At 36.0% G+C, this 1,095,973-nt stretch overlaps 2 protein-coding genes, 1 long non-coding RNA gene and 5 pseudogenes across 6 annotated transcripts; 6 read left to right on the top strand and 2 right to left on the bottom strand.

Moving 5' to 3' along the window:
• Nucleotides 1–131,850: 131,850 nt before the first annotated feature.
• On the bottom strand, nt 131,851–602,991 carry CACNA2D1 (calcium voltage-gated channel auxiliary subunit alpha2delta 1). Of its 4 annotated transcripts, none has more exons than XM_090287282.1 (39): nt 602,499–602,991; nt 523,360–523,441; nt 503,424–503,540; nt 369,375–369,434; nt 329,280–329,321; nt 308,791–308,920; nt 271,870–272,001; nt 258,468–258,537; nt 255,830–255,880; nt 251,466–251,565; nt 231,620–231,778; nt 226,599–226,703; nt 212,202–212,280; nt 211,331–211,380; nt 209,764–209,853; nt 202,918–202,995; nt 200,971–201,045; nt 200,628–200,702; nt 196,935–196,991; nt 192,937–193,008; nt 191,531–191,602; nt 189,055–189,116; nt 184,709–184,785; nt 182,682–182,742; nt 175,009–175,106; nt 171,810–171,897; nt 170,411–170,473; nt 169,646–169,749; nt 168,725–168,811; nt 167,375–167,442; nt 166,924–166,962; nt 165,368–165,439; nt 164,256–164,408; nt 164,119–164,171; nt 162,459–162,514; nt 161,922–162,051; nt 159,685–159,794; nt 158,464–158,546; nt 131,851–135,969 (listed from the first exon to the last, which is right to left on the bottom strand). In XM_090287282.1, exons 1-39 carry the CDS (start codon nt 602,591–602,593, stop codon nt 135,853–135,855), a joined length of 3,312 nt encoding a protein of 1,103 aa, XP_090143408.1. In that variant the 5' UTR covers nt 602,594–602,991; the 3' UTR covers nt 131,851–135,852. The 4 variants fall into 4 exon arrangements, with proteins under 4 accessions (XP_090143408.1, XP_090143409.1, XP_090143410.1 ...); XM_090287283.1 differs by having other exon boundaries at nt 192,937–192,993; XM_090287284.1 differs by lacking the exon at nt 196,935–196,991.
• On the top strand, nt 367,419–367,754 carry LOC150001659 (large ribosomal subunit protein eL42-like; annotated as a pseudogene).
• Nucleotides 602,992–603,562: 571 nt separating the features above from the next.
• Nucleotides 603,563–618,940, top strand: LOC150001657 (uncharacterized). The gene is made up of 2 exons (XR_016512939.1): nt 603,563–603,828; nt 617,930–618,940. It is a non-coding gene; the product is annotated as an uncharacterized LOC150001657 (long non-coding RNA).
• A 177,108-nt stretch (nt 618,941–796,048) lies between these two features.
• LOC150001656 (U2 spliceosomal RNA) lies at nt 796,049–796,127 on the top strand (annotated as a pseudogene).
• Nucleotides 796,128–926,642: 130,515 nt separating this feature from the next.
• Nucleotides 926,643–936,664, top strand: LOC150001655 (nucleoporin NUP42-like). Its single transcript, XM_090286883.1, has 8 exons — nt 926,643–926,790; nt 927,094–927,243; nt 928,667–928,889; nt 930,198–930,292; nt 933,703–933,779; nt 934,541–934,627; nt 935,364–935,448; nt 936,087–936,664. The coding sequence occupies exons 1-8, from the start codon at nt 926,643–926,645 to the stop codon at nt 936,662–936,664; spliced, it is 1,443 nt and encodes a 480-aa protein (XP_090143009.1).
• A 32,132-nt stretch (nt 936,665–968,796) lies between these two features.
• Nucleotides 968,797–969,477, top strand: LOC150001654 (Golgi-associated RAB2 interactor protein 6 pseudogene; annotated as a pseudogene).
• Nucleotides 969,478–972,234: 2,757 nt separating this feature from the next.
• On the bottom strand, nt 972,235–973,241 carry LOC150001653 (Y-box-binding protein 3 pseudogene; annotated as a pseudogene).
• A 7,835-nt stretch (nt 973,242–981,076) lies between these two features.
• Nucleotides 981,077–981,985, top strand: LOC150001652 (taste receptor type 2 member 2-like; annotated as a pseudogene).
• The last annotated feature ends 113,988 nt before the right edge of the window (nt 981,986–1,095,973 follow it).

Genomic DNA, 1,095,973 nt, shown 5'->3' with positions numbered 1-1,095,973 from the left:
ATACTTTGAAGGTGACTGAAGCTTAACCATGTAAGAATAAAGACTCTGTCTTTCCTTTGGACCCTTCAGCTGCGAAGAGAGGGGGGGTCTGCTGCATGGGCAACAGCAGACCCTCCATATCACCCTGCCCAGGCTCTGTAGCTTCAGCTTCACTGGAGAGGACACTCCAGCGTCATCGCAAGATGTCGATTCAACACGGGAGGAGACAGATACCGTGTCACTCCTGAGTCGGACTGCACAGCCATTCTCGGCGGTGCAGATAGACTCTTAAGAAGCTACACCATCGTCTCTCAGGACGGACGGCTGCCGAGATTTTATAAATAAATTCTGGGGTTTTTGGTGTCCCCCACTCAGGAATACTTTTTTCTTTTTTTCCTGAGAGAAGGAGAGAAAGAAGATTTAGAGTGATTATCAAATTCTCCCATGGATCCTAACCTCTATAAAGTTAAAACAAAATCACTCCTTTATTTGAAGCTAAGGACAGAGAGTAATGACAAAAATTGGGATAAAGTAGAAGGATATATTTCTTCAATGTTTTATCCTTGCAACTCAAATAATTTGATTATCGTTGCCTTAGAGAAAAATATAAAAGACATTTAAGATTTGGTAATATTAAAGTTCAAAGAATTGGTAGCGTTCTCTGTTATTTGGCTCTAATTCTGAACCAGAAATATGTCATAGCTGTCAAAGAATCTGCCTGCTGTTTGTGAATGAGGGTATGTTAAAAAATTACACCTCAAACTATTTTCATCTAGGGAATAGGACTGGTACAGAATTGGGGTATCAGTGACAAGTAGCTTTTTCTTTTACATTGGGAAATATCTGAATTTTGATGTAATTATTAGCAGCAAATTATCTATTATTTCACTTTTTAAAATATACAAATAGTAAAAATATGTTAAATTAAATAGTTTAGAAAGATACACTTATGAAAATATACAAAGAAAGCAATATTAAACTCTCTATCATTAAAAAAATTTTTATTTTTTCTAACATGATAGTCATCTTTATCTACAGCCTTATTTATTTAGCCTTATTTTTGGTATAAACTTGATACTAGCAATTTTTGTAATAATATATTTAATAGATTTTCAAAATATATTTGATTGTATACCCAGTGTATTCAAAAAGGAGCTCTGATTTTCATTTATTTTTTTATGAGAAGGAGCTGTATGAAGAGAGGGCTGCATGTATTTTAAGACAGTTATTGAAGGTGTCCATAGGCATTAGGAATATGAGTTCTGAATCAGGTTTGAATCCTAGTTCCAACAGTGACAGTCTGGGTGTCTTTGGCGACTTATTAAGTACAATTATTAGTGTAGCATCTTCATAGAGGGATTGCGAGGATGTACAAATGTAAGGCACCTAAAACAGTGCTTGGAAGCTAATAAACAATCACTAAATGTCAGGTAAGATACTGCTACAGTTGTTGCCACCACCACCTGGATTAGACATTGATCTATTTGGGTTGTTGGCCCAGCAATCCATTTCCCATCTTTTAAGAGAACACTAATTTGCTTTTGGGAAATTGTCACTCCCACTTTGTGTGGCCTTGGTGGGGATGTAAATTCAGGTGCCTCCTTTTTCATTAGGGAAGCGAGTGAGGCCCTGGAGGTTTCTTACATCACAGCCCCCCTCTCACTGCCTTGTACAGCGGTTGAATGAGCTTGGTTATCACCCAGGCTCAGCCGCTCTCTTGAAGGACTTTAACACTGAGCAGCTTACAGATATGGAGCTCTTCTTTTTTTAAAAAAACCTGATATACTTTTTCTGTTGAAGAATGACTCTTTATATCTCTTGTTCCCTGAAGTTGGTAGGATTACTCCCTCCTCCTTCTTTCTCCTGCACTCTGCCCAGGAGTGGGGTTGGTAGAGGTATGGAATAAGAAAAACTAAGATTCTCATTTAAAGTGTTCCATTCTCTCCTGAAAAAATTCTGTCTCTGAGTACAATGATATGTGGTCTCATCAGATAATTAAATTTCAGTCTTATTTCAGTTTAACAGTACCTCTCCCCTCAAAATAGTTTGCTTCCCCATAGTTATCTGGATCTGACAAGGTCTACTAGCCACGCACAGAATGGGGATGGGTGTGGGGAGACACTGATTGCGTGGGAGGGAAAGAATCTCCAGATCTCAACTGAGTGCCATGAGTTACAGAAGCTAGGGCAATGAAAAGCTGGTCTAATTCATTGAGTGATAGTGCCTGGAAGAAACGGTCAAATCCTTTCTGCCATTGAGACACAAGTCACCTTGTTACGGTAACAGACACAGAGAGAGCAGAAAAGGAAGGCTCATTAAATAAAGTGCTATTGCCCTCAGACTACTCAGCTACTCAGACACCAAAAGCCTGGTTACTCTTGGGTCCAAGCCTGGTTTTTCAGCTTTTCCTTTGATTCTGGGAGCGACCTCAATATCTTTTCAATAAATGTCCTCAAGTTTCCAAAAGTGGTTTCTGCTGCTTGAAACTGAACACTAACAATCTATGCTATATAATGTCACATATGAGATAAACTCCTGAAAATTAGTGTTAAGAGAAACCTTTTCCTGATATTATTGCGTTGTGTTTTCCAGGAAGTAATGCATTCTTTTTTTGCTTAGCTGCTAGGAAGCTTAGGAGTAGAAATAGCTCATCACAAAGAGCACATGCTAGACTTCTGGCCAAGATGGAGGCTTAGACGGACAAACTCCGTCTCCCTCTACAATTAGAAAGGAATACAACTACCGCTAAACAAAAGATAACCAGAAATTCCAGAGAATAAAACTACATGGAAGCCCAACATATGAAGATATAAACGAGCGGTGCTCGCCTGGATGGGTAGGAGGGGCGAGAAAATGCAGTGCTGTCTGTGGTAGCAGCGGGAATAGCAGCAGAACTACAAGAAACGTCAGGGGGAGCAATCCCGGCTGCAGTCGAGCCCCGGCAGCTTACGACCCCAATGTGGGGAAAGGCAGCCCCCCCATTGCATTGGACAGTGAGGCCCAGAGGGAGGGAGGACAGATCCCGGTCTTCCAGCAGAGAATAACGGCAGGAATCCATCTTGGACCCCCACTCCCACACAAAGTGCCACAGTGCAGCGAAAAAGGTTGGGATTGCCGCCAGTCACCGGGTAGTGACGAGTACATGGGGCTCCGTCTCTCACAGCCTGCCCAGGAAGCAAAGCAAAAGACAAATCTGTCAAAATGAAGGAGACAAGGAGTGAAATCCTGGTGACACAGCTCACCAGGCAGCAGATGAAGAACGTGACAGACGAACAAATAAGCAACCTTTCAGAGGCTAGTTCAGAGCTATTGTTATAAGGTGGCTTACAGAATTAACAAAAGATTTGGAACAGGACAGGGAAGGAAAGAAAGCCACTCATACTGAAACGAACGAAATCACATATGAGACAAGTGGTGAGGAAATAAAATCCAGGGATGAAATCAACAAACCAGAACATAGAGAAGGAACAAACAGTCAACCGGTGCAGAAAGAGGAAACAAAAAGTAAGGAAAGTGAGGAGAGGATCAGAAACCTCTGGGACAGCTATAAGAGATCGAACATTCAGATTATAGAATTGCCAGAGGGTGAAGAAGAATTAGAAATTGAAAAATTATGTGAAAAAATAATGAAACAGAAACTCCAAAACTTGGGAAAGGAAATAGACTTACAAGTCCAGGAAGCACAGAGAGTTCCAGAAAAACTGGACCCAGGAGGAACCACTCCAAGACACATTATAATCAAATTGTCAAAAATTAAAGCTAAAGAGAGAATCTTAAAAGCAGCAAGAGAGAAGAAAAGAATCATGTACAAAGGGGTCCCAGTTAGACTATCAGCTGACTTCTCAAGGGAGATCCTTCAGGCAAGAAGGGACTGGCAAGAAATATTCAAAGTAGTGAAAATCAAAAACCTACAGCCATGAATATTCTATCCAGCAAAGCTGTCATTCAGAACAGAAGGGCAGAGAAAGTGCTTCCAGGACAAAATAAAACTGAAGAAGTTTATTAGATCCAAACCACTATTATATGAGATGTTAAAGGGACTGGTTTAGAAGAAGGAGGATCAAAACCATGAACATTAAAATGAAAACTGTATCACAACAACCAACAACAGAAGCTAGGGAATTGAAACAAAGGCAAACTAAATAGGCAACGGGAGTGGAAAAGAACTATAGGTAAGGGGAGCATACTGGGGGGAGGTCCGCAAGGAGGGGGAGCGGGAGAGGGAGGGAGATGGTACAGGAATTAAGAAGCATAGTAGGAGGGAATGGAGTAGACAGGAAGATGTTGAGAAGAACTATATGCACAACCAATGGACATGGACTAAAAGGGGGGACAACTGGAGGGAGGGGGCCACCGGGTGGAGGGGAGCAGAGGGAAGGGAAATTGGGACAACTGTAACAGCATAATCAATCAAACATATTTTAAAAAAAGAAAAAGAAATGGCTCATCACTATAGTAGCTATCTTTAAGCTAAAATTTTGGGAAAAAAATAATGTTCTCTTTATTCTATCAGAACGTCTTTACCTTATTGTAATTTTTAGCTAATTTTAATTTTTAGCTACATATTTACCTTTTTCACAAGTTGTTTCTCTTATGCTTAAATGAATGCATAAATTAATAACAAAACTCTAAAAAATATAACAAAATCAAATAGAGATGGTGCAGTTTTATTTCAGATTATGAAAGCATCGCCTCATTTTCATCTATCCTGTTGTTCCATGCGTACCCCAGAATAATCAGCTGTGAAGACATCATTTTTCATTCAATGTAATAAATTAGTCTTTAAATTTCTTTTATCAAATTTCTTTTAAACCTGTTATTTGTATATATGCACAGGTATACAAAACTTTAGTGTCAGTAAGTCAGCTTATCATGAACATTTTCCCAATTCTTCTTCCCCACTGATATTTAATGTCATTGTATCCTTTTCTTCATATTTAAACACTTCAGTGACACTCACTAATGATTAATGACCCACTGGCTCGTGCTGCCTTATAACATAAAAGTGACCGAAATGCCTTTCCCCTGGAGAGCAATTATTCTATGGAACAATATCCCCTACCTGGTGCATTGAAGTCCCAAAAGCTGGCTGTTAAACTTGCAGTTGTAATTCGTGAAAAAGTCCAGAAAGCCAAGTTTTGAACTGCTGGGGATTTTATGCAGTTTCATTTTACTAGAACAACTTGTTTCTTTTCTGCCTTTGCTTGCTAGAACTTTGAATAAGTGGTAGAGATGGAAAAAACTTGAATTAGATGTATTTCTATTTAAGTACAATGGTATCTAACTGGAAGGTATGTATTTTTCAGTTTTTTGATTTGTGAAATTATACTGCTGACATTAAAATAACACACAAACAGAAATCCAGGCATGTTTATGTATTCATATGTCACTTATTCTGATATTTCAATTTGGAAAAGATAATTAAAAAGAGGATGCAGCTAAGGCATTAGAGTTACATTTTGAAATAACATTGTATTTCAGTATATAATTCTGCATATAAATTTCTGGTCCTCAAAGTAAAAGATGTTTTTGAATCTGATACGTTGCTTGTCAGAATATTTGGCTCAGGATAAATATATAAATAAAGCCAAATTTATTAAACCTATAAAATCTTAAAAAGTCATGAAAATTGTAAGATATATGTTACTGAAGTATACCTTGTCAGCTTTTACTATCTGCTTATAAAAAATAATAATGCATTTTTAATGAATCAGTAAGGCTATTAGTAAAATATCACTTATGTGCCTTCAACTGTTTTGATGCTAAGAAAGGTATGAGTGATATTAGTTCTACACAGTAAGTATTTGCAGTCTTTTCAGTAAGATAAATATATTATAGTTATTAGAGCACAAGAAAGACCAGAGCATGTTATATTGATGAAAATCATAGGAATTCAGGAAATAGAGAAAACATCATAAACTTCCTTAGTCATCGAAGATGGGGACACTCATTTTGAACCAAGCTGTTCAGCATGACTACAGTTTGAATACAAAGAAGAGATGTAGGAAGGATGGAAGAGAAAATTATTCAAAACAAAGTTTTGAAGCAGAAATAAAGTGACTTGTGGTCTCCCTCAAGCTGAGAGTAAATGTTAGACTATTCTAGAAAAAAAGACTAAAGATTAGAAAGACTCAGAATCCCAGAAGTGTTTTGACTAGCCGGTTGCTGTGAATATTGACGAGCCACTGATCTGAGGCCAGAGCAGTAGATGATGGAGTGTAGGCAAGGGAGCCATCTGAAGGCTCTTTCAGTAATTTAAGTTTGAGGTGATGAAAACCCCGAGTAGTGAGGTAGCTGTGGGAATCACACAGGGGAGGCAGAGATGAAGGAATGATAACTCTTGAGAAGAGACCATAATTAGAGGATGAAGGAGCAGAATGAGTAAATGATGGCTTTAAATTTCTAGTCCTTTCAGATGACTAGAAGAATAATAGTATCTGTGAGAGATATGATGCAGTTAGGCCTTGATAAATTAAATGTAGTGGCAAGACAGTTACATCACAAGACCTTATCAGCAATTGGAAATATGACTCAGGAGAATTGTTGGAAGAATGAAGATATACATATATACTCGTATCTATATCTCTTAAGATGTGTTTCTCTGACACCATGACACTTGGATGAGTGCCATAGAAATTAACAAACAGGACACTGAGAAAGTTAAACTGACTTTAATTTTAATATAAGTAAAAATAAAATCTCATATGAAATCTCATTTATTCAGACTTACTATCCAGTGACCCCAGATAATTACCTCAGCCACTTTGTGCCTCAGCCTCCTTATCTGCAAGCTAGACATAACCATGGCCTTTAACAACTCAAAAGAACACATCTAAATCTTTCCATCCTAATTATGCTTTATACTTACTAAAAAATGCTTGAGTAGTCAATCAGTCCATAAGTAAAAAATATTTTGTGTGTAGATTTTGTATTATCTCTTAGTAATATAAGATGTATGTGTAACATATAAACTATACATGGCAATTTCTGACTAATGTACACATCTACATCTGTTACTTACTGATAGCTACCTCCACTAGTCAACTATGGCACTTACCCTGGGTTATTGTAGAGGATTGCACTTACCTTACCCAACTGATGGGTAAAATAATCCAACTGATGTCTAACTAACCTACCACAGATCACCACCACCTGCCCAGCATTCTGCTTCTCCAATCTAGAGGCCTGTGGGGAGCAGTGGAGCACCCCTGCACCAGTGACTGTGACAGGAGGAGAAGGAACTGAAAAGAGTGTGCCCTGTTTCCCAGATACCACCAGGCTGTTAGCAACTGCAGTATTCCACTGTTCTGCTGCAGTAGGAGGAAGTGGAATGGAAAGAGGAGAAGGAAGAAGTCAACAGCACAATTGAGAAGAAGAGTAAATCATGGGGAAAGGAGAGAACAAGGTTAAGTCCTTTTCCATCCTCAGCAAGTGCTCTTGAGCCCTCTTTACTCGACTCCACTCCCATTTCTCAGCCCCTAATCTGTGATGTGATACATGAATTCTTCTGTGTCTCCTCTGTCTTCTCTCAGCAGTCCCTGATATTCATTATCTTCAAGTCCAGAGTTTTGAAGGCAGTGCCACTAGTGTAGAGTTGGGGACAGTCTTGTTAATCATCATCTATCAACATCTAGGCAGACACAAAAGATAGAAGACTGAGAAATGAGAGAGTTTTCAGCCCCTTGCACTATTGTGCAATCACAACAGTGATCTTCTTAACCTTGAAGGTCACTATTGTAAAAGAAATAGATGTCACTGAAAATGTGAAGATTTTATTGTTTTCTTTCTCTTCATTAATTATATATGGTACATTTTCAAAGTTTTTTTTTTTTTAGCACTTAAGCTTTGGGAATTCTATTTTATACTGTTCTGTTTATAACATGTTCATTGTGTTGTTTTTTTTTTTAACCTTTGGGCTTGATTCAGTCATTAATATTTTCTGATTTTTTAAAAATTAAGTGTTGTATATCTTCTCTACAGCTCTGTATGAAAGAAAGCACTGAATCGAAATTAAAATATATATTTATATTCTTGTCCCAATTCTGCCCCTGTGGCCTTGGGCAAATCTCATTGATGTCAGTCTTCTTAATTGTGTGTGATCTCTGAAATTCAGTTCTCTCAGTGTAAACTTGGGATAATACTATTTATCTTACTGGGCTCTTGTGACCTTTAAATTAGGCAATGTGCTTAGAGCATTTGGTAAGTAATATTACTAGATGATAGCTTTAAAATTCTATCTTCTATTACTTTTTAATGAGTGAGTCACAAATGTTTTGCAATATGGAATGACTTCACCAGTAGATTCAATAATGAAATTAAGAAATCAAGCCACTCTAGGAATTAAACATTATGAAATTCTGTATCCCTTGATTTAATAAAGATTAAAATTTTTTTTCAAATAGAAAAATTGTATTTTAAGACAAAAAAAATTGGATCAAAATATAGTTAACAGATGTCTAGACCCTCAAACAAGTTCATAGATAGCTCCATGTTCTTGGAAGATAAAGCAGGAAAACCAATGCTGGGCCTGATCACTGACAGCTTGCCACAGGCAGAACTTTTCCTTTCCCAGTTACCACCTGACCTATAGTTAAGCAGCATTTCAGTCCCATCATAAAGGCAGATCCATGGAACACATGCATGGGGAAACACCTAGGTGCCTGATTTTGTGGGTATAGTAGAAAATAACTAGACAGTCATAATGCTGTCACAAATCAACCTGTAAATATAATTTTAACATAGCTTTGATTTTGCTATTTTGTTATTAGAATGAAGATTAAAATTATTAATTATAACAAAATAATTTGATACCAGAAAGTTCTAAAGATTTATAATTTGCATGTTAAAAACATATCTCTTTTCCTTGACAATATAATAATGCATTTGAGTAATAAGTTAATTTTATACATAGAGGAATTATAAACTGCATCTCTTCTTAACTGAAACTTAAATAAATATTTTAGTAATGGAGCAATATATGTGCATATTTTTCATTTTAAGGAAACGTGCCTCAATTTTGCTAAACCTATGACCTTCTTAGTGGCATTTCCACGTTTGATCAGGAAGATGTATAACTGCATGTTTATTCATCTGAAAATTAGTAACATCATTCTTCTCTATTCATTCATATCCTAAGAAAAAACGATCATGCTTTGTGTTGTGATTTCTATCATTAAGATAGTGTACAAATTGCTTACAAACATGCTACCATATTCTCTGGCACCAACAAATTTGAAGGGAAAAAAATTAGATTTTCTTTATTCCAGTGTTTGTCCCATAGAATTTTTTATAAAGTATTAATTTCAGAGGCTTGGTCTTTACCATGTTTGGAGATAAAGTATGTAAGCACTGGACTTCAGCAGAGTTAGTCAAATATCAGCTCAGCTTCCAGGGCAAGTCACTTCATTTTCCTTTGCTTTACCTGTGAAATAGGCTTATAATGCCTTTCTCAATGATTGCTAGAAGCAATAACTGGGGCAGCCTATGTGGAGACTGAGCACATGGCCTAGTAACACCATTAGGCACCTCTCCCAGGCTTGTCATTGGCCGAGGAACAAGAAAGAGGTTAAGGGTATAAGAATGTCTGCACTTCCTTCTTAGGGCTGACAGATGCAAAGGCAGTGTTCTGTAAAGCCTGTATTTTCTTCTAATGGAATCACAGTTTGCAAATACAAACTGGTGCACGTTCACATAAAAGCATAGACTTATTCACTTTGGACCTTCCGTACCTTGCTCTAGCAGTCAGGCCTCAAACTGCAGACCCTAGAGACGGTGAAACAGGGACCAGGTTTACTCTGTACACTTCGCTGCACAGTGGGGAAGAGGCATTGTCTCACTTTCCTATCAGCTGGTTTATAACAACCACCACTCAGGTTTCACTTAGAAGAGCAAAGATCCAAGGGAAAATCATTCTACTTGGGACACTTCCCAAAAATATATTAAACTGAACATTAGAGCAAGTTTTAAAGGGAAAGGAAATTTTAGAAGCCCAGCTAGCTATGCTGCTTTGGGATTATTGGCAGCCTGCCGATAGGCACCTTACATGCTCATGAAAACGTCCTTCTTAGGCTTTTTAAAAATAGGTTCTCCTACAAGAATGAGACGATACAGGACTGAGACTTGACCCTTTGGAAAGTGAGCACTGGGTGGGGTAAGTTCAGCTCCACATGTGGTCATACCAGAAATAACGAAGCTAATTTAGGGAACTTAGCAAGGGTTTATGACAGAATATATTTACAATGGTATAATCTTTACATTTTGATATTTTTCTGGAGTTTGTTTTGCTATGCTGAAAAGAGTCTGGTTTTAATTAAACACCAGAACAATGGTCTTTTTCTGATAAAAAGAGAAGCATGTGATACTGTCTTCAGTACAAACCTAGTCTCTCGGGGCTTTAGGAGAGAGGATACACCGCGAGACTTGCCCTCAGTGGTCAGTGTAACATGCCGGCCTTACCCCACCAGTCTACACAATCATGTGGCCCATCCAAAGCCTTGTGCTGACAACACAAGAATTGCTTGCTGATGCAGCAGGATTATTTTTAAGTATTATTTAATGGTCTTGAGTCCCTTGTTGAAGAAAAAAATCAAGTGAAAGGAAGAATTCCTCTTTTTCTCCTAAGTAAGGCAATTCATATCTAGAGGCTCTAACCAGATCACCAAGACCTGATGCAGCAAAGCTAAGCCTGTAGAATAAAGTTCCACTATTCAGCTGATGACTCTGTCACCACACAAAGACTACTTTTAGGGACAAAGAAAAGACAGAAAATCCTGTAATATGCATCCAAGAGTCTTCATTTTTGACATTTCCTTGCAACATTTTGTGAAAGCAATCAGTCACTGAATGAGTGGGTCAGCCCTGTAGACTAATATTTGGTTACTCTGACCACTAACTAAAAGCCCAATGTGTGGCTCACCAGGACCAGCACTGCTGATCTTTGAAAAGACGGCAGCTATGGGGTGACTGGGTCTGCCAGGTATCTGACTTATTAAGCAGCATCACAATCTGACAGTTCTCTGATAGTCACAATTAGAAGGTGTATAAACTTTATTCAGTCAAAAAACCAGAAGTAGTTTATAGAAAATATATTTACCTAGCTCACATTAAACTCTGGATAAGCCAGAATGACAATTATCAATTTACAAGAAGAAATACCGCTGAATACAGTTGTACTGGACCCTGAAAACACTGCCCATGTGGCCAGTTCATTGTCTTCTGGTTGGCGTGCGGCATGGGGAACCAAACCATAACTCAAAGTGCTAAGCACAATATCAAAGCAGAGAGAATCACCCATCTGAGTGCACATCTGGATTAGTTAGGGAGCTTGCTAAAAATGTGAATTATCTAGCTATTCTCTGGAGATTTAAGTGGGGCATGCACGTTGTATTTTAAAAGCACCTCAGACAACTCTGCTGACACCGGTTTGTGTTTGGGAATGACAAAGAGATCATCCAATGCGTACTGGAATTGCTCTAGGAAAATCAAATGTGTTTGCCTCCACATAAAACATGTAGCAGCCTCCTGACTAAACAGTTCATATCCTTATCTCCTCTCCACTAGACAAGGATAAATGAGAACTACCAGTGAAGTTCCTTCTCAAAACATCTATGACAGAGTGACTGCTTTTCTAACCAACACCTGCTGTATTTAGATACACTGTTACCTTCATTTAATTTTGTTGTAACATATTTTGTTCCCTCAAAGACAGATTTCTCAGATAGTGGTCATATTTATGTAGCACTTATTTATTACGCATTGGGTTGGCCAAAAAGTCCATTTAATTTTTTCTGTAAAATAAAAACACATTTTTCATTTTCACCAATAACTTGATTGATTTGGATAATTTGAGTATGTTCGCTCTCTTCTGCTATTTCTGGTGGGTAGAGGCCAGAGGTACTGCTAAACATCTTTCAAAACATAAGACTGCCCCACAGCAAAGAATTATTTGGCCAAAATGTAGCAAGAAACTTTTCACTCCACTTTTGATACATTTGATCAGACACAGCACCTTCTCCATACATTGCACAAATCTTTTGTGTGTGTGTGTGTGTGTGTGTGTTTCAGTTGCGTTTTTACCTTTCTTAAAATAATAAAGTAAAATAGGCCAAAAATATTGCGCATTTTCTTCCATCTTCAATTTTAAAATGGGTACACAAAAATTCACCAATTTTAATAAGCTTTTTAAAAATGCACACTGATATGAGAGCTGTCACAACACAGTCTAACAAAATTGTTTCGAATGAAATTAAAGATAACTAAGCACTACTAGAGCCATCTTACAGAAAAAAACTAAACAAACTTTTTTGGCCAACCCAGTACAAGATCTAATGCAATGTAGTTTATATATATTTTCTCACTTAGTCTTCACAATTGCCCTGGTCATTTTGTCCTATTTTACCAATAAAGGAAATAAATTTCAGAAAGTTAACTAATTTGCTTACTTTAAAACTAGTTTTTAAAATAGTGAAACTGATCATCACGTATATTTTGGGTTAATTTAAATCCCAATGCCATAACCACGAGGCATATTGATGTGTACATGGGCTTTATACATACTTCAACTCAAAAAGTACACTGTTAATTCCAAACACATTTGTAAATTTCTCACTGTTTCTCTTTCTATCCATGTATAACCTTCCTAGAGACTTGAGATACCTTATGGTTTAACAGTGCATTTACTGGCCCAAACAAAGGAGTCAGGAATTTTATTTATTTGTTTGTTTTTTTGTTTATTTATTTATTTAGTCCGTTTCCTTACTCTATTCACAGCCTCAATGAGAGAATATTTTAGTTATATTAACATGTGCACATCAATTTTAATAGATATTGGAAAATAATATTAGAAGAGAGCTTTTAAATAATTTGCTTTTAAATGGAAATAAAATAATAAAATAATTTTTATTAGGAATAGGATATGACTAATAAATATTGAGGAAAATGTGTTCCTAATTCACCATAGGGTTCTTAGAAAACATATAATTGGCTTAGTCTTGAGATGTCCCTTTTCTCATTTTTGTTTCTTCACCTTGTCATCCATGGTGGGTGGTAAGATATGATTAGGGCAAAGGATATATTTGGTAAGAGAAGGACTATACCAGCAAAGGCAAAGTTGATTTAGCTTTTGTGATGCTCCAGTGGGAAATGTATGAAACAAGTTAAAATGTCTTCAGGCAATGAAAAATAAGGCACTGCTACTTGACTTCAAGGAGCTTGCCGAGTCTCTATGACTACAAGGACATTTCTTTAAAGGACCACACAGAGAATTGGGAAAAGTTGAAGAGAAGATAGAAAGAAGAGAGAAGACAGAGGGGAGAGTGCGGTAAAAAGACTGTAGAAGATTGAAAAACTTCTATTTGGGCTAAAAAATAACTCAGTAGGAAAAAAAGGTAATGTTTGGCATAATTGAACATGCTCTTGACTTCACTAGTACTCTGAGTCATCTAAAATGATTTTCTTTCAAGTAGAAGACTACACCTAAATGTCCTGCTCAATGCTGAAGATATAACTGAGATTAGCTTATGTTATCCACATTTTCTTCTAGCAACTCGTTCAGCAGTGAAAGAAGTGTGACTAAACTATAAATTCTGCCAAGCACTCCTTTTAATTTTGCAAAAAGCATCAATGTACTTGGCAAATACCCAAAAGGGGCGATTATTTTACCTCCACCCTAATTTCACACTTGATTCTTCCAATTTGATTTAAAAATTGTTCTACTTTTATCCACTCAATAAACTTTTATTGAATAAGTACTATGATCTGGATGTAGTTACATAGTGATTGATCTACCTGTGAATTTCAGGTTTACCACTTGATGAGCTCATAACAAATAACTTCCTATGCAGTTTAACATCTTTACTTTTACTCAAGAGTGCTCTTCTTCAAAAAGCAGTTCCATTTTTAATCTTTTGAGGCAATTCCATACTGTTTTCCACAGTGGCTACACCAGTCTGCATTCCCACCAACAGTGCAGTAGGGTTCCCATTTCTCCACATCCTCGCCAGCACTTGTAGTTTGTTGATTTGTTGATGATGGCCATTCTGACTGGTGTAAAATGGTATCTCATTGTGGCTTTTGAACCAGCGATTCCACTACTAGGATTATACCTGAAGAATCTTGAAACACCAATTCAAAAGAACTTATGCACCCCTATGTTCATTGCAGCACTGTTTACAATAGCTAAGTGCTGGAAACAACCTAAGTGCCCATCTGTAGATGAGTGGATCAAAAAGCTGTGGTACATTTACACAATGGAATACTATGTAGCAGAAAGAAAGAAGGAACTCCTGCCATTTGCGACAACATGGATGGAACTAGAGAGAATTATGCTTAGTGAAATAAGCCAGGCAAAGAAAGAAAAATTCCATATGATATCACCTAATACAGGAAACTAAAGAACAACACAAACAAAAGAACTAAATAGAACAAAGAGCAGAATAGCAGTCAATAGGGGGGAGGGGAGAGGGAGAGAAGGGGGATAAGTAAGGGAAGGGCTTAGTCAAAGAACCTGTATAAATGACTCATGGACATGGACAACGGGGAGGGATATGATTGCGGGAGAGGGGGAGGGCTGGGTGGGGGAGAGAAATGGGAGAAAATGGGACAACTATAATTGAAAAACCTAAATAAATAAATAAATAAATAAATGAATAAATAAAGTGCTCTTCTTGCTGTTATATCTTACTACTTTTGTCCAAAAATTTAGTTCTTAAAACTTAGGCCAAAAGTAGCCTACTCTGCTAAGCCTCCCTTGACCTTTCCCATCCTTCTAGAATATATGAACCCCTCCTTTCCTTTGTGCTCTAAGTTCATCTCTAGTTCTATAATAACACCTATGTTACATAAATATATTTTTAAACTGTTCCTAATAGACATGATATTTTATCTTTCCATATAATTTTTGGAAAATTATTTCTCTGTAGTTTAGTCCCTATAGTTCAAGAGGAAAAGATGCCACCTTCCTGCTTGCAGAATAGACACAAAACCCAGATCAAAACCAATCAAAACCAATTTAGTATTATACTAAATTCCTCTGGCCACATGAATGACTCAGGAAGAAGAAATGACCCAAGTGGTAAAAACCAGATTTCACTTCAAAATTGACATAGCCTCTTGGAAAGAAATGGTCTGTTTTCTGAAATCATGATTGCTAAACTAAGCATCTTGTAAATTTGTAAGTAATATTTGCCACCATTTATTGGAAGTTGCCTGAGAGTGGAGCCATTAAAAAGTAAAGAACAACCCTGGCTGGTGTGGCTTAGTGGATTGAGTGCCAGCCTGCAAACCAAAGGGTCACTGGTTCAATTCCCAGTCAGGACACATGCCTGGGTTGCAGGCCAGATCCTTAGTTGGGGTCATGTGGAAGTCAACCACATGTTGATGTTTCTCTCCTTCTCTTTTTCCCTCCTTTTCTGTCTCTCTAAAAATAAATAAATAAAATATATTTTTTAATGTAAAGAACAACCAAGAAGTAGAGAGGAAGAACATGATCCCTAAAATTATTTCAGTGCCTGGATTTAGCTTTACCTGAAGCCATTTGTACACCTAGATATTTTAGCTATCCTTCCTAATGGAAATTAAGCTTAGTTTAGATTGCATTTTCATCATTTGCAACTCAAATAGTCTGTATTAATACATCATGACTGTCTGTCACTATATTGTGATGTAGAAAGTGCCTCTTCTAGGACAGGACTTTGAAGAAACTGGGTACTTGGTTTGTTTACTAATTAAAGAAAGAATGAATGAGTGAAGTATAGCCTAGAAATACAAGATAAAATATATTTCTTGCTGTATTCTCAGTATACCAACAATTTGGTGCCTTTCTACCAAAACAAAACAAAACAACAAACAATCAAACACAAAAAATCTCTCGTGTAAAAATTACTTTCAAATTATTGTACTTCACGCTGCTGAGTCACTTTTGAGATCATTCCTCAAAAAATTCTTAAGGCGGTTTATGCAGGTTGAATGGATTTTGGTAATATCTCAGGATAATGAAGCCCTTTATTTACTTCTTAACACCAAATGATATCTTCCAGGTCCTAAAGTAATTTTAAATGGCGCGTGAGATGGCGTTTCTGTCAGTTCCCTTGGGATTGGGTTTCACAGTCTAATCAGACTCACCATTAACAATCTTCCTCTGGACAGGACGAAGCTAATATAGTGTGATGAGAGAGTGTTGGCCTGTGGCTCAACCAGCTCCGCAGGTCTGCACATGTGGATTCTATTTTCAGACCTATGATTGATTTACCTTCTGACTATGGCAAACCTCTCCATTCTCCCATATGATGCTTATCAACAAATGGTGTCTGCTTAACTCATTTATTGAGAAAATATAACCACATTTCAAAAATTAGAAATTATTTCACATGAAAAATTTTGCCACAGCGCTGTTTCTGCATGTGTGATTTACTACCAGGTAAAATAAGGCTACTTTGGGACAGTTATTTAAAAATTTGAAAATTCATTATTTCCTCTTAATAAAGATACTGAACTCTTTTGATAATTTGACATTCCTCTTATCTCAATCAAAATGTTATTTACAATCTTATCTTTAAAATGCCTTTCGAGAATTCATTGTTTTTAAATGTTCACCAATTGGTTTCTTACAGATTGTAAAACTATTCAAACAGGGAGAGATGATTATTGAACAAGAATTTGTTGATTTGACTTACTGACTTTAGAATTTAATGAAATAATCATCAGTTTCAGTACAGTCTTATACAGTGGTGTGTGGGTGTATGGGCGTGTGTGTGTGTGTGTGTGTGTGTGTGTGTGTGTGAATATAATCTCCAAATGCAAACTAGTAGACAAAAGAAGTACTCGTTTGGGATTGATTTTTCTTTTGATGTTATACAAATCTGAGCTAGCTTATGTTGGGAAAAAATGGCAATGGACCATGAAATATAATTAGAGCTCCTGAATTACTGCTGTACCTTAAAGTCAAGAGTTAGGACAGATGACTTTAAGGGATACTTTAGAAGTGATCCTGTTACCTGAAAATTGGTATTGGAAATTGTCTAAGCCTGCTACTTTGGAAGAGTATTAACTCATGTCTTTGTGGGTGTTTGTTTTGACAGTTAATGGTTTATTCAACTTGTCCAATGTTTCTATTTTGTCTTGGGTCGTTTTTGTATGATTTCAGGTTTCTAATTATATATGTTGTTTGGCTTTTATTGTAGAAATAATTCCTTTTAGATTTTGCACTTTTTGAAATCTGTACTTTTCCAAAACACATACTAAAAATGTTTAAATTACCTCTGTGTTTTATAATGTGCAATTCTTTTTCATGTTATTTCTTTTATTTTATCCAAAAATTGTTCTTGAATTTTTACTTTATATATATATTTTCATTTTTTAAACTGCTTTTAATGCTATTTAAACCCACCATTTATCTTTTCTTAGGTTTATTTTGTGGGCTACTTCCATATTGTTCTGTTAAATGTTTAATGTTTTCAAGTTATTTTGTATCAAATTAAGTAGCATTAATGTGTAAGGCTCTTAATTTTTTATCTGAGCTTAATTTAGCTTTACCTTATATGTATTTTTATATGTAGTGCTACAATTTGTATCTATTCTGCACACTAAATATATGTGTGTGCACACACACTGGATATGATTTGTTCTATACAACATTTTGGAATATACTGTCTAAAATATACTATTTTTTGAAAATGTAAAATAACCTGAGGAGAAATTTTACTCTAGTGTCTTGATATTTACTCATATATATACTTGGGTCACCTTATTAATTACTATATACATCTCTATTTTTCCATTTGTCTACGTGATCTTTCTTGGGATATAAGATTTCTTGAGTTACTCTCTTATTTCTACTGAGCTTTTACAGGTTTATCTTTGAGAATCTGCCATTCTTATATTTTATATTTGATTGCTATTTGCTGCATAACAATTCAGTCTCTAGTTCAGGAATATTAGTTTTCTAAAAGTTTAGTGTTAATTCTGTACCCAGTATAAACCATCTTTAACTACTTTAAAAGATTGTCTGTTCTATGTAATTGTTTTAGTTTTTAGATATGCATATTAATGCTTTCCTAATAGTCACTTAATTGTTAATTCAGTAATGACATGGTTTTGATTCTCATTTTCTCCTTGGTTCCACAGTCTCTAATTTATATCACTATTTTTTCATGATCTCATCCTTGCTTCATTTTTGTTTTATTGATTTCAAGTTGTCTAGCATTTTTTTCTGAATTCGAAAGTGTTTTTTTATTATTTGTTTGTTTGTTTGTTTATTTTATTTTTAGAGTGGGGGAAAAGGAGAAAGAGAGGGAGAGAAACATCACTGTGTGGTTGCCTCTCACTGGCACCCCCAACTGGGAACCTGACGTGCAACCTGGTCACGTGCCCTGACTGGGAATCGAACCCACGACACTTGGCTCGCAGGCCGATTGAAAGTGTTTCTTAGAAACTCTTTTTCAGTATCTAAAGTAAGTTCTATAAGAAGGGGTTTTTAAGCTTCTGTTGTATTTTATGTTCTTAAAATTATGCTGGCATTTTTTTCCCCCAGTGTTTTTAAGATTTCTATTCACCTTTCTCGTTTCAAGTTGGTAGTCATATCTAAATATTTTTCCCAGTAATAGTTTATACAAATTTCCTATGATTCTTTTGCTTTCTTATTTGAAACCTCTTGGCATTTACTTCAGACTATTATAAAGTTTGAGTGATGATTATTGCTGGTTTGTGTCTGTTTTTGTGCTGTTATTTTAGATAGAAGGCCTTGGTTCATCAGTAGAGACTGTGTCAATATGATTAGTGGATTTTATGTCTGTTCCTTTTTTATTAAAGATTTTATACCATGTGAATACAAGTCTCTCCTGATTCAATAGGAGATAGATTTAGATTTAATATCAAAGTCAAATAATGAAGGCTTCATCTCCCATGGATTCAATCACAGGGTTGCCTCTACACCTTTGTCCACCTTTCCCCAGGAGCAGTCCACCTCCTCTCTTGGCCAGAGGAGAGAAAAACAGACAAACTTTGTAGAGATCAAACAGCTCTCCTTGAAGCCCTTCCATTGGGCACTTACACAACCTCAGACATTCTATGTAACTCACTTTCTCTTTTGTGTTTCTATCTGACAATTCCAGCTTTTTCTGGTTGACCATTATTATTCTATGTAGCCTTTCCACCTGCAAAAAAGACAAACATATTCATCTTTAATTCTTATGATGATGATATTTGCCTTCTCTCCCCTTTAGCTATCTATCTGCAGATAAAATTAATTACTCTGGAAATAAGGTTTGCCAATTATTTAACCTGAAGTAATCCCATTTCCCATAGCTCAATCAAAATCCTGGGAGGTAAAACTTCTGAAACAAATGTTCTTCATATCCACAATGATCAATCCATCAGAATACTTATCCATTTACTTTTGAAAAATCCATTTTACTTTTGTTAATTCTAATGACAATGAGAGATGCAAGTCATAAAAAATTCATTTTGTTTTAATTTTAATATTTCTATAGTCTATATATCTGCAAGGCTAAAGGAAAATCTTTTTTTTTGTTTTTTGTTTTGGTTTTGCCACACTAATTTGTCCTGGTCAAGCCAAAATATCATTTTAGTTCATGTGGTATTTAATTGTGAACAGCAATGGCTGGAGGATTTTAAGGGTCAGCAGGTCCAGATGTTTGGTCATTAGTCACCACCATATAACCCACCTTCAATATAATAAATATGGATAAAATAAGGAAACACTTCAGCCGTCAACAAGATTAGTGTTCAAGACTAATAGGAGCCTGATTTCTGCTTTTTAACTTTGTTAACATTTAACCCTTTGAGGGCAGAGGATTTCACTTGAAGTAAATCTCTCCTCACACACTCTGCTCTTATTTTCTGAAGTTTATATACCTTCATTAACAGCACGTCTATTCACCAAAGAAGTGCAGGCATGCTTTTAACTATTTTAATACTTAACATCACACTTCATATCTTTTTCTTAACAACATATTGGAATGTTTAAGAAGGTGGTTTTGTTGGACAGTCAGGTAATTGTCTGATAAAGTGACCTTGGTCTGTGGTTATGGAACAGCCTATTTAAAAAGAATTTATTGGACATATTGGGCTGATCTGTGCTTCCCCAAACAATAAAAATTCTTTGAAAACTTTCTGTTGTATGTTTACATCTTTTTGATATTTATGTAAAGTGAAAAGCAAGTATTCTAAAATTTTTCATCTCTAATGTAGTGTTTCTCACCTGGTGCTACAAAATAAAAACCTGTAGCCATATGGTGCAGGCCTTGGGATCTAGCTATACTAGAAGTAATTTCTGTAGGCTCCTCTGCAAAATTTTGGGGATAACAATACTACTAACCAGGTAGAGTACTGTTTGATGTAATGAGATTTTGTAGGCATTAGATTAATGCTAATTTTCTTTTTCTTATTTGCATCGACATTGTACAAATAGCTACTTGAAAAAGTGTATTAGATTATTGGCTACAAAAACAAAGTAACCAGTTTGGATCCTTTTGCTGATGTTTTGCTGATATTTTGGCATTATTTAATACCTATGATGTCTATTATTTTATATCTAACCCTTTTATGGAAATTATCATATTTTATTATTATATTAAGTATCATCTTGATTCCATATTTGTGAAACTATTTTTTGTCAAAATAGTCATTATTCTGTACTATTAGTGAGTTGCTTAAATTCTAGTTTTTTCTTAGAAAAAATTCTTACTTGAAAAAAAAAAGCGAACATAAGAAAAGTTGTTTCAGTTGATTCTGTTTATAAGGATGTATTTTTAATAAAGACACAATGGCAGTCGTGACCCACTTGAGCACAGATTATTTCTGCTCTATTCCATTGCTTCAGAACCCTAATTCTAGTCCTGTTAAAATCATAGATGGGCTGTTCCAGGCCTTTGAGTTCCTCCTTGACCCATCATAGGGCAAGGTGGCAATGATCCAGATGAAAATAATTGTTCAAATGAAATAAAGTAATGGAAGAATAATGGATCACCCAGTCCAGCCAAAAAGTGGGAGTCCATTGACAAAAATCACAAAACAGCCCCAGAAATCCTTCTTCTCTCTATGAATTCTATGGCTTCCTTCCATTTTTCCCTTTCCCTAATGCTGCTTCCTCTTCTCTCTCTTTCTGCAATGTATTCTTTCTTTTTCTTCAAACAATAAGAATAATCACCTCATTCCATATAGTCTATTCTCATGGCACAATGCATTTTTTATGAAAATTAAATATAAATAATTTATTTCTTTGTCAATCACATGATCAGAGAAAGTCAAATTTTTGTAAGCATATATAAAATAATTAGCTGCATTTTCAGTTTCTATTGATATATTTTCACTTTTTGAAAATTAATCAGCTTTTGGTTTTATTTAAAAATTGAACTAAATTGTTATCTGTGTACTTACCCATAACCTCTTTTCCAAGACCATTTCACAATCAAAATTTATAAAATGGTTACATTTAGTGTGTGTGTTACACACACATAGATAAGTATATATTTTTCTCATAAGTATATATATGTTAATTAATATTTATTTGTATTCATTTGCTCTTACAAATCTAAAAATAAGCTTTCTAATTCTTACATCTATCCCTATTGAATTTGGGAATATTGTCACAATTGATGTCATACATTGCTCAAAATCTAAGGAGAAAATATCCAATTTCTTTTTCAAATTTTGACAAAATTCTTTATAGATTTTTTTTTCCATCTACTTCTGAAAACCTTTTAGTTAAATTAGTACAGCTGTCTAAAAAAATCATATTTAAAGCTTTCAAATATTTCCTTAGTCTTAGTACCAATGCCTCAGTACTTTCCACCAGGAGGGTACATTGGATTAGTATAGACTGTTTTCTTACTACATTTTTAAAACAGAACTGACAGCCCCCAAATAAGGAGCATAGTTTGTTTGTTAGGACATGTATGGACTTTAAAAAGAGAACATATTTTCACCTTATCAGTATCAAGGAAACAAAAATAGATTATTTAGGAAACAATTTCATACCATTTCAACAAACAATAGAAGGTTAAATTAAATACTTAAATGTAGCAGGCTTCTATCAATGAAATAGATGCTTGAAAAATGAGAAGAGACATTTAATGGTGAAGAAAATTAGTGTGTCAGCTCAGCAGAGCTATCAATTCAGGCATAATTCTATACTAAAGATGCTTGCCATATGATAGCAATCTTGAGTGTACACACTATAATCTGGTTTTATTGTAACACACACATCAGTAGAAGCCATGTTTATTAATTAGGCATAAATGAGGCATTACAAAATCTGAGACAGAATCTCAACCCCTCAAGAGGAGAATGGGTTTAGCAAAGAACACAGCACCTGCTACTTTTCACCAAGTAAGATTTAAGGATTTATTTTTTTCTTTTAACTCTGAGCTGAGAATATGGACTTTGGAGAATACTTCAAAATTATAAACATAGCTTTAAGATGAAAGGTCTTTAAGATATGCCACAATTATAGAAAGCTAATTCATAAAAAAGTAAATAGGAAATATTTTTAAAGTATACAAAATTGGATTACACTTCTCCAATTGTGAATGTGGGGTGAGGGGCGGGTATGAGTATAAGCTCGTGCTTTGGGCTACAGAGATATTCCTATATGGTAAAGGAAACTTTCATAATGAAACAACAGCTTTTGTATACTGTATTCTAGTTTATGCAGGCATTATTTGTGCTAATGGCATTACTCAAATAATGAGACACTCTCCCACAAAGTGAAGATCAAGAATTCCCACACAAATAATGTGCACTTCATCATTTTAATAACAAAATACTCATTTTAATACATGTGAGGCAAAAATGCATCTAATATGACTTGTTAAGCCTATCTAAATCCTATTACCAAACTATATCAAATAGGTGAATTGTCTGTAAAGCAACAAAAGGCTAGAATATCAACAAAATAACTATATATAAAATAATAATAAAATAAAGGAAAAGAGACATAATATTTGTTAAGTATTTAACATGGGCCACTTGACTTCTAATTTCTGGTCCAATATGTAAAGAGCTTGGCAGTCATCAGGGTAGCAGATAGACTTGTGGAAAAAACAAACAGGCAGATACGGCGAATCACATTTACCTGAGGCAAAGCTCTGGAATGGATCCCCACAGCTGGGGCCAGTATCAGTGGGAAGACTTTAAATTATTTGATGAATTGCTGGAGGGACAGTGAAAGTTAAAAACTAAGTTGAGGCTTAGTCTCAGTGCAGGTGGGACACACTTTCAGGGTTTTTACTTTCAGTTGCCCTTATAAAGTTCCAACTGTGAAAATTTGAGAAAATATTACCTTGTGCTTCCAGCAGAGGGAAGGGAAAAGTTACCATTTTGAAGTCTTTCCAGACCTCTCTGTCCTAACAAAGTCTGGCCTCAAGGAAACTGTCTTCCCAGAACCTAGCTGAATGGAGTTTTACTAGAGCTTATCCAATCTGGGAGAAGGGAAATCACCAAACTCAAGCCTACTCTAGCCTTTGATACGGGGAAAGAGAAATGCCCATCTCACGTTCACTAAAAGAATGAGAACTAATTATAGGATATAGATCACGTTCCCTCTCTCCAACTTTACCACCTTATCAACCAAGCTCCTGTATAATAACAGGAATACAGTTAAAGTACTTTAAACCTCAGACCCTATTTAAAGGATCTTTAGGAAAGTCTAAAACCACACGGGTGTCAAAAACATGGAAACTAAAGGAAACTTTAGCCTCTGAAACTACAGCTATGGCAAACATAAATACAACCTAAACCTTAGACAGAAGACATCAAAGCTCACAATACTACCTCACTTCCTTTTACTTGAAAGTCATGTCTGACATTCCACAAAAATTACAAGGTTTGGTAAAAAAGAAAAAGAAAGCACTCTGTGGAGTCAAAGCAAGCATCAAAACCAAAACCAGATGTTGCAGAGATTTTGAAATTATTACACAGGAAAGTTTAAAAATTATGATTCATATGCTAAGTGCTCTATAGGAAAAAGTGGAAAACATGAAAGAATATATAGGTTATATAAGCAAAGAGATGGAAATCCTAAGAAAGAATTGAAAGAAAATGCTAGAAATCAGGATTTTAACAGAAATGAAGAATGCCTTTGATGGGCTCATCAGAAGACTGGTCACAGCTGAGGAAAGAATCAGTGAGCTTGAAGATATGCCAGTAGAAACCTCCAGAACTGAAATGCAAAGAGAAAGAAAGAGAAAGATGCAATAGAATATCCAATAACTGTGGGATGATTTAAAAAGGCAAAACATATGAATAATGGAAATACCAGAAATAGGAGAAAGAATTAGAAAATATTTCTTAAATAATAGTGGTTGAGAATTTTTGAAAATTAATGACAGACACCAAATCACAGGTACCAAAAGTTCAGAGAACACTAAGAAAGATAAATACCAACAAATCCTGTCCTTACTCACATCATATTCAAATTTTAAAAAATCAAAGACAAAGTCTTTAAAGAAGCCAGAGGGAAAAAACCATATTATGTACAGAGGAACAAGAATTACATTGAACTTCTCTTCAGAAACTATAAAAACTATGCAAGCAAGAGAATTTAAGGTATCCAATGATATTATACTTCCAAAGTGAGAGAGTACTTTCGTAATTATGAGTTGTTAATGTAGGCTCATCAATTGTAGCAAACGTATCAATCTTGTGGGAGATTATGATAATAGGGGAGGCTATGCATGTTTGGGAACAGTTGGTACTGTATTTGGAAAATCTCTGTACTTTCCCCTCAATTTTGATGTAAACCTAAAACTGCTAAAAATTGTCTTTAAAAAAAACCAACTACATTTTTAATTTTAAAGAGTGAAGCAGAAATACATTGAGACAAACTAAACTTCAGAAAATGTGTTCCCAGTAGATTTGCCTTGCAAGGAATGTTAAAAAGTTAGGGCAGAAGCTCAGATCTACATAAATAAAGGAAGAGTTTTACAAAACGTGTAAGTGAAGCTAAAATAAAATATTTTCTTTTTTTATACTTAGTTGATCTAATGGATAAGTTTATTCAAAATAATAATGATGTACAGCTTATGGATAAGTGAAATAAATGACAGACATATTAAAAGAAATAGGGGAAGGAAATGAAAATACTCTGTTAAAGTTGCTTTCATTAACCATTAAGTATTATGGTATTTTTTAAAAGTGAATTTAGATTAATTGCATATGTATATTGTAAACTGTTGGGCAAATATGGTCAATTTTACATGGTTTAATTCACATAGTTCAATCAATCCTGTTTAGTGAATACTCATATTCTATTATAAATGTAAAAACTAAATATAGTTTAGAAAAACAAACTATTTGTAGGTGAGAAAACTAAGTCTTATAAAAATTAGTTAAGTCATGTAACTAATAACTGGGTGCCTCATGATTTTAACTGACTTCCATCTGCTTTCAAACCCTGTAATTTCCACCATACATTCATGATGCTTCTCATTTGTGAGCTACCTTTAAAAGATTAAGGAGAAAACTCATAACTAAATGATCAGAGAAAATTAAAGCAAAAAAATATATTTTTCCTTAAAAATAAAATCACTATAAGAAATATGTTTGGAAGTAGCAAACCTGGTTGTCATATCTACATTAATAATAGGTAATAATGGAAAATAAAAATTAAAAAGGTCTAATTCTTTATATTTCTGAGTTAGTACTATTATCTAAAAACGTAAAGGTGTAAATCATCAAATGGTGATGTCTTCCATTGTCCTAGAGAGGAATCATCTAAATCTTACCTCCAAAGCCATCTCAAAGGTTTATTTTTTCTTTCAATAAATCTTTAGCCATCAGGCACAGCAGGTCCTGAACGAGAAGTTTCTCTGGTATTTCTATATCAGAACAGCTCTATTTCTTAGAAATTTCATATTAAAAGCTTCTGTTATTAGTCCTAATTCCACTTTTCAAATAAAAAAAAAAAACAAAACAGTGTTTTTGCTACGCAATAGCCTCAGGCATATATGAAGTGTGTCTCATGACTTGTCTGGATAAACATTCTTATGTTTTTTCTTTGAGGATGGGCTGGGGTCGTCATGACTTGCATTTTGCTAGTTGCTACTCTGAGGAATAGTTCCAGATAGGTGGTCCATGCTTGCTAATATATTTTTTTCTTTGCCCAGACATAGTTTAAAAACTCAATTGCCAAGATGAAAAATCAAAAGATATCACATATTTTTGGAAAATATGTAAAGTTCCCAAGATCAAATTCCCTTAGAGTAGTTGCCCCTTAACCAGGTAATTTCACCTTCCAATTCCCCACTCCCCTTCAACAGTTTTTGTTGCCTGAGGCAGGACAAGTGGCAGGTGCCGTCTTACTCTTTCTGTTTCCTCCTTCCTTCCCTCTTTCCATCTTTTAATTCTGGGTTAGTTCCATTTCTTTATATTGAGTGCCTGGTACCATAAGCAATTAAATTTGTGCTAAACTACATGTCACCATCCCTCATACCACTTTATATCCAGAACTAAGCACAATACAGCATTTTTTAGACCACTGTTTTGTTTACCATGATGCTATATTCTTACATGAAGATAGCAACTGAATTACATTTCTAAGTATCCAAAATAAGCTTACACTGTAGTCAAGTAAAATCCTCAAGGCTGAAGCATGTGTCTCCACACAGCTGGAATTCCTTGAAAACTACTTGCAGAATCAAAGCTCCCTACAGCCTACAGGGATATCTGGAGCTCTAGTTAACTATGTGATCATACATATGTCACTCCTGTAATGACCCAAAGCTATGTTCTAATAACTCACTTTTTACATTGTGACATCGCAAAAAAATTTTCACAAAAGGGCTTTATAGTGCTCATGTTTTCCAACCTTTCCTTCCTTTTAGTTACCGTCAGCCTCCATGTTGCTTGCTTTAGCAATATACGTTAGATTTGAATTTTTGAACCTAGGTGTAGAACTTTGTGTCCCTACTATGTTTACCTAGTTAGATGTAGCCTTTGACTTAATTTTTAAATGTCTTTTCAGACTTGTTATTCAATATATTCCATGAGCATTCTAATTTTAAGAGCTTTTGAGAAATTGATATTTTTTTTTATCTACAAAGTAACTAAAGCAAACCTTAATGAGCCAAATATAGAGACTGTGGCTCATTTCTATAGACAATTCTCTGAGGTAATATATTCCTTGATTTATAGTGTCATTAGGACTTGAGCTTTTTAGCCTTTTCCCTTCTAACTGTAACATTGATGTTTTTACTGGTTGGTTAATAATCAATACATAAATATGGATTCTGGCATTTAAAATTCTGAGTTAATATTTTCCTTCACCAATATAATACAAGTAATCCAGCTAGAAATAATAGCAATATATAAAATAATATAATATATATAATAGTATATATATACACATTTATATGTAATGTAATTATATATTTTAAAATATAACAAAATAAATATTTCTTTAATATATAGATATATATGAATGTATAAAATACTTACATATATAAAATAAAATATTTATGTAATAAAATACTATAGCCCTGGCTGGTGTGGCTCAGTAGATTGAGTTCTGTCTGGCCCATGAACCAGAAGGTCACTAATTTTATTTCCAGTCAGGGCACATTCTTGGGTTGTGGGCCAGGTCCCCGGCTGGGGACATGAAAGAGGCAACAGATTCATGTTTCTCTCACACATCATTGTTTCTCTTCCTCTTTTTCTCCCTCCCTTCCCTGCACTATGAAAATAAACAAATAAAATATTTAAAAATATATACTATATACAAAATATATAATAATATTTAATATTTGAATGTAGAATCTACAGAACTTGGCTAATTCAAAATGGGATAAGAAAAAAAAAAGAAGCAGGCTTTTGTCTTGCTCCTAAGTCTGTGATGTATGATGGGGGATATGGAGCTCATAGAGGGTGGGACTTAGAAAGGAGTAAGCTAATAAACTGATTTTAGACGCATGGTGTATAGAGTACTGTGGGATATCCAGGCATAGATATATAAAACACAGATACATTAGTCTGGAGCTCTAGAATATCTGTAGAGGAGAAAAAGATCTGGAATGCAATAATAAACAGGCATGATGTATAGCCAGAGAAAATAAACTTGCTCAGAAGAATAGGCAGATGAGAAAGCAGAATGTGCAGAAGAAAGAACATTAGGGGACATCATAGAATTCTTTAAATTTCGACATCATCCGGCTGGATAAATACTATTCAAAAAGAAACAACTTTGTGCCACTCCACAAAAGATGTCAGGTTGAAATGATTTCATGGAGAAAATTCCACAAATATTAAACTTTCTAAAGCATACACCAGTTGATTTTTACCTGAAGGTGACTTTTTTTTTTTTTTTTTTGTTAGGGGGCATTTGTCAATGTCTGGATGCATTTTTGATTGTTTCATCTGGGCAAGGTGGTGGAGGAGTGTACTACAGTCTCTAGAAAGCATAGGCCAGAAATACTGCTAAACAGCCTACATGCACAAGACAGATCCCACAGCAAAAAATTATTGGCCCAAAATGTTTAGAGCACCAAACTTAAGAAACCTGAAAGGAAAGAAAAACATTAAAAATAAAAATTTATTCTTAGCTTATGTTTTAAGACTAATGATATCCCAAACTAAAAATCTACCAAAGATGGACACAATAAAATAATGAACAAAGATTGTTCATGTAATTACACCAATAAAATATGAGCAAGTCCAATATTCTCATTAAAAGACTATATGATGACAATGAAGGCTTTATTCCAGGAGTTCATAAGTGAGTCAACAAAAGCAAACTTGGTAATACTCCCTAATTTCAAAAAATAATGGAGAAAATTGCATCTCCACATATCCCAAACATTGTTTTATAAAGTTCAATATCCAACCCTAATTTAAAAAATAATAATTTCAGCCAAATGATTGAAAGACTCTTTCTTAACATGGTAAAGATTATATATCAAGAAAAGAAAATATTATATTGAACAGTGAACTATTGAAAATAAGAAGAAAACTGTGTAACAATCACCACTGTATTGGGCTATACTTTATCATGTAATAAGGTAAAATCGATAATATAAAATTTTAGAATGGAAGAAACAAAGTAATCATTATATATGTAAATATTTTTAAATGCTTAGAGAATTCAAGGAAAAAGATAGAAAATATTCAAATTGTTGATAGAAGATAGAAACTTTTATTAAAGCAAGATAAAAAATCATTTAACATATTTAATACCAGGAACTATCAACTAATCATCAAGAGTTAAACTTGTCATTCTTTTCACTTTAATAATAGTGGTAATAAGTCTAAGATAGAGGCTTTTTTTGCTACCCACTACCTCTTTCTCTTTTATGTAGCAACCTCACAGTTTTATGGTGGGAACTAAAGATGTCTGTTACACGCTGCTATCTAGATCCCCAGACCTACTCTGGCCATCTGTTCTTTATGAAATCACCATTATTTTTCTTTGTTTATAGAAATAGCCTATAAAGATTCAATTGATTTAAAATTGTTTTTTAGAATAGTTTATTGCTTTTGACCAAAGAACTAAAAACTGATATGTAGAGGACGAAAAGAAAGGAAAGTTCAGTCCAAAAAGCAAAAAAACAAAAACAAAATACATGAGCTTTAGGTATATGTTGTTCCTGAGAGGGGAGACCCAATCAGTACAGATGTACATTTTCTCACAAATTAATAATTATAATTCTATATAATCACAGTTATAATATTGTAGGTGTGACTTTTTACTAATTAATGCTACATTTTATTTCAAAAACAGATGAAAGAAAATGTTGTCATTTTTACAAGTACAATTTAGTGTATCCTCTCATCAGATAATAAAAACAAAACAAATAAGCCCTGTTTATTGTAGGGAAGAGCAAGAATAAACACATAAATGAACAGACATAAAAGAAATTCTGGAAGTAACTTTATATATGATAAAATTCTAATTGAAAACTAGTAAAAAATTATTCAAGCAAAGTTATACCCCTTTTTCCTATATTACACACGCACACACACACAGACATACATTTAAATTCCAATTTGAGTAACATTTTTGGATATAAAGCATAAAACCAGAAAATTTTAAGAAAAATGTAGGCAACTATTTTCATTATTTTGGTGTTGGGAGGGTGTAAGTTAGGAAAAGAAACCCAGACCAAATATCATAAAGAGAAGGACTGATATTTATCTGTTTACATAAAAATGTAAAAATAAACTCACCACCCAACAAAAGTCACCATAAACAAAATTTTAAAATATATTTTACCTCATTAGTAATTCAAAAATCACTGCTACAAACAACCAATCAAACTGAGAATGATTGATAGGACTTAGTAAGAAGGGTACTCTAAACAATGTAGATAAATATCAGTATATTTCTGAAAGGCAACTGGGTAAAAAAGATTTAAATTCTGAGTGCACAGCAATTTCTACTCAGCAAATTTACTTCTAAGAATTTATTTAAAAATAATATGACCCATTAAGATAATGGTGTAAGTAAACATGGTGCTTGCAACCTCCCACAGCACACCAAAAGTACATCTAAATTACAGAAAAACCATCATTCAGAACTACTTTAACTCTAGTTGAACTAGAACTCCTACAACTAAGGATAAAAAGAAGTCTCATCAAGATGGCAAAAGGTGCGTAAACACAGATTGGTCTGGTCTCACACCCACAATTGGCAGATAAAAACTGGGAGTGATATCTTGGCTGTGGAGGTCCCCTCTAGGAATAAGGGGTTTCAGGCCCACACCAGACCCCCTAGTCCAGGGTTCTAGTGCCAGGAAGAAAAATCCCCTTAATTTCTGACTATAAATAGCTTAGATTGTGGCTAAGTGAGATGGAGGTCTTCTGGAGTGCCGTGCAGTTCTTCTTAAAGCACAGGCACAGGAACTTACTGGGACGCTTTCTGAGCTCCAGTGCTGAGGCAGCATCTGGGAAAGAACCAGGGGCATATGAGAACTGAAATGTCTGGCACCGGGATGAGAGCTGGAGGGGCATCTTTCTCACAGACAGAAGTATTGGCAGAGACCACTGTTCCTTTTCTGAGTCCTCCTCCCCACCCCACAAAACTGGCAGGCAGGCACCATATGACTCTCCATCAACCTGTCTCATACTGTTAGCCCCACTCTGGTGATTCCCTGAGACCCTGCTCCACCAACTTTTGAGCCAAAAGGCTGTTTACATACAAATGCCCCATTCTGGTTCAGTCTTCAGACTTTCCCAAAATATCTCAAACAAGCAGCATTTGGCCTTTTGCTAAGTGGCCCCAGGCTCAGCACTAGCAACAGCCAGCCTTGGTTTGCAGCTTGGCCTCTCCTGGATACCCCCAAGCCCAGCAAAAGTAACAGCTATCTGCCGATCATTTTGTAGCTCATGCTTGGTGCTCCTGGGAAGAACACAGGCTGTGGCTGACTTTGGCTTGCACCTCCTGACAGGTCCCAGAGCCAGCACACCCAGTGGGCAGCTTCAGACCATGTTGATGCACCACCTAACCACCTCCATAAATGACACACTCAAGGAGGAGACTCAGTGGGTATACCTGAGACCTCCTGAAGGGGGTGGGCCCTTGCACAGCTGATTCTCCATGGTGGTCACAGCCAGTGCTTGCAGCCAATCGACCAGAGAGTAAATCCCTTCCACTGACATGCCAACAGTCAATCAATGCTCAACTTCGACAGGAAGGTATACACAACCCACACAGTGGGGTAAACTTGGATTGCCCAACCTTCGTGAATGATTAGGCTGTGCCATTGGACCCCAAAGTAAACTACTACAGTAGGACACTCTACGAAGCCCAGGAGACATAGCAGCTCTACTTAATACACAGAAATAAACACAGGGAGGCTGCTAAAATAAGGACACAAAGAAACATGGCCCAAATGAAAAAAACAACAAAACTCCTGAAAAAGAAAACAAGCAATCTACTAGATTCAGAGTTCTAAACATTGCTGTAAGGATGCTCAATGAACTTAAGGGAAGAGAAATTAGCTTAGAGACAACTTCAACAGCATAAAAAAGGGCATAGAAACCATAAAAAAGAACCAGTCAGAAATGAATGATACACTAACTGAAACAAAGAATAATTTACAGGGAATCAACAGTAGAGCAGATCAAGCTGAGAATCAAAATAGCAATTTGGAATACAAGAAAGTAAAAACACCAAGAAGAGAAAAGAATTTTAAAAATGAGGAGAGTGTAAGCAGCCTCTCGGACAACTTCTAGCATACCAACATTTGCATGATGGGGTGTCAGAAGTAGAAAAGAGAGAACAAGAAACTAAGTTTTTGTTCAAGATAACGACAGAGTAAGTGGGTCTTGCATTCACCTCCTCCCAGAACCAAACTGGAAATTCAACTAAATTGGGAAGTAAGTCAGCCTAAATAGTCAACTGAAGACTGACTGTAGATGAAATTTTTAACCAAGGACCTGTAAAGGAAGTCATGTCAAGACAGGTAGACAGGGCAGAGAAGCAAAGTGGGCTGGCTCTGCTCCCACAGGTAGCTGAGGCATTGGAGGGATATCTTAGCTGTGGGAGGTTTCCCCTGAGAGACACGGGGCTTAAGTCCCAGAGCAGACCCTTCAGCTCAGAGCAGCAGAGCCAGGGAGAGATGCCCACATAGCATCAGGCGGTGAAAAGCAGGGGTTATTTGTCTGCCATGGAGAGGTGGAGTCCATTGGAGGCACAGGACCCTCTTCAAAGAACAACATGCAAAATCACATTCAGAGCTGCTTACCGTAGGTTCTAGCAGAGGGATGGTGGTCTGGACTGGAGTCTCCTGAGAGGAGTCTGGGGCTTGTGTCTCTTGGGAGACGTGTTGGGGACAACCACCATGATCCTAGTGCTGCATCAGTCTCAGAACTGACAGTAGATACCTTTTCTAGGAAGAGCAATCCCCTCTGAATAGTGTCAGCCTGGAGGAAGGCAATTACCTCACCCTTAGGAATTTCTCACACCCCATCCTTAGGAATTTCACTCACCTCACCAGAGGAGCCAGTGGCATAGGTTGGGACCTGGTACTGTCATCTCAGAAAACTCAAGGAGGATTAGAGACAAGAGTCATTCTTCCCACTTTCCTGTGAATCAGACTGGCACTACCTACACCCCCCCAGGAGGTCCAATAGAAACACTCATCTAGTTTCCAGCATATCCAACTTCTGTTCTGCAGAGGCCCTACCCACCTGAATATTAGGGGTTCCAACCTGCCAAAGTCAGGGCAAAATATAAGACAGACTCAGTGGCTCTGGAGAGAGAGCAACACCCACCACCTTACCTGAAGCATGAACTGAACCTCCTCCTCACCTGAGACCCATTAGCTTCATTCTCTTGATTCTGCCAGAGGTTCTCTCAGTGGCTAAGCCTAGCAGGCAGTGAAGAGCCAGCAGAGGCAGATGGGTGCCTTAGGTTGCCTTAGGGCATTTGCTGGCCCACCCCAAGTCCCAATGCTGGTAAAAGCTGACTTTGGAGAGTAGCTCAGTCCTTCCCACACACAGCCAGGTCCAGCAGAGGCAGCCAAAAACTGTGGATCGTTTCTAGCTTCAAACAGGCTGCTGAGGGGAAGACATAGACAGCATGTTTGACAGTGGCCTAAGCTAAGGTCCTTCCTTAGGAGCGCAGAACCAATAAGCAAAGTGGCCAGTGCCAGACAATTTTAGAACTAGATCCAACAAACTTGAAAGCATTATATTCAAAGGGAGGTCATAGAAGACAAGAAACTCTGCAGAGAAAAAACCTGTTTTTCTTTTTTAAATGTTTTACATTTTTGCTTTTAAAATTTTTTGATTCTTTTCTATATTTTTATTTTGTTCTTTTTGTATCTTTTCCTTTTATTTATTTCTTTTCTTATTCTTTTTTATCTGTTTTCTTTTCTTGTTTGTTTTTTGGTTTCCTTTCTGATTTTCCTATTCTTTTTCTTTCTTTTTAAATTATTAATTTATTTCTATATTTTTATTTACTTATTTATATATGATATTATATATATATTATATACATATATATATATATATATATATATATTACTTAGTATATATATTTCTATGTTTCTTTCTTTTTTGGATCAGCACCCACACAGCAGTTTGGATGTGGTGATTTCACATTCAACAAGCCTGAGGATTGATTCAATGCACAAATGGGTCATCAGCCATTAAGACTTAATTACAACAGGAGGGCCCACAAAACCCAAATAAGGATTTATAGAACAGTCAACTCCAGAGGTCGAGGAAACCTCATTACTAGGTAACACAAGACATTTAATACATAAAGCCACCCATGAAATGGGAGTCATAGCAGATCTACTAATACATAGAAACAAGCACAAAGAGACAGCCAAAATGAGGTGACAAAGAAAAGGCCCCAAATGAAAGAACAGGAGGAATCTCCAGAAGAAGAACTAAATGAAATGGAGGCAAGCATTTTATTAGATATAAAGTTCAAAATAATGGTTATAAGGATGCTCAAGGAACTTAGTGATAACTATAACAGCATGAAAGAAAACAGAAACCATGAAAAAGGACCAGTCAGTGATAAAGAATAGCATATCTGACATCAAGAATACACTGGAAGGAATAAAAAGTAGGCCGGATGAAGCAGAGGATTATATCAGTGATTTGAAAGACAAGGTTGAAAAACACCCAATCAAAGCACCAACAACAGTAATAATAATTAAAAATAATGAGGATAGTTTAAGGTAACTTTGGGACAACATGAAACATAGGAATATCTACATCATAGAAGTATAAGAAGGAGAAGAAAGTGAGCAAGGGATAGAGAATCTGCTTGAAAAAATAATAGCAGAAAACGCCCCTAACCTGGTGAAGGAAAAAGTCACAGGTATTCAGCAAGCACAGAGAGTTCCAATCCAGATGAACACAAAAAGACCTACACCAAGGCACATTATAATTATAATGTCAAAGCATAAAACCAAAGAGGGAGAGTTAAAGGCAGTAAGAGAGACACAGTTACCTACAAGGGAATTCCTGTCTGCTGATTTCTCAACGGAAACACTTAAGGCCAGAAGGAATTGGCATGACGTATTCAAAGTAATGAAAAACAAGGACCCGCAACATTCCAAGATGGCTGCAAAGTAGCTGGAAGCTTCGTACAATTGTTCCCAGCCCTGTACCAATCTTAAAGCTAAACCACAGAGCAGTCAACTCAAAAATCCAGTTGGTATATGAGTGAGAGCGTGTGGGACTGAGTGTGTATGTGGGTCAGTATGTGGGAGCATGTGAAAGTTCAGCTTTGGCTCTCCTGGCAGAGCAGCTGCTGCTGCCACTGCCCAACCTGGGACCTCTGGTGGTGAAGATTTGGGGCGGGAACCATTTTAAGGAACTTAAAATATCTTACTCAGGAAGAAGCCTCAGTTTCCCTCCACCCCAGGCAAGGCTGCACACCCCACTGCCACCATGAGCCAGGGTCTGGAGACCATGGAACTTACTGGGGAGGGAGGTGTCACCTTCCTGACCCCAGGGTGCCATGGGAACTGAGAATGGGGCAGAGTCTGACTGAGGAGGCTGGTAGCAGAGACCACCCTTGGTGCACAGCAGCACAGCTGCATTGGCTCAACGTGGGGAGCCCAACTCAGCGTCTGGACTGTGAGGCTGCAAGCACCCCCTGCCATAGCCCATTTTATAATATAGCTGCTGGACTCTTCTCTTCCTTCCCACACCCCATCAGGATGATAGGAGGCCTGAAAGAAGATGATGCACACAGGATATAATCTATTAATTTGAGAGAGAGGGGAAGAAGTGTGGGTGTGAGAGAAGCAGAGAAGCATAAATAGGTGGCCTCCTGTATATGCCCCAACTGGGGATTCAACCCACACCTAGAAGCCCTCTTAAGGCAGAGGAGGTGGTGGTAGGGCTGAGCCCCTCAGTCAGCCAGACAGGGGAAAGATCCCACCAAAATACAAGCTCTCCACCTTGGAGAGAGATGAAAACTGCTGGAAACAAAGCCACTATCCCCCCGCCCCCCTTCCATAAAGGATCAAAGCCCAGGTTTTGTGTGTGCACTACCACTGTGGGCCCTAGTGAGGGGACGGTGCGGCAGCCTGGAGTCTCACGGGAAAGTCTGAAGCCGCATGGGAGAGTCTGGGGCAGGAGGCTTTGGGGAGAAGAGAGTCTTAGGGAAGCAGCTGTGGGGCTTGGGGGGCCTTGATATACCTGGCCTCCACAACAACCATCTTTCTTGAGAAGAGCTAGCCCCTCCCAGGGGGAACCCAATCACCTTACCCCATAAAATACTACCCCCTACACCCCATGGAAATCCCCTTGCCACAACTGCTTGTAAACCTGTTTGCTCCACCCAGTACATCTTTTTGTTTTCTCTCTCTGTTGTCAGTTTTGCTCTGTCTTGATGTTCTGTTTTTTGTTGTTGTTTTTTTATCACTGCCTTCTCTCCCATCCTGCATCTTAACCCTTGCTGAGCAAACAGCAACATAAACAGACTTAGGAGTCATCAGATACTGGTTGTAGGGCACAGCCAATCCATACACTATGCTGGGAAACATGATGGGGGAGCCACAAAAACACCCTTCCAGCATCCAACAAGCCCAAAATCTAGGTTCAGGAACCCTAATAAGGGCCTTGCCTTCTGAGTACAGGGAGATAATCCTGGATAGACTCAGACTAGTGGCTCAGGGAAGGGTAACAGACCCTCCATCTTCCCTGAAGTCTGAAAGTCACCTTCCACAGGAGATCCAGGAATCACAGCCCCTTGATTCTGTCAGAAGCTCTTCCCAAAATAGCCTGGTTTGCAACTGGACTAAGATTGACAGCAGGCGAGCAGGCAGAGACAGGCAGAGGTAGACCCTTTGGCAACTTGGGACATTTGCTGACACACCCCTGGACCCAGTGCTGATAAAAGCCAGCACTGCAGAGCAGCTTGGCTCACCCTGGGAGCAGCCAAGCCCGGAGGAATCAGCCACAAACTGTGTATCACCTGTACCTTCAAAAGGATGGCTGAGGGCCATATGTGGACAGCACCAGACATTGGCTTATACCAGACCCATACAACATAGAGGTAATCAAAGGGAGAAACCAGAAGGCAAGATCTGCACTGTGCTGACAGAAATCCACTTGGTTCTTTTTTCATTACCTCAGCTATTTTTCTTTTTCATAGCCATTTTATTTATACCTTTTACCAATTTTTTTCTTTTTCTTTTCTTTATGATACTCTAATTTTTCTTTCATATCTCCTATACTATCTTCCCTTATAGTACTCTATTGTTCCCTTCTCTCTACTTAATATTTTTGTTACCTTTACTGTTCCTTTTCCCCATAATATAATAAAGGCCATATATGAAAAATATATAGTCAATGGCATATTCAATGGGCAAGTACTAAAACTGTTTCTCTTAAGATCAGGAACAAGGCAGGAATATCCGCTTTAACTGAGTCAGGATAGCACAAAGCTAGGAAAATTCCTGGACCAGTGGAATGGGGAAACAGAGATAAGAAAATTAAACAAGACCAAACAGTTTGAGCAATTTACAGCCAACTGGTGAATCACAAGAGCTTATATCTCCTAACCAAGGATACTTTAGAGTGAATGGTTTATACCTCTTCTCCCTAACCAAAGAATACATAGATTAAATTACCCTGATATGGGAAATAGAGAACTGATACCCAGTTAATGTCCTTTATGCCAGCTAAACCCAAGGACAGATGAAGTCAGGGAAACAAATAACAAAAACCTCATTAAAAGCCAGACATACTCGAGATAAAAGTAAAAAAGTATAGCAGACCAAAGAATATTCCCAAACCTCCTATGCGCTCATGTTGATGCATCAGCATATTAAAAATGCACCTGGAAAGCTGATGAATATTCTTCTGAAACCCTCCCCTAAGATTCTCACCTATAGAAAAAATATATATATAAAGCCCTTAAGACAAAGACTCAGGGAAGATACACTTTTTGTCCATTCTCGGACATGAACTTTTTATTTCCTCCTAAACTCTAATGGTCCCAATGAGACTTGCAGCCAGAGGAGCAGTGGGCAATGGCAGCTCAACATGGGCTTACCCTTTATCCTGTCTCCAGGGCTCCCCTTTTTCTCTGCCTTCCAGGTGAGTTAGCAGCATCTCGACCTTGGCTTTCTCCTTTCCTATAACTTTTCCAAAAAGCCAAAGCAGTCCCACATAGGCTCTGTCCTGTTACTTTTTCTACCCTAAGTCTTCTGTCTCTGTGACCCTTACTGCCCAGGTGAGCTAACAGCAACCCCACCTTGATTCATTCATTCTCTATAACTTTTCTAGGGAGCCAAAGAAGCCCTGCCTAGGCTACCTCCTGTTACTTCTTCCACCCTAAGTTTTTCCTTTGTATCACTGTGCCCAGCCTCAATAAATGTACTATCTAAATCACCTTGTTTTGTGTTGTGAAATATTTCCTACACCCACTAAAGGCCAGCCTGAGGCAGACGTGCTCTGGGACAGTGCCTGCCCAGTAACATCACTATTCTTATTCAACATAGTATTGGAAGTCCTAGCTACAGCAATCAGACAAGAAGAAATAACTGCACCCACATTGAACAGGAGGGAGTAAACCTGGCATTATTCACAGACAACATGATAGTGTACATAGAAAACCCTAAAGACTCCACCAAAAACTAGATTTAATAAATGAATTTGGCAAAGTAGTAAGAAAAAATTAATACTCAGAAATCACTGGTATTTTTATACACCAATAATGAAGAGATTAGAAAGAGAAACTAAAAACAACCCCATCTGTTATTGCAACAACAAAAAAATAACATACCTAGGAATAAATTTAACCAAGGAGGTAAAACACCTGTAGTGGAAAACTACAAGACACTGAGAAAAGAAATTGAGAAAAATACAAATGAATGGAAGCATATACCATGTGCATCAACTGGAAGAATTAACATTATTAAAATATTCATACTACCCAAAGCAACGTATAGATTCAGTGCAATGCTTATTAAAATACTAACAACATATTTCATAGATCTAGAACAAATATTACAAAAACTTATATAAAATCTAAAGAAGACCCTAAATAGTCTCAAGAAAAAAGAACAAAGTTGGAAGTATCACGAAACCTGATATTATACTATACTACATCATAGTAATCAATACATCCTGATACTGACATAAGAATAGACATATAAATCAATTGAATAGAACAGTTAGTTCAGAAATCAACCCACACCTTTACAGTCAATTAAAACTTTTTTAAAGATTTTATTTATTTGTTTGTTTATTTATTTATTTATTTTAGGGGGGGTAAGAGGGAGAAAGAGAGTAAGAGAAAAAAAATGATGTGCAAGAGATACATAGATCAGTTACCTCTTGCATGTCCCAACTGATGACCTGGCCTGCAGCTCAGGCATGTGCCCTGACTGGAAATCAAACTGGCAGTTTTAGGTTCACAGGCCAGCACTCAATCCACTGAGCCACACAAGCCAGGGATGGTCAATTAACATTCAACAATGAAGGCAAGAGCATAGAATGGGGTACAATGAAGTAAAGACAGTCACTTCATTAAATGGTGTTGGAAAAATTGTACTGGTACATGTAAGTAAGTAAATAAATAAATAAATAAAACTAGACCACCAAATTATACCATACACAACTACTCAAAAGAAGTCATGAAACCATAAAAATCCTAGAAGAAAACAGGCTGTAAATCTCAGACATTTCATAGCATTATCTTTGCCAATACGTCTCCTAGGGCAAGAGAAATAAAGAAAAAAATAAGCAAATGAGACTACATCAAACTAAAAACTTCTACACAGCAAAAGAACCACCAACAAAGTGAAAAGTGAACCCACTGTATAGGAGAAAATATTTTCCAATCATACATCCAATAAGGGGTTAATTTCCAAAATATATAAAGAACTTATAAACTTAACAGAAAACAAAAAATTCAATTAAAAAATGGACAAAGGATCTGAATAGAGACTCCTCTGAAAAGGGCATATAGATGGCCAATAGACATGAAAAAATGCTCAACATCAGTAATCATCAGAGAGATGCAAATTAAAACTACAATGGGTTATCACTTCATGCCTGTCAGAATGGCTATCATCAATAAATCCACAAACAAGAAGTGCTGGCAAGGATGTGGAGAAAAGGGGACCATCATGTACTGTTGGTCAGGATGCAGAATGGTGCAGTCATTATGGAGAACAGTATAGATTTTCCTCAAAAAGTTAAAAATAAAACTATCTTTGGACCCAGCAATCCCAATTCTGGGAATATATCCTAAAAACCCAAAACACTAATCAGAAAGAATATGTGCATCCTTATGTGGAGAGCAGCATTATTTAAAATACTGAAGGTCTGGAAACAGCTCAAGTGCTCATCAATAGATGAGTGTATAAAAAACTGTGGTACATTTACACAATGGAATTCTACTTGGCTGAAATAAAAAAGGAACTGTTACCCTTTTTCAACAGCATAGTTGGATCTGGGGAATATTATGCAATAAAAAATAAGCCAGTCAGAGAAAGACAAGTACCATTGATCTCATTCATATGTAGAATCTAATGAACAAAGTAAAGTGATAAACTAATAAAACCAGAGGAATGGATACATGGAACAGCTTTACAGCTCTCAGAGGGGAGGGGGTTGGGAGAACTAGGAGAAATTAGACAAAGAACATGTATGCATATATGCAAAATGTATGGATACAGACAATAATGTGGTTTTAAAGGCCAGGGAGGAGGAGTTCAGCGGAGTTGGGGGAAAGGGGGTTAAAATGGAGGACATCTGTAATAATGTCAACAATAAAAAAAATTTTAATTATACTATAAAATTAAAAGAAACCTATTTGAAAAAATAATGACAGAACACTTCCATAAACTAGTGAAGAAAATAGGCATACAAGTCCAGGAAGTGCAGAGCCATCAACAAGATGAATCCAAAGAAGTTCACCCAAGATACATCATAATTAAAATGTAAAAGGTTAAAGATGAAAATAGAATCTTAAAGTCAGCTAGAGAAAAGCAATTAGTTACCTACCAGTGAGACCCCATAAGATTGTCAGCTGATTTCTCAAAAGAAACTTTGGAGGCCAGAAGAGATTGACAAGAAATATTCAAAGTGATGAAAAGCAAGCACTTACAACCAAGATTACTGTACCTAGCAAAGCTATCATTTAAAGTCAAAGGACAGATAAAGAGCTTCCCAGATAAAGGACTTCATCACTATCAGTGCAGTATTACATAAAATGTTAAAGGTCTTCTTTAAAAAGAAAAAGAAATTACCAAAAAATATGAACAATAAAATGGCAATAAATACATATCTATCAACAACTGAATATAAAAAACAAATTAAATGAAGAAGCAGAACAGAAACAGATGCATGGATACAGAGAATATTTTGATGGTTGTCAGATGGGAGGAGGATTGGGGCGATGGGTGAAAAAAGTGCAAAGATTAAGAAGTATAAATTGGTTGTTACAGAATAGTCATGGGAATGTAAAGTACAGCATAGAGAATATAGTCAATAATATTCTAATAACTATATATGTTGTCAGATGGGTGTAAGATTTATCAGGATGATCACAGTATGTTATATAATGTCTAATCACCAGCATGTACTACTGAAACTAATAAAACATTGTATGTCAATTGCAACTGAATAATAAGAACTATTAAAAAAATAATAATCTGACATGTACAAAAACACATATATGCTTGTTTTTTTGAAATAAGAGCAGTAATTTGGAAACAACCTGAATTACCACTGTTGGTAAATTATTCATTAAAACAAATATAGAAAACATGCAGAAAAATATTATACAGTCATTAAAGCATGAATTATAACTATAGGTAATAAACAGATATTCAGAAAATATCAAGTAAAATAGAGCAGATTGCAACACTCACTATAAGTGGACTCTACCTTATGGAGTATAGTTCCAAAAATTAAACCAAAATGTGGAAAATATACATTAAGTAATTAGAGTGATTACTGGGGGTTAGAAAATTAGAATTTTTAATTTATTTCACTTCATACATTTTTGTACTGCTTGAATTTTTACACAAACCAAATATTGTTTTTAAATTGAAACATTAATATTAGTTTAATTTTGAAAGAAAAGTTGGGTCAGGAAAATAAATCACACATTTGAACTCAATGATCTCGCTTATCAGAGTTGATCCCAAAAAAATCAAAATAAGAAAAATCTTTTATAGAATAATTGTGTAGAAATAAGCAAAGCAATTAAAAATAAGAAAATTCCATGGAATTATTTTATTGGATTTTGACTTACATTGTAAAATATTAAGACTACCATATGGGTCCAACAAAAGAGAACACATATGCCACTTTAGAAAATATTGTTAAGGCATTAAAATGTGAAGCTGTGTAGAAATTTGACACAACATATTTGACAAAAATAAGTGAAAAGACAGTATATAAATTTATGTGTATATTAAACATATACACTTGTTTGCATATAGATGACAAATTTAAACAGACATTGTTAAGACTGGTCGAGTTCTTGTTAGTGCGTACATATATTTAATTTTTAAACTCTTGTTAATATCATTTAATTTTATTATATGAAAATACTTTTTTAAATGAGGCATGTTTTGTTTCTTTCCATTAAGTCTCATTGGCTAGTAGGTGAACTCCTGGGAGACAATTCAATTTACTGTTAATTTTTCATTGCTATTTCATATTAGTTATCACAGCTTGTGACCGTTTATTTATTTGTATGTTTATTGGTTTATAATCCTTACAGACTTAATCATACATTCATAGGCTCTGTTTTTTCCAATTTTATTTATTAAATTCTATCCAACATGTGGGCAATCAGAATATATGTTTATTTACACTCCTTTCTAGTAAAATTATTACAATATTTCTAGATTTACACTTAAGTGGTATTAATCACTCAGAAAAAAATATTACCCAGACAGGGGCAATATATTTATAAAAAGGAGAAAGATGGGCATTGTAAGGGTGTGGGAGGAGCTACACACAACATGTTTACAGCTCTGTATTAGGTAATAGGCACTGTTGTAAGTGCTTTACATGCATTAAGTTCTTAAATCCTCAGAATAATTCTAATAAGTAGGTTCTACTGATAAATTATTTTACAGAAGAAAAACGTTGAATTATATAAAATAAAGAGTTAAGTAAATCCTGGATATAAACTCAAGCAGTCTGGGACGTTCTGGCTGTAGATTCCTCCCTTCTTTACTGCTGATGTTATCTACTATGGCTCATTAGTATTGTCATTAAACAAGTATATCAGTTAGTATTGTGTGATGTATACATTGGAAAATTAATTTAAAGAGAACTTTAGTATATGCTATATATTGCACATAGTGTTAAAATTTTGCTATTTATATATTTTTTGGATTTAATGTACTTAAAGGAGTTAGTTTCTAGGAATTCATTATAATCTACCTAAACTGTAGTTTTGATTTAATTAATTAATATTTGTCTCTGAAAAATTATCAGATAGCATTCTTTGTCTCTAATTCCAAAACACCATTTAAAATTAAATAATGAAGTTGCATATATTTAACTTACACAGAATCTAGACTATTGGGGTAGTTCATTTGTTTTCATTCATTTTTAAGACAGACCATGTAAATAAGACCAGCAATTGTAAAATGTAGTTGGAAGAATTTTCCTTGAGTCATCTTAATGAATAGCTAGCAATCGAACAGGAATTTCTATATACAGAGAGAAGCAGTCACTAATTCTACTTAATGCCAATCATCTGAGAGAGTATGTTGTAAAATCATTTACAATGCAGCACTGAAAGATTTTCAGGAAGGCAAAATGATTATTTTTAGCGATAGGTTTTTTAATATGGGTCAAATATGTCCTTCATTTGTACTTCCTATGTTCTTGGTAAGTGATGAACTTACAGATTAAGGTCTATATCTATGGCCAATGCAGGACAAAGTCGGTTATTAAGCTATTCAAAACATAAGAATAATTAAATAGACATAATCATAAATTTATGAGTACTTCTACTTTTTCTATTTAAAAGTGGTCTTGGGCTATTTTATAGCTATATCTGGGATGGTCTTAACTAGGCTGATGTTATTTTATTATTTAGGTGCATTTGACAATAAGGAACATAATTATCTTTTCAACAGATGTAACAATAATACCATGGGACATTAGGAATCTATGAAAGCAAAATACTCATATTATTATACTTTTTTTTACATCAGTCAAAAGGGCAATAATGATATATGGTAATTTAAAAATTTTGAAGCATCCTGTGCCTTCTATATAGAGTGGCTCTCACTAATTAAAAGACTATGAGTGTAAGACAAGATAATATATGCAAGTATAAATTTAGCAAGGTGTTCTTTATTATTTCTTATATCTTAATTCTTGTCCTTCTATTGTGTTACATCTCCTTCCCCCTTTCCTTTAGTCGAAATACTAAGCTTCCCTTTCTTCATCATACGTAGGTAGATGCCCCTCTAGTCACTAATCAATGAAGATATTCAGTTCACTTGGAGTATGGTCAGGAATCTTACCTCACATTCCAAAATTTTAATTAGCTTATGTTTAAACAATGAGAAGAGATGTGTTGTCAACTCATCATATTATTTTAAATTATCCAGCATATTTAGTTAAAGCATTTGCGATTTCATATTTCCTTTTTGATCTTTAAATGCCTATGTCTACCCTCTCAAACAGAGCCCAGTTAGATTCACAGTAGGAAATATCAGGTAATATAAAACACATGAACTCTGGGATCAGATAGCGCTGGGTTGCCATCTGTGTTTTGCTATTTTGTGTTTGAGGGTTTACCAGTGAACTATGTAATTCCTCTAAACATTAGTTTTCACCTCTGTCAAGTGAGCCCAGTAATAAAACCTCTTAAGTTGTTATAAGCTTAATAGTCAACCTATGTCACTTAGTTAATTCTATATGTGTGATATATATTGTATTTTATTTTTTCTACTAAGGTCAATTCCTCTTTGAACAGTTATTTTTTAAAAGTTCTAAACAGTCTTCCTTAATGGTACCTATAAGATAGGAGTTATAAACTCTTTGTCTCTGTGAATTAACAGGAGTGACCAAGTTATATGTAAACCAATGTTTTAAAAAGTTCAAAGTGGTATGGTATTTGTTTGAAAATTAGATGTATCTTACAGACTAATTTGGATGCTTGATGTTTAGTGTCCTCTTTCATTCTGCTTGCAACCCAGATGATAACTGAAATGAGATATAAGAAATGTTTACTGTTTAGTTTATCCTCTCATGTTCTTCATTAACTTACTGTGGGTGTTGTTCTTTTAAAAGGCCAAAGTTCGTGGTTCTGTTTTTAATTGCAATTCACTTTTTTCTACTTCTTCCGGGAGCATCAGCTTTATCATTGCTTGTGAGATTTACAGCACTTCCTTCCATCGTCAGCTTGCTAATAGGCAGTTGTTGAACTCCCTGGAGTCTAAACTAGGAAATATGAGCAGTGTGTAATTGCTACAGCTGGAATCACATTCCACTTCAGAAGCTTCTTAACAGCATTCTCAGATGTGTGAATATCCATTAGTGACCCAAGGGGATTACTCACTGGCACCAAGTTTACCTTTATGAGGGGCCTGGATGATGAGATGTCCCTTCCCATAAGCAGAAGGTGAAGAGAGGCAAGGGGCTCAAAGGTTGGTGAATTCTAAAAGAAAATGTGTGGGAAAAAAAGTGCTTTTAAAAGAGAGGAATTCAAAAGGAAAACTATGAAATTTGGCCTTGGGGGTATATACAAGTTTATTATTTATATTGCTAACATATTTATCAAAACATCCAAGGGCAATAAAGCTAACTAACATGCCTTGATCTTCCTGTGTCTGTTTATGTGATGGTAATTGACAGTAAGCAACACTGAACTTTCACTTCCTGTTCTCTGTATCTAGGACAGACAACACTACGAGGATGACTCAGTTGCTCCAACAGCAACTGCCCTTTGAGGAAAAGGCTTCCTGATTTCACCATGTCTCTTTTTAAAAAATCCTACTCTTCCTGCCCACCCCCGACAGCTCTTCAGCTTCTCTTTTTGCAACCACATCTCTAACCACTGGTCCTTGGATGTTATGACAATCAGAAAGACTTCCCTTCGCAGTTTTCAGATTAAAGAAGAAATATTTTTGTGTGGATATGCTTATTTTACAGAAGAGGTTCACGAGTTTTCTTGCTTAAACGATTTCTGCATTATTACATTTGTGCAATCAGTGTGAAAGGCTATCACATGTTCAAGTAATATGCACAGTGAGAAGATAAGTAAAGAAAAATTCTAGGGTTAAATTTGTAATTGAAACCCATGATATTAGCAAACTGAGAAAATAATTCAATCAAATCAGAATCTGGAAAGTATTCACATTATGTATTCTTTCACAACTCCTAGTAGAAACTTTTGCTTCTAGTAATATGCTATTTAATATTAATGTAACAAGTACAATATTTAAGAGCATGATTTATGATTATGTCTTGAGTAAGTGTATGAGTGAATGAATGAATGAATATAAGGATAATTTAATCAGAATTAGAAATTTCCTACACCAAGAATCATGTTTTGTATGTATTGTGAACAGATGGGTATTCTGATTTCATCCATTAGAGCATGTTTCACAACCTTGGCTGCACATTAGAATCATCTAGGGAGCTTTATAAAAATGATGCCCCACCTCCAGAAATGCCGATTTAATTGGTCTGTGGGGGGCCTAGGCATGGGTCTTTATTGAGATCTCCCAGGTAATTCTAATAGGCAGCCGGGTTTAAGAATCGCTGCATTATAGCCTTGTAGGTTCTTAGAATGACTTACAGGGTATAGAAATAACATCTCCTGATGGGAGAGAAACAGAGAGAGAGGAAAGAATGTGGAGATGGAGGGTGGGTGGGAGAGGAAAAGGAGAGGAGAGGAGAGGAAAAGAGAAGGGGAGAGGGAGAGAAAAGAAATAAGGAAGGAAAGAATGGAGAAAAGGAGAAAGAAAGAAAGTATGGAAGGAAGGAAAGAAGGAAGAGAGAAAAGAGAAAAGAAAAGAAAATTCTGGTTATTATGCATTGTAACACACTTATTCAACAACTGGTAAATATATATTGAGTTCTGGGTGTCACAAGCTGTGTTAAAATTTGATGCTATTTAATAGTGAATATAAACAGACTATAGGGAAGCTTGTTGTCTATTAAAAAGAAACAGACATTTATCAAATAAAACAAAAATGCCTATGAAATTATAATAGACAAAAGCCATAAAACAAAAAGCAACTAGTGCTATAGGAAAAAGGTTTTTTATATTCCCTGGGAAGCAGAGGTTTTCCAATGAAGTTAATTTGAACTGAGGTCCTGTACAAGCAAAGATGAGAAAGTGAAGTGATATAAGACAAAGGGAACTGCATGTGCAAAGGCCTTGAGCCTCCAGAGACCACTTGTTCAAAGGAAGCGAGTCAGGTTGTCATAAAGAGATCAAGGGGAAGATTAGTTTGATAGGTGTCTGAAGGAATAGGCGAGAGTTAGTTCATGCTTGTTGGCCATGTAATATTGGTTTGTGGAATACTTTAAAGTTTTATTATTACACTAAAATGAGAGAAAGCAAAGTATTTTCATAATTGGATTTGTAATGATCATCTAATGAAAAGAATATGTTTAGAGGAGATATAAGTGGGTAAGGGAGACTAGCAAACTACACTTTGAGAAACTGCACGTTTTTATGAATTGCAAGTTGTGGCAACCCTGCATCAAACAAATCAATTGGTGCCATTGTTTCAACAACATTTTGTCAATTCATGTCTCTGTGTCACATTTTGGTAATTCTCAGATATTTCAAAGTTTTTTATTCTTGTTATATTTGTCATGGTGATTGGTGATCAGTCACCTTTGATGCCAAAGTTGCAATTGTTTTGAAGCACCACAATCATCACTCATATAAGATAGTAAACTTAATAGATAAATGTTGTATGTGTTCTAACTGTTTAACAGGCTGGTTATTCCATAACTCTCTCCATCTCAGGTCTCCCTATTCCCTGAGACATAACAATATTGAAATCATGTCAATTACTTACTCTACGATAGCTCAAGGGAAAGAAAGAGTCACACATCTCTCACTTCAAATCAAAGGCTAGAAAGCTTAATAAGGAAAGCATATCAAAAGCCAAGATAGTCCCAAATCCAGGTCTTGTGCCAGTTAGTCAACTTGTGAATGCAAAGAAAAAGTTCTTGAAGGAAATTAAAAGCACTACTCCAGTGAACACAAGAATCATAAAAAGTGAAACAGCTTTACTATTGATATGGAGAAACTTTTAGAGTCTGCATTAAGATCAAACCAGCCACATTTTCTTAAGCCACAGCCTAGTACAGAGCACAGTCTTAACCCTCTGCAAGTCTATGAAGGCTGAGAGAAGTACAGAGGCTACAGAAGAAAATTTTGAAGCTAGCCAAGTTGGTTTATGAGATTTAAGGAAAGAAGTTAACACTATAACATAAAAGTGCAAGGTGAATCGGCAGTGCTGACGTAGCAGCTGCAGTAATTTAACCAGAAAATCTGACTAAGATAATTAATGTAAATGTAGATGAAACACCATAATACTGGAAGAAGAATTCATTTTGGACTTGTATATCTAGAGAGGTTAATTTAATACCTGGCTTCAAAACTTCAAAGGACAGGCTAACACTCTTGTTAGGGAATAATGCAGCTGGTAACTTTAAGTTGAAGCCAATGCTCATTTACTATTTCACAATTACTAGGGCTCTTAATAATTATGCTAATTTTACTCTTCCTGTGCTCTACAAATGGAACAACGAAGCCTGGATGACAACATACCTGATTACAATATGATTTACTGACTATTTCAAGCCCACTATTGAGATCTACTGCTCAGAAAAAGATTCCTTTCAAAATACTACTATTTATTGACAGTGCATGTGGTCACCCAAGAGCTCCGATGGAAATGTGCAATAGTATTAATGTTATTTTCATGCTTACTAACATAACATCCATTGTGCAGCCCATGAATCAAGGGGTAATTTTGACTTTCAAATGTTATTACTTAATAAATACATTTCATAAGATTATAACTGCCATAGATAGTGATTTATCTGATGCATCTGGGCAAAGTAAATTAAAATTTTTCTAGAAAGGATTCACCATTCTAGATGTCATTGAAAATATTTTTCTAGGGAAAACGTTATTCTAGGGAAGAGGTCAAAATACCTTCCAGGAGTCTGGAAGAAGTTAATTCCAACTATCCTCATGATGAATAACTGCAGATATGGTAGAAACACGAAAAGAACTAGAATTAGAAGTGCAGCATGGTGTGACGTAAGTGCAGCAATCTCACAATAAAACTTATAACAGGTTGTCAAACAGAGTGGGTTAATAAGTGCCATTGGATGATATTTCATTTGGAGGAAGTACAAAGTTTGAAGGAGGAGAACCTAGGATCTGATCTTTAAAGATATCCAGTATTCAAACCAGAAGAGCATCTGGAAAGTGTGAACTACATTTGATTGAAATTTTCTTGCATTTATGCACCATGATATAAAAATTGCCATGAACTTGGAATCAGTTTAAACCAAATATGGTTATTAATGTCTTTGTTCCTAAACAAATAAATTCTCAATGTTCTAAACTTTTTTTTTACATCTAATGTTTTAATTTTTATTATTTTTTGAATTTTAATATGTTTATTGATTTTATTTTTTAAATAATTTTATTGTATATTTTTTCCATTATTATTTAACCCCCTTAAACCCCCACTGCTCCTTGCAGTCCCCACAATGTTCTCCATGTCCATAAGTCCTTTTCCTCTTTGCTCAATCCCTCCACCCTCTACTCTACCCCCCCTTAGCTATCATCCTGTCCTTCATCTAAAGGATTATCTCTATTTTACTTTATGGTCAATTAATATTCAAAAGAGGAAGCAAGCACATACAATGGGCTGAAGATAGTTTTTTCAGTAAATGTTTTGGGGAAAACTGGACAGATAGATGCATAAAAATGAAACTAGATCACCTCCTTACACCACACACAAGAATAAACTCAAAATTGGTTAAAGATTTAAATGTTGGACCCCAAACAATTAAAACTGTAGAAGAAAACACAGGCAGAAATATTTGGGTATAGCTCATAGTAATATTTTATCACCTATCTCACCAGGCAAGGGAAATAAAAGAAAAACAAAAACAAAAAAAATGGGACTACGTCAAACTAAAAATATTTTGCACAGCAAAGGAAAACATCAACAAAATTAAAAGACAATGCACAGAATGGGAGAATAACTCACTGATACATCTGATAAGGGGTTAATATCCAAAATTTATATAAAAACTTACAAAACTCAATACCAAAAAGTCAAACAACTCAATTAAAAGGTGGACATAGGACCTTAATAGACACTTCTCCAAAGTGGACATACAGATGGCCAATAGACATGAAAAGATGCTCAATATCACTAATCATCAGAGACATACAAATTAAAACCACAATGAGGTAATATGTCACACCTGTCAGAACGGCTATCAACAATGAATCAACAAACAAGTGCTGGTGAGAATGTGGAGAAAGGGGAAGCCTCATGCACTGTTGGTAGGAAGGCAGACTGGTGTAGCCACTATGGGAAGCAATATAGAGATACTTCAAAAATATTAAAAATGGATCTGCCTTGTGACCCAGTGATTTCACTGCTGGAATATATCTAAAGAAACCCAAAACACTCATTTGGAATAACATAAGCACCCCTATGTTCATTGCAGCATTATTTAAAATCACCAAGATATGGAAGCAGCGCAAGTATCCATCAGTAGATGAGTGGATAAGACAACTATGGGACATTTTCACAATGGAATACTAGTTGGCTATAAAAAAGAAGAAAGTTTGCCCTTTGCAAAAGTATGGATGGACCTGAAGAACATTATGTTAAATGAAAAAGCCAGTCAGAGAAAGTCAAATATCATATGATTTCACTTATATGTGGAATCTAATGATCCAAGTTCTACCTTTATAATAGTTTTTATAATAAAGAGAGACTGAAATGTTATGAAAATTAATATAGATCTAATTAATGGTGTGCTGGTAATTATTTCACAATTAGTTATCCAAAATAAAATTTTAAAAATGATTTGGAATAATTGTCCATTTTATGGTATAAATACTCCTACCATGGCTGATTTCTATCTTCAATGATGTCACTGAACTCAGAGTTTAGAAGAAATTCATACAATTTGTCCTTATAATCCCATCTGAGCCAGCTCAAGATGATAAAATGAAATCTAAAGAGCCTACCCAACTTCCATCATCTCATAGGTCTAGAAATGGAACATCTGAAAGTGGACCCAGATTATCTCACAATTCTAGTGCATTTTTTACTCACCATGCAAATAATAGTGATATAGGCCAGTGGTTCTCCAAATAAGACTCTGAGACCAGCAGCCAAATAGTATCTGTGAAATTTTTAGAAACAAACTCACAGCCTCATCCCCATGCTTACTGACTTGAAAATCTATGACCCAGAAAAGTGTATTTTAATCAGCTATTCAGGTGTTTCTGTTGCATACTAATATTTGAGAATGACAGATCTAGACAATAATATGTCTTGAGGTACTAGGTGCTTTTCAGAGAATTATAATCATCTCAACCTTGTTTTCCACAAATAAAAATTCTAATAACAGTGTAAAACTGCTCTGTAAGAAGATGCATCTGGCAGCTTTGTTAGATTTAACATAGAGAAATTACAAATTTAGAAATGAGCTAAGGTCCCGACATTGCACCACTTCCGAGTAAGAAAAGGAACAGTCCCAAGGTAGAATCTGTAGAAACAATCTCTTATTGGCAGTGAAGGATAACACAGAGAAATTTAAAATGCCTTCAAGGTTTTCAGTGTGGTTAGGTGGAGGAGCAAGAGTTTCATAAAAATAATTAATAAAAAATTCTATTCACAAGCATATTCTGATTTATTTCCAACTTGTTGATATAGTTTCTTTCTTTTGAACACACTCAGACCTTTACAGATATACCTCATATAACATATATTTTATTGAATAGTATTTTATTTTTAATTCCTCTGAGGATATAGAACTTTATTCATCCTTATATCCCTTGTCAAGCTCGGCAGAACGTTTCCCACATAGTAGATTACCCTAATACTGAAGTACAAAATCCATTTGTAGGAATTACCTCAGAAAGGTGATAAATTTTACCAATATTTAGTTTGACACCTTAGAACAGGGAGAAGCATGAGGTAAAAATATAAAGACCAGTTGGAGTCACTTTTTATGAATGCCCACAACCACATATAAGCCTTCATATAAGCTTTAATCACAAGTTAGTTCAAACCAATACATTCTTAAATGAGTTTCCTTTGTTCCAGCCAGCATGCATCATATGTCGTTGATTTTAATGCTTTCCCTGACATATTTATAGTTCCCATTATTTTGGTGTCCTGATACTATTAAGCCTTTCATTTCATATTCATGTAGAAGTCAACCTCAATTATGGCACCTCTTTTTAGTTGAAAATACAGAATTATATATCAAAATATATTTTAAATACTAAAACATTTATCTCTACATTTATGTGCAAAGCTATGCAAAAGCTTTTATAAAAAGTAAAAATAGAAGCTCCTAGTAAATTTATTAAGTAAATAAGCATTTCTGAGTTGATGAGAAAATATTAATTATGTTTACTATCAAAACAAAAAAGAAGTGGAAGAAAGGAAGGGAGGGAGAAGGGAGGGAAGAAAGGGAAGGAGGAATTTACATACTGAAATGCATATGAAATTTTAGGAAAAATGTGGTATATTTATTTGAGTATAATCCCATTCTTTATATTTGATCCCCTAAAATTAATTATATGGTTCTTGGTATGAAAAATTGTAGATACTGGAATAAGATATCAGTAATTGAACTGGTTCTGGTATGACCTTAGGAAGTTTATTTCATGAAGGGCTCAATTCAAAAAAAAAAAAAGAGGTAATAATATATCTACCAAAAAGTGCTGTTTAGATTAGTACAATGTTGTTCCAGATAAAGAAATCAGCATAGAACCTGAATTCATGGCAGCACAAGCATCTAAAATTCTACAGGGTTAGAATTTAGTAATTTGAAAGTTAATCAGATAAATAAATTATTATTCATTTTAGCTGACCTATTTATATCGTGCTTATGTTTTTACTTATAAAGTATTTGTCCTTTAGAGATTTATTAAAGTATGTACAGGTGAAATAATAGAAAGTCTTGGTTTTTGAAGAAAATAATCTGGAGGGAAATAGACGAAACAAAATTAGATATATTGTTGAAATTAGAGTATGTATTTGTGGGTTTTATTTCACTATTCCATTCACTTTTATATATAAAAATTTATAATAAAAATAACTAATAAGAACCAATGAATGAGCAATGCTTTCCCATGCTTTAAATATTTTTGCTAATCTCTGAAAAGCTTGTCTCTCAAGTAGGCAGTTGCCTAGCCTGTAGGCCAGTGGCTTCAGCAACTGCCAAATGTACTAAGTTCATTAAATAGGGAGTAAAATGCTTGCTTCCACAGCTCTTTCCTAATAGCAAATAGATTCATTCTCCAGCTCCTCATATGAACGAATAAAAACAATTCTTATGCAAATAAAGTACATTATACATGGATGAAGCAATTTTTCAGTAAATATTAGTATGAACAATATACTTTTTGTGGCTCAAAGTTCTAGTTATCTAGCTGGGTAAGTATATTTATACATTGATAAGACTTCAAGGAATAAGGCAATCTTAGTATGAAGTTATAACAGAGTAATAAAAATATTTCCATTACTATAGAAATGTGAATACTTTTCAAACTTGTGCAAATCTACTCTTGTGGAAAAGCTAAGTAACAAATATGTTTTATGAGAATCAAAAACAAAATGCATGAACAACACTGAACTTTATTTAATCTAACCAAACCCTACATAATTGTTAGAAGGCAGTTTTTAAATCATTTCAAAATAAATAAATGTATCTTGAGATTTAAGAAAATACACATATTTGTTACAGTTAGACCTAATTCTGGCTATTTCCCTTATTGGTTAGATTTCCATTATATTTACCAGAATAAGATTGCTCTTGACCTTAGTAAACTTTTCATATGCTTCGTTGTTAAGTCATTGTTGTAGTGAAGGGTGAATGTTTGACTCACAAAGAATTTTTATGATAAGAAGGTATTGTACTTCAAAGTCACTTTTTAAAGTGACTTTGGTAACTGATGTGTTTTAATTAGGCATACGCTTACAAATGTTTTTTTAAAGCCTAAAATTTTTGGTTTTATCTTTTACAAATATATGATTTTCTGACAACCAGATACTGGTAATTAAACATAGTTCCAGTATAAACACAAGAAGCCATAAATCATAGTATCTTTTTAAAACTTACTTAGTGCACTACATATGTAATTTAGAAAACCTGGAACCTGATAAGCTTGCTCAAAACAAAGCAAACAAAACCTCTTTTATCGTACTTGAGGTATTATTATTATTATTATTATTATTATTATTATTAGTGGTGGTGGTGGTGATGGTGGCATTTAGTGATTAAGACAAGCAACAGAGACAAACATCTAATTCATGAAAGCTGAAATTTAAAAATAAAATAAACTCTGTTTAATCTCAGCACTTATTCTGAGCTGTCATCTGATTCTGATAATCAGACTATTAAAAAGCAGTCTCCTGTGAAAAAAGGAAAGGTTTAATTAAACAATATTATTTTTATAAGTTACATTAAAGAGCATTTGCATTAAGCTGAATTTAGTGATATTCATGAAGAGAATTGTATTTCTTTTTTTTTTTATCTTACATTCTTACTTTATGTCAAAGAGTTTAACATCCATAGATAATTTTCTCTAATTTTAAGTTAATGCTGATGATTTATGAAAGAAAAGAAAATATGTCCAGATTAGGTCTGCGGAAAAAAGTGCTTGAAATTTTACATTTTTTGTGATTCATTTTCTTTTTTCAAACATAGAAAAGTCCCTCTTTAGCCCACATGAAATTATTGTAGGATGTTACTCACCATTAGTGATAACCCTTGACTTTTGTCATGCTGTCAAATAGTTGGCTGAAAAAACAAGTAGCTTTGTGATATGATCGCATACTCTTTTCAGCTGGATTTAGACAGTATTAGTATCCAGTTACATTGCATTCATCATGGTGACATGAATACGAATGATGCAGTATAGCAACAGACACCTGGCCCAAACCTCTGAACTCAGAGTCATTCTCCTTCATGTGCATGTTTCTTGATCTGTGCTCTGAACAACGGAACAGCTCTTTCAGTCTGCCTGACAGGCAAATCAAACCTGAGCATGCTAAAAAACCCTCAGATGTCTCAAACTGCACTCCCTTTTGCATTTATTTTTGTATTGTATTGAATTTTGTATTGTACTTTATTTTTGTATTAGAATTTATTTCATTAAGCTGCATGCTATTTTTCACCTTTTTTTGTGTGCATAAATCTCATAATCTGTATTGCCCTTTGGAGTAGCCCTTAAATTCAGAGCATGCTCTTATAAAAGAAAGAAAATTGGCAAAGAAAAAAAAAATCATAATGTAGTTATCACATGCATATTTTAAAATAGAATTCAAATGTCTTGATTACATGGAAACCATAAATATTTTGGGGTACTCGCTCAAGAAATTTTGTTCCCCACTTAGGAGAAGAAAATGTTAACAGATGTACACTGGTCTAAAACTCATTCTATTTATAAACTTTTAAGAGGGATTTAAAAAACAGAACACATTTTCTCACACATATTTTTTTTAATACACTTTATTGATTATGCTGTTACAGTTGTCCCAATTTCTCTTCTCTTTGTTCCCCTTCACCCAGTGACCACCCTCCCTCCAGTTGTCCCCCCCTTAGTCCATGCCCATTGGTTGTGCATATAGTTCTTCTCAACATCGTCCTGTCTACTCCACTCTCTCCTACTATGCTTCTTAAATCTTGTACCTTATCCCCCTCTTTCCCCTCTTCCCCCTCCCTGCTGACCTCCCGCCATAATGTTCCCAATATCTATAATTCTTTTCACACTCTCATTGCCTACTTAGTCTGTCTTTGTTTCAATTCCCTAGCTTCTGTTGTTGATTGTTGTGATACAGTTTTCATTTTAATGTTCATAGTTTTGATCCTCCTTCTCCTAAACAAGTCCCTTTACCATTTCATATAACAGTGGTTTGGATCTGATGAACTCCTTTAGTTTTACTTTGTCCTGGGAACACTTTCTCTGCCCTTCTATTCTGAATGACAGCTTCACTGGATAGAGTAATTGTGGTTGCAGGTTTTTGCTTTTCATTACTTTGAATATTTCTTGCCAGTCCCTTCTTGCCTGCAGAGTTTCTTTTGAGAAATCAGCTGATAGTCCTATTGGGACCCCTTTGTACATAATTCTCCTCTTTTCTCTTACTGCTTTTAAGATTCTCTCTTTATCCTTAACTTTTGACATTTTGATTATAATGTGTCTTGGTGTGGTTCTCCCTGGGTCCAGTTTTTTTGGAACTCTCTGTGCTTCCTGGACCTGTCAGTCTATTTCCTTCCCCAAGTTCGGGAAGTTCTGCTTCATTATTTTTTCACATAATTTTTCAATCTCTAGTTCTTCTTTTTCACCTTCTGGCAACCCTATGATTCGAATGTTGGCCCGCTTATAGGTGCCCCATAGATTTCTGAGCCTCTCCTCATTTTCCTCACTTTTTGTTTCCTCTTTCTGTACTGGTTGACTTCCTTCCCTATGTTCCCATTTGTTGATTTGATCCCTGGTTTTCTTTCCCTCACCACTAGTTACGTGTGTGTTTTTGTTCATTTCTGCAAATACGGGTGTCTGTGCTTACCCCTGCCCCACCACCATTGCCTTCATTCCTTTCCCATCTTGTTTAAGATCTGCTGTTAGGTCTGTAAGCATTTTTATAACCAAAGCTCTGAACTGTGCCTCAGAAAGATTCCCTATCTGCTCCTTCCTTAATTAGATAATTGTTGTCTGGTCAGCTGCATCACTGGAATTTCTATCATGATCGGTGCCATCCTGACAGTTTCATGTTTACCTTTGCTTCCCGGATGGGGCTGTCACACCTCCTACACCATAGGGGGCAGAGCCCCATGCACTCATTACAACTGGGAGACCCTTCTCACCACACTGCAGCATTTTCTGTGGGGTTAGGGGTCCAAGATGGATTTCTGCCATTCACTCTCTGCTAAGAGACTGGGAGCCTCCTCCTCTGTCCCCAACCCCTTTGGGCCTCACAGTCCAAGGCAATGGGGGTCTGCCTTCCCCTGCATTGGAATCGCAAGCTGATGGGTCTGGTCTGCAGCCGGGGGTGCTCCACAGGCACTTCTCGCCTCCCCTTAAGTACGGGTATCTGTACTTACCCCCTTCCCACCGACATTGCCGCTGCCAGCACTGCCAGCACAGCTTGACCTCTCTGCCCTGGCTTTGCCCTTCCTACCCATCCAGATGAGCACCACTTGTTTATAACTTCATATGTTGGACTTCCATGTAGCTTTATTTTCTGGAACTTCTGGTTATTTCTTGTTTTTCGGTAGTTGTATTCCTTCTTAGTTGTGGCGGAAGACGGAGCATGTTAGCCTAGGCCTCCGTCTTGGCCTGAAAGTCTCCTGTGTGTATTTGCCTCTGTGTCTTAGGTAGAGCTGTTGCTCTTGTTACCTTGTAAGGGGTGGAGCCTTAGGGATTCATCAGTACAGGGCAACCTGTTTCACCATGTTGTGGCACTGTATGTGGGGGAGGGGTCTGAGAAAGAACAATGCTGCTTGCCCAGCACTTGCCTCTTTTCCAGGCACTTCTCCCACTTCGTATGGGACTAGTTCCTCTCTAGCTGTTGCCCTGGCTGTCATTCCCAGAGTGGATGAGTCTGCAGATGTTCTAGGTCCTTGGGGGCTCTTTGAACAAGTGGACTCTGCTGGGAGGCCAGCGGTTTCTGCCTCTGCCCCAACCCTTACCCGTTTGCACAGTCAAAAACAATGAGGCTTGATTTTCCCCGGTTATGGGACCGTGAGCTGCACAGTCTGGTGAGGAGTTGGGAATGCTCCCAAGGCATCCCTCCTGACTTTTAAAAATGTGTAACTGTGCTTTCCGCAGGCCTGCCACTGCTGCCGCTGCTGCCACCACCACACTGTGTCCTCTCTGCCCCGGCTCCATCCCTCCTACCTGTCTGGATGAGTATTTCTTCTTTATATCTTTTTTGTTGGACTTCCATGCAATTTGATTTTCAGGAACTTCTAGTTGTTTCTAGTTTTGAGGTAGTTGTATTCCTTCTTAGTTGTGGAGGAAGATGAAGTGTGTCAGTCTAGGACTCTATATTGGCCGATGTCCCCATATTCTTTTGTGTTCATCAAATTTCTCTCTCTTTCTCTCTCCTCTCCCTCACACACACACACACACACACACACAGTTGCAGATTTTCTCAGTATTTTTGGATTTTTTATACTTTTTTTCAATTTTTTTATTGTTGTTCTATTACAGTTGTCCCATTTTTCCCCCATTGCTCTTTTTATGCCACAAAAAACATTTAGGTCCATTTGGGTCTTGAAGAAAACATTGTTATTACTGATATGAAACAAAAAAATTATTTTGTTTTTTCTTTCAGAATAGGTGAAGCATATTTTCTAAATTTTGTGCAGCTCTCAATACAGAAAGAAAATATTTAATATATTCCTTAATTTAAAAAAAATTCTCACATTTTTCCCATTGCCTTCAGAGAGGAAGGAGAGAGAAAGAGAGGGAGAAACATCAGTGCAAGAGAGAAGCATTGAGCGGTTGTCTCCCATACATGTCTGGACCAGAGATCAAACACACAACCTAGGAATGTACCCTGACTGGGAATTGAACCCAGAAGCTTTTGGTTATGGGATAATGCTCCAACCAATTGAGCCACACTGGCCAGGGCAAATATTTAATATATTATCAATTTTTCAAAATTTAGGTTAGGAATAATATTTTAAGAAAATTTTGCAAAAATATTAAAAAATAAACAGAAGTGTTCTAAGTTCTGTGTAAGGCTGTGATCACTAGATTATATGAGCAGACATAAGTTTTAAGGTATGTGTAGAGTTAACAAACTGTCATCCACTGCAGCCCAAAAGATTATTGCAGTTTTTCAAAAATGATTAGCGTTTTGGTATATTAAGAACGTGAGGTTAATACTGGTATTATTACTGATCTGATGTTGTTTGATTTTTACATTTTCAACCTTATAATTCTTTCTCACAACCCCTCCATGGTATGAATAATTTTTTAGTTTTAATATCATGTGGATTATAAAGGCCACAGGTATATCAGAAAGTCTTTTTCCTAAACTCCACTCCCTCTCCCATTTACACGATAGGCATTTGGTAAGTCCCTTTCCCAAAAGATACATTTTTTAGTCCAGCTCCTGGGAGAGAATGACTCTCTAGAATAATAATTTTTATAAGGAGTCCAGTGACAAGTGTTCTTATAAGAAACAGACAGAGGAAAGACATATAAAGAGAAGTGGAAAAGCCTAATGAAGAGAGAGTCAGAAATTGGAGTTGTGCAGCCACAAGCCAAGGAATATCAGTGGCAGCCAGGAGCTGGAGGAGGCAAGGGGTGGTTGTCCCCACAGAGCCTCTGGTGGGAACTTGGCTCTTCGGACATTACAGTTTCAGACTTCTGGCTTCCAAAACTGTGAGAAAATAAATTCTGTCATTGTAAGCCACTCAATTCATGTTACTTTACTACGGCAACCATAGGAAACTAATACAATGTCCAACTGTATAAGTTAATATACATTTCAGTTGTAATTACAGATCATTGAATAGGCAGGGACAGAAGCTTTACTTCTTAGGGTCACCACCAAATGCAGAGAGCCAGGTATGTTGTAGGTGCTCAATAACTAAGTGTGAAAAATAGCACTTATTTTAATTCCACAATTTGTATAAAGTGAAAAATTTAAAGGACAGAAAGTAAAGCAAAGACTTAATAACCTCTGAGTTCTTAAATTTTTATTAACTATAATGGGGAAGCAACTTTTCAGTGTTTCTAATGTTGTATGGAATCAACAGGAAAAAAAAAAAAGCCTCAAAGGGAACTTCACACCTGAAAATAGACTATGCAATATATGTCTTTTTCATGAAAGAAAAGTTTCAATGAAAAATATCAGCAATTTAATTTGCTTTTGCCACAAAACCACAAAAAAATGGCACAAGAGTTTTATGTAACATGAGATATGTACAAGAGAAAAAATTATAGTGTTTTATATATGTTATAAAGCACAGCAAAAGAGCAACCATGAAACCCTCTCCACCATTCATTTAAGAGTTAGAACACTGAGAACAAGATCTTTTTTTGACCTTTGTATTTCTTACCTGTTTTATGACCCTTTCTCTGCCACTCACCCCACCTGCATTAGTTTTCTTTGCCTGTCAAAAATATTAACAAACTTAATAGCTTAAAACAACACCCATTCATTACCTTGGAGTTTGAATTCTCTGCTAATGAAAAATTAGATTCATTGAAAATGATTGACCAAAACACACACTGCAATAGTATATGTTCTTTTTTTTTTTTTTTTTTATTAAATCGAACTATCCAAACAACATGTTTCATACCATTGTATTACAAAAAGGCTTCTGTCTTCCTACATAATTGGACCCCAACTTCTATTTCCTAAGTCTTTTTCTCAAGGTTTCTGGGTTGGCACACCCAGTGTATTCTGAACCAATTTTAATTACATATATGATGAGATAGAAGTCTAAATCTATTCTTTATTTCCAGGACAGCTGGATTAGAAAGTCAAGTTTATTACCAGAACGTACTCCGATGTCATACTAGTCCTTTGCCTACAAGTGAATTCACCCACCCAATCAGAGCCTACCAGCATAAGTTTACCATGGGAAAGAGAAAGCAGAGAAAAAGCACACACTATGTGAAAGACAATTTGATTCACAAAGCAGCACAATATTTTAACTTATTAACTCTCCTAAATAGTGGGCATGTTCTTGAAAAGCCCTGGCTCCACTGAGTTGCCCATTCAGACACTGGTGTCTGTGCGAGCTGCTGCTGGGCCTCAGCCTCCCCCTTTATTGGAATACTTAGGCTCTCAGAGTGTGGCGAGAGTGTGGAAGCTACACTGAAATGTAGGGGAAAATACAATGGCCACAAACGAAGAAGCACTTCCAAAAGTCCTTGTAATGAGGTAAGAATATGTTGAATAGTTTATTAACTAAACATATTCCTTAACAGTTGTTGCTTTTATTCCCTGGTAGGTTATTAGCACTTTGTTTAATAGTCATTGTAGCAATTATACTGTTGTATTATACATATGAGCATCTCAAAATGAGACATCATTTTTACTCATGTTTCTCTTTAGAGTAGTCAGTGTTATTGAGGAATGAAGATGTGCTATCTATCAGCTACTGAACTTTGTAAGCGAATCTAAAGGAGGAAGAAAAATCTTAGCTTGAGTGATTAAGAAAAGATGCTGTCAGATTTCATGGAACTTTGTATCAAACTAGTTTGAAAGAAACAAATAGAGAACATCACTGACCGAGACAGATGGCCAGCAGACCCAGTTCTATGATCCAAAGGGAAGTGACCAATGTAGGCTTCATTTTGACTGGCTTCTGAATTGAAGGTAGCCCAGCAACTAGAATAATCAGGAAATAACATTACATTGGGTGAGGCAATGTTATTGATTAGGATATTGGTTCATTTTTTTATGCTCAACTGAGGATATTTTTATTGATGTTGGAGAGAGAGGAAGGGGCAGAGAGAAAGAGAGACATTGATGTGAGGTGAAACATTGATTGGTTGTCTGCCATATGTGCCCTGACTGGGGACTGAAACCACAACCTAGGTACTGCATGTATCCTGGCCAGGTATCAAACCCACAACCTTTTGGTGTACAGGATGATGTTCCCACCAAATGAGCCACCCAGCCAAGGCAGGATATTGGTTCATTTTAAAATAGTATTTCAGTCAGCAAGTAAAAGTACAGCGAGTAGAGAGCAGAAGATTCATCCCTGTAAGACAGGAACGCAGATTGTCTATGAAGGCGTGGCTCTTGAGTGCTGCAGCTCTGAGTCGAAAAGAGACTCTAACAGACGAACAGCAGTGCTAATTAGGAATTGCAACAAGCTTAGTTGTAATAAATTTGTTTGTAATAAGAGGACAAGAGAAAACTCGATTTAGTGGGTTTTCTGGCATTCAGAGTTCAATTATAGAAATTTATTGTACATACATAAAATATTTAACACCAAGTAAGCATTTTGATATGAGGCCAGCCTTGGCCAGAAGACTTTGCTTTCAGGTAAAAAGCAGGTGTCTAAAAATTTGAAATATACTTTAAAAGATGAGAACTGAAGACAACGATAAAAGCTTTAGAAGAACAAACAATATCAATAGCATACAGCAATGTAATATTTAACTCCTGTAAGAAATGGTTATATGAACTCATCCATTGTTTTACAAACCTACAACATATTACTTTAAGAGCATTATGAGTTATGTTTTTTTCTGCAATCTCAATTTCCCTTACAATAAGGCTGGATTCAAAATGAGACATATTTGTTGGTTGGGTTTTTTTTTCCTAAACACGTAAACTCTTAAATTCTTACATTCCTCTCAGTTCGTGGATTTAAGAAACTTTACTATACAGTATTTGACTATCCCTGTCATAGGGAAACTGTAAACACAATGACTAGGACATTTTACTAGCATCTCCTGGTGTCTTTCTCATCTCAATAAGTGTGGCACAGCCTGGTAGCAAGTTCTCATTGTAGGAATCTAGGAAAGACTACATTTCTAGGTTTCCTTCAGATTAAGTTCAGAACATATGACTGGATTCTCACTGTTAAAATGTGGCCTCTTCTAGGCCTGTGCATTCATTCTTTTTTTTCTATGTCAAAAGTGGTCTTGGAGGGTCACAAGATGGAAAAACCTAGGCCCCTGTGACCCTGAGTCACCACTTGACCAAACCACTCTCTTTTTTATGACTTAAGAAAAAAATACCTTTATGCATTAAGTCATTGAATTTGGGTGTTTACCTTACAAACATTAGCATTTGTTAATTTGACTAATTCTTCTAGACTGAGTAAATATCTTTCATTTCATTATTGTAACCATAACAGTCTCATAACTTTTATCTTATCTCAGTAATTTCTAGTTTACTTCTTGCTCTCTCTCCTTTCTCTCTCATCCTTGCTTGAGATATCGATCAGCAGCCATCCGTCTCGAGAGACGATGGTGTAGCTTCTTAAGAGTCTATCTGCACCGCCGAGAATGGCTGTGCAGTCCGACTCGGGAGTGACACGGTATCTGTCTCCTCCCGTGTTGAATCGACATCTTGCGATGACGCTGGAGTGTCCTCTCCAGTGAAGCTGAAGCTACAGAGCCTGGGCAGGGTGATATGGAGGGTCTGCTGTTGCCCATGCAGCAGACCCCCCCTCTCTTCGCAGCTGAAGGGTCCAAGGGAAAGACGGAGTCAATACAGCTTGGCTTCAGGTGCGCCGCAGGAGTTGCCGGTGTTGACTACAACGTCCAACCGCCTTAGGGACTCCGGCTCCGGATTTTCTGTCGGGGTTTACTCCCTTAGCCTTTCCCCTGAAGAGGTATGCCGCAAGGCAGCGGAGGTTTTTTGGAGTCAGAGTTTTCCTTCTCTGATGTGCCCTGACTGGAAGATCGAACCAGCGACACTTAGCTCGCAGGACAACGCTCAATCCACTGAGCCAAACCAGCTAAACTAGATAAAGGCATTAATAAATATTATAGTAAATATTATGTATGTTTTTATTATCATAGCTAAACTTCAAAAAAGATGAAAACTCTAAGATTTATTCCATGTCAGAAATGAAGAGGAAATATAAAGGCAAATGGAAAATTCACTAGCTCACTCATCAAGGGGAGGAATTAGGCCCCAATCTAGAATCTGGCATCTAGGGAGCTGGAGTTTTAATAACCAACAGCAAGAGAAAACATGGTGTCAGATCTGAATTCAATGTAGAGTTACGGAAACAAGACTTACAAATAAAGCTGGGATTCACAAGTTTTGTCCACTCAAGACAAATAAAGAAGAGAGTCTAAAGAAACAGATGTGTGCCAGTGTAAGGACAGGGATAGCTTGCTTGTGTCAGGGCTTTGATGGCAAAAGATGTCTTCCATGAGAAGTAAAAATTCAAGCTTTCACACAGCTCTTTGGTGGTGGGGATGGGGGCAGGACAGGGGACTCTCACAAATAAAAATTAGAGAATCACAGTTTGAAAACATCTGCCATTAGGAATACCCGGTAAACAAAGCATCTGTCCAAATGGCCTTGTTAGGCCCTCACACCATCTGTATGTAGAGCAGGTATGCATGACAACATTTATTCTGCCACAAGCAAAATAAAAATGATTTCTCCTTACTAGTATAAAAGACCTACATCTTAAAATGCCTATATAATAATGGACTTTTTAATTTTTCTTTGAGCACATTGTATGTTTCTTAAGTCAGCTGTAACAAATGATCACAAACTGCAGGGCTTAAAACAATAGAAGTTTATTCTTTCACAATTTAAGAAGTCAGAAGTCCAAAATCAAGTTGTGAGCAGAACCACGCCCCCTTGAATGGCTGGAGGAGAGACTCCTTGACACTTTTAGCTTCTGGTCACTCCGAACCTAGCATTCTTTGATTTGTGGCAGCATGACTTCATTCACTGCCTCTGTCTTCACAGGGCCTCATTACCTGGGTCTTCTCTGTCTCCTTTTGTCTCCAAACCTCCCACTCCTTATTAAGACATCAGTCATTGAATTTAGAGCCCATCTTAATCCAGTCTGTTCCTTTTAAAATTAATTAGAACTGTGAAGACCCAATTTCAAATACAGCCACACTTTTAGCTATCTGGGATTAGGACTTCAACATATCTTTTTGGGAGACACAATACAACCCACAACGGCTATATAAAAGCTCATGATGATTTAAAAAGACATTCTTATAATTTGCTGTCAACAATTCGGCAACTTTTCTGGAGAAAATTTAGCCATAATTATCAAGAGATATAAAATATTCATACATTATTCCTATTTTTTAATGTTCATTTTTTTTGACACAGTGATTTCACTTTGAGAAATGCATTCTCTAGAAATAATTGCAAAGACATAAAAAATTAGGTGCAAAGCTATAGAAGCTTCATTTAGTAAAAATAAAATTAAAAAATCTATATGATTTAAATAGTATCAAAGCTTTTAAATTGCATACCAATTAATTTTAGTATATAGTAAAATGCTAATGAAATAATATAAATTAAGAAATAATTTGTACCATAATTTTTTGTGGTTTGGTATTCATATACTAACAAATGTTTTTCTAGTTGTGATAGTTTTTATTTTCCTTTTTATATCTTTATATATTTATTTTTTCTCTAATGTGCTACACATGTGTTACTTTTATAAATCAGGGGGAAAAATAAAACAATGTTATTTAAAACCCAAGCTCTTCTTGAGGTCATATTCCAGCTGCAATGCTCTCTTAACCTCCAGTTATAATAGATTGTATGTTCATCTGCTGTTTTGTTTGTTTTGTTTTGTTTTGTTTCTCTGAATCGCACTTATATCTTTCCTGATCAGCACTGTTATTGTTTTTCATGTCCTACTGAAATAATAACGTACTGTGTGTGATTATAGATCTGCTAAAGTAAATAGACAAATACTCTGGAAAAAAAGAAAGCTACTTAAAAAAATCAGAATGCTGCTAAAACCTCTCAGCTACACATTTAGTGACTCACATAACACTCTGAAACAAACCAAAACGTTATGTTTTTTCGCAAATGTGGCAGAGAGCTATCAATGAAACAGTATCAAAGTAGCCATAGCAAGAAGAAAAAAGGATCAAGAAAGATTATAATAATCCATAAACTAAGCAATTGAGTAGCTAAAAAAGATTCAGAGTTTTGCGGTTATTTCCATATGACAGAATCGTTTTTTTAATTTTGTATTATTCTTTTTTTATGTTTTTATTTATTTTTAGAGAGAGAGGAAGGTAGAGAGAAAGAGAGGGAGTGAAACATCAGTGTGTGGTTGCCTCTTGCACACCCCCAACTGGGGACTTGGCCTGCAACCCAGGTATGTGCCCTGATTGAGAATTGAACCAGTGACCCTTTTGTTTGCAGGTCGGTACTCAATCCAATGAACTACACCAGCCAGGGCAGCTTTTTGTATTATTCTTATTTCAAAAAAAAGGATAAAAAGGATATAACCTAACAAGCAGATTCTGTCTAGAACTCAAAAATGAGCACGTGCTGATAATATTTAAATGTTCAATGTGAATAGAGCCCCATGAAGACCTATCTAGGCAATCCACCTATTGATCTGCAATGTAGAAATTTATAATCTCATCAGGAACAACAGCTTGACATTTAGAACACTGTGAGGGGGAAAAAAAGTCAGATTAACTAAGAATATAAATTACCAGAGTATTAAAATAACATAGAGTAATGAATTGAAAAGGGAGAAGTTAGACCTAAGATCATAAATTTTAAATTGAATATTGGGGTCAAAGAAAGTACAAAGAAAAACTCAGGAGGTGGGGGAAAGCTTAAAAGGAAGAAGGAACTATAACCCAACAGCCAGCTGTAATAATATCTCTGTAGTGAACCTGTGTTCTTGATGGTTTCCAAGATGAGACTTGGTTCTTGATGAATGTGACATATTAGTAATAGTATAGTAAAATGTCTTGGATTCCACTTGACTTTCTGTCTTTCCTTAAAAATTCATGGATAATAAAAGTCTTGAGATGGCTATGTATAACATTTTAGTGAACTGAAGTTGTGTGTGTATGTAACAGAGATATGTGATTACATTGAGGTGCCACTACTTCTAAATCTCTTACATACTTTTTCTAACAATAGATTAAAAAAAAACAAGCAATTATAACTAAGAAATGTATTTCAAACAATATGTCATGCTATTTTTATATCAGATTGTATTTAAAACTTTAACAAAAATGACTGGGTTGAGTGTTAGCCAGTATATAGAGAAATATGCAAATTGGTACACAATTTCTGGAAGAAAATTGTTATGTCTGTGAATGTGATCATAAAAAGGAAATTTGCTTCTGAGAATTCAACCCCCTAAAATATAAGGTTATTGTACAGTGACATAAAAGTAAATATGTTAACTCTAGTCTTGTTCATAACATTTCTTTTTTAAAAGGTCTAATATCTGAAAATAAATGCTTATTAAATGTGGAAAATTAAATATATGTACAATAATAAAAATTAAAAACTAAATATCTATAAATAGATGAACTTACAGCAATTAATAGAAAGAAAATTTATTGATACGGAAAGTATCTTTTACTAAAAGGAAATTAAGAAGTAGACTTTATTATTTTAAGTATAATTTATTGATGATGCTATTACAGTTGTCCCAATTTTCCCCCTTTGCCCTCCTCCACTCAGTATCCCCCTTCTCTCCAGCAGTCCCCCACTTAGTTCACATCCATGGGTCATGTGTATAAGTTCTATGGCTTGTCCCTTTCCTATACTATTTTTAACATCCTGCTGTCTATTTTGTATCTACCAATTATGCTTCTTTCTCTCTGTACCTTTTCTCCCATTGTCCCCCTTCCTCCTCCCCGTTGATAACACTCCAAATGATCTCCATATTTATGATTCTGTTCTTCTTCTTGTTGTTTGCTTAGTTTGCTTTTGTTTTTGTTTTTTAGAATAAGTTGTTGATAGTTGTGAGTTTGTTTTCATTTTAGTGTTCATAGTTTTGATCTTCTTCTTTTTCCTAAATAAGTCCTTTTTAACATTTTACATAATAATGCCTTGGTGATAATGAACTCCTTTAGCTTTACCTTGTCTGGGAAGCACCTTATCTGCCCTTCCATTCTAAATTATAGCTTTGCTAGATAGAGTAATCTTGGTTGTAGACTCTTGATTTTATCACTTTGAAAACTTTTTGCCAGCCCCTTCTTGCCCACAAAGTTTCTTTTGCAAAATCAGCTGATAGTCACATGGGAACTACTTTGAAGTTAACTCTCTGCTTTCCTCTTGCTGCTTTTAAGATTCTCTCTTTATCTTTAACTTTGGCATTTTAATTATGATATGTCTTGGTGTGGTCCTCTTTGGGCCTAGCTTCCTTGGGACTATCTGTGCTTCCTGGACTTGTATGTCTATTTCCTTCACCAAATTAGGGAAGTTTTCTTTTATTATTTTTTCAAATAAGTTTTTAATTTCTTGCTCTTCCTCTTATCCTTCTGGCATTCCTATGATTTGCATGTTGCCACTATTGGAGATGTCTCGCAGTCTTCTTATTATCTCCTCATTTTTATTTTGAATTCTTGTTTCTTCATTCTGTATTGGTTGACTGTTTATTTCTTTATGTTCCAATTCATTGATTTGAACTCCAGCTTCTTTCCCTTCACTATAAGCTGCATGTTGATTTTTCTTTATTTCACTTAGGGTAGTCTTCATTTATTCCCGTATGGTTTTGCCAAACTCAATGAGTTCTCTGAGCATCCTTATTACCAGTGTTTTGAACTCTGCTTCTGATAGGTTGGCTATCTTTGTTTCCTTTAGCTCTTCTTCTGGGGTCTTCTTTTATTCTCTCATTTGGGCCATATTTCTTTGTCTCCTCAATTTGGCAGCCTCTCTGTGTTTCTTTCAGTGTATTAGGTAGAGCTGCTTGGACTCCCTGTCTTATCACACTTGAAAAGTAGTATGCGGCAGAGCCTTAGGTAATCACCAGGGTGAGACTACCCACTTCACTGCTTTGTGACTCTGTACGTTGGGGAGGGGTTGAAGAGGGGACATGCCACTGCCTGACTCATGGAGACTTGCTTGTCACTCGCACCATTTCCAGTCATTTCAGCCCCTTCCTGTATGCTCGACTGGTGCCCTTCTGGCTGTTGCCCTGGTGGTGTTTCCCAGAATGGCTGGGTTTGCCTATATTCTAGGACCATGAGGGCCCTTTAAATGGAGTCTCCTGAAAGACTTATGTTTCTTCCACCACCCCAACCCCCACTTGTTTTTACAGCCAGAAGTTATGAGGCTTTATTTTCCCAGTGCTGGAACCCTGGGCTACATGGTCTGGCCTGGGGCTGAGATCCCTCCCTCCCAAGATGTCCCTCTTGATTTTTTTTAATGTGTTTTATTGATTATAATATTACATTTGTGCCAATTTCCCTTCCCTCTGCTCCCCTCCACCCGATGGCCCCCCTCCCTCCAGTTGTCCCCCCCTTTTAGATCATGTCCATTAGTTGTGCATACAGTTCTTCTCAACCTCTCTCTGTCTATTCCATTCCCTCCTACCATGATCCTTAATTCCTATATCATCTCCCTCCCTCTCCCCATTCCCCCTCCCTGTTGACCTCCCCCCAATATGTTCCCCATACCTATAGTTCTTTTTCCACTCTCGTTGCCTGTTTAGTTTGCCTTTGTTTCAATTCCCTAGCTTCTGTTGTTTCTTGTGATGCAGTTTTCATTTTAGATTTCATAGTCTTGATCCTCCTTTTTCTAAACCAGTCCCTTTAACATCTCATATAACAGTGGTTTGGATCTAATGAACTCTTTCAGTTTTATTTTGTCCTGGAAACACTTTCTCTGTCCTTCTATTCTGAATGACAATTTCGCTGGATAGAGTATTCGTGGTTGTAGGTTTTGGATTTTCATTACTTTGAATATTTCTTGCCAGTCCCTTCTTGCCTGCAGGGTCTCCCTTGAGAAGTCAGCTGATAGTCTAATTGGGACCCCTTTGTACATGATTCTTTTCTTCTCTCTTGCTGCTTTTAAGATTCTCTCTTTATCTTTAATTTTTGACATTTTGATTATAATGTGTCTTGGAGTGGTTCTCCCTGGGTCCAGTTTTTTTGGAATTCTCTGTGCTTCCTGGACCTGTAAGTCTATTTCCTTCCCCAAGTCTGGGAAGTTCTCCTTTATTATATTTTCACTCAATTTTTCAAGTTCTAGTTCATCTTCCTCGCTCTCTGGCAAACCAATGATTCTTATGTTGGGCCTTTTATAGCTGTCCCAGAGGTTTCTGATCCTCTCATCGTTGCTTCCTATTTCCTCTCTCTGCATTGGTTGACTGCTTGTTCCTTCTCCATATTCCAGTTTGTTGAAATGAACTCTGGATTTTTTTTCCTCACCATCTGTCTCATATGTGGTTTTGTTCCTTTCGTTATGAGTGTTTTTCGCTTCTTTCTCATCTTTTTCCAGATCTTTTGTTAATTCTGTAAGCCACCTGATAACAATGGCCCTGAACTGAGCCTCTGACAGGTTTCTTATTTGTTCATCTGTCAGATTCTTCATCTGTTGCCTGGTGAGCTGTGCTACCGGGATTTCTATAGTTGTCTGCCTCATTTTGACAGATGCGTTTTGTTTTCTTGGGCCGGCTGTAGGGGGCAGTGCCTGTGTACTCGTAATGACCCGGCGACCGGCGCCGTTCCGCAACCTTTCTTGCTGCGCCGTGGTGCTTTGTCGTCACAATCCAGCGACCGGCGCCTGTCCGCGACCTATTTCGCAGCCCTGTGGTGCTTTCTTTGGGGGCAGGGGTCCAAGATGGATTCACACAGTTATTCCGCTAGGTGACCGGGATCCGTCTTCCCGCCCCCCTGGGCCTCACTGTTCAAGGCGATGTGGTGGCTGCTTTCCCCAGCGTTGGGGTCGCGAGCTGCCGGGGTTCGACTGCAGCCGGGATTGTTCTCCCTGCTGCTGGGATTGTTCTCCCTGCTGCTGGGATTGTTCTCCCCGCCGCTGTCCCAGGTGCAACCGCAAACAGCGCTGCCCCCTTTCGCTCTTACCTGCCCAAAGGGCGCCCCTCGTTTATAACTTCATATTTTGGGCTTCCGTGTAGTTTTATTTTCTGGAATTTCTAGTTATCCTTTGTTTTGAAGTAGTTGTATTCCTCTCTAGTTGTAGAGGGAGACCTAGCGCGTCCGTCTAAGCCTCCATCTTGGCCGGAAGTCTCGTCCCTCTTAATTTTTATCTACTACATATGAACATGGAATTTCCCGTTCCACCGGCTGCGCCCTTGCTGCCACCACACCACAGTTTCTCTGCCTTGGTTCCCCACCTCCACCCCTCCTACTTGTTTGGATGAATACATCTTTTTTAAGTCCTTGGTTGTCAGACTTCCATACAGACTATCTGGCAGTTCTGGGCGTTTTTGTTTTGAAGTTAGTTGTGATCCTTCTTATGGTTGTGCAAGGAGGTGAAGTGTGTCTACCTATGCCTCCATCTTGACTGTAAGTCCAAGAAGGAGATTTTAATTATTTAAGAGTATTAAGAACATGTATGCTATGGCCCTGTTTTTATGCATAGTATGTAACATAATACTCACCAAAAAGTTGGCAGTTTAGGTGTGTGAGCAATCAAACATGTGGGTATTTTTTGTTTTTTGCTTTCTTAATTGTCTAAAATTGCACAATAAACATGTAACAATGGATAGTAGCAGACTAAAATTCGCAAGCAGTACATTCAGTACTTCGATCATATAAACTGCTAATTTGGATTGTGTTGTATGATCATGAGGTTTTTAAAAACCTTATAGCACTAGCCTTTTAATAAGGCTTGCAACACCAGAGTTAAAAAAAATGAATGCAGAATTGTCATAAATTATTTTAATATATTATGAAAATATTCTTACTTTAATACTTAGTTATAAAATGGTATTATAATTATAGCAGGGTATATGTGCAGGGTCTCCCTTAAGCTCTTAGACAATTTTTGAGTACTTAAACTTGAACTATAATATTTAAGTCTTGCCTTAAATAGAGTTTTATTCAATAAACATTTGTGGAATCACTATTATGTACTAGGCACTACTTTAGGCATGGGGACTAGACTAATGAGCAAATATGGGAAATTCCTGCTTTATGAAGATCTCACTGTGGGAGAAGAGATAGATAATAAATAAGCAAACTATACAGTTTATTAAATATTATATGTGTTATGAAGGAAAATAAAGCTAGGACCTGTAAATGGTGTCAGAAGAAGGAGTGTTGCAGATTTTAATAGGAAGACCAGAGGTTAGAGAAGGGTGCTTGTTATATCTCATTTGCCTATTCTGATCTATTCTCCACAATTTTCTGTCTTGTCTTGTGCCCCAGAAAAATTATCCCTATGACTGTATCTTCTAGGCTTTCTTGTCCTCTGGACTCCAGTTGATCTTGGACAATGAAAATTATCAGTAGAAAATCTCAAGTGAGAAAGTTCTGATTTTTTTCCCAACCACCCGCTTGGGTCACAACTGTATGGTTCAACACCCTGGCCACAGTTATTGTTGGGCAGCTTGTATACTAGAGAGATAGCTCTCAAGTTTCCCGTAATAGTTCCCTACACTTATCTATGAAGCCTATGTATTTTATTTATTTATTTATTTATTTTTTTAGAGCCTGTTGCGCTCTCAAGCCTATGTATTTTAAGGACCTCTCATCAATTATTCTTTCTAGGTGCCTGATCATTCTTATTGCTTCTCTTTACTCTGTTTATGTCTACACAAATAATTCTTACATTAAACTGTTGAAATACCCTTTGCAGTGTGTTGTTTCCTGCCTGGACAATTTTGATATTTTAATTTTTACCAAGTTTTGGTAGTCCAAAATAGACCCTCTATTGAATTTGGAACTATTGCTCATGTATTGAAAGAGTCATCCAAAAAATATTTTTGTTGGAATAAATGAAACACTTAATTTGTGGCAATGGTGTTAGGATTACTCAAATTATGACTGGTGGTAGCATGAGCTGGAATGGTGGTGTCAGGCAAGGCATTTGCAAATCTTGCTGTAGTGAAGCTTTTAGTTGCTGTGTGACGATGATTATTATAAAAACTGAGGGATGAATAACCTAAAAACTTGAAAGAAGAGAGAGACACTGAAGGTCACAATATGGGTGGGAAATCAACTGGCTTGCAGGCAGTTACAAAAGCATTATCTTACTTAGTCACAGGAAAACCATGGCTAAGGATCCAACCCAAGGCCTGATGGCTAGCATTATGGAATTTCAATTCCTATTAAATATACATTACCTTCAGTTTCTTCTCCTGAGGGAAAGATATAGGTTTAATAGGAGCAGCACCCTGAGATGTGCTCTGGAGACATTTGGGCACAGACAAGACAGAGACAATGTAGAAAGCATCGAACACTCAAATCCTTTTCAACATTCCCTCGAATAGAAAACTGCCTCTTCCTCCACCCTATCCTCCCAGAGAACAAGCCTCCCAATCTACAAACACTTAAAAATAACTGTACTATTAACAAGGAATTATAGATTCTCTTAGTTGTCATTCACAAAAATTTCCCTCACCTCTAGGCCCATAGGATGATTTATATCTCAGCACAGCCCAGATATAAAAGTGAATAATCTGGTCCAAGGTGAGGCAGTTTTAACAAAAGATCTTGCCTATTTTCATAGTCAGGAGTTTCAGCAACATAGGTAGAAATTACTTACAAGATTGTAAGAAAAAAGAGGATAAAATACAACACTGATTTTAGTTGAGTTTAGAGAATCTCACCTGCGATGAATTTATTATGTTAGCTCAAGCACTTGGGAGTAGAGTTAACAATGGCTTGGTTCATCAACCAAATGAAAACTGAACTTGATGGTGAAATTCTGTCAATGAGCTGACAATACTTCCTGGTGTGCTCAAGAAAGGAATGTGAAAATCTAAGGAATGCTGGATGGATGAGCTTTGCACAAGCTGCTTAGCCTTGTCCTACTATCTTCCTGGAAAGGCCAGAGTTTACAGGCATATTTATTATATTGTGCTTTGCTTCATTGCACTTCAGAGATGTTGTAGTTTTTACAAATTGAAGGCAAGACCCTCTACCAGCAAAAAAAGAAAAAACAATTATGACTTTCTTTATTATGATTTTCACTTTAGTGTGGTGGTCTGAAACCAAACCCTCAATACCTCCAAGGTATGCCTCTATACTCTTCTCCAAAGCATTGTTGAAAGCTCTGGAATAACTGTCTTCTGTAGGCCAGAAATAATGAAGATGATAGGTTGTCACTCAGATCTTTGAGTTTAATTTTAATAACAAACTCCTTGTCATAGGTGTCAGAAGCAGGCTTAACCCATCAAAGAAAATTTAGCCATAGGTACTTGGAAAACAGCTTCAATGTGTCCACAGATTATACCATGAATCTTTCTCTAAGTTTTCTCTTAATGGAGGGAGGTGGTGGTAGAACTGTACACCAGAGATGAAAATACAGACTTTTGGGGGATTATTAGGTCTACAAAGAGGTTTTTCACTGAGGTTAATCTCTGGATATCCAAAAGGCCACTAATAAAGATTAGACTGGAGGTTTCCTGAAGTACTATGACAGATGGAGTGTTGGTCTGAGTCTGCCTCTCAGTCAAACCAGTGACCCATCCTGCAGTTATTTACCTAGCCCAGGCATGCACAGTAAGAATGTGTGTATTTAGTAACTGCAAAACTCCCCACATGAATTACCTAATCATAGATTAAGGGTCATTATGATAGAAAAATTCTAGTGGAAGGCCTTATGAATGCTGCTTTCCATCCAAAATATTACATTCAAGGCAACACAGCATTTATAAGAGAATTATGGAGATTAGGATTATCATTAATGTCTTGACAAATGCAGGGTTTGTAATTCCTCTCACATCTATTTAACTTGTCTCTTTAGCCATTACAAAGCTAAATGAGACTTGAATAATGACTGAATTTTCTTAAGGATGATCAGTAGCTGGAGTTAATCCCAGCTACTCTTTTTGATATCATTGCAGCACATCAGTCCTTGGTACCTGATATACAGCTGTTGAATAAGACATCGGATGTGACATACAGAAGTAATCAAGCACATTAGCTACATTGTAATAGTCTGGTATAATGCCTTTGTAATGGACCAGCAAGGTGATCATGTTTTCTCTGGACTAGAACAGAAAGAATAATTGACATGGCCCTAAGGTAGGACAGTGAACATATATGCACTGTTGATTTTTCTAGTGCCATTCAATTAAATTTTTTTTTTCAGATTTAATGTGTTTTATTGATTAAAATATTACATTTGTGCCAATTTCCCTTCCCTCTGCTCCCCTCCACCCGGTGGCCCCCCTCCCTCCAGTTGTCCCCCCCTTTTAGATTATGTCCATTAGTTGTGCATACAGTTCCTCCCAACCTCTCTCCGTCTATTCCATTCCCTCCTACCATGATCCCCAATTCCTATATCATCTCCCTCCCTCTCCCCACTCCCCCTCCCTGTTGACCTCCCCCCAATATGCTTCCCGTACCCACAGTTCCTTTTCCACTCTCGTTGCCTGTTTAGTTTGCCTTTGTTTCATCTCCCTAGCTTCTGTTTTTTAAACCAGTCCCTTTAACATCTCATATAACAGTGGTTTGGATCTAATGAACTCTTTCAGTTTTATTTTGTCCTGGAAACACTTTCTCTGTCCTTCTATTCTGAATGACAATTTCGCTGGATAGAGTATTCGTGGTTGTAGGTTTTGGATTTTCATTACTTTGAATATTTCTTGCCAGTCCCTTCTTGCCTGTAGGGTCTCTCTTGAGAAGTCAGCTGATAGTCTAATTGGGACCCCTTTGTACATAATTCTTTTCTTCTCTCTTGCTGCTTTTAAGATTCTCTCTTTATCTTTAATTTTTGACATTTTGATTATAATGTGTCTTGGAGTGGTTCTCCCTGGGTCCAGTCTCTTGGGAACTCTCCTTGCTTCCTGGACCTGCAAGTCTATTCCCTTCCCCAAGTTTGGGAAGTTCTCCTTTATTATATTTTCACTCAATTTTTCAAGTTCTAGTTCATCTTCCTCGCTCTCTGGCAAACCAATGATTCTTATGTTGGGCCTTTTATAGCTGTCCCAGAGGTTTCTGATCCTCTCATTGTTGCTTCCCATTTCCTCTCTCTGCATTGGTTGACTGCTTGTTCCTTCTCCATATTCCAGTTTGTTGAAATGAACTCTGGATTTTTTTTCCTCACCATCTGTCTCATATGTGGTTTTGTTCCTTTCGTTATGAATGTTTTTCGCTTCTTTCTTATCTTTTTCCTGCTCTTTTGTGAATTCTGTAAGCCACCTGATAACAATGGCCCAGAACTGAGCCTCTGACAGGTTTCTTATCTGTTCATCTGTCAGGTTCTCTATCTGTTGCCTGGTGAGCTGTGTCACCGGGATTTCTATAGTTGTCTGCCTCATTTTGACAGATGCATTTTGTTTTCTTGGGCCGGCTGTAAGGGGCAGTGCCTGTGTACGCATCACAATTCAGCGACTGGCGCCTGTCTGCGACCTATTTCGCAGCCCTGTGGTGCTTTCTTTGGGGGCGGGGGTCCAAGATGGATTCACACAGTTATTCAGCTAGACCGGGATCCGTCCTCCCGCCCCCCTGGGCCTCACTGTTCAAGGCGATGCGGTGGCTGCTTTCCCCAGCGCCAGGGTCTCGCACCGCCAGGGGCTTGACCGCAGCCGGGATTCCTCGCCGCCCCGCCGCTCCAGGTGCGACCGACCGCAAACAGCGCTGCCCTCTTTAACTCTTACCTGCCCAAATGGCACCGCTGGTTTATAACTTCATATGTTGGGCTTCCGTGTGGTTTTATTTTCTGGAATTTCTAGTTATCCTTTGTTTTGAAGTAGTTGTATTCCTCTCTAGTTGCAGAGGGAGACCTAGCGTGTCCGTCTAAGCCTCCATCTTGGCCGGAAGCCTCCCATTCAATTAATTTCAATTATCTTTGTTGATGGTAATTTATCTTCAAAATGGTCTATTTTGTGGTATGTAATCTATTATTAGGTACAGCTATTATTGAAAAAAAGATGGATTCTCAGAGTGGGGAAGGAATGGCAGTTGTGATTATTTTCCATTTTACCTACCAGATGAATTCCCTGAGTTTCCCCACCCCACCCTGTGCTCTCAGGGTTTTTCCTCTACCATGTCTAGCTCCCACACTCCCTCTCACGTTGGCCTCTCTTTAAGTATAGCCAATGTGCGGTCTCAGCAGCCAATCGTAGGATGAAAAGAGAGAGAGCTATCAGGGTAATTATGCCCCTTATTCTGTCCCTGTTGAATTATAGTTTGTCAGTGCCTTCCTTTCTCTGTCTTTAGCCACAAGCTCTTGTCAGGTAACTTTCTTCAATATTACAGCTCTCTTTATTTTCAGATAACAACAGCTTTTCTCCCTTTTGCTTTCACTCTAGAGATGGTAATGGCTTCCAGCTGTTGCTAATCTTTGGGTGCTTCACCACCTCTGTAATTTCCTTCAGCCTTCCCAGTCCTTGTAAATAATCCCTAATTATCTCTTAAATTACGCATTTGCACACTAGCAACTCTTTTGCCAGGCCCCAGCTGATTTGGGACTGAGATGTGAGAAGGTAAGATTTGCAAAAATATTTTAAGAGGGAACAAATAATGTGGATATGTAGGAAAAGAATGCTTTATACTGAGGTAAGAGTGAACACCAAGGCCTTGAGGCAAGAGAGGAACCAACTACCTTGCTTCAGAAGCAGGAAAAAGGAAACTTTTGCTGAAATGGAATAAACAAGGATAAGTTACAGGAAATGAGATTAGAAAGAGTACAGGTTGGATGAGATTATGTAGGAACGGAAAAGTCCTTGTAGGGGACTTTGGGTTTTACTTTGAAAATGAGCAGCCATTGGCAAATTTAAATTCAAGTTACATTGTAACAGAATTACTCTGGCTGCTCAGCTGCAAATAGACTATAAAAGCAAGAGCTGCGGAGGCAGCTGGGATAATCTTGCAGTAATTCTGCCTAGAGATGGTGGTGGCTTGGATTCAAGTGATAGCTGTAGAGGTGATGAAAAGTAGTGTAGTCTCAATATATTTTAAAAGTAAAACTGACAATACTTGCTTGTGGATTGGATAAAGAGTGTGAGAGAAATAAGAGTCAAGAATGACTGCAAGCGTTTTGGCCTGAGCAATGTGAAGGATGGATTCACCATTAATTGAGAGAGCCTGTGAATTGTCTCAAAGGAAAACAGAATTGTTTCAAACAGAAAAAAAAAAATACTCTTTTTATAATCAATACAACCTTAATTCTTCTGAAGAAATTCAGTGTTTTGTTTATCTGATAAAAGACTATATCATAATGTTTTATTGTTATTCATTTCAAAAGTACACAGGTTTTTTTATATTTTATTTTTATAACAATGTAAAAGGCTGTATAAGTTAAAAGGACTCGTTTGATAATGGCTACTCTCTCTTTAGAAGTATTTATCTTTGTTCCATGTAAAGAATACACTTGTATTATTGCACTAAAGAAAATAATCGAAATGTTTCCTGAGAATAGGTAGGATTCTAAAGGTCATAAAACATACTATCAGGGGTATTTTTTAAATGCAAGAAAAAAGGAGTACATGCGGCTAGGTCATTGACATCAAAGTAATGATGTGTCTCACAAAGACAGATGTAGGTTTTCAAAAATTCTAAAATTCCACAAATTAAACACTTGTTTTTCTTAAACAACGGAAATGTATTATTTTATAGCGGTGAAGGCTGCAGGTCTGAGGTTAAGAAGTGAGCGGGGCCATGTCGCTTCTGAAGGCGCCAGGGCAAGAGCTCTTCCAGGCCTCTCTTCCACCTTTGGTAATTTCTTGGCTTGTGGCAGCATAACTCCAATCCTCATGTAACAATCTTCCTATGTGTGTCCCTCCTCACAATGATAGGGTTCCTTTTTAAGAACCCCACTTCATTTCAAACTTACCTTAATTATATCTGTAATGACCCTTTTTCCAAATAAGGTCATATTCTAAGGTACTGTGGTTAGGACTTCAGCTTATGAATTTTGAGAAAATAAAATTTAAACCATAACAGAATTCCAAGACTAATAGTTATGAGCTGTGTGACCTTGGGTAAGTTGCCTACCATTTCTGTCTCTCCAGTTCAATCAAATGGAAGAGATACTGAGATTTAAGTGTAAAAATTCATAGAAAGAACACAGTGTGCTCTACCCAGAGTAATTACCCAATAACACTGCATTCAAGAAAATGGGCATTCAATATCTAGAGGATATTTCTGGAAGTGTGTCCCCTTGATCACATTGTTTTCTCGGAAGTAATTAGAATCTTATATCTATTTAAAAGAATCTGAAATTGTTACTGTAAATGGTCCTAAAATTTGCATAAGGTAAAAATGTACAATACCAATTAATTAAGAGACTAAGGCTCTATATTTTCTTTTTAAAAGTTTATTGAAACTTAAATATAACTTTATTAAATATTTATGCAGTTAATTCAATTAAGTTAAATGTGATTAAACAAAATCTCATTCTTCACACATGGATTTATTAAGGCAAAATCATAAAGTAAGAGAATATTGTCTATAATTTCTTTTAATGCAAGCTTTGTTGTACTTATTTTCCTCTGGTTGTTATTTGTTTAGAGAACTATTTAGTGATAGACATCTGAAAGACTAACTTGTCTTATAAATCTTTAAAATATCAAATGTATATCTGTCAATGGTAAAGGACTTAGAAAGAAATTAGAGTATCTAAGTGTCTAAAATAATAATAAAAGTAAAAATTGCCATTTCACCAATCACAATAATGTAGTATTTTTATTAGTTCTTTAGAATGTCAATGACTTTTCATTGAAAATTTATTAATTTATATTATTCTTAGACTGGCCCCTCTAATTAATTTGTACATCTGGTACAACCTGACTCAGATTATAAAAATTTATTTTAAAAAATCAGTCATTTCACTATACATTCATGTCTCTCTAAATATAAATCAACAGACAAGTTATGAATAGGTTCCCCTAAACAATGCTATCTCACCTGAGAACTAAACACCTAATGATAATTGTTTGTTGCTCATTAATATTTATTTTAAAATGAAATGCTATATCTATCCCATGTGCAGTCATCAATATTTTTTATAATAGTATTGACACATATACTTTCATGAATAATAAAATAGAACAAACAGCATGACAGAACTAACCCCCAAAATATGCAAAGCAGATATGAAGTTATAAGTTATTTAAATTATCATTTTAATCTAATTTTACGAATCTCATTAGGCAGCATTTAAAAACTACATTTATGATGGGTTCTTTGATTAGGTATATTATTAAAATATGTATTTTTTGCATATAAGTAGCACTTCTGTTTCTACAACTTTGCCAATCTAATGGCACCATTAATTTGCATTGAAAAATATTTATTAAAGCCTATCAAATGTCAACTTAAGTGTGGCTACTGATCAAATTTTCAGAGTTTAACTTGGTGGAATCTAAATTAATGCCAGAAACTGAGTGTTGTCCTCAATTTCTCTTAACTCGACACCAAACCATACAGTTCCATTCAGTAATGGGTTTTAAATATCTCTTCAGTGTATAATTAATCATTTGCTTTATAGCATGTATAAGATTCCCTAAGGAGCATATGTCTAGTCTTTACCCTAGACTTTTTACATCCAATCTTGAATTGCTATGACTGAGTCTCAAACGCAATGATAAAGATAGCAAAGATTTCTCTGAAACATAAGCCTGAGCCATTTATTAGTTTAAAATCCTTTTGGGCTTTCCACTGCTTCAAAAACTATATCCAAAATCCTTAATGATACTACAAGGTACTTTTTTAAAATGTATTTATTCAATAATTATAAAGCAAGTAAAGTATAACAAATGATGAACAACCACACCAAAGCTCATCCAAAATAATTCTCTATAAATTAGATAACACTGCTTGTTTATTTTAAAATATAAATTTGAATGTTCACTAAGTTAAATTCAGTTGTGAATTAGTTCCGGTTGGTGTCTGAAGTTTACATGATTTCAGATAACATTGACATTCCTTACTATTTCGCTTATGGGTTGTGCTCCTTCAGGATGGACTGCATGCACTTTCACTGGTGGGCACTGAGAGTAATGTTGGGTTTTTGAGAACTCAGTCTTTTTAGTAGGAACCTGTTTGATGGCATTCCCTTGATGTCAGAGTTGACAGGGTATCAGCTGTAATTCTTTGTTAAATGTCTCTGTCCTGTACTTACCTTTGCTAATTATCGAATATCTCCCCCAGTCTCCATAACTCTGCTCCTAGACACCAAATCCCAATAAACAAACAAAATAAACAAACCTCCTTGCCTCTTGCTTCAGCCTCACTGAAATCCTTGAACATACCTTGAATTTACCATACACTCCCTCACCTCCAGCCTTTCACGTGCCCTTCTCTCCACCAGTTTTTATCTTAAAAATTGTATCATTCATTAAGCCTTGTTAGATCCTCCCAACTTTTTAAGGATTATTTTAACTGTTCCTTTTGTCATACCATTGCATTCTGATAAATTAATCACTTTGTTTATTTACCAACATGCCTCATCTAATTGGAAGTTTCCCAAATGTCTTCTGTTGACATAAGAATATCCAAATCGTTAGAGAATTTTTATTAATAGTTTATTTGAGCTAAAACCAGTAACAGTTGCCAGGAGCAAGATCCTAAATGCTCCTGAAAATACCAGTTTTTTTTTTTTTTTTTTTTTGCAGTTTCTTTTATACATTTGAGAAGAAGGATGTAAAGAAGGTTACATGAAGACAGAAGAAAACAAGGTGGGAATTAAATTACTAGATAGCTAAAAAGGTTATGTGCTCTCTCAAGGGTGGTTATTTCAAAAGTGTGTTAACCTAGATTCACAAAAGCAATGGACAGGGCTTGCTTAAAGCAAAGATCAACCTTTTACTAAAAATGTTTTATGCTTGGAGTGTGATTACCCATCATGACCTGCTCAGTTAGAAATTTATGGTCAGATCATCCACCTAAAGAATAAATTGATTTGATGCAATGAAATTTAAATTTCCTGCAGAGCATTTATTTTAAGTCACCAAATAAAATAAAAATCGCTAGTACAGTAGATTGGCAAAATTTAATATACATATTAATAATTACAATTGTTGAAGTTCTTCCACTTCAGAACTGTTCTCCCAACAAAACAATACACCATGGACACCAGCAGCCATAGAGATTATTTAAAACAAAATAGATTCTTTCACTTCTTACATCATCTATAAGGCCTTCCATTGTCTAACCCCATCTCCTACCACTTACAGACTTCCCCAAGACGCCAGAGACATAGTTCCCTTGTGGTTTTCAGTAGATACTTTATGGTTTTCTGTAGATACATTGCAATTTTCTGAGCGCTGCATTCTTTCTCGTAGAACCGTTAGGCATGTAATTCTCTCTGCCTTGACTTGCTTGCATGACTCCCTCCTTCATTTAGCTATTGCTCAAACAACTACACTCAAAGAGAGCTAGTTGCCCTAGGCGCCCTATCTAAATATCAGCTCCTTGTATTCTATCACTCTCTTGCCTTACTTTAATATCTGTGTTTTCTTAGTAGATTTTTTAATACCTGATATTGATTTGCATATTCATTGACTCCCCTAATTAGAACATAACCTCAATGATTACAGGGATTGGTCTTATAAACAACTTTATGAGCTTCATACTTAATATATGTTCATAGAATATTTATGGAAAGAAAGAAAGATGAATTTAAAATTTTACACTGTATAATAAAAAAAAGTTTATTTAATGCTTTAAACCAGCTCAATGGATGAATTTGTCATACACTTAATAAATTGGGTGTGCAGTCATTGGTCTTTAAATTAATCTGAAATAACAAATGGATATGTTGGATTTTATGATTATGTATAAATATTCTTGTCAGAATTACATTTTAAAATATTGTGAATACAGTGAAGATTTATATATCTAGAAAAATTACAATAATAATTAATTATGGATTACAGACAAAAGATGTTTATTAAGTATTTAGATGTTTTAAATGTTTATATATTAACAAAGTTGTCTTTGACATATTAATTCCATAAGTATTTGTTAAGGATTGACCATTGCAAGGCATTGGGAACATAGCAGAGTCCCCAGCTGGATCAATAATGATATTTTATTTCTCAGCCATAGTGGTTCAAATGTTGGCAAGTGCCCCAATCTGACCCTCTAGAAGGCAGAGTCTTTTCAAAGGATGTTGTAAACGATAGAGATACTAATCCCTTCCCTCTTTAGTTTTGAGGGGTGGAAGTTTTTGATTAGAGAGCCACAGATGGCTATTTCCCCACCTTGTAGTAAAGCCTGTCTGTGGTCAAAGGTAATGAAGATGACTCACAGAGAAAAACAGAAACCAGTGATAGAAAAAAACCTTAGACAGATTCGTTTTGTGGTTTGAACTGGTCTGACTTTGGAGCTTTTTATGAGGTTTGGATCTTAGCTTTCCTTTCAGTTCTCTGTCTAGTACATTGCTTGTTATTGATTAAGCTATTACAATTTTTTTTATATCTTTGTAATTTAAGAGAGTTCTGACCAACATAAGGATTATTCATACCCTAATACCTATTATTAAAAAAATTAGTGTACTTGGATGCTATGAAATTTTATTATGCTGTTAAAGAAAATGTAGGTAAATCAGTAGTTTGAGTTTGCCTCCAAACTTACATGAACAAATTAAATATAGCGTATATTTTGAGACACCACTTGGACTGGCTGGGGGCTGAGCGCATTGGGGTAAAAAGGGCAACTTCGAATATTACATATTGTAATTTTTTGTTTGTTTACAATATTATGTTTATATTTATTTTTAATAAGATAAAAATGTGATACTCTTTAAATATAAAAAATAAAGGAAATAGACAATGAAGAATTTGTTTACTAATATAAGGCAATTTATCCTAGACTGAGACTACTAAGGCTGTATCTACAGTACTAAACCATATTTGTTGGCTAAAATTTTGTCTTTAAACTGAGATTATAATGGCAATCTCATTCTGACCATTTTTCTATTGCTACGAGCCTTCACCCATAATAAGGCTACTTCATAGACATAAGATATGCTTCTAAGATAAAGTCACTGTCTTTATTCAGATTATTTTGCGTACCATTATACAGTAGGAATTTAACAATATGAAACAAGAGGTATATAGCCAAAAGAAAAAGAAAAAAAATCTTTCTATAAACAATAGGGAGAGGAAACACAGCTATGGTTACACATGTATCCTTTTGTGTAGAGACAAATTTGGGACCAATATCCTTTAAAGTGTATTATTATAGGCAGAGAGTCGTCGGCAGCCGTCCGTCTCGAGAGACAATGGTGTAGCTTCTTAAGAGTCTATCTGCACCGCCGAGAATGGCTGTGCAGTCCGACTCGGGAGTGACACGGTATCTGTCTCCTCCCGTGTTGATGACGCTGGAGTGTCCTCTCCAGTGAAGCTGAAGCTACAGAGCCTGGGCAGGGTGATATGGAGGGTCTGCTGTTGCCCATGCAGCAGACCCCCCCTCTCTTCGCAGCTGAAGGGTCCAAGGGAAAGACGGAGTCAATACAGCTTGGCTTCAGGTGCGCCGCAGGAGTTGCCGGTGTTGACTACAACGTCAAACCGCCTTAGGGACTCCGGCTCCGGATTTTCTGTCGGGGTTTACTCCCTTAGCCTTTCCCCTGAAGAGGTATGCCGCAAGGCAGCGGAGGTTTTTTGGAGTCAGAGTTTTCCTTCTCTGATAGGCAGAGAGTAAAGCTATAATAAGCCCTCTGACTCACCTTCTCTGTGGTTCCATTACAACAAACACAGATAAAATAATTGGCTGGCATTTTGGGTTTAAAGTCTCATAGAAATATGATGTGACTTTCCAGCTGTTGCCACGATTAATATCATATAAGAAATATAATACTTCTGATATCAAACATTAATGCCACATAGGTATTACTGAACCAGCTTCTGATTTAATGTTGCTAGGATTTTTTTTCATCAAGTAAAAAATGATGTACCATAGTGAAAAGAGCAGAATTTTTTTTTTTTCTGAGGATGAAATCCCCACGTTTATTTTTTTTTTATGTGCATAGAAAATGGCAGTGAAGTGTCCTGTGAAAGAGGCAGGAAGTGGCCATGGCGCTGCTACACCAGGCTGGACTTTGTGTTTCAAACATACACTATTCAATTTGAAAACAAAATATGTTGCAGTTTGTTTTTAACTGCTAACATTTCCTCCAGTTTCCCATTTGTTTTTTAAGCTTTCAGTTTTTCAAATCCATTTTCAAATAACACACTGAATTACAAATGATGGCATTTAACCAATGTGGCACTTCCATATTTACACCAACAAAAAAAATTGACAAGACATAATAGCATACAGTCTTGATGTTTATAGTAATGACAATAAAACATGAAGGGCCTCCATTTTATTTTATTTTTTTCTGTACAAACTATCAGAACATAACTTTATTCACATTAAAAATCACCTTAAATTTGATATGCTCTAACCTCCCCCACCTCATTTCAGCCATTTCTCAAATCTCTCATCACATCGCCCACACTTTCACCAGACTATGGTATCTACAGGTAATTCAATCTAACACCTAAACGGAGCTTAGAAAGTCCTCTCTCCCCATGGTCTCCTCACTTCCCTGATAATTACAAAAAAAAAAAAAAAATTATATGCGCCCAAATCCAAGGACCCTGGGAACTGTTCTAAGAGCAGGTCTGAAATCCTAATTCTACTACTTATAAGCTTTGGGATTTATGACAAATTATTTGGTTTTTTTTTCATTGTACTTTTTTTCTATTACCCTCTATGCTGTCTTCTACCTCCACCTTCCTTCCTCCCCTTGCAATCGCTACACTGTTACCTGTGTCCATGAGTTCTAGCCAATTAAAATATGGGCAAATGACCTGAATGGACACTTCTCCAAAGAGGACGTAGTCATGGTCAATAGAAATATGAAAAGATGCTCAATGTCACTAACCATCAGAGAGATGCAAATTAATTGTTTTATGTACGTTTTTCTAATATAAAGTTCACATATTAATTTCAGATTCAAATGAATAAATATCAAAATAAATAATAAACATGGCATATATAAGAATATAACTTTATATCTATCTAGTTTCCATCCATATATATGAGAAGATATTTTACATTCTTGTCTTTTTTCTCAGTTCATATAAGCTTTATAAATCTATCAAAAAAGAGCTTATTCATAGTAAAATAAATTCAAATAACAATAAAAAACTAAGCAAATTTTCTATAAACATCCATTAAGTGAATAATATTAATAAAATTAATGACGTTTGGTCATGACATTTTTGCTGAGGGAAGAGAACTATAGAGCACATATTTTTCTTTTGATTTTCATATATGATTATTTTCTGAAAATAAAGAATTTGATACTTTATGTTGTTAATAATAGTGTATGTTTATGGGACAGTTTTTAAATATTTAAAGAGACATATCAGAACCTTAGGCAGGATAATATTCTTTTTCATGGAAATAACACTGAGAAACTTAGCATGCTGTCTTCCTCAAAGACATTCAGTCTCTTCCTGGCTAAAATGATGTTTTTTCTTTCAGTTTGATAGTACGATAGCATGATAACAGTTGACAGTATAAAACTCTGGGAATATAGTAAAAAATCAAAACCTTTTCAGTTTAAAATAACTTTCTCTTGCTCAGAAATCTATTTTGTCTAACTGCATAGAAACTAACCAGATCTTCCATTCACAGTATGACAAACTATTTCCTTTTTATTCTTTTACAAACACATTGTACTGATAATATATTTAAATCATATTTAAAGGGAACTTCAATATTAATGCTATCTTTTGAATTTTAATACATGCCATAATTTTTTAATTTTAAAAAGATTTTATTTATTTATTTTCAGAACCGGGGGAAGGAAGGAGGAAGAGAAACATCAACCAGTTGTCCTTCACATGTTCCCAACAAGGGACCTGGCCCACAACCAAGGCATATGCCCTGACCAGGAACCGAACTGGTTTGTGGGATCATGCTCACCCAATGAGACACATCAGTCAGGGCTATGCCATAATTTTTGACGTAACAGAAGTGGTAGATAATGATACAAGTTTCATCAATATATGGCCTATATTAAAAATAAGACATAAGAATAGGTTATTTCCAGGTGCATGTGTGCTTCCTATTCCCACACATACACAATGAAGTTATGAGCTAATAAAGACAATAACATCTATAAATGTGGTTTTTATTATAAAATAAGTAATTATTTGGGGGGCTGCAATCACATAGAAAGTGAGAAAAGTGAATTAGAATCAGGAGTGACAAGAAAACAAAAGAGGTAAAAGTAATGCATCCATCAGCAGAATATGAAGTTAATGTAACTGGAGTTTAGAAATTCAAACATAGCATACTAGGAAAAGAGGATAAGTTTGGTTTGAGTTCATAGTCTCTTTGCCTAACAGTGTGGATATGGGAAAAATAATAGCTGTGCTTTGCTAAGGAGTTCCCTTCTCAGGTGCCATAAAGATATTTTTTCCTAATCATCAAAAAACAGTTTAAAGAAATTATCAGTGCCTGGCATATAGTAGATAATTAAGTATTTATTATTATTAGTTTTAAATATTTTTGTACATTAGCATAAAGTGTATCATGTAATACATAATGATAATTTCACCTGACAAGTAAAACATGAACAAATTTGTTTGGAACCAAACAAATAGGCAGTAACATTTTAGATGTTCTCTTCAGCTCTAAAAATAATTGTCTTTCTTGTAGTCTTTTTTGGCCTTGAGCAGTCCTAGTAACATTATCAAGGACTGTTCTCATCTTACTTTCTCCCCAGGTTGAAAGGAAATGATTACTCCTCTCTCACAATCACAGATATTTTCCTTTGCCTTTGGTCATTTTAAGTATTCTCCATCATCACAACTCTTAAAACAGGTGTTTTTGACAATCTACTTCTTATACCACAGCTTGGAAACAGTAAATCATGATCACGTACACACTGACAACTGAAATGATTTTCATTATTGAACACCCAGGTCTTATTGGCAGTTATCATTATCAAAGATAGCCATAAAGATGATACTCATACTTATTCACAGCATTTTGAAACACTTTTTCTTTAGTTTTGCAGATTTTCTCATATACATGATTCATACAAGCAGAAAACTTTATATTTTATGTATGAACTTATAAATAAGATATGCATTTTCAAATCTTATGGAAAGGAGTTTCCATTTTGATGCCACCATGGGCAAAGCTGCTGACAGGAAAGCTGTCACTCTGATGCTTGTCATTCCTGCTCCTGGTTTACCAGAGTGTTCTAAGTTTTGTTCACTCAGAGATATCAAGTTGCTGGTCTTATGGAGGTATTGTTTTTTCAGCACAAATAAGAGTCAACCTCTGATCAGGTTATATGGCCATGCTTTCTCCAACATGCTCTTGGGGAAGTCTCCACAGAGCTGGTTTTCATGTTTTTTTTTTTTCAGATTACTTATATGCAGTATTTACAGTCTTGTATTGTGATGTTCCTCAGCTTTATCTTCCATATGACTGTTATTCTGTGGTCTTCTCTTGGTATGCTTGATCATATGAAGTTTTTCACAACTTCCCATTAGCTTCTTTTTCACTCTCATGATCATGAGCTACTAAAGCTAGTCTGGAGGGTTAGGTCAGCTACTATCAAACAAAGCAACCTAGGACTGTAGGGGAAAGTTGATTGGATCAATAAATATTTCTCCAATAAATTATTCCTACTTGATTGATGAGGAAATCAATCTGTTGCAGATTTATTGACTGTAAAGACTCTGCTTTTCTCAATCAGCAACTACCATCAGCAAGTACAGGACATTCTTGCTTTCTTAAACCTGACCCCGAATCTGGGGCAGATGCACATTGATCATAGCATCCTTTCCAGTGGACTCAGAACTTAACCTCTCAATCTTTATCAAAAGAAATATGCACACAGCCACTATCAACCAGCCAGAATTGGCACTCAAACAAAAAACTATTTTCTATCACAAAGTTGGAATGCACTTTCTCCCTGAAATAATTTAGGTCTTTGTTTACTTATCTGCAGAATGGGAGGACTGGACTAGCAAATCTCTAAAATCTTGGCCACACTAAACATTTTATTAAGATCTCTAATCTATATATTCCTACAGAATGCATAATTTAGGAACTCCTAGGTATTTCCCATAGAAAATATATCTGAATTATAGTATGTTTACAGTATAAAACTAATGTTACTCATGAACTTAGGTTTATTTTTCAAACTTCAAATATTTTTCTTCAGGGTTGAAATTTCTCATGCTTCATCACATCCCAAAGATAATATGGTCCTGGAAAACACACACACACCATATCTTTATTCATCTAGAAGTCCTATCCTGTATGTGAAGAAAAAGAAAAAAAATGAAGAAGAGCCACACACAGTTGAAATATTCCATGTGTCTGGTCTTTACTGAGGCATATTCTCCTGAGAATGACCATTTGAAATATGTTTTACAAATTGAATTTTTAATGGGATATATGTAGTATGAGGTCAGGGGAAATTCTTTGGTTATTTCTTTGAAGTTTAATGTTTTAAATACATTGCCAGTACAGATTTAGGAATCTTTCAAAATTACATAACTGTGGTTTTGTCTTGCTTTTTAACCTAGAGGTATAATTTTTTTTCCCTTTTGAAAGACACCAGCAAAGCACTGCTCTGAGAAATCTCTCCCTTTCCCACCCCCTTGCCTTTTGGCCAAAACTATGCTCACATCTGTCCTGAGCAGAGAAGTCCCAGCCACCACATGTAGTCCTTATGCTTTCAGAATGCAGCCCAGGAAATTACTACCTGTGTGGGCAGATGCTCAGTGCACAACTGCCAGGTTCCACAGAACTGAGGACTCAGCAAAAAATAATAATAATATAATGAATTTTTAAAAATAGGGGGAGCAGAGGAGAGGAAGGAGGGGAAGAGAGAAAGAAAGAAATCTCCGCCTCTTTCACCAAAATAGTTTCTTTAGGATTTCACAACCAGGATTACAAACAAAGCAGGGTAGAGAGTCAGGAATGTATATTCCCTTAATAATGGAAGCAAAAAAAAGCACATAAAAAATTCTTAATGACACTTAAGAATAGTTTTACAACAATTAACTAATATGTTCACCAATTGAAAACTGTACAGAGTCTACTCATTTCCTCATCACTTCAAATCTATTTACTACAGATTATTATTGCCACTTTACAGATGAAGAAATTGAGGCATGGAGAAGTTGAAGACATTGTACAGAGTTACAGGGCTTAAGTAGTGGTTCTGGAATTTGACTCATGGACATCTTACTCTGACCCACTAATTTAGCTCCTGGACTGGACTGTCCCATTGCTAGAATAGATTCATGCCTAAGACCTACGCATCTTTCTTAGAACCTTCCTAGCTCTACAGAGAATAAAGAATTGTAATGAGTTTTTTAGTTATTAATAGGAAGAGCATGGGGGAAATCTGCTATTTTGAGGGCTCATCACTTCCAGGCAAACTTTAGCCCTTAACAAATGCTATATTAGAAATTTCCTGTATCATTCTGTCCTTTACAACACCCAAGACCACGTCCTCTCTAACCCAATCGGGTGCCACATAACTAAGCCTCTTTCATTCTACAACTCTTTTAAGCTAATCAGATGATATACTGTAGTGTGTGGCAGGGCCGTGCTACAGAATCTAGAAATTCTTTTTTGTAAGGGCCCTGCAGTGCCTGACTTCTTACAGCATACTCAATGAACATGTTCTAGGAGAATGAGATCTGCAGACATAGAGATGACAATCACTGTGTTATTATTAGTTTTAACCCAGAAAACAGCCTCCAAATTAACACTCTGTTAGACAAAATTTTTTGAGGAATGTAAAAGCAATATTGTGTGCTAATTTAAGTTGACATTAATATATGATCAACTTAGAGGCAGGATATGCAAATATGAGACTTTACCATTTTGCAAGTGCAGCACTTACTATTTTAGTGCTATTTGCAATGTCTGAATGATCGTCAGTTAACAGTAGCCTCAGAGGTGCCAGAAATGGATTTATCATCTCAATACTCTGTTGAGTTCCTCCTCTTCCGTTCCTGACGCTGTAAGTGTTAAAGCAGAGGATGGTTTCCCATCTTCCAGTGCAATGACAGAGAGAAAGAATACCTATATTAGTGGAGAGTTTTAATGAGATGGCTCAAGAGCTGCTCCTGTTATTAGCCTTTATGATTCTGAGATAGTCCATAGTATTGCTATATTCGAAATAAAGAACAATATAAATCTTAATTACAAGTTTAAATTATTTAGAATATAATTTAAACCTAAACCAATTTCCATATGAGTGGTGGTAAATTGAATACTTTTTGTTTTTATTTTTTTTTTTAAATCTCCTGGCTAGATTCTTTGCAGCAGATCTATATGGTTATGCCATGTGGTTGGGAACAGGAAACACCTGTCTCCCTGCTTGCTCGCACTCACTTAACATGATCCCTGGCAAAACAGTTTTTTCATCGCCCGTCCAATTCACCAGAGGTCATTTCAATATGGACTATTTCAACTTGTATTACAGTGTTTAAAATTTTTCAAGCACTTTCTGGATATGAATCAGTGTTTAACAATTTTCAAGCACTTTCTGGGTATGAATCATTATATAGTCACCAGAGGATTTTAACTATTGTCTTGAGGTCCTCTGAAAGAGATCACTTGCAAATTTCAGATTCATTGAGATTTCAATACATAAAATACCTTATTTTTACATTTTTATTGTCATAGAGAGAATATATCTCACCTTGCAAAATGGAATGTGCATTTCTAGTTCCTTGTTTTCAAGACGCATAATAAATAAAACCTATTGTAAGAGTTTCAAGTGTCAGTACAATATGTTTGCCTTAGGGTTTTCAGTTTCTTTTTTACTTTTTACAGTGCTTGAAAACTGAATCCCCATATTTAATATCCCACTCAAGTTCTGGCTTTGAATTTTGCAATGCAAAGTTTGATGGTTACCACCAATACAGATGCTTCAGATATGCTAACAATTTCATCTTTAGGAATGAATATATAGTCTTTGTTAACTTTGCATGATTTCATAATTGGCAGTCTGCCTAAGCTGAACAAGAAAACAATGAGTTTGGGCAATTGCTTTACCATTCTCTGTGGTTTTGAGTATTCTTATTTCTAAAGGAAGGAGACTGAAATAGAATAGACTTGTTTTTGCCCCAACTTGGAAGGGTTAAGAGGCAAATTCTGACTTAAAAATAGTATGCTGTAGAATATCTGTTATATAGAAAACAGTCCACAATTACTGCAATTGTTAGTCATGCTATAAAACTATGTGGTTGATTGAGAGAGTTCTTTCCACCCCTGATGTAACTATTCTTTTTTCCTGTGCACCAGAAAAAAATTATTTGATATCCCAAGTAAATGCTATGTAGCTCTGGCTCTGAGGTACTATGACATATGTCTTTTACCTCTTAAATTATAATTACTCTATATCATGTTTTAAATCTGTTTGGTTAAAAAGTCAATTTAACAGACAGCAACGTAATAGCAGAATAGAATCTTCAATGGAAACAAAAATAAATTTATGCTTAGATTAAAATTTGGTGGTCTACCTGTGTGAATGGTTTGTAATCCATCAATTTGCCTTTGTATACAAGTGGAAAACTATCTGATTAAACCTAGTTTAAGCAGTCAGGCAGCAAGCACAAAATAAGACCAATGATTAAGGAAGTAGAATTAGAAATGCTAGCTGATTCCCGTCTCCACTCTTTTTTTGCAACAATGCCCAGCCCACTCCCATTGTGACACTCCCCACTTGCAGGATCTAGAGAAATTTTTAGACAGCTCTTCCAATAAAAGGCTGGTCCATGGATAAAAGGAGTTGGATGGTACCAGCTGCATTGTGTCAAAAATAGTTGCCAGGCATGAGTTCTCTGGGCATAAGTTGTGCCTATACACATAGAAAGAGGCAGCCATGTCTCAACTCTTTTTTTTTCAGGAGTCTCATATTTCTCAAAAGAGATGCCTCTTTAGACCCAGATAATCCTCTGCCAGCTCTAAATTTATTGCATAGTTTTAAGAAGTACTTTATACTTTGGGAGTTATATCTTTACCAAAAAAACTATAACTCAGACCAAAAGGAGCTCAGGAGAACAAGAGCAAGGTTTTTTCCTTACATCAAAAGTTTACCAATCCCTACATGGAACTATCTCAAAATTGAAATTAATTCTTCAACTACTCATGCTTTCTTATTCCAATTCAGAGATAAAAAGAAACTGGAAGAAAATAATATTATTCCTTATGGAAATAAAAAACAAAATGGAAGCCAGGACCTACCTTTGCCTCTGAGCCAATGTCCCACATCTAGGTTAGCAAAACTCATAAAGATCCATTTCCTGAAATACCAACTTAAACTGTAGAGGAAGTTTGAGCCCTAGTTTCTTGTCAGCATGACTCAGCACATTATAGCCAATCAGTGGTGATCTCAGTAACCTGCTTGGCCTAGTCAACAAGAATCAAGCTCTATGAACTTCCTTTAGTTTCCTAAAGTCTTTTGTAACCTTCCTGAAACAACCTGCTTGCCACTTTTGAAGTCTCCCTGTTCAAGAACAGTTTGTTTCTTGCCCAATAAGAATATCAATATCAAGCAAAGCTTTCTGAATTTTCTTTTGCCACTCTTTCCACATAAAATCCTAATTTTAAGAAGGGAGGAAGGAAAGACGGCAACACACTTCATAGAACAATTTGGATGAGGTAAGAATAATTTTGACTCTGAAATGTCTCCAGTCATAGCCTGAAGATTTAGTGAGATTCTCCTGCTCTTGAATGTTCTCTAACTGCAAAATGATTATGAAGACACAGAAAGAGTTAGCTTCTAATTATTATCCATCCCAAAAGATTTTAGGAAGGTGTTTTTAGGGACATAGTGGTGTTGGGTTATTCACTTTCTTACTTAAACAAAATACAAAAGGAGTTTTGGTAACAAAGATTCAATTAGAATTTGGATCCCTCCACCATCCCAACGCTAGCCTCTTCTCTTTCCTTCTACCACATCCCACTCTGAGGTCATAGGCAATGGAAACTCCATTGAGTAGATTTTTATTTTATATTCAGAATATGGATGCTTATTAAGTCTTAGAAATCAACTCAAAGTAGTAATCTGATTTATTTTGTGAGAAAAAGTAAAGGCAGAACACTTTCTTGGTGGTGATTTCTCTAAGCAAGGCTGACAAGTTAAAATTATTGTTATATATTATTGAAGAAACTGGATAAAATGCTTCATTTTGTGATTTCAAGTTCAGAACAAAGCCTACCGTGGCAGAAGATTTGGTGGCTTACTTGAAAATAGTGCATGTTTTAGTCTATTTGTTATAAGCTTTCGTAAGGTCTAAAGAATGGAGGGGGCATCAAAGATGTTTGTGTGGAGGCAGAAAGGAAACTTTGCTTAAGAAAAAAATTTTCTTATGGAAAAAGTTCTAACATGACTAATTCCAAAAAGAGTCCTGCAGAACTCCAACAGGCCAATTCTCTGACACATGCTAAATAAAGTTCATGTAGGCAAAGGCACAAAATTAGAGATAAAATTGGGTTGTGATAGATAGAGAAGAGAAATAGAAAATGCCTGTCACTTAGGCACCTCCAAGTTAACTCCTATTGTGTACTATTTGCCTAGAGCAGTAACATAGTCTATTCCTTCCAGTTAACATAAAATGAGATTACCTGGAGCAACATGAGAGAAGGTAAAAGCAGAGACTGTAGCTTTAATGTGGGAGCAATGTCTTTTATCACAGGAGTTAACTATCAGTGTTTGCTAAATTACTAAGAGTTAGCATTGCCAGAATATGCCAAGATTGGTAAACATAGGTCCGTGATTTCTTATAGAATACTTTAGGAGCCATAGACTCAGAATCCGAAGATTCATGGGAACCCTGAAGTCTTCTTTTGAAGATTAATTACCTCTGCTCACACAGCCTCAGGACTGAAATGTGGATTTCTTATTAATTTCTGGTTTGACAAGGGCAGCATCAGTAAGGTATATCTTGCCAAAGGTGATGTCAGCCTTAAAGACAAAAAATAAATAAAATTGACATGATTTCAAAGAAATGTCAGAGAATTCTGGGTTTCCTCCCCATAGGCCACCTTTATATGGTGAAGTGGCTATAAGAATGTGTTGTTTGTTTGCTAATGCATACTTTTCTGAGTTTGGATTTTTTGCAGCCTGCTATTAAATAGAAAATGGTCAGAATTAATTGCTCTTCAATAATAGCATGCATATTACCATGCGAAAGAACACTCACCAATTTAAACTATTCATATCCATAACTGCAGTCTTTGTAATTGAAATTACTTGGACAGAATTAATTTGTACAGTTGAGATTATAGTATTTTAGTGCAATAGTCATAGTTTCACAGAAAAATTATTAATAAAACAAATTTTGAAATATAATTTTAAAATATCTTATTATATGAAAAAATAAACTTCGAATGCAACACAATGAATTTTTGTTAACCCTTTGAATACAAGTGTTGATATGTATTGGAATAAGCAGCAGTGGAAGAGGTTTGTAAATTTATTCAATCTTAGAAAGGTTCATGGATTCAGAAGGTTGAGTCACTTTTATCTGGTTTACTTTTTTTATTGTTACAGTTTTCAGTGAGTCACAATACATACATTCTTCCTGCATGTGTTTTAAATTTTCTCCTTAATTTTACTTTGATAATCAGTGACAAGTCTTCTAACTTTCATAGAGTAAAAAGAATATAACATTATTTTATGAACACTTATAGTTGGAGCCCAATGGATTTCTCCTCTATTGAATATACATATTTTAAAATTTTTGACACTCTATTGTTAAATACTATAGTTTAAATGTCAATATCATCTTTAAAGGATTATTTTTGTAATTAAACCCACTTTGCCACCATGCAAAAGACACTATGTTTTAATGCCCAACTAACAGTCTTTTTTATTTTCCTGTTCTCAAATGGTGGTCCGGTCAGCGTGGACAGCGGGAAGGAGTGAGACTTCTACTGTGGCATCTACTGCAGCTGTGCAAGCTCCACACAGCGTGGTTGTTCTTGTCCCAAAGGCTTCTCCCTTCGGCCCACTTCCTTCAGGGCATCTGTGCTGTCTACACTTTCTGTTCCTTCATTGTCAAACATGGTGATGTTCCGGCCAAGATGGAGGCATAGACAGACACGCTTCATCTCCCTCAACAACTAAGAAGGAATACAACTACCTCAAAACTAGAAACAACCAGAAGTTCCAGAAAATCAAAGTGCATGGAAGTCCAGTAAACAAAGACATAAAGAAGAAATGCTCATCCAGACAGGTATGAAGGGCAGAGCCCGGGTGGAGAGGACTTGGTGTCATGGTGGCAGCAGTGGCAACAGCAGCAGGCTGGTGGAAAGTGTGGTTACACGTTTTAAAAAGTCAGGAGGGACACCTGGGGAGCGTTCCTAGCTCCTCACCAGACCGCGCAGCTCACTGTCCCAGCACCAGGGAAAATCAAGCCTCATTGCTTTTGACTCTGCAAACCATGGGGGTTGGGAAGGAGGCAGAAACTGCTGGTCTCAGCAGAGTCCGCTTGTTGAAAGGGCCCCCAAGGATCTAGAACATCCTCAGACCCACCCACTCTGGGAACGACAGCCAGGGCAGCAGCTAGAGGGGCGCCAGTCCCATACAGAAGTGGGAGAAGTGCCTGGAAAAAGTGCGAGTGCTGGGCAATCGGCATTGTCCCTTCTCAGACCCCTCCCCTGCATACAGCACCACAACATGGTGAAACAGGTCGCCCATTACTGACAAATACCTAAGGCTCCACCCCTTACAACGTAGTAGGAACCACAGCTCTCCCTGGGACATGGACAGGAGACTTCCGGCCAAGATGAATATCTAGACTGAAATGCTCCATCTCCCTCCACAACTAAGAAGGAATACAACTACCACAAAACCAGAAATAAGCAGAAGTTCCAAAAAATAAATGGAAGTCCAACGTACGAAGTTATAAAGAAGTGGTGCTCATCCAGACAGGTAGGAGGGGCGAAGCTGGGGAGGAGAGTTCAAGCTGTGCTGTCTGTGGCAGCAGTGGCGATGGAGGCAGGACAGCGGTAAGCACAGACACCCGTATTTAGGGGGAGGCGAGAAGAACCTGGGGAGTACCCCCCACTGCAGACCAGACCCGTCAGCTTGCGATTCCAAAGCTGGGTAAGGCAGACCTCCATTGCCTTGGACTGTGAGGCCTGGAGAGGGTGGGGACGGAGGAGGAGGAGGCTCCCGGTCTCTTAGCAGACAGTGAATGTCAGGAATCAATCTTGGACCCCCACCCCTGCAGAAAACGCTACATCGTGGTGAGATGGATCGCCCAGTTGTGACAAATGCATGGGGCTCCAGCCCCTATAGCATAGGAGTTGTGACAGCCATGCCCAGGAAGCAAAGGTGAACACAAAACAGGATGGCACAGATCATGACAGAGATTGCGGTGATGCAGCTGACCAGACAACAAATATCTAATCTAATGAAGCAGCAGATAGGAAATCTTTCTGAGGCATAGTTCAGAGCTTTGGTTAAATGAATGCTTACAGACCTATCAGCAGATCTTAAACAAGACAGGGAAGGAATGAACGCTAGTCCTGCTGAAATGAACAAAAAGACATATGAAACTAGTGGTGAGGGCAAGAAAACCAGGGATCAAATCAACAAATCAGAACATAGGGAAGGAACAGTCAACCAGTGCAGAAAGAGGAAATGAGAAGTGAGGAAAATGAGGAGAGGCTCAGAAACTTATCGGATAGCTATAAACAGGACAACATCCAAATCATAGGGCAGCCAGAAGGTGAAGAAGAACTAGAAATTGAAAAATCATGTGAAAAAATAATGGAGCAGAACTTCCCGAACTTGGGGAAGGAAATAGACTTACAGGTCCAGGAAGCACAGAGAGTTCCAAAAAAACTGGACCCAGGGAGAACCACTCTAAGACACATTATACTCAAAATGTCAAAAGTTAATGATAAAGAGAGAATCTTAAAAGCAACAAAAGAAGAGAATTACATACAAAGGGGTCCCAATAAGACTGTCAGCTGATTTCTCAAAAGAAACTCTGCAGGCTAGAAGGGACTGGCAAGAAATATTCAAAGTAATGAAAAACAAAAACCTACAACCACAATTACTCTATCCAGCGAAGCTGTCATTCAGAATAGAAGGGCAGAGAAAGTGCTTCCAGGACAAAGTAAAACTGAAGGAATTCATCAGATCCAAACTACTGTTATATGAGATGTTAAAGGGACTTGTCTAGGAGAAAGAGGATCAAAAGTATGAACATTAAAATGAAAACTGTATCACAACAACCAATAACAGAAGCTAGGGAATTGAAACAAAGGCAGACTAAGTAGGCAACGAGAGTGGAAAAGAATTATAGGTATGGGGAACATTTTGGGGGTAGGTCAGTGGGGAGGGGGAAGGGAGGAAAGAGAGGGAGATGGTACAGGAATTAAGAAGCATAGTAGGAGGGAGCGGAGTAGACAGGAAGATGTTGAGAAGAACTATATGCACAACCAATGGGCATGGACTAAGGGAGGGGACAACTGGTGGGAGAGGGTCACTGGGTGGAGGGGAACAAAGGGAAAAGAAATTGGGACAACTGTAATAGCATAAACAATAAAGCATATAAAAAAAAGATTTTCCCATCCATAAATTTTGTTTTAATTGTATTTAATTTACTCTGCCTGACATTGGTTTCTTATAAAGGAGGTGAAATAAAAAGTTTTATTCTTTCCAAAAAAAAAAAAAAATAACCCATGGTGGTGGCTGGACCACCCACCTGGACTTTTCACTATGCAAGTGAACTGTATGCAAATTAACCTGGTCCCAGCTTCTCCCATAAGAAATAAAAATGGACTTTGCTCATTCCCAGAAGAAATATTGATGGACACAGCATGACATATTGACGGGAGAAAGTGGGGAGATATAAATAAGCTGTTGAATGTGTTGATGGGTAAACTCACCCTAATCAAAATGTATGTTTGGACAGGGGTGGAGAAGTCGCCTGCAGGCACACAGAAGGGGACTCCTATGGCCCCGTGAGGTGGACCAGGAGTCCCTTTCTCCCTTCCTTCTCTCTTCCCCCTTTCCCCTTCCTCCTTCTCTTTCCCTCCCTCCCTTGCTCCTATGGGCCCTCGTGTTGGACTGGGAGTTTCCCTCTTACCTCTAACCCCTTTTCCTCCCTTCCTTCAATAAACCTGGTGTAAAGTCATAGACTGTTCTCTGTGTGATTTCTCAGAGCAAAGGCAGCCTGACGGTTTATATATTGAGAATGTGTGTTAAATATTTTTGATCCATTTACATATCTGAGAAAAACTAGTTCTCAAACAAAAAAAATTAACTGCAGGTTAAATTCTTATAATATACTACTTTAAAACTGCAGTGATTATATGATTTTGTGTTCTGGATCACTTCAGTTAGTCTAATATTTGTTCAGTTTTAAATGATATTCATCCTCCTCTAAAACTTACATTGTAGAATAATATAAGTAACAATTTATTGTATTTTCTTATTTAGTAAAAGTGTATTTACTAAGTTCTCACTATCATTTTTATGGTATAGGGAAAACCTTTTAGTTTTCTGCATAGTTGGGTATTTATTTTTATAGTATGGAGTTTTATGTGATGTTTTTTTTTGTTGTTGTTAGTGCATACTTTATGACTGTTGTGTAACTTTGATACTTTATCAAAAATTCCTAATTATCAAATATTAATTTCTTTTCTCTCTGTCCTCAACATAGTTTTTTTTTTTTTTTTTGGTTTTCCTAAGTATACCTACATGTCATTATGACACTACACTGATATTATCTACTACCTAAACTATAACTTTTTACTCTGCTAAAATATTTTAGTTTTGTTAAATCATTTTTAATATCTCATCAATGAAAAATACAGTTCAACATCTTTCTTATCAATATGAATATTTTTATTACTCTTTGTTGCCTTATCACACTGGCTAGAACTGAAGCAAAATATTAAACAGAACAGGTAGAGAAGTCATCCTTGTGTTTCTATTCATCTTAGGGGAATAAGTATGATACTAGCTTTAGGTTTTACAGAAATGCCTTTTATCATATTGTGCAAGTTTCCTTCTCTTACTGCTTTTCTGAGTTACTTTTATTAATGGTTGTTATATATTGTCAAATGCCCATTTTTGTTATTTTTCTTTTACAACTCTTAAACCACATTACCCATTTTCCCTAGCCGCAACTACGTGTTTCTGGCAACCATAAATCTGTTATGTGTATCTATGAATTCATTTTTTTAAAGATTCCAAATATAAGTGATATAGCATTTGTCTTTCTCTAACTTATTTCACTTAGAATAATGCCCTCAAGGTCTATCCATGTTTTGCAAATGCCAAGATTTCCTTTTTTATCTCTTAATAATATTTTACTTTATGTATATCCTGAAGTAGGATGGCTGAATAACAGGTAGTTTTATTTTTTATTTTTGAGGAAAATCCATGCTGTTTTCCATAGTGGCTGCGGCAATATTTTTTCTTACCTTTAGTGCACAAGTGTTTCTTTCTCTCCACATCCTTGTTAACACTTATTATTTCTTTTCTTTTTGATAATATCTACTCTAACAGATGTGAGGTGACACCTCACTGTGGTTTTGAACTGCGTTTTCCTGAGATTAGTAATTGATGTTGAGTGCCTTTTCAGGTACCTATTGGCCATCCATGTTTTTTGGAAAATGTCTTAGATTTTCCTGCCCATTCCTTAGGGTTTTTTCTTCTCCTTTTTCTCCTTCTTCTCCTCCTTCTCCTTTTCCTTCTTCTTTTTCTCCTTTGTTCTTCTCCTCCTCCTCCTCCTCTTCCAGATCATAGGCATAGACCCACCAGTCATCTCCAGTCCTTGAGGAAATCTGGTTAATTGGTAGCATTTGGAATCAAGTCATTAGCAACTACAGCACAATGTTCCTTCTGCTCTGGTAGCAGAAGCCACAGAATGAATTTTGACATGACAAATTTCATGCAAAGATCCTGTGTCAAAATCTTGGACACAGTAGTTTTTGGAATCCCCTGATCAGCTTCTATTTCTCATACTATCAGTTACCAATTTTGTTGATTGCAGCCCATACATATTCAACATTCTCAGGGGTCTTCTTGTTGCAGGCCTCCCAGAATGTGGATCACTTTCAACAGACTCTTGACCATCTTTGAAGCATTTGTGTCACACTGTTATTTGTGCTGCACTAATTGCATCATTCTCAAAAGCCTTCTGAATGATCTGAATAATTTCTGGGGAAGAATGTTTAAGCTTAACACCAAATTTGATACATATTCATTGCTTTACTCAATCAGTCACTTTGAATGCAATGGCCACACAGTACACATGCTCACTCAACAGCATCTACAACTCCCACCAACTTGTACAGTGAAATCGTCATTATTTATACACACGCATTCCAGTCCCCTCTCCTTGGCTGGCAGGTGTCGCAAACCATTCTCATTCTATTAACAATGGCTGGACTTTTTCCTGACAGACCTCATATAATGATCATTATATAATGACCTTCTTTGTCTTTAGAAGCAGTTTTAGGTTTAAAGTATATTTTGTCTGATGTGAGACCACTTCTCCTTTCTTTGGTTACCATTTGCATTAAATAACTTTTTCTATCTCTGTATCTTCAGTTTCTGTGTTTTTAATTCTAAAGTGAATCCACTGTAGACAGCATGTCACTGGGTCTTGGTTTTTGTTTTTTTTAATCCATTCAGCCACTGGATATCTATTGATTAGTGAGTTTAACCTATTATTATTTGAGATAATTATAGATAAGTGAGGAATTAATATTACCATTTTGTTAATTATTTTGTTTGTCTTGCAGTTATTTTATCTCACTCATCTGCATTTCCTCTCTTCCTTTCTTATTTGATGATTTTTCTTATTGTGATATACTTTGTTTTTTCCCTCTCTTTTTTGTGGGTATCTTTTATATGTTTTATATGTATAGTTAGCTTAATAACCTACTTTAAATTGATAACTATTTAATTTCAATCACATACAAAAAAACTACACGTTTACTCCATCCTACACACATTTTGTGTTTTTGTAATCAGTTTGCTTCATGCTGTGTAACCATTGACAAATTTTTACCTATTAACTTTTACATTAAGGTTATATTAGTATTAAAAAACCTTTACAACATTATATTTGTATATGCCTATATAGTGACCTTTATCTATGATATTTATGCTTTAATATGCTTTCACATTATTGTTTAGCACCTTTTCGTTTCAATTTAAAGAACTTTCTTAAGCATTTTTTATAATTCACATCTAGTGGTGACAGACTTCCTCCGTTTTTCTTTTTCTGGGGAAGACTTAATCTCTCCTTCATTTTTAAAGGATAATTTTGACTAGTATGGTATTCTTGGTTAGAAGGATTTGTCTTGATATAGTACGTTGAATATAACATTCCCCTATTTCTTGGTTTGCAAGATTTCTATTAAGAAATTGGCATATAGTCTTATGAGGTTTCCTTATATATAACTTACTTTTCTCTTGATGCTTTCAATATCCCCTTTTGGTCCTTGATGTTTGCAATCCGATTCTAATATATCTTGGTCTGGTCTTATTTGGGTTGCTCATATTTGAACACTTTTAAGTTTCATGAATCTGGATATCCATTTCTCTCCCAACATAGGGAAGTTTTCAGGCTTTATTATTTATTTATTTATAATAAAAAAATTGGTTTTGGAGAGAGAGAGAGAGAAACATCAACCTGTTGTTCCACTCTTTTATTGATTCATTAGTTGCCTGTTGTATGTGTCCAGCCCAGAGATCAAATCCACAACCTTGTATCAGGATGATGTTCTAACCAACTGAGCTACCAGTCCAGGGCTCAGCTATTATTTACTTAAACACGTTTTCTGTCTTTTTCTCTCTATTCTCCTACTGGGACTTCTATAATTTAAATATTGATTCTTATTGGTGTCTTATAAGTCTCATTTTCTTGTCTTTTTCTCCTCCAACTAGATAATTTCAAATGATCTGTCTTTCAGTTCACATATTATTTCCCCTGCCTGATTAAACTGTTGAAACTCTTTAAAGTGCTATCGAAGCTGTTGAATCTACTGTTTAAACTTTCCATTATATTTTCCATTTTATTCATTGTATTCTTCAACTCTAGAATGTCTCTTTTTATGATTTTATGATTTATCTCTTTGTTGAACATCTCACTTTGTTTATACATAGCTTTTTCTTGATTTTTTTTGAGTTGTCTGTGTTCTCTTGTAGCTTCCTAAATTTTCTTAAAACAATTATTTTGAATTTTTTGTCAATTTGTAGATCTTCACTCTTTAAGAGTCAATTTCTGGAAAAGTATTGTTTTTCTTTGGTAATGTCATGTTTCCTTGATTTTTTTTCCAGCCTTGCATTGATGTATGTTCAATTGAGAAAGTCACCTCTTTCAGACTTTATGGACTGGCATAAATGCAGAAAGACTTTCACCCTAAGAGGGAGTGTAATGGTACCAGATGACTGAGGTACAGTGCCTCCTATTCTGGGGGAAGGATTCACTGGTAGTTCTGGGTTCAGGAAGAGCACAGAGTGTAGTCTTTGTGGAACTCCATCAGCTGAGGTCAGCCTTGGAAAAAATTATAGGGGTCCTCAGAATCCACCGCTGTTTGTGTCCATGGTGGCAACAAGGACTTTTGGCATACTTCATAAGCAAAGTTTGCTGGGCTCCCCCTATTTTTTTGCCTTGTGGGGGGTTAGTTATGGCTGAGGGTTTCCCTCATGGAACTAGACATGATGTATGAGCACAAATGGTGCTAGCAGTGCTGTGATCTGGGGAGTATGTGTACTTATGGCAATGGTGGTAGTGATGTCAGGGATGCAGGTTAACACTGAATGGCCACAAAGCCGGAGTCTAGGGCTCAGGGGCTTTCAGAACAGCCATGCCACCTAGCTCAGGGCACAGACTCAACACAGTGGCACCAGTATCTGAGGCATGAATATACACAGAGTCATAAAGCTAGAGTCCAAGGTGTGGGTGTAGTTGCAGGAGGGGAATGTTAGCTCCAGTGCTGGGGGGAGATGTAGGATGCAGTCATGGATCTCGTGGGGGTGAGGGGCAGTGGTTAACATGGTGGCCCCAGCATATAGGGTGCAGCAGTGTGGACTCCAGGCAGTTCTGCCAGCTGGGTTCAGCACGAGTGAAGGCTGCAGGTCTCTTTGGTGGCAGAAGCTACAGGGATTGACGGCAGTAATGAGGGTTGTTAGGACACTCCTGCTCTCCTGTTCTCCTTGGTCGGTGAGGGAAATAACACCAAGGGTATTCCCTTTGGTGTCTAGCTGTGCCAGAATAGAGGATGGGCTGATGCAAGCAAAATGCGTTCTATGTTTTTCTCTGCAGCCCTAGTCAGTTTCTGTGTTCCACAGGCTTCTGTATTTTTATTTAACTCATGCTTTCCCTGCACTATTGTCATTGGTGTGTAATTGTTTTATTGTTTTTGTTGTTTCTGGGGGGAAGGATAAGAATTGGGATCTGCTAGTCTACTAATACGGACTTCACGTATTAGCCTTTCCCTCTTTATTATCTGTACCTTCCCTCTTCAACAGTGAGAATCTAGCTCCTGAAACCCACCACTCATCTTATAAGCTTATTTATAAATCTTTTTGTCTTTAGTCATACAGTTTTCATCAAACATCACTTTCCAAGGTTAATTAAATCAGTTTTCTCCACTTCCTCTTCAGTGAGGTTATGTCATATACTGGTGATCTCCATTTCACAGTCTGTATCTATTGTCATCCCCCAGCATCCTGGTTGATGTCTTTTTGTTGTTGTTGTTTTCTAAGATTCTATATACAAAATTTAACCCTTTGTTATATATAGTTCTATAAATTTTGACAATGTGCAGAGTCATATATCCACAATTCCAGTATGACATAGAACAGTACCCCAGTGTGTTTTCTGTGTAGGTTACTTCCTACCCCAGTTGAGCAACCACTAGCAACTAATGATCTGTTTTGCATTTTGATTGTATCACCTTTTCAAGAAGGTCATATAAACAAAATAAATTTACTTGGTAGCCTTTTCTGTCTGACTTTTTCACTGAACAAAATACATTTAAGATTTATTTATTTAACATGAAGCAAGAGTTCCTTTTTAAAAATTTCTAATAGTATTACTTTATGTGTTTCTCCATTCCTCTGTTGGAGGATAATTTAGTTGCTTCTAGTTTTAGCTTTTATAATTAATCTGCTATAAAAGTATTTTGTGTGAGAACAACAGTTTTCAAATAACCTGGGTTAAAACCTAGAAGTGTGATTACTGGATTACATGGTAAGTCTACATTTAACTTAAAAAACTGTCACACTGTCCTCCAAAGTGCCTGAACAAGTTCAAAATCTCTAAACATCCTTGCTGACATTTGATGTTAGCTTTTGGATTTTAGTTATTTAATAGGTGTTTAGTATAATCTGAATATTGCTTTAATTTTCACTTTCTTAATTACAGATACATTGAGCATTATTTCATGTTTTTATTTTCCATCTGTTTATCTTTGGTGAGATTTTATTGAAATCTTTTGTCCATATTTAATTGGAATTTTTTTTTCCTTATGATTGAGTATTGAGAGTCTTTCTTAATGCTCTAGATCAAGCTCCTTATCAGATACATGATTTTCAAATACTTTCTCACTCTTGGTGTTTTGTCTTTTTATTTCTTAACAGTATCTTTTGCATAGTAATCTTAAACTTTGCTATGTGGAACTTATTGATACTTTTTTCAAGGATTTTCCTGTTGGAGCTATCTCTAAAAATTGTCAAAGACAAGGTGATGCAGATTTCTGCTACAGATTTTTATGCATTTTATCGTTTTATGTCTTACATTTTGGTCTGTGATCCAATTTCTATAAGGTATGAGTTACTTTATTCTTTTTTTTTTCTTTTTGCACAGCAATATTTAATTTTTCCAGCCTCACGTTTTGAAAAGACTGTTCTTTCTCAATTGAATTGCCTTTGAGCTTTTGTTAAAAACTGTTGACTGTTGGGGGGGTGGGGGTGGGAAAAAAAGAAAAAAGGAAAAAAAAACTGTTGACTGTAATTGTGTGGATCTATTGCTAGGCTTCCTATTTGATTCATTGATCTATGTGTCTATTTTCATGATTTCAAAATGTTTTAGTAAATTTTGAAATTGGAAAATGTGAGTTCTCCAACTTTATTTATTTACAGAATTATTTCATTATTCTAGTTCCTTTGTCTTTGCATTTACATTTTAGAATTGTCTAGCCAATGTCTAATAAATGCTTGATGGATTCTTGATTGGCACTGTGTAAAATCTTTTGATGAAATTGGAAAAACATTTTAACAATAGTAAGGTTTCCAGCCCATAGGTGTTATATCTCTGCCAATTTACTTAGATTCCTTTGATTTATCTCATCTGTGTTTTATAGCTTTCCACACAGTTCATTAGATTTATACCTATGTACTTCATTTTGGGTCTTTTATTATAAATGTTGTTTTTTTAACTTTACATTCCAAGTAGTAATTCCCAGAATATCAAAATACAATTGAGTTTTGTGAATTGACCTTATATTGGAAACTTTGCTTACACTCATTTATATTTCCAGAAAAATAATTTTGTACATTAATTGGAATTTACTACACAAAAATTATGTCATTTGAATATAGTTTTAGTTCTTCCTTTTTAATTTGTGTAGTTTTTATTTATTTTTCTTGCTATACTACACTAGTTAGGACTTTCAGTATGATACTGAAAAGTAATGGTAAGAGAGGTCATTCTTGCTTTGTTTCAGACATAAATGGTAAGCATTCAGTCTCTCACCATTAAGTATAATTTTAGCTATGGACTTTTCATAGATATTATTTCTGCATTAGGAGAAAGATTTTACCTTCTATTACAGTATACCGATTTGTTTAAAATGCTTTCTCTTACATCTATTGAGATAATCATATGATTTCTTTTTATTATTCCGTTAATATTGTCAAATTCATTGATTAATTGTCCAGTAATGAACCCAGACTTGCATTTTGTCAATAAACTCCACTTGGTCATAATGTCTAATATTTTTCATATATTGCTGGATTAGATTTGCTAATATTTTGTTAGAAAACTTTGTATATATGTTCATAAGAGATATTTGTACATATAATGTCTTTGTCTTGTTTTGGTAATATGCTGGAGTCATTAAAAAGTGGAAAGTATTCCCTCTTATTCTATTTTCTGGAAGAGATAGTGTAGTGCTACTAGTACAACTTTTATGTAGTTCCACCATTATAAATAACTGGAATTATTTATTTATAAATGTTTGGTACTATTCACTGTTGAAATAATTTGGTCTTGGAATGAGTTAAAACCTATAATTTTAAATTATAACTTAATTTTTTTAATAGATTTTAACTACAATTCAACTTCTTTAGTAGACAGAAGGTTAATCAGTTTATCTGTTTTGTGTTTGGTGAGTTTTGGTAGTTTGTGTCTTTCATGAAATTAAACCACTTTTTCTGAGTTATTTAATTTGGGGGCATAGATTTTTAGTTGAATTTTCTTCTTATTATTTTATTCAGCAATTATATTTCCATTTGATTTCTGATATTGGTAAATTGGGTCCCCGCTCTTTTGCATGATTAGCCTGGGTAGAATGTATACTTCAGTTAATAAAACAAGGCAATTTATAAGAGATACAAGAAGAATTAGAAATGGTATGTTAGGAATAGGAAATTTTAGTTTGTATTTCTCTCTAATAAAGCAAGAGGGTAATTAAAAGGGGCTTTAGAAGACCAAAATAATATATTTAAGAAGGTAGATCTAATTGATATACACCAAACTCTGTATTCCAACAGCAAAAAAATCATCTTCTTTTTCAGAGTTCATGGAATAATCACAAATATTGACCATATGTTACTTCCCAAAGAAAACTTTCTAAAAATACTAATTAGTAATACTACTAAACAACATTCTCTGATTACATGATACAAAACTAAACATTCATTAATGACAAATACCACAAACAACTGTGGTAGTAAATTCTAGTACTTCTAGCCTTATTGGATATTAAGCAATTTATAAAAGAGAACTTTGTCCCTTGTAAAAAAGGCAAAATCAGAGCAAATCAAGTTAACTAAGACATATTATTCCCCTTTGAAACATCACCAACTCAATAAAAATGACCCTAGTGCATGAAACTAAAAATTGCTATGTGCTAGTAGTAAATAGTAACATTCAACATTGTAATTTCTACTTATCTTGAAGTTTCTTTGGTTTGTGACATGTATATATCAATATAATATCTCCTTTAAACTTCCCTTGGAATTATCTATCAATATACACATATTTCTGAGAATGCTTCTGGTTTGTTATATAATTTTTATGGTGTTCTAAGGTGATTCTGGAAACATTAGAAATAACTATATGTCCTGTATTCCATAGCTTATATTAAGACATTTCTATGTTCTTATTAATATTACAGTAGAATGGGGGAATTTGCACTTTACAGAATACTATCTCTTTAATGACTTATTTATAGATAGTAGAGATCCATGTCCTAATTTGAGGTCAAACTACTTTTCTAATATATAAATAAGTGCGTTTTATCTTAAACATTGAAAAATACAGACTTTTAGATATTGTCAAATTTTTCTATAACACCTGCAATCAAAAAGTCATTTCCCACAAACTAAGGCTCCGTATTGCATGGAAGATACTACCAATTTATCAAGCTTGCCAGAATTTTATTTCTGAACAGTTGGTGATAATAGGTTAATCTCATGTTTGGTACATTTATAATTAATTTATATTCTAATTAACTTCAACATTTTTTTTCAGTGAGTTAGTGGATTATTTCGAAAGGTCCCAAAGAGTAACAACAATAAGTCTGTTGTTTTAAGAAAATCTGTTTGAAGAAAGGGTAACTGAATAATATGTAGTTATGATAAATAATTCAGACACTGTTGTCATTATGAGGTTATTAAGATTGTATAAAAAGATTTTCTATTGCAAAATAGAAAAATAAAATATTTATGTCAATTTTACATACAAATTAGTGACAATTGCTGCATCTAATTTTCCTCAGACTTCTTTGGAAGCTATTTTAATCCTACAAATTTGTGTGTTCAATTCAAATGCAAATTTGTTAAGTGTCAAAAACTTGTTTCAAGAAACAAAACATGAACCCTACTTTATCTATAACTATTTTTCTGCAATTATTCACTGTAAAATATATTGCCTCACTAGCAACATAACATGATTTTAATACCTTTATCTCAATTTCTGCTTAATTCATCAAGACTGGTCTCTGACTTTAACACGTAATTTCAGTTACACTCATTAAGGTCAATGGTTTGCCATCTTATTTTGTTTAACCACTTTGTTTAATCATATCAACACCATTAACCTAATAGGTCAATAGACCCCTTTCCTCCCTCATCCTCCTTCACCTCTTCTTACTCTTCATCTAAGATTCCCTCTTTTTCTTGTGTATTCCTGATACTGGGCACGAAATAAATCTGCAGCAAAAATATTAAAATAGTAATTATTTCATCTTCATATAAATTCTGTTCTCACCATGGCAAAAATATTGCAGATTGTAAAAAAATAAACTTTTCAGATGACTTAAATAGCACTTCTATAATTTGGTTGAAACAACATGTCTTTCCTAAAATATAACATAAAATGAACTTTAATGATAAATTAACTGTATTGGTCAAAGGGGTAAAATGAATGGCTTCTTCTGAAACAAAAATGAATACATATAGTACAGTTGCTTTGTTAATTTAAACATTTTAGAGGTCATTTTTCAAACTGTTTCAGTGGCCTACAGCCAAATTTTATGCTTCAGGTGAACAAAAATCTATCTTTTCTAAGTGAACAGTATGAACTGCCAGTTTACTCAAAGGAGAGAAATGTTTAATGTATTTTTTTCTGCTATACCTATCAATAATGATATACATAAACTATAAACTATAAAAAGAAACTTTTTGTGAAGAATAAGCTTTGCTTCACTCCTGTGTTAAGATAAATGAAATACACTCACAGAAAAACAAAAATTTAAAATAAAATGTAGTACCATGACACATCAGTCTTAAAAGGCTTACTTATGTCTCAACCAAATGGATGAACATCAGAAAAAAAAAATGTCAACTAGATGTATGTTTTTAGCAAAAGAAAAATATATGTGTTTTCATTTTCTGGCTAAAAATACTGCTGTTCTAAATGTTTTCCGCCAAAGCTCATGAATATCCCATACATCTAAACTAATACCAGTGACTTATGAAACTAAACTATTCAGTGTTTGAATAAATTAATAATGGATCTAAAAGTATTGAATAAATCCACAGAGCAAGTAGCACACACTTAACTCTTCACAGTTTTACAATATTAAACTTTGAAATCAGATTATTTTCTAATAAAACATGTCATAATTATTTTATGATGTGATAAAGAAATTAAGATCTAATAAAAAGTAATGTCATCAAGGTTTATTAGTATGTAAGGAAAATGGACAGTGATTATTCTTTATAGCAGCAAATATAAAAATGTTTAGTTGTTTCAGTGAAGTTACATAAAGTGGATTCAAACATTGCTGTTTGTCTTAGAATCCACAGGAAGGAAATGTATTATTTAAAAAACTGATGGATGGAAGAAATGAGGCCAGGGTAGGTGTCAGCTTTGGGCAGTAGAAGGGAGGCCTCAGAAAAGATTCAAAAAATGGAAAATGTTGGTCAGATCAGAACAGTGAAAGTTTTATGTTGTATTTTAAGAAAGTGTAATGTTATATTGGGGTTAGTAAAGAAAATCAAGCTGATGAATTATATAAATACCCCTGTTTCAAATTGATTGCAAGCCTACTTTTATACATGAATTTCTAAAAAAGGAAGTGGAGAAGTCAAGTACCAAACTACATAGCTCAGACTTCTAGATTTATCTGTGAATCAGTATTAGTCAATATCTTCAACCAGAAAACAATTTCTGCCTAGATAAAAATCTTGTATTTTTTCAGTCTCCCCTTTTCCTTGATGTGTTCTTTTCTATACAACCAAAATATTACTGTTAAAGCTGTTATAGTTTCTTGCCTTATGAAAAAAGTAATATTGTCACACATATTATTTTTCTTATAAACTTTAAAGTTAATATGTTTGGTTTTGAAAATAAATTCCTATTGTATTTCTTTTGTGTTAATTAACAATTAATTTAGTTATAACTGACATCTTTGTTATAAAATTTCTACCTATGCTCAAAGAATATTTAACATTTATTCATTTAAAAGTTCTGTAGTAGCATTCATTTAGAAATTCCACTTATTTTCTATTAGTTTTTGGCCTAGATATTAATATTTTTATTGCTATTTTCAAATTTATTATTGGTGTATAGGCAGACTTCTAATATTGTATATTAATTTTGCACTTACCACTTAACTATATATCTTAGTGTCTCTGACAGTCTCTAGGGTTTAGATAGTAGCATTTCTTTAACAAATAACAATTTTACCATTCTTCTTTCCAATTTTAAAACTCACCCATTTTTCTTTCTCATTGCCTTATTTATAGGGCACCATTCAAAATTACTCTTGAGCTAAAATGTCAATAACTTTATTAGATAGTTTTGCAATTTTATTTGTAAACAAGGTATATTTTAGAATTGTGAAGTCTTGAAGAACAAGGAATAAAAGTGTAACCATGAGAGGAATGCCGTCAACAAGGTTCTGAGTGGAGCAGATGGTGGATTTGGGCGCACAGTATTCCAACAAATGATTTTTCAACCTCATTATGCTGGTGAAGTAATCAAGGCAGAAGCAGCACCTGCCGTTTGCTTTCTCCCTGGTTTTCTCTAACACCATTTGGTTTGCTGTCTTTCTCCTAACTAATTTCTGATGCTGTTTAAGGTTCTTTAACTTTTTTTTGTATTGTTTATTCTATTACAGCTGTCCCAATTTTTTTCCCCTTTGCCTCCCTCCACCCATCCCATCCCTCTCTCAATCAATCCCCTCTCCATTGTCCATGTCCACGAGTCATTCATACATGTTCTTTGTCTAATCCCTTCCCCTTTCTTCCAACATTTCCCCTTCCTCCTCCCCTCCTACAACTATCAGTCTGTTCATGTTTCCTTGTCTCTAGTTCTATTTTTCTTGTTAGTTTATTTTGTTCATTAGATTCCAGTTATAAGTGAGGTCATATGGTATCTGTATTTCACCAGAGGCTTATTTCACTTAGTATAATATTCTCCATTGACCCTGGCTGGTTTGGCTCAGTGGATTGAGCGTCGGCCTGCGAGCTAAGTGTCGCTGGTTCGATCTTCCAGTCAGGGCACATCAGAGAAGGAAAACTCTGATTCCAAAAAACCTCCGCTGCCTTGCGGCATACCTCTTCAGGGGAAAGGCTAAGGGAGTAAACCCCGACAGAAAATCCGGAGCCGGAGTCCCTAGGCGGTTTGACGTTGTAGTCAACACCGGCAACTCCTGCGGCGCACCTGAAGCCAAGCTGTATTGACTCCGTCTTTCCCTTGGACCCTTCAGCTGCGAAGAGAGGGGGGGTCTGCTGCATGGGCAACAGCAGACCCTCCATATCACCCTGCCCAGGCTCTGTAGCTTCAGCTTCACTGGAGAGGACACTCCAGCGTCATCGCAAGATGTCGATTCAACATGGGAGGAGACAGATACCGTGTCACTCCCGAGTCGGACTGCACAGCCATTCTCAGCGGTGCAGATAGACTCTTAAGAAGCTACACCATCGTCTCTCGAGACGGACGGCTGCCGATGAATATTCTCCATTTCCATTCATGCTGTTGCAACAGGTAGAGGTTCCTTCTTTCTTTCTGCTGCATAGTATTCCACTGTGTAAATGTACCACAGATTTTTAATCCACTCATCCACTGATGGGCACTTAGGCTGTTTCCAGCACTTGGGTATTGTGACGAGTGCTGCTATGGACATAGGGGTGCATAGGTTCTTTTGAATTGGTGTTTCAGGGTTCTTTGAGATACTTCAGCTACTCTGGCCATCTGCTTTCACTACTCTATGGTCTTTCTTTAGTACCAAAGGCTAAGTGTGGTCTTCTTCTCAAACGTGTTACCAGTTAGAGTTGAGAACTATTGCTCATTTGGTTCCACTGGTTGCTAATCTTAATTCTGGAGTAGAAGCTCTCCCCACCCTCCATGCTTTATTTCCAGTTTCAGGGCTCTGCTTCCCTAGTGGGACTGAGACCCAGTCCAATGTCATGTGACCTGACACTTAAAGGGCAAACCTTTCATGTAACCCACCAGTTACCTACCTTGACAACATATTAAACTTATCTGGGGAGCTATACAACTTTTTTACATGTCTGTGTTTCAAGCCTAGATACCTGATTCCATTACTCAGAGGTATGCTCCACCACTGTGTAGTCAGTTCGAGCCACTGATCTTACTTGGCTGTAAAATTTCATCTGCTTCTCTTCTCTTTTTGGCTGATATTCTGTCACTACATGGACACCCATGGGTGACTATGGTCTAAGTTAGCCTGGATATATCAATTTCCTTTGGCCACAGTTCTTTGTACTGTCTCTCTGGTAGACGCTCTATTGTCACTCTGCCTCACCTATCAGCCTCTTCAAATCTGGTAAACTCTTCCCTTTCTCTTGGCCTTACCTGGGCTGTAAGGAGCAAGCAGAAATCACACTTCAGTCAGTCACATGTGTAGTTAGTGGTAAAGCTAGGGCCTGAAACCAGGTGTACTGACTTCTAGACATCTGTTTTTTGCATTATGACTGAATGCCTTTAACTTAGTTCATTATTTACTTTGTTATGTTCTAGATTCTCCCTCTTTTCCTACCTTTGGGCTTAGTACACTCAATAAATATAGATTGGTGATTATTTATTTTTTTACACATTTTTCTCCCTTTGTACACATATCTCCTTTTAGACAATGCTGAAAAGATCATGATTTATTATTCCATGTAGTAAGTAACAGCTGGAGTCAATTAAAATGAGTCTAACTTATATACCACATGGCACAGAAGCTGGATGAAGTTTTTATTTAAGCTAGACATCAGTAATGTAATATGTAACGTATATAGAATCTTGATCACATTTCATTCCACATGTCTTTGAACTTAGGTACTATAAGAAGGCATGATCAGATGATAAGAAATTATGATGTCTTAATTTTTTCAAAGAAATAACTTTTCCTTTCACTTATGTCTCACATCTATGCTTTAAAACAAACTTAAAATTCTTTATCCCACTGTAACTGAAAGGATCGTCAAATAAAATAGCAAAAATGTGAGTTAATCACTGCTTACTTATGTTTCTTAAAAGTCATAATGTTATTTTTCTCTTTAAATCATCAAGGAACAGTTAATAGGAGCAGTTTTTCAAAAATTAGCATTGATAATTGGGATTTTTATATTTTAGGAATAATCTAGGAAGAAAAGTTAATCAATCCATATACAGAGGCTTTAAAGAACTATTCCTATAGATCACATTTCTGCATATTAAGGTACTATAGTAGACATACACATCACATTATACAGTTTGATACTTTGGTAACTAGAAGTAAAAGAAGTATCCTATATTTGGCCTTCAAAAACTAATAGCAAATGCATTTTTCAATGTTTCAGTACCAAATATAATTAGATTAAACTTTAAAAATTATAAAATATTAATTTTTTATGTTGTAGAAAACCACACTCAATTAGCATCATATGTGAATCCCAAACAAACTCATAGACTTTAAAGCTGAAAACAGATCTGAGATTACATTCCCCATGTACCAGATCACATCGAATGACTAAGCTCTTGTTCTTATCCATCCAGTGGTTGTCAGTCATCTAAATAGTGGATAGAGATCTTTAGGAAAGGTGAGTCTAAAAGGAATGTTTCCTCTCAACAGAAATGCTTAAAGTGCAGGTTAGTCTAATTTTATTTTATGACTTATTTTTATAAATAAAACTCATCTTTTTCTCCCATATACTCCAGTAACTGTGTCATAGAGTACTCTAATTTCCTTTATCTCTAACCTAGTTAGCATCTTCACACTACAGTCACACTATATACTTACACACCCTTTAGTATGTGTCCTGTTTGCAAAAGTATAGTTGCAACTTAGTGTAAATAGTGATCCTTGTCTGTCACCAACATGGAGAAGATCAAGACATTTCTTAGTCTGATGCAAATTGTGGTGGAGATGATAGAACCAATGAGCCGATGAGCCTGCTGAGGGTTCATAGTGGAAGTGGGGGAAAGGACCCTGTAGCTGACGCTCTAGAAGGACAGTCCAAACTGTACTGGGAGACAGCTGAGTTCAGAGTATCAGATACATGCAACAAGGACTAAAGTGGAATCCAAATTGACAGGAGGAGACTCACCAAGCTTAACTTTAGAAAAAATACTGTACTTTTTAAAAAAAAATAAAAGTAAGGCCATGGTAACATATTTATTCAATGGAGACAAAGGCCCATATCTTAGGCTAGATGTGATGCTATCAAGGAGAGACAGCACTTGGAGCAGAAATTGCACACCTAGGTACTTCCTGTCTACACTAAATTCTCTATCAACAAGAGAAGCAAAGATTTCCAAGAGCCCCTTTTTAAAAACTTACATATCTGCTGACTTTGGGGTACATTTTTTTTCATATTCTAGTTCTTTATGATGAATTGTTAGGTTTTTAATTTTGGCAAAACCACAAATTGGAATTCAGTAGCTAAAAACAAGTTTCCATTAGGAAGGAAAAATGACTCTTTTAATTGTACATATCTTATAACTGCAATCATTAAAACATTATAAACAGTTATTTGCCCTATTGTCTTCTCACATTAAGGATTGTTCTTGATAAGTCCGAAAATTATTATAGCCATAGTTTCTTAGGTCTAGATACTGTTCTAAACACTTGAAGAGCTTAACAACCATAAAAGATAAACACTATTATCTCCATTTTATAGCTGAAGTAACTGAAGCACAAGTTAAATAAGTTGCCCAAAACACAGGGTTAATATATTATAATATCTGACTCTAGGTTTCATGTCATTAAATTCTACAACATACAACTCTTATAATAGTCACTTTCTCATTGCTTTTTGAGTGATGTTTAAAAGATATCTTTGGAAGCTTTTAATATCTTATTATTTTGTTGTCCTGAAGTTTAATGAAAATATTATATGTCTAAGTGTGAGCCTTTTAAAATTTAAAGTGGTGGGCATTTGGTGATTCTTTCATGTTACAAAATCTCTCATGTAACATTTATTTTCTCCTCCCCTTCATTTTTTGCTTTTGTTTTGTCAAAACCCCAAATACTGGAATGAGAGGGGGCTTAATTCCAGGGTACAAATGTCCACACTAAAAGGTTTGGTTTTCCCATTTTCTTCAAAATAGTTTGGCTAAGAGGATAGGCAAAATAAGAATAGACTAGATTTTGCTCAGGTAACAAACCAAAAGACATAGTGACTTTAACAACTATAGAGACTGGGGTGTCTGTTCCACATGCCTTCATTCTCGGCATAAACTGATACTGGGTGAAGCCAATTTCTCAATGTTGCTGGTCTGAGATTTATGGAAAGAGATCTGGAGTGGTAACAGTTAAATGAGCCTGCCCCAGAGGAGACACATATCACTTTTTTTTTTTTTTTTGATAAGTCATTGGTTATAATTAGCCACGTGGTCCTGTAAAACCATCAGTTAATTTGCTTGGGAATAAATATAGATGCTTGTGATTTGTGTGTTCAGGATTAGGGAAAGGTAAATGGGTGTCTAACTTTCATTGAACTTTAGCCCTATTTCCCATTTTTACACTTTATTATACCTCCTGACTCTGAGATGAGAGCCTTAGAGCTCCTCAGTAAAAATTTGCTCCTATCCATTTTTTAAAATAGCATATTCTTAATTGCAATGTCTCTCTCCAACAAGTGTTGATCTTTCTTATTGGTCAGAGATGCCCATTCCCTTCCTCCTTTTCTATTCAATGTTATACTTATATTCTTCTTTGTAAATCATTCCACTTATTTCAGTGGAAGCTCAAAAAAAATGGGGCAAACTATAGGTATTATCTGACTTCTATGACCTGAAGTCAGAAGCCTTTTTTAGGAGGGGGGTTTGTTTCATATTTTTATTCTTACATTGAGATACACCTAAATATGTGGGGGAAAGATTTTACACAAATCAGAAATACATTTTATGTTTGTTTTAACTAGATTTATGGGGAAATCTATCAAAATTTCAAACTGTGCTATTACAGTGGGATTACAAAGATAACTGGTCATTGTCTTGCAAACATATGATTTTTCAGGGCATGAATATACAATGTTGATTTAAAAAATTAAACAACTATGCAATTACAGGAGATGGAGAAATGATATTTAACTGATAGATGCAACAAAGTCTACATAGGAGAATACTTGAAATGAACATTCCTCCTTTTCCTTACATCCTCTATCCTGCCTCTTTTACCTTCCTTTTATATTCTCATTTTTGTCCTCTGCCATCATAAGTGTGGGGCATATTCAATCAATTCCTTCACAGGAAAATGAAAAATATCTACTTAGTATTTAAAGTTCATTTTAATCATGATCTAAAACCTCAGACATAGTTTTGTTATAGAACTTAACTAAGATGCAAGAAATTATTTGGGCACACACATGCAAATTAACACCTTTCTTTAAAACATCTGTTATATCCTTTAAACATCTATTTTATTGAACAGGTAAGATTGCATAAAAGAGAGCTTAGAGGTCAAAGGATTCATTACGCTAAACATGTGTTTATTTCTAACTTAAAAACTTTTTTTTCCTGGCCTACCACAGTTAAACCTATGACTTCAAATAGTATTTATGTATTACCTCCAAAATCTGTATTTTTCCCTCTGGATGTTCCTGCTGAGATACACAGTCATATTCTACAGCTGCTCTATATGTTGTTATCCCAGAGGCACATAAAACTCAACCTTGTCAAATGAACACATTATTTCTCTTCCCAATCCAGTGTCTCTCCAGACTTCTGTTACTTAGTAAATGGTTTATCACGTACCCGGAATCCTGGTTAACTTTTAGTTCAATTTGTTTCAGTTAGGGTTCTTTGGTACCAGGTAACAAAATGGCTGAAACCTCCCTACTTGGTTATTTTTTAATTGCCTCCTCTTCACAGACCTATATCAGAACTAAATATCAGTAGGATCTTTCTGACGTGGAAGTTCTGCGTAGTTTTATGAAATATTTTGCCACCATTGTCATGCTTATTTCCAAGGTGCCTACAGTTTTTTCTGCAACTTAAAGGCAGGGTAGGATATGACAAAATTGGAAACTCTTTTCTTGTTGAGGCAAAGGGATGCTTCCTCATTAATATAATTCTGTCAACAATCTTGAGAGAAGAGAATAATATATTTATTAATTTTTAAAGTATGAACTTTTGAAATGGACACGGCTCAGTTCTATTAAACTTGAACAATGCTTTCTTATGGTTATATTAAAACAAAGTATGACCTTATTTGTTCACATATCTCTTTACCCTGCTGTTATTAAGAGTAACAGAATGGCTTGATAAAAAATGATATACTTATTCATGACTTTAAATTTAAAATTGAGTTCATATATTATGATCCTTGTTAAATTCTCATTGTCCTGTTAAAGGATGTATAGTAACCTAATTCAAACAATAATATCCATTTTACCCAGGGAGGTGCCTGTGATTAAAGCACACATGTATGCTTATGTCTCATAGTTTTGAACACCACATTTTAACCACAATGGCAGGGAAACTTGAGAAATCATTTTCCCATTTAGTCATCATCAAGAGTGGATAGGGATGAACAAAAAGAAATTAGGGGTCAAATATGTATTTTTGTACATATGCGGGAAGTTTAAAAGAAACTAACAAGTAAGCATATTCATGGCAGGGGTAACCCACAATACACTCGTGGAATGCACTTTTGGCAGCATCTGGACTGCTTGTTCTTGAATTAGAGCCATTCAGATAAAGTAGCAAAGCTGTGATATTTAGAAACAATGTTATTTACATAACATTTACTTCATGTTATATGTATGTATTGAATACTTTAAAATAACATAGGTCCTGGAATTCCACCATGTGGAATTATATGGTGCAATTGCATGCAATAAAGGTGTACACATATATTGTTTGCTAGTGAAGATAAAGACAACCTATGGAGAAGTCCACAGATAATTCTCCTCATTCAGGTGTATGCATTTCCCATTTTTCCACAGAAGAGGTAATCTAATTAAGTTGCAGGATCTTTATAATGACTGACACTATAGTGCTTACTATAAACCAGGAATTATTAACTCCTTTACATTTATTAACCCTTTTACATTTATTAACCCATTTGATCATGGCAACTCTATAGTATTGGTACTGTAACTACCCAGCCATTCTTTTGGCATTGTTTCTGTAAATGCTGACTCTAATATGGAACTTGTAGATAAACAGCATGCTTGTATAAGAATCCTGGGAATTAACTTCAGAAGATACAGGCTCCAACTTTCAGTCATTTGAGCTCTGGGAGATTTATTGACCTTCAGCTGTAAAACCAGGATGACATATAACCAGGATGATGAAAACCAGGATGAAGCACACCAGGCCATCCCTCAAGCGGTTTTGAGGTCTTTATCAGAATAGACTCTACTGCTCTTCACAGAGAGAACTTTTCAACACCTCCCCCTTGATCTATTTGTTCTGTTCTCTCTCTCTCACTTCTTATAAAATCTCTGCCTGCACTGAGATGTTGGGATGGGCTTTGGGGCAAGAGTCCCTCATCTTCTCAGGCTGTCAGCTCTTGAATTAACTTTTTTCTTACATCAGCTCCTGTCTCTCCAGTAAGGCAGCTGAACCTGAGTTCAGGATCAGTGCTGTTATTCTCTTCATTTTTCTGTAGGCTTAAGTAAATTGCTCAGGATTAAAACACTAATAACTCAAATAGTTCCAGAAAGAGAGATGATGGTCACACTAGAAGAGTGGCGATGAGAGTGGAAAAAAAGTAGATAGACACCCAATATAATTTAGAAGTAAAACTGCTTGGCACTGCTCACATAGATTATTGGTAAGTGAAAAGAGCATAAATTATAGTTATTCCTAAATTTTTGGCTTGAGAACTTTGTGGATGATACTGCTATTTACTACATTGGGAAGGGGGATGGAACCATTTTGGTAGAAGGGAGGGAAACTTGAGGTGGTGGAGGATACATCACAATAAGAGTTGTTTTCCTACACAACTACAGAGTTGGATTCTATAGGAAATAGACTCTACAATGGAGACTTGTATATACATGCTATATTGCGAAGTGCTCTTAGTAATACTACCTGTGAAGAAAGGAAAGAAGCAGGATTGTGAAGAAAAAGAGAGTTATGTCATATAGTTGTAAAAAAGGTCTCAATAATCAATCTTGCAGGAAGATTTGGAGCTGAAAGTCCTCAGATGTGGCCTGAATCAAGCAACTGCTCCAAGTCCTTGTAACCTCTCCATCTATCACCTTGCATGTGGGCATCACTAGGCACAAAGCAGTTTCCTTTACCCAAAGGTACTTTCTGGGAAGGGACTTAGCTGTCAGAGACAGTCAAGTCTCCTGGAAATGGGAGAATAAGTGCCTCGCTCTTGAACATAGAGAGCTGAATGTTGCACCATATCCTCTCCTGCACCTGTTTAATACTCAGCTGAAACAATCAAATTGGCCATCTAACATATCGATTAGTTACACAAATCTAGACAAAGTCAAAGCTGGAGATTGAAACTGGAGAAGTTACAATAGCACTCTTCACCCACACACAGCACAATGCCAAAGAAAGGCATTATGCATAGCAGGTTAAATTATGTCTTCAAATGTATATATGTCTAAGTCCTAATCCTCAGGAACCTGTGAATGTAAACTTATTCAGATAATGAGTCTTCTCAGATGTAACACAGATAAGGATCTCAAGATGAGATTAGGCCCTAAATCAAATTACTTGTTCTTTTAAGAAACAGAGAAGGAAAGGACAGAGGCAGAATGAGAGTTATTCTGCCACAAACCAAGGAATGCCTGGAGCCAGCAGAAGCTAAACGAGGCAAGGAAGGATTCCCCTCTGGAGTTTGTGGAAAGAGCATGACACTTTAATATTGGACTTCTGACTTCTAAAACAATGAGAGAATAAATTTCTTGTGCTGTAAGTCACTCACTTTGTGGTGATTTATGGCAGCCCTGAGCACCTAACACCATATATAATCAACTCCCTATGCCTAAAAGATAAAATAATATTAAGAAACTAATGTCCTTAGACACTGCTAAGGAAAGCATAGGAATAAATTTTGTTATTTGTGAGTTATTTAGGTTAAGCTCAGTAATATTTTGTATTTTTCTAGTATTTAATTAAAATATGAAGGTCAAAGCACGAGTGAGGATTTTTAAATAAATTATCTTTATATACATAGTGATCCTACCACATGAAAAACACATTAATGACCTTCCATAATGCATATTTTAAAATAACTTGGAAGAGGAATACACAAGTAAATGACAATGTTAGTCAAAGAAAATTTGAGCTTTTGGAACACCAGGAATAACTCTTGGCAGGCTGGAAGAGACGAAACAGTGTTCAGAGAGTTGATGGGTTTTCTCAATGAAAACCACATTCCTCCACTGTATTCAACTGCAATGTGAAAATAGATTAAGAAATTGTTCTGAGTGCTCACTTGTGTAAGGGACAATGATGTAACTACTCCAGTGTCATAGAAATGAGACATCCCTACTCTCACCACCAGCAGGGCAATATCAGTGATGGAAGGACTCTGGATTTCTAAAGGGTGGTTCAGTAAAACCTCCAGCTCTTGACATCTCATGAAGCAAATACAGCAACACCTTTGGGACACACTGCTTCTGGATTATAGGAGGTGACTCAAACATGCTCAGATCAACAGCAAACTAGTCAAGGGGGCCACATTTTAATTTAATAAAAAATGTCACCTTGTACTCTAATGGTACACCCTAGGGTGGAATGTCCCTGAAATTCTTAGGATATATTCCCAGAAGTGAGATTGCTGAGTCAAATGGCAGTTCCATTTTTAATTTTTTAAAGAAACTCCATATTGCTTTCCACAGTGCCTGTACCAGTCTGCATTCCTACCAACAGTGCACTAGAGTTCCCTTTTCTCCACATCCTTGCCAGCACTTTTTGTTTGTTGATTTATTGTTTGTATCCATTCTGGCAGGTGTGATATGATATCTCATTGTATTTTTAAACTGCATCTCTCTAAAGGGCATTGACCCTTTCTTCATACGTGTATTGGCCATCGGTATGTCCTTCTTGGAGAAGTTTCCATTCAGATCTTTTGTCCATTTTTCAATTTGATACACAAGAACAGACTGAAAATGGTAGAAGACTTAAATGTAAGCTGAGAAACCACAAAACTCCTAGAAGAAAACACGCTTTCTTTTTTAAAAAAATATACCATATTTTTATAGATTTTAACAGAGATATGTTCCAAATATTATGGCAGTTTGTAGTGTGAGGTATAATTATGCTTTAGAAACTAGGAGAAGGCTCCAGAGAGGCAGTGGGTGTAAGTAGCAATTAACAGGGAAACTTAGAAGTTGTGGGAATCATGTGTTCAGGCAATGAAACATGAACTGTAGGTATTTGGCAAGGATTAAGGTAAAATTGTATGGGGGGGGTGTTGGGATGGAAAGTAGAAGTAATATGAGGTCAGATATAGGCAGAGATCAACTCCTGATTGGCATATGTCTTCCTAAGGCATTTATATTTTATTTTATTTTATAGACAATGGGGAATCACCGAATGTTTTACACAGGAAATGATACCATGAGAAATAAATAAAAAACAAATAAACTAGCATGGAGAAAGGATTGAAGTGGAATAAAACCCAAAGTAGGAATATTAGTTGGGAACCATTTAAATTGTTGGGGCAAGAGTTGATGCAAGTTTGAAGCAAGAAAGTAGCACTGGATAAGAAAAACAATAGAGAATCAAAATTATTGAATAGGTAGACAGGCTTGTTAGAATTTAGTGATTTAATAAATCTAAAGCTTCTCATTTAGGTGATTAAACTGCTTAAATCTTGAGATACAGAATCAAAAAACTGGGGTATATATTGAGATATGGATCACAGTTATTTGCCTGGCATGTATTTAAGATCCCTAGGAATGGTAGCCAATGGAACACTGGAACGCAGAGAAGACCTGACTTTTCAGAAGATGGAAGATGACAAGCAGAACATGCTGAGATTGAAATGTTGTGCCAAGCATTTTTAGAGCAGTAGAGATGAAATTTCAGGAGATTGGAGCTAATGGTAGGACAATAGTAATTGAGCACGGGAAAACTGCAAGAAGGTTTGCAATCAAAGAAAAAGAGAAAATGAATAGGGGGATGCATTGTTATTGAGAGAAATTTAAATCAGCCCATTATTGAGATGGAATTGTCCCTTGCCAGCCCAGGCTGTTATCTGAAATACAAGGTTCTCCCAGACACCATATGTCTATAGGAGCTGTGATCCAGATGTCTTTCTTTTTTTCTCCTTTTTTCTAAATTGAAATACATTTGACAAACACCGTTATGTAAATTTAAGTCTACAATGTGCTAATTTGATACATTTATTTACTGTAATATGATTGCCATTGTAGCAATAATTAGCACCTCTATCATGTTACATAATTATGCTTTCTTTTTAGTGGTTGGAATAATTAAGTTAGAGTCTCTTAACAAGTTAATTTATTATAATACAATGTTGTCTATGTTTACTATACTATGCATTGGTTTTCTAGGACTTATTTACTGTTCATTGCAAGTTTGTACCCTTAAACATTTATCCTATTCCCTATTCCCCTGTTCCCTTGTAACTTCCATTTTACTCTTTTTGTTGTTGTTGTTGGTTGTTTTTAGTTTGGCTTTCTTGCTTTCTCACATATAAGAGATAACATACACGATTTGTGTTTCTCTTGACTGATCTCACTCAGCATAATGTGCTGAAGTCCACCCATGTTGTCACAACTGACAGGATATATCTTACATCATCTTTATCCACGCACTCATTGATGAGCACTTAGGTTGTGTCTATATCTTGGCTATTATGAATAATGCTGCAATAAACATGGGAATAAATGTATCTCTTCAATATCCTGTTTTCATTTTCTTTGGATATATATCAGGAGTGGGATTCCTCAGACATTCTAATAAGTGTGAGGTGATATCTCATTGTGGTTTTGATTTCTATTTCCCTGATGATCCAGTGAGGCTGAACATCTTTTCATGTACCTGTTGACCATTTGGGTTTCTCCTCTGGAAAAATACCTATTTTTTTTTTTTGAGAGCTAAATACATTTAATGTTTTAAAAATTTAATATAGTGATACCTTTCACCATTTCTATTGTTGAAAGGCATATCCTCTCCTGGCCATATTCCTGCCATGGACCTAGTTTTATATCTCTGTGACCCTTGTGGGGTCCTAAGTCCACCTTGTGTTTAAAGGTCAAGCTCCCTTGGCTTCTGAATCTTGAATGCTGGCTAATAGTCCTTGGAGGTCAGATTTTAGTCACCTTCTTCCCTCCTGTTTTCTACTGAAATTAATGGGAATCTCCTCAACTGCTCTTCTCTAACACACTTCTTGTTCTCTGTCCTGTAAAGTTCCCAATTGTAAGTCGGGAATTTTATTCCTTCCCCATAAGTTTCTGTTTCTGGTCCTCCTGATGGGCTAAGCGAGTTTCCTGCCTAACATGTTCTTCTTAGTGTTTGTAGATGTGCTTACTGTCCTTTATCAGCAACCCTTTGTTCTGTGTGGCGAGTTCCAGTCCAGAAAACCAAACCCTGCTCTATGACACCATGTAAAAATCATCTGTTCACTCCTCATTTCTTTTCTTTCCCAAAACTGTGAAACGTCAACTGAAAAAAGAGATGTAAACACCCCCTAGCCCCCCAGATGTTAGAGCATCCTACCAAGAATTAGAGCTATAGTCTAGATTTCTCCCCAATTGTCACCTTTCAAAAGGAAATTTTATTTAAGAATTCTGTTTTAATATAGGAGTTCTAAATAAGCTAATTTAAATGTTTCAAGAGAAATTAAACTAATTTATGTATTATCATATGTAGCAATTGTTTTAGCTACTGTTTTAAGACTATCAATATTATATAGAAATATATTTTAAAGCATATTAAACTTACTTTGAGTAATCCTCAACTAAAATTGGAAATTTAACTTGTAGGAAAATTCTGAACTACCTACATACATTTATAGAATACAATTAAGCATTTAATTGCATAAGTATATAACCACAGAGGCTTTGGCCATTTAATTAAATCATGTTTTTAAAAAAATTGAGTTCTATGAGGTTTTATATATTTTGGATATTAACTTCTTATCAATTGATACATGATTTGCAAAATATGTCTCCCATTTAATAGGTTGCATTTTCATTGTTTTAATGGTCTAAAATAGACCATTAAATGCAGAAGCATTTAAGTGTGATGTATAGTTCCATTTCTTGACTTTTGCTTTTATTTGTGCTTTTGGTGTATATCTAAAAAATTGTCTTCAAGGAGTTTTATGGTATCAGGTCTTATAGTTAAATCTTCAATCTATTTCAAGTTAATCTTTGTGAGTTTGTAAAATAGGAGTCCAATTTTTTTGTTCTGCATCTGTTTGTCCAGTTTTCCAACACTATTTGTTGAAGAGACTATCCTTTCCCAATTGGTGTTTTTGACTCCCTTATTAAATATTAGTTGACCATATATGTGGAGGTTTAATTCTGGTCTTTCTATTTTGTTCCATTGGTCTTTCTGTCTATTTTTATGCCAATGCCTTACTGTTTTGATTACTCTAGTTTTGTAGTATAGTCTGAAATAAAAAATGTGGTATCTCAGGCTTTGCACTTTTTCTCAGAATTGTTTTGGTGTTAGGGGTCTTTTGTGCTTTCATGTAATTTTTAGGATTGTTCTTTCTGTTTTTTTTTTTAAGTATATTTTATTGATTATGTTGTTACAGTAGTCCCAATTTTTTCCCCTTTGCTCCCCTCTGCCCAGTTCCCCCCTTCCCTCCAGCAATTCCACCCCCCTTAGTTCATGTCAATGGGTCGTGCATATAAGTTCTTTGGCTTCACCCTTTCCTATACTATTCTTAATACCCCCTGTCTATTTTGTATCAACTGATTATGCTTCTTAGTCCCTGCACCATTTCCCGATTTCTCCCCCTCCCCTCTCCCAGCTGATAACCCTCCAAATGATCCCCATACCCATGATTCTGTTCCTATTCTGGTTTGCTTCATTGGATTTTGTTTTTATTTTTTAGATTCAGTTGTTGATAGTAGTCAGTTGTCATTTTAGTGTTCATAGTTTTGATCTTCTTTTTATTAAGTAAGTCCCTTTGACATTTCATATAATAATGGCTTGTTGATGATGAACTTCTTTAGCTTCACCTTGTCTGGGAAGAACTTCATCTGCCCTTCCATTCCAAACGACGGCTTTGCTGGATAGAGTAATCTTGGTTGTAGGTTGCCTTTCATCACATTGAATACTGCTTGCCAGTCCCTTCCTGCCTGCAAAGTGTCCTCTGAGTAATCAGTTGATAGTCCTATAGGCATCCCCCTGTAGGCAACTCTCTGCCTCCCTCTTGCTGCCCCCAGGACTCCGTCTTTGTCTTTCACCTTTGGCATCTCATTGACGATGCGTCCTAGTGTGGTCCCCTCTGGGTTGAGCTTGCCAGGGACCCTCCATGTTTCTCAGACCTGTATATCCATCGCCTTCATAAAATTTGGGAAGTTTTCCTCATTTTTTTCAATTCTTGCTTCCTCATTCTGCATTGGTTGACTTTTTTTATTCCTTATGTTCCAAATCATTGATTTGAACCCCGGTATCCTTCCCTTCACCATTGGTTTTGTGTGGATTTTCCTTCGTTTCACTTATCATAGCCTTCCCTTCTTCTCTTATGCGTTTGCCATACTCAAGCATATCTGTCAAGCCTTTGAGCATATTTATTACCAGCGTTTTGAATTCTACATCTGTTAGGTTGTCCATCTCCTCATCTGTGAGGTTGGCTATCTCCTCGTCGCTTAGTTCTCCCACTGAAACCTTGATCCATTTCCCCTTTTGGGCTATACTTCTCTGTCTCCTCATTCTGACAGGCTCCTGTGTTTCTTTGCCTCTGTGTCCCAGGTAGAGCTGTCACTCCTGTTACATTGTAAGGGGCAGAGCCTCAGGGATTCGACAGTACAGGGAGACCTGTTCCACCACGTTGTGGTGCTGTGTGTCGGGGAGGGGTCCGAGAGGGAACAATGCCGCCAGCTCAGCACTTGCCCCTTTTCCAGGCACCTTTCCCACTTCTGCACAGGACTGGCTCCCCTCTAGCTGCTGCCCTGGCCATCGGTCCCAGAGTGGGTGGGTCTGTGGATGTTCTAAGACCATGGGGGCCCTTTAAACAAGCGGACTCTGCTGAGACTGGCAGTTTCTGCCTCCACCCCAACCCCCACTGGTCTGCACAGTCAGAAGCAATGAGGCTTGATTTTCCCTGGTGCTGGGTCCGTGAGCTGCAAGGTCTGGTGAGGAGCTGGGAATGCTCCCTACGTGTCCCTCTTGACTTTTTAAAATGCATGACTGTGCTTTTCGCTGGCCCACTGCTGCTGCTGCCACTGCTGCCACCACACCGCGTCTTCTCTACCCTGGCTCTGTCCTCCTACCTGTCTGTATTACAATTTCTTCTTTATATCTTTGTTTGCTGGACTTCTATGTAGTTTGATTTTCTGGAACTTCTGGTTGTTTCTAGTTTTGAGGTAGTTGTATTCCTTCTTAGTTGTGGAGGGAGAGGCAGCATGTCGGTCTATGCCTCCATCTTGGCCAGAAGTCTGTTCTTTCTCTTTTCTATGAGGAATGCCATTACTATTTTGTTGGGATTGCATTGAAGTTATAGATGGCTTTGAGAAATATAGACATTTTAACAGTATTAATTCTTTTCATCCATGAACACAAGATGTCTTCATTTGTATGTGTCTTTATTTCTTTCAGCAAAATTTTAAAGTTTTTATTGTACAACTATTCACTTCCTTGGGTAAAGTTATTCCTAGGTATTTCATTGTTTTTGTTGCTATTGTGAATGAATGAAGTAGTTTTTTAAAATTTCTTTTTCACATGTTTCATCCTTAGTGTATAGAAATGCAATAGATTTCTTTATATTGATTTTACATCCTACAATTTTAGTGAAATCATTGATTAGTTGCAGCAATTTTCTTGTGTAGTCTTTAGGGTTTTCTAGATACAAAATCATAACATTTGCAAATAATTATAGTTTTACTTCTTTCTTTATGTTTTGAATGCCTTTTGTTTTAGCCTTGCCTAACTGCTCTAGTTACGTCTTCTTGTACTCTTCTGAATAGATGCACTGAGAGTGGGCACACATATCTTGTTCCTGATGGTGGAGGATATGCTTTCAGTTTTTCTCTGTTGAGTAGGTGAGCTGTGGGTTTGTTATATATGGCCCTTATTATGTTGAAGTATGTAGTTCTGTACCAAGGTTGTTTTTTTTTTTTTTAATCAAGAAAGGAGGTTTCTATCATGTTATATTTTATCAAATGTATTTTCTGCAAATGAGATCCTAAGATTTTATTTTTCATTCTATTAATGTTGTGGATTACATTACTGATTTTAGTATCCTTGAATCCCAGGGGTAAATTCTACTTGGTCACGGTGTATACTCCTTTTAATGTTTTTAAATTTGGTTTGCTAATATTCTGGGGGGAATTTTTGCATATACATTCATCAAAGATGAATTTTATAACATTTAATTTATAATGTTACAAAGTTTTATAAAGTTGGATTTTTATAAAGTTTAATTTATAATATAATTAGAATTGTTACATGTCCCAGGCAGTGTAATGCAGCCTGATCTGATATTCTGAATTAGAGTTGGTCCTGTGTATCCATATTTATAGCAAAATAAACAAACAATTCCGTTAATAAAGACATATAAATTCAGTCAGTGTTGAGATTCATTATCCTGGCATACATATGCTCAGGCAGTACAAATCATATCCTCTCACCTTTGTATCCTCAGCACTGTACAAAAAGCTCATTCACAATATTAGTAAAGTGCAATCTCCCCCAGACTTGTCCCACCTTATCTCAACCCTGCCCCAAGCATTCTCCAATGTTCCCTAACTTGGGGAAATGAACCACTAGCCACAATATTAAATTTCAGAACCCTGGGGGTAATTATAATGTTTTTTCCTTTCTTTCAGAACAATGAGTGAATCATGAAGTCTTTCTTTTCCCTTCTAAATGTTTCTCAAGGCAGCCACTTTTCTCTAACTACTTTCCTATGCCAGTAAACAAAAGTTGCTCTTCTTGATGATAGTATCTTAATTGGTCTCCTTTCCTATTGGTGTTCATTTACCAAAAATCTACATTTCATTCAGGGTATTTTTCCTGAAACACAAGTCTGATAAGAGTGTTCTCTGCTTTAAAATCTTTGGCAGCTTCCAATTGCCTAAATACCCAATATGATCCAGAGAGGACTCCAGGTTCTGACCCTTTGTCACTCCAGCCTCATGTTCTATTTCATCTCTGGCTACTCATTACCCACCCTCAAGCCATACTGAACTTCTATTTAGCTACTTCCAGTTCCTTGAATGTACCTCTCAGTATTCACACCCTCTCCTCTATTTTTAACAGTAGTGCTACCTCCTTCCCTCAGCTCAGTCATGGCAGCCTTCTCTGGCCAGCTCATTCTGTCCAGACTACCCTACAGTAAGCTCCCATAATACTATTTATTTCCTATATCATAGCATTTACCTCATACTATTGTAAGTGTTTACTGACTTTTTTAATATTCACAGTCAATAGTTCCATAAGGGAAGGGACAATATTTTCAATCTTGTATAAGTTCTACTTCAAATAATTTAGTTAAATAAAGAATGAGTAAATGTTTTAAGTGACAAATGCTGCCAATATTAAGTTCTTAAAAGCTTCAGCCAAAAATGATGATCATGAAGACCAGGAAAATGACTGTGGTACCAATTCATAATACTGATGGATGGTGTTGTCGAATGCTTGCTCATTGCTGGGTCCTGTGCTGAGGGCTTACATTAAATATATCACTTAGTCATCGTGGCAACCCTATAATGTAATTACTTTTATACTATTTCATGGATAAAGAAACCGAGGCTTATAGCCATTATATAATTTGCCACGGTTCCAAAGTTATTAAGTGGTAAAGTAAGGTCCAAATCTAAGCAAAAGATTGCAGTTACTATTTGGCCTTCATAATGAGGGCTAGGGTAGTAGATACCACATTTATGAATTTTACATATCAGTATGATTTTAAAATTAATAAAAGTGATTGAAGCAACAGTAATAACTGACATGTTTGTTAACAATGTCATTATTTAAAAGTTATCAACTATTCCATAATTTCATAAAAGAAAGATTCCTTTTTCTTAAACTAAACAGTTAGAGAAGAGATAATACCTGGAAAAGAGCAGTCCTTCCCAATATAGGAAATTAGCAATCTTATTCAAACTTAGGTTCATTATACCTTGTTCTTATATGAAAGTGTTACAAGTAAACTTTCAAGACATGTTAGAGTCCTGAGATACTCAAAAACTATTATGATTATGATAAAGCATTAAAAAAATTGTCCACTTAAGAAAACTCAAATTTTGAAAAAAAATTTGTATGCATTTTGATAAATGTATTTAATGTATTAATAATAACAATTTAGTACATTGAGTCCCGGTTTACACTGAAAAAAATCAGAGGAATACAGGAATACAAAAACTGCCTAACCCATCATTACAATAAATATGTTGAAGAAGTATGTTAAATCTAGTACATTTGATACTGGCATATACTGAGTGGTTCTATTGATTTCATTATAATGGATATGAACCTACTTTAATGTGACATACTTACTAAATATGGCAAATTATATTGGTTTTCCAATTATGGAAGTAATGTTAAATTTCTCTCTTAAATATTTTTAAAAGTGAGTCAATGTACATAGAAAATAATAAAAAGTAGCACTGTTGATTGTATAACAATTCATAGAAAATTGTGTAGGTGCTCTGTGAATAGTTCCACTTTAAAATACCAAGTATTTGAGAATCAAAAAACGCCCAAGGCATTAAATTTATCAATATCTCTACAAGTCAGTAAAATTTTTCAGTTGTAGATCAAAACTAAGTTTAGAGATAATAATATGCCTTTCTGTACTAAAATTCTAAGGCCTGGTTGAGTATATTACAAACAGACTACCAAAATGTGTCTGTAGATGTACAAAGGAATAATTTAATTCTAGCTGTATGAGTCTAGAAAGTACTAGGGCTAGTGGGCAGCAGTGGATGTTTGACTTTTCTCTTTGTTTTAAATAGAGGTGTTTGGAATGTGCTTGCAGGCAGAGGGAAGTAAGCCTGCACAAAGGAAAGACTGAATATGCTTGAGAAAAGAGATTTGATGAAATGAGGTCCCTAGGGAAGACATGGGAGTGGCATGAAGATGATTGATAGAGGGAATGAGGCTTGAGGATTGATGGAGGAGATAAACTGGTACAGAATGGAGCCAGATGTTAAAAAAACAAATGTTATCTACCTTACACTTTTAAGTGGTTTTTTTCCTGTTAAAATGCCTTGATCAGAAACTGAGTAATCACCAACATTGATACCCACGTACCACATTCCTTCCACATATAGGTATTTTCGCTTTCTCATGGGAGTCCTCAGAAAGAAAAGAAGGCTTACATTATACTAGACTCCACGCTCTATAAGGTTTATTACTTCATTGTTAGATAAGCACAGGGCAGCAGGTGGCAAGCTGGCACCAATGTAAAAGGAACCTAACAGTTTTTTTGAAAAACTCTTCACAGTAGACTTAAACTCTTCACAGTTGACTTCATTGTCTTAGCTTGTATAAAATAGCAAGCAGAAATAATTAAATGCTCATCAGTAGTACTAAAATATATGCATAGGTCAGATATTCTAACATGTTTCATTCAAATTATTTTTCCCAGTTCTTTAAAGAAACATGGAAATATTTTTTCCCTAGGACTTTTGTTTCTCTTTACAATAGAAGTCCAAAGTCTGATTTAATAAGTTTCTAAATGACTAGATGGCAGAAACTCATGTGAGAAGGGGCAGAATGAAGAAGCTTCAAGTGCATTTATTTGTGAGTTGAGGTTTGTGATTGTAGAAGTACTTTGTATTCCCAACTTTTTATTTCCACTATCTAGAATTCTATCCACAGGAAAGCAGCTTTCTTAAAATATACTTATGACAGGGATCAACTAACTGTTTCTTTCAACTAGATTTTAAATAATTAAATAATCCAAACTGGTGACTTTAAATGATAAACTTTTATTCTGAATATACTGTTTTTGCACAAGATTTAACACAACATTTTTGGGGATTATAAATATTTTTATAACAGTATCATACAAATTTTTACAAAATGTTTTTATCAGGCTAGTTAATTTTCACAAAAGTGTCAAGAGAACATAATAAATGGGAGAAAATATCTTTTGTTCACAAAGCCACTTGGCCTTTTGCATGGATGCACACTGAGCATTTTAATAAAAGTATCCTAAAAAGCATGATCCAACAATCATACAGCACAACAAAAAAGAGAACTTTGTCAGGTCACACTGTAAACTCAGTTGGCATCTATACAAGACAGTATCCCATCAGTGTCAGAGGAATTTCTTCGAGTGAATTATCTGAGCTATGTAAGTAAGGTACATGAAATTACTGGTAAGGGTTGTCTAAGTCTTTGAAGTTCTGGAATTGTTTTCAACACTTGATACACTTGATTTATTGGTTTGCTCTTTATATAAATGCACACTGATTATTAGCAATATTAACATTCTGCTATGGGAAAACAACACAAGATCCAGATAATAATAAAATATTTGAAATTGTAAGTGAAATAATCATTCTATTCTACACTTAAAAAAATCACTACATCCATTTGTTTCACTGGATCAAAGTCTATACCTCTAGACATTTTAATGTTAACTAACGTGATCAGTGGAATAGTTTAAAGTTTTAAATTAAGGGACAGAATTTAAGCTTTGGTGGAGACAAAGATTTAAATAAGATGGAAAGATACAAGACAGCATCAAATAAGCAAGTAACACTTGGGTTGCAAAGGTCACTTAAAAGGGATACTGCCTATTTGAACCCAGTAAGGCCAGTTTTTAAGTTAATAAAAGGAATATTATAAGAAAACTTACAAATGGCAGCAACACTGTTTAGTTTTTTCCAAGTTAAGCAATAATGCCTCAAGCATTAGAAACATGAAAAAAGATCATACTAAAATTTTATAGGCCCAGGACCTAAAAATCTCTTCAATCAAACTTGCTATGTCATGTTAAAAACCTGTTACAAATATGGACCACGATTGGTGTTTGGCAGTAATGCTGGTTGTTCAAATGAAGAAAACCATTAATGCAAAATTTGCTCCTGTAACTCAACACCAATGCAAGACTTATTTGAATTTGTTTTAATGATACACTACATAAAGCTGCATGAGTATAGCAAAAATTAAATAAATGAAGAGTTTTAAAGCTTTTTTCTTGATCTCTTGTACTGTTTAGTCTTTGAAAATAAAAGTTTATAATATACTATAATTTAAGTTCTTCTTAATAATTAGAACTCACAGAAAAATCCTAAATTAAATAGAACAGTTCGATGGGGTGAGTGTTAATGTCTTATAAAATAGTAAGTATACTAAAGGTGTGAGGACTAGTATTAGGATTCAGAACAATTTTTAGAGTGCACATTCTTACCCAATTTATAATCATGTGGTTGTCCTAATATATTAGTTTATTGTATAGCAGAAAGTAAAGGATCATAGCAAGACCCATGCTTGTAAGTATATTTTGATGGCAAATGAAATCAAATAGGACCCTGCCAAGAGATGCCAAGTTTAACGGTGATTGATACCACGATAATGTAGTTGATGAATACATACTATTTCAGTGACATTAGCCATGAAAATATATTTAATAGGTTTTAATGATCATTTTAAGGTAGTTTGTTGTATGCTGGAAGCAATTGTTTTAATGTGTTGCTTATATACACAAACTAACATACTTTTATATTTTGATATCCCCTTCCCAACACTTTCATGATTTAAAATAGTCTAGCGAGAGTTAACAATAAGATTTAAATATTTAATTAACAAACAACATGATTTAAACATTGTTCCTAGAGTGAGAAGTTTCATATTTTTTTAAATCACTTTGGTGTTTTCTAAAATGTCAATACCAGTTACAAATGAGACTACAAAATCACAACAATACATTAGAAATGGTAACTGATGTTAACTCTTAGAACAGTTGGCAAAGTGAATCCATTCCCTCACTCCCTATTTTTAAATGAAAAATATTTTAAGTAAGGAAATGTATGCAAATGGTACCTAGGGTATATTGGCAGTTGGAGGGAATTACAAATGTATACAAAGCTAAAGACAAAACAAATATATCTTTTAAGCTATGCTAAAGAATTGGTTATATGTTTGATATGTGAGCATATTAAATCATGCTGGACAATGTTAATAAGATTTTGACTTAAAAAGGATATATAAGAAAATTTCCAGCATATGCACAAACCAATATTTGGCATGTTAAAAAAAACCCAAATGCATTTTACCATAAAAAAATATCTGCATACTTCCAGCCTTCAGCAGAATTATTCACTACAACTAGAGTTACACATTCATAATTTTTACTCTTTCTTCAAATACTGTTTACCCCTGAAAGTAAGTTTTAAAAGCATAAATAATATTCTGCTTCCATATTAATCTATAATGAAATATCTGATTCACTATGCTAACCATTTTTACCAATGAGGCTGTATAAAAACAATTTTGATTATTCATAATCAAGTATTCAAGTGCATACATATAGATTCAAGGTTTCCTATTTGTTCAGATTATTGTAAAACCCTCATCAATCTGCATGGAAATTTTGGTCAAGTGATCATACCATTTAAAATGGAGGGAAAAGCAGCAGCAGCAGCAGAAATTTTTGGATTGTACATGCCACTATTCAAACGAACAAAGAGGAAACCTAGGATGAATCTTCATTGAGAACATATATGTACTTTTCAAAAAATAAATGTGTCAAATCTGATTTATGTACGTAAAATATCTGTACATAGGTTTTCAGGCAAAAGCATGAATCTGTATAAAATCTGTTAATTCCCATTTCACCATTTATCTAACCCAATCATTCAGCATTTACATTGCACAGTATATTCAGAGTAGCTTTACAACATGTTTGAAGATGACTTAAGTGCATCACACTGCAAGGTTCGGATTCTTACATGACAGTAATGTCACTCATTTAACTTTTCAGTGGACTATACTCTACAGTAAGAGAAAAACAAACTAAAAGTTAAAATAGCAGCAGCATCATGCAAAATACCCTTGGTAACCAGAGTTCATTTATCACAAGAAAAAACATTTTCCCCTCCCCCCAACAAGCTTTTCTTAGAGCATTTTGAAATACCTGGCTAGCACTACATAACTTTACTGTGAACAAAAGGAACATTACATTGAAGCACTTATTAAGGGCTTACATTTATGAGGAAATATGTCACATATTCATATTTCACCCTCAAGCACCTTTAGTTTAATAATTTCTTAGTTATTATTTTCAAACAACCAATTTATTACCCTACCAAAACTTAATTGGTCATCATTTGTATTATATTTTTGGCAGAGAAGCCATTCTTCATAAGGCATTTTATTCATGGCAATTTTTTAATAGAAAATTGGCCAATATTTCTATTTCAGCAGGTTATATCAATGTTAAACCTCCCCTCCCTCGCTCTATATATTTCAGTAATAACTACTCAAAACAGGAAATAATTTTTAAAAGAAGAATAACTGAATGCCAACAAAGAAAGAAAAAAAAGAAAAGAAGCCTCTTTTCCCCTAGGGATTTTCTTGGTAAAAGAACAAGGATTACAGTAAATCAAAATTCTAGGTCAAGATCAAGACAATTTGTATAATTCTTAAACAGCTGTATGGGGAGCCCTTTTACAATTAATTACATACAATGCAACAACAAACTCTCAAATTTTCCAGTAGAGCACATATAAAATTTTGCTTTGATGTTATACATGGATGATGCAACATTCACACAAGTTTAAGGATCTGGCACCCTGACATGCAGCCAGTGGGTGCCTTAGGAGTCTGAGCCTTAGATTTATGCCATAAAATGGGCCCAGCTAATGTTCTGCTGATTCCATGGTTGACCCTATGTTAATGCATTTGAGGGCTCATGTTTTGGCAGGGTTTGGAGTTTAATTATGCAGATTTGGTTTTGGAAGGTCATAACTGGCAGTGCCTGATGCCAGATAAAAGCCAGAGAAGGACAAACTGGATTCCAATGATGGACCACAGGGAGGGATTTAATCCAGAAACGCCACCGCAGTCGGTATAATCCTCCTGTTGGGAAGTAAAGGAAAAAGAAAAATCCTGAAAAATATTTGGTAAGACATTTCTCAGGTTTAGTCCACTTCTGAACTCACCTTATAAAATTGCTTTCATTTGAATCCAAATAAATTACATTCTCCTATATTTTACTCTTCAATGACTTTGGATAAAGCAATTTCCCTAGTACCATTTAGAATGCTTTATAATTTCATTGTAGATTTTGATGATAATAAAAGGAAATATTTTAACAGTGAATGCTGTTTTGAGTAATAAACCAATTTCTAAATTTAAAAAAATCTTTCATAGGACCAAATATTCCTATATATATTTATAAATGCAAGAAGTAAAAATAAAATTTAATAGTATATTTTAAAATTCCCATGAATTATGATATTAGCAATTATGCTCAATTAGGCAAATTTTTGATGGGTAAAATAAATAAATTTGAGAAGTGAACTTCTACTTTCTATATGCCTTATATCTAGTTTCAAAAGTGAACATATAATACGGCACATGCAGCATCTGGACCTTCACCAAGAATTAAAATAAAATGAAGAATAATGTATTTGAACCATAAATGAAAGTACACTCTGAAAACATCCTAAAAAAGGAGCTAAGCTATCAAGTTTTGTTTAGAAAATCATGAATGTAATAAATGTACTCATTGGATTGCCCAAGGTCTAGTAGTGGCTCATTATGTTCCCTACAAATGCAAAATTATTATTTATCTTTTATTCCTAGGCTCTATATTCTGTAACACTTTCTATATCCTTTAATTCCCCCTAATATATTGAATTTAATAGAAAACCCTCATTTCTAATTATTTTTCTAAACCTTTCATCTTCCAATAATCAAAATAAGTTATGTAAGTAAATAAATATTCTATTTGGAATAATTATATAAAGACTCTGAACTCCCAGAGAATAGAACATTTGACTCTTTTTGCTCACTCGGGTTTACTAACAGTGCCTGCCACCCAGTATAAGTACAATTTCTTTTGTGAATTGTATTTTAAGGTAGCAGATTTCTATTTGGTTGTTTGTTCATGTGAAGTCTTGAGGAAAAAACAATTAAGGAAAATTTCAGTTTTCAAAGATATGCTCTAAATTGAAAGAATCATTAAAAAATTATCAATTCTTAGTCCTCATCCTATTTGACTTTTCAGGAGCATTTGACAATGTACAATAAATAGTCTCTCCTTGAAATATTTTCTTCTGCATCTTTTCTCCACACTTGTTTGTGGTTCATCTTACTCTCTTTGGCTTGACTTTGTTCTCTTCATGATCTCTACATGTGATATTTTTTCCAGGAGTTAGTTCTCTTAGTTTCTTCTTTATTTATACTTTCTTCCTAGGTGGTTTCATCCAGTCCTATAGCTTTAAACACATTTGTTGATTGCTCATACTTTTATTGATTTTAATATGAAAACTGCTTTTTGTTTTCAAAATTCACCTTTACTGAGTTATAATTAACAAATAAAATTGTTAGATATTTAAAATGTACATTGTGGTAACTTGATATATATTATGAAAGGATTGCCCCATCAAGATAATTAACATCTATCCCTCACATATTTATTAATTTTTTTCCTTTGGTGAAAATGTTTACTCTCTACTCCCTTAGCATTTTTCAATTTTACAGTTATCAACATAGTCATCAATTTTAGTCACCATGTTTTATTAGATTATCAGGCCTTACCCTTTTTACCAACCTCTCCCCATTTCCCCCAGCCCCCGGCAACCACTTTGTCTATATGAGGTTTTTGTTTTTGTTTTTAGATTCCATATATAATACCCTTCAGTATTTGTCTTTCTCTGTCTGGTCTGTTTCACTTAGCCTAATGTCTCCAAGGTCCATCCATGTTTTTGCAAATGGCAAGATTTGATTTTTTAATGGCTGAATAAAATTCCATTATTTATATAAAATTTTAGGTTTTCATATCTTGGCTATTAAAAATAATGATGCACTGAACATGGGAGTGCATATATCTTTTCCAGTTAGTGTTTTCATTTTCTTTGGATAAATACCTAAAAGTGAAATTTCTAAATAATATGATAGTTCTATTTAATTTTTTGAGGAACCTCCATACTCTTTCTCCATAGTGGCTGTACGTATGTACATTCCCATCAACAATGAACAAGGCTTCTTTTTTCTCTACATCCTTGCCAGCATTTATTTCTTCTTTTTGACAATAGTTGTTCTAACAGGTATGAGGTAATTTTCACTGTGGTTTTGATTTGTATCTCATAATGATTAGTGATGTTAAGCATCTTTTCATGTGCCTGTTTGCCATCTGTATATCTTATAAGGAAAATTGTCTATTCAGAGCCTCTGCCCATTTTAATTGGATTATTTAATTTTTGATACTGAGTTTTATGAGTTCTTTATATATTCTGGATACTGGCCTCTTATCAGATATATGATTTGTAAATATTTCTTCTTATTCATTAGATTGCCTTCTAATTTTTTTTTTTTGTTTGTTTGTTCCCTTTGCTGTGCAGAATTGTTTAAGTATGACGTAGTCCCATTTGTTTATCTGAGTTGGTGGGATTTTGTTTGTGTGCATAATGTAAGATAGTGGTCTAGTTTCATTATTTGGATATGGCTGTTCAGTTTTCCCAGCACCATTTACTAAAGAAACTAATTATTTCGCAGTGTATATTATATGCTCCTTTGTCATAATTAACTCACCACATCTGCATGGGTTTATTTCTGGGCTCTCTTATTTTGTTTAGTTGTTCTATGTGGCATTTTTATGATACTACTATACTGTTTTGACTACTATAGTTGTGTAATATAGTTTGAAAGCAAGAAGTGTGAAGCCTTTACCTTTGGTCTTTCTCAAGATTGCTTTCGCTACTTGAGATTCTTGTAGTTTCATGTATATTATAGGATTATTTGTTCTATTTCTGTGAAACATGCCATTGGAATTTTGATAGGTAGGCACTGAGTCTGTTGATTGCTTTGGGCGGTATGGACACATTAACAATATTATTTCTTCTAATCTATAAACACAAAATATAGTTCCATTTATTTGTGTCTTCAGTTTCTTTCATTAATGTCTTTTAGTTTTCAGTGTATAGGTCTGTCATCTTCATGGTTAAATTTATTCATCAGTATTTTATTCTTTTTGATACAATTATAAGTGGAATTATTTTCTTGATTTTTCTTTTTGGAAGTTCTATATTAGTGTATAGAAATGCAACTGACTTTTGTATATTGACTCGTATCTTGAAATTTTATTATATTTGTTTTCAAATTCTAACAGTTTTGTGGTGGTCTTTAGGAAAATCTATATATAAGACCATATCATATGCAAATAAAGACAGTTTTACCTCTTGCTTTCCAATTCGGATGCCTTTTATTTCTTTTCATCGCCAGATTGCTTTGTCTAGAACTCCTAGTACTATTCTTGAATAGCAGTGGCAAGAGTAGGCATCCTTGTCTTGTCCCTGATCTTAGAGGAAAAGGTTTCAGCTTTTTACCATTGAGTAAGACGTTATTAGCTGTGGGATTGTCAGGTATGGCTGTTATTATGGTGAGATATGCACCCTCAATACCATCATTGTTGAGAGTTTGACCAAAATACATGTTAACTTTGATAAATACTTCTTGTGCATTTGTTAAATTATCATGTGATTTTTATCCTTCAATTTGTTAATGTGGTATATTATATTGATTGATTTGCAGTTGTTAAACCATCCCTGCATTCCTGGAATAAATCCCATTTGATCATTGTATATATTATTTTTAATGTGTTGTTGAATTTAGTTTGTTGAGGATATTTACATCTATGTTCACCAAGAATATTGGTCTTCATTTTCTTTTTTGTAGTCTCATTGTCTGGTTTTGGTATTATGTTAAGCCTGGCCTTGTAAAATGAGTTTAGAAGTATTCCCTCCTCTCTAACTTTTGGAAAGATTTGAGGATTGGTATTGATTCTTTTTAAGTGTTTGGTAGAATTCACCAGTGAAACCATCATCTGTCGTAGACTTCTGTTTTTTGGGAGGTTTTTGATAGTGATTGAATCTGTTTACTAGTAATTTGCTTAAATTTTATATTTCTTCATGATTTAGTCTTCATAGGCGGTGTTTCTAGGAATTTATCCATTTCTTCTATGTTGTCCACATTTTTTGACATATAATTGTTCACAGGTATCTCTTTGATCCTTATATTTCTTTGATATCAATTATAACATCTCCTTTTTCATTTCTAATTTTGAGTCCTCTTTTTTTTCTTGAAAAGTCCAACTAAAGGTTTGTCTATTTTTATTATTTTTCTCAAAAAAACCCAGCTTATTGTTTCATTAATCTTTTCTATTGTCTTTTTTTAGTCTCTATTTCATTACTTCTGCTATGATTATTGTTATTCTCTGTCTTCTACTACCATTGTGATTACTTTGTCTTTTTCTAAATACTAGAGGTGTAAATTTAGGTTTCTTATTTGAGATTATTTTTTAATTCTTATTGCAGGTGTTTATCACCATACAGTTTCCTTTTAGAAGTACTTTGCTACTTCCCATAGTTTTGGTATGTTTTATTTCCATTTCCATTTGTCTCAAGACATTTTAAAAATTTCTCCTTTAATTTCATCTTTAAACTGTACTTTTTAGTAGCATGTTGCTTAATCTTCACACATTTGTGAATTTTCCAGTCTTTTTCCATGTAATTGATTTCTAGTGTCAGCAAGTTGTGGGCAGAAAAGATGTTTGATATAATATCTTCTTGATATAATCTTTTTAAATTTATTAATATTTCTGTTATGGCATAAAATATGTTCTGTCATGGAGAATGTTCCACATGTACTTTAGAAATGTTTTGTTTCTTAAGTTCTTCTGCTCTAACTAGTTATTTAAGTCCCAAGTTTTCTCACTGATTTTCTGTTAGATGGTTTATCTATTAATAAAAGAGGAGATTAAGTCCCCTACTGTAATTGTATGGATATTTCTCCCTGTTGATCTGTTAATATGTGATTGATATATTTGGGTGCTTCTATGTTGACACATTAAATACAAATGTTATGTCCTCTTGTTAAATGACTCCTTTATAATGATTTTGTCTCTTATTACAGTTTTTCTCTGAAAGTCTTATTTTGTTTAAGAAAAGCTATGCAAGTTTCCTTTGGTTTCGTTTTCATGGAATATCTTTTTCCATTCCTTCACTTTCATTCTGTGTGTGTCCTTAAAGCTGAAATATGTTTCTTGTATGAAGCTTATAATTAAGTATTGTTTATTTTTTATCCATTAAGTCAATTTATGTCTTTCAATTGGGTAATTTAGTCCATTTACATTTAAAGTAATTATTGATAGGTATGAACCATTTTGTTAATTGTTTTCTGGCTGCTTCAAATTCCTTTGTTTCTTTATCTTCTCTTGCTTTCTTTCTTTGCAATTTGATGTTTTCTTGTAATGATATGTTTAGATCCTTTTCCCTTTATCTTTTGTGTATCTAGTATACGTTTTTGCTTTGTTGTTACCAATGACTACATAAAACATCTTATAGCACTGTATTTTAAGCTGGTAACATCTTAAGATTGAATGCATTCTAAAGCTCTACATTTTTACTTTCTCCCCACCACATTTAGCTTTAGATGCCACAATTGACACATCTTATCTTGAATAATCATTAATTGTATTATAGTTATTTTCACTACATTTTTGAACCAAAATCTATTATTTACAGGCAAAATTTCAAAGCACATCATGTAAATTATCTCAACTGTTTCTCATGGATGCTCTATGAAGTAGATATTGTGTCCAGATCTTACAGGGAATGCCAGGTTCAGAAAAATAAGCCATTTGCCCGTGAGCACACTGCTAAGAAGACAAGCCATAACATCAGAATCAGTTTCACACACAAGGATAAACTCTTAACAATTATATTAGATATATAAATGATTAGTTCACCACCATTATAATATTAGATTTGGAATTTAACTATATATTTACCTTTATCACGGAGAATTATACTTTCATATGTTTTCCTATTACTAATTAACACTGTTTTGCTTTCTGTTTAGGGAAGTATCTAACATTTCTTGTTAAGGCAAGTCTATTCTTGAGATATTTTAGTCTGTGGTTTTCTTTTCTTGTAATGACTTTTTCTGATTTTGGTATCAGGGTGATGCTGCCTCCTACAATTTGTGTGGCATCTTTGGATTCCTCTTATTTGTATTCTTTGCGCATCCTGGAAGTGGAGGTGTGTTTCTTTCCCCAAGCTAGGTAAATATTTAGCCATTATCTCATCAAATAAGTTTTCTGCTTCATTCTGTCTCTCTTCTTCCAGGATGTTTTCTCTTAAGTTCCAATTGGATCTTGACTATTTTCCATTCTTTTTTCATTTTGCTCCTAAAATTAGATGAACCCAGTGCCCTGTTTTTGAGTTTACTGATCCTTTCTTTCTTCTAATTGATCCAGTCTTCTATTGAACGTGTGTCTATTGAATTTTTTTGGTACAGTTAACATATTCTTTAGCTTTGTGACCTCTATTTGGTACTGTCATATTTTCTACATCTTTTTTGAAATTCTCAGTTCATGCATTTTTCTTCTGACCTTGTTGGGCATTTTTATGACCATTACTTTGAATTCTTTATGGTTAATCACTCTTCTGTTTTGTTAAGGTCTGTTGTGAAATTTTATCTTGTTACTTCGTTTAGAATATATTTTCTGTTTCTTCATTTTTCTTGTTTCTCTGTGTTGATTTCTGAACATTAGATAAATAGCCACCTCTCTAAATCTTGAAGTGGATATTTCTTAAGTGACTTCCAGTAACTGGGGTCTGCAAATGCCTGACCTTGTCCCTGGAGGACATATCGGTCAGAATCTACATGCAGGCTGATTGGAGGCTGAAGCAAAAGTAAACAGCTTTAAAGTATGCAAATAGATGCCTTTCAGGGATAGGCTTGGAGATGAGCATTTCCATCAGCTCCCTCTGCACTGAGCTCTGCAAGGGTAACTGGTTAAGAACTGATTGTTTGCTACAGTCCTGTAACACCTGTGAAGGCCAAGCTAGCTGGCCACCAGAGCCCAGTGATAAAGTGGTGTATCCTTAAAGTGGCAGCTCACAAGTGAAGATGCCAGGTATGTTCAAAAGTCTTCTCAAGGTGACACCAGATACTTGGCATGGGTCAGAGGATGAACGTGGAGGCAATGCCTACTGCGCGCCACCCTATAGGGATGATCACAGTCGGCCCCTTAAAGGTGTGCTAAGTTAGAAGACTTACCCTCAGGCAAAAAAGGTCTTAAAGTAAATGGTCTGACAGGGAAAGACTGGGAGTAAGGCATTTATGACTACTCCCTGCTCTCTGGGCCCTGGGAGGATACTCAATGGGCCCATTAAGTACTGTTTCTTTCTTTGAGTCTCATGGATGCAATCCCCTAATGACTTTGAGAGCTGGGTGCTTTGGGAGCCCATCCCTCAGAAGTCCTAAAAATTGGGGTCTGTAACATGGGGGGGCTGGCCAGAGAACGGATGGTCTGTAAAAGGATCCTGCCCGAGGCAACAGTGAACAAGCCAGTGCCAGGGTGCATTGCCCTGGCAACTGAGCAGTGTGAGCCCGGGTGGGATACGGCAGAAGGAACTTGCACAAAGTGTGTGCACCAGGCTAGCGAAATGTTTGGTCAAGGGTAAAAAACCCTCTCACGTGCTTCTGGCTGCCTGGAATTTTGGGCCAGGATTTTAAAACGGAGCGCGCGCAGAAACTCGTTCTTTCCTTCCGTTCCACTTGCCTGGGCTGATGGGCCCTGGAGACCCCATGGTCTGACAAGCCCCCGGCCCCTCTTCCCCACTTGTGAAGCCGCTGTAGCACTGGCGACTGCCATTGTGTGACTCTGGCCAGGCAAATGAATGCACTGGCTAGCCCACGGCTGGAGGCACAGGGTGCAAGTCTTGGAGGAGTGGGCAAAGGGTAACGGTGTGAGTAGGGTGCTGGTGCACATAACCTCCAAAGGTCACCTGCGGCTCAGCTGTGATCAGGAAACAGCTGAGACTCGTGCATTTCCCAAAGATGGTGTTTTTAAATAGGTGCAGCCTTAAACTGATTTGGCAGAGGGTAGAGGAGTTATTTGCCTTTTGACGTTTTAAAGAGAATGGGTTTTGAGTCAGAAGCCTGTTATTCTTCCAAAATTGTATAACCTTTAAATAAAAATTTTTCCTTTTTTACCCAACCTCTGCCTCCGGAGTTTATGGGCAGCCAGGAGTAGAACCCCACGTGGCTATACAGTAACAGTGCTAGATGTTCAGTCTAAAGCATTCACCCTTCAGGGTGAACCTGGGAATGGAGTTCCATCCTGGTTTTACAGTGATGTGCCAGATGTGGGGTTTCTGGTGATAGCCTGTCTCAGCCTTTCCTACCCATTTCAATGTTTGCATTTTCTTGTTCATGCAATGTGTAGGGGTCACCTAGCTGCCTTTCTTTCCCAGGGGATTTCTGTCTACAGGTGTAGGTTTGGTGTGTCTGGGTGTCTTGGGCCCTGTTCTGTCACCACATTGGACCAGAAGCTCAATAACTCACATTTTTATATCTTTGGTCCTGAATTCTCTGATCTCCACATTTATTGATCTCCACCACTTCTGCTCTTATGTTTTTTTTGGAAAGATCTCAAGCTTGCCCCAAAACATTTTTATTTTTAATGACACTTTTTGGAGAAATAGATCAGGTCAAAGACATCAAGTCATCTGTGTTTCCTCCCCTTTTCTCAAATTGAATCCATCAGCATCCTTCGGCATGTTTTCTTAACTCTAGCTTCAAAATACATCCATCTGCCCCTCCTGTATTCATGTCACCTCTCCTATCACTTGTTCTGCTCCAGTAACACCTGCTCACTCTGCCATGTGCTGATTGTCGCAGGGCTTTCACATTTGCTCTTCTTTTTGGTAGGGTTACCAGATAAAAATCAGGGTTCTCAGTTACATTTGAATTTCAGATTTTAAAAACTCCATTATTTTGTACTTTAGACTTATCTCAAATATTGCAAAAGTAGATGTACAGTATGTACCGGATAAATAAATAGTAGGTAGTCAGTGAAGTTAACATATATATCGACTGGTTAGAAACACTACAGACATAAAATACTAACTTAAAGGCTTAATTGTCATTTTACCAGGAGGCTCTCCCAAGTTCTAGTTAAGTAGTAATTTGATGGAACATAAAATTAGAACACAAGGAGGGAAGATGGCGGAGGAGTGAGGAGAGGTTGCGGTTTTAGGCTCCGGAGACCCGTCTGCAGTTTGGACTAATTGCAGACAGAACATCTCAGTGTGCAGCTGGACATTGGCGGGAGTTGAGCCAAGGCACTGCTGGAATAGAGAAAATCCATCTGGGAACAACCTGTTTAGTGAGGATAGCGGAGAAAAAGGGGACAAAATGGGATTCCTGACTGGGGCGGCTGCCCGGGCTGCATCGGGAAGCACACAAAGGATTTTTGGCGACCACAGGCTGCCCCGGAGAGGAGTCAGGTGGAGAGTGGACCTCTGCGCGCTGGCAGAGACAGGATTCGACCAAGTGGCCTTGGTGCTGAAGGACAGGAGACAGCGTGCTGCCGGGCAAGTGAGAACATGATTCTCCTTTATATTTTTCTCTAGTAGATGGTGGAGAGGGGAGGAAAGTTTGGGGGTGGTAGGCCGTTCTGGAGGAGCCCAGGCACAGAGGCGCGCTCATCCACTCCCCAACCCTACCCTTGGGTCGCCGGGGCGCACATAGGGAAGTGCTCTCACTCACTGGCCCAGGTGCGCGGGGCCGTGAGTCCAGGCGTCCCTCGGACACTCCCCAACGGACATAAGATCAGTGCCCCTACGGGCACAGGGAGGGCCCACTGAACAGGCAGAGAACCGTGCACAGACACCCCTAGACAGCTCCCGTGGGCGCCGGGCCCCAGGCCCGAACTCAGACCACTAGCGCAGGCTCTGTTCGCCCGCCCAGATGGGTGAGGGAAGGCGGGCGGCTGCAGCACAGGAACAGCGGGAGGAGGCGACCCACGGACGCTCGCTTCCACTGAGCACAAGTGTCCGGGGCCCCGCCCTAAGAGGCGAGAGACCAACTGCCGGAGCTCGGCTCAGCGGGACTGAGGGCACGGGGCGGCGCGCTAGCTCGAAAGCACCTCAGCCCGGGGTCAGTGGGCGCCAATCCCAGGGAAAGCTCTCGGGCCGCCCACGAGTGCAGGGACACGTGCAGGGGCACCTCGGCGTGAACGCGGAACCACCGCGGCCCGGCAACAACAGGAGCCAATCCCGGGGAAAGCGCTCGGGCCGCCCGCGCGGGCAGGGATGCGCGCAGGGACACCTCGGCGCGAACGGGGAACCACCGCGGCCCTGCAGCAGTGGGTTCCAACTGCGGGGCAAACTCTCGGGCTGCCCGAGCGCGCAGGGGCTCGCGCGCAAGGGCACCTCAACTGGCTCCAGCGGGCAGCAAGGGAGCGCGCATCATAGCGGCAACCGGGGGCGCACACCAGTCCTGCAAAAAACAAGAACCTCTGACCTGCCACACTAGACCAGCTGCGGACCCAGAAAAAGAAGGCAAAACACGAAGGCTAAAACGGAGTAAAAACATCGCTTTTTTTTTTTTTTTCCAATTTTTTTCTCCCTTGTTCTTTCTTATTATTTCTTTTCTTTCCTTCTTTCTTTATTCTTTTCCTGGGGTTTTTTGGGGGGGTTTTGGGGGGTATATATATATATATATATATATATATATATATATATATATTTTAAATTTTTTTCTCTCTCTTTTTTTCTTTCTTCTTTATTCTTTCTTTTCTATCTTTCTTTGTTCCTTTCTTTCTTCCCTTTTGGGGTTTTTTTGGGGGGGGGTTGTGGTAAATTTTTTATTTTCTTCTCTTTCTCTCTTTCTTCTTTTCTTTCTTCTATTTTCTTGGGGATTTTTTGGGGGGTGTTTTTCCTTCTCCTCTTCCAATAATAACAAACTTTATCTCTAACGTGTTGCATATAACCTCTCCTTCTCATCCTTTCTCTTTAATCGTTGTTTATTCGTTTGTGTGTCTAGCTTAGCCCCCATCACTCTAAATAATATAATACAATTACTATATAAACCCAAATACAATACAACCCCACTTTCTTACTATATTATGTATTTTTCTATCCTTTTCTTCTATTTTTATTAACATACAATGTAAATATTACTTACTGGCTTGCACAGTCTCAACTATTATTAATCTATCACTCCCTCTATAAAAAATTATATTTTTCCTCCCCCAAAACAACTCTTATCTATTCTTCTTATAGTATAAAAGCTCAAATCTCTTTACATTTATATTAATACAGGCTAGTTGGCTAACGATAGCAGGATAGAGTGGGGGATACTTTTTGAGGGTGTGGGTCTCCTGCCTGGGCTGTGTGTTTATGTCTTTAACAGCATATCCACAAAAGAACTCAAGACAAAGCGGATAGAGTGACTCTCAACCAACTAGCCAGAAGGAAGATCCTATCAAAGAACATCTGAAATATAACTGAACAGCATAAACAAACGACATAAAGGGTAACTCAAGAACATCAGGCTCAGGATATCAAAGAGACTGCACCACTGAAACTCCCAGACCTTCGATAAAGAATATTACACCACAAAGGAGGAAAGTCAAAGTAGACTACCCTCCCAAAAAAACCCAAATAAATAAATAAATAAAAACAAACAAAAAGAATCCAACATGGTAAGACGCAAAAATAACCCCTCAATGAAAAGAAAAGAGGAATCCTCAGAAAGAGAGATAGATGAAATAGACATAGCCCAAATGTCACACATGGAATTCAAAACAATGGTGGTAAAGAAGCTCAATATACTCGACATCCTCAAAATCAACTATGACAACCTTCAAGGAAGTTACCAGCAGATCCAAGAAAATTACAGGGAACTTGCAGAGAACTACACCAGCATAAAAAAAGACATAGAAATTGTTAACAAGAACCAGGAAGAACTTAAGAATACGATCTCTGAACTGAAAAACACAGTAGAATCAGTCAAAAGCAGACTAAACGAAGCAGAGGATTGGATTAGTGAGTTAGAAGATAATGTAGAGAAAAACTCCCAGACAATACAGCAAAATGAAAAACGATTGAAAAAATATGAACAAGATGTAAGGGAATTACAGGATAGCATTAGAAAAAAATAATTTAAGGATCATCGGAATACGAGAGGGAGAAGAAAAGGAACATGGAATTGAAAAGCTGATAGGAGAAATAGTGACAGAAAATTTTCCGAATCTGATGAGAGAAAAAGCTATGCAAGTCCAAGAAGCACTGAGAGTTCCAATTAAGAGGAACCCCCAAAAATCCACTCCAAGGCACATCATAGTTAAAATGGCAACATTCCAAGACAGAGAGAGAATCCTAAAAGCAACAAGAGAAAAGCAGCAAATAACATACAAGGGAGCTCCGATAAGGCTATCAACTGATTTCTCAACAGAAACATTACAAGCCAGAAGGGAATGGTCAAAAATACTTGAAGCAATGAAAAACAGAGGCCTACAACCAAGAATACTCTACCCAGCAAGGCTCTCATTCAAAATAGAAAGTGAAATAAGGAGTTTCTCAGACAAAGGAAGACTGAAAGAATACATCTCCACCAAACCAGCATTGCAAGAGATGCTAAAGGGAGTGTTCTAAGAAAAAAGAAGAAAAAAACAAGAGAGGAGAGGAACAGAGGTACAAAGGGAAATGAATAAATACACGTCAATAATAACATTAAATGTAAATGGATTAAATGCTCCAATTAAAAGATATAGGGTAACGGAATGGATAAGAAAACAGGACCCACATATTTGCTGTCTACAAGAAACACATCTGAAAACAAAAGATTTACACAGGCTGAAAGTAAAGGGATATAAAAAAATATTCCAAGCAAACGGACCGGAAAAAAAAGCCGGGGTAGCAGTTCTCATATCAGAAAAAATGGATTTCAAAGCAAGGACAATAAAAAGAGACAAAGAAGGACATTTCATAATACTTAAAGGAACAATCCATCAAGAAGATATGACTTTGATAAACATATATGCATCCAACATAGGAGCACCCAAATACATAAAGCAAATACTAGAAGACCACAAAAAGGATATCAACAACAACACACTCATAGTAGGGGACTTCAACACTCCATTATCAACAATAGACAGATCATCAAAGCAAAGAAACACCAAGGATATACAGGCATTGAACAACACACTAAACCACATGGATCTAACTGATATATATAGAACTTTTCACCCCAAAGAAGAAAAATATACATTCTTTTCAAGTGCACATGGGACATTTTCAAAGATAGACCACATGATAGATCACAAAACAAGCCTCAACAAATTCAAGAAAATTGAAATCATATCAAGCATCTTTTCAGATCACAATGCCTTGAAACTAGAAATCAACCTCAGAGAAAAAAATCAAAGACACCCAAACTCATGGAGATTGAATAACATGCTATTAAATAATGAATGGGTTAACAATGACATCAAAGAAGAAATCAAGAAATTTCTAGAAACTAATGATAATGAGCACACAACAACCCAAAACCTGTGGGGCACAGCAAAAGCAGTCCTGAGAGGGAAGTTTATAGCAATACAGGCATATCTAAAAAGGCTAGAAGAATCTCAAATAAAAAACCTAACCACAATGCTACAAGAACTAGAACAACAACAACAACAAACAAAGCCTAGGGCAAGAAGAAGGAATGAAATCATCAAGATCAGAGCAGAACTAAATGACATAGAGACTAAACAAACAATCCAAAAGATCAACAAAACTAGGAGCTGGTTCTTCGAAAAAATCAACAAAATCGACAAGCCTCTAGCCAGTCTAATCAAGAAAAAAAGAGAGAAGACACAAATAAACAAAATCAGAAATGAAAGAGGAGAAATCATGACTGATACCTCAGAAATACAAATGATAGTTAGAAATTACTTCAGACAACTGTATGACAAGAAATTTGACAATCTAGAACAAATGGACAAATTTCTAGAAACATACAACCTTCCAAAACTGAATCAAGAAGTGGAAAGTCTCAATAAACCGATAACAAAAAAGGAAATTGAAACAGTAATCCAAAATCTCCCGGCACACAAAAGCCCTGGACCGGATGGCTTCACAGGCTAATTCTACAAAACATTCAGGGAAGAACTAACTCCTATCCTCCTCAAACTGTTCCAAAAAATCCAAGAAGAGGGGAAAATCCCAAACTCTTTCTATGAAGCCAGTATTATCCTAATCCCCAAACCAGGTCAAGACACAACAAAGAAAGAAAACTACAGGCCAATATCACTGATGAACATCGTTGCTAAAATCCTCAATAAAATATTGGCAAACAGGATCCAGCAATACATCAAAAAGATCATACATCATGATCAAGTGGGCTTCATTCCAGGGATGCAAGGATGGTTTAATATTTGCAAATCAATAAATATAATACATCACCTAAACAGAATGAAAGACAAAAATCACATGATCATATCAATAGATGAAGAAAAAGCATTTGATAAAATACAACACCCATTTATGATGAAAACACTCAACAAAATGGGAATAAAGGGAGCATATCTTAACATAATTAAGGCTATATATGAGAAGCCTGAGGCCAACATCATACTCAATGGACAAAAACTGAAAGCAGTCCCCCTGAACTCAGGAACTAGACAAGGTTGTCCACTCTCTCCACTCCTTTTCAACATAGTGTTGGAAGTCCTAGCCACAGCAATCAGACAAGAAAAAGAAATAAAAGGTATCCAAATTGGGAAAGAGGAAGTAAAACTTTCATTATATGCAGATGACATGATAGTATACCTAGAAAATCCTATAAACTCCACTAAAAGACTACTCGATATAATAAGTGAATTTGGCAAAATCGCAGGGTACAAAATAAATATACAGAAATCTGAGGCATTTCTGTACACCAACAATAAAATAGCAGAGACAGAGACAAAAAAGAAAATACCATTTACTATAGCAACAAGAAAAATAAAGTACCTAGGAGTAAACTTAAAGAGATAAAAGACCTGTACTCTGAAAATTACATAACATTGAAGAAAGAAATTAAGGAAGAAACAAATAAATGGAAGCAAATACCATGTTCTTGGATGGGAAGAATCAACATCATCAAAATGGCCATACTACCCAAAGCAATTTACAGATTCAATGCAATCCCTATTAAAATACCAATGACATATTTCACAGACCTAGAACAAATACTCCATAAATTCATATGGAACCAAAAAAGACCCCGAATAGCAAAAGCAATCTTGAGACAGAAGAACACAGCAGGAGGAATCACAACACCAGATATGAAAGAATACTACAAAGCCACTGTAATCAAAACAGTATGGTACTGACATAAGAACAGACATATAGATCAGTGGAACAGAATAGAGAGTCCAGAAATAAACCCAGGCCTCTATGGTCAACTAATCTTTGATAAAGGAGGAAGGAATATAAAATGGAGTGAGAAGAGCCTCTTTAACAAATGGTGCTGGGAGAACTGGATAGGGACCTGCAAAAAAATGAAACTAGACCACCAACTTACACCACACACGAGAATAAACTCAAGATGGATCAAAGACTTAAATGTAAGCCGTGACACCATAAAAGTCCTAGAGGAAAACATAGGCAAGAAAATATCAGATATCTCACGTAACAATTTCTTCACGGATACATCTCCTAAAGCAAGAGAAATAAAGGAAAAAATAAATAAATGGGATTACATCAAACTGAAGAGTTTCTGCTCAGCAAAAGAAAACATCAGCAAGATGAAAAGGAAACCAACCATATGGGAAAACATATTTGCCAATGACATCACAGACAGGGGACTGATTTCCAAAATATATAAAGAGCTGATACGACTCAACATCAAGAAAACAAACAACCCAATTAAAAAATGGGCAAGGGACCTGAACAAACACTTCTCCGAAGAGGACATACAGAAGGTCCATAGACACATGAAAAAATGCTCAACATCATTAGCCATCAGGGAGATGCAAATAAAAACCACAATGAGATACCATTTTACACCAGTCAGAATGGCCATCATCAACAAATCAACAAGCAACAAGTGCTGGCGAGGATGTGGAGAAACGGGAACCCTACTGCACTGTTGGTGGGAATGCAGACTGGTGCAGCCACTATGGAGAACAGTATGGAATTACCTCAAAAGATTAAAAATGGAACTGCCTTTTGAACCAGCGACTCCACTACTAGGATTATACCCGAAGAATCTTGAAACACCAATTCAAAAGAACTTATGCACTGCTATGTCCATTGCAGCACTGTTTACAACAGCTAAGTGCTGGAAACAACCTAAGTGCCCATCTGTAGATGAGTGGATCAAAAAACTGTGGTACATTTACACAATGGAATACTATGTAGCAGAAAGAAAGAAGGAACTCCTGCCATTTGCAACAACATGGATGGAACTAGAGAGAATTATGCTTAGTGAAATAAGCCAGGCAAAGAAAGAAAAATACCATATGATATCACCTAATACAGGAAACTAAAGAACAACACAAACAAAGGAACTAAATAGAACAAAGAGCAGAATAGCAGTCAATAGGGGGGAGGGGAGAGGGAGAGAAGGGGGGTAAGTAAGGGAAGGGTTTAATTAAAGAGCCTGTATAAAAGACTCATGGACATGGACAACGGGGAGGGATATGATTGTGGGAGAGGGGGTGGGTTGGGTGGGGGAGAGAAATTAGGGGAAAAGGGGACAACTGTAATTGAAAAACCAAAATAAAAAATAAAAATAAAAAAAATGGAAAAAAAAATTAGAACACAAACAAGACCGACTAATGCATTAAGGGTGTATTTTTATCAAAGAAACTGTTATTAATGTAAAACTTATTCTAGAACTGTATTGTGGAAAGAAAAATATTCTCTCTGGCTTGAGTCCATTGTCTTTATTTTTATATTTTGCTGTTATTTTCTTCTGCTAATTTCCTCTCTGGGATGATGAGATATATGTGTTTCAGTCTGGGAGGTGGCAGTTGAGATAAGTTATTTGAAGTCCTTGAAGTCTTTAAGTTGATTCACACTGAAAATTTCTGCCTCTTCAGTTTCCTGATCATGTTTTCTCATGTGTTTTACATAGGCAATCACATATACCAAGACTTGAAATTATTCTATGAAAGTAAATTATGAGCTACAGTCTAAAAACCATTTAACTCACACATGCATTGATATGAATGAAACTTTAACATTTCTCTGCCTTACAGGGACCAAACTCCCACAACATCATGACCAGATAAACCAAGTCTGATTTTTAAAGATTACTATAGTAGAAAATAAGAGATTGGTTCAGTATGACACATTAACATAGAAAAAGGATGCAGTGCCAATATTTTATATACAAAATATATACACACACGGGGTAAGCAAAAGTAGGTTTACATTTGTAAGTACATGAAAGAGTTTATTCATGTGTTTTACTTATTATTGTATTATTTATTTGTATGATAGCTCTAAACCTACTTTTGCCTGCCCTGTATGTAGTTAATTATTTTAAAATACAATAGAGTAATTTTATTAAATTTCCATCGAGGGATGTCTCTCAAAGGACTCATAATAAAGATAACATTGAAAATTCCTCATTTCCATTTTCTTTTCAATTACTCATTAGAAAGAAAACCAACACTTAAACCATAGTTATATGCACATGATTTTGCCCCAAGGCTAACTCTTTATATATATATATATAATATATTTTTTATTATTTTTTATTTATTTGTTTTTGGAGAGAGGGGAAAGGAGAAAGAGAGGGAGAGAAACATCAATGTGCAGTTGCCTCTCATGTGCCCCCAATTGGGGACCGGATGTGCAACCGAGTCATGTGCCCTGACTGGGAATCGAACCAGTGACACTTGGTTTGCAGGCCAACACTCAATCCACTGAGCCACACCAGCCAGGGCCCAAGGCTAACTTTGTAAGACCATGTATACTGGTGGCTCAAATCTTTTTCATTTTCCCACATTAAACAAGTATTACTAAACCCTTACTTGGCCTTTCTTTCAACAACCAGGACCTGGGGTGACCAAATGCACATATTAAGAGCATAATAACTTTTAATTTATTTAAGTAAGTTTATAAATAATTTTCCCAAGAGAAAATTTTGTGGTCATTTTACTAAAAAGTTTTTGCTCTTTCTTTTCTGAATTAATTTCCTTCAAAAGGCAAATCACTGGTGAACACAGCTACCAAATAACAGTCAGTTTTGAATTGAGATAGATTTGTATTTAACTTACCCATAACAGCTTCAAAGAGAAATCTATGAAATTCACCAACAAATAATTTGTTTTCCTACACAGCACCTTAACATACTTATCACATTAACACATAATGTAGGTAGTACGGTATACTTGTTAATTATTTAAATGTATGTGTGTATGTATATACACATTTATTTCTGCATAATGACTTTTCATGTACCCAATAATGTGTTTTATAAATTAGGTTTGAATAAAATAATGAACTTCCTCAATGACACATACTTGTATTATTGGGTGGCTTTAATATTTTTCTTTGATAAACTAGTTTTGTTTATTTTTCCTTTGTTTTTCTTTACCACTTCAGTCTTCAAAAAGCTCTTGTCAGAACCTCTTATTTTAACACTTGTGTTTTAACAAAGTCGTCATTGTATGGGGCTTCATAATCAGATACATATAATCTGTATCCTTTTTGGACTTCACAGGGTGTAAGGGTCATCACTTCAGACAGAGTCACTCTAAATGCTTAGAGAGATATCACCCTTTAGAAGATGATATTACCATTCCAGCTTTTCTGTAAGCATAACCTAATCAACACAAATTCCTACTTATAGACAGACTAACAATGAAGTTTAGACTTTAGATTTATTGGTCCTAAATGTGGGGAAGAACTGCCAATTAATCTCTCAGTGGTTTTTCTTGGAGGGACAAATATTTTGTTATTTTTGTTGATTTTCGATTGTTTCAGAGAAAACACTTCCTTTGATATCATAACACTCAAATTGCATAGACTAGGTTCACTGTTCCACAGTGATGACTGTGGTTTTAAAATCTGCAGTCCAAGCCTTGTAAAGTATATGTCACCTACATCATCTTCCAAGAGGACCATTATGTATTCCTCGAAGACAAAATAATATCAAGGAATCCCAGGCATGCTCTTTTCATCTTTCGAAAATTATTTCATTAAAATAGATTGATCCTATCCAGTTAGGTGCATGGTGGTATTTATTTTCTTGGTAAACTTATAGCTATGGTAAGAAAGAAAAAATATTTCATAGGAAAATTTAAAATTATGTTTTTAATTTATTGTTACCTACGGTTTTTTAAGATAAAGGTAAAACGGAAAGTGACCTAGTCAAAAGGCAGTTGACATGCATGATAGAGGGAAGTGAAATTTTGAAGATACAGTAAATTTTTACACTATTCTTCACCTATAAAATATAATGTAACAATTTTTACCTTTAAGCTTTAGTTTGCTCATTCTATTATGATTACAAATAGGGACAAGTAGAGGAAATGTGATTTTTGTAACACTTTTAATATGTAAAATGTATGATTAATCTGTGTAATCTTGTTTAAAGAATCAACTGTTTAAGGTAGCTATGATATTTCAAATAGCTACCTAGGTATCAATTTAAAAATATGTTCATAAAAACAAATAATTTAATATTTTTTTAGTATTTAAACCAGATAGTCTTCCTTCACTTGAATTTTTTTTTCTGTGAAAACCATTATTTTATTATCCCAGGACAAATCTGGTTGTTTTCTGAATACCCCTCTGCTACTCTACCTTTCCCCCCTCCATTCATAGTAATGGCCATGTCTCCATCTAGTGGTTTCCTAATCAATGAGTACCTGGACAACAATGAAGAAAGAATACAACCAAAGCTGTTCTGCTAACAATAATCATGGTGAATTGAGAGCAACAGAAAAGAAACTGCAAAACTATAAATGGAACCCTGAAAACAAACTCAGGCCTGAAAACGCCTATTTAGTCATATTGGTTATGTACTTCAGATAAATGACAAAGGTTAATAAATAAGGATAATTTTGCCCTAGATAATGTAAATGATGTTAAGTAAAATAAACTTAGCAATTAAAAGTATTTATACTAAAATATTTCAATAAAAGCATCAATGCTTTAGTAGTAAAATCCTGAAAAGTCATTTAAACCATATTTGTTTAAAAAAGAAAAACAAGAATGATTGAGTTATTAAGTAGTGATTAATAAAATTAAAATGGTTCATTAACTTTATGTTAGCATCTTTTGAAAATAAATTGAGATGACCAGCTCTAATAATTATCCTTAGGATATTCTTCTTAAGTAAAATTTAGATATCATGAAGTGTGTATAAAATTTTTTCTCCACATTGACTTAATGTTTATTGAAAACCCTTTGAGAAAATACTGATTTTCAAGTAAATATAGGTTGCTGTTATATTTTGTTTAAGGTTAAAAATTTATGCCATATTTGAAATTAGGAATTTATAAAATAATATTAGTACTGGGATTTTAATAACCTGGTTTCAGGACACAGTGCACTTAGGAATATGGATTATTTTTAAAATTTCAAGCCAAACACAAAAACAAAGAGAAATTAGAGAAAGTGACTGACCATCCACACCACATGAAAACTTGCAGTAAAATGAAGATAGGAGCTGACATCATGGTACAGGCACGACTCGTTGTGCATATAAGTTGATCCTATTAATAACGGGCAAAGTAGCAAGTACAGGAAAAAGAAAGAAAACACAGAAAAGAAGACATACAAGATGAGATTTCATGCAATTTGCTGGCAGTTAGCAGTTTATGTAAGCCTCCATCCAGAGCAGATTCAGTGACCATCGCAAAAAAGCATTACCAAAATATTCCACTGCTGAAGGAACACAAGACATTATTAGCACATTAAGCTACTGAGCAGGAGTTGTACTTTCATACACAATCCACTGTGTAATTTATAGGTACTTGAATTATTGTAAATTTTTGACTTAAATCTTTGCCATGCCTTGATCAATACATGGAGTTTTCTAGGTTGAAAACATTTTTCAGTAAAAGGGTTTTTAATATGATCTTTAAAGTTCATCTGAATGAATTTAACCTCAGTCTTTGATGCCAAATAGCTGATGAGCTCAGTTTCCCTAATGAGAGACACAACCCTTGGGCCCAGATAATATGTTCTTTGGGGAATGATTTGACATGGGCAAAGCTCCTAATTGTGTAGTAGATAAAACAACAGAGTCCTCATATCTGATGGTTATTTCAGCTTAACTGAGTAAAATGAAAAAGAACAGTTTGCTGTGGCTTTGAATTACTATCCTTAGCAAAGAGGAATCATCAGTAGTCCTCATAGAGATAACTGAGATTTACTTGCTAAAATATCGTATTTTTTCTTTAAGCCTTATTCTCCATTACTAATTTTTCTCTTCTTTGTTCCAATTATAATTTATACCATCTAATTGCATAATGTGTCTCTATGGAAATGCATTCTTGCTGGGAGAAATGTGGCTATGTATATTGAATAAGTAGTATATAGTAGGCACGTCTATTCTAAATAAATAAATAACAGCCTGTATAAACGCACATTAATCATGAAATAATCGAGCCTGTTTTTAGAATAAACAATTTCTGTAATGAAAATGCTCTATGTTTGCATGCTTACTGGTGTGTACAAGCTACTAAATGCAAAGGCACATCTTGAAGAATCAGAGAATTGAGGAATATTATAAATAAAATTAATTTTTTAAGTGGGAAAGTATTTTGTGGCCTTTGTACTTGAGAATAAAGTTTCTTAACTGAAATCATTTGAAAATCATAAAGCTGATTATAGACACAAGTCAGAATAGCGCTAGCGGAAGACAGCTGACCTAGAGAAAAATTAGCAGTATGTTTAAATAACATATATTAAATATGCTTTGTAAAATTTTATCAACTTAACTTTGTGTAACTGACCTAGTTTCATATCTAACAATATAAAAATAAATACAATTAAAAGAAATAATACAAATCAATGTAACCCCATGAAACTGACCTTGTTTAATTTCAACAGTATAAAAATTAATATAGTTAAAAGAAATAATATAAATCTAATATATAATAGGATCAGAAACCATGATTAAAAAGTAGAATTATAAAATAATTGGACAATAGCTGTTTAATAAGTTTTTAAATACCTGAATGAGGACTAAACACAGACTAATAAAAATAATTTTCATATCTTCGTTTGGAATATAAATGAAGGTAGGCAACTCATATACCATTAGTAACGGTTACTGCCGGTTACTATTTTTAGAAAGTCTTTAAAATCATCAGATTTTTAATGTTGAATTATGAGTAAATTGATTGGAACTGTGTTTGAAAGCACAATTTCTGTGAAAAGGACAGATAAAAGCAGCATCTCTTAGCTTATGCTAACCATGAAAAATATTGAAATGAAAAATCAGTTTACCAGGAAGTACATCATGTTAATGAGAAACACTATGGCTCCTTAAATTCTTGTGGACAGTGAACATTGAGAAAAGAAGTATTTTAATACAGTAAACGTTAGGTCTTACCAAGTCATTGTTATCAAAGCAGACGTCAGGCCCTTTTCGGTATCTGGGTTGCTTAACCATATCACAAGGATCTGGACCATCGGCTAAAGACACTTGTTAAGGAATATGAAATTATTTTTTCCTACACAATAAAAAATAGAAAATGTAACATATGTATTTCCCAAAGCAAGTAAGAAATACCTATGCTGTTATTCTAATCCATCACAAACAGTTCAAGTACTTAGGGATTTAAGGAATTAAACTGCCACAATTTTTTTCTTGTCAGAGAAGAGGCTGTTTGAAGAGATCAACTTTTAAAATTTTTACTGTATGTGGTTTCTGGAACAAAGCAAGTACTCAATAAATATCTGTAGAATATAAGTGGATAAAATGTACAAATGGTATGAAGTATGTAAGACAGGGTCATATTTGTAAAACAGCACAAAGGAGAGCCTGGGTGCTCTCTATTTAGTAAGACAGAAACATAAGCCAGTTCCTAATAACAAATGTCAATTCCAAGCACAGGTGGGAACTATTTTTTTTTCAAAAGCAGCATGGGTAAATACAAAAATTATAAGTACTCTACAGAACTGCTGTGTACAATGTCTTCATAGTCATTGCATGCCATTTTGCATGTTTACCACCACAAGTAGTTTTAGTGTTACTGCTATTACAATTGTAGCATATGACAAGGTTTGTTTTTTAAGGTCGAATAATATCCCATTATACGTATATACCATATCTGGCTCTGTTTTGGATGATTGACTATTGATAGCTTGCAAGCCACAGCACTCTTTTTTCCCTTCTGTCCCACATCTGGGCAAGCTGATAGGGAAGCCTGAGGCTCCCTCTGGCTCTTTCGGGGAAGTTAGAACAACACAAGCACCCAGCAGCACAGGCAAGAACCCAGCACTGCTGCCTAACTACCATAAAAATCCCATGCCAGTTGCTGCTCCCTGCTCTCTGAAGCCATTTTCAGATCTCCTTGGGGACCGGTGCTGCTCTCCCCATCAAATCTCATTATGTGAGTAAGAAACCTTTCACATTTTTTTTCTGCATGTGTAGCAACATCAGTCTTGACACCCAAACCAAATTTTTCATGAGGGGCCTCTTCAGCCTCTGTAAGGTGATCACTATAATATTTTTCTTATTATGAGCATAAACAACGTGGCAAGATTAAAAATGCTTTATTTTATAACAAGATGGTGTTCCATTCCAAACATCTTTAATGTCAAAGGATACAAGTCTGCTCTGCTTGTATGAGCAGCCGTGTGTCACAGGGACATGTCCCTTTGCTCTCAACCATTATGAATACTAAGTTGGTGTTCATAAGTTTTTCTACATGAAAGATTCTGCAAAAAATGAATATTAAAAAATAACAGGACATTATCTTTTGGGAAAGAAATGTCTTTTAAGGATTCTTAGTATATTGAAATGAAAGACAAAATATCACATCTTTAAACACAAAGCATCACAAACACAAACAATAAAACAGAATGAGAATAATTTTTGGAAGATAGATTACTGTGTTTTGCTTATTAGAATGCACATATTACCTCTCTCAAATGAATACTAAAAAAGTACAAAATGTGCTTTAAATATTATTTTGAATGCTAGTAGTCCTCAATGCAAAATTAGCACTAGTCACTGAAAGTCATAGAAAAAATGTTTTATTTTACATGCTTAAGGAATTGTGTTATTTATCATTGGAAATATACCAAAGTTGCCTTATTTTACAGGGAAGAAAACTAGGAGTATCAACATGACTAAGCATCTTGCCCAAGCTAATGACAAAGACTAGAATCATGTTGTTCAGTAACCTTTCTGTGATAATGGACATGTTTTTTGCTTTATCCAATATGATAGATGATAAGGTTATTGAGCACCTGAAATGTGACTAGTGTGACTGAGGCACACAATTTTAATATTACTTAATTGTAATTGACAACTGAAATAGCCAGCTGTGGCTGGTAATTATTGAACTGGACAACACAGATATAAACAAAATCAGGAGCTTCAAATTCCATAAAGATTTTTTTTCTACATCTTTAGCTGCTGCTGTCTTCCTTAGCAACCATGATAAAAATGTAAATATGCTGTAAAAAAGTAATTTCTTTATTGTGATATATTTTCAAAGAAGTGGGATTTTCTTGTTTTCTTTTCCCCAATGAACTTAGGATACAAGCATAAACCGAATTTTAAAAAAACATGATTTAACCTAGTATCTTGATTATATTGATCTTTGCAATTCAATTTAGCCAATTTTAAAGCAACACTACTATTCTGGACATTAAGTAATGAAAGGCCAAAGGACTCTGAACCTCTTTCTGATGTACCCATAAAACATGCTATAATGCTGTTTCCTGAGGTTGCTAGCCTACTGTACTAATTTCAAAACAAGATGGTCTGCTTTTTACTGAGTTCATGCCTGACTGTCCTCCTTTTTCTTTTCCTTTTCATACCCTCTACCTCCTCCTATGACATAAAGGTTAGGTAAAATAAGTTATAAAATAATTCTGACCATGTCTATTTCAGTTAGCCCATTCCTGAAATTATTTTGTAACTTATAAACTTCTTTTCTAAATCCCTAGCAACCAACAATTCCAGCCCTTTCACGTGCTCAGATTACCTCACCTCCTCATATTTCCTTTTCCCTGTGTTAACATTTCTTCTAGAATAGCCAGCCGGCAGTCTCTAAAAAGTTTCCCAACTCTGCCAGCCGGCAATCTCTAAAAACAGTTTCCCAACTCTGCCTTCTCAACTGTGCCTTTCTGCTCCATTCTCAGGGCTGCTGTGACATGGATTATCACTCTCCTCAAACGTCAAAAATCTCCACTTGCCTTTCTCCCCTATCCCATTACAGCAAAATTAAATTCTCCAGCTCTCCACCCACAAATTTCAAGATGCTTTATGGATACTGGTGACTAACATAAACCTTGACCTTAGAAATATTTTCTCCCATTTCTTCCGGTTTTAAATCAAGCATAAGTTCAATTCTAAATTTCACTGAAGACTATAATTAGAACACACATCCCTGAATAGCTTTATGTAAACCTGTTTATTATATATGTAAAAAATAATATATTTGACTTATAATTACTTAGAATTAACTTATTAATTGAATAATTCTTCAACTTTCTCTATAATAGAAAAATTTTAATATGGGTTCTTTTAGACAAAAGATACATTTAAATATAATAGAATTTCTTTATGTTTTGCCTAAAAGTAAGTACTGATTTCTCAACCATATATTACAGTTGAAAGGATTATAACTTATCAAAGTTAGAATTAATTTTAAAAATTGTAAATTTAAAAAAACCTGCAGAGAAAGTGAAGATCACTCATGTTTTCATCTTAAGAGTTACTCATCTCCGTCAGACTCAACAACAATGTGTTATTTTCTGTAATTATTATAGAAGTGAATACAATTTCTTAGTGAAATATTGTAGAAATGGTCCAGAAATGAAGAAAAAAGTTACCTGGAACAGTTTCCACAGTCTAATACACCACTGAATGATTTACTATCATTATCGAAGAAATACTGCGTCTGTTCAGTGATGCAACTCTGCTTTGACAGAGAGGCTGCAAAGTCATCATCGTCCAGCTCCACTGTGGGGAAACAAAGACCACACCGTGAGGGGGCTCTACAGGCAGTCCGCCGGAGCCTTCATCTCAGAGAAAAACAGTTATATGAGGCCAGGCGCCTTGATGGGACTATTTACCGCTGTGCAATATGGTGGCAGTCTTTAAGAGGTGCCCCCCAAATTTCAATAGAATAAATTAGTTCAAATACACAGCAGCTACAAAATAAAGGCCAATGTGCGATAGGAAAGTTTTGACAGAAAGATTTTAACCTACAAGTGTCAAATGGATGATGTCTCTCTCTCTCTTTCTCTCTCTCTCTGTCCCTCCCTCCTCCGCTCTCTCACACACACCCTCCCTACTGAGTTTGTTAAATTCAACAGATCCAAAAAGAAAATTTTTATTATTGTTATAATATCTGAGTATTTACATACCTGCCTCAAGGAGTCGTGGAAAGGTCAAACTCAAGATCAACTGCTGTAGAATAGACCTGAATTTTAAATATGAGTAATTATTGATTAAAAATATATACATATTTCCCTTTCTAAATTATATAATAAACCCAAGGAATTTTGCATATTTGTATAAACACATTTGATTTTTATCTTTCTGGGGAAAATTGTGAATTTGCTAATAAAAAACTGAGAAGCATTTTACATAAGTATTTCTTAAATTATACAAAACACTGTAAATTATTTTCTGTTGAAGAAGTCATGAAGTCAGATTGTTTAAGACCAAATGAGGGAAACATGTGTGAGGAGGTGTACTATGAAATGAGACTGTGGAGATGTGGTAACTCTGAAGACGTGGTAACTCTAAGAGGAGACTAGGTTTCACAGTCAGGATTTTCTCTTTCTTTTAGTTTTTAAAACTCTGCGGTGGAATAAAAACCCTAAAAACAAACAAAAGTGACTGTGCCATGTCTATATAAACTATTTACTTATAATATAGAATATACATAACATGACATTTATGAAATAAAATATACATACCACATATATGGCATATGACACATTTTAGTTTTGTAATAAAAGACAACAAATATTAGATAGCAGGACAGATTAATCTGGAACTGAGTTTAGCAAAAAAAACAACGAAAAGAACAAGGTGGGTGGTGCATAGGGAGATATTATAACACAGAGGCAATCAAGTATTTTGGAATCAATATAAAATTTAGAAAACCTATGTAAATTAATATCTAAATCTGATTTTCACAACATAAAGGACCATTTTCACATTTTTCAAAAAAAATTTTTTTAAATATAAAATATTTTCTCCGTTATAATCATTTAATTTTAGCTGGGAAAGACTCAGCATCAAATGATTGTTAGAGATTAACCTACATGGAATAGGCTTGGGCAGTACAGTGGGGCATTGATACAAAGGAACAGGTAGGAAAGAAGGGAGGGAGAGAATGGATCCCAGACACAACAGGAGGTTTATTTACTTGACTAACCAGAAGGAAACAATGACAAACTTGATCTTCCAGACTTTCAACAGTGTCTCACTAAACAGTTTAAATGTCTCATTTTCATAGGTGGTAGGTTATAGGTGAGGGGGTGAATGAAGGAAGTATTGGGATGGAATCAGTGAAAAGAAAAAATTAGATCCATTTCAGCAAGATGATGCCTCTAAAACTATGCCAGTCTTTGTATGAACAGCGAGAGGTATAAAGATAAGTCAGCATGTCATACATTTGATTGATGAAGACATCTAATTTAGATATTAAAGGCATAACGTAGAAGGGAGATACTCACCTAAAATTTAAGGATTTGAGTATAAGGAATTGAGTATAGTATGAGGAAAAAATCATCAATGAAAAGAATTGAAAAGCGTGCAAAGGAAAAAAGAAGCCTTTGAAGAGGCTGAAGTTTTCATGAGCGTAACATCATTTTCATATTAAAAAACTGAATAATTGAAACATCTTTATATTGATCACTTAGAAAGAACTATATATATTATCAATATGTGCTATTAGAAACAAAAGAAGTAACTCTCATAATATTTACATGTCACAAAACCCATATTTTCATCAAATTCTTTACTATTTAACATCTTTCTCTAATTACCAATAAAAATACAGTTCTGACTTACCAGGCAGCAGCAGTAGCCCACCAGCCAATATGTAATATATCCACTATTGATGGCTGGAAAATACAATAAAAAAATAACTGCATTAATCTGCACTGAGTATCTCTGAGAGAGGAAGGAGTGACCTGGGCATTACTGACCACGTATGCTGAGCGATGCCCTGCTCCTTGTTTCGGTGCAGCACCAGGCTCACACACTGACTGATAATCATAAGACTTGTTAAAAGCATAGACTGATATATTAATCAGGTGTCTCATCAAACTTGGATCAATCTCTCCAAAAAATCTTCCAATCTATGACAGAGAAAAATAACAAAGTTTCACGTTAAAGTCAAATATTAACACCTAAACCAGAACAATGAAAAAGAAATAATATAAAGAACTGTGTACTAAAACTACTTGAGAGCTTTAAAACAAACGCAAGTAATAAATCAGGATATGACACTCCGGAAGAATGCAAATGAGCTTAGGTGTTCTTATTACTCAATGGCTGACTCTGTGTGATATTTGTGCAAGGAAATGGATGTAATTTACTCAGCATTAAGGATACAATCAAAAATCTCCTGGGGACGAGAAATGTAGCATGAATTTAAAAAATGAATGGGACTTGGGAAATAAAGACACTTGTATGCTCTGTAATGAACTGAAGTTGAGTTCCGTCTACAGGGGCAACCTCTAGGGTAACCCTAGAGTATTAATCTAAAGTTTAATCCTGAACTCCAGCCCATAAACACTGTCAGTTAGGAAAACAGGTCATTATTGAAAGATTGTTTTTATTTCCTTTTTTTTTAAGGAGTCAGAAATGTTGATTCAGAAAAATAATTAGTTGGCAACAAATTCTACTTTGTTCAAAATCCTGTGTGAACCAAATAGCCTATGTGCTGCCAATTTGCAAATTTTGGGATTAGAAAGTTCACCTGTTTCAAACCAGTCATATATTAAGTTAGACATTACCAATTGATAAATATTTAATATATGGAAAGATTCTAAATTTGAGATTAAAAAATAAAAGTTCCCATCATGTTAAGATCCTTAGGAATATGTTTAAATTAATGTGAGTACTAGAAAGAAAACTCAACTAACAAACATAAGAAAACCTAGATTTAGAATGATTTATATCATATTAAGCACATTAGAATTTATAACAAAAATAAAATAACTCATCAATTTCTATTATGGTATGAAGGCGTTTTGTAATACTGATAAGGGAAATGCACTTTGGAACCTTAGTTCTTTCCACTCTAGATACATACCTGGTTGGTATAATCATCATGGTTTGCCATTAAAAGAAACCCACCATCATCGAGAATCACACAATCCATTACCTATTAAAATAAAAATAGTGGTGAACACATTCTTTAGGAAGGTTAGAAGGTTGCATTATAATTACTCCATTATATGTAGATGATCATAACAACAACAGGAGAAAAATTCAAATGGCTATGTCTTCTCTTAAACATATATGCTCAAGAGAATCTGATGAAATAAATTAAGGGCATACAAAGATTCATATCAAACCACAGGGCTTGGTATTCCACCACTATCTATCTAGTAAAAACTGTCAACTCAGTCTTAACAAATCATAAGAACAAATTATAAGTAATCTTTTTTTGCCACTCTGAACACATCTGAATGATCCAGTAAATCAGACCAAAATATTTAATAATGTATAATTATTTTATTATTTTAAGCACATATTTAAGATCTGACAAAGAATATTTTTAAATGAATTTGTCACCATGCTTTACAGACTTAAGAAAAAAGGCAGCAGCCTGAGGTTATTTATAACTTTTATATTAAAAAGTTTGTTGAATAATTTTAATTTAAAAAATAGAAAGCAAAACAAGAAATGCCTGTGACTGAGAAAAAAATTAATTCTGAAATGTGGAATAAAATTACCCCTAGTTTAAATCATGTTTAAAATGTATAAGTCAATTTAATGACTTTCTTTGTATAAAAATCACAATTTAAAACAGTTTTCAGAGTTGGGGACATATGCATCCCATTTTCCTACTGTGAAAGCAGCTTGTTAAAAACCTTTGCTCTAAAAACATAGTTTTCATAATCTATGTTTACAAAGTCTCTGTAAAATGGACAAACTACAATATTATTATTGGCTGATAATTTTGATGACTAGAAGTGGTAAGATGAAATAAACCCCTTGCTTCCATTGAAAATATACACACGCAGATAAGATAATTAGAAGAGTGAAATTCAGCCTTCTTTATTCATTTTAGGAATAATTTATCTAGTATTGTTCTTAAAGCACCTTCAGCATTTAAACAAAGAAAGTCCACATTTGCTTTTTCAATCTGTCCAACAGAAATAAAACAGAAGACAATGTAGAAATCCAGTCCATGTTAGTAGAACGTTATAATAAACTATATAATTCCTAAGTTTAATTAAAAACGTTTCTCATTATTGTAAATACAGTGTTGAACAAATTCAAAGGAAGACTGCATTGATAACTAATAAGTACACTTTGCTTAGGAACTTCCCATTTAGGAACAGAGGTAAAGATAAATATGTACAGAAGAATAATACAATTGAGATAGAAGAGAATACAGTCCATATTGATATGGCTTTATATAATTTTCCAAAATAAATTAATCTCTTTAATAATAGAAGCATTTAAATTTAGGCATTAAAAGCATTTAGTTTATATTCTTACCTATAAATTAGTTTGCAATTTCATAGAGTAATCTTTTTAGCATTTGATTAAAACTCCCTGCATCTTTTTAATCATAAAATCAGCAAGAATAACAAGAAAAATTATAGTTAAATTTTTTATTTTAATGTGTTTTCTTACATCACTGTTTCTTTTGCAGTCACAAACTGGACCAGCACACTGAAAAACAAAATACAATTATCACCATATTTTTAAAATTGAATTTTAATTATTTTATATTATTATCACGTTCCAATTATAAATCAGAATAAGTTACTTAGTATAAAAGGTTAAATTTAGTGTAGTCCATAATAAAAAGATAACGACCTTATCTATAAAATTAGAAAATAGGTCAATAGGTATCTACACTAGCATTTCAAATGACAACATTGAAATATTTTTCTTTTTATATTTATTAACTGACTAAACAAAAACACTTTGAAAAATAGGAATTCATAATTCTGTTTCGATGTAGTGGCATTGAAAATTTCTCTTGTTTGCGTCTGTATAAGATTTTACTTTTAATTTTTTTATTTATATTTGAGATTATTAAGTATATAGCAAAATAATTTATTTTTAAAAGTTATCTTACCGGATCCCTGATTGATGTTTTGGTGAAGTTCTCTATCCAGGAATTTACATCAATTTTAATTCCAACAACTGAAAAATTATATGAAAGAAAAATGGGTATATACATTTAAAAAATGTAGCTTAGTTTCTCATATACAATCTTTCCTCTCATATTTGAACATTCCTGAGCAGGCAAACATAAGTTTCTTAAGATTAAAAAGAAAAATCAAGTTAATTTTAGCTACACATTGAAAAGCTGATTTGAATTAATAAAATGGCAATTTATATTCACAACACTATTTATTTGCCACAACCTGACAAATTAACTAATACAGAGGGTAAGCTAAAAATAAGTGATAGTGTTAGGAATAGCCTTATAAATTTAAGGTCATTCAAGCAGAATGTCTTCCCTAACCCAGCCAATGCATGCATTAGGTGCTTAAGAAATGTTTGTTGAAGAGTGGATAGATGAGAAAATGAGAGGACGAGTGGGTGGGAGAGTGGAAGAATGAATGAGTGTCTGAGAGAAAAACTAAGTAAATAAAACCAATTGAGTGAATAAAGGAAGGGGTGAACTGGTTAGTGAGTAAGTGATAGAGTGACTCAGTGATAGAGTGACTCTACCTATGTAGTTGAACCAGTGAGTGGGGAAACTGCCCTCAGGATCACAAAGGTAATTTATCTGCCTTCTCCAGGTGAACTAACAAATGCTCTTTGAAAAAGTCAAACAATACTGAATCATACAATGGAAAAAACAATAATTGTTACTTTATTGTATCTACTCATTCCAGTTTACTTCCAATTCCCATTGATGCTCAGTTCTACAAGTGTTTTGTTTTCTTGTTTGATTTGTTTTGTTTTAGGAAAAAATCACTTTCTATCTATTTTATTAGAAACTTAAAAAAAAATAAATCTCTACCTAATATCTTCTAATAGAAATAGTATATATATGCCATAATTTCTTTATTTTTTCCCCGGATGATGGAAACTAAACATTCCATGTTTACATGATTACAAATATTCACATGCTTGGTCATGTATTGTTTTGTGTATTTGAAAGTATCTTTTAGGTTGAACTTCTTTCAGTTTGAACTTCTTCCAGCCTTTAGAATTTTGATATGACACTTGATTCCATAAATTTGTGTAAACACACATCTTTGAAAATTCCTCACCTCTACATATTATCCATTTTATTTTATCCCCAAGATCAAAGAGAAGTAATTGTATTTTATTTTTAAAAATTTCCCTGTTTTGATTTTGTTCTGGTTGAAACTTTTTGATGACTTTCCTGATAAACACTGCCTCTTTTAAATATAAATATTATCTCACATTTAATTTTAGTCATGTGTACATATACAATATATATGCTTACCTGCAGGTTTAAGAAGTTTTCCTTGAATAGATATTTCTACAGCTTTGCTTACCATAATGCCTGATTCATAAGCACCAGGTCCACTTTCTAAAAAAAAAAAAAGAAAGTAAAAGGATATATCTAGATAAATCAAATAATACTGAATTTCTTTCAACAGATGACTATTATAGCATAAACCTATGTTATATATCAGGTAACTGGAGTATCCATGAATTAGTTTGTATTAATTGACTTTGGAATATGAATTATTCAATTTGGCTGAATCTATTCCACAATATAATGGGTGCATGCCATATATCTGCTTTATGACGTTTGCTAAAATATTGGGAAGGCAGCTGAAGTGAAAAGATAAATCATAGATTCCCCAAACCTGTATTTGCATTTTAGGACATATATACCAGGGACAAAACTATGAAGTTTTCTAAACTTCAGGTTTCACACTTATGAAAATAAGGAAAAATAATACCTACCCCTAGAGAGGTAATTAAATTCAAAATTTAGGAGGAAATAACACAATAAAATATTGCAAAATATGGTTATTATTAATTTCTATACATAATATATTTAATACATTGATTAAAACTGAAGAAACTAATTAATTACATTTTTAAAAATTAAACACTTTTGAATATATTTTTAGTTTATAAAATGAAGAATTATCTACATGTGTTTCTATGTATCATGCATACCTATAGATAAGCTGTCTCTACATTACTGAATAACTGTTTTCTGTATGTGCATTTTACTTCATCAATTAAATAGATGTTTCTGTCTTTCCAATGTCAGCATATAGTGCATACTTAATAATGACCATTCTGAGCAATTACCTTACAATATATTATTTGAGGGGGAATGCAGGTAGTAGCAATAATTTATTATTTTTTTAAATTAGAAAATACTAAATTTCAAAGTAGTACTTACTATTAAAGTAGGGAGCAGTGAACACATAGTTATCATTATCAAGGCTCCTTTTATAGAAGCTGTCCTCATATGTTTCCGGATTTTCTTGCCAATTTTCTCCAGCCCTGAGGAGGAAATGGCTCATCATTTTTATTTTTTAATTTATCTGATAACCTAATCTTCCTTTTGTGGACAACTGAAGTTTACAAGTATGTCTACATCTCAGGTATGTCTAAGAAATTTAGTGGTAATTGATAGGGTAAATGATACTCATTACTAAGCAATATGTCAGCATAAAACTACAAAAAGGGTCAGGAAAAGCTGACTCTTGGTTTTACTTTGCCATTTACCACTAGGTAATTCTGGAAAAATGAGTTAACTGGTAAATTAATATTAACAGTCCTTTACAGCTCACTTTACAGACTGTTCTGAAGATAAACAGAAATAATGCCCATTGAAGAAGAGTGAAAACAATGAAATGCTATACAAATATAACATATAGGCTATAACCATTATGCTCATTAACTAGGTTAGTTTGTGTGCAAAAGAGAAACATTTATTTTAAAGCCTTAAATTGTGGAACATATAATAAGGAAATACATCACTTAAGAACACATATCATTTAAAAAATAAAGTATTTTAATAATGTAAGTGCTTTAAATAATGACTGCAATTTAATCTATGAATAATGACCAGTTTCTCTGAAGAATGGCTTCCTTTTAATGCACAGATTCGTGTAGTAATCTTTTGCAATGTACTATTGTTACAGATGTTATTTAAACTTACTCTTTGGGATACACTCTGGTAATCCCACCATCCGTCACAACAAAGCGTGCTTTCACTCCCTTGCTGGAACAGAAGACAGAAAAAGGAAATATCTTATTCAACTTACTCTTTATAAGGTATTAATTTAGGTGTTGCTGATACAAAGAACAATAAAACAAGTTCCTAAAATACAGGAGCCAAAATAAATATATCAATAGATGCAATTTTGTTTTAATAATTAAAATATCTAAAGGGAAGATGCTTAAGGAAGTCATCTCAGGAAATAATTCAGCTGAATTTTGAAGAGGAAATAGGAGTTAACAGGGTTGGCAGCAAAAGTGGGAATAGAGAGCGAAGAGTATGTGGAGAAAGCTAGTGAAGAGGGATTGTATTTGGTGTGATGAAAGCATAAGGTACAAGGTGAGAAAGAGTAGGAAGTATAGTTTCGAGTACAAGCTTCTTAAGAATGGTCAGCTCATGAATGATCCTGGAGAGAATCACCTTTAGCCTGGAACTGGAACTGCAATTTGAAAGTAATATTGGCAAGTGTGAGTTGTATGGAGAATAGACCAGGGCCTGTTATAGATAGAGGAACTGGAAGTACTAAAGGCATAAAAATCAGTTGCTGTAAAGTATTGGAAATGGAAATTAGACCTTGAGTAGGAAAAAGATAGGAAAACATTGTCAGAAGAAATGTTTGGCATTTGGTGATTCATTGGAAGTGGGGTGGGGAAGAGACTGTAAATGAGACCCATCGTTAGATTTCTCAGTTCCTTCACTGGGTGTATGGTAGTGCTATTAGAAAGCCAAGTGAGCTTTCACTAGAATCCCTGTTTTACCACACATGTTGAAACACACACAAATGTGCCTGTTCACACTGTAGTGTATACACTACATGTAAAGCTGAATAATGGCAGATGCTACTCCTGACACATTCCCATGACTGCAAAAGCAAGTTACCAAGAATTGCAAAATGATTTTCTCAAGAAATTATTAACGATAAATAATAAGACTGCTGTCAGAAGGGACTGGGGTGGTGGGACTGGGTGAAAAAGGTGAAAAGATTAAGAAAAAAATTAAAAAGAAAACACACACAGACAACATCACAGTGATTACTAGAGGGAAAGGGGGGTCGGGGAAGGTAGAAGAGGGTCAAAAGGGGGATAAATGGTGATGGAAGGAGACTTGACTTGGGAGTGGTGAGCACACAATACAATTTACAGATGATATATTAATAGAATTGTATATCTGAAACCTATATAATTTTATTAACCAATGTCACCCCAATAAATTCGATAAAAATGAGAAAAACAGATAAATAATGAACTTTAAATTTGAGACCTATTCCCAGGGATTTCCCAGAAAGATGCTAATCAGAAATGGAGGACATATATTTTCATTAGTAAGAACAAATACTTACATGTTTTTCTGCTTAGTCCAATAATTTTGGACCAGTTCACTTGTAAAACCTGCATCCAGCAAGACCCGATTAATCAAATCTGTGTTACCTAACACAGAAAAAGAACAGACTCAATTACATGCACATAATTTTTTAATTAAGATGAGACAATATATTATCTATTTCTAAAAGCAATTTAGAGTGAATAATATTTCTATGAACTTGAAAATATATCCTATACGAATTTTCTGCACTTTAAAAATTTTTCATCTCGCCTCACATTTTTCGGGTGTTGGAAAAGCCACTTTGAAATGAGACAACTTATTTTGTAAATTTTATTAAAAAGATATATAAAATATGCCAATCAAGAAACAATGAGGAAATAGTATTCCTCTTTAGATTTTGATTTTTTTGTAGGTTAGTGTAGTGATTCCAAAACATAGTTTCATGGACAATTTTATATATAAATATAAAACTACATAATTGTATATTTTTGTTTGTTAGTTTGTTTTGGCCAAGGAACATGAGTTATCACAGACCTCCCCTATTCTAAGACTGGCATTTGGAATCTACTGATATTGGTGAAAGACCCTATCAGCTCAAGTTCAAAGGTAATGAGGTGGATGTAGATGATGATAACCAACGGTAAAATTAATACATATTCTTAAAACATTTTACCTTCATTCTTTTCTCCTGGCTCCTCTGCTCTAAGTCTATAAAGCTCTGAGTAAATTCTAAGTACTCCCTGAACCTTCACATTTATAACAAAATTTCACTTTATTCAGATAAGGAATAGATGGTCTTATTTAATGTCCTATAACAACAAAAGGTGGGGATAAGATAGGCTGAAAATATTGGGGTTGGTTTTAATTATTTTAATTTAAGGTACCTTTCACCCAGGATTAAAAGATAAATATAATCCATTTGGAGTTAATTTTAATTCATTTTAGGAACTATCCTTCTTATTATATTATTTTAGAAACTTCATCAATTTAAAAAGAAGCCCATTTGGAAAATGAATGCTATAATGTAACTGTCTCAAATCCTTTTAGGTAAAACAAACAAGCAAAACAAAAACGAGACCATTGTTGTAATTTGTAATATAACCAAAGTTGTAAGTAATTTCATAATTTCATTCATATTTCCATTATCATGTAAATCTAAAACATGTCCTGAAATATGTTCCCTGCAGCTAATTAGATACACTATATAAACAAATTAATAGTATTAATTCTTACCATTTTACATACACACACACAATCTCATTTTCACATTAGTTCAAAATAAAGAAAAACATGAGGAAGACAACGACTCTATAGTCTAAATATTTAGGTAGGTTAATAAATTAACTTTAATAATTGTAACTGCAATTTTTCTGATGGATTAAGTACTTTTATAAAACAAAATTATACTTGACTATACCCATTAGAAAAAAAACTATATCACAGTTAGATTTCAATCACTGATATTTACTTTGAGTTAATTTTATATTACTCAAAAACATGATGTAAAATGTGACTGAGAAAAATCAATAACTATCAAATGAAAATATAAATTATTTTATAGCTAATAGCTACCTTTAATAAATAAAAATACAATAATATATCAACTTTTCACATGGTTATGTAATTACCTCTAACATTTATTATTGGATCATAGGGGAGGCAGATAAAAAGTGAGGGAAATGGACAAAGACTGAAGAATAGACAAGAGTATGGATATTAGTACTATTATACTGAAAGTATTTTGTTTAAACATATTCATAATTGTATATCTATAGATATACAATTAAAGAATAATTCAATAATATTATTTCAGGTCTCTCTTGGGAATGCCTATGAAAAGAAATAAACAATAATGTAAAATAGCATTGAAAAAGCTCTGGCTCAGTCAGGGTGAGGCACACTGAACAGAAAGAGATGGAATCTTTCGTATTCAGGCATGATCAATGTCAACTTCATCTACTCAGGACAGGTTTTCAGGGTAGCTAATTTTTCAAGGTGCTAGTTATTTCTTTTTATGAGATGAATTTAAATTTGAGAATGGCTTTAAGAATGAATTTTCACTTTTTATTTCTGAGGAAGTGCTTTGTTTAAGTCTAATCGGTAGAAAGAGAATTACTTTTCTAAAATGGAGCAGAGTAGGGTGGAGGAAGAGAGAAGGAAGGAGTAGGGAAGAACAAAAAACTAAATTATGTATACTTTTTTCAAATTATATATACTAAGGTACATCTTTTTTGGCCATACAGCTGGTTTTCCTTTGTTATTTCCTGTTTGCATCGCATTTTTTCCTGATAGTATTTTCATAGAATTTTTTTAAGAAAAAAATTAAGATTTTAATATGTTTTAAAAGCTAAGAACCCATAAATGGCTATGAAGTTTCATTTCATAGTATGAATGATGCAAATTTCTCTGAAAGACCCATATAATAGTTAAAAACTACTAAAATTTCTCTTTTTAAAAAAGTTATTTATTTGTTAGTTTTATTTATTTATTCATTTTTAGAGAGAGGGGAAAGGAGAGAGGGAGAGAAACATCAATGTGCGGTTGCCTCTCACTTGCGCCCCCAGCTGGGGACCTGATGTGCAACCTAGTCATGTGCCCTGACTGGGAATCGAACCAGCGACACTTGGCTCGCAGGCCGACATTCAGTCCACTGAGCCACAGTGGGCTAAAATTTCTTTTATCCCAATTAGATTTACTTCATAAAACAGAAAGTTATGGAAGCATATTTTTAAAACACAAAGTTAACTGTGATCAAAATAAAATGTAAATAAGAAAAGAAACCATTAAGTAATATATCTTTATATCTTGTTTTTGTTCTATTCATATTAAAACTCATTACATAAAATAGAATATATTTAAATAGATAAAAATGTATCATATGTTCATTTTCCTTTATGTAGCAAGAACAATGCAATGAAAAACCTTTAAAAGGTCGTTCAAAATTAAGCTTTCTAAATTTGAAAGGAGCAAAGGCAAGCATATCCTCTTTACATTTAAGCATTTGCAAGTATTTATTACCTGGCTTTGAAATTTTGATTTCACTTAATAATGTAATAACATTTCTTTACTAGGGCTGTATTCTGTTACATTTAACCACTAAAATTGTATAAAATAAATAAATAAACCACCATAAAAAGAAACTAAACTGAACCAAGACTTGACCATTTAGAATATAACCACAGTGAAACAATTATTGTGAACTAATGCATACTTACAAGATGGATTGTTCGGAGTTTTTCTATCAATGAACTCATTGAAATTTAAAAGAAATTCGGTGTTATTATCTGATATTTTAAGGTCATTGCAGTAATCTCTGAAAAAAATATTTTAGGATATTGGATATTAAAGTGGAAACATTAAAAAATGTACATAATAATTATAGGAAGTGAAAACACTTTTTTAATATTTTGCTTAACTATATGACTTTGCAAGCCATTGATCTCTTGTTACTTCCATTTCCTCATTTCTACATTAAACCAACACTTTCATAATACATGGTATTATAGATAATATATATTAAGCACTTGACCTCTGGATAGTACATGATCAATAAATGTTAGCTTTTGTTATTCTTATTGCATTATTATCATTGTATGTTGTAGGTTTGCAGTTTTCATATAGAAATTGAGAAATTTTAAAATACTAATTTTTCCACTAAATTCCATAATAAACCAATTATATGTTAACGTTTTATGACAATTTACTGTATTTAATAGAAGTAACCCATTAAGAAAGTGGCATTGATTTAACTATTTACAAATCTCTAATTCTTGACTTAATGAAAGACAAGGGTGCCCCTGCATTCAATCAACTGTAAGATTTTGTTTTGGCACATGAAAAAAAAATTTCTCTCATATGGATTTGCATTTGGAAAAGAGAGGATTATCTAATGGTCTTTTAATATAATTGTGTCAATTCATTTTTTTAATCCTCACCCAATAATTTGTTTATTAATTTTAGAGAGAAAGGAATGGGGGGCAAGCGGATGACACACACAGAGAGAGAGAGAGAGAGAGAGAGAGAGGAGAGAGGAGAGAGGAGAAACATTGTTGGGTTGCCTCCCATAAGTGCCCTGAACAGGGATGGAACTCACAACCTTTTGGTGTATAGGAAGATGCTCCAACCAACTGAGACATCTGGCTAGGGCTATGTCTACATTTTTAAAAAATAACATATCAAAATTTGATTATTTGTAATTTCTTAAGAGTTGTAATAGCGAATTTGAAACAATGTCAATGAACTTTTTGTACTGTTTCATTAAAACTCAATACATTAGATTATATTTTAAATGAATCTTTTGCATCTATGATTTTGTAACATAATCAGTTATTTGGAAAATATGAGTTATGCAGATATTCCAAATGATGACATTTCATTATACAACACTGACAATGCAAATTCATTAACATCATCATTGATCTCAACAGATAAGTCTAAATATTGGGACGCTTACAGTAATAAATACAACTTTCCCCAAATTCCAAATATCTAAGTCATTCTTCAAGTAAAAAGATACTTCATGAAAAAAGCACCTATTTCAGCTCTGAATTTAAAGAATCAGACAAGTGTTTTTCTTTGAGACGGCCAAGTTACTCTGATACGCCACAGGACTGACATTTCAACTGTGCAGTGTTAAAAGACTTATATTTGAGAGCAAGCTTCAGTCATGGATATTTTAAAGTGCAACTGGCTTTCTCCCTGATACAGGTGCCTGGCAATGAAGATTGTAATAGCATTTTATTGCCACTGCCTTAATTCTGTTAAGGTATCAGCTCTCCATTGCTTTTCTACTGTCTATGCAAAAATCAAGATGATGAAACAGACAAACATCATGACGTTGTTAGGAAAATAGCTTTAACCTAGTGGATTCTCTGAAGGGGTCTCTGGAACCCTCAGGGTTCTGAAACCACACTTTGAGAACTATTGTCCTAATTGTTTTAGAAATTCATAATAAATATAAGCAACATAAATATGATTTCAATTATAATAATGAGTTTGATATAACCAACAGATTGGATAGTCAAATATTCAAGACAAAAATTTATTTGAATAGTAAACATTTTCAGATGCAAGTCCATTACCTAAATACAAAACCTCAGAGGAGAGGAGAGGGAAATAGAATGTCAGAACTCCAAAAACAACACAAAACAAAACAAAACAAAAAAATTTACTGGTTCACAAAAAATTTTTGTTTAGAAAGGTAAGGTTGAGAAAGTTTACATAATTTGTACTCATTTTATTATTTGTCAGAGCTGAGAGTGACTTCTGATAATGCTAGGCTCTTTTGGAAATCACACTAGCCTAGGAGTCAAAGGCTAATATGTTGACTTTTGGTATCACAAAATTGGAAGCTGAAAGCAAGGTATTAGAATAACTAAAATGTTCCAAATAATTATCTACAACCCATGTTAGAATTCTAAGTTATTATTTAAAATGCATTTTTACAATTACATCATACATTTGCTCAATTAATCCTAAAAAACACTTTATCAGAAAATACTTAATATTTTAAAGGTGAGGAAACTGAGATTCAAAGATGTAAAAATATTTACCCAAAGGTATGTAACTAGCAAACAGTCAAGGCCTGAGGAGAAGCCAAGCCTAATTAGTGTGTTTTAATCATACAGAATGCTTTGAACTTTTCACTCTGTGCACTTCTGTTATTGCAAAGCTCCAGGCGGACAGCAACGTTGACCTTTACTAATAGAAGACTTTTAGTGTTGTGAGCAATTAACTTAGACAATGCCATCATGTTTTTTGGTATCCTTGCTGGTTGGGTTGTGCTCCATTTGGAAGTTGTCTAAAGACAGCCAGAGAGAAAGGGCAGTAAGGGCTAGGTGGAGGAAGGCAAAGTTGGGGAGAGGTAGGGACGGGATGAGACTTTGCTTGTGGTGATGGCACAGGATATGGCATATAGATGATATTTTGTTGAGTTGTACAGTTGAGACCTTTATAATTTTGTGACCCAATGTCACCCCAAAAATTCAATAACAAATAAAGGTATTATTGACCTTCAAGATACTATTGACTATCTCTGATTACAGTAAACATCACACTGTCAAATAACAGTCTGATGTTTACTAATAGCAGAAGTGTTGAAAGTATCCTTAAGGAGAGTTCTTGAATTAGGATGGGAACAAAAGTGAAAGGATTTAAAACAAATATATGAGTAAACACTGAATGTTGTATCATGGGATGCGTTCTCTAGTATTAAGAATGATAGAGAAAGACCACAGAAAATTACCCACCGTGTGGAGTGTGGTGCCTATTCTATGGGAAATAAGTAGCAAGAGACTGATGGATATATGTTAGGATCAAATATGGGTTAGACAGAAAGCACTGATGTTAGCTGCGTGGTAGCCTAATGGTTACTCAACACAGGCCTGGGAGCTCGAGGACTCAAGATAATCACTCTTAGGTTCTCGTCCCAAAGGAACCACACATGACAGTGGGGCAGAACAATACCTGTAGGGGTAAAACTGCTAAATTACTCCCCCAAACATGTGGAAAGACCTGCTGATACACCTTCTATGAGGCACTGTCTCTCTGAAAGAGATCAGTTTTATGCACATCGATCATTATTTAGTCTCTTTTAGGAAAATGATTCCTCAGGAAAGTGGAGGAGCAAGGTGGAGAAATATTTGCATGGCTTTGAAAGAGCAAACTGACTTCAGTTTACTGAAAGTACCTCCAGGGTCTGAAAGCTATACTCTCTTTTGGTCACTTTCTGTTTCTGACCCAGTGGGTTTTGTAACTTAAAAGGATTTGAAACTACAAGATCTTTTGTGTTAGAAATCTGGCAAATGATTTATTTCTAGAATACTGAAAGTGAATTTGTTCTCATTCTGTTCAACGAACTTACATAGGTCATATAGCACAAATTAGCACTGAACTTTAGCCTGTCACTTATTGTTATTTCTCATTCTAATTTATCTTCTTTGGAGTGCCTTCTCACTTCTGAATATCCAAGAAAGTCAATGACATCCATGTTTTAGACTTTTCATCACTAAGACTGTATGCCTCTTAAAGGCAGGAATGCTCCATTCATCTAAATTCTCATCATTTGCCTTTTACAGTAGTTTTAACATTGAGGAAACTGTAAAAACTGTTGATAAATCAAGATCAACTAGCTTAATTTATTGAGTAATTAACAAAAATGGTTATATCTTTAAAATTTGCAAGCTTTCTTCTTTAAATTATTTTAAAATAACTGCTTTCCAATCCACTTTATTAAATAACAACTCTGGCCCTGGACTGTGTGGCTCAGTTGGTTGGAGCATCATCTTGTAGACCAAAAGATCATGGGTTTGATTCCCCATCAGGGCACATAACCAGACTGTGGGTTCAATCCCCAACCAATCAATGCTTTCCTCTCACGTTTATCTCTCTCCAATCCCCCTTTCTTTCTCTCTAAAAGCAATGAAAAAACGTCCTTGGATGGTGATAAAAAAAGAAAAGTAAATAACAAATTTTCCTCCTCCCCTTCATCTTACAACCATAAATAATAACTTTATTTGGAGCTCATATCTTACCAAGAACTCTGGTAAATACATTGCATGTATTATTTCATTTAAAGCTTATATAAACTATGACACAGGTATTATTGATACAACATTTGCAAATAAAGAGTCTAAGGTACAGAGAATTTAAGTAAGAGCATAGCCATAAAAGTGCACATCTGGGTAACAGATCCAGATAGTCTTGCTCTAGGGTTTGCTACACTGTTTCCCATTAATAACAGTGACAAAAATACCAAACTGCTGCCCTAGACCACATAACTTTGCATTTTCTTGCCAATTTTTCTTTATCCCAATTTTCTATCATTTTGTTTTCCACGACTCTTTGAATACAAATTCAATACTCACTTTTCCAGGAAAACTTCCTCACTAAAATATTTTACTCAGATGTGCTGAATGTTCTTTTGATATTCATTAGCATTTATTTATTCAATATACACGTTAATATATTGGAGTAACAAGGAAAATGGTTCAAACTCCGTATTATTTAACATCTCTAAAATGGTTCCCTGATCTGTGAAATGGGATCATAACACTAATTTACTGGAGTTCTTTTGAGCAGTAAATATAGTTCTGCAAGTAAACAGCTTTAAACATGTTAACTGAGGTGGGCACTCACTGCTTTCTGCCATAATACCCTTCTCTGGTATTTTTGCTCTAGGGGAAGGAAATACAGGATTCCTAGAGGCAGTCAGCAAGGATGTCTAATCCAGTGAACATGGGGAAGAAATGAACAGATCAAGGGGTTTGAATTTGGACTGTAGGAAAGGGTAGGGTGTGTCTGAGTACAGTCCAACACAGAAAAGAAAATCAGTGAGTAAAAAAGAGGTAGGGGTGAAAACAGTGCATTTGGAAACAGAGAAGTTTAGTGTGGCTGGAATTTAGAGCAAAGGTCGGCTACTTTTTTCCTTGCAAGGCCAGAGAGTAAATGACTCAGGCTTAGTGGGTTATATAGTGCCTATGCCACAGCTTGGCCATTATAGTCAAAGACAATCCATCAATAAACGAGTATGGCTGTGTTCCAATAAAACTGTATGTATAGAACAGCCTGGCAGTCTGTAGGCTGTAGTTTCATGGCCCTGATTTACAGTACAGAAGACCACATTGGTAAACTGGGACCTAGCAACTGGACATTTGAAAGTCCTAATATACGTAAAGGACAAATTATCATGAGGACAATACTGAACCATTGGTTAGTATTTAGCAAATGAGAAACATTTTTATTCACATTTTAGAAACTCCATGCTCACAAAAAGAAGACAGGATTGGGAAGTAAGGAGGGAATTCTGGAGAGGGAGAGAGGAGGCAGCTGGAGTGGTTCAGGTGAGAGAAGGCAGTGGCCTGCTCTCAGACAAAAGCAGCAGAGTTTGACAGATATACTTGACACTCATAAGACAAATTCTGTTTGGTAGGTCTTAGTGATTGATTAGAAGTTACATATAAAGGAGAGGGAATAAAGACCAGGTTTCAAGACTGGGGATATGAGAGCATGGTATTTTCTTCACTGAGGCAACACAGGAAGAAAAGTTCTCCATAGAGAACAAATGTTAAGGAGATACTGAATGTGAAGCATATTAAAGAGATTCCTGTTAGGTTGCCATAAATATGAGTCTCATATGTAGTACAGACATAAAGTCTAGAAATAAATATATTGTTTGTTCCTACATTATAATGTAATACCAATAAACCACATATTATGTCTATTTTGTTTCTAGATGTTATGGCCACCTTGTAGATTTGGAAGGCGTCACTCCAAACTGTAGACATGGACTAGGCGGGCGGTATGTCTGTAGACCCAGAGCAAGAAGGGAAGAGAGCCTAAGGTAGCAGCCTCATGGGAGTGATCTGCAGAAGAAAACAAGCTTTGAAAGACAGTGAATATGCAGTGGGCAGGGAGGAAGGTTTTCAGAATACTATGTCATCAAGCAAGAGGTGGCAAAGAGTGTCAAAGGAGGGTGTGATGAGGAGTATCAAACACTGAAGGAAATTCAAGCAGGAGAAGCTGCTGAAGGGCAGAGTCATCCATGAAGCCAAGAATATGCTCTGTTAAGAGATTTATCTAAAGGTAATATGTATTCCCTATTTTAAAGAGGAACCAAAAATTCAGATTTCATTATGCAAATATAAAATAAAGGAATAACTTAGACCAACTTCATGAACCTTCTTTGGGTTATTAAAGTAATTTCTTTGAGAAGTATAAAATGTCAGAAATTAACAGTACAATGTGCTGAATCTATTTTCTTCAATAATTTAGTCTAGATCAGTGATTTTCAACTGGTGCGCTGCAAGAATTTTAAACACATGCAATACCTGACTATTCAGTCAGGGGCACTGACCTATTTTCTCTTAGATTGTCAAATTAAAAAATGATAACAACCAACACAATAATAGCCATTGGATGTGAATGAATCAAAACTATACATTTTTTGTCAGATTGGCAAAAAATATATATATTTTGTTGTGCTGCAGTATTTTAGGAACTAGTTTATGTTTGTCATGAGATGAAAATGGTTGAAATCATTAATCTAGATTAACAGGAATTATATTAAGTCAACTATTACATGTGTCTGCTAGAGAGTGGGAATCAAAAACTAAGGAAAGGGATAAAACTAAAAATATGCTCTTGGATAATTAAATAGAGTTTCAAATAATTACATGAAAAAAAAAGCAGTAGAGAAAAATTCATATTAGGAATAGACAAGGGGAATTCTATGAGAGAAATGAAATTGGGAAGGAGGGAAAAATATCAATCTTAAAAAGTATTGGGACAATGTAAAAGAACAACAATAAAAAAATAAATAAAACAAGCATTGCACAAAAACAAAAAAGTGAGAAAATATCTCTATATTATACATATTTTCCCTGAAAGTTGTGTTAGTGTATTAAAAAATTAATATGAGGTTAAGACCTTCTATGAGGTGTATATATATATATATATATATATATATTCTTATGTGTACATACACAAACATATCTGTATATATGTATATATAGCTATCAGTGTATGTATATATGTGCATATATATAAAACATCAAAGCACACATATGTAGTATGTTTGTATGTGTACATATGCTCACAAATGCAATAACACAATTTGCCATTTTTGTTGCACTTAGCTCCAACAAAGGCAAAGCCCATATCTGTCTTGTTCACTATTGTATCCCCACCTCAGTACATTGCTTAGCTGCTCAGTAAGTACCCGAATAACTAAATGAATGAATGAGCAGGATTCTCTTTCAGTTTTAAAGTTATGGTTTCTGCTGGTTTCGCAATTTGGCATAAAATTAACCCAGAGCAATCTTGGTCCCAATTCAGAACTGTCATCATTCATACAAGTTACAAAAAATAAAATAAAACATACAAAACCAACCTTGGTGCTAAGAATGTATAGCCATATTCTTCAAAACTATCCGGCTTCAGTGTCTCTGAATCTGCAAAGATAACATTACAGGATTAGATAAGCAATTCAGAATATATATCCTCAGATTCTATAGCAATAAGAAGGCATTAGAAAGGTATCCTAGTAAGAAAAGTTAAAATAGACTACTTGTATCCTAAACTAAATAACATTAATTAATATAAATTTCCTCCAAATGTAATTTTATAACATGGATTATAAATTATATCAGAGAAAATGCTATGTTTATAAATTTTCCCATTTACTAATTGTACTATAACCACAATATCCTTTAAAAATAAAATATCAATGTTACGTCAGAGGCATTTTATTTAAAATGTCAACATAAAATTTTTTTTCAATATTAAAGAAAATGATTTCAATAATCCATTCATGCTTTAGTGAGTTAGTGACATTCTTTACATTAGTATGAATTAGTAAGTGGAAGGAGAAAAACACACAAGTGTTTGTCTAAGAAACTTGAATGTGAAACAGGTTCCATTTGAAAACACGAGCATGTTTTTTCCCCATATCTGGCCACTAAGATTTGTGTGATCACGAAGTAAAATATAGCAAATGAGAAGCACAGAGGATAATACCCAATAGGAATGGAAAAATCAGTTGAAATGTCAAGTGTACAAAACAGAAAAAAATTGAGCAACAAGGAAATACTTGCCCTTCATTTTGCCCTTTTTTGCTGTCAAAATCCATCAGAAAGAGAAAGCAGGGAAACAAACAAAAAAAAGAGGGTAAAGCAAAGGGGGTCACAAACAATATTTTATTCAATGACTTTCTTGAATAAAAATATTGTGCATAGATCAAAGGTTCATTTATGTACAGCTGTAGTCTGGAAAAGAAGATACATATTTTTGAAAAATAGAAAGTATGTCCCGTCGATTACTATTAGAGCACCTCTTGTACTGTGGTTATTTCAAGGGTCCATTTTGCAAAGTGTTTAACGTAGGTGCAATACCGACAATGTTAGCCTATAAACAAAAGCATTTACCAATCATCAAAGGCCCCCCAGTCATCCCCTCATTTATCCAGTAAAGAACTAGCTCATGCAAAGTTGCTGGTTGTTAAAAGACCATCATATCTATCAAGTGAACATGATATAAATGTATGAAGTACCACAATGCACTGTGAGAACCAGGACTACAGGGAGCAAAAAAGAACTGACATAAAAATGAAAAAAACAACAAACTAGTTTATTTAAGATCATATATATATAAGGTAAAGATAAATATAGATATATATTTATTTTATTGTACCAAAATTTTAGGTTGTTAGTAATAATTGAGCAATGTACAAAGAATATATGATGGTCATTTTACTTTACTAACTCTAGTCACCCAAAACAAAATAAAATTAATAATGACTTGAAATATGCACTAGTGTTAATAATTACTCCACATTGCAAATGATGCTTTCAAAAAAAAAAAAAAAAACCAACTCATTTGAGTTACTGAAGACATTAATTTGGATTATGACAAAAAAGTTAATTGCCAAACCAAAGCCAAAGACCAATGAACTTTAATGTAGTCAAACAAAGTAGAAGACCGTGGAGCACAATATTATTCTTGCCAATAGCAACAACCACAAAAAGAGAAAGAAACAAAGAAAAGAAAAATTAACACTTCACTAGTGCAGTGCCATGAGTAGAGACTATGTGAAACAGTTTGCGCCTGCTAGCAGACCCTTAAACAACAGCAACGGAGGACACAGCACTGCAATGATTCTATGAGCACAAAGCAAGGCAGGGAAGGGTGGTGGGGACTGCCAGTGAGACTGGAGTACCTGCTCATATTCTATCCATGTAGAATATTTCTTGTTCCTTGCATGTTTGGAATGGGTTAGAATCATTGCTGTAGGTTTGGTAACAACAGCTACTAAAATGTGTAAGCCTTGGGTATTCCAAAATAGAGTCGATCTAGTTGTCTTTAAACATCTGATACTCGAAGATAACAAATAGACCCTAAAGTCGCTTTCACAGTACTTACATCTGGCCTGAGTTATTGTCTCTTCTATTTTGGCTTTTATATAGTAAAAACTGTAGGTTGGTAATACCAAGGCCAAACTGCAATAGAAACAAGAGAAGCATAAACACAAACAAACAAAAATGAAACATAACTTAAAAAAAACACATTAAGTTCATGGAAAATTAAAAAATCTTCCTCATGGGAAGGAAAAGTCATATTACTTTGATAGTAAAATGCATTTAGCTAACAGAAGACTTAATTCGGTCTTGCCATCCTGAGTCATCCAGCTTTCTACACCGTATGGGATCAGATGAGACATGTGGAAAAAAAGCTTCTAAATATGTCCATATATTAGTTGAGAAAGCAATGTCGCAGGTACCATATTTAAAGAAAAGTGTATTAAAACACTTCGGGTGTTGAAAAAGAATAATACTAGGATATGTTTAAACAAAGTAAATAAACGTAATGAATTATATATAATGTTAAAGTGCTCTGCAGCAAACATATGCTATTAAAAATCATAAGTGTATTATTATATGTATGTATATAATCATCTGAAATACATTATGTTAAGGGGCTAAATACCTATTTTAAAACTTGAATCTTTAGACAAGTCCACAGAGTCTGTTATGGGAAAATTCAAATTCTTTTATAGCATAAGAAAGATTTCTTGCTCATCCCATTGGTTCTTAACCAAAATTTCAAGTTCATTTATTGTGGCTATTCCATAGCAGTCGGTAAATTGTTTTCAGGAAGAAAAGGACATATATCTTTAGCTGAGTACTTTACAAAAGTTGTGGGGCTACTCTAAACTTACAGAAGATGTGTAAACTGGAGGAGAGGTCCAGTGCAAACCTCAAATCCAGGTCAGAAAGCTTTAGATACAAGAGTGTCAGACAAATCTGTCTTTGAACCTTGACTTAATGACTATACAAAATAAAAAGCTGAAAAACAGGTAACCGTACTACTTGGAAGCTGCCAATTAATAAAGCACATAATGCATTAGAACTGTTAAAAGATGTCAGAATATTTGAATGTTATGCAATTTTCAATAATACTACGGCATATGTGTAATTCTTTTACTCTCACAATGGCTAATATACATGTGTAGGACATAACTAATTATTTCATATCCACCTTTACTGTTGAAAATGACTTTTGCAATTCTTTGAATATAGAAGGAAACTTATGAACTAATGAGTGCAAAAATGAGGACATCTCAAATGTTTCCAATGTGACTATTTTGAAAAAGTGATGCTAGATTAATTTGATTTAGTCATTCAGCATTTGCCTTTAATATTTAATCTAAAATTTAGCAATGTATGGGAAAAAGTGTGCATATCTAGGTTTCTAAGTTTTTCTAGGCAGTTGCAGGAGATCGTCTTTTAAATAATTCAAGCCTCATGTTTCCAAGGATTTGGGGCTGATGTCCAAACTGTAATCTCATTACATATTTTTATGGACAATACAAAACAGGAAAACCCACAAAATTCCAGATTTTCCATCCTACGACTATATAGCTAAAATTCATTCAATGAAAAATAAAAAATCAGTGGTTTATTTGCTACAACTTAATTATAGCCAAGATAGCAAAATGGATGGTTGCTTGTTATCTCCAGTTCCCAAATCTTTCTCTATCACTAAATAATTCATAGACTTTCCTTACTGATAAAGGTCAGAGAAATAAAATGTTATGTAGATTTAATGAAAATCTCTACATTCATTTTATAGGTAACTTTCCTTAAGTGGAGGCAGGAATTAAAATTAAAATAAGCAGTTCAATTAGCCTGAAAGTGAGATGACCTTTTATGATTCACTTGCCATTTATAAAATGTAGGGCAGAATTACTGGGCATTTGAAGACTGTCTCCTAAAATTTCCACACAAGGGAAATTAGGACATTTTTACTACCTCATCAGCATTTATTATTAAGAGAAACTTCTAATTAAAACCAATAACATTATATCGTGCAGCTGCCACAGTGTCATTCTGTAAACTTGTATTATGTCTCATGTACCATGAAATATAGAGTGGAAAGTCATGAGGGATATAATAGAAGTTTTAAAATTGACATATTAAGTATATATCTGACCTACAAGTCTTAACACTGTTACTTCCATCTCAACCTACAACAGATAAGATCTTTAACAACATTCCTAATCAATGATGCTCTCATATACAGTGTTTGCTGTCTCTCTCTACATAAGACCAATAGACCAAGGCTGGTTTATTTTCTCCTAGGGATTAAAGTCTAATAAAGCCAGTGTCCACCAGATGGATGGTAGATCCCACGTAATATTTTTGTGACTCACGTAAACACGATTAACTAGTTAAGTGAAATATAACACACTTCCAACTCAATCATTTATCACTATCAAACTAAACTCTTCATTAAAAATGAGAGAATTCTATTAAAATAATTAATCACTATATTTCAAAATGTGGGTTTTGAATCATATCAAAGATTAAGGAGATAAAAATCATTAAGTAAAATCTGGTATCTCATTCAGTAAATCAACACATGCAATTTTTCTTCAATTTAGAGACAACATTTTGTTCTAAATTGCTATTTGTGAATACATGTGTACAGAGATTCAGAGAAGTACTTATAATGAGAAGAGACTGAATCTGGCTCAAAGCTGTGGATTTGGGAAGGGAATTTATGAGGAAAACACACAAAAATAGGGGCATTTGGCTTGTTCAGAGGACAGTAATTTGTATGGGGAGGGCAGTGGAGAAATGACAGGACAGGTTGGACTAGAAATATATATGTGAATATCAGACTTGGAAGTTCAAATTTAACTTGGACGAAAATAGGAAGAGACTAAAGTGATATGCTCAACACTGGACAAATAAACATTAATCTGGCCACACTGTGTATTATGTCTGGGTGTTTGAGGAAAAGGGGTGGAATGTATGGGACTTTTGAGAGACTATTACAAACACATTTATGTAAGGTATGAGAATTGAAAATACCCGCGAAGTCTAATTATGACTGCAGTAGGACCAACTGTCATTGTTGACTCATTGACAGAGTCAAAAGGAAACAAGAGTTTCTAGCTTAGAATTTGTCCATCCAAGGAAAAAAAGGCATAGAGTGTATTCCCCATAGTGCTTCCAATACTTTATCATAAAGTCTTCTTTAAAGAGACAGGGCTCCTAGATTTCCTCTGTCCTGTTATACCTTTTTATCAAAAAAAAAAAAAAAAATGCTGGCAATAGTCATAAACATGAAAGAAAAAATAATGACTTGCATATGTACATAAAGACCGTATATGTGTAAAGAAATGCATAATAGAAATAAGAGAGAAATAAGTAGACAGACAAGTAAAATTAAACCAGTCATTCTGGTGTTCCTCAGTAGCCTCAAAAGTATGTCAGAAAATGAAAAAGTGGAGAAAGACTGGCATGTATTCAATCATGACATTAATATCCATGTTCTCCTTTTCTGTACCTATTCCATATGCCCTACTAGAGAAACAAAACCCAACAGTTTCCTATGAGAACAACACTACAGCGCTAGGGAGCTGCTCAGGGCTCTCAGCTCTCCTGAAAGTTATGTGTATGTTGGGGGAGGGGGATGCTGTTAAGGAACAGTTGAGCTCACCACAAGCTATTAATTAGACTACATATTAACTACATATTAATATGTAGGCAAAGAGTCCTTCAGACTTGAATATTTCAATGAAAGTTTAGACACCATTCTTTGAATTTGACAGGAGGAGAGAAATTTAAAATCTTAATCTTTAATTCTGTAAATATTTATAGAATGTCTACCACGTGCCACTGTCTCATGTGCTGGGGATTCAAAAGTAAATGAAGAAGGCAACAATCTTAGGATCTAACATTTTTTTCTAGGGTGTTATTTTGTCCAATTTCCCAAGGCCCTGTCAATTGAAGGGATTGGGATATTGCAAAATTGCTCCTCATGAGGATAAATTATATCAACTGAGGATTTCATATCAGATTATACTATGATATAATAAATTTACATTTAAGCCAGTTTACAACCTAAAATATGAGTAATGTAAACTAATTTAAATGAGGAGGTCAGTGGAGGTAATTACTACAAATTAAGGGCATATTAACATTTATTGTTACTAACATAAATGTATAAAATATCAAATATATGTATATCACATCTGTGATATAAATTCATTTCTAAATTTTATATTCCTAACTTTTCCCCATATTTCTCATTTTGAAAAACAAGAACCTATAACTTTAAATACTTAAATGTTGGAAAAGGTAACATTTCTATTTTAATTACATTGAAAATAGCTTATGACAATGCAAGGACTTAATATTCATCCATTGGAAAATGGCCACTAAAACAGATGCAATATACACAAAAATATAGCTAATTACCTGTAATCTGTGCCATTGACAGGAGTCCATGTATATGTCCTGTTTCCCTTGTCAATATATCTCTAGAAAAAAAGTTTGACATGGTTATTTGTACCTTTTATTCTATGTAAATTTACATGAAGAGAAGTACATGAGGATCTATTTATAACTTCAACATCAATATTATAAAATATTTATAAAATGTGAATATTTATAAAATATTATAAATATTTAGTTTGTTATGTGTATGTATATGTATAAAGCAAAAATTTAGAACAAAAGTAAACACCCAAACAATAAGTTTTAAGGACTTACAAGTGTAAAATTGTAGAAATTTATGCCAAATATTTGAAAACATTTCCTGAAAAATAAACTTTAATAACAAAGTAGAACTATGAAATGTTAGGTAAGGTTTAGATATTCCATGCTAGGGTATATGTAAGAGGAATGGGTAATATCAGGAAATTAATGCAGTAAGTATGTCTAGATACAAATGTATTATTAGCATATTACTGTTCTTATTAAGCCATTATTATAGTTTTATGTATCATAAGAGACTAATTAGTCAGTATCATGAAGGCTGATAAAACAACTAAATATACCAAAGAAAGGAAGTAAAAAGCTAATTAACTTCATGGATATGGAAATCTTTTATATACAGCTACTGAACAATTGTAAATAAATTATTTTTTTTTTCCATTATATACAGTGATGACATATTTGTATCTTTTATTTTTTTTAGTTATCTCCAGCTTCATCCTCCTCCTCAGAACAGTAACATTCATTGAAATATTACTTGGAGGTAAGCAATATACTAAGAACTTTGCTTAGTCAGTGTCTCATTTAATCAACCCCCTGGAGTAGCTACTATTATTTTCCACAAATTATTGGTGAAGAAATAAGTCTTAAAGCGGACTTTAATTGAAAGAATGAAGAAAAAATGTATAATGCCAAGTTGATTGCACAGCAAATACACAATATTGTCTCTATATATCTATGGCTTTATTTATGTGAGTGGAGAATGGGAGAAGGGAGGACAGGAGGACTCAGAAGGCTTTGGGACTAGTAAAATTCTTTTAAAAATTTTACATAATTGTTACTACTAAAGAAACATAGCAAACTAGTGCTCAGCAAGTTATAAAAATAATATAAAAATAATATTAGATTAAGGAAACACAAGATAATATTTTTTCACTCATAGGAGCAAAAATACTCTATTGGTGAATGTTGGACAAAAAAGAACTTACACTAAATTGAAGAATGAAAATATCAAACTGATTTAATAGAAACAAAATTGATTTGTAAGTTGAAAAAAGAATGTGCAAGCCAGAGTTCTGATTGGTGGAACATTGGGAAGTTGGCAGAACTGAAGAATGGGGTACATCCTTCCTCTTGGGAGTGAGGGGGTACACAGCATCGCTCAAGTCTGAGTAAATATGTAGACTTGAAGTTTCAACAAAGACCAAAATTGATAAATACATACCCTTATGTTCTTGTAATTGGGACTCCTAATGATATTAAAATAAGGAAGGCCACATGCAAATTAAACATCATATCTAGTTCTTAGCTCCATTTTAGGAAAAAATCTGCTGAGGAATTCAGGAGAAATGTTACATTTAAAACGGATTATATAAAAGATTAAACTAGGCCCTGGCTGAGTTGCTAAATTGGTTAGAGCATCATGCCAATATGCTAAGATTCCAAGGTTGTGGGTTCAGGTCCTGGTCAGAGTACACACAAAAACAACCAATGAATGCATGGGTGGGTGCAGTGACAAACCAATGTCAGTGTCTCTTGCTCTCTCACTCTCTCTCTCTCTCTCTCTCTCTCTCTGTCAGTCATTTAAAAAAATTAAATTTCCAAGCTCAACAGCTTCATAGGTCTATATATTTTTTCACACACTAATATATATGAATGTATATTTACTCCACATGTGACTGATAACAGATAGACACACTCCTCATATGTGAGGATATACTCCATGTCAGTGGAATAATAAAACAATAAAGTTTTATTACATATTTGTATCAGTGACTCATATGGTTAATTTGTTAACTCTTTAATTAAGTTCAGATTTAAAGGCTATGCAATTGTAATATAAAGTGTATAAAGAGTACACTAAGATAAATCAACCAAGAAACAAGCAAACAAAAAAATTATAAACCACAAATAATTAATATATGAAATGCAACAATTAGAATATCTGCATTAAAGTATGCTTTATTTCTAATAATGATAAAAATAGAGGCATAACATATACTTTTTGAGAACATATTGTTAATACAAGAATACATCAAGAAACCCAAAGCCACATTTTATAAAAATTAGAGTTAAAAATCTTATTGAAAATATCCCTCCAGCAAAAAAGAGTACTTTAAACATTTTTTATTAAAGATACCCCTGCTTTATAAACAAATGTTGCTTTAATAGAAAATAAAAACTAACAATATTATTATTAATATACATACTTTAAGAATAAACCTGACTTAATTATTACCTCATCTTGAGATTTAACCAGAGTTCTGAATGTTTTTTCTCCACTTTCTCCATCTATCATTTTATTGCGGATCTAAGGAAAAATAAACAATTACTTTATTGCAGGCATTCAATTGACCTACCAAAGTATTATTATTAAAGTATTATAACTTGTTTCAGAACAAATTGAATAAAAATAGTTGGCTGGTTTTACTAGTAGTTGCAACTATTCTCTGGGAATATTCTTTGAAAAGCTACCACTTTATAGTAATTTTACATTATCTAAAAACAAATAAGAATATCCTAAATGAAATATTTTCAAAGAGTCATTAATTTTTGAAATATAATCAATAAAAGTTATCAATTACTTTACAGGATTGAGTAAGGGGAAACAGATTTAAGAGAGGTTAAATAATAATTTCAGTTACATACACCATGGAATGAGAGTTTTAAGACCAAGCCTTTTACTATACATGATCTTACTCTATCATGTCAAAAAACTTTACAACAAATATTCTTTAATCACCTAAAACATCCCAGCACTATGCCCTGGCCAAGGATAATTATAGTAATTAAATTCTATTGTACAATGAAGGAATCAATGTGTAAAATGTGTAAACGACGTACAAATTCAAACACACAAGTTATAAAAGAGAAGGAGTTAATCCATCTGAAAGAATCTTAAAATTCTCTACTCTGGAGTGTAAGAGCCTGTTCAAATTCTGGTTATGCTACTTACTAGCTGAGTAATAGGAAATAAGCTATTTAACCTCTTTGTACTTCAAATATATCATTAGTACAACAGATTTAATAATAATAATAATAATAATAATAATAATAATAATAATACCACCTATTTCAAAGGCTCTTGAGATTCCATGACTGACACATATCATGTAGTTAATAAATATTATTATTATTAATGATTATTCTTATCCTGATAGGAGACCCTCTCAGAGAAACTGAGATACAATTTTGGTTTTGAAGTAAAATAGAAATTTTCTGAGTAAAGAGTACTAAGACAAACATGTCAGCTTCTCTACATACATTGCTCATTGGGTGTTTGAATGGTTAGTTTCCCTCCAACTTTTCTTCCAACTCTATAGAAACAACCTCCACATATATATGTTTTTTACTGAAATTTACAAGTTTCATTTGTATTGAAATACTTAAAATATCTCTACCTGTAGAATGAGAAAGAAACAAACTAGGGTCATTCTCAAATTAAAATATTTACTCCTTTTCATATGATCTTTTGGATGAGTGAGCCCAGGACCTAGAATTTTTTAAAGACAAAAAACATCCAATTTGTGTATATAGCACCTAAGAAAGTACCCAACACAATGAAGCTGCTCAACAGATACTTGTGGAATGGGTGTTTTTAGCATTTTACCTGAGGGTATTGTTCAAGCCACTGATTACACTCACCTCCACTTTAATATCATTCTCTAATTCTGCATCAAGGAAATCCAAAGTTACTGGCTCCTGAGATTTGGGGTTCTACACAAAAAATAATAATAATTAAGTATACGTGACATTGTAAAATGATGCCATATATAGAATAATTCAATTAATATTTAAATATAAAATTAATTTGTAAAAGTTATTTACCTAAGGCATAATAAACAGCTGATAAAATAATTATATAAAGCTATATTCATATATATATATGTACACACACATATATATATGTATATATACACACACATACTTTTAAAATAATAATAAATAAGCCAGGAATTTGAGCTTTAAGTGTAACAAATTTTAATTAATCACCAACTGTTCATAATCTCATTTTAATTGTTGTGATAGATACTACATTTAGAATCATAAGTTCTGGGGGAAAATTACTTTTGAAGGTCCACTCACAACTTTTTTCTTTAGTTAGGATGGAAAGGGGCAAAATATAGCCAGATGGATAATTATTTAATAATAATAAAACAAAGGAACTATATAAATAATATACTTTCTTATTTGTATTTATAAAGAAAATATTTTAAAAACTGTTTGAATTTGCTAAGCACAACAAACTCTTCTAAATGTATTGGTAATCTTCCTTCTTAAAATGCATAAAGATGCAAGTTTGCTTCATATATTTGATTATCAGAAATTTTATATGTATATTTTAATAAGTCAGATTAATTACATTTTATAAGATAAAATTTGTGGTTAAGTAATAAGGGTTTTAATAAAGATTAGCTATTGTAATTAAAGTCTAACTAGAATAATAATCCCTGGGTTCACTTAATACTTTTCCCTGTTTTAACATCTCCTACTGTTACTACTTTCAGGTGACCAACAATTAATAAAATTCCATGTGGAGCAAGGAAGAGCCTTTATTTATTTATAAATATAACAAATTAAAAGCCTGGTACATTTGTCTCACATGACATTTAAAAAATTTGTCAATAACAAAATGAAAACTTATTGAAATATCTGATACTCAAAACTATACTGATTATCATGTAACACTTGCTAAGTAATGCAACATGCCACAGTAGAATTTCATAGTTCACTAGAACAATAAAATTGTAATACTGTCATTTTATGGTTGTAAAATTTTAGAAACTGGATATTTAATGTTTAATAAAGTAAATACCACTAAACTATGATAATTAATTAGATAGTACTAATAAATACAAACAATGTTGTTTCAGTCTCATGGGCTCTTAAAAAATATATTCAAATAATCATTATTTTAAACACTGTTTTAGTAGGACTGACTATCCAAGACAGTAACAATAATTAAAATGTATTGAAATGAACCATATCTTATTTATCACAAATGATGATAAATTAACTACGTGCCATGTATTAATTTATAATTATAACAACGATGCCTTCCTTCAAAGAGTAACTCTACTTAATAAAAGTTTATGATTCCCATGGGTATTAATGAATAATGATTTTTAAAGGCAAATTTACAAAAATATTCACTGCTTATGTACTCAATATCCAGAATCAAAAGTTTCTAGAAAACTTAAAATAAGTATTATATCATTCAATACTGACCATTGAATGTAGCATATTTCATAAAAATAAAATTAAAATAGATATTGAAAATAATTGTAATCCTTTCTTTAAAATAACAAAATTGAGAACAAAAGGATACTCTAAAGTTGACAATATTATTGAGAATTGCTTAAAGCCCCATGATATAAATTATTGTCACACAAACACCATCATACCAGCATTAAAATTTTAATAAACTCACTGCAAAACAAAGTCAGAATAATCAAAACATAAATAAGAGTATTATCTTACATGCAATGGATAATGCATAGCATGACCAGACCCAAACAGCATGCATGGAGGAGGCATTATCAGGAAGAATTGGCAATATGAAGATGATGTCCCAATCCAACATATAAAGACACAGAGAAGAAAATGAAATCATAAAAGAAAAATGTCAGTGAGTAACTTGTAATTTTTAAATGGCAATCTGGCTGACCATTTTTTAAAAGACCCATCATAGGCACAGTGATTGAAAAATTCAAAAGCAGAGTCTTTTATTAAAAAAGCACCAAGACAGTTTTAAGAACTGGAATCGAGTTCCTCTCTTTCAAATACTCTGGTCTGATATTTTAAATATCTAACATTTCTCATTTGTAAACTTGGATTATCAACTGACAGAATAACCACATAATTTGTGGAACTAAAATAAAAGACAATGTTGTTAACAAATTTTAAAAAGAAGTAATTAGTATTATTAAAAATACTACATACGTAGTTCTAAAAATATTCCCAAATTTCAGAAGTCTTGTGTGGTTGCTAGTTTGCCATTTGGGATTTCCTTAAAGGAAAACAAAAATAAAACAAACCAAATTTCAGGTTGCTCATTTTAAAATTATACCATAATATTTACATGCAATATATGAAAGTACTGCAAAAATAAAAATTTACTAAGATGTACATGACTGCTTAGATAAATACACAAAAAGAAACATGCAAGAAGAGTAACATAAAACTCATCAAGAAAAGACATAAGTATAATTTTAACCTCCACAGGAATCATAAAGACATGAAGACTGATGTACCAACATGAAATTCAAATTGTCATGGAATTTGAGAGCTAGAAGGGAACTGAAAGCTACTAATTCAGTAGCTATACACTTCAGAAAAACCTGGATTAGTTTAAAAACTAACAGAAGACTGCATTACATCCCTGGCCAACATTAAGTAAGAATTTTCAAGACATAGAGCCTGAAATTATTACATATAATTTCCTAGGTAGATATACTGTGTGGGGTAGAAAACAATTATCAGGTCAATTCTCCTGCTTTTCAAACAAAAAAACTGAAGTACCATGGGGCTTAATTACTCAAATTTACAGTAATGGCTGTAAGTAGAACCAAACTAAACCTCAGCTCTACTAATTCCTGGCTCAAGGACTTCTTCACATCATATTACCTCTCCAATATGATGGGACTATGTCCCAATAATCCCATCATAAACTGTAAATTGAGCATTTATTACCTCTAACCTACCAAACACCATAGCTCCAGCTAGCCTACTTTAATGTGCTCAGAATGCTTTACCATTATTGCATCATGAGAGTATCCCACCACATATTGCTAGCACAGAAACAGATCAAAATTCAAAATTCAAAGTATGATTTCTACTGAACGCATTTTGTTTTTGCACCATTGTCAGTTGAAAAACTGTAAGTCAAACCATCATAAGTTGGAACCATCTCTTTTATACCACTAACTTTCTTTTCTAAGAAGTAATAAGCTTACATATAAAACCTTACATCATATTGAGCTATTTTTAATATTCTAAATTCTTTTACTAAACTGCAGGAAGTATCCTTTTACATTAATTATTTGTAGGGTGCTTAAAGAAATATGCACACATAGGTAAAGTTTAAATTTTATTGCCAATAGAGAAAAAAATTGCAATTAGTTTGCTAAGCAATAACAATTCATAATGCTTATTTGTAATTTTGGACTGCGTTAATTAGCTAAAGGGAAATTTCTCCAACTTCTAATAGGAAAATATGCTTTTAAAAATTCAAAGATTTTTGGCTTAAATTTTATGGCTTATAGAAACCATCACATCAGAATTGTATTTTAATTCCACTTGCAAGTTAATTTTACAAACAAATTGTTAGGATTACATGGATTTGACACTAATTTCACAATATTTAATAAATTCATTTTTAGAAGCCATCTGATGATTATGCTGATTGTTAACATTATTATGACATAATTTTCTAGCAATTTTTAGTTAGCCAATGCATACCCTCTGCCATCATTAATAACATTTTTGCTCCAGCTTATTGAGAAACGATGCTCATCTTCATCTCATGCTCTGGAAGCTTGATGTCAGGAAAGGCGGCATTAATGATATGCTTTTAGAAAAAGAAGCTTAATTTCAACTCAGATTTAGCATATTTGAAGGCACTGATAACTGCATTCAGTTACCTGAACATTGGGTCTCCTTTTTCTTAAATTAATTGTTGGTATACCTATACCAATAGGCTAAAGCAACAGAAAGATGGTAATTCATCATAGTATATTGGTTCTATCTGATAATCAATTTTGGTCAGATATTTCTTTATCAGAAACAAGTATCACAGAGTTCATGAAGAGTCAATAAATAAAATAAATGTTTAAAAATATGTTCAGTGAGTAAAAACTCTTAAGGTAGTAAGAATATTCAAAAGTTTTTCTAAGTGAAATGACTATTAATATACTCAGTTTTTCTAGGAAAAAAGTGAGGAAATGGGAAGTGAGAAATATGATTTGTCTCAATCAAGTTTTACGCTGATTACAAAAAGAAAAAAAAGAATTTATAGAATTTACATAATTCAAATGTGTTAAAATATAAGTATCATAGAATATTTAAAAAGTCAATTTTAAACCCTTAAAAACTGAGCCTATGTTTTCAGAAGTGATACCAAATGTTGTATCTGTGGAACTCATGGAGAATTCATTCATAACACTATATATTTATTTTTAATATTGACTTCTAAAACATAGAATATGTATGATTTCTTTTATGATAAATATTATTTATTACTGATCAAATGAGATGTCTAATATATATACCTAATCTGATTATTTCGATGGAAAAGAATAAAATGAGTTTTGAAGTAAATCATAATACATAAAATTAGACTTTAACCTTATTAAATAATTATGGGTACTATGGAATACAGTATTCCCTTACTTATCATGGGTATTATGTTCCAGACCCCCCCATGAAATAGGAACCTTACATTTATTCTACACTCTTAAACCTACGTAACTTTAACAACATACGTATACAATACCGCAAAACCTCACGATGTAGCAAAAAATCAGCGATAAGTAATTAAATATAATATTTTTAAAAATATCACGATACAGTGAGGCCGCGATAATGAACCGCGATATAGCAAGGGACTATTGTATAGCATTATTTTCCTTTTTTTTTTAATTGGTAATTGCTGATGAAAGAATTAGAATTAATTTTGTTACTATAACTACTGCTACCATATTGGTCCTTTGTATTTGTCAATTTCTAAAACAGTCGTCTTACACACTATATTATCTTTTTATGACTTTCTTGTATCTATCTATATAGAATACACCATCACCCACAAAATAGATATTATTCATAGAAGTTTTGTTTGTAACAGCAAAAAACTGGGAAGGAGACAGATATTCATGAACAGAGTTGATAAACTGCACTGTCTCAATACTGTGGGTCTTTATAAAGCAGCAGTTTTCAGTTTTACAAGACCCAGTTGTACCTTTTTTATAACCAATATTTTATCATACCCATTCTGCTATCTGTTAAAATAAATTTTCATATATACACACCATTTACAAAAACAGTATTATATCCTTCTACCTGCAAAATGACAGAAAAATAAAAGGAATGTAATTTTGAAAAATACTATATTTCTGAATAAATAAATGTTTGGTGTGATGATATTAACAGGTATAACTATTTACTTGCTTACACCTGCATGTAATAAGTTGAGACCTAAAAGATGTAAGAAGAGTCATACCATATTGTTGACATTTTCCTTTGTAGGATATTTTGAAATAAAGACCAAATAGGTATTGATAGGCATATGTAGAATTACCATGAATGTGACAGCTATAAGAACAGATTGGTAAGTGTTTTGTATTATGTCTTGAATGCCTTCAGTGGAGTTGCTAATTTTTTGAATTGGTTATAACTTTGTAAAGATATGAATAAAATCAAGCATACTTTCCCCTTGAAAAACAGAGAAATCATAATGTTTAACATGTTAATGATGAGAATTCACAAGTATGAATCTCAGAAAAAATACACTGATTGTTCAATAATATTTATTGGTAGAGGTTCCTAAAATAGTATTTTTCTAAATGTTCTGTTGCATACTTGCTTTTAATAATCTCATATAAAGGTAAGAAAAATGAATATAATTCTGAAAAACAAACTACCTGGCATACCTGGTCTATAATAAGGATTTTTATGGAATTTATATGTTCTTTGTAATTTTATGAATTTTTGTAAATTAAGTCCTAATATGAGCCACATATATGTTAGTCATTCAAATAGTAATAAAATATTGTCTACATAAGTATTAGTTATTAGTAGAAGAATAGAGAAAAGAGAAAATATTTTTCAAATTATTAGGTCTAATTGATGAATTTTTATGTATACTTTATATGTACGTCATTCACATTATTATTTTTTTATTAGTTTGCCTATGATATATTTCATTTAGTTCCTTTTGGGGAATGAATTAAGACCTGCAATCATAAAAATAGGGGTGCTTCAGCACTTTACTTGTTATTGCTTTTACATCACTTCAGATATGGTAACATAATTTAAAATAGACTTGATATATAAAAACCAAAAGTATGTCACAATTTTTAAAATCTTACAAAGATGAAAATGTTCAACTATACAAAATCATAGACTGTTTAGCCACTCATAAATAACTCTATTAAGATGAATTTAATATGACATGTTTATAAAGATCTATGATAAGACTAATAATCATGTGAAGAATGTCTATAACATACATAATAAAATGACTTAAAAAATGATGTGGGGTGATCAGCAGCTACATTTAATTGCAAATATTTAGATCATGACAAACTATATGGTATTAAGTTCCAAAGTGATAAAAATTAAAAGACATTATTATAATCATTTATTATGTTTTTGCATTCAATAACAATGGTTCTTATTATTGACTTGAACAATATTTAAATGACTCAACTTTATGTGTGTATGTGTATGTGCACATAGTTGCATATGTCCTAAAATATCACTAACATTAAATATCTATGACTAGGAAATAGAAAATAGTATGTGCAAGTCTACATATATTTCTCTTTAGCGTGGTTTAAATTATTTTCAGTATCATTGTCAAAGTTAACAACTTGAAAATGCTTATAAAGTACAATTACAAGGTTTTACCAATTTTTCCTAGTAAGTAAGTAAATTTCACCCTATCTGTGAGCACTAATGAAAAGTGAAATAAGCTGGATGAGATATTTAAGAAAATACTTTATATCTTAAAAATATAGACCTAAAGCTTAAGATAAAATAGTCCATCTATGGAATTTTATTACTTCCCAATAACTTGCTGATTAATAAGCGCCTCCCATTTCTGAAGCCCATCCCATGGAGTTTTAATTATTGAATTGTTTACACATTTTTACAAGTCTGTTCAAAAGTAGGAAAAAAACACTCTGGGAGATGAAAGGGAGAGATAATGACAAGAAGAAAAGGGCAATAGAAAATGTGGACTATGCACTGGGGAACATTACTTATATTTATCAAGTTCACACAGGGGTGGGCAGTCTCCTTCACTATCTTACAGCCTTAAGCAAAGTTCCAAGTGGGATGTGTAGAACTCAGGCACAAGTGGTGATAATGGCTGTCTTTAAGATAAGAATGTTGGTTAGCTAACCATAGGATAGCTAAATTGGTAAGAGAAAATGAAAAGTGCTTACGCACTTCCATGTATTATAAACCGTGGTCTTGTCACCTACTAACATTATAGATATAATAATATTCCCTCCTATTTAGTGCTATATAGTGAATTTGCAAATGACAAACTTATTAATAACATTAACCATTAATTTTATAGGACACTAATTACTGTAAACAAATTATATACATACCTTTGGCTGAAGATTTGGATGTAATAAAACATAACCATTAGGATCAATTGCAAAATAATAGCCATTGGGGCACAGCTAGAAACAAACAACATCAACAACAACAACAAAAAAACCATTTAGATAGAGTTTCTGATTTTTAAAAATCTTAAATATACATTTTAAAGCATGAAAAAGGATAGATAACAAAGTATCTTTATTTTTAAGGATCCTTTTAACATTTAGTTCCTTTGCTAATAATATAACTACACATAATTGTGAGAGTTACTTAATGCTTTCTGGGCAAGTTAAATTAGTACAGAGTTTTAAAATAGAAAAGATATCAAAAGAGTAAATTGCATCTTACTGTGAAACGTGGTGTTAGTCTTTTAATATCTTCCAAAGATACATCAACTCCCATCACACCAAGAATCAGCTGGTTCTATAAAGACAGCAAAAAGATAGTGTGTTTTCTACCAAAAATTTACATATTTTCTACATAATTATTATATTATCTATCCCTTTGCTTGACATACTAGCTCAAATTTAATATGCCATATACACATATATATACGCATCGATTTACAATGATTTACAATAATGCTCAGCTTTGACTATTTTCCCACAATTTCATCACTTTAGCTTAAAAAATAAAATCTTGATGGTTGAGGTTAAAAAATTAAAATATATATCAAACATTTTATTGGATACTTCTTGTACTCATTACCCCTAATACTTGGCTTTATTGCTACTGTACAGTCAGCAGTTGTAGCTCTGTGAGTGTGTCTATGTATGTGAGTATAGACTGACTTTGTGGTGGACTATCATTAAGAAACACAAAAATGTCTAACTTAAAAGATTCTGGGCAATATGGAATGAGAAAATTATAGATTTTTGCTGTTGACAGTGTCTGCGTATTTGTAACTATTCTGAAAAGTATATGAGTTTATTTGTAATGCAGTAGCAGAAATCTTCAAAACACCATTTCTTCTTGCTGCTAATTTCCTCTAAATACCAAAGAATGGGCAACATAAATTTCGTTGCAAGTCAGTTGAAAACTGCTATCATAATATTCACAGGACATAAAAATGAAAACAGTTTTAAAATATAAAATCAGAAATTTCTGTTTTAAATAGAATTATATAAATTATAAAATACATTGAAATGTTACAAGAAAGTGATAAAATCCAGTTTATCAGTATTATAAGGACTCTTTAATCTTTCTGTAGGTGCACAGAGAATGAGAAAGTTATGTCAATAACTATGCTGTTTTCCTGTGAACCAGTCCCAGTTTGAGCAAAATCTCAAATTAAATCAATCCCTTATGCAGTCATATGAGGAGATAAAGAATTACTTCTTGGTGAGTTACGATATCATGACCTGAAGATATTTTAAAATGGTATTGGGCCTCCAAAGAGGAATAACCAATGTTTTCTATAGCTACATTATTAAAATAAGGAGCCCAACTGAAATTTATAACTAAACAAATGATGCTGATGTGCAATAGGCTTCATTATATCATAAACTGGAAACAAATGTTCCTCAAATCAAGAATGTCACCCAAACTACAAAATGAAAATTTAGTATCCTCTGGAATTCTTCAATTTTTGGATCAAACTAAAAAATAAGAATGCAACTCTACTTTTAAATCAAAAGTATTTAAAAAATAAGAAATGGAAATTAACAAGTAAAAGATACATATTTTTCAAAACTTTTAGAACTTTAGATGGGTAGCATTTTAGTGCATTGACAATACACCAGTGCTATAGAAATAAATAACTTTTTACAAAACTCAAGTATTTTTCCTGAACCTTAAAAGGTAGAAATAAATAAAGAAAGAAAACTATTCATTTAAATCAGATTCTTCAATTACATGATGAGTAAAAAAACAATTGTTAGAACAGGAGTTGGAGGAGAAATTACTCATTACATATACCTACAAACATTTAGTACAAATATTACCATAATTTTGTCTGGATTATGTTTCTGAAATCCACAAATGTCATAGATGCATTTAAAAATGTGCACACAATAGTACTGCCCTTTTATCACACAATAACTCCCTGAGTCTGAACTTGTGTTTTCATCAGGTCACGCTTAAACAGACTGAAGTTGAATCTTATCTTTGGGGAAACTCAGAACTTGACCTGTATTTCCTTTTTCCCAGGTAGTTATCACATAAGCAGCTGTTGCCTCTTACTTATGATGCACAGGCAGTTATACTGTATGTACTTCCTTACAGAAATATCCACACTGAGCTTCAAAGTCATAGTTTATCATTTATTATTACTAATTTTATCAATTAACTTTTAACCTTTAAGTTTGTCTTATTTTCAACTTGGCCGGTTATATTGAAGACCGGAAGAGTTCCAGTAATGACAAGTCCCAGTTCCTAGAACAGATTCAGAGAAAAAAGGCAAATTAAAATTACAATTTAAAGTCCATTACGCTGCACTGGTCTTTGATATCTTACACTGCATTTTATAAAGAGCTGTAAAAAACTAGTAATAGAAATAATTAAGATCTATTCAACAGTTATTGAAGATTGAAACACCTAAAATATAATTCTACAAGAGCATTGCAAATAACTTATAAATTTTAAAAATCAACTAACACTACACATTGCAGTGTGTCTCTCCACCCTTTTGTTTACAGTTAGAGTTCACCTACCATCATAGGACTCCATGAGCCGAGTGATACTAAAATGTCCTGTACTACAAATAATTTCTTTACCTCCCTTTGTTGTAGCTTCATTCTTAGTTTTTTTTCATGCCCAAGCACAAGGCTTCATGCTAAATCACAAATATGTACCAGAATAACATTATGAGTTGAAGAAATATGTTATTGATACTGCATTTCTGGAATATTTTTGGTAAGCACTGTGGGGATTGCCTGAGAAAGTGGGGCATGCTGGGTGGAGGAGGACAAAGTGGGAAAAATTGGGAAAATTGTAATTGCATAATCAATAACATATAACTGAAAAAATAAAGAAGCAATATTGCTCCTAAATACCCTCCAAAATAAAGAGTAGTTTTTGACAAAACAAAATAATGTAGAAAAAAGAAAAACCTCAGGTGTCAATTATGAAAAACCAGTAATGAAGCAGTTACTATAACAATAATAAATGAATAAGTAGATAATGTTAGATATTAAATAAATCCATGGATTAGTCCAAATGAACTAATTTTCAAGTCAGAGGTTGCATTTTCTTTATTACTGTCATCTGGAGCATATATATTACACACACACACACACACACACACACACACACACAGGTGGCCATAAAGTTCATTTGTTTTTTTCCATAAGTTGGCTGCAATAGTGCTTAGATGTCTTTAACTTCATCCAGAACAATTTTGTTAGGTTGTGTAATGACAGCTTTCATATCAACATGCATTAAGAAAAAAAATCACAATTGGCAAATTTTTGTGTAGCCATTTTAATATTGAAAATGGAAGAAGATAAGCAACAATTTCAGCATAGTATGTCTTATTATTTCAAGATAGGAAAAATACAACTGAAATGAAAAAAGATTTGTGCAGTGTAGGCAGTGTATGGAGAAGATGCTGTGACTGATCAAATGAGTCAGAAGTGGTTTGTGAAATTTCATGCTGGAGATTCCTCGCTGTATGATGCTGACACTCCAAGGTTGGGCAGAATGGTTGAGGTTGATAGTGGTCAAATTGAGACACTAATTGAGGACAATCAATGTTATACCATGCAGGAGATAGCCAACAACTCAAAATATCTAAATCAATAAATGAAAATGAAAATGAAAAACGTATCCTTTATTTAATGGAAAAAACTAAACAGACTTCTGGCCAACTCAATATATATCACCACTATTTCATGTCAAACATCATTTTTAACGAAGTCACTTTGTAAATAATTTAAAAATTGCTCAACGATGTTAGTGAAAAATATTAGTGAATCTACTTGTGAATAATAATCCTAAATCCAAATCTCACAACCTGTGTTCTAATTCCAGAAACAGCATAGTGTCATGGAGAAAAAGTCTCAGGCTCTGATTTAGAACTGTGCATGTGGGAAATGCCAAAACAATGGAAACTGAATCCAGTGAAGAATGACAATCATAGAGGCTTTAACAGAAAAAGATAGCAAATTTGGGGGGACAAATAATATTAGGAAAACAAGTACATATAGTTGGGTAAGTAATGATACACACATTAGCTAAGTCGTCGTCGGCAGCCGTCCGTCTCGAGAGACGATGGTGTAGCTTCTTAAGAGTCTATCTGCACCGCTGAGGATGGCTGTGCAGTCCAACTCGGGAGTGACACCGTATCTGTCTCCTCCCGTGTTGAATCGACATCTTGTGATGACGCTGGAGTGTCCTCTCCAGTGAAGCTGAAGCTACAGAGCCTGGGCAGGGTGATATGGAGGGTCTACTGTTGCCCATGCAGCAGACCCCCCCTCTCTTCGCAGCTGAAGGGTCCAAGGGAAAGACGGAGTCAATACAGCTTGGCTTCAGGTGCGCCGCAGGAGTTGCCGGTGTTGACTACAACGTCAAACCGCCTTAGGGACTCCGGCTCCGGATTTTCTGTCGGGGTTTACTCCCTTAGCCTTTCCCCTGAAGAGGTATGCCGCAAGGCAGCGGAGGTTTTTTGGAGTCAGAGTTTTCCTTCTCTGATATTAGCTAAGTAACCCTAAGCAAAACATTTGACAATGAAAACATCCTTAATAAAATATGCAAACGAATATTCACAATGAAAATGTTTCACCTCAATAAAATCAAGATCACAGACCATTCATAAAACTAGTACCCAAAGGTATTTCACTGGAGACTCCTTTTGGCAAACTTTCTATTAAGTTATAATACATATTCATAGCTTTAAAAAGCATATTGCATTGATTATGCTATTTCAGTTGTCCTGATTTTCCCCTTTGCCCCCTTCCACCCAGAATCCCCCACTCCTTCAGGCAAATCCCACACAATTGTTCACGTCTGTGGGTCATGCCTTTAAGTTCCTGGCTACTTCATATCCTATACTCTACTTCACATTCCCATAGCTATTCTGTAACTACCTATTCGTACTTCTTAATCCCCTCATCCCTTCAGCCATTATCACATACACCCCTCCCATCTGGCAATCATCAAAATGCTCTCTGTATCCATAATTCTCTCTGTTCTTCTTGTTTGTTTTTTAGATTCAATTGTTGATAGATTTGTATTTTTTGTCATTTTATTGTTCATAGTTTCGATCTTTTTCTTACATCAGTCCCTTTAACATTTCATATCATAATGGTTTGATGATGATGAACTCCTCTAGTTTTTTCTTTTCTGGGAAACTCTTTATCTGCCCTTTGATTCTAAATAATGGCTTTGCTGGGTAGAGAAATCTTGGTTATAGTTCCTTTGCTTTTCATGATTTTGAATATTTCTTGCCAAGCCCTTCTAGCTTGCAAAGTTTCTTTTGAGAAACTAACTAACAGTCTTATGGGAACTCCCCTGTAGGTAACTCACTGCTTTTCTCTTGCTGACTTTAAGATTCTCTCTTTTTCTTTAACCTTTGGCATTTTAATTATGATGTGTCTTGGAGTGGACCTCTTTGCATCCATCTTATTTGGGACTCTCTGTGCTTTCTGGACTTGCATGTCTATTCACTTCACCATATTAGGTGAGTTTAATTACATTATTTTTTCAAATAAATTTCCAATTTCTTGCTCGTTTCTTCTCCTTCTGGAAACCCTATGATGCGAATGCTAGACCTTTTGAAATTGTCTCAAAGGGTGCATATAGTGTCCTCATTTTTGGAATTCTTTTTCTTCTTGTTGTTCTGATTGGTTGTTTTTGGCTTTCTTATATTCCATATCATTGATTTGATTCTTGGCTTTATCCACTTTACTGTACTTTCCATGTAAATTGTTCTTTATTTCAATTAGTGTATCCTTTGTTTCTGACTGGACCTCTTTTATGCTGCTGAGGTCCTCCCTAAGTTCCTTGAGCATCCTTATAACCAGTGTTTTGAACTCTGCATATGATAGATTGCTTATCTCCATTTCAGTTAGCTCTTTTTCTGCAGTTCTCATTTTTTCTTTCATTTGGGCCATGTTTCTTTGTCTCCTCATTATGGCAGCCTCCCTGTGTTTGTTTCTATATACTAGGTAGAGCTGCTTTGACTCATGTAATGGTAGTGTGGCCAATTGTAGCAGGTGTCCTATAGGATCCAGTGGCATGGCCTCCCCTATCACACAAGTTTGGTACTCAAGGTGCACCCTTCATGTGGACTGAGTACACCCTCCTCTTATAGTTGAGCCTTGATTGCTGATTTACCCAAGCAAGTTAGCTGCAAGGATGGGCTGTGCCACCAACCTCAGACCTCTGTGGAGGATCAGTTGTGCAGGGGCAGGGTGGTGGTGCTCTAACATGATCTGTAGCTGTCCATTGGGTACGCTGGCCCTGGGTTTCCTAAGTGGTGCAGACTAAGGTCAGCCTCCACCAGTGTTTGCCTGGGCCCATCCTGCCTGAGCTATAAGGCAATCTGAGATGGCTGCTACTTGCTGGGCTTGGAGATTCCCAGGCAAAGCAATGTTGTATTTCTAGGGTGCCAGCTGCTAGTGCGGGGTCTGGGATTCATTGAGGCCATCTGTTGCTTGTTTGATAGGATTTAAGAAGTTGTAAAGCATGAGCCAAGATGAGTCATCCATATGGAAAAGCAGCTTGGGTGGGCCCATAATCTGGGTGTGTCAGAGTCTCTGGGGATCTCCAATGCAGGTCAAACAGAGTCAGCCAGGTTGATGGGGTCTCAGATATGGTAACAGCTTGCTGGCTCTGTGAGGGTTGGATTTATAAAAGGGACAAAGGCCTCTGCTCACAGTAATGCCAGACACTTCAGCTTCTCCCTGCATACCATTGGTGCCTTTCAAGCTGCTACCCTGGTGCCTGAGCTCTGAGGGAGTGAGTCTGAGTAGATGAGTCCATGTGTGGGTTCTTTAAGAGGAACTGCTTGAGGGTCCAGCAGTTTCTTCCACTGACTCAAACCCTACTAGGTTTTGCAGTAGAAGTTGTGGGAACTTATCTTCCTGACACTGGAACCCTGGGCTGGACAAACTGGAGTTGGGCTGGGATGCCTCTCTTCTCAGATATCCTTCTTGAATATCCTAATCTGAATTTCCAGAGCTCTTTTTGTTTGCTCATTATATTTATAATATTTTGTCTAGGAATATTTTTACATTTTCCTTCTTAATATAACTGTTACTTTGACCAGCAAATGTTTTGAATCTGCTATGTCTAGAGATTACAAACAAATAATTAGTAATAAAGATTGGTTGCTTTTCATTTTCAAGTCAATAAAAAGAATACTCTGTGTGTTCTTTTTTAAAATTTAGTTTCAGCTTATAGAAGAGCATATTTAGAACAAAAATGTCTTCCTACTGTCATTTGTGCTATCAGTAAGAACCTTACCAACAATGCACACATGTTAGTTAATGAACTTCTGGTCACAGGAAATACAACAGGACATAATTGTTGACTCATCCTATCATACTCTGTACTATGATGGTTTGGGAAAACGAAAAATTTGACCATTCCTTTAGATGACCATGTGACCTTAAATAAATATGTGATGTCAAGAGTGAACACTGGAAAGTAATTTTAACTAGGGCCTGAGGTAAGCAAGCTTCACTTTATCTGTCTTAGCATGCAAGGCTGCTGCTAATAGTGCCTCTTTTTCTTCTAACTTCCTGTATATGTTTATTTTAAAAGAACCAAGTGATAAGTAATTTTAAGTCGTTGCATTTTGCCCTTTGAGTTCATCATTGCATTAGAAAAGTAGAATCAGCATATAACTGACTTTCAAGTAGGAAAAAGGGTTATTGAATCAGCATGCACTATCCAGACCTTAATATTTTGATTCTCTCTAATATATTATATTAGTAAAATTATTAATGAATCTTATTAAGATTAAGCATATGAATAATTCTGAAGCATAATTACTATCTATAACTTTCATATAAGGAAAGTAAAAATTACATTAAAATAAGATTTCTCACAGTCAAGGCCCACCCTGTTGTAATAGGAAAACAATAAATAAATAAATAAATAAATAAATAAATAAATAAATAAATAAAAAGATTTCTCAACTTTAGCCCTATTAACATTTTGAACTGAATGATTCTTTGTTGTTTGTGTGTGGTGGGGGATGAGAAGCTTTTTCGTGCCTCTGAGGATGTTTAGCAGCATCCCTGGCCTTTATCCATTAGATGCTAGTAGCAAACCCTCTCCACCTCAGTCATTGTGCTGGAAATACCTATAGATATTTGCAAGTGACCTTTGAAGGACAAAATCAGCCACATTTGAGAACCACCTCTGTAAAATAAAATGGACTACCTGTACGGAAATTTTAATTGTGTAATGGACAACTTAACATGTTTTGATTCTTTCACACCAGATTTGATCACATCAATGACCTATTTCATCAATATCTGGGGTTGCCCTATGGCAAGAGATTATATATGAAGAAGTGATTAGACTGGTGATGAAGGCAGGATAAGGTTAAAAAGTTTTTAGAGATTTTATTTATTTATTTAGGGGGAGGGGAACGGAAGGAGAAAGAGAAGGAGAGAAACATTAATATGAACCTGCAAACCAGGCATGTGACTCCACTAGGGATCAAACTGGCGATCCTTTGCTTTGCAGGATGACACCCAACCAACTGAGCTACACTGGTCAGGATAAGATAAGGTAGGACTTTTGTCTAAGTGCATGTACTTCTGAGTTTTGGTGGATCTGGCTTGATTTGTGGAGGCTTTACAAACTTCTGCTAGTTGAGATCTGCTTTAAAAATACTTTAAAATTCTTGTTCTAAACCTGTAATAATAGGTACTAATTCACATGACCTTCAAAATTTTTATATAAATATTCAAAAAGTTATTGATATGCTCATAAATTCAAGATTCTCAGTTAGAAATTTTACATTCTCAATGGATCACCTGGACAAGAAAATAACACTTTATATTTGTGGTTCTCTACCACACAAAAGTATAGCTTTATATGTAACTTATGGAAATTATAGTTAAAAAAAAAGGTTTTGATAGAAGGTTTTTTAAAAAGGTTTAATGAAGAGGAAAAGAGAAATGTCACCAACAAAGCAGTCAGCCGTGCGCTGTTATTACACATTTTAGTTGAACAACCACCTCTTACCAGTGCATCCAGGTACACATTTGTCCACTGGACCTGCTTGGCTTTGTCTCCTGCTAAAACCATTGGTCTTCCCAGAACATCCAAATATTCCTATTTGTTAAAAAAAAAGGAGGGGGATTGTTGAAAACTGGGAATGCTGTGTCAAAAAAGTGATCTCCACAGAGGAAAAATTATCTAGAGTTAAAAATGAATATGGAATCAAAATTATTAAAGCAGTAAGGGTGTAATCATTTAATTCCTACTTCAGGTACTCCCTTAATGGTATGTCCATATACTTTGAAGCAACGTTATCTGGATTATATTATTTATACAATATATCTGCCCCAGGTTTTCCTAGTAATAATAAAACATTCTCTTTCTGTGGTAGAGCCAATGATAAGTGAAATACGTTCCTTGTGAATTGTTTTATGTTAATCTAAACTATTTTAGTTTCTGTGATTTACTGGATGGAATTGTACAAATTTGAAATACTAAAGCAGCCATGTATTTTCTTTCATATCACAAAATGTTTGGCGGAAATTCAAAACTACATTTAAACATATCAAAAAATAAATGTGATGCTGTGCCAAATCTAGACATCAGACTCCAATGCAATCACTGTTTTATTTCAACATTCAATGTATTCAGTATTCATTTCCACAAATTCCATGTTATTTATGTTAAATTTTGACTTAGTCTATTTTAAAGACCCTCAGTTATGTTTGAGATTGAGTAATGATTTAAAGAGTAATTTATGAACCCTTAAAAATAATGTACATACATTAATTAACTTAATTGTTTCAATTTATAAAGTTATTTAGGAGGCTTGTTTTCCAATAAATGGCTGTAGAAAGATCATCTCTTTGTTATAAGTTCATTTTAAATAAATAAATATATTTACAGGGGTTGTTTGGGGAAGTATCTAAATTCTGATTAGAACCTTATATAATTTTTCAAGAATAATTATTTTTTAATTTTCTATGTGGTACCTACAGCATGAAAAATCTCATTTAAATTATTTACAGTAATATAAAGCTCAAACAAATGAACAAAGTAGAACCAGAGGCCTGGAAACAAGGAACAGACTAACAGTTACTGAGGGAGTAGGGGAAGAGGGGAAAGAAGGGGAAGGGTCTAGTCCAGGAATTAATGTAAATGACCCATGGACATGGACAATGGGGTGGGGCTTCACTGTAGGGGGGGAGGTAGGCAGGGCAGGGGAGAGCAGTGGGGGAAAGATGGGACAACTGTAATTGAAAAAAACAATAAAAAATGGAAAAAATAAAATAAAATAAAGTTCAAATGACATGAGATAAGGTAATTTTGATTTTATTTATTTTGTATGATGTTTTTCACATCTGAGAAGAACAATATATTTATATATAAGGATGTTGGAAAACACTGGGAACATTTTTGAAATGAGAACAAATACATTGCCATATTACTCATCATTTTGTTACAAATGTAACATTATGTGTAAATAATAAAATATTTTCATTTTTACCTATTTTCTGCATATTGCACATATATAAAGCAGAAAATATATTACAACTAAAAAATAATTCAATTAAGTGTTTAAAAACCATACCTGAGTATTGATTCTTATTGCTCCAATGGAAGGAATTTCATAATAATAACCTGAAACATATATACACATATTTATGAAAATATAATAAAAGGTCACACTATTTTTTATGACTTTGTGAAAAAGCATATTTCATCCTAATTGTGCAAACACTAAAATATTAATACCACTGGCATATTTTTTAAATGTTTGATTAATGTATATTCAAAACAAATATGAAGTTTATTAGAAATTTTGCTATATTATTTTACATTGTACAAAATAAACATTATTTCCCTTCAAAATGGTAGGATACCTGGTATCATTAAGAGAAATTATTAAAGATGCATGACCATAGTATCTAATAATTATACTTATTTAAATATTTGCCTAGATATAATTTTCAGAATAAATTTAGGTTATTTTTGCTGCTATGTGATCACTGTTTACAAATAAAATCTTCTATTTTTTGGAGTACAAAAAAAAAACATGGGTTTATTACACAAAATATGAATTATTTAGAATGTATAAAATACATTTTTATAAAACCAATAAGTTAACCAGATATGTACATGTCACCCTTTCTTTTGTCTAAGTTTTATGTAATTCAGGTATTCTTTCATTCTTGCTTTTTATGTAAGATTATATTTTATAAGACTCATTAAGCATCATTCAATAAAATATATCCTTTTATGAATTTACAATATGATCTGTCTGGAGTTTTATATAATGTAACATAAAGTTTGTTGTGCTGTGTGTTTCTCACCATCTTATTCTTGCCTCGATTCCTATAAAAATTAGCTACAACTTTAGGTTATTTTAAATAATATGTAGAATTTACAACTACCAAATTATTTTTTCTCTAATAAAATGTGGTCAAGAAAAAAGATGTTACCTTTATTTTCACAGGCCATCCACTGAATAGGTCCTCTGTCATAATTATGTTGACCAACTGAAAATGTGAATACACGTACCTGGTGAATTGAAAAATAGGCATTTGTTAGGCTGCATACTATTTAATTGAACTGCACAAAAAAATAGCTAAAGTAAAAAAGAGTGAATGAGTAAAAGCATGTTTTTCAGTTGATTAATGTGACAAGCAAAACTGAGATCAGTAAAGTATTCTGGAAGGCAACAGAGGGAAAAATATGACCACAGACATCAGTTACTCCATTTAAAGTAGTACTTAGGTGCTTTGCACCATTCCCAGGTCCTATGGCAGGAACATGACTAAGGGTTCATTATAGAAATAATATCTTTCAGGTCAAATCTAAGTCCACCTGTTTTACCTGGTTAAAACATATTATCCATATATCTAGTCATTGCATAAGAGAAAACTTTTCTATTTAAGGTAAGTGGTTATAAAAATGTGTTCATAAGGGAGGTCATTATGCTTTTAGTTCCTTTAAGCTCCTGGGATTTTTAAAGAAAATCAAAATAGTTTCTAACATTCTATAAAATATGCTGACATTTAAAAATTTAATTGAGATGGTTCTTAAATTATAGTAATTTAAATGTTTACTGGAAGTCATAAAATTTAAATGATATTTTAAAATATAGAGGATAAATTTAATGATGTTAACAAGTATTTAGTAAAGTGGCTATTTAACACATAGTTTTACCAATTTAGAAATCTAAAATGAACAGTCTAAGTTCCACATTTTAGCTTTTTCTAAAGATAAACATGGAGAAAATCACTTGTCCATGATTTCATGTTCTGGTTTCAACTATTATGCTAAGAGCTTTTCCCTACTTCATGTCGATTGTTTGAATTGACGTTTTCTAATTGTTTCATCTGTTTCATCTTTTCCACATGATTGCAGAGCACAAATCTCAAAAGAGATTTCACATCTGTTCTCTGCTTTCTTTCATCTTGGCCACACAGAAATCACATTATAACAATCCCTGTCTCGAAATGTACATTGGGGATGTTGCTGTTTCACTTGTAAAGTTTTATGTGAGCAACCCTTAAGTTGTCAATGTTTATCTTAGCTAGTTATATAAAGAGCCATTTGGTGGTCACAGCTGAGTTTTAATCACCTTAAGTTGCAAGAATAATGACTGATTCTAGGTTAACAGAAGTTAGAGACTAGTGACATCTCTCTTTCTCTCTCAAAATGCAACAGTTTGATTTTCTTAAATTCTTCATTTCAGTCATATTTTTAGGCTGTCTATATATTAATGGAGTGTTACTGCTTATATAGTTGAACCTACTTCTAAATGGAAATACTTTTATAAAACAGGTTGGCCATCCTATTGATAATTCAATTTAACTGCCATACCCTAAAGAACTGTTGCATGAATTCAGGTCAGGGAAAAAATCCAGATGCTCCAGAATGCACTTGGGGATCACCTTCATAATTAACATTGGAAAGCATGTCTCCAATTCTCAACTTAAAGCATTGAGTTCTCTAGTTGTTCCTGTTCCCAAAACAGTGTTCTAGTGAAATATTTTGCATAAAATGCTTTTCAGTAAAAGAAATAAATGACAGTGGAAAAAATTACACTAAAGATTAAATCAAAAACAAAAGAAAAACAGCTAATATGTCTTTGAAAGGCAAGCATTTCTAATAACATAGAGGCTACACTTAGACACACCATGTCATTGTTTTGATGGATGTTATTCATCAAGTATTTCAAATAAATGCTTAAATCAGTCAGAAAACATACTAGTTTAAAAAAAAAAAAAAAAAAAGCTTGTCGATTTGCTTTACTACAGAAGCTGTACCTAACCCCAATGGAGTCCTCAGAAGTCCAAATTAAGAAACTCAGGATCAGGGCTGGGTGTGGAATTGTACAATCTATCACAACTATAATTTCATAAAATTTAAAAAGATATTCATTTCCCCTCTTTGTTCATTTTCCACATATGCCCTTGATTATTTGAACATGTTACATTAATGGAATGAATCATTCCCATATAACAAGTGTATTATATGTACTCTTTTCTCAATTTATTTGTAATACTGATCCTGCCCCTGGCTGGTTTGGCTCAGTGGATTGAGCGTCGGCCTGCGAGCTAAGTGTCGCTGGTTCGATCTTCCAGTCAGGGCACATCAGAGAAGGAAAACTCTGACTCCAAAAAACCTCCGCTGCCTTGCGGCATACCTCTTCAGGGGAAAGGCTAAGGGAGTAAACCCCGACAGAAAATCCGGAGCCGGAGTCCCTAAGGCGGTTTGACGTTGTAGTCAACACCGGCAACTCCTGCGGCGCACCTGAAGCCAAGCTGTATTGACTCCGTCTTTCCCTTGGACCCTTCAGCTGCGAAGAGAGGGGGGGTCTGCTGCATGGGCAACAGCAGACCCTCCATATCACCCTGCCCAGGCTCTGTAGCTTCAGCTTCACTGGAGAGGACACTCCAGCGTCATCGCAAGATGTCGATTCAACATGGGAGGAGACAGATACCATGTCACTCCCGAGTTGGACTGCACAACCATTCTCGGTGGTGCAGATAGACTCTTAAGAAGCTACACCATCGTCTCTCGAGACGGACAGCTGCCGATGACGACTGTCAATATTTTTATTTAAAATGTTTTATCTTTATTAAATCATTATATTTTATTTTTCAATTATAGTTTACTTACTACCAACATTTTTAAAGACACTTTTTTTCCTGAAATTTTCTGAACTCTCACTGTTTACTAAAATCTCAAGAATTATGAGTGAAACCTTCTTTTTATAATTTCTGTAACTGCCTTACCATTACAATATTCACAGAATCTTTCTAATATATCTAAGATTCTTATTTTTCTCTCGGTGGATACACATACACACCAAACAGATTCATGTATACGTATATTTAATGATTTTAGAATTTTCTGAAATTTTAAAAATATACATTTTGTTAAAAAATGTTTACTAAGAGTTACTCATGAATTTATATTGCTTATATGATAATATAAAAAATCAACATAAAAATTGTTTCAATCCCAGATGCCATAACAATGTTTATTGTGGATTTCTTTACACATATTAGATACTTATAAAATAAAAATTTTAATTTCATTGACTTCATAAATATGTGCAATACACTTTTTATAGCTGCAAGTACATGAATTAGTGAAATTTAAAAGATGATATTTTACACACTAACTTTCCAGTTGACTTCTAGATGGTATTCCTCCTGTTCCATATTATGTTACTGCCACCCTGTGGAATAATGAACTAACACTAAAATTCCAGTTGCTCAAATCCACAGAGATGATTGCTAACCTCATCTTCTGATGTTTTCCACTTCTTTAAATTTAAAGTTCCTGTATAGCTATAATTTTGAGTACAGGAAAAATAAAGTGATTTCTTGAAATATGCACAATTTAAAAATCCAGGTAAATTACATTCACAAAGATGTGGATTTTTGAGCTCTTTTCTTACTTGTGTATTTGGATGGTCTCACATAAAAACAAATAAAATAACATACAAAATAACTCAATATAGTTAATGGGTAGTCACACAAGTTATATATTTTATCTAACGTTTCAATTAAACAAATTACTTTAAACCAACTACATCAAGACAAACTTAACTTTTGTGGATAAGATTCCTTTACTTATGCCTCTTGGTACATTTATAATCACAACACTAGATTCATGTGACAAATACATACTGGAAACTTTCTGAAATGAACCTAGAAAAGCCGCTACATGTTCTTCAACTAATCTGTGTGATTTTTAAAAAATCCTCATCCAAGGATTTATTTGATTTTCGAGAGGAAGAAAGAGAGATAGAGAGAAACACTGATGTGAGAAAGAAACATTGATTGTTGCCTCCCACACATGCCCTGATGTAGGATTGAGTCCTGACTGGAAATGGAACCTGTGACCTTTTTGGTGTCCAGGATTATGCTCCAACCAAATGAATCACTCAACAATGGCTCATGTTTCAAAATGTTCACTTCCATGAGGTTTGTATATGAGACATATATAGTCATAGATGGTGTTACAAAATATTTTGCATAATGCTGGAACCCAGATCCTTAACAAACAATATGAGAAGGTAGTATGAATAAACATTGGATTAGGTTAAAACAGTTCCAAGATTGCACTCTTTTACCTATTGTATCTAATGTAGTACTTTATACATAAATAGAAATAAATAGTTGTTAAATGAGAAGAAGCCCATGGACAAATGAGTGGTCTCAACTTCTTAGCAAAGGTATTTAAGACATATGTCATCTGACAACTAAATTAATTCATTATAATATAGCAGAGCCACAACTGGGCTGGTAGTTGTCTTGCATTTTGTAATTTGGGCAGTCTAATTATGTCATGGTAAATTCTTATTTTTTAATGTTATTCAGACTTGCTCAATGGAGTTAAACTTTTGCAATATACTTAAAGATACTTAGTATACATTGTTATTAATGTACTGTATTAATCCTAGAAAATAAAACAATTTCTCATAATTCTTGACTCATGCTTAGTTATATAAGCATAGTCATCGAAGCAGTAGTAAACTGAGAGCATATTTAATAAAATCAAATGTAAAACAATTAAAAATCAGTCCTTATTAGCCTCACACTTTCATAATTTGGCCTTCAGTTGTTTAAAAAAACAGAGAAATTATAATTCCAATAATATAAAGCAGATTCACCAAGTCTAGCCTACTTGATCAGAGAAAACCTCTAATTAACAACAAATTTTGTTATTTAAAACATATTACATATTTGTTTCTTATAATACACCAATGATTTATAACCTTATCCTACAGTTCTGGACTTTTGTTAATCTGTTTTTTTATTTTGTTTTGTTTGTTGAAGACCAAAATAGTTGTCAATTAAGATTTCTCCAAAGCCACAGGGTCAACCTATTTTAGAAAGCCATAGGAATTTCTTGTTTCCCAGCAGAACAGTTACTGGAAACTGTCACTTCAACAATTATCAGTTACCCAGAGTTCAAGTTTAATTTACAATAGGCAAATCTCCAAGGAATAATGGAAATGAGACTATGAAGAAAGAAAGCCAATAAAACTAAAATAAAAACTTAAGCTATTGAAACATGTTAGAAAAATGATGTCAGAAATGGGCTTTATTAATTTACTATGTGTACTAAAACTTTTGGCATTAAGCCTATAAAAATATAAGATTGGACTGAATATTTTAGAAGAACATTCTACAGTGGTTTCCATAATTCACAAAGATACCAGAATCCAAAGCACTGAATAACCCATATCTCTAGTTTTATAGTATTATGAAATAAATAAAAGTGTCCAAATTCATCTTTCACACTTACTTTATTTTATAAGGCCCCATAATCTGAAAGGTACTTACTTACAGCCTGCCAAATTTTGACAGCTTAGTTTAATCCATCTTAGCCCGTTAAGGCTACGAGGAGCATGTCTCCTAGTGGAGAAACCCTGTTGTCCAATGAGAAGGAAGGCCCCTGAGTGGGCAGATGAGGACTGGCATAGCCACAGAGCTGTCCAGCAGAAGGGGAAGACAAATGGCCAGCACAGCACATTTCACATAGGGTTGTGAAAATTGGACTGTAGATCATTTAAATTCCTAATTCTGTCACTTAGTAGCTATAAGACTTTCAACAAGTTACTTAACTTCTCAAATTTTGGTTTTCTTATTTCCAAAATGGAGATGAGGGTGACTGTAATAAAAATATTTTTATCATATGATTAATCCAGTTGAAAATGAAATAATACATGTAAAGCATTTATTATACAGAAAATTATAAGTTTTATAAATATTAACTATGGTAACAAAGAGGATGATTATGACAATTTTGAAAACAATGACGATGATGACCCCAATGTCTTTTATAGTCAAACTACCCGAATTCAATGAGGTAACATTTTCCATTAGTGGCACATTAGTCTTTCATGTCTCAGAAGGAACTTAAGTCAAAACAATACCTTAATAGATAAACAAATCTGGCTCACTCTATTAACATTAACCGTAAGCTCTAAAGAAAAGTCTAATAATGTCTAAATGTCATTTGTCCATATGAAATATATCTATGTGAAATTTCCAAGGGTCTAACAGAAGCAGGAATTTAATTGATGTTTGTTGGATTTGCTAAAGTAACAATATAAAACAACTTAGAAAACAAAATACAATAGTCATCTAGGCTATACATGATCTTAAAAAAACAAGCTGATATTTCTCTCACATGCCTTACATGTGAGTGCATAACCTAGATACATGCCTTAGGATTATGTTGTTGTTTTTAATTTATTAGCAAGTATAATGAGTCACTTCACATTATCAAATTATAAGAAGAGATTTTGAGTTGTGCTTCTCTCTGGCTTCATTTATAGCACTTAATAAAGAAAGAATAAGGACTTCTGGCCAAGATGGAGGCATAGACAGAAACGCTGTGTCTCCCTCCACAACTAAGAAGGAATACAACTACCTCAAAACTAGAAACAACCAGAAATTTCAGAAAATCAAACTGCATGGAAATCCAACAAACAAAGATATAGAGAAGAAATACTCATCCAGACAGGTAGGAGGGGCGGGGCCAGGGTGGAGAATATGCAGCAGCAGGCCGGTGGAAAACACAGTTACACATTTTAAAAAGTCAGGAGGGACACCTGAAGAGCATAACCAGCTCCTCACACCGTGAAGCTCACTGTCCCAGCACCAGGGAAAAATCAAGCTTCATTGTTTCTGACTGTGCAAACTAGTATGGGTTGGGGCTAAGGAAGAAACTGCTGTTATCTCAGCAGAGTCCACTTGTTTAAAGGGCCCCCACAGTCCTAGAACACCTGCAGACCCACCCACTCTGGGAACAACAGCCAGGGCAACAGCTAGAGAGGCACCAGTCCCATATGGAAGTGGGAGAAGTGCCTGGAAAAGGGGTGATTGCTAGGCAAGTGGCATTGTTCCCTCTCAGACCTGTCCCTCACATACAGAGCCACAACGTGGTGAAACAGGTCACTCTACTAATCAATCCCTAAGCCTCCATCCCTTACAATGTAACAGGAGCAACAGCTCTACCTAAGACACAGAGGCAAACAAACACAGGAGCCTGTCAGAATGAGGAGACAGAGAAGTATGGCCCAAAATAGGGAATGGATCAAGGTTTCAGTGGGAGAACTAAGTGATGAGGAGATAGCCAACATAACAGATGTAGAGTTCCAAACACTGGTGATAAAGATGCTCACAGTCTTGACAGATATGCTTGAGTACCGCAAATGCATAAGAGAAGAAGTGAAGGCTATGCTAAATGAAACAAAGGAAAATCCACACTAAACCAATGGTGAAGGAAAGAAAATTGAGGTTCAAATCAATGATTTGGAACATAAGGAAGAAAAAAACAGTCAACCAGTGCAGAACGAGGAAACAAAAATTGAAAAAAAAATGAGGAGAGGCTTGGAAACTTCTGGGACATATTTAAACATGCCAACATCCGAATCATGGAAGTGCCAGAAGGAGAAGAGGAAGAGCAAGAAATTGAAAACTTATGTGAAAAAATAATGGAGGAAAAATTCCCAAATTTTGTGAAGGAATAGACATACAAGTACAGGAAGCACAGAGAGTCCCAAACAAGCTAGACCCAAAGAGTACCACACCAAGACACATCATAATTAAAATGCCAAAGGTTAAAGATAAAGAGAAAATCCTAAAAGCAGCAAGAGAGAAGCAGAGAGTTGCCTACAAAGGGGTGCCTATAAGACTCTCAGCTGCTTTCTTAAAAGAAACTTTGCAGGCAAGAAGGGACTAGCAAGAAGTATTCAATGTGATGAAAAGCAAGGATCTACAACCAAGATTACTCTATCCAGCAAAACTATCATTTGGAATGGAAGGGCAGATGAAGTGCTTCCCAGACAAGGTAAAGTTAAACAAATTCATCATCATCAAGCCATTATTATATGAAATGTCAAAGGGACTTACTTAAGAAAAAGAAGATCAAAATTATGAACACTAAAATGAAAACAAACTCACAACTATCAACAACTGAATCTAAAAAATAATAACAAAATCCAATGAAGCAAACCAGAATAGGAACAGAATCATAGGTATGGGGATCATTTGGAGGGTTATCAGCTGGGAGGGGGAGAAATGGAGAAATGGTGCAGGGATTAAGCAGCATAATTGGTTGGTATAAAATAGACAGGGAAGTTAAGAATAATATAGGAAAGGGTGAAGCCAAAGAATTTATGAGCACGACCCATGGACATGAATTAAGGGGTGTGGGATTGCTGGAGGGAAGGGATACTGGGCAGAGGGGAGCAAAGGGGAAAAAATTTAGAACTACTGTAACAACATAATCAATAAAATATACTTAAAGAGAAAAGAAAATAAGCTATGGGTACATTGCATTTCCAAGCAATTTGTAGCTCTGCAAAGACTACTGTCAGATGAGATATCAGAAAATAAGCAATATAATGATTTATTTCAAATGTTAGTTTGAGTAATGTGAAATACTTTACTAACACTAATAATGAGAATCTTTATGAAAAACTATGTGTTGGATTGATTCGGGTAAATGGAAAAGTGTCAATGATGCAATCATTTCTATATAAACCTAAACCTCCCCTACTTATAAGATGATATGTAAGAATGGAACATCAATTTTACTCCATATTCCAATTATAAGACAAAAATATTGTTTTAAATAATTTCATAATAAAAAAAGAAAAAGCTATTGAGTTTTCCCTGAATTTATGAATATCTAATAGTTTACCTCAGGTGCATATTCATTGCATATTTACTGATATGTTTGATATGTCAGTAAATATTAGGCAACTACTGTATGGGTTCAAAGGTGGTTTAGAAACTAAACACAAACCCTACCGTCAAGGAGCTTACAATAATAGAGGGAAGTTCAATTTAAAGAGTGAACAAACACATAAGTAAAATAATTTTTAAAATGGTAATCTTGGAGAGAGAAAGCAAAAAGGAAAAAGAGTGTTTACATAGAGAATGATAAAGGGGATACCTGGGGAAAGAGGGCCACCCCAGAAAGCCTGAGTGAGGAAGACGCTTCTGCAGAGATGTAGTGTAAGCGGAGTTTTTAACCCGAGAAGGCAATCACCGAAGAGCAGTGTTTTTTATAGTGTAATGTTTTACCACAAACAATGGGCAATCCAAATTCTAGGTGGCCCAGTCTACCTAGAAGTTACTCCAAGTGCATTTTCTTCACTCTAAGACTTATGCCACATGCTATACTTTGTGCTTAATATTTAACCTCATTTTTCAGTAATTTGTTTTAGATATTGAAGACTATAAAATGCATGCAACTAATATTACTCAAACATAAAGAAAATATATCTGATAAAAGTTTCCTTAATTTAGGTAATTAATCAATATTAATTTTATTCAAAGAGGAACAAATGTAAATAAATCTGTCAAAGAGGACACAGGTGTGCACACACAAGCACAAAACCTGCCTTTGATAATCTATTGGCAGGGCCAATGTTACATTGTAATTATCATTTTCAGCTATACAGTAACTCCAGAAAAAATAATATAAATGATATTTAGCAATGGAGCATAGTTCTTATCCTAAAGCTAAAAGTCTTTTGTAAACTACTGAAAGTGCCAAAATAAAACTTTTTAGAAGCAATGCATTTGTTAAATAGTATTAAATGATTTTACAATCTGAATGCCCTTCGTTATCATATGTTTGAATATACATTCCAAAGGCTTTCTTCTTGCCTGATGAAGAAGCCAGAGAGACAGTAGAGAAGGCAATGAATTATTTTCTATGAATAATTTCTCTACCATCTGTTGAAAAACAGACAAATTTCACTATTACTATATAAAACACAGAGTCAGCCATTGTAATTTGATTTACAGTTTTGTAGGCTATATCTTTCTACTTTCGATTTGACAGAAAAATAGGCAAGACTTTGCCAATCATTTTTTGAAGAATTTAATAAGTAATGTGTCTCTTGTCAGATGATTATAATGTTATAGCTATGCATTCTTTATTTTGAAAATGATTCCCTATCTAGCACATGCTTTTCCCCCCATTTGTTCTCATTCAATTAGTAGTTATTCTGAAATGTTCATTTTATTAAATTTGAACGCCTTTCCTTTTTAAAATTAATTATGAGGATTAAGCTAAGAATCAGAAAACTATTTTCTAGCTGGCTAGACAAGCTTAAGTGCATAATGCTAACCACCCCCTTTGCTATTCTACAGAAGAGCCACTATCTTTAATTTTGCTAGGCCTGGAAATTATCTTTCAACTCTGTGTCTGGTTTTACTTTTCTTTATTCATTTGTTTGGACTCTAAGATAGAGTTCATTTAACTTTTGGCACCATTTTTAAGGACGTCTCATCCACATGGGTGAGACCTAAGCAATGGCACTGGGCAGGTAAAGATTAGAAAGTAAATTCACTTTAATTTGAAACAGCTGTGTGAGGAGCTTAACATGGATTTGGTTTTTAAGCTCTACCTATCAATAATTAGGCCAATTCATTCCCAAGTGTAAGAGGTTTCGCAAGAGAACCCAAACATTTTGTCCCAATTCACAAACTTTTTAGCCTCATTAAATTGTGCTGTATATCTGCAGCCTCATTCATCAATTCTCTGGACGTACCTCATCACACCTACCTGGTGCTCTGAATGGTTTCTAATGCCATCTGGGTGAAAAATGAGTGTAACTGAAGCATTCAGCAGCCATATTAATGCCAAGCAAGAGGCTTGGGGGAGACGTAGGATTCAGAGTAGTTTTCAGATGTTCTTTTAAAAAGCTCATCTAACTTTCTTCATGATTTTGTGATTTTAATATTTTAAAGCTACAAGTGAACTGCTTTTATAAAGAGCATATTTTAAATAAAGTTATAATCAAATATAGAATTTTTAAGAGTATTGAAAATTCATATCTATTCAAATCTATCGAATTTCATTTTTACATATTTGTTATTAAGTTTATTTTTTACTGTATTTTTTTCCCATTACCATTTATCCCCATACTCTCTTCCATCTCTTCCCATCCCCTCCCCACCGCAATCACCACATTGTTATCTGTGTTCATGAGTTTTCGGTTATTTGAAAGATAATGTGGCTAGTGAAATTCTGAGTCGAGAAATTTATGATGTTACAAATATTAATTTTGTAGGTATGGAATTGGTCTGTCATACATATCCTTAGATGACAAAAATAGACAATGATCTTCTCTTTAGTATCTGTGGGCTGCAAATGCATCAGACAGGGTTGGTGGGCTGTGGAAGGCCAGGAAGTTTGAATGAAGAGAGGAATTTAGAAAGGAGTCCTCAGTTCATCCACAACCATCTGAAGCTATATGTGACGATAGTGAAAAAACGCTCCCTTGTACATAAACACCCTATTTTTAGTATATACACATATGTGTATATGCACACAAATGTTCTTGACATGAACAAGTAACTATGTAAATGTCTGAACAAAATACAAATACATTCAAAGGTGGAACTGAATTAAAAGTGTTTGTCTGCCATCATCTATTTTCACTGTTTAGAAGATACAGAACATGCAAACACCAGGAGATGAATATGTATTTGTTTAACAAACTTCCCATGTTGGAAAAGAAAGAAGCTATTGAACTGGAAAGTAGAATGTATTTCAAATGTGGGACAAAATATTTCAGAAATATATTCTTACTTGACCTGTATCTCCTTCATAGATCTCCATCTATTATACTTTCTCAGTTTTGTATCAATAAGCTTTCCCTGTTAGTTTATCCCTGCACTAACCTATAACATGATAATTGGCTTCACCATCTTCAAAAAATCAGTATATGTACACACACATATGTGTATACAACCTGACCTCAAGTTGACTGTCTTATTTTCCCCCAATATTTCTTAGCAAATTTTCAAAGATTTTAGAAAAAGTATTTTATATTTGGATTTCTTCTTCCTCATCCCCCGTTTACTTCCCAACCACCTGTTGGCTCTTATTCATACCACTTGACTGAAAGAGATCTCACGCCAGAGTTACATACATGGTCTCTTGTTCCTGGACATCACAATGAACAGAGGGATGTTCATTTTACATAGATACAAATCTGTGTGGCTATATCTGTACATGTAGATATGTATATATATATATATATAAATATATATATATGTATAAGTGTGCATATCACAGAACTTTGCTATAGCTACTAAATTCAGAATCACAGATAAAGTATATAATTCCAAGAGCATTTTCATTTTTATCTCAAATAAAAATAACATTTATTTAAAAAATCATAGAAACCAAGTACTAACTACTACATTTTCAAAGTAGCTTTGGCATTAACAAAGGTATGTGCCCTTAAGAGAAGTGTGTGTCCTTAAATTATAGTGGACAATATATTAACAGAAAAACAGCAGGATTGTTGAATATGAGAGATCCATTAGTTTTAAAAAAGTAAATGTGATATGAGTCATTTAATATGTGGTGTACTATGTCACAAAATGCCTTTGTTTAAAAAATTGAGTTGCTATAAAGGTGAAGGGGATAAGAAGCAGTGTTTCAAGAAAATAATATTTAGATTGGACATTTTTAGGGGTACACATAGAAAAAATGGCTTTAAATTAGTTAATCCTTCATTTATTCAATCAACTGAACAAATAGTAAAAATAGAGGGTAGACTACAATTGAATAAAATAAGGATATAAAACCTTTTTATTTGGAAAAAAGAAAAAAGAAAAATAACAAAACTTATGATCACCCTTTGAGACATGTTGTGTTAATCCTGTATGCAAACAGTTTTGGAAGAGAAAAAAATTACAAGTGATCAATTCTTTGATCATGTTCAGATCACATATAGGCTAAAAAGCACCTAAAAGTGTTTCAGCGTTTTAAAAAATTTCTTCATTAATTCTTATTCACAATATGCTGCCTATAAAACTATCTAAATTTATTAATCCATATATTTCTCTCTCTTTTTTAAAAAATCTACATCCATAGGACATGCTTACTGATTTTAGAGACAGAGGATAGAGAGAGAGAGAGAGGAGAGAGAGAGGGAGAGAGAGAGAGAGGGAGAGTGAGAGAGAGAGAGACATTGATATGAGAGAAAAAAAATGGTTGGCTGCCTTTTGCATGCCCTCTGACTGGGGACCAAACCCACAACCTAGACATGAGCCCTGACCAGGAATTAAACCTGCAACCTTTGGGTTGGTGGGACAATGCCCAACCAACTGAACCACATTAACCAGGGCCATATATTTCTCTTTTTAATTCCCCAAATGCGTATAAAACAATCCATTTAGAGGAAATGGAAATTCTAATGAAGAGCAAAGCAAAATGGCATTTTACTGTGCTGTGTCTTCTTGTGAAATTTTTGAAACACAAAAAGAGTGTATAATTTATTATTACTATTATTGGTGCACCCTTCATAGTTTAGGACACCAAGTTGAGAATGATTGTTTTCTTATGAACTGTGGAGAGTCAGTCAGAAAATGAGTTGACAGTAGGACTGGTAGAAAAAATAGCTACAGCTGATATTTTCCACAATATCAGCAGGTTCAGCTATATGTCCCTCTATAATATTGTTCTCTGCAGTCAGACATTGAAACAAATATATTCCAACTTTGACACTCATCTTAACATTGTTTTCTGACTGAAATAGTATACCTATAAAAAGATTTGTCTAAAATCTTTTTGAAAGGAATTGTCTTTCAAACAAGGATGCAGGTTGTGCTGTTTTAAGTTACTTTCTATAAATCTACAAAATAATGTCTGTGGGTATAATCTTTTGTTTACAGGAAAGTTCAGCATCATTATACTAATCTTTAATAATTAAATAACATCATAAATTTATCTTAGAGAAGCTTAAATTGTACCTATTTTTCCATTCTCTTGGTTTCTCTATTCCTATAACATTTTCTTATACGGAATGTATGCAGAAGAATCAAGTAGGATTCTATAGGTCAGAATTATTTTGTTAGTAAATTAGTCATAAGGTACTTCTGAATTTCATAGAGATGTTATCTTTAATGATTCTTTGATTCAGCCCTTGCTTTATAATGTATGACCTGTATGACTGCCATCATGTTTCTATCTATAATCCACATACTATTGTTTTTTGTATTTTTGTTTGTTTTGTTTTGAAATCTGCACCTGAAGACATGCTTATTGATTTAGAGGGAGGGGAGGGGGAGAGAGAGAGCGGGAAACAGGCAAATGAAAGAGAAACATTCATTGGTTGCCTCTTGTATGCACCTTGACCAAGGAACAGGGACTGAACCTGCAACCTAGGCATGTACCCTGACTAGGAGTCAAACCCACAACCTTTAGGCTATGGGAGGACGCTCCAGCCCACTGAGGCACACTGGTGTTTTTTATTATTTCCCCCGCTTCCCCTCACCATCTTTTTTTTATTTTTAATTAAAATTAAAATGCTGTAAAGTTGCACTTACTTTTTTGTCTTTGTTGTATTTGGAAAATATCTCCTGGGCTCTCTCTTCTCCTCCATCCGTGAACAACATGATAATCTTATTGCAGTTAGCTCTGGAAACATTGTACTGTAAAAAAATGTATATATTTCTATACCTTATTCACAATAAAGACTAGAAAACATAAAGCACATGAAAGAGAATGAACAGATTGCAAGTAATGCCGGATATGCATATTCTAAGAACAGGTTCCTGGGTCAGGCCAGAGTCACCTCCACACAGAACCTTCCCTTCAGACCCCGCCCCAGACGTCCAGAGGTCGCAGTCTCCTTCCGGTCTTTGATCAAATGTCACCTTATCAATGAGAATGTCCCTGGAAACTACATTTTAAATGCAATCTCCCTCCCAGGCTGTATTTTTTCTTTCAGCATTTTACACTCTTATATATATACTACATATTTTATTTGCTTGCTTATTGTTGGCTTTGCATAATTGAATGTAAGCACCATGAGGACATTAATTTTTGTCAGCTTTTGTTCAGTGTTGTTTCCTTTCCTAGATAAGTGCCTAGAACATAATAATCTCCCAGTGGTTAGTTAGTAGATTTTAAATTAATTAATGGCTATGATGTCAATTTTATGACCCTGTAGTTTATACCAGAAACAAACAATATTTATAAAAATTGTGCATACTGTTTCACATATATTTTCAAACCATTTACAAATATTGCCCTCTTTCCTTCCTTCATCCTACATTACTCACTTGACATTTCTGAAACTATAAACTCCTAGTTGGTCCCTAACACCCAATACTCTTTCATATATTTATAGATGTCCATACCTATTCTCAGAATATCCTCTCCTATTCTCTCTCAACCTGCCACACTTATTCTAATCCTGAAAGACTCAATTCCAATAATAAATCCTCTTAAACTTTCTTTAAAGTCTCAAGAGAGTTGAACATGGGAGAGCAATGGATGAACATCAAAGGACCGCTACAATAAACAATTGATTTAGAAACTTGGGCCGCTTTGAGGTCTGAAATTATACTATTTTACTATTGTAAAATGTGTTTCTGAAAGTTTTGAGAATTAAAAATTACACTAATTTATGAATGCTCACTTTTCAAAATGCCAACCCTCTGGTCAGCCCAGTGCTGTCAGTGGAGATATAATATAAACCTAATTTAAAACTTTAACTTTCCAATAGCCATGTTAAAAGAAAGTAAGAATAAATATCTGAAATTAATTCTAATATATTTTATTTAACCCAGTCATCCAAAATATTATCAATTATGAAATCAATTTAAAATTATTGAGATACTACATTTTTTTCTTTCATAATAAGTCTTCAAATCTCAATGTGTATCTTATACTTACAACAAACACATATCAATTCAGACTAGGCACATTTTCAGTATTTAACAGAACATATGATTGTGGTTAACACAGTGGATAGCACAGCCCTGACCTTTAAATTATTAGTATATATTTTGAAATCCTTAATTCTCCTATAGTGTTTAAGTTATTGGAGGCCCGTGCTTGGTCTTATTTTTCAAATAAGATAAACCCCGTTTCCTGTTGTAAAAGCTAATAAAGACAATATTTTGCTTTAGTGATAAAAAGATCCTGTTTTACATAATCTCACCCCATTGACTAGGCCATTTAGAACCTTGGTAGTGAGAGCTTCAATCTAATCATTGTGAAAAGACAAGTATTAACTAGTACAATTTGTCTCATTCAAACATATTCTTATCTTTGAAAGTAACTGTCTGAAAATTTGACTACACAAAAATTACATATTTTATTATCAAAATAATTTTGTGAAAGGTGTTGAAATTCCTTAACTAAAATTAATTCAGTCATGTGTCTTTTTTATCTGCATATTAAAAATTGGCAAAATAATACGTCCTTAAAGGACTGTCTTATAAAAATGAGAAAGTAAGTAAAGTTTCTACAAGACTTGGTTTCCTTTTAGAAGTTGCATAGGTATTTTATTAAGCTAGCACACTGGGTCCTGCTGACCATTTGTATGTTTATATAAATAAAATAATAAAAACCTTTCCTGGGGAGAAAGATATTAGGACATGCAAAAGTGGAAATATAATGTTTTGTTTCCAACATGACTTTTCCTAGGAGTAGCCTTTTCAGGACTTTTGATAAAGCAAAGTACATTACAGCAACTCTCCAGTGGGTTTGCAATTATCTAAAGAATCACACAGTCACAACCGTTACACCTTACTGGCTTGCAATAAATTAAGTAAAAGAAAGAACTGGGCTATTTCAATAAAATAACAATTCAAGTTGTTAATTTACTTTAATGCATTATTTCATAACCTGCTTTTTTTGACCTCTGCACAGCCAGTGCATAGAGCAGCATCTATCATATATGCATTCAATAACATTTTTCTGAAAGTTGCATCTCAAATATTTGGTAGTATTTTATGAAATGCTACCTGAAGAATAATTTAAATTGTAATGTAAGGTTTACTATGGGATAAATGTGTCTAATTGTATTTGATACCTGCTTCAGTGATCTTAAAGAAAAACCTTGCAAGGACATGCAAAAACAGAGAATGGCACTGCATGCTAATGACGTCTTTGGAGTAGACGAGGAGTAGATGTCTTTGAAAGAGATAACAGAATATGCATCAATTTTGAATAAGGCAGGCCATCATATTTGGACAAATTTTAAAATGAAGAAAAGTAATACAATAAGGGATGTGTGGAAATCAGGACATGGAGATTTACTTCAGGAATAACAGAAACATATTAAAAATCACTTACAATGGTGATAAAGGCAATACTAGGGGCCACTAGCAGTAAAATGATATTTAATCAGCAACTAGTAATGAATCTGGGAGTTAATGTGGCTTCTCTCATGAGAATGCCTATGAAACAGTACATTAGCTTGAGACACCTTAGCATTTCACAGTTGAAACCTGAATAAGAGGGAAGGAAATGAAGCAAATTAATGATACTAAGAAAAACAAACTGCCAAGACATAAAAAACTCAATTATTGATTAAAAAGAAAATAATTTTATTTTAAAAATTATATTCCTTTTCTATAGAAGAATTTATCTAAATCTAATGGTCGATTATATTTGAATTTCAAACTTTCAAGTTTTCATATTTTTATTAATGAGCATAAGTCATTTAACAAACATGCATTTTACCAAAGGTAACTTCCCGTGAAAACTGCAGTGCTAAACTGCTTTGCTTTTATGTCTCCTTACTTGCTTACCTCACGGCATCTAACAAATAACCCCACCTCAAATTCAACTGAAACTGAGCTCTTTCTACCCTCACATTCCTTCTCTAGATTCCTGTGTCATCATCTACTTAGTATTCTAGTTCAGAGAAATTAGTCCCCCAAATTCCTCCCCCCACTTCAATAGTCTCTTTCCCCATCCAATTACCATGTTACTCCCTAACATCTCTTCATTACTGTTCTAACACCAGGATTTCCACAGTAGCTTAATTAGAACACTAGTAAAGCATGTCATTTTCATACCATAAACTTTCCATTTGCTCCTAAATGCTTCATTAACTGACAGCTCACGGTCTTTAGTCGTCCATCACTGCTCCTATATTGCTACGTCTCTGCCAAGCCAAACTGCCTGCAATTCTTACAATGCTCCATGAAGCCTGGCATAATTCTGTTCCTTTGTCAATGTAGTTCTTTTTATGTGAATTGATTCCTCTTCTCTCAAATACCTACCAAGGTTCTACTAACTCCTCAAAACCCTGTTTTCAAAGAAATGCTACACTTTCCTGAATTCCTTTGGGTAAGCTGAGACCCTGCTCCATGATGCTCCAGTAATACACTCCGAACGCCCCATTGTGGCCCTAACACATTGTACTAGGGACGATAATATAGTGTATTCTGGAGCTTCTTAAGGGCAGGCGGTCTTGATTATTTCTCTAATTTCAGCTCTAGCACTGTGACAGGAAATTGTGAGGCATTCAATAAACATTGGCTGAATGAACAAATGAATGAACCCAATTAATCAGACATTTCGAAAACTGTTAAGATTCACCCAAGGAACAACAAAGTCAAATCTGCAGAAAAGACCACATGTAAGGGCCTGCTCAGTGATTCAACAGATACAGTAGGAATTATGTGCTGATGCTGTTCCAGCCCTGTGCTAGTCGTTACGGTAATAATGATTTGACTCCCACACCAGCCCAATAGCTTGCATACACATGAGGTTTGCTGGGTGTCAGATTCTGTAAATAATCTTGTTCACAACTCTCTGATGAACACACCACGGAGACCGCCACTATATAAGCGAAGAAACCAAAGTACAGAGCCGTTAGGTCCACACTCTCACCCATAGTGAAGATACTGTCTCATGAGAGACACAAAACTGAATGATGGTTCCCACTCTCAAATAGTATAAAATGAAAAAGAGGGTGTTGCCATTTGAAAATACAGCCCTGAGTGAGACACTTGCAATAATATGCATCGGGCCATGGGCATGCCAGAACATGATAGTCTACCTACAGGTATTGATGGGTGATTTGTTCCAGGGCATGTTCCCTGAGGAAGAAAATCCTGCTCTGGGACTTATCTTCCTATTTAATTTATTGTCTGCTGTTTGCACCTTTCTGTACATTTAGGAACAATTTAAATACCCAAACTAGATGTTTCTAGCAACCCTCTGATGGTTAAAAGCACAAGTTTTCAGATAATTGCTATGGTAATTGAGATTAGAAAAAAGAAATTATATTCTAAACATGCCAACTAAGTTTTAAGTGCAAATGCAAAATTAAATTACTACCTTATAAGTATGTTTTTTAAACATATTTTGAAAGTGATCGAAAATGATTTAAAAGGAAAAGAAAATATGCATTTTGTCTTCTGAATTTTGATTTAAACATAAATGTAGTTCAAAGATTTCTACTGCCTGGACACATTGGCTTTCTGAACAATGAAAAACAGCACTGTTATTTAAGCCTAAGGTAGCACTGACCACCAGGATGTTGACATTTAGTTACTACAATTCAATAATAAAAGCAAAAGGGGATGGTACTGATACTTACGTTGAGCAGCTGTTCAAAAGCAAAGCTAAAGCCCTTCTTATAATCCGTAATTCCTTTTGCTGTGATATTATTCACGGCATCTTTCAGTACTTTCTTATTTCTTACATTTGCTTGTACAAGGTGCTGAAAACAGCTTACATCCTGGGCATTGCTGTTAAACTGCAAAAGATAAAATAGTAAATATATAAACGAACATTAAAATCAATCATGTAATTTTTGTTGAATGTATGGTTTATATTTCTTAACCCAATGCATTGCTTTCTCTTTAAAAATATAGATAGTAATTTTCATCTAAGCGTCCAACTCATAGTGTAACTCTGAACCTGTGACTTACCTCCCAAAGCCTGTTTCCCCTAATTATAAATTTGGGATTTGAAGTTACATTCAGTCCCTTCCAGCTCCCAAATTTTATGAGCATTTAGACAAAAAAAAAAAAGTATTAATAATCCAGAAGTGATATGATGATCCTGTGCAGGATTCAAGGAGAAAGTGGGTATTTTACTTGCCTCTCATAAAGAAAAGCTAGGTGGAAAACTAGTACACTGAATTAAATGAACGGAAGTTTAATAATTTTGAAATTTGAGAGTAGGGTCTTCCTATGGGGGTAAAATCGGGAAAGCAATTTGAAAGTGTAAAGAACACCTGCTGGCCTTTTAGAACTATCACTGTAGAGGTTCTCAGTAGAAGTCAGTGACATCTGGGAAGCAAGCAAAGGGCAAGAGATCACTGAGGAGACTTACTGTTATTAAGTGGTGTGTCCCTGAACAACAGAGAGTGTAAGAGGAGAGAGCATAAACTCCAACCATACTTGTCCCAAACTGAAAAGTTAAGAATGATTACTAAAGTAATTTTACCAGCCTCATAGTAAGTATTCACATAGTTCTTTGGATATTTCCAAAAAGAGAAGAACAATAAGAGTACTGAAATAATATTCAGAATACTGAATGAATAGGATCATCTTATCATGTATTAACTTTGCTACCTGTAGAAGTCCCTTAGGATCCTGGAGTTTAGACAAGAATAATAAAATCATTCTCACTATAAGATAGGGGGCTTACCAGGTAAAGCCTGAAGATACTCAGATCAAAAACATATAATTAAATGGTTTTAATAGGTGAATTACAAGCCAAAACACAGATTTTATAAGTGATTCTATATTCTTATAACTGTACTGCATCATTCCTTTTCCTCTGAAGATCACTACAGTCTAATTATAAGGGGTACCACACTTTTCTTTAATCCATTAAGCAACTAGCAGTCTGTTATGTGTCAAGAATTATAGCAGGTGATAGTTTTGTGCCTTCAGACATTATGTAAAATGGGCATGCATGTATATACATATATGTTTGTATGTATGTAAACACTTATATGGTGTTTCCTATGTGCTGCATTTACTGTGTACTCTATAAATATTAATCATTCCTCTTGGCAAATTCCCTACAAGATTAGTGTTATTATTATACATGAAGAAACTTAAGCATAGAGAAATAAATAATTTGCCCAGAGTCACATGGCAAATAAATGATAAGAGAGTCAGAATCCAGACTAGCATGAAGGCAGAGAAGTCTGAGATTTTAACTATTCCCATACTGCCTCTCAATATGATACATTAAATTATTATTATTTCTGAAACAGAAATATTTTGCTCAAGGATACAATATCAGGGGAATGAGTTGTAATTTGAATTATGAGGAATAAAGGGGAAAATTCCCCTGAAAATGGCATTTCTTGTGATTCCAGAGAAATGTTTCACTGAAAACTATGGAGGAAGAACCTTCCAGGCAAATAGAACACATGCAAAAAGGCCCTGATGTGGGGAGTGGGGGAAGCCTTTTAGGGAAACATAAAAAAAAGATAGTGTAATTCACTCACATATGAAGCAAATGACATAAAATGAGTTCAAGGAAGGAGGAAGAGGCTAGGTCATGCAAGGTCTAATGGAAATGCTGAAGAATTAGGATTATATTTTTTTGTCTAATAAAGTCGTAGAAAGATTTTAAGCCAAATTCAAAATAACAATCTATAATTTTAAGAGATAACTCTAGCTGTTTGGGAAACAGATTTAAGGTGAGCAAAATTTAAAGGAGATGGAATAACTAAAGGCTATTGTGGTAAGCAAGCTGAAGATATAAATTGGCTTCGTTATTTGTGCAAAAGGGCAGAAAAGAAGGGATTCCGGGTCTATTTTGGAGGAAGCATCAGTAGGATGTGGTGGTGGACTGCGTATGTGGTTGAGTAAGACAGTGGGGTCTTGAATGACTCTTGGGTTCCGACAAGGGCATCTGGACGACTGGAGTGACTAGAGGATGAGGAATAGGAAAGAGAAGCACCAAGTTCTAGGTTGGGGGTGAGTTTTCAACAGGTGAGATATGTAAATGGGGATATCAGGAAATCAGAACATTTAAAGCAAGAGACTCAGATGTCTTGGGTAGAGTTTTGAAAAATACTTCAGCATAGACATTTGATTTAGCAAAAACCATGTGAATTAAAAGTGAAGTAAGGGAGGAATCCTTGAGGAAACTGAGTAAGAGTTAAGTTGCCATGGAAGCAAGAAAGAAACAAGGTAACTGGACTGTCCTGGATGATGAGAGAGAGAAAAAAGTTCTCAGAAAATGACATTGCAAAAAAGTGTCCAGAGATGACATTGCAGTTCAGTGAGAGAGAATATGAGGACTCACTAAGCTCATTCACACTATACAGGCAGAACCCAGCGGAATGCACTGAAGAGCAATGGGAAGTGACAGCATGTGGAGAGGATCACCTTCAGTGCACCTTGGCAGGGACGCAGAGAAGAAGAAGAAGGTAGTACCTGTAAAGGTAAACCTGGGGTCAGAAAAAGGCTGCCTTAAAATGAAGGGTGTGTCCTGGCTGGTGTGGCTCAGTTGCTTGGAGTACTGTCCCATAAACAGAAGGGTCACAGGTTTGATTCCCAGTCAGGGCACATACCTAGGTTGTGGGTTTGTTCCTTGGTTGGGGTGCATAGGAGAAGCAACCAATTGGTGTTCCTTTCACATCATGTTTCTCTTCCTCTTGCTGTCTCCCCCCCCCAAAAAATCAATAAGCATGTCCTCAGGCGAGGGTAAAGAAACAAATTAAAATGAAGGTTCACTAGAGCAAGAGAGGATTGATATTAAAAAGCAAAGAAAGAAAAAGATACAGGAAATAGAAAAGAGGTGAAAAATAAAGTTCTTGTGAAGGTGGGGAAGGACAGACTACAGCTGGCATCCATAAAAATGACCCTTTAAGAAACATGTATTGACTCCACTGTTCTAGGAAAGAAGAGTGGGAGCTGAGTACAGATACCGGGTGTATGTAGATTTGGTGTTGAAAAAATAGTTACTATCTGTGTTTTCTGTCCCCAGTGAACAGTGAGGCAAGTCATCAGGATAAAGGAACAGAGGAGATGGTTTGAAGAGAGAGAAGATTAAGTAGCAAGTAAAATGTGCTGCACAGATAAATGACTTGAGTTTTTTTCTTCCTTTTACACTGAACACTACTTTCAGGTACATCATATCTATAAGAACAAAGCTCCTATCTATTTTACTGTTTTCTGTAAATTTGAATGTTTAAAACTTTGTATCTTCAGATCCAAATCTAACTCCCACTGTATATTTGATCACTTTCTGTTCTTTGATAATGAACACGACCTTAATCTACATGGTCCATTCTGAAAATAAAAGAATGCAAGAATTTCCATGTTAGAAAGTAAAAAAAATAGTTTGCCAATGTAGTAATAGCAAAATGTCTAACCTTAGAGAATTATTAGCCATTGTTATAGTTAATATTATTAACTGATTTAGTTAAACCATGAATCATAATAAAATTATGTTAAGGAGAAAATGAGCATTAAATAATGTATTGACCTGAGTCTTCTGATTGGCCTTGACCTGCTTTTAACACAGAAAAGTAAAACATCTCATAAGTCACATGAACACAAACCTATTAAATGTAAATTCAATTCATTAATTACAAATTCAGTGGTGTATAGCTAATACTACAATTATATTCATAATAAAATTCATAAATAATGCATAGAAAGAAATAACGTACAAAGTATAAGTCCCTATAGCAAATTTTATTCTCCTAAGGAAACAGATGATAAATTTTAAAAGCCTAAATTAGATAAGTATATAATTCACAGACATCTGATATTCATCTGCATTTAGAAAAGAAAGAGAAAAAACAGGTTTATTTTTATGAACTGAAATTGCAGTCTTTGGTAACACATACCTAGGTTTTATTTTATAAACCATATATTTATATACAAACCACATATACATGGGGCAAAAGTTCAATAACATAATACTATAAAACTTTGAAATAGTATATGGTGAGTAAAAATGAGGACCCCCACTTTTGTCATCTAGTAAGAAAATACATCTTTTAAAAATGTATTTTAAACTAACCCTACAGAATCAGAAACTAAGCTAACACCACACTGATTCCTTTCATGATCCCCCCAAATTCAACCAAGTAGGTCCCTTCTAGAAGTGCTGAGAAAAGTCTCTGTGAGCATCTGAGACAGGAAAGTGTGTGGGGTAATGTGAGCATCTAGTTAGAAGTCACGCAGGACTCTGTACCTCGGCTCCAGCACTTGGACAGTCTTCCAATTCCCTCTTTCCTGTATTCTGCTCCTGCTGTCTGCAGCTCCCTCCCTCACCTCTGCAGCTGGTTGTCCCACTTAACGCTGTTGCCTTATAAGAGGCTTTTGTGACCTCCCCTGACTAGGTCAAATCACAGCCTTATAAGCTCTCCAAAGCCTAGATTTTATCTTTTTTATAGAACATATCACAGTTATAATTTCATATTTCTTTGTATAATATCTTGATTGACACTTGCACTGGATTAGAAGCCCATATGGCAAAGAAAATGGCCATCCCACCACTGCATCCTCAGACTTGGCATATAACAGGTATGCTATACATATTAACTGAATATATGTATGGAGTTCAAGAAAATTAGAAGGTGGTACAAAATGTTAATCAATAATCAAGCTATAGACTTATTAGTGTAGGGACTGTATTTTAGCTGTGCAATTGTGTTTGCACTTGTACATTTATAGTATAGTCTTTTCAAACAGACACTATTGAAACAGTATATAGTCAAATGGAGATGCATGTGAAACACCTAGCATAAAGTCTGGCACGTATAAACATTAGTATACTCAATTATCAAAATCAGAATGGATTCCTAGATGTATGAGATTCAGATAAATAAACAATATCTGCTTTAGTGAGCTTCAATTAAAGTTCACTAACAAGATGATACAAGTGTCCATCGAATATTAGTTTAAGGTTTAAAACATTCTCTGAAATAATCATGAAGAGTAAGTTTCAAAGAACCTTCCATTAAATATCATAGTCAAGTATACACATCAAATTAAAAGACACTCTAGGGCCAAAACAAATGATTACTTTCTCAAATGAATTAACCTAAACTCTTGGCTTTATAAAGGCAGTATCTACTTCTGCTGTGATGTCCTCTGATGAATAAGAAACCATTCCACAAAATATTTCTTAGAATGGCTCTGCTGCCCTTTGGATTAACCTTGGATACAAACAACAAAACATTGGCATTGTCCTGATATGCACCATAGGTCAAAGTTGCACCAAGTTCCTGAAAAGCAACCTTGCCTAGGAGGGGCACCTGTAATACACCTGCATGTAACACCAAGTTTCCCTTTGAAAAGGCTGGTGGACTCAAGTAGTTTTACCCTAGAACATTAAAAATTAAAAAAAAAAAAAAAATCCTAAAGGTACTACTCTTCCACTTAGAACTCCTGAGAAAGAGAAGTGGCCCATTTACTATGTATCTGACCACTTGGCATACCTTTAATTTCCACCCCTTCACTTTATCCATGGATTCTAAACTCCTATGAAGGCAGACTTACTGTAGGGTACTTTGTCAAAAAACATTTTTTAATGGGCAAATGAACATAATTTGTAATTCCTTGGTTTTTGAAAAGTTGTTCTATATATAACTTATTTATTAGAACATGTTCTAATGATATATTCTCTTTTTTTTTGCATGTAAAAAATATAGTGCAAAAGTTAAGGCTCCAGCTGTGCAGGTGATCAGCAAAACACGAAGTCAAATCCAGACTGGCCTGTATGGAACATGGGTATTTTCTTAAATTACAACACATGAAGAAACTTCTTTACATAAGTTAACTGTAATTAATTTATATAACACATTTAAATTAGATAAAATAATTAATATAAATGAATTATCTAAATTAAATAAACTTAATACAACTTTGCATATGAAGTTCACATTACGGTATCAGAAGCTATACACATTTTGGACACCAGAGGGCGATGAAGGAAAAATAAAAAGGAAAGTGAACACAAGCTATGATCTTTAAAATCTTGGTTAACTTTTATTCCCACTAAAAATACTTCTTATTTATTCTAAATTTATATTTTTCCTTAAAAATCTGGAAACTAGAATAAACTGTAAGAAACAAAATTGTTATCCTAAAATCCTGAAAAAAAAGCTTAATAACACTTACCCTTACACATATGTACATATTTCCAATTAAGAATTATTTTAAGGTTCTTTACCTATTGCCAAATTACTTTCCAGAAACTTTGAGTTAATTTACAACATGTGTAATAATCTTACTTCATTGTATTATAATATGCACTTAACACTTTTATTGCTAAATTATAAGTAAAAAGAATAATTCAATATTTTCATTACTTGAATTTCCTTGATGGATAAAAAGTAAAATTTTCCCCACATATTAATTTTCATATAACCTTGTAAATTATAAGTCCTATTTTCCAACTGTGTTGATCAGATTCCAATTTTAACCTATTTCTTAGAATTTCTTAAAATAACTTTATGCTTAGAACACTATCTACCAATCAAGTAAATATTCATTTACAGTTTTTACTAATATTTGGTTGTTTTGTTTGCTTATTTTACATTTTGGTATTTAGTCATGGTGGAATTTATTTTCCTCATTATTATGAGATGGTACTTAACATTTATTTTTTTCAAATAGCCAATTTTAATTTTTATTGAAAACTTATTGGTTCATGATCTATTCTTTATAAGCATTTAAGATTTGAGATTCTTCTAGAATTTTTATCCCTTTATGTTCTCAATTATTTCATCAACATTTTACTTTTTTAATATTAATAATAAAAATATTAGCCAACATATACTGAGAATCACAATTGTGTCAAGCTAAGCACTTTACAGGTATTGACTCAATGAACCTTCACCAAGCTTATGGGTTTAATTAGAATATGGTTTCCATTATACAGCTGAAGAAATGAGACTTAGAGTCACAGAGCAACCAAGAGTCAGAGCTCTACTTCTAACCCAAATCCCTGACAAGTTCTTGTCTGTGCTGTCTAATCATTTTCAATGTCTACCAGAAGAGTACGCTGCCATACCCAGCCACTTTACTGTTTTCTCAACTGTCTTCCTATTGAACTTTGGAACTATTTTTTAATCAAATTAAAATTGTATCAATATTTACCGATAAACTTAAGAAAACCTAACATTTTCACATAAGTCTGTTTTTCATTCCAGGAAGAAGTATTCATTAATTCCACATTTATAACTCTACCTCTATTTCAACTCTTCTACATATGAGGTCCGTCCCAAAGGTACTCAGCCATATAATATGAAAAATAGAGACATTTATTGAAGATACAAGAAACACTGTACATAGGACAATAACACCTCAGTTCCCTTCAAAGTAGGCACCTTGGGACCTCACACAGTTCTCCTAAATGCCATCAGCTGCCCCGTCGTATTTTCCTGAATCTCATCAATGGTCTGAAATCTCTTCCTTTTCAAGGGTGATTTTAATTTTGGGAAAAGCCAGAAGTTGCAGCGTACTTACTATGAGCTGTAAGGGGACTGAGTCATCTGGGTGATTTGATGTTTCACCAGAAAACTCTGCATGAGATGTGATGCATGAGCAGGCGTGTTTTTGTGATGAAGCTGCCAATCACCAGTTCCCTAGCTGCGACCTTCTGAATCATCTAAATAGTTTCCGTGGAGGAATGTTCAAGCTTAATGCAAAAATTGATGCAGACTCGTTGCTCTACAGCTCAGCCATTTTGGTTTGCAGGCCGGTGCTCAATCCACTGAGCCACGCCAGCCAGGGCTACAGCTCAGCCATTTTGAATGTGATGGCCACATAGTACACCTGCTCACTCAATGGTGCCTACCACCTAGACTGACTAGTACAGCGAAGTCATCATTGTTCATGCATGCGCATTCCAGTCCACTCTCCTTTGCTGCCAGGTTACATTGATGTTGTGCAAATCATTCTCATTATATTAACAGTAGCTGGACTTTTCTGGACAGACTTCGTATAACTTATAAGTTCTTCCCTCCTTTTTTAGAAATTCAGGTCCTAAATATATTATTAAAAGTACTACTAGGACATCAAAATAAAAACTAAATTATAGAACAACCATCTCTCTGAACCACCAGAAATTGAGTTAAATGGAAATCTGACAACTACGAAATTAAAGAAACCATATCCATCCAGACAGGTAAGAGGGGTGGAGATGTGGAATGGACTGGTCCCACATCCACATGTGGTGGGTAAATATTCAGGAGGCACATCTTGGGAGCAAGGAGATTCATCCCCACAGCAGGACCCCCAGCCGAGGGTTCCAGTGCCAGGAAGATAAGTCCCCGTAACTTCTGGCTGCAAAAACCAGCATGAATTGAGTCAGTGAAAGAAACTTCTGGAGTCTCAAGCAGCTCCTCTTAAAGAACTCATAAACTTACTAAGGCTCACTCCCTCACAGCTCCAGCACCAGTATAGCTTGAAAGGCACCAGTGTCACGGCATCAAGGTGAGAGCTGGGGGACAGCTTTCTCCCAGACAGAATGGCAGGCAGAGCCACAGAGCTGGCAGGCAGGTGCCACATCTGAGACTCCATCATCCTGGCTAACACTGTTTGCCCCACCCTGGTTATCCCCAGAGACTCCATCCCACCAACTTACAGTTGTTAATAGTAGCTTTTCCATGTGAATGGCTGCTCTTGACTCATGCTGACCTTGGTGAACCCCAGCCTCTGTACTTCTTACTAAGTGGCCCCAGGTCCGGCACTAGCAGCAGCCAGCCTAGATTCACAGCTTGGTTTCACCTGGAATCTCTAAGCCCAGAAAAAAAGTAGCAGCCATCTCAGATTGCTCTGTAGTTCAGGCAGGGTGGCCTTGGATAAAGCACAGGTTGGGGCTGACCTTGGCCTACACCATCCAGGAAACCCCAGGGCCTGCACACCCAGTGGACAGCTACAGACCACACTGGAGCTCAACCACCCTGCCCCTTCACAGCCGATCCTCCATGGAGGTGGGGGGTGGGGAATGGGAAAAGAGGTGACAGGATTAAGAAGTAAAAATAGGTAGTTATAGGATAGCTATGGGGATGTAAAGTACATATGGGAAATGGAGTAGCCAAAGAACTCACGCACATCACCCACGAACATGAACGATGGTGGGGGGACTGCCTGAGGGACTAGGACATGCTGAGTGGAGGGGGCAAAGGGGAAAAGAATGGGACAACTGTGAGAGCATAATCAATAAAATATAATAAATAAATAAATAAATAAATAAATAAATAAAAATACTACTAGGAAATTCATGAGTTTTACTAATGTTGTAAATTTGATTTTAATTTATATTATTAATCTCTGTTCAGAGAAAAGCGGAAAGTGTGGTCACCCACAGTTAGAGATACTGGGAATGTCTTTGCTAATGGCATTTGGCAACTTGAACACTCCTGTCCTCAAATTGATGTTGTTGTCCCTCGACATTGGATGCTGGTTTGTGGTATTTGGGGTCTATTGTACAAAAACATTAATTTTATTAAAAAACTTTCCACTCTTTATTTCAGCTTAGGAAAACTAGGTCTAGTCCCTGTGCTGCCACTAATAAGCATCAATGGCCACAACTGATTCAATGATCTCTTCTGAGCTTTCGATTTCTCTTTTCTGAAATAAAAAAGAAAGTCCCTCCAATTCTAAAATGAGATTATTTATATCTGATATAGTTTTAACTCAGAAAAAATACATAAAAAAGTAGGAATAATAAATTCTGTGTATGTCAAAAGAAAATGGTAACAATAAAATAATAAAAATATTGGTGGCATTATCAAGATAAATTTGTTTGCCTATAATTATAAATCATTGTCCATAAAAATTTTTGATGTATGGTTTCATTTTAAACAAATTTTTCAATTAACTTGAATTATAACATATGCAAAATTCAGTCTACTGACCTTCATGGTACAGTGAATAAATTTCTGTATGAGTCCCAAGTGTCATTTTAATATATTCTATTTGCATTTTGATACAGAAAATGTTTGAACCATGAATCATCTAACAAACACCAGAAAAGTGAATATATCATAGAAAAAAAGCAAAGGCCAACATTTGTATCTGAATTTTATAAGATAATAAGCAAATTGTCACTATGACAATGCCCCCTACAATGGAACATACAACAAAAAGTATTTCATGTGTTAGTACATGTCTTCAAGCTCTAATGTAGACATCAAAAAATTTTAAATGTTTTTCAGTCCCTTAAGAATTTGCTGAAATTGAATTTTGTTATTCAAGATTTAAGGTAATGTCTATGCATTTATTAATAAGTACCTTAGTATCAGTCTATATTTTAATTTCTTTTGAATTTATATCTGCTAAATAATCAGTAGCAAATATAACAGTTTAATTTGTTAAAATAACTGTTAGCAACTCTGCTAAGGCTATACAGTTCAGGTCAGCTCTAGCCCATCTCTTTGCTTTTACTCAACACTAAGTGAATAAATATACTTTGAAAAATTTTACCCAATAGTAATGACACACACCTGTGCTTACTGGATATAGTCTTTTCCTGGTTCTTCAAGCCCCCAACAAATAAGTCAATAACTTTTATATTTTTTAAAAACAATATATTAGTTTTAAAGGTATTCCCTCTGTCTCGCCTTAAGTATTACTTTTCTATTTCTAAAAATACAAAATGTAACTAATTTTTATGGAACAAAAGGCATCTTTAGTGCACCATATAATTAATGGAAAAAATATTTATCATGCTTGTCAACACCTTCTTATAAACTTTCCTTTTACTTGCAAAGCAATTAAGTTATCCTCTGGCAATCTCTCGTCCTCTTTTTTTTTTTTTTTTTTAACTAAATAACCTTGACTACTTGTCCTGTTGTTATAATCCTTAAATTTGTCATTTATTTCAGTCTTTCCTGCACAGTCTCTAATTACTGTTGTGTTTAATTTAAATAAGATAATTTTAAAGGGCATCCATCTTTACTTTAAAAAGTACATAAGAGAGATGGAGCGTCAGTTTTTTGAAATGAACTTAATTTTACTCATTTTTTAAAAAAAATACCACGCTCCAAAAAGCAAATGTATATAAAATAAAAGCACTCATAAATATGCACCGTAGTAGTGATTCTATGAAGTACCAAGATATTAAAATATAAATCAATAATCATGATTATTTATAGAAGCCCCAGACAGATGCCCACTGGACTTTGCAAAATATGCCTCCTAATGTACCTAGATTCCCAGGTTTCCTCATTGTTGAGGAATCACTTGGGAAACTTGCCAAATGCAGGTACTGGATCCTTAGATCTGGGTGGAATTTGAGATTCTGCATTTCTCACCAACTGCTAGGTGCTGCTCATGCTGCTTGGCCACAGCCCCACTTTTAGTAGCAAGGGTATAAACTATAATATACTCATTTGTTGACATAAATGAGATATAAATCAATATAAAATTTTCCTAAAATCTAAATGGATGACTATTTTATAAAATATGAAATAACTCCCCTAGAATTCATTAGTCACAAAACTGTATTTTACTAGAGCACTAGCAAAAAAAAAAAAAAAAAAGGAGGGGGCATGTTATGGGAGGGTGTAAGAGTAACTTTTAAATTTAAATTGTACAATAACTTGCACAGTATTCATTATCACATGCAGAAAAATTCCTAAACTAAGGAAACCATTATGCATTATTTTAGAAGGAAAACTAAAATTTAAAGCTCATAGGAAAAAAAAAAACAATCCAAATCATGTCTTTCTTGTAGATACAATGCAATTCCATATTTAAACAACTTGCTCTCTGACATTAGTTGGTGTTAAACTGTCAGATCAACAAGTGACAAGTGTCTGATATTTCATCTTACTTGCAAGCTAAGGAGTTAGCCTCCTACAGTTTCAGAGATACTAGCCAAACAAACAAACAAACAAACAAAAACAAGTCCTCTGGTCAGAGATAAAAGGCAGTAGCCAGAGTGAGAATTATTTGCACCCAAATCTCAGTTCCCACAGGGGGACAAGAGAAGGGCCAGAGGTCATCTATACTGGCCATAGGTGTGTTTCAGGCAAGAAATCCCAAGATGAGGAAGGCCCTGATCTTCACCAAACAGAGACAATATCTTCCTTTTTTAAAAAAATCCTCACCTGAGGACATGCCTTTAGATTTTAGAAAAAAGGGGAAGGGAGGGAGAGAGAAAGGGAGAGAAACATGGACGCCAGAGAGAGAGAAACACAGATCGGCTGCCAGGTGCCTCTCACACATGTCACGACCAGGGATCAAACCCACAACCTAGGTATGTGTGTGTCCTGACCAGAAATCAAACTGGCAACCCTTTGATTTATAGGACAACGCGTCAACCAACGGAGCCACGCCAGCCAAGTCAGAGAGGCAATATCTTAATTACTCTGCAATGTAAATCTCCTCTGGGGAAGAAGACATCTCTATTTTCACATCCTGGAATGTACCTAAATCTGAGTAGTTTGGCTGGTGTTTTTTTTTTTTTTTTTTGAAGAAATGTGACAGATTCACATTTCTAGCAACAGTTGATAGAAGAATACTGGAGGAATATGATGATAATAATAACAACAATAATAATTGCCTTATAAAAGCACTTTACATGTATCATTTCATTTGGTGCTCAACAATATTTTGGCAAGTTAAATACAATTCTGTCCTTCTCAAAGAAGAAGAAAGATTTATAAGCCTTTCATGTACAAGGCCATGTAACTCGTAGTTTTACAGGATATACATGAGCCCTATGCAATTCATTGAGTACATTTAAGAGGCAGAAGTGTCTGAGAAGAGTAGGAAGTAGGTCACTTAACAAGAGGTGAGTTGTACTAATGTCACCAGGTCATGATCGTCATTCCTAAAACTGTTGTGTACTGACTCCAATCTAGACAAAGGGGAAAGCTTACTTAAAAAAATAAATAAAAGTTTTCTCACAACTAATACCCAAGATATTATAAGGAATTATATTTTGATTATTTCCGATTACTGATAAAAGACAGCATTTTATGATGTATGCAAATTAGAAAATCTTTCTGGAAGAAATGGGATTCAAGGACCCTTAATGTAATCATGATATTTGCATCTAATTCTTAAGTAAGGAGATATGTGATTGTATAAAAACATATGACCACCTTGTTCAGTTGCTAACTTTTCCATTGTCCGTAATCAGCATACATGTTCCTTTCATTATCCACTGGCTTGCAACTTTATTACTAAAACATTAAAATCCCTCACTTTTGTAAACAAATTCCACTCCTATGTCAACATTTGAAATTTTGCCTGTAAATTAGAACATGCTGTAATTGAATTGCAGCTCCTCTCCTCTACCATTTACTTCTATCAACGGGTATAACTGGATTAGTGGGAAAACAGCTACATAATGCTTGTATTTGAGCTTTGCTAACAGCATGCTTCTCTTCTGAAACAAAAAAGCAGCACTGGAAACAACAGAAACACTAGGAAATGCTGCAGCATTCATTCTGACATCTTACAAGGTTTGTCCAGAAGGTATCCAGCCATGTCATGTGAGAAATAGAGACATTTATTGAAGAAGATACAAGAAACATTGTACACAGGACAATGATGCCTCAGTCCACTTCAAAGTAGGCATCCTGGGACCTCACACACTTCTAATTGCCATCAGCTGTCCCATTGTATTTTCCTGAATTTCATCAATGATCTGAAATCTCTTCGCTTTCGAAGGCAATTTTAGTTTTGGGAAAAGTCACAAGTCACAGGGTGCCAAATCTGGGCTGTAAGAGGGCTGAGTCACCTGGGTGATTTGATGTTTCACAAAAAAACTGCATGAGATGTGATGCATGAGTGGGCATGTTGTCATGATGAAGCTGCCAATCACCAGTTGCCCATAGATGTGGCCTTCTGAATCATCTAGATAGTTTCCATGGAGGAATGTTTAAGCTTAATGGAAAATTTGATGCAGACTTGTTGCTCTACTCACTCAGTCACTTTGAACATGATGGTCACACAGTACACATGCTCACTCAACAGAGGCTACTGACCCCACTGACTAGTACAGTGAAGTCATCATTGTTCATGCATGCGCATTCCAGATAACTCTTCTTGGCTGCCAGGTTACCTCAATGTCACACAAACCATTCTCATTATATTAACAATGGCTGGACTTTTCCTGGACAGACCTCATGTACATAACTTAAGCATAAATAGTACTGTTATTTAAATATAAGAAATTTAGAAATATAAACCTAAAAATGAAAGACTTCTTGGTTTTTCTGCATGGCAGTCCTAGCCACTATGGAAAAGTGCATAGATGAATAACTCTTTGGATGACTGACATACCAGGTGTAAGGATGAAGGGGAACACATAAGGGTGTCATAGAAAAATTACCTTCAAAGCTAGTTATATAGAATTACTACCAGCTTTCGTACGTGCCTTATGACTATGCCTCCCTGAAGTTACAAGAGCTCTAAGTAACATGGTTTCTTTCCTAGATTTTTGAAGTGTTTCAGAGAGAAAAAAACAAACAAACATGCACATGTGTGCATGCACACATACACACACATACACATACCAAGGCATTTTTATAAACATATTTTGAAATTCCTTAGAATTTTCATATCATTAAATTGTTAAGTTTCTATTTAATGAGGATCAATATCTGTTAAAGACAAAAATGCAATTTTATTTTTATCAAAATTTTACATAATAATTGTCTTTAAATGTATCAATTTAAAACACTTTATTCTCCTTAAAAAAGAATAACTAATAAAATTGAAGAATTTTTAAAATTATTACGTTAATATGGTTCACAATATATTGCAAGTGTGAAAAATAATATGTGAAGTTAATAAGAGCAAAAGATACATGATAAGGGAAATAAGTAAATATATAGAAGGAAGATTTATTGCTTAGGCAAAATGTATAATCCAGATATAGGGTTTAAGTGTTTATTTGCAATTATAAGAGTAATCTAATTCATGTGTGTATTTTCAAGCCAAAATATAGCAAATTTCCTAAGAGAATTCCTCTACCAAACATAGGTGATATTCTTCTTTAAAAATTAATAAATATAGATGTGAAAATTTTTTCTCTTTGTTTTTATGACCTGGTTTTTATTTGAGAATTTCTAAGAATTCTAATATTTTGGAATTTTATTTAAATATATCAGATTTCATGTTAAAATAAATAAACTTATTTTATAGTTTTCTTCAGATTTAGCCACATCACTTTGTGGTTAAATCTAGATTCATTAACTAAAATAACTGTGCTCCAATCCTGTATTCTTCCTTAGGAAATTTGCTAGCAGTTTATGTTTCTTTATCTGTAAAATTAAGTATAGCAATATTATCTACCTCCCAACTTTGTTGTAAAGATTAAATGAATTACCATTAAAAATACATAGAACATGAGCAGTATTTAAAAAATAACTCTAACAATTCCCTAATACTTGTGAATTAAAGATTAATATATACATAAGATAAACAAAGGACATGTATCTACTATAATCTTATTAATTTTTATTTTCTCAAGCACATTTGTACATCTGGAATAATATGACCACTTAAAATCATTTAGTGATTTTTTTATCATGAAAGTGTATTAATGATTATTCTGAAATAACAAAAATAAACACAAATGTATAGTTAATAAGAAATTTCAAGTATAGTTGATAAAAATATTTATCACTTTATGGTAAGTAAATAAAGCCCATAAGTTACTGGAGTAAATTACAGTAACCAATGTAAATTAAACAAGGCAATATACTAGGAGCTGACACCAGCAAAAGATTTCTATGGAGGTAGAGTGGGAAATCATGCCTTCACTTTCCAGTACCTTCCTGCAATATTTGCCTTATAATTTTCATGAGTTGTGGGTCTTTCAATATCACTTTTCTTCCTTATGCTTGAATATGTAACTGAGATACTTTCACAATTTTTAACTTGGGGCATTGAGATACATTATTTCTAGATCAAATGCACTCCCAGTTTTTTTTCTACAAGCAACATATTCTCTTTGCCCATTTGCTTTTAGCCCCCATAGTCAAATTACTTCAAGTGATGATTCCAAAGTAAAACCTTACAAAAAGAGCTGTCAATGCACCAAAAAAGTCTGTATTAACCTGGCTCACAGAAATCACAAGGAAATATATTGCTATGTTTTTTTTAAAGAAGTTAGTTAATCTCCTTTAAAAAATATACATTTAACAACCATAATATTTTTAGGAAAAGCAATGATCTTTAAAACTTGTCAGGCATTAAGAATCTCAATGTCAATCCCATGTAAGTCTTTTTTTTTTTTTTCTTAAATTAGAAAAAAAACAATGATTAAATGGTCAGGAATTTTAAGCTAGTTGACTTCACATAGGTAGTTTGATATTGGTCATAGTGGGAGTCTTTATATTATGAAAATTAACAAATACTACAAATCAGGTTTCTCTTTCCCTCATTGGATCTGCCCCCAAAAGGCAGAATGCATGAGTGTGGGAACAAAGCAAAGGAAGTAGGAATCTCCCCTCTCACCAAAACTCAAAGTGATCCACTGGGAAATGTGTATTTCCTATTCTTGTGACTTTGCTCTGCTGAAATAAATGTTCTGCTTTCCAAGACTTTATGTGTATGTGTGAGATCAGGTGGTGCTCTTACCAGGCTCATAGTAAGAATTTCACTAAACCTGAATCTATAGCTACTATCTGGATATTTGGGGCTCATGAAGTAGAACAATATTCAAGAAAAAAAAAGTAATTATTCTACCTTCAGGGCTTCAGATGACAAGGAGATTATCATGAGTGTTGCTGCTACATAATGTGGGAAGGTAGAAATATGCATAAGACTCAGGGATTCATTCAAGAACCTCTATGCTGGGTGATAAATGTGAACGGATCCCTGTTGAATAGACATAGAAACCAGGGATTCATAGGCCTCTGGGATAAAAGCTTGGTTCATCCCACCAAACAAGCTAGAAGCAGCACAAAGATTGGCCAAGGCTACAGAGAAATTAGGAAATGTATTAGCGAAAAGATGAATATAAACTATGGGCTTGGTTCTAACTGTAGCATCCTACATTTTATATGTTTGTTTGTTTGTTTTTTAATTGTGACCAGTTGCCATGTTTAAGGATCAGTGACTAGATACAGTGGCCAGTGGCCACGTTTCTAACTCTCAACACCTGAAACTTTTTGTTTCAATTCTCCCTCTTGTGGCCAGTCTGTTCTGCTCACAGATGGGAAAGGCTGGTACTTAAAACCTCAGCCCCTTTGCTCTTCAGGCTGAATAACTTTGAAGATATTTTCTATATAGCTTCTAAAATTTCTCAGTAGGATTATGTTCCTTTAAATTGAACTAAGACCCATTCATTGGCTTCCATTCTTTATTTCCTGGCCTCATTTCCCTCCCCACTCCTTAAATGGTAGTGTTTCCTGGGATTGTGTCCAACTTAAGTACTTCCACTTGAATCCATGAGTGAAGATTAGGAAAAAGATTAAGAAATTAACTATATTAATATCTGCTTGTTTTATATAAATTTCACTAGATATGCAGAATCTGTACTGCATTTAATGTTATTACAACTTTTTCTTTGGCTATGTCAAAAATCATATTTTGTTAGCAACCATTACAATGCCTTTGTAATAAACAATATGTTTATGTAGAAATGAAACTAAATGACTGTCTTTTCTGACCATTCTATTTGAGAATGCATTGCATTTTGTTGAATAAGTGATAAGGTAACACACAGGGTCAGAATACCAAATGAGACTGACATGAATCATAGATCTTATTTAGTATCAAGTTTTACTAAATAATATCAAGGATACAGACAAGGTAAATATTTCTAAAGGTTCAGAAGAAGCAGAAAGAGATCTGGACACGGAGCCCAGGTGTTATTGGTTGAATTGTGTCCCCCTGAAATTCATAAGTTAAGTCCCAATCCAGTACCTCAAAATGTAGCAGTATCTGAAGATAAAGTCTTCAATATGTGATTAAGTTAAACTGAGGTAATTAGGTTAGGGACATCATCCAATATGACTGGTGTCCTTATAAAAAGAGGAAAAGACACCAGGAGTGTGCACGCACAGGGAGATGACTATGTGAAGAGCCAGTAAGAAGGCCGCCATTGAAAGCCAGGGAAAGAGGACTCAGGAGAAATTGACTCTGCTGGTGCCATGATCTTGGACTTGTGACCCCAAGAACTATGAGAAAATTAATTTCTGTAGTTTAAGCTATCCAGTCTGTACTATTCTGTATGGCAGCTTTGGAAAACACAGAACAGGGACTTTCTTACTATATTGGAGACACCCCCTTGCCCAGCTGAAAAGGGGTTTCAAAAAGAGGTTTGCAAGTTTCCTTGTATAGCAGGACTATTTAAACTATGAAATATCTCCAATTTATTAACCCTTTGAGTGCCATACATAATTTGAAATTTGGTTCAACATGAGAAAAATTATATTAATATATAACCCTAGGTACAAAAAAAGAGAACAAAACATAAAATATGAATTATTCCATTGTTATTTATATTTATAGCCATCAAAAAAAAAAGAGTTGCTGGGAGCAATGCTGGCACTTCTGGGAAAATTTGTCAGTGTTTGTCACAGCAATGTTGGCACTCAAAGGGTTAACCATAGAGTTCTATCACCTATGGACGTTTTTTCAGGGAGTCTTGCTTTTTCATCCTGGGTACTATTTACTATAGTTACTCTTAGCCAGGGATAACACTCTAGAAGCATTTTAGGAATAATTAATTCTCTTCCTCTCAGTAAATATCATTAATCTAGTTACCTGGAGCTCTGGCTGACAAGGGATTCTGACCCATTCCCCTGCCTACTTTTACCCCCAGGGTTGCTGCCTCAGGGAAGGCAGAGACTCCATGGCAAGCCACCTGCTCTAACTTCCTCCCAGTGGTTTCAGAGACAGGCCCATTCTTCTACGTTCAATACACAACTTCCTCTTCCCTCACCTTAATTTCTATGAATATATCTATTTCAATTGTGAAATTATATCTATCAGTAAACAGCCATGACTTTTTTTTTTGCCTAAATTCCGTGAATTGAAATGAGACATGGTAACACTCAATTTGTTCTGTTTCATTTCTTTCAGAGTTCAGTACACTTTATGAGTAGGAAATTCTAAGATGGCTTTGGAGATATAAAACTTTACAAGAAACACATTCAAATATCTATTGGTTCTACTGTTAAATTGGAAAAAAAAAACACCTTTTATTAGGAGTTACAATGGTATCAGTGACTACAAGGGTTTATGTCACCTGTTTAAGCTTCTCTGAGTGAAGAAGAATATGTGTAATGTTTTTTCTTCATATTCATTACTTCAATTACTTCAATCATGGGTAAAACCTTAAGACATTCAAAAAGGACCTTGGCATAGAAATATTGAAGAATTAGTAAAAAAAATCGGAACAGCTCAGTGAGATAGTCTTAAAATAGATCAGACATATCTCAGCCTATCTATGATAAAACATTATGGAGTATTTAAAGGGAGAAGGAGATAGAAATTGCTGATTTAATTCACCAAAAATGCAGTCATTATACTTACTGAAGCTACATTCACAAAATCGTCATCTGAGAGGGTTTCCAACATTTCAGAGACAGACGTTCGGATCAATTTAAGTGTCAATCCACTAACACTTCCACTCCTACAAAACAAATGGGCCCATGCATGTTAATGACCACAAATTTCATCAAAATAGGACATCCTCAGTAAAGAAAATTTATGCACTGGCTCTAGATATTTATATAATATTTAAATAATTTTGTCTTTGAAAATCAGTAGTAGAAAAAGTTATATTTATAATAGAGTAGAAATAAAGAAATCTTATCTTTCTTTCATACCAGCACCAGGATGTATATATTTCTAAATACAATGATAAAAATCACAAGCCAAATGGCAATTTTAAGAAAATATGGATAATCATGGCATGTTCACTTATTCAGGAAGCATATACTGAATACCAGCTTAGTTAGCCAAGTCAGAAGTGAGGGTTTTTAACCTTTTTAGGTTAACAGATAAAATTCCAAGGGAACTCATAGTTTGACTCGAATAAACTGATAATTATAAAGCATCATAACAATTATGACAATATAATTTTTTTGTGGACAAAATGCCTTGTTTTGTATCCAAAAGTAGCTATTTTCTGAGGTCGAGTCTTTTTTTTTTTTAATGTATTTTATTGATTATAGTGTTACATTTGTCCCAGTTTCCCTTCCCTCTGCTCCCCTCCACCTAGTGGCCCCCCTCCCTCCAGTTGTCCCCCCCTTTTAGTCCATGTCCATTAGTTGTGCATATAGTTCTTCTCAACCTCTCTCTGTCTATTCCATTCCCTCCTACCATGCTCCTTAATTCCTATACCATCTCCCTCCCTCTCCCCATTCCCCCTCCCTGCTGACCTCCCCCCAATATGCTCCCCATACCTATAGTTCTTTTTCCACTCTTGTTGCCTATTTAGTTTGCCTTTGTTTCAATTCCCTAGCTTCTGTTGTTGTTTCTTGTGATGCAGTTTTCATTTTAGTGTTCATAGTTTTGATCCTCCTTTTTCTAAACCAGTCCCTTTAACATCTCACATAACAGTGGTTTGGATCTAATGAACTCTTTCAGTTTTATTTTGTCCTGGAAGCACTTTCTCTGCCCTTTTATTCTGAATGACAGTTTCACTGGGTAGAGTATTCGTGGTTGTAGGTTTTTGCTTTTCATTACTTTGAATATTTCTTGCCAGTCCCTTCTTGCCTGCAGGGTCTCCCTTGAGAAGTCAGCTGATAGTCTAATTGGGACCCCTTTGTACATGATTCTTTTCTTCTCTCTTGCTGCTTTTAAGATTCTTTATCTTTAACTTTTGACATTTTGATTATAATGTGTCTTGGAGTGGTTCTCCCTGGGTCCAGTTTTTTTGGAACTCTCTGTGCCTCCTGGACCTGTAAGTCTATTTCCTTCCCCAAGTTTGGGAAGTTCTGCTTTATTATATTTTCACTAAATTTTTCAATTTCTAGTTCATCTTCTTCGCCCTCTGGCAAACCAATGATTCTTATGTTGGGCCTTTTATAGCTGTCCCAGAGGTTTCTGATCCTCTCATCATTTTCCTTGCTTCCCGTTTCCTCTCTCTGCACTGGTTGACTGTTTGTTCCTTCTCTGTGTTCTGGTTTGTTGATTTGAACTCTGGATTTTATTTCCTCACCACCTGTCTCGTATGTGGTTTTGTTCCTTTCAGTATGAATGTTTTTCGATTCTTTCTCATCTTTTTCCAGATCTTTTGTTAATTCTGTAAGCCACCTGACAACCATGGCCCTGAAATGAGCCTCTGACAGGTTTCTTATTTGTTCATCTGTCAGATTCTTCATCTGTTGCCTGGTGAGCTGCGCCACCGGGATTTCTATAGTTGTCTGCCTCATTTTGACAGATGCGTTTTGTTTTCTTGGGCCGGCTGTAGGGGGCAGTGCCTGTGTACTCGTCACGACCCAGCAACCGTTGGCGATCTGCAACCTATTTCGCAGCACTGTGGCGCTTTGTGTGGGGGCGGGGGTCCAAGATGGATTCCTGCAGTTATTCCGCTAGGAGACCGGGATCCATCCTCCTGCCCTCTGGGTCTCACTGTTGGAGGTGATGTAGTGGCTGCTTTTCCCAGTGTTGGGATCGCGAGCTGCCGGAGTTCAACTGCAGCCGGGATTGCTCTCCCTGCCGCTGTCCCTGGTGCGACCGCAAACAGCACCACCCACTTTCACTCTTACCTGCCCAAAGAGCGCCGCTGGTCTATAAGTTTGTACGTTGGGCTTCTGTGTAGTTTTATTTTCTGGAATTTCTAGTTATCTTTTGTTTTGAAGTAGTCGTATTCCTCTCTAGTTGTAGAGGGAGACCGAGCGTGTCCGTCTAAGCCTCCATCTTGGCCGGAAGTCTTGAGGTCGAGTCTTCATTTGTCTCATCTCCACACATTCAGTGATCCTCAGTGATGACCTCATTGATTTGTGGGGCTCAATTCCAGACAACTTACTCCTAGTTCTACATCTCCACCTCCCAACTTTCCCCGTTTTACACTTTGCTGCTTGTTAAACAACTACAGACTCAATGTCCGAAATAACAAATTACTTCCAATTACTTCCACACATATTTTTCTTTTCTACTTATGTTCTTGGTACCAACTGTCTTAGTTCTCCAACTTCCTCCTCGCTCTCAATCTTCCTGCCCTTTCAGACGTTCTTCCTCATTCATTCCCCTCCGCAGTGTTCCCAACAGCGCCCTCCTCTCTACCCTCCCTCCACCGAGACTCAGGCCTTCATTACCAGAAGACCTTGAACTAGGGTAAAAGCCACTACACCCAGCTCTTAGTCATCTCTCCTTCCCATTCTAATGGGTGAAAATTCTGGAAACATACTGTAATACAACACTTTGTAGTTCATAGTTACCTACTAAATACCCAACAATTGCAATAGCCCTTCATTTAACAGCTTTCATAATTCCCTTTGTCTCCTTCCACTGCCTCGAGATAGTTCCTCCTGATATTCTTACCTAAGCCACTTTGCTTCTGTCAATTCCTCCACCAGAAATTTCATTCTTTCCTCTCCCCTCCCATGCCTGCCAATTAAATTCTAATTTTGGCTTCTTAATTAAGTCATTCCCAGCACATTAAATCAAAGTGCTCTGTCTCCTTGGACTTCTTTTAGCACTACGGCATATCTAAGGTCTATTACCTTCTACAGTATTTTAGTTATGTGTAAATAAGGTTTAGTTTCACTAATACATTGATTATCTCTAAGATCAGGAAACATCTTAACCATCTTTGAGTCTATATTATGACATTGTATATGTAATGAGATGCTCAAAATATTTATGCTGAAATAATTTTTTAAATGACATTTTAAACTTTATATATCTTTTCAACTTTGGGATATACATGTGGGTTGCAAATATTTTAACATGAGCAATTATTTCTGGAAGTTATCATATATCCAATAAGATTATAATATATTAAATTACCATATAGATTTATACTTAAGGAGAATATCAAGGATTCATGTATGCTATAGACTCCACAATAATTTAATACAGGATGTAGCTTAAATGCATTTCAACAAATGAAATGAGAATTAATATTTAAATTACATTTGACTAACTCACTTCTCAGGCTAGGTTATAAGGTTTTGAAGTTGTTTAGGTTAAAATGGAGAAATTTTCAAATGTTGATGTAAGCTTATAGTATGGATTTAGTTGCCTACAAAACACTGGATTTTCTCAGGGAAAATAGTCAAAGCATTTTATACTTTGTTTTTATTTGTTGGTATTACACTTAAAAACAAAATCTCTATAGCAGAATATATTCTTTTCTATGCTCTATCATTTCATCTTCAACTTCATTAGAGGGTATACACACATAGGCATGCACACACACACATACACACACCCTCACTGGAAGCAATAAAAAATATAAAATATCTAATATAAAAACTCCTTGAATTATCTCATATATAAGTATTTCCCTGAAAAAGTCCTACTATTGTTAGTTAATACATTTAATCCTTATCTGTTTTGTGGCCAAATCCCTCAAAGTTATTTGAATCTTTAATTACTAGGTGCTAAATAAATGTTTAGTTTTAGCAACCCTGTACTTCAAAGTTATAGAACCAAAAATTAGAAGCAAATGAATAATTTTCTTTAAAAGTTTATACTTTAGAACTACATCATGCCATAATTTTCAATTCTGATATAGATTCTTCTCATTTTCAATAAAATGATTTTTGTTTGTTTTATTACTGTCAATACAGCTTCTTTGTCTGGATATAAAAGTAATCATAATTACTCTTTGTTCTTTTTCCCCAATCTATTAGTCATTTCTCAGTCCCAATCCATTACTTTTATCTATGAATTCACCCTATATTCTCAGCATACAAATGAATATGTGATATTTAACTACTTACACATCAACCAGAATAAGCATGTCTTTAGGAGATGCAGCTCCTTGGATGTACCTGAAACAAATACCAAATAAATATTTTTTTCTCTTTCAAAATACCAAAGATTAACATTTGTTAAGCTGATATTTACTGATCTCTGAGATAAAGTATTTTCCAAACAGGCCTACTTCCATTCTCTCTTGGTCAACAATGCTCTGCTCTTTCATTCATAATTTTATGTCATCAATTTTCTAAAAACTATATTTAACATAATAGTAAATATGTCATGGGCATAATGTTTCAATTATGCTTTTTAATAAATTATTTTAAAAGATAAAGAAGTGTGTTTTAACACTAAGAGAAAAAGAACTTTACTCCTAGAAGGACATTTTCTAGAAAAAAATATCCTGAACTTCAATTTGTTGACCACAGATTTTAAAACACATTCTATAGAATAATGATATTAACAACTAATAGTAGGGATATATCATATTTTTAAGTGTAAAAAGTAAACATAAAAATACATGTAAATGGTCTAGGAACGTGAAAGAGCACCATCAACAGAAGAGAAATAAATACAAAGGGACAGTAAAGAAACTAAAAACAGGAGAATATATAATGTTATTACCAGGACTTTCCACTGGAGGCTCTCAAACTTTAGAGTATCTAAGAATTACCTGAATAGTTCATTTAAATTAATTCCCAAATTCAACCTAGCCCTACAGATTTAGAATCTTTACATTTAAAAGATACTATTAGAGAGTCTTATTCATATAGTTTAGGAATTGTGGAGAGATAAACATAATTGCAGGTGAATGATCCCAAAGTATATGGAGCTTGGCTACAGAGTTTGCTCAGGGACCTAATTTCCCCAACTGGAAGGACTGAACCTGCACTCAACTTTCTACTTATCTGTGATGCCTCTTTACTCATGACTCTAAATTTAACTTCTCAAAAGTCTGCCAAATAACTTGTCCATTAGTTCACAGACAACATGCAGCACAGTCAGTATCTACTCAGGACTACGTGTTCATTACACAGAGTTTATAACTTGCACTCAAGTTTGTGTCCCCATAAGAAGGTAATGGAAAGGGTTGCTGGGATATTCCAATAGAAGGCAAATCTAATTCATGTCTAGCACCTTAACAAATGGTCCAGATGCACCTCTCGGTAGGGAGATGAGAAGATAGAATATTGTCTGCCTCTCCTGCCTGGCACCTAGCTTCTAATTTTCCCCCAAACAACTGGTTCCTGAACCCAAACCATGTGATGCCATTGTCTCCGCCTCCACTCAACAACACATTGTGTCACGGCCACCACACTTGGAGAACTATAACAAGCATAATATGTGGATTACTAATACAGTAGTCCCTCTCTATATTGAGGTTCACTTGTCACGGCCTCACTGTATTGCGGGATTTTTAAAAATATTATATTTAATTATTTATCACAGATTTTTTACTATTTCGCGGGATTTTGCAGTACTGTATAGGTATGTTGTTAAAGTTACGTAGGTTTAAGAGTGTAGAATATGTTTAAGAACATAAGTAGTGTTTATAAAAGTGTGGAAGAGGTTAATAAGGGAGTAGGAAAGGTTAATAAGGGACTGGGAATAGTTTATAAGGATGTGGGGAGGGTTTATAAAGCCTTAAAATATATATAAATACTAAAATAAATGTAAGGTTCCTACTTTGCAGATTATCACCTATCGCGGGGGTTCTAGAATGTAATACCCACGATAAGTGAGTGAATACCGTATCTTGCACAATTATACATGGTTGGTATTCATATAAATTGCTACTGAAACATATAACAAGGCATCATAAAAGCTTTAAATACATTTACTTGAATCAACCATTATGCCAGAATTTGTCTGAACCCTAGCAAAAAGATAGAAATAATCTAAATGTTCAATAATAGAGGACTTCTTAAATAAGTTACCTCATAATGATTTTTTAAATGATATTAAGTGAGTCTCTTATGAATAGGTATTCAAAGGTTTTGATATGACAAGAGTAGGTTACAAAAGCAGTGTATTTTATATAATGTGAACTCATTCAAAAGAGACATCCATATACTAAATATATTTTTTAAAAAAACTCAAAATCTATGAGTTGTGAAATTATGAGTTATAGGTAATTTTTTAGTAGTTTGTTAGGAAAATGAGTTGCTTTAATAGTCAGAAACAAATACTACTTCTTTTTGGAAAAATAAACCTAAGCAAAATAACTATAATTAGGAGCAGCTCTTACTGCTTCAGGCCAGTTTTCATTAGTACTCTGTCAGAGACAAACTACCTCATACTCAGTCTAGATGCTCAATTAGAGCTGTACTCGAAGCAAACTGGGGGTCTTTCAACAGAAATCCCCACAAGTTAAGTAAGTTTTGAAGATAAAATTGAATATAAAACTTAAAGTAGTCTATTTGAAATGGATTTGATAATTAATTTCAACAATATTTGGTATTGTTTTCACATGAACTTATCTTTATTTACCTTTAACTGTATACATTAATTAAAATTAAAAAAAATACCTGAGCCCTTTAAATAATTAGACAATATGCACCCTGATAATGAAAAGATTCCTTCCAATTTAACAACAACAACAAAAAAGAAAACTCCTTTTGTCTATTTCATCTTTTCTAAACTACCTAGAATCCTTACCATGGTCTTCTGCGTACATCATAAAGGTCAATTTTGTTTGGAGTTCGGCTGTTATCAACCCATGGAGAAGCTTTGAGAGAGAGAAAGAGAGAAAATTAAAGTTACATTAAAAATTAGAGGAATTACATCAAAACATTAAAATGATCTATAAAAATAAATCAAAAAACACCCATGGACACATTTCACTTACCCACAACAACGTTAAAATGGGAGATACAATTTTAATGCCATACTTTTTCTTTTTTAAAATGTAAACAATAAAGCAGTACAAAAGAAGGTCAACATAAGTCAGTTTTCTTTTTCATGTTATTTCGGAAACAATTTGTAGACATAGGGATTTTCTGGGTACAGACTGATATGTTATACTAAGTGTCCAGGAAGTATTTTTTTACTTTCTTCTCTACTAACAGAAAAATTTACCTCAAAAGATAATGGATTTGCCACTCACAGAAATTACACTTTCAATTATTTAATCCTTATATACTAACTTGATCTATAAAAAGATTGTTGTATTTTTATACAATAGTGTAATTTTAACCTTATTATTAACATATTTGATAATGGCCAGTCTATTTGAAATTATAATTAAAAGGTTAAAGTATAACTTAAAGACTCCACAAAAACTGTTTTTCTTAAATTTATGTAAATGATTTGAAGTAATTTAAACACAGATTCAATAATTTTTGTTAGTGTTACAGCCTTTACCACTTTCAAATCAGAAGAAAAACTTCTTTGTCTAACTGCATTGATTTTAAATGCATTAATTTATACTTATTCTAATTAAAACTACGCTTTAATTAAAATGCTTTACAAAGCTTAAACCATGCGTGCATACCTTAGACTCAATGGAGAACAATAAATACTGATGAATTAGAAGATAATTTTATGTTGAATAAAGTCCTCTCCTTAGCATGTTTAGATTTATGACCCTAATAAAATTTCTAATAATAATTTATATGACTTATGTCCTCCAGTCTATTTTGCTCTTTATTGTGAAACTATGGTTGTTATGGAGAACTTGATTGAGAACCAGGTTTATTAGTCAACTAAGATAATTAGGCCAATTATGAAATGTCAAAAAATACATACTACCAAGCTTCTCCTTGACTGTGAAATTTTTCTTATTAGTGACTATATTATAAAATGATTTATTCATTTTAAGTGGTTAATCATGTTTTGGTGAAATAATAAGTTTAAATATATAGCACTCTTCCTACTATGCCAGTTCCTGATATAGTCAATGCAATTGAAATGGTAAATTTATTTTGATTCTTTCCATTTGCATTTGCAGAAACATAGCCAAGGAGACAAAATATCAATACTTTTTTTTTCTTTTGGTGGTAGAACTTGAATTAAGCAACTAGCATGCTGGTAAGACATGTCAGGATACTTTCGATTACTCCTGAATAATATCTGACTCCCAAGTTAGAGTCTTAGTAATAACTAAGCATTTAAATAAATTATATCCTACTTTCAGTACAATGTTTTGCTGGTTATAGCTCTATTGATTCTCAGTTCTAAATATACCCTTCTAACTTGCTCTGTAAAAATGGGTCTGGGCACATGAACAATTTTTATTTTACCAACAGCACAATTTCAAGCTTTGTCAGCCACCATGAGTGAAGAGTGGCTACTGATGAATTTGATAAAACTGGCTGCAAGTCACATTTAAATTAGAAATGTTAAAGGGACTTATTTCAGAAAAAGAAGATCAAACTATGAACAATAAAATGGCAATAAATACACATCTATCAACAACTGAATCTAAAAACAAACCAAGCAAACAAGAACAGAGACAGAATCATGGATATTGAGAGCATTTTGATGGTTGGCAGGTGGGAGGGGAGCGTGGGGGGATGGGTGAAGAGGTGAGAGGATTAAGAAGTACAAATAGGTAATCACATGGGGATGTAAAGTACAGTATAGGAAATGGAATAGCCAAAGGACTTATATGCATGACCCATGGACATGAACAATGGTGTGGGGAGTGGGGGGTACTGGGTGGACAAGGGGACAAAGGGGGAAAAATCAGGACAACTGTGATAACATAATCAATAAAATTTAATTAAAATAAAAAATAAATTATATTCTGAATTTTTCCATATCACATTCATCTATGATTTTTTTTTCACTATAACTGTCAATTGAAATGGACTGTGGTCAGTATTACTGTGCTCCATACAATTTATATCTATCTTTAAAGATAAAAAAAGGTGTTCATAATGTACAGTATAAGCTAGATTGATCAATTTTATTATAGCATAGTAATTTAAAATCTTTTTTGTCTCACAACACACATAAACTAATTACTAAAATTTTGCAGCATACCAAAAATATAATTTTTGCTGATCTGGCAAAAAATAGGTATAATTTTGATTCATTCATATCAGATGGCTATTGTGTTGGTGGTTGTCATTTTTTTCAATTTGACAATCTAAGGAAAAAGAGGTCAGTGCCCCTGACTAAATAGTTAGGTATTGCATGTATTAAAAATTCTTATGGCACACAGGTTGAAAATTGCTGATATAGCATATAATTTTAGTTTATATTAAAAAACATTAAGAATCTTCTGATAGCTATTATTAGGACATAATTAAACAATGTGCTTTCTTCTGTGATATTACTAATTAATTTGATATAAAATCCCATTGTGGTATTTAATTGGTACATTATTTATATAAGCTCAGAATTACGGAAGATAAAATAGTGAAAGGGATTAATAACCTTACAGTGCAACTCCTAAAATGATCAGTTTGATAGTGATGCATAATGAAAGATACATGTTTTGAGAAGGAATTAGAGCTAAAATCCCTGCAAGAAGTGAAATGTTGCTCAGTTTAGATGCCCCTTTAGCTTTCCAATAAGATTTTGAATGATATGAAAAAGGAGAGGAAATGACAGCCTACAATGTGGGCATATCATTTTCTGATCGCCAAGGTTTAGGCCTATTACAAACATTCATAAGAATGTTTTCCTCTGATCAAAAATGAACTGTGAGTGTATCTTTAAATCTGTTGAACTACAGTTTTACTTCACATGATATTTAAGGTGTAGTATATCAGCCATTGAACTGTGATTTAAAAAGGTGTTTAAGTATATATTAAGTCTTCTTAGATGCAAAGGGGAGGTCTGAGAATTGTAGTCCCTGGCTGGGCAGTCATTTCTAAAAGCAAAACCTGGGGGCTGGGTGAGAAGGGTGAGGGAATTAAGCAAAGGAAAAAAAAAAAGAAGAAGGACTCATGGACACAGAGTGGTGTCTGCTGTCAGAGATAAGGGGTGTGGGGGAAGTAGAGAAGGTAAAGGAAAGATAAATGGTGATGGAAGGGCACTTGACTTGGGGTGGTGACCACACAATACAATATATAAATGTTGTATTATAGAATTGTGTATCTGAAACCTGTGTAACTTTATTAACCAATGTCACTCCCATAAAGTCAATAAAACAGAACAATAAAAGTTCATAATGGAAGGGGAGGACAGAATTGTCGTGAATAGCTAAACCCTCTGCCTCTGAATCAGATGAAAATTAGAAAATGAGTAAGAGCCACTATTATAACATCAAATTTTGTTTTAAGCAATGTCTTCAAGCAAACTATCTTCAGTATGAGAGAGAGAATAGACAAATACCATATGACCTCACCTAATACAGGAACCCAATGAACAAAACAAACAAATGAGCAAACAGAAGCAGAGGCATGGAAACAGGGAACAGACTGACAGTGACCAGTGAGGAACGGGGAGGGGGTAATGGGGGGAAGAAGAGGAAGGGTCTTGTCAAATGACCCAAGGACATGGAAAACAGAGTAGGGACTGACTGTGGGAGTGGGGCAGTGGCAGGGCATGGAAGAATAACTGGGGGTGGCGGGGGGATGGAACAATTGTAATAGAGCAACAATAAAAAAAGAAATTTAAAAAATAATCCTCCCCCAAATAGACTAAATTCATAACTCGGTAAATATATAAAAGATGTTGGACTTAAGAATAATTTCTAGACTAAATCTCACGACTAAGATTGCTTACACAAGAAACTCACTAGAAAAAAATAATAAGAAGTTACTTAAGTGCTGTTGTTGTTTATGTAAGAAAAGAAACTGCAAGCCCACAAGCCTAGTTTGCCAAAATTCAGTAATTGTTATAAAACCTAAAGCAATTTCTGGGCTCTAAACCTGAATCTAAAACAACATTCTATAAGAGCTATTTATTCCCAACCCTGCCCTTCAGATGTTTCAGAAAGGGCTATAGAGCTAACATGACCAGGAGTGGTCTGATGGGCTAAGAGACTTACTTAATGCAAAGAATAGGGGGAGTCTTTGTATTTCTTGCCTGCTGGATTGTAATAAATACCATGGACCAGTGATTGCTCTGTAATTCCTACTCTCTTTTTACAAATGGCAATTTTTACTGGGGTCATCTAGAAGACACCAGAATTGCATATTAGTTATCTGGGCAGTTCAGAGAAAGTAACTAGTATTCTGTTGTATTTTAAGTAGCCGTATTAGGAAAAATGATATTCACAAGCACAGAAAAGTCCACTTAGTCGTTTTATAAAATAAAAGACACAATTTTCATTTTCACCAATAATGTGGTATAAGGTTGATTGTTATAGAACCTCAGTTGCTGGAAACCTCATAGGCCAGACTTACCCTAACCAACTGATTTATCTACTAGGAGTGTATTGGAAAGAAATATAGATAGTCTCTGTTACATTAGTCATTGTTTAAGTAACTGAACCAATATCCTGATACAGATCAGAACTTTCCTCGGTTATATAAACCTGGATCAAGTTCTAAACCATGGAAATGGACAGGAGGCAAACTCTTCATAAGAGTGTTTGAAATCAATCTCTTTCTTTTTTTTTAATCTTATATCTTCTTAAGAGAAATTTATTTTACAAATGGCAGGAGTTCCTTCTTTCTTTCTGCTACATAGTATTCCATTGTGTAAATGTACCACAGTTTTTTGATCCACTCATCTACAGATGGGCACTTAGGCTGTTTCCAGCACTTAGCTATTGTAAACAGTGCTGCAATGAACATAGGGGTGCATAAGTTCTTTTGAACTGGTGTTTCAAGATTCTTCGGGTATAATCCTAGTAGTGGAGTCGCTGGTTCAAAAGGCAGTTTCATTTTTAATCTTTTGAGGTAATTCCATACTGTTCTCCATAGTGGCTGCACCAGTCTGCATTCCCACCAACAGTGCAGTAGGGTTCCCGTTTCTCCACATCCTCGCCAGCACTTGTTGCTTGTTGATTTGTTGATGATGGCCATTCTGACTGGTGTAAAATGGTATCTCATTGTGGTTTTTATTTGCATCTCCCTGATGGCTAATGACGTTGACATGGATGGAACTAGAGAGAATTATGCTTAGTGAAATAAGCCAGGCAAAGAAAGGAAAATACCATATGATATCACCTAATACAGGAAACTAAAGAACGACACAAACAAAGGAACTAAATAGAACAAAGAGCAGAATAGCAGTCAATAGCGGGGAGGGGAGAGGGAGAGAAGGGGGGTAAGTAAGGGAAGGGATTAGTCAAAGAACCCGTATAAAAGACTCATGGACATGGACAACGGGGAGGGATATGATTGCGGGAGAGGGGGTGGGTTGGGTGGGGGAGAGAAATTAGGGGAAAAGGGGACAACTGTAATTGAAAAACCAAAATAAAAAAACAAAACAAAACAAAACAAAAAGAAATTTATTTTAGCCCTGAGAAATTACTTATTGCCATATAATATTTATATTTCTGGGTAGTTTTTATGTATAACATTTATATAATTGATGCTGAATTTTGGGGTAGACATATGTTTCTGAAAGGTAACTGATCCCCAAACAATGACAGATTAAGTTTTCAAATGTTGAATGACTAAAGCTTTGTGACACAGAACCGCAGCAGAGATTCATACATAGAAGAAAAAACTAGGAGGTAGTCATTCCACAATTGGGTAACTGCTAATACAAATAGCCTATTCTCTTGTCTCTTCTTTAAAATTGTCTTCTCTGGTTGGAAACAGCCTAGTGTAGAACTTCGATGAGTTTTGGGGCTTGTCTTCCTAGACTTTTCATTAGGTGTATGAATTTAGATAAATTACTTACCATTTTCAGTAAAACAGGGGTAACAGAGTTTCCGCTACCAAGGGTGATAGCTGAGATTCAATGATTTATACACAGAAGCACTTGGAACTAGAGTTGGAATATAATCAACACTCCGTATGTGGATATTTTAAAACAGAATCATGGAGGTACTAAAACTATTTATTATAGATTACAGGTTTTTAAAATAGTACATTATTATAAGATATGCTTAGATTTTAACAATTTATAAGCATATTCCTGTGACTAAGGCCTGGAAGATAACACTGCTTGCCGATCCTACTCCATCCCCATGACACAGGAAGGCGTCACCTAGTCAATAAAGCTTCCAGGGATCTAAAAACTAACTTCACATGTTACTCCAGCAAGTCTATGGAGAATACCAGAATGGGTAAGAGGGTAGGATGGCAAAGGTGTACATTCAAGCATCTAGGTAATTATAATTCTATGTTTCCTGCACTGGTCACCTGCTTTTTTTCCCCCCTTGTGTTTCTAGAGTTCTACTCTGATACTTGTTTACAGCTTAGTACCTATGGTATTTACCCATTTATCCAGCTTAATTTAACAAATGCCTATTATTCACTATATGCAAGGCACTGTATTGGGTGATATGGGCATACTTATATACAAGTAGCCATCTCTACCTGCAGTTGCTTACATTGCTATGCCTTTTAAAAAGAGAATATGCAAAACAAATTCTGAAAGAAGATAAAATTTGATAGATGTTGTTTTAGATAAAAACAAAGTTCTCTGAGAGAACCAAGTAAAGAAAGGCTGCTTTTGTGAAAGCCTTCACATGGAAAGTGGTGTCTGTATGCTATTTTAAATGATGGATAAGAATCGTATGACAAGAGATGGGACTCTAGGAAGAGCACATATAGATATTAAAAAAAAGTCAGGTTGTCAAAAAGAAAATGAAATAAAAATTTAATAAATAAAGGGGGGAGAGGAATGTAGGAGTATGCTATGAAGACTGAACTGTGCAGTAAAAGATAAAAATGGAGGTGTAAGTTGGGTTACAGTCACTGAGGGATCTGAATACCATAGTAAGAGAGCCAGATGTCATTAAGAGAATGATGTCAGACTGTACAATTTTACTAGAAAAGGATAATCTAAGTTGTACTCCAAATCACTTTTTAATATATTTCTTCAATAACTTTTTGCACTGCATTTTAATGTGTTCATAATTTTTTCTGTCTCACTCACCTTGGAGTTTCTCCAGAGCAAAGTTCTCTTTTACTGGTATTAGAATTTTTAGGAGACATCAGTTACTGCAGAAAGAGGAGTTTCCCTTTGTTCCTTCCCTCTCTGAGATGAGACTTGACTATACTGACTGAATTAATCACATGTATTCTGGATTTCAATTTTGTTTCTGAGCAATGGACTCGATGTTCAGATGATATCACTGTATTACAGCTTAAGAATGCCTTTGCTATATCAACTGTAATATCTCCAGAATACTTCTTTCACTTACAGATAAACAAGTCACAGAAACTCATATACAGATACACAATATTATGGCCAAGGATAAATCACTATAGTTTTTAAAATAAAAGAACCATTACAATGTGATTTGCTGCTAATTCTGCAGAGGCCAGATAATCCATGTAAAACATATAAATTTCACAGAAAGGGTTATTTCTCTATCAGCATGAGTGGCAGATAATAAGGACAAGTTGTGTGGTTAAGTGGAATACCAATAGAGCAAATTAACTACAAAGACTTAACCATCTAGGCGGTCAATATGCAGTTATAGTCTGCAGCTCAGAAATAAGCTTAAATGCAGCATTTTCTATGAAGTAAAAGATATTGGTAAATAATTTCACATATGTACTACACAGAGAAAAATGTAAACTCAGAGAGAGAAAGATTTCTATTTCTATAAGTAAATAAATCCAATTAAATGATTATAATGATATATTCATAAAACAAAAATAAATTATGATTCTACAGGAACAAATTTCCAGTTTTTGTCAGTCTTTAAATCTTCTTAGATAATGGAGATAATAATATATATCTTGAAAATTTAATATTTGGTATACCTTAGACAAGTACTTAAATATTTTCTGACTCTTTGACAAAATATTTTGAATTTTTAATAAAATACACTGAACATAAAAAGAATTACATTAACAAATATGGATCTAATATCAAAAATGGACAACATAATAGAGTATAGAAACTCAGCAATATATAAAGAAAAAAGAAATGGAAGGAGAGATATCTTTTAGAAGTTAAAAAGAGCTAAAGCTTTTAAACAAGACTTATTCACATATTTTATATTTAGTGCTACCTACCATCAAATTTCAAGCTGTTTCCATTTTCATATTAGCATCCAATTTAACTACTCTCACCTGCCAGCAATAAATCATTTACTTAATTTAAGTTTGACTGTATACATGGCTGATTGAAAAGTGAACAACTATTATAATCCTTAAATGTGGAAAGGAAAGTAAGAGTCAAGTAAGAGATGAGGTTATAAAAAAAGGCAACCAAGATAAGGATACAGAATCACCTCCATAAATTTGGATCATTTGAGAACTTCAAAATAATGTACTATTTTTTATTGTATAAGGCATGGTCCCCAGACAACATTACTGATGAATAGCATACATCAAAGCAAATTATATAATTCAGAATATAAACACTACGTTTAGATGTAAATAGATCTTCACTCTCCTGTGAACACCGCAAATTTTACTCTCTAAAATTGAACTCAACATTTTATTCCAAAAATAAAAACATTTCTGATGTTTATATTTTATTTCAGTAAACATTCTCACATCCACTCAAGCTAAAAGTTATAGTTAACTTATACCTTACATCTGTCACTTATTTACTTTTGTTTTTTTACTGAGGTATAACTCAGATATAAGATTGTGTAAGTGTAAGGCACACAATATATTGGAATGATAGCCTTATATAAGGGATAAGTGAAATAAGTTAGATGGAGAAAGACAGATACTGTATGATCTCATGTAGAAGGTAGAACAAGCCTAATTCATAGAAACAGATAGTAGAAGGATGGCTGCCTAGGGCTGAGCAGAGTGCGGAGAGGTCAAAGGGTACGAATTTCAAATATGAAGATGAGTAAGTTCTGAGGATCTAATGTACAGCATGGTGATTATAGTTCTCACCACACACACACACACACACACACACACACACACACATACACACACAAAAACCAACGGTAATTATGTGAGGTAATAGAGTTGTTAGTTAACACTACAACTGTAATCATTTCATTATAAATAACTGTATTAATTAATTTTTGTAAGGTTTCTAATATCCTCATTTTTTATATCCAAGGATTCTTCTTTTTTATTTCCTATTTGGTCCCTTGTTCAGATTTTTTAAATTCCACATCTGACCATTATAACAGCATACTTTGGGGTCAAGACTTTCTAAGTGTTTCTCCTTCCAGTCAGAGTAAACACTGATTTAACAATAGTATTTTACAGCCCAAAATGTTTGTAGTATTTTCCAGAAAAACTATTCTGACATTCCAGGCCACATAATATGCCACTGATAAACCTTTTGCTTCAATATTATTATTTTTTTCTGTAACCAACTATTGGATTCACTAGACTGACTAGGCTCCAACAGGATTTGTTCATTTCCCTGTTTTATTACTTTGCACCTTTAGTCCCTCTAGAAAGGTTTTGCCTTTTCTTCTTTATTGACTTAGTTTAATTTATAAACCCTACCCAAAATTCTAGTCTATAATTACCTCATCTTTTTCAAAACTCCTATAGCAAATCTATTGCTACAGTATGTGTAATTTACTATTTGGTCTTTAATCATTTAATTATATGTATTGTAATCTCTCTATATATCAAAAAGCATAAATTTCACTGCCTAAATAGATAGAAATTTCCTACAGAGTTGAAAAAGCTTATTTTAAAACACAGATTTACAGTGAGTAACCACAACAGAGATTTTTTTTTTGTCTGTCAGTATCTCTTCTCCCCTTCTTACTCAGTATAGCTCCTGCTTTTTAACTGTGTACATTGCCACCTTGAAGGTAACTGTGACCATGAAACCGCTGAATTCTGGCCACTATCACATGAAAGGAACTCTGGGTACTTCCAGGCAGGGCCCTTAAAACGAAAGGGGACACAGTTCTTTGTTGCTTAAGAAAGAGAACAAGTAACAGTGATGGACCCTGTGGCAGACGACACACCCAGCATGACAGACAAATAAGACAGGAGGTGGACCCCTCATTTGTAAAGCTTCCCCATCAGCCCTGATCTATATAACCACTATTCCTTGATTTGAGCGAGGAACCAACTTCCATAGTGTTAACATCAACAATTGTTCTGGATTTTTCTCTAAGTGGTAGCTAATACGAGTCCTTGCTGACATACTGGACTTAAATAATTAATAACATAAAAAAGTAATCACTTTAACTTAAAGTTTGTTTATACAAAGATCGACAAATCTAATTAAACATGGTTATAGTTAAACCTTGTATCCACTCACAAACATTAAAAAAAAAAAAAAAAATCAGGCACTTTTTAAAAGGTACTTGCTCACTGAAAGCAGTACTTTTCTAAACACCAAAACCATCCCTTTGCCATCCCATTTTCTTCAAATTGGCTAGAAGTCTATCAAATATTCACTTCATAAATAACCAAAAAGAATTCTTTGAACTACTTTGTAGTTTAAATATTTTAGATATTTAAAATATATTTGATCTATTTTTCAAAAAGTGTTAAAAAACTCAAGGCCAATTGGAGAAGAGAAAAAGAAGAGGGGTTGAGGAGGAGAAGGAAGAAGAAGGGAAGTGTGAAATGGGGTCAAAGTGTACAAGGTTTCCCTGTACAAGATGGATAAGTCCTTAAGATCTTCTGTATACCATAGTGCCTGCTGTTGACAGTACTGTATCACATACTCAAAAATTTGCTAAGAGGGTAAATCTAATGTTTAGTGTTCTTATCACAAAAAAATATAATAATAAACAAAAGTGTGGGAGAAAACATTTGGAGATGATGGATAGCTTTATGGCATTGATTATGGTGATGGTATGACAGTTGTATAAGTTGTATAGATTATGTACAGCTTTTTGTAATCAAAAGTAATAAAAAATGAAATAAAAATAACAACAGTTTCACTAAAATTGAAATTACATTGAGTGTATTCCATAGTAGTCAAGAAAGCCATTTTGAATAACTTCTTCTAATAGGTAAATGAATTTGTCCTATCAGTCATTCAGTGTCTGCCAAAGCATTGCTCAAACACTAGGTGTTTCAGGAAAACACGGAGTTGCTTTCACAGCTAATGTTCTGGGGGACCTCATGGATTTAAACAGATTAAACATTTAAACATCTTTTCCAAAATAAAGTAGACAAATATCAACAAATTTGAAAATATGTACATAGGGTTTAAAAATATTAAAACCAACACCCTCATTTAGCATTTAAAATGAAAGAATTCAAGATGATTAAATAGGAAGCTTAAAACAGCTTTTAAAAGTTAAGAGCTATTTGCTAAAAGAGACATTTTGGATGAGTACTTATAACACCACAACCTATCTTTATTTCCATCTCTTGACCCCAATGTTCTCTCTCTCCTTTCTTTTGCAGTCTCCCCTCTACTCCCCTTCCTGTTTCTCTCTTACAATCCTGACTTGTCTCTCTTTCTTTGCACCATCAATTTCTATCTGGTACTGAGCTCGTGGTATCTCATGAGTATCCTAATTTTCTTTCATCTTTTCCTCCTTTCGCTCAACTGCTCATATAAGGAATTTTGTAATGAGGCAATATATTATGCAAACTTAAAAGCTATATAATGTTATAAGTTACTAATAATTGTATTCTTACATTTGCATATATGGAATAGGTTATCAGATGTCCAATTCCTATACTTCAAAATTATACTTATAAATGTTTAATAAAACCTGGTATAATGTTCAGGTTTATTATATCAGGTTTATTATGTGCATGAATAGTGTCGCTTTTTTTCCTTTTATTATTTTATATATAGTTCTAAATTTTTCAATATTCTGATACATATTTAACATATTAATAACATAACTGAAGAGTATTTTAGAAAAGATGCATTATACTAAATAACATTTCTATAAGTAGAAAATTCCCCTAGTATAACAACCTATGTAATATTTTCCACTCATCAAATATTAACTGATATTTTATTAACTCATGACTTTTTTCAACATTGAAATACAAAGTAGGCCTTTTCTAGCTCATTGGATTTCTGCAAAAAAATGTCACTGATCTTACCATTTGTCATTTGCAACCATAAAGTTATATGTCTTTAGCTAATTAATGTCTTTACCTGATTAATCTGGCATATTCCTACTCATTTCTATTGCTAAACAAAACTAGATATTACCTAATTTCTATTTCACCCCTTTTTCACTGTTGTGATTTTTTTTTTATTGTGGCTAATTCGATTTGTTAAATATGTTTAGTAAAACTCAAGTCTCAGGAAAAATTCTCTTCTATACTGTTTAAAGACTAATTACTTAACGTGTCCCAGAGCTCAAACTATGTCTTTGAGAAAGAAAATGCCTTTATGTTTGCCAGCTTGTTCTTAAAAGTAAAGAAACAGACCTTTCACTAAAAGATCTTTCGACAGTTTCTCAGGGTTTACTAGTGATTAACTTTTCATTTTTGTTATAGACTTATTTCTCCTTGCTCTTCTTTATAAGAAAATGTAAAGGACATTACAAAAGGGTTTATTCATTTCAATATATAAAGTATATTCATCTTCATTGAATATATGTATATCATTGCTGAGATGCCCTCAAAATTAATTCAACCTGATGAATAAGAAAGCTCTATTTTCATTAAAACTGCATTCTATTTTCTATCACATGCATTTTAACAAATCCACATTTATTGATTAAAGAAAAGAATCAACACTTTATATAGGAGCACAGACTTAAAACCTGGAGAGAAGTATTTCAATTAGTTTCTAAAAATTCTATGTAGTTCTCAATATAACTCACAACTTGGTCCATGATGAGCAGTTGCGTCTTTATCTTGGAATTGTTTTAGGATTCAGGATAACCTCCTGCCACAGGTACAGAGATACCTGCTCATGCTCTCATGGCCACCTTGCCTGATTCCAGGTGCCAAAACTCCAGCTGCTGCTTTGATGTCTTGGTTAAAGTAATTTTGGTACATATAGAGCCATGCAAAGAGAAATCATCTTTCCTTTTAAAATAACATGATAACTATCTTTTTTTTTTCAGTGTAGGAGAAGGTAACAGAGTGTTCTCAAGAAACAGTAAGTCTGGTACTTAGGATTTTATCTGGTACCTATGAAATCACTAAGCACTCACCGGGATAATACCGGGCCAGGCCGGTGGCACTGCCAAACACCTGCCACAACAATGAAGGATCTTCATCTCGATTTTTTTTGAAAACTTCATCTAAGGCACTAGTCCAGTTGAGTTCATTTAATACAATTGTTGCTAAAAAAGAAAAAAATACATATTATAATTTTATAATAATTGAATCAGTCTCCACTGATATGCAAAATAATGTTATACATTTTTATTGCTTTACTTATAAAAGTACTCTAATCCAGTAGTTATCAACAAAATATTTAGACATGGAATTATTTCTTCAAATAAATTTGTATAGGGCAGGGGCTTTTTGACATTTGGGGCTGGGTAACTCTTTGTTGTGGGAGCTTCCTGTGTTTTGCAGAATGCTTAGCAGCATCTCTGGCCTCTTCCCACTAGATGCCAGTACCATCCCCCTTGTTGTGACAAGCAAAACTGTCTCCAGTCAGCATCAGATAACCCCTGGAGGGAAAAACTGCTCCCTGGTGAGAATGGCTATAATACATAAAACAGAAAACAGCAGAGCTCTTCTGGTTGAAAAGAAATGAGAGACATTCCTTCCTTTCAGGCAGTTCTGAAGAAACCTACGGGACACCCTCAACTATTGATGATTCACTGTGATATACTAACGTAATCTGGTCTGTTACCTGAGTTAAAAAAAATAGATGTTTACCATTGATCATAATTTAATAACTGTGTTTACACAACAATAAAAAAGTATAAATTTTGACAAAAAATTCATTCAGAGGTTTGACAGTATCAGTGTTAGAAATATGAAGTAGCTCATACTTTATTACTAACTTTATGAACAGTTTTCTTTTTTTCTAGTTAGCTCAATTAATGATTAGAATATGGTGCTAATAAAGATCAGGTCATTGATTTTGATATGTATTTATAACTACTGAATAATTTTGGACAAGTATTACAAACATATGCCATTTATTACAATACAAGAGGAGTATTATTAATGTGGAATATAACAAGGGCTAAAGTAATAAATACTTTTGAATTATGGGCCTCTGTAATCACAGCATCCTATGTCTCACATACTAAATATTTTACTGCTTAGAATATTATTTTCTCTTTATACAAAAAGATGACAGATAATGTCATGTTTTTAAAAATTTTTTTGTAAAATATGTACCACATCCCTAGCGGATTAGCATATTGGGCCTCTCTGTACTTGAGAATCTATGAGGAAGCCTGAACAGTGGAAATTACCTTGGCATAAGGACTGGAGATACTATTTAACTTCTATTCTTTTTGGTGATCACAGCAAATACAGGAAGCAAATACAATCATGGTTAAACCGTGCACAAGATTTTTTAAAGGAAAAAGAAAGAAAGAACTTCTATCAAGAAACATGTAGAGCATATGTGCTTATATATTAAAGTTTATCAGTTACAAAAAGTGAAAATAGGATATTGTAGAATTATTCTGGGACCAGCATCCTAATGCATTTCTTATTATTGAAAACAAACAAGATTTCCATCTTTATAGACTTGATTACTTCCAGAAATATCAGTGTGAGTGTGAATATTCATGAGCTGGGTCAGATTCATAGTGCCTCTGAGATACCAGTGAATTAATAGCAAAAGCATGATCCAATAAACACTAAGTGCTCAGCTATATAAAAATTTATATTCACACAGATAACATGAACTGATACTCACTATTCATGAATATTTATAGTAGTATACAAAACATAACAGAATAAAGGGACATTGTACTTTTCTTTAAACATTCATAAATTTAATAGTAATATCCCACTGAATTATGTTTATTTATGACCAGATAGATTTCATTAATCTCCAATCTGGTCTATCTCTTCAATTTCCTTGACTATTTCATTCACATTAAGCAACACAATATCTAATTATTTTTAATGATGTTTCATTTGTTTTCAAGGCTGTTATTTTTTTCCTAAGTTTTACTTGATAATTTAACAACTGCAAAAGATTAGGCTCAGATACATTGTGAATTACACTTTTATGTGCTCGGGGGAAAAGTTAAGCTCTGTAATATTCTTATTAAATTGGTGATAAATTTTAAAGTTTTCAGTTTATACATTTGAAAATTATCTTTTTAAGATAAGGCATTATTGAAGTAGTAAAATTTAAAAAGGTTTTTCTCAAAATTTGGTCATTGGCAAATGAGCTAAGTGCATAAAATATTTGCAGAATAGGCCTTTGAATTGATTTTAAGTTTTAGTCTGAATGAAAAAGATGGTATTGTATACCTCTCACAAGGTTTATCAACTTGATGATAGTGTGTAGCAACAAGTGAGGATACAGATACTTCTATTTTGCATTGGATATTTATAAAGGCTTTTGAGTATAATCTTTATTCTATCAGTCACAATCTTTATTTGAACATCTTAAGCAAGAAATCAAAATTCAGAGTTGGCCAAGGTAGTGCAAAATGAGTGCGATCATTTTAAAGAATTTGGTTGAAGCTGTCTTTCTAAAATGAACATAGTCTTTAACAATCTCAGAGGGTTTATACTATGAAGAGACTATGGATCTCCAGATCCCAACCAGAGAATTTTAGCACAAGTCATTCATTCATTCATACCATTCAAATTTCTTAAAACACCAAAACCACAAAGTAAAAAATATTGCTGCCTTAGGAAAATTTTTTCTCAAGCTATATTGAAAGCAACTATCAATATATATATATATATATATATATATATATATATATATATATATATAAATGCATCAAGTATCAAAGAAAAAAAAAACAAGCATAAATATATTTTGATCCTTCTTGGTTATTTGGCTATGTTTTTCTGTTCCACATTATGAATTACATTTGACTAATACACATGTATTATTTTAGTATCCTGAAATGAGCAGATTTTTGTCTTCTCTACCTCATAAAATAACATATTAGCTTAATTCAGAAATACAAGGGGTGCCTGACATTCCTCCATTTCTATGCTGTTAGCATAGCTCAGAATAAACAATACTGAAATAACTGGGTAACCTACAGATGATGAAATAGTAAAACTAATGCAGAATATTGGCCATGCTAAAACAAATTTATGTCACTTCCTGAATCTACTTTCTTCCCTTGCTACTTTCATTATATTTACATACAGAATCTTTCTCATCAATAAATAAAAACTAAAATCATTTTGTTTAGGGAGATTATTTTAATCAACTATTCTGGGTAAAAAGGCAGGTGCATTTGAAAGTTAGAAGTTACTGTTGGAAGTTCTTTTGTTTTACATTACATTTATGCAGTTATGATGCTGTTGCCTTTCTTTGGCCTCAGTATTTTTAGAGTCTCCTATTTTTCTTACAGTATAGTACTTAAAATTAAAGGTATAAAACATGATCCTTCCATGATGAAAAAAATAAAAGAAGCCTAAATTACTTGGAAAATTATTCTCAGCTAATATCATAATATCCAGATTATGAAACTATATTGCTCATTGCTATAAAGATTTGAAACTCAAAATATAATGGTGACACTCTGATTCAGTGAAGTTCAACAGATTATATTTTTATTCATCAATGTATTGTATATCATAAATACTTCTAAAATGCAGTTAGTTTTCTATAAATCACCATCTTTACTTGAAAGTCCAGAGCAAGAAATCAAAGTTAAAAATATTTTACTTAATTGCCAAAACACAGATTAAATTAGTAGCCAAATAATGTTTCATACAATAACTCCAGAATAAAATCTCTTAAAAATATTTCTTGGCCACAAATAAATTTTACATTTTATTTGGACAGTTATGCTTAAGAACATGGGTAATAGTTCTGACTGGTTTTCTATAAATTATTTAGTATTTAAAATAATTGTGTTTTATATATTTTATCAATTAAATAGTGTGTATATATTACATTTTTAATACATTGGGTACTATACAGGGATAGGCAAAAGTAGGTTTACAGTTGCTTATATTGAAAATAATACAATGCTTACAAACAATAATACAAATATAAACTCCATGTTTTAGGTACTCATAACTGTAAACCTACTTTTGTCCACCCCCATGTTCACTCATGCCCTCCTTCTCTCACAACCGAAAAAACAGTAATGTTTTTACATTCGCAGAAACTTCTTATTTTTTGTTTGAATAGATATTACTAAATGAGTGACATTTTTTTTTCATTGATCTACCTTTGAAACTACTTGCATGTAATGAATGAACTTAAGCTAAGTGTCTCATGGCTACTTTAAAAGCAAAATTAGTCCTCATTTTCTGTTAACGTTAAAGAAAGGAATATCTTTATGTATGTTAGAAAATTAGATTTCCAAAAATAAGTATTTTCTAGATGTGCAAGGCTAAGCCTATTAAAATCAGTGAATACTGGGGAAGCAAACCTTGACTTTAGGGCCTGTATTCTGAGTGGTATAACGGGATTTCACTGATAATTGATTCACAATGTCAAGCATACATCTTTGTTCTTCTTATACTTAGTTTTCAAAAGCATGGCCTTGGTGTTCAATGATTCTCTCTTTTAGAGTATTCTATTGTTCAATCTGGCTTCTCAAGGGAAAAAAGGAAAATCTAATTTGTAACAGAATAAAAGAAGCACTTTAAACTGCTGCTGATTCTTCTCAAATACATGGCATGTCTTTATCTTGTTAATGACAAGGAATACAATATTGTTCATAAGTTCTGAATGCAATTTTCTTCTATAAACTTCAACCCATAAAGTGTTGCACTGTTGATCCCCTTTAAGTTTGAATACCTTTTGTTGACTTATTCAGGGTTCAGGGCCTTACCATCCATTGAAGGTATAATATGACTATTTCAAAAATGTTAAGGTTATTTATAACATCAACCACAACTTTCAAATGAAGCAAATATATGTAGAAAAAAGGGGAGAGATATTTTATGGTTTATTTAAAATATAAACTGATAATGAAAAACATATTTTATAAACCATAAAATAGCATTGACAAGTCTTTGATAAGACCTGTAGATATTAAAGCTAATTTAAAAAAAATGGTAAATATGAACAACAACTAAAACAAGGTAACTGGCCAAAGTGTATACTGTACTATTTCCATTTACTAATAATACCATTCTCTTATCAAAACCTTGCATTCTGACTATATATAATTTAAGCTATTGCTACTAGTAATAACAGATAAGGTCAATAATAATTATTAAGCAATTATTGCATGCTGAAGATATGTTAACTATTTCCTATGCACTATCTTATTTGACTTTAGAATGACTCTTTGAGTGACATACTAATATTATTTCTTCTTTTAGATGGCAAAGTAAAGCTTAGAAAGAGCACACAATTTACCAAAAATCACAGTTAAGCTGTAGAGACAGCACATAAGCCATATGTCAGATTCCAAAATTCTCACTGTCTGTTAGCTATTTATTTCTATGCTTTCATCATATACTTAACTCTAATTATTTAACATTTTAAATCTAAAAAAAACAACAACCTGGGCATAGTAAACACAGCTCGCCTCCTCTTACAACCACATCAAAATTACAACTAAAATATAGAACAGCCATCACCTAGAACCTTCAGAAATCGAGTTGAATGGAAGTCTGATGACTATGGAATTAAAGAAACCACATCCATCCAGACATGTAAGAGGGGTGGAGACACAGAATGAGCTGGTCCCACATCCACGAGTGGTAGATAAAAATTCAAGAGGAACATCTCAAAAGCAGGGGTCCCAGCCCCATACCAGGCCACCCAGCCTAGGTTGCCCATGCCAGGAAGATAAGTCCCCACAACTTATGGCTGCAAAAGTCAGTGGGGGTTGATTGGTGGAAAACACTGCTGGAATCCTATGCAGTTCCTCTTAAAAGACCCACATGTGGACTTACTCAGACTCACTGTCTTTGAGCTGCCGCACCAGGATAGCAATTAAAAGGCACCAGTGGCATACAGGGAGAAATTGAAGTGTCTGGCATCAATGCAAGAGCTGGGGTACAGAAAGGTGAGCATAGGTCATTGTCCCTTTTCTGAACCCACCCCCCCACAGAGCTGTCAGTCTGGGACTATATCTGAGACTCTGTCAATCTGGCACACTGCTTGCCCCACTCTGGAAATCCCCACAGACTCTGTCCCAGCAAACTGCTTTTCCATATGAATGGCTGGTCTTGGCTCATGCTTCACAACTTCTGAAATCCTCTCAAAAAAGCAACAGCCAGCCTCAGTGAGCCCCCAGCCCATACACCACTTACTAAGTGGCCCCAGGTCCAGCACTAGCAGCAACAAAGCTAGATTCACAGCCTGGCTTTGCCTGGGAATCTCCAAGCCTGGCACAAGGAACAGCCATCTCAGATTTCTTTATAGCTCAGGCAGAGTAGCCCTGGGAAAACGCAGGTGGGGCTAACCTTGACCTGCACCACCTGGGAAACCACAGAGCCTGTGCACCCAGTGCACAGCTACAGACCACACCAGAGCACCGCCACCTCATCCTCCATGGAGGGCAGAGAGGTTGGTGGGCAGTGGTCATAGCCAGTCCTTACAGCTGACTGGCCTGGGTAAATCCCTCCCATTGATCTGCCAACAGCAATCAATTCTCAACTATAACAGGAGGGTGTACTCAACCCACACAAAGGGCACAAATCAAGTACCCAGCTTCGGTGATAGGGTAGGCTGTGCCACTGGACCCTACAGGACACGTACTACATTAGGCCACGCTACCAAGACAAGGGTTCACAGAAGCTCTACCTAATACATAGAAACAAACACAGGGAGGCTGCCAAAATGAGCAGACAAAGAAACATGGCCCATGTTAAAGAATAGATCAAAACTCCGGAAGAACTAAGCAAAATGGAGATAAAGCAGTCCATCAGATGCAGAGTTCAAAACACTAGTTATAAGGATTCTCAATGAACTTAGTGAAGACCTCAATAGCATAAAAAGATAACCAGAAATGAAGGATACACTGATTGAAATAAAGAACACTTTACAGGGAAACAACAGTAGAGTGGATAAAGACAAGAATTAAATCAAAGATTTGGAATATAAGGAGGCAAAAAACAACCAATGAGAACAACAAAAAGAAAAAATGATCCAAAAATGAGGAAAGTATAAGCTGCCTCTGAGACAACTTCAAGCATTCTAACATTCTCATTGTAGGGGTGCCAGAAGAAGAAAGAGCAAGAAATTGAAAACCTATTTGGAAAAATAAGGAAAGAAAACTTCCCTAATTTGGTGAAGGAATTAGACATGTGAATCTAGCAAGCACAGAGAGTTCCCAACAAGATGGATGCAAAGAGGCCCACTCCTAGATGCATCATAATTAAAATGCCAAAGGTTAAAGAAAAAGAGAGAATTTAAAAATCAGCAAGAGAAAAGCAGTTAGTTATCTCCATGTAAATCCCCATAAGGCTATCAGCTTATTTCTCAAAAGAAACTTTGCAGGCTAGAAGGGATTGGCAAGAAGTGTTCAGTCATGAAAAGCAGGGACCTACAGCCAAAATTGCACTACCCAGCAAATATATCATTTACAATCAAAGGGCAGATAAAGAGCTTCCCAGATAAGAAAAAACTGAAGGAGTTCATCACCACCAAACCATTTATATATGAAATGTTAAAGGGACTGATTTAAGAAAAATAAAGATCAAAACTGTGAATAAAATGGCAATAAATACACATCTATCAACAACTGAATCTAAAAAACAAACTAAGCAAACAAGAACAGAGACAGAATCATGGATACAGAGAGCATTTTGATGGTTGCCAGATGGGAAGGGTATATGTGGTAATGTTGAAGAGGTACAAATAGGTAGTTACAGAATAGCCATGGGGATGTAAAGTACAGTACAGGAAATGGAGTAGCCAAAGAACCTATGCATGACACATGGACATGAACAATTGTTTAGGGACTGCCTATGAGACTGGAGGATGCTGGGTAGAGGGGGGCAAAGGGGGAAAATTTGAGACAACTATTAATAGAACAATCTATAAAATATAATTTTAAAAAATCAATGCCTTTATAACACAGTGTTTCTCAATTGAGAGAAATATTCCTCCTTAGGGGACCTCCAGCAATGTCTAGAGACATCTTTGTTTGTCAGGACTGGCGGGAGGCTATTGACATCTGGTAGGTGGAAGCCATGGATGCTCTAAAACATTCTACAATGCACAGAACTTCCCCACAAGAAAGAATTACCAAAATGTCAGTAGTGCCCAGATTCAGAAACCTGGCTCATGCACAACTATAAACATAAGACAATGAATCCACTTAGTAAAAAGCAATATTTCCAATAAATATTGTCAACAAAAAGCCACAACAAAACTTCTTCAATGTGAAAATTGATACAATTTTTTTAAACATCATTTCATAATATTAAAGTATCTCAATATTTCAGACTACATTTCGATACCCTCTGGGTTGAGCAAATTTTCATTTTAGTCCCAGAAACTCTAACACACTGTTCTCATACTTTAAAAAGTAAGGATTTGAAGCTACTTTTTAGGTCGTTAAATGTTATCCTCCCTATTTCCTGCTTTTGTCCATTCACAGAATATGGGCTCTGTTTTGATGCTGCTGTTGTGGTTATTTTTAATGATTCAGCATTTACACTGTGATTCTAAACTAAACTTGTTTTATCTCTAAGCAAAGGTTCATTTTACCCCATAGTTTACAAGGTAGTCATTAAAAGAGTTGCATTTAACAGATGAGCTAAGCCAGATGTCCCTAATTTTATTCATCAACCCTAAGCCCTATAAAGAAAAATGTTAATAAGAAACCCACTGATCCAATTAAGCACACAGACAAAAAGAATCCACTTTAAGGACTAGACAGTGTGCATAAATATTAAAATGAATGAATCTTTTCAGTGGGTTTGGCTAAGGGAATCTCATCTAACCCTAGTGTAAATGAAAGATTAATAAAATACAGGGTGATGGGAAGAACAAATCTAATCTCTCTAATCACTTCTCAGGCAACAGACTCCACCCTCCCCCACCCCCCAGGATGGGAGAACAGAAGGCTCCAAGGCAAATGCAGACTCTGATGAGGAGATAAGCCTTATTCCTACAGTTAATTTGGTACAAATATTAAAAGGCCCTGTCCTTGTCAATTTTCTAACCTCCATATTACTGAGATTTCTGGTCTTGCCCCTTATGTCTTTCATTTCCCATGAATTGAGCACCTGGCTAATAGTTAGGACACAGCTGTTCTGCTTTAATGAAATTTGCAAATTGTGGAGCACATAGAAGGAGCTCAGAAGAAATCCACTTTATTATTAAAGACAATAAGAATAATGCAAGGGGAATAGAATAGACCCTAGGATGTAACGTTATGTTTAGTAATTGAAGGATTTGAAATGTCACTTTCAATAAAATTATAATTGTAAGATTCTTCTTGGAGAATGTAGGGATTTGGCACAGAAATAACAAGAATAGAAGACAAGGTAAAAATTTTGTTTTATCTTTCAAGTATTCTAAATTTTTCCATTCCTTATATTGTCAAACACATGCATGCACACGCGCGCACGCACACACACAAAAAAAATTAGTGACTTTGTTACTGAAGAGTCTCTATCACTGGCACAACAGGCTACTTAAAATGAATCATTTCACCTCCAGGGCTTCTGTGGTCCTTTCATCAAAAAAAGAATGTAAATACGCTAAGGATCCTAGATAGCCTTCATGGTTAGTGTTAATGTCAAATAAGTTTACGAAAAAAAAGGGAATCAGTAAACATGATTTTATTATAGTCCTTTCCTTAGCTGGGTTAAAAAGTCACAGGGATATCTCCTTTAGATGTCTCACATGGACAACAGTTCTTGTTTACATTTCTGCATATTATTTTAGTCTTGTCAGTCGCTTTCTTTTCCTTGAACAATTAACATATCTCTGTATTTATTTTGTGATAAAGCCACATTTCTTCTCTTCACCCCTTAATTTATTTAAAAGCTCTTGTATTATGATACTCTTCATTAAAACCATATAGTTGAAATATGATTTTAAATTTGGGAACATTGTGTAATTTATAAATACAAACCAGGGGTTTTAAAGTAATTACCTGAAGAGGACAAGACAATTTCTACCACTGATACAAAGTCATTTTCATCATAAATCGACTATTTGTAATTAAGTTGTTAAAAAAAAAACCTGTTAAGTATCTATTTTTATATATTGGAATAGATAACACTTTGTCACTTAGTAACTGCACAATGTTGCCTGCCCTTACCATTATCATTATCTTATTTCCCTTTTAACACTCAGCATTTAAAAGGTTTAAAACATATTTTGATGGAGGAATTCTGATTGAGCTGCTAAGACTCTAGGATGAATGATTAAAACCTAGCATTCTCTTCTCTCCTCAAGGCACCTTTGCTCTTACCTCAGCCCTGAGTTAATGTCCAACAACACTGCTTAATCTCCTTGCTATAAATCTCACACAAAAAGTGTGTTAACCTTTCCAAAATAATTTAAATTGTTATAAGAGAATACAAACTTAAAAAAAATTTCTCTAATGACAGCCCTTAATGTACTGTATATGTTTAGTGAAGAGGTAATTTTTACAACGGGATATTCCCAGGGCTCCCAGAAAATGGAACCATATTGGTGGCTGCTGCCATGATAGCCCAGGCACTCTAAAATTCTGGAAGAAGAAATTAAATTATCTAAGGTCTAATACACATACCAGACACAACATACACAGAATTATACACACACTGTTCTGTTAAAGCTGAGAGAAAACTCCTGGTGAGAATCACAGACCAAATCAGATATGAGAAATTGCTTGCCTTTGCTCTGAGACTTCCTAACTGCATAGGGAATTTAGTGTCTCCATATTGTTAGATTGCTGAATTCAGAAAGAAGGATCGAAAAGTATTGGAGCTGACTAATGAGACACGGTTGAAGAAGGATGACAAGGCTCCTGGGGACTGGGGTGATGCCCTCAGTAAGGCATACGCTGCTTGCTACTTAAGGGTTTGTTCAACCAGTTTTAGAATAAAGAATTGCCTTGTGATTTAAAGATACAAAGGATGCATTGAAACACAGTATATGGTAGCTGGCTGTAATCAAGATGAGCAATCACATGGTTTAAACACTATTCACCTCTTCAGAGTGAAACAAAAGAAAATAAATCAAAAGTGAATTACAGATTGTTACTTCCAGAGTCATGTTACATAAAGGTATGAATAAAATTAGATACCATTTCTAAGACAACATGAGGTTAATATCTTTACACCTCTACTTGCACAAAGAGCATTTCCCTAATGCATATAACATACATACATGCAGAGTGTTCATTAAGTATTTTGTTATTTATACAGAAAGACATCTATATACAAAAAGAAAAACAAATACATCAACCTGGTCAGTTTTCAGGACGTTTACCACATAGTGATCATGATTCCTTCAGGTTTTAATGTACTTGTTATAGTTATTGACATTAAACTTATATTTATCAGTCCTAACCACTGTATTGTTCAACAAATATCTTAATAATATAGGAACAATTTTTTTTCTATTCTAATACATCACACATTTTAAAATTTTTATTCATAGGTAAATATCCTCACAAATATTTAAATTTATAAAATTCAAATTGAAGAAGCTCAAGTTATTGTGACATAGCTTTAAATATAAATAAGTCAACACATGTTCAAAGCAAATACTTTACACATAAGCTTATAAGCTTTTAAAAATGTTTCAAAGGTTTTTGATCTCATGGAGTACAACAGGAGAGAACAAATGACCGGTTGGTTCTAGCTCCTATGTATCTTTCAACTTCCCACTCACTTAGGTCTTTTGTAATAACCTTTAAATGACTCCCTGCTCCCTTTCACCCATTCTTCCCACTGCTGCTGCAATATTCTACCTGGCAAATGCCCTCCTTAATTAAAAGTTTTCAGTTATTCCCTACAACACCTGGTCTTTTATGATAGGCCTCAGTCCAATCTTCAGCCTCTTCTCCCATTGTTCTCCCATGCACCCGAGCTGTGACGAATGACTTCTCACCTTCCCAGAGGATACACTGTCTACTCGGTTTGGACTGTTTTCTACCACACCTACTTGTTAAACGTCTCCCTTCTTTTTGAGTTTTTAATTATATGTATTGGGGTAACACTGGTTAATAAAATTGTATAGGTTTCATGTGTACAATTCTGATACATCTTCTGTAAATTGTATTGTGTGCCCACCATCCAAAGTCAAAGTTTCTTTCGTCACCATATATTTGACCCCCTTTACTCTTTATAATCCCCCACACCCCTTCTCTCTGGTAAACACCATATTGTTGTCTGGGTCTGTGAGTCTTTGTTTCTTTTTCTTGTTTGTTCATTTGTTGCTTTGTTTTTTATCCCACATATGAGTGAAATCATATAGTTTTTAACTTTTTCTGTCTGACAAACATCACACTCTCTTTAGGGTGTTCTTTGGTTTTCCCATCCCATTGACCCCTCATCTAGCCAAGTATAACTCCTGTCCCACTCCCCTAAGCTTTTTCTACAAGTATATCTGTATATCTCTATTACCATACTTCCCATACTTCACTATCCCTGTTTATTTTCATGTCTTCTATTATATTGTCTTGCTTTAGGATAGACACCACACATTATTTCTATTTTCTCCAATACCTAGAACTTGGTGAGAGGTAATAAAATGCAGTAAGTCTTTGTTTAATGCACAATTGTACACTATTGGGCAAACTATACAACTGTATAGGACTCTGGTTTTTCTAGTGTAGGATGGGGAGAATAGTACCTATGATATCTAAGGTTGTTATGAAAATGTAATGCTATCCTTAATGCATAATAGGCATTCAGTGAATAGTATTGACTAATATGTTTAGAGATTCAAAATATTTTAATAAAAAATTAAATGAGTGTATTAATCGAGGATTTCATGTGTTGGGTCACCTTTTTAAGTTAGAGGAAATTTTCAGAAAATAAAATTTTCAGTTCTTTATGAGTCTTCATTGTGTTAGACCACATCTGAGCAGGGACTGAATCATTCTGGCTTTCTTTTTAGCTTTACTTCAAGATCTGTGATAGATCAACCCCTTTTAATGCAGATGTTTCATAGAACCTGATATACAGCTATGGCCCAGTTTTTAGGAAGTGCTTTAAATCAATAAATATCTTTAAGACCTTTCTATGAAATACCTCCCAATTTGTATGCTAAGCATCTGATTTCTGTTATACACTCAATAACAAATATTTACTGAGCACCTTTCTCCCTGGCTGGTTTGGCTCAGTGGATTGCGCATCGGCCTGCGAGCTAAGTGTCGCTGGTTCGATCTTCCAGTCAGGGCACATCAGAGAAGGAAAACTCTGACTCCAAAAAACCTCCGCTGCCTTGCGGCATACCTCTTCAGGGGAAAGGCTAAGGGAGTAAACCCCGACAGAAAATCCGGAGCCGGAGTCCCTAAGGCGGTTTGACGTTGTAGTCAACACCGGCAACTCCTGCGGCGCACCTGAAGCCAAGCTGTATTGACTCCGTCTTTCCCTTGGATCCTTCAGCTGCGAAGAGAGGGGGGGTCTGCTGCATGGGCAACAGCAGACCCTCCATATCACCCTGCCCAGGCTCTGTAGCTTCAGCTTCACTGGAGAGGACACTCCAGCGACATCGCAAGATGTCGATTCAACACGGGAGGAGACAGATACCGTGTCACTCCCGAGTCGGACTGCACAGCCATTCTCGGCGGTGCAGATAGACTCTTAAGAAGCTACACCATCGTCTCTCGAGGCTCTGTAGCTTCAGCTTCACTGGAGAGGACACTCCAGCGTCATCGCAAGATGTCGATTCAACACGGGAGGAGACAGATACCGTGTCACTCCCGAGTCGGACTGCACAACCATTCTCGGCGGTGCAGATAGACTCTTAAGAAGCTACACCATCGTCTCTCGAGACGGACGGCTGCCGACTGAGCACCTTTTATGTGTCAGAAACTTTTCTAAGCTCTTCAGCAGAAGTTGACAAATGTTTTCTTAAAGGGCCAGATAAGAAATATTGTAGGTATATGATCCACATGGTCTATATCACAATTACTCACTTTGCAGTTGTCAGACAAAAGCAGCCATAGGCAACATATAAACAAGTTAATGTGATTGTGTTCTAATAAACTTTATTGACAAAAACATGTAGTGAGACAGTGAACCATAGTTTGCTGACTCCTTCTCCAGAGCTAAAGGTCATCAATACAGAATGTCCTGCTAACATCCTAGTGAAGGAGATACACAGTAAACAAATACGAACATATAAGAACATCATAGGTATTCTTTGAAGAATTAAAACTGGGAATGCCACAGAGATGGACTAGGTGTATACTTTAAGTTTGGGCCTTCAGGTATGTTCTCACTTAAGAAATATATTTTAAGCTGAGACCTGGAAGACAAAGAACTCACCATGAAAAGATCAATATAAAGTATTTTATTAAGATAACAGACACTACTGATACTGGCAAATGGAAATGTATAGATATCAACAGAATAGCCAGAGTGGCCTTATGCTCTAGTGTGTGGGGAACTAAAAAGTTCCTCAGCTGAAGTCTTACTAACTGACATCCTAAAGTTCTGCTTGGCATGGCCTCACCATCCCATAATAGTTGTTTACTCCTTACTAGGGCAACGTCCCTCTTTCTGTTCCTGGGATTGCTGTCCTGCAGTTTAACTCATATCTACCAGATAACGCCCAAGCTGCAGCTGTGTTCCCCTCAAATGAAAAATTCCTCTTCTCCTGAGCTATAAGAATGCTGTTTTGACTAAGAATAAATGAGACTTGATCAGAGCACTGTCTTGTCTCCTCTCTTTGTGTCTCTTGCCCCTTCTTCATCCTCACTCCCCTTCTAGGGTCCCCGTTGCTCGACCTGCAGGACGGGTCACTAGTGTAATATTTTAAGGATAGAATCCCACATGATTTTCCTACAACAAAATACACAAACAGATACATATGGCAAAAAGAAATATCATGACAGATAAAAAATGGTTTGGACATGTTTACTGTAATAGATGAAATACTAGTGAGGTGAAGGTCTAATTCCAGCATAGTATTCAATCACTCAAAAACACTTAATAATCCCTGACTAGGTCTTGAAACTGAAATCAAATAAACTGTGATCATTCTTCTTAAGTTTCTCTAAATCTAATAGAGAATACAGATGAATCAAAGCATCTTAAGTCAAATTTTGCTTTTGTATCACAGACTTCGCCTGTCAGAAGCTAAGTAAATGTTGTGAGGGCCAAGGGAAGGGTGGTCACAGAAGACTTCCTGGAGCAGGTGACACACAATGTAAAAGAAAAGTGGAGAGGTGGAAAGAAGGTTGGTGGCTGATTCAGCGCATACCCTGTGCAGGTGCAGAGAGAACAACAAAGAGGCATTCCAGGAGGTCATTGTTAAAATGGTGAATGAAAGGGGAATGTAGGACAATGGCAGCAAAGATAAGATTAAAGACACACTGTTATAATAACACAGAAGTACTAAATACAAAATAATTTAGTATATAAGCTGAAGTGTAAAATTATCATATTTGCATTTGAGAGTTCACTCGGAAGCCAGTGTAAAACAAGCTTGAGTATGGATTGAAAGCAGCCAGATGTGAATGAGGAAGGCAAAATAGAAAGCTAGGCTGTCAGGCTGGTGAGGAATATGTAATAATGGTCTGACCTAAAAAGGCAGTGGTGGATACAGGAAGTGAAAGTTGGTACAAAAAATGTTGAGCTGAAACAATCTACAGGCCATAGTGAGAGGTGGTGGGGAAGGGAAGAGGGAAGCCTGGGTTTTCTGACTTGGGCCTGGATAGTACTAGTAACAAAGAGAGCAACATTGGAGGAGGGGTATTTTGGGGGGAAAACAATGATGAATTCAATTTTGAATATAATGTCAGGTACCTGTGATGCAGCTATTAAACACAGTTACTCAAAAGGCAATAAAAGAAAGGAATATGAAGCTGAGCCAGGAAGTCTGTATGGAAGAGTCTAATTTAGGGAGTCGTTGTTTCAGTGACAGTTGAAACTACCTAGTTTGCATGAAGTCAGCAGTTATTGGCACCATGACCTCAAGGGATCTTTAAGTATTAAAGAGCTTTGTTTATCAGAGAGACTGCCAAAAAGAACAAATGGGGACCTAACCCTCATAAACAGTATCTTTTTCATAAAAACTCATTGGTGCGTAGTATACTTTAATATTAACTGTCTTTATTTAACTAAAATAGCAAAATGTGCCTTTCAAATATGATTTTCACATCTGCATTAAAATAAGAATACTAAATAAATTCCACATATCTGTGTATGACTCGCAGTTCATCAAGAAGAGAAAATATGAAAAGGTATACAAACCAATAAAAATCCATTATCTTCTAATGCATTTTTGGAATTTTACAATTTTTTAAATAGTTATTGACTTAACTGAAGTACCAAGGGATACAATGCCTGCATCTCTTGTATGTTGAGCACATTAATACTTGCTGTGCACTTAGAGAATAAACAACTTCCCTTCTGCCCCGTTAGAATGATGAGGTAATCTACTGTGCCCTTATACTTACAGGGAGCCTCAAGAGACTGAGGCTCAATGATTACATGGTCTTATAAGACCATAAAGTTCTAACACAGGACTCAGGTATGTATTATAAAGACACTTCAAATTGCAGAACACACTCTCCTTACCATTACTGTGCAGCTTTCTTCTGCAATTCACTCGCAACTTTGACTTTTGGAAATGATTTAAATCTGCATAAGAAGCTCTGAATGCATGAATGCTAACCAGCCTCATTCATGAGAAAGCAAGAGTGACAAGATTTAATTACTTAGAAACGTATGAGATTTTTCTTCATATACAGGAAACTTCAATCAATGTTTCAGTAAAATTTAATATCAGAAGGTAACATACAGATCAAGATTTTTTAAATCTTCTATTTCATAAAACAGAAAATTAGACACAAGCATGCAAGTTTAAACACATAATCACCATTCTCTGATATAAACAAGTTTTATTGGAATAAACATTACCATTCTTCTCCAAATGTATTTTCTTTGATATTAATCTTATTCATGTTTTTAAAAGAAGCCTTTATTTTCTTATCACTTTGTATTCCAAATCAGTGATGAAAGCCAGGATGTTTGACATTATTTGTCAGTTTCGTTTCTCTGGCCCTCCAAATAAATCTGAAGCAAAGTCTTTACATTTCTTTGATTCAGCTGAAATTCTTTTATACATATATCCTACTAAATGATCAATTGTCCACTTTCTTGTTTTTGTATCTGATATTCATAAGTGTGACATCTCCAAAATCTTTTTGTTTAAAAACCAAAAAAATTTGCATTTTATTGTTAACATTTCTGGAGGCAAATTTTCAAGTTACATATTCTTAAACAATGTAGCAATACTTTCTTTGACAAGAAGATAGGGAGGAGTGTGTATATGTCACAAAGGACACCACATTGTATTATTCTATCCTCTATTTAAAACCACAATATTCTGATGTGAAATTGATAACATTCAATTAATTTATTTATTTTTAATTAGTTATAATAGGCCTTCTAGACACTGCCAAAACTTCACATGATTATTTCCTTGTTAATGCTGGCAATGGAATTCACCAGCTTGAAAGTCAAACATATCATTCCCACCACAACTCACTGGACAGCAATAGTCAAGTATCGTTGCCCTGCTGCATATGAAAATGTGTGTAATCTACCTGAGTCTAAAGGAGAGTTCAGATACGGTTGACTATTGCAGTCTCCACTAAGCTTTGTCAAACTACAATACATGGATTGAAGATGTATTCATGAAATGATCATTTTTAATTTCATTAAAAAGAGAAGCTATAAACTAGACAATCATGGCTTCTCTTTTAATAATGATTTATGTGGAAGAACACAAGGGGAGCAAAAAAAACAAAGGCAGAAAGTCAGGAATATCTTTAGAATGATCAGTGGGACATGGTTCCATGTTGAAGACTATTTTGAATGGAGTAGAAGGTCTGTTTTATTCAAAACAGAAGAAAAGATTAGCCAAATATTGAAACTCTTGAAAGGTAGAGAGAAGAATATTAAAATATTGTGATTATGCTAATATGTGACATAATTTCTAATGTTTACTATACATACATTTCACATATAGTTTGCTATACTATAATATACAAAATACCTGTGAGTTTCAGTTATTCAACATCCTTATTTTCCTTTTATATTCTGATTTTCTCATATTCTCAATAATAAATTAATATCAGCTATATAATTAAATCCTTGTAGATTAGGTCTCTTTTTTTTTTTCTCTCTCCAAATATATATATACACACATATATATATACATACATAACTATATGCATATGCATACTAACTTTCTTAGAATTCACAAGAATTGATATCACTTTCAATATCAGTGCATACTTTTTGAGACAGATAGAAACATATATTTAATGCCCTATAATTAAAATATACTTAACTCCACAGATATGTATAGTTAATTATATTCATTCACAAAAACTGGATTTATGGTAGCAGAAGAATGATTTGTATTATATGTTTAGCAAACTTAATTGAACTTCAAAGATTAAAACCTTATGAACACTAATACACAAAAGAAACTGGATATTAATTACCAGATGGCCTTCAAAGTAAATATGCTCTCATATTCGTATTTTTAGATTCAAATTCTATTCATTAAAATATTAAAACCTATCACAAAATTAATTAATAAAGTTCATGTTTACAAGCTTATTATGATACAATAATAATCCTGACCAATGAGCTCTGGAAAGGAACTAATCAATATCAAATAAATCGAACTTAATAATTTGTATTAGAATAAATTTAACTCTATAATTCATCAAATCTGTTTTTTAATGTTTAAACACATTGTTTTGAATTCAATAAATACATTTTAAAAAATGTGAATATATGCTCAATTCTATGTTAAGAACTTTATTCAATGACAATATTCTCATTAGATTAGGATCAAAATAATTTATACCAAAGTTTTCCAATGAAGATGAATCCTGCACATAGAGAAAATAATGTAGATTTTGTTATAATGTTCATCTAAGGGTGGTCTAGTTATTTTATATATGTTTTCTGTTAATTCTCAAAACAATCCTTTGAGGTATCATATATATTAAAAGTCTTACAAATGGCAAGTTGGTCATAATATTTTTGCTACAGGATTGTTCATCTAAAAATGTATTGTCTAAATATTAAACAATAAATTGAATAAATCTAGAGTCCTATGAGAAGATTTTTAACAGTAGGAGTTGGTTTAAAAACAAAGCTGTGATAGAAATATAAATAAATATTGTCACTGACTTCAATGAAATTAAAACAAATAGCATTCCATGTAAGAATGATTCTGCACATGTGGACCAAACAAAAAGTGTGTGCTCTAATATATCTAACCAAAAGTAACCTCACAGGGTGATCTGATCATAAATTCCTAATTGAACAGTTCATCTTGGGTAGTAACCCCCAGGCATGTAACTTCTTTAGTAAAAGGTTTATCTTTGCCTTAAGTAAGCCCAGTCCATTATTTCTGTGCATCTAAGTTAACACACCTTTGAAATTCCTCCTCCCCCCCCACCCCCCCGCCCCCAAGACCGCTGGGAAACCTCAAGAGCTCAAGAGACCATAATCTTGTTAATTATCTTCTAATCCAATCCTGGACTTACTTTCTCCCACCACCGTGTAATGTTCCTTTCATCCCTTCCTTAACTCTAAATGTACAAAATAAACTGCGAAACTGTCCTCCAGAGCATCTGAGATCTTGCTATCCAGCAAAGTTGTCAGTTTGGCTCAAATAAACTCAAAAAAATTCTCTACAGGATATTTCTTACATTGATATACAGGGCTCTCTTCTCGAGGATGCCTGGAAGATGGTGCTGCAGCTGCCTGCGCTTCCCAACGGATGGTATTTTGAATGGGAAGCAACTCCAGTCACAGCCTAGGATCTGGCCAGCCTGGCAGAGGGTGGCAGGTTTATTGTTTGGGTGTTCTAGAGGAAACAGGCTCCGATGCAGAAAGAAGCCTGCCATTCTTCCAAAATTATGTAGCTTTTGTATCTTATCTTGTTTTAGTTTGTAAACAATCCTGCAGAAATAAGATAATTAAAAACTAATAGAGGAAATGATGGGGAACTAAGGAGTTAAACATTTTAGCCTTAATTGATAGGCTTAAGTGGTTAAAGCTGTAACTAAAGAGTTAAAGAGTGAGTCTAAATTGATAGGCTTAAGTGACTAATGCATGCAGAAAGCTATTAGTCCAAAATTGTGTAGTTTATGAATAAAGACTCCTTTTCTTTACTACCAATAATAATTATTATTATAATAAATAAAATAAAAATCTCTACAGGTATGGCTATTTCTTACATTGACATAAAGAATACTTGCATGGTCTTTTAAAATTATAGATGCCCATCATGAAATTATATCAACTGGACACTTGATGAAAGCTTCTTTTTCTCAAACATTTTTAAAAATTCTTATCTTAAATTACATTGTAAACTGAGGACAAATATTTTGGCCCTTTCAGAAATTATTTTATTTTTCAAACAGCTATAAGTTCTTTAGAATTGTAATTTAAAAAGTCTGTTTTATTTATTTATTCTTTTTTAACATTGCAATTACATACTTTTTTCTGGATCAGAATACTGGTACTGAAGATAATTTTAAAAGGAAGTTGTAAGGTCAAAATATCAGAAATAGCTAATATGTATACAAAATTATTATCTAAAACTTGTTCACATTTATCGGGTAAAAACATTTTTAATAAAAATGATGTTATTTTAAAATTATGGACATAAAACGTCAAATAATAAGCAACAAATAAAATACTGGAGGTAACTGATTTTTCCATTAGCCCTTCTAGTAGAAACAGTAAAGTGCAGCATAGATAAACTGAAAAATAATTAAAACTAGTTTTTCTTGTCATTTGTCATTTAGTTTCTCTCTTTTCTTTGTTTTTTTTTCTTTTTTACCTTTGGTATGAAACTGATAACTGAGGAAGGTCAAAGAATTCAATTAAGTCTTGAATGAGGATGTCCTAGGAGTCAAAGAAGCCCTGTTACTTACAATAGATACAGATTAAATAGAGAAGCCATTTTAAGAATAAAAGATGCCAACCCCATACAAGATTATTTCCTTTAAAAAACAAAGCCTTCCACTACCTGTGTAACTCTCCTGGGGACTTTTGTTCTATACCAGGAGTGATCTAATCACACCCATGCATATCCCTGCCAGGGGAGGCCATTGCCAAGAAAGGACAGCAGCAACTGGTCCTCACAGACCTGAAAGGGTAATAATGGGACACTTCCTCAGTCATGCTCCAGACTGGGTGAATGTAAGATCATAAAGGTCCCCAGGGTCCATGGGAACCTACTATGAACTTCCTCACAGCTTCTAGTTACTGTCATTTGCAAGAAACAAAAACAAAATTTTACACACATAATCAATTAGCAAGGCCTTTGCTATTCCATTTACAGTGTGACATACCTCAAGCAGTATTTTTAAAAAGCATCATGTATTATTCATTAAGTTAAACTAAAAATGACTTGAGTGTCTCTAATCACAATAAACATTGACAAGATGCCATCTCAATATAAGCATCACCCAAAGAACCATACTTCTAAAATCTGATCTTTGTTTCCTGAGACAACATAGTTTGGAAACCTTTAATCCATTTAATGTCTTTCTCTTTTTAACAGGATTGTAGAAGTGCTTTTTAAATGTCTCTTTCTCTCAAGGGAAAAAAATCTGCATAAGATTTTATCCATGAAGCAAACGCCAGATGATTAAAATATTCTCATCTTGAATTCTGTACCTACATTTTCTCTCCAATTGTCGATCCCTTTTTAATTTGCTGTGAGCAGTACTGTCAGTCTGTTTTGGAAGCTATTCTAATTTAAGATTTCATTATCTCTCTTCTTCAACCTTTGAATGGTCTGTCACTTGCTATATCCATCATAAAAAGCTAGCCAAGTCCACGTCTGATTTCCAGCCCTCAGTTTGGAGAGGTATTGAATTGTGCACATTCTTTTTCGTGTCTTCTCTCAATGTTCCCATTTAATTTCTTTTTGGAAACAAAGAAACACTGCATTTTAATTTGCATTCCCCACTACACAATAAGAAATAGGGCAATAATAGCAATAACTGGACCTTTAACAATTCTCTGAATTTCTTGTTCAATAGTCTAAAATAATTCAAAGAATATTTTATTTATAACTGCTCCTAATAAAAAATTAAAAAATGAATAGAAATCAAGATAATTAATATAATGTACAATATTTGATCTCCTCCTTAAGAGAAAACATCGAGAAATAAATGTCAGTTCCTATAAGTTAAGGAAAGATCCGTGTATTCCTTAATGAGTTATATGCATAATAAACAGAGTGCTTGGATATGGGCGACATATATGAGCATTATCCTCATTACATGAGAAAGAAGGGTACAATACCAAGGTTAACCATGGTACAGATCCTTAAAAACTTTTCTAAGTACTCCTGACTCACTGAACATCCTTTATGAGGCTCCTAAGGATAAAAGACTTTCCATTAACTATTTCTTATATATTTGGCCAAATATGCAACATTATGAGATAAACTATGCAATTAAATATAATACAAGAGACATAGAGTAAAACGTTAAGAACCATGCAACATTTTATGCCCAAATTTTGGCTGACTTGGTAGCACCTGTTCAGACTGGGATGCAGTATGAAGGATGTCACTGTTCTACAATACCCTAGGTGGCTGCTGGGAGGCAAGTACAAAACGCCACACAGGGCCATGGAAGCAACTAGCAGTGAGTTTTTACATAGTACAGACATGTGTGTCTCCTGGGTCAAGGGAACTGCAGAAGAGAAGAACCGGCAAGAAACTTCTAAATAACCCAAGAGGAAGAGTTAGTATCGTTATCTACAAGACCCATCATCTCCCTTGCCCTACCCTAAGGGAACTGCCCAGTTACTATCTTCTTTCTCCCCTCCCCCTCCTTGCTTCCACTTGGTCGGGTAAAACTCACAGAGCAGCTTGTAAATGCCCCACCCCCTTTGTCCCTGCTCCACTGTAGGCTTCCAGTCCCTCTGATCTACGGTAGGGAAGAGGAGGCAGCACTAACACAAATTCGAGATTTTTGACTGTAACATGGGAGCAGATAACTTACCTTCTGAATTGAAACTCTCTTTTTTATGGTGATTGTTTTTATGATTAAAAGTGAGCAAGGCCATATTATATTTTAGAGTCACCAGGTAAGTAATTGTTTTCCACATTTATTCACTGAAGAAGTTTGAGTCTAAGTATTATAAAATAAGGTTTTTACAATAAACCACATGTCACACTTGTGCAGGAAAGTGATTTGCATAGAAAACAATGAATTATGCATATTAGCAAAAGTATGGTGTTCACTTGCTAATATAAAAATTTTTGGATAAAGTGATTATGTGAGTTATATAAAATATATATTTGAGGGATGTTAATGTTATCTGGTCAAATAAATATGAAAAAAATTAGGTAAAATAACTTAAATTTTGTTTATTCCTAGAAGAATTTCTCTGAGCTGTTAAAGATAATTTGTATTATGAATCTCTGAAGAGAGCTATAATATATAACATTTTACAAATTTATTTGGCCAGCAAACCATTACCCCACTTAAGAATCTTGAGATAACCTTATTACCTATAGAAATATTTAGAGAATGTGGCACATTCTAATGACTAGTTCATATGGTAGGTGATAGAGAAGACAGATCAACTACCATAAATAGATGCCTCCATAAAAGAGCTAAGTGAACATTATAATAGTAGATATTTTAAAAACTAATTTACAATGTGATCAAAGGGATTTTATAATTCTACATATTATTATGGATTAAAATATCTCTTAAGTTTCAGTTAAGGAACTGGGATGCTTCACAAATTCACCCAGTGGGAGAGTATTCTAAAATGCGATCAATTTGTAATGTGCACTGGTCAGTATTATCTGCACAGACTGGGAAAACAGAAACAAAAAAACAACAACAAAACCACTTGTCAGCGTGACTCCAGAACCATCTGGGACACAGGACATCATGATTGAATGCGCAATCAACCAGGTTGCTATAGAATTCTTTTTCCCTCTCTTAATTTCAGTAACTATAAATTTTCATTTCTACATCTGCAGAGCCTACATGCCCACTAAATAACTTAGGGAATTCTCCATGAAAATGATCAAACTAATTATTGTTGCTAATTATGCCTAGAATTGCAAATTAATTGTCTTTCTAATCAAGTCTATTTATCTATTGAGTTTGACGAGCATTAAAACCCCAATCACTTTGAAAGGGAAGTACAAAAACCAAGCTTCTGAATTAAAGTGCAATAAGGGAAATTACAAATCTAAATATGGCAACCAAATATTTCTAACAAGTTGAAATATCCAACTTAACTTTTTCATAACTTGTTTATATTTATTCTTTTAAGCCACAGTGTAAGCCTATAGCATTTTTCCTGTGGAAATAAATTTGTGTTTTAGTCAGCTCAGGGGGCCATAACAAAACACTTCAGACTCAGTGGCTTCAACAACAGAAATTTATTCTCACAGTTCTTGAGACTGGGAAAGCCAAGCCAACATCTAGGTGACTGACTATTTAGTTTCTGTTGAAAGCTTTCTTTCTGTCTTGAAGATAACTGTCTTCTCACACTATTTATTCCTCACCTGGCCTTTCCTCTGTGTGCACATGTATGGACCTCTGCTAATAATACCACCAGATTAGGGCCCCACCCTATGACCTCATTTTACCTTTACCTGCTATGGGTCCCTTTCTCCAAATATAATTACATTGGGGGTTAGGGTTTCAATACGACTTTTGTGGGGAAAATTCAGTCCATAGCTATTTACAGTACCAGTAAAACTTATTAGTAATTAATCTGATACTCTACAATCCTAAGTGAATTAAAAAACCACTATCTATAAGATTAGAGAAATATTGTATCTTTGGCATTTAGGTTTACCTGTGTTCAACATTTTCCTATCAAAAAATGAATACTATATCTCTCTATGAAATGTATGTATTATAGAAACATCATTAGAGAAAGGCATTGAAAGTAAGTATGGTCTTTACCTCAGAGAAAGATTTGCTTCCCTTTGGACTATTCTTATTAAATATGATCAAATTACCCCAGCCTAAAATCTATATTTTGTACCTCAGGCTTGTCCCCAATGTATTTTTTATGATGCTCTTACTATTTTATTGCCCTACTTCTAATGAGGGATAATGTTAATTATTTAAGCTAATTTTTTCCCCACAAGGGATGATCACTTTGTTACAGAATCAATTGTACTTCTTAAGAGTTCCCTTTCTTAGTACTTACCAGATTTCTGGCTCCATGATTCCTAGTGAGAGCTTTATAATTGAAATAACATTTTAAAATAAGAAGGAAACACTGCTTTGCTACTTTGTTATATTATAAACATGGTAACACTTCATTGACAGTTTTAAAGCATTTGCTTTTTTAGTAAACATACAACTCAATAGCATGGAACCATGCACCTTTCAGAATGGCAAAAACTTTTTTCTTTTTCTTTTTTGGTAAATTATCTGGTTAAAAATGAAATAAAATTTAAGAACGTATTACTACTAAAAACATTTTGTATCAATGTGCCATGATCCAAATTAGTATTTGTGATAATTATCAGCACAGAAAACAATTACTCTGAAAAGAATAGCAGGTTAGAAGAGGGGTGAGAAGATTTCTCAGCTCTCCTTACTCATCAAAGTTGTTTTTGTGGTTGGTAGTGGTATTTCACTAAGTTTTTTCATTAAAAATTGGTTTAAGAACATATCAAATGTTTAATCTGTATCAGTTGATATAGAATGTAACATTATGAGACATCTAAAATGTCAGGTATAAACTCTGTATTCACTAACTCTCTTTTGTAATATGTCAGTATTAGTATATTCATTTAGTTAACTATATATTTATTACCAGTATATTCAGTGAACACCCATATATATAGTATTAGTATTACTGTATTCCTAATATAGTATTAGTATTTCTTTATGCTATTTTTTTATTTCAGAAAATCATGTTTTCCCTTTACAGTAATAAATATAATAATTTTAATATATTTAAATCAAACAATTAAAAAATTCATAAGATGTTTAGCAGGAAATCATATACATTTCAGCCAAGATTCTGATATATAGAACAACTCATTGAACATTCTTATTAAAAACAACAAAACAGAGCATGACATTAGTTCAAGAGCACTTGTTTTGCACAGAAAACAACAGGCAAAACACTACCATGAACATATATAAGCATGAGGAGTTTGTATAATTCAAAACCTGCTGGTACTGTGATGTGAATGTCAAACCAGAAGTCTATCACAAGAAATATGCCAGGCAAGCCCAAAAGAGGAGCTCAGCAATTTTCATCAATGTATAAGGATTTCTGTAAACGGGAAAAATTCAGAAAAGTTTTCTGCATATTTTCCGCTGGATTTCTATCATCTGTTCCTAACTGTACCACTGAATGATCAGAAAAGAAACTAATTTGCATGAAACTTATTTAACTAGAAAATAAAAATAAAAAATGATGGAGAAAGATATATAGAGAGGGTCTTTTTATATTTTGCCAAATTGTACTTTATTTTATTCACTACTCTTTAATGATCCCAATAATTTAATCATAGCTCATTAACTTCTCAATTAAGAGTATATTTATAAGGATTATTTCTAAGGACTAAATTTGTATATCACATTGTTTTGAGATTATTAGGCTAATATACCAGAAAGCCATCATAAACTTTTGATAGTAAATATAAAATTAGAAGGAAGAGTATAGACCTCAAAAATGTACTAGGTTTACAAAATATTGATAGGAATACTTCCTCAGGCTACAATTTTTGTCCAAGGCCACATCATCCCCCTGTCTAATCTTGCTCAAGTATCCAGTATCACTTTTTTTAATGAAGGAAATAAGCAGATTATGTAATTCATCCTACAAAAAAAAAAAAATCATAGCTTTCCATTTCTGTTATGAACTGAATGTTTGTCTTCTCCCCAAATTCCTATGTTGAAACCCTAATCCCCAATGCGGTGGTATTAGGAGTTGAAGTCTTTAGAAGGTAATTAATGTTAGCTGAGGTCATGAGGGTAGACCCCCAAGGCAGGATTAACATCCTGCCTCCATAATGGGATTGGTGTCCTTATGAAAAAGAAGAGAGATCAGAGCCTGCTTTCCCTGCACGTGCGAAGAGAGGAGGTCATGTGAGCACACAGTGAGATGGTGGCCATCTGCAAGATGGGAAGAGAGACACCACCAGAACTAAATCTATCAACACTTTTATCTTGACTTTGTCTCCAGAACTATAAAACAATGTCTGTTGTTTACGTTACTTAGTCTATGGTATTTTGTTACAGCAGTGTGAAGTAAGACAATCTCAGAGTAAAATGAAAGTCTTTGAAATTATCCACAGGGCTGTACATAATAAGGCCTCTGATGCTACCCCTGCTCCCTTCCCCTTTACTCACTCTGCTCTGGCCCCACTGCTCTTCCTGCTCTTTGTCTACCCGATGCGCCAACCTCAGGATCTTTGAACTTTCTGTTCCCTCTACCTACAACCTTCTTACCCAGATGCCTTTATGACTCTCCTACTTACCAACCACAGACTTCTGCTATGTTGTCTTATCCACAAAGCCTTCCCTATTAACCTATTTTAAAATATTAACTCCCCAAATCCTAACCTATGAACTAACTGTAACCCTTCCCTATTTTATTTTTGTCTAGAGTACAGTATTCCCTCACTTATTGTGTGTATTACGTTACAGATCCCCCTGCAAAGTAGGAACCTTACATTTATTCTACACTCTTAAACCTATGTAACTTTAACAACATATATATATACAGTACTGCAAAATCCCAAGGTATAGCAAAAAATCCGGGATAAATAATTAAATATAATATTTTTAAAAATCCCGTGTTACAGTGAGGCCGCAATAAGTGAACCGCAATATAGTGAGAAACTACTGTATTTATTACAACATATCCCATTACTTTAATTGTTATTGGTCAATTTTATATACTTCTCCCATCTACTAGAGTGTAAGCACAATGAGTGCAGAGGTTTTGTCTATTTGATCAATGCTAGATTGCCATTATTTGGAAAAGTGACTGACACATAGTCAATAAATATTTGTTGAATAGAGGAAGAAATAATGTTAGAGGTAAAATAACATTTTATATTCTTTCATTCATGTTATATATTTAACATATAAAATATATCAAACTAATCATCTAAAATGAATAAAATTTCACCAGATTATTGACTGTTTTTGAGATAATTGAATGATAATACCATGTTTAACAAAACTAATATCATCTTGGTTATTTTATAATAAAGTTTCAGTTAATAACATTTTACATCAAACCTATAATGCTACTTTATTATAAAAGTAATACTTTTGTTAACACATATAAATATAATCCATATTACTTTGTTATTAAGAGAAAAGAGCAAAAAACTTTGTTGACTTCATATTTTCTATAAGAAATTTTCCCTAAAATATCCCATAAGTAATTTAAAAGATTTATTAAAGAATAAAATATGCCACATGTGGATTAAAATATTGTGTACTCTCATGATAACTGAAATTAACATGTATCAAAAACTATTATAATCAATCAAAGTTAAAAGAAGAAAATGTTTATTTGAAAAACAAATATGTAAAAAATATAATGGTAACTCTATAGTTTATGCCTAATATCCTTTTTTAACATTTTGAAAATCTTCTTTGGTTATAAATCAAACCAATTACATCCTAAGTAATCTAGCTTACTCCTTTTAATCATTACAATATCAAGTAATTATACATTTCTTATGGCCTGCATTTCCTTCAGGTCACCTGCTATCCAAAGAACTCACAATTACAACTTTGAATTTAAGTTCTTTAAAGTTTCTCCTATATGCATTTTCCTTATTTCAAAATTAGTTAGTACAATTTAGAGAATAAAATTATACAGTGGAAGTGAATATTGTACCAACATTATGTAAATATTCCCACTCTTACAAAAACAATATTTGGTGAAGCAGTACCAAAAATTAACATTACTGCATTGAAAACTTTTCACTGTGTGACTGTAATTTGGAAAAAAAAAAAAAGTGATAGACTTGTGAGCACACACATGGCTTCTGCATCCAGCCTTTTGCCCCAGAACAACAAACATCTTAAGGAAAGATTATTTTCAATAGTCTTTATGACTATAAGAGCTGTGGACTCAAACAGCCTGACTTAATATTGAGCATGCCAACCAATTAGAATATATTCTTAATATGCAAAAGGGATATTATCCACTTTGTTACTTAATGGAATAACAAAATGAAGTGAGTTGCTTAAAGCAGTATATGCAAACTATTAGCACTCTAAATGGTGGCTATATTTTTGAACAGATTAGGTGCTAAAATTTACAGGAGATTATGAAAGTCTATCTATAAAATTGTTGGCAGAGGGAGGGCAACTTTTTTCTCTGTCATTTTTATACTGACATTATGTGAGTTAAAGTAACTATTTGTTTTCAAAACAAAACAAAGGAACATCGGGTAAATCATAACAGTATTAGTAATAACTTGTTTAATTTATAAAAAGCAAATATTATCAGTAAACGATGTGAGACTTTCAAGGGTAATACAACTTCTAAAAATTTTCCTGTCTTATTTTATTGAAAAGCAAATATCTTCCTGATAAAAGTATATTCGTTTTATCATTTCTTAAATGAAAATAATGATTACCTTTCTTATATTACAGGGTAAATGTTCAAACTAAAGTATCTAATAACTGAAAGTGTTATGAAAGTTGGGTGGTCCTTATTATTGTCCCTTATTAATGGATATCCTTTTGAAACGACAACAATTCTATAAATAAATATCAACACAAAATTCTATTAATAAATGACTAGAATATTCTATAAAGATATTCCCTAACCTCAAATCCAAAGTGATTAAATAATAAAATTCTGTGATTAAAACCAAATTAAGTCAGAATAATCAGCCCTTATTTACTAAGTGCTAGGTTTATTTTTTATACTCTTAAACAGGTAAATTAAATCTGAAAATTAAGTATGATTTTTGTTGGCCTCTAAAATATAAGTGTCAACCTGTGAAATTCTTGAAACTGAAAACATTCAGATTGGGTTTTAATTAAGTATACTAATCTAAAACTTCAAATATATTGTTGAGCAAAAATTATCACATTTGAATTCAAGGGACTAAAGTAATCACCTTTGGAAAATTAGAACATGATATTTATTATGAGAATGGAGCTATGCACCTGTCTCTAAGTGAAATAAGCTGTTTTTTTCAATTAAGCCTTCAGTTAAACTGCACTTTCAGATTCCTTAAATTCAGAGACCTAGAATAATCCTATAAATCTGATGTGTTCCGACGAACTGCATAAACGATACTACTAATTATTAAATTTCAAGATCTTGTTTACATTTCTGATTTTACTTGTGCATCATTTTCTCACACAGCCCATAATCCTGAATATGAATTTTAAAGATGTATACAGACCAGGCAGGGTCAGAGTCTTACTGATAAGATTTCAGCAAAAAGGAAAGGTCACTATTAAGATAAACGGGACCAAACAATCCAAAAACAGAGCTTCTTTCCATTTTTTAAAAAGACTTATGCCATATACAAAAGTGTCTCATGGCTTTTGAAAATTCCTACTTAATTTTTTTCTTAATTTTCCAAGTAAAGAAATATTTTTTTATTCTCCAAGATGATTATAAGCATCTTCTGCCATTGTTGACCAATATTTATTCAACATTGGAAAGAAAAACATTTATACAAAGTCAAAAAATCTTATAGGATATTAAAAAAGGTATACTATGTGAAAATATCTTTTAAAAAATGTATGTTTAGATTTACTTTATGTGTCAGATTTTATGTCAGCATCAAATAGATGTAGATATTAATTATGAACGTGATTTCAAATAAAAAAATAAAGAAAGCAAAATAAAAGAAAATGAAGATTCTCATATGCAAGTATATTATTACCAGCTTCTGTGGATAATCCTGGCTCCCTAATAGTTCCAAGTCAAAATTAACTCAAAAGTAAAATATCTCATAGTGATTAGAAGAACAGTTTGGAATTAGAATTTCTTTGACATCCGACCCCATTTCTTACAAATGTGAATGCTTTTCATTAAAGACTCAATTTCAGGGACTTCCAGGCAAGATGGCAGATGTAGGTAAATGTGATACTTGCCTCCTCCCACAACTGCATCAAAATTACAACTAAATGCAGAAAAATCATCATTCAGAATTACTTGAAATTTGGCTGAATAAAAGTCCTACAAGTAGGGAATTAAAGAAGCCACATCAAGACTCAATAAATGTGTGGAGATGTGGATTGGGCTGGTCACATACCACATGTGGCACATAAAAATTGGTATGGTTATCTCAGCTGAGGAGGTCCTCCCTGAGGACCCCCAGCCCTGGGTCCCAGTGCCAGAGAGAGAAGTCTGCATAAGTTCTGGCTGTGAAAACCAGTGGTGATTGAGGCTGAGGGAAACAGAAGCTTCTGGAATCCCAGGCAGTTCCCCTTAAAGGGCCTACACATGAACTTACTTGGACTCTCAGACTCACTCCCTCTGAGCTCCAGCACTGGGGCTGCAGCTTGAAAGGTACCAGAGATACATGGGGAGGACTGAATTGTCTGGCATCAGGACAAGAACTGAGGGAACAGCTTTCTCCCAGACAGAAGTGCTGGCAAAGGTCAGTGTTCCTTTCCTGAGCCCTCTCCCCACAGGGCTAGAAGGCAGGTGTCATAGCTGAGTCTCTATCAATCTGGCATATACTGTTTGCCCCATCCTGGTGAATTACTGAGGCCCCACATCACCTAACTTTCAGGCCTCCCCAAGCTGTTTGAGTGTATTTTCCATACAAATGGCCTGTCTTGGCTCATGCTTCAGATACTCCTAAAATCTCTCAAATAAGTAGCATTGGGCCTCAGTATGCCTAGTACCTCTCCCTTTGTGATGCCAGGCCCAGCATTAGTAGCAGCCATCTGCAGATTTCTTTGTAGCTTATGTTGGGTGGCCAGGGGCAGAACACAGGCAGTGGCTGACATTGGTCTGCACCTCCCAGGAGTCCTCAGAGCCAGCATGCCCAATGGGCAGCTTCATGTCAAAGCACCATCGCCCAAACACCTCCATAACTAACACCCTTTAGGGAAAAACTCAGTGGGCACCAGAGCCCTGCTGAAGTAAGTCCTACTCTGTGGTGTGGGCCCCTGCACAGCTGAACTTCCTCTGTGGTCAGAGGTCAGTGGTCACAACCAGTCCATGTATCTGATCATCCCGGGGGTAAATCTATCCCGTTGGCATGCCAACAGCAATCGAGGCTCAAAAACAAAAGGAGGATGTATAGCCCACAGTGGGGGCACACCTCAAGTGCCCAGCTTGAGTGATTGGGGCGGCTATGCCACTGGACCCTACAGAACACCTATTATATAAGGTCCCTCTACCAAGCCCAGGAGACACAGCACCTCTACCTAACAGGGAGGCTTCCAATATGAGGAGACAAAGAAACATGGCCCAAATGAAAGATCAGAACAAAACTCCACAAAAAGAACTAAACAAAATGGAGACAAGCAATCTACTAGATGAAGAGTTCAAAACATTTGTTATAAGGATGATCAATGAACTTAAGGAGGACCTCAACAACATAAAAAAAGACCAGTCAGAAGTGAAGGATACACTAACTGAAATGAAGAACAATATACAAGGAATCAAAGTAGAGTAGATAAACCCAAAAATAAAAACAGTGATTTAGAATACAAGGTAGCAGAAAACACCCAATTGGAATAGCAAAAACTATGGCCTGATGAGTCCCATTCTAGGACGACAGCTGGGGAGGGTGAGGGAGCCAGAGGAGGGTTGGGATGTTAGGGTGCAGCAACCCTCATCAGATGCCAGAGCCAGCCCCTCACCCCTAACTTCCGCTGTCTGGGAGGTGGCCTGTGGTCTGGCATTAGGCGCTGGATGTTGAGCAGGTGCTCCTGCCTGTTTACTCCTCACCACCTCTGCATCTGCTGTCCGGAGACTCAGCCCAGCCCCAGGCCCTCCACCTGCTCCTGAGCTCCCACCATCTCCCTGTGATGGCTGAATTTTGTGTACTGTGTCTTGGGTCCAGTATATAAATTGTGAGCAGGGTTCATCTATTTTAAACACAGATGTTTACAAAATAAAGACTATTTCAAACCACCAAAAAATAAAAATAAAAAATAAAAAAGTGGCCTATTGTGGAGATGGAAGGGCTGCTGGCTCTGGCATGGGTGTGACTGCGGTGCAGACTCCTCCCATACCTCCCAGTCTGCTCCCAAGGCCTCAGGCTGCTTTCCTGGCAGCAAAAAACTAAACTATAATTTAAAAAATTTTAAATGAGGACAGAGTAAGAAGTCTATGGAACAACTTCAAGCATACCAACATTTACATCGTGGCAGGGGGTGGGGGTGGGGTGCTGGAAGGAGAAGAGGAAATGCAAGAAATTGAAAACCTCTTTGAAAAAAAATAGCAGAAGACTTCTCCAACTTGGTGAAAGATAGACACAACAGGCAGTGTTCCAGACAAGACAAACCCAAAAAGGACCACACCAACACATCATTATTATAATGCCAAAGGTTAACAACAAGAACAGAATCTTAAATCTTAAAAGAAGCAAGAGAAAAGCTGTTACTTATCTGCAAAGGAGTTTCCATAAGGCAGTCAGCTGATTTCCAAACAGAAACTTTGCAGGATGAAGGATGGACAAGAAGTATGCAAAGTGATGAAAAGAGAGGACCTCCAACCAAGATTGCTCTACCAAGCAAAGCTATCGTTTAGAATCAAAGGAGAGATAAAAACTTCCCAGACAAGAAAAAGCTAATGGAGTTCATCACCGCCAAACCACTTCAGTTTCCCCTTTTTCAAAATTATTTTAATAAAGTTATAGCAAATAAATAAAATATTACATTAAGAAAGCTTAGCATGAATTCAAGCATCTAGTAAACTCAATAAATGGTTATTAATATTATTAATCAGGTCAATGGGATTATAGTGTCTATTGACCTTTGGTATTTGTAAAAATGTATGCACAAGGTAATTTACCAGTCTGGTAAATTATGTTCTAATTAGTTTGGGTTATAGTTATCCATGAAACAAAAAAGAAATATATTTTTCACTCATTTTTGTCTCAAATAGTATTTCATTAAAAAATTAAGCAAAGTAATTTGGTTTTTATATTCTCTGCGTAACCTACTCTTGAAGCAAAATTTTATTCTTGTCTATTTTCAACCTTTTAATAGTTTAACAAAAATATTTCTCTACTATAAATTGGAGGAAAAAAGCAGCTGAAGAACAGTATGAAAAATACCATTTGTGTTATTTCATTAGTTAGTGTCTGCACATAAGAAAAAAAATTCCATAGGTATATGCCTCAAACTATTGACCATGATTAGCTCTAGGAGGAGCTATTGTGGGAGATTGTCACTTTCTATATTAAATATGTATGCAATATTAAATATTTTAGCACCGTGATACATGGCTTTTAGAAGAAGAATGTGTGAAGTAGTTCTGACATCTTTCATTGAGAATTTAATAGAAAATTTGAGGATTTATGGATAATTACTACTGGCCTGACTGAACTTCAAGGAAATTCACCTTAGAGCAGCAAAGAAACTGCTGCTTTCATGAATATAAATGGAAGTGTGTGAACAGCCTCACTAAATATTTTGTATTTCTGAAGGGAGGGAACTGGAGTGAGGATAGAACATTGGAGAAGGGGCAGCTGAGCCTGTGCACCATGAGAGGGCTAAAGGGGTGTGTCTGGTGCTACACTTCCAAGAAAGGAAACTCGAGCTTTCCTCTTCTCCAGTTCCACTAGGGAAGGATGCCCACAACCTGCAAAGAATGGAACTGTGGGTAGGGGGGAAATGAGAAAGGGAGAGGAGAGGAAAACAGTGCAGAGGCAAAAACAACCATCAACTTAAAAGAGGCAATAAAACAGAAACACAATCATAAAAGCTTTCCAACACAACAAAAACATTCAGGTTGGATTTAACTTTGTTCAACATAGTAATACAAGCTGGAAAACAGACATGCTATCCACAGAGTATCGGCAAAAGAATTGTTTTGACTCAAAATTTCTATATCCATTCATCCAGTCTGTTCTTGTAATGTAAATAGAAAAACATACTTTTAGAGTAATAACATTATTACCTTGTGGACATACCCAGAAAACAATAGGTGCTAAAAATTCAAAACAAAATAAGGTGCATGAAATATTTTTTAAGTAAAAAACATGACCACAGATGTCAGTATTGTCTAAATATTTTCTATACTAGTTAAAAAATATCATTCCAAATATCAAATAATTCTTCAATAAAAAACAACATGGCCAGAGTTTAAAAATAACTTGAATCTAAATTCAGGTAATTTCTAAAATGATTTACAATTAATAGGGCAAATTGGATTGTAAAGAAGTCAGATTATATTTAATTCTCATGGCACCCCAAAAACTACCTAGATAGACCATTTTACATCTATTACACATAAAGAAATAGCACATATTTAATATCTTAAAGGAATTGATAGAAAGAAAACAATATGCACTTTTTACATTAAAAAAAAGAAAAATATTTTAACAAGCGAAATTTATGTTATGCAAAGAAACATAACTAAAATTCCCCTTTAAACAATAACAAAAATCTCACAATGAATCCAAAAAATACAAAAGTTAGTTTGTAATATTAGTTCCTATGCTTAATCTTGTGTCTAAATAAACTTTAATTGTAATTAATAGTAACAATATCAGCGTCGTAATGCAATCTTAAATATATTAAATAAATATATTAACTTACTTAATCCTCAAATGCATTTTTGGGTTAGTAATCTCACCCCCATTTTACAGGTGAAAAAATGCTTGCCCAGAATGTAAAAGGATGTCCCTAAGAAAACAATATTGCTAAAATTCTGATTTGAATTCAGGCCATCTGGCTCCAGAACTCTGCAGCCCTGGATACACTCTGGATACCCAATACACCCCAGAGGCTTTCTAATTAAGGGAAAGGCAAGAAACATACTTTAAAAAATGTCAACTGATTCTTTCTCCTTACAACTGTATGTGAGGAGGCCAGGTATGAGGGGGATGGAAGTAAGCGGGCTGGAGAATAAATAACATGGAAAGCAGAGCTATGGATAGAACAAAGACCCTGCTTCCTGAGTCACAGCTAGTCCTGGTAGATGACTGGGCTGTGCTCCTGGTTAGAATTGTCTGGCTCTCCCTTAATGAGATTCAGATGTTTCAGAGACGAACCCCCCCCCCCCCATCACCGACACAGCTTCCTCCCCTGTGTCTTCCTGAACAACTCACTCCCCTCCCCTCCTCCTCACAGTGAAGCCTTCTCAATCAAACCGTCCAGTTAGTGGCTTTCTGCTCCCTTAGATCTGTTGTTTATTCCTTTCCCCAACACTTCTTTTTATCTTGAGCCCACAATATATTGAGAGGAAGGTATCTCTGACCTCTTTCCTAAGGTAAGACAGAGAAACAGAGTGAGAGACTGAAAAGCCTGATAGGCTGTGGTAAGAACTGGAGAGTCTAAAATATATGTGCATCTCTCTTCTTTTACCAATTTGTATGTTTGTGTAAGAATATCTGCATGTCCTCACTTGTGCTACATAGTTTTGATTTTTAAAGAATATATCTCTTAATCATTAAGTTTTTGATGTCAACTGGGAAGGCAGAATTATTTACTGAACAATAGAGTAGAAGAACAGCTTCACGGATGCAGACTCTCCTACAAACATCTATCTAGTGAGGCCATCTGGAACATAAATAGCTCATGAAAATCAAGTTTCTTCTTTTGCACAAATCACAGTTTACCACAGACTCTTAAATGACATGTAAACAACAGTATCCCATTAGCTCCTTTTTTGAAACAGAAACGGCACCCATAAGATAGCTAGGAACAAAGCATTTGAACAGTTCACATTCTTTTACTTACAGCCCTCATAGATGTCGGTGGGAATATGGACTGCTGCATGCTGATAGGATACCTGTCGCCCAAAATTAGCGTCCTCAATAAACACGGGTTTTATCCTCTGGCTGCCCGGCTCACTGTCATTTTTTTCAGGCTTTATAGGAAAAGATGGACAACAAAGAGAACGTTAAAACTCATGTAACATAGATATTCTCACATTCACGTCATTTGCCAAATGCATATTCTTCAAAAAAGGAACTAAAGGAACACTTTAAAATATAGTACCATGATGGCAACAGATTTATTCATACTCTAACCTAACTTCTCTCCTTATTTCTTCAATGGTGGAGTCACTCCTCAGGGACATCCTGTCACAACCACAGCTTTCCAACATCCAGCACTTATTAAAATGTATATTTAAAGAACGGGATAAGTGTCCTCATTTTTTTCTTGTTATTTTTATTAAATTTATTGGGGTGACATTGGTTAATAGAGATCACATAGATTTCAGGATAGGGGTCTTTACATACAAGCAAATTAAAACTATCCCCTTGGATGAAATTTTAGTTTTATGTTACCAAATTTATATTATGCAGTAGAGGATAATGCTGGGTTTGACAACTAATGGTGCTCATGACTGCAAAAAGATAGCAAGAAAAGATTATTTTATGCCTGGCCTCCTTGACCTTTGCATGTTTCCCAGGTGAATGGCATATTGTTTAAAAAAAGAGTATATACTAGAACAGATCTATTAACTCTAAGTACAATTAAATCCTAAATTGAACAATATGTCTCCCAAGGTAGGAGCCAAGATCCAATCAATAATGGTTCAGAAAAATCCCACAGGATTTTAAGGTTGAAGATTCATTTTGTTTCTTTGAACTATGCCTTTGATACTGAATTACCTGTTGCCCTCCTCCAGCAAGATACATCCTAAGAATCTCATCCATTTATTCAAAATGCATCTCTAGATCAATTGTTTTTGGCTAATTATGTTAAACTTAATTTTTTTTCAGTTCAAATATAGCTATTTTAACTCTTCCCTAACTACTTTCTGTCATTAAATTCAGACCTACATTACCAACTCATTCATTTTAGAGACTAATGTTCTCCATATTCCCAAGGTAACCTCCTCAAAACAAAACTAAAAGAAAATGACAACATTTGACTATTTTGGCAGCACACTGTAGTAATGCAAATGATAAATAACAGAAAAGACTTAAGTGGACAACCAGTTTCACAAGGAGTCTGGGAGAATGTGCAGCAACATAAAGTCAGCAGGTCTATAAAGAAGTGATAGTGTTTGACTTTCCACATGGCTCTGAAAATTCATATGGTCAGATAACACATTAGTATCTTGAGGTATTTTAACACCTTTCTACACACAAACACACACACATATGTATTTTTTTCTCTAGAGAACTGCAAGACAGAAATATTTAGATGCGAATATGAGCAACAGGGTTTATTTCTTTAGCAATGGCTTCTAAAGCTATAGGTCTGACCAATCATTAGGTAATAAAATCAATTTAATATTTCCTGACCAAATCATTTTTAAATGGAACATGAAGGAAAGAAATATGAAAATATACTCTACATAAGGGAGAGAACTATATTGTGAAATCTGTGGTTTCATTAGGACTCTGAGTGTGCACATACATGTATGTGTGATTTGAAGTGTAACAGTTGTCATTGATAAAAATATTTGAAAAGAGATCATTTTTTATTTATATGAAAACCACAAAGGTATCATTTTTCCTCCATTAACAAACTGAATATGCAAAATAACAAAACAGTAGTGTTGAATGTCTAAAATTTAGCAACATATCTGTGAAAAATCACAAATTATACTCATCTAAAACATATTAAGTGTAATGTGAAGGACAAGAAAGAAGTGAAGATTACAAGGAAGAGAAACTGTAGAGCAAAAATCAATGCTTAACCTACTACACGTGCCTTGATTACAATTGTTAATAAAGGAAAGAATGAAAATGATAACTGGGATTTTGTCTTGAGTTCAACTGAATTTTAATACACTTTAAAATTCACCCTCTATTCTATGGTCGTCTATTCCTGGGCACTACTGACTGGAATAAGAGAAAGGCATGTTAAGCCAAACTATTTTCATTAATAACATGGATATAAAAAGTTCCAACTAATAGATATCATTATTCTCAGCTGCAAACATTCAGAATTAATGAAAAGCCTCAACATTTCTTTTAAAGCAGTGGTTTCTCAAAGTGTGGTCCTTGGAGAAGCAGCATCAGCATCTGCAGAAACTTTAGAATGCAGGCTCTCAGGCCCCACTCAGGACATAGTCAATCAGAAAGACCATGGTCAGGGTTGGGGGTGGAGAGCTGAACAATCTGTAGTTTAACAGATCCTACAGGTGATTCTGATAAACACTAAAATTGGAAGCAGAGAGTTTTAAACCATCCATGGTTTAAATTAGGCATACATTTTTATTTAGTAGAACTACTCATGAAAAAAAAATGGTATTGATTAGTAGTAAGCATTTGAATAGGTACTAAACTTCTCACCCTCCATGTATAAGACAGTTTTAGTACAACCACACATGCACATGGTAATATGGCAAGTAATATCTGTCAAATGATACTTCAAAAGACAACAGTCCCTTATTGCACCCTAGGGGTTAGCTCCATCCTGAAATAAATTGGGAAAATGCTGCCTGTTATATTCTTCTACTAAGAGAATATAAGAAAGCACATTGGCATATCAAAGGCTCTGAAATAAGCTTCACTCTAAAAACTGTTTAACACAGTGTTCTCAAACTTATACAACTTTGACACTTTTTTCAAAAGATAACATCTATTACAAAGAACATGATGGTACTTACAAAATGTTGTGAAAAGGCATAGTGGAAAGTGTAGATGTCAGGAAATGTGGTTCTACTCCGTTGCATTAAAAACAACTTTTTCTTGGGTCAGTTAATTGTTCTCTGGGTACCTGTTTTTTGACTACAGGGTGATCCTGACCCTTGAAACAATGAGAATGACCTGGGAGCCGCCTCTCCCACCAATAGAGCAGTGTATCACAAGGTGGAGAATGTCTTTTGAAAGAATCTCTCAGTTGATTGGAATATTCACTCCTATCTTAAGAACCCTCAAACTAAACAATCTATGAAGTTATTTTTATAGAAAATATAGTTCCATTTCTATAATTTTAGAAAATAACACATTTCTGTAAGCACATCTTTTCCAGAAATCCAATTCACATCTATTTCTAGCAAATTGTAAATAGATGAAAAGTAGAAAAATTAGATGGTAATAGACTGACCAACAGAAAGACAGTGAACTAAACATATGAATTAGGGTTAGGAATATGTGGAAATGTGCAAATATTTCATTCATTCACTTACTCAAAAAATATTTAGTTGGTAAAGAGAAGAATTTATTGATATTAACTTTTATAGAAGTGCCACTTAATACCTAAATCTGGAAACAAATTAAATGTCCAACAATAGTAAAATGGTCACAATAATGACAGAGTGATATTGAGAATCAGAGAAGGAAAACTCTGACTCCAAAAAACCTCCGCTGCCTTGCGGCATACCTCTTCAGGGGAAAGGCTAAGGGAGTAAACCCTGACAGAAAATCCGGAGCCGGAGTCCCTAAGGCAACACCGGCAACTCCTGCGGCGCACCTGAAGCCAAGCTGTATTGACTCCGTCTTTCCCTTGGACCCTTCAGCTGCGAAGAGAGGGGGGGGTCTGCTGCATGGGCAACAGCAGACCCTCCATATCACCCTGCCCAGGCTCTGTAGCTTCAGCTTCACTGGAGAGGACACTCCAGCGTCATCGTAAGATGTCGATTCAACACGGGAGGAGACAGATACCGTGTCACTCCCGAGTCGGACTGCACAGCCATTCTCGGCGGTGCAGAAAGACTCTTAAGAAGCTACACCATCGTCTCTCGAGACGGACGGCTGCCGACGACGACGATATTGAGAATATACATATCTGCTATATTTGTATAAAATTATTCAAACTTTAAATAGCAAATGTTAAGCAAAAATAAAAAAGGGCTTATTTATCTTGAGAAGAAAAACAGGTAAAGGAATATATGCATAAGTGAGTACATAGTAAATAGTATGTTTTGTAGTTATGAGATATAACTATTTGTGTGCTTTTGATTTTTACCATAATACAAGAAGAATGCATTATATTTTCAACAGAAAAATATTAATTTTTTAAAGTCCTTTCTGGAGTTCTATTAAACATTATATGATTATCTTACTTTGATGAAAGTTGCTTATATTTTCTCTGGATCCTCTCATGCCTAAAAATTACAATTTTAAAAATACTTATTTCAATGTATTTTATTGAGTTTTTTTCACTTTTAAATCACCATAGGAAGGGCTTTTAGAAATAATATTAAAATAATGTACTTCTTAACTTGTATAATCTCGTATCAAGACTAGTTTTAGGGAATCTGGTGAAGATGGCAGTGTAGGCAGACATGGCTCACCTCTTCGCACAGCCACATCAAAATTACAATTAAAATACAGAACAACCATCACTCAGGACCATCAGAAATCAAGTTGAATGGAAGTCTGACAACTATGGAATTAAAGAAACCACATCCATCAAGACAGGTAGGAAGGATGCAGACACGGACCTGGCTAGTCCCTCACCCACGTGTGGTGGATAAAAATTCGGGAGGGATAATCTTGGGAGTAAGGAATCCCAACCCCATACCAGGCCTCCTCAGCCCAGGGTTCTACTGCCAGGAAGATTAGTCCCCACAGGTTCTGGCTGCAAAAACCACTGGGGTTTGAGTCAGTGGAAGAAGATGCTGGAGCTCCAAGCAGTTCCTCTTACAGAACCCACACATGGACTCAACTACTCAGATTCACTCCCTCTGAGCTCCAGCACTGGGGTAGCAGCTTGAAAGGCACCAGTGGCATACAGGGAGAAACTGAAGTGTCTGGCAATATGGTGAGCACAGGCCATTGTTTCTTTGCTAAACCCTCCCAGCACAGAGCCATAAGCAAGCTGGTGCCATATCTGAGACTCCATCAACCTGGCTAACACTTCTTGACCCACCTTGGAGATCCCCAGAGAAATCTGTGCCACGCAATTTACAGACCCACCGAAGCTGTCTTTCCATATGAATGCTGGTCTTGCCTCATGCTTCACAACTTCCTAAACCCTATCAAACAAGCAACAGTTGGCCTGAGTGAGTTCAAGACCCAACCCTACCAGCAGCCAGCTTAGATTCACAACTTGGCTTCACCTGGGAATCTCCAAGCCCAACAAGTAGCAGCCATCTCAGACTGCTTTACAGCTTAGGCAGGGTGGCCCCAGGCAAAACACAGGTGGGAACTGACCTTGGCCTGTACCACCTGGAAAACCCCAGGGCCTGCACACCCAGTGGGCAGCTAGACACCACATCGGGGCAACACCACCCTTTCCCCACATAGCTTATCCTCCACAGCAGGCGGAGATTGGTGATCAGTGGTTAAAGCCAGTCCGTGCAGCTGACTGGCTTGGGTAAATCTCTGACATTGATCCGCCAACAGCAACCAAGGCTCAACTACAAGAGTGGGGTGCACTCAACCCACATGAAGGGTGCATCTTAAGTACCCAGGTTGGGTGATAGGAGAGGCTGTGCCACTGGATCCTACATGACACCTACTACATTAGGCCATACTACCAGGGCATAAAGTCACAGCAGCTCTACCTAATACACAGAAACAACACAGGGAGGCTGCCAAATTGAGGGGAAAAAAATATATGGCCCAAATGAAAGAACAGAACACAACCCAAGAAAAAGAACTAAATGAAAGGGAGATAGCCTACCTATTAGATGAAGAGTTCAAAACACTGGTGATCAGGATGCTCAGAGAAATGACTGAGTATGGCCATGAAAGAAAGAAGTGAAGGTTACACAAAGTGAAATAAAGAAAAATATACAGGGAACCAACAGAGATGAGAAGGAAGCTGGGGTTCAAATCAATGATTTGGGACAAAAGGAAGAAATAAACATTCATCTGAAAGAGAAAGAAAGACAAGAAATGAAAAAAAAAAAAAAATGAGGAGAGGATTAGGAGACTCTGGGACTACTTTAAACATGCCAACATCCAAATCACAGGGGTTCCAGAAGGAGAAGAGGAAGAGCAAGAAAGACATTGAAAAATTATTTGAAAAATTATTTTAAAAAATAATGAAAGAAAACTTCCCTAATTTGACGAAGGAAATAAACATACAAGACCAGGAAGCACAGAGAGCCCCAAACAAGCTAGACCCAAAGAGGACCACACCAAGATGCATCATAATTAAAGTGCCAAAGGTTAAAAATAAAGAGAGAATCTTAAAAGTAGCAAGAGAAAAGAAGAGGGTTACCTGATTTCTCAAAAGAAATTTTGCAGGCAAGAAGGTGCTGGCAATAAGTATTTGTGTGATGAAAAGCAAGGACCTACAACCAAGATTACTCTATCCAGCAAAGCTATCATTTAGAATGGACAGGCAGATGAAGTGCTTCCCAGACAAGGTAAAGCTAAAGGAGTTCATCATCACTAAGCCATTATTAAATTAAATGTTAAAGGGACTTGTTTAAGAAAAAGAAGATCAAAACTATGAGCATTAAAATGAAAAAAAAAAAAAAAAAGAACAACTCACAACTATCAACAACTAAATCTAAAAAATAAAAACAATAACAAAAACAAACTCAGCAAACAACCAAAATAGAAACAGAATCATAGGGATGGAGATCATTTAGAGAGTGTATAATCTAGCAGAGGAAAGGAGAAGAAAGAGGGAAATAGTGCAGGGATTAAGAAGCATAATTGGTAGCAACAAAATAGACAGGAGGATGTTAAAAATAGTATAGGAAAGGGTGAAGCCAAAGAACTTACATGCATGACCCATGGACATGAACTAAGGGGGAGGGAATTGCTGGAAGGAAGGCAGATACTGGGCAGAGGGTGGAAAAGGGAAAAACAGGGACAACTGTAACAGCATAATCAATAAAATATACTTTAAAGTAATTTTTAAAAAGACTGGTTTAAAAGTGCAGCTGTTAAATATATTAAGAAAAACTAATACGGTTATTCTCCATGGTCCTCCATTTTATATACAGTCTCTGTAAATTAAAATAATTTCATGAAAATATCAGAATTTTAAATGTAAATCACTTATTTTCTTAAACTTATAGAATTATTGTTTCTGATGCTATTATAATCCATTACTTTACCTATATTAATATGTTATGTCATTATATAGTATTATTAAAACACAGGATATATGGACACAAAGGAATTGATTGATAAAAGGAATTTGGGGAAAAGCTACTTATCATACATCATTTAATGTATAAATTAGAACTTTAAAATAAATGCTTCCCCTAGAATTAAGATTTTCTTGTTTAAGTTATATTCCTTTTTATCATCTTTCCCCACAATATCTCTTCTGAACTCTCCAGACCACCCTATATAAATGTGTACAAAGAGACTGAGCAGATTGATTCTCAAAAGTATTCAAGTGCATTTGGTAAAACACATAAGTGAAACATGAGAAGACTGTTTCTCAGACTGTTCGTCTCAATATAATTTCAGTTATTAAATAATAGATTAGATCACTCAGAGACAGAGGTACTGGCCAATGTTGGATGGATAGGTCATTCAATTTTACAAGCAATACATATTAGCAAATTTAATTTGGAAAATCACAATGACAAGTCTGTGACAGAGAAAAGGCTCTTGCATATTTAATATAGTTATCTCAAAGTAAACACTTATTATTTAAATCTATAAAAACATGTTTTTAATATTTTACTTTTTCATGTTATTAACTTGAAATGATTTCTATGGAAAGTAAAATGTTCAGAAATTAGAAGTTTATATATTTTACTTAAATTTCAATCAAAACTAGTTTAATCACATTGTACAATTCAGATTAAACGTGCTCACTGAGAAACTTGACTCACCATCATACTGTGGCTGGGTTTATCTCACCTTGCTCTCTATTATTTTTGTGACCCACAAATCTATGAGGAAATTAGCTGACACTAAACAAGAATGGGTCACTGAGACCTTCAATGGAAGTATTAAAATTGGTACTTCTATCTCACTAATGAAGTTAAATAAATGAGCTCTTGTGAAATGAGCCAAATTCTTCAATAACTAGAGGCCATAGCTCTGAATACAATTCTACAGTACATATGTGTGTGCATTTTAAAATTTCCACCTCTAAAACATCATTTTCTTTTTTACAATGATTACAAATTATTTACATCAGAACCTTGCCATCACTCTATGAATTAAAAAGTTATGTTGCCTCTGTAACCACTAGTTCCTCACTGGAATCTAAGCTTTCTGTGATGCTCCATTAGTTAAGGCTGGTTCCAGTTCTGATTCCTACAGAGAAAAGCCCCCTTTTTACTAAATTACTTGTATCAATTAGAAATGGAAAGTCACCAAAGCAGCTGCAGCTGGCCATGCCCAATTAATGAATAATGGATAGATGTAAAAAGCTACTGAGCCTTCATCCAGCCATAGTTGTTCTGGTTAGGTTGTAGGCCAAGCTGGGATATTAAATAATGGATCCAGTTATCTTATACAACGGCAATGAGAACACTGTTGAGTCACCTGAGTTAATTAGTTTAAGTTGCTATTTTCTCTTTACAATGATATGACTCAGAAGTATTGAGCAGATGAAGAGAATTAGAAGGAAAATATGAGTCGGGTGATACTAAATAAATTATACGCTAAGGACTTAACTAATTGTACTTTTGCATTACTAAATTATAACAACAATAAGAAAATCTTAAATTATGAACTTAACACACATTATTGTTACAAAACATGAGTTTAGCTAAGCATGTTTGATAAAGAAATCAATTTTTTAAATTAATTCAGAATATTTCTTCAGTTCTTCAGGTAATTAAAATGGTATAACTCTTTAGATACACTTTGTGGAAAAATGATAGAATTAATTCTTTAGAGGCAATTTATTTAACATATTAAGCATGTTTTACAGTTAACGTGAAAGGTAAATTAATAACATTAGTGATCAAAAGAAAATTGCAGAAATAATTCTAGTTCCTAAGGATTAGATTCACTAGTAAGCCTCCATGTATTGTTCTACTAGTAATGGGGATAAAGGGGAACAATAAGCAGCTGAAACTGTGCAATAACTTAAAGAAAGATAGAAAGTTAAATACTGTGGGAAATATTAAAGCAAAAATATATACATCTTCTAAATATGACAAAGACAAGCATGAATGTGAAACACATAACAACTAAATTAAGTCAGAAGTGATCACAGCAATAACTTGTTTATTAAATTAAATTTAAAAGCAAAAATAAATAATTCTCAAATAAAATATATTGAAGTTGCTGGTAATAATTATAATAACATTTTTTAAAAATTGGAATACACTATCTGAGAACATTGAGTTTGCATGATGAAAGAATCACCTGTCCCAGGACCTAGCACATAGTAAGAATGAGGGCCATTAGAATCACCATACAGGTAAGTATGAAGACAAGAAGAGTTGGGCTGCAATTTTCAAATCATTAGCATTGGAAAGGGATATAGTATTTGAAAATATACACATTTTTAAAATAAATATGTAACCTAAATTTTTGGGAAAAGTTGATAGGGTATTTCTCTCTACCAAGAGATTGTGAAATCGTGACTTGAATTTGAAAAGCATTATATGGTTTCAAATAATCTAAAAGTTCAATAAAGCACACCTTCATGGAAACCATCTAGTATTACATATATTATAGTATAAAAGAAAAACCCTTAAATGAGGCCATTCTATTTCTAAAATTTTAAAAGCAAATTATAACTATAAATAGTATGATAGACAAATACACTTTTCAAAATACTGTCAGAACAAAAATGATTAAAAAAAATACTTTTCAAGATGAAAAGAGCAATTATTTTCCCTTAACATCCAAGGCAAAGACTAGATAATGTCATACAACTAAGGTATAGTCCAAGGCCCGGACTCCAGGATGCCAAGATCCCACCATACTTACAATGAAACGAAAACCTCTCTATGGCAAGCTTGTAAGATTCCCTCTGATCTATTTTCTGTCTGACTACTTACTCATCCAGATCTCCCATTCTCCTTCTTGTTGCTCATTATGTTCCTGCCTCAGTGGCCTCTTTTCTGCTCCTTAAACACCTCATGCTCTTCTGATTTAGACTGCTTTGTACTCACTGTGCCCTTTGCGTGGTCTACTTTCATAGCACCAATTTCTTCTTCAGGTTTCAGTTGAAAAATACTGTCTTGGACATTTCCCCATCTAAATGATCTCTCATGGAATCATGAAAATATCACCCTATTTACTATGCCCAGAGCTCTACTCTACTCTAGTTACCTAACTTTTTACTGGCCCGTGTTGGTTGTCTTACTACACTAAAATTAAGCTCCTTGAGGGCAAGAGACACCATTGACACCATTCAGTTGTACCCTGGCACCTAGCATATCACTCAACACTGTGTTTGCTTGCCCTGTTAATATCACTTGTTGATTGACTAAATAAAGGTGAATCCATGTTTTCTGGTCCCCAAACTAAGACTCTTTTCTAGGAAAAACACTGGAAGCAATTTGGTAAATGGACAGAGTGCATCAGTCAAGAACGTAGGATCTCGATCTCATTTCAACTCTACGAATCCTTGTGATGTCTTCTCAGATATTTTTTTCTTAAATAAGAAACAGTGGGAAACAAGATCTATAAGTTTCCTTCTAGCTCTAAACATTCTAATTCTGAAATGTATAAACTTTAACTTAAAGAAAATAGTCTACAAAGCATTTTTTAATGTCAAACAACTGCAAGAACATTTAAATGGTGAAATGTTGGTATAAAGAAGCATTTATAAAAAAATGTTTCTTGATATCCAGACCCCTTTGCCCCTGCAAATTTACATTTTAATTTAGAGCAATATAATTGTAGCATAAAGCTACAGATATCAACCAAACATATCATCTGGAGGTACATGCAAATTAAAATTTTAATTAGGCTTTTCTTCTCAATTTCACAAGAATTATTCTTTCAGTTATATCACTGAGTGATAATCAAGTCTATTTTTGAGATGATCTTAAATAACAAGAAATACACCATGTGTCAGTGGTCTTGAAAAGAATTCATTGCAAGGTTGAAAGAAAACAGAACATATTTATTGCTAGCAAGTGAAGTAAGAAAAAAAAAAGAAAGTTTGCTAATATGTACAATAGGGGCTGACATCGGCACTCCCCCTCCTCCCACCTTACCGTGTGAGAGCTGATTTCGAGTCCTGTTACACGCCAGCACCCAGGAGAAAGTGGAAAGCCCACACCCTAACAAGCTGGCAGCTGCCTTCTCAAATGTACAATTGCTTTCAGTGTACTATTCTATGCCTTATGTGAAATTCACATATTCTCTTTTCTGGTTTACCCTATTTCATATGAGGCAGTAGCTTTAAAAAGTATCTGCAAATTAATGATTAAAGATGAATTCTGGCAATGGAAGTTGCACTGAACAGAGATGATGTTTCTCCTTATTCCCAGCATTAGCTCTTCTTCATCCTCATTACAAGATTAAAAACAGTGATTTCATTATTTTAATTAGGCAAATTGGTCAAAAAATTAAAATTATCAAGACTACTTTAAATACAACTTATATTTACTATTGGTAATGTGTTCATAGGGCCTATTGAGATTTTTTCCAATGGTAATATAAAGTCATCATAAGTATAAAGGCATTTAGTAATAGCATCCAAGAAAACCTTTACACTTCTAGTGATTTTAATGTCCTATGTCACTTTAAACCAATGCTTTGTAAAATTTTCATAAACAAAGATTTAGAAGTCTCTTTTCGGGTTTTTCAACATATTAATTCAATAGTAAATATATAGAATTTATAAGTAAATATTCTTATAGAAGGAAGTGCATTTTTTAAATTGATATGCATGTGCAAGCAAAAAAAAAAAAAAAAAAAGGTTGAAGATACTGTTCAGAAGAATCCAGTGTCCTTCTCTGTACAACATAGGGTGAATTTATAATGCCCATATAATGCACTGAATTTTCCAAACTTAATGAATATTTGTTGAGTTCTAAATAAATATGCCATATACTACTTCTGGAAAGAAAGAACTGGATGTGGGATCTACAAGAGAATTATTCATGCAAAAAAAAAAAAGCAGGAATCAATGTTTAAATTATCCTTACAAAGCAAAAATGTGCCCAAATGCAGAAAGCATTAAAAAATACCTAAATAGACTGAAAGATTTTAAAAGCCCCCAAATGCGTAAGGCAGAATTTCTAGAAAAAATTTTGAATCTAATCTCATCTTTATTTTTGATTAGTTTTATAGGGTTTTTATCTCAATGACTCCTGATGTTTCACACAGGAGTGCATGTATTAATTTTAAGGTATCTATGGTGAATATCACTGGAAATAGTGGATCCAGTCAGTGGATATTATGTTTGAAATTAACAATTTTTTTAATCATAGAGATTTTATTTTACCTACTGCAAATCACTGACAAGGATGAAGCTGGCTGGATAAAATATAAGCCAAATATCACAATTAAATATGGACAGAAAATGGGTAGGAAATCAATTAAATTTTAAATCAAAACTGTCTCCAGAACTTTTAACCTTCAGTCTTGATTTATAATAGCTCGTTACAAGGCCCTCTCCCATCCCCATGGGAACCACGGCACAGCACTGCAGACACACTACTCCTGCCGTGGACCTCACTGACTGCACTGCACTCAATTCCCTGCACTGTCAAATACCTAGTTGTGTTTTCAGCTCATTAAGTTTTACTTATCTTACCTGAAAATCATTAAAATAATAGTACGTGTTACAAAAGATTAGTGTGAACTTTAAATGATACATTGCATATACTGTAAAGCATTTACTGCCTACTAAAGAATAAGTATATATATAACTATTATCGTAATCTAATCCAAACATATATCATTCAAAATATTTAAGCCATTTCTTTTAGATGCACGCACACAAAAGCAACTCTGATTAAACCAGAGTTATTATACAGCAGCGATTAATAGTTCATCTCTATGCCATCACTAGCTGAGCATTCAACATCAGTCATTCACAGAGCCTTAAATAAAGGCTACAAACTACAAGATAGTAAAAAAACAAAAATTTTAAGTCAGAAAAAAATTAAACTTTGATACATTTTTTTTAAATAATTAGAATAGGCGTCATCACTGATGCATATCCCTTCTATAACCAGATTTATTTATTTATATAAAGTAAAATAAAATCATGGAAGATTGGGCTTTTAAAAGACATTTAGTTAGGAAATTATGTTAGAATTAAATTTAAGGTAGACAAGACCCTGCTAAGAAAATAAATAGCAACATAAATATGCAAGAGAATTCAGCAAATTAGCAAAAAGTCCCAGACAGGTCAAAGTTTTAACATAATCAATAAAATAAAATGTAGCAAATAAATCAACTCAATGTATCGACGTGGGAATTCAAAGTTAGATTTATTTCATTTGGATTTTAGTCAGAAGCATAGATCTTGGAATTAGGTTAATAAGAGTTTGTAATGATCTGCACTCCTTTTGCTTGCTTTGGGAATTAATAGCGCAGCTTGCTGACACACAGCTCAAACCTTCTGAGAATGCACTTCACTGAACTTGAGGGAACATAAGGACTTACCGAGATAGAGGTTTCTAAAACATTAAGCCAAGAACCTAAAGGAATTTCGAAACTAAGTAAAACATAAATGTGGAATTACATAAATAATTGTTACATAAATAGCTTTTTTCCATTTTATTTTGACATTTAATTTTTCTTTCAAATATAGATATATAAAACCTACAATGATATCTAGACATATTTCATTTTAGTCTAAATGTTTTTTGAAGATTCTACTCTGATTTTTATTTTTATTTTTTGCATGGTCTTAAGATCTTTACACAAATGCTGAAATTATATTCATAAGAATAAAATGAAAAATAGTTCCATCTATTACCCTTTTGTTATTGTTAACACACACACACAAACACACTCCATTTTGAGCTAAATTCACTTCAAATCAATCTTAAATTTATTGTAGTAGTATTAGTAATCATTATTTTTAAAAATATACTTAACATTTCTTGATTACCATCCAAGAGACAGGAAATGTTCTAAATACTTTATATGTATTAACAAATTTAATTTTCATAGTAACTGTATGAGATAGGTACTACTATGACCTTTACTTTCCAGATCAAAACTGTGAAGCACAGAGAGTTATGTAATTGGGCCAATATCATCCAGCTAGAAAATGGCAGAGGCGGGATTCAGGTCCAGCAGTGGCACTCTAGAATACAGTCTCTTAACTATCACACTCTACTATTTCCTCTGTTTAACAATGTATAGAGTGATTATACATGTATGTCTTCATGTTATTATTTAGGGGAAATAGTTGTATCCTAACGTATATAGAAGTAAAATGTAGTATTTCTAATTTACCTTGAAATACTGAAGCAAATAATAGGTGAAACAATTATGAAAACTCATTATATCACTTTCTCTACTGTATATTTAAAATATTTTTCCTGATAAAAAGTTTTAAAAAATCTTACATTGGAACATTATAAACATTATACCCATTTTCATATTATAGCCTCACTGGAAATAAAATTCAACAGCTATTATTTACCTTAACCATATGCTGAATCAAAAAGACCTTCGGTGTGATGGAGTAATAGAATAAACCTGATTTCATGTTTCATGGAGATTCATAATAGCTTTGCTTTTCAGATCTGTCCAGACTGAAAACCAAATATCCTGACCTAATATCACCTGCAGTAATATAAAATAAATGTTCTAACTCTGCTACTTATTCCCAGCATGAATCAGTTAGAGATAAAAGGGAAGCCGCATTGTCCGTTTTGATATTATTCAATCCTCATGACCACTGAAGGTCGAGGAAGGGCAGATGAGAGATGAGGAAACAATGTCCTCTGCCGCTGCTTTCTTCTGCAGCCTGCCTCGGTACATGAATGAAAAAAATGTTTATACTAAAAATTAATTCGAGTGTAGTCCATAATCAAAGCCAGCTTTGCCATTCCTCTCTTAACTTTGTTTCCATCCCACCTTGAAACAAAACCAACATATTCATTTCCGCCATGATTGCAAGCAATTTCCTGTTTACTACGCAAACAGAACTCCACTTTGAAAGGTGAACAAATCTTCATAGATGCTGTGTAAGTAATTTAGGTGTTGAAATACAAACACCTACCCACTTTAACAAGCATGATGCTCAACAATGGCTCTAAACAATTAAAGAGAGAAAGTAAAATCCTTACCTCAAATTGCTAAACATTTAATATAGATTATCTCTGTATCAAATACTATAATGTAAGGTATTATATACCATTAAAGCTAGAAATGTGTAAAAAGTTGTTTAGAACACCCAAAGGAAGGAAATACTATTTGCTACCTAGGAAAACCAATGAAGGCTTCATGAGGAGGTAGTATTTGAATTGTTTTTTAAATAATTAACACGCGATTAGAAAATTGTAGGATACCATGATCAGGTAATCAGAAGAGAGACTTCTAACATTAACCAGCACACTGAACACCAGAATAATCACTTTAAATTCCTAGTATGGGTTTGTACCTTATATCCTTCCATGGAAGTTGTGGCTCACCAAACAATTTAGCCCAGCTATATATGCACTTTTTAAGTGTCAAGGGGAAAACTTGTCTAAAAGACTATAGTCATAATCATTATATTAACAATACTAAGGGGCATTAATTCTACCCCTTACTTCAGCCACTGCTTTAGCTAAAGCTTACTGTCACTATTTTTATACACACAAGGTGAACATAAATAGCATTGATCTCAGTAGAGTAGCAGAGATATTATAAAATGCTTCTGAAAAATTGTCTTGTATCCAAGTCCTTGAAAAGTTTACAGCCTCAGAGATCCCCACAAACTGACTTATGCTGATGGAGCTAACACAAAGTTTATACTCCAAAGGAATAATTGATCAGCTTTAAATATTTGTTTGACCTTTAACTAAAGCCATGTATCATCATTTTAATGAAGAAAATCAACAGATTGCACTTAAATATAACATTCTTTATATTCAAATCTTTTTTTAAAAGATTTTATTTATTTATTTTTAGAAAGAGGGGAAGGGAGGAAGAGAAGGAGAGAAACATCAATGTGTGGTTGCCTCTTGCGCGCCCCCAACTGGGGACCCAGCCCACAATCCAAGCATGTGCCCTGACTGGGAATCAAACCAGCGACACTTGGCTCGCAGGCCGGTGTTCAATCTGCTGAGCCACACCAGCCAGGGCATACTCGAATCTTAATTAGGTGGTAGACCATCATAATAAACATGGAAGAATAATAGGAATCAGACGATTCCAAATATAATCCTGAACCCACCAGGTATTAAATTCATGACCTTCTTTGCATGATTTATGTCTATTATGAAAACTACTCTGTCTTCATCTCCAGGTACTCAGATTCCACACTCTCCACCTCTAGCTGTCCAATTCCCTTAAATCCTGGTGTTCAAATGATTCTATCCTGAACTGTTAAGTGATTGTTATTATTTTATGTTGTGTAGATGTGAGAAGCAGACTGAGAGTAGACAATAGGGAGTAGTGGAACTGTGGCAAGCTGAAGAGTGTATCAATTCAAAAGGGTTCAAACTGTTTTCTTTTTAACATTGTGTCAGCATAGCAACATTTATCTGTAGTTCAATCTGCCCTTGCTGTATATGTAGCTTCACCCTTGCTGGGGAAATTTCAGCCACTTGTTTTTAAAGACCACTCAGAGCTAGGCATAAAACTACTCTTGGCCAGACAAAATATTTAGCTGCCTCATGGAAATCTCCTCTTGAATATCCTTGAGCAAGTTTAGGGAATAAATGTTATTGATGTTTTAAAAAAATCTCTGCCTGAAAGAAACTCTTCTTTCTTCCATTCAGCCTTAGAATATTACTTCTAATCCATATGCTTTGACTTGATCTTTGGTGAACTTACTGGAAAAAGCCTTATTAAGTGATTACTATTTCTCTAGTTGCTAGAAAAGCTAGGTCAGCTGCTGTGAGTACACAAGAGCTGCCTGCCAGAACTTATACTCAAGGGAAGGACCCTAAGAAATAATTTATAAAGATTGGTTGTACCTCCAAAAAGAAGAAACTGCCATTTCATTGTAAAAGTTGGGCTGGTTTAGAAAAAACAAGTAAGGTTTCCTCAGGGTCTTAAATACCAAATAAAGGCAATAATAACTGGTTTGAAGATCCCAACATTGGAAAAGGAACTCTGAATAAAACATTTATGAATATTTACATATTAAAATGTATATTATTAAATCTATATAAAAGTTCAGAAGCATAAGAGAACATTTCAATAGCTCTTAAATAAATATTTGAGAATAATGCTTAAACTTGAGTGATGGACATGGGGATGGAAAGGAAATGATTGAGGTAAGAGAGAGAGGAAATATAGAAAAAGGTCACAGATCCACTAGAAATAGTCATGGATAAACAGATCTGCTCCTGCTAATGCAGAACTGGGGAAAATATCAGAAATGATAACCATAGGCTTAAGATTTACAAGATTTTAGTCTCCTTAAAAAGGCATAATACTTAAAATAAAAATTTCATTTAGATCTCAGGTATTTATATCACTACGCAAATATATAAGGAAAAATTTATTACGTGATAGTGTTACTTCAATACTTAGTATTCCAATTAATTATTTTGTTCATTAGATATTATATGTTATATGTTGATGTATGAGATGATAAAGCACATTATATAATCTCCAATCACCAATTTTTATAATGGATGTGGCTTTGTGGAATTTGAGAAAATTATATCTCTAAAGTGGTATACAGAAAAGTCACTACAAAGAATAGTGATGGTAAGCCAATTCAAATCAGAACAATGAGATGGAATTATGATTTGTGAGCATTTAGTGTATTTGTGAGCACTTAGTATATAAAATATTAAGCACAACGTCTATAAAGCTTTGAGTGTGGCATCCATTAAATCTACCTATATTATCAAACTTTTGGTGAACATTAGTAAATTTCATCATTTATTGAAGTCTGACTTCATCAAATAAGCAAGTCTTCAAAAAATTGTAACCACTGAACATCCTAAAGTAGAATATCAAGGTGCCACATTTACTTACATGTTTTAACTTTATTTTATTGTAAGATAGTAAATATTTTTATCACAGAAAACAATTTGTTCATGATGATCAAAAGATATATTAAGATGAAAAACACTCAATAGGACACATAATTTTATAATCATTTTGCTGTAAAAGACAATTTTTTCCTCAGTTCCAAGTTGAAGAATTAGACTATATATAAATGATGGAGGCACTCAGAGTTCGGACATTAACTTGAATATGTCGAGAAGAGCAATTTGGGAAAAAATACAATAGAGATTAAATGTTTTAAAAGAAGAGAAATTTGAAGATATTTGTAGAAACCAATTATCTTCTAATTAGTATTTTTTCTATTATGTCTCTAATAACAGGACACTATATTTTTATTCATGTACATGCCTGTCTGGTGGGCGTGGATTATATTCCATATCCTACTGCAACTAGGCAAGACGAGTCACTAAGCTGTGGACCACAGTGCAGATAGGAGTAATGTGTGCAATTTCCGGAATGTGCCTTTAAAGGCAAAGGACATGCCTCCATTGCCATTTGCCTCCTTCTGTTATCTAGAAGGCAAACATCATTGTGGATAATGAAGCATCACTCTTGGGCCACAACATGGAAAAGCTGTATTGAGGAGAGCAGAAAACATGAGAGAAGGACCCTTGGCCTTGGATGATTGAGTTGCCATGTTAAACCTTGTACAGAGAATTATACATGAGAGACAAATTAGCTTTTGTCTTTTCACCACTTTTACTTGAGGTTTTTCCTTAATGGTCAAACCAATATGCTAATCATAAAACATGGTTCATTTTTATTCAGTGTCTAAGGGTTTTCAAGATTATTAGTCTTACCACTTCTAAAGCACTTTGAACTTTGCCCTAAAAAGTTTTACTGAAGTATGAAATAATTGTACAGTTCTTTACAAATTCTCAAACATTTTATATGAAATAGGCTAATTCCAGAAACCTTGACTATTTTAGCAGGATGCCAATAAAATGCAGAACTAGACTGAAATTTATGGATCACCTAGTCAACTGTAACATGTCTTAGATGTGAGAAAAAGCTTGAATTTACACAGGTTTTCATGTCCCATGGGCAACTATAATTTTAGGGCTAGACAGGGGCATGAATCAAAGTCTCTGATTCCCTTTTTAATGTTCTTTCCACTATACAATATTCTTTGCCACTTATTGTGGAACTGTTATATATATATATATATATATATATATATATATATATATATATATATATATACTTTTTCACTTGTTTATATATATATACATATATATATAATTTCTCTAAATAATGACAATAATTTTACGTCTTAAGTTGAAAAGTTGAAATTGTGTTCTTTATAAGATTTTTATTTTATTTGCTGTAGCTCAACTCATGGCCTAAAAAAGAGAATGCACCCTTTTTATAGGTATATTTAAAACCCACAGTAATATTAGAGACTTTTGTATGGAAGAAGGCCAAAAACAAGATAAGTTCAACAATTCACTTATATTAATATATATTATTATTATAATATATTTTTGATTCAGATAAAAAAGTGTGAGAATAAACAGTAATTATAGTATGTTTATTTAATTTTTTTCTCTAATATACTCTAAGCTTTTAGAAGAATACCTAAAATACAGGAGGCTCTCAAAAAATACCCTGGATTAAATAAAAATAAGTGTATATAAATATTTTTTTCTGATTACAAAAACCAGGTACAAGAAAACTTACAACTAGTGTGCAATTTTGTTTTATGAGTTTATAAATATTTCCACCATAACTAAGTAATAAAAATGTCTCCCTAATCTGCCCAATTGTGGCACTATTAGAAGTAACTTATTTGTGCTACAATATCTATGTTCTAAAGTCATTTGAACATGTACATTAAAGATATTCATTATAAAAGGCATACTAAAAACCTAATATGCTTCAAAGGTTGAACAGGCAGGCCAGTTTTTGCTCAGCTTCCAGGATGTCATTGGCTTATCCTGGTTTATGCAGTTTAGGCCAGAGTATACATGCCTAGTGACCGTGGTGACAGGAGCCAGGACACAGAGATAGATGGGATCCATTCTCTGTCAACAGTGCTAAAGGAGTACAGAGAATTATAGTGAGTGCAGTGGATTGAGGTCTGGACAGGGTACAGTGTGAGTTCACATCCAGAGAAATATATGGCAGTTCTGCTTAGGAAGATGCCAATCACTAAGTTGTTGAAGATCACATAAGCACTGAAATTCATCATTACCTTGCTGTGTCTAACAGGTATTTTTCTTATGCTAGCACACATTTTATGAAAGATTAAACCTGCTAGATCAATTTGTTGTTTAAAACCATTCATCCCAGTGTAACTAAGTTCACCTTGGAATTTAATGTAAAAATTTTAATACTCACATCAAGATCGTCCTTTGCATTGTAGTAGACAACTTCATTACTCTATAAAAAATTAAAAAAATGTTTTATTTATTTGAGTAAAAGCAAAAATATACAGGATAAAACACTGAATGCTTTTTATTCATGTTTTAATAAACAAATCATAATATTCCTTTCACAATGTATTCCACAAAGATCCATAAAGGTTAGTCAATATTTTCTAAGAACATATTAAAACACTGTATCACTGATATTAGAAAAGAACATTTTTTGTGTTGAAGTAAAAGATCTCAGTGTAAGTCTAAGAACAATTTGTCAAGAAGAAATTAAAAATTAAAAATGCAAATATGTTATACACACACCATACACATACACACACACATACACACACACACACCTAAATCATGAAATGATAAACAAGATAATTCAAGAAAAATGTAAGGTAAGAGGCTTGTTAATACTTTGCTGAAACCATGACTTTTATATATAGTGTGTTGACACTATTTTTGAAGAACAGTATATCTGCCCAATATTGGCAGCAATTTCTTCTCAAAATTCAGATAAGGGATCAAGAATAACTGTGAATATAGATAGCAGAAAATAGATTATCTAATGCACTAATATTCTCAATTCTACCAAAGTGTTGAATGAGTGTGTTGGCTCTCCAAGAGTAAATACATATGGACGTGTCTTCTAAACATCAAGATTACTTAGATATGTTATAAATATAAATTATGGACATAAATAGTGTTATAGGTAAAAATGGAATGGAAAAAATGAATAAAATGATTGTCAAGAATTTAAAAATTCCTTCTTTGCATCTGAGGCTAGATCCAAGCAAGGTCTTCAGTAGTAATGTGCAGTTGTAAAAAATGCACTATCTTGTGCCTCTTATAAATATGAGTGCTCTAAAATTATATTTAAAAACAATACACAAAAAATAGTTTAAAGAAATTACTTGGAAACATAGATTAGATCAATGCTTCTTAAAGTACACCGCCCCCAAATTACTAGTTCTTCAAGCTGTAATAAATGTTACTTAGGCAAAAGCATTTTATGGTCATGACTTTGGAATACATGTAAACCATAAAGTTAAAATCATCTCTTTTCTGAAGGCCTTCACAGATTTTCAACGTATACATGTATATTATAAATCTCCAAGAAAAAAACAAAAACAGACCTTGTTCTGATTCCCAGATTTATTTGCCACAGATTCTGCTTCCTTTTTTAAAAAACATTTTAAAAAAGATTTTATTTATTTATTCCTAGAGAGTGGGCAAAGGAGGGAGAAAGAGAGGGGGAGAAACATGTATGTTGCCTCTCCCATAACCCCATGCAGGGACCCAGCTCATAATCCAAGCTTGTGTCCTGAATGGGAATTGAACTGGTGACCCTTTGGTTCACAGGCAGGCACTCAATCCACTGAGCCACAACAATGAAGGCCCTCCTTTTTTTTTAACGTGAGAAACATACCATGAGACTATAAATCTATAAAATATAGGTCTCTCTGAAAATCAATCAACCAAACCAAATACTATATACATAAATATAAGAACAAACAATTCATAACACTGAATAAAACCAATGAGTTTGAATTTATCTCGTACAGGTTCAATAATACTTTTAAAACTAGAAGAAAATTTTACCCTTTCCAACAGTGTGAATGGACCTGGAGAACATTGCACTAAGTAAAATAAGCCAGTCAGAGAAAGACAAGTACCATATGATTTCACTCATATGTGGAATCTAATGAACACACTGAACTAACAGGCAAAACAGAAACAGACTCATAGAAAACAGGCTGACAGCTCTGGGTGGAGGAGGGGTAGATGGAGGGATCAAGCAAAAAGAAAAAGAACTCATGGACAAAGACTACAGTCTGGCAAATACGGGGGAAAGGAGTGGGTGTAGGTGGAAAAGGGCATAGGGAAGATAAGTGGTAATAGAAAAAATACAGTAAAACTTGTAAAATTACCATTTAATGATTTTTAAAAGAATTAAATCACTAGAGAACTTAAACATGCATGCAAGTTCTAATTCCTGAAACATTTCTTATAGCATTAGTTTTGTAACAAAGTTAAAACACAAAATCATAATTCATCATAAACACAAAGCAAGAAAATCTTCTGAATTCGCCTGAGACCCAAATCTAATTACTAGTTTATTGATCCCTCATGCAACTCTGTAATTTATACTTAGGAGACAATTTTCAGTTTAGAATATGTAGTCCATCAAAAATTAAAACACTGAATGAGTTTATCTTTGTTTTACACTTTATCTTTGCCAACTGCTTGCTTATATGTGCAAAATTGAAATGTGTTGAAAACAAGGTGAAACTGTATTAAATTTCAAGCAGTTCAGCATCATTTTTAAAATTCATTAAATAATTATATGTACATACTGCTGTGCCAAGACAGACACAAAATAAGTTAAACATACCTGCCCTTATTCGTTAAGTAAAATAATGCATACAGATCAATTACATAAAACCGGTCATGTCTACAACTATACTTGGTACACGGTACTTGAGTTAATGGACTAAACTGATTAGTAAACTTTTTTCTTATGTGTTATACATGGTCATATGTAACAAATAGAATTTATTTATTACACTTGAAATCAATAGTATCAACTACAGCAGCAGGAGAGGGTAAAATATGACAAAGAAATGCTAATTTTAATGCAAACTAAGTATTTCGATTCTATTAAGATAAACTGTTGAAAATTAAAACAAAAATTCACACACAGAAAACTGAGTTTATTTGATAACTTCCAAATTGCATTCCCTTTGTTACTGTCCTATATTTTATACAAAACCCTATTACCTCTTCTTTTAGAACTTCTATATTGCTTCTAAAACTGTTATTGAACATGCATATTGAAAAGTCTACTTAAATTTTATACATCTATATAATTCTTTCTGGACATTGATATACAGATAATTGCAAGAACTGGCTTTTTTTCTTTTAAGTAAACTATAAAAAATACATTAATCAAAAAAAATACATTAATCACAAGTAATACTACATGTCAAACATTTATACTCCTTCTAATTTGGTAATTTGTATTTCTATTTTTAAAAAGCTCTCTTTGTTTAATACACTGTCAGTTTCTTACATGATCAAAATATAAATTCAGCCCTGACCAGTGTAGCTCAGTTGGTTGGAGCATCGTTCTGTAACTGAAAGGTTGTGATTTCCATTCCAGGTTTGGGCACATACCTAGGTTACAGGTTCAATCCTGAGTCAGGGCCCAGGCGGGAGGCAACCAATTGATACTTCTCTTTTGCATCAATGTTTCTCTCTCTCCCTTCCTTTCTCCCTTTCCCTCTCTCTAAAAGCAATGAAAAAAATGTCCACGTGTGAGGATTAAAAAAATAAAATAAAATTTTATAAATGAAAGGAAAACAAAAGTGTGATTTTTTAGAGAAAAACAACAAACTGTGAAGCACTTAAGCAAATATATGTGCTTATCAGATTGTCATATCTCCATAAAAGAACACAGACTTTAGTGGGATGTGCAACTTATTACATCTACTGCCCAACAACAAAATTTCTTCAATAAATGTGACATTGCCTTTGGTTTAGAAATATTTTTTATAAATACTTTCCTTTCCCAAACCTCAATACTTGCATTGATAGCATGCACATTTCATTTCTCTCTTATTTTACGTAACAGAAAAGTTCAACTGATCAATTTTAAGGATAAACCTAGGTAACAGTTTAGGGAAACTGTAACTATGCACTTAACTTGTCACCCCAGTTGTTTACGTGGCAGTATGACAGTAAAATAAAATGCAAACATTCATAGGGCAGTGAATTTACATAACTATATACAAATATTTCCCAATCTTAGTTCATCATACTTTCTTATGGAAAATTGCAGTAATTTGTTTTAGAATGGCTTTTATTTAGATAGTATCAAAATTATTTGGCTCAGAAAAAAATTTAAATGTAAGCTTAAGTAAAATCATAATTTAGTGAAATTGTACTTCTCTTCCCTAGCACATTCATTTATAGCTATCTCCTTTGCTAAATAAAAACACACATTAGCTCTGCTGAAGAAGAAGATACATTAAGATGTATGCAGCTTGTATTGGTGGGAATGATGGTTGGTGTATTGGGAAATAGTATGAAGCATCCCCCCAAAACTTAAAATGGATCTGCATTATGACCCAGCGATTCCACATCTGGTTATATATCCAAAGAAACACAAAACACTAATTCAAAAGAATATATGCATCCCTATGTTCATTGCAACATTATTTACAATTGTCAAGATCTGGAAACAACCCAAGTGCCCATCAGTAGATGAATGGATAATAAAAAAGCTGTGGTACATTTACACAGTGGAATATTACTCAGCCTTAAAAAAAGAATGAAATATTACTATTTGCAACAGCATGAATGAACCTGGAGGGTATTATGCTATCTGAAATAAGTCAGTCAGAGAAAGAAATATCATATACTTTCACTTACATATGGAATTTAAGGAAAAATAAACAAACAAAATAGAAAGAGACCCATAGTTACAGTGAACAAACTAATGGTTGCCAGAGGGGAAGGGGGTTTGGAGGACTGGGTGAAAAAGATAAAGGGATTAAGAAGGACAGATTGATAGTTATAATATAGTAACAGGATATAGAGTGTAGGGAATTTAGTCAGTAATATTGTAATAACTATCTATGGTGCCAGGTGGATGCTGGAAATATCAGGGAGAACAGTTTGTAAAGTATATGATTGTCTAACCACTATGCTGTATAACTGGAATTAATACAAAGTAATATTGAATATAAATGGTAATTGGAAAAAAGAAAATACTAAAAATATTGAAAAATGCATAAATGCAATGTCAATGTGTTATCATAATATTACAAATAATATGTCCAAATCGAAATAACTAGGATTTTTAAAAATAAATTGCTTCCAGTGAAATAAGACATAAATGTATTTTTATTTATATTTGTTTAGATAATTTTCAATAAAAGTATTTTATATTACTTCCTAGTATTAAAAAGAAAGATATGTTCAGCTTTGTTCAACTAAATGAATTTGAAATCAAATGACTCAAATCACCAAGTCACAAAAATATATCCAGAACCAGTCTTAACCAGCGTGGGATAAAGGGTAATTTTCAGGAATATTAGACAATTCACACTGAATCAGCCCAATTTCTGTGTTCCAGTGTCTTTATAGGGATAAATTTTAGTTAAAATAAATTCTATGCTAAAATAGAATTAGGAGAGGAAATTGCATTAAGACAGTTAAATGTTCTTAAAGGGTGTAATTAAAGAAGAGGCAAAAGTATGAGCTGAATTGCTCTCCTTTTACCCTGTGGAGATTTTGAGTCTTATGTCCACCAAAGGCAGACAGACCCCACCAATTCTACAACATTTTGGTAACTTCACTCTCTGCTTAAACAAAGACGGAGATCATGCCTGACCATCAAGGAGCAAGTTCTTGCTTCCCAATTCACATGAGGTAGCTGAGCCAATTGCTCCGATCTGCTAAAACTGAAGAATATCTATTGTCCACATAAATCAAAACTGCCTCAGGTTTCAAAAGAGGTGAAAATTAAGAATTTCAAATAGTTGTGAAAGTCTCCCCTTTTGGATCAGTTTGAGCATGTGTTTGCAAATGTTCTTGTGTGTGTTTCTTAATCATTTACCTACCCTATTTATCCTAAACTCAAAATTCTCTCAGCCCTTCCTCAAAACAGGATACAGTTATATCGTATCTCTTGGTGCTTCAAAGCTAGGGCATATCAACTAATTAGCACAGGCACATATTACAGAGTTGAATTATCTTGGTTATGATCTTTCTGGCTAAATTTTTCATGCAAATTATTAACCAACAATACCTTGGAAGGTACTTCACACTCAAGCACAGAGATTTCCAGTGGATTTCAGTGCATTATGTGCCTTATGGTGAGATGAAACCAGTAACAGCCTCAAACTAGATTCGTAGGTTAGTCAAACCTTTAGAGAACTATTTGTCATAATTTAAGCACCACCAGATGACAAGAACAAATTGTTTCATTTCTGATTTTAACCAAGTAGTTTAGTTATTTATTATCTCTGTCAAACAAATTTACCCAAATAGTCTATGCTAATATAATACTGTTGCTTACTGAAATTTAAAACATCCCCTAGCAAGCTGAGAGATAAATTACTTTAGTTTCCCAGCATCTACTGGGAATCAAAAATTAAATCTGAGCAAAATAGACCATTCCATCTTTAAAATGTATACTGTGAATGACAGTCTCTTGCATGCCACTTTCCTATAAAAGTTGGCCTCTGGTGAATAGTTGAGATTAAAAATTTGAAGCATAAGTACAAAGCTTCCACACAGAAGTAAGATGTTGCCAGGGGTAAGATTTAAATATTGGAACTGAAAGTTAGGATTTTGTAGCCAGCGTTTGATATATTATATGACACATTTAAAATTCAAATATAGATTACCTTCTCATTCAAGTTATTAATGCCCTTATCTTGCCTATATCCTTGGCTCTGTACAATGATCCATAACCTGACAAATTTCAGGCAACTGTATTGTCTGCTGAAGTTTGTAAAACCTTACCCTTATTGTCATTTTTATCACTCTTCAGTTGCAAATATGAAGTCAATCAGATGAAAATTAAGGACACTTTTTATAAATGGGTTATGTCAATAATTACTTCCAACAAAGATCCCTATTGTTTAGCTCAAATCAATTATAACTAAAATGTTTTGATTAATTTATCTTTGTAGCAATTTGACCTGCTAATCCTATATACCACTGCTTTTGGCTGTGCCCAAGTCAAGCATGGTACGTGGGAAGAGATAACCAGCAGCACTGTAGTGCTGTATAAATAAAAGAATTTAGAAACTTGTGTCAGTGTGGTTGTGTGTGTGTGTGTCTGTGTGTGTGTGCATGATTGGGTGTACATGCCTTGAGAATTTGCAGGGAGGAAAGAATGTGAATGGAATGACGTTTTCAAAGATAGCTAAAAGCAGCTGAAGCAGTAAATTGAAGACAATGGTCCTAAAGAAGAAAAAAATGGTATCATTCTCTTGGTGTGAGGTTTAGAATATATGAGAATATTGTTTATAAGATAAAAGACAAAGTAAAGATGGGAACAAGTCCATCTGAAGATCAAGGTTACCAGATTACTGGACTGAGGCATGTGACCACCTTACACTCATATCATGTGCGAAGAGATAACAAACAAGGCAACTGGTATGAAGTGCTTAGCACAGTGCCTGGTACATAACATGTGGCCTATATATGTTATCAGCTATTATTTTGTACAGGTAACCCCTGTATAACATGGTTCTTAGGTTCCTAACAAATGCCGTGTTATGAGAATCTGTGTTATATGAAACAAAGAACTAGTACAAAAAGGGGGGTTAGCTTCCAAAAATTAAAAAGAAAACATACTATTATATTTTTATAATTAAGGATAATGTCTTTATTAAAGCAATTTTCATCAAAAGTATTACATATTAATATGAATTAAGTAATGTTTTCTTCATCACCATTACTAAGCTTCATTAACCAAATAAGTTTTCTTTTTGATGAGATATCCTCATCCTCTGAACTTTCTTCAGCATTATCTTGATTTCTATGCTCCACTTTTTGCAGAAAATCTGTTATCTTAGATTGCTTGCTTTTAGCTGAGAGATCTTCATAAATTTCGTTATACGGTGCTAAGCATTTTTGAAGTTCACTCTTAAACTTTGTGCTGCTTTCAGTGCAAGGATCTTGATTTAAGAAATATGACTCTGACTGTTCAGCTAAGTGTAGGCTTTTCTTTATGCTTTTTAGAGTAAACTGTTTAACTTCTTTGTTTTCATCAGTGCTATCATCCCCTAAGTTATCTTGGCACATTCCAGATGTCATTTCCACCAAAATTGCTTTATCAGTTTCTTCTTCTACCAACAATTCCTGGATATCTTCTACAGTCATATCATGGTAGAGCAAAACCATGTTATAGAAGCACCACGTTATACAGGGGGTTTCTCCAGTTCTCTAACCACGGTAGAGTGAAACTGTGTTATAGAAGTACCGTGTTATACAGGGGATACCTGTATATTAAAAAAGAAAAATCAAGATTATCCATAGACTTTACTTATTAGCTTTATCTGGACCTTATATATGAATCAAAGTAAATTATTATAATTTTATTTTATTAAATCAGTTAGTATGCTGTGAATCTATGTAATTCATTTAGGGTCATTTCATCAAAGATTCCATGTAACAAAGTGAAGACATGGAATTACTAGTTTCTGTTATTATTTTTAATTGGATAAATTAGATGAGTTAAGTTTTTCTTTTTCTTTTTTTCATTGCTTTTAGAGACAGAGGAAGGGAGAGAGAGAGAGAGAAAAAGAAAAAAAGGAAGAGAGAGAGAGAAACATCAATAAATTGCCTCTGTATATGCCTCGACTGGGGATCAAACATGCAGCACAGTTATGTGCCCTGACCAGGGATGGAACCTGCAACCCTTCGGTGTAAGGGATAATGCACCAATGAACTGAGCCACAGCAGCCAGAGCAGATGAGGTAAAATTTTAAGAAACTCTAGTGCAAATTGTAAGTAGGTTCTATATGCATCCTGTCCATTACATGTATCACTGTGTTCCAAACTTCTCTGTGATTCTAAGTACACTATTTCCAACCCCACCTCTCCTTACACATCAATCCTCATTAGCTCCTGCCTAGAAAAAAGCCCAACTTGTATTAAACCAAAAGTTTGCTTATCCATCCCAACACCCAAACTGTGGCATCTTGATGGAGAAAATGGCACAAGATACCCTCATAACGTTATAGAAACAAGGGAGTCCAAAAACAAACACCAGAGTTTGCGGCTGGGAGATAGGAAAAAGGAAGCAGCTTTCAGGATGCCTTTGCATGCCTGAAGCTGGTGGCTGGAAACTTTGTTGCACAAAGATCCCCTTTGAAACTTCCAAGGCTCAGGAAGATGGGAGGGGTCTTGAACTGTGGGCTGGTACAGAAGGAGCCTACAGAGCCTGCATAGGGTTCTGTGAATGGTCAGAACTGGTTGCAACACCCACTGTGTCAGAGGATGCAGTCAGGGATTTATAAGCAGCTTCGGACATTTTAGCTGGCGGGCTCCCTCCAGGTGGCTTGGAGGCGGGGGATCTCTAGGCTGCTTTAAGAGGCTTTTGCCACGTGGTTTTGAGAAGGAGAGGAGATCCACATGGTTTGCAGGAAGAAGGCAGTTTACAAGGAGGTTGAAAATCCAGGCAGTTCTGCATTGAGAGCTGGAGGGCACCACAGCACAGAAAGGACCTCCCCAATCAGAATTGAGTGATTGGCAGCTACTGGTAAAGCTGAACTGTGCCTAGGAAGTAGGGAAACGGTATTTCTGACTTTCCTAAGACTGGCCAGGTCTGGGGGGGAGAGGCAGAACTATGTGCAAATAAACAATTCTTTTTCTTTTCACTAAACTCTGGTATTAAGAGTTAAAATTCTGGCAGCGGGCAATTGGGCCCCTAACTAAGCAGCTCGTGGGTTCTGTTTCAATCGGAGCAGCCCAGGGGTTCTGTTACAATAAGTCAGCAGTTATCACATTTTAAAACCTATGATAAATTTGTGGATTTGCTTTGTTTTGGTAAGTTTTCTTTTATTCAGAAACTCTATCTTACTGTCTTTGGAAAACTGTTTCTTCCAATCATATGATTCCATTTGGCTGGCAATTCCTACCACTCCTCTAATCCCTGAAATTAACAGGTGCCCAAATCTATCAAATTTATAGTAACTAATTTCCCTGTAACTTAAACAGAAATATTTCATTTTCTGGTAGCGAAGGTTCGTGAAAAATGAGCTGCTTAAAGTTTGAATGCTGATATGTCAGAGACTCCCTCTATCTCCCTGCTTCTTAGTTATAGAACCAATGATTTATTACTTTTCTTAAGCTGGTTATAATATCGTTTCTAATTCCTGTAATGCTTTTTCCATTCTAATTTCTGTAACTAACAGTTAATAGTATTTGCTTGAACTTTAATTTCTCTTGGTGGTATTATGAGAACATTGCTCTTCTAGAACTAATTCCCCTGCTTGTATCCTGGATGACACCCGCTCCTGCATCCTAAAACTGCATTCCTTCTTATCCCATTTCTTTCCCGCGTGTCCATCTTCTCTTTAATCACATTCAAGTGGTTTGCAAAAGAGAAATATTGGTGGAATAAAAATCTAGATGTGTTCTGACAAAACTTTTTTGTCCAGATTTTAAAATTTTAGCTGAAGATTAAAAGTCAAAGAAACCAGAAGATCAAAATTTTCTTAGTTCAGATATTTAAAAAAGCATTTTAATATTTTCTATTACATCTCTAATGGACTAAAGGTTAAATATCCATTTGTGCCAACTTAATATTATGTGAGCAGTACACCTTTAAAAAATTTTATTTATATCAACTTCTCACTAGCCTAGAGATTAGTTGCATAATAAAAATGCAATAACTGTATAAGTTTTTTAATCCTCAGATGAGGACATTTTTTCATTACTTTTAGAAAGAAAGAACAAATGAGAAAGAGAGAGAAACATCTATTGGTTGCCTCTCAGAGGCTCTCAAACTGGGGATTGAACCCACGAGCTTTCAGTATACATGGTGATGCACCAACCAACTGAGCCACACTGGCCAGGGCAATAACTGTATAAGTTTTGATGATATACTTGACTATCATAGTTTCTATTAAAAAGTTAAAGTGAAATATTATTGCTAAGACATTCAATGATCTATGGATTATGATGAAAAAATATACACAATTTATTTCTTCTCAGAACTCTCAAAATTCATTTATAAGAATACACACACACACACACACACACACACACACACATATATGGAGAGAGAAAGAGAGAAAGTTTTTTACACATGCCAAGCTCTGTACTAAAACTCTAAATAAATGTGCTTTTTTTGAGAAATTGTTAAAAATAAAATAGTGAATGAGATGCTATCGATCTCAATTCTGCATATTTGAAAGCTGTTTCACAGTAGTTAAACTGAGTCTAACACAGTTCTTCTTATCTCTAACTTAGTACTTGCTACTTCCATGTACCTGCAGGGATTATCTAACTTTTGGAAATAGTAAATTTCTTATATACTCTACATAGTGTACCTAATAATAAAGAGAACATCTAATAACTGTTGAGGCACAAACAGTCATTGCAGCTGTTCTTTTAACTTTGCCTTAAAATTTGTCATAAGGGTGAATTTAATTTAATACTAAATACTTTAGCTTATTGGAAAACAAAACTAGAAATGGATAAAGCTTACATTTGTTACTGATAGCATACACTGTTTTATATTCATTCATCAAATAACTGCCATTATAAACATGTAACATTGTAGTTTTTTTTTTTTTTTAAGTTGCCGTTCTGGCGCTTATAAATTGAAGTATGACTTAAAAACTGACCCAGCACATTAACCAATCAAGAGTCAAAGCCATCTAAGAGGCATGGACACAGGAAAGTTGACCGACCCAGGTGTATTTACTATGTTTAGTGCCCTCACTACAAAGATACTTAAGTATGTACTCTGGAGGCACGCTACCCTGTGAGGCTGGGGATACAATGAGAAATATCATCCTAGCTGAAAGAAGTGTTTGTAATATTCACAAAGGAAATGCTCATTATGTCTACATAAAAGAAGTAAATTTAAAAATTTAGAGAAAGAGAAGATTACATTATTTTGATTTCAGTAGAGTCAATGTGTTATTATACATATATTCAAGGCTAGCATGGTGTCTGAAACATGTGAACAGCTATTGTATAGGCAGATAAGTGAATAAATGAAAATCATTGGCTTTCAAGGAATTATTAGAGATCCTAGACTGAAAATAAGAAAAGAGACACATTCATGACCTTGTGGGTGCACACACACCCATGCATACACACACATACAAAATCATCAGAGAAAAGTGTGTATAGCTTTAAAAAAATTTAAACACACAATATTATTTTTTAGTGTAAAAATTAAACATGATAAACCTTGAAAATTATCAGCAGGGTTGTTTTTGACGTGAGGAAGCACTCATTATGGTTCTTGCAATGTTAGCATTGCTTCAAATAGGTTAAAATATAGACCACTTTCATGCTTAATAAGAAATCAAGGAGGAATTACAAGTGAAGTTTGATTTCAGAGTTCCTTGATTCTTGAACTTCAAAAGAAATCACTCCCTACTAATCATTAAGAACTATAGCAATTTATTTCTTCATCTGAAGAAATTTAGTAAGAATCCACCTGCAAGCTTTTTTAGTGATCCAAATAATATCAATAAATCACGATCTAAACTGTAGGAGAAAGTAAAGTAGAATATGAGAAGATAAATATATTATTTTCTTCAGCTACCAAATCTCCTAGGAAACAGTCCAGAGTTGAACAAGCACATCTATAATGCAGAGGAACTTGTTTTAAACTCTTTTAATCTGTAAATCCAATGAAGCCTTGGGTATAATCATCTAAAACATTAAAATTTAATCCAGCAAAATATTTCATTTTCTATGCTTCTTCCTACTGACTTAGACAACCCACAGATTTTCTTGACTCATGATCAAAGTTAATGCACTGATCATAACAATATATGATGTCTCAGCAATAGAGTCTTGTTAATTTGTCCAAAGGCAGTACTAGCACTGACTTTCCAAATTAATCATTTTCAACTTCAAAAATTATTATACTACAACAAAATATAAAGACTTTGCACTATGGTCAATGAATTACTGAGGGTAAAATAATCAGGTCAAAATTAGACCTTCAAAGAATGTTAAGTTTGTCATCACTACATCAGTTTAATTCATTTTTCATTGGGGCTATGGAGGTTGGGAAAGAGAAAAGAAGACGAGACATTTATTATATGTCCATTATGGGATAAGCATTTATATATATATATCATTTATAGTTTATAAAATTCCTTGGATATGCAATACTTATAATATTCTTGAAAATATAAACCGATTAAAATTCATTAACCTTGTACCACAATATTACATTGCTTACAGATTTCCTATCCCTTTGCCCCTGCATCCCAACTTCCCACTATTTTGACAGTGGGTTTTGACACTCTAGTTGAAAATAGATACCAGCTAATTCAAATATTGATACATCATTGTTTGGTCTGGATATTGTATTTGGTTTAAATCCCTATTAGGCAGTAGTCTTAAAAGTCGGGCTTGTCAAAGTAGAAAGAGATTTATAAATTTCAAAATGGATACCTTTATATAGAAAGACAAAGCTAGAAGTCTGAACAAAGAGCCTAATGCAGTTAGAAAGAACTCAGGATGTAGAATGAAGAGTGTTCCTTTTCATTAAAAAAGATGGGTGAGGATGTCCTGATTTGGGTTGGAAGACCAAAAGTAAAGAGTTAAGAGTGAAATATATACAACTTGTCTCTTCTTAAATGTAGAAAACACAATGGAAGAGGGAAGATGTGTTTGGGAGAAATTCTAGAGCAGAGTGGAATGTGTCATACATTCTATTGGGACTCTGGAATAAAGCCTTTCCACACTTCATGTATGTCCAGGAAACTTTTCTAGTTGAAGAAAACCTTTCCAGTTCAAGTCAAAAGTTAGGTACCTCTTTAGTACCTTATGATAGTTTCTTGTTCTACCAATCAGAGTGAACAACAGTAGCTACCTCTCTTGTTTATTGTAGTGAAAGCCTGATCCAAAAATCTGCAGCCCTTACACGTACCCCACCATACTGTGTTCTCTTGTCTGAGCCGTGTGTGGGGAGAGACAATGTCTTGATCATCTTTGTGTCAATGGCTGGAGGCCCATCAAAGTTAGGTGCCAATGACTATTGAACAAGGCTGCCTCCATCACAGGGCTGTCGGATCATCTTTATAGGATCAAAGACCTATAGACAAGGTCTTTGAGGACAGATTTGTAACACTGCCTTTAGTTAGGTTCCCCAGAAGCAGTCACTGTGATCAGGATTTAAGTACAGGGGATTTATGTGGGAGGTGATCCAGGAAATACCAATAGGACGGTGGAGAAGTGAGACATGGAGGTGAAAGACTAACAGGGCTCAGTTCCTCTGCGAACTGCTCAGACACTATCACTCACAATAGTTACATCTAAAGAGTGAGAAGACTGAAGAAGTGTTCATCCATACCAGTCATCATTGGTTAACGGTGTTCACTTCTGCATATCCCTGCCACCAGAGAAAGTCCTCAAGCACAGATTAGCAGATGCTTGGAGCAGGAAGCCATAGGAGAGAGAGAGAGTGAGTGTGTGTGTGTGCGTGTGTTCAGGGGATGTGGGCAACATCTACTTTCAGCACATAGGTATTTCATAACTATTTACTAAGCACATTAAAAAGTTTAAGCACTGACTAGTTAGCAATGTGACTTTTTAAGGTGTTGGTTCTTCGTGTAAAATGATGAGTTAGTTGATAAACATAGTCTCTAGAATCTTTGCACCTACATAGTTTTATGCTTCCACTGAGTAATTGTTTTGCTTTAGATCACAGAAAACCTACTTTTTACAGTAAGTCTTTGATTAATTCTCTTCTCAAGTGAAAACTCAACAAAACTTACACATCTTTCAATTCTGAAAAGCAAAGACAAAGATTTCTCTCTCTTTTTCTCCCTTTGAAATCTCTTTGACATATTTCTGTAGAAACACGTGAAAGTGTAAGAAGAACTTCTACATCATTATTTTTCTTTATGTTTCAAAAGGTCAAGTCAAAGTATATTCATTTGTCCCTGAAAAAAAAAAAAAAACTTTCTGAAGACGAATGTTTAGAGATAAAAACATCATACAAGCTTAAATAAACTCCTTTAGTCCTACCAATCTGGCAATCTCTCCATTATGGCATAAATGAACTGCTACCTTTCATTAGTACAATGAAATGCATTCATTTGTGTTTAACTAAAGTAGAAGAGTATCTTTTTTTTTTTTCACAGAGGATAGAGTACAGTTTAAATTTGTTCTACCTCTCTATAAAAATAATTTTTGTTAATAGTACAAAGATAAAAAGGCCGCTGCAGGAGAAAATAAATTGAATAAAAGCTGACATTTTAGAAGCATGACAGTCCATCTGAATAATATATAATTGCTTTGGAAACAAAAATTTCCAGTAGCCTGTACTTCCTTAACCAGATTTTAGTAATTGTGTTGAATTAATTTGAATTTCAAAGACCTTTTTACTTCAAACTGTTCACTGTTTTAGATATAACTTCTCTAATTAAAACATGCATAATTGCTAAAGTGTTAATTTATAAAAGCCACAATCCAAAAGGTTCTCAAGGAACCCAAAAGACTGTCAACATAGGCCTAGTGAAGTTGTACACTATATTTCATCTTCCATTCAGATTTTTAGAAAGGAGGGAAAGGGAAAGGGAACTCTGTGGACCATGCTTCATTCTTCAGGCATACTTTCACAAATTACTCATTTTAATTTTCATAATGTATAATTATTTAGAAAAATATTTTTCTTGTAATATTAAAACCTTTATATTTTTAAAAATATAATACAAATAGTTGTACCAAGAAGCAGCAGCATGATGTAATGCAAATGTACTGAATGATAAATGAAAATATCTGAATTCTATTCCTTGGTCCAATTCTTATCCTGTGTCAACAAGCAAACAAATTGATCTATTCAAAGAGGTTTTGTTTTCTCATTTATCAACTGGGCAAAGAAATTTTACTTCAAAGGACTGCAGTAATAATTCAATGCTATAATTTATCTGAAATAACTTTGCAAATTTTAAAGATATATAAAATATTAATATTATTATCTAGTATATACTTATTTAAAACTTTTATATAATTATAATGATGTTTACAACTTAATATACAATCATTTAAGTACCCCAGATATTTGTTTCAGTGATATAATTATACAAATAAAATAGAATAAGAGAAGATTTAAACAGTTAATAAAATTTTCCTAAAATTAGTAAAAAATATATTTATTTTGGTTAAGTATAAATAATAAAGTTTAGATACTTTTAAGTAAGAAATTCAGGTAAAATATTAATTGATCAGCTACAGGACTTGCCTAAATGAGGTTATTTTAATCATAAGGGATTAGAGTCACTTCAGTGGAGAGCAAAAATACTGCAGAGCAGCCCAGCCAATTATAAAGTTGTCTATATTTTAAACTATGCTTACAGATGTGTTACTGAACAAAGAAAAACACAAACATATTCTTCTTTTGATCATACTGATTTCTTTCCTAATGCATGAGAAACTCAGTATGAAAAATATTTTATAGTTAAAGAATCAAGAAATTTCAAAGACAATATCTAGGTGAGAAGTATGAAGAGAATATATTAACAGCTAATTAACCTTTGCAAACACAATTTCCTCTCCACCAAATTAGAAGGCTGCGTTCTTTCCTCCAATCTGCCGTGTATTTTGGTCACTTCCATGGATTACTTGTTTAGTAAAAATACAGCATCTCTACACACACCCAAGAGAAGCAAGTGAAGTGAAAGCAGACCAAGTGAAATTACCATACAAATTTTCCACTCAAAAAGTAAAATGTTCAAATTATTTAAGTACAAGATAAACTTAAATATAATTAATCAAAACCGATAAATAGACAGGACTTCCGGCCAAGATGGAGGCTTAGACGGACGCGCTAGGTCTCCCTCTACAACTAGAGAGGAATACAACTACTTCAAAACAAAGGATAACTAGAAATTCCAGAAAATAAAACTACACGGAAGCCCAACATATGAAGTTATAAACCAGCGGCGCTCTTTGGGCAGGTAAGGGGAGCGAAAGGGGGCGGCGCTGTTTGCGGTCGCACCTGGGACAGCGGCGGGGAGAACAACCCCGGCTGCAGTCGAACCCCCGGCAGCTCGCGACCCCAACACTGGGGAAAGCAGCCACCACATCGCCTTGAACAGTGAGGCCCAGGGGGGCAGGAGGACGGATCCCGGTCTCCTAGCGGAATAACTGTGTGAATCCATCTTGGACCCCCGCCCCCAAAGAAAGCGCCACAGGGCTGCGAAATAGGTCGCGGACAGGCGCCGGTCACTGGGTCGTGACGAGTACACAGGCACTGCCCCCTACAGCCGGCCCAAGAAAACAAAACGCATCTGTCAGAATGAGGCAGACAACTATAGAAATCCCGGTGGCGCAGCTCACCAGGCAACAGATGAAGAATCTGACAGATGAACAAATAAGAAACCTGTCAGAGGCTCAGTTCAGGGCCATTGTTATCAGGTGGCTTACAGAATTCACAAAAGATTTGGAAAAAGATGAGAAAGAAGCGAAAAACACTCATAACGAAAGGAACAAAACCACATACAAGACAGATGGTGAGGAAATAAAATCCAGAGTTCATTTCAACAAACCGGAATATGGAGAAGGAACAAGCAGTCAACCAATGCAGCGAGAGGAAATGGGAAGCAACGATGAGAGGATCAGAAACCTCTGGGACAGCTATAAAAGGCCCAACATAAGAATCATTGGTTTGCCAGAGAGCGAGGAAGATGAACTAGAACTTGAAAAATTGAGTGAAAATATAATAAAGGAGAACTTCCCAGACTTGGGGAGGGAAATGGACTTGCAGGTCCAGGGGGCACAGAGAGTTCCAAAGAAGCTGGACCCAGGGAGAACCACTCCAAGACACATTATAATCAAAATGTCGAGGATTAAAGATAAAGAGAGAATCTTAAAAGCAGCAAGAGAGAAGAAAAGAATCATGTACAAAGGGATCCCATTATACATATATAATTATCTGGCATTGTCATTTAATTCTTATTTTGAAATACACTGAGGGATCATCAAAACGGCTGCATTAATAATTCAGCAGCAGTGTATTATTATTTTGGTGTGAGTGATACAGCCCACAAGAGGGAAAGCTGACGTCACCTCACAGACCACCTGTGCAGATTGCGGTGACCCGCCCACCCAGGGGGTTGCACATGCACATTCGGTCTGCGGATCATGTGGTCCTTCTAAACTTACACATCAGGTCAAATGGAAAACCTTCCCAGACCAAGGCCATTCCTGAGGTCAAAGGTACTTGAAAAGTCTGACATCTTGGTAGAACCAGCAAATTGAGTGTTTGAAGGAAGAACCGACCTACATTCCTCCTGTTGCCACCAGTTATTTTGTTGTTGATGACGAGTTGAGGAGGAGACAGCTTCCTTGGGAATTCATGAAAAGAACTTAGAGCTACCCACGACAAAAATTCTGGGCCGTTATTATTTCCAAACCAAAGGCAAGTTAGTCATGTATCAACAAAACAAAGTAAGCTATGTGATTAATTACATAATTAATAAAATGTTTGTTTTTAGATTTTATTTCCTATAGGTTAGTTTAGTCACTGAAGACTTAAGCTCCAATTTTCATAAGTTTAAGACAATTGCCCAATTTCAAGTTGCTCATTTACCATTTTTTTCAATACTCATTTAAATGACTCTCTGATCTAAAACTGACAAATTATGTAAAAAGCGAAATAGATCATAAAATCTCTACATTTATAATATATATTTACTCGTAATAAGTATCAGTTTTTCAAATCCCAGTGCCTTAAAACTTTAATCGCAGCTTTCACTGATGTTTGTATGACTACCCACTGACGTTTAACCAGTCATTGATTTACTACTGGATTGTGGGTAGGGATATCAAAAAAGTTGTATTTGAGAAGTTCTGATAGAGATTTTAAAGCTCAGAATAAGCATCGTTATTCTAGGTAATAATTCCATTTTTAGAGAAAACTGCAAACCATGTATTAAAGAGGTAAGTTAAAAAAAAAACATTTCAAGTACAATAACTTTAAAAAACTTATCGAGAGAAAAAGAATAACTGTTAAAGAACCTGCAATTCAGTGATTAAGCGTTGAATTTAGCTGTGAGCCTCCTCAGAGGCTGTGAGAGAAAGAAATCATGGTTGGTAGCATTATGCCCCTTGTCTGGAGAAAAGGAAAAATGAGATCTTTTGCTTTGAGCCAGAAGCTTCTTCCTGTAACCAAACCCTAACAAACATGATCTTCAAAAACATTTTCTTAGCAAACACAAAGAGATGGTTCTAATAGTGTCTCTGACTCCCTGTCTCTTTCTGTCTCCATAGCTGCTGAGTGTTATATATTGGTTTGCCCAAAAAGTCTGTATAGCCTTTTTCTGTAAAATATAAGAGAAGGCACATTTTTTTTTCATTTTCACCAATAACTTTATTGATTTGGATATTTTTAGTATGTCGGCTATCTATAGCATGGTATAATATTGATTATTTTCAATGAATGTCTCGATTTGATTGCTATCAACGGTAGCTGTTCTACCCGACCGTGGAGCATTGTAGAGTGAGAAATCTCCAGCAAGAAATTCAAAAACCTCTTTTAACACATTTGATCAGTCATAGCACCTACTCCCTACATTGCACAAATCTTTTTTGTGTGTTTCAGTTGTGTTTTGACCTTTCTTGAAATAATAAAGCATAATATGACAAAAAAGTTGCGTATTTTCTTCCATCTTCAATATTGAAATGGTTACACAAAAATTTGCCAATTTTTATGTTTTTTTAAATGCAGGCTGATGTGACAGCTGTCACAAAACAATGTAACAAAATTATTTTAAATGAAGTTAAAGACAACTAAGTGCTACAGAGCCATCTTATGGGGGAAAAAAAATTTTTTTTTGGCCAACCCAATATTTGTACATTCAGAAAACAGACAACAGTATAATATCATTCTTTAAGATTTCTTTATATTTTCCAGAACAAACTTTAAGTGAAATATTTTCTTAAGAACTTTGTTAGTTTTTGTAAATATACAAAAATATTTAAAAAAGAACCTAAGATCATCAGTGCACATTATTCTTCCTAGAATAGGAAAGAATAATATGGCATGTACGTAAAACATATAAGCATGCTTACATAAATGCTGAAAAGAACTGCATTAAATTTAAGGAGATGTAAAATATGAATCAAAAAGTGAATGTCTGTTGATCTTTGTAGAGCACTCTTTTGTAAAACAAGCATAAATAATAATATTCATTTATAGATAAATTAATGTGGAAATTTATACTACCTCATGCAATGCTGACCTCAGATATGAAGGAAATGTATATTATGATAGTTTACAGGCGAGGAAACAAAGGTTCAGGAAGGTAAACCAATTCCTCAAAGTCACCTAGTGAGTAGTGAAACAGAATTTGAATCTAAGCCTATCCAGCACCAAATCTCACATTATTTCCTCTAGAGGGTATGCATATCCTTCTATCACTTAGTAATATAAAAATAGTATACTATATATTTTTAAATTGTGAATGTTCAATAAATATAATAAACACAAGAAGCATCCTTAATATGGGAACACTAAATCCTAAACTTCTCAAATTCTGAATAAAAATGTTTCTTCCTGTAAGCTTTGAAATGCCTCTTTTTTTTTTTTGGCATTTAACAAAAGGAAATCAAAGCAAGAAGTTTCTCAAAATTGGTATCTGTGCTTTTTCAAATCTTCCTGGCAGATTATTGCCAGGAGCCCAACTATAATGTAGATGACATGAAGAGAAAAATGACAAAGGGTGAAAATGTACAAAAAATAAGGTTTCATCAGCATGAAGAAGGTGTGAAAGAAATCACTGTTTCCATTACTGCATTATTTCACTAGAGGGCAGTCAAGACAGAGAGCTAAAAGTTGAGGAGAAGCACCGTCAAGTACATTAGCAAAATACTATTACATTCGAATAGAAATATATTCAGCATGGTGTATTTGCTTAGATACTGTAAATGTTCATACATTAATAGCATTAGGCATTTTATTTGCCGTTCATATAATTCTTGGAACATTCAATTTACTAAAAGGGAGAGGTGGGGGGGGAGCAGGGGGGTTTAAAACTACAAATAAATTTTTCTATCATTAAAGATATGGTGCTAATATTAAAGATTTAAAATATTAAATGAACATCAAAATGTAATGTTGGCACACTATGCAATCCACTACCTCACTTTTGCTTTAATTCAATAAACATTTCTTTTATATTTAGAGGCAATCGGTGCAAATAATGCCTATTTAATTACTTGTTTTCTTGACTTCCCTTTACTTTTGGTATCATGTATCCAAGCCGGATACGTCACCAAACTGCCTGGCACAAAGAGAACTACAGGGAAGTGGGAGAGCAGTTCAAGTTCAACTCCTGGCACACTAAGTCTTTTCCAGAGAACAGCTGGGAAATCAATTTGCAAGCAACTCAGAAATCAGTCTTTTTGACTCTTCTGTTTAATCAACTTTCACTCTATAATCCCAAGTCATTTAACAGTACCCTATGTGTTTAATAACAAAAAATTGCATATCTTCTTCATGTATATTCTCTCTACCTCTTAAAAAGTGCCTAAATTATTGAGAAAAGAAAACTATTCTTTTAGTTAAATCACAAACTAATTTTCCTCCCTCCAAAATGATTCCTCTGCACGATCTCAAGTAACAGTTAATAAGCAAGCTATTAATCATTTGCTGTGTTTTTCTTACTTTGTTCTTTCTTTTTTAAACAGGATGCAGAGGGGAACTGAAATAAAAAGCTGAGAAGACCACTTTTTCATAAAAGTGTGCTTAGACTTTTCTGCAAAGACCTCTATTTGTAAACATCTTATCTATGTCTCTTACATTTTATAGTTTCCATGTTACCAATTTGCCTAGCATTAACATGAATAAATAGACTTCCTATCAAACTACACAATAGATACTTAATACCTTTTGAAATAAAAATATTTTGATGAATTTACTTTGCTCAATAGTAACCTTGAATTTTATATCTGAAGAATTTCCAAGCTGTTGAAAGATGTGGCTCCTTGGCAGTCTCAGGCAGAGCTACGAATTGTAGTACAACTGCCGTCTTCATTCTAAATACACAAAGCTTTCAACATGGCCATGTAGTGCTTTTGTAGACAGACCTTGGGCTTTTCTTGTTATTGCTGCGGTTTGTGTGTGCGTGGAGGGGGTGTGTGTGTGTTGAGTCACATAGCATGACTCAAGACAATTTATAATCATCAATGAAATATCTTTGACATTTGAGAGAACTAAGAAAGAAAATAAGAGCAAGTAGGCCATAAAAAGCCCCACACCAGAGAATGCAATGTTCTACAATTCTCAACATTCTTTTGGTGCTTATTCTGTGTATTCTGAAAAGAAAAAATAATTTGATGAAAATGCCATACAATGTGATTATCCATTTGTGGGATCATCCATTTGTGGGTTCATGTTTTCCACCATTCCCCACTGCAACCACAAACTAATAACTAATTATGAATAAGAATTTAGAATTAAAAGCATGTGAAGTAAAGGAAATTTATGAGATTAAAAGTCCAGGTTATCAAATTAATAAATTAACATGATGAATCAGAATTTCAGAGAAAGCCATATAAAAATGAGAGAAACTTCTGGAAGCCCTGTGATTAACATCCATCATACGATAATAAAATAACAGAAACATTGATATTCTCTGTCAGGGCATTCTATTTTCCTTCTAGCCAAAGAAATAGGCTAAAGTCATTTTGAATATATAATAGGGTCATTTTCATTCAGCATAAGGATGATGAAAAAATAACTTAGCATGAAACCACCAAATATATATTTTAGGTTTATTGCAAGTTGAATTTTGTAAACTATTCTGTGTGTAACAAATGCTCTTTATTTCAAAATGAAAAAAAAATGCTCAGAACATAAAAACTCTTGAGAATTTCAAATAAAAGTTGGAAATGTAAAATTTATTAGATTTTACCAATTGTGAGCTCTAATTTAATAAAATTCCAACATTCATTCAAACTCTAGCAGTGCAGAAATGTTTTGAGGGCATTTAAAAAACTTAAAATAGCTGTGCCAAATACTTATTTATTTTGCTCTAGCAATAGAATTGATCAAAATGGATGTTTTGATTTTGTATTTCCCTTGTTATTTAACATTTCAGAGTTACTTGTATTGAAAACCTTTAAAAAGTATGTTTCAAAGAAAAAAAAGCACATTTATGAGCGTAATTGGTCACAGTAAAATGTTTTGACTATGGCTCTGACTGGTTCAGCATCATCCTGTGAGCTGAAAGGTTGCTGGTTCAATACCCGGTCAGGGCATATGCCTGGGTTGCGGGTTAGGTCCCAGGTTGGAGACAGAGGAGAGGGAATTGATCAATGTTTCTCTCACACATCTATATTTTGCTCCCTTTCTTTCTTCCTCCCTTTCCCTCTTTCTAAAAATAAATTTAAAAATCTTTTAAAAAACAAAAACGGAAAATTTAAATAAAATATTTTGGTTATGTATATGTTAAATGTGTTTGACGATGGTAGGTTGCTGTACACTTTTCAGATTCTACCTGAAAGCAAGCTAAAGGAATATAAGCCATTTTTTTAATGAAACTAAATTTGATTGCAAATATAATGTCACTTAAGTTGAAACATTGAATGTCATCAATTTCTCATAAAGTAACTTTTATTCATATTTCCTCCATTTGAGCTTGATTCTTGTCAAAGACATGTGTAAAAACTCTTGTGCATAAACTTAATTACATATCAAAATAACCCTATGCTATTGGTACCAATATTATTCCCATTTTATTGATGAAGAAAATGGTTTAGCCATTAAATAATTAGCTAAAAGTCACATAGTTGTAAATAACCAACCTCTTCTGGCACAGTTTTGCAATTGCTACTTTAAGCCCAAATTCACAAAAAAATTTACATTTTATATCATTAATTTTGGTTAAAAGTAATATTTTGTTATTCTTTATCTAGCTGTTACTTTTACATACAATTTTAATGTTTTTGCTGTTACATAGGCACATTTTTCATGAGTAGTTGGAGAAAAGCAACACTTTGTTTTTTTCTAATTCAGGTTTGTGTTACTTGTGCTATTCAGCTCAAATATTTGGTTACTTTATCAATATTTGGCTAACTTATCAGTTCAAATTTTTTATAGCTTGTTCCCTTTAGTTGGTCCTCCAAATATTTGCCACAGAGGAATAAAAAGCTATGTTTTATACTATATCACAAAATGACCTGTTGATTTAAAATGTCTCATCATTCTCTTCTATTTCATTAACAGTCTAAAATCTTATTTAATTCTGTATATATCTGGGTGACTACAATTCTGTAAAACAAATTTTTTCATGGCATAGGATAGTAGAGAGGATTATTTGATTAACAAATTCAATGTTTTTCTTCCTGTAGGATGTGGGTGGCTTTGACAAAGATGGTGATAGTGGAGATAAAAAAAAAAAAAAAGAATGGTTTCATGATATATTTAGAGTTGGAACTGATGAATTTCCAGAGGGACTATATGAGAGGGTATATAGCAGAGGAAGAAATTAAGGATTATTTCTTAATTTCCATTAGATTAACTGAGAAGGTCATATAATTTGAGATGGAGAAATTAACAGATGATCAAATTCTGGGGAGGAAAGCAATGGAAACAGTTCATTTGGGCAAGTTAGTGACATTCCAGGTGAGACAGATAAGTGAAAATGACAAGTATAAAGGAGCCTAGAGCTCAGAAAAGACTTGAATGGAATTATATTTAAATTTAATGAAATAGATGAGATGTCCTAGAAGAAAGTATGGGCATTAAAGGCAAGAAGGCTAAGCCTGTGCCCTAAATTTAGACAACTTCAGAGCTGCTCTAAAGAAAGAGGTATAAATGGAGATGGATAAGTGGGCAAACAGAAAGATCAGAAAAGTGGGGTTTCCTGAAAACTAACAGAAGAAAGTATTTGATAAAAGAGGAAAAAGTACTTAGTGCATTAAAATAACGTGACAAAAAGTAATAAAGAAGAAAAACAGAAAATGCCCATTAGATTTCATTTTGCGGAGATAAATGAATGACAGATAGTTTCACCACAGATGAAACCTGAAGTCAGACCAGACTGTGCTGCTCCGCGCGTGAAGGTGAAAGAGACATGGTGGAGGTCTGCCTACATCCCACTTGGGTTTTGCAGAAGACAGCAAAGAAACGTGGCAAACCTGAAAAGGGCAATAGATTTTTTAATGAAAAATACTGGATCCAGTTAGTATGTTGATGAGAAAGCAAAAGAAAAAAATTGACTAAGAGAGAGAGAGGATAATATGAGTGAAAGCACTGAAAGGGAAGTTTAGAACATTAGACAATGACAAAAAAGGCATGAGTTTTAAGTAAGCAATTGTGCGTGGATGGGGAGAGTCAGTCATTCCCCTAAATTTCCACAGTACTTTTCTCTTATCAAACCCAGTACTAAAGTCCAGTTACAGTTTCAAAATTTTGTAGACAAACATTCTCTAGGTTTTCTTGGCATTTTGCTAATTGATTTTTTAGAAAGAGGAAGGGACAGAGAAAGAGAGAGAGAGAAACATCGATTTGTTGTTCCACTTATTCATTCATTGGTTAATTCTTGTATGCACCTGACTGGAGATTGAATCTGCAACCATGGCATGTCAGGATGATGGTCTAACCAACTGAGCTTCCTGACCAGGGCTTTGTGACATTATTTTTAACCTCTAAGTCAAAATCAAAGACCTCTCAAAAATTTCTTCTACTTAGAGATGTCCTTTTTGACTAAGTTTTGGTTATGATATCCTCCTCTCAACCTCATCCAGACCATGTTTCAACAGCTTTCCTGTATTCTGGACAGATAATATCCCTGTATTGAAATCAGTTTACAGAGACCTCAGTCCCTCTAGTCAGTTCCCCATTTCAAAATGTACCCTACTAGTGAATGAACCCCATGACCTACACTAATTGCCTGCTTCTCATACTTTGTTCCTTTATTTTAAAGCTCCAATTTTCAACCATAGTCTCAATACTTTAGGATGAAAGCTCTCTAGGCCAGGTCTTCAATTCATGAAACATTTTCTCTTTCCCATAGCAATATCAGTAAAGCCACTGACATATCTGTAACTCCACTAAATTAAATTTTTCCAGCATGTGATATATTCTCAAGATAAAAATTATCTCTTGGAATAGTTATTTCCATGGGGCTCAGTCCTCAAAGATCTACAACAAACAGAACTATGTATTAGTCTCTGCACTCCCCTAAATATCCTTTTCAATACAACTATAGAACTTTAATTTTTTTAATTCCAGAAAGGTGTATCAGGGCTGTTTTAGGCACTGAGTAAACCAGAACTTCATGCAGATATGAAGGCAAACATTAATAACAATAAAAAACTTAATTTTGTTACCCTCATGCTGAGTACTTGACACTTTCAAATGTAGTCATTCTGTGTGAATGCAATCTTAATACATAAATGGAATTTAAGTAATTTCAAGAAAGCTTCATCTTGTGTCTATTACAGGCAATGCATATTTCCTTCTTAAGGTATAATAATCTACCCTTAATCATTAAAAATCAATGTACCGATTTCTTGGACGAAATAACTCTAGAAGGAAGTATTGCCTCCTCTATTTAAATTATCATTTTTCTAGACCTTCCAAAATGCTGGGCATATTTACATAAATATTTACATTTAATTTCCAAAAACTGTTTGGAGATAGAAATGTATGTAGCAATAGAGTCACCTAGGCTGAACCTGACCTATGACCTTACAAGTCAGGAGTTAGAAAAATGTCAGGAATCTGTTTTCAAGTGTTCATTTGCTGAAGGTCAATTGATTGTTTCCCAAAGAAGAAGAAATACATGGACAAGAGTTCATGGGGACATTGAGGAGATGAGTATAAGAAATAAATCTCAAACTCTCTGAAAGGTGTTTCTACCCTAATTGATAGAAGTATTCAATAAATAATGAATGAGCTGTTTTCTTCAGATACTTTGTGGCACTGGGAATATGAGAACTAGCTTCAAAGCCCTAGAGGTTAAAAACCTGTAGGGGTGGTATTTTCATCACTAGATTGTATGGGTTCTTTATACAATTTGGAGATTTGCTCCTTATCAGATATATGGTATGCAAATATTTTCTCACATTCTGTAGCTTGCCTATCATTCTGTTGATTATTCTCTTTGCTGAGCAGAAGCATTTTAGCTTTGTGTAATCTCCCAAAGATTATTTTTTATTCTTTTGTTGCATATGCTTTTAGTGTCATATCCATAAAATCATTGCCAAGAACAGTGTCATGAAGCTTTTCCTCTGTTTTACTTAGGATTGTTACAGTTTCATGTCTTATGTTTAAGTCTTTAATCAATTAGACAAGTCTTGGCAAGGATGTAAAAAAGTTGGGATGCTACCACATTGTTAGTGGGAAGATAAAATGGTGCAGTCACTGCACAAGCAGTATGGAAGTTTCTCCCAAAAATTACAAACAGAACTGTTACCATAGGTAGCTAGTTAGTTATTAATAAAGGAAGGGTGCAAATTGAATCAGACATTAAGCTTAATAGCCTAGGTAGCAGAATCCGATATTAAGCCTGATTTACTACAAAGCTGTAGCATTCGCAGACTTCCCAGGGGAGCAAGACATCCTTTGCTGAAGAGACTTAACCCACCAGCAACCCTGGAGCAGGAAGGAAGAATCAGATTTCTAATCTCCCCAGGGGACAACTGGTCCAGTAGCAGGGTTATTGGGGGAGGAATAAAACAGGAGGGGGGGGGTTTCTTTGCTAGGTGGCACGTGCAGTAGAAACCAGATGAGGAGGTAAAACGTTAAGTCATGCACAGTAGGAGCCAAATGGTGACCTAAATAGAGGATTCTAACCTGGGAAAAGAATTGGATAGGATAAGGGTGTGAAACCCCAGAATATCCAGGAAAAGGATTGGACAGGGGGAGGGCCCAGCAAACCCAGGAAGATCCTGGAATAAGTTGGATAGTTTGAATGACAGGTTTGCCTATTCCTGAACCAAGAAAATATGTGGAGCTTTACCAGGGATCTAAATGCAGTTGCTACTAGACCCTGCCAGCTCTCCATATCCCCTAGGGTGTATTATTAATTTCCCCCCAATAAGTCTTACCACTATGCTTAAACTTCTCTATTTCATATGTACTTTGAAATTCTTTCCTTGCATCACTGCAAGGACCCATTTTTATAGTCCAAAAAGTTCAGCAATCCCACTTCTGGGTGTGTGTTCAAAAGGGTTAAAAGCCCTGGCAGGGTAGCTCAGTTGTTTAGAGCACCATCCCAAACACCAAGTTTGTGGGTTAGATTCCTCATCAGGGCACATGCAAGCAACCAAGGAATACATAAATAAAAGGAACAACAAATCAGTGTTTCTCTTTATGTCTGTCTCTCTCTCTCCCCCTTCCTCTCTCACTCTCTAAAATCATTTTTTTTTAAGTCTCGCATCAGGATCTTAAAGAGATATTAGCACTCCCATGTTTGTCAAAGCCTTAATCACAATAGATAAAATATGGAAACTACTTAAGTGCCCATCAACAGATTAATGAATAAAGAAAATGTAGTGTATATTGGGTTGGTCAAAAAGTTCATATGATTTTTTCCATAAAATAAATAATACATTTTTTATTTTTACCAATAACTTCATTGATTTGAATATTTCAAGTATGTCAGCTCTTTCCCATGTGGTATAACATTGATTGCTCTCAATTAATGTCTCAATTTGATCACTATCAACTTCAACTGATCTACCCATTCGTGGAGCATAGTCCAGCAGGAAATCTTCAGCATAAGACTTTGCAAACCACTTTTGACATGTTCGATCAGTCACAGCACCTTCTATCTACATTGCACAAATCTTTCATTTTTTGTGTTTCAGTTGCATTAAACCCTTCTTGAAATAATAAAGCATTATATGCCAAAATGTTGCATATTTTCTTCCATCTTCATATTAAAATGGTTACACAAAAATTCACCAATTTTGATTTTTTTAATGCACACTGACATGAGAGTTGTCACCATACAATCTAACAAAATTGTTTTGAATGAAGATAAAGACAGCTAAGTGCTGCTTACAGATAAAACAAAATGAACTTATTGGCCAACTCAGAACAATTAACAGAATACCATTCAGCCTTTAAAAAGTAGAAAATTTTGCAATATGACAATATGGATGGACCTTGACGACATTATGCTAAAGAATTAAGCCACACACAAAAGGACAAGTAATTCATGATTCCATTTATATAAGGTATTTAAAATAGTCAAATAAATAAAATCAAAGACTGGATTGGTGGCTACCAGGGACTGAGTGTAGAGATAAATGAGGAATTACTAAATCAATAGGCATCAGGTTTCAGTTTCAGTTAAGAAAGATAACCATGTTCTGGAGATCTGCTGTACAACATTGTACCTGTAGTCAGTAATAACGTATTGTACACAAACTTTGTTAAAAAGGTACATCTCATGTCACAGGTTTTTATCATAATTTTTAAAAGAAAAACATTTCAGTATTTTGTGTACAGTGGATTGCTTTTACATTACCTCTGATTTTGAAAAATATTTCATGAAAATATTGTTTATCTAGCTTTAAAAATAACCCTCTAAGTTTGGAAATAGAGTCATTCTCCCTACATCTCCATAAATCTCATACGACTCCAGCTCAAAAACTGCTGTGTGGGATGCATGGGGTAACAGCACCCTGAGTGGATCAGCATTCTCCTATTGGAGGATGGGTGACAACAGGGTACGCCAATCATGGGAACTGACAGATGCTCAGTGGACTAGGGGAATATCCATCCAGGGATGTGTGCCAACCTGATTGTAAATACCTGAGTCCAATCCTGGGATTTCTTGAAAATATTTTCCTTCGTAGAGAAATAGTACTCACAGAAGCATAGAAAAACAATTACTGACCATCTTACAGACATAATTATCATGGTGGATGGAGACTATAGAGCTACTAAAGAGAAAACCACAGATGCAAAATGATGTCAATCCTGATAAAAGTCCAGGAGACTAAACCTAGATTCAATACCTAATCTAACTGCAGTTTCAGTCTCTCCCACAAATACAATTTTCGTCAACTAGTCTGAATTTTCTGATCAAGTGTCAGTAAAGTAATCTGGCACTTGGGCTCTCTCCATCCCCCGCCTTTAGAAAGAAGAGGTAATCTGCATAGTAAAGACCTTTGCCATTCCCTTACATCCCCCTCTGTCTTGCCAGATGTCCTGGTCTTCTTTTTTCTATTGTTAAGCTCCCTTGCCCCAAGCTTCTTCATATAAAAAATTTCCATTCTGCACAATGCCTTGAGGGTCCTTCTAGTTGCTAGGTGAGATGTTTCCTAATTCATGAGTCACTCCATAAAGCCCGTTAGATCTTCAAATTGACTTGGCTGATATTTTTTAACAGAGCCAGGAATTTTGAGATAAAGAAATTAGTACTCAAAAGACTATTATTTTTCCAAAACCTCCTTGAAAATTAGTGGTAAAGCCAAAATTTGAAATATAAAGCAGAGTTTTCTTAGTAATACACTAGCTATAGCTGTTATCCCTAGGAAGTTTACATTTTAGTACTGAAAAAAGCAGAGAAGTGCAAGTTAGACAGTGAGTACATACTTAAATAGGAATACATACTGGGAATTAGAAAGCCATATAAAAGAAACAACAAGTCCTGTATCAGGAGATCAAACACAAAAGGAAATTAGGGAGAAAGCGGAAAGTATTCTAAGCAGAGATTATGAAAAGGTCTGAAGATGAAGCAAAAAATACTGTCTTAGGAAAACATCAAGTATATTACAGATACTCTGTTTTGGGCTTTACATTTCGAGAGGATGGTAATAGCTACTGGGGAGGTGTTGCAATAAGAAATAGGGAAGGTAATGTAAACATAAGAATGCCTAAACCTGTAGATAATTTTTAAGAGTTTATTCGAAACAAACTGACAAAATATGCCAGAGCAAGACCTCAAATGCTCCCAAGAGTAGCAGTTTTGCAGCTTCTTTTATGTATTTGAAATTGAGGGAACATAAGGAAGATTACATGGAGGTGGGAGAGAGCAAGGCAAGGGTTGGATTATAGGACAGTTAACAAGATCAGGTGCTCTCTTGAGGGTCGGTATGCTTATTTCAAAGCTGTGCTAATTTGAATTCACAGAAACCATGGAGAGGGCTTGTTTAAGGCAAAGATAAACGTTTTACTAAAATGCTATATGCCTGGGTCCTGGCTGATGTGGCTCAGTTGTCTGGAGTGTCATTGGTAGACCAAAGGGTTGCAGGTTCAGATCCCAGTCAGAGCACATGCCTGGGCTGCAGTTTTGGTTCACAGATGGGGCATGTACAAGAGGCAACCAACTGATGTTTCTCTCTCACATCAATGTTTCCGACATCTCTCTCTTCCTTCCTTCCCCTCTCTCTAAAATCCATAAGCATGTTCTCAGGTGAGTATTAACAAAGAAAAAGTTATACACCTGGGATATGACTACCTGCCATGACTTGCCCGGTTCAGAATTTATGATCAGAACAAACTGTGAGGTTACTTTCCACCAAACCCCTTAGTTTGTTCACAGTAACATGGGTCCAGTTCATGAATATACCCTTTATGTTAAATAGTCACTAAAGATTTTTTCATCAGTGCTTTTCTTTAATTGTTAATCATTTTTTATTTTGCAATTACAGTTGACATATAATATATTAGTTTCAGGTGTACACTCCAGTGATTAGGCATTATTAATTAAGTGATCATCCCGATAAGTCTCATATCCATCTGACAGCATACATAATTATTACAATATTATTGACTGCATCCTCTATGCTGTACTTTACATACTCATGACTATTATTTTACTACCAATTTGTGTTTCTTAATCCCTTTGTCTTTTTCACCCATCCCCCTACAGCCCTCCCTTCTGGCAACCATCAAAATATTCTCTGTATCTATTAATCTGTTTCTGTTCTGCTTATTCTTATTTTGTTTTTTAAATTCAATTATTGATAGATGTGTATTTATTGCCATTTTTTGGTTCACATTTTTTACCTTTTTTTTTTCTTATTCTTAAAGAAGACCTGTTAACATTTCATGTTATACTGGTTTGGTAATATAAACTTTAGCTTTTTCTTGTCCCAAGAACTCTTTATCTGTACTTTGATTCCAAATGTTAGATTTGCTGGGTAGAGTAATCTTGGTTGTAGGTCTTTGCTTTTCATCGCTTTGAGTATTTCTTGCCACTCTCTCTGAACTGCAAAGGTTCTGTTCAGAAATCAGCTGACAGTCTCATGAGAGTTCCCTTCTAGATAACTAACTGCTTTTCTCTTGTTGCTTTTAAGATTATCTATAACCTCTAGCATTTTAATTGTGATGTGTCTTGGTGTGGAACTCTTTGGGTTCATCTTGTTTGGACCTCTGTACCTGCTGAAGTTGTATGTTTATTTCCTTCACCAGGTTAGAAAAATTTTCTATCATTATTTTTTTCAAATAAGTTTTCAATTATTTGCTCTCTCTTTCCTTCTGGAACCCACATGGAACAAATGTTTGTATGTTTGAAATTGCCCCAGAAGCTCATAACACTATCTTCATTTTTTGGATTCTTTTGGCTTTTTGCTGCTCTGACTGGGTGTTTTCTGCTTCCTTATATTCCAAATTATTGAAATGATTCTCTGCTTCATCTACTCTGCTGTTGATTCTATGTAATTTATTCATTTCAGTTAGTGTATCTGTCATTTCTGAGTAGTTCCTTGTTATGGCTTATATTCCTTTTTTATGTTGTTGAAGTTCTCACTAAGTTCCTTGAGCATCCTTATAACCATTGTTTTGAACTCTATATCTGGTAGTTTGCTTGCCTTCATTTCATTTAGTTATGTTTCAGGAGATTTCTCCTGTTCTTTCATTTGGGGCATGTGTCTTTGTCTCTGCATTTTGGCAGCTTCCCTATGTTTGTTTCTATGTATTAGGTAGAGCTGGTACCTCCAGGCCTTGGTAGAGTGGCCTTATATAGTAGGTGTCCAGGACTCAGTGGTACAGCCTCCCCAGTCACCAGAGCTGGGCACTCCAAGTGCACCCCTGTGTGGGCCATGCACACTGTCCAATTGCAGTTGAGCCTTGATTGCTGTTGGCTTCCTTGAGAGGGGCTTACCACCAGGCTGGCTGTGACTACAGTGAAGGAGTTACTATGTAGGAGTCAATCTTACAGAGCAGGACTTGCTTCAGTGGGGCTTTGGTTCCCACAGTCTGCCCCTGTGTGTGTGGCTCATGGAGGTGGTAGGGTTATAATCCATAATGGCCTGAAGATATCCACCAGGTACACTGGCTCTGGGGTCTCCTGGGATGTGCAAGGTCAGCCAGTGCTTGTACCCTGCCTGGGGTCACCTGGCATAAGCTAAAGAGCGATCTTCAGATGGCTGCTACTTGTATGGGCTTGGAGTGACCCAGAAGAGGCCAAGCTGCAAACCAAGGCCCGCTGCCACTAGTGCTAGGCCTAGGGACACTTAGCAAGAGGTACAGGTTATGTGGAGGCCAGATGCTGCTTGTCTGGGAGATGTTACAAAAGTCTGATGTATGAGGCAAGAGAAGTCATTTGTATGTAAAAGCAACTGGAAATAGCTTGGGTGGACCCACAAGTTGGGTGGGGTGGGGTCTCAGGGATTCACCAGGTTAGGGAAAACTCTGAGCCAGGTTAATGGAGACTCAGATATAGCACCCACCTGTTGGCTCTGTGGGGGGAGGGGTCTCAGAAAAGGAAAAATGGCCTCTCCCATCACTTCTGTCTGGCAGAAAGCTGACCCCCCACCAGTCCTAGTCCTGATGCTGGATAATTCAGTCCCTCCCCATATATCCCTGGTTCCTTTCAAGCTGCTTCCCCAATGCTGGAGTTCAGAGGGAGTATCAGTAAGGTCATGCATGGGCCCTTTAAGAGGAACTGTCTGGGACTCCAGAGGCCCTCCATCTCACTCAGCCACAACCCACCCCTGGTTTTTACAGCCAGAGTTATGGGAACTTCTCTTCCTGGCTCTGGAACCCTGGGCTGGGATACTTGCTATGCAGCTGGGACCCTCTCACCCCTCAGAGGGGATCTCCTGATTTTTATCTGCCATACATTGGTGTGTGACAAGCTTATTCCACATCTCCGCCTCTCATACCTCTCTCAATATGGCTTTTTTAAATCCCTAGTTGTATGACTTCCTTTCAGCTAGATTTCAGGTGGTTCTGAATGATGGTTTTTCTATAGATAAGTTGCAATTTTGATGTGGTTGTGGGAAGACTGGAGTACCACATTTACTTATGTTGCCATCTTGACAGGAAGCTTGGAACTTTTTCAATAAATAAATGAAGTGAAGGAAGTTTATGGAACAAATCTTTGTAGACTACACATATATGTAAATTTCAATAATTTTTAATGCTTATACATTTTCTTCATCTTTTTTCTTTTGTGATTGAGAAAATAATGCCATAAATCCCCAATTTAATACAAATAAGTGAGGTCCAAAATTTCTATTAAAATGCAACTCAAGGTATAAAAAAGTTAATAAAAGCTCTAAATTTAAAAACTGTCTGTGGCACTGCAGTTTGGCACCAGCTGATGACAGTAATCAACTCTAACCTAAACATCAGCAGGGATAATTCTGGGGGCTATGCACGGCTACTATTTTTAGAATTCTGGCAGCAATTTCAGGAATCTCCCAATAATTTAGTAATGCTTTCATTAGCTTAGTCCCAAGTTATTGAGGCAGCAGATTGGTCTTGAAAAATATAGAGACCCATCATTCATCTCTCAACTTCCTAAGTCACAGATACCTGTCCTTTCCAATTTCTCCATCCCCTCCTGAAAGAAAGACAAAAATAGAAAGAAATATATCCAGATCCATTTTGATTTAAATTTGCATTATCCCAAGATAAATATTGTGATGTTCTACTTTAGGGGGTTTTACTGTACTATAATGTGACCTTGGCCTAAATAGAAATAATACAGAGGTCTGGAAGATCATTAAAAAATATTTAAAATGGTTAAAATATTATTGGTTAGGTAATTAATGAATAAACATTTTAATTCTTCTATTTTTCAATATAAGACATAAAAGATAAGGGTTATCTCCCAGGTAACTAACAATTTAAAGCCTATGGTTATTTTTTTCTACTCTGCTGTTTTATAATGCTCTTACCCTGATCATTTATAAATATATATAAGCAAAAACAGAAACAAACATGAATTTGCCTGAGTCTTTTCCATTAAATTAATTTCCCACAATTTGGGGGTAAATCAGTTTTACACTGTGACTCCTTTCCATCTATCTTAATGATGAGGAAAGACTGACAAAATTTTTAAAAGAAAGCAGCAGTAAAAAAAAAAAAAAAAAAGCTTCTCTACATAGAATTGTTGCCAAAAATATTAAAATATGCAACTTCTCGATTCCAAAATGGCAATTCAATGAACGTAGAAACTAAGAGAGACTAATGATCACTTTGATGATCAATTAAATTCATCCACTTATACATTAAGACAAAAACCCCACATTTTTTACTATGCCCCACTTTTTAATCATGAAAAATTCAGCTCTTACATATCCAGAACTTATACCAAATTATAATTTGGAATAATGTTTATCTTTATATATTATAACCAAAATAAATGAAGTATTTTTTTTATGGTTCACATATTTACAATTGTTTGTGCTGCGATCAACAGAAGTAATGCAATTCCATGAAATGAATAGGGTAGATAAAATAAATGAATATATAATACAAGTGCCTATTACTTTAACTTATATAAACAGAAAATTATAAATATTACTATTTTTAAGGTAAAATTTCACAATATAATCTGGGCAAAGTGATTTTATATATATATATATGTATATATATATACGCAAAAGTAGGCTGATAGTTGTTCATATGGAAAAAGGCATGCAGCTTATAATTGTTAACAAAAGCTTTATTAATCTGTGTTTGGCATACTCACAACTGTAAGCCCTACTTTTGCCCACCCCTGTATATATAATTAAAGCTAAATTAGAACTAACTTACCCTGATTCATAATAACATTCAACTTCAGCAGAAAAATTTTCATCTTCTAATTTAGTTTCTCCATGGCACTGAAGCTAAAAACAGCTTCTCAAATGTTTTAATTACTGGCCAATTTCTAGACATCTTGTTTCAAGTCTGCACAGTAACAAGCTGATGCTAATAACCCATACATAAAGATCCTACTTATTAAAATACAAATTAGGCACCCCTTATGTTTATACATGTGTAAGTACAGTTAATATTGCAGGCTTAGTTGGAAACAAAACTGCTGTAATTAACCAACCATTGCAATACAATCAAATGAGATTTCAAATACAATTGAAAAAGATTAGTTCTGTAGAAATAATAGCGATTATTTCATGTGGAACAATTAGTTTTCCAAGCTCTTTTTTTTCCTTACCCCATCTGACCTTAAAACAATAATTTGTCCATCATAAATGACAGGAAATATCACCTTTAACACCAGTAAGTTGAATGGAGATCTGAAAGGCAGCTGGCAGACATAGCTTATTAAAAAATATCACTTTGAACTAGTAATTGCATAACCGCATAAATCTTAATCCATTTAAAGTGTATGCCCTTTGTTCCTTCAATTGTCCATTCAATTGGGAATTGAGCTCAGGGAGAGTGTGAATTACATGATCCCCTTCTTGTTGCCAGTATTTCAGGACTTTGCCTTTTGTTCCTGTTGTTCATGAGACATCTCTACATTACAGAGTAGGGAATGTTAATCAACATTTTGCTTACATAATATTAATAAAATTTGCTCACTTATACTTGAGGGAGGAATCAGAATATTATATTTCTTTTTGAAATGTTAATGTACCTCTTAGAAAATTATTTCTGTCTTCTAAATCATCTTAGTGTTAAATTATTAAAGGATGGCATTTAAAAAATAGTGCACTGATGCAAATAGTTAAATACCTCAAAAGATAAAAGTCTTATAAAGTTTTAAAAGAGGACCTTTAAAATATGGTGGCAGTTAACTTCAAATTAAACATTTTTAAGTGTTTAGTTAGTATTGATAAAATCTGCAATTGTTCTGTGAGCTCTCACAAAATAAGGGGAGATTTAATGGCAATGATTTCTAATATCCAACCACAGCCACACACACATTTTAATTTGATTTGTATAAATGGACTTGAAGGGCTTGTTTAACCTTACTATAAATATGAACTGAAGCAGCATCTAGTTTATCATAATAAAAGGAGGTGAGGGAGTGAGTCTTATTTTTGCACTATTTACTTATCTGAGTCTGAAGTTTAAGCAATCTTCATTCACACCCTATTCTTCAAATACAAAACACCTCTATCTCACTGTTCTATCCCCTATGATAGAGACTATTGTAAAGGCTTTATGTATGACTGACGTGATAAGATATAAAAATATCAATTCTCAGTGTGCAATGTGTGACAGATATGTGTCCTCTGAAGATCATTCACAGTCCTTCAAAAAGGACTCAAGAAATGATTTGACAGGGCTCTGAAGTGTCCTAATTTGTTTTTCCTTTAACAGTCTCTTTTAATGACAATCAATATGTTCTTATGTCCTAAATAAATTCTGAAGTAATCCAGGGGGAAATTGAGAACAGAATTTGTTCAATAATTTTTCCACATTTTGACTACTATTTGCTAAGAATCCTTAACATCTATTAGGTAAATAATTTATTTTTCTATTTTACCATATAAGACTTGGTAATGGCTTTTGTGTCAATGTGGGACTAATTCGTCCTCTTGCATAAATTTTTCTAGCAGTGCTTTTGTTTGGATATAGGTGCTGAGAAAGTAGATAATACAAGTTACATTTCAAGGTAATTTTTTCCACATTTTAATATCTGACAATAATACAGCTTCAAATTGCTGATACATCATAATTTAATTGGCTTATTTTTTTCTTATTTAGAAATACAGAAATGATAGAGTGCCTTACCATTAATAAAGTCTTGGATTCAATAAAATACTGAAATAGCTAACACACATTGAAACTTTTTGTGACATCTAGAATGGTCACCGATTACTACCATAAGGAGAAATAAATCATTGCCAAATGTTAATTTAGTGTTAATCAGCTTGATATCAAACAGTTTACAATATATCTGGGAAAATAAACTTTATATCCATAAAGCAGTAATATCATAATTGAATAAAAATAACACCAATTATATTAATGGCATTATTGCATCCCTACTTGCCAAGTTAGTTTTTACCATATCATTCCTTAGAAGACTAAAAGAGACATACAATAAGTGACTTTATGAAAAATTATCAAATTACTTTAATTCAAATAAAAGCTTTTTGAGAGCAAAGGAATCGATATTTAAAAGAATCTTATCTGGATAAAATTGATTTGGGGATTCTCAGAATTACTTGTGATTTAATCTAAAACAACCAATTTTGACAACTTTTTCCTTTTTCTACTGACAGCGCTCGCGCCGACATGGTGAACGTTTCTAAAACCCACCGGACTTTCTGTAAGAAGTGTGGCAAGCATCAACCCCACAAAGTAACACAGTACAAGAAAGGCAAGGATTCTCTGTATGCGCAGGGAAAGCGGCATTATGACAGGAAGCAGAGTGGCTATGGTGGGCAGACTAAGCCGATTTTCTGAAAAAAAGGCTAAAACTACAAAGAAGATTATTCTGAGGCTTGAATGTGTTGACTCCAACTACAGATCTAAGAGAATGCTGGCTATTAAGAGATGCAAGCATTTTGAACTGGGAGGAGATAAGAACAGAAAGGGCCAAGTGATCCAGTTCTAAGCTTCATTTTTGGTTTATGTGACAATAAAATCTTGAAGATATGTTCAAAAAATAAAAATAAAAAAAATAAAACAACCAATTTTACTACACCAATCCTAGGCAGAATATATGGTCTGCCTTCACATCTATTATGCCTATACACTGGATTTTACTATGCCACCTAAGGTGGGGGAAAGGATTAATCCAAAGGATACTTATTTGGATGAATTAGTTTGGCTGATTTTCTTCTATTCAATAAACAAAGAAATTCAAGTTTCCTTTTATCTAAAAGTAACAAACTACCTTGTAAAATCTTCAGTAGATGAGCTTACAATTTTCCCTCAATACTCAAAAAGGTTATCTTTTTAATATAATCTCTTATGTTTTTCTTTATATATTATGGATGACAGATTGACCTTTTTCAACCTACCTACGACAAACAATTGTGGACCAAGCCAATATCTACATGATACTGACAAATCAAGCAATGTGATCAATTTAGGGGGAAAAAAAAATCAAACCATCAGTAGGCATATAGAGTCTTCACTTAGTGGACTAAAAGTTTATTTAAGAAACATTAATTTGTGGAAAAAACAGTAAAAATAAATAATATCACAAGTGGCAAGCAGAGAAGATTAACCGTTATCATAAAAGTGAATAAACATCATTTAGTGAATTTTCCTTTCCTATACAATATTATCATAAGAACACAAAGTAAAAGTGCTAATTACTGAACCTCAATTTAGTGTTCTGTTGAAACATAACTTTCTTAACCTTCAAATCTGAGACTTAAGTTTTGCAAAACATTCAAAGATAATTGAACAATACAATCAAGTTGTTCCTTGGTGTCTATTCCTATTTTAACATTCTCAAAATGCATTGGCTATAATATTTCTGTGATCAGAAACCAAAAAACAATTTCAATATTAAGTGAAAAAGTCAACTATGTAACAAATATTTTAACTATTACAGACAGACTTTTTCACTGTTGCCTGGCTCTAAGAAGATAGATAGACAGATGACAGATAGATAGATAGACAATAGATGATAGTATATATAGGTGATAGATAGCACTCATCATAAGAATAATTTCTGCTATTTGTAGAATTAGCACAATGATTCTTGGAGCACAGAAGTTAATACTTGGAAAAGTTAATATTAGTTGGCATTTCTAGAAGTAGGCCAGAGAAGATGAAAGATTTACTTCTAGCTAAAGTAGAACAAGTTAAATTTTAAGACATTTAATATATTCTCACTTTAATCACATTGCCCACCATCAAGGTGATTATAATATGCATGTTGCTTCTCACAGTTTTTAAATGAAACTTGCTTTCAAGTAGTATACTCATATCTACAAAGTTTACTCAGATATTGTAATTGAATGTTATTTTACTGTAATTAATTTTATAAATACCATTGAGTATGAAAGAACATTTAAATGAAATTTTTTTAAAAAATGGAACATAACTAGGAACATTTTGAATAACTTAATTGCCCAGACTATGCAAAGCATTTTTAAAAGCAACAAACTATACCTGTTTTTGTGGTCCTGTAAAACCATAAAAATTTGTCACTAAAATATTTTAATGCAATCATAACTATACAAACACAACAGGTCATCTATTTAAACCAAATGGTAAAAAAAATGTCCTTACTGCAAAGTCCTCCCTCCACTGGTGGGCTGCTTGTACTTTCTCTGCTTCCAAAGCCAGGCGCTGAAAAGAAAACAATACATCTTAGAATTCAAATGACTACATAAAACATGTAATTGTTAGAGTCCTTAGGTTTTCAAATCAATTAAGAGGACAAAAAAACAGAAGCAACTCCTTATTTATGATTCATAAATCCTAAGTAATTTAGTAATCTAACCTACTAAAGTTGATATACAGGTGTATGTATTTATTGTAACTTTTAGTAATATAAGTAAGCTACTATTCTTTAATACATTCACTTCATTGGCAGTAATGTCCTCTTCAAGTGGTTTCTATTGAAGACTAACATTTCAGTTTCTAGAAAAATCTTTAATCAGTAGAGTATATTAATCTTGGCAAATTTTTATTAGTACATACCTTTATGGTATATATTTCTATGAAAGTGGAAAGGAAATGACATTGATAAATCAATAAATGTGTGCTAAGCACTGTACTAGGCATCTTTTTAATAGCATATTTAGTTGTTGTTGTTGTTTTTTAATCAAAAGCCACAAAAATGTAATAATTTCCACCCTGCTGAAGAACATTCTTAATAGTCCTTGCAGAGATAATCTATAAGTAGCAGGCTGTCACAGTCTGCAAGGCTGCAAACGGCTTCATTGACTTTCACTCTTATGTACTAAATGTGTTAGAGAATTGCAGACTGACTTATTTTCCTAAGCTGGAGATAAATTGTCTATTGTGTCAGTCTGCTAATCACTTTTTGTGGATAGATTTATTCTTTTTCCTTCTTGGTTTTTAGATTTTTCTCTTTGTACTTCCCAGAGTTACTATTATGTTCTCCGTGCAATGAGCTTTTAGAAAAGACAGGAACATTTAGTGATTAAGGACACAAATATGAAACCAGACTACAACCCTGCTGCATACTAGCTGTGCAAACTTGGGAAATGTTAAGTTTCGTCTGCCGTTTTCACATGTGAATAATGTGAGAATCTGCCTTATGGATTGTTCAAAGGATTAAATGAGTTATTATAAAGTGCTTAGAACAGTGCTTGGCAGACAGTAAGTAATATGTGTAACAGCTATCTAACTCTGGAGAGTAATTATGATTCCATTTTCACTCTGTGTCCATGTGAGAAAATAGGTCAGTGTGTGCATCTGTGGCCTGCCCCCACCCCCACTCCCCAACAGTTAGAAGACAGCGGCAGAGACAGGACAAGTACAACATCAAACATAATAAATGTGACTGTATTATACCCATTTATTAAGAGATAAATGATCAGGTTTGTTCGTTTGTTTGTTTTTTAAGTATAAATCTCATAGTGGTTGACTGGTTCATGTGTTTAATCTTTCACAATGAACTAGCTTCAGTGTGTGCTCTTTCTGTGCAAGTCCAGGCAACACTGGATAATAGAAACAACCCTTTAGAGCCATTTTTATATTAGTGTATTGACTTCTATTCCCTGCTATTTAATATAATCTGTTCATTTTTCTAAACTATTATGTAGGTATTATCCATGACTACAATATATTGCCTAATGGGAGATCTCAACTTAAGAGTCCCTAAGCTGAATTAAAAGGAAAATTGTCCAGCATGCTTAAATAACAAAGATTTTGATTATCAGCTACCAAGGAGAAATGGAGTATAATAGGAGCTAGTAAACGTTAGAAACTGAAACAGAGAGAGAAACCAAGAAAAGGTTTTTTATCCCTACAAAAACAAAGAACTAAACAGAGCAAAAGCTAAAAGAACAGTGCATAGGTTTCAGCAGTATTGCATCACTCTACTTTTGGAAACTTAAATTCAGTGTGGAAATGTGGTAAAAAAGAAAAAAAGGAAACAAAAATGGAAACAATTTCTTTATTAAAAAAAGGAAAGAAAAGACAAAATGAGAAAATAAACATGAAGGCAAATCCCAATAAAAATCAAAGCATAAGTCTTCCCTCAACTTAAGAACAGTGAATGTTCATATATATATAGAGTAAATAATAAATATGAATTTAAACAAAATACTGGATAAAATGTAAGTTAAATATATTTTAGATTAAGAAATATAAGAAATCTAAAATTCTTTTATGTCTTAGAGAATACTATTAATATTTTTCCTTTCCCAATGCTCAGAAGAATGCCACCCAACAAACAAAACCCACAGGGAATAATATTCAGCCACAGTTTCCAAGGCAGGAGCTCAAACTATACCATGCCGTCTCTGCTCTAAAGAGCATAAGAACGTACAACTTAATGGATCTGATCCAAAATCCCACAGTTTATAATGTAAACATAACCCATACTTAATAAGCTATAATGACAGTAATCATCACAGTTTATTTTTAGAAAGAATATTAAAGAGGAATGAACAATGGCAACAAACTGTAAGATAATTCTCCTTGGGGGAGGAGAGTCCAAATCAGCTCTATTGCTAATATAAATTTTTAAACATTGATTTTATGAAGTAAATGCCACTTGTTACAAGATGCAGAAACAGTTTTAGAAACTTAAAGATATATACTCACATATGAGAAAAAAAGTATATATTAAAAAGTTTTTTAGAAGTTCAAAAGTTGCTAAATTTTATATCCCTAGTTTGGAAATCTAAAAATACATAGTCATGAAATGCAATACCGTTCTCTTCTTTGATCATGAAGAAATTAATAAAATACAGTTTAATCCAGCAAAATTCAGGATAAAGCATAATACTGATTTTCAATACTTAAAAAGTCTATCTTGGGGACTAAAACAAATAGTTACTGATGGTGCTCTTTCTTGTAGCAAAAGACCAGCTAGTCTTGATTTACAGAATACTGACATGTCTTCTGGACACTTCAAGTCCCTAATTAACTTTTATTCTGGTCCAGTGACATTTTCTTTAAAGCCAATGATTGACCATTGAATGTCATGGGCAAACGTGTTAAGACTGATAAAATTCCCACCTAATAAAGTGTGAAAATCTGCTTGGTAGAGCATTCCTGTTTCGATAGTTAGCTATATAATTATAGTCTGTAACAATAACTTATTTCAGAAAAAAAAGAAAATGTGTATTTTCTTATTTAATTTATAATAATAATATAAATCATTAAAATCACACAAACAAAGGAACTAAATAGAACAAAGAGCAGAAGAGCAGTCAATAGGGGGGAGGGGAGAGGGAGAGAAGGGGGATAAGTAAGGGAAGGGTTTAATTAAAGAGCCTGTATGAAAGACTCATGGACATGGACAACGGGGAGGGATATGATTGTGGGAGAGGGGGTGGGTTGGGTGGGGGAGAGAAATTGGGGGAAAAGGGGACAACTGTAATTGAAAAACCAAAATAAAAAAATTAAAAAAAAAAAAATCAGACCAGGCACCAGATAGAAACAAAGAACACAGCTCAGCATAAATACCTATGACAGAAAAGTAAAAGTGAAACTTAATTCTGCTCATATTAACATATGCCAGAAAGATTCATTAAATGGCTTTATTATAAATAAAACAGCACACATATATGTATATAAAAATCCTTCTGGTATAAAATGATAAGTACATACACAAGTCATAGATATATAATAATATATACATCCCTGCCTACCTACAGGTTTGAGTATTTAAAATAGAAAATCATTTTAATGACTTTTTAAGGACTCAGAAGTTTATCAAAATGGACTTGAACCTAAGCCTTCTGACTCCAAACCTAATGCTCATTCCACAAGAACAAACTTTAGTCTCCATTAAACCTACCAAAAGTGTTAACATCACTAGTCTCTCATAGACTGTATGAAGACAAAGTACTATCAAAATCAAAAACACCAGCAGAGAACTATTTCAGGTTGATGAGAAATTTCCCAACAAAATTTTAGAAAACTGCTATACTAAAAACAAAAACGGCACAAAAAATTGTATATCAGTTTTAGAACTTTCTTTACATAAGTCTTGTCTACAAATCCTGAAATCCTGAGAGACTATTGCTAATCAGAGAAAAAGCTTTTGATATGCAGGGATCTGAAAAGGGGGGGGTGGGTGGAGAAGCAGAAATAGAGAATGGAAGACTTTTTATCAGATCAGAGAAAGATCAGCTCCCTTGAAGGCCTATTCATTCTCAACCTTCACTTTTTGACATGTTTTTATCTCCTCCACTAGCATTGAATTCTGTCAGGTGATATGAAAGTCTAATTAAAGCACTATAATTATACAGTGTATAAAGAAATAATTCTGTCGTTCTCCTTAACAATACCTCAATATATTTTCTTTTGGAAAGAGACTATTTTCCAAACCTGTAAATAATTTGCTCCCTTCACTGTAAGTTAATTGCAGATGAAAGATAAAAGAAGTTTTATGAAATATTTAATTATAAAAAATTTTCTTGTGATAGCTTTGAAAGAAAACTTTCAGGGATCATAGGACAGTTCAGTTAGACCCCAATAATATTGATATTCATGTTAATCAAGAACCGACTTAGAACTTAGAAACATCATTCAAAGTAACATCTCTAATTCAAAACAATTTACTTGGCTAGTATATGTCAAGGCTTTTCTTCCTAACAGAAAGGTAATAGAGCTCCACAATAGATGAATGCAAGTAAACTATTCATGTATTATGTGATTAATGTTCAATTAATTAACACCCAATAAAGAGTAGCAAATCATTGTATTATGTTTATTTTGACCATTTTTATCATTCTAATGAATTTTGCTTATCTTCCTCCAATGTTCTTAATATAACAAAAAAAATTATGATAATCAATTGAATAGTCTAACAATACCTATTGAAAATAGCAGCTTTAGTTGAATAATAGACTTGTATGTTTTGAAGAAAAATGTACAGGTACAATCATTTTGAAGCAATAGTATAATGAGCATGCACTTTTAAATTAGACAGATCTGGTTTCCAATTTTAGTGCTGCCATTCATGAACTTAACATTTTTCTGTATCTAAGAATAATAGTACTAAGTACTTTATATATTTTGTATTTAGTATGGTAAATAGCTAGTACATTGGATGTACTAGAATCAATAAAGTTTTGATTCCATTTCAATCTTAAAAATGTAACCTCATGGAACAAGCTATATAGAATTATGGTCACTGATGACTACTTTAGTATGTGTACATGAGGGAAACGAATGAAAACATTTTAACGGTCCCTATATTTTAAGTGTATGATGCCCAACTGAAAAGCTCTTGTATGTAGACCCATATGGTGGTCCCAAAGCATATACATTCAAGGAATGTGGGTTTAATATAGGAGTCAATAAAATGAGTTTAACTTAATTTTATTTTCGGCATAAATAAAATGAGAAAAGAGAGGAGATCATTATGAAATATGAAAAATAATGAAAAGTGTAGAAATAGTCTGGAACCCATAAACCCAGAATCAATCTTTTTTAAATAGTTGCTATAAAAAATGTTTATGGACAAAATAAAATATTACAAATAACCTTGAAGCTCACCTTATTTACTTCCTTTAACCAATTTCTCTACCCTTAGCAATCACTATAATGAATTAGTCTATACAAGGTCTGTCTAGAAGGTATCAAACCATGTAATATGAAAAATAGAGATATTTATTGAAGGAGATATAAGAAATATTGTACATAGAACATGGATGCATCAGTGCCCTTCAAAGTAGCCACCTTGGGACCTCACACAGTTCTCACAATTGGCTGCCCCATTGCATTTACCTGGCTATCATTAACGATGTGACGTCTATTCCATTTCAAAGCTGATTGTAGTTTGGGGAAAAGCCAGAAGTCACAGAGTGCCAAATCTGGGCTGTAGGGGCGCTGAGTCACCTGGGTGATTTGATGTTTTGCCAGAAAACTGGCAAAAGATACAACGCATGAGTGGGTGTGTTGATATGATGAAGCTGCCAATCACCAGTTGCCCATAGCTGCAGCCTTCTGAATCATCTGAATAGTTTCTGCGGAGGAATGTTCAAGCTTAACACAAAATCTGATGCATATTTATTGCTCTACTCACTCCGTCATTTTGAATGTGATGGCCACACAGTACACATGCTCACTCAATGGCATGCGCCACTGTCCACTGACTGGTACAGTAAAGTTGTCATTGTTCACACATACGCATTCCAGTCCACTCTCCTTGGCTGCCAGGTTACATTGATGTCATGCAAACCTTTCTCATTATATTAACAATGGCTGGACTTTTCCCAAACAGACCTCACAGACCAACAAGATAAAGCTGTATCACTATAAATTAGGTAAGTGTTACTACTGCCATTAGGAAAGGGTATAAAAAATAAAACAAAGGATCAGATCAAAACAAACCAATGAAAATATATAGTAGAGGCAGGGTTTCCTCCTCAGAAACTTGATTAAATCTTATTCCTTGCAGAGAAATCTGCAGTATATATGATTAAAAATTCAAGTGAAGGGAAGGATGATGTTTAGTGTTGCCATTCAGACTGAATTCACTCTGGTAAAGTTTGGGAGGGCAAATGAGATATTATTGAAAAAAATTCTACTTATCCAAAGTATCTAAGACCTTTTAAGAAATAATATATACTAAAGAAAAGAAAAATAAACATGAATAGATTTGCTTTAAAGAAATAGGCCATAGGTCTTCCAGCCAAGATGGAGGCCTAGACTGACATGCTCAGTCTCCCTCCACAACTAAGAAGGACTACAACTACCGCAAAACCAGAAATAACTAGAAGTTCCAGAAAATAAAGCTACATAGAAGTGCAACGTATGAAGTTATAAACAAGTGGTGCTCATTTGGATAGGTAGAAGGGGCAAAGCCAGGGCAGAGAGGTCGAGCTGTGCTGGCAATGGCAGTGATGGACCGCAGTAAGCACAGACACCCATATTTAAAGGGAGGAGAAAAACACCTGAGAACCACCCCTGGATGCAGAACAAATCCATCAGCTCACGATTCCAGCGCCGGGGAAGGCAGACCCCCTTGCCTTGGACTGTGAGGCCCAGAGGGTGTGGGGATGGAGGAGGAGGCTCCCGGTCTCTCAGCGGGGAGTAACGGCAGGAATCCATCTTGGACCCCCGCCCCTACACAGGGCACCAGAGTGTGGTCAGAAGGGTTGCCCGGTAGTGACAGTGCATAGAGCTCCACCCCCTATAGCATAGGAGGTGTGACAGTCCCACCCAAGAAGGAAAGGTAAATGAAAACCATCAGGATGGAAGGAATAATGACTGAAATACCAATCACTCAGCTGACCAAAAAGCAAATACATGAATTAACCGACGAACAAACTGAAAATCTTTCTGAGGCTCAGTTCAGAGCTATAGTCATAAGGCAGTTTACAGAATTAACAAAAAACATTGAACAACATGGGGAAGGAGTGAAGGCTAGTGTTGCTGAAATGAATAAAAACACACACGAGACAAGTGTTGAGGAAAGGAAAACCGAGGATCAAATCAAAAAATCGGAACATAGGGAAGGAACAGTCAACCAGTGCAGAAAGAGGAAACAAAAAGTGAGAAATATGAGGAGAGGCTCAGAAACCTCTGGGACAGCTATGAGTGAATGAACATCTGACTCATAGGGCTGCCAGAAGGTGAAGAAGAAGAGCAAGAAATTGAAAAATTATGTGAAAAAATAATGAAGCAGAACTTCCCGAACTTGGGGAAGGAAATAGACTGACAGATCCAGGAAGCACAGAGAGTTCCAGAAAAACTGGACCCAGGAAGAACCACACCAAGACACATTATAATCAAAATGTCAAAAGAGAGAATCTTAAAAGCAACAAGAGAGAAGAAGAGAATTATGTACAAAGGGGTCCCAATTAGACTATCAGCTGATTTCTCAAAGAAGACTCTGTAGGCAAGAAGGGACTGGCAAGAAATATTCAAAGTAGTGCAAAGCAAAAACCTACAACCACAAATACTCTATCCAGCAAAGCTGTCATTCAGAATAGAAGGGCAGAGAAAGTGCTTCCAGGACAAAATAAAACTGAAGTTCATTAGATCCAAACCACTATTATATGAGATGTTAAAGGGACTGGTTTAGAAGAAGAAGGATCAAAACTATGAACATTAAAATGAAAACTGTATCACAACAACAACAGAAGCTAGGGAATTGAAACAAAGGCAAACTAAGTAGGCAACAAGAGTGGAAAAAGAATTATAGGTATGGGGAACATATTGGGGGGAGGTCAGTGGGGTAAGGGAAGGGGGAAAGGGAGGGAGATTATTCAGGAATAAAGAAGCATAGTAGGAGAGAATGGAGTAGACAGGAAGAGGTTGAGAAGAACTAGATGCACAACCAATGGGCATGGACCAAGGGTCAGGGACAACTGGAGGGGTGGTCACTGGGTGGAGGAGAGCAGAGGGAAAAGAAATTAGAACAACTGTAACAGCATAATCAATAAAACATATTGAAAAAATAAATAGGCCACTTTTGAATATACCTCTAGTTGTTTTTATCCAGAAAACAAGGACTGTTGAAAATTTAAAAATTATATTAAAAAATATAATATTAAAAATTATTTCACCAAAATCTCTATAAGGGACTAAACAGCACAAGGCAGTGCAAATTTGATGTGTGCTACAGAGCATAGCAAGTGGAGGGTGCAGAGAATTTCCTATCACTTGCATTACTGGGGCACGAACAACCCACAGTAGACTCAGAAATTCCCCAGACCCAACAGAGATAAAAGGTTATTATCATAGGCAGAGGCAATCTAAATATGTTTTGGCAAACATGCTTTTTAAAATATAGTTGTGCCCCATTTTTGAAAGATTTTGTTTATTTATTTTTAGAGAGAGGGGAAGGAAGGGAAATCAGAGGGTGAGAAACATCGATGTGTATCATGCCTCTCGTAGGTGTCCCAAGGGGAGAGAACCCACAACCTTTCTTTGGAGGAACGACACCCAACCCACTTAGCCACATGGGTCAGGGAAACCCCATTTTTATCTCTAGGTTGAATAACCTGTAAGGGCCAAAGGGAATAAAATGGAATATTTCTAGAAAAATGACCACACACACACACACACACACACACACACAGCAGGTCCTCAAATAATGTTGTTTTGTTATAATGCTGGAGACATGCCATAGGAACTACTAAACTTTCATTTACATTGATTCGTCTATATAGGAAAATGAGTGTTGTTATATGTCATTTCACTTAAAGTCACAATGATATTAAATAAAGACTTATGTATATATGATATCTAAAAATGATGCATGATGGATTTAGACAATCTGAACTCTAATTGTTGTTGTTTCACCTATTATGTATAATCTCTAAATTATAGTTTAATCCCCTATAAAAAGAAGATAATCTCAAATATCCTCACAAGTTTGTGAAGATTTGATGTAACAACAAATATAACCCATCTAAGATTTAGTCAGCATTAATGAATACTAGATCTCTAAAGTTGTCTTTTCTTTCATTTTTAAGGTTAAAAACAGCACATGATTTTATAAAAACTTATGCACCTAAAGCTCACAAATATTTAGCTTTTAAAAATATCAGCAATATAAAATCTGGCATAATGGAAAACATGATTTGGTGAATACTAAAAATTTAAAAAGAGCCTATGTGCAACCGAATGTATACGAAATATGTCTTTATCGTCAATCAGTCTCAAAGGTTGAAGGTAAGTACATTCATAATCTATAAAGTGAATAAATTTCCAAAAGTATTCCAAAAGATAATCTACACATACATGAGTAAACATAACAAGAAAAATAGACGGTAATAGTCCATATTTGGGGAGAAATAACGGATAGCCATCAACTGATTAAAATTGATTAAATCAACTAAACCAATCAGGACATGTTTGTGACCAGCTACTTTACATATGTAGAACTGATTTCAGGAGCTATGTAGAATGCTGTGAAACCTGGGAGCTCAACTTCTTGCTCAAATCATGATAGTTTACAACCTACCAGTAGAAATATCACAAAGAGAAATATAAAATGGAATAAAAGTACACTAATAAAATATTAGTTTTCATTAGATGGATTTGAGAAGAAGGTAGAAAACAAACTAAGAATTTAGTAGACAAAGGTAAAATAGTATCGGGTGGGTTAGACAGTGAAAACAACTGAATACAGTGGTCATATTTAAGGCATATTTTACTTATTTGGCTTACTGCATATCAAATAAATTGCTGTTGCATGAATCTGCCCAAGAAAATACGGTAGTATGTGGTTGAAAAATATTGTAAGAACTTGGCAGAATGTCTACCTTCTAAATAACCAGTAAAGAAAATAAGTTTTTTAGGAATCCACCATTTGCAACACTAAGAAAAGGAGCATTTGGACTCAGTGTTCTGGTCTTATTTAACACAGAGGCAGACAGTAATAGGATTATTTAAGCAGAATGGTGGAGACTCAAGAATGGGTCTCCATTAAGATGTAACAAGTTGTGTTTATGCTTAAATTTTTCCCTGCTTGGCTAACAGTGTTCTGAAATATCTCCAGCCAAGATTCGCTCTTTTGGCCTCCGCATCCATTACCTGTTCCAAAGAGTTTTTAAACTGAAATATCCATGGGATTAATCATCATGAATTTTCTTAGCACAGAATTACTACAAATTATTATACTGTATTATTTTTAGATGGGACACAAACAGGATATAAGATAATGAAATTTCTAAAAGCAAAGGAGAACAAAAGGATTATTTTAGAATAAGAGGCACCACCTGATTATGGCATGTCTGGGAAAAGCTTCAGAACAGTGGATCCTAAGGAGTAATGGAAGAACAAAGAAGAACTTGATTTTTAGAGATAAAGGATAGAGGAGGGAGGAGAACTCACACAAGGAAGATCTCTGTAGGAAAAACTCTTTCATTCATAGAGTTGCTACTGAACTTTTACTAGGCTAGCTGCTGAAAAGACATCAGTGAAAAAGAACAGTGGCTACTTTAGAGCTACTCAGAGAGACAGACATGCTTTTGCTTTAAGAAGAACTGAAAAAATTGTTTAAAAATTATAGATGAATTAAAAGTTTACATTAAATAAAATGGAACTGTAGGAGCCACAAACTTTATTACAGATATATTTTAAAGATAAGTGACTTAAGAATAAATTTATAATTTGAAATAGTTAGCTAAGCCTACTTTGCTTTGAAAAAAAAATTCCCTGTTTTAGGGTTTGCAATCAAACAGTGTAGTGTCTGATCATGAGAAACTGTCATATTTGGACTCTTTAATGAATGTGATTTAAGATTCAGAGAAGCAAAATTTTATAACAGAAAGTACTAATCTTAGAAGCCAAAATGATACCATTCTTCACATTCACAGAAGGAACCATCACAGCGAGATTGTATTGCCCTTGCTCTATGCATGGAGAATTCAGTCTATCAATTAGTTTTTCTTATCTTGAAAGTGAGCCAATGCTTCATCACTTCATATCCATAACTGTATTAACTTTGAACAAATTGTTTTAAATAAAAACACTCTGTTCTACGGAACAAGGAGCTTAATTACTAAAAGACAATAGCAATCCTTTGCTATCAATCAAACATGCAGAAAAGCAAGACCATCTAATGAGGATTCTGCTTCATTAACTTTCCTCAAATCTCATTTGTAATATAAAAGATCACCACATATTCAATTCTCAGAAAGATAAATTTAATTAACCCAATAGTATGTGAATTTGTTTATACCATCCTTACTCATCATCTAACTGCAATCTCATGCTTTCTTCAAACTATAATACCATCTTTTTCAATATTCTTTGATAGAGCTTTGGACTATTTTCAGTTGGATAAATGAATTTTCTCAATATCTTCAAACTCATTACCATTTCTTGGCATTATAAAAATATTAAGTCATAAAACCATATGTTGTTAAAGATTGAAAGAAATCTTAAAGGTCATTGAGTCCATCCCTCTCATTTTACACAATAACAAAGCAGTTGATATAAAGGACCTATTTGGGCACTAAAAGGTCAGTAATGGCTATGAAAAAATATTTTTGTTAGAAAGGAAGGTATGCTATTGAATGATACTATAAAATTACCAAATATCATCCTTTGTATTTATGAGTAAACAATTCACATTTAATAAGTACACTGGTAAGGAGGGAAATAATAAACACTATGATTATAAAGGAGATGAAGGTTTTATGTACAACTACAATAAATCTACAGTCTATAAAGATTTGCTTTTCTTTCCTCATTCTGATCACTATATGATCCCTTTAATATATAATCATTTATTAAAGATTTGAAACTAGAAATCTAAAAAATAAGGGTTCATAAAATAATTAAACTATTATTAGAAAATATGTACTTAAACATTTATTTACTGTATATTTTATACTTTTAAAGATATATTTTTGCTTCTATTCATTGTAAGGATTCTAGCACTCACATTTGTTTAAATATCTTTATAATTTATTTTCAGCCTGAGAAATAATTTTTCAAAACCTATAGTTTAAAACACCTTGCAATATTAGCCTTCTGATAAAAGCTTTGAGAGCTTCCCAATGCAATCTAGATTCGTTGAGCTGCTTTTCAGCAAAAAGGTGTTTAATTAGATTGTCTCACACTTCTCTAAATCTGAAAACCTAATCACCACCTTCAAACTCAAAGAACAGAGGCAAGTTGCTTTGAATATTATCCTGTATAAAATCTTTGGTTTTCTCCCTTCCACTCATTTCCACCTTCTATCTGGGAAAACTTTGACTTTAAAAGTATTTTGCACACTTTATAAATCAAAGAAAAATTATTTTAAAAAGTCAAAGTCACAACATGGAAAAAACCAACTAATTTTTTTCTTCTATTTTATAGGGGTTATAATACATGTGTGCGTGTGTGTGTGCGTGTGCGCACACACGTGTAATAAATTTCAAGAACAAGTAAGCATTTGAAAGCAGCAAATGAAGACAGAAACAAAGAAATAAAAAAAAATTTTAATCTGAATTATACTAGTTGATATAGTTCAAAAACACAGGCTGCTATTGTATAATTTTCTCTCAAATTGGACTCACATTCATCCTAGAAACTCAAAGAAAAATTATCATTGCATACTGAGAGCTTAAGGCTCACAACCCTCCAAAAAGTTTTTACCATATAATACAGGGAACTACTTGAACTACTTAAAATCCTATTTTCATTATCTCATGAATTAAAAATATATATTTGGCTCTTCCCTATTCCTCTCTACTTTGCTGTGATATATATTATTTTGAGTACCAGATACAGTTCCTGCCCCACCCCCAAATTTTACATTTTAATGTGACAAAACAGAAAAGAATTTTTTAATTGGATGAATAATGTAGTATTCCACACTCACTTAATATTCAATGGATTCCAAAGGGAAAAAAAAATAAGAGGACCATGACATTTAACCACTTAGTACTGAGCACTAAGCATGGTACTAAGTAATTTCATAATAACCCTATCAATAGGTATTATCATCGTATTAAAGGTGTAGAAACCCTTTGGCGAACATGTCTAAGATAACTCAGCTAATTAAAACAGTAACTATTTATGCATTTTATTTGACAACAAATGAAATGAATCACTAAAGATGCAGAAAAAAATTAAGAAGTGAATATCTGGGTGGTGTGGGTCCCCCAGAAAAGAAATAGTGACTAAGAGTTGATTTCAATTTCTGATTCTAAATGGAATATGGGGACTGCTCAGGGAAGAAGCAGAGCAAGGACAGCTCGTATTACAGAAAATCATTCCTACAAATAATGAACTCCTTCTAAGCACATTAAATCCTGGGAAACAGAAGTCCATTGTTTGTTCAGAGGAGCATCAGGTTGGTTTACATGTTCAAGTGTGAGAACAAGCTAAGAAAAGAAAAATTACTCTGCATGAGGTAAAATGAAATTACAATTCCAAGGCAAATCTGGAGGGTGTGAGGAAGGGAAGAAGGCCCTTTAAGGCCCTGTGTGTAAGTAGACTAGAGACATCAGTGACAATTTCTCATTTTTGGATAGTCAAAAATATTTTTAATAATTGAGAAGCCTAGTTTTCAATTTAGTGTTATTTTGTGGCAGAAACTTAAATCTGTTCTCTAACTTTTTCCTGAAATCTTTCAGTATGACATCCATAATCACTTTGGGAGACTGAAGAAATATGTTTAGTTTATTTTGAGCCAATAGGGTATATAGGAAAAAGACCACAATCGTGAAAGAAGTTTTAACGCAAAATGGCAGTTATTTTTTAAAGGCACAAAATCTTGAGGAAATATTTTCTGTGGGAAACAGTAAATGCTCAGTTTGGGATTTTGAGGTTTATACGGAATCTGTGAAACTAGGTAAGGATTTCAGTGCTTAGGGATGGGAAGCTAGAGCTTAAAAAACAGTAAGTATTGATTTGACAAACACTTATATGCAGAACATTTCAATGCAATCATACAAAAAGAATACAAAGAGAATGGCAAAGAAAGCAGAGAGCCAGTCTTTGAGAATCATCTTTGTTAGGTAGCAGAATCAACTGAGCCAATAAAGAAAACAGAGTGTAAGAATTCAAGATGCTCTAGAGTTGGTTGGTTCCAAACTGTCCATATAGGGAGCTAACATAATGGGAGTGTCTTAAACCAACTTCCTTTAGCTTGGAAGTCAACTGCCTCATAGAGTTTCCCTTGTCTCCTTTGCAATGCTATCCATTGTTTTATATATTCTATGTAGATCTTCTAATGTTAATAACTTGAGCAGTCATTTCCTATATTTTTTTAACTTAAAAAGTATCCCCATGCACGGGCACACACACGCACAACATCCATTCCATCGCTACACCTTTGAGACTGGCTCAGAAAGTATTATTCTCTGGTACTATGGCACCTACTCTAATCTACATAGGAAATATTTGTTAATTAATGGTATTTTAGTCATAATTTCCTTGAAACAAATAAAAGTTATTTTATCAAGGTCACTGTTAAATCATCAGTTGAATTAGAACTAGATTCAATCTGTTATCTTTCCAGTTCCCTTTGCCTGATGCTTTTTCTGTCACACTCTATTGGAGAGTGGTGTGCTCATCTCAAATGGGGTACAAAATTTAACCTGAAGAAATTTATAGTTTAGATTTGAATAGATAACTGCATATTTTACCTGGGCTGTAACCGCTCACAATCTAAAATGTTAAACAAAACCAAACAGGCAAGAAAAATGCTTAAATACCATTAACGTTAGACACAGCTAAAGTGTTCCTAAAGTATTTCAAGCAATAGACATTTTATACATTATCTACTTTTTTATGACTAATGGCCACATGACAATGGCAAATTCATCTCTTCTACCATGTGTGTCCAAAATAGTCCCAGGCAAAATGACAAATATCTGGAATATTTTAGAAGACTTTGGAATTAACAATAATTGCTTTCATTGCAGTTTGCCAATTTTTTGGAGATGTGTGGGTTTGTGGGGTTATTTTTAATCCTGAAAAGATGTAGCATGAACAAAATAAAATGCCCTATTTATATAGTACATTTAAAAAATAATCTAAGCAAAACATTTATTACACCAGAGCACACCATAATCTATGAAAATGCATACTGCATTAAAATGAGTATAAATAAGTTAATGTGCAGAATTATTTAAGAGTTTTCTAAATCATTTTGGCAATGGAGTGAAAAATTTGTGGAATTCTTGAGTTTTTATCCTCCCTTCAACCCTACCAAAAACTTAATATTTAAAGAGTGTATATTATTAAAAACAAATGTATTTACTAAGCTTGTTTTAACTTTATCTTCGATTGTCTGCTTTATAACCTGAAAATTCATTTGGGGGTCCTAAGGGTAAGCCAAGTATATCTTTATATATAAATGCTTTCAAAATATTCCCTATATTACGTGTGTTTTATCAATTTTATTTTATGAGTTTTTTTACAAAAGGATCTCTTCTGTATAACCACTTTAAGACTGGACTGGAATCTTACTATAATAATTTTGGCATCAAAATTATAAGAATACATTGTTCTGGTAGCAAAAATCCCTAAATGGGGGAGTTTATATTGAATTCAATTTGTAAAACTAACCAACCTCATTACAATAAGATTTCAAAGTAGCTGCTAAAAGCCCTGTGTATTGCCACACATGTCAGCACCAGTCATTGGCAGAACTTACATTGCTCTACTGTGAGCTGCTCACAGTATTGGTTACCATCAGCAACCTCCAGCTGGGGCAGCTGGCCTGCCCTGGTTCTTGTATTCTTGTCATGGCACGAAAGCTCCTGAGATTGTCTCAACCCTGCCCTTCTAGATGACAAACTTCATATGCTTTGTGCCAAAATAACAAGTTAATAAACTTCTGCAAGTTCATATAGGATTAGGAAAATATATTTCTATTTCGTATGCTGGAGCAGCAAAAATTGAACATTTTCTTCTTTTAATAATTTGCATGTAGATGTGTATGCATATGGAAGTACCATGCAAGGATTGATGTATTTACATGGTGAATATCAAGCCCCTTTTCCCTTAAATATTTTTAAGTGAAGTGTAGCTATTAAGCTAAAGTCGAGACAGACACACACACCTTTTTAAAAAATCCTCACCCAAGTTATGTTTTCCCTACGTTTTTGAGAGGGAAACACTGATGTGAAAGAGTAACATCTATTGTTTGCCTCCTGTATGCTCCCTAATGGAGGATTGAACCTATAACGTAGGTATGTGCCCTGACCTAGGAGGGAACTCATATCCTCATGGTGTAGGGGTCAGTGCTCCAACCACCTGAGCTACCCGGCCAGGGCTGACACACACACACATCTTAATGAGAAAAGAGAGCAAACAAAACCACATTGCTAATATTTGATATATATTATGATATATTTTAATGAAAAAATAATTGTGAAAACATTTTCAAATTTTGGGTAAGGGCACCAATTACAATGTTTGGCTAAGGTCAAATGAGGAAGGACAGCAGAAAGAGAGCAAAGTGACCTGCAGGGAAGGACTGAAAAACCTATAATGAAAAAGAACCCTCAAGTGTATTCTGTAATGAGGTAAGAGACTGTGAAAATACTTAATAGATGGAGAATGAGGAGAGAGAGAGAACACGCGCTCTTCCAAGCAGTCACATAAAGATAATTATTATAGGTAAAAGCAACATTTTGAATTTCACTCCTGTGTCTTTTACAGAAAATGTTTCTTCTGGAATTTTTTATTTTCTATTAGTAAACTATACTCTAACTATTTTTCAAATACATTTTATCTTAATTCAATGATATTATTAATGATTAGTTTTCATTTACAAAATTATTTGACTTTTATCTGTTAGGGAAGCAGATTTAAAAAAAAAGGAGTCCCTGCACTGAAGAATCATATAATCTCAGAAGACAGACAGATAAGACCGCCACTACCCAGGTGAATGAGTGAGTGCAGGGAAGGAAGGGTGTGCCATGGAACACATAAGGGAACACCAAATATAGAAGGGGGTAGAGTGTGACCATAGAGGAGGCTCCGTTGAGAAGATGATTCCTAACCTGTGACTTAAGATCAAAGAGAAGCTAATCAAGTACAGAAGGTAATAAAGGCTGTTTAAAGTATTTTGGTAAAGCATAGAGTTTGGAATTGGAGAGCTGGTGGTAAAAGATGAGGCTAGCTAAAGAGATAACAAATATTTAAATACCTTGCTTATTATCAAAACTGGATTCTTTTTAATTGGTCTGTAGGACACTGTAGGTTCAAGTACTAACTGCCTTTATGCAAGGTCAAATTTCTTTTTCCTGATCCAGGATGTCATCTCCTTTGTATTCTATAATTTTCTAATCACTTCCAGGTATGAAGAAAACCCAATGCAGCCTAATAAAATCTCTGTCTAAATTGAACATTTCAAGCTTCTTGTAGCTTGTCCTGACCCAGGCAAGGAAGCTTACAGAACACGTAACTTGCACTATTTTCACCAGGCTCTTTAACTACCCTCCCACACTTGCTGCAACCTTAAAAGTTGGCTCACGGGAGAAAGTGGCAGAAGGGGTCTTCCTCAGCTGCAGAGAGATATAATCTTCTGCCAGTGGGTGTGAAGGAATTCTAATGGTGACTCTCCTTCTTGGGAAGCCTTAGTTGTTCTACCAAAATTCCCTCACTGGAGATCTCTAAGTGGTCACTAAGAAATGGTGATTCCCCCCACAGCTAGTCTGTGATTCTGGTAATCCACAGCCAGGCTCTCTTGGTTGGGGGCATCTTGATGCCCACCAGGTATCCCCTTCACTTATCTAGCCTCAAGATAAGAGATGACCTAAAGCTAGAACTAGATTTTGGAACCATTTTGCAAATCCTAATAACTCTTTATAGAGGAGGGATACTTGACACTCATAAACTTTCGCTTAGAGGACTCAGCGAAGTTCCCAGACAAGAAGAACCTCATGTTAAGAACCAGTTTACTATGCTTTGAGATTTGGATTTTATCGTAAAGGCAATGCCACTGAAGAAGTCTGTGATGGATGTTTGGAAAGAGAGACAAGAGGGACATACCTGAGGTAGATTCCTGTTGGGTAGTTATTATACTAATAGGAAGAAAATAATGAGATCTCAAATTAAACAAAGGACATTAGGTACAGTGATGTGGAAAAGATTCAAGAAATAATGAGGTAGAATTGAGAGGATACAGGCCTAGAGATATTATTGTTTGTTTGTTTTCTACGTGTTTATTAGGTGGTCTGTTGGTAGATTTAGTTGCTTTAAAGAAAGAACAAAAGAAAATAGGAATAGTTAATGGAGGGGAGCAAAGTCTCCCCTTAGGAGTGGGAAAAGAGGATTGTTAGACTAGAACAAAAGAGTCCAATTTACCTGATTCAGAAACAAAGGAGCTGGGTGAAGATGGTTACAGATCAGAATGAATCAGGTAAAGAAATGAAGGAGGTGCCCACCTGACACCCTCTTACATGTCTCAATGCACGGAAGTCAGTTGTTTTAAATTAAAGAAGGATATGATAGCATGGAAGGTGAGTAGTACAGGTTTCAAATAAGACATTCTTTTGGAGAACTGAGTGAGGGCCTTATTTAGGGATAAATAAATAGACTGTATAATCTTCAATTATTTTAAGAAAATATGTTTTTCTCATGTGAATTGAAAAAAAAACCAAACTACTAAATAAAAATAAATGAATACATACTGTGCCTAGTTTTAAACATTTAACTATCACATAAATGACTTTATTATAATAGGAAAGAAAATAGGTTATTTCATTAGAGATCAAAACTTACACAGAAATTAATCTTTATTAAAATCACTTAATTACAGACATCGTTATTAGTGTAGAATATAATACTCAAGAATGTTCAAAGAGAAAATCTAAAATTTAAAGGTAATTTATGAAATAGCTAGAAATGGGATGTTTTAAATTTCACCCTATATATGGTTCTCTGCCTAACATATCTGATGTTTTAGGTACTTCTGAACAGATTTCTAAAATAAACTGATTTTTATAATTTAAGAATTGTAGAAATGATTAAACCATATATGTGCTACAACTTTGTAAACCATAAATCACAATAAAAATGTAAGGAATTCTACTGCAAAGACTAGAATAGACAAGCATATAATTCTCTAATATATTAGACTGAATAATGAATTACAAATGGTCATTTTATTGTACAGTAAAAAAATAACTTTTAATGCACTGTGATACATCACAAGCTCTTAAGAAGACTAAAGCCTTTGTTAAGCCTGGTCATTCTTCACAAATTCTGTTATGTGGGTGTGCCATAGACATGGCACGGACAAGACAGAAACTATTTCACAGAAGAATTGAACATCCAACTACAATTACCTTTAATACAATATGCATGAAAATAAAACTTTCAAGAAGAAAATTAAGTTACATTTTAAAATATTTCTTATATCTCTCTTAAAATCACCTTTCTATCTACCTGCTCTACCTGTGTATCCATCTATCCGCTATCAGGGGATTCCAACTACATTTTTTTTAATTGGTGAATTTATTGGGGTGACATTGGCTAATAAAATTACATAGGTTTCAGGTGTACAATTCTGTAATTCAGCATCTGTATTTTTATTGTGTGCTCACCACTCCAAGTCAAGACTCCTTTCAGCACCATTTATCCCCCCTTACCCTCTTCTATCTTCCCCCACCCTGCTTTCCCTCTGCTAATCACCATACTATTGTCTGAGTCCATAAGGGTTTTTTTCTTCTTTGCTTAATCCCACCTTTTTCACCCTGCCTCCCAACCAATAAAGGTAATGATATGCAGCACTTTCTTTCCAACATTAAAAAAAACTTTTATTAAGTGTCAGGGTCTGTACTGAGTTTCAGTTACAGAGAGAGGAATCCCAGTCATTGTCCTCAGTGAGCTCATTGCCCTTTGGGAATCCCACTCGTTTCTATACGCTCAGTACAAAACAGCAACAACAGCAATAAGAGATTATATACCATAAATAAAGTACCATGCTAAGCACTTCACAGGCACAATCTTATTTGATCAGCATAACCACCCTACTGGTAGGTACCATTATGTCCCCATTTTACAAATGAGAACACCAAGGCACAGAGACGTTAATTGCCTGGGGAAACAGTAGGCTGGGAGGGGTAGGTCAGTGGGTACAAGAATACCATAGCCAATTGTAGCCTTGCCACAAATACTCTATGTGTGAACCTGGACAAGTCTTTCCCCCTCTCTGGGCCTCAAGATTGCTACCTGCAAAATAGACACATGGAGTTCTGTGAGCTACAAGGCTCTAAGATGGTGGTTATCATACAGTGCTGTATATTAGACATACCAAGGAGCTTGCAAATACCTTGATATTATATTCAGATCACAGACCAGTTAAAGCATAATGCCTGCAGGTAGTAGCGAGGCATACATGTTTAAAGAGAGGGAGAGAAACATCAATGTGGAAGAGAAACATCTATAGGCGGCCTCTCGCTTGCACCTTGAACAGGGGCCTAACTCACACCCTAATCATATGCCCCTACTGGGAATTGAACAAGTGACCCTTCGCTTTTAGAGCTATGCAGAACTTTCAATAGGCCTTGGTTGCCATGTAGTTTGTTACAAGAAGGAGAAAAGAAGTTGGTCCCTTCCGTTTACATTGAAACCAATTAAAGAGGTATCTGGGACTGAAATTTTAGAAAGAAAACAAAACAAACAAAAAAAAGCATGTCTTTGCCCTCTGGATTGCCATCAAGGAAGGAAAGGCTGTTACGGTAAGAAAACGTAACACAACGCAGTCCCCTTCTCCATTAATACTATGTGGCTCCAGTGAAAGTTGGAATTTTCAACCTTCCTTTTTATTCAAAACCGAGTCTTCAAAATGACAAAAATTCTTGTTGACACAAATTACCCACAGGTATGAGGAGTTTCACTTAATTAGGTTAAAATAATATCTTTTAATTTCTTCATATTTACAAGGAAGGGCTGAGTATTCCTTGCCTTATTAGAAGAACATTCAGACATCCACCCTCCTAGATATTCAAGACAGTATATAGCTGTGATAGTCACAGACATTATGTCCCCTGTGATGTCAACTTGTTCAGCTGTATTGACTCCGTCTTTCCCTTGGATCCTTCAGCTGCGAAGAGAGGGGGGGTCTGCTGCATGGGCAACAGCAGACCCTCCATATCACCCTGCCCAGGCTCTGTAGCTTCAGCTCCACTGGAGAGGACACTCCAGCGTCATCGTAAGATGTCGATTCAACACGGGAGGAGACAGATACCGTGTCACTCCCGAGTTGGACTGCACAGCCATTCTCGGCATTGCAGATACTCTTAAGAAGCTACACCATCGTCTCTCGAGACGGATGGCTGCCGACGACGACGATATATATATATATATATATTCTTATTTTCACTGATTTATTTCGCTTTTACTGGCTTGTATTGACTTACTAGTTATTTGCACTAATGGTCAATTGCAGAAATATTGATTATCATATGTATGTTTTGCCTGATAGTCTTGATAGACAGTGTGCTATAAAGGTTCATAATTTATTAGTTTGTTATGATAACTAAGGTTATTAAAGCAATTAAATTTCTTTTTATAGCATGAGTTTGGGTGTCTCTGGTACATGTAAAATTGTGTTGAGATAATTCACCCTAAAATCGTTTACTCAGATACAAATTATCCTGGATTTGTGAGAGAAGGCTTTATATGAGATACCTCCATATGCAGGGGAAAAATTCTAAATATTCTGAGCACTTCATCTTTAATCCTATTTATATAATGAGAGAAATTATGAATGATTAACTTTTTTTTCATCCAGGAAATACTTTTACACAGAGTTTTCCCCTTTGACAGTTTCGTATGAAGGTAACAAATTTCAATCTTATGATCCAGCAAGTCCACTCCTAAATATATAACTCCCACACACACAAAAGAAAAACATATGTCTACAAAGACTTATAGAAAGATTTCACTGCAAATTTTATCCATAGTAGTAAGGAAAAAAAAATCAGAAACAACACAAATGTCCATCAGTAGCAGAATGGGTCAACACATTGTGGTATATTATTAGAAAATCAATACTACGTAAATCAACACAAAAGATTTTATAAAGTAGTATGCTCTGTGAAAAGGAGATACACTTTATGACCTCATGTCATGAAGCACAAAAATAAATAAAACTAATATATAATACAACAGTTGACTTTAGCCTTATTTTCTATCTCCTCCCTGATGAATGAAGAACATGGCTCCTTATACACTATTTGCATGGCTTTAAATTTGTACTGTGGTTCTCTAAAACATTTTTTATTTCTTGATGAATTTCGTTTACTCATTTATTTGTTCCTTCAATATCTTACTTTTTGTCATAAACGTCTGTTGTGAACATACCCTATTTACAATGTTATTACATAGTTTTAAACATAATGCATCTTGAGAAAGAGGGTGAACACAATATGCAAAAAGACAAGTTAGGAGGAATATGTGTACAACCACTGAGTAATTCAGGACCATGAAGCTGTTTAGCTTATTTAACTGAAGCTGAACATATGATAAAAAAGACAATGAGCTATGTAGCTTTTGAAATCAGAAAACCTGCTACTGAAGAGTGACAGTGCATGTGTGTGCATTCAGGCATGCAAGTTCTACATGAATTATAGAGACGTGCACTTTATAAAGGCTTCTTAATGAAACACGGTTTAAAAAGAATCTCAATGTGTATATTAATGATTCCATTATCTCTAGTCCTAGATAGTTCCATACACCTCTAGTGTCCCTTGTTTATTCACTCAGCAACACATGTGAGGGACCATTAGAAACCAGGCATTGAGCAAGGTGCTTGTGACCCAGTAGTGACATGACCAGGCTTACCACTACTGTGGAAAAAAGCTGTCAACCATGCATCCTGTTTGCTGAGAACTAACAGGAGAAAGTGAGGGTGTCAGAAAAGGCTAGATGACATGAAGCAAGAGAATTGTCCATTAGTGACACTGAAACTTCAGAAAGAATTTCAGTCAACCTGTGTTGTATATATTTAGCTTTTTGGAGTCTTATCACATTTGTTTTAATCTCTAGAGAATGTGTATTACTCACAAAAATACTTCAAACAATATATTATTTATCTGAATAAGCTGACCAGTATCATAGACTCAGAAAGATACTTAACAAATACTACAAGATGATCAAACATGATATCAATTGATTGGACAATGTTGGTGCGTGCCCACCTCCTTTTACCTGGAACTTTACACAGCCAGGTGCACCCATTCCCCAGCTGCTGTGACCTTTAGCTGCAAACTGTTTAAAGCTACCCCCCTCTTCTGGAGAATTCCTCTCAACTGACCAGACTCTCCCTAGAGGTTGTCCCCCTTCCCTGCCCTGACTCCTCCATGCAGCCTGCAGCCAATGACTAATTAACGTGGAAACACGAAAGGCTAACCTCCTACCTGATGCGAGACCAGCTTTGTGGTATAGTTCACACTAACGTGTCTATCGTAAGATCAAAGCTAAAGTTAGTCTTCTAGCTGAAAAAGTGTCCTTGCTTAGCCATTTCACCTGAACTGTCTTGTTGCCTTCCTCCTCTTACCAATTTTTCCTGAGAGCATCCCCTGAAGAAACAAAAATTCCCATCTCAGGGTCAGCTTCTAGGAGGCCAACCCAAAATTATGTCCCAATGTGTATCATAATTACAATGTGTATCAATTAACTGCACATAAGCCATCCATCTAGTTATTTTTAGACAATTTACTATTTTTTATTCAAGGACTCTATTTTTACATGCAAAAACGCTGTCAAAAATTTATCAATTTTTTTATTCCTGCTCATGAATGAGGAAAGCAGAAGAGGTATGTCGATGATAACTATGAAATCAAACACTTATTTTACATGAATCGTAACTTTTAACAAGTAACAATGATGTATATTTCATTTCCTAATTTGTCAAATGGTAATAATACTATCACTATTAACATTAAAAAAAATTAGATATTTCAGAAATTAACTAATTAGTACCCATCAAATTAAATATTAAATATATGCAGAAAAGCATACTTAATTGCAAAAAGTAAGAGTTTCTTCTCTTTTTTTAGGCAAAACCTGAAGCTTATTACCTTACCCCCCAGTCTCAGAATAGTGAGAGGTATATTGTTCATTTGGTGATACAGTATAACAGCAGGACATAAATTTAAAGAAAGTAAAAATTATTGTTCCAATAGTGACCTTACTATCTCAGAAGTATAACAGCTAATGGAATATATTAAAAATAGAAAAATATAGATATATTTTTCTGTGTATGTGTTATTACTGAAAACCAAAACAGGAATGAGAAATTATAATTACTCATTTCTTATTTTATTAGTTCTATTTATATTATTAAATAGAAAAATAAACATTTTAAATCACATAATCTTAGACTTATTTATAAAAGCAAATGAAAACAAGGAATAAATGTACTTAATGGATGTAAATGTACTTCAAAATTGTAAGAACCTCCTTAGTTGGCATGCCAACTGATTGTAATTTTTTTCTCAACATAGGCAGTACAAGATTTTCAGGCAGAAGAAGTCCTGTTGTGTGGAATTGTCCCTGGCCCTAACCACTAAGTGCCAGCAGCTGGCATTGTGATGGCTAGAACACCCTCACACATTACAAAAAAGTTTTGGGGTAGGGAAGGGCAACAGGAGCGATGTGTATCAGTCCCTGGCTGAAAACATGATCACAGGGCTTAAAATGGAGTTGGCGGGGGCGGGGGGGGGTGGTTGATGATCAATAAATTTGATGCTGTCCTAGTAGCTCTGTGATCTTAGGCAAATTACTGCTCTCTCTGTGCCTCAGTTTATTCTTCTGTGATGTGGGTTTATCAAGAGTTGCCTCACAAAACCATTGTAAGATCAAATGAGGCAGGGACCGTGAAAAAGCTTTATAAAATGCCAAGTAACCATCCAAAATTATAACATTTTGTTTCATTTAATAATTATCCTATGCTGTATTTTTCATGATTAACTAGAGAAGATTTGATATTTAAAAAATATGTATTACTGTCTAATACGAAAGCAAGTGTACTAATTTGGAGACTCTGATTTTTGAGTTATCCAAGCCAGAAGCAATGCTAATCCTTGACCCTGTGTTACAGCCTTAATGAGGCTCCAGTCACCTGCCGGTAGCTCTAGTGGCTAAGGAAAACAAGCTGGTACTTAGTGGCAATTTAATAACCCCTTTAGGGTTTGTTCTGAAAAATCCAGTATTTTTTTTAACTGCTGACAACAAGAATATTCCCATTTTAATTTACTTCTATGGGTTTAGGCAATTACAAACCCTTCCAGTCAATGTTGTTTTTTTCCCCTCAGTGTTTTTATAAATATACAAAAATTACTACATGTGGTATATTACCAGAGAGAGAAACAAGTATATACATAAGTGCAAAACCCTCTCTTTCCTTTATTATTGAAGAAAACTCTTGGCCTCATGAGAAGCTTATAAAGCTGTCTAACTATGAATGGCAAATGGCAACATGTCAAATTCTGACTTGCTATGAACTTGTGCCATATACCTTAAGGGCAAGAAAAAGTGGCTGTCACTTTATAGAAAGAATGGTGCTTCTATAACAGAGTGACAGATTTCACAGTCTAAGTGTGATGATGCAAGAATTAATAACATGACTCAATTTCACATTTTTCCCTAAAATTGCGTCTTTTTAAATGTTTAATAAATAAAATGCATTGTATATGTATGTATATAATATACATGAAGGATATTACTTGGAATCTATTTTTTAACATGAGCTCTCATTTCATAGTATTAATGACTTGATATCATTAATAATTCATCACAAAGCAATAGAAATTACATTAAAATATTATACTACAGGCTAATTGTTCAATCTGTCAAACTTTTTTTTGCTGTTTTCTAAATCATACCAGTTATATGCAAATATCTTAGATTCAAATATAAAATTATAATCATATTAACACAACCACAGGTAACTTGTCATGTGTTTTTCAGTAAAAAATAACTTTTTTGAAGAAAAATTAAATTCGCTTTATATAAATCACATATTCTTATTCAGATTCTAAATCTACTAGTCATACTCTTCTCATATTGGTTTCTTTAACTATTTTTAAAAACTATTTAAATGATTTTAAAATTACTTTCAAGCATTTAATCAGAACTTTCACTACTCATAATTATTATTATCCAATTTTATCAGCCTAATTTATAAAGAAAAATAATCCCAGTAACTGCTATTTAACTTCCCATACATTTTATTCAGTGAAGCAAACACAAATTCAAACACACACACAGGTACATGCACACATGCACACAAACACACACACAGCTTTAAAGAAAACCCTGAAGAGAAGAGTTCAACTAAATATGTCTGGGGAAAAATAAACTAGGAAATGGAGACCATTCATGGATTCTCAATGCACTACCAACTCTCCCTGCCACTACTTTTCATTTGTGAAAGCTGTCATAAATCTATGTCCACTGATCCACTTGCATTTGGCATAGAGGCTGGCAGATTATTTATCAAAGGGATTTCTGTCATACTGGGATTAAGATGTCCTAAAAATTCCCAAGTGGGCAATTCATCACAACACAATTTAGAGAGCCACAATAGACCTTGGTAACAAAGGAGTGAGTGATAGGTGAACCCAAACCCCCAGCTTGATCTAAAGAAAGCAGACAACATATACCAAAGGTGTCAATCAAACTGCCTCCTGAGCCACCTCATAAATATGAAATAGGGAACAAACAGATTGGTTTTTCTTTCCTTGTTTCCAACAGTTATAAGAAGATATTCCAACACTAACGAGTTCATTTCTGTATATATGCCAGAAAAGTTCTGGCTCTAATTATTTCCTATAGTCAAAGACACAAAAACAGGCTTAATGTCTGAAATAATGGAGGCTGTGAAATGTTTTACTGTTGCAAAACTGCTCCCTATATAGCCAGTGCAACATTTTTAGACTGTGTGAACCAAATAAATCTTCCTCTTTGTTTCTAAATATCAACAAAGGAAAGAATAATTTTAGTACCTTCAGACCAACATTTACAACAATCTAAAAACATCCCCAATGTGAGTATTAAGTCATCATGTTAATGTTGAATTTTTAAAAATTTAAAATTCTGCCAGTTATATAAAGCAAATGGCCATACGCACCTGAATTCTTTCAGATCAGCAGTCATTACGCTAGTCAAAATTTCTCGACTTAAATATAAAATCAGTGTTTTTCACAGATGTCAGTGTCAATAAAATCACGATCAACAAGAACTGTTTCTAGAGAATAGCACACACTATACAAGTATTTGTTGCAAAAATGAAGCAAGGAGGTAAGTGACAATGGGGTCATTATTAACTTAAGATTACTTAAAAACAATTCTTTTTAAAATTATGTCAAATTTGCAATAGTTAGAAGCTTTAATTCTAATTTTATTTGAAGTATAGCTCACCTACTATATTTATTGCTTTGGAGAGATACATTTTTGCCCATGCTAACGTTTATGAAACCTGGGAGAGTATTATAATGGATGACAAGCCATAGTTAGTAGATTTCTTTTAAATGCAATATTATCTTGTGTTCTACAAGCAACGGCATCCTAGATTTAAAGAACATTAGTGAAATTAATATATTTTTGCCATTACTCTGATTTCCAGTTAGAATAATTGTCCATAACATCCACTGAAGTTCTAACTGCTGATTTCCTTGCATTGTCTTCTGTACGTATGCTTTGCCTTCTCAATGAAATTGTGAGATTATCAGAGCAGCGACTTATTCTTATATTTCTTTGTGACCATTTAATGCCATACAAAGTGCTAGACACATAAAATTGTTCTGTTTGTAATTTGGAGGTGGGACCTTTGGGAGGTAATTAGGTAATGAGGTGGGAGCCCTCACGAATAGGATTATTTGCTTTTGTAACAGGGATAATCAGTGAGCTCTCACTCATTTTCAACTATGTGAGAAAAAGAAATCACCTGTACAGAACCTGGGAGAAAGATCTAACCAAAACCCTTTCAAGCTGGTATGCTGATCTCAGACTTTCAGCTTTCAGAACTGTAAAAAATATATTTCTGTTGTTTATTAGCCACACAGTCTATAGCATTTTGTTATCTCTGCTAAAACTAAGTACATAATCATAGTCAACCAGATATGCCTCAATGTTTGCCTTTTAATTTATCACTATTTGCTACAACCCTCTCTTCTTCCATCATTTTGAAGATTAAGTTCTCTTCACCTTTGCTAAGCACCTCTCTTCAAGTGTTTTCTCTCTGTCTACCTGTCTGTAGGCCTTTTCTGCTTAGGATATGAATATCTTCAAGGCTCCCCTAACTTAAAAAAACCCTGTGTGTTTTCCCACCCAACTTTGGGAATAGCAACAGCTATCGCACATGCATATGAGTTAAATTAGCTAATGTTTGCCATACACTAAGCACAATGTCTGTCATACCCTAAGCACTGAACAAATGGACATGGTCACTACTATTAAACACTAATAATGTTAATACAGAATGTGAAGCTGTTGGAAAAACAGTACATACCTGTCTTTTGCAAAATTATAGTTAAAGAAATGGAATACAGTCCAATTCATGACAATGCTCCTCAAATAGAATTCCTCTTCTACATAAATGGAGTTACTTTCTCACAATATCCATTAAAAAAAACCTAAATATCAATGTAAAATGAAAGTTACTTTCTAACTTACATGCCTCCTGCAAACAATTATTTCCAAACTCTGGAAGGAAAAATGACACATCAGTATCTCAGATATGTTTATGAATGTATTTCATAAATTATATGTCAGCTAATTTTTAATTATTCTTACCATAGATAAAAAATCTGATCATAAATTTTCATTATTCTTTGGTATGAAGAAAATTATTTCAGGACTATGAACTTAATTTTTCCCTTTTTTGTTGTTATGTTTTATATGATTTCACAGTATTTTTTGTTATAAATTAGGGTTGAATTGGCAACCATCTGAGGTGTGATACAAACAAGCCAATGAATTTCATATCTTCAAAGAACTGATGAGCTTCTCTGTGACATAATCAGTGGTTTGGAGTCAAGCAATTTATAGTCAGTCAAATGAAAGGAATGATGAGACTTCATGAGTGTTGAGGGTGGGTTTGGATACAAGAGAAAAAAAATCTCCTAAAATCCAGGACGATACAGTAAAGACATGGAAGAGAATCAGTATGAGACACAGAAAGACAGTATTTTACATTAATGGGGAATATTGAATGATTACTAATTTTCCAAGAAGTTGAGTGATTCACACTTGTGTAAATGTCTAAGTACCAATTGGGCAAAAGGTAGATATTGGTAGGATTGGCTAGTTTTGTTGGTTAAAAGAGTACTATGTTAAGACAATGACTGTTGCCTAAAGTAGATATTTATCAGTTTATTTCAAATAGATAAATTTCAATTCCTTTTTAGAGAGATGTGCAAAGCAGTTTAGAAGACCTTGTTGGCTGGTGTTTTGCATGTACCTAAAATAATGCATTAAGGTATGAATGAGCCTCCCTGATGTGGTTTTGGTCAGATCCTTGTTATATGGACTTTTCAGTTGTGCTTTTATCTTTAACAGACAAAGCTAAACATTACAAATATTCTTTTCTGAAGTTGCTATAAAATTCCTGCAATCTCAGTTAATTTCTCTTTATTTTTCTGAACAAAAGAAACTAGGGAGGACTGAAAATGAGAATATGATTTCTTTGAAACTCTGTCTCAATGGAAAGCAGATAAATTTGGTCAATTGGGAAGGATGGAGAGTCTTTATTGCTCCTCCTCAAAACAGTCATTTGAGTAACTTCACAGCCTTGTGCTCACTACTCTGATGTTTTCTAATACTAGGTTGATTTTGATAAGGTTTCCTAAGTAAAACTCCTTATCTACTATTCATTTTACCCATTGTGTGGATTGCATAGGGGGACTGATTGATATCAGAATTTATAGATACAATGGAAAAAGTCACCATAGAAGGAATAGAATAAATAGCCCTGGAAAAATTATAACACTGTATTTTCAGCCCTCCAGAAGCATCTCAACAATGAGACTTTCCTTGTGTTGGGGTGGAATCTGAGAATGCCTCTCTCAGGCCAGAGAACTATAGAAATGACAAGTTCTAACTTTGATCTGTGACTTTAGTAGCAAGGGGTCTTATAAGCTATGAATTGGAAATAGAGTTTAGATTATTGAATGGGTCTAGGCACAGGTTACTGGAAATAAGTTTGATTCTGTGGGTAGAAGGGAGAAAACCAGCCTCTTTGATCTGGAACATGGTTCTCTACAGAATTATAACTGAGAGTTAAGCATAAGTATCTAGGGATTTCAAAATGTTCATTTCCTCTGTGCTAGTAATTTTATTCTGTTCCTATGAAAAATTTCATTTAGGGAGGAGAGAAAGTGTAATTCACAAAGATATTCAACTGAATGACTGCATCATTCTTTTATTATTTCCTTCATTGCTATTAAGATTTGCAAAACATAAAAATTGTGAAATACAAAAGTGCTCATATATATTTGCTTAATAAATGGAGTGAATTCTTATGTATTAAAATTAGTAGAACAATAATAGTATAAATAGTAGAAAATATTTATTGAGATTTTCAATGTGCCAAGTACCATGCCAACAACTTAGAAAGGATTATCCCATTTAATGTAACCTTCATGGAACTTCTTTAGATGCCAGTTTTATAAAATATTTTATGTGTTTTTATGGTTTTGTTTTCTAACTGCACAACACCTCTTCTTTGATAATAGAGCCTTGATTTTTGATGTGAAGCTACCTCTTCTGTCCTTTTTTGAATTTGTTTGCTTTGTGGTGGAGATTTTCACTATTAAATAGGCAACTAACTGGGCCTAGGCAGCACTTCATCACCCTGACCAGAGCGATGGTTTCAGAAATAGACAGAGGTTTCAGAAATAGACAAGGGTTGCATATCTAGCAATTAAAAATATAGAATACTCAGTTTAATTTTAATTTCAAATATACAGTGAATCACTTCTTTGTGTAAGTGCATTCCTCACACTATGTAAGCAATATTTTTTAAAGATGGCTCATTGTTTTTTTTGGAATTCAAAGTACTTTGTAATTTTATCTGGAAATCCTACAAGAAGAGATGGTAAGACTAAGTCCAGGACTTATACTGAACGACTGGACAAGAGATATTACATATTTTTTCTAACAATTGCTAAATTTATAAAATGTAAAGCCCAAAGTTATTGGGTAACACCTTGTGTTCAACATGTGGAAAACTGGCCTGGGAATTAAGTCTTCACAGAGTATAGCAAAGCCAAGATTCTGATGCCATCATTTGAGCTCCTGGACCCAATATAGCCACTGGATTTTGTCTGGTTTGGTCCAGTTCAAAGTTACTGTGCCAATATTTTTTTTCCATTGAACCATGAGTTTGGTTTATCTCACATGGCACTGAAGTATTCTGATCTAAAGCATTATCACTATATAATAAATGAAGAAACATATTATTTTGACAGATTTAAGATCTCAGAGTAATTATATGTAGATTTGAGATTTGAAACAAGGAAGTTGGTACAGTACCTTAATTCTTTAACAATATTCTGGATGTTTTAAATGAGATGTATATGTGTGTGTGTGTGTGTATAGTAAACCACAAAACAGTTCTTATTTTTAGTATGTTTTAGTCCTCATCCAATGATATGTTTATTGATTTTAGAGAGAGAGGAAGAGAAAGAAAGAGAAACATCTATGTGAGAGAGAAACATTGATCAGTTGCCTCCCGTATGCTCCCTCACTGGAGATCAAACCTTCAACTAGGTGTATGCCCTGACCAAGAACCAAACCTGTAACTTTTTGGTGTACAGGATGATGCTTCAACGAACTGAGTCACCCAGCCAGGGCTGAAATGGTTCTTTTAAAAAAATACTTACACATACAAACTAAAATATTTGTCTTTTTTTAATTTTTTTGGAATCACATACATTTACGGTGCTATGTCATGAAAGATTCTGTGTAAGATAAAAATTTCCTATTGTCAAACTTAATCAAACATAAAAAAATAACTGACATACAATAAATATTGATTGTGCCTTTAATTAAAATTAGTCAAAAACTTTTTTGTCTCAAATTAAGGTTATTCTTTTTAATATATTACTTTTTCACTTCATCACATTCCTTGGCTGTTTGGTCTAATTATACAACTATGACTATTCCTTCTTTGGGGTGTGCAGTCCTCAACATAAAAGGGTGTTACATTGTTTCCTTCAAATAAGTAAACCTCTGTATCCAAAAGATTTATATCACCTCAAATACACTTAATCACACCGCATATAGAGCCTTCGGAATAGGTCAGAACTTTTTAAAAAGCATCTCAAATGAATGCTATGATTGAAATATTCTTTTCATAAACAGCATGCAGTCCAGAACCAGTTTGAGGAGATGTTTCCAAGTCTAGAGTAATCCGATTAAAAAGTCAAAAAAAAAAAAAAAACAGAAGTGAGAGCCAATCAAAACAGAGACCAGCAAATTGGTTTCTTGTCTTTAACACAGGTGTGTCTTTGCAAGCACTGATGTATTACATTTGTTTTAGCATATTTTAAAAATGATAGGAAAAAAATAGGTAGCTTCATTTTCTTCCTTCCATTCTCCTGACATTCACACCTTTTTGTTTCCAAATATTCCTTCCATTGTTTAAATTTCTCACCAGACAAAGCATATTTTTCTGGGCAGAGTAATAACAGTAGAATATGAAGCAGCTTATCAAAATCAATTTGGTCTGCTACATATTCATGAAATAATTTATTGTAAATACTCTGAACTTTCATTTTCCAAAAATTAAACTGCTGATTTATTCTTCTTTCTATGAAACATTCTGGAACCTAAAGCATCACAAAAATAAGACAGTTTTACTCCCAAGAATGGTTTCATTTTGTCAAGTATTTCAGCTATACAAAGAACCAAACTTTTGGAAAATCAAGTAGCCATAGCAAAATTAATCCAAAAAGAAAAAAAAAAAAAAACCATCTATAAATAATCAATTACAAAACTAATAGTATATCTGAACAAAAAACCATAGCTATAAGCTCACGAACTCTTGGCCATTAGCTTCCATGAGTATTATTAAGAACCTGGATAGCTAAAACACTTGAGAAGGAAGGGAGGAAGAGAGAAAGGGAGGGAGGGAGGGAAGGGGGAAACCTGGAGAATAAACCAACATTGTATTTTATACTAAGATGACATTTTAAATTGCAATAAATTACAATCTTTTTATGCCAAACCAGTAATTATCTCACAGTTACCTACTGTATAAAGTGATATTTCCTTTTTCTTCATCATGACTTTGACCATCTCCATTAGTGACACCGGCTCTTTTATTCATACCCCCATTTAACTGACCTGGGTTGGGAGTGATTTATACTTTGCTCGCCTCAATCACCTTTTTGTCTGAACCTTTTAAACAATATACTTTGAATTGATTCAAGTCACACAAGGTTACAGTATCCTGACGCTATACTATCTAAAATAGTAAGCTAATCAGAACAGGTAGAAATCACGATTTGTACTTCATGTTACACTCATGTCTATTACATCCTGTTTTCTTACTTTGTTTAAACAAAGGCTTTGTATATGACACAAAGAAATGTAATAGCTAGGTTCAAATAAATTATACACATTTTAAAAGCCAAATAGAAGATTATTTTAAAAAATTAAACAGAGGAAGAAAAATTCATTTCAGGTAGACATAGAATTGCAATATTTTTACTGCACTGTTATATTATTACCACAAGCAAGACTGACCAAGAGCAATGATGAATTTTCTCTCTCTCTCACACACACACACACACACACACAAACACTATTTTTATCATGATAATGACCATATGTCCATTTCATTAATTTCAAATAAAAGCACAAATAAATTTGAAGCTATTAAAATTCAGAATAATTTCAGAGGCAAAAATATCACTAAATGTCACTAATCTTTTATTTTTTTAAACTTTCCCAATTCTTTCTCATCATTATTGTGGTCATTATCATCAACACCAATATAGATAACTTGGATTTAACTATTTTTTGAATTGGGAGATACTATTGCTAGGGCTTTACCAAGACTAGATTGTTTAAATCTCTGATAAACTCTTTCAGATAGATACTGTTTTTATCCCCCCTTTAATAGATAAGAAAACTGAAAACTAATGCCTAAGGAGGCTACCTAACTTACTGAAGTTCCGATAACTAATAAATACTGATCATAGAATAAAAAGTTTTCCTACAGACCTATAATTATTAGGCTGGTAATATTCTGCTTCTCTAGTAAGCAGAAAAGTAATTTTCAGTCTTTAGTCTAAATTGTTTTCTACTTGAACATTTTCTCTTAAAAATAATAATCCCCTACTATAAAATTAGAGTGTAGGATTTTTCTACACCATACAGTTACAGACTTTTTGTCATGAATTTATTAGTCACCAGGAAAGAAGAATAGACTACAGAAGAGTGGTCTAACTTCTAATTTTGATGCAAATTTTCATTTTCTCTCCAAGAGCTGAGAAATGGCCACCACACAGATACAGCTCTGTCCCATGTGTGTAACACCTTTTTGTAGAAAGTGATAGCTTCTCAAAAAATTTCAAGTAATTCAAGGGGTTTACGTTATGCCATGAACCAAATAAAATCTTGAACAGTTAACTATAATATTGCTATATCATCAAAATAAAGAAACTAGCCTCTAGTTATGAGAAAGGAGCTGGGGCTGACTAATTTGTCTAGATGATCTTCATGGGCTCCTCCATTTCAAGGTCGCTTCTTTTCCCTTCTGTGATGCTAATATTAATTACAAATTGTAAACATTTATCAAAAAAGATGTTTTAAGATTTATTCACTTGTAAAGTGACAGTGATATGCCCTAAGAAACTTATAATGGTCTAAAGTAGTTAACTAATATATATTTATCTGAAAAATAAAATAAGCATTTTGGAATGGCGAAGTTTTATGAGAGAGACCTAAGTGGTCTATAATCATATGGATAATAGAAGTATAGGTCAAATGTTTATGATTTAGTAAGAAGTAATTTTACAGTTTACTTATTGAAAATCATATTATAAAATAGCATGCTTCATAAAATTATTTTATATAGCTTATTTTAAGACAGAAAATGGCATAATTGATTCTCTATATAATTATTTTTTCACTTTAAAACAAAGCAGGGTTCTCAGACTCCTAGTTGTCTCTGGACCATACTTTCAGAACCACTGTATTTGTGTATTTTAATACATATCACTTCTAAAATGCTGCTGCATTATATACACACGATGAGGTCTTTGCAGAAAATATCCAGCCATGTAATAAGAAAAACAGAGACATTATTGAAGAAGATGTAAGATACAAGAAACACTGTACACAGGACAATGATGTCTCAGTCGCCATCAAAGTAGGCACCTTGGGACCTCACACAGTTCTCCCGTCCTCCCAGCATTTCTTCCATTGTTCAAAACACTGCAAAATCCTTTGTTGGAACCTTCATCAGCTGCTGCATTGTATTTTCCTAAATTTCACTAACAGTCTGAAATCTCTTCCATTTCAAAGGTGATTTTAGTTCTGGGAAAAGCCAGAAATCACAGGGCACCAAATCTGGGCTGTAGGGGGAGTGAGTCACCTGGGTGTTTTTATGTTTTGCCAAAAAACTCTGCATGAGACGTGATGCAGATTTATTGCTCTACTTCCTCAGTAATTTTGAATGTGACAACCACACAGTACATATGTTTACTAAAGGCATCTACCATCCCCACTGACTAGTACAGTGAAGTTATCATTGTTCATGCACATGCATTCCAGTACTCTCTTTGGCTGCCAGGTTACATAGATGTCACGCAAACTATTCTCGTTATATTAATAATGGCTGGACTTTCTCTAGACAGGCCTTTTTGTTTTTTTTTCTTTTTTTAAATTAATTAATTTGTTTTATTTTATTTTTAGAGAGAGGGGAAAGGAGAAAGAGAGGGAGAGAAACATGACTGTGTGGTTGCCTCTCACTCACACCCCTAACTGGGGACCTGATATGCAACCTAGAAATGTGCCCTGACTGGGAATCGAACCAGCGACACTTGGCTCGCAGGCCGACACTCAATCCACTGAGCCACAGCAGCCAGGGCTTTAGACAGGCCTTTTTGTATATCAAATGGATATCATGCCTCATTATTAAATATTACACATAAGAATCACTCCTAACATTTTTCTACAATGATTCTCTATATTCCTATGACATGGCCATGGATTTCCAACTCAGGGTGAAGCAACTAATTGTTGTTAAATTAGTTCACTTACAAAAAGAAATGTTAATTTACTACAAATTCTGATAGCACATTCATATGGCCATAGGACAAGCTACAGGATATTTTCTTTAATGCTGCTTTTAAAGTATTGTACATAGTCATAATTTTGATATATTTAAATTTTTTTAGTCTATAAAGCTATGCAATTTGGGGTGGTAAAAGGCCTGTCAGCTGTAATATAAATGAAAATAAGAGGTTCTTTTTAACCTGTAATGTCAAAGGTTTCTACCTGTATATTGAGGAATCCCAGTCCCTATTCAAAAGTAGGAACCATTTCTTTAGGTGCTAGCACAATATCATTTAAAATGAACAAAATGAGGATTCTGATGGAGGTGGGGGGCGGAGGGGGGGAGAGACACACTGTTTGAAGAATCAAAGAAGCAGCCAAAAAATACAGTTCAAATTAAAGATAGCAGAAAGTAGCAGGGCCAGAGTTATTACTGCGTGCCAGGGACTCAGATAACTTTCACCCAGGAATGGGACTTCTCATAAGGAACTTCTAAGACAATAATGACCAGAAGCTAATCTGACCCACAGTCAGTTGAGCTCTGGGTGGCCAGGGAGAGCTATCCAAGACTATAGACACATTACATATATACCTGTAACTGCAATCATGTGCACCTATGACTACAGTTTTGGTTCTCTATACTGAGGAATGGAGACTTTTACTCCATGAATCACTTGTGCCTAATTGTAACAGAAGAGATGACCAATCATAAATGCCTTCTCTTCTCTGAAGACTTCCTGCCATCCTCACGACACATAACTGCTTACTGCTTTCTAATTTATAATGTGACACTTAATTTTTTCCTTCAACACAAACTATTATTTTATATTATAGCTAAGCTCTTGAAAGCATGTCTTATTCATTTTTTTATCCCAAGTATCTAATACAGCATCTGCCACATACTAGATACTAAATAATTATGATTATCTATTGAATAAATATCCAATTAAAAGTTTAAAGTATTTTTTTTTGTTTGTTTGGTTTTTTTTTTAGGCTTTTGGTGTTTTTAGTTTCTGTTCTTAGCTTTTAGTGCTTTATCTTAAAATGCTCAATTCCTGTCCAGCTTACTCTAAAATAAGAAGATATGTACTTTCAGTGCACTGGGTCTCAAAACATTAAAATCTCCAAAACGTGCTGTAGAACTCTTCCATTCTCCTCAATCTGCCAGGCTTACAACCTTTCCCCCCAATATATCCATTGGAGTTTTAACAATCTACAGTATATATGGGGAAAAAAGGTTTACTTAGCTAGACAAAATGATTGATGTGAGGTACATTTAATTTTTCCTTTTACTTTTAATTTTGGTCATAGAAAGAGCATCGTACTATATTTTAATTTTAGTTGTGTGACCTTAGGAAAATCATACCTTTGAATGGTAATGGTGTATTTCCCTTTTAGGGCTCTTGTGCAGATTAGACAATTTATATGTAAAGCAAATGGCTCATGATAGTTATTTTTAATACATCATTGGGCTTTTTTTTTTTAACTTTTCACGACTATCAGACAAGTCCAAAACACCATCATTTCTAACTTACACCACTGCAATAGTTCCTAATGAACCCCCCTGATCCAATGCATGCCCCCCCCATTTCCAACACGATAGCTACAGTGATGCTTCTTACAATGTAAATCAGACATCACTCTCCTGCTCAAAATCATCCAATGGCTTCTCTTCCCTTTGCCTGCTGGGCTGCCGTGATATCCCCAACCCCCAAGGCCCTCCCGACTCTCAATGGAACAGTGTTACCATAACCTCTCTGGAGTTCTTGTGGTTCCTTGACTGCCAAGCACATTCACCTTGGAGCCCCGCTACATCGGAAAATCCACTGCCCAGTGTACTGGTCCCTTCATTTCCTTGCTTTACTCCAGTCATCTACTAAAATGTTCACTTGTCATCCGTCCACCTTAGCAACCTATCAGTCTGCTTCTTTCACTGCTATCTGATCAGGATTTAAAGCAGTACCTGGTACACAATGGACCCTCAAAAATATTTGCTGAATGAATGCATTACTGTTAATAATTTTTAAAGTCCTAGGTAGCATGTAGCAAAATAATAAAATCATGGAGAAATAATGGTGTCGCTCAGAGAACCATGAGGACTCAGTGAGCAAGAGAAAAGAAGTTTATTTGAGGAAATTAGCAAGCGGAGAGGAAGCCGTGCCATGAATGACCCAACTCCAGGGTCCTAGGGAAGGAGGGGCTGTTTTATAGGGGGAAAAAAAAAGAAACTATTGAATTCAGTCCTTATGTCGCAGCTGTGAGTCTAGGGCTGATCAAGGCCAAACGGAGCTCGGGTTGATGTACCCCACTATCATGGGAAACTCCCAGACAGCTGCAGGAGAGCGGGGGGAGAGGGGATGGCATGGGAACTGAGGCTGTCACCTTTAATAAAAAGTAAGAACACCTAGCATTTATTGGGTACTTCTTTACTACATATCAGGTAATAACTGCTTTGGACCTCACACAAACTTAAAATAATAAGTATAACAATTGTCCCCATTTGGCAGTTGAAAAGCTAAGGTTTAGCAAGTTATCTAACTAACCCAAGGTAGACTAACATAGTAAATGATAAAGAGCCTGGTTTTGAACCCAAACATTCCAGTTCCAAGTCTGTCTGAATCAACACACTAACTTCCAAAGAACTACACACGAAAAATTGTCTGAGCCATTCAAAATGCATTTGCTTGTGGAGTTCATAAAATCATTTTGATCTATTGTTATGTTACAATGTGTCAAATGATTTGTTACAATTCAAAGAGTATTTTTTCCTGTCATGTTCAGAAGGGTAAGAAATAAAGACAGGACCTATTTTTCAGTCAGCCCACACTTGATGCTTCGTAGAGGTCTGAGGAGATGTAACAGAAACTGTGTGAACTACTCCTGTTCATCAATCATGTAGTGGCTGTTTACCTGTCCCCAGGCCACATTTCTCTCCACATGGCATCTGGGTCTTCCCCTCAGAGCAAAGCAAAATGTGAAATGATGGGTGAAATCTCTATTCATGTTTGGATGTGAAATTCAAACCTAAGTTGGAATGTCCCACTGTTGGGAAATGAACCTACATTGCTAATGAGACACCACATTTACGCCTGATAAGGCTATCCAGTGGGGAAAAATCAACTATTTGATAATCACGACAGAAATTAATACTTAGAATTATATAAAAATCGTTCTCTTTCTCATTTATCTTTTTCTGTTTTCTCATTTTATACAATAATTTTAATTTAAATGACCTTGTTACTTGGCTGAGAAAAGGGGTCAAATGTGGAAAATAAATTAAAATTGGCAGAAACAATTCAAGGAACAATCAGAATAATGAACAGAAATGTTTATGTAATGTACAGCACATGCTATAGACCCTACTGATAATAGAATTATCATAAATCACTATAGATACAGCTAGTAAACAAGGGAAGAAATTGCAAAAGTAAGAATTAAGAACTAGGCTTTTTTTTTCCCCCTGAAAAATATCCCTGAGCAGGTTACCTGCTCTGTACTTCAATAAACTCATCATCCAATTCATCACCTCACTTAAATTTTCCTTCCAGCTCGAGTTCATTGAAAAACAGTGCTGACTTTGAGATTCGTGAACTACCTACAAGAAGGAGATTCAGGAGTTCCATTAATCTCCAGTAACTGTCCACAAAATTTTGTGTAGGCATTTATATATTAATCTTTCTGGAGAAAGTTGCACATCATATGTCAATTTTTCTTTTTTAAAAAGCTGTAGTTATTTATTTTTAGAAAGAGGGGAGGTGAGGGAGAGAGGGAAAGAACCTCAATGTGAGAGGGAAACATCAATCAGTTGCCTCTTATAGGTGCCTGACCAGGGACTGAACCTGCAACCCAGGCGTGAGCCCTGACTGGAAATTGAACCAGCAATCTTTCATTTTGAAGGACAACCCCCAACCAACTGAGCCACACTGATCAGGACCATACATCAATTTTTCAAAGGAATTCATGGACCAAGAGAGTTTTAGAAAATAATTATTTAATATAAATGTGACAAAATAGTTGATATTTAATATTTGCATATTTTGCATGTACATACACATTGATCTACCTCTATCTACCTATCTATGAAGAGAAGCTTTCTTGAACACTCAGCCTGCTCTTTTATTTGGGGAAACAGCTATCCTACATAACGAATTATTAACCAAGCCTCAACAAGAGGGCAGTTTTTATGAAGGTTCTTAGTGGACAAAAGTGGTCTCTTTGATCCTTAATTTTTTAAACATAAGGTATTTCTAAAATGGTATCTATTACCCATTTAATTGAGCACCAATGTATATTAATAATGGCTTTCCATGTAAATGGAGATTTGGGGTAGGCCTAAGATCTGTAAAGAAAACCAATTCCAAAATGTAAAATATATGTTAGAAAAACACAACAAAATTCAACTTTAATTTTGTTTTAATACTAAACATAAAATTACTTTTTTTCTTGTGTCCTAGGTAGTTGTTTAGTTGGCTTAGTAGGTAGTCAGTCCTTCTTAGACATCCTTTGCAGGGTATGAGTGAATAACAATGTCATTTATAGCCAAGAAACTTTCTTACACCAAAGACTCATCGGTTGACTCACAGTTACTAACAGCTTCCACTGGTATTACCAGCAGAACCAGAGCTGCCTCTGTTGCTCTACAGCCACCATTTACCGAGGGCTGACTCATACTCTGATGGGCACTTCACCCGCCATTTCTCATCTGTCCTCGCAACAACCCTTCCAGAAAGAGACTGAAGTCTATTTTAGATGAGGTAAGCAATTACTGCCTAGACCTCTCTTCTGTGATGCAGTCTTTTCCTATTACCCATTCTTTTTAGATAAAGGGAAGAACTGACTTAACTTCTCAGGCAAGTGGGCAGGCTCCAAGACACTTTGTCATCCTGCTAGCATATTGGCTCTTCAGAGGGATCGATTAAAAAGCAATTGAACTGCAGGACCAACAGAATAGGCTTCCTGAGTCCAGAAGAGGAAGGAGCTCATTCAATCATCCATTAAAAATCAGAACAGATCTATACATTCAAAAAAAAAAAAAAAAGCAATTAATACCTTAAAGGAAGAAGAAAAATGGAATTCAGAGACTTAATCTTAAAATGTTAGACCTACACAGTATTTTAGCTGGCTGTTATGTTTTGCAAGTCTCAATTAAATTCCAAATTGTATGTTTTTTAGTACTTTATTATACACTGGGCATTTTTCACATTTCTTCTAAATGGAACATTAGTTGAACCAGATATAGTGCCCCATTTAACTTGTACCATATATTTTTTAAAAAACTTATAGGGGGCCCACCCCTTGGCATGGCATAAATTGTGTAAAATACTATAATTCTCATTTGCACAAGAATATTGAACAACTTTACACTACCTTGTTACTTTTTATTTCTCAAAATTTATGTTAATTAAAAATATATTCTTTAAAATCTTAGATATGGATTAATAAAATTGAAAGATGTTGGTATAGAGGTCAATATAGATTTTAGAATATAAAGAATTGAAAAAATAGTAAAACGGTATCCATTCCCCTACTCTGTGATGGCAAATTTATTCATTCTAAATGACCAAAATGCCTGCAGCCTGAAAGAACATGACACAGGCTGGGAGAAGGAGATAATTAGCTGAAACTATTGTCATGGTTTTAAATGGCTCATAAAGAAGAGGAAAGGGGCTTTAAGAGCCAAGATACACAAAAGGGAAAAAAAAAAAGCATATGACAAAATTGAGAGTTTGATATTGATTCTGGAAAGGCTCTATCACAGGTTTTGAGCCCTGAGAAGATAAAATAGTCAAGTGTAAGATTATGATTGGTTTAGCAAGCTATTAAGATCTCTTCCGAGCCTGAAATTACAGACCTATCAATAACAGTGATTGGTTTGCATGCTTTGGATAAATATGTTCCTAAAATAAAGAAAAACTTATTAGATTAGCATAGCTTAATACAAATATCACATAATAGCAGTATAGACTAGTAGTTAAGAGCAGTTCCTCTGGGTTTGACTAGACCAGTTTCTGTTCTACTTATTCCAGACCCATAAGCCTTTATCTGAAAACTTGAGGCTATATAGTTTGGAATTTTGATTTTTTTTATTTTAAAAAGGAACTATGATAAATATTCTGTGTATTACATTAATGTTTCCAGCACTCAGCACTGAAATTTCTGAATATTCATACTAAGATAAAGGCCATATATAGCTTCACTTCAATTTAAGTCACATTTTGCCTATAAATATGGACTCATGTACCTATAGCTGTGTGACTCCAGGTAAATTATTTAAATGCTAAGGCAAGTTATTTAACCACTACGAACTTCAGTTTTCTCATCTTTAAAAGCAAAATCATAACAATTACCTCATAGGATGTTGATGATAATTTAATAAAGTAGTGTATTTAAAACATGATATAATACCAGCAATTATCATGAATTCAAATGTCATAAGCCAGTGATTTCAACACTATCTACACATTGAAATCACAAGGAGATTTTTAAAAATATACACCAGTGTCTGGGTCTCACACCCTACCAATTGCATCGGTACCTTATCTCTCCTGGTAGGACCAGGACCAGAGCAGTTGTAAAAGCTCTCCAGGTGATTCTAATATTCTCTCAGATTGAGAACTACTACTCCAAATATATGATCACAGAGACTCTTGGCTTGTTTTAATAGCATTTAATGACTATTTCTGAATTCACCAACAAGTAGGAAATGTTCAATTATTGAACAGGATACACCTACCACTTTACCTAAATAAATCGTCTTTCCATTATAAATCTCTCTCAGGTTAGTTCAGTAGGAACAGGATTAGATTAGTTTAGTAGGTAGTTTCTCATAGTTCAATTACTTTTAGAATAACCAATAAATTATGTGTCTAGTTTCCAAAATACAAAAGACTAAGCCTTAGCTTCAAAGCGCACCAAATGCGAGCCTCTGGCAGAGCATATCACTTACCTTGTACCCTGTCTGAGGACTCCACCTCACATGGTTCCTTCTATGATGAGATTGAATATTCAAACAGAAGATGCTCAGACTACAGATGTCAACAGAATTCTCACCTGCAACTTCTGAACAACTAACTTGGGAAGCCAAACTTTCCCAAAACTGTCAAAACTTAGTCAAAGACATCTCTATTTTTTTTTTTTTTTTTTTTTTGGTCTGGTATCCAACTCTGACCCAACCAGAGAAAGCCAAATGTGCTGCCCGAACTAATTTTATAAGATGCCTTGCTTCCAGCTGGCTCACCTCTGCCTCCCGTGCCAACAGCCTCCGGTCACAGCATGCCTGAAGCCTTCCTCTTTCTCACTGTAAAGCTTCCCCACTCTCCCCCTACCTCTGAGTCTCTGCCAAATGCAATTGATAGTAGCTGATATAGCCTCTATTTTTTCTAACTGTGCGGTCTTCATTTATTTCCAGAGTTTGTTGGATGAGGAGCATGAATACGAGGAGCAAAGCTCCATTTCTTGTCGCAGTTTTCCAGAGGTTCACTTATACTTTAACTGGTACTTTTTAAACTTTGTGCTGAAGAATAATACATATACAGAAAAGTACATATATCATAAGTATAAAACTCAGTGGATTTTCACAAAATAAACACACTTGAGTGTCAGAACCCAGGTGAAAAAAACTCCATGCAACTAGCAGCCCTCAAATACCCTCTTTTGTGCTCCCCTCCAGGGATGAGTCTCCCCCATGTAATGACCCTTATGCTACTTGCTCAAACCAGAGTAGACTGGCTTGCTTTGTATTTCATTGATAAGAAATCAGAGAGTAGTATATATTTAGCATCTAGCTTCCTTCACTCAATGTTATGTTTCAGCTTTGTCATTATCGTGTTTTCACGGCCATATAATACTCCAGTATAATGAGAGTACCGCAGCGTATGTTTCACTTCACTGTTGCTGGACATCTGGGTTGTTTCTAGTTTGGGGCCATGAAAAATAGTGCTGCAATGAACACCATAGTGCATGGCTTTTGGCAATTTACATATTTCTGAGAGGAATTATGTTTCGCTGTGACAGAAACAAAAAATACATTTTAATTAAAAAACAAACAAACAGAACCAAGTGTTAGTGCTAAATCTAGTACTGGTGCTCATCTAAACCTAAAGCAAGAAATTTAGTATCCAGGTAGGTATAACCCCATCTCGTATTTTCTATCATGCTAATGTTATTTTAAAGAATATATTACATTTTTTCCTTAAAAAAATAAAGCAAAAACACTGCAGATATTATGCCAGTTTTATTTATAGAAATATACAGACTAGCTTATGTGAAATGTACATATTTCTCAGATATATATAATATAATAAAAGCATCATTGGCTTTCTTATTATGTAGTATAAAAAAGGAAGAAGCTGCTTGTATTTTAGAGAGCCTTAAAATTAAGTAGGACAAACTTCTTCCTTATATAAGCTGCTTGAGGCTGGGACCAGGTCAAATTCATATTTTTATCCCTACATCTGTACCTCTGGTTCATAGAAGGCTCTCGCTAAATGTCTGTGGAATAAATGAATCTTCAAAAAGCCATGTCAGCAAATGTTCCCCTTGAAATGCTCTTTTAATGAGGTGGTAAGACACTTGATAGAATTAATTAAACCTGCCTTCCTAGCCGTTCTTTTGTTGTTTGTGCTTCTGTCCCTAGAGCTCAGCGCTGAGAACCTGCAGGCCCTGCCCCTCCATGGGCTGGAAAGGCCTTGAACCAAAAACAGGAAGGAAAACAAGTGTTTACATTTCACCTGCTCTGGTTATGCAGACTGCTCACCTATGTGCACACGTAAGTGCCCTCCTACCCACAGGCTGGATGAAGAGAGAACCTCCTCTAATGTGAATGCAGCTAGAGTTGGGCCCCAGAAAGAGTAATAGGAAACACAGGTAAGCCACCAATTCCAGAAGCTACAGCACACTCATATTTGCTGCCACATTAACCGTGCTTGGTAAATAACTTACTTCACCTACTACATTTTTTAAAAAGATGTTGAGGTCAAATTTCAATGATATGTTTTGAAGATAATCAAACAATTGACACAACTGAATGTCAAAGCACCTCAGATTTGTAAGATTTTAATATATTACCATCATAACAAAATCACATAGAAATCAGTATGCCAGGAAGATGTCCTTGATCTAATTAAGGAGTAACTGCTTCTATGTTTATTATGTACTCTCCCTCTCCTAGTGGAAAGAACAAAATTATAACAACATTAAATTACAGCTTTAGCTCAACAAATGTTTATATTTTTTCTATTTTTTTTTTTTTTTCAGAGAGGGGAAGGGAGAGAAAAGGAGAGGGAGAGAAACATCGATGTGAGAGGGAAACATCTATCTGTTGCCACTCGCATGTGCCCCAACTACGGACCAAACCATGTACCCCAGCCGATAATCGAACCAGTGAACTTTCACTTTGCAGGACAACACCCAACCAACTGAGCCACACCAGCCAGGACAATATTTTTCCTAATTCTTGTCACATCTCTGTTTAATTGCATACTTATAATAGTGGTAATCATGGTATTAGGCCTTGGCTGGTTTGGCTCAGTGGATTGAGCGTCGGCCTGCAAGCTAAGTGTCGCTGGTTCGATCTTCCAGTCAGGGCACATCAGAAAAGGAAAACTCTGACTCCAAAAAACCTCCGCTGCCTTGCGGCATACCTCTTCAGGGGAAAGGCTAAGGGAGTAAACCCCGACAGAAAATCTGGAGCCGGAGTCCCTAAGGCGGTATGACGTTGTAGTCAACACCGGCAACTCCTGCGGCGCACCTGAAGCCAAGCTGTATTGACTCCGTCTTTCCCTTGGACCCTTCAGCTGCGAAGAGAGGGGGGGTCTGCTGCATGGGCAACAGCAGACCCTCCATATCACCCTGCCCAGGCTCTGTAGCTTCAGCTTCACTGGAGAGGACACTCCAGCGTCATCGCAAGATGTCGATTCAACACGGGAGGAGACAGATACCGTGTCACTCCCGAGTCGGACTGCACAGCCATTCTCGGCGGTGCAGATAGACTCTTAAGAAGCTACACCATCGTCTCTCGAGACAGACGGCTGCCGACGACAGAATCATGGTATTCATAGACTTTAAAAATTTCAATTTACCCCATGAAACATTGTCCATGTTGAAACAAACATTTCATAATATTTGTTCTTAAATTATACAGTACTCATTGGATAAATTAGAATTCTAACTTCTATTATTGTATAAAATTTAGACTATAATTTTCCATGTTTTTGGTTTTACAGACTTTTCCTACTTTTTAATTATTTTTGCATATATACACCAAGAAACAGAAGTATGGGGTCAAAAAGAAAACATATATTTGTGTCCAAAATAATTTGCCAGTTTTAATAAATTTAAATAGTCACAGTTTTACAATTTAAAACGAAATAGCACCCCAAATTAACATATCATCCTCATTTGGTCTAAACTCACATCACAGTCATAAATGCCATCTACAATATAAAAATTTATCTGGGTAATGCCTTCATAAAACAATGCATATTTCAAAGGAACATGTATGTATTCACATCTTTGTGTTGCCAGCACATAGAAAATCCATCCATTTCCTACAACAGACTGAGGTAAGACTCCCATGGAGGCAAAAGAAAAAAAAAAAAAACAAACTGATTCTTCTTGACAACACATCATGCGTCATAAGGCTCTCAAGTATATTTAACTGCACTCTTTTTACAAAATACAGATAAAGAACAGTTCATGTTATTTATATTGCAGCAGTCCAAATACACAAGAAATATTTTAAAAACTAATAATACAGATGTTTCAGCATTGCTGTCAGGAAAAAGTGTGGTGACATTGGAAATCAGCTAATTTTTTTTTACATGAAAGCAATTAGTTGATCATGCAGAAGACAACTTATTCTTTACTGAGTTTTTTATAGAAAATTGCTTCATAAAATTTGATCTAGGTGAGAGAATCAATTCTAAAGCATCTTAGAGTGGCTTCTACATACGAGAATGTTCCAGAGAATATTTTATGCTTGATATATCAGTATTTTCATAACATGGCCTTTTCTATAATTTTCTATAGGTATTTACAAGTATTTTTTTAAGTTAACTTATTGAAAATCAATGTACATACACTAAAATCACAATGATTTTACGTATGATGCACTTACATCAAAAAATAGAAATTAGCCATGGCTGGTGTGGCTCAGTGGATTGAGCACCGGCCATCAAACCAAAGGGTCGCTGGTTCAATTCCCAGTCAGGGCACATGCCTGGGTTGTGGGCCCAGGTCCCTGGTTGGAAAACGTTGATGTTTCTCTCCCTCTCTCTCTCTCCTTTCCCCTCTCTTTAAAAATAAATACATAAAATCTTTTAAAAAAGAAAAAGAAATTACCAGTATCCCAGAAAGATTCCTTGTGCTCTTCTATCACCAGAGGTTAGTTACGCCCTCACAAGTATTTACAAGTATTTTTGTTCTTTTTCTTCTTTAAAATAATTCTTATTGAATTTATCGGGGTGATATTTGTTAATAAAATTATGTAGGTTTCAAGAGTACAATTCTATAACACATCCACTGTATATTGTACTGTGTTCACCACCCCAAGCCAAGTCTCCTTCCATCATCATTTATTCCCTCTTTACCTTCTTCTATCCCCATCCCTCCCTTCCCTCTTGTAATCACCATACTGTTGTCTGTGTCTATGAGGTCTTTGTTTTGTTTTGCTTTGTTCAGTCCCTTCACATTTGTCACCCACTCCCCTAAGTCCCCATCCCTCTGACAGCTGTCAGTCTGTTCTCTCTATGAGTCTGTTTCTATTTTATTTGTTAGCCTATTTTGTTCATTAGATTTCACAAATAAGTGAAATCATATGGTACATGTCTTTTACTGACAGGCTTATTTCACTTAGCATAATACTCTCCAGTTCCATCCATTCTGTTGCAGAAGGTAAGATCTCCTTCTTTTTTACATCGAAGTAGTATAACATTGTGTAAATTTACCATAGCTTTTTGTTTTTGTTTTTTAACCTACTTGGGCTATTGTAAATCTCGACTATTGTAGATAATGCTAATGCTTCAGAGAACATAGGGGTGTATACATTGTTTCAAGTCACTGTTTCTGGTTCCTTCACATATATTTCCAGAAGTGGAATCACTGGTCATTTAAAGCAGTTCCATTTTTAACTTTTTGAGGGAACTCCACACCGTTTTCCACAATGGCTGCACCAGTCTGCATTCCCACCAACACGCACGAGGGTTCCCTTTCCTCCACATCCTCGCCAGCACTTGTTGTTTATTGATTTATTTATGATAGCCATTCTGACAGTTGTGATGATATTTCATTGTGGTTGTAATTTACATTTCTCTGATGATTAGTGATGTTGAGCATCTTTTCATATGCCTACTGGCCATCTGTATGTCCTCCTTAAAGTGTCTATTCAGATCTTTTGCCCATTTTTAATTGGATTTTTGGGGAGGGGGGTTGAGTTGTAGAAGTTCTTCAGAAATTTTGGATATTAACCCCTTATCAGATGTATCATTGCTGCATATGTTCTCACGTTCAGTGGGTTGTCTTTTCATATGTTGATGATTTCATTTGCTGTGCAAAAGCATTTTAATTTGATATAGTTTTATTTGTTTATTTTTTCTTTTGTTTCTTTTGCCCAAGGAAATATATCAGAAAAAAAATATTGCTATGAGAAATGTCTGAGAACTCACTGCCTATATTTTCCCCTAGGTTTTTATTGTTTCAAGTCTTCATTTAAGTATTTAATCCATTCTGAGTTTATTCTTGTATAGTGTATAGGAAGGTGGTCTAATTTCATTTATTTGCATATATGTATCAAATCTTCCCAACACCACTTACTGAGTAAACTATCTCTACCCCATTGTATGTTCTTGTCCCCTTTGTCAAATATCAATTGATCATAGAGGCATGGTTTTATTTCTGGCTCTCTATTCTGTTCCACTGATCTATGTGTCTGTTTTTATGCCAGTACCAGGATGTTTTGATTACTATGGCATTGTAGTATAGTTTGATATCCAGTACCATGATTCTTCCAACTGGTCTTCATTCTCAAAATTGCCATGGCTATGAGAACCCTAAAGATTCTACCAGAAAACTAGCAGAACCAATAAATGAATTCAGTCAAGTAGAAGGATACAAAATGAATATACAGAAATCAGTTGCATTATTATACATGAATGAACTATCAGAAAGGGAAACTGAAAAAATAATCTCATTTACAATTGCATCAAAAACAAATAAATGGAATACCTAAGAATAAAAGGTAAAAGACTTATACTCAGAAAATTTTAAGGTACTGAAAAAAATTGAAGAAGGTACAAATAAATGAAAGTGTATACTGTGTTCATGGATAGGAAGAATTAACATCATTAAAATGTCCATACTACCCAAAGTAATGTATAGATTCTGTGCAATTCCTATAAAGACAGTAATGGCATATTTCACAGAACTAGAACAAATATCCCAAAAATTTATTTGGAATCACAAAAGACCTTGAATATTCAGAGATACTTTTTAATCTCACAGAGCTCTGATAAATTCTTTGAAACTTTATTGAAGTATTCATTTAATTTCTGCTAGCTCTTCCATTTCTTCACTGACAATAGAAGTTTACCCCATGAGATCAAAAAAGTGGACCTGATAAAAATAGCAATATCAAGTTGGCAGTGATCCAGACAGGCTTTGAATACCTATCAACTGGCATGTACTATACAAGACACTTTTTTTTTGCACTCTTACAGCCACATCAAAACCAAAAAGATTGTTTCACTAAAATAATTCACAGATAGTAGTTATATTTGCATACAATGACTTATTCACTACCATCTGTTCTTATATTTTAAGTAGAAAGATTTATACATAAAACAATCTTATATAACTTTTAACATGCTATTTGAGAGAGTGATTGGCAAATCTGAATTACTTTTTCTATGTGTATAAAGTTGTTTCCAAAAGGTAAGACACAAACACTTCATGTCAATATTTTTTCAGTGTAAATAATTGAAAGTCTTATCACAATAATGATAACAATTGCTAGTGACATTTACAATAAATTAATTTAAATATTCATAAAGAGATTTACTTCCTGACATCAACTTCTTTGATCTTTACATAGAACATAAAACATATCCCAAATATGGAAAAAATCTTCAAAACATTATGTTGATTACTGTTCACTTTCCTCTGAAATGGTTCAAAGATGTTTCCCCTAATCAAGAGTAAAATAGAATGATGTGAAGAACTAGATAATTATTTTAATTAAAATGTTAAGATTGAATTATCAAAAGATGTTTTTTCATATCGCACTAACTTAGTAGGTTTTATGTATTAAATAATATTTAGTTAACAGTCACCATAATACTTGATACACTTTTTAAAAAATACCTTATTAATACATCTGAACTAAATGTCACATACGGTGGTATAGGGAATGTAATTATTCAGATATTTTTCTATATATTTATCTATTTATATAAAAATCAGATATTTGACCATATGTTAACTAAATATCTTCAGTTAACTGATGTATTTATTATCTATCAAACTATTTTATGATTTTAGAAATCATAGCCTTAGAATTTTCCAAAGTATCTATCCTTTTAGAAAAAGATCAAGTATTCTTCAACAGTAAGAATTTTACCTTATTTGACCACAAGGGGGCCGTACCTTTCTTTGCATTTTTTAAGACAACCCAGCAAGCAGACAAAACAGAAAATGGAATCAATTCATTAAAATTAAGTAATTGTTAACATAAGGAAATATTTAATAATATAAACATCTGGTTTTTGAAACTTAAATAAATATGAATAACCCTAGTTTGTCCAAAACATGCTATGCATTTTAAGAGAAAACTTTTTTCCTACCTCTCTCTCCAAAACAGGCATATCCCTATACTTTCTGGATTCATAACAGACTTTTACTTTAAATAGAATTAGTATTAAATAGGATGGTTTATGAGAATTACTAATAAAGCTGTTATAATTCAAGTGCTACAACTTACCACTTGGCAAATAATCTTTATCCAATATCTAACCCAGTGACCTGAGGTAAAACTTGAGAATGAAATAAATTACCAAAACATGCTCACCAAGCTAAACAAGCACATTAAATCATGAAAGTAATGGATAACAATGGTATGCTTTAATTCTGTTCCTTTTTCTTTTATTTAAAATTAGTTACAAAGCAGATGTGTGATAAACTATATAAAAGAACTAAACATTTTGCTCAAATATCCTCTATGTGCAATTGGCAAATCAACTCCTCTTTGCAGATAAAAATGTTATAATGCTTGTCTCCTGAAAGAAACAGTCCAATCCACTGCTAATGTAAGGTGGAACTAAACTGATTATCCCTTAATCCTCTAGTTAGTGCCTCAGAAAATGTTTTGCAGTCACCAGAGGCAAATGGACTTTTGACTACAGCACTAGCAACATCTTCAGTTCACTACATTCAATGATCCTTTTAATTGCCTATACCTCATTCCACTTTGAAACATCACTTATAATTATTATACTAGAGAGATGAAGTATTAATATAACAACAATGATAATAGCTGGCATAACTAAATATTAATAGTATTAAAAATACTCATAAAAGATCTATTGCTTTATATTTTATAAAGATCTAGCTTTATATTTTATATTCACTCTTATATTTTCATAAGGTCTGAGTTTTCTTAAATTTTTTAGATTTTGTCTAAAATGTTAAGGAACACTGGCTAATGACTCTGCTCCCTGTTGGACTTTTAGGTCTGGAGTGATAGTGTCATGACAAGACAATGGGCCACAGATAAAGAAACAAGAATGGCCTGGGTATATTCCTAAAATGTCACTGTCTATGAGGCCCAGTGATGTCACTGTACTGAAGACCTGACATTTCTAGAACTCACTGCCCTCACCTACCTAATGGAAATACAGTCACCATCTGCCCCACTGACCATTGACTGTGCCAAGAACTGTGTGAGAGCTTTACATGAATTAGCCCTAATAACCCTCACAAGATCCTAAGGGAAAGGCAAAGAAGCAAACAGAAGTGAGCAAGCTCGCCCCTTACCCCCACTGTCCTGACCCCATCCACATCCCCGCCCCCTGCAGATCAGCAGAAGGAATACTACCAGAAGGTTTCCAGACTGGTGGAAGAGATGCATGCTACTCCTGGAAAGCCTGTCTTCCTCATTGGGCACAGCCGTGGCTGCCTGCACCTGCTCAATTTCATGAGGGAAACTAATATTTGAGGGGGGAAAAAGCAACAGAGAGTAGAAAAAAATGCCTCTCTAGAAACTCCTAAGAATTTACCAGGTAAATCTTGAATTGTGAGAAGTAAAAGCCAACTTCCTAAGCAAGAATGTTATATTCCACATAGATTTTAAGACGCTCTGGATCCATTCTGTAGCACAGGCTCATTCTCCTTGAATGGCAAATAGAGTGTGATTCCAAGAGTCAATCTGCATTGAAAACAGGTAATCAATAGTGTCTTTGGCATCTGCATTCTAAACTAGTAGATGCTGTAGTCAAGCATCACTGATGTGGAAAGTCTCTCCTATGTGATTTTCAAAAGACCTTCAACAACTTGCACTTGACATTCACAAGAAAGCACATTCTCTGCGATAATTCTATTTGTCTCTTTAGTTTTAAATTAAATGTGACATTCATGATTTAATCTCTACACTAAGCAAGTGTATATGAGAAAAATTGACTTGTAGTGAGCATTTTCTTCATTGATTCAAGTTAGAATGCAGAATTCAAACAAAGCTTTTAGAAGTTTTGTCCCTTGATTTTTGGTAGTGTTTCTTACCTTGGGTTTTTTCTAAAAGTATCCAGCTTGATGATATAAGAAAAGTGGGAGAATAACTTAGTATATTTAAGTTATATTTGATTGATATGTTCTTAATAATATTTCCTCACTTATGTCAGAGTTTCATGCTATTAAACTAATTTACCTTCTGCTGAGGGTGGTTTTTATTCTAAATTCTACAATTTTATGTAAAGAGTGAAATAAAATAGTGAAAAATCTAATTAGCAAGAACCTGTTAAAGGAAATCTGTTTCCTCAGCAATGATATTTTAATACAATTATAAATTAAAATGTTCTGTATTTCAATGAGTCTACCTAAGTGATACACATTAACACTTGCAAAAATAATATATATATATATATATATATATATATATATATATATATATAGCACTAATTATATGACATGGTGGGTAAAACATATTTTAAAGTGTCTTTTTCTAATAGCTGTGTAATTAACTTATCCAAGGCTTATGTAAATTATGTAAAAACTCAGAACCACAGACAAATGTGGTTTACAACATAAAAATAAGTTTTGAATTCTCCTCCCATTTTTAGTAAAGTTTAGAATACTAAAAATTAATTATTTCCCCTTAATTTTATTTTAATTTCAGTTAAGTTCAGGAATAAAACAGAAAATCTAATAACTAATACTTTTAAAGCTAGATCAGTTCATTTTTACTGAGCACAAGGTATCACAATTGTAGATGTTACTGGCAAATCATCAGATATAAAAACCCACAAATATACAGATATATACTTCTTTCTTGTTTCTTACATTTTTTGTCTATATCCTGCTGGTAAGGTTGTCTTAAACCTTCCTCATTTAAGTACTAGTTATTTTACAACCAAATCATATACAATTATTAACCTCATGCTAACATTCTGATCACGTAATGGAATGATTTTCTGTATGCAAACCAATTGGCGCAATTGGTGGCTTACCTAAAACTAAAAATGTCAACTAAAAATTAGGAAATAGGAAGCACGTTTAGGATGGTGTAAGCATTACTTATTATTACTGCTACTTAGAGGTGTTTATATTTATATTTTCACACACTATCTCCTATGTAATCTGACTTCATCCTCTCAACCAACGTACATTTTACATAGAGTAGATCCTATCTTCTTTTGTGGATGAGAAAATCAAAAGGCAGAGGTCCTGAATTTTATCACACATTAAGTCACACAACAAAGTCATATTGGAGAAGAGAAGATGACTCAGTGTTGTCTGTCTTCTATTCCACAATCTAACATGTGACAGAACCTACATTATATTTTATTGTGTTTATTACTAGCAAGGGGACTTATGCTGACCATTGAAATCAGTGCTTAATTTTGACATCTCAATTCACCTAAGCCCAATCTCAAAGGAAGCAGCAAAAATACATCATACCAGTAGTCATTCTCAAACACATACTGGAGCTATTCATCAGTCATATCAGGGACAGTACTAGGCAGATCAGGTCTTAAGAGAAAGCCTCAATGACAAAATGCACTACACTCGAAAATGCCTAAGAGTCCCAAGGCTTCAAAACGAACATGGGCTACAGGCTAAAACCATCAGGACTCCTATGAACATAAAGGTGGCAGCCAGGTTTTAACACATTAGTGCCTCCTCTTGGGCAATTTCCAAAATCTTTGCAAACATGTTTTTTAATCATCTAAATGTGATGGAGTCTGCACCCATTATAGAGCTCTTAATATTTGTGGGCTGGGAAAAAAATAATAGCAAAACCTGCTATGAAATAAATAATCCTTTTGAAATAATTTTGTTTATTTACCAGAAAACATTCCTCTGACACACTGTGGCACATATAGGTGTGTGTCATTACTCTGCCTGGGGCTTTTCTAGGATGCACAGGCGACACCTCCGCAGGACCAAGACTCCTAAGCCCACTGCGCTTTCATACATTTTTTCATTTTTCTATAGCCCGCCTATTATAATCTGTTCATCACTAAGAATATGACATGCAATATTCAGACATCCATTAGATATAAACCATTAAACATATTAAATTTAATTGTAACTGAAGTAATTGAAGGCAAATTGAGGAAGAGTCCTCAATTAGCCCAGTGTAGCTAAAGAGATCTCTAACAACACTTGCCTACCTGAAAATGCCTATAGGAAGGACCCATGTCATGATCTCTTTGTATTCTCAGACAACAACACAGGGCCAAGGAAATTATAGGTGCAAGAAGAATTTTGTGGAATAACCTGCAAATTGCCCCTTAACAGTGAAAGTTCTTGTTGATGAGAGTTCTTTTGGCCTCTGGCCTTAGCCCTTTCCAGTGTGCACTCCCAGAGTAAACATTTTTAAAACCAATGTGATCCATTTCCATTTCAATTCCCTCTGTAGTTCCCTGTAATTTAAAGCAAACGAACAAACAAAAAACTTTAACATGGCATTCTGTGTTGCTACCAAAAGGACAGAAGAAAAAATCATTTCTCTCTGATGTGGAGTTGCTCTAGTTCCACCAATTTATTTTCTTTTTGTTTCCAAAACATGTTTTTCATTAAGCATTCCTAGGTCAGGTTGTAGGAGTACCATTCTTACCCCAGCCCAGGACAGGTAAGCACTCCTTCCCCTCTGCTTTCTAGGACAAAGAATATAAATTTGACAGCATGGTCAATATTAACCATATGCCTACATCTCAGTTTGATAGAAAAGTCCAAGTTTTTTGAGAACAGGAATCTTGGCTTAGACACTTTTGTATCTTCGGTGCTATCAACATGCGTGTTACGTTCATTAAAAGTTTGTTGAATTAAAAACTGTCATAACATAATATCATACATAGAGTTTGCTCTGATGGATCTGTCTTTGTATGCTGCTTGAAGACAAGAGTGGCAATTAAACCCATTTATCCTATTATTATCAAAACGCATTACAATATCTGACATGTGATATCTGTTGAATGAAAAAAATCACTGTATAGATGAATGATATATTAGGATATGGACATTTTGAGATAATAAGTAATGTGTTACTAGGAAGCTCTTTATAATATGTTAGGAGACAATATAGTCAATTCATAAAAAGAAGATCGCAAAAGCCAGTATGGGAACATCTGCAATAGTGTCAACAATAAAAATAAAGGAAAAAAAAAAAAAGAAAATAGCAACACAATAGAAGTTCTAGTAATGACTATGCTTATTTTTACAATAGTATTTTAGTCAAATCCACCTATTTTTGCCTTTTCTTTAATTCCTTTAGTAGCAACAGAATATTAATTTAGAAACACTATTGTGTCAAAAATAAAAGACATTGAAGAGTATGTTGCTAGTAGGAAACTAGATTTATTGTCCCCAAATAACAATAACTTAATCAAACGCAATGATATTTGTGGGTCTAATGTGATAAATTTAGAGTATATTCTAAAAAATGATCAAATATATATGAAGGCACAATAATAGAATTAAAATTTGGGATCCATTCAGTCATTATTCAATGGACTAATACTTTTTAAATATAGAATGGGCAAAAGTAGGTCTACAGTTGTGACTACACAAAACAGTTTCTTCTTGTATTATGTATTAATTATTGCATCATTTATTTGTATTACAACTGTAAACCTACTTTTGTCCACCCCTGTATTCAATAGATCACATCCCTTAAAAAAAAAACAAAAAACATTGCTATAGTGATGCTTCCTTGTTTCTTCCAAGATTCTCCTCAAATTAGTAACAACAGCAGCTAAAAACAGTTGTGTTATCTGGTATATTTCTTCTAGTAAATTTATTGTTCTCTTTAAGGCACATTTATGTAGCTGCAAGTTTTTCACTAAAAAAAAGATAAAGAATAATATTCTCAATATCCAAAAAAGATGTCAAAACCTGTAATGTAAAAGTCAGTGCCGGAGTTTTCCACAGGATGGAAATATGACTATATTATTTACCTCTTTTAAAAAATATAATATTAGGAGCCAACTGCATTTTTCCTGCCTAGTAAATTACTTTGTGGAAGGCAAGAAGGCCCACTGGCCAATTGGCTTATTACAAATGAAGATAGGACTGAACAATATACACAAACTACAATTTCAGACTCTCTGTGGAGTATGTATTTGGAATAAGAAAAGGATCCTCAACTTGTGAGACATACAGATGTGTGGTTAAATCTCTTTCCTGGCTTTCACCACCAGCTGTAACACATGAGCAAATTAATTAATATCTATGAGCTTCTATTTCCTCCTCTATAAAAACTGGAAAAACATCACTGGCCTCATAAATTTATTATGGTTATTAAATCAAAAAGTATTTCTAAAACAGCAAGTTGTATATCCCTTCACATTCTCAATCTCCTAATTTATTATAACTTCAAAAGGATAGAAACTAGATTCCTGATCTAAAAATCATGTTTCATATTTAAGATTTAAATCTACATCTGAGTTTAGAAAACAGCCTCCTCTTATGAAAATATGGAACATACAATGAATTTTAAAATCCCCAAGGACTAGACACATGTATAAATGTATAGGCAACCTGGCAGTGTCACTGCATCAAAGAATTCTTACAAACCATATTTTACTTCCTGTTGTTTTATATATCAATAACTTATTAATTTACTCTATTATGTTCTTAAAGAACTCTTCCTTAAATTTTACCTGAAATGAACCTTTAAGATTTTGCTTAAAAAGTGTTTTTAAGTGTAATTATGCAAATATTTCAAAATTAGAGCTGAGTAAAGACTACACAACCTAAGGATCTAAACCAGTTCTTAAAACATTATTAGTTTGATTTCAGGCTTTCTGTATTACAATTCTTTCTGTTGCACAGTAAATCTGATGGAAGTCATATGTATTTTGAAAGCAATTTTTTCAGATTTTCTTAGTAGTTACTGACCTAAAATATATTTATAAGGTTTATGAATGGTTTAGATTAATTGGTTGTTACTTATTAAAAGGTAAAACTATGTGTTTGTATTTCAGCATTTGACTTAATACTTTTACCGATATTTTGCTCTTTACACCATGAGGCAGCTACAGAGAGATACATGTTAATCTGGACTACATTTTGCTTAATTCAGGGACTTCCGTAGCTCCAGAGAACTGCTTTTCAGACCTGCTTAAGGTCAGACATCTAAAGAAAAGCCAAGATCCCTCAATAAATTTCAGACCTCCTGAGAATACTCTCTTCAATTCTGTGGGATCAATTTGGGGAGTTATGACAAAAGGAGTCCCAAGAGGTCTACTTATACTATCACTGTCTCACCTCTCAGATCTTAATTTCCTAATTATCCTAGAATGCTCGAGGGGATAGTGGGGAGAAGGAGAGTGGGAGGAAAGATATGTGTGCTACTATATATAAGCATCTAAAGACATTCTCCAAAAATCTTCCTCAATGGATTCACCTTCATAAAGAGAATAAAATTGGTCATCAAAAGGTATTATGAAGCTCGCATACGAAAAAAATGAAAATGTCTAATATAATACGTGACCTAGATTAAGGATTAATTAACATTATGTGAATCTGAATATCCCTAAAAGAACAGTAAATAAATTTTATTGCCAAGAATAAGAAATAATAATATAAATAATATCTATAAGTAATCTATAGATACATCTATACACTCACTATCAGTATACAGATATACTATATTAGTATAGTACTTAGATTAGTTCTAGATCTATGTATTATATATCTATAACCTAGATTAAGGTGCTGTACTAAGAGTATAGTATATAACACACTGGACTAACATAATTAGTAATACAAAATGTTTTAATCAATTATCTAATGTATCTGAGACATTGATTTAAAAAAACCCTAAAGAAATATAAAACACAACAAAGAGTAGTCATAGCTACCAAAAGCAATTCTCATAATGTAAATATCAACATGCTTCTCATATCATATTCAAATTCAAAAATAGTTTACTTTGTTAGACAAAAAAATCATTTGTGAATTTTAACTAATTTACACTTATTTCTCCTAATAAGATTTTTTTGTGTTGCATCTTTTAAATAAAAGGTCACTTTCTAATGCTCATACACTCTTTTATAGTAGTAATCACTAAAAGAATATGTCTCTGTCAAATGCAAAATATTCTATTTAGCAAATCAAATAACACAAGTGATTTTCATTATATAAAATAAAAAATGTTCCTTCTCCAAATGAACTCACTGCATTGATTCTTAGTCTTGATTTGTTTGTTTTATATCATACATATACACATAATCCAAATCAATTTTATGAGTCCGGCTCATACTGAATTTATTGCAAATAAATAAATAAATGCTTTACAAAAGCAAAGAAAATGATTTTGTTCACATTTTATTAAAATGAAAAGTATGCCTTAAAATCACACTTAGCAGCATTTTCAGAAAATCATTCATTGTACTGTGAAAGTCAGTCTGTTTAGAAGCACAAATCAAATTTTTCAAAAAAGTATTTAAAATATTTAAAGGTTGTATATTTAACTTTGAGTAGTTATGGTATATGAAGGACCCCCTCAGAAAAACAAATTATCTTCTGAAGAATCAGCCTTTGTAGTACAGGCTTCCCCTGCTAGATGAGTGTTCTAAGAATCCATCTGTAGCAGTGTGCCAGCTAGTGTTGTCGTGAGAGGCTGCATTCAGCTCCAGTGAATTTTTTTTTTTTTTAGGATTCTTTCAATGCATGTGCCCATTTAATGATGAGTGATTTACAAGCACACCTGCCCACACAGTGCTGAGTGTTCACCAGTTTTGACCCAAAATGGCATGACCCCCATGCTTTACCCTCCTATTCACCCGATCTCACCCTGAGTGACTTTTTGTTTGTTTGTTTTCCCGATGAAAAAGTCCTCAACGGGAAATGGTTTGCTGCTGTGGAAGAGGTGAAACAAAAATCAGCAAAAGCATTAACAGGCATTAAAACTGATGAATTCAAAAACTGTTTTGGCAGTGGAAAAAATAGTCCAATAGGTGTATTGCATGAAATGGAGAGTACTTTGAAGGCGACAGAATTTTAAATGTATAAGAATAAATACACAATTTTTTAAAAATAAATTATTCCAGGCCTTGAGGGGTCTATCCTTGTACGTTAAATATATATTCATGTTCCCAATGTCTATTTAAATTCTGTATCAAAACATTTAAACTGTGCTGTTTTGATCTTTTGTTTTATAATAAAACTAAGCCTTTACAAATGATAAATGAAACTAAACCATTTACCTCTTTTTATTTAAAGTTCTCCCTATCTCTCAGCCCACCCTCCTCCACCCCACCTTCCACAAGCACCATTAAAGAACAAGTTTTCTTTATAATGTGCCTTTCCAAAGAAGGAAAGACTCTGGGCTGATTTTAGTTACATATCATTTAAAAGTCAACTCTACAGTAGAGTTTATGCTCTGGAAACTTTTTTAAAAAGATAATTTGACATACTTTGATACATATCTTTTCCTGAAATAGGAAAACAAAATTTCCAACGTGAACAGATTAGCCACCAATATATTTACTTGTTATTGTCAGTAATTACTATTATCAAATTATTATTAAAATATCCAACAGTGACTGAATGACAAGCAGTATGGTGTTTCACATACATTATCTCCTTTAATCTCCACAACAAACCCATGAGCAGGGCGTCAGGATGCCCCTTTAGAGATGCGGATGCCCAGGTAGCAGGAGGGCTCCCAGCTCCCCCCTACTCACAGAGCACACTACATACGGAGAGCCAGACAACCCATACAGTCAGATGCCAGATCCCAAACTCTTAACCTTTATTCTATGTAGCCTCCAAGAGTAAAATCACAGAATTATTTATATTTAGCTCTAGCTTTTGAATTTTTAGAACTATGGCTTGTGGCTCTTTCATTTAAATGTTAAAATTTTCACTTTCAAAGGTGACCAGAAAACTCATACTGGTTTCCTAAAGGGAATAGAGACCAAAAACTTCCAAGAGTTTTCTTGCCTGAGCTTACTCTTTCTTCAACAGACTAATTTAAGGATAAAAAGCCTTTCATATTTCACCTTGATTTGTATCCTTAAACGAGGGTAAAAAGAGTTTCATTCATTAATTAATGTGCACATTGTTGAGAAAATTTGTGGGTTTTATTATTTTTTCAAAGGTATTGAACTTCTCATAGAAGCAAAATATACTCTTGTTATTAAAATTGGCATTTTTATATCAATGGATAAATATGTATTTTCACTTATTAGAATTTTAATCAGCTTTAAGTTCAAATCCTTCATGACCCTATAGGATGAGGTATCCAAGCCTACACACATATTCTTTAATTTGTCAGAGAGGTTTCTATAATCCCATTAAGACAAAAGGAAGAAAGTGAGTTTGAGGAAGAAAGAAATACAAAATAACTATTAATCATAATTACATTTTTAAATGGTCTTTATAGGCATATTCTATGTGCAAATTTTATATTTACATTTAGTTTTGATTTTCTACAGCAGACCTATAGCCATTTCCTATGTTAAACTGAATCAAGTCATACTTTCTAAGAGATGTGCTTAAAGCCCACATGGAAGTAAAAACAGTAACATGATCAAATGTGTTCATATCAGTTGAAATAAAAAAAAATGGAAATTAAACAAGAAAGTAAAGCAAGAAATAAAGCACAGAATGATTATGATTAGAATGCGTTAACAGTCACAGGAAAACAAGGTCACATGAAGAAAAACTATTTCCAATAAGAATAAAGTTCTTCACTACTCAGGAACTCTTGCTGTAGCACCCTCTTTCAAATTTCTTTCAGGAATAGGGTATTTAAATTATTTTAAAGTATCAGCAGATATTTTACTTTATTTTATTATCTTGAGTACATTGTGAGTTGCCTTCATATGTTTCTCTGGGTCATACATGAGTGATTTACTTTTACAAAATGTCACATGTGTAAATGGGTGGCAGAGGCGGAACTGTCATCAGTCACCTTATTAAAGTTTTTGTCATACACTTAGTTTAAATGTGTGTGTGTGTGTTAAAACTGAGGTCTGATTATTGTCATTGTAAACCTATTCCTTTATATAAGAGTTCTGGGTCTTTTTCTTCAAAGTTTATTTATGGATCAGTAAAATGTGATACAGAATCTGAAGGCAAGAATATACAGCTAAACTTAAGGGCCAGAAATAACAGAGAAAATATAAAAAACCAAATAAACAAATGCAATGAAAATGCAATGTTAAGCAATAGAAATATTAATGTAAAAATGAAACTTGTACTTGGGTATAGATAACATATTCCTTAATTTAGATGAATTGCTAAGGTAAAGGAGGCAATTCAGTATCTAAAAGTTGTGAAGGGTACGATTGCCTGGGTCATAAATGCAGACAACAATTATCCCACAAATTTCGTCTTCAGTAAAGTGCATATATTGACATCTTGATAAAGTACATCCTAGAGGTCTGTGCTAACTGGTATCTAAAAGATCAAGACACTAAGCCTTTTAAAGATCTCCAAATTTTTCTCCTAACAGTCCCAACTTCCCAACTTTAACACACATAAACACAATTACTAGTTTTATATGTATCATTTTAACTATGTTCCAACTGCTACAGACAATAGCAATGTGCTTTCCATGAAAGTCATATGAATTTTACATCGGAAAAAAAACTTTGACCATTACTGCCTCTCACACTTGGGAAAAGTGTGATAAAATAAAAAATGTGAGAACAGCCCAGAAGTGGTTTTTAACAAAGGATAAAGCATCCCTCAGCATATCCATTCACACCAAGGGAGAAGCACTGACACCAAACAAATACAATGTGTCTCCTGGACTGGCCATGGAACACTGAAAAGTTTCTATCAGCGATCACTGTCTCACACTCAAATCACCACCATCACAGGTGAGGCAAAATTCTCTGAAACCCTGTGGGCTTACAGTTTGCTCAGCCCTGCACTGATGCATAATTTTTTTTTATCCTGACTAAATCCCTGGATAATTCTCTATTCATGAAAAAGTCTCCACTACACCATCAAAATTTCGCCTTTAATGGCTTCCAATTGGAACAGAACTCTTTGGTTTGGTGTTTCCCAAGATGGAAGTAAACTCTAGCAATGGAATAACTAAACACTATGTAGTAAAATGGGTGAGGTTATTTATTTAATAAATAAAAATGGAACCCCAAATTTTGCTAAAAGACAAGCATTCTTAAATATTCATTTATTCAAAATGTTGCAAATTATTTATCCAGCTAAACACAAACACACACACACACAGAAGAGACAGTTTAAAAAACTATTTTATTAGTTTTTAAAATTCACTTCAAAGAGAAGGTTAACAAGTTTCCATTTTCAATTATGATAAACTGACAATATTAGAGAATAAAACACATGCTCATGTTTAAATATCCTGATAGCTTCACCTTCTGGCATATATAAACATCTTTTCCATTATAGTTATATAGTTTATAGGCATTTTCCATATGTTATTTGCTATACATATGTTCTATATACATGTATATAAATTTGTTACTCACCCCAATTAAAATTCAGACATTACATTGTCTGAGTATATTGAATCCTTAAACATCTAAAACTTAATTTATTTTGTAAGTGTCTCATAGTGCCTCATGTTCATTGTAGAAAAAAACCCAGAAAATACTGATAAGCAAAATAAGCAAATACAGCCTACTCAGTTAATATATATATTTATACATTATACATAAACATTTCTATCTTTATATATGTAGAGATATTAATATATGCATTTATAAATATTTTATCACATTAAAAATATACTTGTGTAAACTGTTCTTGCTCACCTGATAGTATAATATGAATGTATTTTCAGGTCAATAAACAAATATCTGGAACCATAAACATGCATCATTTTTAATTAACCACTCTATTATTTGATAACAAAACTTTAAAAAACATCACAGAACTTTTTCAGCACTTCGTGAAAAGCATTTTATTTTAAAACCTACTTTATGAATGTAATTGGGGCAAAGGCTCTCCTTTGAGCCCTGTCTGATCTGTGAGTGTATATGTGTGTGTGTTAGCAGGGTGGAGAGGGGGAAGAGGGCTGGGAGAAGGGACTTTGACCTTTGATCAGCTGACAAAATAGTTGCGATATCTGGAGGAGCTCCTCCAATTATCAGTTTTATAAAAGTATCTTAAACTTATTTTAGGGAATATTCAGACAACTTTATCTTTATGAAAAGGGCAAACCATCATCTTTGGTTAGTGATACAATCAGGTCTGTGAGAAAATTAGATGGAATTTTGGTGCTCTTTTGACTTAATATTGTCCATTTTGTATAGCAAAAACTCCTCACTCTCACCCCTTCCTTGAGGTCAGCCCACAAATACACATGCAGGCTGAGAGCAGTTCAGGCACAGAGAAGGCCCCACACCTACGGTCCTCTTCCATTCCCTCGGACCACCGCTTGCCCACCAGAGTCACCACCGCTGAGCGGAAGGGAAGCCACGCTGAGCTGGACAGAGAATATGTTTTGAACTGTCCACCATATTAACTTGCTTTCTCCTCTTGCATGTCTCTTCAGGATTCTTAAGTGGTAATTTGGAATGGAAAAGAACATTTCACTAAATAGTTCATAATTAAACTGTACCAATTGTTTTTGAAGCCCTCTTGCATGTGTAACAGAGCAGAAGAGGAAGGGCGAACTCTCGCCACAGGACTCACTGCACTCAGCCCTGAAGGCATGTAATGGCGCGCAGCTGCTATGCTGGTGCCTTCTCATGGAAACACAGGCTGCAGTGGGTCCATGGCATCCGCTCAACAAAATTGCTTTTTAAAAAAATATTTACTATAAAAGAGCCTCCATGGTCATTTTCACCTAGTTTGTAAGATTTCCTTAGAAAAAATTAAGTTGGAGATGCTTTAACATTATAAAATAATTACTCACTAATCCTGAACCTAAAAAGAAATAATTATTGTACAAAGAACAAATCTGAACTCTTACACACACACACACACACACACAAAAGAGAAAGAGAGAGAAGCCCTAAGCTCTCAAACACTGAACTTTAATATCTGATATGAGGAAGCCCCATTATTCCTATTTTAGAGAAATGAAACTAGAAAGTAATACAAATGTGCAAAAAGGCCCAGGTGCACACAACAGGCACCCAGCAACTTATGTTGCACCCAAGCTAACCCCTCTTAAACACGGAGAGGACCCAGCAAAGGACATGTGTAGATATTACACAGGCTCTACTTTATATTTAAAGGTATCATAGGTCATGAATACGTGTATTCATAATAGCCATAATAAAATGACAATAATAACATACTTCATGCATAAGATTAATGATGCCCACTCGCAACCGGGCGTTCACTTTGACTCTTTTCTAAATTGCTGGCAGACTCTTTTTTCTCAATTGTTGGCAGGTTTTCATGGAGCCGCAGATGTCTCCCAGGAGAGTTCTCTTCCCTCGTGGTCTACCTTTTGGAAGACTGATAACTGGGGACAGGGGCACTTCTGGTGACGTGAGATGAGGAGGAAACTCTCCAGTCCATGCATGCACTAAACCCAGGAGTGAACATATTTAAATTGTGCTGCTTATTTTCCCAAGCACTTTGCTCTCACAGTGATCTAAAACAGAATTTTGATAATTACAAAAATGTTAAAGGTGAGATTTGAATCCATATTTTCTTAATCATGGGCTAACACTTTAAATAATCAAGTGATTTGTTTTCTGTAATTAAATGTAACATTGTGAATTCAAGTTGGTAATATTTTTCTTGCACATCATTTGAAGCATGATTATTTTTATCAGAATGTACTCTTTAACCAGAATGTAGCTACACCTCAATTAGTTGGAAAAAAAAAAAAAAAAAAAAAAACAGCTTTGGATATAGGATACCAAAATTCTGCAATAGTATGATCAGAGAGAAAAGGTGGGTTTTCTGGACATAATAATGAACAAATACCTATCCTAAGATACCCTAAGAGACAGAGACCCCAAAAATCTCCACTTACAACTCAATATAGAGGCTTTCTGCATCCCCAGGGTCTCATGAAAACACAGAAAAGGAACACCATATTCAGTAGATACAACAGGAGTTAAAGACACTGTGAAACACTTCAAAGAGACAATATCTAAGTGCATCGTGGCCGCTATAACAAAAAATACCATAAACCGGCTGTATTTATTTCTTACAGTTCTAGGGGCTGGGAAATCCAAGATCATGACACCTGGCAAATTTGGTGTCTAGTGAGTGTAACTTTCCATTGGCAGAAGGGGCAGGAGAGCTCTCTGTGCTCTCGTTTATAAGGGCACTGATGCAGGTCATGAGGGTGGAGCCCTCCAAATTTCCCACCTCCTAATACCATCACATTAGGCATTAGGTTTCAACATATGAATCTGGGAGACATAAAAGCATCCAGACCTCAGTAGCCACCCTAGTTTTGTGTCTTAAAGAATAAATGATAGTCAAGCATTAGAGGAGCATAAGTGAAGACGAGATTCTAGGTAAAGGGACTTGTAGGAAATTTTTTTAAAAATTGGGAGAAATAGGAGTATGGGACCACCTGGGAATTCATCACAGGATCACATGGATGTGGTAAAAAGTGAAGCAGGGAGCAGATTCTGATGAATCTGGGAAGGTATGCACAAGCCCGATCATGAAAGACCAATTTTGTCATATTGAAGGAAGACAAGACCCTTCCTTGGCTCTGACCTCCTCTACATGTTGGCATTATCTTTAGCACATTACCTTCAGCTTTGCCAATATCATGGTTGCAAAGAGAGCTGAAAGCACCCTTGATTTTCTCCTATGGGAGAAAAAGGGTCATAGTCTCACAGCTATTCCCAAAACAAGCAAATGATACTCTTAAGCCTAACTCTTAGAACACCAGCACAGGCTTTGTGCTGATCGACTTATGCAGATTTTATCTCCAATCCTGAAGAGTTGGTTTAGGACAATCAATACACAACTCTACCTAAGTCTTAGGATTGATGTCACAGGAGAGCTTTACAGAGAGGGAACGTGGGGAATGGGGGGTGAGTAGGCAACTAGCAAACAGTCTCTACACCTCACCTGCAATTCCTCTGCATTTTAACGAAGCTTAATAATACCATGTGGAGAGAGAAAAACAGAAAAGAGAGCTGACCCTATATGAATGAATTATCATAGGGGGAAATTATTTTTTTCTTAAATATCAGATAAATAAAATCTAATTTTCTATTGTTACAGCCTGAAAATAATTCATTTTTAACTTCATCGTGTAACTTAGGAAATACAAGACAATTCTTAAGGATACACAGCTAGTACCATTAATTACCTTTTCTCTGAGGGTACTGATTGTTATGGAAGGAGTCTAAGCTTCAATTGTTACTGCTTAAGCAATGACTTTATGTGTAATATCCCAAATATTAATAAACAGCTATAACTCACCATAATATCATGACATTTTAGTTTAATTTTATATGTAGCAATCTGCTTTCCATATTCAGCATTCTTCTAAGAAATTAAAAATTGGCTCCTTTTGTATGTTCTTTTCTTCTTAAAAAGATATGAGTTACTGGTAATTTCAAATACTTGTCATTTGAAATTTTGTATCATGTCACTATCATTCCCTCCAAAAGTTACCGGCAATCAAAAATCATACTTTACCAGAAAAATATATCAGGACTTGATATGTATAATTTTGTAATTTTTAATCATCTTTTTCCAGATATTTTCAAGTGTTAGTGTCTGTTATACATATTTGTCTATGTATTTAAATAGATGGAGCCAGGAACAATAAGAAGTCATAAGAAACATAGCCAATCAGTTATCTAAATCTTCATTAAAGCAGGGGACATAATGTTGATCTCTTACACTTTCCTTTATCCCCCATGCATCTGTCAAGGCCATGATGTAGTAAGAAATTACTAAACACTAAACAAAACAAGAAAGACCACCTGCTTCTGTCACCTGCAAAGTTTTCTCATTTTTAAGAGCTGATATAATGGAGTTTACTGTTAATATTACTGTCATTTTATTATGGCTATTATTAATATATGTATTCATGACCTGTGATACCTTTAAATCTAAAATAGTTTGCTATTTTAAGTGCTAGTAAAACAAAGAGATTAAAAATATTGCACTAGCAACAATCAGAAAAGGGGGCACAGAGAACTTCCAGGGGTAATAAAAATTGTTCATATCTTGAAAGGAGCTTGACTTACATTACATTGCTGTAAGCGTCTGTCTAAACTCACTGAGTTTCACATAAGATTTGTGAATTCCATTGCATATAAATTGTATCTCAAATTAAATACATAAATACACATATATTAAAAATCAAAAAAGTATACTATATTATTGTGACATTATAATTCAGTCCTTTTAAAGCAATCATTCCATTAAGTTACCCTCAGGAAGGGCAGTAGAAGTGAATGGATTGAACTCGAACATATTTTTTCATTTCCTTTTTAGGAAATGCGAGTGATGTGGCAATGCTATGACCTCTGTTCTCTTTTATTTTCAGAATCATACACTGAAAACATTTTTCCCGCTTTTTATATGCCATACATTAGATTCATTACAGTAACTCCCAAGAGAATTAGAAAATGTCAAGTAATCCCTCAGCAGTGACACAGTTTGGAGGGGGCAGGAGATGAAATGCAAACTTGGACCTGCCTTATGCCAAATGCCTACTTTCCTAAGGATGACCATTCACATGATTTGTCAATAAACAGTAAACAGTTGTAGAACTATAAAGCATATGCGAGATAAAAATCTAGCAAATATTCACTTTGTAGTTCTACGATTCATGTACTTTTCATTACCTGAATTTCTGTGTCCTTCAAAATACAAGGGTATCAAATTCTTTATGTATCATTTATTATATTTTACTTATTAGACACAACAATGACTATTTTGCAAATAAGTTCTACCCTATTTTTATTTGTACTCTAAAGTGAGAATGTGAACATGCTTTGAGAGAGGCAAAATAAAGATACTGTATACTAAAATTTTGATGAGCTTCTCTCCTTTGCAATAATATAGTAGTTATGATTCATCTGAGCAGTGATGATATGCCAAGCACTTGACTAACTGCTTTACATAGTCCTTGCTACTATGATCCGAGATAGTTATTCTTGTAGTACTCATTTTCCAATCAAAAAAGTAAAGCACAGAGGGGGGTGAAGTAACTTGCCTGTTAGCAATAGCCAGTAAGTAATTGAGGCCGATTTGAAAACTGGCAGGGCTGCCTGGCCTTATCCCAACTACACTAGCATACTCCCTCTCTTAATTAAACATGTATTTGTTCACTCATTAAATATGTATTTACGGAATGCCCACTGTACTCATCAATGGAGACAGAGTTCCTGGACTCAAGGAGTTACAACATAACAGACAACACAGAGCTAAAAAATACCGCCGCTGTGTGGTAAGAGCGAAGCTGTTTAAGCAGAGGAAGAAAGACTCAACCCAGACAGAAATTGTGGTAGTGGAGAGGGTGAGTTGGGGGACAAAGAGAAAGACTAACGTCTAGGAAGGTTTTGTGGAGAAAGCCCACTATATAGAATGAGAAGTTAAGCAGTTGAAGAATAAAATGAAGGGTGTTCAAAGATCAGAACACCAACGTACGGACATTTAGGGAAACGGGAGCATGAATAGCTAGAGAAGAGGGAAAGAAACAGCTGGAGGAAAGGGGCTTATATTGGAATGCAGGCTCTGTTTCACTTTCAAAATAGCGTAGATTATATCCTGAAGGGAATGAGAAATGAGTACAGAATTTTGGGTTGAGAAATGAAATGATACATTTTGAATTTGAAAAAGATGACTGGCAGCAGTGTGGAAAATGAATAGAATCAAAGGGCAGTGAGAGTCGAAAGCAAGAGGACAGCTGGAAATACAGATGAGAAAAGATAAAGATGTGAAATACAGACTAGAAATGATGAAGGCATGAACTGAGGTAGAAATGACAGTCATGGGGAGGCTTGTTAAATTTACCTAAAAGAATAATCCGTAGAGAGGAGAATTTTTAAACTATGATATTGTTATAGTTCATATATGATATGATATCCAAAAACATTAATCAAGGGCATAATGATACAAATTATTAGATTTGGAAGTTGATTTCATTTTATGAGGGTACTGACAAATATTTTAATATACAAAACTAAAACCACCAAAAGGAATCTGGTAAGATATAAATTATTGGCATACAAAATAAATGTACATTAATGATGTTAATATTGTTTCATGTTAAATCCTTACCTGCTATCTTTCATTTAATAAATTTCATGGTACCATATAATGTATTTTAATCATATAAATTTTATACTAGAAAAATATGTTTATTCTGCAGAAACTTGCAAAGCAGATTCCCTGAAGCTACTGAAGGCTGAGTTTAGCATGTTTTCATATGCCTAAGAAACATGAGGTCAAAATATTTTTCTAGATGGCAGTTTCATTGCAAAGGAACACTCTTTCTTGACAACTTAGTTTGATGAGTAGCTTCACCCTCCCCCTGACTCTGTGCTTAGGGAGTGTTTCTTTTCTGACTTAAAAACAAAACATAAAAAATGGACGCCACCAGTCAATTACTCATTTAACCTTTATTCTAATTGCGAACAAGAGATATGAATTATATTTTCCTTTGTTAGATACTAAGTGGCCATTAGAAAGTGAATTATACATAATCAAGGGCTTAAGAAGATCACATCCTGCCTTCTCTCACCTCATTCCATCTCTGCAATTTAATTTGGTTAATTCTTATTCTGTCATTCCAAAAGTGAATATAAAACAAATAAAACAAATTAACATTCAGCATAAATCTCTGGGATATCCTGTGTAGTTCTAAGAATGTGCTTAATAGGGAAAAAAAGTTAGTTTTACATATATTTAATTGTGGAAAAAAGATTGCTATAGCGATTGCTTGTTTTCCTATACCTTTTATTGGTTAACTTTCTAAAATAATTCTCACTTGTTTCACTCTATTATTTCTGTTCTTAATTCTTCATGTATCTTTTTGGTGTACACTCCTAGGGATGAGAGGAACACGTGTTTAAGACCTAGCAATAAAACACCATGCAGGTCCCCGTAGGTTGTGGGGTCTCTCTTTGTCCAAATAAACAATATGGTGCTTTAAAAAAATAATTATCAGAAGTGTGGCATTTTATGTAGCATTATTGATATAATGTCACGCTAGTATACATCACGTTGCTAGCATATACAGGAAAGGTCAACAGGCTCACATTGAGAGAAAAACTGGCCTCAAAAGACTCCGAACGGGTAAAGTTCAGTATCTTGTTTAAAGTTACCACATTTCAGAATCAGGCTTCATTTAGAATCCTGCTTTCATCAGTGCCCTTGAAATGGACCCATCTCTTACGTGTGAACGTAAAACTTATCTATTAATTGCATTTAGAAAAAAATCCACACTCATTCTACAAAATTGTACTTAGTGTGACCTTTCCCTACCTCTACAGCTTGATCTTATCCTACTAGCTTCCTTTATATACTAAACCTCCAATATGCTCAGAACATTTCATTTTCTCTGCTTAGAAAACTGTTTTTTCACTTGCTAATAAACAAATGTTCCTAGCCTTTAGTTCCTAGTTCAAATGTCGCCTACTGATTCTCCCCTCTAAACTATGACTTCCCTCTCCCCCTAGTTATTCTGCATCATATCACCATGTTCATTTCCTTCAGTATGTTTTTCTCAGTGTGTTTGTCTGCCTCACCACTCCAGAATATAAGCATTTTGAGGACAAGTAACTTGTCTGTGTGTTCATTTTTACCCCCAAAATACAAAACAAAGCCAATCCCATTAATGGGATCTTGATAGTTATTTCATGAAAGAAATAATTAACAAGATTTTAGAATATAACAAAACTGTCGATTAGTTATAAGGAATATTTTTTGGATTATTATAGTTGTCATAACCTATACATTATCTCTCTACAGAAAAAAATTTCATAAAAAGCTAAATGATAAACACCTTTTGAGCTTGTGATCAGAATAAAGGGCCTTATGTGAACCAACTAGTTAATGGGAATGATTAGAATAGACTGATTCTTCCAGAAACAGTCTCCCCTTTGATAACTAAATGTCAAAGACCAATGGCTAAATGTCTCCCTCTAGAGGTAATTCTTGATTGATCACTGCCAAAGCTTGTCTCTACGGCACCTCCTCTTTCTTAAACTACTCACCGCCGCCCTTTAGCTAAGTGTTTTCATTCTTTAATAAGCGAATACATTCAGTCAAATTACTCAGTCACTCAGTCTGAATTATTAAAATTCATACTTCAGCATCCAACATGTATATGTGCCTATGCAGAATTTGATCTTCTTTTCAAGTTGCTGTGGGATGCTTCCACTCTAGCTCTCAAGTGGTGATGCAAATATATAAAAGTATACATTTCTTCTTACCTTGCATAAGTACTGTGTGCATTTTCTAATATATTTTTCTAAAGATCACACTTAGTTTGGCCTTGAATTGATACTAATTACATAGAGCATATAATCATTGCCTATACGGGTACAGCAAAATACAGACAGATACTGATTTTTATTCATACAGTATATACATTGAAGAGAGAATAAAAAGTAGTGGTGTAGAATTATGAAAACTGCTTTTAAAATACAACTGAATTTTTATAATTAGTTTATTGTTCTATTTAGGAAACCTTAGTTATTAGTTATAACCTAACTTATGAATTAAAGCTTCAGGATTAAGAACCTTAGTCAAACCATCCATTAGAATATACAGTATTCCCTCACTTATTGTGGGTATTACATTCTAGATCCCCCCACGATAGGTGAAAATCCGTGAATTAGGAACCTTACATTTATTTTAGTATTTATATCTGTTTTAAGGCTTTATAAACCCTTCCCACATACTTATAAACCGTTCCCAGTCCCTTATTAACCTTTCCCATTCCCTTATTAACCTTTTCCACACATTTATGAACACTACTTATGTTCTTAAACATATTCTACACTCTTAAACCTATGCAACTTTAACAACATACATATACAGTACTGCAAAATCCCACGATATAGAAAAAATCTGCGATAAATAATTAAATATAACGTTTTTAAAAATCCCGCGATACAGTGAGGCCGCGATGAGTGAACCGCAACATAGAGAGGGACTACTGTACTACAAAAGAAGAGCACAGACAAGTAAAATAATCTAAACCCCTAAATTTTTTGAAGCCAAAAAATTAAAATACGATAACTCATAAAACAATGTTTGACTTAGTACCTGCTCTGGTTATACTACCATCACTAGAAATAATATGTATACTATCAGAAGTTTCAAAAATTAAAATACTTTCCCCACAATCAATATGTACTGAGAACTCATTAGGAGTGACATCAATGATGACAGTGGTAGCAACAAATATAGCCTGAATTATTACAATTTGGAAGTGTTTTGCTCTTCATACTAATGAAATTATACATATTGTCTTCTTATTTGTGTTTATATCAAATTTTAATATACATCACGAAAATAAAAATAAATCTTCCATGAATTTCAGTGAATAAAACAGTTCGTTTTTCCCTCTTTTATGAAAATTAGTATGGTACCTTGCATAAGGCATTTCAGTTCAGCAAATCAGCTCGAGTCAGCTCTGTTCCTCAAAGGGACTGGCACAGAACAGGAGACAGGAATCTGGCCCCAAGCCCACAGCAGACTATATTTTACCACCAGTCATATACGTTACCCTGTCTTGACACTGAAAACAGTCAGTGCCAGTCATCTATTTTCAGGAAAAATGCATATGCATCTTGGGACAATATCCATTTACAACTGGCAACTCAATCCGCTGAATTAAATCACACTCTGTTTTGATTTAAAGCCAATGTGGTAATGCCTGAAATATGAATACAGGCACTGAGTTGTAACAATAGATTACAATAAACAAATGAAGGCAGTAATAAGAGTAAGAATTCTATACTACAGGACTCTGTAAAACCTAAGATAGTTTCTCAGAACAGAGTAACTATAAATGTCTTTCCTCCTTTACATAGTGTTAAAATATCATGTTTTATTAAATTAAATTGATGAAATATTGTAACTGTTAGTCATTTAGACTAGTTCTTACATTAAAAAAAGTACTGGTCCATGAAACCTAAAAATATGGGAAACTGGTATAAGTTTGGCTATCAAGTAAAGGAGAGAAGAAACAGCTAAATGGAACACATAATTTAAGAATATTTATTTTGTTTGTAGCTTTCTTATAAAGATGGAAGAAATTAGAACATGCATAAATTTATAAGCTTTGAGGCATAAGCCAACAAAATGGAAGAGACTGAAAATAAAAGAGAGGAATTGCTGATGGAGTGAGACCCCAATATTGGATGAGACAGGAGGCAAATGCTTTTGAAAACAAGTGAAGCCATTAGCTTCTGGCAGAGGAAAGAATATTTTTCTGGGACTAGAGGGAATAGGTACACATGGATATAGGAAAAGTTTGGAGATTAGAGTTGAAGGAGGAAGGAATCCTGCCCCAAACACATATGACTAAGGTAAATCAAATATTCTCTACTCTAAAAAGTATATGTCTACAATGCCTTTTTCCAATTTCCCTCAGAGAATATACTCCTGCAATCTGCTTGTTTTCACTTACTCTTTCTTCTTATAGAGAAGAAGAAAAAATACTGTTTCTGTTGAGTTTTAGCAAAGGAAATAGTTCCTTGGTCAATCTGAAAACAAGACTGTCCAGTTTAATGGAAAATAATGGTATATATTGCTTTCCCTAAGGACTTTCTACTCTTAAGCATTCCTGGCAGGTCCATCAGTTGAACCCATCAGCCTTACACAAACTTTGCTGAGTCAGCAGGGCTTATAAAAATAAGGGTCGCAGTTCACGACCACTACTCTGACAAAACAGGAATTTCTAACTAAAAAGCTGGGGTGTAACTTTAAACAGTGAAGGGTGACAAGATGAAATATATCATCAAGAAAGCTCCTTTGAGAGTATTTAAGTATTAATCATGCCCTTGTCTTCCAAACATAGCATTCTCTTTTTGTTCAATAACCACTCATCTGACCTAACAGGGGAATATATAAGCCAATACATTTGAAAGTGTGGTACTTTTTGCTTATTAGAAGAAAACTATAATTTCTTAAGAAAATAAAATATTTTAGCTGATTCCTGAATAAACACTGGGATAAATATGGATAGATAAGCTGATGATAGATGATAGATAGATAGATATGTTTTAAATATGGTAGACGCTTTTATGATTGTCATCTAATTAAGAAAGGATTATTATGTATGGCCTCAACTCAAATAGTTTAGGTGGTGGTAATGTCAAAATGTAAAACTTTTTTTTTAAAGTTTTTAAATTTTATTTTTAATTATAGATCTCCCTCTGTCTCTGGATTCCTCCGTGTGTGTGTGTGTGTAGGTGTGTGTGTGTCACACTTGGTATTTAGATTATTTGTGAGTAATCTAGAGCTTTAATATGAATCTCTTTGTGATATGTCTATGTTACACATTTGAGTTACCAAGGCCATGAGCCTGGATTTTAAAGTAAATTATTCAGTTACTGAGCCTAACCAAAGAGGCCTTTGCTACTTAACACCATGGTCTCTGAATCTTGTGAGGAGGGTACCAATGTCCCTCCTTCATAAATGGAACAATCAAGGACTAAAGTGACAGAACACTGTTGGCAAACTTGGAGATACCAAAGGGTCTCTGAATACATATATATTTTGATAGCCAAATGGCTAATGATTATCACTTGAGTAAATATTTAGAGTATTTCAGCAACTTTCCACAACCCAAAATCTGTTTTCTAAAGATCTATTGGAAGATATCATAGTTGGTAGCTGAACACCTCTAAGAAGCATTTGGCTGATAACTTTGTTATAACATAACATTATTTGTATAGACACGCTGTTTGGTTTGATTGGTGGTTAAAGCTGAAATGATTATCAGAACTCTTTAATCACATACTAATTAAGTACATACTACTTTTAGTCCTACATGATAAAGGAATTATACAATAGGTACAGAGACATAATCATAATCATTAAGAATCATTGATATTAAAATGCTAAAAAACTGAAAAACGAGGCATGGCTTCTGTCGTCACACTTATCACCTCACACAGGAAGAAAGTGAGGAACAGTGCCCATCACTGAATGTTCTTTTCTACATATACTGCAGTGCTTAAGAGCCCAGATTCTGGAGCCCTATTGCTTGGTTTTACTACTGACTCAACCAACTATTAGCTGTGTAACCTTGAGCAAGTTTCTTAACCTCCTTCTGCCACTTTTAAAAATGTTTTAGACTATAAAATTGAAACAATTGCAGTAGGTATGCTATAAGGTTGACATAAAAATTAAGTAAGTTAATATATATATATAAAGCACTTAGAATACTGCCCAACACTCAGCAAGTGCCATGGATGGGCATTATTAAAGATATCACCAATATCAACATTATTATGGACAATGCCACCAGATTCATGTGGCATACAAATATTTTTCCATAAGAAGTAAAAAATAAATATCAACAAGGCCAAAACAACACATATTTACTATATGTAACTGAAGATTCCTTGAAGAGTAATGCTATATGCATTAAATAATACGTGAATAATTCAAGCAAGACTCAATTACCTAAGGCTAACCCTAAACAAACTTTGAAAATAGGGAAAATATGACTTTAAAGACATCATCCTCTCAAGTTCATTATTATCAAATGACTATGTAATAAAACTTCACTAAGAGTTCTACATATATTACAGCACCTCTATCCTTAAAACAATCATGTGAATAGAAATTATTTGCACCAGTTGACAGTTGAAGTTTTTTTCAATGAGATGGGTTCCAGAAAGGCTGTTCAGTATGATAGAAGTAGATTTTGTGCTATACCGTTCATTTCTCAGTCTGTTTTTAAAACCTACACAAGTATCTCTCAAATTTTTTCAAAGCGTGTCCAAGAAACATTAGCTCCAAATAATATTTTATTTGTTTAAATACATATACACACTCATATTTGTGTATATATGCACATATGTATAAATAATATTCAAATGATATTATAGATGCATAGGTATGGCAGCCGTCCGTCTCGAGAGACGATGGTGTAGCTTCTTAAGAGTCTATCTGCACCGCCGAGAATGGCTGTGCAGTCCGACTTGGGAGTGACACGGTATCTGTCTCCTCCCGTGTTGAATCGACATCTTGCGATGACGCTGAAGCTACAGAGCCTGGGCAGGGTAATATGGAGGGTCTGCTGTTGCCCATGCAGCAGACCCCCCCTCTCTTCGCAGCTGAAGGGTCCAAGGGAAAGACAGAGTCAATACAGCTTGGCTTCAGGTGCGCCGCAGGAGTTGCCGGTGTTGACTACAACGTCAAACCGCCTTAGGGACTCCGGCTCCGGATTTTCTGTCGGGGTTTACTCCCTTAGCCTTTCCCCTAAAGAGGTATGCCGCAAGGCAGCGGAGGTTTTTTGGAATCAGAGTTTTCCTTCTCTGATGTGCCCTGACTGGAAGATCGAACCAGCGACACTTAGCTCGCAGGCCGACGCTCAATCCACTGAGCCAAACCAGCCAGGGTGTAGATGCATAGGTACATATATAATATTCACCTAATATATTTTTACATATATATCATTAAATACATATGAAACATTAAACTAAACAAACTTAAATAGGCTTCCTAAAGTAGGACCTTACTATGTCTTTTATATACTCAAGAGTTTAGTGAGTCTATGAAAAGAGATATATTATGAACTGAGTCAAAAATGTATTGGACCATGGCCCAGTTTTAGAAGTGTCTCTCAGAAGCCAGGTACTATGGAACACATTTTGGCAAACCCTACGTGTGTCAAAACCTTTCCTCTCCTTAGCAGGGCGTGCGTCTCTAATTATCCTGTTATATCTAGACTTCTCAGACTACTCTTTTTCTTTTATTTTTCTACAAGGTCAAGTGTGACAGAGGTCAACCTAAAGTGTTTCCCTTTGTCATGGTATTTCCATTTTAATAAGCCTTCCTCAGGCTGACAAAGTCTTCTTTCAGGTACTAATCAATGAGGGGATAAGAATTGGTGAGAAGGAACATTGTTTTTCTAAGCACTCTTGATATCACATCATGAAAAATAGTATTCTACTTAATCATTTCTTGTCAAATATAAACCATCATATCACAAAGATCATAAGCAACACGTGAGGAGGAGAAAACATTAGAAATAGATGCAAAATTTTCATTCCAAGTGGATAAATTGAGGTATATGATTTTTTGTTGTTGGAAAGGCCTGGTATCTTACTGGTATTTTTTCTTTCAATGGACCTTGGTATTTAAAGTGTTAAAAGGGGTTCATCTTTCCTTGTGGATGACTTATTTGGAAGTAATGTCAACTTCAAATGCTGATGAGGAAACTGCCCAGCCTGCCCTTTCTTCCAAAAATGACAAAGCTGGTCACATTTCCATGCTGACAAATAAGAAGCAGTAAGTTTATTATTGTTGTTATTGCTGTAGTTATTATTATTATTTTATCGTGCAACACTCACTGACTCACATGTAAAAAATCTGCTACAGGAGATTCAGTCTCACATAAAAAGAGAGAAGAGGCAGAGATGCTTCCAGGATTTCAGTAATTTAATTGATCTCTTGATGACTGTCACCATCAACTTCTGTTCTAATGCATTTGGTGCTATGGCATAACTGTAATTCAAATACACCCTTACAAGATATATAAGATTAACTTTTCCCTGTTGCCATAACAAGTGACACAAGTGAGCCCTCTGTAATTGCCACTATCACGTCTCATCAATCACAGAGTCAGCATTAGTCATTCAAAGCATTTATTCAACAACATGTTTTATATGCCAAGTGATGTTCAAGACACAAAGGTAATCAAGATAAACTTCAACCCTGCCCTTTTAGAGCATATATTTTAATGGAGAGAAACAAAAGAGTTAATATTAGCTTAGCCAAAAAGTTTGTTTGTTTTTTTCTGTGACATGGCTCTAGTAGCACTTAGTTGTCTTGAACTTCATTCAAAACAATTTTGTTAGATTGTATTGTGACAGCTGTCACATCAGCATGCATTTAAAAAACACTTATAATAATTGGTGAATTTCTGTGTAGCCATTTTAATACTGAAGATAGAAGAAATATGCCTTTTTGGCATATCATGCTTCGTTATTTCAAGAAATATAAAAACACAACTGAAATGCAAAAAGAAGATTTATGCAGTGTATAGAGTAAGTGCTGTGACTGATCGAATGTGTCAAAAGTGGTTTGTGAAGTTTTGTGCTGGAGATTTCTTGCTGGACAATGCTCCATGGTCAAGTAGACCAGTTGAAGTTAATATCGATCAAATTGAGACTTTATTAATAGAGAACAATCAACACTATACCACACAGGAGATAGCTGACAATAGTTAAAATATTCAAACTGATAAAATAATTGGTGAATGAAAAATGTGTCTTTTATTTCATGGAAAAAAATAAAACTGGACTTTTTGGCCACCTGAATACATACATCCAAAACATGCTGAGGGAAACATCATGCTGTGGTCATTTGCTTCCAGACAAACAGACTTTAACCTAAACATGAATGATTAAACCTGGATATTTTTATTTTAAAAACATTTCTACTAACTCAAGAAAATATTCACTCCAGTATTTTTTCTAAAAAAAATTTTAAAAATAACAACATAAAAGTAGCCATATCCACAGAACTCTAAAATTAGAACTATGACTTTAAAAATTAGATAAAATTAATTATTTCAATGGAGTATTAATCCATTCATCTTAAAATCATCTTAAAAGAGACATATTAAAATGAAAATAGTGGTCTGGATATATTCACTTTTTTTTCCATGTTAGTACTATTAGAAATATTCTCCAATGTTTTTGGCCATATATCATGAAGAGAAAGCAAAAGGCTGGGAATGCAAAAGCATGTTTGAGTTTCCTCTGAATGGTATGAATTCAGTCTACATGGGTACAATAAGCAAAACAGGGAGAGGCTTCTCTCAACTTCTGTGTAATATAAAACATGACAATATGCTTTATTTCCCTCAAAGCACTAGGATAAGGAGACAGAGAAACTGATCATATTGGATTTTTTCCTTTTGTTAATTTGAAGAATATTCTAGTTTAACATTTATATGCAGGCTTTCACTGTTTTCAAAAATTGCATTAGGCCCACGAACTCATTCTAATTAGCAGAGGAAAAAAAAATGATGTTTGTGGTTACAGGTCCTAATGTTTCTGAGAAAGCAGGCATCCATTTCCATTTCTTTTGCTTCTCAACACATCATGGTGGTGACAGATGTTTCTGAACTGTTTCATTGTCCCCGTCCAAATATAAAATGCGTACTTAATGATACCCATGTGAGTATATTTATAGTTCTAGCCATATCTTGACACATTTACCAAAAAATTGTTCCCCTTGGTAATTATATTTCTATTTAATATTAATGAGTTATTGGCAGAGAAATATCTTTTATGTATATATGCACATACAAAAGATGTTTTTGCACATGATGATTATAAATACACATTTACATTTGCTTCGATGTAAATGCTCACAATGTTTCACATAATTTTCTTTCAAATGCTTTCACTTCATATGCTTAATTTCAAGGCATACAGTTCAGATATCATTTACTGTGAGAGAGTAAAAGAAACGCAGCTTCATGTCAGCTCTGCTGGCTTTGACTAATCTGTAGGCCACCCACTTTAATGGCTCTTCATAAATAATTCAAATTTTAATTATGCTGCCAGCCTCTGACCTGAAGAGAAATGAAGAAACAAAAGGAAAAGAATAGACAAGGGAAAGCATATCAGTTGAATCAAGTTTTGCCTCCAGTAAATGACTGATATCTCAAAGCTCCACTGTCTTACTTAAGATACACCTGCTTCCTCATTTATGATTTTTAAAACAAAATAAAATAAGTGTCATCCAAGATACACCACCAGTGATGGAGCTATCTAGGCTTAGAAAAGGCATTCTTGCCCTTATTTTAAAGAGCTTTATCACTCTCTATGATTATATATACATACACACACACACACATATATATCTCAAAATATATACCTATATTATAGCAGACTTATCTAACAAGCAAACTTCATTTTGGTCTCTATGTTTTCTCCTGAAAAGTCAGTGGGCTTTATCTTTTATCAGGCATGTTCATATTACTGCAGTAACCCACATGATCTCTATTATATTAAAAAAAGGACACATAAGTCTTCTTCCAAACCCAGGTCTTATAAGTGATTGTTGAAGGGACCATTGCCAAATTAATGGCTGGCTGAATAGACTTAGGAAAATCTAACTGCATCTGTTGTGCAGAAAGCAGGCCAAGGTGGATCTGACAGGCAATACATGGCTGAACGATCGCCTCCCACCTAAACACATCTTTTAATTGCATCAGGTCTCTCAATGCACAGTTGAGCATCTGCTCATTAGAATCAAAGCACTATTTCTCAAATTGAAATGCTAAATTTAAGTATAATTTTTTTCTAAATATTGCCTTACAATTTTCCTAAAGCAATGCAAACAAATTCATATTTGAATCTAAGATCTCTGGGGCCAAATCTGACCCATACATATTAATGATTTACTCTTTTATTTCCTGATGTCTATGTAGATTTTATCCTATTTAATAAAGGACACATTTGGATTTCATTAAAATATTCCCAAATCCCATTTGCAATAGGTCCTTTGGCTTATTTGGGGGACTCACAGATACATATCCAGAAGTTTATTTAATCTTCTCTGGGTTCCTTTTCTTCTTTGAATATATTCTTTTTTCTTCAGGTCTTTACAAATGATTTGGAAAATCTATAGGCTCTACATAAAAGCATCATGTAGCTGTCTTAAAGATAAATTTATCTTAAAACTATATCTTATTCTTCAACCAACTGCCATTACTTGAAACCCATTTTCCATTTTCTTATATATTAAACTTTTGATTTTTCAATCATTTTCTCCTTTATTTTTGTTATTCCCTATTCAGAATTTGGTTCTGAGAAGTGAGAGGCAATACAGAATCTTAAAGCTATATTTTTGGTTAGCTACTTTTAATGGTTCAAACTCTGTATATAAAGATAAAAAGTTAGATGGAATGATATTCTAACTCATTAAATCATCTATTTGATCTATAAGATGGCATACTTACTTGTGTGTATGCATCTAATGCATCATTTTTATAAAATTTTATAGAGGCAGTCTTACAGCAACCATAAATTACCTTGAAAAAAGCCACAAAAGCATTTCCATTCAGTAAACTAATTTGGAAAAATAAACAAACTGTCTGGCTTTTAGGTAATAATGAAGGTACATGTCCTTTGTCTACCTGAAATCTAGGTTTTTAGATTTGTAAGTTCAGGGTATTATTGGTTATTAATGAATAGACTTTTTCACAGGTCATTGCTGTTATAATGTACTTGTGCTTCCACTAATTTCAATAAGTATATGCTTCTACAAGTACTCTTAAGTTAGTTTAGAAGGACATTTTGTGAAAAGGGTTATGAGTTTACTACCATTTGCATGTAAAATAAATTATAATAGCTACAGAAATAAACTCAAAAGTAGTATCTTATGATAACCCATATATAGTAGGTCAGTGCTTGAATTCTTTCCATCTTAGCCTACTAATGGGAAGGTCTTCAACTAATTCTTAACAAAAATGTGTTTGGACTTTTTCCATGCCCAGATAAATTGTAAGAATAACTGTTTACCCTAAAGAAGACTGAATCCAGGAAGCATTTAATTTTTTCTATCAATACCAATTCTAATTCTCATTCTTTATATCTTTACTAGCTTCCCTGTCACGACAGGGCTACATTCACTAAAACAACAGCAAGTAGGGCTTCATGCCTTTAAGTCTCACAACCCTGCAAAATATACATCATTTTCCCCATTTTACAGGCAAGTCATAAAATTCAACTCCAGGTATGTCCACTCTCAAGTGCGGTGGCCTCCCCAGGGCACATGCTATACAAGTCCCTATATTACCTGGCCTCTACTCACATCTCACACCATTTCCTTTATGCATCATAGCTTCACGTGTACCCCACCTAATTCTCCCTTAGGCTCTCTCTTCACCTGAGGAGTTTGAGAATTCTTCTATATTCTTCCATGGTACTTGTACATATATTAAAATTATTTGTCTATTTTACAATCTTACCCTACTAAACTGTAAATTACATAAGGCAAAGACATCATCTTTCAACTGTATATCCTTAGTACTCAGCTCAATGTCTAGAACATAACAGATACGAAGCAAAATTTTTCTGAGCAAATGACTGAGGCATAACAGATACCAGGAATAAAGTGGCAGAAAAGAATTAACCCTTTCCTTTATATTCTCCCCTCCTCCCAAGCCATTGCATTAAATGGAGGCTTCTGAGACATAAACAGCAGACCAGAAAGACTCTACTGCCTTATGTTGTTATAAAGTTCTACATTGTTTTTCTGTGTCTCTGGTTTCCACATCTTGACTTATAGACCCATCATTTGGCTTCAGCTACTGTAAGTTCTTTAGTTGTTCTCTCCGCAGCTATCACCAACTTCCCCTGTTGTTTTTTGCAGTTTAAGACTTTATTCACATATCTTCATGCTCATTCAAGTCAACAGCCATCCTCTCTGCCTCTATACCCAAAGTAAGCACTATTATGACTTCTATTAACACAGGTTATTTTTGCCTATTCTTGAACTTCAAATATATTGAATCATATAATATGTGGTCATTTCTGTTTGGCTTCCTGGCTTCTCACTGTTTATGGAGATTGATAACTATTGATGTCTGTAGCAGTACTTTGTTCTTTTAACTGCTGTACAATATTCCAATGTATGAATATACTACAGTTTTATTTATCCAATCTTTTGTTGAATGAAATGTGAGTTGTTTTCAGTTAAGGGCTATTATGAAAAATTCTACATGAATTTTAGTAAACATATGCAACTGTTTCTCTTAGGTATGTTCTAAGAATTGATGGATCATAGGTTTAGATAATGCCAAAAACTTCCCAAAGTGACTGCTGTAAAAATGGGTTTCTCCATATCCAATGTATTTAAGTTCCAACTGCTCGATATACAGGAGTGGACAAAAATAGGTTTACACTTATTCCGAATAATGCAACTAAATAATACAATAATTAATAAATAATACAAGAATAAACTTTGTGTTTTATGTATCAAAACTGTAAATCTACTTTTGCCCACCATTGTACTGACCAACAATTGCCATTGTGAGTTGTTTTAAAATGTTGGTCATTCTGGTGAATTTGAACACAGACTTTCTCAATGTCTTTCATCACTAAGCTCCTTTTAACTACTTATTTTGGTCACACTCATTGTTTAACTTACTTCATTACAGCCTGTATCTACCCTACTATCCATGATTTCAAGGCATTTTCTCTGTAATCACTTCTTGAACTGTATTCCCCTTGTAAACTACAAACTTCTTCCTTTGCTGCACTGTATGGCATGTTAACAGCACAATTCCCTTGAAACTCTGGCTCTGTTCCCCACTTCCACTCTATGCATAATGCTTTAACCACAGATTCAGTTCTCTGCTCTTGCTTTCCGATGCCCCTGTCACCTAAATGAAACTGCACGTCCACTGCCGCCCTGGCTCACAGAAGTGCCAGTCCTCTGACCCCTCTTGCTGTTAGCCAGCTACGGCAACAATGCTTACAGTCATCACGGAGTCATCATGGAAAAAAGGAAAGCCACGCTTTCTCTAGAACCTAGCTCCCCCTTACTTTCTTCCTCCTACTCAAAATACCATTATTCACCTCGTTATGCAACCTCAGAATCTTGAGTCACATATTTTCACTCCAGGTTCTCGCTTACATGCAGTAAATGTATTGTCTTGATTCTTTCTCATTTTTTCATTCTTATTTCGTTAAAAGTAAAAAATGCAATTATAATTTTATGTATCATCTACTAGTCATAAATAAACTGGTTTCAACTGGCCAAATTTCACACAGGCATTGCTAATTCTCAATTTGGTATTTTGGTCCTCAGACTATCACCACTACCCCTACCACCAACAAAGCAATAACTAACATGTCACATTTTGAATAAAGAATTTTTTTTTCCTTTAAGCATCAAAACTGCTCAGTGGATAAGACTCTTTAATTATCCCTATTTGGAAGGTTAGAGAAACTGAGCTTTAGACAGTTATTAATTAGAGCCAACGAGATAAAAATGCTTCAAGAGTAAGGTGAATGGCTAAAGCGAGGAAAGCAGCTAATTGCAATGTAAAACTCTAATAATTATTTCTTCTTTCCTGAATCTATCCTAACTTATTTGAAGTAAGTAGTATTTATAATCCTAGACAATGGTTGATAGACTAACTATCCAAACAGTACACACACAAAATTATAAATTTAGGGAAGTCAAAATGTACTCAAGCTGAAATCCAAAATGATTAATTTATGAGACATGAGACAAGTTATTACAGAATTTTTCCCTGAGTATAACCTTTAAGAGACCGTATTCTATAAACCATGAATATAACCTAACTTGTAGAATGCCAAGTTTTTAAAAGAACAATTTTTACAGCAATGGAATTGGCATATAAGACAGACATGTAAATTGCTCTTGTTGAGTTAACTTTTGAACTGTAAATAGTGAGGTGGTGGCCTTAATTGTCCACCAGTAATAATAGCTCTAGTAATATGGTCAATATGCCAGTGAGACATTTGTAAAAACTACTGTGTGGCTTTAAAATATGCCTACAAGTTCTTTAATACTCCTTTCTTCAAGTGGGAGGCCTGACAGTGACTCACTTCTAACAACTAGCATAATGTAGAAGTGACAGTGTACAACTTAAGAGACTGGGTGGTAAAAAGTACAGTGAATTCCTCTTCATGCTCTTTTGGATGGTTCTCTACCATAGCCAAGCAGTATATAGAGAAGGCCACATGTCAAGGAACTGAGATTTCTTGCCAATAGCCGTGTGAGCAAGACACCTTAAAAACCAATCTACCAGTGCCAGATAAGCCTTCAAGTGACCATAACCACATAAGAAACTTTCAGAATTACCCAGCTAAGCCACTGTGAATTCCTGAGCCATGAAAACTATGAGAAAATAAATGCGTGTTGCTTTAAGTCACTGTTTTGAGGTAATTTATTATGTAGCAATAGATAACTAATACAACTGTATAATAAACAATCTTGACTTCATGTCCTAAATAAAACCACAAAAGAAATATATATGAAATACCATTTATCTATCAACTGATATGTTTAACAAATGATAATATCCAGTGTTACAGAGGAAGTGAAAAAGCATATATTCTCATACACTGCTTACAATTTCAGATGGAGAAATTGGTGATCTGTACCCATATTTTTTAAAACAGTTATATCTCTGGTATGGTTCCACCTTAGGATTTTATGCTAAGTAAGAGGTTTGCATATATCTTTATATATATATAAATGTTTATGGGATTGACATTTGTGATGTTAAAAAATGGGATAGATATTTTCTAAAATTAGCCATGGATATTGGTATATCCCTACAATGTTACCATTAAAATATTTTATATTATTTATTGCTATATATTATTGTGTGTTTTAAATACTATTTAATATAATTTTATTTTAACATATTTTACAACAAACATCTCAATACATTAGGTGCAAATAACTGATTTTTAAAATGTCAACAGCATAATTCCAATTTTATAAAAAGTTGCATGCATGAGCATGTGTGTTTACACACATTTGTGCCTAAGGATGGAAAAAGGAATAGACACAAAAGCACCACAATTCTCATAATATTTACAACCGAGTGTAGAATTAAAAGTACATTTCATTTTCCTCTCCTACTTATCAATTTCCTAATATTGAGAAAGCAATTTTTCTAGTGAAGAAATTAATAGCAGTTATTGTCACACATTGTGAATATCTTCTAAAAGGCAAAAGGTTATCTGACCCCTGGATGCCGCTCTGAACTCTCCCGAGATACTCTCCCACTTGCTCATTAGCTCCAGTCATACCCATCCTTCCGATCCTGGAAAGCAAAAAGGTGTCTGGGCCTTAGGGCCCTTGAATAAGTGCTCCCTCTTCCTGGAGTGGCCCCTTCATACCTGCGCCTGGCTGCTTCCTCCGTTAAATTTCTTCTCATGTCAGCTTAGAGGACCTTTATTGTCTGTCAAGTTTAAAGCAGCCTACCCAAGCAATAAATTAAGAATTACATTCTTCTGGTTGACAATTTCCTGAGCACATTTTACTATACAAAAGGTTCTCTTTTCACAGAGCTTGGTACCAAGATCCAAACCATAGCTGCTCTGTCTCCGCACCATGAATCACAGTCCCCAGCCCTTCTTCACTGCTGCCCACACTGGAGTTCCCCCAACCTATGACATGCTCCAGGAGGAACAGGAAGCAGCCACGCTAGAGATGTCCCAGACCCCTGTGCCCATGATGACCACTGTGATCAACATTGCAGTGACACTGCCATGCTTGCTGACATTGTCTGGTCCATGTTCAACACACACTCTTCTTCATGAACCCCTGCTACCTAGGTTTCATGACCTCACCTGTTCCATGAAGTTTAGGTACCATAGATGGTGGGTATCGAGATTGGGGCCGAGAGTTATGTGTCCACCAACCAGATGTGCTTGAACATCTGGGCCCTGTTCTTGGGCCTCCTTCACATCATTATACCATCCTCATTATTTTGTTACTGCACACTGATAGTTTTCCAAGCAATTCTAGATGTCATGAAGACTTATGGAGGCCAGCAGTAGCTGCCCATAACCTGAGGCTGTTGCCCTTTTTCACAGCTGTGTACATACACATCTGTCTATGATTGAATTCAAGAGAAGACTTGTAAATTATGAAAAAAAAAAACAACTAAAAAACATTTTTAGCTTTCTTGTTCATTTATTGTATTTCTCCTTTGTTTAATGTTATTGACAATCACCAATTTTTCATACTGTCTCCCTTCTTGGCTTATAGGTACTGCAGCCTCTACTTGCTCCTTCCTCATTTCTAATGAGAACTATTTCCTCCTTCACCGAAGTCTGTCACTGCCAGATTATCCTCACTAAAGTGTGACAAACGGTCAAGCAAAGAAAATCACTATCTTGTCAACAACATGGGAGCTCACATGAACACCATATACTTCTATGCGCTAGTCTAGAGAGAGACAATTATTTTTTGTTTGCTGTTTATAGCCTTCAAATCAATGCCTGCTGTATTTTAGGCACTCAAAAAATAAATAATTGTCAAATACAAGTATTTATGAATGATTGAATGAGGGACAGCCAATGTATTTTGTTCCACATGTCATAAAAATGACATAACATAAAGGAATGGAAAAAACAAATGTAATTCTATGCAAGGACACACACACTGTGACCTAAAGTGTATAGCAATAAAAGTATATTGAAGGAAAACCGCCTGCTCATGAACCAATCTCACATGCAAGCATTAAGTCAGTTTGATATGAAATACATACACAGCTGCACAGTACACAGCTTTTTCCATCAAGCAGCCAGCTCTTTGGTGCTGCCAATTAAATCACAGTGTAAATTTATTACTTCAATTAAACATCAACATATACTTAGGATCTACAGCAAGATCCTTGGCTCTGTCATGTAGTTTCTTAAGAAGAACTGGAAACAATACCAGATTTGAATTGCTTTCCCAAGAAATCAAAATTTCAATACCACTCTCCCTTTTATAATACTTTTTAAAACTCAAATGCATTTCAGAGCAAGTAACCAGCAGGGTTTACCCATTATTTAACCTTTCTTTTTAACTTCTCTGATTTTTTTGAATAGATAGCACAACTGTTTGTCCAAGATGAAGGAAACACCCTCTGATTTTATCAGTTCTGAAAGCAGTCCTATAATTATCTCTGGAAGGTGTCTCTCTGCAGAAAGCCCATAGTTTGTGTGTGCTTTTTGTATATTCTCCAGTGTGACAAACACCATCTAGCTGGCTTTACACACTGTCATTTCCGTTGAAAACCTGTAATTACTTCCCACAAGAAACACTTCATCATGCTAAGCTGATTAAAGACGGCATACACTGGAAGGCAAACAGCAACAATGCTCAGACATCAAAGTGTGTATCTTGTAAGCAATCGTGCAGTAGCGTGCACACAGTAAACACTAAATAAATTTTAGAAGATATTATATTTGCCCTTTAGCACACAGTATAATTAATACTCAGTTGAAACATAGATTTTCAAAGAGCAAATTGAGCAGACCATATTGGCTTTTGAACTATTATTAAAAATATTCCACCATAAAGAATAAGCCATTTCAAGGTCTCTGCTCACATCATTTACACCTACCCCAGTTAAGTATTTGTTTAACTGTTCTCATTTCTTGATAGGCAAACCAATCAAACAAGCAGTTTTACTTTATCATATTATTTAACAGAGTTCAGTCTGTTTTACTTTGTTTGATTAATCTGGTAGGCCTGAAATGTCTTATTTAGACACAGGAGTTTTATTAAAGCAATAAGTACTGAGTTAAAATTAGCTAAACTTTATAGTGTGCATTTGTCATTTGTCTGAGTTTTTACTTGTTTTTAGCCATTGAAACATCTTGCTATGGAGAAATTCTCAAGATATAAATTATGTTGGGAGGCAGTTACCACACCTGAGTACAGAATTCATAAGCTTGTTTTACCTGCCTTCTTTGCCTCTGGGACTTGGCCAGCCACTTTGATTTGGCCAATCAGATGGACCTACTGCTGATTTTAAATAAGTTAGTAACCCAGAGAAGCAGGGACAGTGAAAGGCCCACCCCGGCATTGGCAGCAATGGCATTTCCAGGTGTCCAGGGATGATGGTCACAGTGTAAGCCACAATGCCGGTGCATAGGGGTTGTAGCAAGCATATCTTCCCAGCCTAGCTCTGTATGCAATTTTCTTAATTCTATGAATTACCCAAATACTCTTTCAATAAATATGTCAGCTGTTTAAGTCAGTCTGTTATCTGTGACTGTAAATAACTTACTAGGACAACTTGAGAAACAAATACTTTAATAAGTTATACATTGACACTTTGGTGGGCATCATCTCAATATATGCCAAAGAGTCCACAAGCCTGTCATCCTATTCCCTACTACTGTTTTTTTTTGTTGTTTTTTTGTTTTTTTCACAAGTGCCTAGAGGACTGGTCTAGCTCTGGAAGAAGCTAACAATCTTCAACATTAACCAAAATTCAGATATTGCATTTTTCTTTGATTTTTATTCCAGAAACCAATTTAAGGTCACAAGATTCTAGGATTTATAGCTAGAGAAGCCTTTTATGCCATCTATCCAAACCCTTTTACATGGAAATAACGTGTCTCAGGTCAAACTCCAAGTAAATTAAAAAGCTAAGACAAGAATTTAGGCTTATGATTTGGAATCCGATTCAGTGTATTTCCACAGCGCGAAGTACATAACTAGGTTTATCTGCAAATAACTGAAAACTGGAATTAGCCTAATCATTAAGAGATCTATTATACTGTGGGACAGGAAGTCCAGATGTAAGATGTGATTCAATATTCGTTGACTGAGCAACTCAGCATCATCATCAAGGAATCAAGACTCCTCTCTTATTCTCAGGAACACTGGGTCCCAGATCAGTGGAAAAGAGAAAGACTTCTCTTTCTCACAAAACTGCTGAACTACGGAAGAAGGGGCCTGAGCTTTGCACTGATGGGTTTATCCATAAACTACTCCCTTCTGGACGATGGAAGACAATGTATTAACTGAGTCCTGGGTTGTAATGGGAACCAGTCAAAAAACAGAGAGAGCAACTGGTCAGTGTCATCTGTGTGGATGCTACATAAAGGAGGGGGGTGAACTGGGTATTGAGAAAACACTCACAATGTCTACTACACAAGATAATGTGGAGACATAACTTTTTCACATAAATAGTTCCATCCCTTAAGCAGTGAACATTCTCAATGATATTGAGTTGAGTTTTACATTGATTACTATGTAACATTATCCCCAAAAGCTTTCAAAGCTCTAAAATACGTACTGCATATAAATTTACATCTTATTTATACAAATATTCCTGTAAAAAAAGAAGGGATAATTAAAAGGCTACAAGTATATAGCGGGTGTTTTATGAGAAGATATGCTATTTTTATACAGGTTTTATATCATTATGATGTATACAAATGTAAAATGTAAATATATTATTATGGACTTTAACTGAATAAAATAATTTATGAATTCAAAATTTATTTCAAACTCCATAATTCCATTTTAGAAGGTAATACCAACCTCCTGTAATAAGTTATAGAGATTTTCTTTTCCTGATAGCAATCTCTAAAAATCTTTCATAATATTGTAAATATCAAGAAAACCAAGCAAGTAAACTCTATATACTGAATCTAATCTGTTGTCACAATTATATTTATATCCATTGAGTGATCTGGTGAAGTTTGAGGACATCTGAAGGAAAAAAGAAAAGCAAGTTCCTATAAGTTCCAATATGAGTAAGCATTGAAACTGATGCATCCTGACCTCTGGGTAACCCCTGTGAGACAGGAAGGAGTTGGAGGCAGAGAGGTTAGTGGAACTTAGGAGGAAAACTCTCAGCAGGTGGAGGGAATGTCTGATTCTCTCAGTATGATTATCCTATTTTCTTACATTTATAACTAATTCCCATATTGTGAACGAAAAAAATTCATAATTCCTTTTATTAAAGAAAATGCAGTATAAATAAAATTGTAAAATGGGAGTAAACTTGCAGATGGTTTTCTATAAGGATATCCAAATCACTAAAATGGATCCCAAAGTGAATACACATCTCTTAGGCTATTTCTGATATTTTTCTTTATATGTGCATGTATGTTAGAGAGAACAACTCAGGCACACCATGTATCTTCCTGAAGTAAAGTGTAATTTAAACATTGCAATTCACCCAATATAAGAATCAAACTGAATATCATTCACAATGCCATGACAAAGCTATTTTTAGAATTTTTTAAGGATCTTTTACTTTATAACAGAACCATAACTTAAATATCTGATTCAAGACACAGATTTTTGTCTCCTACATTTATTTTAAAATATTACAGAAAACATGCTTCTACAATTGTATTTCCAACCTATTAGACCTTCCCTGAAGAGTACCAACCTTCCTAGCTGCTTTGAAAGAAAATGGAAGTTAAAAATTTTTTTCAGAAAATAAATGAATAGTGTATCAATCTTTCCAAGTCTGCACTCCAAAATTCAAACTGACCTTCCTCAAGCTGTTTAATGTTTTATAATACATTTTCTAAGAAACCTCCCTCAAAGATTACTCCTATAAAAGAAGAATATTCATTGTTTATTATGTACCAGGCAAGGGTAAGGTGAATAAAAAGGAGAGGCTAGGAAGAATCCAGCAGCTAAATAGCTTATGATTTTGTAAAAATTTAAAATCTACAAAGGGAGAAGAGCTATAACACACAATAAAGTGTCATAGATGCTGGCAGAACCACTTGTTCAAGCATTTGGATCTGGGGATTAAAACATTAATAAAGACTTTCAAGGACTTCTGGCCAAGATGGAAGCCTAGACTGACACATACCGTCTCCCTCCACAACTTAGAAGGACTACAACTACCGCAAAACCAGAAATAACTAGAAGTTCCAGAAAATAAAGCTACATGGAACTCCAATGTATAAAGTTATAAACAAGTGGTGCTTGTCCGGATGGGTAGGAAGGGCAAAGCCGGGGCAGAGAGATCAAGCTGTGCTGGCAGTGGAAGCTACGGCAATGGCGGCGGGACAGCGGTAAGCACAGACACCCGTATTGAAGGGGAGGCAAGAAGCACCTGGGGAGCACCCTCAGCTACAGACCAGACCCGTCAGCTCACGATTCCAGTGCCAGGGAAGGCAGACCCCCATTGTCTCAGATTGTGAAGGCCAGAGGGCATGGAGATGGAGAAGCAGGCTCCTGGTCTCTTAGTGGAGAGTGAACAGCAGGAATACATTTTGGACCCCTGCCCCCACACAAAATGCCACAGTGTGGTGAGAAGGGTTGCCCAATAGTGACAAATGCACAGGGGCTCTGCCCCCTTTAGCACAAGAGGTGTGAGAGTCCCACCCAGGAAGCAAAGGTAAACACTAAACTGTCAGGATGGTATAGATCATGATAGAGATACCAGTGATGCAGCTAACCAGCCAGCAAATATCTAATCTAACGGTTCAGCAGATAGGAAATCTTTCTGAGGCACAGTTCAGAGCTTTGGTTATACGAATGCTTACAAACCTAACAGCAGATCTTAAACAAGACAGGGAAGGAATGAAGGCTAGTCCTTCTGAAATAAACAAAAACACATATGAAACTAGTGGTGAGGGGAAGAAAAACAGGAATCAAATCAATAAATCGGAACATAGGGAAGGAACAAATAGTCAACAAGTGCAGGAAGAGGAAATGAAAAGTGAGGAAAATGAGGAGAGGATCAGAAACCTCTGGGACAGCTATAAGCGAACAAACATTTGAATTACAGGGTTGCCAGAAGGTGAAGAAGAAGGACTAGAAATTGAAAAATCATGTGAAAAAATAATGAAGCATAACTTCCCTAACTTGGGGAAGGAAATAGACTTACAGATCCAGGAAGCACAGAGAGTTCCAAAAAAACTAGAGCCAGGGAGAACCACACCAAGACACATTAAAATCAAAATGTCAAAAATTAAGGATAAAGAGAAAATCTTAAAAGTAGCAAGAGAGAGGAAGATATTTATGTACAAAGGGGTCTCAATAAGACTATCAGCTGATTTCTCAAAAGAAACTCTGCAAGCAAGAAGAGACTGGCAAGAAATATTCAAAGTAATGAGTAGCAAAAACCTATAGCCACGATTACTCTATCCAGCGAAGCTGTCATTCAGAATAGAAGGGCAGAGAAAGTGCTTCCAGGACAAAGTAAAACTGAAGGGGTTCATCAGATCCAAACCACTGTTATGAAATGTTAAAGGGACTTGTTTAGGAGAAAGAGGATCAAAACTATGAACATTAAAATAAAAACTGTATCACAACAACCAACAACAGAAGCTAGAGAACTGAAACAAAGGCAAACTAAGTAGACAACGAGAATGGGAAAAGAATTATATGTATGGGGAACATTTTGGGGGAAGTCAGCAGGGAGGGGGGAAGGGGGAAATGGAGGGAGATAGCACAGAAATTAGGAAGCATAGTAGGACAGAGTGGAGTAGATAGGAAGATGTTGAGAAGAACTATATGCACAACCAATGGGCATGGACTAAGGAGGGGGGGACAACTAGAGGGAGGTATGTCACTGGGTGGAGGGGAACAAAGGGAAAAGAAATTGGGAGAACTGTAACAACATAATTAATAAAGCATATTAAAAAAAGACTTTCAAGAGAACAATATCTATGAATGTGGAAAAGCAAGATTTAAGGATTTAGGAGTTTAAACTACATGCATTTCAGGGAATAGAATAATGGGAAGATTCTGATAAATCTGTATTAACCCTCACCATGAAGAATATCCTTTTTTTTTTTTAAATAAAATAAGGTTATACATGCCCTGGTCAATGTGGCTCAATTGGTTAGAGCATTGTCCCATAACTGAAAGGTTGTGGGTTCAATTCCTGTTCATGGTAAATACTTAGGTTGCGTGTTCCATCCCCAGTCCAGGCACATATGGGAGACAACCAATTGATGCTTCTCTCTCACATTGGTTTCTCTCTATAAAACAACATAAAAACCATCCTCAGGCATGGATCAATCAATTAATTAATTAATTAACATAAGCCCTGTTTATAAAGACCCCAAGACACAACTGCCGCTCAGAGCTCTCTGACCCAGAGACCTTCTATAGTTCTGCTGAGTGACACCACTTGGATGTTTACAAGACAGGACCCCCCTTCAAAAAAAAAACAGAATTATCTTCTGGAGGGCAGGCCCCTTGTAGTACAGGCTTGCCCTGCTAAGTGAATGTTCTAGGAACCCATCTGTATCAGTGTACCAGCTTGTGTTGTTGTGAGAAGCTGTGTTCAACTTCAGTGAATTTTTTTAAGACTTTCAGTGCCTTTGTGTATTTCATGACGGGCAATTTACAAGAGCTCCTGCCCACACAGCACTGAGTGTTCAGAAGTTTTTGACCAAAACTGCATGACGACGCCCCACCCCCCATTCACCCGATATCACACTGAGTGACTTTTTTTGTTTCCTCAGATGGAAAAAGTCCTCAAAGGGAAACATTTTACCTATGTGGAAGAGGTAAAACAAAAAATGGCAGAAGCACCAAAAGACATCAAAATTCATGAATTCAAAAAACTGTTCTGAGCAGTAGAAAAACCATTTTTATAGGTGTATTGCATCAAATGGAGAGTACTTTGAAGGTGACTGAAGCTTCAATATGTAAGAATAAATACACAATATTTTATAAATAAATTCCAGGATTTTTAGGTCCTCCCCTTAGAAACCTCTCTCTGATGCAGCTCTCCTCCAGATTCCCTTGCCCTACTCCCCCTCTGGATGGTCACATGCTGTGAGGTCTTTCCTCTCACAAAACACTGTCCAAGTGCTGTCCAGTAAAGCCTGTTGTATGCTACTGTCTCTGGTCATGGTCTTTTTCCTTGATCAGCCCCAAATCCTTGAAACCCCCTACACAGCCCAACCCTCGGTAATATTGTAGCCCTGACCAGGCTACCAGATTATAATGTGTCACAGTACTTTGTAGCTACTCTTGAAATAGTGATTTGCTTACTTATTTTTAAAATATAGGGGACTCTGAATGTTCGTTAACTCGTCAGTTCTTTAATGAACAAAATAACTGTTATAAGAAATCTTAGCTACTGGATAGGGGGTGGTAAGGTCTCTGAGACAGGCCTATAGGTACATTATGACAAACAGCTTTGGTTTAGAGAACATTGGCTTGATCCGGTGTGAGAAACCAATCATACACATATCATTTTATGAAAACGGATCTCTTTGGAGAGTAAATTTGAGTAGTATATATAAATACATGGGATGATAAACAAAGTCAGAAATGCCCCAGGCAAAATGGAATGAAAGGGTACCCTAATTATTTTGTTAATAACATAGTGAAGAGTTAGGGATGGGATCCCCCAGGACTCTATATGTAAAATATGGGTTAAAGAATATCTCTCACTTTGGGATACAACTGAGTTAAACATGTTAAATAGGCAGAGTTGACAAAATATAGTTAGGAGTATGTATTTGAAAGAGTAATTAGTTGTATTATGTATAGATCAAAGATGGATAAGCCATAGACAAAAGTTCACTAAGCAACTCCTTAGAAATGAGAGCATTTCCCAGGCGATGCAACAGCCACATTTGTTACTCTCGTTCTCTCTTGTTTATTCCCTTTTCCCTCTCTGCTCTTTGAGGGAAAAGAGAATATACCACAGAATTGCTTCCTACTTTTTCTGTTTCTCCTCCTCTCCCACTTCTACCTGTATAACATTTAATGTCTGTCATTAGCTTCCTCAAATATAACTTGCCATACAGCAACCCTAGTATTCCAGAGAGCAACAGGAAACCCTTTTTGGGGAAATTGGTTTCATGTTGAGAAACTCCCATGGCGGCGCAGGTTGAAAGGCATCTCCCAGAAGTCTCTGCTTTTCCTGCCTCATCTCTATCTGTCTGTGCTGTTCTTCTGCTTCCTTACTCTGTCACTCCCCATACCCCTAGTCTTCTTACTACACTTCTGAAGAAATGGGTTTATAACAGCTCACAGGAAATGTTAAGCCTCAAGTGTTTAATCACTCACACACACACACACACACACACACACACACACAGTCTATCCAAAGAATATAAAATATCAATGGATGCAAGGTTCAATCTATTTTTTTAAGTTATACAGTATCCTATGGCTTTTTACAATCAAAGACAGGAAAATATGCTATAAAAACATCCAAAAAAATGTAGGATTTCACCAAGATGGCAGCATAGGCAGACATGGCTTGCTTCTTCATACAACCACATCAAAATTACAACTAAAATACAGAACAACCATCACTCAGAACCATCAGAAATCGAGTTGAATGAAAGCCTGACAACTACAGAATTAAAGAAACCACATCCATCCAGACTGGTAGAAGGGGCGGAAATGCGGAACAGGCTGGTCCCACACCCAAAAGTAGTGGATAAAAAAATTTGGGAGGGATGTCTCAGCAGCAGGGAGTCCCAGCCCCACACCAGGCCCCCCAGCCCAGGGCTCCAGTGCCAGGAATATAAGTCCCCACAATATCTGGCTGCAAAAACCAGTGGGGATTGAGTCAGTGGAAGAAATAGCTGGAGTCCTAAGCAATTCATCTTAAAGTACCCACACATGAACTCACCTGCTCAGACTCACTCCCTCTGGACTCCAGCACCAGGTTAGAAACTTGAGGGGCACCAGTGGCATATAAGGAGAAACTAAAGCATCTGATAGCAGGGCAAACGGAGGTCATTGTCTCTTTTCCAAACCCTCCCCCCAACAGAGCCAGCAGGCTGGCACCATGTCTGAGACTCCATCAACCTGGCTGACTCAATCTGACCCACCTTGGAGATCCCCAAAGACTCTGCACCATCCAATCTATGGGCCCACCCAAGCTGCTTTTCCATATGAATGGCTGGGCTTGGCTCATGCTTCACAACTTCCTAAATCCTCTGAAACAAGGAGCAGCTGGCCACAGTAAGCTCAAGGCCCAGCACTTGCAGCAGCCAGCCTAAATTTACAGCTTGGCTTCACCTGGGAATCTCCAAGCCCAACACAAGTAGCAACCATCTCAAATTGCTTTATAGCTCAGGCACCGTGGCCCCGGGCAAACACAGCTGGGGCTGACCTTGGCCTGAAAAACCTGGGAAACCCCAGGATCAGTGCACCCAGTACACAGCTACAGACCATGTCAGAGCACCACCATCCCGCCCCTGCACAGCTGATCCTCCACAGAAGGCGGAGGTTGGTGATCAGTCGTTGCAGCCGACTGGCCTGGGCAAATCCCTCCCATTGATCTACCAACAGCAACCAAGTCTCAACTACAAGAGGTTGGAATACTCAGCCCACAAGAAGGGTGCACCTCAAGTACCCAGCTTGGGTGATAGGGGAGGCTGTGCCACTGGAACTACAGGATACCTATTACATTAGGCCATACTACCAAGACATAAAGTCAAAGCAGCTCTACTAATACACAGAAACAAACACAGGAGCCTGCCAAATAAGGAGCAGAGAAATATGTCCCAAATGAAAAACACCAGAGAAAGAAGTAAATGAAATGGAGATAGCCAAGCTATCAGATGCAGAATTCAAAATATTGGTGATCAGGATGCTTAAAGAAATGATTGAGTACAGCCACAAAATAAAGGAAGAAGTGAAAGTCATACAAAGTGAAATAAAGAAAAATATACACAGCACAGAACCATCAGTAATGGGAAGGAACCCAGGATTCAAATCAATGATTTGGGACAAAAGGAAGAAATAAGCATTCACCTGAAACAGAAAGAAGAAACAAGAATTTTTTTTTTTTTTTTTTAATGAGGAGAGGATTAGGAACTTCTGGGACAACTTTAAAGGTACCAACCTTTGAATCATAGTGGTGCCAGAAGGAGAAAAGGAAGAGCAAGAAATTGAAAACCTATGTGAAAAAAATAATGAAAGAAAGCTCCCCTAACTTGGCGAAGGAAATAGACATACAAGTCCAGGAAGCACAGAAAGTCCCAAACAAGCTAGACCCAAAAAGGACTACATCAAGACAAATCATAATTAAAATGCCAAAGGTTAAAGATAAAGAAAGAATCTTAAAAGCAGCAAGAGAAAAGAAGAAAGTTGCCTGCAAAGGAGTTCCAATAAGACTATCAGCTGATTTCTCAAAAGGAACTTTGTGGGCAAAAAGGGGCTGGCAAGAAGTATTCAATGTGATTATTACTCTATCCAGCAAAGCTATCATTTAGAATGGAAGGGCAGATGAAGTGCTTCCCGGACAAAGTAAAGCTAAAGGACTTCAGTATCGCCAAGCCATTATTATATGAAATATTAAAGGGACTTATTTAGGAAAAAAAAGATAAAAACTATGAACATTAAAATGAAAACAAACACAACTATCAACAACTGAATCTAAAAAATAAAAACAAAAACAAACAACTAGATTAGAAACAGAATCATAGGTCTGGGGGTCATTTGGAGGGTTATAAGGTGGGAGGGAGAAGAGGGAGAAAAGAGGAAATGGTGCAGGGATCAAGAAGCATAATTAGTAGGAACAAAATAGACAAGGGGATGTTAAGAATAATATAGGAAAGGGTGAAGCAAAAGAACCTACATGCACAACCCATGGACATGAACTAAGTGGGGAGGGGGTTGCTGGAGGGAAGGGACATACTGGGCAGAGGGGGGCAAAGGGAAAAATTGGGACAGCTGTAACAGCAAATTAATAAAATATACTTACAAATAATAAATAAATGAATTATGTAAAAAAAAATCCCAAATTGATTTTCTAAAAATTGTTAATTTTCCAGTTTAGCTATTTCCCCTAAGTTTCCCTGTTGTCATATTCTGAGTCACTGACTCTGATTATTGATGTAGTACAGCCTGGTCGAGGAAAGGCAGATTAGATCATGTCTCGATACCTCATCTGGCCTTAAAAAGCTTTCATTTGTTCTCAGAAGACACAAGAACACAAAAAAATATATATTAAAGACAACATTTCCCAGTGGGCTTTTACTTCCTTAGCCAAGTTACTCTGTCTCATTGCTTATTTAAAAGTGTGTGTGTGCGTGTGTGTATGTGCGTGTGTGTGTGTGTGTGCGTGCATGTGTAATGTTTCACTTTTGCTTTTGTTTTTGTTTTCCATTTATAAAGGTGAAATAAACTCTGTGGGCTTCTCAGAACACATCTGATTTACATATAGATTTCAATATCTCAACTGGTCCAGCACACGGTAGAGGCAGGTAGGTACTCTCTGCCTCCTACACCATTTAATAAGCAGATACAGATTTAAAAAGTAATTTCTTATTTTTTTAATCATAAACTGATCTAATTTACACTTCACTTACAACTTATTATCACTTTCCTTTGAACACTCTTTTTTAATAGCATATATCTTCAGCCCAGGACAGTGACAGCACCACTGTAGTTTTTTTTTTCTTTTCTTTTCTATGATTTCCAGAAAATAACCTCAAGAACAATTGTCCAGTTACTGATATATTAACACTGGGCAATCAAGTCTGAATTTTTTGTGTCTCTTTTTGCACACTAGAGAGTCTCTTTTTTATTTCTAAAAATCAATTTCCTAATAATTTAAATATATTTAGGCAGATAGGTTTAGCGGTAAAATCAGTGGCCTTAAAGAAGGGATGCTATTGCCCTGGTTGAGTGGCTCAGTTGGTTGGAGCATCATCCCATAAACTCAAAAGTGGCTGGTTTGATTGCTGGTCAGGGCACATGCTTGGGTTGCAGGATCGGTTCCCAGTGGCGCACAAGCGAGAGGCAACCAGTTGCTGTTTCTTTCACTACAATGTTTCTCTCTCTCTTGCTCTTCCTCCCATCCGCTCTAAGTATGTTCTCAGGTGAGAATAAAAAAAGAAAAAGAATGTATACTCTATTTAGTTGGGATGTTCTAGAAAAATAACCATTTTTGAATTCTATTACATCTCCTCCAAATGACATCCTATTGCACGATTGTGTTTGTTTTTAGTTTTCATTCTCATATACAACATCTGTCCTGTATGCTTCACTGCACTGTCTTTACTGAAAAAAATAATGCAACTGAGAAAGGAAACAAATATCAAATTCAGAACTCCCAGGAATACTGACCCATATTCTCAAAAGATAGCACTGAAATGCACTTTCTACTTTCAGATCCAGAATTTCATAATATTATTCCTTAAAGAGTCAAATGGCATGTATTTTGGCAAGCTATCTTTAACGACCCTTTTAAAAACAATGCAGAAAATGAAAATAATGAGAAAACAACTATGAACTATCTAATGGCATAAATACAAAGAGGTAAAGCTCTAACAGTCACAGGGACTAAGAATAGAACTTGTTTATATTCTTACTTTACCTTGGTTGCAGCCTTTCACACTGCTATGCTTTTGTCAGCTCATATGTGGATCAGAATGCTGATGGCAGGTGCTTGCTAATGCTATCTGTCTACTGTGTAAAATGGTATGAATGCTTGAGGTATTATCTTCTCAAGTATATTTTTGTATAGGTCTTCAAATACCATGGAACAAATATTCCTGCACTTGCCTTCTTGATGTTCATTCCAGGATCAGAACTTGTTTTTGTTATTAAATATTTCGTTAAAAATATTATTTTTTCCTGGCTCCCTTTGGTCCCATCTCTCTCCTCCAAAAGTTCTAGTATGAATGATTTAAAGGAAATAGAGAAGAAGGAGGATTGCTTTGGGCATTAAGAAACCTGATGGGAAGATAGAAGGAGCACACATATCAAAAGCTGGCTTCTTTGGCTTCCCTACCTAATAAACACACATGCACACACACCCCTGAATACTTTAGCTTCTTTATTAAGAGCCACTGAATTGATATATTTGTCAAGTAGTCTATGCAGATTAAAAATTATTCCTACTTAAATATTTGTATCTCACAAATGCACTCCTGCCTCTTACCAACACTAGTTTAATTATTCCATATCTGTAAGGAATCCAATGCTAATTGAGCAGGTTTTCTTCCGGTATTAATTTTAATTATTCTGAGCAGCATGAAACTCTTTGTAATTTCCCACCTGACAACTGGGGCCCAAAAGAACAGCTGCTTATGGTTTTATGCTCCTATGAACACACTAGATAGCAGAGTCAATAAACTTAGGCATGAATTCTCTGCATGTTCCACTGAGGTTACAAAAATGAACCCTTTGGGGGGAGTTCAGAGAAATCCGCAACTGAGAATGATGTCCAAGTCACTGTGCAAAGCCTGATGACAGTCATAGATCTCAAAGGAGCTGCAGGAAGAGAGGCTCCCTGCTGAAATGAACACAATCTATAGTTAAATAATAAATCACAGCCATGTAGCCAGCCTGCAACAGCCACTACCTATCAGAAAGGTACCATGACCACATAGTGCAAATATTTAGTTCCACACAGTTGTATACCTTGATGGGGTCCAACTGAAGTAGTTATCTATTTGTCCTTCCTAAGAGAGAGGATGAATGCTGTTTATTTATGATGAATTGAGAGTTGTATTTAAGTTTATCCAATACAAATAAGTACAATGAAACCTAGTAATATATCCCCACATTTAAATATACTCCCCAGCAGCACTGTAAGAATAAAGCATACAACATATACATAATTTAGCACAAACACCTTTTGACATGTCACATATTTTTTTCTTCTTCTGCTAAAGAACAGAAGGCTTTGTGTATGAACACACAGTATTATATTTGCTTTCAGACATACCAATTCAGGATACAATGAACTAGATGAATTATTCATTTTGAAGTTGCAGTTGTTTGTGGATAAAACTGCAGAGACCCAGAATAAAAAGATAAGTAAAAATGGGAGTAGAAATGGAGAAAAGGGGCTCACTGTTCCAAAGAATGTACATAGATATACAATTAATTTCTAATTTTCAAGTATTATAAATTGAAGTGCTTCAATTATAAAATTAAATATTATTCTCAGTGAGTAAAACCATACAGGGGAAAGAACCATCATTTAACCTTCCATAGCTGACATATAGTTCATTGATATGGAATCTCTCTCAACAAATACTTGACTAGCTATTGGCTCTGAAACCACAACCTTCCCTTAAAAAAAAAAAAAAAAGCTAATATTTACAGCCTTTCTACAAATGTGAAGTAAAAGGGAAGAGACTGTCTTTCTAATATTTATAACCCTAGTAGCTAAATGTGCTAGTAGTAGAGTGTCTGGAATTAATCAGTTATCAGTAAATATTGTTGAGTGAATAACCTCATCACTTGGCACCAAAAAACAATGACATAATATGCCTTTCTGAAGATGATTATTTTCCATTGAAAATATTTTGCCTTATCGTCCCCTTCACTCTTTTTTGTTCACTGAAAAAAGAGCTAGCATCGCTGTTGTGACTTCTAAAACTTAACCTGAAAGCACAATAGAACAAATTGAAGCAGAAAGAGTTTAGGGGTTGGAAAATCATTTCAGTAATGGTTGCTATATTGCAGGTAGAAGAGAACTTCTGGGTGAAAACAGTGTCTGTGAGAGGTAGACTAAAAGACAGAAGTCAGCACAGCACAGGAAGAATCAAAGATGCCTCAAATATTTACATGCTGACACATGGAGGAGGAATGATAAGTAGTTACTATTTCAATTGTATTAAAAGCAAAACTATAAAATTCAAGAAGAAAATAGGTATACCTTTCAGCAGTATTATAATGTGTCTAAAAATAAGCACAAATATAGCAAAGATACACGGTCCAAGCTAAATTTGGAGGTATTACATAATTTTAGAGACAAAATATAAATGTAGTATATTTCTTCTCAATTAGAAACTACACACAATTTTTAATTGTTAATTAAGTTTATTTTCCCCAAATAATAGATATTTAATTTAAAAGTCAACCAATATAACAAATCTAACAAGGGAGAAAAAAAAGAATATGATTTTTAAAATCCTGCCGTAACTTTTCCTACTCCCAGTTGATCCCCAGAGACATCCATTTCAAACATATTATCTTTCCTCAGTTATATCATTCCATTTTAAAACATAACATGATAAAACTGCCATACATTACTTTTTAAACTTAGATAATGCCCATAGAATGTGTCCTATAAAAAGTATTTTGTTTTCTTATGTCACTTCCCCTGCCCCACTACACACACATACATATATACTTTTGTCCTCTCCCTCATTTTTCCATATAGGTAGTCATAATTCTTAGGTAATTCAATATTCAGTGTTGATATAATTATGATAATATAAATATTGCTCATGGCTAAAACATGCAGTTTACTGTGACAACATATTGATTTCCCTGGAGTTACACATTGTCAGGCTCTTTAAATGAAAGGTCAGTCCGTTCAGTGGGTCAACACACTGAGCGATCTATCTGCTTCATGTTTTCCTTGGAGACATCACTCCAGACCCCCAACACCACTACCAATCCTATACCTGTTTGGACTGATTACCTAGCCTGCCACCTGCTAGCTAGCATCCAGGTAATTTCCTTGTCTTTTCAGTCTTTAATTCCTTGACTTTCTTTTTAAATCTATGAATTCCTTTTTGCTGGAGTACTTCCACCAGTAGCTAGCTACCTGAGAAAAGTGCATGGGAAAACAATTTTTTGAAAATCAACTTGTTATACTTCATACTTGATTCATAGTTAGACTGGATATATAATCTAGCTTGAAAATTGTCATCCCTAAGAATTCTGAAAACATTTCCTATTGTCTTTAGCTTCCAGTATTATTTTTCAGAAGTCTATTGCCTTTGGACTATTACTCCAATACAGTGTCTTTTATTTTTCTCTCTGGAGCTGTACTATCGTCTTTTTAATGTTCTCAAACCTCTTGCAAATGTCTTTTCTGTTTGGTACTTCATTTTTAGTGATTCCTACCAATCTGAGTTCCATATCCTTTAGTTATTGGAAATGTACATATGTATATGTTATTAAAATATATAATATTTATATAAATATGCATTCATCATGCACATAAAATATATAATGAAAATCACACATGTATCCTACATACACACACGAACACACACACACATATATATACATATACACACACACACACACACACACACACACACACATATATATATACATATACCATTTCTTCCCATCCATTTTATTTTTTGAACTCATTTTATTTTGGATTCCCTAGACTGATTTTCTAATTTTCTAAGACTTTGTCTTCCATTTCTTTGCCTTTGTTTTCTAGGAAGAGTATCCTGGGTGGATGGGTCGGGGAATGAGAAGATCTCCTCAACTTTATTTTCCTTCCTTTCTGCTTAATGCTTTCATTTCTGTTATCAATTATTATACATTTTCTAAAGAATCCTTTAATATAGCACTTTGATATGATTTCAAAAAAAAAGATCTATCTAAAGATATTTATTATAATTTTTGAGGTTTTCTTCTGTTTCCTGCACTGTCTCTGTTGCCTCTATTTTTGGTTTTGTCCTTTTCTTCTTTTAACCCTGTTTGCCATTTTGATGTTCTTATTACGTTCAAAACTTTTCTCAAATGTTTGTGTCTTGTCTATCTATATTTAAGAACAAGGCATTGACCAGAATTGTGGGAAACTGGTTGGAGGTGGATACCTCCATGGCATCAACCTGGGGGATGTTGATCCTGGGAAGGGGTAGGAGAGTACAAGAAGGTTTTCATTGGTAAACAGATTCTATGTACCTGAAATATTATACATGATTAATTAAAATTCAATAGCTCTCACCATTGAATCAAAAAATATCTGAGCTTATGAACCTTTTCAAATATATCACTGACACAACTATGCCAATCTTAGGGAGATGGATATGTGACAATATTGCTGTAATTAAAGAACATGCTAAGCCCAAGGCAGAAATGACTGAGTCATTTTGGAAATAATTCTCACAATGAAGCTAGTGTTGCCACAGGTAGTTCAGCTGGATACTTGCTAACATTTTTGTTGCTTGTTCCATAAATAATTTTATATATTAAATGCATAAAAATAAATTACGTTTAGAAAATAAAAACAAAGAGTAAAGCATTGAAAAGCTGATTGAATCTTTGTTATGAGTGAACACGCTTGCTGATAATATGGGCTTTATCATCGGGTGACCTTGTCATTTTGTTGGTGAATACTAAAATGCCAATATCTGTACATCTCATCTAAGAGACTTGGGCCAATATCTCCAAAAAGTAAGTCTCCAAACTTGTCTCTAATTTTGGAGTTCAAGAAGAAACCGAGAAAGAACAACACAAACAAAGGAACTAAATAGAATGAAGAGCAGAATAGCAGCAATAGGGGGGAGGGGAGAGGGAGAGAAGGGGGATAAGTAAGGGAAGGGTTTAGTCAAAGAACATGTATAAATGACTCATGGACATGGACAACGGGGGGGGATATGATTGCGGGAGAGGGGGTGGGTTGGGTGGGGGAGAGAAATTAGGGGAAAAGGGGACAACTGTAATTGAAAAACCAAAATAAATAAATAAATAAATAAATAAAATTAAATTAAAAAAAAAGAAGAAGAAACAGAGGATCTCACAGCTCAAGGTACAGACTTCCTTTAACTCTAAAAAGTTCCCTCTTTTAGAATAATGATACCTTTTTAATAATAATAACACTTCTCTTATCTCCTGGTATCTCTGAGTACAAAACTTCTTAGGTTCAACCAAGGCTGAGTTCAGTGAGGAAGGGATTGGAGAATGGAATTTCTTGTAAACACTCTCAATCAATCTGTATGCCTCAGCCCTACTTCACACCCAGCCTTTCAAAGTCACCTTGTAACTCTAATTTCTAAGCTCTTCCAGAGTTCTGAGACAAAAATGGAATTTTTTCTCAATGTGGTATGATTTTATTATGTATTATCCTGATGTAGGCAATAAGCTTTTTGTTCTTTCTGCTCTTATAAGTCAATAATCTCTCTCTTCTGGCTCTAAACTTTTGTTAGCAGCCCTCATTGGATGTTATCTTCTCTTCTATCATCCTTATCCTTATATATTTAAGCCTCTTTATTTCTTAGTCCCTGGCTGGTTTGGCTCAGTGGATTGAGCGTCGGCCTGCGAGCTAAGTGTCGCTGGTTCGATCTTCCAGTCAGGGCACATCAGAGAAGGAAAACTCTGACTCCAAAAAACCTCTGCTGCCTTGCGGCATACCTCTTCAGGGGAAAGGCTAAGGGAGTAAACCCCGACAGAAAATCCGGAGCCGGAGTCCCTAAGGCGGTTTGACGTTGTAGTCAACACCGGCAACTCCTGCGGCGCACCTGAAGCCAAGCTGTATTGACTCCGTCTTTCCCTTGGACCCTTCAGCTGCGAAGAGAGGGGGGGTCTGCTGCATGGGCAACAGCAGACCCTCCATATCACCCTGCCCAGGCTCTGTAGCTTCAGCATCATCGCAAGATGTCGATTCAACACGGGAGGAGACAGATACCGTGTCACTCCCGAGTCGGACTGCACAGCCATTCTCGGCGGTGCAGATAGACTCTTAAGAAGCTACACCATCGTCTCTCGAGACGGACGGCTGCCGACGACGACGGGTATTTCTTAATTTTATTTTAATAAAGTCTTGAGAGAAAAAAAGATAAACATCCTTGTTTAAACTATTATGCTCAATCATAACTCTAGTAAAATTACTTTAACAGTAACATAAGCTGGAGCATTTGATAGTTAAATATGCTAGTAAATATAATTCTTACTATTAGTAAGTACTTCAAATTGATAATGAAATCATTTTGTGTTCATTATGTAAAACTTAAAGATTTTTTTGTTTGATATGAAAATCATGTAACATAGAAACATGGAAAAATAAACTTAATATTGGGTCCCTTTATCACAGGTCTTTTACTCTTAAATCTAGAAACTTAGAGGTATTTGTACTTAAAATTTCTATATGATGGCATTACATCATTTACTTTTACTAAAATTTGCTGTTCTGATACAACAAAAATGTGGCTCAATGAGCTGTTTTATTCTTAGGAGAAAAATATGTTTGTAAGTGAAAATACTGATTAAAGCTTAATAACAAGCTGTATCATTAACAATCGCCTAATGTACAAAATCTGTTTCAGAAGTCATGGAGTTAGCATGCTTAAAATAATTATAGAATAATCCTATGTAACAAAACAGATGATTGCTTGAATTTAGAATAGTAGTAGTACTACCGTAGACAGTCATGGAACACCATGGCACAGGGGGAGGGTCTTACACTGAGCGCACCAAAAATTAGAGTGTTGAATGGATGGAGTCCCAGCACACCACAGCCTAGAAAGTTGAATGGACAGGGTCTAAGTGGGCCAAAAGCTAGCAAGATAATGGGATAGAAAAAAATCCCTTCCCTCACTATCCCTGAAGAACCATGGGCTTGAGCAGGAAAAGGGGATGGTCTTTAAGATCAACTGGAGCCCACCATTCTTCCATGTCATGGCACCTAAATAAACCTCTTTCCTTTTTCACCAGCACCTGTCTCATTAGTATGGCTTTCGCTGTGGCAAGCAGCCGAACCTGCATTTCAGTTACAGTATCCCTTTAGCCCAAATTTAAACTAACCTTCTAGAAAATATTAATGCTATCTTCCTGAAATTTCATAGGGGATTACACTAATATATTTAAGAGCTAACTTTTTAATTTATATTTTATGTATATTTTATGTTGTTAATATAGTTTTATCAGGTTTTCTAAGATATATTCATTTTATAAAAACCTAAATATTTCAAATGGCTGTGTTTCATCTCTTCTTATGGCTGAGTAGTATTCTATTGCATATATATACCACATCTTCTTTATTTAATCATAAGAAATCTGAAACACTAATTTGGAAGAATGCATATATGCACCCCTATGTTCACTGCAGCACTATTTACAATAGACAATATTTGGAAACAGCCCAGTGTCTATCAGCAGATGAGTGGATTAAAAAAGTTGTGGTACACTTACATAATGAAATACTACTTGGTTGTGAAAAAGAAAGAAGTTTTACCCTTTGCTAAGTGAAATAAGCCAGTCAGAGCAAGACAAGTACCACATGATTTCACTCATATGTGGAATTTAATGAATAAACTGAACTAACAAGCAAAATAGAGACAGAGTCATAGATAGAGAGCACGCTGATAACAGGGGGGGTGGGGCAGAGCATGCTGAGAGTAGGGGGATGGAGGGATTGAGCAAAAAAGGAAGAAAAAAAAACTCACAGACACAGACAACTGTGTGGTGATCACTGGGATGAGGGTTGGGAGGAGGTAGAAAAGGGTAAAGGGGTTATCAGTGGTGATGGGCAGAGACTTGACGGGGTGTGGTGAAAATACAATGCACTGTGAAGATGCTGTGTTGTAGAGTTGTGTTCCTGAAACCTGTAGAATTTTGTTAATCAGTTTCACTCCAATAAATACAATAAAAAGGGAACAACTCATATTAAATATATTACCACCCCATTCAATAACATAGCAGCAATCTTGATAAACAATATGTGACATACATGTCTCCTTACAGTTAATATTAAATAAAAATACTAACTCCTCTTAATTCTATTGGGGGGTGTTTAAAAAACAATCTACCATTTTTTTTTGCCGTAGATAACTTTATGTGTATTTCTTCTAATTTTATTGTAAAATCTGTAGCATAATGGAAAGAATGTACAGAATTTGAGAGACTAGTATACCTCAACCTTCGTTTTCAAAAGAAATTAAAGAGAAGTTTCATTGTACTTACAGAATAAGAAGTGTGCCTTAAAAAGAAAAAAGGAAAAAAAAAGATTTCTAGGGTGCAGTAGCTACATTTATTGCTTAGGTTTTTTCCGCTAGCTGTGGTCTTCACCACATAAGATCTGCATCATATGGCATTGTTCAGCTCATTCTATATAGCACAATCTCTCAGGAATGTATTATATTTAAGATGCTGAAGGCCAGTAATAACTTTACTATATAACAAAGGAGCAATAAGCAGTCTTAAAATAATTGTGTATTCATTCACTTTCATAAACAAACTTATTACCAAAAGAGATCCAACCATAATTTTCCACAATTACTCTTGTTGTGTAGCTATATCAGAAACAGGATTTTTTGCCAAGTGGTAGTTTTAATTAGAATGAAGTAGGATACAATTGAGATTTTAATAAAAAATTTAAAGTTTCCTCATTAAATACATTAAAAGAAAATTATTATGAAATACATGACTAAAAAATCTTATTCAAAAACTCAATTCAATACAAAGAAATATTTGCAGCTATTGTAGAACCATAAATATAATTTAGAACTACTAAATAATATTTAATGTGAAATTTTAAAGTGTTCTAATATAAGTAATGGCTCTACAGATCTGTATCACACAGCTATTTTCCATAAACTGTGACTCCAAAGGCAATGGAGACAGGCATTCCCTCAGACTACCCATCTTCTTACTCCTGGTATTAGTGATTACAAAGAAGGAGTTGATGGCAACTTTCAAATTTGATCCTGACTCTACCACTTACTAATCTTGTGACTTTGGTAAATATGATTATCTGAATTTTAGATAACTCCTCTTTAAAATTATGATTGAGGAAATGCATTGGAAATTTTTGCAAGAGCCTTGTGCATGAGTGTACATGTGCACAAAATGTGCTGACATAACTTTTTAAAATAAACATTTGTATTTTACTTTTAACTTTGTAGGTGAATATTTGTATTAAAATGATAGAATGATATACACCAAAAATATAAATCATGTTTATCTCTGGATAACAGGATTTAAAGTATTTCCCAATCTCATACTTCTTATATTGAACATTCATATTTTATAAATCAAAGAAATATTACTTTAAAAAATAAGTGCTAAATAAAAAATAAATCTATATTCCATATTATGTCAAAGATTTCTACAAATTGTTTAAATATAATTTTAAGACAACATAGTATACATTCTTTTTTACTAATATTTATTTATATCCAATGCCTCCATGAAAGAGCATCTACGTTTCTAAATCAGTTGAATAAAAAAATGGTTAAGCTTGTACACTTTCCATTTAATGTTAATGTTGGTTTCTTTTACATCTGACTCTCAAAGGATCAAAGGTTGCCAAGGCAGACAGGTAAATACTTTGGCTTGCTTGATTTTGTTTTTTAATTTGTTGTATTTGCCAACTTAGTTAAAAATTGAAGAAAAATAGTTATATTTGTCTTCATTGATTTTTTACAGACACTAAAGGAATCGTACCTGTGTTCAAAATGCTAAAAGCATTTATTCTTCCAGTCAGCTGTATGTGCTGGTCATTAAAGAATGGGGGCAAGCCAGAGAACATTGTTTTCATCCAATTGTTTCAAACACCAGGACAATGTGACTTCTGACAAAAACAAGGGCAGTCAGCATCAACAATAAGTAGGAAGAATTGCTAGAAAATAAAACATTAGTGAAGTGTGCTTTTGGCAATCTAAGAGCTCCTGAAAGAGATATTTTGCTTGAATCTTTGCATGACAGTTTTTCCTTTAAAAAATATTACAACCTGTTAATTAACTTGGTTCATATTTGAATAAGAAATATATATTCACCTATTTTAATTTATGATTTTCAATGACAGACATTTTCTTCTGACTCAAAAAAATATCCATACATTTCAGCAGCAGTAATAATGACAATTGGATATGGTACATAAATACCTAAGATAACTCTATCTAACCATCTTTACACCATGAGAATGTGATGATTCAAAACAAATATGACTGAGGTTAACAATGGTTTCAGCTCCCTCTGTTTTATCATTCTACTTCATATTTCACTATGGGGAAAAAAAAGACAAATATCTTTGTTCTCCTGCTCTAAATTTATAAGCATATTAACTTTTTATATAATATAGTTAGTGCTGGATAATCAATGAGGAAGAAAAGATAGTTAAAGATAATATAAAAAATAAATTTGAATAGAAATTTATATCTTCCTACATGAAAATTTGTCACAGATATCAAAAGTAACAAAAATGGACAGATTTAGATTTTCCTCATATTTAGCTAAGGGTAATTCTAAAAAGCAATGTTTTCCTAGTAGTTAGTGGCATGGCAAGAATTTTGTATAATTTGCAACTAGATAATTTATCCTATAATATATATTAATGATTGAAAAGCAATTTATGCTTTGATTGAAATAATCCCAATGTTTAGTCTTAGTATTTTTCATATGGTTGTAATTAAGTATAAGTGTATACCATTTTGCCATTTAATAAATAGAGTTTCACTTGGTGAGGAGCTTCTGGGAGCATAATGACCCTTCCCCTTTGCACTCATCTCCTTGCTTCTCCTGAATCAATCAATCAAGCTATTTGCTTCTGCTGAATCAACCACCTGCTAGAACCTCTGGGCAACTGGATCTATTGAGATTTTCATTAATTGGCTAGGGCTGCCATAGCAAAATGCTGGGTGGCTTAAACAATAGAATTTATTCGCTCACAATTCTGGATGCTAGAAGTTCAAGCGCAAATTTTCAGGAAGGTTGGTTTCTTCTTAGGCTCCTCTCTGTGACTTGTGATAGCCATCTTTTCCTTGTGTCTTTACATGGTCTTCCTTCTGTGCTTGTCTGTGTCTAAATATTCTCCTTTTATAAGGATACCAGTCATATTGGATGAGGGCCCATCCTAATGACCTTCTTATAGATCCTATTTCCAAGTACAGTCACCTTCTGAGGAACCGGGGTTTAGGTCTCCAACGTATGAATTCAAGGAGAGACATAATTCAGCCATAAGATATAAGAGAAAAAAAAAACTGTGCAGAGCTTCTTTCCCCAGTGGGCTAAACCACTTACTAGAACTTGTATTGAAATCCAGTATGAAGAATAAAAGAAAATAGATATGGGAAGAGCTAGCACCTAGCACCTACATTGCCCACACCTGCATCCAAAGTTGAATGTGGTCCTCTGTGCATTTCTTTGACCTCAACAGCCAAGAAGGATGATTTTGGCAACTTGTTCTCTGTGGTTTTGAGGAAAATATAGGTAATGATACAGCACTTTGGGAAAATATTGGTGAATATAATATGACTGCATTTTTCCTGATCTAAAACTTTTCTATACATTTGAAATTATTTTAAAAATCTTTTAAAAATAGAATCAATCTGAAAAGAAAAATAAAAGAAGGAGCTATATAAGTAGGGTGAGTTTTCCTTGCTCTTGAAGAATGTGCAGGGAGTCTCTAGGTCAGAGAAGTGACTAAAACAATTGGTACAACATGGGCCCAAAGAAAATTTTGTTTAACATTTTTAGGATTCCTGCATTAGGTGTGTTTCTATTACCAGATTACAGTCCCAGGAAGGGCAGATAAAAATTATAAGTCCAGAGAGAAGACCAAGTAGAATGATCAGCATATATGTTAGTGAAATAAAATAATACATATAGATGAATGTATGAATGGTAAATAAAAATAAAAATAAATTCAGGGAGAAAAAATAAAGTAATATCATGAGTTTATATGAATAAAAAATTAAGCAACGTGGAAGTCTAAATGCAAGAAGTTCAAACTGAAAAAGAAGTGTTAAAGGAATGAAAATCATAAAGGAAAAAATAAGAGATGGAGATGAGATATAGGCAACCAACTTACCATACAAATTATAAAATATTCTAAAAGAATATAAAAACTATAACAAAAAAAATACTAGAAAGAATTGCCCCTGAGCTACAAAAATATCTGAGTCTAAAAAATCAGAATGGCTCACAGACTTGTAAGATCGATGGATGGGAAATGACTATTACCAAATAATTTTTTTTAATTTTTCAGTTACAGTTAACATACTATTATATTAGTATCAGGTATACAACATAATGAGCAGACATTTCCACAAATGACGAAGTTATCATCCCAATAAGTCTAGTACCCACTTGGTAATATATATAGTTATTATGTTATTCAATATTATTGATTATATTCCTAATGCTGTACTTTACATCCTCATGACTGTTTTTATATCTGGCAATTTGTACATATTAATCCCATCCCCTTTTTCACTCATCCGTCTAACTCCACTGCCATCTGACAATCACCAATTCATTCTCTGTATCTATGAATTTTTTTGTTTTGTTTTTTTTGTTGTTGTTCATTTACTTTGTTTATTAGATTCCACATATAGGTGAAATCATAGAATTCTTGAATTCCAGGAATTAGTAAAGTTCTTACAAGCTTTGAGACATAGTGAATATGCTGCACTCAAAGAAAAAAGAGAAAAAAACAATCAGAGTGACCCCAGACACCTCATCTAAGCCTAGAGGGCAGAAGACAGTGGGACAATGTCAACAAAATACTGAGAGACAAGACTGCAGCCGAATAAATAAAGATATCCGAGAATATAAATTTAAATGCTTAAAAAGTACTCTTGAAACCAATGGAAGGGACACATTCTGAAGGATATTTTAATACAGAATAATTTATCTCTTAAAGCTGTATCAGTAGAACTGAGGCGGCTAAGGCAATAGGAAAAACAGAGCATCAATATAAAAAAACAGTACATCTTATTTGGGCCACTGAGCATATAGGGGAAGGGAAAGGAGTCATGAGTGGATTACACACACACACACACACACACACACACACACACACATATACACACCTCAACATGGGAAAATTAAAGAAAAACGATTTGAACAGAGTAGAAAAATAAAACCTAAAGAAAAGAGTAACAAGCAGCACTTTGTTAAATAATAAACAATAACATGGAAAAAATAAAATTTAGTTTTTTTAGTCATAAAGTTAAATATGAATGAACTAAATTCTTCCAGTAAAGGACAAATTATTACATTAGGCCAAATATTAAGAATGCACCCTGGCTGGTGTGGTTCAGTTGATTGGAGCACCGTCAGGTAACCTAAAGGTTGCAGGTTCGATTCCTGGTCAGGGCACATAACTAAGTTGGGGATTCAATCCCCAGCCCTGGTGTGAACAATCCCCTGTTAGGGCATGTACAAGAGGCAACAAATCGATTTTTTTTCTCTCACCTTGATGTTTCTCTCTCTCCCTCTTTCTCTAAAAGCAATGAAACAAATGTCCTTGAGTGAGAATTAAAAAATATTAATTAAAAATTAATAAAAAGAACTAGTTATATATCATTTAAAAGAAACAGCTCTTTAAAATGTTTTAAATGTTGCAAAGAAAGAGAAAGAGAAAGCTATGCCCCACCAAAAAAATATTTCAGATGAGGTAATACAGGATAAAATGAATTTTAAAAATTCAACTGTTTAATTAAAAACAAAATGTTATCCTCCATTGTTGACATAAAGAAGGTGAGGAAATTAACACTCTAAAAATGTGTGTCTTTAATTAAATATATTGGGATGACATTGGTAAACAGGATCATGTAATTTTCAAGTGTATGATTATATGATACATGATCTGTATATTGCATTGTGTGCTCGCTACCCAAAGTCAAATACTCTTGTCATAATATATTTGGCCCCCTTTCCCCTTTACTGCCCCTCTTCCCTCTGGTTACCACCATACTGTTGTCTGTGCCTATAAGTTTCAGTTTTATATCCCACAAAGTATGGTTCTTAGCTTCTTCTGACTGACTTATTTTGCTCAGCATAATATTCTCAAGATCCATTCATGTTGTTGCAAATAGTAGCATTTCATCTTTTCTTATGGTTGAGTAGTCCATAGTATATATGTTCCACATCTTTACATCTTTAGCCAATTCTCTATCAAAGAACACTTTGGTTACCTCCATGTCTTGGCCACCGTGAATAATGCTGCAATAAACATGGTGCATATAACTTTTGGAATAAATGTTTTTGAGTTTTTGGGGAAGATACCCAGAGAAGGGATTGCTGGGTCATATAGTAACTATATTCTTAATTTTTTGAGGAACCACCATACTATTTTCCATAGTAGCTATAACAGTTTAATTTCCCACCAGCAGTGAATGAGGGTTCCTTTTCTCCACAACCTCTCCAACACTTGTTATTACCTCTCTTGTTAAGAACAGCCATTCTAACAGATATAAGGTGGTATCTCATTGTAGTTTTGATTTGCATTTCCCTAATAACTAGAGAGGTTGAACGTGTTTTCACATATCTGTTGGACATAAGATTCTAGAAAATTATATCCTGAATAAGAGATAATAAGATGAGTATTGTACTTTACCACATAGCCAATCCCATATAAATCAATTAATATAAACAAATATTAGAATGAATCAAAAATAACTTATTCTCATTTTTCCTCTTATTATTTTAATATCCTGTTATATATTTTCATAACTTTTCAAAATTACTTCTCACTTTAGTGCATTGTTAGTAGTATTGTTAGTTACAAAATATTATTTTTAACCAGAACATTTCTTTCCATCACCATTTATCACCCTCATTTATTCTTACTCAGTTTTAATTAATCAGTGATTACACTTTGCAGAGACTGAACGGTAATTTTTTAATTCCTAGATCAATGTCACAAGGTGGGAGGCGTTATTTTAAGTAATACTTTGTGTGTAGTATAGGGATTCCAGGTAGAGAAAAACTAAACAGAGATTCTCAAATATCAAATACATACTTTACTTCACAATAATATTGTTTATGTTTTTACATCTATTATTATGTTTTAAATAGAATCATTGAGAATTACAAAAGGAAGTAGATAGATAATGAATAAGGTAGGGTTTTCTTTTACATTTTTTATTGTATTTTTTTATTACCATTGATCCCCACTATGCCCTCTTCCATCTTCACCTACATCCCTGACCATCCAAGCAAACAGTACTTTATATTGAAGCAACTTAATTTAAACATTTAAAGTAACTACTTTAAGCATATTTAAGAAACTATTCTCATCATTTTTTTAAAGATTTTTATTCATTTACTTTTAGAGAGAAGGTAAGGAGGGAGGGAAACATCAATGTGCAAGAGAGACACTGTTCAGTTGCCTCTCACACCCCCATTTGGGGACCTGACCCACAAACTAGGCATGTGACCTGACTGGGAATTGAACCAGCAACCTTTCAGTTTGTAGGCTGGCTCAATCCACTGAGCCACACGAGTCAGGGCTGTTCTCATCATTTATAGGGAAAATGTGTTTTTCATACTATCACTGTCATTGAGTACAGCTTGTTTGTATTTGGGTATATATGTTTTTGATAACTCGATTCATTCCTTTAATTACTAGTTGCCTTTGTAAACGTTAATCAAACTATTTATTCTCATATTTAAACTGAAAAAAATTAATAGTAAAAAATCCTCAGCCTTGCCTGGTTCTAACTCCAAGCCTCCTTTCTCTTACCACCCCCAAATTCTTATAAAGAGAAAAATCCAGTTCCTTAAAAGAATATATGCCCATAAGTTTTTAACATCTCTAATGAGAACCAAATATGATGAGAAATTTATCTATTTGACCAAAAAAGAAAACCTAAGCAACTGAATCAGGATTTAATATATAAATCAAAAAACCTGATTCAGTGGTACTTGAACAGGTAACACCACAAAGTGAATCAGAAACAAGCATACCAACATCATCACGGGTACACTGGGCAGAACCTAGTGTTCAATGGGCTAATGTTAGTTGAGAATCATCCAATTTTTAAACATTAGTTGTACCACACAAATGATTCTGCATTTGCGTAAGCTACCAAGAGTTTTTTAGAACTCACTCCTTTTTAAAATGCATACATTATTTCCTTTTTAAATACTGTCAGTAAATGGAGAAATGGGAAATTACTATTGTCACACAAACACAACAAAAATGTACACTGCCAGCTCCCTTTGTGATGGACGCCTACTTATGTGGCCATAAAACACTGGCAGATCACAGGGATAATTCCCCTGTGCGTGCAGCTGAGAGGAAAAGTATGGCCTGCCTTGGCAGGACCTGCCTTTAAGTCTTTAAACTGTCCTCCTTCCAGTATTTATTCAGCGTGCCTTCTGTGCAGCTGAGAAATGCTGTTTCCAATCAGTGAGCAAGTCTGAAGTACTTGGAAAGCCACTGGAGATCTGTGCAGTAACTAAAACGTAGGTGCCACTGCTGCTTTTTAATATGCTGATTTAGCTTCCAGCAGGGATGGGGCAATTGGTGTGAAAGGTCAGCTAAGAATGAGACAAGACCATTTAGTGAAGAGACTTTGGATCATGCAAGTGCAGAAACATTAAGCCGCGCTGATTTTCCGGCCCAGAGACTAGCAGACATTTGGCATCGTTGAAATTATAGAAGGAGTTACCCCCTCCAAGTGCCCAAAAGAGAACATCATTTTCAAAATTATAAGTCTCCAGTAATCCGTTATTTGGGCAAAGGGATCATAGTGAATACATTAAACATATATACATTTTAGGAAGAATGAAAATTCTGAGTTTCAGAAGTTCTTCGTTTTCCATGAGATAAACTCAGCTGGCCTCCTTCTTTTCCCTTTCCCACTCCCATAATGCATTGCTCTCTCCTTTAACGGAGCAACAGGTCTTGTCCTTTAACTGTACACCATTCCCTGAATTCCTATTTGTAATTAAAAGTTGATTCACTTAAATATACGCTCAGAACTGCAAATGATTCGCTTAGCTCTGCATCTTTGCCCATAATGAATGCTTCTAATGCTAGTAAAATTACTTCTTTAAATACCATCTAAATGAGATGTATATTATCAAAAAAAATAATTGGTTTCATTGGATATAATACAGTGAATATGCATATAGTATTTAAGCTCATTTAGAAATAGAAACCATTCGAATTACTTTTGACTTTTATACTACAACTGCATTGGCTGCTTGATATCTAGATAAGAGTTTCCCAAAAACACTACCAAAATATTGGGTTGGCCAAAAATTTATTTGGTATTTTTCCATAAGATGGCTCTAGTAGCACTTAGTTATCTTGAACTTCATTAGAAATAATTTTGTTAGATTGTATTGTGGCAGCTGTCATATAAGATGCATTCTTAAAAAAACATCAAAATTGGTGAATTTTTGTGTAGCCATTTTAATATTGAAAATGGAAAAAAATAAGTGAGATTTTTGTCACGTTATGCTTTATTATTTCAAGAAAGGTAAAAACATAACTGAAATGCAAAAAGATTTGTGCAGTATATGGAGAAGGTACCATGACTGATAGAATGAGTTAAAAGTCGTGTGCGAGGTTTTGTGCTGAAGATTTCTCTCTGGATGATGCTCCACACTCAGGGAGACCAGCTGAAGTTGATAGTGATCAAATTGAGACATTAATTGAGAACAATCAACATTATACATTATACCATGCAGGAGATTGCCAACATTCTCAAATTATCCAAATCAATTAAGTTATTGATAAAAATGAAAACTGTGTCTTTTATTTTACAGGGAAAAAAAAAAAAAAAACATGAATGTTTTGGCCAGCCTAATACATTCACTTGAGAACAAAACCCCCCAGTACAGTATGTGATTTGTAGATACTCTAAATAGTTGGTTTTCATATATGAACCCAAGTAATTACACTAAGCTTCATAAAAACATTTAGATTTTATGACCTCTGTCTCCATCATCAGACAACCACCTACCTTTCTGTAAATATGTAATGCATTACCAGCAGCAATAAGACTAGAGAACAGAAAGGCTAGATCCTTCTTCCTTTGTTCCCTCCACCCTTCCTTCTTCTAAGTCTTTCCTTTACATGGTAATTAAAATTAAAATAAGCTATTATTACCACTTCTTTTGTATAGCGCATTATATAAAATAAAACATGACAATATATAATCTTATTCTGAAACAAAAATGCCACTGTAGAACTACTTAGAACTTTCTAATCTATAGTTCCTCACTTTATCACACTAAAGAACAGGAGTAAGAGGGGGGTTAGAGGGAGTAAAAGAAAAAAGAGGAGGTGGAGGAGAGGAAGTGAAAGAGAAGAAATTATTAAATGAAATAATGCTTGCAAAATACTCAGCAGCGTGTCTGACACATAATAAATGCAAGGCAGACTTTGGAGAAATGCTGATAGAAAGCTTGGGGATTAAATGAATCTGGATTCAAATCCTTGGGGAAAGTATCTCCAGAAATAGATATAATAATACTATGTGTGGAAATATATTGTAAGGGTTAAATAAATAAATGCAAATAAAGTCCTTAGCATGGTCCTTAGATCTGTGCTTAGCAGTATTCATAAGTACTAAATAAAGTATTGTTATTACTCTTCTATGTATGGTGTTACATAAGATATCTGCTATTTAAAAAAGTTTTAATATTTAATCTTAAAAATGCCATCACTATGAGAAATTGTGAAGATTAATTTCATTTTTTAATCGAATTTCCTGAGTGACACCAGTTAACAAAATCCTACAGGTTTCATGTGCACCGTTCTACAGCACATCATCTGTGCACCGTATTGTGTTCACCACACCAAGTCAAGTATCCATCCTTCACCATTTACCCCCTTACCCTCCTCCACCTCCCTCCACTGCACCATTCCTCCCCTGGCAACCACCACAATGCTGCCCATACCCATGAGTATTTTTGTTTTTGCTCAATCCCTCCATATACCCCACCCAATCCTCACCCCAACAGCTGTTTCTGATCTCTATGAGTCTGTCTCTGTTTTGCTTATTAGTTCATTTTGCTCATTAAATTTCACATATGAGTGAAATCATATGGTATTTGTCCTTCTCTGACTGGCTTATTTCACTCAGGATAATTCTCTTGAGGTCCATCCATACTGTCGCAAAGGGTACAATTTCCTTCTTTTAGGCCAAGTAGTATTCCATTGTGTAAATGTACCACAGCCTTTTTAATTCAGATTTGGAAGCAACCCAAGTGTCCATCAGTAGATGAGTGGATAAAATTAATTTCATTTTAATGGTTATAATTAGTGACTCAAATACAGTTACTAACAAAGGCATCATTAACTGTATACTTATAAAGTCTATTTTGATCTTGTAATTTTAAAAATGCCCATTCGAGAGGGCAAAGTTGATGTATACAAAGGCATTTAATAAAAATGAACACTTCTTTCAGAGTCCAACTTATTTCTATGAACTTAAAGTCAAACTGGCTATTGAACACCCACATTTACATTTTAAAGAAATATTCTGAGCACATAAATATCATAATGGATGATTTATTTCTTTCTCTTTTTAAGAGGTTGCATTATGTTGTTGTGATGGAGAAAATAATGACATAGACAGTAATGTACAAGGCAATAAATTCTCCATAAACCCTCTTGTAGAAAATGAGTCATTATTATTATTTATTCTTGGACTTTTAAGTTGGCTGACCTAGAATTTCTGAGAAAAGACAGTATAAACAATCAGAGGTGATTGATTTGTCAGGCAACAATAGACTAACATTTATAGGAGTAGCTGTAATTGAGGAGTAATGAGTCCTGGGACTAAATGGATAAATTAGCCAAAGAAGGAGTAGACAGTCTTTGGAACTAATGCCTCATCTGTCAAGACACAAGTTAGTGTCTGCTCTTAACTGGGGTTTGATGGTGTCAGATGCCACAGATACAGGGTCTACCGACAGCAGGATGACTCGCCCACAGGGCAGCATGTTGGTGTGCTGTCTGCAGCTAGGATAAAACATGCAAGACAGAGCATGTGAGCAGGTATGTGCCATCAATAACTACAACTCTTAGGCTGAATATTTCTTTAAATAAATTTGGAAGACAGATGTTTGCCCAGCCAGCCTGTTAATTTTGAACTGATTATGTTGCCAAAAACAAAGACACTGATCTGTAGAGAATAGTATGAGTTTTTGACATTATTATAATAATTAAAAATGTATCTATGCAATTTTAGTGAATATTAGAAGGACAAGGATTTTCCTTCACACTGTATATTTTTCTCCCTACCTAAGAAAAAAAAATATATATATATCCTTTAAAAGTAAGCCCTGCTTACAGAACCAGATTTAACTTATACTAGGCAAAATGTAACCTAGTCTTTCCTAAGTTTTTAACAGCCCCGTTTTTTAAAAACATATAAAGAAAAAAAAGAGCAGTTTGTAGAAAGATTAAAGATTATTTCCCTAAATGAAAAATATAAATAATGCTCATCTGCTTTTGACTCAACCATTCCAATTATATGAATTAATTCTAATAAAATAATCAGCTTTTTTTCATATGTAAAGATGTGTATTGTTGTTGTTGAGATGATAGATATTAACTGAATTTACCATGGTAAGGACTTCACAATATATGTGCATCAAATCATTATGCTGTACACTTTAAACTTACACAGTGCTGTAGGTCAGGCACAAAAACACATCTACCTCACAGAGTTGTTCTGAAGGTTAAATCTGATAATACATGTAAAGCACTTAACACAGCATTTGGCAAGAATGATTGTTCGGCAACTGAGAATCACTATTTGTCAAGAACACTAAGCTGAATTGATGATTGTTCCTACTACCCTAATCCTGACCCATCCTTCCCACACACACACAATGAGATATTCTCATAAGGAGACTGCCAATCAAATTTTAATATATATAGGGAACAGAAAATAAGAGGGGCTTAAATTAGACAAGGACATCAATGTTAGAAATAATTTCTTGAAAACCAAGCTAAACAATAATTTGTGGAAGTTTCATTACTGACAATATTTCAGCTAACTCCCTAACCTTGGTGGTTTAGACATTTACCTGCTTGAGAGGAGGTCAGAAAAATGAATTCCCAAAATTCCTTCAAGATTTATGACCCTATGATGTTTTAATTAAATTAACAGGCATTCCATCATTTTAATGGCAAATTGTGTCAGGTAATTTTAAGGAAAGCACAGAGAGCTCATCCTTGCAAATGCAGTTCTTGATTTTATAAGCTCTAAAAAATTACGAAGAATAGCTTCAAAAGAACCCCTGTGTATACAAAAAAGAAGCTGTGTGTTGGGTATCTTATATAAGACTTCTGCCTGCATGATACTCAGTAAAAGTTAAAAAATAAATGTACAGATGATTTAGAGTTTTTGTAATTGTGACAGAACAACTAGAGATTAATGAGGAAAAGGAAAAAGTAAACATCAATAGATTAAAAATAAAATTAAGAACATTTAGGGATCAGACTAGTACTTTAAGTTCAACTCTATAAATAGCTTCAACAGTGCTTACCATTAGCAAGCACTACTTGATCTGGCCGTCTCCATTTTTATGGCATGCTATGAAGTTCTACCTAAAGTTTGCATTAGGTGAGTCAAAAAGACTGGCTTTCAGTTAGCACTGTTTCTCTATATTTATTTTTATATAAAACAGCATTTAGTAGCACATTCTGATCAGAGAATTTCTATAGTTCTCTTGGGACAAGTTTGCAATTTTGCAAAATAAAAGTGGAATGCAATACGGATTTTTTTTTCCCTCACTTGGGATTATCTTCATGATTGTCATAAGAGTAATAGACTCTGGAGTCACCAGGTAAAGTTCAATGACTATCATCATAGAAAGAACATTGCATGAGTAGTTAAAAATTCCAAGTCTACTTCCAGATGTGCCAGTAATCAATTGTGTGCAAGGGTTGGCCATCCTTATGGGTGTGTAACTTCTGCAGTTAGATAGGGCCCTTCCTAATCTGCTGTCATCTTGAAATTCCTAGTCACTTTTTAAGAAGCATCTCACATTTTCATTTTGCAAGTCAATTCACCAAATTCCCAGTTCACTCAATGCAATCAACAAATACAACAGTTTTTGCAAGTGCTATGTTATCAGAGCATACATTATATTTGTCAAATAGCCAACACGGTAATGCTCTTGTTGATACTTTAAATATTATTTCTGATCCTATAGAATTAAGTCAAGTCAAGACTATGAGAATCACATTTTCAAAAAGGATTTCTTTTATTAGAAAAATACTATAATTATTGCCCAGAACATTATCTTGTCGGAATATCTTCCATTAAAAAATTAGGTGCACTATACCATTCACTGTGCTCTCCACCTTCAAGATATATTGGGCACCTAGCTTTTTCCCAAGTGTCTTTGTTCACACAGTCACATATAGTTTAGACACTACTTTGTGCAATGAGGGAGGAGAAACTACTCTAACACTGAGCAATTCCCAATAGAAGGTGTTGTTTAAAAATACTTTACTAAAAGTCTTTAAATAATATATAAATCAAAACAGAATGTTATAAAAATTAAAATGCTGAGTGTGATAGAGAGTTGCACTGTAGTTACAGGTATATGGACCTGTTGTTCCCTTCTTAGTAATTCAAGAGATCCTAAATAGCACTTAGTGTTTCACCATCCCTTCTGTTTGGCCACAAATTCCTATTATAATGATAGATTTAAAAATTTATGAAGATGCTACTAAAGTGAAAGAGGAAATGTGGTGGTATATGTTGAGATTTCCTTTTAACACATTAACAAATGGTATCAAGAAACACAGGCATCTTCCATTTAAACCAGAAAAAAAATCAGAAAAATCAGATGTTCTGAGTGAGAATTCTGATAGCCTATCATTTATTATGTTAAATGGAAAAAATACATATTTTTTTATCAATTTATACCTCCAGCCAACTTTTAAAATTCTAAGTAAAACAGTAAAATATACTGCATTGATAAGTGTAAGAAACTCTTATATTAGAGCATAAAGTGCTACAAACATCAGTTCCTAATGAAACAATGAATAGGGTTATTAAGATAGAGGTATTTGTAGGCCCAACTTGGTTTCTTGGTGCCAGGAGACAGCATGTACAAAGGCTTGGTTGGCACCTGGGCTGTTCTTCAAAGCATCTACAATGGTTCTGATATTCTACTGATTGTAAGTGGAATATAAATCAGGACTTTTCCCAGATATCGCTTTATTAAAATATACTGAGTTTGGTGGTTGTATATGTAAATAGTTGCCATATAAATATCAGCAAAAAACAAAGAAACAAAAATATCTTACTGAGAGATCTGTGTATTCTGTGAGTGTTGGATTTCAAAAAAACAAGAGGAATTCTCTTATGAAACCATTAACTGGAAAGACATTCTGCAGGTTATATGTCTGTGTTTGATTTAGTGCTAAACTATGCTCTAAGTAGGTGTTAGATGCTCCAAGGCAAACGAAGCAGATGAAGATGCAATTTCACAGGACCTATGTCAAATGGTACTACAGCACCCAATTAAAGGCATAATTATTGTGGCTTACTTAGTTATAGTAGTTATATTATACAGATTTGATTGGATTGAACAAATGACAACATATATTTTGGCTGAGATTGAGAAATCTTAGATGTGAAAAATATGGTGCATAGAGCTAAAAGCTAGATAACTTACAAACAATAATTCAAGCCCAAATATTTCACTCTTTTCATTTGTACTTGGTCAAGAACTTTATCTGAGTTTCAGTTGATGTACTATGAAGATTAAATGAGTTAATGTGGGAAAATTTTAAACTAAAAAAGACTGCACAGGAAACACCAAGCATTTTGTATACATACATAAGTGGGTTTGACTCAGTTGCTAGCTGTATAAAATTGGACAAATTTTTAATTGCTTGAATTTTCATGTTCTTGTATTTAAAATGCTATCAATTCTACCTATTTTCAGAATAGATATTGTGTTAGAAATATATGAAGAGAGCTTAGCTAAAGTGTCTGGATCATAGCAGACATTCAAGAAAGGCCGATTATAAATTTGCTCCTTTTTAAATCTTCAAAAACTTTAACTTTTCTCCACTTAACTAACCTGCTCACTCACTAATGATCCAGCCTTTTCATCACCCAGAACTCTTAACTTCTTAAATTTCTATCCATGCTACAATTTCTTGTTTCACCACTGTTCCCTATAAACCTACTTTATCCACATAAAATTGTCTACTTTCTTGTACTTATAACTCCTGGTCATAACCAGACACTACCTATCATGGTTAATGATTTCAAGTATTTCATCTATTGTTGACTAATTCTTAACTGCCACAAAGTTAACGACATTTTCTCTGCCAATCCTCACCCTAAGATGGATTCAACAGCCTTCTCATTCTTCTGCTTTAATATGGTCCCAGGCCCTAAAGGGAAAGCTGATTTGATTATGCGTGCAATCATATTAAAGGAAGCAATGTTTTTCTTTACTCTGCTTCTTAAAATGAATTATCTCGAGACTTTCTTCTCTAAAACTCACATTAGATCTTGAAAAGATCTTGACATAGACACCAGCTAGCTGTCTAAACAATTTAACTTTGTGTATGATTTTGTACAGAGAGGCAAAAACTGTATTTCTTATTTCCCCTTGCAGTCAGGGCTCACCCAGCGAGATGCGCACAGCAGTAGCAGAACGGAACATCTGGAAATCTCTTGAGCTACCTACCTCCACATTTCTTGTTACATGAGAGAAAATAAACCTGTATCCTGTTCAAATCACCCTCTGGTTGGCTTGCTTATTAATCATATTTGAACACAACTTTAGCCTTACAGGTTGCATAACTTTTTCATGCAATACTATATATACAACTTTTATACCTAAAAACAATCTCAGCTAGTTAATTAAAATATCTGATTTGGGTTAAAATAAAAACTCTGAGCTTAATTTAAATTTATTTGTACTTCTATTACTAGGTCGGTACTGCTCCAGGTAGAGGAACTTCAGGAGTCTCCATTTGAGGAGTGTGGTAAACTTCTGTCCTACCCTCGGAGCCTCGCCTCCTGATCCCATCTTGATCGCACTTCCCAGCTCCCAGGTAGTGATTCCAGCAAGGGCGCCATAAGGAAGCTGCTAATGCACAGCCCCTTCTTGGCTGTGATTGTGAGCCAGTATGCTCTGGGACTGGTGGATGTTCATCACTGACTTGTTCCTCTCTTGGGGTGCTACTTGCATTGTTCGGAGGTATCCAGAACATAACAGCAATGCCGCCCTCCTGGCTGCCATTTACATCTCTACGCCCCAGTGCCCATCTGATAGTGTATATCCGCCCTGTTTCTGCTGAGCTGGGTTTGCCCCTGGCCGAGTGCCCTCTTGGATAGTGTCCCAGATCAGTGCCACCTGATAAAACCCACCTCTGCTCAGATCTGTGTGTGAGCTTATGCTCAATGAAGCTGCCTTCATTGCTCTGCCATCAGGCAGGCATCTCTTGCCTCAGCATCCAGAAGCATCTATCAAATCCAAATAAATAAAAGTAGTCTCAGTTTGACAAAGTAACTACTGGATTACCTAGTCCCTTTACCACTCAGACTCAAAGGGAAATAAATATATAAGCAATCTGAGTAATCCTCTCAAAAATGTTTATACGATTTTTCTGTGTGAAACAGAAATAGCACAATTTTCCACACTTTTTCCAAAGTAAATTTCTTCTTGTTCTCTTCAACCTGGATAAATTCATACCCTCAAGATAAATTTGGGGCTACTGGTCAAGATACACACACACACACAATTTTCAGACAACTCTTCTGTTTTTCTCAATGTTAGGAAGACTCTAGTTTTTTTTTGTTTGTTTGTTTGTTTTTATCAGTCATTTCACTTAGCCATACAAAACTCCTTCCACTCTTACTTTGCTTCCCCAGATCGCAGTATGGTTCTCAAGAGGCCCATAGCCTTCATTCTTTGCATATAAGATCAACTTCTTTACCAACAGAAAAGTGGTCATCCAGCAACTTCAAGTTTTCTCTACCTGCAGATTTAATTATCTTTATTCATATTTAATACCTCTTCTCTCTCAAGTGAAAAATACCACAATCTTTTCAAAGATAATTTTCATGACTCTGAGCTCAGATTCTGTGTTTTCTGGAATTATCCTTCAACATTCAGGTATTTGTTATCTTTTTGTCACATTTAATGGATTCCTTCCCTTAAGTCTGTAGGCAAGCTTATACATCGTCCAGTCTCAAAAAAAAAAAAACAAAAAAAACAAAAAAGTCTTTAGTAGTACTCCCTAGTTCTCATTGACTCTCTGACCAAGCTTCTTAAGAATGCAAATTTCTCGCCAATTCCTCACTTCCCAATCACTCTTCAACACTGTAGTCTTTATTCCCCTTCAATATATTCTAATGAATCTGTTATTGCAAAAGTAAGCCAATGATTTCTAAAACCCAAACGCAATACATTTTAAGTTCTTTGAGTCTCTGAAGAACTTTACATTTCTTCCTGGATCTTTTTATCATGTCTTTGAACTTAGTTTTCTGAGGTTTCTTTTCTTTGTTTCTGAGTTAAACCATCTAGAGATAAAGGTCAGGAATCTGTATTTTTAGCAAACTCCATAGACACTAATGACAAACAGAAAAGATCGAGAACTACTGGTCTAAGAGCTTAAGACACAAAACAATTTCATTAAACAATAATCTTCTCCTCCCAGAAAAAAAAAATTAATAGTCATTTGAAAAAATTCATTATTTTCTTTTTATTAATTATCTAATCATATACTGACTATCACCCTGGCTGGTTTGGCTCAGTGGATTGAGCGTCGGCCTGCGAGCTAAGTGTCGCTGGTTCGATCTTCCAGTCAGGGCACATAAGAGGAGGAAAACTCTGACTCCAAAAAACCTCCGCTGCCTTGCGGCATACCTCTTCAGGGGAAAGGCTAAGGGAGTAAACCCCAACAGAAAATCCAGAGCCGGAGTCCCTAAGGCGGTTTGACACTGTAGTCAACACCGGCAACTCCTGCGGCGCACCTGAAGCCAAGCTGTATTGACTCCGTCTTTCCCTTGGACCCTTCAGCTGCGAAGAGAGGGGGGGTCTGCTGCATGGGCAACAGCAGACCCTCCATATCACCCTGCCCAGGCTCTGTAGCTTCAGCTTCACTGGAGAGGACACTCCAGCGTCATCGCAAGATGTCGATTCAACACGGGAGGAGACAGATACCGTGTCACTCCCGAGTCGGACTGCACAGCCATTCTTGGCGGTGCAGATAGACTCTTAAGAAGCTACACCATCGTCTCTCGAGACGGACGGCTGCCGACGACGACGATACTGAATATCAAGGCTGAATTAAGAGTTGGAGCATATTACAGTATTTAAAGCTTCATAATAGATTTGGAGCAGTTTTAATTAAGGATACCAGGACAGCCAGAGGGAGACAGGATAGACCATAATTAGAAAAGTGTCATTAGAAAAATGTGTTTATTATAACCTTGATCCTATTGTCTTTGAGCAAAATATCTAGAGACCTTCGTTAAGTCAGCAGATGCCCTTGGCTGTGTTGGTCGATGAACAATAAGACCACTTATTTAATTCACCTCCATTTTCAGGAGGCAACATTGGAGGGTTGGATTGCTTCATTGAAAAGCTTTCTCATATGGAGTCTTCATTAACACTTGCAGAGTGTTCAGCCTAGTGCAGGCTGAAATAAATGTTAATAACAATGTTAAATGATTGTTTCTTTTGTGCATCTAAATATTGTTTGATTTGAGATTGCTTAAGAATAAATCAACAAGGTTAGCAAAGTAATTACTGTATTGAGGCAGTCTGTGACACATAAGCATAGCAAGAAAAATAGTCAGAAAAAGTAGTCATTTAGGAAATATATCTTGTAAATAAAATGGTTAAAATTACCAGTGTGGCCTTAAGAGGGAAAAAAGCTGGACTCATAGACAGATGTCCTAAAATTAAATTCCACCACAACCTCATGTTATCTATACAGATCTTGAACAAGAATCCTAGTCTTTTCTGAGTTTCCTCATTTATAAAACAAGAATGAACAGATGTTTAATGTGCCTATTTCATAGAATTTCTGTAAGAGCCTAATGTATATCAATCATCAGAATCATAACATGTTTTTATATAGCCAGAAAAACAAAATCGAAAAATGACTGAAGTGCAAAATCTGTTTTGCTATAAAAGAGGTAGTTTATGACAAAAGCAACACATTTTTTTATATTGATTTATCTTTCAGCTCGTTCTAAGGTTGGCTGATGGAGCAGATCAAAAGATCATAGTACAATATGAGTGTGAATCAAAAGTGAAAATAAATGCTGAAATTGGAACCAAATATATTGGTTGAAGTAGTTTTAAATCAAACATAAACAAATACAAGATAAGCATAAAGCAATAAAATAAGTTATGATTTCGTTTTTAATCAACAGGCTATAAAAGACAGAATTAAAAATTTAATGTTCAAATACATAAAATCAGTATATGTGCAGGCATAATAAAAATTTATCACAAATATTATAATTATTCCACTAAAAAAAAACCTCCACTTATTCATTTCCTTTAAAAGAAACTGAATTATATGAACTCTTAGGGAATTTCTTTTGTAGATATATGAGAAAATAACCAGTTCAATTTATTTATTTTTCATAGATTTTACACCTATTATATATTTTCAAGGATATTTTATGTTGATAATCTTGATTCTGAAAAATAAATATTTAAATTTTTTTCAAATTCAAATTTAAAGTTTTTGAATAATGTACATTTTATTTCATTAAATAATTTTAAAACTGTCAGTAGTTTCTTTAATTGATAATTTATGTTTTACCAATGTATTTTTCTAGTACACTTTGAGACAGGACATTGTGGGCGCATTAATTTCATGCACTTATTTCTAATACATATGTGTCCAGAGTGTGTATGTATTAAAAGAATATTGATATTAGCCAAATAAATATATACTTACATATAAATCTGTATCTGTATCTATAACCCTACTTGACTATACAGTGAATCGCTCTGTAGTTACATTTAATCTTAAAATCCCTCCAACTCTCTCTTCTTTTGGGTACATCGTATTCCTTATTTTTTAAAATCTTTTTATTGAATTTATTTGGGTGACATTGGTTAATAAAATTATGTTTCAGGTGTACAATTTTATCATACATTATAAGTATATTGTAATGTGTGTTCACCACCCCTCATCAAGTCTCCTTCCAGTCCCATTTTTTGAAGAAGGCTAACTGATATAGGATTCACTGAAAACTTCATAACCTTCTAGATTTTTTTTTTTTTTTTTTTTTTTACTGTGTGGTTGCCTCTCACTCGTGCCCCCAACTGGGGACCTGACGTGTAACCTAGTCATGTGCCCTGACTGGGAATCGAACCAGCGACACTTGGCTCGCAGGCCGATGCTCAATCCACTGAGCCACAGCAGCTAGGGCCTACCTTCCAGAATATTTAACTTCAGCATCATTTCTTAATCTGAATGAACAATAATTTACAGCATACTACCTAACCATCATTTCTTCCTCAATATGATTATACACTTCTCAGGCCAAATAATATATTTCTGTAATAAATAAGAATGCAGATCTTGAAGTCAGGCACGCCTGAATTTGAATCCTCTCATATTCTTGCTACTCAAAGTATAGTCATTTGTATCATGAGCATCAACATCATCTGGGAATTAATTAGATTTGTAGTTATCTCTATCCCGATGACTGAATAAAATCTGCATTTTATCAAGAGCCACAAGTAAATTATATGCACATTAAAGTTGGAGAAGCACTGGCATTGCTAATTAAATTAACTTCCTTGAGCCAAGTTAAAAGTATCCTCAAAAACACAATTTCCCCATTGAAAAATGAGACTAATAATGATGACTAGAGCTTAATGTTACTGTGATAAATAATTAGATAACTCTATTTATTAAATACTCAATAAGGTCAACTAGTATAAAATATTATCATCTACCTCAAATTTGTATGTTCATGACTTTCCCAATACATTTACTTATGAAATAACATTGGTATTCCACACAGGTAAATTTGAGCTGCTTTAATCCAGACATCTCCCTGAGTATAAACTTACAAGAGAAATAGAGGTAAGTTAATAATGCCATCTTGCATTCATTTTCAGAACTATGTAGCACCTGTTTTTCAATTAGCCTCAAAATATTTTTAAAATAATGTTTGTTATTTTTGTGAAATAAAAAACTTAAAGAATTTAGTTTGAAAATTAACATAAATGTTTCTCCCTGATATAAATCTAATTAATTCTACATTTAATTAAGCATTGTGTTTTCTGTATTCTGCCAGTCACTGATCCCTCACAGGACATAAGTCATGCACCAGGTGTCTAGAGCTTCAAATCCAAATCATTAAGAAGAAGAAAAAAAAAGTCTCAATGGGCTTCCATTTTATTCCAATTAAGGCAAGAGTCATCCTATTTCACTTCATTTTTCAAGGGGCTTTCATATTCAGATTACCTGCTGCCTAAAACCAGGGGGAAAATATAAGCTAATAAAAATCAATACAAATGGAATTATTTTCATCTGTCATTAAGTGAATATTAATCACTTAAGTAGAAAGTATCTTATTTTTATTAGGTAAATGTTATTGAAAACACACTTTACATCTATAAACAATATCTAGAGATGGTATCAGGCACCCCAAATTGAAGATAATACTGTTTTGAATCTTCTAGTCATAAAAGATTATCTTATCATAAATTACTCACTTATATAATTCTTAAAATTAAATGTTTTAACTTCTGGCAATATGGCATATCAGATCTTCCAAAGAACCCTCCTGTTATATTATAACAGTATCCTGGATATTTTAAGAAATATGAAGATTTATAATTGCCCAAAATTTAAAGGGAAATTTCTGTGCCAAGATATATATAATATAGTAAGCTAAAACTCTGAACTATGAGTGATAAGTGAACAGAAAATTCTGAGTTGTCCTGAGACAAATATCTGCAATAGTGCTGAGATTTGCAGAATAAAAGGGACAAAACTTAAGCTCTGGTATTATATCTAATAAAAGGTGTATAAGAATGTTATGAAGACAATTTTAAACTTTATGAATGGCATACAATTTGCTAAGTGAAAAACCATATCCTGATCATAAAGACAAAAATCGTAAAATATCAATTCTTCACAATTTTGTTATAAGTCTGTGCAACACCAATCAAAATACAATAAATATTGTCTTGAATAATAACATGCTAAATCTAAAGTTTGGATAATTTATAAAAGTTCAAGAATACTCTGAAGTTCATGATCCTACTGAAGAATATGGTGAAAAACTGGCCTACCAGACATCTAGCTTGATTTTTTAGAGCTCCCTGGGGGAAGGCAAGCTATTTAATAAATGGCACTGGGAAAATTGGTTAGAAAAATTACAGACTAAAATTATAGGTAGATGTTAGTTTGCAGGTGAATTAAATAAATCTAAAAGACATAGAACCTTTTAAACTAAAATATATAAAATAATGTTTATAACCTAAGCGTAGGGAAGGACTTTATAAACAAAATACACATCCAAAAATATTAATAATTTTAAAGTTAATTTCAACTGCACTAAAATTAATAACTTATTTTATCAAAAAACACTATAAAGACAATGAAAAAATAAATCAGAGTGGGAAAAATATTTGCATCATGTATAACTTAAATGAACTACCATCAATAATATACAGAGGTGAACAAAAGTAGGTTTATAGTTGTAACACAAATAAATAACATAATAATACAAGAATAAACTCTCATGTACTCACAACTATAAACCTATTTCTGCCCACCCCTATAAAACCTACAAATCAATTAAAAATACAAATGTTTATAAGATATTAACAGATATATTTCATTAGAAAGGAAATTAGAATGGTGAATGAATATAAAACAAGATGTGTATCTCATCAGTAATAAGCAGAGATACCATTTTATACCCATTTAATTGCTTATAATTAAGAACTCTGATATTGCCACTTATTAGCCAGAAATGGACATGGACCAATAGGGTCCCATATATTACTAGTGTATATCTAAATTGATAAAACTATTGTCATATTTTTATAAAACTGACTTTGTGAATCCCCTACAGTCTAATAAGTCTGCGATTGACCATACAGATACTTTTGCATCTGTATGGAAACTTGTTCAAGAAAATTTAGCAGCATTTGGAAACAACCCAAGTAATAATTTACCAATAAAGAATAAATGCATAAACTGAGATACATCCTTATACAGTAATATTTAACTGTGAATAAAAATAAAGCTAAGTACAAACATCCAGATAAATCATGCAAACAGACTGTTGCTGGAAGAAAGTTGCTGAGAACTACATACATATAGATGTGATTTTAATAAAAGTGAAAAACAAGCAAACTAGCAAATATGTTGTTTAGCAAAACATTTATGTGAGGTACAACTATTTTTAAAAAGCAAAGAAATAAGTAATCAATTATCTGGATATTGCCCACCTCTGGCAGGAAGGCAGTGTGAGGCATCAGGACAGTACTATGAAAGCAGCTCTAAGGAAGTTGCAATATTTGTGGGTTTTATGTTTTATGATAAATTTAAACATTATTATTATGCATCATGACTTACATATATATAAATGGATGCATGTACCAATCAAATACACCACTCCTGTACATTAAAATCACCTAACATAAAAATAAACTAATAAGCTAACCAATTATTTTAAATTTACAATGAAACCATGGTATCTCACCTTTCTTGAACATATTAGATGAACAGTTTCCATGGCAAAGAAAACATACTAAAGAAAACCTCCAAATAAAGCATGAAAAATAACAAGTAAGTAACAGAAAATAATAAAATAAGCAGACCCAATTTAAACTCACCACCAGGGCTTTAGATCTGTTGCTTAGAAGTTTTTCAATATCCCTGGCTGCAATTTCCACCAGCTGGCGTGCATTATTTGGTTCCACGGTATACAATTCTTGGTATTTCTCATAAATCTGTGTGAAGGCAAAAGAAAATTATTAAGAATAATAATTGTTTATTTGATTCATGAGTTCACATTAGAATGCATTTAAAAATCATAAACAATTGATTAGAAAACCCCTCCTTTTTCTTTCTATACCTTGATCTTTTCAGAGTTTAGATGTGTCAAAAATAAAGATACAAATATTAGTTTGCCATAAGACCACCAGCTCAACAAAATAGTATGTCAACAGTAAAACATCTTATACAACAATGGCTTGTATATGCAATTTTGTGACTTGATATTGTACCTTCAACCTCAAAACCTGGTATTAACTGCCATCAGCATTTTTTTAAGATAGGTCATTCTAGAAAACAGAACTGAAGTATAGGAGGTCAAACCTGAAGGATGTGTGCAGTGCACAAAGAAAGGACAAAGGGGGAAATGATAATGCGTTGAGAGAGATTTCCCACCATTTTCCCTCACTGTAACTCCTGAAGCTAAAGTGCTTGCTGCTAAACCTTATTAAATGAAAGGAAGAGAGAGAATGAACGAACGAACGAATGAACGAATGAATGAATGAATGAAGCCTCTGCTAAGGTTCATCCAGGTGATCCAAGAAGCTTCATTTCACGGAGAAGTAGTTGAAGGGCACTGAGGTTCACATAAAAGCTTAGTTAAAACTATAACTGCTTAAATATTTTTTATCATCAAACCTAATGTTTTGTTTTGTTTTTAAGTCGTGGAATCAAGCTATACTGAAAGTAAGCTAGGCAGCCAAAGAAAAACTCAACTGCATTTCTGGCTCATATCAGTGTCAAAGGATGTCCCTAGCGTGGCATCAGATGCACCTGGTTTGCAGAGCCTGCACACTCCTGGAGGGAAAGGAAGAATCAAAGAATAGGGGAGGCGGAGAATCAGCAACCATGTTTGGGGCTGGAGGGCTGAGCCCAGAAGGAAATCCCTTATGTATCCAACAGATGGGTTGCACATGCATGACTAAACCATCTTTGAAAGCCAGGGCCTGGCAGTTTTTTACCATTTTATGAAAAGAGAATCCAGGCACATGCAGGAACCAGTTCAACCTTGTTTTTCTGGCACAGCTCCAGCATTCTGTTACTATCAACAGGTTCTACAGCCTGGTCCCAGCTGAGCATGGATGCTACCAGGGAACACTGTTACAAACAGACACAGATACATGTGCTAACGTTTATTTATAACAGAGTATGTTAGTTTTACATCAAGTTAATTTTTAAGTGGTAAAAATAGTTTTAAACAACTTAAATCAAACTTTTACTCCTAAAATTGTTTGATATGTTCAAGATATGAGGTTTTTTCCATACTCATTTGAATTTTAATCTTGTAGGTTTTCATTTCAACTATTCAAGCCACAGTAATTTAGTCATATACAACCCCACATTTAGTTTCATCCAGAATCTCTGCATATTACTGGATTGCGTGTGCTTTCTTCTGCAGGGCAGATTATCAAGCTCTGTTTTAAAGACCCAGATTACCCATGCTGAAATCCATCTATATCAAGGTTCTCTTTCATTTCAGCCTAAGATGACACCCAGAAACATGACTTCCTCAATAGATTAATTGATCAGGGTACAAAAAGATAAACTTCAACATCACTTTAATTGATCCAGGATATTTAGTTCTTTGCAGTAAAACCAATACAGCTAATTGGTATGAAAGGCAGCTGTGCTTTGAACCATTAATATATTGTTTCTTTCTCTATGAAGTCTAATGTCCTTCCTGTGGTATAGGGACTGCAATATAATTCAGAGCTGGTGAAGATTAGCTCAGGGTACACAGGCTTGACTTCTCATTATGTACTATCAGTAACATCATTTATTAAGACACTACCTACACATGCCAGAAACATTATAGGTGCTTGAAAGAATTAATAATTATATATTAGAAAAAAACTTAGTGCAAGTTTTCTCTCAAATTTATATAAACTATTCTCTCAAATTCTGTTTCTAGGGTCATTTTTAAATGCTTAGAAAATTAAAAAAAAAAAAAAAAACAAGGTCTAGCTTGCAAATAAACTTCAAATAAGTGAAGTTCAGAAAGCTTAAGTCTCTATCCCCGATGTAAATATCCTGTCTGTTCTACATATAAAATATCTGAAATGGTTTCTTGGTAATAAAAATAAATTTAAAGCATATAACTCCACCTACCCTCCCACCAACAGAACTAACTCTTGTTTCTGGTCTTAAAGAATACAATATTCTTTGTGTCATGAAGTTTGAGAAGGCTCTCAAAAGTCTACTGGTATATGGTCTGTAAACACTTCTCAAAGTAGAAAGTTTCACATGGATTTTTAACATTATTTTTATAATGTACATAGCTTTATATTTTTCTGCCACTAAAATAAACCACATTTCTACAATATTTCACATTTTAACATATGACTATTTTAAAGAATCTTAAGTATCTTTTCTTTTCCTCTTTCTACTGTTTCTTTTCCTTAAAAAAATACCTGTCTTCTCATTTTATCCAATATCCTTTCTGGAAGAAAAACATCATGGTGGAAATAATATGACTTTTTGGCACCAAATAGAACTTCATTCAAATTATATGTCCACATCACACATGCTATGTGACGCTGGCTAGAAAGAATGCAGCACATAAAGAGACTCCAAAACAAGATGTTTCTTCCTCCTGACTGATACACAAATATGCTTTAAAATTACTGTTCAAGTCGTCTCCCTGCCATCCTCAGCACAAGTTTTGACAAAAGAATAGTTGTCATCTGTATATTCTTCATTTCTTACAATCTTACAATCCTAGTTAACTGGTTAATGTACTTTCACTATTACATTGACAACGATCTGTGGTGATGACAACAGAGAATATGGTTCTCTTATCTCTTTCAGTGGAAACTTCTTTCTAGGTCTCTTTGCTCAAATTAAGTCCATAGTTTCAAGATAATCTGCAGAATAGTACATTTAAGATAACCTCAAATAAATGTTTAAGCTTGGCTTTGCCTGGAAATCTCCAAGCCCAGCACAGGTAGCAGCCATCTCAGATTGCTTTATAGCTCAGGCAGGGTGGCCCCAGGCAAAACATAGGTAGGGGCTGACTTTGGCCTGCACCACTCAGGAAACCCCAGTCTGTGCACCCAGTGGGCAGCTACAGACTACATCTAAGCACCACCAACCTGTCCCTGAATAGCTGATCCTTCACTGAGGTAGGAGATTGGTGGTCAGTTCACAGTCAGTCCTTGCAGCTAACCGGCCTGGGTAAATTCCTCCCACAGATGTGCCAGCAGCAATCAAGGCTCAAGGCTCAATGGTAGAAGAGGATGTACTTAGCCCACACAAAAGGCGCACCTCAAATATCCAGCTTGGGTGTTAGGGGAGGCTGTGCCACTGGAACCTACAGGGCACCTACTACATTAGGCCATGCTGCTAAGACACAGAGTCAAAGCAGCTCTACCTAATACATAGAAAGTGCAGGGAGGCTGCCAAAGTGAGCAAAGAACCATGGCCCAAATGAAAGAACAGATCAAGACTCCTGAAAGAGACCTAAACAAAAAGAGGTAAGCAATCTATCAGATGCAGAGTTCAAAACACTGATTATAAGAGTATTCAAGGAACTTAGTAAAGACCTCAACAGCATAAAAAAGATCCAGTCAAAAACAAAGAATACACTAATTGAAATGAAGAACACTTTACAGGGAAACAACAGTAGAGCAGATGAAGCTGTTACAGAGCAAAAGGGGGTTCTTTCACATGGTACCTTGAAGTAAAACCCAACAATTAGTGTTGAGGAAAACAGGTCTTTATTTATAATATTCCAACTTGGGGAAGGCAGTGAGCACTTCAGCTCAGAGCCCTGTTCTCCCACAGGACCCAGCACTTCCCTAACTCCCCAAAAACATGCCCAGAAGTTCCCCATCCCTTATCTATCAGCTGTCTCCTTCAGGTTCTCAGGTACGATGTCATCAGCTTCCATATAACAGTCCAGGAAAACATGTGCCAGGTAGCACTGGATCGCACATGGTTCTCTCTCTGCCTTTTCAAAGTCACATGGATCTCTTCTCTGCCCTCCTTGCAAACCATGTGGTATGTGTTTCTCCTCCCAAAATTATTGCCGCCTTATTTTTAAATCCCTGATCTTGGCCTGTGATGCAGTGGGCACAGTAACAGGTTCTGCCCATTCACAGAAACTTGCACAGGTTCTGACCATTCACAGAACCTTGTGCAGGCCCCATATGTTCTTTCTTCACCATTCTATGGTCAAAACCCCTCCCATCTCCTTGGGGCCTTGGAATAACCAAAGCCATTTGCATAATTAAGACAATAGCTACCAGCCATTGATACGCAAAGGCATTTTAAATGCTGTCTCCTTCCCCCATCCCCCAACCTACAGGCTCTGGGGATTTTGGGGGACCCCCACTCAGTAAAAAGCAAAGAATTAAATCAATGATTTGGAACATAAGGAAGCAAAAAAACAATCAGAACAACAAGAAAAAATAATCCAAAAAATTAGGCTAAAGTAAGCAACCTCTAGGACAACTTCAAGCATTCCAACATTTGCATCATAGGGGTGCCAGGAGGTGAAGAAAAAGAGCAAGAAATTGGAAATCTCTTTGAAAAAATAATGAAAGAAAATGTCCCTAATTTGATGAAGGAAATAGACATGCAAGTACAGAAAGCACAGAGTCCCAAACATGATGGATGCAAAAAGGCCCACTCCAAGACACATCATAATTAAAATGCCAAAGGTTAAAAAAAAAGAGAGAATCTTAAAAGCAGCAAGAGAAAAGGAGTTAACCTTCAGGGGAGTTCCAATAAGACTGTCAACTGATTTCTCAAAAGAAACTTTGCAGCTAGCAGGGATTGGCAAGAAATATTCAAAGTCACAAAAAGCAGGGACCTATAGCCGAGATTGCTCTACCCAGCAAAGCTATCAGTTAGAATTCAAAGGGCAGATAAAAGCTTCCCAGAAAAGAAAAAAACTAAAGGAGTTCATATCACCAAACCAGTATTATATGAAATGTTAAAGGGGCTTATTTAAGAAAAAGATCATTTGTTGTTTTGTTCATTAGGTTGCTCTTAAAAATGAGATCATGTGGTATTTGTCTTTTGCCTCTTTTCTTATTTCACTTAGCATGATATTCTCCTGTTCCAACCATGCTGTCAAAAAAGGTAGGAGTTCCTTCTTTCTTTCTGCTGTGAAGTATTCCATTGTATAAATGTACCGCATTTGTTTGATCCACTTATTTATTGATGGGCACTTAGGCTATTTGCAGCACTTGGCTATTGTAAATAATGCTGTTATGAACACAGGGGTGTGCAGGTTCTTTTGAATTGGTGTTTCGGGATTCTTGGGGTATAATCCTAGCAGTAGAATCACTATATCAAAAGGCAGTTCCATTTTTAGTTTTCTGAGCAAATTCCATTCTGTTTTCCACAGTGGAAACACCAGTCTGCATTCCCACCAACAGTGCACTAGGATTCCCTTTACTTCACACCCTCACCAGCAACTGTTGTTTGTTGATTTGTTAATGATGGCCATTCTGACCCAGAGGCATTGAAACAAGGAATAGACTGACAGCCCCTAGAGGGGATGAGGAGGAGGATATGGGTGAAAAGAAGGGACTAGTCAAGGAACATGTATGAATGACCCATGGACACAGACAACAGGGTTGGAACTGTGGGAGTAGGGGAGGGCTGAGTGGATGAGATCAAAGGGGAAAAAATTCAGACAACTCTAATAAAGCAATAAAATATTTATTAAAAAATAAATTGAAATGAAAAGCAACATTTGAAAAAAAAGATGTTCTGAACAGAACAATGTCAAAAGAAAAAGATCAAAACTACAAACAGTAAAATAGCAACAAATACACATCCATCAACAATTCAATAGAAAAATCAAACTAAGCAAACAAAAACAGAGACAGAAATATGGATACAGAGTGTTCTGATGATTGTCAGATGGGAGGAAGGTATGAGGTAAGGAGTGAAGAGGTGAAGGGATTAAGAAGTACAAATAAGTAGTTACAGAATAGCCATGGGGATGTAAAGTACAATTACAGGAAATGAAGTAGACAAAGAAGTTATAGGCATGACCCATTGACATGAATAATGTGTGGGGATTGCCTGAGGGTGTGGGGCGTGCTGGGTGGATGGGGGGCAAAAGGGGGAAAATTGGGACAACTGTAATAGCATAATCAATAAAATATAATTTAAAATGTAATATCTAAAAGGTGACATCATTTATTGAAATAACTGATTAATAAATATACCTAATGTTCTAGAAATCATTATACTTAGTATTATGCCATTAATTATGCCATAGAATAATAATAGATACCTCAGAGATTCTCACTCAAAGCTAGATATGCTTCCGAGGTTTGAATGACATAGCATATTATATTAGCAATCATTTTTAGGCAGCTTCTCTATACCACTCACTTTAAAAAACCTAAAAAATACATTCAATTAGCCATTGTACTAGTGAGAACACTTGGGATTCAGGCTTTAGAATGTCAGAATGGAGGGAGTTTCAGTCCCATTTCACATCCTTAAAGAACCAAACCACTGTCCAGACCCACAGAAGGTGAAATGGTAACAAGGCACGGTTAGGCAAAGTGAGTCTGCAATATCATTCTGCTCAGAATTCACCTTGGTTTCAGCACTACGTAGGGAAAGAGAAAAGTCTCATGGGATGAGCAAGAAAGGTAGCTGAGAATTACAGGTCAGTATGTCCACTAGGCGACTGCTCTCAGTGCACGACTAGGGGATGGATCCTGATGCAGAGACTGAGAGACTGACAATGAGAAGCAGAGGTCCAGCTGAAAACCACCCAAGGCTGAGAGGCCCTTAACAGAATGAGGAGATGGACCAAGTTCTTGTAGCAATCCCACTTAATGTCTATGCCAAGTGAACAGAAGAGAGCAAATACACTAGACATTCTGTATTACAAGTTCCCCCTTGCACCAAGATGCCAAGGAGCAAAATCAAGAACACTAGAGAATACTGAGACTTGGAAATTAAAATTTATTAAATTTATAATTGACCACAAAATCTTTTAACCTAAGAAAAGATAACCTTGAAATGGTGAGACTAATAATTTTCCTCTTCCGGGAGAGAGAATGGCAGCTCATGAGTAAGTTCCCGAAACAAAAACACAGTCCAATTTCTGCATATTAAAATTTCAATATGTAAGTTTTGACAGCGCCCTCCCTCAATCCTTAAACAATTACTTCCCTCCCATGGAACTTGTCCTGCACAAGCAATCAAGATCTCTGCAATGCCCACGGTCATCTTTATGAGCAAAGTTTCTTCTTTGGCAGTCACTGATAAAAGAGGAGCCCTAGGAGTTTCCTTATAAATGGGTAGCATTATTTTAATGTATGACCTTGACCTTGGCCCTTGCTTAATTGTATTAGAACACATCAGACATGTGAGCAGCTAATGTCTTAATCAGTGGCCTGTAAGGAGCCAAGTACAAAAGATCTGTATGAATAATAGTATACTGAGCCAATCAGATTCTTTGACCATAGGATGATAGTTGGATGTATCAAGGGCAGCAGTAGAAGCAGAACTGCAAACACTAATGGGAAGAAAACAGACTTCAGATACTGAGTGACAAAAGTGATAGCTGTGGTGAGTGACAGAAGTGATTTGCTATGATAGGTAAAATAATGTCCTCCCAAAGATATGCACATCCTAAAACCCAGAACCTGTGAATATGTTGTTGCATGGCAAAGGGAAATTAAGTTTTCAGATGGAATGAAGCTTTGCTAATCAGCTAAACTTAAAATAAGGAGATTATTCTGGATTGTGCTGGTGAGTCCAGTGTAATCATAAGGGTCCTTAAAAGTGACAAGGAAGATGTGACTATGCAAAAGAAAACCAGAGAGATGCTAACATAAGAAGAAAGTCTCAAGAACATGGAGATTTTTGCCTATATGCCCACTGCTTCGGCCTGCCACACAATACAATGCATGCACATAGCAGGCACTCAATAATATTGATGGCATCAATTAGCAAACACACTGAGATGGGTTATTGCACCACGCTTTACTAGGAATGGGAATGCTAACTTCTAACAAGTGTGCCTTATATTTTAAAATCAATACTTATTTTAAACCTAAAAAACAACAAGTCTATGTAAGGTACTATGTAGTCATATAATGCAATATAAATACAACATGTAAATGATAATTAGAGTAAATACAGAAAACAAGCTAATGATCAATACAAAAATCAGGGTAACACTAATAGGAATATTAGTGTTTCTATTATCTGAAGAAGTACAAAAACTATGCCATCAGAATTCAAAGGAAAGTAAAATCACATGGGTTATGATAGTCAAAAAATGGGATTACAGCCAAACTCTGGAGTAAATGTAAAAAACGTAAATAAGGGAAGGAGAAAGTCAGAACATGTGTAAAACAATAAATTATTGGAAAAAAATTGAAAAACTAATTGGGACACTATCATGAAGAGCTATACAATTCACAGTGTTGGTTTTTATCTTTTTAAGTAGCCAACTCCAAACTATGTTAGCCTGAAAATAGCTAGCTCAGAACATCTAGTGCCTATTTCAGCAATTAGTACATACGAAGATGTAGTGCAAGAGCTCAGCTCCAGGCAGGTTTACTTTGGATTCAGTGAGACCAAAAAACGACAGTGGAGCACTGGAGAGGGAAGTATACCAATTTAATCTCATGGCAACAGGCAAGAACAGGCATCAAATCTGCCTTCAGTCTCAGGGCAGCAGACGAGGACAGGAAAAGCAGGATCTGCTTTCAGTCTAGTCTTGCAGCGGAAGGCAAAGACAAGAGAATCAAGGGAGCCAAAATCATCCAACCCACTGAACAGCAGGAGTCCGTATATATACAAGAAGTTAACAAAAGTGGTACGTGGCCAACCTAAGCTGTGTAATGCTTACACAGAAGGAATTCTCATAGATAAGGGTGACCTAGGAAAATGAAAATACATGTGCGTAGAGGCAGGGATCCTGGCTATGGTCACCCTGACATGACAGAAGAATTCAAATATAACATAGGCTGTTCATTTTAAGCACCATCAAAATACACACACACACATGCAATTATATACATATACACGCATACACATATATAAACATGTATGCTTACTTGGTAATATTCTCAAATTTATAGTGCATATTTCTGATAACTACATCAAACTGGAATTCTATTAATGGGGATTTGGTGATGACACTTTTGAGCAACATATTAAAAGTATAAGAATGAACAGAACAAGTGAAAACTTGTTCACCTTCCCCATACTCCACATATGGTGACCATATCTAACCAGAGATGAAAGTGAATAGAGAAACTAAACTATAACAACAAATAAGATGGGCATGAAAAAGATTCACAGTAAGAATACGGTTTTAATTTTGGAGATATTTCACACATAAGATAAATCATAAGTTCACATTTAAGAATACTTAGAATAAAAACAAGAAAAAATATGTATAAGAAACTGTCTACTTACTTGGTATTTTTTTAATTCCTTAGATAAGTTAATAACCTAGCCTCTTTCCTTTTGCATATCTTGAACTATATATGAATTGTGTATGTATTTTAACCAGAAAATTTATGTACAATTAAAAGTGAAAGAGATCATACTTGATTCTACTAAAACTAAATTAAAAAATAATTAACCATAGGCTGAGTGAGATGCTTGTTTAAAGTCCCTAACCCCTATGACCTAAATTCACTTCACTGCCAACAAAAGAATTTTTAAATGCAGCAGTTTAATTTGTCTTTAACCATCTTAGTAGCAAGTGACTTTTCTAAAGAAAAACTGATACCTACAAATACTGATGTGTAATTTTATAAATTTCTATTAATTTAAGGATTTTCATACATGTATTCTTGCCTCAAATTATGGTCCTTCTTAAGTTTTTCAACCCCAGTGATACTGACATTTTTACCATCCTTGTTGCAGGGCAATGTCCTCTGCACTATAGGATGTTTAGCAGCATATTGGGCCATTATACACTAAATGGTAGTAGCACCCATCTCCCCCACCCCCAGCTGTGACAGTGTTTCCAAGCATTGACAAATGTCTCTTAGGGTACAGTATTGCCCCTGGTGGAGAAACACTGTTCTCTATATAGACATTAAAGATGTCTTCATGGAAAAGAAATAAGTTATATGTTGCATACTGAGAGTGTGCAGTAACAAATAACGGTTTTTTATGCCATTCATCTTCATTGTAAAGAAAAAGCTAACACTTGGCTCTATCACTTCCGTGAGTTTTTAGCTTCCGTGTCTTTTGTGAAGCTCAAAGCCAAGAAGACAGCACGGCCACCATCCATCACTCACTGTAATCAGTGTTACCAAGTCAACAGATTGTTACTTGGAGAAACAACAAATAACAATGTATCCCTCAAGTACCGGCATAACTTAAGACAGTATTATTGACTGATAATGGAACAGATTGGTAAAGTAAAAAAGAAAACATTTTAATAGTCATTCACTACTGTTTGTGAACAAATAGTACATCACTTAAAAAACTTTTTAATAAGGCTGCTGTGGCTCAGTGGATTGAGCGTCGGCCTGTGAACCAAGTGTCACTGGTTCGATTCCCAGTCAGGGCACATGACTAGGTTGCATGTCAGGTCCCCAGTTGGGGGCGCGAGTGAGAGGCAACCACAGTGATGTTTCTCTCTCTCTCTTTCTCCTTTCTCCTCTCTCTAAAAATAAATAAATAAATAAACTAAATAAATAAATAAATAATTTTTAAAAACTTTTTAATAAAACATTCAAAGTCATTATAAGATTAGAAACCCCCTTAGAGTTCATTTTATTTGGTATCTTTGAAAATGAATAATTAATCACTGTTTTAAAAAAATACAGCTTCTTTAAGAATTCTAGTGAGGGACTAAGTGAGTCAATACTTTATCGATAGTAGATCGTGCAGTCAAAATAATTACTTTCTATATAGGGGGGGAAATGTATTTTCCATAATACAATGATAATCTCAATTTGCCTATATTATTATGGTAACTAGTTACAACATTTCATCATTGAAGGAAGTAAGGCAACTCTGAACAAAAGCAAAACATGTGAAATAAATAAGATATATTTGAAAAGGAATTACATTACTTTTATAAAGTACTTATATGAGTATTATTTTTAAAGATAATTACATTACTTTTAAAGTAATATAAATATAAAGCTACATTTCAAAGAGAAATAAGCATTAACTTTTTCATAGCATCTATTATTGCTATCACAATGCATTTTCCATTCCCTTTTACCCCCTCAACTTTTCTGTGAAGAAGGGAGAGTGTTACACTCTATCTCAATTGACGGGCAGATAAAGGGAAATCCAGGATCATGCAGCTACTTAGCAGCATTACCAAAGGAGAAAAAAAGATTCCCACTCTATTGTTGCCTGTGCATCGTGTTAATTCCCTAGTCTTAATCACTAATGATTAATTATGTCCTGCATTACTGTATCTTTTTTTGCAAATAAATTAATATATTAAACTCTCTACCATCTAGAAAATGAACATTCTATTTACATAAGATGATGTGACCAGTGTCAAAGAAAAAACATTGGTCTGTGTACCCCCTGAGTTACTAATGAAATTCTTCCCTCAAAACCCTTGTGTAAATACTAATTTAATTAAGAGAACTGAATGCTCAATATTTAGACATGTTTTATATATACACTTTTGAGAGAATACTGAAATATGAAGGTATCAATTTTAACAATAATGTTGGTGAAGCAAAGACAGGCAGTCCTATCATGATGCCATAGCAACTGATTTTACTTTCAAAAATAAACTTCCAGGTTAAGAAAAAAATTCAATCTACAAACTTTTGAAAATCTTTGCATGTTCTAGACTAACATGATAGAGATCCAGACAGAATTTCCATTAAGAAGAAAGCCTTATAACAACCAGGAGACATGCCTCATTTCAACTGTCTTAACTAGAGTGATACAATAATCTGTTATAAAAAAAAATTGGATTAATTTTTCAATGTCCCACATTAGGAAAAAAAAAGGCCTCTTTGGAAGAAGGTGTGCAAGGCATGTCACACCTGTCCAAAGTCCTTTTGCCCGCTATACTTAGTTTGGCCTGAGGGGAATATTTTAGGTTTCCCTGCTCAGACCTCTGTACTCTTTCTATCCAAGCCTTTAGGATAGAAAAGAGAAACCAGTTTTAAAGTGAAGCCCACAGACCACCCCATGCTTCACCAACCCAGCCATTTAGTTCAGCCAAACCATTGAGTCTCAGGAGGCAGCGCTGCAGACAGGATTAAGTGAGGCCTATACGTATAGACAATCACTCAGGTAATGAGATCACAGGCTTATGCTCTATGAAAACACAACACATGTGTTAATTTAGGCAACATAACCCACAAACCAGTCTCTAAATCTGCAAGACTGTTTTATTGGGAAGACAATCAGTTGCAAGGCATTTGACATTCTAGTGGTTATGAATGATGCCTTTTAACCCTACTGCTGAATCTGCTGCCCCCCAGAATACAAGACTGCCAGCCTCTTAAACCAAGCATACCATTGTCCGAGGACAGCCAACTGACCTGGTGTCTGCAAGATCCTTCCCCATGTGGGAAGGCCACCCTCCCCGCCACACCCCCACTCTTATTAGGGATTTCTGGACCCAAGGATAGGTAGGACGACGACCATGTCCAGCTTGAAGCAGCTAGAGGAGCATGAGACCTTCACCCATTGTCCTTTGTAAGATTATAAAGAGTCTTAAGTCTGAGAGGGGGGAATTGTTACAGAGCGTGGGTCCCCTCCAAAAATAAATTAATTAATTAATTTAAAAGAAATATTTGGATTCAGAAGATAACTGGAGAAAAGGGAACTAAAAAAAGGAAGTATGGAGGGATGTCACTTAATGTGGGATGCAGGTGAAGATTTCTAAGTGAACATACATACTGTGAACACTCCAAGAATACCTACTGTTCCTTACAAGATGGGCCTGGGAGGCTAAGAAAGCATCCAGAAAAGCTGTAGGAAAGACCAAACATTATACATAGGAGAGGGAAGGAGCACGGAAGAAAATGTATATGAGAAGCCTGGGATTAGTGTGAGGTCCAAAGCCTGCAAATGTTTATGGCTGGATCCTCAGCAAGTCAGCTCTAAACACCCCTGGGCCCCAGGGCTAGGACTAGGGTGAGGCAGGTGAGGCACCTGGCACACAAAGTGTCAGGAGCTATTCTCACTCTGACCATTAGAAAATGTGGCCTCTTAAAATGCTGCAGCTTGTCCTCACCTGTTTTGTGCTGGGAGCGCATGAAAGGGGAGGTGGGGGATCCATTTGAAATTGAAATGAGGGGGCACTCTATAGCTTTCAAAATATAGCCTTCACACCTGCTTCCAGTACCAAATATGTTCCCCACAGAGATAAAAGAGTTACTGAAGACTTAACCAAGAGTAAATGACACCATCTATCACTTCTTTTGTATAAAGAGGTTATGAGAACATTTTGGATTCCTAAAGAGAAGGGGGAAGTGTAAATTAAGAAGTGTACGAAGGAAGTAACAAAACTCCCTGATGACGATAATTTGCTTACATTTATCATGGTTTGTTGTCCCCAAGTCAGGGTCAATCAAGTGTAACAACTGAAGATTTCTGACATATTTATGGAGTTTTGTTTTCTTTTAATACAACTTTTTGTAGACTCAGAAACCCAAACAGAAGTTTCTACTCATCTGTTTATTTTTAGAAACTTTTTCAAGAAGCAAATTCTTATTACAATAGAACCCACTGATTAGAATATATAATTTGGGTATTGATCAAAATTAGGTATATCTTCATCAATAAATATTTATCAATAAATTAAATTTAAAAAATGATTTTGGCCAATGTTTCAAGAACTTAAAACTTGTTTTTAAGAACATTAAGACCACTTTAATTTTTCAAAAATATTATCTATTCATTAATAGATATAGGATGATTAGCCTGTGCATTTGCCAGCATAGTAACTAAAGGAATGTGTGTTTAAAAGTAATAAAATATATTTTAAAATATTCTGTAACTCAGATTGTTTAAAAATGCATGTGTTTCAAAATCTGAAGACCTTTTTCTATTTTTCTTAATTTATAAAGATTAAAATATATAAATACAGAATCTATTTTGTTAGCTTATCTTTAATACATTTTTAGACATAGCTCTTATGAGAACAGTATTCAAATGTTACACATCAGTGGAAGAGAGCCAGTTGTCCCCCACTATTGGTCCTACTCCTTTCTGCTGTGATAGAGTTGGTATGCAGTCTCTCAGCTAAGGACGCCATAAGTTCTGACCACTAGAATGTAAGCAAAATGCCTTATCCCTTTTTTTTAATCCTCACCTGAGGATGTGATTATTGATCTTATTTATTTTTTAAAATATTATATTTACTTATTTTAAGAGAGAGGGGAAGGGAGGGAGAAAGAGAGGGAGAGAAATATTAACGTGAGAGAAACACCATTTGTTGCCTCTCATACATGCCCAGACCTGCAACCCAGGCATGTGCCCTGACCAAGAATCAAATGGGCAACCTTTCATTTTGCAGGATGACACCCAATCAACTGAACCACACTGGTCAGGACTATTTATTGATTTTTAGAGAGAGAGGGCGAGAGAGAAAAACATCGATGTGAGAGAGAAATATCAATCGATTGCCTCCAGTACACGCCCTGACCGAGAATCAAACCCACAACATAGGTATGTGCCCTGACTGAGAATCGAACCTGCAACATTTTCGTGCATGGGACAACACTCCAAACAACTAAGCCACCCAACTGGGGCCAAATGTCTTGCCCTGGAAGTGATCAGGTACCTGCTTCTCTAGTCTCTTTCCCTGGACATCAGGTTGAAAAATAATGGCAACTGTAGGAATCACCTTAGACCCAGGAATGGAAGCCACATACTGTGTATAGAAGAGCCAACCTGCTGATCCTAAGTTGCTCACCTCTAGACTGTGACATGAGAAAATAATACAGTATACGTTGTCTTATTTCTTTGTTACACTGGCTCAGCCTGTACCTCAACTAATATAATACAATACCCTCAACTAATACAACAAGTGAATGACCTCTCTTGAGTTTTGATTACAGGTCAATAAATATTTTACATGGATTATGTCATCAATTTCCACAATTCCATGAGCTGAGACATCTTGGCCAGATCACAAAACTATCAATTGAAAGAAAATAAGTATTTTTTCTTCAGGTGGAAGGCCATAAAGATAAAATCAAGAAAAATTATTTTCTGTACCATTCTAAGCAATCCTTTCAATAGATTTACACACAAAACCATTTCTGTGCATACCAACAACAATGAAAGACTTTGCATTCTGCATGTAAATTTTCATTTTACAATTGCTTTCTATACTTCCATTTATTAAAGAAATTCAAGTAAAATGTTCATGAGTGAATAACTGGTAGCAAAATTTTGGCTTCTTATAATTCATATTTGTTAATTAAAAAGCAGTAGCACATTATGCTAAGTGGAAGAGAAAGACAACCACCATATGATTTCACTCATGTGTAGAATCTAATGATCAAACTGAACTAACAAGGAAAATCGGGACAGACTCATAGATGGAGAACAGGATGACAGCTAAGTGAGGGGTTAGGGAATGGAGGGATTGAGGAAGAAGGACTCATGGACATGAACAACAGAGTGGTGATGGTGAGGATGGGGGGTATAAGGGGGATAAATGGTAATGGAAAAATACAATTAAAATTTTTCTAAAAATAAATAAAAAGCAGTAGCATAACCATGTTAACCATGTACCTAATCAGGGATCATCTAACCTTCTCAAAATACAAGTAGCAATAAAAAAAGGTAAAATATTAACTTATATTCTAAAGCATAACAAGATTATTTTTAATTTTGGAGTTCCATCCAATTTATTAGTTGTGTAGGTTAGAACAAAAAATTTAATCTTGCAATTACTTCATGCAAACTAAAGATGATGATGTTCACTTCACAAGGTTGTCCTGAGAATTTATAAGATAATGCACGCAAAGTGCTTAGCATAGTTATTGAACTAATGAAAAACAAATGAAGTCCTTCAGTTGTGTTTAAAAGGTTCTAATGTATTAAATTCACTAAGCAAAATGATAATATTATGTAGTTCCTTCAATTTCATTTTTTCTTCCCTTAATTATTTCATCTACTTTGCAGCTGAGTACATGCAATTAATGGACATGTTATCTTCCAATAAATGATTAGATAATGGAATAATTCATTAAGACATATGGGACTACATCAAACTAAAAAGTTTCTGCATAGCAAAGGAAAACATGAACAAAATTAAGAGAGTGGGAGAACATATTCTCCAATACATCTGATAAGGGGTTAATATCCAAAATTTATAAAGAAATTACAAACTCAGTACCAATCAAACAACCCAGTTAAAAATGGGCAAAGGACCTGAATAGATACATCTCCAAAGAGGACATACAGATGGCCAACAGATATATGAAAAGATGCTCACTATCACTAATCATCAGGGAAATGCAAATTAAAACCACAAGGAGATACCATCTCACACCTGTCAGAATGCATATCATCAATAAATCAACAAACAAGTGCTGGCGAGGATGTGGAGAAAGGGGGACCCTTTTGCACTGTTGGTGGGAATGCAGACTGGTGCAGCCACTGTGTAAAGCAGTATGGAGATACTTCAAAAAATTAAAAATGGATCTGCCTTTTCACCCAGCAATCCCACTTCTGGGAACATATAAGAAGGAATCCAAAACACTAATTCAAAGAACATAAGCACTCCTATGTTCTTTGCAGCGCTATTTACACTCACCAAGGTTTGGAAGCAGCCCAAGTGTCCATCAGTAGATATGGGACATTTACACATGGAATACTACTTGGCCATGAAAAAGAAGGAAATTTTATCATTTGTGACAATATAGATGGACTCGGAGAACACTATGTTAAGTGAAATAAGCCACTATTTGTCAAAGAAAGACAAATACCATATAATTTCGCTCACATGTGGAATCTGATGAAAAAACTAAACTAACAAGTAAAATAGAGACAGACTTAGAAACAGAGAGCAGGACGACCGCTAAGGGGAGGGCAGTTAGGGAGTAGAGGGACTGAGCAAAAAGGAAAAAGGATTCATGGGCATGGACAATAGTGTGGTGACTGTGTGGGGAGGAGTGTATAAAGGGACTAAATGGTACTGGAAAAAATACAATAAAAAATTAAAAATAAAAGAAAAACAAACAAAAAACTCAAATGCATCAGGGTAATAGCACTTCTTAAGCCTATTCATGCTGGCTCTTTCACAGAAGTTAGGCAGGTAACTTTACAAATTTCTCATTTGCAATGTTAGAGTATTGAATTCATATAATAACATCTATCAACCTTCCCTGAGCTGGTACCTTATAGTGCCATAAAGCAATTCTCATTAAATTGCAAATATGTCTTATTTCAGCTCTGTTGTCTCATTACAGCTGCATATGAGCATTCACTACGTGCTAGTTCTATCCCACAATGCTGGTAAAAACAATTACAGTATATAATTTTGGGAGAATCATCCTTTACACAATAATGAATTTCAAACCAAGACCCTGTTAAGTTCTTCCATTTATTCATCTTTTGATCCTCACCATATACCCAGCCCTCCCAATCTCATCTCCAAGTTCAAGCTCAACCCTGGCGTCCTTCAGCCAGTCTCTGCTTTAAATTCCCCTGGCCAAAAGGAAAGGTACCTCTTTGGCCCCCAATGTGAACCTCCTCTCTAGGCAAAAGCAGAGAGGCATATGGATCTTACCTATATAAAATGACGCTCTTTATGTGGCCTAACACTTAAATTATTTTTCTAATAATGAAGTCTGTTCTAGCTCTCTCCCTGCCTTTGTTTTATATATATATATATACATATATATATATATATATATATATATATATATATATGATTCTTTCATTGTACCTTTTTCTATTACTGTAATTAGATACATGTCTCAGAAACAAAAAACCTGTAGGGAGTTTCTTTCATGCTCTCCATTCTATTTTGTTATTCATTTTCAGACAAAGCCATGTATTCATTTAACAATTTTACACTCTTCTTAGAAATCTATACTTCATCAAGAATAGTGGAAATCAGGTGAGACATTTTGTTTTTTTACTTAAGGATTCATTGCAAAGTACGGATTCAGTGAGAGAGAGAGTTCACATATTTACACCAAAAGTAAAAATGAGGTCAGCCAAGAAAGTGGTTTCTGAGGCTGAAGAAACACTGGAGGAGTGAAGGAGCGCTCCCAGAGCAGTTTATTTTTAATCTCAATCTGTCAATAAAGAGAGTCATACAGCTTCTAACACGAACCTGTCAATTCTCATTTCCCTTCTTCTCAACCCACAAACTCTATGACATTCCTAGCGGCTCACTTATTAACCTATACACCTTCATATTCTTACATATTTCACCAAAACAAATCATCACGGATTGCAAGCACCAGCTTACAGGGGCTTTCAGGCATCTTTGCACCCATACAATAGAGATTATCGATTAGCAGAGTGTCAGCTCTCTGGGGAGAGAAACTGTCTCAGCCAAGCCTTGGTAGCCTGCACAGTTACTGGGACATAGTCACTGAACTAAATTTGATCATAGTTATTCACAAGAAACACCTTTCATTTCCAAATATATTCATCTCACAGATACTTAATTTTGTTAAACACACTTTTAGGCTGAAACCTACAATTGTTTTGAAAACAGTTTCTGGAATATTTTTTCAAGTATTTGCTTAATTCATAAGGTGTCCTTATGAATTTCAATTAATAGATAAGGTAAGCATGCATACTAGATTCCCTCAGAGAGGAATATTTGCACAAAAATAGCCATATAATAATCATACATCATACATGAAACTGCTTTTATACATTTTGCCACATTTTTGGAAAATACAAGGCTTCATTGCAACACTAAGACCACAAGACAAAAGTACTTTCAAATTGTTATATTATATTGAAATGGAAGAAGTGAGACTCTTGACATTTAATTTTTAATAAATCTTACAACACTTACAATGTAAATGTTCTTACTCAAGTAAAATAACCTATTTAAGATTATATATAGCCCTGGTTGGTGTGGCTCAATGGATAGAGTGCTGGCCTGCAAACAGAAAGGTCGTCGGTTCAATTCCCAGTCAGGGCACATGCCTGGGTTGTGGGCCAGGTCCCCAGTTGGGGGCACATGGATGTTTCACTTCCTCTCTTTCACCCTCCCTTCCCTTTTCTCTAAAAGTAAATAAATAAAATATTTTAAAAGTATATATAAATATTTATATAATGCTATAATTTTCAAAATTAATTTAAGAGTAACTTTCATATTATTGCATGAATCATAAGAAACACCATAGTTTATGGTGACTCTATTTTTTTCACCAAAGTCTTCATAACCCATCTCAATGACTCACTCTGATCTCCAGACATAGTTGTAAACACTTTTCAACTCCTTTTGAAGATAACGTACCCTCAAAGAATGAAGACATGTTCTTACTGAGGGTATTCAAAAGCATTCATCATGGTACTTAAAGTCACCACTATGTGAGAGATTATAAAATATAGTCTGAAGACTGGAAATGTGACATCCCAGTTTGAACTTTCGGGGAGTCTAAGTATCACATGGACTCATGTAAGTGAGGGCTGCATGTAAACTATAAAGTGTGTGTGGTGATAAAGTGTGATTATATTGTTAGGGATGATGTTTCCTTTTCACAGCAGCAAGCAGTACCAAGGGTCTCTCTCAGAATTTCATTACCACATCCACATGTAAAACCATATCTTATTTATCATATAGAAATACAGCTTCCTAGAAGTTAGAACTGCATTCAAATTAAAACTTATTTGGGTTTTACTCACATCAACAAGCTGGTTGACTCCACTTGCTGTTTTCGCCAATGTGACAAGGTCTTCTTGCATCTTATCCACCCATGACTTGATACTGCAGAAATTAGAGAAGAGAATATTCTATCATATCTCTGGAAAATTAAGGCCACAGACAGCCATTTTTTATGAGTACTGCACATAATTAATTAAATTGTCTTTAAATCCATCTTCTCCCTCCTAGCTCTCATTATGTCCGCCCTCCCATCCTACCTACAAATTATAAAAGCCACTGAAACTTCAGTGTAAAACCTCTTAGAATGCTGACACCCCCAGATCTAAGAGAAAAATGACATGAATGTCTTGTCTAATATGAAAGTAAAATTTGATTAATTTTATGAAAATCCCATTTAAAATTGGTAAACAGAATATTCTAAACTAAACTCGATTCTTCAGCTTGCAGGTCTGAATATAATACTAAGAGTATGCTAAGAGTAGAACATTTCTTTTAAATGCAAGAAATGAGAAATATTTTAAATGTCTCCTAATTTCATTACCCAGGGATAACTACTCTTAACATTTAATGCATTCCCATTTAGCTTTTTAAAATTATGTCACATGGCTAAAAGCATGTTATGTAAAATTTATATCATTTTTTTCCTGAGGTCATATGATAAATACTCCCATGCCATTAAAAGTATCTTATCAACTTTTCATTTTAATGGCCACTTAATATTCCATTATCTCTACATCTCATAATATACTTGACCATCCTTCTGTTTTACAAAAGATGTTTAGGATATCATCAATTTTTAACCACTATAAATTATACTGCAACAAATATCTTAGTGCATAAAGCTTTAAAATATTTTATTTCTTTAGCTAGACTCTTAGATTTGGGATTACTAGATCAAAGCTTATGTTTTAAAGGAATGGTTTTGAGCATTAAAATTATGATTGAAGGATCAATGCAATAGAAATCTTAAAATACAAGCCATGGATGTTGGGACATGTAGGAAAAACCTAAGTCAATGGTCTACCTTACTTTTTCCTGGTATTAGACACGTTATCAAATACCACACAATTTTCCTTATTTAAATCAATATAAGTTGCAATTCCTTCATATATTTCATTTATTCATCCTCATGTTACAAAAAATACCTAAACTGTATATTCTTTTCTGCTCATGCAAATAAAACAATGGTAAGAATGATAGATTATTTATATTTGAATTTGAAATTCTCTCTACCTATATATGACATGTGCTTCTATCTATTGCTCATGTATCCTATTTCTTTAAATTTTATCAATACTAAATGTTTTATAAAGTTCTGTTTTATAAAGGAAAGCAAATTTTGTGTTTCATACATGTTTGAGTCATGAATATTTAACTGTATCAATCATCTTTCCCTTAGATATATAAAAGTTTCAATAGTGCTAAAAGGCAGACAATTTTTCAAAATAAATTTAAATGTAACAAAATAAAAAGTTAAATGTGGAAAGAAGTATAACATGGAAAATGTATTAAAATGAGGTACAGGAGGACACATAAAAAAATAATAAGCTAATAACTAAAGAGAAAGAAGCAAAACTTAAAGTCAGTCAGAAAAGGAATGAAATGCCTTAAAGGAAAACACAGAGGCTTGACTTACATGTGAAACAAACTAGTTAGTAAGTGAAATACATAAAAGCTAAGGATACTTTCACAAATGAAAATAAAGAAGAATATTTATTGAACTGTGCTGTATGGATATGATAGAAGATAAAAAAGATAAATCAATAACAAGAAACAAAATAAATAAATAAATAGGAGGAGGGTATAAAGTAGAGAGAAATTTATAGACTCATTAAAATGAATAATGCATACCACATTATTCTAATATTAGACTTTGTGCTGGTTATGAACTGGTGCATATATTTGATACACAGTATAAATACTAATATACTTAACACTACTATTAGATAAATATAAATGCTCCCCTTTTTACATGTCAGACTGTAAATTACGGTAGGGAATGGGTAGGGGCAGAGACCACTGACACTATTTTCTATTATAATTCAGGTAAGACCTCATTTCTCCAAGTGGTTACTGAACCAGTCCTAAAACCCAAGAAGAAGTCATCTCTTCTCAAATACAAGTCCCAACGTTGACAAGTAGTAAAAAGTGTTACACAATGCATCTTATACATCTCTTTAGCTGGGGAACTGAGAGATAAAGAATATACGTGTAAAAACAAGAACTTAACACATGCCTGGGTTTCTTATGCTAAAGTGATCTAAAACTTGCATTCTAACTTGACACCTGAGAATCCTGTCACTGCCATTGTTCGCTGAGGTGACTCCGTTTGGGCTGAAAGGCAATTCAGGACACTTTCAGTCTTCTCTGCCTCACTGACAAGCTATCAAGAAAACTTTATAGGAGCAAGGATTATTTTTCACAGATATGACATGCTAGCTGGTTTTCCTAAAATACATAAGCACTCCTCTGCCTTTTAAACCTGGAATTAGAATAATATAATGGCTAGGAACTAAGCAAATATTCCATTCATTATAAAAGTGAAAAATTACACAAGGGAAAATACTCATATATGCAAATTCTTTATTAGTTTTTCTCATTCTAGGTAAATTGTCAAGCACATATTTATAATCACCAAGCACTATTTAATTAAATGTCACAAGAATATATTATAATATTTTGGAGAAAGTTACAGAGGATATATAGGCTTTACATGTAATAAGAAAACAATATAGCACTCAAGAAGGAATAATTTATTGGCACTTTGTTAACCCATTCAACAAGTATTAGTATTTCCTGAAGATACTAAAAGCTGGAGATGGAGAAATGAATTATTTTTGTCTTACAACCTCGTTGGGATTAAAGCTGGGTTCTGGAAGGAAAGGGGCAAACAACAAGAACACAGTGGTGACCAGGGGGAGAAAAGTAACTTTTTCTTCCAGCCTTTGAAATTCTTTACTGATATCCTCTAACAAAAGAGAGGTTAACAAGCAAAAAACATACTAACTTATTTAATATAAATTTTACATGCCATGGAAGCCTTCATAAGGAAATAAAACCCCAGAGAAATGGTTAAACCTGAGTATTCTTATACTAGGTTTGATAAAGAATGGGGAGGTGTAGAAAGACATGACAGGTCAAAGAGTAAGAACTGTGTGTGGTAAGCTAAGAGAAACTTAACAAATTCTGTTCATTCAGATTCCTTTCTCTGTCCCTTGTCTTTGGAGATAAAGATGCTCCTTTCCTCCAGGTAGTGGTGGTGGGGGCAGGGAACTCTCCCAAGAGGAAAGGTGAGAAAGTCTTTCTTGCATATGTGAATCCTCAGACTCCTTGACCTTAAAATGTTCAACATGCCAAGCTGTTATAACTTGGGGTAGCATATCTATCAGGAGCCAGCCAAGAGTCACCTAACTTTTATTATGTAAAAATGCAAGAAGGCGGAGAGAGGCATCTTTCTAGAAGTGAGATTTGAAAGACAAGTAGAATTTGACAAAATTCAAGAGAGAAGGAAGTAACATTAAAGGCAGTGGAAATATAAAATATGGCATATTCAGAAACTGCAAGTAGTTTGGATGCTTGGAGCCCAAGATTGAATGAACAAATTGTATGAAATGAGGGCAGATAGATGGGCCCGAACAAGGGTCTTAAATTTAACATTCTGAAGCATTCAGATTGTACTCTCAAAATAATTAAAGGATAGTGGAAAATGTGAAGTTGGAGAGTTACAACACCAATTATGTACAAAAAAACTGTGGTACATTTACACAATGGAATACTATGCAGCAGAAAGAAAGAAGGAACTCCTGCCATTTGCGACAACATGGATGGAAATAGAGACAATTATGTATATATAAACATGATAAAATAATTTCTCTAATAGCTAAGTAGATGGTGTCTTAAATGGAGAACAGAAAGAGAAAAGGGAGGGTCTAGAAAAGAGTAAGAAATGAGGGTTCAAACTAGCTCAGTAGTGAAGAGAGAAGAGAGGGAAAAAGAGAGGCCAAGTAGAAGAAATAGCTCAACAAATATTTTAAAGTACGGACAACAGGAGTCTGTGTACTATTAGATATAAAGAGTGAATGGGAGAAAGAACTTGTAGGTAATTAACGGAGTTCCTCAGTTAGACAATAATCTAACATTTTCACATAGAGAGTACCAGAGGAAGAACAATTTTCAGAGACATTGATAAGTTTGTTTTTATTGGTTTAATTAGAAATGTTTTTGAATTTCATGTATAGGTATCCAGTAGGTAATCGAATATACATGGGTTTGGAGCTCTCAGAAAAGTGTCCATCAAATTTAAAGACTTGATATCTACAATGTACATAAAGGACATAGATAAATCAATGTATGACTCCCAAAGGAGAGTATATCCGGGGGAAAGGAAATACACAATAGTTAGAATGCTGGAAGATACCATGTTAAGATGTAATAGAGGAACTGAGCAATGGCAAGAGAGAAGGGAATCCAACGGCAATGGTATCACCAAAGCCAGGGATGGGAAATGTTTACAGAACCAGGAAGTAACTATAGAGGCATTAAATAAGGTGAGAGAAATGTATCCATCTTTTGTGTGAGACTATGAAACAGTATGAAACTTAGAAAAGAATCTCCAACAAGACTTACTGCTCCTTTTTGTTTTTAATAAGAGAGATGTAGGCGTGTTTCTATATGAAAGGAAAAAAGCAAGTAGAGATAGCGAAATCAAAGATTTGAGTAATTTTTGACAGAGGAAGATGCTTCAAGACTAGATTCCTTAGGCTTTTTCTTGCTCATCCTCTAATAGGAGGGGGGAGTGTGTGTGGGGGGGGGGGTGGAGGATGAAGAAATAAGCAGAACACAGGAGAAACTAATCCTTGGCTTGAGAGAGGCTACTTCATCATGAGACTGGAAGAAAAATGTAAAAGATTTTAGGTAGATGGTAAGAACTAGAACAACCAAATCGAAAGTTTAGACAGTTCTACACACTGGTCTTGACTTCCTTTGTAATGAAGGGAGACCGTCATCTCTGGAGAGACAGGCAGTGGCTATTAAGAAAAAGCTGGAGGTTTGTTGCTGGTGGTTATTTCAGGACATGCCCAATTCTGGAAGCCATCAGTTTTCATTGGCACTAATCAGCACGGTTGCGTGACTATCTTCACCAGTTCTAAGCTAAAGAGGGCAAGATGAGGAGAAAAGGGCATTCAGATGAATATGGTACAGATACCGGCAGGTGGGAAAGGACAAATGAAAGAGAATTGAAGGTCTTGAAAATGTCAAGATCTTTACTCATTCTAAATAACAAAGACTACCAAAAATATTCCTTGAAATATTATGGTATTGTACTCATAAACAATGCTTATTCTAAAAACACTTTTCTTATGGAACCGAAAGTCCTATACAATATTTATAGGAAAATGAGAAAATACTGTATTGCCAGATTTCCAATTTTCATCATTTTTTGAAGCTTTAGCCCAACAATCTTATAAAAAAATATGTTGAAAGACTAAATGAAGAAAATTTCCTAAGTACACATGTCCCCCTTTTGATGTCTTGAAACAATAAATAACTTTAAAAAAAATAGTTCTAAGATCACTGTAAAATAAAATGGATTACTCTCATGAAGTTAAATTATTTGAAAGCCCTTCCTTTAAGGATTGAAATATGTTATAATATCTGACCAGTTCAAAAACATTGAACCAATGTGTATCTGGTTATATAGCTACAACAGAACTTGACTAATAGGTATAATGTTTCTATGAGGATTTTCAAAGGAGTGTGGTCAGCAACACACTCTGCTTGTTAGAAATATAGCTCTCTGGTTTCAAGTGTCAAGTGGTAACATAGGCTTCAACATTATGAAGACAGAACTTGAGCATGGTAGGTACAGAGGAGAAAATAAACAAATATTTGTAGAAGAAAATGATGAGAGTCTTCAGACGCTGGGTATGTCGTAAATATATCCATACAACAGAACTTTTTCTTACCTCTTTTCAACTGCCTCTTGCAACCTTGTGTTCCTTTAGCTCCTATGACCCTGCACCTGGTCTCTCTTCTATATTATCATTCAACTCCTTGTTTCACGCTCTCCTGAGATCAAATACAATTGTCATCACCTGTGTTTGATCATTTCCTTCTTTCTCCTTCCCCTCTTCTCTTTATTTGTACTTCTTCAAAACTTCAGGACTTGAACTACCAAATCTCATGACCTCAACTATCACTTTTACACATATAATCCCCATAGTTGAACTCCAGTGCTACCTACAATTTGCTACCTCAGTTCATCTTGATTTTCCACCATTGTTTTTCAAAGTATCCATTAACACTGAAGTCAGTATCTTCCCTTTGTATGCAACTAATCCCTTTGTGTGCCTTCTCACTGTTGAGAAACCATTTCCTCAGTTACCCAGGTTCATGCCATCAATTTCTTCATCACATCCCACCTCCAATCCCTTGTTAAATAATAGTATCTCAGCATTTTCCCCAATACACATCTGATAGCTAAATACTGTATATCGATATCTTATTTTCTGCCAAACTCCATGCCAAAGTTTCTAACATACACTCTCTCATTTAGTCATCATAAAAACCAGTGTTCACATTTTACAGATGAGAAAAATTAAAGTTTAAAAAACTTAAACAACCCAACTTTCTATCCTCTTATTTTCTAAGACCTTTAATTTCTAACAACCTCATACACTTCCATGTGTGTTGACTATCCTTTTCCACATTCCCTTTTTGCTCTATAACCTGTCTCTGAAATAAATTATCTACCTTCATTATGAAAAAATAAACTCCACAAATACTGTAATGTCACCTTTTATAACCTGCCAAACTGAAAATATTCTCTTCTATCCTCTAACCCCCAAAGCACCATAATTGTGCTCAGTGCTTGTTATCCTGTACACTTTCATGATTCACTGGATATACTTTTATTCTTGTTCATCACTGAATCCTCAATATTTTTATTACAGTGGCTTGTGTATAGTAGGCAGAAGGTATTTGTTGAATAAACAGAAAGTATATTAAAATGAAATTGCATTATTGATTATTAAATCAAAATTCTATTTATTTAACTTGAGTGATTTACTTATTAAATTCCTTCTTCTCCCCATAATCCATATCAGGAAAAAAAAATGAACTGCTGGACCCCATACAGCACAAACAGCCCCTATTTTTCAACATGTCGCAGATTTTCAAAATAAAAGTTAATAGTTTAAAGGAGTTAGTAGATCTCTAGAGTGCATACCTTATAATTCCAAATCTTTCAAGTGGACATTGAATGTCATATAAAAAAATGATCTTGTAATCCTTCTCTGCCCCTACAATAACCCATTACAGAGTCGACTAGCAGTAAGTTTTCAATGGTTTACAGATGTCTGCAGACCCAATATAATTTGGAGAATTCACTATGAGATCTCTAAATACTGAGGCAAATATTTTATTGAATAATTGAGATCATTTTTATATTTTCTACTTCACTTTATTGTACAGAAATGGCCCACATTCTAAAAGCAAATATACAAAATATTCAAGTTTTCACTAAATTTGAAAGAAAAATACTTGTCATGCAATTATTGTTCCTTTTCAGGTTGGATTTGCCTGTCATATGGCTTTAAAAAGTATTAGTACGGCCTGCGAGCCAAGTGTCACTGGTTCGATTCCCAGTCAGGGCACATGAATAGTTGCACGTCAGGTCCCCAGTTGGGGGCATGAGTGAGAGGCAACCACACAGTGATGTTTCTCTCCCTCTCTTTCTCCTTTCCCCTCTCTCTAAAGATAAAATAAATAAATAAACAAATAAATAAATTTTTAAAAAATTTTTAAAGTATTAGTAGTGCATAGTTCAGGAACATTTTTTTAAAAAGAATTACGGTAACCCATTTCATTTTGCATGTATTCAAGGAACAACAAGTTCAGTACAGCACAAATTACACCCAGTGTAATCTTTCAGAAAGTATAATGATTGAGTACAAAGTGTCAAGTGTGCAGTTACCTATCTCATGTTTTAAATGTTACAAAGAGATTTTCTTTTTTATTGCTTGGAACAATGGAGCCAGAGAGGTAGCCAAGAATTGCTATCTAACTGTCCTTCTTTCCTATATTTGAGGTGGTTAACCCTCTGAAAAACAGACTAATGTGTCTAATTCTACTGCTATTAGTAAGGAAAGAGTATTAAAACAGACATCATCCTTTCGCACCATTCCTGAATTGGCCAGCTAGCAATTATCATAGAGACTAGAGCAAAAAGAAGAAAAAAAAAAAATAGAGCTACAAAGAGAAAGGGCAGAGGAAGAAGGCTGCGATGGTAAGGGATTTAGAGGAGGAGGAGGAGGAGTGGGAGCATGACAAGTCTTTGCAGCCCTTGCCCTAAGGCGATGTTTTGCCAATGCCACTATTTTAAGAAATCATTTTATTTTTAACCCAAGGAAATAAACATAGCTATGCCCACGGATCTGGGAAAAAAACAAAAATATCACAAGCTCTAACAAACTGACCATTTCAATTGTGTTCATATATAAACAACTTGTTCATAAATTTGAATAAGATCATATATTTCAAAAGTGCTCCACTTGCTATAAATATCACACCAATGTCAAACTGCTCCTATTTTTGTTATATAATAAACCACCCACAGTGTTCCTGTAGTTGGTATAAATTACATAAGTAAGCCAAAGATTTAGATAACCTAGACACATTATTTTTGCTAAATATGCATTTCTTATGGATAACTATATCATGAAACATAAGTGTGTGTGTGTATGTGTGTGTAAAAGGAATGCTTCCAATTACATTAAATCTAGGATTGTTTGATAAACGGGGATCATGCCAGGAATGTTGGTTCCTGAAATTATTAGCAATTTAAGCTATCGTCAATGAACTGCTATTCTGTTTTTAGAAAGCTATTTCAACTTATGAAGTGCTTTAGGACTTCATATCTGCCTAGAGTCAATGTTGTAAGCAATGTAAAAAGGAATCTGCTTTTTGCTAATCGCAATGTAAAGGTAAAGTGCTCAAGAGTAGGAAAACAGGGCTTACCACTAAAATCTGATTCATAAGTTGCTCAGGATCCTCGGCCTCCATTTTCTGTTGGTCTTTTGCTGCGTGTGTGTGTGCACGCGCATGTGCGTGTGTGTGTGTTTAATCCACTCTACAAATATACATACTCATAATTCTCAAAAACCAAAGATTCTTTATGAGATCTACTTTTCCAACATCTTCGATAAATTTTTGTTTTATCCAAGCATTTTTATCGCTTCTTTATTTAATTAATGTTTTCTTTGCCTCAGCTGCAGTAATTTCCTTCCAGCTACCAAGACAACCAATGAACAATACACTTAGGGTTGGGATTAATGTCGTTCCATGGATCAGCTAGAAGGGGGGAGGATTCTCATAAAAGGATTTGATCCCTTGAGGCTCCGAGAGCTTGTTTTTTACCCTTCCATCAGAGTTAGTTACAACCTCCAGCAAAGTCCCTCTGTAGCCTGGTGCCAAAAGAAGTGTCCCACATGGCCACACAATCTGCTGCTGGTGTTTCTATGAACCAAATGAGCTGAATTTCTAATTACTCATTACAAAACCTCCATTCACTTTACTGAAGGGCTTCCCTTTCATTGTTTATCTATATTTTTTTCACTCATCGCAGATTGTTCATGAAATTAATTTTAGCCTAATTCATGTGTATAAGTATTATTTCATGTCATAATAAAAATTTACTTATCTCCTTGCTTCTCTAAATTATTAACCAAGTTTTCATAATATTTCTAATACTGCAAAATACTAAAATGTTTATTATATTTGGATTCTGAGTTAAATGGCCAGTGCACGTCCCTTCTTGGATCAGAGTCTTCAGTCAAGCCATTTTAACAATTTCAGGAACATGTCAGTTTTGTCACTTTACTTAATAATGTTTTCTACTAGCCTAAAATTACCTCCTTAAGTCTCTTCAGCTCCCAGAAATCACCCTTCAAGTCTGTGCTTCAGGTCCTTCTTCTGGGTAATCCAAGTCCTCAACTCCTTAGAAATCGATTTGTTAAGTTCCTAAAATATATATAGCCTGTCTTACAAAATGTTAAAATGTCATACACACACTGATATACTGTCTTGTGCTAGAATTATTTTCTCCAACAATACTTCATTTCCTTGAATGTATGGACAACAGCTTATAGTTAGTTCTGTGTTCTGAGACTATCCGGCACAGTTCTGAAGACACAGTGGACGCTCAATAGCTAACAGCCCAAGATCACAGAGTTAGTAAGTGTTCGAGCAGAGCACTTTGCCTTTAGAAGCACACAGAGTGCACTACCTTAATAAATGCTAATCAATGCAGCAATCTGAAACATGGCTTGGTTCTTTCCATCTTTAAAGCACCCGACAGTCAACCTCAACTCTCCTTTCAGCATGACTTACAAATATCTCATGTTTTCTATTCTGTAGAAATAACATAGCCCTGGGTTCTAAGTCTGCTTCATTGATGTAAAGGGAGAAAATGATTATTACAACAATTACAGAAGTCTTATTTTTACATAGCAAGAGAAAAGTTATTTATTGTTAGAAAATAAGAATTTAAGTAATTGAGAAAACCCAGGTATTTTCTTCCCTAAAAATATTTTTTGAAATATGCACATGATTACTTCAATGCTATAAATTTTCCTCCCAAATTAAAATTTTCCATCTAGATTATCAGATAAACAGGAACAATCTATTTTATTTACAAAACCATATATTTTACAGCTTTAATTAACAAGACATCCTCAGTTTTAGGTGCATAGCAACTGACTCTCGCATTATTCACAACATGCACACACTTGACATAAAATAGCATGTTAGATGCAGGGTCAGCCCTGATATGTTTTAAATATAAAATATTCTAAAAGCAACATTAAATCTTTCAAATATGGATGGAAAATATGACTGCTTCAGCTGGCCTTCGTTGTTTTCGTAATGCAGGCTCAGATACACAAACAAATGCGCAAATATAAAAGCCTGGGCTCCCTTCTGTGATGCTCCCTTTAGAGACAGCCCATAGTGTCATTTGTCTGACAGCTGTTTCAGAACAGAGTTTATTGAACAATCAAAAAGCTGTCGATGTAAATTTATTAACTTTCAAATTAGAAAAACAATAACTCTTCCTGAAGACATCAGAAAGGAACACTATAAGGAGAGCCTTCTCTAGCCTTTTTATTCCTTGAATAAGCACAGGATTCTAGAAGAATGAAATGAAGACTTTAAAAATGAGATGGTAAACATTTTACAGCTCAGAAAATATATTACATTTTAATTGCTTTTGACCTTTTCGTCCCCACTGAGACGTGGTTCTTGTTGATCCTCTGTGCCAAAGCAGCACATTCACAGCCCCATATCCCCCCACCTCCATGGTTTGAGTGCACTGAGCATTCCAGGCAGAGACTGATTCTTGGGTGGGAATTACAGCCAGCACCCTTTCCTGACCTGCTCAATATAAATACAAGGCTAATTTTTTTTTTAAATCATTAACACAGTGAAATTAACAATGAGAATTGTGTTTAAAAATAAATGTATGCTTATCAAATGGTGAAAAAAATTAGTTTTAGCACTATACAATAATTACTTGTGAAGAGTGTGAACCATTGGTGAAAGGTTTAATATAAATGTCAAAAGTAATACAGAAAATAAATTAGTTTTAATTTCTTGATAACAATGTCAAGCACTTTTATTTAAATTAACTTTTCAACTTATGTAATATTTGATGCTGTTTAAATAACACTATCATATATTTTTTACCTTTTATGCATTTTTTTGTGGAAAAGTAGGTCAAAAGCTAGGCAATTAAATAGAAAAATATGTCAGGAAGAAAAAGTTAGCACTTTATGTAGCTAAATCAAGTTGAAGCATCTGTATCATACTCTCAGTAAATTTTTAAAATGCTGTAAAGCATGATTCATGTATTTATAGTTACTTAGAAAGCTTTTCCAAATTAAAAAGAAATGTTTTCGAGTTAAGTAAATCTTTATTATCAGATGACTGATTCACTTTATAAACAAAAATGAAATTAAAAAATCAAAGTCTTAGGGATATTTTCCTTATAAGGAAGCAAATAACAAGATAGTTACTGAAACTTAAATTATTCACATAAAATATAAAATAAATACTTTAAAACATAATGGTCAGTCTCCTAACAGAAAGTCTCATTGGTGCAGATGTTTATAACTTCCACATTTGAAATAACTCTTTTGCAGTTAGGAGAAAAGCCTTACAAATTGATCTCATTCAGTTATTTTAGAAACAGGTAAGATGCATTTCACAAACCCTAGTTAAAAGAGAACAGGATTTCAGCTCAAGGACCCTACTGTAAGATGACGTGCAGACGAAACTCATCATTTTTATGAAATATGAAGGAATTATGAAGCAGCCAGTGACATGAATTAAACATCAACATTCCAAATGAATCGTTGCAGGCTTCTAATTTTTTCATATTAATAGCCATTCTGTCACTATTGCTAGTGCTCTCAATGTGGATTTCAACAAGCAGTTTTAAAACAGACCACCCTGTATTGTTAAGTAAAATTATGAAGATTTCTGAAACCAGATCTGTGAATCAGATGTGACTCAGCAGCCTCCCACAAGCCTGACAGCCCATATATTCTCTCTCAAAATGTTCCTTCTGTAAAAAGGAAACTGAATACACTCCCATATCACTACTCAGAAAAAACAAAAGGCAATCCATTAGAATCCATACTGCCTATTTTAGGTCACCTGAAGTAACAGGAAAAAAAACACTGCACATAGTATCTTGCTGTCTACAGAACTGTCTTTTCAACTACCCATGATCTATTTCCCCCAAAGCACAGGATCATCATCTCATCTCTTGAAAACATTAGGGAAAGAGTACCCTCATATGCATTCACATCACCTTTGAACATTCTGTAAATGAATATTAAACTGAGGTTATTTCTCCAATTAACAAAGGTAATAAACATATTTTCATTTCTAGAAACTGCAAGAGAAAGCAACTTAGTCTTCTATCTAATCCAGTTTCCCATTTAAAGGAGGCTTCTCTTACACGTTACCCATGAAAAATGTTCATACTGATTCTCCTCAGTACTTCCTGTGAGAGGCATTCATTACCTTACCAGTAACTTTCTTCTTTGGGAGATGAAACTATTAGAAAGTTCCTCGAGTACAAAAGAAATTAAGAAAGTTACCTTATAAATTATTAGGCAACTATCTAAAATCAAATTACTTGTTATATACATTTATATGCTGTTTGATTTTTAAATGATTATTATCACTTGGAATTTACAAGTAAAGTTATAAATATTTCACAAATAAAAGTGTTTCTGGAAACCCAATTCCTAATACCTAGCAAAAGAACATGCAAAATATATATTTTACAATGGAAGCAGCTAGCTGACTGACTTAGACAGAGCCATCTGACTAGCATATTTTTGTTTGTCTTTATCCTTAGACTTAACCAGAATGAAAGGAGTAAATAAAAATAAAGTATATAAGGGGTATAGTGAGAATTTTTATCTTCTTGCTCCAATTTTTTTAAAGCAATACGTAATCAGCAATTAAGGGCAATTCAGGTGATGATGATTAATGAGCTTATCGTGTACATTTAATAGAAATATGTTCTGACAAAAAGTGATGTGACAATCATATACCTCCCAAGTTCTGGGTCCTGGATTTGAGGTCTGGAGTTGGACTGGGTCTGCCCTTCCAGCCAGATCTTTGGACTAGGGATCTAAGGAGGATTCAAGAGCCAGTGTCCAAAAGCAAAGTTGGAGCCAAGAACCAAGGAAGTAGCCCACAGAAATAATGATTCGAAGAGGCTAAGCAGAAAGAGCATAGGGCTCTAGCAAGAGAACAGTACCTAGAGACAAGGATATAGCCAACACCAAAGCAACTTTAGCATTACGGATCAAAGAGGTGTCCAAGATTTGTGTAAAAGACCTATTTATGAAGTCTCTGTCTTATCCACCTGTGGCTACAAAATGAACTGCTAACAGGCCAACTGTTTAAGAGAGAGAATCATAAAATTTTCTTTAAAGGCCTGTACTCTATATATAATTACTTATTTTGAGATCCCAAAGTGTGTCATGAAAAATGCCACTGAAACCGAAGATTGATTTGGTTTTCCTATTTCTTTCCCTTAATGCCAGGGCTCAGATAAGAACTTTACTCCTGACTCTCCAGTTCTTTTTTGATAAGTTTTTCAGAAAGTCCATGGAAATCACATTGAATAAATTCAAGCAAAGTGTATATACAATAGTTTTCATCTCAAGAAAACACCCCTGTCAGGATTGTGATAAAAGTCTAATTTCATTTAAGCTGTTCTTGTTCTCTATGTTCTCTCATCTCATTTGACAGAAGGGGACCTTTGTGAAATTAATGGGCAGACAATTGAATTAATGGAAGAGCCTCCATTGTGCCATTCACAATATCTTTCATCTTCATTAGAGAAATCCAGAGGAATACACAGAGCTGGGAAGCCCAGGGGAAATAACATGTTCCTGAATAACCAACTCTCCCTGAATTTATAACAGAGCCAGCAGGTAGTAGATAAGATTAAATGAAGGAAAAATAAACGTAAAGGAATTGAGAGAAATTCAGTGGACCCAAAGGAACAAAGAAATCAAGAGAAGGAATAAGAAGGTGGGACACAGAGAAGTTGGGAGGAGTGGGGAGAATAGCAAAAGAAAAGAGGATAGAAATGTACATTTAAAAAATGAATATGGAATTTCTCTTAAGAAGATAAGAATTTACTTTTGTATGTTTGAAAAAAATGTGGCTCATCACCAAAAACTTTGAGTAATGCACTGTATACTATTATTCAAATAATCATTGCAACTTTTAAGTTATGATATGAACAGCCCTGTAAGACTAAAATAATAAAGCCTTTAATCCAATCATGATGGAATATATGGTTTCTTAGTCTATTTTACACAGAATTGTAAAGGCAACCCTCTTATAAGACTATTTTACTTATAAGAATTTCTCTTGATATTCAACTTATTGTTAGGAAAAGTGATGTTCATTGATTTTTTTAACTCAAGTATACATCTTTTCACTGTGGACAATGGATTTGAGATCAATAAATGAATGACGATTTGTTTACACAAGTCATATGGTTGGCTCCCCACAAAGCAAAGCAGTATATATTTGTATATCTCTATATTTTAGATACTCTTATATTTGAACATTACCGTGAAAGATATAATTTTAATTATTTCATTTCACTAAAAACTAAAGTGCTACAGCATTTGCTACATCTAAACCTTTGGCAGTCATTTTTCACTTTCTCTTGAAGAGTTCTAAGTGGCTAATGAGGTATAAAGAAGAGATGAAGTTTCATTGCTTGATTTTCATGACCCTACAAGTTCTTTTCCATTAAAACATAGAGAATGACATAAGACATTGGTAGTGAAGCTGTTATGAAGAGGAAGTCTTGGTTATTCTCTACATCTGGGGGTTTCTTTACTCCTTAATATTTCAGTTAATAAATTGGAAAAACTTTAGCACTTAGACCCTCAAAAAAAAAAAAAATGAACCTAAATGGCAAATAACACCTGAGCCAACCTTCCTCTTAGACTGCTCATTGAAATAGCACAGGTATGAGTCCATGTATTCGCTAACGTTTTGAGTAAGAGACAGAGATTTAGATCTGGAACTTGCCACTCAATATAGAATTTGACACCATTATCTATCAAATAGCATGTTCTTCCCTGCTGTTCCTTGTGCCTACCATGTTATCCCTCCATATCTTCTCTATGCTTCTCATTCTTTCAAGTCCCAAGTCAAATGTCATCACCTCAGAGAATCATTCCTGACCACAGTAGCTAAATTCATCACTTTATCCTGTCCCCTGTCTTTCACATCACATTCTAATGTTTCTTCAGGACACTCACAACCTTGAAATTATTATATCTGTCTTTTTACTTGTTTTCAGTCTCTTTCCTCTAGTAGAATATAAGCATCACAAGAGGTTTTTCTCTCTGAAAAAAAAAAGCACTTAGCTTTGCACTGACAAAAAATAGTTCATTGCACAACAAAATATTAATTGAATAAATAAATGAATGATGCCCTGGGGAAAAGCAAAGAGGAGAGTTAATTTGGGATACCTGCATTTATTCACAAGGCATGATAAACAAGGCTTCAAATGAAAAAGCATGGCCTTAAATCCAATAACTTCTCTTTTTTATAATAGAATAGAGAAAAATGGGTAAAAATAATCTTGGCTGACACAGAAACCATAAAGTTTTTATTAGAGTCATGTGCCAAAAAAAAGAAAAAAATCATAAAAAAAAAACCCTACATTTTATAAGTCTGGATTTTCATAATAAATGCCCATAAAATTATTTCAGGTCATTTTAGAATGAGATAAATTACAGGATCATTGTTTCCCTATAGCAAAATTACAAATTCCAACAAGCAGGAAGCCATTGCACCAGCAACTGTAATGTAACCGAAGAGTAACCATTCTGGGCACTGTCCACCTCCATTACTTGGAGAAAATTCTTCTCAAGGTGTTTCTTTATAAAGCTGAAGTACTAGCATGCTGGGGTAAATGTTTGGATTCTTCAGAGAAAAGCAGCTACACAAATTGTGTTAAAACACACAGAAATTTACTATTTAATAGTGTATGGCTTTGCCAGTTGCTAAAGTTATTTACAGAAGTTCAGTAAGTTCTATGAAGCAGGAAACAAATGATACTATAGCTGATTTTTCATTCAAAGTCAAAAGCAGAATCTGAAATTAAAATAAAATAGAATATCCCTATATCTGTATTTTAGAAATTAAACAAATCAACGTACCATTTTATTTTAATTTAAATTGTTAGAGAATATTAAGTCCAAGGAATATGTTATTTCACATATATTATATATGCTTTGATCTAGCCTCAATTTCCTAGATAGTTGCTAACAGACTGGCATTGTCTTGATTATTGAACAATAATAACAGAATTAAAGATCTAAGAATTTTTATTCATAATATATAGAGAGCCTATCAATTCACTCTCTATTCAGAAATTTGCAGGTGAATCAGGTAAGTTACATTTTAATGTTTTATAAGAAACTTCCATAAAGTGATACCTTCTATATTTCCAATGTTACCTTCTATTAACATTTTCTCTTCTTTGCTGTACATAACAATCCTTGTATCATCCTCATGCCAGAATAAGTTCATCTTAAAATGTTTTTGTATAAAGATTCATAAAGTTGAAGTCATTTGAGTATAAGATGTTTCTAACATCAATACTCATCTTCTTCCTAATGTACAAATTCTTTTTCCACTTTGTATTTTGCTGGGAATTTCTCTTCCTTGATATCTTCTTTCTAGAAAATATCCAGTTATATTTAAGGCTAAATTCAAGTATTTACTTTTCAGTAAATCACTACAAGATACTGTACAATTTATTTACAATATAAAAAGGTATTATATTTTGTAGTAATTCTTTGTCAAGTTCGCCATTAAATTTTTAACTTCACGGCAACAGTAAGAGTGACTAGTGTTTGACACATAGTAATTATCTCGTGTATAGACTATTGCTAACAGGTCAATTTGATTCTAGCTTCCTCTGCCTCCAGTACTTCCACAGTCTTTTGCAGAGTAAATATTAATTTCTGGTGTTTTTAAATAACATCAAAATTTATTTTTTGATCATAATTAAATTCTGAGAAAGAGCAAAAATACTCTTACCAAAACAAGCCAGAATAGAGAGAATAGAAACTGATCCCACATATAAACATAAGCAAAAACTTATATAAAATATTGATCAATCAAATCAAAGAGAAATTTCTTTTAAATGTACCAGGATCAAGGAACATCTATTCCAGGAAAAAGTAGAGGTTTCAAAATTTGAATATCCTAGCACCTCTATATAGTAACTGTGTAAACTTGAACAAAAAAAATCACTAGAACAATCCCTGGACCATACTAAATGAATAATTAATGGTTAATATTATGTTATTTTCAACTTATAATATATTATTTTTAACCTGTAATTTAAGCCAGTAAATTAAGAGAGTAAAGGTAAAAAATCACCCAATCATTTCAATAAATATCCTCCAAGATTATTTTACTAATATTTAATTTTAGTTCTTGATAAAAAATAATTAGTAAGTTAAGAGACAGGAACTTTCTTAACTTAATAAACATTATCTACCAATATATGGAAAAAATACTTAAAGGTGAAATACTTAAAACATTCCACCTATGAGGGCAAAAGAAAGAATGTCCACTCTCATTGGCACAAAAATGCTGTAACATAACTCACAGTTAATATACTATGACAGAAAAATAAACAGGAGGAATAAACACTGGAAAATATAAGAAAAAAAGTTTATATTATTTGCAGACAATATGACTGTCTACATAACAATCCAAGAGAATAAACTGAAGAATTACTGAACTAACACATACTTCAGCATGAGATTTTACAAACTCAATATGAAAAAAATGTAAACAACTAAAGTAATATGCAGAGGACCCAAAATTATCAGAAAAATAACTAAAATTATTGAAAAGAAAGCTGGATACATCACAAATTAAACAAAATATTTTATTATACACAGATTAACAAAAATTTGAAATACTGACAAACACTAGGAGATACATAACATGTAAAAATAAAGGTACAATTTAAAATATACATAAAGAGAACATTATATCTTGACTTGCTTTCAAAGAGTATGTAATATATATATACACACACACACTATATATGTATGTATATACATGTTTTTACTTTTTATTATTTTATTTATTTATTTATTTGAGAGAGAGGGGAAGTGAGGGAGAAGGACAAGGAGAGAAACATCAATCAGTTGCCTCTCATATGTGCCCTGACCAGGGACTGAACTTACAGCCCAGGCATGTACCCTGACCTGGAATACAACCAGATACCTTCCACTTTGGGGGATGACACCCAACCCACTAAGCCACATTGGTCAGGGCCATCTGTGTTTATATGTACACATAATATATGTATCCAGCCATGTAATATGAAAAATAGGCATTTATTGAAGAAGATACAAAAAAACACTGTACATAGGACAATGATGTCTCAGTCCTCTTCAAAGTCAGCACCTTGAGACCTCACACAGTTATCCCAATTGCCATCAGCTGCCCCATTGTATTTTCCTGAACCTCTTCGACTGTCTGAAATCTCTCTCCTTTCAAAGGTGGTTTAGTTTTGGGAAAAGCCAGAAGCTGCAGGGTGCCAAATCTGGGCTGTAGCGGGGGCCGAGTCACCTGGGTGATTTGATGTTTTGCCATAAAATTCTGCATGAGACATGATGCCTGGGTGGGTGCATTATCATGATGAAGCTGCTAATCACCAGTTGTCCATAGCTACAGCCTTCTGAATCATTAGAATGGTTTCCGCAGAGGAATGTTCAAACTTAATGCAAAATCTGATATAGATTTGTTGCTCTACTCGCTCAGTCATTTTGAATGCGATGGCCACACAGTACACATGCTCACTCAACTGTGTCTACCGCCCCCACTATCTTGCACAGTGAAGTCATCATTGTTCATGCATGCACATTCCAGTCCACTCTCCTTGGCTACCAGGTTACATCGAACTCATGCAAACAGTTTTCATTATATTAACAAAGGCTGAACTTTTTCTGGAAGACCTCATATATGTATTTTTGAAGGAAAATCAGGAAATATTTTTCAATGTGAAAAATACACATTCCCTATTTATCTCTAGGTCTCTGTAACAAGGAAATACTCCATGAGATCCACAAAGTGTTATGTACAAGGATGTTCACTGGGGCATTATTTGTAATAGATAATAAAGAAGATCAGCCTAGACATTAATATTTAAGAGAACTCCCTAAATATTTGATGGTACATCAATTCCATGGAATATGAAGCAGTCAAAAGATTAAATGGAAAATAAAAGAACAAGACAAATAATTAATGGAACTATCTCTAGGTCTTCAGTGAATAATGCTTAGTATATGAACTTAACCATATGTATTTGTAAAAAATAAATAAATGTATGATTCTATGAGCATTCACACCTGGAATTATATAAAAAATGAACACTATCAGAAAGACACAGACTGAACTGATAACAGTGGAGCAGGTACCAGAAAGAGGAAGATAGGTCATTAGTGGCCCCTGTACTTTATTTTGAGCCTATTTATTATCTTCCTGAATCTCTTGCAACACAACATATTATACTATAATAATAATACAGTTTTTCAAGTCTAATTCTCCCCTCTCGTAGACAGAAATGGTCTACAATTTAACAGGATCTGGAGTATCTCCCTACTAATTAAGAGTAGATAGGTAGAAAAAGTTCTTGGGCTCTGGGCCAGACTTCTTGGTTTTAATCCTGGTTTGGCTATTTACTTAATGAGGTGGGATGGTTATTTTATCAGGTTTTTTAAGTATATTTTATTGATGATGCTATTACAGTTGTCCCAACTTTTCCCTTTGCCCTCCTCTGCCTAATACCCTCCATCTCTCCTGCAATGTACCCCTATGTTCATGTCCATGGATCATGCATATAAGTTCTTCAGTATTTCCATTTCCTATATTATTTGTAACATTTCCCTGTCTATTTTGTTCTTACCAATTATGCTTCTTAATCCCTATACCATTTCTCCTTTCTCCCCATCCCCCATCCCAGATGATAACCCTCCAAATGATCGCCATATCTATGATTCTGTTCCCATTCTGGTTGTTTGCTTGGGTTTGTTTGTTTGTTTGTTTTTGTTTTTTAGATTCAGCTATTGATAGTTGTGAGGTTTTTGGCCTTTTTAATGTTCCTGGTTCTGACTGATCTTCTTTTTCTTAAGTAAGTTCCTGTACCATTTCATATAATAATGGCTTGGTGATGATGAACTCCTTTATCTTTACCTTGTCTGGGAAGCTCTTTATCTTCCCTTCCATTCTAAATTATAGTTTGCTGGATAGAGTAATCTTGGTTGTAGGTCTTTGCTTTTCATCACTTTGAATACTTCTTGCCAGTACCATCTTTCCTGTAGTTTCTTTTGAGAAATCAGCTGATGATCTTATGGGAACTCCTTTGTAGGTAACTCTTCTTTTCTCTTGCTGCTTTTAAGAATCTGTCTTTATCTTTAACCTTTGGCATGTTAATTATGATCTGTCACTTGTTCGGGACTCTCTGTTCTTCTTGGGCTTGTATGTCTATTTCCTTCACCAAATTAGTTTTCTTTTATTGTTTTTTTCAGGGAAGTTTTCAATTTCTCGCTCTTCCTCTTCTCCTTCTGGAGTCCCTATGATTCAGATGTTGGCACATTTGGAGATGTCCCAGAGGTTCTTAAGCCTATCCCCATTTTTTTTTAATTCTTTTTTCTTATTTTTGTTCTAGTTGAATGTTTATCTCTTCCTTATGTTCCAAATCATTGATTTGAATCCTGGCTTCCTTCCCTTCCTTGTTGGTTTCCTGTTGTCTGTATTTCTTTATTTCACTTAATATAATCTTCATTGCTTCCTTTATTTTTTTGCTGTACTCAAGGAGTTCTCCAAGCATCCTGATCACCAACATTTTGAATTCTGCCTCTAATAGGTTGGCCATCTCTGTTTCACTTAGTTCTTTTTCTGGGGTTTTGTTCTTTTCATTCACTTTTGCCATATTTCTTTGCCTCCTCAATTTGGCAGCCTCCCTGTGTTTGCTTCTGTGTATTAAGTAGAGCTGCTTTTACTCCCTGTCTTAGTATTGTGGCCTAGTGTAGAAAAGGCACCTGTAAACTGTGTAGGGAGGAGCCTTAAGTAATTGCCAGAGCAGGGCAACCCACTTCACTGCTTTATGGCTGTGTAGCAAGTGCTTGGAAAGGGGACAATGCCGTTATGTGGCTTCTGGAAGTTTGCCTGGCACCTGCCCCATTTCCAGTCACTTCACCCACTTTCATGTGCCACTGGCACCCTTCCAGCTGCTGCCCCAGTGGTGAATCCTAGAGTGGGTGGCTTTGTGTACATTCTAAGATGGTGTGGTCCCTTTATGTGGCAAAAATCTGGCAGTGTCTTCCACTGCCCCTACCCGCACTGGTTTTTACAGCCAGAAGTAACAGGGTCTGTCTTCATGGAACTGGAATCCTGGGCTGTGTGGTCTGACCTGGGACTGGGATTGCTCGCCTTCCCATCCATTCCACTGCTGCCACCACCACCAACTTTCCGCATAATGTCGCCTCTCTACCCTTCTCTGCAGCTCCGTCCTACCTACCCCTCTGGAAGAATATGTCTTCTTTAAAGTCTTGGCTACTGGACTTTCATACAGCTCAATTTTCTGACAGTTCTGATTGCTCTGTTAATTTGAGACCTGGTTATAATTCTTTCTATGGTTGTGCAAGTTGGCAAAGCATGTCTACCTATGCCTCCATCTTGACCAGAAGTCTACTTATAATTATAAAAACTAGGCTAGTAAAGGTACATAATTCACAGGGTTCTCATAAAGATTAAATAAAGACCTTGACTATAAAGTATTAAGCATAGTCCCTGAAATATAATAAATCTTTACCAAGTTTTTATGATTGCTCTACAAAATTCACAATATTAGGAACTAAACTTTCTGGTTGAGAAATAAATGTATTATTAATCCGCAGCTTTAATTCTTTCAGGAAAAAACAGTATTTACATTAGAAAAACTATGCCATTGATAAAGAACTCCACTGAAAGATCACTTGTTCTCAATAATATATTTTGTTAAATAACCTATAGCACTAACCTATAGCACTAGAATGAAATTCTATGAGATGTTTAACATGCAAATTTATTATAAGACTATAGGCCTGCAGAGGTCTGAGGTGGGGAAGCCTAAAATAGTCCCCTCAGCCCAAACTAAGTAGTGGACAAAAGGGCTTTGGACAGGTGTGATGTGCCTTGCACACCTTCCTCCAAAGAAGCATTGTTTTTCCTAATGTGGGACATTGAAAAGTTAATTCTGCCGTTTGTCATCTACTGGTTATGGATTGAATGATCCCTTTTAATCCTGTTGCCAAATCTGTTGCCCCCAGAATACAACAAGGATACCAGCTTGTTAAACCAAGCATGCCGTTGTCCAGGGCCAACTGACTTGGAGTCTGCAAGATCCTTCCCCATGTGGGAAGGTCACCCTCCCCTCCACATCCCCACTCTTATTAGGGATTTCTGGACCCAAGGGTAGGTAGAACAATGACCATGTCCAGCTTGAAGCAGCTAGAGGAGCACAAGACCTTCACCCATTGTCCTTTTTAAGATTATAAAGGGTTTTAAGTCGGAGAGGGAGGAATTCTTACAGAGCATGGGTCCCCACAAAAAATTAATAAATTAATTTTTTTTTAAAGAGAAATACAAGAAAGGGTGAAGCCAAAGAACTTAAATGCACAACCCATGGACATGAACTAATGGGGATGGGATTGCTGGAGGGAAAGGGGGTACTGGGCAGAAAGGAGCAAAGGAAAAAATATTGAGACTACTGTAACAACATAATCAATATAATATACTTAAAAAAAAAAGACTATAGGCCTGGAATGTTATACAACTGTCATTTTCATGCTTTTATTAAAATTCCCCTAATTTTCTTTCTGTATTTAATAAACATCCTATTATTAGAGAAATAAAATGAAATTAATTTATCTAACAAATAAGAATTTAAAAAACTCTAGTTATTTGATTTGTATATAAACATTAATACATATTTTTGTACAATACAAAAAGAGTGCTAAGTAACAGAATTAATTTATACATAAATTCTAGCCCAGGGTAATAGTCTAAGAATAAAAGTACAGCATATAAATATTAAAACAAAAATAAATTTAAAACTTTATGATATTGTATTACTTCATTGTAACTTTCCAAAATTACTAGATCATTTCAGCATAACCATTCCTCAAAAATTTTATGCAATCCTCTAGAAATTAGTGTGAGATTCCTCACTGTATTAAAAATATGCATGAATTACTTATCTAATAAATAACTTACAGCATTGGTTAGTACAAATAAAGTATAAATTCAATAAGGCAAAATCTCATTCCACATAAAATTACAGCAACATATGTTAGGAAGCAGGTTTTTATTTTCTAATCTTACCTAAAATACAAAAGTGAATGAATTTATTCAAATTTAGAGTATGGTTGAGAGAGAAATACTTGGGAACAGTTTATAAAATCTGAAATGTTGATAAATATGGGGGAGGGAGCAGATCTTGTAAAGAACCTACAAAATGATTAATGTTCTAGAATTAAGATAATGGCTTACAGTTTCCTTTAAATATTCTTATTTTTACTATTATAAGGTATAGTTAAAAAATACAGATTACTAATAGGAAAAAGAAAATACCAAACTGAGAATTGACCAGATATTACAATTGCCAAATTGTTACTAGACTAACTTAACCCACATATTTTATTTTATTTTGGGAAGAAAGTTGTAATTTAAATTAATATAATTAGCAACTCTTTATTCAGTTTTGAACATCATATTAATATCCTTCTCCTTTGTTGAGGATAGCCACTCAGTCGACAAAAACATTCCAAATTCTTATAGACTAGGTCAGTGATTTTCAACCAGTATGTCCCGCAAGTATTTTTAAAACATGCAACATCTGACTAGTTAGTCAGGGCATTGACCTCCTTAGATTGTCAAGTAAAAAATGACAACAGCCAACATGACAATAGCTGACTGGTGTGAATGAATCAAAATTATACCTATTTTTTGTCAGATCAGGACAAAAATATTACTTGGTGTGCCACAGAATTTTAGTAATTAGTTTATGTGTGCCATGAGATGAAAAAGGTTGAAAATCACTTGACTAGGTGATTAAACAAGATCAGTCACAAGCAAGCCTCAACCAATTATAATTCATTTTTAAGAACTTAATTTTCTGCACTGTCAGTTCCCACTTTTTAATTTTTACAGGATCTCATACATAATGCATTATTTTATTAAAACACATTGCATGGACTGTGACATAGCAAGAGTTGTCAAGTAAAACATTATAATCTTTGACCTCAACCCAACTGACATCAATAAAAAATGAAAATTACGCCTACAAACTGGCTAAAAAGGCTTTTAAACTGTGACATTCTTAACTCCTGAACTAATGTAAAGAATACTTAGCTCCTTAGACACTCTCCCTTTCTATTACAAATCTCTTCCTTTCCTGTTTCAAGTTGGATTTATACTGTTATTTATTGTTCAGTCCACCCATTAGTCTATCCATATGCTACAAAGAGGTTAAGTGTGATCATACCATTTAAAAAAGAAAATAAGCAATTGGTGTTTCATTTGCTTATATCTAGATACAACTATTAAAAAAAGCAAGCTATAGTTTAGCAATATAGCCTCAATTTTATTCAGGGCTTTATTTTATAAAGAAACACCTCCCAGAGAAAAGGAGGCTATTTAACAAAAACTGTATTGCCCACGGGAAGCCCTTCTTCTGTTGCCATCTGAAGGTTGACACGGGTCACTCCACACGAACCTGGACATGACTGACATTCAAGGCAAACCAGTTCTAAAACAGCTGACTTCCCTGGAAACATTGCACTTCTTCAATATAGTGTAAATGTTTCAAGGTCAGAAGAATGCAATGTCTGTCAATGTATTCCATGTATGTTAAAAAGACAGGTAATTTAGGAAGAGTCTGACATTTAAAATAAAAAGATCATGCTCTCAGGGTCTCCCCCTCCTCCAACTTGACACCTAATTAAGCATCAATACAAAACAATAAAATTGAACAGATGTACTAGTCATTAACAGGAATTACCCATTCTCCTATCAAATCTGAATGTACAGGAAAGGCTCTATTCTAATAGGTTGGCTTAATTGCCTGAGAATCCCCTAGAGGAATATACAAATGGATCAAGACATCTCACATGCGCACATGCATACACACGCACACACTCCACAGACAAACACGGGCACTCTAAGCTTTGATCCACGCTTTTGTCATTGTTACATCCATCTTGGCAAATGAGAATTTATGGAAGCTGCAGTCAGTACTAGAACACCAAATAAATAGATGGAAAACAAAACAAATCTAAATGAAAGCTAAGAGAATTCAGTTTTAGTAACACCTTAATACAGATTTCCCATATACCAAGGCTTTTCATAAATGGGCTGTTTAAAATGTCTTTAGTAAAAATAGAACACAATAACGCCCCCCCCCAAAAAAAGCAAAAATAAAACAAACCAAAACATCACATACACAGAGTATGACAGAACTGTATCTTCTGGCAATTTACAATTAAACATTTGTTTCGTCACAAGGACCTGATTCGTAATTACTGCAGTGCACAGTTTGTTGATTAAATCAGCCTACAGTGATCATTAAGGGGAGCTCAGAAATCCTGAAATGTGCCAAGCAATTCTTCTCACATCATTATGCAAAGCAGAGATTCCAGAAAGTTAGCACAATTATGTTTTCCTTTAATTAACAGCCCTCTTGGATATGTATTGTATATAATATCTGCTGATGGGGTGACTCAGTTACTCTTATGAAACCTCTCTCAACAAAAGCATTTGCAAAGTAGAAAACAAGACATTTCTACAAAGGGTTAAGGATGTAGCTGGGTTTTAGAATTTAAAATTTAGAAAACAGATACCAGTTTTCTAATCCTCAACAGGTTAAGGGCATAAAATTGACAGAATATAAGAGATTCACTCCAAGAATATTATATTGGATCTGAATATCTGCGGATCACTCAAATGAAAAACTGACATTCCCTACTGTAGTCAGAGATCTATAAAGAAAAAATGAGGAGCAGGAAAGATGTTAAGAACACAACTTTCAAATTGAATGCTACACACACACACACTCAGAACATTTAGGTTAGCCACTATTCTACCAACACTACCCCATCACCTACAAGGGGTCTGCAGGACACAGAAAGCCTCTGCCCTGCACCTCATCACCTAAGTCCTATTTCAGACCACTAGGGAATACAAAGGCACTAGGGGCTGCTTGCATTTCAGATTCTAGAGATGACATTGTCAGGGGTTGTTTCTGGGTGTTTTCAGTGACAAAGATTTCCTAGCCACAACATAAAATCTCACCTATTGAAACTGCAAGGGCCTGGATCAAATTTCCAACCATCCTGCCCTTTCCAGGTGGGTAAGCCGGTTGGAGCGTCATCGCCATACACCGAAAGGTTGCAGGTTCAATCCCAGTTAGGGCACGTACCTAGCTTGTGGGTTCTATCCTGAGTCGGGGTAAGTATGGGAAGCAACCAGTCGATGTTTCTATCTTACATCAATGTTTCTGTTTCTCTCCCACCCCCATTTCTCTCTCCCTTTAAATATCAATATACACATCCCCAGGTGAATTTTTGTTTTTAAATTTCCAACCATCCCAATCACAGGAGTATGGAGGTACAGAATGGTGAGATGTGTGCCCTATTCAAGCCTTTTCCTGTTCAAGATGTTTCCCGTTAGTCCAGTTAGCCCAGCTCCAGGGCCCATCCCCCTTTTCCTCTTTTTATGGAGCACATATTATCTACACTTGTTACTTATTCAACCAGTTAATCAGGTACTGCTTTCAATGCTACTGAAAATTCTGTGTCTGTTATTTTTTTATTATAGAGTTAACAAGCATCCATTGTGCATTTTCTCCTCCACAAAATTTTTGTGCGCAGGACACACTCATATTTATCACAGCGCTTAGTAAATATACTCAATACCCCCCAAATATTATTGATTTCATAGTAGACTGTCTTAATTGCCTATTGCCCCAAACAGTGTGTCTGTGAGGTCTCTGGGGTGAAAATCAGTTGCTGGCGATTGCCTCAGGCTCCCCCAGCTCCAGGAGCAAGCTTAATGACTGAAAACATACTGGCTCCCTGTCACTGGGAAAAGACCATGTGTCACAGCATTTCTGTGTCCCAGAGAGCTGGAGGTACAGAAAATAGGTGTCACAAAGGGGCTCTTCAGACTACTGGGTGACTATCTCTTATGAAATATAATAAACCTGTGTTATTTTCTCAAAAAAGATTCTGGCTGGTTTTGTCCAATTCAGCAGTTTGGGAGATTGGTTAAGAGCTGTAGTTGGATCCCAAACACTGTCAACTTTAGTTTTACATTTTTCTACACTATATTTTTAAATGACTAGCTTTTAATGGATATTTTTCTGTGTTGCTATATGTCTTAAGCAGCTCAATACAGTACATACCTGTCATTCACACACTAGAAATAAAACAAGCTTTAACACACACAGTACCAGTCTTACAGTTCACCCTATTGTTATCATAACACACAACAGCTGGCAACTTGACCATGACAGCATAATATTTATGATTTTCAGCAGATATTGTCTTTGCTTTGTATCCCTTATACACAGGCAATGTAATGTCCTCTTCAAAAAGAAACAACTGAAAAGTAAAATATAATCTTTCAGTATGAGCTGTATATTTTTTTCAGAGTAAGCAAACAACAGATATTCCAAACAGCACATCTGATTAATTCAGCAGTGTCCACAATGGTTAAATTCACCTCATCTGAAATAAACAGTCCCACACTGCTTTTTCAAATATGCACCACTGTATCTAATTTACAATAATTCATGTGGGTTAGACTCTTGAATCTACATATGCATGGGTTTCCATATAGTACCTACTGCCATTAAGTTGTTCCTTGTCAATAGCCTTCTCAGACATTAACAATCACAGTATTTGGCTTTCAACAGCATTTCAGCTCACTGTTGATGAAAGTGAGCTGTACTGAACAACGTCAGGTTTGTGCTTTGAAGAAAATCTCTTAGGAAAAAAAGAACAAAACCAACAGAAGTTTAGAATAAAGTGCTGAACAATGAAATAGAGGGTTATTAATTCTCTGCCACTTGAAGATAGTTTTCCACCCTTTGGCATGCTGAGATAATTATATACACATGACACTGTATTATACATGCTGTTTGCCTACTTCAAAACGGTTCTTCAATGCAAGTATTATTGATTGAAGCTTCTCGTGCATGATGTTAAAGTCAGAAAAAAAATGCCTAATTTCCACTGGAGCTAATCCATTACTCAAATTTTGTCAAGGAAATTCTGGATGCATTGTATAAAACTGCCAGGTTCCATTCCTAATAAAAATTGATTCTTTTTTATTGGGGTCATATAGTCAGCTTTAAAAATCTAACATCTCTTCTTTTGCCAAAATCTAACACTCCTGTTATTGATTAAAGCTTCAGAGATGCTTTGGAAAGTATTAGAATCTTTTTTCCATTTAGATCAGAATTGATGTATGAGATCAATGCAATTGTAGCCATCTGTCAGATTCAGCTCTTGACGTTGGCACGTCTTAGTCCCTGTTGTATCTCAGAAGCTAGTATGACCAGTATGGACCTTAGGAACTTTGGGAAAATTGTACAGAATGAAAGGAGAAAATTCAACAAAAATTGTAAAGGATGGAATATTTTTGCTTTCTGTCTATAACTTGAAACATTTGCCTCCTTCCTCCTGGATCGAAGCTCACCTCTTCCTATCCCACCTAAAGGAAGGATGTCATCTTATTATAAGCTGGCACTTGAAATATTGATTGGTCTGAGAATACTAATAATCAGGAGTCACTGTGACTTAAGGAGCAACAATCGTTTATGAGAAAGGTCTCTCTTTTACATTTTCTGCTTTTTGCCACATGAATACTGGACCTCAGAATATATCATTCATGTTCTCATTCTCTTTCTGGTTCTAGGAATGCAGATAGAGATGGAAGCACAAGTCTCCTTTGTAGACATGGCCTTCACTTTCTCTCTCTTGCGTTAGCCCTGTTAGCATTCTAGGCCCAGATTTTAGATTCACAAGAGATTATTTACAGCAAAGCCATTAGCTCCAAACACCACATTAGGCTATCAATCACTAGGGAACGTTTATAATGGACTCTATTCCATAAATTATATACCTGTATATACAAGTTCTCTGAAAATTCCAAAAACAAGAGCAATGTTTGACAAGAATTCACACATTTCTAGATCCTTCTTTTTAATGGCATCGAATGTGTCAAAACACTTTCTTCTAACCACCAAAAACATAAAATCTGAAGTCTAATTGGTGTGAAATAAGATTGGCCTTCCTACTTTATACCATTAAATACTACAACAGTAACTTCTAGGACAGTGGTTCTCAACCTTCCTAATGCCACGACCCTTTAATACAGTTCCTCCTGTTGTGGTGACCCCCAACCATAAAATTATTTTCGTTGCTACTTCATAACTGTAATTTTGCTACTGTTATGAATCATAATGTAAATATCTGATATGCAGGATGTATTTTCATTGTTACAAATTGAACATAATTAAAGCATAGTGATTAATCGCAAAAACAATATGTAATTATATATGTGTTTTGCGATGGTCTTAGGTGACCCCTGTGAAAGGGTAGTTCGACCCCCAAAGGGGTCGCAACCCACAGGTTGACAACCACTGTTCTAGGAGGTCATTCCAATCTGAATCCATTTAAGATTAAATAAAATCATTTAAGACATGTGGTTGACATTAATTTTTTTTTAACCCTAATGGTATCTAAATTATACCCTCTTGAAAATATATGTAATCTAAATATATTAAACTTAGAGTTAATCTCCTTACTTCGGAGTTCAGGGTTTGGAGCCAGAAGAATCGTTTCACCTGTCACGTATAGTCCGTGAGATTTTAAGCAGAACACTCACCCTTTTGAAATCTTTATTGTTCTCATTGTAATGTAGAGCTACTGAGCAGTACCCCTCTCTTAGGGATGCTGTGAAAATTGAGTAACAAATGAAAAGGGCTTAAGAGTATTTAATATGTAAGTGCGCGATAAATAGCAATTACTCGTAGAATTGTATTAAACATTATGAGTGATAACAATCTCAGTTTCTTGAGAATTCTATTTTTATTTTAATACTTTTAATTGACATAACTTCTTTAAGGTGTAAGATACTCTGTCTCCCTATAATTTTCACTAGTCCTAAATTTCTAAAATTAGGGCTAATGATGCTCTCATTATATGTCTACTTCTGTCATGAATTTTCTGGGCTTGAAAAAAATGCCAAATTATTAATTGTTATTCCTCTTAGAATAGGATTCCTTGATACTTCAGCATCGTATTTATCAAAAAAAAAAAAAAGATGAACACACTAATTCAGATACATGCACCCTTATGTTCACTGGAACATTATTTACAATAGACAAGGCATGGAAGCAACCTAGGGGTCCATCAATATTTGTATGCACAAAAAAGATGTGGTACATATGTACAATGGAATATTGCTCAACAATAAAAGATAATGGAATCTTACCATCTGCAAAAACATGGATGGACCTAGAGAGTGTTATGCTAAGTGAAATATGTCAGACAGAGGGAGACACTTATGTGTAGAATTAGAAAAAAATCAAAACAAATGAAGAAGCAAAACAAAAACAGACTCACAGAAACAAAGAACAAATTGATATTTGCCAGAGGGGACAGGGGTGGAGGGATGGGTGAAAATAACTGAAGAGGAATAGAGTTAATAATAGTGAAATAACTTTGCACAGTGGCAGATGCTTCCTAGACTTAGCGTGGTGTTCCCAGTACAAGATACATAAATGTCAAACCACTATGTCATACACCTGAAACTAACATAATATTGTACGGCACCTATACTCCAACTAAACAAATACATAAGTCAATAATGGAAAAAAGGCAAGAAAATAATCTAATTTTCAATAAACATACTAAATAAAAATTTGACTCTGAGACCTGAAACCAACATTCAAGCTGTCATCTGACCAGAGTCAAGTTCTAGGACTCAGAAGAAATGGCATGTTTTGATTATAGTCAACTTGCTGTAGTTGCTGCTATTAGTGTGTGTGTGTGTGTGTGTGTGTGTGTGTGTGTCTCCAAGCTGATTTTTTCAACTCTATACTACAAGCTATAAACTTTAAGAATTTATATTTGTCCCTGTTAATGTATATTCTTATTAAACATTAATAAGGAGTGATGGAGGGGACTATGGAAAGAAGATACTTTTTTTTAAGTGACTCATACCAGTTACATTTTATTCACAGTTTCTAAAAAAGTGTGTTTCCCTAACTACCTACATTTTAATAGATGCTTTTACACATTTATTAATCCAGTCCCATGTCTACTGAATAATTTCAGAGCAGGGATAAAAACAATCCATGGAAATCTAATTCTTAAGACACTTTTTTCCCATGAAGTTATTAAACATTTACTTCTCCCTAAAATAATCTACAAAGATAACCTTGATAAATAATAGAAGCACCCAATATTTTTAACCATTTGAAATTTGTAAAGCACCTGGACAAATACAAATGTACTCTTTCATGATTACCCTTAAAATAATTGTATGTACTTAAAAAAATATATTTTATTTATTTATATTTTTCTAAACTTTTCTGGAAATAGCATTTCAAAAAACGTGTATATGTTTCAACCTCAAACAGGTTGAAAAATTATTGGCTACTCAGAATATATTCTAAAATTTCACACTTAATATTATCTACTGAATCACTCATTATCTGTTTAAAAATATTAAAATAATACACATAATGGAAAGTTACAAATGAAAGTGAAGTTTCCTCTCATTCCATACCCAGTTCAATTTCATAGAAGTATAACCAAATTTTCCATTTTTAGAAAAAATTTACATTTCTTTTTTGGCCATGTTCATACTTGAAATAATTTATTTTTGCTTCTATTTCTTGATTCTTCAAATGTAAGGAGTACCGGCTCACTCTAATAAAATATATGGAAATTAACACACGTATACTATTTTTCTATCTTCTCCCACATATCCAACCATCATTCTCTCTCCCTTCTCCCAACTTTTCTTAGGCATAATTTTATTTTTAACTTTTCCAATATTTTCATCATAATAATCAAATATGCCATGGGCATTAGGCAATATTTCTTACTCCCTAAGAATGAAAAGAGAAGAAAATGAGTGCCTGGCCACATCCCTTCACCACTTCCCTTCCCTTCTCTTCACTATAGCATCACTTTTAAACTGTCAGTGTTTATTACATTACATTTTGTTCTCTAACTATAATTGTCTCCATTATACATTATCCAAGAAGCAGAAAGTTTCTATCTGGCATAAAAGCGTAGTTCACTGCAAATCTCAAATTTTCTCACCTCCGAAGAAGATAATGAAATTTAAACAGGAAAAGTAGTTTCGTGACTGATTACAAAAGTATGAAAAGGTCAAGTAAGTCTATAGCAACTCCTGCTTGTACTGTAAAAATTTCACATCAGCTTTGTCATTACTTCCTTTATATCAAAGTCCATGCAAAGAGAAAAATATCTCATGATTATTGGCTGTTTTGAGAATTAGTTTAGAACATTGATCATTGAGTGATCCATAACTATTCTATAAAGAAAAGTCCACTGCAACTCAAGACACTCTCTTAGAAAACCTTTTATATAAAGATGGGTGGCAGGTGGGAGGGATGGGTATCCATTAAATAAGCATTTGGATCAGAAAAATTGACACTTGATCAGACAAGTTTTTATAAAACTTTCTAACCTACAATTGTTTTTTTGTTGTTAATGTATAAAATATGTCCTTACTAAGCAACAAAGGCTATCTAGACTCCAGAGTCTTAAAGAGAATATATTCTCAAATTATTTATGACTGCCTTTATCATTAGCCTGATAAAGAGCAACAATATTTATGGAAGACAGTTTAAAAGACATTCCTCTGGAATCTTTTATTTGTGGATCAAAGTTATGTTCTTGGACCACATTATCATAAAACCCTGTAAGATTACTCTTCCAAAGTTTGACTTTGCTATTATACCCTCAGCTGTAATGGACAGAGTTCACAAAATCCAATCTTACAGTTATTGGTCCTTCAACAACTCATGAATTAAAAACTCATGGGAAGAATTTCTTTCAGACCTAAGTACCAGGAAAAATACTTAAGCTCCCCTGTGGAATTAGTACATTGTTTCCATATATATTATATAACAGATTTACTTCCCTTCTTAATTTGGCCTCTAGGAAACTCAAGAATAAAAATTTCGAGCCAACTATGCAATACCCTGCAGTTTACATATTTGCATTCAGACTACCTTAGCCTCTCATTTACATTTATTACCCTTTTCCTATCTTAACTTTGTATTATTCTTACATTCTACTGTATGGTGCAATGTTCTTATAAGTGCATAAATAAATACAAAAATATTAATAGAATCACATTTTTTGCCAAACAGACTTACTTCACTAATATTTAAAAACCACACATCAGGGAAAGAAACAAAGCTTCCTAACTTGAAAAATGCATCCTCAATAAATATATGTTGAACCCCAAAGTAATAAAACTAAAGTTCAAACTGAAGCTGGGTTATATACATACAGAGTTATAGTGAGAAAGCAGACATATACAATAACTTCATATGGCAATTCTTTTCAATTTAAGGAAATTTCCTGATTTTTCTGATAGGCAGGGTTTTGTCCTTCACCTCTAAAATTTATTAGAAGTAAGAGAAAGAGGCACAGAAATAACCGGTCCTTAGCAGGGCTACTTTTCCCGGAGTCCTCCTCTGTCAAGTGAGTGATTTAGACCCTAAAGTGTTCTTTTGTTTTCTTTGTCTGAAGTCACTCCCAGATTAGTTTGTGACTTGCCTGAACATGTTTCCCAGCAGTGATGCTGGGCGATCCCATTCACTTCTGACCTGCTCCGGCTCTTTTCAAGTGTTGCACCAAGAGTGGCTGAGGCCCAAACAGAGGCGTGCTGGTCCATTCACAGAGACTATTCAGAGACCTGTTAGGGGAGGGGCAGTGGGCGGGATGGCAGCCCTCCGGAGAAGAAAGGGAAGTGACCCTTTAAATCAAAAAATGACCTTCTATTTGTCACTGGTTGTCTATGTAAGTGTAAGGGGACCACCTCCTCCATAATATGCTTTGTGATACCGTAAACGTTACATGGCCTAAAATGGTGTTTCTGAAAAGATTAAATGAGTTATTAGTATTTAAAACTAATCAATTGACATGTTTAGATATAAAGAAAGAATATAAAATCTATTATATGACTGGCATTCATAAATTTAAAACAAACTATGCTTCTTCTAAAAACAAAGGGTAAATATATTTGGAGACGTTTCTGCATAAAAACAAAATAGTAGTGAGGTATTTTCAGATGACTTTAAGTTTTTCCCTGTCTAATGTTTGGGATTCAATCATTCAATTGTTTCTATTGTAATGGTTTTATGAGTCTGTCCGAAGGTTATGTGTTATTGTTAAGCTGAAATGGTTTTGTAAATTCTTCTAATCCATCAGTTCCATAGTAGTAGTAGAAAAACTGATACTGACTATTTTATCTAGTAACCTAAAAGTCAGTAGTAGAAGTTGTAAAATTAACCACTAGGGATACTTACACATTTGTGACTTAAGACTACAGCCATGACCAGAAAATAGATCATTAGTCATTTGGGTATTTTTCTCCTCTAGATGAGAACTTGTACATCAGCTTCTTTCACTGAAATTTTTGAGCCACTGATTGATTCCAAAAGAGAAAAATAGGTCCTGGGGCTAGTTTTCCGTGCCAAGGATGCTTATAAGGCAAGATTGGCAGTTATACCATTGCTACTCTGAACTGAAAATTACTTACCAATTATTCATATTCAGCCCTTGTTTAGAAGAGAAAGCACTGAGAACAGAGCAGCAAACATGCAGACTGAGAAGGAAAGAAGAACATTTTGAACAGTTATAAGGGAAAGGGGAATCACAGAAGAATCTGGTATTTGAAACAAGGGATAGAGAGAATATACTAAGTAATCCTAATAAAAACAGACAGCATCCTTGGTTTTCATATATAAAAACTAATCAGTGACAAATATGTATAAAAAATTCAGAGTAATGTTGACTAAGCTGAGGTCTTCAGAGCAGAAAGACACATGGTAGTGTTTATTTACATCGCTTTCTGTTTTTCACCTGTGCTCGCCTCTCCCTGCACCCATCAACACAGGATCTTTAATCACTTTGCCTAAATCCTCTATTTTTAATTGATTTGATATTAATGCTTACTTATTAATATATACAAGCTAGATTCCTATTTTATTCAATGTTCTTTTCACATGAATTAAAATTTCCAACATTGAGAGTAGTAAATATTTATAAAGTACTACTTTACACTAAGGCATGTAGATAACCAAAATTTTACACATTTTTAAAAAGCCAGATGACTTTTTTTAACTAAACAAGCCAAAAGCAGCTTCTGGAAAAATTTGCAAATCTATATGAGATGTATATCCACCACATATAATCAAGTGAGTGCTTAAAATATGAAATGTTGAAATATACAGAATAAAAAACTAACATCTGTTGAGTTATAAGATACCCTTAAATCTCTGATTTATCAAGTTTCGTTTGACTAAAACAGTGGAGAATAAACACAATAATTAAAAAAGCTCCATGGGTATTTTTTGTTGTTCTTTCAGTGCTATGGACTGAATTTTGCGCCACCCCCCCCCTCCAAATTTATACATTGAAGCTATAATCCCTAATTTGACTATATTTGGAGATAGGAACTTAGCGAGATAATTAGGGTTAGAGAAGGCCATAAGGGTGTGGCCTTCATAATGTATTAGTGCCTTTATAAAAGAAAGATGTTCTCTCTCTGACCTGTGAGGACACATCAAAAAGCTGTATACCTGCAAACAGAGAACCAGGTTCCCACCAGGAACCAAATTGGCCAGCACCTTGACCTTGGACTTCCTAGACTCTGCAACTGTGAGAAATAAATGCCTGTTAGTTAAGCCACCCAGCCTGGGTTATTTTGTTATAACAGCCCAAGCAGACTAAAACAATTAGTTGTGAAATATTTTGAAACGTGAAAAATAGATCACTGGCAATAAAATGAAGAAAATGTAAAAAGAAAATATATTTTTTTCCTAGAAAGAATATATCTTTTAAAATATGAGGTGAGCATATATTGCATTAAATGCTAAAAACAAAAAATGTAAAGCTTATTTGTTGCTTTGAACACAAGTGGAAAAAATGACTGGTTAAGGAAGAGATAACTTTCATATAATTTGAAATCAGTCAAAGTTAGGGCAGAAATCGATGGAAAGTTTATTTTGCTGGTGAATATAACAAAGATAAAGTTTTTTTAATTGAATGTTGATGTGAGACACGAGGGAAAATGAGACATGATGTAAAAATCGATTAATGCATGTAGAGCGAGCATAAATCACATTAATGTATTAAAATGCTCCTGTACTCTTCAGACCCTACTGAAATACTGGGCCCAACGCAAACAAATCCTCCTCTGTCTGCAATAAGAGCTCCCTCCTCCTTGTTCCACAATCTACAAAACTGCACTGTTTCACAAGAGCACAAACCTAAGAATCATGCGCCTTTTGTCTGGATTGCAAGCTCCCTGAGGAGCAGGATCACATTTTACTCAGCTTGTGCTTTGCTCCTTCTTCCCTTTCTGCCCCTGCTATTGTCTTCCCAAAGAGGCTGAAGAGTCTTCATTCCCACTGCTGGCATTAGAAAAATAGTTGAAAATCTCTTATCATGAAAGGAATGATCAGATCTTTAGAGAAAAGGACGTTTTCATATCTGTTTCTTCTACCCACACCTCCCTGCTCTGCCCATAGTGCCTAGCATTAAAAGATTCCCACTGAAGATCATGATGAATGTGTGATCACTAAAGCCAGATGGTCAAATGTAGTTGAAACAGTTCTATTGTCATTTTCTGTCTGGTACATGTGGGTTAAATAGGCTTTATAAACTGGCCTGGAAATCTTTCTTTTTTATGGGAAAATATACTGTTTGTTTTCCAAAGAATTCACTTATATCATACATACACTTGCTTTCTTAGAATCATCTGTAAAGTCCCCTAGCGACCACCAGCTACCATTAAATAAGCATCATCTTTTGCCTCCTCACATGGCGGTTACCACAGCAATAAGTATATTCAGCAAGGGGAAAAAAAAACAAACAAACTCTAGTATTGAATGCCCTCCATTTTGTACTGCGTTCTCCTGTAGAAACTTTTATATCAAATGTAACTGCACATTATTAAAAAGTCAAAATTATCCAATACGTTAGATATGTCTACATGTGGGGTTGAGGGAAGAAATTAGCTCTTGTTTCAAGTTACATTTTAACATAATAATCATAACCTTCTGAAACCAAGTGGCTGTCCATTAAGAACCAGAAATTAGCAGAAATACACAATGCAGGTATGAAAAGTAAAATAAAATAGAGTTCCACATCCATTTAAAGACTCTATATGCAAAAGTACCAAACTCACTGTTCATTGTTTCAGTGTAGAAATATATTATGGCAATTTGGATTTTAACAATCAATTAAAATTATATTCATCTAAGGCAATTAAATTAGCACCCTTTGCATACTACATATGCACACACAATATGTATACAGCATAAAGTGGTAGCAATATATACTATATCATGTGGTTAGAGAATAGTTGTGAAAGTTTACTTATTAACCATTGCACTTAAAATATTTCTTTGAAAAAATATATCACTTCCAATGGCCATATGTCCTTTACAAAACTTTACATACTCTTACTATGATGGCTAGTGAGGTAATCCATATTGTTAGCACTATCCCAACATTCTCACCGTTCAAAAGTAAAGTATTCCTTGCTATTCCAATATCTCCCCCTCTTAAAAAGGACATTTCTTAAATATTATTCTCTATGTAAAAATTTAAGATCAGTTCTGGAGCAATGAAAATCAGATATGAGACAATAACATGGATTTTTAACAATACATTTAGTTTCACACAGCCGAATTTAATTATTTTTTTCAAAAGCACAAATGTTTCGGTATGCTTGGGAGTGCCGCAGGTGGCAAATTTTGTTTATGAAGCTATAATATATTGTTACGGTGATGCAACAATGAAAGTTACCATGAAAATATCAGGATTCACAATCCTAAATGAACCCTTAATTCTCTGAGGCAGTCAGAAAATCAGGAGGAATAACTTTAATCAAAAACTGGCTTTCCGACAGTATTTTAGACATTTTCCTTTTTATGTCTGAGAACACAGTAGTAATAGTCTTGTTGTTTTCTTAGCTCGATGTAAATGACAAGTAGCAAAGGTAATTAAAATATATTGGAATAGCATAAATGATTTAGGTTCACAATGAAGGTTCCTGAGTTCAAGTTTAAATCGTAACTAATTACTTCATCTCTAGATCTGCTTTTCCATTGGCGGGTTGTCTTTTCTTTTTTTTTTATAACAGAAAAAACAGGGAGGAAGTACCTACTTTCTAGTTACAAATTCACCTTTACTCTACCAGTTGGCAAATTTCTAGGAGTTTCATTATACCGCACAGTCAAAAAAGGAAGCTATGATTTTGTTTTGTGTTGGCTTAATTTATTTATTAGTGGCTAAATGGAGGTGTGACCAGCCAGAGAACAGACAGATTAGAAAATAAATGCCAGATGTTCTAACCACCAGTTATCTGCTCTGAGAGCAAAACGGACAAAACTGTGAAAATAAATTCAGGTGAGCCTTTCATTTTCATAGTATTTTCCATTTCACGTCTGGCTCACGAAAGTCAGAGTATCTCGCTATTAGCAACCCTAGAGCACGTGAGAGGACAGTGGCAGGATGTCTTCTAGCAGGCAGAGAGCACTCAGGCAGGCTTCAGGGGCGACAAAGACTTTAGACTCATTTGTTTCTTCAGAGTGGCATAAAAAAAAGAAAGAAAGAAAGAAAGAAAAAGACTTGTTTAAAATTAGTGTAAGGCCCTGTATAATGTTCACCTTTTGCAGACAAGATAAGATTATATAAATTTACTGCAAAGGCGGTATGTTCATAATCTCACCTCAAGATTTTATACTCTAAATTTTGTTTTCCAGAAAAAACTGTATAACTGAAAAACTATATAAGGTAAATCAGACAATAAGAAGGGAAGATTGTTTTTAAATCTCTAGATTAATTTCTTTCAGATAGTTGTTATTTTGGCTGTCATTTCTAACCCCAAACACTTTAATGCACACCAGTGATAAATAAGGTGGGGGTATTGGGGTTTTTATTTATATATTACATATGCTCTTGCCCTGGCTGGTTTGGCTCAGTGGATTGAGCGTCGGCCTGCGAGCTAAGTGTCGCTGGTTCGATCTTCCAGTCAGGGCACATCAGAGAAGGAAAACTCTGACTCCAAAAAACCTCCGCTGCCTTGCGGCATACCTCTTCAGGGGAAAGGCTAAGGGAGTAAACCCCGACAGAAAATCCGGAGCCGGAGTCCCTAAGGCGGTTTGACGTTGTAGTCAACACCGGCAACTCCTGCGGCGCACCTGAAGCCAAGCTGTATTGACTCCGTCTTTCCCTTGGACCCTTCAGCTGCGAAGAGAGGGGGGGTCTGCTGCATGGGCAACAGCAGACCCTCCATATCACCCTGCCCAGGCTCTGTAGCTTCAGCTTCAATGGAGAGGACACTCCAGCGTCATCGCAAGATGTCGATTCAACACGGGAGGAGACAGATACTGTGTCACTCCCGAGTCGGACTGCACAGCCATTCTCGGCGGTGCAGATAGACTCTTAAGAAGCTACACCATCGTCTCTCGAGACAGACGGCTGCCGACGACGACGACGACATATGCTCTAACATTTTAAAGATTTTTTAAAAAGATTTCCTGGGTTCTTCATTTCCATTCTTAAATATATATTTTATTGAGAAAGCCACATTTAGGTGCACAATCATATAAGGTGTTATTTCTGCGGGAATGATCTGCTAGTCTCTCTGCCCTAGAAGCCTTCTAATCACGAAGCTGACCCACTTCCTGAGTGACCATAGACATTCTCAGCCTCAGTTTCCCCTTCTTTAAAATACAGATAACCAAACCTAATTTATTGGCTAGTTTAGGAGAATTATATGAACTAGTACATGTAAAATAAGTAAGTAGATAAGTTAAATATGTATCACATGCTGTTCAGTCATGTAATTTAAGCTTTAAAATATGTACATGCAATAGGATCTTGGGAAAGAAGACAGAGGTGGGGGGGACTTTCTCTGGGATCTTCAAGGGTTTGGATAGAAGCAGCAAAATGAAGATGAAATAGCATTGCAAAAAACTGCAGAGGTTTTCAGAAAGGACATTGTAGGTGTGGGTCGTCTGAATGACAATCAGTAGAACACTCTAATACAGTAGAAGTCAGTGAAAGAATTTGCAGGAATAAGACTGAAGAGAGCAGTTCCCCATTTTGGGTCTTCAGCTGCCTCTAACAGCGAGCAGGGTCACTAACCTTCATCTGTGTGCTAACCTTATTTTCTTTGAGTAAAAGAAAAGCCTTCTGAGCAAGTTGAGTATTTACTCTGTTCTCAGATAATTGTGCAAACCTGGAGCTGAAACAGAGTTGAAGCTTGACAGACTCTTTTGGGATTCCTTAAAGCAGATCTTAAAGACTATGTCACCAAGAAATAGCCAATTAGCAAAGAAAAGAATAGCAAAGATGCAAAATGCTACTACATACTCTTATAAAAAGGATTTACTGAGCAATTACTATGAAGGTACCCAGTTCCAGAGATCTCAGGAAGCCTGGTCCCCATATCCCCCATACAAATGATTTTAAGACATCTTTTCCTGAGATGTTTACAATTGGTTATGAAACAGCCCCTCCGCTCCACACACATAAATATGTACAAAACTCTGTATCAAATGTAGAAAAGGTTAACAATTGAATGAATCAACAGACTTATAAAAGTGAAATAAATGTTTAATGTTTATCATAGAAATTATATTGTTTTGAAAAAAGTGTTCATTTTGATGATGTAGTAACCATTTACTAAAGGTGGTTTTATTTAAGGTTGACATTCACCTGTTTTTTCCCCATGAAGAAACATAGAAGTACCTTTGTGTTCTCTCCTCCTTCCAAGATACACAGTGTAGAAAAGCAGGAAAAAATTTACTAAAAAGCTGTACTTCTAAGTAAGACAACTGGCCCATTAACAAATTTCTCCATCAATATCCTACCATCTGTTGTTTGCACTGTACTTGTCAATATTGAGCATCACTCACAGTTCACATAGCCATGTAAAATCTCAGAAAGCACAGAGTACTGAGGTGAAAAAGAAGCTAATTCAAAGATGGTTTCAGAATCTGACAACACATTCATCACTCCAGTATATAATTAGATGGAGAGAAGTTATGTACTCTGCATGCCTTATGTGTCCGGAGGAAATCCTCTGAATTTCTAACAGGAGACTGAATAGGACGGGAAAAAATTATACAGCGCAACCTCCAGTTTTTGCTCTGACTCACCTGACCCTTCGCCCACTCATCTAATTTGGAAGGCTCAGATTATCCAGATTAATCTGCTTAAATTCAAAAGTAAGTGAAATTTTAATTATCCATGTTATGAAAGGGGACTGATATTGTGGAAAGCCGAGAGAAAGCACAATGCAGAAATATTTGGCCTTTAAATACCTTAAATGTTTTCACACAATAGATGTTTTTTCTTAAATTCTGTATTGTTTCTTTGCACTGATTAAAACCAAACAAAACAGACTCACAGATACAGAGAACAGACTAATGGTTACCAGAGTGGAGGGTGTTTGGGGGACTGGGTGACAAAGGTGAAAGAATTAAGAAGTACAGATTGGTAGCTACAAAATACAAAGTACAGCAAAGGGAATACAGTCAATAATATTGTAATAAATATGTATGGGTTCTGAAAATATTGAGGGAAACACTTTGTAAAGTATATAATTATCTAACCACCATGCTATACAGCTGGAACTCTGAAACTAATACAAAATAATACTGAATGTAAACTATAATTGAAAAATAAAATTTAAAAAAATAGCATAAAGCAGGAATTGTTTGCAAAAGTAAAGTTTGTGGTCCTGTATGGTGAAAATTAAAGAAAGCTAAAAAAATTTAACTTCTTAAGTGCTTTATTTTAATTTTAAAATACTCCTACGGGAGATAGCATATTAAATTACTATCAACTTACAATGCATGAATTTATTACAATTGAGAGAATAGATGAAAGCAGTATTAAATACTAAATGCTTCAGAAAGAAAATTAATGTGTCCTATCCAATAATTATTGGATTGAAATGGTCAGGTGCCTCTATACATCATTAGGAAACAGCAAAGACAAAAAGTACATCTTTTAGCCCTCACCTTGAAAGATAATGTTCCCCCTTTCCTGGTAATAATTCAGAAGTGATATCAATTTGATTTTATTATCAACATTATCCATGAACTTTGTTATCATCTTGTTACAGAAACAGAGGAGTTCAAAAATCCCTGGAGTTTGAGGCTGGGGGATGGGGAGAAGGAAGCAGCTTTCAGAATGCCTCCACATGCCTGAGGCTGATGGCTGGTGTCTTTCATTATGTAAAATTGCTTGGATGCTTCCAAGGCCTCAGGTGGATGGGAGGAGTCTTGAACCAGGTGATGGTATGGAAAGCACACAGAGCCTACGTGGGGTTCTGTGAATGGTCAGAACTATTGGCAACACCCACTGTGTCAGAGGATGCAGTCAGGGATATATAGGCAGCTGTGAACACTTTAGGGCGACGCGCTCTGGGGCTGTCTCCCTCGCTGACGGGTGTTCGCAGGGGTGCTCTGGAGAAGGAGAGGAGATCCACGCGGTTAACAAAAAGAAGACAGTTTGCAAGGAGGCTGAGAATCCAGGTGGTCCTGCATTGAGAGCTGGAGGGCACCACAGCACAGAAAGGACCTCCCCAATCAGATTGAGTGATTGGCAGCTGCCGGTAAAGCTGAACTGTGCCTAGGAAGTAGGGAAACGGTGTTTCTGACCTTCCTAAAACTGGCTAGATTTGGTAGAGGGGAGGCAAGGATATGTGTAACTATTAAATAAACAATTTTCTTTTCACTCAGCTGAAGTATTAAGAGTTGTAATTCTGGTGGTGGGCAATCGGACCCCTAACTAAAGAGCCCGTGGGTTTGTTTTCAAGTGGAACAGCCCAGGGGTTCTGTAACAATCTCATCATGGTTTTACTGAGGGCAGCAAATTTACATAGCAGTCTCCAACATGACATATATCCCACAAAATCCAGAAGAGAAACATTCTCTTCCTTATACATTGAGAAGAAGTCCTAGATATCATTCTACACCAATGTGGATGTCATCCTGCTCTCATCAATAGGGATGAGACTGCAGAGTAGCATGGATCAGGACCCCCCTAAACTGTATGGATGCTACACAGAGAAGGAAAACTAAAATCATTGCTGGGAAAGCAATCCCACTGTCTTCCTTGAGCCCTGCCAAACACAACAGAGGTTTACTATTCCATAACCTTGAAAAAGAATGTTGTTTTTTTTTTTTTTAAATCATACCAAGAAAGGATTTTTCTTAGATTTTGCAGACTTTTCAAGATTGAGTTCCCAGCCTTACCCAAATCTAACCGCACTCCTTTGCCAGATGTAATGACAATGGAAATATTCAAGCTATATTAGAAAAATATATTAAAATGTAAGTACTGAATAGTATTTGTAAGTGTGAGAGAGAAAATTTAGTGCCGTTAAGTGAGAATACACTTTTTCTCCGCCTTTCTCTGTGCCCCTCCACTTCTAGTCCCTACATTGAGTTAGCAGCCAAAGGACACCAAAGTACACAAGCCAGAGTCAAATTCTTGGATGGAACTTCTAAGTAAGTTCTTGAATCTCTGGCCAAAAGAGAAACATGAAAGTGGCTCATAGAGGCCCATGACCTCAAGGAACTTCGTGGTTGCAAGGAGAAGGACACAGTGACATGTGCAGGAACATGCATATCTAAGGATCTGCAGTAGGGACAAACGTCAAAACAGATTAGCTTCATTTCAAAGGATGCTGGATGAACCCTTCCTTCCTGAAGCCCACAACTACTCAGGCCCTCCTCAGATCTTCACTGTCAACCCTGGTTCAAATGGGTTAGTGAAGAATCCTTAAATTTATTGTTAGTTGTAAGTAACTAGCTTAAATTTTCTACTGTCATTCTTATAGATGGCACAAATTTAAAGTTCAATTACAAGGGAATACATTTAGTTCTATTTCTTGCATACTTGCTTTTGCATGTATTACAGAATATTCCCTTAAAGCCGAACTCTTTAGTTCACATTTGACACTGTTAGGTAACTTTTATTACTAATTCATTACTTCACACCCTGAGTACTCATTTTACACAAGCAGAAAAGAAAACCAAGAGATGGTGCCCTACACCTCCCAGTTTCCCTCTGCAGTCAGCAGAAAAGGTCTTTGCTGGCCAGTGAAGCCCAGAGGGTGCAGTGATTTGCCAAACATGGCCCATCGGAGCACTGAGATTTCAGAATTAGGTTTCAGCATTTGTTGCCGTCGCTCAAGTGCTAAATCTATATTTACTTGGGACAGTGAGTGGAGATTTAAATAGGAAAGTCCAAAGCATCCAAGATACTTTCCTTTTCGGAGTTAGCTGATTTTGAGAATTAATTACTCTCACTGAGAAACAGTGTTTCAAAACTGATTAAATAAAATACTGTTGGTATTATAATAACTTTTGTTGAGGTAAACTGGGTGGGTTAGCAAAAAATAATGATCTCCTTGCCATTTAAAAAATTATTTGATTAGCTTTTTCATATCACTGTTTTAGGGGGTTCTGAACATAAAATACGTTCAATGCTGAATGACAAGTGCTCCCAATTTAAAAGTGAAGATGTAGGTCTAAATAAGATATTTAAAACATGAAAATAATATATTTATTTCAAAATATATTATTAAGTGTGTATATTAAAATTTAGAATGATCTAAAATATATAAAATTAAGTTTTAAACTCAATATACAAATTAATATATACAAGTAAGTTAAATATATGCAAATAGAGTCATATTGTTAAAGCTGGGGATATTATTTCTAAGAAGTAAAGGCATTGCAACACAATTCCTCCCCCAAACACACACACATGCACGCACACGCACACGCACACACACACAAACTGACTGTCTAAAACTATAGGAGGTGATCAACAGAAAAATGAAGAACAAAGTCGAAGAACTCATACTGTAGCTGCGTGGGCAGTAGCAATGTTGTCTGTGGATTCAGAAGGGGATTCTAAGGAACATGGCTTATGTACTATATGTGTATTCTTATGTACTATATGTGTATTCTATAGTGCAAATTATCGGGTCTGTATAATTGGAACTACCTTTCAAGTGTAGAGATTATAGTTTAAATAGTGTTTATTGAAAGACCTACCCCAACCAACCATCAGGGAGCGTCACATCCTCAATTCTTTCCACCTTGGGGTTGATAGCCTGGATGCTTTTGGTATATATAAAAGGAAAAGGACATTGGTAATGGGGGGCTATGCATGTTGGGGGGGGGGGCTATATGGGAAATCTCTGTACTATCTTTCTCTCAATTTTGCTGTGAACCTAAAACTGCTAAAAAATAAATAAAGCTTGTTGTTGTTGTGGCTCATTTGTTTGTTTTAATTCTCATTTTTGAGAAGCCCTGGCTCACAAATCACAGCCTTAGTGTTCACCACACCACTTTTTTTCTGTAAACCCTTATCTACATGACTTGAATTTTTTTGTTTGTTTGTTTCACTACTTTATTAGTTTTAGACTTTCCATTTTCTTTTCAACTTCATTCAGGAAATTAGTTTAAAAACAGATATTCAATAACTATAATAAATTAGCAGTTATGTTTAAGTAATTTCAAGTGACAGGTCCACATATATAAAAACTAATCTCAGCAGTCAAATATTCTACTTACTACCCCTCTAAAAATATTATAAAGACATCAATAAAGCAGATCTGTTAATAGTATAAGTCTTCTATCCCTCCAAAGAATGTGACAGGCACAAAGAGAATTCCAGCACAACTGCCTGACAGCTGTCTTCAACTCTTTGTTCAAGTTTGAGGGACCTGCCTACCACCTGAAGCGATGTTACAAGACAGCACACACACTAGGTGCATGAGCTCACTTTGCTTGAACTATGAAACAGATATTTGAAATTCAAACAGGCAATGGGAGATAGATTTGATATCCATTTTAAGTACCTTTACTTGGGTTTGAGTTTTTATATCACTAAATAAGTAAAATAAGTATACAAAAAATATCTCATATTTCTATATCTCTATAAAATGTACATTTTCTGTATATTTTAGAAGATTATTGGAAGACTATAGATGGTTTCACTTATTTAATAATTTTTTCTTGGTTATCTGCACACTGGCCACAGAAATGACCAAAAGCAAAGCCTGCTAAAATTGTCAATAAGGATTCTTTTTAACAAAAATAAATGAACTCCACATGCCCAAATATAATTTATTAATAACAATAACATTGACATGCAGTTGAAAAACACCAACAATTATTATGAATAAGAGAGTTTATATGTGTAGGCTATAGGTAATGCTTGGTGTTCCTAAGGTTTGAGGATACCTTGGAAACAACATCACAACCCTCTACTCAGTCAGAGGTCCAGCGCACACAGACTGGGTCAGAGCATGGAACTAAGAAAGCCCAGAAACAGGGTTTAATACCGCATGAGGCCAGTTTTGCTCTATGCTCTGGCCATAATATTGACATTTAATGGTGAATAGTTTTTCATCAAAGAATGTCAGCCATAAAGAAAGACAGTTAAAAAAAGAATGCTGGTCAAATTTAGTGGATCAATAGGTCTTTGCCACAAATAATATTATATAATTTAATATATAATTTTTCTCCTGCTTTATATAATCCCACTTATCATAACCTATTATAGTATCTTTCATAGTCCTACATAGTAAACATTTCATAAAGAGAATGTTATGTACCATGAGAAACTTATTTCTATACTTAAAGTAAAAATCAATAATATCTGGAACACTAGGATGTCACAGTATGCGACATATTAACTCATGGTGACAGAAGTTTGTGTGAAACAAAACATAAAGGTTCAAAAAACACAGACACTCTTCCTTTCTATTGTTTTTTTCTTTTCATCTTTCCCTTCCATTTCTTCATCCCTTTGAGTTAAAACCATCTGGATGAACAACTACAATAGCGTTAATGATCCCTGTGTAGCCTTCTTCCCCTGGACTTTATCATGTTGCAACTGGATGTACAAAAACACCACAAAATTTACCAGAGGGAAGGGGGCAAGGGGTAGTCAAGGGTAAAGAGGGCCAAATATATGGTGATGGAAGATGATTTGACTTTAGGTATTGGGCACGCGATGCAATATAGAAATGTACCCTGGGAACCTCCATGACTCTATTGACCAGTGTCACCCCGATAAATTTAATAAAAAGAATGAAAAAGAAAACTGAATTAAAAAAAGAACACATCAAGTAGGACCCAATTATCCAACAGGCTGATTCAACAATAAGATATGTAGAGGGCAGATGCTATGTCTTATTGTTCTTTATCTCCTAAGTGTGGAGCCCAGCACATCACACAAAGAGACTTCTAGATTAAGACCACTCATTAGTGCAACTCTCAGGGTCTAGATACTCTATAGAACACAATATGTGTTCAATAAATAGTTTTTAAATAAGTACTTGTATTGAACTGACATAATTTACACATCCCTGCCTGATAAGCCTTCTAAAATCACTGAAATATATTCCCCCTTCAAAAATCTGCAATGCCTCCCAGCTTCCAACAGGATGAAATCCATTTTTTGGACTGGAATTCAAGGCATTCCACAAGCTACCTTCTTCTTTTGTCTCTTCCTACTACTCCTACTCACAAGGCAACACAGCTGAGTGAAGAGAGCACTGCTTTTGATATCAGAATGGCTGCTGGACTGTGTTTGGACCTTGAATTGATGACTTACTAATATGCAATATTATAAACTCTTTGAACCTCACTTTTTATTAAATAAAAGTAACTAATACCTGACAAAAATTGTAAACCTAAGATAATAATAAAAATGCACTTCACAGATGGGGCACATGAAAGATGAACTATATGAACTGTTCCTATTGCAATAATTTTCCTTTTTCAATCAGGTTACATAGTCCTTAGGTTTGTTAATATGGTCCCCTGCTAATCTGACGCACGGAAAGTTCAACCTGCTGTACTTGCACCTAAATTCTGTTCATTCCGTAAGGCCAATCAAAAGCTACCATTGTAGATAAACATCATATTCAAGTTCCAAGCAGTTGTAAATACAAAGGGTAATCAGCTAACTAAGGGTGGTCCCAAGACAATGTGACTCAATGAGGAAAATTTATCTACAGGGGAAAGACGAGACAGGCCTGAGTTAGGACCCAATCTTAGCACATTTAGGCTAACAAAACTTCAGAGATTGAAAGTTTTAAAGTTTTAAAGGAAAAGCTGTGATGGGGAGCATTGCAAACCTTCTGTGAATTCCCCATGACCACATGAGCCCAGAGTTCTTACTCTTCCTGAGTTCACTATAGCTCTACTGTACATTGCTGGGAAGCACATATAACTTTAGAATATTAATTGCTTCTTAAGATATACCTATTATTCCCCAGATTCTAAATTCTTTAAGAAGTAAAATACTAGATTCCTTAGGCTCTCTCTCCATCCGTGTCCTCTGTATTCAACTATTTTTTGATTGACACTTATACATAGATTATCAGGTAGAGAAACCTGTTTTTTTTAATAACACTATGTTTTAAAATATCTTATATTCTGCAAGTCGTGCAAGCCAAATGTAATTCTGAATGCACAGCTCTCCAGCTGAGTTTTCTAAGTCAATGGTTCTCTACCCCGGCGACACGACAAAATCATCTAGGGAGATATTTTTCTGAAAACCAATGCCAAGCCAATTATCATAGTCTATAGGGTAGAACCTAGGCACTTGTAATTTTTTTAAAACTTCCTAGGTCATTCAAATGTGTATCTGTGCTATAAAACCTATATAGCTCCCATAATTCCAAAGAGCAACGTGAACTGCTGACGGTTCCTGAGAAAGTCCTCGTCTAAAACCTCTCTTGCTCACCATTGTTCCCTGAGTTTTAAGGATTTAAGGATTTGAAACTCTGACTCTTACCAGTATCTTTTAAATTGCTACTTACTTTCTCTTGAGTAAACAGCATACTGTGAATAAATTTCTAAACAACAGTTCCTCTAATTTCTTCAGAAACATAGACATACATGCACCATTTTAATAATAAAAAAATGTATTCCTCCTTAATCATGAAAAGTGGTATGTTTCTGTGGCTTGGGACTTTTATGATAGCTTAGGTTTTGTAAGGAGCCACTGAAATATGCCTTTTCATTCTTTCCTTATGAATCAATCCATCATAGCAGTTTAATCCATTCTTTATTAAATTTTTTATCACTCCTGCACAGCTCTCTCTCCAACACCCTTTCATTTTGACTGGCTTAGCCTCAAGAAAAAACTAATACTTGTTAACAGGCAGTAGAAAAATAACCTCTCTTCTGACCTCAATGGGCTGAAGACACAAGCTATATCTGTGGTGGCTGACGCCAGACAACTGGCTTGCGACACTTAGGAAGTCCCTCACACCTGTCAAAAGAGGCAAAGACTGCAAGAGAGAAGGCCCGTCTGACTGAGCAGGCGCTTAAGGGCAAACAATACTCCCAGCTGCTGCTAGCAGAGCTCTAAAAATAAAGCTACAAAAGCATCGAGAAGGCAGAATGAATTCTTAACACTTGTTCTCTTCTATTTTAGTCTGTTACGAAGCAGGTGACCTCAGTACCAAGCGATCAGTCTTTTAACGTTCTGTATCCCTTACTTTCAGAAATGATCCTCAGTTGTGTTGATCACGACAGAATTCACTCCAGTTGTTTCAAATTCATAATCACGAGAATCTTTTTTAATCTTTCAAGTCTACTCAGAAGATTACATTCTAACAGAAGTTTCTTTGATATTCATTTGCCCCTTTTACTTTGAAGATTTCTTTCTTGTGTATTATTATGGGAAAAATGTTTATTTCATTAATACTTAATTTATTCTTTTGGGGACTCTTATCCAAGAAGCAAGAGTTAAAAGTCATTGATACATCTAGAGAAATGGTAGCTTAAATGTCCTGCAGTTAAAAATTACTTGTCTAGTTAAAGAAAAACTATAGATTTCCTAAGAACATATTTAATGACCCAAATAAGGTCATCCTTATTTCAAATGCTATTTTAAATGCCTGGCGCCTGAGCGGTTCTGCATGAGATGGCAATATGATTTTGTGTCTGAGGGCAAGTTTGGAACCAGACAGATCAGAGCTGTATTTCTGTATCACTACCACCTCTCTGTAGTCCGGACAGTTTTTTCAGCTGCTCAAGACCTCAGCCTCTTCTTCAATTATAAAAGAGAAATGTAATGTCTGTCGCTGTTTTATAGGGTTGAGGTCAGACTTAAATAAATTTGATAACATAAGTAAAACAATAGCATACTATTTGACACCTAGAACTCAATTATGTTTATTGCCAACAACAAATAATTATTCGGTAAGGAGCTGATGATCAAAAAATCAAGAAGCAATATTATTTAAACTATTGTAAACATTATTTAGTAGGCTAATAATATTCACATCCAGGAATCAAAAATCTCAAAGCCTTTTTTCTATATAGGTATATGGACACTTTGCCCATTTTTCTGGCATATAGAGCAGAGGAGTTAAAAGGAATAGAAAATATCTTGGCAATTTTTTTTCCCGAGTAGTAAACCTCAACAGAGGAACTTTCACAGTTTGGTCATTTCTCTCAACATATGTCTAAATTTGATAAAATGTTGAAATTATTTCATATAAATTGAAAGTGCCTCAAGATGTTAAATTCCTTACCTTGGGTGGAATCTAAAACTAAAATGCACATGTGCACGCACACACACATCATTATCTTTATGACTGCCTTCCTCTTCTCACCAGAAGCAGGACACAGAGATGGGCATTTTATAGACACGAAGGAATATGAAAACGGAAAACACAACATCCAAGAAACAATGGCAACACAGTACACTGTAGAGTCTTGGTCGTTTACTCATTTGACTGGGTGGCTCACCGCAAGCGGTGCGCGCTGCTGCAGCCCAGCGTCCCGAGACAGCATCCTACCACGTGTCACTAGCCCAAGAGAAGATCAAAATTCAAAATACAGAGTAAGGTTTGGGTATGGCTTTCACACCATCATAAAGCTGAAAAGCCATAAGTAGAACTTTCAAGTCAGGGATTAAATCTCAAACGATATAACTGAGTTGTCACCCATGAGAAAATTACATGAGAAGTAATCTTAAAAAGTAAACTTTGATTTTAAAAAAACTGGCCTTGTGTGTCTTCTGGGCTCTTGATCATTCTTCCCAGAGACTGTTCAGTGCTACAGTTACGTATTTGTATTTGTGTGTGAAGCTCTCTGTTCCTATAACCCTTTAAGCCATTTCCTCTGATCTGGTTCTCAAAGACAGAAAGCAGTTGTGAATCTGGTAAGTATTAGTTTTATTTTTAAAATATATATTAAATTGATTCTTGCCTTTCTCTTTACACCAGAAAATATCAATTCTTGATATAACTGGGAAAAATTATTCAGAAACCTATGTTTAAAAGAACTTGAAATTCACTCTATTTAAAGAAAAATTGTACACCCCCCCTTGAGATTATCAAAACATTTTGTTAAATTCAGAATTAACTAAAATATTTCCCAAGTTGTTCCAGAGATGTAAAATGATAAGAGGAAGATGCTCTAAAATGCTCATAAGCCATTTAAATAGGTAGTAACAGTTTGCTAAAAGGGAAGTATTTCATTTGTTAAATTATTTTAACTATAATCATTTTACCTTAAAAATTAAAGAAATAATATTATTTGAATTAGTCCACATATATATGTGTATCTGTTACACAAACTAAACAGATTTTCAAAGACTATATTAGTATTTCTGAGATAACTTAATTAGACATTTCTTAGTCAATCACTCTTTATCTTCTATATTTTGAATGAGAAGCCACTTTTATATCTGTGCAAAAGGAAATTTGTATGGACTTATTAATTTTCGTTCTAAAACATCTAACATTTACCTAAAGGAAAATGGGTCATCAGCAAGTTTATTTCTACACATGCCCTGATTTCTCAGCCAAAGAAGCAATATGTCTGCATTTCCTGGCCTGGGCTGAGGTCTCTCCATCTCTGCCCGGCTGCATGTGTCTCATCTGTGTCACCAACATGTCCCTGAGCAGCTCCAGGGCATCAGCTGATGGGTTTGGCTCTAAGGCCCCATCATTCCTTAGAAAAATAAATGGAGCTTGTTATATTACGCATCATTTCGGAAAACCTTATTGAGTTTATCTTTAAATTCTTAATTATAATCATAACACCTGTAAACCCAAAAGTTTAGAAAAAATTAATAAAAATAAAATAAAGCTTTAAGTTAGGATATGTAAATGCTTGAATGTTAAATATTGTTATAACTGCTCTATAAATCATCTAAGGTACGATCTTGTTCTGTTGACTCTCTTTTCTCAGGGACTAACATACTGCCTGGATCATAGCTGTCATTGTTTATTAAATTATTTTATTAACTTTATCAATGAGTGTCGTCGTCGTCGTCGGCAGCCGTCCGTCTCGAGAGACGATGGTGTAGCTTCTTAAGAGTCTATCTGCACCGCCGAGAATGGCTGTGCAGTCCGACTCGGGAGTGACACGGTATCTGTCTCCTCCCGTGTTGAATCGACATCTTTCGATGACGCTGGAGTGTCCTCTCCAGTGAAGCTGAAGCTACAGAGCCTGGGCAGGGTGATATGGAGGGTCTGCTGTTGCCCATGCAGCAGACCCCCCCTCTCTTCGCAGCTGAAGGGTCCAAGGGAAAGACGGAGTCAATACAGCTTGGCTTCAGGTGCGCCGCAGGAGTTGCCGGTGTTGACTACAACGTCAAACCGCCTTAGGGACTCCGGCTCCGGATTTTCTGTCGGGGTTTACTCCCTTAGCCTTTCCCCTGAAGAGGTATGCTGCAAGGCAGCGGAGGTTTTTTGGAGTCAGAGTTTTCCTTCTCTGTCAATGAGTGTATATATATGTATATTATATTACATATACATATATTATAGATACATATAAATATAATGAGACTAAACATTGAATTATTTTATTAATGAGAATATATTATCATGAATAGCATTTACAACTTACTTTAATTGATCAGCCAGAATTTTACTCAATGAAATCCTAGAATAATAAATCAAGATGTAGTTTTAACCAATCAACACTTTATAGTCATAGCATACAAATGCTGGTGTCTACACTAGATGGTATCTAATCTGCATTTCAAATACAACATGAGCTCAGAAAAAGCAAGATCCTGAAGAAGAGGCTGACCACCAACCTTAATGGGAAATTAAATGTTATACAAATCCAACACATTGGCTTAGTGAGGAAAATGAAGAGTCTAATATCACATGTCAATATTGTGCTCTGGAGTTTCAAAGTATTCACATATACATTGCCTGATGTGAATGTCACAACACAGTGAGCTCGGTAGGATAGAGCATTTGAATGTATTTTAATGAATGGACATGGATACTGAGACATCAAGCCCTATATCCATGTACCCATGTCTAGTACGAAGGCCAGTCACAAGTGAGCCTGCAATCATTACCGAGCCTGTTAAATGAAGCATCAAACAAAGAATGAGAAATAAATACTGGGAAGACCTAATAAACACAACTCCAGACAGGGAAATATTGAGTATTAATGTGTAGGAAGCAAGAGTAGCAATAAGCATTAAAAGCACGTATCAAGCATTCTAATCCAGAGAGGACAGGGTGAAGAGTGTCAAGTTCTGAAAGAGAATACACACAGTATTGATTCAGCCTGCAAGTGCTTTTGATCCATTCTAGAGAGGTGTATGTGTCCAGAATGTTTATTATAAAACTGTTTTCTTTAAGAAGGTGAACCTAGTTCTAGCACTAAAAGCTCAAAGTAAGCCTGACCTCTGATTCATTAAGACTACACACCCTGGGAAAGTACGCCTCTGTGAAACTGTGTATAGCTACACATTTATATTTATAATCACATCATTAGCATTCTAAAAAATGTACATGTTAACAAACTCATACTATTCAAACTTAGAAGTTTCCAAAGTAAAAGGACTATTTACCACATTATGTTATTTTAGAAGAAAAAAAAAAAAAAACTTTCCAAATTAGTCTCTCTCTTTTTTTTTTTTTTTTTTCTTCAATAACTAAATCTTTAAAAGACTAAGAGTTCTCTTTGTTTCTTGGGAAGTCTGGCAAGAATCATGCTATTCATCCATCACACATTTTCCAAACTTGGATCAAATCCATTGATGTTGTGCCAGAGAAGAAGGAGTACAGGACGCAACATCAGATACAAGTCTCTCTTTGTAAGAAAATGCTAGGAAAACTCCCTAGACATCAAGTCTGGGGATTGCATGAAATTACCTGGAAGTTTTGCCTGTAAGACCTAAAAGATAGCTTACACTGAATATTTTGGGAAGTATAAATATAGGAAGCATTCACAAATAAATGTTCTAAAAGGAATTATTTTTAATGACATCTCACTGAAATTAAGTCATTGTAATTGTTGTATATGATGACAATACCATGCTCCACCAGGCCTTAACTGACTGAATGTGATGTCATGATCAACCCAACAGGGTGATGGAGGCTGAATTAGTGTGCTGTAGTTGCTATAATGAAGTACCAGAAACGTATTGTCTCATAGTGCGGGGGCCAGAAAACCAAGATCAAGGGGTCAGTAGGACCATGCTCTTTTCGAAGGTGCTAGAGAAGGATCTGTTCCAGGCCTCTCTCCTAGTTTCTGGTAGTTCTTCGGTTTGTGGCAGCATAACTCCAATCTTCACATGATCCTCTCTCTCCCTATGTGTGTGTCTGTCTGGGCCCAAATTTTCCCTTTTTTAGTGTACATTTCTCATATTGTATTACAGCTCTCCTTACTCCAGTATGACCTAATCCTAACTAATTATATCTGCAAAGACCCTAGTTCCAAATACAGGCACACTCTGAGATCCTGGGGGTTAGAACTGAAACATATAAATTTTATAAAATCATATGTCAACCCATAGCTGTGTCCCTTGCAGGGACTCAAAAGCAGTCTCACAGGTAATGAATAAATTAGGATTGTTCTTCATATTAATTGTTTGCCTAACTGGTAATTCACAGCTATTTAAAAATTTTAAACTTCTATCATGGAATATAGAGCAAATATCTCATTTCTTAAGGCACTTAAAGGAAAGAATATATCCAGGATATGAAGAAGCTAAAAACAAGTGTTTCTAAACCACTGTGTTTTTTAACATATCTATAATCCAGACATATGTATAGAAGTTTATTAGTGCTCAAATATTTCTAGTATATGTCCCATTATAGAGTTCAAATATAGAATCTCAATATCCTAATGATTACACCATAAGTTGTGTTACACTGCATGACATCCTAATAATATAGCCTGGGCACAGGGTAACCATATAATTTGTTTCCTGAGCATGGACACTTTTGAGAGTGAAGGATTATTATTAACAATTAGGATGGATAACAGACAGAAACCAAAAGGGTCCTACTCTAACCCAACATGAGGGTTAACAAAAGGTAGAGCTGGGCTAAAATAAAATGCTGGTAGTAAGAGGATATTTTTTTTACCATAGTTGTCTGTAGTAGAAAAAAGGAAAAGCAGGGATTATTATGTTCATGTATGAATATTGAATGCCTAAAAGAAGGGAGAAATGCATGGAAATGCACTGGAATTTGCATAGAGTGAAAGTGTAATGTATTTATGTCTTGTTAATAAAACAGTAGTAAAGAGGTACCATAGAGAGGGCAATCTGAAAGGAGACATAAAAGTGGACCTTTCTAGGCTCTCCAAAGTCAGTGAGAGTAGGATGGATATGAAATATTTCAAGAGTCCCATTTAAGCGACATCAACTAACAAGATAAAATATTTTATTACTTCTTTGCAGACAGGAAAACAAAAGGCAGAAAAATGACTCTTTGATTGAATGAAGGAAAAAGATTATCTTGGGCCAGAGATTCTAGGTTTCCATTCTCCCTCTTGTAATAACAGCATTACCTCCTAACCAAGGCAGAAAGTGCTCACCAGGATTACTGTTTCTAACTATCCCACTTTGTATTGTCATTCTTGTAAGTACACTGTTCTTAAAGAGAACACCATGTAGCTCTTCTCCATTTACAATAAAAGCAGATGGGCAAAAATGTCCTGGTATTCTTTTCATGCTCATCAAGATATTTTTAGTGTGTGATCGGTCCAGGCCAGCCCTATAAAATTTCAAAGTCCTATATGAGACAGAACACTACACAATACACCTTCAAATAAACCTTAGCAGTAGAGTGAGATCATCCCAATAGTGCTCACATTTGGGGGGGTGTGCGGTCTCTGTTAATTATCTCCCTCTGGAAAAAAATGGAGCACTTTCAGCCAAGAAAATCTTCATTAGTTTACTATGCAGCTTTCCCAGAAGAAATGAACACCCGTAACAAGAGTGTGTGTCCATATTAATCATGATATGCCCACAGGCCACCCTGGCAACTGTCCAGATTTTCTGGTATCTACAAAGCATTTTCTGTGGTGTGCACAAGGACAGGATAGATTGTCTCGTTTCTGCTCCAGACCCAGCAGGAAAGAGCAAATACCAGTATAAGACATGTTTCACTGCAAAATTTTCCTTCAGGAAATTCACAGATCTCGAGGAACAGAAGAATTTCAGTCCTGTATATCTGATGATACATTAAATAATTGCACTTCCCTCTTCATCAAGCACATTTAAAAGCTAAATTTAGAAGATATTTTGAAGTAACCAATTTACCTTTTTTAATAGCATACTTATTATCAGGGATTAATGAATAAAACTCATTTATGTAACAAAACATTCGCAAAATGCAAACAGCACATAAGTATGTGGGGGATGAGCCAGATCTAGGCACCACTGGCAACAGGAACACTTACTATGGACCAATTTATTATGCAGTTTATATTTGGATCAGTGGTTCTCAACCAGAAGAGACATTTGACAATGTCTGGAGACATTTTTTATTGTCTTGACTAGGGGAGGGATTGCTACAGGTAGTAACCAAGGACAAGAGACCAAGGATGCTACCAAATGCCCTACAATACATAGGATATGGCTCCATTACAAAGAACTGTCTGGTCCTAAATGTCAATAGTTCCAAGCTTGAGAAACCTAGCCTATATTATGTTTAAAAAATTAGTGGTTTTATATAAAATCTATGTGGTAATACATCTTGGTTCATTTTAAGTCAAGATTTTATGATTTTGCTAAAATTATGAATTGTTACCAAATGCTATAAAAGTATTATGAAATACAATAAAATATTATAAAACTAAAATAAAAGAGTCTAGCCTTTATCATCCTGTTTCTGAATTTAGGAGAGACCAAGGGTTGGTAAGAAATACAAATGAGTCAAGTTAAATTGCATAGAATATTGAGGATTCAAAAAGCCTCTTAATTTCCAGTTTTCACCCCATTACCAACTTATGCTTTTCTTTTCTTTATTAAAAAATGCTGCTTTTAACCAGTCACACCATGAAGGCCAGAAACAGAACAACTCTTATTGTGGGAGAAAAGCACTCAGGAATGTATCTAACTGGATACAATGAGACAATTTAGTTTTATCTCGTAAAAAATGTTAAAATATCTTCTCTGTGATACATTTTATGGAATAATTGCTTTAAGTGTTTTTAGGTCCTTGTTTCCTTACTTTAAACAATTTTAAGAGTACTTGCCTTTAATAAATTTGTATTATATTTTATGTGGAACAAATTTTCAATCTTCAATGAAGAGCAACATAAAATAGAAAAATCAGAGCAGAAAAATAAATATCAGGTCACACTTTCCTCTAACTCTGGTTGTGTCAGTTAGTTCTTTAAGTACATAACTCAATTTTTCTTCTACATTTCAAGTGCATGTTCTTCAAAACATCTCTGTCCTTATCCTAACAGTCTGTGCCTCTTAATCTACCATGCTGCTATTCCATCAGTATTTTTATAAAATAGCACTCCTGCTTTATTATAAAATACCACATATATCCAAAGTAGTTCTTTATTCCCCATGCTTAGCTTATCATCACTTTATTATGTGTCACTGACAGGTATCTAAAATTATATCTAAAATGATCACTTTTTTAGAATAATATCTGATGTTCTAAAGGATAGCACTGGAAGCTAGACAGAAAACCCCAAGAAATCATTCTTTCAAAACTTGTGCTATGAGTATGCCCAGACATTGGCGAACAAACGTTCAGAAGTAAATAGCCCAGGTATTCCTCTTCTGACGTGATGTTTGGCAGGTGCAATCTTGAGTCAGAACAGAACTACATAAAAATCCCCCTTTAAAAATACGGTCTGCATTTATATGGCCGATACATTAGGGATTTATCTGTGCTAATTAACTATCTTTAAAATAGCACCCCTAGAAAGATTCTGGTTATCCAGTGATTTGGGAAAGAAGAGTTCCTTTGAATTTTTTAAAAAGCTAATGAATGGAGGGTAAAAGCAGAGATTTGAGATCAACAAAAGAAGAGCTCAAGGACACTTGGTCCACTAGAAAAGGAGTAAATAAACATAGTGCTAGATGACAGGGAAAGAGAGGCAGAGAGACACGAAGCCACACTTCAACACAGTTGGTGATGGCCTCCTACACTACTACATATAATGATGCCCATGTCCCTCCCTGGGCGCTCGCCTGGGAGAAGGACTGGCTCAGAACTAATCAGATCACATTAGCATAGATGTGCTGTAATTCACAATCTAATTAAAAATGAGAATGGTCAGGGATGTAAGTAACACAAAGACTTTCATTTCAAGACCATCTGAGGTCAACAGAATAATTTCATAGATAATTTGGAGTCAACACCCTGGCCTCATAAAAATCCCATGATGCAGCAAAAGTTTTGGTTGCCTCATCCATATATTTGCTTTAAACATATTTTGCCTTCCTGTTGCTCCATGTAGCTCAATAAAAAGGTTTAGCCAACCATTAATGAAAGGTGCTGACATCTGCTTTTAAATTCTCAGGCATAATTTTGTCCATACTGAAATATATTAAAATACTCATATATAAAAATCATCTTGCCAAGATATTTTAAATGTACATATAAATGTAATCGTAATTAATATTGTATTGCAATAATTAATTATAACGGTTACTAAGGTGTTACACAATTTCCACTGCTAAGATTTCAGCAGGTTTCTTATAATCATGGCCATTGTAATGTTCTAAAATATACAATCTCTTTCATGAAGGGGATTTTTAGACTATATAGAAACAGTTAAAATTTTTATTATGTAAAATTCATGAAGTGATGTTGTAACGGAATTTATTAATCAAGTATATTTGTGAGCTAATCTTGAAAATCACTTAGTAGGCCAATATAGCAATAGTTTGTCAAGTACTATGAACACTGGCATTGTTCTTGACCTGACATTCTAAATATTAGCTGGGAGACATAGCATCTGTATATAAAAATCTAGTTCAATTTGATTAGTTTTAAATGACTCACTAAAAAACAAAAAAGAACCCTTCAAGAGACTTTAAAACACATAAATCCTGATTTTCTTAGGAAACTAGTTTATCTCAATCATCTGGAAAACTCTATAAAAATCCTTGAGAAAATTGTTCAGGAATAAATGCATAGTGACAGATATAACTCAGAGGAGACTGCATGGAAAGGCATAAAATAAAGAGCTGATAACCTTGCTGTATCCATCTATTGCTATAACTTAACATGCCTCAGTTTCATTAGGTAAAATCCTACATGCAGCTGGAGAACATCTTTGGCACAGCTGTCAGAAAAACCTCTAGTCAAACCAGGAGAAAACAACAGACATAGACTGTCAAAAAGTCATAAGTTTTATTCATACATTTCAATTACAATAAGCACAGATGCCTAAGAAGAAAAAGGTTGCAATTCTCAATACTTACTAAGTCAATATGTGAACCACTCTTAGAAAATTTTAGTTATCTTGTGCAAGAATTATGTAGTTTGATTCTGCATGTGTTTAATACACTGAGAATGTTATACTTTTATACTAAGACAGACACTCAGATGTGGGTGCAAATGGAGATCGTTTTATACAGCCTCAGTCTCACAGGCCAAGCACACTTTATACAAATAACGTTTTTAAAACGCGAAGTATAAAAAAATGCAACCTGCTTTAAGTATGGCAGTTCTTCCCTTCACTGTAGTACCAAGATATCTGTTCTGCTTACAGCAAGCATTTAGTCTCATTGGAAACAGGGAACATCCACAAGAAAACACACTAAAAGTCAAACTTGTGTGTAAATAACATAAAATTCTAGTCAGAAACTACAACATGTAACAATGTGAAAAAGGCAGCTCCTTTCAAACCAGAATATAATGATAACTTCGAGGAAAAAGATCATAGCTATCCAATAGCCTAAATCAAGGATAAGCATTAAAGTAGAGTATATCATTTTTAAAGACTGTTTAATGTGAAAGTCTTCCGTTTTAGTATTTTAATGCCATTTTCAAACTGAAAACAGTAATTTAGTTACCTTAAGTAGGCAAATCAATTAAACTAGTTACTCAGGTTGTGCTCTGAAGATCTAGCTCAAAAAAATGTATGGAAATGGAATGTTCAGACACTTTTATAACTATTTTAAAAGTAATGTTAGGATTACTAAATCTAATTATTATAAAACAAGGCTTATATATTTTTAAATTCCACATTTAAATTAATTGATCATTATTGTATTTTGCAAAAATATAATTTTCAATGAATATGAAATTTACAAAAAACTAAATAAACTCTATTCTTTTAGGACAATTAGGGTAAAAAAACTGAATTAGACAATTCTTCTGACCAGAATCTCCAGGTATTATCAATTAATTAGTGCTAATGGTATAACAAGACAAATCCTGAACAAATCAGATAATCAGCAGTACTTCCAAAAGAAATGACTATGTATGCATAGAGCACCTGCATGCAGAATAGGAAGGGCCCTTTTTTTAAGGTAAATTTGCTGAGCATCCACTTCTTAGGTATTTTTAAAAAGCATTTTTATGATAATCTCTTCTTTGAAAAGCAGAAGCCATAGCTAATCTCCTAAATCTATATACGGAAGAGGATAAATCATTTATGATGCTTTAAATTATATGAACATTTCTGCATGAATACTTTATCACTGGGGTATTAGTTAGAAAGGTTACCATTCCATATGTATATGTATTTTTTTAAAAAACAGGTACAGGTTAGGATTTTAGAAAAATCACCCAGTTTACACAGGCAATGAAATGCACATAATTTCAGGAAAGACCTAAGATTTCATAAAAATAATAAACCTTAATTTGGAAATAAGTTAATCCTTTATATTTCTGAAGAACTGTCTTACAATTTTTCTACACATTGTTGGCAATAATTGTGTGAATTGACTTAAACCACAGCACAGAGAATTTTTTTCTCTGTAGAGGGTGAAAAGTTCAACTAACACTAGTAATGAGTTGTTAATGAGCTACAGGAATTTGCTTTCCCTACAGGATGGCTCAGCCCCACTGTATTAGCAAAGTACAATATCCCTGGAGGCCAGAGGATGACAGGGCACCTGACTGCTTCAGAGAATTGTCGGTTCGTGAGCATCTACAGTGGGAAACAAATGACTTTTTCCATTCGTTTTCTAATTTTTGGTGTCTTTATCATGGTTATCTAATAATAAAATCTGTGGGAGAAAGAATTGTAAGATGGCTCCCATACATCATCCACCCCCTGGAATGGGGGGCTGGGGGGCAGGGTACAACCTGTAATTATAAAGGGAAGTAACTCCCACGACTGGGTTATGTTTTATGGTCAAGGGTGAAGGGATTTGTAGATGAAAGATCCCAAATTATATGATTCTGAATTCATCAAAAGAAAGAATATTGTGGATGGGCACTTAATTAGTTGAAAGTCTGAAGAGAGAGATTTTCCTGCTAGCCTTTCAGAAAGAAGTAAACTACCTTGTGTGAGAGGGCCTTTGAGAGGGACCCCCAGCAGCTGAGAATAAAGGGAAAGAGGGTAGAGGTATTCCTACAACCTCAAGGAAGTGTAAACAACCACATAAGCTTGAAAGAAGAGCAGAAAGTAGCCCCTGAAAGGAATGTAGGCCAGTAAACCACCGTAATTTAGTGCAGCCCTTTGAGACCCTGAGCAAAAGACCCAGCTAAGCCACAGCTAGGCTTCTCATGGTGGAAGCTGTGAGAAAAGAAACGTACATTGTCTTAAACTACAACGTTTGTATATGTATATTACACAGCATCAAAAATACTTAACTGAAATAAATAAATGGACCTAGATTACTAAATTCTAAACAAGTGACTCATTCTATCAATCTTCATATTAAATGTCTTTATGAAGATTCTGCCTAGTTTGTTTCATTCACTCTACTTTAAATTAGTGGTCAGTCTTTGATCTCTTTTTTGTAATCTGACATCTTTTTTTTGCATAAATGTTGAGGATTTAACAGTTTTCCTAACTTCTCTCATTTAATCACAACATTACACTAGAAGAAAAGCTAATCAACTAGGCACAAGAAGAGGCCACACTTTATGGGATTCAGCACACATTTCTGAACTTCAAGATGCATGATGAGTTCTAATATAAATTCTTGAAAAATTAGAATTGATATTTTAAACAGTTTAATTAATTTATACTATTTTCTTCAAAACTCCATAATATTAATTCATTCCACACGTTAAAATATGATATGTCTGTTGCTCATCTTCAAAGGAAAAAAAAACCCATTCTATGTTACAAAAGTATCACAATTATTGCTGATGTAATTTTAAAGTTGCCAGGTTTAGAGTTTGCATCGACTGCTAGAAATATACTGTATTGTCAAAAAGAGCATCTAGGGGCTCTTTGACAGAATTGAAATCACCAGGTGACAATGGGCCCCTAACATTATTTCTCTGAATACAAGAATGCAAGATCATTAACTCCATTATAGGTAGATAGATAGATAGATAGATAGATAGATAGATAGATAAGGAAATAAGTCTGTTAACCTACTATGCATTAGTGTAAGTTGGAGGTAGCACAGTGTTAAAAGGGGAGAAAAACATCAAATGTCTCCATTTTTCAGAAATACAATGAGGTATTTCAGACATATCATGAGAAAGGAAACTAAAATATAAGGCCAGGGTTAGAACTTTTCAAAGCATTCCCACAGGCACTGGGGTAACTCAAGCACTATAGTCCCCTCTTAACCACAAAGGATACATCCCAAGAGCCCCCCAGCAGATACCTGAAACCATATGCTGTTTTCCCTACACATACTTGACTATGATAAAGTTTAACATAAATTAGGCACAGTAAGAAATCAACAATAACCAATAATGAAATAGACCAATTATAAGAATATTCAATACACTGTGATAAGTTATGTGAACGTGATCTCTCAAAATGCCATATTTAACTCTACATACAAAGTAGATACACTGGACAAAGGAATGATTCAAATCCTGGATGGGACAGAATGGAACAGTGTGAGATTTCATCATGCTACTCAGGCATTCAATTTAAAAGTTAAGAATTGTTGACTCTTGAAATGTTCCATTTTATCTTTTCAGACTGCAGTTGACCTCAGATAACTAAAAGCATGGAAAGTGAGATCACAGATGAGGGAGCACTAATGCACCAAGGAATATCCAGTTTATGTTCAATGGACAAATGAGTGGCAAGTATGTTACAACTACTTCGTTAGGAAATAGTTGGATGGTGAGCAATTAGATGTTAGGAGTTCTAAAGCCAGGAATTCTTCCTCACAAGGCAATTTCCCTATCTAGTTAGTGACAGAGAAAAGCAGGAACCCAAATCACCTGACCCCCACTAAACTCTCCTGCTTCTAATCAAATTATATTTGTTCAGTGCTTTCTATGTGCCAGTGTTTTACATGAATTATTAATTCTCGCAAAAACCTTATATGGTTTTATCAATGGTATACTTGCTCAAATTACCTGGCTAATAATTTGTAAAGCTGAACTTTGAACCCACAATTTAACCAACCAGGCAAGTTCTGTATGAGAATTAAGCCCAAATGTTTAAAAGCATCCACTTTTAAGAATTAAAAGCTCCTCTACACATCTAGATGGTACTAGTCATGAACCATTTTTGAGAGAGAAAAGTCACTCAAATCATTATCTGTAGCCTGTGGTTCAATTGAGGAAACCTGATTAGAAAGATTGCTGCCACCCCATAGATGATCACTTTATATTCAAAGTACTTCTCACCATACCAGACTGCCTACCTTGAGTCTTCGGAACTTCCAGGACAGACCAGTGTGGTCCTGGCTTTGTTTAACGTCTATCACCATTTGTATTAGCAACTCTGGCGGGCAAGAGGAGCAATAATGAATCACTGTGGTATTTGGAAGATGTGAAAGAGAGTTATCACAAGCCTCAAAGTGGGCAAAGATATTAAAACTATAATCAGCAAGTTTATATCCTATCCCAAAGATTTTAATGTTTTAGTCACTCCTAATAAAATTAGAAATCCTTTATATGTATGACAGATCTTCTGGACACTAAAAAGCATTTTCAGGTTTTATGTCTTCTAAATGTGTCCTACATACATGTAACACATCTGAACCTATGTGCACATTTCACTAGTGTTTTATAGTATTTTTATTTCATATAACTTTCATTTCAAAGCAATGTAGCACATTATATATTATATAATATAGAAACATTATATCATACACACATGTATTTTATGTGCTATCCTGCAACCAGGATAGTGGTGTAGAGAAAACAAAGACCCTGAGCAGTTTGCTGACCCCCAGGTTTTAGGCCCTTGTGCATATTATGAGAACAGAACCCCAGGGGCCAACCTACTTGCCTTGTGAAAAATCCAGAAGGAATGGAATCAAATCCAAGACTTGAAACCCTCAAACTGCCCCTCTGTCACAGTCATTTACACCCCGGGACTCAGCTGGCTTTTAGACACCAACAGACAGGTTGTGTCACATCTGATAACTTAAGGAGACAAATGGACCTCATCTAATTATCCTGCATGGTTGGTTCTTTGATGAGTTACCATTCCCCTATGTTTATTTAATACCATTGAGTATTGATATAAATTTTAAACAATTATTCATTGGCAGACTTTGACAGGATGTATATTAACCCCCTGGGAACTGAGTTACACACACACACACACAATAAAATTTTACCTTAGAAAAATTAATTCTGATTTCTACATTTACACGGACAGGAAAATCAGATGTTTTGAGAAACAATCCAGCTTAAGTGTTTAATTTAGAGCTATGTGCATAACTTCCCCCTCCCCACCACCGGCCCCATTCCCTGTTCCCATCCTCCTGAGGCTTCCATGCCTCATTGGTTCATCCCTCTTAACGTTTTCACAAATGCAAATGTAAGTCAATTCGAATAGCATGTCATGGCAAAGAAGGGTTGATGTTTTTAAGGTGACAAATATCGTAAGAACTTTACACATTTCTTTCTGTGGCAAATGTCATAAAGGCAGGTTCCTGGCACTTGGAAATTTACTGCTTTAATGGTTAGCAAGTTGTACTCATTAGTCATGGTATTAATGTATAGTTTCATCAAAATATTTCCACAAATCGATTAAAATGTGCAGCAGACGCTAAGTGTTTTGTTTCTACCAAGAAGAGGAGTGTGTGTAAAAGGCTGACCTCTGTTTATATTGGAAAGGGAAGGGGTGGGGTTAAATGAGTGTGACTAATCATCAGTTGGATGAAGCAAATGAAAACTGGCCTTTTTCAGTATGCTCTTGGCAGATTTTTACTGACTTCTGTGTTGGTTGCTAAAAATGCAACTGGTCTTGGTTTTACTCTCCTGTGCTCACCCAATTTGGAGAGTTGTCTGGAATCATTTCTGTAAACATCATGGGCCGATCGCTTTATTAACTTTCAAATATTCTGACTTGAAGTAGAAAGCTCATATTTTTGTTTGACAATGAGGCTGTCAGTGGCTAAGTTATGGCTTTTAAAAATAGATTCAACCTCGTATGACACCTCACATATATCAAAAACTTTGTGGTTCTGCTTTCTTCATGGTCTCTTTTAGGGTACGGGTTGTGTCCTTAACCTGAAGACAAGACACCACTCACTCAAGTTCATTTCATCCCTCTTTATGACTAAAGGTTACACAGGCTTTAGAAAGAGACATTTTTAAGGCCTGATAAGTATTCATTTTCCCCATTATTTCAGGTTTTTCTCATGGCTGAAATTATATATTAGCATAATAATCTAGCTCACTGAATCTTAGTCATCACTTCATTGTTTCTTGAAGGCAGAAAAATCATGTGATACAAATAATAAAGCCTGGCCAGTAAACAGTTCTTCAAAGTTCCCCAAGCGGCCTCTCATTGGACCCTGAGAGAATAACACTGTGATTCTGGATTAACTTAATATTATCTTTGTTCTGCAGATGTTGAAATTGAGACTTAGAGTTGGTTCTGTTCTGCCTCGCATTGACTCCTTTTCCCCTGGACCTCACTGCTGGAATAGTCAGCTGGCCACAACTGGACCAGGTAAGATAACAGATGCTAACATGCCAAAGCTCCTGCCATAGAGAGGCGGCAAAATACGGCAAGTGAATATAAGATTCAAACTGAGCTGCCTGAGATCCAATTTTACTCCTAAGAAAATTCAGGTAAATTCTTCATACCCTAAACTTAACCTCCCTCATCTATAAAACAAGGATAATAATAATACTTATTTTAGGGGACTAAGGTGAAAGTTGCATGGGATAGAAAAACATACAGAGTATTAACTCACAGTGCCTGGCATAAAGAATAAGCTCAAAAGTGTCAGAAAGCAACATTATAATATGTAAAGAGAATTGTTAATATTAATTTCCATACATTCTGCAGGTAGAAATATCAAAATTAGCTCAAGTACACTGTGAATACCTATGAGAGAGAAAAAAGAGCAAAGTCACAAACAGGACAAATACAGAGCCCACCCTAACTCTTCCCATCTGTTGTTACAGACCACAGAGGTGTTTTCTGCACCCTGCACTGGTCCAGTGAGATCAGCATTGATTCACAGATTGCTGGCATTTGCGATCCTAACCATTCATTCAGTCATCTTGGAAGCTCAGGGAACTCCTGTGATGGCAGCTGCCAGTAATTTCCAGACCTCCAGGGAGACATGAGATGCTTCTCTTGAAGGACTGGCCAGAAACATGCTTTGCAGGAATACTCTGTCCATTAGTGACTTCTCATCTTATCGAATGTATCATTTTGTTTTATTGACAAGAAACTGTTCCAATTCAAATTTCCTCCTTTTGCTAAAGACTGAATATAGAGTGGGGGAATAGAGTATGGGAGTGAACCTCCCCTATCTGTCAAAAATTAATAAATAAATAATGACAAATTGCCAAAACAGGACTATTTCCTCTTTTTGTTCTTTCCTTTTCATTGATATTTCTTTCTACCATAAGCACATAGACTTAGTAAATCTAACATTTTGCAAAACTACATGGACCTTCAAGATAATAATGTCTCCTAAAAAAAGAAGTGAAAGAAAAAAAGGACCAAATGTTGCTGTGTCTAAAGAGAATAGAGTTGTGAAGTGGAATATTATTACTACCAAGTAAAGAAAAACTCTAGTCTGTGCATCTCAAAACTTGAACATTACTTATGTGTATGTATTACATTTCTGAATCATGTCATTCCTTCTTGAGAATGGAATATGTAATTTAAAACATCCCTTCAAAAACATCTCCAGTAAATTAAAAGTGTATATAGTCTATATTCCAACCATCTGCTTTAATTCCCAAGACAGTTAAATCTTTCAAGTTACTTTGGAAGACAGAACATCCACCCATCAATCATGGTCTCTCATCTCTTCCACCTCTCTGCCATTTGGTCTTCTCCCTCTAATATCCTCAAATCTCCCCTCTGGTAACCATTTAGTTGTCTCTATACCTTCCCCAACTCCAGGAGCTATTTTCTAAGAATTGCCTCTTCCTCTATCCAAGCTAATATCAACTAGCCTGTTGCAACGTGATGACTGCTAATGAGATTGGACCAGGGTGTGGAGAAGTGACCCAAGCTCTGGCAACCAGAGTCCTTTTTCCAAATTCCATCTCATGATCACAAATAAATAGTCTGTAGCAGGCCATCTAGACCGTAGTGAGACTGTCAACATTTCTTTAGGAGACTGTGTTTTGGACTAGATTTCTAGTTTCAAACTAGTTCAAAGCTCTGATAGAGAGAACATAAACCCTTACAGCTATTTAATACCATCAGCATTGGAAAGCAGATAAAGCCAACTGGCAGGGAAGAGAGAATGAGGAGCCAAACAAACAAACAAACAAACAAAAAACTCCTGGCTGGAGCAAGAGATTATCCTGATGGCAGTCCCACCCCTTTCTGCAGTGGTTGGCACATCCCTGACCTCACAGTTGAGCATCCGGCTCCACTAAATTGAAAAGTATTTTCTTTTTTGGTTCAAGATACTCCTGTGTTTTTCTACTAATACTATTTGCAATCCCAAACAGCTTAAAGTAACTATTTTTAAACAAAGCAAAAGAGTGCCAAATATCTTAAACTGTCTTCCACTAAAGTTAGTATACATTTCTTTCCCTTTCCTCACATTGTTAAATTCCTTGAAGAACAATCTACACTTACTCTCCTCATTAGTCTCAGCTGCTACCAACTCCTAAGGCACTGAAATCCTTCGTCAGTCAGCAACACGCGAAAACTGCTCCCATATCCTCAATGGCCTGGTGACTTCCTTAAAGGGCTCATCTTTTCTGATCTCTCTGCAAAATGCAACTGTAGACCAAGGTTCGTCTTTGGAAACTCACAGTGTCTGTCATGACAGATACTAAATAAATATTTGCTAAGTAAATGAATGACCTCTTTTTTTGGCTTCCAAGAATACTCTCTGAATTTGTCTCCAACGCATCTTCAGATACATTTTCTAATGGCCCAATGTTGTCTACAGAAATGCTGCTAACTCAAAATGTTCAACAGTGAGCCTGTTATCTTCACTCCCACCACCAACTTGGTTTTTCTCCTGTGTCCTCTAGCCTACAAAGTTCAATGTAACATGATCTACCCATTAGAGAGCTTAGATTCTAACTCTCCTCTCTCCTGATTCCCCAAATCCCAGAACCCACGGGGCCTGACATGTTACTTCTACATTATGTTTCATACTTGCTCTCCCAACACCGATGTTCCTTCTGAGGCCTTGGCCATCTCTCACTCTGGGAACGCTGCAGTGGTCTACTAACTGCTCCTCTCACTGTCTCTGCCTCCAGTATTGGTCCTCTTTATCCGTTTTCTAAATACTATGACTCAAAGCCTATAATTCTTAATTTTAATTTAAAAATCTTAGGATAAAGGTCAAATTTAAGTATGCAGAGCTGGGCCACCACAATGTCCTGTGCTGTGAAAACTGTCTGTCTCCCATCCAGGTCATGTAGAAAGATGGCCCTGATGCAAACACTTTATAATTCAGACTCAAACCAATGATCCAGTCACACCAACATCTCTTTCCACCCAGGAGTTCTAGGCCTAAGATGGAACAGACCATGTTTCTTTAACACGCTATGTGCTTTTACTTGGTGATGTTTTGATGGTTACTGCTTCACAGTCAGCTTGGAATTGTGAATGTCTTTCTTTTGGACTCTCTTCCTCAGCTGGATTCTCAGAAGGTAGTTCAGTGCACTGTATAAGTTGTACTGAATAATAATAATTGCATTAATCATTGAATTGCATTTGATGTTAAAAATACATAAAGCAGGAAACATTAAAAGAGACACCAGGGACTTCCAGTCAAGATGGAGGCATAGGTTGACATGCTTTGCCTCCTTTCACAACCACAGAGATAACTACAACTATTTTTTAAAACAAATAAACTGTCAGAAATTTGAGCTATATGGAATTACGACAACCAAGGATTTAAGGAAGCCACGTTTACAGAGATGGGGAGGAGGGAAGGAGTCACAGAGACAGAAAGGTGCAGAGGCAGTAGCATGGAGAGGTAGTGGCTGGATGGTCCCACACTCAAATGTGGTGGTTAAAAATCTGAAGGTATATCTTGGGAGTGAGTGATCCCAGCCCCAGGCCAGACCGCATAGCCCAGGGTTCCAGCACTGGGAAGGTAAATGTCCATAACTTCTGGCTGTAAAAACCAGTGGCGGTTAGGGCAGCAGAAGAAACTGCTGGATTTTCAGGAGAGTCCATTTCAAGGGCCCACACAGACTTAGAATGTATGCAAAACCAACCCACTCTGGGATTCACCACCAGGCAACAGCTGGAAGGGCACCAGTCACATACAGGAAGGGGGTTAAGTGACTGGAAATGGGGAAAGCAGGAAGAAAAAAGATTAAAAAGAAGAAATGAGAATAGTCTTAGGAACCTCTGGGAAGCTTTAAATGTATCAACATCAGAATCATAGGGATGCCAGAAGAAGAGAACAAGAAATTGAAAATTTATTTGAAAAAGTAATGAAAGAAAACTTCCCTAATTTGGTGAAGGAAATAGGCATACTAGTCCAGGAAGCACAGAGAATCCCAAAGAAGTTGGACCCAAAGAGGAACACACCAATTTTTGGAATTAAAATGCCAAAGGTTAAAGATAAAGAGAGAATCTTAAAAGCAGCAAGAGAAACGAGAGTTACCTACAAAGGAGTTCCCATAAGATGGGCAGTTGATTTATCAAAAGAAGGGGCTGGGAAGGTGTATTCAAAGTAATGAAAAACAAGGACCTACAACAAAAATTACTCTATCCAGAGAAGCTATCATTTAGAATGGGAAGGCAGATAAAGTGCTTCCCAGACAAGGTAAAGCTAAAGGAATTCATCATCACCAAGCCATTATGATATGAAATGTTAAAGGGACTTATTTAAGAAAAAGAAGAAAATCAAAACTATGAACATTAAAACAGAAACATATTCACAACTATCAACAACTGAATCTAAAAGAAAACAAACCAAGCAAACAACTGGAACGAGAAAAGAATCATAGATACAGAGATCACTTAGAGGGTTATCAACTGGGAGGGGCAAGGAAGAAAAAGTGGAAAAAGGTGCAGGGATTAGAAAGCATAATTGGCACGTACAAAATAGACAGGGGGATGTCAAGAATTGTACAGGAAATGGAGAAGCCAAAGAACTTACATCACGACACATGGACATGAACTAAGGCGGTGGGGGAGGCGGGTTGCTGGAGGGAAGGAGAGTACTGGGCAGAAGGGAGCAAAGGGGGAAAAATTGGGAAATCTGTAAAAGCATAATCAATAAAATATATATTTTAAAGAGACAGCATAAATTAAAATTATTTTTAAATATGCTGTATTATGTACTTTGAGGTCTACATAATCTTCAGTATACTATATAGAAGCCTATCTACCTGCAAGTGATTTCTATTTCTTATAATTTAAAAATTTACTAACAGAATTTCTCTTTTGATTATTAGCACTTAAGCTTTTAAGAAAGTATTTTATGAACACTTCTTATCCAATAAACCATTTCCCTAGGTTTTATTAAAAATAAAATATTTAATTGCTTCTACTTTTTTTTCCCCTGAGATACAATTTTATTGTCTTTGGTTTCTCAGGTGAATTTCCATATATAAATATTTAAATATCTAAAAACAAATATTACTTCAGTAAACAGCATTTCCAGGATAACCAAGCTCACATAGGAAATGGGAAAAAATAAGAAAAAATTTTACATAACCAATTCCCACCTTTAGCATCTTTGATTTTGTAATCTGAGGGTTCCTTTGCCCCACTTACACATGCATCATTCCTCATAGCATTTCTACCACAATGCTTCTTGATCACTTTTTTAAAACAAGAGACCTTCCCAGTCTGCTTAACCCCATTTATTTTACTGACCTAGTCCTCCATTAATCCTCAAAATAAGAAACCATTAATGTCTAACCATTACTTTATATATTCTGACAGTAGGCACCTTACATGAAGAATGGTTTTATTAGTTCTTTCCTCTTTTTCTTAATTATCCCCACAGTATGTGAGCAAACATCAAGAGAAACAATTGCCTAGACTGGCAATTTTGGTGAAAGTTTTGATTATGTATTACAGACTTAACTGTGCACCAAAATACCGCAACAATTTCCCATAGAGAGAAATGTCCAGTGGTGAAAGGAAGTCCCCAAAACAGTGAGAGAACAATCAAGTGAGAAGGAGGACCCTGAATTGAGGTCTGGTCACAGGTTACATGGGAGAAAACAAACCAAAAATTCCCCATCTGACTTAATGTTATATGCTAATAATAGATTATACTTAATAGTAAATATGTGTGTATATGAAAGAGAGAACTAGCAATTAGTTATTTAAATAAAAGAATTCATAATTAGCCAGGAGACCATCACAATAAATTTTTAATTACTCAGAAAAAAGAACTTCAGGTTGACAATAAGATTATCCCTAAATCTGAAGCATTTAAAATGGGCAACAATATTATTTTCCATTGCTATCATTTCTAGCTTAAGTAGTTTCCTCTTAAATGATATAAAATTTAAAATATATCCTAATTTTTTATTCCAGCAGAAGCATATGGTTAAAAAAAAAATCAGTAGAAGCAAACGTTAAAACAACATTTAGCCAGAAATATCCCATTCATATTCAAATAGAACTTTAAGTATTGCTTTATATATAATAGTCTGATTTTGAATTATTGAAATTAACTATAAAACCACCAGTTTGTTGAGGCCACAATGTCAATCTTTTCCTTGTTTATAATCTTGTTAGGATCTGTATAAATGGCAAATTTTAAAGAAGCATTGATCATCTGAATCATTTTTTAAATTCCTAATAGTAGTTTATTCATGTGTATTGAAATACTATAAAATATGAACACCTACAAGGAAAAGAAACCTAGAAGTTTATATTTTACAATGTTAAAATATGGGTACGTTTATCCTTCATTCTAAAAATGTCACAATGCCAAATATGTTTAAGTCTTACAAATTTCAAAGTATCTCATATCTAAAAGACAGAAATAAAATTGCTTAGCATGCTACCTTTTAATAGGAACCCAATATTTCATGTGCAATATCTTTCTCATACTTATTTAAAAGATGGCAAAACTATCTTTAAAATCACACTTGTTTTGTTACTTATATGACCTGAGCATATTCAAGGTGTTTTTGTACACAATATTTCATTTGATTTTCTTTACAAGTTATTCTAAATGCTAGTGTTATAAAAATATTTTGAATGACGCTTAATTTCTAAAAGGTTGTGCATTGGCAGAGATCTTAAAGCATGCACATTTGTTAATAAACTTACCTTATTGAGGTTTTTTCCTATCTAACAAACCATCTGAAGCTTTTAAAAACACATGTGTGCACACACATGCATATGTAAATGCATGGTGGGGCAAAAGTAGGTTTACAGTTTTGAGTATGCAAAACAGTTTATTCTTGTATTATTATTTATTAATTATTGTATTATTCTCCATACAAACAACCGTAAACCTATTTTTGCCCCACCCCATATATATATATTTGCACACACATAAATTATTCTTAAGTAGAATACTATAAGTAATATAAACTAGACAATTTATCTAATTATGCAATATTAATGCTTTGGACCCTCAAGGAAAAGATTTTAAATACAGTACTTTTCACAAAGTGCTACTGTTTTTACCTAGAATGACACTGAAGTCAATACCCCCTTTCTTTCAACTCTGCAAACAATATGACACAACCATTTTCCTCTTCTTGTGCACATGAGAAAAAATGAATTATGTGTTAGCTGCACATTTGTCTATCTCAGTGTAGTTCCAAGTTTACTGGAAAGCAACCATATGAAAGGCTTAGGAACAGTTGTACTACGCAGACAGTCAGGAAAAGGACTGGCTGACACTGTGATGTACCTGCTGCACACTAACTGCCTTAAGTGAGTGTGGCATGGATGAAACAGAGCAGAGTTCTTGCCCCACAGTAAGCAGATTACATGCTTTTCAAAATACTACAACAGACAGCTCTTTTACCACAAATAATGAAAGCTTGTCACTTTAATAGCAATAGAATGTTATTTCTTAAAAATACTGAAACAAACTCTGGATTTTTTTCAAACCTATATAAGCAAGTTTATGTTAGAGCTGATTATCCCCATATATGTAAGACCCTGAAGGAAATCAACAAATTGGCAATTTGCCTAAGATATGTTTTACCATTTAAACCTCCAGTTTAAATTTATAAACAACTTTAAGACACATGTAAGAAAATAAGAAGTGAATTGAGAAGAAAAGACTACCTGGAAATTTACATGTATATTGAAATTCAGGGAAAAGAAAAGAAACTTCTGTATATGTGCTTTGTATAATGATACTCTAAAGAACACATCAGATAATATAGTTTGTTATGCGTACAATTTTTAAAATATTTTTACATTCCTAAAGGCAGTTATTTTTTATGAATACATACTTCTAAATATAAACACTAAATTTGAATACATAATTTGCATGTGTTATTTATGTTTTTTGCAAAATCTTACCATGTGTAAACACTATACTGGAGAGTATTTTATTGTTATTTTTATCAATACTAGAGAAATAACAGAAAGGTGTCTATACAGCAATGTTTCTTTGAAGAAAGAGTGACAAATGTTTTAATTTTCCCAAAGTGAACAACTTGCTTTAGATTTTGGTTTTATATGTGTTTATTAAATTAAAATTTAATTAGCAAAAGCCATAAAAATAATAAAGGCATATTTTATCCCCTTGTTATAAACCATAATAAGCTTAGAATTTTGTATATTTCTAAAATTTTTTTTATTTATATCCATTTCCATTGGCCTAACGCTCATTCAAACGTCAAGTCACACAGCTGCACGTATACTGATGTATAAACATTAATAAATTTAATATCACATTACTACTTACATGGAAAAATATATCTACTGTTGCATAGTTTAAACATACACCTGTGGAATAATAAATGTCATGTGCTTAAGCTGTAATGTATTAATGTTCATAATTTTGAGGTTTTACTTTATATTTAATAGTTTATTCTATGTTTTATAAGATATATATGTCTTTGTATGCATAGAATGTGAATAGAAATTGCTAAGCTCAAATGAGAATGATTATACCAATTTTCATACATAAAAAAGAAAACCAAGCCAATGGCATATCCATTCCGATGATATAAAAAAAATCTCTTCTCTGCAGCCTTTAAATTAAAACTTGATAATATAAAAATATATGTTTTTAAATATTTAAAACCCCAAGTACTATTCTTTTACAAGATGTTATGTTTATTTCATGTATATTCTTACTAATATATTTATCCCACTATATCAATGTTCTCCATATACCAATGTTCTCTCAGCCAATTGGCATTTTGGTAAGACTGAGATAAAAGTTTAACATGAAGAGTAGTTATAACTACAATGTTTAAAAAAACTGGATCTGTAAATAGAATCTAAAATTAAGAGAGACAGGTTTAAATTAACATTACAATACTGGCTACCATACATATTACACCAAGTTTTAAAATAGAAGTGTTTTCACATATGAGTCAAGAAATTATTTCTAGAACAAGTGAGAGCTCACTTTTTGAAAATATATTTTAAACTACCAATATAACGTGTGTATACTATAACATGAAAATTATATACTTTTCATTTTTATATTAACAAATATGCACTAGGTGGTTGCTACCATATGGCATATTTATGCTTCACACTCTATTGAGACACTCACTTCCACAAGAAAAACCTAACCTAGCAAAGAACTGTACCAATTCCTTTGTCTGAAAGCACTCATTATTTTAGTATTATCACTTGGCACAGTTTACTACTTTAATCCAGAAGAATATGCTATGAGAATCTATGAGAAAGGAGAGAGCAGAAAATTAAAGATATTAATGATATCTTTTGTTTTATTATAAGAAAACTTAAGCCCTTAATATTATCAACATTCTAAAAAAACTGAATTATTAATTCTAATTCAGGTCCCACTTTAGTAAGTACTTAATTTTGTAGTGTGTTGATAGCATCCTCTTCTGTTAATCAAAACTTCTTATATTACCTTTTCACCGAGAAGTAAAATTGTCAAAAAGAGTAAGAATTTACTAATGATTTCCAGAGAAATGTATACATAGAAGCATGATAGTGCCTTTAGTGACTGTTACAATCTTTGTACAGTTTTTATAAATTTGATATTTTTCCCAAAGATTTGAGATTGATCCTGATTATCTCAACACTCCATATGAATTATTTTCTTGCAAGAAAAGCAAATGGCATCACATCTTGATGAAAATAATGCTGTATTTTTAAAGATTTTATAAAATTTATTCAGAAATCTAACAAGTACAGGTGTAAACTATCATTTGTGTCCTCAGAAGATGGTATTACTAACTTTACAAATAAATAATTGAAGATGCAGAAGCCTTACAAAAATATTATTAATATTATCTATAGGAGGCTGACTTAGAGCTACAGAACATTTTTTAGTTTTATATAATTTGAAGACATATTAAATGTCCATTGTTAAAAATAAATTTCAACTCCTTTCAAAGAAAAGAAATTGTGGTTTCCTAACTCTTATTTTTGCCCACTATTTATTTCCTTTCTTGTCTCTAATAAATTTCTGACCATGAAAATTCAGTTATTTTAATTTTAGAAAATCATCATTGCAGCTGTCCTTAAAATAAGACTTTTACATTAATATTTTTACCATGGTGTGTTCAGGAATAAAAGGTGGCATTTTGTTGGAGTTTAAAGTCATAGTTTTCCCCAAAGGTGTGATGATGCATTCCCTCAAATGACAGACATATTGATAAATTGTCAGTTAAAAATGAGACTTGTGTAAACCAACACACGGACTCCTTTTTAAAGAGCCACTTCTTTATTTGACACAAAATGCAAGTGAGTCACTTGAGTTCTTGCTGTATAGGCCAGACTAGAAAGAGTAAAAATATAAACAAATAAAAGCATAATTTTGTAAATAAGAGTAAATAATTTTGAAGCATCTTTAGGGTAATTCATACTCTTCTTCTGTTTCAAAATATCCGCTTGGAACATGCTGCCAATTAAATGAAGATCTACAGATCGCATTTACCCGTTTGCTTCATTACAAAACAGGATCTGCTATCATTTTTATGGAAGATTATCTAAAAAGGAATATGACTGTAAATCAATGACAAAAATATACTCCCCTTTTCTGAGTTTGAATGTGCATCCGTCAGATGCTTGCACTGACACCTAATGTAAAAAACACTTTAAGCTGAATCTTAAATAATAGCTGCAGGGTTTCAAAGAATCACTGTCAGAATCCACTAAAAACTCCAGTATTCAGCACTCGGTCCACAAAAGGACAGCAAATAATTCCCAACATCCTAAATACCGGGAAGGCTACCTTGGGCTTTGTTTTTGTTATGTAAAATGCATTAAAGTGACTCATCCACTTAACAGTACCTACTCTCCGAAGCTTTAAAGTAGCTTCAAGAACTAAAATAAATGCTTTCCCAGAATGCCTTTTAGGCTATTCAGCGCACTTAAAAATATGTATGTATTTTTATGTGCCACTGGCTTTGATTCTTTTTTCCAGCCTAAGAGAAGAGAGAATTATTTTTCATTCCCTTCCTGACGTGTGACTACACGGCTACCTTTAAACACTCGATTTCCAGAATAGCAGCAAGGTTTTTCTTTTTTCTTTTTTAAAGTAATTTTAGAAATGTTAAAAATAAGAAAAATTGCAGGAGACTCTGGTAACGCTCCGTCCTTCCCTCAAAAAAACAGGTTCTATTCATTCTAAGAACAGGAACCAACCGTGTATCGTTCTGCACTTAGATGCTCCAAATAAAAGGTGAGGGAGGTTGGATAGCATGGTCCCAGTACGTGCGAGACCCCTGGGTGGACGGTACTCTGCCGCCGGGAGCGGGGACACTTCTTATCCGAAAGGCTATCAAGTGCGCCCAATAAATTAGGATTTCAACGAGTGTCGATACTATAGTAATTAGCACAGCAGAGGCCAAGTGCGGGAGAAGTCCAGGCTACCCTAACAAGCCTGAAATTACCTATTTTTACGAGACCAAACCAAAACACAACTTTTTATTAGACTGGGTCTGATGAGAGTGGCTAACTGGCGGGAAACTTTCTTTCTCCCAGTACCTATAAACTCTTTAAGTCCAGGACTCCTTTAAGAGATGGGTTGAGGTACCACAAGTCGTCGGCGAACGTTTCCAGGGACAGCGCGGCCAGGGCGTCCAGCCCCTCCGACACGCCGGTTTCCAGCAGATTCCGGCGGCGAGCCGCGCGCACCTCCTGCTCGGCCTCTCCGGATCCCAGCACAGCTCACTCCCCACCCCCACGGGCAGAAAGCCCTGCGATTCGGGAACGCACTCCCGAGCCCTGCTCCAGCGGTACCCTCGGCCGGCACTCCCAGCCCTGCCCTGCCCAGCGACTTACGTGATGGCCGAAGGGAACGGCTCCGCAGACGAGGGGCGGATCAGCAAAGATTGGAAAAGTGTCAGAGTCAAGGCCAGCAGGCAGCCAGCAGCCATCTTCGCGATCGAAGATCAATCCCGCCTCCCTCCCCAGCCGGGGTAAGGACGGTGCTGGAAGCTGCGGGAGGAGAAGGAGCACTCGCTGCCTGGACCGCAGACGTCTGGAGGGCTGGCGCGCCCGGGCCGGGGCGCAGACTAGCGCTCGGGCAGGGGTGAAGCGCGGCGCGGGGAAGGGGTGGCGGCTGGCGGACCCTCCAGCGCGTGTCGGCTGCTCAGCGCCGCGGCTGCCTCGCCTCCGCCGCCATCAAGGGCGACTTTGGAAACAGACCTGGGCGAGCTCTCCAGCGCCCGCGCACTCTCACTTATATCTCTCTTCCCCCCTCTCGATTTCTTCCCTGATTTATTCCCCTGATTGCCGAGAAGGAGGCGGAGGCGGGTGCGGAGGAGGGGTGGCGGCTCTTGGGAGGGGTGTGGGGGTGGATGCAGGAATGGGGGGGGGGGGCAGGCGGAGAGACTTGTGGCAGGGAGAGGCTCCGTCTGGCTTCTCCCGGCAAGTCAGAGGGAGGTGGCTGGGGGTGGGTGGCGGGAGGGCTGGGCGTCAGAGCAGTCGGGCGGAGACGGGCCGGGAGCAGCCCTCCTTACAAGGCAGAAAAGGAACTCTTAAAGTCGGCGCCCGCTTGCCCCCGCCGCCCGGCGAGCGGAGGAGGAGCGGACCCAGCCCCGCGGGCTCCCGGGGGACAGCCAGCCGCCCAGCGGGCATCAGTCTGCAGAGGTTCCAGCCCGGCACTTGGCTTGCGTCTTCGGGGGCTATTTTTGCACATGCAGGCAGCGTTCCCTGAGCCCTTTTCCCGGGCGCAGAATCCACTACCAGCCTGGGAATCGTGGATAAGTGATTTGACAACAAATGTAGGAGGGGTTTGTATTTACATTTTAAAGCACCGCTTTTGACTCTCAACCAGGTGGCACTATTTATTTGCCCACCAGTGCCAGAGGCTAGGGCCTCTGACGTGGCTGAATGCCAATTGCGCCAGCGGCCCCACACCAAATACGGTTCACCTGGCGATGACATAGCCTTGGGCCCGGGCAGAGGACGGTCAGAGAAGCACCTGATGCTGTAAAATCGTCCCAGTCCTGCCACTCAGTAGGACAGAGGGGTGGAGGGACGAATTCATCCCCGGAGGACAGTGCTGCGAAAAGGGTTTTTGTACCATCCTAGTGAGACTACTTCCAGAAGGTTCCAAATGCCCTGCTTTGGCCACTGGTCTGCCCTGCTTTGACAAGGTTGCTGCAGGGTGAGTTCACTTTGTCCATGTGAAGGCACGAAAAGGGTAGCAATTTGAGAAAAGCGCCTGAAATGTGGAGGAGAAATTAAGGGAAGGGTAGAGAGCTAAGGAGCAATGCCGAAACAGTTTCCACCTCCACCCCCAGGAGAAGCAGTGGTAGGGCATGCCCCGGACCTCTAGTGGAAAGAACAGAAGGGTCTTGGATTAGGCCTCTTCCAACCTCCCAACCGCACAGGCCTTCTTTAGGAGGGAGTTGGTTCGCCAGGAGTGGAAAGTTTTCCTTGAACGTGTTGTATTCTTAAGCTGCCTATAATAGTGTTTTAGAGCATTTCTGGCGTGAAGCTCAGAGAACATGATTCCTGATTGGGGGTTGGGGGTGACCATCCTGCATATGCATAAAAGCTGTAATTATGAGATGGCTGTAAAATTTTTCAAATAGCCCTTTAGTTTCAAGGGGAGCTTATGAAAGGAGAAAGGCCCTTGTATATGCAGAATTGATGTTTCAACGCTCTGGAAGTCAACATTCCAAAACAGAGAGGACAGAACACTACCTACTAGCAAAATTTAAAAAGTGTATGATTTTAAGATTCTTGACCCAGTGATGTTTTCTTCCCCCTTACCTCTCCTTTCTGATGCCTTATTTGTTTTTACGTGCTCTACATCTTATTGCTCTTTGTTTCTTTCTTCCTACTCTGAGAGGCCTCACAAAAGGCACCCCACCGGGACTTAACTTTGTTTTATGCTAAGCATAGAGAGCGTAGCAGCAGGAGCTAGCAAACAGAGATGAAGTGGGATGTAATGCGATTGAGAAACAGAGCTCAGGAAGGATATTTTATATAACTGAAGATAGCTTTCCACTCCAAAATTAGATAACCAAATTGTCAAATCCATCTCTTTTTTTCCAGTTTTTAATGCTGCAAAAGCAGATTTTCTTCCCCAGCATGGGGATTACAGATAGCAGAATTAGATGCCCATTACTGCCTACGTGATATGTTGGTGTCATAATAGCCTCACTGCATAGAAGTATTTTTATAATGTATTCTGTCAATTATTTCCATAATGACCTCAGACTTCCTACTAAGGTATATCATTTCCAACTTTATATCTTTAAGAGAAAGAGCTTAAAGAATAAAAAAAAATGTAATAAACTTCTAGAGAAGGTAAGTCAGCCTTCATTATTAACGTTGTTGGCCTTTGAGCCATATCTCAATTTCTTTGGATCGCTCTGATGAAGCACTCTGTTTTCTAATATCCGAAGCTGTGGAAGAAAGATATTGCTTCTACAATTCTTTCTGTAAGGATTGGTTATCAACTGTAAGCCTAAATCACTGCTCAGTGCTCTGTTGAAAGGTTTACTATTTATTGCCTTTTATCAACCTAAACTTTTTTAATGAGGATATTCATAATATGGCTTTTATATCTTATGTGTGATAGTGAAAACATGACCATTTCCACAACATAACATAATACACCTATTGGATTAACCATAGCCATCTACAATTCACTGTTTTCTCTTAGTTCTGTTATTTAAAAAAAAAAAATCACAATATAAGATCTCATCCCATTAATTTTAATAAAATTCTGCACAACTATCAAAATTTTCCAGTCAAGATAAACACTTTATAAACCATAAAGACTGATAATAAAACTGTGTTACAGACTATAAGTGAGCAAAAATGTCAGAAATCAATACCTACCATTCACTTAAGAGGAAATTTTCTAATAAGAAAATAAAGACTAGTGAAGAGTTGCCAATGTTTGCATTCAATCAGTTCTAGAAGAAAGTTAAAGAAGATTTAGCTCATGCAAAGGAGTGACTTTTTTCCCTTTTTATTTAATTTATTGAGATGACACTGGTAAACAAAATCCTACAGGTTTCAGGTGCACAACTCCACAACACATCATCTGTACACTGTATTGTGTGTTCACAACCCCCAGTCAAGTCTTTGTAAGCAGTGACTTTTAAGACAAATATATGGTTTGTAACTTTTGGCTCTCAATTATTATATGTAAATATTTAATTTGTTCATATATATTTCATTTTTATTAAAAATGAACAAAGAACAATATTCACTTAGTAACCATGAAACATGCACCTTTATTCCCTCTTTGTTTTAGGTTATAGTATGCATAGTGTTAGCATAAAAATCTTTTGTTGTATATTTGTGTTATGTATGAGCATGTTTTTCTGAATATTTTTTCAGTAAGCCAAATATAATTCCTTCAACATTTTGGCTTAAAGAATAGGACAAAGTAACCTAATTGAAATGTTTCTCTTCTCTCTCTCTCTCTCTCTCTCTCTCTCTCTCTCTCTCTCTCTCTCTGTCTCTCTCTCTCTCCCTCTCTCCCCCCCCTCCACAAGCGCACACATACAAATACTAGAAAAAAAAATTCCTCTTAGCCAAAATAACTTAAAAGGCAATAATTAATTTTCTATGTTTTTTTGCATATCTTAAGAAATGTAAGGAGACTAATACCATGACAACAGGCCTTATTTGTTTATATGCAGATAGTGGTATATGACCTGTCTCTGAGATAAAGATATACTGTAAGAGCCATAATCGAAAATGCTTGTCATTTGAGTGTGTACTGTGCTTCTATGCAAACGCAGATATGTGCCAGAGAAAGCCAAAGTTAAACAAAAATGGGCAGAAAGCTCTGACTACCTATGTCCTTGGGAAATCTTTTCAGAAGATGGGAATAAGAAAGACAGCGATTCAGAATTATCAACTCCCAGGAGAATGAATGGTTAAAGGAGTCTGTAATGCTTTTTAAGGCAGCATTAGCATTAGTATTAGTAAACTAAAACAGCACACAGAGGCCATCATAGAAAGCAGCAAGGAAAAGACACTGCCATAGATAAAGAGATGTGGTCAGATATTTCTTACAAACAGGTATTTTGAAGAAATTTTTTTCTGACCCAAGTAATACAGCTATTGATAGATACTGTATTAAACTTTTGAGGAAAAAATATATATTTTTTCTAAATGGACCTAAAGAAACATAAAACAAATACTTAATGGAGGTCTATTATTTACCCATCAGAATTATATATTGGCAAACTTCTGCTAACTTAAGTATTTAGAAATATGAGCTGTTATATTAAATACCATCATATCTTCAACCAAGCTTTTATGCTGTTCTATTTTTGAATCTCTACTAATCATAACATTTTTTATTTATCCCTTTCTCTTGTTTTATTTTTGCTCTTTCTACCTCCCTCCCCCATTCAACACAAGCACATCTCAGGGAAAAAAAATTAGTACCTACAGCATAACTTCCCATTAAAAAAATACTATTAGACTCTAAAATCTAAATTTCATAGTGAGATCATTCACTCCAAAAATAAGGCTGCAGTGTTGTTTGAACTGTAAGTTTTAGCATAAACTATATGGAATCCATTTATTTAGACCCACACAGACAAAGGGAAATAGAGAATCCAGCTACTCACCCAGGTCTTCACTAGCAGTAAAATGCAATGGGATATAGTTAATAATAGGTAGATAGTAACATTTGAAAAATAAAAATTAATATCTATTGGCACTCTTTCCAGTTCTTTTAATTGTATGAACATAACTTTCCATGAGAGAAAAATCATTTGTTGATACTCTTCTTCTCATACTAGGTGTTTTAATATACTTTAAACACAATAAAACACCATTATAACCAAGTATATTTCTGTAAGAATTTGGATATGTTATGGATCAAATACACCTCCTGTATAGATATAATATACAATTAACCTATTAGATGCATCTTCACAGAAGTGCCACAAAAGGGTGTTGTGAGGAGTTTCCCCCTCTGTAGTAATGAGGTTGGTGGGGGCGAGGGGGATAGGAGAACAATAATTTTGTTTTTGTAGCCACATATATTTATATGATTCAAATGCCTACTATTATTAAAAAGGAGACCTGACTATCTGAATACATCAGTAAACTTAGAGTTAAAATGCTCCAATCCATTGACAGATAGCAATAATAACTATTTTATTCACCTATCTTATGGAAGATATAAACTTATATGTTTGATATTTGGAAACAATAATCAATATCGTCGTCGGCAGCCGTCCGTCTCGAGAGACGATGGTGTAGCTTCTTCAGAGTCTATCTGCACCGCCAAGAATGGCTGTGCAGTCCGACTCGGGAGTGACATGGTATCTGTCTCCTCCCGTGTTGAATCGACATCTTGCGATGACGCTGAAGCTACAGAGCCTGGGCAGGGTAATATGGAGGGTCTGCTGTTGCCCATGCAGCAGACCCCCCCTCTCTTCGCAGCTGAAGGATCCAAGGGAAAGACGGAGTCGATACAGCTTGGGTTCAGGTGCGCCGCAGGAGTTGCCGGTGTTGACTACAACGTCAAACCGCCTTAGGGACTCCGGCTCCGGATTTTCTGTCGGGGTTTACTCCCTTAGCCTTTCCCCTGAAGAGGTATGCCGCAAGGCAGCGGAGGTTTTTTGGAGTCAGAGTTTTCCTTCTCTGATGTACCCTGACTGGAAGATCGAACCAGCGACACTTAGCTCGCAGGCCGACGCTCAATCCACTGAGCTAAACCAGCCAGGGCAATAATCAATATACATTGACTTTTATATAGTAATAGTACTTTATTCAAACTATAAAGGATGTGGGGTATAATTTCTAAGGGTTCCTGGTAACTTGGGGGGAAAAATACTGTGATGCCTAATGGCCTGAAGGATATTGTGGTATGTTATCTAATGTTCTAGTTTTCATAATTGAGACAATATTTCAACATTTTAGACCTTTAAAATTAAGAAAGGAGATTTAAACAATCCTATTCTAAAGATAACTTGCATTGTCAACAGTTGGAATTAAAAACATTGATTTTTGTTTTCGTTATTCACAATTCCTTTAATTTTTACTCTAAGGTGACCCTTTCTTTAAGAACATGACTCTCTCAGAATATCCATAGCTAGGTAGAAGAGTTGATTTCATAAATTTGCCTAACTGAGTGAAGCTAGTCCAATGTAAAACTATAATAAACTGAGAATTGAGTTTCAAACTGGGTATACAGCAGGCCATCTTTATTTGGGGGTTCCCAATCTGTGGATTCAACTAACAGAGGAAGAAAAGTACTTGAAAAAAAAGCTATTTTGTTGCTGACATGTATGTGCTGCTATGTATGAGGCCTATGATGGTTGTGTTTGTAATAAACATACACAGACTTCTTTCTATTTATTACTCCTTAAACAATATAGTGCATCAACTATTTACATAGCATTTACTTTGTATTAGGTATTATAAGTAACTTAGAGATGATTTAAAGTACACCAGAGGAAGTGCACAGACTATATGCAAATATTACACCATTCTATGTAAGGGATTTGAGCATCCTCGGGTTTTGGTATCCCCCATGAACAACTGTATGTATTAGATGTTACTGCAAGTCTTTCTGTTACACAGAGATCAATCTTATTTTTTGTCAGATGCCATTCACTTTTTTGGATATAATTTATACTGTCAAGATACATGCAGATCAATTTTTAGTAAGAATAAACCAAATGAATGACTTACAAATGAATATTTTGTTTTTATAATATTCTAATAACATTTCATAATCTAGCTGCCATTGTGAATGATCTTAATTTTATTTAATTATGTCATTCACATGGTTAGTAGTCATTATTTATGATAAGAACCCACATGTCTCCTTTCCTGTTAGTACTTAAAAATTTCTTGTATTCAAGACTTGATGTTTATCAAAAGATTATTAGAATGATTTTGCACTTCCTATATATTGGGTTGATTATACATTTTCTTTAAATTTTAATTTTATTTCTCAAAATGCACGAAGCTTTTTCCTTTGGACAACCACCAAATACTTATCAAAGATTAACTGTCATCATAAACATACTTACAACATGGTGATGATGCTGGACACTGAAGCCTTAACAAATGTCCATAACTCATCAGAGTGAGGGAATAGAACCCAGTTCTGATGTTCCCCAGCCCCCCCATTCTCCCCCAAGTTAATGAACCAGCTCCATTTTGCCCCTGTTCCACCCTTTCTTTTGATCTTCTTTTCCCTGACAGACAATAGTTGAGTGTCTTTAACACATTAACAAAAGAGGGACCTTTTTTAAGTAGTAAGGAGAAAAAGAAATGGAAATATTAGTGAATACAAAAAGTAATTGCACAGAGAAGAGGAGAATGGAAACATAAAGGAAGAACACAATGAAGGAAATGATGAATTTGCTCCAATAACACAGAAAAATGCAGGGCAAAGAAGAGGTAAAACAGAGTCACATGAAATGTGAAGGCCAAAATGTCAGGAAAGAAATACAGCATTAATGAGGCAAAAGATTAAGGCAACTAAATTTACTTCAATACTCAATCAGCTAAATTTTTTATTGCCAAACAAATGTAGTAATTCAGTGTCTCCCTATATGTAGAAAATATGAATTATCTTTCAAGATTTTTCTCTATGATATCAATACTTAACAATTTTTTAAAATCAAAAAGTAAATGTTAAAGCATTATATAAGGTACAACTACCCTACCATAACATGTTTGCAAATTCCCTATGCATAAGCAGCAACGTGATCACTTGACATGCAGAATTTTTATATGATCTATACTGAAAAATGGCATAATCCATTTTGAAAAAATATTGATTCTGTGTACAAATATTTTTATCAGAAATCACTCATGGACTTTAATGAATGAACCTTCTTTCCACTTTCAATCTTTAGAACCACTTCTTTCTCTCGATTTTAATTGTTTCAGAAAATCAGGAACAATAAGAAGGTGTAAATGGGATTCAAAGGAAAAGTCAACAATGACTTAGCTGCTTCAATGATTTTGTTCTAACCTGAAAAACTGTTCACAGTTTTAAAATGTTCAACAGCCCTGAACTCAATGTCACATGTTCCAGTCTCTTTTCCATGCTTTACATTAATTTTACATAAATTTCTTTCTTAATTCATGAGAAAACTTGAGCCCATTAATCTCTAAGGCCTCCATCAAATACACAAATTCCTGACCCCAGATTTCTGTTGACTCTTGAAATCATTAGAAACACACGCAGTGGTGTGCTCGAAATGGCACAGCCATATCTAACCAAAAAACTTATCTCTGTCGTTTAGTACTTCAGATGTAGGCTAAGTTACGTCACTTCCTTGAGCTTCAGCTTTCAATTTTTTAAAAATGGGGAAAATCCTGTGAGAATTTAAAAAATACAGCATAGTTCCTTCACTCACCCATAGCCATGGGGTGATGTTGTGGGACAACAGATAAAACATTGAGCCATACAAGATGAAATTTTTTCAATCTTTATGGACTTAAGAATTGAGAAGAAATCTATTTAATACAAGTCACTTTAAAGAAGGCTAAACAGTTATCTGTAAGAACAATTAACTAGCATGTAATATACGTTTAGTGTGAATTTTATGGTGCACATATGCTCTAAAGAAGCACTGTCATTTTTCTCATTCTTCTGTAATTAGTGCATGCTTTAAAAGGCACATAATATATTAATAAACTAATGATCAATAAAGGTGGACATTCATTTGGAAAAATGCTTATAATAAAATCTTGTCTGAAAATAAACCATTTTCAAGGCTCAATTTACATAGGCAAATTTAAAAAATCAGAAATATATGAGCTTTTGTTTACAATTTATTTTTTTACAGCTTTATATATATTTACATACCATATAATTCAACCATTTAAAGAGTATGTTCCAATGGCTTTTAGCATTATAGAAAGATTTTCACTGTCATTTTTATTTTAAAAGATCAGTCATTACATATTTAAACTGGCATAGTATTTGATGAGGCCTGCAAGTGTTAACTACATAGATATACAACAAATATTAATTCAACTAAATATAACTGTTAGACAAATTTTAATGTCTTTGGTAATTAAATTGTATATATTTTTGATGACAGGTTTTTTCAAATATAAAACTTAGCTTCTCTATCCTTTGCATAGTCCATCTCAAAGAATTAATCATTATAAAAAGTTTATATTTAAGCTTATATAGAAACATTTAGGCCTACTGTTATAGATTCATATAAAAACAAAATTATAATTTCGATTATATGGCATATGGGATCTATTTTGTGTTGTCATTTTTGTACTTGTACAATGGGAATAGTGTTTATGACATTGAAGTATGTGAGGCTGTAAATGACATTTGCATTCATCAGATACATCAACTCTGCTTCTACATTTAATCACTAGAGCTATTTATAGCTTCATGTTCTCTTCTTCCATAAAAAGCAATACCTCAGTAAAGTACCTTCATAGTACTGATTTATTTTCCCTTTCAGTGGAGATGAGAAAGACAAAACTATATATTTTTAAACTGATTTAAAGAGAGGGTGGAAGAGAGAGAAACATCAATTAATTGTTCCACTTATTTATGCATTTATTGGTTGATTCTTGTATGTGCCCTGACTGGGGACTGAACCCCCAACCTTTGTATAATGAGACAATGTTCTAATCAACTGAGCTACCCAGCCAGAGCCAAAAATATTTTATAGAATTAAAACACTATCACCTTGATCAAGCAAATAAGAAGCTTTAAAGGCTGAATATAAAAATAAGAGAAAAATAAAATCTGTGACTAAATGTACTTAATTATGAAAAATTTTATTAGATCTTCAAATGTATATTATGGATAGGATTTGTCATTTTACTTCTCAATGAAATATTAAGACAACTGAATTTAGTACTTTATTTTTTTTAATTTAAGTAAAAATATTTTTAAACACTATAACAGTAATAGTATTCTAAAAATACAGGCCATCCCCAGCTTATAAACATGTGTTTCGAACAGTTATTTTTATATGTTTATTTTGAAACACAAGTTGCATTTTCTCAGAGAACGAACATGTGGGTTTTAGATAGCAACCTGAACATGAATTCAAAAATCTACTTATCTTCAGTTGCTGGATCTAGAATCACCATTTCTAGTTATAAAACCTTACAAAGTTCAAATAACATTTAAATTAATAACCTTGGAAATGTCAATTGATGAATGTTGGTTGGTGCCATCACTCAATCTAATCAATAGCATTAAGAATAATTTATTAGGGCCCTAGCTATATAACTCAGTTAGAGCATTGTCCCAATATGCCAAGATTGAGGGTTTAATCCCCTGTCAGGGCACATATAAGAATCAACCAATGAATGTGCAAATAAGTGAAACAGTAAAAACCATGTTTTTCTTTCTCTCTCTCTCTATCCCCTTGGTTCCTTCCTCTCTGTCTAAAATCAACAAACAAAAATTTTAAATAAATAAAAGAATAATATACTTCATTTTTAAAAAGCTAAAATTTCCCTTTCATTCACATAGCATAGCATATATATGTGAGTGCATGAGAGCAACCTGAAGAACTTACTTTGGCACTTGTTTGATATCAAATAAAAAATTTAGATGTGGCTTTATTCATTTGTTCATATATTTATTCTTGCAGTTGGTCATCTATTTATTTGTTATTAAGGACTTGCTAAGAACTAAACGTTCTGACAGATAAGTCATGTGCTTCATAAATTTAAATATGTTTCTACTCATGACCCAGAAATTGGGTGAAATGCATGTGGTTGTTACATATAAATATTTTTATGAACTATTCACTTATTTTCTAGTCTTAGGGTGCATGATGTTTTTTGGTATTAAAAATAAAAGTTTTAAAACTTAAAACTTGTATTCAGAATGCCAGGTCAAGAACCCTTGTAAATTACATGCCAGGTGGGCACGTAAAATGAGACAGCTGCTTTGGAAAAGCTTAAACATAGATTTACCATATGATCCAGCATTTCTGCCCCTAGCTATTTATACAAGAAAGATGAAAACATTTATGCACACAAAAAGACGGACATGAAATTTCCATGGCCAAAAAGTACAAGCAAGCCATATTCCCATCAACTAATAAATAAATTAAATGTGGTATATCTATTTATTAAATGAAATATTATTTGGCAATAAAATTTAGTAAACTAGTGATATATGCTACAACATAGAATAACCTTGAAAACATGCTGAAAGAATCCAGTCACAAAACATTATGTATTTTATAATTCAATTTATATTAAATATCCAGAATAGGCAAATCCATAGAGACAGAAAGTATATTAGTGTTTGCCTAAAGACTAGGAGGTAAATGGTGATTGACTGCTAATGGATATGGGGAGATGTAATGTTCTAAGATTGATTGTAGTAGTGATTGCACAACTTTGTAAATATACTAAAAACCATTGATTTGTACTATTCATGGATGAGTGGCATATTAACTATATCTTAATTATATCATATATATATCAACACGGGAGGAGACAGATACCGTGTCACTCCCGAGTCGGACTGCACAGCCATTCTCGGCGGTGCAGATAGACTCTTAAGAAGCTACACCATCGTCTCTCGAGACGGACGGCTGCCGACGAACGATATTATATATATAGCAATGCCTGGTACAATTTACTAAACTGCATATTTTATAGACAATACTGCCTTTAGTCAAGTGCCTGGGCCATAGTAGGCACCCTACAAGTATATTATTAAAGAAACAAGACAGGTAGGTAAACAAATCAAAAGCACTACATGCAAGAAAAATTAATCACAATTTGGTACTGTGTCTGTTTAAAGTAAACCCCAATTGAAATCTGTTCTAATAATCCTCCTAAGAGCCAAGATCAATTCCTGGGAGAGGTGAATTTATAGAGATGGTTTGTCCTTCCCTATGCAGTTTCAAAGCGTCTATTTAGCCCCACAAAATTGAAACAGAGCCTGGACTGAGGTGCTGCTGGTAGAAAATCCTGATAGGAGAAGGCTATGGCTGTAACTTTGAAGCGACAGTACCATTCATACACATCATTGGCTCTCAAATTTGAGTATACATCATAAACACCTGGAATATCAGATCACTGGTCCCAAGCCATGAATTTCTGATTCAGTAGGTTTGGGTTGGGCCCAAGAACTTGTATGTCCAGGAAATTCAAAAGTAATACTGATTCTTCTTGTCACAGGGGAACTCTGCTGGTTATTCAAAAAGTGGATGTTTATAAGTAGGAGATGACTGAGGTGGGCTGAGGAAAATAGAGAAAGACATAAAAGGAAATGACACATCGAAGACAAATTTTTAAGTCAATAAACTAACTTCCAAGGAAAGCTTTTAACACTGGTGCATTATCTTGGTACATGGTGAGAATCGTTATTCAGTGAGGTGAGCTTTATTATCTGAGTTAAATTGCTTGTCAGATCTCCCGCTGCCTTTCACATATCAAAGTTACCGGTAGTAGCCTGCACCGGAAACAGCTCCAGCAACATGGGGGTGGGGGGACACATTGGAAGTCTGCTCTTCAGCATGAGAATTGGGATGTGTCAAAAACCACAGACTCCATTCTTCCCAAAGTGTGTATCCTTCAAAGCCACCTGCCTCCACAACTTGGCTGAGAACTCCACTATCAAAGTACTTAGTTTAGTTAAGAAGTGCATTCAAATGCACAAGGCATCAGAGAGCAGAAGCACCTCTCTCATTAACACAGAAATATCCATTTGTCATTATCAAAGATGTGTTTATCAGATTACCTGTCACCTGGAAAAGAGATTCCCAGGCTCTAGGAAAAGTTTTTTTTTTTTTTTTTTTCTTTTTTTTCTTTTTCACTGTGTGGTTGCCTCTCACTCATGCCCCTAACTGGGAACCTGACGTGCAACCTAGTAATGTGCCCTGACTGGGAATCGAACCAGCGACACTTGGCTCGCAGGCCAACGCTCAATCCATCGAGCCACAGCAGCCAGGGTTTGGAAAAGATATTTTGATTTTGGTAAGAAAAGTCAGTATGGATTTGATTCACTGCAACTATTTCACTCCAAAGTCAAATGATTAGAATTTGTTTTAAAATTTCTCCTGAAAATGAATTACAAGAACAATAATAATAAAGCATTATTAACAAAGAGTACTTGAAACATAGTCTTAGATGTTTCTCAAATTTACTTTATAGGATATTAAAGGGCAATTACATTCATTTTTCACTACTTTTATTAAGACATGGCCTCATATAGGTCACAGAAACCTTTCAGAGAACAAAAGCAAAACAGAAACAAAGCTTTTTATTGGTTAAAACTTAAGAATTGATCTTAGCGCATAGGAGAGAAGAGCAATCTGGGTACTCCAAAAAAAAAATATGGTTATGGCAATAAAAATAATCCAGTAGAGAAAGTATAGATTTATAATTCAGCCTTCCTCTTCCTTCAATTCCCTGGGTCTTCCAAGGAAATCTTTGCCATCTGCAGAGAGAGGTTTGTGTTTTTATGTCTATTATGTCAATATGAATAATCAGATAGAAGTGCTAGTATAGAAATTGGCACTGGTAAACACATGGATTAACACTGCAAGAATTTTGTAAGCATAATGACATTTGAAAACAATTTACAAATCCAAAAATTGCATTGTTATTGCAATTTTGAAAATTTACTATTACATTCAGCATCAGATTTTGTGATTGAGCAAGCTAATTTTGGGGTTTACATTAAAACATGAGTAGTATTATTAAACTACATTGATACCATAAAATAAATCAAACCTCTGAAATGTGATGGCTACGTTAGCAATAATTTACAAAACTAACTAGGTTAATTCTCATCTTACCCTGGCTGGTTTGGCTCAGTGGATTGAGCGTCGGCCTGCGAGCTAAGTGTCGCTGGTTCGATCTTCCAGTCAGGGCACATCAGAGAAGGAAAACTCTGACTCCAAAAAACCTCCGCTGCCTTGCGGCATACCTCTTCAGGGGAAAGGCTAAGGGAGTAAACCCCGACAGAAAATCCGGAGCCGGAGTCCCTAAGGCGGTTTGACGTTGTAGTCAACACCGGCAACTCCTGCGGCGCACCTGAAGCCAAGCTGTATTGACTCCGTCTTTCCCTTGGACCCTTCAGCTGCTAAGAGAGGGGGGGTCTGCTGCATGGGCAACAGCAGACCCTCCATATCACCCTGCCCAGGCTCTGTAGCTTCAGCTTCACTGGAGAGGACACTCCAGCGTCATTGCAAGATGTCAATTCAACACGGGAGGAGACAGATACCGTGTCACTCCCGAGTCGGACTGCACAGCCATTCTCGGGGGTGCGGATAGACTCTTAAGAAGCTACACCATCGTCTCTCGAGACGGACGGCTGCCGGAACGGAACGGAATTCTCATCATAATGTGCTCAATATTTCCAAATGTTATCACTTATAATATTTGGTTCTATTTGTACCCCTTTATATATAAAACAATATACTCTTGTTAATAGTTATATTCTATATAAATAGATGACAGAGAATAGATATGGATGATAGATAAAGAGATAGATATTTCTCTTTAATACAAAACATGTTCCAAGCTTGGAGCTGAATAACAAGATTATTCTGACATATACCTTAATATAACCATGACCCTTAAAAATAAATATTAAGGATCACGCTAAATTATATCAATTATCTTCCTCTTACTTGTAAAGGAATATTTAACAGAATAGGCATTTTTCTGCCTAAATATTCACAGATATTTAGCACTGATTAAAATAGTGACAGAATTATTTATGCACTCATGCTGTGATATTTGTAAATTTTGGTATTTTTATATGGGAAAGGTGAACTCACTCTAAACTTGATTTTTTTGTTTTATATGATTAATTTTTCTTTCTGATTATATATGTAATTCTATATTAGTTTAACATTAATTTATGTGACAAGTAAAACCTTATATTTTAATGATGTAACATAGAAGAAATTTATTTTTTTGCTTCTTTAATAGTCCATTGCAAGCTTGCTTGTCAACAAGCAGTTTTCTCCTAGGGGTAAGTTAAGGAACCAGTCTCTCCTTGTGGTTCTTCCGTCACTTAGGGCCCTGAAGTCTTTTGCATCCAGACAAAAGGGGTAACTGGGCAAGGAATCTTCACTTCCTAAGAGCTTGAAGCATATCACTTCTACTCTCATTCCCTTGTGGTAAGCTAGTCAAAGGGTCCAACCTAGATACAAGTGGAGGTTAACTTAGCAGTTAATTTCTCATAAAAATTATGGAAGCTGGAGCACTAATTCTGGTGGCAAGTTAGGTATCTCTGCCACAGGCTGTCCTTTGACTACCAAATATCTATGCTTTCTTCTTTCCACTTGCAGGACCCTCTCCTCTATACTAAGTCCCCGTTCTATTCCTCCATCCAGCCCCACGTCAAGGAGCTCTACACAATGCACAGTTCTCTCTAACTCATCAAAATATGGATATCCACCATGCAGCAACCTCGGTTTCTGGCTCCTCCCCTAGCTCCACAGTTACAATGCAGAGGGTGGGCAGTGCGAAGATTACTGTAACAAAAATTCTGATTTGCCAAAGAATGGTATACACAAAAGTTACTGTTTCTTAGCAATGACCAAATCCTGCCGAGTGAAAAACACTCTTAAAGAAGTTTCACGATAAAGCTCTGATTTCTGTCTCCCGTAAGGACTGGTTCCAACCTGTGGGAGGCTTGTCCTTGACCATTGTTTTCATGACGGCTTCTGAAATGAACAATAGAGAGTACACCCACTGTGGCAGGCAGGCATCCTAATCCTCGGAACTTATGAATATGTTATATTACACGGCAAGGGAGAAGTAAGATTGCAGAGGGAATTAAGTTTGCTACTTAATCTCGAGATGGGGAAATTGCCCTGGATCATGTGGATGGACCCAATATGATCAGAAAGTTTCTTGTAAGTGAAGAGAGGCAGGAGAGGCAATATCAAAATACTACAGCTTGAGAAAGATTTGACCAGTGGTTGCTGGCTTTTCAGATGGAGAAACATGCGCTAAGGAATGCAATGGTCTCTACATACTGGAAAATAAAAAAGAAAATAAGAAAAGATTTTCTCCGAGAACGAAGAATGCAACCCTGCTGACCTTTGGATTTTAGCCCAGTGAGACCCATTTGGATTTCTGATTTACAGAACTGTAAGATATTTGTGGTAATTTATAGCAGCAGCAAGAGATTATAGATCATATTTCCTGTTATAAATTTGGAGGGACAGAGGCCTTTTTTAACAGTTGCAGGGTTTGTTGTTTTTTGTTTGTTTGTTTTTTGGCTTTTTTTTTTTTAAGGCCAGACTCGTGTTTTGTTTAGTTCTGTGCTTAACAATTATAATTCTCTAAAAATTTAGAGGCTTCTGCTGTAATTACTTCTATCAGTACCAAGGTACAATAACCACATTCAAAACGTATTTCCTAGACATAATAGAGTAACTCCCCCCTCCATCCATGGTTAGACTTTCCACAGTTTCAATTACCCCGGTTAACAGTGATCCAAAAATACTAAACAAAAATTCCAGAAGTAAATAATCTCTAGGTTTTAAATTGCACACATCTCATGTTGCCCTGCTACGTCCCACCTCTTCTTCCAGCATATCTGGTGTGCTATGTACACTTCCACCCACTAGTCCCTTATTAACTGTCTTGGTTGCAGCTCAACCGTCATGGTCTTCAGTGTTTGTGTTCAAGTACTATGTGCAAGGGCAATGATGCTGGCAATTCAGATACACCAAAGAGGAGCCACAAAAGCTTTCTTTAAGTGAAAAAGTGAAAATTCTCAACTTAAGGAAAGAAGAAAAATTATATGCTGAGGTTGCTAAGATCTCTGGTAAGAATAAACTTCTCTCCATGAAACAGACTAATTTGTAAATTAAACTTTATCATAGGTATGTATGATAGGAAAAATGTAGTATATATAAGGTTTGGTACTATTCGTAGTTTTAGGCATTTACTGAAGGTCTTAGGACATATTCCCCTCAGATAAGCAGTCACTACTATAATACATATTCATCATACTTGAAACAATATTTTAATTTTTTTATTATTGATAAAGGTTTTGCTAACTAGAATTATGCCTAGGAAGAATAGCAAGCACACAAATGTCGATTAATTGGAGAAGTAAGTGTTTGATTAATTGACCTGGAAAAAAGGTCAGGGACACACAAGGACTATAATAGGCTTTGGGGAAAAGCACTAAAAAATGGTTCTTACCCTTTAAGGCTTTAGAATTTTGTCAGGGAAAAGGATTAAGCAAATAACACATTCAATTACAAAAGCTGAGAAATGTTACAGACAAAAAGTGTAAGGCACTGTAAGAGAGTTCAACGGCAAGACTTAATAGCAACTGATGAGTTAGTGAAGAGTTTCTCAGAGAAAGACACGTGGAAGAAGAACTATGGTTTGTCCAGTCAAGAGTAAGGTTTAAAACATCCCAGGAAGAGGAAAAACATATGAAGAAATTTCCCATTCTGATAGAATGAGGTAGCTTTTAGTGACCAAAGTTTCTTTTGAGAACAACTTAGAAAAGTCACATAAAATATTAAAAACCCTCAAAGATCACCTAAATCAACTAGGTCAAAGGGCCCAAAGCCTGGAGAAAGAGGACTGCAAAGAGGTGAGCTAATATTCCTCACCAAATGATTGAGAATTGGGGGTTTGCCTGGGCAAAAGATCATTGACGGAGGGCTGGAAAATCAGAAGAGATTTCAGCTGTCTTGTAAAGCCGAAAGAAGAGAAAGAGAGCGAGAGAATGGGAGAGAGAGAGAGGGAGGGAGCGAGAGGGAGAGAGACTGACGCTGAGGCCAATATCCTGATGAGAACAGATTTGAAGAATTATGCTGTACACATAGCTAGTTTAGTAAACTCCAAAGAAAGAGTATGAAAAGCATAGCAGAGATTTCAATAGTTTAACTGTTTGGGAGAGACAAGAAGAGTTGTTGACTTCCAAGAAAAGAGCCATACATTTATTTAAAGTCCTAGAGTGAGTGGTATGCCCCAGGAGCAGGAAAACTTCATAAGCAGAAAAACTATTATCAAAACCTCAACCAAGAAGTTACTGATTATATTAAGGAAATCAGTCTTAAACTATTTTCCTAGAAGAACAAAGGGGAGGATAACATAATTTGGAAACTTTTTAAAAAATACTTAATGTCCAGCATTTAGTCAGATACTCTAGATCTTGTAAAAGACCAAACCACATCATCAAATCATAGAAAAACACAAGAAGAGAACAGAAATCGATTTACAGTTATCCAAATAGTGGTCATAGTAGACAAAGACATTCAAATAATTATGACCAAAGTGTTCAAAAAAAGAGAATATGGAGAAATAAATTAAAAACTAGAAAAGATAAGATTCTAGAATTAGAATACAGATTTATGAAAACTCTCCAGACTAAAGAGAGAAAAAAAAAAAAAACCAGAAAAGTGTGTATAAACATGTGGGACAGAGTGAAAAGGTCCAACATACATGTAATTGGAGTCTTACGAAGAAAAGAGAGAGAATGAAGCGGAAGCCAAGAGAATGGTTGAGAATTTCTAAAAGTGATGAAAGATGTCAACTCAGAGAGCTAGAAGCACTGCGTAACTCAATCAGTGTCTATCAAAAGACAATTGCACTTAAGCAATAACTGCTGAAAATGAGAAAATTTTGAAAGCAGCCCAATAAAACAAAAGGACAAGAAAGAGTTTGTCACATTCAAGGGGAAATTTCAAAAGCAAATGTTATTAGACTTTAGTTTTCTTTTTTTAAGGAATGACTTAATATAAGGGTATAAAAGAATAAAATAAGTTAAGTTATACAGAATTTTGAAGACCATGTTAAGTTTTTAGGATTTTATCTTAGGGTAATGAAAAGCCATTGAATAACTTTAAATGAGGGATGGCATGATCAGATGTGAACAATTAAAAAGAATAAATAGAGGAAACCAGGAATAGGATTAGTGGACAAGGAGCAAAAGATATTAAACAACTGGGGACAATGAGGTACAAGGTCAGAGAACGATTACCAGCAAGGATTGCTTATCTTCGGTCTGTCTATACATGTTGTGCGAGATCTTGTAAAAATGCCTCCAAATAGTGACTGTTGCAATACTGGCAAGCCTAAAATGACTGGACAGGGTCCAATGATCAATGGCCACAAATCAGTTGGGAACTGAAGGCTGCTAAGGCGAGAACCTAGGAAATTTAATACAGCTCATGAGGACAGAAAATATATTTTGTCCATTATTTTGTCTTCATCCATGTAATTTTAGAAATGTCAAGGATTCATATAATCATGGTGGGCATAAAAACACTAACTGAATAAATGCAGGTTAAGAAAATGATCAATTATTAGGCATTTATTAGTGTCATGCAGTGATATATATCTTCTATGTATATATATATAAAATCTCAATGTATTTTCACCATCATCATTTAAAGGAAGTCTTATTCTCCTTATACAAGTGAGAAAATTGTAGCACATTTAAGTGGTTTGTTGAAATTGAAAGAGGTATTATCAAACTTGTTTAGGAAGGAACACTGCCAAACAGGAGCATGAGAAATATCTGAGGTCACTGACTTGGAAGACTGTCGTGGTCACTATATCCTTCTCTGGAAAACTCCTTACATCCTCACATTCCCCTTCACACTTTTCAGTAAGGACTGAGCTGCAGGGGGGGTTTAGGTTCTACAGAAAGTTCGACTGATAAGGATGTTGCCACTGCTGTCCCAGGTTGTGTCCCAAGACAGGCTAAGGTAATACAGAGATGGTGACTCATTTTCAGTGATTATTATGATTGATTTTTCCCAACTTGGTGAGTCATATGTAATTTTGTTTCATGGTGAATTCTACTTATTAGAATGATACAGGAGTCATAAGCATATAATTCCACAGAATAAGGTCCACCATGATAATATATGAAGAAAACTAAGAGACAGTTATAGTATATAGTGATATTTTGGGAAAGTATGTGGAATATTTTCACTTAGCCTTAATTTTAACAGTTTGTGATTGTTTCTGTGTAAACATTTCTAAATTTGGAACCACCCTCAGTGAATTTTCAATTAAGACTAAGCTGAAAATATGAGAGTATTATCTAATTTTAACATTTAATGAAAGATTATGTGATGCATGAAAAATCTTGGCATCATATAAGACTTGTTCTTTGGGAAGAAAATGAAGGAATTAAGATACAGGAATATATAGTAATGCCTAAGAAAACATTTAATACCTCATGGAGGATGACAAGTCTTGGGAGAAGGCAGGAAACTAGAATTTCTTAAAGGTGAAAGTAGATATCTGAATAGACTTTTAATCTTATAGCCACAGACACAACCTGCCTCATTTTCTTTCATGAGACCAAATTCCCCATAAATGACCTACTTATATTCTAGGAAAGACTGAGATAGGTTCATGGAGTCTTGGCCAGATAGGCTAGGAAAAATGAATCACTTGTTATCTGGGAACCGTGATTCTTGGCAGCTTTAGATAGATGGTGTTAAGAAATTTGTAACTATGTCTGGTGATGGATGTTAACTAGATTAATCTAGTGATAATTTCTCAATATATATAAATATTGCATGATCATGTTGAACACCTGAAAGTAATACAATGTTAAATGTCAATTACTCAATTAAAAAAATAAATAAATCAGTCTGTCAAATGGGATTAATATTCCCAATGTGACACTTAACAAATGTTTGACATTCACAAGTGTACTGTTATTTTATTTGCTTCAGTTTCATAATGTGGAAAATGAAAATAGTAGTAGAAGTTACCCCATAGAGTTATTATAATATTTGAATGAATTAATGCACAAAAACTGAGAATGTAACAATGACTTCCTAAACATTAGATACTATATCATCATCATCATCATCACCATCATTGTTTTAATGTTATTAAGATGTCATCATGGCCAACATTTCTCTCTTCTTTGCCACTCTCTCTTTGGGATTTCCAGTTTGCTTAGATTGCTTAATTTCTTCTGTTTTTCTTAGTCATTATTTTCCCCCCTTTATTTTTCATGGTTTTTCTTCCTTCCTCCCTTTTTTTTTAATTATTTTAAAATGTGATATTTGATAAACATAAAATAATAAAATATATTTATAATAGTCTGTTAAGTATAATGAATAATTTTAAATGAAATAATCCCATACCCACCACTCAGGTTAGGAGGTTAGGAGATAGAGCATGATCAGTATACCTCCAAAGCCCCTATTTGCCCTGCCCTGGTTCCACCATCTCCTCTCCTAATTTACCATGAATTCACTAATATTTTAAACTTTTTGTTTGTTATGCATTTCTTTATCTCTAAATACTTTTTATCTTATATGTTTGCAAACTTTATCTAATATTGCATGTACAACAGGTACATAAATGGAAATTTCTGTATACAGCCTTCCATGTCTTAATTTGCCCCTCAACCTTATGACTCCAGAGTAGACTCATGGTAATTTGGGCTAAAGATCATTCAGTTTTACTGCTGGCTAGTATTTCATTCACCACAATTACTTAAACCATTTCACTGTTGGTAGACTCGGCATAGTTGCCAATTCTTTACTCTCACCAACAATGTTTCTGTGAACATTCTTGCACCTATTTCTTGGTTCACGTATTTGAGAGGTTCCTTGGGATACAATTCTAAGAATGAATTGTTGAGTGGTTACGTATGCACAGTTTGATTAGGTAATGATAAATTATTTTACACAATAGCTATCATACTTTACATTCCAAGTAACAATGGATAAGAGTATGGGTTAATCCAGAGCCTCATTTACACTCGATAATACACCCACCTTTTTTTTTTTTTTTTTCCTACTATAGCAAAACTTGAAATTTAGCTGAAATTCAGTACATCAGGTTCTGTGGTATTTTGCTGGGCCTAATGACATGTATTGTTTTATCATAATCAGTTAACAACTTCACCTTTAAAGCTTTTAAAACTTTTACAACTTTGGTGGATAAGAATATTAGAAATAATAGTTTGCAACAGTTAGTTTTTAGTACCTTAATTGGCCCTTCAATGTTTAAGCACATAAGAGAGCAAAAAAACGAATAAAACGCAATGGGCTATTATGTCTAGACAGTTGGAAACTTATCACACTATATAACGATGTTGACAAGCTAAAGGGCATGTTTTAGCAGAAAGATTAGGGATCAGGATACAGAGGTGAAATTTATCTGCCATGGTGTGTGGGAAATGGAATTGAGTCATGGCAGCAGAGCTTGGTGTAGAGGCTGACTTGTCTCAGGCAGTTTGCATTCTGTGGCTCCAATGACAATGGCTTTAAAAATCAGATGAAATAATTTGCACTTTCCATTAAAATTAGATGTAAATGTATATGTGTTTTAATAAATAAGTGTATGACAAAAACAAGTATATTTCCCTATATTTAAGAGTATTTAAAATAAAAATTCCTGTGATTTCCAATGTTTGAAGTATAAGGTTTGGCCAAATAACCAAACTTTTGAGGACTCTTGATCTTTGAGAATTACGACATAAAATACTTCAATGGTAAGAGTTAAAGTATACATGTGTATGAGTATATGGAGTGGGGTGGAGGGTCAAACACTGCTTGGAAAGCAAGAAGTCTTGCAAAAATTATCAGGCCCACAAAAATCCCATGTGGGTTGCCAAATTTGCATTAGTCCTGCCCACAGCTTGAAATGTCACCCCACCCTCTCTCTGCCATCTGCACCACCACCTACTGAATCCTGTCTCTAGATTTAGAGAACAGAAGCATCTGCCTATGACAGGCACATTCAGAATGGCCCCCAAACACAGATTCAAATTTAAAAAAAATTTAATATATTAAAGAAAAGTCAGGCTTTATATTTCTTTTAGAGTCAGAACTTTATCATCATAAGATTTTTCATGCTTGTTCTTTCCCCATATTTATTCCATTTTACAAGCATACAAAAAAGAAAGCATTTTCATGATGAATCTAAGATCACTTCGATGAAGAAGTAACAAAAAATCTGTGCAAATTTCTTTACTTGTTGCTTATTAAATAATAAAGCTACTTTCATTCACTATTTGCCATTTATCAATTTGTTTACTCAATACATAGTTTGGGGCCATAGAGTGATATGTAGAAAACCAATAACATATGTTTTTTTCTACTTCTAAGATCACAATGTAGTGTAGTGATATTTAATAGAAATATAATGTGTGGTACATATGAAAGTTTTACATTTCTAGCATCAAAGTAAAAACAAAAAAATTCAATAGCATACTTCACTTATCTAAATACATTCAAGATGTTAGTATTTTAATATGTAGTCAATATAAAAATTTGTATTGAGATCTTTTGCATTCTCTTTTTGGTTCTATTTTCAAAATCCAGTGCATATTTTACCTTTAGAGCACAACTCAATTGGCACTAGCCACATTTCAAGTGTTCATTAGTCACACGCAGTTAGTGGCTTCTGTTTTAGACAGTACAGTCCTAGCAGATAAATGATACTCATGTATTATTCCAGAGTGAGGGAAACATCGAACAAATAAATACAATGCAATGAAGGTGCAATAAAAATGATTAGGGTATTTACAGAGATACCAGTTAAGAGACTGAGAAAGTGTTCCAGAAGAACTTTAGGCCAAGAATGAAGAGAAATTACACTAACAAAAGAGAGAAGCACAAGAAAAGAGCCAGCCAGACAGACAGACAGAGTTTTCCAAGGCCAAATGAATAGCATGTGACATGGTGAAACTCTAAGTAGGTCCAGTATAGAGAAGCATGTATATACAATACATATGGTAATTGTTTATATATGATGGATGCAAGGACAGTGTGTACAATGGAATGACTCTGGGATTAGGAAAGAAAGCAAAATTTTAGCCAGGACTTGAAGAATGAGTAGTTGTTTTAGGAATAGATGAGGAGGATTTGGAAGGAGAGAACATTTCCAACAAAATGTAAAGCTTACAGTTGTGAAAACAGCGTGGCAACAAGGAAAGTTTGAGGTAGCTCCTTTGGAGCTGAAAATTAGGGTGTTGGTGGTAGTGGCAAAAAGTGGATCAAAAGAGCATCACTGGGGTCCAATTTTGAAGGGCCTTTCTGTCAGGATCAGTACGAACTTTATGCCATAGAGGATGAGCTTCTACTGAAGAGCAATCCCATGCTGTGACTGGGTTGACACAGTAGAGCTGCCCCCCCTGCATTGGAGAGGCTCTAGCAGAGGGCAAGAAGGCCACAGACAGAAACAGTGTCAGAGGCCCACTATCTCTCAGAACTGCCTTATTTCTAGGGAATTTTTTACATAATAATTTTAGAATTCTTATTTGACTCTTGTCTGGTTATTTTGACATGTGGACAAATCATAAAATCATAAACTTACACTTTTTTTACACATTGGTGAAATTGAGCTGCCATAACAAAATATGGGGCTGGTCAAAAATTATGTATGGTATCTTTCATAAAATAAACACACTTTTCATTTTCACTAATAACTTTATTGATTTGAATATTTTGAGTATGTTGGCTATCTCCCACATGGTATAATGTTGATTGTTCTCAATTAATGTCTTAATTTCATTGCTATCAATCTCAACTGGTCTACCCCACCATGGAGCATCATCCAGTAAGAAATCTCCAGCAGAAAATATAGCAAACCACTTTTGCCAGATTCAATCAGTCATAGCACCTTCTCCATACACTGCACAAATCTTTTTTTTGTGTGTTTCAGTTGCATTTTTACCTTTCTTGAGATAAGAAAGCATAATATGCTGAAAATGTTGCACATTTCCTTCCATCTTCAATATCAAAATAGCTGCAAAAAAATTCACCATTTTTTTAAGTTTTTTAAAATGTCCACTGATATGACAACTGTCACAATACAATCTAACAAAATTATTTCAGATAAAGTTAAAGACAACTCAGTGCTATTGGAGCCACCTTACAGAAAAAAAAAATGAATTTTTGGCCAACCCACTATTATAGACTGAGTAGCTTAAACAACAGAAATTTATTTTCTCCACTTCTGAGGCTGAAGTCTAAAATCAGGGTGCCAGCATGGTCGGGTTCTGATAAAATCTCTCCTCCTGGCTTGCAGACAGGCACCTTCTTGCTATGTTCTCGCATGGAGAGAGAAATCTGGTGTCTCTTTCTCTTTGTACAGGACACCAGTTCTATTGGATTAGGGCTTCACCCTTATGAAATCATTTCATCTTAGATACCTCCTTGAAGACTCTGTGTCCTATATAGTCACGTAGGTGGTTAGAACTTCAACAACTCAGTGTCTAGCCAGCTCTAGCAGACCAAGATACTCAGCCTTGTTCTTTGGGTCCAGACTATCTTAGGTCCTAGAAACCTTCCTGTTCCCTGGCAGGGGTAATGTTGGAAAAGTACAAAAACTTTGACTGTCTACTTCGAACCAGGCGCAAATCTATACATTTTTTCCTGTATAAACCTATGAGGTGGGTTATTACATTTTTCCATATTCCAAGTAATCATATTCTAGGCACCAGAGCCTTGCAAAACACAGAAGTCTTGCTGCTTGATCCCCATATTTTTGTGTTGGTACTTCTAGGGATTTTGCTTTTGTCACTTTGCCTTTTCTCATCTTCTAATTTCAATCTAAACCTGTCTTTTGATAACAGAATCCAGTATCCTAGGAAGCGAACACATCTTCTTACCATGTTTGTAATTCATTGTTTACTTCTGACTGGTCTATCTTATATGCTGACAACTAATAAATATTTTTCTGATTTCATCCATTGAAAATGACTTCTCTTTCATTTGACCTTTATAATGATCTATTTGCATGTTTTAAATAAGAAGCTTTTATTGTCTAAATTTTGTCTTACAGTTTCTGTAGTGGGACCTGGTTGGCAGTAAAGGTAATTGTAAAGGAAAGATTTTGCCATTAGGATAAGAAAGGTAAATGTTTGCCTTCCTTTGATTGGGGTCATAAAAGAGCTTGCTGATGAAAGGACATTCGATCCAAGACCTGAACGAAGTGAAGGAACAAGCTATAGGGTTATCAAAGGGAAAAGGGTTCCATGGTGTGGGTTCTTAGGCCATAATGCAGGCACTCCTTATTTTGGAAGAGGAATAATCATGAGACCAGTGAGGCTGTCGAGAGTGAGCAGCATTTGGTGAGTGTACCAGTTAGCTACCCAGGGACCAATGAAGTGGAGCCTCCTAGACTACATTGAGAGATGATAGTATTGTGAGTGCATTGTAAGTTACTGTAGGGTTTAAGCAAAAGAGAGACATAATATAACATATATCTTGAAAATATCATATTGACAGGTGTGTGTGTGTGTGCAAAATAAAGTTGGCAAAACTAAAACCAGGGATACCAGTTAAGAGTCAATTATAGTTGCCCAAACAAAAGATGATAATGGCTTAGATTAAAGCAACAATAATGGAAATGGGTATAAAGCAATAAGATTTTGATTGTATTTTGAACTTAGAGATGGTCAGACTTGCTGATGGATTTGAAATTGAGTATTAGTTTAAGAGTGGAGTCAAAATTGATGTTGAATATTTTAAGCGGAACAACAGGGAAGGCGAACATTTATTGAGATAAAAAGATGGGAGAAGAGCAGGTTCGGGATAAGAAATATAACAAGATTTCTATTTTAGATATGCTAATTTGGGAGCATATGCTAATTTTAAGATTACAATTCATCATGCAAGTAAAAATGTTGAGCAGACAACTGAGTATGCTTGTTAGAGTTCAAAAGTGAGATGTACATTTGTTGCAAGAAGGTAGTGTATACTCAGTTTTATTCACTGTTCCCTGGATCCTCACTTGCTTCTACTGTGTTGTGGTTACTCTTTAATATGTTTCTACTGAGATGGGCTCTGACATTGCCATTTTATTGTACTTTCTTAAGCTCTTCATTCCAAGAATTTGCACTTCCATTGTGAAAGACATGCAAGTGTCTACCTTTCACTTGGTCTTGCGTTGCCCTGGGGCTCCTCTGGGCACTTCCTTCCTTCACTGCTTGAGGTGGACAACATGGAAGACTTCTGCAATAACCTTTCAGCCTCTTCTATAATCTATCCAGGAAAATGAGCTGCTAACATCAGGTACTTTTAGTTTCATCCAGTATTGTCTTGATACTTTTATATTATTCTTTACACTCACACAATCTCTTGGGGAAGGGGAAAATATTTTTGCCCTTCTTTCCTCTTAGAATTTCTCCCGACTTCCAACTCTAGAAGTCTCTCTAACCCATCTTCTTCCATATGTGGTAACCACTTTGAAAAAAAATGTTTCTCTACCTTACTGAAAATCTAAACATTGCAGCTGGGGGGGCTGAAATCTTAGTATGGTTATGGAAGTTTAAAAAACTTAGAAAAGCCTCTTCATTTTCAAAATCACCTGGAGTTTAGAAAATTGTCTCACAAGATACCATCCCAAATTTTACTTTTATTTTTTAAAGATAAACAGTTATTTTTTTCTCTTTCCTACCATCTCTAATTTCCATGACCTTTCCTTCCAACGCAGTTGATTGGAGAATATTATATAGCATAGAAAGATAAAACACATTACCATATATCAAAGGATTATTATACCTATTACATGTATGAGCATGTGTGAAATAATTTTATTCCTTTTAATACATTACAAGCTCCACTGAATATTAATTTTATTTTACTAAATTAATCTTTAACTTAAAAATATTTACTGAGTACCAAGTATAGTCAAAGCACTATCCTGGCTGCTATATAAATAGGCATAAACAAGACAGTTGAGGTGCCTGGTCTTGAGAAAAGTTCTAGGAAGAAAAAAAATAGGACAATGGGATATCTATTATAGCAGTAAGGATGATTCCTACCTCAAATTATAGAAAAAAAAACCAATAAACTAATATTTTGCTCAGTAAGCACATTGATTATCTCATATAACATGATGTCAGGTGCTAGTCAAGCTCCAGGATAATTAATTCAAGGGCTCAGATACCTTATCATTTACAGAAATTCTTTCTTTTTGTCGTTTTCAGCATGCTGTTGGCCAGTCCTTTTTGCCTGGATAAACTCAAGACTCCAAAATAACAGAGAGACTCTCAGGTGTCAGATACCGTAGGGTAGTAAAATAGGGCTTTTTTTTAAAGAGATAAATTTTTTTAGAATTGCAATGACTTGCCTTTCACTCAAAGCTTCCTCTAAATTGTATGATAGACTTATGGCTAAAATGATTAACTGGCAATAATCTGAGATCATCCCGATTGCCTTAAAATAACCAAGGATCATGCTGTGTGTCTGGGAAAAGTCCAGTGTGTCCCGTAAAGACTCAGTTCTAGGATATATGAATAAAATTAATATTCTGTTGTCAAAGGAGAATGGCTGTATAACAATCCACAAAAGTGTCAGTTGCATTGAGGGACTGGTTTGGAAGGACTGGGAACTCTGAGAAATCTGAGATAAAATTGAAGTAAGACATGACTGATGAGAAAGACACAGCCGTGTGGAAATCAGGGGGAAGAGTATTACAGGCAAATTGAAATGGATCCAAAATGGGACAGAGTTTGATGTTCTTGAGGAACATAAGAAAGACAGTGGGACTGAAGTTCAGAAAATATCTTAAAAAGTAGCATGAGAAGAGGACCAAGAAATAAGTACTAACTAAAGCCACAGGGCCTTGTAGGCCACTATAAGGAGCTGATTTTATTCTGTTGAAAAATGAAAGTCATGCAAGATTCTTAAGCCTGGGAAATTTTTAAGCCACTTAAAAATATTCATTCTGGTTGTCATTAAGGCAAAAGTAAATCATTTAAGAAGCTAATGTAACAGAACAAGCAAAAAATCATAATAGCTAGGACAACAGTAATGTATTAAAGATGGTGAGAAGGAACAGATGCCAGATTTATGTTGGCATAATGCTGACATGATTGACTAATGGATTGTCAAGTATATGGGAAAGAGAGAAAGTAAATATAACTTCTGAGTTTGAGACATGAGCAAATGTGTTGATATTTGTGGAGCATTCTTAAGGAGAAACTGATCTTGCTGGGCTGTGGGAAATTGAGAGTTTTTTGACCAGTTAAGTTTTTCATGTCAATTACATTCTAGTAGAACTATTAATAGAGATTTGGATATATGATCCTAAAGGTCTAGATAGGTGCCTCAGCAGAACATATGATTTAGGTAATTATAATATAGATTAGATTTTAATTTGTAGAACTAAATGAGATCATCTGGAAAAAAACTTAGATGTAGAAGAGGGCTAAAACCTTTATCCAAAGACACACAAAAGTGTACAGTTTTGTCATATGAGTAAAGTTTAGTAAAATAGCCTAGAGAGGAGCTATCAATAAGGTAATAAAAAAATCAAGATATTGTGGCATCTCAAAAATTATAGTAGGTAATCCTTCAGGGTTTAAAGGCAGTCAGCTTCATCAGTGCTGCAGAGTGGTGGTGTGAGAGGATTTTGGTACACCAATGACTTCAGGAAAATGGGAGTTGGATGATCTTGATTGTAACCTTTAACATGGTCAACTCCCTATGAAGAGTTGTTGAGCTAAAATATTCTGGTTTGTCTTACTTTCTATATCACTGTTGTTCCAGATTCCAATTGTGATTGATATGTGTTGTAAAATGTAAACAGTTTTATTATAACATGATAAATGTTTTATTTTAATGAACCTTTAATTATTAGTAATTTTAAAGTATATTTTATTGATTATGGTATTATAGTTGTCCCAATTTTTGCACCTTTGCTTTCTCTGCCCTGTACCTCCATTCAGTCCAGCAATCCCCCCTAGTTCACCTCCATAAGTCATGCATATAAGTTCTTTGGCTTCTCCATTTCCTACATTATTCTTAACTTGCCCCTGTCTATTTTGTTCCTACCAATTATGCTTCTTAATCCCTGCACCTTTTCCCTATTCTCCCTCTTCCCCCTCCCAGCTGATAACCCTCCAAATGATCCCCATATTTATGATTCTGTTCCTGTTCTAGTAGTTTTCTTAGTCCTTTTTTTTAGATTCAGTTTTTGATAGCTGTGAGTTTATTATCATTTTATTGTTCATAGTTTTGATATTCTTTTTCTTAAATAAATCTTAAAACATTTCATATAATAATGGCTTGGTGATGATGAACTCCTTTAGACTTACCTTGTCTGGGAATCTCTTTATCTGCTCTTCCATTCTGAATGGTAGCTTTGCTGGATAGAATAATCTTGCCTTTCATCACTTTGAATACTTCCTGCCAGTCCGTTCTTGCCTGTGGTTTCTTTTGAGAAATTCTATAGTCCTATGGAAACTTCTTTTTAGGTAACTCTCTGCTTTTTCTCTTGCTGCTTTTAATATTCTCTCTTTATCTTTAACCTTTGGCATTTGATTATGATGTGTCTTGGTGTGGTCCTCTTTTGGTCCAACTTGTTTGGGACTCTGTGCTTCCTGGACTTGCATGTCTATTTCCTTCACCAAAATAGGGAAGTTTTCTTTTATTATTTTTTTAAGTTTTCAATTTCTTGGTCTTTTTCTTCTCATTCTGGTACCCTTATGATTCAGATGTTGGTATGTTTGGAGATGTCCCAGAGGTTCCTAAGCCTATCCTCATTTTTGAAAATTTTTGTTTCTTTTTTTTATTCTGGTTGAATGCTTTCCTCTCCCTTATATTCCAAATCATTGGTTTTAATCCCAGCTTCCTTCCTTACTCTGTTAGTTTCCTGTGTATTATTCTTATTTCGCTTTGTTTAATCTTTATTTCTTCCTTTATTTTTATTTTGCCATACTCAAGGAGATCTCTCAGCATCCTGATCACCAATGTTTTGAACTCTGCATCTGATAGTTTAGCTATCTCCATTTCATTTAGTTCTTTTTCTGGGGTTTTGTTCTGTTCTTTGATTTGGGCCATATTTCTTTATCTCCTCAATTTGGCAGCCTCCTTGTGTTTGTTTCTGTGTATTAGGTAGAGCTGCTTCAACTCCGTGTCTTAATAGTGTGGCCTATTGTGGAAAAGGCACCGATAAATTGTGTGGGGTTGAGCCTTAGGTAATTGCCAGGCTGGGGCAACTCGCTTCACTGCTTTGTGTCTGTGTGGGGAGGGCTCAGAGAATGGACAATGCTGCAGCCTGGCTTCTGGCAGCTTGCCTGGTGCTCGCTCTGTTTCTAGTCACTTCACTCCCTTCCCATGTGTGACCGGTGCCATTCCAGCTGTTGCCTGGTGGTGAATGCTTGAGTGAGTGGGTTTGCATACATTCTAAGACCTTGCTGGCCCTTTAAGTGCTGAAAATCCAGCAGTTTCTTTTGCTACCCCAGCCAGAGGTAATGGGCATCTATCTTCCTGGTTCTAGAACCCTGGGATATGTGGTCTGGCCTGGGGCTGGGATCTCTTGTTCCATATGTATCCTTGCCCTCCTTGCTGCTGCCACTGCTGCCTCTATCACCACATTTCCTCAACACGCCACCTCTGCAACTCATCTGGATGCGTGTGTCTTTTTTAAATCCTTGGTTGTCAGACTTCAATACAGCAAACATCACGAAACAGCAAGATGGGGCACCCCCACACTACCATCACGATGTTAGATCCTACCTTGATGAGATCTTGCCAAAGAGGTGGATTGGACAAAGGGGTGTCATAGAATACCCTGCATGTTCACCAGACCTCACACCACTAGACATTTTTTTATGGGGATACTTAAAAGACAAAGTCTGTGCTATGAAACCTACAACAGTCGCTGAATTGAGAGCAGCCATTGAACGAGAATGCACACAAATACCAAATAAAATGTTTTGTGATGTTTGCGGTTTCATTGCTTCATGTTGTCAGCAGTGCCTGGACCAGAACAGATGTCAGTTTAAAAACAGGCATTGACAAAACAATTAACTAATTTCTATAGATTCTATTAAATTTTGAAAATGAAATGTATTTTAATAAACACCGACTTTATAATTATTTAAATTTTGGGGGGGACACGCTGTATAACGTCTTCTTCTGGGAAAAATGTCAGTCAGACTTACTATCCATTATAAAGGATTTGTTCCTGAAGCTCAAGATTTCTCTCCAATAATGTAACCCACTGTACGCATAGGAAACATCTGTCCCTCTTCAAATCCTCTTGTGGAACTAGAGCATTGGCTTAAATACTGATGTGGTGGGATCAACTAATACAATGAGAACTAAAGTCCTTTGTCTTTGACCCAGGAATCTCATGTCTTTTGTCAGCAACCATGAACTGTGGCAGGCCAACTTGTTAGCTTGCAAGTACAAATTTCCCAGTCCTTCACAGTACTTGATGTATCTCAGTGATCAACCCTGATGATAATAAAAACAAGTATTTCTTTCCAGATTATAATATTTAGCTCACAACAAGTCTTTCATGTCATAAAGTTTTTGCACTATAACAACTTACAGAAACTGCACTTTCAAGCCTTAACTAAATTTGACTGCTATTTCCACTAGAAAAACAGCTGTTACTTGTAAACATTTGGTAAGTGAGGTATCTTCAACACACATAAAGTATATCCTATAATAGGGTTTCTGAATCTCTCCACAGATTTTACAAAATCTTAGAGTTTATATTCTACTTTTATCTTGAACTAGAGATATAAATGAAATTATGATGTTTTGTAATTGACTCATTAGTCTCTGCAAAGTGCTGCGATTCTGTAGTAACAAATATTGCTTCAATAATATATGACGTTTTTTTATCCTTTCTCAGACATTCAGAATAATAAATTACAGAACTAGAAGAACCCCAGGGAATATAGTTTCTAACATACACATGAAGAAACAAAAACTCAGATATGTTAAGAAACTTGCCTGTTAGTTTAATACTGGGATTAAATTTAGACTCTGATTGTCAGGTAATTTTTTCTTCCACAGTGCTTTATATATGTGTTCTCCTGTGTTCTCTTCCCTGATAATCTTTTAATCCCAAGAGGAGGAATATTTTGAAAAATAATATATATTGAAAAGGAGAAAAATATGACAGGCAAGTGAGAGAAAAAGGGTGATGTTTATAGCTGAGCTTCTCTAATTTCCCATGGTGTGCTGCTGCCAGCAAATTGTACTTAAAAAACAAAACCTAAAACTGGAATTTCATAATTCTGCTAATTAAAAATATTCTATTGGCCAGGCTGTTATGAGCAAGTCTTCAACAAATAAGGGATGCTGGGTACTGTTAACAACATTTCAACATCTATTTATTCCTTAAGTTAGTTCCCTGGACTGGTCAACGGAGACAATAAATCAAACTTATGATTATTTATGATAAAAGCTGAGATGTTTGATATTTACACACACAATTTTTTTCCTTTACAACATGTTTTTAGGCATATCTAGATATAGAATAAGAATCTTTTTGCAATTAAAGATACAAGGTGTCTTAAAACAGCATAAGTCTATTTAGATTGGTTCTAGTTTTTCTATCTTTAATTGTTTCTGCACAAAAGATACACATTTATATTTTATGTTTATCTTTAAGGGAAGTAGCAATGTTTTATTTAATCTTCTAAATTTGATTATAATTCCTCTTTTAAACCCACTGAAAAGTGTGCAAAGCAACTTCCATTTCATTTTTTCCTTTATGAGTAATCAAGTTTATGAGGCTGTTTGTAGAGCCAGCTTGATGTTTAAGAATGATTGATAACTATCTCTAACCAACCTTGAGAATTTTGTTTTAAATCAACTCCAATGAGCTGCTGGTTCTACTCTAATTTCAGAACTCTAAAGCTACACTGTCTAATCAGCAACAGAAATATTATCTAGCAAGTTCTTGATACTTGGCTGGTAACTAAGATGTTTATCCATTGCCAGCTAAACAGTGAGAACTATTTTTACTGACATCAGTCACTTCTATGTTTAAATAAGAAGGAACAGCATGAAGAGTCTGAGCACAGCAGTTAACAGCTGCTGTGACAGAGACATTTATTCTTTCTTTAAATTAGCATTAGCATTATATCCTATTGCTAGTTAAGACCATTTTTTATGTTTCCTAGATTCATATACTTTTAAATATATTCTTATTTGTATTGCTAAAAATTCATTGGTAACCAGAAAAATTTGCTTACTTAAAGTAACATATACTTGAACTCATCTTTATTTGTATAAACAGCTGATGTTTTAAAAAATATGCAGAATAAATTGTCATGTTGCATCTAACAGAGATTGAGTATATTAACATGCTTATTCCTAAATTTGCCAATAGATGTCACTTACCATTTAATAAGTAGGATTCAATTTCACAGCACAGCTAAATTTAGATGCAGCTCAATTACTCATGAAGAGATAAACAAACCAAAATAAATTTCTCATGAAGAGTTACTCAGTTAAAGTGAGTCTCTATAGAGTAACCATGCCATACATTTCTCTTACATTGTAAAAGCTATAACAAAAAAATGGTGTTCTGTCTTGCTTTTACTGTGTAATTCAAAGGTTTCTCATTCTGGGTTGTTTTATTGTTGTTGTTTTTTTATTTTTGTCCCATAAAATCTCCTGCATTCATTCATTTGTTCATTCATTCATGTATAATTGACTTACAATATTACATTAGCTTCAGATGTACAACATAGTGATTTGATATTTATATATATTACAAAGTGATCACCACTTACAACCTAGTTACCTTCTATTATAATACCAAGTTAGCACAGTATTATTGTCTATTTTCTCCACGCTGTTTGTTATTTCCACATGACTTATTTTATCATGGACATTTGCTCCCCTTAATTCCCTTCACCTATTTCACACATCTCTCTAACCTCTACCCCCACCCACAGATTGTCCTCTGTATCTATAAGCCCCATTCCTGTTTTGTTTGCTTATTTGTTTTTAGATTCCAGGGATAAGTGACCCTACTACATGATTATATTTTGGTGCCTCACTGAAAGATAGTCTTGCAGCTCTTCATTTCTTCATTACAAAAAACACCTTAATGTTGTTCTCCTTCTCTCTAGGGATATCTTGGCCATTACTTCCATTTTTATGCCCTTAGTCTCTTCTCAGCTTCTGTGATTCTCTCATGTTGGTTTTATGCCACTATAGTCCTGTTTTATAGCATTATAAATATAATTGTCTGCAGCATTACCACTAAATCATTATATATGTATGCATATTTAAATTTATATGTTTATCTCTCTTTATATTATGGGCCATTGTTATACTAAAGTCAATAAAGGTTAACTTATATTGTTAAATTATAGCAAATCAAATTTATAAAATGTTGGTAAACGGATAAATATATAGCACTTAAAATATTGTTATTCACTTATGAAAATTTATGTAAACACTTTTTAAAACCTTTAAAGCATTATTTATTTATTTATTCTTAGAGAAACATCGATGTGTGAGAGAAACATCAATTGGTTGCCTGTTGTATGTGCCCCAACCAGAGAACAGACCCACAACCCAGGCATGTGCCCTGACCAGGAATTGAACCAGTGACCATTAGCTTTGTAGGACTATGCCCACGCACAACCAACTGATTCACACTGGTCAGAGATTAAACTAAAATTATCAAAAGAATTCACTAAAATCGGAGTTAGTTGTCTTAGCAATTTAGTAGGGTCTTTTGATAGGTCATTTAACTTCTCTAGAAAAACTGCTTTTAAACTTATTTGCAGTAAACTAGAATATAGACAATATATAAATTTATCAGTTTAATTTACCTGCCATTATTGTCTTTATGATTTTGAAGCAAACTATTAAAATTATGATCCACACTTTGCACATACATGAAGACATTCTATATCTGTTTCCTATCATATTATAACTGCTTTCTTTTCAGTTCTTACCTTAGTGGTCTGTCCCAAACACTGCTATAAAATTAATTTTCTTACATTACAGTTTTTGTATCATTATTGTGTTGGAAAACATTCAGTGAGCTAGTTTCCTCTTAAACCAAGGGCAAATGTCTTAGACATTCAAAACCCACCATAATCCAAACCCAACCACTTTTCAAACCTTACCCCTTTTACACTCTTTCATGGACTACAATAGTTCATAGACCTGAACTCTAAGCTATACTTTTGGCAAAATTACATTCAAATATTTAATTAAAATTTACCTTCTTTAATAGTAACTTTTAAATTATTTGAGTATTCTATGTACTTATTACATGCTGTCATATGATCTTTTTCATCTCCTGTTATGCATTTTTTTATCTCTGATGTTGAAGTAACACTAACCACAGCAATGATAAGGAACACACTGCTGCATGCTTTTTAATTCACTAAATGTCATCATATATATTATATATATTATATATATATATGATATATACATATATTATATATATATAATTGTCAGGAAACTTTGTAGTGGACTTTTGCATTTGGAAGTATTTGCAGTTTTCAAGTGGAAGAAGAAACCCTGAAGTTAAGAAAGTTCTCACATACTAGCTATCACTCGAGTGAATCACTATTCATTTAAATAGAATCTACATCTTTGATGCTTAATCCATTAGGTTTCTTTTTTACACTAGCAAATTGTCTCACATGAATCAACATGTTATCACACGAATCAATATATTTTCAGTATGGTCAACATTATTATTACATAAAAAGGAAAAAGACAGGCAAAGAATCAAAATGTAATATTTTTTAAATATTAATTTAATTGATAATAATTAATAATTTAAATATATTTTAATATAGATTTTATAGAAAAGCAAAAACAAATGTGAAAACTGAGAGACAATGTCAGTTCTTTTGATACCTGGAGCAATATTTTATGCATCATTTAACATGACATAAAATTGAAAATATGTTTCGCTAATTAAGAAAACATGATTTTTAGATATATCATTGAGAAACTTTTAAATCATATAAATTTAAGTTATAGAAATGAATAACAACCCCCAAAGGGTGTAAACTTCATGATTGCATGGCAATAGATGAGAACCTGATGATTTTGGGGGGGAGCCGGGGATTGTCAATCACCTTTAATTGAAATATTTTTCTTTGTAGTTCTTAGCTAGTTGGACATCACACTGCACTACTGCTGATGTCATCTATGATGTCATGAGGGTGCTCACCATCAACTTTGCAGCCCAGGATGTCTTTAATGGTTCCAGAATTCTCTAGCTAAATGTTGGTACCACATCTGTAGGTCATTGTTGACAATCTCATCAAAAGTAATGTTTCCACCCTGGCTGGTATAGCTCAGTTGGTTGGAGCATTATCCCATAAACTGAAGGGTCAGGGCACATAACCAGGTTGTGGGTTTGATCCCTAGTCTGGGCACCTATGAGAGGGCAACCAATCGATGTTTCTTTCTCATATCCATGTTTTTCTGTCTCTCCTCCTTCCTCTCTAAAAGCAATGAGAAAAAAATGTCCATGGATGAGGATTTTTAAAGAAAGGTGATCCTTCCATTGTGGTTAATTTTTTCTTCTTCTTTTTTTTACTTCTTTCTGTCCCTTGGCAGTTCTCCAAGCACTTCGATGATCAGGGAAGAGGCAGAAGGTACTACTTCAATCTGGGCCTGTCTGTTCTGAATGGTCAGTTTCACTGTAATCCTCGGACCCTCCCAATCACCCATTGCTTTGGTGATGGCATCACCAACCTTTTCGGGAGACAGACTGTGAGGGCCGATCTTGGGGGTCAGGGCAGATGTGGCACCAAGTTTCCTAATGGTGCATCTCAGGAATACTACTTTGATCTCTTTGGGGTCCAACTTGGGGGGGTGCATAGTGGAGCCCACTGGTGTCGGCTGAACCTGGATTCTGAACTGACCAAGAAAGTTGCACCTTAGCCACCTCCTAGTCAAAAGCTGAAAGCCTTGATGACTTTTAATAATCTGTTGTTTCCAGGCAGCAGAACTGAAATTACTGTTGAACTTTGACCAACACAGTTTGAACTGCTCCAGTCCGCTTATACGCAAAAAGTTTAAAATAAATACCTGTTGCTGTTTTCAATCCAGCTGGGGGATTGCAGGTGCAACGGCTCACTGTATGCATTGACCCACACCAGTTCACACAGAGGAAATGAGCGTGTGGATTTGTGTATCTGTACATGGGGGTGGGGGGCGGTCTGGGAACAAATCCCCCACAGGTACCAAGGAACGACAATGTTTTGGGGGAGTACAAAGTCACACGTATATCTGGGTTGGTTCTCTAACAACTGCATTGTTCAAGGGTCAAGTGTACTTCCATCTAATTGAAGCCAAAAGGCTGTCAGTGTGTAAGCTGCTCAACTGCATGATTTTAAATCCTGGCTCTCCCATTTACTGACATGAGTTTTTGAGCAAGTTACTAAAACTCTGTTTCTTAGTTTCTTTGCCTATAGAATTGAAATAATAATTGTACTTACCTCATAGTTTTGTTTTGAGGGTTGGATTAGTTAATTCATATTACACAGTCAGAATAGTTTGGGGCACATTTAATGAAGCTGTTATGGACTCTGAACAGGGCCTAGTTCAGTAATGTTAGCCATTATCACCAATCATGTTCATCATCAAAAGCAATAATGAGTCTATGAAATTAATACTTGTAAAATTTGAAAAGCAACTAGAAAAGTATGTATTTTCCAGTTACAGGTTAAAATTAAAAAAAATTAAATGGTATCTAGTGGCAAATAATTAAGTTGATTTAAATAAATCAAATTTATGTCTAAAACGGAGATACTTGAAAGAAGCTACTGAGCCTTTTTAGCACATGAAAGGTAAATCTTGGTTTATTATAGAATCTAATCAATCTAAACATATTTTTGGAAGGGAATTGCCAGATTTCTCTTCTATCTCAAGTGTGTGGTTATGCTTCAATAACAGACTTCATATATTTAAAGTAAGTATTGGTTTATTAGGTTGAATTAAGCCTACTGGATTTTTTAAAGTGATAAATAATTATAATAACTAAAACATAATGTAGTTCTAGCTTTTGGTTTGTTTTCAAATAAATGTCTTTAAAATAGATAACAAAATGTTTGTCACAGTGAACACATAGGAAAGCTATATTTCTGGTTAGTTGGCTCAGATCTAATAATCAAATTATCTGTGTTATTTATAGATCACAAAGTAAAAGTAGGACTATTTTCTTATAATAAAGTTCTATGAAGATAAACAATGCTTTTAGTTATAATAAATTGTCATATATTAATTAAATGAAGCATTGTTCTGAGAAACTATTTTCATATGAAATTGTGTCTGTGCTTTTCATTTCACCCTCTAGTGGCTTTATGCCAATACTGCATTTTCCCATTTAGTCATTTCAAAATGGCCTCTACTTCTCTTTGTTCAACATTTGTTTCATAGCACAATGTTAAATGATTTAATCACGTTTCTAAATTCATACATGGCAGTTTTTCGTTTATACTAAAATACTATGCTTACTGTCCAATAAATGTATTTGTTTTATTGTCTTCGTGATATTAATAGATTAAGGACTCAAGTCATGAATTGTGCCAGCCACTTACTCTTTTCTACTTCAGCATTTTGTTGAGTGTTTTATAACTACAAAATATGCTCTAAAGATACTCATGGAGGGAAAAGTAATTTACATTCTTATGAATGTTCTTCATTTTTAAATCAATTTTAAAATCATAACAAAGTGGTAAAAGATTATAAACTTGTCAAAAGAAGCCTAGGTCATGCACTTTACTAATCTTAATTGGAAATTTGAAATATAGTTCAGTTTTCTAAAAAATAGCTAAAGAATTAAAAACTTAATATATTTGGTTTTTGTTCTTAAGTTCAATCATTTATATTAGTATGATACTGGGTGTTTTTGTTAAATGTATTGGGATAACATTGGTTAATAGGATCATACAGGTTTCAAGTGTACATTTATATGACACATGATCTGTACATTACATCATATGCCTGCCACCCAAAGTCAAATTGTCTTCTGTCACCATATATTTGGCCCCTTTTTCCCTTCACTACTACCCCCCCCTTCCCTCTGGTAACCGCCATACTGTTGTCTGTGTCTATGAGTTTCAGTTTTATATCCCACATATGAGCAAAATCATATGGTTCTTAGCTTTTTCTGACTGATTCATTTCACAGCATAATATTTTCAAGGTCAATCTATGTTGTTGCAAATGGCAGTATGTCATTTTTCTTATGACTGAGTAGTGTTCCACAGTATATACGTACCACATCTTCTTTATCCAATCCTCTATTGAAGGGCATTTTCATTGTCTCCATGTCTTGGCCACTGTGAAGAATACTGCAATGATCCTTTGCCCTAAGGATCTCCTAGTCTTCTTAGAAGATCTAAAATAAATAATGACATAAATAAATATGATTATAAATATTTGCAGTAAATGAAGTTGAAGTATATAATGAACTTCAGGAGTGTGTGATTTAGATTTGGACAAGTAGCTAAGACTGCTGAGGAAATAATATTTAAACTTAAACCTGAAAGATAATTAAGAATCAGCCAGATAAAAATGGGGAACAAGCTTTTCGGACAGCAGAACTGTCAGTTTAAAAGATCTAAAGTGAAAAATAGCTAAAAAAAAAAAAAAAAAAAAAGAATTACTGAGTTACATATACAATTATTCCTTACACTAAAAAGCTATATTTATGTTTTGTTCTTTTTAATTTGGGGGCTGCGTGGTTTGGTATATGTACACTCCTATATTATTGTATCAATTATATGCAATATATCTGTAAATTGGATACCTTGGTACATGAAAATTATCATCGGTATGTACACAGAGAGTCATAAACATATACTGCTTTACATACACACAGAGTAGGCATAGCTAACTTTACTATTAGAAGGATTTCATCAAATTTTCAATTCTTTAAGAAAACAATGAGTGCTACTGTAGTATATTTAAAAGGATCTCAGCAGTAAGACTATTCTCAGAGGTTATCTTCTTGGAAAGCATTAACCAGGACTTCTTGACTTTGCTGGTGGTTTTTGTCTGCTATTTACTTTTATTTTTGACTCTATTCACTATAGGAAACTAATCAGTCAGTAAAATATAAAGAAATGCCCACACCTCTATTTCCTCGCTACAGTAATGGTTTCAGCAACATTTTTTAGTCCATAAAACTTGAACTATGTAAGGCTAGATGAATTTCCAAGACAGCAAACCACCATCCCTGAATCTTAGGGGTAGCATACTCAAAATTTCATAGAATGATATGATTACTAAATGACCAACCCATTCCTTTTCACCTCAAAAAAAAAAAGGTCAAAATGCAAATCAGAGCTAGTTATCTGAAGTTTTTACATATTAACTAAAAACACTGTAAGTAAAGTTAAGACCTATGTCCTGATATTATTTTCATCTGTTGTTACAGATTTTAAATGATGCCCACTTTGACTTTCAAAAGTATCCCAGTTTAAGATAATGAATTAGATTGTTACTTTACCTGAAAGACATTAATGGGTTAAAAGGATAACTCACCAACAATAGCAGGCCATACTAAAATCTCCAACCCATTATTAGAAGTTTCCTGGTGCCAATCAGTATCATTAGTTGCAAGCTGTGGAAACTCTCTGTGGAAAACTTAAGCAAAAAAAATGAATTTCTTGGAGGCATATGAAGGGAAAATTGAAGAGGAAGAGTCCCAGTGCACAGAAAGTAGACCAGTTCCTGGAGGCTAGGAAACAGAAACTAATGAATAGTCTTGTTAGGATGCCACAAATTGGGATATTTTGCCTCAGAGTTTTAGTGTTCATGGCACCCTGCTAAGTTCCAAGGACAGGGACTCAGATTCATCTTGGGTCATGTGTCCTTCTTCATGACTAGGGAAGGTCAGGGCATTCTCACTGGCACTTCTGCCAAGTCACCTAGAATGAAGAAAGTAAAACAGGGATGACGTAAAATGAAAGGATGCTGGGCAGGAGAACCAAAATGTCCGCATGCACTGCTGGGTGGTATTGAGGAGTCATCTCAGGAGATATTTCAACAGTGAGAAATCCTCTTTACAGACTTGAACTCAGTCTTAAGACTGATGAAGGTATTTATACCATTGCTTTTAAACAATTGTTTTAAATTTTTCCATCAATTTGCTTTTGCAAAATCTTTTCTCAGGTCAAAGAAAAGAGCTGTGTAACAAACAATTGCTATTGTTAGATAAACAAGTTCATCACTTTTTAATTGATCCAGAACTTAAGTTTATGTTTTGATTTACGAATGTACTGACTCAGGAGCCCAAGAAAATATTACTACAGTGTTAAAGATCTGTACTTGTTGATCTCAGTCTGGCATTTAACCAAACCAAATCTTATTTTTACTGTTCTATCACATATATTCAGACATTCTGGGAAATATATCTAATTGCCAATTCCAAACATGCACAGCATTTGCTTGATCTTTTGTCTTTGTTCAAACCACCCTTCTTATTATATTCAGCTTTGACATATCCTTCAGTGGCCAGCTTAACTTATTCTTACTGTAAACAACTTCATCTTACTATTTCATGTCAGAGATATTCATCTTGTTATAACTCTACATGGCAATTGCACTGTCTTACATAAATTATATTTCATGTGAAATGTCTTTTGCTTTCCACAATATTGTAAACTTCTTAAAATGCCTAAATTATTTCTCATAATGTTTTTACTCTATAGCAGTGTGCCTTGATATTTTCTGATTAAACACTAGTCTGGGTTTCAAGCAGCAATAATCAACATCTACAGATAACTATAAATAAATGCTATGCTCTCTAATTTTTAAATATATATGTTCAAAATAACATTTCTACCATTTCTAATCATTTATTTAAGAAAGTGCCCATGCCTTTTAAATAGCACTGGGATCTTAGCCAGTGAGTCCAATTAGCTCATATCTGTTTACAGATTCAGAGTGAGTGCATTCCTCTTGCATGACTCTAGTTGATGTAATTCAATGTCCTTTAATGACCTGAAAATCAAAGCGATGGTAGTTTTAAAAAGGACTGGTCCTGTGAGTCATGCATTTGAATTATTCAATTAATTTTAATGTTTGCATTACACAAAATGCAAAAGAATGCATTTCTTTTGTTCCTCTATATTAGATAAGCTCTGTATACCGCTCCTAAGTGTCCTAGAGGATACAGTTGCTGACAAATCATCCAGCTTTTGGCTGGTTTTATATAAATCTTTGAAGGAGCTTGGGAAAAATCCAAAAACAACATATAATTACCTTATTAAAAACATCCATTGCTGACCAAAATTTATTCATGTAACTAGTCATGGTATCTTCACATTCTAGAATTTTTTGCTAAAAGATGTTACTATAGCTGATATTTACAGAATCGTTTCTGTCACTTGTAATGGAGTTGTCTGGGGCCTGAAACTATTTTGTTCTATATACACACACATAGCTCAAAGATTTAATTAAGTTGGCTTGTTTTATATATAGCTCACATCTTGTCCTCTGCTCTTAACTGGTGATTCTAAAGCTTACTGTGGTAACTTTAAAATGACATTGAAAATCTATAATTTTTTTCACAGTCACCAATATGTGTCTACCCAATGTTATTCCCATACTTTTAAGAATTTTTCAGTTGAAATTTTGAAGTTTATAGTTTTTTTGTCTAAATTAAGATCTACAGATTATTTGAAGCTTTCTGCACTTATTTGAACATCCAGTTTAAGCAACTGCTTCACATAAGTATATATTTTTTTGTGATTTGACATATACACATGAAACTGTTTAAAGTCATGGTATTGTCAGGTCAGGAGTGGCCCCAACTCCCTAATTTTAAGTGACAGTATAGTTACCGAAGAACATAGTGTTCGTGAATTCTTTTATTAAAGTAAATACAAATGCTTTAAAACTCCAAGAGAGTACACTATACAGAAATGTGGCCAGGATCACATTGTAAATACTCCACTATTAATAAGTGTAAATATCAACATATCATATTATGAAAAGTTTCTACATCCACAAAAGTGCTAAATACTTTATTTTCATGATCAATGTCGGCAGCCCTCCATCTCGAGAGACGATGGTGTAGCTTCTTAAGAGTCTATCTGCACCGCCGAGAATGGCTGTACAGTCCGACTCGGGAGTGACACGGTATCTGTCTCCTCCCGTGTTGAATCGACATCTTGCGATGACGCTGGAGTGTCCTCTCCAGTGAAGCTGAAGCTACAGAGCCTGGGCAGGGAGATATGGAGGGTCTGCTGTTGCCCATGCAGCAGACCCCCCCTCTCTTCGCAGCTGAAGGATCCAAGGGAAAGACGGAGTCAATACAGCTTGGCTTCAGGTGCGCCGCAGGAGTTGCCGGTGTTGACTACAACATCAAACCGCCTTAGGGACTCCGGCTCCGGATTTTCTGTCGGGGTTTACTCCCTTAGCCTTTCCCCTGAAGAGGTATGCCACAAGGCAGCGGAGGATTTTTGGAGTCAGAGTTTTCCTTCTCTGATGTGCCCTGACTGGAAGATCGAACCAGCGACACTTAGCTCGCAGGCCGACGCTCAATCCACTGAGCCAAACCAGCCAGGGCTCATGATCAATGACTTATTAAGTATAATATAATGTTTTGCTTTTAAGAGAAAACACATCATAATGCCAAAAGTAAATATGACTCTCAAAATATGACAACATTTTTACTACTCATCCAAATGGTCTCCAAATGGCATTTGTTCCCCTTTTATAAAATCTCTGTACACATCTCTGTGATCAAGCATTGGGGTATCATTGTAGGCATGAATGATTGAATCATTGGCCACATAATCAAACTCAAGCTCTAGATCCCTCTCCTGTCTAGGGGTCAGGCTAATATAGGCCTCAAAGACCCAACACTCTAAACACACTGTTGGTCTTTGGTCCTAGATAGCCACCATTCTGAGTCATCTGGCTAGATTATACAATGCAGGTATTCAATTAGTGTAAATTATCAGAGCCCACCATGTAAACAAAGACATTCCTATCACCCAGAAAATTCCAAGGATTTAGAGGTTACCATCCAGGAACAAGGGATCAATGCCAGTAAAATTCTTATTATATAATCACGCGAGCCCAAATCACTATTATCTCTTGTCTGGAGTATTGCAAGAGCTCCCTAAACTGGTATTCCTCTTATTTTACTTTTTCACAAACCATTCTCCACATAGCGGCTAGAGTGTTCCTTTCAAACCTTTGCCCCCAAACTTCTAGTGGCTGCTCAGTTTACTCAGAGTACAATGTAAGACTTTACTGTGGCAAATGAGATCTTACACGTCCTGGCCCATGGCCACCTGTCGGAACTCATCTCCTATCGGATTCCTCATTCTTCATTCTTTTCTAGCCATTGCAGTTTCCTACCTGCTCCTCAAATGTACTGTGCAGTCTTAGGAAAAAAAGTGTCCCAATCATCCATGTGGCCTTCCCCCTTACTTCATCTTCAGCAGATTTCTCACCTGTGGCATAATTGCACTCACTTGCATGTTGTTCAGTAAAACTCCATTGGGTGTTGCGGTGCTTCAACTGAGATTATAAAGTAAAACAAATTTTTAAAAATTTAAAATTTTAAACTCAAATGTTTTAATAAATGGACTTATGGGAAATTTTGGCTTTTCAACTGAGACATCTATTTTCTTTGACACTATTGACTATGTTAGATTAAGAAAAAAAATCTGAAAATATTTTCACCAATTAATGAATATTTCAATGACTAACAACTCACTTATTGACTAAAATAATGAATTATTAAATACAGTTAGTAATTCATCTTTGAAATAAAATTGTTCCACTCTTCCTCATTCTAATTCTTGATTGTAATTACATTCTAGTATCATAAGAAGGTAAAATAAAACATTTAAAATAGGCATTGGCAAACTTTTTGTTTAAAGGTTCATATAGTAAATATTTTCAGTGTTGTGCATCATAAAGTTTCTGTCACAACCATTCTGCTCTGTCATTGTACCACAAAAGTAGTCACAGACAACATGCTAATAAATAGATGTGACTATGATCCAATACAACTTTGCCTACCAAAACAGGCAGTGGGTGAGTTGTGGCCTCTGAATAAGACAAAACAAAAAAGGATATTCTGGTAACTGCTGTATGTGTCAAGCAGAATTTTCTAATTACAACGTAAAAAAAAACAAAAAACGACTAAAATAAACTGGATGCTGAAAGTCAGACAAGACTTACATCAAGTAGAATCATTATCCTCATGAATAAAGTGCTTAATAAATTAATAAATTTAAATATGAAAATAAATTTATTTTTGTAATTCCATTCCAAGGAAAGTGGAGTAGATTTATTATTTTCATATTTCTTCCACTAATTAGAACTAAAACTCCTGGACTTTGATGTAAAACAAAAATAATAAGACTCAAAAGTGGATAAAAGAAGGAAGACCACTAGAGATCTTGGGACCAGAGTGGGAAAATAAAAACATGATGTTAAATTCTCTGGGTTTTACTTTTTGCTTCATATATCCCAGGCTGTATGATAGAAAAGTGGTAACCTGGAGATACAGATTGAAGCAGACAAAAATAACCCCAACAAAAACCTGTCCTCTCTGATGAGATGATCAAGAAATGGGCAGCTTAACTAGATAAAAAAGATTTTAAACAGTAACTAGCTGTCCTACTTCAGCCTAACACCATAGTAAAACTGTGCCTCCAACTCTGCCCCTCACATCAGAAAAGACTGAAAAAATTGTCTCCAGGCTATAACAAGGTGCCACAACCCACCTTCTCAAGTGGTACCAGAGAAGGTCAAGTCAGGAACTGGGACTTTCATTCCTACTGCACAATAAGGAATGCCCCCTTGAGTAGAGACCACAGAGGGAAAGTGGTCTCCTGTTACTACCTGCAGTCACCAGACACCCCCTTTTACCCCAGTAGGGTAATATCAGCAAAGGACTAAGGAAGAATCAAGATATTTTCTCAACACCCGGTGATAATGAAGTTACTTCTTCATCTCTGATGTCACCGGAGGTCAGAACCCTTACCCCCACCAATCAATAGAAAGGGAAGCACTCCTAACCCTACCAACTAGGGTGACATCAGCAAAGATCTAGAGAGAGGCTGGAGTTTCACCACTTCCTCCTCTCATCTGAGGCTGAGTGGGAACATGGAGTTGTACCCCTATCTGGCAGTAACAAGGTGGCATCCCTTCTTACCCTGCTCCAGCATTGTCAGAGATTGCCAACTTAAAAAAGATTTATACAGAATCTAGAGTCTCATAACTTAATATGCAAAATGTCCAAGCTTTAAGTTTAAAATAACACACAGAACTACAGAAAAAACACAAGTTGAATTTTAAAAGACAATAAATATGAATAGTGTGAACAAATGTTGGAAATAGCTGACAAAGATTTTAAAGCAGAAATTTAAAAAAAATCAATACACATTACAAATACACTTGAAACTAATGAAAAACTGAAAAATTTCAGGGAAAAACATATCAGCAAAGAAATAGAAGGAAAAAGAACCAAATGGAAATTCTACAGCTGAAGTATTCAATAATTGCAATAAAACTCTAATGGATAAATTCAACATCAGAATGGAAATGACTCAGGAAAGACTTAGTGAACTATAAGATAGGAAAACAGAAATTATGTATTGGAACAACAAAGAGAAAACAGACCAAAGATGTGTGTGTGTGTGTGTGTGTGTGTGTGTGTGTAGAATATTAACCCCTTACCAGATGTACCAGCAAATATGTTTTCCCATTCTGTGGGCTGTCTTTATTTTGTTGATTATTTCTTTTGCTGGGAAAAACCTTTTTAGTTTGATGTAGTCCCATTTATTTTTTCTTTTGTTTCTATTGCCCGGGGAGATATATCTGATAAAAATTGCTATGAGCAATGTCCAAGATTTTGCTGCCTATATTTTTTTTTCTAGGACTTTTTATGGTTTTGGGTCTAATATTTAAGTCTTTGATCCATTTTGAATTTATTGTTGTGTTTGGTGTAAGAAGGTGGTCTAGCTTCACTTTTATGCATATATTGGTCCAATTTTCCCAGCACCATTTATTGAATAAATTATCTTTACCCCATTGTATGTGCTTGTTTTCTCTGTCAAATATTAATTGACTATAAAATGTAGGTTTTTTTCTGAGCTCTCTATTCTGTTCCATTGATCTATGAATCTGTTTTTATCAATACCATGCAACCTGATTTAAAAAATGGGCAAAAGACCTGAATAGACACTTCTCCAGAGAGAATATACAGATGGCCAGTAGACATATGAAAAGATGCTTAATGTAATTAAACCTCAGATAAATGCAAATTAGAACCACTATGAGATACCATCTCACACCTGTCAGAATAGCTATCAACAATAAATCAACAAAAAACAAATGCTGGTGAGGATGTGAAGAAAGAGGAACACTTTTGCACTGTTGGTGGGAATGCAGATTGGTGTAGCCACTGTGGAAAGCAGTGTGGAGATATCTCAAAAAATTAAAAATGGATCCGCCTTTTGCCCAGTGATTTCACTTCTGGGAATATATTGGAAGGAACTTGAAACACTAATTCAAAGGATTATAAGCACCCTTATGTTCATTGCAGCATTATTTACAATCACCAAGATATAGAGTCAGCCCATGTGCCCATCAATACATGAGTGGATAAGACAATTATGGGACATTCACACAATGGAATATTACTCGGCCACATAAAAAGAAAATTTTACCCTTTGCACCAGCAGAGATGGACCTGGAGAGCATTATGCTAAGTGGAATAAGCCAGTCAGAGAAAGACAGATACCAGGTGATCTCACTCATATGTGGAATCTAATAGACAAAATAAACTAAAAAGCACTATAGAGACAGACTTACAGATAAAGAACAGGATGACAGCTGTCGGGCCAGGGGGCAGTGGCTGGCTGGTGATGTGGAGGGTTTGAGGAAAAAAAAAAAGAAAAACAAAAACCTCAGAAAAATAATTTAACCTTCATGTGTGTTGTCCATTTTCTAACTGGCCTGTTTAATTTTCTACTACTCTTCAGTCATTGTCTTATCGCTTTTTCAGTCCTGCCCTCTACGCTCCTTCTAGGTCTCTTGGAATAATAAAAATTTTAAATCTCTTGCTATTGTCCAAGCAGTCTCTGAGGTTTTGTTAATATGTTTCATTTATTTTTAAAAATTAATCATACTGCATTTTCCCCATTACCCTTTAGTCCCCTTATACCCTCTTACCCCCAGCAATCACCACACTGTTGTCTACATCCATGAGTCCTTTTTCCCAAAACTTCTACCCCCACTACTACCTGTCATCCTGCTCTCCATCTATGAGTCTGTCCCCATCTCCCTTGTTAGTAAGATTTCCTTATTTTTTACAGCCAGATAGCTTTCCATTGAGTAAATATATCACAGCTTTTTTACCCACTTGTTTACTAACGGGCACTTGGCCTGCTTCCAAAGCTTGGTTATGAGCATAAGAGTGCATATATTCTTTCAAATTAGTGTTTTAGGTTGCTGGATATTAAAGCAGTTCCATTTTTAATTTATTGAGGTAAATGCATAAAGCTTTTTACAATGGCTGCACCAACCTGCATTCCCAGCTACAGGGCACAAGGATTCTCATTTCTCCACATTCTCACTAAAAATTGTTGTTTGTTGATTTATTGATGATAATCATTCTTACAGGTATGAGGTGATAGCTCATTGTAGTTTTAATTTGCACTTTTTCTGATGATTAGTGAAGTTGAGCACTGTTTCATATGTTTATTGGCCATCTTTATGTCTTGTTTTGAGAGGTATTTATTCAGGTCCTTTGCCCATTTTTTAATTGAGTTGTTTGTTTTACTGATGTTGAGTTTTATAAGTTCTTTATGAATTTGGGGTATTAACCCCTTATCAGATATATCATTAGCAAATATGTTCTCCCATTCAGTGGGTTGCCTGTAAATTTTGTTGATGGTTTGTTTTGCTGTGCAAGAACATTTCAGTTTGATGTAGTCCCATTTGTTTATTTATTTTTTATGTTTGAGATTTTTACTGTGTATGTTTTCTTCTAGAATTTCTATGGTTTCAAGTCTAACATTTAACTCTTTAATCCATTATGAGTTTATTCTTGTGTATGGTATTAGAAGGTGGTCTAGTTTTATTTTTTATTTTTGGGTGTATATGTCCAATTTTCCCAACACCATTTGTTGAATAGACTATATATATCCCCTTTGTATGTTTTTGCCTTCTTTGTCAAATATTAATTGACCATAAAGCCATTAATTCATTTCTGGACTCTATTTGGTTTGCTTGATCTATATGTCTGTTTTTATGCCAGTACTATGTTGTTTTTACTACTATGGCCTTGTAGTATAGTTCGATATCAGGTACTGTTATTCCTTTAACTTTGTTCTTCTTTCATAAGATCGTTGTTGTTGTTGGGGTCTTTTGTGGTTCCACATAAATTTTGGGAATATTTTTTCTATTTCTGTGAAATATGCCATTTGTATCTTGACATGAATTGGTTAAATCTATAGATTGCTTTGGATAGTATGGACATTTTAATGATGTTAATTCTTTCTATTCCTAACCACAATATATACTTCCACTTATTTTGTATCTTCCTCTATTTATTTCTTCAGTGTATTATATTTTTCAAAGTACATGTCTTTTACATCCTTAGTTAATTTTATTCCTAGTTATTTTATTATTTTTAAAGCAATTGTGAATGATATTGTTTTTTACATTTCCCGTTCTGATAGTTTATTATTGGTGCATAAAAATGCAACTGATTTCTGGATAGTTATTTTGTATCCTGCTACTTTCCTGAACTCACTTATCAAGTCTAGTAGACTTTTGGTAGAATCTTTAGGGTTCTCTACATACAGTATCATTTGATCTGCCAAATAATAACAGTTTTACTTCTCCTTTCTACTTAGGATGTCTGATATTTCTTTTTCTTGTCTGATTGCTGTGGCTAGGACTTTCAGTACCATGCTGAATAAGAGAGGTGAAAGTGGCCCTGTCTCATTGCTGAGCTTAAGGGGAATGATTGTAGTTTTTTCCCATTGGGTATGATGTTGGCAGTGGGTTTTTTACATATGGCATTTATTATGTTGATGTACATTTTCTCTATTTCCACTTTGCTGAGAGTTTTTATCATAAATTGATTCTGCTTTTTATCAAATGGTTTTTATGCATCTGTTAATATAATGTGGATATTATCCTTCACATTGTTTATGTGTTGTATCCCTTTTATTGTTTTATGGATATACTACCAACCTTGCATCCCTGGAATAAATCCCGCTTGATCATGGTATATTTCTGGATCCTTCTTGCTAATATTTTGTTGAGGATTTTTGCATCTTGTTTAGCAGGTTTATTGGCTTATAATTATCTTTCTTTGAAGTTTCTTTTTCTGGTTTTGGAATTAGAATAATACTAGTCTCATCAAATGAGCTTGTGAATCTTTCCTTTTCATGGATTTTTTGGAACAGTTTGAGAAGGATAGGTGTTATTTTTTTCCTTGAATATTTGGTAAAATTCACCTGTGAAAACATCTAGTCCAGGACTTTTGTTTGTTGGGAGTTTTTTTATTACTGCCTTATTTCACTAGTTGTAACCTATCTATTCAGTTTCTCTGACTCTGCCTGATTTTATTTTGGATGATTGTATGTTTTTAGGAATTTATCAACTTTGTCTAATTTTTTGGTATATAGATTTTTGCAATACTTTCTTACAATCTCTTGTATTTCTTTGTGCCTGTTGTAACTTTTCCACTTTCACTTATGATTTTCTTTATTTGGGTTGTCCCTCTTTTTTTCTCTATTAGTCTGCTTAATGGCTTGTCAATCTTTTCAAAGAACTAGTCTTGGATTCATTGATCTTCTGAATTGTTTTTTAGACTCTATTTTGTTTATTTCTGCCCTGATCTTTATCATGTCCTTCTTCCTACTCACGTTGGGCTTTGCTTATTATTCTTTTTTCAAGTTTCTTTAAGTGTAAACTTAGATTGTTTATTTGAAATTTTTCTCATTTCTTGAGCTAGACCTGTAATGCTATGAATTTCCCTCTTAGATCTGCTTTTCCTGTGTTCTATAGATTTGGTGTTTTTGTGTTCTCATTTCCATTTGTTTCAAGATATCTTTTAATTTCTTCCTGGATATCATGTTAACTCATTCATTATTTAGTAGGAAGTTAGTAAGCTCCATGACTTTGTTTTTCAGGGGTCTTTTTTGTGTGTGTGTGATTGATTTCCACTTACATACCCTTGTGTTCAGGGAAGATGCTTGATATTATTTCAGTTTTATTGAGATTTGTTTTGTGGCCTTACTTATGTTCTATCTTAGAAAATTTCCATGTGCACTAGAAAAGAATGTATATTCTGTGCTTTGTGATAAAATGCTCTGAAGATATCAATTAAATTCATCTGCTCTATTATGTCAGTTAAGGTCACCATTTCTGTGTTGATTTTCTGTCTGGAAGATATATCCAGACAGAAATATATATATTGATATATAATGTCAATGGGGTTTAAAATCCCCTATTATGACTGTGTTACTATCAATTCCTCCCTTTTTGTCCATCATGATTTGCTTTACATATTTAGGTGCTCCTATGCTGGGTGAATAAATGTGAAAAGGGTTATATTTATTATATCCTCCTGTTGTATTGCTCTCTATATTATTATGGAGTGTCATCTTTGTTTCTTACAGTAGCCTTTGTTTTAAAATCTATTTGTCAAATATAAGTATTACTACCCAGATTTTTTTTCTTTCCATTTGTGTAAAATATTTTTCTCCATCCCTTACTTTTAGTCTGTATGTATCTTTCATTCTTAGATGCATTAGCTGTAGCTAGCATAATACAGTGATACCTCAGTTCTCAATTTAACTCATTCTGGAAAACTGCTCAAGAATCAATTTGTTCAAAAACTTAATCTTTTTCTTTTTTTTTTTTTTCACCTGAAAGATGCTTGACTGATCATACAGCATGAAAGGGCTGTCAGGCAGAGAATTGAGACCCAAAGCTTTGTTTAGACCATTGAGACTTTTTTTTTCTATGAACAACTTGTTTGAGAACCGAATTGTTTGAGAACTGATGTTTGACTGTATATGCCTCTTGTTTTATTATTCATCCAGCTATCCTATGTCTTTTTTTCTTTTGAGTAATATAATTTTATTTTTGTAAAATTAACACAATCGAAAAACAATTATATGAGGTCTGTCTAGTGAAAGTCCAGCCATTATTTTTGCCTTTTTTAATTGTTATTTTTTACTGTTTTTCTATTACAGTTACCCCATTTTCCCCCCCTCTGCTCTCCTCTGCTCCACCCACCTCTCCCAGAGTCAATCCCATTTAGTTGTCCATTTCCATGGGTCATTCATATTAGTTCCTTGACTAGACCCTTCCCCTTCTTTCCCCCCTTTTCCCCTCCTCCCCTCTGGTCACTGTCAGTCTGTTCCCTGTTTACATGCCTCTGGTTCTATTTTGCTCATTTGTTTGTTTTATTCATTAGTTTCCTGTATTAGGTGAGATCATATGATATTTTTCTTTTGTCACCTGGCTTATTTCACTTAGCATAATATTCCCAAGTTCTATTGATGCTGTAGCAAAAAGTAGGAGTTCCTTCTTTCTTTCTGCTGTGTAGTATTCCATTGTGTAAATATACCACAGTTTTTTGATTTTCTAGTCCACTGATGGGCACTTAGGCTGTTTCTGGCACTTGGCTATTGTGAATAGTGCTGCTATGAACATAGAGGTGCAGAGGTTCTTTTGAACTGGAGTTTCAGGATTCTTTGGGTATAATCCTAGAAATGAACTTGCTGTAACAAAAGGCAGTTCCATTTTTAGTTTTATGAGTAAATTCCATACTGTGTTCCATAGTGGATGCACCAGTCTGCATTCCCAACAGTGCACTAGGATTCCCTTTTCTCCACATGCTAACCAGCACTTCTTGTTTGTTTACCCTATATCTTTTGATTGGAGTATTTAAGCCATTTACATTTAAAGTGATTATTAATGGGTTTGTATTTTTTGCTACTTTATTCTTTTAACTATGTTCCTCCTCCTCCTCCTCCTCCTCCTCCTTCTTCTTCTCTTCCTCCTCCTTTTTGTCTTCATCCTTCTTCTCCTCCTCTTCATCGTTCTCTTTTTCTCAAAACAAGCCCCTTAATATTTTTGGTAATACTGGTTTGGTGGTAACAAACTCGTTTAGCTTTTCTTGTTGGGAAAGCTCTTTCTTATTTTATTTTTTAAACAAAATTTACATTTTATTTATGTTGAAATAAACTATACAAAATTGAATTTCTTCACCAAAAATAACAGCAATATTTTCTCTACTATTCTTAGAGCATCAGACTCTTATTGAATTTTAACTGATAGCCTTGCTGGGCAAAGTAGTTTTTGTTTTAGAGCCTTGCTTTTCATCACTTTGAATAGTTCATGCCAATCCCTTCTGACCTGAAATGTTTTTGGTGAGAAATCAGCTGACAATATTATGGGAGCTCCTTTGTAAGTAATTAACTGTCTTTTGCTTGCTGTTTTTGAGATAATTTCTTTGTCTTTAACATTTACTATTTCAATTATGATGTATCTTGGTATGGGTTTCTTTAGCATTATCTTGTTTGGGGTTCTCTGCACTTCCTGGACCTGTGTGCTATTTTTCTTCACCAGGTTAGGAAAATTTTCAGGCATTATTTTTTCCAGTTGATTCTCAATACCTTGCTCTCTCTCTTCTCCACCTGGTACCCCGATGATGTAATTGTTGCTATGCTTCATGTTGATACACCAAACAACATAAAATTTTGAAATAATTATGTTAAGTTTCAAAAGTTAGACATAAAAAGAATATGCTATTTAAAATTCCTGAAACTGCAAATCCACTGAAACAGAAAACACATCTATTTTGCTTGGATTAAGGATCACAGGGGGATCACAAAATGACATATAGAAAACTTTGGAATAAATTTTTTTTATGGTGATGGTGTCATGATTGTACACATTTGTTGAAATGTAACAAATTATACATTTATTATGTCCATTTTATATAAGTTATACATTAAACCTGTTAAAAGTCTAGAAAAAGTATGGAGACAGTGGACTTACTTATCAAATTCAACTGCATTCTAATTTATTTTTGTTTTGTTTTCTAAAAAAAATTCTTATTTTTCTAGTACACTTTTTATTCTCCATCAGCAATGACACTTCATAAAATGAATTTGCTTATAAGTATAGCTTTGACCACCCAGTCTATAATTTTAGATTTGAATTTTGCCATGACCTCATAGCTATTTTTAAAAGTTATTTTAGAATTTAGAAGTGGAATTTTTACTATTAACAATTGTATTGCATTTTGGGTAGATAATTTTGCCTACAATCTCTGATGTTGTTTGTTAATTTGTTCAGAATTTTATTTGGTCCCAGTTATTGATGCACCCAATTCTCCCTTACATGGCAGTGCACCCAAGTCTTAGCTCTGAATGTTGGTCATTAGAAGCTCAAAGTTGCCTTTTTCTCAAGAGAATTATCCTTAGCTTACAGGGGTCACCTTATCCAAGAGGTTGTAATACTGCCCTCCAGGGAGCTCTAATCAACTCAGTGATTGATTGATGAAGAGGTCCAAAAGTCCAGCCTCTATTTCAAGGTGAAAGGAATTGCAGATGCAGCTTTGTTCCAGATTTCTGTTCCCCATCATACTAAGTCTAGGATATTAAGTATATTAAGACCACTTCCTCCTGGCTTAGCTTCTTTCCCACTCTTATCACCTATATGTAGTTGGGTTTCTTCCCCCGTGAAAAGCCCTCCCTCAATAAATCATGGGCATCCAAAATTTTGTCTCATGCTCTATTTCTGGAGGTCCCTAACAAATATACCATTTTATAGTAATTTTTATAAGTGCTTCATAAATGCTTTAAATATACCTATATATTTATGCATACTTGTTATAGCGATCATATTCTAAAGTAGTAACAGAGCTTTCTTTCCCCAAAGAGTGCTTATTTCCATTTCTTCCCTCAACCATCAAGGAGCAGCAGCAGCTTTCTATATGTATTACCATATGGAAAAGATGGATATAGCTTAGTCTTGGGGGCTAAATCATGAATATGTTTTTCCCAAGTAGACAGTTGCAACCCATTAGCAGAGAAAATAATCTTGTTCACTTTAAGACCCACCCTATTTTCCTGCTCTCAATAAATGCCAGGACTACTTACTAGGTCATTAAATGAAAACCTCAGCTCTAAACTTGCTCCTGCTCTTCCTTTCATTTTGAACACCCTGTTTTCAAACAAGTCCTATTCAATCTACCTTCAAAATATAACCCAAATGCAATATTTTCTCAGCATCTCCACTACCATACCCAGATTACTGTCATCACCTAATTTATCTCCTGATTCCACCTTTGCCTTCACCCTAACAACAGCCTAATCCTTTTAAAATGTAAATGATTGTGTCACTCTTGGTCTGGATCTCTCCATGAACATCTCATCCCATGAAGAAGAATATATAAAAATTTTACATGACCTGATACCCCAACTCTCCTCTACTCTTTTGTCTTTTCACACTTCCTCTCACTCACTCAACTCCAGACATGCTTGTTTTCTTGATACTAGTGCGTGGTTATGAATCAGGACCTTTACATGTTCGAATAAGTTAGATCTTCATGACTCTCTCCCTACTTAACTCATGTCTCTGCCAAAATCTCACTTTCTCAAGGATGCATTTCCTGGCCATCATTTTAAAAAGTGTATTCTTTATCAGTCTACATCTCCAGCTGTGCTTTAGTTATTGGCAATGTGCCTTTAACATATTATCTATCTCTTATTTGTTTATTGTTCACCTCCTCTACATAATGAAGGCTTAGAAAAGACATACCTGTTTCAATTATGGATGTTTTTTCCACATTATCTAGCAGTGCCTGATACATAATAATAACTTATTGTTAAATAAATTAATAGATAAGAATGAATAAATGATTCGAACATGCCACATTTAATTAGTTTTGCATTTGGATCATGAGTGGTTTCTACAGTTTGGTTGTTTGTTTGATTTTTCTTGGAGTCTGACATTCCTTTTTGGGGGGGTGGGAAGCAGTATTTGATTAAATCACATTATCCCTACCATCTTTAATTTCAATGACTCCATTTACTGCCTAATTTTATTCTTAAAGCCCACAGATTTGGGGCTCTGATTTGGATTTATGTCTTCATATATAACTACACATTCTTGTACAGATATTTAATTAACCTTTAAATTTCAAAGGGCTATTTTTATCTTTTGGGCTGTTACATGAAAATCCTGGGCTTATACTTGACCCTGTTATTCCTTTCACATTGAATATGCAATCTTCTGTCAAATCCTTTCTCAACCTTCAAAATACAACCAAAATGCAACATTTTCTCAGTACCCCTACTTCCATGCTTATCTCTCACCTAGATTACTTCTATTACCTATTTCTAGCCTCAATTTATTCTCGATTTACAGCCACATTGTCCTTGTTTGGAACTTTTTACCCTGAAGATAGCTCCAAGAGCTTTCCTTTCTCCAGCCAGTTGCTACAGATTGCTCTCCAGGCTTGCTGTACAGCTGTCACCTTATGACTTGCCTTTATTTCTCTTATGAGCTAAATTCACCCTTTTCTGGACCAGTGTCTTAAATCATCTTAGTTCACTCATTATTTTGCCAAACTATATCTTCAAATCAATTATTTTTCTCTTGCTCTCTAGAGTGAACTCACCCTCTCAATCTCTAATATCTTACCTTCATCTTGAGATATTTTTTGATTCATCTGAATCAGCTCTCCATAGGACTATTCAGTCTGAACATTTGATTGTCCCTTTTGTATGTTTTTATGTAATAATTTCTCTTATCCCCACACATTTATCTTTCTTTAATCCCTATCTGAGCTACATGTAGTCAATATTGAGAGTTTTAGAATAATTATTTATCTCTGAGATTTTTAAATATTCTCACTCCATATTTTTTTATCTGCACTCTGGAAGATTTTTTTTACTCTATTTTCCAAACTTAATGTGGGATTCATGTCTTTCCATTGCACAGTTTATTTTCAGTAAGTTATTTCTATTTTTTAGTTTTTACTTTCACATACAAATTTATTCATGATGCATTAGTGAATATCTTTTATTTTTCGCCAGAATTCTATTGAGTTATTTAGAGACCTATATTCTGTTTGAGGTTTGGTTGGGTAAATGCCAGTAGCAGGCTGTTCTGTATGTGGAGATATGGAAAGGGGGTATCTCAATTGCCTAGTGCTCAATATTACATGACATTTCCATGTTCAAATCTGGATTCCCTCCTTTCCCTTTCCTCTGTCAGAATTATAGAGTGGGTTCCTACAGCCTACTTTATTTATTGGCATCCTTCAATCTAGTTACCATGTTCAAGATATTGGATGAAACCCCTTGTCTGCTGATATTCTGCCTTCCTATTTTCTTTGTTGGTATAGTAGCATTATGACATGATTTGGGGAGAGAAAGAAGATAAGCTTAAGTTTTTTTATGGATATTTATTGATTATGCTATTACAGTTGTCTCAATTTCTTCCCCTCTTAAGTTTTCAATATATACCTTGTTGACCCAAAATCATTAATGTATTGTTGTTGCTTGCCTTTTTTAAATGTTTGATTCAAGTATCTTTCCCTCTTATTAAAAATAAAAGTCCATCAAAATATCTCAGTCCTGGAAAGAAAGAAGGAACTCCTGCCATTTGCAACAACATGGATGGAACTAGAGAGAATTATGCTTAGTGAAATAAACCAGGCAAAGAAAGAAAAATACCATATGATATCACCTAATACAGGAAACTAAAGAACAACACAAACAAATGAACTAAATAGAACAAAGAGTAGAATAGCAGTCAATAGGGGGGCGGGGGAAGGGAGAGAAGGGGGATAAGTAAGGGAAGGGTTTAGTCAAAGAACATATATAAATGACTCATGGACATGGACAACGGGGAGGGATATGATTGTGGGAGAAGGGGTGGGCTGGGTGGGGGAGAGAAATGGGGGAAAATGGGACAACTGTAATTGAAAAACCAAAAAATTAAAAAAAATTTAAAAAAGAGATTAACAACACCTAATAATAAAATAAAGCAATTGTAACTATAAAAAAATATATCTATATCTATATCTATATCTATATATAGATAGATAGATAGACATAGATATATATATCTCAGTCCTAATGTCATTTCTGATCCTTCCAGGAGATCTTGGTCAGTGAACTTCTGTGGACCTCAAAAGCAATGCCTATAAAAGTTAGTAGTTCACATATAGGGATTTCTAAATTGCTTTGCCTCTAAAACTTTGATTTTAATATTATCATAAATTATTAATATGTTTAAACATATTACTTTGGTTATCACAGAATGCTTTCTAACTGTATATTCTGGAAAGATAAAGCAAGAATTTGAAGACAGTGTTACTAAGTGAGAAAGAGAAAGAATCTTATCCTTCAAACAAATCTTTTTTTTTTTTTTATTATAAGTTGTATTCTGAGGAGGGAAACTAGCTGGCATTAAAACAGTAAGATTTTATTTATAAGGAAAAGAGAATGACAGCGCAATTCACTTTAAAGAGAAGTCATACCAAAAGCTCATAAGAAGAGATTCTCTCCTTTGTAAATGTTCATATTGCTCTCTGAATCTTTTTTCCAATTATGAGATGTCTAGTGTGCAATGATGTATTTGCTTTTGTTCACAGCATATTTACAACAATGTTATGAACTTGGGGTCAATAGGCTGAAAGTGAGATCTTAGATTTTTATTCTTGAAAAATTTGATTCAGTTCTAGGCAGATAGAGGGACACAGAAAGGCATTTACAGTATTTTTTAAGAACAAAATTATACCACCATTTGAAACAGCTTACCTTCAATAGTTCTTACTTTGAGGCCCCTGGACTAAACTGAGTTAGCAGCCCACTCTTTCACATGTCTGTAAATTTGTCATTATTTGAGAAGCTTATAAAGCACATTTCCCCTTTTGAGATAAAGTGTTGTTGATAAATGAAGCAGTATTTGGAATACATGTGTGTAAATTTCAACAAACAAAAAGTTTTATTCCACGGGAAAATAGGAAAATTGTAAGGAGGCGCAGACATACCACAAAAACAGAATTGACTGTGTTATAATTGGACCCAGGAGAAAAACTACCCTTCTACATCTTGAGGTTTTTCTCCTGGGGAGAGGAAAAGACTGATTTCTTTCTTACCAATTTCCTTCCTATACATCTTTAGTATCAATTTAAACTGCCAAGATAGCAGTACTAAAATATTTATTAAAGAAAAAAGTTAACTAAACTTCATAGAAATAGTATCTTTCATTAGCCTGACACTATGTCATAAAGTTGTGTGTATTTTGGCAAACTTGTTTTCATTTTATTGAGTCATTTAACCTAGGTTTATATTATGTATATTTTAAGCCAATAGGAAGAGAAATAAAATAATTCTCAATTATAAAACATTAAGATTATTTACAGAATTGTGCAAGTTTCATTGGAATCACAGGGTTGAAAGAATCTATACCTTTCACAAGAATCTGTTGCTCTCTTTGAGTGACACAATGCTTCTAGTTTTGGTATTACTAAAGTAGGATGTTTAGAAGATTGTTTTAAATATCAATTATCATATTCATTATAGGAATAATAAACAAGCTTTGTTTACTTGGCATAAAGAGATTTATGCCATTGTTTTGTTTTAAATAATCTTTGTTGGCAAATTTAGTCTCTTTTTAATTACTCTTTCTTCTTTAGTCCCAAATCCCTTTGTTCCTCAGCCTAACATGGGTTTTATTAATTTGTTTTCTTGTCTGTTTTTTGCATTTGGTATTTTTCTTATAGAGATCATATTTACTAGTTTTTGTTATTCCAGTGCTTAGATTGGTAATTGTTAAGGGCTAAATAGATAATTACTGAATTTATTATTGCATAATCTAGATTTTTTAAAAAGAAAACAAGCTCTTTTTAGTCGTTTTCTTTTTCCTTTATGTACAGGACTTAAAAACAATGAGAGAAGACTCCTCTTTGACCAAGTTGCTGAAAAGTAAGAAATAAAATGGAACAATGAGAGAACTGTTACAAAGAGTTAAATTAAACTAGGTTTTGACAAATATAAGCAATAGCAATAGACTTTTATAGATTTTTAATATTTATAAAAATAAGTTTTATTTTTAAGAGAAGCTTTATAAGCAACAAATTATCTTTGCCAAGCACTTTAAACATAAAAATATTACATTATTATAGTAAAGGTATTAATGTTTGTAAGATAGATTATTAAATGTTTCAATAATCTCAAAATGTCTGAAGTAAAGGGCCTACACCATGACCTAATGCACGCATTCATAATCTCCTTCAACAATTCTCTTACTTTCTTAACATAGTCTTACTCTCACCTTTCTTCTTATTTGGGGGGAGGGAGATCACTTACATAAAGAAAGAAATTTCTGAGATACAGCCATTTAAAACTAATAATTATCAGAACATGACTACAGAAAATTATTTAGTCAATTCCTTTTTAAAAAGCCAGCTGAACATTGGTCTGTTCACAATTCCTCCTATCTTCCTACATCTTCCTCTCTTTGTCCATAATCTTTGGCTCCTGCTAAAGAGCCTATTCTTATACTGTTTGAACCTTGTCTTTCACCCACATACATCCTTGCTGCCTTGCAGGTAACCATGACAATGTTTCACAGTACTGAGATTATGTGCCATGTAAAATGCAGCCATGCTGTCTTAAATTTATTAGCAAACACACCTTTCCCTAGATAATACATACATACACAAACACACATGTACACACACTCACACACACACATAAATAACAGATTAAAACTTCATGATATTTGGGAACTCTTAAAAGACCAAATGTGCAAGAAGATGATTGAATGAGCGAGAAGAGATCATGATTCTTTTGTTAGAAACAAATAAAAGCATATGAATCATTGCTAACACAGAAGTAGTATCTTAATTTTTTTCTAAATCATTTTTCCAAATACTTTTACTTCTTCATTGTCTGTTTCTTTAAGATTTACATAATTAAAAACATTTCCTAATTAATAATCGTAGCAACATTGGATGTAGCTATATTTTTTGGTTAAAAAGTATTAATAATTATTAGTTTCTTAGTGTTTCTAATCAGAAAACTTGGTACAGTAAAAAGACTCTGATGAAGAAGTGAGAAGATTGATATTCATATTCTGGGTAACCATAAAAATCAATAGGTCATCCATTCACAACTTTTCAACATATAGACTGTTTCCTAACATTTTGTTGATTCAGACTTAAAGATTTAGTTATCACCAGTTTGCTGGTAATTCAAATACCTCTCACTCTGGCTTCTCTACAGTGCTCCAGTTCATTAGTGAGTTGAAATAATGTCACAAAAACCCACCAATAATAAATATTTATTTATTTATTTATTTATATTGTATTTTCCCATTACCATTTATCCCCTCATGCCCATTTTCACTTCCACCTACCCTCCATTCCCCAGCAGTCACCACACTGTTGTCCATGAGTTCTCTTTCTTTTTTGCTCAATCCATGCACCCTTTAACCCCTCCTTCAAACTGGCAGCCTTCTCTCTATAATAAATATTTTTGAGCATTAATGGAAACACTCACCTAGACACTGAGATTAAAAGAAAGATGTTAAGTGTTAATGCAGAACTTGGAGGACTTACAATTAAGTTGGGGACATAAGTCATGTCTTACTGAGTCCTTTTTTTCTAAATGGTTTCTTTCCTTATTAAACTAGTACATATTCATTGATCAGTAATGCTACACACTCACTCACTGCCCAAGAAGTAAGACACAATGCCAGCCCTCTGGGAACTCATACTCTACCTGTCCCATTATTTCTCCTACTACACTTCCTTACTGCATGCTCTTATCTCAATACTAAAGTCAATGTGTTTTCCTTAAACTGTTTATGCTCTCAGTTATTATGCACTGGAATAAATCTTGAAAACAGTTTCCAATATATCACTAAGTATAGAAGTTTCCAACAGAAAAACATTTGCCATTGAAGGGCCTTCAAAACCTGGTACTTAGTAAATCTATGTTATTGTATTACCATATTTTTGCCAATTTTTTCTTTCTTCCTGGCACTTACCATTGTTTACCTTATCAATATTTAAAGACCAATGTCATTAAAGACAACACCAATTTATTATCTTAAAGATTTGTTGGTCTGTAGTACTACAGGTGTCTGAGCAAAAATCAAAGTGACAGAGCTATGTACCTTTCTGGAGGTCTTGAGGGGAATCCTTTTCTTGCCACTAGCAGCTTTCAGAGGCCATCAACTCTCACTGGGTCACAGTTCTCTTTCTCCATCTTTTAAATTAGCAATGTTGCATCTCTCCACCCATTTCTTCCATAACACACCTCTGAGCACAGCAGGGAAAAGATTTCTACTTTTAAGGATCCAAGTAATGAGACTGGGTCCACTCAGATCATCCAGAATAATTTTCCCACATCACGGTTCTTAAATTAATAACATCTGAAAAGTCCTTTTAGCCATGTAAAATATCTATTCACAGACTTTAGGTGTTAGGGAGTGAAATCTTTGTGAAATGGTGTGAGGGAAGACCATTATTCTACCTAAATCAATGGGATTGTGTCCATTTAGGAAATTATTTTTATTCTTAGGAGAAACATAACTATTGAGGAGTATCTACAACTCAAATATATATACGTGTGTGTGAGTATACATATATACTCACACACACATACATATCACAAACACAGATAACCAAATGTAGCAAAATGTTAACAGCAGTTAAATCTAGATGGAGTGTTATGGTTGTTTTTTATCTGTTTTTTCAACTCTTCTGTAGGTGTAAAATTTGTGAAAGGAGAGAAGCAAGCTGCTACTGAATACCTTGAGTCCCCAGACAATCCAGGACACATCTGATTTGAAAATGATTACAGAAAAAAAGAAAGTGGGGACAATTTTAAGATTGGGTAACTCAGTAAATACCTACAGAAACAGCAAACTAGAATAAGAATCAAGCTGTGACTGGTTAAAAAAAAAGGTCAGGAGCAACAGTTCTGGCCAAGTAGCTCATTTGGTTAGAGTATCATCCCAATACAACAAGGTTGTGGGTTCAATCCTTGGTCAGAGCAGATACAGAAAGCAACCAATGAATGCATAAATAAGTGGAACAACTCCCTCTCCCCGTCTCTCTCTCTCTCTCTCTCTCCCTCCCTCCCTCCCTTTCTTCTCTCTCCCTCTCCCAAACCTCCCTAAAAAAATCAAAACATTTAAAAAATTTTAAAAAGCAACACTCCTATTTTCTAGGAGAGTTGTTTGGTAGTTTGTAGATAATACAGTGACCTTTTTTGTCTATTTAAATAAAACTATAAAGTGCCCTTGTTCTGTCTCAGAGTGAACTTGTCTGATGTTGACAATCTATAAGAATGTTCATGTTCAGCAGAACAACAACATAGCCTACCTGTGAGTACCAGGCCAGCTTCTGACAACACTGAGTCCTAGCTGTCAATGTCAGACCAGTTTTAGGCTGCTTTACTTCCTTTTCAGTTGTTATTTAAAATCAAGGCTCAAACACACAGTAATGAGTGAGTTGATTTTAACTCCAGTGGTAAATTTGCAAGATATAGTTGTTAAAAATGGCAACTGAACTGAGGATAAATATTTTAAAGAGAGTGAATATGATTTATACTCATGCATTTTAATGTGTCATATATAGAGTAGCCCTAAGGGGAACATAAAGATGAGTAAGGGATAGTAATTGTCTTCAAAAAACTTATACTTTGCTCATATATATGATAGATATTTTCAAGCTAGACCATTTATTGTAAGTAAGGAAGAACTATCAATATATTTCTTACTTCAAACTTTGTTTAAAGTTGAATTCTAAATAATCATATATGGTAACAATATTGTCAGGAAAGCTTCATGAAATAACTTAGATTGGTATATATATAGATTGTGAAATTCAAATATTTATTTTCCATAAACTCTTATCAAGGCTGTTATTCATTGAGCTGTCAGTAGAAATAAATATATAGCTGAATTTAACCAAAGAAATTAGGGTTAAATAGTATATTATTAATACCCGCTCCCCATAGGGATTACTTAGCCACATGGTATTTAGCAATGCTGTACATTCACATTGATAGATGGATGATATAAAACCAGAATTGTGCCATGTAGCTTTGGATATTTAGGCATAAAATAAATATTAGTAAAATTTTCTCCATTAAGCAATAGCAAAATGTGGTGGTAAGAAGCACTGTCCACATTACTATTGTCACCAACATTTTACAGTCAATAAATAATAATCTTCTGAAAGAAAACATTTCTCAGGAAAGAGCACACCATTTAAATGTGTATGTGTGTTTTTTTGTTTTTGTTTTTGTTTTTTTAGTTCTTTTTCTGAAGTTTTGTCCTATTTGTTTGTTTGGGACGTTTCTTTGTCTCCTCACCTTTGGTTCCTCCTGGTGTGTGTTTCTATATATCAGGTAGATCTGCCATGTCTCCCAGTTTTGGCAGGGTGGTCTTGTGTAGTAGGTGTTTTGTGGGGTTTGGTGTTGCAATCTCCCCAGTCACCTGATCCAGGTGCTCTGGGGTGGGGTGGGGGGGTTCCTGTGTAAGTTGTGTAGGTCCTACTGATGTAATTGAGCCTTGATGGCTGTTGACACATCAGAGCGTAAAACTTCAGGACTTTTACAAAGAAAACTGCTAAGATCAGAAACAAGGCAAAAATGTTTGTAATCAACACATTTTTTTTTTACATCTCCAGTTTATTATAAGGTAAACATTTGAGATTATGTAAACATGTGCCAGAAACATGTAATACATTATATACCATGAATATATAATGCATTATCTAATTTAATATTTCTAAAATGCTTAGAGATGTTAAGTAACTATTTAAAAATTTCAGGATATATTCTTTAGCATATGCTCATTTTAATATCTCTATGAGAACCACGACTTCACCAATTCTAGTCAACACTAGGCAGAAGGTTTTTCAAGGTAGGTCTTGGTTGCCCCCCTAAACAATAAATATAATGTCTTTCTCCATTGCAAAAGTTGTTCAGATTTTCTAGTAGTTGCCTAATAAGATTGGGGGCTTCCCCAAGCTCAGGATACTTCTGATAATGTATCCCCATTGTGTGTACAGGTAACTCTTGGACCACATATGTATGTTGCCTTGTGAGAACTGAAATTGGAAAAATCAGCTCCAAGTAGTTGCTGCAAACTGTCTGCAGCCTGTTTGGCCCAATCTATGAAAGTGCGGCACATCCACCTAGTAGCTGCCACAATGCTGCTTCTTAGAAAAAGCTTGATTACATGATGTCTCTTCTTCAGTTATAAACTTCCTGTGCCACCTAATGCCAAAAATGTGAAAATTATTCTTTAGTTTATTTTGTGTTGATTTTTAATGTTTCAGGTAAGAGAGTAAATTCAGTTCCTCATACTTCATTGCAATCAGAAACTGAAGTCCCTTGTACTGATATTTTTTCAAACAAAAACAACCAATAATAAAAACAGGGCAATAGTTGGCAAATCAACTCAAGTTAAAACAGAGGAAAGAAATTCACAAAATAAGAAGGAATAATGCTTTGTAATATATTCAAGGAAGACTAACTACCGTAAGACATTATTTATGGCACAGACAACATTTTGGCTGACATCCTTAAACTTTTGCCCTTAGGTCCTTGGGCAGTCAGTGTGACAAGTGGTAAGTGAAAGTCTGCTGCTTAGGTCAGGTTTCCCAGGGGAAATTTTTTCCTGGTGCTGTTAATGGTCCTATCCATTGCTTTTTCCCTCTTCTCTCATTTTCAGGTCTGGTAAATAGACACAATGCCTGAGTCATGAGAATAAAATATACTTGATAAAGATGGCAGAGCAGAAAAATAGAAAGAGTCCAGGTCTTTGATGATATGTTTTAGCAATTGCACCATTATTGGATCCCTTATCTCAAGATTGATTGGTTATTAATATTAGAAAAACAAATTTCTATTTTAGGCAGTGATATTTGCATTTCCTGTTATTAGTAGCCAAATGCATTTCTTGTAATAACTATACGATATCTGATATGTGACCCTACTTGCACACTTGCAAGTTATCCTGACACAATGTGATGAATGCTGGCAGAAGACACAAGAGTCCTGAGGCAGAGATAAAGGACAGTTCATTACTCACAACAGCATTAGCAGCTAGAGTATCATCATTTTCTTGTGCCAGTTCCTCCAAGCTCTAACTCCCACAGGTGTTGGGCAGTGCTCCACCACACAGTGGGTCATGTTGGAAGAAAGAAAACCCCAATTTTTTATCATAAACTCTGGGAAGAAATGATAACATCATGTCTGGAGCAGGGAAATTACAAGATGAATCTGGGACATCTTGTGCCAGAGACAAGGTATTGCTAAAAAATGATGGAGTTATGGGAAAAAGCACGAGAGCCAGCTTGAAACTGCTCTCATTGGCTATATTAGGAACAACACGAACAACCCAGTAATGATAGCAATGGATCATAATGCACTGAATAAAATGAGAAATCATGGATCTGCACCAAAATTAATTAATTAATTAATTAAAATCGATGAGGAAAAACATATGTACATAGCCTCAAACTATCTCCACACAAAATATCTACTAATTTCAAAGTAACTGAGTAACTTTCCATTGCACAATCCCAGTATATATCATCTTATTCATGTAATCAAAGTGAACCACCAACAGTGATGGGGAAAATTGAAATCACGTATCACCTGAAAGGATGCAAAGAGAAGGATGAAGCTGCTTCTGTCATGTTCCTGCTGAATCTAGCCATGAGGCAACATCAGACAAATTCAAATTGAGAGGCATTCAACAAAATAATTACAAACTATAGCAATGCCAAAGTCCCCCAAATCAAGCAAAGACTAAGGAACTCTTCCAGACTTAAGAAGACTAAAGAGATATGACAGCTAAGTATAGCCAGTAACTATAAATTGAATCCTTTTGCAGAAAAAACATCTTCAGACCAAGTGGTAAAACCTGAATGGGATCTAAAGATTAGATGAAAAAATGTATCAGTGTTAATTTCCTGATTTTGATAGTTTTATTGTTATCTAAAGGAAAAGTCTTTCTTTATAAGAATTACACAATTAGTTATTTAAAGTTGATACGCTATTGGTCTGGCAAACTAACTTTCAAATCATTTATTAATAAATCTTAGGTAAATTTGTGATTATCTCAGGACAAAAATATATATTGATTCAAAAATATTCTCAAAATAATTCTGAAGCCAGATATTTTGATTCTACATTTTTAAAATATATTATTTCACAATTAATAGGAATATATGACCTTTACACTATTAACTAGTACAGAATCTAGACAAAGAGGAACAACATTTCAATTTAGTTTATGAAGCTACCATCATTCTGAGATCCAAATGCCAAAATAGACTATATATGAGATAGAAAGCAATTATTTCAGTGAATGTAATATAAAATCCTAAATAAAATACCACCATCCTAAATTCCATAGTAAATCATAAGTAATTAGGGTTGAAACTAGGAATAGAAGGTCTACATAAAATGTGCTGATTAAAAGCATGAGCACTGATGTAAAATAATGCAGCCTTGAATCCTTGGGCTGCTACTTATAAGCTGAGTGAACTTAAGTAGGTTTCCTAATCTCTTTAAGTTTCAGTTTCTTACTTAATTATCTATTTCGTACTATTGTAGAAATAATTGAAAATATAGATATAGGTGGTAGACATAGATAGATACAGATATACACACATACTAGCTGATTATTATTAAAAGAGGAAGATATATTAGTAATTATTTAACTAATCAGAAGAACTAAGAGTAGCTTCCTTTGATTCTGAAAGAACACTTAGTAAAGTATAATACCCAATTCACCTAATCCAGGAGAGAAGTCACACACACACACACACACACACTGAAATGATTTTTAACAAAATAAGGAATATAAATCTGTATTAGCCATCTTTTGCTGCATAACAAATTACCTTGAAATTCAGTGGCTTAAGACAACAATAAAGTTTTATATTCTCTTTCAGTTTCTATGGATCCAAAATTCAGAAAAGACAAGGCTGGGCAGTTCTGCCTCAGAGCCTCTTACCATACTGTAGTCAAGATGTTGGTTGAGGTTATAATCATCTAATGGCTTAAGTGGGGCTCAACGTTCTGTTCCCAATGTTGCTAAACCTCACGGTGAGTAAGATGAGACTAGCTATTGGAGAAAAGTCTCAAGTTTTTCTCCAGGTGATCCTCTTTTTAGGGTTGTTGGAGTGCTCTCATGACATTGTGCCTGTGTTCCCTTAGAAATGAGCAATACAAGAGAGCAAGGCTGAAGCTACAATGTCTTTTATTACCTAGCCTTAGACATCATTCCATCATTTCCACAGTACTCACACAGACCACAAGCCAAAAGGTGCACCAGCTACCTCCCAGTCATAGGAACTGACTCAAGGCCATGGCCACATTTATTTGGTCACATGATTGACAGTAAGCAAGGCAGTTATCCTTCCTATAAATTTTCCTTGGAACAAGAAGTTTCTAGTCTAAGTTAAGCTATCCTTGTACAGAAATGGTTACCAGCAGTCACTTTGCAGTCTGAAAGAAAATTGAAAAAATGAAGAGAAATAAATGAGAAATATATGCAGCAGTGGTTGTTGGTTGGTTACCCACAGAACATCCATTTTCTTTTTTTAAATCCTCAGCAGATCTGTTTCCTTAAGATGGTATCAGAGATGCTAATATTACTCCTCCTGACTTGTGGAGCAAGCTACCTAACTAAGGCAGGGCTGATCATCACATTCCATCTTCTGGACATAAAAATGGCCTTGTGAGCATAATATTTGGTCTTAGCGACTTTCAGACTTTAAAAGATACTTGCTCTTTCCTGAAGGAATGAAAATGTAGATAGCTTTGAGATCTATTGGCTGCCATATTGAAGTCAGGCTTAGAATAAAGCTGGCACTGAGAAAAGGCAGAGGCAGAGACAAAAAAAACTTGGTCCTTGTTAATATATTTCAGAGGTCATTATTAGCATTATACAAAGCTTCATCTACCTCTGGAATTCTCAGTTACATGAGCCAACAGTGCATCTTTATTTATTTCTTGAAAGCTAGAGCATTTTTTTTTTTTCAATTATAAAAATGTACTAACACCTTTTTGTTTTTTTTCTCTCAAAGATTTTCTGGGAGGAAACAATAACTCCCAGATCTCTGGAAGTAGCCTAATGTGAGAGTATTTTCAGTTCTGGCAGTATTTTCACATTTCTTTTATTTACAGAGCTTCCTTTCTCTCTTCTTACAGTATAACAGAGAAGTTGGGCCTCTAATTAGGTTGACTTCACCCCCAATGGGAATACTTTTCTCCTCATATAATCATCAACCTAACAAAAAGACTTAGCTCCTTCTCTGGCTTGCCTAATACAATTTGAATCCATGTCCATGTTGCAAATAAGATGTTTTTCCTGTATTTTTATGTTTTTTTTCTCACATTTTTAATAAAAAATTTCAAATCTACAAAAATGTTAAAAGAATATTACAAAGAACACTTGTAAATATTTTTCCTAGAATGACCGATTGTTAATATTTTCTACATTTGCACTCTCTCCCTCTTCTCTTCTTCCTCGCGCATGCATGTGTGGAGATACATACATACAGCTATAGATAGACACACACAAATTCTGTTTCAGTTACCTACTTTTGGAATTCGTTCACCCTAAAACTTAGTGGCTTAAAACACACTTGATTATTTTCTTTCATGATTTTGTGGGTTGACTGGGTTTAGTTGAATGATTTTTGCTTGGGGTCTCTTATGTGATACACTCTATTACACAGTGGCTGTGGCTGAAGTCAGCTGAAGATTTTAGTGTACTAAACATTCATGATGGCCCAGTCATATGTCTATTACACAGGGGAACAATTTTAAAAATAATTCCTGTTGAGTTATATTTTTCAGCTGTTTTAGACTTAAATAGGCATGCTGATTTCAAAACTGCAGTTAGTTTTCTTCTATCACATCAAAATTTTTCTGTACAGCTTATCTTAAAGTGACTACTCCAGGTTGTATTGAGCCTGGATCAAAGAAAGCACTAGTGCTCTCCTATTAGCTAAGAGCAAACTTCCCTCAAGTGGGGAGGGATGGAGGATGACCTTGGAAACCAGTGACAGGTTCATACTTGTGTAGGCTATTCAGTGTGGTGAGAGTTTGTGTGCCGCTCTATATAGTGAATCGTATTCCAAAGTGTAGTCAGAGTTCTTGTCTCTATGCAAGGAGTTAGCAGAATTTATTTTTTTATTTAAATATGTATTTAATCCTTTCCCTCAGATCATGTCTGCCTCTAATATTTCTCATTGTAAGTGCCTAAATAACCCGGATTCATTTTGTTCTATCTGTGGCAGTTTCACCATCCCCAGTCAAAGGACAAACATCAATGCATTTGTCAGGCAAGCCTATTTTAAAGTAACTTGGTGATCAAGATAAGTCTTGGCCCCCTCACAAGGTGTGCAAGCAGTGTGTCAAGAGGTTATGGGTGTGGACGAAGGGAACACATGATAAATTGCCACTTGGTATACCTATGGTTTGGCGAGAGCCCAGAGACCATTCAAGTGACCGTTACTTTTGTACAGTGAAAACATCAGGATAGAGCAAGGAAAATAAATGTAAAGTAGAGTATCCTAGTCTACCATCAGCTATACACCCAGGGCCTCATTCAGTTGAAATCCCAGTGCCAGTTTTCATTGAACTACCCTATTTCAAAAAACAGGAATATGGTGAAGAACTAAGTGAGAGCAACAATAAAAATTTTGAAATTGACGATGACTCATTTCATAAGGTATTTGATCAGCATGAGTTGAATGATTTGGGACTATCCAAAAGGGCTTCAGAACTACCAGCATCAAGACTGCACGAAGAAAAGTTGCTTGAAAAAAGAGCAAAAGCATACTACTTTTGATCAAGAGAAAGTGCATTTCTGCAGTACTTTTGAAGTGATGATGGCTTTGTGTATTGCCATAACACATGGTTTAATGGAGGAATTGGGAATTCCAATCTATAATGCAACTGAATGGCAACTGTTCATCGACAGCTCAAAGCAGAGCTTGGTTTGTCCTCCTCCACAATGGCAATTTAATTGGTGCATTCAATTTGTTTTCATGAAGAATATGAAGACATAAAGAGAGTTATTGATCTGCTGCAATATCACAAGCACAATTGGATCATCTGTGTTGACCTTAAAATGGTCTGCTTCCTTGTTGGTCAGCAACGTGGATACACCAAGCATCCCTGTTTTCTGTGTATGTGGGACAGCAGAGCTCATAAGAAGCATTGGGTGGAGTCGAATTGGCCCCCAAGATCTGACCTCAAACCCAGTGATCCAAACATTCTACATGAGCCACTTGTTGACAGAAAGAACATTATATTCCCACCTCTGCACATAAAACTGGGTCTCATGAAGCAATTTGTTATAACTTTGCCAACTGAAGGAGACTGTTTCAAGTATCTCATTTTGACATTTCCTAGCCTGTCGTTTGAAAAGATAAAATACCTTAATATGTATGCTTGGTAGCAGAACTTTACTACTGTACACAATTTGACTTATAGTAACAATATATAGCCTTTATATGGATAAAATAACTCTAAATAAATAGTACATTCAGATAATTTTTTCTTTATTTTCCTTTGTATGTACATTTTGTATGATTTTTGGGACAAAGAAAGGGTATCCTGTACCTAAAAAAGTTGATGTGATAGAAAAAACTGGGGTCATTTTTGGATTTAGATGCCAAAAGTTAGTCAAAAACAAGTTTCAGATCTAACTCAATGAAAATTGTGTTCCCCAGTGTTCTCCATTGGCCAGAGTGACCTCCTCTTTTAAATTGTATTTTTTTGTATTCTGTTTTTCAATTATAGTACAACATAGTGATTTGACATGTATATGCCTTATGATAGAATCACCACAATAAATCTAGCAACGATCTCTCACTGTACAATGTTATTTGAATATTATTGACTATATTCCTGGCTGGTTTGGCTCAGTGGATTGAGCGTCGGCCTGCGAGCTAAGTGTCGCTGGTTCGATCTTCCAGTCAGGGCACATCAGAGAAGGAAAACTCTGACTCCAAAAATCCTCCGCTGCCTTGCGGCATACCTCTTCAGGGGAAAGGCTAAGGGAGTAAACCCCGACAGAAAATCCGGAGCCGGAGTCCCTAAGGCGGTTTGACGTTGTAGTCAACACCGGCAACTCCTGCGGCGCACCTGAAGCCAAGCTGTATTGACTCCGTCTTTCCCTTGGGCCCTTCACCTGTGAAGAGGGGGGGGGTCTGCTGCATGGGCAACAGCAGACCCTCCATATCACCCTGCCCAGGCTCTGTAGCTTCAGCTTCACTGGAGAGGACACTCCAGCGTCATCGCAAGATGTCGATTCAACACGGGAGGAGACAGATACTGTGTCACTCCCGAGTCGGACTGCACAACCATTCTCGGCGGTGCAGATAGACTCTTAAGAAGCTACACCATCGTCTCTGGAGACGGACGGCTGCCGACGATTGACTATATTCCATGTGCTGTATTTTTTATCTTCATGACTTATTTAGTTAATAACTGAAAGTTTGTACCTCTTATTCCCTTTCACCTTTTTTACCATCTCCCTATCCACCTCCAATCTGAGAACCATCATTTTTTTCTCTGTATCTATAAGTCTGCTTCTGTTTTGGTTTATTTGTTCATTTATTTTGCTTTTTTAGATTCTAAGTGTAACTAAAATAATGTAGGATTTGTTATTTTAGGTTGCCATTCTACTTAGCATAATACCCTCTAGGTCCATCCACCTTGTCACAAGTGGCAAGATTTTATTCTTTTTTATTGCTGAATAGGTTTTCATTGTGTGTGTGCGTTTATATGGGTATACACACACACACCACATCTTTATTTCTTCATTTACTGATAGACATCTAGGTTGCTTCCATATCTTGTCTGTTGTAAATATTGCTGCAGTGAACATAGCAGTGCATATATCTTTTTGCATCAGTGTTCTTTGTTTTCTTCAGATAAACACACAGAAGAGGAATTGCTATATTCTTGATACTCTGACATCTTAAGCCTCGCTGACTGGAGAGAGACTGCCGCTCCCAGAGTTAGCCAGTTCTTAGAGATGTCAAGTGATTTGCCTGGAAGCATGCCTTTGTATGCAAGATAACCAATCAAAAGCCAATACTCCTTACTACCCCGCCTACCAGGCTCTCTCTCAGGACACACGATTCCTCTGGCCTAACCATCCCAGGGCCAGGTACCAAATGAGTAAAGACAGATGCTAGATCTTCAAGCCATTTGAAATAATTCAAACTAGCCACTCCTCAAATGCTTACCCCTCCTTGCTTTTCCTATGGGGAAAACAATAATGACTCTTCCTCCATGCTTTCTCCTCACTTCTTCTGCCTCCTGACCCATTCTGGTGACTCCATGTGTGGCCCTGTGAAGTGTATGTAGGTACCCTCTGTCTTTGGGAATTGTGAGCAACAAACTCTTTTCAATGGCAGTTTTTTTCTCCTAATCTGTTGGTCTCACTATAATTGAATAATGATAAAATCTACATTTTTAAAACACCTCTCTATGAGGCTTAGGCTTTAGACAGCATGGTGAGTTTTCATAGGAAGTGGAATCTTCTAATCACTTTATGCTTAGGCCCAGGAACTAGCACTACACTACTTCAATCATATTCGATTGGCCAAAACAGTGACAGAGTATACCCACTGTCAAGGGGAGAGCACATGAACTCCATGTCTATTGGAATGAATGTCAAAGAATTTATGGGTCTTCTTAGTGTGCCATAGTCCAGATTAAGTCTACAAATTATTATTTATTTTTTTTTATTTTGGTTTTTCAATTACAGTTGTCCCCTTTTCCCCTACAAATTATTTATATACCTCTAATGTGCAAAATGCACTTAACCACTTCCCCCTAACAAGAACTCAAAGCCTTATAAATATTAAGTATCAGCCTAGGATCTTATTGAAAAAGAGGGAATAATGGGGACCTGAGTCAGAGTAGTCACTAGCCCTCAGCAATTCTGATATCCAGATGAACGCTTGATTAATTTTGGTCTAGTTTTATTCCCTGGGAATAATTCTTTGGAACTCTTGGGTTTACCATATGGGTTCTCATTCTCCTGGCTAAGTAATCCTGCCCTTTGGTAAGAAATAGCTTGTATTTTCACCTGAAATGATTTGGGGGCTCTGTACCTGCCCTCAAAAGGCTCCAGAACCAAAGGCCTCTTTTCACTTTGTACAGTCTCTCTTATAATTTCCTGTGAATCATGATGGGATAGACTCTATTATCTAAATTTCCACAGATTTTGTCCAACAATACTTTCTCTGCCTTGTACCCAGTAATCCTAAGGTTCTTAAAAGTCTAGTTGTAATAGAGAGGGACTACAACGTAACTTCTTCAGACCCTTGGAAAAGTTTTTTTTGCTGAACTGAAGCAGTCAATTAGATCTTTCTATCTCACAGAAGCAAAAGGCCCTACAAGGGGCCCTCAATTGTCCTTTGTCCCGAAGGCATGTCTTATTTTGTGATCTTTTTTTCTGATAAAGGTTGGGAATATGAAACAATTTTATTTTTAAATCTAAAAAGTCTAACTCCTTCACATTATTTTATACATCCTCAAAGCCACACATACTCTTTGTTGCTTCATGTCTTTCTTCTTTTATTTTATCCTAGACAGCATATTAGTTTCCTAGAACTGCTATAACAAACTGTCACAACTGGGTGGTTTAAAACAACAGAACCTATTCTCTCACAGTTTTGGATGATAGAATTTAAAAATTAAGTGTTGATAGGGCCATGGTGTTGTTAATGGTAGACACTGTGTCTGGAGCAATGGAGATTCTCCTGCATTGGCCATGAAGGCGGCAGGGGTAGGTTCTTATACTGAGTGCACAGAAAACTAGAAATATCAATTGAAAAGGCCTGATGTGTGAAAAGCTAGCAAGATAATTAGATTGAAAAAAAGCCTTTCCCCCTTTACCAGATTTGGCGTGGGATCAGGGGAAGGCAGGCACACGTGCTATGGAAGTAAAAATGACACATGGGGAGATGCCAGACCAAAGAAGCCTGTTAGTCTAGCTGGTGGAAAGAAGGTATTGGTTGGGAGGTGGTCCCACCTGAAGTGCAGGAAAGTTTGGGAAGTTGATTGGTCATTTTGACAAAGGAGCTGGCCTAGCCCACACCCAAGCTAATATAATCCCAGGGGAAGAAAGGAGTTTGACTTCAGTGGCTTATGGCTCTCTCTTACTTGTGACCTGGCCTCGCATAGTGCACTCGCCACTTCTCCCCATGGGTCCTGTGGATATAGCAGTCACGTGGCCCATGGCCTCTGAGAGTGAGCCTCTTTGTCTCTCTTGCCCACCTGGTGATGCAATTGCTGGTGCATCTGTGTGCTCTTTCACCAGGGAGCATACGACTATGCAGCCCCAGTACCCACACACAGGCTCCAGGAGGGAGCCTACAATGGAGAGCAGCTAGGAACAAGCTAAACTACCTGGATGGGGACTCAGACCACTCAGCAGCACCTGTGGGCTCTAAAGGACCCTGTTTTAAGTGGAGCAGGAGCTCTGGATACTGGCTTTTTTCTTGGCCTTGCTGAGGATGGTTGGGACTTTTTCCATGACAGAAAGAAGAGTTTGGCAGCTGAACCTCTAGGGGAGAATCTGTTTTATTTCTTTGTCTCTGCTATGGACATTGTTAGGAATATTTGGTGTTCCTTGGTCTAAAGACACATTACTCCAATCTTTGCCTCTACTATAACATGACATTTGTCTTGTGTGTCTATGTGTCTTCTTCTCTTCATAAGGCCCACCTAATACTCTTATCTTAACTTGATTACATTTGCAAACATCCTATTTCCAAATAAGGTCATGTTCACAGGTACTGGGGGAAAGTACCTTTGGAGGGGGAGATATAATTCACCCTACAACAATCAGCTAGAAGAAGATAGCTACCACTTTTATAAATTTTTCTGGAAGTCTTTCCAGTCAGAGAGATAATCTTATTGGGTATGCTTTCTATTTTCTTTTTATTTCAGGTGGTGGTATAAATTTTCTTTTACTTTACAACAAAAATTCCTTTGTCTGCATCTTATACTAATATTTTCAAACTCTAACAATCTCCTTAGGCTCTTTCAACCTCTATCAGTAAATTCCAAAGTCAATGTCACATGTTTGGTGTTCTCTGATATGCGGTCTCTTTCCCTCTCTCACTCCACATACATGCACAGACACCACACAATTTATACTTACATATTGAGACTAATTTTCAGGCATCATGACACTACACATTAGCTCTCAGTACTTTGGCAAATGTCTCCTAAGAATTAGGCTGTTTTTTTAGATATCAAAATATAATTACAGATGCTCTTTGACTTAACGATTGTAAGTTAAAAATATTATGTCAAAAATACATTTAATACATCTAACCTATAAAACATCAAAACTTAGCCCACCCTACTTTAATTGCTCTCACAACACAACATCCAGAACAATAATGGCAATACAGTAGGGTACACTGTAGTGTATCAGCTGTTCACATTCATGATTGTGTACCTGACTGGGAGTAATATCTCATTGCCACTATCCAGGATCAAGAAAGTATATCATATTGCATATTTCTAGCTCAGGAAAAGATAAAAATTCAAAATTTGAAGTATGGTTTCTAATGAATACTTGCCACTTTACCACCATGATAAAGTAAAAAAAAAATCATTTAAGTCGAACTATTAAAGTCGGGGACCATCTGTATTGATTTAACTTCAATAAGATCAGTTTACTTAATATGTATTCCATTGTCAAATTTCCGCAGTTTACTAATTAGGTTATTAAATAATCCAGAATCCACCCTGGCTGGTGTGGCTCAGTCAGAGAGGGTCCATAGACATATGAAAGGATGCTCAACATCACTAGCCATCAGAGAGAGGCAAATAAAAACCACAATGATACACCACCTCACACCAGTCAGAATGGCCATCATGAACAAACCAACAAACAAGTGCTGGTGAGGATGTGGAGAAATGGGAACCCTACTGCATTGCCGGTGGGAATGCAGACTGGTGCAGCCACTATGGAAAACAGTTTGGAATTTCCTCAAAAAACTAAAAGTGGAACTGCTGTTTGAACCAGCAATTCCATTGCTAGAATTACATCTAAAGAATCCTGAAACCCCAATTCAAAAGAACCTATGCACCCCTATGTTCATAGCAGCACTATTTACAATAGCCAAGTGCTAGAAACAACCTAAGTGCCCATCTATAGATGAGTGGATCAAAAAACTGTGGTACATTTACACAACGGAATACTATGCAGCAGAAAGGAAGAAGGAACTTCTACCATTTGCAGCAACATGGATGGAACTAGAGAGAATTATGCTTAGTGAAATAAACCAGGCAATGAAAGAAAAATACCTTATGCTATCACCTATTATAGGAGACTAATGAACAACACAAATAAACAGCAAAATTGAACCAGAGGTATATAAACAAGGAGTAAGCTAACAGAAACAAGGGGAGACGGTGGAAGGAGAGAAGGGGGTAAAAAGGGGAAGGGTCTAGTCAAAGAACATGTATAAATGACCCATGGACATGGGCAACTGGGTGGGGACTGGTTGTGGGAGAAGGGGTGGGCAGGGTGCAGGGAAGTAATAGGGGGGAAAGTGGGACAACTGTAATAGAAAAACAAACAAACTAAAGTTTTTAGTGGGGGAAAAAAATGAAAGCAAAATAAATTAATAAATGAGCCAGCAACCACTCCCCCCAAAAAAAACCCTCACATGTAGGACAATGAACAAAAGAAAATGTAAAGTATGGAAATGCAATTTCAGTGAATATTAGAAGGACAAAGATTTTCTTTCACACTGTATATTTTTCTCCCTACCTGATCCCTCCAGAATCCGGCATTCTGAAGAAGTAAGCAATGACATAGGTTCTTTGCATAAAACTAATAAGACCAGTTGTTAATAGAGGTTTTGTTGACCAAGACTTTGACTGGAATGTCATGCCTAAAGGAGACATGCTTGGGCTCTGGTTGTTACCAAAAAGTCCTGAGGAACTGGGATTGACTTTCAAAGGTAATAAAAGCCCACAAGATAAAAGGCCTGGTACCTTTTTGGTTGTGTGGTCCATGGCAATCTTTCCAGGGAAGGAACAAAGGCTGCTTTCCTGAAAGATGACTAGAAGGGACCTTAAAGAACAACTGAAAACCCGAAGGACATGGAAAAGACAGGTGTTTACAGGCAAGGCACGTCACAGACTCCTCTCTGCCAGGAGCTTGACTCGGGCGCCTGTCCTGGACACTCCCTCCGCCCCCATGTGCACACATGTGCACCCCAAACAAGAGACCCAGGACAAGTGGGGAAGGCGGTCTTTCTGGAAAGGGAAAGCAGAGTTGGGAAATAAGGTTGGGGAGCATGAAGAACCCCAGGTCTGAGAACATGGACCCTGTGCATTGTTAGTGGGGGGCAGTGTGTGCGAGCCCAGGCGCGCTCAGCAAGGGGGCCGACTGACTGCTGGGGCAAAGGTGAGGGAGAGTTCTGGGTCCACAACAGGCCTGTGGGGGGGGCTAGGGCACAGGGAGACCCAAGAGGGGGACTGGGACCAAGTGTCGCTGCTCCATCTTATCACATGGACCGTTGCCGGGAGCCGCTGAAGGTGTGCAGCCTGGAGGTCAGCGGGAATGGCCCGGGAGTTTGTGGACAGGCAGCGAGCAGTTGCCTCCAAAGCGGGGTCCCCACGGCAGTTCGGGTGCATGGAGAGACTATCGTAGGGTGTACCAGGCAGACTGATAGCTACTCTTGCACCTACCTGTAGATGAACAGATAGGTGTCCGGGTTGCCTGGCCAGGCTTCTGTTTAGGTGCCAGAGGGTCTGAACAAGAAGTGTGGGGACGGCAGTGACTGCGGGGTGTCAGATGGGGAGAGGGGGCAGATGAGATGCCCCGGTGCAGGAGGAGAGGCAGCAGAGGGGAGGGGAGGGATGGTCGGGGGCACCAGTGTCTCAGCGAGGGCAGGCCGGTGCCTGGTGCCTGCAGGGCTCAGGGCCCCCCACCCCAGGCCCGCCATCATCGCATGGACTCGTGGCTCCAGGAGAAGAATGCAGAGACCCAAGGGAACCCATGTGTCGCTGACAAAATTGAGCTGCTCCCTGGCTCAGCTGTGTCCAGACAGCAGCCACGGCTAAACCTCTGGGGACCCCATCCAGGCCAACTGGGCAAGTGTTTTCTCTAAAAACAAATTGTAGTTTTTATAAAGAGGGGTCTTAACCTGGGATATGTGGACTTCTGTCCAGAGATAGGCCTGGGGGAGGTCCGGTTTTGAGCCCTGAAACTGTAAGCAAAGCTGTGTGTGTGTGTGTATGTGTGTGTGTGCCCATGTTTTCTGGGGACAGGGGCTGTGGCTTCCACCAGCTTCTCAGAGGGGTATGTGAGCCCTAGAAGGTTTAGTCACTGTCATTTGAAAAGTCTTTCTGTGAGAACCAGAGGCGTGGAAACAAGGATCAGACTGACAATGACCAGAGGGGAGGGGGGAGGGGAGAAGAGGGGAAAAAACGCGGGGTCTAGTCAAGGAACCAGTATAAATGGCCCACGGACAGGGACAACGGGGTGGGGACTGACTGTGGGGGTGGGGTGGGTGGGGGAGGGGAGAGCAATGGGGGGAGAACTGGGGCAACTGTAACAGAACAATTTTTAAAATATTGTAAAAGCAATAAAAAGTCATTCTGTGGCCTGTGGAGGAGAATGGAAGACTTGGTGGGAGGGTCAGGGGGCCTGGGCCGCCTTGTGCCGAGCTGGGCACAGCAGCAGAGCGGGGGGGCCCATGAGAGGCGATTGGGCCCCCTGTGAGCTGTCAGCCTTGGGGGTGGGGGGTGGGGACGAAGCTGCAGACAGGAGTGATTTTAAGAGCCTGTCGTCATGCCAGTGGGTGAAGCAGGTACCTGCTCAGGAGAGGACTCCGGAGACTGAATGCAGGTCTCGCAGCTGGGGAGCAGGGAGGCAAAGGGTCGTCGGGGTGTTGGGGAATCTCTGGGGTTTGACCTCAGTACCAGGGGCCGGGAGTCCCCTAAGGTGGCCAGGTGGTCCTGTGGGGTCGCCGTCTCTGTTGAATTCTGCAGGGACACAGACGCACACGGGGGTGCGGGCCCCTGGGGGAGAAGGAGGAGCTCAGCGCTGGGGGGGAGCAGAGCCGGCAGGAAGCAGGGTGCACTGTCATCACCAGCGTGATAGGAGCTATGCTGGGGCCCACCACCCAGGCGCCCCTGCCTCAGTGTCTCCACCTGCAAGCAGGGGATGGTGCTTTGCCTACACCCCCTCCTAGGGTGAGGGGTGGAGGTCAGATGCGGGGGACTGGGCCACATCCAGGCTCTCAAGGCTCAGAGGCATGAACCCTTTCTGTGCTCGACCCCGTGCCGCCTGTGTGACCCTCACCCAGCCCCGGGGCCGGCATGGTTATCGCACAGCTAGGGGAGCCGGGAGAGACACAGCCCGGGTCCTGGGGCCTCCAAGAGGGAGGCCCAGAAGCGGCCAGGGGGCTGGGAGAGACAGCAGGATGGTTCTGTGAGGGGAAGGTGATGCTGACAGCAAGGACGTGGTTCAGTGCCAAGTGCTTGGAACTGTCTTCTGCACGTTCCTGATGTCATCTCGGTTAATTCTCCATTATTATCCCCATTTTACAGCTGATCAGACTGAGGCCTGGGTGATTAAGTAACTTGCTCAGCGTCGCACTGTTAGCAAATAGAGTAAGAATGGGAGGAGCCCGGTCCGCGCAGGCTTGGCAGGGGCGGCCTCTGGGGAGTGGTGGGTGGTCGGCCGCTTGGATGGGTGAGGGAGACTCCTGAGGGCTGGCCTTGTTCGCGAGCCTTTCCCATCCGTTGGAGATCAGCTAAATAAATTAAGCTCTCCTGACAGCAAAATATTAAGCAGTTACTTTAAACAGTGTTATAGATCCATGTTTGTGACGTAGTTAAGTGTTCAGAGTGTATTTATTTAGAAAGCCCAGTTTCGGTCTGAATGCTTTCCCGTTTCCAGCATTGTTCTGTCCTGGACTGAGTCTTGGGGCTGACCTGCATTTCTTAACCGTACACAATGCCGGAGTGCACGCTTTAAGAAAAAGTTTTCAAGGGAACACCCAGGTCAAGAAACAGAAGGTTGCCGTCACTCCCAAAACCTGTTTTTCCCTCCTGACCCCGGCCGCCCTTTTTCCTTGGAGCTGACCACTGTCCAGGCTTTTACGGTGCCAGTTCCCTGGCTTTCTCTCTGTAGTTTCACTGCATCTGTGTGAATCTTTATCTCATTACACAAAGAAGCGTGTGCACATTTAAAGTCACAGACAGAGAACAGTCTGGAAGGATGTCTTTCCCAGTTCTAGGCAAGGGTGAGATCATGGGTGGTTTTCTTTCTTTTTGCTCATCTGCATTTTCTGGTCTTTCCGTGATTCATTTAAGGCCTCAGGATGGGAAGGGAGAGATGGGCGTGGGCTGTTTTCAGGGTGGGAGAAGCCTCGCTTTTGACCAGCTTTACGGAAGTGTCATTGACAGGCGGGTCCAGTCACCCGTTTCAGGGTGGTTTTCGGTGCGTTCCCAGAGGTGCAACCGTCACCCCTATCAATTGTGCAGCCCCAGAGATAGGACCTAGGAGCTGGGTTTATCTGATGTGTCCGAGATAAGACTTGGGAGGTGCCCTCCTTTCTGGTCCTTACCAGCCGGGCTGAGCCCGTCTATGCTTCTCCTACGGAGGCCCTTCGAGGCTCGGCGGACCACACGGACTGCCCGCCCCGCCCCAGCGCCTGTTGTAAACAAGGTTCTGAAGGGAGCAGCCGAGCTCGTGCCTAACGGAGCCCACAGCTGCTTGTCACTCCAGCAGCAGTGTAGTTGCAGCACAGGCCACAGGGCCTGCGGTCCCCAGAGGGCCCACAGAGCCTCAGTCAGGGGCGGTCCGGCCATTTAGGAAAAGCTTCCCCGACCCCTGGGCTGCGTCACCCGATGAACTTCCTGGTGTGGCATCACCTTGCGCCTGGTGCCCGCGCCTGACTTGAGAAGAAACGGTGCCTGCGGGTGGTCATCCATCTACAAACTGACCGCAAAGGTGCAGGGACTCTGCCCACGTTTCCTGAGCTTGTGAGCCCGTGAGCACAGTGGCTGAGCAGTGGCTTTCCTGGCACGCCAGACAGGGCAGGGCACCTTCATAGACGCCGCAAAGCATGTGGCACCGCACTGGGCTTGCTTAGGCCCCTGTGATCAGTCAGAGGCCCTGGTTAGAAAGCACTTCAATAGCTGAGTCTTAAGAGGCAATGGCCTGACATTTTAGAGAAAAAAGACACACAGGAAGGTATTGGGAGAAAGAGCCTGGGCTTTGGAGCCAGCCAGAACTGGTTCTGAATCCTGACTCTCGGCCACTCTGACCCTCGGTTTCCTCTTCTGTAGAAGCAGGATTCATCTTCTCAGGATTGTACCATATTAGACACTAAGTACATTCAGTACCCTGGCTGGTTTGGCTCAGTGGATTGAGCGTCGGCCTGCGAGCTAAGTGTCGCTGGTTCGATCTTCCAGTCAGGGCACATCAGAGAAGGAAAACTCTGACTCCAAAAAACCTCCGCTGCCTTGCGGCATACCTCTTCAGGGGAAAGGCTAAGGGAGTAAACCCCGACAGAAAATCCGGAGCCGGAGTCCCTAAGGCGGTTTGACGTTGTAGTCAACACCGGCAACTCCTGCGGCGCACCTGAAGCCAAGCTGTATTGACTCCGTCTTTCCCTTGGACCCTTCAGCTGCGAAGAGAGGGGGGGTCTGCTGCATGGGCAACAGCAGACCCTCCATATCACCCTGCCCAGGCTCTGTAGCTTCTGCTTCACTGGAGAGGACACTCCAGCTTCATCGCAAGATGTCGATTCAACACGGGAGGAGACAGATACCGTGTCACTCCCGAGTCGGACTGCACAGCCATTCTCGGCGGTGCAGATGGACTCTTAAGAAGCTACACCATCGTCTCTCGAGACGGACGGCTGCCGACGACAGGCAAGGCTGAGTGGCAGGTATGTGGCTCAGCTTCTGTGCCCTGAAGGTCAAACTGAAGGTCACCCTACATGTTCCTTGTGTAAGTTTCAGCAAAGCAGATGTAAAGATCATATTTGATCATTTGCTGCTCTTTTTGTGTTTATACAAACAAACAAGATAAATTAAAACTGGACTTAATGCGGTCCCTTTAATGACAAGGAGGGTAATCTTAAGGAGAAAAATCATTATTCAAGGAAAACCACAATGCTCAGTGGTAGACTATAAAGTAATGCAGCTAACTGTCTTTAAAGTTTATTTTCAATTAAAGTTTGCTTTCATTTGAAAGTTAAACTAGGTTTGTGACATCATCAAAGACGCTTAATTTACAGGCAAGAAGAATATCAAATGCCTTGCAATTGGATGTCTTTCCAATAGGAGAGACTTGCAGATATAGAGACTGGTTTGTGGGTTATGTTACATAAATTAACATGTGTGTTCTGTTTTCATAAGGCATAAGCCTCTTATTAGGGATTTCTGGACCAAAGGTTAGGTAGGACGACGACCATGTCCAGCTTGAAGCAGCTAGAGGAGCATGAGACCTTTGACCATTGTCCTTTATAAGATTATAAAGGGCCTTAAGTCTGAGAGGGGGGAATTGTTATTTTTTATTGTTATAATATTTTTTTAAGAAAAGAAGAATATAGAAAAGAGTGAAACCAGGAGAGCTTGTATGCACGACCCATGGACATGAACTAAGTGGGGTGGGATTGCTGGGGGAAGGTGGTATTAGGCAAGCAAAAGGGGACTGTCTGTGTATCATATATTCCCCCATATTATGCTTTTGTCTTCTGTAGTTTAACATAAAACCTCACTCCCTAGTCTTGAAAAAAAGGTAAGTTTTGAAACTATAACCTAAAATGCTGAGTGGAAGTAGTTTCTAATAAATTCAGTGTGCCTGAAATTGTCACAAAAATTTGGGCCAAAAAAACCTTAGCAATACATATTTATTTGTTTCTATTCTTAATTCTTGTTTCATAATGACTTGATATAAAAAGTAACTTTAAGAAGCAAATAAATAAAAAAAACTTTATCCTCTCAAAAAAGGTAGTGTTTTATTATGGTTATCTATGACTTAAAATTTCTTGGATTAAAAATAAGTTTTATTTGAGTTTATTTATTTTATAGTAATTAATCCATTGACTCTTGCCTTTTTTGAGAATTCAACAATATTTTGAATGAAAAAAAATGGTAAATATTAACCCTTGAGGTACCTCAACAATTCTCTTCCTCATCTGGACACATTTAGTTTTCTTTGAGAAGATTTTCTCAACATGGGATATAACTTATTTTTCTTAATTATGGCAAAACTTTCATAAAATGTTATGTCATGTTTTTAAAATTGAATGCATATATACAATTCAATATTATTTTTATCATCCACTCATTGCAAGAAAATAATGTGCAATAAGACTACAAACAAAACCATATATGGTCTTTGCTAATTTCCCTTATAGAAGCTATCTGCAGTGAATAAACCAGTGTATAGATTAATAGTCTCATTTCAAAGTTATTACATGGAAAATTGGAGTTTTGGCATGCTAAATAAATATTAAAAAGCAAACAGAAGATAATAGATGACATTTTAATTAGCATTTTTAATGAAGTGATATAATCAACAAATGGTAATCACAAGCACTTAGAATTAAAATTATAAAGCCAAATCAAGTTCATTTAGAGCATTGATAGATAGGACCGCTCTCACTGTATACTGATAAAAGATATCATTTTTTTCTTTCATAATTTTAGTTTACAAAATCATTACACCATATACTAAAAATGTATTAAAAAATCCAAACATTTTAAGAACTCTGATGGCACATATTTTTTGTTGGAAATTCACATATCAGCTGAATTCTTTAAAAAGAGCAACAAATTTAGAGCTCTGTTCCTGTAAAAATACATGGTCAATAGAGACAAATTTTGTAATTTATCAAAATTTAGAAAACAACTAACCAGCTACTTAATTTATCTTTTTTATTTTAGTTCTATTTTCTCAAAAATTTGATTATGTAGTAGTATTTCTGAAACTGACTGCTTTTGTCATAGCCACTGCAAGAAAAATGGCATATAAAAAGCAACTGAATAAAAATACATTAAGTGTAGAATAGGCTTATATAAGCAATCCTATCAATTTAGTTCTTTTTACAATCAATGCAAATCCCTATATTTGTGTAGTATTGAGCTAAAATAGAGAAAAATGCATGCTTATTACTAGTCTGGTTTGAGTGCAACATGTATTTAGTGTTAATTTCACAATTCTGGCTATTTTTCAAGGAAGCTAAAAATAGGACGTTTTCTGAATAGTGATATCAGAAATCCTTTTTCTCATTGTTACATAGTTGGTGATAATTTCTCAAATTATCTTAAAGTATATTGTACAATGGGGGAAATGAGACAACTGTAATAGAACAACAATTAAAAAATACCAAAAAACCTGTATTGTAGCTTTATAGTTAGCATATACTTTCTTAAATTCTATTCAAATACACTTGGTTTATGAAATAATTTATATTCATATTTTTCTTATACTAAGATAGGAACAATATTAAAGTAAGACTTAAGTGTGTACTGAAGTTTTTTGGAGGTGGAAGAAATTTTTATAGTAATTGTAGTAATACAAAGCATTTTTGTTATATGTTAATATAGGAGATTGATAATTCTAATCACTATTTCTGAACTCTACTTTTAATTCAAAAGGATCAAAACCTACAGATATTACAGAAGAGTCTTTAAAGTCAAATAAATATGGCAAGCAAAACTTTTGGACTCGTGAAGGGACAATTAAACCACCAAGTATTAGTCAACAAATGGATGTTATAAATTAACTAATTCCACTCCATCAGAAATAAAATACTAATGAAGACTCAGTAACCACTCAGTAACCATTTAGGGACATAGACCATGTGACTGTCAAAGAGTCACTACTTTTTTCTTTTGATCAATTATGTGCCTCTGATTTTTATTAAAAAATATTTTCTACTGTTTTTTAAAATTTCATTAATGTGTAAAATCCATGAAATTATTAATAGGACTATAAAAATCACCTGCACTCCTAGCCTCCTGAGATAAACATCTAATAGTTTGTTGTATTTTCTCTGACTTTTTTAACCATATAAGTATATACACTTATTTAGTGAGATTATACTAGGTACTAAGTTGAATACCTGATTTTTTTCTTTACTGTCTAATTGTGTTTTGTTAAGTATATTAGTTTTCTATTGCTGTGTAACAAATTATCACAGAACTGGCAGTCTAAAACCTTTATTATCACATGGGTTCTGTAGGTCAGGGGTCAAAGCCTGATATAACTGGGTTCTCTGCTCAGGACCCACAAGGCTGCAGGATGTGGGAATGCAGTTGGGCTGTGTTTTCATCTGGAAGCCTGAAAAGAGAAGAAGAATATGTGTTTCCCCCAACTCCTTCGGGGTTTGGTAAGAATCTATTCCCTTTTAGCTATAAGACTGAGGGCCCCAGCTTTTTCCTGTCTGTCTGAAAAGGCTGCCTTCGGGTCCTACAGGCCACCAGCTGCTCCTAAAGACAGCCTGCCATTCATTTCATTATGGGCTTCCACATGATCACTTACTTCATCAAGTATGTAAAGGGTCTCTAACTTCAGAGTGGTTCCAGGCCCTGCTTTAAGAGTTTCCCCCTGATTCAGTCTAACTCTGGCAGAATAATCTCCTTTCTGATTAATTCAAAACCTTCATTATATCTGCAAAATTCCTTTCCATTTGCCACGCACTATTAGTTAGTAACAAATTACAGTTTCTGCTCAAATTCCAGGGAAGGGTATTATACTCAGTGTGAACACCAGGCGCAAATATCATGGGGCCACACTCCGGTTTGTCTAACATACAGTGCCATTTAATTTCGAAGGCAATTATTTGCATACTATTGAATGTTTTTATTTGTAATATCAAAGTTATCACATGAATTTATAATATGAACAATAGGTTTAGGATGAAGAAAAGAAAGTTAACTATTAAGTATTGAAGGAATTTAAAAATCACCATTTTCCAACAAACATCATGACAATTGAAACAATAAATGGTTATCAATGGATTCCTAAACCAATCAGTAAAGGTTTTTGGAGACTAAGGTAGTCAGAAAATTTCAAAGTACCACTTTTGAGATTATTAATTACGAAGTAAAATGACAAATTTTCAATAAAAAAAGTTTGATAGATATTAACCTTAACCAATTTTCAAATTTGACAAAACCAGTAATGATGAAACTAACATCATTTGTCTCCTGATCATGAGCCTTGTTGAAGACATACCACCAATTTATTAAGTTGGATTATATGAAGTTTCACTTTTATAGATTAAAAGTGACTAAATATCAGCAATTTTTATATGGTTCAACAACTAGCCTGGACTCTTCTAAAATGCTGATATTAGGAAAGAAAAAAATGTGGAGAATTTTCTTAATTAAAGTAAACTAAAGTGACACAACTCATTGAAATGTGAAATCATTAATTAGATTCTGGATTTTTGAAAATTCATACCTGAGGACATGCTTATTGATTTTTAGAGAGGGCAAAGGGAAGGAGAGAGGGAGAGAAACATTGATGCGATAAACATGCCTCTTATACGCACCTCAAATGAGGCCCAAACCCCCAACCCATGCATGTGTCCTGACAGGGAATCAAAATGGTGACCTTTCGCTTTGCAGGATGACACCCAATCAACTGAGCCACATCTGTCAGGGCTAAACCGAACTTGCAGCATTCCTAAAGAAATGTATTATTTGATAATATCTAATTATTAGTCTACTGTGTCTTAAACTAAGCAGAAATGATCCTGAAGGGTATTAATCATTCAATGTTCACAGCAGTGCACTTGCATGAATTTATTTAGTCCAATTACTTGCATTATTTTGACACATTAAAAAAATTGTTCTAATTGGCCTTCAAACACCCACTTCCACCAAGATGTTGTGTTGTTAATCCATTATTTCATATGATATGAGCTATGCGGCCTAGAGTGAAGAAAGCCCAGTTTCAGACCTGCTAATAAAGGTTCATTGTGCCATCCACCTATTCCCTTTAATCAGTCCCCTCTTCTGCTTTTGCAGTAATTATAAACAGATATATCTTCAAACCGGGTAAAGAAAGACATGAAATCTACAGTAGAGCTCTCCATATAAACCCACACAGAAGTGGAACAGCCCTGTCTGAACAGCTGATATAGTTTTGAATACTGAAATGAGAAGCACAGAAACTTGGCAGCATGGGTAGCCCAAATACCTTTTTCTTTTCATTTTGTCATCTGCAAATAGCTTTATTAGAGTCTATCACTGAGAATTGTACACTACCCAGCTTCTATCAAAAGTCAAGGTAAGTTAAATTGATTTCACAGGAAAATAACCTAAGTAAGAAAAATGACCGCATCATAACCTTCATTCATATATAAACAGATGATTTTATTGAGCTATTTAGAAGAAAGATCCAACTGAAAAGCACTTTATGGGTTAAAGGACTATTCCATATCTGTCTTTTCCTTTCAAACTCTTTCAGTCCCTCCCTGTTTCCTTATTCTTACCTATTATCTTGTCTTATATTTGATTTGTGAAATGAAAAGCAGTCTTTTAGGAACTCTGAAGTCCACCCACTAAGAACCTACCTATATCTGCACACAAGCAGCCTGTCTTCTCTATTAATCAAAATGGAGGAAATCTCCTTGCTTTTATCAAAGGTGGACTCTTATCTGTTTGAATTCTGAATGCCATCTTCTCTCACCTCAGAAACTTTGTACCTATAATTATTCTCTTCCCAATATCATCAATTTCTTCCTATCCACTGGGTTATTTTCATCAGCATGCAAACATGTTTTAGTACCATTTAAAACAAATAAACCCCTCCATCCCTCATCCTTTCCAAATGCCTCACATTACTCCTATTCACAACAAAACATCTTGAAAGAGATGCCTGGGATTACTGTCTCCACATTATTTATCAATATTATTGGCATTTTGCTGTACTTGCTGCTAATTCTACTACATTTTTTCTGACATATTTCAAAACAAATTTCAGACATCATATATTTTTGCTCATAAATACTTCGACATGTATCTCTCAGATAAAGTTATTTCTACAATATTGTCAACAATAAAAATAAAGAAAAAGAATGACTTGCAGTAAAAAAAAAAACTACAATATGAATGCCACACCTAAAAAATAGTAGTATTCCTGAATGATCTAATACTCAGTTAATATTCAATTTTCCTAATTGTTTTAAGAATATAGTCTTCCCTTACCCTTTAAAATGTCATTTACTTGTCGAAGCAAATAGATTACATTTACCATGAAATTCAGCTGATTTACATTTTCTTGATATTAAACATTTGTCTCTATATTTCCTGTGAGATGATAGTCTAAGAAGTTAGATTTTGGTTTGATTTTTTTATTTTTTTGGTTGGGATGTTAATATTGATTGTGCCACTGCTCAAGATGCTTACCTTAAAAATAAATAAAGTCAGCTCTTTCCCCCTTCTTCACTTTTATAAAATTTATCCTTTTGAACTTCTAACAGTATCACCTCACCTCATCTCCAACTTCGTGTTCAATAGATCACTTCTCTAACAGCTTTCAAAGTGAAAACTATTAGAAGGAAAATCTCCCACCATCCTGTCAATGAATGAGTAAACATATCCACATAAACACTCGCATTGGTTTTTGTTAAAAATTGGAGATGATACTGTTTTTTCTAAAGACTCATTCACTCCTTCTCCAAAAAGTTGCTACATTTATTTCACTCCTCTAGTTCAGCCTATTTTTATCTGCTTTTATTCCACTAGCACTTTAATGCACTCCCATTTTGAAAATAACAAAAGCACTTTCTTTTAGTCCCTCAGCCCTCTCCAAGTATCTTTATCATTCTAATTCATAATGAAACACTTTGAAGTTTTCTATACTCAATCATGAATCCTTTCTTACCTCCCACTCACTTATATACCCATTGCAATCTGGCTTCTTCCTACCAACGATGTCATTGAAATTGCAGTTGCTAAGGAAATCAGCAATTTCCACATCATTAAATAAAATGAACACTCTCCTTGGTTCCTATCTTGATTTAGTGCCTAGAAATACTTGGCAATATTGATGACTCCTCCTTTCTTGAAAACTATCTTGTTAAAAGATAAATTGCTCATGACATACCTAGAAAAAATAAATAAATAAAACCCATCACTCTCAGCTGGTCAAGAGACACCCCCAAATAACTGACTTTTACCAATTGCAACTACTGTTGGTGGGACAAAATTACCATTTGAGGATCTCTAAATTGATAACTCTAGAATATAGTACGATCATAGGACCAAGACTTGTTTTGTTTTTATCTATTATAATCTTTTCTCTCTCTCTCTCTCTTTGTGTGTGTGTGTGTGTGTGTCTATGGATATTTTATTCATTGCTTAGTCCCTTCAACTTTTTCACCCAGTCCCAAGCCCCTCTCCCCTCTGACAGCTGTCAGTTTGTTTTCTGTATATATGAGCCTCTCTACTTCGTTTGTTAGTTTCCTTCGTTCCTTAGATTCCACATATGAATGAAATCATATTGTACTTATCCTTCTTTGACTGCCTTATTTCACTTAGCATAATGCTCTCCGGGTTCATCCATGCTGTTGCAAAAGAAAAATTTCCTTCTTTTTTATATGGCCAAGTAGTATTCAATTTATAAATATACCACAGCTTTTTAATATACTTAAATACTGATGAACACTTGGGCTGCTTCCAAATCTCGGCTATTATATATAAATAACACTGCAATGAACATAGAGATGCATATATTCTTTTGAATCAGTGTTTCAGGTTCTCTGGATATATTTCCAGAAGTGGAATTGCTGAGTCATAAGGCAATTCTATAGTGGCTGTGCCAAGCTGCATTCCCACCAACCATGCCAAAGGGATCCCTCTCTCCACATCCTCACCAGCACTTGTTGTTTGTGGATTTGGTGTTGATGGCCATTCCGACTAGTGTGAGGTGGTATCTCATTGTGGTTGTAATTTACATTTCTTTTTCTTTTTTTAATGTTTTTTATTGATTATATTGTTACAACAGTTCCAATTTTCTCCCCTTTGCTCCCCTCCACCCAGCATCTCCCTCCCCCAGCCATCACCCCCCAAGTCCATACCCCTGGTTCGTAAAAAATAACTACCCCCCCCCTCAAATATTAGGACCCTTTCTAATCTTGTAAAGGACATTTCTTTGATGATTAGTGATGTTGAGCAACTTCTCATATGTCTATTGGCCATCAGTAGGTCCTCTTTGGGGCAGTATCTATTCAGGCCCTTTGCCCCCCTTTTTTTTAGTGGGATTGTTTGTTTTAGCAGTGTTGAGTTTTATAAGTTCTTTATAAGTTTTGGATATTAATCCCTTATCAGATGTATCATTGGCAAATGTGTTCTTTGATTGAGTGGGTTGTATTTTAATTTTGTTAATGGTTTCATTTGTTGTGGAAAAATGTTTTAGTTGATGTAGTCTCATTTGTTTATTTTCTCTTTTGTCTCCCTTTCCTGAGGAGATATATCGGAAATAATATTGCTACATGAAATGTCTGAGATTTTACTGCCTATGTTTTCATCTAGGATATCTATGGTTTTGAGTCTAACATTTAAGTCTTTTATTTGTTTTGAGTTTGTTCTTGCATATGGTGAAATGAAAGCTGTATTTTATCAAATGCTTTTTCTGTATCTATTGATAAGAGCTTGTGGTTTTTACCCTTCACTTTGTTTATGTGGTGTTATCACGTTTATTGATTTGCAGAAAATGTACCAACCTTGTGTTTGCAAAGTAAAGCCCAGTTGGTCATGGTTTATGATATTTTTAATGTATTCCTGGATCTGATTTGCTAATATATTTTTAAAGATTTTATTTGTTTATTTTTAGAGAGAGGGGAAGGGAGGGAGAAATAGAGGGAGAGAACCATCAGTGTGTGGTTGCCTCTTGCATGCTCCCAACTGGGGACCTGGCCTGCAACTCAGGTATGTGCTTTGACTGGGAATTGAACCTTTACAGGCTGACACTCAATCCACTGAGCTGCACCAGCCAGGGTTGATTTGCTAATATTTTGTTGAGAATTTTAGAATCAATGTCCATCAGTATAGTGCCCTATAATTTTAATTTTTTGCAGTGTATTTATCTGGTTGTGGAGTTAGGAAAATGCTGACTTCAAAAAATGAGCTTGGGAGCCTTTCCTCTTCTTGAATTGTTTGGAATAGTCTGAGAAGGTGAGGTGTTAGTATTTCTTTGATGTTTAGTATATTTCACCTGTGAAGCCATTTGACTCAGGATTTTGTTTGTTGGGAGTTTATGATTACTGCTTCAATTTCATTAGTTGTTATCTGTCTATTCAGATTCTCTGATTCTTTCTGATTCAGTTTTGGAAGACTGTATGTTTCTAGGAATTTATCAATTTTGTCTAGATTGCCTAATTTGTTGGCATATAGTTGTTTGTATTATTTTCATACAATCTTTTTATTTTTTGGTGTCATTTGTTACTCCTACTCTTTTATTTTTGATTTTATTTGTGTTCTCTTTTAAAATTTTTGATGAGTCTGGTTAAAGGTGTGTCAGTCTTGTTTATCTTTTCAAAAAAAACAGCTCTTGTTTTTATTCTCCTTTTGTCAATACAATAAAAAACAATTTTTTAGGCTCTATTTTATTTATTTCTGTTTTGGTATTATTTCCTCTGTTGTATTTATTATTTCCTTTCTCCTACTCACTTTGTGTTTTATTTATTGTTCTTTTTCTAGTTCTTTTAAATGTAGAGTTAGATTGTTTACTTAAGATTTTTCTTGTTTTTGAGATAGGCCTTTAAAGCTATTAATTTCCCTCTTAGGACTGCTTTTGTTGATTCCATGGATTTTGGATTGTCGTGTTCTCATTTTCATTCATTGCAAGGCATCTTTTCATTTATTTCTTGATCTTATCGTTATTCCATTCATTGTTTAGTAACTTGTTATTTAGCCTCCATAACTTGTATGTTTTTCATTATCTTCCTTGTGATTGATTTCTAGTTTCATACCTTTGTGTTCAGAAAATATGCTTGATATGATTTCTATTATCTGAAATTTATTAAGACTTGTTTTGTTGCCTCACACATGGTCTATACTAAAAAGTGTTCCCTGTGCACTTGAAAATAATGTATATTCTGCTGCTTTGGTGTGAAATACTCTGAAGATATCAATTAAGTCCATGTGCTCTAGTGTGTCACTTAAGGCTACCACTTCTGAGTTGATTTTATGTCTAGAAGATATATATATTGATGTCAATGGGGTATTAATATCTCCTACTTTGACTGTAGTACTATCGATCTCTCATTTATGTCCATTAATATTTGCTTTATATATTTAGGTGCTTCTATGTTGGGTGCACAAACATTTAGAGGTCTTATATTCTCTTGTTGATTTACTCCCTTTATCTCTATGTAGTGTCCTTCTTTGTCTCTTACTATATCCTCTGTTTTAAAGTCTAATTTGTCAGATATCAGTTTTCATACCCCAGCATTTTCCCCCTTTCCACTTGCATGAAATATCTTTTTCAATCTTTTCATTTTTAGTCTGTGTGTATATTTTTCTCTGAGATGGGTCTTTTGTAGACAGAATATATATGGGTCTTTTTTTCTTATCCACTCAGCTACCCTATGTTTTTTGATTAGAGCATCAAATTTGTTCACATTTAATGTGAAGATTGATGGGTACATATTTATTGCCATTTTATTCTTTTAAGTGTGTTCTGCTGTTTTGGTTTCTTTTCTTCTTCCTAAAGAAAAAATTTTAACATTTTTTTATAACACTGATTTTGTGGTGATGAACTTCTTTAGCTTTTTCTCATCTGGAAAGCTCTTTATTTCTCCTTGAATTTTAAATGGTAGCTTTTCTTGTAAAGTAGTCTTTGTTTTAGGTCCTTGCTTTTCATTGTTTTGAATACTTCATTCCAGTCTCTTCTTGCCTGAAATTTTTCTGTTGAGAAATCAGCTGACAGTCTTATGGGAGCTCTCTTGTAAGTAACTAACTCTTTTTCACTTGCTGTTTTTAAGATTCTCCCATTATCTTTAACCTTTGCTATTTTAATTATGAAGTATCTTTGTGTGGGCCTCTTTGGGAACATCTTGTTTGGGACTCTTTGTGCTTCCTGGACTTGCTTGTCATTTTCCTTCACCAGGTAATGAAGTTTTTTGTCATTATTTTTCCAACTTTATTCTTGATCCCTTGCACTCTCTCTTTTCCTTCTGGTTCCCCTATAATGCAGATATTGTTACACTACATTTTGTCCCAAAGGTCCCTTAAACTATCTTCATTTTAAAAAATTCTTTTTTCTTTTTGCTGATCTTTTTTAGGTGTTCTTTTTTCTCTATCTTTTTTTCCAAATCTCTGATTCAATATTCTGCTTCATCTAATCTACTATTTATTTCTTCCAGTGTATTCATTTCAGATATTGTAGTTTTCATTTATGACTAGTCCTTTTTAATGGTTCCTATGTCTTTTCCTATGCTTGCTATCTCTTTTTTTTTAGTTCTAACTAAGTTCCTTGTGTATCATTAGAATCATTTTGTTGAACTTTATATTTGGTAAAAATTTTTGCCTCCATTTTACTTAGCACTTTTTCTGGTGGTTTCTCCTTTTCTTTTATTTGAAATATGTTTATTTGTCTCCCTATTCTGACTACATCTTTGTGTTTGTTTCTATATATTAGGTAGAATATGCTATGACTTTCCATCTTGGTAGGGTTGCCTTATGTAGTATATGTTCTGAGGGACAAAATAGTGCACTCTTCTTGATGACCTGAGGTAGGTGCTCCAGGAATGCCCTTTATATGGATTATGTGGGCCCTTCTGTTGTAATTGTATCTTGATTTTTAATGGCCTGTCTGTCCTGGAGTCAACCATCAAGCTGGCTGACTGTGAGGATCAACCCATACTTAAGTGTACGAACTGCTGTGCAGATGCTCACTACACAAAGTGGGATTTTCCCCAGCAGCATCTGGTGCCTGTCAAGTTCACCCTTTGGATATTGTGCTTCTGAAACTAATTGGATTCTACTTTGATGTTGTCTGGAGCTGGCCACAGGGTATATTTGTTCTGGTGCTGGTCAATGCTAGACACTGACTGTGACTTGCTCTGAGCAACTCATTTGGAGCTACAATGTGATCCACAGTTTGTGGTTGCCTCTGCTGGGCCTGGGTGCAAACAGGAAAGACCAAGCTTCACACAAAGCCTGGCTTTTACCAGCACCAGTCCGGGGACAGGTCAGCAAAAGTCTTATAGAACCCCAAGATCTGTCTTTGTCTGCCTTCATTGTTTGGGGTGCCTGTTAGGCTCAATCACTGAAAGAGTTCTGGCAATACTTAGTTGCATGAGGTAGGTTTCAAGTGAGTCAACAGGTAGGGGCAAGTGGTGCTCACCATACTGATATAGGTTCAAGCTCAGTGTCAGTGCTGTGTCAGAGGCCACTCAGAAAATGCCCAGGGTATATCAAGCCTAGCTGCCACCTGCTATATGCTTGCACACACTTGTGGTGGGCCTGGGCTTCAGGCAGTAATCAGGATAATGCCAGCAGAGGTTATCAGGCCCAAACAGACCAAGATTTGGCCATGTAAAGAAAAGGTTCTTCATGCTCAGCCATGAGAGGGAAAAATGGCCCCTGTCCTAGAGTCACACAATTATGTCTGTTCCAGATTCTCTCATTAGTCCAATCTCAGCAGAGCAGGCTACCCAGTGTTGGGAGAATGTGGCTCATGGATCTCCCATAAGGGGGAGGTTCCAATTAGGTTTAGGAGGTGGTGGACATCAGTGCCTCCTTCACCTCAAAGCCAAACAACTTAGTCTCTCCTGTATTTTTCCAGACATTGGCAGGGTCAAGTCACCAGGAACTGGGAGTGTAGGACTAGTGTGTCTCCCATGAGGAGGAGGCACCAATCAAGTTCACGAGAAAGTGAAAGGAATAGACCTTGCTCCAAAGTGACACAACTCATTGAACCCCCTGAGTCTACCCAGACCTCTATAACCTGTCCCATGTGACTGACTCTCAGGCATGGCACAGCTGCATAGGGCGGGGCTATAGGGAGTCCAGAACATGGGGCTATTGCATTTCTCCTGGGTAATGTGTATGGAGGAGCAAGATCCACAGAAGAAAGATGACATTTATTATGTGGGAGAAGAACACATCTCAGGCATCCTGGTGGCCATCATTCAGCTATCTCTCCAGAGCCACAAACCCCAGTATCTCTTAACATACCTCTAGTCTGCTCTGCCGTCCCTTCACTGGAGTTGAGGGTGAGTGACTGTGAATGAGATTTTGTGTGTTGGCTCTTTGAGAAGACCCCTGTGTCTCTAGTAGCCTCTTTTCTCTCCCAGGTGGACAGAATCCTAACTAATTTTCACAACCAGATGTTATGTGGGCACCTCTTCCTGGTGCTGGTGCTCTAGAATGGGGAGCCTGGCTTGGAGTTAAGACTCCACTCTGCTCAGGGGGAACCTTTGCAGCTGAGATATTCCCCAGGAATCTCAGCCACCACCCATAGGAGCAGGATCAGACCTCTTCATGTCTCTACCTTCTTCTGTAAATTCTTGGTTAGGAGACTTTTTTTCAGCTAGTCTTCGGTTGGTTATTCAGGTTGATTGCTCTATATTTTATCTGTAATTCCAGTTTGGTTCCAGGAGGAAGTGAGTGCAGTAGTATCCACTTACACTGCCACCATCTTTGATCTCTGTTTTATAACTTCAGTGTTAAACAGAACCCTACCTAATTCTAATCCTGATTTCTTTCATACAAAAAGTTTTAATCATATAGTTAACTACTTGGATAGTCAATTTTAAAAGAAGTATACCCGTTTTTATTTTATTTTACTCTGGGCCAACATTTTTTATTTTCTTTCTTTAAAACTGGCTAAATAGAATGAGTGAAGAAAGTCTGGAAATACAATTCCTGACCACTATTACTAAGGAATCTTTATGCAGTTGATAAAGCAGTATTAAAAAAAAATGAACTCAAAGGAATTAATTAAAATTGACTTAGAGTAGTAAATATGGGGGCTAGTAAGATCTTGTAGGGTTAGCCATTTTTATGTTATAATAATTAGCTTCACTCTCATAATTCTATTATATATTACAACATCCTGATTCTCGTTGCTCATTTATAAGTAGAATATTTTCTAGTCAAATAAAGCTATCAATTAATTTAAAATTTTTAATGAATAATTTTTTCAATAAAAATATATTATGATTTCTCTTTTATAAAGGTACTCTAAAGAAATAGTGAATACTACTAAGAAAACATGAATACAATCACAATTGTATTTTTTTTATCCTCACTGGAGGATATGTTGATTTTAGATAGATAGAGAGAGAGAGAGAGAGAGCAACATGAGAAAGAAACATTGATCAATTGTCTTCCAAACATGCCCTGACTGGGAATTGAACCTGCAACTTGGATATGTGCTCTCACCAGAAGTTGAATCCATAACTTTTTTTTTGGAGGGGGGTGCACAGAATGATGCTCCAACCAACTGAGTCACACAGCCAGGGCCACAATTGAATTTTTTTATTGATTTACCATTTTTATTAAATGTGTTGGATGACCACTTTTGTTTTAGCTTAGTACAAAGAATTTTACTGCTATAATCAATGGAAATATTGCTGTCTTAATTTTTTTTCATGTACTACCTGATATTATACATGATAATACATTTATCTTAGAGAAAAGACTAATTATTTAGTGAATAATTATCTCATAAGTTGAAAAAATATTATCATAACATAGCAAATTATATAGCTGATATGGTATTAACTTGAAATCAACTCAGATATATTTATACCATTATGTAAAGCTAGGAAATATATAGTGATTACATATGGCATACATAATATGTGACCTATAAACTCAGACCAAGGATTCTGGAAGCCCAAGGATCCTGATGGCTCCAAAATGTAAAACTGAGCTCTAGAAAGTGCAAAATGTCAATCTGGCTATACTGATGCTGAGAAATAAACATTTTATTATTTATTTTTTTGAATATAAGAATATCCACTTTTCACAAGACTGTCAAGGTTTAAAATAAATAATTTTATTTCATACATGTATATAGTCTATCAATTTATTATTTATCTATATGCATAAATATATCAGAAATTTTAATTTTCACTGGGTACATTTTATAATGTTTGAGTAAAATTTTGTTCTCCAAACTACAATGTTATAGGTATTTATTTGAATTAATAAAAAGATCTTCATTTGCTCAAATAATGCATAGGTATTTAGAACATATTCTAAGTTTCAGAAAAAAAAGTCATGAGAAGAATATTCTAGAATTACCAAGGATTATTTGTTCTAATAAGTTAAAATAACACAAGATTCTAATATCTATATATGTTTAAAGTCTTTATTGGAGTTATACTGACATTAAAATACCAAGGTTGTCGGCCTGCGAACCAACTGTCACTGGTTTGATTCCCAGTCGGGTCACATGCCTAGGTTGCATGCCAGGTCCCCAGTTGGGGATGCATGAGAGGCAACCACACATTGATGTTTCTCTCCCTCTCTTTCTCCTTTCCCCTGTCTCTAAAAACAGATAAATAAAATAAAGTAACCTTGTTAAAAAAAAAAAAATACCAAGGTTGTCACACAACAATGTATGACTGCACAACATCTAGGTTTGTTCTTAAGTTCCAGCCATCATCAGTTAGAAACAGGCAGCTGAGTGATGGTTGCCAGAACGGAGGAGCATCCTCCTTTATGCTCATCTTAGGTATGTCCATGGAAGACAATGGGAAAGGTTATATATTTATTCAATTACTTTAGTAGATATTTATTCAAGAGCAATTAGATAGTTGATATTTATTCAAAAGAAATTCAAGTAAATATTTATGCTCACACACTTGTACATGAGTCTGCATAGTACGTTTATTCATAAAAGCCTAAAATAGGAGAATGTAAATATCATTCAATTGATGAGTAGATAAGCTGTGGTACATCCACACAATGAAATACTACTGGGCAATAGAAGGCATAAAGTTCTCTTACACAAAACAACATAAATCTATCTGAAAAGTATTAAACTAATTGAAAAGCAGATATAAAAGATTATACACTTTGGAAATTTTGGAAAAGATAAAAAACATTACATTGGTCAGAGAGCATTACATTAGTTGCGTGATGCCTGGTGTAGAGAGATTAACTAAAAGTACACAAGGAAAATTTGGGGTTTAATGAAAAGGCTCTGGATATTTTTTTTTTTTTATCTTTTACTTTAGATACCATGCTTAGGAAAGCTATTTCTTGTTTTTGTGCTTCTGTTGTCCACATCCCATAATTTTATATCCTCTATAATAATTACAAATTTATTCTTATATGTCCCATTCTAAATATACCTTTCTTGTAACAAATAAAATTACTTTGTTTTGCTTTTCATTGAACTCTACTGTTTAAGCCAATGTCATTCAATATAAATTTCTTTGATGACAGAAATATTCTATTGGGTTGGCCAAAAAGTCCATTTAATTTTTCCCATAAAATAAAAGACACATTTTTCATTTTCACCAATAACATTATTGATTTGGATATTTTGAGTATGTCAGCTGTCTCCCACATGATATAATGTTTATTGTTCTCAATTAATGTCTCAATTTGATTGCTATCAATTTCAACTGGTCTACCCCACCGTGAAGCATAATCCAGACAGAAATCTCCAGCAAGAAACTTCACAAACCACTTTTGGCACATTTGATAAGTCACAGGATCTTCTCCATACACTATTCAAATCTTCTTTTGCATTTCAGTTTTGTTTTTACCTTTCTTGAAGTAATAAAGCATAATACACCAAAAATGTGTATTTTCTTCCATCTTTAATATTAAGGTGGCTACACAAAATTCACTAATTTTGATGTTTTTTTAAAAATGCATGCTGATATGACAGCTGTCACCATACAATCTAAAAAAATTGTTTTGAATGCAGTTAAAGACAACCAAGCACTATGAGAGGCATCTTTCAGGAAAAAAGAACAAACAAACTTTTTGGCCAGCCCAATATTTCACTGATCTATTTTCTAGGTACAGAAACTGAAACTCATGTAGGTTAAATGATTGTTCGATGTTATTTAATGGGAAAACTGGGGATAAACTTCATTTATTTCCTATAGTATTTCCTATGGAATCTCTGAACAGATGGCAATTCTCATATATATATTTCTGGTTAAAAAATTTTTTTTGCTAAGTTTATATCTATGAATAATACTCATGCATCTTGAGATAAGGCATGAGAATAGATTAAATACAGATTATACAAATTAACAGGAAGTAAAAGGAAAGGGAAGCCCTGAGGTAAGTATAACAAAAGGTCCAGTGTTTTAAATTTTAAAGTGAACTATATGTCTCATGAGCAAAATGGTCAAATATTCAAATGGTACAGACTGTTCTGATAGTGATAGGAGTGATATCTAAGTAAATGGAACTTTGGGTCATGTGTTGCTGTGAATTTTAAAAGCAGCACCACTCTCATATTGCATAAAGACTATAAAATTGCACATGTTTTTTATTGATTTTTATGTTAGGCACACAATAACATATGGTGAATGGGGGAAATTTTTATATTATCATTTTCTTGTTTACTTACCCTGAAGTCTCTTTACAGTACAGATTTTCTTTACAAATACATTACAATGAGACTTTTGTGTAAATGCACTTTACAACATTGTAAAAAAGACATCCTTTTAAGGTTTCTCTTTGAGGCTTGTTTTGTTTGAGGTATTTGTTGCTTTTAAATGTCAGGGGAAATATTCAAAATCAATGTTATTCTATTGCAAGACATAAAAGGAAAAAGATACTTTAGCATGATTTGAAAATGCAGTGATTTTCTTTAACATAGCATAAGGCCATTTTTGAACTGTATGTAGAATTTCAGACTCATATTCCATCCTCTCAATTACATATATTCTGTGGCCCTAACATAATGACCTACTATTAAGTTATCATATCTTAAGTAATACTTCACTAAGCACTGTTACGTACTGTGTTAATAAGCACTTCCCAGACATAATATGAAACTTCACAACAACTCTGACAGAGTTATTATTACATCATCCTCATTTTACTGTAGAGGAAACAGTAAAATAAAACTTAGAGAGACAGTCAAGTTTACAGGGTCACTTTCAGTAGCAGATGCAAGGACTTCAGTCTCCACATGATACCAAGCTTATGCACTTATACCCAGTGTCATTTCTACTGTCTCCTACTCACTTCTATAAACTACCATGTAATTTAACAAATGTGTTGCTACATGTAATCAACTTCCATTGCTAGAAATATCCTGATTCTTGTCCATCAGAAAAATTCCTATCCATCCTTCCATCAGAGTCTCATTCAGGCTTCAGCCTTTCTTGTCCCTCTAGTCTGCACCATGACCCTTACCATAGACCATTGGAATTGCTAGTTTTCTAGTGTGCTTTCCCTCAGGCTGTGAGTTCCCTAAGAGTAGAGATCTGGTGTTATATACCTTTCGCCTTGTTGTCTATCATGGAGCTCATGTTTGCAAAAGGATATATGCACAGCTGACACTCACAAGCACTGTCATCGTGTATCTCTCTGACACTGTACCTAATTGTGTAAAAAACAGCCAATATACTCCGTAAGTAAAATATCTTTTTAGCTCATTGAGTGCACAATAAAATCCTGAAGAATGTTAAATCAATTCTTTGTGTTTGTTTTTTCTGTTCTTTTCCTTTTAACTTCAGGTTAAGTTGAATCTACAATGTGGCAGACATCTGAAAGCAGCTTTTCTAAGATATCAAACTGATCCCTGCTGGGAAGAGGGTCTGAAAAGGGCAGAGAGCTCCATGCTCTAACTGCTTTCTAGCTCTTTTCCTCTTCTGAAATTCCTTATCCTGTAAACCTCCCAAGACCCTACCTTCAGTTTGATTGACAATCAATCTCTACTGGATCCTCTTTTGTCGTCTGGGAGAGTGGCAGGCATGTAATGCTATGAGGCTTGGGTCCCCAAGAATGAGCCCTAGAAGAACAGGAGCCCCCTGCTGGTCAGGGCTTCCAATGACATATCAAAATAAAATGACTCTGTCCACACTAAAAAGATTAATCTCCTGTTAACATAGATTTTATAAATTATGCTAAAAGAGTGCTCCTATCTAGCCAATATATTACACAAGACTCCTTTTTGTATCAGTGTTTATCTATGCCAGGCTCAGGACATGAGAGTAGGAGATAAGAAAGTAAATCTCTACACCTGTACAAAATATTAATTATTATCCTTTTAAGTCTCTTTATCCAAAAGCTGCCAAATCTGCTAATTGTCAGAAGCCATTATAAGTTTAAACAGGCAAGTAACTTGGCTAATTGTGTGTCTCAGAAAGACTGTCTAGCAATAGTACAGAGTCCAGGAAGAAAGTCAAGAACAGAAATAGAGAAATTACTGGGAGACTTTTATAATTATTTAATAGTAATGATGATGGGCAGCAGATGCTAATGAAGAACAGTAATTTATTTTTCATAAATACATCTGTGGGAAAAGAGGAAAGTGGTCAGCTCTTCTGGAATCTTCATCTAGGTGTATGATTGGTAGCATTGATACTGAGCATAGAGGAGAAGGCTGAGAGAGAGAGTCAGTATTTAGGTTTGAGGCACCTTTGAATCATCCAAGCAAATCTTGCCTTGTGGAAATGTAGTCATTATCAGAGCACTACTTCCAAACCCAAAATGTAATGTCCCTGTAGCTTTTCTTCTGATCCCTATCAATCCACCACCACCCCCAATTAGGAAATAACTACTGTTCAGTTTTGAAATCTTTAATGTTACAGAGATATTTACCTTTTTATTTTCATCACAATCTCTGGCTTATAAGGGGTTAAATGGATAAATGTATACTGTATTTTTCAATTAATAGATCAAGAAATCAAGACGTAGAGACATAGGAAATTATAACACACTAGAGAAGATACGATGACAAAGGAGATGATATTTAGTCAGGCTTTGAAGAATGGATAGGTTATGAATAAGCATACCAAAGCATAAAAATACTAAAGTTTGGATACTTGTTATCAGAACAATATTTTTACATGTATTTATTGTCTTAGACTCAGTCTTGTTTCTACTAATGGTCTGTTCAGATTTAAAAAATAAAAGAAAGGTGTGAGTATTTTTTTTTAAAGCATTGAGCCACCAATCTTGATTAAAGGAAATTGTAACTGTTCTGGATTTAAAATGACTTTGGGCCCTCCAAATTACATCCAATAGACAATTCTGTGTATGTCTTATTCAATTAGAAGAGAAAAGATTGAGGAGGAAAAAAGCAAAAAATAAATACTATAAGTAGGCATAGTATAGAAATTGTATAAGACTGGTTGATGTTAGCATCCACAAAAGTAGAAATTCAATTGGCACAACTTTGTAGAAATAAAATGAATATTGAACCAGGTAAGAGCATAGAAGATCCTTCTTTGACATTTGCATTGGAAGTAGGTATTGTGAAATTTCAGTGCATTATGAGCTTGAGAAGCCTAGTGATATTAAGCACTAATACACATGACATCCATGTGAACAAATAAAAATATAAATATGGCATGGTCAAGCAACAGATTGTGAAAGTATATGCCTGTGAGTTGTGTATCTGAGTAAAATTATAAAATGCATTAAACCAGGAAAAACACTGATTAATTGGCAGGTTTTGTTATACTTTTACCCCAATATTAATTTTCTTTTAAAATATTTTTTTTAATTTTTATTTTTTGAGAGAGGGGAAGGAAGGGAGAAAGAGAGGGGAAGAAACATGGATTCACTGCCTCTTTCATGCACCCTAACTGGTGACCGAACCTGCAATCCAGGCATGTGCCCTGACAGGGAATTGGACCTGTGACTTCTCACTTTGTGGGACAGGGCCCAATTTTAATTTTCAAATATTCTCAATTTAAAATCAGACAAACACACAAGATATTTAAAAAATATATGTTCTTATAGTTCTTATATTAAGTGTGAGCTCCAGTTAATAATTGAATTATCATTTTTATTTGTGTTTTATTTAGAACCTTTTCTGAGAATCAGCTTCTGTTGCACAAGTAATGTGTATATCACTCAAAAAAAAATAGGCTTATTAAAAATAAACTATGCTGGTTTTGGTGATATAACAAAACATTAAATTCTTAATAAAGACCTTTTTGACTTTAATAGCTGCCATAAAAATTAGGAATACTTTAGTTATTAGAGTCCCACTTTAAAGTCTTCACCTCAAATATTAAAAACAAATCTGTCATGTAATCACAACTGAGACCTTCAGTTTTTTCCCCTTAGAATCCTTATTAGATCTAGTTGTTCCTAAGAGAGAAAAGGGAGCAGGAATGAGCTACAAAGGTCAGATCACAGTTGACAAGTATATAAGTATTGTTAAGACTTCCCCTGGTTTTTAAATGCAATTTCAATGGCTGGCATTAATTCTTGACAGTTTTTTTCTAATATTATCTGGATGACAGAAAATAAACAAAGGAATATAAAGCTGGAAGTGAAAATCAGTGTATATAAAAGTAAACTCTAATGTACCTAAAGTAGTGATTTTTTCATTTGAAAGGAAGAAAAGCAACTTGATTTGTGAAAACATTAATTTTCAAAATTCCCAGTTAATAGAAAATACATATTTTAAACCCCATCTACCCCTGTTGCACATAAAAATACAGTATCATCTTGTTAGAAGCTCTTTTGTTGATGAAACATTTTATTTTTGCCATATTTTATTACATAAAATGGTGTACCTGACAAATTAGTTTGTTTCTCTGACATGCATGTACAATCTATGTATTCTTTGCTCCAACATATTTTTTGCAGAGTCATTAAAAGTAAGCTGGAGTGGACAGAAACACCTTTGCTTTGCAATGAATTGTCAGTGAAACAATATGGGTAAGTCATTTAATATAGTTGTAATCGATTGCTGCTGTTGCCTTTCTGGCCAAGCTGTTGTGCAGGAACAGATTTTTAATTAAATAAATAGCAGGGTTGGCAGGCAGGTGCGCCTGGACAAGCAACCTGCCCCGGGATTTAGTTTGCAGCAGTTGCCTGGCAACACAGCACAGCCGGTCCCTGAACAACAGCTGCATCCTCGGTTAGCAACTCACAGATGCTCACACCTCAGAGAATGGCATCAGAAAGAATGATTTGCAAGTAATAGTTTGTGGAGCTCACTAATAAACCGGAAAAAAAATTATTGGAGGGATAAAGGTCAAAGACACTTCAGATTGTTGAGTGAATATAAATTTGGGTCCAGTAAAATTATCAGAAGACAATGAAGTTAAAATATTACTGCATGCTATAGTGAAAAAAAGCTTATATTATGTGTGAAGCAAAGTGAGAAATGTTTTTATGTACATTATCTTATTTCATTCTCTTAATGAACTTCTAAGGTAGAATTACTAGATTTCTGCAGAGACATTAAATTTCAAACACATTAAATCACTTATAAATATAAAATTTTTACTATTATTTTAGTGTGCTAATTTAAAATTGTGTGGAAGGTAGAAACCAAAGACAGGATGTTTAATATAGTTCAAGAGAAAATATGTGTAACATAGTAATTGTTACTACTAGTAACTGGAAGCCATGTGAATTTATAATCACATTCCTTATGCTGTGTCTGTAGGATCATGTTTGAATTTAATATAACCAAAAGTTTGAGTAATTTGATTTGTTGCAGCTAATTAAAATATATTATAAAATGTAGAACTGGAAATTCATCATCTCTGCACTCCTAAGTCCATATAATTAAATCGTGACACAACAGAAGCCCCTCTTATTTTATTCTTATCTGATTATCCCATGCCATGAACATATGGCCCTAATTTTAATGTTCCTTTTAGAACAAATTTAGTTGAATGAAATTATTAGAGTATTGTTTATTTGCACTTTGTAAAATAAAAAAGTTGTTTTAACATTTATTTTAAATTTTACAATATTTGTATTTTACATGAAGGGCTAACACTTTTTAAGGCCTTTATGATTAATTTTTTTCAGTCCATCTTTCTAGGTATGCATGGGTTATGAGAACCACAGTACAGATACAAAGGATATACTTACACTAAACACTTGTCTCCTTTCACAACCACAAACACACACACAATGTGCCTTTATTTTTCCTTAATTTACAATAAGTGGAGATTGAGTAATAATGAGGCAGCTTTGCTATTAAAATATATGAAGTATATGTTTTCAGTTTGAATGCTTTTTAGATATATAAAATATATATGTTTTCAAAGCTATGTTTAAATAAAAACATCTTCACAAAGATTTTTCATTCTTAATATTTCTCTATGAATATTTGGATTAAAAATAATGATTCATTTTCCCTTTTTAAACCTTAAAACTTAATTATCTTAACAGCATTTTATGTTATCACATGTTTTGAATTAATAGCCACAGCTCTTTTAGAAGGAAAAAAACATAAACTTCACTCCAACAGATAAATATATAAATAATTTTGTAATAAAGCATTAAGAATAATTTAATGTGGGGTAGCTACACTAAATTAATTTTTGTTGGGTCAACAAATAAGTTGCAGATAATCTAGATAGTGTATATTTCCAAATCATTTCCTAGATATAAACAAATCCAATAAATGAGACATTATACAAATACATATTAAATAATTGGATACCCTAAAAAGTAGGACTTTCAAGAATAAATCCTTATGGAAAGAACACTACTTGCTCTGAAAAGGGTCATATTTACTGGCTAGATACAACATTTAAATCTAGGAAAAACCTTCACTCTCATTAACCTGTAAGACAGAGGTGAAAGCTCAATAAATTTTTGAATAATATTCAAAAACCACTTCACTGACTCATCAGTGTCATGTACATATTGAGGCAAGGTGTAGGAAGTGCCCTCTCTAGTTGTTGTTCAAGCTGAATTTTTGAATTTTTAGTTAAAGTAGATGATGTGAAGAGTTTTTAACAGCAATACTGGCCACTTTAGTTTATGCAGGTAAATTTAATTTGTAAGTGCATTAACTGTCTTCATAGTCAATCTCCTGCTAGGAGGACAGTATACCAGGTCTGTCTGGGAAAAGTCCAACCATTGTTAATATAATGAGAATGGTTTGTGCAACATCAATGTAACTTGGCAACTAAAGAGAGTGGACTGGAATGCGCATGCGTGAGCAATGACGACTTCACCATGTTAGTCAGTGGAGATGGTAGATACCATCATTTAGTGAGCATGTGTATGTGTGGCTGTCACATTCAAAATGTCGCCCTGGTTGGCAAGGCTCAGTGGATTCAGTGCTGGCCTGTGAACCAAAAGTCACCCACTCAATTCCAAGTCAGGGCACATGCCTGGGTTGCAGGCCAGGTCCTCAGTTGGGGGCAAGTGAGATGTAACCACACATTGTGATGTTTCCCTCCCTTTCTTTCTCCCTCCCTTCTCCTCTCTCTAAAAACAAATAAATAAATAAATAAAAATTTTTTAAAGATTCTCTCTTATCTTTAAAAAATGATTGAGTGAGTAGAGCAACGAATCTACATCAAATTTTGTGTTAAACTTGAACATTCCTCTGGAAAAAATTCAGATGATTCAGCAGGCTGTAGCTATAGACAACTGATGACTGGCAGCTTCATCATGACAACATGCTTGCTCATGAATCAAGTCTCATGCAGCTTTTTGGCAAACATCAAATTACCCAGGTGACTCAGCCCCATTACAGCTCAGATTTGGCAATCCATGACTTCTGAATTTTCCCAAAACTAAAATCACCCTTGAAAGGGAAGAGATTTCAGACCATCGATGAAATTCATGCAAATACAATGGGGTAGCTAATGGTGATTTGGAGAACCGTGTGAGGTCCCAAGGTGCCTACTTTGAAGGGGACTGAAGCATCATTGTCCTATGTACAATGTTCATTTTATCTCAGATCTTCTTCAATAAGTCTCTATTTTTCATATTACATAGCTGGATACTTTCTGGACAGACCTCATATCTGTAACTTACAAAACCAACAGAGAGAAGTGCATCATAAAGCACTTTATTGCATAAAGTTTAAACTATCTAATATGTGGGTAGAACACTCACTACAAAATAGAAAAGTGAAAATTTTGCCTTTGTAGTGTTATTTTAAAAATTCACTGAAATGATCTTAATCATCGTCCATCATCGGCAGCCGTCCGTCTCGAGAGACGATGGTGTAGCTTCTCAAGAGTCTATCTGCACCGCCGAGAATGGCTGTGCAGTCCGACTCGGGAGTGACATGGTATTTGTCTCCTCCCGTGTTGAATCGACATCTTGCGATGAAGCTACAGAGCCTGGGCAGGGTGATATGGAGGGTCTGCTGTTGCCCATGCAGCAGACCCCCCCTCTCTTCGCAGCTGAAGGGTCCAAGGGAAAGACGGAGTCAATACAGCTTGGCTTCAGGTGCGCCGCAGGAGTTGCCGGTGTTGACTACAACGTCAAACCGCCTTAGGGACTCTGGCTCCGGATTTTCTGTCGGGGTTTACTCCCTTAGCCTTTCCCCTGAAGAGGTATGCCGCAAGGCAGCGGAGGTTTTTTTGGAGTCAGAGTTTTCCTTCTCTGATGTGCCCTGACTGGAAGATCGAACCAGCGACACTTAGCTCGCAGGCCGACGCTCAATCCACTGAGCTAAACCAGCCAGGGTTAATGATCTTAATATGATGTAATAAACATACCATATCAATTCTATGATATTATTGCTAAAAATACATAGTCCAATTTAATCATAAAAAAATCATGTAAACTGAAATTGAGGGATATTCTACAAAATAATTTGCCAGTACTCCTCAAAAGTGTCAAGGACTTGAAAGAAAAGAAAGACTGAAGAACTATTCCAGAATGAAGGAGATTGGAGAAATTATAACTAAATGCAATGTGTGATCCTTTATTGGATCCTGGGCTAGAAAAAGGACATCAGTGAAGCAGTTGCCAAAATTTGAGTAAGGTTTATTTTTTGAAAACTGTATTGTATTAATTTCCTGGTTTCTTTCATTTTACTGTGGTTATATAAAATGTTGACATTTGGGGAATTTGTTTGAAAGGTAAACAGGAATTTTTAAAGACTATTTCTGCAAAGTTTTTGTATGTCTGAATAACTTCCAAATTTAAAAAAAAATTTTAATTTAAAACTCATTCCTTAACATCAAGCTCTTTTTAATATCAATATCATTTTCTTTGTGATATTGAGTGATAAAGGAAATGTGTATGAGTACACATAGATTAAATCAGATTCTTGATTAAAATGGGGAGTTGTAAGTATTGGTACAATAGGAGTAAACAGGGACTGCTCAAAGCAAACTGAGGCTTATGGTCACCCTATTCAGAGAAGAACTTTCTAGGCTTACCAAGTAACAGATGTAATAACATCGACTCATCCGTTTTTGTATTCCAACTACTCAACACAGTGCCTTGTATATAGTAAAAATTCAATACATGCTATTGAACCACATAGGACCCTGGCAAAGGGGTCAATTTCCTATGAGGAAAAAATGGCATATTTTATCTGTCTTACAATTTAATATAAAACTACCTGGCCCACTTAGTAAATAAGGTTTGGGAAGATGTATTTTTCATTTTATTGTTGTATTTTTAGAACTATCAACATCCTGGGTACTTATTACCACATATGTGATACAAATTCAAGACCCAGTTGATCCTGTCAACTCAGAAGTCTCAGACAGAAAGTAATTGGTTGTTCAGAAGAAATGCTAGGAGCTTCTGTGTTTAAGGAAAAATATTGAGTATCTTACTTCGTTAGAGTAAATATAAGCCATGAGTCATTATTGAATACAAAAACTACTTTGAGGAGGGCAATCTAATTGTTGAATGTGCCCCCTGGTGGTATACATCAGAAAATAGTTGAATACCACTCCCCAATTCTCTGATCACATACAAACAAAGGCCTCTACAATCAATCAAACAATTCATTCAGGATCCAATGTTGTGTCAAAAGGATTGCTAAATGCTACTTGTTATACTGCATTATTGTTCAGTAAGTGAGAATATAGTTTTTTTCTATTTACCTATTAAAAAGAACATTTTAATATATAACTGCTATCTTTCACTGGTCAAAAATACCAACAAATCTTTGGATTACTTTGGACTGAGTGAAGACACCTCAGTTCATTCCCACCAGTCTCAAGTATTAATTCTACATTTATCTATTGCAACCTAAAGTACTAAATGCCACTTTACCCTCCATGACTAATCCTCTCAAATTAAGGAATAATTAATAAAGTTTACATATTCTTGCTAACTTTAAACAATAGGAACATGGAAAAATTTTATTTTCTGTGTTTATCACTTTGACGACTCAATGTTCTTCTAAGTGTTAAAATGTAACTTTTTTAAAGAAAACGATTTATGGGACATCTAAGGACCAGTGAGAATGGGGTGTCATTAGGATATGGTGATCTTAGTAAAACTTTTAAAAGAATTTAAATTTTTTTATTTAGAAATAAGCTATTTAAAAACAATAAAAGTAAAATACATACACATTAGGATTATATTTATCTGAAATATTAACATAGTTCCTGGTTGTAGATTATTATTTAGAAAAATTTCAATGGCGTTTTTTATTTCAAGGAAATGGCTTCTCCTTTTCCTCAAAGAAAGAGAAAGTAGAAATCAAACAAGCTTCAGTATTTATTCCTATCCTGAGCATGCAGATCTCTGAATTACATTGAACTGGATGATAATATTTAAAGAAATTCTGGAAGTAGAAATGAATACTAGAGAGTATTAATTATACTATACAAATAGTCCAAGAAATGAAATACCTTAATTCATCAGAAGCAATACAACTGGAGATTTTTTTAAAGCCAAACATTTTCTACTTATGTTTAAGATGTCTTCGCAACCTTACGCCTACCTTTTACCCATACATTTCTCCATAGGATAACAGATCTGTGGGCCCTAAGAACCACACAAAAGTTCAGGGGCTGGGCATGGTGAGGAGGGAGAAGAGAATGGAAGGAAAAGTTAGACATTACTTTTTTCTTCATTTTAGAGTCCAGACACAAAGGAATCAAGTTTAAAGTGATGTGCATTCCTCAGAGACAAACAGTGTGTTAATGAACAGTATTTTGCTGCTACTACATTTATCTGGGCATGGTACAAGTTATGTATTAAAAAAATGTCCATTTTACTTTTAGTTTAACATGAATAAGAAAACACACACACATAAAAAGAACACAAAATTGGATCACTTATAGCTATTTAAATTTAAGTATGTTTGCTTTTTTTTTTTTTTTAAGTATATTTTATTGATTATATTGTTACAATAGTTCCAATTTTTTTTTCCCCTTTGCTCCCCTCCGCCCAGCACCCCCCTTCCCCAACAATCCCCTCTCCAAGTCCATGCCCATGGGTCGTACATACAAGCTCTCCCGCCTCACCCTTTCATATATTCTTCTTCTTCTTTTTTTAAAATTAATTAATTAATTAGTTAAATATTTTAACAATAAAAAATAACAATTCCTCCCTCTCAGACTTAAGACCCTTTACAATCTTATAAAGGACAATGGATGAAGGTCTCGAGCTCCTCTAGCTGCTTCAAGCTGGACATGGTCGTCGTCCTACCTACCCGTGGGTCAAGAAATCCCTAATAAGAGTGGGGATGTGGAGGGGAGGGTGGCCTTCCCACAAGGGGAAGGATCGTGCAGACTCCAGGTTGGTTGGCTGTCTCTGGACAACGGCATGCTTGGTTTGACAGGCTGGCATCCTTGTTGTATTCTGGGGGCAACAGGGTTAAAGGACATCATTTAATCCGTAACCACTAGATGACAAAAGACAGGTATTAATTTTTCAATGTCCCACATTAGGGAAAAGAAGGGCTTCTTTGGAGGAAGGTGTGCCAGGTACATCTCACCTGTCCAAAACCCTTTTGCCCATTATACTTATTTTGGACTGGGGGAAATATTTTAGGTTTCCCCCATCTCAGGCCTCTGGGCTTTTTCTGTCCAAGCCATTAGGATAGAAAAGAGAAACCAGTTTTAAAGTGAAGCCCACAGACCACCCCGTTCTTCACCAACCCAGCCACTTAGTTCAGCCAAACCATTGAGTCTCAGGAGGCAGCAATGCAGACAGGATTAAGTGAGGCCTATGCATACAGATAATCACTCAGGTAATGAGATTGTAGGCTTATGCCCTTTGAAAACAGAAAACACATGTTAATTTATGTAACATAACCCACATACAAGTCTCTAAATCTGTAGGACTGTCTTATCAGAAGGAAAATCCTTGTCCTTCTAATATTCACTGAACTTGCATTTCTATTCTTTATATTTTTATTTCCCCCCCACTAAAAAATTTTCTGTTTGTTTGTTTTTCCACTACAGTTGTCTCACTTTTTTTCCCCCTCTTGCTTCCCTGCACCCTGCCCCCCCCCCACAGTCAGTCCCCACCCAGTTGTCCATGTCCATGGGTCATTCATTCATACATGTTCTTTGACTAGACCCTTCCCCTTCTTACCCCTTCTCTCCCTCCCATCTCCCCCTTTGTTACTGTTAGTTTATTCCTTGTTTACATACCTCTGGTTCAATTTTGCTCATTTGTTTGTGTTGTTCATTAGTTTCCTGTAACGGGTGACAGCATAAGGTAATTTTCTTTTGTTGCCTGGCTTATTTCGCTAAGCATAATTCTCTCTAGTTCCAATCATGTTGTTGCAAATGGTAGAAGTTCCTTCTTTCTTTCAGTACTTATTCATTGTCATTTTCCCCCTTTGTACTCGTGTTCCTCTCTGTCTCTCTGTTTCTTCATCTTCTTAAAGCAGACCCTTTAGCATCTCTTGCAATGCTGGTTTGGTGGAGATGTATTCTTTTAGCCTTCTTTTGTCTTGGAAACTCCTTATTTCACCTTCCATTTTGATTGAAAGCCTTGCTGGGTAGAGTATTCTTGGTTGTAGGCCTTTGTTTTTCATTGCTTGGAATATTTTTTGCCATTCCCTTCTGGCTTGTAGTGTTTCTGCTGAGAAATCTGATGATAGCCTTATTGGAGCTCCCTTGTATGTTATTAGTTGTTTCTCTCTTGCTGCTTTTAGGATTCTCTCTTTGTCTTTGAATGTTGGCATTTTAATTATGATGTGTCTTGAAGTGGGCCTGTTGGGGTTCATCTTCATTGGGACCCTCTGTGCTTCCTGGACTTGCGTGACTCTTTCTCTCGTCATGTTAGGAAAGTTTTCTGTCATTAGTTTTTCAAAGAGGTTTTCTATCCCTTGCTCTTCTTCTTCTCCCTCTGGAATTCCTATGATACAGATATTATTACGTTTCATGTTGTCCTGCAGCTGTCTTAGAACCTCTTCAGTCTTGTTCAGTCTTTTTTCATTTTGTTGCATTGTCTGGGAGTTTTTGTGTAGGTTGTCCTTCAGCTCGCTGATCCGATCTTCTGCTTCCTCTAGCCTGCTTTTAATTCCTTCTACTGTGTTCTTCAATTCAGAGATCGTATTTTTCATTTCCTCCTGGCTCTTATTGATAGCTTCTATGTCCTTTTTCATGCTCACGTAATTTTCTGTGAGTTCCTTGTAGTTTTTCTGGAGTTCTTTGAAGTTTCCGCTGAGCTCATTCAGCTTCTCCATAATCCATGTTTTGAATTCCATATCTGATAGTTGGCTCCCCTCTATTTCATTTAGCACTCTTTCTGGGGATTCTACCTTTCCTTTTGATGGGAGGTTGTTTCTCTGTCTCCCCATTTTTTTGACTCCTATTGTTTGTTGGTGCTTCTTGGAATGATCTAAGTATGTTTGCTTTTGCTACCATCCATTTCACACATTAGGCATATTCACAGTTTCATGAGCCATAGTCTTAGCAAATTTCATCTGTACCCTAAATGTATAACGTATCAGAATGGATTATCTAAATAACTTTTTTAAATTATTAATTGCTTTTTAGTGAGCATAAAATAGAAGCCAATAAGGCTTTGGAGTGAGTTCGCTCTTAGATAATCAGAACCTGGGAAAGGTAATTGTTGATCTTTTACGTAAAGAGGTGGTTTTCAATATGAGTTGCAAATCTGAATTATCTATAAAGCTTTTATAAAATAATAATGGTCCATCCATAATCCAGACCAATTAAACAGAGCTCTGGGTTGAGACCTGGGAAACTGTATCTTTTATTAAACTCCCCATGAGATTGCTACACTAATTAAACAGTTAATATTTGTAAAGTTGTTAGCACAGTGGTAATAACTATGTCAATGTATGTTAAATAATTATAAAAATAAGTGAGGTTTGGGGGCAAAGAGAAAGGAAGTCTAGGATAGTGAGGGGGTTGGTGTAGCAGCCTGGAAGTCCCAAGAGCTCTCACTGCGGCTGGAACATTATTACAGGTTTAGCTCAGGCTGGATCAGGAAATCCAAACAAATAGACAGAAATGGTTGGACTACTTTGATGTTTTATTTAATTGTACTTAACTAAAACTGACTAATAAGAATTGATGTGCATAACTGAAAAGACCAGTGACTCAAACAAGATCATGACTTTTTGGAAATACTTTCTTGTCATTCTTGATGGCACTTTCTTTTCCACGCTTCACTTCAAGACATGCTCCTCCTCTTCACAGCAACTAGTTCAATCTTACATGTGCTCCCCTCCATAGCTCAGAAAAAGAAAGACTTTTTCCTTCCTCAAATAGGTCCAGACAATGTCCCATGATTGAGATTCATTGGCTCTGGCTGGCCCTGCCCAGAATGATGAAAATAAGCCTCTTTGTCTTCCTGATAAAAGAGCCTCTTGGCTTGCTTAACACTGGACTAATGACTGAGTCCAGGGAAATTTGATGCTCAGATTAAACTTAAATTGTATGTTCATTTTGGAAGCCAAAACTGGGGTTAACCCTACAAACTGCAGAGATAGGAAAAGGAATTAACAATCCCTAAAATGAAAAGGGTAATATTAGTTAAAAAGAAAACTGGATTTAGGGCCAGCTAACAAGAGATGTCATCATGGTTAAAGATTAATAATTCTATGCGCCTTTGAGACTTAACATGTAGGCTTCTACGTTCAGCTGGATTTGGAATTCATGGGGCAGAACCTTCAGAGACACTGAGAAGGAACTTCTCTCATTGCACAAAGTCCTCCTGCTTGTTAATTCCTGAAATTCTTTTAAGAGAGAATGAAGCATTTGTGCAAACACTCAAAATGCAAAATAATCCTGGGCTGGAGAACTCACTTTCTAAACTACAATTAAATTATAATTGACTGACATGACATCCTCTCTGTGGGGAAAAGTGTAATGGGAGTAGAGGAGAAAGGAGCCAAGGAAGAAGTAAATGGGCACAGAAAGGTGAAACCTGGGGCACTCTGGGCTGACAGCCGACTTCACATGGCTGCCAAGGCTGGTCGTGTCCCTTGTCAGAGCCCTAAAAAATGAGTTTCTCAGCACATTACATTCTGGCATCTTAGAGCGCTCAATGTAGTTCACAGTTTCACAATCTGCCTGAAGTCCTTTTGATTCAAAATCAATTCTTTGGGTGGTTATCGGTAAAATGGATTGTGAATGCCAAATCAATCCCTCATTTCAGTGAGGGGCTTGATTGTGGATGAAATATTGTGGTTATTGATTAATTTCTTTTGCATTTAACGATGTTTCTTGGACAGCATGCAGACAAGCCACTTTTAGCTCAAGCAACTGAATGCCAGAAATGGCACCTTAAGGCCCAAACAATTTTATCTTGGAAACTTGACCATTAGAAAACTATGAAAGATTTTGCTTTCCAGATACTTGCTTTAGGGTACTGTGTCTGCCTTTCTTTTTATTTGGCTCGCATCTTCTGCCCTCCATCTTCTTTTACTTCTCGTTAACAAGTTGTCTACTAAGTGACTACTACACATCTTGCCAGTGCTCTCTGTGCAGAACAATAGAGTGTTGTTGTTATTTTTTAATCAGTGTTTTTGTAACTTCAAATGTCTTTAAATTTGCTTTCTATTTTTCTATGAATCTGGACTATTGATTTTATCCTCCTCTTTCTTTCATTTTCTTTTTTATTTTAGAGAGATGGGAAGGGAGGGAGAAAAAGAGGGAGGGAAAAATCAATGTGAAAGAGAAATATTGATTGGCTGTCTTCTGTAGGTGCCTCAACTAGGGATTGAACCTGCAGCCCAGGCATGTGTCCTGACCAGGACTCAAACCAACAACCTTTTGGCTTATAGGATCAGACCCAACCAACTGAGCCACATTGGCAAGGGCTCCAGCCATTTCTAAATTTTTTTTCTGTTTCTTCATTTTGCTGCCCAAAATTATATTAACATTTCTTTGCTTCCATGCCATCAGACTCCTTGGATTCCCTTATTTATTTCTGTTGGCTTCTCCTTCATGTTACTCACCCCTTAAATGGGTTATTTTGACCAAATTTTTTTATCCTTTTAAGATGGGTTAAGTGTTCCTCCTATGTGTTCCCATAATATCCTATTAAAGAACTAAGACCACTTCACTGTAATGAGCTGTTTGCATGTTGGTACCCTTACTAGAAAAAAACAAAACAAAACCTTAATATAATCACTTTTCTAACTTTTCTACCCACACCAGTGCCCCCAACAGCAAATAAATTCTTTGCCACTGAAAGAATGTGTCCAAGACACATTGTGTGAAGGAATCACATGATAGAGCATCAGGTCACTCCAGGCATACATGATAGAGATATCAGAAGATCTGATGCCTTGTGGCAGCTATTTCTAGAACTAGTAAATTAAGATGCTCTTCTATTCCAGCTCTATGGAATCAGAAACTTTGTCAATCACCAGATAGTGGTGATGACCTGCCAATGGTCTACATTGTAGTTAGTTATATACTTATATCTAACTCAGAGTTAGGACAGTACCTTTGCCCACTTAATTTCAAAGAATGTTAAATCTCAATACAGATGGATTCTAATACTGACCAAAAATAAAATAAAATAAAATAACTGGAGATCAGAGATTTTTATGAAAATCCATGAACAGTAATAATTATTATTGAATCATTTCAGTAAAATTGATTCTGTGCATCCTTTAAGAAGTATGTATTCATCTGACCTATAAACTTTGTTCCAGGGATTTGTATACTAATGGTAATAATACAGTATGGAGAAGCAGAGACGCAGGGAGGGGGTATCGCTGAGGCCATGTTCACGGGCGATTAGGAGCAGATGGGACCTGGTACAGTAGATGGTTGGCCATGGTGAAGGGCACAGAGTCTCATTCTGTAATAGGGAAAAGGGCACACTCTGGGCAGAGACAAGGTGGAATTGGCTAAATCCTCTTCCATTTGTTCCTGCTTCCACACTGAAATAAGTACAGCTCATTAGCTGAGAGTGAGGAGACGCTTGACTTTTGAAAAGAATGGTAAAAACAGGAAAAAGAATCTTCTAAGTCAAAAAGTAGTGAACGACTTCTACAATGCTGAATCTGCTGGTCAATTCTCAGTTGTGCATTTGACAGTTTGTCACTCCCTCCTTTTAAAAATATTTCTTTATACACTCTCTTGAGTTTCTCCCAACTTTCTGACCACTCCATGTCAGCCTCCTCTGCTGGCTCTGCAGCATCTCTCTGAACTCTTAAAGGGAAACCTCCCCACTGCTCAGACAGTGATTGTCTTATTCTACCTACACTTCATAGATGATCTTATCCATTCTTATGACTTGAAAACCATCTATGTGCTATTGGCTCCCAATTTTACATCTTCAGCCATGATTTCTCCACTGAATTCCAGATTAATAAATGCCACCGCCTACTTCATGTCTCCACCTGAAATTGTTCTGTACCTCTCAAGCTTAATATGTTCAAAATGGAACCCCTGACATCTCTTCACCTCCTACCACACCCTCTTCCATATTCTTTTCAAACAAAGTAGATGGTAACTCCATTTTCTGATTAGTCTTACCCAAAACTTGGAGTCACACGTGACTGCTCTCTTTCAGCACACCTCATCTCTAATTCACCGATAAATATTTTTGTCTGCAATTGCAACATTTATTTATCTATCTAGCATCTATATATCTGCCTACCTATTGCCAAATATATCACACTATTCCCAATTCCACTGCCACCACTCTGATCTAAGCTACCATGATATTTAGCCTTCTAGCTAGCTACCCTTTTAAAATTACTCTTTTTTTTTTTCATCTCTCTGCTTCAGCTATATTACCCACTTCAATGTTCCTAGAATACGCCAAGCATGTTCCCAATTTAGGGCTTTTGTACTTACTATTTTCTCTGCCTTGAGCACAGTTCCTTTTGTTAGCCATATGGCCTACTCCCTCACTCTCCAAGTCTTTAGAGATGTATAGAAAAAAGTATAAAAGACTGAATATCAAAATGTTATTTTTAAAGTTTATAGAATACACACACACACACAAACTGCTTTTCAGAGGGTGGAATTTAAGGTGTATACTCTTAATTTTTTCAATGAACATATAATAATGAAACTAACATAATACAGGAATGTTTTTATTTCTCAAATGGAGTTGAACAGACCAGTGAGGAGACAGACATATGCCAAGGGATGCAGGCAAACTCTAGAATATGTAAAAGTCAAGGAAACAAACTCTCCCATAAAACATGCAGAAGGAATGCAGCCCTACTAAAATCTTGATTTCAGCCTAGTGCAAGAAGGCATGAATACACAATTCAAGAAAAACTTAAAAGAGAATGTGCATTTAGGATTCGTCCAGCAATGGTTTTCAATAAAGCATGACTACACATAGCCACGAGCTTGTCTATTTGCCTTCACATTTACTCTTTGGCCAGTGGGACATCAGCAAATGTTGCAAGCAGAGGCTTAAAAGGTACATGTGCATTGAATCTTGTCTTCTTGGAACACTGACTTGGAGCTGCCACTGAGAAACCCAGTCCAGTTTACTGAAGCATAAGAGAGTCGTTTGGAAGGAATGAGGGACCCCAGCTAATCTCCATAACCAGCAGCTAGACATAAGACTTAGATCATCTTGGACCTTCAGCCATGTGAGTGCCGCTATCTGAGCAACCCAGACAAAACCAGCAGATCAACCACCATACCAGCTGAGTCTATCATGAGAAATAAGTAATCATTGTTACCTTAAGATATTTAAACAGTCTCATAAATTATAAATATGTTATTCATTCTTCCCTCTTGATATAATTATTCTGTAATAAATGTTATTTGGGATCTCTCCATCACTTCAATCTTTTCTCATCCATTACTCAGTTTCATCTCATATACATTTGTGAGAAGTTAAACATCAAACACTTGAGGTCTAGATTTGCATTTAAGATATCATGTTTATTTTCTACTGGTTTAATAAATTATTATAAACCAGTCTGGGATTGCTTATACTAAAATGAGCATTACAGGAATAATTGGGACAGAGGTTATAATAGCAACAATAACTAATTCTATTGAAGATTTCCTATGCATCAGACTGTATCATAAGTACAATCTTTCATTCAGCATCCATAAAACAAATATTATTGTTATCTCCTTATAAAGATAAGAAAACTGAGGTACAAAGAGGTTAAGAGGTTAATTAATTTGCCTATAATTACATAACAAATAAATCAGGGAACCTGAATTCAAAATAAGAACCATCTGACTTCAGTGGCTTTGGTGTTGACCTCTATACTCCTCTACAACAAAAAAACTTATTTCTTTGACAATAGCCTCCAAAGACAGGAATTAGATTAATCTAAATTAGAAATAGGACAACAGAGAAACCCATCAGAGACTTTTTTCAGCTGGTACCAGATAACTGCTGAATCTCACTAAGATCTCCTGTTAAAATTATATAAAATTTTTGGTTTAAGACACAGGATTTATGAAAATATGAACAAATTTAAACTTCTAGTCCTTTATCTTTTACTAATTGGGTATAATTTTCAATAAGTTCTTGCTATATCACAGATTTCATATTTGTAAAATTAGTGTTTTTGATTCCTATTTCTCTAAGAACAATTTCTATTCAGCATTAAAAAGTATTTTATAAACATTTATCCCAAATGTATAAATTATATACATGACAATTTTGTATCTCAGTTGGAGTCTCAAGAATCAATTTAACAAGAAAATATTAAAAATACAATGAGGTCTGATGAATTGAGTTTGGAGTCCTATTATGTCAGTAGGGTGGTCATGGTAAAGAATATCACAGAGATCACTGAAGTCCTAAAGTATGACCTTACATATTTTCAACAGATATTGTTTAAACAATAGCAGGCCACCAGGATATTGATGATTCGATTGAAATGAGGTTAGAAGAGAAGGGCGCTTTGCCTTTGGAAATGCTTGTCTTATGCAGATAAAGTCTCAAGAAGCAGGTTTCTAATAGCTATAAAGGGAAAGTTGAATGTCCAGAGCTTTTTGTAATGTCAATTGAAACCTCACATCCTTTGGAAAACTTGGAACATAATGAACGTTGGGAACAAGGGCACTGCTTGGCTAATCAAAATTAACTTAAATGTAGTAGAGATGCGACTGCTGCATTAATTCTCTCTGAGCTGACACATGTACAACTCTGGGAATGAGCAAAACTATCCTGAAAGATTTTTGTTTATTTAAAAATTAGAAAACTGAATAGAATGGAAGACAAACAATTCAATATTATGGTCAGTAAAGGTGTATGAATCGTGTAGGTTTAAGAAGAATTTGGAATTTGAAAATTAGAATTTTCATCAGACCTTTTAATTTAAAGATGCCTATTTTCTAACAAGGAATTAATATCGTTTAGAAATGGTGAGGAAGCAGCATTCATCTCAACCACATAAAAACACTACCGTGACTCAAGTTTGTTCTTAAAAAATACAGTTGAAAAAAATGTAGCCTTGCTTTATTTCAAGGTTATTAAGTGCCCAGTCCTGAACTGCTTCAAGGGCTTGGCCGCCTGAGCTAAAGCCATGCCTTCCCACCTCTGCTATGGTTTGGCGCCACCTGGTGGAATTTCGGTTCTGGCTTTAAAAAGCAAGGAGAGGATGTAATTATGTTATATCAAAATTGGTGTCATCATAGGATTCTACTGAATTTATGACCATTCATAAAGTCCTGATTAAGTATTCATCCTGGAGACAAATGCTAGAGTAACTTACTCTTGCAGAAGTTACTTCTTCCTTCCTTTAATTTCTCAGCTGAAGCTTCCAGTTTCCACTGTCTAACTTGATATTACTCCAAGGTTCTACTGGGTACCCCAACCCTTTTTTTTTAAATATGTTTTTTTGATTATGCTGTTACAGTTGTCCCAATTACATTTCCTTTTGCTCCCCTCCACCCAGTGGCCCCTATCCCTCCAGTTGTCCCCACTTTTAGTCCATGTCCATTGGTTGTGCATATAGTTCTTCTCAACCTCTCTCTGTCTATTCCATTCCCTCCTACTATGCTTCTTAGTTCCTGTACCATCTCCCTCCCTCTCCCCCTTCCTCCTCCCTGCTGACCTCCCCCCAATATGTTCTCCATACCTATAATTCTTTCTCCACTCTTGTTGCCTACTTAGTTTGCCTTTGTTTCAATTCACTAGCTTCTGTTGTTGATTGTTGTGATACATTTTTCATTTTAATGTTCATGGTTTTGATCCTCCTTCTTCTAAACCAGTCCCGTTACCATCTCATATAATAGTGGTTTGGATCTAATGAACGCCTTCAGTTTTACTTTGTCCTGGAATCACTTTCTCTGCCCTTCTATTCTGCATTACAGTTTTGCTGGATAGAGTATTCTTGGTCATAGGTTTTTGATTTTTATTACTTTGAATATTTCTTGCCAGTCCCTTCTTGCCTGCAGGGTCTCTTTTGGGAAATCCACTGATAGTCTAATTGGAACCCCTTTGTACATGATTCTTTTCTTCTCTCTTGCTGCTTTTAATATTCTTTCATCTTTAATTTTTGACAATTTGATTATAATGTGTCTTGGAGTGGTTCTCCCTGGGTCCAGTTTTTCTGGAACTCTCTGTGCTTCCTGGACCTGTCAGTCTATTTCCTTCCTCAAGTTCAGGAAGTTCTGCTTCATTGTTTTTTTACATAAGTTTTCAATTTCTAGTTCTTCTTCTTTGCCCTCTAGCAATCCTATTATCCGAATGTTCGATCTCTTATAGCTGTCCCAGAGGTTTCTGATCTTCTCCTCACTTTCCTTACTTTTTGTTTCCTCTTTCTGCACTGGTTGTCTATTTGTTCCTTCCCTATGTTCTGGTTTGTTGATTTGATCTTTGGATTTTATTTCCTCACCACTTGTCTCGTATGTGTTTTCATTTGTTTCAGTGTGAGTAGCTTTCATTCCTTCCCTGTCTTGTTCTAAATCTTTTGTTAATTCTGTAAGCCACCTTATCACTATAGCTCTGAACTGAGCCTTGGAAAGGTTTTTCATTTGTTCCTCTGTCAGGTCTCTCATCTGCGGCCTGGTGAACTGCATCACCAGGATTTCAACAGACTTGTGTTTAGCTTTCTTCCCAGGCAGGCTATAGGGGGTGAAGCCCTGTGCACTTGTCACTGACCAGCGACCGGCAGCAATCAGTGACCCGTGGCTATTGGCGACCTTTTTTGCCGCTCTGCAGCTCTTTGTGTGGGGGCAGGGATCCAAGATGGATTCCTGCCATTACTCTGTGGAGAGACTGGGAGGCTCCTTCCCCACAACCTCACCGTCCAAGGCAATAGGGGTTCTGCCTTCCCCAGCGTTGGAATTCCAAGCTGCCGGGTCTTGATTGCAGCCATGATTGCTCCCCTGGTGTTTCTCACAGTCCCGCTGCTATTCCCGCTGCTACCTTGGACAGGTCAGCCTGACTCTTCCATCCGGATTCTGATCTCACCCCTCCTACCCATCCAGATGAGCACCGCTGGTTTATAACTTTATACTTTGGGCTTCCATGTAGTTTTATTTTCTGGAATCTCTAGTTATATTTTGTTTTAAGGTGGTTTTACTCCTTCTTAGTTGTAAAGGAAGACTGAGCATATCAGTCTAAGCCTCCATCTTGGCCGAAAGTCCCCAAACCCTTTTTTAAGTTCATTTTATTTTGCCTATAAGGGTTCCAAGTACCTCAACTTAGTTTTGTCTTATTGTCTACTGCCCTGTTAGCTTTATAACTTCCAGAATCTCCCCAACAGTCTTGGCTGTTGCTGGGAGTGGTAGTTTGGATTTAATTTAATTTTTAATTTTTATTCTTATAGTTTTTAGGGCTAAATTGAATTTATATTTGTATTTACATTTCTCTTGATTTTTCAAAGATATTTGTATAAGAAGAAGCCTTGAAAGCCAACGATTGTGATTAACTATTTCACAAATAAGAGGAATCAGGCTTTAAGTTATTTGTCCAAGAGAAAAAATTGGTAGATAATGGAGTTAAGAATCAAACCTGGAACCTCTGATTCCAAATTTCATATACTCTCTATTGTGACACAGTATTTCCTCATCTGAGACCAGTGATGTATTTCACTATTTTCCCCACTTCGTATTTCATTTAACAGCTTCGTTTATGTTAGATTCTAAGGTGACACAAAACCTGTTATACACATTGTTTCTCTTGAGCCATTCCCAAAGCCAGGTCCACTTTCAAAAAGACTCTTAATAATCATGTGGGAAACCCATACTGCTCTGTTTCTCACAGTCCCTCTCCCTTTCTAAGAGGGGAAATTCTGAATTATGGAAAACATTCCAATATCACAAGTAAGGGGAGATGAGAGATGATGGCAAGGATTCTAAGAAAGTGAAACCAGAATAGCACAACAGTACAATTTCAAGATTAACATTCTAAGTCCAGAAAGGCCCAGACAACTCTAGAGACTGAGAAAAGAAACTGGAAGATACAGTTTGGGGACTGGCAGGAGAACAAGCTGGATTTATGTTTAGCCCTTTCGAAAAGCTGAGTAACCTTGCCCAAGTTTGCTGACTGATTGGTGTCTAGGTTTTATCTGCAAAATACCTACAACATGTGGCATTGCAGAAGTTAAAATGCCCCAGGTATATAAGAAAATACCTAATTCAGTGTCAAGAGTTAATGACACGTGATAACATTATGTCTGATTGTACATACCAGATAGTTCAACTGAAACTAGTTAGTTAAACCTCTGTACTCATTTATTTGTCATGTAAAAAATATTCTGGACTATGAGTTCTTTTAATCTTCACCTGAGGATTTGTTTATTGATTTTAGGATTTTAGAGAGAGAAAAAGGGGGAGAGGAAGAAGAGAGAGAAACAGAAAGAGAGAGAGAGAGAGAGAGAGAGAGAGAGAGAGAGAGAGAGAGAGAGAGAGAGAGAGAGAGAGAAACAGCTATGTGAAAGAGAAAAATGTGAAAGAGAAACAGCAGTTGGTTCTCTCCCATATGTACCCTGACCTGGGATCAAACCCATCACTTACATCACCTGGCCAGGGCCGGACTATGATTTTAAAATAATGTTTTAATGTTACCAACACAATAACATAAATAATTTAAAACTCTACACTTTGACTTGAGAAACCCATACCTGCATTTTAAAAATTCATCTATTCAGCAAATACTTATAGAGCATCTACTAGTGCTCAGTGCTGGAGAACAAGACAGCTAGTTTCTTGAACCTCATGGGGTTTATATTCTGTTTACAAGTCCACTTAATTGTTTACATAAAACGTGAATGCACTTTTTTTGAAAATCTTGCCATAAATAACTCAAAATTTACTTTTAGCTTTGGTATAAATGCCCCTTGACAACTCTAACTCCCATAAGTATGACAAGGCAATAAATATGTTTGGCAGAGCAACTATTTATGTCCTGTCTTCTGTGTTGCCAGGGTGATGGTAACAGTATTGAAAACATTGGAGGTGGTTGTTATTGGAAAGGATCCTGACTTTCGTTTCCAAATGAAACTGTAAAAAAAGCAAAATGTAGGCAGGGGTGTGGGCAGTGGCTGGCCATGGCTATACATAAACTAGATGAATGAATTATTGATGATTAATCCAATGTGATATCATTATCAGAAATGTAATAGTCACAGAAAGTATTAATAATACTTAATGTTTTATGAAATTTTAGTAAGTACATCAATATTTAGGTTTCTTTTTGAAAAGCTAAAACCATGTCATTGCATGCTTTCAAAAGTTATGTATTTACCCACTTTTCTCTTCCTCTCCTTTCTTCTAGTGGAAAACAATTCAAAAGGTATACTAAGTTTTTGGTCTTCTAAACATGATTTGAAATGTTGCTAAAGGACAAATTCAGCTTCAAAATAATTTTTAAATAAAATCAGAAATGAAGGAGGAAAAGTAACAACTGATGCCACAGAAATACAAAGGATTGTAAGAAAATAGTATAAACAACTATATGCCAAAAAACTGGACAACCTGGATAAAATTAATGAATTCCTAGAAATATATAATCTTTCAAAACTGAATCAGAAAGAATAAGAAAATCTGAATACTCAGATTACAACTAATGAAATCAAAGCAGTAATAAACTCCCAGATTGAGGGCTGGCCTACAAACCAAAGGGTGGCCAGTTCGATTCCCAGTCAGGGCACATGCGTAGGTTATGGGCCAGATCCCTAGCTGGGGGCATGCAAGAGGCAGCCACACATCTCTTCCCCTCTCTCTAAAAATAAACAAATAAAATCTTTTTTTAAAAATGAATAATTATGTTTAAAAACAAAAAACTCCCAGAAAACAAAAGTGCTGGACTGGATGGCTTCACAGGCAAATTCTACCAAATACTCAAAGAAGAACTAACATCTATCCTTCTCAAACTATTCCAAAAAATTTAAGAGGTGGGAAGACTCCCACACTCATTTTACAAGGCCAGCATTATCTTTATTCTAAAAGCAGATAAAGACACTACAAAGAAAGAAAATTCTAGGCCAGTATCCCTGATAAACATAGATGCTAAAACCCTCAACAAACAATATCCAACAATACATTAGAAAGACCATACACTATGATCAAGTGGGATTTATTCTGTGAATACTAGGTTGGTACAATATCTGCAAATAAGTAAATGTGATACACTACATAAACAAAATAAAGGATAAAATCATGTGATTATATCAAGATTCAGAAAAAAAGCATTTGATAAAATCTAGCATCCATTTTTGATAAAAACTCTCAGGAAAGTAGGAATAGAAGGAATATATCTCAATATAATAAGTCCATATATAACAAACCACAGCCAACATCATACTTAATGGGCAAAAATGAAAAGATTTCCCTTAAGGACACGAACAAGATGTGTGTTTTCACCGCTCCTATTCAACATAGTACTAGAAGCCATAGCTTCAGCAATCAGACAAGGAGAACTGAAAAGCAGCCAAAATGGAAAAGAATAAGTAAAACTGCCACTATTTGCAGACGATGTGATACTGTATATAGGAAACCCTAAAGACTTTACCAAAGAACTAGATCTAATAAGTGAATTCAGTAGTGTTGCAGGATACGAAATTAGTATTCAGAAATCAGTGACATTTTTGTACATCAACAATGAACTATCAGAAAGAGAAACTAAGAAAACAATCCCATTTACAGTTGCAACAAAAAATAAAGTACTTAGGAATAAATTTAACCAAAGAGGTATAAGACATGTTCTCACATAATTAATAAGATACTGAAGGAAAAAAACTGAGGAAAATATAAATAAGTGGAAGTATACACCATGTTTATGTTATAAAGAATTAACATCATTAAAAATGTCCATAATACCCAGAGCAATTTAGTGCAATTCCTATCAAAATGCCAATGGCATATCTCATGGAACTAGAACAAATATCCCAGAAATTTATATGGAACCCTAATAACCTCAGCAATTTGAGAAAGAAGAACAAATTTGGAGGAATCATACTACCTGATATCAAACTATACTACAAGGCCACAGTAATCAAAACAGCATAATTCAGGTATAAAATCAGACATCTAGATCAATGGAGAAGAGTAGAGAGCCCAGAAATAAACCCATTCCTTTATGGTTAATTAATATTTGACAAAGGAGGCAATAACATACAATGGGACAAAGACATTCTGTTTCAATAAATGGTGTTGGTAAAATTGGACAAATACATGCAAAAAAATGAAACTTGACCACCTCCTCATTCCACACACAAGAATAAACTCAAAATGTATCAGACTAAATATAAGATTGAAAATCATAAAAATTCTAGAAGAAAACATAGGCAGTAAAACCTGGAACATTTCTCACAGCAATATTTTTTTCTGATCTATCTCCTCAGGCAAGGGAAACAAAGAAAAATAAACAAGTGGGACTACATCAAACTAAAATGTCTTGCACAGCAAAAGAAAGCATCAATAGAATGAAAATATAACCCACAGAATGGGGGAACATATTTGCCAATACATCTGATAAGAGCTTTATACCCAAAATTTTTAAAGAACTTATAAAACTCAACACCAAAAGAACAAACAATCCAGTTAAAAAAATAGGCAAAGGACCTGAATAGACACTTCTCCAAGGAGGACATACAGATGGCCATTAGACATACAAAAAAATGCTGAATGTCACTAATCGTCAGGGAAATGCAAATTAAAACCACAATGAGATATCACCTCACACCTATCAAAATGGCCATCATCAATAAATCAACAGACAAGTGTTGATGAGAATGCAGAGAAAAGGGAAGCCTCGTGCACGGTTGGTGAGAATGCAGACTGGTGCAGTCACTGTGGAAAGCAGTATGGAGATACCTCAAAAAGTTAAAAATGGAACTACATTATGACTCAGTGATTCCACTTCTGAGAATATAGCCAAAGAATCCTGAAACACTTATTTAAAAGAATATATGCACCCCTATAATTCATTGCAGCATTACATACAATAATCAACATTTGGAAGCAGCTTAAGTGCCCATAAGCAGATGAGTGAATAAAAAAGCTGTGGCACTTCTACAGAATGCAATACAGTATTCCCTTACTTCCTGGGGGTATTACATTCTAGATCCCCTCATGATAGGTGAAAATCCGTAAAATAGGAACCTTACATTTATTTTAGTATTTATATATATCTTAAGGCTTTATAAACCCTTCCCACACACTTATAAACCTTTCCCACTCCCTTATTAACTTTTTCCACACTTTTATAAACTATTAATGTTCTTAAACATTCTACACTCTTAAACCTATGTAACTTTAACAACATACGTATACAGTACCACAAAATCCCATGATATAGTGAAAAATCCACGATAATTAAATATAATATTTTTTAAAATCCCGCAATACAGTGAGGTTGTTATAAGTGAACCACAATATAGAGAGGGACTACTATTACTCAGCTGTTCAAAAAAAAGAAGAAGGAAATCTTACCCTTTGTGACAGCATGGATAGACATGGAGATTGTTATGCTAAGTGAAATAAGCCAGACAGAAAAGGACAAGTACCATAGGATTTCACTTATATGTGGAATCTAATGGACAAAATAAGCAAACTAACTAGAATCAGACTCATAGGTATGAAGAACAGGCTGACAACTGTCAGGGGGTGGGTGTTGGGGGCTGGGTGAAGTAGTTGAAGGCATTAAGCAAAAGTAAATAAATAGATAGGTAGGTAGATAAATAAAACAAACCTCATAGACATAGACATCAGTATGGCGATCAGCAGAGGGTAAAGGGTGGATAAATGGTGACAGAAGGAGATATGACTTGGGGTGGTGAACACACAATACAATATATGAATGATATATTATAGGATTGTACACTTGCAGCCTACAGTTTTGTTAACTAATGTAATCCCAATAAATTCAATTAAACATATATATAAAGAAATTTTAAACTATATTAACAATATCCTTTAAAGGGAATAAATGACTATATACCAACCCTGAAAAATAAAAGTCACCTATCAGTGGATTGAATTTTCTGTCTTATTTGAAAGCACCATGTTCATGTAGACACAGGGACCAGCGGGTAATTGCTGGCTCTCTCTCTCATTAACTTCATTCAGTCAGTCTCTTAATTTCAAACCAACTAGGACTTTGGTACCAAATTAATTTTTAAAAGTCCTTGTGAGGAACACTTCACATTAACCCTTTCAAACCACATCTGTTCTTCCTAAGAATGTGATGAGAAACAGTTTAGTGTGGAGAGTGAGACAGAGACAGACTGCGATTGAAAAGAAAATGAGAATGCATTTCTCAGGTTTCTTTGCAGCTGGCTTTATTTTTTTAAGGTTTCAAATGTGTTTTGTTTCTTTAAGCTATAAGGAGCAGCAGAGTGCTTGGATGACAAGTTGGTTTTGTGGCAATTGTGTATAACAGCAACTGTAATGGTTACTGATCTTTCACTCCTGTGGGCAACTCTACCAACACAGGGTAGGCACCATTCTATTTCAATCTGTGATTGCAAGTATCCACACAACACAGAAAGTGGTTTTGCTGGATACCACAGCATTACCATATCTGCCATCAAAATCTGGTGAGTATTTTATATGGCTCTGTCTTGCCCAAAAGTGCTGAATGCTTCAATTCTTGATACAACTGCATGCATTTTCTGGGTGAGAAGAACATCACAAAGTGTGAGGAAGTTTGCAGTTGATTGTAACTACTGGTATCTTTCATGGCAAGGAGAGATGGTAGAAATCCTGAAACCCAGATGCCCTCCTCAGAAAGTTCAAAATTCAGCTTCTATTACCAACTTATTATAAAGCACACATTTCAGGAAAAGCCAGTTGGAAGAGATGCATAGAGCACAGTACATGCCCTCCCTGGGTGCACCAGTCTCCTACCACATCACTGTGTCCACCAACCTGGAAGCTCCACTGTGGGCTTTCTTGACACAAATTAGATTCTGACAGTTATATGCAACACTGTGATATTTGAAAGGCAGGAGTAATATGGAGATGTTTTATATGTTCGGCCTATTTTGTTTCTTTTGATAATCAAAGTCATATATGTTCTACCTTGGTTTTAAAACTTTTCAGCAGTTTAATATCCACTTTCTAGCTTCTTGTGTTTTTGAGAAGTACTGTACAGCCAGCTCTGAAAGCTCATTCTGGAGCGCACTTCTCCAAAAATTACAGAAAATTTTTAAATATTTTATTTATTTTTAGAGAGAAGGGAAATGAGGAAGAGAGGGAGAGAAACATCAACGTTTGAGAGATACATTGATTGGTTGTCTCTCACACACCCCCAGCTGAGGACCTGGCCTGCAACCCAAGCATGTGCCCTGACTGGGAATTGAACCCATGACGTTTTGGTTCACAGGCCAGCACTTAATTCACCAAGCCACAGCAGCCAGGGCATTCCAGAAATTTTTAAGTCACCTAACCCCCTGTAAGTCACTCACTGCTCAGAATACTTAGAGTAGTTTTAGTTTTCTGTACTAAACCTTGTGTAATGTATATCTCATGTAATTCTCTGCTTTAAAATGTCAATACCTAACCACTCTTAATGGAAAAGTATCCAAATAATGAGCATCATATTAAAGGGGGTGAAACTGATACATTCCTCACAATTACTATTATAATTATAATTATCTTTTATTATTTTTCCATATAATCTATTTCACTTTCCCAAATTCATTTATTCATATTCCTGTTTGATTATTGAAATCTACATTCCTTCAAATTCTCATTCTAACCTTACCCTTATATGATAAGCCTCCTATGATCATCTAACCAGAATTGATCTTTTCCTTTCTTAGCTAATATAGCACTTGTTTTTCTTTAGGATCATACGAACCTCTTTGACACTACTAAATTTCAAGTGAACATTAAAGATCTCTACACCCAAAAGATACCATTAGTTCATTTACTCAAAAGTTATCAACTACCTCATCATGAGCCAGTCATTGAGCTAGGCACTAGAGTAAGGTATGAAAGAAAATACAGTCTCTGTCTTAATGAACCTTATATCTTAGTAAGTATTAATATAGACTCATTAGGAATGAATAAAAAAATATTGCCAAGATAATTTTGCTAGCAAGAAGATGAATATAATGAACAAATTATTTGTTTTAGATGTGATTTGTAGAAAAATGGTCTCACCACACTCTTGTAGATTCCATTTCATGAAAACGTAGAAGAAGCAGGGTTCTAACAGGTCCTGAATTAAACTCTACAGATGCCCCTGGAAGTGTATTGGAGTGTCAGTAAATAAAACTCTATGCAAAATTTGTGCTTATTTATTTACATGTATTTTTTTCATGGTGCGAGGAGGAGTCCATAGCTTTTACCAAACTTTCAGAATGGTTCCCAAGAAAGGTCAAGAAACACTGACGCAACATAGTGATATCGTTACTAATACAAAATAGATCTAAGACAATGTATTACGTTTATAATGACACAAAGCATTCATAATTCCCTAATAAATAAGGAAGTCATGGTTTTAAAGAGAGACTATACAAACCATGAAAATAAGCATTGATTTATATACCTCTGCCCTAGATGAAATCAGGATGGGCCTCAGGCAGATTGAGTCCATGGAACTGCTTTGCTGGCGGCAAACCTTTCCTTGTATCAGCAGTTCATTTCACCTTCATTTTATGTTTATATATATTTACACACATGTATTTTAATTTGAAGTGATTACAAGTGAGATGAAGTCAGAGATCTAATGTTTTTCCAAGTTTAAATGTTCTGATAAAGAAAAAGTGGTAAAAACTAATTTTCTCTTCCTCCACCCAATTCCCAAAAGGCACAATTACTTGGGTCTCAGAGATATCACAGGAGAATAATCTGATGGATAGCCACCTTCATTGCAAAAAATTGGTACTTCTTCCTTAGGCAATGTTAGAAGGTCAGCTTAATGATCATATTGTTGGTTTATAAGACTATTTTGTTATCTATTCATTTCTATGAGCATAAAGAATAAATTTTGTGATTTAGAATTAAAACTAAAATATATGTATACATATATACATATATGAGATAAGAAATACATTTCTAAACAATTTGCTACATATATCTGTTAATATTATATTTGGTATATGGCATACATTTCAAGAACTAATTTATTTAATAAAATTTTTAAAAATTAGACTTAGACAATACACTTGATTACATATAATATATTTACATTTTTCTTGTCTCTGAATAACCTGCCCAGCATTTGTTTGTATTATGTGGTATAAAAATGTGTTCATACATTTGAAACTTCATTGGAAAATCCTTAGAAGAGTTTCTAATAGATAGACTATGCAGCTGAACTATCTGCAAGAAAATTAATTGACTTTTAAAAGAAAATGAAACAAACATCATACTAAAAGTAAAGGAGGAGAAATGGGAGAAATGAAGGTTGTGGCATTTGTGACAGAGTCTGCTGGTTGTCCTCTGACTCTGTCCTTTCATCTTTTTGATGTATGACTGGTCTGTACTTCTCCAGACTTTTGCAGTTGGGTGTCATCCTGTGATTGATTTATCTTGAGTGGAGTGGATTGGAAAATATGCCAATTTCTAGGCCTAAGTTTCCAGACCTCCACATTCTCTTCCCACTTCTACTCAGAGTTGGCCATGAAGATGATATCAATGCTTTTGAAAGGAGCTTTTTGAACCCTAACCCAGGGGCTACTACCAGATAAAATTCAATGTGGCCATGAAATTTCGATGGCAAAAAAATTTACCTTAATTTTTATTAATTTACGGATTTTCTTCTGTTAAAAATGTAGACAATAAACCAATAGTACTTGTGGGTTTGGGAAAAATAGAAATCACAGATATTTTCAAATCATTTTACCCAGTTAACATTCCACAGTCAAATTTTCTCATCATTCTCTTGCATATAACCCAAATCTCTTCCATCTTCTGCTCTATCTCTGCCTCTCCCCAAGCATCAGTTTGGGTAACAGGAAAACACATTGCCATAATCACCATTCTCATTTAAACTTCAAGAGGGCCCCTGGAGCTATCTAGCAATAATACTTACTGCTCTATTCAGTTTTCTCTCCTAGAAAAATATTTTATGCTTTCTCTTCTTTCTTCAGACTTCTACTTTATTCTCCCATCTTCACTCTCAGTTAACATACGTGATTTTTTGGTCATGGAGAAAGTTGAAGAGAAAGGATGTTTTCCCAGCTCACACTACCACATCTATACACCAGCCATCATTAAGCATCCTACACTCAACCTTCACTCGTGTAACAATGGATAGTTCATGCTCCTTTGTAAAGGCGCCTTGTACTGTGCACCAGATCCCATTTCTTCTCCTCTCCCAAGGATGTTGCTCATGCAATCACCCTCTATATTTGGTTTTTTCTCATTGGCATATATAACATACTGTGATTTCTCCCATCATTTAAAAATCTCTGAAGCCCATATTCCTTTGCAGCAGTTTATTTTTTAATAGCGAAACTCTTAATAGTTGTCTATCTCTTCTGTTTCTAATTCCTTTCTGTTTTTTTCCCTTGGATTCATTCAAATCAACCTGAGCCCAAACCCCACTTCCACCATGAAACTTCTCATCAAGGTCACTGGTGACTTCATAGTGGTAAATACAATAGTCAGTTTTTGCCTCATATCTTACTCCACCTATGAGCAGCATGTATCACAATTAATGACCCTCCCGTTGTCTGAATCATTTCTTGCCTATCCAGGACAAAATTCACTTCTGGTCTTGCCCTACTCCCAATCTCCAAACTCCACTTTCTTCTGCTTTTTTAAAAAACATTTCTTCTGACCTCATAATACTGGGAAACTCCAGGGCTCAGGTATTATCTGTCTTTTATTTCTTATCTACTCATTCCTTTAATGACAATAACTGACATTTATATCTTTAGCTCAGACTTCTCTGAGCCTCAGGCTTGTATATAAATCTCAAGCTGAACAATAAAGTGAACTCGATCTTTTTCTCCAAACGTGCCCCACCTGCAATGTTCCCCAGCTTAGAATGAAAGAGTGGCCTACTCTATTTTTCAGTTTTTCAGGACAAAACATTGGAGTCACCCTTGACCTCTTTTTCTCTAACACTCCACATGAATTCTATAGGGTAAGTCTTGTCTGTCCTACTTTAAAATCCAAAAACCTCACTGCCTGTGTGCTAAACATGACCATAGTTCAATAGACACTTACCTGGATTGTCAACATAGCCTTTGACGTGCCTCCATGCTTCTGCCTTGCTCAACATCAGCATATTCTCCACTACATTCCCAGTGATCCTGTTATAATGTACAAGGGGTAACTCCCCCAAAATGAAATTTATTTATTAAAAATGACGCATTTATTCTTACATGTTTAAATTTTAGTCATCTTCAAAGTACTCTCCATTTGATGCAATGCACCTATCAAGACATTTTTTTCCACAGTTCAAAACAGTTTTCGAACTCATCAATTTTGATGCCTTTTAGTGCTTCTGCTGTTTTTTGTTTCACCTCTTCCACATCAGCAAAACATTCCCTTTTGGGACTTCTTTCAAACAAACAAAAAGAGTCACTCAGGTTGAGATCAGGTGAATGGGTAGGGGGAGACATGGAAGTCATGCCATTTTGGGTCAAAAACTGTTGAACACTCAGTGTGATGTGGGCAGGTGTGCTTGTGAATCACCCACCATGAAATGGGCAAATGCATTGAAAGAGTCCTCAACAAAAATTCACCGAGGCTGAATGCAGCCTGTCACAACAATGTCAGCTGGTACACTGATACAGATGGTTTATGAGAACACTCACCTGGTGGGGGAGCCTGTAATACAAGGGGCCCACCCTTCAGAAGATAATTCCAGCTTATGGGGTCTTCCTTTGAAAGTAAAAAGAATACAGTTAGAATACTATTTGTCAGTCTCATTTAGAATAAAAGAAATGTTTCTCATCATAATCCATAAAGCTCATATAATTTACTGCCTCTCTCATTTCGCTTCCTATCCTGTTGTCCCTGGTGACCCTTCTCCATCCTTTTGCACTGACCTTGCTGTTTCTTGCACACCCAGGCATGTTCATGCCTCAGAGCCTATAATTCCTTGTTTCTTCCCCCCTTGAAGTTCTTCGCCAGGATTCCTTTTAACATTCTACTTCACCAGCTTCAAGTCACTGCTTGAATATTACCTTCTCAGGGATGCCTATCCTAATTATCCTATTTAAAATTCATCCTGCCCTCCCACCTTACTTCAATTTCCTTCATAACGTGCATCACCTTCTAATGTATTATGTTTATATCATTTCTCCAGATAAAGTTAAATATGCTCCATTAAAAAATTACAAGTTAATTTTAATTCAAAAAAAAAAAAAAACAGTTAAGGGTTTCCTGAGCTCCACAAACAAAATATTAAATGAGGCTTCATATATCCACTGTATAAGATGGAGCATACAAGATAGCCATGGGGCTTAAATTGGACAGTTGAACATATATTCAATACTTCTAAATTTCTATATTATGAAATATATATGTACATACAAAAGAATGTATATGGTATTCATAATAGTTTAAAAATACACAAATACCCACCTATCTACAATGAATCATAAGAGATAGAATATTTCTTTTTTTTTTTCAGATTTAATGTGTTTTATTGATTAAAATATTACATTTGTGCCAATTTCCCTTCCCTCTGCTCCCCTCCACCCGGTGGCCCCCCTCCCTCCAGTTGTCCCCCCCTTTTAGATTATGTCCATTAGTTGTGCATACAGTTCCTCCCAACCTCTCTCCGTCTATTCCATTCCCTCCTACCTTGATCCCCAATTCCTATATCATCTCCCTCCCTTTCCCCATTCCCCCTCCCTGTTGACCTCCCCCCAATATGCTTCCCGTACCCACAGTTCCTTTTCCACTCTCGTTGCCTGTTTAGTTTGCCTTTGTTTCATCTCCTTAGCTTCTGTTTTTTAAACCAGTCCCTTTAACATCTCATATAACAGTGGTTTGGATCTAATGAACTCTTTCAGTTTTATTTTGTCCTGGAAACACTTTCTCTGTCCTTCTATTCTGAATGACAATTTCGCTGGATAGAGTATTCGTGGTTGTAGGTTTTGGATTTTCATTACTTTGAATATTTCTTGCCAGTCCCTTCTTGCCTGTAGGGTCTCCCTTGAGAAGTCTGCTGATAGTCTAATTGGGACCCCTTTGTACATAATTCTTTTCTTCTCTCTTGCTGCTTTTAAGATTCTCTCTTTATCTTTAATTTTTGACATTTTGATTATAATGTGTCTTGGAGTGGTTCTCCCTGGGTCCAGTCTCTTGGGAACTCTCCTTGCTTCCTGGACCTGCAAGTCTATTCCCTTCCCCAAGTCTGGGAAGTTCTCCTTTATTATATTTTCACTCAATTTTTCAAGTTCTAGTTCATCTTCCTCATTCTCTGGCAAACCAATGATTCTTATGTTGGGCCTTTTATAGCTGTCCCAGAGGTTTCTGATCCTCTCATTGTTGCTTCCCATTTCCTCTCTCTGCATTGGTTGACTGCTTGTTCCTTCTCCATATTCCAGTTTGTTGAAATGAACTCTGGATTTTTTTTCCTCACCATCTGTCTCGTATGCGGTTTTGTTCCTTTCGTTATGAATGTTTTTCGCTTCTTTCTTATCTTTTTCCTGCTCTTTTGTGAATTCTGTAAGCCACCTGATAACAATGGCCCAGAACTGAGCCTCTGACAGGTTTCTTATCTGTTCATCTGTCAGGTTCTCTATCTGCTGCCTGGTGAGCTGTGTCACCGGTATTTCTATAGTTGTCTGCCTCATTTTGACAGATGCGTTTTGTTTTCCTGGGCCGGCTGTCGGGGGCAGTGCCTGTGTACGCGTCACAAATCAGCGACCGGCGCCTGTCTGCGACCTATTTCGCAGCCCTGTGGTGCTTTCTTTCTTTGGGGGAGGGGGTCCAAAATGGATTCACACAGTTATTCAGCTAGGAGACCGGGCTCCGTCCTCCCGCCCCCCTGGGCCTCACTGTTCAAGGCGATGCGGTGGCTGCTTTCCCCAGCGCTGGGGTCGCGCACTGCCAGGGGCTTGACTGCCGCCGGGATTTTTCGCCGCCCCGCCGCTCCGCAAACAGCTTTGCCCTCTTTAACTCTTACCTGCCCGAATGGCACCGCTGGTTTATAACTTCATATGTTGGGCTTCCGTGTAGTTTTATTTTCTGGAATTTCTAGTTATCCTTTGTTTTGAAGTAGTTGTATTCCTCTCTAGTTGTAGAGGGAGACTTAGCGTGTCCGTCTAAGCCTCCATCTTGGCCGGAAGTCCTATCCATTTGGTCTTAATCCTTGTGACCTTTGGAATGTCAGAGTAATTCCTTTTTTCCAGACCCCTCTGGGCACAGACCATGGAACCCCTCGTTGTAATCTTGTTCTCCACACACCATCTCTATGCGCTGTAAATATATAGGTTTGGCCAAAAGTCTGTTTAGTTTTTTTCAGCAGCTGCCAATCATTCAATTCTGATTGGGGAGACCTTGTCTGTGTTATCCGGTCCACCAGCTTTTAATCCAGAACCTCATGGATTCTCAGCCTCCTTATGAACTGTATAGTTAGTCCTTTTGTAATCCACATGGTCAGTCTGTTCCTTTTCAAAGCAGCAAGGTACGTCCCTTCCTTAACACTGCATCGTTAGTCCCAGTTAAATTCATATGGTCCGAGATAGAATATTTCAATGTTTGAAGTCCCTGTGTGCTTCTTCACAATTACTTCACTTCCCTACCTCTAGGAAGCAAACAGAAGTTGTGTTAATCATTATTTGCTATATAATTTGCCACATATTTATGTACTCATAAACAATAGGCTGTATCATTTTGCTTTATTTTAAAGACTATAGTAATGTATTCACACTATAGGTTTTCTTCTGTAATTTTCCTTGTATATTCAATATTATGCTCCTGAGACACATCCTCATGGACATGCTTCCTTCTAGTTCATTAAAGGGGTTATCTTATAAACATTATTGCTAATTTCTTTTCAAGGAAGTGATACCAGTCTCTACTCCTGCGAGTAGAGTATAATAATTTTCATTGTTCAACATCCTTGCTGTTATTCGAAAGTGTCAGTCTGCTGAACATAAAATAATACTGTGAATTTACCTCGCATTGTCCTGATAATTAATAAAGTGGATATCTTAGTGAAATTAAGAAGTTGTTAAATAGGACTTCCTGCCAAGATGGAGGTGTAGACAGACATGCTGTGTCTCCCTCCACAACTAAGAAGGAATACAACTACCTCAAAACTAGAAACAACCAGAAGTTCCAGAAAATAAAACTGCATGTAAGTCCAACAAACAAAGATATAAAGAAGAAATACTCGTCCAGACAGATAGGAGGGGAGGAGCCAGGGCAGAAAGGATGCGGTGTGGTGGTGGCAACAGTGGCAGCAGCAGCAGACCAGCAAAAAGCGCAGGCACACATTTTAAAAAGTCAGGAGTGACACCTGAGGAGTGTTCCCAGCTCCTCACCAAACTGCGTAGTTCACAATTCTAGCACTGGGGAAAATCAAGCCTCATTGCTTCTGACTGTGCAAACCAGTGGAGGTTGGGGTGGAGGCAGAAACTGCCAGTCTCTCAGCAGAGTCAAATTGTTTAAAGGGCACCCACAGTCCTAGAACCTCTGCAGACCCACCCACTCTGGGAACTACAGCCAGGGAAAAAGCTAGAGAGGCACCAGTCCCATATGGAAGTGGGAGAAGTGCCTGGAAAAGGGGCAAGTGCTGGGCAAGCAGCATTGTTCCTTCTCAGACCCCTCCCCAACATACAGTGCCACACGTGGTGAAACAGGTCGCCCTGTACTGATGAGTCCCTAAGGCTCCACCCCTTACAATGTAATAGGAGCGACAGCTCTACCTATGACACAGAGGCAAATGCACACGGGAGACTTCCAGCCAAGATGGAGGCCTAGACTGACAAGTTCCATCTCCCTCCACAACTAAGAAGGAATACAACTACAGCAAAACCAGAAATAACCAGAAGTTCCAGAAAATAAATGGGAGTCCAATGTACAAAGTTATAAAGAAGTGGTGATTGTCCAGATGGGTAGGAGGGGTGAATCTGGGGCAGAGAGGTCAAGCTGTGTTGGCAGTGGCAGCAGCGGTGATGGCGGTGGGACGGCGGTAAGCACAGACACCTGTATTTAAGGGGAGGCAAGAAGTTTCTGGGAAGCACTCCCGGCTGCAGACCAGACCTGTCAGCTTGCGATTCCAATGCTGGGGAAGGCAGACCCCCCATTGTCTTGGACTATGAGGCCCAGAGGGGATGGGGATGGAGGAGGAGGCTCCTGGTCTCTTAGCAGTAATCCATTTTAAACCCCCACCCACACAGAAAATGCTACAACATGGTAAGAAGGGTCACCCGGTTTTGACAAGTGCATGGGGCTCTGCCCCCTAAGTGTAGGAGATGTGATAGCCCCGCTGAGGAAGCAAAGAGAAACATAAAACTGTCAGGATAGCACAGATCCTGATAGAGATCCCGGTGACACAGCTGACCAGCCAGCAAATATCTAATTTAACAAAGCAGCAAATAGGAAATCTTTCTGAGGCAGAGTTCAGAGCTTTGGGTATAAGAATGCTTACAGACCTAACAGCAGATCTTAAACAAGAAAGGGAAGGAATAAAGGCTAGTCCTGCTGAAATGAACAAAAACACATATGAAACTAATGGTGAGGGAAAGAAAACCAGGGATTAAATCAACAAATCGGAACATAAGGGAGGAACAAACAGTCAAGCAGTGCAGAAAGAGGAAACAAGAAGTGAAGAAAATGAGGAGAGGCTCAGAAACTTATCAGACAGCTGTAAGCAGGCCAATATTCAAATCATAGGGTTTCCAGAAGGTGAAGAAGAAGAACTATAAATTGAAAAATTATGTGAAAAAAATAATGAAGCAGAACTTCCCGAACTTGGGGAAGGAAATAGGCTTACAGGTCCAGGAAGCACAGGGAGTTAAAAAAAAACTGGGCCCAGGGAGAACCACACCAAGACACATTATAACCAAAATGTCAAAAATTAAGACTAAATAGAGAATCTTAAAAGCAGCAAGAGAGAAGAAGAGAATCATGTACAAAGGGGTCCCAATTAGACTATCAGCTGAGTTCTTAAAAGAAATTATTCAGGCAAGAAGGCACTAGTAAGAAATATTCAAAGTAATGAAAAGCAAAAACCTACAACCACAATTACTCTATCCAGTGAAGCTGTCATTCAAAATAGAAGGACAGAGAAAGTGCTTCCAGGACGAAGTAAAACTGAAGAAGTTCATCAGATCAAAACCACTGTTATATGAAATGTTAAAGGGACTTGTTTAAGAGAAAGAGGATCAAAATTATGAACATTAAAATAAAAACTATATCACAACAACCAACAACAGACGCTAGGGAACCGAAACAAAGGCAAACTAAGTAGACAATGAGAGTGGTAAAAGAATTATAGGTATGGGGAACATTTATGGGGGAGGCCAGTGGGGAGGGGGGAGGGGAAAAAGGGAGGGAGATGGTATAGGAATTAAGAATTATAGTAGGAGAGAGTAGAGTAGACAGAAAGATGTTGAAAAGAACTATATGCACAACCAATGGGCATGGACTAAGAGGGGGTCAACTGGAGGGAGGTGGGGTCACTGCGTGGAGGGGAACAAAGGGAAAAGAAATTGGGACAACTGTAATAGTATAATCAATAAAGCATATTTTTTTAAAAAGTTGTTAAATATATTGTAATTGCATTTTGAATCTTCCTTAAGAAATTTTTGCAATTTTTAATCTTTGAAATTTTTTTCCTACCACAATTTCATAAGGAAATTCCCTTATGTTGTCATCTTAAATACTTTGTCTCTTGTATTTAAGTCTTTGATTCATTTGAAATGATTTGAGTATTTGTGAAAAAGACTCAATTTCTAGTCCAAGACCATTTATTAAATAATCCATTCTTTCTTACTTATGTGGTTTCCATATATCTTTGGATATATTTCTAAGTTCTCTGTTGTGTTCCTTTGTATATTGGTCACCAATACAACACTACCATATTTGTACAGCCTTACAATAGTCTTAATATCTGAAAGAGTATGTAATACATATACAACACATATATTTTTTTCAGTAATAAGTTAGTTATTTGGGGCCCTTTAGTTTTGCATATATTTTTTAAAAAGTAAATGTGTTGATTTTAAGGAAAACTTCATTTAAAATTGTAGACTGTCATATCCCTTGCCCACGACTTCTAATAATTTAGTTGCTTCTATTTTTAGTTTACAGTCAAGTATCACATTCTAACATATATATAATTTACTTATTATTTGCCTACTGTATTTCATCTTTGTCTCAGCCACCCATTTTCTACCCAAGTAGACTACAAACTCAAGATTGGCAGAGTTCTTTCTGGATTTATTCATTTGTACACCCCAAGCATCTAAAATTGTAGATGCTTAAGTAAATATTTGCTGAGTATTGAATTTCACTTGAATTTATATGGCTTAACTTGGGGAAGCTGACATTCTTATAAAATCATTTTTAAAATCCACAAATATGGTGGCTCTATTAATCTATATAGAACATCCCTAAAATACTTCAGTAAAGTTTTACAAATTTCCTACATGAAGTTTTCACATATTTCTGTTAGATTTACTCTTGTGTACCATATACATTTGCTGCCATTGACTTTTTTCAGGTACTTGATACTATTTTTATTTTATCAATTAAAATTTGTATATTCTACATTATATTAATATTTTATAATAATATTTATAATAATGCAAAGTCAAATACAGCATCTGTATAAAACATTTTCTGCCAGTTTTATTGAGGGTTAATTTGCATACTCTACTCTAAAATCTACCCTTTTAAGTGCATAGTTCAATGAGATATGGTAAATACATACAATAACCACCACAACAATCAAAATACTGAAAGTTTACCATCACTCCAGAAAGTTTTATCTGAGCCTCTTTGCAGTTAACAACCATTCTTTGGCAAATTTGATCTACTTTCTGTTGGTTTTGCTTTGGCTTTGCTAGAATGCTATATAATAGGATTATACAGGAAGTGGATTTTTGTGTCTGACTTTTTTCTTCAATGCAATGCATTGAAAATTCATTTATATTCTTGCACATTTTGGTAGTTCTTTTCTTTTTGTTTCTGATAGTATAACACTGTATGGATGTAAAGCAATTTGCTAATCCATTCACCATTTGATGGACACTTGTACTGTTTCTAGATGTTTTTGCTATTATGAATAAAGCTGTTAGGAACTATCACCTAATGGACTCTGTATGGACAGAAGTTTTCATTTCTCTTGGGTGAATTCCTAGAATGGAATTCCTGGAGCATATAAGAAATCACAAAATTGTCTTCCACAGTGTCTGAACAATTTTCTAAATTTATATCAGCAGATAAAAGAAGTTCAATAACTACATTTTAACCAGCACTTGGTATTAAGAGCCTCGTTTTATTCATTCTAGTGGGTGTGTAGTGTTATCTCACTTTGATTTTAATTTATATTGCTCTAATGACTAATGATGTTAAGTGTCTTACTTTTCCATGATCTAATTTGCCATTTATATCTCTTCTTTTTTAAAACTTTCACAATTTTTAAATTGAGTTTTTGGCTTATTATTGATTTGTGAAAATTATTTATATACTCTGGATACAAATCCTCTTCTCCCTAACTCCAAGGTAGCCTTAAAAATAAGCAACCTCACAGCCACAGGAGCTGTGAAAAGCAGCAGCCTTGCAGCCACTGGGAAGGGTAGACTGATTTGGGAATTCCTCAAAAAGTGCCATCCCCAGATAATAGTTATTACTTAACCTGTCTTATAATTCTTTGGAAAATACCTCTTTACAGAATATTGTCATTTTTTTGACCTGACATGAGGCTGATTTGCAGGATATGTCTGATACAAGATTTGCATCCCAAAAGCATAAAAAATTTACAATTCAACAATAAAAAGAAAAATAATGTAAATTTGGGTAAGTGATCTGAATATATATCTGTTCAAAGATGTATACAAATAGCCAAAAAGTATACGAGAAGACGTTCAACATTAGTCATTAGGGAACTACATATCAAAATGACAGTGAGATACCCCCTCATGCCTTGTAGGATAACAACACAGATAATAAGTGTGGACAAAGTTGTGGAGAAACTGGAATTCTCAGACATTGCTGGTGGGAATGTAAAATGACGCAGTTTCTCAAAATGTTAAATAACCATAGAATTACCTATAATCCAACAATTCCACTCCTAGGTATACGTTCACATAAAAGCTTGTATGCAAATGTTCACAGCTGCATTATTCATAATAGCCAAAATGTGGAACCAACTGAAGGGTTCATTAACTGAGGAATAGATAAACAACAAGTGGAATATCTACACAATGAAATATTATTCAGTAATATGAACAAATGAAATACTGATACATGTGAACAGTGATGGTCCATGAAAACATTATTCTAAGTGTTCTGGGTTAGAGGGTGGGATAGGGAACGATTCCTAATGGATTCTTTTGGGGGTGATGAAAATATTCCTATATTAGGTTGAGTTAATGGTCATATAATTTGAATATACTGAAATTCACTGAATTTTATACTTAAATACATACAATGAAACGCCATTTTGACCAGATTGGCAAAATTAAAATGTTTGATAATGCTGTCATGATTGGGCAATATGCAGCAGTGGGAACTCCCAGTCACCACTGTGGGAGTACTGTATATATTTGTGTAGTCATTTTGAAAAACAGTTCTGTGCTTAGCCATCAGTTGCATTCCTATACATAGATTTTACAGTACACTTTCAAGTTGTGATAATACAGTAAATATCATTCTTTTTAAAAAATTGTGATTCTATTATAGTTGTCCCAACATTTTTCCCTTTGCCCTCATCTGCTCAGCCCATCCCCACACCGACAGTCAGTCCCCAATCCCCACACCCTCATCCATGTCCATGGGTCATTCATACATGTTCTTTTACTATTCTCTTCCTCCTCTTTCCACCACTATCTCCATTCCCCTTCCCCTCTGGCTGCTATAAGTCTGTTCCATGTTTCCGTGTCTCTGGTTCTATTCTGCTTGTTAGTTTATTTTATTGATTAGATTCCTCTTATAAAAGTGAGTTCATATGGTATTTGTCTTTAACTGAGTGGCTTATTTCACTTTGTATAATATTTTCCAGAACCCCTATATTCATAGCAGCACTATTTACACTAGCCAAGTGCTAGAAACAGCCTAAGTGCCCATCAGTAGATGAGTGGGTCAAAAAACTGGTACATTTACACAATGGAATACCACACAGCAGAAAGAAAGAAAGTAAATATCATTCTTAATTAAACCCCCTGTAACAAACTTCATTGTCTATGAAATACCAATCTATGAAGTGGGAGCAAACAATTTGGGAGCAAAATGTCTAGTTTTTTAAAAATGCCAAATGGTTAAAAATTGCCAAGAAAAATCCTATTTCCCAAATTCTAAGGCTATCTCTGTAAATGTACATATATATGTATAATATAAATGTTATATATATAATTTTATATAATTATACATTATAATTTTATATACTATATACAGTAGCCCCTCTCTATATCGCAGTTCACTTATCACAGCCTCACTATCATGGGATTTTAAAAAAATTATATTTAATTATTTATCATGGATTTTTCGCTATATCGTGGGATTTTGCAGTACTGTATATACATAGGTTCAAAGTTATGTAGGTTAAACAGTGTAGAATATATGTAAGTTTCCTACTTCGCAGGGGGGTCTAGAACGTAATATCCATGGGTAAGTGAGGGAATACTGTAACAGTTATATTATACACATATTTAGTTACAAATACCATACATTTTTGCATAATATTTTTATATAACGCTCATGGATAATATATGTATATAACATACACATATTTGAAGACAAATAAAATCTAAGCTTTAAAGCAGAACTTGTTTCTAAGAGCACCTAAATTAGTATCATTTAAATATTTTACTGAGAAAAATTAAAACATTTCAAATTTAAATGCTGAAAGCAATTTGACTATTTTATTGTGCAATTTTCTGCCAGACTTTCAAAGTACAGTATCTTTATTCCTCCTCTTGTCTTCTAGTAGTTAAGTATTTTCTTGATCATTACTGATTTTTATTTTCTATTTTGTAGCAGGGAATTATTATTGGCTCAGTGGATTGAGCGTCGGCCTGCGAGCTAAGTGTCGCTGGTTCGATCTTCCAGTCAGGGCACATCAGAGAAGGAAAACTCTGATTCCAAAAAACCTCCGCTGCCTTGCGGCATACCTCTTTAGGGGAAAGGCTAAGGGAGTAAACCCCGACAGAAAATCCGGAGCCGGAGTCCCTAAGGCGGTTTGACGTTGTAGTCAACACCGGCAACTCCTGCGGCGCACCTGAAGCCAAGCTGTATTGACTCCGTCTTTCCCTTGGATCCTTCAGCTGCGAAGAGAGGGGGGGTCTGCTGCATGGGCAACAGCATACCCTCCATATCACCCTGCCCAGGCTCTGTAGCTTCAGCTCCACTGGAGAGGACACTCCAGCGTCATCGCAAGATGTCGATTCAACACGGGAGGAGACAGATACCGTGTCACTCCCGAGTCGGACTGCACAGCCATTCTCGGCGGTGCAGATAGACTCTTAAGAAGCTACACCATCGTCTCTCGAGACGGACGGCTGCCGAAAGGTTACAATTGTACATGGTGAAATTTTATTTATCTTCAGAGTCAAGCACAAAAGGGGAAAGATCAGTTTATAACAGAATAACAGTGTAATCTTAGCTGAAAATAGTGTAGCAGTAGAAGCAGGAACACCTTCCTGAGAGCTAAAGGTTAACTACTCTCTGCAGGCTATCTATTCTTCACCACTAGTGAAATAGAAAAACAGTTTTTTAAAAGTACTTTCTATCTTTCTCATATTAAACTACTTATATCAGCATTTATATAATGTTGATATAATTTAATATAAGTGTAAAGTTTTATTATTTAACAATCCCTTTCTTTGTTATGTAGGCAATGCATAAATTAAAGGTGTACAGTACAATCTTAGTTTTTTCTCCTCTTTCACCTACTTGTGCTCTTATTGTGTAATTAGATGGACTGTTGAGGGCTTCACCATTTCCATTCATTCATCCATTGGTTTAAAAATTATTTTCTTTGCTTAATCCCTTTACCCTTCTCACTCAGCCCCAAACCCCTCTCCTCTGAAAGTTGTTATTCTATTCTCTGTATCCACAAGTCTGTCTCAAGTTTGTTACTTTACTTTGTTCATTAGATTCCACACATGAGTGAAATCATATGGTACTTGTCTTTCTCTGGCTGGCTTATTTCACTTAGTGTAATGTTCTCCAGGTCCATCCATGTTGTTGTGAAAGGCAAGATTTCCTTCTTTTTTATGGGTGAGTAGTATTTCATTGTGTGAATGTACCACAGCTTTTTTATCCATTCATCTATTGATGGGCACTAGGGCTGCTTCTAAATCTTGGTCATTGTAAATAATACTGTAATGAAGATACGGGTGCATATATCTTTCAAATTAGTGCTTTGGTTATAATTTGACTTTTTCTGATGATTAGTGACACTGAGCACCTTTTCATATGTCTATTGGCCATCTGTATGCCTTCATTGGAGAAGTGTCTATTCGGGTTCTCTTACCATTTCTTAATAAGACTGTTTGCTTCTTTGGTATTGAGTTTTATATGTTTCTTATACATCTTGGATTATGCCCTTATCAGATATATTGGTGAATATGTTCTCCCATTTAGTGGCTTGTTTTTTCATTTTGTTGATGGTAAAGGGATTAAGCAAAGAAAAAAAAGAAAGACTCATGGACATGGACAACTGTATGTTGATTGCCAAAGGGAAAAGTGGGGATAAGAGGAAGGTGGAAGAGAGTAAAGTGGGGATAAATGGTGATTGAAAAAGACTTGACTTGGGTAGTAAACACACAATAAAATATACAAATGATATACTGTAGAATTGTATACCTGAAACCTATATACTTTTATTATCCAATGTCACCTCAATAAATTTAATATATGGATAATCTTTTAAAAAAAAAGAAAAGATAAAATAAAATTTAATAATATATTTGTCATATTATTCATATTTACTTATTTGTTTAGTCAACAAATATTTAATACTTCCATCCTGCCTGAAACTATGATTATTTCTAGGGATACAATAAGGGTAAACAGATAAAAGCCCCCTGCCTTCCTGGAACTCAGACTCTATTTATGAAGAGAGACGACTGTGATGAGCTCTGAAAGATTTTAAGCAGTGCTATATTGTAATGAGTGGTGCATGCAGAGGTACTTGGTGGTTTGGTTGAGGAAACTGAGGTAGAACTGAGATGAGTGGAAGTTAATACATGAGAGCGAGAAGGAAAGCATATAAAAAGTCATATGGTGGAAAGATTGAGGATATAAGAACAGAAAGGCTGGAACAGAGAGAGCGAGAAGCAATGCAATATATAGTAAATGCATAAAGGTTAAGAGATTACTTGTCAGGCAGGGTTTTATTAGCTGTGTAGTTTGTTTTTTTTTTTTCTGTCTTTATTTTATAAAACAATGGAGAAACATTGAAGCATTAAGCAGTGTGGAGACATTGCCTAACTTGCACTGTGAGATTACTCGGCTATTTATTCGAGCATGCAGTTATCCACGGTCTCTGCCACTTCCCATTGGCTCTCTTGGTGAGTTGCCATTTATTCTCATAGCTTTTGCTGTAGTTCCCCAAGAATCTAACTCCATTATCCATCTGCCCTTTGGCAGGCATTCAAGCTTGTGAGTTTTGCATAGGACTTAAATTCTTCTAAGATTCATTAGGCTTTAAATTCCTCTATAGTCTAATTGGCAATGAATATCTGCAAACATACACTTATTATATGATGTGATAATAACTCAAGTAGAGACAAACAGAAAATGCAAAGGGTACTAGTGAAGGAAGTAAATTACTCTGGAAAAAATAGGAAAAGCATAAGCAGGAATATTGTATGTTTTATATGATCTTGAAAAGTATTTAAGAGATTTTTTTTTTAAGAGAAAAATTGGAGCAGCATTCTGAGATGAGAATTTTATAAAATCATAGATGTTTCCAGGGAAACTATTAGAAATTTGATGAATGGGAGAGGACAGAGTAATTTTGGGGTGAATCTCAAAATGAATTATGATAGGATAAAACAGAGATTCCATCCTTTAAGCATTAGAGAGCCATAGAGGTAAAACATTAAGCCAAGGAGCTGGAGAGTGATTCTCTGATGGTTCATCTTAACACTGTTAAAAGTGCTTACAAGATTAGAATTCATGTTTCTGAATGTTTAGTTACTTTATATTGGTGCCCACCTACTTTGTATTGTGTGTAAAGATCAACTTGCTTATATGCTTCAGGTTAGATATCAACAATTTTGCTCCTTACATTTCACCTCAATTCTTAGAAGTAGACTAGGGGTGTGGAACAGAATTTACGTTGTCCTCGAGGCCATGCAGCCATCCAAATTAATAAGCTTTCTGCTCTAGATTGACTTCCAAATTCAGAAATTTTTGGTCCTGTCTAGAAACCAAATTTTTCTATTTGCCAAAACATCTAATCCAAATGATTCAAACATGTGTTCATTTCAGTTAGATAATAAATATTTCTTCTCATATTTAATGAATTAAAGTTATAAGTAATTAAAAGCATTTGGATCCTAAACACACCTCATTACTTATTTTATTAAACTAATTATAGCTTCTTAAAATGAGATGTTGACACTGATAGAGTGAGATCAATGTTAGAGCACAAGGGCAAATGCCAGTTTTTGAATTATATATAGTGATGATTCATGGACATAACCATGAATCTTAAATAACAGAGCACATCGATCTCAGGGGATTGTCGGGAGCATATGGGTCCTTCAGGTGCTGTGGTGACTAATGACTGTTCATAGGCCAGAGTGAAATTCTGCTTTAATGCCCAGGTCCACATAAATAGGTCATAAAATATATCACTATTGGAGCATTTTTTTCACCAATTTGTTGTGAATCCAGAAACTAAAATTATTACTAAACAAGTCAGATATCAAATGATGTATTTATTCAAAAGATATATTTTCTCAAAAATAAAATGGTCACACTCAAAATTATAGCCTGTGTGTGTATATATATATATGCGTGTGTGTGTGTGCCTTTGTGTGTGTTTACATGTGCAACCTACAAACCTTGTGCCATGGTGGAAAGTTGAACCAGCTGTGTGTGTGTGTGTGTGTGTGTTGGTGATTTAACTTTAACATACAGACATAATTTTTTTAAGAAATGCTTAACAAAAAGCGGAGGCTGGATACAGAGAGAAAAGGATTTCAGAAATTGGAGGGTATCATGTGACACAGTGCCTCTAGTTTTGAGCTGAATGGCTAACCATGAGCTATTTTAGATATTAACCATAAAAGGCTAAACCTAATAAGAAGGTGCTGCTGATGAATTGTGAGGATAAGAACTAATTTAAATCCTTCCATTTGTTCAGTTCTCTTACATGGCTTCAACAGAAAGACAATATCTAATAGCTGATGTATTTTTTTTTCCTTTGGGAAATAGTGCTCAACAACATTGAAACAACAGTACTCAAATCACAGTGATAGGAAAACTCCCTCCTCGGCATCTAGAGAGCAGAATGGACACCATGCGATCATCCCCACTGGGCTTTTCTTTTCTCTGCAAAACTGAGCTTAAAGAAAGCTGCTTATTTATTGTTTCACCAACTCTACTGGATTCCACTTACACAATGCTTTCAATATATAGACAGCCTTGGGGGACTCCATTTCTAACAGTTCCTTCAGGATCATTTCTCCTACTAAACCTGCCAGGTTATTTTTAGGTAATGAAAGCGAAGGTACCAGGTAAGGAGCAAGAACAGACTGAAGGGTCAGGCTGTGGAGAATTTTCAAATTCAGTTACTAAATGTCTACTGAGTACCAGCAATGACAAGAATTATTACTGTTAACATTTCAAAAAATTTTAATCAATATCTAGAAAATATGTATTGTACACATACTATGTGTCAGACATTGTTCTAGGTGCTGGAATATAATATTGAACAAAATGAAAAAATACTCTACCTTCATGGATCTTCTAGAAGGGGAGACTAAATAAACATGACAAATAAGTAAAATATATAGAATGTAAGATAATGTTAAGGGCTAAAAGGAAAAATAAATTAAGGAAAGGAGATAAAATATCAGAGATTAGTAATTTTTGGAGGATGTGAGGGAGCTAGCAAAGTGGGAAAGCATATGTGCAAAGACCCTGAGTGCATACATTTCAGGTTCTAGGACCAGTGAGAGGCCAGTGTGGCTGGTGCAAAGAGAACAAGGCAGAAATTAGAAGGCAACAAAGGTGGGAGAGGTGAAGGGGTCAGATTGCCACGTGGTGCCTTGACAATAACACAATTAGTGTTGAAGGAATCAGATTTTCATTAACAGGGTTCTGACCTCAGGGGGTGGGGGACTGAGAGCACTCCTGCTCAGAGCCCTCCTCTCCTATGAGACCCAGCACTTCCCTTGCTCCCCACCAGGCTATAAGCCAAAACCATGCCCAGAAGTTGTCCATATCCTTATCTGTCCTTAAGCCGGCTACACAAACAGATCACCATCCTCTTTCGAATGTGCACTTGTGGGTTTCAGAGTTGCCATCGTCTCCCAGCAGCTGTCTCCTTCAGGATCTGGGGTACAACATACTCAGCCTCCATGTTCAGGGAAATGTGCCATGTTACACTGGAACGTAGTAGAGTCCAGGGAGGCACACGTCCCAAGAGAGTGGCTTCTCTGTATGTCCTTTAGAGAAGCAAACATTTGTAGTTCCTCTCCCAGTCACAGTTCAGCTCCAAGCATTTCCCACAAATCTGTGTTTGATTAGGCTGGTCCCCACACAGCTCCATCAGCTCCGCTGCCATCTTTTCCTTCTTACTCCAGACCTCGTGGCGTGCTCTTACTCCAAAATGCATGGTTTTCCCCTTACACACCAGATCTCATAGCTGACTGCCCTCAATCTATACTCTTTCAGACCACATGGCTTATTCCTCCTTCCTGTCTTTCAACTCACCCTTATTATAAGTGCATGGCCCTGAACTTCTTATATGACCTCATATCTGGCTCCGCCTATGATGTGCCATTTTTGCCGATTTCCCCATATCTTTTACATTCTTTCAGCTGCCATCTTTAATCAGAGCAAGAGTGAATTCCGGGCAGGCATCTGTCCATTGCCCCCTCACACTGGCACTGTATAAGGTCTCCTAGCTATGTCACAAGTCCCTGAATGCTCTGAGTCACATACACTTTTTGCCCTGGGTGGCAGTCCTCTCCCTTCAAGAAAGGCACAGCTATGATCTTGCTATTGTTATGCAAAGTATCGTAAGCACTGTGTTACCCTCTACCCCCTCCCCCCAACCAAGGGTTGTAGGGATTTTCTCCTATTTTCAGAGTTCTCTCTCTCTGTACCAGTTATAATATCAGGAACCCACTTTCGAATACATTTAGATTGAAATGCCTATTATACATGTATCTAATTAGAATGTGGAGTTACAGTAGATATGTGATTCTTGTTGGGAGAGTTTGGACATTTAAGTCCAGACTGGTATAAATTGTTTCATTTTGTTTTTTAATCATTGCTTGTAATGAAAAGAAAAAGTTGGGAGGAAAATGTCTACTAAACAGAATTAATTACATAATCCTCTTCCAAATTTAGTTTATATTAAATACAGTACAATTTTAAATATTTTGCTTAAAAACAGAAGATACCTCTTCTATACAGAAAAAGCAGAGAAATTCAGAAAATAATGACTGCTGCCACTCTCTCTGCCCCCCAAATTCAAGTTATCATAGTGAGTTTTAAACTTCACATCTATCAGGTTTAATTTTATCTCTTAAGAGGAAGTCAAACGATTCTGATAGAGTAAGTATATGTTTGGCTTCAGATCATTTTCTGCCATGTGTTTGCAACTTGATTTTTGCTGACTTCTTCCAGGGGTAATTCCTGATGAATAATTAATTAGAGTTCATGTCAATTTTTCATGATCATTGAGTACTATAGAGATCTTCCTAGAATGAAACTTTTGACTTGTAAAAAGTGATTTAGTATATATTATGTTTTCCTCGCAATTTTAAGGTCGACTATATCTATATGAGAATTTTTATTAAAACTCAATTAGCTGTCCAGGTATAATCCCTGACACACTTTCCTTATTACATTCTCCCTTTTATCACTTCAACCATACCCCAGGAAATTTTTACTATAGTTTGAATATTTTTAACTATGACTCAGGAACCACTTACCACCCATGACATATTAGTTTATAAAAATATGGAAAATCTAAGCTTCAGACCTAGATGCAAGCCAAGTCCCAAATTTCTCTGCCAGGCTCTGAGAGTCTGAACCAGCAGGAATTCCTCAAAAGAAATGAATGAAAAATAAGTTTCCTTCTGAGAAATGAATATGGCATGTCTACATTAAATTTAGAGAAGAAAGGCAGGAATTCCACATAGCTTTGTAAAATATTTGTGCTGGACCTAGAAGCTAACAGAACTAGAACTAGAACTTTCTGGATTGTTCTTTAGCCTTCCTATTTGATATGTGAGGCCTTGTGTTTGAGAAGGTTATGCTTGATTATAAACAAGGTTGCATTAAAATTTCAGCTCTGTTGATACTTAGTTGAGCTCAAAAATCAAACCTATTTAAGCCTGAGATTTTAAATATTCCAATTATAAAATTTAATGCTATGGGCAAATTCCCTTTGAGTAAAGAGGAGAAAAAATCAGCAGCCAGATCTTTTTCATTTTTACAACAATCTATTTTGTGATCTCTATGTGTCATTTCTACAGCATATTTTTTAAATGTTTTAAAATATATAAACATAGTGAAAATTTAAGAGGTTCTTAAAAATTTACAGTAAAAAGGCTCCCTCATGCCCCTAATTTCTCAGCCACAGTTCCTTCTGGATTGTTCTAGATATAGTCCTTACCCCTCAAAATGACTAAGGGAAGGGATATTTTAATTTTTACATTTATAGCCTTCAAAAAAATTAAAAAAGAGACAACTAAAATATGTAGCTGTTATCTACTCTTATAAAATTTAAAAAAAATTTATTTTTTATTTTTTTAATGTATTTTATTGATTATATTGTTACAATAGTTCCAATTTTCTCCCCTTTACTCCCCTCCACCCAGCTTCTCCCTCCCAGAGCAATCCCCCCCCCCAAGTCCATACCCATGGTTCATAAAAAATAACTATCCCTCTCTCTCAGATATTAAGACCCTTTGTAATCTTGTAAAGGACAATGGGCGAAGGTCTCTGGCTCCTCTAGCTGCTTCAAGCTGGACATGGTTGTCGTCCTACCTACACTTGGGTTCAGAAATCCCTAATAATAGTGGGGGTGTGGAGGGGAGGGTGGCCTTCTCACATGGGGAAGGATCGTGCAGACTCCAGGTCAGTTGGCTGTCTCCAGTCAACAGTATGCTTGGTTTAACAGGCTGGCATCCTTGTTGTGTTCTGGGGGCAACAGATTTGGCAAAAAGGGTTAAAAGACATCATTCAATCCATAACTACTAGATGACAAAAGGCAGGGATTAATTTTTTAAATGTTCCACATTAGGAGAAAAAAAAAAGAAAAAGAAAAAAGGGCTTCTTTGGAGGAAGGTGTGCTAGGCACATCTCCCCTGTCCAAAACCCTTTTGCCCATTATACTTAGTTTGGGCTGAGAGAAATCGTTTAGGTTTCCCCCCTCTCAGACCTCTGGGCCATTTCGGTCCAAGCCATTAGAATAGAAAGGAGAAACCAGTTTTAAAGTGAAGCCCACAGACCACCCCATTCTTCACCAACCCAGCCACTTAGTTCAGCCAAACCGTTGAGTCTCAGGAGGCAGCACTGCAGAGAGGATTAAGTGAGGCTTATGCGTAAAGACAATCACTCAGGTAATGTGGTCATAGGCTTATGCACTTTGAAAACAGAAAACACATGTTAATTTATGTAACATAACCCAAAAACAAGTCTCTAAATCTGTAAGACTGTCTTATTGGGAAGACATCCACTTGCAAGGCACTTGACATTCTACTTGCCTGCAACTTGAATCTCTTTGGTAATATCACAGACATGGTTTAATTTTCAAGTGAAACCATATTTTAAGTGAGAAGAAACTTTTAAGACGGTTAGCTGCACTACTTTATAGTCTACTATTGATCATTGTGATTTTCCTTGAATAATAATTTTTCTCCCTAAGATTACCCTCCTTGTCTTTAAAAGGACTACATTAGGTCCATTTTTAATTTATCCTGTTCATTTGCATAAACATAACAAGAGCAGCAAATGATCACTTATGATCTTTAGTTCTGCTTTGCTGGAACTTACCCAAGGAACATTTAGGGTGACCCTCTGTCTGCTCTTCAGGGCCCAGAAGCTGGGCCACATACCTGGCATTCATCCTTGCCTGTACATACCTGTCCTTTCCAAGTCTTTCTGGTTTTTCATTGTGCCTTAAGGTCCCTTCTAGCCATCTTTCAGGAAAACAACCTTTGTTCCTTCCCTGGAAAGATTGCTGTGGACCGCACAACCAACCATGGTACCAGGCCTTTTATCTCGCGGGCTTTTATTACCTTTGAAAGTCATTCCCAGTTCCTCAGGGCTTTTTGGTAACAACCTGAGCCCAAGCATGCCTCCTTTAGGCTTGACATTCCAGTCAAAGACTTGGTCAAAAAAAAAAGAAAAAGAAAGGAACCTCTATTAACAACTGGTCTTATTAGTTCTATGCAAAGAAACTTATGTCATTACTTACTTGTTTAGAATGCCAAACTCTGGAGAAATCAGATAGGGAGAAAAATATACAACGTGAAGGAAAATCTTTTTCCTAATATTCACTGAACTGGCATTTCCATTCTTCATATTTTCATTTTTCCCCCACTAAAAAAAATTTTTGTTTGTTTTTCCATTACACTTGTTTCACTTTTTTCCCCCTCTTGCTTCCCTGCACCCTGCCCTTCCCTTCCCCTACATTCAGTTCCCACTCAGTTGCCCATGTCCGTGGGTCATTTATACATGTTCTTTGACTTGACCTTAACCCTTCTTACCCCCTTCTCTCCCTCCCACCTCACCCCTTGTTACTGTTAGTCTACTTCTTGTTTACATAGCTCTGGTTCAATTTTGCTCATTTGTTTGTGTTGTTCATTAGTTTCCTGTAATAGGTGACAGCATAAGGTATTTTTCTTTTGTTGCCTGGCTTATTTCGCTAAGCATAATTCTCTCTTGTTCCATCCATGTTGTTGCAAATGGTAGAAGTTCCTTCTTTCTTTCTGCTACATAAAACTCTATTCTGTAAATGTACCACAGTTTTTTGATCCACTCATCTACAGATGGGCATTTAGGTTGTTTCCAGCACTTGGCTATTATAAATAGTGCTGCTATGAACATTGGAGTGCATAGGTTCTTTTGAATTGGTGTTTCAGGATTTTTCGGATATAATCCTAGCAATGGAATTGCTGGTTCAAAAGGCAGTTTCATTTTTAGCTTTTTGAGGAAATCCCAAACTGTTTTCCATAGTGGCTGCACCAGTCTGCATTCCCACCAGCAATGCACCAGGGTTCCCGTTTCTCCGCAAGCTCTCCAGCACAAGTTGTTTATTGATTTGTTGATGATGGTCAATCTGACTGGTGTGAGGTGGTATTTCATTGTGGTTTCTATTTGCATCTCTCTGATGGCTAGTGATGTTGAGCATTCTTTCATATGTCTATGGGCCCTCTGTATGTCCTCTCCGGAGAAGTGTTTGTTCAGGTCCTTTGCCCATTTTTTAATTGGGTTGTCTGTCTTCTTGGTGTTGAGTTGTATGAGTTCTTTATATATTTTGGAGATCAATTCCTTGTCTGAGATGTCATTGGCGAATGTATTTTCCCATGTGTTTAGTTTCCTTTTCATCTTGCTGATATTTTCTTTAGCTGAGCAGAAACTTTTTAGTTTCATGTAGTCCCATTTGTTTATTCTTTCCTCTATTTCCCTTGCCTTAGGAGATATATCAGTGAAAATATTGCTACGTGGGATATCTGAAATTTTCCTGCCTATTTTTTCCTCTAGAACTTCTATGGTATCACGGCTTACATTTAAGTCTTTGATCCATTTTGAGTTTATTCTGGTGTATGGTGTAAGTTGGTGGTCTAGTTTCATTTTTTTGCATGTCCCTGTCCAGTTCTCCCAACACCATTTGTTGAAGAGGCTCTTTTCACTCCATTTGATGTTCTTTCCCCTTTTGTCAAATATTAGTTGACCATATGAACCTGGGTTTATTTCTGGGCTCTCTCTTCTGTTCCATTGATCTATATGTCTGTTTTTATGCCAGTACCAGATTGTTTTGATTACCGTGGTCTTGTAGTATAGTTTGATATCAGGTATTGCGATTCCTCCTACTGTGTTCTTTCTCAAAATTGCTGTGGCTATTCGGGCTCTTTTTTGGTTCCATATAAATTTTTGAACTATTTGTTCTAGGTCTGTGAAATATGTTGCTGGTATTTTAATAGGGATCGCATTGAATCTATAAATTGCTTTGGGTAGTATGGACATTTTAATGATGTTGATTCTTCCCATCCATGAGCATGGTATATGCTTCCATTTATTTGTATCTTCTTTAATTTCTTTCTTCAGTGTTACGTAGTTTTCTGAGTACAGGTCTTTTACCTCCTTGGTTAAGTTTATTCCTAGGTACTTTATTTTTCTTGTTCCTATGATAAATGGGATTTTTCTTTCAGTTTCTATCTCTGAGTTTTCATTGTTGGTGTATAAAAATGCCTTCAATTTCTTAATATTGACTTTGTATCCTGCTATTTTGCCGAATTCACTTATTAGGTTGAGTAGTTTTTCTGTGGAGTCTATAGGGTTTTCTATGTACACTATCATGTCATCTGCAAATAATGACAGTTTTACTTCCTGTTTTCCAATTTGGATGCCTTTTATTTCTCTTTCTTGTCTGATTGCTGTGGCTAGAACTTCCAAGACTATGTTGAATAGGAGTGGAGAGAGCGGACATCCTTGTCTTGTTCCTGATCTCAGGGGGAATGCTCTCAGTTTTTGCCCATTGAGTATGATGTTGGCTTCAGGTTTCTCGTATATGGCCTTTATTATGTTGAGGTAATGCTCCCTCTGTTCCCATTTTGCTGAGAGTTTTCATCATAAATGGGTGTTGTATTTATCAAATGCTTTTTCTGCATCTATTGATATGGTCATGTGTTTTTTGTCTTTCATTTTGTTTATGTGGTGTATTACGTTTATTGATTTGCGGATATTAAACCATCCTTGCATCCCTGGGATGAATCCCACTTGATCGTGGTGTATGATCTTTCTAATGTGTTGCTGAATCCGGTTTGCCAATAATTTGTTGAGGATTTTAGCATCTATGTTCATCAGCGATATTGGCCTGTAGTTTTCTTTCTTTGTTGTGTCTTGACCTGGTTTTGGAATTAGGGTTATACTCGCTTCATAGAACGAGTTTGGGAGTTTTTCCTCTTCTTGGATCTTTTGGAATAGTCTGAGGAGGATAGGAGTTAGTTCTTTCCTAAATGTTTTGTAGAATTCACTTGTGAAGCCATCCGGTCCTGGGCTTTTGTGTGCTGGGAGTTTTTTGATTACTGCTTCAATTTCGCTAGCTGTTATTGGTCTATTCAGACTTTCTGCTTCTTCTTGATTCAGTTTGGGCAGACTATAGTTTTCCAGGAATCTGTCCATTTCCTCTAGGTTGTCAAATTTCTCGCCATATAGTTTTTCATAATAATTTCTTATAATTCTTTGTATTTCTGTTGTATCAGTTGTGATTTCTCCTCTTTCATGTCTGATTTTATTTATTTGGGTCCTCTCTCTTTTTTTCTTGATGAGCCTGGTTAAAGGCTTGTCAATTTTGTTTATCTTTTCAAAGAACCAGCTTCTACTTCTGTTGATCTTTTGAATTGTTAGTTTAGTCTCTATGTCATTTAATTGTGCTCTGATCTTGATGATTTCCTTCCTTCTACTTGATCTGGGCTTTGCTTGTTGTTCTTCCTCTAGTTCTTGTAGCTGTAGGGTTAAATTTTTTATCAGAGATTCTTCTAGCTTTTTTAGGTAGGCCTGTATTGCTATGAACTTTCCTCTCAGGACTGCTTTCGCTGTAACCCATAGGTTTCGGGTTTTTGTGTGTTCATTATCATTAGTTTCCAGAAACTTTTTGATTTCTTCCTTGATGTCATTGTTAACCCATTCATTATTTAATAGCATGTTATTTATTCTCCATGAGTTTGAATGTTTTTGAGTTTTTTCCTTGAGGTTGATTTCCAATTTTAAGGCATTGTGATCTAAGAAGATGCTTGATATAATTTCAATTTTCTTGAATTTGTTAAGGCTTGTTTTGTGTCCTACCATGTGGTCTACTTTGAAAATGTTCCATGTGCACTTGAGAAGTATGTATATTATGCTTCTTTGGAGTGAAAAGTTCTATATATATCGACTAAGTCCATTTGATCTAGAGTGTTGTTCAGTGCCTCAATATCTTTGGTGTTTCTTTGCTTCGAAGATCTGTCCATTGTTGACAATGGGGTGTTAAAGTCCCCTACTATGAGTGTGCTGCTGTCTATATCTTTCTTGGAGTCTTTCAAAATTTTCCTTATATATTTGGGTGCTTCTAAGTTGGGTGCATATATATTTATAAGGGTTATATCTTCTTGATGGATTTTTTCCTTAAGTATTATGAAATGCCCTTCTTTGTCTCTTTTTATGGACTTTGCTGTGAAATCTGTTTTGTCTGATATAAGTATTGCTACCCCGGCTTTTTTTTCATGCCCATTTGCTTGAAATACTTTTTTCCATCCCTTCACTTTCAGTCTGTGTAGATCTTTTGTTCTAAGGTGGGTCTCTTGTAGACAGCATGTATGTGGGTCATTTTTTCTAATCCATTCAGCTACCCTATGTCTTTTAATTGGAGCGTTTAATCCATTTACATTTAAGGTTATTACCGATAAGTACTTATTCATTGTCATTTCCCCCCTTTGTACTCGTGTTCTTCTCTGTCTCTCTCTGTTTCTTTATCTTCTTAAAGCAGACCCTTTAGCATCTCTTGCATTGCTGGTTTGGTGGAGATATATTCTTTTAGCCTTCTTTTGTCTTGGAAGCTCGTTATTTCACCCTCCATTTTGAATGAGAGCTTTGCTGGATATAGTATTCTAGGTTGTAGGCCTTTGTTTTTCATTGCTTTGAATATTTTTTGCCATTCTCTTCTGGCTTATAGTGTTTCTGCTGAGAAATCTGATGACAGCCTTATTGGAGCTCCCTTATACATTATTAGTTGTTTCTCTCTTGCTGCTTTTAGGATTCTCTCTTTGTCTTTGAATGTTGCCATTTTAATTATGATGTGTCTTGAGGTGGGCCTGTTGGGGTTCATCTTCATTGGGACCCTCTGTGCTTCCTGGACTTGTGTGACTCTTTCTCTCCTCATGTGAGGGAAATTTTCTGTCATTAGTTTTTCAAAGAGGTTTTCTATCCCTTGCTCTTCTTCTTCTCCTTCTGGAATTCCTATGATACGGATATAATTATGTTTCATGTTGTCCTGCAGCTGTCTTAGAACCTCTTCAGTCTTGTTCAGTCTTTTTTCATTTTGTTCCATTGTCTGGGAGCTTTTGTGTACGTTGTCCTCCAACTCGCTGATCCAATCTTCTGCTTCCTCTAGCCTGCTTTTAATTCCTTCTACTGTGTTCTTCAATTCAGAGATCGTATTCTTCATTTCCTCCTGGCTCTTATTGATAGCTTTTATGTCCTTTTTCATGCTCGTGTAATTCTCTGTAAGTTCCTTGTAGTTTTTCTGGAGTTCCTTGTAGTTTCCTTGGAGTTCTTTGTAGTTTCCGCTGAGCTCATTCAGCTTCTCCATAATCCATGTTTTGAATTCTGTATCTGATATTTTGCTCCCCTCTATTTCATTTAGCACTCTCTCTAGGGATTCTACCTTTCTTTTTGATGGGGGGTTGTTTCTCTGTCTCCCCATTTTTGTGATTCCTATTGTTTGTTGGTGCTTCTTAGAATGATCTGCTCTTCCTGGATCTGCCTCTGGTAGCGTCAGATCATGTACCAGACTGGCCCTAGGCAGCCTACTGAAGACTTCCAGTGATCTACTGCCTTTTTCTGTCTTCTCTAATTGTTAATATACTCAATCTGTGATTAGCCATCAGGCTTAAGGACTGTGGGTGTGGCAGCTTAATTCCTGTAGGCCGGTTTTTATTTTCCCTTAGTCTGACGCCACTTGGAGGGGAATGGTCTGTCTGATGTACTGGGGATGAGTCGGCACTGGCTGGTCCTGGGAGGAGGTTAGTGTAGCTTCCACTTACTCCTCCGCCCTCTTGGATCTCCGTCTGTCTTGTCCTTGATGTTATATCTTTAATCTGTCTGGTTGTATTTCAGCTACTCTCTGGTGGATTTTTTCTCTGGTTAGTTGATTGAGAGTCACTCTACCCATCTTGTCTTGAGATTTTTTGTGGAGATGCTGCTAAAACATAATCACACAACCCAAGCAAGAAACCCACACCCTCCAATATCCCCCCCAACTACAATCTCACTATAGGTTGCAAATGAGCCCATATTAATATACTTGTGGAGATATTGGGACTTTTATTTCGTAGGAGAAACAGATAGGAGTTGTTTTAAATGAAGGAAGGGTATTTTTTGAGCTGGAAGTTGATAGAGTAATAATATTAGCAATTGGGATCAAGGTTATGTAAGACAGCAATGAACATTTACACTGTATGTTTGAAAAGGAGGAGAGGGTTACAGTGTGGAGTGAGAAAATGGAAGTGTATAGTATTAGGATTATATAATCGGTATATGCTATATGTTTAGCGTGGAAGGGAAGATAGACACAACAGACATCCAGGCAGACAGACAGCCAGAAATTGAAGGAGAGGGCTGAGGAGGTTAGAAAGTAGGAAACAGATTGAGAAAGAATTTATCAAGAATAAAAATACAGAGTAGAAAATAGCAAGACAGGAAGGGAGAGAGGAAAGAGAGAGAGAAAGTAGAGAAGAGAAGGGTAGGAGAGAGAACGAAAGAAGAAGGGGGGAAGAAGAGGGGGGACTGGATTAAAATTTTTTTAAAAATATATATTATAAAAAAACATTAGGAGATTAAAACATGATATAAAATTGCAAGATAGAGAGAAAGAGAGAATATATAGAGAGAGGAATAAGAGATGGGAAAGCAAGAGGATGGGGAGGAAAAGAACATGGAAGAGGGAAGGAAATCAAGAGGAAGAGGAGATATTAGGGAGGGAAAGATTGAAATTGAAGAGTTGACAAAAGATAGGATGAAGGAGAGAAATATAAGAGGGAGAGAAAGAAGAGAGGGGATGGGGAGGAAAGAGAGAAGGGTTAAGAAGGGGAGGGTGAAGGGGAAGGGGAATAGATTAGAATTATAATTTAAATATTAAAAGATTAGAATATAAAGTGGAATAGGGAGAAAGAGAGAGAGAATATTTATAGGGAGAGAAGGAAAATAAGGGCAAGGGATGAAAGAAAAACGAATGTAGACTGAAGGGGGACAAAATAAAGAAAGAAATTTAATAAAATTGAAGGTGCTTAGTGCAGAGAAAGGAGAGAGAGAGATAGGAAACGGAGGGAGGGTGAGGATAGGGGGAGGGAAAGGGATTAGAGGAAGGGAATAGGAAGGAAAGGGAGAGAACTTAAAATTAAAAAATTAACAAAGAATAGGATGCAGGGGAGACATGCTAAGGGGAGAGAAGGGAGGGAAGAGGAGGGGAGAAAAGGAGAGAGAATAAGAAAGGATGGGAGGGGCAGTTAGAGAGAGAGTGAGAAATAAAAGAATGAGAGGATTTTAACTCAATTCAACTTTTAGGCACAGTCTCTGGGTATTTTTGGTTTGTTTGTTTTTCCTTCCTTCCTTCCTGAGTCTGCCCCTATTCAAAATTCCATGGGTTTCAAATCTTTTCTGGTTGTTTGGCTGGCTGTGGGAGGGTTCTGCTTGATTCTGGGGTTGCTAGTCTTTTATTCATGGGCCTACCGCCGCTCTGCTGTGGGCTGTCTTTAGATGTCCCCTCCTGAGGCGCCCTCAGCCCTCCTCACGCTTGTCCAGCTACTCCTTCCCACTGTTGGTCCAGCCTGTGCCTGCCAGCAATCCCCGCCCTGCCTCCAGTCGTGTCTCTATTCCCCGGCTACAGCTTCTGCTCTCTTCCCTGTCTATATGCCTGCGCAGCCTACCTCTCTCCCTGTCTCGAGATCGTCCTTTTGTTCTGCAGGACTCTGGCACAGTCGGTCAAAGTGCCGGGCCCAGTGGCCCTTTCCTTCCCAGGGCCTCTCCCCTAGTCTGGAGCTTTGCAGTGGCTTTCCTGCATGGGCTCTTCCCCTTGCCCCAAAACTGTCTGTTTTCTGAGCTACCGCTTCCGCTGGCTTCCCTGTCTATGGGCCTGCGCGCTCTATCTCTCTTCCCGCCACAGCACCGTCCCTTTGTTCTGCAGGATTCCAGTGTGGTCTGTCAGCGCAGCACTCTCCTACCCCGGGGATCTCTGCCAGTCTGGAGCTCCGCAGCAGCCTTTCCCTGAGGGCCCTTCTCCCCGCCCTAAAACCGTCTCCACTCCAGAACCACCGCCTCTGCTCTCTTCCCTACTTACACACCCTGCGCGTCCTATTTCTCTCCTAGCCCCAAACCCGCCTTTTGTTCTGTGGGATTCTAGCGGGATCGCTCAAAGAGCCAGGGTATGCACTGCTCTCCTGCTCAGGAGCTCTCCCCCGGTCCGGAGTTCTGCAGCAGCTTTTCTGTGTGGTCAGTCTCCTTGCCCCAAAACTGTCCCTTTGCTCTGTAGGGCCCTAGCGCAAGTGCTGCACTGCGCCCGGAATGCCGAGCTTTCGGTTGGAGGTTGCAGCTGAGGAGGTTTCCCTCTAGACTCAGATCACACAGTTTCTCCCAGTCCTGGTTGTTCACTGTTCTCTCACTCCTCTGGCGTTTTCAGCCAAATCCTCTCCCTAACTCCCTACAAGAACTCACTTATTGGTGTGCCCCTAGCAGGGGGAGCCTCCAAGCAGCTCTCGGCTAGTGAGCTCTCCGGCTTGGTACTGCAGACGCACCGGGTCCCAGAATGACTCAGCCTGCAGTGTGTGGTAAACCCCCCCCCCCCACGCTGCTCCCATGTTCTCCTCCCTGTTCACGCTATCGGAGATCTACACTCACTCAGTCACTCCTCTCCGCATTCGTTCCTGGAGCCTCTCCTTAACAGGAGCGAGCTGAGAACACTGTCCCTACTCCACCACCATCTTCCCCTCTCCCAAAATTTAAAATTTTTATTTGATGGGAACATTGTAAGAATTTCTGTACTAGAAACAACATGCACTTAAATTATTATACAAATAATATAATCTAAGAATTAGAACCAAAATTGAGATAAGCAAATAAACCTATGTATAGTTAATCCTTGCTCTAAAACAGGATAGTTGATTTTATAATATTCCTTAGAAACCTTAAATATTTATCATTTGTACATTAAGAATAGTTTTATTTACAACATATTTCACACTTTAACAAAATTCTCCTTCCTCAAATAACTTTTTATAGTATTTCCTTTTGGATCCCACTTTCCAAAAATTTCTCTTTGATTTTGAACTTTGTAAACCATGTAAGGCTTCAAATTCTTCCATAGGTAAGAAATCAAAATCAAGTTCAGTCCTGACTGGCATGGCTCAGTGAGTTGAGCACCAGCCTGTGACCCCAAGGGTTACCAGTTTGATTCCCAGTCAGGGCACATGTCTGGGTTGCAGGCCAGGTCCCCAGCTGGAGGAATGTGAGAGGCAACCAGTTGATGTTTCTCCCTCACATTGATGTTTCTTTCTCTCTCCCTTCCCCTCTGTCTAAAAATAAATAAATAAAATCTTTAAAAAATATCAACTTCAGTATGGGTTCAATTAGTTTTAAGTATGAGACAATATATCTTATTTCATCACTATCACATAAACTCGTCTATACAGTTTAATTCCCTTTAAATAATAATATACAGTACTGTTGACTTTGATTCAGTGAGACTCATTGATGTATAATATATAAAAACTCATGTTCATTATTATCATTCTTTTGTTTTATGATGATAATTTCTCAAATTTATGAATATTGATGACAATCATAATATAGGATAAAATGTTACACTATTTGCTTGGAATTCATGATTCTTCATTCTCTACATTTTTTATTTTTCCTACTTTGTATGACCTATTTTTCATTTTCCTACACTAACATCCATTAGAGACAAACAGATTTACTCTTCCTGTGATCCAGGTATTATGTACTTGCTTTCTTCTCTTTCACACCTCTTCTCTTCTTCATTTCATGTTTTCACATAAGGTACTCTTGCTTTTCATCAATATCCTTCATAAAGTATTTCTTTTATCAACCAGCCTAAAGTAATAGCCTGCATTTCTAAAACACCACAGCAATTATTTGGTGTGTAAATTAATTTGACCTCTTTTATTCAACAAGACTTCTTGAGCACTTATGTGTCAGCCAACACTGAGTAAAACAGAAACAAGCCCATGTCTTAAAAAAAGCATACATTCTAAATAGAGACATAATTATATAGCATACTAAAAGCTGAAAAAAACTCAAAGCAAGGGAAGGTAGTAGGAGGTATCCTTATGAGGAAGGGGATTTTGCTTTATTTTGTATTTTTTTTCTCTTGGTTTTCTGTTCCACCTTCTAAAATGCATGATTATTTTGGATGGAATGTCAGATTGCATATGAAAAATCACAGAAGTAATTTGAGATTCTAATTATAATCCCTGTGAGGGCTGGTCTATTTTTATGCCAGTTGTACTGAAGGATTAGGTGGTCCATTTGGTTATGAACAGAGCCTCAGCTAGGCTTGTTCTCCAACTTTACCTCCCCTGCTCTGTGAGTCAGTCGTGAGCTCTGTTCAGCTTCTCAGCATCTCAGCTGCCATGAAGGGAGTCGCCTGGTGTGGGGCACCACTGTGGGAAGTGAAACAGGACCTGGGTGAGGATTGTTGGAAATTTTAAATAGTAGTCTGAGAAGGCCATTGTACTCTGAGTGTTATAATAATGGAGCGTGTTGGTTTGGAGCACTGACAATAACTTATGACATCGTGATAAAGAGATGGGGCTTCCTTGAAGGATTCATGCTTCTTTGGCACAGACTTGATCATTGATAGGATGGTCAGCTCACATCTGCAGCATGGACTCTTTGCTGTCCATTCAGGTCTCATGGACAGAGGTCATGTGCAGGAACTTCAGAGTCAGGAAGAAGTGCTAACCTCATATAAGTCATTAGAAAATGTCATTTATCTTAACCTTTCTTTCTCTGCTCCGTACCACTTCAAGTAAAATTAATAGCTAAAACAATCTTCTAGAGACCCAAGAAGGTGGTAAAATCCCCTTGCCCTTGTGCTTCTCTCATCTTATCTAGGGTCCTAACCCAGTTAGAATCCAGATAATAGGAATTTAAAACACATCTACAACTTCCTCCTTTAGTCTAGCAATCTTTGGTGCTTCCTCCTCCCACAGTTTTCCAGGATGGTAGGCACAGACTTTTCTCTTCCTTTTAAGTAACCCCTATTACAAGCTTGTGTCTAAGGTGTTTGTTAAACACAGTGGGAGAGTCTACTGTGCTGGGGCTTTACTTAATAAAGCATCTCACCATCAAACCAAGGCTTGAAAGCATTATCTTGGAAAAGAAGACACATTTTTACCCCCACAACCCCACCTCTCGAGGGTATGCAAATATGACTAGAAAACACATTAAGTATATATATGTTTATGTCTTTAAAATTCAGTACCATGGGAAATATACATATATATATATTTCTGTTTTCCTGGTACTAAATTTTAATTTATAGGAACACTAAAGGTTTTGCCTTCTGTGAAGTCTGGAGGGTTTGAAGTCAGAAGGATAGAAGGATAGTAGCTATTGAGCCACTTCTAGTTATAGCTCAACTGGGACATATGTTCCATGTGGTCATAACTTATCCCTGTGGTTATGAGTTCATGTTGCTCCCTACGTTTTTTTCAATTTAATATGTTACATTGTTACCCTATATTTTTAGTTTATAATTGTATCTACTGCCCAAACTTTCTCCTACTCTGATAACAAAGTCAAATTTTCATTTACATTTTTTAAAAAATCCATGCCTTTAGGACATTTTCTATCTAATAAGCAGAAGTTGCATGCTGGGCCACCAGTTTACTGACACCAAGAATTTGTCTTTGGTCTACTTTTAACTTTAGGAATTCAAAAAGTGTAAGTGCTGAAAATTTTCTTTCTATCCAACCAATGTCTTATTGATACAAAAATGATTAATCTATGTTATATTAGATTAAATCATTTTTTCTTTTCCATCCTTCCTTTTTCACAAACTCAAATAAAGTCCACATTTTATTTCATATACTTATTTTGTCCTATGAAAGCATTTAGTAAGTATTCAATGAATAGATAAAATATTCTGTACTGACGTGTACATATACTAATATACTCCTTATTGATTTATATTATAAAACAGACCAGTGATGTGACAAGCACTTAGAAAAGTAGGTCCTAATTTGTTTGACAGTCCTTCTCAACTCATAGCAAACTTCTTACCTTTTTAGGCCCCTAGAGACAACACAGTATGTGAAATTAATACATTTTGGTTAAGTGAAATGTGTAGGTCACATTCCATGAGGAATATTCCACTTCAAAGATATATGAAGCTATTTCCATTTTAAATGAATCACATGAATTCTGAGTAAATCTAACTTTTAAGATGTTTAATATAAAAACTACACCATGTAATGTTTTCTCTGCAGAAATGTACTTTTGCACCATCCCTGAAGGAAAATAAATTTGGTAATAACATCACTACAATAAATAAAGACATTATTAGAACAATTCTGTTTGGTACATCAGCTTGGCAAAAATTAATGTGCTAATTACATACCAAAAGTAAGAAATTTGGAATCTGACAGATTTTAATTAAAATCCTGGTTCTAAAACCTACTGAAAGACTTATAGCAAGTTTACCCAATCTCTAGAAGTTTTTGTTTCATTACATTTAAAATGGGAGTAATAATACCTGCCTCTTAGCATTAATTGTAAGGATTATATGTGATAACATTTAAAGGGACAGTGAACATTATTAGCCCTGTGCAATCTATGGAAGTTACTATGAAATGGTTCCTGCCTAGATGTACTATATGATTCTATAGGGCTCTTATTCCCTGCTCAGAATAACAGCATGATATTTAGATCTTTTCCTGAAGCACAGTGAACTATGATGATCCTCAAAACCTAGCATTTCTGGAAGCACCTCATGTCCCTGAAGAGAGTGGGTACTCCAGGTGGTATTAGAAGAGGAGGACTATGAGAACTTTGCATGGATCTCAGACCATAGCCATGCATTCTCTCCCATAAAAAATAAAAATAAAAAAAACCTTGATGTTAATGTGAACCTGACTCTCATGCATAGAAATTTTAAGCAGAGTAGAAAAAACATGTGGGGCTCTTTGACCTAATATATACTCACTTCAATCCAGATAAAGCCTTGAACATATAATATTTTATTATTATCTCATTTAGCATTTCAAAATATGGAGTAAGAATTTTTTATCTCGTTGTTGGTTCGTTGGCAGCCGTCCGTCTCGAGAGACGATGGTGTAGCTTCTCAAGAGTCTATCTGCACCGCCGAGAATGGCTGTGCAGTCCGACTCGGGAGTGACACGGTATCTGTCTCCTCCCGTGTTAAATCGACATCTTGCGATGACGCTGGAGTGTCCTCTCCAGTGAAGCTGAAGCTACAGAGCCTGGGCAGGGTGATATGGAGGGTCTGCTGTTGCCCATGCAGCAGACCCCCCCTCTCTTCGCAGCTGAAGGATCCAAGGGAAAGACGGAGTCAATACAGCTTGGCTTCAGGTGCGCCGCAGGAGTTGCCGGTGTTGACTACAACGTCGAACCGCCTTAGGGACTCCGGCTCCGGATTTTCTGTCGGGGTTTACTCCCCTAGCCTTTCCCCTGAAGAGGTATGCCGCAAGGCAGCGGAGGTTTTTTGGAGTCAGAGTTTTCCTTCTCTGATGTGCCCTGACTGGAAGATCGAACCAGCGACACTTAGCTCGCAGGCCGATGCTCAATCCACTGAGCCAAACCTGCATTTAATAAGATATTGTTATGTGAGTGAGTTTATGTAAAGCTCTTTAATGAAATTAATAATTTTAACGACATTTTAAAAGATATTAATTTCTTTAGTGTGGTTCAGCTGGAGCTTTGACTACCATGTTGATTTGGGGAAAGTATTTACTAAATAATGATGGCCCCATTTAGTGTCAAAATTAAGGGGGCTCATATTGGGAAATGACTATGTTAATGAAGGTTCGATGATTAGGGACTACATATCTAGAAATGTGGTGTAAAACATGTGGATCTGTCGCCCCTTAGTGTACAAATGGATTATTACACTTACATTGATACTGTTCTTGGGACTCTTTTAAAAACTTTATTTTTATTGTTTACAGTGTTACAGATGTCTCTATTTATTCCCCCTTTGCCCACTTCCACCCAGCATTCACCCTCCTCCCTCAGGCCCTCACCACACTGCTGTCTGTGTCTATGGGTCATGCATATATGCTCTTTGGCTAATCCCTTCACTTTATTTCATCTGTTCTCCCCTCCCCCTTCTCCTCCCCTCTGGCAGCTGTGAGTCTGTTCCATGCATCCACGCCTCTGATATTATTCTGTTTGTCAGTCTATTTTTTTTTATTAGATTTCACATATAAGTGAGGTCTATGGTATTTCTCTTTCACTGATTGGCTTATTTCACTCAGCATAATACTCTCCAAGTCCATCCATGCTGTCACAAAATGTGACAGTTCCTTCTTTTCTACTGCTGTGTAATATTCCATTGTGTAAATGTATTACAGCTTTTTTATTCACTCATCTACTGATGAGCACTTAGGCTGTTTCCAGATCTTGACTATTGTAAAAAATGCTGCAATGAACATAGGGGTGCATATATTCTTTAAAATTGGGGTTTCCAAATTCAATTTCCTGCTGAGTTAAAAGACAGTTCCATTTTTAATTTATTGAGGAAACTCCATACTGTTTTTCACAGTGGTTACACCAGTGTGCCTTCCCACCAATAGAGCACTAGGGTTTTCAGTGTTGAAGATATCACAATACCTGATATCAAAGGCCACTGTAATCAAAACAGCCTTGTACTGGCATAATAACAGATACATAGATCGATAGAAGACAACAGAGAGCCCAGAAATAAACCCAAGCCTTTATGGTCAATTAATATTTGACAAAGGAAGCAAGAGCATACAATGGAGTGAAGACAGTCTCTTCGAAAAATAGTGTTGGGAAAACTGGACAGGTACATGCAAAAAGAAAAGAAAAGAAACTAGACCAGTATCTTACACATACACAAGAATAAATTCAAAATCCATAAATTACTTAAGTGTAAGTCACAAAACCATAGAAATCCTAGAGGAAAACACAGGTAGTAAATTTTTAGACATCTCACATAGCAAGGGCAAGGGAAACAGAAAAAAAAAGGGGGGGGACTACATCAAATTAAAAAGCTTCTGAACAGCAGAAGAAACCATCAACAAAATGAAAAGGGAACCCACTTGTATGGGAGGACATACTCACTAATGATACAACTGATAAGGGATTAATTTCCAAAATATATAAAGAATGTATATAACTCAACACAGTAAGAGAAACAATTCAATTATAAAATGAGCAAAGGACCTGAATAGACACTTCACTAAAGAGGACATACAGAGAGTCCATAGACATATGAAAAAAATGCTCAATGTCACTAATCATTGGAGAAATGCAAATTAAAACCACAATGAGATACCTTCTCACACCTGTCAGAATGGCTGTCATCAATAAACCAACAAACAACAAGTGCTGGTGAGGATGTGGAGAAAGGGGAATCCTTAAGACTCTTTGAATGTGAGTAAACCTCTCTAGATCTGTGAGAAAAAATGCTAATATACAAATCCCCATACACATTAATAACAATCTCTACATAACCACTCACTTCATGATGTATTTAAAAATCCTTTGCACCCTTGCCAGTATGGCTTGGTTGGTTGGAGTGTCATCCCATACACCAAAAGGTTAGGAGTTCAATTCCTGGTCAGGGCACAGGCCTGGGTTGTGGGTTCATTCCCCAGTCTAGAGTACATGGGAAACAACCAACCGTTGTTTCTCTCTTGCATTGATGTTTCTCTCTCTCTCTCTCTCTCTCTCTCTCTCTCTCTCTCTCTCTCTCTCTCTCTCTCTCTCTCTCTATCTCTTTCTCTGACTCCCCTTCCTCTCCAAAATCAATTAAATATTTTTAAAATCCTTTGCTGTTTCCGTATTTCCAGGTATCTTCTATTCAATGAACTCGATAGATTAAATGTAGAAGTACTCTGTGTTATTGTGGGTTATAATTGTGTCATGGGGCCAACTAGAATAAAACAGATCTCCTCTGGTCCAGATTACACATGGTATATGGATAAGGCAATCATTTTAAGGTCTGTTTCCTTATTCAAAACATGTTGTCCTAATATAGCTTGAAGGTGTTATATTGTGTTTCATACAAAAAAGTTCAGATTTTAATTCACTATGATCCATAATGAATAAAATGGATTAAGAAGAGAATGTAGAAGTTTGTCATCACTGCTTGAATATTTTTCAATCAACAGCTTGTAGGGAATTAATTTAGCCAAAGAAAAATTTTCATCCGTTTTTATTTACCTCAAACTCAACACAAAATTCTTCTTACTGTAATTTTTTTCATTGCTTCCTTTATGTTGGTTTTTATGGTTTTCATTAATGCTGTTTACCAAGCATTTCTAGCTCTCCTCTGAGCACATAGAATTATACTGTTTGATTTCATGAGTTAGATAGGGGTCACATAGCTTTCTGTAGCCAATGACATGTGGGTGGAATTTGTGTTTTACTTTGGGAGGTAAAACAGGAATTAACTATTTAGTTATCCTCAAATGGAAACATTTTTTTATGTAGGTAACTACTAAAAAATATAGTGGATGTAATATTCACAGTAAGAAACAGCATAAATAGGGTGATAGGACATAGTGGACATAGAATTCTATATCCAAAAAATCCATCATACAAATCTAAAGTTTACATATAGGTGTTTCAGTTATGCCAAAATCTCTTCCTCACTCCCCAAATTGTCTTCTATTTCAAAAAATTGTCCTCTTTTTCAAAACACATCTAGAGAATAAATGTGTTCTGTCTAAAAAATAGTGGAATTGGGAGGCAAGAAGCAAGAGCAATATATGTGATTTTATTAGTTTACTAGAGTTGTCATAACAAGATGCCAGAGGGTGGGTGGCTTAAACAACAGAAATTTATTTTCTCACAGTTGTACGGTGCAGACAGAGTTAGGTTCCTCCTAGGCTTTTCCTCTTGGCTTGAAGATGGTCAGCCTCTTGCCACCTCTCCACATAGTTGTCCCTCTGCACAGTGTGCCCCTGGTCTCTCTGTTTGTCATAATCTCTTCTTCTCATGACAACACCAGTCAGACTGAATTTGGGCACACTATAACAACCTCTTTTTAATTTAATTACCTCTTTAAAGATCCTCTCTCTACATGCAGTCACACATTCTGTAGTACTAGATGTTAGTACTTCAAGATATGAATTTTGAGGGAACACCATTCAATCCATAACAGGTCTCTATGACACAGAGGTAGTAGAAAAGCATTATTCTCAAGGATGATGCTTTGGTGAAGTCCCCAGCTTGATAGCTACAGTAGCCAGATAGTAACAGGTTCAAACTGAAACAGAAAGGAAGAAGATTTTCACAGTGTTATCTAGAAGAAGGACAGTAAACTCAGAGATTTATCTGAACTGTTTGAAAATATTGAGAGTATATTTACTCTTCTGGAAGATGTCTGAGGATGAAATTGGTGAAGCATACACAAAAATACTAAGCAGATTCAAAAAATCAGCAGTAATTAACTTCATGGAGAAAAGAAAGTTGTACACAAAGCAAACACAAGCTTAGCACATTATATGTCCGTGGTATTTTCATAGTTATAGTAAAAATAATGAATGCTGCTTATTTTTATAATAGAATTGTGACACAACTCTATTAAGAAGATGGTCAGGGAAAATGTAAAACAGGAAAATCCTTAGCTTCCATAATAAGAGGTGAATATACAGTAGTCCCTCTCTATATCATGGTTCGCTTATATTATACTTAATTATTTATCATGGACTTTTCACTATGCGTGGGATTTTGCAGTACTGTATATGTATGTTGTTAAAGTTACGTAGCTTTAAGAGTGTAGAATATGTTTAAGAACATAGTGTTCATAAAATTGTGGGAAAGGTTAATAAGGGACTGGCAGTGGTATATAAGTGTGTGAGAAGGTTTTATAAAGCCTTAGAATATATATAAATACTAAAATAAATGTAAGGTTCCTACTTCACGAATTTTCATCTATCATGGTGGGGGGGTCTAGAATGTAATACCTGTGATAAGTGAGGGAATACTGTTTACTACCTCAAACTGGGGAGAAAAATCAAGAAATGGTTATAGAGCATGTTATTTACAATAAATATGGAGAAAAAAAAGAGCTATAGAGCAAAGTTTGCTTCTGGGAGTGGAACCAAGGGCAGAGGTGGAGACAAGGCAGGACACTGCTGTTTTACATAAATCCTTGTAAATCTTTGACTTTTAAAATTAGATATGTATTGATAACGTTTTTTAAAAAACTACATAAAAAGATTTAAGATCAGAATTCACACTTAAGGCATCTATGCTAGTAATTTCCAAGATAAAACTCCATCCCACATTTCTGTCTGGACATTACTGTCTTAATGATTTTCTGATACCCCCATTACCTATTTCATAGGCAGTTCTAACTTAGCTCCTCTCCCCGAAGTGCGTGGCTCCTTTCTCCCCACTCCCTCCTACCCATTCCCCCTTTCTTGTATGTTTCCATACAGGATAGAGCACCCTTCCTCAGACAATCACCCAAGGCAGAAAACTGACTAAAACATCAACCTTCTCTGATTTACTCCCAGCACATAATCACTGTATCCTATCAATTCCACCTCTTTACAATGTCTGGAATAGGTTTTTCTTTTCTCCATCCCTGCTGATTCTCACTTAGCTCTGTTGTTGCTGAACTGAGTTATTTGTGGGTGTGTTTGGGTCCCCTCTTGCTTTTACTTCTAATTACATATTGGTTCTTCTGCGTGGACTAATTATCTGTCTTTCATTTTGAATGATCAGCAAAAGCATTGCCTCTTCCAGAAAGTTCTCTCTGACGTATTAGGTCCATGACTTGTTTTTTTTCCTAAATACTATATTTGCGTACATCCTAATGGTTCACACACAGAATATATATAATTGTGTTAAAGGAAGGAATAGAATGAATGGATCAAATGAACTGGAATTGATAAATTCCCAGATAATGGGTCTGATTCTTCCATCATAGGTATCATTTCTAGAACACTGAAGGTAAAGTTAAAAATTGCATGACTCTCCCACACAAGTTCTATGCCTCCCAGAAAAATTTTAAACGATTTCAATGAGAAATCCAAATGTTCTGTCTATCATGTGCAAATTCGAACTTTATGGATTTTTCATAAAATAGGAAACTGCCTGGCAGTGTGGGTGTTTTGTTCCAACACATAGACATCATAAAAGAAAGGTCTTTCTATTTAAGGAGGTGTCTTCTGCTGGGAGGTTAAACTCAAAGGAATAGGGCTGCCTGCTTAAAGGACACCTATCAGAGATTCAGCCATGCCTGCCCTCTTTCCCTCTGTAGGTAAGGCACTGTCAGTTGGCTGGGAATGACCTCCACCGTTGCTCAGCTAGGATGTCAGGGAGATTAATATTCATCTCAGACTACCAGAGACAGGGTGAACTTGGTGGTTGTCTTTATTTTTAGATAAATTTTAAGGTAAAGAATTTCTCTTCACATTAGGATATAATTTTGACAGCTCTGGGGGTAAACAGTCACAAGAGGTTGCTGAGTGGAAAAAATTCCGGTAGAGCTAACCAGGAAGAATTTTAAATGAAACGTCTGTTGTATAAGCAACATAATTATCTTTGTCATTTCCTTCAGATTTTCAGTTCTAGGACATTCCAGTAGCTAAACACACAACTGGAATGAATTTATTTTCATATTTTCTCATACACATTTATAAGTAGAATGTGGCAAAATACAATTATGCTCCTGCATACTTTCCCCATTTTGTTCTACCGTGAATGTGATTTGATAGGGAAAAAAAAAAAACTGTGCTGGAAAACAGAATTTATGTGTTCTACTCTAGTTCATGCCTTACTCTGTGACCTTGAAAAATTATTTCTGCAATTTAAAGCTAACATTTATTTACATTCTTCAAAATGGGGATAAATTGTCTTGCCAAACACGAAGTTTTTTTAAATAGTTAATTTATAAGGAAGGGTATTATAACTGTGAAAGTGCTTTACAAATGCAAAATATTACTTCTTGTATAATATATAATGTTTATTATTTCAATTGGGAAAACTGCAATATTCAAACTTATATAATTATATAATGTAATTATATTTTAAATTTATAATAGAATATATTCTATGTGTAATGTATTTATTATTTTACATGTAATTATATGCAATTATTTATATAATTATAATTACATATAATTATTAGTAGTGAAGAAGTGATTATGGGGTGGAATGATGAGCAAAAAGGGAAAAAGGACTCATGGACATGGACAACGGTCTGGTGATTGCTGGGGGTAGGGGGTTATAAGGGGACTAATTGGTAAAGGACAAAAATACAATAAAGATTAAATTTTCCAAGCATCTTTATAAGCTAGTTAGAGACATATTGTACCATTATAGGCTTGTTGTTTACATGGTTTGTTCGTGGTATAAGTTTAGTGAACATTTTGTCAAAGCAGGAACAATTCCCAGGAGTAGGTTAGGGCTGTGCTGTGAAGGAAACTGAAACTATGATTAGGAGTTAGGATGTAATTTGTTTCATTCATGCTTTTATTCATTCATATCCATTAGTTCTCTAATATATTTGAGCTACTCCTAAGTAGCTAGTTTTGTGTTATGTATTGAGAATAAAAAGATGAATATCACTCAGCCTTTGTCATCTAGCTATGCACTGTAGCAGGAATACATAAACAGGAAATTTACAACAAAATACTCTATGCATGCTGTGGACCATCTACGGCGGCGGCAGCCGTCCGTCTCGAGAGACGATGGTGTAGCTTCTTAAGAGCCTATCTGCACCGCCGAGAATGGCTGTGCAGTCCAACTCGGGAGTGACACGGTATCTGTCTCCTCCCGTGTTGAATCGACATCTTGCAATGACGCTGGAGTGTCCTCTCCAGTGAAGCTGAAGCTACAGAGCCTGGGCAGGGTGATATGGAGGGTCTGCTGTTGCCCATGCAGCAGACCCCCCCTCTCTTCGCAGCTGAAGGGTCCAAGGGAAAGACGGAGTCAATACAGCTTGGCTTCAGGTGCGCCGCAGGAGTTGCCGGTGTTGACTACAACGTCAAACCGCCTTAGGGACTCCGGCTCCGGATTTTCTGTCGGGGTTTACTCCCCTAGCCTTTCCCCTGAAGAGGTATGCCGCAAGGCAGCGGAGGTTTTTTTTTGGAGTCAGAGTTTTCCTTCTCTGATGTGCCCTGACTGGAAGATCGAACCAGCGACACTTAGCTCGCAGGCCGACGCTCAATCCACTGAGCCAAACCAGCCAGGTATGCATGCTGTAGAGTGTTATTAAATCATAAAGGAAGAGGTAATAACTTTGAATGGGGGGAGGACAGGTCAGGAAATGGTACACAGAGGATAAAGGTCAAAAATGGGGAGAATGAGTAAGTAGAGAAGGAGCAATAAGGATTTTTCAGTAACAAAGGCACAGTAGCTTAAAGTAACATAATTAAGTTTGGGTATGAAGATCAAGCTGGTGCCTAAAGATTAAGGTATATAGCAAGGGAGAACTGATTAGAGAAGAAAGGGAGACATCATGAAGAGCTTCTCATCATGCTAAAAAATTTAGACTTTATACTTCAGACACTGGACTATCTTAAAGAGCTTTAAACAGACAGTGTCCTAGTCAGATTGTGTGTATGTGTTTTCTGTAGTAGTGTGAAAAATAAATTCATGTGAAGAGGCCAAAATTAAAGTGTAGGAGGTTATTGGGACATTAAAAAAACATTGAAGCTGTGAAATAAAATGATTTTTATGGGGGTAAAAACTTGGGGGTGGCCTCGGTGTATATTTGTAATGTAAGGGGAAGTCAAATTCCAAAGTAGATTTGGGATATGGATATTAGTGGTGAGAAAAGTTACACTTAGGTATGTTGAGTTTTGCCTTTAGATAATTTAAAAGGAAGTTTTTACTAAATGTCATGTGTAACTTTGACCTCTGTAGAGAATTGGCAGGCATAAGAGAGGAATAAATATTATATTTATCATTTTATAAAGTTGATAGTCAAATATGTAGGTATTGATTAAAGAGCTTAAGAAGCCTGCTGAATGTTAAGACCTTAAATGAGTATGTTTTTCACAACTGTCATGAGGTCTAGTAGCAACACTGATATAAATCTTTCATGACTTTAAAATGTTATTCTCTATTGATATAGGGTTATAATGTTATTGATTCCCTAATTAGTCATATATGCATAACAATATTACTCAGGAAATACAAGAGAATATAAATTTAAATAAAGATTCCAAAATACAAATTACATCAGTTTCTATCTTTCAGGATTTTTATGGAGCACTACACAGCTGGAATATAATACAGACAATCTGAGAAAATTTATTGCTTCCCATGTCTTAGGTCCTTCAACTTCAAAGTGAGGACTTTCAGTGGAAGAGTACTGAGTAGTGATTAAGAGTTCTTTCACATGCCTAAGGATTCAGGCAGGGTTGGATTAGAATTCAGGCTGTACCACATACTGGCAGTGAGCCTGTATCATTGAATTTATTACATTTAACCATTTTATGATGCTGTGGTTCAGAAAGTCAAAATAACTAGGCAAAGTAATTTAAAGTAGGTAACACTCAGGTATCTGGACATCTTTGTTTAAAATTTTAATTAACAAGGACATAAATTTCACCTATTATTTCCATCTTAACACAATTTACTTATCAGGTGGTATGGGCATATCATCACTTAAAAATCGGGACACAGTGCTATCATTTGATCTACAATATTAAAATTGTATCTCAAAGATGGATTTGTACTCTTGTGGTTATGCTTTTTGAAGAAAAATGGGTAATGTTTGTATATATTCTTATTACTAAGATTATTTTAGCTAGTGGGATTTCAAGAATATGATAAATTAAGTCACTAAATGTATTTCCTCATTTCACTTACTATTTTAGAAATAAATACATAATATAGATGTGCATAATTTAAGAATAAAAGACAGAAACAGTAATTTTTTTATCTTTAGTTCTTGGCAAGAAATCTCCTTCAATGATTTTGACCTACTGGGCATTCTGTAATATTGTCTATGACTTTATGCCATTGTTGAATAAATACTTTTCTGTATGTGTCTATTAGTGGATAATTTAAAACTTTAAGAATTATGCATCCCATGTTGACAAAAAGCTTGTCATTTCTGTTCAACTTATTGCTTTTATTTATTCTTTATACTTTGGAAAGATGTATACATACATCGGCCTGCGAGCTAAGTGTCGCTGGTTCGATCTTCCAGTCAGGGCACATCAGAGAAGGAAAACTCTGACTCCAAAAAACCTCCGCTGCCTTGCGGCATACCTCTTCAGGGGAAAGGCTAAGGGAGTAAACCCCGACAGAAAATCCGGAACCGGAGTCCCTAAGGCGGTTTGACGTTGTAGTCAACACCGGCAACTCCTGCGGCGCACCTGAAGCCAAGCTGTATTGACTCCGTCTTTCCCTTGGACCCTTCAGCTGCGAAGAGAGGGGGAGTCTGCTGCTTGGGCAACAGCAGACCCTCCATATCACCCTGCCCAGGCTCTGTAGCTTCAGCTTCACTGGAGAGGACACTCCAGCGTCATTGCAAGATGTCGATTCAACACGGGAGGAGACAGATACCGTGTCACTCCGGAGTCGGACTGCACAACCATTCTCGGCGGTGCAGATAGACTCTTAAGAAGCTACACCATCGTCTCTCGAGATGGACGGCTGCCAACGACGATACTTTGGAAAGCATTTAAGCTTTTTCTTATAAATATTTATATTATATTGATGTGTAATGTACAAAAAGGTAAACTTTCTTTGATATTTTGAATATGGTTCAGCAACTTTTTCTGTAAGGCTAGATAATAAATTTTTTAGCTTTGTGGTCAGGAGGAAATATTGAGGATATTATGTAGTGTTTTTAGAGAGAAAACAAATTTCCACCATTTTTACTTACAACAGTCAAAATATAGTTAAGTATAATATTTTAATAATAGTAGTTTACAGATGAGAATGAAATTGTTTTGATGGAATAACATTTTACTTAATCGGTATTCAGAGTTAGTGTTGCCCTGTTATCAATTCAATTGAAAATGTTCATATATAAAAAACATTCATAGCTTAAAGGTCATACAAAATTGGGTGGTAGATTAGATCTGGCCTGTGGGCTGAATTTTATGAACACCTGAGTTAAAGGATGCTTCAACAAAATTTGAATATTTAAAAAATACTGGAAAGTTTTTCATTGTATTTATTTGATTTAATGAACTATAACAGAAATGAAACTGATACTATTTTCTGTAGACGTTTCTGGAAAACTGTAGTCAATATGTTGTGCCTTTTTACACACTTCATGCTTGATTACCTCCATTACAAGTCAGAAACTGATTGTTAGCAAATGAAAGAGAATTCCCGTGCAGATGAATTGCCATAGTATTAATGCTGCATCATTCTCATCCTAGAGTGGGAATTATGCTGACTCCTTTTCAGAATTTTCAAGCACAGTTTTGTTGTTTTTACAGAGACAGAAAAATATGTAAACATTTTACCAATTTTTTTTTTTTTAATAAATAAGAAAGGGACTACAGAAAGGCTTCCCATGAAGAGTAGGGTTGGACCACTCCATGTCATCCATCAATGTAGTGAGCTGCAAGAAGCCCCAACCCCACAACTCTCTGGTCTGCATAGCTCAGAATATGACCACTCTGCAGATTCAGCTCCAGCCTCAGTGATGAAAATTGTCTTTCATTCTCAGAACTTGAAGGACCATTACTAATCCAGTCACTGAGGAGATTCAGAGTTAAGTTTCTCTTGTGTTCTTGTTCTTATGCCAGTACTACTGGCTGGGCTATGTAATTACTGACTTTTTCTTTGCCTTTGAGGCTTAGTCTCAATATTTTGCCCTCTAAATCTGAGTCTAATCTCAGTAAACTGGCTAGTTCTTATTTTCTCTGAGGCCAGTGTGCTTTCCTCAGGGTTTGAGGCTGCCTATCAAACCCACCCTTGAGAACAAGGCACTGTTACCTACTTCGGACCTGTGGACACCACAGGCTGGACTATTTTCCTTGGTCTCTGGAGGCTGGCCAATATCAGAATCCTAACTGGAGACAGGGCCTTGCTAGTGCTCAGAAATGATGTTTCCCAAATACCTATCATCTGAGGTGAGTAAATGGTTCAGTTTTCTGTATCAAAAACATTGATACAGAAATATTGAGGATCTTATAGTTAAAAATCATTACTTAATATATTTTTGTTTTTAGCTATGTTCTTCCAATTTTGAAGTTAAAATGACCTTTTATTTGTGGAAGAATACTGGCATTAAGTGTTTTATATTCCTTTATGCCTTTAGTTGACAAAGCAAGTTGATATTCATATATTTGCCTAAAGTTTTGAAATTTTACTAGATCATAAAATCCCAAAGTTGGGGATGAGGATAGTGCTGGACAATTGCAGATACCGCTCTGTAGTTCTCCCAGACACTAATAGCCTGCCTACTACCACTTGTTGTCAATTATTCTGCTAATTGGCAAGCTTTCACTTTGCCCTATGGCCTGAAGAATGGTCTGTCTCCACGGATGGATGTTTAGTGAGGAGTTGTTTCTTATATTTTACCAATCTACACACCAATGACTGCAGGGCTGAAGTGACTTGCCTCAAGTGACAGAGCTACATGGTCAATCAATGCTAAAGTGAAGACTAAAATAAATGCTAGCAATTCAGCAAGTGACTACAAATCAGAGTGACCGTTTCTATTTATCACTTCCAATTCTGTTGCAGGAAATAGGCTTGGTGAAATACAATAAATTAATCCATACAGAAACAACTTGCCCTATCCATTAAGCAAGCAAGACATTACCTTCATATTGTGTCCTTTAAAACAACTCAACTTCCTATAAAACTTTCAAAATTTATCTGAACCTCTCTTTCTGCTCTGCTTCCTGTAAACTTGTGGTTGACCTCATTTAGCCAATTTTTGGATTTCTTTCACCAGGTATTAACAAGATATGTATATTAACATGTATTTATATGTGTTTTTGCATTGTACTCATTTGGCATTTTTCTTGATTATTAGCATGATAAGTGTAATATTTAGACTTGCAAAAGATTTTATTGTTTTATAGGCAACTGAAAACAATTTTAACTGGCTGCATTACAGAACAATCTTTCTGCTACATTTTCCCACTTATGCAAATGAATTATGTAACAAGCACCATCTTAGATGTATATTATGCAACTGGGTCACTATCAAGAACTGAAAATACCAGAGATGAAAATAAATTTTAGAGTAAAAATGCTTTAGGATGTGCCAACACTTCCAGTTTTCCAAGTGCCTCAGCTTAATCATGATCAGCTCTGTAGCGAAAGAATGAAGGACAATCTCAGGAGTGTTGTTCATCTCCATGGAGAGGATTCATTACCTCCAATATTATTTGACATGAAAACAGATGTACCTCTGTCACTGCTATGACCTCTCTAATAAGATGAACAACTAGGCTGATACATTCATTGATCAGAGCAAAATCCATTCCACTGGAAATAAACAATAGATGCACATTAGTGTAAAAAGGGATTTAACATCTGTCTCAAGGATATAGGCTATTATTGGAGACCTAAAACATGCAACTAGCTGTTTGGCAGTGCCACCTCTTATTGTAGGCACACAGGTAAAAGGACTTCTTGTATTGCTCATTGGGAAGTATTTTATAAATATGGCTTATTGCATGATACACTTATAAATCAAATATGCCTGTATTTCAGGCTTGTAAATAAAAACCTTGGTCTGCTTTCTGAGTGTGTTGAACATGAAAGTGTCCATCACTTTCCAATGAACTCGCCTTGCTAAAAGAAATACTTGTGAATATTAGTGGGTGCTTATCGAATAAATGATTCAAGTGCTCTTTCACTGTTACTAATACTTAACAATACTTATATAACATAACCTTACAAAATGTTACATTAATAAAATGTTACAGTAAAACTTGTAGGTAGTGAGGTACAAACAGGGCATTTTGAATGAGTATTTTCAACAATTTTAAATTTGTTTAAATTAGCTAGGAGCAATTTTATAAATCTTACCAGTTCTAATTTTTTTTCAAGTCCTTTCATAGGTTCTATTCTTTCATGGTTCCTAAGGACTAAAAAATATTTTAAAGAGCAACTAAAATATATTTACTGCAAGTTATATGTATGATTAGATAAGGACCAGGAATCGCTCAGTAACTTTTTAATTTATTTTTTATTGCACTTTTTCCAGTACCATTTATCCCCCTCATATACCTCACCCTCCTGCAGTCATCACATTGTTATTCATGTCAATGAGTCTTTTTTCCTCAATTCCTCCACCTCCTAAACCCACCCACATAGCTGTCATCCTGCTCTCGGTCTATGAGTCTGTCTCTATTTAACTTGTTAGTTCAGTTTGTTCATTACATTCTGCATATGAGTGAAATCATCTCATGGTACCTGTCTTTCTCTGACTGGCTTATTTCACTTAGCATAATGTTCACTGGGCAATCCATGCTGTTACAAAGGGTAAAATTTTCTTCTTTTTTTTATAGCCAAGTAGTATTCCATTGTGCAATTGTCCCATAGTCATTTTATCCACTCATCTGCTGATTGGCACTGAGCTGCTTCCAAATCTTGGCAATTGTAAATAACCCTGTAATGAACATAGGGGTATTTATATTCTTTTGAATTAGTGTTTTGGGTTTCTTCAGATGAATTCTAAGAAGTGGGATCACTGGATCAAAAGGCAGTTTTATTTTTAATTTTTTTCTTCTTTTATTTTATCAATATTATGCTGTTACAGTTGTCCCAATTTCTTCTCCCCCTGCTCCCCTCCACCCTGTGACCCCCCTCCCTCCAATTGTTCCCCTTCTCTTAGTCCATGCCCATTGATTGTGCATATAGTTTTTCTCACATCTTCCTGTCTACTCCACTCCCACCTACTATGATTTTTAATTCCTGCATCATCTCCCTCCCTTTTCCCCCTCTCCTCTCCCCGCTGACCTTCCCCCAATATGTTCCCTATACCTAAATATCTTTTTCTACTCTCGTTGCCTACGTAGTTTGCTTTTGTTTCGGTTCCCTAGCTTCTGCTGTTGTTTGTTGTGATACAGTTTTCATTTTAATGTTCATAGTTTTGACCTTCCTTCTTCTAAACAAGTCCCTTTAACATCTCATATAACAGTGGTTTGGATCTAACAAACTCCTTCAGTTTTACTTTGTCATGGCAGCACTTTCTCTGCCCTTCTATTCTGAATGACAGCTTCGCTGGAGAGAGTAATCGTGGTTGTAGGTTTTGAATTTTCATTACTTTGAATATTTCTTGCCAGTCCCTTCTTGCCTCCAGGGTCTCTTTTGAGAAATCCACTGATAGTCTAATTGGGACCCCTTTGTACATGATTCTTCTCTCTTGCTGCTTTTAAGATTCTCTCTTTATCTTTAATTTTTGACATTCTGATGATAATGTGTCTTGGTGTGGTCCTCCCTGGGTCCAGCCTATCTGGAACTCTCTGTGCTTCCTGGACCTGTAAGTTAATTTCCTTCCCCAAGTTCAGGAAGTTCTGCTTCATTATTTTTTCACATAATTTTTCAATTTCTAGTTCTTCTTCTTCAGCCTCTGGCAATCTCCTCATATTTCTCACTTTTCGTTTCCTCTTTCTGCACTGGTTGACTGTTTGTTCCCTCCCTATGTTCTGATTTTTTGATTTGACCCATGGCTTTCCCTTCCTCACCACTTGTCTTGTATGTATTTTTGTTCATTTTAGCAGGGCTAGCCTTCATTCCTTCCCTGTTTTGATTCAGCCCCACTGTTAGTTCTGTAAGCTGCCTTATGACTATAGCTCTGAACTGCGCCTCAGAAAGATTCGCTATTTGTTCATCGGTCAAGGCCGTTATTTGTTGTTGTTGTTTTTTTGTTAGCTGTGTGATTGGTATTTCAATCATTAATTTTGCCATCCTGGACGTTTTGTTTATCTTTCCTTCTTGGGCGGGGCGCTGTCACACCTCCTACACTGTATTGGGCAGAGTCCCATGTGCTCATCACCACCTGGTGACCTTTCTCACCACACTGTGGTGCTTTGCGAGGCACAGGGGGTCCAATATGGATTCCTGCTGTTACTCTCTGCTGAGAAAATGGGAGTGTCCTCCATCCCCACAGTCTGAGACAATGCGGTCTGCCCTCTCCGGGCATCGGAATCGCGAGCTGACGGTTCTGGTCTGCAGCCAGGGTCCGCTCCCAGGCGCTTCTCTCCTCCCCCCAAATATGGGTGTCTGCTTATCGGGTCCCACTGTTCGCTGCTGCGGCTGCCACCCCCAGCACAGTTCAATCTTTCAGCCGAGGTCTCACCCTTCCTACCCATCTGGATGAGCACCACTTGTTTATGATTTCATACGTTGGACTTTAATGTAGCTTTATTTTCTGGAACTTCTTATTATTTTTGGTTTTGCAGTAGTTGTAATCCTTCTTGGTTGTGGAGAGAGACAGAACGTGTTGGTCTATGCCTCCATCTTGGTCAGAAGCCTATTTTTAATTTTTTAATGTATCTTCATACTGTTTTCAACAGTGGCGGCACCAGTCTGCATTCCCAGCAACAGTGCATGAGAGTTCACTTTCTCCGCATCCTTGCCAGCACTTGTTAACTTATTGATGATGGCCATTCTGACAGATATGAGGTGATATCTCATTGTGGTTTTAATTTGCATTTCTCTGATGATTCATGGTGTTGAACATATTTTCAAATTTCTGTTGGTCCTCTGTGTGTCTTCATTGGAGAAGTGTCTAGTCAGGTCTTTTGTCCATTTTTAATTGGGCTGTTTGTTTTTTTTGGCATTGAGTTTTTTAAGTTCTTTATAAATGTTGGATATTAACCCCGTATTATACATATCAGCAAATATGCTTACCCATTCTGTGGGGTGTTTTTTTTTTTTATTTTGTTGATGATTTCCTTTGCTGTGCAAAAACTTTTTAGTTTGATGTAGTCCTGTTTGTTAATTTTTTCCTTTGTGTCCCTTGCCTGAGGAGATATATCAGATAAAATACTGCTTTGTGCAATGCCCAATATTTTGCTGTCTGTTTCCTTCCAGAATTATTATTGTTTCTGGTCTAACCTTTAAATATTTAATGTATTTTGAATTTTTTCTTGTGTGTGGCATAAAAGGTGGTCTAGTTTCATTTTTCTGCACATATCTGCCCAACTTTCCAAACACCATTTATTGAATAAACTAGCCCATTGTTTGTGCTTGTTTCCTCTGTCAAATGTTAATTGACTTTAAAGGTGTGGATTTATTTCTGGGCTCTATTCTGTTCCACTGATCTCTGTGTTTGTTTTTATGCCAGTATCATACTGTTTTGATTACTATGGCCTTATAGTATGGTTCATTATTAGATAGCATGATTTCCCCAACTTTGTTCTTTCTTCAGATTGCTGTTGTTATTTGGTGCCTTTTATAGTTCCATATAAATTTTTGAGGTATTTGTTCTAGGTCTATGAAATACATCATTGCTATCTTGATAGGAATTGTGTTGAATTCATAGATTGCTTTGGGTAGTATGGCCATCTTCCAAAACTAAATCAGGAAGAAGCATAGAATCTGAGTAGACAGATTACACCTAGTGAAACTGAAGTAGTAATCAAAAATTCCAACAAACAAGAGCCCGGGACTGGATGGTTTCACAGGTGAATTTTACCAAATATTGCAAGAAGAACTGAAACCTCTCCTTCTCAAGCTATTTCAAAAAATTCAATAGGAAGAAGGATTTCCAAACTTGTTATTCAAGGCCAGCATTATCTTAATTCCAAAACCAGTGAAATACACTACAAAAAAAGATAATTATAGGACAATATCCTTAATGAGTGAACATTGATGCTAATATTCAATAAAATATTTGCAACATGAATACAACAACATATCAAAAAGATCATACACCATGATCAGGTGGAATTTATTCTGGAAATATAAGGTTGGTACAACACTCACAAATCAATAAATGTGATACAGCATGTAAACAAAATGAAGGATAAAAAACACATGACCATATCAATATATACTAAAAAAGCATTTGATAAAATCCAGTACCCATTTATGATAAAAAGTCTCTGCAAAATGAGCATAGTGGGGACATACCTAAGCATATTAAAGGCCATATATGAAAATTGCACTGCCAGCATCATACTCAATGGGCAAAAACTAGAAGCATTCCCCTTAACATCAGTAAAAAGACAGGGATCTGCTTTCACCTTTCTTATTCAACATAGTACTAGAAACCCTAGTCATAACAACTAGACAAGAAGAAATAAAAGGTATCCAAATTGGAAAGGAAGAAGTAAAACAGTCTCTATTTGTATATGATGTGATACTGTACATAGATAACCCTAAAGATTCCACCAAGAAACTGACTAGAATAACTGAATTTATAAAATAGCAGTAAACAAAATTAATATCCAGAAATCAGTTGCATTTTTATATGCTAATAATTAACTATCAGAAAGGAAATTAAGAAAACAATCCCATTCACAACTGCTTCAAAAAGAATAAAATACCTATAAATAAATTAACCACAAATGTAAAAGATCTGTACTTGTAAAATTATAAGACATTGAAGAAAGAAATTGAAGAAGATACAAATAAGTGGAAACACATACTGTGTTCATGGACAGGAAGAATTAACATCATTAAAGTGTCTATACTGTACTACCCCATAATTTATTTGATTCAGCTGAAGTACTTGGTGTATGTGCATTGGGAAAGGAAATTGGAAAAGCAGGACAGAATGATGGGGTCTGGATATTTTCATATATTTTCATTTATCCTAGTATATTTTTCCTGTTATAAAGCAGAAACAACCTTGTTTTAAACTTTATGTTGAATAATTGAGTATATACACACAACACACACACCTTATTAGACTTTCTGCCCATTTAGTCAAACTTATAAGTGGGAAAAATGATGTGTGTTTACTGAGACAAATGATTTGTACCAGGAATACATGAATCAATCAATAGATGTTTTTAAATGATTTCAATAGAACTTCTGTGCCAACTTATATGGTAGAAATATTTGCTGTGCCATTCTGAAATTGATTTTTAATAGAGATTTGCTGACAAATTTAAACCCCTCAACATACTAAATGTAGACTCTTTGCTTTAATAAATGTCATTAACCATTCTTTATCACTTTTTTCTATGGAACTATGCTCTTTCACTAGATGTCACAAAGAGAAGAAAGTTCTCAAGTTCTTTCTTTTAGAGAGGTCAATTCTTTTTCATACAACAGAAATCAAAATTGCTGAATTAAAAATCCCATTTAATAAAACTGACCATACATTTTAAATGAAAGAAATTATAAATTATAAAGACCATGCTCTCAGACTCAAAAGGCCATTCCTCTTCTGGCTGGGTAGCTCAGTTGGTTAGAGCATTGACTCAATGTGTCAAGGTCCTGGCTTGATCCTCAGTCTGGGCACATACAAGAATCAATGAATGAATACATAAATAAATGGAACAAACTGATGTTTCTCTTTCTCTCTCTCTCATATCTATAAATTAAATTTTAAAAATTTAAAGGCTATTCTTGAAATTTGGACACACTTTTGAATATTAAAAATAATTTTTGGACAATTTCTCCATCAATGTTCAATTATTTCACCTTCTTTTAATAATCTGTTAAGTTGAAGGTATAAATTGTATTACATAATCAGGACAATTTTTAAAATGAACTACAGAAAAATATTTCATCTCTATGTGAGTCAAACTTGCTTGTAGCATAGCCAATTTATTCATGTCAATCTTATTAACTATTTTTCCTACAGTTCCTTTACGTTGTTTGCTAAAAATTTTAGAGGTGGTAGAAAGGAGTAGAAAAAAAGCCTAAGATATTCTTGGCTCTTTTATTTCAGACAAAGGCATATTGGTCATTAGATATAGTATCCTGATGTTATCAGGATTAATACTACTTGTAATGATTAATGTAGTATACAAGGTCTGTCCAGAAAGTATCCAGCTGTGTAATATGAAAGACATTTACTGGAGAAGATACAAGAATCATTGTACACAGGACAATGATGCTTCAATCCCCTTCAAAGTTATGCCCTTCTTCAGAAAATTTGGTTCATTGGTACAGTTTGAATCAAGTCATTAGCAACTGCAGCACGATGTTTTTTCTGCTCTGCTAGCGGAAGCCACGGAACAAATTTTGCCATGACACATTCATGCCAAGATCCTGCATCAAAATCTCAGAGACAGTAGTTTTGGGAATCAGCTTCTAGTTCTCACACTGTCAGCCAACAATCTTTGTTGATGGCAGCCCATACACATTCAAAATTCTCAGGTGTTCTGCTTGTTGCAGGCCTTCACATTATGGATCACTTTCAACAGATTCTCAACCATCTTTGAAGCATTTGTGCCACACTTTTATTTGCTCTGCACTCATTGCATCATCCCTGAAAGCCTTCTGAATCACCCAAATAGTTCCTGCAAAGGAACATTCAAGCTTAACACAAAAGTTGATAGATTCATTGCTCTAGTTGCTCAGTCATTTTGAATGTGTTGGCCACAGAGTACACATGCTCACTTAGCGGTGTCTACTGCCCCCACTGACAGTGAAATTGTCATTGTTCACACATGTGCATTCCAGTCCACTCTCCTTGGCTGCCAGGTTAAATCAATGTGTGCAAACCATTCTCATTATATTAACAGTGGTTAGACATATATATACAGTATTCCCTCATTTATTGTGGGTATTATGTTCTAGACCCCCCCCACGATAGGTGAAAATCCAAGAAGTAGGAGCCTTACATTTATTTTAGTATTTATATATATTTTAAGGCTTTATAAACCCTTCCCACACACTTATTAACCATTCCCAGTCCCTTATTAACCTTATACCAAAAAATCTGTGATAAATAATTAAATATAATATATTTTTTAACTCCTGCGATACAGTGAAGCTGTGATAAGTGAATTGCAATATAGAGAGGGACTTCTGTAAAGCCAACCTAGGAAGAATTTGGCAGCCACTCTGCTCCTTGGTATTTATGTAAAGGAGTCAAAATCTTGTGTCCACATGAACACACGCACAAAGGTGTTTAGCAGCTTTCTAATTACTGAAGTGTGGAAGCAACTAAGATGTATTTCAATAGGTGATTGAATAAGTAAATCATTGTACATCTTGACAATGGATGATTATTCAGTGCTGAAAATAAATGAGCTATCAAGTCATGAAAAGACATGGAGAAACTGTAAATACATACTAATGAGCAGAAGCAGTCAATTTGAAAGGCTACATATTGTATAATTTCAAGTATATGGCATTCTGGAAAAGACACAGCTGTAGGACAATGAAAAGGATCGATGCTTTCTAGAAGTTTGGGAGATTGGGGTGAACATGTGGAGCACAGAGTATTTTTATATCAGTGAAGATATTCTGTATGATACTGTAATAATGGATATATTTATCCAAATCCATAGAATGTACAATTTTGAGTGAACCCTAAACTATGGACTTTGAGTGATCATAATCTGTCAATGTAGGTTCATCAGTTGTAACAGACATCCCACTCTAGTGGGGAATGTTGGTAATGAGAAAGGCTATTCATATGTGAAGCCAGAAATACAGAGAAAATCCTTATACATTTCTCTCATTCTCGCTGTAAAACTTAAACTTTTGTAAAGAAGTAAAGTCTTAATTAAAAAAAAAAAAAAAACTAGGCTTCTGTACAAAACCTAATTTACAAAAGAATACAATTGAATAGAGTCTGAGCGTGGGAAATTTCTCTGAAAGTATCCACTATGGAGTTCCTTAATGGAAGTTTTTCTAATTAGCTTAAGTGAGTGTTGAAAACACAAAATTAACTTTTTGGCAGAGTGTTTGGGAATGGAAGGAAATAAGAAATTGGTATAGAAATTTAGTGAGATATAAAGATAAAATGTCTATTGACATTTAAGTTAACACAAAAATTTTATTTACAAAAAAATAGTTTATTCATTAATCACAAATATATCTAGAATAGCTGATGAGAAGTCCTTACATTTTACAATATTAGCAAGAACTCATTCTCTCTATCCAAGAACATCCGTGGGTTATCAGGAGGAGATGCTATTGACGGTGCGGACTGCTGACCTCAGCGGGGCCGATCCCAGTGCGCACAGGCGCGTGTACTTGTAAGGAGAGGTTTTCTTTGGAAGTTGTTCCAAACCAGAGAATCTTTTCAACTTAAATGCAAATAATAATTCTAACTTTATGTTTAATGGAAAATATAACTGTATTATCTTATATATTGTTATATTCTAAGGAAGATCCTGAGCAAAACCAGTTGTTGCACAGGAAATGGGGATACAGAGTTACTGAGCTCACTTTTTGTTTACCATAAGAGTTCATTTGAGAAATGTAATAGTTTTAAGGACAAGGATATTGTTTCAGCAGAAGCTTTTTATTAGCAAGACATATGGTTTTCATTGTGTTGCATAAATAGTAGCACAGGATCTTTAATATATATTTTTTGTTTTCAAGTGTATGACTTGACAGACACATTACTGAGTTTCTATAGTCATTCAGTTAGTGTTCTGATAAATGAATTGGAGATATTATAGCCCTCAAATAGTAACTAATTTTTAAATTACTGGTTACAGAATATTATGATAAACTGCCTGCCTGCCTTCTTCGATTGTAAATCATGTAAGCATTGAGAAATACTGTAATATAGGAAAATTTATGGATTTAGTATCTTATAATTAATAGAATAATTGATACTCATGAAAGAATGCACTTATGGATTAGAGATTGGATGTAGAGCAATCTTGAAATTGAAAGTTTAATTTAGACCACTATCCTGAACATTTTATCTGTATTTTTACCTATACAGTTTAAGCTTAATAACAGGTCTAGATATTTCTTAATCATATCATCAAGTGATATGGCTCTCATCAATGTCAGCATGGTTTTAGTAACTAAGGGCTTCATTCATTAAATGTGTCTTGAAAATACAATATGTATTGATGTTCAGCTGTTCTGTTTTTCATCTCACAGAATGCACAATGTCTACGGTGTGTGTGAATGTGTATGTACAAATAGTCTTCATGCTTATGATGTGTATGTAAGAGTATTTATATATACACATGTTCTTTCTCAGTGATATTTCTTTTGTTGATCACCATTATTATTTTCCCATTATAAATTACCACATCTTAAATCCTTAGTCATAATTCAAGAAAAGTTGAAATCTTGAGTGTTACATTTTGTCTAAACTTTGGATGCTAAAATCAACAGGTACTTTCAATTCAAGAATAGACTAAGAAAACATGTACTTTGTTTTCCTAGAAACCATATTTAAATAAAAGTAGAGAAATACCAAAATTAACTAATAAAATCAGGAATTTGTGAAAGTTTTAGACCACAGAAAGGTTTTGTTACATTGCTGGAAAGCAGAAAGAAAGAGAGAAGGGAGGGGAAGGGAAGGAAAGGGAAGGGGAAAAAGGGAAGGGAAGGGGCTTAAAACAAGGAATCAAAAGTTATTTTAGGAAAAATATTCATTAAATGAACTCCGGGGATCACTCAGTATACTCCCACATTAACTCTGTATAGATTACAATGGATTGTTGGTTAACAAGTCAAGAACACAGGGAGTGAGAATGTTCAGCCACAGCTTGTCACCAATGGTTTATTGTCACTACTACAAATTCATCCAATGCTGCCCATCCCTAGGTTCATTTAATATTACTGGAGATTGGTGTTTTAAAAATTGTAGAATTAGGAGTAATCTCTCCTGGCAACTATAAATTGCTGTTATTATTAAAATATTTTTATTAACTATTAAATTTATTATTTAAAAAGTACCTTCCTTTACAAATTCTGTCTCAACTTGCTTGCTTCCTCCAAGCCGAATTCTCTCAGAATAACCACTTGTTAATTACTGTTATTTTGCCTTATAAGGACAAGTAAGATGATATTCTGTATCTCAAAAAAGCATCCTGTTCATCTATTCCCATTTGACAGGAAACATCAAGAGGTGGATTTTCTGGATTATCCTTGCCCAGTTTTTCTTTTATTGCCCTGAAACCCTAAGATGAATTATATGTTTAATAAATTATTTTCTCTTTGGGGAAGAAAGGATAAAAATAGCATAATTTATTGTTTTCAAATAAGTCTGACATGATTATCTTTTACAGAATTCCTATAAGAAATATTTGTCCCAAATTTTTACCAGCTTGTTATATTTTATTCAAACAAAAACAATCAAGAGACTACTCCTTATTGAACTCTCCACATTATGGTTAAATTTCACAACTTTAAATCATTTCTGATCTAGTAGAGGTTAGAGACAGCCTATCATATTTCTCCTTTTTTCTCAAACAATTTGGATTTGAGTAAAATCTTTTGTGTCCCACCAACCTCAAAGTTTGCTGGGGATGAAAATCCAAATTTTCTCTGACATACTAGAAAAGCATCTCATGAGCAGAGTGTTAAATCTAATTTTGTAATACATGAATTGTGTCCAATGCTATTTAAACAAATTTTAACTAAAAATATATATTTAAATATTTTCATTGACTTATATGATTCTTGGTTCTGAAACTCCTGCATGTCATATGAGTGATACACAACATGATCCCCCATAAAGAGAGAAAACACTCCAATGAAGTAAACCAAGGAAACAAGAGCCAAACTAGGTAAAGCATGCACATGCCAGGATTTTTCAAATCTTTTCTTGTCATTCTGAAGCCTCCAGCTCCTGGACAATAACACATTTTCCTTGTTCTGGACACCCAAGTGTGGCTCTCCTCTCTTGGGAATAATAATATGTAGAGTTACATTTAGGTGCCAATAATGTGTAGTGAAGGGTGGATCCAGCTGGCATACTTGCATTGATCAAACTGTGTTGGTCTTATTTTCATCCAGTACAGTGCTCCATTACTAACCTGTGATAAATAATGTATTTGCTTTCTAGACATGAATGAGATGCCTTCGTAGATGTATTTTAGGAAGGCCCAATAAAGTGGTTTCTACTCCACAAGGAATAAACCACTGGCGAATTTCTCTCAGGATAGATCATAATTTGTGTAGAATATAATCTTTACATATTTTGATGCTTCAAAAAAAATTCTGGACTGCAAGGCTCAGTTAAAAATATACTGACAATTGGTGGTCCTTGATCTATATCTTCTGGCACTAGAACCAAGTATTTTCTATGATTAATTTATGAGTTGAACTACAGACCTCTTATTGGACAATGCATGTGCTTATTATATGATAGATATGGCACAGTGCTAAATACCTTCAGGACTACAAAAAAGAGAAAATGATAGCGTATGATGAATATACCATAAAGAAACAGTGGAGTCCAGAGCAGAGCTCTGTGATCACATGAGCTGGGTTCAAATCCTGACCAAGCTAATACCAACTGTATGAGATGAAGAAAGGTCTAAGGTTTTAAGTGTTGTTTTACCAAGTTTCTAAAGAGAAGTGAAGAAAGAAACAGACAAACGAAACAAAAATAGACTCATAAATAAAGAGAACAAACTGATGGTTGTGGGGTTGTGGGGGGACTGCCTGAAAAAGGTGAAGGGGTTAAGAAGAACAGATTTGGTAGTTACAAAATAGTCATGGGGATATAAAGTATAGCCTATCGCTTCTCGGCCTTTTGGCTAAGATCAAGTGTAGTATAGCCTAGCAAATATAGCCAATAATATTGTAATAACTGTGTGCAGCCAGGTGGGGACTAGAAATATCAAGGGGGACACTGTAAAGTACATAATTGTCTAACCACTATGCTATACACCTGAAACAAATACAAAATAATATTAAATGTAAACTGTAATTTAAAAAAATTTTAAACAAAAAAAGTTTATTTAAAAAGGTAAAGAAAACACTTGCTTGCTGGGAAGGGATGATGCAGGGCAAAGGACACAGTCAGGTCAGGGCTCCGTGTCCGCTCCTCAAAAACTTTCACACCTGGCTGGTGACACTGGTGACCATGGAGGAAGTGCACCTGGCTCCAGGTCTCACAGAGGAGCTGAGGAGGTCCCCGGTGGAGGTGGGCCGCATCCAGACAGGACCTCTGTGGCTCCAGCACTCAGTTTTGGGCAGGCTCTGGCCTCCGGGACCCAGGGAAGGTGCCAACGGGCCTACAGAGCTGGTGCCCAGGCAGTGTGAGCTCTGGCAGTTGGGCCTCTGGGTCCTGAACGTCCCCATATGGTGGCCCATCCGGTGCAAAACACCTGCAGCCCACTGAGAAAAGCCACAGGTGCTAGGAATTTTGGAAGGGGTTAGTCTGCCGTTGAGACCTCACATTTTGCCCTTTGTACCCTTTGCCATTCTTCCTTCACAAGCATTGGACTTGTGGCTCCCCATATCCCCCCACCCCCAGACCCCCCCTTACACTCACGCCCCCCACTTTCTCCGTGACATCACAACTGCCTGGCTGAAGTGAGTTCAGTGCATCCTAGAACTTGAGAGACATAGGAAGCTAAGGAGAAGCTCTCCTAATTTCTCCTGTATTCTCAGGCTACTTTGGCATGCAGCTGGCTCTAAATGAGTGATTTGCTTTTCAAGTTTCTTCGGTATTCCCACCAACAGCCGCCCCTTGCCCAGCTGTGGTCACCCGGTGCTTCTCCCTGTCTACTGTGATGATGCCCCCACCTGGCTAAGGCCACCCTGCTGCTCCTGCACCTGCTGTCAGCCCTGGCAGTTACCCAGTGGTTTTTCCCATCCCCAGCGACAATGGCTGGCCTGGGTGGAACCACCTCCCTGCGCCAGGTACCTGTCCTTGGCCCTGGTCACAGGCTGTTGTGTGCCTTTACCGCCTGGCGTTGACATGGAGCTGAGAAGGTGGTATCCTCACCCACAGACCACACGCTCTCCTCTGGTGATCCTCCCCGCTTGGTGAACTGCAAGGACCCTTTCAAGAAGTCCATGCTCACTTCCTGCAAATGCAGTCCTGGGTCTCTGGACCTCAGTCCCAAAGACCCACAAGATGACTTGAGTGGAAACGCCCAGATGTCTCCCATGGGCTCCTCCTCCGAAGGCCGGGTGGTTCCAAGCTCACATAGCCCTGCAGAGGTGTCCTGCTTCCTCTGAAGCCTGACTCAGAAGCAGCAGTTTTCTCTGACTCAACCCCATGCTGCGCGCTGCTGCGCGAGGACCACCTGCCCAGATTTCCAGGTTACTAACGGTATAAGGAGATGCTCTGCCCACCAAGGAGCAATTCTCCCCTGGCTTCTTCCAGTAGGAAACCTTGCAAACAAAACATTTTCCATATCATTTTTGCTACCACTGCTGTGGGACTGTGGTGAGCTGGCCCCACCTCCTAAGCTGCCTTGCCTTGCAATTGACAAAAACCAGGGCACCTTGGAGAACACCTTAAAGGACAAAAGGCTGATTGTAGTACCACTCGGCTTTCTCTCTAACTGGTTCGGTGATTGCAGACACCCTGCTCCTGACCACTGAAACTAGGCAGGTCCCTGCTACCATCACAGCCAGGGCACTGGCAGATTTAACTATACAAGTTGAAGAAATTGAAATGGATACAACTCCCCCTTCCCAGATGGACCTTTCCCATTCTGTCCCTGTGTCCAGGGAGGATGGCACGGAGGCTATGGAACCCACTCCTCCCTCCTGACCATAGTGCTCTAAATGCTTCCTTTTTCCTACCCATTTGCCTCAATGGGCCCTTATCTGTGCTCCACCATGTATTAAATAAAACCTTAATACTGTTAATCTGCCTCTGCTCCTGTGTCTTAACTCAACTGTAGAGGAAGAACTGACATATGAATGTTAATGTGTTGAGCCAGACTTAACCATGCAAAATTACCTGTGTCCCAGTGACTGGAATGTGGACATAGCAACAATTGTGACTGCATGTGCCGACTCCTGAAATCTTTATTTTGAGTGTGAGGAATGATAATCCAGGAGGAAGTAAGATCCGGAGGAGAGAGGTAGGGTGACTCACTTTTGCCTCTTCCCTCTATGCTTCGCTCTTCTCTTCCACCTCTCTGACGTCAGTAGAGGCTAGATAATTTCTGATGGTTATAGAAAACCACACTTTATGATTTTAGTTTTTAAAGATGTTTAAATGTTTGCATTTGTGTGTTAATTTAGACTTAAGCCAGTCTAAATTGTGCTCGGTTCTGGTTGGCCCTACAGTTCTGCAGGGTCTCCACTTGACTTAATAAAGGCAAAATTCCTGAGTCTTTGGAGCCTACATTCTGGTTGGAGGGGGGAAAAGAAACAACAAACACATGTAAATTATCCATCGCCTTCTAGGTTAACCAGTAACAAATGCAGTGGAGAATAAAGCCATATATGGAGGACTGGGACTGTCAGGAGAGGGAAGCAGTGTTTGCAGTTTAGCTAGTGGAGGGGAGACCCCCCCCTGGGAAGGTGGAATTTGAATAGTCTAACAGGAGGCAGCTGAGTCAGACACCTGAGGGAAAAGCATCCCAGATCATGAAAATCATCCCTGCGAAGGCCCAGGGGAAGAATGCCTCAGATCCTCAGGGAGCAGTTAGTAAACAAATGTGGCTGGAACAGAGTCAAGTGGGAGGGGGAGAGGATATGAAGATGGGTGTTTGAATTCCCCACACTGCCATTTATTTGCTGCATAATCACAGATGACTCAACCTTTGAACATATCAGCGAACTCGGTGCTTTTTCTGTGACCTATTTACCTAGCAAGATGTTTGGAAGGACAAAATAGGATAATAGTGTAGGGAAGTGACTTATAAACCATCCTGTTATTTTTCTATACATAAAGAGAGATGTATAGAACATCTAGAAAATACAGAGGGTAATACATAGGTAGGTAGGTAGGTAGATAAATAGAAGAGTTAATAGTGAATCCTCCCCACTAAATTAATTCAGATGTTGAAGCCCTAATCCACAATGATATTTAGAGATGGGCCTTTGGGAGGCAATTATGTTTAGAAGAGGTCATGAAAGTGGAGCTGTCATGGTGGGATTAATGCTGTTAAAAGAAGAGAAAAAGATGCAAGGCTTTCTCCCTCTGCTATATGAGGACACAGCAAAAAGGTGGCTTTCTGAAAGCCAGAAGAAGAGACCTCACTAGGGAATGAATCTGCCTTAACCTTGGATTTCTCGGCCTCCAGAACTGTGAGGTCTGTTGTTTAAGTCCCTCAGTCTATGATAATTTCTTACAGCAGCCTGAGCAGACTACAACAGGTAGGTAGGTAGGTAGGTAGACAGACAGCTAGATGATAAACACACAGATACATAGGTGATGGTGGAGACAGAGCGTATACAGGCACAGTGTGTATACTTAATGAGTGGCTGAAGCAGCAGTGCTTTGATTGCCTTCACTGAGCAGTTCAAATAGGAGATCCCCATTTTAAAGGGAACATAAAAGTGTTTGCTTTTATGAAGTAAAAATATGAAAAAAAATATGATAAATATACCTAAACATGCACAGCACTGAGACTAGTGCAACATTTATGAGATTAGCCCTATAAAAAAACAACAGCAACAACAACAACACCATTACAGAGACACTTGGACTCCTCCAGGGACCTTGATGATGATTCATTTACTCTAAGTTGTTTATTACAGTTCCAGAGGATCAGCGCTCCCACACACTGGCTTCAGGGAATTGCCTGCTCTTTGTGGTCAGAACTGCCTCTCAGAAGCAGGGTTGAACTCTACTTTGCTTCTAATAGTCCCACATCCTCTCTATGCCATGCTTGGAAATATTGCCAGGGACACATTCTTAAAATCAACACTTCTTGCCCTAGCCAGTTGACTCAGTTGGTTGGAGTGTCATCCTGTATACCTGTATATCAAACAGTTACAAGTGTGATTCCTAATCAGGGCACATACCTAGGTTGTGGGTTTGATCCTTATTTGGGGCACATATAGGAGACAAACGATCAATGTTTCTCTTACTCTCTCCCTTCCTCTCTCTCTAAAATCAATAAACGTATCCACAGGTGAGTATTTTTAAAATCCATGCTTCTTTTTTAAATTAATTTTTAGGGGGGGAAGGCAGGCAGGGAGAGGGAGAGAGAGAGAGACTGATTTGTTGTTCCACTTACTAATGCATGCATTGGTTTATTCTTGTATGTGTTCTGACCAAGGATAGAACCCACAACCTTGATTTATCCAAATGACACTTTAACCAACTGAGCTATCTAGCCAGGGCCAAAATCCATACTTCTTGACTTTTCTTTTTAAAAGGACTTCAACCTAAAAATTATGATCCTGTTAAGTCAAATATTTAACAAACACATAAGAAATGCAAAAATGACTTTTAATTTCATGTTTGATGTACTTACACAGTTGAAGATATTTCTAAATAAACAAAAATAATCTTTAATTTTTTAATGAAAATAATACATAAACTCTATGTCAACTCAAATGGACTGAAATTTAATTCTTCTTACCCCAGTTCCCTCCTCCAGAGATAGTTTTTACTACTTTGAGGTTAACCCCATAATTCTAAACATTATGCTTATTCTGCTGTATCATGACATATCTACTTCAGACATTTTTAGTTCATTAACATGGAGAGGGAGAAAAAAATTCCAGTACTTTTCCTTCACATCCTATCCAATATGTAATATTCATTTTATTATTTTGCTGCTTCTCTTTGGTAACTTCATGTAATTTTGCTAGACTATTGATAAGGGCAGTGGTAGCAGAGTGGCTAAAAGCACTGAGTCTGGAGATGGTCCACCTGGGCTGTAATCCTTGTTCTTTAGCTCATTAACTCTGTACCCTTCTTGTGCTTGTGTTTCTTCATCTGTAAACCAGAGAAAAGGATAATACCTACCTTATAGTGCTGCATGTGATAATGCAGATAAGAATGCATTTGCAGTTGATATATTTGATGAGGGATTAATATCTAAAATTTACAAATAACTCATGCAAGTCAATGCCAAAAATACAAACAACCCAATTGAAAAGTGGGCAGAGGACCTGACTAGACACATCTCCAAAGAGGACATACAGATGGCCAATAGGCATATAAAAGATACTCAACATCACTAATCATCAGAGAAATGAAAATTAAAACCACAATGAGATATAACACCTCACACTTGTCAGTATCAATAAATCAATAAACAAGAAGTGTAGAGGAGGATGTGGAGAAAAGGGAACTCTCATGTACTGATGGTGAGAATACAGAATGGTACAACCACTTGTGGAAAACAGTATGGAGGGTCCTTAAAAAATTAAAAATGGAACTGTCTTATGACCCAGTGATTCCACTTCTGTGTATATATTCAAATAATTCCAAAACACTAATTTAAAAAAATGCACTACTATATTCATTACAGCATTATTTACAACAGCCAAGCTATGAAAGCAACCTGAGTGCCCCAGAATAGGAGAATGGATAAAAAAAGCTGTGGTGCATATATATATACAATGGGGTACTAGTTGGTCATAAAAAAGAATGAAACCTTATAATTTGCAAAACATTACTAGGCACTATGTCTGGGGTATGTATACTAGCATCTGATCAGGGAAAGTAAGAGCTTAGAAACTGAAGGACAAATATATCACCATCTACCCTATTTTTTTATATAAAATATTTGTAAAATAAGAAGTCCTTGGTTAACAAAACTATTCAACATTAGCTAGCACAAGTGAATATTTTCCTTAAGTAAAAAAGATTTTCATGTTTTCAAGCATACAGGCTGAGAATCATTCTTGTAAAGCAGTCTATTTTCAAAGTACAGAACTTCAATTTTCAAAAATTGCATAATTGTATTTTTAAATATTAGTTATTGGTAAATCTATTGCATATGTAATTTATAATCTTGCTAAAGTTTTACTTTGAATCAGTTAACTTACTACATTGAGCCTAGGCATCTTCACAGCATTTACAATTTTGATTTTGGTATGTTATCTCTAATTATCTAGTTTACTTAGTAATCCTAATAATGTAATAACAATTATACAAAATATAGTGTCTGTGTATGTGTAGACCACTGCCAGTGACATAAAATAAGAAATCTAAGAGCCTGCAAGTAGAAAATTTAATTTGAATAAATCATGAACAGGAATTTCCTTAGATTTAGACCCTGAACGAAGTTAATTAAACCTATGTAAGAATACATAAAACAAAATTACTGTACATTTTTCCCCAAGTGAATATAAAGTTTTGCCTAAGAACTTTTTCAAGTCCTTACATTATTCATGTTATCATGTATTCATAAATTTGGAGAACACAAAAAGTTCTCTAATATATATCCTTAAAAAGTTAATTTTTTGTTCCTCCTGCTTCAGGCACTGTTATATTCTTCAGTTCTCTGAAGTTACCAAAACCCAAACCAGTAGGTATCTTTGCTTTGTCTGGCTGCCTATTGAGTGAATGCTTGTGAGGAAAGCACCATGCTTTTCATTATAAAGTGTGGGTATGACACAGTGAAATAAGCAGCATACCTTCCTGGAATAAATTCTCTACAATTCTAGATGTTTGATGGCATGACTCTTTGTAGTAAGGATCACTCTATAACATCCAGGGAATAAAAGTCTTGTGAACTTAAGGCACTATTTTATATGTAACAATTTAGCAAGAATAAATTCTAAATGCTAATCTCCCAATACTGTCATAATTACACTACAGTGAGTACAATATATCCCAACCACTGTTACGGTACTGAGATGACTCCAGCCCTTCCGATACGTAAAACAGAGCTGGGAAAATTAAATTTTTTTTCCCATTTTCAAATGACATTCTTGGTTATGTATATATTGAGTAAAAATGAAAACAAAAACAAATATATGAAAAAAGATACCCATTGTAGCATTACTTTGACAACTTAAAAAATAAAAGAAATAACCTAAGGAGATGATTCCATAATTGTGCTACCTCAACATAATACAACATTATGCAGGTATTTAAACATGAAATATTTTCATTCAATATGAAAATATTTACTATGCCATTAAGCAAAAGCATATCCTATGGTATCGATCAGACCTCATTTAAAAAATTAAGCATTTCTGGGGCTGAAGCTTGTGCCTTGCTTTACTTTCAGAGCCCACTTCCTTCAATATACATGATCTCTAAAAGGGTTGGTGTATTAATCAAAACTTTCTATAAAAATGACTTACATAATGGACCCAGAGTAGACACGTTATTTTGTCATGATATATTGTTGTAATTATTTTAGGGGTTGGGGTGGTTAATAGTTGAAAACCTTCCCTGGGAAGGAAACAAACTCCATTTATTGTCCACGTGTGAACCTAAGACTACATGGCTATGCTCACTGATGATGATAAAAATGATTACTATCTTTGCCTTAATAATAGTTCATGCGCCAAGTGGTCAAAATATTCTATAGTTATCTCATCAACTAAACTCATTACTGAATGTCCAAATCTAGGTTTCTACTCAGGTAAATTGGGATCCATGTCAATATATGCTTTATCAAATAATTGACTTTTTATAAGGAATCTCCATTGGTAGTCCTTAAAAAGTAAACTAATGTATTTAATATTAATTTATTGGGAAAACTTGGTTTAAATAATCTCTTGTGTAAACCTTTGTTGCTTATATTAAGTTATACCTGTGCCAAAAAAGCAGTTTTTGAGTTGATCTAAATTATTTAATTGGTCATTTTCTGTGCAAGTTAGGCAAGTTTATTAGTAATTTCATTAGTATGTTTGTTCTTTAGAGCAAATAGTGACAAGATAAAAATTCTATAATACTTAAACAGGTATTGTCAGTGCTAAATTTGTGATTTACATTTTAGTTTTCATTCTGTGACTTTTCTTAAGTATTACTTGCTCTTGAGAAAAATATTCTCCCTGGTTCCAGTGGGTCAACATCTCATTAAACCCTCTGTTGGATGAAATGGGTGAACCACCCTGATGGTCTGGACTTGATCAACTTTCTCACATCTGTAAGCATTTTCACCATCCTCCTTCACCAGAGCAGGGCTGCCAGCGCTGCTACAGACACTTAACGTGAATGAGTGGAGAAATCCCGACTGAACTTTTCAGCTAAAAAACATGTGACTTAGCCTCTTAGCTGCTTAGTTAAGAGGCACAGCTGCCTCCCTGAGAGCTTAACAGAAGGTAGGAAATTTTATTTTAAAGCTTCATCTGTGCAGAGAAAAAACAATGAAAGCACACTCCTTTTAAGTTCATTAAACTAATCAGAGCAACAAAAGGCTGAGTTAAAATTCCTAATAGAAATTTGCATTTTATTTTATTTACCTATTATTTATAGGTAATCCATTAAATAAAAGGAACATAGGATCATAGATTTAGCAAAGATGGTCTCCATTTAACTCATTAGGTCTAAATTAATCACAGCATATATAATATTTTAGTATCTATGCTCTAATGAAATAAACTGAATGTTTTGTTATTTTATTTAACTATTCCTAGACAGTATATACCTTAATTATTGAACTATAGTCAAAAGGGATGAATATATAAACACTTTTTTACTGCTTATTCAAAACTAATTATTAAATGTCTTCTAAGTAAGGTGCATGGTTGTTTACTTTAATGAAAATAGTATGAAATGTATCCCCAATGAATAATTACAGAATTTAAAATATGAACATTTATAATATTCTGGCCATACCAACTTTTCTATTGAGTTTAAAGTTTTAGGACTGATGTATATGGAATATGTAATTGTGGAAGGAGAACATCTGCCTGGCCAGATGGATCAGCTAAACTAATTCTAGCCATAAATAAATAGAATAAAAGCTGTCACAACTGGATCATCTAGTGTTTTAACCAGATATTAGGTTTCTATAGTGATAACTTGCAGGCTGGCATATTAATTTAGTCCATATATTTTATTGAGCATCTACTCTATGGCAGACACTAAATAAGATATCAAGACACAAAAAGCTATCAAGATTTTAAAAGAACACATTCCTTTCCCTAAGAAACTTAAAGTCTAGCAGGTCTTGGCAGGTTTTCCAATTAATCATGCAAGTACAGTGTCATTTGCAGTGCAATAGAAGTAGGTGAAATTTGTTACAGCACTAAAATGAATAGTCACAAATGGCTCCTGGTAAGTGAGAAAGCGTCCCTGTACCTCCACCCCATGACATTTGTTTTTTGGATAATAAAGATGCTTCTGTGTGAACTATAAGGAGATGGGCATCTCACACAGAGGATACAATTCAAGCAAAAGCACAGAGACAGAAAGGACAGCAGGCTGCTGCAGGACCTGATTGTTCATAGTAGCTAGAGTGCAGAGTCCCTTTGCATGTCTGGTAAGACATGTGGCTCTTGCCACACAGGTTAATTCTTTTCTGTTGTTGTTGCTTTTTACTTTTAATTGAGTTTATGGGGGTGACATTGGTTAATAAAATTATATAGTTTTCAGTTGTACAATTCTATACATTATCTGTATATTGTACTGTGTGTTCACCACTGCAGGTCACATCTTCCATCCCCATTTATTCCCCCTTTACCCTCTTCTACCTCCTCCCCCCCCCCACAGGTTAATTCTTAAATGGTCTTCTAAATCATGTTTAAGAAATTTAGTTCATCTTGTAGGGAAACTTGTAAGTTTGGAAAATGACATAATGAGATCTTCCTTTGGAAATGGTTTGGAGGATTGGAATAAGAGATATAAGCATAGGACCAGCTTGGATGTGCAGAGTTCATATTTGTCAGAATTCAACAGATGGCATACTCAGCCTAGTGTAAACCACAGAGGGTGTCCACGTGGGTTAACTTCAAAGATATGGGCAGAATGTAGGGGAATCACAAAGGACAGTGCATGAACTGGGTACTGTGAACAAATGATAAGGGAATGAAAGGTTATAGGAACGAGGACAAAATGAGTCATGCAAAGTAGGTGGCTTCAAAAGGAGCAGTGACCTTATATCGCAACATAGCCATCCTTAAAGATTTTGTGGGAAGGAACCAGGGAATTAAATACCCCAATCTTGTTTTATTGTCTCATTTCAATCTCTTGCTAAGGCTCTCCATTCTCCAAACTGAATCTGAAACCAGAGGACAGAGCTGCTCAGGACCAGGTGGGAAAGGCAAGTGAGTAGAACTTGAAAGACAAAGATATCCAGTAGTATAGTGATCAAAATTAACAACAAAAACAAGAGACAAGGGCATGATTTTTAAAAATATGTAAAAAGCATAATAACAATGGCATCACCTAATTATAAAAAACAAGTGGTAAGTAATAGTCAGATATAACTCCAAGGTTTCTAGCTTGAGTAACTGAGGAGATGCAAGTGATGGTGTTGGTGATCCATTTCTGCCCATCTTGCTACCTCTGCTAATCTGGACCATTTTACTCCCAATTCTAGATTGCTCTTCCACCTCCATATGCAGGCTCATCCTCTTTTAAAGTTGTTCATAGTAGTAATCCCAATGACCTCATCATCATCCCCATGTGTCACTGAACACTGAGCTCTAGCTTGCTCTTCTTGTCTTTGCTCACTCCTGGGTAATTACAAAATGCATGTGGATTAGACTCATCAAAAACTAACTCTAATGTTGGCCATGCTATCTCTGGATGACTCTTGAATCTTGCTATTATCTTGTACTTCTGTACCTTAGAAACATTTTCTCTCTTAATTCCATCTAGAAATAGTGCACATCAGTGTAAACTCTGACAAGATCTTATTCCTTTAGACCTCTCCTTTTGCTTTATAAATATTATTTAAATTATGTACAAAATACACTGGTGCCTTTCAAAATTAGGCTTCACAAAATATGTAAATATAACACATAATTTGAATACTGGAAGATTGGAAGTTCACTAGTTCTGCAAAAGGCAGAAAGGCGTTCTAAGTAGAGAAACTATTTTGCTCAACCATGAATGTCAGAAATTGCAAGTAGTTCATTTCTGGATAGGATGATAAAGTAAAGGATGGCAGAATCCTCAGGTAGAAAGAGATAAATTTGTACTAGGTAAATATTTCTTTTTATTTTAAGGGCTACTAGAATGATACATCTGGAAAAAATAATTATCACTATGAATCAATCACTTTAAAAATGCATATTTAATAAGATCTATAATAATATAGATTCATTCATATATAGGCAGGCCTATATGATAGTCATATATATGAACATGACCTTATCTATTGTAATAGTCACCTTGGGCTGCCATAACAAAATATCATAGTCTGGATGGTGTAAAAAACAAATTTAGTTATTTACAGTTCTGGCAACTGGGAAGTCTAAGACCAAGGTTCTAGCAGGGTGTAGCCCCTGGTGAGAGTTTTCTTCCTGGCTTGGAGATAGTTGCTTTGTCCTCACATGGCCTTTCTTCCAACAGTTCAGAGAGAGTGTGAGTTCTCAGATATCTCTTCTGATAAGGAGACTAAACCTATCAGATCAGGGACCTACCCATACATAACCCATTTATCCTTATTTTCTTACTCTAAATATTGCCACATTGGAGGTTAGGCCTTCAACATATGAATTTGGAGGTATGCAAACATTTAGTCCATAACATCTGTCTGTGTCTAAGCTACTGATAAATATACAGTGAAGCCAATTATTCTACAAAAATAATCAGCGACTTAATTGACTATATCAACCAATACTCTGTTTTAGGTTCAATACTAAATATTATAGTATATTCTTTATTATTTATGTTCAAAATATATAGTTGATTTTAAAATTTCTTGCATTCATCTTCACAATCAGTTGAGTTCTGAATGGTTTGATGCTTTTTATTAGTGAAAATTTTCCTTTAGCAGATGCCCATGACAGATTGTGTAAAATGAGACCACTAATTGAGCAGAGGACTGCAATTTTTCCTAGAGTTTGCCAGACTAGAACAGTAGTTAAACAAGTCCATTGTGACAGTTTGAACTTCTAAACTGATGAACAACAGCCTTAGAATTTATATTTTATTGTCTCAAAACTAACTAAAGTTGCATAAAATGCCAGAATAGTTTTCATCTCTGTCTTTGTACTAGAATCTTCATTTAAGTCCAAAATCAGATATAACATCATTATTCACTTTAGTTCTTAAATTTAGCTAGGAAATGCTGTGTGCCATTCATTTTGTGTTATTTTTCCATGAGAAAGTTACAAAATTTACTTGAAATGAATGAAAAATTCTGTGTTGTCTTCTATAGTCTGGTCACCCTGTCTTGCAAGCCTGGCACAGCATTTAATGTCAAATGCAGAGCGCTGATCGGAACTCAGTTTAGGTAGCTTCATTGTCAGCTCTCTAGTTTACCCAGATGGAGTTGGTTTCACCCAAGGTGTCGTTTTTCTATTAAATGAACAATTTCACCATTAAGTGCCAAATAAAAATGGATCTGTTTTTATTCCTTTGTGAATAAACTCGGGATCTGTTGGAAGCATTAAAAACATTTTTGGAGAAAAATTGGGGGGGTTTCTGGGTCAAGATATCCATATTTAAAGAATATCTATTCAAATGCAAACCCTGGCTGGTTTGGCTCAGTGGATTGAGCGTCGGCCTGCGAGCTAAATGTCGCTGGTTCGATCTTCCAGTCAGGGCACATCAGAGAAGGAAAACTCTGACTCCAAAAAACCTCCGCTGCCTTGCGGCATACCTCTTCAGGGGAAAGGCTAAGCGAGTAAACCCCGACAGAAAATCCGGAGCCGGAGTCCCTAAGGCGGTTTGACGTTGTAGTCAACACCGGCAACTCCTGCGGCGCACCTGAAGCCAAGCTGTATTGACTCCGTCTTTCCCTTGGATCCTTCAGCTGCGAAGAGAGGGGGGGTCTGCTGCATGGGCAACAGCAGACCCTCCATATCACCCTGCCCAGGCTCTGTAGCTTCAGCTTCACTGGAGAGGACACTCCAGAGTCATCATAAGATGTCGATTCAACACGGGAGGAGACAGATACCGTGTCACTCCCGAGTCGGACTGCACAGCCATTATTCTCGGCGGTGCAGATAGACTCTTAAGAAGCTACACCATCGTCTCTCGAGACGGACGGCTGCCGACGACGACGACGACGATTCAAATGCATCATTGTATGTTTAAATTTTTGTACAATTTTTATTTTTTCCTATTTTTGTCTATCTAGTACATTACCTTTCCTAAAATTATCAATAATTTTCTCTTTAGTCAAATTAAAACAGCTAGGGACAATTTCTCCTTCCTCCAGGGCATAAATCTTGTATGCTAACATATTCTCTCCCCTGGTGCTCCTTGGCAAACAAAAGGTAGAGATCCTGGAGTTCAGAAGTGTGGGCTGATGATTAATTATCCTATAGGAAGTACTTCTAATTGCTGCTAATGGGACCTTCATGCCTGTTTCTGAGCACCTTAATCACAGCATTGTTATTTAATCTTTACACTTGTCTCCACCATTAACTAAAGCTCTTCAGGGCAGGGGTATTTCTTATACAGGTTTACATTCTTAGGTCTTGACAGCAAAAAAAAAAAAAAAAAAAGTTTAATTTCAAGTAGTATCTGGAGCACTGAACGGCACTGTCTCCCAATTCAAACGGATCTCATTTTGAGGCACATGGGTGATCTTACGCAAATGTAGTCTACATCTGTTGTTTTCATTCCTACCATTGTTCTGTTGCTGGACCCTGAGTTTTCTCCCTCCTTCTAAAGCAAGAGGATGTGCTTCGATCGGTCTGACCCCAAACCTAGCTGGAGAGATGGTGATGAGATCCAGGCTACATAACCTGGACTTGACTCAAATGCAAGAGCATCATCCAAGGCAGGCTTTTATTGATAAGCCTGGGTGTGTCAAACCGTTGAAGAGGGTCTCTCCTCAAGTGACAAAAACTAAAACAACTTAGTAACAAGTTTCACGAGCTTCGTTTAAGGAAAGCCATCCTGGATTGGGGGAGTACAGTGCCTCACAAGCAGTGAAACACTGGGATTTGAAGCAAGAGGAAGTTCTACAGAGGCATCTGGGAAAACAGTGTGATTGACTACAAGATTTCCTTTTAAGGCCAGCAGGTTCTATTTTCCAGGGTAAGGTAAGCTAGGTGAGCTGAGTTGGAGCATTGTGATTGGTGTGTGTTGAACCCCTGACAGGTGTTTCCCATAACTGTAGATGAGTTAGGTTTAGATTTGTAATGTGGACCAGCCACTGGGGTGCCCTTCACTAGTGGGTCCCCATATAGGGATTAACTTTGTCACTCTTTTCAGCTAGAAGTCAGCAAAAGGAGTTAGATGGAGCCAGGGTATGCGGTGTTCCTCTCAGAAGAAATGATCTGGAAAAAACAGAGATTCTGATACAATCATCATTTGAACCCTATGAATGCAGTCCTTGCCTGAATTCTACCTTTGGATTTTTTAGCTATCCAAATCAATAAACCTCCTTTTTAAAAAATAATTCAAAGCATTTTGATCAGCTCTGATACTTTTAATTTAAAGGATCCTGATTAATTCTTCAAGTTATTTAAGCTTTTTAATAAGCTGTGTCTACTTGTGTAAAAAAGGAATAATGCAGAACTTACAGTTGGATTTAATAATACAATGTAAAATTATACATTATATATAGATAAATATAAAAAGAATTACCAGTATTTGAATAACTCTCTGTTCCAGGCACACATATTAACTCATTATCCCCATAATGACTCTTTGAGTGAGGTGTTTTGCAGATGAAGATATTAAGGCACAAAGAATTTAAGGGTTTTGTTTTCAGCCATAGAACTCTTAAATTTTAAGGGCAAAGATTCAACCTAAAGTCTGAGTCCAGAGTCTATGCTCTTAACCAGGGTGTTGCCCTATCCCTCCTCAATGTTTATAAAACCCAGTGCTTGTCACAAAGTAAGGGTTCTAAAAGCTTATTATCATTTTTCCTATTATGTGTAGGTGTTCACTGAACAATTTGTTTCTACAGCAACTGTTGCACTTTCACACAAATAATATTTTTACTTTTCATTTTTAATTTAAAAAATACTATTTTCATCACCATTTGTCACCCCTATGCACTCTTGCATTCCACCCACCTCCCTCTCCCCCGCCATTACCACACTGTCGTCCATGTCCATGAGTTCTCTCTCTCCCCCTCCCTCTTTTTTCCTCTCCTTTTTTCTCCATCCCTCCAATCAGTGGTTCTCATATTGGAGCCTGCATGCAAATCACGTGCTGGGCTTGTTTAAGCTTGGACTGCTAAGCCCATGCCCAGTTTCTGGTTCTTTATGTCTGGGTGAGCAAGTAACTAGCATTTCGAACAAGATTCAGGAGATGCTGCTGCAGGTGACCCACCTACCACCACCACACACTAGAACCACTGCTTTAAAATTAGTAACCTTACGAAGATTTTTGTGTTGACTGCTTGTGACAAGTTACAAGAAGGATTGAGGGAGATCATTCTTCCTCTCATAACACTGGGGGACACATGTTACTGTTTCTGCAACGTGAAGGCTGTGAGCAGGTTCATAGAGTCTCCTAAATAATTGAATTCTTAAAATTTCACACAGAGTTGTATTAAGTGTTTGTGTCTGAAATATTGAAAGTGACATCAGGATCCATGGGAAAAAATGTGCTCATTTCACTTTGTTCAGTAAGAGCAGGTTAAGTTGTTTGGGTTTTTTTTTAAATAAGATTTTATTTTTTTACAAAGTACATTTTTGCCCCACTAGCGTGTTCCTCTGAAAACAGTATAATTCACCTGAGTCATGTACTCTAGATGAGACTGCCTTAAAATTGCATTCTATATCCTAAGAAGAAATTCTTATCCCAAATTTCTGTAAGTTTACTAGGGCTTACATCTGTATTTTGTTTTATTTTAGTATTTTCTGAATTCCTGAATTCCACTTTATATCCAGCTGCATTTTGGCTTTAACACAAATGTGGGACTCAGACTGTTTTCCTGAAAGTGACCAAAAACAAACAAACATTCATGGACTTGGCTGAAGATTTGGGGAGGAGATGGGGGAAGCTTTACATTTTAACCAAACTACCAGTTTGTTTACCAATTTATCACTGAATATTAGTCACTCTCCACCATGCGAAAAAATCAGTTCTTTGGCCACTCTCATTACTTAACCATTTCCTTTTACTTTTTCCGCCCTCTCCAACTCAAGTGAGCTAAATAAGAGAGTTGCCCACTAACCCCAGACATTAAAACTCCCATGATAGGAACTTAGACTTTAATTTCCAAATTATTAGTATTACTAATGGCACATAAGCTTAAATTTACACAAAAATATAAATGACTAAACCTATACATCCAGAATTTAGAAAGCTACAACTAAAAAAAAAAAATCTAGTCACATAAATAACCCCAAATTCCTGTTTTAGCTTCCACCTGCACATTGAGATAAGACCTTCTTACAAAGTTTTGCAATTGTTCGCAGGACTTCCCAAAAGGGAAAGTATTGTACATGCTAAGGAACTGCACTTTCTGAGAATTCTACATTTCCAATATAGTTTTCCCACAAATCTCCCAGAGATTCCATTTCTGACCTTATAATATGGGGAAAATGGAGGGAGTTCATGCAGACTCAGGTAGATTCACTTCTCATTAAAATGAGACCAATATTTATCACCTGAGCACCAAAGTAAAAATTTTTGTCTCAAAAAGCCTCTCATGAAAATAACATCTTTATTTTTTTGCCCTAAGAGCTCTGAATCTTACACAGTGATCTCAATGAGAGTAGAGGAGAAAAAAAGACATGTCTAGTTAGCTGCTTCTTTAAAGCTTGGTAAGTTGTGCCCATCCTCCCCTTACAAAAGTAACTTGACTGACTAATAGAAGCTTTTGGGGGGAGTGTTATATGTCCCAGGAGTGCATGGGTATAAAAAAACATTGAGACCCCTTCCCTGTGACAGTACTTCACAAACCTGGCTGTATAATAAATTCACATGAAGAACTTTAAAAAATGATACCCTAAGTACCAGACCAATTAAATACAAATACATGGAAGTGAGATTGAGCTTGAGATTTTGTTGTTTGGCTTTTCAAAAATCTTTTTAGCTTCTGGATTAGTCATCTCAAGCTTCCATAACAAAATATCATAGGTTAGGTGGCTAAAACAACAAAAATTTACTTTCTTACCATTATGGAGGTTGGGAAGTCCAAGAGAAAGTTGTGAGCAAGGTCGGATTCATCCTGACACCAGTTCTCTTGGCTTCTGGATGGCTGTCATATTGCTTTGTACTAATATGATCTCTTTGCATTGCCACATAGGAATGGGGAGGGGTGGAAGAAAGAGCAACCTCTCAGGTGTCTCTTCTTATAAGGGCACTGATCCCATCATAAGGGCTCAGCACTAATGACCTAATCTAACCCTAAGTACCTCCTAAAGGCCCCAGCTCCACATACTAACACATTTGGAGGTAAAGCTTCAACATACGAATTTTGGGGGAACACATACATTTAGTTTGTCATAGCTTCCCAGGTGATTCCAATGTGCTGCCAGAACAAGATGACTATGCTAGGGACTGCAAACTAACTGTTGAATTGTTTTGTTGTTTTATTTTTTACTCTTTTTTGGCCCCTCAAAGTATGCGGTATGAAGATTTATTTGCTAAATAAATGAATTGTGTAATTAGATAGGCAGGAGCACAGTAGGAATGGTAGGCCAGAGGCAGAGGGTCACCAGAGTGGAGAGCCCTGAGTGCCTAGCAATGGGCAAGACTACAAGCTCTTGCATGCACACTCCCTTAGCATGGGAGATGACGTCTAGGCCTCAGCTGTGTTTCAGCTCCAGGCCCAGAGAAGCAGCAAAATTAGACAGAGTGACACCATGACTAATGTTAGGACCAGCTACATTGACTAATGATTCCCTGTCTTGGCACCCACCAATCAGTGGAGACCACAGCCCTGTGGGGACACACCTGAAAAGCTGATGAATATTCTATTGACATGTTCCCATGGTACCTCTAGATAAAAGTTCTTAAGACAGGGTCGCTGTGAGTGCGCGCTCTCTCTCTCTCTTTTTCTCTTTCTCCTTTTCTCTCTCTCTCTCTCTCTCTCTCTCTCTCTCTCTCTCTCTCTCTCTCTCTCTCTCTCTTTCTTTCTTTCTTTCTTTCTTTCTTTTTTTTTCTTTTCTTTCTTCCCCTTTCCACTCTCTTTCATCTCTCAAACTGCATCTCTTTATCTCTCCCCCTCTCCCCCTCTCCCCCTCTCCCCCTATCTCTCCCTCCTAAGCTCCAAGGGCCCTTCTTTTGCCTCTGTACCTCATTTTCTGAGCCCATTTCTTTTATGGTTCACTTCTACCTCTGTGACTTTCTAAATGAACTTTCTCTTATTGTCTGAATCTTGATTCTGAATTCTTTCTTAACCAAACTGATGTACTGAGGTTGCTAAACCAAGGCCTAACATCTGGTGCCATTTTCACCACCAACAGTGCCCTACAAGCTGAGATCTTACAATAATATTCTTGTCTTCAAATTTTGAATCTTACTCCGGGTTTCTAGCAGAGGCAAATTTAATGGTGGGTGCACTGGGCACACACCTTGAACCCTGACTTCTGAAGGGCCCTGCAAAACCCCAACTTTACACTTTTTTCTAATGACGCCAAGTTTGGTTTCATTACTATGCTTCATAAAATATGGCTAACATGTATTTTTATTTTCCCTGTCTCTTTTTTTTAAGGGGCTCAATATTTTCTTCTGCGCCCAGGGCCTCAACCAACCTTAATCCTCTGCCTCTGGTTGCTAGACAGCATTTCTCTCTACCTTCACTACCTAATTTCCAAAAAAGATAATTTTACATTATTATGACCATAAACAGAAATATCGAACAAAATTATTAACCTTGTAGGAGGAAAATTTATTTAGTGTTCGCAAAACTCGTAACAGTTAAGTTACACACATGCCAACAGTTACATGATTTACAGATTAATGAAAAAATAAACTTCAAATTTTTTCTTTCATTTTTTGAGTGGTCTAAGAAGCAGAACATAAATAAACAGACCATAGTTGTCACATCTAGAGATGAAAAAAAGTGTCTAGTCAAGGAACTAGTATAAATGACCCATGAACATGGATAACAGGGTGGGGATTGACTGTGGGAGAGGGGGTGGGCTGGGTGGGGCAGGGAGTGGGACAGCTGTGATAGAAAAACAATAAATAAATTTTTAAAAGGCACTTATTATGTGCTAAGCTATGTGTTAGAAGCCAAAGATAGCAAACAGAGGGAAAATGTCTCTCCTGCATGGAGCTTGCATTCCCTTTCGATTTATAGATTTCGTCATGTCATCTATTCAACATCATTCACAGAAAATATTCTCCCAAGATTGGTTTATCGTAGGAGTTTGCGTACACAGCCTACTGTCCAAATCTGGCCTAACAACCATTTTTGTATGGCTCAAGAGCTAAGAATGGGTTTTGTATTTGTAAATCGTTGGCAGGGGCTGAGGGGATCAAAAGGAGAAAAATATTTCGTGACATGCAACAATTATATAAAATTCAAATTGCATTGCCCATAAATGAAATTTTATTGGAAAAAAAAAGAAGAGATGGAAAAAGAAAGTATTCATTCAATTGTATCTCACATGAGTGTATGCAAATTAAGAGTTGGTTTTAGTATATCAAAAACTTTCTTGACCTGTCTCTTAATAATACATATTGAGAGATGACATATTTTAAAACATGTTCACTAAGTATGGGTTACTGTATGTATCTCTTAGTCTTATACTTAAGGCTCATGAAATGTTTCTTACTCTTTCCTGACCCTAGCAGTGTTATCATGAAGAAGAGACAGCAAGATTTAAGTACTTCATAGATCCACTATTCTGGTTCCTGGTTTCAAGCACTTTCTGCTGCAAACTATTAGCTTTCTATAATTAAAAAAATCAGCAGAAAACTATTAAAAACTGAAGATATCAACTTAAGTATTTTTTTTAGCTTCCTGAAAATTAATATATTGTTTTAATAAACTCTTTCTACTACTGAATGCCACTATAAAGAATCATCTGCCAATGTTCACACGTTCAAGGGAATGTAGTAACATTTATTACTGCAAATGTCCTCATTAATATTTTATAGATAGTTGGCACAGAAAGTGGCACTAAATATCTGAGAGGCTGCTGCCTTTACTTGAATTTTGTAGTAGCAGAAAAGAATCAAAGTTCATAGGTGATTCCATTAAATTTTATACAAATTTGGAGTCACTCTTTTAATTTATTCATTTTTATCTTTCTAATTCTACATATAAAGTTTGTCAGTGAGGAGAAAAAATATTTGGGTTACAACAAAAAGAGATAAGTAACTATTAATCTTTTTAAAAAATTCCTTGAATGTTGATCTCCCCTACGTTACATGCTGCTAAGCATTAAGGAGTTTGGCGGAACTTTTTCCCTTCTGTATGTCTTTACTATAAAGCAGCATTTTTCAACAGAATGTTTTATGATGATGAAAATATTCTATATCTCCTGTGCAGTGCAATATGGTAGCTACTTGGCATATATGTCTGAATACTTGATACATGTCTGCTGAGACTGAGGAACTAAATGATAAATTTTATTAATTTTAACTTTAATTAATTTACACTTACATTTACATTTACAGGTGGATCATGGCTACAAAACTGGAGAGAATGGTTAGATAGGTATCCCTTTGCAGTTGAATGTGGCCATAAGTCACAGTTATGATTGATGACACTATATTGCATAGTGTCGTTATGAGAGCAGAACCACTTGATGTATAACAATAATAATTATGGTGATGTTACTGATAATGATGATATTAAAATGATGATAATAATAAATGCATAATTGTTGGATAGCTGATTGTCCTAATTTATCAGTTAGGAATGTGTTCTATAGCAAGAAACCGATTTCAGGAAATTTATAAAGATGGCATTATTATCAATGAAATAGGTTTACCTTAACCCAATGGAAAGAAAAAAGATCATAGTTCTTTATGAATCACAAGTAAGTATATTTCAAATAACTGAGAAATTAGTCGACCATTTCCAGATTCCTTTTCTATCATTAACAGCCATATTCTATTGATAAAAGAGCAATGGAATATTTTGCTGATTTTTTATCTATGCCATAATGTCTAGCAGGTGGTAAATTATCAAGAAATATTTAGTAAGTTATTTACAAATTGAATTAGGCCAAGTTACACTGCAATCAAAAACAAAACCAAAAATCTTAGTACTCATTCATTCTAGACAACCAAACTTTATTTCTAGCTCAAGTTATACATCTATCATTGGTTGGCTATGGTTCCCCTCCACGTCCTCTTCATTTTAAGACCCAGACTGAAGGAACAGTCCCTATCTGAGACATTGCTGGTCTCAAGAGAGAACCAGGGAAAGGTCCCAGAACCACACAATGGTTCGTTCTTAAAGCTTCTTCTTGAAAGTGGCCACTTTCACTTACTATTTGTTGGCCCAAGCAAGTCACACAGAAAACCCATGGGATGGAGGTGTAAAAATCTTTCCAGAGGAAAGGAAAACACTTTTAAATTATAATACAATTTAATATAATTATCCATAATAACCCCAAACTTATTACTTATTATATAACCAATATGGTGGCATTAAGTACATAAACTATTCTGATTACAAGAAACTTGAAGATCCTAGAAATCAAGTAATTAACAATTATAAAGCTAAGTGAATAACAGAGCCTAATGACAAAAATAGCTTAAACTGAATATTAAACATTTGAGGCTTTATATTTCTGCTCCATAAAAAAATAATAAATAAATATAATTTTCTAGAAAAAAAGACCAGAATAGCAACAGCCTGCCTATTTAAAATTGGTTTTGGTTACTAACTAGATGATGAGTAACATGCATTATGTCTCAATATTTAGTTACAGCAGTGGTGGTTCCAACAAGGGTCAGTTTTGCCCTGCAATGACATGGGAACGGGGTAATATCTGGAGACAATTTTGGTTGTCACAAACAGAAAGGGGGACTTTGCTACTGCTATACAGTGGGCTGGGGTTGCTAGAAAACATCTTGCAATATACAGGACAGCCCACCATAAAAACTATCCAGCCCCAAATGTAAATAGTGCCATGGTTAAGAAGCTTTGGTCTAGGGAGTAAATAAAACATGTAGGTCACCTTAAAATATGAAAAACTTTATTATTAAGATAAATAATTATAAGAAGTCATGTTCTACCTTGATTAGAAGCATATCATTAATTTTTATGCCATATCAGTTTAAAACAGCTCCTAAATTTTTCTGTTTATACTTTTCTAAAAATTGTACTCAGTTGACTAAGAAAATATTCAAGCTCAGTACAATTTTAGAAGGAAGATGTCATTCAAAAAGAAAATGACATTTGGAGGAGACACTTGAGCACCACAGGATGCGGTCCCCAGTCAAGGAGCTAAACAGACAGAAGCTTCTGGGAGCTCAGTTGGCTCTTGGAACCAAATCACTTTTGATACATTATAGCAACAATTTTTTCTCTCCTGCATCTCACAAATGTACTTTACATTAATTAGCTAATGGCTCAAGTGATTTAATAATGAAAATTCAAGTAAATAACCGGTATCATTTATGTCCACTCTTGTTGAAGAGTAACTTAATTTGCATAATATAGGCAGTATTATCTTCTAATTATATTAGACTCTTGTTTTTCATTCTTGATATATCCCTTGGATTATTTCTAAGATTGTTTTATATTACTGTAAAGTTTAAAAGGGCGTTTTCCAAGGTATTTTATGACTTATATCTCAGTCTTATAAATCACTGATCAATTTATGTTTTGGTCTTTCTTCTATTTACATCAAATGATTTAATTGGTGTCATTATATATAAATAAAATTAACTAAGTTTAAGTTTTAATATAAATGGACTCAAGCATTTTTAGGTATCATGAATCAAAGAATCATAATATTAATGTTAAATCAATAAATCCTTACCTGACATTTTGTTCATATAAATAAAATTGATCTGATTATCTGATTGTGTGAGTGAAATATATTAAGGTTTTGAGGAAATATCCTAGTACAAGTGTTGACAAGCTTTTTCTATAAAGGACAGATTTTTAGACTCTTCAGATGGTATGCAACTACTCAACTCAGCCATTATAGTATAAGAGTCACAGACAATATGTAAACAAATAGGGTTGGCTGTGTTCCCATAATATTTATTCACAGCAACAAAAAATGTAGCTGGTTGAATTGGCTCTGTGCAAAATACTTTGCCGACCCTTGTCCTAGTCAAATTAAAAGAGCACTTACAATTGCATAGAAGGAAAAAAATTTCTTCTAATGAGACTATATACATCACAAAACTCTCTAGCCAGGTAATCAAAATTTTATACTATCAGACCCAAACTCCATTTTCAATTTTTTCTTTCTCCTATGTTCCTTTGCATACCTCATACATGAACCTAAATAAACTACTCTTTGCTCTGTTTGCTATTTATTAATTCCATGCCTGTTATCCCTATCTTCTTTATAATATTTGGCATTTTACCTTAAATTGAAGCTATGTGATGCTTAATGCTAAGAAATGACCTTGTTATTGTCTGTATTTGACCTTGTCAAGTAGTTTCTTGCATTTAACATAGGATGTCAAAACTGTGATCGGCAGCCGTCCGTCTCGAGAGACGATGGTGTAGCTTCTTAAGAGTCTATCTGCACCGCCGAGAATGGCTGTGCAGTCCGACTCGGGAGTGACACGGTATCTGTCTCCTCCCGTGTTGAATCGACATCTTGTGATGACGCTGGAGTGTCCTCTCCAGTGAAGCTGAAGCTACAGAGCCTGGGCAGGGTGATATGGAGGGTCTGCTGTTGCCCATGCAGCAGACCCCCCCTCTCTTCGCAGCTGAAGGGTCCAAGGGAAAGACGGAGTCAATACAGCTTGGCTTCAGGTGCGCCGCAGGAGTTGCCGGTGTTGACTACAACGTCAAACCGCCTTAGGGACTCCGGCTCCGGATTTTCTGTCGGGGTTTACTCGCTTAGCCTTTCCCCTGAAGAGGTATGCCGCAAGGCAGCGGAGGTTTTTTGGAGTCAGAGTTTTCCTTCTCTGATGTGCCCTGACTGGAAGATCGAACCAGCGACATTTAGCTCGCAGGCCGACGCTCAATCCACTGAGCCAAACCAGCCAGGGTTGTCAAAACTGTAGGATTGTGAAAAGAGCATAGGCTTTAGGATCAGACACACATAGGTTTGAATATTAGTTATGCCTTTTATTAGTTATGTGACTTTCAGAGAAGGAAAACTCTGACTCCAAAAAACCTCCGCTGCCTTGCGGCATACCTCTTCAGGGGAAAGGCTAAGGGAGTAAACCCCGACAGAAAATCCGGAGCCAGAGTCCCTAAGGCGGTTTGACGTTGTAGTCAACACCGGCAACTCCTGCGGCGCACCTGAAGCCAAGCTGTATTGACTCCGTCTTTCCCTTGGACCCTTCAGCTGCGAAGAGAGGGGGGGTCTGCTGCATGGGCAACAGCAGACCCTCCATATCACCCTGCCCAGGCTCTGTAGCTTAGCGTCATCGCAAGATGTCGATTCAACACGGGAGGAGACAGATACCGTGTCACTCCTGAGTCGGACTGCACAGCCATCCTCAGCGGTGCAGATAGACTCTTAAGAAGCTACACATCGTCTCTCGAGACGGACGGCTGCCGACGACGACGAGTTATGTGACTTTGTACCATATGCTCGACCTCTTTACAGTTTTTTTTTTTTTCATCTGCAATACTGGATAATTAATATCTGAATAGAAGTATTGAGGTTAAGAACAAATTAAGCAATTCAATTAGATAGCTTATACAGGAAAAGTCAAGGTAGTCCCTCCCCCACTTCTCACCTCTAAGGAGCCATAACTACAAAATAAATTGAATAAATAAATAAATAAGGTGTTTCAAGGCAGTCAACCAAGAAAACTTTTATATTATTATTAAAAATATTGCAGGCAGTATGATATAGAGAAAAAAATTAGGGCAATAAAATAGAAAAACGTGTGTGTGTGTGTGTGTGTGTGTGTGTGTGTGGCCCTAAGCACCTGGAACCATTAAGTTGATGGTTATAGTGATACATTAAATTTTCAAATACAAAATGTGTTATTCAATAAGTGGTGTAAAAACTACTACTAATTGGAACAAACAACAGAAGAAAGATTAAGTTCCCAATAGCTCAAAGTATTAGCACATAAAAAAGTGAGGCTATAAATAAAACTGAGGAAAGTATGAGTGATCTATTCATAATATTGGAACATAAAAAGGCTTCTTGAATAGCCATTACTTATTATTTTGAGAATACATTTATTAAAGCTGGGGACAGTGAAGTAAGGAAGGGTTTAGGATAGAAGGAGCAACAGAAGAGAGCCTAGGCAGGGCTGCCTTAGCTCACTAAGTCAGAGAAAAAAGGCCCTTGAAGGCAGGTTCAGGGGATTAGCCTGGACAGATGTTACTGCTCATTGCTCTCCTGGTTTCAAGTCTCATGGGATCCTTTAAAGTTTAGGAGATGTACACCTGTGGAAGAAGAGGAGCTTTTTAAACAAAAAGTTAATGAGAATTTCCCCATCCTATGGAAAGCCTAGATCCTACAATCCAAGAAGCAACCAGAACACCTAATTACCTCAGTTCAAAGAGGCCTTCTCAAAGGCACAATGTATTAAATCTGTCAAAAGTTAATGACAGAGAAAAAATACTCAAGGCAGCTGAGGAAAAGAAGAAAACCCATAAAGGAAAGCCCATTAGGTTGTCATTAAACTTCTACAAGTCAGAAGAGACTGGAACCAAATATTCAAACTACTGAGAGAAATTACCATGCAAGACTTTTCCAGACATACAGAAGCTGGGGGAATTATTACAAGAAGACCTCTATTGCAGGAAATATTCAAGGGGGTTATTCTACCTGACAAAAAATAAATAAAAAACCTCACAAAACTATGAGTAAGATCAACAACAAACTTACAGCATAAACTGGGATGATGTGAAATTAGAAATAAACTGCAAACTGGAAGTGAAACCCACAAATATCTGGAGATTAAACAATATACTACTAAAAAAAACAAAGATGATCTCAAAGAAGAAATAAAATGTAAGATAAAAAATATAGAGAAACAAATGAGAATGACAATACAACATATCAAAATTTCTGGAATGCAACAAAAGCAATAATAAACAGGAAGTAATAAACAAGTTTATATCATTACAGGCCTATCTCAAAAAACAAGAGGAGTTCCAAAGAAAAGACCTAATATTACATCTTTTTAAAATATTTATTTAGAAGAGAAGGGAGGGAGAAAAACATCAATGTGAGAGAGAAACATTGAGCTGGTTACCCTTTATATGCACCGAAGTAGGAACAGAATCTGCAACCTAGGAATGTGCCCCAATCAGGAATCAAACCCATGACCTTTTGATTTGCAGGACAACACCCAACCAACTGAGCCACACTGGCCAGGGCTAATATTACATCTTAAAGAACTAAAAGAGAAGAGCAAGAGAAATTGAAATACAGCAGAAGAAAGAAAATAATAAAAATTAGAGCAGAATTGAAAAATATAGAGAACAAAAAGATTATATAAAAAATTAATACAAAAAAGAGCTGTGTATTTGAAAAGATTAATAAAATTGACAAACCCAAGGCTAGACTCACTGAGGATAAAAGAAAAAAGACCCTTCTAAATAAAATTAGAAATGAAAGAGAAATTACCACACACTGCAGATACACAAAGGATTATCCTACATAGAATTCTATGAAAGACTATGTGCCTCCAAATTCAATAACCTAGAAGGAATGGCTATGTTACTAGAAATATATATTACTTTCCTGACTGAGTCATGAATAATTGGAAAATCTAAATAGACCCATCGACAGTGAGGGTATTGGAACAACCATCAAAAACTTCCCCCAAAATAAAAGTCTAGGACCAGATGGTTTCACTAATGAATTCTATTAAAAAAAATTTTTTAATTAGATATTTATCCTTCTAAAACTCTCCTCCAAAAAATTGAGAAAGAGGCAATTCTTCCTAAATGAGTCCAACATAACTTTGATACCAAAACCTGGCAAGAATAAAAAAAGGAAAAGGAAACCACAGACCCATATCTCTAATGAATACAGATGCAAAAATCCTAAACAAAAATACTAACAAGTCAAATGCAACAATACAGTAAAAAAAAGTAATACAGCACAATCAAGTGGGTTTGTTCCAAGGATACAAGGATGGTTAAACATACACAAATTGATCAATGTTTTACACCACATTAACAAAGCAAAGAATATAAATCACATGATCTCTTAATAGGAGAAAAGGCATTTGAAAAAAACAACACTTATTTATGGTTAAAACACTTAATAAAACAGGTATAGAAGGAAAAATACCTTAACATAATAAAGGCAATATATGACAAATCCTTAGCCAGTATCATACTCAATGGTGAAAAACTGAAAGCTTTTCCTCTAAAATCAGGAACAAGACAAGGATGCCCATTCTCACCACGCTTATTCAACATAGTTTTGGGAGTCCTAGACAGAACGATCAGGCAAGAGATAGAAATAAAATCATCCGAATTGCAATGAAAACGTAAAAGATTCACTTTTGTAAATGACATGATTCTGTATATAGAAAACCCTAAAGACTCTAGCAAAAAATAAAAAATCTGTTGGAAATAAATACAATGAAGTTGCAGGATACAAAATTAATGTTAAAAATCCATGGCTTCCTTATGTACTAATAAAAACTTCAGAAAAAAAGTGAAAAAACAATTCTTTTTACAATTGAAAATACCTGGGAATAAACAACATAGCATGTGAGGGACTTATATACTGAAAACTATAAAGCATTATTAAAAGAGATTTAAAAACACAATGAAAGTGAAAGATATTCTTTTCATGGATTGGAAGAATCAACATAGTTAAAATGGTCATTACCCGAAGCAATATAAAGATTTAATGCAATCTCCATCAAAATTTTAATGTCATTTTTTAAAGAATAGAAAAAATAATCATCAGATTTGTATGGAACCACAAGAGACTCCAAATTGCCAAAGCAATTCTGAGAAAAAAATAACAAAGTTAGAGGAATCACACTGACTTCACATTATAACCACTGAGCTACAATAATCAAAGCAGCATAGTATTGGCAGGAAAACAGCTGTAGAAACTGATGGGACAGATCTGAGAGCTCAGAAATAAAACCACATGTATATAAGCAAATAATTTTTGACAAAGGAGACAAAAACACACAATGGGGAAAAGAACACCTCTTCAATAAATGGTGCTGAGAAAATTGGAAAGACAAATGCAAAAGAATAAAACTAGAATACAGTTTGTCTCTGTGTACAAAAATTAATACAAAATGGATCAAAGATCTAAACATAAGATGTGAAACAATGAATTATTTACAAGAAAACATATGTTCTAAACTTAAGGACCTTCATCTTAGAGAACATTTTATAAATTTGACCCCAAAGGCAAGGGAAGTAAAGGCAAGAATAAATGAATGGGACTATATCAAACTGAAAAACTTCTACACGGGAAAAGGAACCTCCCACAAAACAAAAAGACAGGAAATTGAAAGATGGTGGAGGAGTGAGGGGATGCTGCACTTTCTAGCTCCCGAGACCCGTCTATAGTTTGGATTAATTGGAGACAGAACATCTCCGTGAGCAGCTGGACATTGACAGTAGTCGAGCCTTGGCACTGCTGGATTAGAGAAGACCATCTGGGAACGAACTGTTTGATGAGGATAATGGAGGAAAAAGGAACCAGACAGGATTTCTGACTGGGTTGGGTTCCCGAACTGTGGCTGAAAGTACACAAAGACTTTTTAGCGACCACAGGCTTCCCCAGAGAGGAATCAGGAGGAGAGCCAGGGGTGGGACAGGTGGCATCTGGCGCTGAGAGACAAGAAACTGCTGTGTATGTAAGAACATGTTTTTCCTTTATATTTTTCTCTTGTATTCTGTGGAGAGGGGAGGAGAGGTTGGGGATGAGAGGAGATTCTTGAGGAGCGCAGGCACAGAAGTGCATTCATCCACTCCTCAACCCTCCTTTTGGGTCACACGAGCGCACACAGGGAGGTGCCCTCGTTCCCTGGCCCAAGCGCGAAACCAAGTCACTGGCCACGGGTCCAGGTGCCCCACAGGCCCACCCCAACAGGCATAAAATCAACGCGCCAATGGGCACAAAATCAACCCACTGGGCACACAGGAGACTGTGCGCAGACACCCCTGGCCCGCCCCAATAAGTGCCAAACCAACGCACAGGCCACTTGCTCAGGCACTACTCGTGCCCGCCCAAGCGGGTTCAAGAATAGCGGGCGGCCACAACTCACAGATGCCCACTTCCACGGTGCACAAGTGTCTGGGGCCCCACCCCAAGGGGCGAGAAACCAACTTCCGGGGCACGGCTCAGCAGGCTTGAGGCTGGCTCACAGGCCACTGTGAGCGCGCGCGCGCGCACGTGCAAGCACGCACAAGCAAGCCAGCCGGCTCCAACAGGCGCCAAACCAACGCGTTGGCCACTGCGCACATGTATTACCCAGACACACGACCCACCGGGCACGAGGTTAGCGTGACCAACACTGCACGCAGGCGCACACCGCTGCCACTATGATCAGGAACCTCTGGCCTGCCTCAATAGACCAGGTGTGGATCCAGAAAAAGAAGATGGCACACAAAAGGCTGAACTGAGTAAAAACCTTCTTTTTAAAAAATTTTTATATCTATTTTAGTGTTTTTATTTGTATTTTATTTTATTTTAATTTCTTATTTTTAATTTTAATATTTATTTTTATATTTTTTATTTTTTTTGAAAACTATCTCTTTAATTTGTTTCATACCGTATATCCTTCTCATCCATCCTCTTTAATTTTTGTTTCTTTGTCTGTTTTGTTTAGCCTCCCTTTCACACTAAATATATAGCATATAACTACTATATAAATCTAATACTATACAATTCCATTTTCTTACTATATTCTGCATTCTTCCCTTTCTTTATTATTATCATAGAATGTAAATATTACTTACTGTCTTGCATAGTCTTGACACTACTTGCTACTATTATTACTCTATCATCTCCCCTCTCAAAAATCATCTTTTTCTTCATTAAAAACAACTCTTATCTATTCTTTCTATAGTATAATAGCCCTAACCTCTCTACATTTATATTAATACTGGCTCATTTGCTGCCAATAGTGGGATAGAGGGTGGGAGATATCTTTGAGGGTGTGGGTTTCTTGCCTGGGCTGTGTGTTTATGTTTTAACAGCATCTCCACAAAAGAAGTCAAGACAAGGTGGGCAGAGTGACTCTCAGTCAACTAGCCAGAGGGAAGGTCCCACAAAAGAGCATCTGAAATATAACCAGACAGCATAAACAAATGACATAAAGGGTACCCCAAGAACATCAGGCTCAGGAGATCAAAAAGACTGCACCACTGAAACCCCCAGATCTCCTATAAAGAATCTCATACCTCAAAGGAGGGAAATCAAAGCAGACAAATCCAAAAAACAAAAATAAACAAGAAGACTCTAACATGGGAAGATGCAGAAACAATCTCCCAATGAAAGGAAAAGAGGAATCCCTAGAAAGAGAGGTAAATTGAATAGACATAACCCAAATGTCAGACATGGAATTCAAAATAATGGTGGTGAAAAAGCTCAATGTAGTCGACAACCTTAAAAATAACTACAACAACCTCTAAGGAAGTTACCAACAGCTCCAAGAAAATTACAGGGAACTTACGGAGAACTACACCAGCATAAAAAAGGACATAGAAACTATTAATAAGAACCAGGAAGAAATAAAGATTACAATCTCTGAACTGAAAAACACAGTAGAATCAATCAAAAGCAGGCTAAACAAAGCAGATGATCAGATTAGTGAGGTAGAGGACAATATAGAAAAAAATTCCCAGACAATACAACAAAATGAAAAAGATTGAAAAAGTAGGAAGAAGGTCTAAGGGAATTACAGGATAACATGAGGCAAAATAATATCCAGATAATTGGAATAAAAGAGGGAGAAGAAGAACAACAAGGGATAGAGAAGCTGATAGGAGAAGTAATGACAGAAAATTTTTCTAACCTGATGAGAGAAAAAGTCATGCAAGTCCAAGAAGCACAGAAAGTCCCAATGAAGAGAAACCAAAAATAACCCACTCCAAAGCACATCATAATTAAAATGGCAACATTCAAAGATAAAGAGAGAATCCTAAAAACAGCAAGAGAAAACCAGCAAATAACATACAAGGAAGCTCCGATAAGGCTATCAATCGATTTCTCAACAGAAACACTACAAGCCAGAAGGCAATGGTCAAAAATATTTCAAGCAATGAAAAACAAAGGCCTACAACCAAGAATACTCAAGCCAGCAAGGCTCTCATTCAAAATCGAAGGTGAAATAAGGAGTTTTTTAGACAAAGGAAGACTAAAAGAATATATCTCCACCAAACCAGCATTGCAAGAGATGCTAAAGGGAATGCTTTAAGTAGAAGAAAAGAGAAGAAGAGGAACACGGGTAAAAAGGAAAATGAATAAATACGTGTCAATAATAACCTTAAATGTAAATGGATTAAATGCTCCAATTAATAGACATAGGGTAGTGGAATGGATATGAGAATAGGACCCACGTATTTGCCGTCTACAAGAAACACACCTCAAAACAAAAGATTTACGCAGACTGAAAGTAAAGGGATACAAAAAAGTATTCAAAGCAAACAGACATGAAAAAAAAGCTGGGGTAGTAGTTAGTCATATCAGACAAAATGGATTTCAAAGCAAGGCAATAAAAAGAGATTCAGAAGCACATTTAATAATATTTAAGGGAACAATTTATCAAGAATATATAACACTGATAAACATATATACACCCATTATAGGAGCACCCAAATATACAAAGAAAATAGTAGAAGATTCAGGGTCGGCAGCCGTCCGTCTCGAGAGATGATGGTGTAGCTTCTTAAGAGTCTATCTGCACCGCCAAGAATGGTTGTGCAGTCCGACTCGGGAGTGACACGGTATCTGTCTCCTCCCGTGTTGAATCGACATCTTGCGATGACGCTGGAGTGTCCTCTCCAGTGAAGCTGAAGCTACAGAGCCTGGGCAGGGTGATATGGAGGGTCTGCTGTTGCCCATGCAGCAGACCCCCCCTCTCTTCACAGCTGAAGGATCCAAGGGAAAGACGAAGTCAATACAGTTTGGCTTCAGGTGCGCCGCAGGAGTTGCCGGTGTTGACTACAACGTCAAACCGCCTTAGGGACTCCGGCTCCGGATTTTCTGTCGGGGTTTACTCCCTTAGCCTTTCCCCTGAAGAGGTATGCCGCAAGGCAGTGGAGGTTCTTTGGAGTCAGAGTTTTCCATCTCTGATGTGCCCTGACTGGAAGATCGAACCAGCGACACTTAGCTCGCAGGCCGATGCTCAATCCACTGAGCCAAACCAGTCAGGGTAAATAGAAGATTAAAAGAAGGATATTAAGAGCAACACACTCAGAGTAGGGGACTTTAACACTCCATTATCAACAATAGACAGATCTTCGAAGCAAAGAAACACCAAGGATATACAGACATTGAACAACACACTAAACCACATGGACTTAATTGATATATATATATATATAACTTTTCACCCATAAGAAGCAAAATATACATTCTTTTCAAATGCACATGGGACATTTTTAAAGATAGACCACATGATAGGACACAAACCAAGCCTCAACAAATTCAAGAAAATTGAAAGTATATCAAGCATCTTTTCAGACAACAATGCCTTGAAACTAGAAATCAACCTCAAAGAAAAAAAATCAAAGACATCCAAACTAATGGAGAGTGAATAACATCCTATTAAATAATGAATGGATTAAAAATGACATCAAAGAAGAAATCAAGAAGTTTCTGGAAACTAATGATAATGAACACACAACAGCCCAAAACCTATGGGACACAGCAAAAACAGTCCTTAGAGGGAAGTTCATAGCAATAAGGCATATCTGAAAAGGCTAGAAGAATCTCATATAAAAAACCTAACCCTAAAGTTACAAGAACTGGAACAACAACAATAAACAAAGCCTGGAGCAAGTAGAAGGAAGAAAATCATCAACATTAGAGCAAAATTAAATGACATAGAGACTAAACAAACAATTCAAAGATGAACAAACTAGGAGCTGGTTCTTTAAAAAATTTTAAAAATTGACAAGCCTTTAGCCAGGCTCATCAAGAAATAAAGAGAGAAGATCCAAATAAACAAAATTAGAAATGAAAGAGGAGAAATCACAACCGATACCACAGAAATACAAAGGATTGTAAGAAATTACTACAAACAACTGTATGGCAAGAAACTCAGAAACCTAGATGAAATGGACAAATTTCTAGAAACATATAACCTTCCAAAACTGAATCAAGAAGATGTAGAAAGTCTCAACAGACCAATAACAAAGAAGGAAATTGAGACAGTAATTAAAAATCTCCTGGCACACAAAAGCCCTGGACCGGATGGATTCACAGGTGAATTTTACAAAACATTTAGGAAAGAACTAACTTTTACCCTCATCAAACTATTCCAAAAAATCCAACAAGAGGGAAAAATCCCAAACTCTTTCTATTAAGCCAGTATTACCCTAATTTCAAAACCAGTTCAAGACACAACAAAGAAAGAAAACTACAGGCCAATATCACTGATGAACATAGATGCTAAAATCCTCACTAAAATATTGGCAAACCGGATCCAGCAACACATTAGAAAGATCATACACCAGGATCAAGTGGGATTCATCCCAGGGATGCAAGGATGGTTTAATATTCTCAAATTAATAAACATAATACATCACCTAAACAAAATGAAAGACAAAAATCACATGATCATATCAACAGATGCAGAAAAAGCATTTGATAAAGTACAACACCCATTTATGATGAAAACTCTCAGCAAAATGGGAATAGAGGGAGAATACCTCACATAATAAAGGCTATATATGAGAAAGTGGAAGCCAACATCATACTCAATGAATAAAAACTAAAAACATTCCCCTTGAAATCAGGAACAAGACAAGGATGTCCACTCTCTCCACTCCTATTCAACATAGTGTTGGAAATCCTAGCCACAGAAATCAGACAAGAAAAAGAAATAAAAGGCCAAATTGGGAAAGAAGAAGTAAAACCATCATTATATGCAGATGACATGATAGTATACATAGAAAACCCTATAGACTTTACTAAAAAACTACTCAATATTATAAGTGAATTTGGCAAAATAGCAGGGTACAAAATAAATATACAGAAATCTAAGGCATTTCTGTACACCAACAATAAAATATCAGAGACAGAAACAGAAAAGAAAATACCATTTACTATAGCAACAAGAAAAATAAATTACCTAGGAATAAACTTAACCAAAGAGATAAAAGACCTGTACTCTGAAAATTACATAACACTGAAGAAAGAAATTAAGGAAGATACAAATTAATGGAAGCAAACACCATGTTCTTGTATGGGAAGAATCAACATCATCAAAATGGCCATACTACCCAAAGCAATTTACAGATTCAACGCAATCTCTATTAAAATACCTGTGACATATTTCACAGACCTAAAACAAATACTTCAAAAATTTATATGGAACCAAAAAATACCCCGAATAGCCACAGCAATCTTGAGACAGAAGAACACAGCAGGAGGAATCACAATACCAGACATCAAACTATACTACAAAGCCACTGTGATCAAAACAGTCTGGTACTGGCAAAGAACAGACATATAGATCAATGAAACAGAATAGAGAGTCCAAAAATAAACCCAGGAGCATTTGGTCAACTAATATTTGATAAAGGGGGAAGGAACATAAAATGGAGTGAGAAGAGCATCGTCACCAAATGGTGCTGGGAGAACTGGACAGAGACTTGCAAAAAAATAAAACTAGACCACCAACTTATACCACACACAAGAATAAACTCAAGGTGTATCAAAGACTTAAATGTAAGCCATGAAACCATAAAAGCCCTAGCGGAAAACATAGGCAGGAAAATTTCAGATATCCCACGTAACAATATCTTCACGAATACATCTCCTAAGGCAAGAGAAATAACGGAAAAAATTAACAAATGGGACTACATCAAACTAAAGAGTTTCTGCTCAGCAAAAGAAAACATCAGCAAGATGTAAAGGGAACCAACCATATAGGAAAACAGATTTGCCAATGATACCTCAGAAAAGGGACTGATCTTCAAAATATAAAAAGAGCTTATATGACTCAACATCAAGAAAACAGACAACCCAATTTAAAAATGGGCAAAGGACCTGAACAAACACATCTCTGAAGTGGACATACAGAAAGTCCATAGACACATGAAAGAATGCTCAACATCACTAGCCATCAGAGAGATGCAAATAAAAACAATGAGATACCACTTTACACCTGTCAGAATGGCCATCATCAACAAATCAACAAACAACTTATGCTGGTGAGGATGGGGGAAATGGGAACCCTGGTGCATTGCTGGTGGGAATGCAGACTGGTGCAACCACTATGGAAAACAGTATGGAAATATCTTAAAAAACTAAAAATAAAACTGCCTTATGAACCAGTGATTCCACTGCTAGGATTATACCCGAAAAATCCTTAAACCCTAATTCAAAAGAATTTATGCACCCCTAAGTTCATAGGAGCACTGTTTACAATAGCTAAGTGCTGGAAACAGCCTACACGCCCATCTGTAGATGAGTGGATCAAAAAGGTGTGGTACATTTACACAATGGAATACTATGCAGCAGAAAGAAAGAAGGAACTTCTGCCATTTGCGACAACATGGATGGAACTAGAGAAAATTATGCTTAGTGAAATAAGCCAGGCAAAGAAAGAAAAATACCATATGATATCACCTAATACAGGAAACTAAAGAACAACATAAACAAATGAACTAAATAGAACAAGGAGAAGAATAACAGTCAATAGGGTGGGGGGAGAGAAGGGGAATAAGTAAGGGAAGGGTTTAGTCAAGGAACGTGTATAAATGCCTCATGGACATAGACAACGGGGAGGGATATGAATGTGGGATTAGGGGTGGGCTGGGGGGGTGCACTGGGGAAGAAATGGGACAACTGTAATTGAAAAACCAAAAAATAAAAGGATATATTAAAATATTTAAAAAACAAAACAAAAAGACAACCAATTGAATGGGAGATGATATTTGCAAACAACAGCTCCAACATAGGTTAACATCCAAAACATATAAAGAACTTATACAACTCAAACCAAACAAATAATCTAATTTTTAAAAATGGGCGGAGAACCTGAACAGATACCTATCCCAAGAAGACAAACAAATTGCTGAAAGATATATCAAAAGATGGTCAACTTCACTAGCTATTAGGGGAATGCAAATAAAAACTACAATGATTTAGTACCTCACATCTATTAATATAAGCTATTATTTTTAAAGTATATTTTATTGATTGTTGTTACAGTAGTCCCAATTTCTTCCCCTTTGCTCCTCTCTGCCGAGTACCCCCCTTCCATCCAGCAATCCCACCCACCCCCTTAGTTCATGTCCATGGGTCATGCATATAAGTTCTTTGGCTTCACCCTTTCCTATATTATTCTTAACTTTCCCCTGTCTATTTTGTACCAACTGATTATGCTTCTTAATCCCTGCAACATTACCCCATTACCCCCCTCCCCCCTCCCAGCTGATAATCCTCCAAATACTCCCCATCCATGATTCTGTTCCTATTCTGGTTTGCTTAGTTGGATTTGTTTTCATTTTTTAGATTCAGTTGTTGATAGTTGTGAGTTTATTGTCATTTTAGTGTTCATAGCTTTGATCTTCTTTTTCTTAAGTCATTTTGACATTTCATATAATAATGGCTTGGTGATGATGAACCCTTTTAGCTTTACCCTGTCTGGGAAGCACTTCATCTGCCCTTCCATTCTAAATGATAGCTTTGCTAGATAGAGTAATTTTGGTTGTAGGTCCTTGCTTTTCATCACATTGAATACTTCTTGCCAGTCCCTTCTTGCCCGCAAAGTGTCTTTTGAGAAATCAGCTGATAGTCTTATATGCATCCCTTTGTAGGCAACTCTCCATTTCTCTCTTGCTGCTTTTAGGAATTTCTCTTTATCTTTCACCTTTGGCGTTTTAATTATGATGTGTCTTGGTGTAGTCCCCTCTGGGTCCAGCTCACCCAGGACTCTCTGTGCTTCCTGGACGTGTATATTTCCTTCGCCAAATTTGGGAAGTTTTCCTCCATTATTTTTTCACATAAGTTTTCAATTTCTTGCTCTTTCTCTTCTTCTTCTGGCACCCCCATGATTTGGATGTTGGCACATTTAAAGTTGTCCCAGAGGTTCCCAAGCCTCTCCTCATTTTTTTCAATTCTTGTTTCCTCATTCTGTATTGGTTGACCATTTTTTTCTCCCTTATGTTCCAAATCATTGATTTGAACCCTAGTTTCCTTCCCTTCACGATTGGTTTTGTGTGGGTTTTCCTTAGTTTCACTTAGCGTAGCCTTCACTTCTTCTCTTATGTGTTTGCCATATTCGAGCATATATGTCAAGCCTGTGAGCATCTTTATCACCAGTGTTTTAAATTCTGTGTCTCTTAGGTTGGCTATCTTCTCATCTGTGAGGTTGGTTATCTCCTCATCACTTAGTTCTCCCACTGGGACCTTGATCTGTTCCCTCTTTTAGGCCATACTTCTCTGTCTCCTCATCTTGACAGTCTCCTGTGTTTGTTTGCTTCTGTCTTAGCTAAAGATGTCACTCCTGTTATGTTGTAAAGGGTGGGGCCTTAGGGTTTTGTCAGTACAGGGTGACCTATTTCACCATGTTGTGACACTGTGTATTGGGGAGGGGTCTGAGAGGGAACAATGCCGCCTGCCCAGTACTCGCCCCTTTCCAGGCACTTCTCCGACTTCCATATGGAACTGGCACCTCTTTAGCTGTTACCCTGGCTGTCATTCACAGGACCATGGGGGTCCTTTAAAGAAGTGGACTCTGCTGAGATACTGGCAGTTTCTTCCTCTGCCCCAACCCCCACTGGTTTGCACAGTCAGACACAATGAGGCTTGATTTTCCCCGGCCTGTGAGGTGTGTGGTCTGGTGAGGAGCTGGGAACGCTCCCCAAGTGTCTCTCTTGACTTTTTAAACCCTGTAACTGTGCTTTCTGCCAACCCGCAGCTGCTGTCGCTCCACACCATGTCCTCTCTGCCCTGGCTCTGCCCCTCCTACATGTCTGGATGAGTATTTCTTCTTTATATCTTTGTTTGCTGGACTTCCATACAGTTTGATTTTCTGGAACTTCTGGTTGTTTCTAGTTTCGAGGTAGTTGTATTCCTTCTTAGCTGTGGAAGAAGATGCAGCATGTCTGTCTACACTTCCATCTTGGCCAGAACTGCAAAAATAAGCTGTTATTAACAGGACAGATAAGTGTTGAAGAGGTTGTGGAGAAAATGGAATCTCATTCACTGCTGGCGGGAACATAATGTGGTACAGCCACTATGGAAAACAGTATGGTGATTCCTCAGAAATTAAGAAAAGAGTTACCATATCACTCAGCAACACTTATTCTGGCTATCTACCTGAAAAACTCAAAAACATTTATTTGCAAAGATATATGCACCCCTGTGTTCATTGCAGCATTATTCATGGTGGCCAAGAAATGGAGACAACCAAATTGTCCCTCAATAGAGAATTGGTTAAAAATGATGTGGTACATATATATTATGGAACACTACTGAACCACAAGAAAAGATGAGATCTGGCCATTTGTGACAACATTGATGGAACTTGAGAATATTATGCTAAATGAAATATCAGTCAGAAGAAGCTAAAAACTATTGAATTTCACTCATTTATGGAATATAAAACTGTATAAAACTGAAACTCATAGACACAGACAACAGTATGGTGGTTACCAGAGAGACGGGGTGGAGTAGATAGTAAAGAGTAAAGAGGGCCAAATACATAGTGACAGAAGATGAGCTGACTTTGGGTGGAGGGCATACAATACAATATACACATCATGTATCATAGAAGTGTTCACTTTTTTAATAAAATTAGAATAAAATGTATAATTTATCAATAAAAAGAAATTAAAACATTTAAAACTTAACCTTATAAAATTAAAAAACTTTTAAATGACAATAAATTCCAAAAACAAAATTAAAAACTTAATACTTGAAAAAAATATATACATATAACAAGAGTAATTTTCTTAATTTATAAAAACTATGAAAATTAATAAATAAAGGTAAGCAATCGATTTTAAAGAGCAAGACATATTTCAAAACCCACAAACAACAATAATTTGCATGCAAATGTTCTATCTTAGTAACAATAAAACAATGCACATTATGAAAAAGTTATATTTTTTGGCTATTAAACTGCCAAAAAAATAAAAATACTCTGATTTCCCCAATGTTGGCAAGGGTGTGGATAAGTGGGCTGTCTTATACATTGTTATTGGGAATACAAATTGCTTCATTCTTTCTGAAGAAAAATTTTGCAGTATCTATCAAGCTACAAAACTTTTTGTCCACTGCTAGAAACTTAATCTAGTAATAGTCTGATAAAGTTTGTCAACTTTTATGTACAAAGATAGTCAGTACAGAAGTTTTTATGAGAGCAAAATGCTGAAAACAATAAAATCTTGTTCATCAAAAGAGGTAGATATATAATATATGAATATGATGGCATACTCTACAATAATAATAATAATGAAATATTGATATATATATGCTAGTATAAAAATTTTAGTGAAGTAAGATGTAGAATAACATGTTACGATCTCCTTTGTGAAAATAAATTTAAAACTAGCTATATGAATTAGAATAAGTATGTACTTTAGTGAGGGGAAGGAATTACAAGAAACTGTTAATAGTGGGTCTTTTGAGGGGAGGGACCAGTGGTAAACATTTGCAATTTCTAGAAAATATAAATTTTCTGACACTGTATAATACTATATATTCTTTGTCATTGCATGTATTTGTCCCAGGAGTCAAGAAGGTCATAATATGATATTATATACTTGAAAGTTACTGAGAGTAGATCTTAAGCATTCTAAACATGTGTACACACATACAAAGTTATGTGAGGTGATGGATGTGTTCATTATCTTGATCTTGGTAATTATTCCACAATGTATGTCATTACCTGGTACACTTTAAATATATAAAAAGTTTTTGTCAATAATTCCCAATTATTACTTAATAATGAAAAAGAGGGTGGTAAGAATAAGGGCTGTTTTATCTTTCCTTCTGTATTTAGAGAAAAAATGAATCAATATTTTAAATATGAATATACACACACATACACGTATGTTTTTATAAGTTAAACTATTCTCAAGAAAATTGTTTCCAGTGTATGTGGTTTGTATCAGAGTGTATTAAACATAAGGTAGATACAGAAAGAACAAAATGATAAAAAAAAACAAAAAAGTGATCATCTGACAGATTGTGGGTAAAAATAGCTCAGTTTCTTTGTTCCTGTTAGTTTTTCAGTTCCCAACAATTATATATGTTATTGAGGAATTACTAGCTCTACATTTTCTTTTCACTTATGATTTTGTAGGAGTCTATTTTTCATTTGTTTATTTACAGTTATTCCATGTTTTCTTCCAGAGAATGTTTAAAGCAAAATTTGAATGTATACATGGTCAACACAATAATTTTAAAGGTAGCATAACCTGTTCAGTTATATGCACAATATAGTTTAACCAATAAACAGATAAACTAGTTTAAAACAATTAGTACTTTAAATGGAGATAGAGTCTCAAGGGATAATTCTTCATAGTACATTGCAAATCCAACTCCATTTAATAAGTGTAATTATAGTGCTTTGAAAATATTTTTAAAGGCCACATGTAGTGGTGTTTTAAGATGCTGGAGAAAATTATAGGATACATACATCTCTATTCATACCTTTCCTCAGTTCTCCAACTATCGTTACCTGTCTTTGGGCACCTTCTTTTTCCACTCCCCACATCAGCTTTCCCAAATGGCCATTATATTTCTTAAAGCCTGTATGTTAACACTGTTTCCTTCTCAGAAAATGAACATGTTTTCATTAAGGAAATTTAAAGTGGGGGTGGGGTGGGGCAGGGAGAAGATAAAGTCTGTATGAAGTTTTAGCTGAGCATCTGACATTGAATATCTCAAATTTGCTTCATCATATCATCTAATAACATCCTAATTCTATTGACCTCTATAAGTTTTATTTTGTTATATTAGTACATTAGAATTGGAATGTTTTAACTTACCATGTTTGCTAAAATAGGCTTTATATAAATTATTGCTGACTTGCTATTGATCCATAATTATTAAAATTAATGAAGTACAATTATCGTTTTTAACAATAGTATTAGTATCAGAATTTTGAAGAATAATTTAAATGGGTCTTTTCAAGTGGGTACCTCAACATATGAAGGGTTCAAAGAATAAATTAAGGTAATCAGATGAGTTCCTGAAATCAAACATAAATAGCTTGCTTATTGAGATGCTCTTCATATTGGCTCACAACTCTTTCTTATCTTCAGGTATTGGTTCTTACAGAGATGGGAGAAAAGATGAATGAAATAAATTGTGAAATATCTCACAGGATGAAGAAAGATTTGGACTAGTTAAAACTTCTTTTGTAAAACTGGACTCCTATGCTCATGGCAGAGTGATAAATAGCATTCTCTATTGCAGACGTACAAGGTCTGTTGGGAAAATGTCCAACCACTGTCAATCTAATGGTAACAGTTTGTGCAACATCTATGTAAACCGGAAACCAAGGAGAGTGGACTGTAATGTTCATTCATGAACAATGATGACTTCACTGTACTAGTTAGTGAGGGTGGTAGACACCATTGAGTGAGCATGTGTACTGTGTGGCTATTGCATTCAAAATAACTGAGTAGAGCAACAAATCTACATAAAAATTTTGTGTTAAACTATTCCAATGATTCAGAAGGCTGCAGCTATGGGCAATGGTGATTGGCAGCTTCATCATGACAACTCACCCACTCATGAATCGCATCTCCTGCAGAATTTTTGGCAAAACATCTTATCACTCAGGTGACTCAGTCTCCCTACAGCTAAGATTTGGTGCCCTGCGACTTTTGGCTTTTCTGAAAACTAAAATCTCCTTTGAAAGGAAAGAGATTTCAGACCATCAATGAGATTCAGAAAAATAAGATGGCGCAGCAGATGTCAATTGGGAGAATTGTGTGAGGTCCCAAGATGCCTACTTTGAAGGGGTCTGAGACATCATTGTCCTGTGTACAATGTTTCTTGTATCTTATATCTTCTTCAATAAATGTCTCTTTTTCATGTTTCATGGCTAGATACCTTCTGGACAGACCTCATACTCTCAAGAGAGAGATCAAGATTCTGCAGGCCCATCCAGACTTTGCCAACCTTATCCTCAGTGATTACAGGTGACAGCCATTTAGTGGTTCTCAGTATTCTACTTCTCAAAGATATGAGGCTTTTCAGTGTGACTTTATTGTTTTCCCCTACAACAACATACCCATATCTGATGCTTTCTCACTCTTTTTTTCTACGGTCTTCTGGGAAATAGTTATTCCTGTTAAGGTTCATCACTCTCAAGTATCAAAGAAGCTTGCTTTATCAAGTATTCCTTGTTTCTCCTCATTCTTCAACTTTCTATTTCTCCTTGATTCTTTTTTTCTACATATAAATATATTCATTTACTCTCCTTGTTTAACAAGTAAAAAAAGAAAAGCAAAACTTTCTCTTGATGTTCCTTCCTTCTGGCTATCAGTGTCTTACTCCTTACCTTAATAGTTAAGCATTTTAGAAGAAAATATTTTTGCTTCCTGACTCTGATCCATTACCTACCACTCACTTTTCAGTCTATTGTGATAGACTTTCTGACTTTATCACTCCCAAAGCCCTGCTTAAGTCAAAGCACTCACGACTCACAACAGTAGAAATAACTGGCAATCTTCATATTTTATATGACCTCTCTTGTATTTCTTCATTTAAAAAATAGTACTTCTTTATCCTCTGTTGTTAAGTCTCCTGCTGCATTCTGGAGCTAACATCCCAATCACCCTTACTGGATTTTTCTATCACTACCTGCTCTAAAAACATGGCCCTTGCCAGAGCTCTTTTTCTCTCTTCTTTCCTCTCTCTTTAGGCAAACATAACTATGTTCTCGATTCCACTACCCCATTTAATTTCACAATTTCTAAACCTTTATCTCGAAGTCTAACTTTCCTCATCTGAGGCTCATATATTCAACTGCTTCAATGACATTTCTATCTGATGCCTCACAGTCCAATCAAACTCCACAGTCAAAACTGAACATTGCCTCTCCTTATCTTCTTCAAAGCTGAACACTCTCTCTCAAAATTTGCTAGAAATTGAATATTTCTTTTTAAAATATATGTCTCTTTCTTATTCTTTACTTGTCATGTCCAGGTGCATACCCAGTTCTGTCAAGATCACCAATAAAATATTTTATTTCTCTCCTCCCTGGCAGTAGTGGCATGGTGGTGGAGCTGGAAGCTCTGGGGCAGGCTCCCAACTCAACAGGTGAAGCGAGGGCTCGCTAAGCAGCCTGATTTTTTTGTATAGCTATGGAAATTATTTCTGAAAGCTCAAGTTAAAGCCTGTCTCTTTGGCTTTCCAGATTATCTTATTAGTTCATAGTAAATCTCTTGCTGCATAGTTTAGTTAGAATAGATTCTGTTCTCTGCAATTGGATCTTAATACAAATTGCCAGTGTAATTTTCTTGTAATATCATTTGTTACCCTCCATCACATTTTTGTTGACATGTCCATTTCTTCTACTTGACCATGCACTGCTTGAGGACCATATCCCTGTAGCAGTGCACATAGTAGATATTTAAAATTTCTGAATTTAATGACTTCACAAATAAATGGTATATGCTATACAAAGATAACTTCATAGTAATTGTCATTTTTACTAGAGGCTATTGAATTAACATTAAAATTAAGTATGATGAAAGTATCTTTTTATAATAGAAATTATTTTCCAAGACTTAACACTTTTCTCTAATAGTTGTATCTCTTTCCAAACTTTCTTTGGTCAAGAAAACCTTTTTGTTGTTGTTCTAGAAGTTTTTGTGCATGATTTTATTTTCTTTGTTGCACTTGAAAATAGAAACTGAAGTGATAAAGTTATAACCTTAAGATACATTGATGCTGTCAAACTGAAGGCCATGTAATTTATTCCTCACATCCCTTTGTGGCTCTTAGCATGTCAAGAATGACTTGTCACTTTCATTAAGCTCTATGACCCAGGTATGAAAATCCAAAGATATTGCAGGGCTTGTCAAAACAGCTTAGCTCTCTTAGCATCTTCTGGGGCCATTTATTTTAAAGTTTAAGAAGTAGAAAATAAACAGTGGTTATTGAATAATGACATAATTATGGTTAATAATTATGAGTGGTAAGTTATAAATTTTATTTAGTAGTGCTTATATGAAAAATAGTCATCTTGGAATAAGAGGTACACAATTAAATGTCTGCAGGAATGGGGCAGATTATGTAACCATATGAATTGGGTTAAATGGAACTTAGTGAGTAGGGAGGCCTGAGGAAATAATATCATATTAATGGTCTTAAGGGGTTATCACTGCTCAACAGGAATGCATTGCTGCCTTGAAAAATAGGTGGGCTCAGGGTGGATAGATTTGATTTATAAATCAAAAACAGAACTCCAGAGCTTGTATAAATTCTCATGAATTTTAAATGTTGTTAAATATACGAAATTTAAATAAATACAAAAATAAGCCAAAACTGTGAGTCAGTTTCATCTCACTGGTTACTGGGAACCAAATCTAGGAAAGAATCTATTAAGAGGTGAAGAGTTCATCAGTGCAATACAGATTCCAAACAATATACAGGCATTAAATTTCCAGTAATAAAAATTTGTTTTTAAATACATATGCAGTTACCTACATATCTTTACAAAAACAAATGGACTTTGACCAATGATATAATGAGTTTTCTTTATGGTTAGGTCATTATTTAAAAACAGTATTTTAGTCAATATTATAAAATAAATGAAAAAAATGATTGAGTGAATGAATAGCATATGAGGTAAGACTAATGTTATATGAGTTAATATGAAATATTACATTAATTTCAGGAATATAATGTAATCATTCAATATTAATATACCTAATGAAGTGATCACCATACTCTGTCTAGTAAACTTCTGTCATCGTACAATGTTATTACAACGGACTGTGTTCCTTGTGCTGTACATTACTTCCCCATGACTTATTTTATAACTGTATATTTGTAACTCTCACTCTCCTTCACCTTTTTTGCCCTCCCTCAATCCCTTTTCTTCTGGCAATAATCAGTTTGTTCTCTATGCCTATGAAACTCTGTTTTATATTGTTTGTTCATTTGTTTTGTTTTTTAGATTCCATATATAAGTGAAATCATGTAGTATTTATTAAAAGCACAAATCTTGGTGTCAAGTACTTGACAAAGCCTTTGGAAAAATTGAATACCCAAACACAAACATTAATTTAATATAAAAAGCAATCAATCACTGCATATTAGTAAAATGTACTTAGCCATTATTCTTAGATTAGGCAGGTGTTCATTAGTATATCAAAACAAGTCTGTTCTTAAGGGAAATAATGCTAAGGATAAATACAAAATACAAAAGAGGAAATAATGCACAATGTTTTCTACTAAGAGATATACTTGTGATTTTATATAGGTGTGTGCTATGTATCCATAAATTACTTTAATATTTATTACCAATATAATACAAAAGTAACACCAGGCTCATCACTCAAGCTTAGTAGTTAGACTTCTTGGGCTCAAATGTCAGCTTTACTGCTTATTAAGCTGTGTACTTGAGTATGCTACTTGGCCTAACCCTCAGTTTCCCCATATCATGGGGTGGTTAAGAAGATATAAAGAGAAAAACACTTGTGATAGGGAATGTTACATGGTAAGCACTCAATAAATATTAACAATGTTTAGTTATCAAGCATTTCCTTTAACAATGCTTGATTGGCTGGTGGACTACTTCATTTCTTGCTTCGTCAAATTTTTCATCTGCTGAACAAGTATTTAAGTATTGTATTGTATTGGCAGCCGTCCGTCTCGAGAGACGATGGTGTAGCTTCTTAAGAGTCTATCTGCACCGCCGAGAATGGCCGTGCAGTCCGACTCGGGAGTGACACGGTATCTGTCTCCTCCTGTGTTGAATCGACATCTTGCGATGACGCTGGAGTGTCCTCTCCAGTGAAGCTGAAGCTACAGAGCCTGGGCAGGGAGATATGGAGGGTCTGCTGTTGCCCATGCAGCAGACCCCCCCTCTCTTCGCAGCTGAAGGGCCCAAGGGAAAGACGGAGTCGATACAGCTTGGCTTCAGGTGCGCCGCAGGAGTTGCCGGTGTTGACTACAACGTCAAACCGCCTTAGGGACTCCGGCTCCGGATTTTCTGTCGGGGTTTACTCCCTTAGCCTTTCCCCTGAAGAGGTATGCCGCAAGGCAGCGGAGGTTTTCTGGAGTCAGAGTTTTCCTTCTCTGATGTGCCCTGACTGGAAGATCGAACCAGCGACACTTAGCTCGCAGGCCGATGCTCAATCCACTGAGCCAAACCAGCCAGGGCCAATGGTTAAGAATATAGAGTTACTATTCATATATTTATATATAAACATATACTTATTTAATTATAATATATACAATATACACAGTAATATGCATGTATATATAATAATTTATATAAAATATGCAACAAATGGTATTAAAAGCAAGTTTTTAAAATACCTTAGTATAGACTAATATGTTAATTACCGAATTTGGCTATATTATTCTTTGAGTTGACTCATTCTATGATATAATTTTTTGAAAAATCCGATTAACATGTAAATGATATTTATCTTCACTTGAGAATTTTTGAAGAATTGAGTTCTTTGGCCACTGATGACACACTGTCCAGAAATAGCATTTTTCTCCCTAAGATTTTAAATAATTTCAGACCACAACTTTGCATCAGTTTTCAGGAGTAAAATTTAGACTTAAGGATAGCAGAATAGGCCACTCCAAAACATGCTACTTTGACAAGAGGATTATTTGAGGTGAACACAATTGAGAAGAAACAAGGAAAGTTCTCTGTTCCCTGCCCTCCCCCTACTGACCTAAAATCAGAAACCACTTGTTGTACATGTGCTCATCCACCCTCTCCCAACCAAGAAGAAAAAAAGTTAACCACTGAAGAAAACTCAAGACCCTTAGTAATCCAGAGATGAGAAGAATCTATATAACAAACCTTGTTAAAACTAGCTCTTATCTACCATTAGTTTCCCTGAAATATCTGCTTTCCCACAACTTGCCAGCCCTAGGAACTCAAAGTCCTTTTCCTTTATCCTGTTACTTCTCTACAAAATTATTGTTGTTTACTAAAATGCTATATAAGCTCAAGTTTTAACCACCCATTTGAGTTACCAATCACTAAGTACCCCCATGTGCATGCAAGATGCACCTGCTGATAAACTTGTTTTTCTCTTGTTAATCTGTCTTTTGTCCTTTTAATTTGCAGAACCCCAGTCAATGAACCTAAGATGGGTAGAAGAAAAAGCATTTTTTTCCTTCCCTATCGATTCAACTTTTACTTTATACAAGTTTTTATTTAAATATTCCTGCACTCTTTTCAACACCAAAACTTGTATTAGATATTTCCTGACACAAAATCTAAAATATTTTTATTCTAAAAGAAATTGTTTCCAGTTCCAATATTTATTTCAGTAGGAATAAAATCAGTCAATTAAGTATATATCTTAAGATATAAAAAGCTGAATATACAGTCTATAAGCCAAAAACTTAGATAGCAGTATCCTCTCTTTTGATGAAATTCTCTGTGAAATCAAGAAAGTCCTATTTTATTTTATACTGGCTTTCTATTCAGAGCTCACCCAAGAATATTTCAAGATATAAAAGGTAATTCTCTTTCAAAACTACATAGTTTTAGCTGCCTTTTTCAAATTGTGCACTAAATGTGCCAAAAGCAATTATGTAATATTAGAGACACTTAACAACTGTAGAAATATTTCAACATTACCTGTTAGAGTTTATCTTAACACAAAACTATTTTAGCCTTTTTTTATTGATTGATTTTAGAGAGAGAGAGGTGGGAGAAGAGAAAGAGAGAGACATAGATTTGCTGTTCCGTGCACCTATGCATTCATTGGCTGCTCCTTGTATGTGCCAATTGAATATCAGACTTGCAGCCCTGGGGCATCAGGACAACATGCCAATCAACTGAACCACTTACCAAGGGCCTATCTTTGTCTTTTTAACCAAAATATTATTTTTGTTTAAAAACACTAATCATCTTACTGTGTTGTTTGATATAATTGACTATAACTTCATAAACCCATATTTTTACACATATAAAATATTCTTAACAATTGTAAATAATCCTGGCAAATTGACTTTTTGTCATTAAAGACAGCAAGTAGATAACTGTCTACAAAAGACAATAAGACTATTTTAAATTAATATCTATACAATGTGCCTAGAAAATATTTTTATCTTTTTGATAAGAAATAAACTGTAGTACACAGAGAATTTAGGAATTTGTGAATAATTTCATAAAACATCAGAATTTAGTTTAGAATTACCTTTAGTCAGAGGGTCATAGATAAAAAGTACTTATTTGCTTATTATATGTGAAAGTTTGAAAAACAAGTCTAAAATATCTTTGCTGAAAATGACTAGTCAAACCCAGAGATAGAGTGAAACATATTAAAAAGACAGCAAGTTACATATATATTAATAAACAAGAAAAAATTTTAGATTTTCCATTTAAGTATAGGTACTAGGGAAAGAATGAGAGGAAGATGTAACTTCTATCCCAGAAGTGCTTGGTTACTAGTAAAAAGAGATAAATACATGCCAGAAAATGCCAGACACTACGACTTATGTTAGTAGACAATTTTTTACAAAATGTTAAGGAACATACATGGACCTGAAAGGGTCAAAGAGAGTTTAATACAGAGGTGATATCTTAAGCTGAGTGAGTCTTGTAGGATGAGCAGAGGTTTTCCACATGGAGGAAAGGAAGGAATCAGAGTAAAGGAGGAAACTGAGCAGCTATTATGCTACAGAAACATTGTTTTTTTTCAAGAGCATGTTCAGCACGAGCAGGAAAGGGAGAGTTGTTTAACTCAGTGAATTGTTGGGAGTTGAGAGGTCCAGGAAATTTCCCATGGTCCATTCGCAGATCAAATTAATTTGCCCACATGTACATAAAGAAAACTTTTATTTGAGTTTCTTATGTACTGATGTCTAAGAATTTTGTTTTTATTAACTTCTAATCCTCACAACTCTAATAGTACTATTGATACCACCCCATTATTATAGATAAGAGCAACAGGCATGACCATGTGAAATGACTTTTCCAAAGTCACACAGGCAGTAAAGGGCAGGGCTGGATTTTGAGTCAGGCCGTCTAACTCCATGCTCACCCCTACAGTATGATGATTCTCACAGAGTCTCACTGTCTCTGCAGGTTGTTTTCTCAATGGAAATTTGGTGACTGGTTAAAAATGTTTATGTTTGAAGATGGTCGTTTTATGTGTAAAGATACAGGAAGTAAAGTTAACAGGTCATTAAAGCTTTGATTGTTTTGGCTTTTGTTTTGGCAAAAATAATTATTTTCCAGAATTATTTATAATTCTATGTAATTAGTTACATTTTTATGATTGACTTCTTTATTTTGTGCTATTTCCATGAACATCTCAATATTGCACAAAAGAAGATATGGGATTTCAGAAACTGTATTCCATATTAATTATATTGATGACCTTATCAATAATATTAATATTCATCACAGAATATGTAATAAAATTAGTATGGGTGTTTACACTGAGTGAAATACCAATAGGAAAAGGAGAGATATTTGTGTAAGTTGCTAATATTTTGTTATACTTAACACCGGTGTTGGTATTTACCACACAGTGAAAACAAATATCAAAATCAGTGAAGTCCATTAAGCTCACACTCTTTACAGAGTAAACAGTATAATGTATCATATTAGTCCCTTTCTTCTTTATTACTTTAGCCTTTTTCCTACAGCAACCTTAAAAAAAAAAACCCTGCAGTCTTAGTAATTTAATTTTCTTATTATACTCTTTCTACTACAGATTGCTAGACTTTAAGAGAAAATATTATGAAAGTATGCAAATAGGTATCACTACAAACTTGTGGAATACAGGTTCTCCTGGAGACTTTATCCAACACTGCCTGGTGAACTTAGATTTTCATTTGGTTCTTAAAGCCATTTCTCTCTAAAGCTATTTTCTTCCCTCATTTCTTCAAGTCTTACAACCTCTTCCCTCATCATCAGAATTCTTGATCTAGAAAATAAGATCATTAGGCAAGAGGTTTCTCAGCTCTCCATCACCTACCTACAAACTCTCATACATCCACAGCCACACTTCCCTCCATAGACAAATCACTGCTTTCTGCCTCAGGTGTCTGGGGTCCATTTATCTGACTTGAACATGTTCTCTGCTCAACCTTCTGGCTCTGTGGTAGGCCATCCACTTTCCCAACCATCCACTGTGCCTTCCATCTCCATCTGTAACATCTTTGCACATTCCCCTTAATAACTATTTCTCTTCTCCACAAGAATTACCCAAAAGGTGGATGTGAGGCAGATTTTCTTCTCTTTTTTGTCTTGTGCATTTAGCATTTTTACCCTCACTACATAAAGCTGAATATGAGGATAAGGTATTATTTTAAGGAAAGATCAGGCTTAAGAGGAGAAACTATAATGCAAAAGGGAAAATTGTGTCAAATGTGACTTTTCCTCCCATAATTTAAGGAGAAAACATTTAAGAAGTAAAACTTTCTAAAGAAGGCCCTAATTCAAATAGAAGCAAGATTCTTCCAGAAATTTAAAATTTGGAATTGTGATATACTAAGGCTTTAGAACCGAGTCACCTGAATTTCAGCTCTGTAAGAAAAAGATGCATTTATACATTTATACTAAAGGATATTTGGAGCTGCTCCAATTTTGTCTTTGTCCAAGGCTTGATTGCATAACTTTTCTTTAGATTTGTTTGTTTGTTTTTGGTGTCTTTTAAGTGAAATGTATTTTTGGACATAACTATCTAGTGAGTTTCATTTGCTTGCATTTGAAAGAAGCTAAACTACTAACACATGATAGATATATACATGTTTTGTAGAAGAAAATTTAGGGGCAAAATGGAAGGCAATAAGTAAAGAAAAAGATGTTTAACATCATTAGTAATTAAGAGAATGCAAATTAGGATCACAGAGATATTACTATCTATACCCACTAGAATATCAGATAGATATTACTAAAGACCCACTAGAATATAAAATGTTAAAAACTGGACAATACCAAATGTTGGTGAGGATATGGAGTGCTACATTGCACAGCCACTGTGGGAAACAATTCTGCAGTTTCTTACAACACTAAATACACATTTAACATATAACTAAGCAATTCAGTTACTACCTATTTATCCAAGAAAAATATAAAATCAGACTTGTACATTTGTATTCATAATGGCCCCAGGTGAATATAGTGAATGCCTAGTAAATATAAAAATATGAGTGAATTTCAAAATCATTATGCCAAGCAAAAAAAAGCTACAGACAAAAGAATACACACTGTGTGATTTCATTTACTTGAAAGTTTACAAAAGGCAAAAGATTATTTGGCCTGAAATTTGAGGAATTGACTTCTAAAGGGTCCAGGGGAACTTCTCATGGCAATGGAAATGTTCTATGTCTTGACTGTGATGGTGGTTACATGAGAGTATATATTTGCCAAAAACATCAATCTGTACACTTCAAATGGGTACATTTTACTACATGTGAGTTATACCTCAAAAATTAAAATATAGTGAAAGAAAAAATGGGAGCAAAATTCAGTTATTTTGGGAGTCTATTACCTAAGGTGTACTCATTGGTTCCATATCATTTTAGCATGAAAATTAATTATGTTTTTACTCTAGATGTCTGTTGTCATGTCTTACTACTTCTAAGATCACATAGTAAAATGTATTATATTAACCAAATATACATAAATTAAATATATAGAACTTCTTTCTTTCAAATCATAACTCACAGAGAAGGATATTCCGTCTTTTGGTATATGGATAAAACTTTGCATATGTTAATGAAAATCTCTGCTTTTTTGTTAATACTGTTGTTCTAACTACTACCAGCTCAGATGCTCTGGAAATTGTAAACGGGAATAACAAGTCCATCTCTTGCTCTGCATTTGGAAAGGCTATTTTTGAGGACTCGGCAGATATAAAAGGGTCCTAGAAAGTAACAAATCACATTTATTTCTACCCATTATGTTTACTTTATATTAATGCAAAATTTCTCTATCAAATATAAAATAAAGAAAAACATGTCTAAGTTTTTCTTTATTTTTTCTTATTTATTTATTTATTTATTTGTGAACACCCAAATACTACCTACCAGAATATGATGACCTAAAAGCTCTCTCAAAAGGTGGTCTGAATGACATCAAAAGCTAATGATTTTTGAATTGCATATTTTTCAAGATAATTTTAAAAGTTCTCTGTGATTTCTACCCATATTCTTTTAAAGATCATTCTTGGGTTGTGTTTTTTGTTTTGTTTTTTTTTTATAAAAATCTACTTTTGCTGAAACTAAAGTTGCTGAGTAAGAACTGTTATATGATCTTATGAATATTCTATTTAAATTTCTCAAAAGATTTAGCTGACGTTTTACCTATGATGACAGATGGAATGAGGAAGACAAAGGTGACATTCTTTACTCTGCCCACATTCTGGATAGACAGGATTTATGTTCTTGTTTCCTACAAAGAACAAAAATAATGCCAGGCTTCTCTCATAAATCTATTTATATTTGCTATGGAATGAATACCACAGCCAAATTTTGAGTGGAATAATTTTGGGTTTGAAAGAGTTATTTTGTTTCAAAATGTGAAAAACATGGGGTGATGGAAGAATGGTATAAGTGGTGTGCTGGTTAGTGTTTAAAAGCCAGCTCTCTGGGATTTAAAAAAAAAAATCTTGATTTGTATGGCATTTGTTGATATCCTTAGAGTAAGTACTTTCATCCTAATTTCAAGTCATAAATGGAATGTCAGCTGGCTTACAAATTCCTAAAACTTTACTACTAGCTTTTGCCATAGTCATTATAAGCTGGCTTCCACACTCTGGTAAATAGAACATGAGATTTATTTTTAGCAATCAGATTCAAGCTCATTAATAACATGGTTAAAAAAAGAATTACAGTTCATCTATTTTTTTTTTTTTTAGTATTTTATTTATTTATTTTTGGAGAGAGAGGAATGGAGGGAGAAAGACAAGGAGAGAAACATTAATGTGTGATCAATGTGTAGTTGCCTCTCGCTTCCCCCCAACCAGGGACCTAACCCACAATCCAGGCATGTACCCTGACTTGGAATCGAACCAGCGACCCATTGGTTCAAAGGCTGGCGCTCAATCCATTGAGCCCCACCAGTCAGGGCCATATTTCATCTTTCAACTGAAAGTGGACATGAACTTTGGCCCTTAGTACACAAAATAAAATGATGCTGTATTATTGCTTTAATATATAAGAAAAGTATATCAACAATCCTTGGAAAAATGACACAAAATACATTTTCTCATTTTGAGAATTGTTTTGGGTATGATCCTCCTGCAAATACCTACTCACTTTGGAATCTACATTTAAAAAAATAAATAAGTTAGAACTCACTGGAAACAATCTTCTTCCTTTAAGATCATTGCAGTGGAACATAAAAATTTATTGAATAAACATCATAATAATATGTCAAATAACCAGAATAATTCTTATTCATAGACAAGGCTCAGAGTAAAAGTTAGTGCACAATAAATTTCCCCAAATATTGTCTTGGTCTAAAAGTCCATTTAGTTTTTTTCATAGGAGATATATTTTTTATTTTCACCAATAAGTTTATTAATTTGGATATTTTGAGCATGTCAGTTTTACCCACATAGTATAACATTGATTGTTCTCAATGAATGACTTGATTTGATAGCTATCAACTTCAGGTGGTCTACCCAACTGTGGAGCATCAGCATCATACAACAAGAAATCTTCAGCACAAAACTTTACAAACCACTTCTGACACATTCAATCAATCACAGCACCTTCTCCATACAGTGCACAAATCTTTTTTTTTGCATTTCAGTTGTGTTTCTACCTTTCTTAAAATAATAAAACATGTGTCAAAAATGTGTATTTTCTTCCATCTTCAATATGAAAATGTCCACATACAAATTCACCACTTTTTAAAGATTTTTTATACATGCCTGCTGCTATGACAGCTGACACAACACAATCTAACAAAATTGTTTCAAATGAAATTCAAGACAACTAAGCACTACTAGAGCCACCCCAAGATATAAATGAACAAACCTTTGGCCAACCCAAATTGCAAGGGAAGAAGAAATTTTTCTCTACTCTTTTAGGTTCTTTTGACTGCTCTAATAATTAAATTGATCCCTGGCTGGTTTGGCTCAGTGGATTGAGCGTCGGCCTGCGAGCTAAGTGTCGCTGGTTCAATCTTCCAGACAGGGCACATCAGAGAAGGAAAACTCTGACTCCAAAAAACCTCCGCTGCCTTGCGGCATACCTCTTCAGGGGAAAGGCTAAGGGAGTAAACCCCGACAGAAAATCCGGAGCCGGAGTCCCTAAGGCGGTTTGACGTTGTAGTCAACACCGGCAACTCCTGCGGCGCACCTGAAGCCAAGCTGTATTGACTCCGTCTTTCCCTTGGACCCTTCAGCTGCGAAGAGAGGGGGGGTCTGCTGCATGGGCAACAGCAGGCCCTCCATATCACCCTGCCCAGGCTCTGTAGCTTCAGCTTCACTGGAGAGGACACTCCAGCGTCATCACAAGATGTCGATTCAACACGGGAGGAGACAGATACCGTGTCACTCCCGAGTTGGACTGCACAGCCATTCTCGGCGGTGCAGATAGACTCTTAAGAAGCTACACCATCGTCTCTTGAGACGGACGGCTGCCGACGAATAATTAAATTGACATGAGACAGATTAACAAGAGCAAGTAACAAATTTAATTACATATGTATGCATGGGAACCTCATGTACATAAGTCAGAGGTCCTCACATATGTGAGAGGTTCAGAGACAAAGTGGTAAGATGGGGTATACATGACACGTTTAGACAAAGAATGAGTTGCAAGATTCCTTGGGACTTCACAGGGGAGAAGGGAAATTTGCAGAGTAATAGGAAGAGTAGATGTTCAGTAATTAGAAGTTTGTCCTGCCCTGTAGATAGATCATAAAAAGTTATTTGTGGTAATAACTCTTATTATGTACAAGGCCCCAATTTAGATTCTCCTTGGTAAATAAGGGAGAAGTAGAACTTTCTCCTGAGCCTGCTGAGTCTTAATTGTCTTTATCTCAAAATAATCTATGTGCCAAAAGAGCACACCATGGGGATACCTGTTTTGAATCCCTTCATGATGAATATAAAATTTACTATTCATAATACACTTTAATATTCATATAAATCAAAATAAAAAACAAAATATCCATTAGAGAAAAAAGGCCAATTACATAGACAGGAAATTCTCATGAAGTAAGCCCTATTATCATTTTATACATAAGTAAACTGAAGTACAGAAAGCTTAGGTAACCTGCCTAAAGTCACATAGCTGGTGAGTGTCAGAGACAGGCCTCAGTTCAAAGCCCATACTTCTAATCATTAGTGTTTATTTTATATACTGCCTGAGCATTTTTGCATTGGTTATTAACAGAACATTCTTGCTCAGGTTTCTTCAAGTAATATGGGAATATTAAAAAATAGGAATTGTATTTTGCAGTCTCACTGGGACCTAGGAAAAGCCACAGATCCAACTTTCAGGAAAGAAAGAAAGACTTGCTACAGACACAGCTCATAGGATACGGGAACACCATTCTGACAATGCAGTTCTGGCTTTCACAGGATCCGATTGTCCCCTCTACAACTAGAGCTTATTGATCTCTACTATTGTGTTCTGGAATTGATTTGGCTTCACTGCCTTCTTTTTGTGTTCTTCTAAATTCCTTGTTCAAACTGTGGAAAAAGATAAACACAGCCAGTAAACATTGTCCCTGTGAAAGCAGAGCTTTGTGCCAAGGTATCTTCGTAATGGATATTAGATTATTAAGGAGAGGAGAAATCAGGACTTCAAGCTTTGACAACTGGGTTGATGTCAGTGTCATTCATCACACTAGAAAATACAGGAGAGTGGGGGGGATGATGATATCAGTGTTGACTAACTTGTTTTAGTACCTGTGTAAGCATGCAAAAACTTCATTTCTTTACTATGACCTTTTCTCTTTCTTTCCTTTTGATTCAAACTGGCCTCATCCAGCACTCTGATCATCTGCCTCCTTCTCTCTTGCACGACCCCTCCCTTAATCATGAAGCCCTCAGGACAATGAGGTTCTGATCAGAATCCAATAATCTTAGGAACAAAGCATCAAGTCTACTGACCACAGAGTCAGAGTTTCAATTAAACTAAACATAACATCTAGGCTTTAGTTTTGTTTCAGCTCCATGCTTAGAAAAGCAGGGAAACCAGAGGAAGTGACATATGCCATGGATGACATCAGTATTAGATGCAAGGATGAACCACCCCATACCCTGGCACAAACTAATCAGTAGAGTCCACAACCCTAACTCCCTCTGTCACCATGATTAATGATTTTTCCCTCTATGACCCATCCCCTGGAAGCCATTGGGGAGCCAGATCTCTGAGCATTAGATCACCTCCACCTCCAGGCCCCAGCCACTCCCTAAAAATAAACTCATACTTTCTTTACCGCAAATTCCTGATCCTGTCTTACTGGGCTTTGATGCACACAGGCAAAGGACCCCTTTAGTTTAGCAGCATCTGAAAAATACATAGAATGTGCTACTCATTAGCAAGAAAAATTTAGTGATCCATGAGTGAAGAAAGCCCCTGGACAATGACCCATCTGTGTACTTATCATGGTTAAGTTATAGAATCAGTCATGCAGTAACAGTCTCATATCCCTTCTTTCTTATTTTATTTTTAAAGTAGTGTTTTGATTAAATATTTAAATTAAATCCCAGTGCATTTGGGGTGTGAAGTTTTAATTAAAAGTCAGTACACTGGTTTTCTCATGTAAATTTGTTGCTTGAGGGCTGACTGGCAAATAAAGAAAGGATAAAACAGAAAATGTCTTTGAGGTAAACTCAGAAAAATCATAGATGTAGTTCTGAGCACTGCTAACACTGAAAATCCCTTCAGAGGTAGGACAAAAAATATTCCTCATTCCAATGCTGCGTGTTCCCTAAACTACACATTTTTGAAGCAGTCATTAACATTTGCATCCTTGGAGTATAGCGTTCTAAGGTCTCACTGCGTGTGACAACATTAAACATTGTTAAGAGGGGTAGTTAAAATAAAAATGGAAAGTTCCATATATCTTTTGAAATACATCAGATGTAGTCTGTCCTTGAAACAAAAAAAGGTAACAGTGATAAAGTTAGCTTTTCTCTCTTCTAAAATACATAGGCAGAATAAGAAGGAAATCTCTAGGTTGCTTTAAAAGACACAACTAGTAACTCTATTACAAAATGTTAAAAGGAAAATTTTAATGTTTTGTAAGGTCCTTAAGAAAGTGAAATAATAATATTTTTAAGGTCATAACTAATTTAGCAATACAGTAGAAGAGGAAAGAAAAACAAAACACTTAAATATCTCTTTGAAGAAACCAAAGAGTCAAGCAGAAAAAATTTATTACTTAGTGAAAAATTAGAAAACAATCATAAATGTCCAATCTAAATATAAAACATCTATATCATGAAACATTATATAAACATTATCAGATATATTTTCAAAATGTAGTTAACAATAGAAAAATAGTTGCATTATAACTGAAAGTAAAAAATTTTAAGCTACCCAACCCTATAGAGAATGGTTTAAAATCATAAGATTAAATATTTAGTGAAAATGTCTTACTATATATTCTCTTCCAGAATCATTAACTGGAAAACAAATAATAATACAAAAAAAGTTATTTAAAAGATAAGTTAGTTTTTTAACATTGTGTCTAGTAAATTTTCCTATCAAGTAAACAAAAAGAGTTCTACAGGAATGCTGAGGATGGAATGCAAATTTAGAGAAATGTTATCATTTGTGAATCAACTGAATATAAAGTGTGCTCTCTGCTCCAGAGAAGAGAGATGGAGGTTTAATTAAGAAAATTGTTCTCGTTTTGTTCAGGAAAAGCATATATTTTATCTTTGGGCTTAGGGGAAGTTGAATTGGTTGTGTGTATTTTTGTTTATTATGCTTTGCTCTTCATTTCCACTGTGCTCGCCAAACAATATCCATTGAAAATTCGCTTCCAGTTAAATGGATGCACTATTTATAAACAGCTTTATATAAAATATATAAGAAATGTATTACAAAAATAAAATAATAAATTTAAAACATTAGAAATTCCACGGAAAATCAATATTTCTGACAAATAGATTGATCATTATAAGAAATGATTCCTAAATCAGTTCAAATATTGACACGCTAGTGATGGTTTATGAATTCAGAAGGTACTTTAAGATTGAAAGTCATGATTTCCATTAGGAATGAATTTACATTCTACTTCAGAAGAACAAGATGTCTGTCACTGCTTTATCATTCTGTGAAGTACTTAGTCACAATCTTAGCCTCAGATTTCTATGGGGATTAGGAAGCAGGTACCAGATGGAAAGATTGACAATGCTAAATTGAAAGATCTGACAAAGTCCCCACTTAACAAACAGGTAATTTTTTTTCTTACCAACTTTAAATTTGTAACCAGGATTGTATGTTTATATAAAAAACACTTTGAACGTTAAAGGATAAAGAAGAAATTTAAACTTTAATATACATATGAAAGAAACCCTTGAACATGCCTGCTTGATTCATGCTAGTAAAATAATCTTGGTCACACTGAAGAAAATTTGCAAAGATCCTTGCAAAAGGCTTCCTTTTATGAATCCAGATGGAGCCTAGTCATTTGGTTGATTATCAGGGGATACAACACCTGATCCCACTTCCTTGCTGCTGCTGAGCATCCTTGTCTTCAGCGTGTGCCTTGCAGACATTCATGGGGACTTTTCTACTCACAGTATGGACCAAGGACCAATAGTATATGCATCACTTGGAAGCTTGTTAGAAGAAATGCAAAATCTTGGGCCCTACTCAAGACTTTTGGATAAGAATCTGCATTTGAACAAGGTCTTCAGATGACTTATATGCTCATTAAACTGAGAAGCACTGCTCTAAGCTTTTGAAGGTCTTAGAGTGGGGCATCCCTGCCTTCCTTAAAGATATACCTTGTCCTTACAGGCTCTACCTTAAATCACATCTACTTCCTAAGTGCCACTGCACTCTCCCACTAAAATTACCGAGCTCTGGGTTCCCTCCTATGTTTTAAAGCTCTTCTAAATTATCTGAGTTAAGCTTCTTCTGCTGTGGAATAGAAGGAATGATATTAATGGGAAGATAAAAGGGGGAAACATTACCCTGGCATTTTTGAACTCCCAAGTTATCATTAATTTTTCTCTCAAATACCTATGGTAGCAGACATATCTTGGACTTGGAGAATTATTTTCCCGCTGAAACCCTCAGTTGGTTTACATGAGATGTAAGATTCCCATTTTGCTTATAACTTAGACCCTGGTTTAGTAAAAAAGAATTCCCCTCCGGTCCTACCCCCAAAACATGTATGTTTAAAGAGTGGTTACTTACATGATCTGTTTCTTAAAATGTTTTATTTTCTTAAAGGAGATAAAACTTCTTTCAGTTTCATCAAAATAAAGTATAGAAAAGTGTTCTTGAATAGAGTAATCTGTTATTATACAAACTGAGTTTAATGACTTATTACCTCAAGGAAGAACAACCTCACACTGACAATTCCAAAATGACAGTTTATTATGGTGAAGTGAGATAATTTTTTTTAATGCTTATGGTTTAAGCTCTGGCACTGTTAGAGACAGGTATCAGAAACATGGTATGTCTTTGGCTTGGTTGATTTCTTAAATGAAGGATGGAAGTGAGTTTAGATTCTAAGTGAAGAAAAATTGTTATGAGAATCATCAGACATTGTGGAGGTGTAATCATGAAATTGATGATAATGGTAATTCTGTTTATTTCTCAGGACAATGGAGGGGAAAAGCAATTAAACTAAAATGTTATGATTTTCAAAAATTAAAATATCTAGTTTTGCAATTATTTACTATACCTCAACAAAACTTCAAATGCACAAGATAAAGTACCCAATGCAATGTCATCTTGCCCTCCACAGCTAAAAGTTAGGTTAAATCAGTTCCATTTCTATACTAGTGTTTATGTAAACACCTTGTTTTACTTCAGCATAGGAAGAATTCACTTCATTTCTTGGAGATGGAAACTGAGATATAAAGTTTCCATTGACTCTTCTGAATGAACTGTTCCTTCTTTTCTCTGTGTCCTATGACTGCTAGTTAGCACACAGAATGCCCTGCTTGGCCCATGTTTTCCTATAACAAAATTTAATCAGTGATGATACACCTATCAGCATAAGAAACATCCAGACCTGTAAGAATTTTTATGAGTTATCTGAACCAAACTGATGACAATTGCCAGGAAGCAAAATCTCAATGGATTGAGACAATGTTCTGGAAATGGCTGTTTTGCATCTTATTTTATATATTACAGTCAAAAGAGGAAGTGAAAGAGGGTCACATGAAACCCATTGGTGATAGATGAGGGAGGCAGGAGAAAGCAGACCAGGGGACAGGGGGCCTCTGGGACTGGATACAAAGTAAAATGATAGACACATAGTTCTTTTACATAAGTGGGTACAGGATAGTTAATAGCCAACAATTAACAGGATAACCATAACAATGAGGGAATTTGAGGTCTCTGCTCTGGGGCAGTGCCTGTGCTTTGAGAGGTCTGGAACAAAGGTAATTACTTTGTTATTTCAAAGGCATATTTATCAAGATGTCATTCTAAATGCAAAAAACACAACAGTCTCAATTAAGGTAAAGGTTGACCTTTGTCAGGGAAGACTCTACTCTAGGGCAGGACTGTCAGCCATGGCCTGCTTTTAATTAGGAAGTTTTAATTTCAGACAATCCTAGGTGGTTACTTTAGGTCTTTGAACTTACAAGGCTGCCATGCATGCTTCTCCTGAGTTTGTCAGGTTTAGTATGTGGCCCCTTTTTGTCCACACACCTAAGTCAGTTACATAATGAATATATGATAACGTGTAACAATGTTAAACTTTGCCCTAACCCTGTAATACTGCAAAATAATGCTGGTTTAAATAATCCCCTGTGTGTCCAGGAGATAGTTTACTGCACAAATGTGCTTTCCCTTATGATTTAGGTAAGACACAGACCCTTCAAATTCCCCTTTTTGCCTCATAAATAATTAGATGAACTGCTTATCCCCACTGGTGAAAGAGAACAAAGTGTTTCTTAATTGAACTTTAAGCTTCTCATTTTCCAGGCACCTGAACTTTGACCCACCCTCAGTCACTGCCAACATAGGGCCTCTCCCAAGTATACAGGTGTATCAGGGTAAAACAGTCTTTGGTCTACTATCCAGTCAAGCTTTCTTTTCACCCTACTTCCCCACCGGCTTCTGTATGACCTTGTTTCTTTCTCAATGTAAAAGAAACACCCGTTTTGTCCAATCCTGAGAAGCTTGCAGACTTCACAGTCGGAGCTCTCATTGCAATAGCACCTTGGCTATTGCCTCCACCTCTTGCAATATCCACTCAAATAAAGTCTCTCCTTACTTGGTCCAGATTTGTTTTTTATTTGACAAGTGAGATCAGAGGTTTAGTGAAAGAAAGGCTGTTCTTGAAATCTGTCTGAAAACCTTACTTGAAGGAACACTTGAGCTGGGGGAGGGACTGAGAGTGGGGAGGTGCACAGACAGAAGCCTGGGACATTTTTAACAGCTGCTGGAGAGACCCAGGGGCCGAGTTCTCAAGGCAGAAAGACACAGCGTGAAGCTAGGGAAAGGGAAAGGGGAAGAATGAAAGCTAAACTTCCACTTGGCAAAATAACATAATATTGTATTATAATCATCAAACTTACCCTGGCTGGTTTGGCTCAGTGGATTGAGCGTCGGCCTGCGAGCTAAGTGTCGCTGGTTCGATTCCCAGTCAGGGCACATCAGAGAAGGAAAACTCTGATTCCAAAAAACCTCCGCTGCCTTGCGGCATACCTCTTCAGGGGAAAGGCTAAGCGAGTAAACCCCGACAGAAAATCCGGAGCCGGAGTCCCTAAGGCGGTTTGACGTTGTAGTCAACACCGGCAACTCCTGCGGCGCACCTGAAGCCAAGCTGTATTGACTCCATCTTTCCCTTGGACCCTTCAGCTGCGAAGAGAGGGGGGGTCTGCTGCATGGGCAACAGCAGACCCTCCATATCTCCCTGCCCAGGCTCTGTAGCTTCAGCTTCACTGGAGAGGACACTCCAGCGTCATCGCAAGATGTCGATTCAACATGGGAGGAGACAGATACCGTGTCACTCCCGAGTCGGACTGCACAGCCATTCTCGGCAGTGCAGATAGACTCTTAAGAAGCTACACCATCGTCTCTCGAGACGGACGGCTGCCGACGACGAATCATCAAACTTGCTAAGAAACTAGATCTTAATAATTCCCACCGTTAAAAATAAATGGTAACTTGTGATATGATAGAGGTAGGTGCTAACTATCCATACAATGGCAATTATAGAATATAGTCATGCATTTCTTAGCATTTTGTCCTTGTGTGATCATCATGGACTATGAGACACACCTTCACCCTCTCCAAACCTCAAGAAATGGGCTTGGAGACCAAGAGCACAGCAAAAGTGAGGCTTTAATGGTGGTCTTGCAATATTGAGTGTCTGTCTGGTATGCAGGCACATCCAGTGGAGACACAGCGAGGGGAGTTTTTTTCCTACCGTGGGGGTCCCTTCCTCCGGGTCCTCATTGGCTTAGTAGTATGGGAGGTACAGTCTTTCCTATCGCATCTAAAAAGGATTGGCTATTCCCTCCCATCTTTGTTCTTGAAGGCATTCTCAGCAAGTCTCGGAAGTCTCCAGCCCCTGCCACTCCCTCTCTCATGGATCCTATTCCCTCTTTGTTCTCCAGTTTCATCAAGAGACCCTCTAACTGACACCCTGAAGTTGGGTACATCCCCTATGCTGTTTTCCATTAACTATACTACCCTAAAAATAGACCATTGATGTCTCTATTCCTTACAAATAATACACTTACTACACTTAGATGGTATAGCCTACTACACACCTAGGCTGTATAGTATAGCCTATTACTCTACTAAAAATACTGCAGGCAATTATAACAATGGTATGTGTGTGTCTAAACATAGGAAAACATATAGTAAAAATACAGTATAAAAGGTGAAAATGATATACCTGTCTAGGGCACTTGTCATGAATGGAGCTAGCAAGACTAGAAGTGGCTCTGGGTAAGTCAGTGTAGTGGTAAGTGAACATGAAGGCCTAGGACAACATTGTCCAATTGTTTGATATTGTAAAATAAAATTTTGTGGTGTATATTTTCATGCACATAACATGTTTCTGCCTTTAGATCTTTTTGTTATGAAAAATCCCAGGGAGCAGAATTAGTAGATCAAGATATTCTTATATAACTCTTTTAAAGTACAACATACTTTCCTGTGTCCAGTCAGGGCACATCAGAGAAGGAAAACTCTGACTCCAAAAAACCTCCGCTGCCTTGCGGCATACCTCTTCAGGGGAAAGGCTAAGGGAGTAAACCCCGACAGAAAATCCGGAGCCGGAGTCCCTAAGGCGGTTTGACGTTGTAGTCAACACCGGCAACTCCTGCGGCGCACCTGAAGCCAAGCTGTATTGACTCCGTCTTTCCCTTGGACCCTTCAGCTGCGAAGAGAGTGGGGGTCTGCTGCATGGGCAACAGCAGACCCTCCATATCACCCTGCCCAGGCTCTGTAGCTTCAGCTTCACTGGAGAGGACACTCCAGCGTCATCGCAAGATGTCGATTCAACACGGGAGGAGACAGATACCGTGTCACTCCCGAGTCGGACTGCACAGCCATTCTCGGCGGTGCAGATAGACTCTTAAGAAGCTACACCATCGTCTCTCGAGACGGACGGCTGCCGACGACGACTTTCCTGTGTTAATCGCTTTTTCCCCCCCTCTCTTTTCTTTTGCTCAGATGCTTGCCTTGCAAACATTTCCCATATGTTTTTACTTTATGAAGTGAAAAGACCCACTAATTACAATTTCTTTGGTATACATTTCATAGGCATTTATAGATCTTATATCTTTGTATGTTTTGTAACATTTCATAAAATGGCCATTAGAATTTAGCTAATTGAAATGTTTATGTTTTAACTAAAATAATACTTATTAATATAATTTCTATATTAAAAGCTTTATGGGTAATTTTGGATTATCTTAAACCAGTGCTAAAACTTTATTTTGGATATTTTTCCACCAATGAGTCTTGTTAAGGAGTAGATTTGGAACCAGCAGATTGAGAGTGTAGCCCCGTAGTTATCATTTCTGCTAAGGTGTATCAGCCATGACCCACACTTTGGGTAACAAGAGCTAGAACACTGTTCTGAACTCATATAACAGGCCAGATCTTTAAGAGGGTGAATTTAGTCAAGTCCTTTACTTAGTCCTCAAATCTCATCCTGAAGTTTTTACCTTCCTTACAGAATACAATGGGATCAGGAACCTATATAGGAAATATTTGACATATTTAACAATAATTTTTGGTGCGTCATCATAGATCAGACATTATTATTAGTTAGCTTCTCATCCTTCCAAAGAGCATCCTTTATTTTTCTCCCAGAAACCATCACTAAAATTTAAAAGCTACGTAAAACACCTTGTTATTGCTCACTGGTTGTTAAATTGGGCTAAGATATAAAATATTTCAAAAGAATAATATATTTTAGCACTAGTACTTACTTTTCTCTCTGATTTTTAAACTTAAAATTGAAACTAGAATCACAGCATAGTCCTAGGAGGTATTTGCCTCAGAATAAAGGAAATGCTTTCAATTCCAAATCCTTTATGACATACTCATCATCTTCTATTTTTTTTAAATAAAAATGAAGACAGATGGCTATTTAGAGTTAATAAATATTTTTTTTTAAATTTATCAGGATGTGCACTGTCAGTAGAATTTAGGACAATAGTTTATTGTTTAATATTTAAAATATTACATTAGAATTTTTCTCTTTTTAATGGAACTGAATGTCACTTAAATTAGAAGAAAGTAAATTTGGTTTTAAAAATTTATCTGTTTTATATGGCTTGGTAATATAAAGTAAGCATTATATTAAGTAGGTCACTTAAATTCGTGTCAAAGAAAACTGCAAATGTTACAGAGGGATCTGGCAAGATCACTGGGGAGTAGGGAGGGACCCCAAGGTGACAACCCAGGCCTTGGAGAAGGAAGGTGTGGGGAAGTGCCCCAGGCTTCAGCATTGAAGTAGGCGGCCCGTGCAAAACTTCATACGTGTGGGTAGATACGCTTGCAGCTAGAAACCCTCCTACCCCCTAGTGGCAAGAGGAGGATCAGACCAGCCACACTCTAGCCTGGAATGGCTGAAAAGTTGTACACTTCAGGAGCGCATAGGATTTGGGAGCTGGAGATTTAAATGGAGGGCTGGCAGACTCTCCGCCCATCTGGTTTGCCTCACTAGCGGTTGGGAGTCTAAGCATTCCCAGGCCAGGGGTTCCTAGAGACTGAGTGATCTGGCAGTGTTCCCAGGTCCCTTCCTGCGCCAGGAGCAGGCAGCACTGGGACCAGCGCAGTGCTGCCGGGCCCTCCTGGGCCGGATACGCAGATGCACAAAGGAGCCAAAGCCCGAGGGACCGGCAGGGCCTGGGCCTGCGGCCAGGAGTGGAGGGACGGGCAGCACCGAGGGAACAGAACGCGGGCAGTGCACAGACTCCCAGCCACCGGCAGCTGGACTGCGAGTGGGAGCCAGCTAAAACCACGTGGATGCTGCAGCTGCCGGCTTTTCCCAAAGGAAAGTGTTTTAAATGGGAGAAGGAATTCCAGGCACAGCTTTGAACTAATCTGGAAAAGGGTGGAGGGGTTATTTTTCTTTGAGTGTTTTAGAGAGAATGGGCTCCGAGGCAGAAGCCTGCCTTCCTCCAAAATTATGTAGCATTTAAATAAATGGCCTCTTTCCTTTTTCACAAGCCCTTTGCCTCCAAAGTTTGTTGGGTGGGAGGCAGTAGAACCCCGTTTGCTGTTTGGTAACTCGAGAACCTCATTACAGCCATATGGAGAATGCAGGTCAAAAAAAAGAATGTCTTTCTTAAAAATACGGGGCCGTAAAGGTGAGAGTTGAACCAGGTGTGGAACAGATAGCACAAAATTACAGCAGTCTATTGAAATCTCCTGGAATATCTGAACAAATTTTTGGTTCTTATCTTAGTTCAAGGTAGTCCTATACATTACAGAAACGAGTAAGAGAAATACCTTACCACTGCATTGTAGGTAAATACTTTTTCTGTAGTTTTTAAGTACAAAAAATACAAAAACATACAAAGATAACTAGGTACAAAATGTAAGTAGATCTCAGGAGTGAGAAACAGCAAAAACAATGATAACAGAAGCAACAGAAACAACTCTTCAGATGTGTAAGACATTGAAATTATTGGATTCAATTTATAAAACAATTATGTCAAGTACATTTAAAGAAGCAAGAAACAGGCTTGAAGATACCTGCTGGAAACAGTAATCAAAGTAACACAAAATAAACCAAATACTCATAAGAATAAAAATGAATGATAACTAAAAAATAAAAAGTAATACCTCAGTTTAATAGCAGATTAAATATAGCTAAAGAGAAAATTAGTGAAGTAGAATTTATATCAGGAGAAAATGTTCAGAGTGTAGTACAGAGAGATAAAAAAATGAAAATACAGGAAAGCAGAGAAGTGACATAGAGAATATAGTGAGACTGTATACGTTTAATCAGGATCCCAGAAGGAAAGGAAAGAAAATAGAATGAGGTAATATTTAAAATGATAAAGGATGACTTGATTATGGATGGTGAACACAGAATACAATATACAGATGATGTATTATAGAATTGTACACTTGAAACCTATATAATTTTATTAGCCAATGTTACCCCAATGAATTTTATAAGAATAAAAATAAATAAGACAACAGTTGCTGAGAATATTTCAGAACTGAGGATAGGCTTCACAAATTCAAACAGCCAAAAAGAATATCCAAAGCCATATAATAAAGAAATGCTACACCTAGACACATCACAAAGAAACTGGGGGGAAAAAATAGAAAATCCTTAAAGCAATCACACTAAATATCACTACTTCCAAAGGACTGTCAGTTAAACCAAGGGGAAAAAAGGGAAGTTATTTACATGTGAAAATAAATGAGATCCTGAACATGTATAGAGCAACTGGTCTTTGAATGGAAAAACATGTTCTCTCTTGTACCCAGAGAGAAGAACATGGTTCCAGTTAAAGACATGTTTATACATTCATGGGAGGATAAGAGACTTACCATTGATGAAAATGAGTCAGAGAGTGTAAGACTAGAAAAATATACAATAGGACTGTAAGCAGTAATGAGTGATATTAAACAAGATTTGTGGAAAAGTAAAAAGTTACAGATATAGCTTGAGAAAAGCAGATCCCTAGATTGCAGAAGATCTGAGAGACTTTTGCAGTAGAGTGGATTAAAAGACTGGAAGCAGGAGGATGGCTGAACTGTAAAATGATAATCAGGATGCATTTGGGAATATATTCAATTTTTTAGTGATTTCCACAAGTTCTTAGGGAAGGGAACCTGATAAAATACCATGCTTTTTCTAATCAAAAGTTTTGAGTCTTCCCAGAAATTCTCATGAAATTCATATGTGATTTCACAGACTGGTTAAGTCTGAGGTCTCTAGTTTATATGTGCAAATTAAATATCTACCCAGGAATGCAGGTTGTTTTCTACTCCACACTCACTCATTGATCCTTGACTACTGTCTATATAGACATAGAGTTACTTAATTACATTGTCTTGCCCATATTTGCAGAAGGGCAAACAGTCTTAACATTTCTTTCTAGGCTCATGTTTGATATAAAGTACAGAAGCTCAAAGACTGAATAAGTTCAAAGGTCATTCCTTGGGCATCATATTATCGACTCTCCTTTGTGAAATGACAAAAGTTAAGCACGTTAGAATATTTGAAGTAGTATACTAATACAACAAGTAGTTTAGTTTATAAAAGAGAGTAATTTATGAGCCACGTTTTAGTTATGGTTTATAAAATATTTGAACACCTAAGCAAACATTTCTTAATTGAATAAAAAGGAAGTAAGTAATAATTACTGAATAATGATATATAAATTGATCCAAAAAGTAATGATGGTGGTGATCATTATACTCTGAGGGGACTCTGAGTATTTATTACACTTAACTAGCTTTGAGTTGCTGAGGAAAAAGAACCTTTGTGATGTGTGAGGTAGCTCCAATCAGGTTACATATTTAACATCCCTCAAAGAAAAATGCCATTTAAAAGATCCATAACCAACACCTGGCTGCTGTGGCTCAGTGGATTGAACATCAGCCTGCAAGCCAAGTGTCACTGGTTCGATTCCCAGTCAGGGCACATGACTAGGTTGCATGTCAGGTCCCCAGTTGGGGGCGCGAGTGAGAGGCAACCACACAATGATGTTTCTCTCCCTCTCTCCTTTCCCCTCTCTCTAAAAATAAAATAAATAAATACACAAACAAACAAATAAATTATTTAAAAGATCCATAACCAGTTTTTCCCCAACAATAACAAATTAGTTCATTATTATTGTGCTGTTTAGATTTTTGGTGAATATTCAGCTTATATTGCATATTTAGAATGGTTCAAAATTCCCTGGTGTCTTCCTGTAGGTTGTAAAATGACAAGTTTGGTACTCTGCACAGAGTAACAACTCAATAACTGAGTATCAATTTCAGGCTGAATGGTTTTATTATTTCAGTGTTTTATTCACTATGGTATCTCCAGCACTTAGGTCAGTGCAAGTCCATTTAGATATGAAATAAATATTTCTTGAATTAAATTATTGTACTGAGTGTAGTCATATTAAAATTCTCTGCCCTGGCTGGTGTGGCTTGGCTCAGTGGATTGAGTGGCAGCCTGTGAACCCAAAGGTAGCCCGTTCAATTCCCAGTCAGGGCACAGGCCTGGGTTGTGGGCCAGGTCCCCAATTGGGGGCATGTGGGAGGCAACCCATGAATGTATCTCTTGCATACTGATTTTTCTCTTCCTCTCTTTCTTCCTCCATTACCCTCTCTCTGAGGATAAATAAAATCTTTAAAAATAAATAATAAATAAAGTGTTCAACATTAAAGTTTGGAGCATAAAGTAAGTTTTTAGAAAGATCTGTCCTTAAAAATGAAGTAAAGATGATGACTGTACTCCATATTATTATATATTATGTTATTCTCCCTGCATACTCTATATATAATATAATTTGATATATGTCTCAGGGAAGCCTTGTTCTTTACTAAGTACAGAACTAATCTCCAGAAATCCTCCGAACAGCTACTTAACAGATAATTTTATCCCACTAGGGTATCTTGACACATCATTTCTCTTTAAAGGGTTTGCCAATCACAAGGGTTGGTAATGGAAAAATTTATACTTAGGACTCCTTTCAGAATAATCAGCAAGAACACTGTATGTATTTCTTTACATTCCTCTGTCCCCTTCTCCCCCGTTTTTGGTAAATTTTCATGCAGACCAAATGTTTCGCCTCTTCTTCTCTTGACATGACTTTTTCTTTAACAAATCAATTTTATTGTTCAATTTTATATAAAGTAATAGAACCAGAAAGAAGTTACAATCAGATTTCTAATTTCCTATTTGAAATATTGCTGCTCTCAGAACTCCTTTGACACCTACTCATTTGATCTTAATGTAATGCTCTGTATTTTAAATATACTTAGTGCATCTTAGGCACTGATGAAAAAATAATTCCCACCAGAGGAATAGAGGCAAAAGTAAAGTCTGGAATAATATTCAATATCTTTTGCTTTTAATTCAAGTTGTCCCATAAATGGAAAGGAGAGTTTGACGAAATTAGGTCAGTTATAATGTCTTACATGTGCATGACATGCTATATTTTATAAAGCATACTTACAAACATTACCTCAATATAACTATAAGCTCAGCTCTTCCTGATTGGGACTAGCCTAGTTGTATACATGTGTCCCTGAGGCTCAGAGAGCTTAGGTTATAGATAGAAAATAGAAGATGCACAGAAGCCCAAGAACTGTTGGTGATCATTTTCTTTATGTTAAGATGAATCCTGGTGGACAAGTAGTGAAGTTGAAAGATAATGTCTGTTACAAGGAAGTAGAGTGTACTGATAAGTAGCTGTTCAGAGGATTTCCAGAAGTTAGCAGTTCAGACAGTAAATGAAAACTGTATAAAGTAATGTTGTGATAAGAATTTAATGGAGATAAGAACTAAGTAAATCACTTTCAAAAAGACTGCTATTTTTGAAGCCACACAAAAATGAACTTTACTATTAAGGTAGACTTAAGCATAAAATTTCTCAAAACTCATGTGATATGCATTTGTGCTTTAACCCTTGGGTTTTTTTTTTTTAATTTATTCATCTGACCTTAAACATTCTTTGACACTGTGGCTGAATTAATGGGCATTCAAATTTTGCCACCTTCTTTGTGATTTACCATGCTCATATTCTAAACATAATTTTCTTTTGACCTTTGTTTATAAAGTAAATATTTATCATAAACTTTGAAATATGAGTCTAGGTTCAATACATATTCATCAAATATATCATATTTTATTGGCATTGTTATTATTTCTTAGTTTGTCTCAGATTTGTGAGTGACTATTATCAGAGAATATTGTTCAAGACATTGAAAGGAAGATGAAAATACTGTAAGAATATTCAAGAGTACCTAATAGCTAATAGCTAAATATTATTGTTATAATTCAAATTTAAATAGTTCCAAGTTCTTTATGAGAAAAATAATTCTTACTTAATGTTCTAAATGTAATAATAGTTCCTCAAATAAGACATTAATATTTATCATAATTTTATAAATATTTTATGATGTAAGTTCTCTCTCAAAAAATAATTCCTGAACACCTTTCCAATTTGAAAGAAAGTTTTATGTCTTTGTAAAATCTCTTGAGTAGAAATTTAATTAAAAAAATGCATGCATTAAAAAGTTGCTTAGTATTTTCCATTTCCCTTGATTCCAACTTTTACTCCTAGCATAAATACTATGAATAGCTCAAAGGGTTAGAATTTTTTAATAGTTTTATATTTGTATATGTAGCCAGAATATAATATATCTAGTGTCAAAAACTTCTTGGTTACCAAGCACAGAATTGTTTTATTCCCATTTCTTCCTGTAAGTTGATATAAGAATTACCACTATAGAATAAAGAACTTTACAGCAGACAACTGAAAGTAGACTGATGATCCTTGGCCAAGAACTCTTGTGGTTTGAACTCCAGCTCCATTGTGTCATTCATTATTAGCAAATATAACCCTGGAAAAAATTTTAAAAGTATCTCTATTTCTATTTTTATATACTGATGTAGATATATAGAAATACAGATATATGAATCTATACATATTCAAATATATGTAAATATATATATAATTATTCAAATATAAAGCAAGAGGAACTTTATAAAAGAGAATGAGGATAATAAGAAATTTGGGAGGGCAGATGATAGAGACATATTATGAACCAGAAGCATGGGTTAAAATTCTTGGCTATTTTTGGTTGTCATTGAGGGTACTTCATATCCTTGCATTTTGACAAGATTAGTCTGAGATTCTCCTAAAAGAAGGTTAGTGACTCAGTTTGTCTTTTTTCTTAATAGGGTCTCATTACTCCTACTTCCACAGTTTACTATACTAAATTGAGTGAGGAGATTAAGATGAAAGAAAATCACGACTTTATATTTTTGGTATGTTTTTATAATGTTTGTGTTTACTGTAAAATCTCACTTAAAGGTGACAAAGTTGGTTGAGAATGCTTAGTTTTGAAAAAATCATCGTCGGCAGCCGTCCGTCTCGAGAGACGATGGTGTAGCTTCTTAAGAGTCTATCTGCACCGCCGAGAATGGTTGTGCAGTTCAACTCGGGAGTGACACGGTATCTGTCTCCTCCCGTGTTGAATCGACATCTTACGATGACGCTGGAGTGTCCTCTCCAGTGAAGCTGAAGCTACAGAGCCTGGGCAGGGTGATATGGAGGGTCTGCTGTTGCCCATGCAGCAGACCCCCCCTCTCTTCGCAGCTGAAGGGTCCAAGGGAAAGACGGAGTCAATACAGCTTGGCTTCAGGTGCGCCGCAGGAGTTGCCGGTGTTGACTACGTCAAACCGCCTTAGGGACTCCGGCTCCGGATTTTCTGTCGGGGTTTACTCGCTTAGCCTTTCCCCTGAAGAGGTATGCCGCAAGGCAGCGGAGGTTTTTTGGAGTCAGAGTTTTCCTTCTCTGATGTGCCCTGACTGGAAGATCGAACCAGCGACACTTAGCTCGCAGGCCGATGCTCAATCCACTGAGCCAAACCAGCCAGGGGTTTTTGAAAAAATATTTCCTAAGTTATATTAGTGAATCAAAATGAACAGAAAACAGAAAAATTATCCCAAAGTTACCTGAAACTTGCATAACCATCTAAGGAATTGGATTGTTTTATGGGCTCTGCTTCCTCCTCCTCTTCCTCTCGCTCCTCCTCTTTCATCTAAATACAGATGGATCAATCATCTCCACCACGCCACCAGTGGCGCATGGAAACATTATGGTAAACACAGAAGTGTGATACAAACTGTAGAGTACCATGCACCCAAGAGACACAATTATTATAGCTTGTTCTCCCAAGAAGAGTAATTTATCAAGCCTGAGAATGACAGAGCGTATCAGCTCGCGCTTTAAGAGCTTGCCAGATTGAAGAGAGAGAAGGCATGTGGGCATTGGATAAGAAAGGTGTGGACGAAAAAGGAGCACCTGCTAAAGCTGCAAGCTCAGGGGAGGCCACCATGGTGGGTTCTACAAACTCAGAGACTGAAAGTAACCACATAGGATGGTGTGAACATAAAAGTTCCTCACTATAAGTGGGTCATGGAAAGTAGTCACGTCCTAGGCCTGTAGCTTCCTTGGCAAAGGTCAATCTTTACATTAAGTGAGTCTATTGTCTTTTTGCATCTGAGATAACATACCTTTGAAATGTCACAGTAATTCCCTTTCCCAGACCCCTCACGGCACACTCACAAACCAGGAGACTATAAAACCCCTCATTGTTGCATTGTTCTCCATCATACCACTTCTATGTGCTGTAAATGTTTTAAAAATTATATAATACTATTAGAATAACTGGTTTAGAATTTACTTTAAAGTTTGAAATGCATTTTAATTTTTTAAGTTCCCTTATGAAAATATTAGACATGGAAAAACATTTAAAGATAAATCTTATTAATAAAATGTAAAAGCAAGATGAATGATAGTTTTTAATGGAAACAAAATATGACAAAAACGTGTATGTTTTAAAAACAATTGTTGAAGATAATTCCAAAAGAAGTATTCCAAAAATATTTCAGGAAGTTATATTAAAATAAGTGTTTGGCAAATTAAGGATGATATGTATTTAAATAGAAAATCCTGGAGTTTGTTAAAACAAATATAAATATATTATATGCATGCAGTACTAATTATGACCCCAAATCCATATTTTCTTACAATCTCCAATTTTTATCTGTCAAGCAGTGAGGCAGTTCTTAATGAGCAGAAACTGGTCAGCTTGCCACACTTCCATGAACTTGATTGTTTAGGAGAAAACAAGTCCAAATGACTGTGGATCATTACTCATGACAGAGCAGGCAGCATAACTTCTATTCCCATTGGTTCCCTTTGGTCCCAAATCCCAAGGGCTAGGTTGATACTTTACAAATGGTAGATCTGTGTCACAGCTGAAAAAACTTGAGACTAAGGGGATTTTGATCTTAGAAGTAGCTGGCCAACCTTGCCTTCCTGCGGTCTAGAAAGAGACTATTTTTAATATTGTGGAATGTCCCCAAGGAGGGAGACTTTAGCTTTATTACCCTGAGTAAGCCAGTCTGGCTCCTTTTTGCAAACAGTCTTGAACAAAACTGTAAGTGCCACTTGCGCAGAATTGTTGCAGAAATGGCAGAATTAGCTCCCAACATATCTATGATGAAAATTTTAAAGAAAGGTTTAAAATTGTCCAGGGTACAGCATCTCAAATTACTTCAACTTAAAAACTTCTTGCATGTCTATTTAATTTTATAAACTATTTTCATGTCCTAAAGGAAAACAGCAAATTAAAAATGTGACATATGAAAATTCTAGCATTAATAAAAGGAATGCTACTGCTTTATATTATTATTGGATATACCAAAATTTTATTTTCCTAACATTTTTGGGAAACTTAGTGATTTTTTTCAAATAATGAATATTTAATATTTAAGAATTAAACATTTCCAAGCATTTCTTAAAATTTAGTTTTGGTTTGCTAATCTCTTTATATAGCAAAGCTGGGACTTAAGTTTTCCCATTGTATTAGGCTCAAAAACCCATAAAATTCAAAGTAAATTAAAGTGAATGAGATCAGTTCCAGGGTTTTAGGGGTAAGGCCTTTTTTACATCTTCTGTTTAGATGTTCAGAGACCTTTTTTTCCCATGTATTTTTAGACTTGCTAGTGAATTCAGAAGGCTAAGTTGTCAACTCTATTGCCTCTGAATAGCTTTTGCAAGAAATTATATTTCCTCATTATATTTTAGCATTAAGGCTTGTTACAATTCCTATAAAAAGTTACAAGAAACCAAACGTGTGACTCCCAGCACATGTGTAGCAGCCACAGAGAATGCAGACAGTAAGCACTTGCCAGCTGAGAGATTAACATAAAATCGTTGATCCAGGAAGCTGAGGTGTGCTGCAGGCCAGTCTAAGCATGACCACACTCTCTAACAGACCTTCTAATCTAGCCTGTATTCACACTGACAATAGAAAATAGCACTCCAGACAACTATAAGAACTTTTACAAATAATCTCTATTATTTTTCTTCATTAAAGATGTATTGTAACAGACTTGAACATAAAAACTATACAAAAGGAAATGAAAATCATCCATAAATCCTAGCACCACGGTTCACATTTTGGCTCATTTTCCATGATGGTTTTCTCTCTTTCCTCTGTAAATATGTGTACATTGAACATTCTTGACATAAAATTCACAGTTTCATATCCTATCTTTCTCCCTCTCTCTCTTTTCATTTATGATATCACAAGCACTTTCTTATGTCAACATTTTTTAGCCATTAGCAACTTATGAACTTCCTCTGCATCTCTGTACTCTTTAATCCTTCCCTTCGCTGGTCATCCCTCTAACCCAAGCTGAATTGAATGACTGCCCCTTGTGTTCCCTGGGAATCCTACACACAGCTCTGACAGAGCACTTGGTACACTTCAGTTTGCTATTTCATTTTTTTAAGTATATTTTATTGATTATATTGTTACAATAGTTCCAATTTTTCCCCTTTGCTCCCCTCTGCCCAGCACCACCCCTCCCCCAGAAATCCCCCCCCCGCCCAGTCCATGCTCATGGGTCATACATACAAGTTTTCTGGCTTCACCCTTTCCTACATTATTCCTTTAAAAAAATTTTTAATTAATTAATTAATTTTTTTAACAAAAAAAAATTACAATCCACCCCCTCTCAGACTTAAGACCCTTTATAATCTTATAAAGAACAATGGGCAAAGGTCTCCTGCTCCTCTACCTGTTTCAAGCTGGACATGGTCATTGTCCTACCTACCCTTGGATCCAGAAACCCCTAATAAGAATGGGGGTATGGTGGGGAGGGTGGCCTTCCTACATGGGGAAGGATCGTGCAGACTCCAGGTCAGTTGGCTGTCCCCAGACAATGGCGTCCTTCGTTTAACAGGCTGGCATCCTTGTTGTATTCTGGGGGCAACAGATTTGGCAACCGGATTAAAAGGCATCATTCAATCCATAACCACTAGATGACAAAAGGCAGGTATTAATTTTTCAATGTCCCATATTAGAAAAAAAAAAGGGCTTCTTTGGAGGAAGGTGTGCCAGGCACATCTCATCTGTCCAAAACCCTTTTGCCCATTATACTTAGTTTGGGGTGAGGGAAACAGTTTAGGTTTCCCCCCTTTCAGACCTCTGGGCCCTTTCTGTCCAAGCCATTAGGATAGAAAAGAGAAACCAGTTTTAAAGTGAAGACCACAGACCACTCCATTCTTCACCAACCGAGCCACTTAGTTCAGCCAAACCATTGAGTCTCAGGAGGCAGTGATGCAGACAGGATTAAGTGATGCCTATACGTACAGACAATTACTCAGGTAATAAGATCATAGGCTTATGCTCTTTGAAAACAGAAAACACATGTTAATTTATGCAAAATAACCCACAAACAAGTCTCTAAATCTGTAAGACTGTCTTATTGGAAAGACATCCAGTTGCAAGGCATTTGACATTCTTCTTGCCTGTAAATTAAACATCTTTGATGATACCACAGACATAGTTTAACTATCAAATTAAAACAAATTTTAAATGAAAAGAAACTTTAAAGATGTTTAGCTGTACTACTTTATAGTCTACAACTGAGCATTGTGATTTTTCTTGAATCACGATTTTTCTCCTTAAGATTACCCTCCTTGGCATTAAAGGGACTGCATTAAGTCCATTTTTAATTTATCCTGTTCATTTGCATAAACACAACAAGAGCAGCAAATGATCACGTATGATCTTTAGTTCTGCTTTGCTGGAACTTACACAAGGAACATTTAGGGTGACCTACGGCCTGCCCCTCATGGAACAGAAACTGAGCCACATATCTGGCATTCAGCCTTGCCTGTAAACACCTGTCTTATACAAGTCCTTCTGGTTTTCCATTATGCCTTAAGGTCCCTTCTAGCCATCTTTCAGGAAAACAACTTCATTCCTTCCCTAGAAAGGTTGCTGTGGACCACACAACAAACCAAGGTACCAGGTCTTTTTTCTCGTGGGATTTTATTACCTTCGAAACTCATCCTAGTTCCTCAGGGCTTTTTAGTAACAACCAGAGCCCAAGCATGTCTCCTTTAGGCATGGCATTCCAGTCAAAGTCTTTGTCAAAAAAACCTCTATTAGCAACTGGTCTTCTTAGTTTTATGCAAAGAACCTTACGTCATTACTTACTTCTTCAGGGTGCCAAATTCTGGAGGGATCAGATAGGGAGAAAAATATACAGTGTGAAGGAAAATCCTTGTCCTTCTAATAGTCACTAAAATTGTATTTCCATTCTTTATATTTTCTTCTTTTCCTCCACTAAAATTTTTTTTGTTTGTTTTTCGATTACAGTTGTCCCACTTATTTCCCTCTTGCTTCCCTGCACCCTGCCCACCCCTTCTCCCACATTCAGTCCCCACCCAGTTGTCCATGTTCACAGGTCATTTATACATGTTCTTTGACTAGACCCTTCCCCTTCTTACCCCCTTCTCTTCCTCTCCCCTCCCCCCTTGTTACTGTTAGTCTATTCCTCGTTTTCATACCCCTGGTTCAATTTTGCTCATCTATTTGTGTTCATTAGTCTCCTGTAATAGGTAATAGCATAAGGTATTTTTCTTTCATTGCCTGGCTTATTTCGCTAAGCATAATTCTCTCTAGTTCCATCCATGTTGTTGCAAATGGTAGGAGTTCTTTCTTTCTTTCTGCTACATAGTATTCCATTGTGTAAATGTACCACAGTTTTTTGATCCACTCATCTACAGATGGGCACTTAGATTATGTCCAGCACTTGGCTATTGTAAATAGTGCTGCTATGAACATAGGGGTGCATAGATTCTTTTGAATTGGTGTTTCAGGATTTTTCGGATATAATCCTAGCAATGGAATTGCTGGTTCAAAGGACAGTTCTATTTTTAGTATTTTGAGGAAATTCCAAACTGTTTTCCATAGTGGCTGCACCAATCTGCATTCCCACCAGCAGTGCATGAGGGTTCCCTTTTCTCTGCATCCTCACCAGCATAAGTTGTTTGTTGATTTGTTGATGATGGTCATTCTGACAGGTGTGAGGTGGTATCTCATTGTGGTTTTTATTTTATTTCTGATGGCTACTGATGCTGAGCAGTCTTTCATAGGTCTATGGACCCTCTGTATGTCTCCTTTGCAGAAGTGTTTGTTCAGGTCCCTTGCCCATTTTTTAATTGGGTTGTCTGTCTTCTTGGTGTTGAGTCATATAAGTTCTTTATATATTTTGGAGATCAATCCTTTGTCTGAGGTATCATTGGGAAATATAGTTTCCCATATGGTTGGTTCCCTTTTCATCTTGCTGATGTTTTCTTTTGCTGAACAGAAACTCTTTAGTTTGATGTAGTCTCATTTGTTTATTCTTTCCTTTATTTCTCTTGCCTTAGGAGATATATCAGTGAAAATGCTACTACATGGGATATCTAAAATTTTTCTGCCTATATTTTCTTCTAGAAATTTTATGGTGCCACGGCTTACATTTAAGTCTTTAATCCATCTTGAGTTTATTCTGGTGTATGGTGTAATTTGGTGGTCTAGTTTCATTTTTTTGCATGTCTCTGTCCATTTCTCCCAATACCATTTGTTGAAGAGACTCTTCTCACTCCATTTTATGCTCCTTCTCCCTTTGTCAGATAATAGTTGACCATATAGACCTGGGTTTATTTTTGGGCTCTCTTCTGTTCCATTGATTTATATGTCTGTTTTTATGCCAGTACCAGGCTGTTTTGATTACCGTGGCCTTGTAGTATAGTTTGATATCATGTATTGTGATTCTTCCTACTGTGTTCCTCTTCCTCAAGATTGCTGTCGCTATTCGGGCTCTTTTTTGGTTCCATATAAATTTTTGAAGTATTTGTTCTAGGTCTGTGAAAAATGCCTCTGGTATTATAATAGGGATTGCATAGAATCTATAAATTGCTTTGGGTAGTATGGCCATTTTGATAATGTTGATTCTTCCCATCCATGAACATGATATATGCTTCCATTCATTTATATCTTCCTTAATTTCTTTCTTCAGTGTTATGTAGTTTTGTGGGTAAAGGTCTTTTACCTCCTTGATTAAGTTTATTCCTAGGTATTTTATTTTCCTTGTTGCTATGGTAAATGGGATTTTTCTTTTAGATTCTATCTCTGAAATTTTATTGCTTGTGCACAGAAAGGCCTTCGATTTCTGAATATTGACTTTGCACCCTGCTATTTTGCCGAATTCACTTATTAGGTTCAGTAGCTTTTTTGTGGAGTCTATAGGGTTTTCTATGTACACTATCATGTCTGCAAATAATGACAGTTTTACTTCCTGTTTTCCAATTTGGATGCCTTTTATTTCTCTATCTTGTCTGATTGCTGTAGCTAGAACTTCCGAGACTATGTTGAATAGGAGTGGAGAGAGTGGACATCCTTGTCTTGTTCCTGACCTCAAGGGGAATGCTTTCAGTTTTTGTCCATTGAGTATGATGTTGGCTTCAGGTTTCTCATATATGGCCTTTATTATGTTGAGGTATGCTCCCTCTATTCCCATTTTGCTGAGAGTTTTTATCATAAATGGGTGTTGTACTTTATCCCCTGGCTGGTTTGGCTCAGTGGATTGAGCGTCGGCCTGCGAGCTAAGTGTCGCTGGTTCGATCTTCCAGTCAGGGCACATCAGAGAAGGAAAACTCTGACTCCAAAAAACCTCCGCTGCCTTGCGGCATACCTCTTCAGGGGAAAGGCTAAGGGAGTAAACCCCGACAGAAAATCCGGAGCCAGAGTCCCTAAGGCGGTTCGACATTGTAGTCAACACCGGCAACTCCTGCGGCGCACCTGAAGCCAAGCTGTATTGACTCCGTCTTTCCCTTGGACCCTTCAGCTGCGAAGAGAGGGGGGGTCTGCTGCATGGGCAACAGCAGACCCTCCATATCACCCTGCCCAGGCTCTGTAGCTTCAGCTTCACTGGAGAGGACACTCCAGCGTCATCGCAAGATGTCGATTCAACACGGGAGGAGACAGATACCGTGTCACTCCCGAGTCGGACTGCACAACCATTCTCGGCGGTGCAGACAGACTCTTAAGAAGCTACACCATCGTCTCTCGAGACGGACGGCTGCCGACGACTTTATCAAATGCTTTTTCTGCATCTATTGATTAGATCATGTGGTTTTTGTCTTTCATTTTGTTTATGTGGTATATTACATTTATTGATTTGCAAATATTAAACCATCCTTGCATCCCTGGGATGAATCCCACTTCTTTCTAACGTGTTGCTGGATCCCGTTTTCCAATATTTTGTTGAGGATTTTAGCATCTATGTTCATTAGCGATATTGGCTGGTAGTTTTCTTTCTTTGTTGTATCTTGACCTGCTTTTGGAATTAGGGTAATACTGGCTTCATAGAATGAGTTTCGGAGTCTTCCCTCTTCTTGGATCTTTTGAAATAGTCTGAGGAGGATAGGAGTTAGTTCTTTCACTAGTGTTTTGTAAAATTCACTTGTGAAGCCATCCAGTCTGGGGCTTTTGTGTGCTGGGAGTTTTTTGATTACTGCTTCAATTTTGCTGGTTGTTATTGGTCTTTTCAGGCTTTCTGCTTCTTGATTCAGTTTGGGAAGATTATATGTTTCCAGAAATTTGTCCATTTCCTCTAGGTTGTCAAATTTCTTGCCATAGAGTTGTTCATAATGATTTCTTACAATTTTTTGCATTTCTGTGGTATCGGTTGTGATATCTCCTCTTTTGTTTCTGACTTTATTTATTTGGGTCCTCTCTCTTTTTTCTTGGTGAGCCTGGATAAAGGCTTGTCAGTTTTGTTTATCTTTTCAGAGAACCATCTCCTACTTTTGTTGATCTTTTGAATTGTTTGCTTGGTCTCTATGTCATTTAATTCTGCTCTGATCTTGATGATTTCCTTTTTTCTACTCGCCCTGGGTTTTGTTTGTTGTTCTTCCTCTAGTTCTTGTAGCTGTAGTGTTAAATTTTTTATTAGAGATACTTATATCTTTTTTAGGTAGGCCTGTATTGCTATGAACTTTCCTCTCAGGACTGCTTTTGCTGTATCCCACAGGTTTTGTGTTTTTGTTGTGTTCATTATCATTTGTTTCCAGAAACTTTTTGATTTCTTCCTTGATGTCATTGTTAACCCATTCATTATTTAATAGCATGTTATTCATTCTCCACGAGTTTGAATGTTTTTGAGTTTTTCCCTTGAGGTTGATTTCCAGTTTTAAGCCATTGTGATCTGAGAAGATGCTTGACATAATTTCAATTTTCTTCAATTTGTTGAGGCTTGTTTTGTGTCCTACCATGTGGTCTGTCTTTGAAAATGTTCCATGTACACTTGAGAAGAATGTATATTTTGCTTCTTTGGAGTGAAAAGTTCCGTATATATCGACTAAGTCCATTTGATCTAGAGTGTTGTTCAGTGCCTCAATATCTTTGATATTTCTTTGCTTCAAAGATCTTTCCATTGTTGACAATGAGGTGTTAAAGTCCCCTACTATGAGTGTGTTGCTGTCTATATCTTTCTTGGAGTCTTTCAAAATTTTCCTTACATATTTGGGTGCTCCTCAGTTGGGTGCATATATATTTATAAGGGTTATATCTTCTTGGTGGATTTTTCCTTTAAGTATTATGAAACGTCCTTCTTTGTCTCTTTTTATGGCCTTTGCTGTGAAATCTGTTTTGTCTGATATAAGTATAGCTACCCCAGCTTTTTTTTCATGTCCATTTGCTTGAAATACTTTTTTCCATCCCTTCACTTTCAGTCTGTGTAGATCTTTTGTTCTAAGGTGGGTCTCTTGTAGACAGCATATATGTGGGTCATACTTTCTAATCCATTCAGCTACCCTATGTATTTTGATTGGAGCATTTAATCCATTTATATTTAAAGTTATTACCAATAAGTACGTATTCATTGTCATTTTCCCCCTTTGTACTCGTGTTCCTCTCTGTTTCTCTATGTTTCTTCATCTTCTTAAAGCAGACCCTTTAGCATCTCCTGCAATGCTGGTTTGGTGGAGATGTATTCTTTTAGCCTTCTTTTGTCTTGGAAACTCCTTATTTCACCTTCCATTTTGAATGAGAGCCTTGCTGGGTAGAGTATTCTTGGTTGTAGGCCTTTGTTTTTCATTGCTTGGAATATTTTTTGCCATTCCCTTGTGGCTTGTAGTGTTTCTGCTGAGAAATCTGATGACAGTCTTATTGGAGCTCCCTTGTATATTATTAGTTGTTTTTCTCTTGCTGCTTTTAGGATTCTCTCTTTGTCTTTGAATGTTACCATTTTAATTATGATGTGTCTTGAAGTGGGCCTGTTGTGGTTCCTCTTCATTGGGACCCTCTGTTCTTCCTGGGCTTGCGAGACTCTCTCCTCATGTTAGAGAAGTTTTCTGTCATTAGTTTTTCAAACAGGTTTTCTATCCCTTGCTCCTCTTCTTCTCCTTCTGGAATTCCTATGATATGGATATTATTATGTTTCATGTTGTTCTGCAGCTGTCTTAGAACCTCTTCATTCTTGTTCAGTCTTTTTTCATTTTGTTGCTCTGTCTGGGAGTTTTTGTCTATGTTGTCCTCCAGCTCACTGATCCAGTCTTCTGTTTCCTCTAGCCTGCTTTTAATTTCTTCTATTGTGTTCTTCAATTCAGAAATTGTATTCTTCATTTCCTCCTGGCTCTTATTGATAGCTTCTATGTCCTTTTTCATGCTTGTGTAATTATCAATAAGTTCCTTGTAGTTTCCCTGAAGTTCCTTGTAGTTTTCCTGAAATTCTTTGTAGTTTTTCTTGAACTCACTGAGCTCACTGATCTTCCCCATAATCCATGTTTTGAATACCATATCTAATAGTTTGCTTCCCTCTATTTTATTTAGCACTCTTTCTGGGGACTCTACCTTTCCTTTCGATGGGAGGTTGTTTCTCTGTCTCCCCATTTTTGTGACGCTTATTGTTTTTTGCTGCTTCTTGGATTGATCTGCACTTCCTGGATCTGCCCCTGGTGGCGTCAGATTGTGTACCAGTCTAGCCCTAGGCAGCCTGTTGGAGACTTCCAGGGATCTTCTGCCTTTGTCTGTCTCCTTTAGTTGTTAATCTATTCAATCTGTGATTAGCATCAGGCTTAAGGACCAAGGGTGTGGCAGCTTAATTCCTGTAGGCAGGGCTTTTGCTTCCCCTCAGGCTGACACCACTTGGAGAGGAATAGTCTGCCTGTGGTACCGGAATGAATCAGCACTGGGACCCGGTCGGCTGCTCCTCCAGTTCTCCCCTCAAAGCCACTGTACCAAATTTTCTCCAAGCATCTCTAGTCCTCTCTGCCTTCCCTCTGCTTGAGACCAGAGTAAGTGGGGGCCAAAATATTTTCTTACATGATTTGCTTAAGACCTCTTTTTCTCCAGCTGTTTCTCTCCAGCTAGCAAGAAACCCTGTGGCTTTTTGCTTTTCACAGCTAGATACTATTTTACTTTCTGCTCTGTTGCTGTAGGCTGGGAAGCCCAGCTGGGGCTTAGACCCTGCCCTTCTCAGGGGGAACCCCTGGCTGCTGAGATGTTTCTCAGTGCCTTCAGCTGCCACCTGTGGGAGCCCAGCCAGCCCTTTCGCATCTCCGCACTCCTTACCAGTCACATTGTGATGTAGCGGCCTTTTCTGTTTTCTGTGGTTATAAGACTTCTCTCCAGCTAGTGTTCAGTTGGTTATTCCAGATGGTTTCTCCAAAATTCAGTTGTAAATCCAGATTGGTCCTGGGAGGAGGATAGTGTAGCTTCCACTTACTCCTCTTCCATCTTGGATCTCTTCAGTTTGCTATTTCTTGACTCTGCCATTAAACTGTAGACTTCCTGAAGTCAAGAACAATGTCCTTCACCTACATATCACTAGCACACTAAGCTAAATTTTACTTGAAAGGAGTAGAAACTTGTTAAAAGTTTGTTGAATGGATATGAATCGATAACCACTGTTTCAGAATAAGTTCAAATATTGCCTTTTTTCAGTCATTACTCCCATGAAGACTCACTGTCTCTCTTTTGTGGTCTTTATATTATATTTCTTTGTTTTCCATGTTTTTTTTTTTTCTTTACATATTTTTTTATCATGGAAGTGAAAGTTTCTTGAAAGAATAATCAGTGCTACCTTTAATGTAATACCCTCCCTCCCAGTAAAGAATCTATAATAAAGATCCTGTAGAGGAAACTGTCAAGTGTTAAAGTTGAGTCCGAAGAATATGGTCTACCACATAAAATTCCTTCTATAAAGAACCAGTAGTTCAAATATATTGTTTTTTTATTATTGATCACTTCCTCAAATGAGGATATCAAGACAAAAAAAGGATAAATATTTTTAAATTTTCACAGTTTATATTTTTTTTATGAGAGGAGATTTTTATAAAGATTTTTTGATATGAGATTTATGTACAGTCACGCATCACGTAGTGATGGGGATAGGTTCTCAGAAATGCATTGTTAGGTGACTTTGTCATTGTGAGAATGTCATAGAGTGAGTGCACTTACACACACCTAGAAGGTATAGCTTGCTTAACAACCAGGCTGCATGGTGTAGCCTATTACTCCTGTGCTACAAGCCTGTGTAGATATTACTGCACTTAATACTGTAGGCATTATAATACAGTGGTATTTGTGTACCTAAACAAATCTAAACGAAAAGTTTGAGTAAAAACACATAAAACAGTAACATAGTCATTTATTATTATCAAGTATTATGTACTGTACATAATTTTATGTGTTATACTTTTATATGACTGGCAGCTTAATAGATTTGTTTACACCAGCATCACTACAATCATGTGAGTAAATGTGTTGTGCTATAATGTTATGATAGCTGCATCACTAGGTGACAGGAATTTTTCATCTCCAATATAATCTTAGGGGACCACTGTCATATATGTGGTCTGTCATTGACTAAGGTATCATTAAGTAGCACATGACTCTACAATATTCAGAACTTATATATTTATAGAAAAGGTTGCTCCTTTGCACCTTATTTTGCAATAGACAAACATGTCAATAAAATATCCTTGTGATTATGATGGCATGTATATTTATTTTAAGAAATTCTAAAATATCTCAATTCAAAAGTCACTTTTCTACAATTAGACTTATTCTCTCTTTCTCCATAATCAAAATGAGTGCATTATTTTAGCCATATTTTATAATTTATCTTCTAAAAGAAAATGTAAGTTTATGCTAGATTGTATAATGTTCTCTCTTGTTCTACAAATGCACATTTTAAAAACTGTATATAAATATTATGATTCATATAAAATTTATTAAAAATTCTTTTTCTAAAAATAACTCATATTTATTACATTTTTTATTGAAATTTTAATATCTGGGTATTATAGTAATAAAGCTGTTCACTAAGTATGTAATGGATAATATTGCTATGTTACCCACTTACTTTATATTGCAGTTATATATACTTTGACATCCATAAAAGTGATTAAATATTATAATAAAGTTTAAAGCAGTTACACCATTTTTAAGTTTTATTTCAGGTAACAGAATATTTTGTTCCAAGCATGTGGTAACCATAGTATTTGAATATTTAGTTTTATATATGATGTTCAAATGGTCATGTTCTATTAAAATGTACTTGTACTAGAATTTTAAAAATGAAGTTTCTAAACCAACTTTATTTTTACATCAGCCATATGAATTTAAGCAAGTTCTTATCCTAAGTATAGTTTCCTTTTCTACAATGTTCAATAAACATTTCTGACCACTTGCTATATTCTAAACACTGTAAGTGTAGGGTTAAAAGGCACACACTCTAAGAGATTAGTGGTATAAAAATATAATTTTAAAAATGTTAAATATGTAACTTTCAAATGAACATAAAGTGAGCACATGTAAATACTTAATTTATTAATTAACAATAGAACCTATAAGGCTGTAAAGATGGATTAAAAAGAATTGGAAAGAAGAAACTTATTTAGAGTAGTTGGAAAAAATGAATGTTTGAATAAGATTACTAATTTAGATATAAGACTAATTAATGTCCTATAGGACAATAAAACCACATTGCTCTAGAATAAGCATCATTTAAGTCTACCAGTTAATGACTATCCTTATAGAGTTGTATGTTTTCTAAACCAATAGTAAAATAGTAAATTAAGTAAAGGCACCTACTCTAAGGGATCAGATAATTCCTGGCTGGGCCTGACAATTCTCAGTAAAAACACTGAAAGAAAACACAGCAGGGACTTCCAGTCAAAATGGCAGGGTAGGCAGACATGGCTCATCTCTTTGCACAACCACATCAAAATTACTAAAATATAGAACAACCACCATTTTGAACTATCAGAAATCAAGTTGAATGGAAATCTGACAATTGCAGAATTAAAGAAACCACATCCATCCAGACTGGTAGGAAGGATGCAGGCATGGAATGGACTGTTCCCACACCCATATATGGTGGATAAAAATTTGGAAGGGATATTTCAGGAATGAGGAGTCCTAGTTTCATACTAGCAACCCCCTGCCCCCCTGCAGCCCTGGGTTCCAGTGGCAGGAAGATAAATCCTTACAACTTCTGGCTGCAAAAACCAGCAGGCATTGAGTCAGTAGAAGAAACTGCTGGAGCCCCAAGCAATTCCTCTTAAAGAATCCACACACAGACTCACCTTCTCCGACTCATTCATTCTGGGTTCCAGCACTGGGGTAGCAGCTTGAAAGGTATCAGTAAAATATAGGAAGGAATGGAAGTGTCTGACATCAAGGTGAGCAGAGGCAATTGTCCCTTTCCTACCCTCCCCCACCACAGAGCTGGCAAGCTGGTGCCATATCTGAGACTCCATCAACCTGGCTAACACTGATTGACCCATCTTGGAGATCCCCAGAAACTCCCTCCACCCGACTCAACTTAAGGGCCCACCCAAGCTGCTTTTCCACATGAATGGCTGGTCTTGGCTAATGCTTCACAACTTCCTAAAACCTCTCAAAAAGCAACAGCTGACCTCATTGAGATGTAAACCTGGTACTACCAGCAGCCAGCTTATATTCACAGCTTGGCTTTACCTGGGGATCTCCAAGCCCAGTACAAATAGTAGATATCTCACATTGCTCTATAGCTCATGCAGGGTGCTTTGGGCAAAACGAAGGTAGAAGCTGACCTTGGCCTATACCACCTGAGAAACCCCAGGGCCAGCACACCCAGCAGACAGCTACAGACCACTTTGGAGCACCACCACCCTGTTCCTGCAAAGCTGATCCTTCATGGAGGGAAGAGGTTGGTGGTAAATGGTCACAGCTAATCTTGCAGCTGACTGGCCTGGGCAAATCCCTCCCATTGATCTGCCAATAGCAACCAAGGTACAACTACAAGAGGAGGGTGTACTCAGGCCACATAAAGTGTGCACCTTTATAGGGGAAGCTGTGCCACTGGATCCTACAAGACACTTCCTAAATTAGGCCACATTACCAAGATACAGAGTCAAAGCAGCTCTACCTAATGCATAGAAACAAACACAGGAAGGCTGCCAAAAAAAGGAGAGAAAGAAACATGGCACAAAGGAAAGAATACATAAAACTCCAGAAAAAGAGCTAAAAATAGATGGAGATGAGCAACCTATCAGATGCAGAGTTCAAAACACTGGTTATAAGGATGCTCAAGGAACTTAATGAGGACCTCAACAGCATAAAAAAGATCCAGTCAGAAACAAAGGATACACCAATGAAAAAAGAACAATTTACAGGGAAACAACAGTAGAGTGGATGAAGCCAAGAATCAAATCAAAGATTTGGAACACAAGGAAGCAAAAAGACAATGAATCAGACAACAAGGAGAAAAGAGAATCCAAAAAAAATAAGGAAAGTATGATCAGCCTCTGGGATAATTTCAAGAGGCCCGACATTAACATCATAGGGGTTCTAGAAGGAGAATAGAAAGAGAAAGAAATTGGAAATCTATTTGAAAAAATAATGAAAGGAAATTTCCCTAATTTGGTGAAGGTAATAGATATGAAAGTTCAGGAAGCACAGAGAGTTCCAAACAAGATGGATGCAAAGAGACCCACTCCAAGACACATCAAAATTAAATGCCAAATGTTAAAGGTAAAGGGAGAATCTTAAAAAGGAACAAGAGAAAAGCAGCTAGTTACCTATAGGGGAGTTCACATAACACTATCAGTTGATTTCTCAAAAGAAACTTTGGAGACTAGGAGTGATTGGCAAGAAATATTCAAAGTTATGGAAAGCAAGGAATTATGGCCAAGATTGCTCTACCCAACAAATATATCATTTAGAATCAAAGGGCAGATAAAGAGCTTCCCAGATGAGAAAAAACTAAAGGAATTAATCATCACCATTATATGAAATGTTAAAGGGGCTTATTTAAGAAAAAGAAGATCAAAACTATGAATGATAAAATGGCAAAAAGTACATATCTATTAACAATTGAATCTAAAAAACAACTTAAGCCAACATGAAGAACAGAAACAGAATCATGGATACAGAAAGCATTTTTATGGTTGCCAGATGGGAGGGAAATATGGAAGAATGGTGAAAAAACTGAGGGGATTAAAAAGTACAAATAGGAAGTTACAGAATAACCATGGGGATAAAAAGTACAGTACAGGAAATGAAGTAGCCAAAGAACTTATATGCATGATCCATGGATATGAACAATGGTGGTAGAATTGCCTGATGGAGTGGGCTATTCTGGGTGGAGGAGGCAAAGGGGGAGAAATCAGCACAACCATAATGCATAATCAATAAAACATAATTTAAATAAAGAAAGAAAACATGGCAATCCCTTTAGTATATTTACAAGTTTTGGATACTTTTCGTAGTAGAGGGAAAGAGATCAGCAACTCGGTGATTAAAGGATGATAAGTATTGGGTTGGCCAAAAAGTTCATTTGGATTTTTCCATAAAATAAGACACATTTTTTATTTTTACCATTAACTTTATTGACCTGGGTATTTCGAGTACGTCAGCTATTTCCCACTATTGGCTTCCAGGAGGTAGATGCCAGGGGTGCTTCTAAACATCTTCCAATGCATAAGACAGCTCCACAGCCAAGAATTACTTGGCCAAAATATCAATAGTACCAAAAAAACTTCACAAAACATTTTTGACATGTTTGATCAGTCACAGCATCTTCACCATACACTGCACAAATATTTTTTTGCATTTCAGTTGCATTTTTACATTCCTTGAAATAATAAAGCATAATATGTCACACAGTGCAACAGGTACCACCAATATCTGTGACTCAAATAAATGAAAAACAAAAGAAGACCACTCCATAATTCTGTCTAAATACAGGGAAAAAATTATCAAAAACACAAAATGACCAAATATCCTCCCATCTTGGCTAATATGAGTTAGGGCTACTTCTTCACTAATCACAACATTAGCAATTCTCTATTCTTCTCTCATTCTGGATAAGAAACATAAAGATACCTTTAGCAAACTGACTCCAACATAGCCCCAATTATCCCATCTTCTAGTTGTCATAACTATGTGTAATATCCTTCCCTTGACTGTAGACAGAATCTCTGACTTGCTTTTAATCAGTAGAATATAGGAAAGATTACGAGATTTTACTTACATGATTACATTATATAATATGTAACTCCTTTCTTGCCAACAGACTCTCCCTTGCTGACTTTGATCAAATAAGTTGAAATGTGGAGAACCCCACATGACAAGGTACTGAAGGTGACCTCCAGCTGATAGCCAGTAAGGAATGGAGGCCCTCAGTATGACAGCCTTTAAAGAACTGAATCCTGCCAACAACCACAGGAATTGGATCCTTCTCTCTTGAGCCTTCAGACAGGACTACAATCCCAGTTGACATATGGATTGCAGCCTTGTAAAAAATCCGAGAGCAGAGGATCCAGCTAAGCTATGTCTAGAGTCCTGAACTACAGAATAGTGAGATAAATGCATATTGTTTCAAGCTGCTAAGTGTGTAGTAATTTGTTATGCAGCAATAAATAGCTAATACAATAATCAGAATTGTCTCCAATTCCTGACAACATTCAATGACAACAAAGCATCACTGATTTCAAGGAGTCCAAAATCACCTAACAAAGGCCCACATTTTATAATGCAATCCTAACACACTTTTACTGAGGCACCCCTACAATTCCCCCTGGTGTGCATTTTCTTTGTGGCAACGATTAACGCACCCAACCCCAATTTTGTTCAACTATAGTGTATTTGTGGTGGCGTTAGGCCACCAACACTTGATCTCTGTTTTTCAACACTGAGCTAGTTATGCTATTACCTCCCAAAATGTCTTCAGAGACAACTGTTGATTAAGCAAAACAAAGTTTACTAGACCTATACTGGTTTAACAGTCTTACTAGTGTCTTAAAATGCAGAATTTAGAGGAGAATATTTATAAGCTTATAAGAACCTTGGCTAGGTGATTCGAAAGTGGGTCTTGCAAGGTGGAGAATGAGGTGAAATTGGGCTGAGTTTATGGCATGATAATTTTGGTTAATAATTGGTTAAAGGCAAGAATCTTGAAATAAGCCTTGATAAACAAACATTTTCATTTTGATACTTAAGCTAGTTTAATTTGTTTAGTATTCTTTTTAAGAACAAATATTTTTTGGATGAAGTAGCTAAGCCATTTTTACTTGCTCTCAGCATTTAACACAGGTACATAAAAGTATTTGTCTCGCAGTGTTAGAACAGGGGCAGGAAATCATGTTGGTGTCAATTTTCATATCATTGCATCACAGCAGCTTTGTTGCTATTTGTAGGTAGTGATCTGCTTAATAGCACAGTTCAAATTTCACTTTAAATTACACCTGCTCTGTTCCTAAGGAGGATTGGCCTAACTCCTTACCCCATATTTAATTTCTATTTACGTCTCTTCTCAGCATCTTTTATTCCCTATTTTCATCATAGGGTCCTATGCAAATGCAGCAAGTAGGTCACAGAAGAATAGTTTTTAACCTGTTCTTTTTTTTATGGGATCTTGGACTCAGGCCTGAGTTATGAGAATATTCATCCCTGGGCATCCCATGCATGCCCCGTCCCTATTGAGCAAATTATTAAAAATCCTTACTAGGGGCAGTATTTTAGAGTTTTGCTATTTAACAGTTTCATAGCTTCTGTCCACACTTACATTCGATGATGTTTATACTTTAAAGTTTCCAATGTTAACTTCCGCCTCCCAATCGTCCCCCAGTCAGTGGCCTGCGCAGAGCCCTCTCGCCAAATCAGGGCCGCATCAGAGCAGGTGCTCTCTCTCGTGAGGAGGGACAGCGGTGGAGGCGAAAGTGCCTGCGTGCTGGGCGGCCTTTTCACAAGTTCACATGTCCAGTAGGCAGGACTGTGGGTCTCTCCTGGCAGCTGCTTTGGGAGAGCTGAGGAGGAACCGCGAGGATCGGAGTTATATAGCAGGACAAGCTTGTAGAAAATTTCCCCTCCCTGAGGGGAAATTAGTGGGAAGGAGTACTTCTGCTTCCAGAAAAATCTGAAGGAAAAGATTGCAAGCAACAGTTGGAGATAAAGTTCTTCCAGAATATGGAGAAATCAAATTAGTTACAGATGACAAGGGTTATTTTAGTTAGAGATGGTGACATTCTGGGAAAGTACATAGATGGAAATAGATCACTATTGAAATGGCATCACGTGAAGCTGCCCATTCCACTGAAGTTTTGAAATCTTTCATCATGCAAATAATTTCTGTGTCTCTTTTATTACCAACTAGTAATATCCAAACTAATGACATCCAGTATCTCTTAAATTTTAGTTTCACTGCACTGATATAGACATTTTAAAATATATTTTAAAATGTCCAATATTAAAATCATAGCCTAGTTGATAATGCAGGACCTTTGCTACCAATTAAAATCTCCTTTCCCACTATCCTGAACAAAAATAAAATTATTTTAAAATGCACTGCCTTGGGGTAGTGTATTAAAGTTAGTAGTAATCCAGTGCGGCCTTAATTCAAATCAGCAGCTCATCTTTATCTTCTCGTTGCTTGCATCTTTACCAAGTCTCTCTTTCTCCTTTGGAACTTTTTCAATTGCTAGCCAAACATAGGCAGCTTCTTCCTTTACTAGTCTTATCAGGAAAGTAAGTGCAAGTATGTCAAGTATAAGCTACATACACACATTATGGGGACAATGCAAAATATAATAACTAAAGATTTAATATTTATTATTGATCTGGGGCACATCAAATGCAAGAATATATATAAATATATATATATATTTCAATCATAAATGTGAAGCAATTAATTCTGCTTTATTTCACTGGGAGAAAAGTAATCTTTTTCTCTCTGTGTGTAAGAAATACATCATAATAGGCACAAAATAAAGTTGTTGATTGATTTCAAGTCAAATAAACTCAACAGGCATGACTGAATGCCTATTAAATGCCAGTTACTTTTCCAGGCACTTGTGATATATCAGTGAGGAAAACCAAGATACTCTGCTTCATGGCGCTTACATTTTAATAGGTGGAGTCAGATGATAAATACCACATACAATGATTAAACTATATGGTTTCTTAGAATGATAAGTATAATTGCCCAAGAAAATCAGAGCCTGACTGTAATTAAAGTGGGGGAAAAAAAGATTTTACTCAGGATCTGTTGTAATAGGGGGGAAAGGACCTCTGTATAGAACTGTGTTCAAATCAAAACACAACAAGGAACATAGGAATTTATAGATCAGGGTCAGAATGGGGAGTGGGGGTCAGTGGATGAAATACTAAGATGAAACATTAGGAGTAAAAGGGGATTTCTAGCTAAACTAACTTGACAGGATTCTTGTTGAAGTCAGGCCAGGGTAATTAGATATATGCAGGGGGTAGCTGGAGTGAGGAATTTGATCAGATATCAAGTGTGATCATTTATTGAGTGTGGAGGATTCTTGCTAAACTGTCATAGTAGAATTCTTTCTAAAACTGGGCTCTTAAGGGAAAAAAAAAAGCCTAAATATAGGGCCTAGTCAAAAAAGGGCTCAAAGGAGCCTGCCTAGATTATGGTCAAGGAGGGAGTCTTTTTGACTAGTGAAAAGGAGAAATTAGAGAAAATAAGAGGAATTAAGTGGGAAAGATATTACTGTATTAGAATTATCAGATTTCCATGAAAAGGAAGAATTTGCCAAACCATATTTCATCTCAAAGAAAAGCTTTTCAGTCATAAGAAAAACCAGACAAGGTTTAAGAAACAGTGTCCCCACCAGGTTACAAAATCTGCGAGAAAGCCAGTGTGGCCATAGCAGAGTGAGCAGAGAACAGCAGATGGAGTCAGAAAATTGCTTTATTCACTTGCTTCATTTCCGAGTTAACTTATTTGATAAAATTTCTCTTTTTTCAAAAGTTACTTTTATGACTTGCAGTAGCCAAATAAATATGGGATATATCTTGAAATTTATCATTTCCATGATTATATTAATGTTAAATGTTTAAGGACATATACAGACTTAAAGGATGTGGAAAAAGATATTCCATGTAAATGGAAACAAAAGAAAGCTGACATAACTACCCTTACACGAGGGAAAATAGACTTTTAGATGAAAACTCTAATAAGAGACAATGGGGTAATTATATAATAATAAAGAGGTCAATCCAACATATAACATATGTATATATTTATGCATTCAGCATAGGAGCACTTAAACATAGAAAGCAAATACTAACAGGCCTAAAGGCAGAAATAGAAATAGTAGTAGGGGACTTCAGTGTCCCACTTACATCAATGGATAGATGATCCAAGGAGAAAATCAATCAAGAAACTCTGGGGGAGAGGAGAAGATGGTGGAGGAGTGAGGGGAGGCTGAGTTTTCAGGCTCCTGAGACCCGTCTGCAGTTTGGGCTAATTGCAGACAGAACATCTCAGTGAGCAGCTGGACACTGGCAGGAGTCGAGCCTTGGCACTGCTGGAATAGAGAAAATCCATCTGGGAACAACCTGTTCAGTGAGGATAGCGGAGGAAAAGGGGACTAAACGGGATTCCTGACTGGGGCGGCCGCCCGAGCTGAGGCTGGAAGTACACAAAGGCTTTTTGGCAACCACAGACTTCCCCAGAGAGGAGTCGGGAGGAGAGCGGATCTCTGCCCGCTGGCAGAGACAGGACTCGACCAGGTGGCATTGGCGCTGAAAGACAGGAGACGGCGTGCTGCCGGGCAAGTGAGAACATAATTCTCCTTTATATTTTTCTCTAGTGGACGGTAGAGAGGGGAGGAAAGTTTGGGGGTGGTAGGCCATTCTTGAGGAGCGCAGGAGCAGAGGCACGCTCATCCACTCCCCAACCCTACCCTTGGGTCCCAGGTGCGCACATAGGGAAGTGCTCTCACTCACTGGCCCAGGTGCATGGGGCAGTGAGTCCAGACGTCCCTCAGACACTCCCCAATGGACATAAGATCAGTGCCCCAACGGGCACAGGGAGGGCCCACTGAACACACAGAGGACCATGCGTAGATACCCCTAGCCAGCTCCAGTGGGAGCTGGGCCCCAGGCCGGAAAGCAGACCACTAGCTCAGGCTCTGTTCGTGCCCACCCAGACAGGTGAGGAAAGGCGGGAGGCTGCAGCACGGGAACAGCGGGCAGCAGCGACACTCACTTCCACTGCGCACAGGTGTCCGGGGCCCCACCCTAAGAGGCGAGAGACCAACTCCTGGAGCTTGGCTCAGCGGGACTAAGGGCACGAGCACGCGAGTGTGAAAACACCTCAGCCCGGGGACAATAGGCGCCAATCACGGGGCAAGCTATCGGGCGCCTGCGCATGCAGGGACACCTCGGAGCGAACGCGAAAACACCTCGGCCCAGCAACAATAGGCGCCAATTGCGGGGCAAGCTGTCGGCCGCCCGCCTGTGCAGGGATGTGCGTGTGAGGACACCTCGGCGCGAAAGCAGAAACACCTCGGCCTGGCAACAATAGGCCCCAGTCGCAGGGCAAGCTCTCAGGCCACCCCATCCGTGCAGGGGCTCGCGCGCAAGGACACCTCAGCTGGCTCCAGCGGGCAGCAAGGGAGCGCGCCGTGCCGGCAACCGAGGGCGCACACCATTACAGCAACTGCGGGCACACACCATTGCTTGCAAGAAGCAAGAACCTCTGAACCGCCACACTAGACCAGCTGCAGACACAGAAAAAGAAGGCGACACACCAAGGATAAAACGGAGTAAAAACATCCCTTTTTTTTTTTTCACTTTTTCTCTCTCTCTTTCATCTTTCTTTCTTTCTTCTTTCTTCTTTCTTTTCTTTCTTTCTTTCTTTCTTTCTTTCTTTCTTTCTTTCTTTCTTTCTTTCTTCCTTCCTTCCTTCCTTTCTTTCTTTCTTCTTTTTTCTTGGGATTTTTTTTTCTTCTTTTTCTTTCTTCTTTCTTTTCTCTCTTTCTTTCTTTCTTCTTTCCTTTCTTCTTTTTTTGTTGGTTTTTTTTTCCCTTCCAAAAGAAACACAAACTCTATCTCTAACGTGTTGCATATAACCTCTCCTTCTCATACTTTCTCTTTAATCGTTGTTTATTTGTTTGTGTGTCTAGTTTAGCCCCCCATCACTCTAAATAATAGAGTATAATCACTATATAAACCCAATACAATACAATCCCACTTTCTTACTCTATTATGCATTTTTCCATCCTTCTCTTCTATTTTTATTAACATACAATGTAAATATTACCTACTGGCTTGCATAGTCTCAACTATTATTAATCTATCACCCCATCTATAAAAAATTATATTTTTCCTCCCTAAAATCAACTCTTATCTATTCTTCTTATAGTATAAAAGCTCTAATCTCTTTACATTTATATTAATACGGGCTCGTTGGCTGACGATAGCGGGATAGAGGGTGGGGGATATTTTTTGAGGGTGTGGGTCTCCTGCCTGGGCTGTGTGTTTATGCTTTTAACAGCATCTCCACAAAAGAACTCAAGACAAAGTGGATAGAGTGACTCCCAACCAACTAGCCAGAGGGAAGATCCTACCAAAGAACATCTGAAATATAACCAGACAGTACAAACAAGCGACATAAAGGGTAACTGAAGAACATCAGGCTCAGGATATCAAAGAGACTGCACCACTGAAACCCCCAGATCTCGCATAAAGAATCTCATACCACAAAGGAGGGAAGTCAAAGCAGACCACCCCCCCCAAAAAAACAAACAAATAAATAAAAACAAAAAGAATCCAACATGGTAAGATGCAAAAATAACCCCTCAATGAAAAGAAAAGAGGAATCCTCAGAAAGAGAGATAGATGAAATAGACATAGCCCAAATGTCAGACATGGAATTCAAAACAATGGTGGTAAAGAAGCTCAATATACTCGACATCCTTAAAAACAACTATGACAATCTCCAAGGAAGTTACCAACAGCTCCAAGAAAATTACAGGGAACTTGCAGAGAACTACACCAGCATAAAAAAAGACATAGAAACTGTTAACAAGAACCAGGAAGAATTGAAGAATTCAATCTCTGAACTGAAAAACACAGTAGAATGAGTCTAAAGCAGACTAAACGAAGCACAGGATCGGATTAGTGAGTTAGAAGATAATGTAGAGAAAAACTCCCAGACAATAGAGTAAAATGAAAAAAGATTAAAAAAATATGAACAAGATGTAAGGGAATTACAGTATAGCATGATAAGACATAATATCAGGATTATCAGAATTAGAGAGGGAGAAGAAAAGGACCATGGAATTGAAAAACTGATAGGAGAAATAGTGACAGAAAATTTTCCAAACCTGACAAGAAAAAAAGTTATACAAGTTCAGGAAGCACAGAGAGTTCCAATGAAGAGGAACCCCCAAAAACCCACTCCGAGGCACATCATAATTAAAATGACAACATTTCAAGGCAAAGAGAGAATCCTAAAAGCAGCAAGAGAAAAACAGCAAATAACATACAAGGGAGCTCTGATAAGGCTATCAATCGATTTCTCAACAGAAACATTACAAGCCAGAAGGGAATGGTCAAAAATATTTCAAGCAATGAAAAACAAAGGCCTACAACCAAGAATACTCTACCCAGCAAGGCTCTCATTCAAAATAGAAGGTGAAATAAGGAGTTTCTCAGACAAAGGAAGACTGAAAGAATACATCTCCACCAAACCAGCATTGCAAGAGTTGCTAAAGGATGTGTTCTAAGAAAAAAGAAGAAATGAACAAGAGAGGAGAGGAACAGAGGTACAAAGGGCAATGAATAAATACACGTCAATAATAACCTTAAATGTAAATGGATTAAATGCTCCATTTAAAAGACATAGGGTAACGGAATGGATAAGAAAACAGGACCCACATATTTGCTGTCTACAAGAAACAGACCTCAAAACAAAAGATTTACACAGACTGAAAGTAAAGGGATATAAAAAAATCTTCCAAGCAAACGGACCGGGGAAAAAAAGCCGGTGTAGCAGTCCTCATATCAGACAAAACGGATTTCAAAGCAAGGGCAATAAAAAGAGACAAAGAAGGACATCTCATAATACTTAAAGGAACAATCCATCAAGAAGATACGACTTTGATAAACATATATGCACCCAACATAGGAGCACCCAAATACATAAAGCAAATACTAGAAGACCACAAAAAGGATATCAACAACAACTCACTCATAGTAGGGGACTTCAACACTCCATTATCAACAATAGACAGATCATCCAAGCAAAGAAACACCAAGGATATACAGGCATTGAACAACACACTAAACCACATGGATCTAACTGATATATATAGAACTTTTCACCCCAAAAAAGCAAAATATACATTCTTTTCAAGTGCACATGGGACATTTTCAAAGATAGACCACATGATAAGTCACAAAACAAGACTCAACAAATTCAAGAAAATTGAAATCATATCAAGCATCTTTTCAGATCACAATGCCTTGAAACTAGAAATCAACCTCAGAGAAAAAAATCAAAGACACCCAAACTCATGGAGATTGAATAACATGCTATTAAATAATGAATGGATTAACAATGACATCAAAAAAGAAATCAAGCAATTTCTAGAAACTAATGATAATGAGCACACAACAGCCCCAAACCTGTGGGACACAGCAAAAGCAGTCCTGAGACGGAAGTTCATAGCAATACAGGCATATCTGAAAAAGATAGAAGAATCTCAAATAAAAAACCTAACCATAAAGCTACAAGAACTAGAATAACAACAACAAACAAAGCCTAGGGCAAGGAGAAGGAACAAAATCATCAAGATCAGGGCAGAACTAAATGACATAAAGACTAAACAAACAATCCAAAAGATCAACAAAACTAGGAGCTGGTTCTTCAAAAAAATCAACAAAATCGACAAGCCTCTAGCCAGTCTAATCAAGAAAAAAAGAGGGACTTCCGGCCAAGATGGAGGCTTAGACGGACACGCTAGGTCTCCCTCTACAACTATAGAGGAATACAACTACTTCAAAACAAAGGATAACTAGAAATTCCAGAAAATAAAACTACACGGAAGTCCAACATATGAAGTTATAAACCAGCGGTGCCATTTGGGCAGGTAAGAGTTAAAGTGGGCAGTGCTGTTTGCTGTCGCACCTGGAGCGGCGGGCGGCGAGGAGTCCCGGTGGCCAAGCCCCTGGCGGTGCGCGACCCCGGCGAGGAGTCCCGGTGGCCAAGCCCCTGGCGGTGCGCGACTCCGGAGCTGGGGAGAGCGGCCGCCGCATCGCCTTGAACAGTGAGGCCCAGGGGGGCGGGAGGACGGATCCCGGTCTCCTAGCTGAATAACTGTGTGAATCCATCTTGGACCCCCGCCCCCAAAGAAAGCACCACAGGGCTGCGAAATAGGTCGCGGACAAGCAGGCGCCGGTCGCTAATTTGTGGCGCGTACACAGGCACTGCCCCCGACAGCCAGCCCAAGAAAACAAAAAGCATCTGTCAAAATGAGGCAGGCAACTTTAGAAATACCGGTAACACAACTCACCAGGCAGCAGATAGAGAACCTGACAGATGAACAGATAAGAAACCTGTCAGAGGCTCAGTTCTGGGCCATTGTTATCAGGTGGCTTACAGAATTCACAAAAGAGCAGGAAAAAAAGATATGAAAGAAGCGAAAAACTTTCATAACGAAAGGAACAAAACAGTATACGAGACAGAAGGAAAGGAAATAAAATCCAGAGTTCATTTCAACAAACTGGAATATGGAGAAGGAACAAGCAGTCAACCAATGCAGCGAGAGGTAATGGGAAGCAACAACGAAAGGATCAGAAACCTCTGGGACAGCTATAAAAGGCCCAACATAAGAATCATTGGTTTGCCAGAGAATGAGGAAGATGAACTAGAACTTGAAAAATTGAGTGAAAATATAATAAAGGAGAACTTCCCAGACTTGGGAAAGGGAATAGACCTGCAGGTCCAGGAAGCAAGGAGAGTTCCCAAGAAACTGGACCCAGGGAGAACCACTCCAAGACACATTATAATCAAAATGTCAAAAATTAAAGATAAAGAGAGAATCTTAAAAGCAGCAAGAGAGAAGAAAAGAATTATGTACAAAGGGGTCCCAATTAGACTATCAGCTGACTTCTCAAGGGAAACCCTACAGGCAAGAAGAAACTGGCAAGAAATATTCAAAGTAATGAAAATCCAAAACCTACAACCACGAATACTCTATCCAGCGAAATTGTCATTCAGAATAGAAGGACAGAGAAAGTGTTTCCAGGACAAAATAAAACTGAAAGAGTTCATTAGATCCAAACCACTGTTATATGAGATGTTAAAGGGACTGGTTTAAAAAAAAACAGAAGCTAGGGAGATGAAACAAAGGCAAACTAAATAGGCAACGAGAGGGGAAGAGGAACTGTGGGTACGGGAAGCATATTGGGGGGAGGTCAACAGGGAGGGGGAATGGGGAAAGGGAGGGAGATGATATAGGAATTGGGGATCAAGGTAGGAGGGAATGGAATAGACGGAGAGAGGTTGGGAGGAACTGTATGCATAACTAATGGACATAATCTAAAAGGGGGGGACAACTGGAGGGAGGGGGCCACCGGGTGGAGGGGAGCAGAGGGAAGGGAAATTGGCACAAATGTAATAATTTAATCAATAAAACACATTAAATCTGAAAAAAAAAGAAAAAAGAAAAAAAGAGAGAAGACCCAAATAAACAAAATCAGAAATGAAAGAGGAGAAATCACGACTGATACCACAAAAATACAAATGATAGTTAGAAATTACTACAGACAACTCTATGGCAAGAAATTTGACAATCTAGAACAAATGGACAAATTTCTAGAAACACACAACCTTACAAAACTGAATCAAGAAGAAGTGAAAAGTCTCAACAGACCAATAACAAAGAAGGAAATTGAAACAGTAATCCAAAATCTCCCGGCACACAAAAGCCCTGGACCAGATGGCTTCACAGGCGAATTCTACAAAACATTCAGGGAAGAACTAACTCCTATCCTCCTCAAACTGTTCCGAAAAATCCAAGAAGAGGGGAAGATCCCAAACTCTTTCTATGAAGCCAGTATTATTCTAATCCCCAAACCAGGTCAAGACACAACAAAGAAAGAAAACTACAGGCCAATATCACTGATGAACATAGATGCTAAAATCCTCAATAAAATATTGGCAAACAGGATCCAGCAATACATCAAAAAGATCATACACCACGATCAAGTGGGCTTCATTCCAGGGATGCAAGGATGGTTTAATATTCACAAATCAATAAATACAATACATCACCTAAACAAAATGAAAGACAAAAATCACATGATCATAGCAATAGATGCAGAAAAAGCATTTGATAAAGTACAACACCCATTTATGATGAAAACACTCAGCAAAATCGGAATAGAGGGAGCATACTTTAACATAATTAAGGCTATATATGAGAAGCCTGAGGCCAACATCATACTCAATGGACAAAAACTAAAAGCATTCCCCCTGAATTCAGGAACTAGACAAGGTTGTCCACTCTGTCCACTCCTATTCAACATAGTGTTGGAAGTCCTAGCCACAGCAATCAGACAAGAAAAAGAAATAAAAGGCATCCAAATTGGGAAAGAGGAAGTAAAACTTTCATTATATGCAGGTGACATGATAGTACACCTAGAAAATCCTATAAACTCCACTAAAAGACTACTTGATATAATAAGTGATTTGGCAAAATAGCAGGGTACAAAATAAATATACAGAAATCTAAGGCATTTCTGTACACCAACAATAAAATAGCAGAGACAGAGACAAAAAAGAAAATACCATTTACTATAGCAACAAGAAAAATAAAGTACCTAGGAGTAAACTTAACCAAAGAGATAAAAGACCTGTACTCTGAAAATTACATAACATTGAAGAAAGAAATTAAAGAAGATACAAATAAATGGAAGCAAACACCATGTTTTTGGATGGGAAGAATCAACATCATCAAAATGGCCATACTACCCAAAGCAATTTACAGATTCAATGCAATCCCTATTAAAATACCAATGACATATTTCACAGACCTAGAAAAAATACTCCATAAATTCATATGGAACCAAAAAAGACCCTGAATAGCAAAAGCAATCTTGAGACAGAAGAACACAGCAGGAGGAATGACAGCACCAGATATCAAGCAATACTACAAAGCCACGGTAATCAAAACAGTCTGGTACTGGCATAAGAACAGACACATAGATCAGTGGAACAGAATAGAGTCCAGAAATAAACCCAGGCCTCTATGGTCAACTAATATTTGATAAAGGAGGTAGGAACATAAAATGGAGTGAGAAGAGCCTCTTTAACAAATGGTGCTGGGAGAACTGGATAGGGACCTGCAAAAATATTAACTAGACCACCAACTTACACCAATCACGAGAATAAACTCAAGATGGATCAAAGACTTAAATGTAAGCCGTGACACCATAAAAGTCCTAGAGGAAAACATAGGCAAGAAAATATCAGATATCTCACGTAACAATTTCTTCACGGATACATCTCCTAAAGCAAGAGAAATAAAGGAAAAAATAAATAAATGGGATTACATCAAACTAAAGATTTTCTGCTCAGCAAAAGAAAACCTCAGCAAGATGAAAAGGAAACCAACCATATGGGAAAACATATTTGCCAATGACATCACAGACAGGGGACTGATTTCCAAAATATATAAAGAGCTGATACGACTCAACACCAAAAAGCAAACAGCCCAATAAAAAATGGGCAAAGGACCTGAACAAACACTTCTCCGAAGAGGACATACAGAAGGTCCATAGACACATGAAAAAATGCTCAACATCAGTAGCCATCAGGGAGATGCAAATAAAAACCACAATGAGATATCATTTTACCCCAGTCAGAATGGCCATCATGAACAAATCAACAAACAAGTGCTGGCGAGGATGTGGAGAGACGGGAACCCTACTGCACTGTTGGTGGGAATGCAGACTGGTGCAGCCACTATGGAGAACAGTATGGAATTACCTCAAAAGATTAAAAATGGAACTGCCTTTTGAACCAGCGACTCCACTACTAGGATTATACCCGAAGAATCTTGAAACACCAATTCAAAAGAACTTATGCACCCCTATGTTCATTGCAGCACTGTTTTCAATAGCTAAGTGCTGGAAACAACCTAAGTGCCCATCTGTAGATGAGTGGATCAAAAAACTGTGGTACATTTACACAATGGAATACTATGTAGCAGAAAGAAAGAAGGAACTTCTGCCATTTGCAACAACATGGATGGAACTAGAAAGAATTATGCTTAGTGAAATAAGCCAGGCAAAGAAAGAAAAATAACATATGATATCACCTAATACAGGAAACTAAATAACAACACAAACAAAAGAACTAAATAGAACAAAGTGCAGAATAGCAGTCAATAGGGGGGAGGGGGAGGGAGAGAAGGGGGATAAGTAAGGGAAGGGTTTAGTCAAAGAACGTATATAAATGACTCATGGACATGGACAACGGGTAGGGATATGATTGCAGGAGAGGGGGAGGGTTGGGTGGGGGGAGAGAAATTGGGAGAAAAGGGGACAACCAAAAATAAAAAAATAAAAATAAATAAATGGACTTTGAGCACACAGCCAAAAAAAAGAAAGAAAGAAAGAAACTCTGGACTTAAGCAACATATTAGTTCAAATGAAATTAATAGACATTTACAGAACATTTTGTCTAAAAGCAGTAGAATATACATTCTTCTCATACACACATGGAACATTCTCCACAATAAATCACATGTTGATCCACAAAACAAGTCTTAATAAATTTAAGAAGACTGAAATTGTATCATGCATATTTTTTTACCAACGATGGTATGAAATTAGAGATCAACCACAAGGAGAAAACTGGAAAATTCACTTATATGTGGAGATCAAACAACATGTTATTGAACAACCACTGGGTCAAAGAGAAATAAAAAAGAGAAATTTAAAAATATCTGGAGACAATTAAAATGGAAATAACATATATCAAATGTATAAGATGCAGCTAAATCAGTTTTAAGAGAGAACATAAGGATAAATGTCTACATTAAGAAACATAAAAATCTCAAATGAGCAAATTAAGACTGCATCTCTAGGATACAGGAAAAGAAGAACAAATGAAGCCCACAGTTGGAATAAAAACAAAGATCAAAGTGGAAAAAAATGAAATAGGGACTAAAGAGAGAATAGAAGATATCAATGAAACTAAGAGCTGGTTCTTTGAAAACATAAGCAAAATAGATAAAATGTTACTCAGACTCAATAAGAAAGGCTAGAGGACTCAATTTAGTAAAATCAGAAATAAAAGAGATAATACAGAAATACAAAGATCATAAAAGACTACTATGAAAAATAATATGCCAACAAATTAAACAACCTAGAGAAGTGGATAAATTCCTAGAAACACAGCTACCAAGATGGGATCATGAAGAAATAGAACATCTAAGCAGACTGGTTACTAGTAAGGAAATTCAATCAGTAATCAATCACAGCCTTCCAAAAAACAAAAATTCTAGGACTAAATGTCTTCACTGATAAATTCTACCAAATGCTTAAAAAATAAATAATATCAATTCTTCTCAAGTTCATCCAATAAAATAGAAGAGGGGGAAACATTTTGAACTCACTATATGAGGTCAATATTTATTGATACCAAAATCAGACAAGAACACTACGAGAAAAGAAAATTATAGTTAATATTCCTGATGAACATAAATGTAAAACTTCTCAACCAAGTATTAGTAAACTGAATTCAACAGTACATTAAAAGCATCATAAACCATGATCAAGTAGGATTTATTCCAGTACCTTGTGAGAATGGTTTAACATCTCAAGTCAATCAATGTGATCAACATTAACAAAATGAAGAATAAAATTACATGATTATTTCAATAGATGCAGGAAAAGCTTTGACAAAATTCAACATTCATTCATTATAAAAACTTTCAACAGAGTATAGAGGAAATATATGTCAATATAATAAAAGTCATATATGCCAAACCCACAGCTAACATAATAGTTAATGGCAAAAACATTTTCTCTTAAGAAAGCTTTTTCTTTCAGGTCAAGAACAAGACAAAAGATGTCCACTTTTACCAGTTTTATTCAATTGCTCTAGGCAGAGCAATTAAGAAAGAAAAGAAATAAAATGTATCCAAACCAGAAACAAACATGTAAAGTTGTCTTTATTTGCAGATGACATAATATTATATATAAAAAACCCTAAAGACGTCACCCCCAAAACTGTTAGAACTATTGAAATAATTCAATAAAATAGGATATAAAATCAATATACAAAAATGCATTGTATTTTTATACACTAATAACAGACTATCAGAAATAAAAATCAAGAAAACAGTTCTATTTACAATAGTATTGAAAGAATAAAATACCAAATAATAAATTTATCCAAGTTGGTGAAAGACTTGTACACTGAAAACTATGACATTCATACAAAAAATGAAGAAGACACAAAAAATGGAAAGGTAGTCTGTGATCATGGATTTGAAGACATAATATTGTTAAAATGTCCATACTACCCAAAGCAATATACAGATTCAATGTAATCCCTATCAAAATTCCAATGACATTTTTCACAGAAATAAAATAAAACAAAACAAAAATTCTAAACTTTTCTGAAATTGCAAAAGATCCGAAATACTCAAAGCAATATTGAGAAAAAAAGAACAAGGTTGAAGGCACCATGCTTCCTGATTTTAACCTAAATTTCAAAGCTATGGTAATAAAACAGTATGGTATTAGCATAAAAACTGGCATATAAATCAGTGGAACAGAATTGAGAGCCCTAAAATAAATACACTACATATATGGTCAATTTCTTTAAGACAAAGGAGCCAAGAATATACAATGGGGGAAGGGCATGTCATCAATAAATGGTGCTGGGAAAACTGGACAACCACATGCAAAAGGATGAAACTGGACTACCATTCTGCATGATAGATAAAAAAAAAAAAATCAAACAGATTAATTGAAGTTTAATATAGGACTGGAAACCATAAAATTTCTAGAAGAAAATATAGTGGGTAAGCTCCTTGAGCTCAGTCTTGGCTTTGGATTTGACAGAAAATCAAAAGTTAGCATCAAACTAAAAAACTCCTATACACCAAAGGAAATCATCAACAAAATGGAAAGGCAATGTACAGAATGTAGAATATATTTGTATATTACATATTTGATGAAGGATTCATACCAAAAGTATATGAAGAACACATACAACTCAATGGAAAAAAAAAAATCTAAAAATAGGCAGAGAATTTGCATAGACATCTTTTCAAATAAGATATACAGATGATCGACAGGTACATAAAAAGTTACTCAACATTACTAATCATCATGGAAATATAAGTCAAAACCACAGTGAGATATCACCTCATAATTGTTAGAATGGCTATCACCAAAAAGGCAAAAAATAACAAATGCTGACAAGAATGTGAAGAAAAGGAAACCCTTGTGCACTATTGCTGGGCTTGTAAATTGGGGAAATAACTGTGGAAAACAGTATGAACAGTCCTCAAAAAATTAAAAAATAGAACTACTGTATGATCTAGCAATTTCAGATCTGAGTAAGCATGTGAAGAAAACAAAATCACTACCTCAAATAGATATCTGTACTCCCACGTTCAATGCAGAATTACTTACAATAGGCAAGATCTGAAACATACACACTGTGCACAAACATGCACACCAACACAGAAAGAGGAATAATATTCAACCATAAAAAGAAGGAAATTCTACCATTTGTGATAACGTGAATGAATCTAGAGGGCATTATGCTAAGTAACATAAGTCTGACACAGAAAGACAAATACCGTATCAGCTCACTTATCTGTGGATTCTTAAAAAAGAAAATTTCATAGATACAGAGAATGTATTGCTTGCCAGAGGTGGGTAAAGGTGGTCAAAAGACACAAACTTCTAGTTATAAGGTAGATAAGTCCTGGAGATATAATGTAGGGAATAATAAGTATAATTAACAATTAACAATACTGTGTTGTATATTTGAAAGTTGCTAAGAGAGTAGATCTTATAATTGTCATCACAGAGAAAAAAGTTATAACTATGTGCAGTGATGGATGTTAACTAAACTTGTGATTATTATTTTGCCATATATACCTACACAGCAAATCATTATATAGTACACCTATTACTAATGCAATTTTATATGTCAATTATACTCAAGTTTGAAAATTAAAAAGAGTCCTATATAAAGCCAAAATGCCCCTTTCTGTGTACCTTCATCTAGCTCAGTCCGTAGGAGTGGGCTGTCCTGGGAAGAACATGAGGTCCACATAGGTTGTTCCCTGCAGCTGAGGCAGATGGAGCTATAACTAGAGGCTATCTGTGGACCACCTCTGGAAGGTACACTGAAATGTATACCACAATCACTAATATAAACATCTCAGTTTGGAAAGATTATGAATAAATCTGTTACCAATATATTTTTAAAAGGGAAGTTGGAAAAATTAATTTTTAAAAATCCGATTTTGAATAAACTTTTAATAGACAAACTACCAAGTTCAGGCTCAAGGCAAATGAAAAATGCATACAACCTTGGCCAGGTGGCTCAGTTGTTTGGCATGCAATTGATGCTTGTCTCTCACATTGATGTCTCTGTCTCTGTCTCTCCCTTCCTCTCTTTCTAAAAATCAATAAACATATCCTTGGGTGAGGATTTTTAAAAAGAAAGGAAAAAAACATACAGAGACCCAATCCTACTATTATTTCTCATATTACCGAATACCCTTTAATGTTGGCTATTTCTAAATTTAGGCCGTTTTTTTAGTGATTAGTGTCACCTAGTGTCATTTCTTGGTATAGCAAACAAGAGTTTCAAAATACATGTTTTCTCTGTTTCATCATTTTAAAGAAAATATCACTTGTCAAATTGGTAGAAAAAGAACAGAAATTATAGGTGGGTTGGCAACACTGAAATACTAATTAAACCATTTAAAGTCTGTTAAGATAGTGACAGAGGAAACAACACAACATAACCAGTGAGGGACAAACCATCTGTACATTCAGAGCCCAACTGGCCCAAACTAGACATTAACAGATTTTCAGAAATAGGACTTTGTCTTTTTACAGAGTTCATCAGAGAAAAGAATTTAAGACACTTTTCAAACTGCACAGAAATTACAAATGGCAATCACTCCAGTGTGGGACCAGTTGATGTTACTGCACACTTAAGGGTAGGAAAGAAAATGTTTTAAGAGCATTTAGTCCACAACCACATTAAAAGTGAACCTAACTCATTCCATAGCCTAGCTTAAGTCTTCTCAGCTTTAAATCTTGGTTGACCATTCATGTCAGTAAGACCTCAATTTTTGTTGACACAGTTTGTGGTTTTCGTTGTCCCACTGAAAGTTCACTTTTTAATTAAATCTGTTAAAGTGAGCCTGGGGCTTATTTTTCAGATGTATTTATGTGTTCACTGATTGATTGATTGATTGATTGATTCATCTTTTATACAGTCAGCTCTTCCAGTCTTCTGGAAAGGTCAAGGTATTCCCAAAGGAGCTCTGCTGGGGGAACCATGAGCCCTGGATTCCAATCCAACTCTGTCACTCTTCCTATGAACTAGGGTCACACATGAGTGCAGGTTTCAATAGTCTCCCCTTAAAAATGAGGCAAGAAATATATTGCTTCTAAAATTATGTTGTTATTATAATACTGTATCATACCTCTGCTTTGTAATAATTGTATTATTATTTCAGTGCTATATCATATTATTCATATTATGTTTTACTCAAGCATGCATTTGAATCATGGAAATTACAAAGGTAATCAAATATTTTTCTTTAGGGGACTTTAATCCAGGTAGAAATTCTGGAGATTATCATGGGGACAGAAAACAAAGAGAATAGAAGAATTTTAATTGTTCATTAAAAAATGGCAAAAATGAAAATACTGATAAATGTTGTCTAAGGATATAGAGATCTAAATACATATAGCACTACAAATGTTTTAGTCCTAAATAAAAATACTGTTGTCACTGGGTTTTACTATTAATACTTTGCTGTTGGTTCATTTTTACAAAATTTTAGAGGTGTAAAGTTAGCAAGGCAAATTATTACATGCTTTTTAAAGGGTTGCAATCAGTTGATTTATGAGATTTTACTAACTCATTAATGTTATGTGATATTTGAATGAATAGTTTACAATGTATCACTGTAATATACATTAAATAGTTTAAATAATTTTATATCCACAAAGCACTTTATATCTGTTTTTTACTACATTGTGTATTATAAATTTCACTGGGATATTTTTGTAACAGGGAACAAAATACCTTTTCTACATATGATTTTTGATAATAAAATAAAATATGAAAGCATTCACCTTTCCTACACCACTTGCCCAAATTCTAAAAAAAAGGCAGTATTTGGAAGACGACAGCATGGGTACATGCAGTACTCACATCCTCCCAAACCCACATTAAAATTGCAGCTAAACTGCAGAACAACCATCAGTTGCCAGGAAGAGAAGACCCCATAACTTCTGGCTGTGAAAACAGAGATTGTGGCTGACGGAGATGAAGAGCTTATGGAGTCCCAGGCAGCCCTTCTTAAAGGGCCCACACATGGGCTTGCTCAGACTCACTCGCTCTGAGCTCCAGCACCGGGGCAGCAGCTTTTGAAATGCACCAGGAACATATGAGGAGGTACTAAATTTTCTGGAATCAGGGCAAGAAATGAAGGGGCAGCTTTCTCCCAGTCAGAAATGTAAGCAGATACCATTGTTCCTTTTCTGAGCCCTCCCCCCACAGAGCCAGTAGGTAGGTGCCATATCTGAGTCTCCATCTACCTGATTAAAACTTTTCATCCTATCCTGGTGATTCTCTGAGACCGTACCGCACTCATCTTTCAGGCCCACCCAGCTGTTTCCATTGGCTTCTCATGTGAATAGCCTGTCTTCTCTCATGTTTCAGACTTTCCTGAAATCTCTCAAATAAGCAGCATCTGGCCTCAGTGTGCCCCAGACCTCTTGCTGAGTGGCCTCAGGACCAGCACTAGCAGCTTTGCCTCTTTGGGGCACTTCCAAGCCCAGCACAAGTAGCAGCCATCTGTAGATCACTCTGTAGCTTATGCTACACAGGTCGTGGCTGACCTTGGCCTCCACCTCTCAGGAAGCCCTAGAGCCAGCTCACCCTGTGGACAGCTTCAGACCAAGTGGAAACACACTCAACCACTTCCACAAGCGACCCAATCAAGGGGAAGACTCAGCACGCAACTGAGCTCTGCTGAAGTAAGCTCTGCTTGATAGGGTGGTGCGCCGCAGATTCTCCTCTGCAGTCATGGTCAGTCCTCACAGCTGATTGACCTGAGGGTAAATTCCTCCCATTGATGTGCCAACAGCAATCAAGGCTCTACTACAACACAGTTCACACAGTGGGGGACACCAGGCCCAGCTTGAGTGGTTGGGGAGGCTGTGCCACTGGACCCCATAGGACACCTCCTACATTAGGTCACTCTACCAAGCTGGGAGATGTAGAAGCTCTTCCTAACACATAGAAACAAACACAGGGAGGCTGCTAGAATGAGGAGACAAAGAAACATGTCTCAAGTGAAAGAATAGAACAAAACCCCAGAAAAAAAACTAAACAAAATGGAGGTAAACAATCTATCAGATGTAGAGTTCAAAACAATGGTTATAAGGATGATCAATGGACTTAGCAGGAGAGTAGATGAAGTTGGTGAGAACTTCAAGAAAGTGATAGGAAACATAAAAATTGAACTAAAAATGTTTTTAAAAAACAGTCAAAAATGAAGAATTCGCTAAATGAGATGAAGAATACATTACAGAGAATCACAGTGGAGTAAATAAATCAGAGGATCAACTCAGAGATTTGGAAGACAAGGAAGTATAAGCAGAAAGCACATAATAAGAACAGCAAAAAACAAAAACAAAAAATCATTCAAAAAATGCAGGTAGTATAAGGAACCTATAAGACACTTCAAGCATACCAACATTCACATCATGGGGGTGCCAGAAGGAGGAGAGAGAGAGCAAAAAATTAAAAACCAATGTGAAAAAATAATGATGGGCAATTTCTTCCTTGTCTTACCTTTGAAAATGGAATAGCAAATTGAGTGACTCAAGGTATCAAGGGAAAATGTACTAAGTGCTAGGACATGTTGTTCTCACAGAATGACAGGAGCTTGCTGAAGACTTTCCCAGATCACTACTACCTGGAAGCGGTTCATATATCTTGGTGCAGATCTTCAAGGAGGCAGCAGCAGGACAACAAGGAGCAGCAACTGAACAAAGAGCAAAGACCAATGGATGGAGAGGCCTGGGTAGCAGAGCTCTCAGTGGCAATGAGCCAGATCCAGCCCAGCTAGAGCTAGCCCAGCAGTAACCTTGCAACACAATACAGGTTTTGTGTAATGAAGATGGGTACCACAAGACTAGCTGTCGAGCTGTTACACAGAGTGAGTAATAAAAGGTGAGTTTTCTGAATCCATCCCAGAAGGTGACATACTTCTTAAGTCCTCCAACTACCTGAAAGAATGATCAGAGCAAGGGCTTTCTCAACAGGTTCTTACAGCAAGTTCACTTCTTGAAGGATCCTTACAATACATGGAAAAGTGGGCAAAACAAGAATTTCCTCAACAGATCGTTGGAGAGAAATTCACTTGTTGAGTACTCTGAGTACATGACAGGCAAGCAGCTTTTTCATAGAGAGATACCTAACACTAACTTATTAGATCCTAAATACCATGAAGAATTTGCTAGAAATAATCCAACAACAACAGCAAAAAAAGGAAAAATAAGATGCTGATAGTATTTGTCCTCACAGTGGATTCACAAGACAGTTGAGATGATTCCCTGAGAAGGTATCACCTCCTTGTTCATGGTCCCTGAAACCTCATGTGTGTAGAATGTGGGAAAGCATTTTCTGAGAGCTCAAAACTAAAAATACATTTAATGGTTCATACTAGATAGAGGCCTTTTTGGTGTATCTTTAAAGGGTACAGGAAATGTTTTTCCCTGGACTACAATTTGCATACACATGTATGTATCTACAATGGGGATGAATGTTCTGTGTGTCTCTTTGAAGGTGTCAGAAGAGCTTTGTTCAGTCAACCTGAAATCTCACATCTTAACTCATGTAAAATCAAAAGCAATCAATGAAGAGAAGATGGAAAATAATCTTTAAACAGAATAAGCATTTTAACAAAAGAATGACAAGGACGAATATCCCTCATTAATTATAGTTTTCAGGACAGAATTTTGAATCAATGTTGCAATCCTATAGAGTGCATTTTTTAATGTTCCTGAGATTTTTCTATAGTTTGTGATATTATTTTAAGAACATGCGTACAGAATTAAACTGTGCTTCCAAACAGAAAGGTCAGTAATGAACTTACTTCAAAAGCATAATTCTTACTACATTATGAATTGGATTATTGGATTAAGGCACTTCTTTTCACATACTATAAACATGAAATCAACTTTGGTTTTTAACCTTGTCATCTCTAACAGTTTAACTTTTGCCTTTTAGGAATATAGTTTATGCTACATGTGATAATCCTAGAGAATGACAATTTTATAATAGATTGTCCATAAGTGAATGAGTAAGCTTCTTTAAAAGTTAAATGTAAATTGTAATTATTTTCTTTTTAAAATTATTGTATCAGACTATGGAAATCATATACCTGTATCTGTATGGTTATTTGATAGTGTCAATCCCTTTGAATCATCTCAGATATTTTCAAATGAAATAAAACCCTCAGAAAAAAGAAAATAATAAAGACAGAAAACTTCCCTAATCTGGTGAAGGAAATAGACATAGAAGTCCAGAAAGCACAGAAAGTCCAAAGCAAGATGAACCCAAAAGGCCCACACCAAAACACATCATAATCAAAATACCAAAGGTTAAAGACAAGAGAGAATCTTAAAAGCAGTAAGAGAAAAGCAGTTAGTGACCAACCAGGGAGCTCCCATGAGACTGTCATCTGATTTCTCAGTAGAAACCTTACAGGCCAGAAGGGATTGGCAAGAAATATTCAAAGTAATAAAAAGCAGGACATACACTGAGAATACTCTACCCAGCAAAGCTGCCATTTAGAATGGGAAGACGAATAAACATTTTTCCAGACAAGAACAAGCTAAAGGAGTTCATCAACACCAAATCAGTATTACATGAAATATTAAAGGGTCTTCTTTAAGAAGAAAAAAAGATAAAAGATTAAAAATATGAATAGTAAGGTGGCAATAAATGCCTAACTATCAACAATGGAATCTAAAAAACAAAATAAATGATCAAGCAGAACAGAAACTCATAGACCATTTTGATGATTGACAGATGGGAAGAGATCGAGGGGATGGATGAAAAAGGTGAAGAGATTGAGAAGTACTAATTGTTAGTTACAAAATAGTCACAGGGATCTAAAGTACAGCGTAGGGAAGACAGTCAATAATGTATGTATGGTGTCAGATAGGTACTAGGTTTTTTTATTGGAATGACCACTTAGTATATTTTATGAGTATAATGTCCAATCATTGGATTGTACACTTGAAACTAATATCATGTCGTATATCAACTATAATTGAAAAAAAAAATTAAAGGAAAAAAAAAGTAGTGTTGAAGAACCTGAATAAACACTATTTTGATTTTTATAATTTTTAATATTGGGATAATAGTTTTAGAAATAAGTGACTTTTAAACATTATAAGTAGGGCAGCTAATCTAAATATAACAATTAATCAATAGTTTTTAAGTGAGTTTGATGATAAGAATCATAAGGCACATTTGTTCAAAATACTATAGTTTTCTAGGTTTTCATTCCAGACCTGCTGAATTAGAATCTTTAGGTAAGTAGTCTAAAAATTCATTTAAAAAATTTTACTCTCTGAATATCATTTATATTAAATAATAAAACATAAATCTAATTCAACTATTATTAAAAAACCAGGTAAATAAAAATTCTTGCTAATCTAAGCTTTGGTTTTTCTCCTCTGCAAAGAGGATAACGGGGTTGTATTTAAATAATGATGGGCAGTAAGCATGGAATTAGTGAATGTGAAACACTTAGCACGGTGTATGGCACAAAATAAGAACTTAATGTTAGCTGTGATTATTGCTTTTCATTACAGTATTATTATCACAGTGATATCATTCTTATAATTTATATAGTCATTTAAGAAAAAATTCACAATATGTTTTTTCTTTACGACCTGGGCATGAGGGGTCGCGTTGAGAATGGAAGTGTGAATCTGGTTTGCAGTCTTCAGTCCTCACTCCTCTCTAAGTTTTGAGGCAGAGCCATTTTATTATTTCTGAGCTTTGGGCTTTGGCCTCTGTCCCAAGATATTTGTTGGAAAATATGCATGGCCTCACTTTGGTCTTCTGTTCTGCCCATATATCTACTACAAGACCCTTTCTGGTCTGTCAGCCACGCTCCTACCCACATCCCTTCCCCTCCCAGCTCAGGAATTCTGCTTCAATTTTCCCACACCACCCTGACATTGTAGGGGCATTGTAGCCACATTGCTCCAACTGCCTAGACACTACCCACTGTCATTTCTGCTCTAATGCTCAGGATCATGGATGAATATATGACAAATATATTGAAGGGAAAGTATACTGAGCTCTTTTCAAAGATTTGTTGCCCCTGATCAATTTCGTGGCTCTCCTATAATCTCCTACCATTCTATTCTTGGGCCTGACAAACAAGTCTTACACTATTTCACACTGTCACCTACTCTGTGGGTCCTGCCATACACTCCAGCCCTAAGGCCAAGACTGGTTCTTGATATGCAAAATCAACTTTCTAGACTGAATTCTCACTCTTCTTTAACAAAATCAAGATTCTTGTAAATTAAAGCAACGTTGATTTTTAGACTTTTATCTCTGCTATTACTTAAAAATTCTTATTTTAAAACTAAAAACTGAGCAAAAAATTTGCCCTCACCCCTAGGCAGTGCATTCCACGAGGTTTATGAGGGGAGAGCATGAGGTAACAGGAAATAATAATGGAGAAGATAAACCTAATCTTAAATCTCTAAAAACTTACCTTCAATGAAAGTAGGGATGAATGACCGTTATTGTGTACTTAGCATGTGCTGGGCTCAGGGAGTCTAAGGATGAAAATCAGATAGCCTTTGACCTCCAGGTGCTGTCAATGGTGAGAGATACACCTGCACAAGTCAGAGTATTTCACATTAGAGTCATTTGAAAGTTTCTAAAATACTGATACTTGTGATTTGATCTTTAGGATTCTGATTTTTAAAACTTTGGGATGGGACTTTGGTGTAAGTACTTTTAAAGGCCCACCCACAGGTTATTATAATGTACAGCAAACGTTGAGAACCACTTTAAAATGGGAATGTCTACCGGTCCCGGAACCTTTAGAGATTATATGCTTGGAGAACCAATGAGTCAGTTAAAAATAGTTGGGCAACAACTTATGTGGCTTGCAGAATCGGTTTTTGATAAACTATGATGATAAAACTTTTTGAGTATGCCAAATACTTTGACTTGTAGAGAGAACATCATTTCATCTACTCTCACTGTCACTACAAAAAAGAAGCCTCCAAGTTGTCCCCTGGTCCCAGTAAGTGGCATTACTACCAGCAGCTAAACTGAAATTGTCCTAGTCCTTCCCCTTTCCCTGTCCTCCAGTCCACATCCAAAGAGCATTGCTGATCAGTTCTGTAGGCTTTTGCCTACTAAATATCCTTCCGTTCTTCTCTTCCTCTCCATCATCACTGCTCTGCCTTCCTTCACATACAGTTGCTTTCTTTCTGGTCACCAAGCCCGCAGTGGCCCTGCATACTCACTCTGTTCATCTTCCATCCTTTCATCAGAGGTGTTTTAAAAAAAATACATAAATGCCATTGAGGAATACTGAGTTGGTTTGGCTTTCAACAACAATAGTACAGAACATAAATTACTATTTGTTTATCCAAAAGAAAAAAAAATGTTTTATAATTTTAAAATAAAAAATGTATTACTGGAGGTATCACATAAGTCAGTATTATTTTTTAAGCTATGTTTAGAAAACTTGCAGTCTAGAGGGGTATCTGAATGAATTTCCATATTTGGTTAATTAGATCTAAAGGAAAACAAAAATAAAGGCAATAGAGGCAAGGAAGAGGACAACGTGTGGTCCCCTTTCTCCTTTTAAAAAATTTTAGATGTAGTTAGAATAAGTAACTCAAGAAAAAAGGGTGGCTAGCCTATGGTGACTTCTTTGCACATGTTATGAGTCACATTGGCCGTTTGGAGTGTTGTTTTAAACTCAGCTTCTGAAATCTTGCTTCCCTTAAAAGGCATCACTTGTTTTATTTCTGCTCTTATTTTCTGTCCCCTAAATGAGGTTTGACTCCACTTGGATGTTTTACTCGTTGATCCTGACTACGTAGTTTACAGGAAATTTTAGAAAACTCTAGTTTGCCCCCTGTGTGGCTGCTTATGTAAATATCACTCACTTGCTTTTATTTCTTATTGTAGTGGACCAAATTAATTGCCAGCAACAGATTGTCTTTATGCCCTATTTCTTCCTTTTCTAAGTATCCAGAGCATTTTTGTTTCCTTTAAGAGTTTGTGTATCATGAGTTAACTATAGTTCAACAAACTTCTACTAGACAGTGTTCATGGGCTCCATGTACATCAGCAAATTTAAGCCAAAATTTAAATGAACTTCATTCTGAATTGAATGGACACTTCCATATTTACAGGGAGTTTTTATGACTCTTCTCCAAAGAAAAACCACATTTAGCACTGAATTGTTAAAGTCTTTAGAATCATAGAGTAAATAGTTGCCTCTGATGCCATGTTTGCATTACAGTTTTCCTTGTATAGTGTACTTACATCAGTTTTATGAAAGGCATTTCTTCTAAATCCCCATAAAGTGTTATAAATAAAACAATTTAAATTATAATGAGCCCTGGCTAGTGTGGCTCAGTGGATTGAGCACAGGCCTACAAATCAAAAAGGTAATCAGTTCAATTCCTGGTCAGGGCGCATGCCCAGATTGCAGGCCAGGTCCCCAGTTGGGGGCGTGTGAGAGGCAACCAACTCCACACCAATGTTTTTCTCCCTCTCTTCTCCCTCCCTTTTTCTCTCCCTATAAATAAATTAATTAATTAAATTTAAAAATTTATAATGAAAACTTCTTTTGTAGTAATACAGCTCCACCTATCTCATCAATTCAGGTACTTCTTAGCTCCATGAAGAATTTCTTTTTTGCAGCCCATTCCCTGTACGAAACAGGTTAAGCTGAATTATAACAGAAAATTTTTCAAGCTGAATACAAAGTTTCCTTGTGCACAGAGTGGTGAAGTAGTCTTAACCACCTCCCTCTAAATAGAGTAAGGGTTGAGCAGTACAGTCTATTAATAGTGCTACACCCACATATTTTAGCACAATAGAGCCCTGTTAAAATAAGATGCCCTAAACACATTATCCACACATGGTGAAATAGAAATTGCTCACATTTAATGAGTTGCTAAAATTCTGTTTAAGATTTTAAAGCGCATTTAAAGGTGCTACTGCCATAATTGAATGAACCATATCTGCATAAAAACTCACTAATATTGAATGAAAAGGGTGTTTTAATTAATATGACTGTTTAAACGTTCTGGCTTTTAGCAGTTAATAATTTGAATTCATATTTTATTGCATTTCTTGTCTGAATTAACCATTGAAAATTAAGTTATTAAATAAGATGTCACTTTTATAGAAATAGCAGCACAGAATTAGGTGAAAATAATAAGAGTAAACATAACACAAAGCATTCATTTTTGTGTTCAGTAGGAAAAGTTTTGTAACACTTTCTTTAGTGATTTAGTCATCTTTGAGTTGAAAGGAAAACTTCACTTAAAAGTTTTATTATTTTTATGAATATTTCTTAGATCTGTTTCTGTTATTTTAAAGGTAGAAATTGGTCTCTAAGCAACGGTGAGGAACATTTACTGTAATTAAATTTATCTGTGAATTGATACTGCACATAAAAATTCCCATCGCAAAGAAATATTGTAGAAAATATGTTGGGATCCATACAATATTATAAATTCTACATTAAATAATAATTATGTTTGTCAGATTATTATTACCTATAATTCACTTTTAAACATATTTATCAAGCTGCCATAATGCTTTATAGATGCTAATAAAATTTAGTATAATTTTATAATCTCTTTGAAGTAGATAAGAGGTCATTATACAACTAAGACTGGGAGAACAAACATCTGTTAGATTATTATAGAGCAAGTCAGTAATGAAAGTTGCTAACAAGTCTGAGAAATCTAGAGAGCTAACTTCTGATCTACTTACTAAATTTCACTATAACATACATATTAGAAATTTGCTTTCTCAAGACTACTGGGAAAAGAATCATTTGCAAAATCACATGGAATGAGCTAGGAAAGGGATCAGCTAAGAGCCTAGATGTACTCAGTAGAGTAGCTTGCCTGGCTGCATTAGATAATTGGATGTTATAGGTGCCCTGTAATTTGTACCGGGTGCTAGGTTCTCAGGGCTACTAGCAGGGGATCTCAGCCTTGGGTGAATGCTAGAATCACCTGAGGATTATTCAATAAACACACCTGAGATTACCTGAGGGTGGGGCTCAGGTATCTGTATTTTCAAAAATCACCTTCCTTCTTAGCTAAAACAATCAGAAAGAAAGAGAGAAAGAGAGAAAGAAAGAAAGAGAGAAAGGATGGAAGGAAGGAAGGAAGGAAGGAAGGAAGGAAGGAAGGAAGGAAGGGAAAGAAAAAGAGAAAGAAAGAAAGAAAGAAAGAAAGAAAGAAAGAAAGAAAGAAAGAAAGAAAGAAAGAAAGAAAGAAGAAGAAAGAAAGAAAGAAAGAAAGAAAGAAAGAAAGAAAGAAAGAAAGAGAAAGAAAGAAAGAAAGAAAGAAAGAAAGAAAGAAAGAAAGAAAGAAAGAAAGAAAGAAAGAAAGAAAGAAAGAAAGAAAGAGATGGAGGGAGGGAAGGGAAAGGAAAGGAAAGGAAGGAAGGAGGAAAAGAGGGAAAGAGAGGAAGGGAGAAAGGGAGGAAAGAAGGAAGAAAATGGTATCCAAATTGGAAAGGAAGAAGTAAAACTGTCATTATTTGTAGATGACGTGATACTATATAGAGAGAACCCTAAAGACTCTACCAACACACTATTAGAACTGATAAAAAATTCAGTAAAGTAGCAAGGTACGAAATCAATACTCATAAATTAGTTCCATTTTTATGCACCAATAATAAACTAACAAAAGGAGAAATTAAGAAGACAATTCCCATTTACAATTGCATAAAAATACCTACAAATAAATTTAACCAAGAAGTTAAATGACCCATATATAAAAAATTATGACATTGAAGAAAGAAATTAAAAAAGATACAAATAAATGGATGTATATTCCATGCTCATGGATAGGAAGAATTCATATTGTTAAAATGCCAATGCTACCTAAAGCAATTTATACATATTCAATGCAATTCCTATCAGAACCAATGGCACGTTTCATAGAACTAGAACAAATAATTCTAAAATTTATATGAAACCTCTGAGCACAAGAAAGGAGAAAGTTCTGATAAGAAGAGTATGTCAGAAATATGTACAATAAGTACTAATGCAAATGGGAGGAGGGGTAAATTAAAAAGAGGCAGGGAAAATATCCTCTACCATCAATCATTATTAAACTCAGCTGAAAGGAATATAGGTCAACCCAATGACCACCCTTGATGGAGCCCATAGCAGATGTCTGACATTGTTTTTGTTGCTGTTGTTGTTAGCACCCAAGTTCCTACTTCCTATTAGCATCTTATCTCCCTGTTGTTAAAATTCCCTTTCTATGTATTGTTTATGAAAGGTAATGCCCAGCTCCATAAATATCAAAGGGGAGGGTGTTTCTCATTCCATATCTGCATAGACAGGAGATAACATATAACATGGAAATGGCCAGTTGACATTGTGGCTCCTGAGACTGAATTTTGATGATGTCATTCACTAGTTAGAGTCGGTATTCTCTGAAGTGGCAGACTGGACCAGCCCCTTATTGCTACATAAACATTGTCATACATTAACTAACCTTCCAGAGCAGACTTGGTTTTTCCCAATTTTTCAAATCAAATTCTCCAGGCTATCATGAATTTTGTAAGGTTCCAATAAAATTGCTTTTTTGGCTTAGGATAGCCAGAGCTTGATTCTAATGCTTGAGAGGAATAAATGTGGTTAGTACTGACCCAGGCATTATTTAATCATTTTTTTTCCCCCTCGGTGTCCAAACTCCCTCCAAGCCAACCCTGCCTAATTCTACTTCCCCATTTAGCGAAACTATCTTCTATGTTCCCAGTGTGCGTTCCTCCCCCAACCACAGCCCCAAGAACCACAATGCCTTATGTCTCTGTTTTTCCAACTGAGAACCTACCCCTAAGATACAAAAATTATTAGGAGAAAATTTAAGCCAAAGCTAGAGCAGCTATTCTTTTTTTATTTTTAATGAAGGCTTTTTAATTTTTTAAAAGATTTTAGTTATTCATTTTTAGATAGAGTAGAAGGGAGGGACAAAGAAAGGGATAGAAACATCAATATGTGAGAGAACCAACTGGTTGCCTCTCACAGGCCCCCAGCTGGAGACCTGGCCCACAACCTAGCCATGTGCCCTGACTGGGAATCAAACCAGTGACCTTTCAGTTCACAGGCCGACACTCAACCCACTGAGCCACTCCAGTCAGGGCTAGAGCAGCTATTCTTAAACTTAGTATCCTTAGAGTCTGAAATGGTATGTGTTAAAAGTGTGGTCTCAGAGACCACACTAGGTCAAAATTAAAGCATGAGAGAAGCCTAGAAATTAGCATTTTTTACAAACTAAATAGATTTCTGCTCAACAGGATCAAGGAACCATTTGACTATGAAGGAAAACAGCCATATATGAATGGGTCTCTGTCTCATAATGTATGTCATATTTCATTCATATTTACCTCACCCATTGATTTCTTCAGCAATATGAGATTTCTTTGGCATTCAATATACAGTTTGCTCTGATTTGCCCGTGCTTTCTGGTGAATTTCTTGTTACTATTTAAAGCTTGTTTATTTATTTTGTCAACAGGTCTAGCTTCTTATAATCAACTTTAGAGCATTTTGCAAAGGTCAGTTTCTCTACAGAGACAACTTAAATTCTGCCCCTCAAAGGAATCCTTCCTCTAAGCATGGGAAATGGTAAACATTTGTCATTAGCAACCACTTGCCAAGGAATCCTAAGATAAGCTGAAAATAAATGCTTACTGCTTCAGCATCTCAGAGAACACATAAACCTGTGTTTCCTTTTAATATATCAAAAATAAAGATTACTGGGAGTGAAATATTTTCATACCAAATTGAAATCAAATTAAATTTTTCTCTTTTGAAAATTATTATATATTTACTATTCTGAGAATAATTTCTGTGTAGAAGGTGAAAAAACCAAAACATTTTTTCTAAACTCTACATAGTTTTAATTATAGCTATATAATAAAAATAATTCTGGTTGGAAGTTGAAAACACAAGTTTTAATCTCAAATCTGACTTTTAAAAATCTTATAATTTCTTATTTTATTTTTTTATATATTAAATTGATATAATTCTACCTCTCTTGATTATAGTATTACAAGACAGGATTAAGTCTGTAAACTATAAAAGCATTTCACAAACAGGAAATACTGGAAATACTAAGTTAATATTGTCACAGAACAAGTAATTTAATTTAAATAGTATTGAAAAAATTGGTCTGTGGGGTTCACTTTAAAACTGGTTTCTCTTTTCTATCCTAATGGCTTGGACAGAAAGAGCCCAGAGGTCGGGGGTGGGGTGGGGCGGGGGCACCTAAAATATTTCCCTCAGCCCAAACTAAGTATAATGGGCAAAAGGGTTTTGGACAGGTGAGACGTGCCTGGCACACCTTCCTCCAAAGAAGCCCTTCTTTTCCCTAATGTGGGACATTGAAAAATTAATACCTGCCTTTTTTCTTCTAGTGGTTATGGACTGAATGATGTCTTTTAACCCTGTTGCCAAATCTGTTGCCCCAGAATACAACAAGGATGCCAGCCTCTTAAACCAAGCACGCTGCTGTCCAGGGACAGCCAACTGACCTGGAGTCTGCACAGTCCTTCCCCGTGTGGGAAGGCAACCCTCCCCTCCACACCCCCACTCTTATTAGGGATTTCTGGACCCAAGGGTAGGTAGGACAACAACCATGCCCAGCCTGAAGCATCTAGAGGAGCTCAAGACCTTTGCTCATTGTCCTTTATAAGGTTATAAAGGGTCTTAAGTCTGAGAGGGAGGGATTGTTATTTTTTATTGTTAAAATAATTATTTAAAAAAAAGAAGAATATATGAAAGGGTGAAGCAGGAGAGCTTTGTATGTATGACCCATGGGCATGAACTTGAGGGGGGGGGATTGCTGGAGGAGGGGTGGTTCTGGGCGGAGGGGAGCAAAGGGGAAAAAATTGGAACTATTGTAACAATATAATCAATAAAATATACTTTAAAAAATAAATAACTAAATAAATAAATAGTATTAAAAAACAACAGCAATAGTTTATATAGTTTTATGTGTTTGGGACTATTCTAAACAGTGTGTGGGGGGGGAGAGAAAGAGATTGAGAAAAGGGGGGAGAGCCTCAATTAATACTCAAAAAACCCTATGATATCATGATCCCATGTCTCAGATGAAAAAGCTGAGTCACGGAGAAGTTAAATAACATGTCAAAGACCCCATAGTATTTCACAGGCACTTTGCATAAATGCATCAAGAACAAAATATTTTTTTAATATTCATACCAATCTCCACAAATATTTTGGAATTCATCCTAGAATCTTGATAGTTCCATGACATAAATATACATTTTTTCTCCTTATGAAGCTTAACAATATAAATGCATTATATTTAATTAAGAGGAGTTTGTACTGTGCTCACTTCCCTTCCAAATCCTGTGCCTCTAAGATGATTGCCTGCTTTTACACAGATAGCAAAAATAGCCAACCGGAATGCCATGTAATTGCTGGAATTTTAATTGCCTGGGAGAGAGGAGCATAAAATAGTATTACAGTCAGAGCCAGGGTGAACTTAAAGTTAGTGACTATTCAAGTTTGTGATTTATGAGGCTCCTCTGCAATGTATGCTCATTCCTCAGAATCTTCACCAGAGAACTAGTCCTATATATTTTCTTACATAATCTAAATTCCCATCCCTAATATCACTTCTATGTACATCACTTCATTTACTTATCAAATATATTCTGAAAAAAGACATAGAAGTCATTATGCTCATTGTGCAACACTATGAATTTGATCAATAGTAACCATGAACTTACAATACCAAAGATTTTATGCCAAATGAGATACCATTGCTCACTAGATCATGACGCATACTTAGCAGTTTCAAGAAAAAAAGTTAAAAGTATAAAATTTGATTTATCAGATTCATTTGCTTCTTAAAATTAGAAAAATCTACCACTATTGGATAATTCAAGTAATTCTCAAGTTCAATGGGATAGTTTTACATTCCCAGTATAGATGTAGACTGTTTGGAATGGGGAAAGAAGAGATTCTTGTTATTTCTCTCTTTAGTGAAAAGACATCTACAGTTATTGCTTTACCTATTTTATAAGTTTTCACTCATGGAAGCATGGAGAAGCTGGCCTCAAGATCATGAGATTCAATAGGTTGGTACACAAGTTAACAGAACAGAAAATGGGATTTAGGCAGTAACCTAAGGGTCAGCTGGGCATAGAATGAAGACCTCTGGGTCTTGATTCAGCCCAGGGGCACAATGTGAGAAAGGAGGGCCAGATGCTGGAAAATGCACTGGATGGGATGTGTTAGGAAAACCAAATAATTGTCACTTTTTGGTAACTATATATAAGACATTTATTTTATGGCAGATTTTTGTTAAGGACCTCATTTTTCTGACCTATCTTTCAATGTGGAAGCATTTTTGTTGGAGTAGCCCTCCTAATTTCCTTCTACCCATTAGATAAGCATAGCTTATATGATTAGTGAGTTTATGAGGAAGACATGTTCATCCCATAATACAAGAGGTGCCGGCGGGAGGAGCGGCTCACGGCTGCGGGGTCCGGGCGGGGGGCGTCGAGGGGCGCGGAGGGCGGGGCGGAGCAGGGCGCGGTCAGGCCCGCGGCGGAGAAGGCGGCGTCCATTGTCTGGGGCGCCATCCGGGGCCTGCTCGGCGCCGCTCGCTCGCTCGCTCGCTCGCTCGCTCGCTCGTTCGTCCGCCCGCCCTGAAGGCAGCAGCATGGCGGAGTTGAGTGTGGCCGGCGGGAGGTGGCCGAGCGGCCCGGCGTCCCCTCCGGCCTGGTCGTCCTGGGCGTCCCGGGCCTCCCGCGTCTCCGGCTGCGGCAGCGGGCGCGCGCGGGCCCCCGGCGGGACCAGGCCGCAGCGGGCGGGCGGCGAGCCCCGGGCCGGGGACGGCGCCGAGTTGGGGCCGCGGGCGGACTGCGGAGCGGCGGCGGGGCCACGACGGTGCCCGCGGGAGGAGCGGCTACCGGCTGCGGGGTCCGGGCGGCGGGTGCCCGAGGCCCGGGGCGGGGCGCGGGGCGGGCCGGGGCTCGGCGCGTGGCGGAGCGGGCGCGGCGCAGGCCGGAGCAGGGCGCGGTCAGGCCCGCGGCGGAGAAGGCGGAGTCCATTGGCCGGGGCGCCATCCGGGGCCTGCTCGGCGCCGCTCGCTCGCTCGTCCTCCCGCCCTGAAGGCAGCAGCATGGCGGAGGTGAGCGGGGCCGGCAGGAGGTGGCCGAGCGGCCCGGCGTCCCCTCCGGCCTGGTCGTCCCGTGCCTCCCGCGTCTCCGGCGGCGGCCATTGGCTGGGGCGCCATCTGGGGCCTGCTCGGCGCCGCTCGCTCGCCCGCCCGCCCGCCCTGAAGGCAGCAACATGTGGAAGGTGAGCGGGGCGGGCGGGAGGTGGCCGAACGGCCCGGCGTCCCCTCCGGCCTGGTCGTCCTGGGCGTCCCGGGCCTCCCGCGTCTCCGGCTGTGGCAGCGGGCGCGCGCGGGCCCCCGGCGCGACCAGGCCGCAGCGGGCGTGCTGCGAGCCCCGGGCCGGGGACGGCGCCGAGTCGGGGCCGCGGGCGGACTGCGGGGCGGCGGCGGGGCCACGACGGTGCCCGCGGGAGGAGCGGCTCCCGGCTGCGGGGTCCGGGCGGCGGGCGCCGAGGGGCGCGGAGGGCGGGGTGCGGGAGCCCGAAGGCGCGGAGCGGGCGGACACTCTGCGCGCTGCGCCCCGGGGCCCTGGGCGGCCCTGTCCCCCGGTACCGGTGAGCCCCGGTGAGCCGCGGTGGGGGGCGTCGGGGCGGGACGGGACGCGCCGGAGGGACCAGCGTCTTGGCACTCCGCTCGTGGGATGCGTTCGCTCCTGTCTGGGAAGACGGGCTAGCTGCACTCTGGCCTCCGCTCGGCCCGGACGGGGGACCCGGGCGCGGGGTGCGCAGGTGCTGGGGGACGAGCGAGGACCATACAGGGGAGCCGGGGGTTCGGGGCCCTGAGATGCAGGGTGGTGCCGGGGTTGCGGACCCCCCTGCTCCGGCGGTGATTCCTTGAGCGCCCTGGCCAGCAGCACCCGCCTGTTCTGATTATGTTATTTTTAGAGAAGGGGAAGGGAGGGACCGCAATGTGAGAGAGAGACATTGATCAACTGCTCTTCATAGGCACCCTGACTGGGGGCTCAACCCACAGTCCAGGCATGTGCCCTGACTGGGAATCGAACTAACGACCCTTCGGTTTGCAAAAACAGGCCCAACCAACTGAACCACCCAGTCTTATATACCTCATATGAGCTTAATCATACAGTAATTGTCCTTTTGTGACTGGCGTATTTCACTTATGATGTTCTCAAGGTTCATTCATGTGGTAGACTGTAACAGGATTTCCTTTTTTAAGGTCGCATAATATTCCATTGTATGTATATACCACCTTTTCTATATCCATTCATCTGTTGATGGAGTTTGGGTTGCTTCTACCTCTTGGCTAATGCTATAATGAACATGGGTGTGCAGATATCTTTTTGGGATCCTGCTTTGAATTTTTTTTTTTTTTTTTTAGATTTTATTTACTTTTAGCGAGAAGGGAAGGGAGGGAGAAAGAGAGGGAGGGAAACATTGATGTATGAGAGAAACAGCAATCGGTTGCCTTTTGCACAGCCCCAACTGGGGACCTGGCTCACAACCTAGGCATGTGCCCTGACTGGGAATCAAACTGGTGACCTTTCGGTTCACAGACCAGTGCTTAGTCCACTGAGCCGCACCAACCAGGGCCTGCTTTGAATTCTTTTGCACGTATACTCAGCAGTGAGATTTATGGATTATAGATGTATCCTAGGAGTTTTTGAGTTTCACGAATTTGTATATCCACTACTATTCTCAGATATTGGGAAGCTTTTGGCCATTATTTTTTCAATTAGGCCCTCTCTTCTTCCTCTGCCTCTTCCTCCTCCTCCTCCTCCTCCTGTAATACATATGTTGTTCGGCTTGATGGTGTCTCACAAATTCCTTAGCTGTCTTCATTTTTCTTCAGTCATTTTGCTTGTTCCTCTGCCTCAGGTACTTGGAAGTACTATATTTGAGTTCACTGAATCTTCTTCCTAGTCAGATTTGATATTGAGTCCTGCTAGTGAATTTTTTAGTTCAGTTATTGTTGTTTTCATTTCAGAATTTCTGTTTGGTTCTTCTTTATAGTTTCTGTCTCTTTATTGATATTCTTATTTTGGTCATGTATTGTTTTTCTAATTGTGTTTAGTTGTCTGTACTCTTTTTAATTTATTAACCATCCTTATGATGGCTATTTTGAATTCTTGGTCTGGCAACTCATATGTCTCTTGCTTTAGGGCCGGTTTCAGGAGATTTAAATGGGTCATCTTTGCTTGTTTGTATGTTTTGTTATCTTTTATTGAGATTACAGCATTTGAAAAATCAGCCGTGTCTCCCAGACTTTGCAATCCCGTTTCATACAGGGATGACATTCTCTATTCAGCCCTGCTGGAGATTCTGGAGACCTCTCAAACCTACGCTGGGGATGAGTCCTGCCTGGGCGTGTGTGGACTATCCTAATGGAATAGGTTTTGCGATTTGTACCGTGGCGCCGCTGCTGTTACCGTGTGCCATGGTCCTGGAGACCCAGCTAGTGCCTGTCTGTGGTACTGCAGATTCTCGTGCACGTGGCTTGCTTTTGTTCACCGAGACCAAGCTCCCAACCTGGCTCCTGGTTCTTGGCAGTACGTAGTTAGATTCAGGCCAGATTGATACCCACCCCACTGGGCAGCCTACCTAAAAGTCGGAATGTTGGATGTACATTCCTCCGCAGGGAGAAGACGGGGATTGGGTGTTTCCCACAGTCGCACCACACGGAGCCAGGGAGAGGGGCTCTGGAGAGAGAGAACCACGAATTTTCCTGCCAGGCTGTGATGGGTTTGGTTTTGCGTTAGCCTGGAGTATAAGCACCTCTTAACTGGGTTCCAGATTTTTCACAGAGGCAGTTGGTCCATATATTGCTATTAAATCCAAGTGTCCATGGGGAAAGGAGGGTTGAGGATTTCCTATTCTTTATTCTTGCACCTCGCTGATATCACCTCCAATAGCTCTAGTTTGAATGAGCTTTGGCTCTGCGTCAGACAATGACTTACCGCTTTACATCTATTACTACTTTAATCTTCACAACACTGACTTAGGTACTATCATGATCCTCATTTTCTAAGTGAGGAAACCAAAATCTAGAACTAGATTATGGGTTTGGAGTTGTTTGTTTGTTTTTGCTTATCAGCGTTTTCTACAATACACATGCATTACCATTGTAACACATGTAGCTCCCATTTTTCCTTATACACATGTAATTTGTGGGATAAAGCATAATAGGATAGAGCGTAACCATTTTAGATGGCAAAGACTTAATTTGGGCAGAACTCTTGACTTAAGTGAAATTCATTCCCCTAGGAATCCAGATGAAGTACTCAAGAAAGATACAGACCTCTTACCCCTCTGCCCCTAAGCTTCCGGCTCCTTCTCCCTCACTCAGCTAGGGAAGAGTGCAGAAACAAGAGCAGACGTTCTTCCCGCTGGCTCGTGGTAGCTGCTTCGCTCTGCTCCCTTCCAGGGCCATCCTTTCAGTTCTGCCTTTTCCACTTTTATTTCCAGCACTTTAAAATGGAAGAGTTGAAAGCCTTGCAAATATGAGGGAATCTTCCAAGAAGGATGCTTTAAAGAATGAAATGGGTATATGAGACATTTTACTTGCCCCAAATATTAGTTTATGTTGATAATTATTATTGAAGAAGAAACTGCAATAGTACTCATGAAAGGCTGATTAATATAACTAGATACCACTTGATGCCTATTAAATGGGCAAAAATTAAAATCCAACAATAACAGACATTGAAGTTATAATGTAGAGACTTGTGAGCTGTTGCTAGGAGTGTGGGTTGGTGTGAGCATGTAAGAGAGCCATCTGGCAACATCTAGCAACGTCAGAGGTGCACACCCTTACAGCCTAGCAGCTCCGCTCCTCCGCAGAACCCTCGCTCTTCCAAGTGTGGTCGTGGGACCAGCAGCGGCAACGCCACCTGTGAGCTGAATACAAACGCAGACCCTCAGGCCCCGTTTCAGACCTACTGAATCATAGACTGCATTTTAACAAGATCCACCGGATGACTGTACATGAACACAGGGGTGCGCAAAAGGAGGATTACAGTTGGGAGTACGAGAAAGAGTTCATTCTTGTTTGTTTATTATTGTATTACTTACTATTAGTGTTAGCCTACTTTTGCCCACCCCTGTATATGAGAAACTGTTGCATTTGGAAGAAAGAGACCAGTATAAAACTACATAGTATTGTTTGTAATAGCATTTCTCACAGCCTCTCACTGGCTCTGATCGGGGCTGCGTACCCATCCTGGATCAGTCACGGAATACGCAAAGCCTCTTCTGATATCCTGACCAAACTGATTCAAAGAGCTACCTCCTTTTAACAGCTGTGTAGTATTCCATTGTGCCAATGTATCATAATTTACCTAACCTCTCCTTTGCTGACGGTCATTCAGGTTTCCCCAGCGATTTACTAACACAACCGGTGCAGGATGCCCTTTCTTGGACCTTGCCCACCACATACACACACACAGTTCTTTCTTTACCAACCTCAACGAGCACATGACTGCTGAATTGTGCCTTTTGTGTTTTTAAGGAACTTTCCATCTCACCACCAACATGTCACATTGAATATCCCTGTGACTGCTTTGAGGAAGAGGAGTGGGGAGGGGACTGTGGAGGCTGCAATGTCTAGACTTTTTCTTCATTGTCTTCTGTTCACCAAATGCAGTCCACCTGTCACTAGAGAGGCTCTATGAAACTTCCCCTAAATTAGGGGGAAAGCTTCAGATGTCCATGGAGGCCCCACTTGCCTACTAATTTCTCTGGATCTCCTGGGGACGGGGGCACCTGTCCCCTAACCTCTTCTGCCTTGTAGCTTCCGCTTTCACCACAACAGTGCAGAACTGGTAAAAACCTTGCCGTTTCCAATTGCCCTTCTCTTGCTATTGTCTAAGGGCCACTATAACTCAGGCTACGAAGAAAGCTACTTCCACAGCCCACAACCTCTACCCTCAAAGAGGTGATGTTACCCCAGGCCAATGCCTGGCTCCTCAGTCCTTGTCTCAGTCCTCTGGCTTTGTGGTGGTCTTGCCTCTCCCACAATGCCCTTATCATGCCAACCCATCACCCTGAAGCCATGAATCTGCACTTCAGACAAACTGCAGCATCTCTCAGAAGTATGTCCTATGTCCTTTCTGCTTCTGGTGTCTGATTTTTTTTTTTTTTTTTAATCACTTTACAATTGTCTCTGGGCTAGCCTCAGTTTTGAAGTCCTAGAACTTAGCTCTAACATGGTCCCGATCTTGAGTTAATACCCAATAACCTTTCCCATCCTTGTTTTATTGCTGGTAAACAAGCTCTCTCTCCCTTGGCCTGGCAGAAATTTTATTTTTCTCTTTCGCCTTCACATGCTCAGTTGTGCCATAGTAAAACAACACCAATCCCATTTTTAACCCTTACAACAGAGGCCTTCCTCCTCCTCCTCCTCTTCCTCCTCCTCCCTGCCCCCCACGACCAGCACAGGGTGAAAAGAGACTGAAATATTCTCTCTCCAGCCCCTTTTGGATGGGATCCCCACCCTCTCCATCACCATTCTTAGTTCCACAGGGGTCCCCAGTGAAACTCCCAGCCCACTTTGGAATACAGTCTTCCCTCAGACCACAACATTTGCTGATCTTTTAGAAAAAAAAAAAAAAAAAAAACATTCCTTTACTGGCACTTGATAAACTGAATGAACTTATAACTTCAGCATTGCTTCTAAAGGACTTTGTAAATGCTGTACTATTGGCATTAGTAAACGTAATTGTTTTAGAGACTCCGTTTTACCAGCAGCAGCCTCGAAACAGAAGCAAGAATGGCCTGCAAGTTATACTCATACACCCTAACCTTCTGATTATTTTGGTTCTCCAAAACCTAATTTTTTCCCTAGATGTGTGTACATTATTTATCCTTTATCCTGTGACAGTAGCACTTTATTTCAGCACAGCTCCCTAAATCCCATTTAAGCAAGCGATTTAGATGAAAGCAGTGCACAAGGAAACTTGAAGCAAAATTACTAAGTAATGTTTGAAGCAGAAGAGACACCAGCTGGCCTCCTTACCAAATTTAGAAGGTGGAACTGATATACAAGAGTCTGCTGATTGCATTGATTTGGGGGGTCAATTACATTTATGGCATTCAATGACAGGAATGACAGAAGCCAGGAAGACCCTGCTCTCGCTCATGCTGGTGAAAGCATCATGGTGGTTCATCACAGTTCAGTCATGGGATGTCTAATCCTCACCCATTCTTCTTCCTGCAATATTTCAAATAATGTGCCACAGGCGAAGTAAGTTAACTTAGTGGCTGGCTTTCTGGGCTCCCTGTTTCCTGCATAATTGGTGGACTAATTATGTTTCATTTGGGTATCAGAGAAGACTGTAGGACATTTATCTGCTCAGTAGACAGTGAGTTGATTTGGATTTGTTTCCCTGTCAAGAAAGCCGGTAGTTAATGGGCGTCCCGAAAGGGGCTGGGCACAGCCCAGCCCACGGTCTCCTTCTGCCATTTTCTCCTGCGTGTGAGGCGCTGGGCTGGTGTCTGATGAGCGAACAAAGGCAGAAGGGGCTTGGTTCTGGTGTTGCCAAGCAACGAGTTTCAGGTAGAACTTAACGTGTCAAAGCTACAGTGTCTGTGAGTGGCAGTGGTTGGGAGACTTGCCGTAGGGCGACCCAGACGCCGCCTTGCTTTTGTACACTCCTATGAGTAGTTGTTTTTTTGGCCCTTGACTCAAATATAATTTTTACTCAACGTTGCTTCCAGGGAGAGGCTAGCAACCAGGGTCCGAGTCAGGGCTCCAAATTCTGGGGAAGTCGCGAACTTCTTTGGAAATATAGTAAAAGCGTACAGAGCCATTGCTCAGACGCACATGTTCCTAAAATTTGGGGTAAAATTGGGAGGATAGGATACCCAATGAAGACCTCTGGGCGCCGAGGGAACGGGGCGTGGAAGGGCACGTCGACTTGCTCCCCGGGCCTAAGCCCTTTCCGAAGGGTTCAGAATATTTCATTAAATCAGTTATGGATGGTGCGAAAAGCGCTGTCTTCGAAGAAAGGTAAGACACGAAAACACAATACAACACAAGACTTTAAAGGTAAGATGTATTTTTCTTTTCTTAGAATTGGAACTTGGTCCTGAAAGGTGTCGCAGGATGCTGGCTGCCCCCGACGCACTCTCCCGCCCTTTCAGCCTTGGGATAGTCGCATTGTGGCTTTCACACCTGCTGCCTCTTCTTGAGGACAGTCTGTGTGCATTACCACAATAGGTCTAATGAAATATCCCAAACCAAAAATGAGGGCTCGGGGTCAGGTAAATGTGAATGGACTTCCACTAACCACGGGATGTCATAGTTGACATTCTGTGGAGACTCACTAAATGTAGTGATTAGAAAATAAACGATGAGTGGACAGGTTAATTGAGGGAAAAATGTGTAATGAACTGTGTCAAAGAAACAGTTATTTAGCTACCTGCAGCAAGTGAATGCTTCTGGCATTAATAAGTGTGAAGGCCCAAAGCTGTCTTCAAAAGATGACTTGAATTTCTTGAGCTGTGTCATTCCCCAACGGATTTAAAGCTTTAGAATAAGAGAATGCTATTAATCCCTACTTGAGGGATCTGGTTCAGCTATCTGCTGCCTTTTCTCTTTGGTTTTATTAAGTAGTTTTAGAGTTGGGAGATCAGTTTTCATAAGGAGTATATTTCCCATCACTCCACTTGTTATTACACTTAATGGAATATCTCCAATTCAGTGAGAAACAAGGTGAATTATCTTAGACCCCACTAGAAAATGATGAGTAGTTGAGACAGTTCAAGTGATAACTGGAGACAGAAAGGATAGTCTTGTTGGCTCATTTTGGTGGTTATGAAACATTAGTAATATGCTCGTAATAGAGAAACTCAAATGCATTATTCACATGTGAATTCCCTTTATAATCTCCCCCTGAAAGATCCATGGGTATGTGTTTTCCGAAAGGGAAGACTGAAATAGATTTCAGCATCTATTCAAGGACAGAAGGTGGAATCTAATTGTTTATGCTCAACAGACTTTTTCATACACTCCCCATCTTTCAGAGGTTATTACTATATCGGGCCCAGTGGGAAAGCCAAGACTGAGAAAGAGAGCTTTTGATCCTGAAGGAATTCATGATTTAGGATATATGCCTTCCATCCACTCCACCATCAAGCAGTTATTCACTTAATAAGCCTATGTCAGCTGAACTTAGCAACACATCATTATTTTTCTAGAGCTAACAGTCCCCTCAATCTTGTTAAACAGAAATGCAGTTAGGCCATTATGCGATCTGTTGATATTACACTGAACTATGTAAGTCAGAATGAAGAGTTTTGTGACTTTCCGTAAGTGGAAGTGTTGGATCTTTGCATAATGTGTGTATGGAATAAGCAAAATATAATGATGTTTTCAGAGGTTTAAAAGATGAATTGCCGGTAAAATTGTTTTGTTTTATTGTTTATTCCAGGTCGTGCCAGACGTGGGCGCAATGCCTCGAGCCAGAGAGACTCCAGTAGTACCAGCTTGTCCCAATCTACAGGGTGCGCGGGCCGCCGAGAGCAAGGGAAGTCATCTTCCGGTTCTTCCGATTCCGGAGCTTCAACTGACGGGAACGGGGCATTTGGAGCACCTCAGAACCCATTTGCTTCTTCACCCAGCTCTTACGCACCGAAAGACGAAAACAAATTCCTGTAAGTGAAAGCCCTCAGAAAAGTTACCCATTCGCTTGCTTTTCGAAAAGAAGTAATACATTACCTAAAAATCGGAATAAGCAGAAAGTACCCATGATCCTATCCCTCAGAGGTAACCACGTTTTGCGCGCATATATACATGTAATATAATGGGTATAATACATATCGTACTAGATCTTATTTCGCTTAAAAATGCGTCATCTTTCCGTATCAGTACAGTGTCTTCTCAGAGCTCAGTGTGCTTTTTCCACTTTGTTGATAACGCTGTATTGTGAATAGCTTTGTAAGGTAGTCCTGCTTAATTAAATCTGTTGTAAGTTATGAGACCTTTAAAAAGGATGAGGTAATTTAAAGCAACTTGTGATCTTAGAGGTCACATATCATCTCCTATTTTTCTTTCTAAAACTTTTACTTCATTTGCCTCATTCAAATTGGTTTCATTTGGTTTCCTTCGTTATTGTAGAGTAAATTCCTTATCATTTCTCAAGAACATCTGTAGTAGAATTTGTGACTGGTACCAAAACGGTGCCTGGCTCTCTGTAACTACCCTCGGCTCCTGGCTTCTAGGACAGAACATCAATATAGGTATTTGTTGGTCTTTTACTTCCATAAATTAGAAGTCGGTCAGTAGTAAACATTTTGAGCCATGTACCATAAACTACTGATGTTTCAAAAGAAGAAAAGAAACAAATGAACCCGTTCTTCCTATATTTGATGTTACAGAAACCCTAAATTGAGTATAGATTCTCTGTAGTATCTGTGATTTTATTAATCATAGCATTCTGGACGGCATAGGAGGGGATTGAATTTAGAGCAGATACTATCCACAGCTTTGCCAACCAATGAACTGCATGGCTGTGGGTCTCTTCACCCGTTTGCAAAATGTGAGAATTAGACAAAATGTTCTCTAAAAATGTGATGTTTCTATATTACGGAGTGCTTCCAGTCTTTCCCAGTTAAATACTCATTGATGTGGATGGTAATGAACAAAAACCATTAAAGTTGTGTTGTGTATTTTATTATATCTTAGTTCTTTAATATATGTATGACACAGTTGTTCTCAATGAAATGAATTAGCGAATGGTTCCGTGTACTGCAAAAGCAAAATTATGAACTTCTTTAATATTGTATCTATCACATGAAATGTAGTTTATAGTTCTGTAACTTCTGCTTTAAAGGACACTTGAGAAAACATAACGAGAAACCTAAAATTATATATTTACTACAATTTAACATTTCAATCATTGAAAATGAGAAAAAGATAAATTTTAATAAGCAGATGAAAACTATTTTCTTTTTCTTTGTCAGGGACGAAATGGCAAAAGATGTGGCCGTTTGGGAGTCCTCTGGTCAGTGGCCGTTCTCCGTTTATTCACCAGAGGGAAACGTATCTTGCCTTTCAGGTAACTGAGAAATTGTACATTTTTAAACTACGTTTTACAACTCTCATTCTCTAAAAGCGAGACCCTGCCAAATAAAGAAATGAACCACGAACTTAGCTGTAGTTAGGAGAGGTTGGACATTCTTTAAAGTGCCTGAGCATTGCAGCAGAACTTCATGATTCAGAGATTGAGGTTGAAAGGTATAGTTCTTTTAAGATATGTGGTTCTCATGAGAAAATAATAACATCAGGACCCACCACAGTTCTAATTCTGTAAGCCCAAGCAGAGGCTCTACTCTCTTGGCTCTCCATAGGTACCCCTTCAGAACCTCTTGGCTGCCTGTGGTGAATAGAAGAGTCATATCCTGCCTGCCACGAAGGCCTTAGCTGTCTGATTCTGCTTGCTCTTTCTTCCCTGTCTTTCCTTTTAAGGGTAGTTGTTTTTCATAGAGCATGTGAAGGCCTATCCTGGAGATAATGTTTGAAGGTCAGGAGCTTTAGCTGGGCTGCAGGGATAACACTTCTGTAGAATACTCCTTCCCTTCCCATTTTCTTTTGTCTAGAGTTTCTAAAGCTCCTTCTGGGCTGAAACCTAAACTGCCACACTGCTAAGCCCACCTGGCTGGTCCTGAGTGAATAGCAGGCTCCTAGCGGATGACAGTCCTTGCACTCCCTCAGAACTCTGGCATCTGTACTCTGTCTCAGCTCTGCCTGCTCATTCTCTGCAAGCATTTGCATCACACCGCTCCTCAGTTGCTTCGGTACTCATTCAACAGATCCTCACCAAATTTCTTTAGTGCCAGGCCCTATTCTAAGTGCTGGGGATATGTTGGTGAGCAAGATAGGCAAGATCCCTCCCTTATGACGCTTATGTTCTTGAGGGAAGGAGACAATAAGTAAAACAAGGAAATAAGAGAACTCCAGCTGGTGATTTTTCTGTAAAGAAAATAAAGACGTATTAGCCTTGTAAAATCAGTTCAGCATTGAACCTAATGCCTGTCGAATGCCCTAAAGCAGTTCCTCCCAAGTGTGGGACGTAGATCCCTATGTCGGGTTGCCGGATAAAATATGGGGTGCCCAGTGAAGCTTCAATTTTAGGTAAACAAAGAATAATGTTTTAGCATATGAATAACCCATGTAACATTGGTGACATATTTATACTACAAGTGTGTGTGTCTGAAATTCAAATTGAACTGGGCATCCTGTATTATTATTTGCTCAATTTGGCAACCCTGTTCCTGAGACCCTTGCAGGAGCTGTACGAGTTCAAAAATCTTTTCATAATAATACTAATGCACGAGTTGCCATTTTCACTGTGTTGACATTTGCACAGTTGAAGCAAAAAAATCGATGAGTAAAGCCCCTTATATCTTAGTGTAAATCAAGCTAGAAACAATAAACCGTATTCACAAAGTCTAACAGTAGTCAATGAAAAAGGTTAATGTCCTTTTGACTTAAGATTATGTCCGAAATGAAATGGTAGAAGTTTTTAATTTTATGAGATCTTGACCTCTGAGTGCAAACCTTTTTTACGGGAAGCACACACAGAGTTGTTTCTGCCACATACTCAAGTGTGATGGGTATTTGAAGGGAAAGTCCTGGTGTGCTCGTTTGACTTGGGAGCTGAACCAGCCACTTTTTTCCCCCACAGAACAATGGCTAATGAAAGAATAAGTGGCAACTACGGTTATTTTGACTTAAGTATTTGGTGACGTTTTCTTTAAAAATAAATGAAGGGAGCCCGTTACTTCATAGAGAACAACTGACAATGATAAAATGCAAGCTTTCAAGTGAATATTAGATGATGGAGAAATTTTTTTCTCATGTGAGCTTGATAACTTCTCGATACATAAAGTCTCTTCTGATGAGATGGATAGTGACATTAACAAATATGAATATTTTGATATTGTAAAAGACCATTTGGCCGTGTTTGGGAGTTCTCGATAACTCAGTGAACCAGTATTTTCCAAATATTTAATCTGTAATGTTGCAAAATTATACATACCTAAAAAGTCCATTCGAAGTGCAAAATTATCCAGTGAATTGAATGTGATAGTACAAAAAGTTTGAGTCGACATTGGAGCTAAACTTTTAGAAACTACCACCTGTCAAGTTCTGGTGTGACGTCAAAGAAGAATATTCCAAACTATCTGAAAAGGCCGTTAACATCATTCTTTTCCAGCTACATATCTGTGCGAGAACAGGTTTTCGTCCTCTACTACACCCAGGCGGTATATTGCAACAGACTCAATGCATCTGATTATTTCCTGAGGTTAAGTCCTAGCAATGCTATTAAGATCAGAAGGTGTGAACATTTCTGTGGCAATTGATGCTTAATGACAATTTTCCTCCTGTAAGAGTTGTACATTTTTAGTCCCCTCAATGGCAGTTTAGGAGACTGTCCACCACATTTTTTCTTTTATTTTATTAAAAGATTTCTTGTATTTATTTTTGGGGGGGTGGGCGGATAGAAGAGGGAAACATCAATGTGTGAGAGAAATATCAATTGGCTGCCTCTCACACATGCCCCAACTGGGGACCAGGCCTGTAGTCCAGGCATGTTCCCCGATTGGGAATCGAACTGGCGACCTTTCACTCTGTGGGACAATGCCCGACAAGCTGAGCCACGCTGGTCAGAGCCACTTAACCAAATTCTTTTTTTTTTTTTTTAATTATTTCTTTGTTTGTTTGTTTATTTATTTACTTTTGGAGAAAGAGAGGGAGAGAAACATCACTGTGTGGTTGCCTCTCACTCGCGCCCCCAACTGGGGACCTGACGTGCAACCTAGTCATGTGCCCTGAGTGGGAATCCAACCAGCAACACTTGGTTCGCAGGCCAATGCTCAGTCCCACCGAGCTTCGCCAAATTCTTAAAGCCAATAAATAATATTCACTTTTAATTTTTGCCAGTCTGATGAGTAAAGGCTTTTATCTTAATTTTCAGTTGTATTTTTAAATTGCACTTTTTTACTTCATTTATTTATTGGCTATTTGAAAATTTTGTGAGTTGGCTGTTTGTTGTTTTTGCTCATATTAACTTACTCTTCTCAGTGATTTGTAAAAACTCTTAATATGTTAACATTAGTTCTTCTCCTGTCATGTCGCCATTCTGGTTTTCCCAGCTTATCATCTGCGTTTTAATTTTGCTTATTATAGTTTGACATAGAGAGTATTTTTCTACATAGAAATTTGAATGTATACGTAGTCAACTTTCTTTTTCTGTTAGTTCTTCCTCTCCATTTATATTTAGAAAAAGAACTTCCCCTTCAAAGATAATAACCAACTACATTTTATTCTAATTTTTTCCTTATGATTATGAAAATTTTCTAATATCAACATTAGTGCACTTTCTTGTCTCGCCCCTTTAGCTTTACTATTCTATCAAAAATATTGGCATTTATTTTAAAGATTCCAATTGATTTCTCACTTCAGGTTTCACTGACATTTCACCAGAGGAGCTGAGACTTGAATACCATAACTGCTTAGCCAGCAACAACTTACAGCACTATGTAAGTTTGTTTCCTATTCATCTACCTCAATAACAGATTAGCTGTGAATTACTACTACCTTCTCCATATTTAGAGGCTTGCTTGTTCTGGTAAAGTGGGTGAGGACTACAGTTTTTTCAAGACAAGGCTATTTTTATTTTCTAAATTACTTTATTTGAAATTGATTGGTTATCTAAAATGGTGATAATATATTTTGACTGTACTAACTAGGAATGTCATTATTTTATTACAAATTATCCAACAATCAGTCCCAGAAATCAAACCCTTTCATCAGTTGGCAAACATTTATAGAGCATCTCTTAGGTGCAGATACTGTGGTGAATGTTAGAAAAATAAAGTTAAATAAAGCAGTCGATTATATAGATTAACATTCTCACATGTCAAATATCAAAAATTAAAAAGCTCAGCTTGAGGAAGTTTGTGCTAAAGGAAATGACAAACTCTTTTGTTGTTGTCTACAGTCATGATCATGCGTTTTAACTGGCACACACGCTCTTCTCCCACCCAAATACAACTAACTGTGTGCCGCCAGGTACTTGTGCTTCTGAACCGGGTGATTCAAGGAGCTGGAGAACAGGCAGAGGGGACTAGAGCTGGAATGTCTTTGGCAAACAGGGGCGGGTCAATGCGAACTTTACAAGTGATGGGCCGTAAAAATGTTTCATAAACTTTCTGTAATTTTGGCAAAGATGTGAAGTTGTTTGAGAGATGAAAATAAACACTCGATATTGACTCATCATTTTTCTGTCTTCTCTCTCCAGCTAAATTCCATCCAACAGTTAATAAATCAGTGGAGGAATAGGGTAAATGAACTGAAAAGTCTAAGCACAGCACCTAAAACAGGTTTGGTGAGTACCTGAAAGTTTGCTGAAGGGAAGTGTCTCTCTTATGTATTGCTTTTTTTGCAAGAATTTTACTTTCAAGTTGGAAAGCAAACTTAAAATTTTCTGTCAAGCCCTGGCTGGTATGGATGTTTCTCTCCCTCTCTTTCTCCCTCCGTTCCTCTCTCTCTATTTATTTAAAAATAAATAAAATCTTTAAGAAAAAATGTAGATCGGCCTATAGATACTGAAATGTATTATTAAAAATTATTTTTCTCATTTTAATATGTATTCATTGAAATTTAGAAAACAAAAATTTTTAAAGATTTTATTTACTTTTTAGAGAGAGAAGAAGGGAGAGAAACATCAGTGTGCAAGAGAGAGATTGGTCAGTTGCCTCTTACATGCCCCCTACCTGGGTATCTGGCCCACAATCGAGGCACGTGCCCTGACCAGGAATCGAACCGGCAACCATTTGGTTTTCAGGCTGGCACTCAATCCACTGAGCCACACTAGCCAGGGCTAGGAAAAATTTAAAAGCATAACTAAAATTAAAACCATAATTCATCAGCAATTGACTCTTAATCTTTGAGGTTGGTGTACTTTTTTCTGTCTGTATTCATATTGTGGGCATTTTTCTATGTTAAACATTTCACGTTTTTAAGCACATATTTTAAATTTTAAATTTGGCTCTAAAGTACATATATAGAAAGGTACTTGAGAATTATTCATCAAGTACTTTATTATTTGCCCTTTCTTATAGCTCTCTGATATAAAGAATGGAATAAATCAAGCAACCTCTACGTTTGGATTTGGGAGTAGGCAAACAGCAGCATTTGGGCCACCAGGTAAGTGAGAAAGTAATGCAGGACTTCACTGATTTTGAAAAATAGGATTTTATAGGTTTCAAGTTGTAAAACCTGAAGGTATGTTAAGCACCATTTTAAGTCAGCCTTGCAAATTCTACAGCCTTCCATAATGGAGCTTGAGAGAATTTGATTCATCAAGCCTTAGTGAAAGGGGGGCCAGAATGGGCTGGGCTGTTCTTTGAAAGGCCCTATGGCTCAAGCGTTAGAAGTATATTTTAGGAGTGGCTTTTCAAGACTTTTATAGCTGTGGTAGCAGCACCTTTGAGGACTTTCTTGTCACTGTATAACAGCATAGTGTCCTCCGCAAGTGACAGCTCCAGTGAGATGGGGGGCGGGGCGTGGACAAGCCAGAAGTGTCAGAGCGCTCGCTAATCTCTGAGGCTTTTCAAAGCTGCCTCATTGAGTGAAGGTAAATCACGGGGCAAGTGAGGTCGGTGTAGCAGGAAGACAGTGGGTTTGTTCTAGCTTCTCGTTTTTACTTTTCTCCCTTGTAATCTCTTTCCAACATCCAAACATGGCGGGAATAAGGGGAAAATGAGGGGGGAAAAAGTGGGGATTAACATGGCCACATTTCTGACTGTAATAGGTTTTTTTTTCTTTTTCTGGTTTATTTGTAGGTTTTCCAGTGAATAACAGCATGAGTGATAATGCTCAAAATTTTAGTTTTAAAACAAGCTCTGGATTTGCCAGTGCCCCTTCTGGAAGCCCTTCTGTGTTCGGGAACACGCCCGCATTTGGAGCTGTTCCCTTTCCCGGTCCTGCCGTCACTACTTCTACTCCGGTGTCTGGATTTGGGAAACCTGAAATCACATCTGCTGCTTCGTTTTCATTCAAAATCCCAGCAGCTGCAGGTTTTGGCTCGCCTGGGTTTCCAGGCTTCCCAGCTCCCATGGCAGCAGGCCCTGCTGGAGCTGCGGGGGCCCCAGCCGTCACAAACAGCAGGTCGGTGGCTCGCTTTGGAAATCCAGGCTCACAATCTCACACTACTGTTTCCAAGTCATTCAGTGACAGTTTTGCAAATAGCAGCACATCTACCTCTGTCCCTGTCTCAAATAGTAGCATGACAACAGTTAACGAATTATTCACGCCCAAGCATCAACTAACGGCAGAAGAACTAGAGCAGTTTCAGTCCAAGAAATTTACTCTGGGGAAAATTCCACTGAAGCCACCACCTGTGGAATTTCTGAATATCTGAAAGAACAATTTTAAATAAAGAATGACTTATGAAATTATTTTGAGTGGTTCATATAAAAGAGCAGATACATACACGTGTGTATCATATATGCATATTTATTTATAAGGAATAGAGCTTTCAATAATAAACTGAGGAGTTTGAAATCCATCATTTTTTCTTGAGCTTGACTATTTTTTTTTCCTGTGGCCTAAAGTTTAATAATTATTTTTAACACACCTACTCCCTGGCGCAGGGGGAGGGACAAGAAGCAGGGGTGCCAAAAACATTTACTTTATTCTTACACAAATGCACCCCACCACACAGCGGCACAGAGGCTTCCCAGCCCGTGGCCGGCGGGCGGGCGCCTCGTTTGGGTGCTTCCACCCGCAGTCCTGGCGGGCGCTCCAGGCACCCACGGCCCAGCCTGCCTCCGTCTGCGGCCGCGTTTCTTATTCTTTCTCTTTGACAGAAACCAAAACAGTCGTAGCAGCTACAGGACACTGGAGAGAGATGCAGAGGGCACGGGGTGTCGGAGGGCCCCCCGCAGGGAGCTTATCCAGGCTGGGGGCGGCGGAGTGGGGGGCGCTTGCCCTGGCTGGACACAAAGCTTTTCTCGCCGCAGGGCTCCTCCCACCCACATGCGGCGTGCTGGCGCCTGAGCCCAGGGTCTGGCCCCGAGTGCCCACTCCGTGCACTGGGCTTCTCTCCGTTCAGTCTCGGGGCACAGGTAAGGGGCGGGTCATTCCCAGGGAGGCTACAGGCCCGGGCATCAAAGAGCCAAAATGCCCAAAGTGAGGGTGTCCAGGGAGAGAAGAAGACCCCACAGTGGGGCGTGGGGGCTCCGTCCACTGAGCTGGGCTGAGAGCTTTGGTCCCCTCTGTACACCTCTGTGCTCTGTCGGAAACCCGTCTTTATAGAGGAGGAAACGGGCCCAGAGGAGGAGTCGCCAGCCGGGTGAGGCCAGACTTGAACCCAGGTCTCAGAGGGTCCTGGGCTGCGCCCAACCTGATGCTTCACGCAGCAGAGTGAGGCCCCGGGGGATGCCAGTGCTGGGCAGACCCAGGACACCGCTCCCAGGCTGGGCAGCAGGGACCTAGAATACCTGGGGGACAGTGGGAGCCCCCCCCTACAGAGCCTCATCCTTGTAGCAGCTACAGACACCCAGTTTTCAAGGCCAGCTCAAGTGTCACCTCCTCCTTGAAGCCCTCTGCAGTCACTCTGCAGTCACCCTACCCCCAGGAATCCAAACAAGGGCATCTGAGGACAAGCACCAGCCCCAAACACGGGGACAGCGAACACCACAGCTGCTCCAGTTCCTACTGGTCCAGCTGGGAACTCGTGGGGGGGGGGGGCGGAAGCAGCGGAGAGAAGCCTTCCAGCAGGCGACCCGACCCGGGTCACCCTCTGAGACAGAGGCAGGGCTACCGCCTGCCGCCCTTGGCTCTCCACTCCTTGGCCAATGGCCATCCATCCTCCATCCTCCCTCACCGACCACAGCGTCCCAGGGGCAAAAGGGAAAATGCACAGTGGGAGGGGCTGGGGCAGGAGGGAGGGCCCCTCCGTGTGCTGGCAGCCACCCTGTCTTGCTCAGGGCACCGCTGGGCAGCCAGGACAGGGGCGGCTGCTGCCCCCGTGCCAGGGCACTTGGAGCCCGTGAGACTGGAGGAGAAAGCCTTGCTCTTCCTATTTCCTGCGGGAGGAGCAGCGCTGGATACAAATGGAGACACAGTTACAGACCAGACTGGGATGGTGTCTGGGAGGGACCCAGGGGACCAGCACACCTTCCAGGCCTCCTAAGGCCCACTGCTGGCTCTGCGTAGCTCACAGGCTGAGAGGTTTTCACATATTTAAATGTGAAATGAGAACGAGGGTCCGACTATGAAACTCCAACGGATCAGTCGTACAGAGATCCATTCAGAGTTCTAGATAGAACAATGGATATGATGACGCAAAGCGAGAAATGCTGATTGAAACGGTTTTAGATTCCACACTGTATCTAGCTTCTAAGAAACTACCTCTTATTGAATTTTGTAAAAAACAAATTTATTCACAGATATAATCCCCATATATACTATCAAAACATTCCAGGTGTATAGTTCAGTGGCTTTCAGTACATCCACAGATATGTGAAACCACATCCACAGTCAGTTTTATCACATTTTAATCACCACAAATAGAAATCTTGTACTCTTCAGCTATCATTTTTCTCTTCTCCCATACAGTCCAGCAACCACTTATTAGTGTCTATAAATTTGCCTACTGTGACATTTCACACAAATGGAACCATGCAATATGTGACCTTTTGTATCTGGCGTTTTAAACTTATTACACTGTTTCTAAAATTCATTTATGTTGTATCATGTGTCAGTACTTCATTTCCTTTTATGGTCAAATAATATCCCATTGTGTGGACATACCACATTTTGTTTATCCATTCCCACATTTAATGGGTATCTGGGTTGTTCCTCACTTTCAGTAGTGAATAATGCTGCTACAAACATTCATGTATAAGTTTTGTGTGGACAAGTCTTTTCATTTCTCTTGTGTATATCCCTAGAAGTGGAATTGCTAGATCATGTGTTAGCTCTTAGTATGATTATTTTAGGAACTGCCAGACTGCTTTCCAAAAGTGGCTGCCTCATTTCAGATTCCCACAGTTTCTGAGGGTTCCAATATCTTTACAGGCTCACTGACACTTGGTAAGAGTCTTTTTGGATTATAGCTATCCAAATGGATATGAACTAGTATCTTGTAATTTTGAATTAATTTCCCTGATGACTAATGACGTCAATATTTTTTTCAGGTGTTTTCTGGCCATTTCTATATCTTATTTGGAGACATGTCCTTTTGGGTATTTTGTTCATTTTTAATTTTTGTTAGTTTTTATGATTTAGTTGTAAGAGTTATATAGTGTAGACACAAGTCCCTTATCAGATAGATGATCTGCAAAGTTTTTCTCCCATTTTGGGGGTTGTCTTTTCACTTTATTGCTAGTGTCCTTTGAAGCAAAAAAAAAAAAAAAGAGGTTTTAATTTTGGTGAAATTTGATTTTTTGTTTTTCTTGTGTTGCTAAGCCTTTGCTATCATATATAAAAATCTATACAAACCCAAAGATATGCAGCATTATCCCTATTTTTTTCTCTAAGAATATTATGCTGTTTATTTTACATTAGGTCTTTGATTCATTTTGAGTTAATTTTTATATGATATGAGGTAGGGTCCAATTTCATTCCTTTGCATGTGGCTGTTCACTTGTCTCGGCACTATTTGTTGAAAAGGCCCTTCTTTCTTTTACCGACTGATCTTGGCATTCTTGTTAAATATCAGTTGATCATAAACACATGGGTTTATTTCTGAACTCTCAATTCTATTCCATTGATCTATATATCTACCTTATACTAGTACCACAGTCTTTACGTCTGTTGCTTTGCAGTAAGTTTTGAACTCAGAGAGTGTGAGTCTTCCAACTCCGTTTTGCTTTTTCAAGATTGTTTTGGCTATTTTGGATCCTTTATAATTTCATATGAATATTAGAATCAGTTTGTTGATTTTTTTTACAAAGAAACCATCTGTGATTCTTACAGGAATTGAGTTGAATTTGGAGAGTATTGTCATCTTAAAATTCTAAGTTTTCCAAATCTGTCCTCTTTCCAAACATTATTTTTATTGAATTTTAAAATAGAATTTTCCTTTTCCTCCAAATGTTATAGGAAAAGAACTAAATTGGAAGTATTAACAACATTGAATCAGTGATCTGGACAATTCAAAAATAACGTAAAGGGAAAGAGCAACAAGGCAAGCGAATGAATAGAGTTTTAGAAAGGAAAACAGGCTTCTATGCCTCTGTTCTCACCCATAAGAGATTTCTCCCTCTATACATTTTAAAAATCTGCATGTTAATGAGGAACAGAGGTTACTCCAACATTTCATTTATCAAAATTAGAAATATAAGAATGGAGTTCCCCAGAGTTTAGGCCCTAACTCTTCATTGATTGGGATAAAATATGAATTACAAGATCCCTTTTCAAAAGAGTATAGTAGAGGAAATTTTGCTAAAAAAAAACTTTCAGGAAAAAGATTCCAGAGGAATAAAGAAGAGATAAGAAAGCAACTTGAAAGAGATGAAAAGAAACAAAAGGGTACTATGTTTTATCCTTTCATAATTTGTAGATTTTAGACCATAAGCTAGAGAGAGAAATAATTCTTAAAAGCGAGCTTGACATTAAAGTAAGGCAAAATAAAGAATAGAGACTAACCTACATAAAATTATTTCAGGTATAGTAGGAGCTCTCCTGAAAACAGTTCACTTATAATGTCTGCAATGTTTTTTAATAGGAAAAACAAGCACTATTCATTTCATAATTACTTAGAGGCAAATATAATGCTCATACCCCTTGGGAAGCATGAATATTGAATAAAATTCATACGTTTTAATAAAGTAATATCTTTTGATAATTGCAGAGAGATGAAAGATAAGCTCTGCAGTGGAAGGGGGTTCCTGGGCTGAAAGATGAACAGAGGGATCACAGCAGAGTATGAGGTCAGAGGAGTAAACTGGTGAAACACAAACCTCTAGGGCATATCCTACAGAAAACCCTCAGGTTCCTCAAGATACCAAGCGCCATCAAGAAAGAAGTGAACAGCTTCTTTCTGTTTTAATCTCTTATACTTGATTGCAATGTTTGAAAATAACAGAAGAAATGTAAATGGAGATAGTGTATGAAGGGTCTCCCTATATACCTTCTCATCTCTTCTCTTACTCACAGAACACACACCGTGTGGCCTCTTGTCATGGAACACATGCAACTACCTTAAGAAAAGGCTGTAAAGTAAACAGGACCTAGGGAAGGAACAAGGGTTTTAAGTTCCTTATTGCCAATAATTTTATATCCGGATCCTTACTAAAGTCCAGCAACAGATGATACATTTTATCACTGGCTTTCAGGAGGAATACTGCTGAGAAAGGAGCTTAACATATGCTCTTTGCCTCGTAATATGTGAGGGACTCGCTTGCTGAAATACAGGAAGTATGCTTTAAAGCAATGTTTCCCAACCTTTATTGTCTTTACCTTTATATAAGTTTTTCCCTTACTACTTCCCATTAGACTTAAACATCACACATATGCTATGTATTTGTTGATGTACTGTATGCTTATCTGTGATTTAAATACAAAAAGAGAGATTTTCTCTCCCCCAAGAACCAATCAATTTTTGCCCCACTGAGGGAGATATTTCTTCCACTGAAAATGCTTGTTTCAAAGATTTATCATTGGCTGTTATTGCACAATGCGGCTTACATTCCCTTTATCCTAATTTGTGCAACTAGAATAGACTGTTAAAATTTGTTTTTATCCTTAAGAAAAAGGCTTAGCACCATATTTTTGAAACTACTGTGGAGAAATCGTTCAGATTAAGCGATTAAACACAATGAGTCAACTGGAGTTTTTCTGGCATGAAGTCAACTGCCAGTATGCTTTCACATCCTTCCCACTACTGCAATTTGAAAGAAAATGTGTGATGCCTTAGAAATAACTTACATAGAATTACTAAGTCATTTGTGTTGCAAATATTTCATACTCTTCATATATCTTGTTTAGAATAAAGAGTTGAAATTTCATAGAATCATAGTAAACCAAAAAGGCTACCTCAAGGATAGAATCACATCACATTTGTATTTTAATCAAATTTACTTAATTGTTCTTCATTGTTATATTTACTTTCCTACATATTTTGAAAATAATTTTAAGACTATATTTTATACAACTTCTCGTGTTGTATTTGAATGCACACACACAAAACACAGACACACAGAAATGTTTCCTTCTCTCTCAGTAAATCATTTTATTCTTCTTACAACCAATCAGAACAGCAAGAAGAAAAGAATCCAAAAGAATGAGGATAGTGTAAGAAGCCTCAGCATACTAACATTCACATCATGGGGGTGCCAAAAGGAGAAGAGAGAGAGAAAGAAATTGGAAACGCATTTGAAAAAGTAATGCAGAAATTTTCCCTAACTTGGTGAAGGAAATAAACATAGAAGTCCAGGAAGTGCAGAGTCCCAAATAAGATGAACCCAAAGGGGTCCATGCCAAGACATATCATAATCAAAATGCCAAGGTTTAAATACAAAGAGAGAATCTCCCAAGCAGTAAGAGAAGAGAATTACTTACAAAGGTGCTCCCATAAGGCAGTCAGCTGATTTCCCAGAAGGAACTTTACAGGCTAGAAGAGACTGGCAAGAAGTATTCAAAGTGATGAAAAGCAAGGACACACAACCAAGATTACTCTATCCAGGAAAGCCATAATTTAGAATCAAAGAACAGATAAGTAGCTTCCCAGACAAGAGAAAGCTAAAGTAATTTATCACCCTCACACCAGTATTACATGAAATGTTAAAGGTTCTTCATGAGAAGAAGGAGAGAGAAGGAGAAGGAGAAGGAGAAGGAGAAGGGGAAGGAGAAGGAGAAGGGGAAGGGGAAGAGGAAGAGGAAGAAGAAGGAAAAATATGAACAATAAAATGGCAATAAAGACATTCATTAACAATTGAATCTGAAAAACAAAATAAACAAATAGAACAGGAACAGAATTATAGATACAAAATATATGCAAGACCCGTAGACATGGACAAAAAGTGTGGGGATTGCCTGAGGGAATGGAGGAGGGTGCTGAGTAGAAGGGGAAAAAAGGGAAAACATTGAGACAACCGTAATAGCATAAACAATAAAATGTAATTTAAAAAAAAAAGAAAAGAAATAATAGCCCTTGCTTTCAGTACAATATATAAACTATGCCCTTTACCGTGTATAATAACAAGTTGTTACCCACAGCTTTTCTTTGAAAGGGAAGAAGTAGGAAGCCAGCAATTTCTGTTCAACACTGCTCGCCCTATTCACTTAGAATGTGTCTCTCACTGGCTTCAGGGTCAAAGTACACAGCTTTATGCCTTCATGGTGTATTTCTTCATGTTTTTTGAAAATACTAGAAATAAACTGGATAGGAACCATCAATACGAATAAAACTGTACAAAATCCATATCTAAAACTTGAAAGAGAAAAAACCTTGAATACACACCAATGAAATTATCAATTTTTTAAATTGCCATCTACGATAGAATCAAAGCAGGCACTCAAGTATAACATAAGAGCTTGGGATTTTGTCAAGCATGGCTGGAACGCCAGCCCTTCTACTCACTAGCTATGTGACCTTGGAGAAGTTTACTTAACTTTTCTAGCCTTGATGCAAATTATATACCACTGAGTTACTAATAACACTGGCCTCAAATGGTGGCTTTGAGGACTGCAGAGCATAAGTGGCCAGAAAAGTGTCCAGCATATTTCAAGCATCCATAAAGGATTAATCTTGTTAATCTATTTCTCCTGGTCGTCTTTGTTTTTCCCCAACAGCACCTAACACAGAGCTTGTACGTTAGTACAACAGTAAATAGGAAATACATGTGTTAATGAATTAATGAATGTAATTATGATAAAACTATATGCAACTCCTTAGAATATGTATAGCTAAATGAAATATTTTCTTCTTTCTTTAATGTTCATTATTGACTACTCTATATGGTGCTGAAAATCTCAAAGTTTGATGGTGATTATCAAAAATGAAAATGATCTAGAGCTCAGATGGCAATTCATGTTTTCAACTAAAATTAAAGTATTGGAATGAGAGTGGAGAAAATTCACAAATAATATAGGTTTCTGTTATGACATTCTACAATTTTAATTTTTGTAAGTGTCATAATCCAGGAAACTGATAAATCAATTGGTTAGTTTTATGTCTTCCTGAAAATAAACAACAGGATCTAAAATGATAATTCAAATAATAATGGACAGATGCATTACTAGGGACCTTTGTGTGGACCCTAAAAGGACCTAAAAGGTAGATCTTAAATTACGTGTCTCTGGTATGGGGGCCTGAGATTCCGCGGATATGGATTCAGTGATGACGATGCTGTCTGCAAACTACGGTTTGAAAAATAAAAACTTAGAATCTTGGGATATTCCACATTACTAAGTTGAGAGATAAATAAAATCGTTTTGAGCCACTGAAAAGATATGTTATAATAAGTAATGCAATGTTATCGTCCATTTGCTCTTCAGGGTAAATTTTTAGCTCTTTCTATCTCTATCATTAACTGTAAAAAAGGGATGCTAAACAAATGGAGATTATAACAGATAAGTAGAGACAAGTGACAACTAACTGTGACTTGCAGATTTAGTTTAGCTTTCAACAACAAGTCTGGTAAAAACCAAAAAGGTGTATTTGAAAAAGATTACTCAAATGTCAGTTTTTGACAAAAACTACAAAAAAGCGGGAAAAATAGGAAAGGGTTGAATATTTAAAAGCATAATATTATAGGCAAATGAAAAAGTGGGAAATTACTTGCAATGTATATAATGAACAATAGGTTAGTTTTCTTAATATATAAAGAGGTCTTAGACACAACAAGTTTTTAGATATAAAGAAGTCCAATTTAAAAAATGGGAAAAGGATTTAAACTTGCCATCAAGAGAAGAATAAATGTATATACATTTTCAAAATATAACCATGCTAGTAATCAAGGGATTACAAATGTAAAATATACCATTTATCAACTGTTAAACTGCGAGACTAAAAATGGTTATTTCCAATGTTATCAAAGATACAGTGAAATAGATACTCTTAACAAAATGTGCTTTGATAATGTTTTAAAACCATTCAGTAATCTGTATCAAGGTCTTTAAAATACTTGTACACTAGGTGTCCACTCAGGAGCATAAAATATTTTCCATTCAAAAGTAGAAAGTTTCTCTTCTTATTTCTTCCTAGACACAAAGAGACTAATTCCTAGCCTTGATATTTTATGTAATCTTCTACACTCATCCCTTCTTTGATTTTACTGAAAGCAAAATAGCATTCCCAAAGACTATTGCCTTGAAGAGTCAAGGGATCAGATGATTTGTATGCCTTACTTCATATCCTCTCAGTTCAACATTTTGCTCTGGCCATTGCTCCAGCCACCAGTTGCTTGCGGATGTAACCTGACAACACTGCTTCCTAGCTCTCTGAATGTCTTCTTTTCTGACCTGGAGCTTTTCTGCCACCACCATGTGAAAGGCATCCACTCAGTCTTTCTGAGGCCTGTGCAAGTTTGGATACATGAGAAAATTAACTTCCCATAGGATAACCCTAGGTGAAGGGGTAACAAAAGTACAAATTTTCCACCAAAGCTTCTGAACTACCCACTTCCAGTGTGGAATTCCCAATCTGCCAGCAACAGAAACCCATGCCAATCCCTGCACATAGTCATGCCCTTAGTGGAGTCCAGCCACACTCTCTATGGCAGATTGCTTACATCGGTCATCTTTACCCTGGATGAGGCAGCAATTTTCTCTTGACAGAATTGAAATTATTTCTAGACAATGAGTCGGACTTCCGGCCAAGATGGAGGCTTAGACGGACACGCTAGGTCTTCCTCTACAACTATAGAGGAATACAACTACTTCAAAACAAAGGATAACTAGAAATTCCAGAAAATAAAACTACACGGAAGCCCAACATATGAAGTTATAAACCAGCGGTGCCATTTGGGCAGGTAAGAGTTAAAGAAGGCAAAGCTGTTTGCGGAGCGGCGGGCGGGGCGGCGAAAAATCCCGGAGGCAATCAAGCCCCTGGCGTGCGCGACTCCAATCAAGCCCCTGCCGGTGCGCGACTCCGGGCGCTGGGGAGAGCAGCTGCAGCATCGCCTTGAACAGTGAGGCCCAGGGGGGCGGGAGGACGGATCCCGGTCTCCTAGCTGAATAACTGTGTGAATCCATCTTGGACCCCCGCCCCCAAAGAAAGCACCACAGGGCTGCGAAATAGGTCGCGGACAGGCAGGCGCCGGCCGGTCGCTGATTTGTGACGCGTACACAGGCACTGCCCCCGACAGCCAGCCCAGGAAAACAAAACGCATCTGTCAAAATGTGGCAGACAAATATAGAGATCCCGGTGGCACAACTCACCAGACAGCAGATAGAGAACCTGACAGATGAACAGATAAGAAACCTGTCAGAGGCTCAGTTCTGGGCCATTGTTATCAGGTGGCTTACAGAATTCACAAAAGAGCAGGAAAAAGATATGAAAGAAGCGAAAAACTTTCATAACGAAAGGAACAAAACCACATACGAGACAGATGGTGAGGAATCCAGAGTTTATTTCAACAAACTGGAATATGGAGAAGGAACAAGCAGTCAACCAATGCAGCGAGAGGAAATAGGAATCAACAATGAGAGGATCAGAAACCTCTGGGACAGCTATAAAAGGCCCAACATAAGAATCATTGGTTTGCCAGAGAATGAGGAAGATGAACTAGAACTTGAAAAATTGAGTGAAAATATAATAAAGGAGAACTTCCCAGACTTGGGGAAGGGAATAGACTTGCAGGTCCAGGAAGCAAGGAGAGTTCCCAAGAGACTGGACCCAGGGAGAACCACTCCAAGACACATTATAATCAAAATGTCAAAAATTAAGGATAAAGAGAGAATCTTAAAAGCAGCAAGAGAGAAGAAAAGAATTATGTACAAAGGGGTCCCAATTAGACTATCAGCTGACTTCTCAAGGGAAACACTACAGGCAAGAAGGGACTGGCAAGAAATATTCAAAGTAATGAAAATCCAAAACCTACAACCACGAATACTCTATCCAGCGAAATTGTCATTCAGAATAGAAGGACAGAGAAAGTGTTTCCAGGACAAAATGAAACTGAAAGAGTTCATTAGATCCAAACCACTGTTATATGAGATGTTAAAGGGACTGGTTTAAAAAACAGAAGCTAGGGAGATGAAACAAAGGCAAACGAAACAGGCAACGAGAGTGGAAAAGGAACTGTGGGTAAGGGAAGCATAGTGGGGGGAGGTCAACAGGGAGGGGGAGTGGGGAGAGGGAGGGAGATGATATAGGAATTGGGGATCATGGTAGGAGGGAATGGAATAGACGGAGAGAGATTGGGAGGAACTGTATGCACAACTAATGGACATAATCTAAAAGGGGGGGACAAATGGAGGGAGGGGGGCCACCGGGTGGAGGGGAGCAGAGGGAAGGGAAATTGGCACAAATGTAATATTTTAATCAATAAAACACATTAAATCTGAAATCTAAAAAAAAAAAAAAAAAAAAAAAAAAAAAAGAAATTATTTCTATAATCATGTTGCATCTGGGGGGTGGGGGGTGGAATGGGTACTAAAAAGAAATTATTACTTTTTACTACAAATCCTTCATATTTTCTGGATTTTTATACCATATACATGTATAAATTATTTTTAAATGGTCACATAAAACTCAATTATTTTCATCATTACTCTGACTTCAGCTATCTATTTACTTCATTTTAAAATACTTCTTAGAATTTTATCATAAATAATCTATTCAATCATTTCTCTATTGTTGCACATTTTTTCCTAATCATTGATATTATAGATTTCATATACTTGTACATATTTCTCTTCCATACACATGTTCTAGCCAAGCTGGTCTGCTCACTAACACACTCTGCATATTCTTATCTATAATCTTTTCTTTTCCATTAACCTGACTTGCCTTTCCCTATCTCTTCTCAACAGCATTTAGTCTAATCCATCTTATAGCCTATTTCCCTTTCAAACCCTGACCCTAAATTTTCTCATTCTTTTATTTCCTATATATTTATTACTTCTCTGTACCTATTTCGCTTCATTGATGAAATAGAAACACCGTCATCAAGCCCAGAGACTATTTGTGAACATTAAGTCAAGTTAATATGAGGAAACATGTATAAGTGATTAAACATTACACAAATATAAATTATACCATCCATATTATTATGTAATATATGGTTACATTTAATTATGATTATCTCTTTGTTATTTGTTGCATTAGTCTCACCGTTATATTTATCATATTGTGCATCTTCTGCCTTTTTACTAGATTATCAATGTTCTTAAGAAGAATGTACTGTCATCGATGTCTCTTCCACTAGTACATACAGCTGGCACTTAGCACATGAGAGATCATCAAAAGATGTTGTTGATAGGGCAACAAATGCCATTACATGATTGATTCTAATATTTGGATTTGGAGTTATAAACCTTACTATAAAGAATTTTAAAATTGAGAGATCAGAGTATAAATGAGAGTCCATAACTTGTAGATGAGCTGCATTAAGAGAAATGCACAACCAAAGGGGACATCCCCCTTGCCTGAGTATGCCCCAGTCCACCAAACTCGTATAAATACACATCTTGAAGGAGGCTGTTGAATCAAATACAAAATGCAGTTCAGAGCACAACTTCTCTTTAAATAACCTATAAAGCTCTTAGACACAGTTAATCACATTCTCTGCGACTTATTTCTGTGGCATCTACTTCATTCACAAACTTTGCTTCACCTATTCTTTTGCATATAATTGTTCATTTACATAGTCTTTTCCATGGTTATATGCTGACTCTTTGAGGGCATGATTTTTCATCCTCATATTCCCAGTTCCTGATACAATATCTGTATATTTTATATAATATCATACTAATAGTTGTGGTAAAGTTAGTAATAACAGTACATAAAGATAATATACTACTAAGTATAGAGTTGAAAAAAAAGAATTGCATAGTATCTGCTAAATATACATCAACCAATATCTGTCTGAGGTACCCTTAGTTACTACCTAATTACTACCTACCGGCTAGTATTCAACCATGATGTATTCATGTATTCAATTGATAGACTGTATTCCTGATGATGCTTTTATTTTTCTGTCTAATGGTGTATTAACATAGCTAATGTTGGCTGTTGAGATTAGAATCAATTAGCACATTAGAACATTGTTTATTGAGCATGGCAAATGTTTGCCTTAACTTCTTTGCTTACTTATCTTAAAAATATTTTTTTTAAATGATATTCTAAGGAAGCCTAATAAGAAAAGAAAATTAAATAATTTTGGTCAGAGCAGGAGCATCCTCTGCCCCAATCTCTTGATGTTCAGCTAACTAGTGGGCTTTTATATATACAAACCTTCTTAGATAAAATCGTGGTATGTTCATATGTAGAATTTATTAAAATGCACTTTTTAATAAAATATATAGTTATATGTATAATTTATATCTTTACATATAAATATATATCTGAATTAAGATATTGATGTTAGTAAAAAATACTAGCTAAGAAAATACCATAATTAGGAGGTATAGACTATACTAATAAGCACATTAATTTTGGCTAACATAAGAAGTTTGGCTCTAAGTTCTAAGTTCATAATCAATTAAACACTGTATTGTGTGCATTAAGGCAGGATATTGGCAAACTAGTCCTTAAAAGTAGTTTGATGTGGTGCTTTTCCTCTACTAACTTTCCTTTTAGGCTCTGCTCTAAAATACTTCAGTGAATTGCATTCCTGGGCTCACCCACTCTCTGGCTTATGATTGTATCTGGCCCCCCCCCCCAAAAAAAAAGGCACTGGCAAGAGATGGAAGAAAGGAAGGAGACAGAATCCAGAGAATATATTCACTTGTCCTGGGATACTGTTTGGTTATGCCTGCACTTTTTTTTTTTTTTTTATGGTCCTGTATCTGTCAGAAACTTTATTTCTTTGGCTATTTCCCCAATCAAGTTCTAACACCACCATGCCACTCCTAGTTTCGAGATAATAATACACTGAACGTACACACCAAAATTTCTGGCTCGTATTCAAAATATATTGTAGTTTATCAGTTTAAAACAAATATTGTATCAAGTTTAGAAAAATAAATATTAATACATAGTTATATTGAAAGAAAGAGATGGGATTAAATTGTTCTTATATCAGAAAAGCAATGAACAAAGACTGTCACTACTGCTAGAGCTAAACTGATGACATCACCAAAAAGGTGTTACACTGAAGGCCATGGTGTCAGCAGTTGTCATAACTGAGGACATAGGATCAACATATGACTAAGAATCATCATCATCTGAGAAACACCAGAAGAGGAAGCAACACATTCATGAGTCAAAGAATTTATACCCATAACATAGAGATAATATGGAAACAAAAAGGAGTTGAAATAAGTATAGTTACTACCTACAAAGAAATAAATAAAAGTAATACACCCATGACACAAAAAAGTAAATAGTTATAAAACAAAATTTTATAGTTGTGGAAAAAGAAATTAGTGATCATAGGAAAACCAATTCATTGAAATCAATTAAAAAAACCTAATCATAGTCTGGTTGAATAACAAAATGAACCTAGCTAAAAAACAAAATAGTTCTCACATATAAAATGTATGCATTCCTCTTGGGGACAATTGCTTAATATTTGCAAATTCAATTCTTGCAGACACTTTATAGGATATAACTATGAAGAACAATGAGTCGGCTCTCTAAAGTACCAAAGAGAAGTGAAGAAGCACAAAGTAAAAATCCAAAAGTTTAAGTTTTTATTTAAATGGAATTTCATAATAAAGTAATAGAAAAAAATTAAGCCAATATTTGAAGTAATAATAGCATGATTTTGCATACTGTAAAAGTTAATGCAAACAAAATTAAAACAAATACACAATAAAAGAACAAATAAAACTTCACAGTTGAACATGTTGTGGGTAGCTTCCACATGTTAAGGATAAAGAGACAGTTCGAAAGCTATCAGAGAATAAAACAACACAATAAAGTGAAAAAAATCCGTTTTCATCACTATTTTATCAGGTTCAGTAGATGCATCACATCCATAAATTTTGTCCATTTTCAAAATACTAAGGGGGAGTTCTGCATTAAAATTGCATGCTAACTTGCTTCAAACCAACCTTGCCACCAAGGAAGACTAAGACATGGACAAAATTTAAAGTGGGAAAGAAATGCATGTGTTTGAAAATGTGCAGTAAGGCATTAATCATCAGGCTTAGAGTGTGCAAAGCTTTCACATTCAAATGAAAGGACTGTTCCTTAAAAATCCATCTTTTCAAAACATCTTGCATACATGAGGTCTTGGGGCATGCCACATCAGTGTGGTTTATGGTGGAGAACCAGGGCCAAATTGTATTAGTTTGACCTCTGGAGTTGCTGGAAACTAAGTAACTATAAATTCAGCTCCATGGGCAATCAGCTATGCCTACTTGACTGACCCCCAATAAAAGCCTCAAAACCAAGCACAGGTGAGATCACTCTTTGGCAATACTTCATACATTTTGCCATAGGTTGGTGAGAAAGTAAGTCCAATCAATGACTCCAGGGGAAAGAACAACTGGAAGCTAGTGCCTATTTCTCCTTGACTCTGCCCTTTGCGCCTTTTGCCTTTGCTTCAGCTACTCTGTATCCTTTCAGTGTAATAAACCATAACCGTGAGTATAGCAGGTTTTTTCAGTTCTCTGAGTCCTTCTAGCAAATCATCAAACCTGAAGGTGGTCTTGGGAACCCTCAACACAGAAGATATCAGAGAGCTTGAAGGTAGTAAAGACAAACCATAGAAAATTCTGAAGGAGATCATGCATAAGTGGGAATTCGATGTATTCTGGAAGTTATATAACAAATCAGTGATTGGAACGATTAACTATTTAATATGTCTGTCTCTCCACATGGCCAAATATATATAATATAAATAGAATATATGTGTAAGCATTTTTGCTATTCATTACCTCAAACACAAATTTCAGTTGGAGAAGAGACCTAAGTAAAACAGAAATATCATTTTTTAATAAAGAAAACTGTCTCTAGAATATTAAGGTAAGGAAGTCTTTTTAATAGACTCATTTTGAAAGGTAAATTTGGTAAAAGAAAACATTACCAAATGGTGTGACTATTTCAAAAAGACTAATACTCATTTGACAAAAGAGAGCATAAACGAAGTTAACAAGAAGGAGAGAAATTGGGAGAAAAACATATATAAATACAAATAAAATATTATATATCGATAACACAAAAAAAGGGAGTATACAACATAAAGAACATTAACAAGGCAACAAGAAAAGTACAGACAACTATACAAAAACTGGAGAAAAACAGAGATAATTCTTCAAAAAATGAAACTCAGTCGACTTGAAAATTTATTTTTAGATTATCCAATTGCACTAAATAAGCAAGTGAAATTTGGAAGAACAGTGAGATACCATTCTTTTCTTTTGTCAAATTAGGAAAACAATTGAAATTAATTTCAATGTTGGTTACGTTTCTGGAAACAAACTCTCATAGAGTGATATTATCTACATCGGGGCAGCCAGTTTTCAGGGCAATCTGAGAATGTCTATTAAAGTATGAATGGTGCAGACTCTGTAACTTAGTATTTCTGTTTCTAAACACTTATAGGTTGTTCTCCCTTCATATAACTTGCTCATTCCTCATTCTCCATTGTTGTTTTCTCACTTTTCTGGCCCTGTCAGTTCAGAGTATCCCCAAGCTCAGACTTTGAGCTTCTCCAACTACATTCATTTTCTTAGTTATCTAAAATGTGTGGCTTTAAATGGCATCTGTAGGCAGATGACTTCAAGATAGACCAGCTCACTCTCCTAAACTACAACCTCACACATCCAGTGGCCTGCTCATCAACTACTGTTTTATTAGACAAAAGCCTTCTGTGCCTCTTCAAATTCCTTTGACCACCTTTTTCTTTAGAGATGCTTTCTAACTTAGGGGCCACACTGCTGCTGTCTTTGCCAGCGCCCTTGCCAAGTTTTCTGAGCTCACTGGAAGGCTTCTCCACCCTCGTGTGCCACAAACCAAGCCCCATCTACTTCTGAACTGCAATGAAAAGAATGAGGTGTGGAATCTCTTTTGCTCATTGACCATCAAGGAACTACCTAATAGCATCCAGAAAAGCATTGCGATTGTATTCCCTTGACTAATGGAAAACGAGAGATGGGAGGAAACCGAACAGGTAAATTTTGTCTTTCTTCTGAACTATTCTGAAGTGCAGTTTTTCTTTGAAAACCTTTCTTAGAAGTCTAAACTTCTGAATAAACACATGTGTTTACTACCTGCTGCATCTCTTCCTGGCTCTGAATGATGCAGCCCTTTTAGTAAGCTATTACTTAGTTTGATTTTCATCTGGCTTTACCTCACTTGCTTTCTCCTTCTTATCCTCACGGCCTTGGTCTTGCACTTCCCAAGTCAGCAATTTAATCCTCATCTCGGATTCTGGTTTCCAAATGAGCAGATGCTCCAAACCTGCTCCTCTTTCAGCCTTCTTTATTCCAGTAAATGACAACTTTCAGTTATTTAGCCCCAAGTTCTTAAAGTCATCATTAACTCGTCCCTTTTTTTATGCCTCAACTAATCAATTAGCAAATCCTTTTGGTACTACTTTAAGAATATATCCAGACTCGCACATACTTCACACCTGCACTTCTATTTTCCTGGTCCAGGATACCATTAACTATTGCCTGAATTACTTCAAAACCCTCTTAAGTAAATGAGTGGATAAAAAAAAACCCCAAAAACTGTGGTACATTTATACAATGAAATACTGTGTAGCAGAAAGAAAGAGGGAACTCCTACCTTTTGCGACAACATGGATGGAACTGGAGAGTATTATACTTAGTGAAATAAGCCAAACAGTGAAAGACAAATACCATATGATATCACCTATTACAGTAAACTGATGAACAATGCAAGCAAATGAGCAAGATAGAACCAGAGGCATTTAAACAAGGAACAGACTGACAGCGACCAGGAGGGAGCGGGGAGGGAGAAAAGGGGGAATGTAGGGGAAGGGTCTAGTCAAGGAACTAATATGAATGACCCATTGACATGGACAACAGAATGAAGATTGAATGTGGGAAGCGAGGTAGGCAGGGTAGAGGGGAGCAATGGGGGAAATAATGGGACAACTATAATAGAAAAACAATAAAAATGAGTCAGTATGTAAAAAAAAAAAAAAAAAAGAACCCTCCTAAGCTCTTCTGCTTTTGCCTTCCTACGATCTATTCCATAAGTGGTAGCTAGTATAATACTCTAAGTACTTGCTGCTTAAAACATTCAGTACCTTTCCATTTCATTCAAAGTAAATGGCAAAATCTTTATAATGGCCTATGTGGTCACATACACACTGTGTCCTTCACCCTTCCCTCAACCTCTTCTTCTACTACTTTCTCCTTCCATTTCTCCATTTCAATCACCTTGCCCTTCTTGATGTTCTTGAAACACATGGGAAATTCTATTGCTTTAAGGTCTTTGTATTCCCTTCCTATAACCATTTACTCCAAAATAGCTTCTTGGCTAATTCCTTATTGCCGACAATATTTTTTTCAAATGTAATATTCTCAAAGAGTCCTACCTTGACCACTCTATTTAACACAGAAACTCAAACTCTCACTTTAGTGCTTTTATCCTGTTTACATTATACTGATTTTCTTTGTTTCATAACTTATATTCTCTTCTATTTTTAATTGCTTATTATTTATTGTCAAACTTGTTATAATGCAAACAACATTAAAGTAGAGATTTCTGTCTGTTTCATTCACTGACATATTCTAAGCATTCAGAACAATGTCTTGCAACCCTGACAGGTGTGGCTCAGTGAGTCGGACATAATCCTGCCAAGCAAAAGGTCTCAGGATTGATTCCCAGTCAAGACACATACATGCCTGGGTTGCAGGTTTGGCCTCAACTGGGGATTCATTTTTCAGGGTATATGAGGCAATGAATCAATGTTTCTCTTCCTCTCTCTCTCCCAGCCCCTCTCTCTAAAAATAAATAAATAAAGTTAAAAAAAAAGAAGAGCAATGCCTTGCACTTGGGAAATACTCAATAAAGCATATTTTGATGAGTAATTGCTTACTAAAATATTTTAATAATAGTAAAATTTGAAGGCCATTAGCATTCATAAATCGATTAGATTAATAAAATGCAGTATATTCACATGGAATATTAAAAAGCCAGTAATATGAATGAACCATACTTATACATCTCAATATCAAGAGATCTTCTAAAACAAAACATTGAGTGAAAAAAATCAAGCTGAAAAATAATGTGCAGTGTTAGATTTCCTTTATATAAGACATACATGCTAGGCAAACCACTATGATGAATGTTTTATGAGTGTGAATGTGCCCATAATCTGCTACATATAAAACTCCTGAAGTTAATGATCAAATGGGACTTCAGCTTTACCTGTAAAGTTTTTGGCTTTGTTTTTAAAGAATACACTTATGTGTTACTGACCACAGGATGTAGTTGCAAATTAAAACATATCTTGAAGACAAAAAGACACCTCTGGCTTGTGTATGAGAAATAAATTTAAGTGAGAATGAGATGGGACAAAAGTTAATGTGACTTCATGACTTTCTCTTTTCTGCAGCCTGGAAAATGACCTGAGGGTATTAAATTCAAAGGGGGAGGAGACAGATACCACTGCCCTCAAAGTGAAAGGCACCTGAGTCAGAGCAGATATGTGGTCAGTCACACATTAGTGGATCCTTCTCCAACTTTTCCTGCCCATACTGATCACTTCCCTTTCTAGATTCCTGAACATACTGTAGATCTCTTTTTGTGTATCCCCATAATATTCAGCATCTTGTTCAATACACGTTAAAAATTCTGTACAGATAAGATTGGGTGTGTTCAGGGTGGTAAAAAAATAAAATAAAACAAGAAAGAAAGAAAAAGAAAATAAAAGAAAGAAAGAAATACCCTTGGAAAATACTTTGCATTTACACTTTATTATATTTGTGTTTTTATAACATATTTAAATAGGTGTTACACTCTACATATTTAAAAATGTAGCTCCCCCCACATAATTATCAACTAGATGTGTTAAATTAACACTAGTTATTTATACCCTCCTCTTACCTCAGGTCTTTTCAAGAACATGTCTATTATCTGTTTTACGGTAGGGTTAATGGTTAAAGATACAAATTCATAAATTTCTTCAAACAAGAAAGGGACAGAGACACTGAAAAAGAGATCAGAAGGAAGATTGAGGTGACAGGAAGAGGGAAGAGAATCTGAAGGGTTTCAAAGAAAGAGGAAAAGGGTCAGGGGTTAGAGGGAACAAATTTTAAAGATTTGTTGTGTTATCTATTATGTAACTCTTCTCTTAGCTGCCCCACAAAACCAGAAGTAAAACTCGGTTTTTGGTCAGAAAAAAACTCTGTACAGTAAATGCTTGTTAAAAAGAGAGACAGTGAGGATGGAAGATGGAATGTGTGGAAGAAAAAGAAGAGAAGAAAAAGAAATCAGTTTAAGCTAACACATCCCCTACTCTAGTCTCTGTACAGTTGTGAATACCTAGTGCTTTTTTTCCCCTCTAAGTAATAAAATCCCATCATTTATGTTGGCAAAGGAGCTCAAACAAATATTAAAATTTAGATGTATCAAACTAAAGGCAATTAGATTCTTGACAGGCATGGGAATGTTATTTGTACATCTTAAGTATCCTTCAAGCTTCTCTTCCTCCCATTTGGAATTTATTTTATATAGAACTGACAGGTTACTCTTCCTAATTATTGCTATCTTTGGGCCACTGCCACCTTTCTGCACAAGGACTTTATAGCATTAATTCTCTACTTCTACTTCTGAATTTATGGTCTACTCTTTAGTCTAACAATATCTTAACAATAATCTAAACTTACTCCCAAATAATATTTTTTCTACAGCTCCCTTAATAAATATCCACTTTGTTCAGAGAGTTTTAACTTTGTCCCTTGTTCTGTTTATGTCTACAGGCTCAGGATAATGCTGCTTTATCTTCCCATAATGCATTATCCCCTCACCCCACCCCCCACTTAAATCTATACTAGTGTAAGGACTTTTCCTTCTTAGTGACTATTGGCCTTTGCAGTGGTGGGATAAATAAAGACAAGGCAGAGATAGGTTTGGTTTCCAGGATTTCAGTAACGTAGTTGTTCTCATGATGACTGTCACCGTCAAGTGCTGTTGTAATGCATTTGGTGCTAGGGCCTAACTATAGCTCAAATACACCCTTATAAGATACATAAAATTAATTTTTCCTCATTGCCATTACAAGTGACACAAGTGAGCCCTCTGTAATTGCCACCAGCATGTCTCATCTATTACAGAGTCAGCATTAGTCATTCAAAGCATTTATTCATCAACATATTTTATGTCAGGTGATCTTCAAGGTACAAAGATTTAATGGTAATCAAGATAAACTTGATTCCTGCCCTTTTAGAGCATAAATTTCAGTGGAAAAAAACAAAAAAAACCAATACATAAAGAAGATAATTTCAAGGCTATAAGTGCTATCACATAAACAGAATGATATGGCAGTAAATTGTAAAAAAAAGAAACAACTATAGATTGAGTCATCAGGGCAGATTTTCTGATGTTGTGCGATGTGAATTAAACCCTGATAAAGGTGCAGTATTTCAAGAGCGTGGGAAAGAGTATTCCAGGTAGTGGGATCAACAGAAACAAGAATCCTGAGTTTGGAAGGACATTGGTATCTGGATAATCAGAGGGTTCAGTGAGGTTGCAGTGTAGTGAGGAAGGGGGAAAATGGTACAAGTTGATGTAGAAAAGAAGACAGAAACCAATCATTCAGGACCTCGTGGATCAAGGTATGGAATTTTCATTCTATTGAAAGTAAAATAGGAGGCCATTGGAGGATTTTAGTAGGGGCTTAACATCTGATTTCCATGCCAAGACTGATCTTTTTTCTCAATGGAAAAGGAAGAAGGAAGAAGATGGCATATCAATTCCACTGTTGCTCCTACTTCAGAGATAGGTTCTGGAAAAACATTATGCATTCTGGATAAAGGGGCTTGTAGTATCTGCTAATAATCATTAAAATGATTCTAGGTAGACCTCTGTTCCCCTTGTTACAGAAACAGGGGAGTCCAAAAATCCCCAGAGCTTGCAGCTGGGGGATGGGGAGAAGGAAGCAGCTTTTGAAATGCTTCCACATGCCTGAGGCTGGTGGCTACTGTCTTTCTTATGCAAAATGGCTTTAATGCATCCAAAGCCTCAGGCAGATGGGAGGAGTCTTGAACCAGGGGCCGGTATGGAAAGCACACAGAGCCTACGTAAGGTTCTGTGAATGGTCAGAACTGTTTGCAACGCCCACTGCGTCAGATGACGCAGTCAGGGATATATAAGCAGCTGCAGACATTTTAGCAGAGACTCTCTCAGACTCTCTCTGACTCTTGCTTTGAGACACTCTGGGACTCTCTCAAGCTCTCGTTCGGGCTCGGGCACTCTCGCGCTCTGGCTCTGGCGCTCAGACTCTCTGAGATGCTCGCTCTGGGACTCTCTCTGGCAGGCTCGGGCTCTCACTCAGAGACTCTCTCAGAGGCTCGCTCTCAGACTCTCGTTCGTTCGGGCTCTGGCTCTCACTGGCGCTCTGGCTCTGGCTCTGGCACTCTGACTCTCTCACTCTGGCGCTCAGACTCTCTCAGACTCTCGCTGAGACTCTCTCAAGCTCTCATTTGGGCTCTGGCTCTCACTGGCGCTCAGACTCTCGCGCTCTGACTCGGGCTCTCACTCTAGCTCTCGGGCTCTCTCGCTCTCGCTCTCTCGTGTGCTCCCTCCACGTGGCTTGGTGAAGGGGCCTTCTCCATGTGGCTTGGAGAAGGGGTCTCCAGGCTGCGTTAAGAGGCTCTCGCCATGCGGTTTTGAGAAGGAAAGGAGATCTGCGTAGTTTGCAGGAAGAAGACAGTTTGCAAGGAGGCTGAGAATCCAGGCGGTCCTGCATTGAGAGCTGGAGGGCACCACAGCACAGAAAGGACCTCCCCAATCAGATTGAATGATTGGCAGCTGCTGGTAAAGCTGAACTGTGTTTGGAAAGTAGGGAAACAGTTTCTCTGACTTTCCTAAAACTAGCCTGGTTTGGAAGGGGGGGAGGCAAGGATATGTGTTTGTGGGTGTTTTAAAGAGCATAAGACTTAACAGAAATCCGCAAATAACTAAATCTATATAACTGTTAAATAAACAATTCTTTTTCTTTTCACTAAACTCTGGTATTGAGAGTTATAATTTTGGCGGCGGGCAATCGGGCCCCTAACTAAAGAGCCCGTGGGTTTGTTTTCAACTGGAGCAGCCCAGGGGTTCTGTAACACCCTGACATATTACCACTAAAGGTCTTGCCTGCAGAGTATTCCACATCTGACATCAGTAGATCAAATGACTACCAAACATTCCAAAGTTCTACAAAAAAGTAGGTAAAGCTGAAAGGAAAAAAATCTAAGATAGAGGAAGTTCCAATTACTACTGGGTGAACCAGCTTACTGAACAAGACAATAAAAAGGCTAAGAAAAGTAAAAAAGGCCAAAAAGCTTGATTAAAAAGATACTAACCAGAGCAACTCTGTATTTAAGTAGAGAAATTAGCATAACTTCCCCAATTCTGATTTACCCTCTTTCAATAATAGAGATCTCCTTTGTTCTTTAAGATTAAAGTTAAGTTCCACATCTTATATGAATATTTATCTTACGTTTACCAACACTTTCATAGAGTGTAATGTTGTGTTATTCTTAAAGTGTGTTGCACTATTGCTAAAAACTATAGCTATTGCAATAACTGAGGAAGTAAAATTGATCATTTTGACAATTTATTTTTGGAAACTATTTGCTCATATAATGTACTTCTACCAAAAGCTTATAGCATTCAATAAAAGAAGTGAGTGAGGTTCCATTCAATCTGTTCAAATATTTTCAGAAAGTTACATAATCCTAAGTAGGTTATAAATTGAAAATACTGAATGGCTGTATTTGGCAAGCTCTGAGCACAAGAAAGGAGAAAGTTCTGATAAGAAGAGTATGTCAGAAATATGTACAATAAGTACTAATGCAAATGGGAGGAGGGGTAAATTAAAAAGAGGCAGGGAAAATATCCTCTACCATCAATCATTATTAAACTCAGCTGAAAGGAATATAGGTCAACCCAATGACCACCCTTGATGGAGCCCATAGCAGATGTCTGACATTGTTTTTGTTGCTGTTGTTGTTAGCACCCAAGTTCCTACTTCCTATTAGCATCTTATCTCCCTGTTGTTAAAATTCCCTTTCTATGTATTGTTTATGAAAGGTAATGCCCAGCTCCATAAATATCAAAGGGGAGGGTGTTTCTCATTCCATATCTGCATAGACAGGAGATAACATATAACATGGAAATGGCCAGTTGACATTGTGGCTCCTGAGACTGAATTTTGATGATGTCATTCACTAGTTAGAGTCGGTATTCTCTGAAGTGGCAGACTGGACCAGCCTCTTATTGCTACATAAACATTGTCATACATTAACTAACCTTCCAGAGCAGACTTGGTTTTTCCCAATTTTTCAAATCAAATTCTCCAGGCTATCATGAATTTTGTAAGGTTCCAGTAAAATTGCTTTTTTGGCTTAGGATAGCCAGAGCTTGATTCTAATGCTTGAGAGGAATAAATGTGGTTAGTACTGACCCAGGCATTATTTAATCATTTTTTTTCCCCCTCGGTGTCCAAACTCCCTCCAAGCCAACACTGCCTAATTCTACTTCCCCATTTAGCGAAACTATCTTCTATGTTCCCAGTGTGCGTTCCTCCCCCAACCACAGCCCCAAGAACCACAATGCCTTATGTCTCTGTTTTTCCAACTGAGAACCTACCCCTAAAATACAAAAATTATTAGGAGAAAATTTAAGCCAAAGCTAGAGCAGCTATTCTTTTTTTATTTTTAATGAAGGCTTTTTAATTTTTTAAAAGATTTTATTTATTCCTTTTTTCGATAGAGTAGAAGGGAGGGACAAAGAAAGGGATAGAAACATCAATATGTGAGAGAACCAACTGGTTGCCTCTCACAGGCCCCCAGCTGGAGACCTGGCCCACAACCTAGCCATGTGCCCTGACTGGGAATCAAACCAGTGACCTTTCAGTTCACAGGCCGACACTCAACCCACTGAGCCACTCCAGTCAGGGCTAGAGCAGCTATTCTTAAACTTAGTATCCTTAGAGTCTGAAATGGTATATGTTAAAAGTGTGGTCTCAGAGACCACACTAGGTCAAAATTAAAGCATGAGAGAAGCCTAGAAATTAGCATTTTTTACAAACTAAATAGATTTCTGCTCAACAGGATCAAGGAACCATTTGACTATGAAGGAAAACAGCCATATATGAATGGGTCTCTGTCTCATAATGTATGTCATATTTCATTCATATTTACCTCACCCATTGATTTCTTCAGCAATATGAGATTTCTTTGGCATTCAATATACAGTTTGCTCTGATTTGCCCGTGCTTTCTGGTGAATTTCTTGTTACTATTTAAAGCTTGTTTATTTATTTTGTCAACAGGTCTAGCTTCTTATAATCAACTTTAGAGCATTTTGCAAAGGTCAGTTTCTCTACAGAGACAACTTAAATTCTGCCCCTCAAAGGAATCCTTCCTCTAAGCATGGGAAATGGTAAACATTTGTCATTAGCAACCACTTGCCAAGGAATCCTAATATAAGCTGAAAATAAATGCTTACTGCTTCAGCATCTCAGAGAACACATAAACCTGTGTTTCCTTTTAATATATCAAAAATAAAGATTACTGGGAGTGAAATATTTTCATACCAAATTGAAATCAAATTAAATTTTTCTCTTTTGAAAGTTATTATATATTTACTATTCTGAGAATAATTTCTGTGTAGAAGGTGAAAAAACCAAAACATTTTTTCTAAACTCTATATAGTTTTAATTATAGCTATATAATAAAAATAATTCTGGTTGGAAGTTGAAAACACAAGTTTTAATCTCAAATCTGACTTTTAAAAATCTTATAATTTCTTATTTTATTTTTTTATATATTAAATTGATATAATTCTACCTCTCTTGATTATAGTATTACAAGACAGGATTAAGTCTGTAAACTATAAAAGCATTTCACAAACAGGAAATACTGGAAATACTAAGTTAATATTGTCACAGAATAAGTAATTTAATTTAAATAGTATTGAAAAAATTGGTCTGTGGGGTTCACTTTAAAACTGGTTTCTCTTTTCTATCCTAATGGCTTGGACAGAAAGAGCCCAGAGGTCGGGGGTGGGGTGGGGCGGGGGCACCTAAACTATTTCCCTCAGCCCAAACTAAGTATAATGGGCAAAAGGGTTTTGGACAGGTGAGATGTGCCTGGCACACCTTCCTCCAAAGAAGCCCTTCTTTTCCCTAATGTGGGACATTGAAAAATTAATACCTGCCTTTTTTCTTCTAGTGGTTATGGACTGAATGATGTCTTTTAACCCCGTTGCCAAATCTGTTGCCCCAGAATACAACAAGGATGCCAGCCTCTTAAACCAAGCACGCTGCTGTCCAGGGACAGCCAACTGACCTGGAGTCTGCACAGTCCTTCCCCGTGTGGGAAGGCAACCCTCCCCTCCACACCCCCACTCTTATTAGGGATTTCTGGACCCAAGGGTAGGTAGGACAACAACCATGCCCAGCCTGAAGCATCTAGAGGAGCTCAAGACCTTTGCTCATTGTCCTTTATAAGGTTATAAAGGGTCTTAAGTCTGAGAGGGAGGGATTGTTATTTTTTATTGTTAAAATAATTAATTAATTATTTTAAGAAAAGAAGAATATATGAAAGGGTGAAGCAGGAGAGCTTTGTATGTATGACCCATGGGCATGAACTTGAGGGGGGGAGGATTGCTGGAGGAGGGGTGGTTCTGGGCGGAGGGGAGCAAAGGGGAAAAAATTGGAACTATTGTAACAATATAATCAAAAAAATATACTTTAAAAAATAAATAAATAAATAAATAAATAGTATTAAAAAATAACAGCAATAGTTTATATAGTTTTATGTGTTTGGGACTATTCTAAACAGTGTGTGTGGGGGGGGAGAGAAAGATTGAGAAAAGGGGGGAGAGCCTCAATTAATACTCAAAAAACCCTATGATATCATGATCCCATGTCTCAGATGAAAAAGCTGAGTCACGGAGAAGTTAAATAACATGTCAAAGACCCCATAGTATTTCACAGGCACTTTGCATAAATGCATCAAGAACAAAATATTTTTTTAATATTCATACCAATCTCCACAAATATTTTGGAATTCATCCTAGAATCTTGATAGTTCCATGACATAAATATACATTTTTTCTCCTTATGAAGCTTAACAAAATAAATGCATTATATTTAATTAAGAGGAGTTTGTACTGTGCTCACTTCCCTTCCAAATCCTGTGCCTCTAAGATGATTGCCTGCTTTTACACAGATAGCAAAAATAGCCAACCGGAATGCCATGTAATTGCTGGAATTTTAATTGCCTGGGAGAGAGGAGCATAAAATAGTATTACAGTCAGAGCCAGGGTGAACTTAAAGTTAGTGACTATTCAAGTTTGTGATTTATGAGGCTCCTCTGCAATGTATGCTCATTCCTCAGAATCTTCACCAGAGAACTAGTCCTATATATTTTCTTACATAATCTAAATTCCCATCCCTAATATCACTTCTATGTACATCACTTCATTTACTTATCAAATATATTCTGATAAAAGACATAGAAGTCATTATGCTCATTGTGCAACACTATGAATTTGATCAATAGTAACCATGAACTTACAATACCAAAGATTTTATGCCAAATGAGATACCATCGCTCACTAGATCATGACGCATACTTAGCAGTTTCAAGAAAAAAAGTTAAAAGTATAAAATTTGATTTATCAGATTCATTTGCTTCTTAAAATTAGAAAAATTTACCACTATTGGATAATTCAAGTAATTCTCAAGTTCAATGGGATAGTTTTACATTCCCAGTATAGCTGTAGACTGTTTGGAATGGGGAAAGAAGAGATTCTTGTTATTTCTCTCTTTAGTGAAAAGACATCTACAGTTATTGCTTTACCTATTTTATAAGTTTTCACTCATGGAAGCATGGAGAAGCTGGCCTCAAGATCATGAGATTCAATAGGTTGGTACACAAGTTAACAGAACAGAAAATGGGATTTAGGCAGTAACCTAAGGGTCAGCTGGGCATAGAATGAAGACCTCTGGGTCTTGATTCAGCCCAGGGGCACAATGTGAGAAAGGAGGGCCAGATGCTGGAAAATGCACTGGATGGGATGTGTTAGGAAAACCAAATAATTGTCACTTTTTGGTAACTATATATAAGACATTTATTTTATGCCAGATTTTTGTTAAGGACCTCATTTTTCTGACCTATCTTTCAATGTGGAAGCATTTTTGTTGGAGTAGCCCTCCTAATTTCCTTCTACCCATTAGATAAGCATAGCTTATATGATTAGTGAGTTTATGAGGAAGACATGTTCATCCCATAATACATGAGGTCTCTGTCTTCCAAGTTTAATACTTTTGGAGAGAGCTACAATCTGGTCTCTTTCCTATCATACAGTAAGTGGTCTGTCCCTACCAAGGAGGACTAAGGTCATTCGACCTTGTTGATGACAAAAAGTATTAATTTTTTTCAAGAATTTCCTTGGTGTTAGGATGCCTGGCAGGATCTAGCAGAAATTTCTTAGAGACTATTAAAGAGGGAGCAGCATATCAGCAAAAAACATGACTTCAGGGAGGAGGCAACAGTTGCCCATAGGAAAAGAACTAAAACCGCTGGAGGCAAAGTGACATAACAAAGACAGAAGGAGCCAAGTGTGGTGGCCGTGGTCAGGGACTATCACACATCCAGATGTAAAGATGCTCAGTGAGGACTTTCGATGAAGATGGAGGCATAGACAGACATACTGCGTCTCCCTCCACAACTAAGAAGGAACACAACTACCTCAAAACTAGAAACAACCGGAAGTTTCAGAAAATCAAACTGCATGGAAGTTCAGCAAACAAAGATATAAAGAAGAAGTGCTCATCCAGACAGGTAGGAGGCATGGAGCCAGGGCGGAGAGGATACAGTGTGGTGGCGGCGGCAGCAGGGACAGCGGCCGTTTGAAAAGTCAAGAGGGACACCTTGGGAGCATTCCCAGTTCCTCACCGGACATTGCAACCCACAGCCCCAGCATGGGGGAAAATCAAGCCTCATTGCTTCTGACTGTGCAGACCAGTGGGGTTTGGGGTGGAGGCGGAAACTGCCAGTCTCAGGAGGGTCTGCCTGCTTAAAGGGCCCCCACGGTCCTAGAACATTCTCAGACCCACCCACTCTGGAAACAACGGCCAGGGCAGCAGCTAGAGGGGCGCCAGTCTGGTGCAGAGGTGGGAGAGGTGCCCGGAGGGGGGGCGGTGAGTGCTGGGCAGGTGGCATTGTTCTCTCTTAGACTCCTCTCCTACATACAGCACCACAACGTGGTGAAACAGGTCGCCCTGTACTTCGGAGTCCCTAAGGCTCCGCCCCTTACAACATAACAGGAGCGACAGCTCTGCTTGGGATGCGGAGGCAAACAAACACAGGAACCTGTCAGAATGAGGAGACAGAGAAGTATGGCCCAAAAGGAGAACTGGATCAAGGTTCCAGTGGGAGAACTAAGTGACAAGGAGATAGCCAACCTAACAGATGAGGAGACAGACAACCTAACAGATGCAGAATTCAAAACGCTGATGATAAAGATGCTCACAGGTTTGACAGATATGCTTGAGTATGGCAAACACATAAGAGAAGAAGTGAAGGCTATGCTAAGTGAAACAAAGGAAAATCCACACCAAACCAATGGTGAAGGGAAGGAAACCGGGTTTCAAATAAATGACTTGGAACATAAGGAAGAGGAAAACAGTCAACAAGTGCAGAATGAGGAAGCAATAATTGAAACAAATGAGGAAAACTTCCCAAATTTTGCCAAGGAGATGGACATACAGGTCCGGGAAGCACTGAGGGTCCTGGGCAGGCTGGCCCAGAGGGGACCACACCAGGACGCATCATGATTGAGATACCAAAGGTGAAAGATAAAGACAGAGTCCTGGGGGCAGCAAGAGAGAGGCAGAGAGTTGCCTACAGGGGGGTGCCTATAGGACTATCAGCTGATTTCTCAGAGGACACTTTGCAGAAAGGAAGGGACTGGCAAGCACTATTCAATGTGATGAAAGGCAACCTACAACCAAGAATACTCTATCCATCAAAGCTACCATTTAGAATGGAAGGGCAGATGAAGTGCTTCCCAGACAAGGTGAGGAGTTCACCATTACCAAGCCATTATTATATGAAATGTCAAAGGGACTTACTTAAGAAAAAGAAGATCAAAACTATGAACACTAAAATAACAACAAACTCACAACGATCAACAACTGAATCTAAAAAATAAAAACAAAATTCAACTACGCAAATCTGAAAAGGAACAGAATCACAGGTACAGGGATCATTTGGAGACATATCAGCTGGGAGGGGGAGGGGGGAGAAATGGGGAAATGGTGCAGGGATTAAGAAGCATAATTGGTTGGTACAAAATAGACAGGGGGAAGTTAAGAATAATATAGGAAAGGTGAAGCCAAATAACTTACATGCAAAACCCATGGACATGAACTAAAGAGGGTGGGATTGCTGGGGGAAGGGGTTACTGGGCAGAGGGGAGCAAAGGGGAGAAAATCGGGACTACTATAACAACATAATCAGTAAAATATACTTTAAACAAAGACAAAATTATACCCAAGCAATTATAAGTGTTGCACATAGTTTTTTCATACTGCAATTATGTGTACACAGATTAGATTTATTTTGGAAAAACATAAGGAAACTTACAATCTAAGAACAAGTCACGTTTCATTTCAAGTACTTATCTGTATAACGCAAGAACAATCAAGAAAAGCTAATGATATTTTTTCTGAGATAAAAACTATTGCTGAAAAATAAAAGCAATATTTACCTTACATAACATACTAATTCCCTTGTAGGTGACAAATAGCAAACTCAATATTTCCAGGAAAAAAGTAAAAAAGCCCAATCATTGAATTTGTGAGAAAGCAGTTTATAGACATCTACGACTAAATGAAGGCTTGAGAAAGGTAAGGAGAGTCTTAGAAAAAACTTTTCCTGTTCAACTTTTATGCACATTTTTAAATTCAAACTTGGTGACTGAAGTTAATATTTAACAGGAATTCTATGATAATTATGAAAAAACATTAAGCAAAGGTGTTACAGAACCCCTGGGCTGCTCCAATTGAAAACAAACCCTCGGGCTCTTTAGTTAGGGGCCCGATTGCCCGCCGCCAAAATTATAACTCTCAATACCAGAGTTTAGTGAAAAGAAAAAGAATTGTTTATTTAACAGTTATATAGATTTAGTTATTTGCGGATTTCTGTTGTTAAGTCTTATGTTCTTTAAGACACCCATAAACACATATCCTTGCCTCCCCCACCCCCCCACCAAACCAGGCTAGTTTTAGAAAAGTCAGAGAAACCCTTTCCCTACTTTCCAAACACAGTTTAGCTTTACCAGTAGCTGCCAATCATTCAATCCTGACTGGGGAGACCTCGTCTGTGTTATGGGGTCCACCAGCTTTTAATCCAGAACCTCGTGGATTCTCAGCCTCCTTGTAAACTGTATAGTTAGTCCTTTTGTAATCCGCACAGTCAGTCTCAGCCTCAGTCAAATACACATAGTCAGCCTCAGTCTTAGTTAAATCTGCACAGTCAGCCTGGCTAAAATGTCTGCCACTTATTTTTAAATCTCTGACTACGTCCTCTGATGCAGTGGGTGCGGTAACCAGTTCTGACCATTCACAGAACCTCACGCAGGCCCTGTGTGCTTTTTCCATACCATCCCCTGGTCCAAGTCCCCTCCCATCTACCTGAGGCTCTGGATGCATTAAAGCCATTTTGCATAAAAAAGACACTAGCCACCAGCCTCAGGCATGTGGAGGCATTCAAAAAGCTGCTTCCTTCTCCCCATCCCCCAGCTGCAAACTCTGGGGTTTTTTGGAACACCCCTGTTTCTGTAACAAAGTCTCAAAACTATATTTAACTCTTATAAAGCCTTAAGTATTTGTCACCTATTAGTGTTACCTTTATAGATTAATAAAAGGTTGTTTTCCTGTGAATGCTAATCATGTACATACCATCGCCTGTGGCAGCTGCATGAGAACACATGGCCTTGGAAGCTTACCTGTGTTTCACATAGCAAAGCATGTAGAAATGTGGTGCTCGCTGCGGCCTGTGGGGGTGGCTGTTTGCAGGAGGACACTGTCCTTTTCTGTGGGGATGAGGACACCGTGCTGTGTGGCACAGCTGACTGCAGGTCACAATGGACAACAAAAACTTCTAAAGGTGTCCTGCAAGGGGCTGACGTTCAGACCAAGGTAGAGGTCCCAGAGAGGACGTGCAGCAGTCTTAATGAAGGAGACATGGGTGACAGAGAAGCGCCCAGAACAGCCACGTGCTGCCCATGTTCTGTGGCTGCACGGGGAAGCTGCAGAAGCAGCTGCACAAGGGAGAATTTGCCATGTTTAAAGGCATTCGCGTATTTGAGAGCAACTTCATCCAGACCACCAAAAGCGGGAAGGTGGTCAACATACACAACAGTGCAGAGAACATCACTGTAGGCATCGCATACAGCAGCTCCGACCTCGTCATACCTGACATCATGCTGCTGGCCCGACCTGCTGTCAGCTCTGCAGTCGGCGCCACACACACCAGGGAAAAGGGACGCGAGTCCAGAAGCTTGGAGCTGACCAGGCTGCTTCCTTTGAAGCTTGTCACCTTATCCATTAAGAACCATGGAAGAAAACACAATTTGAAGCTAACCAGGCTGCTTCCTTTGAAGCTTGTCACCTTATCCATTAAGAACCATGAAAAACAACAGCTCCACTTGAAGCTAGCCACTGGCCGCTCTTTTTACCTACAATTGTGCCCCCCTTCAGATGCAAAGGGAGATCTGTTTGCACAGTGGGAAGACCTGGTGTTCTTCCTGAGACCGCCAGTGGAGGCTTACAGCAGTACTCACGCTGTGCCAGCTTGCGACGGGATGGACATACCTGCGTTGGAGGCAGAGAACAGGACGAGCCCACCAGTAAGTTTTGGCAGCCGCTCTCAGAGAGGGTCCCGAGTGCTTCAGGAGAGCAGCTGAAGCTCTTAGGCTGTTCCCTTAGGCTGACGGGGGAAACAGTGCATGTGGGGGGGCTCGGCCACTGTGTGGAGGCCTGGCCACATTAGGGAGGTCCCTGAGTGCTTCTGAATACCCGAGGTCCCTTCGATGCCATTCCTCCTACCCTGTACCCAGTGGTGTAATGCTGCTAACAGCATCCTGAGCACCCAGTCTGTTCTGGGACCCTAACATCCCACTGTGGACTCTGACAGTCTGATCTACTGTGGACATTTTAACTATGAGAAAGCCCTCTCTCCATTTGAGCCATGAACCGATTTTTGTATAAACCTGTGGCAATGCAGCGTGCTTTGTCCGCAGGTGCACAGTTTGTTAGCAGCTTACAGAGTGCAAAATGGACGTGCTCTTGACAAGCAGTCTCCCTTTAGGAATCTGGTTTGTAGAAGTGCTGAGACACGTGCATAAAGTAAAAGCGTGAGGGTGCTCACTGGTGAGTCACATTAGTGCTCTCCGTGGCACTGGAGTTGTCCAAGCAAAGCTGCAGTGACCCTTGTGAGGGAGCCGCGGGGGGATTTCTGCATCCACTGGGAAACGGGACTTGGTCACTTCCAAGGTTCCCTTAATGATAAACACTTTAAGACTGGTGACAGCCCTTTCTAGTCTCTCTTACTTTTTCCTCCTCTCGGCACAGGCCATGGCGCTCCATGGAGAAGGTGACAAAGACCAGGTCAGCATCAGAAGCCTTCCCATGGCTTCTGAGGTGTCTGAGGCCACCTCTCCTGCTTATGCTGGTGGCGAAGAATGTTCCTATAAAAAATAAAGAGCTTATAAATTGATCTCAAAGCAATTCCAGTCTGGCTCTCTTCTTTGGAAGTTGAAGTGGGTATGTGATTCCTAGTATATACTTGGGTTAGACAAGAAAATTAAGATGCCCTAAGAGTTTGGTGTGTTTGGAGCTCTCACTGTGCATCAGATTGCCAAGATGTTGAGCTTGCCCGTGTGTGAGAAATGACTATGTCTGAAGTGTTACATACTGTGTGTTTGTAATAATTTGTGCCCAGAGATTTCAGTGGGTTTGGACTGGTCCATTGGTCTAGAGTGCTCGCCTTTTTTCAAAATGCTGTTTGTCTGGCACAACTGTGAGTTTGAAAGAGTAACTGTCTTGGCTATTACTATGTATAGAATGGTACATTTGTTTGGGTGCATTTTGTTGTTGGCCACACGATTGAATCAACCACCATTTCCCACATCCTTAAAAGTTGACATCAAAACCTGTTCTTCTAGCAAACATGGTGGTGGGTCTTGCGGGGATGAAGTCTCTCAGTGCTCCAGCATGATCCCTGGCACAGATGTTCAGGCCATCAGAAGCGTCCCAGCCACATGGGATTGGAGTCCATCAGTACCTGCCATAACTGTATCCTAATTGCCATAATTCTGAATCACACACTCAGTATTTCCATCACTGTTAATTCTGCCCTTGAAAGCCTCACACTCTAGACTCTAATCCACTCATTGCACCTCTACCCAAGACTCGTCGTCGTCGTCGTCGGCAGCCGTCCGTCTCGAGAGACGATGGTGTAGCTTCTTAAGAGTCTATCTGCACCGCCGAGAATGGCTGTGCAGTCCGACTCGGGAGTGACATATGGTATCTGTCTCCTCCCGTGTTGAATCGACATCTTGCGATGACGCTGAAGCTACAGAGCCTGGGCAGGGTGATATGGAGGGTCTGCTGTTGCCCATGCAGCAGACCCCCCCTCTCTTCGCAGCTGAAGGGTCCAAGGGAAAGACGGAGTCGATACAGCTTGGCTTCAGGTGCGCCGCAGGAGTTGCCGGTGTTGACTACATCGTCAAACCGCCTTAGGGACTCCGGCTCCGGATTTTCTGTCGGGGTTTACTCCCTTAGCCTTTCCCCTGAAGAGGTATGCCGCAAGGCAGCGGAGGTTTTTTGGAGTCAGAGTTTTCCTTCTCTGATGTACCCTGACTGGAAGATCGAACCAGCGACACTTAGCTCGCAGGCCGACGCTCAATCCACTGAGCTAAACCAGCCAGGGCCTACCCAAGACTGAAGGCTTCTAAACAACCACCATTCCAAGAGCTCCCTCCTGCCTTTGCACCTACAAATAGCGAGGGCTTGTGTGAAGCTGAAAACCGGGCTTAAGCAGAGGGGGAGCACAGGCGCCAGCTTTCGACAATTAGGGCTTCACCCCGGGCTTTCCCAGTCAAAGGCTGTCTGACCTTAAAAGTGACATTGAACCCCTCTAAATTGAGAGATAATGATACTAAAACCTAATTAACAGGATGTCGTGAAGGGTCAATCAGTCTCAAGTTGAATTCAGAGTCACAGTTCCAGCTCCCGCGTTGCTTAGCTGCTTCCAGGAAGACAACTGCAGCACAGGGATTGTTCAGGCTCCTCCGAGGAGTTCGGTTCAGGGCGGTGTCAGGAGATCCAGTCCTGGCTTCAGAGTCCCACCTTGGGCTCCATGGAATGTCAACCGGAGGTCCCTGGCGTCAATTGAAACGTCAACAGAAACCCCCAGTTTGAGGTGCAGTGAAGAAGGAAAGTTCATGTAGTGCAAACAGCTCGAGGGTCATACAGCATGGCTGTGCAAACCGCACTGGTGCGGCACGGCTGCATCGTGCTACGGCCCGGCCGCTATGACGCAGTACCCACCTAGTGGGTGCTGAAACTGGGGAGGCTGCTCCCTTGTCTTCTGTGCAGGCAAATTGCTGGAAACATTGACTGACATTCTCCTTTTGTACTTGTTTGTTTTGTAAAGAATAGCTGTAAACATTCTAACATCCACATCTTGGTTATTAGTCTTCCACTTTATTGCTTGGATGTTTCTTTGGTGTTGGTAAGTTTGTGGTCTGCTTTTTGTTTTATTTTTTGAATGGTCATTAATTCATTAGGTCACCTGCTGATGGTGAAGGTGCCTGGGGAGCCTGGTGTCACTCAGCACTGCTCTGCTCGGTGGCCGGAACAGGGTTCTCAGATGGCACTTCACCTGCCTTGGTCTCTCTGCCATCTTGTGAAGGAGCATTCGGAGGGTGGGAACGACGCTGATAGGTCTACGGGCGCCGATATCCACGGCGAACAGATGGCTGCTTTGGACCAGTGGCCACTTGTTGATTCTCTTTTATCTTCAGCCTCTCCCACAGCTGGGGTGGGTCGCAGGAGAGGAGGTCCCCTACAGTACCTGGGACGGTAAGTTGGATTTCGGTGGACTGGACCTTGAAGTGCTCCCTCTGGGACGCCATCCTTCATCTCTCCAATCTCCCCGGCATTACGGGGAGGCCCACGGCGTCTGCTGTAGTAACCACGTCGGTAACGGCGCCGATCGGCAGCATAGCGACTGCCTTCTACAGGAACTCCATCTGGGCCAGTCACATTGGCGCCTCAGCAACCTTCTCTCCTTCAACCACATCAAACCCAACAGTTTCTCCGTCTCCTACGCTGCGCAGGTATTTCCGTGGGTTATTCTTCTTGATGGCGGTCTGATGTACAAATACATCTTCTTTGGTGTCATTTCAGTTAATAAATCCATATCCATTTCTGATGTTAACCATTTGACAGTGCCAAGGACTTTGGTGGCGAGAACTTTTTTTTCCGCGTCTTCACTGCCAGCGGGGGCTGAAGAGCCTGGGGCTGCGGGGGTCGCGTCCCCACCGGGGTTTCGTGCGGCGAGGGCAGCGGGCGCAGTGGCAGCGGCCTGGGGCGCGCCGCCGCCCACCGGGCTCTTGGGCGCGGAGTCCTGGGGGGCCGCGGCGGCGGTGGTGGCCTCGCTCATGCCGCCTCCTTTGCTCTCACTCGGGCACCTCGGTGGCGGTTGGTTGGCTGGTGGTTGGCGGTTAGCGCGGCTGGTGGTCGCGGCGGGCTGGGCGCGCTCTCGGGGAGGCCGGTGCAGATCTCCAAGCGCAGGAGGCGGTGGCGGCGGCCGGGGTGGGGTCTCGCGGCCGAGGCGGCTCGAGCTCTGGGGCTGCGCTCTTGCTCTCGGGCTCCTTGCTGGATCTTACTCTCCCTTCCATTTTTGATGGATGAATAGCAGTTCATGAGTTTACAACAGGCAAAGAACCAGTTTTCCTCCATATAAGTGAATCAAGATGGAAAAAACTGAAAACCAATTGTTTTTCAAATCTCTATGGAAATCTTCATGTAAACTGCCTTTTTAACATATTATTTTTATTTTTTCAGAATGAAGTATGGATTTTAGTTAATAATATATTAATATTGGTTCATTAATTATCATAAGTATACGATAGTAATATAAGATGAGACAGACTCACAGATAGCTAGCAGGCTGACAGCTGTTGGGGTGGTTGTTAGGTCATGGGGGGCAGAGGGATTGAGCAAAAAAGAGAAAAACTAAAAAATAAATAATTTTCAACTTATGATAGTTTTAAATTTAGAAAAATATAATGTGTATTCTTAAGCTTCTTAGAAAAAATAGGATCACTTCTTAATTTCAGTCATATTTATCTGATCAACAATTTTTGAGTGATTTGATACAACAGTTATAGGTATGGAAGAGGAAGAATTTTTACTTTATTCACTAGTTTTTAGATGTCACAGTCAGTATTCTAGCTTGATATTTCAGGTTCAGAAGAAATATGTCTCCTCAAAGTGTTGGAATTTTTTATGTAGATACCTTTTGCGAAAGCTTAGTTTACACACACTGCTGTGAACATAATGCTTTTTTCTCTGAGTTAACACAGAAGGCCCACCTGACCACATCCATATGTAAATCAAGGGAGGGTTGTACTCTTTTTTCTCCACTTGTAGATGAATTTCTTCATATGACCTTCTGAAAGGTTCATATATTGCCACTTCAATTCATCAGGATTTCTTCTGAAATGTCAGTATCACTGAAATTGAGCACAGAGCTTTTTTACTTTCTACAAATGTCTCAGGGTAACATCAGTTAAATCTCAGACAAGGAAAAAAATACCATTTAATTAAGCTTTTGAAATCTCTCCAAACAAAGGACATAGGGAATCAAAGGACGGAAATTGACCTTGAATTCGTCGGCAGCCGTCCGTCTCGAGAGACGATGGTGTAGCTTCTTAAGAGTCTATCTGCACCGCCCAGAATGGCTGTGCAGTCCGACTCAGGAGTGACCCGGTATCTGTCTCCTCCCGTGTTGAATCGACATCTTGCGATGACGCTGGAGTGTCCTCTCCAGTGAAGCTGAAGCTACGGAGCCTGGGCAGGGTAATATGGAGGGTCTGCTGTTGCCCATGCAGCAGACCCCCCCTCTCTTCGCAGCTGAAGGGTCCAAGGGAAAGACGGAGTCAATACAGCTTGGCCTCAGGTGCGCCGCAGGAGTTGCCAGTGTTGACTACAACGTCAAACCGCCTTAGGGACTCCGGCTCCGGATTTTCTGTCGGGGTTTACTCCCTTAGCCTTTCCCCTGAAGAGGTATGCCGCAAGGCAGCGGAGGTTTTTTGGAGTCAGAGTTTTCCTTCTCTGATGTGCCCTGACTGGAAGATCGAACCAGCGACACTTAGCTCGCAGGCCGACGCTCAATCCACTGAGCCAAACCAGCCAGGGGCATGAAGTATTATGTCTGCAACTCACTTTGAACTGTTTTATATATATGGGGAGAAAGAAAGCAAATCTAGCAAAATGTTAAAATATTAAATCTAGGTACAGGGTTTATGAGTGCTTTTTGTACTCTTGCCTCAGCTTAAAGTTTTTCAAAATAGAGATTTGGGGGTGGTTAAATACAAATTGCTACTCTTAAACTATGTTATAGTTGAACCTACACACCAATTAGTCTCTTAAGCAGTTTAAAAATAAATAAACTGTTCTGGCAAAACTATACTATAGTCCCACCTACGCTCCAATTAGTCTTTAAAAAATGGCAATAAGGGTTTCAAGGAAGTTGAGAGCTACATGGTATCGGACGTCACTTTCTGATGCTTTTCAACATGAATCGACTAAATCTGTACGGCATATGAGTATTTTCGTAAACTCGAAGGTAGTTCAACATGAATTGCTTTCTTATTTCTAGAAAAACTGGATCCCCAGAGTTGCTCTACTTTCCAAACAACTGAATAAATTTAAACAGCAAGAGAAAAAAGCAAACACTTTGATAAACACACTCCAAACGTTAAGTCTTAAGTTGGGCAAACACTGTTAATTCTTTCAGAAGAAACGTTTGCCTGAAAGAGGCAACCCACACACTAAGTGCCAAACAACAAATGTGCTCCGGTGTGTTAATTATAGCGCCAAGGCGACACCAGCTATTTTACAATATAAACAGTCCCTCCAAACATCATTGCCTTTACAGTACCACAGTCTCTCCGAATATTGCATTTACGATTCCAAGAAAAGAAAGAAAGAAAGAAAGAAAGAAAGAAAGAAAGAAAGAAAGAAAGAAAGAAAGAAAGAAAGAAAGAAAGACCGCACACATTCGAAATGCGTAAGTGGGTTTGAGTGAGCGTCAAAGATCCATCTCAAAAGTTCTTATATTCTCTTTCTCTGCTGCTACATTTTTCCATCGGTGTTCATGCACTTGGATCTGTAAGAAAAGTCCGGGTCTAGAACATCTCAACTAAAAGCGCTTAACTTTTCACTTCCTACCGGACCGCCCCCAAGCAAGGCGCCCCACCTCCACGGGAGGATAAGGGGGTGGGGCCGTTTCCCGCTCCGAAACTAAGAAATAAATGTCCTTTTCCCTGCTCTAAGTGGAGGGAGAGAGGGGCCAAGGAGCTGAAGACTCCAGGATGCACCTGACCCAAAGGAGGTAGTCGTTAAGAAAGCTTCCTTCTCTCTTCCGAACTCCTTCCTGCCTTTCCCTCCTTTCGGGTCATTCAGTGACTCCGGGCGGGGACAGGTGAATCCCGAGAGGAGAGGAAGAGGGAGGGACAGACCACGCGGGGAGAGCCGCGCTCGGGCAATGAATGAGCTGCGCTGCATCCGCGCCACCTGTTCCTTCCAAGGGTGCCGGCAGGGTTCCCGCACCACCCGGGCCGTGGCTCCTGCCCGTACTGCCGGCTTCTCTCCTAGAGGCCGGGCCTCGCCTCCCTTCGCTCCGTGGGGCGTATAGAAACCGGCGAACTAGAAGCTGGGAGACCAGGGCCTAGTCCGGAATCACGGCCTCCGAAGCAAGAGGACGGGAGGAGGAAGCCTCGGGTCCCCCGCGCACGGGCTGAAGCGGGAACCTCAAGGAGGGGACGAGAGAGTTCGTTCGGCCTGACTAGGAGTAGGAAGGCGGGGTCCCGGGCCGAGGTGGCTCGGTGCCCGTCGGGCCGAGGTTAAGGGTGACAGGCCCATGCACCGGCGGAATCTTTCCCATTGCTTGCCCGGAGCTTCCCACTTACTAAGATCCGCTTGAAGGGAGCGTTCTCCTTGGGCGGGAGGCTCACGGCCGGCATCGTTCCGGCTCCTCCCGCTGCTCCCGCCACCGCCCGGCTCGGTCAGTGTGTTTGTCCGACCGCCGCCGTTCCCTGGCTGCTTCAGCCTTGATTGCCCCGATCCACCGCCGCCACCAGGCCTCGGGTGTCACAGCGTCGTCCAACCCTGACACCCCCTTCCCCTCGTTGTCTTTTTTCCTTTCTCACTTAATGCTACCGCCGCCTCCCCCACCCCCCACCACCACGGGTCTCCGTCGGCGGTTCACGTGGTAACTGAACAGACCGACAGAGCGATCTTGAATTAGAGGCAGCCCAAACTACCATACTAATGCTAAAGAAGATAAATGAGGTGTTGGAGTTTTAAATGCTTGCTGATTGGTTTCTAGCTGCAACAAATCTTTCCTTTTAAAAATTTATCTTTTACAGATCAGAAAAGTAGTATGAATGTACCATCTCTGTCAAATTGCTCTCTTTTCATTGTGAGTCCAGAGCAGTGATAGAAATCTAAAGGGTCTTACCCTGTAATTTGGTCTCTTCATATATGGAATGCATATTGATAAAATGAATATAAGCACATTGAAGAAGGGACAGATCACTGGCAAAATATCTAAACATTGTGTGTTTATTCAAATGTATTGCAATAATTTGGCCTCCCAAACGGGCCAAATAGCAGTCTTTCCTGACTTTTTCTTATGTGTGTTCTAAACCATGATTTGGAGTTAAATTTGTTTTATATCTCAGCAAATTAAGTAGATCAACTATGGAGAAACTGTTAGCGCACTTAAAAATTATCAATTTTAATATATGGACTTCCAAGCTCATTTCTACTTTTGTCATGGATTGTCTGGTTAAATTTAGGGAAGTTATCAAACATATCAAGACTATAGTTTTCTATCTTGACAACAGAGATAACTTTTCTACAAATACTAGAAGTTTTTTTAAATTTAAATGAGCTTTTTGCACTCAGTATTTTGGTAAAGATTGTATCATTTAAATACCCAGTTTACTTATTATCTTATAAATATTTTAGAAAGTCTTAATTGAGGGAGTACATCTATGCTACTACATTATTTCCTGCTGTCAACCACTTTTCCTGATTTTGTACATGTGTACTAAGGAATACTAGACCTCTGAAGGCGGCTATAATCCTTTTCAGTATAGAGGTGTAATACATAGGATGTATATTTTACTTTCATTACTACACCATTCTAAACACTTCTCTCTGACTTTTGAACTAAGCCTTTATTCTTCTGTCTGTGTCTGTTACGTTATTTAATACTTATTCAATTTTATAAAAGAAAACATTCTTCCCCCAAATTTGCCTTTCTCCTATTATCTTCCGTACTTGTTTCAGAGAATGGCCCAAACACTGCCAATGTGTGAAAAGAGGTCTTTTAAAGCTACATAGACTCCTCTTTACACTTCCAATTACCATATAATGACAACAAGACAGATTGTAAGTGAAATTTTGAGTCAGTTCTCTACAGAAGGCCAAAAAAATTTTTTCAGTGTTTTTTATAGAAATAAGCTAATTCAATGGATTAATTAGGCCCCAAAATGGATTCAGTCTTTAGAGCCAAATATCTCTGCAAAACTTCAATACCAAAGCAAGGGTAGTAAAAATTGAAAACAAAAATATTTTCAACTAAAGAATGAAAACAAGCTTCAATTTTCTTAGCGATTCACAAATCACCAAAGCACTGGAAAGTAATAGCAATTCAATGTGCTTGTTTTCAAAATTCAGACATTTGTGCAGTTATAATCAATAAGAACTAAATAAGCTAATCTCTGTGCACAGGAAACACCTGGAACTAATATCAATATTTAAAGTTCATCCTAATTTGTATAGCAATATATGAACGTCGTTTTAGAACTAGATGACTCTTACCATGTTATTCAAAACAAAAGCAAAACAAACAAAAAACTCCACTGGAAGAATGCCCATTTTCAAGGTTCACGTGAGCATTTAGAAGAATATATATCGATGTCTAAACTGAAATTTGCTCAATGGATTATAAATATACAGTGTCTCTTGGTAGATATTGTTATTTGTTTTTAAAAATATTTATTTTTAGTAAAGTTTTTAGAGATGATTTAATTTGAAAAAAAATCTCTGTTTGGCCAATGCCTTTCTAGATCAATGAAGAAACCTAAGAATTATTAACTTCAAGATTCTCTTAGTCTCAATTAACTTTTCTCAGATCTGAGAAAGAGCTCTTCACTAAAATGCTGTTTCCAAAATTAGATTCAGTAAGGCCAAATGCAAAACAGTCCACGTGACAGGAAAATCACAAATGCAAATACAAACCAGCTAAACTGTGGCCGAACATCAATTACATCTTTAGAATAGATCTTGGAAAATTCAAGCTTTCTCTTCAATTAACTGATGTGTTTAGGGATGCAAATAAGAGCTGAAATGCAGATTTCAGAATGAAGTCAGTTCTGGATAAATTCAAATTTCAGCAGAATTATATACTGCACAGACCACGCTGCCAACTGCATCTGTGTGAATGTAACAAATGAAAGATTGTTTGAAAATGGCTCAGGAAAAAGATTGTAAATCACTTGGACATTCAGTGAGTATAGATTCCCCATTACAAATTAATTTTTAATCTAAGAAATCAGATTCAAAATAACTTTATAAAATGTTTTGTGTGATTTCATATTTTCTTAAAGATTTATGTATCATAGTATGTAGATGTGCATTCTGAGGTAGCTGTTATAAATATTTAAATTTTTTAATGAACTGCTTTTTATAAAATATAATTGTCAGAGAAATTAATCTTGGTTACAATCGATTTGTTATTTTTATTTTCTTTATTTTTTTGTTTATCAAGAATTTCCATATCATCTTTTATTGCCCTAGTTTACCATGGAAAATTGAGAGAAAGGACCATAGAAAAGGAATTATGGGGAATGAAGAAGATAATATGATTATTGTCTCCCCAAATACTGCCCATCAGATAACGATATTTGAAATTTTAAAAAATCTGTATTGTTATACTAGAATAAGACATACATATTTTGGACATATTCATACATTCTTTGCGACAGTACAAGCAAAAGCAGTGGACATCTATCATAATAAAAATAATTACTCATTAGGTGATTTTAGTACTGACATTGGCTTTCATGGGCTAGTGAATATACATTCTGTGGATGACTCTGGAAGGCGCTAAACACCATGAATGATGTTGGCAATGCGTGTCAAGTCTAGTTCTTTGCGTTTTATCTATTTTCAATGCCCTTTCAATTTTAATTCTTACTGAAAATATTTAAACTGTTAAATAGTCATTATTTTTTTGCTGGGGTAAACACAGTATGAAGACAGACATGTAATAATATTAATAGTTAGCATTTGTTGAGTGCTTAGTATGACCTTGCCACTGAACCATAAGCCCTTTGAGCACCATGTCTTCTTTATGAAGTAGTAATGACTTATTTACATTTGACCTGTGATGTGACTAAAGTTTTTGAAATAGAGTAAGCTCATTTTAACACACAGATAATTATGCCCTCTGCTGGTGGTTAGAAGTTTCTGTAGCATCTACTTTTGATATGATACTCTTCAGCCTGAACATTGGATGATGTCAGATGTGGATTAATTATGTACTGGTTTTATCACTGTTTTGCTGACCCTCAGATCAGAATTCTACCAAGGCTTTGAAATTATAAACAGTCACTTAGGAGAAGGCAAGATTCTTATACAAAGTTAGTTCCCAGGAAATGATTTTGAAATGTGGAGAAGAAATTGTCTGGTGGGCTTGAGGTGTCGGGGAATGTATTAAAGGATCTTGGAATTATTATCAGGAAAAAAGTATATGGAGGTTGTATACTTAGGGCAATAATAGGAAATAGTTGTCTGCCCCAAGGATGTGGCATTTGCCATTAGGAAAAAAAACAAAGAAAAGAAATAATAGTAACCTAAGTAAAACCTCTATAATCATATTTTTGGCAAAATTGTATAAGAGTGAGAACTGAAAAAATGCCAATATGGCAACATTTTCCTAGGATATAATTAGAAGACAAAACCATCATTCAAATCTTTGGTTTTGCATACCCATAGTTTCATCTGAAGGGCATCAGATTCAAAAAGTAGTCTCTCTGATTTTCTTCCTCGGGGGAAAAGTCTAGTGTAGGACTGTACTTATGACCCAGGAGTTGGCAGTGAATCAGATTTTTCAGGCTATATTCCCATCTACAAGATCATCTGGAGGAGGTATTTAACACCATCTACAAGGAAGAACTAAGATTTGTGGTAGGAGACATGACCTCCTCTTTATCAGCTATTTCTCACGCTATTATCATGTCAGCAGAATTTATTACAGGGATTACAGTAAATGGATTTCTTATAATCATCAGCTATAATGAATTGATCAAAAGCAGAAAACTAACACCAATGCAACTCCTTTTCATATGTATAGGGGGTTCTAGATTTGGTCTCCAAATTGTGTTAATGGTGCCAAGTTTTTTCTCTGTGTTCTTCCCACTCCTTTATCAGACAAAAATTTATGGTGCAACGCTGTTATTCTTTTGGATATTTTTTAGCTTTGTCAGTCTCTGGTTTGCCACCTGCCTTTCTGTATTTTACTGCTTCAAGTTAATAGGCTTCACCCAGGCCTATTTTCTTTGGCTGTAATTCAGGATCCTCAAGTTAATGCCTTGGCTGCTTCTGGGAAGCCTGCTGGCCTCCGTGACCACTGCATCTCTGTGTATCGAACTGGATTACCCTCAAACTGTGGCGAATGGTGTCCTCAGGAATGCCACGCTGACGACGTCTAAATTCAAGATAAAACAAACCAATGAAGTGCTTTTTGTCAACTTGGCACTCGTATTCCCTCTGGCCGTCTTTGTGTCGTGCACTTGTATGTTACTCGTTTCTCTCTGCAAGCACACTCATTGGATGCAAAACAGATCTCATGGCTTCAGAGGTGTGAGCATGGAAGTCCATATAAATGCCTTAAGAACAGTGCTGACGTTCTTTCTCTTCTTCATCTCTTATTTTGCCACCTTCATGGCAAACATGACCTTCAGTATTCCTTACGGAACTCAGCACTTCTTTGTGGTGAAAGACATAATGGCAGCATATCCCTCTGGCCATTCAGTTATAATCATCTTGAGTAACTCTAAATCCCAGCAACCACTCAGGAGACTCCTCTGCCTCAAAAGGAATTAAAGAAAAGGAGGACCAATATATTCATATCGTTATTTTCTTGACATGGGGTCAATGGACTTGTGTTTTGCTTTGTTTACTTTAGATGGATTTTGTGTGCTCTCTCTGGCAATTCCCTGTCCATCTCCCACCCCCAGGACATGTTGGATGGGCAGGATATCTCTTTTTCTAGGGCTACGTACTTTAAAATATTATAGCAGTAGCATATTTTAATAACTAGCACTTCTGTTGGAGTGCCAAAAATGAGAATAAAATACTAAGACTTTGTTTGGCTGACCAGCATAGGTCTGTTATGTCTTCCCAGGTCATTGAGAATGTTGTTTCAGATAAGCAAAATCACATTGGTTAGTCTAAGACTTGGAACAATATAATAATATAACAATATAATAAATATAATATAATATAACAATATAATAACAGCTTTTCAAAGTGAGTCATGAGTGCAATTTTTGTTGAAAGAAAAATATATGTTGAAAGGGCATGTCAAGGCAATGTACCCAGATATACAGGTTAATGTCTTATTTTTGCTTTTGATTTGCTACTAATTTAGATTGATAAATGCTGAGGTGCAAATGAAGCTGTGTATGTGCATGCATACGTAACAGGGTAGGCCAGATCCCAGGTCCAGAAAGCCAGCACAAAGGCAGGGTGCTGCAAAGGGTACAGCCAGGCCTGGAGCTTAATAGCTTAGTAGCACACAGCCTTGAGGCTACCAGCTTGTGACAAAGGGTACACAGCGCCTGTGAGCTGTCGGGGCTGGACACCCCACGGAGGGTGAGTGGAGGCTTCTGCCCGTGCCTGGAAAAGGAGCAAAGACAGACCTGGCCATAGGTTAAAAAGCTGGATGCTCCCGCTGGCTTCCTGTGCATGTGGAGTTTTGGGAGGGCCCCTTTTAAAGCAAAGGCAGGGAGAAGCAGGCTGTCTTGGTTTGGGGCTTTCTTGCTTTGGAGCTTGGTGCAGGCTCCCTCTTGGCTCTTGGCTCATGGAGCTTTGGCTTGGGACTTTTGGTAGCAGGTGCACTTGGATGCTCTGAGTTTCTGGCCCTTGCACCCCCTGTGGATGGGAGCATTGGTGGGACTGGCAGATGCCAGGCCTACCAGAGGCTTGGGCCCCACATTGTTGGAAGCCCACTCCTGGAGGCTGGGTCCCATGCTGGGATGCATGCCTTACTGGGCTCCAGCCTCTGGGACACTATGATCCCGTGCAGGGTGGCACATGGGTCCCGGACTGCGACATGGGGACTGAAAGCAGTGCACCCCAGATCCCGAGAGAGCTGCTGCAAGAAGATGGCCACTCTGAAACCACAGTGCACACTCCAGAGAGGATGGAGATCTGTTTGCGTGGCTGGCTTAAGGACAGATAAGGAAAAGGGGAACTTCTGAGTTCGGTTTTTTGGTTTATCGCCTTTCGGGAAGCAAGAGAAGTTTTGGGTTTTGTGGGAGAGGAGGGCTCAGAGCTGGAGTTCTTTCAGCCCTCCAGAGTTGGAACCCTGTTAATAAAAACCTGTTTTGTTCAACACAAATCTTTGGGTCATGTGAATTAAGGGCGACAAGTGGCCAAACCCCATGCTGTACAGTTACATATGCACACGTAATTCAGGGTCTCCGTTTTTTACAAAATGAAGAAATATTTTTCAACTCTCAGCAGTGTTAAACACATGCCCCGAGAGAGTTGGGGGAGGTTGCTGACTATGAAGGCTCATCAGAAAAGCATTCAGCTGGTGTCTTAACCCTTTAACTAGTGTCTTAATTCTCTCCAACTGAGAATGTCATCTGGAGTATGATGGCAGCAAGTGACGTAAAGATCTAGGGGAAGATTTTGAAATCTATTTCTAAATTCGAATGGATTCTGCTCTTTAAGGATCTTGAATAGTCTTGCTTTGAGGAAGAAAAAGTTTTTATAATATCTTACATCTCAGGGTATTTATTTGAACCTGTGACATTCTCACTGGCTCTTAGAAAACAAAAAGATGTGTAGTTTTTTAATTGTAAATAAATTGTAATTAAAGTAGATTAGAAGTTGCCAGGATGAAAAAACCAAACTGTATGTGTGTGTGTGTGTGATCTTTTTTTTTCTTCTTCTTTTTTTTTTACTTTACAAAATATTTTCACATACAATCATTTACTTCATTTTCAGAATACCCTGTAAAGTAGGCAGTAGAATTATCCCAATTTTACACTTGAAAAAATAAGCTTTAGCTAAGGTCACTCAACTACAACTGGTATTATAGTAAAATTAGTATCGAAACCTGGCTCTTCTGTCTCTAATACCAGTATCCTCTCTGTTTGGTTTTCTTTTTTATTATTTTTATGGCAACTGTAGACTCTGAAAGCCATAACAAAAAATGACGTTCAACCTATGACCTATGACATACTGTAACCTTTCTCTATATGTCCCTAGAAAGTCAGTTAAGAAATATTTCACAAATCTTTGGACTATTTATTATTTGGTCAGATTATTTATTTTCTATTTTATTCATTTAATATTTGGTTTACTAATAGACTGAAGTGATCTAAGCATAGGTGCCCCAACTTACACTTCAGTATCACTTGACTTGACTCATCTAGTAGAGAAATTGCTATGCCATCCTCACTTGTTATAGATCAGGTGGTCAAGGGGGCAAGACAAAACTCTCTGCTAGGAAAAACAGAGAGTTTTTACATCCTGAGTTCTGGATAATTGTGCAGTTGGAACTGACTCCTTAGATTATAGAACAAACCTATAAGCTTTTGCATCAGCTTAGGAGAGCCCCACAAGTCCTGATATCCCATGTCCACGCTGAAGGTCCTTTTCATGCTAGTGCCTGAATGACATAGGTAGTCATGGAAGACACTTCATATTGAGGTCTGATATCATTGGGTCAATTATATTCTCTAATATAGTAACTTTTTTTACATTTAAAAATAATTTTAATAATTATTTGTAAATTGTAAAATAATATATAGTCAATGCAGAAAATTTGGGAAATTCAGAAATATAAGAAGTGAGCCTAATATGATCACAGGTAAAATTTTCACATACATTCTTTCAGGACTCGAAGTACTGCATATGCGTATGTAAGTATGTGTGTGAGTGGGTTGATTTATTTCATATGGGGATCCTGCTGTGTATATACTTTGTACTACCTTTTCATTTAAATCATGGAGAGAAATTTTGCATTTTTAATGGTTTTATAATATTTCATTTTATAGATGTGTTTGTTCTTAATTATTTTTCTATTATTAACTTTTGCACCTTCATTAATAAAGAGTTATAGAGTTAAAAGTAGTGTTTATACTATTGAAGAAAAAAAGAAATGCACCCAAAGAAAACAAAGTAAACCCCCCAAAACAAAATAGAAGTCTCAAGTAAAGAAAAGAGAATCTTTTATTATTATTACTATTTGTACATGAGTAACCAAATAGGTTCTAATTCATTGAAAGACTTTGGCATAGGAACCTTTTGTAACGATGCTGTGAACTGGGAATTCCTGGCGCTGTGGCACAGCAGGCAATCTAAGATTCCATTAAGTCGGTGTAAAGAAACACCAATGCCTTCAGGAACTTCAATAATCATATAATTAATGTTCTATTCCAGAATTGATTTACTTTTTGTGCATATTATCTCACTGATCTTCAAAACCCTGGTAAAGGATATTTTTATCTATATTAAAGATGGGAACATCTGAACTTGGAGAGACAAAAGAATAAGCTACTTATCTGGACCTGAATTTTACCTTCTAAATCTAAAGTCCATATTTTTTTCCTAAACATAATTGTGTATCAAAGTCACAATTAAAAATATTTTTAAATTGTTGATTCCCAGGCTCTTTCTAGACATGTTGTATATAGGCTCTAGGGATGGAACCCAAGAATCTATATCGCAAACATCCATGAAAAACTCTGATACAACATGTTTATGGACCAGATTTTGTGGCCTACCAGTTTAGAGCATGTTAATGCTCCTAAAAGAAGCCTAAAAAATATATTCATGTCAATATAAAGTCTTTGTTAGGAGAAACTTCTAAAGGCATTTAAAATATTAAAATTATAACTCACTCTTTTATTTATACTCTTTTTATTAAAAGAAACTGATTCACATTTGGACACCTAATATAACAGGAGACATGTGGAATGATAAAGAAGAAATCCTGTCTTGGAAATCCAAAAATAGAAGCTGAGACTGACTGAGTCAAAGGCAGCTCTTTAGAGCTCAACAGTCGTTATCTTTGGAACCTTCTCTAGAGCTCATCCAGCACTGTGAGCCAAGCTCTCTCTGCGCATCTACTTCCCTCCCCTCACTACAGACATTTGTTGTTTGCCTTCTCTGTATGTCTTTTCTCTCATATTTTTCTCATTAGTGCTTCTGCTTATACATAATTCTTACTTCATTATATATACAACATACTCTGGGCCTTGAATTTATCTCATGATTTCTCTCAAACTATCCATTATTCTTAATTCATATTAGTATCTGTGATTTGTTATATTTCTCTCAATTCAAGGTATTCTAGAGTGAATCTGATTATGCTTTGTCATTATCAGGCTATCTACTAGAATCAATGCTAAGACAAGTACTACTGTCCTTGGATCAGGGTCCAAGTCTGAACCAACCAAATTGAATCTGGAAGGTGATGCCACTCGTCTTACCAGGACTGTCCCTGTCCAGTTTAGCTGGACTGTGAGCAGGGAAGTTTCTCTGAAAGCATCTTGGGGTAGCGGGCATCACAATTATCATGAATCTATATGCTTCTATAATGCCTTATTTTTTTCAGGACTCAGATAAATCAAGGGATACCCACAGATTCCATGAAGACTTCTCATGTCATTAAAAGTTTAGAATCCATGCCCTGGCTGCTGTGGCTCAGTGGATTGAGCATCAGCCTGCGAGTCAAGTGTCGCTGGTTCGATTCCCAGTCAGGGCACTTTACTAGGTTGCACGTCAAGTCTCCAGTTGGGGGCACGAGTGAGAGGCAACCACACAGTGATGTTTCTCTCCCTCTCTTTCTCCTTTCCAGCTCTCTAATAAAATAAAATAAAATAAAGAAACAAACAAGTAATTTTTTAAAAAAGTTTAGAATCCACAAATAGGAGTTTGACTCATCTTCTTTTTATATTCTAGATAATTATTTTTTATCAAAGAAAACATAATTTATGAAAATGAGTTTTCTTTTTTTACTGTATAAGACCATATACACAGTATTTTAAAAATAATTAAATTCTGAGAGTTGATTATGTGGTCACACTGAGAGGTGCACATTGTTATAGTTTACCATTATTGGGCACATCACAGCTGATTTAAACCTAAAAATGGGTTTGAGGACATCTATATGTACCCTATTTCTTCCGGCTTTTTCCTCTCTAGACACAGCTCTCTCTCACTCATCTCAACACCAGAAAATTTATATTTAATTAATCAATAAAGAGTTTTTGTTTTAGTTACTGGAGTTATTAGAGAGAACCATTTTCCAATTTAATCCTAAAATCTTATACCTCTTCTGTGTGACACTTCTTAAATAGTAAATTATTTTAAAAGATTTAAAAGCTTTCTCTTCACATACACATATATCTATCCAAACTTCTAAAAAAAAATTACAAAGCGTTTTTGCTTAAGAAATTCTTCCCTTTTTTTAAAGCAAACTTCCTGGATTTTACTGAAAGGCTGGATAGAAAAATGACCAATAAGTTCCGCCTAAGTAACTTCAGGATGAGAAGAGATCATATAAACTTCTCAAGATTAAGGTTCTGAATGGACCACTCACTCTGCCAGTGACACCAGATGTTGATAAATTCCTAGCAGAAGGAGATACTCTGATAAGCATGGATTAGCTCCATATCAGTTATTTGACCCCTGATTTCACAGAACAAAGAGAGGAGGTCAATTTCAACAAGGGTATGTTGGCTGGAAAACTATAATAGCTCTGTGTGTTTGGCTTGGATGGGGATGGCTCTCAGTATGAGGACTAGTAAGGGCTGGGATAAGAGAAAGGACAGGGGGAAATAAAGGAATATCTTACTAGCTTTGTAATTTTTGTCTGTGGCTCTGTTCTGTGTCAGAGATTTCATAGAACAGAGGCTCCCTGACACATAGGAAATAATACTGAGATTCCATGCTTCAAGTCGAGGGGAATGAGTCATTGATGAATTTCTTCATATGGTGCTGCACTATAAGCCCATGTTATATGTAAAAGACAAATGAAAGAACATTTTTAAGTGTCATAACACAGAGGTGCTAAAGACAAGCACTCTATGGAAAATTATGAGAATTAGAGAGGACGGGGCTTTATGGACCCAGTTTTCTGTGTTATGATTTTTAACTTTGAACCTTAGGTATTCATTTTTGGAGACTCTTCATTGTTAGGATTTGTCTCAGTAATTAATTCAAAATTGCTAAGTCTGTGCTCATGTCCCTTTTTAAAAACGTTGCTTCCCTGTTGTGGTCTACTGCAGGTTTCCCAGTACTTAGTTTTATGAAAGTATAATAAAATGGCCATTTTTCCTTTCAATTATCTTAAAATCATTCATGGATTTTGTTTTTGCTTTTCAAATATATATTGTTTTCTAAGGAATTTCTGTAGCTCTGCCAGTATTCCCAAGTTTCTAACATACAGTGTGTGTTAAAGTTTCTGTAAAAAAAGAGTTCCCCAAAGATACCGCCTCATTTCCCACTGCCTGTTCTCTCATTGTTCTGAAATGTAACTCATGTGGTTTTATGAGCTTGAATGCATATGAATAACTATTATTATTTTCTCATTTATCTCAAGCTTTAAGTAATTTCTATTTATGTTTGTTATTTTCACCTTGACAATTGTTCCCTTTCCTGAAGGAGATAAAATGGAAGTTAAACTATTTAGCTAACATCATAGCATCTGCAAATATTACTTTTTCTACCTAAGTAAAGAAATTTCTTTATTCTTATTTTTTTATTCTGGCATAATTCAAAACCAGTTTTACTTCATTATTAATTTATAGAGTATTTCAAACTACAGTTACTGGTTATATGATGAAATCATTACTATAGTGAATTTTTAGTTAATTCATTTGTGTACTCATATGTTATTCAAGTAGCTTTTTCAAAAGTCAGCACATTCTTTTTTAAAATTATTTATTTTTTGTTTGTTTATTTTATTAGAGAGAGGGGAAAGGAGAGAGAGGGAAAGAAACATCACTGTGTGGTTGCCTATCACTCACGCCCCCAACTGGGGACCTGACGTGCAACCTAGTCATGTGCCCTGACTGGGAATCGAACCAGTGACACTTGGCTCGCAGGCCATTGAGCCACAACAGCCAGGACTGCACATTCTTTAGTACCTGGAAACATAAAAGTCAGAGAGTTTAGGTTTTAATTTCCCACAACATGTTACCTTCCCAAATTTTAGAAACTGAGTAACAGATCTCTGCACATTCCATAGATATTCATGTGCAGTAAAATTTTGTTATACATTCAAAATTATCTACCTAAGAATAGATTTTTGGATGGTTCTATATATAACTTGAGTCACTTACACATGAAATAATATTTTCCTATCAGAAAACTCTGGAAGGTCATTCATGAACGCATTAAAGAGAATTCCAGTAGTTTTTACGCTGTTCACCCATCCAAACCACACCTTCCTCTCCTTTTTATTAAGAACTCTGCTATTGTCAAGGATGAGAACTGATCTTAGTTGCCCTGAGCAATCTGCAGAGATGTCTTCAAATTTCAGGGATCTTTAATTTCCCACAAGAGGAACTGTTAGGACTGATCATTGGTGTTTAGTACTGTTTTCTTTTAGGTCTGTATCTTTTCTAGCCAATTATTTGTAACTTTCTCAAAATCTAGGGCTATGTTATAAGTATTTTGGTGTCACAAAGAAGTAATGTTAATGAATTCAACATAAGCAGGCACTCGAACATGTCTTTTGAGAAAGAATCATATGCATCTCTGTGGAGAGAGAGAAGTATCAACATAAAAATAGGCTAATTTCATTTCCAAAACTGTGAGAAATTGAGTAAGACAATTCTACTGTCACTTCCATGAGAAAAAAAAAAAAAAAAAACACAATAAAATTGAACACTGATGGAACCATTACCTGCAAATTTATCTTTGTGTCTCAGTTTATAAACTGGGATAAAATCATAACTAACGCACTGCCACCCAGTGGCAAAATTTCACTTTAAATAAAATAATGGTTAAAGTAGTCAAAAGACTACAGCCATTAGGGATCTTGCTTCAGAAACTTTTATACCTTGTTGGGAAAAAATGTGGGAAAAAAGTTAATATTCAGGTCAGGGGAAATTTGGGGCTAAATGAGAATAACTAGCCCAAATCAAACAAACAAGCAGTAAAGAAAAAAAAAAAAAAAACAGAACAAAATTATTATGACTTGAGGAGATAACTGAAAAACTTGAATTTTGCTTGGATGCTCAATATCAGTGGATTTGCATTCATTTTTTAGATGTCGTAGTGGTGCTGTGCTTATGCTTTAAAAATAAAAGCATTTTAATCTTTTAGGGGAAACCTAAAATGATTACTGGTAAAATAATGTGCTACATCAAAGTACTAGGAATGAAGGGAGATACATTGGAGATATATTTGAAGAATCTGGGCTAGAAATTGATTATTTTTTAAGCTGAATGATGGTTAGATGGAGATTCATTACATGATTCTGAATGAATATAGCCTATACTTAGACTTGTAATTCAATACATAACTATGACTCTCACTAAGAGAAAAGAAAGAAGACTGATAATGCAAAAAAAAAAAGTTAGAAAAAAGAATAAATATATTCCAGTAGGAAAATATAGAAGAGTAGTTAAGAGCGTGGCCTCTGGGATGAGATTATCCCTGTTCTTTTACTTTCTAATAATTCTGGGAAAGCTATTAAGCCCTTTTCCTTATTTATGACAGCAAATAGCAATACTATATTTTTATGGTTATTTTAAGTAATGGAGGAGCCAGTTGTATACAAAGTGCTTACAACGTGGTCTGGAATAATAAAAGATATTCAATAAATGTTAACTTCTATGAACTATTAGGATAAAAAATGCAAAATCCAGAACGCCTCAGTCCATAACTCTCTTTATTCAGGGCTTCTAATCACTTCTGTTCATAGTAAAGGAGAATGTTACCTTGGAGGTGTCATCAAATGTCATCGGTTCAGTCAAACATTTCTCTAGTTAGAATTAGAGACTTCAGTGACATTTTCTTGGAGGCAGCATGATATAAATTCTACTACCACCAGGTGTCAGTATTGCTACAAATTAGACTTTAACAAGAAATTTTTTGCAACTTGGCCTCACATTTTATTTAATTAAAGAGTGAAAAACCTTATTTATCGAGTTTCCGTCGTTGTAACTTTTAATATTTTCCCAGCTTGTGACAGGACCTAGCGTCACTCACTAAGAAGAGAATCCTATTTAACTTCTGCTCGATGCCGCAAGGAACTTTTTCAAGCAGAGACATTTCTGGTGTTTTATTTTGTTAGTTTCTGAAAGGGCACAGATTACCTTTCAGTTCAAACTTGTGCATTTAAACTATCTAACAAAACCTCTACTGTCTTTTATAGCTTACTAAAAACAATCACCAGTTACTCTACTCCAGGCTCAGCAAATTATTTTAGCTTTTTTTTTTTTTTTGATATTTTTAATGTCCCTGAAATAAGTTCAGCTCCAGAAATATAATATGTAACTCTGCATGCCTTAAGATTAAGTTGCCAACTTTTCAATAGATTCCTTTATTTTCATCCTCTTTAAAATACCATTTCTGATTTATTTACGCACAAATAAATGAAGTACTGCTCTTCACCATAAAATGAATTGTTTGTACAGTATCTTGAATCTTAGATTACCTTTTTTCAAATTTTCATATACAAATTTTAAGTATTACAACAAAATCCTCAAAGTTGCATTTTGCCAATGAAATATTTATTTGGAAAAATCATATTCCAAATACAGTAAGAAACTGTGTTTATTAGTAATAGTACAGTCTTCTCCTAAGCCCTGGCTGGTTTAGCTCAGTGGATTGAGCGTCGGCCTGCGAGCTAAGTGTCGCTGGTTCGATCTTCCAGTCAGGGTACATCAGAGAAGGAAAACTCTGACTCCAAAAAACCTCCGCTGCCTTGCGGCATACCTCTTCAGGGGAAAGGCTAAGGGAGTAAACCCCGACAGAAAATCCGGAGCCGGAGTCCCTAAGGCGGTTTGACGTTGTAGTCAACACCGGCAACTCCTGCGGCGCACCTGAACCCAAGCTGTATCGACTCCGTCTTTCCCTTGGACCCTTCAGCTGCGAAGAGAGGGGGGGTCTGCTGCATGGGCAACAGCAGACCCTTCATATTACCCTGCCCAGGCTCTGTAGCTTCAGCGTCATCACAAGATGTCGATTCAACACGGGAGGAGACAGATACCATGTCACTCCCGAGTCGGACTGCACAGCCATTCTCAGCGGTGCAGATAGACTCTTAAGAAGCTACACCATCGTCTCTCGAGACGGACGGCTGCCGACGACGACAGTCTTCTCCTTACATATCTAGCATCAATGTAATTTACCAAATTTTGTGATAATTTATAAAAGATACCTGTTGGATTAAAATATAAGTCATGACACTAAATACAGGTAAATCATTATCATCAAGTTATTAATAAGGTAGAAAATAAACTTTCTGCATTACATTTTAATAGTAACAAAATGACATATAACTAAAAAGGTAAATTTTTACTTACCACTTTTAATAATATGGTAATGTTTTAAATGCTAACTTAATTAATGGCAACAGTCCATTTACTTTGTCACCCACACTTTTAATCTATTATTTAAAGTTAAGTTTGTAATTCAATGTATTATGTGTAGAGAAGTGATAGAGTTTGCATGGAAGAGTATGACTCTGGAAGCAAGCTGTGTAGCTTTGAAACTTGGCCGCATTGCCCCAAATTAGCTGTCTATCTCTTGATTTCCCCATCTGTAAATGGGGAGGATAATAATTGAATCTATATCATAGAATTATTGTAAGCATTAAATCTGTTCTACCATATGCAAAGCATGTAGTTAATTATGTACGTAAAGCACATGTTGTCTGGCACATGGTAAATACAAACACACCATTATTATTATTATGGTGCCACTTGTACAGTATTTACCTGGAGATAATTTGTTTTATCCAGCATTCTTTATTTGGATAAGAATGAATAATATATGCACACTATGTTTACATATTACCATTACTTACATATATCCATAAACAAAGCAATATGTTAACAGTGGTTGTCCCTGGATATTGGGATAAAGGTTGAATTTTATTTTCTTCTTTCCAAAATGAGAAGCAAATAGTTTTATAATTGTAAAATTAAGATAATTTCTTTTCAAACAATGTACACATTTTAGCATGGTTTATATCTATGAAAGTCTTGTCCAAGTGTGTAATAAAATGGATCATGTCAGCCTCCCTTAACTGTGCTATGTGCAAGTCAGTATAGAAGATAATGCCAAGGATATTTTATAAGACCCAGCCTCTCATTTCAAGTAAAATATAAGGTAGAATGTAAACTATGCTATTTAAGTCACAAGGCACTAATGAGAAGTTTTAAAAAGAAGGTTACAAGAAAATCAAAGAAGGTGAGATTTGAAGGACAACATTTATTCCAGCAGACATAGCAAAAAAAAAAAAAAAAGAATAGGCCAATTTTATTTAGATTTGCAATTTCCTAGTCCTGGGTCCTAATCTCCAAAATAATACCGTGTTCTGAGACACATCATGAGCAAAGACTTGTGTAATTGCTAAGTTTCTCGTTTCTCTGCATTTTTCTACTACATGGGTGTTAGTTGCTGAAAGATGATAAATAGAAGAACAGCACAGAAAGATTTATCACTGACAAACCTCATAAATACACTTAGGATTCAAAAGTAAATTTACCAAAAGCCCCGCGGCCCGTTAAATCTGCAGTGAGTTTGCCTCTTTCTCTACAGCTGTTGGGAAATGTCCCCAGCAGAGACATGTAATGAATATTTTCCTCTCAGCTTGTGGCAGGATGATTGTTAATAATTGCTCTAATGCAGGGTTTTGTTTTGTTTTGTTTTTTTAATTTATATAGGGAAAGACACTCCTCTCATTAAAAGTAAAGCATGCAGATCTCTGCTTTTTCTTAAAATGCAAGTAGTGGATTATCTAGAATTTTGGATTCTCTTTGCTCATTAAGATAGTTGGTGTGGTGGATTGAGGCCTGAATATTGTGAGTTTTCTCCAAATTTACTTCCACTGCATTTGGAGCAGCTCATTTTGAGTGAATTGCTCTCAAATAAGAAGGCCTGAGAGGAAGACTCTGTCAATAGACTCATAAAAATATATTGAAAACCAGCTTTGACTATGGCTCCAATGGACAAATAAGGCTGCTTTGTAGCACTGTACGGTATGTGCAACCAGAACAAGATGTGCATTTGGCATACAGGGCAACCTTTTAAAGCAAAGATTATTAAATAGCAATTTTAAAAAGATAAACAACAATTAAAGCCAATACATGTTTGCTTTCACTAACTTCCTTGTGCCATCTTCCTTAAGAGACAGAGAAGGCCAGGAGTGGAGGGGAAGTTTACCAAGACATACAAGAACAGGTGGGCAAAATTTTAAGGTTTGCTGGTGAACACTTATGTTAACTCTTTATAATTACTACTCAAATGAGTGTTTTCAATAATATGTACTTTACCCTATAGAAGCCCTACTGTCAAAGGAACTATAAATAAAGTATTTGCACGGTGCTTAAACCATTTTTAGTGGCGCCAGGAAGAATCCAGTCCTTTGATTAGATAATTATCATTATTTTTTTCCTGGGTTTCGGTGGAATTCTGGGTGATTACTAGTGACACGTCACAATTCCAGGTTTGGCAGACACTCTCGGTGCCACCTCCACCCCCTCAGTTTTTATCCTGCCAGAGCACTTCTGCCTAACCTCCTCTCCTTGCTGGAGCTGCCCACGCGTCATAAGTGCTGAGGTTTAATACCACCAGCGACTCGCGAAGCAATAACTGAGGGGACTGTTTTACGGGGCTCCCCCGGGGCGCTGAGCTCCAATTGCTCCACTTCATTGGCTTCTTTCCTTTTCCTGTCTCCCTTACTCGCATTCTTACCTCTGTTTGGGGGATCACCTCTGATTTCGCCAGAAACCTTAAGTGTCTGCTTTTGGAAAAACCTAAATCAAGACACCAGGAGGCGGTATTACGATCTCGGGAGGCAGAAAGCCTTACCTAGCGATCTTGGGCGGATTACTTGACCATTCTCCTCAGTTCTTCACCTTTAAGATGGGAATAATGGGTACTATCCTAGACACAGATGGGGGGTGGGGAGGCAGAGTCTGAGTCACAACATGCCTTATAGCTTCTCTTATCTGTCTTCAATTACTTGTCAATGTCGTCGATGGGAAGGAGGTGTCCGGGAAGGTTATTACAGTGGATAGACTTTGGCCTCTGAGTCAGGTCGAAATGGATTCCAAATTCTAACCAAACTATCTATAATTGTGTAATCTTGGATGATTTGCATAAATTTTCTAAATCAAGCTTTTTCGGGTTTTAAAAGAATTAAATGCATTGGCATATGTAAGTTGCTGCAAAGTCCCTTATATCTTCTGGATTCACTTATTATTAGTATTACTACTACTACTACTACTAATAACTTATTAATATTAATAGTATAGAGATATGACTTTGCATGACCACGAAAATTCACTTAATTTTCTGTGGCTCAGTTCTCTCATCTGTGAAATGACAATAATTATAGTTTAAACTTCATAGAGTTGTTATGAAAAGTCAAAAGTCACACGTAGTAATTGTTATATTTTATGACAAAACACTTGGACCATAGTATATGACACAGACTAATTGCTTAATTTTATGAATAAAAATCCAAAAGCTATGCATTTTCTGTGTACAAAATAAGTTTTATACTATCTCTAGGGAGTGGCCAAGTCAAGAATTGACTGAAAGATACACGTGTGTGTATGTGAGAGAGAGAGAAGGAGGGAGGGAGGGAGGGAGGTAGTTCATGTTAGTTGGTAAGATTAACCTGTGGATCTGTATAAATGGAGCGAATCCAGAAAGTGAACTGTCAGCAGACTCAGCAGACAGCTCTCTTAAAGAGGACCAGGAGACACATTAACTACACAAAGAGGAGAGAGATGGCCAGAAAACTGTCTTCGAATGGGCAGAAATTCATTTTATATTTATAAGCAGTAGGTATGAAGTCAGTCCACCAATGACTTAGGGCAGAGACTTGTCCTTGCAAAATTTATAGCATGGTTATTTTAAATTGCAAGGATCTTGTTGCACATAGGAGAAATTATTAATTGCTACAGTAATAGCAGGGGCTTCTCCTCCACAGACAATACTGTACTTGAACTTAGTAATTAGGAACGCAATGTTAACTACTGTCTTGCAGCCAAATATAAACTCCAACCACAAAGGAAATGACATGGTAGTCCCTCACTAAGTTTCTCAAAGGCAGTTTCAGAAAATCATGGTCTACACCTGATGGCAGCACAATGAATTAATGGCCTCCAGCCTCTGCCTGACCTCACCCTTCCCAGCTGTCACTGGGAAACAGCTCCTTCTGCTGCTTGCTTCAACAGCACATCTACTTTTATGTCCCATGGGCTTCTCAAAATAAAAATGTTTTCATTTAAAGTCATGGTTTCCCCATATGTTTCTCCTTTTAAAAATATTTGTTATACTACTTAGCAAACTGAATCCTGTGAAGCTTCAAACAAAATGGCTTTTTTTTCAAATAATGACTTTTTTTTTTTTTTTTTTTTTTTTTGTTACCTGTCTTCTGCCTTCACCCCGGGGGGCGTGTCTACCAGCCCGAGCAAGCTGCTCACCTGTTTTTTGTTACCTGTCTTCTGTCTTCACCCAGGGGTTGGGTCTACCAGGCTGAGCAAGCTGCTCACCTGTTCTCTGTTACCTGTCTTCCGCCTTCACCCGGGGGGGGGGGGGGGGGCGGATGTCTACCAGGCCGAGCAAGCTGCCCACCTCCTCTTTGTTACCTGTCTTCTGCCTTCACCCCGGGGGGAATCATGACTTTCTAATGTGAGATGTTGAATCTCCCTTCCCTCAGCTTGAGAGCATCCCTGACACCGTAGCATTTCAGCCACTTGGCTTGTAATACCAGCAGTGTCATTTCTGCAGTTTGAATTTGTGTTCCACCATGAGAAAGCCCAGGCTAGGGTAAAAAATATGTGTGAGTCCTACCTCACACCATGCATAAAGAAATCAGTTGACATGAATTGTAGATCTAAATATGAAAGAAAAAGTAAAACTTCTAGAATAATTTTGAGAAATTGAGATTTGGGGACCTATTAAAATCAGTATCCATTAAATGTGCTACTTAAGCATTAGAATTCCAATGTTCTATTTATCAAATGACACCATTAACGGAATGAAAAGGCCGTCACAGAGATCAGAGAAGATATTTGCTACCCATATAACCAAAAATGTTTGTATTAATAATATGGGGTGGTGCAAAAGTAGGTTTACAGTTTGTGAGTACGGGAAACACAGAGTTTATTCTTATATTATTTCTTAATTATTGTATTGTTTTCAATACCAACAGCTGTAAACCTACTTTTGCCCCACCTTGAATGGATCACTGTACAGCAAAAAAAAAAGTACAAAGTGTTGCTATATGCAACAACGTGGTTAAAAGAGAGAGATGGAAGGAGGGAGGGAGACATAAAAAATAGAAAAGAAGTCTCACCTACTCTCAGTTAAAACTTGAATCTCACAACTTCTTTGCTCTCTTCAACAAAAAGCCTGCCCTGCGGCTCAGGGATTTACAACAGGAAAGAGAACATCATCTCCCTTTTTTTCCGCTTGTGCACAATTGGACATAAGACGGTTCATTGTAACACTTCTCAGCACTCTTCTACCCTCTTGTTGTTGGTGGAGGAGATATTTAACTGTGAAACGCAATGTATTTAGCAGTTCTCGCCTTTTGCATCCTCTAGTTGTCTTTTACCAATCAAACTCAGCAGTGCAATCACATTCATAAGCACAACTTCACCATTCTGTCCAGAGCACATAATGTTTAAGTTGGATATTATCATTATCATCATCATGGCTATTATTATTACAATTTTTTAAACTAGGAAACTGAAGTCCTCATCAGGAATTTAATGTTCAGAGCACTTATTCAAGATGACGATCCCAAACACAATACGCTGCAGATCACAGTGGCACGTGCATACTTTCTGATGAATGACAAAAAAAATATATTTGTTTGACTAACATGGTGTAATTCTCTTTTCATATCATAGTGTAGTCCAGCTCCACTAGTCCTTTTTGTTTCAGGCAGTTATGAGCTTGGTTTTAGATGGATATCTCTAATGAGATGAGAGGACTGAGCAGATGACAGTTTGCAATCAAGTTTCTGGTTCTGGGAGTGACAGATCAGGTAAGCCTCACCCTTTATAGAAGTTGATTCAGGAAATTCTGGTCTCACATTTTTCTCTTTTCTTCACTTATATAGCTGACAGATCAAAACAGCACAGGGCTCCCTGAAATCTGTCTTGGATGTTTATCTTCTCTGCATTTCCTTATGAAAACAGATGGAGTTTGGCATTGTCCTGGATTCTGGGGAAATATGCACTCTCCCAGAGGCACAAAAGAGTTCTAAAACAACAAACTTTTCAAACTAAGGTTGCCTAAATTGAAACTCCCTTGTTGTAACAGCAATAAGAATACTGTTTGTGAAAGTTAGATCTTTCAACTACTAGTGGAAATGCTGACAACAGCTGTACTTTCTGTTAGTACCCAGTGTTAAAGTGATGCTCTGGCCTCAGGTGCAGCTCAGCAGATAAGCGAGAATAATGCTCACTAATTTGACCACCAAGCTTCTCTAAAGCAGACATTGCAAATTGCACTTGTTTTGCACCCTTCATAGTAACTAGAAGAATTCCATATATATAGCCATATATTCCCTTAGGGGATAAATATTATACTATCTGGGGGATATAGCTGGTTAAAGGTAAAAAAATTTGACCTCAAAAAGATAGAGAACAATGTAGCAACCAGAGTTGAAGTATATACAGATAAGATACTTTTCCAGGAGGAAATTCCAAACACAAAAAGGAGCAAAGTTTAATTTGTGGTACAGCATCATTTCTTAAGGATTAAATTGTTCCCACAAGTAGATACTTTTTCTGAAATCTTAGGATATTTATCTCTCCAAAAAATTCAAGAGTTATATGTATGAACTTTATGTTCATATTTAAAAGGTAGCATGGGCTAAAACAATCAAAATTTATTTTGTATGGGCACAGCATATTGAATCAAAATCTGAGTCTTTATTTTTCATTTTTTTCCAATACATTTTTGGAAGTTTATTTGAGACACTTAAATATATTAAAATAGAGATCTCCAACTGAAACAAAATAGGTCCTTGAAGATCAGACTTGGAGAATTTGTAGTTTCAGAGAAGGAAAAGTCTTTCCTTTAACATATTAATTAAAATCATTTTCTAAAATTTTGTGTAACACATTGTTGACCGGTCATGAGTTAACTCATGTTTTCATGCCCAAACGTTGTTGACCTGTCATGAGTTAGCTTGTGTTTGCACTTGCATTAGCTATTTCAATTTCTAAAATTCAGGGTGATATAGGATATTGTAAAACCTTTCTTCATCTTGTTCAATCATGTTCACTTTATTATTGATAAAATTACTTTTCTTGATATTTAGGTTTTTGTCACAGTTTTGGTATTACAAAAATTTGAACCACAGACGGATCATGAACAATTTTTCAATGAACTATATGCAGATGCTTTATCTGATTGTCTGATTGATTTTGAAATATAGTAATTTGGAAGCTGATAGTTTATCAGAAAACAGTTATCCGTCTGACATTAGACCACCAAAATGGCAAAAAAGAAGTGTAATAGGATCTGAAAGTAAAAGTGATTTTGAATAAGAGTGGATTGAAAATGATATCACACCAACTTTGCAGGATTATTCAAATATTTCTGATGTAAATGTCAAACTTAGTGATCCACAGAGCATCAGTTAAGTGACAGATTTACCTTTTGATAATGATTTTTTGGGTTTAGTTGTTTCTCAAACCAATTTATATCATCACCAAATGGAACAATTTTGTAAAAACTACTAAAACTTTACCATGGATGGAAGTTACCACTAGTGACATAAAGTAGTTTCTTGGTTTATTGATATTGATGGGACAAACTAAAAAATCAGATTGGAGAGATTATTGGCCAATGGACCCTTTGGTTGAAGCACCAATATTTCCTGAAACTATGAGCAGAAAGAGGTTCAAGCAAATTCTTACATTTTTCCATCTTAGTGATAATTTACAAAATACACCTAATGAAAACAGACTATATAAAATAGACCTCTTTTGGATTACTTGATTCCAAAATTTCAGTCTTTATATATACCTAAACAAGAGTTATTCCTAGATGAAGCAGTGGTACCATATAGAGGATGTATCAGCTTCAGAACATAAAATCTGGCAAAGATAACAAAATATGGAATTTTCATGAAAATGCTTTGTGAAAGTGAGACTGGCTACATTTGCAACTTCGAGATCTATTCAGGTGAAGGCAAAAAAGACACAAGGAACTATATTATCTCTCTTGGAGCCATATCTTGATTCTTGACACCATGTATATCAAGATAATTATTATAGCATCTCTACAGCTGAAATATTATTAGAAAAGAAAACACTAATCTTTGGTACCATAGGAGAATCATAGTTTGCCAAAGGTACTAAAAGAAAAGTCAAAGAATCTTCAGAGAGGGGAAATGATGTTTTCATGGAAAGGACCCGTTGTTCTTACATCATGGAAAGATAAAAGACTAGTGAATATGATATTGACTATTCACAATGCCTCTATGAAATTCACTGGAAAGCGAAAGAAGAATTCTATGGAAGACATAGTTAAACCTGCATGTGTATTAGACCACAACAAATACGTGAAAGGTGTCAATCGAGCAGACCAGTGTTTGGTGAACAGCAGTGTCTTGAAAAGGTATAAAGCAGTATAAAAATGTAGCATTCTTTCTGATCAGTTGCACTTTATTCAATGCATTCAAAATTTACTGTAATTACAATTTTCAAAATAAAATAAGGTACAAAAATTTCTGCTAGAAGTAGCTAGGGAATGGATAGCTGCTGATTCAAATGAATGCAGCACAGAGCCTGGCACTTCTGGTGCCCCTAAAAGAGCTCCTTACATTGATTCACCACTCAGGCTCTCAGGACAACTAAAAGACCACGTTTTAGAAAAAACAGTCACTGATGTAAAAAAGAATTCAACTAGAACATGTTGAGTATGCTCTTCAAAAGGAAAGCACAGCAAACCCAGATATATTTGCAAAACCTGTTGTGAATCATTGCACGTAGGTGATTGCTATAAGTTTATCATACCAAAAAAATTATTAAAATTTATGTAGAAGATATGTACAAAGTCTCATTTCAATTCATTATGTATAAATAAAGTATACTGAAGTTTATTAGATTGTTTCACTTTCATACTCAATTATAAAATAATAGCCAGTGACTTGAGATAGCTTCTGCGTAAAATTGCCAGTCAACAATGTACGAAAGCAAACAAATGACTTCAGATTTCTTTGTTTTTGATCAATATGTGATAATTATCATTTTAAGTAATAAACCAAAAGGGGGTAAGACTCATATCATTGACATTTTTATTACATAAATTATCTTGTCTTTTTTCTTTCCCAATTTCACTATGAAAACTAATTGGAATAAAGTCAAATAAGGATTTAATAGCTCTGTTTATATAAGCAACATTAGGTGGAAAGATGAGGCAATGAGTTATGTCATTTCCCAAAGGAAGTTCTACATAATTAAAATTCCTTGGAATTTTAACAGTTGAGCTGTGTAAAGGAAATGTATTCTTTATAAAAATAAGTGTAAAAAGAAAAGAAAAAGAAATGAAGCAAATACTGATTAAATACATTAGAAGTGAATTTACTCAGGACATGTAAGTAGAAAGGTTGACATGCTCTGGGGCGCAGTTCCTGGCCCTCGTCTCTTTCCTATATATGCAGTCTCTCGGTGATCTCACTCATTCTTGTTGCTTTAAATATCATCTACATGCCTAAGACTTCCTAATGTAAATTCCTAGTCCTGGCATCTCTCCTGAACTCTATTCAGATCCTTACACTCTTATGTATGACAACCTACTTGATGTCTCCCATGAGGTCTACCAGTCCTCTCAAACTTTACCTATCCCCAACTTAGCCCTGATATTCTTCCCCTATCCTCTCAGTCTTGCCTATTTCATTATAGAGCAACTCCATTCTTTCATTTCCTCAGGCAAAAAATGAAAACCTGGAGTCATCCTTGTTTCTATTCTTTATTTTATACCTTATGTCAGCAAATCTTGTACTTTTTACTTTGTATTGTACCATAAACCCAACTGCTTTTATTCACTTCTAGTAAATACACTGGTCCAAATTCCCATCATCTCTTGTCTGAATTACTACAATAGCTTCCTATCTGGAGGTCCCCTGGCGGCCCACCCTCACCTCCATCTAGTCTCAACTAACAGCAGAGGGGTTTTACTCTTGTAAAATGCAATTCCCATCATGCCATTCTTCTGCTCCAAACCCTCCAATGTCTTTACATCTTAAGCCAAAATTCTTTCAGTATCCTACATGGTCCTTTGCCGTTTGTCCTGATTACTTTTCTGTACTCATCTCCTCCTCCTACTCTCTTCATTTACTCTTCTCCATGCCCTGGGGCTCTCTTAGTAACAGGGAAGCTTCATGATAGCAGAGGATTTGCCCTTGTGTTCACTGTTGTGTCCCAGTGCCAAGCAGAATAGTTGTTGTATAGTAAGCACTTATTAAATATTTGTTGAATGCTTGATTTCATTGGAATAGCCTGAGAACTGTACAAGACATAGATAACTTAGTTATTGATTCCCACTCTTAGGAGCCAATGAAGCTGAAGTCATCTGCTAGCATTTGAAGAGTACTGGGTTATATAAATAGTCTATTTATCTCTTCTCTTCTAGTTTACAATAGGTGAAAACCAACTTTGATTTCAAAATTAATACCTTTGTGAAGCAGTGTACCCTTACACTTCTTTGTATGTGTTAAGAATGTTAAAATGTTAAGATTCACGTTCCTTGCACTTGAAAGGGAATTATCATCCAAAGTAAGAAATGAAGCTCTTAGAAAAAATGCTTGCATTTAATGATTGGTATGTCTTTTCATCAGTAATGTTGTTCATCAGGCCTTTTTTTTTTTGAACCAATAATCAGTTATTTTTAATCAAGATCATAATGAATATTGTAGGTATAAATAACAGTGAAAATAATTAAAACTTTATATGCTATAATGTGTTATTTACCAAATTTAACAGAAGAGTAAAATATTCTTCACAAAATTTAGGTAGCAGTATTTTACTTGGTATGAGAAAATTGTCACAAAATGACTGAAAGTATAATCAGTAAACCTTGGACTAGATGAAAATCTCATAAGTGATAAAAATCTTCATTGTAGAGTTTAGCCCAAAAGAACTGATCTTGATAAAAATAATACCATAAAAAAAAACAGAAATGGAAAAATTAGGAATACTTTAAGTACATATAGAACCTTGGTAAAAAAAAATTATAATGATTTAGTAAAATTCTCCTTAGCATGTGTTTTTCTTTAAAAAATGTGGCCAAAACAACAGAGTGAAAATAACTAGATCAAACCTGTGGGGTAAAATTATTTTCACATTTTTATATATCTTATCAGCATCTACTGTAGGATCTTGTTCATCATAAATACCTTACTAAAGTAATATACCATACTTGGTATGCTTAGTTTTCATTCATTTTTTAAAATGAAATTAAAATTTTAGCATCCATAAAGTTTTATTGGAACACAGCCACATTCATTCATTCACATATTGTCTATGGTGGCTTTCCTGGTACAATGGCAGAGTTGGTAGGGTTTTTTTTTTTCCCATTTTTTTCTGTTTTTTTTTTAAGTATATTTTATTGATTATATTGTTACAATAGTTTCAGTTTTTTCCCCTTTGCTCCCCTCCGCCCAGCACGCCCCTCCCCCAATAATCCCCCCCCAAGTCCATGCCCATGGGTCGTACATACAAGCTCTCCTGCCTCACCCTTTCGTATATTCTTCTTCTTTTTTCTAAATAATTAATTAATTAATTAATTAAACAATACAAAATAACAATCCCTCCCTCTCAGACTTAAGACTCTTTATAATCTTATAAAGGACAGTGGGTGAAGGTCTCGAGCTCCTCTAGCTGCTTCAAGCTGGACATGGTCATCGTCCTATCTACCCTTGGGTCCAGAAATCCCTAATAAGAGTGGGGATATGGGGGGGGGCGATGGCCTTCCCACATGGGGAAGGATTGTGCAGACTCCAGGTTGGTTGGTTGTCCCCAGACAATGGCATGCTTGATTTAACAGACTGGCATCCTTGTTGTATTCTGGAGGCAACAGATTTGGCAACAGGGTTAAAGGACATCATCCAATCCATAACCACTAGATGACAAAAGACAGGTATTAATTTTTCAATGTCCCACATTAGGGAAAAAGAAGGGCTTCTTTGGAGGAAAGTGTGCCAGGTACATCTCACCTGTCCAAGACCCTTTTGCCCATTATACTTAGTTTGGGCTGAGGGAAATAGTTTAGGTTTCCCCCCTCTCAGGCCTCTGGGCTCTTTCTGTCCAAGCCTTTAGGACAGAAAAGAGAAACCAGTTTTAAAGTGAAGCCCACAGACCACCCCATTCTTCACCAACCCAGCCACTTAGTTCAGCCAAACCATTGAGTCTCAGGAGGCAGTGCTGCAGACAGAATTAAGTGATGCCTATACATACAGACAATCACTCAGGTAATGAGATCATAGGCTTATGCCCTTTGAAAACAGAAAACACATGTTAATTTATGTAACATAACCCACATACAAGTCTGTAAACCTGTAGGACTGTCTTATCAGAAAGACATCCAGTTGCAAGTCATTTGACATTCTTCTTGCCTGTAAATTAAACATCTTTGATAATGCCACAGACATAGTTTAACTTTCAAATGAAAACAAATTTTAAATGAAAAGAAACTTTAAAGACGGTTAGCTGCACTAGTTTATAGTCTATCACTGAGCATTGTGATTCTCCTTGAATAATGATTTTTCTCCCTAAGATTACCCTCCTTGTCATTAAAGGGACTGCATTAAGTCCATTTTTAATTTATCCTGTTCATTTGCATAAACACAACAAGAGCAGCAAATGATCACTTATGATCTTTAGTTCTGCTTTGCTGGAACTTATGCAAGAAACATTTAGGGTGACCTTCAGTCTGCCCTTTAAGACACAGAAGCAGAACCACATACCTGGCATTCAGCCTTGCCTGTAAACACCTGTCTTTTCCAAGTCCTTCTGGTTTTCCATTGTGCCTTAAGGTCCCATCTAGCCATCTTTCAGGAAAACAACCTTCATTCCTTCCCTGGAAAGATTGCCATGGACCACGCATCCACCCAAGGTACCAGGCCTTTTATCTCATGGACTTTTACTACCTTTGAAAGTCAATCCCAGTTCCTCAGGGCTTTCTGGTAACAACCAAAGCCCAAGCATGTCTCCTTTAGGCATGACATTCCAGTCAAAGTCTTAGTTAAAAAAAACACCTCTATTAACAACTGGTCTTATTGGTTTTATGCAAAGAAACTTATGTCATTACTTACTTCTTTAGAATGCCAAACTCTGGAGGGATCAGATAGGGAGAAAAATATACAGTGCGAAGGAAAAGCCTTGTCCTTCCAATATTCACTGAACTTGCATTTCCATTCTTTATATTTTTATTTTTTCCCCCACTAAAAATGTTTTTCGTTTGTTTTTCCATTACAGTTGTCCCACTTTTTTCCCCCTCTTGCTTCCCTGCACCCTGCCCCCCCATTCTCCCACATTCAGTCCCCACCCAGTTGTCCATGTCCATGGTTCATTTATACATGTTTGACTAGACCCTTCCCCTTCTTACCCCCTTGTCTCCTTCCCATTCCGCTCTTTGTTACTGTTAGTTTATTCCTTGTTTACATACCTCTGGTTCAATTTTGCTCATTTGTTTGTGTTGTTCATTAGTTTCCCGTAATAGGTGATAGCATAAGGCATTTTTTTTCGTTGCCTGGCTTTTTTGGCTAAGCATAATTCTCTCTAGTTCCAAACATGTTGTTGCAAATGGTAGAAGTTCCTTCTTTCTTTCAGTACTTATTCATTGTCATTTTCCCCCTTTGTACTGGCTGGTTTGGCTCAGTGGATTGAGCGTCGGCCTGCGAGCTAAGTGTCGCTGGTTCGATCTTCCAGTCAGGGTACATCAGAGAAGGAAAACTCTGACTCCAAAAAACCTCCGCTGCCTTGCGGCATACCTCTTCTGGGGAAAGGCTAAGGGAGTAAACCCCGACAGAAAATCCGGAGCCGGAGTCCCTAAGGCGGTTTGACGTTGTAGTCAACACCGGCAACTCCTGCGGCGCACCTGAAGCCAAGCTGTATCGACTCCGTCTTTCCCTTGGACCCTTCAGCTGCGAAGAGAGGGGGGGTCTGCTTCATGGGCAACAGCAGACCCTCCATATCACCCTGCCCAGGCTCTGTAGCTTCAGCTCCACTGGAGAGGACACTCCAGCGTCATCGCAAGATGTCAATTCAACACGGGATGATACAGATGCCGTGTCACTCCCGAGTCGGACTGCACAGCCATTCTCGGCGGTGCAGATAGACACTTAAGAAGCTACACCATCGTCTCTCGAGACGGACGGCTGCCGACGACGACGACTCGTGTTCCTCTCTGTCTCTCTCTGTTTCTTCATCTTCTTAAAGCAGACCCTTTAGCATTTCTTGCAATGTTGGTTTGGTGGAGATGTATTCTTTTAGCCTTCTTTTGTCTCGGAAACTCCTTATTTCACCTTCCATTTTGAATGAGAGTCTTGCTGGGTAGACTATTCTTGGTTGTAGGCCTTTGTTTTTCATTGCTTGGAATATTTTTTGCCATTCCCTTCTGGCTTGTAGTGTTTCTGCTGAGAAATCTGAGGATAGCCTTATTGGAGCTCCCTTGTATGTTATTAGTTGTTTCTCTCTGGCTGCTTTTAGTATTCTCTCTTTGTCTTTGAATGTTGGCATTTTAATTATGGTGTGTCTTGAAGTGGGCCTGTTGGGGTTCATCTTCATTGGGACCCTCTGTGCTTCCTGGACTTGTGTGACTCTTTCTCTCCTCATGTTAGGGAAGTTTTCTGTCATTAGTTTTTCAAAGAGGTTTTCTATCCCTTGCTCTTCTTCTTCTCCTTCTGGAATTCCTATGATACGGATATTATTACGTTTCATGTTGTCCTGCAGCTGTCTTAGAGCCTCTTCAGTCTTGTTCAGTCATTTTTCATTTTGTTGCACTGTCTGGGAGTTTTTGTCTAAGTTGTCCTCCAGCTCGCTGACCCGATCTTCTGCTTCCTCTAGTCTGCTTTTAATTCCTTCTACTGTGTTTTTCAATTCAGAGATTGTATTATTCATTTCCTCCTGGCTCTTATTGATTGCTTCTATGTCCTTTTTCATGATGGTGTAATTCTCAGTAAGTTCCTTGTAGTTTTTCTGGAGTTCCTTGTCATTTCTGCTGAGCTCATTGAGCTTCTCCATATCCATGCTTTCAATTCCATACCTGATAGCTGGCTCCCCTCTATTTCATTTAGCACTCTTTCTGGGGATTCTACCTTTCCTTTCGATGAAAGGTTGTTTCTCTGTCTCCCCATTTTTGTGACTCCTATTATTTGTTGGTGCTTCTTAGAATGATCTATACTTCCTGGATCTGCCCCTGGTGGCATCAGATCCTGTACCAGTCTGGGCCTAGGCAGCCTGTTGGAGACTTCCAGGGATCTACTGCCTTTGTCTGGCTTCTTTAATTGTTAATCTAGTCAATCTGTGATTAACAATCAGGCTTAAGGACCGTGCGTGTGGCAGCTTAATTCCTGTAGGCTGGGCTTTTGCTTCCCCTCAGGCTGACGCTACTTGAAGGGGGGGGGGGGATGATCTGCCTGCAGTATGGGAAATGAGTCAGCACTGGGACCCAGTCGGCTGCTTCCCCATTTCTCCCCTCAAAGCCACCACACCAAACTCTCCCCAAGTGTCTCCAGTCCTCTCTGCCTTCCCTCTGCTTGTGCCCAGGGTAAGTGGGGGCAGAATATTTTCATATGTGATCCGCTTAAGAGCTCTTTTTCTCCAGCTGTTTCTCTCCGGCTAGCAAGAAACCCTATGGCTTTTCGCTTTTCTCAGCTGGATACTATTTTACTTTCCACTCTGTTGCTGTAGGCTGGGAAGCTCAGCTGGGGGTTTAGACCCTGCCCTTCTCAGAGGGAACCCCCGGCTGCTGAGCTGTTTCTCAGTCCCTTCAACTGCTACCCGTGGGAGTGCAGCCAGCCCTTCTGCACCTCTCCACTTCCTACAAGTCACGTTGTGATGTAGCGGCCTTTTCTGTCTCTCCATGGTTATAAGACTTCTCTCCAGCTAGTGTTCGGTTGGGTATTCCAGATGATTTCTCCAAAATTAAGTTGTAAATCCAGACTAGTTCTGGGAGGAGGTTAGTGTAGCTTCCACTTACTCCTCCGCCATCTTGTTTCTCTCATCAGGCCTTCTGAGAACATTAATGATTAACTGCTCAAAGCTTCCTGAGAGAAAAGATCTAATTAACATAAACCTCTTTGATACCAGTAGTCACATTCTTGTAGACAAAGGATAAAGGGTAAACTATAAACTTCTGGTTACTTTTCTCTTTGTGAGTTGCTTGTGAATTGTGAATTGTAAAGTGACTTTTAGAACAATGTTATTTTATGTCATACCTGAATTTTAAGAAAAATATTACATAAATCACTTTACTGAAGAAGAGTAGCAAAAGCCAAGCATAATAAGAATTTTTCCATCCAAGTATAATTTTCAGAAAGTTAAAAAAAAATACTTTTTTTTCAGATATATTATTAACTGGAAATAAACCCTTCTAAACCATATATATTAAGTCCACTAGAGTGAATGTATGGCAAATTTTTGCTAACTCATTTTTAAGGAAATCAAAAAGATGGTCAAGCTGGTTAAAAGACCATTTTGAGATGATGGGTATATATACACATTTTTTAAAACATAGTAAGATTCGTAGGTTGGTTGGTTGGTTTTTTTAATATAACTGCTTGCTGTCCTTAACAACAGTAAAATTATAACCTGTAGGGTTATCTTTTCTACAAGAGAGAAATAATTTGCATTCTTCCTGAAACTAAATCTACCAATTAATATATAACTTCAGAGTTTGGGACTTAGTTAATGGTGAATAGTGAGATCTACAAGGCTACATTCTGTAGATCAGCATCATCCAATAGTAATAAAGTACCAGTCACATAATTCAAAATTTTCTAATAAGCTTATTATTTTAAAAAAAGAAAAAGTAAAATAATTTTAATAATAAACTTTATTTAACCAACTATATTAAGAATGTTTCAATTTAACATGTACTATAACAAATTATTAATGAGGTATTGTACTTCTTTTTTCATACTAAGTCTTCAAGATCTGGTGCCCATTTTATACCTCCAGCATGTCTCAATTCCAACTAGTCCCCTTTCAAGTGTTTGATAGTCACATATGGTGAGTGGCCACTATATTAGACAGCGAAGCTTTCAATGATTAAATAATTATTGAACAGGCTTGCTAATGTGCCAGGAGGATGTTGAAAGGCCATGCTGTACTTCTTTGGACTTATTTCCAAATTTTGGGTCATTTTACCTCACATTTCCAAGCAGAAGTTATAGTTTTTTTTTTCATTGGATGTCAGGACATTAAATGATAGCAAGTAGAATCTTTCTACAGCACTACCTCATTTAGTACAATAAAGTTGTTTTTTAAAAAATTATTTTAAAGACATCTTTGTCCATCATATGTATTATGTTGCTTAAACTTTTAACTATTCTTTCAATTATAATTTAAGTGTTCTAACAAAATCTATCACACCACAGATAATAACAAAAATGCATAGAGGATTACCCTGAGCCAGCTACTCTAAATTTCTTTATATTTATCATGTACTTTAATTTTTACAAAAATTGTTTAAGATACCATTTTAAAGATGAGGACACTAAGAGAGTTTATATAACTTGACAAAGGTGATACAGCCTGTAAAGAGGATCTAGAAATAAAATCCAGGCTTCCTAACTGCAAAACCTGACCTGTTAACCATTGTGCTATTTGCAAGGATGACTTCAGAATTAACTCTTTCAAACCATATCAATGAAATAGCTAAACACTTGCTATGCAATTTAAAATTAAGGATTCATTATTCTTTCTTTACATTGGAAGAATTGTTTGTTTTCCACAAAGAGCAGGGAGAAACTGTACACCCCCCCCCCAAATAACGTTTTGAGTAACTGTAGGAACAAACTATTTTTTTTTTCATCAAATGAAAAATTATGTAAGGGAGAGAAGTTACTCACAGTAAATTTTTTGTAGTGGAATAAAATACAGCACTTCTGTTTTATCTCAGTACTACTTTATAGGTTTGGCTTGTGAACTGCTCTTATGTGATAGGTAGAAATCAGAAGAGATTAATTCTGATTCTCACTATCACAAAATATAATTTCTGAAGATTTTTGAAATTGAAATAGACAATTGAAATAGAAATGAAACTAGGAAGAGCTTGTTGCTTAATAATTTTGAAAGGCAGAAGCCTCCTTGAGGAAATGCAGCCATGGGAAATAAAATGTGGCCTCATAATAAAAGTTTAGTGTCTTGTTCTTTTCCTTTCTTATAAATTTAATTTATATAAGCTAGGGATGAGCACTGTTCCCTGAATATATGTAGAAATTACATATAAAATTTTAAAAAATTAATTACAGTTGACATACAATATTACACTGTTTTCAGGTGTACAGCATAGTGATTGGACATTTATATACCTTACGAAGTGATCGCCCAGTAAGTCTAGTACCCATTTGACATTATATATAGTTATTATAATATTATTAACTATATTCCCTATGCTGTACTTTATATAAAAATTTTCTTGTCTTAGAGTGGCCAGAAACCTCAGAATTTGGGGAATGGGACTCAGCTGAGCACAGTCATTTTCCTGGGAGATACCTGGTTTCTTAGTTGTGCAAATGGCTGTGGCCTGCTCCAGGCACCAAGGAGATGGGAGGGCCTTTGACCACAGAATGGTGATGAGAAAGCTTACTGGGCCTGTGCAAGATTCTGCGAGTGGCCAGGACCAGTCACCACACTGACTGTGTCACAGGCCACGGTCAGGGTTTTAAAAATAAGGTGGCAGTCATTTGGGGAAGGGAGCCACGTGGTTTGAAAGGATGTAGAGGCACCCAACAGCCTGCCATGAGGTCTGGTGTGTAAGGAGGTGCCCCACGATTCTGGATTAAGAGCTGGAGAACATCTTGGCACAAGCAGAACCTCCCCATCAAGCACGGGTGAATGGGAGCTGCTGGGAAAGCTGAGCTGGGAAATACGGAGCTATGGACTTCTATTTTCCTAGAGGGAGATGGTACCTCTGACTTTTCTGTTCTGAAACTGGCCTGACTTGGCAAGAGGGGAGGCAGGACTGTGTGCTTGTGGGTGTTTTAAAGGGTGTGGGGCTTAATGGCAGAACCCAGCCATTAATCTAAACCTGTATAAACTTTGAATTAAACAATTCCTTTTTTTTCACCAAACTCTGGCATTGGGAGTTATGCTTTTTGTTGGCGGGCAATCAAGCCCCTTATAACTGAACAGCCTGGGGGTTCTGTTTCAATCATACAATATATTTAGTGGTTATTAGTCTACTCAAGTTGTTTGTTTTTTTCCATCTTTTACTAATTCTGTCACTTCACACTTTTACATTCTTTGTTCACTTAATTAGGTTTCCTAATGTGGCATGAAATTATAATTTACAACATAATTTGGTGTTTAAGTATATCTTTTATGTCTTTAGTTGGTTTCCTTATGCTTGGGTTAATTACTTGGCTTTCTTTGGTGGGCCGTCGTCATCTGAATAGCAAGCTATAACTATGGACTGAATAATCTTCGAAGTTCCATCACCTCTCAATTTCTTTGATTTCACTTTTATTTAACTGTGAGAAAATTGGCTACTCAATCAATAGAAAGATTAGAATTACAAGCACCATGTGCAAAAGTATTTTATATGTAGATCAAATATTTAAAGAGCAAAATCATAGGTAGACAATTGAGTTACAGCCTGTTTAGTGCTGTCAGCTTCTCAGGATCCCAGGAATCCTAGGCTCTCTTCTCTGATTCATTCATAAGCGTTTTGAGAGCTCTCATACATTTTTTAAAGGCTTGGTCTCCTTTTCTTCTCCAACAAATAGGTGGCTGAATGCTCTCCTGGATCTCTCAGTCAACACCTCTATGGAATAAAATGGAGGGTCAGTGAGTTTAAAATGTTAAGGTCCAATTAGATAAGAAATAGCTTTTGGAGAAAATGCTGGCACTTGTATGACAAGAAGCTTTCTATTGCATTCACAATAACACTGATTTAATTCTGACCTTGATGAGAATATCAAGGATTGAAAGCAGTTAGGAGAAATGTTCTATATTTGAATACAGTTGTAAAACAATGGGAGCTAGAAGGGGCCTGTTCACATTCTGAAGTTCATATAATTGCATTAACAATCGGTAAAGGGCCAAGTATAATCTGCTGCTTATTTTTCTCTTTGTGAAAGTTCTGAGCAATCAAGTGACTATCCAAAAATAACGACATCATCATCAGGGTTATGTGAAGATTATTAAGCCCTTATATTAGAAAACAAGAGCAGTGATTCCAAAGGCTAATTCAAACCAGATGCAGTTTAAAACTCACAGAAAGTAGTTTTCTAATTAGGAAACTGTCTCTTTCAGGGAATCTCGGGGACAACATTCAGAATCATTCAGTTGTGTAAATAACATGCTGCATTTTTACCTCATTCTATACAAAGAAATATGTTTCTAAAACTTTTCAAAACAATTACTTTTCCAAGCATGCATGTTTACTAATATATATATATTTTAAAGTAAATGTAAATGTTGTCCCAGAGCACCTAATAACTACTAATTCATTTATACAGAGCCTCCTATGAATGACCTAGTTACTTGAATTTTGTACCTTTTATACAGTCTAATTTAACCTTTACACCAATGTGCATTATGTTTTCATATATATGCATTAAGTATATATTCATCAGCACCATTTTAGAGATGGGGAGGTTGTGGAGGTTACTAATTTGCCAAAGGCCTCACTACGTAAGAATGAAGAATTTGGAAATCAAACCCAGGTAATTTTGTTTTTTATAAATGCAAATTCCAGATACCTAACTACATGTGGAAAGGTCAGGAAATAGGTTTCAAGTGTTTTTCATCTCAAATTTTATCACTGGAAAACCAGTTCAGCTCAACTAGATCTCCTAAACTACAAAATATTTGACATTTCTTGTGTTCATCTACAAAATTTTACATGCAAAAAAAGGGTCGCTATTCTTCTCTTTAAGTTGAATAATGCCTTTTCCTATGTTTTCCAGAATAATAGAAAAAAATTTAAAGCAAAGATAACTGCCGTGTTTTTAATGACTGTGAAGAAACATTCCACTGCTTTACTTGTTAAAACAGTTAAAATATTTAAATTTTAAACTATTTTCATTTTAATGAAGTAAAACTTAAATTTTTTTTCTATTTCAATTTCATTATGTAACTTTTAAACTTCTCTTAGCAGATGGGCAGAGCACTTTGTCTTGTAACCCCAAGTGAAAAAATTGAAGGCTACGTAAAAAAAAAAAAAATCTCCGTGATCATCCAGATTACAAAAGGAAGTTAACTTCTTGATGACCTTTTAGAAGATATCACCCTTCTCTAAAAAATGAACTTAATTTACTTGACATGGGAAGGGAAAGAAGCCAGGTACTTACATTGTTGCCTGAAAATTCTCCTTGGCAGAGACCTCCAGAGATGTTCTCATCAGTCTCTCAGCATTCTCCTTCAGGTGTTAGTATTCGTCATTTAAAATGTTAAACTTATCATAACTTTCAAAATAAATATTACTAATTTTCAACTGGTATTTTAATATAGACAATTCTCCCCAAAACAAACTACCCACAAGTTTAAATTGTGTCAATAACATTGACCAATGTCATTCACTAATTTTTGGGGGGCAATTGTTCTCTATACTGTGTTGGAAATTGCTCTGCTCCCAAAATCTTTTTTTTCCTTCACAAAGTTATTGATTATCATAAATATTCAATGCCTGATGGTTTAATTTTGAAATCGCTGAAGAGGGAAAGCAACGTTTATAGACAGGAGCTGCCCCACACAGGTTTGAAAAGGATGAAGATACTCCAATGATTATCACACATATGGAAAAGCAGCCCCACCTGCCAATTGTTTTGGAAATGGGATACAGGTGTCAGGCTATCCGTCATCCTGAATGTGGCTGGCCTTTTGGATTGGTACCATGAACTCTTCTAAATATACCCAGCCATGCAGCTCTGAAAGTTTTATTCATTTATAAATGTTTCAGAAGGCGATTATATTTAGATGACATGATACTATATAGAGAGAACCCTAAAGATTCCAATTATATGCAGATAACATGATACTGTATATAGAGAACCCTAAAGATTCTACCAAACAACTATTAGAACCGATAAATACATTCAGTAAAGTAGCAGGATACAAAATAAATATCCGGAAATAAGTTGCACTTCTATACACCAATAATAAACTATAAGAAAGGGAAACTAAGACAACAGTCCCATTTACAATTGCATTGAAAAAAAAATGCCTAGGAATAAAGAAAGTTAAGCAAGGAGGTAAAAAACCTTGTCTCACAAAATTATGACACTGAAGGAAGAAATTAAAGAATATTCAGAAAAGTGAAAGCATATACCATGTTCATTATAGGAAGAATTAACATCATTAAAATGTCCATAACCCAAAACAATCTATAGATTTAATGCAATTCCTATCAAGATACCAGTGGTATATTTTTAAAAACTAGAACAAATATTCCAAAAATTTATATGGAACCACAAAAGACCCCAAATCACCACAGCAGTCTTGAGAAAGAACAAAGTTGTAGGAATCATGTTACCTAATATCAAACTATACTAGAAGGCCGTAGTAATCAAAACAGCTTGGTACTGGCATAAAAACAGACATATAGATCAATGGAATATAACAGAAAGCCCAGAAATAAACCCAAGCCATTATGGTTAATTAATATTTTATGAAGGAAGCAATAACATACAATGGGGTAAAGACAGACTATTCAACAAATGGTGTTGGGAAAACTGGACAGATACTTGCAAAAAATGAAACTAGACCACCTTCTCATACAATATACAAGAATAAACTCCAAAATATATTAAAGACTTAAATGTTAGACTTGAAACCATAAAAATCCTAGAAAAAAACAAAGGCAGCAAAATCTCTGACATTTCTCATAACAATATTTTTTCCTAATGTATCACCCCTGGCAAGGGAAGCAAAGGAAAAAAATAAACAAATGGGACTACACCAAACTAAAAAAGTTTTTGCACAAAAGAAAATAAAAGGAGAACGCGTTTGCCAATGATATGTCTGATAAAGGATTAATATTCCAACTTTATAAAGAATTCATAAAACTCAGCATCAAAAAAACAAATAATCCAATTAAAAATGGACAAAGGACCTGAATAGACACTGCTCCAAAGAGGATGTATGGATGGCCAATAGGCATATGAGAAGATGCTCAATGTCACCAGTCATCAGAGGAATGCAAGTAAAAACCACAATGAGATATCATCTCACACCTGTCAGAATGGCTATCATCAATAAATCAATAAACAAGTGCTGGCAAGGATATGAAGAAAAGGAAACCCTTGTGCACTGTTGGTGGGCATGCAGACTGGTGCATCCACTAGGGAAAGCAGTATGGAGTTACCTCAAATAATTTATGAACAAGCGATGCCACTTCTGGGTATTTATCTGAAGAAATCAGAAATACTGATTTGGAAAAAATATATGCATCCCTATGTTCTTTCAGCAATATTTACATTAGTTGAGATATGGAAGGAACTAAGTACTCATCATTAGACAATTGGATAAAGAATATGTGGTACATATATATATACAATGGAATACTACTCAGCCATAAAAAAGAATGAAATCCTACCACTTGCAACAACATGGATAGACCTAGAGGGTATTATGCTGAATGAAATAAGCCAGTCAGAAAGTCAAGTACCATATGATTCACTTACATGTGGAATCTAATGATGAAAATAAACTAAGAAGCAAAATACAAACAGACTCATAGATGCAGAGAACAGGCTGACAGCTATCAGAGAGGAGGGGATAATAGGGCTGGGTGAAAACGGTGAAGGGATTAAAAAAAAATTATAGACACAGATAACAGTATGATAATTACCAAAAGGAAAGGGAGTGGGGAATTTAGAAGAGGGTGAAGAGGAGATAAACGGTGAGAGGGGAGACTTGACTTGGGGTGGTGAACACACACCATACAATATACTGATAATGTGTTGTAGAACTGTGCACCTGAAACCTGTATAATTTTATTAGTAGTCACCCAAAAAATTTAATGAAGAATTTTTAAAAAGCTATTATATATAGTAAAATAATTTTAAAACCACTCAAAGTTGCAGATTATTGCTTTTTAAAGAAAAAAAATAATAATGGAGGATTTTAATCTTATACAAAAGTTGTCCAAAGAAAATAGTGAACCCCTATATGCCGATCATTCAATATCAACAATTATTATTACTTTACCAATTTCTTTTCATTTCTTCCTTCCCAACTTTCTTCCTGAAGTATTTCAAAGTAAAGCCTAGACACCGTGTCATTTTATTTATAAATTTTTACTATATTTCTAAATGAGAATGAGATGCTTTTATCTTTTTAACTTTTTTTTAAAAGTAATATGTACATTGCACTTTTGTCATTTTGCCCTGGCTGGTTTAGCTCAGTGGATTGAGCGTCGGCCTGCGAGCTAAGTGTCGCTGGTTCGATCTTCCAGTCAGGGTACATCAGAGAAGGAAAACTCTGACTCCAAAAAACCTCCGCTGCCTTGCGGCATACCTCTTCAGGGGAAAGGCTAAGGGAGTAAACCCCGACAGAAAATCCGGAGCCGGAGTCCCTAAGGCGGTTTGACGTTGTAGTCAACACCGGCAACTCCTGCGGCGCACCTGAACCCAAGCTGTATCGACTCCGTCTTTCCCTTGGACCCTTCAGCTGCGAAGAGAGGGGGGGTCTGCTGCATGGGCAACAGCAGACCCTCCATATTACCCTGCCCAGGCTCTGTAGCTTCAGCGTCATCACAAGATGTCGATTCAACACGGGAGGAGACAGATACCATGTCACTCCCGAGTCGGACTGCACAACCATTCTCGGCGGTGCAGATAGACTCTTGAGAAGCTACACCATCGTCTCTCGAGACGGACGGATGCCGACGACGACTTTTGTCATTATTTAAATAATTATTTACCACATAATAAAGGCTGTAAATGCTACGGGATAGTAATTAAGACCATTGGGAAGAATATAGCTTAAAGAGAATAAACATTTTTCTCCATTTTTTTGCCTTATTTTACATTTAGTACTCACCAAGCTGTTTCCCCTTTGCTTTTTCCTTGATTCAATAAGTAAACATATTTATTGGGTCATTATAAGCATTAAAATGGACCACATAAAAGGCCAACATAAGTGCAATATAAAGCATATCATCCTTAACAATTATTTGGATGTTTTTGTACTTATGGTTTGTTGGTAAGGCTGCAAAATTACAAGTAATAGAAACAAATATTTTTGTACACATTCTTAAACCAGATGGTAATAAATTAGTAAATCAGTAACCCAGGTTTTACAATTCATGTGAAACACTTCCTGAATTAAGTATTTTTCTGTCACATAAGTTAAAAGAGTATACTACTGGGAAAAAGTGGAATTAGAACCACTATGTTCTTCTCCAATAATTTTTCATATGCCATTATTTAGCCTTCCCCCCAATTTATTCATATCCCTACATAATGCTTATTATAATAGGTCTAAAATTATATATATGCCAACATTAAAATCTCACTTAAATGTAGATAGATGATAGATAGATAAATAGATAGGAAGGTTTGTACATTTTGTTGTTATTTTTATTTTGTTTTGCTTTGGGATTTTGGATCTCATAATTGAATTGATTATGCTCCTTGGTTTGTGGCAAGTTTTTATTGTCAACCAGTGCACCTTCCTCTTTTGTTTTATTTCACGGTTTTTCCCATTCTTCCCTCCAGCATCAATTCCCCTCCTACCCCTACCTGGCACCTACTCACAGTTAATGTACACTCTTCCAACTCACATTCCACGTGGTTCATAGTCAATTCCAAATATGGGCAACCATGAAATTTATTTTTATAAATACTGATATGTTTATAATGGCACAAATGGCATCATACTGTTTCTTACTATTTTATTAAACTTTATCATTTTTTTTTAATCCTCGCCTGAGGATACGTTTATTGATTTGAGAGAAAGAGGAAAGGAGAGAGGGGGGGATCGAACCCACAACCTAGGTATCTATCCTGACTGGCAATCAAAGCCACAAACTTCGGTGTATAGGGACGGGGCAATGCTCCAGCCAACCAAGCCGCTGGCCAGGGCAGCTTCACAGTTCTGATATGCCTGCACTGCCATCCCTTCCATGCTGTTCATTGGCTCTGGTACTACACAGCCTTCCTGTCATGCATGTCCATACACCACATTTTACTCACACATTTACCTGTTTTTGAACTCCTAGGTTGCCTTTAAGTTCTTTCTATCACAATATGCTTTGGTGAACATCATTGTGCATGAGTCCTTGTGCATCTGTGAAGACCATAATTAGAGTAGCCACCCAAGAGTGGAATTTTGAGGTACGAAGTACATGGCTGCAATTTTCACTTAATACTGCCAGATTGCTCTCCAAATGGCTACATTGTATTAGAGCTACCCCCCTCACTATTATGTGAGATTTCTCATTTCCCCACCTCCTCAGCAGCCTTTGATGTTGTCTTTCTAATTTATAGCAATGTGATAGCTATATTAATATGATGGCTAATTAGTGTAACAGAAGCAGTAGAATCATTGTGGGTGGTTAGATGCGTGGACTCAAAGTCATTCCACCTGGATTCAGATTCTAGTTCTACTACTTCATACTTGAGCAACTTTCTGTTGCCTACTTTGTAAAATAAGACAACAATAACACCTAGTTTATAGAATTGCTAAAAGGATCAGAACAGTTACATTTAAAAGTACTTACCGTAGTGTTGAACCACATAAAGCACTCAAATATTGGCTGTTTATACAGTTCCTCCAATTAGTAGTGAAGACCAAATCAATTAGCATTCTTCATATAGTGACCAGATTACTCTATATTTTTACATTTTCCTTAAAGTTCCTTTATTTTTGCTGCATCATTTTTGTTTCTATATATTCTTGATATTCTTAGTCATTTCAGAAGTTGAAAAGATTTTCACAGTCTACCACCCATTTAATTTTGTCTTTGTTTTGTCCCATTTTGAGGCCACATCTTCAGTTCAATGTAGTCAAAGTGAACAGTTTTTCCTTTATATTTATATTTCACAGTATTTTGAGTATTGTTCATAAAAATTTTTTCTACTCAGAAATACACATACAATTCTAAGTATTTTAATTCTTTTGACTTTGCATTTTATTTATTCTAATCATTCAATTATCTTGTTTGGCTTTCTTATTAGTTCTATTAGTTTGTCAGTAGATTTTTTAGACTATTCATTTTCATATTACCATCTGCAAATAATGAGTTTTGATATTTTCTTAACAATTTCTAATGTATTTTATTATTTTTCCTGATCTTACTGTGTTATCTAAGACTTTCAGTACCCTGTTGAGCAGTAGTGAGATAGTGGGGTTCCCATTGTTTTTTTCTTTTATCTTTCCATTCTCAATAAAATCCTTCTAAGTATTTTCCACTTGATAAGTTATTGCTATAATTTATCATTATGCCATTAGATTAACAAGTAGTGTTTTTTTTTCTTTTTGCCTAGTTTTCTCCCTTTGCCAAATTTAAAATACAGAGTTCTCTGAAATATATAAAAGTATCGTCAACAATCCTTCCAATCAATTTGAATAGGCTACAGGAATCTATGATACCAAGGAAGTCTCAAAATATCAAGCTAAGGGGAAGGTAAGATTGAAAGGAGTACCATCTAATTGCTTACTCATATTGAGAGATGTTGAATCAAGAAGAGAATTAGCTTTAAAAAAAGGGAAGAAGAAAGAGGAAGGAGGAGGAAGAGAAGAGAATTAGCTAAAGGAAGTGATTTCTGGTCAGTGGAAAGGAAATCCGGAAGTTGTAACTCTTTTAAACAACCTGCCATTTGGTTTAAGTGAACTAATGAACCTTATTTTTGTAAGTACCTGCACAACAAAATGATCATCTGATCATGTATATGCTCAGTAATTGTTGACATATTCCTTGAAAATTTGAAGCTATTTCTCACAAACTGGTAAAGTCCAGGCTACAAACAAAACTTAAAAGCATGTTAATTGTGATTATTAATAAATAGAGACATTTAGAAAAATTAGGACCAAAAAAGCTGTTATAGTCTCAAGCAGCTATAGCCTCAATTTTATATTTTAAAACTACGATTATCTTCAGATCTCTATTTGCATAAATATAAGACTAAAACAAAAATTATCATTTTAAAATCATAAACCTTCATGAGACCTTGGATTCTCAACCTTTTCTTTTGGCGATAAGCATTCTCTAATATGTAAATTCCTAAAATGATAATGATATCCTCTCAATAATCTCTCAAGTGTTAGCTATTTCCTATATAATAATAACAATAATAATTTTATTTACAGTAAAAATAAAAGAAGAAAGTGCTGAATTAACCTTCTGTGGTAAGCTTGTTTACAAATTATTTATCCAAACAGCAGCCCTGGCTGGTGTGGCTAAGTGGATTGAACACCTGCCTGTGAACCAATGGGTTGCCGGTTTGATTCCCAGTCAGGGCACATGCCTGGGTTATAGGCCACGTCTCCAGTTGGGGGCACGCGAGAGGCAACCACACATTAATGTTTCTCTCCCTTTCCTTCTCCCTCCCTTCCCCTCTCACTAAAAATAAATAAATAAAATCTTTTTAAAAAATTTAAAACAACAGCAGACATTGAAGATGAATACAACCTTCACCTGAGTACTGAACCATGACTATTCCTTTATAGTAATAGCATGTGTAATTTTAAAATGACTTATTAATGAAAGAAAAAGTCCTAGATCTTGACTGATGCTTTTTTTTGTTTTTTTAAGGTGAATTTAAAAAATAAGTTCTAGTTTGTCCAGGGTAGAGAGGAAAGATGAAAATACAATTTCTTAGAGTACATTTTCACTTTTAATCACCACATATCTTTGAGGAGTACTAGAGCTGGGCAGCCCTGCTGATTATTAATTAACCGTGTTTATTGACTGTGTTCCTAGGCTTTGACATACATCATCTCTTTTAATCCTCCAAACACTCAAGCTTTCTCACTTCAGTTTCTATGCTTAAACCCTCAAATAATTTGGTAAATCAAACATAAGTTATTAAAATTTAGTAGGATATGGGAGCTAAAAATATAATACTTTTCCTCCTACCTTCTAAGTTCTCCTAGCTGGGCTAATAATCAACAGAGACAGAGTAACAGGAGAAAATAAAATTTGTCATACATATGCGCAGGAAATTCACATAAGCATAGGAATTCCGAGGACAGTGATGCAAAATTGGGTCTATCTGACATTTTGGACAAAGGAGGAAGCAGAGATGTGGACTTAGATTTTAGAGGTGAACACAGACAATTTGCACGTAACTGAAGAAGAGACTGCAAGTAAATGTTTGCAGCCCCAAAAACAAGGGGATGGGAACAGGTAATCTAGTAAACATGCCACTGCTAGATGCCCTCCCACGCACCAAACTCAGTTCCAATGAGGCCAAGGTGAATACGTTCAGGTTTCTTTCCTGGAGCCAGTTTTTCTATCTGAATCTCTTGGGCAGAAAAGGGGAAGTGGGTCAAACATTCTTTCTGACACATTTTTTTTTTTTTCTTAATAACTAGCTTAAAATCAATATCCCAAAAAGGCACAGTTTTAGGGGTGGCAAAACTTTGGTTTCCTTTAAGGACTACCAGTAAAAGAAATGTATTTTTAATTATATTCTCTCATGATTTATAATCCAAGGAAAGCAAACAAATAGCACAAGGAGCATTTTTTCCTCCTAAGACAAAAGTACACTTCCTGACTTTCCAGTCTTTCACATATATTTAATCTCAACAACTCTCTGGTCACAATGCCGTGATGGAAAGAAAATAGCTTCTCAACTCTAAGAGTCTACAGCTTGGGGAATGAAGATTACTTGAAGCCAGCTGGTTTTTGTGTGTGTATATGCGTTTTTTGTTTTGTTTTATTTTGTTTTGTTTTTTAACCAGTTCATCCCAATAAATTGCATGCACAATGAATCCATTATATTATTTAACGTTGTTATTTATTTCCAAGATTAAACTATGCAACATTGCCCTTGGGCGTTAACATTCTAGAAGAACAGCTACCTTGAATTCAGTCAACCACAGGCCCCACACCTCAAACTTTCTGACTCTTAGTAGCAACAAAAAACATTTCATTCACCTTCACTGTTTCTAGCTGGATTGAGAGAGGATTGGTAAATTGATTTTTTTTTAATGTAATTTAATCCAAAACCAAATATGCAACCACATCTTTTCATCATGTATTTCCATAAGGCCAGGGAATAAAAGAATGAGACCTAAGTCTCTCAGTGAACCCGCAATCTGTGAGAGAAGACACACTTCAGAGTGTGGTAACTGCTATAATTCAAGAGCATATCAAAAGCATTTGGGGCACAGAAGATGCTGGAATTTAGTGAAACCAGGAGAATAATGATGATAAAGATGTGTATCTTCAGTTAAATCTTAAAGAATTGATAAAACTTCAACAGAGAAGTAATAGAAGAAGGGCAATACATGAAGGGGAGAAAATTTACTTTTTAAGAACCTAGGAAGTGAGAGAGAGAACATAAAGGCATAGAAAGGAAATTGGCTCCTCATTTTAGAGATCTTTCATGTATAGAAAACTGACAGTCCTTATCTGAACTAGACTTGGAAATATTTGAAGAAGTGAATTAACCACTCATCGACTTTAGTATACGCAGGCACCATTCCAGGTTTATAATTGTATTAGAAAAACAATCTGTTATTGGTAGGAACAAAACAGACGGGATGTGAGGAATGATATTAGAAAGGGTGAAGCCAAAGAACTTACATGTATGACCCATGGACATGAACTAAGGGGGGTGGGATTGTCTGAGGGAAGAGGAGGTATCGGGAGGAGGAGAGCAAAGGGGGAAAACATTAGGACAACTGTACCAGCATAATCAATAAAATATACTTTTAAAAAAATCTGTCTTTATGACTTTATCTCACTGAGCCTGACATGTCAGTTAGCAACTTCTGCTTAGTCTGGCATGTAGATATGCTAATCATTAAAGGAATCTAGCCTGTAGCTTAGAAATTACAGAAACAATTTTTCTGCTTGAAACTACCCCCCTCCCCGCACGGAGATAAGGAAGGTGATGCTGGAGGGGTGAGTCCCTAGTAGGGACTCAAGCCTGAGCCAAGAGGGTTCTTGGCTTCAAGCAGGAAAAATTCAAGACTGTCTAGACAAGAAGTTAAAATGGAAAAACATATTGAGCAGAGGAGGCAAGCAAGAAAAGCCACTCCATAGATAGAGTAGCAGACTCTCCTCACAAGAGAAGGGAGAGAGACCCCAACCATCTCTAGAGGTTGAGTTTATATGTATCTGTATTGCTGGTATGAAAAACAGAGAATGGGAAAATGTTGAGATTAACTTTGACCTCTACAAGGTTATTTTGTGGCCTTGTGGTTTCCCTCTATGGTATGGGTAAACGATAATAGGGGTGGGTTGCTGTTAATCTCTGTAGGAATTTTCTTTGTTGGGAGGCTCCACATGGTCTGCTTGCATCTCCAGTCAGTGAGTTTCATGTCAGGCAGCATATAGCAGGCCCCTGACTTCACCGTGATTTTAGTTGATTTGTATAGTTTTCATGCCCCTCTCCTATATAAAAGTTATGTACAAAAATAATGATCGTCCCTCAAAAGATTTATAGTAACTTTGTCACTGAGACCATCACAATAGGAGATGATGTTTCACAATCCCCCTGGGACCGTTGCTGATAATCAGATGTTTCCAGTCATCAATTACCTCCTGACCTCCAATTCCTTTGGGTCCCCACTTCTTCTGACGTAAAAGAAGCCTGGGTTCTGTACTTTCTCAAGACGGGTCTTTAGGACACTAGTCCACCATCTTCTCGGTTTGCTGGCTTTCTGAATACATGTAGTCACTTTTCTTGCCCCAAATCCTTGTTGTCACTCAATTTATTGGTTGTTGTGTGATGAACAGAATGAGCTTTCACTCATTACATATTTATTTACCTAGTTACTACTTGTGACAATCCTATGAGGTAATTTCTGTCAGTAAAAATGAGAGACAATAATGTTAGGTAACTTGTTCCTGCTCAATTAGCTGGGACAAGTTACTGTAGGATTCAACCTACATCAAGGCCATACTGTAATCTAAGCCCTTTTACTCCACTGCATGTCTCTCCTGAAGATGAGAATCAAAGAAATAACAAGAAAGTGGGCAGCTGGGATGGATTTGAAAAATATTCTGGATACCTACTTGAATGAATGTGAAGATAAAATGAGTGTTGAGTCAAAATGAAATCATGCTGTTAATGAAATTAGGAAGAATTAGAGAACCATGTTTGGAAGGAATGACGAGCTTGTTTGAGCACGCTGAACTTGACCTTGGCAGAATCAGGTAGCTAGCTCTAGCAGGTAGTTACAAGTTGAGTCCAGAGGTTGCTTAGCCAGGTCGGAGCTAGCACGATGGGAGTGAGCACTTAACTTGGGCACAAAATTTAAGGGGTTGGCAAAAAGAATCAGTAATCAAGATCAATAATATTTTAATGTAATATGTTTTGAAATACCAAAATTAATGCCAAAAATGATAAACCAAATATCAAAAGTCTAAGTGAAGAAAGATCAGTATTTCCTTTAAGGCCTCAGCCTTCAACACAGTCCCATGCAGCACTGCCAACAATCCTGCCTTTATCTTAATTTTCACATTCATTTTGATTTTTTAAAATATTGCCTCAAAATAGTATTGACCTTGATTACTAAGCTTTTTTGGTGTATCCCAGGCATGTGCCTCAGACCTGGTCTAAGTGAGAGGGTATTTCACTTACCTAGTCCAAAATTTTCTTTTTATTTCTTCACTGAAAAGAATCCCTTCACTAAAAGGAAATGAATTATCACTAAAACTGAATCTGAACTTAATAACTTAGATTGTAAGTCCAGAACACAAGTTCTCTTTTTTTTTTTTCCCCCTAGAGAAAGCAAGGAAAAAAATGATTTGCACTTTACAGATAAGGAAACCAAGACATACAATGACTCAGTGACAAAGTTAAAACTAAACTTCTTGGTGCTGCATTTAACTCACTGGATCAGAAGCCTCTCTAGGAACAAGCAGGAATAAAATGAAAACATTACATATACCTATATAAATAAACCTTGGCCAAATAATTTGGATTGAAAAAATAAGTTTGCAAACAGCATGTGCTTTTGCATTAAACACAGTGAGTGGGCTTGAATTCCTCCTTGGGTGCTCTATGACAAGTTCCAAAGCTTCAGTTTCCTCATCTGTAAAACGAGCCTTACACACCTGCCTTTCATTGTCTGGGTTAGGAGGGGAAAGAGAGCTAATGATATTTATCAACCAGGATCTCAACCTATAACAGAAAACACAGACACACACAAAAAAAACAGGAAAATTTCAGATATTTTTAAGTGTCAGGTGAAATGGAGATAAACTTTATTGCACATCTTGTACTTTTGATTTTCTTTCTACCATGGTCATGTAATACCTATTAAACACTATTTAAGGAAATAAGTGAATTATACATTATTAGTAACTTTCTGGAACTCCAGTAATTTGGGACTCAATGACAGGAAATGTACATGCATAAAAATCATCTTTCTTACTCTTTATGTGATAAGCGATTTGCTTTTTCAATAACAGCAATTAACAGTAAACTCCGTTGCCATTTCAGCTTCAGTTAAATGAGTGCAAAATACAGAGTAAACCTACATTTGTATTTAACAGTGCTTCACTGGTGCTGGAAAAGCAAAGTCTGTAGCAGAAACAATGAGAAAATTAGCACTTTGAAGCCTGGTAACAGCTAACTCACAACGCAGGACAAGCATAACGTCACCGGACAAGCATAATGTCACCGCCACAAACAGCCTAGCCTGAGGACACCCCAGGAGGGCGGCTGCTGATTTTTTCAGCAACTTTCTTGGCCAAGAGAGGCAGGTGATGGCTAAGAGTTTAGACACAGCTCCTGAACCCCCAGGGATTACAGACCTCTGTCCTCAGGGTAAGACTGCCAACCTTCCAGGTTTTCATCCTTTCCGAGAAACTTGACGTGCTGTTTTTGAAGGCATATTTGACCTGGGAAGATCAAGACCGAGAGAACATTCAGCCATCAAGAATGGAGAGAAATGACCAATGAAATGATGGCATTGATAATTAGGATGATTGTTATCTGGATAGCCAATTTTTTTTCAAAACGATGCGCCATCCAGGTTTAATGGTTAATCTTCTCCATCTGTTGCCAGGGGAAACATTCTAACTTGGAGGAGGCATTTCCAAGAGTGTTTATAAATTCCCTCCGGATCTCAAGTTTTTTTTTTTTTTTTTTTTTTTGTCTGTCATTCAGAAAAGAATCTTTTTTTATTTCTGTGCCTTCTGAAAATTAAGAAACATTTCTTCTGATCACACTGAGATTTGGGGGAGGATGGGGGTCCAACCCTAGTTAGAGGAATCTAGAGTTTGTTTTTTTTCTGTTACAGTTGTTCCACTTTTTCCCCCACTGCTCCACCCCCCCCAGCCCACCCCTTCTCTCACAGTCATCCCCACCCCGTTGTCCATGTCCATGGGTTATTTATACTAGTTCCTTTACTAAACCCTTCCCCTACTTACCCCCCTTCTCTCCCTCCCCCTTCCCCCCTCCCCCCTCGGATCTCAAGATTTTAAAATTCCGATTTCTTCCTTCCCAGGGGCAGGGCGTAGGAGTTAGGTAGTAGGCGCTGCGTTCCTGCTAGGAAGGGATCTGCTCCCCGAGAGCAACTCCAGCCTGGGCACTTAGCCACACCCGTTTCGGGGCCACGCCTCCCCGCAGGGCGAACCCTATAAAGTCTCAGCGAACAGGGTCCTTTTGAACGCTGTTGGTTCAATCCGACGTCAAGGTCAACAGGTCCTGTGCCTCTTCTCCGGAGCATCGCGTGTCCAAGTCATGGCCCAGGAGCTGTACCACAGGGAGTTCGCCCGGGCGGGCAAGAAGGCGGGACTGCAGGTCTGGAGGATCGAGAAGATGGAGCTGGTGCCTGTACCCCGGAGCGCTTACGGCGACTTCTACATCGGGGATGCCTACCTGGTGCTGTACACTGCCAGGGCGTGCCAGGGCTTCACCTACCGTCTGCACTTCTGGCTAGGTAAGGGCGGCGGGCGCCGGACCTGGACGCGCCCAGGTTCGGGAGGGGCGAGGCCACGGGAAGCTGAGATTTGCCTGCCAGGGGAAAAGAGAGCAAACGGGGCTGCCTGCCCTGGAGACCTGGCACCAGCTGCACCCCCGCGGGGCCGCGCCTTTGGGGCTGGCCACTTTCTCCTCGCCAGAGTCCACTTTGCAAACGCCGGGCGCTGCCAAGTCCGGAGCAGTTTCATCCCACTGGCTTTTATCTTTGCGGAGTTCCTCTCCCGGGATTTGGGACTGGTTCCTCCAGCTGGTTCCTCCTTTCACCTTCCAGCTCCAAGCCCCACTCCCTGCCAGAGCTGCTGATCGGCGCACCTCGGCGCTGGCCAAGTCCCGCTCACCAGTGGACAAGTTCAGTCCTGAGTTTCCTATCAGGGAAAAGATGATTTCAAATTTGTGGGCATCCGCTGCAGCTGGCGAGAAGTTTTGTTGTTGTTACTGTTTGTTAACTAATCCTTTTTCTTTTCTCTGGCGCATGAGCTTGCATTTCTCCACTAATTGCGGCGATTAATGTCTGGCTACTTTAAGTCAGCATCCCACCTAAACCACGTTGCTCGCAGGTGTGGCTAACATTCCTGTTTTTTAGGATGCTGGGCACATTGGCTACAAGCTGGAAACAATGCAGATTTTGTCACTATAAATAAATAGCTTTATATGGCCTATTTATGTATTTTAATGAGCTGCTTTTTTATAGTTAGTTTTAAATGTAATATTTATCTATTTGAACAAGAACACTCTGGAACAAAACTACTCCTTCAGCCGTAATTATTTTGGGCTGCACTCATGCCAGACTGAGGACACTGGGCCTTGTGTGTTCTACTTTTTCCACCTTCTACTTTTACTCGTAAACATCCTGAATGTCCAGCCTCTCCCAGTGGGATCCTGGGCCAGTGGGCACACCCCATCTAACAGCGTGCTGATTATCTGAGCCTCATTGACTTTTAAAATTGGCTTGCCTCCCTTGGACTGTGTTTCTTACTTTTAATTTTATTCCTGAGCTAATGGGAAAACCACACACACATACACGTTTTGAAGACCCTGAAAGCCATGAAAAGGCATTATTTTTACTTCTAACACTTGAAAATTTTAAGGAAAGAAAAGGTAGAAAACATTAAGAAGTGCTGTTCTCAATGTCAGTCAACACTTGGAGCAGATACCCAAATGACAAATACATACATAGAGGGGGAAAGGGCTGTTTTCATTATAGCATTTGATATTAAAATTTTGGGCTTGTTTGAGGATGCTGAAGCTCATTTTGGTTTCCCATTGTAATGTCACTATTTTATACCAAAAAGAAAACAAAACAAAATGCTGAAACCCTAATATATAACCATGTTCATGAATGAATGATGCCAGATAGAATAATAATGTCCTCCCCTTGGTCTTCCTATGTAGAACCTGCATTTGGAATGAGTGAGCATGTCTGAAATGCTGCATTTGCCATTTTGATGAACTGAAATGTGAATTAATTTCAGATCTCGCTGTAGACAACAGCTGAGTTTGCCTTTGTCAGAAGATTGCAAGAGGGCTTTGAATACACTTTTAATTCTAGAGGTTCTTTCTTATCCTAATAAGGTCTTTAAGCATTATGTTTTTCTAAGGTTTACACAGAATCATTATTAATTATTGACTCTTAATTATTCACGTAGCGCTCACCAAGTTCAAAAAAATGTAATAGAAAATGCTTTGGGCAGAAACATGATCTTAAAGATCTGCTAAAACTGAAGTTAATGATTGTTAATAAGTTAATTTCTTCAATAATTATGCAGTATACCCAGCATTATATAAGGCATTTTTACTTATGAATTATTTATGAAGTTTCCCTGAAAATTTATAATCTCAAAGTTACAATAAATCAAAAGATGACATAAGACAGATAAAATGTGATAATCACTGTAAAAGAGGCACTCAGTGTCTGTGGATAGGGGGAAGCAAAGAAACCTTGAGAGAAAGGAGGAAAATAAGGGTAATTGGGAGGGATCTTATGTCAAGAGAAGATCATGGGGAACATGGAAAAGTTTAGAGTAAAATAGTCCAACAGGCCTTAAGATTAAATTGTTCAGCGCTCCTCCTACATCTGTCCCCTGAAGCAAGCTGGATGTCATCCAGAATATTTCACTCTGAGACCTAAATTCAGATGAATTCATGAGGATTAATAAAAGAGAGTGAGTGAAAGTTCCTAGAGGAAGAGCTGAAAGTTCAAGGAAAAAGAAAGTTTGACACAGGAAATCAGCTGGAAGGAAGATGAAAGAGAGTGAAGTTAAGGTCAGACTGGGTGAAAAGAGTGCACAGGTGAGAAACAAAGAAACAGGCCATGTAAGAGGGAAAAGGGGGAAAAGGAAGAAGTGGGACATAAAATAGGAGAATAGAGAATCATCTTTCCTTGTCTGTCCCTCAATGTCTTTCTATAATACCCTTGCATATCTCAGATTATGTCTTTTTTTTTTTTTAATTTGAAAAGAATTTGTTGCATGAGACTGAGTGTTGCATGGGTCCTTCCTAAACATTTCAGCTTTGTACCTAGTGGTTTAAATGCATCTACCTTCTGCTTCTGGTTACTTACACCATGTCTATAAGCAGGGCTAGATGGTGAAGGGACTGACTGTCACATCCCAGAACTATGATACAACACCCACCCTCACCATTTCTCCTTGCCAGTTTTAAACTTTACATAAATATATTTGAGAGCAACAAACATTTACAGTATAACTAGCCTGTGCTGTGCTCTAGGCACTGGCAATGCAAAGAATTGGATTACATTATATAACATACAATACAAGGAACTTATACAAGGGCTGGAGAGGATGCTGAGAAACTGAATTTTCCTTATTGCATGGCGGGGGCATATAAAATGAGGGCTATGAGTATTATGGAAAAGAATTTGGCAGTTTCTTACAAAACTAAACATGCAGTTAGTTACCATATGACCCAGCAATTGCATTTGTGGACATTTTTCCAGAGAAATGAGAATTTTTATATTCATTTAAGAACTTATATATGAGTATCTCCAGCAGCTTTATTTGAATAGATCAGAACTTGAATCAGCTCCAAGATCCTTGAAAAGGTGACCGGTTAAACAAGCTGTAGCACCTCAATAACCAGGAGTACAACTCAACAAGAAAAAGGAACACATTTTTGATACACACGGCAACTCAGATAAATGCTCAGGCAATATGCCGAATAAGAAAAACTAATGCCAAAATGTTCCAAACCATATGCTTTTATTTACATACCATTTTTGAAATGACAAAATTTTAGATTTGTTGTTACCAGAGGTTAGGGATGAGGCGGGGTCAGGGTGATGTAGGAGGGAGGTGGGTATGGTTATAAAAGGGCAACATAAGAGATTTTTTGGTAGTGGAATTATACAATATTTTGACTGTGGTGATCGATACACACATGTGATAAAATTATATACAATAGAGTTAAATATACAAACACACAGGTGAGTACAGGTAAAGCCGGGGGAATATGAAAAAGATAAGTGCCTTGTATCACTGTCAAATCCTGATTGTGGTATTCTGTGCTGTACTATACTTTTATGCTTACACATTAGTATGCTGTGATATACTAAACTATACTGGAGGGGATTTTTTGTTTTTGTTTTTTTCTGGCTGTGTGTCATTTATTTTCCACTTGGTGCAAGGCACATGGTCATGGGATGCCATGAAGGCTTACGTGTGTCTTGAGTAGTAAAGAACTGGGCTCTTCCAACTTCCTTTTTGGTGTTTTGCTGTTTTGATATAAAGGACGAACTTCTTCTGCTTACTGCACCCTGCCTAGTCTGTGGGTGGGTGAGGAGGGGGAGAGGGGAAAGTGGAGGACGTGGGAGTAGAGGGGCTCAAAGAGCCTAGTGCCTCTAGAAGTCAGGTGGCTGGTGGTGGCCACGCAGGATAGGGACGTGACGTTGCTTTGCAAGGCTGGTCACCAGCCTGCTTCCTTGCGGCTTCCTGAGCCAGGTTACAGGTTGTCACGCCGCTGGAGGCCTTACGAGTGCTCTGGGGATTCCAACACTGTGGCCTCGAATGGGAGAGTAGACTTCCTGAAAAAGAAACTCGCCCACCAGTTACCCAGCTCGGCCTTGGGGGGCCCGGGCTGGTGGAGGGTGGCTTTCCCCTGGTACTCGGGACTTCCGCTGAGGCTGTCCCGGAAAGCAGAACCCAGGCGACGCCGGTGGTTGTCGTGGGTGGCACGAGTGAGCCGCAGGAGGGAAGGCTGCCATGGTCTTGCTTGTGGGCTGGTGGAAACCTCGGCCGCAACCCTCCAGGCGCCTCGGCATGACCATGGGTGGCGGGAAGTGGGTGCTAGTCCACCGAGCCCATTTACAGAGGACACGGCAGGAGGCCGCTCCACCATGAAAGGCGCAGGGGTCACTATGTTAGAGTTTTACAAAGTGTTACCACTGGGGGAAAAGAGGTCCACCCATCTGTGTGTCTGTCTTTCCACCAATACCGCCGTCTTAAATACTGTAGCTGTATAGTGGCCATTCATATCAGAGAGAGTTCTTTTTCCTAGCTTAGTTTTCTTTGTCAAGGTTGTTTTTGCTATTCTAGGGCCTACGCCTTTTCATATAAGTTTTATAATAAACTCATATAATTTATAATAAACCTTGCTGTGATTTTGCTAGGAATAGCATTACGCCTACAGATCAATTTGGGGAAAACTGACATCTTTATTATATTGAGTCTTATAGTCCATGACACTATGTTTTTATATTTATTATGGTCTTTGATTCTTTTCATCACCATTTTGTAACTTTTAGCATATAGATCATGTACCAATTTTGTTAAATATATACCCTAGCTTTTTGGAGTGATCATAAATGGTGTGGTGCTTTTTATTTCAAGTTTTTCACATTCATTGTTTCTACATAAAAAAAAGAGACTGCCTTTTTTTAAAAATTAATTTTTATCTTGCTGAATACACTTATTTTGGGAGGTATTTAAAAAAGTTTCTTTATTTTGTAAATTTCTTAAAATTTCCTTTGTAGATGATCCTCTCATTTCAAATAAAAACATTTATTTCTTTCTTTCCAGTCTGTATGCTTTTCTCTTTCTACCTCCTTGCAGTGGATAGAACTTCTTGCCTAATGTTGAGTAAGATTAATGAGTAGGCAGATTTGCTGTGGTCCCAGTCTTAGGGGAAGGCATTCAGTCTTTCACTGTTAAGAATTGTATTAGCTTGAAAAAAATTATCAAGTTGAGGATGTTACCCTGTTTTCCTAACTTGGTAAGAGTTTTGTTCTTTTATACATATACGATAATGTAACATAATATTAAAAAAAACAAAACACCAAACAACATAACCAGTAAAATTAGTATAGGGAAAATAAATGAAGTGAAGTTCTTAAGTTTCTGAGTACTTGCTAGGATTTCATCATGATGCAGTTAAATTTGGTTCTGGTTTTCATATTCAAAGACTGCTATTAGCTTCATTAATGACTTTCAACCTCTTTAAAGCAATGACTCTGGCTTATCATAATGATATTTCCTGGCCTAGCACAGTACATAAACACCAACAAGTGACAGTGTAATTTAATTAATTTACTACAAGTCCATTCATTAATTGTACTGTATATCCATTTACCTAAAGAGACTTGGGTTTCAACTTGTACTCAAATAAGAGTGTTTTTATCAAACATATCCTTAATAGCTTGATATTAATTTTGATTTTAGTTTTCCTTTTAAAGTATCACTATACAATTGTACCTTTATTAGCATTCTCATTTATGGCTGGGAAAGTAGGCTTAAGAATGACACTGGAGTCCTTTTGGACTTCAGAATTGCATGTGTGTTTTCTTAAGTGTGTTACACAATTTCCTTTGACCACATCAAGTTCACTATATATATATATATCATGTCGAATGCTCTTCTAGCTACTGAATATTTTACTAAGAAGATTCTTGCTACACAGGCTCCCTTTGAGAGTAAGAAGAATTGTAAAGAAATCAAATTCTTCCTTCAATTTGGCTGACTGACTTCCTGTCTTCAACATTGGGGAATGTTCTTAACTGGGGTTTCAGGTGAACTACAGGTTCTGTCTAGAAAGTATCCAGCCATGTAATATGAAAAACAGACATTTATTGACGATGATACAAGATACAAGAAACATTGTACATAAGACAGTGATGCCTCAGTCCCCTTCAACGTAGGCACCTTGGGACTTCACAGAGTTCTCCTAATCGCCAACAGCTGGCTCATCGTATTTTCTTGAATCTCAACAATGGTCTGAAAGCTCTTCCTTTTCAAAGGTGATTTTAGTTTTGGGAAAAACCAGAAGTCACAGGGCACCAAAGCTGAGCTGTAGTGGGGCTGAGTCACTTGGGTGATTTGATGTTTCACCCAAAAACTCTGCGAAAGAAGTAATGCATGAGCGGGTGCATTGTTGTGATGAAACTGCCATTCACCAGTTGCCCACAGCTGCGGCCTTCTGAATCGTCGGCAGCCGTCCGTCTCGAGAGACGATGGTGTAGCTTCTTAAGAGTCTATCTGCACCGCCGAGAATGGCTGTGCAGTCCGACTCGGGAGTGACATGGTATCTGTCTCCTCCCGTGTTGAATCGACATCTTGCGATGACGCTGAAGCTGAAGCTACAGAGCCTGGGCAGGGTAATATGGAGGGTCTGCTGTTGCCCATGCAGCAGACCCCCCCTCTCTTCGCAGCTGAAGGATCCAAGGGAAAGACGGAGTCAATACAGCTTGGCTTCAGGTGCGCCGCAGGAGTTGCCGGTGTTGACTACAACGTCAAACCGCCTTACGGACTCCGGCTCCGGATTTTCTGTCGGGGTTTACTCCCTTAGCCTTTCCCCTGAAGAGGTATGCCGCAAGGCAGTGGAGGTTTTTTGGAGTCAGAGTTTTCCTTCTCTGATCCTGGGATAGTAGTACATAAACATTCAATAGGTGTGAGCATGCTAGTTTTTTTCCTCTTCCTTTTCCTTCAGAGGATATTATGCCATTAAGATAATAAAGTTGGGACAATGGGACTCAATGAGGGTAAGGTCAAATTGTGTTCATTTCCCATTCTAACAGCCATTTTCTTTTCCAAAGTTGTTTAACTATGGCCTATCATGTGCATATTTCTTACAAATACTAACATATTGACATCAGATACCTAAATATTGATGCTAATAAAGGCTAAAACAGTTTTATTGTGCTAAGTGAAGTAAGTCAGGCAATGAAAGACAAATACCATATGATTTCACTTATAACTGGAACACAATATAAGGAACAAAATAAACTAATGAGCAAAATTGAATCAGAGGCTCAAAAACAAAGAACAGACTGATAGCTGTAAGAGGGGCGAGGGAGATTGGGGACTGGTTGAAAGAAGGTGAAGGGACTAGACAAAAAGGAGACACATATATGCTTTGCCCATGATATGAACAACGGTGTGGGGACTGACTGAGGGAAGAGGGATGCTGGAGGGAGGAGGGCAAGGAGGAAAAATTGGGACAACTGTAATAACATAAACCATGAAAAGAAATATTTTTAAAGCCTGATCTTATTGATTGAATGATTCTGAATCCTACTAGAATACACTGTTATATCTTCCTGAACGTATTTGGACAGTGGTGTTTTGTTTTTGTTTTAAAAAGAATTGGAAAGCAGGAACAAAATTATTTTTGTTGTTAGCAACGTAATATTTAATATTACACCATTTCTAGTAAAAGATTGTTCATTGAAGATGAGTTGTTCCACAGATACATAATTCAATACTTTTTTCTGAGGTTTTAAATATCAGAAGTTCTGCCACACTCCTTTTCCATGCTTGACAAATGAGGTGCCTTCATTTGCTGTTTCCGGACGGGAGTGTTCTCAGGATGAAAGCACCGCAGCCGCCATCTTCACTGCGCAGCTGGATGACTACTTGGGCGGCAAACCAGTGCAGAATAGAGAACTTCAAGGATATGAGTCTACTGATTTTGTTGGCTATTTCAAAGGAGGTTTGAAATACAGGGTAAGCAGTTCTCTCAAACAGTTTTTGTTATGACCACCTTTCTCTTTCTGTCTTCATTAGAATAAAAGTACAATATTTTTTTAACCGATTCTTTCTTTTTAAATTTTTTATTTCTCCTCACCCAAGGATGTGCTTACTTATTTGTTTATTTATTTTAAAGAGAGAAGGGAGGGAGGGAGGAAAGAGAAACATTGATTTGCAAGAGAAATATTGATCAGTTGTCTCTTGTAGGCACCCCAAGTGGTGACTGAACCTGAAACCTAGGCGTGTTCCCTGCCCAGGAATTGAACCTGTGACCTTTTGGTTTGCAGGATGATGTCCAACCAACCGAGCCCCACTGGTCAGGGTGAGGGTAGAGTTTTTGGGTTTTTTTTTGTTTTAATCTGTTTTGTTCACTGATATGTCACCAGTACCTGCTGGACACATAGTAAGTGCTCAATAAATGTTTGTGAAATGTGTAGTGGCAATATGTGAGCTTTGATTACATTTAATATGTTGACTTTTAAGAACGTTAAGAGCCTTCATCTATGTTGTCACAAATAATTATTGAAGTAAAATTACTTCAATCATTAAAATTGATAAATTGGGTATCAACAGTTTTTGTTTTTGATATTCTGAAGAATCGCTGACTTTGCTGCAAATAATCCATGATGTGGGAATCTCAGTTGTTCCAGAATATCTTAATATAGTATTTATAACAGTTATAACTTCCGTTAATACAAAGAACTATGCACACATTTCCCATATAGTGTGGTTTGATGTTGGAAATGATACAAATGAAACCATTGAGTTGATTATGTGTGGTTCAGCCTCATAAATTCAGATGCACATACACCGGCATGAACACACAGAGTTTATGTGTATTTGGCTTTATTTTTAAAAATTAAAGAAAAAAACAAAGTGTTAAGTAGTTCTGCCTCTGTAAGTCAATTTTCAGTAAAAGATAGCTTTGTGGGGGAACTCTCTCAGTGACCTTTGCAGACTGGCCATCCTTCACCACCCCTCTGTCCCTGGAGGGTTCAGATAAAGACTGAGGAATACCCTTCCTAGACTAACATTTTAGAAACACTCCTTTTCAAAATCAAACATGCTTCAATAGGTATTCTGCAGAGCCTAGCACTGCCCCTTCAAGCATGTTAGCCTAGTGAAGACCTAAGACCTCAGAGCTGAACTAGAATTCTGAATATACACTAAATTTGCCTACTACAGTGCCAGGGTTTATTTTTACTCTTACTTGGTTAGAGACTTAGTTGAATATTTTGTGATGCCATTGAGATAAGGACAAAATACTATCAAGTTCTCCTATCTCTTGGAATCATTTTTCCACTCTAGGATATCAGTCAACCTAAATATGGAACTATTACCTCTCATTTTATTTAATTTACATGAATTCCTACAGTTTATGTCACATGATTGTAAAACCTCCTCTGTGTCAGTGAACCCAACATTTTGAAAAAGCTGGGTGTTACGGTTACTAGAAGCATGTGCTATGTCATCAGACTGGTTATGGACCCCTTTCTTCCACATAATTACTGGTTTGCCTCAGGTCAAGTATGTAAGCTTTCTGTGCTCAGTTTTCTCAAATGTGCAGTGAGTATAACAACAGGTTCTTCATATAAGTGTCATAAGGGTTAAGGATTGACTTAAATAATAAAATAACTGTATAGCGCATTCTCAATCAATAGGAAGTTACGTTCTTAGTAATCCTTATGGCTATTTGCAAGACCTCTGAAATCAAACTTCTGAATACATATTTAAAATTGGATATGATAAAAGTAATTTTATAGTTATTGGATAATTATTTTCTAATTATCAAGATTAAAGCCACTGTGAATCAGCATTTTTTAAGAAAGAGGATATTTGCAAATGGAGGTCAAATTTATCAGCAACAAAAATCAGTTCACTATCTTATCATTAGTGACCTTGAGCAGATGAGGTGTTGCAGTTGCAACAATACTTGATAGGAAATGTAGAAGCAAAGATAATTTACCACCCAGCATAGCAAAGACTGTTATACTTAATTCCACGCTTATAGGATTGCGCTAAGCACGTCATGAACATCATCTCATTTAATCTAAACAACAGCTGTGTGGTGCAGTTTCTGTCATCATCCTATTAAAATAAGTAAAGGGAAGCTTAGAGAGACTGTAGCTTTGCCGAGGCCTAATAGCTAGTATGTGAGTGGGTGGCCAACTGACTCCTGTACCTAAGCTGGTAATCATTATACTGGGACGCTCTCAACGTAAAGAAATGGTTAAAATGTCAGGACAATTTTTTTGTGTCTATTTGAAATAGAAGAAAACTTGGCCAAGCCTACCCTTACTAAGTCAGCAACAACCATATGTAGTTGTCATATGTGATGTAAAGATTCAGGCAGAAACATTAAGACCATCTTCTATCATTTCATTGACCTGAGGTTTTTCCTCTGTGAGGCATTTCAGGAGTTGAGAGGGATGATAGAGGACTATTACCTACCACTGCTCCCTCATGTTCAATCTCCAGTTAATCACAGCTTTTCCACACTCAAGGAGACCCAGCCCTTGGCAGCCATCTGACATCTGTCAACCAGGAAAAGTGTAGTTTTCGTGTCACAGGTTTAGAGGAACTTGTCGAAGGTAAACGCCCACCTTGTTTTCATTCTGTGGAGTAGATAGAAGCAGGGAGTTTCTAGGGTTGATTCAAACAATATTAAAAGAACTACTTACTATCTGATACAGACATGTATCAAACTTAGTTTTTCTTTTTTGCATTTTTGGCATCAAAGAGACAAAATTAGTTTTTCAGGTACTGTTAAAAGTTCTGTTGGTTCACTATATGAAATTAACCTAAATGTTGTATATGCATACTCAGTCTAGTCTATGGTTTATAACTCTTTCAGATTACACTGTTCTTATACTACTTTTCATTAGATCACAATGTACTTATTGAAAAAAATGGAAATGGCTAAGAACAGTGTATATATGATGATAACTTATATGCATTTTTATTATATAATTGTTTAGTCAAAAAATATGGCAATCTTTGTACAATTATAAAATGGAAAATTATTATATATTTCTTAAAATTTTTGGTTATAATTGTCCTGAAGTCATCTAGCCCATACTAACAAAATTGTTCTATTCATGAGGGCCTTTTCCTGGAGAATGGGAAAAATTTAAAGTCAATGGAAATATAAAGAATGTGTTAAGGATTATATATGCAGCTAAACCTTTTTTTTTTTTTGATTCTCTGTATATGTTTATATAATAAATTTAAAAGTTGGATTATTTTATAGGTTTCTTATACTGCTAATTTTTTTACCACATCATAGAAGACTTCTGATCAATAAATAATACATTTATTTATACTGAATCTTTATTATGTACATTACCTCATAATTAATTGTGAAAATAAGTTTATTGTTTCTAACAGGAAAAAATGATAAAAGCTGATTTCAAATAATGCAAGAAGATGTACTTGATGCAGTTAGTATCTTTTTCAGCATTTCTTAATTCAGTGTGGTTGTATTTTATTTTATTTTGTTTTGGGTTGGGGATGTGCAACCAAGATCTTCATCTCTCCTTATGTAGACTATAAATACCTTGCACTGGCATATTTAGTAAACTCTTTCTACCGAAGAATAGATAAATAAGACAGGTGATTCTTTAAAATGTAAAAACAAGCACCATAAATAGAAGCAGCCCATTATCTGGCCAGCACTTAACTCCCTTCTGTGTCCTAACGCTGTGACGGTGGGCACTCTGAGGGGCCTCATTCCCTGGGTGCTCCTCATCCGTGCTTGTTACCTCTGGCTCCTCCAACCTCCTGTTGCCTTTTTCCTTGAAATCCTTGTCTACCTTTGCGCTCTATGACTTGAGAATAATTAGTTCCCAAAAGACAAGAACTACGGCTTCTTTTTGTTTATGTACACTTAAACTTAAGTGTATGCTGACACTTCTCAGCAAATATTTGCAGTTATTAAATTGAATGTTGGGATAGGAAGGACAAAGAACCTAATTTTTTATTTTTGAAAAGCCTGTTGATTTGCCAAGGCATTCTCTTCTTCCTATTTTTCACATGCACTGAGGTGGCTTTTTTCTTGGCTTGACAGACCATTTGGGCACAACTACCTTTGCTTTTATACATGACTGTGTCTGGTTAGAAGCGTCACAGGTTTTGTTTTTTTCTGTCCCCTCCCATGATCAGGTTGGAGGTGTAGCATCTGGACTCAATCATGTTATCACCAATGACCTGACTGCCCGGAGGCTCCTGCACGTGAAGGGTCGGAGAGTGGTCAGGGCCATAGAAGTTCCCCTGAGCTGGCACAGTTTCAACAAGGGGGACTGCTTCATCGTTGACCTTGGCACTGTAAGTTTCATATGAACATGCAGACATCAAAAGAAAAGTAAATTGTCTTCAGATCAAATCTGATATTTGTATCAAGGAAAATAATCACTTTTTCTACATACTGAAAAGAGGTCTTGTTTATGTGAGATGCAATTGTATCATATGAGTAATTGGCTGGTATTTAAATGACACGAAGTGGGACTTCAAAGTTTTTATTTTCTTTGATGGGTTTGGAATGGTATAGTGATTTAGTTCTTCCTACCATAGAACAGAAATTGAATAATTTTTTCACGTATTTCCCCTCCTCTCTGAACAGAGCTTCCTCTAATTATTTTTGTCTCTAATTGTGTGGGAAAACATTACTTGAGGGGAAAATTGGCTTTCTCCACAGAACAAAGGTTCTAGAATTTTAAATGGACACAGTATGAGTCTAAGCAGTCTGCCTGAAGAGTTCTGGGCCATTTCCCTTACACACACACACACACACACAGACACACACACACCATGCTACTTTACATTTTTTACTTATCTTGGGTTATTGGAAGAATAGGCACAAGTCCAAATATCAGTTATCATTTTAACGGGATGGGCAATGGTATCTCTTCTTCCAGAAAAAGAGGTATACTTATAAATTATTATTATTGTGACAAAGAAGTATTATTCCGAGGTTTTGTGCTAGACTCTAGTAGGTAGACTGTAAGTTGTGTCTTTATAACTTTGTAAGGTCCTAAAACTAGAAAGAAAGGGCATTTCCTGTCACTGGAAATTCATGTGCAAAGGCACAGAAGGCAGGAAAGCGCAGGGCCTTCTCCTTTTCTTCATGATTATTGTTCTCATCACACTTCAGATGTCTGCATTTGAAGTGTCATCCTTGACATTTCTGGACTGAGCATCCCACAGAGCCTTGATCTGACCTGTATTGTTTCAGTTAAGCATGAGGCTTGGACAGGCTCAACGTTGCACAGTCAGTAAACGGTGAAGCCAGGATTAGACCCTAGGTCCAGTGTGCTGATTCCCACCAGAACATTTTATTTTATTGCCTCTTCTTGGACACTACACTGGGGGAGAGCAGCAGACAGAGGCCAAAAGAGTTTATTTTATATGCATAGAGAAGGGACACTAAGGGTTTTGAAAGTGAGGCTACACAAAATTCTGTTTAAGCATTATTAATTTAGCAACAGCACAGAGATTAAATGTGCTTAAGTTATAAATGGTTTGGAAAATGACCCCAAGCTATAAGCTTCATTGCATTCCCTAATTTAGAGTACACCTATAGTTTTATTACCACTGATATGTAATTCAGCTGTCTTGGATCACACCAGCTTATGTGTATAGTGCAGATCATGATATGCCCAAAGTATAATTCTCAGTGTCACACTTAGACATCTGCACCCACAATGGCAGTACTCTTGCCCTACATCTCAGAAGTTCATGAAAAAAAGTCCTTTTCCACTTCAAATGCTAACCCATTCCCTTAACCAGTCTTGACTACTGACCGCTCAGATCAAGGCAGAAAACAAATACTGTTTCATCCCTCCATTCCCCTGCCACCAAAACCACAATTTAAACAGACAGATGACCACATGGTGTCCATCAGGCCACACAGTCCCAGAAACAGTGAGTCCAGAAACACTCAGAGTCTTTCAAAGCCTATGCACAATCATTAATTGTCTAAACTTTCATCTCAAACACTTAACATTTAGAGCCTTTTATCCCCCTTTTAAAGTACTTTTACATATAAGATGGTATTTTTTTATAGAAAAAGGGGACCTCATTTTTCATTCAACTTTACTAGTTTCAGGTTCTTACCTGTAAAAGTTGAGTATTTGATTAGATGATCTCTAGGGCCCCTGAATGAGAGATGCTTCCCACTGACAATGTAATTTATCACTACCATCACTTAAAAATATTATTTCTTTTTTAAAAAAACACTTGTTGATAAGGTAATTGCTCTATAAATGTAACAGTCTCTTTATCATGAATAGTGTTGAATTCAACTTTTCAGCTATCTACTCTTTGATCTTGAGCAAGGCTTTAATCTCTTAGAGCTTTAACTTCTTTATTTTTTTTTTATCTTGACTCTGGTTTCTAATGGCATTTTAAACCTTAACTGGCTGTGACTCAGTCTCATCTGACACCCAGTCATATCTGGTAATGGCAGTTATCATACCAGTTTCACAAGAGGAAAAAAAAAGCCTTAGAAGGTGTGAGCAAGTCACTTGCACTGATGCAGGTTGAGTGGTGACCTGGGATACCATCTGGGTTTTTCTTCTTCTAGTTCACATCCTTTTCACTACACCAAGTGAACTTGGTAGTATATAGGATGCTATGGCTCCCTAAAAAAACATCTTGTAACAGTTTCAGAATCTGCTGAATCAGAATTGAGTATGTCTAATCTGGCTTAGAATTCACTGAAAGTAGTACTATTAATGAAATCATTTATTTTGTTGAACAAGTATTAATTGAATTTCCACATGGGCTAATAGTTGGGTGTTGTGGTAGGTTGTTCTTCTAGTAATGTATGCTCTCTTCCCATAGGTAAGGCTGGCCAATGGGTGTACAACCCACAAATCCAGCTCATAAAAAAGGGACAAACTCTCTATTATAAGGTTCAAGAACCTTCATCTGTTTAATAGTAAATTATCCTTATTTAATGTAGTTAATTATCCTAATAACTTTCAAGTTGTCTCCTACTCATACCTAGTTAGAGACATTTGGAATGGTTTTGTTGTAGAGCTTGAGTTTGATGAACTCTTCTGTTGTGAAAGTTCCCTGCACTCCAAAGGGATACCCCAGTAGGAATCAAGCCCTGGATGACTAAGTACACTGGAACAAATATCACATGATCTGTCTTTATATGAACTAACCTTTAACTGGTTGGTATATTGCCAAAAGTTACTAATTGATGATAAGATCTTGGAGTTACTTTAGTGATTTTATTTTTGAGGTGTGTCAGAATAAGCAAAGAAGGTATAGAACCAAAATTTTCTCTACCATAATATTTTAATTTGAGTTCATTGTTTTGACCACTTTCTGTATTAGGCTACACAAAAGGAAATCAATACAGGTTTCTTCGTACTTGTTTGATTACCCAGGTATGAAAAAGGCAGATTAGACGTAGCTGTCTCCCAACGAAGGCCAACTGGCCAGCACTAAGGTTATTGATTGAACATAAATCCTATATCTTGATTGTGTTTGCAGAAGGTCAGCTTTTTTGATAATTAACTATTACTAATATGATATGACAAATGCCTTGAAAATATTTACTATGATAGGATTTGAGACTACAGTAAATACCCACAGAACATGACAATATATATAACCTTCTCAACCTAGAGCATAAGATTATAAAATTATCTGTTTAATCATTTTGAAAATTGTCTGCATTTTAGAGGATAATTTGGATAAATTGACTTATATTTAGTATGTATTCAGAAAATAATATGAAACATGATTAGATGTCATCAATTCAGAATTTACTGAGTCTTTGGAAAATGCTTTTGAACCATATGTTTTGATGTTGACGAATTTATACATCTCTATTTCTCCACTATTTTTAAAGATATGGGGTATTTGTAGACATTGATAAAATCAGATGTAAATATATTACAACAAAACATCCATAACTCCAGAATGTCAGTGAATGATAATGACAAAAAGGCCATATTCTCAAAGTTTGGCATCTGGAGTTAACTCCTTTAGAAATAGATGCCCAGGTCAGCCACTAGTGGAGAATTAGATTTCACAGAGCGGTGAGTTCTGCGTATTCTGTTTCCTTGTTAACTTGTTTGGTCAGTTATGCAGCTTTGCCCTACTCCACTTGCTATTTATAATCTACAACCTCCTCCTCTCTCACTGTTCAGTCATGCAGCCTCCACTTCCTCATTTCCCAGTTAGTCTGCAACCCATGTCTTTGACTTTCACTCCCACTAGTTGTTTGAAACTGTTCTGTCTGAGGGCATGATGCCTTCTTATAAATCCAGTGATATTCTGATCATTATCCACTTGTCCCCTGTGCTGCCATTGACACACTTGATTACTCCCTTCTCTGTCAGCCTCACTTCTCCCATAGCTCTAATCCTTCCCTCCCTTTCAAGCCACTCGTTCTCATTCTTCTCAGCATGGTCTGCTCACCCCCTCAAGATTTTTGTTTGTCTTTTTTTTTTCCTCCAGGATTTCACTTGGATCATTGTCTGTTCTTCATGCATTCTTCCTGAGCAAACTTATCTTTCCCCAAAGTTTCAACTACTCACCCACTGGTAAATCTCACATTTATAGTGTGGTGATGACCTCTCCCCTAAGCTCTATGCCAGTACTTCTGACTACCTCCCAGATACTTCAACTCATGTGCATCATGGGAACCTCAAATGTGGCAAGTCTAAAAATGGAACTCATCAACTTCACCCTCTCATTACAAAATGACTTCTCTTTATTGTCCTTGTCTTGCGAATAGGGCCACCACTCATTCAGACTCTCAAACCCCGAATCCAAAGTCATGCTGACAACTTCTCCCAAATGCTACATGTGCAGTCAGTGAATCACTGTGCCTAGTCTAGTCTACTTCCTAAGCGTCTCTGGAGTCCGTCCTGTCCTCTCGGTCACCATGATACCCTGTGCACGGCATTTTCCAAGTTGTCATGATTTTGCTTTTGTGCATATTGTTTCTTTGCCTAGAATACTCTCCCCATCTGCTCACCTTTCTCCAGCAAGCATCCATATCATCTCATCCTTAAATTTCCAACTCATGTAGTGACTTCTTTACGATGTATTCCCTGACCGGCTCCTCTTCTCCTTCCACTGTGCCATGTCACATCCCTATAGAGTTAGGCACACCTTATCTTAACTTCCCTATCACCTTGCAGAGACTTGCCTCTAACACTTTTTACATTGACTATCCATTCACTTACTAACCTCACTTACTCACTTTGTTCCTAATATGTGGCCCAGAACTTAATATCACTCAACAAATGTTTCAACAGATAGATGGCCGTCCAACAAAGCATACAGTCTCATATAGCCCTGTGCATAAAGGTGTAAGTTTTTTTCATCTATAACTCAAGGTGACTTTACTGTCAGGCTTCTAATTCCACAGGAAGGTTTATAATAAAATAATCTTGCCTCATTAAGATGAAGTTTGTTTACCAATTAAAGCAATTCAAACTCACCCAACCCGTTTCCTTTTCTATCACTCAGGTTGGAATATAGTTATTAAGGCTATAGAAATGAATTGTAAATCAGAATAAGCTGTATCCATGTTTTATATTTGTTTTTATAAATCTTGAAATAAAATAACGTGTGCAAGGTGTTGGTTTGTTTTTGTTTGTTTTTGTTTTTTGGATTTGCCTTAAAGACTTCTACTGCCACCTTGTGGCCAAATGACTATAGAGCATAGTCAACAACTGACCAGCCTGTTTCTTATAGAGAAATAAGAAATGATATACACAAGTGAGGGAAACAGATGCCATTCTACAAATATTGGCCAATAAATTTAACTTACTAAATAACTGAATGACAAATCTCTAAACAAAAAGTAAAATTTAGAAATAAAATTCTAGCTTGACAATTGCAAATCTTTCAGAGGCAATAATCTGTTAAGTGCTGTAATACCAGGTGTGCAAGTTGCCCCTGCGCCTGCAGAGCCAAGTGAATAGCTGCACTGCGCTCGAAAAAGTCAGTGCTGTAGGGGCATTAAGTGTCCAGGTTAGACAACTCACCTTAGGTAGATATTGGACAAGTGTGTAAGCCAGCTGATGCTCACCATAGCATATTTGTAGATATATACATTACACATAAAATGCCCACTCTTAAAAATGGTTTTATAAGTGTGTTTTTAAAATCCTCTTAGAGAAATATTAGAATGAGTTTAACATGAAATCCCATCTTAATACCTCCACAATTTTTTGGAGGTATCCTTACAATTTTTTTAAATGATGGGATAATTAATTTAGCATTTCAAATTTACTGTTCAAAATGAATATATTAAAAACCGAACATATATTTAGCCTATCATTGTAAAATACATTGATATTTTTCTATTTTTTGTCAATTTTATTAGCTCAACTGTAGATTTTATTGTTTATCAACATTTTTCTGAACATTTAAAGTTAAGTTTAGAGAGCCATGTGGTATAAAATAATTAAGTAAATGCTTATCAGCTTTTCAGCATTTTCCTATTTTTTTCTTTAATGAAACTTCTCTGAGCCCACCTTGACATATCCTATTTAATTCTCACTCCTTATTATCCAATTATTACCCTGTTAACATGTACACTCCGAATGGCTTCCTTAATTTACTTTACCATGCTAATACTGAGTAGGGGACTGTCCATGAATGCGGGAATGAAGAGGGGAATAGTTTCTAATTTACAGTTCTCTAAATTTAGAGAACCATGATAGTCCATAAGCCAACATAATTTGAAAGAAAATTTCATGTTTTTTTAAAAAACATATCTTTAAAAATTGAATACAGAAAGATTAATGCTAACAAGAAGGTGAAAGGAGCTTGGCTATTGTATTTGATAGTGAGATGATACAAGGCTTCAACAAAGCTCATTTATTACTCAATGATTATTAAAAAAACTTTCTAGGTATAATGCACCAAGTCACCCACACATACCGATCAAGTTGTACCTTGGAAATATGGCATTTAATGAGCTTCTTGGACAAGGACAAGAAAAAAGAAAACACACTATGGGAAAAAGTCTAATGCATAATAACAACTCCTAGACTTCAGGAGTTTTACTTCTACCTAACGAGGTTTGTACTTTCCTGTTTTTTGCTTCCCTCCACCCACCATCAAACTTCCTGCTCTGTTAGATAAAGTGAATTTCATGAACACAGTGAAGGATCTGTGTCTGAGTGTCCCCTGCATCTCACTGTCACTTTTTGAAACAGATCTCTGTCATTTGGGACCTCGCGATTTGGTGTTCTGAACACCCCATTTCCAATGTATGGAAGAAGGGTGTTTCCTACCATCACGAAATTCTCTGGGAACCAACTGGGTGCCCTACACTCACCTCCATCTGACACTATCTCTTCAGATTCCCCAGTGTTAAGGGCTCAGGAGTAGAAAATTGCTCCCCACCCCACAACACACATACTTCAGATGCAAAGCGCAAGCCCAGGTTTTCACCTGTGCTTCTGACCCACCAGCTGTAGATCAGAGGTTCCAAGCACTGCCCCCTCAGGTTTGGTGGATTTGCTAGAATGCCTCATAGAGTCGGAAAATCTGTTTACTCACTATATCACTAGTTTATTATAAAAGGATATGACTCAGGAACAGCCAAATGAAAGAAATGGATGAGGCAAAGTAAGAGGAAAGGGTGGGGAGTGTGAATGCTTTCTCCAGATTTGCCAAATTCCCCAAATCTCCACATTCTACCAACCTGGAAAGTCTCTGAATGTGTCCTTTAGGGTTTTTATGGAGACTTCATGACATAGGCATGGTTAATCAAATCACTAGCCTTTTTTTCAATTACAGTTGACTTTAGTTTTTTAAATTAAATAAAATTTAAATAAACTTCTTTTTTAGAGAGAAGGGAATGGAGGAAGAAAGAGAGGGAGAGAAACATCAAAGTGTGTGTGGTTGCCTCTCATCCACCCACAACTGGCGACCTGGCCCACAACCCAGGCATGTACTCTGACTGGGAATTGAACTGGTGACCCTTTGGTTTATAGGACAGCACTCAATCCACTGAGCCACACCAGCCAGGGCTAAGTTGATTTTCAATATTATATTGGTTTCAGATATACAGCACACTGATTAGACATTTATATAACTTATGAAATGATCCCCAATAAATCTAGTACCCACCTGACACCACGCATAGTTATTACAAAACTATTGACTATATTCCTTATGCTGTACTTTATATCCTTGTGACTATTTTGTAATCGTCAATTTGTACTTCTGTTCTCTATATGTATGAGTTGGTCTATGTTTGGTTTGTTTATTTTGCTTTTCAGATCCCATATATAAGTGAAATCATATATTTTTCTTCTTCTGTCTGACTTACTTCACTTAGCATAATATCCTTTATGTCCATTCATGTTGTTCCAAATGGTAAGGTTTCATTTTTTTATGGCTGAATAACACTCCACTGTATATATAGCAGTGGAAAATTGTAACAGTGGGAAATTGTAACCACCCCACCATTCTTTTGATATTGTTTCTGTAAGTGCTGACTCTGACTAATATGTAGCTTGTAGATAAACAGCATGTTTCTATAAGAATCCTAGAAACTAGTTTCAAAAGATACAAACTCTGACCTTCAGGCATCCCAGCTCTGGGAGATCTGCTGACCTTCAGTCATGGAGTCAGAATGACGTAAAGCCAGGATAACATGGAGCCAGGATAACATGAAGCCAGGATGACTAAACCAGAATGACGCACACTGGCCCATCACTTGCCTTATCTGAATGGTCTGTGTTCGTCTGCATGTAGAGAACTTTTCAACCCCCTCCCTTGATCTTTTTGTTCTGTTCCCCTCTCCCTCCTTATAAAAACCTCTGTGCCCATTGAGAGGTGGAGATGGGCCTTGAGACATCAGTCCCTCATCTTCCAGATGGCCAGCAACTGCAAATAAACCACTTTCCTTTACATCAGCACCTGCCTCTTGAGTATTGGCTTTTGTAGCAGCAGGCAGTTGGTCTTGCATTTCAGTTACATATATATGTACCTCTTCTTCAACCGAGGACATATTGGTGAGTGAACTCAGTCTTCAGCTTCTCTCCCCTTTTCAGAGGTCAGGGGATGTGACTGAAAGTTCCAACTCTCTAATCACATAATGTCTCCACTGGGAACCAGCCCCCATCCTCAGGAACTTTTCAAAAGTCACTTATTAATATAACAAAAGACATCTTATCTCTATTGTCACTTAGAAAATTTCAAGGGTTTTAGGAGTTCTGTGCCAGGCACTGGGTTGAAGACCACATATGTATTTCATATTATAAATCATAGTTGTCACACCCACCAATATACCTGCCCAACATTACTTTGTAGATTGTGAGCTCCATAAGAAAGGATAACCTGATTTAGTCAGGTTTTTGACCCTCTAGTTTACAGGTAAAACTAATCCTGAATTGTGGTGTTAATGCCACTTGGTCCACTTTTACCTATCAGCTGGTTTCCACAATCCCATATCTTGTGTATAGTTTGCTACAGAGTTTATGCATAGCTTGCAAATAGTTTACTGTGGTGTAGTTTATAGAGAATGAAGGGCATGATTGCAAACAAAAATTCCATTGAGATCATTGTCTGACAGCCCTGCCTCCTAGTAATCTTAGTTCCTTTTATATAAATTGTGTCCAAGTGAAAGAATATAATTTAAATAACAAACCACAAAACTGGATGTGTGTTCTCAGACTGGAAAAAATATAAAACCATCCCAAAGTAGTAGCCAGAACTTCCAGCAGGACATAGGAAGCCTCTGCCAGGGAATGTGAGCAACCCAAGAGGAAAGGTCTAATGGTGCCAACATCAGGACTTCCACAGGGAAATGTCACGGCCACATCACTCCATATTGAAGACTTAGTGGAAGAGCCCCATCTGCACTCAGAGATTCTATTTGGACCACCCTTAAATATGACACATAAACAACAAAACAAGGACGAAAATAAAGAGAACACATAAAATAAGTGGAGAGAAAAAAATCATAAAAACATAAGTATCCTCAGAGCAAGGAGAAGATAGTGCCTTCATAAAGTAAAAAAGGTACTTTGAAAAAGTAGCATTCAAAGGACTAAAATATGTACTTCTGACCATTGAAAACATGATAGCATAAATAAAAAATTCTTTGGAAAATAAAGTTAGCAATTTTTCCATAAACTAAAGCCAAAATAAAGTAAATAAAAACTAGTGAGGAAAACAAGAAAGGAAACAGTCTAGGAGATCTGAAGTAATTTCCGAAAGAGAAAAAAGTACACAGAGAGCATAAAGTCGTGAATAAAATAATTTGCAAAAGATGACCAGATCTGGGTGTTCACAGCTGCCACTGCTTCCTAACACCCACAGCAGAAAGCAGGGTGTACGTGAGGAGGTCTTTACACCATGGCTCTACAAAGCTGACTGCCCGAAATCGACCAGTGGTCAAGCTCCAAGGAAGCAACTGGATATAAAGTTTGCAAGAGTGCCCCCTCTACTGGAGGGGTGAAGAAAAATTATTGTTACTCTGGCACTATGAAAATACTGTACATTGTCAGAAGTCCACTGAACTGATTCACAAACTTCCCTTCCAGCTTCTGGTGTCAGCTCTGTGCTTCCAGAGTGCAGCTATCGGTGCCTTGCAGGAAACAAGTGAGGCTTATCTGGTTGCTCTTTTTGAAGGCACTTGTGTGCTATCCATGCCAAATGTGTAACAAATATGTCAAAAGACAAGTAACTAGCATGCCAAATATGTGGAGAACATGTTTAAGAATCTATATTCTAGGAAACATTTCATTCTTTTTTTTTTAATTGTCTTTCTCTTCTCACTGGTATTTCTGAACATTAGATATATTTTTCCTTGGGGTCAAAAGGTACCTAAGTATATAATTGCAAGTGGAAAATAGGGGACAGAAATCAGGTATTGGCAGTTTTTCCATCTTTATTTGGTGTGAATTTTTAATAAAAATGTGGGGTTCATAAAACATTAATGGAAGTCAAAATGTGTTAGTGAACAAGTTTAAGCAGTTAAACTTTATAACAATTATAAATAAACCTGTTCAGTTTTTCTGGACAATGCCAGTATTTGGAATTTTTTTTAAAACAAGTATATTTCTTATTGATGACAACTAAATGGTATTTGTAGCATTTTTATTTTAGATTCCATCCATTAACTATACTTTTATAACTGAGTTGTCCTACATGCAAAAACACATTTTTAATACAGTATGTCTTCTGTGCCGTTCTTGTAAGTTTGCTATTCAAACAGCCCTGGCTGGTGTGGCTCAGTGGATTGAGCGTTGGCCTGCAAACCAAAGCGCTGATGGTTCAATTCCCGGTCAGGGCACATGCCCAGGTTGCAGGCCAGGTCCCCAGTTGGGAGTGTGCAAGAGGCAACCACACATTGGTGTTTCTCTCTCTCCCTCTCCTTCCCTTCCCTTTTCTCTAAAAATAAATAAAAATTTTTTAAATAATTTTTTAAAAATACACTAAACTATAAAAAATAAAAAGATTACCAAATCTGGAGAATATGAACTTCCATTCCAAAGGAATCGACACAGAGAGTGCCTAACATAATAGAAGGAAACTGAGCTTATATTAAATATCTGGTGGGGGGTGGGGAGAGGGAGAGAAGGCGATTTCAAACAAAAGATCAAGAATTTGAATGATTTTAGTAACACCAGGGGCTAGAAGACAATGGGGAAAAAAAACCTCAAAATTTTGAGACACTAATTTCCAATTTAGTGTTCCACACTTTGCCAGACTATTAAGTGGAAAAACAACAGAATGAGCGCGTATTTATGTGTGCAAATTCTGCATCCTTTACTAGGAATCTGCCAGAATAGCTACTCTACCCAAAACAAAGAAGAATGAAGACAAACAAACAACCTCCTCCCCAACACCACACACACACAAAACAAGAACAACAACAACAAAGATTCTGGGAAACAGGAGATCCCACAAAAGAGAGAAGTGAAGGGAATCAGCATGACAGCAAATAAAAAGCATCCAGGACAACAGGTGTGCATGGAGAGGAACCACACCAGATTCTAGCAGGTCATGGGTAGTCAAGAAAGTCACTTTTTTCTAAGAAGAGAAAATTAGGAGAAGATCTAATGTGCTTGCAAATAATAAGAGGTTTATTGTGTAATGGAAGGAGACTATGGGGTTGAATTAGTGAAGAGTATATATTAAATTAATCAAATTTATAAGAGATAAATATTAGCTCAAAGTAAAACAAAATGTTGCACAACAAAGAAAATGCAATTATAGTATACTGGATTCATTCTTAAAAATAAAAAAAAAAATTTACTATTATTAAATTGAGAAGTTGTTTGCGTGTGTGTGTGTGTGTGTGTGTGTGTGTGTGTGTCTGTAGTGGGGGTATAGAGAGGATTGTGGAAAGTATAAATTCTCATCCTCCAAAAAGGGACATCAACAAATGATTTCAGTGAAAAAAATGCAGGAAGTAGAAGAAACATGTATAAAATACTTTATATGGAGATACAGAGGTAAATACCAAAATATCAGATTAAAAATTCAAAGTGATTGCCGCTTGGAAGCCAGAACTTGAATGGCAGAGAGCCTAATAGAGCCATTGGATACTCTAAGCTCTGATCCAGCACTTCTGTAATTAAATAACAACCAAATGAAGGGAAGAAGGGAAAATAAAGTAAAAAATAAAGGTATCAGGAAACATATCATAAAAATAAAATTCTATGTCTTTATGGCTTTAATTTGCAGCAAGTAAGGTATATTATATTTATAAAAGACTTATTTTAAAAATTAAATATTTCCATAACTAAATAATGCACAAACACACTGGCCTAGTCAGTGCAGTCCATAGTGAAGATTTGATTATTAGCAGCAACTTTTGGACAAGTTTACCTAAGGAAGCAAACCTTATGGTTTCTTTAGTTTTATCATTATGGGATTACACTTCTCCTTTTAAAATACTTTAAAGATAGAAACTTTATCCCCCTACTATAAGTAGTTTTCTTCTTTCTTCTCCTTTTTGGTAATGGTTAACATGTACTTCAACTATAACAATGACTTATATACTTGAATAAGTACTTTTACTTAATTGTCCAATTCTGGTCATGATGCTTCTTTTAAAAATCATATCAGTATTCTGATGGGTAATATTTTTTCATATTCTTTAAGTTTCACTTATTTTAGATATGCTGAGTATTACAAATTCATAGTCTTACCATTTTAATACAGATATAGACTTTGGAATATGACTAAACAGGTGTAAGTACTAGCTCTGCCATCAACTGTGTAACTGATCGAATTATGCTATTCTCTTGAGTTTCAATTTCTTTATCTTAAATTTGTGAGTTCTACTATATACATCTAAGTGTGTTATAAAGATCACAAAATTTGTATAATATAGTAGGTACTGAATAAATTATTATTATTGCTACTTATTTACATTAGCTGGGAAAGGAAAATAAATGCATCTTATTACATCCAAATTTATTAACACATGATGCCTCCTAAACTTTTTTTTTTTAACTTTACAAGTCCTCTTGAGGGCAATTTATTTCTATTTGATATCAGGAATAGCTATCTTTTTTTAAAGTATCAAAACCTATTTTTTAATTTCTATTGAACTTATTGGGCTGATATTGGTTAATAAAATTACATAGGTTTCAGGTGTACAATTCTATAATACATGATCTGTATACTGTATTGTGTTCAGCACCCCAAGTTAAGTCTCCTTCCATCACCCTTTATCCCCCCTTTACTTTCTCCTCTGACTCCACCAGTTCCCCTTTGGTAACCACCATACTGTTGTCTGTTTAAATTCTTAAATATATTTTTTGTTTGGACATAAAATACAATAAAATAACATCAGGATATCCCTAAGAAACTGCAAACAGCTAATTTTCTGTTTTCCACTTGGATGGCTTTGGGAATCTTTTTAAGACAGCCTAAGGGGATATTGGCAGTGTTAAGGTTATAAAGTATTGACTTTTCTTTCTATTAAATGTAGTTTTCTTTAAACAGGGACATTCCCTACATACCCCTAACTACACTCCTTGCACAAAGAGACCTTTTGTGGTCGACAAAGTTCTCCACAAAGTATTGGGAAGTAGAAGTAGGCATGGGTTCATATTTATGGTGTCTATATATATATATATATATATTGCAATTATGGACAGGAAATGATGAAAGCAGAAAGCTGAGAACCCAAAGCTGTCAGAAATATCTGACTAAGCCACATTAGTCATTTAAGGAATAAATCTTAAACAGATCATGTAGAAAAGTTCTAGTCTCTGAGGGACTGCTTAGCACACACTCTGTGGATCTTTTCCATTAGTGAGATCATCACTGACTAAAAGGTTCACTTGGTATAATCATGTAGAGTTGATTCTACCTTAAACCAAACTCGTGGAGCTTCTGCGGAGGGCCATGATTCACAAATGCAGAAGCAGTAGCAGCAGCAGAGAGTGAAAGAGAGAGAGAGAGAGAGAGAGAGAGAGAGAGAGAGAGAGAGAGAGAGAGGACATTTTTGTAAATTGCATTTTTTCTTTAAATTACCTGAATATGTCTCTTCTCTTACAGATATGAGGTACTGTATTGAACCCAAAGTCTGGGGGAGTAAAAAAAATTCACTTTTTATGGCAAGTTAACAGCATATTTTAGGGGGGAAAGTGACTATAGTGAGAAAACACCCATGACTCAATAAGAGTTCTTAATTAATCCCAAACAGCACTATAAAAACAAACAAACAACAACAACAACAACAAAAAAAAACTATCACTGAATAGTAATTAACTTTGCTTCTTAGGTGAGTGTCTTATTATATATGTTGTACTTAAAAAGATTATACCTGGTGTCAAAAGTTTTAAGAAAATATGAGGAGGCTGATGGAAGAGACAAGGAACCAAAGTTCATCAGCAGGACTGCTCAGCCTCCTTAAGATCTCCTGACTTCATTTCCAGTTTGGATGCCTTTTATTTCTTCTTGCAGTTTGATCGCTGTGGCTAGGACTTCCAGTACTATGTTGAATAAAAGTGGTGAAAATGGACACCCTTGTCTTCTTCCTGATCTTAATGGAAATGTTTCTAGTTCTTGCCAATTAAATATGATGTTGGCAGTAGGTTTTCCATACATAGCCTTTATTATGTTGAGGTATGTCCCTTCTACTCCCACCTTTCTGAGTCTTTTTTATCATAAATGAGTGCTGGATTTTATCAAGTGCTTTTCTGCATCTATTGACATGATCCTGTGATTTTTGCCTTTCATTTTGTTTATGTGATGTGTCACTTTTATTGATTTGTGAATATTGTGCTATCCTTGCATCCCTGGAACAAATCCCACTTGATCATGGTATATAATCTTCTTAATGTATTGCTGGATCTGGTTTGCCAGTATGTTGTTGAGGATTTTAGCATCTATGTTCATCAAATATATTGGCTTGTAATTTTCTTTCTTTGTTGTGTTTTTACCTGGTTAGGATAATATTGACCTAATAAAACATGTTCCGGAGTCTTGCTTCTTCTTGAATTTCTTGGAATAGTTCAAGAAGAATAGGTATTAGTTGCTTGAATATTTGGTAAAATTGACCTGTGAAGCCATCTGGTCCAGGGCTTTAGCGTTTTTTGATTACTGCTTCAATTTAGCTAGTTGTTATCAGTCTATTCAGTTTTTTTACTTCTCCTTGATTCAGTTTTGGAACACTGTATGTTTCTAGAAATGTATCCATTTCACTCTGGTTGTCCAATTTCTTGGTATATAGTTGTTCATAGTAATTTCTTACAATCCTTTGTATTTCTATGATACCAGTTAACAAAGTTGGAGAGATCACAATACCTGATATCAAAATATATTGCAAGGCCACTGTAATCAAACCAGTCTAGTACTGCCATTAGGACAGACACATGGGTCAATGGAACAGAATAGAGAGCCCAGAAATAAACCCATGTCTTTTTGGTCGATTAGTATTTGACAAAGGGGGCATGAGCATACAATGGAGTAAAGAGAGTCCTTTAATAAATGATATTGGGAGAACTGGAGAGGTACATGTAAAAAAATGAAACTTGACCACCACACATCATAATAAACTCAAAATGGATAAAGACATAAAGATAAATCATGATATCATAAAAATCCTAGAGGAAAACATAGGCAGTAAAATTTCAGATATTTCACGTAGCAATATTTTTGCTGATATATCTCCTAGAGCAAAGGAAACAAAGGAAAAAATAAATAAATGGGACTACATCAAATTAAAAAGCTTCTGCATGGCTAAAAAAAACCATCATCAGAATGCAAAGAAAACCCACTGTATGGGGGAACATAGTTGTCAATGACACATTAGACAAGGATATAATCTCTAATATATGTAAAGAATTCAAACTATCCCACACCTGGAAGATTAACAATCCAATTAAAAAATGGGCAAAGGACCTGAATACACACTTTTCCAAGGAGGACATGCAGAGGGCCCATAGACATATGAAAATATGCTCAACATCACTAACCATCAGAGAGATGCAAATTAAAACCACAATGAGATACCACCTCACACCTGTCAGAATAGCCGTCATTAACAAATCAACAAAGAATAAGTGCTGTCAAGGATGTGGAGAAAAGGGAACCATGGTGCACTGTTGGTGGGAATGCAGATTGGTGCAGCCACTGTGGATAACAGTATGGAGTTTCCTCAAACAATTAAAAATGAAACTGCCTTTTGACCAAGTGATTCCATTGCTGGGAATATATCGTACTATGCAGCAGAAAGAAAGAAGGAATTTCTGCCATTTGCGACAGCATGGATGGAACTGGAGACTGTTATGCTAAATAAAATAAGCCAGTAGGGCAAAGACAAATACCATATGATATCACTTATAAGAGGAATCTAATGAACGAATAAATAAATGAGCAAAAATAGAGCCAGAGGCATGGAATCATGGAACTGATTGACAGGAACTGAAAGGGAGGGTGAAAGTGGGGACTGATTGAAAGAAAGTGAAGGAATTAGTCAAAGAACATACATTAAAAACCCATGGACATGGACAACAATGTGGGGATTGACTATAGAAGTGGGGGACAGTCTGGGTAGAGGAGGGCAAAAGGGGAAAAATGGAACAACTGTAATAACAGAAATAATAAAACATTTTTTAAAAAGATCTCCTGATTTTAGAACAGCTTCCATACAAATATTTCATTGTGGCTGGAGTCAGATCAACGCAGGTCCAAGTCAGGCTAAATTTCACGATGACTGAAAGACAGAAATTTCCATAAGCTCTCTCGCTTTCCAGCTCAGGATTCCAACATTTGATCATGATGTTTCTGAGAACTTTGGGTTTGAGTTCTTAGCTTTAACTTGTATTTGGCCTTCAGCTCTGCATCTGTCTTATTGTACATAGGATTCATCAGTTCAGAGTGGTTAATATTTAACACAGTGAAGGCAAAGAGATACTTTTAGTAGTGACTTTTGATAATGTTACAGATAATACTGATGAAGATGAAGAACAACATTGGGCAAAAAGAATACTGGAGAATATAGAAAACAAACATCTGTGGAAAGGGCAGTAGGCTAGATATGTTTCAACTGAGGCCCTAGACTTCAAGGGAAAAATATTTCTGTCTCAATTATGATCTGAGTGTACCTAGGTCCTGTTATTTTTTGGAGGAGCAGACACACTTGAATATACCATTTTATGAAAGCACTAAACAATCGCAGAGGTCGCAGCTCGACACCTCCTTTGAGTAAACATGAAGGAGGCATTTATATAGCTACTAAAAGTGCACCACCGTTAAAATCCAATATTAAAATTCCAGCACCAAAAGCATGTTTACACCAGGCTAGAACATTTTTCTCATACATTAAAAGAACATCAAGCGATCCAAAATGACTTTGTTGAAAATGTCTTTCCATGTTTACTCATCAATAAATAAGGCACAGAGCCAACATTACTTTCCATCCTAACATTTTTAGTGTTCTTTTTGTATAATTTTTTAAAGGGAAAACTCTCCCAATATGATAGAACATTTGGTGTCAGAAATAGACTATTGGAAAAAAAATTCACTTGGATTAAACACCTAAATTATACTTAAAACAGCATGTTCAGTATTCTCCAGAATGAAGTAGGAGGTACTTTGGTCTCTAATTATAAACTTAACCTCAATTTTTTGATAGTCTCACATTTTCATCCCCACTAAATTTTCCAGACTATAGTTATCTATTCTACAGTGATTTATTGCTAATTGACTATGGTGGTGGCTGTGGAGAGTCCATGAATTCACGAAAATCTGCTGTGGGGAGTACGTTAGACCACCATCTTTCAGCCACTACTCTGGTGAGCATTGCGGCACTGCATGCCACAAGAAGCTCCAGCCAATGGCTGAGCATGGATACAAGAGCCAGACCATGCTTGTCTGAGGTGACATATTTTCCTTGGAGCCCCCTATCCACTTGTCCAAGGTTTTCTCAGATTTCTTTGGTGTGACCTGGGGCTCTCTTCTTTCCCAATCCTTCTGCTCCCCCTTCACTGTTGTCATCCTTCCATTTCAGTCTGAAGACTCTCGCTGCCTACTCCCTCCACCTCCCCACCAGCTTTATTCTTCACAGGCAATCCCCTGAATCCCTTGCTCATGTATTCCAGCCTAGGCATCTACTGCTTGGGAAACCCAGACGGTCACACATGATTCATAGGGTGGTCTGAGGAAACAAACAGGTGGCAAGATAGGGTTTGGGGATGATTCACTCAGTATCCAGCTGGTAACTGACATGTGAGAAATAGATAACCTCTCCATAAAGTGGCAGGTATGATTTCATAAATGGCAACATAAGAAAATGTCCCCATAAAGAGGATTGTCCTTGCTGATGTGATACAAAGATATTTGAAAGATATAGGGTAAAAAATGGCCACCAGCACAGCATAGTTGTCTGTTTACTACTAAACTGAATATAGGCTTATGGAGGGATAATGATAAATTGAGGATAGTTAACAAGATAATTAAAGTTAGGTATGATAGCCGGAGGGCCTCCATGGTAGTTGACATAGAAGCCCTTTGTTTCCTGCACTGGAAGAGCAGATGCAGTAGAGCAGCTGGCCCAGATTTCATAATCAGAATTGCAGAGCTCCAGAGACATTTAAATGTTTAGCAAAGACAGAACTGGCCCCCTAAGGTCAGGGTAGTGGTTGGGAAAAGCTGGAACCCTGGCAGAACTGGAACACCTGAGTGAATGCCGATCGAGATGGCCTGACTGTGCTCCTCAGGCTGGCTCAACTTGAGACAGGTTTCTTTCCACCTCTAAGCCTCTGGCCTCCCTTTCTTTAGAGCACTTATTTTAGGAAACATGTCACTATATATTTTTCTTTGCCTCTCTGAGACCCCTAGACTGTTACACAACTCAGATCCATTATTTCCAAATCTCATTATGAGGGAAGACAGTTCACCATTTTGAAGTCACAGTCGCTGTGGGAGGGTGCCACCAATTAGCGAACATGCCTAATAACAGAGAAAATCATTTACTAGCTCAGGAAGAAGTCAATGTGCTAGACACATCCCACTGATCTTACTGATCAACTCCCTGCCTCCCCTCCTCCCATTCTCCAGCACTTTTCCACTAGCTCACCCAGAGCCTAAAAACCCTCCTGGCCAATTGTTTCCATGCAGTTAAGCTCAGAATGAATCCTGGCTTCTCTCCTTTATTTCAATAGCTTTGAATAAAATCTTCCTGTGCAGTTATTGCTTCAACAAACTCTGAGAGTTGTAGCTCTTAAGATTCCTCTGAAGCTAAGAACTTGAAGAGGGGTGGAGGTTCTCCCTTTTCTCCCATGGAGGAAGAGGCAACAAGACAACAGGTGCCCCTGTCAAGAATTGTACACTCACTGCCTCCTATCTTCCAGGCTAATAACTGTGAATAAATTCCAGAATAATCTAATGAGAGACAAGATTGGCCTGAATAAGAAATAACAAGATTATATACTGAGAACTGCAAGAATTAACTACCATGTTTAAGCAGAGACCAAGAGAGCATCCCTGGGTTGAAATTTTGACATTGCTTGATCAAGGGGGCCAGAATTTAAAACTAAGAACAATTTATATTCATGGCAGCATTTTCTTGGAACATTTGATTTCATACCCTAGGAAGGACCCCAGAAAATGAAACAAACTCACTGCTAAGAGTGGTTTTTAGAAGCCAGGAATAAGTGATGGTCCACAATGAGCAAAGTGCAAATGCCTGTGTTGCCTGGCAGGCTGTAGAGGAAGAAGAGCAAGATAAGAACGTAGGTCTGGTGGAATGGGTGCTATGTGAGGCCAAAAGACCCATTAGAGGATTATGCTTCCTGGGAGGCCCTGCCAAAATCAAGAACCCAAAATTGGTGTAACAGCAAAGGGGGGTGGGGGCTTGAGCTTCAGCAGTTATAGAGGTTTTTAGTAGAACATGACATCATTAAGTGAAAATTAGAGAGGTAGCCAATGCATGTGCTGTTTAACATCTATAATTAGAAGCAAGCTAGAATAGAGGAGCAGGAAGCTGAGGGCTGTTCCCTCAATAAAACTTGAAATTCTTTGCCCAAACCTAAACCAACTTTGAGATACAGAATCCATTGATTGAAGAGATGACCCTGTGCACAGAAAGAACATGTCTGCAATACCATGGCAAGTATATACTATAATGATTCCCCAAGAGACTTATAGATATTTACTCAGGTGACCATGTACTCGGGAAAAGGAAATACCCAGAGGACTACTGAGCACAGAATCTGAGTTGACATTGATATCTGGAGACTCGGTGTATTATTATAACTCCCTAGTTAGGGTATGGATTATAGAAGTCATATAATAAATGGATCCTTCTGAAGTCTGACTTAGAATGAATCCACTGTGTCCATAGACACAACTCATGGTCACCATCACTTCCTGGTCTCCAAATACATAACTGGGATTGTTGCTTGGTAGTTGGAGCATTTCCCATGTTAGATCCCTGGATCTATTATAAATGCCAAGTGGAAAACTCCAAAATTCTTCCCAGCCAAAATCACAAATCAAAGCATCCATAGAAGATAGGAAGGAATAGTAGAAATTAGCACCATCATTAGAGACCTAAAGGTACAGGGGTATGGCCATATCATATCTCTAAAGCACCATGCTGGAGAAAATGAATGGATCATGCAGAATAACTGTAGACTACTGTAAGCTCAGCCCAATAAGAGCTCTGGTAACAGCTGCTATGCCATATGTGGTATTGTTGCTAGAGCTGATGAATGCAGCTTAGGTACATTGTATACAGGCAAGGGTTTTGCAAAAGCACACTTTTAAAATTCTGATCATAAAAGATCAGGAAAAAGTTGCATTTATGTGGAATGGATTATATTAACTCTTCCCACCCACTGTCATATTTAAAAGAGATCTATACCACCTGTGTATTTCACAGACTATCATATCAATTATTACATTGATGCTAAATTGGATACTATGAAAAACTGGTGGCTAGCACATTGAGGCCTTGCTAAGACATATTTCAGGGAACTGCTATTTCAGACAAGTTTTTAGGTGTCTAGTAATCAGGAACATTTAATATATCCCCTGAAGAGTAAAAGACAAAATGATACATATTCCAAATCTTATAATAAAAAAGGAAGCACAGCACCTGACAGACATTTTTGTGTTCTAGCTGGAACACATTCTACACACAGAAGTACTTTTATGGCCTGTAAGTCCAATGATATGGAAGGTTTCCAACTCTGAATGAGTGCCAGAGTGAAAAAGAGCTCTGCAGCTGGTCAGACTGTGGTACAGGCAGCATGACCACTTGGGCCATATAACTGGTAGGCTCTATATTGTCGAAAATGTCAGTGGTGGGAAAAGATGGAATGTAAGGTTATGGTAAATCCCAGGGGGAGAATCGTAATACATGGTACTGGGATTCTGGAACAAGGCCATGCCATCTGCAGCACAGAATTATACTTCATGTGAGAATCACCTGCTGGCCCTACTAAGAAAAATTAATCATTAGGGAACCAAGTGACCACATGTCTGGACCTACCCATAATGAGCTGAGTTCTCTTAGACCCACAATGTTATAAAGTCAGAAATCTCAGCAGTGGTCCATCATCAGCTAGAAATCATACATTTGAGATTAAGTCTAAATGACAACAGAGGGCACAGGCAAGCTGCACAAGCAGATGGCTCGGACTCTATGTCACTTACACTGGTTATACTAATTCCCCTTTGTGAAGAAATTCCCCATGACCAGCTGAAGAAAGAGGAAAAGCCCAAGCCTGATTTATGGATGGGTAGACTCAGTATATGATTCCACACTGAAAATGGCTATCAGCAGACAGCAGTATTGATTGATGTAGTGGAGAATATCAAGTGATATTGTATTGAAATGACAGATAACACCAATAGTGGAATAACAGGGAGGGGAAAATCCTCCCAGAGGGTAAGGGTGCAAATGGAGAACTCAGTCATCCACTCTTTGTGGAAAGAAAAGTGACCTAAGGGGAGCATGCATGCAGATTTCTAGACATTTGCTAATGAGCCGGTACTATGGCCAGGAACATGGAAGGAAAAGACTGGAAGACCAGAGACAACAAGGTCTTAAATAGCATGCAGACTTTTGGTGGAAAAGTACACACCAAAAAAGAGCCATTGAACAATGAAGTAGAGAAAATGATTTGGCTTCTTGTCACTGGCCACGTTTGTCATTGACCATCCCAGAACTGATAGCTTGGGCACACAAATGGAACACTCATAGTCACAATACAGGTATTTCTTGATCACGAGCAATGGTTAGATGATGGTTATGCTTATTGCTTTCTTTTAATTGTCCCCATACTTTTCCATTGTGCTTAAAATCTAGAAACCAAGAATTATGACAATTAAATAAACTGGTCATCAAGAAAATTACTAATAGCAGAATTATGTAGTAAGAGAATTTTAGAAAGTGAGTCTTATTTTATTGATTACATATATTTAGATTCAGATATTGACTCATAATGAGTGTGCAATCTTGTTTAAAACTTGGCTAATTATAGTGACTTTTGGGTGGAGATTCCATAAAATGGGCAGCCAATGAGTCAATATAAAGCTTTTGTTTAAGAAATGCAATAGAGTTCTCAATTTTGTTAGACCTATAGGGAACCTTGAGGATTATGTAGTCTTTTAGTCTAGGAAAACTGGGGCCTTGAGAAAGGAGAGAGTGTTATGTAATAGCATGAATTAGTGGTAAAACTATGGTTAGAACCTTGTTATTCTGACCATCTAGTGTTTTTCCACTATGTCACAGAATCTCTTGTACATAGGATAATGTCATTTGAAAATTCTGTGTTTACCTATATGACATTCATATTTCTTAAAATAACACTTTGCTTAATGTGTCTTATGATGGCTCTAAATAACTTGTGTTTTCATCTTTCTATAGGAGAATCGAAAATGCAATTTAAGAAAATTGTGGTAATAATGGAAACTGTGAAAAGGGGTAGCAGGTTGAAAATTCCCAAATCACTTATCTATCTACTCACATATTTGATAGTGAATATCACTTGGAAAATTTTAGTCAATGTATTTTACTCCTGGACACTTTTCTGATTACCATATACCTTCTAGCGATGAGGTTGTAGATTTTCTATCCTCAACTCTAAGAGTTCCTATAAAATTTTCATATGCTTTTGTTCACCTTATTGAGAACAGTTTATTTTCTGGGATTTTCCCATTTTAGATTCTAAATTTCAGATTATTTCTGGAGCATTAGCTAATCAGCATTTCACACTGATTTTCTTTAAGCTTTTTTTTCTTTTTCTCAGATTTCTTGCCAGTGCAAGTATTTCATCATTTAGGTGATGATACTGAGATCATAAGGTGATAAAAGCTTATCTGAAAATATTTTTCCTTCTTCCCTATATATTTTAGAAATCAAGTCCTTTATTATGAAATATTTTTTATTATTTAAAATGTACTGTGTAATAGTGATCACTTTATGTGAAATTCACTGAAAAACATTATTTAATTACAAGAAATGTTCTGTCTGAATCTGTTAAGAAAAAAGACCCATTTGCTAAGATTTGACTGAATCCTAGAATAAGGAAGGGACTTGAGCATAAGGCCAAAATAATTTAAGTGACGATTCACCTCTCCCATTCTCTAGAACATTGAGACTCACAAAAGTGTTTACTATTCTACCAATACCATTCTGGTTTCCAGTCCTTTGTCCTTTTCTCCCTCCCCACACCACACTTCCTGACAAACCCTCTCCTTGCTCTAAACCCTCCTACTTAGAGTTCTGAAAGGGTGTAGTTCTCTGTACTTCACTGTTTGTCCTGACTCTGGTTTTTGTATTTTTTATTTACGGAGAAAAGAAAAACATGCCTTCATGCATGTGCACATGTGTACTGGAAATGGGAGTTGGGTGAGAAGTAAGCAGGTGACCAGTAAGGCCTTAACATTTTACTTAGCTTAACTAGACTTTAGACAGGCTTATTCCTGCCCTCAGGGTCTTGATCTCCCTTTCTATATATCTTACTATATTTTTAATTTTGATATTGTTAATGGCTTCATTCATAATGGTTATATAAAAACCACATATTTAATAGATATGATTCAATGAGTATTGACATATCCAAACACCCATAAAGTCATCACCACAATCAAGGTAGTAAACATATTCATCACCTCAAAAAGTTTGTACGCATCCCTTTTTCTAGTGGTAAGAACACTTAACATGAAATGTATCCCCTCAACAAATTTCAGTGCACAAATACAGGATTGTTAATTATAGGAGCTATATTGTACAGTAGATCTCTAGAATTTATTCATCTGGCATAACTGAAACTTTTTATCCATGGAATTACTGCCCAGTGCAAGTCGGGAACTAGATAGGAAACATTTGCCATAGCCCAAGTATGAGAGAAATTTAGAAAAAGAAAAGGGGAAGTTTCTAATGACTTGAATTTGAAGGGGGTGTGAAAGACAAGATAGTGTTGAGAATGGTGTCCAGTTTCGTGCCATGATTTTGGCAATGGGAACCGTTGAGAAGGTTTAAGGAGACACATGTCAGATACGTATTTCATATAGGTCACAAGAGGCTGTGTGGAGAATGCATTTGAAGTGCAGGAGACAGTAAGGCCATTGAGAGTTTGCTCTGGAAATCCAAGTAAGAGTTAATATGGTCTGAACGAGGACTAACTGAATTAAATATTCTAGGCAGCTGCAACTCATTTAGCCTGAAATCTGAACTACTATTCAAAGAAAGTAATTCAGCTCTGGCCAGCATAGCTTAGTTGGTTAGAGCATCATCCTATAGCTGAAGGGCTGCGGGTTCAATTCCCAATCAGGGCACATACCTAGGTTGTAGGTTTGATTCATGGTCAAGGCACATATGATCCCTTGTCAGGGCAGAGTGCTTACAGGAAGCAACTAATTAATTTTTCTCTCTCACACTGATGTTTTTCTCTCTCTCTAAGACAATAAAAAATGTCCTTGGATGAGGATTTTTTAAAAGTTTTTTTACAAGAAAGTAATTCAATAGCTCCCTAGATGATGTGTCTCTTCAGTTGTTTGAAGCATCCTCTCATATCTGAAAGAATATGGGTTCTCTTCCTCTCTCTCTAAAAAGCAATGAAAAAATGTCCTCAGCTGAGGACTTTTAAAAAAAGAGTAATTCAATAGCATATACCTTTCTTTTCAATGTCAGTAGCAATAGATTCGAGTATCACTTTTTAAGAGATTTTTTGAACCATTCAAGGGCTCTAATTGACAATAATAGTTTCTTGAATTTCACAATTAGAACAGCAAATAAAGTGAGTTCTTCAACTCAACAGAATAAAGCTGATCCCCACAAAAGAAACTTTTCATTGAAAGCACAAATGTCATTTGAACATTTTGAGGTCAGTATGATTTTGGTAAAGTCGTCATCGGCAGCCGTCCGTCTCGAGAGACGATGGTGTAGCTTCTTAAGAGTCTATCTGCACCGCCGAGAATGGTTGTGCAGTCCGACTCGGGAGTGACATGGTATCTGTCTCCTCCCGTGTTGAATCGACATTTTGGTAAAGTATTACACAGGGATTAAAAGAAAATTGGTGAGTTTTGCTAATAATCAGTTGTTGTCTCTGGTTCAGCTAGCCTTTGTAAACTTTTAGGTGCAAATCTATGTATATTAAAGAAAATGGTAATCTTATTATTTTTGAAACATCCTCTGAAGTATAGACTCTTCGATATGTCTCTATATCTTTTATTTGCAATTTTTTCAATTTATAAATAAGATAAATTCAGATATTACCCTTTCTGAATTATAACACTCAATTTTAGCAATATTATTATACCAAAAAATGAGAATTTATAGCAGTTTATGTAATTTGATACTAACATCTTATAAACCTCTTTTCAGCTCTTCTTTACCATTGTAAACTATGATTGGGTAATAGAATTTCTTAGCATTCAAGTTATTTCTTCTGAAATAAACATTTTCACAACACTTTACTTACAATATTTCTGAGCTGTAACTCTTTTCCTCTTGGTTCAACTGGTAAACCCTAGTCCCCTAATTAGACTTCATTCATAGTCCCTTGTAATTTCCCTGATCTGCTCAGGAAGAGTTAGTTATTTCACCTCTTTATTCAACTTATTATGTTTCTTTTTCCTATCCCATAGGTCTTTATCTTTTTTTAACTTCCATTTTTAACAATTATACATCCTATGATCTAGTGAAATTGTCCTGAGATCTGAACTTCCTTGCACATCTGTCTTTTTGTCTAATCTATCTGGTAAGACCCAATCTTAAAATTTACTGTGTTGGCTCTCTGCTCTTACATATAAACCAAGACAAAGGTGATGAAAGCCATAGGAAAATATGGATTGCTGTCACTATGTATAGTCACTAAGCTCCTTCAGCACAGCACAGCATCTTACCCTTCCTGCCTCCTTGCTCCCCCACTCCTCTGCAGGACTATTTTAAACCTTCTTTTTTCTCTTCAAACATCTAATCCTTATTCAGTTCATATCATATTTCGCTGAGAAAATCATAGCCATCAGAATGAAATTATCTTAACCTCCTCATATCAAACTTATCTGTCTGTATCAGTACTAATCTTCTCTTTTTCTTTTGGTTTGTTTCATTAAGGTAGTAGTTTTAAACTTTGGCTACACCTTGACAGCATCTGAGGAGCTTTAAAAATATTCTTTTGCCTGAGTTCATCAATTAGAGATGATGATTTAAGTGGTCCAGGTTGGAGTTTGGGATTTCATATTTTTTAAACCTCTTCAGATAAGTTGTAATGTGTAGTCAGGGCTGGGAACCAATGATTAGAGAAATTTTTCTTTCTCCTTTTAAAGAGGAGTTGTTGGACTAATCACATTTCATCTTCCCATATTGTACACTAAAATTTATTAATTCCCTTTTCTCTATATGTAGAAGAAGTATAGGGAATCATTTCCTCTCAAATATGTTCTTCCCAATGACTGTGATTTATTCAGTCCTCTCTCACCTTAAAAACCAAATTAAGTCAACTGACCAACCAACCAAGGAACCAAACAAGGAAAAACTCTTTTATAGTTTTATGTGTCAGCTTGGCTAGGCTGTGGTGCCCACGTATTCACTCAAACACTACTGTGACGGTACAGGCACACCTCAGAGACCTTGCGGGTTCATTTGCAGACCACTGCAATAAAGCGAGTTGTGATCTTTTTGCTGGTGGTGGGTCTTGCCATCAATTTGTAAAACACTCAACATCTTTGAAGCATAATAAAATGAAGTGCAAAACAACAAGGTATGCCTATATTTTGTAGAGCTAGCATCTCTAAAAGCTAATTTTAAGGAAGATTATTCTCAGTAATATGAGTGGGCATGGCCGATCACATCAGCTGAAAGGCTTGAAAAATGTTTCAAAAGCTTAGGTTCCAAAATGAAGGAATTCCACCTGTGGATTGCAGTGTCAGTTTCTGCCTGAGAGTTTTTAGTCTGCCTTTGATAAAATACAAATGTCTAAAAATAATCAAATACTTGTTGAGTCCATTTGTCAAAACTGGTTTTAGTCCCCATCATTCCATGGAAACAGCCTACATATGCTATAATTAACCATATTTTTCTAAACACATTTTCAATATCTTTTTCAAAAAACATAATTGCAGTTAACCATTATTCATTGTTGTTCTTTAGAAAATTTAAACTGTAAAATATAATATGTAGATGTAGTGTAAGCCTGACTTTTTCTTTCCCTTTTTTATAACTCAAGTATGTGATATAAGTTTTGATTGAAAGAGGCATCCATTTCAAAGACTGGAATAAACACATTGCCAGCCACAAGACTAAAGAACAGCTGCCTTTAGAATTGATTTCAATAACTGATCTTTTGGGCTACTTATTTGTTTTCTCTTCCTGAGCTTTAAATTTTTGCTCTTCTGTTTTAAGTTCACTGGTGAAACCCAAGGTCCCACTCTAACCCCAATTAAAGCAGAACCCAGGCCCATGTGTACTCTCTCTACTCGGAACTTCCACTGTGTGGCCCCAGGTGTGCTGTGTAACACCCAGGTCTTGTAAGCAATAACTAGCATGTTTTCAAGGTTTCCTAATGGTTATTGCAGAAAGGCATCCTGAAATTGTAAGAACCACAACATTGATAATGTTGTCCAGCCACAACATTGGTAATTGATAGACTGAGACCAGTGCGAAAAAATAGAAGAGTATATGGTTTAAATAATAATTATACACATATCCATATAATCATAACATAAATTAAGAAGTAAGACCTTGCTAGTGACTTACAACCCTGTAAATACTATTCTCCAATCATATCTCCTTTACTCCTCCATGAGGTACCCTGCCCTTTCTTTTGTGATAAACACTCCTTTAATCCTCTTCATTTTTAGAAACACACTTTTTTTTGGTAGCATGCTACTTTTTCTCCATGTATCTGTGAAATTCACTCATATTAATGTGCATAGCCTTTTTAATTAATTTTTATTGTCTCACACTATTCTGTTGCATTACTATATCATATAACATTCACTTGTTATATTATTGATAATTTCTTGGTTTGTTTAGACTTTGAGACTATAATAAATGCTACTACTATAAATATCCTTGCAAGTACAATATTCAGTATCCTTAATGATATGTATAGCAATGTCACATAACCAATCACAACATTTGGTGAATTCCATAAAAAGATTTCTCTGGTATACTTTACCAGTGTGTACTGACTAAACACCCACCCAGAATACTTGAAAATGTCTTCTAGTCAATATGTTCATGAGTTTTTTCTTATGTCTGTATCTTGTAGAATTAAGTTGTAAGGTATTGGGAGCTTCCAATCAAGACAGCAGCATAGGTAAATGCAGTGCTCAGAACGGCCCATGACCACATCAAAATTACAACTAAGCTACAGAGCAACCATCATTAAATACCACCTGAAATCTAGCTAAACAAAAGTATATACAGAAAAAGCCATATTGAGACTAGTAGGAGGGTCAGAGAAATGGAATGGGCTGGTCCCAGACCCATCTGTGGCAGGTAAAAATTGGGAGGGGTACCTTGCCTTCAGAAGTCCCCCTTGCGGAACAAGTAGCCCCAGACTCACACCAGTCCCTCCAGTCCAGGGGTCTAGTGCCAGGAAAAGAAGGCCACAAAACTTTTGGCTATGAAAACCAGAAGGGACTGTGGATGAATGAGACAGATGATTCCTGGTGTTCCTCCTAAAGGCCCATGCATAGTCTTACTTGGACTCACTTGCTCTGAGCTCCAGCCCTGGGGCAGCATCTCAAAAGGCATCAGACATATGGAGTGGAACTGAATTTCATACCTGAAGGGGCAGCTTTCTCCCAGACAGACGTGCTGTTAGAGGCCATTGTTCCTTTGCTAAGACTTCCCCCTCAGAGCTGGCAGGCAGGCACCATATCCAGTCTCTATCAATCTGACTAACACTGTTTGCCCTGCTGTGGTGATCCCCTGAGACCCTATCCCATGTTATTTATGGGCACACCCAAGCTGTTTTCAGTCACTCTTTCATAAAAAATAAACCCTCCTGTCTTGGCTTATGCTTCAGACTTTCTTAAGATCTCTCAAAGGTTCACAAATTGCAAACAAAGAGCAGATGGCCTCAGTGTGCCTTGTAGCACTTGCCCAGCACTAGCTGCAGTTGGCCTTTGTCCATAGTTTGTCCTTGCCTGGCCAAGTTCAGCACAAGCAGCAGCTGTTTGCAGATCACATTGTAGCTCATGATGGGTGACCACAGACAGGGCACAAGCATCAGCTGACTTTGGCCTGCACCTCCTGGGAGGCCCCAGAACCAGTGCACTGGTGGACAGCTTTAGACTGTGGCAAAGTACCACCCAAACACTTCAAAGACTGACATACTTAAGGAGTCAGCAGGCACCAGATTCCTGCTTTGTGGGGTTGACCACTGAACAGCAGATCCCCTGCTCTGATCACTTCCAATCCTCAGAGCCAATCAGCCTAGGTTAAATCTCTGCCATTGCCAGCAATCAAGGTTCAACTACAATGAGAGGGTGCACACAATCTACACAGGAGGTGGTGGCATGCACCTGCCCAGTTCTAGTGACCTGGGAGGATGTACTACTAAGCCTTACAGGACATTTACTACATAAAGTCATTCTACTAAGATTGGGAAACATAGCATCTCTACCTGATACACAGTAACAAACACATGGAGGCAGTCGAAATGAGGAGACAAAGAATCATGTCCCAGATGAATGAACAGAACAAAACTACAGAAAAAGAAGTCAATAAAAACAACAAAAAAGATAAGCAATCAATCAGATGCAGCCGATCAAAACACTGGTTATAAAGATAGTCAATGATATCAGTGGAAACTTCAAAAAAGAGAAAGAAAACATAAAAATAAAGATATAAAACATTAAAAAGAATCATTCAGAAATGAATGTACATTAACTGAAATGAAGAATACATTACAGGGACTCAACAGTAACTCTACTGATGAAGCCGAGGATAAAACCAATAATTTGGAAGATAAGTAAGAAAAAAACTCCCAATCAGAACAGCAAAAAGAATACCAAAAAAAAAAAAAAAAAATGAAGATAGTTTAATGAGCCTCTGGGACAACTTCAAGCATACCAGCGTTTGCATCATGAGGATGCCAGAAGGAGAAGAGAGAGAGCAAGGAATTGAAAACCTGTTTGAAAAAATAGTGACTGAACATTTTTCTAACCTGGTGAAGGAAATGACATACAAGTCTAGGAAGCATAAAGTCATTAACAAAATGAACCCTAAGAAGCCCACGCCAAGGTGCAGTATAGTTAAAATGCCAGAGATTAGGTTCGGCCAAGATGGAGGCTTAGATGGACACGCTCGGTCTCCCTCTACAACTAGAGAGGAATACAACTACTTCAAAACAAAAGATAACTAGAAATTCCAGAAAATAAAACTACACGGAAGCCCAACGTATGAAGTTATAAACCAGCGGCGCTCTTTGGGCAGGTAAGAGCAAAAGTGGGTGGTGCTGTTTGCGGTCGCACCAGGGACAGTGGCAGGGAGAACAATCCCAGCGGCAGGGAGAACAATCCCAGCAGCAGGGAGAACAATCCCGGCTGCAGTCGAACCCCAGCAGCTTGCAACCCCAACGCTGGGGAAAGCAGCCACCACATCGCCTCGAACAGTGAGGCCCAGGGGGCAGGAGTGTTACAGAACCCCTGGTCTGCTCCAGTTGAAAACAAAACCACGGGCTCTTTAGTTAGGGGCCCGATTGCCCGCCGCCAAAATTATAACTCTCAATACCAGAGTTTGGTGAAAAGAAAACGAATTGTTTATTTAACAGTTATATAGATTTAGTTATTTGCGGATTTCCGTTGTTAAGTCTTATGCTCTTTAAAACACCCACAAACACATATCCTTGCCTCCCCCCTTCCAAACCAGGCTAGTTTTAGGAAAGTTAGAGAAACCGTTTCCCTACTTTCCAAACACAGTTCAGCTTTACCAGCAGCTGCCAATCATTCAATCTGATTGGGGAGGTCCTTTCTGTGCTGTGGTGCCCTCCAGCTCTCAATGCAGAACCACCTGGATTCTCAGCCTCCTTGCAAACTGCCTTCTTCCTGCAAACTGTGTGGATCTTCTCTCCTTCTCAAAACTGCATGGCAAGACCCTCTTAAAGCAGCCTGGAGACCCCTTCTCCAAGCCACATGGAGAAGGCCCCTTCACCAAGCCACGTGGAGGGAGCACACGAGAGAGTGAGAGCGAGAGAGCCCGAGAGCTAGAGTGAGAGCCCGAGTCAGAGCGCCAGAGCGAGAGCGCGAGCCAGAGAGCGAGAGTCCCAGAGTGAGAGCATGAGCGAGAGCCAGAGAGAGTCCGAGAGCGAGCATCTGAGAGAGTCTCAGAATGAGAGCATGAGCGAGAGCCAGAGAGAGTCTGAGCTAAAATGTCTGCAGCTGCTTATATATCCCTGATGCGTCATCTGCCGCAGTGGGCGTTGCAAACAGTTCTGACCATTCACAGAACCTTACGTAGGCTCTGTGTGCTTTCCATACTGTCCCCTGGTTCAAGACTCCTCCCATCAGCCTGAGGCTTTGGATGCATTAAAGCCATTTGCATAAGAAAGACAGTAGCCACCAGCCTCAGGCATGTGGAAGCATTTGAAAAGCTGCTTACTTCTCCCCATCCCCCAGCAGCAAACTCTGGGGATTTTTGGACTCCCCTGTTTCTGTAACAGGAGGACGGATCCCGGTCTCCTAGCGGAAAAACTGCAGGAATCCATCTTGGATCCCCACCCCCACACAAAGCGCCACAGGGCTGCGAAATAGGTCGCGGACAGGCGCCGGTCGCTGGGTTGTGACGACAAAGCACCACAGCGCAGCGAGAAAGGCTGCGGATCGCCGCCGGTCGCTGGGTTGTGACGACAAAGGGCCACAGCACGGCGAAAAAGGTTGCGGATTGCCGCCAGTCACTGGGTCATGACGAGTACACAAGCACTGCCCCCTACAGCCGGCCCAAGAAAACAAAACGCATCTGTCAAAATGAGGCAGACAACTATAGAAATCCTGGTGGCACAGCTCACCAGGCAACAGATGAAGAATCTGACAGATGAACAAATAAGAAACCTGTTCGAGGCTCAGTTCAGGGCCATTGTTATCAGGTGGCTTACAGAATTAAAAGATCTGGAAAAAGATGAGAAAAAATCGAAAAACACCCATACTGAAAGGAACAAAACCACATACAAGACAGATGGTGAGGAAATAAAATCCAGAGTTCAAATCAACAAACCAGAACACAGAGAAGGAACAAACAGTCAACCAGTGCAGAGAGAGGAAACGGGAAGCAAGGAAAATGATGAGAGGATCAGAAACCTCTGGGACAGCTATAAAAGGCCCAACATAAGAATCATTGGTTTGCCAGAGGGCGAAGAAGATGAACTAGAAATTGAAAAATTAAGTGAAAATATAATAAAGCAGAACTTCCCAAACTTGGGGAAGGAAATAGACGTACAGGTCCAGGAAGCACAGAGAGTTCCAAAAAAACTGGACCCAGGGAGAACCACTCCAAGACACATTATAATCAAAATGTCAAAAATTAAAGATAAAGAGAGAATCTTAAAAGCAGCAAGAGAGAAGAAAAGAATCATGTACAAAGGGGTCCCAATTAGACTATCAGCTGACTTCTCAAGGGAGACCCTGCACGCAAGAAGGGACTGGCAAGAAATATTCAAAGTAATGAAAATCAAAAACCTACAACCACGAATACTCTATCCAGCGAAATTGTCATTCAGAATAGAAGGGCAGAGAAAGTGTTTCCAGGACAAAACAAAACTGAAAGAGTTCATTAGATCCAAACCACTGTTATATGAGATGTTAAAGGGACTGGTTTAGAAAAAGGAGGATCAAAACTATGAAATCTAAAATGAAAACTGCATCACAAGAAACAATAACAGAAGCTAGGGAATTGAAACAAAGGCAAACTAAACAAGCAACGAGAGTGGAAAAAGAACTATAGGTGTGGGGAACATATTGGGGGGAGGTCAGCAGGGAGGGGGAAGGGGGAGAGGGAGGGAGATGATATAGGAATTGGGGATCATGGTAGGAGGGAATGGAATAGACAGAGAGAGGTTGAGAAGAACTATATGCACAACTAATGGACATGGTCTAAAAGGGGGGGACAACTGGAGGGAGGGGGGCCACCGGGTGGAGGGGAGCAGAGGGAAGGGAAATTGGGACAAATGTAACATTATAATCAATAAAACACATTTAAAAAAATGCCAGAGATTAAAGACAAAGAAGAAATCTTAGAAGCAGCAAAGGAATGTAATAAGTTACCTACAAGGGAACTCTCATAAGACTTCAGCGATTTCGCAATAGAAATTTTGCAGGCCAGAAGAGATTGACACAAATTATTCAAAGTCATGAAAAGCAAGGAACTACAAGAAGATTACTCTATCCAACGAACTTTCATTTACAATTGAGGACAGACAAAAAAGTTTCCAGACAAGAAAAAGAAAGGAGCTTGTCACTGCCAAACCAGCTTCACAAGATATGTTAAATGGTCTCTTTAAGAAGAAGAAGAAAAAATAAAAGATGAAAAATATGAATAACAAAATGTCAATAAATACATATCTATCACTCTTATGTTCATTGCAGCATTATTTACAATAGCCAAGATATGAAAGCAACTTATATGTCTATCAACAGATGAATGTATACAGAAGTGGTGCATATATACAATGGAATATGATTCAGCCATAAAAGAATGAAATCTTGCCATTTGCGACAACATGGATGAACCTAGAGGGCATTATGCTAAGAGAAATAGATCAGACAGAGAAAGGCAAATGCCATATGATTTCACTTAAATGAGGACTCTAAAGAAAACAATATAAATGAACAAGCAGGACAGAAACAGACTGATAGAACATTTTGATGGTTACCAGAAAGGAGGGATGTTGGAAGGTATGTGAGAAAGATGTAGGGATTAACAAGTACAAACTGGTAGTTATAGTATAGTCATGAGAATGTAGAGTATGGTCGCAGACCTCCGACCAGCAGAGTTCACGGCATTGTGGATGAGGGAATAAATGCACAGCGACTGCAAGAATCCTGTGGAGAAGAGGGTACAGAAGTGGCCACTTTCTAGAGGAGAAAGCGCAGTTTGCCTCTGCCTTATCAGGCTTTTATTGATTTCTTAGATGGATTACATCCAAGAAAATTGTGAATCATAGTGCTAATCATTGCCTTATATGATTATTACTTTTACATATTAGAGAAAAGAATGTTACACATGCCTAGACAATAAGGATAACTTATCTAGTCACATCCTGTTCTTAGAAATTGGCCCAGAATAGGCTCTAAGAGACTGGTTCAAGGTTTCACACTGAACATCTGTTGTTCTCAGCCCAGGATGAGGGGGACTTTAGCAGAAAGCAAGCTTTTTAACTATTATATAAATGCAGGCCTGGTCCCCCGCGGAAAAACCCGTGTGTGGAGTGGGTCCTGCATGCCACCACACTCCCAGTGGTTTTCCACTCTGGGCTGAGCTACATTTGCCACCACCAAGCACCCCGGCTTCCCATAGAGTACAGCACAGGGAATATAGCCAATAATACTGTAATAACTGTATATGGTGTCAGATGGGTACTAGATTTATCAAGATGATCACTTCATAAGTTATATAAATGTCTAATCACTGAGTTATATACCCAAAACTAATATAATATTGTTCATCAAGTGTAATTGAAAAATAAAAATTATTAAAAAGAAAAAAGTTATGTTGTGGTAATTTTTAATAATACAAGGTAATTTCAAGCTATTTTTAAAATATTTGTACTGATTTATGCTTATGTCAATTTATATTTACCTGAGAATTCCATTTATAACAGTCAGCTTTCTCAGGCTAGATTTTTGCTCATTATATAATATATAGCACAGTACATATCACTGTAGTTTAAACTGAAATAGCCTGAAAACTAATGAGGTTGAGCATCTGTTTATATGTTTATTAACCACTTGGGTTTCTTTTCATCTAAAGTATCTGTTTAAGTGCCTCTCTTATATTTCCATTACATTGCTTTTCTTTGTCCTCTGATTTGTTATGTATTATTCACATTAATTTTTTTATGTGACAAATATCGTTTTTGATTTTTTTGCATTCCCTATCAACCTCTTTATGACATCTGAGCAACATAACTCTTTATTTTTCTGTAGTTGAATTTACCAACATTTCCTTTTGTTTAGTATGTATTGTTTAAGAAATCTTTTCCTCCCCTATGTTTATGAGGTTATTTTCTTATGTTTTCCTCTGAATCTTTTATAAACTTTTTTCAAATTATATGGAATTTATATTTGCAAATTGTGAGACAGGATCCATTATTATTTTTCCAAATGGTTACTCAATTGATCCATGCTATTTAATTGAAAGTTCATGCTTTGTCCATTCATGTGTGAGTCTGAGATTTTGTTCCATTGTTCAACTTATCTATCCTGTGTCAGTACTATGCTCTTTTTTAGTTTTCATATTGTTATAAGTCTTAAAATCTGGTAGAAAAATATTCTTATGTCTTGTTCTTTCTTTTTAAGTGTGTTCTGACTTTCTGGCTTTTGTACTTCAACATAAATTTTTTGATCATTTTATCAAAGTCTACACACATTTTAAAAATTAAATTGCATTGAATCAAGGAATTTGTAATTTAGGAAGAATTACTGTAAATATCACTAAAATATTCAATTTTTAAATCAATGAACATTTCATTTAGGTCTTAATATCTTTATAAAATTTTATTATTTTCTTTACAAAGTGCATTGAACTTCTTTGTTAATTTATTCCTAGGTATTTGATACTTTAAATTGTCTCTTTCTTATTCACATTCAGGGAAAAATTATTTGTCTTTTTTATTTTTGTATTTTGTAGTTTTTCTATTTAGTAAATGACAAATTCTCATATATTCTAAAATAAATTGTTGGTTATTTTGTATTTTCTATACACAAAGACATAAAATCTACAAATAACTGTAGTTCTTTTCTTTCATTTCTTGCTACTTTATTTGTATTTATTTCTGTCCTTGACACAATGGCTAAAAACTCTTATAAAAGTATTGAAAAGAATGACAGTAATACGTACACTTGCTTATTTCTGGACGCAAAAGAAAAGCCCTCACTCCTTTTACCAACAAGCTTCTTGTTTGTTTGTTTTTCCTTTGGTAGGTAATATTTATCAGATTTAAAGAGTACTCTTTCACTCCAAGTATGCTATAAAGTTTTTGTTATGCATGGATTTTGAATTTTATCAAAAATTTCCCAGCATCTTATGATTTTATACTTTAATATACTACCAATGTACTGGCTTTCATTAATTTGTTTTCCAACATTGAGATAATCTTGAGTAACTTGGATAATTGAACTTGGTCTTGATTCTTATTACTTTTATACATTACTAGACTGGAATTTTTAAGTTTTGGTTTTGGATATTAGCATCTATGTTAATTTCTCATACTTGGTAAGTGTAACTTGGTCTTCTTTTTCCTTTGTTATTTTATGGATCTTTTCAAATAAATTGTTAGAAATTTATTTATTATTGAATAATTCATTTATTATTTCAAAAAAATGGTGATAGAGGAAAATGGTCCCACTTCCTCTGCTTTTATCCCGACTCTTCTCTACAAACTATACTACTGGGTAATCAAATATTGGTTGAGGGGAAGTTTATCATTTTAAAAGTATTCCATGTAGAACTGATGACTGAAGAGAATGTCACCATTTTGTGACATCTAGATAATTAATTGATCTATTCTAGACGCTGAGCAACAGTGGCCATGAATGGAACAAATGAGACAGCCAAGCATTATGTGTCTCCCGATGGTGGAATACGACACCAACCTGAGAATAAAATCAAATCTGTAGAGCAAAAGACCTCGAGACAGGCTATATGGAGACAGAGGAACTCATTAACTACACTCTGAGTATGCAATCAGCAAAATACCCATTTTGAGGAACCCCACAGGTAGAAAGACCAAGTTTCTTGAAAAAGTAAGATTCATTGAAAAAGAAGGGGTGGGGAGAATATGTAGACTAGAAGATGCTTACAAAACATGTTGAAAATAAAACAGGAAAACTACACTAGCCTTTACTAGGCAGATAACAGTGATAAACCAGGAAATAATTATCATAAATATGAGTATAGTGGTTACATTAAAGGGAACTGTGATAGGAATGGGTTAAATGAAGGTCTTATAAGATGGCTGGCTGAATTCAAATTTTTGATCTGGTGGTGATTACAAGAGCATCTTACATATCATATTAACTTATAAGCTATTTTATTGTGTTCTGTATTTGTGTTGTGTTTAAATTATATTTAAACATGGGAAGTAAATGTATTGATGATATGGTTTCATAGAAAATGTTCAAAAATGTTGTATTTATATATTAAGTATCAATTTATCAAGTTGATAAACACAAGAAGTCAAAGTTGATATTCTCAGTGTTTATTAGTAAGGCTGATGTAACAGCCTTTAAACAGCACATTTTGCATAAGTCATCAAGATACATCTTGTATACAGTCACAAAACCAAGACATATTTTTACATAGAGTAAAACTCAAGACAGATTTACAAGCATTTTTTAACTCAATTCTCATGTATTTCAGTTCAGTTTATACCACCTTTAGCCCAAGAATTTTTATTTGTTCATTAAATTTTCCAGAGAGATTTGGGTAGAACGGAAAAGAACACATCAGCAGATCACCAACACAGCATGCAACATAGAGTTAGAAACAAGACATATTTCCAAGTATTTTATTTTTTATTTTGAAACCGATTTTATTAGGTTTTTACTTTTACAGACAAGAATGTTTTTTCCTTTAACATCAGATGTTTTCGTTAGGATATCAGTACACACATTAATCAGTAGTGGGAGCACCTGAGCACATCACCAAAAAATATATAGACACAATCAAAGAATAATCATATTCACATGCTGAATGCCAAATGAAATCAATACTTCAACTTTGTCTATTTTACCAAATGTATAGATATATACAGGGTAACAAATTAAGAAAATGCTCTCATTCTACCTATCACATAAGGAATCATTTGATTTAATGTGTATCTTTAACAATAACAACAACATGGAACATACAGTACATATCAATATGTCATATTCAATGAGAAAATCTATTTCATTCATTCATTCTTGTATTACATCAAAGGCAAGTAATTATTAAAGAGACAGCTCATAATTATTCATTGAATTCTCACTTCTATCTCAGCCTCAAAAGAGGGAAAACCATTCTGTCACACTTAGAGTTATAAACATATACAGCATAGTTGGCTGCTTTTGGAATATTAGACATTGTAGCAATGAAAATAAGTTTTTAAAAATATTGTTATGATTTAAATAATAAAGTAAAAAAATACTATAAACATCTTTATGATATCTTAATGAAATGAAACATTGATCAAATAATTTCTAATAAATTGGGCACAAGATAATATATAATTATAATTTACTTCACATCACCACCAACCTAGTGTCACTATGGCTATCACCACTATCATCACAACCGTTCCTATAATAAGAATCAATATCAGCTGGTTACCAGCTATAATAGTCCCACAATATGACTACTTTAATGTGTGTGATCCACAAAATTAATTCCACTTATGTGCTGAAAATATGAATTTATTAGTGTGAGTAATTACAATATGGGCAACGTTAAGGAGCAAAGCAATCACTGCCCCTTTGTCTTGTTTACTGTTCTTTTAAACTGCAACGGTAAATAAAAAATTCAGAGTCACCAAAAATCTCCTTTATCCTAAGTAATAACAGGGAAAACAACTTTTTGCAACTCTTGTTATTTAGGTCTGCAACAACCATTCTGTAAATCCCTGTCCTTTGTGAAAATTCTTTCTGTGCTTTTGCTTCTACAGCTAAAAGGTGTTTAGGACCAAATATTAAACCAAGAAGCAACTTCAGTCTCTGATGACTCAATGAAACTGTGGGGAAAATTAAGACGCCTTTCAAGGTATAAGACTTGACTATACCTTGACTAATCACGTGTTATTAAGAGACTACAAACCTTGTCACTATTAGGATAAAAAAAAGCTAGTTCTAATAAAATTAAATTAAAAGTGGAAAATCATGTGTTGTGATATATATACAAAAAAGTAAAAAACACCAAGATCCTATTTGCAATTAAAAAAGAAATTATTTTGTTGTTAGAAGGGTTATCAACATCATTCAGAAATGCATTCATGTAAGGATCAGTGTTGCATAGAATAACTTCAGTACAACCTAGGAGATTGGTTAGCTGCACACTTGGAACACTTTGGCAGGATCTTATGTTCTCTGAAGTGGGATGCTGGTGCACAAAAAGAAGCCCTGTTGTTAACTCTCCTGATTGACCTGGCCTCACCACCAGTTTCTTGGAACAGAAGGGCACCTATAATGGAAAGACTCCCACTCTTCCATGTCAAATAGCTACCAAGGAGTGATCTTTGTTTTGGTGGCACCTTCAATTGTATTATTCTAAAAGAAATTGCAACTGGAATAAAGTAAACTAACTGGTTATACAATGTCTCACGCATACCACTGGATGTCAGAGAAGGAAAACTCTGACTCCAAAAAACCTCCGCTGCCTTGCGGCATACCTCTTCAGGGGAAAGGCTAAGGGAGTAAACCCCGACAGAAAATCCGGAGCCGGAGTCCCTAAGGCGGTTTGACGTTGTAGTCAACACCGGCAACTCCTGCGGCGCACCTGAAGCCAAGCTGTATTGACTCCGTCTTTCCCTTGGACCCTTCAGCTGCGAAGAGAGGGGGGGTCTGCTGCATGGGCAACAGCAGACCCTCCATATCACCCTGCCCAGGCTCTGTAGCTTCAGAAGCTACACCATCGTCTCTCGAGACGGACGGCTACCGCCGCCGACGACCACTGGATGTAAGTGGCTGCAAAAGAGACCTAAGGTGGGCCAGAGTTCCCATTGAAGGGAGCATAGTAGAGCCTTTTTATGTCCAGGGAGCTTTCTGAACCCTTTTCTTCTCCAGTTGTGAGTGATGATTATCAGCTTCCTAAAATGCTAACTTCTTCTGGAAATATCCATGGCAACCATCAACAGATACAGTTATCTCTAAAAATAAAATCCAAGCACTATCAAATCTTTAGTGATCCCCTCCCCGCATGCTCATTTTAAAGAAATATCAATGGTAAACGACATTGCATTGTCATGGCAGGAAGGACAGAAAATAGAGGGAAGAATAAGTGACTATTACCTTCCTTAGACAGAGGAAGAGAAAAGTTATATTTTTTCACGACTATAATAAAGATATATAATCTGGAAGTTATTAGGATTATTTTATTTTTAATATTTTACATTTAATCAATTTCTCTCAAAATTAAAGTATGTTTTTCTTTAAAAATGAGAAAATGCAATATCCAAGCAATATACTGGGAGATGATTTCTCTAAACCTACTGAAATATGACCCTTCAATAAAAAAACAGATTTTAAATTCAGAATGCTCAGAGTAGCAGTTTAATTAATTTATTTTGGGGTAGTATATAGAAATAGAATAAAATCAGTATAATTTATTTAATTTATAATAACCCAATTATAAAGTTACTTTTATTTAATTCTTTCTTTTTTCAGGTTAAATGGAAATTTATATTTTAAAGAAAAAATTAGTTTTGGAGTTAATATACTGCTCTTATCTGCATTGATGTGTGCCATTGGTTAGCAGTATGCTTTTTTGCATATAAAATTTGAAAAAAAAGGCATAACAATTATTCTTCACTTAATATGTATAAAACTATACTTGGAAATGTGCTTTCATTTTCTCTCATAGCTCAATTAGTCTGATCATCCTAACATCCCATTAGGAAGGCTAGGAATATATCATTTTTTTATCCTACAAATAAGAACACTGGGGAAAAGTGAGTTTAAGTGACATGTGTAAGGTGACAGTTAGTCAGAGGCAGAACCAGGACCCGAAGTCAGGCTTTTTAATCCCAGTTGAGTGTGTTTCCTACAATTCCTTGTTACGTCCTCTGTTAATGTTGTTGGTTGATGGAAAAGAGGATGCTTCATTTTAATGACTCAGACATCGGTCTTTTTATTCTATACAATTAAAATAGCTCAAATGATATTTTAACCTCAACATAATGTTGACTTTTCACGTATTTTCTCAACATGGATGAACTTGATCACTGTGATATTGTCACTAAAGGAGGAAAATGGGGCAGAATTTGAGTGGTGTCAGGATTTTCATTATACAACCAATTAATGTGTTAAGGAAAAAAATTATTAAAGAGCAGAAAATGACACCAGTTCAATTAATTTATATCACAAATTACTATGATTTGTTTGCCAGAGGAAGAATTTTCACTCTGTCAATATATCACTCAAGAGAAATGAAATATGTGGGATAATACATTCATTTGCAATTCCACAATGAACAAATTATCATGCATCCTAGAACATACCAATTTAATCTGTGTTCTTTGGTATGTAGATTGAAAATGTCTTGGTTTAAGGGTACATTATGAACATTTTGTTTTCAGCCGAGGTTCCAATATTTTGTGGTGCAATATTTTCTTAACCAGTCCTGGCTTTATTTCTAGATAAATGTAATCCCATTTCTACTTAGTATTATCTTCATTCTACATCATTTCAAATTGTACAAATGTGCTTTTACAACATGGATTCCAAAATTAGTGTCGTTCACCCTTGTAACATTTAGACACAGTGAAAATCTGTACAGTATAGTCTAAAGCCATAATTTCTACATTTTCAGATTTCTTGTTCCTATCACCACAGTACCTTACTTCTAGTCTTGGACACATACTATAGGTGTATCCTATGTAAGTATCTCAAAACAGTAAGTTGTCTAAGAAGATAAGAGGAAGAAAAAAGGTTTGAACTTTTGAAAGCAGATTTGTTACATCAGTTCATTTCTTTCAACCAAGTTTTTTTTTTTTTTTTGCATAAAGGGTTCCTTTTGTCTCCATTAGAAACCATTTTAATCTTTGAGCCTCTGCCTTTAGCTCTCACAACTCTGCTTAAATATTTTCACATTAAGTAACCAAAATTCTTCTCACTGTTTTTCTTGACAGCTGCAAGAAATCCAAGGTCTCAGAGTTCCTTTTTCTTTTTGGCCTTTGAAACATTAATCTTGTTCATTTCAGCTTCTTTCTGGGTTCCACAACACCTTCACAAGGCTTTAAGTATATTTTTGCCTGTCGTTCTTCCTCTCGTGTTTACCCCAGAGAAGATAGCTTAGTACAATACAATAGTATTCAACTATAGTATATTTGAGATCATTTAGTGCAGTTTCTATACCCTGAGCAAACATATTTCTTCAATGGGTTTGAGTAGGACTGACCAAAAGTTTGTGCCAATTGACTATTCTTTTTCTGAGATCCACTTTATCAAGCCAGATACAGGCTTCACCAATCAAGGTCTTTTTCATAAATTTCCCTCCATTGGAGAAAAGTAAAATCTAGAAAAGAGAGCCAAAATTATATGTACATGTGTATATTTTCAACCTCTTTTAGGAACATTGTATCATCAAAGATAAAACACAAACAAGAAAGGGTGAGGGTGAACTGTAGTAGCAGGCATACTTGGAAGTGAGCTAATAAGAATGTCCTCCAAAGATTTGCCTAATATTAATGAATTCACATCATTTACCAAAGGAAAAGACACATGCTGAAGGATATGAGAATTCTAGATCAGACATGTATTCCCAGCTAGTTCTAACCAGGTTTATGCTTAGACTGATGGGAAGTTCCACAAAAGACTTTCCTAGGTATACATTTTTACTAGTGCTGAGTAAATAAATAAGTTCACAAGGAAGCTAGGGCATAACTGTGATTTTATCTAGCATTGAATTTACTGTTGATTTTACTATAGTATGTATTTCCAAAATGGTTTTTGTTACGTGTGGTGTTTTTATTGGTTGAACTTCCACTGGATCTCAGAATCAAGAATTTTTTTCTTTTAGAACTGAGTTGAAGGAAAGATAGAGAACATTAAATAAAGCTAATGATTAATTCATGATAACTTTCTCTCTCTCATTTCAGAATTCTTGTTACTCCTGCCTAGAAATTTACTTTTATGTTCTGACTTCATAATCTACATTTCTGATTATGACTATCATTTTTGGCCCCTGGTTTTGGTATTTCAAATGGCATTGTGAATTTTTACTTGGATCCTGCTTATCTTACCAAATTTATCACATTTCAACAAATTCATTATCTTTCTCTCAGTTTCTTCTCTAACTACTTAATCTATGTAAATGAGACTCTTTTTCATACAGACTGCAGAATCTCCTTTAACTTTTTTATTTACTTTAATATAAATTAATTCTCTCAATGTAGATTTTTCTTTGTAATATCTCTTATATTTGTCTCTACTGCAGGCCTTTATTTTAAGTGCCAGCACTGTGGTCTTCTCATCCCATATTTTCCATCACTTTCCTCTTTTTCTTCTTTTATTCTTTATCTCTACATCTACTGAAGACATACTATTTACAATCATTGTATTAGACTTTGGAACAAAGAACAGTGAACATCAGGCCTTGCCCTAGAGAAGCTGTTAGAATACAAGCAATGACAGGGAAGTTTATAAATTATTGTACAAGGCAGATTAGGATTGGTTGCTTACTAAGGTGAGCAAAATATTATATGAATAAAGAGTGGTGAATTACATCTAGGTGGGTCATTAAAGGGCTGAGTTCACACTAAAAGATGTGGAGTACTGTGATGGATGAAGAAAGATGGAGAAGACCTTTCTGAAGCGGATGAAAAATATGAGCTAAGGATTGGAGGCTTAATCTGATTTGAAAAGATTCTGCTGTGACTGAAATATGGAGTGTGTAGAAATGTATGCAAGGTGATGAGATTAAGTCAATACAATTAAAACTCACTTTAGAGGACTGAGAATGAGTCAGGACACTGGTGAATCATTGAGGGGCTTTAATGTAACCTAGCCAGTGTTTTCAAAAGATACATGTGTTGTCAGTATGACAAAATGAATTAAAATGGGTAAAACATTGATGGCAAGTAGTCCAGGTATAGTGCTGAAGTGATTTGAAAAATAACAAAGATAAGAACCCAAAGAAGATTAGTGGCATTGAGCATGGAAATAGTCCTCTATGAAATAAACTGACAGAATAGAGAAGACTTGGTAGCTAATTGGACAGGGTGTGGAATTGTAAAGGGTTCCTGGGAAGATACCTCTAAGAATTAATTAACCTGTAAAATGTAACACAGTACAAAATCAGCTTATAAATATTGAATAATTGAATGGAAAATAAAAACTGTATGAATAGAAATGTTTAAATAGTAACTGTATATCACAGAATTACCTGAAGAGAATGTCCAGCAGGACTTAGGCTGAATCTAAAAGTTTCATTGAATGAAGGCTCTCGATCATGTCTACACACTCTTGTTTTTTTCTTGATTACCTTTTTTTGGGTAGAAATGTTCATCACATATATTTTCACATATAAATCTGAAAATAAGAATTCATCTTGTAAAGTGTTCATTAATCACACAATGTCCTATTGAAAGCATCATAATCGTATACTGAGAGCTCTCCTACAATTTATACAAAGCCAGGAGATTGTGTTCAGTTTGTTTCAGGTGACATAAAAGGATTAAAAGATACACCAATTGTCTTAGCAAAAAATCTAGCTAAAAGCTATTAAAATATCAACTTATTCTTTATAACAGAAATTAATTCTTATCTCACATTTTTCAGATATATTTGGTGCACAGTCCAAATTTTAGCTCACATTTTCCAAAATATTTAGGACATATTCCTAAAGAATTCCTAGATATATTATATTGCTCAATATCATAAAATCAGATACCTGGTAAATGATCAGGAGATTTAAATTTGTAGGTGATATTTCTGCATTGGAGAATTTCAACTATCAGTTGTTCACCATCTGTCTTCATTTCTTTCTTCAATGCAACCTTGATTTCTCCCATTACCTGAGTTTTAACTGGAAATATAAAAGAAAAAACTGTTAAGGAATATATAATATTTATTAAATGTTTAGTTAAAAAAACTCATTCATAAACTCAGTAATTTAGTGTTTATCAGGTGATAAATACCTTATTGCTTCCTGTGGATACACAGATGAATAAAATATGTTCGAAGCCCTTAAGGAATGAAAGGTCTCATGGGAGACTAATAAATTACATACTTACAACAAAGTATGTAAAGTATAATGATAAGCTAGTAAAAAGAGAGGTATAGAGGACATGCAAATAGATAAATATTACTCAACTATAGATTTTTAGGCAAAAAGAGGTAATAGATGAGACTATAGGAAGACAGAAATACATACAAATAATGGAATTCTAATATAATTTATAGGAATTAATATCATATGAGATACAAGAAGTTGTTTGCCAATAATTGCTCATTACCAGAGTTGCTCATGAGTACCTGTTAGCAAAACTAAATGCCATTGTGTGTTATTTCTATTTCCTATTTCTTTTGTAAAAGAAATAGTGAACAAAAACTTATAGGAGTAAAATTGCACAAAGGAAAATAAATCAATAATTTAAATGAATTCAATGTATTTTTTTCCAATATTTATCTTGGATCTTTATATTATTGAAGAATGTATGCATGCTAGGTCATATTATTTATATATTTACCCTTTCCTCTATTGATTTATATATTCATCTAGGTATTCATTTACCAAAAAAATACTGTATTTCCCACTCCACTCTGTAATAAGCACTCTGTTACAAAGAATGGCTCCAATGGTGAGCCAAAACACACATGCTTATTGGTTTTATGGTTTTTCTGTCTATTGAAAAGAACTTCATTTATGAAACACTTTCATCAATAAATGTATAATTAAAAATAAAGGAAGGTTATGAAGCATCAAAGTATGGTTTTAGAAGAAACTGAGCAAGTGTTACTTGAGTTGAAACTAGAAAGAGAAAGAATTAACTAAGTGAAATGGATGGTTAAGAATATTTTGAAGAGAAGGAACACTGTGTTCACAAAGAAAGCATCATGGGTCTGAGGAACTAAATAAACATCCTTGTTATTATAACATATTGTTAATTGGTGCCACATTAGGAATTTGGTTTTTACCTTTAGACAATAGAAATTTATTCAAGGTCTTTAAAAACAAATATAGATAATTTGTTCTCAAACATATTGGTCTCAGGACTTCTTCATACTCTTTTTTTTAAAAGATTGTATTTATTTATTTTTAGAAAGGGGAAGGGAGGGAGAAAGAAAGGGAGAGAGACATCAATGCGTGGTTGCCTCTTGCACACCCCCAACTGGGAACCTGGCTTGCAACCCAGGCATGTGCCCTGAGAATCAAACCGGTGACCCTTTGGTTTGCAGGCCAGTGCTCAATCCACTGAGTTACACCAGCTATGGCTTATTCATACTCTTAAAAAAATGGAGGGTCATCAAAGATATTTTGTTTGTGTGGATTATAGCTATCAATATCATAAACTTAAAATTTCTAATTAAAGTGTAAAATTGCACACTTAAAAATTCACTTATTGATTTAGTTAAAATGACAATAATGCATGTATAAATATTTAATGAAAAATAACTATATTTTCAAAAATAAAAAAATGTAGTGAGTAGTGCTATTTTATGTATTTTTAAATTTCATGACTGTTTTGCTTAATAGAAGACTGTTGGGTTCTCATGTACTTTACATTATTAAAACCATTCAATGTGTTAGTTTCAAATATATAAAGTCTTGTCTCACACCTATATATATAGTTAGAAAATGTGGAATATTTTAATATCATTTTTAGATTATTTTGGACAATCTTTGATACTATATTACAACTTGACAAATGGTACTTTCTTAAAGATTAGTGGATGTGTGGAATCTAAAATTATATAAATGAGTTTTTTGAACTCTTACTTTAAACTACATGAGTCTACCTTGCACTTTGAATGGCTCTTTTAACTGTGACTGAATTATTAACATATATGTTATTTATTTTGGAAAACACTATTTCATTGAGTTATTCAGGTCTTCAAAATGTTGATACATTTTATACCATATTTAAAGCACATTTGTAAATATCATCACCAATATCATCAAAAAGTATTTTAACAGTGAGAAACTGTCAAGCTCAGGGAGGCAGATACAAGTTTCCAATATTCCATTTTTACTTAAAAGCTGACATTTATCATTGACAACAATTGTCAATTATTTAACTTAAAGTGACAATCTCACTTTATTACTTTTTGAGAACAAGCTGAGTTTGTATATAAGTTATGCTTTCAAGTGAAAATTATATGTCTTGTATAAAAACTCTAGTTTAGCTTGCAGCTCAAAAAACGGTGCACAAATACATTTCCACAAGTCAACCAACATATTTTGGTATGTAGCAGAAGTTTTTTATGTGTATTTCCCATCTCATCATACATAATTTTAACTTCTTTATTGGGGATATCCTTAAGTGAAACTTGCAATTTTTTTCCCAATAAGTGTGTGATGGTAAAAAAATAAATAAATACAGTGATGCTTAGTACAGTTTGGAGTTATTATCTTCATTAGTACTGTCAGCAGAAGTTTTTTGCTTTTGATTATCAACATAAATGTCAACACTAAAGAAAGTTAAATTATATGTTAGTATATTTTTTAAATAATTTTGAACTGATGGAGGCATTTAAACAACCTTGGAAACCCACAGAAAATGACTATTATAACTTTAGTTGAGTAATCTTTGAGAAGAAGCTAAATTAACAAAAGAATTATGTGCAAAATTATAAAAAATATAGCTATTTAATTACTTTGATTTAATTTTGTCATACTTTTGGGATATGGTTGTTTTCATGTATTTCTTTCCTGGATTAATTAACTTTTTGATTAAGTTGATTAGATTTTTATATCTTGATGTACCCTGATGTATGGAATAAATATATATCAATACCATTACTCTGTTCTCTTTCTTCTGTCAAAGAACTAATACTGAGGTCCAAAAATAAACAACCTTCTCCTTTGTATGTTTTATGAACTTAAAAACAAATTTAGATATAGTTAAATTAAAATAATTCAATGGCTGATGATTATAGGTAATTCACAGTAATTGAATGTTAGCTTTACTCTCAAGAAACTCAAGAAAATAAGGTATAAGTCAAGAATTTTAGGTACAGCTAAACTGTCTTTCAAGTGTCAAGTCTATAGCTTTTAGCATGAAAGGACTCAGAAATACTGTAGAAAGGTTAATTCTTTGAGAACTATTTGAGAGGATGCATTTCATCAAACCAAAGGGATAACTAGATAAACTTCAAAAGAACGGATGGTGAGTATTTTGTATATTAAACTGTAAAACTGAGACTAAAACAAGAGTGAGGACATAGGAGAGTAGAAAACAGAGCACACACTATAACAGATATAAATAAAAAGAAAATAACTTTAAAAATACATAAAGATTTAATTACAAAAGATATTTAAAAATTAAATACAGCAAATAAATATAATAAATATAATATAACAATATTTTTTTAATGTGAGTTACAATCAAACACATCTATTATTATCAATAAACATGAATAGGTTTAGCCTACCCTATTCAAATGAAGATTTCAGACAGGTTCACAAAGCAAAGTTTAACTTTATACTAAAATTAGTTTTGTTTCAAGTAGTCAAAAATACAAAATTTATAGCATGTCAGGCATATGGAAAAAATAAGAAAATAGGGGTTGAATTCTTCTTATTAGACAAAACACAATAAAGGATATTTTATAAAGCTAAAAATACATAAATTATGAGAAAAGAACAATTATGTATCTATGCACCATTTAAATAATGCTGAAACTACAAAACAAAATGTATAAGAGAATAATAATAAAAGATTTTAACACAATATTTGTATTATAAGGCAGTCCACATAGACTAAAATAAGTAAAGACATAGAATATTGAGACATCATAATCAAAATAAAGCAGATCTCATGGATATATATTAAACACTACACCTTGATAATTGAGAATATATCTTTTTCTCAATTACATGTGGGACATGCGTTGAATTATGAAGTTGATCATGTGCTGAATTATAAAGGAGAAATCAATAATGTCTATATAATAAAGCTATTTATAAACATTATCTGATCACACACACACACACACACACAAAAGCCTTCTATTAAACAATTCTTGGATGAATGGCAAAGTACACTGGGAAAATACAAAAATTCTGAAAAATAATGATAATGAAAACAGTATGTATCATATAAGAGTTACAGTAATGATAGAAAAAAATCAATATCTTTAACACCTATATCATTTAAAGCAATGAGAAGAAAATACATAAGTATTAACACTCTACCTACAAAAAAATGTTAAAAATACAATTTAAACTTCCAACTCCAAAAACTAGAAAAAGAACAACAAAGTAAAACAAAAGAAATGAAGAAAAACAGAATAAGGTAGGTAATCATAAAGACAGCGATTGAGATTGATGAAGCAGAGAATAGAAAAACAGTAGAAAAAAATAATGAATCAAAATTCTATTACTTGGAATGATATCAACAACATAGAGAAAACCAAGAATGAATTTATTCAATGACCTGTGGCCTCAATTTTATTATTTAGGAATGACATGTGACTTCTTAACTATGATGCTACTATCCTTTCAGTGATTCGGTATAAATATTTTAGTGTCATGAACAAACCTTAATATTGCTGGCTTACATTTTGTTTACACATTCTTGCCAGAAACTAAATATATGATGTAATATATTTCTTCAAACTTCTGAATTTCCAGTTCTGGTTAGGTAATCATTTTAATGAGTATAAACAAGCCCATTTAAATTGATCTGTTTTATTTTAAAGACCTTTGGAGGAATAGGTAAAAATTAGAAAATAGGACAAATCCTAGAATTTCCTTTCTTTAATATCTAAAAACTAAGAAAAAGAGGTAAAATTAGGAAAGTGTTAACTAATAGCAAGCAAACAAGAGTAGGCTACCATCTCCTGCCAGAAACCCCTAAAATGGTGTCTAGGAATGAAAATGCAGATAGATTCTGGGAAGGAGTATTCCTGACTACACCATACAAAATCTTGCCAGGAAAAGAGTGATGAATTGATAAAACCTTAAAAATTATCACTGAATCCCCATCACAGAGAAGTGGATGAGCAATGAGAGGATGCAGCCCCCAGAAAAGTCATACTAAAGCCCTTGAGAATGGCTGCCTTGGCTCATCACTAGGAAGGTCTGTGGGTTTCAGTGGAATCACGAAAAATAACCAGGGCTTCCCATATCATGGAGCTCCAGGATGAAGTAGGAAAAAAGTTCAAAGCTGACAGTATTTTTTTCATTGGAATAAGACATACCTCAGTTTGGAGTGAATGCTGGCAAAATAATAATAATAATAATAACAGTAATAATAATATCTCAAAAGAGAGAGTAAAATCTGCAACCAGGGTGCAAATTTATCTAAAAAACAGCAATATTTCTTTCCTCCAAAGGCACAGAAAAGCAAGTAGAACTATTGTTCTATCTCTCAAACCTTCCCTGGGATACAAGATAAAAAAGATTTTAATATGGTCAGGAGGGAGTCAAGAATAATCCCCACTATTTGGAGCCAACATAAGTTGTGAAGAGAATTGATCACTGTAATGAGAACAATTAAATTAAACCAGGACAAATTTTTCAGGGAGAAATTTAATTTTATAGGTTATATTTCTGTTCTTGAAACTCTAACACACATAAAAAATTTATTGTTGCTTTTCACTTTCTCACTTGGGAGGAAAGGTAGAATTTAAAACTTGCTAATTAAAGTTCTCAGGTCATCACATTGTCTGCTTTTCTTGGAAAGTTAAATTTACATGCTTCACAGTGAGATACTTGTGAAGTTCTTGATAGGTTTCACCTATCTGAAAAAATGTTCCAAATTGTTCTTTAATATTTCTACTAAAGAAGGAAAGGGACATGCTTATTGAAGTGGCCTCAAGACAAATGTATTCATTGTGAGTCATCACTATCAATCATGTCTGCCCTTTTTCATCATTTCAGAATGCCTGTTTATTTGATACAGATGCATAGATAGTGAGACCTCTGGTAAACTAAAATGTCTCAAGAGGGCAGGCAGAGCTCAAGATCTGTTTGAGCCATTAAATCAAAAAAGACAACGCACACATAGAGGGCACATGATAATGTTTTGTAATTTTGTTTGGAATAGAGACTAAATTGGTCAGAAGAAATATGCTTTCACCAAGTCTCCAGGCCCCTTAGTGCCCTGAAACTTAAGCTTTGATTGTATTAAAAGAATAAACATCAATTCTATTCTAGAGAAGATATTTATGCTATAATACAGCACATACCTAAAATTTAAGAATAGAAGGAAAAGGAAGAGATATAGAGGGCATAGTTCAAAAATGAGAGGACAAAATAATAGATGAAATTTGGGTTTGCAGAGCTAAAACACACACTTAAATAGAATAGAGGCAACATTATTGACATAAAGGAAAGAAAAGCTTAGGATGCTATAGAGAGGAAAATAGAGAAAAGAAGTTAAAGAACAGTGATAGATATGTAGAAGTAAAAAATATGATCCAATATAACTGGTTGCTCAGAAAAAGTAAATTCAAGAGAATAGAAAACAACATTTTATTTAAAATATAATATTTCTCTGGAATAACAGAATAATAAATCTGTGGATCAAAAGAGCATCTTATATTCCTGGATATATTGGTAAGTTGATACACTAATATATCCCATTTAAACTACTTCAAGGATATAGAAAACCTTCTTAAAGGATTCAGGGAAAGAAATAAGTCCCTTCAAAGAGCACATTGGGGAGAAGAACCAGAAAATCTTCTAAAATATTTATAAGAGTATGGTAAAGAATATAAAGATTATAGTTATGAGAGGAAGGAAGGAAGGGAAGAAGGAAAAACCTGAGAAAGAAATCCAAGCAACCAATAAAATAATGAAAGAGGAAAGTGTAAGAATGCTGATTTCCTTTAAGAAAAGAATTAATAAAATTCAAAATTAAAATATAGTATTAAAAATTATAATTATGCAACCTCTTCAATTCTCAATGTTAAATCAGTAATATTTTTGCTTCTTAAACTTAGTGAGACCTTTGGTAAACTAATATGGCTAAAATACAAGGTAGGCAAAAGTAGGTTTACAGTTTTGAGTACTCAAAACACCGAGTTGATTCCTGTATTGTTATCCACATAAACAACCTTAAACCCACTTTTGTCCACCCCTGTATCTATTGATATTAAACTATTCCTTTGTTTTTACTCATATATTCTTTTAATTAAGTTAAAAACCAATATAATCATTTTTGACAAAGAGCATAAATAATTTAATTTCATTTTAAGAAAATCTTGCGTCTATCTCTTTAGCTAGCTAAAATGCTTCAACTACAGATAATCATAAAATTGGCCTATTTTTATCTTCCACAGCTTTTTTTCTCTGGTGCTTTTTCTTCATTAAGATTGCAGTGTTTTATTTATCACTCTCTTTTACTACCCCTCCCTTTCTTTCTTCTTCTCTCTTTTTCTTTTCTCCCCTCCCCTTCACTCCTTTCTTTCTCTTTTGCATGTCTCTCCTTCATCCTATTCTTTGTTAATTTTTTAATTTTAATTTTTTTCCTCTCTACTCCATCCTCTTCCTTTTTATTTTCTTCCCTCCCGCTTATCCTCATCCTCCCTCCCTTTCCTTTCTCTTTCTTCCTTCTTTCTAAGTATTTTTAATTTTATTAAGTTTTTTTCTTTATTTCGCCCCCTTCCCTCTCCATTCATTTCTTTTTTCTTCCCTTTCCCTTCTTTTCTTCCTCTCTCTCTATTCTCTCTTTTTTCTTTCTCTCTATTCTACTTTATTTTTAATCTTTTAATTTTAAATTTAATTTATTCCCCTCTCTCATCTCCCTCCCCTTCTTCTACTTTTCTCTTTCCTCCCCTCCCTTTCTCTCTCTCTTTCATGTCTCTCCTTCATCCTATTCTTTGTTAATTTTTTAATTTTAATTTTTCCCTCTCTAATCCATCCTCTTCCTTTTTCATTTCCTTCCCTCCCCCTTATTTTCTTCCTCCATACCTCTTCTTTCTCTTTCTTTCCTTCTTTCTTTCTAAGTACTTTTAATTTTATTAAATTTTTTCTTTATTTCACCCTCCTCTCCCTTTCCATTCATTTCTTTTTTCTTCCTTTCCCCTTCTCTTATTCCTCTCTCTCTATTCTCTCTTTCTTTCTTCCTCTCTATTTTATATTATTTTTTAATATTTTAATTTTAATTTATTCCCCTCTGCCTTCTTCCTCCCCTTTGTCTCTCTTTCTCTTTATTACCTTCCCCTTCTCTACTTTCTCTCTCTCTTTCCTCTCTCTCTTTCTTTCTTGCTATTTTCTATTCTGTATTTTTACTCTTGAAAAACTCTTTCTCTAATCTGTTTCCTACATTCTAACCCTCATAGCCCTCTGCTCCATTTTTTGGTTGTCTGTCTGCTTGGATGTCTTTTGTGTCTATCCTCCCTTTCACACTAAACATATAGCATATAACTACTATATAAACCTAATACTATACACTTCCACCTTCTCACTCCATACTGCAATCCTCTCCTCCTTTTCAAACATACAGTGTAAATGTTAATTGCTGTCTTGCATAGCCTTGACCACAATTGCTAATATTATTACTCTATCACCTTACTCTCAAAAATCACCCTTCCTTCATTTAAAACAACTCTTATCTGTTTCTCCTATGAAATAAGAGTCTTAATGTCTCTACCATTATATTAAACTGGCTCATTTGCAGCTGATAGTGGGATTGTGGTTGGGGGAGATTTTAGAGGGTGTGGGTTTCTTGCCTGGGTTGTGTGATTACGTTTTAACAGCACCTCCACAGAAGAACTCAAGACAAGATGGGCACAGTGACTCTCAATCAACTAGCCAGAGGAAAAGACCTACCAAAGAGTAGCTGAAATACAACCAGACAGATTAAACAAACAACATAAAGGGCAACACAAGAGCATCAGGCTCAGAAGATCAAAGAAACTGCATCACTGAATCCCCCAGGTCCCCTATAAAGAATTTCATTTCATGGAAGTGGGAAATCAAAGCAGACAAATCTAATAAACAAAAATAAACAAGAAAAATTCAACAAGGGGAGACGCAGAAAAAACCTCCCAATGAAGGAAAAGAGGAATCCCAAGAAAGAGAAATAGATAGAACAGACATAAGCCGATTATCAGACACGAAATTCAAAAAAATGGATATTATGAAACTTAATGACCTTGACAACCTCAAAGAAAACTATGACAAACTTCAGGAAAATTACCAACTACTCCAAGGAAACTACAAATAACTGCAGGGAAGCTACAAGGAACTTACAGAGAACTACACCAGCATAAAAAAGGAAATAGAAACTATTAATAAGAACCAGGAAGAAATGAAAAATACAATCTCTGAAATGAAGAACACAGTAGAATCAACCAAAAGCAGGCTAAATGAAGCATAAGATCGAATCAGTGAATTAGAGGACAATGTAGAAAAAAATTCCCAGACAATACAACAAAATAAAAAAAGATTTAAAAAGAATGAAGAGAGTTTAAGAGAACTGCAGGACAATATGAGACAAAACAACATTAGAATCATAGGGATACAAGAGGAAGAAGAGGAGGAAAAATGGATAGAAAACATGATTGAAAAAGTAATGATAGAAAATGTTTCTAACTTGATGAGAGGCAAAGTCATGCAAATCCAGGAAGCACAGAGGGTCCCAAGGAAGATGAACCCAAATAGGCCCACCCCAAGACACATCATAATTTAAAAGGCAACATTCAAAAACAAAGTGAGAATCCTAAAAGCAGCAAGAGAAAAACAGCAAATAACATATAAGAGAGCTCTGATAAGTCTAGCAACTGACTTCTCAACAGAAACACTACAAGCCAGAAGGGAATAGCAAAAAATATTTCAAGCAATGAAAAACAAAGGCCTACAACCAAGAATACTCTACTCAGCAGGGCTCTCATTCAAAATGGAAGGTGAAATAATAAGTTTCTCAGACAAAGAAAGACTAAAAGAATACATCTCCACCAAACCAGCATTGCAAGAGATGCTAAAGGGAATGCTTTAAGAAAAAGAAGAAAACAAGAGAAGGAGAGGAACACAAGTACAAAGGGAAATGAATAAATACCTGTCAATAATAACCTTAAATGTAAGTGAATTAAATGCTCCAATTAAAAGAAATAGGGTAGCAGACTGTATATGAAAACAGGACCCACATATCTGCTGTCTACAGGAGACACACCTCAAAACAAAAGATTTACACAGACTGAAAGTGAAGGGATGGAAAAAAGTATATTAAGCAAATGGACATAAAAAAAAGCTGGGGTAGCAATACTTATATCAGACAAAACAGACTTCAAAGCAAAGGCCATAAAGAGAGACAAAAAAGGGCATTATATAATACTTAAAGGAAAAAATCAATCAACAAGATATAACCCTTATAAACATATATGCACCCAACATAGGAGCATCCACATATGTAAAGACAATTTTGAAAAACTTCGGTA

This window comes from Furipterus horrens, unplaced genomic scaffold (genome assembly GCF_987537825.1).
Source record: "Furipterus horrens unplaced genomic scaffold, mFurHor1.1.pri manual_scaffold_9, whole genome shotgun sequence".
Taxonomy (NCBI): Eukaryota; Metazoa; Chordata; class Mammalia; order Chiroptera; family Furipteridae; genus Furipterus; species Furipterus horrens.
This window is presented reverse-complemented; position numbering and strand designations above follow the sequence as displayed.

Coding starts and splice junctions, on each gene's coding strand:
- CACNA2D1 (XM_090287282.1), bottom strand. CDS start 602,593: ATGGCTGCTGGCTGCCTGCTGGCCTTGACTCTGACACTTTTCCAATCT. Junction 251,566..255,829: donor ATGCTTATTCTGGTTGATGT/GTAAGTAGTTAA, acceptor TTTGTTTTGTAG/GAGTGGAAGTGTTAGTGGAT. Junction 162,515..164,118: donor TGGGCTACTGCTGCTGCCTG/GTAAGTCAGAAC, acceptor TTTAAAATTCAG/GTCTATTCTACAGCAGTTGA.
- LOC150001655 (XM_090286883.1), top strand. CDS start 926,643: ATGGGCGTCCCGAAAGGGGCTGGGCACAGCCCAGCCCACGGTCTCCTT. Junction 930,293..933,702: donor AAACGTATCTTGCCTTTCAG/GTAACTGAGAAA, acceptor TTCTCACTTCAG/GTTTCACTGACATTTCACCA. Junction 933,780..934,540: donor GCAACAACTTACAGCACTAT/GTAAGTTTGTTT, acceptor TTCTCTCTCCAG/CTAAATTCCATCCAACAGTT.